This window comes from Phalacrocorax aristotelis, chromosome 6, assembly GCF_949628215.1.
Source record: "Phalacrocorax aristotelis chromosome 6, bGulAri2.1, whole genome shotgun sequence".
Classification (NCBI taxonomy): domain Eukaryota; kingdom Metazoa; phylum Chordata; class Aves; order Suliformes; family Phalacrocoracidae; genus Phalacrocorax; species Phalacrocorax aristotelis.
The window spans coordinates 2,722,458-3,875,890 of NC_134281.1; the positions used below are offsets into that span (position 1 = coordinate 2,722,458).

At 43.2% G+C, this 1,153,433-nt stretch overlaps 6 protein-coding genes and 6 long non-coding RNA genes across 29 annotated transcripts; 7 read left to right on the forward strand and 5 right to left on the reverse strand.

Moving 5' to 3' along the window:
- Positions 1-66,305: 66,305 nt before the first annotated feature.
- On the reverse strand, positions 66,306-93,587 carry LRRN1 (leucine rich repeat neuronal 1). Of its 2 annotated transcripts, XR_012660995.1 has the most exons (3): positions 93,347-93,587; positions 70,375-77,414; positions 66,306-69,997 (listed from the first exon to the last, which is right to left on the reverse strand). XR_012660995.1 is itself a non-coding variant. In XM_075095607.1 (2 exons), the coding sequence occupies exon 2, from the start codon at positions 77,180-77,182 to the stop codon at positions 75,032-75,034; it is 2,151 nt and encodes a 716-aa protein (XP_074951708.1). In that variant the 5' UTR covers positions 77,183-77,414; positions 93,347-93,587; the 3' UTR covers positions 66,306-75,031. The 2 variants fall into 2 exon arrangements, 1 of the variants encoding a protein (XP_074951708.1); XM_075095607.1 differs by having other exon boundaries at positions 66,306-77,414.
- Positions 93,588-201,536: 107,949 nt separating this feature from the next.
- On the forward strand, positions 201,537-206,044 carry LOC142058312 (uncharacterized). Its single transcript, XR_012660903.1, has 4 exons — positions 201,537-201,733; positions 202,143-202,369; positions 203,721-204,031; positions 204,305-206,044. It is a non-coding gene; the product is annotated as an uncharacterized LOC142058312 (long non-coding RNA).
- A 20,757-nt stretch (positions 206,045-226,801) lies between these two features.
- LOC142058313 (uncharacterized) lies at positions 226,802-240,398 on the forward strand. The gene is made up of 3 exons (XR_012660904.1): positions 226,802-226,885; positions 235,754-235,874; positions 240,167-240,398. It is a non-coding gene; the product is annotated as an uncharacterized LOC142058313 (long non-coding RNA).
- A 9,370-nt stretch (positions 240,399-249,768) lies between these two features.
- LOC142058314 (uncharacterized) lies at positions 249,769-255,564 on the forward strand. Its single transcript, XR_012660905.1, has 5 exons — positions 249,769-249,852; positions 249,930-250,170; positions 252,597-252,741; positions 253,268-254,014; positions 255,331-255,564. It is a non-coding gene; the product is annotated as an uncharacterized LOC142058314 (long non-coding RNA).
- A 1,387-nt stretch (positions 255,565-256,951) lies between these two features.
- LOC142058315 (uncharacterized) lies at positions 256,952-262,387 on the forward strand. The gene is made up of 3 exons (XR_012660906.1): positions 256,952-257,245; positions 260,545-260,622; positions 262,041-262,387. It is a non-coding gene; the product is annotated as an uncharacterized LOC142058315 (long non-coding RNA).
- Positions 262,388-274,120: 11,733 nt separating this feature from the next.
- Positions 274,121-286,877, forward strand: LOC142058456 (uncharacterized). Of its 6 annotated transcripts, XR_012661002.1 has the most exons (7): positions 274,235-274,353; positions 275,630-275,805; positions 275,955-276,157; positions 277,989-278,107; positions 278,890-278,972; positions 284,664-284,805; positions 286,342-286,669. It is a non-coding gene; the product is annotated as an uncharacterized LOC142058456 (long non-coding RNA). The 6 variants fall into 6 exon arrangements; XR_012660998.1 differs by lacking the exon at positions 275,955-276,157 and having other exon boundaries at positions 274,121-274,353; positions 286,342-286,877; XR_012661000.1 differs by lacking the exon at positions 275,955-276,157 and having other exon boundaries at positions 274,268-274,353; positions 275,577-275,805.
- Positions 286,878-287,829: 952 nt separating this feature from the next.
- CRBN (cereblon) lies at positions 287,830-314,511 on the forward strand. Of its 2 annotated transcripts, none has more exons than XM_075095612.1 (11): positions 287,830-287,984; positions 291,514-291,626; positions 291,792-291,994; positions 293,122-293,271; positions 297,019-297,181; positions 302,128-302,190; positions 302,879-302,963; positions 304,571-304,686; positions 307,713-307,777; positions 309,315-309,446; positions 311,016-314,511. In XM_075095612.1, exons 1-11 carry the CDS (start codon positions 287,918-287,920, stop codon positions 311,197-311,199), a joined length of 1,341 nt encoding a protein of 446 aa, XP_074951713.1. In that variant the 5' UTR covers positions 287,830-287,917; the 3' UTR covers positions 311,200-314,511. The 2 variants fall into 2 exon arrangements, with proteins under 2 accessions (XP_074951713.1, XP_074951714.1); XM_075095613.1 differs by having other exon boundaries at positions 287,876-287,984; positions 291,517-291,626.
- Positions 314,512-320,191: 5,680 nt separating this feature from the next.
- Positions 320,192-326,156, reverse strand: TRNT1 (tRNA nucleotidyl transferase 1). 4 transcript variants are annotated; one of them, XM_075095617.1, is made up of 8 exons: positions 326,002-326,156; positions 325,681-325,828; positions 324,290-324,483; positions 323,556-323,694; positions 323,172-323,298; positions 322,747-322,940; positions 322,314-322,564; positions 320,192-321,039 (listed from the first exon to the last, which is right to left on the reverse strand). In XM_075095617.1, exons 2-8 carry the CDS (start codon positions 325,826-325,828, stop codon positions 320,791-320,793), a joined length of 1,302 nt encoding a protein of 433 aa, XP_074951718.1. In that variant the 5' UTR covers positions 326,002-326,156; the 3' UTR covers positions 320,192-320,790. The 4 variants fall into 4 exon arrangements, with proteins under 4 accessions (XP_074951718.1, XP_074951716.1, XP_074951717.1 ...); XM_075095615.1 differs by having other exon boundaries at positions 325,998-326,130; XM_075095616.1 differs by having other exon boundaries at positions 325,681-325,796; positions 326,002-326,123.
- Positions 326,157-328,774: 2,618 nt separating this feature from the next.
- IL5RA (interleukin 5 receptor subunit alpha) lies at positions 328,775-347,767 on the forward strand. Of its 3 annotated transcripts, XM_075095624.1 has the most exons (11): positions 328,790-328,845; positions 331,910-332,065; positions 333,398-333,543; positions 334,223-334,361; positions 334,853-334,985; positions 335,057-335,247; positions 336,213-336,358; positions 337,008-337,143; positions 340,513-340,609; positions 345,602-345,683; positions 347,620-347,767. In XM_075095624.1, exons 2-11 carry the CDS (start codon positions 331,954-331,956, stop codon positions 347,710-347,712), a joined length of 1,275 nt encoding a protein of 424 aa, XP_074951725.1. In that variant the 5' UTR covers positions 328,790-328,845; positions 331,910-331,953; the 3' UTR covers positions 347,713-347,767. The 3 variants fall into 3 exon arrangements, with proteins under 3 accessions (XP_074951724.1, XP_074951725.1, XP_074951723.1); XM_075095623.1 differs by lacking the exons at positions 345,602-345,683; positions 347,620-347,767 and adding an exon at positions 342,866-343,713 and having other exon boundaries at positions 328,775-328,845; XM_075095622.1 differs by lacking the exons at positions 345,602-345,683; positions 347,620-347,767 and adding an exon at positions 343,491-343,713.
- On the reverse strand, positions 339,855-350,342 carry LOC142058459 (uncharacterized). Its single transcript, XR_012661003.1, has 6 exons — positions 349,751-350,342; positions 349,462-349,567; positions 347,631-347,859; positions 341,831-341,918; positions 340,203-340,403; positions 339,855-340,172 (listed from the first exon to the last, which is right to left on the reverse strand). It is a non-coding gene; the product is annotated as an uncharacterized LOC142058459 (long non-coding RNA).
- A 1,798-nt stretch (positions 350,343-352,140) lies between these two features.
- Positions 352,141-705,941, reverse strand: LOC142058457 (contactin-4). 3 transcript variants are annotated; one of them, XM_075095621.1, is made up of 25 exons: positions 705,856-705,941; positions 665,078-665,122; positions 638,806-638,851; positions 522,266-522,404; positions 485,319-485,445; positions 484,067-484,242; positions 460,196-460,291; positions 437,486-437,689; positions 430,274-430,376; positions 429,440-429,624; positions 419,707-419,843; positions 418,051-418,180; positions 413,340-413,490; positions 393,174-393,301; positions 368,162-368,337; positions 365,562-365,679; positions 362,860-363,018; positions 361,967-362,116; positions 360,761-360,831; positions 358,721-358,955; positions 358,072-358,187; positions 357,448-357,634; positions 356,829-356,941; positions 355,128-355,296; positions 352,141-354,028 (listed from the first exon to the last, which is right to left on the reverse strand). In XM_075095621.1, the coding sequence occupies exons 4-25, from the start codon at positions 522,318-522,320 to the stop codon at positions 353,928-353,930; spliced, it is 3,087 nt and encodes a 1,028-aa protein (XP_074951722.1). In that variant the 5' UTR covers positions 522,321-522,404; positions 638,806-638,851; positions 665,078-665,122; positions 705,856-705,941; the 3' UTR covers positions 352,141-353,927. The 3 variants fall into 3 exon arrangements, with proteins under 3 accessions (XP_074951722.1, XP_074951720.1, XP_074951721.1); XM_075095619.1 differs by having other exon boundaries at positions 365,562-365,682; XM_075095620.1 differs by lacking the exon at positions 638,806-638,851 and having other exon boundaries at positions 365,562-365,682.
- A 234,709-nt stretch (positions 705,942-940,650) lies between these two features.
- LOC142058460 (contactin-6-like) lies at positions 940,651-1,024,699 on the reverse strand. Of its 4 annotated transcripts, XM_075095625.1 has the most exons (20): positions 1,024,524-1,024,699; positions 1,007,652-1,007,747; positions 999,266-999,469; positions 997,532-997,634; positions 988,604-988,788; positions 985,920-986,056; positions 982,385-982,514; positions 980,441-980,591; positions 965,706-965,833; positions 958,164-958,339; positions 957,706-957,823; positions 956,677-956,835; positions 956,432-956,581; positions 952,660-952,730; positions 949,101-949,335; positions 948,435-948,550; positions 946,874-947,060; positions 944,263-944,375; positions 941,892-942,060; positions 940,651-941,210 (listed from the first exon to the last, which is right to left on the reverse strand). In XM_075095625.1, the coding sequence occupies exons 1-20, from the start codon at positions 1,024,663-1,024,665 to the stop codon at positions 941,107-941,109; spliced, it is 2,874 nt and encodes a 957-aa protein (XP_074951726.1). In that variant the 5' UTR covers positions 1,024,666-1,024,699; the 3' UTR covers positions 940,651-941,106. The 4 variants fall into 4 exon arrangements, with proteins under 4 accessions (XP_074951726.1, XP_074951727.1, XP_074951728.1 ...); XM_075095626.1 differs by lacking the exon at positions 997,532-997,634 and having other exon boundaries at positions 999,262-999,469; XM_075095627.1 differs by lacking the exons at positions 997,532-997,634; positions 999,266-999,469 and adding an exon at positions 1,004,249-1,004,255 and having other exon boundaries at positions 988,604-988,776.
- Between the last annotated feature and the right edge of the window lie 128,734 nt (positions 1,024,700-1,153,433).

Consider the following 1,153,433-nt stretch of genomic DNA (forward strand, 5'->3'; position numbering starts at 1 on the left):
TCCTACTTTGTTGGAATCCTTCGCCTTAGCTGGTACTTCCCAGGTACTGACGTGCTTTATTTTCAGTATGGGTTTATAGTGCGTTTTAAAATGGCAGGTGAACTGTTTAAATAGAACATCGTGATGACGTAAAATTTAGTCCTTACTGTTATGTATGTTACTGCTGACGTGGGTTCTTCATGACTGCTTTTGTCCCTAAGTCCTGAGACCAACTTAGTGACCCTGCGCCCTCTCTTGTGTCTTTGGGCCTCCAGCAGCCTCCCTCCGCAGGCGCATTATCTGCCGCTCTCAGCTGCCATCGTTTCCCATTGCACAGGTTAACAACTCTCATGCACACACTGGGGTCGCTATTCTGAACCTGCTGTCTGGGGGGTCTCCTTTTTATGCATGCGGGAGTAGATATTTCTGAATAACCTTATGAAAAAGTCTTGGAGAGTTAAATGTGGCTGAAAAATCTATAGCAGCCTGTTGTAAGGACATAATAGAATACGGCACAACAGTAAGGCCTTCCTCCAGGGCTTTCTGACCTAATTATGTAGCAAATATGTAACTGTATCAGGGACCGTTGCTGGGCTTTTAAAAACTCTATGGGAAAGTTAATATTTTCTGTTCCATTAATAGGAGATCAGGGTTTACATGTGGTTGCCAGTTTTACTGGCAGGTTTATGAACTTCCTTGCTGCCATAGATATGGCTTAGAAATAGACCTTATTTTTTTTCCTCTTTAGTTGATTTTTGTTGTTGGGTTGTTTGGGGTTTTTTTCTTGTTTGGGTTTGTTTGTTGTTTTTCTTTTTAAACCAGCTTTATTTATTTACTTACAATCCTAATGTCTCAGATTCCTGATTGAGGGGGGCCAGCATGCTGTTGCCCGAAGTGATATGTAATGTAGTAAATAAACTTGCTTGAGGCATTGATGAAACTGAAACTTTTTCTTTCAGGGTTCAGTCTATTGCATATGTATCCTGCAGTCAGTCTAGTGAGGAAATATGAGGTCTGATTTGTTAAGGTAGTTAAAGACAAGCTTAACTCAAAGTAGGTGGAAAAACCCCACTGATTTCCTTGGGCTACTCATTTGTTAGAGATAGACAAGTGCTAATGTGCAATGATAAATTGAGTTCATAATGTACAAACCATGCGTATGCTGGTTTTACAGGTGAATTTAAAGACTATGATAAATAGTCTTTAAACTTCAAGCACTTGTGATAAATAATATGGAAGAATTCTTACTTAATCACAAGTTATCCGTGCCTCTCCAGACACATTACCAGCAAAATCCCCACTTACCCAGTGATGCCAGCAGTGTGCTTTGGGATTTTCAGTGTACCATCAAAGAGGTTGCAAGAATGGGTGTGCTGGCAGGGTGAAAGCTGACCAGCGACAGGCAAAATAATTACTTAATTGTTAAGGGGGGTGGGGGGCAATCTTACCTGAAATTAAAGGCTGTTGTAGTAGCTAGTACAGAAATGTTCACAGCATGATTTGATACATCTAAAAGGTTAATAATGAAGATGTTCCCAGTAGAGCCATTGTGTTCCAAGGAGCTGGTTGTGGTGTCACTTAACAAAAGTTTTACCCATTATTAGGAGATAAAAACAGGTTCAGTGCCCTTGAATAAGAGAAGAAGAAGAAAGCAGGAGCTGTGTGCCAGGTTTTCTGGCTTTCAGAAAGTTTGTAGATAGTTTACAAGCAAGTGCAAAGTGCATTTTGTGGAATGGGAACAGAGGCCTTGCAGCGGGCAGGAGATAAAAGATAAATGCTAAGAAGCAGTTTTCTGCTGCATCCTCCTCTGCAAGGATCTCGGTGATAATCAGCGCTGTAAGAAGCGTGTCATCTGCCCGCACTGGAAACGGGAGTAGAGTATGTTCAAGGGAGTGATAACAAAAAAACCTAGTTCCCGTTGCCAAGGGATGATGATAAAACCCTCTGAGATCATTTCTCTCCTGGTAGTTAGTCCAAAAGTCATAGATTCCAGGTTTGTTATGCAGGCCGACAAGTTGTGACGAATTTCAGACTGTTTCACCAGTTCTGCGTGTTGGAGAAATACTCCCTTCGTCTTGTTCCTGTATATGCATGGGAGCGCATACACACGCGTGTGCTCACGTGTACGTTTATGCACACACAGAAAATAGAAATCAGTGGAATTCCACTGCTGCATCCAAAGTTAATTGACATGAAATTAATGAATTTCCCAGCCTTCAAGAATGAGCTCGCAGAGCATTACAGAGGAAGGGCAGCCCTTTCTCTCTGTTTTGTGTCTCTCTCTAGACCCTTAGCCCGCCATAGTGGGCAGAGCGAAGCTGTGTTTGGCTAGAGCCAAACGCCCTTGTTCTGTACTCGTCCATGGACTGGAAGGGTAGCCAGAGCTGCCTGAAATATTTGGAGGGCTCTTTATGGCACGTACTTATAGACTTCGTTGTCATCTGCTGTGAAGACCTGAGATCAGCTCTCGGTAACTGCTCCATGACCTGAAAGGTATATAGGAGTTTGGGCAGGCTTTCTTTGTCTGACTTGGTTTTACAGTGTATTTTTGGATGAAAATCACAGAAGCGGGTTTTGTCAAGATACTGAAAAGATAAAGGAAAAGTTAAGAAGAGAACCCAGTAGCAGCTGGATTTAATGTCTCTGGTCTGAAAATAAAATATGCTTGGATTGAAAAACATTGTGCCAGGGTGTTTACAAAATTAAAAATCACTAGTTTAGGCATCCATTTCCATAACGCTGACATAGCAAGAGCACAGCGCGTTGGGCATATGTTCACTTTCGTACCAGCCTGTATCATGTTAATCCTCTTGTCAGTGCAAATACTGGTTGTGGCCAGCATGTATGATGGTGGTGCAGCACTTTTCTTCCAGCTGTCCTGAAGAGGTGATTAACTCGCACACTTGCCGTGCTTAAAGGAAATAGGGTATGCAGAAATGATGGGAAGATGCCGTACTAATTGCTGTGACCATTGCATAAATACTTAATTGAGAAATAATTATCCTGATATTTAGAATAGGGCATGCAAAATGTCTAGGTAACCCAAAATGTTGGGTTTAGCTCTGCATTCACATCAGTAAAACTTGTGATGACCGTTTGCTAGTCATAGCTGTATTGATCGCTGTAACTAACAGTCAAATAAGATGAAAACTGATGCTCCCAAATGTAAATGCTCAGAGCAGCCACAAGAAAAACCCATCAACAAGCTCTAGGGTAGCTTGAAGTTCAACAAGGCCAAGTGCTGGGTCCTGCCCTTGGGTCACACCAGCCCCAGGCAACGCTCCAGGCCTGGGGCAGAGGGGCTGGGAAGTGCCCGGTGGAGAAGGCCCTGGGGGTGCTGGCTGACAGCCGGCTGGGCATGAGCCAGCAGTGCCCAGGTGGCCAAGGAGGCCACCAGCCCCCGGGCTTGTGTCAGCACTCGTGTGGCCAGCAGGAGCCGGGCAGGGATGGGGCCCCTGTGCTCGGCCCTGGGGAGGCCCCACCTCGAATGCTGGGCTCAGGTTTGGGCCCCTCGGGACAAGAAGGGCCTGGAGGGGCTGGAGCGTGTCCAGAGAAGGGCAGCGGGGCTGGGGCAGGGTCTGGAGCACAAGTGTGCTGGGGGGCGGCTGAGGGGGCTGGGGGGGTTTAGCCTGGAGAAGAGGGGGCTGAGGGGAGCCCTTCTCGCTCTCTGCAGCTGCCTGAGAGGGGCCGGAGTGAGGGGGGGGTCGGTCTCTGCTCCCAAGTCACCAGTGACAGGACGAGAGGGAACGGCCTCAAGCCGCGTCAGGGGAGGGTTGGGTTGGATGTGAGGGAAAATGCCTTCCCTGCCAGAGGGGTCAGGCCCTGGCACAGGCTGCCCAGAGAGGTGGGGGAGTCACCAGCCCTGGACGTATTTAAAAGACATAGAAGTGGTGCTGAGGCACGTGGTTTAGTGGTGGACTTGGCAGTGCTGGGTTAACGGTTGGACTTGATGATCTTAGAGGTCTTTTCCAACCTAAATAATTCTACAATTCTGTGTTACCAATGGAATCTCAGAAATGCTTGGTAACTCAAGTCTTAATGAATAGTAGTGACTGACAGCTTTTAATTTTCAACACACATCACTTCATACCTTGTTGCCCTTCAGGACCGTGTGTTATGATATGACAGTAATTTAAATCTGGTTCTGCAAACTATGGTTGGTTCCCTATGCTACATTGTAGCACACAAACAAGTTACCCAGTATGGTAAAGGATCTGCTGTTGTGCAGACTGCATATAAATCTCATTTTCTTCAGCATTCAGTTCTAAAATGAATAATTATGTTGGATAGTGTGTTTGTATTTTTCTGCGTTACAGTTTACTAATATAAAAATTTGGCAAAGGTACGGATATTAAAAATAGTTATCACCCGGGCCAAGCCGTATCTCTAAAGCTGCTGCTTATCTTAAATCTGCAGTGTCTGCTTTGCCAGGCAAGTGCTGTGTTGTGCTGTGGCTTACTGTGCCCATGCGATGCAGAACAGAGGCAGGGGAATGGAGACCTGGCTCTGTGACCTTCACTCGTGAGAAGCTCGCTGTGCTTTTTGTCATTTGGTATCTGCACAAGAGCTGCACCAAATATACAGTAAACGAAATTTTTAGTTACCGGTGTTCTGCCTTCCACAGGAGTGAGGGTGGTTTTTCTTTTCCACCTTCTTTCCTTTTAGCTCCTCTAAGAACCTTTGTTCTTCTCTATAGAAAGAGGAGAAAGGGAGCAGAATAGAGACAAGAGGCTGCTGCCTGAAGACGAGCAGGATGATGGGCAATCACAGCGATTCAGCCAGCCAGAGTGTGCTTGCTTTCTGCATCCCAACATTTTGAAGCTGGGCTGCAGCGGTGTTAGCAGAGGGACTATTTGTGTATGCAAGTGCTGCTCAAGTTAGTCATGATTTCTGGGATCAGTTACCACTGGAGTCAGTAGTAACTAATTCTTTCCTTCTGAGAAGGATGTATCATCTTTTGTTACCAGTATTATGTGAATAGAGCATGGAAATTCATCTTTTGACAAGCGTGGCAGCGCTAGTAAATATCGCTTGCATAAGTGTTCGTACGTGTATTTGTTTTGCATTATTAACACATAGGCTTTTTTTCACAGCTTTTAGTGAATTACCGAGTTCTGGCAGCAATAATCATATTTGCTTGGCATATCTGTCTTTTTAAAAAAAAAATCCTGCTGTGTCCTTTGGAGTTTTTTGAGTTGTCATCCTTCTGTCAGTGCTGTTATATTTGTAGCTGCTTTTTAAAAATGTTGTTGACGTATGAACTTCATTCTCTAAATGGAGAACAATAGCAAAAGGGTCGGTTGTGGGTTTTTTTTTCCTGAACTCAGGATAGAGTAATAGTAGTGAAATGATTTACGTGCCCTTCTCCTAAACTGTTTACAGGTGCTAATCTGTGCCATATTGCTTGTTATTCTGGCTGCTGGCAATGGGAGTCTGTCTGGCAGGGATGGAGTCAGTTGCTTGTGCTTCCTCCCTTGTATTCCCCTGTTCCTGCTAACTCTTCTGTTTCCCTCTCTAAACAAAAGGAGACAATTTCAAAGTGATGATGATATCTTTTTTTTTTTTCCTTTCATTAACTACTAACTACCCTAGAAAGCAGGCTTGCTGCTCTAAGACCTGACCACAGATGGTCAGATGAAATAAAATAGGTAAGTGGAGCTGGAGTCCATCAAACCAATTTAGACAGTCGACTGTAAAGAATAACAAATTGGATGCTTCAAGAAGTAATACCAGGCAATCAGAGAGCAGTGGGTTTGGTTATTTAGTAATTTACAGGGCAATGCCCTTAACTCTTGTTTGAGGATACTGAATTGTTATCAAGGATGTATCTGAAGCTCCTGGACGCAGTCATCGGGATTTCCCTAAAATATATTCACTAATCTGTAAAACCTAATGTGTGCTTATATTGATTGCCTGCTTTCCAATGTCCAATCAAGAAGTTCTCACCAATTCATCCCTTACGTGTGCAGCATTGCTTATGTATCATCTTCCTGAGAAGGATTTGCGTTACACTGGTGGGTGTCTATACCTGCTGTTGGCACGTAAGGTGAGCCTTTGAAACAGTGGGCTGCTTCAGCCTGTGGAATACTCTCATCTCCAAACAGTAATCGCTTTTGTATCATCGACAAAGAACCGCTCCTGCATAGAGAACAGGTCAGTAGCAACGTGGGTGCCTCCAGCTGTGGTCTAAAAGCGGCTGGCTCTCCCCACGCAGCGTGGAGGGAACACAGAGCAACCAGCCTCATCACTTGAGCACCTAAAAGTGCCTCCCCTAAAGCTTGTCATTAGTGAAGTGATCTTTCGTTAGATCTGCATACATGTGTTGTCAAACTCTTCTGGAAACCCAGAAGACAACTTGTGTTTCACAAGGATGTATCAGGAGCAGGCTGAGCTCCTCGACCGTTTCTCTTTGCCTAAATACGGTTTGAGCTCTTAAAACTCCAGAATTCTTTGAAAGAAAATTTCCAGGTTAGAATCTGATTTCAGATCATCTAGAAAGAAAAAAAATTAGAGATGTCCAACCGAATCTTATTTACTGTAGTAGCAAAGTAGTAGGGGAGAGTTTAGTGCTGGCAAACTTGAGTGTCTGCTTTCTTTCAGCTGGGTAATTAATCTTTCTGCTCCTTCAACTACATGGCTGAAACCTTCCTGCCTAGTATGGAAATATCTTTCTCGGGAGCCAAATTACAAGACCTAGCGGACCACTTTTGATGCATTTAAGTAACATCTCCCCTCAGGCTTTCCATGGAGAGCGCTCTAGGGCCCTGCGTGTGCCATCCTGCCATCTGAACCTTGTTAACGACTCCGCTGGTCTTTCTGATCAATGAGCACATTCTTTATGCGCCTCGTTATCTCCCTCCGGGATGTAATGGGGATTGGGAAGAGGGCGGGGTGTTAGAGTAAACCTTCCCAGAGTGTTACTAGAAACATGAGGATAAATGGACCCATAAAATGAGTACTTTTCTCACAATAACTAAAAATTCCTACTAAATAAATGGTCAGTGCCTTTAAAATTATTTTAATGATAACGCATGGCCTAATCAAGACCTTCAATAATTAGGACTTTTGCATAAAGGCAAGGTATTTTGAACTGGAAGACTGCTATGAGCAGTCCTGGCAGCAGTCCCGCCGTGCCTGCCTAGGCTGTGGAAGAGCTTCCTGAGCTATTCACGGCTGCCCCGTGCCCAGGGATCCCCGCTTTGGGATCAGAAGCCCCGTCTGCCTCTTTCAGGGCACTGCCTAAACTGCAAAGAGCATAAAAGCTTCCCTTCACATTTCTTTTTTTCCCCTTTGGTGATGCTGAGCGGTTGAAAGCTGAGTGAATGTCTGAATGTGTCAGAGGGTGCATCCCCGAGCCCGGCGAGGCAGCTGGGCACAGAGGGCTGATTCACGGCAGCGCCAGCTCCGGCTCTGCTTTGTTGAAGTCCCTGGTGCTGATATGGAGGGAGGACAGAGTGTTTTCTGTGAGGCAGGAGGGGCTGGCTCAGGCTCCTTCCATTCTCCAGCTGCACCACATCAAACTTCTTAATGCATTAATAGAGATAGCCTAGCTACATGGCAGAAAAATGGGGGGAAATCCACATTTAAATCACTTACGGGCACATCTTGCAGCTTTTTGCAACTTCCCTGAGTCTGTTTCTCCCCAAACTCTCCTGTCTCTGTCCAAGATGATGTGTCAGCTTTCCAGGCAGGCTTCCACCTGTCCCACCCCTGCTGTGGGGGGAAGATGTGCAACAGCGGGGTAGACATGTGGAGTGTCAGTCCAAAACTGGAGAGCTGGAAGGAGCTCATGTAAATCTTTAGGGATGTGATGGTAAGAGAAGACTTGAACTAAAATGCCATGTTACTGAAAAGAAAATATTTTCAGGTGAAAATAACTGAAGTGATACCCTCTTTCTTTCGGCTTAATTTGCATGTTGTCTGGAGTAGGGCTGTCTCACTGTCATCTTTTGCTGTCTCCAGTTGTTTTTTCTTTGCCCATTAATTCCTGATCTTGCCAAAACTTAAGCACATCTCCAGTGTCAGGTACTGGGAGTACTTTCTGCCTGCAGTCAGGCACATGTGCCGGGGTTAGGGCTGTAGGCTTCCCCTGCTTCCCTGGGCAGGGCTCTTTTGTCTTGCACCTTTGTTAGTCATGCAGCTGGCTCATGTTTCTCGGTGCAATTTTAGGGTCTATGATGAGAAAATTGTATTTGCAGTACGTTTTCTTACACTATCTGGCCATTTATCCGGATTATTTAGAAAGGGTTGCACTTGATCATCTAAATTACATGTTTCTGCACTGATTGGGGGTTCTTGTATGTGTGACAAATTATGGCCCTTTCTCAGTCAATTAGCTGTGTTTTTTTTTTAAATGCAGTTGGGTAGTTGTGCACATCAGTTGGGTACACGGTGGTGTACCTAGCTCTTAGGTTTAGAACGTTATTGAAGTGTTAAATGAGAATCTATTTCCAAGGGCACTCTTTGTCATTAGAAATTGAGCCAGGCTTTGGTGCAGGAAAAGACTAGGGCTAGCAGGAGGTTCTTTAACATCATCTTCAGGTTGACTCTGGTGAACTTAATCCTTCTCCTATTTGAATCTTCCTTACGGTTACCAGCTGGGCTTCTGCCGGTGAACTGAAAGCATCTGTGATCGAAGGTCACGAATATCCATTTGAATGTTCTGCTTAGGGAGATGCTGTGCAGCTTCAGCACAGGTGATTTTTCATTTCCTATAGTTGCTTCGCTACAGGGAATAGAGACACGTTCTGGTGAGTGTTTCCTGATGGGAACCTCTTGGCTTGCAATCAAATTCTGAAGGGGAGGTGGTGGGAGCACCACAGCGAGCTCCAGGCGCTGGGGGCCTAGTAGTGATCTCTGAAAATGAGTGAGGTCTGTGGGGCTGACTGCTCACCCAGCATGGGCCTGGTACGGGGTCCATCTCTGCTCTAACCTGTTTCCCAGTCCAACCACTGACACATGGAGAACGTTACGGATCATTTCTTACTCCCCAGCGTTTGTCATATTGCAGGAGTGTGTGGAAAAATTCATCAAGGGCTGTTTGTATTCCTCAGCTGCCTTGTCCTTGGCTAAAACCTGTGTCTTACTGCTGCAGGTGTCTCTTGCTGCAAGTCAGTTGGCAGATGACTTGCTTTTCTTATCACTACTGAGTGATGGGGAACCGCAGAAGGTGTTAAGACACAGATCCATTATGACCTGTTGAAGGTCACTGGTGGTTAGGTGAAGTGCTTTCGTATTCTTTTCTGATGCATTTCACATTTTTTTCTTTTAAATCTGGAGAAATCGTTAACTTCAGATATCTTGCAGTTTGGAGACTTTGTTTTGGCTGGTTTTGGAAAGTTGTGGTAAGTTGGTTCTTACTGATGCGACGGGATTCTCTCGGCTTCCCGCGTCTAATAGGTGCTAAGGTACCTGATAGATTTCTCTCTTCCCACTTAGGAGAATTGAAATCCCATAAAAAAATCAATCTCGTTCAGGCCCTCTCTTCAGGGAATTGTTTACTCATTCAAGCACACCAAACCAGGCAAAATCCTGAAGTAAAACAAAGCAGAGCTCTTGCCTTGCCCAGTGAAAGCCACTGCGCCTTTCTCTTTGCCTCTGTCCCAGGCGCAGGACCCGCTGCTCCCCTCTTGGTCTTCCCCAGCTTGGCTCAGCTCCCGTTTCAGAAAATGTCCAATTTTTTCTCTAAGACCCGGTAACTTAACAGGGCTGTGGACGTACGCTTTGGGCGTGCACACCAAACCCAAAGCTTGTTGCACTCACACCTGCCGTGCTGGCTTTGCCAGTGGAAACCTCGATCCCTTCTTTTAGACTGTATCTTGTGGTAGCTGTAGTGATTTCCTTTACTTTCAAGTCTCAGACTCTCATCTTTGCCATTTAGGTAAGTTGTTCACTGTGTTTATAGAGAAGTTGTGAGATCGTGTAAGGCAAAATATCCACTGACAGGGAATTACTTGGAAAGCTTTCACGTCTGGGAGGGGGAAAGAACACCTGCTAATCTGCTGTCTTGAAAGAACTAGTAGGTAGATGATCAAATAATTACTATTTTGAAAGTTAAGTCCTTTATTTTTGTTAATTTGTCCTTCAAAGCCTTGTGTTCCATTTTATAACTGAGCGCAAACCATTTGCACTCACTCTCCATAGTGGAAGTGAAAAAAAATATCCACTCTAAATTGTGCTGGTATTGGAAGTACTGTATAAATTCATACTTTTCTGTGCAGACACATACATGGTCATAATATCATTGTGGATTACTTTTTTTGAACTCTGATGGCCATAATTGTCAGGGCTTTTTGACAAACGTAATTTTAAAAGTATTTCCAGAAGTTTGGTTCTTGCATTTTTGTTTCTGTTTTGTTTTGATGATTGGTAAACATCGCAGAGGAGATGCAGTAAAGAGGCAGATGCTGACTTAGTGGGTACACAGTTTGAATGACAAACCAAGATCAACAGATCATTATTTTTCGCAGCAAGCATAGAAGAGCGGAGAGAGGTGGCTGGTTTTAGTGCCAGCCTGTGCTGACAGTAGCTCTTGCGTTCCAGAATGCTGCGCAACAGGAGCAGCTCTCTCTTGCGTTATTTTGAGGTTTTGCTCTGTTGGACTGCAATTACGTTTTTTACTCTCAGGCCACTACCAGTTTGCTCAAAGTACTGCTGTTACAAAAAGGAGGCTGATAACCTCATCTGCCCTAATTTAAATCAGAAATAATAAGTTGTCGCATGCTGTCAAATATTTATTTTAATCTTCTGTGTTTCTACCAACTTTTCGGCTTTATTCCCAGCTGCACTGAGCTGATGCTTAGAGCAGGTCAATTAAGCGTAGGCAACATGGTCTTTTCACTCTCTTCTGACATCCTTTGTTGTTGAACTAGCTTAATTCTAGACTAAATCTTGATGGAAGTGGAAGTACTCTGCTCCAGTTGCACATCATCTGATTTCTTCAGAAATCCCACTGCGTCCTCAGCTTCTTAAGGGAAAAAGTAGGTGATTTAGGACAAATTCATTCCGTGCTTGTGGAGAGCAGCTTTGGGGACTTTTCCCAACTTGCCAGTGGTTCAAGGGTGTATCAGATGTTTTCTGTAGTGGTAGTGTAGTTCAAAATTCTTTGTGATTGTTAAATAGATTAAATTAGTAGCATGTGGAAATGCCAGATAATATTTATTTTATATTTCTGTGTTCGACTTCTGAGGTTTGAGGGGTAACTGGCTAAAGGGAAATACTGATTTCTATTTGACATGGATCATATGTTCATCGTCATCAAATATCTTCATATGAATGTTTTTCACATCTCTTAGTCTGATTTCTCTCTTCAGCTTCACAGAGCTTTACTGCTGATGAAATGGGCACACTGTCTCAATTTTAAAACCAGTTTTTGACTTAATTCATCCAGATAGGAACTGAAGAGTTTGCTCCAACCGCTGCCGCTGAGCAGCTGGTAAGGTGAAAGCTCTTTGAAAGCATAGTTACAACCTGCCAGTAACTCACAGCCCAAAGAACTTGGTTCTGCCTGTAAATATTTGTACTTCAGGAACTGCTTTATTGCTCTCCTGGATAGCAAACGACTTGCTTGGAAGCTTTTTTTACCCAGTAAGGGCTATTTTACCTGACTGCACTTGTGTTCTGCTCATAAATACTCCAGCCGCTCAGGATTGCTTAACTTTGGGACGTTCTAATAAAACAAGACTGTACCATGGGACTTCATAAACTCAGCACGTTTTTCTGGACCCGCTGCGCTGCTACACAGCCGCTGTGGATCTGCCCAGCACCTTTCCTGGCCTTGCCCTTAGAATTTTTCTCTGTAAATGGCACGAGCATGTAACCAAAACATTAGTAACATCCATGTCGCTGGAACCAACCCGGACTGTACGGACCGCTGGGAATGCACGACCATGCATTCTCAAACACTACGGACAGAGCAGCTGTACTGCCCAGACAGTGATCGCTGAAGCCATTTGCTTATGGTAAGCAAAAGGATAGAGACTGATGTGTTATTTAAGAGAAAATGCGCAGAGGCCTGGTTTTCAGATGCAGGCAATACCTGCACTGGCAGGTGAGGGATTTGGGCCTGCGGATTGGCGTGTTGGTCCATCGGATGATAATTCGATGAGGTAAATGGCAAGATAAACCTGAGTGTTGGAGCGTGAAGACTGCCTCTGGCAAACAGTGCTCCCGACACCTGTGGAATAAGGCATCTCCCACATAAGTGGCCATGGGCTGGTGGAGGCTGCATCCATGCGAATCCAATTGATGCTACAAAAGGTCACAGTTTTTCCTCAATCTCTTCTTGCTTTTATTCTTTGTATGTAAATGACATTTAATTAAAAAATCATTAATATTTGGAATTAACCAGTAATTGTGTGAGCTAGTTAGGCGTGAATGTTTAGCACTGATCCCTCCCAAAGTGAATGAGCAGTTCTGGATGATAATATTTTCTAATAAATGGCTTTGAGGAGGAAAATGTGTTTACTGTGATCTTGATACTGTAAGTGGCCAGGAGCGTGCAAGAAGATGGCCAGCCAAGATCATCTCTGATCATTGCTGCTGAATCACTGCAGTCGTTTTTGGAAAGGTCAGCTAAAACCCGGGAAAATTAATGAAAAAGTTAATTTCTTCTTGTAGTTTAGATGAAAGATTGCTGAAGATGTTTTGAAGGAGCCATAGATCTGGTACTGATACTTAAACCTTTGAACTGGATGGCTGGGTCACATCAATATAAATCAATGGCCAGCTGGATAAATCGTAAACATCAGAAGCCTCAGGACTGGGAGGTGAAACTTCCGCGCAGCACATGAACTGGATGTGCTCACATCAAATCATCACCAAAGTTAGAGCCGTGAGGTTGCAGGGCAGCATGCTGTGCCGTGACTCTAGCAGATGCCTCGTTCTCTTCCAGTATAAAAAAAAAAGTGACTCCCAACTGCTGCCTGCCCTTTTTCGCTGAGATCAGCCGTCCCCAGGCTCAGCACTGACCCTCCTCACTTCGCTTGTAAATCTGCTCTCTCTCTGCGGTAGCATCTCCGAGCAGAACTGCGTTTGCTGGAAGTAAGGAATAAACCAGCGCGTTCTCAGTGTCTTAGATATCGTGATTTCAGGCAACGACAGGAGAAGGGTGTAAGGAAGGCTGTTTTCCTGGTAGATGTGAGAGGAGAGTAACTCTTGTCTGGCTGGACCTGTTTGTGAACCTCCACAGGGAATTTTCATGATAGATTGACAACCTGTGAAGCTGTGACGTTAGTATCAAATTATCCTTGTGATCTTCATACATCTTTCCCACTACCTGCTGCTCAGATTTCAGCACGGATATAGCACGCAGTGTTTCTGCAGGTTGCTAGGGTTGGAAATGACTTTCTACAAGTAATCACAGTTCAAAAATTGCATTATGTTTTGAGAGAGCACAATTTTTTTTCAGTAGTGAATATTTTTAAGACAATATAGTATTTCAAGAGAGAAGTTGTTTTGTCACACCTGAAATACTATGAAGTATGAAAAAACTTGCTTTTGGAAGCATTTTGTTTTTAATTAAATATTGTAGGTTTCAAGATCAGAGAGGAGTCCTAATGCAAAATGAAGAGGTGACTTCAAAATGGTGTAGTAGGAAGGAGATGTTTTCTAGTCTTCTGATTATGGTGCTCGTCTGAATAGAAACACCCAAATCTATTTTGACGTGAGGATTGGAAACAAAGCTAACACGGTTTCCAGAAATGTCAGTCACATTCGATGAAAATTCATTTCCCTCTGTCATAAAATTGTACCACCCCCTGAAATTAAAACCTTTTTTTTTTTCCCCTCTAGTTTGCTGGTTTGTCAGATAGAAGCACACATTTAGCTGAATTTCAAGCAATCTTTGTCTCTCTCAGTATTCAGTTTGAATTTCTATAGTATTAAGATGCACCGACGGATTTGCAGTAAATCCTCATTGTAAATATGCATGCTAAAGAGTCTCAGCATGCACAGCTAGAGTCGTTACTCGCGTAGCATATTTGTTTCCTATTTTTTTTAACCTACTCTGATTCAAATGTTACTCTGTTCTTCTTGCTGTTTAACTTGATTTCAAACAGTTTGAACAATATAGCCGAAGGCGCCTGATGTAACACAGAGTTGAAGCCACGTCTGGAATTTGTTAGAGGAAAACTCAGCTCGGTGCCTGCCATTTAAAGGCAGAAAGTAGAGTACGTCCTAAGAGTTTGCAGAAGTTTGCTGTAATCTCAGGTTAAATAAAAGATGAGTAGTGTTGAAGCAAGCTAGCCGCCCTGGTGAAGGGTTCACCTTTGGCAGGATGATGTACGTGTCTGTGTTCCTCAGCCTTCAAGCTCCTGTGGCGCTTCTGGGCCACTGTAAGTGACACCGATGCTGGAAACGTGGATAGTGGCATGTTTACGCACAGCCAGATTCTGGTATAAAACCATGGATCAAAAATAATGGGGTCTTGGGATGGGTTTTTGTTGAGGAGACACAACTGTCGTGAAAAGATACAAAATGAAGAGGGTTGGATCTGGTACCGTGCACCAAAGAGAGGGTCATGCTGAGAGGTGAGGTTTGTGGGAAAACCAGCGCGGGAGAAGGGCAGGCTTGAATTCTGTCTGCCGTAGTACTGCTGAGGAGGTGAGGATGGTCTTTAAAGGGTTTCCCGATATTAGCAGCTAAGAAAAGAGGGTTTTTTTAAGAAATGGCACCTCCTGCAGTTCCTTAGGAACGATGGAAAAAGTTCTTCATGTGTGAACAGCACCACGTACAAATCCATGATAGGAAATGCTCTATTTTTACTCCCACCGAGCTGTACATCTTCTACGTCAATATTTTGCTTTACTAGATTTGTGCTGGTGATGGACACCCCAAAATGCGTTTTCGTCATTCCCCAGCAAGAGATTTCTTTCCTTCAATGGCTTGTGTTTTTCTTTTGCTTTTATTGAAGCTTTTCTTCAAGTGTTTTGAATTTATTTGTTCCTTAGCATGTTCTCCTCCGAGGACAAGACATATGACTGGTAGGGACCGGCCAGATTACTCAATCCATTTTCCTATAAGCAGTGAGGGAAGAAAGAAAGAAAGAAATCATTCTCCAAGTTTTCCCTGTCTTGTGCTGTGAGGGGAGATCTTTTTTTCTGTGTAACAGGGTGGTCATCAATATTTTCAGTTCTCAAGACTGGAGTAACAATAACAGCACTGTTTTTCTAATGATTAATTTTCTCATGTAGCGCTTATTTTAAAATAAAAAAAAGTTCTTTTTCCAGGCAGAATCAAACTATAAAGAGAGTAGCTGTGCTTTTGCACAGGCCAGGTGGATGTCAAATAAGGTGGCAATAAAATAACAAAGTGCTTTAAAAGAAATGAGTGCAGCTCCCCGCGAGACAGAGCCCAGCGAGGAGGAGAAATTGGTTGGGAGCATCTAGAAAAATCTGACCGTACGAACAATTGAATGCAGTAATGTTCCTAAAGAATTGCTTATCAGCTTGGTGGGTTGTGGTGGTTTGTTCCGACAAGTTGTAAGTTGGAGAAGGAAATTGGGACATTAGCGAGAAGGAAATTGGCAATTCCTGTGACTGTCAGAATAATAATGGGGCAGGTGCCCAAATCCGTCTCTGAAGTACTTGAATTGACCTTCTCCGGGTCCTGTCTTAGCTCATAAAAAGGCGCGGAGGGATTCTCTGCTCAGTGTTGAGCAAGGGAAATGCGGTGGGATTTTTTAAAGGCATGCATAGAACACCCCCACTTTGTAATTTCTGACGGCCATCTGTGGCTTTTGTCCCAAATCAGTAATTGCAAGGTGATAAGTCTGATGCCGTGAGCCAGGCCCTGACTACTCCAAGCCAGCGCGGCTCCACTGAACTCAAGGACTACAGCAGCAGAGGAACAGTGATGGGTTGCTTTAGTCCTCCACAGTATTGCAAGAGTTAATTCTTTTGAAAGTACTACTGTTTAATGTTAGCTGACATTTAATTGAAACAAAGCCTGTGAAATGGAAGAACAAGAGAGCAGGAGATTTCCTGAATCAGAATATGTCTAGGTTGGGGAGAGCTTAATTTCTATGTCGGGAATTGCAACTTTGACCCTAGAGCTTAGTTAAGCTTTGCTTCTTATTTATATTACAGTGAACCAGTTTCTAATTCTGTGGATTTTAACTCTGATACTTTTCAGGTGAAGGGGTTGTTTGAGTTGGGTTTTTTTCCGGGGGGTGGGGGGGTGGTGTTGGTTTTGTTTTGTTGGGGTTTTTTAAATAAAGAATATGGAGTTGTGGGGGAATATTTCACTATAATTTTTTTCATGACTTGTTCTGCTTCCCTAATGTTACTCTAAATATAGTTCCTACGCATTTGTAAATAAACACATTTTCCTGCAAGATGTCCCTATTACTGCTCAAATGTCTCAGTATCAATTTTGATACGTGCTGCACTCAAGTCAAAAAGCATCATAAATATTTTTTTTCTCCCAACAATTACCAAAGGTTGCTCAAAGAGCAAAGGCATTACTTAATGTTTCAGAACCGTTCAAGAGAAAGTGCAGTTGTTGCGTTTGAAATTGTCTGATGCTGCCTTTGCCTCCAGCCAAACAAAAACGGATTTTGTTTTCCTGGCAGAAGGGTGCTCTCATCGGCCGTTACCACTTCGTTGTTGACATTGTACCTTCGTATTACTCTTAGTTCAAGGATCATAAACTTCGTCAGGTTGATTACTCCCCAATTAGTCTCAAATGGATTTCACTGTCTAATCTAGTTACCGGTATTTCTGTCGTACGCTGCTGTACACCTCTTGTAAGCCTTCCAGCCACCCTGGTACTGGCGGCGTAAGCCCTTGATTCGGGGGGAGCTCTGCGTGGCATTTTTAAATGTCAAAAATGACACAGGCTTCTTCCAGCCTGGACTGTCTTTGTCTTGGTGGCTGTCCCAGTTACAGACTAGTCTTAGTCTAGGTGATGGCTCGTCTGGGTCATTACATGTTGCTCATACACATGTTATGGGGCAATAACTTTCTGTGCTGTCAGTCACTAACTTCCGTTGTTCCCAAAAAAAGGAAGAGGGGAAAAAAAAAGCAAGCAGCCTGTTACCCTAATTAATAGGCTCATGAAATTCTGAGGCATGCCAGGTTGTCTCAGTGGAAGATCCAGGTAACAGCAGTAGAACAGCAAATATTTATTATTGCAAAGGATGAGAATATTTTAGTTCTGAAGTTGTATTTAACAGGTGACTGACTAGCAGCAGAGTGCAGCAGAAATTAGGCTCATTTACAGGGTTCTCTGGTTACTGGTACTTCATGCAAACTGCTCTGAGAAGCTCACTACAATGGGAAATCAAGGAGAATTATCCTTTTTTGCTCTTTTAAATGAAAAATACCTTAACTTGTGTTTTCATCTTCACTTAATTTCTGCTTCTGTTTGCTAGAGCAAGTCTAGCTAAGCCGTTGGTCAATTTTTCTTCAATTAATATCTTTAATTACGTTGTAATTTCATCCTTGTCAGTCAGAAGCCTGTCATCAGAGTTGAGTTCTCTTTAACAACTAGTATGTCAGGATATTTTTTTTTTTTCTTCCCATGCCACAAGACATTTATGAGGAGAAAACAAAACCCCTTTAAAAATTTTACCTACTTCGCTGTATAGGTGTTGAAGCATTGCTATGTGGCAGCACAGGCTGCCGTGCCGCGCAGCGCTGCAGTTTGCGAGTTGGTAGGAATGAGTCGCTCTTGTTCGATGCTTTCGAAGCCCAGCTGCCCGTTGCAGTTGTCTGAGGGTAGATGGGAATGCTGTACAATCATTACTTTCCCTAGAACAAAACTCCTTTGTGTTAAACCACAGCTTTCGCTAGTTGGTTGCCTGCCAGTCTCGTGCGCCAGCAAATATTTCAGATCGAGTTATTTCCTCGTTGAGTTTGGGTTCGGCGCCCTGCCGCCTTCTGGCCGCGCGCTCCTCCCTGTCCCCTCGGACCCTGGCTGCGCCTCCGCGTGCTGATGCCCCTCAAATTCCCAGCGTCAACTGGCCCTGTCTGCCAGGTTGTCCGATGGATGACTGGGGCCAAGTTAAACTTGGGATGACTGTCAGAAACAGGCTGTTGTTCCGTCTTCGGATTTGAGACGGGTCGTTTGCGCGCCATGCGGGTCTGTGTTCCCAGCTGCCCCGGTGAGCCGGCGAAGGGGCTGAGGGCTGCCCAGGCCAGCCCTGCGGGGAGGCTTAAGCTTGCACCAATCTGCTTCCCGCTTGCGACTTGGGGTCTGACCCTGAGCCTGGCTGGCTGCACCGGCTAAACATGCTCTGGGAAGGTTCCTTGAATAATTTAAAAGGCAGCTCATTTATTTGTTTAGAGACCCCTCATACTAGGTTCAAACTTGCTTGTCTCCTTGGTACAGTAACAGTTGGATGGCTTAATGAATTATTCATGTCGCTTTGTGCAGGGTCTTGATTTTCTTTTGAAGGTTATCAATATGATTAGCGCCGCCAATTGGTACTGCTTAGCTTAGGAGCTGTGACGAGGCAAGAGCCTCGTCATATACATCCAGAAATTACAAAAGTACCTTTCACACACTCTTGTCATCAAAAATATATTCAGAATTAGGTTAAAAAAGAGAAAACTGAGATAGTGATACACTATGTGGTTTCAGAAAGAATTCCTGGCATTATATTAGGCAAGTGTGTCACCGCGGTGAGCAGCTGTTTCAGCAGTACATTTATTCTTGCTGCTGACGACATCAGGCCCTTAGTAAAAAACAAATAAAGCGAAAAATGCTATATGAGCTGTGCCCCCAAATACCTCATGCTGTGTGAGCCCCCTTCCGAACCATTTGGAATTCTGTTTGATACTCAGCGAAAGCTAAAGGGTTTTGGCTTAGCTCAGTTTAGCTGGCAGGAGGTGTTTAAGCTCGATGGCCGGGTGTTAAGCCCTGACAGTGGAGGCAACGTGTTGACCACCAGTCGCTCAGTTGCCTGCGCAGGAGGACTTCCACTGGAGAGAGTAAACGTGCTTTCAGGGGCAGGAGCCTTGTGAGAAATCAGCCTGCTTAGTGTGGCTGTTCCCACATGTCAGACTAATAGAATAAGAAAAGGTGGCAGAAAAATAATTGCATTCTCTTTGCTAATGAAAGAGCACTTCAAATCACCAATAGTTTTACTGGCTTAATTACTTTGCAATGGCAATATTCAGTGCCTTTGATTCGAGTTTTGTAATAGCAGTTACATGGGCTTATTAGTTCCTGGGTGAACCAGGCGATTTTTTTATACAATTACATTTGAAATGTATTTGAGTGCGTAAGGAAAATTACAGAGGGAAAAGAAAAAGAGGGAGGTGAAGTGATTAGCGAGCAGGATGGGTGTGCTGGGCGGGGAGCCCCCAGGGAGGCCGCAGCTGAGTTTTTGGTTCTTGCTTGTTCCTCTCGTGGTTTTAGTCCCACGGTGGCCTCAGCACCTTGAGGTCTTCTGAAAATATATCCATTTATTTAGCATTAAATTTTATATAGAAATAAAATTCCACGTGGCTGAATGAAAGACAAAAATACAATTTAGCAATATTTTTAAACTTTGTTGTTTCAGACCCCTTCTGTATAGTTTGTCAAAGGTGTTCGTGAAACTCCTGTTCTTGTTTCTTGGCTGAATTCTCTGAATTTAAAGCTAAACCCCAAGGTGTATGTTCAGCTTAACAAATAGTTTTGCCTTTGCTAGTTTTACAGCTGTATGTAGAAAAAATGAATTTAAATGAAGAACAACTGAAAAAGGCTGTGGCCAGAAGTTTCTTCCAGTGGGCTCAGGGGCGCTGTCTGTGCTTGGCTTTCAGGCGCTGTCTCTGCTGCTGGAGAAGAGTGTCAGGAGGAAGATGTCGCCTCTCCCTGTGGTGCCGCAGACGGTCGCAGGGGAGAAGCCTGCTCCTGGGACGGGGAGGGCTCGTTGCCCTGCGGCGCTGGGGCGGCCCGTGTTCGGCCACGCGCGAGTCCCATCGCAGCGCGGTTGGGCAGCCATATGGCGTGGCCCGTCACACCCACCGCGCCACTCAGGAGAGACACGGCTCTCATCTGGAGAAATTTCACTTCGCTGGCAGCTTACCACTGTGGAAGGAGCATCTGTCAGGCGTCACATTAATGTGGTTTAATAACGTTCTTTCTGAGCTTGGCTCAATACCACTTGAAATACGAAAGGCGTTTCACACATTTGAAGCCATATAAATCTGTGTGTGTGTACATAACGCATCTGAAGCTATCAGGTAGGTGATAACGTATGCTCTGCGTTCAGGGCTGCAGAGCATTAGCTGACATCTTTTTAACTTGGTAGTAAAGTGAATTTGGATTAACCACTAATTCTGAAGTGACTGAAATATTCTTTCTGGTGACAGCACTTTTAGTCTTCTTGGAGTAAAATATTTACTCCAAGCAGTAAGATGCCATGCCAGACAGCACAAGAAGGAAGGTGCACAGATCTGAGCAATAGCACTGCAGCAAAGCTGTCTTCATGGCTGCTTTTTATTGTAGCTATTGCGGCACATCACTAGCCCGGTACATTATCTAATTTGCATTAATGATAAATGTATATATGGCTGTCTATAGGTCACTACAGTATGTGTTCTGTGCAAATGTGTTTGTGTTCTGCTGTTTGCGAACATGAAACATTTTTAGATCTAGCAGGCAATAAAATGTATAACTCAGAAGTACACGCAGTGCAATGCAAATATTGGGGCCAGCAAATTTATAATAAGGATCTATAGGGTAGACAGAGATTGATGAATGAATTAACCTCTCACGCTTTTGCATGCAAAATGAAGACAGTGTCCTAAGAGACTCTTTCAAAGGCGAAAAAAGCAGTCGTGTTTTGTGGAGGAAAGGTAATGTTTTCATGTTGCTGGGTTTATCCTCGAGTGGTTTGCATTCTGTAGAGTGATAACAGCCATGCTGCATCGTACATAAACATGTCACATCAGAATTAATTATCATGTTACGCTTAAAAGTTTGTGAAACAAGGCAAATTCAAAATTTCCTTAGATCAGGACTTGTTTGTTGAGTCAGGCCCTACATTTTTCCCTGATCATTTTAAAGGCTTCCATCAAATAGAAAAGTAATCAACGTTTTGGAGTAACGTATTGGTAAGGGCCAAGTAGTCCTAAATAGTTGTCAGAAGAGGAATTATATTGACACTAGGCTTTTGAATACTTTTAAAATTCAAATGCATTTTTTGTGGCAATATAAAAAAAAAGCATTGCTTTTTAGATGAGTTACTTGTTGACCCAAAATCTTGCTGTCCTCATTGACCTGAAATCTCAATGGGGTGTAGAATTCTGATTTTTAAATCTAAATTGTTAGGGTTTTTCCCTTGTAGAGCTGCAAGACATTGTGGTGCAGAGCAGCTAGACATGTTCAGTTACCTTCCACTGGGCAAGTCTGTCTGTCTGCAAAGAATTGAAATGGTTTGCCTTGTCTTGACGCACCGGGACCCTGCGTGTTGTGTAAGGCATTGTTGAGAGCGTGCAGCGGCGCTGAGGGTGCCGAGGCGGTGTTTCTTGGTGCTGGGGGTATGCCTGTGTCTGTCCTGCGCACCAGCAACACCAGCTGAGATGATCTGTGCCAGGGTAAAGCCTGATACTTTATTATTATAAGATCATGAGCTGGGCAGTGTGTCTTACCAGGCTATACCTTTCTGTCTCGTCTGCCTTGTAATTACATATTCTCTCTCAAACTGATTCTTCATAAAGCGGGAAGGCTTTTATTCAGCTGCGTTTTGTTAAACCGTGTATAGAACCCAGGTACGACCACGGACTGTGCGTTTTCAGTTGTTCCTTATTTCTTTCTGAGTCTCAAGGCCTGTTTGAGATCTGTGGCGTGGGATGGTATCATGCCAATAAAGAAATGCTGGGGTCAAACTGAAAGGCAGTCGTTCCAAAACATTTTTATTTTTAGATCCTCCTTTTCTTAGTCTTGGATGCTGTTTTCCTCTGCCCTCCTTCAGCACGATTGCTTGCCAAGCCGCGTGAGGCAACTTAAAACTGACATCCAACCACAGCTTGAAATGTGCCTTGAAATCTGTTTTAATTAGATACGACCCATAATAATTTAATTACAGATCCACCCACTAAATTGTCTGTTTTGAATTGTAGCAGCCACATTGTGTACAGAAACAAAAATGTTTGGAGGCGATACCTCACTGATTTCCGTCAAGGGCATTCAAGCTTGGAAAAAAGTACCAGAGTGCTGTGATTGTTTAACCTCTAGCTTGCTAATTACCCATGTTACTTGTAAAATCTGCCAGATTTATCTAGCTGTAAGTCAGCTCTGGCTTAACTGCTTGCTCCGGGGCGGATGAGGTGCCTGGTGCATCTTGCACCGAGGATGCTCCTGAGCGCGGGATCGTGCCTGTACTTATAAGGAGCGTACGGCCAGCAGCAGATGACTGGAGCTTGAGAAATGTTCTCGTTGCTTTGTGGACAGACTTTTCAAATAAGTATTTCCCCGACAATTTGAATTCACTATGTATCATGCATTTCAGATGGAATTCTGTCCTTCAGCGTAGATACCTCACGGCTGTTGTCCGGGAGGAGTCACGGCAGGGGAATGGTGTCTAGGTTGGTATTCAGGCATCTGGTAGCGAGTAAGAGTGATTGTGTTTAAATTTGCAATTGACAAAAAGACTGATAGAGTAATTATTACATCTTCATCCATATTTAACATGTGGAGTAGGCTAAGTAGTTTGGTAACCTGGGATCGTTCGGCGATGTGTGTTGTAATAGAGCAGGAGGGAGATCGAGGAGGAGCTGAGGAGCAGAGACTATCTGAAGAACCAACAACTGCAGAGGTGGGATCAGAGGAGTCGGTTAATGGGAACTCTTGTGTGATTCTGTGGCAGAACACCACTTGGAACCCTCTGACTGAGCCAATCAGTCGATCTGTCTGTCTGCCGTGGATACAAGCAGCGGTTGTTAGTGTGAGAGCTGTGGAATTGCCTTGGGGGAAAACACCTGCAAATACGCCAAAGCTACTGCACGAATACACCTGAAATATGCAGTACTGGGCAAACAGGAAACCTTCATTTAATTCATTCTGAATTATTTAAAGCATGTCTTTAAGTACATTCTTGAAGGCCTTTGTATGTTTTAATTAGGATTTCTGAAGAAGTGCTGCTGTAGAAAATACTGTGGCTGACAGCACAAATTTTCTGTAGTTAATGTGGCTCCTACCCACCTTCTCTTCCGCACTACGGTGTAATGTTTCCTTTCACTCTGCTAACATGCAGATTAAAGGGTAATCCTTTGATTCGGAATGGTTTGTATCTTTATATTCACAGACGAATAATTTTCAGTTTGGTGATTTCTACTTATGTCTAAATCCTTGAGGTGTTTGATGGATATTTTTTCCGAAATCGTTGGGTGGTTGTTCTGATGCAATCCTCTTAACAGAATTTCTCAGTGGGTAGCAGTTAAAGATGGAAAGCTTTAAAATCTAAATTAATTCTGCTCTTATCAATGGTATAAATTCACATTTAAACCAGCGAAGTGACATTATGAAACCCGAGGGATGGGAGTATACATGTGGGCAGGGACTGGAAGGCAGCTGGCGTGCCGTGACATAAGCCAGGGTTCAAACAAAGACTTAGTTGTGTGGTCAGAGAACTTAAAAGCAAAACATTGTTGAAACCTCTCCGTAGAAGGGGGGCTGTGGGACTCGGGGAGAGAGCCCATCGGTGGGGAACCAGGGAGGCGCATGTTGCCGCAGCTGGGACAGCCCTTTGTGATGACAGCTGATACCAGTTCTAGATCGCAACCCTCTTCTGGAAGGTTTCTCGCGTGCTTGGGGATAAAAGGCTGTTTTCTTCTGGTTTTGGCTCTGCCAGAGGCAGCTCCTGGAAAATGTTTTCCAGTGTTTCAAATGGTAGTTATCGAGAAATAATCTGACATTTTAATCATTACTTTATGAACAATTGTTCTTATTAAAAGCTCATTGCAAGTCAGCAGGCACTGTTGTGATTGAAGGCCTAATGTTTTAAAAATTCATTTGGCCGTCACCTGTTGCAGGATTGGACTGAACTGCTCGTATCGGCTGCCTCTGAAGAAGGATGAGGGATAATACTTGTCAGGTGTTTCTATGTTTCCTTGGCTACAAGATAATTTAAATGCCATCTATTTTATTGGCATTAATGAAAATCCTCCGTGATACACATCTTTGCATGATACGCAGTGATTTCATTTGAATCATGGGCTGTGTTAAAACATTAGCTGTAGGATGTAGTATTTTGGGTACCAATCCAATCACCTCTCCCAAAGGGTGAAAATGGCTTAGGAAGACAGAAATATTAATAATGTGTGTTTCTCTCTGTTAAATATCCTCAAATGGCATATTTTATTGTTGGAATCTTTCCTTCCATGACAGTTATATGGCACCAAGAAATTTTTTCCCCTGAAAACTCAAGTATATGTTTCTTAGCAAACATCTGTAATTAGGTCAGGATTTTATAAAAGCCTTTCTATTTGCATAGAATAGCATGAATTTTGCATTCTTCTATCAAATGAAACACAGCGAAGGAGCAAATAATTTATTCATGCAAAACCAACCCGCATGAATCATTTATTTACATCTTCTGGTAATTTCACAAGCTCACTTTTTATGCATCAAGCTGCAAATTAATCAAATTTTTCTAGGAGTTGATTTTGTCCAGAAAAAAGTAATAATCACATAAATAGCTTCCCCTGTATGGAAAATCATCATGTGAACTTGGGCAAAAAGTCCATACAGGGGTGTTTTGTTGTTTTTGTTGGTGTGTCATTTGGGATTTTTTTAAATTAAGTAGCTATCTGAAGGAGCAGCTGTGAGAGATACAGTTTTTGCTGTCTTTAACCTTCAGAAAATATTATTAACAAAGACAAATTTTGTGTTCAACCCTATCAAGTTAATCCATGAACTCAGAGCAACTCCCTTGAGTTTGTTAGAGTTTTCATCAGTGTAAACAAAACTAAACACGATGCAAGGGCTTGAATCTGCAAGTGCGTGTAGAAGTAAATGAGAGATGTACTGACTTGCTTGAGCTGTGCTCCGTTTCCAGCATCAAAATTTAATGGAACAAATTCTGCTCCTGCTGAGCCCGGTGACAAATGACCCATTGAGCTCTACAAGTGCAGTATTTAGCACCATTTAAAATACACTCTTCTGGGTCAGTATGGTTCTGAATTAGATGCTGTTTACTGAAGCACCTTTGGAGATCAGGAATGCTTTTTGTATTTTGTTACTGTTATTGATCTTTTAGCTAGAGCTGAAAGAGACTGTGGCAGAGTAGGGAACAAGTGCTGCTTGACACTAGGCTGAATGATAACCTACATCCCATGCTACACTGGTTCTAATGTTCAGGGAAGTACTAAATTTTGACCAACATTTTACAGAATTTTACTTAATGTGTGATGTCAGGTGGAGCTGTGCAATGTTTGAAAATGCAGCATTAAACAAAAAAAGTGGCATACAGCTGACATACTGTGTTAAGGAAACATATGGTCATTGAATCCAACATTTGCTTGAAGAGAAAAGTATTCTTTGGAAATATCTCTGGTATAGTGGCAATTCTTTGAAATTAGCTAAACCCAACTTTGTTACCATTGCAATTTCCAAAATCATTAAGAGTGTCAGAAAAGCAAGTGACGATTAGGGTTTTGGGCTGTAAAGGGTTACAAAAGACTGCTATAGTGGCCATCTTCTCGTTTACCTGTTCTTCCCGACGTGGCTAGGTGTGCAGCTCGATTCAGTAGTCATTCAGAAACATTACTTTTCCTAGTTGAATTAAGACTGTTTTGCATGTCAGTAATTAGTTTGCTTCGTAATTATGCGTTAACTGAAGTTTCATCACAACGTTGCCCTTACGTGAGACGAGGAAATCTGCTGCAGAGGTTCCAGGGTGCCAGCCTGGCCTCTTCTCTGAACCCATCCATGCCTGAAAGTCTGCGCTTGAAATACACGCCGTGACGAGAAGTTAATCGTGACTAGAGCCCCGTGGCATTCGGGAGGTTTGGTCTTATACCTGCTAGTTGTTTTGTAAAGTATTTGCTATGAATTGAAGGATGTAAGTGATTAATGAGCTGGCCTTAACACTCAGCCAATCTGGGTTCGGTTCGCAGCTTTGCCAGACTTCCTGCACGAGTGGGGCAGCTCGTGTGGCCTGAGTATCAGATCGCCATTTGTGAAAGCCGGTTTGGTACTTCTCAGTCTCCTCTTCTCTCTTTAAAGCTTAAAAAGAGCTGCTTTTCTTGTGAGAAAGAGTCCATCTTGGTGAGAGATCTCCATGTCTGCCAGTAACACATTCAGAACCTGACTGGATGGGGTACTGAGCACCCTTCTGCAGCTGACCCTGCTTTAGCAGGAGGGCTGGACTAGGTGGTCTCCAGAGGTCATCCTCCCTCCCTGCCTCGGTGATGCAATGTTGCTGTCAAATAACAAAGTGGAAGCGCCCAGTGAAACGACAGAAAGATGCTAGGCTATGTTGTAACTGAGAATTACTCGAGGCTATTCTTTTATCCTGTGCTAAAAGCTTCACAATTGCAGGAAGATTATCTTAATGAAGATGAAAACTAATTATTGTGCTGCTGCTTTTGCCACTATAGTCAAGGGCCTGTCAGGATCTCCGTTACAACAAACGTGGTTATAAAGGCTAATCTAACCTTACATGACAGGTATTTGCTTGGAATTAAAATCTGGTAGAGCAGTACAAAGCGGTTTTTGTTTTGTGTTCTGGTTGACTTTTTTATTTTATTCTAGTGAGTGGATAAGCTCTTAAGCCATTCACTGGTATTTTTATATGAACTTAGTTCAGGCCACTTAAGCAAACGCAACCCAGAATGATAGAAATTACAGAAGTTAGTGTTTGTCTGATGCTTCATAACTTGTTTAGAAATAGGTTCTCTTAAAACGGTGTGTATTTATGTCACGAGAGTCACTGCCGTATTTGCAGTTACCATACCCTGTTGTCAGGGGTCTAGCAAACAAGCTGTATGCTAAATAAGCCTGGTGATTAAATACTTCCTTGCTCACAGAGGACATTCCCGCTACTGTGTCACTACAGTGTGGCGCAGAGTTTCCTTCTCCAGTCTGTCAGTTTAAGTGTCTCAATATCTAGGAAGTGTTAAAAAAACCCCAACCGTTCAAAATTTATCTTCAAGAAGATAGCTTTTGATCAAGGAAGTGTTCTACCCATAGTGTCCCACCTGATTTTGTGTGTTATTAAGGATTCAGTGCAGCAGACCAACCCATCGTTGGTTTAATCGCTTGATCCTTCGTGAAGGTACTGCTCCAGATGTACAGGAGAACCTAGGCTGGACATGCGTGCGGGAGGGGAAAGGCTGGGGAGCAGGAGGCACCCAACACACCCAAACCAGGAGAGCCCAACCTACCTTTCACAACTGTTACATATTTTTAAAAATATCATGTTTGTTGGCCAGACGTGCTCTTTCATCTCCTTTGTGAAGTGTTATTTTTCAAGAACAATTTAGATTTCAGCCCCTATTGAATCTGTTTCTTTACCAAATGTGCACAAAATAAAAAAAAAAATCTTCTGATCGTCTGACACTTGCTAGTCCTAAGGTTTAAACATTTTGCACTAATACAAAGATCATGGTGTTTATTAAAGATAGTACTCTACAATCCTTTTTTTTTTAAGTACAGACTTATTTTCCTCACCACTTCAGCTGGCACCAGAGGTTTGTGCTGTGAACTGGAATTCTCGTTCTGGGTATTGATGAAGGTTCGTGGATCTGGCAGCGTTGCTCCTGCTGTGTTGCTCCCCTGTGTTTTAGGGTTCAGTACAAAGTATTTTTGTTCAGCACTTTGGCACACGGAGCAGTAGAGAATAACTATTTTATATATTTTAGAGTTTATCAAGCTTTTCTCATCTCTTTTTAGAGTTAGGACTGAGAACAGCTTCAATAACACCACTTTCAACGCTTCCCACTGCTGTTAGTCTCGAGGTGCTAAGCAAAGATCCTTGGAGTGTGAGAGCATCTCCTGGCCAGCGGGGAGCTGCAAAATGAGCGGAAGAGAGATGGAAGGAAAGTTACTTGGATCGCATCTCCGTCAGCCTGGAGGAGGGGTGCTCGGGGCATTTTGGGACAGAGCAGTGCTGGTTCTTCTGGAGTGGTGGAACAGCTCCCTGGGCAGGGGCAGCACCACAGGGTCGCAGACCGAAGGTTAGGGATCCCGGTCTTGGCTCAATATCTTACCTTGCCGTGAGGCCTGTGACAAATTACTTCACTGTGTCCTGGTGTGGTTCCACAAGTGAAAAATGGCAGTTGTATCCTTTGGGGGTCTGGAGAAACTTGCAGTGTTGTCAGGGCTTTTTGCGTTCTGGAATGAGGCGAGTGGGTTGGCATACAGCTCCCTCCCAACGTGACACTTCAGAGTTCTAGAAAACGTAGATATTTTCTCCAGAAAACAAGAAGTTGGTGCTGCCAGGCCCACGGGGACCATGTCCCCTCTAAAAGGCTTTGCTTCTGGCGGGTAGGGGATGGTGGGAGACAAACAGAACATTCTTTAACATTCTCTGCTAGGTTAATGGCAAAATCTTTTCCTTTCTCTGGTGTCCTGACTGTTAGACCCTTGTACGTAGGTAACGCACCCAGTCTGATATTGTTTATGGTGGTTAATTTGATTGGTAACAAAAGCACTTTAAAGTTTATTAGACCTTCACAAGGCCTGGTTTCAAGGGTAATTAAGCATCTCATTATATCTGGTAATGCTGATTGCATTTTTAATTTTATTTGTACACTGACATTTGCTCTGGCTAAAAATAGTCTTTATAAATGGGACTGAAAGGGGGAACTAGAGATAGATATGTACAAGCTTGCGAATTGTAAGTAAGGGAAGAGTGTGGAGATGTCTGTCTCAGAAACAAAGCTACCTGTAGTGATGGGCCTTTCTCTTAAGTTCAAAGTGTTGGTGGTTCAAAGTAAAAAAAAGGGTAATTTAATTAAAATGTAATTCAGCTGGTCCAAGCTATATTTAAACCCTTATGTATGCCTTAAACTGACATCAGCGGGCTCTTCCTCCTCTGGAAAGGTAGTGGTTGTGTTGTTGAAGGCTTTAAAGTTTTAGGTTTTACAAATATGACTAAGGTCTTGCAGGTCTTCCACGGGAGACAATGATTTCTGCTCCCATCTCTATTCTTCTGTAGAAGAAAGAAAAGCTGAATTACCGATGCTTGGTAGACTTGCATTGAAACGGAAAAATTTTTGAAATATATTTAAAAGCCACAAGGACAACATGAAATAGAAAAAAAAATGCAAGCTTGAAAATAATTTATTTGCTTTCAGAATAATTAAGAAGTCAGCGTGAAGTACATGATAATACATGTCAGTCCTCAGCTTGTTGGCTATGGTAATTTATTCGGTGTATTAGAGTTGGCAATTAATGTTCTTCTAACAATATGCTAATTAAATATTCTTGCATTTTATTAGTCGATTCTCTTAGTCAGTTTTCCTTGAAGAGAAACGTTACAGTGCAGTCTTCACAAGTACACAGGTAATCCACGTGAGGCTCGTGTATGAATACTAGCAGCTTGCTCCCTGGGGCGGCTGGTGGAAACAGCTTTTGAAAGGTCAATACTGACAATTCACGGGGGAAATGGCGTTCGGCCGCTACATCGCCCAGCGCCTTCATTTGCAAGCACTTAACTTAGGTGCCTGCGCGGACACTCGTGCTTGTCCTTTCCGTGCATGCTTATACAGGTGCTGGATGCCTTCGACTGACGGTCTTGTGTCTGTGTTTGCCAGTGAGCCTTGGTGAGACTGTTCTTGCTTTTGGAGAAGTTATCCCCTCTTTTAACATATGCAGACGTGAGACATTTTCAGGTGACACAGATATGTCTTCTAACGTATGTTTTGTAGATCAGCGTTAAGCTCTGCTGGTATCTAGGGGCAAATTAAAGCCTCTGATAAGGGGAAAATTTTTTCTCCAAAGTCACCAACAATGAACTGGAAGATGGGAGCTGAAGCGGGTTTCTTGATAAGGCAGCCTGGTGCAGTAACAGTAAGGTGGTTTTAATGATAGCGTTTGTGCCTTGACTTGCAAAAGGACTCATGAAGTGCCAGAAATATTCCTGAAGACGTTCCCATTAGATTAACAATGCGGTTTGAAGTTGCATCGGCGTACATGGCCTCAACCTCTCTCGAAAGAAAATAGCACGATTTCTGGCTCCTGTCATCCCCAGTGACCTTTGGTTGTTGCAGCGGCAGTGCAAGAGGTGCACGTGGTTCCGCTTTGGCGTAGATCAACCTTTTGCATACCTCAGGCGCTCAGTTTAATAGCTTTATCTCAGCAACATCTTGAAAGTATAATGAAAAATGACTTTTCTCTTGTTGCTCTTTGATAGCTTTGAAGCTTGCATTTTGAAGCTGTGTTGAATGGAATAGACTTTTCACTGGATAAACCTTAAGACAGGTCGCGCTTTCTCTGGGAAACAGAATTGTATTGGTTCGCGTTAGTGCTGAGAGGTCCTGGCGGTCAGCGTCCCCCTCCCTCTTCTGAAGTGATGGAGTGAAAGGTGGTTTCACGGGAGCAGGGGAATAATCTCAATTGGCATAAATCATTTGAGGTCCTGTCAACAGACTATTAGTCCTAATCTGCTTTTTCTTTTTCATTTAAGGATTTCTATTTCTTTTTAAGGATTAATGCAAATCACACATTATTACAGGTTTTGTAGGTGGAGGCTGGTCCATTTGATACATTAAGCGGTGTCAGATTTGCTCTTCCGCATAATCCTTGGGCTCCCATCTGTGGAACTATGTGAAACAGATTTAGGCAACACGTTCAAATAAGTTTCAAAGTTCTTGCTCAACCAATTTCTAAAACGCAGCGTATTTCAATTGTAACTGCAAGCACGGTTCTCGATGGTAAGTCTCGCTAATCTTCTTAAATAACTTAATACTTAATATGATTGTGTTAAAGAAAACCAGGAAAGTCATCAGCAATTAAATAAGCTGAAACACATTAAATAAGCTTTGTCCATAGAAGTCAATTAAAACGTCACTAGGAGAAAGAAAAATGCCATGCTGGAAGTTTTATTATCTCGGCAAACCTAGTATTAGAAACATAAGCAATTGATCAGCCCTCGAACATGTCCAGAATGACAGTTAAAATGATTGAAACACAGATGAGTTGAATAAGTTTTAGCCTAGTAATTAACTGTAACTTCTTAACACAAAATCTAAATAACGGAGCTCGTGAAGGATGTGAGAGTCACCAGCGGAACCAGGTGGCTCTCGCAGGTTTTGTGGGGTCGTGACGGATTTCTGGGGAGCCTGTACTAAAAATGGGGCATCTTAGGTGTTCGGTATCGTACGCTCTTGTGTACGGGATAAACTACACCCTTGAATAGCTCCTGGGTATGCGCATCTCTAACGCTCGTTTCTGTAGCTGTAACTTTGCAGCTGACGTGGACTTTAAAAAAAGTTAAAAAAAAAAAAAGGAAAAAAAACCCTAAACCAGCTTTTCCTCCAATTCTGAAAACTGCGTTAATATTAAATAGCAATTAAAAAATCTTTATATGTATGCAGAGGAACATCATGAAGGTATTTGAAGAACAAAAAGCATCATCAAAAAGAGGATAGCGTACTCTGTATCAACAAGCTTGTTCGGTTAAGGAATGCGCTCCCTTGGCTTTGTGCCAAGGCGTACAGCGTGATTTCTTGTGGTAACTCAACCCAACACCCAAAAAGCGAATTGTGCATCTTGGGCCTTGTGATTCACCGCAACGCCGCTGCTTTTTAACGTGTTCTTTTTCTGATGGGAAACACACTGTCTGGTATCAAGGCCCTTTCCCAGCCTGTTCCATAAGCCAGCTAATGAAGGGGGAAGTACATCATACGTGTTCCTTAAGAAATATTCCCTATTCCTTTTATGGAAGTGTAGAATACCTGTAAGTAAATAAAGACGTAGGTATGTCTGCTAGGCTAGCAGACATTGGGGAAATTTGTGGGGAAACAGTGGAACGACGTGTAACTAAAGGCCTGATTGTTCTAATTGCTCTGCAGCGGTGACACCTCGAGCTGGGGCCGGATAAATTCTGTCTCCCTCCAGTGCATGAGAACTGTGGCAGTCACAGCGCGCTGCTGGCTTGCTGTCAGCGCAGCCATTCTGCTTTTACTTCAAGGTTGCAGACGCACACTTGAGCACGTTACTTACTAGGGGGCTTAAGTTGTATCCAAATGCATGAACCGTGCCTTACACCTGCATGCATTACCGAACCGTTCAGGCTTTGCTCATCGAATCTATTGCATGGGGTACCTAAAAAAACCAATGTATAACTGCTTTGTGTCGTTAACTAGAGGAAAAGTATAGACATGTTCAGGGAGGATTTTTGGGGGAAATGGAGACGTTATGCTGCTTTGGGACTGATTTGTTGAGCCATGATTTGTGGCATGTTAGTCTGAGGGTAGAATTTAGGAAAGAAAGACTAAGTGCTCTGTAGAATAAGTTAAGACTAATTTCTTACTCTGAATTGGAATAACATACTTAATACTACATAAATATTTCTAACTAAATGAAGGATTTTATGGAGCATTAAAAATTTATAGCACATCAACTGCCTTAAAAATGCATTTCCTTTCTTTCTACTCCTGTGCATTTTAGTCAGCTTGTCATTGACTGTGACTGCTTTATTACGGCCCTCTTATTTGTGAGCAGTCATTACAAATGCCCTTAAGTTTAAGTGAATGCATTTGTGGTGGTTGCTGTGTGATGACTGTTTTACTCCGTAAATAGACTATAAATTATGTATGGAGAATTTATGAATTAATCTATAGTATATATCTCATACTCATAAATATTGCACAGTACCTTGCAGCCTCTTTATAACTTGCTGGTGGAGATCTTTAAGTGCAAGGTTTTTCATGCTGTTCTCTTGTATCAGAAATAAGTAGTTTTGATTTTCTGCAGTCCTATTTTCGTTCATCTTTCAGTGTTGCACTTTGCAATGTGCAGAGCAAAATTGTCAAATGTGCTTAATGGAGCAAGGGACGTGCCTTGCTTCACCTTTCTGTTTTGGAAGGGAGATAAACCATGAGTTTCGTACCTGTGGAGCTATTTTTCCCTTTCACCTGGGTCCTCTGAATAACGTGCATTTTCCCCAGGCAGCTAATTATGGGACAAGATTAATATAGCAGCAGATTGTAACCACCATTGAAGATCTCAGTAACTGGCTATTAAAACACTCGACGTGTCTGTGAGTGCAGTGGTAAAACCTTCTGTTCACGGAAAATAAGCCTTGGATGCAGTGGTATATGTGAAGGAGCATTGCAGGTAGGTTGGTCATACTTAAAAAAAACCCCACTAGCCAGCGTTTAGTTAGCCTCTGTGTTGATGAATTCTTCTCTTCAGTTAATTGAGCTAAGATAGTTGTAGATTATAACCTTTTAGGAAGCGATTTAGGAGAAATGAGTGATCTCCAGAATAGATTTCCATGCAGGGTTCAATGCAATCTCTGCTGTGACAACGCCCTGTGTAAGTTACAGGTCTGCTGTGGTTTATAGTCATTGCTGAGGTGCACGTCGGTAGCTGGGCTGGAAACTGTTGTTGTTCAAATGCCCTGAAAGAAAAGAGCTAGGAAATACTTTCCCTGGGATGTTTTCAGGTTCGTGTGGTGTGATGCTGGTCCCGCCGTCTGTTCCGTTGCAGAGCCGAGGCTCGGCTCGGGAGGTGGTACTGGCAGTGATTTGGCGATGGGTACCTCGCGCTCAGCACCTTCTGCTGCAGCAAGTTGCGGCTCAGAGCGCTGGGGAAGTAGGTGCGACGCCTTCCCTTCTCACAGGCGAGAAACTGAAGCAGAAGAATTGAAAGAGCTTTGTGAAAATTTGTGGAAGAGCCAAGAATAGAATTTTAGTTTCTTGACACCTAGCCCCATGCTTTGGCTAAAAGGTGAAGCTTCGCTCAGAATATTGCCGTTCGCAAGCTCCACCACTGAGTTCTTTTAGTAAGACTTTCCTCTCATACGCCTTTAGTAAGACTATTTTAATTAGAGGAAAATATTGAATAAATATGCTCATAGAAATACATTCTAGTCAAAACTGCAGGAGAACATTGGAATAATCCACGTTCTTGTCACGTGTGGTGTTCATTCCCTTTATGAATCATTTTGGTGTCATAACTTGGAAATGCCTCATTAGTCCCTTTCTGTGCTCGTCCTTCTCCACCTGACAGACATCGATACTCCCCGCTGCCCCCATCTGTTCCGGATCACAGCTCACCGCAGCACTGCCTTCTGTACTCGTGTAGGAGTGCAACCACTGGCGGTGGCGACAGCGACCTCGGGTACTGGAGTGGGGAGTACCATGAAATTGCCCATTAATAAGCCCCGTTCTCCAAATGAGACTGGTAGTTGTTCTGTGCTCTTCCTCCTGCTCCAAAGGTTGACTCGATGAAGGCAGCAGTGAAAAGTACCTGGTTTATTACAGAATTGTGTGTTAGTGGTGGTGCTTTGTGGTGATTTTATTTTCTGATGAATTATTGCTGGAAAAATAGTGGGTAGACCTCAGTTCGCTTTCTTTGCTGCGAATACAGTAACTCTCTGGGTCGCTTCTGGGACTTCATAGAATCATTAAGGTTGGAGAAGACCTCTAAGATGATCAAGTCCAACTGTCGTTCACCTGTCAGTGACAGCATGAATGACGTCAATTCATGCTCATGTCCGAGAGTAAAATCCAAACTATATTTGCAAATATGCAAAGGAAATTATTTATCCCACGTGAAAGCATTGCATGGTGAGGTATGCCAGAAAAAATAACTAATGTGGGGAATGTGGAAACAGCAAATATTTGAAATGAAGCTAGAAGGGACACGAGAGACTCTCTGGCTTTTCCTGGGTGGGCACACTTTGTTAACACTTCTTCAGCTAATCTGCTGAGATGGAAGCTGGGACCAGAGGTACGTGGCTCCGCAAGAATGTTTTACTGTGGTATTTTCCCTTATTCATCTCGGCACCGGTACAAAAAATGAGTGATTTGGTGATATTCCCGTGATGGACAGTTAGAGCTCATCGGAGGTGTTTCTTGCGCTCCATCTCTTCCTGACAACCTCTGTTTTCCTTTCTGTTCCTTTTGTTGGCTACGTAACCTCCAGCTTCGTGGGGCTTTCCCACTTCTTTGTGCTGCAGAGTTTGTCATCAGTCTGACAGTACTTAGAAGATATTTCCTTCGCCCTGCGTAGCAAAAATGCTGCGCGCCCTGCAGGGCCGCTGCTGTGCCCGTTAGTCCGCGGCGTGGGAGCAGGGGTCGTGCAGAGCTCTGCCGGGAGGCTGCTGGGGAGTTGTGCCTGCAGGAGACAGCACGGGTAGCCCCAGCAGCTGGCAAGTGCAGGAGCTCTCCTGCGTGGCCGTACGAGAAACGGGGGGGCATGAGGTGTGCTTTTTGGGGGAGCTGTATACACGAGAACCATAACATGGTTGTCACTGTACCCTTCCCATCATCACAGTGATGTACAAAATCCCTCCAGGGATGCAGGTTGGGCTAAGAGTATTGGTGTGTGCTAGGTTACATATTCATGAGTATCACTGTAAAGATTTATCATACCCTTGACCTACTCAGAGAGTGAGTTGTTGAAAATAGAGGAATTAGTAATACTGTTGTTTTGGTTTTTTTTTTTTTTTTGTTTGGGTGTTTTTTTCCAGCACTGGTACCTAAGCCTCTTAGAGGGATATCGTTTGCTGACGGTGTTAACAATGACTCTGTATTCAAGCCGATATACTTCCAGTATAGAATTTCCTGAACCTAGAGAATGGTAGGGTTTTCTTCTGGTAGACAGTATAATCTTTTGATTTTGAGACTTCTTTAAATCAAGCTCCTCATTCTGCAGTAACGCCTTGAATAGAGTGATTGTTCTTCATACTCTTTTCAATTCCAACTGTAAAATTGATCTTTAAGTAGTGCTTTTCTCAGTGTGGTGAATTAACCATTAGTGCATAATGGAGGAAAATGCTGCTTCAGATACAGGGATTTTATTTTTTTATGGCCATTAAGCAAGAAAAGAAAGTGCAAAAGGCAATTTTTGTGCCTTGGGGATGGATCTTCAGTTCTGTTCAAGATGATGGCTTTTGGTAGGACCTAAGCCTATTGTCAGGAGACCCTGTTATTCCAGCTATGCAAATAAACCGTGAGGTGCCTTTGTGGGATTTGCACTGGGACTCGAGTAAACTTTCATATAAACATAACTGAGGCAAATTTGTCTATTTTGCTTTCAGCTTACTAAACAAATCCGTTGGTTGTTTGCAGAAAGCAGTAATTTTGCTTCCAACATGTCTGTTTACTACAAAATAATAAATGCTTCTGGGTAGGTTTATCTTGCCATACAATTCTCCAGGTGCCAATTTTTTCATAAATTGGGATCTTCTGGTATTTTTACTTAATTTCTAAAATCTTTCTATTTATGTATCCTGAAAAATAAATGCCGATCTACAAGTTCTGCAATGGACAGATTTAATCACCAGTGAAAAGTGGTAAGAACGGCAAATCGGTGCTTGCTTTAACCAGCCTGAGGAGGAAGGGCTGGGTGCATCCGAGACAGAGTTTCCCTGGAAGTCATTAAGTCTGGCGGTGCCCCAAAATGAACGTACCCATATGAGACCCGAAGGAGAGCTGTTAGAAGGCAATACAGGGCAGTCGGTCTTCGTGCTGCAGAACAAATGGAGCAGCAGCGAATGACAGAGAGGAGTGAGGGTCCGTTTTCAGCTCTGTGCCTACAAGGCTTTTCAGGGGAAGGATAGCTGGATAAATGCATAACCTTGAGCTAAAACACGGTTTTCCATTAATTCCTTCTATTGAGCTTTAAACCAGACTTCCAACCTACAACACAAAATCAATTTCACCTTTTTCTAAAACTTTAAATAAATACTCTAAAAATGGAATGTCTCCTTGGAGGCACACGGAGAATAAAAATCAGCAGTTCATTTTCAAATAATGTGTTAGCTTCTAGTTTTAAAATTCTTTCTGATTCTAATTGAACTATAGCTATTTTCCAGAGTACAAGTCAAAACAGAGCCATCAGCTCGATGTATTGATATTAGAGAGAGGTTAAAATGGTAGAGTAAAAGGTAAAGGTTAGATAGAGAGCATGAACCTAGATTTCTGTCTTGAGGCTAAGAATTTTCAGGAATTTTTCCACTATTAGAAAAAGCCAGGGCATTAAAAAGGTCCGTACGTACCGCGTGAGAATTGATCTACTGGGATTAGTGCAGGTAACTTGAGACGTCAGCCAATACTGTGTATTTGGGAATCAGTCTGCTGTTGGTCTGTGAGAAGAATGACTGCTCAACCTCAAAACGATGTTTGATGAATCTTGAAGCATGTTGAGTAAAGAAAGCAAAAAAAAAAAATTAAATTTTTAGTCTAGTATTGATGAAATACTGCATTTTTATTCTGTTTTTTTTCCCTAAAACTGACAATAATGGTCCAAAGCCATGCTGTATACAAAATAGCATATCTGGCAAACAGGTGTGTTGGGCTGTGCTCAGAGATGACCGTAGCACGTTACCAGAGCTACCCCGGTCGTGCAGAACGCCTTTGCATGATAAGCATTGTAGCTCTGCCGTGATTTTGTTGGCATCCTCAGAACACAATCTTAGAGGCAAAAAATTTCAACAAGCTGCAGTCCAGAAAGAGAATAAATAGTTTGCTCCTGTTACATGCTTGCTCCTTCTGTCTCCCTGTTGCCCCGCAGCTGGAGAAACCTTGAAGGTTAGAATTAAAAATCAGGTGCATGTTGAGGGAATCTGACTTGGGAAAATAGCAAATAGGCTGTTCTCAGGGTCTTTCCTGACCCCGGACTGAAGCAAAAGAAGCAATAAAGCACAATTAAATCACGTATTGATTTGTGTATCAGAGAGGAGTGTTGTCTTGAGCTACAAGCATGATTTCAGACTCATTTCTCTTGTGATTCAACATAGACTAAGAGAGTCAGATGTTTTTATAAAGCTGTGGCATTCTGGTTTTAATGCAATCTTACTTTAAAAATGTTATTTCATTAAGTGGCACTTTGACTTTTAACAACAATAGTAATGTAATGAATAATTTTAAAAAAGAGTATTTCTCCTTTTCAGGGAATATGAAGGGGCGGTTATTCATATCCTAGGCTTCTGTTAAAACAGGGTGATTTATTGCGTGGATGACAAATTCCAGACAGCCTGGAAGGCTGAAGGCCTCTCTGTATTTGTAGAACAAATGCATCAAGGCAGAGGGGTTCGAGCATCCCCACAAGGTGCCGTCAGTGTCCCCAGGGGTGTTGTGGAGGAAAGCGAGTCAGTCTCTAGTGTGTGTGCGCAGAGACTGCGGGAGCCCCCCGCGGTGCCGCTGAGATGGGGGTGCTCACCAAATGGGCTGAGCCCATCCTCTAATTTCACAGATGACAAGAGGTACAAAACTGCACATTTTCAGTTAGTCCTAATACAAAGCAATATGGTGCTTAAACTATTTCCCCGTCCAATTAACCGGCTCATAGATCATCCATCACTAAGTGCTTGCTTTTAATAGCGGTGGTAGTAGATCAGCTGCCAAACAACTTGGGAAGAAAATGAACTGACTGAGCTGCAAGAACTCGTTCTGGAGGTGAAACCTAATACCAGCTCGGTGCCAATTCCAGTGATGAAATCAAAAGACGTCTGCTGGCCTCTGTGCATTTTGTGTCAGGCTACGGCATCCGGAGATGTTACGGGAAGGAATAGCACTGGTGGGTGATTGCTGGCCGTGCTCCTGTGCGTGATCGGTACTGGTGGCGGCTGCAGAACTGGAAACCCAGCCTCCGGTGGAGCAGCGTTTGACTCTGCTGTGACTGGCAGTTAATGGCCAGTCGTACCACGCTCTGTCCTGGCGTAATATCACGTAGCGTTGAGTCCAGAGGGTCCTGACTCCTGCATGAGCGCTGCCGCTGCACTGAAGCTGGATGTGGTGCTGGAAATGCACCCACCTAATCTGTGCTTCCCAGAGGCTGATAACATTGTAAGAGCGCTGGACATAAGGGAACTCCTTTTTCTTCTGATAAAGCTTTTGAAAAAAGTTATCTTATTGTGGAGAGATTTATACTGTACTGCTGAGAAAGAAGCAGTGCTAAGTTTAATCATGTTTCCCCAATTACACAGAAATTCAAGCTGCATGATCTTTCCTTGCTGCAAGACCGTTGTGAAGCCGGTGTTGGTCTGATGACCATCTCTGAGTCACGATCACCTTTTTTGAAGGCAGCAATGCATCACTGATGCTATTCGAGTCGCTGCAACAGAGATGAGAGAATTACGCCGTTCAATATCAGAGCGCAAATAGCAATTTGGAGAAATGTAGGGTGCTTGAATTGAGGGCCTGGGACTGGGAGGTAAAGGTCTCTTCATAATCAGAGGATCTAAAGGGATACAATTTTCCTAACTTTGAAGTTCTCCCAAATTACTCGTGACAGAATGAGGGGAAATGGCCTCAAGCTGCGTCAGGGGAGGTTTAGGTTGGAGATTAGGGGAAATGTCTTCGCTGCAAGAGTGGTGAGAGATTGGCACAGGCTGCCCAGAGAGGTGGGGGAGTCACTGTCCCTGGGGGGGTTCAAACAGTGTGTAGCCGTGGGACTTGGGGCCATGGTTTCGGAGGCCTGGGGGTGTTGGGTTGGGGGTTGGGCTTGATGATCCGAGAGGTCTTTTCCTCTTTTCCAACCTTAATGATTCTGTAGTGTCTTGCCATGCAAAAGGGAGGAATACAAGGTGGGGCGTGGAGGTTGACAGGCTTTCCGGTGCTGCAGATGGAAGCCTTCAAAGTCAATGTACTGTTTGGTAACATTAATGCTTTCCTCTTGGTGTGTTTTCTTAATCCATAGCCCATCCATTTAATGAAGCCTACACATTGCCATCTCTTTTTGAACTTGAGAGTTTGGACAAATTCAGCCCAATCCACCTTTGGTGTTAGACGATGAATTCCCAGATGATAAAAGTTTTTCAGAATGAGACGATGGTTCCCTTGGCCTAAATCCAACCAGTAACGTGGCCGGGTGGTGGATGGCTGTCTGTGAATGGAAGGCCCCGATGAAGAGCAGGCCGATGGATCAGGCTTCCCCGCAGCGTGACGTGTCCCAGGCAACTGCCGAGCTGCAGCTTGCAGAGGGAAGGAGCGCATCCCTGCGGTGCCCCGCCGCAGCGCGGACCCAGCCACCCGGACCCCGCGTCGGGCCCTGCCGTTGTGCAGCACGCGCAGCTCCCGCTCGGCAGCTCGAAAAACAGACTATCAGTAATGAGTGCTTATTTTTTAGCCTGCATTTAGACCTCTTTTGCTTTGAAGGACATCAGTGTAGCGAGGCTTAATGTGTTTACCCTGTGATGGGAGGGGTTTTTTTATAGTCTTTAAAATGAAGGCTCTTTGAGGTATACTTTTAATCCAACATCTCTCTACTCTGGGGAGAGAAGTCTAACGTGATTTTACCACCAGACTTCCTGCTATTTAGCATACTGTTTTCTGCAGCTCAGAAACTAAAAGCTGAAGGTGGCAGACAGAGAGATTGAAGCATATGGTATACCAAATAAAATACTATTTAAGGTTAGTCTGAAACGGATAGGACAGACAGTTGTCCTGGGATTCTAGCAGTTCTCTGCATCGGAAGTTCTATAAAAACCTTCCCTTTTAAAGGAATATGAAATACAAGTTGATGACACAGATATTTCTGTGTGCATAATTTTATATATAATTTACACATGCAAATGGCTTTTATTGAATATAAAAAATATGGATTGGTAGGGTATTTGCACATCTCACCCAGCGCTGGCCAAGAAGCGCGGGGGGTCTGCACTGGTCCAGAAAAGGTATATTGATGGAATGGAAACACTTGAATGTTAAATATTTTTACTCCGTGAAAACTTTAGTCAGTTTATAGTACCACATTGTTCTGTCCATCCTTGTGTTTCTAATCATTCTTAATGAAACTTGATAATAGAAAAGCTCTCCACTCCAGTGTTATTGAAATGTTATATAAAAAAAGACATTGTTCCCTCTTATGATTTAAAAGCTGCTCCTGTGTAATCGGCAAGTTTTGTCTTTGCTAAGTTATGTCAGGATATTTTTCTGTAGGTACTACTGGTTTAGGCTTCTGCGACTACTGCTTCAGTCTCTCACATTTCTTAAATAATAAGTAAATATTAGTTAAATTGAGTAGTGTCACGGGGAGAAGTAACATGCAAATCGCATCATCTCGCTCTGAACTGAGCTGCAGTCTGTGTAGCGATGCTGTTGCTACAAATGCCACATCCCCAAGCATTTAGCTTATCATACGTGATGGTAAATTATTCCACTCGCACAATTGCAGGTGCCTCCAGGGAGTGGCAATGATAGGATGAGCGGCTGCTCATACAGATAATACTGAAATCATGAAAAATATTAAATGCGGAGGATAAAATCTTGGTGCCTACTGGTTGAGATAAAAGCAGCCAGCTTAATGATGAGGCTATTCTTTTTCCTCACAACCCGTTTTTATTGTCAAAAAAGGAAACGCAGTAGTAAAACTTGGATTCTGCTTGTATTTATTTAGAAATGTTACATTGTTGTACTCTTTTCCTCTAACATTTTCTCTCTGCTTATTCAAGAGCTCTTTTTCTCTGTGATCTATAGAGTAACCTACTTATGTTTCTCAGCTTCATTAACTATGTTACACTTAGGATCTTATCTAGAAAAATTATTCTCTTGTTTTGCATTCCAGCTTCTTCCATGCTTTCTTTATATTAACTGTAACTTATTGTAGTCTAAAATATTTGCAGATTGCTTTGTGTGAAAGGCGCCGTTCAAAATAACTGCATCGTTTGTGCTTCTGTGAGGGTGATGCTGAACGTAAATTCAGGGCCAGGTTGGATGGGGCTTTGAGCAACCTGCTCTAGTGGAAGGTGTCCCTGCCCGTGGCAGGGGCTGGACTAGATAATCTTTAAAGGTCCCTTCCAACCCCAGCGTTTCTATGATTTGGTGGTTTAATGGCTGCATTGGGGTGTGTTTCCTTTCCGGCAGCATTAGGAGCCTAGCTCCAGTAATGCAGGCCGTTCGCTCCTGCCTGCACCCACGTATTCCTGCAGCACAGCTTGGCTCTTTCTAGAACAACGGATTTTGCTTCCTCTCATCGGCTGAACCCGCTGCAGAAAAGTCTGATCTCTGAGTAGTCGTGATTAACTGGAAACCTCATAATCTTTGATCAAGATCTATTTTAACTTGCAAGCATATTGTTGATGCAAAAGTTCTTTTTTGCCCCCCCCCGATTAAATATACCTCTTCTCACTTCTTTTTGCTGGTCTGCAATATGTTGGAGGAAAATTAAGCCTCCAGCCTCCAGCCTGACACTTAACCTTTTCTTATCTCATGCTAATTCCATCAGCTTTAACAAAATTACCTTATTTTCCCCCATGCTGATAGACAGCGGAGGCGCTTCAAATTATTAAAACAAAAAAAGAAAAAGGAAGGAAGAAGAAGAAAAAAAAGAAAAACCTGATGACCTTCAATTAACTTTATTCTGCTAAATTTTACCTCGAAATGTTTCAGGTGTGCCACAGGATTTCACTGGCTGTGGATGTGGAAACTGGCTGCTCTTAAATGTATTTCCACATCACCAAACAAAGCCACTTGAACAGATAAAATAGAACTGAGATTCTAGGTGAGTCCCAAGGATATTATAATGAAAGGATGTCTTATATTTCCTGGTTCATTTTCTACATGTGTAAATACATTGAGTTTTGTTACAAATATACAAGGTTATTCAAAGCTGGAAATGTTGCTGTTCAACCCAGCGGAGGGATGGTAAATGAATGTTCTGTATCAGATAAGAGAGAGATGGAACAGCAGCAAAGAGAAGAAAACCAGAATTGATGCCTTTTGCCAGGGGAATGGTTGCTCTGCGGAGGTGGGAAGAGAGCACTGGGGAATTCAGTGCAGGGCTGGTCCGGGGGGCTGGCGTGCAGAATCCACTAGTAATATTGTGCACCATTAACTTGAACGTAGAAACAACTTCTGTACAAACATCGCTTTTTGTTCATTAAGCTGCTTTGCACCCTAGGAATGGTGAATCGTTAGCTGCTCATATTCCCCCGGGAAGACGGAGCTGTGTGTGATCTCTGGGGATGCTGGAGATAAAGGGCTGTTTATTTTCTGGGGTTAGATTCATCCGATTGCTTCAAGTAAAAGTAAAAAGATTAAAAAATCGTGAACAGGCTTTGAAGTCAAATAGAAAAGCGAAGCAGTGGTGTTGTCTGGAGTATCCTTCCCTCGTAATGAGTAGGATTTAATTTACACAGACCCTTCTCTAGGCTTTCATTTTAATGACGGCCAGATGCTCCCAGTGTTACAAGCTTTGTTATGACCAGCAGAGTCTGAAAACTTGCCATACGTATCGCTGGCTATTATGTACCTAGTTTTGATGATTGACTTTCAGCCATTTCGGTAGCTCATGTGCTTGTAGCTCAAGTCAGCCTTCAGCGTGTTGTAGACAATGCAGAAAACTTAAGAGCAAAAACCATTGCAGTTGTAAATATTTAAATGCTTAGTTTCACAATTCACTGATCTCAAGCAACCAGCTGCTCGTTTTCATCTGCCTTTTTCTTTTGTTCTGTGTTTGCTCTGTATCGGGAGTGACTTTTGTATTGATTGCGTCAGATTGGGTGGAATTTTTACTTTAAATTCTAACTACAAGTTTAAGATGACTTCACTATTATTTTTTTTAATGGGACTCTTGTCAATTATACTGCATTCTTTATAGAACAGTTCAGACTAAAAAGAATTCCCTGGGGAAACTTCTAGTGTTTTCAGCAGATTTCCAATCTGCTGTTTCGTTAAGCCGCAGATCCCGTGGACAAACAAAAGGTGGTTGCTCCTTCCTTAGGAAGCCACGTGTTTAATGAAGCTTTGCATTCATTTACTGCAGCCTGTTTTACCGCGGCCCAAACACGATGAGTCAGTGACTGAATTCCAAGCTCTGTATCTTTTTCTTTCTATAGGCCTTTAATCGCTAAAAGCCAATTGATCTGAGTACAATTCTCACTTGATCTCACTTGATCTGAAAACAGATGTCTCGAAGTCCAGGCCTCTTTCCCAAATAGCCTGATCCTGTAAGGTTGTGAGCTAAAGAGTGGGTAATGAAATGTGTAATAAAAAATACTTAAACTGTGCCACGTCATCTGTGCCTGCGCATCTCGGAGGCTGAACGTGGCAGACCCTCGCCGTCCCCAGTGCTGTGAACCGGCTCAGCGCTCCCTGGTGTCATACCCGGTCCCAGCTCTTACTGGGAAGGAAGTTTTTTTTCAGCCTGGAGCTGTTGTTACCACTCCTGGGAGGGCAGGCATGGAAAAGTGTGAAGAATACGGCTCTGGAGGAAGGATCCTGCTTTTAGGCTTCAGATTTCGTCCTGCCCTTCCGTACCTGTAAGGTGTCATGGGCTTCCTGTTGCGTTCTGCGTAGCGATGATGTGGTAATACACAGACAGAAAGGCCGTTCTTCACAGTGAAGTTGCAGGGGAGGCTCTGCACCTGGACCTGGATGTCTATTAAACATGCAGCAAGATTATTTTTTTTTTAAATCATTATTTCATGAAGATGACATACTTTTATTAGATGCGCCCAGCTTTAAGCAAAGCTCTTTCTCCTCCCTCCCTCCCACCCTCCAAGATATCTCTCTTTGTTTTCAAATGGTTTTAATAACCATTGGGATGTAGCGATGTCTCTTAATTGCAGTGGTTTTGCAGTTTTGAAGATCTGTGGAGCTCATGGGTCAACATCATGCTCCTTCGAAATGTCAGTGCAGCAGGTCTATAAAATCGGCCCAGTAATGCAATCCGTACGCCCCATCTATCACGTATTATTACCGGTAGGTGCAAAAGGATGAGGCCTGAAGGACCTGTCAGCATGTGCATCCCTTTAATTAGAAAGTTACCCCAGCATCTGTTCCTGTGATGTGCCAAGCCTGACTCCCTCACGTTGAACAAACAGTGACGTGAGCGTAAGGTGCCTTTTCCCCGCGGATTTCTTGCATGGAAACAAGTAACGTGTTGTGCTGATTCACAACCACAGCCGGGAAACCTGCCTGTTGTTCTATAAACAGACGACGAATGCCAGTATAAGTGAGATAGTGGTAGTGACACAAAAATAAATGTTTCTTCTGTTGGATAGTTTCTGATCTTTATGATGCACAAGCTTCCCATCGCCGTTGGAGGAGCCAAAATGAGAGGGCACCAAAAATGGGATGCAGCTGGGAGACCTTGAAAAGTGCCACGTCAACATCTCTGAGTGTTTTGACAACAGAGTGTTGATTTTACTTTGCGGGTAACAGATCCCGTCTGGTTTTGACCCATCACGTTTTGGCTTCGTTTTTGGATTGCTGTTAATGCCAGAGGTGGGTTACTGGTCCCCTTAGCTGGCTGGGAAGACACTGGATGGGCACTGGTGTTAAGTCCAATGGGCAGCTCTTGTTGATGCTGGTGCGAGTGAAAGCGCCCCGATCTGTGATGGGGCAGATTGTTGTAGTGTGTTTGCAGGACACAAATTACGTACGTTATAAATACTTTCTTCTGCCTGGCCGGCTGGCATATGGTATCTGTACGCCACCACCTCCACGTCATGCAAAAGTTCGTGGGCAGCACCCAGGGAGCTCGGTGCGATCGCTTCCGAATCCAGTAAGCTTTGAAGCATCTGCCTTCTGCTAACTGCTGATCTTCAAACCCTTGTCCTGTAACTAGTGGTGGTTTGGTCTGAGGGTTACCTGAGCCTTTGACGCCAAGGGCAGGTGATGGGCAGCAGTTGTTTTCATGCATCGTATGGATTGCGTATGGGGCGTCCATGCATCCACCTGCCACTGCCTTCCATGTACGTGGTGTGTTTGTGTACTGAGCCCGTTACACGTTTTCTTTCATCAAAAAGCACTCGATTCTTCAGGGATAGGACATATAAATCCTTAATATACGAGAAGGTTTGTTTATTTAGGTCGCTACAATAGTGTGTGCTTTTTTGTCAGTTCACTAGCAGTGCTGTGAAGGGCATGTTTACGGTAAAAGAAAGAAAATGGGGTTTCTCTACTCAACCATCAGTTAGGGGTTTTTTGGGGCTACGTAATGTTGGGGCTGTGCAAGGCCATATTCCTTTTATACACCTCTTCTTTCAGACTCTCTTGAGCTCCGTACCGCTTAAATATAACGGAGAGCGGCCAACATCTCACACAGCAGCGAGTGAGAACGCGGAATTCAGGAGCACGTGCGAGGTTTTGTTGGGAGCTTGGCGGTTCTCCAGAACAGCAAGTGTGAGTCTTTTCTCCCTTTACGTTTGTTGGTAACTAAAAGAGCTTTGGCAGGAAAAGTCGAGCAACAGCAGTTCCAAATCCCCAACTGGGTAGCTGTTATTTTATTGATCAGATAAAAAGTTCCAACAAGTATTGAAAAAAAAGAAAACTTATAGAAAACAGGATGAAGACAAAAATCCAACTTATTTGCTGCTGCATCTGTGTAAAGCAATGGAGTTCTAAGTGGGATTTCTCACGCTCTCACCAAATATCTGCAGCATCCTTTTTGTTTTTTTTTATGAAAAGAAGATAAATACCAACCTGTTTCAGATGGAAAGAGGAAAGTTCAAGAGATGCCGCACATCTCTGCATATTGGGAACAGCAGTGTTTTGGGCAAGTGAAGTGAGTAACCTTGGCTTCAGGACAGCGGAGCGGGGACGCCGCGGGCTGGTGCTGCGGCAGCAGGCAGGGGAGGAGGCGGGAGCCTGGCAGCGAGTAAGGAGAGAGGCAGCAGTGGGTTTGGCAGCCTGCCTGGGTGAGCGAGAGATGGGGAGATAGTCCCGGCAGCTGCTCAGAAAGCTCCTGCTCTCACTAAAACTGCTGCAATTAAACAACACTCTGCAGCGTTGCTACAAAAGCGCTCTGAGCGCTGAAGTTTTGCTGTTCAGGACTCCCATTCTCAATAGACTATTTTTGGTAATTAAAACCAGCTCTGACATGGATGTGTTTGTGAGTTGATACATCTGCGTTAGCGTTGCAGTTTGGAGCAGGAATGTGCTTCGGAATGAATCTCAGTCCTCGCTGCCGCTGCGGTGGGTGTGCAGGAGGCGTGGGGAGTGCATGGACCGAGCTCCTGTCAGGTGGAGCCGAACGGGCCCTGTGCTGCAGGAGCGTAAGCATGGCCACTCAGTCTGCAGGTCAAAGGCAGCACTAGTCTGAAGGAAAATCCCTTTGAAATGTGCGTGTTGTGGACGGCAGGACCTCAGCACCGACTGTACCACTCTGCAAATCTCCTGGTCTGCGCTGGTGGCTGCTACAGACAAAAGCCAGTGATGTGCATGGGTGAAGTGACCATTTTTCTCTCCAGAGTGTCAAGGTTTTACAAGGGCAAAGCCTGAAGGCATATGCAGTTGGAATGATCAGGAGCACTTGAATTCAAATCCAGCTCGGCCAGCATCGTTTGGGGCTAGGGCAGGAGGGTTGTGCTGAGGCTGTGGCCCTGCCTCTCATCTGCTCTCCCCCAGAAGGCTGCCTTGCAGGAGAGCAGCGTTGCAGGGATCTCGTTGCATGCTATTAATGACTTTTATATTCAGCAGTACAGACAGAGCTTGCTATTGAGTACCAAGGAGATGATCTTCAAAGAACTTCCTTGACTAATGTTCTATTTGTGTGTCAATAGCCCTCTGCAACCTCCTCCTTTTTCCTGAGATTCCCAATTACTCGGGCGGCGCCTTGAAATCTTCTCATAAATTAGTCACACACAAAAACAAGTTAAAAAAAAATCTCAGTGTTCATTTGTCCCTGTAAACTAAGAATAGAGCAATGCAACAATCGGATCACATAAAAAAAGTTTGTCCTGGTTTTGGATTCGAGTTAATCAAACCAATACTAAGACTATAAATCTTCATAACACTAGTGATGTTCCTCAGGAGGTGGCTGTCAATTTGATAGTAAACCACGGCCAAATAATGTTACTGTGTGGCACAAAACTTGTATAAGAATAGCTGATTGCTGGAGCTTGTTTTCACCAATCCTTTCATATTTACTATCATCACAATAAAAAATAAACTTGAATGTTTTGTGACTGATATCATCATTCTTCACCTAAACAAGGTGTTATGTATTCTGGAAAAAGGACATAAGGCAGTAGCTGTTTTCTGGAATCCTCCTCTTGATACAGGAGTGCTACTTCAGTATTTTTAGATGAAACCTGTTTAGGTATGAATATAGACTGCACATTGTGCAGGCCTCCTTGGTTGTTATATTTACATCTTTTGAAAATGAATTTAATTTGGAAGTGGAGAGTCTGTTTAATCAGTACTCTTTAGGTAGCTGAAGCTGTGTGTAAAATGTATATAATTTTAAGTTCTTCACTCAAAGAATAGTGATGAAAGCGAACAGATGAAGTAAATGATAGCATCACAGTGCAAGGTCATGTCCCCAGGGTGTAAGATAATGTGGAAAGATCTGAAATACAAAAGAATTTGGAGGCTGAAGGAGAGAGGAGGCATCAGCCCTCGCTGATGTACGCACTTAGAGCATGGGAGCAAAAACCTTGTGTGGGTATATTCGTAATCTGAAGGTGAAAGGAGGTGGGACACCTGCTTGCCCGGGAGACAGAAGGTGGGCAGAAAATACCCTAGAGAGAAGGTGGTGGTGAATGTGGTCCAGAGCCGACAGGACCCCAGCTGGCTCTCCTGCGGTCCCGGTGGGCTGTGTACCCCGGATGAGTCTTCACAAGTGATTTAAGGACAATGATACAGGTCTGCGGGTGGTGGTGGAAAGAGGCACGAGAGAGGAGATGGAAAGGTGCCTCTCGTAAAGGAAATCAGTGTTCCTTTTCTGCAGGAGATATTGGGATTTGATTTTCCCCCTTACTCTGAATTCCAGCAGACTTGTTGGCATCTCTCCAAAACCAAGGCACAAGACTTATACAGAGCATTAAGTATTTGAGATAAGGGTGGCTTTTGACATCTGGCAGGGTTCCTGCTTAGCCTATCTGAATGATAATTCTTGGGTATATCATTATAGCTACCTTTTAATGATTTTCATAAAGGTGTAGGCTTAATTTATCTCATACTGGGCATTTCTGAACTATTACTCTTCATGCAACTTCTATAAATTACTAATGAAATTTTCTTTAGCACAGGAATGTCAATGAACTAATTATTCAAAACAGTGTGGCTAGGAGTAGTTTTGGGGGCAAAATATGTATTCTGCAGGGCTCTGAGAAACACCATGCCTCAGTTTGATTGGCTCTGTGGAACTGATGAACAGGGAGAATTAATTCAGATATTAAATGTTGCAGGAGTCTGACAGAGAAGTGAAGCTGTACATCATCGTAATCAAAATGTGGGCGTATGCATTGGGTCTTCTAGAGGTTTTGCTAAAAACGTGGCTAGGCTGTATCTTCAAAATAAACAAGTGAAATCTTAGATGTCCGAGAATTCTGATTTTATTTTTCCCTTTCCCATACTGTAGGCTGTAAGGAGCATGGTGTTGTAGCTGTTGCCATAGATTATGAAATATAAAACCTTTTGATTTCCCTCCTGTTGCAGGTTAATTAAAGCACCGAGCTTCGTGCTGCGACACAGATACGCACGTGTGTTCCATGTTCGTGAGCTCTCCGGGCTGCGGCCCATCCAGGTGAGAAGGGCGGCGGGCATCGGCGCGGGCTGGCTCCGGAAAACCCGCGTCCGTGTGCTTGGCTCCGTTTGTCGCGGCGTGCTGGGGGTCTGAAGCACAGACTCCGTCCTGGGGGCTTCGGGTTGCGGTGAGTCGTGCAGTGGCTCATTGCAGAGGGCTCAGGGAGTAAAATTAAGCAAAAGCCTGAAACTTGCTAAGTATAAAGAAACTCGGGTGGGCTCTGCCTGCTCCCTGCGTCACCGAGGGCAGGGGCTGCGCGGCCCCATGTGCGTGCTGGGACGGAGCCCACCACGCCAGGAGCTGCTCCCCACCTCGGCTGCGATTCATGCCAGGCACAGCTTCTGCAATTAACAGCTGCTGTGGTTTCCCCGCTTTCCCCTCGTGTTCCTCTGATTTCCATTGTTTCTCTCCTTGGCTGTGATTTGGGGAAGACTTCCTGGCAGGTCGGATCAGAGCCAGAGCCCCGTCGTGGCTCCTGTGAGGGCACAGCTCAGGCTGCCCCCGGGAGCAGCTCAGTGCCAGGCGTTAGGGTCCCACCTCAGGGCGGCCACGGCTTGGCAGGAGGGGCTCCGTAATACTCGCATCTGAAGAGCTGTTTAGTTGTGTCAAGGTCTTTTCTTGTTTTTTTTCCAGCTCTTGCTATAATCCCATAGGGGATTAAGCCTTTTCAGGCGTGGTATGTAGTAGTCAGTATTCATGAATATTTGTAAGAGCCCCCAGTTGCAAAGGGTTGTTTTTCTTATGCAGATGATCTTCTGCTGGGATAGGTCTGGATGATTTCTGCAATGTTATTCCTGGCTTTAAAACGTCTGGAAAAATTGAGGCCAACATATGCTGGGATTTGCACTTTTTTCCTGCTTGGATTATTGCTTCACTAGGCTAAGAAAATAATATCTATAAATCCTTTTCTTTCATGAAGAGCAATGTACAGAATAGCTCTGGTACAGATGGGGAATGAAAGAGGAGGTGAAATATTGAAGTCCTGATTGATTTTGGATGTGTATTTATCTTTCTTTAAAAAAAACCCAATTTAACAAAAATCCCATTTTTCCAGGATTAATCACCACTCATTTTCAAATGGGCCTTGAAAAGGGAGATAATCCTGTTCTAGTCCCAAGACAATAATACTATGGATCCTAAAATGCAAAATGTAATGGGTCTTTCAAAAATACACTCTGACTGATTGACTTGCATGAACAAGATGTGCTTGCTTCGACCGAAAAAGAATTTGTCTTGTCACTGGAAGTTTGTTTTCTTTGTGGTAGGTCATGCTCCTGGTAAGTTTCTATTGGAGGGATTACATTACTGTAGGCAAGAGCATCCGAGTGACTTGCCAGCACCCTTCCAGGGATGTTTGAAACTTGGGATCTTGAACAGGCTTTGAAAAAGGAATCTGAACAATTACTTAGATACTGAAAATCTTCTTTTAGAAAATGCTGGCAAATAACTGTTCTTATGATCTCCCTTGTTCCTGTAGCTTTTTATGAAGGCGAATGCTGAAACAGAAGTTACACCTCTCCTCTTAACTAAGGCTTCACTGCCTCCGCTGTGGCGTTTCTCTGCTCACTAACTCTAGCTGAGCTTGCAGAGTTTTTCCAACGTGTTTGTGCAGAAGGGCCTGGTCAGTAAGGGCGGCCCTTGCCTTCCCCTCTGTTCCGTGTCGTTTACTCCATTGCTCAGATGACACCTACTGTCTGGGGTCTCTCTCTTGAGCTGGCTGAGTCTAAATTAACTCATTCTACCTGCCTTTCCTGTTCTTTTTCTGGTTTTCTCCTATATCTGCTCACTGTTCACTTTAACTTCTTCTTCCGTCTTATATTTCCTCTTCCTTCGCTGTATGTCACTGCGGGGAAGAAAAACGAGGGACGAGCACCCTCCAGGAGGTCTGTGATCGTCCCAGTGTCATCTGGCGCTGAGTTTTGCAGCCTGTTCCAGAAGAAACAGATTTGTGGTCTTAGAAGCTTCGGCCTTGAAGTTCATAGCTACGTATTTGTTGAGGAGAGGTGTTCTGTAAGCACACTGGGCCATGTAAGGCTGCTGTCTTTAAGAAACAGGAAAAAAAGTACGGGAGAGGCTACTGTGCACGCACAGATCAGTGTGGGTTTGCTAGGTAGGTCTGATGTGTCTGGGACCCACCCAGTAAAATTATCCAGGCTGGTTTCTGGATGATTTTCAACCCTGATATCATGCTGTTGGAGGTTCTTTGGCAGGCCCGGGGTCTGTCCTTTCGCAGAACAAACTTCCAACCCTTGAGTTTCTTGCAGAATGCTGCAAGAAACTCGTTCAGTGATTAGAGCAGCAGGTGACACGTGGTCTGTGAACACTGCTGCTGGGCACGTTAATGTAAATTGTTTTATTTGATTGGACTATATGTCACTTCTCAGTGACCGGCGGCTTCTTCCCAGAAATTAGATACTGTGTGATACTAAATACATTGGTTGCATCGTCTGCTGTATCAAAGTTCCCGTGTTATAAAAAAAGAGGTTGTGTTTAAATTAAAACTTCATTTATTTGGGCTTTAAAACAACTATTGCATACTTTGGTTATCATAATTTAAATGAATTTTGTACATTAAAAAAATTTCTTACATAAAGATATTTCTTAAAAAGAATTGGTGCATGTGCCAAGCTTAACTCGGGTGAACGGGAATGTGGATGGTAACCCCAGTTCAGGAGGTGTAAAGTTGTTCTTGGTCTTTATTGGCATGCCAGAGGGAAGAATCTGCCTTGCGTTCGGAAATGCGGCGTTGCTAAAGTCAGCAATGTCTCCTTAGGCACTCATGTAATGCTCTTTGTCTTATAGCTGATTATTATAACCCCTTATATTTTTTCATACCTTGAAGAGCCCTCCTGACGGCTGCAGTTCCGTGCGATACCCCAGGGAGCTGCACGAACAGCTCGTCCCGGTCATACTCTTCAACATTTGGGTCATTTCCATAGCGGTCATACAGGCTCCGGAACACTGAACCAGTAAACCAGCATATCTCGTCCGAAGTCTTGCTACTCTGTTATGAAGCTTCTTAATATATTTTTTCCTTACCTTAAGCCTACAAAGACTCATTAAATGCAAAATAACCTTTAGAGGCAGCAAAGGAGTATATCAAGCATCCAAAACCTGTACAGTTATTCAGTTGGAGGCCAAATTTTCCAAATGATTACAGTCCATGCTAGTCAGTTTTATTCCCAATTACTGCCAAAAAAAAAAATCTATTTATAGGATGGTTGCTCTCAATCAAGGAAGAAATGAAACGTCAGAGAATGTAAAGAGTGGAGGAGAACAGTCGAGATACGCTGATAATTAAAGCCTGAAGGGAAAGCCGTTCACTTTGCATGGTATTCTCATTCAGTCAACTGCATTTCAACAAATTTAACAAATATGAGTACGACATACTGATTGCAACCACAAAGCAGCAGCAAACGTCTCTTTGTGATTCCCTTTTTTTTTAAAGCAAGATTGTACAAAGATTGTCCCGCGTGAGTTCAGGCTGTTCCTATGATTTATGGTTTGTGAAAATACCAGAAAAGGGTTGCCCTCACAGAGGCCGCTGAACTAGTTAGCGTAAGCTTTAAGGTATTGTTAAGTGTGAAAAAGAGAATACAACACTAGGTTTCTGCAGATAAAAGGGCACAAAATAACGAAATGCGATTGCTGGTACACCAAAAGCGATATTGACTTGGCGGTGCTGAACACAGGGTGTATTTTGTATTAGGCACAACTTATGATGTAAGCTACGGTATACTGAGGCATATTTAATTGGAGAAAAATGGAAAAATAGTACTGGTGATGGTGCCTCTGTGTTTATGCTTTCTGCCCTTCTGTGGGCTTGTCTTGGCATCAGTAATTTCCTGACTATATCTGCTTATTTGTAAGAAATGGGGAAGGTCTGTGCCATTTGCTCGCACTTCTCTTATCCCAGTTAGATTCCGCCTCTTTTATTTGAATCTAATTAGTAATTTGAATTCCTTAAAGTCTGGAGATGGCTGTGCAGAACCTCAGTTTGCAGGGTACCACCTTATCCGTCCGTATTGTCCTGAAAACATTTTTCCCAAACCAACCCCCGCATCCAAGATCAAACAAAAATACATATTTGAGCTGAGCCAAGTACTATTTCCCATTTATATTCAATACAAAGTTTCATTTAGATGTTCAAAGATGATGCAGGGGAGACTGAAAATGTGTCAGCTTAACTGCAGAGAGCAGCAGGATTTTATTGTGTTGTCCCACGAGTGGCTCAGTTGAAAGAGCACTAAATTGCACCCTGCTTCGCTGGCTGTTCTTCTTTCTCTGCATTCAACACCCCCACCCGCCAAGCCCCCCCCCCAACCATGGTCGTACTTGTCTCCAGCAGCAAATTGCTTCCGTGGCTGCTGCGGTAGATGCATTACATTCAGCCCTTACGCTTTCTCCTGGCAGCTGCCTTTAGGGAGGGCTGCGGAGGGTCCCGCAGGAGCACCTGCCCTGCTCCGCGGGGAGGAGAGGGGCCGTAGTCCTCCCCTCTGTCCTGCTGGCTGAATGCAGGGTGGCACTTTTACAAGCCATGGAAGACGGGAGAATTTATTTTTCAGCACTTATTGCAGCAGACCTGTGATACCCTGGGCTCCCGAAACCAGGGCCGGGCGCTGGCGGGGCACCCGTGGGGGACGCTGCAGCTGCCTCCCCGCAGCGCAGAGGCGGCCGGAGCATTTACTGGTGCGTCTGTGCATCCAGGGGGACATTACAGGAGCTTTATGTCAACACCAGTATACAAATGTGTCACATAAACCATGGGGAGAAAGTAAATATTGCTCTTGTATTCGACCTTAACGGGTATCTTTAGTGACTTGGTAACGTAAGTTTCTCTGTGGTTTGGTCTTTTATATTCTTATGTTTGTGTTGACCCCGGTGCCATCATTTCCTCCCTCCTTTTTACTTCTCTCAGTCTGGGCTATGAAGTGTGTTTTCAGAGATTCATAAATACTGTCTTACTTTTATAAATCTGGAATATTTGAAAACTCTGAAAAAGCACCAGACAGACCTACGACTTCACCAGGGCTTGTACTGTGCTGGAGTCTTTTTTTTTCCCTGGATGAGTTGGGTAACACAGTCACCCAAGTTTTATTTATGACTTTTAACTTGTATTTCTTATATTGCTGCCTAATGGGCAGAACACTTAGATGTTCTACCTTACAGAAACTTCTTCCATTCAAGGCAGAGTCAGAAAAGTGGGGTTTATTCAATACCAGCCAGCATTTTCTCCTATGGGTGCGGCACAGCAAGCACACACGCCCCCCACGCTCCCAGGAAAGCGGTATCTGGTGAAATTCGGTTTGGTTTAAGTACCCAGAAAAGCAGTCCTGAAAGCCCTGCTGTTTTTCAGAGCAGGCTCGCTCAGCCCCTGCCTGCCCAGAGCCAGCGAGTGGCTAGCAGCCTGCAGGCTGGCGCTTCGGCAGCTCTGGTCTTCGGAGGCTGCAGACCCCAGCCAGCAGCGCAGCCGGCGAGGATGCACAGTCCTGCGAGGTTCGGAGGAATTAGCAAGACACTGTTCAGATGCATCTGGAATGTTCTTTTCCCCTTATTTTCTGTGTGAAAACTCATAAACCTTCAAAGAGACTAAATAGGTGTTTTTCATAGAGGGAATAGTGGACTAAGTGGCCTGGCCTGTTATTCCTGTGTGTTATCACTCGAACCAGTGAACGCTGGTGTGGAATGGTCTCTGAACGGATGCAGTTCACATGCTGTTTGCATCACTGAGTATGACTTAAATCAGGTCTATACGTTTGCAGCATTGAGGCCATGATGCTGAGGCTCTCCAAAGTACCTCGGCTCGGTGGGAGCGAAGAGGCCGCTGTACCCCGTCGACCAGGCAGGCAGGGAGCTGCTCGCAAGCAGCAGCGTTTGGGGGCTGGTTCCCCCCTCCCTCCCAGCAGCCCTCTCCCCATCCCCGGGGTGACCCACCGCTCACAGCGCCCGGGCACGGCGTCGTGCGGCGCTCTGGATTTGTGTCTTCTGCACTAAGTAAACTTTACGTTTGCACATTAAGTGGCAGTTTCACCTAGGGAGAGCTGAAACTGTAACGCTTCACGTTGGTTGCTTATGTCCTGTATTGTACCTTTGTTCTTTATGGAAGAGGTGAAAGCTTTTATCTCCACCTGCGTGGAGGGGTAATGCTAACCTGCGGTAAGCCTGGCTGACCCGAGTGCCACCGCTGGCTCGGGGGGACGAGATGAAGGTATAAATCCGCCCCCTCTGAGGTTTTACAGCCAGTGTTTCAGTTTCCTCCTAACTTTCCTTGTCCTGCGTGTTGGCATGCAGCGACTGCATTTTTCTAATTAATGCCTGACATCTTTTATGTTTTTTATCTAACTGATATAGTTCTGTTAAGTCTGGAGGCTTCTGGAAATTCTTGTTTAGTTTAAAGCCACGTCCTTTCAGAGCAGGGCAATGTGATCTCTGGTGCTAGTACGTTGCCTTCAAATTCTGCATCTTTATAATCGCAGAATTGTGAAGTGCCTAGGTGATCGTAGGAAATGCAAGTGGTTTTGTCCGTGCTGTAACCAGTTTCCAAAAACAGTTCTGCTGGTTTGTGTGGTACCGTGTCAGAAAAACAGCAATTCAAATAGTTTTTTACAATGTTGTGATGCAATCGCCTGTAATATAAAAACAAACAACAAAATAGTCAAGAGCATTCAGGAGTATTTTGTAATACCTAGACTAAAACTGTGATCCAGCAGAAGGAGAACGACTTCTTATTTCAGCATGAAGCCTTCATTATCCTTTTTTTGGAAGGAATTCCTGTAGCGCATGCTCAGGAGCTGTGGGTTTATGGGTCAGCACAGCTTGTCCCTCAGCTACAGAAGGGTATTTAATTGCCATCTGAAACGCAAAGTCTGTTCTGTCAGTGCCGCGAAGTACAATCACTGTGTAAATCCCCTGCAGACGCTGAGTAGCGCTGGTGGCACTCAGGGCTCCTCGGCCTCCGATCGGTGCTCCTCGCCCTTCCCGTTTCGTGACTCGTTTGCGTCCCGTCTGCTTACGGTGCCTATCGCACGGGCTCCCTCGCTTCGTTGGACTTTACGTCTGGGGTCACGGAACGCAACGGATCGCTCTGCTGTCCTTTCACCGGTATTCGCTGGGGTTTGTGCTTTCTCACTCACAAGCGAGTGTAAATTTTGTTGTCCACCGAATTTATCTATGATAATTTGATGGGCTTGAGGTGCCGGTGACCAGCTTCGGGCTGCGGCGTCCGCCTTACCCGGAGCTCAGCTGTGCAATGGAGGGTCTTTATGTGGCATTACCTGCACAGCCTTCGCCAGCGCAGTGGGACCAAGCATGTGGAAAATCAGGGTGGTTGATCATTAAAAAGCAAGAAGTGTTTTGCTGAATTGTTCCTGACAGGGTGACTGGTCTGGTCTGGTGATGGTTCTAATGACAGCAGATATTTTTTTCACTGAGACTCCCCCCCCGGAGGGGAGGCCAGGGGATAGGTAATTGGACATACTGGAGCCACTTAGAAACTCTTATATCGTTGTATATTTATTGAAAAGATAATGACTGTTTCTGTCTTGAAGTGACCTAAAATCTGTAGCAAAGCAATATGCAGAAGGACGTTAAAGTTGGGCCCTGTCCGCCTCCTGCCTGAGCTGATAGACATTTGTCAGAGGTTTCCATATAAATTTGGTATAAATTTAAGCGTACTCCTAGCGGCATACTAATTTTGTGTATTAATGTCTGTGACAGCCCAGATTGCATGCAGAATGAAAGCTGCTTCTTTATATTCTCAGCAGGAGCATCGCATTTCATCAAAAATGGAATTTTTATAAAATAAAAAAAACCAACAACCTGTTGAGATCTGGAGTGGCTCAAGAGCGAGCCGGAGCCTCGGTCACTGGCAAGACCTGCTCTCCCTGGGCACATGGACCTGTGCAACAGGACAGTATTGAATATCCTGACTTTGTCACTGGACTGCATCAAGACAGTCACCCCCTTTCTCCCAGCTGTGTTAATTTTAGACTTGTTTCCTCATTTCTGGCTGCAGTTATTGAATTAGCAGTTATTTGCAATCTGGCACATTTTTAATTCACTTTCTCGCGGTGTTAATCTTTTTATCGGCCAGAAGTACAATGATTTTTCTTTTGTCAATGAGACGTGAAAGGTAAGAAGCAGCGCGTGCTGCAGAAGACAGGGGTGCTGTGGAAGTGAGATCTGAGGAGGTCCGAGTCGATCTGCTCCAACATATTTGATACAATTATTTGCCTTGCTTTGTATGCAGATCGGTGGACAAATGTCATTTCAGGCAGCGACTGCTTTGCTGGCATTAACCTAGCCTCCAGTGAATATTTTTTCTGTGTCTCTAAAATGACATTTTCTTGGAAATGGCAAGGGCTGATCTGTGCAGGACTGTGGCAGAGATAGCGGACAGCTCTGCAAATCAAAATTCAGCCTCATTAGGCATAGGGTGCCCTTGAATTACGCCTGTTATTTTGGTAGCCAGGCACCGTAGCGTTTGTGCCTGACGGCTGGTTGAGTTATTGTCCCGGCTTCTATAAATGCAAGAAATCCACCAGATTGCAAATCTGTCTGTGAAATTTTCCTTGAAGATCCATCACGGTCAAAATGTACTGGCTTTGTACCTCAGCCAACTGAAAAACCTTACCGTCGGTGTGTGTATATAAATGCCAATTCAGGCTGTGTTTCCAGAACTGTGCAGCTCCACTAATTCCTTTGTGTAAGCGTGGGATCCCTAATATTGGCGTTCAGCAGGAACTTTTGCCCATTTTTATTTATCTCTAGGGTTTTTTCATTCTTACACATTTATGGGGATGAAAATGGTTTTCATTTACGGTGTAGTTAAATCTCTTGTAATGAAACTTTATGACTCCCTTCAGCTGGGAGGTTTATCGGTCATTTGTCTCCAGGAGATGTTAATTGCTGATGTGATGTTCAGTTAAGCAAGATCCTGTCCGTTAGGTGTCTCGGTTCCAGCGTAGGCTCTTTTTCGTTCCCTATTTTCCTGTGTAGTTATAATGGATTTTTTTCATAAAAAGCCATTTTGTACCTGGGGCACTGAAGCTTAATGATATTTGTATGTTCTAGCTCTTTCTTTAAAATGCCAACTCGGTATATATTGTTTAGTTCTTTTTGTGATTTTGTAGATGTTACTTGATAGAAACGCTGATAAAAATATTGCAGAGAAAGTTTGAATAGAAACAGCAGTATGTTCTTGATTTTTTTTGTTTTAAGCGTGTTACTGAGCATATATACACACAGATAAAAATACGTATATAGAGAGTTGTTTGTCTTCTCAGATTGTGAATTTTTTTACCCGCTGATCATTAAACATTTGAAGATACCATTACATCTCTTGTCTCCAAGTATGTGCCTCTCCTTTGGGGACTGCTTTGTCTTTGCCCAAGCTAGCGATTAAATTAGACTTTAGTAATACCCTGCTTATATATTCTGTAGCACTATGTACTGTGTGTAGTGTAGACACATAGTGCTATATAGTGTGTGCGTATATAATACTAAGCTATATATATAATATATAGAAAATACACGTGATATATCATCTATATTACTACGTTCTGCAGCATGTATACCATAACCTTTAGTGATGTTCCGCTCCCTCGTCACTCCGCACGCGTGTACAAATAAAGTGCGCTGCGTGGGGAAGCTGCCTGAGCCTCCTCGCAACCCTGAGGCGCTGAGGCTGCGGATGACACGATCACATGGAACAGAGCGAGGTGACGGACTGAAGACGACGACCAGGAGCGTATCACGGCGTGTGGAGAGACTTCCCTTCTGCATAGATTTAGCTGAAAGCAGAGACCTCTGGAGCTGATAAAAAAAGGCTATGGCAAAGGTAATTTTTTTTCTTCTTTTGGAGAGAGATTTAAAAGGAAGGAAATTATGTGGAAGATGTGTGGATAATGTCAGTAAATGTCTTCGCAAAATTGTTATGGAGCCCCTGTAAATAGCCCTGTCAGGACTTCACATCAAAAGTTCGCTCTCAAAATTTTAAAACACTTTCATAGGTTACAGGAACAAATGACTTTGCTATGGGAGTTTTGGCTTGTGATCCATCCGGCATCCTGTCTTTTGTGGCGGTCAATCCTGATACAGCAACTGCGTCAGTAACGCCCGGGTTTGGGCAGCCACGCGGGGGTCAGGGAGCTCCCCGAGCGGTTGGGAGCGAGTGGTGACACCAGGTCAGGTTCCCCCTGCTTCCCTGATGCCGTTTTTCTTTCTTCTTCCTCCTCCATCTTTGTATTCTGTAACGTACGGGAAGGATATTGTTAGAAATTTATTCAACTATTTTTTGTAATTATTTTGTTAATAATTTTTTTGTAACTCTGAAGTCACCTTTGTTTTGGGATGTTGGTTTTCAGTTTTGTTTCTGCTTTGACTGTGCCGTTCTTTCCCTCTCCAGCTCTTCGGGGCATAGACCACATCTTTCTGTCTGTGCCTGGCTTAGCATATGGCAGATACGGGGCTGTGTCTCTTCGCTTAGGCTTCAGACATTATGTGAGTAGAAGGGTAGGGTGTGTAAGTCTACAGATGTGAAGGAATGAAAGCTTATTAATGTCTGTATATCAGCTGGTGGCTAATGCTGTCATTCTCATTTCTGCAAGTGCTGTTTAATAAGCAAACGTGCTCCATTCTTTTCTTCTGTATTAGTGTAAGTGGCACATACAAGAGAGGAGAGGAAGAAAAATATCCAAAGTTAAACCAGTATTATTGTACTGAGAGCACTTTTCCTCCTACCTCACGTGACAGGAATCCGTATATGTGATTTATTGCTATTTTGCATGGAAGAACACCATCTTCCTGTGTAGAATTGGAATTAAAGTAGAAAGAACCTCATCAGTCAGCCAGCCATGTTTCCGTGACGTGTACAACTTGCAAGTCAAACGCTGAAATCTTTATTTAAGCAAAATTGCCCTTTGTCACAGCGCAAACTGTCTATGAGTAAGGAGTTAATTGCACAGTTGCTAATTCTAATGAGGTGCCATAGTAGGGTAGAAGCTGTCACGGTAGGACTGGCATCAGCACAATTTTACATTTTGGTGGGTGTTTGTTTAAGTCGGAGCAAGCGTGCTGGTATTCTGCACATACAGGCGTGCAGCCCATTCCACTGTGGCCTTGTCACAGTGAATTTGTATTAATAAAAGTCTGAACATGGGAAAAACTTAGGAAAATTCAAATTAAAAATGAGATTTATTACTCACGGACATTAAAAAAAAATACGTGACTGGAGGTGTTTCGCCAAGGACACCGGCATTCGTGTCTCACGCGTGCTTTCTATTTCAGGTTTTATGTCTTGCTAAAGTTTCTTCAAGCCTTGCTTAATTGCGCTTATTTGAACTTAATACAGTGGCTGAAATTCATGCCTGCTGCTGCGTGGGAAGACAGACAAGAATGTCCTAGCCCTTCTGGCCCTAACTTCCATCAATATATACTAATCTGTTCTTCAGTTTGCCGTTGATGTCCAGAATAAATGATACCTATTCCTCCCATACATTGTTATTCTTAGTACTGAGCTACAGCGAACACAACCCCACTTGAACGTCTTTGGCCTGAATACGTTTGCTTTCCTTAGCCTTTCTTTCTAATCCTGTTCTCTGCTCCTTTGCTTGTTTTGATTCCTCCTCTTTACAAAAAAGGGGTTCAAATTGGCTTATGTATTTTTTGCTTGAGGGATCAAAACTGCCGAGGCCTCCAGGTTCGTATGCACGGATAGGTGTGCGTTGCTGAAATTTAACATCCTCCTGGGAGCTCGTGCTGGCTTTTTGATTCACCATCACCTACAGTTCTTTTTCCATGACTGCTTTTGTCTCTCAAGTTCCTTATATCAAATACACGGCATTTTGTAGCAGTCTTTCCCAAATGCTCTGGTATTTGCAAGGTATATCAGTGTGTCTGGGGATTATACCGTATAGAACATTACGTTCTGTTTTACCTTAACCTAATACTAATATATGAGTAGGATTTGACAGCCTTTCAGATGCCGAACTTCTGTTGGCTGTGGATGCAGGGGGACAGGAGTTAGGCCAGTGGTTTATTTGAGTCCACTCTTGAGAGACACCCCATAATCCTCACGTGTGATAAATTCCAGGACCACAGGATCAGCAAACACAGTTTTGATAACTCCTGTGCTTTTTGTTGTTCCATTTCTCTTTGTAGCCTTTTCTACGACATGCCAAGCCACCGGTGCAAGTGCTCTTTATTACATACCTTTGTCACAGAAATGTGTCTTCCTCCCCTTGGGCTCTGTATGGACCCGTGTCTGCAGGCAAGTGTCGAGACTTGAGCCAGTATCTGCCTTGAATTTTCTTTGTGATCCCATCTCTAATAGATGGGATTCTAATAGAATTACACTGTTTAGTGATGTAGATTCTGCTCACTCAGAATTTAGCTACAGGAAACGTCTCATCAGTAGCCACATTATCCTTGAGGGGTAAATGGTTCAGGCAGAAATACCCTCCTGGTTATGTATTCATGGGTAGATAAACAGGGAGGTCGTTTCCCTTGTGTATTGACCAGTGTGGGTAGCATTACCAAACCCCGGGCCAGTATTAACTGGTTTTGCTCTAGAGCATGTCATGTTGTATAAACCTTGCCCTGAAAAGACAATGTTTTCTCCCAAAACTCGGTTGGCGTAGATGTGGCAAGTCCTCAGTAGCAAACAACTGAAACCAGCTTTGCTTTTTGTTTGTGTGCCAACTGCTTATCTGGAGAGATTAAAGAAAAGGAGGAGGCGAGCACTGGGGGAGCAAAACTGTTGAGAACACAATCCATCTAATTTAACAAAAAGATCGAGATGTGATTGGATTGCAGTATAGGACTGGCTGCGCAGGAGAGAGTATTGGATACTAAAGGGCTCTTTAATCTAGAGGAGAAAAGTATAAATCGGTACGCAGAGTGGCTGCAGTTAAAGCCGCTGTAATTTAACCAAGACACAAGTTTTAATGGTGGAATGATTAATAACCGAAACAAATTACCAAGGAACGTGGGAAATTCTCCATTTCTTGATATCTTCTGGTCAAGCCTGGATACTTTCAACACTGCGGTTCAAACAAAAATGAGTTAGAGCTGTTGGCACAGGGGAGATGAGTAGAAGGTTAAGCATGGTGCTGAAGGTCTCCTTTTCCTTTCTGCCTGTGGATTGGGGAATCTTGCCATAAATATTTCTCCAGGACGTAGCCCACAGGCTGTGGGGCATTGCTGAAGGCACCTGCCGAGAAGGAGGGAGGAAGACCCTGAAAGAGCTTGTCACACATCCTGGTGTTTTATGCTCGAGGTGTAAGATGGAAAAGGGCACAGCAGAGCCTGCTTTGGCATTTCAGGCACAGGGGAGCAGTGATGCAATTGCTTTACATCCACAGGGACAGAGATAAAGGCCGTTGTCCAAGATGCTTAAACAAAAGCACTATTGTTTTTCCACACCACGGTGGTTATTGACCCTTTCCTGTATTTAATCCATCTGGAAATTGTTACTAATTTTTCATAAGAAGATGGAATTTTGCTCCCTAAGGGCAGCTTGACTCCTCTCTCTTCATCCACACTGAGCGTATTTGTGTTGTGTGCTTGGAAGACTCAGTTCCTACTAAATGGAAAGGTAGTCGTTAGGAGACAGCAGTGGTTCTTCACCAGCAGAACTTTAGATCGTTAATAACGTAAGCTCATGCCCCCTATCTATCAATCAGTTAGCTTTTCAAATAAAATGATAAGAAATCTGTTTAGCTCAATGTAGTTGGAGTAAATCAGGGACATGTATGCACTTGCTGAAGATTGAGAGGCTGGAAGTTTTCCAGACTTCATCTTCTGGATGAATTGTTGAGGGTTTATTTGGTCTTTTATTTCTTGACAGCGATTGCTTTCATTCATGGCAGAGGTTAGAACAATCGCACAGAACGATTTGAAAAATATTAAGATTAATGGGTTTATGTGTAAGCTATTTTTCCCACACAGAACATTAAGGGATAAGAAAATGAAGAAGCTCTTCCCTTTGAGGAAATGAGACCTCAGAGGTCTTGCCTGTCTGTTTTCAAAAGAAGAATGGAGATGGTTTCCAGAAGAACTGAGGGTCTGCATCAGCTTGTGCTCTGAGACTTGCAAATCGTCGCGGTTTAGAGGCTTCCGAAGGACGAGAAGCTGGAATGCATGCCTCTGGGGTCACGGAAAAGTACGTGCAGGAGAACAAAGTGAAGAAACGCTTTGGCTTAAAGGCGTTGGAGAATATTAGGGATCTTTAGATGAGGAGACTTGAAATAATAGTAACCATTTAATACTACTTATTCAGTGGCTTCTGCCACCGAATGCTGATAGTTTCTATGCAGGCTTCAATATATAGACAAGAAAACTTGATGTTAAATACTAGAGTAGTTTTGTTTTGCATATGATTTGAATTACTAACTAGCTTTTTGATGATTTGCTGTAGGGAAAATAGTTGGAAGTATGTATATTATCTGTGGTGATTGTTCGACCTGTGCTGCTGGGCTTCTGTTTGCTTACTGGATAAATGGGAGTGTAGAATCAAGTGAAGGGTTGCCGAAGCTGCTCTGTTTTCAGTGTGTCAGAAGAGAAGGCGGTGCCTTGCCTTTATTGGAGTGAGGTCATGTTCTTTATGCCAGCATCACTAGAGTGTTCGTCTTGCTGTGGGTCTTCAAGAGAGACAAGGTACCGGCCCTTTTACCACCTCAGAGCGAGGCAGGACAGAGCTGTGCCTTTGGCCTGACGCTCACCGATACTGAGTTTACTTTGAAGCAGAATTATGTGCTGTCTTTTACAGGGAATCGGAGTCAATGTGCAGTAGCTGTCCAGTAGTCAAAATATTTTTGATCAAACACAGGAAATGGAGCAATGAACAGAATTAGGGAATGATATAAAAATTTGTTCACACAACCTTTGTCTGAGGCTTATATTCAGAATGCTTTATAGAATTTCTTTGCTCAGATTATGAATTTCTATTGTAATTACGTTAACAAAAAAAGCTATTGGCATGAGTCAAGTATGGATAATTGTCCTGGTTCCGGGTAGGATGGAGTTAACTTTCCTCCCAGCAGCTGGTACAGTGCTGGGGTTTGGGTTTGGCGTGAGAATAATGTTGATGACACAGTGATGGTTTAGTTGTTGCTGAGCAGTGCCTACGCTAAGTCAAGGACTTTCCAGCTCCCCGTGCTCTGCCGGGGGCACAAGAAGGCGGGAGGGGAGGGGGCACAGCCGGGACAGCTGACCCCAACTGGCCAGAGGGATATTCCATACCATGTGACGTCATGCCCAGTGTATAAACTGGGGGAAGCAGGAGAAAGGTGGGGGGGTGTTGTTTGGAGTGATGGCATCTTCCCAAGTCACCACTGCACGTGACGGAGCCCTGCCTTCCTGGCGGTGGCTGAGCACCCGCCTGCCCGTGGGAAGGAGGGAACAAATTCCTTGTTTCGCTTTGCTTGTGCGCGGCTTTCGCTTTTCCTGTTAAACTGGCTTTATCTCAACCCATGACTTTTCTCACTTTTACTCTTCCCATTGTCTCCCCCATCCCACCGGGGGGAGCGAGCGAGTGGCTGGGTGGGGCTGAGCTGCCACAACAACGTTTTCATTTAGCTTTTTGCTTCTACTCGCTAGCCAAAGGCGAGCTCAGGCCTTGGCAGGACAAAAATAGGCAGCGGTTCATCCCAGGAAAAATAGAACAAAGGTGTTGTTGGTTTTGGGTGTTTTTTTTTAGTATTTTGAAAAGGGAAGAAAGAAACAGGAGAACAAGAAAGGATTAAAAAGAAAGAATGTGCACTTGTACGTGGTTTGTAGTGTCTTTTTTTGTTACATTTTCTGCTGCATCTTTCCTAGTCTCTGTCTGTCAAGGCAGTCTCCTATATAAATTCTCGAAGGCAGTTCGAGAAGGCTGTGGAAATGAACTATTACCCATAGAAGTAGTAGAGTTCTTATTGCCTGTAAGAAGATAAGGATCTGAGACTTTGTGTAAGTTCAGTTCATACCATTACGTGAAGGAGAATGAATCACTGGGGAAAGCAAACTAACTGAAAACTCTTTCAAGATGGGATTTTCAAATTGTTCTAAAGGAAATGAGGTGTCCAGACTGCATTAAAATGTAACTGAAGCTGGAGTGTAACTCTCCCAGGCTTTTCTAATAAACTTAGTTCAGAAAAAGTTCGTTGTGGTTGATAACCTTGAACGTTCATACTTCCACGCTCAGCTTCAGCCTTGACATGAAAGAATTTGGAAGCCACGGAAACCGCTTCTCTAACATTAGTCCCATGTGACGTGTGACAGCAAAACTTCCCACTAGGGGAGGGTAGGGAGCGGTACAATAACTGCTAACGACATCATTTTCCACAAAACCAATTTTAATCTGCTGGTTAGGGACTTGCAAATGGCCTTAAATAGCTCTTGCCATTGAAGAAGCTCATTGGAAGTGCTGTTCAGCAACGCACTTAAACATCTGCACCTTTGTTTAATTGTTCTCCAAGATATGTTTAGGTCAATCTTGAAAAGTTGCTGTGTCTAATGTTTCTTCTCCCCCCTTCAGAAGCAGAGTTGGAACAGGGGGAGGAACAGCTGTGTACTCTCCCGGGCTTTGCTCTCAGGCTAAGCATTGTTCAATAATTGTACCAATGTGAGGCTGTGCAGATGCTCATACTGTGATTTTCCTCATTTCTAGTGTATTTTGATCAGCAGAATATTAGGCTATGGTTTAGTCTGCAGTTTATATAAATCATGACACAATCTCCTGGAACGTAGTACTGTAGTTTCCTACAAAACCTGGCAGAAGCTTGCTAAACTGATAATAGGAGTCAAACTAGTGAGATGATTTCTCAGTAATAAATTTATTAATGCCTTTTTCTACAAAGCCATGTCAAAACAACCACGTTTCTGTTTCAGCAAGAGAGAAGCAATGAAGTCAGTGCTGATCATCGGTGTGTACGTAGTCCATTCTGGGGAGATAGAAACAGGTAAGGCAGAGGGGAGGTGGAGGTGTGCCCCCACTTGCTTTGTGTTTTTCCTGCCAGTGACTACATGGAGGAGGATATCTGTGTTGCCACTTCTGTACATTTTTTTAGTTTCTGCTTGTTTCCACCAGAACGGATCCTTGCCTACACACGCAGAGATATCCTCATAAATCCTAAAGGGCTTCATGAAGTAGTTACAACCCAACATGTTACATGTGTGTTATCAATCGTTACTATTGTGGTTGTCAACGATGCATGTGAATGAATGTGGTTATCAAAATCAATTACATCTGTGTGTCACAAATGCCGATGATGTACCAAGGTGTTGCTGTAGATGCTGTTTTGGTTTAGGACCAGCTTCTTGAACAGAAGTGCTCCCCTTAGCAAACCTACTGGGAATAGCTAGAGTATCCTTCTAGCAATTGAGGCAGATTTCTTCTCGAGACGTTTTCTTCCTAGAGATCAGGAGCATCTTGTTAGTCCATTTATGGCCTGTTAAATGTTGTGTCCACATTTTGTGACCTTAGTCTTCAGCTTGCTCCCAGACTTGCAGGCTTATTGCTTGTGGTGCAGGAGCTGCATCCTTCTGGCTAGCTCATCACCAGGGTGAGGTGGGCAGTATTCCCCTCCCACCCTCATTTAAGCAAGAGAAATACTTCTGTTGCTATGGATCATCCTAGAAAGCGTCTAGCTTACAGGAGGGAGGACGGAGAAGGGGAAAATGAGAATGGTGGTCTGGGAAGACTTGGACGGAAAGCGACAGGCTGGGTCAGGAGACTGGACCTGGCTGCTGGGTGTGGTGGGCTGTGACTTGGAGTGTTAGGAGAGAAGGAGAGGCTCAGAAAGGGCAGGAGTGGACTGTGGCCAGGGTGGGAGAGTACATAAAAGTGGTCCCTAAAGCATACTTGTGAAGTCTAGAAACCCCCATTGCTGTGTGTTGCTGGTTTTCTGCCATTTTCGTCTGTGAAACCTGCTGACCCCATCTCTCTTCAGTGCTTGGCTGGTGTTAGCGGGTACTGCATCAGCTTTCATCCACGCGTGGATGTCTCAGTTCTGCTGTGATTCCTGTCAGGACTGAGACAGACGGGAAGTCCGCTTTGCAACTCTTTATAAGCCGTTGTGTGTGTATTATATAGAAACCACGAAGTACACAGAAATCAAAGAAAAAAGGCAAAGTATTAAATTATCAAAGTTGCACTGGAAGAAAGCGCTAGTGGCAGGCTGTGCGAGCGTCACTCCTCCCGTTTGCTCAGGCACGCGTCCTGTGTGCGGTCATCCCGTTACAGCATTGCATCACAACTTTTTCACACGGGTCAACTTGGCCTTTGTTTATGAGCAATATGAATTATATCCACCTCATCAGTTACATAGAGGTGTCACGGCAGCTGTGTTTGAACGTAAAATACTATGGGAAACTCAGGGCCCAGAGAAATGAAATTAGGCACCCAAACGTCTTGGCCTTAATCTACTTACATAGTTGTCCTTTTCCTGCAATTGAAGCTGAATTCAGTTGCGTGTTTGTAGAGTGTACACTGAAGAGCACCAGCCCCCTGAGGGAGGTTTTGCTGCAAATGAGGCACTGGAGAGCTCTGCGGAGCGGCAAGGAGAGAACAAAATATCCAGCAGTTGACTCCTGAAGTGAACTGGAGCTCCCCAGCGTGGGGATGGAGCGCCTGTCCTCTGGAAAATATCAGCTAAGGACTGTGCCGGCATGTGGATGCAGCAGGTACATCCAGGTTTGTTGAAGGCCAAGGGGATGCCACACCAAGGACACAGGTGACCAGAGCCACCCCGCCACTCGCTGTCGTGTCGTATGCGGAGCGAGATGCCGTGCGGCCGTTGCTGTTAGCAGCGTGGCTGCATCCAGCCCCGTTCACTGGGGACTGTCTGGCTCTATTAGTCCGCTCCTGATCTAATTCAGAGGAAATTGGGTAATTCTTCTGTTTTGGTGATACGACAACAAAGGCGAAGGCTGAGGATGTTGATGTTGCTCTGCTAGGAGCAAGGGCTGTTTCCTCCCCTGGGAATGCTCAGAGTTAAGGCACCGCTTGGCACAACTGCTTCATTTTAAGCCACTGTGATTTTTAGCGGTTACCAGAGTATTTGGCATCTGGGCACGGCACGGGTCTCTAAGAGCCAACCCAACAAAAGCTCCTGTATCTTTTGACAGAAATAGGTGACAATCTGTTTATTTTTTAGCAAAAGGGTGCTGCTGGTTATGGACTGTGACTTCTAGAGGTGCATGACAGGCAGCCTCAATATGTAACCGTGTGAATGATGTGTCGACATTTAAACCTCAAACGCATGGAGCGGGGTTTTTTCTTCCTAGTCTCGCTGAGAGCATTCATTCCAGGCTGCAGCAGCTGGCTGTATCCTCTGTATTCTCTGGGTGTGCTTTCATTTGCAGTGAAAGACAAACATGTAACTGAGTATAGCATGTAGAATCCTTTTTTAAAAATTATTATTTAATATAGAGAACTCTTCAAATGGAATATGAAGGATAAAAGGGTAATTTCATACCTGAAACTAAAAAAATTAGTTATGAACACCTTCTCTTGTTCATGTTTTAGAGCAATGGGTTTGCAAATGACCTACATTATTAGGTTGCACGTAGTCCTTAGACACTGCAGTCTGGGGTTGTTCACATGAAATCTTGTTCTAAGCTCCAAGTAGCCACTACTCCAGTGATCTTTCTCCTGCATTCCCTACCCTGAGCTTTTCTGGTACATTAATTCTTGATTGGAATCAAGTCCAGCAGAATAGGCTGCAGTAGGAAAAGCTACTCTTTACAGATTCTGCCAAGAACTTTCACTCCAGTTGTGAGCAGAAACCTGGAACTGCAGTTTTTAAAGAGGCAGACCTTATTTAGATCACTGCAAATCAGTTACTCCACTGAGGATGACAGGATTTAAATCCCATGCCCCCCACCCCCATAACTGAGATCAAAATTATGGTTTCAAGTGATTTTTGAAAAAAATCCCTATGATGAAATTCCACAGATGTTTCATAGCTGCCCAGAATTTAAGGAAAGTTAATACTTCCAGATGCACTCAAGAAAAATCTAATTTACCTTATTTTCCATCTAACATACCACTGCAGATAATGAGATGTAAGCTCTTAAGTCATTTAGTTGTTTTCGAAAATTGTACTTAATGATCAGTTCCAGCTTTTCCAAAGTATTTATTTTCAGGTATTTCAAAATCTGTTACGAGTCTTTTATTACGATTCAGCATTCCTTTGGTCTACTTGACATAAATATACAATAGTACAAATTTTATGGTAAATCTCCTGTAGCTTACTAGAAAGAAAAATTAAGTCTTTTGTTGCTTTCATACCGGTAGAAAACATAACAGAGGGTCAGAATGTGCTCACGGATGAGGGCGGATAGAGAACTGGAGCAGGGAGACGTGGGAAGACATTTAGGGCTTGGCTAAGTGGAAGCGTACGATCTGTGCATTACCGGCAGGCTAGCACCGAGCCGCTGCCTGCCGGATTCGCATCCTTGATCTGACTCTTACTGACAGTCAACAGCAATTGAGGTCTCAAAATGGAAACGGCTGAAAGAAAAACAGGGTGAGAATTAGGTGAAGGGAGAGGGGTTGGCGGAGAAAACAGGTAACTGCAAAGTTAAATACAAATCAAAACTCCTTTAGTGTAATCTCTTGAGATCTCGTGATGACCAAGGCTGTAAAGGAGTTGCCCTTGAACGGCAGAAGGCTGTGGGGCAGGATGAGACCCCAGAAAGACTGACTACACAGAGCAAACGTACGAGAGAGTGGGTGGATACGAGTTCTCAAATGTAAAAAATTGCAATAGCTGAAAGAGCAGAAAAGGAAGAGATTAACAGGTTGACGATTCAGGGGAAACACAAAACATTCACTTCTGTCTGACGCTGCAAAGAAACGTTATCTAGGGGGCTCGGTAGTGGTAGTACCTTTTTTTGCAGGGATACAGTGCCGGTATTTTAACAAGGGCTATGTGTAACAGCATTTGATGTGTCCAGCTCAGGCACTCTGGGTTTTCCTGAAGAAAGAAGTTCGATGGTAGCACGTTCACCTTGCCCTTCAGCCTTGGGGTTCCCGTAGCTGTGGGTGCTGGGGCTGCAGCACTCGTGCTGTAATCACGGTGAGTGTGAGAAGGCAAATTCCAGTTGCAGCAGAAATTTATGGCGTTGATTTCGGTGGTGGGTCGTGGAACAGGATCACAGTGTAACAAACAGCTACGCCCAGCGTGCTGGGGAGATGGTGAAACAGCTCCGTCCGGCACCAGTCCCATAGGCCTGTGTGCTTTTCCACCACGACTCGCCTGCTGTCCACATGTCCATCACGATGCTTTGCAGGGTGGTGAGATGATGCCCCAAGTGAATCGTCCTGTTCCCATACAGGGTGCATCAGCTGTGGTGGAGATATTGCAGAAGCAGCCCCCAGCTGTTTATGCGACTTAATTTCAGGAATTCCATTGCAGTGGCTTGTCCTCAGTCCTGTTTTCAAGGTTGCCAGCACAGAGCAGAAGAGTTGCCTAATTCGAACTCAGAAAGATGCTCCTTTCATCATTTACGTCCCAGCGTGTCGGTGGCACTAGGGCAAGTTTATGCGCTTCTCGCTGGATCTCAGATTTGCTGACCTATTTCCAGTTTTAACCCATTTATGAAAGCAGTGGTCCAAACTGTTGGCCTTTCCTCTTCATAACCTTTTAGTAACTAACTGAGTACGTATTCATGAGGCGGGGCTGGAGGGCAGATCGTAGCCCTGTGAAAGCATCGGTCTATTTGTGCACTTCATTCCAAGACCACGTCCGGGATGAGTCTTGGCTCGTAGGTTGGGTGAAAATATCCCCTCTCAATCCAATAGGATATTACGATGTAGGTGAGGAAATGAAAAGTGGATTTAGCTGGAATACTGCATACCACACTTGAGTGAGCTATTTACTCTTCAGGGGACTGAATTATTTTATTATTGGGCAACCAAGTGGAAGTAACACTGCAGAAGTTTAGTTGGGTATGAAATATGTACTCTTACACAGCATTTCTAAACTGTTAGCCAAATGAAAGATAACAATGGTTTTTTCCCCATACTGTTTTTAAAGTGGCCAGGCTTAATCTCTGATTCTGAGCAAACTGGGGATGTTTTTCTGTTTGCAGCGAACAGTAGATGCAAATACATTTTGAAGGCAATTAGGCAGAGTATTTTTATTTTTGCTCACAATAACTGCGAGCACAAAATTGTTAGCACGAGGTTGAAGGTTATTTACTAAGATTATATGCCACATGTGATTAATCTCTTCCCCACTTTTTTTATTAGCAAAATTTTAAATTTCCGGGGGATCTGTACAGAATTCTAAGGGGTCAAATTACAAGGCTGAAAATGCTTATCAGTATTTGTGTGTGGAGAATATACTGCATTAACTAGGTGCTTCTTGCTGCTCAGCTGCTCTCAGGTAACCTGTATCTCTCTCCTGGAGTCCCAGGAACATCAGCTACCCTGAAATACTGCAGGTCAGCACATCCGGAGAAGTGTATGGCTGTCTTGAGGCCATTTTCTCCTGCTGTTCTTCAACAGCATTGCTCTAAAAAGATAACAAATGACATAAAACTGCCAAATAGGTCTGCAGGGAACAAAAGGCCCGTTATTTCCCCAGTGGAAAGGAACATGTTAAACATCGCTTTACTTCCCGTGCCCCCCCCAGCTGCTGTTGGCAACTGCTGATCAAACTGGTGAGCGCAGCTCCATGGCCACGTGTCCCTGCCGCCTTCCTTTCTGCCCTTCGTTGGTTTCTGAAACTGCCCGAACTGCAGAAGATAGCCAGGTGAGAACAAATCCGGCCACACACACACACACAGAGCGAAGTTCTCGGTGTGATCTGCCTCCACCAGCAGGGACCAGCAGGTCGATAGGTGTGTGTTCAGAAGGCAAGCAGATCTCAAAGTTGCATGTAATCGAGGATGGGAGGTGGGGACGGGGAGGAGGAAGAGCAGGATCGCCGTTTTCGGGGGCAGCCCCATGCTTAGGTTAGCTTACAGTGACTGAGGAACCAACACCTTGGACCCCAAGTGCCGTGTTCTTCCACAGGTTCCCTAGGAGGCTCGGGTGGAGCACCGCGGGCTTTGGGTGACCTTGGTTACTATTTACGGTATAGCTGTTGAGGTGCTGGAAGCTAAGACGACGATGGAGGAAGGGGCTTGCTCTGCACCGTCTGATGTGTGTTCAGTTAATTATTTTCTAAAGAGAATTTTATGATGTCATGCAAGTTGGAAGCCATAATTTCGCTGTCAAGGTTGTCCTTACTGTGTCCTTTTCTCTGGAGAAAGTAGAGTGAATCTTCACTGTGAAAAAGATCTGTTTTAATTCATCATGCCTGCTATAATAATAGAGGCAGTTTTAAGCTTAGAATAGTGTATAGACAAGATGATAATTATTGCTCTGAAGCTCTTCTGGAGAAGAAGGCAAGAGGAAATTTTCCATTAACATTAGAAACAAATACAGGAGCAGGTGACGAATAGATGTTTCCACCATGCCACTTCTCCATGATCAAAAGCCACTCACATAATCCCAACATCTGTCACATGATTAAATATGTATGAGATCTCATGAACATACAAAAGATTGTGTATAGCAGCATAAGTACTTGATTTAAATGCATAATTAATAGCTTCACTCAGCTTTACGTTGAAATGCAAGATCAACAAGGCATGTATCCAAGAGACGTCCTGAAGTTTTTGCACCAAAGCAGCTTATTAGTGAAACTACGCTGATAACTTTTTCATTTTAGACAGCTGGCTGAAGTTTGAAAAGAAGTTTGAAGCTATTTGTAACTTTTGGGAGGGGTCTTTGATGTATTTGAGAAGCTAGTGAGTTAAAAAACTTCAAGCAACCTCAAAACCCAGGCACATCCATTATTTTAACAATGATCTTTTACTTACCAAGAACGTATTTGGTATGTAAAAACACGTAAAAAGTTGCACATTGGTAGTGGTCATAAAGTGTAGAAAATTCTGTGCTTGCTGATTAGGTATCGATTATCACTGTAACCACGTACTTCACCAGAAACCCACCCTGCTTGTGACTCGTGTGCAGTCCCTGCGGAGAACATCCATGGATTCAGAAAAGACAACGTACAAAGCTTCTGTAGGTTCAACTGCAAATTATGCGTTTATATTATACCCAGTGCACACAGAGAAACATCATTGCTTTCTGAATTTTTGCACTTCTAACATAGTAATTCAGTAAAATACTTAAGAGTACTGGTTAATTTTAAGCCTGTAAAAAATACAGTTCAGTACTGGACCCAAACGTATTACTGTCTTGTTAGTTTTAGCTATCTAAATTTCTGCTTTTGAAGGAACATTCATCCAATTCACCTTCTTTTTTTTTTTAAGTATATGCCAGGATTCAACTGTTTCATTTCAGTTTGGTAGCACTGAGTTGCCTTTTTTTTTGTCCTAACTGATCACAATGACAGCTAAATGTCAGCTTCATTTGTATCTTAGCTCAACATACAAACAGAAAAGTATAGAAAAAGGAAGATGTTTTGTTACACACTTGGTGAATTGTTTTTGCTGTGTACCTTATGCCAAACAGTTTTGATTCTGCATGTGACTCACAGTCCAAAAGCCGTACCCATACATTTTTCTGATTAAATTATTTTCAATATTTTGCATCTAGTGCAGAGGAAACACTATTAAAATAAATGCACTGAAAAAAATTGGAACTTTGTTGAAACATAATTCCATCGAGGAAAAAAAACACAGCATTTTTATATAACATTTTGGATATATTTTATGTCAAAACATGATCACCAGTCAAACTAGTGACATCTAAACCCAATACATTATTGTGACTTCTAAAATAAAAAATCAGAACAAAACTAAATCACCACGTGTTGGTGATTTAAACACAACAGAACTCTAGTATTCTTCAAAAGTGTCTACTAAATATAAGAATATAAGAATAAGAGAACAATTAACATTTAGTCTGTTACATTAAAAAATTGGATGTACATATTTCTATTGCCTGTTAGCTTTACCTAAGCCTTCTCAACTACTACAAAAATAAAAAGAAAAAAGAAAACTCATTGTTCCAAGTCAAAAACATTCAAATCAGTTGATACAACATTACAGTACAGTCAACTACCGTCATTCAAGGTCTCCTTTTCTCAGTGTACGAGTCCTTAGACCAGCGTTACAAACCTAGTTCAATGCAGTTTCAAAACTGTATGTTAGCTTTGCAAGATACTGTACTCTACGGATGGCTTCAGAAGAACGGGGTCGTGCTACTGTTGAATCACAGGCTAACCCCAGCCTCTCATTAATTGTTTTCAGCACTGTAGTTAGAACAGCATTAAGTTTAGCACAATAACTAAAAAAAAAAGAAGGAAATAAAAAAAGAAAGTATTGGAAGCTAGGTGAAGCTGCCATTTGTGTCAAACAATTGCGATACGCTATACTAAAAAATTCTGAAATATCCACCTGTCCTCACCGCTCTGCCACAAACTAGCAAAGTCAAAAATACAAAAGTCTTCAACTTCTCATTTTTGCAGAATAAAGCAAAAAAGTCTTTGTGCTCCTTACTACCAGAAGCAAAATATCCTCTGAGTTACCACATGTAATAGCTTCTGGATGTGTCGACTTGGGTTGGCTTGGTCTCCGCAGAACCATCCTTGTCTTTTTCACTGTCACCTTCCCAGAGATTAATAAGTGGAGGGTAGAGCTCATTCAGTGGGATTGACGAGGTCTTTTGCATATATTTTTTCAATGAGTGGTGGTAGTTTTTTCTCTTAAATCTTTTTGCAATATAAACAGAAATGGAGGCAAGGCTAATGACAGCAAACATGGACCCCATTACTGCTGCGAGGGCAGTGCTGGTTTCTTGGTCTGAAATATCTAGCGCAAAAGCGGCATTTTTTGTTGTAACATTAACACAGGACTTCTGTGTTTGCTGATGGATATTTGACACCGTTAGACACACTTCATAATCTGTAGACGGTTGTAAATGCGTGAGGTTATATTCATGTACGTCAACCGGGACCCGAGCAGTGTACGTAATGTGGGGGTTGTCAATCTTCATAGTGGCCGATGACCATTTTAAATTGGAAGTCATGACGTTGGAATTAACTTTCCAAGAAACTAAGATTGAATGCGATTCGGCTTGCTTAACGTAGATTTTCAGAACCTGGGTACCATCCAAAAGCGTTCCGTTCACCCGGATGGTAGCAACCCTCGTGTCAGCCCCTTCTATGTTCTGAGCAACGCAGGTGTACCTCCCGGAGTCTTCAACCTGGATGTTAGAGATTTCCAAGGTGCCTTCGCTACTCAGCTTGTACTTGTCAGAGAGACTTTCTACAGTTACTTTATTGCCCAGCGGAGTGACCCAGTAAATTTCTGGCTCAGGTTCTGCCATGGCCCGACAATCTAAAAACACTGTCATGCCGATGTCCAAGTTCAAGTGATTTGGAAAGGTCTCATGAGAGATCATTGGAAGACATTGTTCGTTTGAATCCTGTATCAACACCTCCTTCACCTGCTGCCCTCTGTATTCTGGAGGCATAGCGCAGAACATGGACAGAGGTTCCATGAAACGGATGTTGGTTTTGTTTGAGTTGATCCAGTGAATGACACAGTCGCACCTGAGCGGGTTACTGTGGATACTGATCTCCCGCAGGTTTGGAAGGGATTCCACCGTCTTTTGGTAGACTGCATTCAAGGCATTGTTGTTCAGCATCAAGCTCTCCAGGGCAGGAACGTTGCGAAATGCCAAACGGTGTATGTAAGACAGCTTTGGATTGTTGGTGGCTTCAAGCTTTGTAAGTTCAGGCAGGTTGTCCAGCGCATACCTATCAACAGAGACGAGTTCTCCCATATTATTGATCCCAAGCTCTTTCAATCTGAGCATGTTTTTAAAATCACCTTCTTGAATTTTATGAATCGGATTTTTGTTGAGATCCAGGAATTTTAGATTTGGAACTTTCTCAAGTGCAAGCTGAGGAACTTTTACCAATTTGTTGTCATAGAAGGAAAGACTTTCAAGGCTATCCAAGCCTACCAGGGCATTGCCAGGAATGTCCGTGAGATACATACCTGCCAAAACTAGACTCCTTAAATTTGAGAGTGGCTTGAAATTCATATCTAGTATTCCAATCACTGGATTTTCTCCAATCATGAGAATCTCTAAGTTAGGAGTGGAATCAAACCAACGGCTGTCAATAACCTTTAATTTGTTGGAGTTCAGATGTAATCTCAAAAGATTCTTCAGGCCAGAGAATGCATTTGCAGAAATGCTGCTGATCTGGTTGTGATTTATATATAGCTCCTGAAGATTGCAAAGGTCTTGCAAGCAGTAGTCAGTCATCTCCGTTATCTGGTTTTCCTCCAGGTGCAAAGTAGTAAGTTGAGTGAGATTTGAGAGGCCCACGTCTTTGATACTTGTGAAGTTGTTTTGTGAAAAATCCAATTCTGTTAAATTAAACAGCTGTTGGAGTTCATCTGTGGTCTTTGCAATGTTGTTGCTTTGTAACAGAAGGACTTGAGTGTCACTGGAAAGATTGCTGGGGATTTTTGTTAATCGAAGGTCATTGCAGTCAACTGTTGTGGCTTCCCTGTATGTTGACTGTGGCGTAAACCATGGCCTGATTTCGCATACACAAAGCTGTGGACATTCGTTACTCTGTATGGAAGACTCCGTTAATGAATTCATTAACAATTCTAGCACCAAATGGCAAACAGTTAAAACAACTCTAACCTTCGCCATGTCGGCCAGCTAGTGAGTTCAGCTCCCCGGCCCCTTAAAATAACAACAGATTGAGAGGGTAATTTGTTATCAGGCAGAAAACGTAAAGCTTAAAGTTTAAGGTGAAAGGCTTGGACATCCAGAAGGTGAAAGATGATTTTCTGAGTTTAGAGAGGACAAGAAATGATCTGAAGACTCTCAGCTGACCCTCTGTGTTCCAGAATCTTCTGCAAATCAGTGCCTGGAGATGTTCCTGAAAACAGATTAGGGTATATGTTATGCTCATCTCATATACAGTTCATATATTACTTTATTTCTTCATCCTTTCAAGAAAAATATCTGAAAACAATCATTATTTTAACCTTCATATCTCTTACGAAAATCCTGATGGGGTATAATTAAGTTACATAGGGTTTGGAACATGAGAAAACCTTGTGAGAGTTCCCACGTGAGTGACTAACAATGTATGCAATCATCGGAAAGTAGAACTTTTGGATAACTTTCAGTTTTACTCTGCAATATATTGTTCGAATGGCTTGAGAAACGCTAAAGGTCGAGGATATGCTTGCGAGTGCAGCTAGGACTCAAAGTAGTGTTCAGAGCATAATCCCGACGGGAGCCAGCGTGCCAGAGGCTGTCCCCGAGGTTCGTATTTCAGGTGCGTGGAATTAAGGCTCAGGAAGATGTTGGTTTATAAGTTTCAAGCTAAATGCATATGAACTTTACCAAAATTCATCCGAGTTAATCACATCGGTTCCAGATAACAGCTTAGATTTAATCCCACTAAGCACCAAACAATAACAGTAAATTTGATTAAATGAATGTACTGTCCTTATTTTTGGCTGTTTGTAATGCACTGTGCATCCTACGAGAATTGTTTACCACAATACCAAATTACTGTGTAAATTTCTATTTTTTTAGCCTGAAGTTATTCACGCAAGCGTACGTTTAAATTAACCCAACGGTGTCCAGTGCACCTCAGAAAATCTGTTGCATTGTGGGCCTTTGGATACATATTCAAGGAAGATCTAAGCTCTCAGTAAAATCTTTCTCATTCTCACTTCATTGAAAAAGTCAGCTCTGGGAAACAGTTTGCTGTCTGCAAACCTGTTACTGCTGCTGTAAAAAGCAGGGCTTTGAATTCAATACAAAGCATACGCGGGCAGGGCACGTGGCAAATCCGAGTAAGGATTTAAAGAGCAGACCTCATGAAATTCAGGGTGACGTCGTAAATCTCATGCTTTAATGGTTGCAGTTGAGGCTTCTCAAACAAAAGTTTTGTCTTTTTATGTAACTAAAACAATCAGGCTGTGCTGTGTCTGAGACATAGGAGTACAGGACAACGCTAAAATGTCACAGCAGAAAGGAAGTAGCATCTTTTTCAGTAAGAACGTAGTGGAGCCTCAACCTAGTCAAAGCCTACAAAAGATATTGATATATAAAATAATAAAACTAAATACAGCTTTTAAAAATAGTTTTAAAATCGTAACCTAGATAACGGTGACAGGAATGCCATTTATACAGGGCTTTTACTTCAAAATCTGCTCAGCATATTAGACAATGAATTGACAATATTTTATTTCAGATGATGAGATCATGCTCTATGTAGAGCACACCAAATAGCATTTTTATTTTGGCATGCTGTTATTTGTTCTGTTGTTGTATTTTGGAGGAAGGGAAACGGGAATGTTCGCTAGAAAGCATTTAACCCTGTTGAGTTAGATTTTTCTCTCTGGTAGCCGAGACTTGACTCAGAGCTGAGCAGATCATGCTGGAGGGGGAAAAGCCAGATGTGGAACAAACATTCTTTCTCAGCTTTAAACTGGTGGAAGAAATGAGTAAGGCATTAACTGCGTTAACAAAAGTATATCCTAAGGGCACCATAATAGTAATAATAAGGAATATATTAACATAGGGTGGTGAGGAGACTGGCGTAAACTGAGTTATACTGACTTTCATGGATGCTTCTCTCAGTAACAATCCATTTGTAGCTGACCCAGACTAGACAGTTCTAGGAATACTGATGACGTCCGAAGTTTAAGTGGTTTGATTCCAGGTTTTTTAAAATTATAGCATTTGCCAGTTTACAATGCAGGGGGTGATTTTATTTGGTAACAGTTTTAGACAGGCACTGGAGGTGCTTTTTGCTGCCATTACCCGTGGGCTGCTCCCTTGCGTGGGGAGATGCCTCTGGTCCAGCGTAGCGGCCTCGGCTGGGCGAGGCACGGAGGGGAGCGGCACGAGCGGGGGCAACAGCCTGCACCAAACCAGGCGCCGCTGCACGAGGCAACATTGCTGCAAACATTCATGCCTTCAGAGTCTCTCCCGTAACTGTTCCCTAAGTAAGTGAAGAGAGGGAAGTCCATGCATTATAAAGCTGTGGGCCCTAATGGTATTTTAGTAGTGATTTAGCTCTGATGTAGTTATACAAATCATGTAATACTTTAAAAATGAAACTGCCTGAGAAAGACTTCAGAGCTTCTTTTAAAGTATGTCGGATCACATCTAGATTTTGAAAAAAAATTCTAATTTGATCCTTCTTTTGTTGAATATTTATATCCTCTGACTTGCACATTACATTTATTGTTCATCCTTGGTAAGAAGGCATTTCAAGTTTTATTGAACAGAGTTCTGGGTTTATGATCGCTGTAGACATACGATTTTACAAGTTACTAGTGACACTTCCTCTTCTCCAGCTATTTTCTACTGCAAATGGATTTAATTTTCTTTAACTGGAAAGCATTCTTTAGAAATGACCTGCACATTACCGTCTCCAGTCCCCCCCAGCCCAGGGCAGCTTGGATGAAGCTATAAATGAAAATCCAGTGTAATCAAAAAGTAAATTCCGATCGGCTCCACAAGCCCCAGTCCATTTTAGTGCTGTGCTTATGTGAATGGCAGCCCAGAGGCCACAGCATGAGGGAAAAGCCAAGTCATGGACTTCTGCTTTAAAAGCTGCTGCTTATGCTATAAAATGCCATCCGTTGCTCTGATAAAAAGTAAAGAGGCAGCCGTTACCAGGGGAAAAGTGCACTGCAGTTTTTATATAACTAAATAGCAATGGCTGCTTTTGTTCTGCCATTTATATCCATACAGGATCTGCTGGACCATCTCAGCTGTCATGTTTGTAAGAAGAAGGTGCCAGCTCTCTGAGCGGTCACCGACAGCTGTCCCTTTGCCCCTGGATGTCTCAGCTTTCCAGTCTTTGCAGTGTGGGCAGGACTGGTCCCAGACACCGCTGTGAACATTTAGTCTCCAAAGGAATAAAATAACACAATGTGTTTTGCTGGAAGACTCTGTTTCTCAAATGTTAGACTCTCTGGTTCTGAAGTCCTAGCTAGAATTATAATCACGTCTCTCCAAATAAAAGTAAGACAAGATAGGTATTTAAGAAATCTTTCTTACAGTGGAGGACAACCAGGTTTTGAAAACAAGCTCTGTGACAGCATGCGGTTCCAAACAGCCACCAATGAATAATCACCAAGCCCATGCAGATAAACCGGGTCTGGCTCCTGGGAAAGTTCCCAACTCTCACTGGAGTCACTGGGACTGAATTGAGAAGAATTTGAGCATTAGCGTGTGCCCCTTTCCTACTAGACTTCTCGGCATTTTGCCAGCAAGATCCTTTTAGTATTAATTTGTTCTTTATTTTTTCATATAAAACACACACAGTGTGTCCCTAGTAGTCAAAGACAAGCCAGGGGATAGGTTCAGAAGATTTTGGCTTTTGATGGCCGGGGAATGTTTCTTACAGAAACACCAGATCCAGAGCAGGGGTAGAGCAGTGGCTCCAGGCTTTTTGGATTAAGGGAGAATCTTAGTCCTCAAAAACTCCCTTAGGACAGAGTCATATCACAAAATCTTGGGTTTTTTCTGAAAATGGTATTTAATATGGGTCATATGATTGATGGCACTTCTTTTAGTTCTGTGCTAAAAACTTCTTTAAAAAATATTGGGTGCGGAAAGTTCCCCTAAACAGTAAAGGGGTGTTATGCCTTTCTTTCGGGAGATACTGAGCTTGTAAAGGATAGCTTTTAGCATTCTCTGCCTTCCCCCTCATTTATTAAATTAATATTTTCTAGTGTACTAAACCACTGCAATGGTCATAACAGCTGTTAACTGGATAGCCACAGAAATAATGGTTAACTTTATGGGGGAGATATGGAGGGAAATATTTTACTAGGGGCTAAATAAATGCATTTTGCAGAGCACCTCTCAGTACCCAGTGCATGAAGAAACCCCATTTCTGTCCGCAAGCACAGCCACGGCGGCTGCCTGGGATGTTAGCTTGTCATCTTTCTTGTGGGCAGAAAACGTGAGCATCACCCCTGTGTCTCCCATCGTGGAAATGCAGCGGAGAGGGTTTGTGTAGGGCTTCCCTTTCCGGCTAGGTTGAAAAAACTGCTCAATGGTCAGAATTTGTTTGGCCCAAGAAATCGTACAGGGGGAGTATTTGGTTACGGAGCAGAAGATCCTTCATTTCAGCATTCCTGCGGGGTCAGAGAGGTGGGTGCTGGCAGCTGTAGCCTTGCTGATGGCTGTTGGAGTTTGTCTGGTTGTTCAGGGGATCTGGAGAAAAAGTAGATTTAAGTCCACAATGCAGTTAAGAGGAGACTATGAAGGGATAATCGTGAAATAAACGGTTCATAAAAAGTGTTCATAGTTGCTAATTAGAAAAAACAGATGTTAAACATATTTTCTTGGTAATAGGAAGAGGAAGTGTTGTCACTTCCATTAACTGTACTAATGGTCACTATCAAAAATTGCTGAAGAAAGAAACAATATAGTTTTGCACATGGATATTTGAGTGTCTGTTATGAAACAGCAATACTACCACAGAAAATCTTCTCTCTCTCCACAGTTAAGTGGTTCATTCTTGCAAAATATCTTTTATATTTCAAGTAGCATCAGCGCAGATTTTGGTTGGCAGCCATATATGTGCCTAGGTAAAAGGCTGAGGGATCAGATACGTGAAGAAAATTACCTCGGGCGACAACAAGCAATTTATTTTGCACTTGCTGTGAGCCAGAAGCACATACTGATCCACAGTTCCTACCCATCTCTCCACAGAAACATTTTCATGTATTGAGCCTAAGTAATGTAGCTAGTCTTTCGGAAAATTGTCTGTTGCGCTAATGTTCTGCTAATGACTTGTTTCCCCATCATCATCGTTTGTGAAACTACTGCCATTTAAACACCCTCCGTCATCAGTCGGTTTGGGAAAACTTGTCCTGGGCTGCTGCACCCTGGAGTCAGGTGGGTCATTGGGAGAATATCCATGAGACAGCCCAGCGCCGACGCCGAGGGATCCGGAGCGCTCTGCAGTGACCCAGTATGAGCGCCAAGGTGTAAGAACTGATGAGGCTTCGGCTAGAGCATGGTGATCAAGAAAACCAAATTCAGACTTGGATCGATACAAAGTGTTACTCCATAGTTGGGGAAAGGAAGAGCCTGTTTAGACAGGGAACACTGAGCGGTTGGCTTGGTTGGTCTGGCAAAGACTTAGCTAGAAGCAACACTGGAGATGAACCGGCCCATAATGAGCTCAGCTTGAGTTCATTACAGCCAGGTTAAGACAGCTTGACAAGTTTAAGGAAAGGGTTTCGTGTGTATGTTGGAGGTAAAAAGTGACTTGCCTTGCTTTGAGCTTCAGGAGGGCCTTTGCGGTTCTAGATCCGCCTGTTTTCTATAGAGAAAAACAGCTGTTGGTGACATACCGCAGGTGACCAATAACCTTTGGTAGGGCTCTCGGGGAGAGAGAGGCATTTAAGTACTGGCACGTGAATATGTATATGCACCCACTAAATCACACAAGTAAGCACAACCCAAGACCTGATCTAAAATGTTGTGTTACTAAAATCAGGGCTTACTCCAGTCAAGAACATCAGTGACCTTGTACATCCTAGAGAAAGAGGCTGGACTTGGACTTTGAGTTTAATAACCAGGATAACCTACAGAATGGGCTGCTTTCCCAGGAATCAAATTTACAAGTGCGATTCTGTCTGTTTAGAAAAATACTGAGGAATCATGCCTGGTAGTAAGCCTTTTATATTGAGGTTTTTAACGTCTCCGATGTCATCAGGAAATAAGCTATTTACAAGCCTGAATTGTGTAAAATATGGAAAAGTCAAGCTGAAAATTATGTGAGTCAGTTGAAAGAGCATACCAAAATCTGAAACTGGGAGCTTGTTATTAAAAGCAAAGACAAAAACAAGGGCCTATGGGACATGTAATAATGGTATAAAGCTACAAAACACACCCTTGGGAATTTATCATATTTAAGGTTTGGAGGTTTTTTCCCCTGCATATAATGCCTCCTCTTTCTTCTTGTATGTACACACCTTCCATCAAAATACAGACAGTGTTTAATTTTAGGGAAAGCTCTGGTGAAAGGGTAATTTTCTGTATTTCAAGACAACCTGAGCATGCTTTCTCTGTGTTCATTTGAAAAATACTAGTCTTATCTCCACAGAAGAAATGCAAAGAACATCCTATTCATAATGCCTGCACTGCAGAAACAGCATATTAGATCTTTAAAATTTGTAATTTAGTGGGGTTTATTCTTAAGACTTGCATCTGATACGACGTTTTTCATGAAAAGGGGCTAGATACCACGCAGAGCACAGCTCCTGTATATTGATGGGCCACGAAATCAACCATGGAATTGCAAGCCAGCTTCTGTCATCTGTTTGAAAATCTCTTACAAATTACCATTAACAAGTCACGTTAGAAACATCAGGAATAATAAGTGATTTCCAAACAGTGGGTTGTCAAATTGTATAGTCTGTTTTTTTCTTTCCTAAAGAAAAAAAAACAAACCATAAAGCCATTTAAAAGCCTTGAAAACCTGAAAGGCAAGATACGTTTTCACAGTAGTAGTATTTTTACATTAGAAACCCAACTAATTGTTCTTACTGTATTTATTTTCATAAAATAGATTAATCTTGGGACAATGTGGGCTATTCTTGTATTGCCCATGGCTATAGTTTTCATGTCGAGCTACACAGGGTCTGCTCCTGTTCAATATGAAGGCAGTAGAAAAGCTTTTATTTCATTCAATGGAGAAGAATCATGTCCGTGACTATTATTATCCTAATTCCACATAATTACCAGATAGAACTATTTGACTAGATCGGCTTCCCTGACAGCCAACGAAATAGCTTCCACTTTCGTGAGACCTTCCTCGCAGCTCTTTCCTCCTGCACTGGAATGCAGGACACCTACCTGCAGTTGAGGAGGACAAGGAGGACAAGCCGCTGGGAAAATTCTTTCACTTCCGCCTGTACATGCTGTAACGCATTCATAGCCGTCTGTATACTTTAAATGCAAGGGAGAATTTAAGCCTAATTGGGTTTGGCTTGTACAGTGTCTAAAACTTACGGAGCATAACTGATTTTGGAAGACCTGTTCCAACTATTTTTCCATTTAGTGTATCTGCTGGCTGAAAAATGAAAGAGGACCAAGATTAGACAATATCTGCTTTGTCTTCTAATCACATTTAAAGAAGAGGAACATAAATCAGTCTTAGCGTACTTGTATCTCAGAACCACACGGAAGGATCTGAACATCCTGTTACCCATCGGGGCACCTATCCCACCCCACGAGGATTTCATACTGGAGCAACTCAGATAATCTCTGCTTCTTACTATCTATCAAAATGAGTACAGTTCAAATAAAAAATATTTTTTAAAAAAGAGAAATAGCTCTAAAGGAAGAACAAGGGCATTAAGAGATCAGGTTGGATTTTGGAGTAGAATTTCCTTTTTGGTTTCTGACTACTCTGAGAGCCAAGGCAGCTTGGCTAGTGGAAGTGAAATGTTAATAATAATGAAATAAGGAGCGCGTAGGAAATATTTTTAACCATGAGAAATATGGATGCCAGGACTCCACAGGATCTTCACAAAGCAACAGAAAATCCTCTTCCTCTCTTTTTGCTGACTGGCTTTCTGGCAGTGTGATTATTTTGCTTCCTACGCAGTTCTAGATCAAACTCCAGTTTTATGAGTCATTCAGGATCCCCCACAGTTGGGAAAGACCCCGGCGTGTAAGTAGTTGTTACTACCATAAAGGATGCCAAAAAATCCTGGGCTAGAAATGGTAGCCAATAAATACAAACTGAAATGAGTCAGTATCTCAGTGGGTATTTATAAAGTTAAGATAATAGTGCTGGCTGTAGGAAATGCATAAGACGTGTTATTAAAAAATTATACATACACATGTGTGCGTATGTATAGGTAACACGCCAGCCATCTATAGCTTCTATTGTTTATCTTCAAGCAAGACAAGAGAGTTCTTTTTCTGGTCCTTGTTACACTCTACTTTGATCATTCCATTTCCTGTGGCTGTACTAGGTTTTTAGCTTTCAATTATTAGCAATTAAGTATTCAACTGTATTTTACTGTTGGCCTGCATCTATATCTACGCAGTTTATACAGGTAGTGTGCTTGCACAGGCTTCAGAATAAAATAGACTTTTTTTTTTTCTAGGAGGTGTAAGCTTGCAAGATCAAATTCTCTATTTCTGGGCTATATTTACATATAAATGTTAATAAAACCATATATTGAATTGACTGATATGGAGACACCTTACTGCTCTCTCAAGACTGTGAACGTGCCAATAACAAAGGAAATAGATTTACCGTGGGAGGTGCTGAAATCTAATCTAAAGACTGTTAGCACCAGGACAAAGATCTGGAACTCAACCAAGTCGAGATGGGATAGCAGTAATTCCATTAAGTGGCCACAGATTTGGTTTTGGTACTGCTCTGAACGAAGGCTTTACTCTGATCCAAGAAAAAAGTTACTTTCTCTCCAGGTAGGCGGCTGCCTTACATGACCCTCCCCTACCCCTTTTCACAAGCCTTTCCACACTTTTGAATGAGCTTCTGCGTGAAGTTTTTTCATTTTTCTGAAGAACTCCTCCTTCCAGTCCCAACTGATAACCCAACATACCGTTACGCTGCACTGAGAAAACACACGGTTTATGGAGTATATGTTTTCCTTCATTATTTCATTCCAAAATGGTTTAAGTAGTGTCGCTCGGAACATAGTGCAGGTTATCTGCCATGCCTTCAGGAAGGGAAAGCTCATTCAACTGAGAACGGCGAACATGTTAACAGCCTATATTTAGCTATTTATCTCCAGTATCACCTAAATTTTGAGACTAACTTTGTCTCATGCCCAGAACAGATCACAGTCTTGCTTTGAGATTCATTGGTTGAGTTCATGAGATGAAGGGGGGGCAGAGGGGAGCAGAGAGAGAGAGAACATCATATTTAACTTATTTGTATGTTTAAGAATAGAACTGTAAGTTGTTCCTTTAGCTTTAGTCCTCAGTCTTGTCATGGCAAGGTCAGCAGTTTTTCCACAGATGGGTTTATTTCGTAAGTGACTGCAAACTGTAGAGGTACTAAAATTGCTGCCTATTGCAGAAAACATGGGAGAAGTTATTTCTCTCAAAACTTTTAAGTTATTGATGCTTTATAGATGAAGTCTTTACCTAATTAAGGTGACTCATTCAGGCATGGTAATGTTTAATTTGTATATACTAGACTTTTTTCACGTAAAGGGGGTAGAAAGGTAAAGGAAAACATATTTGCCAATGAATTTGTGAAGACCACTTATCTGGTTTTACTCGGTGCCTTATACTATGATTAAACCATTTTAAAGACATGTTTTCTTTAAAAACTCTTTGCAACCGGTTCACTTAACTGGTTGTTCATCTACGTGTAAAGTTATTTTTGCAATGCGTTTACAAGTCATTGCAATGCCTGTTAGGGGTGGTGGACCTCCGTAATTATCAATATTGACTCTGTTTCTGTTAGAGGGATGGATCATTTGTAACTTAAAAATTTAGCCAGGCCAACCAGTAGCTGATCTGTGTCCTAGTCGTTACATGTAGCATGTTAGCAAGGTATGCATTTACTAGGTATTTTTGGACTTGCTTAATTAAATAAACCATATAATGCATGAAATAACAGAAAAAGTAGGATTTATTGTATCAATGATAAACACTTTCAAATTACAAAAAGACAACCCAAATTTTATATTTTGGAAAAAAAAAAGCTATTCTACCAAGTTTTGGACAAGCTCAATAATTCTCTCCAAATAACTTTAATGTTTTTCTTAGAGGTTACTTAGCCTGATTCTTCACCGCCTTGCTGACCCAACCCTGAAAGCTACAGAAAACCTGGGCTTTTGGTCCAAGAGGACCGAGCCTTTTGGGCCATACGCAAACACGGGAGATTTGAGCGCCCGGGGCGCTGAGCTGGCACCGGGGTGCACGTCCTGGGAGCGCAGGCGCCCTCCGCAGCGCTCGTCCTGCTGCTGCCGTCGGGGCGTAGCGAGGAGTTTCGCGTGAACCCCACTTCCGCGTAAAGACAAACTCCAAAGATTTCAGGTCAGCGAGGCAAATGCAGTTACAGTGGCGGTACAAAAGTAGTTACAAATCAAATAAAATTAGGCACCGGGAGTATATGATATATCATACTCCAGTATGGAGGAGAAACCCAGGGAACATTTCCCATGAACTGAAACAGCCCCATGTCTTCTGCAAACCATTAATGTTATAGTTAAAACCTGCCTCTGATGAAATAAGGACTAGTGACCTCTGGTGAGATACTGCCGTGAAAGGGACAAAGATGGCAGTCAGAGCTCCGTGGGTTCACTGCATCGTCAGTGGAGGAGTTCCTCCCGTTTTGGAAGGTATGTATTGCACACAGGGGAATCCAGTTTTGGTCTCAGCCTTAACCTTGTAACATCTTCGGTATTCAATGTGCATATATGAAACCAGAACTTGGTATTTTTGGGAGATAATATTCAATACACGCACAAGGAGCGTCAAGCGGACATACCAGACACATTCTTGCAGAATGTCCCCTCTGTCCCAGTGCCAGCTATGCCACTTTTCCGTCCTGCCCTTGACTTTCAGACCTTGCCTACAAAAGCAACTCATTTGAGGTAAAGCAAATGACTCCCAGCTGACCACGCTGGTCTCAGAAGTGGGACATGCCCGGCCAGACCAGGGGCCCTTTAGGGACCTCCCCACTGGTGGTCCCCAGGGAAATGGGGCTGCACGGTCCAGCTGGGATGGGGCAGCGAAGGCTCCCACCCCCAGCGGCGGTGAAACAAGCTGGTGGGTAGATCCTGCACCGGTCCTGCTCCTGGAGCATCACGGCATGAAGAGCACCACCCGCCCTAAGACCTGCCTGGGGTGTTGCTCCAGCCCAACGCAAGAAGTCCACACAAGCCACCTGCTCCATATCCACCCCTGCCCCCTCCCCAGCCTCACTGGTGGGTGCCGGCGAGGGGCTGCACCTCACTGAGGCTCGCCGAGCCCTGGGTGGGAGCAGCCGCACGGGTGAGTGTGGCCACCCCAGTCTTTGCTAACGCTGGAGCAACCAGCGAGAGGAAAACCCTGCCAAGTACATTGAGGGGGGCTTGGCTTCAAAAAGCAGTTGGGACTCCTGCTCTAATCCAAGCTGACAGGTACATAAATTGCTGGAATCACCAGAGTTTGTTAAATTAAATACCTGGAAGTGAGGTGCTGACAAATCTCTAAAGTTCTAAATAAAACCCCAAAGTAATCTCTGCCTCCAGAGTTAAACGGACTGCTGCGGTTTGTGAAGTGGCCGGGGAAAATACTGTCCTGTGTTACCCGAGAGGACTAAAGGGCGGCACCTTAGGAGAGACTTATGGAGCGAGATCACCGGATCCAATAAAATAAGGGAAAGAGCTGTTTCTCTCTGGCACTTTCATAACTTCTATGCATTCTCAGTACAGCACCCTGTTAAATATTTCAAGACCGTTACTTAGAACTGCTTTGCCCTGTCGTTCTTCAAGTTAAAGGGAAAAGAAGAAAGCAATAGGTGTCTACTCCATCTCAAATACTTGATCTTTAGAAACTGCTCCAGGTAAAAACCAGGCCCCATTCTTTTGATAATTCAGTCAGCTGGAAAATCAAGAAAATGCTGGCTTATATCACCAAATTAAGATCTTACGAACTAGAAGCTGAAGTTATAAAAACATTTTGCAATAGAATTTAAGAGCAAAGACTAATTCTCTTCCCACTGATGCCAAAGACTTACGCTGTCTTCAACAGGAGGAGAATTAGGCCAATACAAAATAGGCCAATCCAGTATTTTCCTTCAGTGCCATGTGTAGAAAAGTGAAATGTAACATCTATAAATAGCAAAACAAAATTCAAATAAAGTTGCAGGGCTTTAAGCAGCAATGAATATGAGAACGTGGTTTAGAAGAACTTTAATCTGGGTACCTTTTAAACCTGTATGGAGGCATGTTCTGTCCCTGACCTTAGGAAGTCCATTAGTGGAGGACTTAATTACTCAGCTACAGGGAAAGAATGAAACTGGAAAAAAATCACTGACTACCTCAAGCACATCCTCAGTGGACTGTTTCTTATCAAAGTAGTCCTTTGATTTCTCTCTGCAGAATTTAAGCACTCCGAGTCTTAGAGAAACACCATCATTTACTTGTTTTATGACATACCAACAAAATCAGTTTCTAAGCCAACTCCATGACTTTCGTTGCCCTTGCCCATCTCTCTTCCCGTAGCGGGTGCATCTTAGTTGTAGAGACAAAACTGACTATGGGAATATTTTTCAGTGCGTTTTCTTGGATTTCTGCAGCTGCTCCTGGGGGAGCAGCCGGCTCCTTCCCACCGCCCTGCTCCCCCAGGAGCCCAGCAGGCATCGCCAACCTGCCTAACGCAACCGGGAGAAAAACTACTTCAACTCAGAAGTCCTGTTTTGTGGACACCTCGCCATGCTGCAAGTTATTTTTAAGAAAGGTGTTTTTGTATTTGCCGTATCGTTTAAGGTCTGACCCTGCCAATTACTTCGCTGCTCTCGACTGGAGCCTGGGATTTACGATTCCTGGGGGCATCGTGCATCTCCCATGATGGCATTTCCAACTGGGAGAAGATGCAAAAATCAGCTGTCGTGAGGCTGAAACGCAGGTTCCCTGTCAATTAGAATTATATAAACAGGAGGAGGAACGGATTTATGTGCTTCCAAAAACTTTACATAGATTTTCTTCACTTCTGTGTCTACAAAATGTCTGCCAGGAAAAAAATCTGGAGCTTGGCAGGATGAAGCCTCACACGTGTATTGTTCGTGTAACTATGGTAACCTACAAATGCCACCAGTGTTTCCATTTCATACACAAATGAGGGGACAGCTGTGGAGACCACATGTCTGCCAGTGGAATAATATATGTGAACTGGGATGGCTTGGTCACAAAATTACAACTCATTTATATTAATCAGGGCTTCAAAGAACAGTCACCTCCCTGGTTACAAAGTGCGCAGTAAAAGAAAGTGATTTTTCTTTCTGAAAATGTTTGGCTCTTCAATAAACATTTTTAGCGTCTTGCTACTTTGCTGGCTGAAAAAAAAATAATAAAATAAATGCTGTTAACAACCAGCTCTCTTCTATAAACATCACTTAACTTTTTTCTTCGGTTTTGTCTTTTTCCGATGCTTGATCCTAGTCTGAGGCTGACACAAAGCCCGACCTGGGACCAGGCGTGCTCCAAGGCATTCGCCTGGGAAAGCAGCAGTTCCAAAAGAGGCAGAAATGATGTGGCACAGAGCTCTAACCCATCTAGCAAAGCGAAAAAGCTTTTTTTTACTCATTGATACCATGAACAGAAATGAAAGCTTCAAAAATATTCATACAAGAAAATAAAAAAATCAAAAATTATTGTTTACATTAACTTGGAGTTTATGTCAGCCCTAACAACAATACGAACAAAAAATACACAGACTCAATAATGCAAATAAATTATCTTTTCAGTAAATAGTAAACTGTGCAGGCTGCAGTACCAGTAATACTTGACTGGGGTTATGATTCATCCAAGGTACTTTAAGTGTCCCTACCAAAAAAAAAAAAACCACAAGCAAGAGCTGGTGGCTGCCGCCTGCCTTGGCAGCGGCAGCCTGCTGACAGACGGATGCAGCAGGAATACAGCACGGCGATTAGCAAAAGTTTTCCCCGGCTTCTGCAGTGCCACACTACTGTATCGAAGTAAAACAAAAGGCTGCAGCATCACCTCCGCGTGGGCTGCCTCGCCGCCGCACCGCGTCCCAGCGGCCGTTAGCATTTCTTCAAACACCGAGGGGTGCTCGGCGTTTATTTATGGTCTAACAATGAAAGCTTTAACTAATGCTTATTTCAACGATGACTTTTCCTCCGCGGGTTGGAATCAGATGCACACCTGACTGGTTTTAAACCAGGGCTTCCTAGCCTCCTTCCTAGCCTACGCGGCTGCCTGAGCCCTGCTAAGTCAGGCTCAACATAAGTTTCTTTTCGCAGCCTGAGTTTGGATGCGCTCGGCATCATTCACATCAATAAAGAAAGGTCTTTCACAGCTAACATTGAAGAGTTTTTAATCTTTTATAATCAGTACAACCTGATACAAAACCCTATTGCCTTTAACGATCAGTAGTGTTATTTATGCCTGGTCTAGGTAGACGGAAAATACTTTATAGTCATCATAGTAACTGGTCTATTAAAGTCCAGAATGCCTACTAGGATGTATCATTTTACGGGGACTACATAAAATTTTAACAACTTTTTAACTGTCAAGGTGAAAGTTAAACCTTAGCTCTTGCAAAGCCCGGGTTTCCCTCTTTTTGGGGCCACGGTATGGCACAGAGCCGCGGCGCTGGGGCACAGGGATGACGCCCGGGGCTGCGCGCGTTTGCCCTGGCTGGGGGGGTAAGCCAGGTGGAAGAGCTGTAGGAAATCCTGGACTCTTAGCTACTTCATCACCTGGGGGGCTCCGGGCAGCGGTTTTTCCCTCTCTCAGCGTGCCTGTCTTTTAAGTTAATTTAAATTCCGACTCGCAAGACTCTGGTAGGACCCTCCGGACAGGAGCAGGGACCAACGCGGTACGTGGCTTTGGTCATTTGAAGCATCTGTGAGATCACCGCGTGCACCTCCGAGTTACTCTCCATAAAAACGTTTATATTCTTGCTCAGAAATACCAAGCTCGTTTTATAGGGATCCTTTGAGGCTGTAAGGAAGAGGCTTTGAGGTTCACCAACTAGTTTTTATTGAAGGGATTCATTACTTGGGAACTACCACGCAGCTCCAGGACAAAGGGACGAGCATCCCGTGCGTGACCTCTCCCCTTTGGACAGCGTTATTTTCTACTCCGGCTTTGATTCCGTTACTTTTCCTTCCTTCGCCCAGCGGGAAAAAACGCACCGAACCAGCACTAAGTAACTTTCGGGGAAGGATGGAAAACCACCGGCCACCATCTGCTGCGTCCCTCCCTCCCGGCGGCGCACAGCCCCCGGCCCAGCGGGCGCTCGGAGGGGCTTTGCGGGCCGGGGGCGAGCCCCGCCGCTCGGTGACCCCCGGCACTGGGGGGAGAGGGGGCAAAGCGAAGCGGGGCCGGCCCCGCTGCCCCAAAAGCGCCCCAGCAAGGCCAGCTCCCGGGGCGGGGGGACCCCCCTCCCTCCCCGCCGGGCCCCCCCCCCCCCCCCCGCCGGCCGCGGTCCCACAGGTGGGCACGGCCGCTCCGCCCCGCCGGGAGCGGCCCCGGGCCCGAGGAGGGCGGCGGAGCCCCCGGGCAGCCCCGCTCACACTGCGCCTTTATGCCGTTTTCTGAAGGGCTATTGTTACACTGGAGACTCCTTGTCTTTTCCCATTCCTCCGTGTGAATGGATGAGGCGAGACATCTGCCGGGGCGCGCTCCCATTCGCATGCAAATCGGAGGTGGGGGAGGCCGGCAGCCCTGCCGCACCGCCGGCCCCGCGCCCCGCCGGGCTCCCCCCGCCGCAGGTACGGCGAGCCGGGCCCCGCCGCCGGCACAAAGCCGCGCTCGGCGCCGAGACTAAACCCGGGGCAAAGCGGAGCTCCCGGAGGTTGCGGTGGAAACACGGAGGGCGGTGATGCTGCCCCCCCCCACCCCCCCGCAGGTGCGAGGCCGCCCCCGACCCCGGGGCGCTCCCGGTGCCGCAGCGAACCGCCGCCCGCACCGGAGACCCGCCGGAGCTCTCCCGGCAGCGGCTTACGGGAGTGTGTGTGTGGGGGGGCGCCGGTTCCCCCGGGGACCGCTACCGCAAACTTTCCTCCCGGTGCGGGCCGGACCCCCGGAGATCCCCGCCCCCCCCCGCTCCCCGCAGCCCCCCCAGCCGCCCCCCCGGGTCGGCACTTACCGGCGGTCGGGGGTCTCAGCCGGCGCACCCCCGGTGCTGCCCGCGGCGGCGGCGGCTGCGCGGGGGGCGGCACATCCGCTGCTGCTGCCGGGTTTCCACCGCGCCGAGCCGCGGGAGGGAGGGAGGGACGGATGGACGGACGGACCGAGGGATGGATCCCGTCCTCCTCTGGGAAAGGGGGGAGCGGCTCCGGTCCCCGCCGCCCGCTCTGTGCCACCGCCGGCGCGCACCTGGGTAGGCGCCGCCGGTCAGCTGATGGGCTGCGTTCCCATTGGCCGCACCATCGGCGCGGGGCGGGGCGTGGGAGGGGCTTGGGAGGGCGGGGCGGGGGCGGGACACCGCCCCCGCCCCGCCCTCCCAAGCCCCTCCCACGCCCCGCCCCACGGAAGGGCGGAGCAGGTGGGGTGGTGGCCTTGCGGCCCCCTGTGTTGCTAATGACGTCATCGTTAGGTTTCAGAGTGAACAGCTAAGGCATAGCGTGGGCCCACGGGGGGGGGCGCTGCCAGGTAACTTTCCACCCACTACTCGAATCCCATTGTTCATCCTTTTTTTAACGGACTTCCTTAAAAGCAGCGCAAAGGACCGAGGCGGAACGCCAAAGCGCTGCGCGTCGGAGCGGCCTCCCAGGTTTCAAACATTCGCTTTCCAGCCCTCTGCAGAGAGGCAAACCTCCAGCCGCGGCGACGCCGCAGCGGTCACTCGCTCTGCCCCGAGGCTGAGCGCGGGGCGTTGCCAACCGAGGCGTTTAAAGGTTGGGGAAGTTTTTCTGTAGGTACGTAAAGCATTGTTACCCTCTGAAATTACGTTTGCATATCCTCCATGGCCCCCTGAATACGAGAGTGGTGAATTAACTAGGAGAAAAAACAGGCTACGACTTCAACCTTAGGAGACATCTGAGCCTGAAATTCAAGGGTTTAAAGCCGCCCACGTAAGCCCTTGGATATGTGCAGCCTCCTGTTCGCTCCTGGTGTTCTGTCATGGCTCTTTTTTCAGTTGTCTTAGACTGGAATTATTACCTTGAACATTTCCCTACGTTTTCTTGTCCTGACTTTGGTCTTCACTCACTTTGCTTGGCCGAGTTCCCCGCGTGCGCTGCGGGGGGTTTCTGAGCTGGGCACCAGAGCACCATCCCTCCAGCCTGAAGCCTTCGGTGGTGATACGAGAAGTGATTCACCGTATTCAGTTGGTCAAAAACCTGCGCCTCCCCACCATCCTGCTGCAGAGGTCATACACAGCCCGGGCTGAGCGTGCAGGTCTCAGAGAGGTAGGCTGAACTCGGGTCTTAGAGTTGAATTTGCGATTCCTTATGAACAGGATGTGAAGCGGTTGTTTCTGTCTCTGGGAGGAGGGCTGAAGTCTCATTCTCTAACTCAAGGACCTGACTAGGTCGACATTTCATTTTATGCAGTCTCAGGCGTGTTTGAGATCAAGTTCTCCTTTACCAGGATAATAAAATGATTACAGAAGGACTTGCATAGGAAAACCGCTTGTGGTTCTCTGCAGAAAGACCAAAATGAAGGGCTGCCTTAGGTCACTGCTACGGAGGGAGCAGCGGTGCCCAAGCTCAGGGGACTGGACAGAGGGACACTGTGAGTCCCAGACTAGTAGGTGAGGCGTTAAGGACCGGTGATATTACCCGCGCTGAAAATACTCCCGGGGCTAATGTTATTGTTTGGCTCCGGTTACTGCGACGTTCCACACGAGAACACACGTGTGCTCGTTCCAGCTCCTGTTAACGCCGCTGACTTGGGTTTGCTGGGGCCGTCGGCAGCACCACCGTGGCACAGATAACTTCGGGGTTGATTTCAGATCCGTTTGCAATCCCAAATGACATAATTAAGCATTCCTTCCCACCTCGTTCAGCTGCTGCTTTCGGTACACCCAGCTTAAAAAACATCTTCTTTCCCCCTTTTCTCCCCCCTCGTTCTCTACTGAGAATATTTTGGCCATGTCAAAGAATTCAGTATTTCTTTTTAAGTGTGGTTTTTTTTCTATGGCTTTTTTTGTTGAAAACCTTCTTAGTGTGAAATTAACTTTGAAACTCATGGACTTGGTAAGGTATTGAACTGACATCTGTAGATCTAAAGACCTGCTCCAATAGAGAGAAATCCCCAACGGGATGTGGCTTGGCCAAAAGTAAGATCTTTTTGCTCAATATTTCTGTGTATTAACAACTGAATATAGCATCTCAGTTACTGGAGGGGTGCGGAGAGAGAACGTTCTGATTCTGTGTGAAATAAATGAAAATATTCCACAGTAGGGGAACCCTTTAACTTTCCAGTGGGTAGCGATATGAAATCTTGACTGTGTGTTTGCTGCATAGTGGTGTGTTTAAAAAAACCTGAAAAACGCCCTGTATTGCTTTCCGTCTAGCTCTGAGACAAAGGCTCCTATTCAGCCAAAAGGAGTTACTTGGGGCTGGTGCCCACGCCGATGCCCTGGGCGGAGGGTTGAGCTGGCTTAGCCGGCGCCGGCGGGATGGGGCCGCACGGGGCAGCTGCGTCTGCGCGAGTTGGCGTGGGGAAGACTGAGCCCGGTGCCGCCTTCGCATCCCGCAGGGAGAAGTTGCACGTGCCTGTCTGGCAGTTTTTAGTGAGACCGAGCACTAAGTCTGCTTGGAAAGCGTGAAGGTAAAGCAGGTCGCTTTATCCTTCCCACGTGTGGGGAAGGATCTGAAGCTGCTGTAAATTACAGGCTGCATTTTGCTCGATGAATCGGTGATCCAGAACAAAAATCTTGTACTCGTGGTCAGGTGATACAGTGGGAATTTGGGGACCTATACACGGTATTAATGAATTATGCTCTTGCGCGTGTGTGTTTGGGGGTGGGCAGCATTCTTCTATAGCAGGCGCAGTGACATTTCTACTTTTAATAGAAATAATTTTAAATTCAGATATCATCTGGTTTTAATGTTAGAAGACCCCATTACAAGTATGGTGTGAGACTGAATGTTCTTTTGATGAAAGGAGAGGAGAAAGATCGGTAGAAATAAAGACGCTGCGTTGGTTTTGGTTAACCGTGCTTTGACTAAGCTAACGAAGCCCTGGAGACTCAGCTTCCCCCAAAGCCAGACTGTGATTCTTGGGTGCTGCAGAGAAGATCACTTATGTTTCAACCTTGCATGTCAAATTGAAAAGAGTGCTCTTGAGATGGTGCTGGCAAAGGCGCTGTGGTTGCATCAGTGCTCTGGAAAAGGTGCACAGGAAAGACATATAAGTATGAAGTACAAAGCACACAAGGTATGAAAAAGGCCAGTAACAGCATGTCATAGAACATGCACTGTCCCTGTGCATGTGATAGGTTTCCATCGCTGCTGCTGTGCTGCTTCCATCCCCACGCAGGGAGTTTCTCCCTCGTGAATACAAACGGGCGACAGTTTCTGGTGCTCCCGGGAGCGCAGGGATGGATGCTGCGCCAAGGGTCCCACGCGGCCGCCTCGTGCTCAGCCAAAGCAATAGCGGGTGCCTCAGGCTCCTGGGCTTGGTAACTGTGCGAAGGATGAACACAGAGGAAGATGACAGAGGAGTGCCCAGTTTTTTGGGCCCCCCAGTTCAGGAAGGCCAGGGATCTACTGGAAAGAGTCCAGCAGAGAGCTGCCAAGGGGATCAGGGGCTGGAGCATCTCCCTTGTGAGGAAAGGCTGAGAAACCTGGATCTGTTCAGCCTGGAGAAGAGAAGGCTGAGGGGGGATCTCATCAATGGTTATAAATATCTGAAGGGTGGGTGTCAGGAGGATGGGACCGGGCTCTTTTCAGCGGTGCCCAACGCCAGGCCAAGGGGCCACGGGCACAAGCTGGAACACGGGAAGTTCCCCCTGAACATGAGGACAAACCCCTTCCCTGTGCGGGTGCCAGAGCAGGGGCACAGGCTGCCCAGAGAGGCTGTGGGGTCCCTTCCCTGGAGACATTCACCCCCCACCTGGACGCGGTCCTGTGCCCCTGCTTTGGGGGTGCCTGCTCAAGCAGGGGGTGGGACGGGATGAGCTCCAGGGGGCCCTTCCAGCCCCCGCCAGTCTGGGATTCTGTGATTGTGTGAGAGACCTTGCAGTCTAGGGTTATGGTGCAGGAGGAGTCAGTTCCATTGCTGGGTCTATTATGGACACGGGCATGGTCCCGGCTGAGCTGTTAAACTTCCTCTTCTGTGACATGAGGCTTTGCAGACTTCAAATTTCCCTCTCGTCTGCTGCAGTTGTGGTCCCCGCAGACCGGGAGAAGACACAGAGAGTAGCCCGAGAACTGTATTTCGCATGGCTTAGCCTGAACCGTAGCTCTATTAATACTAAGATAAATATAATTTAAATTCAGTTTGACCTTAAGTGGCAGCTGTGACAAAGCACGGCGTGTTTGAGGTCTGGATACAATTATGTGGAATTGCTAAACACCATACTTCAGTCATGACCTTTAGATTGCACCGAAGCCAGAGGAGGTCCCTGATTTTAACTCCTGAACTGCAAATCACCCCGTTGGAAAGAGACTTCAGAAGCTATCCTAATCACAGAGAATATTTTAAAGTGTGTAGAAGCTATAAGCAAAATATTTATTTTACACACTTGTCTGCATTTAATCCATAAATCTGTCTACTACGATAGTGTTTTACTGGTGTAGATGAGGCAAGTAAGCTGAGATCATAGCAGACGTGTCCTATAAGGCTTTACAGAAAATCATTGCTTTTTAATCCCTTTATCCCTGTTATTTCCTACCGCTGTGAAAATCCAGTGGCAGGGAAAGCTGGCACAGTGTAGGACAGATGCATAATACGTAACGCTAAGCAGGCAAAAATCCTTCTGTTTGCATAATACTCCAAACACATTATGAGTGTTGATGTTAGTGCGGTGTGTCCTACATAAATAAAAATAACTTATCAATACTCAACAGAGTATTAGACACCCTTGGGCTAACCCCGTTATACGTGCTGTCTTGGTATCAGTGGTTAATCTTCCAGAGTTAGGCGGAAGCGCTGAACCGGACTAGTTTATGAAAAGCAGGTACCACCCAAGCGGATACTTGGCTATAAACATGAGTTGTGTACTGCGTGTTACATAGCACCTGATCTCAGGCCTTCAATGTTTGTTTTATTATTATTATCTTTTCCTTGCATAAACAATGAAAACATGCTTAGACAGTAGAGTTGAGCTCAAATGTCCGGAGGGCATCTAGAAATTTCCAGGTGCCTGATTGCTTCCTTGATCTTCACATTAAAGCATCCTCCTGTCTGTCGTACGGCTTTAATCAGCTGCGCTACGTCCTCTTAGGCCAAACGGTCCGGGAGCCCTGGAAGTGGAAGGGGTGAGAATGGGTTTAGTTAAAGCACACGAGAAAGGCTTACGGTGCTGCAGTGTGCCTAGTGTTTGGGGAAGGGGGAATACTTCATGCGAATTTTGAAAGGGAACCTGTCAAGATGGACTTGGCAGTGGGTGCGGTGCTGTCTGAAAGATTTGTGCCAGTAGTAACAGCAGCCGTTTTCTCCCAAAGGCGCTCAGGCGGATTTCAGGACATCCCGCCTGGCTGATACCGAGCAAGGACAGAACCTCTGCAAAACGCCCAGCCACCTTCTCCTTACTTTAGGCTGTACATAGAGCCCACGGATTAGAACGCCCCCAATCCTTTGAATTAGAAGTGTTGAATTATAAAGATCAAAAATCACATGTTTCTCTCCCACTCTCTCATAAGGGAGGGAATGGGACTGATGGGATTTTCCGACATGCTGAGGGTAATTCAATTCCTGTTGGTTATCCCCTGCTCAATACAATACCGCGAGACCTGAGCTTTGCTTGACCTGGTACCCCACGGCCCATCACATCTGCAGCGGGGCAGCCTGGTCCTTGCACTCTGGCCCCAGCATCCCCCTGGGTCCATCCCCCTCTCTGCCGCAGGACACCAGCACGCCGCCGCCCTGCCCTCCTGCTCCCCGCCGCTCCTCTTCCTCATGATAAGGTCATTGATATTTATTTATGCAGTTGAGGGCTGCAAATTTTAGCTAATTAATGCATGCACAACCTCTTTCCCATGTTATTAACCACGGAGGAAGGAAATCTGAACCTCATTCTTCCTTTCTCGCCCTTTGTTTTAACACACGTATCATTTTCATGGCAGCTTTGCCAGAGCAGCTCACAGGCTGGTCGCACACTGGAGCACGGCTCTTCCAAGCTGCCAGCTGTAGGAACGTAACCCCAAACGGTTAGATTAGAATATAGGTGATCTTTTAATCAAGGGCAAGAGAACATGTGGAGCATCAAAGCAGAGTCAATTTAAGATTTTGAAGACAAAAATATGGGTTCTTCCAGCCATCATAATTTAAAACAATGGTTCATTTTTCTGCTATTCCTGACATTCAGTAGAAATTGTGGGAGAGTGACAGGTTCTCGGGCTGTTCTCGACCGACTACAAAAACATCTGCCTTAGGAAATGACTTTGTACCTAACCTATAAGCAGTTTTCCAATTATTTTACTAAATAAATACGAGTATTCTGTAAAAACAGCTGCTACTCTTAGAAGATATTTTTCCATAAGGTAAAGTCAATCAAAGAGAATGTGCTGCTTTTAGATAAATGTTCCGGGAATAAATGCAAGGAGCGGAGCTGAAGAGCTGCGATGCTGAAACCCGGAGCCGGAGGAGCCCTCCGAGCCGCAGCTTGCTGCGACGGGCCCCGGCTCTCCCCCTGCCCCCTGGCCAGCCGCGGCTCCGGCAGCGTCCTGCAGCCCCTCCAGCTGCTGCAGGTCTTGAAGTTTTATTTAAGTTTTTATATTTTATTTAAAGGGAAAGATTTAAAGAGACAGTTTATGCTCCATCGGTGACTTTCTCGTTTGCATTTCAGCGTCCCACCACGCGCCTCAGAGGCAGAGGCTGTGATATTGCCTCTGTTTTGTTTATGGAGAGCGAACACCTCCAGAGCAGAACATGTGTTTGGCCAGCTTTGGATAGTGCCACCAGGTTTGGCAGGGCTGAGAGCTGCACCCAAACGTTTTGAGTGCCAGTCCAAGATTGGTTAATACCCAACCCTGCTAGTCTTCAAAATACGTTGAAAGGGGGTTTTTTAGGTCTGAGATGGTGCCGTGGAAGCGTCCCGTTAATGCTCGTGGTGAAAGGTGAACAGAGCTTGCTCTCTCTGTGCTGTCTGTCTGTCCACGGCTTCCACAGAGAGACCTTCGGAGCCCAGAAGGGAGGGCCGCTGGCCGAGGCACACCGCCGTGTCTGCGTGCTGCGCCGCAGGGGTGCGAGCACCTGCCATCCCGGGTGGCGGTCGGGTACCCGCACATCGGCGGCTTGCACGCTTCTCCAAACCCAGCCGAGCTGCTCCAACACCCCCTATCTTTGTGCTGAAAACCCACGCGAGGACCCCGATGGCCTCCTGGAGACCTGCTTGCCCGTGAGGAACGCCAGAGCACAGGCCAAGGTGAAAGGCTACAGAATAGTAAAAGATAAGTGAAAAGTCCGACTTCCCTGTGCATTTTTTAAGCATTTAATAGAACTTAATAGAGCATTATCTCTCTCGCTAAGGAGCGATAAGATGGCTGTAAGAGCGCCTTCTATAGAACCTGCTCCTATAAAATCTAATTGGTTTCATATCTATCAAATTCTAAAGGCCTTTCTTTAAAGTTGTGGGGTTTTTTAAAAGTCAAATAATAGATTTATTCTCGATGTCTTGGGCACATTATTGCGGTAACCGCATCCTTGGACCACAGCTTTGGCAGAACACACACATCCGTAATGAGAGACTACGTGTTCTGTGGAGTTTTTATTACAAAAGAAAATGAACAAGTATATTAGGAAGAAAGGGGGAAAATAGAGAAGACTGCTTTTTTGGCAAAGCTTTGTATTACGGATCTCATTTCTCTGGTTGCAGCTGCCTTGAGGCACCCATTTCAGTGAGCTGCTATATTATGCTTAACTGTAGATGCTTCCCAAATTTGCTCTTTGGTGAAACAGGCATTTGTGCAGGTTCCCCATAAAAATGACTGATGTGAGCTTTACCAAGAACTCTGGCACTTCTCCATGATAAGAAAGGATTACATTTTTAGAGAGATTTATCAAGATGGGAGTAGCGAAACAAACATTTTATATGTCCAGTTTAATCCTCTCTCTTCCCCCAACCAAGCCTACACGGGCAGGATTTTAAGCCGCTCTAAAATGAAAGCTCCCTGAAAGAAATATATTTCCCCGTGGGACTACCCAGCTTTCAGTCCTGCTTCTGCGGGAAGGTAAGAGAGCTCTGTTTTCATTTACTATTTATGAGATGTGCGTTCATATTGCCAAGTGACCATAGGATTCTGTGCTTTTAAGAATCTGCAAATGAGATGAAGCTCATTATTTTTTAATGCAAAAAGGATTATTGTGATCTTAGTGCAGGGATATGTAACCTCAGATACGTGTCTTGCTGTGGGATATATATCAAGGCTTTTGCTTTAGGAAGTCAATAAAGTACACGTGGTATTTTCCAGTCATTCTGTTCAGCATATAAAAGCAGTATTTATTAGAAATAACACTAAAGGGGATGGGTTTTTTTTAATTGCAGACCATGACTTGCAGGAAATTGCCCTCCTCTTTGTGTGCATTGTAATTTACAGCGTTGAGATAAATGCAGGGGCACGTTTTCAGAATAAAGCTTCTCCTTAATAAAAGAAGGTTCATTATTATCCACCCCTGTCTCCACGCACAAGAGTTGGTCTCACAGTCCTAAAGGAAAGCAAAGTCTGATAATCAAGTAATCCCTTGTTATTTTTCCCCCAGTAAATTAGGATTTACTTTATAGGATCATGTTATTGGGTGTCAAACCATGGCCCTGCCCCAACGGCGACAGGCACTTTGGTGTTTCTGCAGGTGAAAGCGTTCGGTGTGTGTCTGGCTGCCTGGAGCGGGAGTCTCTGATCTCGGGATGGGGTGTAGTATCTTAGGAGGAAAACCAAGCAGTGAGAGAGCTGCGAAAAGGACATTAAATCTGCTTAGTGCACCCGCGGTTACAACATGCGACGCCAAAAGGAAACCCGTTCGCTATGCCTTCGGTGTTTGCCTGGCACTGAAGCTGCCAGCTGCGGCGCCCTGCGTTGCTCCCTGTGTCGACGGCGGGTCCGGTGCTCGTCCCGTGCTGCCGGACGCCGTGCACGCGCGCTCCTCCTCCCTCCACCCTCCCTGGGGTGTTTATGATGCCAGCGCCGCTGTCGTTAGGTCCTGCAGATGGGACGCGCTCTAATTCCTGCGGTCACTGTGTAGGTTACTTGGAAGCAGGTTCATTGCGTGGAGTTGTACAAAGAATTGGTGGTGGAGGGTGGCTCGGATACACCCTTAAGCGCCTGCGCTCTTCCGTGTCACGTGTGTGCGGTCCCTGCAGTATTCCCGTCTGCTCTATTAAAATAGATCTGCAAACCAGGTACAGAAACGGGCAGGAGTGAGGAGGTGTAGGAGGAAGGACAGTTTGGGCGTGTTTATTAAGCAGAAAAGCTGGGTTTTCACTGCTGCCTATTACTCTACAGAAACTATACCTTGGTTTTGCACGCCTATATGGGCCCTATTCAAAATACCTTGTTAATAATTAATGTATTCTCGCAGCACTTCACAGAAGAACTGGAGAAATGGCACATGAGCTTTCTGGTTTTATTTCTGTCTTCCAGGTGTGCTCAAGCCCCCCACGCTCACTCCTGGGTTTGGGCCGGGCAGGGAGCTGGGGTGTGCTCCAGGATCGCACGCCTGCACATTCCCCACCTTCCCAGAGCAGGGGGACCCTCACAAACCCCGTCATTCTCCGCTCGTCCCCTATAGCCTCGCCTTTAGAGTACTGGTCCCACCGCTGCCTGGCTGTGCCTCAGACACAAATTCGTCCCTCTCCTCTGATTTCTGGCCGCTTTGCTGATGCCAGCTGTGCTCCGAGCCTGGCCTCTGCCACACAGCCCTGCAGGTCCCGCGCAGGGTTTAGGCACAGCTTGAACATTTGTAAGCCTATCGATCTGAAACAGAAGTGCCAACAGGTAGGAAAGGCGTTACGCTTTCAGCTGAAGGTACCTGATTTAACAACATGCCAAAGACAAGTTCAAGCTATTACAGAAAATAGTAAAGTAAAAGGAAACTATCACAGCTTTGCTGTATGGGAGAAGCATCAAAGGGCATTCGGCAGGTACCCAGCTGCCGAGCGCTTCGCGGAGCCCTGGGGACTGACATCCCTGCTCCCAACAGCAGGCTGGGATCTGCAGGGAGGAGGGGCGGGAGAGCGAGACACCCCCTGTACATCACAGTCCCTGCTTTCTCTCCGAGGTAGAGCAGGATAAAGGCAGCATTTCTCAAAATGCCCTTAGGGAATTAGGTGACCGGCTCCGGGGGAATAGCCGCATTATGGCCCTTAGGCGCCCTTTAAGACCCCAGACTAATTTCCTTTGCTGTGTTCTTGCTCTCTTGAGCTCATGCTCCACAAATACAGTAATTGCAAGCATTTGTTTTGAACCGTAGAAGCCTGAGCTCCAGAGCAAGTTTTATTTACTGCAATTATAGCTGGCAGGAACTTTCTAATAAATTCAGGAAAATGGTAAACCTCTCACTAAATTCATGAACAGGAAAAATAGGGCAAATTGATCAAATAAGCTGTTTCCTACATAATAAAAAAATTATTATGTGCATGACATCCTGGAACAGAAATAGCTCTGGTGAAACCGCAAAGACAAGCAGGAACTTGCGAGAGGCACCTGTGCAGAGCTTTTCAGTTTGGGTTCGCTCCTAGCAAAGAGCCTAAGAGTCTGCTGGAGTCCAGGCCCTCGGTCACGACCCCGTGGCGGCGGCGCAGCTGCTCGCGCCCGCACCCGGGCCCCCAGCCTGCCCTGCCGGAGCGTGCCGGCTTATTTTGGGATGCGGCCTTGGGAAGCTGAAGGCCCCTTTGTGCCCTTCTCGCGGCTGACGGAGGAGCGCTCCTCTTACCGGAGTGGAGAGTGCCTCGCTTCCTTTCCATATTTATTGGCAATGAAAGCGGACAAAGTGTACAAAATGTAATGCGGGAGATTTGTTCCACATCTCGTTCAACCGAACGTATGTCTGACGTCACTGAATCTAAATTTCAAATAGCTGAATTCAGGTATTGGATTTTTCTGAAATGAGCTTTTAATAATTATTGAGCTTTTCCATCTCTGCTGTGTAGCTTAATTTACATCAAAAATTTGAATTTCATCTTAAATTCTCAATCTAGCTGCGTTAACACCTCTCTGAGATAAGCAAACGATTGCTACAAATGAGGTCTGGGCTTGGATGCCGCAGCTGATTAACATCACATAAGGACAATTAACAGCATTTTTAGGAGAGGATGGGAAGAAATTACCATATGCAGTTGAAACTATAAGGAGAATTTTAGGGAGGTATGTAATTAAGCAAATCAGGCTGGGGTAGCGGCTGTAACGTACCTACCCCGATGAAAAGCATTTATGGATTCCTTAAGGACCACACAGGTTCTTTAAAGACTATAGTTTTACATCTCTTCCAAAAAACATATTTACAAAACAGTTTGAATGTCAAATTTGTGCCGTATGAACATCATACCAGTTCTCAATGGTCTGGCAGCGCCAAGAAAATTGATGAGAGCTTCCCTGCCTGAACTCTGAATTTCTTTCTCATTTGGGTTTGAATAAGGGGAAAAGATAGCTTAGGAAATGAGAGCATGCGTTTAGACAGGTTAAAGAAACCTTACGGCAGAACTGGATCTTTTCCATTTCCCCAGTAATATCTGTCTGCATTCCCTTCTGATGCCATTTTTTAGAACCATTCACGGGGCAGTGGTTGAAGGAGCAGGCACAGGGCGAGGAAGGCCATGTAAAATAATACGAACGTAGCTTTCCCATTTTCCAACTTAAAGCATCATTATCTATGACCTCGTGTCACTTTATGCTTCATTATCAATCATCATCCGAGGGCTGAGGAAAGCTTCATCTGCAGCCTGGGTTGTGAAGAATGGCAGCAAATGGAAAATTAGAGAGGTTTGGTTATTGTTCATGGGAAATGCTCTCCTTTGAAACCTCCGCTGCGCTCCCCAGACTCGGCGCCTCAGCCTAGACAGAGACTAATGCTTCTCGGAGGCTCGTATTTTCTTCGTCATTTGTGATAATGGTAACCAGGAGTGACAAGCTGCGGGCTGGAAATTATCCATCATGTGGCATCTCCATCCTCCTCCTGGTGCACCGCTGGGTAGTCTGGGATTCCAGTTGCTGCGGTCCCGGTTTCTGGTTGCATGGAAGCGGGGAAAACCAGGAGGCGTGTGGTTTTGGAAGGGCTCACCCATCCTCCAGCATGGTTGGGTTTGCTCTGCCCACCCGGCGTCGGGGTGCGGAGCGGCTCTTTGTGCCCGTGCGGTGTTGCTGGGTACGTGGTGGGTGCGTGGTGGGTGTATGTGCCACTTTGCCAGGCTGGCGATGTGCAGGTTTGAGGGTTTCATTCTCCTTTTTGTCATCTCCTCGGCACGGTTTCCTCTCTGAGCTTGACTGATACTTGATCCCTGTGAGTTTCCCAAACAAAGAAGAGCAATTATGGTCTCTCATTAAAAAGCCTGGGCAGCGCGGTGTGTGCAAATCAAGATAACCATTTATCTGCAACTCTTCCCTCTCTGCCCACCGGGGCTTAGCCTCAGCCTGCGTTTGGGTTGCAGAAGCATTTGCTTTTGCTGCGATTGCAGCGCGGGACGGTGAGAGGGGGCGGCAAGGGCAGGGGGTGGCGGTGGGTCTGCGGAGGGCGATAAGGGCTGAGGCACTGGAAGGGGGAGCCGCGGCGCTGGCCCGTCACCTGCACGTAATGTGCCTTTGCAGAGCGTGGGTTCACAGGGACAGCCAAAGCGACCGTTTCTCTCTGCTGCGTTGTTCGGCCTCAGGCTGAGGGCAGCCCGTGTGCTGGCCTGCCCTTCCCCGTGACCCTTCCCGCAGGACACCTGCCACCGCTCCTGGCCACACCGGAGAGATAAAACAGATGTGTTTTATTTCAAGGGGAGCACTCCTAACACAGTACTGCTAGGGCTATCAATGTTGCTATCAGGAGGTGAAGTACTCCTTCCTCGGGCACTAAAATAAATTAGCAAGCGCACTTGGCTGGAAGAAAAATAGCTTCAGTGTCACCCTTAAAAAGTGCTGCTCTCCTCTGGCCCTGCAAGGAGGTTTGGAAGGTAGTGTGTATTTGTTTAACTCACATATATACTTCATAGCATTTACGTGCCTCAGGAAAGTCGTCCTTGATTAACATAAAGTGAAGGCTGAATGGATCAGAACACGAAGCCCATCTGTCCTCAAGCAAGACTGAGCTCTTGGAGGCGAACGTGGGGGCTCACAGCGGGAACCCAGTGTGCCGCCGGTACCCCACCCTGAGGACAGGCGGTGCTGCTCTGCGTGGCAGAGGGCAGCTTTGTGCTTGCTGCTTTCATCTTCCTCGCGCCCGGGGAAGCGCTGCTGCTGCTGAGCCTCAGGGGAGGTCAAAATCAATGTCCGACAAACTCCTCCACTTCTTCTCACCTAGTGGGATCTTGCAGAGGACTGTGCTGCCTGTGTTGCAGCAGCCAAAGGCCACAGGGTTGGCCAGGTCCCTGCTGGTTGGACAGAAACCAGTTAGCCCCAGGTAGGGGCTCTCATGGTTTTGTCCATCACTTTGAGACTGTAGCACCCGAGGTGTAGGGGCTGTGTGTCAGCACGGGTCCAGAGGCAGTCGCGGTTCTCCTGGTACTCAAATCAAAGCAGCTGTCTCCCATCAAAACAGTAGCGCTCTGGGTTTTTAACTCACCTTGGCAGAATATTGTGGCTTTGGGGGATTAATACCATACTGGAGGAAGCTTCCAGAAGCACCACCTTAAATCTGTCTTTTGTGACTTTTAGGAACTTTACATATTTTCCAGTATTTCTGCAGCATACTCAACAGTGATATGCAGCCCTAAATGTATCTCTTACCAGGTTCCTACAAGCTCTGTCCTTTTAAATGCTTGACCAAATTAATTTTGAAATAAATTCCATGTATACTGCTGAAGTTTATTCTGCTGTTGAAACATTGTACAGAAATCCTTTATCTGTCTGAAACTTCAAATAAATCTTTGCTTCTTTTAAAATAACCTTTGAAATGTTTTTGATCAAAATGAGTGAAAAAGCAAGAATAATAGATGTTGGAGGATTTGTATCCAGTATAGTGTCCTGCCTCTCCAAATGCTTTTGGAAATGCTGATTGATTTCTAACAAAGCTTGAAATGTCACCAGGAGGAATGAATGAAAAATACACTACTCTAATGTATGTTGAAGTTGAAATTGGCTCAAAGTTTTAACCTTTAGAGACGCTTTTTATTACTTTTTTTTTTCTTCTTGAACTTTTCACAGCACTTACGTAGTTGGAAAGATAACGGGGAACAAGATGCATGTAGGGGAAATTCATAAATTACGCTCTTATTTTTGGCACATTTACAAGAGGGATGTGTTACAACTCCAACAACAAACGAGAGGATTGCTCTATTTAAAACAAAACCTGCTCATTTTGTTAAAGGGGGGATGCTGCACTGGTGCAGTCTGATGGATACAGACCGGCTGCATTTTGCAGGTCGTTTTCTTGAGAGGGGGAGCAACCCCCGACTGCGCCCACGAGCAGGCTGCCCCGCACCCAGGGAGCGTGCGGCAAGCGCCTCTGCTCCTTGCCGGAGTCTTTACATTGAATATAGGCAGGGTGATGGGATGGTGCGGGGACTTTTTAGCAGGATGGGATCATTCGTGTCTTGGTCTGTGGTTGAAACCCAGCTGGGAGAGCAAAATCAAAGTCCTGGCAGTGATTCCTACCCAGCTGGTTTTGTTGGTTCAACTGTAAGTGCAGTATGTCGGTGCACTGGGTAGGTGTTTGTGGATAAATAATAACAAAGGCTTGGCCTGCTCTAGAACTTGCAGTAATCAGAACTGCAAAATTAGGTAAACATTGTTTGAAATCTGAAATCTCTGATACAGCAAGAAGACCCTTCAGTGACATTAAGGCTGCTCCCAGGCCGTTCATCTGCATCTTGTCCTTGCACCCTCTGCTTGCTGGCTGTGTTCCAGGCTGGAGAGCACTGTGTTTTTCACTCCTCAGGTTAGAAATGTGTGGTGTCTTCTAGGGTTTGCCTCCTTTATTTATTTTTATTTTCTCCTGATGAATTTACTCACCAGAGTATAAAAAAAATAATAAAAAAAGCCTCGGGACCTATCTCACTGAAATTAGTCTGTGATTGCTTTTGGCTGCCGGAAGATTTACAGCATCTGGAGCTGCAGCACTGGGGAGACCATTTGTGACTCTTTGGGCCTCGCTGTCCCCTGTCTCCTTCCTTTCAGTAACCGCCGGTGTTTGGGCAGCGCAAACGCAAAACGGGAACCGAGCACTAAGCTGCGACTCAGTGCATTTTGCAGTCGTTTAGAAATAACTTTGCGCAAGCGTACATGGGCGCATCATCCCCCCCGCATCGAGGGCAGCCACGAGGCTGCATCGCTTGGCGCGTTCTCAGTGCTGAGGGCAGGACGCTGTAAAGATGCTCTCAAATGTGGTGTTACATCTTTTGCACGGGATTTAGTGGGAAGAAACCAGGGCCCTTTTCTTCATCCGACTCCTGCTCTTGCTGTACCGGGGGCTGCTCCCTGGGCCATGATGGTGGCGTGATGGCGAGGAGAGGAGGGGAAGCAAGAGGTACTGGGCAAAACCACATCCTCCTGTTCATGTGAAGGCTTACAGGTAACACCAGGGGAAAAAAAATACCCAACAGATTCTCAAGTTCCAGTTCATGCCTTTGTTGAAATTTGCTGCCCCATCAGAGCTGGAGAAACCAAAGCCCTTCCTGCAGTGCATCTCTGAGCGCTGATTCTGCATTTTTTTTTTAGCAGAAAAAGGCTCAGAATGAATCCACCTATCTCATTTCAGCCTGATGATATGTTTGTTCAACATTAAAAAATCAATGTTGAACTAGAATTTTGTGGGGAAGAAGATGATCTGTGGAGATTACATTTCTATTTCAGTGCAATATCATGTTTTACTGCTGCATAGACTAGCTAGTTAATAAGGTATCCTTGAATATGAGGTCCATATTATATTTATTGCTGTGCTGGTATGTAAAAATCAATCCCTGTAATTTCTATTGGTGACCACATGCTCTCTTTGGTATCATTATAATTGTGTCTGTCATTGATTGACAGCAGTCAATAATTGAAAGCACTTTCGTAATTCTGATCCTTCGTCGGAACACAGAGGGCAGGGAGCGTCCGTGTGCCTAACGCTCCTCTCTGGTGCTCGGGTGATTCCTCCGAGCCGCTGTCTGCCGGCTTGCCTTGGTGAAGAAGCTGCCTTGGCACGGAGCCGGGCTGCAGCCGGGGTGGCACTGGAGGAGCCGTGCGGTGGCAGAGCATCACCTTTCTCCGAGACTCCTTCCCCACCCATAAAACCATCCCTTTGGTTTTAATGAAATCCTTTCTCCCTGGAACCTAACAGGAGCCCATTGAAGCACCTGCCAGTAGTTCCTCCCCTGACTTTGTACTGGGATAATGGGCAGTTAACGATAGTTTTGTGCTTGGCTGGAAAAAGGTGATAAGGAGAGGAAAAAAATGCATCCTTTGGAGAAGCAGCACATCCGTATCCTGGATCTCTGTCTAGGCCTTTTATCTGACCTGGAGAATGAAAAGGAGGTGACTTAAATGAAATTGGAGTGTGATAATCTTGAAAATCTGAGTGGGGTGGAAGCAGGCTGCTGGAAGGAGATCAGTCCTGGGCTTCCCGGACACATTGGCCGGGAGGTTTCAGGAAAAGGCAGGGGAGTTTCTCCATAAGCCACCAGGCTGCGAGGGCTCAAGCCTTCATTTTTTGAAGTGTCTATGAGTTAAGTTAGCTATAACACTTGATTACCTATTTAGCTTTCAGCATCTGATTAAAAAGGTTTGATTACTGAATTTGAACTCAGATTAATTTAGTTAGGGCACCAAAACTAATGACATTAACGCGAATTAGCTTTAGATATCAAAATCTAAGTCTGACGTGTCATCTCCACCATGCCTGTAATAAGAAATACCTACTATATATTAGACCTATAGAAACTCAGTTTAGTATGTAGCGCTCATGAAAAAAAATTGCTTTTACCTGCATACATTAAATTTCCCTTCCCTTGGCTGATAATCCTCTGCACGTTAGTCTAATGGCTGCTTTAAAGATTTTTGATTTAATGTTGAAATTATTCATTTGGGTAGTGGAAGCATCTGTTTCGGTATTATATCCGTGCCTGGTATTTCTTCATTATATACGGGATGATGCACTAGCAAGGCACTTGAGATGCAGGTTATAAAAATACCACAAAGGCACAGAAAACATTTGTTGGAAGAGTGCTCTGTGAATTCGTATGCATTTCTTTCAGAAAACATCATGCATATAGATGGGCAATATTTATTATTGCTTCTTTCCATGGCCACGGGGATTAACTGGGAATGGCTGCGGAGGGAGCTGGTTCTGCCACGGCTGTGGGTCAGAGGATTACAGCTTTGGTCAGTGCGAGTCTGGGTTCAGAAGATGGGGAGCAGGAAAGCTTGATTCCTCCGGTACCACAGAGCTGGGCTAAGTAAGCTTGGGTTGTCCAAAGGAGGAAGGTCTTAAATCAGTTGTCAGACAAGCAGGGCTCACTGGACAGCGGTGGATGGAGTCAGGGTGAGGTACCAAGAGGAGAGGGTGGATGCCTCCAGCTCCCAGCGAGCCCTGGCAGGGCTGCGGGGCACGGAGAGGACTGCACCCCACCAGCCGCTGACAGATAAACCTCTGCTGTAAGGGACCCCTGCAGTTCAGCGGGACTGGGCTTCTGGTTATGAAATCGGATGGCTGGAGATGGAGGATGCCGGGTGCAGGTTCAGCAGTGGAGGACGAGGGCTGATAGCCACATGGGCGAGCAGGTTATGCTCAGTTCTGTGGGGTGGCTGCGTTAGGGACAATACGATCATCACGGCTCTAGGCTTAGAAACCAGTTTCTTGGCTGACCATGGAAAGCCTTCAGTTAAGATTAAATCTTGTGTCCCTAAAGACAAAAGGCTTATACTGAATTTTATGTGAGCTGTAAATCATTGGGCTATCGTTAGGTCTAAGGTCAGGCTTCAGGTTAGGGCTCAGACTAGCATCCTCAGGAACCCATTTTACTCTTGATCCTCTAAATCCCTGCCGGGGATAAAAGGCTTATAGTTAGTTATCAAATGATAGTAATGGCTCCCTTGGCTGTTTTTAAGCCCAGGTTTGGTGCAGATGTTAGATGAATTTTCAGAGGAACAAAATGCTCAACAACTTGATTCATGGGTGGATCTTGGCCCATGTTTTATAGGTCTTCAAGGAACCACCAGAAAATCATTTTTTCCTGCTCTTTGTTTTGAAGCCTAACCCTACGGTACGTGAGCTGTTGGCATAAACTCAGTGCAGAAGGAAATATGAACCATTTGTCAAGGAGAGTAGCTGCACATATTTTAGCCCTAGAGCCCTGCAGGCTTTCAGATATTACCCAATAAAACAAGCTAGTCCGCTCTTGCCTTTTGAAACCCCAAACCCAACTTGAAGTCTGTTTTCTTCTTAGAGTTCACCCTATACCCTTTTGTCCTTCTGGAAGGCATCCTAGCCCCAGGAGCCTTGTCTGGCTGGGCAATAATCCTGTCCGTATCACCCCTTTCTGAAATGGAGCCCTAAGCCAAGCCTGTGGTCCCTGTGGTTCAAACCTGCCAAGCTCCCCACAGGAACGTCCTTCTGCCCAAGCCCCCATGGCTCCTCCTGTGCTGCAGCTCCGCTCCTGCTCACCCTCAGTGCCTCAAAGTAATTACAGTCCTTGCCTTTGTGCGAGGAGAGGCAGTTGGGTCCAGGGAGTGGGGAAGAGATGAAGAAAGAGGGAGGAAACAGGAGAAGTGCGAGAACAAAGGCTGGAAGGTATTCCTGGGGGGTGGTTAATGTTACCCAGCCTCCTGTGGTTGCTCCACCTCTCCTCGGGGATGCACTCTTCACAGCAGGGAGCTACTGGTCTCCACAGCCTGAGGTTTTCTTGGCTTGAAATTCTGTTCCGGGCCAAAATCCAAGCATTTACTCATTTATATTAGTAAATCTAAGAGAAATTAATGATGAAGATGTATTATCAGAGTCTTTAGCTTCTGTGTAATATTGGTGCATGACTATGATTTTGTCATTACATCAGTTCCTGAGAAGTAGAAATTGCTTTCAGTAATTTAATCCTTACTCTATTTTATTGCGTTCTTGTGTTGCTTCCTTGACCCCACGTCTCTTTGCTGAGTTATAATAGGTTTTTACAAATTTCCCTTGAATATCCACGTCTTTGGGAATATGAAATAGCTGAATGGCATATCCATTCTCTTTTACTTGTAACCGAACGTGAAAACTAGGTTTACATATACAGCTCATAGAGCTTAAGGCCAGACAGGACCATCTGATCGTCTGTTCCAACCTTGCCTGTGTGACAGGCTATACATTTCTGCCTCCTGCCCTTGCATTAGCTGCAGTAGCTTATATTTGACTAAAACAAATCTTAAGTGAAGGCATCCAGCTTTCATTCGGAGTCTGCAAAAGATAGACAACACTCTGCTTTGCAGTGATTTGTTAATGACTAGCATTGACAAGTATTTACGCTTTAGTTTTGGTTTAAGTTTATCCATCTTATAGTATCTTCAGATATTGTTTCCTTTTACTCCTTCATTTGGCGTTTTCTCCAGGAAAACACTATCTTCAGTAACGGAGACCTCTCGTTCTCTCCATGCAGAGCCAAGCTTTTCCGTCCTCACCTGGGAGATGCTCTCTCCAGCCACATTGGCAACTCCACGCCAGGTTTCTGCACTTCCTCTAGTTTTCTCGTTTGTTTTGAAACACGTGGATAGGAGAACCGTGCCAGTGCTGCAGCCGGAGGTGATGCCGCTGCCCGCGGGTCAGCGCTGCGGGGGTATGTCCTGGGACAGTGCCTGGGGCAAAGCGCAGCATTAAAAAGATGCTTTTAAAGCATCTTTTAAAGTATTTGGGATTTTTTAACCCAGCAAGCACGAACTTTTATTCATTTGGTTTATCCCAAGCCAGTTTAGTTTTGTTCAAAGCAAAGTCCTCTCACCAAATTTTTGTTTTTGGGGGGAGGTGTGATGTTTTAATGATCTTGGAAGTTGGTTTCGGTGTCAAGCATGGATGGCAGAACAGGGCCTGGCTCACATGCTGTCCTTAACTAGCTGCCTCTGTTGCCACCATCAAAGGCAGAATAGTGTGCCGTGTGGGCCACTGGTCTCGTCCAGGAGAACTTATCTTATATTCTTATTTTAGGCTCTAAAACTTGCCTTCTAATAACTTTCGGGTGACTCTTCACAAAGTACTATGGCTTCCTGCTCAACAGCTTGTTGCAGCTTGCCCAAGGACTACGGCGTTCATTTTGGCTGGGGTGCTCAAGGCCTGCTACGCACACTGCATTTCACTGAGCGTAACGTAGCACCGCGCTTAATTAAAAATGTACGCTCCACTGCCAACGTTCGAGCAGAGCTGAGTTCATATCCCGAGTTCCACTTCAAAGGAAATCATTGTGGGAAATGATGTATTTTGTATCACTGTCCTTTACGTAACGGTTCGTACCAGAGAATGTTATAGAGCAGCAAAACTTCTCATGTTCTTTCATTTAAACAAAAGGATTTAAAGATTACCAGCCCATTAGAAATCATCCTCCCTTTTAGAAAATAAACAAAGGCTCGCACCTCTTGCTGTGCTGAATGGGATATTTGATGCTTCAAATTTTTTCAAGAGATGATACTGTAATGTGTCATTAAGCACTTCTCCATCACAAGAGTATCATCAACGTGAACATTACCCAGTATTATTACCCTGTGATCCCCAGGGACAGGCTGTTGTACCTGCAGAAATCCTATGTTGGGTCTTAAAGGCATTGATTCAGTGCAGGCAATTGTGACTGCGTTCATTACCATGTGCTGGGGTGTCCTTTTTAGCGTGGAGTTAAATCCCAGCTGGTTGTTGTACGTCTGACCCAGCTCATGCTCTTCTTCAACCCAGGCAGCGTCTGTGTTCCTGCAGACCCAGACCCACCTCCCGTCCCCAGGGATTTCCCTCGGTGCTGGATGGGTGAGACGCCCGTCTCTGGCGGGGAGGCTGATGGTCAGTAACACTTGCGTATTTTCCATTTTTGTACCTGAAGACGACACAGGCAACGTCATACCGGGCAGCTGGCGTCACAGCCCGTCACGTAGCATTACGCATTTACATTTGTTTCTGAAACGTATCTGATAGTCTACGACACAGCTTTGTGGGGTGAACGTCCGTCAGCGGAACAGCTGGCACCCTCTTCTGCCGCTGCCGCTGCCTCTTCTTTGGCTGCACACGGAAACATCTCACGTGGGGCAAGGACGCGGGGGTGACTTTAGCTGGGAACGCAATAGCATCCCTGAGCAAGGCAGGCATGCAGGATTCTCACGGGGTTTCAATGGCCATGTTCCTTGTGAAAAGTAACTTTTTTCTGACTGTTCCCCAACTGTGTTTAGATGACAGGAAGCCTCGGTGTGCTTAAATACAACTTCTAAAAATGCTCCTGCCGGCATCTACATTTATGGTGTCTTTGAGGTTTCCTCCCAACTGCTCAGACTGCAGTCCTGATGGTGTAGTTTTCAGACTGAAACCCCAAGCAATCGCTGGGCTGGGCTGGGCTGGGCTGGATTCTTTACTTCTCGCATCTGGTCCACATTAAGCAAACCCTTAATGGTGCCCAGGCTGAGTCCCAGGGGCTGCGCCTGCCGGCACCCTCACGGCTGTAGCTGCAGGGCAGCTCTGGCCCAGCAAAGCAGGCCCACAGCTGGGGTCAATTAAAGCCCCAGCAGGTTTTTCTTCATCCTCAGCTTCAGCTGGGTGTGGGAGGGTGTTTGAGCTTATTGTCTGTTGGTGTTGGGCTAAGCGATGGTATAGCTGAGAGACACCGTGGAGCCCCTTTGTCCTTCCCGTCGTGTGCTGAGGTGCTGGCTCTTCAAAAGCAGCTAGCTGATAACGCACTTTAGGTAAGACTTGAAGCAGCTGAAGGTTACTGTAATTTCACTGTGTGATCTTGCTGATAATAAGCAAAACAAGTTTGGGTTGGTTTTTTTTTTTCCTTGGCAGTGAAAGGAATGCCTAGAAAAAACAAAAGCATGGCATTAAAAATAGCTACAGGGAATTTGCTGTGCTCCTTGCAGCCTCTGTATTGTTATGCTATTAATAATGTGTTTCAGACATCCATAGAGCTCCCACTTCTCTTCCAGCAATAGATAACCTGGCGTCATTATACTTGTGCTGCTGTGCAAAACTTTAATAGGGATGCATGTATTTATATGCCAACAGATAAGTGTGTTACTACCAAGTATTTCGTGCAAATGAAGGGTTGTTCTGCTGTGGCGTTGTCAGACCAGTACAATTTTATGTTTTTAATAACTCCTTAAAGGGGCTTTAAAATCCTAAGTTGGATTTTAGGTGAAAGCCCTACCTCGCAGGTGCCTGTTCTTCTTCAGTCTGTATTTGCACCCCCAGCTGACAAACTGCTGTTGGGAAAGGTGGGGTTGTGCCCTGCCAGGCTGCGCCTCTGAAGTCTGCAGCCGTTGCTTTGGAGGTGTCTTGGGGAGCTGTCCCCAAGTGTAAAATTGCGGCGTGCGCTGTTCTTGGTCTGTGTGTATCTAATCATTTTGGTTAAGTAGAAAAAGTAATATTCTATTCATTTAAATATTGTAACATCTGACATAGCTGCAACGCTCCCATATTAATGGCTCACTTGAGGCCAATTCTTCTACTCGAAGGGCTTTTTCCATTGCACATTCATCATGCAGGCATCAGGCAAAGAGTTATCATTCACTGCTTTTTTCCTGAGGGGCAGATATTGATATTCTCCCAAGATGTGAAAATAGATCCCCTTATCAGTGCTGCTTAGCATACAGGCAGCATGCAGAGGCTCGTTTTGGTGGCAATACTGTACGATTGAGGGGCCCTGCGTAGCATCAGAGAGCTCTGCTTTCCCATAGAGCAGCCATGGGAATGCTCGGATGGTACATCTTCAGACTAAGAAGCTGGATTTTTGTTGAGTTTTGTGTTCTTCGTTCCCTGTGTCTAGCAGGATTCATATTTTGGTCTGGGTATTGTGAGCTCCCGTGCTTTGAAATCACTTGAATGTTAATTGGAGACAAGGACAGATGTATTTGAATAGCCCAAGGCATTGCTTGTGGGGTGAGGAGGACCAGAACAAGGGCTGCTGCTGGGCTGTAGAGCTGGGCTTAACTTACAGCTCTTCTCCAGCCTCCCAGTGAGGCTTTGAGCAAAGTTGCTGAGGCTCGTTGTGCTTCCATTTTTCATTGCTAAAATGCACAAAATAGTATCTTTCACGTGCAATCCTCTCGTGTGCTAACAGTGACCGTTGTGGGACAGAAATCCTTTTTCAGCTCATATTTAACCTGCGTAGCACAACAGGCGCTTCCCCTTGGGCGAGGTCTTGCTGCAGCACAGCAGTCCCACCACTGCCCTCTGAGGACTGGCTGAACAGCACAGATGCAAATGAAGATGCAGACTGAAATGCTGTTGTTCCTGCTCAGCTGTGTGCTGAAACTGCCTGTGGAACATCAAAACCACCTAGGCTGACAGCTTCTCGCAGGCTGCGAGCAGGGCTTCCAGCCCCTAGCTTTGGGGGCCGGGTGTGGCAGAGGCGATGCTCTCCTGAAGCCTGCGTGCCAGCCTTATAGAAAATGCAAGGCAAGGTATTATTAAAAACCCAAGCCTGTATGGTTTGTGAGAAGCCCAAGAATGTTCTTCCATGGGAGCGTCCCAGCTTTGCTTATGAAAGTATCCAGTAAATGCCAGTAAAATGAGTGAACTGCTGCTGGTGGGTCTCCAGCGATGGGTGATTTGGAGTAGCAGTGAACACAGCCTTGGTGCTGCTGGCTGAGGTCTGAGCATTATTATGTAGGTCAGAATTGATTGATTTCCTTGCCTAAATTATTTGCAAGCTTAGTCCTTACTTTGGTAGATGATAATTTCACTGGAGCTTGGAACCTGCCATCTTATGGCTTATAAAAGTTTAACCATCGGTTAACTCTTAGGCAATAAATCACTGTGGCGCTGTATTGTTCTTAAAACTTCATTGAAGCACCTGGCTGAAACACCAGGAGGAGGATGGGGGATTGCAGGGTACGGCGTTTAAAGCTGAGACAATCACTGGAAGTTTCAGGATTCATGTCCTGATCCAGTACAACCCTTATGCAGGAGTCTGATTTTTAAACTTGCCCTCCTAAAGTCACATCCTGTTTAGTTTTTATTTTTGGTTTTGGTATCTTAGCTAGGCTTTAACTAGCGGTGGGTAAGGCTACGCGTTCATTTAAGCGTAAGACGTGCTTAAGTCTAGAATTACCGGAAATAGCTTTCATCTGGTGTGACTGTAAGCTGATTAGATCACATTGGATTTCTGCAGTTTTAAGAAGCTCACTTTAAATGTAATTAAACTACTTGGCACAAAAATGGAAATCTAAAAATTCAGTGAACGATGTAACTGGGCTCACTACTGTAGTAGGGCACTGGAGGTGCGTTAATATGTACGGTCCCTTGTGGTGACCTACCTTCTCGTTAATGGAAGTGGTCGAGATACTGCACATTTTGTCCCGGGATAATGCAGGTTTTGCCCTCGCAGAGTGGTCCAGGGCCCCTCGTCACACAGCCCTGCAAACCTCCCCCGAGCCTCTTACCTGTCTGTGGTCAACAGATGTGTTTTATTAGCTTTACTTGTTGAGAGGAAGGAGCAGAAATCAAATGCAGCTGAAGCATATTCTGTAGCCTGGTAAATAGTTTTTGTGCTTAGGTTGGTAGATTTTGGTTACGGTTTCACAAACCGATGTTTCAGAGGTGCTTACCTACCTAGATAGCACGGGAAAGCATCATTATTTTTAAGAAATCAGGTTTCCTTCTGACGGCTGACCTGGAATCAGCGCCTCGCAGGCTGATGGGAGCAAAGTTGGGATGCCATTCATTTCTTCAGAAGTTATTGCAGTGTGTCAAAAAAAAGCTTTTTTTATAGCATATGGAGTGGTTCGTGCCCTCCTATTTAACATGACCTATATAAAGACAGTGTCAAAGCTGTCACTGTTCCACGCTGGAGATTCTGCATTTCTGGGCTTGTTCAGAAAAAAAAAGTCCAGTTTTTTAATAGCAGACTTGCACGAACAGGTTGTGCAGAATCCGGCCCCATCAGCCTCCCTTGCTCCGTGAGGACATGGATCAGCCCCTCAGTAATGCCCCGCAAATGAGATTTCATGCCACGATAATTGAGAGCTGAGCTAATTTTTCTCAAAGCAAAAATAATACTAATAATTTTGAAAAAGGCTAAGAAAAAGAAAAATCGGAGCTGTTAAAATTCTGCCGTTACTGTTCATTTATCGTCTCCGCGCTGTCTCCCCTACCCATCTCTCCTATTTCTCCATCCTGGTCAGAGCTGTAAGACCCAATTTATTAAACCACAAGTCCATGGTAAACATCTTGATAATCATGTCCTGCCAACGCCAGCTGAAAGCTGCTAATGGTTCAGCACCTCCTGACTTTGCAGAGCATTTTTCCATATGCAGTACATTCTGCCTGCTCCTTAAGGAGAGAGCAGATTTATACCGGCATACGGTCACCTGGAAAGCAGCTTTTTTATCATAAGAGTCCGAAACGGGAGCCTGGTGGTGGCGTTTCTGCAGGACTTTGACACAGGCTCTTAATTGCCAAGGGCCTTGAGTCTGCGGAGTGCTGGAGGTGGATGTCGCTTCAGCAAACGCTTCGCCTCCAGCTCTTGGGCGCATAAACTGGGTCTGCTCTGAGGGCCAGGATGGGCTGGAGAGACAGGAATGGCACTTCGGGGTGGCAAAGTGGCTGTTAATTGTGTATGTGCTCGTGCACACCCCTGCCCTAGCGCGCGTGGGCTGCGGGTGGCTAAAAATGGCTTTGTTATCGCCCAATTCATCCAGTAATTGAAATCGCTGTGTGGTAGCGCTTGTGAACGCGACACGGCACGGAGCGGCCGGAGGGACGGCGATGGTGGGCTCGAGGGTCAGCCTGAGCACGAGAGCGAGATAGGAGGAGGAGGAATCACAACAGCAGTGCGTGAAGGCAGCAGTAAATTAGGCTGCAGGTTGCACAACCCCTTCTGGGGTTGGGGTGTCTGTCCTGCTTGCAAAGCCGTCTGTCCTTGGCACTGCCAGGCTAAGGGTATCTGCCCGTGCTTTGGTCTCATAAGACACGATGCTCTGCCCCCCCGCCACCGCTGCAGGCATGTCGCTTTGGATATTAGGCACCGCTTAACTTGCAGCTTAAGCTGCATCTTTCCAACTGCAATATATTTATTAGCATAGGGGATTTCTCGTGACAGTTCAGTGATGCCGATTCAGCGCCGTAGTCTAGGGGAATCCTGGCTGTCCTCTGTCCAGAGCAGATCTACTCATTGGGATTCGGGGAAAAGTTTCAATGGACAAAACTATTTCTGGTGAGGAACCGATCTCCAGAGAGCTTTGCTGGGCCTGCCAAAGCACTGGGAAGCGCGCTAGAAATGTAAAGGGTATTTTCTCACATCTATTTCTGTGTTCAAAGGGAGGGAAAAATCATTAGAAACTTGAAATTTAGCATGTTTTCTTGCTACCCATGGAATTACTCTTTAATATAAAGTTTATTGTATAAATTACCAGCACAAGGGATGACTGGGGAACCTGCAGCTAAACTCCCTCACGAGGCTTTACAGCCATCTGTAAATCTTTTGAACTGTACTCTCCAAGCTTATGATGTGTTTAGAACCCCCAGAGCTAATTACAGATTTGCATTAATTCCCTATAGTTTCCTATAAAAGCACACAGTTGTTATTCTTTCTGTTTTACTATAAAAGCTCTTCAATATATATACATATATATATATATATAGAGAGAGAGAGAATTAAATGGTGCTAATTAACCTCAATTGTGGTAGTGGTTCTGGGTGGGTCTAATGTCACTTATGTTGAGAAATCCTACCGTTCCTTTCCCATTCTTGGTTCTCGTGTAATACTACTGTTTAACCACACGCATAGGGTTCGCAACAAATTCATCACCATTCGTCTGCCTTAACTCTATCAGTTCTGTCTTGGTTCCCATGACAATTTGTGCATCTTCATGTTACTTGGAGTTATTGGAGGTGCTCACCATTCTCCTGGCACGAGGGATTCATACAAAGCCTCGAAATACTTTTAACTCCGCTCTTTCTGTTGTATCTCTGTAATTAAAGAAGTTGAAATCTACCGAGATGGACACCGAATCAAGCCAGAGAGATAAAGACGTCTACTCATATTTATTTCTCCTGCAAGATACATTCTTTATAAATCCTTCATGGCACATTAAATATTGACTCTTCCTTGTCTCAGTGAACAAAATAATCGTGCATCACCGAATTTCTCCTTCAAAAGCACAGAATGGATTGCTGTGGCGCTGTACTCAATATTTAATTAAATTCAGTTTAAAAAAAAAAATTGAGGAAAACTCATTCTGATATATGAAGAACCCAGGAACCTCAAGCCTGCAGTCGGTTTAACAGCAGCAAGCAGTTTCCTCAAGGATGCTCTGTGAAGTGTGGCTAACACAGGCTATTAGGAGAGATAGTTTGGAAATGCATCAATACTTGGACACCACAGCTGAAGAATCTAATTTTTTAAAAATCCTACCTATAGACAATAAAAGTGTATTGTTGAATTAACAAGTCTGGATCTTCAGGAAAGCATTAACTTGATTTGATTTGATTGCAAGTGCTCGTTAGCCGTGGCACAGCCCTTGTTCGATGGGCCAGCACTTAGCATGCGACGAATGCTTCACGCTTGCCTGCAATAATTCCCTCGGAGGGCCGGGAAGCGCCAGCCTCTCTCAGCAGGAGGTTTGCTGAACATGGAGCCTTTTGGAAGGAAGGGAAAGGTAACTTCCTAGTGCTTGAAGGAAACTATGACAGCATACCTCATGCTGTAGCCCTAAGTCACCTTAAATTTTCCTTTAATTTTTTTTTGAGTGCAGGTTGAGAAATGACTGGTCTAGAGGAAATGTAGGATTCCAGTGAAGCATCAGCAAATGTATATTTAGGGAAAAGTTAAGTACCAGGACCTGCACTTGTAATAGAAGGTTTGCCACTCTTGCCACCCTCCCCTTCGGACTGAGTGTGCGGTGGGGTGCTTTGCTACCCTTCATGAGGACACTGTCTGTAGACGTGCCTTCTTCCCAGCGCCTTCCTTGGAGAAGGTAAGCGAAGGAGAGCCCCGTCTATGGAGCAGATGTTAATACTTGCAGTAGTATCTAGCTCTGGAGATGACCGTCCCCAGCAGAGGCAGCTTTACCCTTGTAAGCAAAGCTTATATTCTGCAGAGGGACAGAGTTGGGAGGCTTGGGCAGTCATTCGGTTGTCTCAATGAAGAGCCAGGCAGCTGAAAGGGTGGGGAAGGCCCTTCCCATCGCCTGAAGCAGCGCAGAACAAGTTCCCTCCCATCGCTCGCTCGCTGCAGTTTGAGGAAAGCAGGTTGCAGGTAGTGTGCTCGTAATGGAGCTCTTCAGTGGGGGTTCGTTATGCACATCTGTTCGGTGCGAAGGTAAACAAGTCAACCAGTCAAGTGTCTTCCAATGGATAATTCAACCGATACTTCAGGAACGCGGTGTCGGTGTGAAGGTGTGCATGGGACTGTGGAGGGGGAGCTTCGAAACGGCTGTGATAAACGTCTGCCACCGTGGGCTGAGCCTTCATCTTGTATAAATAAGGTCAGTCTTTTTGTGGTAGATTTAACACAAGATTGAAAAAGACATGAAATGTGTCAGTTTTATCATATCACAACATGTTCCTGGGAGTGTTTAAGCAGAGTGAAATATATAATAAGGTACGATATTGAATGAAAATGGGGTTTTTCTTTCTTATCCTTTTCTTCAAGTGAAAGTCTTGAATTAAAATAAAATTAATAAAAAAAGGAAGTCATATTACCAGTGTTGAGTCTTCTGAAAATCATGTCTCGGCACTTAACAAAACACAGGATTAACTTAAGTCTCAGTATTTTAGAATTTAATTAATTTCAGGAAAAGGCGGGAATCAGCCTCTGGAGTATGCCAAGGTAGTGCTTTGAGACTTCTTTCTTTTGCTGCAAAAGCTTTAAAAAAGTGCATTTATGTGAAAAGAGTGCTAAGATTACGCAGAAATAAAATCACCTCGGGGCCAGGACGCGAAGGATGTCACTGCCAGCCAAAACTGGGAGGTGCTGGTGCTGGGAGTGCGTTGGGTCCTGTTAAAACTGAAATCTGACGTGGCTAAATGAGGTTAACCATTCGCTACGGTTGTTCCTACGTTTGGCTGGGATATTTGGGCGCACCGGTCACAACGCGCAGCCTCTGTGCTCGGCAGCGTGCAGGCGTAGATCAAAGAGGCGGCCGAAGGTCCCGAGGAGGATCAGCGCAGCCCTCACCTTACTTTTTGAAGTCTTCACCTCATGTGCTGACCAGCAGAGGTTTCCACGGAGAGGACGTAGGTGGCCGGCCGGTCTCTGGTGGCTTCCCCGCAGCCTGCACGTGGGCAGGGGCCGGCGGTGCTCCTACCCGCCTCTCCGGTAATGCAGTCTGACGAGAAACCCAAAGGTTTAGACAGGGATATGGTGGAAAAAATATGATGTGTCGTGTCCACGTTGCCGTGGCTGATGTGATGTGGTGTGCGGCCTCTGTGAACGCTGGTGATGAAGGCACCAGTGACGCAAAATACTGAAAGAATTAAGGTAAAAAAGATAGTTTTAAAAAAAGAAACTGGGGTTTGTTTTGGGAATACTCTTTTGAAATGAGGAAGAAGACTTAGGCGAGAGATGCCATCAACAGTGATACACTTTGGCCCCTAAAAAGCTTTGTCAAAGCAGCGCTTTTTAGATGGAAAAAAAAAAAAACCCCAAGCCTCTCAACAAAGACTTCAGCCAGCTCGAGCTTACGTCCTTGCCCTTTGCCTAGGGCCCATCGTACCCTTTTTTGCAGGTAGATCGGTGGGGCAGAGGCTCTCTGTCAGGCGGCTGTGCGTGTAACGTGGAACTGCGGGAGCGTTGCGGTCCTGCTCCCAGCTACAGCCGATGACGTGTTCGAGCCCTTGGAGCCCGCGTGGGGCTCTCGGAGCCCCCGCTCAGCCGTAGGGCAGCTCTGCGCTTCAATACAAACCCGTTCCTTGCCCGCGGCAGCGTTGCTTTGTGGCACCCCCAGCGTTCGGTCGCGGTGTTTACAGAGAACGGGGAGTGCCATTTTTAATAAATAATCATACTTCCCTTGTGTATTAAATTGTTAAAATGAATTAACCTAACTTTCTGCAAAATGTGCTTTAAAAGAAATGTTATGCCTGCGATACTGGCGTGTACTGAAATCTATGGGGAGGAACTCCATAAAACGCTGGCAGCCTGGGGATTTATTATTTATGTAATTTTTGAAGGTTTTCATCTTTCTGGAGCCTGTAGGCAGATGGGCTTAAAACATTTGATTTCCCCGGATCCTAATTAAAGCTGGGAACATTGAAGTTAAGGAATTAAGTGACCATTACTTAATTTTTCTCCCATTAAGATTTTTCTATTTTTCTTTTTTCTCTCTCTCTGAGACTGCGTTGACTTTTCATTTATTTTGACGGCATTTCACGGTTGTAATGCGATTCGGAGGGAGGCTGAAGCGGCGTTTGAATTGACACGCCTTTTCTGAAAATCATACATGTCAAATTGCCTTGTGCAATGTATTTGCAGTGGCCACGGCCACGGCGGCCTCGCAGGGTCGGTGGGCGCTGGGGCTGCCAGGTGACGGCTCACACGCGTGAGTTATTCTGTCCTCGTCGCCCCTGCCGAGGCAGGAGCCGGCCATCGCACCTCTGTGGGTGGAAGAGATGGAAGGGGAGGATGGGTGTTTCTGATGAGGTTCACAGAGATGGAAGTCCCTTCGTGTCTCAGGCCTTACGCTCACGCTTTACATTCAATACTGTTGCTCACCAGATACGTTAGGTGTCTGAAACGATATCCACAGCCTGGCCAATGAGGAAAAAAATCCACCCAAACCCCAACAGATACATCCCTTTGCTTCTACATGTAGCATAACCTTGGATGTGACGCTGGGTTCAGATCCCGCCAGTCTTGCTGATGCAGAGTAACCTGCTCATCGCACCGTCCCGTAGCAGATGACAACCGACAGCCTTGCGTGATGATGATATTAAGTTAAATTGGGAGTTACAAATGTAGCTCGGGGTTTAATGCTTTCTGAGGGCTATAGCTTTACATTTACATTTAGATGACATTGATTTTTTTTGCTGGCTCATCATTGCCAAAGTTTGAAACGTTAATAATTACAGCGTGGCTGTTTCAACGCCGTGGGGGCTGCTTCTGCTGCTCTTCTGGAGAACAGCTTCCAGGTGTGGGTCTGGACCCAGCTGCAGCACTGGCTGATGCCACATTTTTAAAGTCCCAAATCCACATCTGCTAATAGGCTCGAGCTAATAGAACAACAGAGGCTTGTATAATATAAATAGATGTGATGCTATAAAACAAAACAGGCAAACCAGATCTCCCCAGCAGCAAGGGCAGGGCAGATTATGGCTGAAAAATGGCTTATGTTGGGGGTGTTCGCTGTGTTTCGCTCTCCAGCAGCACGGCACTCAGATTGCCATGTGTTATTGTGTAGCCTGACAAACAAGTATTCCTATGAGCCTGTAGAGAACTCCCAGAGAAGTATTTTTAAAATTAAATGGCAAAAAAATAATTGTATGTGTTTCCAGCTGTTTTTCCTAGCGAGGGGTTTTGAAATGGCACAAAGCATTTCCATGAGCGTTCGGAATGGCCTTGGTTTTCTAATGAGGTTGTTAGGTACGTCTGATCCCGCTCGGGTACACGGCTATTTCACGTAGACATTTCTTCCCTTCTGTTAAATTGCTGTGGGCTGCTGACGGCTGCAGACGCCGTCACGGTTATGGAACTGCGCCATTGAAACTGGAGCAACGCAAGATCAAGGTGTGAGGTAAAGACCGCATTGGAAACTGGGAAAACTAACATTAAGAAAGGGAATTAAATCAGCCACAGTGATGAAACTCATGATTCAGGCCCCAGGCTGATAGCTTAAGAAGGTCAACAAGTGCCTTACCCAGATACTTCGTTGCTGAACTGGAGGTCTGGCCCTGCACTAAGGTGCTTGGATGTACTGGGGCCATTAGGGTATGGGGATTAGACCAGAACCGTTGCGCCTGGAGTTAAGTGAGTGGGAGACACAATATATTCTTTGCTGGGTCTCTGCCATCTCTCTTGCTTTTCCTTTCATCATGGTTTAAAAGCTCTGTGTCCCGGTGTGCTGGTTACCCACTGGCCGAGGAACAGCGGCGGCCTCGCATCACGCAGGACTGAGGCTCCTGGGCTGGACGCCGCCACACTGCCAAAACCTAATCAAGGCACGCTGGGACAGCCGTAATTATTGCCGGTAGTTTGGCAGGTTCTGTCCAGATACACGGCAACAGGCGTAAAAATAAAGCCACTTTTGTCATTGGTGTGGTAAGATGACCGAAATGAGGCAGTTGGTTATAAAGGCATAAAGCAAGCCTAGAAATGTACTGTCACCTTCTCGGAGATTTAGAGTTTATCCAAGTATTTCCCATATGCTCTTTTTTAAAAAATTTTAATATGTTAGGAATAGAAGACTTTGGGGACTTCTATTTTTTGTAAAGGAAGAATGAACTTCTAAGCATTTAGACATTAAGAGAGAAAGCGTGAATCTTTTAAGGAGCTGCAGTAAGTTGCATATAGCAAGTGAGTAGTCCCACGCAGCTTTAGCTATGTTTTAGTGCTTCAAAATGGCTAATTTCCTAAAGATGAGGAAAATTGCAAGCAAAATTGACTGAGACAAAAAACATCGAAGTAAACATGTGAATGAGGTTTGGAAGTCTTACAAAGAGTCTTAGTAGATGATTAAAAAGATTGTGATTCTACAGCCCAGAAACATGACAGCTTCTGTTAAGTCTTCTCTAGCTCAGAGCATGAAAAAGGCAATTATCAGATATAAAAATAATAAGGGCAAAAAAGAGGAAAGAGAAATTGATACAAATGCTTCTCTTCTTTTCCATACTTGGAAATTTTGCAAAATCAACCAGTTTTGGCTCCTCTGTTAAGGAACTCCCCAGGAGCTGTTGAGTGTTTTGGCTGGTTATGACAATTTTGAACAAGTTCACTAGAGCGAACAAACTTTCTGAAGGCTCTAACCCGTGTAAATACTGCTGCCTGTTCCAAAGGGCAGGTGAGTGGCTCAGCCTGTGGCTGTCACTTACCCTCCTGTGAATCATTCAGTGTTCACATGAATCTGATTAATGAAGACGACAGGAATTGAATAAATTTCACTGTCAGAGATGATTTCTATTGTGTTCAGCTGTGTGCTGTTTATAGAGATTTTTCTTTTTTTTTTTTTTTTGAGGCCTTTAACTCACGTTATGTTTTGGTAATATGGGTGTTATATTCAAGTAGTTCCGCCGTGTGATCTGCCCTTCAGCTGTTTGAATTCCCAATATCTTGATCGTGTTTTCTACATCTTTTTCCTACTTTCTGGCTGCCTCGTAACTGCTCAAATACAGCGAGCTGCTCCCAGCGCTTCCAGAGCAGATCTGATGCCCTTTGATACCAGCTCTCTAAACAAGAGCTAATGTCAATACTCATGGAGATCTACATCTCAGGCGCTGGGAATTCAGCTGAAATATTTAGAATTGAGCAAAGTGAAGGAAAAAACCCACTTCCCTCTACTTATCCTGGCTGTTCATCTTTGGATGCCCAGTGCACCTCTGTGCACCGTTTTTATGGTGGAATATTGGAGGCAGAAATTCTGCCGTGGGGCAGAGAGAGGTCTGTCTTTAGACATCTTTGTATTTAACTTAGCATGGAGGAGCAGTTGGTTATCAGCTCTCCGAAACATTGCCCAGAGAGGAGCGAGCACTTCAGCACGCGTCTCTGTGCAGGCTCTACCTGCGGAGGGGGGTGGCAAAGGCAGGCAGACCTGTGGGCTTTGTGTGAGCCGACGCACGGGCAGCCATCGTCCGGGGAGGGCTCATGGAGCCACCCCTAGTTGTAGTCTTACCGTAGCTGCTCTTCAGTGCATCCTCTGTTTCAACCCCGAAGCAAACTCGACCACCCTGTTGGGAGAGCAGCGATCTTGTGCTGCACAGCTGGGGTTTCCAGGGGTGCTCAGGCGTCCCAAGGAGGGAACCCACCGGTACCAGGAGTCTTCTCTGCAGCAGCTTCCCCGTTTCTTTTTCTCCTCAGCAAGGAAAAAAGGCAAGATACGTAACATCTGTGTTAGGCTGCCAGGAAACAGAGCAGATCTGTCATATCCCAATTCGTCTGCGTTTCTCAGCGTGGCACGTGCAGACCTCTGCAAGTCAAATAATGAATTACTTTAGGATGAAGGTGTTTGATGGGAGTGATGGCACCATGCAAACCTTGCCTACCAAGAAGAATTATTTCTAATATATCCCCCTCTCTGTGAAAGAAGGCCTCTCAAATATTTTTTTTTAATTTAAAATTCTTAAAATGTGTAAGTCTTTGCAGCAGAGAAAGTTCAGTTATTGATTCTGATAACCTCGCTCCCTGCTGACAGCACGGGGTAGAGGCACTGGAAGATGCCTCTGCTGAGGCAGTGGTTAAGGACAGACTACAAATACGGATTCTCTCCCAAGAAAAAGTAATGGGAGCCTGTGCAGCTTTGGAAAACGGCGCAGGCTTTCTGCTGTCGGAGAGGAGTATGGCAAGGGCTGGTCTGCGCTCTCAGGAGCGAGGGGGGTCTGCTTGCTTGTGGCTGAGGATTAATATTTTGAAGTTTCTGAACATGCACACAGTTTTCAACTGTGTGTGGGGAAAAAAATGGGAATCCTCTGGACTGTGCAAGCAGACGGGTCTGCGACCAGCACGTCTCGGTGGCGTGCATCCCTTTGAGATGCGGGTGCTGATGTTCCCAGTCCCTCGGCGTTTCTAGTTCAGCAGAAACACCAAGTCTTGGTGCAAATATACAGCACGGCTCAGCTCGGCTGCCCCTCGGTACTGACCGTAATTCATCGTGTTGTGATCGACATGCGCTGGGCAGGGACAGGAGCCGGTAAAGCAGAGCCTGTTTGAAAACAGTTCTTTGGGGCGCAGGGGCAGCCGGGGCAGCCCAGCCAGCGGCTAATGGCGGGCAGGTCATTTACCAGCCTGGAGCTTAATTAGAGCAGTGGTGTGACGGGTGCTGGTACGCTGTGTCATTGCTTTACTGTTTGGCTTTTCTCTCTCTTATGTCTTACCCCAGTCTTTAGGAAATACGTGCTCCCTTAAGGCTTTTGGCAGCCTGTGTTCGAGGGACAGAGCATCAGCTCATTGCAGCTGATGATAAGAATCAGATTACGATTATTATTATTATAACAACATTTCTGTACGTGACCTTCCAGTATTAATTTCAGCACTGTTCCAGAGTAATAAGACACAACCAGTGTTATTCCTGCCCCAGGACGGTCTGTTCTGCTCCAGAACAAAACACACGTGCCCTGACACGATGCGGGGGCATCTCAGACGTCACCTGTAGCAGGGAAAGCTTTGTCACTTCCACCACTGGCTGCCTGGCTGGTAGGACCAGTGAATTGGTGAGCAGATGTGCTCAAAGTCTTGGTAATTTCTTGGGGAACTGGCAAGAGTGGTAGGGAGGGCCTCAAAATTTATTTCTGCATACCCCTAAAATGGCTTGGGGGGTGCTGCGTGAGGCTGGCCAGGACGCGGTGGGCGCCTGGACGGTGCGCGTCAGCCTCTGGGACCCACGTGTGCTTCCCACCAGGAGCAGAAGCTGTTCCCCTCCACCTTGCTCTGGTTGAAGTCTCTGCTGGTTTTCTTTGGGGTTTGGTGTCTAAATAATGCTGCCTCTGCATGTTTAAAAACAAGCAAAGCAAAAGCCCCAGGCAAATCCCCTCAAGAGCGAGGCAGGCTGCAATGGCAACTAGATCTGAAAGACGGCTCACCCCGGCCACCGCCGCCCCTGCAGGGTGGGGAGGATGGTCTGGAATGGAAACCATTAAATGAAGTTTAATCTGCTAAAAATGTGCCCAGTCTTGGTTAACTTGCAAACAGCCAGAGAAACATAAAAGTAAATAACAGTACCCGAGCAGGCCTATTGCTGCTTAATTTTTTGAGTTTTTTTTTTTTCCCCTAGAAGCCAGATTATTTTCCCAAGTAGCACAGTGCTTGGGGGCTTTCCATGCCCCGTTTCAGGTGCTGGGTGGGCCCACGAGCACTGGCTGCTTCCAAGTGAGCCTCCCATCAGGATCCCATTTTAAAGAGATGCCGCCAGTACTTCAGCACTCGAGACGCTGCCTGTCTTGTAACATCCGAGCCATCTGCAGCAGATTAACTTCATTGGGCTTCTCTAAATCTCTCTTTCCTGTGATCTCCCAGCATCATTTACACAACCCTGATTTATGGCCTCCAGGTTGACCTTTAAGCCTGTCTTACCTTAGCTGAACTTGCAGCATATGAGTCCATTTACAAGGCTTTGCTTTCAACATAGCGGGGTTTTATAGACTGACTTTTTACCATATGGCACTTCCTTCACAGCTACATCTTCAAGAAATTGCTTACAGGTGCAGGGATCTCAGTCTGAGGCTTTTTCCAACATCATTGTGACCCCAGTGAATACTTTTATTGACTATTTTTTCTTCTCCCTGCAGTTATCAGCTGTTCTGCTGACTTCCACTTTTTGGGGTTTTGGGTTGGGTATTTTTTTTCTGTACTTTCAGAGACTCGTCTTATTATTACAGAAAAATCAAATAGGTACAATAATGGCTTAGGTCAGAACTATTCCATTTTATGACCTTTGCAAATCCTCTTCACTCATGGGTTTTATGTGATAAATTAATGCTTTAGTGAGAAATGGTCTCAAAGTAGACGTATTAAATAGCACTTGTTTCTGACCTGTGGCATCCTCAAGTCAAGAGTTTTCCAAATTCTCTTGCACACGTTTCTGGTTATTCATCAGGTTTGTAGCTGATCCATTTCCATTCATTTGGGTCTATTAGGGAAGCCGCTCAAGTAGTCTCAAACATGAGACTGAGCCTTCGCTTTCCTCTTCTGAATACAGATGATCTGTGGTCGACAGGAGCGGGGCTCCAGCCCGTGAGATGCGTGGCGGCCTCGGACGGAGCCGTCTCTGCTTTGCTCAGCTAGCCATGGCCTCTGCTGTCATTGAGGTTGTGGGGTGGGTTTTTCCCCCCAATTACTTGATATCTAGACATTCATACTCCGCTTCTCCTCCAGAGATGTGCTTCCACTTGAATGTGAAAGCCAAGTTAGGCTGTTTTGCGACGCCAATAGCTGTACTTTACCCTGTACGTAGCCTTACTCCCGAGCCAGGGAGTGGGTCTGAAAAGGGGACGACGATGCATGGGAGGTTGGACTTGATGATCTTAGAGCTCTTTTCCAGCCTTAATGATTCTATGACGAGGGCAATGATAGGCTGCTCAATGGAAATGAGCACAGGGCAATGGAAAGTACAATACCCAAGGCAGGGGAAGGACCTCAAGTGCTTAATATGACATTATCAGGCAGCCCAGGCAATCCCAGTCATGGATTATTGAGAGTTCTCCCATGAATTTTAAGTGTAATTCCAGGGATTTTTTAATGAATCCATTTCTGTCAGGGGTGCTACCCTGTAACCAGAGAGTTATCATCCCTTTTAAAAAGGGAGAAGTGGCAGCTTCAGGTCAGCGCTCTGCAAAGTGTTTGAGAGGCAGGAGGAGAGCGTTGTGGTCACAGAGGCAAAAGGAGAGTGACATGAAGTACATTATTATTGCTATTGTGTTGCAATCTAATTTAATATCTTTTTTCCTTAAAAGGTATCTTTTTTTTTTTTTTTTTTAGGCAATGATAACGGTTGGATGTGATCTGTCTGGATTTAATCAGAGCAACCGACACACAGGAAATTATTGTTTGAAGCCGATACAATGGAGATTAATATTAAATTTGTAAAGGAGGGGAGGGGCTGGCTAAAGGGGAGGCTCTGTGTTAGATATGCCAGGGAGTTACTGGGGTGGATGGAAGCAGTGGGGTCGGGGTACGTGCTCGCTACGCTTGCAAAAGTAAAACTGGCCATACTAAGGAGGTCTGGATGTGATATGGGGAGAATTAGATGACAATATTGATTAGGGTAGTAGAAGTGAGAGAGGAAACTGGAGAGCAGAGAATGCAAAATAATGCTTTTATAGCAACACATTGCTGTCACCTGGGGACTTGTCATCCAGAAGTGATGGGGAGGGAAAAAGATCTCACTTACAATGACATTTTGTAGGATGAGTGAGGTATCGGAAAGGCTATGTGATTTATTTGTTCTTTAGGATGCATTAGGTAAGGCATCCTTTAGTAAAGACTCAGCAAGGTCACAGCTGCTGTGCAAGGCCTTGGCGTGACCTCATTTGGAATATTTTGTGCAGTTCCAGGAACTGTGTTCCAAAAAATGAAATTATTTGGATCAGGTGCAGAAAAGGGCTTCTGGGATGATAAGAAGAGTGTAGGATCTCTCTTAAAAAGTGTATTATGGGAGTTTGTCTCGTTCAGCCTGATACCATGGAGGTCAGGAGGGGACAGGCTGGCTCTCTGTAAGTGCGTTTGGGCATAAGAGTCAAGGATATTTTCTTGAATTAAAAGAAAATATGGGTTTGCTGTTAAATGAGTTATAAGACAATAATTAATTAAGTTTGGATGGAAAACTAGCAGGTGCTGAGGGTGATTGCTGGCCATCCAAGGAGCGAAGCTTTTTCAAACTAGCGGTAGGGAGGAGGGAGCGTAGCGCACATCCTGAACAGTTGGGAGCGTGAGCTTTGGTAGCATCTCATCTCCGTACCTGGGGGATCTGCGTCTGGTTGTCGCTCTGCCAGTTCCTGATCACTCCTCATCTTCCAGTCCCACTGGATTTATTCTTGCGCTCCTTTCCTCTCCGCAAAGCGCGATGCGAATGCCCTCATACTCTCCAGTCAAAGCTTTGGAAACTAAGTGTTTTGGTAAATGTGGAATTAAAGCTGAATTAATTTATTTTGCCCTAAATGTTATATTAACATGTCATTTATTTACTTATTATAGCAAAAGAACTCAAACTAGAGATTTCTGTGTCTCCCAGAAGACCGTTTTGATAGATTTTATTGAAATAAACTGGAAATATTAGAGAGATGCCTCTTAACTTGTGGCCTGAAATTAAAATGAAATTATCAGCGTACTGGCTAATTAAGAGAAGACATTTGTAATTTAAGTGTTAGTATTCAGCGTAGCCGTAAGTCACACGGTAACGATGATAGTTAAAACAATATTATGAGAGGCTGACATTTTCATTCCGGTGATGAACCTGTGAAATGGATCAACCAATTTAAAGTTTAACGATGTCGTTAGTGTGGCTGAGCGTGCACGCTCTCCGCTGGCAGCGTACCGCGGTCCGAATGCAAAGCGGCTTTAAACAGGAGTTGATTTGAACTTTTATTCAGCAATTCAGTTGAAAAGGGCTATTATTTGATATCACTTCAACCTGAAATGACTGCCAGTTCAACTAGCAGGGAGTGAATTAAATTTGATTGCAATAATGTGCATAAAAAGCCTGTGTAAAACCAAAAGTTAAATGCCCTTTTATTGGGGTGAGAACTGTTAGTTTTGCAGAAGGAGTTGTAAAATCCTGCAGAAAAGTGGGGCGGGGAGGGGGGAGGTTTTCTTTACAGGGTGTGTTACATGGCACCGTGCCGCGGCAGCCTGGCCCTGCGCAGGCAGGCGCCCATCGGGCTGGGAGCTGCAGTTTTGCTCCAGCCGGTCCCTGTGGGTGCCCCTCGGGGCGACGGGCCCCGGCAGCATCGGGCCAAGCTCAGCACGACCCCGGCGGGACCGTGGGCTGCCCCGGAGCACGGACAGCTCTGCCCAGAAAGGGCCGTGCAAGGTGCCCCGCACGTAAGGACAAGCCGGTTTGCACGAGACGCTGTGGTGCTCCCGCAGGAGATACACAGAGAGGATCGATCCGTGGGGAAAAGAGGTGTTTTTTCCTTTGGCTGCGTTTTTGGCAGAGTTAGGGGCATCATCGTGGGGCCAAATCTTACCGCTTGAAGAGAGCATGAGCTGGTCACGTGTGTGACACGGGTTTGCTGTCTGACTTAGTGCCACGTCCGCTTGGGCACTTCAGCAGGTCACGCTGCCGGAGGACGCGTGGAAAAGCAGGAGCAGTGCTCCTTCGTGTCGGGGGGGAGGTTACAGCACAGCTTTGAACGGCTGACGCGACCGTCCTCAGAGCAGCGTACCGTGAAGCACATTTCCATGGGCTGCGCTGTCACCGAAGATGCATCTCCAAGCTGCAGGAGATTTTCTTGCTAGAAGTGGCCCGTATGTCCTTGCTCCACGGCCAGTGGAGATGTGACTTCAACGCTTGTAGAGCAGGCAGCGAGTAGCCAGGGGCGATGGCGGAGATGCTCCCGTCGCCCGCGGCTCCGGCAGCGGTGTGAGCGGCAGCTGAAGCCCTCCTCGGTGCTCTGGCTGGAGACCCTCGCTGTGTGCTCAGCCGTGCGCAGAGAGCTGGCTCCACGTTGTCCTCTGCCGTCTTCCCTGGTTAAAAGCTTTTAACCCAAGTACAGCCATTTCCAAGCCTCTTACTTATAGAGCACGGCCATCACCTTGCTTAAAGCAAAATCAGGGGCTAATGGCAAGATGCTTCAGAGCCCTAAAGAGCTTTGTACTCCCCAAGGTCCGACTCGACATGGATAAAAGGCAGAGAGAGGCCAGAAGTATCCCTGTGTCAGTGTAATCCCATGGCACGAGAGCCCATGTCCACACTGAATCCCTTCTCCTTCGGTCTGTCTCATCGGGAGAGGTGTTATTTGAGCAGTAACGCTGTTTTTTTTTCTGGGCAAATTAAACCACGAAACATGGTTTCGCTGGAGAACACTCACAGTCCATCGCTGGAGCTGTTTTTTTTTTTTTTAAAGAATGAAATTATTGAATTAAGTCAAATAACTAAAAGGAAAACAAGGAAATCAGAGTTTGTTTATAAACTGCTTGTGAGCATAAAAAGAGGCTACATTTGTTGACTGAATTATTCATGATGAATTATTTGCTCAGCCCTAGTTAGTAAAAGATTTACAGTAATTCCTGCTCTCTTTTTCTGTGTTACTCCGTTCAGCCAGATAGCTGTTTCCTCTGTGGATGTTATATTAGAATCTTTATGTACAGTGAACACCATTTGTTATTGCAGGCATCTGTCTTGAAAGCAAAATTAAAAAAAAAAAAAAATTAAAAAAGGAAAGGAAAATGCACCGTGAAGATTGATTTCTTTTCTATTTATTGAGTTAAAACTTGCAGACTTGAATTGAAACGGGGTCTCATTTATCATCAGACTTGGTTGCATCTTTAAATAACCGCCTTTTTATCGAAATATGTTCACAACATAATTTATGAAAGTAGCAATTTGGCAGATTGAACTATATTTTTCTGAATTGAAGCTCTGTTCTCTCTGATTTAATATTTAATAACTAAAGCATATCTGCTAGTGAACTAGATAGAAATGACAACTCTTCTATGTGGGCTGATTAGGGGAAGAAAATCCTACAGGCAAGTAATATCTTAGTTTTCAAAGGATGCTTTTAAGCTATTCAATTCTTATTCCTCTTTGAAATTTTTCTAATAGTTTGAACAACCTTGAATTAACAAATGTAAATGAGTGTTTCAAATCGTACTGCTTAAATACTTACCTAGATAACTTCAGAGAAGCGAGTTCTAACTTCTTACAAATAGATATTTCTAGAGAAGACCTGCAACTTAATGATCTTTTTAGCATCGCAATAAATGTATCAAAAATTTTGTTTGAAATGAAAATATTTGTGCTGCAGAAGTAAGGCCCAGGTTTGGCTTGTTACTTAAAGACGTGTCTAACTGAATATATTTGTACCACCATTGGGTTGATCAGCCTGAAGTCGAGAATTATCAGATTTTGAAAAAAGGGGGAAAGTCTCTCTAAGGAATCCCACAAATTACTTTTTTTGTGAGAAAATACGTTCCTTATCTCTTACAGGTTTGATGGGTTAAGGGACTTTGATGCGGTCGCTGAGCTGGATAGCTACATACCCAACAGTTCAAACGAGACGTGATTGCTGCCCAAAACGAACCAAAATGAGCCTCGTGAGAGGTTTCACCGAGTTTGAACGAGCTGATATTCAGCCCTTGTGGTTTTGCTGCGTGTCCGTCCTGCCGGGCTGCAGCGGGGCTGCCGCTGCACGAGGAGCCCTTGGGCGCCGGGGTGACGCCGTACAAACACCGAAGGGACCAAACTGGGAGAGGGATTTTCTTGTGCTATTTCTGGCTGGTTGAACATTCATAGCCCTGGCTATAAAAGCACAGCTTGATATTTATGGCTGCCATTACAGCCTTGTGCCTTTGCAAAGAATACTCTGGGTTTGCAGTAGTGCAGGGCCGAAGGGGTGAACCTTCGGCTGAGACGTTACACCGTCTCCTCGGCGCTCATCGCGCTTCAGCGGGGAGGGATGTGGCTGTGGCCGGGGCCTGCCGTCCTTTGCAGGCACATCGATCCGCTTTTCACCATCCGTGCCATACGAGTAAATAGAAAAGTCTAACGTGGCTTTAGTCTTCCCCCCGCTCGGGTTTTGCGGGGTCCCTGCGGGCGCCCGGTGCGCTGTGTGCCGGCGCGCTGGCGGTTCCTCTTGGCCTCCTGGTTTCTGCTGCAGGAGATCTGGCCTGGGAGAAGGGAATCGCAGCCGTGCTTAGACCTGCTGGGATGGTTTGGACACGTGTTACCTGCCTGCTTTCCGCCAGCTTGGGCTCAATTCAAACGGCAAGAATAAATGGGCTTACTTGTATAATTATATAACATTTTCAAATACAGGAAGGGTCAGAGCATGGGAAGAGGCATAGTGGCATTGAAACATAAAAAGTGCTTTGGCTTTTCCATTAAGCTGACCAAAAAAACCCCAACAACAACAAAAAAAAAAACAACACACAAAAACCCCACAAATTTTGGTTTGCTTAATGTGCAGTTACCACCTGCCCAACGCTCACGCCTTCCCGGCTGGGCATATTCTGGTAACAGTAAAACAGCTTTCATGTTTCCTTTTATTGTTAGCAGATTGGCAGCTTGCAGGTTTGGCATAAATATTTTGGATGCAATTAGAATAAAGCGATATTGAATTGTTGTAGTGGGAAACCAAAATCCTTCACTTAAGGAGAAACCTCTCCCTTCAAAAGCAGCTCCTCTTGCCCTCCTCCGCCAGCCTTGATGTGAGGTATTGATTGCAGTCTGGTGGGGAAAGAGGAATAGCTTTTAAATTTTGTTGGGGATTCCCCCCCCCGCCCCTTAATTGTGCTTATTCCTCTCTTCCTCCAGCACTTAATTGATTTCTGTATCCTTGCAGCATCTTCTTCCAGGCCTGAAGGGCATCACGGTGGCATCTTCCCCCCTCTCCCGTGGCTTAAATCGAGTCCTAATAGGCGAGAGTGATTTGGCTTAAACAGTGGCAGAGCTGTGTCTTGAAAGATGTGAAGAATAATTAACTGGCAATTTATAATGTGTTAATTAAATGTAGTGATCATTTCACACTGTTGCAGCCTGTAATAATGCATGTGTGCCTTGGTAGGCAGAGGTTTACGGTCACTTTGGAAAGGGCCACAGACCCTTCCCTGAATGCAGACCACTGGGATTTGACTCGCTTTTGAGAGCGATTGCAAGGTTTTTCTGGTGGGAAATTGGAGGATTGATGGGTGCGTGCATGGGGGGAAACCTGGCCAGCTCCTGCCGCTTTTAATTTTTAGTCTTTTAAATGGATTTAGCCCATTTAGCCCAACCAAGGGGCCAGTGCGGAGCTCGCAGCCCTTGGGATGGGTCCGTGTGGTGCAGCTGCGGCCCCGCTCGCTCCCCGGCATCCCGCCCGGCGCTGCCGAGGGGGGGGGGTAGGCCAGCCTGGGTCCCCAGGGGGTTTTCCAGGCGGTGTGGAGGTATTTCATCGCTGGCTGTCCAGCCCAGCCATGTGGTGTGTTGCTCGGCGGCCGTGAGTCCTCCTTGCTCAGCACAGTGCGTCCCCCTGCAGATAGAAACGAAGAGTTCCTGCTGCTGGCATCCAAGGAGCTGTGCCGGTCTGAACTGAGTATAAATAAAGCAAGGACAAGAAAGGAGCAGACACATATATGGAAGATGGGACGGCATAAACAGGGTGGTCTCATGTGTCTGCAGACCACCAGTGCGGCTCTGGCAGCTGGCACCGTTATACAGCCTATTTTTGCATCCTCAGGCATGTGCTCTGTCTCTCAAAAAAAAAAAAAAAAAGCTTGTCCCAAGAATCCTGGGACAGGTGAAAAATATAATCCAGACCAAATGGTCACCAAAAAGTTGCTTGTTTGAAGGAAAGCTTAAAATAAACCTGTTGCTGGGGAGAAATGGAAGCTTAGGGGTGGGAAGTGTAACAAGACTTGTAATACATAATTAAAATCAAATTTATCAAGGCTCGCGCTCATTGCATGGGGTTCAGGATTTTTTTCAAACTCCTGGAGCTGTGAAGTTCTTTGAGAACTTCAGTTATCAATAACCCTTTACAACAGTGACACAAATCCTGAACACAATTACCAGCAACAGCGCAGCAGAGCTTACCTAATGTGTTATGAGAGTTACTGGAATGGGCAAAAGTGTGTGGGGTTAATATCCTCTTTTTTATATCTTTTTCTCTCTATACCATAATCTCATGAGCGCATCAGAATTCAGGCTAAAAAGGAGGATAATTAGACTTGTCTTTTTTCAAAGCTCAGACTGCAAGCACAGCATCTATTTTTCACTGCTTGGGTAAAATTCTGATTTTCTAGAATACAAGAAGCCCCCTTGCTTCACTAGCACGGCTCCTAAACCTCGCTGCATTTCATGCTTAATGAAGCATACAGATATACAGTATTTGTTTTTTCATCCTAAAAAGCTTATGTGTATTGGTACTTTTTTTTTTCTCTTGCATTAAAGTGGATCTGTTTGGACTGCTGGAAACCGAAAATTCCAGAATTAAAACTTGTGTACGTCCCTTTCTGCAGGAATCATGAAACCCGTTGCCTGTTGTGGGCTTTGGAGCAGGTTTCGCATCCATCCACGTCAAGTGTCAGAAGCGGCCCCGTCCTCTGGATCCTTCGGGTGAGTGATCTGCCCTCCTGTGAGGTCTCTGACAGATGCGTATGTTTGTAGGACAGGAGGATGTTCTAACATTAAAGCACCTGGTAGTTCACACTCTGGTAACGTTGTTTCATGAATATTAGCTGGTTTTATTTCTTTTTAGAAATATTTTGCTTAAGGATGTGTTGTTTGTCTTAGCGTTCTTCGGTGGATTTGTTTGGGGAGAACAGCAAACACAAGTTTGGGCTTACTGTGACTTAGTGCTCGAAAACCAGGTACGATAAATACCTGGCTCTTGGCAGCTTGTAACTGGCCAGCTGGTGCGTACTGGAGTCTTCTGCTCTAATTGAGGTTTTCTGGGCCCTCGTCAACCCAGTAGCCAGTTGGTTATCTGTGGGCTAAGGATGGAAAATCAGTGTTCAGGCTGAAACAATTTTATTCTTTTTACTAACCACTTTCTCTGGGGCTGAACGGCCCGCTGGAAGAGAAGGGAGCACGAGCTCTCCCAGAAGGGCATCTCCTGCGGTGGCTGCCAGAGGCAGAACAGGCGCTCGGCAGGACCGCTAGGCTGCGTCCTGTTCTTGTCAGCAAATGCAAGAGACATCGACGCGGTCTTTCCTCAAATACCTGTGTATTAAATACCTGCACATATAAATACATTTCTTCCTAAGAGGCTTCTAGTCTTGATTCCAAACTGTGGTGTGATGGTGGACTCTCTGCTTCTCAGCTTGGTGTTACCCGCGCTGATTGAGTTCATTTGGAGACATCCTCATTCAAATTTTTCGGCATTCTCACCTTTCAGTGTGAGATTGGAGAACCCTCCAGTGCTGTTTTTTCCTGAAAATAATCAAGGGGATATACTGTAATCAGGCCATCTCGCAGTCGTCATCTTGCTAAACTAGGTCGAACTACTTTCAGTTTCTCTCTGCCAGCCCTTGAACCCTTTTGCGGTGTTTTCAGTTGTTCAGGTTTTTTTTAAACGACGCGGAAGAGGAATGAACGCGACGCTGTGGTGGTGTTGGTGTCCCCACCTCCGCTCCCCGCGGCGCCTGTCCCCGAGGGACCCGCCGGAGACGCGCTGCCCTGGGGGATGGCTTGGCTTGGAGACAGGGAGGCCTCAGCATGGGAATACATTTATATATACGTCTATACATAATGATATTTAGCGATGCGTCTGTGCGTCATCTAGATATTTACTGTACGTGAGGGAGTCCATCAAAATGAACACGTAGCTAACTTCCCTAAAATGCTAAACCAGGAAAACTTCTTGAATTCAGCGCTTTATAGCAGGAAGTTGAGAGCTTTTGTGTTTGTTTAAAAAAAAAAAAAAAGGCCAAAAAATTCCACCCAATTTTAGCTATCAAAGCTGAATTTGCCTTCTAAGGTTCATTTAATCACTACGATGGCTTAGTGAGAGAGAACACTGCAGAAGGGTAATTTATCTTTATTTGTCAGCTCCCCAGGGCTGAGTTCTTTTGAAGGGCAAAAGTGAATAGGAGGTAAGAATAAATTGTAAGCTGTCTAATTTTTGACCTGTGATTTCTTTCAGACATTATGTTTAGGGAGTTTTCGGGGAGTGATGTCAGGAGACCATCGGTCAAACCTGTAAGGTGTGCCAGCCTGTGCACTTGGGTGAGCCGGTGAAATGCCGTAGCAGTTTACACTTTTTAACCAGGGAAAATATGCGTAAGACTTAAAGGGGACAGGAATGAGTGGAGTTCTCTGCAGATCTTAATAGTTATGGTGGGGAAAATTAATTTAAGCAATATAAATTGGTTTGATGAACCGATATTTTCACTCTGTCTCAGTGTGGCATCTGCGGCACGAGGCTCATCCAGCAGCCACCAAAGTCAATAGAAAGATTCCTATTGATTTCAAAGGGGCTTGAATCTTATTTAATGAAAATTTCACTAAAGACAACTTGCACGTGTCCTGACTAACGTTGTTGTAAGGGAAACTGCTTCCTGCTGTGCGTTTAAAAATGGGTCGCTTTGGTGATCAGTGGTGGTTCCTAGGAAAGCTGCCCTTGCGCTAGGTCATCTGTCCACGTGGACAGAGCGCTTCACCTCAAAGGGTCGCAAAATCAACCGTCAATTACAGGAGCTAACTGACGTGTAAGCCCCCACTCATAAAATTACATGATTGCAAAAATAAAATCACATTTGGGAACGGACTTGTTAAAGTTTCTAACAATAACTTTGCTCGCTTGCTTTGTGCTCCAGGTTTGGTTTTGTGGTTGCGCTGTCCTGCTCTGGTGCCTCTTTCCAGGTTCTGGTCCAAGCGCTTAACTCGGAACCTTTCTGCAGTTGGGCTCTTAAATTGAAACTATTGGAATCCAGAGTTTAAAAAGCAGATTTTCCTGTCCCACTGTAGACAGAGCTAAAACCTTGACAGGCCAATAGTAGAAAACTTCCAAGAATGGTCCTTCTCCGTAGGGCTAGGTCTTGGCTGCCAGAGAAACTAATGAACGTCAGCAGTTTGTCGAGAAACTGGCATTCTGGAGGTAGAAATCAGGTAGGTGTTACCATTCTGTTGGCTGATGAAATCATGCTTGTTCCCAGGTGATAGTGTTGGTGTGATTTAGCCACCACCAGAGCTGCTGGACTTAATGTCACGGTCGGATGTAGCAGTGAGGTGGTTAATGTACTTCAGCTATCTCACCCTAAAGCTTTCTACCTTTATTCATAGCAAAGCTGGACAAGCCCAAATTTCCCATACGAAGTCAAATGCCACCTATATCCCGCCTCCTGCAGGAAATCAGAAGTCATCTTAGAGAATTAACTAGACTTGCATAAAAAGTGATGTCAGAGCTCTCAGTGTTTTAGGTACCTTATATCTGATGCTGTTTCATTATAAAAGGAGTCTAACAGCGAAACCTGCTTCCCCATGAGGTGTATCTAGATATATGTGTGGGGAAGCTTTGTCTTAAAATTTACCTTTGTTGTGACTTGTCAAAATGCAGTGAATTAATGCTTACTAGTGAAATTATTTTAACTGCAGACTCCTAAGCTGAGGCTTATTTTCAGTAAATCTCATTGATCATGTATGGCATATCTTTGATTGTCCTTAGCAGAAATTGTTAAAGATGCGTAAGCAAAAATTGTTTCTTCCAAAACAGCAGGAGAAACTTGGCTCTAAATAATAATACTTTGAATTAGAATATTAGGCTTTGATTAGAGGCAGTGTCTTGCAGTTAGGCTTCACATGTCTTGCTCTATCACATTATGGCATTTATTTTACATTCTCTCAATGCTCTTCAAACAGTTTGGTTTGGTTAATAGGACTTAAGAGGTAAAAGTCATCTTGGATCTGCTTCCTCGAAGAATATTCAGAAGGTAAACCTGACTTTTTAGCTATCATAATTGCTGTGGATTCTTTAGTTCCCTCTTTAATTTTTCTCTTTGTATTTCATGCTCTCCTGCCCATGTTAAAATTTTACCAAGGTACCTTGATTTACAAGGCATATAGCTAAGCAAGTTGACTTCGCGTATACGGTGACAAGAGGATACAAGCAGAAAGGGGCAAGTCATGTGCAGCAGCGTTTGTTTCTAGCACGTGATCAACGACAAATTTACGGTGGATGCTTGGTTTTATATTGCCCATTAAAGCGGTATTCATCCGTGGTGGTGAGCAGACAGCACACACAAATTTCCAGTTTAACGAGGTTCGACTTCATTCACTTTTATGTGAATTCTCTGTACTGTCTGCTCCAGCCTGGAGGTGTCGGGGAGCTTCTGCAGCCGCCACCGTGCGCGGCAGAGGCGCAATGAACTATAGGGATGAGATGTGAAAACTGAGTTAGGTTGAAAGCCCTTGGGGAAGCTGGGACAGTAATTAAAGCTGGCAGTAATTAAGCACGTCCTAGCTCAGGCAAGAGGAAGATCCGCTGCAATCAGTAGAGCCTCTTGGCTCTCCCACCTCTAGTGGGTAACGCAGGACAGGACCCAGAGGGAGCCGGTGTTCGTGCCTAGATGCAAGATGTGTGGCTGTCTTCTCCCTCCTTCTGGTGGAGAAAGAGGCTGGAGCAGAGCTGGGCGCAGCTTGAGGTGCAGGGCAATCGTGCCTTTTGGCTGGTTTTTGTCTTGGGTATTTTCTTTTTTTCATCCGTAAGTTTGGATTACGGATGAGGAAGCCTGATGGAACAGGAGGTACTAGCAAAAACCCGTGCCAGGGCTGCCCGTGGCAGCCTTCACGCCGCGCTTCAGGCTCCTCCACCTGCAAATGCTCAGCAGGATTTTCTGCTCTGTCCTTGGGCACTGCCGTAAAAGCAGAGGCCTGAAGAGATTTGAGGACATTCTGTAAAAGGAAGACTAGCCGATAAGATCTATATGTGTAGGCATAAAGTGAGCCGTTCTCTGCTTTTACCATCTCCTAGCTTTAAGCAGACTTTAAGTTAGCTGAAACACAGTCACAAAATAATGCCAATCGGCTGTCTTTTTATTACAGTTTTCTTTCTGTCCTTCATGCTCTTTGCCATAAAGTTGAGGAGTTTTAAGTGAGGGTAAAGAGCTGCAGAGACACCGAGGCAGCCTTCCATACAGCCCCAGAGAGGATCAGCAGCGAGAGGGGTTCGGGCTCGCCCCGTCGCCGAACACCCCGGCCCTCGTCAGCCACCGCTATTCAGTGGTTCCAGAAATAAAGATCTTTGTTCCAAAACCCATTTTAGGTTGCTAAGTGACAGCAGCGAGCTTGCCTTTTGCATTACTTACTAAAGTCAGCTCCTAAAAGCGAGGCAACGACTAGTTAAGGGCATGATAAAATTCAGAGCGCCGGGTATTAAATACATGATTCTTACTCAGGGAGAAGAAATGCACGTTTCGGCTCACATAAAGGCCAGACCCCCACGTCGGCGCGGGGAGCGCGGCGGGCGGAGGAAGGGGTAGTTAAGCCCTTCAGAGCTGCCTGTGTTGACCATGTCCCTTCCAGCCAGGGGATGCTCCGGAGGGGAGAGCTGGGGGATCGTGCTTTTATCAGGCCGTGCTCTTCTCTTTTCCTTCTGAAAATGCACAGCCTGTGGTGGAAGTCGCTCAAAAACATTTTTCAATGTCCTGCTGCCGTTCTTTCCGCTTTTGCATCACTCCCAGAAATCCAGGTATCGCTATAAACAGTGGTATTTCTAAATGATGCACCTATTTCTCCCTCTAAAGTGTCTCTTGAACATCATAATCTGGGTATGTTTCATTTTCTCTCTCTAGTGTGGTTTTCTTTAGAGGTACAAAGATAACAATGCACATTTTAAAAATATAATTCTAATTAAGAAAAAAAACAAATCCAGAAGCAGCTTTCAAATTAGGCCTGTGTTAAAAAAATGTGGCATCAAACCTGTGGTCCTTAGTGAGGAGAGGAGGAATTCAGGGCTGAATTATTTTGCCCTTGGGAACACCCTGGTCATAGCATGGTCCTTAGGTCTGTAGAGAGAAAATTAAGTGGGTGATGCCTCAGTTCTCGCCTTGAATTTAGTACAATGATTTAATTATCTTAGTGTGTAGGGGAAAAAAAACCTGTGCCAGATAAGCATCTAGAGCTGCACCCTGCCTCCCTGGAGGAAGGGACTAGAGTTGAGAGGGACTAAAATAGGGTTGCTTAATAAAAGCTCATTAACAGTGCCTGCATCGCTGGTCCCAGCATTAACTATGACAAATATGTATATTTCATGATCACAGGAAAGTGCTATTCAAATATAAATAATTCCTTCTGTACAGCATACTTGAAAAAAAAATAATTGTCAGATATTTTCAGTCAACAGCAGTTGGCTTTGCAAAACTCCTCATCAGCTGTGATAAGCTATTAGGGGAGTGTTTATGGATACATCAAAAATAAACTCCAGAAAGCATCCATCATCTTTACTGACCCTTTCCAAAGTGAAAGGATTTATTTTGCTGCTGGAAGAGTTTGCAAAGGACTGATTGAAACTGGGGAAGATGGAGAGAATTGACAGGGTTTGGTGTTTTTCCAGACATGCCATCAGGGTTTGATACAAGAAATGAGATACAGTTCATGTTCCTGTAGCACTGAAAATGCTCTGCAAAGTCTCCAAACCATAGAATTCTCTGAACTGCAGGAAAAATCTGCTCCTTTGTGTTACTTTGGTTTAATATAGGTCTTAACACCCCACTCTTCCCCCAAAAAATTAATTTTAGCACCCCTAAGGTCAACGTGCCTCAAAACCATTTGCAAAGGGTCGGGGCTCTGCCCTTTGGGATGTTCTGGGTTGGTTTCTAGAAGTTTGTTTGTGTCTGAGGGCAGAGATGCTCAGTGGTGTGGGAGGGCTGTGAGGGACCTCTGCTCAACACCTCTCTCTTGACACTGCCTGAAACGCTCGTAGCTGCTGCCAACGTCAAGGTGTGCCCAGATGGGGTTTCATTTGATCACTCTGTTTATTATCATAACTAGTTCTCTTAAAAAAAAAAAACAACCAACAAACCTGCATTTTGTAAAAATACTGCTGGTCTATTCTCTGTAGTTCATTAAGTGCTCTGGAGCAGGAACAGAAAAGGTAACGAAAATACGAATATATTGTGTGAAGGCGCTTGGGCTGTTATGCCTTGCACCGCTTTGAAAAGTCACGCGCCGGAGGCGGTAGGAAGTTACTTAAAACCTCCAAAAGCTACAAAAATTGAAAAAAAACTTTTAAATAACAGGCGTATCGTAGGTATGCGCTGCAATCCATTGTGCCTCACCTGATGTGGTAATTACTACCGTTACAGAACATTTTAATTACAACAGTGAGTCAAACTTCTGCTTCTCATGAAAGCTCCTGACTACAAAAACTGTATTATATATGCGCAGATACAGTTTTTCTACTAATATTTTCCTTCCTTTGTATTTAGCTCTTAACAGAGACCAGTCGCTGCCGTTACATCTCTGACTTGTCCTAAAGTTTCAAGATTTTTCCAGCATTGTGTGGAAAACAGAAACATTTTCTTTAAAGACTCCTTATATTGTCAGTGGACCCTCAGTTTACCAACTTGCTTTTGAAATCTAGCTGGGCAGAGAAACTATTGGATATAGTGATTCTGCAGGCTGGTGGTGAGAAGACTGCAAACCCAAGTTTGAGTCATTTAGCAGATTCACAGACGTTTTCTGAGGGTGAGATTAGAAGGAATGCTGGTCTTTAAAGGCAAACTCGGAGAATATGGATGTAAACAGCTTTTCAAAGCTGGTGAGTGCTAGCCTGAAACAGTGGATTTCTAAATGAAATTATACACCCTCCTCTGTTCTTCAGTTACTTCTAAAAACAACAATGTAGAAGACAAATCAAAATTAATTTTGCACACTGTGGGAAACTCTTAATGGGAAGCTTATGTAAAGCTTTGCATTCAAGATTCACTCTTTCAGGTTTTTTTCTTTTCTGCACATTTTGCTGAGAAATTAAGTGCTAATAACCATTTTCAATAACTGTCCTTTTGGTTTCCTCCTGGCCTACTGATAGTTTTTGCTGCAAGCGTCTTGCTGCTGCTCACAGCCTCAGTCTCCCTCAAACACCCAGCACTACCTTCAAAAACCCATCACCACCCTAAAATCACATATACACGTGATTTCACAGCCCAGGCTTAAGCCAGCAGCAAAATTGCAGGTACGCACGGAGAGGAGCTGCTAGATGAGACACAACCCGGAGCAGTTCATTGAGCATTGGCTTCAGCCTGGGGTGTCCTGAAGCCCAAGGTTTGATGGCAGTGGGGGTCTGCGGGGCTGCAAGGTGAAAAGAGGAGGGATAAGGTGAACTATTAGCATAGCCTGCATGGAGATGGTGCAATATTTATAGTGAATATTTATAAACTGGTATTCATGAGCCCGTGCTTGTTCTAAGAGCACTAGCGTATACCCACAGGTATTTGCCTTTGATGTTTCTTTAGTCTTCAAGATCAAAACCAACCTTGTGGCTAAAAACATTCCTTGCAAAAAGTACTTGGCCATCTGTGAAAAATAGTTGGAGTTCTCTAATCTGCATTGCAGGTGCTCAGCCACCCCCAAACCAGGCGTCCTGCGTGACCACCTTTCCCTATTAAAAGCATCTCCCAAGAAGGATGTGATGGGTATCTGGTTTGCATTTGAAAAAGCCATTTTTTCTGCACGAAAACCAGGGAGCTGTTGCTCCATTTGCCTCGTTGGCGTGCGAGCATTTGGGTGGCTCCGTAGCGAAGATGAGGGAGCCCATACAAGAGTGTGCTGTGTGTGTTTTAGAAGCCCTCAGCCAAAAATGAGGCCACGAATGACGATGCCTGCCGTGAGCCTGCCTGGGCGGGGGGGTGTTGCATAGAAGAAATTAGAGGACACCGCTTTCAGCAAGCAGGTGATGATAGGAGAGGGAGATGACAGCATGTATGTGGGAAGGAATAAAGCCTACACGTTGTGCCCTTACATACAGCCAGGACAATAATTCCAGCAGATTGCAGAAAAGCAGGGACACTTCTGGCCATTGCGCATCATTATTTATTTATGACTTGCTACTTTATTGACATGGAAAACAGTTTTGGAGAGCAGCTGATACAGGTTTTGCAATTTAATTTGTAGCTGCATGGGGCTGGTGTATGATGAGAATCTCACCTGATGGGCTGTAAAAGATGCCTTTGTTATTCTTTTCTTTGTTATCTCTCTGGAAGGTTCAAATTGTGCTTTGGAAAATGAAGAACAAAAATATGCACAATGACTAGATTAACTACCTGGTAATTACACTATAGCTCTCTTCAGGATCGCTAAGGCAAAATTAGGTCCTTAAAATATGCCTCAAACCCAGAAATGTCTTTACTAAGAAATTAATGAAATTGTTGACAAAAAGGAATTGTTAAATCCGTCCTCTTATTTAAGTCCATCCCACCACCATGAAATAAAGACTTATAGTCGTGCAGTTTACGTCACGTGAACCAGATTCCACGCCTTGGTGGCTTTACCAGAGAGCGCGTTGTGTTCCAAGTCCACAGCAGAAGGGTGTGTACAGCCGACCTATCCTCTGGGAAAATGAGGAGCACCACGTGAGTGTTCGAAAGCAGACCCTTTCCGTTAAATGTTACTGTCTGCTTTGGTGGAAAAGCAGCAAATAATTGTTTTGGTTTGGGTGTTACACTTCTGTTCTTTGTACCAGTACAAAGTGAAGGTTTCTGGGTTTGAGGTATTTTAAATGAAAACTGTTTATCGCGGTCTTTCTCGCTTGGTCTTTGTATTCTTGCAGTTGTCCTTGGAAGTAGGAAAGATTTGGGGAATAAGGGACAGGCACCGGATGAGTTCGTGGTGTGTGCAGACCACTGACTTTCGCTTTCTGCCTCCTGATGTGGAGCAGCGGCGCCTGATCCTTTCCCTTCTGAAAGCAAACCCGGCTGCGGTCCTGCCTGCACCAGCACAAACCAGCAGGGAGCTGGGCCTTCCCCTGCCCTTCTGTACAGCGCTTGGCTCCTGTGGCGTCCGTCCCTCCAGCCCACCCCAGAGTTCCCGCTGAGGTCGCGTACTCGGTACTGTGCTGGGTTTGGCTGGGACAGAGTTAATTTTCTTTACGGTAGCTAGTTGGGGGCTGTGCTCTGGATTTGTGCTGAAAGCAGTGTTGATAATGCAGGGATGGTTTTGTTAGTGCTGGGCACCGAATTTGTATTTTTGGCTGGAAGTTTCCAAGCTGCATAAGGAGTTTGTCCAATTCTGAGTATCCACGTAGTCTAGCTGCCTTCGGTGATCATGTCAGTAAAAGCTAAGGAGGATGTCTCTGCAGCACGGGAGAAAACTGCGGGTAAATGGCCCTGTATTTGAGAGGCCGTATTATTGTAATCTTTTCCCAGAGTGAAAACCTCACTTAAAGGTTCATGGGAACATCTTTTTCTCAAACACAAGTTCTTACTTTAGGTTTTACTGATGGTATTAAAAACGTGTAGGAGCGATAACACTTTGCAGTTGTATAATAGCTATTAAACATTCAAACCGAGAGTTTTTCTGGTTATCGTTTGCGGATACAGAAATTGTACCACCTGCCACTGAAAAAAATTAAGCATGAATGACTATTGTGGGCATTGCTCTGTGACAGCTTCTGGCAGGGGAAGGCTTTTCAGCACTCGCTTACCGAGCAGTCAGAGTACTGAGAATAACATCAAGTCATTTAAGATCCCCAGGAGGCAGGGCCTCCGTTTTGCACCTTGATAGAAATATGTCCAAAACCATGTTAAAAAATGCAGAAGACAAATCTTACTGCCAACCTTCTACGAACAGGACGCTTGCCAAGCTCACGTACCTGCTGCTGCTGTTGTGGTGTTTGAGGGTTGGTTTTTTTTTTTTGCAAGCAGTTACTTTTATCTCACTCGTCTTCAACTGTCCCGTTTAAATAACTTTTGCGCAGGTTTCTGCAGCTTTGCAGTGTCCACGCAGCATGTGCCCGTGGTGCCATCCTGGCAACTCCCTGAGCGCTCCCTTCGCGTCACCGGTTGCTCTTAGAGCTTCTGATTTTCTTCCGCATCAGCGCTGGCCTGCAGCATCCTGAAGAATGCTTAGGGGTTGTCGAGTGAACCGGTCCTTGGAGCACATTAAGGCATTTTCAAAGCAGTACATTGCTAATTAATGCGTAAACTCCTTGCTACCATTAATAAGATAAATTCGTGTTTTCTTCTTGATTCTTATGCACAGTTTATGGTAATTTTAAGCCCTACAGAAAGTGGCTGTTTCCATGAACAAATGTGGATAATTAGTCGTAGATAGTTATTATGCAAATTTAGTAACCCACACCTTTGAATGGAAGCGGATGAGCAGGTCGAGCACAATGCCCAAGTTTTGGATGCAATCAGAAAAGCCGCGTCAGTGTAACCTGCCCATGCTTAAGATCAGCCACAGAAATTAATTTGGGAAATCCAAGCCAGAAATCAGCCCAACCTTTTCTCCCTCTCCGGGTGTGACTGAGAGGCTTGTGAGTGAGCCCAGCCATTTCCAACAGGCACTTCCCCGCTTGCCCTTAGAAATGAGCAATCCACGCTTCCAGAGGGGAGATGATAACTGCGTGGCACTGACAGTATTAGGGTTAATGTTCTGTGTAATTATGGAGCCGAGCTCTCTAACGAGCTGTACGGCACCGCTCTCGCAGCTGCAGGCTCTGCCGCAGAGCTCGACTCCTACCTTTTAATTTAAGAGCATGGATGGGGCAATAAATGGATCAAACCTCCCATGGGGCTGCGATAGCAACTTGTAGGGCGTGCTCGTTCCAGGTGGCTTGGCTAATTACCAGCTTCGGCCGAGGGGCTTAGAGATCATGGGGGCTCTCAAGCTGTGCCGCCCTGCTTTTGGAGGCCTGTCTCAGGTTTCTCGGGGTCTCTTTGTGCTCAAAGACCAATTCTTTAAGCAGAGCACAGAGAGTGGCGCGGCCGGGCTGGAAGAAGAGTTTGCGGCTGGCGCAGAGGCCGGGTCTGAAATAACCGCGTTGCATTTCAAAGCATGTGCTTCGGCATCGCCGCTTGCTCTTACTGCTGAGGAAGGGCTGGCGGGAAAGCCCTGTTGTGGCATTTATTTTTTGTTGACCCAAACCTCACTTGAGTGAAACTGAAAAGTTTGGGCAAGTATTGGTATTTTGAGGTTTGTTTTAGAGAAATCCTGACTATTTGGGTGATGTTAAATGAAAAGATGCGGCAGCAAAAGCATTAAAATTTAGGTTTGTTTTAAAATATTTTTTAAAAACAGACACATAAATACTTTCAACAGGCTGAAATGCAAAGGAATGTTTTGGCTTACGAGGCTGGAACACTCAAATGAACCCCAAACTACTTTGCAGAGCTCAGCACAGGACATCTCACGTACAGGGCATCTCACATCTGCTCCGTTTTGAAACTAAACTTCCCAGCAAATGTAAAATCCAGTTCCTGAACGTCATTCTGGTGCTATCAGAAATCGCAGCTGCCCCTGTGAAGTGGTCGAGGGGCTGGAGACCCTGCGCTGCTCCCGGGGACCCAGCTGCTGCCGGGAGCCGGCGGTGTCGGGGGCCAGGCTGGTGAGTCCCTCCAGGAGGAGAGCTCTGTGCCAGCGCCCTGCAGCGTAAGCGTGTTCTTATGGACTAGATCTTTTTATAGCAGTTGGAATTTTGTTCATCTGGGCTATCTCAGTGTCATCAGTGCTCTAAATAAGCAAGAGCTGGCTATCAATTAACCAGAGTAACAGCAACATGCTTTAGGTATATTTTTCCCACAAGAGACTTCACCTCTGCTCCTGTTGCCACACAGTTTGTGATATTCAGTGATTCGGATTTTCTATTCCCATGTCTCAGCTTCTGCTGCTCGGAAGTCAGCTCAAAGTGCACTGACAATTGCTGGTTGGTACCAAACCTGTGTTGCTTGTGCAGTTGTGGCCCCGTTACGGGGGTGTAATTGCACGCTCGCTCTGCTGCCGGGCCTGCTCGAAGGAGGGCTCGAGCCTGCGGGCTTTCAGAGGGCTGTCTTGTTATGTGAATATTTTGTAAACGTCACTTTGAAGCGGACATCCCTTGTTCTTCCTTGGTCTTTAGGGAAACCCTTGATATCCCCCCAAACCAGAGGCCTGGCTACCGCATCCCAAGGAGGGATGAATTGCAGGGCCCGGCTCGGTCACTGGTTGACTGAAGTCACCCCGTGCCCCCCTCGCTCCCCGCCGTGCCAGGCAGGGGCTCTGGCAGCCCCCGCGCCAGCCCTGCTGCTTGGCCGGAGACCCGGTGCCGGGCTCTGAGGCCAGCGGTGGGTATAAACCACCAGTGCTCTTCGCTCAGGGAAACTCGTACGTGGGGAAGGTTTGTTGCGTTGGCCACAAGAATAAATACAACAAACAGAAGTGTTTGATGTAAAGGGAAGAACAGGCTTTCTTCTTAACAGGCTGGTTCAGGCTTGGCTTCCCACAGTGCAGTACTGAGGAGGACATGCAAGACATTCAAACACAGCCCGGGATCTGCTCGGCTTTCCTGGCAAACCTCAGGAGCGTCCCGGGGTGCGGGTGAGCTCCTGGATCACTCCCGTCTCCGGCCAGGGCTTGGGGCAGAGCGGCTCCTCCGCTCGTGCCCCGCTCCCGCCCATGCAAATCCGGGTCCACGCCGCACCGACTTCATGAATACTGAATAAAAATGCCTTGTGATGTTTTCTATCGAAACGAAAGGGGAATCAGATGGATGTAGGATACAAATGAGGGCAGCACATCATAGGTTCTTGGCTCTCTGAAGGAGGACAGAGCAACTTATAGTTACATTATGCGACACGTGCCCTGACTATCAATGTTTTGAAGCTTCTACACAGACACGCTGAAATTTCCACCTGAACTTTGTAAAACTGTATTATCACTCAATCTGTCGATTATTTTTGGGGAAAAAAACCCCCAGATTTCCATAACAATAGCACTTAATGACCAGAGATGGTGAACATTCAAGGTCTAATTTTATACATGGAAATAAAGATACAACTTCTCTGGCGAAATATTTGAAACTTGTTTTAAGAAAAGATGTTGGTGGAGAACAGATGGCCGCCGCCTGCCATACATATTCATGAGTGCATTTATTTCATTATGTCTTCCCCTAGGAAACTCGGCGCTTCAGCTTTTATAAGTTTGCCTGGCCATCAAATTGAGCAGTCAGAAGCCCTCTGTCAAAGCTCAGTTGCTGTAGAAATTGGAGCAAGTATGTGAAAGGCTTTAGCACTTTTGTCTTGACTTTTATCACCAAAACACCTGTTGTTTCGGGATCAAAAGCACAGATTTTTATCGGGTGTTATGTATGTGGTCTTTGGGTGGATCAAGTGACATGTTCATTTTAACTACATTACTTTAACCTTAATTTTGTGACATCCTTGGGTAGTGCTGGTTAATAACTTCCAGAGGGCTGAGACCTCCGGGCTCAGTGTGCGGCAGGAGCTCCCACTGCAACCCCGAGCTGTCAGAACCTCTTTTGGGGAAATAAGTCGTGTGATTCTCTGCCTGACATATTAATTGCCCAGGATAAATTTTACAAAGCAGCGATCACTTGGATCACAAAGGGAAATAAAAGATACAGACAGAACTACAAATACAATTTGAAGTGTCTTTTCATGTAGGAAAACATGTTGTTAAGCACTAGTGAAATCTAAAAGTGTTTTGAGCATTGTTTTTAATCTGCTTTTAAGGCTTCCATGTGAAATTTTGGATTTTTAAAAGTTTTACCCAAGGAGAAAATTTTTCCTCCCCCTTTTGTCCCTTTCCCAGTAATGCCTAACTTCATAGGAGAGGGTACGCGCTGCTTTCTCTAAACACTGACTGCATTTGGCTTTTTTGCCCCAATGCAACGTGTGCAGCCCTGACCGTGTCCCTGATGGACAGCAGGAGCGCTCTGGGGTATCTCGGCGGGGTTACAAGCCGCCGCGAGTTTCGGCCACCCTGACGGGCAGAGGGTCCTCTGGGGGGGCTGAGCCACCTTCCTGAGGGTGAAGACCGCAGGTCCGGCCGGCAGCAAGGCCTCCTGCGGAGATTTGGGCTCCGTGTCACTGCCCTGGCGATGGGAGACCGTCTGCGGGTGTCAGAGCTCCGGGTTGGTCCAGGGACGGGGAGACTCTTGGTCTGAGCGAGGGGACATGAGGGACTGATTGATAGCGGGGCCAGCGTCCCTTGGACTTTCTTAGCCTTGCATTCAAGGCCTATCTCTTTTTTTTTAAGGCAAGTTTAGCAGCTGGTCCTTTGATTTGCAAAACAAGGTTTAGTTCTAAAGAATAGGCCAAGACTGAGGGGATTCTGTAGGTTTGGGACTTGAAATTGCTTTTATCTTCCTCTTTTTGTAACTTCATTCCTTTCTTTTGGGCCAGAAGTATTTTTGTGCGCTCTTCAAAAGCGGGGCTGCTGCTGTTACTCGGGCTCCAAAGAGACAGAAAAATGAGTGCCTTAAATGTGCCATTTAAATTCAGATCTTTTGCAAAGCTTAAAGGGAGAAAAGTTTTTAAAAAGTTTCCTGCTTGGGCATAATCCATCATTAGCAGGGTAAACCACTGAAATGTTCTTTTGGGGACCTTTGAAGCCACATGAAATTACAGCTGGCGTAACGTGATGGTTTAAGCTGTCAACTGTTTGAATGCAGACCAGATTCGACCATGACAACGGAGAGTGTTCTATTTTACTAGTTTTCTAGAAGAAAAAATATTGTTAATATTCTCCCATTTGGTTTATGTGATAAAGTGTACAGTTTAATTAAATAAAATGAGCACAATGACAATTTTTTTTGCATTATGGAAATGTCAGTTTAGTGTACAGTTCCCGAAGGGTACTTGAAGGATCATTTAATTTTAAAATGATTGTAGCCTTGAAATAACTTAAAAGGCACTAATATATTTAATCAAAGGAGGTAACGGGTAATAGAGAAATAAATCATTCATGCATATAAATAGCAGGGCTCCAGTCAGTGTGTGAAACTAAAAGGGAAAATATTTAGGACTAAATTGCTTCCTCTGGCCCCTTTCTGCCCATGTCAGTGGAGCTAAAAGACCTTGATCTGTTTTGTCAAAGGCCAAATTTGGCCTTTATGTGTATACAGTATGTCAAGATGTACTGTCAAATACCTATACGCCTAACCCCATGCATAATTTGTGCTGATATTATCCACAGAGATTGTGTATTAAGTGTTTCCTGATGTGAGAAGTTCACCGCCTCTCAAAATGTCAGAATTCAGGTTGCCTGAATACCCTTAATTTTAGCCTTTCATCTTATTCACTGAATATGAGATAATGAAGAAGAGTCGTATGCATTCATGCAATTAAAATGTCTTTGCTGAGACTGAGTGGAAAAATGATTTTATTTTTGGTATTTCTTAATTTACGAGGTTACCTGACTTTGCTGCATCAATAACGTACTTTCAGCAGTGACTTTTGTGTGTCCCATTTTCTTTTTCCCCCTAAGGCTTGGAAAAGCACAGTTTAGCACATGCAATAGCAGGGATGCGCTGGTTGATGTCCTGCGGGCAGGGGCCGGTGCCGCTGTCGTGGTGCTGCAGCTGCGTCCAAGCGAGCCCTAGCGGTGGCACCGCTCTCTATTCCCGCAAGGGCTGGGGTGCGACTCGGCAAAACCAGTCTCCTTTGAACCAACGCCTGGTTGTCTCAGAAGTGCATATTTCTGTTGGTTCTTTTTAATTGTTTTAATTTTTAATAGAAATATACAACAGGATTTATCCCAGCAGTCTGGGACAACTGGGGCTCGTGTTGTGCTCCCAGCTCTTCCGAAGCAATTGAAGTTCGCATCAAGTGCACTTTACGTGCACTTAAACACCTGAAATAATCAAAACTTATAAATCTTTTGACAAAGCACCCACCACAAACTTGAATTCTGTGCTCTGAAGTATTGTATTTTCGTCTGTAATTTGCAAAACGTCTTGGGGTGCCGCAGTGCTGGTGCACCACAGCTGGGAAAAAACCCTCTCCTGGGGTCGGGAGTTTCCCCAGGCTCCGTGGCCACAAGCAGGGCTCGCTTCCTCCGGCCAAGGGAAGGAAGAACCCGTTTCCTGGCCATGTGCCACAGGGGGGGTCACAGGCCCAGGGATATTCCCCTTTTTGCTGACATACCTTCCCTGTGACAGCCAGTATCTGTTTTTTCTTAATACTCGTGGTTATAAGCGATCTGTAGTAATTCATCACGTAAAATGAGGCAGCGGAGTGATGCTCCCCACAGAAGGAAGCGGAGACAAGGAAAACTAATTTGATTAAAAAGCAGTAATGCCACATCTGCCTTGGATATTTTTTCACTCTTTGCCTGTCATGTGTTGTTTATTATCCGGAGGGTCAATTTGCTAATTGGTTAAGTACAGACAGTTAACCCTGCTGTAGTTTTCTTAGAAATTGCCCGGTTTAGGCTATCTTTCCTCCTTGAATGAAGTTATTAAGTTAATTCAAAGACTTTCAAAGTGATTTAATGAAAAATTAATTTCTAGGGGAAAAAAAAAGATGGCAGGTCATAAATATAAGATACTTCCCATCTGTTCGTGGTGCGTGACTCAGTGCTACTCACATACACCTGGATAAAAGATGAATAACCTGAAAATCGTGCCAGAAGGGCTTTTTAGCTGGTTGGGATCAGGCACGTGGGATTCCATATAATATCAGCCTGTTAGAAATTACATTTTAGTACTAGAAGTATATCCCTGGGAGCGTTCATATGGAGTAAGCTAAGGAAAAAGCGCCAGTGGCCTGAAAAACCTACTCGTCAAAAGCACTGGAAATTAAGGATTTTGAAGTTCTGTTGGTGCTGCCTCGGGGAATCTGGATTTAATGTGCTCGGGGTGCGTGTTGGGGCTTTCCCCTGGCCTGTATCCACCAGGACCCTCGCTGGAACCAGGCGCCCGCCCAGCCCCGATGTGCTGGATCTCAGCATTTATCTGCTAGAAAAAGCACTTTTATCATTCATTGTGGGTTTTTGTTTGGTTGGCTGGCTTTTTTGCCCAACAGATAATTCAATTTTGTTCCACACAGGGATGTTCCTGGGGTTCTGGGGTTTATTCTGAGCGCAGGTTTGATTAGGACGGCAGGGTGGTATGAGAGACCCGGCATCCTCCAGGTGCTGCTGAAATAGATGCACAAGTGCCATAGAAAAGCAGAGAACTGGCGCGGAGAGAAGCAGCGCTTTCTGCTGGTACCCGGCGAGGTGTAGTTCTGCATTTCCCTTCTTTGGAAAGCAGAAGGCAAACCTATGATGATATTATTAGATAGAAGAAGATTTTGGGAAAGTGCCACTAAGGCGTTTTAGGAGAAAAGCGAAGAATCGAGTAACTACTGATGCTATAGAGTGCAGCTTTATTTTACTGCCTTGTGTGACATACAAGCAATATCCAGCAAGAGGCTATAAAAACCTTGCCTTTGGCTGAAAAGAGATTTTTAAGTAATAATTTTGGAAGGAGTTTACCACCTTCACCAGTGTGTCAAAAAAAAAAGGCCATCAGCTTTAAAATTTATTACTTCATATATTTTAGTTTTCCTTTATTTCCTCAGATGGTTAGGGAATCAGTGCTGGCTTGTATCTTGCACTCCATTTTGCAATCTCTGCGTAGCACTTTGGGTTACAATTACAGCCATCATCACGTCGACTCTCAGCCACCTTTAGCTTCGCATCCTCTGACTTAGCCGTGCCTGGGAAGATTGCCAAGCCAGCATCGTCTGCCTCTGCCCGGCTTTCAGAGCGAGAGGCTGCGAACCTGGGGAATGCCCTTAAAAATCCCAACCCCGTACGAAGTGGGGCTGGGAAGTGCTTCTGAGAGGCAGCAAGTTCCATATTAGAGTCGCGTTGGAAAGCTTTCCTGGCACTTTCTTCTGGAGAGGAAAAATCTTCTTGTCTGTCCCTCAGCTGGGACGGGAAACTACCTTGAGAAACGTGGATTTTAGTGGTTGTAAGTAACAGCAGTAGTAGTAATAATAATAATAGTAGTGATGGAATAATAATAACAATGATAGCAATGGGAATTGTGGGACAAGTAATTCTAAAGGCGTGCGACACATTGGCGCGCGCTGGGGTACACAGTACAGGCTGTGGGTGTCATGGAAGGAGCTGGCTTTCAGCTTCCTCTTCTCTGCTAAGGCTCTGCAATATCTCTCTGGTTGTTTAGTCTGCGGTGGCACTCCTTTGGAGAGAAGGTACAATTCTACAGTCCCTTGTTTTTAAACACGCAGCAGTTGGTTTAATGAGAAAGCGATTTCATAGGTAGAAATCAAGTAATTCTGTAAAAGAGCTGAATAAAGCTGTTTCCTGCGTATCCATCCCATTTCTTAAAGTAGCGTTGCCAAATTTGGGGATGATGTTATAAAATCACACGGCTGTGGATGCCAACTCAACCTGGGCCCTGTGATCAGCCCATTTTCTGGGCTCTCCAGTGCATGAATCATGTTTACGCGCTGCGCGGCAAACAAAACCAACGCAAACCTGTCTCACAAACCTTTTGCTAGACTTTATCTCTGTGTTTGGAGATGAGTGTGTAGCAGGTCCTGTGCTGTGTCCCTCCGAAGTGTGGGAAGATGTTATTCTTGCTGCCATACTGTGTGTGGGAGAGTGGGGAAAAAAAACCCAGCAGAAAAGCTGAAATGATATTTCAAGCTAACGAATCTTTCAAAAGGCATCTATGATTAAACAGATGTGGCTTAAATAATTTAAATTCACTGCGTCCCTTGACATAGAAATGGTGGAAATCCGGAGGTACCAGAAGTTTTCCAAAAGTCTGGAAGAAAGATGCTTTGAGGTGACTCTGGTTTGGTTGTAACAACAGAAACGGTGCTGGCTGCTTCTGTCAAGGGTTGCTCCGAAAAGCAAGTATTGGCGTGCGTTGGCAGTCACGGGAAAAAGTTATGTTGTGGAAATTTTAAGAGTTTTTAATTTCCTTCATTGGTTTTCTACTCCTGTTCCTCTCTCTAGAGACAAAAAGGAAGAACACGTGGAGGGTAGTGACCTTTTCAGTGGGGGGGGGATTTAATTGAAAGAGGTTTTGTACATCTCTCTTAATTTTCTGGATGCCATAGTGTTACTTAACCATTCTTGTAAGGGAAAAGAGAGGCAAAATCCTGCCAGCCCTAGAGTGCCACCCCCCAGGCTCAGGGGGAGATTGGGATGCCGCATGGATGTTTTGTCTCTGTTCCTCACGACCGCAAGAGAAAAAGGTTGATGTGCGCTATCACGGCTGAAAACTAAGTGAAGGTACGTTTAACGTCATGTTCTGAGGAGCTCGACTAGCAGAAGTGTTCTTTGCTACATGTTGTTTCTGCTTTCTCTGCAAGAAATGCAGCCGTTTATCAGGGGCACCCGGTTTAACCCGTAAGTGTTAACAGTGTAATAAGTAATTGCTTAAACTCTCCCTTCTTACGGCGTCAGCCTTTGAAGTCAGCGTCAAGTGCAGTGAGTTTAAACACCTGACGTAAGCTGTAGGACCAAGGTTGGGAAATAACTAATGATCTCTTGATTTTCCTGTTTGGTACCTCCGAAGACACCATTCCCAGCACTCTTCAGGCAGCAGGCACGGTTAACTGGGCCCCACCAGTTTCTTGGCTCTGGGACTGGTTGGGCTCTGCCGTTTGAGGGAAGGGCCGCTACAAACTTTCCATGTCTCATCGCAGGAAAGTAGTAAATAAAATCATCTGATCAGTAAAGTTATGGTAAGGAAAGCTTTTAAAGAGACACTATGAGGTCCTTCTCTATGGAAAATGAGAAAGGGCGAGTACCTCGCTGTTGGCTTTATTACCGCTGCCGTTTCAGCTCTGTCACAGTGAAAATAAAAGCAGGCTTTCGGCATTGGGTCCTCATTTACAGAGCAATAAAATTTCAGGGAAAAGTAGCAATGCTTCATAAGTACAAACAAAGCAAATACCTTTCTTGGGATAAGTCCAGCAATCGGAGATTATTTGGAAGGTGCAGGATGGTTACTTTTCAACTGGTAAACCAAAAAATCAATAGACATGAAATGAGTTAATATAGGTGGGAATTTTTCACTCACCGCACTGCAGAAGGTTTTCAGTGCAGATATCAAACACTGATTATGGTGGGTTTTTTTCCCCCTTCTTAGTAATTTAGCTGTTGGTAATGTCGGTGTTTAACGGTACCCACATTTTTTCATCAGACAGCTAATGGGGACTTTTTACGGAGTGCTATCAAACACTTTTTATATCAGTTCAGGTTGTGCTCTTCAGCAGAGTGGGGCTGCGGCTGAGCTGGGGTGGAGACGCAGCTCTGTCCAAGAAGTCCTGCAGCCCAGCCTGGGTGAAAAATGGAGGAATGGCTGCTGGCAGATATAATTTCGCTAATGTTAATGCGGCAACATCAGTGCTGCTGTAGCTTCACGGGATGGAAACGCAGAGGGTGTGCGCTTTGGGAATAGGGCCACCCGGGAAGGACCGCGCAGGCAGGAGCGGCTGCTCGGGCAAGGCGTTGTTCATGCAGGGATAAAACACACCAGCTCTGCTTAGAGGGATGTGAACTGCGTGTTTCCCACGTGCTGGGGCTTGCAAACCGCAATTCCTCTTCGATAACCTGGACGCGGTAGGGCCGGATTTTGCAGCTGAAGAATTCAGGCCTTAGAAAGGGTGTCTTACCCCGCAGAGCGACGCACAGTTGAGCTGAGGGGGCCCTTCGGAGCCGATGGCATGTGGGGACCATGGTATAGACTTTCCTCACTGGGTATGGGTTAGTATTTCTGACCAGGGATCTTACAGGCTGCAGCAGGTCGGATTTTGCAAGTTCTTTTGGATCTCGGATAATTTCCATTTTTTTTAAGCAATACAAAAATGAGTGAAAAAGAAATCTATAATGTTAAATAACAGTGTAGTATGGATTTACTTTGCAGGAGCACAGATGAAGTAAAAAATTCAGCATAAAATCATGGAAATATAAACAAATACAGATTTTAGTATGTCAATGATGTGGTATCCATGAAAGAAATGATCCTAAAATGTAAGCACTCACAGAACCCCTGTCAGCTTCCCACAAAGCCTCGGCATTTCATCATCCATTTTCATGATGTTGCTCCCATCAGGCGGGAGGCTTTCGGGTAAAGCCGCGTTAGCTGTTTCATTCTGCGCGAGTCAGGCAAGGCTTTTCCACAGGTTTAATGCAAAGTTTCTGTTGGTAATAAAATCAAACAAGTAATGTTTACGTAGGATAGGCTGTATTCTCTCTGGTATTGCTTTGCTCCTCAGACTAAAACCTCATCTCAAAAATCACGACAACGAAGCTGTCGAAAGGAGAAACAGAAAGAAGGTCTCATGCCCTAATTCTCTGGGGCTTAAGCCTCTCCCTGCTTCTCCCGCGGGTTATTTCTGTAACGCTTCGAGATGTGGGAGCGAGTCGGGGTGCTTAGGGAAGAGACTGAGCAGAAATTTGCCTGGGCAATCACGGGTTGATGACACATTTTTGCATACCCAGCTTTGAAATTAGTTTTCTGTTCATTAAAGCTGCACAAGAGGATAAATGTTGTACGAGGTCACCAGACGCATGTGGCATCTCTGATGTCCTGTAGCCATGCGGAGCCGTGCGTGTCCCGTGGTGTCATCAGGTGGTGGCTGATGACAGCCTAAGCCAGTTTTGGCTGTAATCTGGGTGTTGGGGTAGGGTGTACCTCCAAGCCCAGTTGGACCATGCCCAGTGACACGGATGGCACCCGGGCACCTCTGATGCCGCAGGTACCAGCGGACCAGGCTGGAGCTGCCGGAGCCCGGGAGGGGAACCCCCACGGGCTGGCTTTGGGGATGCGCTGGCTTAGCTGGATAAACCCCCAGATGCATTCATCCACATAATTCATTTTGTGTTCCCAGCCAGATTAGACCGCAGTGGAGTGTTTTGTATTAGAGCTGTTCTTCCAACACATACTCGTATTCATCTGGGGAGCGTTTGCCAATGATTGAAAATTTTAATCCTTTTCTTGCATTCTGTCACGAGTGTTCCAGTAACGTGCATACGGTAACAGCAAGTGGACTATGACCCAAACGGGATTTATGGGTTATGGAACAATGCACCCCTGCTGCAATTTCTTTCTTGTCTTCATCTTTTCCTGCTGTATCCTCATCTAACTTCATACTGGGGTATTCTGAAACATCATTTATAGCAGCAGTGCTCCTACAGGCTTCCTCCCCTGGCCTGAGCCCAACCGTGTGCTTCGGCAGGAGCTTCGCAAGAGACGCTGCTATTAATACAAACGGAAATCCTTCTCCGTGGGTAGTCTGTCCATGTGCGCCGTTTGGGCATACTGTGTGTAATGCTGTTTGCTGTGTGTGTGTATAAATGCAGAGGAGATGGTGCCTGAGCACAGAAGGACCAATATAACATTCTCTTCCCACCCACGCTTTAAATTGTGTTTTCCCAATGGGGTGGCTTTATGCTGAGTGATGATGCAGTTGTGGTATTGCTGCTCAGGAGGAATCCCTGCCAGTAATGGGTGACTCTCTGGGAGGTTAGTAGAACATTTGAATTTAATTTGAGTTCCTCTTACAGCGTCCACAGAGCTGCAGAGTGGCCAAGCGGCCCCGGCCGTTGCAGTAAAGCTCCCCTAACCTGCTCTGTGCAGTCTCGCCCCAGCACTCCTCCGTGGTGCCAGGGCACGGGGTGCAGTGCCACCAGAAACGCTAACCCGGAGGAGCGCTGCTTCAGGCAAAAGGCTCCTTCTTCTAAAGGCTGAGTTTATACGTTGCGATATTGAATCTTTCCTAAATCGTTCCTATGTGGGCGCCCTCTCGTTGCGCGGGGAGTTGTCAGCCATGCGGACCTCGGCGTAGCGGCAACGGCTCTGCTCAGGGTTCGTTCCGGTACCACGAGGCCGGGTTTTGTTTGCTCCAGTGGCAGGGTTGGACCGCGTTGGCCATTGCATGAGAGGCGGTCACCTGCCCCGGCTTGCAAGTCATTTGCTTTCCGCTCTAAATCAATTTTCTCAACAGTTTTTCATTCCCAGTAGTAATAATTTTACCTCTGTATCATTTTCTACTGCAGGCACTGGTCCTAAGCCACCTCCGTGCAAGCGTATGTCTCTGGCAAATGCATTTAACCATTGCAGCGTGGTTATGTTTCCCTCCGGCCAGTGTCAGCACCTACCTTTGGATTCCTCTGCTGAACGCAGCACAGCCTCAGGACCAGAGCCTGCCCAGATCTAATATCATATGGTTCCTAGTCACTTGTTCTCCTTCTAGTCTCGTTCCCCAAAGGCAAATTGGCTGTTCACAAAGGCTGCGACTGCAGCCTCTCAAGGGGTTTTGTTTTATTTTGGTTTTGTTTTGGGTTTTTTTTTGAGGCAGTCAGCAAGAACAGCTGGCTCCCCCCTTAATTCGGCGGATACAATGATCTACTTCACAAACCTGTGAATATTACCCCCTTGCTTAGTCCTCACAGCATCGGCGAGCGCGCTGTAAGCTGCGAATGCGGTCAGTCCGTGTGGTTCATCCTTGGGGCCTTTCCTTGAAGATCTGGCTGATGACCTGGCTAACACTTGCTGTGGGAATATGGTTGGGTTTGTGCTTGTTTTTCACTTCTTTTGTGGAGACGATGATAATTAACTTGTGTCTCCCTTCCTACAAAATGACACATTGCAAAAAGGATAGACAGTAACTTGTTTTAAAATTCAAAACAGCAATCTTTCTCCAGTCCAACAAAATGATTAACTACCTCAGCTTACACTGAATAATTGCAGGCTTTCCTTCACACTCCGATCTTTGTATTGTTCTACTGAATATCAGCTGATACATCTTTACTATCATGACACTTATTCTTGATGCACAATTAGAATTCTAACACCTTTTGCGTTACCCTCTGAAAAGAATTCAGTATAATTAAAAAGCCAGACTTCCTTTGAAATAACAAAATTATGGCTCGTCATCACGGCAAGTAACAGCGTTATGGAATGAATCGGTTTTAAGGCAAACCGTGCTGGCAGGTTGGGCTGCGCATCAGGCTGTAGAAGTAGGACACGTTCCTTATTTGTTGTCAGCTTTCCTTTTGTGCCTCATGCAGATTTGTCTTGCATTTCCAGCACTGGAGAGGGAAACCTTGGTTTAGGAAACTGTGATTCAATAAAACGAAAACACCTCACGATCTGTTAGTGTAAGGCTGTCACCTTTCTCCTTGAGTTGCTCCCTTGCCTTTGGTATGATCTCAGGCAGAGAAATGGATTAATTATTGGTAAGGGTGACAAATGCAGCCCATGTCATCCTGCACTGCCCCCGTGGAGGCAGCTGGCTTCAGCTGGGATGCAGGGCTGGGCTGGCAATAAGTGAAATCAGCCGGGTCCCAAAGCTCAGCATTACTCCTAATCTGTCAGAGTTGAAAGATTTTGCCATAGTCCTGTGAAATGTGATGTTATACGGGTGTTTCGGCTCCCGCTTAAAGGTAAAATCAAGTTTCTGGTCCTTGCAGTTGTTGAGGGGGGTGGCTTAAAAAGGTGGTTCAGAATCCCAAAGACAGATCGAGGCAATATAACTAATTTAAAAAGAGTAAAACTGTCTTGTGGTGATTAAAGCAATCTTGGAATTTGCGAGGGCTGGGAGGGGAGCAGCCTCGTGCCTGGTTTTTGGCTGCCCAGGGCTGGCAGTTGGCATTGGGGCATTTCACAGCATCTGTCTGTATGTCAAAGTCTTAGCAAAATGAGTTTTAGGCCCACTTTTAAGTCCCAAAAGTCATTATTGTTAATAAGGCAGCATTTATTAGGTGGTTCCACACTAATTGGGATTTTCATGCATTATCACCGTTAATGTAAAATACCAATGCAAATATGTAGTGTCCTTCTCCTGGTGACCCGTATAACATTTATTACAAGCTACAGACTCAGACACCTTGATAATCTCGGTACAAGGAAACACAAGAAACTTTCCTGGAGGCTGCGGTGAAGAGCACGCTGCTGGTGCGGAGCTGCCGCGTGCCCTGAACGCGGCCGAGGCAAGCAGCCTTCCAGCGCTCGCCGCCGGCTTTAGATGCAGGCAAATAGCTCCTGCAACGAGCTTAAAGCTCTTGACCTTCAGGGCACAGTGGAAGGCTGGTTAGGCACTTTTCCGTTGTCGTATGAGAGCGCATTGGAAGCGTTGGAAGAAGAGGGAGGATAGATGTTAATATATTTTGTTCTTCCCTGGAGCGCTGCTGTTCGGGTTTTGAAGGTCGGCACGTGCCGTGCTGGAGGTGGGTATCGCCATGTTTAGAGTTTGTCCCTGGAATCCACTCAGGATGATCAGGCGTCGTTAGATCCATCTTATCTGGGAATCAAAACAAATGAAAAGAGAATTGAGGCACGATTCAGCTGCTGGACTTTTTTATTTTTTTCTTTTCATTCAAGGAACTAAATCCTATCTTACTGTTCCGGCATAATGGATATCAACGAACTGCGGTGTATTTGTGCTCAGAAATCTGGCCTGGTATCTTTTGTCTGAATCGGATGCTTACATTTTCTCTTTATTTTCAATTACGTGACAAAGGAGAAGCCGACCTTTGTGCGTCTGCCTTCCAACCTGCTTTTGCTTCATGCTATTTGTTAGAGCTGCGAGGGGAAACTTTTGGGTGGAGTTGACGAAGTATATTTTGCTGCAGTATTAGCTGGCTGATAATTTAACTTTTCATATTACATTACGCTGCTAAGCAACATTTTAAGGGATTGTAAGTCTCCTCTTTTGTATGGGTGCCTGGAGAGCGTGTACAGTCTTTATAATATGCTCTAAATCTAAATAAAAAGTTAAGTATATAGCACTCTAAGTCTTCATAGCACTTTAATAGATTTATTTAATCATCCTTTATGAGCTAGGCCAGCAGTTATTGCCTCCCTGGTACCGAAGGGGGAAAGGATATATCAGGAGACTGAGTGACTTGCTGTGGTCAGGAGGAATGTCACTGAAGCAGGAGAGCTCCCACTCACGCTGCTCTCGGGTGGAGGAATCCCTGGAGCTTTAATCGCTCCGGTTTTGCATTAGCCCTCGCCGCTGGCTCGGCGCAAACGCCCATCACCCTCTGCCTGCCCGGGGTCGGGCCGTAAGCGCGCAGCGGAGCATCACGCCACGGCCGGGTTTGCGGCGGGTGAAAACCGCAGTCAAGGGTCTGCACCGATTTTCTTCATCGCAGGGTTTGACTCACGGTTTGCAAGTCCTGCCAGAATAAATTAACTGCTAATTTATCATCTCGTCAGGTGAGTGCTGAATAGGTTTGACAAACCAGTTCACGTCACGCACATTTCCTATCCGATTCATACAAAACACTTCGCGGTTCTGCATGCCAATGACCGCAGTTACCTGGGCAGGATTATTTAATGACCTCATAAAAAAAAATGGAAACAGATACTTAATGAATCAAAGTGCACTCAGATTAAATGATCAGAAATTCCTAGTTAATCACCAGAAAGGAAACTAATTAAATTACCATTCAGCTTTTATGGGGGCCTTGGGATAGTAAGCTAAAATAAGTCCCTTCAATCACTTTTTTCATTAGATGGGACAGGCATATTCAAGGTTAGTGAAGATAAATGCAACGTTCTTTGCTTGCTCTTGAAATTATAGTATTTAAATAGTGTTTTATGCTTCATCACCTAATACTAAGTCCGATGTATACGGGCAAGAAGGAGCCACGGCAGAGAAAGCTTAACAGACAGGTACGGGAAAGAAAGGCAAAAATTGTGGGATGCATGAATCAAGATTTAAAAGGTTTTAATTTAATTATTATACAAATTTCTCATTGGATTTTGCCTTAAGGAATCAGGTAGAAGGTGATACTGGAAAGCGAGACGCTGATTCCCGTGCTGCCTGCCGTCCTCCGGAGGCGCAGTGAGCGGCCGTGCTCCCGGCACTGCGTGTGATGACACGTGGCGTGCGGGCGTCCCGCCGCCCCTGAAGGCCATCGAGCACTTTCGATAGCCAAAGGGGAAAAAATTGTTACTGCGTGTTTTGTCGGAAGTTTAGGACATTAGTAGCAACGGAACAACTTCTCTTTCTGGCAGCTCTGCGTCCTTTGGAGGCACCGGCGTGGCTTTGTGGTGACAGAGCTTCAGCAGGTAGGTCAGGTCCTCGCGCGCGGGAACTGCCTCCGCTCCCCGCCGAGGCTGTCAGCGTTCAGCTTGTCATCCAGCAGGTACTGCCGCTCTTGGACCTTTTTGCCTTTTTTTCTTTTCTTCTTTTTTTATCCCTGTCAGTTATTTTAATGTTGAAGGCAACATTTTGTCAGGGGTTCTAAATTTAATTTATTGGGTGGCGGCGGTGGCAGCTCCTGCTGAGCCATGGGAAGGCAGAGGAGATGCTCCTTCTTCCCTGCCTCCCCTGTGCCATCTCCCATGCCTGAAGCGTGGGGTGATGCCGGCCGTGTGCTCAGCACCCCTTGGGCCCCGTGGGCCTCTCGGCTGCTTTGGTGGTGTGGTTCTGTTGCCAGTGCAGAGGCATTTTCCCTTACTTAGAGCAGTAGCTACTCATCACCGTGACATTTTTGAGAGGTAGCGCTGCTATTTCATGGACGGGAAACAAAGATACTGTAACCCCAGGAGGTGCTCGCAAAATGGAAGGGAAATCCCACAGTGCTTCAAAGCCAGAAGTAAATATAATTCTGGAATACATAAAACCCCCTATCGAGAAGAAAGAGTAATAAATCTTAGTCTAAGCATGGGTCTAAATATTTTGGTGTTCCTTTTTCATATTTAAAAAAAGAAAAAAAAGAGAAAGCAAACCTTTACAGGCTCACAAAAGAAACAAAAGATCCCCATGATATCCCTTCAGTTCACTGAAAGGAGGATTTTCAGAGGAAAGTGAAATCAGTGAAATCCCTCCAGTTTCTTTCTTAGCTTTTTAACATCCGTACCCAAGGTTTCTGAAACCCAGAACTTGTTTGAAAAAAAACTAAGAGAAAACACAGCTGCAGGATTTCAAAGCAGGTCACAATCAAGTCAAAATAACCTAACTATAAAATCTGGGGTCTTTTCATCCACCCTGAGGTTTTCCCACTAAGGGAGATATTGGAGAGACATGCGGTCATCTAGATTGCTTGTTAAATTGGTGCAGCTTTACTTCCAAGAATAAGAAGTAGCCTTTTGCGATGAATGATCAAGTGTAAAAATATTTGCTAACTAAAGCCCACAGAGCCTTGAAGTGCTGCTGATTTTGTTTTCCAGTAATATTGGTAATTATGTTTACTTTGCCAATTGGGATCGTATCATCATGTGAAAATCTTCACTTGCATTGAAATAATTAGTACGTTTCCAGATACTTTGATATATCTAAAAATTTTCTCTCAAGGACTGAGAATACAAACACAGAAGACAAGAAAGGAGCATAATCTATTATTATTATTCAATTTAAATATTTTTAGATCAGTATCAACAGTGGGGGTGGGTGGCATATGGATTTGAAGCGGAGCAGAATACGCCTCGCTGAGTGAGAGGAAAATACCGTCCCGTTTTCTTCAAGTAGTGAGAAAAGACCTGGAGGGAAGCTCTGGAGCGGGACTGGCAGCTGGAGCCTTCCTCGCCTCCAAGACCTCCTTTCCACCTTGCACCTTCTCATGAGCACAGGAACGCACGGGGACGGCCCCAGATGTTCAGCCAGCTGCTGGCTCTGCCTTCCTGCACACCCGCTGTTCCCAGGGTGGTTCCTGTCCTGTAGGGAGGATGCCCAGGAGCTACATCTTGGCTCACCGTTTCCTTTGGAGGTGGTTTCTCTTTTTGTCTGCCTGGGAGAGATTTTGGAGGTTTTTTCCCATGTGTTTCTTTGCTTTGTTACCTGAGCAAAGTAATTACCAGACTCTGCCCGCGGCGTTCGTGTGAGCCCGTCGGTTTTATTTTGGTGACCGAGAACTGAAGGTAGTCTTGGGGGATGAGGGATTATCCGTGATAAGCCATTAAGCAAACTTCCCACCCACTTCTTCTTGCAGTGGGGAGAAACTCTCTTTGGACGAGCTTTCAAATATCTGATTACAAAATAGGATTTGTGGAGCCTGGCTTCCACAATCGCTTGCTCTAATGATGTGGTTTATGTTTCCATAGTTTTCAGCCACCTTCAGTGGTAACGAGCCGGGAGCAATTAGCAATTAGTTAGCTCAGCAGTTTCTGGGAGAAGGACTTTCTGCCCCTCCCCGAGGGGATGCTGTATGCTTTCTTCACAGAAACGGGCAGATTCTGCTTTGAAACTTCCCAGGGACCCTGTGGTTCTCGGGATTTACGGAGAGGGAGCTGCAGCCATATGCTCCCGCAGCCGCTCCAGATGCTCACCCCCGGGCCCCTCCGGGGACGTTTATGGCCAACAACTGTCCCCACCGCAGCTGCACGTGGGGAGCACTGATGGAGACGGTCAAAACCTCACCTGGGGTACGTGGCATGGCAGTGGAGCTGTGCTAACCCCTCCACAGGCTGCTTGGGGCACGGGGCTCTGCAGCGGCTCTGCTGATCGCTGGGCGCCTGTCTGGTCGACAGCTCTGGAAATATTCCTTGCTGAAGGGCACTGGCGTGTGGGATTTCCTTCACATGCTAAATAAGTGGATTCCTGCACCCCTTTGGATACTGAGGTTACACCAAGGGGCCAATGTGCACAAGCAGAATAAAACCTCATCAGAACGTAGGAAACAAGGAGAGGTATTCCAGGTGCTGATCCCTCCGCGTTGTGCCGGCACTGGGCTTGTCCGAGGACATGGAATCTCATTAATTGCTCGTGGCTCATTGGAGCAAAATTTTGCTTCATGATCTAATTTCTCGCATGGTTGGTGTTTGCCCTGTATTGCTCTTGCCTAGCTTTGCTTAATTGTAGTGGGTAATGGTAGCAGTAGACATTAAAGCATCCATGGTGAGTAGAATGGCTTCTTCCTAGTTCGATGTGTTCTTCATCTCGTAGTAGTATCTTGCTACGGCAGTTCAGAGAGGCCTAAAAGTGATGGTTTCTGTATTACTGGTATTGTGGTGGTGCCACATACACCACGAAAACATAATCGCAGTCCAGGAATATGCTGTTAAAATCGTGAAACAAACTTGTGTTCATACAGGTTTAAAAAAAAGTAACTTGGATCTTTGTCTGATGGAGTTTCTGTACTGGAAAAGAAGAGACAACAACTAATACCCAGGAACAAATCCATAGGGGTGAAAGTAACAGATCTTCATCCCAGCAGGCCCTAAAACAGGCTTCTTCAAATTAACCTTCTAATCTGCACTGCAGCTTTCATGTTTAACGTTAGCCGGGGCCAAGGGGGCACAGCAGCCTCAGCTTCTAATCCAAAATAATCTCTCCCATGTTCAGTGTGATCGTACTCTCAGTTACTGACTTCAGAGCCAGGTCTGCGGGGAATTAATTGCAGGATGGCTAAATGTCTGGTGATTTTTGTAGTTGCCTTCCACTGTACCTCGAGGCTATGGCTTGCGTTTTAGGCTTTTGATCACGTACTGATTATTTTGTCATTATTTTGTGAATCTTCCAGTATCCTACTGGAAGGCCCGATTAGACTAACTAAGATATGCAGAATGAAAAGCAAGCAGGTACCAGAAGTGTCCAAAGAAATTGTACTGTAAAGTAGCAATGATGACAGTGCTGCTATTAAGAGTCGTAGTTCATTATTTTCATTTCAAGGCACCAAGTCAGGTTTTGGGAAAAAATAATACTGCAAAACTGGAGTATTGGGAAACAGCCTGCAGATGCATTTTGCAAAGTGGAGTGCCCTATTAGCTTACGTTATTGTTAATTATACAGATGTAGGTGAGAACGTTTGTACATTTATTGCAAATATTTTCAAAGGCAACTTATCCTCATTGTGTTTTTGTAACATAAATATTACTGTGTATGCTGCTCTACAGGAAGAATGAAACCTCAGTCCAGTGAAGCTCTCAGGCTGGTAGAAAGGTTAATCTCAAGCTTGGCGTTGTGTGTTCAAGAGGAGAAGTGGTATGGTGAGGAGCCAAGATGAGACGTGGCTGCCCCTGGAATGGGAGCAAATGATTGTCTGGAACAGCCCCTGGGTGAGATGGAAATGTTCGTGCTGGGAGGGGAGAGGGCTGTTGGTGTCTCACCGACGTGCATGTAACTCGTGTTGCATCGGCACTGTGAAAATAAACCTGGAGGTGGTCAGTGCCCAAAGAGCTGCAGCCTAAATAGGCAAGGAAAACTGTGTAGAGAGAAAAAAGAGAGATGAAGATTTTGAACCTCCAACGGTTTTCAGAGGTGCTTTATGCTGTGCTGAATTCATTAGGTCTGTTCACAGACTCCCAGGGGAAGTATAAGGAAAAGGCTTTGCTGAGTCGGGCTAACCCGTGAGGGGTACCAGGATCACAGAGACCCTAAAAATGAATGTAAACGTTCTGAGATCTTGTGCAGTGTCTTAATGAAGCCTTCAAACCTGGCTGGCACTTGACATGGCAGTCAGCGTGCAGGTAACTGATAGGGGTGGTTGTGTGAGAGCTTTGTCTCCAAAGGACGTGACAGGAGAGATAAACTTGGGTACATACGGTCAGGTGGATTTCAATGTATGTGAATGATTTTATATTAAAGCGATACAGGTATTAGGAAATTATATGTGGAATTGTAGGAGCAGTCCTCACCAGAACCCTCACGTTTTTATGTGTTTTATTCAGTGACTTCGAAGTGACTCCCAGACAGGTGTTACACAGAGAGCGAGGTCTTCTGAAGTCTTTGGCAAGCGAACAATTACAAAAATAAAGAAAATGTAGGTTTTGGGAGCTGTCAAAAGAATGATGATTTTCCCTGTGCCTGAATCCCTCATCGCTCTTGTCAGTTGATTTCGCGTTATTGCAGGGCGGCGATACTGATGCAAGCTGTCACGGGTCACTTCTTACGACGAGCAAGGACTTTGCCCTTTCTTTGTCCTTTGTGACTGTGAAAGCAAGGGTTGAGCTCTGAATGTAAGGGTCTTGTTGCTTCTTCCTCCTGCTCAGCAAGTGAAGTTTGAGTGAGAGCGAAACAGCAAATAAGAGAGTGGGAGAGGGCTTATAAAGCACATAAAAATGGTTCCTGGGGAACTCGGCTACAAAACAGATGCTGCCTTTGGAAACATCAATGAGATCACGGATAAAGGGGAATAAAATACGGCTTTTGTGTTAGCTGACTCTGAAGGAAATTCTGGGTGGGCAATGGGAAGAGAAGCCTAACAGGAGGCATCAAATTAGGGTATTCTGAGAAATGTTTTCTGTGCCTGGTCAGTACCGTGTGAGCAAGGGGGGCTGGAGAGAGGGACTGACCATGGGCAAGCGCTGGAGGCTGGCAGAGCCCTGCCAAGGGCTTTTGAAGAAAGGCTGAGGATAGCATTAGGTGATGTGCCAGAAAGCTGCAGCGGAGTAAATGAGTTTGTTGTGTTGCTACCTGTGCTCCTGCGCCCGGTCAGCTCTTCTGCCTCGCATCTGATTGTGCCACGTGCTGCGTCTGCGGTAGAGAAAATAATTCAGCACAGCAGCCCTGTAATTTCTCTAACGAAACCCCAGTTTTGATAACAGGAACCCCCAATGGTATTTGTGCTCTAACAACCACTGAGGTTTCATCCCCCGTGCCTCACGGGCCTTCAGGGAAACCCACTGATACCAGCAGTGGATGTGGCTTGGGCTGATCATATTTAAAATAGAACAGAATAGTTCAGCTGGAAGGGACCTACAAAGGTCATCTAGTCCAACTGCAGCTATATAGATCTTGCCACTTCTTGGTTATGAAAAAATTCTTTGAAGGACTTTTCTGTCTAAAATTCTCTCCCCACCGTGAAATTCATTTCCAGTTCATTTACTTCCTTCCATCCTTGCAAGGGTACAAAATGAAGAATTTAAAAAAGAAAACAACAACAACAACAAAAACCCCAACAACTAAAAAAAAAACCAACAAAAAAAAAATTCAAACATTCCCTAAATAAATTGCAATAGCAAGACATTTTTAAGAAGTAAAAATGCTCCTCTTTAAAACCTGGAGACTGGAAATTATGTAGAAGCACATATTTTGAACAGAAATGCCTTAGGTCCTGCCCCGCCCCGACCTGCTCTCAGAGGAGCTGGGGAGAGGGGATGCTCCGAGCAGTTAAGGGTTGCAGGATGCTGTTGGAAACACGGGGTTTTCCCTTGGGTTGCTGCTTCCAGTGCCTTCAGTGATGGGAGCAGTGAGGGAAGTAGATGATCTTAAATGGTTGCATGCTGGAAGTGCCTCATTTAGTTTTCTTTCCCATTCAGAAAAGATATATGCAGGGGAGTAAAACTGTTTAGGAGCCAAATTCTCCTTGACAGAAGCCAGCCACAATCTTTCTGTTTGTTTAACTCGGAGGACTGGAAGCACCAAGAAGGCTCCCTTACATCCTGTGCTACTGCTACGGTCACTTCTACCATGGGGAAAAAATAATCAACACGCTGAAGATTCAATTGGATTGCCAAAATACTCTCTCAGGAGATCGCTTCTATGCGAAGGATACCTGGAAATTATTCTGCTGGCAACTGATTTGCAGTCAGACCGTGGTTGAGATGAAGAGGGAGATGCCCAGGAAGGAGTTTGAGTGGTTGTTATGTATTTCGGAAACACCCAAGAATGAAGTGTGCTATGCGACCCTTTCTGAAGGTATTTTATAAGGACATCCTGGTTTGAGTGAGCTGTTGAGTTATTCACTTACAGGCACAGTCCTGATGTGGCTTAAATCAGAGTTGCCGCGGTGATGTCGACACGCATCACCGGAGAGTTCGGTCCCTGACGCGAGGCAGCATGGTCTGCGCTGGAACTGGTGTGCGACGGGGTCTGCAAGTCGTGAGAGAGACCAAGGGCACGAGTAAACCCTGTTAGATTTAAGTTCAGGATAATTCTGATTTCCATTCAAAAGGCTAGCCAGGAAGAAAGCTTTATATTTCAACCAATTGCGCATTTGAATCCAGGTCCTAAAAGACACGCTTCTTTTGTTATTATGTGGGACACAGTTTAAAGCTAAATTTCACCTTTTCTAACAAGTTTGAAAAAAGCCTTTGCTTTGCATATACAATGTTAAGTTATCCACAGACCTGGTGCAATATGACTGCTTTTTTTTAGGGGGAGGAAAAAAAGACACTTTATGAAGGTTTGGTTTCTGACTGATGTAACTCTTAGCAGATTCTTTTTTTTTTTAATTTCACTGAAAATTATCCTATAACACCGAGCCATTTTTTATAAGAACTATTTTGAATATGCCATCCATGTCTCAAATACACTTAAAATATGACTTGCTTGTCTGACTCATGACGCTCCAGAAGCATCACCTCCCTGGTAGGTGGCTCTCAGCTGTGCCGTGGTTGTGTCCGCACGGCTTTCCTCGCTCCGGCTCTGCTCGTTTGCCAAAACCTTTGTGAACCCCCCCAGACTACGTCCCTGTGCCGTGGATGACAGCACGTGGCTTTAGGAAAAAAGGGCGGAACTCCCTGTCATCACCGAGGCTATGACAGCTTTGCCGTGGTACACCCGTATCTGCGAGGGGGGGAACTAATTCCTTCATGGTTTAAGGATATTTAAATGACTCAAATGGTTTCAGTAAGTGAATACATTACAGAGGTCATGTTTGAGGAATTGCAGTAAAGCATAATGGAGTTAAGAGTTTATTAGTTTCATAAATGTCACCTTGTTATTAACAACACAGGTGAAGGTAGTTTTACGAGGGGTTGCGTTATCAACTGGTCTGTGCAATATTGCACGTGCTGAGCACTCTGTTTAGAAACACTGCTTTTAATCCAGCGTACCCTGGCGTGACTGCGCAGTCCTGCATGTGGGCCCGAATTCCCAGCCGCGGTCCGTAGGGAGCTCGCTGGTGTGCCGGGCGAGACGGGCTCCTGCCCCGGCTCCTGCGGTGCGTCGAGGGGCAGCTAACGCGTACTGCATGTCCTGTGTCCCGGGTGCGTGTAGCGTAAAGCATTGCCATAATCAACACGGGGAAGCGATGTGATCGCTCTCTGGAGAGGAGGCCGGGCGCCTACTAAGCAGCCACCGCTCGGGGAAGGAGGGCTGTAGCTTCTCGTGCCATTAACTGTTCTGGCTGCGGAACTTCAACGTGAACGTGTTGGTACGTAGGAGTCTCAAGCACAGCTATCATAAGGACAAGGAAATCTCAGACTGTTTAATCTCTTATTGAGACCCGTGTGGGCGATGCAGCGTTGGCTTACAAGGGAGCCGTGTCAGGAGCTGGCTGGGTACCGGCAGTTCGAACTGGCCTCCGCTGGCCCTGAGCTGAGCCTTTAGGGAGGTGTAGCCCTCAGCAGAGAGCAGCTCTCGGATGGCTTTGCTGGGCTTTTTAATCTTGGAGCTCTGCCAAAGCATATTCCCAAAGCGGGAGATCTTGCGGTAGCCATGGCTCGGGGAGGTGAAGGTTGCCAGCGGTTGCGCTGTGCTCCGAGCGAAGCATTTACTTCACCCTGCTGCACTGGAAGGACGTTCAAGGGCCAAAAAGGCACAGCCCTGGTTTCCCTCTTGCTCTTCTGAAGAGGCTAACAGGGCTAGAGCTATTGACCCGCCTTTGAGAGACCACAGCTGTGCAAAAAACATCTGTAAATGCACTTTCCCTTGCTCTGAGCAAAGCCCTTTCTTCAGCTTTGCCTACAAGAGGCACACTTGAAATATCACAAGTCATTAAATTAATTAGCTAGTGTCTAAAAAGTGCTTTGAAGAGGAAAAGCATTAAATAAATAGGAAGTAGCGTTAATATTATTTTTAATAAATATGAGAGCACAATCCATAATGAAAGCCTGTATGATGAAGTACCTTTCCCTGTGTATTATTTTCCCACACCCTTAACAACAGAAGAATTAAGAGTCTTGCTCATGATTTCAAGATCAGTCTTTGGGTGCTGTAGAGAGCTCAGACTTCCATTTCCCTCAAAAATAGGTTAAAAAAAAAAAAGTATTCAAGCGTTTTTATATTTTGTACTTAAGGAAGATGAAGGAGGGCAACATGACAATAATCTCCACCTCATACCCTCCCCTCAGGTACATAATGGGGCTGGAAAAGCATTTCTAAAGAATAACGCCGGTTCTGTATTGATATTCTGTCGAACTCCCTTGGAATAAGATACTAAGGTGGATAAGGAAACGTGGATCACAGTGATAAGCTCCTGAAGTGAAGACCAGGCACGATAGAGTGAAAAGCAGTAATGTTATGTAAGTACATTATTTTAATTGAAAGCAAAATGTCCTTACGTTTCTTGGGAACAGCTTGTGTCACGGAATGTAAGGGAATACAAGAAGTGAGGGCTTGCCATCCTCTCCATATATAGACTGTCTTGCCTCATTGAAGTCAGTAGGATTTTTCACTTACTTAAATTAGACTTTGGATTACACTCCTCGATTTTCAGCATTCTGATCTAACAGAGGCTGGTGTTTGTTCATTGGCCATCTTTGACTCGAAAGATGGATGCGAGATGCACTTGTTAACTTCTGCTCAGCACATTTTTGGAAGAGAAGCTGCAGACAGGAGATAGCTCAGTCTTTGGAGAGAGCTGCTTGAATTGGAGATCTTCCAAAAAGCTGTTTTGCTGGTGCTAAGTGGCCTCTGTCAGCCCTGGCTTGGGCGCAGACGTTCCTCCGCCACCGCCGCCTCCCCCCCGTTGCAAGGTGGTCGCAGCAGCGCCTGCGCCGGTGCAGGGCTGGAGCAGAGCATCTTCCGTGTAGCGCTCCCAACGTCACCGTGTCCTGAGTGTTGCAGCACAGAGAAAAGTCCCTTGCTGGGTTAAAGAAGTTTTTTCATGGCAGCATCTTTCCTGCAGCCAGACAGGCCCAGGAAGGCTGCTTGGGCTTTCTCGTAGCGCTCGCATCCCTCGTGCCGCTGCTGGAAGGAGGCACCGCTCTTCTTTCCCAAAGCACAGAAGAAATCACAGCCTGGTCTGAGTCATTATAAATATCTCTCTTAACTATTTAGCATTTTTTGGCAACAAACCACGTAGCACTTTATGTAGCGCGTCCATGTGAGTATTTTGTTCAGTGAAACATGTTACGAGAAGATCCACTGTGTACGTGTATGCAAATAAGGCAACAAGCGAGACGGGGGTTTCTGTTTGATTTTGAATCACTGGAATAATTTGCCCAGGGCAGCTGTAAAGAAAACCTGTGCTTTCCTGCTTAGTATTTTCTGAATAACATTAGGTTTATTTTTTCTGCCTTTTTTTGGTCTCTCCTCTCTTTTTTTCCTCTTTATTCCGTTTACTATAAAACGTCAAAAAAATTATCTGCTCTTCAAATAACAATTTGGAATTTTGAAGAAATACTTCTCCCTCCAAAATGTTATCTTTCAGAAGAGATATGTAGATGTGTCTGTAGGGGAATGAGGAGGGCAGGAGCTCTCACGACCTCTTCCGTAAGCGTGGCCACGGTTTGGTGTCAGTCTCTTTGTGGACCTGCCTGGCACACCACGTATTTGATCGTGCCAATGGTGGTTCTTATACCCATCTTTGTTCTTGTCCTCTAGGATTGTTTCTGAATTTATCACTTTATAGAAAGAAAAAAATCGCATACAGAGTGCTGTGAGAGTAAAGACTGCTTGGGGAGGTGGAGGCAACGGCGCTAGTGGAGGAGGGCTGGGGTCCTCCATCCTCCCTGCCCCAACAAGGCAGACCCTGCTGGTCCACTCCATTATTGCTCAGTAGACTTCTGAGACGAGGCTACCCGCAGCTTTGTGACGTATTTGCCGTCCTTTGTGAGCACTCACTCAAATAGTCTTGCATGATGCCTTCCAGGGAGCCAAAGCCCAGTCAGAGGTCATCCTTCCAAAAGTCAGGCACCTCATGAACGAATCAGTGTGTGTGTACGTACCCACGGCCTGAACAATCAAACCAGTGCTTCAGACTAATGCGTGTTGCACCAAAGATTAGAGTTTTTTCAAATAATGCTATATTATGCCCCATAAATTCAGTAAGGTGACCCAAGAGTGTTCATCAGAATTTATTTTAGCTGCATTTATTGTCACTTAACAGACTAAACAAGAACTGATAGCTCTTCAAGCAGTAATAGTAAATTATAGTTATGGCAAACACAAATGCCTCATTACATCTAGTCAAGGTCTATTTCCCCTTTACGGCGATAACTGTAGGAAAGCATTGGTTTTAATTTATGAATAAGGATGCACAGGAATCTTCACTTTCCTATTTACATAAACACGATAGACAATTAATCTTCTGTAAAGTAACCAGAGTGGTGCTTAAAACATACAGACTCCTTCCGAAACACATTCCGAAATGCCTACGGGGTGTCTCTGTTGTAGGGTGTTTTAATGATAATCTGTTACGTAGAGGAGTACAAACAGCAGGAAAATAGACAATTTCCTTCTTTTTCTTCGTGAGTCTAATTTTATGCTATATGATCCTTTCAGCAAAAACTGATGTGTGGATGTTTATCAGCTGAAGTATCGGGGTGAAAGTTATGTCAGAGCACTAGGAATAGCTAAGGTAGCAAAATATGATGAATTTTTATTGCGGTGTTACTTGTCCCATCTCCTCTACGTGAAATGTTCTTATGATTTTCAAAAAAAAAAATTTTATACTGATGTTGCAGTACAAATAACGGGGTGATGGAGAAAAATTGAACTTGTGCGAGTGTCAAGATTAGCCCTGCTTGATAAGCATCTTTTGGTTTTAATAGTTTACTATGTTCTTGATATATTACCTACCTATATTCTGCTTAACAGCCATACGACCTACGCAGATTTTTTTAATGCATTATAGACAAACCAGAGGGAAGCGCAGCCTGAATGCGGCGAGAGGACAAATGCAGACAACCCGGCTGATACACAGGGCCCCTTTTTTGTTGTTGTTTCAATCTTCTCAAAAAGGCTAATTGTGTTCTACAGATTTTTAATTAATTTTAACAAGTAGACAAGCATGCAGGTCAGCAGGGAAAAGGAACAAATTAAAGAATATTTAGATGCTGTAAATATTCTGAGATCAGTAACTGTTCTATAATTTTTTTTTGCAGAAATGGGCAACTTTGGCCAAAAATCTTATTTCTCAAGCTGTTGCATGAGCCAGAAAGAAAATGAATGTGGTTTTCAGGGCTCATAGCAAAGCTGCTGTGTTCCTGAGGAGGCAGGGAGAAGATATTTGCCTGTATGTTGAATGCATTTCACCTTTACATCCTTGAGCAATAACAGAAACAAACTCCAAGACCTAAAACAAAAAACATTTTTGCACGTACTGACTGTGTTTCAAGAAGAAACTATTTTTTGCAGTCATTTTTTTTTTTCTGCTTTCCCCTAAAGGTTTGTATTTTTCAGATCAAACCTTTAGCTTGATCCCGTCCGCATTTCAACCTATTTTATTGTTGCTGCAAGAGATAAATTTTGGATGCTGCCGCATGAAATATCTGATACTATTTTTTGATTCCTTGGACATGGGACGGTTGTTCCTTGCCCTCTCTAGGACTTTTAAGATCAGTAACTCAATGTATCTTTCAGGGCATAGCTATTTTTTGAGATGAATTAACTTCCAGACATTACACTGAACCGATATTTTCACATGGAGACTCTTGCCTGTATCTCATCCAACAGAAAGTAATAAAATGTAGAGATTGTAGTAAGTAAAATGCAAAAAGTATAGGTAAAATGTACAAGTAAATTATATATATGCTACATTCAGCCGGGCTTGGTGACTTGCTGCGAATTGCTGGATTTGGTCCTTTCCTCATAAAAGATTTAGGGACTAAAAAGTTAGGAGTTCTTGTCACCTCTTTGGGTAATTAGAGAAAAATGGACTTCTGGAATTTTGTGGTTCCAATTTTAACATGGTGTTTCACAAGCTTGATGTTGTCTTTGCCTAAAGTAATGAGGTCAATGAAAAGTAGCCTGTGGATTCCGTTTGGAAATCAAAGTGGAAGGAGTCTTCGTATTTTTTTTTTTTTAATGTCAAGAGTTATCCAAATTGTTGTTATTTTAGAACCCAATTGTTTTTCAGATTTTTACAGATTTGCTGTCTTTATTCTGGACGATGACCTCATCATTTAGACTGGTGCCATTGACATGACAATTTCTTTTTATTTGGTAACCGCAAAGTTTTAAAAAGTTCCTGTTTCCAGAGGAATAGTGTTGTACAAAGGCATTTACAACTTGTCCCAGCCCTTTCTGATGGTGTTCCCGACCATCGCTGGCGTACTTGGGAAGGCCCTTCGCTGCCCCGGCCCCGTTCTAGCTCGGTCGGTGGCAGCTCCTCTGTGCACACCACAGCTGAGCATTTTTTCAAAAATTTACATGATTTATGAAAAAAAAACCCATTGAAACTGAGTTAACAAAATGTGCTATCAAGTAAAGAAAGCAATGGGGGGGGAATACATGGAAATGCTTTAGTTTACTTGTTCTGCTTGCCAGTTACATTAGTATTATGTGCAATCACACAAGGTACAAAATTACCATGCAAATGTCACTTTGCCCTGAAAATAATGCCCTGGAAATGAAATGTTTCCTGACAAGAAAATACTCAGTGCATTAGTGTGTAAGTTTTTGAGGGAAGAGTCACAAAATACATTTTTTGACTACCAAAAACCCCCCAGCTTTTGGTACTTTTTTTAAAGTCAGACTGAGTTGCTATCTGTGTATCCTGGAATTAAATTAATGCAAATTATTATTTTGCTTTTTTAATAAGTGCAAATAATTCCAATTAATTCAGACTATCATAATTCACCCTGCTTCACGCAGAAGCCTTCTGCCGCTGCAGGATGCATTACGCGCTAGAGCTTTCAGCCTGGTATTGATTGATTCTTTGCAGTGGACCTTAAAAAATCCATTAAGGAAGAAGTTAGAAGATGTGAATTAATTCTAAATCCTTTGTTGGTATGTGCAGCTGAAGAAAGCCTTTTCAAAGCCATTAATCATAACTCAAAATAGACTGCTAACTTTAAAATAAACTTTACAGTAAATTGGAGGACAAATCCAAGGAAGGTATTTAAATTCATTGTCCCAATGTGCACTAAGAGTTTTCTCAAGTGTTTTACTGAAAGTATTTGCAATATTTTTCAATTTCCATTGTTCTGATAAGAATATGTTGACATGCAGCCATCTGTGCCAAAAACGAAGATGATTGCTATTTAATAGGTAAGATATGTCACCAGTTCGGAGGCATCTGAAAAGCAAAAACAATAAAGCTTGCCATCTCCTCCCAGGTAACACCATTAATCAGGCAAAACTTAATTTACAACAGGATAAAACCCCTCCTTCTGCAATCCTCACCCATTATTATTAAAATTAATTTGTGTTGAATAATTTGTACACCCCCTGCTCCCAACAACATCTCAATCTTAGAAATGACGTTACAAAAACTTTAAATTTAGACTGAAACGCAACAGGAACGATGCCTGAAGAGCTAGGTGGAATTAAATAGAAACAGAGAAACCTCGACTGAAAGAAGAGCTGCAGATTTATTCCAATTGAGCTCTACTTACATACTTTGTATTTACTAAACAACTTGCTACCGGTTTCTGTGCGTGCGCCGGAGGAACCCGCAGCCCGACCTGCCTTTTCTTTTCGGAGAAGTCTCTCCGAAGGGTTGGTGGCTTTGTGGGCTCTGCCGAGTCCCCGCCAAGGGTCGCTGGCCCTGGTCGCCCCAGGTTTTCACGCACGGTGTTGGGCTCCTCCTGGCCTGCTGCCTCAGTCACCTGGCACCTCCCGTCTGCTGCCGGTTTGTCCTTAAATCACGCGTGTCATTAGTCTCGTGCCGTCAAGGCGTAAGGGAGCTGCGCCGAAATATCACAGCTCCCATGTGGCGGCACTTGCTTGTGTCTGCGCTTCATTGCGTCCCCGCCGTTCGTTTCCCCGTCGTCTAACGGCTGATGGCTTGATGCTGCTTAAAACATAGAGTTTTGGTTAAAAAAAAAAAATACTTTGGCAATTTGTCTCCTAGTTGTGTGTCCTGCTTAGGCTGGGCTTGGCTTGTCGTTGCAGTTGTCGCTCAGGGTGTATGCCAGGGACATTTTGGTGAAAGGGAGCTCCAGCGCTTGGTGCATCGTTTCTGAAACGGAGAGGTTAAATTTGATTAGTTGGTTGAATTTTTCTTTCCCTTACTTCAATAGTCTGATCAGCCCCGGGGGATAGGGCCGTTGTCGTAACAACTAGGAAGAGCTGTGGATCGCCATGGTACACAGGAACATTTTTCCTAAAACTGTAAATTCTTTCCCAGTGAGGAAAATCGGAAACTGCGTTTTCTAAAACTTGAAGGTGAACTTGAAAAAAAAACAGCACTGAAAACATTTTCATTGTTCCCCAAAGGTCCCATATACAGTAGTAAATTACTAAAGTAATTGAAATGAAACTGGTGAGCTGTGTAATAAAGATTAATCCTTCCCCACTCCGAGAACACACAGTTCCTGAGACAACCGCTCTCATTTGAGATGTGTAACATTGAAGCACCTCGAGATAATTTCCAGGTGGTCACTAAATTCATTAGTTTGAGAATAAGTTTGCATGTTATTATATATTTATATTTACAAGATATATATTTTATGTATTTTTTTTTTAACGTGAAGAAATTTGAAGCACAGTGGGACAGCGTGGGGTGCTGCTGAGCCCATCGCTAATAAGCAATGCGTTCTTATGTAAGGGTATAGAAAGCTTGAATAATATCTTAATGCACGTTTGGAAGCCGTTCTTAAGCCATGCAATTTGTGAGGTAAGAAAAGTTACTCTGAAGAATTTTACAGCAAATGTGGTGTTGGAAAGAGGAGAATCGATTTCCCATCTCGTTATACCAATACTCGTTCCCACCTCATTATCCTGGTGCAGCGCCCCGCGTCTGATGGGTTGTCCTGGCCTCGCTGGTGGGCAAGGCAGCGGGGAATGGGGCCAAAGGCGCTGCCGCGCTGGTGCAGTCGGTCCCCTACACCGATGCAAACAGGCAGCTCAGAAATGCGAGGGGCAAAAATTACGCCTTCATCGAGTACTGAGACACCTCGGCAGCTTCTGACCCTGCGGGCATCCCCGAATATCAGGCTTTAATCACATGAACACGCACGCGCACCCGTTCTCCAACGCGTATCTTGTATGTCCGCCCAAAGCTTGTGTGTCGTTGGCCAGAAGTACTTGTCCCGATCACGCTGAATTGTTTCAAACCTTTGGGTCAAGCTTGCTTAGACGCTAATAGGTGTTGTGGACCTTATCCAAGAGCTGCTATTGATTTCAGTAGTTGTTAGATCAGGGCGTACGCTGAATGCAGATTATCATGACCAGCAGAGCCCCTAAAGTTTTACGCACTGTGATTGATAGGAGTCCATGGTTTTAATCCCCTAACTGAGCATTTCACATTGATCATTAATTAGACTTTTTTTCTATATATATATATATAGAAAAAAGAATACATCTAGTCTTTTCTATAAAAAAAATTTGAAGTGTCATTCTTTGAAATGTCTCAAAAACTAAATTTTCTATTAGTGATTCCTTTTGCTGTGGTTTTTTGTTCGGTTGGTTTTTGGGGTTTTGTGGTTTGTTCTGTTTTGTTTTGTTTAAAGGTCTTGCTTTGGAAAACATATGCCACAAGCTTTAAAAGACACCATATAGCACTAATTATAGCACAGCATCCGTACTACATATGTAGTAAAAATGATAGGACTGTTAAGCCAGACTTTATTATTTCTTTAGGGATTTGTTTTCCTTAATTTGCATAGAACTGTCTTTGGTTTAAAATTACCAGTCACAAAAGTATCTCGGTGACTTTTTTCATAGCAGTCATTGTTTCTTCTAATGAGAATATATTTTATGCAAAGGTATCTTTTCATTTATTCTAAGTGTACTCTTTGTTTTTTTGATTGGTTGCATCTTAGTGTATTCAATTAGAAAACTGTATATCCTGCTGTGTTATAAGTGTTGGTAATTTCGCTGCTATACTACATTTCTGTTGGTGCAGGTCTAGTTAGGGAGCAAAGATGTGTGGATACTTCTGTGTGGAACAATTTTGTGCACCTGGAATCATTTCTGCTCTAGAGAAGCTTAAGCTTCAAATCTTGGAGGTCTCGTAATCAAAGGACGGCATTGCTATGCGATGGGCAGAGCTGGGTATAGACATTTTTTACAGTGTTTGGGTGTGCTCTGACCTCTTCCTAGCACTTGTTGTCAATAGCATTAATTTATAATAACAATTAAATGACCAAAAATGAATAAACATAAGGGATACTCTCTGAGAAGTCAGCCAGAACTAAGCAGAACACCTTGAAATTCAGGAGGTCTTACTCTGCTCGTCTCACAGATGACTGTTCTTCTCTAACTTTTCTCTTAGTAAATAGATGAGAAATTAGATAGTAATACCAAAGTTCACCTTTTATTCACAAAGTTATCTTTTAGCCTCCAGACTAACTGCCTGAAGCCAAAAGTCGTCCGCACTGCTGCTGTTGCATGCGACACTGTGCACCTCAGATAGTGAGAAATCACACTGGCTTTTTTTAGCCATATTAGAAAAAAAAACCAACTTAGGCATTTTCCCCGTGATTGATGTTGCTTTATCACTGATGTATGCCAAGGTAAAGCCCAAAATATTGCTGAGTGGCAGGAACAGACCCAAAAAAAGTCTCCATCCGTCCTTCCTGTAGGTCTGTTGAGCGCGGTGGAAGCTGCAGCCACTTCTCTTGAGGCCGTGAGGTCAGGAAGCAACGGCTGCAACGCCACTGCAATTCCCGAGGGAAGGGAGCCAGGGGATGATTTGTAGAGCATAATTAATTTGACAAATGCCACCTTTCTTTCTTTTTTTTGTATATTGTCTTTGAATAAATGGCCGGTTTCTCCTATACGTTTGACATTTGCAACTTCTACGTCCCAGGCGGTTCTCTGGGAGCGGGAGCTGTAGATGCACGCGCTGTACCAGCCACGTGGGCCAGCCGCAGGGACCAGCCCTCAGCCGGTGTCGCTCTTCAGAGTATTTATCTTACTGGTAGTATTAGAGGCTTTTATTTAGTGTTTGACCCGCCAAGGGCCAAATGGCAGTAGCTGTTTCGGTCGGGTCAGGTCACCGTGTCTTACTGCGCGGTGCCATTTGGCCCCGTTCATCTCAAAGAAGGGTGGAATATCCATTTCACAGGATCGCTCGTTGTGCCGAGGCAGGGGAGCGTGTGCTGCGGGCGTTCCCTTCCCACCCACGCGCCTGCCTCCCTGCGCGCTGTAGCGCGTGTGCCAGCGGGGAGAGCCGCTGCACGAATCCAGCGTAGAGGGTGGTTACACAAGAGCTGCATTGCAGCACGCTGCACCGGCTCAGCCGGGAGCATCTGCCAGCAGCACCTCGTGTAGCAGCACGCTGGGCTTTCAACAGTTCATTTCCATCACCCAGAACAGGAGCTCTCAGAAAAGGTGTTGCCCGATATAACCGTTTGCAACAGGTTGTTAACACCAGTGGGGTGTTTTGGTTATTTTTTTTTCTTGTCTTTTAACTTGGCTATAAATACTCTGATGAATTTTTAATGCAAATGCAGAATTCTGATTTAAAGCAACAGCGACTGGATTTGTTCTCAAAGTTATGTGAATTCTCTGATGGGTTTCTCAGCACATCCGCCACTAACGATTTTTAAAATTCTTTTTCCAGTGCCTGTGGTCTCTTTTTCTGGTTGGTAATGGCTATCGACTACGGGTATCGCTTTTTTTATTTATTAGCTTCCAGTCATAAAATTTGTACAGGCAGTTGCTTATGGCGTGACCTTTCCAAGTGCATCCCAGTAGTCTGCCCATTGTCCTAGAAAACTGTCTCCTGTGAAGCTCTATAGTTGTTATTTAAATGGAGCTTTTTATAGACTTGCAATGTAATCTGCATTTCCCAATACTGAATGCATTTAGAAAATGCTCTGTGCTGAGAGCAAATTGCCTTTGGTTTTGAAGCTCAGGGATCTGCTTTCTCACGCCTTGCAAAGCCAAGCAAGTTGCCGTGGTCCATAGCCTCGTCAGAGCTCAGCAGATCAGGCTCTAGCTTGGATTCCTGGTTGGGAGCTGGATGTAACCAGCTGGTGAGGCTGTTTACAAGTTTGAATATATTTCTTCCCTAAGCTTTAGTGCCTTCTAACTCCGATCGATCCTCACTAAAGGAACTGGCAAATGGCGTGAGCAGCAGATGCCCGGGCACTGCGGTGCTCCAGCGTGCAGGTAAGCCCCAGCACGCAGCTGGGGGGCTTGCAGCTGGCCAGATGTTCACAGCGGGAGGAGAGGTGTCACCGGCTGGTGCTGAAAACACACACGGGGTGAGCCCTACCGACCCGCTCAGTGTCAGCAACAACCTCCGCAGTAACTGGCTTACGAGCTTCTCTCCTGACTCATAAAACCAGTGAGCACCTTGTCCAGGGAACCCAGAGCTCTGGCATTTGATAGTTTTCCCTTAAAAGGAAAACTCATCTCTTTATTTAAAGGCTAAACCTGAGGTTTATGGGGTTATCACGCTTGACGATTAAAAAATATACTGTACTTTTTTAGTGTAATTGTTCCCACTAACATCTAAAATTTGTTATGAAAGGGAAAAAAAATATATGTGGAATTGAGCAAAGCGGCTTGATTATTGATATTCTGAGACATGCCAGTTTAAAGCCTTTTAACACACTGATTTTCTTGGTAATTCTCCAAGTGCAGTCATACCAGTGTTTCTTAAAGGTCCAAAAGCACCAAACAGGGGCGCAAAGTGCACAATAAACCTGTGGTAGGTTTAATCTCTCAATTCCACCTTTCTTTTGAGAAATATGGGAACCCCAAATGAAAACGTTTAGAATGATAATGGCAGAGTATAAATAATCACAAGATACACAGAGATCCAAGCGCAATAATTTGCATGATTTCCTGTCAAGTTTTGAAGGTTATTGTGACAAATTGGAAGTGTTCTTTGGACACTTGCATTGATTGGTAGGAGATTTTGTACTGTAATGCAGATGGCACTATGAATATACGATGTTATTTCACATTGCCGTTCTGACAGCTGAAGTAAAATTGTGAAGTCAGAAAAAAATGTGATGAATACTTTCAGGGCCAAATTTCCACTTAGTTCAGCTTGGATCATTGCTTCGATGGTTTCATTATCCTGCGCACTGGCCAAGAGGTTCATCGTTTCTCTGCTTTTCCACCAATCGTTAAACAATTAAGAGATGAAAATAGCAGTCGGTGTTAAATGGTGGTAAACCAGGAACTCCAGCGAAGGAAAATCGCTGGATTTTAAGCCATAGCATGGATTGTTGATACTGCATTTGTTGGGCTGTGCTCTTACTGGCTGGGATGGCTCTCTCCGAGTTAGACATGCGAACCAGAATACCACCCCCTATTTGAATAGGGGGTTAGTGGCGAACGTGCCCCCTGCCCATACACTAGAGAAACTTCTACAGGTTGGTCTACTAAAGATTTCTGAACCTAAATTACACCTTTTCCCCATGTCACCCATGGCCCCTCAGCAGGAGTGTCTTTTGTTTTTCCTTAATGGTCTTTCTGTGCCTTACGTGAAAGAGAAGATAATGGGTTCCTCTGCCCATGGTGAAGATGTTCTGCTGGAGGCATATTACAGACCTTCTGAGCAGAGCCTTCTTTTCCATTACTGCTTCCCCAGTTACAAAGCTTTGCTCTGAATTAGTTAAACCTCTGAGTGGGAGGAATAATGAGTGGTTCTCAATAGCATTAAAAACCAGAGAGTGCCATGGGCGACTTGCGTGAAGCGATACGCTTTACATTAAAGCACTGGATTTGTCTTTTCCAAGATGGTCTATCACTTCACACGCTGTTGTCTTCAAAATGGAAGGGATTTCGCTCAGAAGTGCTCACACCTCATAAGTCTGTAATTGCCTCCTGCATTAAAGCGATGCTTCAGCAGTCCGACTGTTTTAGTCCAACCACTTTTCACACATGGTTGTCTTGAAAATGCAATAGAGCTTCAGCTATTTGACTCCATCTGACTTGCAATCCTCGGCTTATCATCTAAGGGGACACCAGCTGAGATTATTGTGTTCGCTTTCTCTGGCTAACACTGGACTCGTTTCAAAATCCCTCTGCGATATTTTATAGCTCGCGGGCAAAAGGCAGTGCTTGCTGGAAGGGTGGCATCTTTTCATTTGCTCTTAGAAGGAGGTCAAGTGGGTAATTTGCACAAAATCCCCCAAATGACTGTGGGTATTTGTGCCACTCTTTGTCAACTGGAAACTAAGAACGGCTTAACTTGTACATTTAATATATAATGAGGTATTGATCTTGTGGCAGGAGTTGTTCCCTGGGCTCTGTCCCCCAAACTTCTTTTCTTTATAAGCATCAATCAGGTACAAAATATTTCACGTATGCTGCAAAAGCAAAACTGTCTCTGGGAAGATAATGGGCCTCTCTCTTCCTTGAGATTAAGGACATCGAGTTTTAACAAAAAACACTGCACTAAAATGGAATTGGATTTTTTTGTGTGGCTTCTGGAAAAGTAAGCACAGTTGATATTTAAATGATCTGAAAAATAGGATTATTTCTATTAAAAAAAATTAAAAAGTAGGAAAAAAATGAGCTGCCTTCCCTGTGAAGGCTCTGTCGGCAAAGGTCCCTAAAGCTCTGCTAGCCAACGACTGCTGAAGACTTACAGTTCAGTTCAATTATTTATAATTGATAAATAGTGACCGGACCCTTGCTGAATAAACCCTGAGCTTTAGGACTGGGACGTTTTGTGGGCTGGCGGAAGGGTTTTTTATCTGGGGTGTGCGAAGCCCATCGCAGCAGCTCCCCTGAGCGCAGGGTGAGCCGGGGGTCGGGCGCGGAGGGGATCGCACCACGGCCCTCCTCTGCTTCTGCCGAGTGGCTCTGACGCGACGCTGGAGTTGGCTGTGCACCACCAAAGTAACGCAGTAGCTCCAGAAGCTGTTCTTCCTCCTCTGAGGCCAAATTTCATGTTTCCCTTGAATGCAGCGCATGCTTGCGTTGTCCGCCGCCATGGGCTATGCCTTAATAATCCCGAAAAATTTGGAAACAGGGGAGTGGTACTTCATTTCTTTGCTTTTAATAAAAAGTCTGCAGCGCTGCTTTGGAAGGTCAAGTCTGTTTGACACTGCCAGGATGCTGGTATTCTTGGAACAACCATCTGTTCAGAGAACAGTGAAAAATTGGTTTGTGGCTGCCCAAAGTCACTTCAGCTCATGAATAAAATTTAAAAATAAAAAAGAAAAGAAAAAAAGTAAGAAAAAAAGTTTTTTTTTAAAAAAAAAGTGCACCAGTATCTTACCATTTACAACGAAGAAATTACTATTTGGAAAATTCAGTTTATATCTGTGACTTGATGAGTGATGGTTTGTTATTGATCTGATTTAGGTATTATTGGCCCAAAGGAGGAAATTGAGCCCCTGGGACCATCATTGTGTGACCAGAAAGATCTTGGTCAACGCCTTGGCTGTAATGAGTTGCACAAGGACGCAGGGGAGGGAGGTCAGGGACTCGCCGTGGTGAGCCACGCTGACTGGCAGAGCTTGAAATAAGAAAATAAATAACCTGTATGCTCCGCTCCTATCCGAGGCAGAAAGCAGATTATAGATTATTCTCCCTTTCTCTCTGCTACGTTAATACATTATATGAAATTGTGAAAACTTTGGCAGACTGAGAGTCTTTTTTCCGTTTCTTTGTTCCTTTTTTTCTCCCAGCAACTTCAGTATTTCCTCTTCTCTCTGCTTTTCTAACATTCTTCTTTAGGGTTTTTCATGTTCTTACCAGCTGCTGCATTTTCGTCTCTGTTTCTCCTCTTCTCCCCGTAAGGCATGATCCAAAAATATGATCCAGGGCCTTCTGTGGATTTTATATTTTGCTGGTTGGCCCCCAAAAGTGCCAAGTTTTGATCATTGAGCTTTACAAGCCAAATACTCGCAGACCAGCTTCTCTTCTTTCCTAAGTTGAGACTGCATTGCTGCTTAAATTAGTGAAAATACTTTTCCCTTGAGTACGATGAGTGTTGATTAATGTGTGTGTTTTCCAGATACGCTGTGGCTTACCCGGTGCTGCAGCGCTGGTCATTGAGATACTCGGCGCCGCTCTTTGGGACCGTACGTCGCGGCACAGTGAGTAGAAAATCCCAGATGAAAGGTAGGAGCCTTTCTATAACGGTGTAGCTCGGAAGGGCTGGATATTGCTCCTGCTGCTGTACGTAGAGTGGCTGGGCTGGACTCGGGCAATCGCGGTGCTCGGTGCCGAGGGGCTCAAGGGCTGCCTGCGACAGCCTCCTGCCCGTCGTGCCCGTGGGATGTCTGAGCACGGTGATGCGCGGCAGCAGATCACCGATATTCCCATGCAGAGGGCTGGAACGCGGCCGGGCGAAGAGCTTGCAGATGGGGAAATTCTTACTGGTTGACGTGAAATGGGAGTCCGTTGCAATAATGTGAAAATAAGAAACTTTGGGAAGATGTTATATGTGGCAGGCTGCTGAAAATGATTAAAATTACAAAAATGCTTTCTGGCGTGGAAACTTTCAGTAAAAGTTACATCTCTGAGTTCAGTCTCAATTTAATAAGAGATAACCTCTCCAGCTTCTTAAAATTTAATTTGATAGTTTATGAAGAAAAATAATTAAAACCTATTGTGGCATCAGTCAATTTTTATTTTGTAGAAAGTCTGTATAAAAAGGTACCATTCATACTGCAGCAAGAGTTCATATTGGCCTGCGAACTTCATTTGTCCTTATTGACACAACATCCACTAATCCAAAGTAAATGGGAAGGAAATGATTGAATTTTTTTTCTTTTTTTTAATAAAAGGTAAGCTTGACCTTGAGGGTACAAAGAGTGAAAGTTGGTGGAATGTTTGGAAAAGTTGCAGCTTTGGGGGGGAAGTGGGTGTTTCTAGTACCTGGTGCAACCCGTCTCTGGATGATAAAGAGATAAACCAGGAGTTTCTGGGTCCTTTACTGATACCAAAGAGTGTATTAGCACACTGACAGTTTCACTGTGCCGTGTGGAGAATAATACCGAATAATACCACTCTGCCCATGGTTTCCGTGCCACTGTCACTTATTAATGTCCTTGCTTTGTCACCGCTCACTTGAGGGCAGGCGAGCAAAATATAGCCTGCAAGCTGTTCTTCAGTGATCTGAGCCCTGAATCCTGGATGATGAAAAGCTTAACACTGGGGACCTTATCCTCTCTTGACAGACTCCCATTACCTCTCTTCGCTGACTTTCCTAGCACAGTTTTTCTTTAGGGATAAGCAGGAGAGGAAACGCATCATCTCATGGCTTACTTTCTTGGGAATCCAAAGCCGGAGCACCTTTTATTTGAAATAAAACTTATCATGGCCCTTCCCAGGTCTGCGTCTCCTATTGTGATCAGAAAATGTTTAAGAGCACTTCATCTGCAGGCCGTAACAATAGGTTTAAGAGAGTGTTTTGAAGATTGGATTTCCCTCTGGAACGGTTTTAATCAAACTATTTTTTTCTATCACTTTTTGGACACTTTACAGTTTTCAGTAGCTGCCTCGAATCAACTCCATAAGTATGTCTAACATGCCAAAAATAGATTAATCTCAAGCCTCTATTACAATTACCTCTTTGGGTTTCTGTATCACTTACCACTTAAGTGGTTTACAAGCAATTACAGACTAAATCTTCAGAGCCTCTTGGAAGGAGCATTTCCTACCCTGCTTCACAGAAAGAAAGGGAGTGTTGGAGAGAATCAGAACCTGGTCTGTAACGTGCTGGACCCCAGCACCCACCTCCATGAAGTGCAGAAGGTAATCTGGCTTCAGCAGGCTTGCCCAAAGTAATGCAGCAGCAGAGGCAGAAAAGGAGAATCCAGTTTCCCTGCGTTCAGTCCTCTCCTCCGGTGAAAGTTAGATTTAATCAGGTTGATGCACTGCTGCTGACAAGCTTGCCTCTGTTCTTGAATGATGCTGGTAAGGTTTAGAAGCCCTTAAGCCAGGTAGATGGAAAGACAGATAGATGCTCAAGTCATTGCTCATGTAAAAACAGCATCTAATGAGAAAGATTAACTACGTGTTTGGCAAGCTGCTTGCATAAGTCACAGTTAATCCCTTCCTCATGGCTTCTTAGTACCGAGCAGATTTGTTGTGAGTAACGGAACCTGGTGCCATTGTATCTGTGGTCTTTCCTTTGTTATCACCTTGAGGAACTGCTAATACGAACATGAAATTGAGGATTACCTGAATGTGTTCAATAAAGTAGCTGGGAGTCTCCCTGCAATCAAAAATAGATACGAGGGTCTTTATGCACAAGTTTTCGTAACCTTTTTTTTTTTTGACTTAAGTGTATTTGGTTTAGATACATGGAATTTAATTTCATGAACAGTCTCCCATTATGTTAGGATTCCTTTAGACCATGGACGTCGGAGGTTTGTTGCGAGCGTCGGGCCCACGCCGGTTATTTCGGCTGGTCGCAGGGAGGGCAGCGGTGTGCCGTGCCCCGTCCCTTGGCGCGGTGCATGCCGCCGCACCGGGAGCCGAGCAGGGCAGCCGGCGGTTTGTGTTCCCTGAGCCGTGCCACAAAGCGAGCGCCGGCTGCGGTCCGGCGGAGCTAAATGGCTGAACAACTTCCCACCTGCTCAGCTCCGCGTGGGGAGGACTGTGCCTCTGGCTTGTGCTGGAAAGGCCACAAACTAATTCACTGTGCCACTTCTGCTGGTGATGTTACTGGTTTAATTAAATTAGAGCTTGGGATAAGGAGAGCCCTGACCACCTTACTTGGATAAGTTAGTGATCTCGGTATAGTTGGAGAAGTGAAAACAGGCAGAGGATACTTTAGAGGTACACGGAGTGGGAATGGGGGTGCATGCAATGGCGTATATCGCACGAGGTTAATTCTCTTTACAGGTGGAGAGCTGGAAACAGGCTCCGCAGTGCACGCGTGTGGCTGCTGTACAAAACTTGGACAACGTTAATTTTAAACGCTGTTGAACAACAGAGATTTTTAAAAAACAGGATTTGGATCATCTGATACGATTGAATTGAAACATGGCGTTACCATCTCCGCTCTCAGCCCTTAAGGCAGGAGGAATGTCGGGAGGACCTGAAAAACCTCGGTTCCTCCCGCAGGGGAGCTGCCGCGAAGAAGGAATTTCAGTGGCCGTTTGCCTTGCTGGCCGTACGGGGTCCTGCTGCAAGGACCCAGGGACAAGAGCTTACTTTACCAACAGCGATGTTCAAAATGTGATGTTTCACAGTTGTGCGGAGGTGCGGCACTATGCTGCCTTTTCTGCTCAGAAAATTACAATATGCAGCACCGTAAGACTGAATAATCCAAGTACTGTTGAAAAGCCGTCTTATTTTCCTCCTAGGTTGCTTAATTAATTTCTTTCAGCTTTTTTATACTGTTTGATGAATGTTGTTTCAAACTACTGTCAAAGGGAACGTAGGGAGGGAAAAATGAGCCACCTACATCCTGCTTCTAATACAATTGTATCTCCCTTGAAAAACAGAGAATTCTTAAAAAAAGGTGTTAGCCTATATGCTTGACAGAGAGCGTTTAGAATAGTCAGGCATGTTTTTAGTCTAATTATCCTTGTCGAGTCATTCTGTAAACAAAAAAAATTTTGTAAATTGAATAAAATTCAGAGGCAGGCCAGGATATTTGAAGCTCCACTTTCAAACCAGCGAAACAGTACTTGCTGGTGGCATTACCTCCTACCCGTAGACCTTTCATGCCATATTCCCGTGAAAAGAGAAATGAACGCATCTGGTAATATTATGAATTTGGTTTGTTTGAAGGTTATTAGATACCTGCTTGAGGAAATCTGACCAAACTGGAGAATTGTGCAGTGTTTTGTGTGTAGAAGAAAGCCTCCAGGTGGAATTACATGGGCAAGTTTTCACGCCCCTTTATTATCATGATTAGACTGAAAGGCTAAATATTTGTTGTTGCTAATGCTTTAGAGACTGTTAGGGTTTGGAGGCGTCTTACCATAAGTGCTGACAGAACAGCAATATCCTCTGAAGCGGTCACAGTGCAAGCAGCGATGAAATCAAAAGGGATGATTCTGTCTATTTTAAAGACGAAACACGTAGCTAGCTCTTAGTTTAAGGTAGGGGATGGAGGCAGCTGGAGTTGGTGGCCATGGGGTTTTGTGCACAGAAACCCACCACCCTGACACGTCACTGTGCATCAAGATGCAAGATTAGGTTATTAGAAATGACTCTAATTAGGAAGATTCTTGGGCTGGGCGCCCCAGTTTAGAGCTTTCAGGGAGGTGGGTATACACCAGCCATCCCGCTGCTGGTCGCACACAGTTAATATGCTTGACTTAGGCGTAGCCGGTGCTTCTAGCTTGGCTTGCTGCGGCGTTTCCTCCCCTCACAATGCCGAGTGAATAATTTACGGATGAAGTTTGTCTTTTTCTCACATTTATATTTGCCATTTCAAAAATCTGTGCTGAATAATTTATCAAAATGAGCCTTTTGCTGTAGTACTTTTCCGAGGAGGCCGTAGGAAAAGTTTCTGCTGCCTAATTGGAGGTTCCTAGAATCAACTCTCTCCTGCGAATACACACCAATTTAAAGTATCTGTTTTATGAATATTTACTGTAACTTGAGTGAGTTATTTCTTAAAAAACTTTATGTTCTGATGAACGTTTCTCCCAGGAAAATTCGCTTTTCAATATTTGTGGAAAACACACAAAGGACAAGGACACAGTTGAAGTCTCTTCATTTGCAAATGTACTTGAATATTCATGATGCATATTTTAATATTCACCCATTTTCTGCTGATGTGAATGCAGCGTGTCTGTTTTAAGGTAGAACACATCCGTGGCGATTTGTTTTGTTATCAGAAACGTTAATGTTGGGAAAAACTAGTGCAAGATTTGGCTAGCAGAAATCCTACCGCCTGACTGAGGCCTTAAATAAACTCATAAATGGTGGAGGTTGTATTCCTCCCTGGACTGAGTGTCACAAATAACGACTATTGTGGTCAAATACACACGGCGTGTGAATGTCGGAAGGGCCACCGTGACCCCACAGCGTTTGGAAATATCCCCCCTTTGCTGTATCGCTTCTCATCACACACTGCGCTCAGCAGACTCGTATCCCGAGGTGTTTAAGGGAAGGTGAGGATGCAAAGCACTTTGGACCCAGTCAGAAAGAAATTAATTTTCCATTTTAAACCAGTGTGTCTGAAAACCATGCCCTCTCTTCTCCGCTCAGCACGCGGCATCCAGTGCTTCTCTCCGTTTATCTGGTGCCTGTCAACAACTCTTCAAATTGTCTTACGGGGAAATTTCCTCCTACGTGTTATTTGAACGTTTTTTTTTTTCCCCTGTCCTGATAAATTATATTGCCAGCAAAGATTACTTCTTTTCAGGGCTGGCAAACACTATTTCTTACCTGACAGCTTATTGGGAATACAGTTGGAAAAAACACAATAACATTTTAAAAAAAGCTTGATGGAACAAAGGGAGAAGAGAGATTTGTATCTCCCACCTAGCAGCTGCAGACAGAGGAGGTTCCTACTCTGGTGATCTCCGGAGCGTGTGATTTTTCTTAGTGAACCTAGTGATTAAGTACTTAGCTGAAAAGCATGAGTGTCACAGACTGCTGGCTTCCCAAGGTCGCTGTGCTGGCGCATGGAGGAAGGTCCCCACCGTCACCTCGTGATGGGTGCGGGCGGTCCCCTCCGGTGGAGCGGTGGAGGGGGTGACTTCCACGCTCCTGATGGTGGTGGCATGGTGGGGAGCCTGACACCTCAAACTTGGTTATTTTTACACGCCGCGTGCTTGGTTCCTGTACAAGGCAAGTCTTCCTGTTTTTCTCCTCTTTGAAGGCACAGACGTTCTTGCGTCCAAACTGTCCTCACCACTCCTTGGTGTGCCTTCAGACTGCGTGAACCACCGCGATGCTAAATAATGTCCTGCTGCCTCTGCTGATCGTTTCGGTGCAGTAGCTGTAGGAGCTGCTAAATAAGAGCTACTTTGTTAGGTACAGGAGTGGATTTTCGCGTAACTGAGATCCTTCCAGGTCCTCTCTAGATCTAAGCTTCCTTGTAGTTTAATTTGTTTGAAAACAATGTCTTGCACTGGCCAAACTCTCTGCGTGTTCGTAACCTGTTAAATACCTTGTTTCTTGTAGGTACTGTTGGTCTTCAAGATGTTGAGCAAAGTCAGTGGAAGTAACGTACCTCACTGCACAGAAGTTCACGCCCAAGTGGGAATACCCTCAGCAAAGGTGATTTTGCTCAAACCAATGGAAACTCTTAAAATCAGCTCAGTTTATTCCAGCTCTTCTGTGTTTGGGGCTGGGGGAGGGGCGTGTGCTGTGGTACAGTGCACTTGCTTTAACTGGTGCAAAATTTGAAAGTTAAGCAATTTTTCTACATGCTTTGTCTTCTAAGCAGAATTTCTTAATTATTTATATAGCGCTGATTTGCTATCAATGGAGGGAGTATTCAGAGATACCTCCTGTGATCTTTTGCTGGAGATGTCATGTAAACTCTCCAAAAATGATCTGTTTTCAGCAGCAGATAATTATTCCACTGTCTTGAAGTACGTCAAAATCTCAATACCTCATTTTAGTCCTTACTCCATTATGTCAATAATCCCTTAATCTACCGCTATACTTGTTTATTCATGTATTCATTGAAGTGTCCTGGGAAATACCTTGTCGAAAAGAGAAGTTATCACCAGTTATCTTATTACTGGGTGTAATTGCAGGCTAGTACCTCTATACTGGGGGAGGGAGACGGAAAAGTTACTTGTCAGTGTTGGTGAAACTCATCAGGAAGTCAGCATAAAACACCCTGAGAGGTTTGATTTCCAAAACCAGCCGAGTGCCTCTCCCCCAGCATCTGCCCGGTTGAAGAAGTAACCGGCCATACGGATGACTGGAATCTTGGCCAGAGGATCCCTACGAGGTGGCAGGATATCCTGGCTGCAAACACGGACGAGAGAATATACTTACTGCGGGAATATCTTGCTGTGCCACAGCATGGGCGAGGAGCTGCGCACTGCTGTAGCTCTTAGCTTAGTCCTCTGTGCGTAATAGAAATATATAAATGTTTTCTGTTTTTCGTGTTGGCTCCTTAGTGGGGGAGCCGGGAGGAGGAGGAGGAGGAGAGCTGTGCATCGGAACTGACTTGTGACGAATCAGCACATTTGTCTTGGACGCCATCCTGACCTTCAAAATTCAGGGGAGAGCGATCAGTCCTGCAAGAGGTCTCTTTAGGACTTTTAGATTGTGTTTTTTCTTCCTTTCTCTTATTTCAATTACCTAAATGTTTATATGATTCAAAAATTTATTTCAGTGCAGCAAAGGCAGCTAGAGACCAGGTCCAGTATTTCCTTTGCTATGTAGCCCGTGAGTAACAAAGCAACAATTTCTTTATCATAGGATGAAAGCACATCTAAGATATGCTGCCAGTGGTGTCAAGAGGAACGTGGCACACCGCACCATTTCTGGGCATTGACACTTTCATTTATTTTCAAATAGTTTGCAGAGCAGCCGGCACCTGGCACGTAGACTTTGCGCCCTTAAATCAAACTGAATAAATGTCTGAAAGAGTTTTTGGAATTACTGTGCTGTTCAAACCCTGTACTGTCACTGTAAGGCAAAAGAAGAAACATACGCTATTAAAATTTTTCTTATAAGACGCAGTTTACTCGCCCATGCACTGTTTGCACGGAACTTACTCCAGTAAATTCAAGGTACGTGCTATTCTGCATAGCAGTGAAGCATATCCTTTAGTCTGACTGAAATATAGAAGACGACAGGGATTACAAGTCCTTCCTGAGGAACCGGAACAGAACCCATTAAGGCATTGCAAGTCATGCAGTTCAATGGCCCTGAAAGTATAATTTGATTGTAATTCAGGAGGTTACTAAAAGGAAATCCATACTAGGCTGTAAGATAAGCAAAAGCGAGAAGTGTATTTACTATGAGTGGTTAAATGTGAGGTGTGTGAGTCCCTTATCTCTTTTGTCTGCAGTTTATCACTACTGAGGGCAAGTAAAAGAGGAATAATATCTAGTTCACAAGAGAAGATTGGATTAAGCTTTCCCAAAGGTCTTATGGGAGTTATTTCCATTTCACTCTCTTCTGGATTAGCCTAACTGCTTTAGGCTATTTCCAAATCTCTAAAGGAGAAGGTCTCGACGCGTGGGAGGAAGGGGAGGATGGCCAGCGCGTTGTTTCTTTGTGGAGGAATTTCCCTTTGACTTCTATGAAGGAATTAGGAAGTCGGGACAAAGTCCTACCTGAGTGCAGGACTTCTCCTACTGGGGCGCTGTCTTCTTCAGATTCCTTTGTGCTACGCAAGCTTATTGCTTTGTAATGGGTGTCTCTTATAGGGGTTTATTATAATTGTTATTTATTAGAAGAAACCTGGCTGCTCTCATACCTTGCTGTGATTATATTCAGTGCCCTTGTCTACAGCTCTAGGTACTTCAGTTCAGTTTATGCATGTGAAATAATTAATGAAATACTGGAGCGGACTTGAGGTAGTTGAGTTTATGTACCATGATACTGACTTATTTTTTTTTTTAGGTTATCTCTTCGTTATTGTGTACAACCTTGGAATAAGCCCTTTCTAAAATAGACCTAAATGAAAGGTAGTAGAAGTGAAAGGCAAGAAGTGTAACAAAGAGCAATGCTCCCTTGACTGCAGACAAGCACATGAGGATGCCTAACGTGCTGAAAGGGCAGCCTGTCGCAGGGGAAAGTACAGGCCACGACATGGAGAGAGACCACGCAGAGACCTGCCACGTGCATGAAGGGCCCAGCACCGCTAAAGAGAAATTACAGGGATAATACAGAGCACCACGTGTTGCTGCTTCCGATTAAATTAACTTTCATTGTACGAATCCATAGCTTTTCCCTTAGCTTTCATTGTAGGAATCAAGAGGGAAAAGGCAGCCAGTCTCTCTCTGCGGAATCCTGCCTGGCTCACTGTGTGGTTTGGAAATAGCCCCAGGTTGTCTGTGTTTAATTTCTGTGTGAGAAGGGCTTCTGCAGCAGCAGAGCAGAGAGTGTGTTTGGTCCTGTGCTGGCGCAGGGAAAGGATGCCGCTGCTTCTGAGATGGTGAAATTCCGCCTCTTGTCCATGCCTCCCTCCCGCCTGCTTTAAGTTAATTTTAGTAGAAATGATGCAGTCTGGGTGAAAGGTGGTTGTCAATCCTGAGTATTAGTTTAGACAGGGTGGGTTATCCAAGTGAAGGCTGATTATGCAGAGGAGATGATTTTGTGGTTCATAAGTATTCCCTGTACAGATATTCCCATTTTTTCTTAGCCTTTTCCAAATATATCATAATTTGCTTTACGTGCACATTTGTCCAAAAGAGAATGCACCTATGGAATATTATGTTTCATTATTGCAGTGGTAGCTTAACTTAGAAGAAGTGGTCACAAATAGACACTCATCACTTGCTAGAAAATACCACGCTGCTTGCAAATGGAACGGGAGAAAACCTCTGCATCTCGGAGGCTCTGACAGGTAACTTCGAGGAAGTTTATAACAACCCTCGGAGCTGAAATGAAGGGCAGCTTTCCCTGCTTTTTTAATTTGAGGAGGCAGGCAGTGACTCTTTCTTGCCCACTAATGGACAGTGCTGATCAGCACAGCATCTTCTCGTTTGTGTCAGATCTTTGATTTTCAAGGACCACAAGGTTCTTTTTCTAACACTTTCCTTATCTCTCTCTGGTTACTGTTGGAACTGCTGCATCTTCTTTGAGCTGCTGGGCACTATGAGACATCTCCTAGATGTTGAATCTTGTCATTTTTTATAAATCTCTGTGAACCACAGAGATCAGCTGAAACTGCAGCTCAGCATCCTGAAGTGCCAGTTTAATCTATTTCTAGCATGGGGAAAAAGGGGGGGAAAGCAAAAAACCTCACAGCTTTATACCAGTAATAACGATGGGAATGAATTGGCTTCCAGAGAAGAATTTAATCGGTAGAGTATTGGAGTTGGCTTTTGAGTGTCATGTTTAACAGAGCCTAAGGTAGGGGAAGTGTCCTGCTGTTGCACCTTGTATTTAAAAAAAAAAACAAAACTAAACCTTTTTCCTTTAAAAGTTCATTAAAGTGTGATTTTATTTCACTATTTTCCAGGCTGAAGCTGCAAGTGGAACAGCCTTCTCTTGGAAATCCTGGGGATTGTTTTTGCCTTAGCATCGTTGGATCATTTCTTGTGTATGTGCCCTTCATAATGTTTTATCTGAGCTTGTGATCTGAAGGGATTTGAGTATTAATCATGACGGTGGTGAGGCCAATGGCAGCTCTTTTTAAGAGATGATTGATTCCTCACCAGGAGGGCTAGAGGAAGCTTTTAAAGACAAAAATGGGTGCTGGCTACCCATTTGCCATTGGAAAGCCAGCAAAAATAGGCTTCTGTGTCTTAGTCTTTGAAATTTCCCTCTGGATTCACCAGGGTAAGTGAATAAATTTCGCCACTGTTTTCATAATTCCATCTGGGCTAAGACGGTCCTTAACGCAGCAGTTGCCATCAAATTAAATGTCAGACGAATGCCACAGAAGATAAGAATTAAAATTCGGATGCCGTGTCTGCCTGGTTCTCAGGCAGAGAACTCAGACAGAGTTTATTTCCTTGTAGATGCTAATCAGCGGCTTTGCTGGCTCTGGACAGGCTCCAGCTCTCCAAGGGGCCGTGGACGGAGTTTCTGGATGTTGCCGGGGGCAGATGGTGGACAGGTCTGCAGTTGTGTGCCTGCAGTAAAATGGTAAAACCCGTCCTTCTGCTTCAGCCTGCTCTCTTTCTCAGGCCAGCAAATTTCATACTTATTATAGGCTGCTTAAGGCACTCTAGGACGAGCCCTTTCTTTTCAGGTATTTTTACGTGTGGATTCCCTCTGTGCCTGGACGGCTCTTTTTTGTGTGTTTGGCAATCACTGGTTCAAATTAAAACTATTCGCTATGATGCCTTATTAAGATTCCTGCCCTTTCAAAACAGCATCCCTGTTTGAATGTTTGGGTTGCTTTAGATTCCTCTCTAAATACCATTCATTATCTAGAAGATCTGCAGGCGTATATACAAGTATATGGAGTATGCAGAGGTACATGGAAATATATGTGCATTTACGCCAGGTACTAGGAATAAACAGGATGGCCACCTGTTTAGCATTCAAGTTCATCTATCTAAACTACCATTTTCATTTGTACTGTGGTTGTGACATATAAATCAATGCCCACAAAATAAAATTGCTTTGTCTAATAATCCTTTGTGCCGGTGTTATCAATAGTTCATTAGTCTTGCTTTGCATCTGTCAATAAAAGGTGCAATTGAGAAAGAGAGAGCTCAAGGAAAGAAATTAGTATATCCTATATGGGAAGATGTTTCCACTTTGGCCACCCTTTCTTCCCTTTCGACTGTAGGCTGTGAGGTGTGGTTGCTACCTATGCACAGCTGTTTTTTTCTCTTAAAACACCTTAGAGGATGGTATAATGTTTCATTTATTGCTGAAGAGCCCCAAAGGGCTCTCAAGTCTCTGAGCTATATTCACACCATGAAAACGCATGTGTGAGAAACTTCCACAACAGGATCAGTAATTATTTTAGCTGTCCTTTGGGTTTTGCCACTCATCCAAAAGGCACTCCTGCAAAGGCAAGTTGTCCCCTCCTGGCTAGAAATCAGTGTGCCTTTGACCAAGATGACAGCATGCTACATGCTGACTAATGAGTGCCCCTTCCTGGGCCATCTAGGTGCTCCTCACTCATTAGCTTGGTTTATGTAGCTTGACATCAGAGATTGGATGTTATCCCAGCAAGGTGGCAAGGCTTCAGGCAATGATATTTTACTCACATAATCTTGCCGAGTTCATCTTAGCAGCATTTTGTGATCCGATTCGTCTCGATCTGTGTCACTAAACTCTACACAACGTGCCAGAGATGTGCGTACCGCTTCTCTGTCAAAGGTGACCAAGCAAAACTTCAGCACACCCTTTGTAGTTTCAGCTTTTCATCAATTAATTAGAAGTCCACATAGTTTGACAAGGAGGTCAACAAATAAATTGTCATTAATTAGATACCAAATAATTAGCTGATGGCTCCTGGGATGCTGCTTGATTTCGTTCACCACAGTCATTAGATAGTTACAGCAAGTTTCACTAATGATCAGTGTGCAATAGTTTCAAAATTCATCAAACCGGTAGGTGTTGGGTGGTGGAGCAAAACCGCTTCACAAAGGTGGTTGCCTGCAGCGGTGGAGTGCGGGACAGGAGCCTTGGCTGGGTGCACAGGTTGGGTACAAGTGGCATTTCTGTCATGGAGGGACTTCTCGTGGTTACCTGGAGGTTGAGCTAGAAGGCGCAGCAGCACGGTTGTGCCCACCGTCGTGCAGCCAAGAAGGCTTGTTTGGGCTAGATAGCTGCTGGCGGAGCTCCACCACGGCCCTACAGTTAGGGTACGCAAATGGATTCAACACATCAAAGAGAAGCAGGGAGTTTATGTAGCCCCATAAAGCGATTGCAAAGGCCTTAAGAGACATGTAAAGTTTATTCTGGGAAAAAAGCAACTAACTGAGACAAAACCCTCTGGCCTTCTTGTACGCTGGAAACGAGTTTCTGAACATATACGTACCGTGTGCGGGTGGTTGAGTAGACCCAGTGAAGTTTTGACTGAAAAAGTATTCTGTCAGCATATTGTTTCCGTGTTTCATGAAAGCCTTTTGAATTTTCAGATTTTCCTGTTAGAAAAACATCGATCGTGGGTTTGGGTCATTCTGGTGCAACAAAACTCTTCCTGCAATTTATTTTATTTCCTTCTCCTTTTGCCACAGGACAAGAACGGAAGATTGAAAAGTTATGTCTTCAGAATAAAAATAATTTTCTTATACCCTTTGTTTCACCAGGTGCTGCTGAAAATGACAAATGGAAAAAAGAAATTAAAAATTGCAAACTGAAAAAAAGATTTATTTTCAAATTTCTCACAAGATATGTTTGTCTTCTTTGAAAAGTCAATTTTATTCATATGTAAGTTAGAAAAGTGGTCTGGTACCACTAGGCTACAGTTGAACAAAAAGGATTTGTGTATAAAGGGCTGAGTGATTTTAAATTTTGTGTGTTACAGTATCTTCTACCAATATTTCATCATAAGGAGTCGGTGCGGAGACTCTGAGTCTCACTTTGCTGGCGCAGGTAAGCTGTCTCTCTGTTAAAGCGTCATTCTTCAGTGGTTTTCTCTGCTGATAAAAGTTAGCAAGGGGGATGAAAAGGGGCAAATGCTCGTAGCTCTCCAGAAAAACAAGGAGAGAATGAAAGAATTTGGGTTCCTTTTGAAATGACATCTCTTCCCGTCTGGCTGCAGGGGTCCCTGCATCGTGTGTATCCCACGACTCACGCGCCCGCCGACTCCAAGATGGCGAGATGCATCGCCGTGGGCAAATATTGCCCGCGACCGCCTTCTCCTGCAATTGCCTACTTTGAATGTGGCGGAGTGAAAAGTAGTTTCGTTAGCAAGCGATGCTCTGGGCTTGTGGGGGACGCTTGAAGATCTGCATTCGTGAGACTTAATGATCGGAAATTTCTAATCTTTCTTCTGCTCCAGGCCAAATGCAGATGTTATTCACAAAGATTATCCAGTGGAGCCAGCTTAAACTGAGCTTTCCTCAACTCGCCTAGATATTTTTTCTTTAATAAAAACTTTCCAGTGCCCTCACCCCACCAAAATAACAAGAGTTGTCTCCAAGCTGCTGCGTCGTGCCACGTGGTTGGCTGACCGCCACTGCTGCAACAGGCGAGACCTAAGCAATGGGAAAACAGGAGAGTTAGGAGGTAAGAGGATATTTGGCACATTTGTGCGCTGTCTGCTCCTTGCAAAGCTCTTCTAAATCCTGACTGTAGCTCTGACTGTCACACTATGCTTGAAGACCAGATCCAAGAAATGACTCAGGGCCCGTCTGCGTTGCCAAATAACTTCACTCCGTTGTTTGTTCTTGGTCTTCGCCGTCTGACTGTCCGTGCTAGATGCTGTTTTGGAGTGAGCCAGCTAGTTTTCCTCCAAGAGAAAACTCTCCAGGGCTGCTGTCACAGAGGCACTGCGTATTCCCATCATCGTGCTGTCCCACAGCTCTGATGAGCTGTGAAACACCTCTGGTATCGTCTCGGCTATCTTGCACCGACATCGCCATGGGTCCCGGTGGGTGTGCGGTGCGGACGAGGCCACCTCATTCAAGAGAGAACTCGTCCTGGGCAATGCCCTCAAATCCCGTAGGCCAAAGGGGGAAGAAATCATTCAAGGTTGGATGAATGAGCGTACGACGGGCAGTTGGCTCTGACCGTGCGGCATTGCTGTGCCCATTGCAGGGAGTTGCCTTGTTGTAATGCACAGTTTTAGTAACAATTTAAAATTTACAGCACGCTGTGAAGGTAACTTTGTAGGGGAATCCACAGCTCTGTTACTTTTTATTGTTTTATCAACAAATATAGCCTTTCTTAATAGCCTTTCTACCCTTCTGCCGCGTGATTTATTTTTTAATGTGTTATAAATAGCCAGTGCTCTAGATCGGGTCAGTTCCCTAAGGAAATAAGTGCATGCTACTTATATACGAGAGGTTAAATTCTTTCCTGCCTCATACTCACCGAGTACAGCATTAGGGGAGGTGCAAGGCAGCAAAGAACTCAATACTGTGTACAGACAGTAATTTTAAAGAATTAAACTAATTGCATTTTTAGAAACTTTATCATAAGGTCAATTTATGTTGTCAAATGACCAGTAATTAATTTTACAGAAGATGTTAAAGAGAGTAAACTCTAAACTCTCTGCTCTAACTTGGACCGTGACATTAGAAGTACAAGACTTGCGCATACTGGGCTTTCAAAGATACGCTCAGTGTTGGCTGAGCGATGTGCCGTGGTGAAAGAGGTGGCGGGGCAGGGCAGAGAGGTCAGAGCTCCCTTTAAACCAGCCAACGAAGGAGCCAGCAGCGCCCAGCCACGCCGCTGCCCAGCACCGCGCAACCCGATTGCTCTCATGGGACGCCGGCGGTGCGCCTTGCCGGTGCGGCACCTTTCTTTTTGTGCCTCTAGTCCTCCAAAGGTTGCAAAGATGGATTCTCCATGCAGGGCAAAAGAGAAAGCATGAGAGATGCGTGTAATTATATGGCAATTCTGTTGTTTTTTCCAGAAAAGCTGACAGCTAGTCATCCAGCACAAGCCACTGTGTGTTTCTTCTCTGCCATCTGCCGTGGTTGCCCTCTTCCCTGCCTACTCGTGATAGAAGAATTGTCTTTTTCTCCATCCCGCTAAGCTTCCTGGACAAGTGATGCTCCTTGTGCCACTGCTGGACCAGCGTCGCAAGGCTGCTGCGAAGACGTGACCTGGAGGAGATGGGTATAAACGCTGACCTCCCTGCCCGACACACATCACCTACTGACGCTTCGGTTTAGCTCCTCACTCAGAAATCTCGCCTGATTCTAATAAAGGAACCAAAACAAAGTGAGGCTTGGGGAAACTGTAATCTGTCTTATGCACTAGCGAGACTAAATCCCTCACCCCGCTGGCTGTGGGAATTGTACTCCAAAATTCACAGCAGTACTCGCTCATATTGGTGATGTATGTAATGTAATTTACTCCTTTCCCATAATGAAAACGTTTAGATACAGGTGAAAAAAACCTTCAACCTATTTTGACCCTATGAAAGGTTGAAAGAAAAGCCTAACTGATTAAACACTGCCTTTTTCTGTTTTGTTTTTTTTTTTTTTTTTGAAGGAAGCTATTCATACTTTAGTTTAACAATCCCGCATAGAAGAAACCAGCATGGCTCGAGCCAAGCAGAAGAGAAGAGAGAGTGAATAATGACAGCACAAATCAGCAGTAAAGAAGCAGTCTGCTGCAGCACCTGTACAGAAAGCCCGAGGCCAGTGAGGAAAGTGGCAGAAAGATTGCAGTGGGAGATGGCGTGGGGAGCACCATATGCACCGAGCACCGAAAGGCTGAGAACAGCATTTTAAGCTATCCTGAAGAAGGGGTAAATGTCTCTGTCCTTGAGTAAGGGCAAAGAAATAGGAATTTTTGAAGGTGGACAGTTCAAGACCATAATTTCCATGTTAGGCAAGCGCAGGTTTGCTTTTATTTCAAACACGGTGTGTTGATGCTAATGAGGCACTGTAGATGGTCACAGGGACGCAGTGGGCAGATAGGAATCTAGCACGGCTGCTGGGTGTTTCTGTAGATGAGAAATTAGTATCGATATGGTTGCATGAAGTTTACAATAAAAAGCAATCCATTAGTCAGTCCAGCAAATTAACCACTTTGAATGCAAATTAGGGAGAGCTTCTCTTTTGCTTTGTTCGCTGTGTTCTTGCTTTAGATAGGATTTGATGCAGGAAGTGTTTAAAGCAGGAATATAGTCGAATAACAGTCTCAAAATAGACTCTGCTATTACTATTAGGACATTTACGATCTATGTAATGCTGGATTTTTCTACTAAATGTATTTTCTTCCTAATTTTGAATTTCCCTAATCTGCTGAGTCTCTTTCACTTGGGATAAAATAGAAGAAAATGCATTATGTGAAATCAAAGCAGGCCATTAAAGCCATCCCACGGGACGCAGGGTTAAGGTTCCTTCACCAAATCAGGCAGACAGTACGTTACTGTCTTTTCTGTGGGTTTTTCCTCGACTTTTTGTTTGAAATGAATACTACTGGAAGATGAAGGACAGGCCACTCGCCTGACTTGGTTTGGTACCGAAGTCAGGGAGAGGTTTTGTGGCGAAGGGTCCTGGTTGTTGGATGGTCCAGATGCTGGACAGATAGCTTCCTGGTCAGAGGGGGCAGCTTCCCAGGATGTTGGTCTGGGTGAACTTACTTCCTCCTCCAGGTCTCTTCCTTTAATAAGAGCATAAAATGAGATCGTTTGAATGACCTAAGTGTTTGGTTTCTGTGTTTGCTTGGTCAATATATCACGTTGTGAGCTTAGAGTTGAAAGTCAGCACGAGTTTGCTGTTGACGTCAGTGGGGGTGGGAAGCAGCTGGGTGCTCTGATGTTAAGGGCATCGGCATCCCGGCGCCAGGCGGGACACAAGGGCTCGGCTCCGCCAGCGTCCCACAGCTTTACAATCCATTTACTGGTGACCACAAGATGTTTTGCACAGATCTCCTTTTGTTCCTACCTAAACGTGAACACGAACAGATCAATCAACAGCATTTAAAATCTTCCTGGTTCTTTTATGAACTTTCTGCTTCGCTAGTCCTTTCATGTGTTTTGCACGGAACAAATCAACACCAAGGAAGTAACTCACTATAGATGATCAGAAACACCTTTTTTCCCTGGTTTTTCAAAAGGCAGTACGCATGAACTGAATGTCATGTGCACAGAGTTGCCATTTTCAATATATTACTAAGGTGTCATGCCGCTCATTATTTCATGATGTTTAGGAAAAAAGATCAGCGTAAACAACCAAGGCTTGTGACTGTCACTGGTTTTATTAAAAGCAAAAGCATTTGATCTTTTGGAGAAAGAAAAAAGTATGAGCTCCTGTATTTTTACAAAAATTTTGCATTTGGTCTTATCTAAACGCATCAGAAAGCGAAAAAAAATCTAATGTGACATTATATGTTCTAGTGGCCCCTAATAGCCAATCACTCCACCAATTTTTCTAAGTTTATCTTTAATCTACTGCTCCCAAACTAATTAAGGACCGAATGCCTTTGGACCGATTTTCATTTTGTCTTGAGTTATTGTGACATCTTTACTACAAATTCTTTTTCAGTCTAATTAAATTCCTGCAGCATAAATGTCATTATTAATCCCATCACCTTTGGTAGACTAACTTTGCCTTGGTCTCCTGATAACTGTGCATTGTAGACAAACTCCCTTTCTTCCTGGTTAATATTTGAAAAGTTTGGCTTGAAGTAAGAACATCCCAAGGCTCAGCATAGACAGAGAATCCATTAATATAAATATATTAATTCAAACTGATGGGTTTTTATTAAAAAATCCAATAGTTATGCTATTATATTAGTCTTCAGAAGAATATTTCAAAACTCATTTAAAACTTTTCTTTTTAGCTTCAAAAATCATTCCTGGATGCTAAGTATTCTAATAATTTGAGGATTAGAAGTAATTCCCACTTACATGGCAAAAATTTCCAATCAAATCATTAATGCAGGTGGAAGGGAGACTCACTGAAAGGCTGCCAAAAATGAGTAGTCCTTTCTTCAGCCCAAGAGAAGCTTTTCTGTGGGCTCTCTGCAGAGGACAGGACACCATTCCAGGAATGGTGGGGGCTCAGCACAGGACTAGTAGGTGAGTCCTTTTTTCCTTAGGAGGTAAATATAAAGAACTACCTTGAAAAAAAGAATTTATATGAAAATTTCATAATCTGTCCATTAGCTTGGCTAATGTTACCTTGATAACGTTCTGTTAATCGGGAATTTAATAATGAGATTTTTACCTCTCAAGCCGTCAATCAGTAATACAGACTTTTTCTAGAAGGGCACAGGTAACAGTGAATTACCTTTAGTGGGAGGTGTGTTAAGAGTCAATCAACAAATTGATTCCTAGTCTAAAAAATGGATTAATTTCTTAAGGTGAAGTTTTGATCTTTGATTTCTCAAAGTTTTGATGAGCATTAGTGGTATTGGAATTGCAGGTCCAGACATCCAGAACAATCTATTAAGTTAATAGGCGGTGAGAGTTTGAGATTGATGGCTGTAATCACTGCATGAAAACTGAAATTTGTTTTGCAGATGTAGATAGCTGGGCCAGACCCTGGCACAACTGCAGAGTTGTATGTTGCTACAAAAATTGCCCGCTTAAATTCTGATGAATGAAAAGGGCAATAAAATGCTATTCAGAATGGGTGAGACTCTCATAATTTGATCCTAATAAAATAGTCCTAAATTCTTCTTCACAAGCCCACACAAGTTTAGGCAAGTCTAAATAAGTGTAGGGAGGCTATTAACTTTGTATTGGCTCTACAGCCCAACCTACACCAGCCCCTTGGGAAGCCATGATGCGCAGTAGCATCATGGTCCGTATTGGGATGATATAATTAATGGAGTCTCTGGAATCTTCAAATCGAAGCAGAGAGAAGTAGAAGGCTTGTTACTGCTGTGAAATCCTCCTTCCCACCCTGTATCCACTGTAGCAAATCTCTGCTAACCCGAGGGATGCTCTGCAGGGTTCACCTGGTGTGGCACCAACCCTGCAGGCAGAGGCTGTGCCTGCTGAAGCAGCGCTGTAATGGATGGCCAAAAGCTCTCCAAAGACTGATTAAATTGCCAAGTTAATGTATTGAAGAAACTGCACTTCAATAATTAAATTGCTACGAAGCAATTGCTACATTCTACAATTTTTTTTTTCCTTGTGCTCTTGCTTGTATTTTGGCTATCCTTGAGGAAGTCCACACTCCAGAGCTTCCTTGGTGCTCCCTGAACTTCACAGGTAAGCCCTCGATGCCGTTCCTTTCTCTTCATCATGGGACTGAAAGGGAGAGGGGTGTCTGGTGTGCATTTGAAAGCCTGGTCCTGAGCTGTCCGGTGAGGCAGACGGACTCAACACACCCACTCAGCTCAGAAATCCTCTGGTCTGATTTTAAACGTGGTGCAGCGGCTTATCTGCTAAATAAAATCTAAATGAGAAATGTTGATACTTAATGAAGTATAAGTTTGGGGATTTCACATAAGAAAGCCGCTGTCACTGCTTTAATTTATTAGGGGAGAGTTATGTGCAGATGGTATATACAGAGTTATTTCCTGACTGTGCTCCAAAGTAAGTTGATTTGTGGTTTAATGACTTTTATCAAAATGAAATAAGCATTTGATCTTTGGATTTGGTCTGGCTATATCTGCAGCTGCTACACCACTACAGCAATTACTTCCAAACTGGGCTTTTTGCCCAGGCAAATGGAGTTCGTCCTTGTTTCATGTCTCATTGACTGTCCTGATAATACACACAGTGGTACTGTAGGTTTTTCCTTCCTCTAAATTTGATAGGTGTGAAAGTAAGAGAGTAATTCCCTTTTTTTAGTGTCAGTGTTGTTTTATTATAATACATTTGCTACCACTGGTTAATTTTATCTTGAAGCTGCTCCTAACTAAAATTTAGTATAAGAATGTGTAATTTTCTCCACATAATCCTGCTATGCCCTTTTGATACAGAAACAAGAAATTCATTTATGAATTCTAAATCTGGGAACCCTCGTGGTAATCTTCACATCTGTCTGTGTGGTTTAGGGATGAAGTTGTAGCGATATGTTGCACACCCACGCTGGCCTAAATCCACTCCTAATGTATTTCCATGGAAGGCAGTAGAGTTATACTAGGAATAAATTTACCCCCTTGTATCCGTCTCTGAAAGAGCGCTCCTTTTCCCTACGGGCTAATTAATTACTTACAGAACTAAATTATAGTGCGTTAAGATTGGCAATTCTTTTTCCAGGACAATACTTGTTTCTTTATTTACTGTTCAGGACAAGATTTCCCGAAGTTCAGCCCCAAAAGCTCCTAGTGAGAGATCGTCATTACGATTAACAGTTCTTGGGGCTTGGTGCTGCCAGCTGTGACTTTCATGAATAGCCCCAGCTCACGCCAGCTGTATTTTTGACCAGAGTGGAGGAGACAGCAGCTAATTTGATGGCTCGCAGCCAGCTCACCTGGGTGAGGACTATCAGAATGAAGCTGCTGGTTTGCGGTAGGCAGCGCGTTCTCTGAATAAGGTGATGCTGGATGGGGATGCTCTGGAAACAACCTAGGTTTGCAGCTAGCAGGTCTGAAAGGCTGCAGATGCACAATGGCAAGGAGATGCTGTCGCAAAGAATTACAAAGCAAATTAAAGATTGTTGTTCTGCCCTTGTTTACAGTCACACTGGGAGAAAGCGCACCACGCTTTGTGTGCTTGGAAGCTGGATTTCAAACTGTCTTTTCTTGGTAGGGTATTTCTTAGAGATAGGCAATAAAAATGGCAATAACTGGAAAGTGACTGGCGAATGAGTTGCCGGTAGGTTTGCAGTCCTACCAGAAACCATGTGAGAAGGCGGATCGTCATAAGAGCTCTGGAAGGTTTTCCCGTGCCAGGGTTGCTGCTGTGTCTTTAGCAAATCAAACTACTTGCATAGTACTTGCTTCTTAATCCAGGAAAATTAAAACCACCAGTGATAGCTACATTGTTTAGCCATCTGCTCTCCCAGGTGCTCCCACGCCTGATCAGAGATGAAGTGATGTGACCTAGAATCCCACTGCATATCTGGGATCATTCCCAGCGCAGTCCCAAGCTTCAGTCTTCTGCATGACATCAGATAAAGTAAACATCAAGATCTGATGCGAGAGCATATGTCCATTGCATAATTCATTAGAGTTCTTCTCTGGAACTATTTTTAGATATTTTTCAATCAGAATTAGAGGGTGAGGATTATTCAGGGGAAAAAAAAAGATAAGAAAATTATGGGGGTTCTCAGAAACATGTCTGGGTGCTTCTCATGGGACTGAAGGCAAATTTGGCCATTCAGCTATGTATGTTTGGTTTTTTAAATAATTATATCTGTCTTGGACGGTTCCACGGCCCTTCACAGCAGCTCGGCTGTGAGATGGTGTAAATCTGACAGTGGTATGGGAAACCTGCTCCTTTTTTACTGCTGCTAAAAACCCTGTCAGGTCAGACAACGTAACTCTCCCCTCACACCGATTTCAGAGCTGTACCACTCCGTTGCCTGGAGTGCGGTTGTTCCCCATTTCCACACACGAGACGCATTCGCAACTATTTACCTTCTGTTTTGCAATGTACCCACTAAGCGTTGGTACGACGCAGCAAGCAGAGTAGATAAGCCTGCCCAGGCTTGCAAAATGCCTCGTAACTGCAAATCATTGCAGCACTTACAGTTCGTTCTCTGGTGTCAGCAAGAAAACGTGAAGTGCATTCAGCTTGAGTGGGACACCTGGGATGCTCACGGGTTCTTAAATGAAGGCAGTTTTTGCGCCCTTTTCCTTGCCTCGTTTCACCTGACACACACACAGTTTGAGTGGTTTTGCTGTAAGAAAGTAAAAAAAAAAAAAGTAATTAAAAAAAAAAAAAAAGACAAAAAACCCAACCCCAAAAACCCATATTGTACAGTATGAGTCACCGAAAAGAAGTTGAAGGAGGAGCTATTTTGAGTGCTTTTACATCTTCCTTATTGCTAGGAGACTGCTTCCCGTGCGCGCGGTGCTCTTCAGGCTCTCGGCAGCTGCCTCATTTGTACAGCAGCGTTGAGGGCGATTTACGGAGCAGTTTTGTATGAGAGAAGGAGAAGCAAACTTGGATGGGAGCTTATTGTCTTTTTTCAAGCTTTCCGAGACAAATGAGAGAGTATATGGGAGACAACTGCAAGGGTCAAGGAGAGCGTTGTGCCTGAAACGTCGGGGAGCTCAGGCTGACTGAGTACATTACGCGGGTTCCGGGACAGCCATGGCTGGCTCTCTGCAAAGAGCGGTGTGATGCCCCATTTGGGTTACATTTGTTGTGCAAGGGAAGCCACTAGTGCAAAAATGTGGTGTTACCCGTCACAGAGGCAAGTTTTGGCTTGTCCCTGACGGTCAGTCCATGAGCTGTGTGGAGAACTTACACCATCCACTTCTTTGAGTCACACCAAGGGCAGGTGCTCAGGGCAGCCTTCAGGAGAAAGCGTGAACAGCGGCCAGGCTCACCAGCAGAGTCCAATTTATAAAATTCTCAATTTTAAGTAAAAAAATTACTCTTTGGGAATCACAGTTTTAATAAGGTACCTGAAATAAGCTGATTGAGGTTGGGATTGTAAACGGACAAATCTCCTAGGGCTGTAGTCATGGGTGAGTAAAGCCCAGGAAAAAAACAAATCCAAGGTCACGAGAATGTGTGAATTTATCGTCTAGAAGGGAGTTACTGAGACAACTGTATATCTCTTACCATATTTTTCACACTAATGCCAGATGGCCAGGACTGGGATCCCCCACGCTCTCCCTCTAGTCTGAGAAGACAAGAAAATAAACAAGGAAAATGTCTGCGATGGTATTGGTTGGCTGCCTGATAAGGTGAGTCATTGCTTTTGGTGGCTGAAATAATAAGGACTGCTTTCTAATTTGATTACCGTGTTAACCCCTCCTGCTCCCTCAGTCCTGCCCCACACATCTCAATCATCGTTTTCGTTCCTCCGCCTCCCTTGTGCTCCCAGCTTGTGACTACTGCCAAGTCTGGGGACAGTAGCCAAATGTCAGGTGCCTTCAGCACCGTGCTGTATCGGTGGACTAACAGACTCCAGCAGGTGTAAACAGTACGTCAGAAAAGCTTTATTCAACAAAAGTTAATACTTAGAGGAGGCATCTCCAGCAGGTCCCAAAGGTAGGCCAGATGGTCACCGTTGGCGCGGGCTGCCAGCTTGTGGCCGGCCGGCAGCCTCGCCCCAGGGACTCCCACTTGGTGTCTTCACACCAGTGTGGCGGTGTGGTCTGTAGTTCTGAAGGTTTCCCTTTTTAACTGTAATTGTGAGAAGCCAGGAGCTGTTTGCAAGCGCCGACCCCGATGGGGACGTGCTGGGGAGCACGTGGCTGTGCCTTCTCCTCCACCACCGCATCCAGGAGCGAGTGGTCGCTTGTCAGGCTTTCGTCTCTTGTCATGACAACAAAGCTGTTGCACGATGAAGCTCTGATGAGAGGTTACCGGCAAGCTGCACACGTTTGCCCACATGCTTTTGATCAGGGACTGGTCCCTGTCACTGCCTTTTGGCTGGCTGGACTTTGAAAGCGCCTTTGATCCATCTGTGCCAATGAAATGGAGCTGTTTTAAGTCTTTGATCCTTTCTGTGGGCAAACTGTGCCGAGGCAACTTGATGAGCTTGGGACATTTCTGAAGATTTCTTCCATTTTAAGAGTTGTGAAAAGCAAGATGAAGCAGCTCTTCCCATTGGCTCTCTTGCGTTGTCTGTGTAGACCCAGGCAAGGGCACTCTACATCAGTTGGTGTGTTGGTGTTGAAACCTATTCCTCTGTTGCTCCCATCATCTACAGGACAAGACTGCAAGGAATTACAGGAAAAGAAACGCAGGGCAGAAATTTTCAGGTGTGTTCTTGAGAAAAATGGAAATTTTGGCAGAACAAGATGGTCATGTTAAAAAAATATTGCTGTGGGTTCGTTGACAGGCACAGACTCCTCGGACGAGACAAGAGCCCATGCGGGTGTGGGGTGCCTTGTGCTCAGGTTTTATTTCAGAGGTGCTTGGCACACTGTACGATCCCATGCTCCCCGAAATCCCTGGGTTCATGGGTGTGCATGTTCTGTGTACATACATCTATTTTTAAACTATAACGTGCTGCGTTTCCTACATAGGTAGTGTACCAAAGCAATCCTGTTCCTTAGCAAACAAAGGAGAAAGCTGGGTACGTATAAATGTGTTTCTTAACAGCCTTGTTTGTGGCAAAATTGCGAACTAAATCTTCACACGACACAGGGCTGCAAGTATTCAAGTCACATTCGGACAGCAAAGCCCACTGCACGCAGCTTTAATTACAATATTTCTCTCAAACACAGTCTTTCTCTCATGTCTTTCTGAACATTGTTTAAAGAACTGATGAAAGGGCTGAAAACTTCTCAAACTTTCCTTTTCTTAGGGTCTCTTCAGCTCAGTCTTTCATCGCACAGTCAATAAACAGTTGAAAAGGCCTCTTCTGAACTGCAGCAGGAGGGAGGAGGAAGAGGGGAAATTAATGATATCATCACCAAATTGAAACTCTTTCAAGTTCCCTTTAATTGCAGAGGGCACAGGGAGCTCATTCAGTTTTTAATTCTCTGATCTCTTTCTCTCTCCAAAGGGACTGGTCTTCCTCTCCTCCCACATTGCGTGCGATTTTCCTGGAGCGTTGAGCCCAGCAGAGCAAGAGGTGGATGCCCGGCTCCCCTCTCAGGGCTCCTCCACTGCACAGAGCCTTCCCGATGGGATTTCGGCAGCGGAGCAGCAGCCTGGGCTGCCCACAGTGCAGGGAAGGGCAGGACCAGGTCAGCAGAGCAGCTCTTCTGCAAGCCCCAAGGTCTTTCTCTGGGTGAGGAAAGGAGAGGGGGGCTTTGTAGAGGGCAGAATAATTAAACCTTGGCCACAAACTACAATCAGCCCTTGCGCCCACCTCTGAGTACGCCCTACCTTTCTAACCCACGGCCCTGACACCATCTCCTCCACTACTCTTCTCACTCTCCAACCGCACTGCTGCTCATAACTGGGGCCTCAGTGATGTGTCCCCCAGGACCCCCACCTTCCCGTGCTGCACCCTGATGTTAGGTAGGGCTCTTCTTCTTCACCCTCCCCTGGTCCCACACCAAGGCTGGTCCAGCTTCATCCCCTGACCTTCGCCTTTGTCCTCTTCTTCACAGTAACACAGGAATGAAGTCAGACTTCCTCTAAACAAAGCTCTTATCGCCTGATTTGAAGCAGTGAAACCTTTCATGCAGCCCTGGGGTGCCGGCCTGTGACCAGACCCCGCTCAGCTGCTGGGGTGCCCCGGCCTCATGCTGGTGGTCATGCTGCCGTTGGTGTGCTGCACCCACCTTGCAGGGATGCTTCCTACTCATTTAGGCACCTGGTAAGCTGTTCTTGCTATTTTTTTATCTTTCAGACAAAAAGGTAAAGGTTTTAGAGCAGAATGGAGAGGATGTGGGAGGGTACACCACACTTAGGTTTATTGTATTTGAGCTAGATAATGAAGGCCAGCGTGCATGCAGAAGCATTTTGGCATTATTTCAGGAGTCTCTTCTAAATAGTTGGCTTCCTTAGGAAGAAATTATGGCACTTCTTGAAACCTTGTGAAATATTGTATTTGTTAGAAACGTCCTTACGTGATACCTTTCCATCTTGTCAGTCCTGGTTAAACCCAGCCCATCCAGTGCCTTGCCTGCCCGTCGTGGCAGGCGACAGTTACCTAGCCAAGTAGTCCAAAGCTAAAAGAGAAAACAATAAAAACCCCAGGACTCTCCAAATATTGCCACTCCCCACCAAGGAGCTGCTCAACTAAACATACCAAGCATGCCCTGGCCATCTCTGTCTTGTGGGAAGTATCAGTGCAACCGGCTGAAAACTGCTCAGAGGGCCATTCCTGCCATGAAAGGAGTAAGGATTACAACTGCAACAGGTCCATGGCCACAAACACGAAGTATAAAGCTTTAAATTCAAGTCACACTGGTAAGTATAAAAAATTCCCTTAAAAAATGGGATTACAGAGGCTGTGGGCAAGAAATATTTTGCAGGAAGTTAAAGAGAAGTTAATCTGCTTTTATGTAATTTGTTTCCCTATTCTTCCTGAACTGGCTTGCTTTGGAGACAGCTGCTTTCAAGGTTTACAGCCGTGCATATGGTTAGGAGGGCTGGAATTGGCAGCCGATCGCCTGACAGAATAATGGCTAACTGGAAAAATAGCTGGGTATATAATTTACAGACGATACGACCACATCAAAATCAGTGAAACACAAACTATTCATTTTTACAGTCTCCAGATTGCTGTCTGTTGTGATCTGTTCCTCCTGACTGCTCCCCCGTCGCGCTGCTCATCACCTCTCCTCCCGCCGGCGCCCGCGGCGGGGAGGACAACGATGAGCTGCAGTGCCGCGGGGCAGGGTAAGCTGGAGATCTCGGTTGCGGAGGTTTGTATGCTGTAGATGTGGACGGGAGCCAAAGCATCGGTACCATCAGCTCTGTGTCGATGCAGAAAGTGGGTCTGCACATCAGCGGCGTGGTGGGTGCCCCAAGGTCTGTAACCCGTGGCTCGTTCCTCTCCCAGCTGCCGCCTGGGCTTCCAGCCCTGTGGGATCTCCTGGGGCTCAGACAGCCCAGCAGGTCTCAGACCTCCAGCTCTCAAAGCTGTCCTTGGTCTTAATAGAGGCCAAACGGCCCTCGGTCGGTGCCTTTCCAAATTTTGAAATTGTCTGGATTTGAACCCTAAGGTGAAACAACCACAAACCCAGCAATAAAACTGGTGAAGACCCAAGAGTCACAGAGTATTTGACCTTCTGCAAATATCCCTGTCTTTCCTGTTGGAATGTTGTCTGAAAAAAAGTTGCCCTTCGAAAAATGGGTGCTTTTCTGAGTGTAATGTTATTTTAAATCTGGGCAGAACAACTTCTTCATGCTGTTTTTCTTCCTCAGTTTTCTCAGTGAGGGAAATGACAGTAAAAAGGGTGAGAGAGTGGGAACCATGAAATGCAGATGGAATCTGGAAAAAAGGGGTTTTTTTCTAAAAACTGGAAGTTTTTCATCTCCAAATAACTGGCTTTCTATACAAAAATCCATTTATTGTGAACATACCAGTTCTTTTTTTCTCATTGGAAAAAAAAAAACCCAAAAGGGTTTTGTTAAGCCTTCTTTTCCTCTCCAAAATAAAAGAGGTGTGGCAAAACGCAAGGACACTGGGAGGTGATTTGTGTTGTGGCACACAGGGACTGTATCTTTTCCTTCCTGGGATTATAAATGGATGAGGCTTCTTTCCTTGCAAATGCCCATCTTACCCTTGAGGTGGTCTGTATAATCTGTCCTACCCCGCCTGTTGAAAAGTGTCCATGTTTGAGAAACAAATGCCGGTCTTACTGAGGCATTAGTCTCAGTTTTGTTCTGCCCCAGGGCTGAAGATTTTATTAGGCTCCATTCTTCTCAGCTCCTCCTGACGTTATTGCTCTGTTTGTTATCCCTCACTTGGGGAATTCAGCTGGGCAGCATGAGCTGCCTTGATGTTTTCTTGTCGCAAACTCACGGCTTCACCAGGTGAGCAGTATGTTACATCTGAAATATATTCTGCATAGGTTGGAGAGGGTCACAGGGCTGTTGAACCTCTCAGAAGAGCCCGAGCAGCACACGGGCTGGCGTGGAGCACTGATAATATTGATTTCTCCAACTGCATTGTGTTACAGAGTGTGGCCTTGCAAAGAAGGAAATTACTCCAGCAGTTGCAGTAAGTGTAAAAACTGCCATGTCATTTAACAGACGCGGTGCCAGGGTTTTTATAGAGTGTAATCCAAGTCTTTCGAAATTCTGCTGAAGGATGCTTGAGCTAACAAGGCTCTGCGCTCTCTGATGAAGCAAGCCATGTACATTAGCTTTATTGTCAAGACATGGCGCAGAGCATTTATTGCTTTTGGCTCGTGTACAGCGCGGGATTATTCTGTGAGTTTACACAAGACTGTCTATTTGTAGTTGTAAGTGAATTATTTGCTCATTAGTCGTTCAGAAAGGCCTGCTCGCTCCCACAGTGTGTGACAGCTTGGGCTTCTCTGTGTGATGGAACGTGCTTGCTTAAGCTCATGCTCGACAGACTCAGAGCACCTTCAAGGTGGTCCAGAGGACATGGAATTAGGAAAATCTGCAACTATTGTAAGAAAAATATTCATCTCTCTTTCTTTTTTGTTGCTTTTGCTTGCAGCGCCGCCATCCCGCTCTGAGGTCTGTGCGTGCCAGGGAGGAGGAGGCAGAGGACAGCAATGCTCTGGCCAGCCTCAGCCTCTCCTGTCACTTGGTCCTCCTCAGCGTATCGGTTCTGGTGAGCTCAGCCCAGCTTCCAGTAGCCTGCCATGGTCTCGGATTTTGTACTTGCTTAGCACCTCTTAGAAAGTGTTCTCTGAATCAGAACATATGGCAGATGGCAGCTTGTGAGAAGAAAACAGCTCTCCAGTGCCAGATTTAAGCAAGTATGTAAGTTTTCATTATTTGTATATATATAAAAAAGACAGCAGTGCGGTTTGAAAGGGAAATAGGAATGTGCTTAACGCTCCCCTGAGCTGGCCCCAGATGTCTGAACCCCAGTTGATTAAAACTCCTTAGGTGTGCTCGGGGCAGCGCGCCGCGCCATGGCCCACCCAGCCGCTCACATCCTTTGGCTGCAGCGTAAGCGGCTGCGCCCAGGCGCGGGGTTCGCAGCACTGCCGGGGGCTCGGACAGCCCCCGAGCCAGGCCAAGAGCTGCTGAGGTTGAGGGGCCCCATCGGCTGAAAACTGCACCAAGCTTTTTCTGCTGGTCCCCTGGGACACCACGCAAGCTCTGTCTCACTGCAAAGCTGGTTTTCTGAGTGTTTGGCAGGAACATAGGCAAGCTTATGGAAAAGGGCATGAATTTTCCACTGACCCATGTTTATTTGTTTCATGAAACCACAGCACTGCAACATTATAGTCTTTTGTCCTACTTTTTTCCTGAAAAAAACCAAAAACAAAAACATATTAGGCTTTGAAGAGGAGTATCACAGAAGCTGGTGCTGTACAATGGGCTTAGCATACTTCGCCCTTCCCGGCTGGAGCATTTGCCGCTCACCTTTTTCCTAAAAAATCATTTCTTATCGCTGCCAACCTCCATGTGTTCGTATAGAAACAGGGCCAGACTGCTCTGCCTCAACATGGGCAAATTTCTGATTTTCAGTTATTTTTTTTCTGGTATGATTTCTGTCATACAAGGGTAGAATATGTAGAAGTATGAAAACAGTGTGGTTATAATGAGCTGCGGCAATCCTTTACTGCCAGCCCCATCTGCTGAGTGACGAACGCAAGAAGTCATTGCCCAGATGTGTGCAGCTGTGTGGATGTGGAAATCGATGGATGTTTGCGGCGTGGACTACTGCAAGGGCTGCTTATTTGTGCGTAGGGAGGTGCAGTGCTGAGTTAAGTTTGGCACCGCTCTGACTTCAGTGGAGGGAAACTATTTTATAGCAGCGACTGAAAACTCTGGTGGGAAAAGCTGTAGACGATGAGCCTAGAGCCTGGTGTCCGTTCACTGTGCCACTGATGTGTAGGACCGTGGGTTTGACTTCCGCTTCCTCTCTATTTTATCTGTTTAAACCACTGGGAACAAGGATTAGTCTTTACTCTGTTTTTAATATTCAAGGTTAGAGTAAGACAACAGCGTCGTGATGTTAGATGACTATTAAATACTAAATTCTATCAAATCCTCCAGCAGCATTAGTCCAATCAAATCAAACCCTAAGTCCTAAAAGCTTTATACTTTCTCCAAAATAATTATACCACAGTATCACCTTCAAAGCCGTGTTGTTCTTTGTTAATCAATAAGTGAGCAATTCCTGGCTATGTCAGCTGGAGAAGTTCTAGCTGGAGAAGTTCTCGGCCCTCCCATGGCCAAGCCATAAGCGAAAAGCAGATTCTTGAGGCTGAGTTACAAAACCTCTAAACAAAACGGAAATGCTGATGTTCATCATTGATTTTACTCTTCACTGACATGGAATGGTGCTAGTGGGAGCTGTTGTAATCAGACTACTTTAAAACTTATTTACAGAAGGAAGTGCTTAATTTATCCTCCCTTTTTCCTTTTGCAAAGTGATATGATATCAAGGTATCAGCTGTGTTTCCTCTAGAACGGCCCTTCTCTTTCTGGTTTTCTCACTGTGTTTGTATAATTCATTTGTTAACACTTCCTATGATCTTTTTTAAAAAAAAAATTTGCATGTGTTTTATCTCCTAAACTGATCACCCGTACTCATTACGGAATAGAATTGACAATGACTGTTGAGTATATAACCCCAAAATGTTTCAGATTTCCGGAAATGTCTATCAAAACCTACGTTTACTGAACATTCATCTAACCCCCCCCCCGCGCTGTCAGGTCACAGGTACGTGCCTGTTCAGCCTGCATGGCTTTGGGATGCAGGTCAGAGAGGCTGATACCAGTTTTACTGAGAATCTGGGAAATTCTGCATTTTGAGTGATACATCCTGTCATAATCTGTGAGGTTAAATGCTTTTTCTGATTCGATTCGTAACTGCCTTCCCCGTTTTGCATCAGATCAAATCGGGTGTGAAATGATAGGAAATCCAAATGGCAGGTGTGTCTGCCCACCCTCCGCTCGCTCGCAGCGGCGTGAGCGATGGCAGCGAGCACAACAGCGAAAGAGTAATTAGGCCTTAGTTGCCCCTGATTAGTCTTACGTAATGTACCAATATCAGTGGCAATTTCAATGGGCAGAGTGTCTGGGGAAGCCATCCCCCATCGTTAACCAAGGGTGTTTGTGGGGTTGGAAGCGACCCTGATGCAGGTCACCAGGCTGCCAATTCTCTTCCAGTGCGAGAGCAAACCCAGCTCCGCAGCGGCTGGTCAGAGCCTCCTGAGTGGGAGCGGCGCTGTGTTCCGTGGGCAGCGCTGGGAGCACGTTCCTGCATTGCTCCTGCCTTCTCGCTGCGTTCTGCTCAAAAACCCGTGTTCAAATTCACGTCGAATCTGGCTCTCCATCCTCTGGAGCCCACGGTGGATACCTGAGCCCGAGGGAAGCAAAGCGTTCGGTCCAGGACGAGCTACGGCCGTGCTCAGCCCTGCCACCATCGCTTCCCTGCCGAAACCACGTCAGCTCCTTGCAAAAACATGTCCTGCCGTGGTCCGCTCCGAGCGGCCACTCGACGTGGGAGCACCTGCCTTTCAAATGATCAAGATGTTTAATCTCTTGAGCCAAATTTAACCCTCTCCTTGCTGTGTCCCGGCTGCATTCCCTGCCGTTGCTTGGCAGCAGGCGGCTCTGAGCCCGGCTGTATTCCCATCCGCCTCCCCCTGACCACCCCTAACTGCCTTTGAAAGGAGTAGTGGCTTTTTGCTGACTTAGCTGGATGGCAGCAAATCTTGATACCTGCCTCTCATAGCCTGGCTCCTGGGTTTATAATGACGTATTTACTCTAGCACCTGGAGTAAATGAATTATATTAAGCCTCTGCAAATGGTCATAAATATGATAGTCTGTGTGAACTGGGGTAATTGCTTGCTTTGTATATGTGTTTATCTTCACTGCATTGCATACACCATGTGCATTATGTCAAAACGATGATGAAGAGAGGCCATAACGCTCCCGAACTCCGTAAGTCATTTTAGTTTATGACTGAGGCTCGGAGTTATCTTATGCAAAGTTAGCTGCAGTAGGTTTAATATAAATTATCATACTTATAAAATGTCAAGGAGCATTAATTGACAATTTCTGAGGCCTACCTCGCTAAATACCAATCCAGTTCTGAAACCTGCCTCTGCAAGCTTAATATATGGAAAATAATGCTTATTCATGAATGGCTTATGTAACTTGGAATTAATTACGTGGCAGCTAGAGCTAGCTGTTACAGATGGTCCTTCTATAAAATGAGATGCCAAAAATAAAGTTTCAAGCCCCACAAGGGAACTTCTAGGCTGGGTATTCAGCACTTTGGAAAACCAGGGCACATCATCTTGTGTGTAAATATCGACTTACTAACCTAATTCCGGACCCACTTTTGAAAGAGAACTGGCCTATATAAAAGCATTTAAAGTCAGCAACTTCTGCGTTTCGAGTGAGTGTGGTCGACGGGGTCTGCGGCAGAAACCCAGAGTAACCCCCAGCCCACCCGCTCCCCCGCCGTCGTCCTCATCTGGAAAAGGGAGATGACACTGAGTATCTCCAGTTGAAAAAGATAAAACAAGCTAAGGTTTATTTATCTGAACAATTAGCAAAGTGTTGGTGGGTTCCTTTCCCAGCCCTACAGCCTGAGCAGCATTACAGCTGGTAGTAGTCAGTGTAATGGGCCAGTTTGGAGGTGCTCAGATGAATGCTAATTGTTAATTAATATAGGCCTGGGTTATAAAAAACCCCCAGCTTCTTTCTTTAGTGCTTTTTGCCATGCACTAGGGAAGTGCTGATGATTCTGCAAGAAGACTACCAGCTCCAGCTTGTGCCTCTTCCAGCAGAAAGTGTGGTCAGCACCACGGGGTGCCTGCTTTCAGAGCTCGCGGGAACCTTATTGCCTGCCTAAACAAAGTTAAGTAAGGCTGAAGGATGAGATTTTAAAGCATTTATTCATTTTCCTTTAATATTTTGTTATTTCTTTTCCATCAATACAATATTTACTCTATCTAGTGCACTGCAGTATAAGTATATTCCCAGAAAATGATGCTCGTAATGTTATTTTCATATATGGCCATACAGATATAAAATGAAAGATTGCCGGTAACTCACTTAAAATAAGTAACACAAACACCATCTAGGAAACCCTGCTACGTAAGCTCAGCACTCTCCACTATCCACACCCTGGTCACCCACGCAGAGTGGGGAAGGGCAGACCTTCCCAGAGCATGGCGTGGAGGGATGGGTTTCCTTGGCATCCGTGGTGGTTTGCAGCATCTGGGGCCCCAGAGCTGTGCAGTAACGGGTTTCTATGGCAACTGGCTGGTAAAGCTGGAGATGGAGGGGGGGAGACGGACCCTGCCCCCCACTGTACCTGCAGCTTTTACCTTTTTTTTTACCAAATAGACCCTTCTTTTATGTTTTTCATCTTCTCTTATTTTGCATTGCTCCTGTTGAAGCACAGTGGTTTTTCTGCTCCTCTGCTGCTCACAAATGTCCCGCGAAACTCGGCGAAGAGCCACAGGGCACCGGAGCGCTTGCCCACGGGCACTCAGCGACCCCGCTCCCGTGGCCACCCGCGTGGGTCTCCCACCACGCAAGGGGCAGCAGCGAGCACCGCATGTTATCGGTGTGGATCACCTCCACCGTGTTCGGGATTTGATTGCGTTTCTCCTTTGTGCCCCCCTGGGACGCCAAACCCTTCCCTTCCCATTTCAGACCTTCCCTGCTTCTTCAGAGTACAGAACTTAAATTTCCTTATGTCCATCGCCTTTATACTGCCTTTGCCAGAGGTGAGACGCAGAGGGCAAAGACGCAGATTATCAGATCCGCTGGAAGAAGCAGCTGTTGGCTTAGTCTGAGTTACCAGCAAGCGGTGACAGGCTGCCTTTGGGGATGAATTACGGGCTGGACCGGTGGGCTGCAAGATGAGGAGAGGTTGAGGGGGCTGGGGGGGTTTAGCCTGGAGAAGAGGGGGCTGAGGGGAGCCCTTCTCGCTCCCTGCAGCTGCCTGAGAGGGGCTGGAGTGAGGGGGGGGTTGGTCTCTTCTCCCAAGTCACCAGTGACAGGACGAGAGGGAACGGCCTCAAGCTGCGTCAGGGGAGGGTTAGGTTGGGTGTGAGGGAAAATGCCTTCCCTGCCAGAGCGGTCAGGCCCTGGCACAGGCTGCCCAGAGAGGTGGGGGAGTCACTGTCCCTGGGGGGGTTCAAACACCGTGAAGCCGTGGCACTTAGGGCCATGGTTTAGGAGACCTGGGGGTGTTGGGTTGGGGTTGGGCTTGATGATCCTAGAGGTCTTCTCCAACCTTAATAATTCTATGATTCTATGTCCCTGGGGAAGCTGCCGTAGCTGCCCCTGCTTGAGCAGGGGAGGGGTGGGAGGGTCTCCAGAGGTCCCGGGTGGCCTTGGCTGTCCTGTGACTCTGTAATCAGTGATATAACTTTGGAGCAGAATCTACCCCACCGTGCTAGTGGTAGTACAAATGCACAGCACCAGGTGGCCCATGTCCTGAAGATCTCCCCAGAACAGGGAGGACAGATGGTGAGGAAGGATGGGGTGAGAGCGGAGCAGTTTCTGTTTCCCCTAAATTAAGCCCTCCCCTGAGATCAGTGGCAAAAATGAGATTAGAAATAATCTCCCCAGCTGACAGCAAGCGCTTAGTCCCCTTAACCACCCTGCCCTCGTCTTTCTCCTCGCTTTTTCATCCCTGCCTCTCCCATCCAGCCATCCCAGTGACCCGTGGGGAGACAACCCTCTCTCTCCAAATCTCCTTGTGTACTTTGTAACTGTGACTTGGTGTTTGCGTGGGATTTTTTGGGATTTTGTTGGGGTTTTGGTGTTTGGTTTTGGGATTTTTTGTGGGTTTTTTTTTTTTTTTTAATTTGCAACAGCGCCCCTGTGAGATTTCAGGAGGTGTTTCCCCCCGCCCCATCTGGTGCCACAGCTGCCGGCTGTCCTCGCCTCGCAGTGGCTGGTGGCGGTGGCAAAGCGAGCACACCAGCGTGGGGCTGGGGGGGGGGGGGGGGGGGCGTCGCACCAGCTGGAGCCCCTCAAGGCTTTTTGGGAGCGAGGCAGGCAGGTGCGTGGCCCTAGCCGGGCAGAAATACCGGTAGGCTGCAGCATAGGCAGATATGCAAACTGCTCTTTCCCATGTACCCGCAATGTTCCCACCGCGATCGTCTCCCATACTACACCGTAACGGGGTCTGGTTTTATACACGGTACCAGTGATCATTTTGTCTTCTCTTGCTTGAAATATAAAAAAAAGATATATATATATATAAAAAAAAAAAGCTTCAACCCATCTGCGAAGCAACTGCTTCAAATTAAATTTTGTGATAAAAACAAATGAAGCGTAATTGAGAAGAGACAAGAGAAACTTGCCCTGGGAACAGAACGATAAGAAATTCACTGTGCCAATGGTGCGATGCTGCGCCCTCGTCGGGGCAGTTCTGCTGCTGCTGTTGTGAATCTTAGAAGGAGTCTTTCCCCTTCCTCGTGAGACAACTCCTCCAAGTTCTTACACATGCTAATGAAAGAATTAGGCTCAGCTATTGGGAATTAAGCAAAAACTGCACTGACGCGTGTTCCTAGAGATACCGCTGAAAGGAAGTGTCTTTCACAGAGACGCTCCGATGCTTGCTGCAGGTATGAATATTGCGGGGCGTGCAGCCTGTCTCTAGGGGGTTGCTTGGCCATGAAATTGCCCATGAAATGGGAATCTATTGTTTATCATGCTAATTAGTAACCCGAAAAGTTTATTTAAAGGTCACTAGAAAGCAGTGAGAAATATCATAGCGTGTTGGTGGAAGAATATTCAAGAAGCCATAGGGGGGGTTGGATTATTTTGTAGAATATTCCTAATATCGAAGATACTTTGAGACATGTATTAAATTAAAAAGGGGGATGAAGGAATATTTTGATAAAACTGAGGGTGAAAATAGCTTTCAGAATATTTTTTCATAGATTTTTTTTTTTGCGTCAAAGGTCCTATAACGATTAATTTTCAAACTTACAGGTTTTAATAGCAAAATAAGAAATAATAGCTCCAGAGTTCCTTTGAAATAATAAAATACTGTTCTTTAAAGCACCAGATGGCTTTCAAATGTCACTAGTACTTCAAAGAACAGTATTCTTTACAATATTTCTATCCAGGATTTCTATTCAGTTTTCTACAGTGTGCAAAGCTGACTCACTTTATGTAGCATAGAAGCATTTTCAGAGGGGCAAAATCAAGGTATTGTTATATTCCAACAAAACGCTGGACTGAAAAACTGTACCGAGTACTTGATATGGTGGAAGTTTAAATGCAAGTTAATTTGATGTTACAGAAGGTTCCTTGGCCTTCCAGTTTCCAGGACAAACTTAAAAAGAAGCAAATCAGTAGCTAACGGAGGTAATTATTCTATAGCTGTTCATTGCTGGGTACACCAGGCCTCTGGAGGAGGAGCAGCACAGCAGGTCGCTGGGTATGGGTAGGCACGAGCAAGTGAGAAAGATCCGGCACCAGTGAGGTCCAGCAGGGCGCAAGTTAAAACTGGTTTTGTCTGTTGAGCAGAAAAATTGGCAATTAAGGTAGGAAAACTTAAGCAGCCACCACCCCGGGGTGGAGGAGGAAAGGCTTTTGCTGCAAGCGCCGTCCAAAGGGCTGAAGGGCACGTGCCTGGGGGATCCCTCTGTGCCCGTTGCAGGTGATGGGGGGGCTGATGCGGACGCACGGGAGGACTCGGAGATCCTCAATCCAAATCCTTTTCGTAAGAAAATGTACGACTTTGCCCCGCAGACCAGAGGCATTTTCATATCGAACTAAAGGTGTGTAAAAAACAGGGTTTCCAACCTGGTGTGTGCCAAAGTGCCCCCTTAATGGATAATTGAGAGAGAAAAGTTCCTCCTTGGATGCTATAAAATAAAAGAGCAGGATTTGGCCCCTTCCAGTGGCCCAGGGAGGCAGCGGGCAGCGCTGCACGGCAGCTGGGATCGCGTGCTCGAATCCCATTACAGGAGGGCTCCTAATGGTAAGTTCAAGCATGCAAAGGATTAATTGCCAGCAGGTGCCAAAGACAAGAAATTCTCTCTCAGATCTGGGCAGGGGGGAACTTTGTGTATTTTCCTGTATTGTTCTTTTCTTCCCATCGTTCATTAGAACATAAAATGAACCTCTACACGAGGAAACGGGATAAAACCCTTTCCTGCCACCAGAATAGGACAAAAAACAATTTGCCAGTGCAAGTCTTCAAAGGGGAGAAATTGTTAATTAGGAAATTACTACATGAAAAAATGTAACTGTAGAGGCCAGACAGTTCTTAAAACCTAGCCTGCAGTTTCACAACCCGCCCGCAGCAAAGGGTTATACATGATCTCCCCCAGCAATTTACTTAGGCTCCTCACCTACTCGCATTGTAGAAAAATGAGTGAATTTAGGCAATTAGTAGAGCTGGCAATTGCCGGGGTCCTCCTGGTCATCACCGGCTCCTCATCCACTTGTGGCTGCCCTTTTCTCTCCACCTCTGGGTGCAGGTCTCAGCCTGGGAGGTCCATGTGCATTAGCCGGAGCAGGAGGTCCTGCCACCGTCACTGCTCCTCGCCGCGCCGTGGGAGGAAGCGGAGGCAACGCAAATCCTAACTAAATGCTTTAATTAGGGGGCTAGTCTCCGTGGAGAGCAAATGGAGAAGGATACTCTTTAGAAGGTGATTCCCCCCCACTGCCCCTAAGACCTAGACTGCTTTTTTTCTTTGCAGAGGCTGCTGGGAGAGCGATTTCTGTACGGGATTGATATGGGCAGGGTGTTTGCTCTGCCTGAAAGCAAGCTCGTTCCCTTTGCGATGTGGTGCACTAGGAGCATCCATGAAGGGGATTACTGCTGAGAAATAGCACTCTGTAAATTCAATCATCACTTCATCATTTCAGCATGTGAAGGAAAAGTCATGGCACCACTGTAATAATGGCAAAGCAAACGGAGCAGTCAGAGATAATTAACGACATGGTGAGCGCCAAAGTTGGTTGATTGGGCTGTTCCAGTAGATGTGGCTTCTTTACATGAGTCTCTAATGCAACAGATGATGCCACTAGATGTGGTTTCTTGATGTGCGGGGGGGGAAATGTTGGTACTTGGAGTCATAAAACAATGTGGCTTTAGGGGTTTTGCCATCAGCCTCAAGAGGAGCTGAGGCACAATCATTGATTGGGAACCACTGTACAGCGTTTACATTCATGAAAATGGACAGTGGACCTTTTGGGTTTATTTAAAAATAAATTTTCAAACCCCGTTGCCTGTAGCCTTACATGCCTTTGCAAACATAAGGCTGCCAGCCCACACACCCCATAAAAAAGCCAACGCTTTGTTTTAAATTAGCACCCAACTTCTTGCCAAAGGAAACAGAAGCAGCAAGCCAGTCATCTGAGTTTCTCTGTCTCTGATCTCCCAACAGACCACTTCGGCTGAGTATCAAAAGCAAATGCCTGTAAGGGAGGACATTGATTCAGTGCAGAAGAAACACGCTTCTTAGGCACATCTGCTGAACAGTAAGTCTTGACTAACCACCCAAGAAATGAGAGATCCCTGTGCTTTTTGCATGCCTTCTGTTAAAAAAAGGCTGTACATCTTTGACTGAAAGGTTTAGAAAACAGAAACAATGCTCAACTGCTCTTTGGCATTCTCCAGTTTTCCCTTTTTCTGTAAATATCATTGTTACTGCAATGAGTCCATTGCATCCCAAGACATTAAGGACAGGTTTTAATTATTTTCCCTGTACTAAAATGATTTCTTAATGGTATTATGGAAATCTTTACGTTTTGACTTCAATCCTGAAGGAAGTAAGGACAAATTACAGATCAATGCAATGATGTTTTTCTTTACTTGGTTGTTCATTCTTTAAAAGAACGGTGCTTAGAGGAGCCACTCCCTTGAACAAGTGTGCTGAACAAGACCTTGATCTCCTGAAATAGCAGAAACTCGCCGTTGGTCCTTGCTCAGTCTCTGCATCTGTTTTGGACCATGTCAGCGCATATCAATAAAGTGAGGTAAAAGCAAATGTGATTGACTGAAGTGTAGAGGAAGCGATAACGGGCATTTCTCATTTTGACAGCTGTCCTTGACATCATGCTCGTCAGTCTTCTCCAAGCCTAACCAAGTGATTCCTCTAGTGGAAAGCTTGTAGAGACCATTTTCCCGAGCACTGGAAGGGGTAGCTTTCCATCTGTACAGGTTTATTTTCCTTTACTGCAGTAAAAGGAACACGCACTCAAGCGGAATTTGAAGTCACCGGCAGAAAATGAGGCAGGAAGATAACATGAAGGGAACTCGGGGAACTGTAAAGGTGTAAGCAGCGGATGGAATAGTAATGAGAGAGTTAGATAAAAGACAGGGAGTATGTAGCGCTTTGAAGAGTAAAAGATAAGCAAAGCAAAACGTCCAGCGAATGTCCCGGTGACAGTATCCCAGCAACAATAAATCCTGCTTGTGATAGGGCAGGCTGAGAAAAAGCTGGGGACTGATGGCTTTCTAATCTCCTGCCAAAAAAACCGTGGTCACTGGTACCTCTGCAGAATGTTGAGGGTAATGTGTAAAACTTCTATAGGTATGTATGACTTTTATGCAGCAGCTACTGCCAAGAAAATTATTCAGAGAGATAGAAGTTGACAGGCAGTACTGATGATCTGCGTTAGAGCTCTTTGAAGAGGTATCTGTCGGGTGTGAGAATTAATCTGGCTTCCAGTTCAGGTGGAAGATGCTGACAAAGAAGTCATACTGCTGGATGGGCAATTTTGGGGTTATGTTTTCTGCACAGAAGTGATGTTGGCCCCTTAGCTTATCTGCTACCAAGAAAAAGGAATAGGATGGCTGGTTGCCACATGGATCAGTTTATCAATGTAACAGAGTCTCGTGGACTAAAATTTCCTGCGGGTGAGCATCTGTGTGGCAGTAAAGGTTATCAAATCGAAGATGACTAGTACATTTTTTGAGGAAGAGGAGAAATGAGGCTCACGCAGGTATATTTGGGTATTCTGCCAGTGTAGGGAAAGAAAGTGATAAATAGTCATGTGTCTCAGAAAAGCCTGAATGGAGGAATAATAGACATCGGTAGTGAAAGACATAGAATTAGATGGATTCCCACTTCTAGAAACTTTCTATGTTTATTATTGATGGCACGGAAAGTTTTATTTTTTTTCCTTTTTGTACTTCTGCAGTGATCTGGTTAGTATTTCAACATGCAAAGGCAGGCGGGTGATGGAAGGATTCTGGAAGGAAAGTGAAAAATTACATAAATGAGCCAGAACAACAGCTATGCCCTGGCAAGGAGTACAAAGAAAAGTAAGAAGAACCGGAGATAATCCTAAGCGACAGACTTTGCTTTCCTAGTTATCACTAAAACATGTTGGAAAGAGTCTCAGGAAATGACAAGTCACTATTTCCACAGGCCTTTTGAATCCCTGAGCATTTTTTCTAATGTCCTAGACCGGATTGTAAAGGTAGCTGAACACCAAGAAGTTCTGATCAGCATATAGAAAATTCGCTGCTCCCCTATTCAAACTCTTGCACATCTGTCAAATTGGAAAATTCCGCTCCGTATCCTCTGGCGAGGGATGCTGAAACGGGTGCAGTGGCTCTCCCAGGGAGAGGGAGGCAACATGCCGGTGAGTAAGTATTTCAGAGAGTGCTCCATAGTGAAATTGTCTCAGGCAGTGAGTCACTTTTGGACTTTCTAAAGGTCTTTTTAAGTACCCCTGAACTTTTCGAGTTGACTATTTAATAAAATAAAAGGAAAGAAATATTAGTATAGATAAATGCCAGTCAGGTGAGGTACCCTGAGAAAGGATCTGGCAGGTCATGCCGCTTCGGCGGCAGCTTTTGGGGAAGAGCGAGCAGTTGGCAGTGCTGCCTTCCCTGACGATAGTCTGAAATTGAAATACTGTCTCTCCCTCTTGCAGCATATTTAAGTGGAAGTTCGTTGCCCTCCTGGGCACCTGGATTTTATGACTGACCTCTGAGGTATTAATAAGCGAATCTTCTGCCTCTGCTTCTCTAAATTGAAGCCCAAGGACTGGCTGAAAGCAGCTACTTTTTGAATAGAAGAGGCCAGGCTGAGACCTTGCACTTTTTTTCCTGGGATATTCTTGGGGACAATTCTGGATGCTTTTTGAGTGATTGGTGAGGTGCTGATCATCGCTATTCTTGGATGTTTGGTACTCTGCAGGTACCAGGTCTTAAGCCCCAGCGGAATTGAAGGAGGAGTGGAGGGAGGCTGCGCTTGGTGGGTCAAGAAATGGAGACTCCTGTGATGGAGAAGGCTGGAGGCTCGTGGCTCCGGGCGCCAGGAGGAAGGCTCCTGCTCCACCCGCAGATTTGCAGCTCGGGAATAGAGCCAGTGCCCTGGCAGCGACGAGCACCTCAGCTGGCACAACCCAAGCCCCGCAGCAGCACCGGCAGGGTCGGGGTCAGCGGGCAGACCGACACGGGCGCTGCTGGAGGGAGCAAGGCGAAAAGCAGTACACGGAAAGGTGCCTACAAACACAGTACGGCAGGTATCAAACCCCTGAAATTTAAAGCAGCAGAATGATGTTTTCCTTTGTTGTTAGAGTAATTTAAATTCAGGTATGTAGATTTTTTTTCTTCTTCTCCAAATCTGCAATCAGTGTTTGCCAGAAATGAGAAATGGATTAGTTTTTCAACTGTGCTGTGCTCCAGGTCAGCTTGATAACATGGGAAATGGCAGGCTAATGACAGTTTAACACCAATTAACAGACCACTTTATAACAGATTAGCATTCTGAGTCTGTTCAATTGATAATTACAATAATTAACTCTCTGAGCTTGCATGCACTTTTGAACAGAAATTTGGTACCTTTGTTTACGCTGAAGAAGGAAATGCACAGAGCAGGCATGGATCATTTGAAGTGTTATAGTCAGCCAGGATCGCAAGTGTGCTAAAACTGGGTTTGCTCTTGAAATGTGCTTGCAGGTGACGTCGTCCCAGGTGGAAGCGACTCTATAAATGACTATTTCAGTCTTAGCTGAGCACAGCTGCAAGCAGAGATTGAGATTTAACATGTTGCTGTGGTTCAGATAAGCTGCGAAAGGCATTTGTGCTGCAGAATGGCTTTGTTCATCCTTGCTTCAGGGTCCCTGGCCTCAAGCTGATGGATTTCCCGCCTACTTAGGCCAGTTTAGCACTCGTAGGTGAAGTCAGACTCAAATATGCCCTTTCCTGTTGGGTGAGAAGTGTTTGGTGGGAGGCAGCTCCATCCTGATGCTTACAGTGAGACCCTCAAAAGAGCGCAACATCCAGCATGACGGTGTCCTGAATTCTTTGGGAAAACTCCACTTGGTCTTGAATCCTTGAGGAAATGCAAGTGCTGCTGCCAAAGTAATTCCTGTAAATGGTTTATGGAGGCTGTGGGCACCCATGCGTGATGGTCGTTATCTTTGGGGACCGGAGGCAGAGCACGCAGAAGGCAGGAGGACAGACCTGCCGGCTCTGGGGGCATCCAGCCAAGTCTCTGGTCAGTTTGGCTTGGTGGCTTAATGGTCACAAGATCATCTTTGTAATTCTTGGCTTTGTGTTGACTTTGTGCGTCTCATTTAATTTCATTGACCTCCTCTCTTAAATACTGTGAAACCTCCTTAGGAGAAATGCACAAGGTGAGCTCTATTTACGGTTATTTTTTAAATGTTTAGACAGCAGTCAGGGCTAACACAGCAGGGAGCTTTGCAAATGCAGCTTGTTTGGGTATTTCTTCAATCCTGCACAGATTAATAAAATAAACCATTTGATGCACCCACCACCAACCCTGGAAAGCAGCGATCCAAGTCCCACCTCCTTCAGAGGAACCAGGATCTGTCCTGGCAATGGGGAAAAAGGGGTTTAAAAGCAAAACTGGATTTTAAAACTAAAAGGGAATTGTTTGGATTGTATGGCTGGATTGTTTTTGTCATGCCATGCTGTACCAGCATAATTGGATGCATGTGCGGTGCAGCGACAAGCCTGGGTGACAGCGGGTTTGTCAAGGAGCTAAACAGTATGTCTGAAAGCAGAGACTGCAGTTAAAAATTGTCATCATCTTCCTTTACCCCAGCAGACCTCATGTCCCCCGTTCTTGACATTTCATAAAATTGTACACACAGTGAATATCACTGTTCTTGCCGTGTTTGAAAACAATCTAACAGAACAATAAGGAGATGAAATCATAGATAAGTGGCATTAATGATGCTACAATTGTAAATAAAAAAGCCTTGACTTTTCCCAGTAATGGCTTACTGGGGTTTAAGTATTAGGAGGGACAATGCTGTGATCTGAACTGTCCCAGTGGGTCGTCCTTGCCTGCAGAAATCCCAGCAGCAGAGAAGATCAGGGGGGTCACACAGAGGAACATCCCTGTGGACTCAAGTCCTCTGGTCTGTCCTAAGGTGTGTCTGGGTACCACATTGCCCGAGCACTGCGAGCCCTTCGGGAGGAGGCTGGGCGAGGCAGAGATTCTAAACCAGCTTTAGCTGCTGCCTCTTGCTTGAGCCTGGGGAGCTTGGGGGTGCAACTGGGCCCCCATAATATATGTAACAGCTCCCTGGAGGGCGGCAGGGCTGCCTATGGAGGGGGGAAAGCTGCCTTATCACAGGGGACTTTGAATAGATGGCTTATATTTCTAGTACTAAAAGGTGCTCCGAATTTCTAAAAGCTGTAGATGAGATTCTTAAATGCATGAATCCTTCTGGAAAAATTGCATGTTTGATAATCTTGACAAAAAAAGATGGAGTTAGTATACAACACAGCTTGGTCACTAAGGGATTAAAGTAAAAAATCGATGATGTGTGTATAGGATGCCTTAAAAAAAGCCCATTTCATAAGGCTGAATTTTGATTCTCATGAGCCCAAAGCAATTTGGGGCTAAATCAGCTGGTAAAAATTTGGCAGAAAAATGAGAGTAATTAGGAAAGTTGACTAGGAGTTCAAAATTCCCCAATCAAGGAGGATAGCCGCTGCTTTGAGAAACCTCTGCCTTGTTCAGAAAACTAGAAATTTGTTTCCCTTCAACATTACCAAAGAAGAACCTTTTTTTCCTTCTCCTGCCTGTTACAGGGCATTCCTTGTCATCGCTGGCTGCTCAACAGAAGGTAAACCCTCTGCTGATCCACTAAAATGTAAGTCGTGCAATGCACTCTGTGGGTGTGGAACAGATGTTTGAGAGCACAGCTGCTAGATGTCCTTACTGTTAGTCACAGCTTTTTAGAGTCTAATATCTCTCTATGGTTATATTAAAGAACATTTTTGATCCCCAATGTGCCTTGGATGAGCTCTTCAGCTTGGGGTGTCTCCCCATTCCCTGGCCAGGGACGTCCTGCCCTTGGCATCGCAGCCTGTCCTGGGGAGAAATCTCCTCCCTTTCACTTTGACGTGTCTGGCTGATGGAGGGGTTGGTTTGATGGGCTGTAAAAGGCACAGCTTTTAGTTGTTGTCAGCAAGAGACTGATTGCTGACGCAGAGGTGATAAAACAGTTAATGAAACAATGGGATCTTTAGAGATGCATCAACTCTTCCCTCCCCAAAGGAGGTGGTGGGCCAGGTCCTGGATGGGTGAGCAAAGGCAGCAGAGCTGCCACGGATCAGACACTAACTTTGCAAATAATGTCTTATTTGCTGCTTTCCATGCCGTATTTCAAATATTACAAGTGTTTGGGGCTTGTGTCCCGGTGGGTGTAAGAGGAGGCCGGATTTCAGACCTCTAGGAGAGTCCTTGCCTGTGATTGAAAGCCTGCAGACAAGCCTGTGTTTCTAACAAACGTCTTCATGAGACTTAACATTCAATAGAGTAAAAGGAGAATAATGAGCACTGCAGCTATCCCAGGTTAGTAATTACCACCGTCATTATTAATTTTCCAGAGCAATCCCATCAAATGAGTCATTATTATCTCAATTCCTTAGCCAGGACTGATTGATTCTTTCTCCCTGTTGTGCCTAATTTCATATAATGTCCAAGTACAATATAGGACTATAGAGCCAGTGTAATTCTAATGCAGAATGATTCTAAATTACCAAATCCCTTGCCTGCAGCTCTGTTTAGATCTGATGCTTTGTACAACTAAATTGAAATAAATACCCCCATTCAAAAAAAAGTCACATTATTTTAAAGATGGTTATAATTACGTCAGAGGAAGAAAAATTATATCAGAAGTGATTAATTTTAATGTACATTCCCTAAACATATCTATCACTGTCCTTCATTCAGACCTTCCAAATAATTGTGCTGCCTCTCCACAATGCAATGTAAGCTGCAATGGATTAGCCCCAACAACTGTGCTGTTTCTGCAGCTGAGTCATTCTATGCAAAAATAAGTGTTTCTGCCCATTTTGGATGTGAAATAATACCTCACCCCGGGCTCTCGGATGCGCTCATCCCAGCTGTAGCCAGTAGGCAGGGAAAGCAGTAGGAAGGAGCAGTGAAACCCTCGGCTGGCGAAGCGATGCTCCATCGCCCTGCGAGCAGGCGGGCAGCTTCAGCGCAGGGTGGAAGAAATAAGGGGATGGTTGTGAAAGGTACGGGCGCTTCTAATGCAGCGCAAGTGTTCTGATCCTGGCACTCCCCACTCTCCACCACAGTCACCGGAATCCCACTGGAGGCGGGGATTTACGCCAGCCCGGGGTCTGGCCCGTGTGTTTCAATGTCTTATCTGTGTGGCACCGACCAGGAGGTCGCAGCACCTTGCCGACGCCGCGTGGCATAGTCTGAAACAAGCGTCCATAATCTTCAGCATGTCATAATGTTCATTTCAACCATTTTCAAGGAAGGAATATGTCGGTTAGTCTGGTTGTGTGGTGCCTTTGTTTGGAGGAGAGGCTTAAACGCGATGGTTTTCTAGCTCTGTTTTGTTAGTTCTCTGTTTGCAGTCTTCTGCCAGCGGGCCTAAGTATGAAGTGGTTCACTGCAAGACGAGAAGGATCTCCGTGGGGATGGTAATCTGTTTCTTGCCTTTACAGAAATGATGAAGTAGATGAGGTAAAACGATCACCTTTCCTTTAAAAAAATCGGAAACCCATTTCTTGCATTTTTCTTGAGCTGGAGGGAAGGAAGGGAGAAGGAGACAGCAGTTATTTTATAACTTTGACCTTTCTGTCTCCCAGATTTCAAACATGATCAGACTGGAGAGGAAAAGAGTAGGCTGTAAGCTAGGGCCAGCAAGCAGTGGGGTTGTAGACGGTACCCGTAACGCCAGAGCTTTTTTTTTTTTTTTTTTTTTAGAGTAGGAAGATTAGTTTAATCCTGAACCGGCAGCCTAGAAATCTTGGTCTGCATTGGTAGGGGAGCCTCATGTGCTGCTTTGCCAGTGCAAAGAGCATAAGCAATGTGCATCAATTCCAGCTGTAGAGGCGTTAGGGCCCCTTAGTGCTGCTGCACCCACCCGGGGCAAGGGTGCGAGGAGGCTGCCTTGCCGTGCTGCGTCTCACCCTGCCAGGGCAGCCGGGCTCTGCAGGCACGGCTCAGGCTCTGCGAGCAGCTCCTGAGCTAAATTTTACGCACGTTTGGCAAGCGGGAACGGGGCCAGCAGGCTGGGGTTTCACGCCCAAGCTCCGCTATGTGCAAAGCAGCAGAGAGGCCGTTCGCTTCTTCCCGTGCGCCAGGTGACCTTTATTCCTGGCCCTGCTCGGAGAGGAGGGATGAGAAGCTCCGTGTCACTGCTCTTGGCACGTCTTGGCTTTGCTTTCCTAAAGCCAGCCCCTTCCCAGCGGCAGGCGCGTGTCCCGGTGCCAGGCTGGCTTGTGTCTGCGCTGACATTTAAGGATATCAGTGTAGGTTGCTCTGGATTGGATTGGGGGAATTAAAAAGATTGCAATGGACAGTAAATAAATGAGGAGAGGTCTTGTGACATTTCCATCTCTTGGCCATCCAGCACTCGTTTACTTCTACTTGTTATTTATTGAGGCAGTTCCACTTCAGTCCATTACTGCTGAATTAAAAAATATACTTTCACAGCCCGTGAAAGCAGAACTTGGTCGTGCAACCTGAACTCCTCCTCCCTGATGTCTTTGAGTATTTAAATCTGTTGGGAGCACGTCTTGCACCAAGGACTGATTTGGTCCACAGGATTCTACCGGGGAACTGTCATATCTCGGTGTTCATCAGTAGCCATTTGCTGCTTGGGGAAACTGGGCAGTGAAACTTGTAGCGGGTGCTTTGCCGGCACCTTCCCGTCGAGCTGGGCTGGGTCAGGCCGTGCCATCCCAGGGGCTCATGTGGTCCCTGGAGACCTTGTGTTTTGCTCCTGACCCCAGCCCCAGCCTCGTTGTAGCCCCAGGTACAGCCAGCCTGTCTTCTGCTTCCCTAACAGGTGTATCCTGCCCTATTCCTCAAGGTGCATTGCATAAAAGCTGTAAAATGCATACTAAAATTTTATTATTTCCAGTTTTTAATAGGCATACTTCATAATATTAGTGCCGCCTTCTTGGAAACACGTCTGTACTGTAAATTTCTGCTTCTTCTGATGTCCCTCCCAGCCATACGGATTCAGCTGGCAAGAAACTAAGGTGAGAGTTTTACATATTATTTTTTTCTTATTTACAATAAATAATAATACCCTGTTTCTAGTAATTATCACCCAAGATGTTTACTAGGCTTGAGATGCGGAAACTAAAGCAAAGCAAACCCTGAACGGATTAGAGAGCCCTTTCGGGCACGTGGAGTCCGCCGCTGAAGCCAGCGGTGCTGCCTCCTCTGCTTGCAACCGTCGAGGCAGAGCTGGTGAGGCAGTCGTTGCCCAGAGCTTAGGTCTAAACCTTTCCTGCAGCCAAGCATATGAACAGTTCAGCTGAAAGCAGCAAAAAGAAAGTCTGCTTAAAGGATATATTTATAGGAACAATGGGCTGAGGACTGTAGTAACCTGGCTCGGTTGAAAAAAAACCAAAAAAAACCCCAGTTGTGGTATTACAGCAATTTGAATATAAGTTAAAGTAGATGCAACTTCTTGCGTATAACCAAGCTTGGAGATAAATCTTCTCATTTTTATAATAAATGCTACTTTATGGCAATCGCCATATGCTACCTCTAGTCCTGTTTTCAGTATAAATCATAACAAGTGTGTATCCTAAAATGCTTTATTGTCTTTTTATGGCCACATACGGCTGCTGTGCCTTCCATTTGTCATTAATTTTTTTAATAGTTCCCCCTAGAACCCAAAAAATAATTAAAACTTATGAACACTCGGCGGTGACAGTAAAGGAATGAGCATATTGCATCTATTCTCACTTCCCAGATCTGATCAAAATCAAGTGTCGAGCTGTGAAGTTGTGACACTGACATTTTGTACTGAGCTTCCGACCACCTCCTGAGACCAAACGATGACTTTGGGGAAGATCATGAATTAGAGTTTTCATTGTTTCACAGGAACAGCGCTGAGAGGGTAGAATTAAAATTAGTTGAAGTCACAATGTTTATTTCTTAGCAGAGTCGTGCCAAGAAATTAACCTCGCATGTAAAGAACTTTAAGGCGAACAGCTTTTTTTTCCCTTTGCCCTTGACCCTGGCTTCAAGATGTGATAGCCTCTAGGTACTAGGACTGGCAGGACTATGTGTTTCAACCAAATCTTGTTAAGAGTGCAGCCTCTTTTTATTTAAAAACCTGCAAGCCACACACATGAGCATGGCTGGCCGTGTATCCGGGCTGGTGTAACGCGCTCAGGGAGCTGCGGCTCCTGAAAGTCGGTGGGAGGCAGCTGCTAAGCCCCACACCTCTGCCAGCCCTGCCCTGTCAGAGCATCTCTGGTGCCGCGATTAATGTGACCTTGTACTCAAAATCCGGAGCTGTGACTCAAAGCAAGGGTGCTGCCTCATAAACGTGGTTTTTATCTGCCCTCCAGAAACACGTGGGTTTAATTTTACTTTTTTTTTTTGTCCAGTGCACTTGGTTTTGAGCTTACGCCTGTGTTTTGCATGGGAGCGCAGCCAGCTTTAGCATTTCTTTAAAAACCTCTAACATTCACTTCTCAAAACTAATATTTATCTGTAAAGGTTGTAATTAAAGTGTGTCTGTGTGTGTGGGGGGGTGTTGCTGTGCATATATCTGCCACTCTCTGGACTTCCTGCAGCTCACAGTGGCTTTGAACTGAAACTTAGGGGGAATAATTGACAACAAAGTGCTAGACAGGGGTTAAAGTGTCATTACCGCAGGAGGAATCCTTCAAAGATCCTGTTCAGTGGGGGCTGGCCAGGGCTGCAGCCCGCGGGGACTGATGAAAAGCAAGCTCTCCAGGCAGCATTTTGCATGCTGTCACCTACCTTCTTTCATTCATATGTATGCATGCGCATGAGCACGCGGTGGTTTGAATTTATTGTGAATTTTGTACGTCTGTTTTGCCGGCCGTGAGTGACGTTGGCTTCCCCAAGCTATCTCCTCCTCCTCCTCCTCCGTGCCAGCGCAGACCCCGCGCAGTGGAGCAGGGTCTGGGCTCTGCAGCACCAACCTTTCTGGCCGCTGGACTTCTTGGCCAGTTACCGGTTACATCAATAAATACTGTTCTTCTCTAGAACAGGTTTAGTTACAAAAATAAGCAAATCATGGATAATAAGGAAGTATCATCATCTACATAACTGGTGGGGGAGAAAGTTACCCTACATTTAAGAAGTCAGTTGTGGAGCCATGAAAGTGAATCCCAGCCTTCTGAATTCCAGTTTGGCATCTTAAGCTTGATACCGTTGCTCACTCTTCTATGCCTTATGTTGATTCATTTCTGGTTATAAGACTTTTAACTATTAAAGTCAACTTGCTTTACAAGCGAGATAAAGCCAGAGCTTTAGGAAAGCACTTTTTAATTTCCAAAGGTATTTGTTAATTGATTCCAAAGGGAAAACCAGTTATAGTTTAAAAACAGAAATGTGTAAGAAAAAAGGGTCATTGAAGCCAATGTCAAGGTACTGCCAGGTGGTCAAATTTTATTCTCCTGACTCCTTTTTAAAAAAAACTTTAATGAAAGTTGCCATTTTCCGTACTAGGTTCTCTGTGAGCTTTCCCCCATGCAGTTATACAGTATCATGAGTTAAAGTGAACCAAATCTAAACTGTTGTGGCATATAAAAACAGCAAACAAAGGAAGGCAGCTTTTTTCCCTAACCCCCTGAGATTTATTCTGACAGTTTGCAACTAGATGAAATGGATAATGGAAGTCCCTTGTCACAATAACTCAGTTTAAATGTATTGTCAGATTAATAGACTCAGTTATCCACTCTTCCAAGGAGAAAAATGACTTGTGGTTTCAAACCATGCCCTCACTCATGGCATCCGATCAAATTAACCAAACAGGCCAAATTTAGACTCCCAGCAGAAACCGGGCATTTTATGCATTGTGTCATAAAAATGAGTTTGTTTCTTTATTTTTAATGCCGGCCAAATGATTTCCAATTGCCACAGCAACATCTGTCGGTGACCGCGCAGCCGATGGCGGGCGTGAAACCCCCGTACGGCGCCGTCCCACGCGGCGCCGCTGGCTTGGCCTTGGCTTCCCGCGGGTGGCGGGAGGTGGCGGGGCGACGCCCGTCCCTCTGTCAGTGCGCGGGGAGGTCGGTCCTGCGTGTTCTCGCCCATCCCTCTGCCGCGGCGACGGCGGCGCGTGGCCCTCAGCTGAGCCCGGGCGAAGGCGTGCAAAGTGAGCTAATTGAAGTACTGCTTAAACAGGGTGATAAAAACCACTCTTAAAGGGACTGCAGGGCTGTGTTTTCTGCTGCCTTACATTGATACAGAGGAGTGGGAGTTTACAGCTGGTGGAAACTCGGCTTGCTGACTCTCTGTAGAGTTTGTAAAGCATTCTGTAGGATTTACCCTAGCTGGGTCACAAAAATACCTGCGGGAAGGCTCTCCCTGTCCTTCCAGTTCCAGGGAGAGATCATGTTAGCCCGTCCCTATCTGTACCCCTCTTGTCCTTTCACTAAACAATCTCACGAGATAATTTCACTCTCTTTTCAGGGTCGTGAGTTGGTGCAGAGTTAGACACAGCAGAAAAAAAGCCCTCACTGGGATGTGTCCGGGCAGGGCATTCACGGGCTGTGAGAGCTACAGTAAATCATTCAGGGAAAGGACAATTTCAGTATAAATGAAGCAGCCCCTTTTCCTGCCCTCGGCTGCGGTTCTTCAGCAGCGGGAATCACTGAGACACAGGCGGGCGTCCCAGCTGCGGCGTGCCGAAAGCGGGGCGCGTGCGGGGGCCCTTTGCGGCGGCGGGACTGGAAGCAGCGTGACGCTGGTGGCTGGGGCTGTCCCCAACGCCAGCAGTCCGCCGTTGCACAGCGTATGGGCTACACGCTGCTTTTTGTGGGGTCGGTTAGGGGTTTCAGGGGAGTTTTGATATTTTTGTTTATCGCTTTGCACGTCGTCAACAAATACGAATTTTCAGTCCATCCGTCTGTCGCACGCGGTGCTGCGTTTAAGAAGCAGGGTCATTCATTAACGCACGTGGAGCGAATTATCCCGGTTTACATCCGGAGAGTGGCAAATTCTTGGATTTAATAGCTGTAAGCTCCTCTGATCTGCAATCACTGTCTGCTGGATTTTTTGATCTGACAAAGCATTGTGTGCAGTACTGCAAGGATCCTTCCCCAGCCTCTCCGGGGGAATCCTGCTGTCAGGCTGCAAATGTACGGTGTATGAAACGTGTACTTTTGAAGTCTAAACCTCTGAGAGCTCACGACACTCTGAGGCAGCACTTTACCTTCAAAGTCGCCCCTCTGCCTGTACTTACCACCTCTTGTGATTTAGCACTACCGCTCACATTTCCTCCCCAGAAAGTCATAAGGTTTACTTCCTAAAAATCTCATCGTCTTCTCTTAATTAGGCATTTCCACACAATGAACCATATGGGAGTCAATGAAAAAGGTGTCGATGTGCGGTGCAGCTTGGCCCCGTGGATGCTGATTGATAAAGCTGGCAGATGGGTAGATCATCGGCTTTGAAGACTGGATTTTTAGTGAGATTTCCTCTGAAACCATTGAATAAATAAGACAGGCAGAAGAGCTAAGCGGCGGGGAGGATGTGCAGCACAGCTCCTTCCAGCATTGCCAGAGGTTGCTCAGGTCAGTGGGGTTTCCACCTCAATGCTTCCTTCTCCGTGATTTTATTTAAGCCTTTTTTTACTAATGCCAGCTGCTGCTTACCCCTAACTCTGGCTGCATTTAAGAGGTTACCCCTGAGGGGATGAAATGCCGCCCAGCTTGGTGCCCGAGCGTGAAGTCGAAGTAAGTCAGCTTATCTCCATTGCACTCGGTGTCTCTGAACCGCTTCATACGGAAGGGTGGTGAGAGACAAGTCCGTAACGCATGGGAATTTGTAACTAGCTTAGCCTTTGCTTTCCTTGCCTGTCTCCGGGCTGATGTGCTGGGCCTCCTGTATGCATCTCAGCTCACCATTTTCTATTTCCATTTGCTTGTTTTTAATTTCCCCCCATCTCCTCTTTCTTCTACATCTCACGAAGCCTCCATCTTCCATTTCACCTTGTCTTTGCACATCTCCATCTTCCATTTTCTTCACAAACGTAGATACTGTGCTGCTATTTTGGACTTTTCCCTGCAAAACAAGCCAGAATTGGTATAGAGATTTGGTCTGTGATCTGAATTCCTATATAAAATTCTACACACATTGTTTTAAGGAGACACTTGAAGAGCCCACGGGCAGAAGCAGGTTTGTGTTGAGTGCTGTCCCACACCAGGCTGTTGGAAAAAATGTCATCTTCTCTGAAACGTGTAGGTGGTTGTGTCACTTCTGTAAAAGTTCCCCTAAAACTGTTAATTCCCAGGAACACCTGGAAGCGTCCTCCGTGTGGCTGTGTGGAAATTGAAACCCATGGCATAAAGAGTGATGGAAACATTTGTGTGACCCTCCCTTGAGTAGCAAAATTGCTGAGTGTAGCAGTGTGCATATCCCTGAAGCACACGGGAACTCTTATTTTAAATTGTAACCATGAAATAGGGGGGAAAAAAGCCCAGTGAAGCAAAAGCTCCTGCCTTTTTATTTTTGCTCTTAACATGTAAAAATAGAAGCACCTGCTGGGCTCGTTAAATATGTCTTTTTATTTTCATAAATCACCATGGTAGAATTTGAGTTATTTACCTGGTAACTTCGAGGCTACATTAATTTCCATTCTCCAGTTTTTTGTAACCAATTTTTTGTGCCTTAGCTTTGGAGCTGTTTCCCACCCACCTTTTGTTCAGTGGCCACCTTGGCTTCCCAAGCAGGGTCCCTCCCCTTGGTGACTGCAGGGGGTTTCATGGACTTCAAAAGCAGCCTGAAATGTCAGCCACACGCAGTCTTTCTGGAGCCGCTAAATTATGGATCAGAATACAGCAGATCAAACAGTTCAGAATTAGTCACTTGTGGGTCTTTGCTCGGTAAAGCAATAAAAATCTCTGCATTTCTTCTTTGGTAATATGTGGGGCGGTTGTTTTACATGCTCGGGAGTAATGTTATCAGGGGTATGGGGGTGTGTTTGTAATATATTTTTTTTTTTTAAGCGCGGCACTTCAATCAAAGCTTCATTCTACTGTAAACCCAATTAGCTTCAGTCTGCCAAGTCAGCTCGACTGTCTGCAAGAATGTATGTAAGGCGATGAATAATTGCTAAACTCAGTTTTCTTTCTATCTAAGAAATGCCATGAGGCTTTTGTTACCACTAGATAAACCCGCTGCGTTTGTCTCTGAGGTTCCAACTGAAGACACCCGTTCAAGAATCATAAATGTGTTTGAATAGTATTTGGTGTGTGAGGAGGCTCAGTAAAGAGTGAGTGCTGTCTTTGCTTTGGGGCAGAAGGTTGGCGAGCCCAGATCGCGGGCTCCTCCAAACGCTCAGGGATTTTGCCATTAGCTTTAGTGGGAGCAGGACCGAGAATTTACGTGTCTTTATCGCATGTGGCTGCAGAATAAGCCCATTACTGTAGGAAAACAGTAGCAGGGCTGTCCCCTGTGTCATACAAGAGGAAAGGTTAGAAAATTAAATGCTCCAACAATATGTGTGGAAAATGGGTCACCTACTTAGTGCGAGGCAGCGCACAGGATGCTCTCGCTGTATTTTAATATGCCACGTGCTGGTTTCTAGCAGTTCGGACATGGTTTCACAGCCGGCACAATGTCATATGAGAATATCAGGCTGTGCCGGCGTATGGGGTGCTGGTTAATCAACACCCCTGGTTGGGGGGGGACCGCCAGCGGGCTGGGCTGTTAGGGGTGGTATCGGAGGTGTCCGTGGGAGTCAGCGGCACAACCCACCCGAACCCACACGGAGAGGTGGGACACGGAGCGAGCCGTTGGCATCACCTGCTGTGAATTGCTTCCAGGGCTCCTTCCCATCACTGAGGTATGTGCTGTAGTTCTTCTTGCTTTTGGCCATTTGGCGAATATAGGATGTATTTCCTAAGATAAGAAAGGTTGGCCGTGTTGATATATTTGCTTGGTTTAAATAGAACATGGCTTCCCCATCTGCAGTGAGTTCCCTTTTAAATATTTACTTGCCTTTCCACCATGCATGCATAATATCCCTATTTTTCCCTCTCCATCTATAGGCCACCTAAGAAGTTGTCAGAGGGTGGCGAGTCATCCATCTAACTTGAGTTGAGATTCCCCTTCTCATTTCTGAAATTGGCCCATGATTTCTGTTAGCGTCCCTCAAGGAAGGTCATGCTCCAGTGACATCTTGAAGGCTCTCCAACTGTTTTCTTTCAAAAAAATATATTTTAAAATTTATTTTCCTTCAAGTCTACGGCTCAGACAGTGATATAATTCTCTGTGTGATGGCCATTGGTGGTGAGCTGTGTGACAAGATTTTGATGCTTCAGTGAAAAGGTTGGATGTTTTGCAAGATTTGAAAGTGTTCAGGTTTTTATTACTTAAGTGTTAAACGATGTGTATGTACACTGACACACATATATAGGCAGCATTTTTTTTTCCAGGCGCGACATTCTATAAAGCATCCCAGTATTATTCTGTTTGTCTTTTGCAATGCCTGCCAAAGGTAATATGTTTGCACTAAGACTGAAAAATTTAGATATGAAAATATTTCCAATGCTACAGGGGAAGATACGATTTTGACTAATTTTATTATAGTAGGTGCATAAGTGAATGCCTTTTTTGACAGCTATGAACTAAGTTGCACAAAGTAGGAGTGACAGTGTGATCCCCAGCAGCAGAAGTCAGTGCCACACTGGTTTGTCACAGCTCCAGCATCCCTTTTCCTACACGAATGACAGCGGTGTCTGTTATCCCCCGTACACAGTGATCTGTCAACAACTACTTTCTCAATTACTTCTAGTGTGTATGTGGGGGTGGCACGGAGGAGCAGGTGATACCTGATAATAGTACATTATCAACAGGGGAAGGTTTCATTTTCTTTAAATAGAAGCCATGTCTGAATAGCTGCAAGACTCCCAGATGCTGTGAAATCGAGAGGGAAATTTCGGTCTTAGCTTTTTCTGTGGGATTATCTGAAAAACACGCGTATGTCCCATTTCTTTCGGAAAATGTACTGATGGACTGATGACTACTGCTTCTATATCTGGGTGTGAACAACAATATAGAGCCCAGGATGACTGGGTCTCCTCTAGTGACTCTTCCAAACATAGAATCATAGAATCGTTAAGGTTGGAAAAGACCCTTAAGATCATCGAGTCCAACCGCTAACCTGTCACTGCCAAGCCCACCACTAAACCATATCCTCAAGCACCACGTCTACCCTTCTTTTAAATATCTCCAGGGATGGAGACTCCCCCACCTCCCTGGGCAGCCTGTGCCAGGGCCTGACAGCCCTTTTGGTGAAGAAGTTTTTCCTAATATCCAGCCTAAACCTCCCCTGGCGCAGCTTGAGGCCGTTCCCTCTCGTCCTATCGCTTGTTACTAGGAAGAAGAGTCAAGCACAGTGTAAAGCACCATAGAGTGTACAGGAATGGGGGGCAGCCCTCAAAAATAGCCGTGAGAGGAGTTTCAGTTGATGGAGGACTTGTCCCCAGTGGCTCTTGCTTGGTAGTTGTTTGTTGCTGTTAGGGAACACAGGTTAACGTGATGAGCAGTAATTCAGCATCACGATTCAGTTGGAGCCTGCCAGTGCTTGAGGACACGACCACAGCAATGTTTGTGCCGTCAGTCCTTGGATCCTCACTTCTTGCCGGGCAGAGCTCGTCAGTTTTTTGCCAGGAGGCTCTTCTGAGCACCTGCTGTTCATGTTGGTCCTTGGTCATGGTGGCAACCAAGTAGGTGTGATCTATCTGGAAGGAAATAATAGTTGTATTAAACTTGGTAGTTACCATGTATTGAGAAAAGCCACTGTTACACGAGAGGGGGGTTTGTTTGGTGTGGATGCAAATTATTCTAACTAAAGAGGAGGAACGTCAGCATCGCCAAGCCAGCTCTCAAGAGCAGCAGAAATTGTCAAAGGACTATGTCAGGCGTACAGAAGGATGGCCATGCTGCTTCTTCCCTATTTCATTAGTAACCATTTTGGTATGTTCATTACCCACGGACGTTATCACAAACTGTGTTTTGTCCCAGGTGATTATGCCGTTGACTCAAATGTCAATGACAGTGTGTAAAACACAACTGAGAAGTTAGGGGTAATTTCAGTAGCTACTAATGAACTACAGCCTTGCTTAGCTGATAGAGTCTTCAGAGAAAGGAAAGATAAGGAGATTTTGTCTTTTTCAGTCTTTATATTCCCAGGAATATTACTGTTATCGATTAAGTGCAAGAGAAGTTTTACTCCCATTTGTTTTAATTTCTGGCTGCCTGGCCGATGAAAGCCTCTGTGTCCGAACTCCGTGCATCTCAGCTGAGGTGCTCAGGGTCCAGGGAAGCCGACGGGAGCGCGGCCGGGGCCGGCTGGTCAGAGCTGCAGCCCGTGGCAGGGCACAGCCATGGCTTGTACTGCTCTGCAGCACCCAGCAGCAGGGCTCCATCTCCTTCAGCATTTTTCTTGAGGTCTTTTACTTCTTTTCTGTTTCCGTGTCACTGCTTAGGATGAGTTTTTGTAACCTTTTTTTTGCTATTACAAAGATCCTAGGAGCCTAACTGCAGTTGGGCTTTGTGGTGGGAATTGGTGGGATGCGTGTCTCAGCGGAATTGAGCATGCTTATCTCAGCGTTTTGCATCTGAAGAGAGCTCTGGAATGGAAGAACATGTGGAAGCTATTTTAGAAGATTTATATATACATACATATATATATGGTGCTTTAAATGCAATTAGGGAGATTCAGCTAAAGGTTTTACATTAGCTCATTAAAGCATGGCAGCTGTAACTGATCCTGCCGGCAATGAACTGCAGTTTGCTAAATGAGGAGAGGCTGCATAGCTGCCCTGCTCCTGGCCGTGTGTCGGGGCTGCAGCATTCCAGGACGGGGTGGAAGGCAGGCTCCTGCAAGGAATCCCAGAAATTTCCTCAGATGGATTTAGCAGCGTGGTATTTTATATGGTCAATATCTGGAATATTGTTGTTGTTTCTAGTCCAACGAACGGCTCAAGCGGAGGGAGGGCAGCACATGCAGCCATAGATTTGTGCAGAGGAATTCTGGCAGCTGGACTGACAACTGTAGCCGAAGTGTGGATTTTTCACTTCATTTGCATGTTCAGGCACGTGCTGTCATTTTTTTTAACTCATCAGAAGTGATATGGAGGTACTCTGCAGTACGCAAAACCACCGCGTGCTGCTCCAGGCTTTGTCTGCAGCATCCGTGGTCCTCTTGTGAGGCAGAACTTATGTGCACCCCATAAATGGAAATACTGAGACAGCTTGGAGCTCTTGGAGAGTCTTTGGGACTGTGGCGGTGGTGCTGGGGTGGTTAGACAGGGCGACTGGCTCTACAGGAACCCCGAGGGGTCTCACGGGAGAGCCACATCCAACAGAGCTGCTGCAAAAGCCCATAGGAGTGCTTCAGCTTGGGCGCCGGCCTGGCCCTGCCAGCCCTCCGGACTACCCAAGTGGAACAGACGCACTTCGGCCACTCGTCGCTTTGGATGGCTCAGCTTCGCTCAGCTGCAGCTTAGAGCCAATTAATTTTATGAATCCTATTTGTAGCTCATGTTCCTCCTTATATAATCCTCATTTGTTTCAAATGAGCAGAGAGTGTGCCCCTGAGATTCTAAACATACCTTTTTATTGAAGTTTAAACAGAGATTGTTACCTACAGAAGCTAAACTTAGCATTAATATGTGAAATGAGATGAAGAGAATCCTTTTAAATCTCCTACCAGGTGTTAGATAACACAGCACTGTAAAGAGAGGGGGAGAAGGTGACTGCAGAGCATTATGAACATCAGCATTAATGATCTATTGTATTTATTCCTCCAGTAAGCAGAAGTAGATTAAAAACAAAAATGCAGAAGTTAATTAGGTGATTGCACAGCAATCGCTCTGCGCTTTTGTTCTCCGCTCCCCGTGAAGTCGTGCGCTGCCGGAGTGACAGTTGTGAATAACAGCATGCAGCTGGGGCAGCGTCTTTCTTACCAGCTGCATCAAACAGAGGGAATGAAAACAATTTTAATGAAGCCTTGTCCCGTTAAAATCTCAGGGAGCGAGCAGCCCGCGGTGGCTGGGCTGGAGCCATCCTGCCGGCTCCCTCCGCCGCCCCGCCGGGGATGCGAGCCCAGCAGAACGGGCCTCTCATCTCCTCGCTGGCCTCCCTCTGCTCTCAGGAGGAGCTTGGAGAGTGCTTTGGGAGTGGTCTTGTAGCTGATAAAGGCGATGAGAAATCATGCGTTATCGCGGCTTTGCCGTGCTGCACAACGTGTCTCGCACCGCGGAGGTGCCTGAGTTGGGGTATCGGTCTCACCTGCCAGCTCCGAGAGTCCTTTCGCAGGCTCATGGTTCGTCTTCCAAGGATGTTCCCGTGCAACCCAAAGCAGGAGAGAAACCAGATTGTTCAAAGTATTGAAGATTTTAATGAGCCAAACTGAAAAATGTTCAGCTTTTCTAATAAGCACATGGTTAAAGGGCACATGGAGGAGAGAAAGGCAGCAGCCACTTCACAGTTCAGGCAACACCGGCTCTCATTGCCATCGTGACCATGGCACACCTCTCTGAAATCAATGAAAGTCAATTCTGCCTCCGAGTGATAGATTGCTTTGAGATCTCAGTAGAATTTTTCTCCAAATTGCGAATTGGATAAGGGTCTTTCAAATTATGAAAGCCCTAGACTCAATGCACATTAATTTTCTAGCGTATTTTCTAGGCCATTGCGGGAGCAATAAACAGCAGCGATGAAGATCAGAGGTTATCTGTGGGCTCCCCAGTGGGGCTTCTCCACTGGAGGAAGCAGGGCTGGGAAGAACTGGTGGTGTGGGGGAGCTGGGACTCCCCCCGGGCACAGGTCTGGGGGGAAGAGACTTTCTTTTAGGAGTTTTTGGAGATCTGCTTTAACAAGGTGATTTCTGCCTTTTCCCTAGTCCAGTTTAAAGCTGGCTGTATGTGTGTAGAAGGCAATTTCCCTACTACCACGAGCTGCTCTCCCTGCAAAATTTGTTAAGGCGAATTAAGTTGCAGGAGCATATGAGAAAAGACTTGCTTTTCCCCTAAGGAATACTAGGATATTTGTCAATTCCTCTCCGTTAGAAACCTAACACGTTCAGAGGCAAAGAGGAAGAGTGAAAAACCCATGAAGATCAGATGAAAGGATGGAAATTATCATTCAGGTAACCCAGCTACCTCAACACTGTCACCATGGAGATCCCCGATTATCTTCTGCTCTTTGCATGAAAGTGCTGAGAAACACTGGTTTCATAATTGGCATCATATTTCTCTGGGTATATTAAGCTCGCCCGTGGAATGGTGCTCATCAGGTCCTGAGTGTTTTCAGATAACTGGCGGTAATATATTGAATCGGATGATTCGATGTTACGGTTTCCAATCCAAGGATCATTCGGCGCGTTTCCTGGCACGGTGTGCAAGCACGGGGATGACTGTAACTGTGCTGGGGGTGAAGCTGAGGCATTCTGGGGTTTGTGGCTACTGAGAAGAAAGCTGTGGTGTTGACTGATGAATGAAGTAGCGTAGCATTCTGCTGTGGCTTGCTCTGTGTTCCTTGTGTTTTCAGATTTCTGTACTCCAACTCTGTTTTTCCTGAATTTTTCTGATTTGGAAGAAACCTTTGCACTGCAGTACCTGCTCAGGAGGCTGTGTGGACCCAGGCTTAACAACCTGGGTTTTATGTAGGCCAATACATGTGGGCTCAAACAAATTTTTTACCCAAGAAATATGATTAGACTTAGCTTTTTAGATTGTCTTTATAATCTGCCTTCAATGCATTAAGTAGCTGTTTTCGATGAGCTCAGCTGGTGCGTTTCCTCCATCTCCCGTCCAGCATGTTTCAGGGTTGACAGCAGAGAGGTGTCACGTTCGTGGCTGTAGCTTTAAATGAAATGAAAATTTGCCGTTTATCCTCTTGTGTCCCTAAAACAATTTAGTCCTACTGTAATTATTAGCATTCTCATTAAGAACAATTTAGCTAAAAATCAAGACACAAAGACGCAGTGACTTCATCAAAGCAACTCAAATCCAGATAAAGCTAGGTTTCTAATTCGAACTCTATGCTTTGAAATAAATCCTCAGAGCATCAATTACGGTATCTGTTGTAAAGCAATTACTATCAGCCTCCATTGCTCCTTTTTACACGTTTTAATTTAATTATTATTTTTGCTTTAAAATATAGGATAAGGAATTTTACAGTTCCTCAAGAAGAACTAAAGCAGACAACGACAAAAAAAATCTGTAAAAGCAGAAATTGCTTTCTTTTGTAATCAAGTTGATTAGACTCATGTATAATCATACACAGCAGGTGGGAAGATTAACATTTCACTAATTCCTAGTGGTCATTACTGCAAGGAAATTTAATCTGCAGAGTTCACAAGGACTGGAGTTGCATGCTGGTAAAGCTCATTTAAAAGACAGAGCGAAAACAACACAACTTTATATTCTGGAATCCAGTTTTACTCAAAACTATTTTGGCCTGCAGGCAATATGCATACACCCAGTGTCTTCTACTTAATTGAAAAATAGATTTGTATTGATCACGACCACTTAACAAGCACATTCAGAACCCGCGCCTGTTCTCACTTACCCCGGTGGGGAATGCAGGCAGACCCTCAGTGGGTTAAACTGGTTGGTAAAATAGATATTTTTACAGCAAGTGTATTTTTTTCTGTGCGGGGGCTGTATTAGTACACAGCACTAATAGATTCAGTTCTTATATTTGGATCAATTCGGAATAATTCTGCTGAAGTTGAGCAAGTTTTTCATTTTTTATGTGCATAATTATTATGATCAGATTCCGCTTCACTAACCAGGACATGGGGTTTTTTAATTCAAAGCTCCAAAATAAAATGCCCAGCAACTTCCAAAGCAAGAGTTATGGTCATCTGCTGCTTCTGTGCCTACACCTCTAATCTCTGGACTTCTTACTTCTAGTTTCTACCATCAGGAGGAGACTTTCCATCAACATTCAGTGGTACAGTGCGGGGTGGTCTATGACTAAGCTGGAAATGCTGGAATTGGACGGGTAAGTAGGGATGACTGCTCCACTTCTTTACTTGTGTGGGGTCTAGCTGAGATTTAGCTGTGTTTTCCGTCTCCCAGGAGCAAGATCAAAGGGAGATGAAAGAGCAAAAAGGAAAAGAGTGGTCACTAGTTGAAGTTGCTTTGAAGACATCTCCTAAAAAAAGCATCTCATCCCATTCACACCCACTGAAAAGGCTTCTGCGCCTATCTCAGAACATTGGCCACATGAGAAGCTGGGAGGTGGGACCTGCATCAAATCCCTGAAGCCGTGTCGCCATTCCTGTGCCGCTGTGGACCAAGGAGGTCTTAGGGACAAGAGGTAAGGTGCCACTGCGGGGCAGAGCTGGCTTGGCTCGACAGCTGCCCCTCCAGCAGGAGCCTGTGCTGCTGGTCGGCGTGGAGGGTTTCCTCTGATCCCTCTCTAAATACCAGGGCTGCAGCGACTCTCCCGATGACTAGTTGGGCTCATTAGGCTCATTTTCCTACCTAATGATTTAAGGGCAAAAATACACTCCTTTCATCTATGCAGTTAAAAGTATAGTTGAGCTATATTCTATATTGTTAAAAAAAACTCTACAAAATGACCAGGTGGCAGAGTAGCTGGATTTGGCTGGGTTAGAACAGGGTATTATTCCAACACAGACTGCAATGTCTCCCTCCGAATAAAGCAAGTGACCACTGAGCATGTGTTTTATTAGAGTTTTATTGAACATCCGAGATTTTTACTGTGATAATTATGATGATGTTACAGTGGTATAATGCTGGAGTCCTTTATCCACAGAAAGCTTCAGTGAGTCTGAGCCGTGGTGGGATTGGTCTTGTCCCTTGCAGGCCCATGGACTCGCATGAAAATGTGGCTGAGGCTCAAACCTCTGGCCCAGTCCTGCTGCTCCACCCAAGTTATGCTAAGCTCAGGATTACTGGAGTTGTCACGGGAGTAAACAAAATCTAAATAACCTCCTGCTATTGCAAGACCTAGTCCCACTGGTTTTTAAACCACTGGGTGCAGAATAAGAGCCGCAAAACATGTAACATGAATCAAAGCAAGCCATGTGCAGCTACACTAGGTTTATAGTGGTGTAGATAATGGTTTAAAAACCAGGAACAGCTAAAACTATGACTGCACTGATGTTAATGCTGTATTAGCCTGATAAAGGGACTGATTTTGGTAAGCCAGTCTTCAGTCAGTGCCTATCTCAATCCTCGAATGCAGCCTACACTTCCTTGAAAAGATACCATCTGAGCTTAGCATCCTGGTTTAATCGTGGCCAAAATACAAAGTAATGCATTCCAATAATTGGGTGTATGCACAGTACCTACTCCTCACAGCCATTTCATGGTTTGAAAGTGTTACTGGGGTTTAAGTGGTGGAGTCGCTGAGCAGAGCTGGAGGGTTTCCCCCTGTGAGGCGCCAGGTAAGCCCCCGCGGGAGACTTTACATCCCACGTAAAATAAGGTAGCTTGAGCCCATTGACGATGGCTCAGGGGTGAAATGGTGGGGTGAGCTGCCTGGACTAACGGGGTGCCCTGACCCTCCTCGGGGATGGTTCCCTCGCTCCTGCCCTCCACAGTGCGGCATCAGGACTCGGTGCCCAAAGTTAGGAATGTCCCATCTTTGGGTTAAAAACAGAGGGACGGGAGCCTTGTGGGGCTCCAGGAGAACGCACGGGATGAGCGAACAGGAAGATGTCAAGGGACTGTCACTAGCAAGGATAACAAACTTAATGAGTAAACAAAAAGGCAAGTTATAACATCAATATGCACAGTAATAAGTGACAATGAATCACCAGAGATCTGTTGCTTTAATGATGCTGTTGTAAAAATGATAGCCCTGAGCTATTTCAGACCATGTATACTGAGTTTCAGCTGATGCTTATCAGTTTATATGCAAGAAAATTTATAGCATGCAACCTAAATGAAACAGTCCTTTGGACAAGAAGAAATGGATTGCAGGTGCAAACAAGCATGAAATGAAAATCTACTAATGACTTTCCATTAGTAGCTAAATACATAATCGAATATTTTTTAGCCAACATAGAGCAATGAGAAAATCAATTTATTCCTCCTAAGTACTACTCTATGGATTGATGCTCTAGTACATCTGAAGCCGGTTTTCTTAAGAGAAAGCTGAGCTTCAGATTCAGTTAAAACTCAGCTAACAGCAGCAGAACATGAGCTTGCTTTTACGGAATATGAATGGAATATATTTTCTTTGGAATCCCTAAATAACATAAGGTAAAATGAGGTATTAGTTAATACGGAGTATTTCCATCTGAATGCTAGAGACTAAAGTATTTCAGAAAGCTGGACTAGCCCTGGCACATCTGAATTTACTTAGAAATGTCAATTAATGAAGTAAGCATTGTTCCCCATCTGCTCTTGAAGCAATGGCATCCTCTGTTTCCTTTCTTTTTGCCTTAAACAGCCTCTAACCCGAGTTTTCTTCGCATGGTGTTTTCACACCTTATTCAACGATGGTAAATATTTCTCCTTCACCTACAGAGACCCTGATTTCAAGGCTCTCACAGCCATATACGTAAACAAAACAGCTTTGAATAGCTGGTTTGAAAGTGCTGGTGAGGGTCGTGCAGCAGAAGACGCACGTTGGTGTTGGAGAGGCACCACTTCAGCACCATGCGTGAGAATGGCAAAGCCACGTGGTTTTGCAGTTACTGCACGTGAACGAAACCTGTACAGAGAAACTGGCTAATATGTACGGGAGAAATAATCTAATGTTTCTTCCAGGCCAGATTCTCCACCTTCACTTCCAGCGAGGTATGTCTCCCTTGGACCTCACGGGGCTACTCATGGAGGAAACACCGTTCCACAAAGTGCAGCTCAGATGGGCATGATTTGGCCTCCACCATCTGGTGGTTTTAATTATGGAGAGGTAGGTGGGTTTCTACTTCGTCCCCTTAGAAGCACAACCCTGTGAGCTAAAAGCACTCAGTACTTTTCAGGGCGAGGTACTGGAATCAAGAGGAATTTTAAATGGGATAGGGTTGGAGGCTGACATTAAGCGCAACGTTTTAAGGCTCAATAGTTTCTGAGTCAATGTACGCACAATATTTACCAAACCAGAAGTCGAAGGAAATCATAATAGAGAAGGAGAAAACCAAACACTTTTCAGCACCCTTTTTTCAAGGAGGAATTCATTGTGACAGCTCAGCCTTATTAAGTTTTTAAAACACAGATTGATATGATGGGGATCCTAGATCAGAAGTAGTTACTTGATTGGGACAGATTTCAGTGGGCATTATTTCTCAGGAGATCTTATACGTGGAAGTTGAAGCTTATAACAAGCTGAAAAACAAATGGACTTGTTTGGATACATAATACTTCTAGACAAGCTTTCAGTAAATGCGTGGCTGCATATAAATCTATTTTAGCATAACAAATATATCCCTTCGTAACAGAAACTTCAGCAAACTCTGAATGGAGGTGTTCTGGCTGGCGGCAGTCCGAATGAGGAAGAGGCTGGAGCACAATCAAGCTAATCGTCGCATTAAATGTCTGCTGTTGGGTGACCAGCTCTTGCACGCTGAGGGCACCTTGCTCCGCAGACGGCCGCGTCGAATTCGAGGGAGCGACGGCTTGTATTCGCACAGCGCTTTGCATTTGATGGGATCCCCAAAGGAGGTGCGAATTTGTCAGGCTGAAATATAGTCCGTTCGCTACTGAAGTCAGCTTCGCCTGGCGTGGAAAGCACATAACTCTGCAAGACAACTGTGTCGAGCAGGGAGTGATGAACAACACGCTGCGGAAACTCAGAAGGGGAATTGGGGCAGGAGCAGTGCAATGATCGAACCTGACGTTTGGGAGGAATGTGGGAGTTTTTACAAGCCAATTTCTGAAAAATACAACGTGGCATCTCTCATGTAATCAGAATTTCCGGTGTGGGTTTCTTCTGAAAGCAGAGCCTCTAGCTTTAGGCACCTGCCAGATCCGCTGGCTGTAAGACAGGGGGGAAACATTTTCTTTTGACCCTAAAAAAAGATGTATGAGAAGTGAGTAGACGCTATACTTCCAATATTAGAAGAGGTTACTGCCTTCAGTCTTGATCACACCACTGCCACAGAGTATGGCTTCATCAGAAAGTGGTGAAGAAAATGGTGAAACGGCTTCCTTTGCCCACGTACAGATGCACAAAGGTGGATATAGAGGTAATTCGCAAATCCATGGAGGCTGCCATTCTCGGGCTCGCGCTCGGGATATTTCCAACTGAATTCCTGTAACTTCCTGCGGAACAAATGCCTGATAGAAAAGCGTCAAAAAATACATCTTTTTTTTTATGGTACCAGTTCTTATGGTAGCAAAGATGGCTTTCAGGGAAGTGGAGGTGGCTCTGACAGAGGTGGTAATGGCACTTCTGAGCTGTTGATTGCCTCCACGTTGTGCCATTTCACCACATTTGATAAAGACACCTCCGTTCTCTGAAAGCCATCGGTGATTCAGTGAGAATACAAAAACCAGATTGGATTCCGGGTCCTTCCTCTGGCATCCTGTGTTTAAAATGGGATGTCCCCACGCCGTACAGAGTGAGATGATTCCTTGCTAAAGACGCAATATAAAACACACTGGAAATTACCTTGTTTTCGTAAGAAGCTCTTTGTATCTGTGATTTTTAAACCAAAGTGAGACATAAATTATTGAACGCTATCTGGATATGGCTGAAATTTCTGAGGCTCATATGACTCAAATTGATAAAATGCCTGCATTTTGACCCAGTCTAATGGCAGTTTCTCCTTGACTCCTGTTGGCATTGTATCAAACCCTGGCGCGCTCTACAGCAGGCAAACGAGAAAACAAAGTGTTTCTATGACTTTCTCCAGAATTGTGAATGCTGGGGTAATTTGGAGACACTCGAGGGTCTCCCTGAATGCACCTGTGTGGATGGTATGTGCAGAGAAGTGATGACAGGAGAGGAACCAGCAACACAAGAGAGCAAAAATATTAGTTATTTCCCAAGTAAGTTTTGTCAAAGCGTTAGAAATGTCTACACGGCCTATCTAGCTCCACCCTGGAGAGCCAGCTAAAGCGTATCTCCCTTCCCATCTTCCTCTAAAACTCTAAATGAGAAACAAATAAAATTTTTGTAACCTTATATCGCCACTGCCATAACCCTGTATATCAGCCAGCATCCTTTATCTCTCACCAGCTGGAAATCTCGCATTTTCATTGCCCTGAATCACCAGATGCATTCATCAAACATGACAAATGCCTCCAAAACACTAAATCACACCACTCGATCTCAATGGGCTACATAATCATTGTCATACCGACAATAAATTTGAAAATATCTGTGTTCCAGACTCAAATACCTACAGCTCCTACCAGGGCTGAGAAACTGCAGGGGGAAAACTGAATCCTAAATGAAGTTTAAGAGTTTTTCGGGCCCTCAAAAATTTGATAAACTCATGAATTTTTGTGAAGGCTTTCTGATTTATTTTTAGAAAAAAGTATTTTTTTGCCTTTACAGCTCCCAAGGGGAGAGAAACGCACCACAGCATCCTCCTCCTTGCTCTGTTTGATGGGACTCTGCACCCGAAAGGCAACGGGCGGGAAAACGCTGGAGCCGTCGCAGGTCAAACTTTTGGTATTGCTCAAAAAAAGGAGAAGTTGGACTACGGACGCATGAGCAAATTGCCCTGAGGATCCCATGTATCAATTGACCTGTGAGAACCATGTCTCTTCTGCAGTGAAAGCCAGGCAATGCAAGGTAACTTGATAACCTTAATTAAAGAGATTCTCATTTTCTTTGCACTTGGTCGAGGCTAGCAAAGCGCTGCTACCTCAGATAACCTTATTTTATCCAGGAGCATGCACAGGCAGATTATAGCTCGCTATACAGTAAATTGTTTTCACTTCCACAGAGCCAATACTTCACGGTCAGAGTGTTTAAACAGATGTTTTAAAATTAGTTCAGTGGAAGATGCATGAATGTAAATTTTCCTCTTCTGTGTTTATAACCCAAATTCAAAAGCCTTGTGTTTGTGTGTCGGATTGCAACAAGGACGTGTAGGAAGACTTTGTTTTCAGTCCATACCTGGATCTTTAATTTTTTAAAAGTATATTTATATACACGCATGTGCATGTACAAAGACATCGTCACAAAAGCAAGCGTAACAATTGCTGCTCTGCAGTCGTACGGCATTTTCTTAGATCTCTGCTGAGTGGTATTTATGGCATTTTTAATTTTAAGTCGGGTCAAAAAGGAGACTTGCCTGAGATTTTTCACTCTGTTTTTGCCACCCAGTTCCCACTAAAGCCGAGTGCGGGATTTTGCTGTTAAAAAGATGCTGACTTTGCAAGAATGCAAAACCTGTGCTGACATCAGTGGGAGTTGTGTATCTGGAATGATTAAAGACCAAAGCCAGTGACTGCATGGTATTAGCCTGGGACCTGGGAAATGAGTACTCTTTGCTGTGCAAATGTATCTTCTTAATAAGGGGCAATTAAGGTGACCGAAAACCCAATCCTGCTGATAATCTGCACTGTGAACTCTGAAATTCATCTCCCGGCAGCTGCCCAGTTTGACCTTGAAAGCTGTGACGAACATCTAGGTAAGAGGGAAGGTCTCCAGCCTGTCCTCACCTCCAAGCCGCTTCTCCTCGATGTACCTGGCAGGATGGGCCAGAGCGTCCACCAGCACCAGCAGCCTCGTCCTCTCCTCCCAGGGAGGATGCCTGGTCCCAGGTCCTCGCTGTGTTGCTTCTCCTTCCGCAGCTGAGCTCCCAGGGAGACCCGCTGCAAGAAAGGCTGTCTCAGGTACTATTATGGTAAGAAGGATCTATTCAATCGCGATGGCTGTAGATAACTTCCACTACTATTTTTTTTCCCAAACATCATCTGATTTACCCCAGTGATAAGTCCAATGTTCTGTATAAACATTTATTTCCTTGACAACCTAGTTTTCCGTTAGAAAAATGCTCAAACCTGGGACTTATTATGGCAATCGACAGGTAAAAATTCAGCTTGTGCGGAGTCGCGCTGTTTAGCATATGTACCCAAACAGGGAGACGTGTCGCAAGCCCGCAGCCCCCACCTTGTACTGCGAGAGCCACGGGAGATGCACGCGGTGACAGGGAAGCCGGGTTCTTTTCAGCCCTTTGTCATTTTCAGTGTTAACAGGGCTGAGATTAAAAAATCTGAGCTATTTTTCAGTGGTAAGGACTCTCTAAGTAATGATTCTTGCAGACTAATTGCCCCCAAAACGATTTTTTAACCCACTGTTTGATACAGTTTTACCTGTCAAGCTAAAGAGAGGTGTCAGAAAGTTAAACCTGTTTGCGGGAAGCTTACTTGCAGTGAAAAGCAACCAGGAGCCTGGCAGGAGAGGATTTTCTCAGCTGAGAATTACAGAAGAACATCATCTTCCAGAGACGAGTTCAGAGGTAAGCATGTGAAACAGCCAGGTGTGGTACCACGGTCAGCACAAAGCCTCGGCGCAGGCTTAGCAAGGATGTCTGCCGGCATCCTGAACATCACGGAGGAGGTTGCTTCAGGTTTCTGTTTTTAGAGCTGAGCTTCGCCTCATTTCGTTACGATCAGACATTGGGTCTGCGGTCTCTGGAGTGCCCACAGAGCCAAAGAACCTCCCCATCAGCCACAACCTGCAGCTGGAGCTTCAGGCGCTCTGGTAGCACAGGCAGGTTAAAATTCACAAACGTCCTCAGAGGCTCCTGTGCCATCAGAAAACAAGGAAGACGGGTCCAGCAGGCTCTCCCCTCTTTCTTGTTTGCTGGAAATGGCTCAGGAGTAGAAGACATGGACTGTCTGTGTGCGACGGCTGCTCCAGACCCACTGGGATGCAGTTACCTCCGTGGTGCTTCATTAGCAGTTTCCACATAAAAAGTATTTTGGAAGGAGCAGAAAAATGCTTTGTGCAATTAAAAATATAAAAAAAGACTTGGGATGGTAGAATGTAAATAACTAAAGGACCAAATCAGCTTGCTGTTCTTGGAAGAGGTCCATAACACAGACGCTGTTGGGTATATTGTCTTTGTCCTGTTCCTTCCTCAGCTACCGGTAGCTCCTGCTCTGCCGTGACACTGCTGGGCTCCCTGCATTGCCACACTCGATTTGTCCAAATAATGGTCTTTCGAAGAATAATGCCCCTTTACTGAAGGTTGAGAAGCGTCTGAATCAGTGAAAGCAGCGCTTGGAAGTTTTCCTGGGGGGTTACTGTCTCAAGTACTGGTCAGGACCTCATCCAGCTCAGCCCGTTAGAAATGCTGACGCTGCAAACCCCGCTGGTGAGCCTTCAGGCGGCAGCCTTTCCCGTTAAAAAACCCACAAATAACCTCCTTTGCTGCAGAATGAAATACGAACCTGTATTTTTTCTGATTTCCACAAGTAAACCCGTTAACCTCTGGATGCAAAGCTGCTTTCCGCATGGGCAGCCGTCCAGCCCAGATGCAATTTTCAAGTGAAATTGTCATTAACGTGACAGTGCGTGTGAATGACAGGTTCGTGTAGCTGCGGTTAACAAGGCTGCTTTCACTTAGCTGGGCCCAGAGCATTAAATCTGTACTCTGCCTATGTTTGGTCCGGAGCAGACGTGCTGTAGTCCATGTCAGGTGCTGTAAATGCAAACCTATACTAGTATTTTCCATAAAATAAAATCTACATTTTAACGAAGCAGGTATATTTTTGGCACCTAACTTGTTCTGCTAAAAAAAAATACAATTTTAAAAATTAATAATGCTAATAGTCATTTAATCAGGTGAAATGCTGACACTTATTGCTTTGATTTTTCCCATGGGAAGGTGTCACTAAAAGGGAAGGATGTTACTTTAATACTGGCCAAAGCATAATTCAAACCCAGCCCCTGCTGACGCGATACAGCTTTTCACCTGAGCAAAACAGTCCGCCTTGCAGGAGCTCCAAGTTTTGTTCCTTTAAATTAAATGACTTTTGAATCAAAACCATTGATCAGCTACTGTCATTTCACTGTTCTTCCTATTGGTGCCAAAAGGAATCTGCTCTTTCTACCTCTGCAAAGACGTGCAATCAGAGCATTCACCGAACATCCAGTTTTGCTTAAAGTTTTGTGCTTTGCAATATCTCAGAGGTTGAAAAATGCTGAGAAATAGGGCATTATGTATAGGACACTGTGTCCATCCAGTTAGGGACACAGGGTGCTTGGTCTTTAACCTAGTTGAATCCTCCAGGCTGGTGATTTGGTACCCAGCGTGTGGTACCGATGGACAAACCCTGCCTTTTCAGGCATCGCTGCAGGCGCCTGGCATTTTGCAAAGCAGAATTGCCTTCACACGGTATTTGAGGGGCTTTTCATCTCTTTGGGTATTGCGAGGCGTGGAACTGTGTGAGGACAAAATCTAACACAAATAATAACGACACGAGAGGTATCGAGGTGGTATGGGTTAAGGAGGCAGGGTTTGGAGTGGGGGGGAAAAAGAAAGTTCTGTTTTTCCAGTCCAGCTCACCAGTCCCCTGTGTGCGGACTAATTTTAGAGATAATTGTTACATGATTTCCTGAATGTAATCTATCGTTATCTGGGCCTGCAAAATAAAGCCATGCCTAATTCTGGATAACCACAGGGGTGATTTCATAGTTACACTGAAATGAGAATAAGGACTTGTTAATGATCTGAAAGATCGCATCATTTAATTCTGTGCTGTTGATAGTTCAACTACTCGCAAAGGGGCACGTGCTCCTTCCAGCGCGGGCAGCGGCCCCCGTAATTCCGGCGGCGGGGAGGAAGGAAGATGCCCCTGGTCGCACATCTCCCCTTGGTGTGCCAGCATCAGGCGAGTGTTGGAGGCAGAGCACGGGGTAATTTGCTATTTTGCTTGCGTAACTACTCTGCAACCCGGAGCAAAGGGTTTCAAGGCCAGGTCCTGCTGCTGCTGAGAGCGCTTCTGAAGTGCTAAGAGCCTCTGCCTCCCCAAACGGCGAACGTGTGACATGTTCTGAAGCAGGCAGAAAATACCAGCTAGAAAATCCTCACTCTCCAATAGGGCAATTAGGAACAACAGGAGCTGCTGGGCCCTTGATGGGCTGGAGGTAAAAAGTCCCACTGTGGAAAAGTACCAACAACTCAGGGGGTGATGCTGCTATTTTTCTTGCTTTCCAGTGTTCTCCTGGCTTCAGGTGTGATTCTCTGCTTTAATGAAGCCTTTAGGTTAGGTTATGGAGGGAGAGACAATTCACCTTAAGGAGTGAATGATAGAAACACGCTTATCTGTGGTTTCCAATAGAAAAGAAGACAGGGGCAATCAGTTCTCTCCAAAAACTGGTCCCGGGAGCAAATTAGATCGAAATAACAGGATGAAGAGCTAAAGTTCCCCTAACAAAATAAGGCAAATAATTTTCAGCTTACTGGACATGATTAATGGATTTAGATAAAATCTGTCAATTAGTTGTGAATAAAAAGGGAAGAAAATAATCCGTAGAAACAACTACTTTGAGAGATGTTTCTGACTTTTGTGTTCAAAATGGTACTTTCATTTCACAGCTTAAAAAATGCAGTCTTGGAGGCTTTAAAGGACTGTAAAACCTAACCAGGCTGGACAAAAGCTACTAATTCACCTGGAAATAAGTTTTTCAAATGTTTATTCAATGCAAAATGTTTTGGGGGGTGGGTCAACCCAGAAATATATTTTAATATCTTTTTCCTTTATTTGCTTTGGCTACAAAGTTTAAAAAAAAATTCTCATGCTTTTGCAGAGCGGTCCCACCTGCACCAGCACTTCAGAATTTACTACCAACTTAACTGGCTCTATGGTGATTAGATTCAGTAAAAAGGTAAAACTCTCTTATGAGCTTTTTTTTAAATCCTGCTCCCTTTTTTTTTTGGCGCCTAGGAGGCACATAACATGCAATTCTCAGCAGAAGGATGGTAATTGGGAGAAAACATAATAGATGGTCCCCATTTCTCTTTGAAGTTCCCATTGATCAGTGTTGCTGAGGCTATTTTTCTAATCCATAACTCAGAAACACGAAGGAATTGTCACTTTCTTCTTTGGGTATATGTGGTTCACCTCCTAAGAAAATAGACTCTCGGCTCCTGAGTAGCCTTTTTCCAGGTTTTTCTTGCAAGATGGTGTAAAATGGGAAAGAATCAGGACCCCAGTTTTAGTATTTTCTTGAATACAAATTTTCCTGACATTAACCAAAGCAGTAGTGATTTTATGATTTATTTTTTTTATATCTAAATTTTGTGTAAGAAAACTGCATCTCATCTCCTCCACTTAAAAAAAAAAATGTTCTTTTCAGCCAGTCGAGCATTAATTAGAAGACAATTACCCCACCTCCTCTCCACTGGAGAGGCGGCTTGTGTTGAAAACCCAAACCTTTCACAAAGAGGGAAAAACCATCTGTCCAAATGATGCTTAAGAGAGATTATTTTTTTTTTAATGCTCACATTAGTTGAATCTCCCTGTAATAACTTGTTTCCATAATGAAGCCAGTTAGTAGGATGGATTTTCATGCCCCTAATTGACACAGCAATGATGGCAAACCTGCCAAAGTAGCTCTGGCCACAGCTGTTAGAAAGATCAGGGCGTTACAGCCGGCTGCTTAACCAGCACCAGGACCCACGGACACAGAAACCTCGCTGGAATCCTGTGTGTGCAGAGAAAATGTCGCAGAATCCCAGACTGGCGGGGGTTGGCAGGGCCCTCTGGAGCTCACCCCATCCCACCCCCTGCGTGAGCAGGCACCCCCAGAGCAGGGGCACAGGGCCGCGTCCAGGCGGGGGGTGAATGTCTCCAGGGAAGGGACCCCACAGCCTCTCTGGGCAGCCTGTGCCCCTGCTCTGGCACCCGCACAGGGAAGGGGTTTGTCCTCACGTTCAGGTGGAACTTCCCGTGTCCCAGCTTGTGCCCGTGGCCCCTTGGCCTGGCGTTGGGCATCGCTGAAAAGAGCCCGGCCCCATCCCCCTGACACCCACCCTTCAGGTATTTATAGGCACTGATGAGATCCTCCCTCAGGCTTCTCTTCTCCAGGCTGAACAGACCCAGGTCTCTCAGCCTTTCCTCACAAGGGAGATGCTCCAGCCCCTGATCGTCTTTGTAGCTCACCGCTGGACTTGCTCCAGCAGTTGTCCTGGTGCTTAAGGTGCCATGTACTGAGAAAACAGTTTCTCTTCATGGTCAAGCACTGCCAGGTCTTGATGTCTTTGCATTTTGATATCTCACCTGAAGAACAACCTTCCTTGGCAGGGGTTTCCAAGGAGAAAATATTTAAAACTTTGAGGATCTTGCATACGCTGCTGCTGGGGCCACGTAAGTACCTGATATGGGGAAAACCTGGTTGCAGAGAGAGCTGCTGGCTTGGAAGAAACCTGCTGGTGGCTAGAAACAAAGCTGGAACTATGACACAGGAGTTTTCATTTTCTGCTGCCCTTCACTTGTCTAAAACATAAAGCAAAACCCACGCTTACTGCCCAAAGGTGAAAACAGGCAGATGGAGGAGGCTTGTACTCAGGTTCCTGACTACGTTTTAATAAGAGAGGGAAAACTTGTACTCATGAGTGAGGAAATGGTGGTGATCCAGAATTCATAATAAGAGTAATTAATAAATAATGAGTAGACTTCTGAAGAAAACTAATTTTTCAAGGACTCTGAAAAACATTTAGAGCTGCAGTCTGCAGCCTGCGTGCGGAGTAACTGCAAACATCATGTATCTGCTCACGTTAGATTTGTCAAAAGTTTGTTAATTAGCTACTTCTGAAACACCTTTTGCAGCTGATCTGACATTAGTGAGTGGGTTCGTACCTCCCACCCCTAGAAGCTCCCCTGGGTCGCGTACAACAGCCCTCCCCGCGCAGGGGAGAGCGGTGGTGGGCGCGGGCGGGCCCGCCTGCGCAGAGCTGCTGGGATGCCGCTCTCCGGAAGGAGCGATGCTTTCCAAAGTTTCATCCTGCTTTGAAGAAAAAGAAGGAAGATGGTGATTTCTTATGTGGTGAGTTCTACCAAACCGTCTTTGAGTAGCAGGGTTTTTTTAAGACTTGTGTATTTATAATGCGTTGCCCTGTTGCTGCCCTGCTACATACCCCTGCTTTTACATTCCCTTTGTGCCGAGCGTGCTGGTTCCCACTCAGGGAGTGGCTAATAAATCTTCGTAACAGCCTTTTGGGTGTTTTTTGTATCTATTTTTGCCCAGAAATCTCCTCTTCTGCATTTAGAAATACTATAAAATCCTTCTCCGTGGTCAGACACTTCAGGACAAGCTGTGGTGGTGGCGTAGAGTGCAGAGCACAATCCAAATGGACGTGGAAATGAAAACAATTAAATATACACGACAAGCAGGTATTTAGATGAGCCTATATTTGTTAATGGTTCGTTTCAACCTTTGAACCAAATTAAAGTGCTTTCCTCTATTTTTAAAGAAATGTCTATTTTCAGTTTGTAGATGCCCTGCTCCATCTGTTCTCTAGGTGTTTTTTACACTTAATCTTAAATATAGCACCCACTGGCTGTGTTTGTACAAAGCACGTATGCTTTTTACGCCGCCATAGATGAGGATTCCCACAAACCTATGAGCAAATGCATGGCCTAAAAGGTAGATTTGCAAAAGAGACGGCCAGGTTTCTTTTGAAAGTCGAGTCCTCTGTGTGTAGTGACGATTGCTATTAATTACATGGTGCTGGCACATTTCGCACCATTGCACTTACAGGATGGATTTGCAGACCTGTTTCTTCCAGGGCACCTCTGCAGCTGCACGCACGGCGGCTGGAAGGGAGGGAGGCTGTAAGTACTGCTCGTACCGAAACCAGCAGAGCTTCTCAGAGCAATCAGAGGGCCCAGCCTCTGCCATACTGAAAACACAAGCTCCACTCGTGTTGGCATATATCTGGTTGAGCAGCCACAATGGGAGCCGGTCATGGGGCTCTTGACAGTCGCTCCACTTGGAGCAGCTCTTGGGAGCCTCATTCTCACTCAGATGGGCTGGAAATCAGGGACTGGGAAACAAAAAACTGCCTTTGCCTCAATTTCTGGCCCTGTGCTACTGACAGGCGATCTAAATACTCAGATGCAGCACAGAAAACTTGGGAAAGCTGATCAAGTTTGAATGTAGAGAAAAGCACGTTTGGGTCTTGCAGTCAGGAAAGCCAGGGAGTGGGATATTACATTTCTCTGAGCTTTCGGATTGCCTTGCAGGCTCCAAGCAAGAAGACAGTGGATTTCTTGTAAATATTTAAAGACAGCGTCTGACCCACCATGTGCAGTGCTACGCTGCGTAAAGGTAAAGACTGGCAGCAATCTTCCAATATTTAAATATGTCGATTCTGAAAACGTAGCTGAACCTGTCACAGAGGCAGGGAGGTTTTTTAATCAATACGTGACAGTCTAATGCAATGCAACGCCTGTGTGTCGAGATGCTGGTTAACTTCATTAATGGAAACTGTTCAGACAGAAACGTGGCAGGGTTTTCTCAGGGATGACAAGCTGCCGTCAGCAGAGGCCAGTGTATCGCTAACATATATTTGTTTGTCTTTAGTTTTTCCCATTCTTTTGAAGCTTGCTGCATAGTGGCGAAGGCATAACTGCTGTCCGTGATGGATAGTGACATTAAGTATTACTTTCTGCCTGGAATAGTCCCTCTGAACTGAATAATCTGTAAGGTGTTTTTTGCATGTTACTTTGCAGAAATCGGAAGTCACCTTCCCATACGTTCCCACAACGGGATGGCATCACTTCTGCCATGGTGGGCAGCCAGGCTCAAGACACTGGCAGAAAAACACTACAGGCATTCCTTTCTCATCATCTTCGGGCTGTGCTGCACTACCGATGTGCGCTGCTGACTGTGAGGTTGCCTTTTCTTTTGCTCTCATCAGTGGGAAATCAGTGCTTTCTGGTGCAATCCCAGTACATCGCTCTGTGTTTCCTGTGCAGAGGTGGTGCAGGAACACAAATATATCTTTGAACTTGCATTCACCCCTTTTTCCATCGTCTCTCCTCATGCCAGACACGGACTCAGACCTGCGGGAGAAAGAAGCCCTTTGCTCCCCTTGCAGGGGTGGGATTTCCACAGCTGCAAAGTTGTGTTTGCAAGGCTGCTCCGTATGTATTTTATTTTACAGTCTGATTCTTTGTATGGATTTTATTGGATTCTGACGGTTCTTTAGCCAAACCAGTCACCAGTAGGGCTTTAAATGACAGGAAACAAGCTGAGCAGCCCACCAGAGGAATGGGATCTCCTGGCCAGCCTTCCTTTACATGACACTGTGTAAGAGGAACAAACTGCAGCACTACTTCTGTTTCTGTTGCAGGGGAATCATGGAGGCAGGTTTCCCCAACACTCACCGCTGGCAGAAAGACCACAGGCTTGTTGTACGCTTGCAAGGACACGGGCTGAGTGACAAGGGCTGGGTTTGGTCCTTCTTGGCATTCACAGCCCTCCTCTGCGAGCCTCGGGCTGGGGAAGGGCAGAGGAGGGAGGTGGGATGCAGGAAGGTGGCAAGAGCCTGCTGCTGGTGGGCTAGCGAGGGAGGTGGAATGGGGAGTGTGGGAAAGTAGGAAGGGAAAGAAAACAGAAAATGGAAGAAAAAATGAGAGAAAAAAAGACACTAAAATACAGCATGTGAAGAAGAGAAAGGTTTTTGCATATTCTTCACTCGTTCAGGTAGCTGGAGTGGAGGTATATCACGGGTTTGTCTCCATTTTATAGAACAGGTATTGGCATTTGGGTTCTGATGGAGGTTTCATGGTTTCAACCCCTTGCAGGTGGGAGGAGGGTGCGGAGGTGCGGCCGGCGGGGCGGCCAGCCGCGGTCAGGCATTCCTCTCTGCAGCCGCCTCCTGGCACTCAGCAACCGCCCCGGCTGCCACGGCACAGGGCGGCCCGGAGGGGAAAAACTCTGTTGCAAAACTCAGCCTGGGAGCTGTACGTAGGCTTGCAGTTTACCATGAGTGCGCATTGATTAGGGCGACGATGCCGTTTCGTTTTGTGCTGAACGATCCATGGTTTGGAATTGAGACCTGTCAGGAACCAAATGACTTAGCGGAGCAAATGGAAAAGAACAGGGCTGTAAATTGCAAGGGAATTCGCTTCGTGGCTGAGACTCGGGCGTGCTGTGAGAAACAGGACCGTACACAAACTGCCCTTCCTTGCAAATCCCAATCAATGTGCTGACAAAGTATCCTGCTGAACCCCGGTGTCTCACTCAATATTTCTTAAAATAGGCATAATTTAGGAGGCATGGGAAGGCATACATTTTCACTGTAAGTGATGCACAGATGGGAGGTACTGTGGAATTAATAAGGAGGGTATAGATGAGCTTTGTAGCAGCCTTATTGCATTTATTTCATATATATACTGCTAAACCGTATTAAAATGGCTGTAACTGAAAAAAACTTAGTTGATTGTGGCCAGCAGGAGCAGGGCAGGGATGGGGCCCCTGTGCTCGGCACTGGGGAGGCCCCACCTCGAATGCTGGGCTCAGGGTTGGGCCCCTCGGGACAAGAAGGGCCTTGAGGGGCTGGAGCGTGTCCAGAGAAGGGCAGCGGGGCTGGGGCAGGGTCTGGAGCACAAGTGTGCTGGGGGGCGGCTGAGGGGGCTGGGGGGGTTTAGCCTGGAGAAGGGGAGGCTGAGGGGAGCCCTTCTCGCTCTCTGCAGCTGCCTGAGAGGGGCTGGAGTGAGGGGGGGGCTGGTCTCTGCTCCCAAGTCACCAGTGACAGGGCGAGAGGGAACGGCCTCAAGCTGCATCAGGGGAGGTTTGGGTTGGGTGTGAGGGAAAATGCCTTCCCTGCCAGAGCGGTCAGGCCCTGGCACAGGCTGCCCAGAGAGGTGGGGGAGTCACCGTCCCTGGGGGGGGGAGTCAAAAAAATGTGTACTTGTGGCACTTCAGGGCACGGTTTAGGAGACATGGTAATGCTGGGTTGGCGGTTGGACTTAATGATCCAGAGGTCTTTTCCAACCTTAAAGATTCTATGATTCTATGATTGATTTATATAACCCCATTTCCCTTCTCCAGTATGTATTCTGAAAAGTCAGTACAATATTTTTTTGTAAGTATAAATCCAGGAATTGCCAGAAAACTAGGTCAATACATTCACGCAGAAAACTAGTAAACCCCTCACAGCAAGTTCACCTCGCTGTGCCGGTCGCAAACCCCGTGCCGCAGTCGGTCATCGTGCAGCTTCTCCGCCCTGCCACAGCCTTCCGTGGCCTTTCAGGAGCCCCAGATCTTTTCCCACATGTCAGTACCAACCACCAAATGTTGCCTGAAGCTCTTACCCAGTTCCTCAGGCATCTCGGGCTGGATTATCGTCCCCTCCAACTCACTGGCGTTTGCTGCAGTTGCCACCCAGCTCAGCTTCCAATTGCCACCTGCTCCTTTATGCTTAAAGGATGGTGGTTGGAGAGCTACTGAGGTTTCAAAAATCAATGGCCAAAGCAATTTACTGTCTTATGTCTTTGCTGTTTAGTCTTGGTCAATTAGAAAAATCAGGAAAAATGAGCAAACACTCACAGAGGTATTTGAAGGGACGTATAAAGTATTTGGAAAGATACCAATATCAGTTGGGCTGATGGTTGTTGAAAGCAGTTCTGGGAACAGAGGAGGGTATGTTGCAAAGATAAAGCAAGGTGGCTTTGGATGCTCTTTGTTAGTTCAGCCATTCAGCATTGCAGCCAGCTTTTCCAAAATTCCTGCTCGACAGCAAGCCAAGCATCGATGAGGCAGTCTCACAGGATCATTAAATTTACAATACCGGTGGGAGTGAGAACAAAGCAAGTTACAGAGTTTCATGGAGGCGACTTTCCAATGCAGTAGATATAATTTCAAGAATTATTTGGATACCTTTAAAACCCTGTTATCCCAGATTACGCTTCCTTAAGTTACAGATTATCTTTCCAGCCAGTGTGACCGTGTCACATTTCAATCCAAAGGCCTTTTGTCCTTTACGCAGAGGGGACCCGTGAGCACTCTGAAGCTGTAATTCCACCTTTCGGTCAGTCCCGGGAGCGAGCCGGCTCTGCTGGAGGGGGATTCGTGCTCACCGCGCTCATCGGCACGCACCAGCCCGCTGCCATGGGTACTGGGAATTTGGGGGAGGCCTGGAGGTGGGAGTAAAGAACATGAAATGTAAGGAGAAATTTGGACTGACACTTAACACCTTTTCTGTTTTGTAAATTCTAGAGGAATTTGCATTGCATGATATGTTTTCACTTGCAAATGTTTCAGATTTGTTATTTTTCCCTTTTCCACATATTTTAAGCTTTGCATAATCCCTTTTTTTTTTTCCCCTCTCTGTCCTTGTGGAGAAACAAGCAGATAGCAATATCTCAGGAATAATTCCCTTGCAACAGCAGTCTATTTCTGACTGAAGACAAAATCATTTCCAGTTGTGTAAGCGCTGATGCCTCTGGAAAGGTGTGATCTTTAAACCTGTAGTAAACTCAGATGTCTCTCAGCAGAGCTCTGTGGGAGCTCCGTGTTTGTTAGAGGAGCAAAATATTGGAGCTGCAAGGTTGTTTTGAAATACGGTACTTTGTGGAAGAGCAACTGGAGGAAAATAAGCAGATGTTAAACTGAAAGGACTGCAGTGCGATTCAGTTCTGGGCGGGTTTATGCTAAGAAAGGGCAGGAGAAGCCAAATGTTTAAGGAGGGCTGGAAGGGAACATTAGACAACAGTAGGTGTTTAGATAAACAATAAACAACCTGCTGAGCGCAAGGATTAAGAGATCAGTGGGGGAGAGATGTAAAAAGAAATGAAGGGGGGAAAAAAAAAAGATTGTAATAAAATGCCGAGAGGATCTGGTCCTCACCTTGTGCAAACTGGATTCACTTCCTTGCAGTCAGGGGTCACCGGCTCCCAGGACCGTCCCCAGCTCCCGGGGCAGGTAACGCGCTCGCGGCCAGCAAGGAGTTTCTCCAAACTAGTGGTAGAAAACACAAGTAAAACTGAAACTCGTAAATGTGATGGTGGGGAGGAAGAGAGAAGGAAACAGGCATTTTTTGTCTTAATGCCAGATGGCTCCTGTCTTTCGTGGAAGAGGAGGAGGAGGAGGAGGAAGTGGAAGAGGAGGAGGATGGTGGCTCTTCCATGGGAGAGGAGGAGGAGGGAAAGTTGCTCAGGAAACAAGACTATGTTTCCTGGCATGATGCGATGGGGGAATTTGATCATCTCTTGATAAGAACAAAAATGTCTGCAAAAATTCTGTGCTATCCTGGTAAGGGAAAAAAAAAAAAAGTTAGGAGAGTTGAGCTCTGTGATGATGATGTGAGCTCTGGGATGTGATATCCCAGCTCTGAAATGAACTGGGATACAATGAGTGAGGCCTTTGAAAGTCCTTTGAGGCCAAGCATGGCTAGCGCAGCACCCCCGCCTTGCATCCAGCCCACCGCGCCTTCCGTCGCAAGCAGTGACAGAGCAGTTATACAGGGACACTTCTCTGTTATTTTCTTTCCTTCCGTTTTTTTTTTTTCCCCATTATACTCCACGGCTGGAAATACTCCTAGGATACTGAAAAGAAACAACATCTCTTTCCCTACCATTTACCAAACCCTGCTTCTAATTTACAGAAGCCTCTGCCCACCTCGGGAGCGAGGAGACCCGGAGATGCCACCTGCACCATCTGGTGGCTGCCTCGCTTTTTTTTTTTTGCATGTCGGGCTCTTTGCAATCATGTTAAAAAGCATTTCAGTGGGAAAAGCAACATTTCCACCTTCTTCCACTGATTTAAGCTTTCCTGTTAATGGCACGCATTTTCCTTTCCGCTGTGTGCAGTATAAATCCAGTTTTAGCTTTGTGTGATGTTCATTGGGCTCTGTGGGCTATTGTGGAGTTATTCCACTGTTGCTGAGAGAATTTGGCTCCCTTCCTATTATTTGTCTTTATTCTAGGGAAAAAACACGCTGGCATTTTCTGCAGATGTGCCTCCTCTACCGAAAAAATCCCCCACAGCACCAGAAATCAGTGCAGGCACAAAAGGCGGAGGTGGAAACATATTCTGAAAATGCCACACTGGCTTTTTCTGAAATGACCGTGTCGACATTTTGCGTTTACATTATGAAAAACCACTGTGTGCGCTTCGGGGAGCAAAGCCGTGGGGCGGGAGGGGGTTTGCTGGGGGTGCCCGGCAGGGCTCCCCGGCCGCCCCTGCTCCTCAGCTACCAGGCAATTGCTGTTCTTGATCTTTTTTGTTCAAGAGATTCCTCCCAGTTGCCACTCTCACTCCCCTCTTGTGTTTTATTTAGAAGAATTAAATTGCTGTTCCAGTGTGCTATGATGGATGTGATCCGGTCACCGCATTTAACGTACCCTCGGATAACCTTAAAATATGTAACAGCAAACCAAGCTGTGATAAACCTCTCGCTATGAGTGGAGAGCAAGCTTATTTACAAAAGTACTTCAGTTGGAATTAAAATAAAATTTCCATTTTCCACAGTTACATTCTGATTCTAGTTGTCATTAAGTTACCCAAAAAACCATTTGGTGTTTCAAACTTTAGTAAATCATCGGATCTTCCAATTAACTTCCGTACTCCAGACAACAGAATGTGACTAATTTTAATCAACTCTGTTGTTTATTAAACATCTAAACAATTATTTATTTCTGCGTCACAAAGAAATGTGCAGTTATGTTATATGGTGCACGTGGTAATGGGCAAAAGGAAAATTACTGAAGAGAAATTCATCTTGGCTCTTTGGTTTATCGGCTTCGGAGCAGCGATGCTCTGTGAGCGATGGGCACAGCCAGGGAATCAGCCAGCCCTCCCTAGCACACGCGGCATTATTTGCAAGGAGAAAGTATTGCACTCTTTTACCAAGCCTCGGGATTTTTGGCTGCCTAAGCAAAGGCACCGCAGGGGTCAGCTGGATGCTTAGCAGCCTGGAGGGCGCAGGGGATGTAGCGGTGACTATAAGCTATGATTATTTCCATCAAAGAGATGAGTTACAGGAGCTGGGCCAAAGGAACAGCAGCCGGAGACGGGCTGGCAGGCTCACGCTGTTCGGGGATCAGCCGTGCGCATACGCAGCGGTCCGAGCTAAATTTAAGTAATAAGACCTTTTTAAAGTGACGTGAGCAAAACAATACTGTTTTCAATAAGAGAATTGAGATGTTAAATTATTCAGTATTTAAAAATTTAGAGAACAGGACTGTAGGGGCACAGTCTGAGCCCAGTGTCCTAGCAGATGCTGCTGCAGCGCAGCCGTAGGCAGGCACGGAGAAGGGCAGCATCTCTGAACAGAGCTTCTTCTCACCGATGTTTTTCTCATTACAACTGGCAGTATTTTAAAACTGGCAGTTTTTAGGAGGTGGTCAGCACGTGTGATATTTTCTGCTGGTGTAATTGCAGAGGGCTCTGTGTCCCGCACGGCCGCCGTGCCTCTCCGGGAGAGTGCTGAGTGCTGGCGGATGACATGTAAAAATTTCATTAGCATTGAAGAAATGTAATTCTTCCTGATTTTTCATTTTGAATATTCTTTCCAGAAGAGTTTGAGCAGGCACCTCATCAGGTAGGAGAAAGACTGCTGTGTAATTTATCAAACTAATCACACTTGAGGCTGATATTTGAGCATCTGTGGCCTTCCAGCGAGCAGAGCCTTTGACATGAAATGTGCTAAATCCATTCCAATAACTAGTGTCTTTGACGAACATGATCTCCTCAAAGGATTCCTGGAGTAGAGAAGAAAATAGATTTGATCCCTTGAACACTTTGCTAATTACTGACCCGGAGCCGAGCTGTGGCGTGCGGACCCCGACCTTTGAGATGGAGGGTATCTGTGGTTGGCATCACCCACGGTCTGCAGCATCGTCAGACCACACTGTGAAAAACTTTCTGGTCCATTTTATGTCCAACAGTATAAATGGGTATGTGTTCATAAACTAAGCAGCTACGATACTGCCTGAGTTGTGGGAAGCCATCTGCAGAGGCAGTGCTGTAGCTGAATGCGAGCAGGCCATAGTGGGGGGGAAAAAAAAGGAGTTTATTTAGTGGTAAATAATGAGTTTATGCTCTGGTGTTTTTCTCAAATGTAAGTGTTTGCAGAGCCATTAAAAGCTATGTTTAAGCTCTGCTCCATTTGCAATCTGATATGCATTATGCTTCTTCCGTGAGGAGCAAGTGCAGTTAATGGCCTTGGCTGGCTCTGCCTCCGCTCTCAGGGAGGCTGCACAAGGTCTCCTTGTCCGGGGCTGCTCTGCCAGGGGACTCTGGAGACGCCTCTGAAACCTAAGCACAGGGCTAAATCCTGCTACATGCGTGTGTACCAAACTGGCATGCCAGCATTTGTGACTGAATGCAAACTTCCCCTTAATTAGTAATGACATTTTTATTTTTAAGGGACTCGAGCTCAGGCAGCATTTTAAAAAATGAATCATGATTTTAGGTGATTTCTTTCTGCACGGATGCTCAGAACAGGCTGAAAATTGTTAAAGCTGCTCCAACTTCTGCCTCTAATGGAGGTGCTCACACTCGCTAAACTGTTTGGCAAACACTGGCTGCAGTGTCCCATCCTCCTGATTACGTTCTGTATTTGCATTTCCTTGGATATACAAAGAAAGAGCAAATCGGCAACGAACAGCACGGTTACAGCAGGAATAACCAAACAGGGATAGAGAAGTAACTGCTGGTGTGGAGGTGACACACTGCAGCACCAGACACGCGCCCGGGCCCTTGGCAGCTGAGCACCCCGCGGTTCCCCAGGCTTCCCGGTGCCCCTCGGGAGCTGCCGGAGGAGGGGGGTGGCTCGGGCCAGTCCTCGGTTTGCTCTCTGCGAGGTCTCTCCTGGGGGTGCGCTGACAGGAGCAAGAGGTCCAGCTCAGCATGGCTCGGGCACACGGTGCCATGGGAGTTTTCATTTTTGTCCTTTTCATTTTTTTCCTCAGAAGGATGCAAGCTGAAGTTCGATATTTTAACACGTGGCCTAATATTAACGAGGGAAATATCGCAGACGTACTTCATCGTATTAAAGGTATAAGCAATCTCTTACCGTCTGTTATTAATGTGGGTAGCTTGACTGAAAACGTTTTGCTTCATTGGCTCTTAAGAAATTCACAGTTCACCTCCAGTCATTAAAATAACTAGGTGTTGTGCTCTGCCTCCTCTGCTAAGGGCGCAGCTGTAGGGCCAACCGACCTCAGCGTGAGCGAGGGTGTGAGCTCGCAGCCCGGCCCCTCCTCGCCGGGACGGCACACGCCTGGGCTCCCACCCCGCGACGGAGGCGAGCGCGAGCCGTGCCTCCGCTGCACCGCCGGCGGCAGCCCCAGCGGTGCCGAGCCCCGCCGGAGGACTGACGGAAGCCAGGGGAACGCGGGGCTCGAGTGGGATGTAGGTGCCTAAAGGCTTTGAGGAGCTGGGCCCTTGCCCTGCAAAAAAGCACGTCAATAACCTGCCCATGCCAGCCCGTTTGTTTTAATGAGACTGCTCCTCTAATAAAGATAGCTCCACAAATAAGTGACTTTAGGATCGAGCCAAAAACAATCACTAAAGATTAGATGTAACCCATGGGATCAAGAGATGTCCTTAGTTTTACTGGAGGCAAGGGAAAAAATGTCTGTTCTGCTTTGCTGGATCCCATCATGTATCATCTTCTCTATATAAAGAGGTCTTGGGAAATATGAGTTAACCCAGTAGGGCCCCGATATGCTGGTCAAGTGATGTGAGGATGTGAGTTAGAAGGAGCTTTATAACTCTGCTTCTCTTCTTTTACTAGTCTTTCAACTAGTTCTTAATCAAAGTCTTTTATCTTTTTTGAAAAAGCAAAGAGATGTTAATGTAATTCTGGTGTTATGTAGCAATATCTTGAAGGTAATTCTGTAAATACGCTTGAAATGTATTGAAGTGAGCTCAGGGGATTACTGAGGGCAAGCAAAACTTTCCTCCGCGTCAGTGGTTTGGACCTGGGCGAGATTTATAGTGGTAGAAGGGCTGAACAGGTTTTTTTGGGGTTAGGAATGTGGTATTAAAGTCGGGTCAGTGCAAACACAGCCCAAAGGTGCCTCAGGCACAGCTGCTTCCGCTGCAGCATCCATGGGGGGGCTGCAAACCCACCGGCGTTAACGGGGTGCATTGAGCTTCAGTCGAAGCCGCTGCTCTCTGATGAGCTCGGCACAGCGGATGAACTCGCGTCGGGATCTGCTGCTGAAAGGATCGCCAAAAATTAAGCACGCACCGGAGTGCCTCTTCGCCACTTTGCGTTGTTCTCTCCGCCGTGGGGCGGAGGCGCAGGGGGAAGCGTAGCCTTGCTGGTGGCTCGACTGTCACGCCGCGGCTGCTTATCGTGTTCACCCGGCCCCGCGGAATCGAAACCAAACGTGAACTAGGCTGAAAAATCTCTCTGTTTGCTACGGGACACGGCAGGATCTGGTACGATGGCGTCCGTGCCTTCGGCTGGAGCCTGTAAGACTCTGATACTAAACATAGTGAAAGTAAAGATGTAAATGGGCCTTGCAGATAAGCTTCGCTTCAGTAAACTAGGAATGCAAACCAACCAACCGAAACCCCAAACCAACCAAAAAAACAAACAAACAAACAATCATCCACTCACTTTAATGGGATCTGGGGAGTTCAAATGTTTGGGTAAGTCTTTTTTCACTCTTTCTTTATTTAACTTTGATAAATATTGGAGTTTTAGAAAACTAGATTGTGAGCGCATTAGTGATAGGAAAACAAGAAGCAGTAAAAATGGCTGTCGAGATACTTGTCCTGTGAGGAGGGAATTTTCAGAACAGCCATAGTTGAGTAATTATGAACAGGACCAACGGTTCCACTGAATAAATTTATATTATGCCCTAACTATAAAGATTACTTAAAAGACAAAAGTTATAGAATAATATACACTAGAAGATGCATCTATTTCCAAAGCCCCTGAAACCATACTTAAATCTTTGGAGTTATTGCTCACCTTTAACGTAGTTCTCATCAACTGCAGTGTAAGCCTTAGAGCTGACACTTCAGATAAGGACATGATATAGTTCAGCCCTAAAACCCTTAACAGAAAATACATCAGGACTTACTGTAAAATTTCATGGAGGATTAGAGAAAATATTAAGCCAATAGTTCTGTAGTTATTAGGGGCTTTTAAGGTAATCAATACTTTCCAGCCATATTAGTGCCTACAGTGATGAAAGATGACATTAATATCCAAGTCTTCGTTTTTTTGGTGTATTTATGTATATCCTTTCTTTAGTCAGTCCTGCTAGAATCAATAGCGATACAAAGAATATGGTTATTTAAAACATGTCATCAATATTGATTTGCTTATTACTGCCAGTTTCAAGTGGAACTTGATTTCAGGAAAAAATTTATTTTTCCATACAAAAGAATTACCAGTCAGCCTAAAACTTCGGAGTGCCACCCGACTTTGCCCATGGAGATATGCACGGTTAGCAGCCTGCTAATGCAGCAAAAAACTGGTTTAGGATTAATAAATCCCAAAAATAGGATTAATAGGATTAATTCGAAGAGTTCTTTAGACTTACATGACATTTTATGCCCTCAAAGCATTGCACAGATGTTAATTAAATTTAATTGATATCATTCAGTCCTGAACTTATATGCGTGCAGTTATTAATAATTTAATTATTTTGTCAATGGAATAGATTCTTTGCCTTTGATTCTGTTGCAGAAAACTGAGACGGTCACCCTGCGTACAGTCTTTAGGCTCAGTCCTTTTTATTCAGGCGACTCAGGAATACGGCTGGTCAAAATTTCTGCTCCTCTGCAACAGCAGTGTTCTTGAATGTGCTTTCTTTTGTCTCCCACTAATCATCTGCTGGCTTTCTTCTGCATTTCTCCGGTAGGAATCTGCTTGAAAATTTCGGTGATATCTCAGTGTTTGTCTCTGCACCTCCAGGGCCCCGTCCGTGAGCTGCTCCTTTCCCTCTTTGTGCAGTTCCCCAAACCACTTACTGGACTGATCGCAGCTTACAGGTTCAATGAGTCCAACGACAACAACAGAAATATTACAAATGCGCCTGTATCTCACCGTCTGCGATTGCCTTTGGTCCAGAAACTAGTGCAAGTACTGAAGTAAGTACTGAAACTTCCCATAAGGAAAAAAAAACGAAATGCCCCAGGAATATCCGACTGTACCTGCTGGTTCTGTCTCTGGCAAACGATACCTTCATGCATTAATGGAAACTAACGCTTTCTCTACCTCTGCCGTTGCCCTGACGCAGGGGTGAGAAGCATGCTGCATCGCCACGACTGTGGCAGCATCAAGCAGCCGCGCACGGCCGCTCCTCGCGTGCTCCACACCCTGGCCGGCTTGGTGGGCCTCTGCCGAACGTGCACCCGTTTATCCGCGCCTTGCCTGGGCGGGGGAGTCCCACGGTGGGTGCAGTATTGTAGGCCGGGTCTAAGGAGTGCTGGATAAAGGCGGGTAAGCGCTTCCATCGAGCGGTTCTCCTGCTAATACAGCTTAGGATGCTGCTGGCTGCAGCTGCCAGGGCTTGCTGCCGGCTCAGGCTCAGCTTGCTGTGTGCCAGGACCCCAGGTCACCCTCGGCAGGGCTGTTCCCCACCTGGCCAGCCTTCAGCCGAGTTACTGCAAGGTGTTATTCCTTCCCAGGCACCCAACTTCGCACGCATTCTTGTTGAGTTTGTAAGTTTATGGTCAGCCTGTTCCTCCAGTGTTTATATCTCTCTGAATTAAAAGCACATTGACTAGTCCTCCTGATTTGATGCCATCTGTGAACTTGACAGGAATGCCTCCTCCAGATTATTGCTAAAGGTGTTACACAGGGCTGTAACTGTTTCCAAGCTGCAGTTGGAAAGGAAGGCTTGCCTAACAGCCTTGGAGAGCGAAACTCCCGTCAAAGCACTGTAATAATTTAAATTAATGTCTCCGTTGAATGGCAGCCTTTAGTTGTTTTGTAATTAACGAAATCATAAACATTGCAATCTAATTTAGTCAAGAATGGCTGTGAGATCTGCAGTGTTTGCTATATATATATGCTACAGACAATACGTGTCAGGGATAACTAACAGCAGGTCTGTTTAATGTAGCAGTTTTCTCGTTTGAATGCGACTTTTGCAGACTATTGTTTCTGGTGAAGTGCAGGGTTTATTTGCATGCAGTGACTGCTCAGCCTTGAAGTGAGTGCCAACGAATGGAGAGAGGTTACATTTAGCTGGTTATGGAATGCAGAACTGCATTGTTTTGGCTAGATTTAAACAACATCAGGCTACAATTTTAATCTTGTTTCCAACCCACTTGTACTTTCTGATGGTCTTAGGGACCCAGACTCTTGCAGCAGTTGCCAGCTGGAATTTCCCTTGGAAATCAGCCCCCAGATGCCTTGAGATCAGCAAAGCTGTTTCACATACAATTTGTCCCCTTCTGAACAATTCTAAGACAGCTGGAAGGAGGTCTCTTAACTAACTATGGTTGGGTTCGAAAATGAAGGGAGCTTCTCATTAAAAATATCCCGGAATCCACTGCTTTTAGAAGCTGCATTGGGAAATGTTGCAGAGTTGCTCCCAAAAATAAAACGGTTGGAAAGAGCAAGAGAGTGGACGCAGTGTGAAACCGCTGAACCATCTATGCTAAAACCAGTTACTCCAGCGGGTCCTAGCACGGGGCGTAACGCGCTCGATATGAAGTCAGTCAGCTCCGGTGCACTTGCAGCGTTTCCGACAAGGAAACCTATAAATTGTCATTAACTTTCTAAACCTGTGTTCCTGGCTCCCAGCGATAAAATCCTGTTGTGTTTCTAGACTACTTATGCAGAAAGTACCTTTTTCTTACAAACGGTAAACATCTCTGAAATGTAATGGGGAAGGCGTCTCCGTTGCAATATTGATTCTCCTTCCTCTCGCTGTCGTGGCCGGTCTGGGCTGAATACAATTAGATGTGATCCATGCACTCAGGGGAAACAAGGCTTCTTTTCTCTAACTAAGCCTTCTTCAGCTCCTAATAAATAGGACATTAAAAGGGAATTATTCCATTTTGCATTTTATAAAATGGCTAGTCTTCTTCCATTTGAGTGTCAGACCCTAATGATTAAGTCAGTCAGTGAAAACATTTCTGGTCAGGCCTCTTTTTATTTCAATCCCTTCTTATCTGGGGGAAGAACAAACCATAAAGAAACCACAGAAAACCCTGCATTTAGCTGACCCCACAATACGTCATTTGTATAGCTTTCACTCCGTCTTTCCAAAAGGCCACTTAGCCTAACACTCTCTCCCATTTTTCATTTCCTTATGTTGCAGGTGCTGTGGGGACGGTTTTCAAAGAACACTGCAATGACGTTTTACCTGACTTCAGCAGTGGTTTAGCAGTCTCACGCCTTTTGTGCCTTAGATTTGCCTTCCACAATATGGAATGCGTGGTAAGGGACTTTAAGAAAACAATAGAAAATCTAAAATGAGAGAATACAATTTTCTATCCTATGATCTTCCAAAGCCATTAGTAAATTGCTTATATGTCTGTATTTGTAATAACAGATTAATCGACTGACTGAATTTTCAGAAATTTAGGCGAAGACAAAATGAATTGGCCTCCATTCTAGTTTGTTTAACTAAAGGCTGAAAAAATTATGTGTACAAAATATATTATTGAAAAAACACTGAAGAAAGCCATGCCTAGCTGTATGATACGTATTTAGACAATATATATTTAAGCCCAGTAAGAACCTACAATATTCAATTTACATTAAATAGAATGAATGAAAAGGGGGCAAAAAATGGGTATTTACCTGGAAATTTGGACTAGAGCTTATTAATCTGTATCTCTGTGTTGGTTGTTACTATTCCCATTTGCCATTGATAATGAGAGGTCATTAAATGGAGGTCAGTTCATTGTGGAAGCATTTGTTGACTTCTTGGGGGTCTTAAAACTAGTGGAGCGTGAAATCAATTACATATTTTGAGGAGGTATTAGCGTTTTAAAATGTAGAACTTACAGTGATTTGGAACATTGTAGAAAATCAACTGTTTTGTGAATGGCCAACAAAATACGATATATTGCTGAAAATCTCCTTAAACACTCAGCCATTGAAGGAAATTAATCCTTAGAGGGACTTCAGTAGCAGAACTGCTACTTTGATCAATTTTTCATGCTTGATAGATAGTGATATTCAACTAATAACGTTAATAACCTTACTATTTACAGGTAATTATCCTTACAAATGAGCTGTGATGGTTTGAAAGCTTCTGTTGCCGTTTGGAATCGGTGTACATCTGCCCTTAAACAAGGTGAAAATTTGGTGTGATAACTCTGAGGGCTGAATTGCTATTTTTTCCTGCAATGCTGTATCCTCTGCAATTAGATAACAGCTTAAAATATGATTACTGCTTTTTTATGTATCACTGTGTATATTATTAGCATGTCTGTTTCCTTAATCTCTCTGCTATATCTGGTATTTTAGGCATTAAACAAATCCTAGGGTTGATGTGTAGAAGATTTTTTAAATAATTATTTTATTTATTTGCTTATGAAATCCTTCGATGGAGACATCTTTTCTATGAGCTTTGCCATAACTACTTCCTACGTGGAATCTCGGACCTGTGTTGTGTATATTCACCCATACGTTCATCCAGACCTCTTGAGCTTTGACTAGCACACACAGAGCCTGCACTCTGAATGCACAAACACAATAAAACTCTCAATTGAGAGCTAATTTGATGTCAGCTGAATATTCAGCTAGTACCCTGGACCTACTGGTAATTGAATACCTGAAACATCTTGTGCGGAGTGAGAATTTCCATTTCTCAGAAGGTACGTTTTTCTCCCATTCCCAGCGGAGGTTTTCACTGTCACTTTATCTGAACTCCCTTAAAGCTGATAGTCTGTTTGGAGCTTCGCTAGGACATTCTCTCAGGTAGAGGAGTTGTCTTAATGTGACGGTTATGCTAGTAAAGGGAAAATACTACTCTATAAGTAGTTTTGTACATGAGAGAGGTTATCTGGCAGAAGTTTCCTTACCCATACAGTCGGCAGCAGGATTCTTTCCTTCCTTCCAACAGAGACGAAACCGGCAGCTGGATGGGTTTTAACGGTGGGGCAGCAGGGGAATCTGAGCACCTCTCTAGGCTGTACCTGCCCTCCCGAGGGGGCTCTGCTGTACCAGGACATAGTCACAGGTTCCCATGCTGTGTAATGCCGTGAGAGCAAGACTGGCATTGTCATCAATCTGCATGGCTGAAACTGGTGTGCGACATGAAGGTTGCAGCTGATATACTGATATACTATACACTGGCATGAGCGCGGTATAGCTGGCGTGGCCAATCCGAGTCGTAAGGCCAGATTCTCTGTGATTTTCCAGCTCTCTCATGTCTCCCATGTTCTTCAAAGAGGCTGAAAAGCAGTTAAAGGGTTTTCTGAGATTTCTTTCAGAGTGTGAATGTTCTGGCGCATCACATCAGGAGATGGTAAAAAACACATCAAGGCAGACAGAACGTACAGCTAGTCTCGCTATGCCTAATATGCCATTACCTACGGAACCTAGCCTGCCCTACCCTATGGGAGAGTCAAGGACGATGGACGTCCTGCAAGAGCAAAATGAGAACTTCAAAATCATAAGAGCATGTCTAGAGTGCCCATTCCTCTGCTAGTCCAGGCAGAAATCCAGCAGAGTTTGACATTTATGTCCATTACATGTAGTTTATGTCCATTATGTATAGCATATGTTTTTTTCCACCACCTTTGCAGTGCAACCACTTTGGGATTGGAGTGATGCAATACTCAGTACCACTGCTAAAAAAAACTTAGGGAATGATGTTAACAATATAACTTCCAGCTCTAGAAAGGGAGGAAACCTAAGTAAGCAGACTACAAAGAAAGCGTACCCAGTCTCTGCTAAATTTCAGTACTTTGTGATGAAAAAAACCTCAGAAAGGTCTTGGTTTCCAAGCCTTTGCTGTGTCTCTCTCACTCTTTGTCAATGGCAGCTCTGGCTCGGTAATCCGTTTTCACTGCCATCATCTGCTGAGGTTATGTGCCTTCTTCCCCAAGACAAACTGCAGCCATGTGAAGCCAGCAAAAGCCTCTGACAGTATCAAGAATATTTTCCCCAAGATTAGGACAATATTGATGTAAATGTTGCCATATTGACTTCCCTGAACCTTCTGGAGTGCTGAGTGATTTTCCTGCGTGGGTAATGGAAGTAGCATGCTCTATATACACAGTGCAAGAAGGATAGTGCTTTTAACTTATACTTAGGACTCTGTATTTTAAACTTAAGTAAAATTTATTAACTAGTTACCTCTGTCTAAATATATAGAAAGCCATTCACATTATTTTACGTAACATATGGAAACAATTTAATTGTCTCTGTTGGTTAATATGCACATGTATAAAACTGACACTGCTCGCGCTGGGATTGTTGCAGTGAGCTCTACATAAACTCCTGTTCAGACAGGGCCACTTGGATCTTCTTTGGCAATGCTGTCTAGAACTATATATAGATTGATCTTTGTGCTAAGACAGGTGCTGACAGATTCAATAAGAACAATGGAGAAAGAAAAAGAAATGTTATAGCCAGTAAGACTCAATGGAGCTACCCTTGTTTATGCTGGCTAAAGATCTTGCCACCTAATTAACACAAAGACAACCAAAAATTTTGTTATGGAAAAAATTAAAAGAAAGATCAGGCCCTTAGCTCTGATAAATCCTTGCTGCTTACACCAGCTGCGGACACGCCAGGCCTGTGCTAACCTACATCTGAAAGCTATGGACACATCTCGTGGTGGCCCAGGAGCAGCGCAAACCTCAGTGGTTTCCAGAGCAGGTTAAAAAGCCCTAACAGAATTTGTTGCTTTCAAGCTCTCACTCACATCAGCATGGTGTAACCGGAGCTCTGCTCAACACTACTGCTCTTTTCCCACTGGTGCTTCTGAAGGTGTCTTCAAAGCGCAGTTCCCCGCAGCCACAGAGGGACTGTTTGGAGCAGCCCACCATCTGGCTTTAGGGCCCATCTTTTATTCACATCGGCAACTGTAAAGCTGCCCATCGACAACACTGAGTTACGGCTCTTTTTGTAAGAGCAGCAGTCACACAGGAGCAGGTCTTGGCCCCTTTTCTCAGAAGGGTATGCTCATCTCTAAGCTGTCTGGAAGCTCTGGATTTATGTAGAGGCATTACGCCTAAAGGACGTGGGGTCTCTGATTTGGTATACCCTTCCAGCTAGCGTTACCTAAAGTGGAGTTTCTCCTCACTTTCTATTCTCTTTATTGAACCAAATTTCTGTTTATAGTCACATTTGCTTTCTATGCCATGCTGTCTGTCACTTGTGTTGAATATGGGCTTTGCACACGTGCCAAATAGTTTGCTACTTGGCAAGAGTTCACTGGCAAGAGAATTTGCTTCTACGCATAGTAATAGGCATGTTTGGCTAATAGGCTCTTTGTCTGAAAGCCTTTTGCATATTCAGAGCTGCTCATTTGTCATGCTAGCCTGACCTAGGCAGCAAATATTAAAAAAGAGTCATAAATATGCCCTGTTCTTACTAGAATGCCAACTGAAGCGTTAGCTGTTTCATGATAGTCATCTGCTGCTCTTTAACTTCCCAAGCGTTGTCCAACCACACTTATTTCTAGAACAGTTCTCCTGTCCATCACTGATTTTTTTTTTTTTGCATTTGGAATTGCCTTACTCCACTGTCTGTGTTTTTTCAGAGCACATTTAATATTGAAATGGACAACTCTGATGATGTAGTAGTTTTGGGATGGCAAATTTGATAACCTGGTATATGCGAAGCTGACAGCTTACGGTCTGTTCTGGTTTTACAATTAAAAGAAGGATTTTCTCCCCGTTTCCTGGGTGTGTGTACCAGGGCCTTTGTCACGATCCACTGTTGGGCTGAACAGTTTGGCAGAGGTTAAACCCCCTTGCTTTCCAACCGACCTCAGATAATTCTAGGAGGTTGGGGGCGGCTGGGCTTAACTTCTGATTAACTCCAATGTTTTACCGTGACTAGGTTCCTTTTACATTCTCAGAAACAGAATTAAGACTCAAAACGGAGTCAAGTGCCAAGTTGCTTTATTTGGCCAGAAATAGATACAGGAGAGAAAAGCAAAGAAAGAGAAAAAAAAAAAAGGTGAAAAAGGGAATGAGAGGGACGGAGGGAGGGAGAGAGCGGGACTGTTGCAATAGCTATCACCGTGGGTCCGCGGCAGACTGTCCGGTCCAGGCGGTGAGTCCGGGCATCCGATGCATCTTTGAAGCTGGTGGAGGGGAAGATGTTCCAGAACACGCCCCCGTCGTCTCTGCTGGTTTCCCCTTTTCTAAGGTTGCTCTCGTGCATAGTCAGTAACTGCTCTGCACACCCCTGCCTCCCACTCGGCGGTGGGGCGCATGCCCAGTACTGTTGCTAGAAGGTGCTTGAAAGTTCTAGAGGGTCCAAGCCCCCTCCATATGTTGCCAGTCGGCCTTGGGCCCCCCGGGCGTATGTGCGGAGGGGGGCACTCTGAGATAACAGGGTGCACATTCCTGCCGGGTTGATCGGTGATTAAACTGTTCCGCTCAGCTGCCGGAGCGATCAGGCTTTAGTAGTGAAACTTGCCCGCCAACAATGTTGAGACAAGTTTCTAGTCCCTGACGGCCTTGGACTGGAAGTACCGCACCCAACTCGGGTGCCCACTTCAATGCCATGCTCCGTGCTTCGGGCGGCAGGCAATACCCGCATCGCCTGGCACGGCTTCCGAATTTGTGCAACAAAGCTGTGACAGAGGGAGTAGTGAAGCTCCACTGGTAACTTGTGCTGATTGAGTTGAAAGGCCAGGAATTTCCTTGGGCATGTGGAGATGGCGAGTGTCCTTAGTGTCGGGACTGCCTGGCTGGTGGTATGAAGATGGCTTCAGGTATTTGTTGTAACCGGTTTTTTTTTCATCTCTAAAGTATAGATTTTGTCTCATAACTTCTTTCTTACTGTCAGTATTTAATAAATTGTCTAAAGGTTGAAAGTCACTTTTTATTTTTAAATACTGAGACGTATTACTTTGTTCTGCCTAGAACTAGCAGGTTTGTGGCTGTAACAAGCCAATTTATTGGCAGACTAGAAATCAATGACATACATATACAGAACTTTTGCTATTTTAATTAGACTGTCCAGACTACTTTTTAAACAGAAGTAGGCAAAACGGTACGTTGCAGAAACACACAAAAACCTAATTTAAAGGGATTGGGTCAGAGATCAAACTCTTCCATTGTTTGCTGTGAACCCCCTTGAAACAGAAATCCCAAAGCTAACAGTGCAGCACAGATGACTGGTTAATTCACACAAAGAAACAAAATCTGCAAAAGTGTAGGTTACAGCACCATCTAGTGCCTCTTATCCCAGCAATGCAGTAGATTAATTTAATTTTCCACTTAATTCAAGTATGTAGGTGGAGAAGACAGTGTGCATTGGCTCTTTCTACATTCAGACAACCTATTTTCTCTCAACTAGTGCCAAGATAGAAGGGAGCTGAGGGATGTAAATGAGCTTTGGCATTTTACATGGTGAAGATTTTATTAGTATAGTTGCCGTTGGTTCCTCTTCTTTTATCCTCTTACCAGTCACATACTTTTTCTTCCCGAGGATAGTAGGGAAGTGGACACAGGAGCACATATGCTGAGAAAATGGGAGGAAAATACCACGATTAAATAGCAAACTGACCAAATGGTGTATTTTGGGGGGGTAGGGACAACTTTTTGGTAGCACATATATTCTGTTTTGTGTGTATGAACGACTGTCGAGAGGGAGCTTGGTGTTTGTTTGCAACCACCGTTTGCTGAGAACTGCACCTATAATTAATGTACTTGTCTCAGGTAACCAGCACCCAAACCTTGTTTTTTTTCACCCGAGGATGACCCTCAGCAGCGCCAAGTGAAATTCTAACCATTGCTGTGTTTTAATATCCTTTACATGACCATCCTTTTCTGTGTTATTTTTTTCTTCTGGAAAGGTGATGAATGTCCTCTGACTCCAAACCAAGAGGTTAACCAACAGCAACTTTGCAATTAGCCTCTATTCCCAACCAGAAACTGCAAGACACAAAAGAGACAATGTGAATTTGGGCATTAAACCCCGCAGGGTCTGGTGGCAAGGTATTTAAACTTTGTTTCTAAATCAGTAGCACTCTTAAAATAAATTGAAAATTCATCACAGCTGGCTGTGTGTATCTTTGATAAACAGCTGCTAAAAAGAAAAAAGCCCTTCATCATATTGAAGTGCTGCGACTTCATCTGAATTACAGTAATTTGGGCCACTCACAGGCAGATTGGCACTGACCAGATTAACTAACGTACTCTGGGATATACATACACTTGCCCTCACCAAATTTAATAAAATAACTAGGGATTGACACAATAGCTCTTCAGTCTACAATCTGCCGCTTTCTGTCTTTAACCCGCCCCGGGTTAATTCTGCTGGCAGAATAGGAAATGGCTTCCAGTGATCCCAGTCTGAGTTTGGGAACACCGCACATGCTGGGATGGATTAAAGTGTGAGATTACCTACTCACACTCCTAAAGTTAAAGACTGCCTTTTGCGATAATAAATGTAAATAATTGCATGTTAAATGTATTTTCTAGCAGGTTTGTGTTAAAAACCTAAAAATTAATCATACTTCGGCATATAATAAACATCCTGACAGTAACACGTAGCCTAACTGAGATCACGTAGCTCGAGAAAAATCTTCACTGTCTTCACTCTGCCCCTGTAGGAAAGGCTGGTGGATAGTAACGTTTGTCATTCATAGTCAGAGACTAAGTTAGAGCTAATGCCCAGTTTAGGGTTTTGGATTTAGATTTAAGGCACTAGTTAGAATTATACACACAGCACATGAATATAGCCCTTAGCAGTGCTAAGGTCAAAAAGAGATGCAATATCATCCAAAGTAAGAACTAGGACTCTTGCATTTGGGGGGTTTTTTTGAGTTTCCAGTACTCATCATTTTATTATGATTATTATTGTATTTGATGTTTCCTAAAAAAAACCCCAAACACCCAGCTCCTTCGGTCATGTGAATTTTATGAGAATCTCATTAGCCATTAAAAAATAAGTTCTATCCCTCAAGACTGCAGAAACAAGCTTAAAAGTGTGAATCAAGTGTACCCTCACCAATTAAGTAAAAAACCAACAGAAATCAAAACATATTAGCGCATCAAAAGAAGCCAAAAATATTTTGCATAATGGCTTTTAATCAAAGCACAGGGTTTGGAGAAGAAACGGCTCATATTTTTTTAATACTTCAATTTGCCAGACTGCAACCTAGCCTGACATCAGAAACGTTAGGGTTTTTATGCTGGTATATGTAACAGATACAAAACCCTGTAATTATGCAGAAAAAGTTATGGAATCATCACTTAATCATTTAAATGATTATTTTATTCTTATAAATGCTTAATGTATCGTCACAGGCATGTTTGTGATATACCCCTCGTTTGGCAAATATGATATTGATCGTTGCTCTAAAGACATATTCAGTTCAGTATAGATAGTATTTTGAAATTTGCCGCCCAGGATGGCAAGGAAATTAGGCTGCTATTTAAAATGTGTTTCTCTACAACACTTTAATTCTGAAAAAAAAATCAGTATTTTGCTTGCTGTCTAATCATTGGTTTGCTCTGTCACTGGTCCAGGGAGAATATTATTGCTGAACTGAAATTGGACATGTCAAAGAGAACAGCAGAACGTACAGAATTTTGCCCTGTGAAAAAGGCCTTATTTGGGAGATAACAGGGCTGAGATACTGAGGAACTGTGAAACGCTTGGGAGCACTGGGTGGGATTAGTGATTTGTGACAGTCTGCAATGAATGCCAACAGCAATGAACGGTAAGCATTTTAACAGGAAGGGAGAAATCCCAGAGCCGTGGCCTGCCAGGTTTGTTTGTTTGGGTTTTTTTTATAAAGGGGAAGGCGACAATAATAAATGATGAGGTAGAGCATTTGTGTAAGTTGGGCAGTGCAGAGGCAGCCTCCCCGAACTGACTTTTTTGGGGGTGTATCAACTGGGTTTGCATCCCGTGAACCGCTTCTGGTGATCACAGCAGCCTCACGTCAGGGCAACGCTTTACCATGTTTGCTGACAAGTCTCAACCACTTTCTTTTAGCAGCACTACGAAATGCACTCTTAATATTTTTTTTTCTTTGGTGAGTAAAGATATGATTTTTACTAAAATCTCAGTTCTCAAAGAGAGAAAACCATTACTTGTGCACCTGGAAGTGCCGCACACAGCACACCTGAGGTCTGGCGCTACAGAAGACATTAAGCCATGGGTGCACCTCCAATACTCTGCCAAGCACCCAGATGTTCTCCCGAGGCACACATCTGGCTGCAGTGCTGCTTTTGAGGAGGTTATCCTCGAAGCCTGCGCTAAGCATTCGCACCGCCGTGTGCCAGAGGAGCGGAGCTGTGCTTTCATGGGACGGGCTGGATCTTCAGCTGCAGGAAGCCGATGAGCGAGGCCCAGCGGTGCGAGCTGAGCACGGGTACAGAGCTCTGCCGCGTGAATAACACGGGTCTTTCCAACCTTCCTGCGCCAAGCGCAGCTCCCCTGGCTCCTCACTGGTTGTTCCACATCAGCTAGATCTGGTCTCCCTCAGGAATTTCTGCTGGGATTGCATGTAACTAATCGTTCTGTTTACAGTTTCTGCTTCAAGCTATCTAGCCAAAAGGTGACCCGCCATGGTTTTCATTCACATCCACCCCCTCTCCGACAGCCCAGAGACGGGGCTCAGGCCTCTGAAGCGGTTTAGAGATAGCGGCCGCCACCCGGGCGGGTCTGCGGGGGTCAGCCATGGCCGGCTTCTCTGAGGAGAGGCGGCGCCGGGGGGCCCGAGGGCCAGGCGCGGCCTCCCCCGCTGTCCCCTGCCACCCTCGAGCCCCGGCGGTGCCGGGGGGCCCGTCCCTTCGCGGGGGAGGCGGTGCCACCGCCCGCGCCTCGGCGCGGCGCTGAGGGCCAGCCCGGTCCATCCCGCACACCCCGCCGTACAAAATCAGCCGCCGGGAGCCGGGACGGGACGGCACGAAGCTCCCCCCGAGCCGACGGGCAGGCCCCGGCCCGCCCGCAGCCCCTGACCCCACGAGAGGCGCCGCTAGAGGCCGCCGCGCCTCCGGGGCTGGCTCTGGTGGCGGCGGCGGCTCGGGCTCCTCCTCCCCGGCCTCCTCCGCCCTGCGCCGGCGGCTTCCCAGGCTCCTCTCCGGGTAAACAGCGATGGCCGCCGAGGAAGGAGGCGGCGAGCCCCGTAACAACATGGGGAACCACCTACAGCTGGTGCCCGGTAATGGCTGGGGCGGGGAGGAGGCGCCGGGCCGGGCCGGGGGTGAGGCGCCGGACCCCGGCCGCGGTGCGTGGGCGGGACCGCGGGTGAGGGGCGATCCGTGGGGGCGGTGTGGGGCTCCGTGGGGCGGTGTGGGGAGCGGGGGGCCGCCCTCCCCGGGCGGGGGGAGGCGGAGCGGGGCCGTGCGGGAGGAAGGGGCGCTGTGGGGAGCCGGGCGGCCCTCCTGGGGCGGCCTTGGGGTGGGCGGTGCGGCGCAAACGGCGGGTGATGGAGCCGTGGCCTTCCTGCGGCGGCTGGCTGCGGTGCTGGGCGCTTGCAGCCCGGCGGGCCGAGCCCGTGGCGCCGCGGTGGGGGCGGCGGTGTTCGGTCAGCGCGGGTCCAGGCGTGGGGCTGCCCGTGGGGTGCAGCGTGCTGTGGGGCTTCCCCCAAAGCGGGGGAACGCAGGCGCTTCTCTGTAAATTCAGACCTCTGTAAAACCAAAGAAAGAGTGAGGAAAACCTGTCGTTTTCGAAAGGCGCTGCTAATTTTAAATGTTTTCTTAACGCCGTTAATAAGCAGGGAAGCAAGAGGTGCGCAGGACTTGAGGGCGGCGTGGGATTCCCCCCGCTGTCCCGAATCCTGCGGGATTTATGCCGGAGTTTGCAGGACAGCCTGGCCTGCCCATCCCCGCGCCCCAGCGCGGCTCCTCATGGAGGTGCCTGTTGCGTAACAACGTGCGTGTTCCCGGTTTAGCGCACGGTGCCCCCAAAGCGACAGGTCGTGTGGTTTTGGAAGCGGCTCGTGTTAAACTGGAAAAAACATTATTTCAGGATAATCATGCGAAGGAGAGCGTGGCAGTAAGTCTACCCAGTAACCGATGTAATTTCCTATAGCAGGAAATTCTGTGGGCATTTTATGCCTGTGCGTTTAAAATAATATGAAAATATTCCCTATATAATATAGGAAATAAAACCTTAATAGTTCCTACCCCGTTCCTGTGTTTTTAAAATGAGGTTCGTATTTCCTCATTTCTACACAAAGGTGTTGAGAGTAGGTTTGTTAGTGTTGGTGGGCCAGGATGAGCATGCAGGAATCCCTAAGCTTCCAGGAAGAAAATGCACGCCTTGTCATGCAGGGTGCCTTTGGCACTTGCCTTTCCCTTGTTTCTGCGTATTGGAGATTTCTCTAATCCTCAATAAAAAAAAAAATAAGGAATTTGTCTAGTGAAGCACGTAAAAGATGCAGTTCCTTTTGCCTTCCGTCTCCTGTTCCTATAGTGCGATCGAGGAGGAGAGTGAAGACGGTGGTGTGTTTTCGACATTCACATGGTGCTGCTGCAGTAAAATGAGTCATCGTTCCTTTGCCACCACACAGCAGCTAGCGTGCGTTTTTGGCAAGAACCAGCAAAAGTTTGCAGGGCACAGTTCTTTCTAATCCACTGCTGTTAATTCCTCCTGTGTTCAGAAACACAAGTGAAACGGCCTCCCTCTAAAAGGGTCTTAAAAAACTGCTAATGATTGATGCAACTTGATGAGAGTGCATGCAAACCAGCATATGGTTTTTGACTAAGTCAGCTTCCCTCCCCTACTGCTGTCCCAGAACCAAGGAAAAGCTTCCTATTCTTTCCCTCCGTAAAGCTAGGCAAAATACTGCTCGTTTTGTACATCTTAAACATTTTGCAATCATTCGTGGCTAGGGTTCCTAACTGAATATAATGGAAGAGAAATTTCATAAAGAAATAGAATATCTTTTAAGTAATTAGGAAGATGGTGTCTTATTGCTTTAAGTTCTGTAATTAGATAATTAAAAAAACAACCAACCAAAAAAAAAATCCCAAACAACCAAACAAAAAAGAACAACAACAACAAAAAAAAACAGCCCACAAAAAACCACAAACCACCAAAGAGAATCTGTGGCCTCTTTTCTTGTTGTGCTGGGTCACTTATTGAGATAAATACAATACAGGATGGAGCTGTAACATCAGCGCGTCGTGCTGTGCCTCCTACAGAGGGGGTCTGTAAACTATCCAATATTAAAAAAAGAAAAGTGATGTGAAGCAGAAGGAAGACCATTGACTAAGCATTTTGTAAACAATACATTTAACAAATGCCTCTGAAGGCCAAAGAGGCAAAGAAAAGATTCTCCAAAACCAGCTTATAATGTCGTCTTCATTGTTCTGTTGTCCTCCCACCCTCAGAAATAGTAGGATGTGAGTGAAAGAGGGCGGTGTGCTCCCATTTCTGAAGGAAGACTCCTTCCTTCTGGAGTGTCTGTCTTTTGTAAGATTTGCGTACAGTACCTTTCAGATAAGATAATTCTTCCACGTTTTAAATTTTGGGCTCTGGAGTATTTCTTTAAGAAGATACTAGTTTCAAAAGCAGGCAACTAGATAGACTACTGTAAAGATATTTTTCTGCCTATCTTGCAGTGTAATAGCTTTGAAGATCTAAATTATGTTTTTCAGCACCGTTGGGATTATCCATTACCCAGCAGCTATTGGTGTAAGAATCCTGCAGACGGGTCTGCAAAGTTTATGACGACATCTATTTTAGATATAGCATGGCATTTAAATACTGTTTGTGTTAAAAGAAATAGGATCAAGTAATACAGTTACAAATGTGTGATAATTACATTGTGTTTGTTTCGGGTGAGTATTTGCAGGCGTGGTAATGGTATGGTGTTTGGTATTGGTATGGTATACAATGGTGTTTGTATGGTCATGCGCAGAACAGTCAGTGAAACCAGCATTTTAGAGATGGGTGTGTTTATTTAATTTATTTCTAAATATTTATGCGGATAGACATGCTTTTTATATGCTTTCAAACTAAAATACACTGATAATTTAATTGTCCTTTTGCCTGAAAATAATTTTAGAATTGACACCTGGAACTGAGATTGGGAAGAAAGTAGTAATTTCTAAATACTATTTTTGAACCTGAAATCTTTTGCAGGGTCATGCTATTTGCTTCCTTAATAGTGGCCTTTGCTGGGTTTGTGCCTGTGCTGGGGTGCACGTGTGTGTGTTTGGTATACACACACGAGAGGCTGGCAGCAGTGAAGTTGTCTAAAATACCGGCAAGAGTCTTTGGATGAATATAGAGCTTCAGATTACTTTTAACTCGCTTGCTTTATGTGTGCGGTTGTATTGTCCAGGTCTGTGCTACTTCAGATGCTGTATTCGGCATCCTACAAGAAATTAAATCATCTGGCATACTGGTGTATAAGCAGAAGATATTTAGAATTGGGATAGGGAAATAATACTGTAGTGAAAATCTGAGCTGACAAAATGTATTTGTTATTTTCTTCCAAGAAGAGTTGTTCTTTAGCCTTTCAGAAATAAATTACCAGATTTTGACCCTTTCTAGAGAACGGTGATTTTGCTGTAACAGCAAGAAAATTGTTTTTCACAAGTTTAAAAATGCAGAAGTTGCTTCCCGTGAAGGGCTGTAGCCTGGCAATATCGAATGCATTTCTGTGATTCTCCCATTTTTCTCAGTATCTCAGTCTTTGCTGATTGATTCCTACACAATATTCTATATGTGCTTATTAGCAGAGAGCGAGGAAGAGGATGACAATGAAATGGAAGTTGAAGATGAAGGTAGTAAAGAAGCTGAAAAGCCAAACATCATTAATTTTGATACCAGTTTGCCAACATCACATGTGGTACGTTCTTTGTATGTTGTCCTTTAACTACATCTTGAAGAGGTTTTGATTGTTTTTGTGTGATTCTATTATAATATCCTTAAGCCAGAGACCTAATTTTATTTTATCCTTGTAAATCACCAAAACCTCTTATACTACTGTCACTTCCTTACTTATTGTTTTCAGTATTTAGGTTCTGATATGGAAGAGTTTCATGGAAGGACGGTGCACGATGATGACAGCTGTCAGGTGATTCCCGTGTTGCCCCACGTGATGGTGATGTTGATTCCTGGACAGACGTTACCTCTCCAGCTTTTTAGCCCTCAAGAGGTTAGCATGGTGCGGAATTTAATTCAGAAAGACAGAACGTTTGCTGTTCTTGCATACAGGTAAAATACACGAGTGGGTTTACTGATGGTATAGAGCATGTATTTTTAGCACAGTTTCTTGGGATACTAAATCAAAAGCAGATGGTTGCATCAGTTCTGTGGTGAATAACATAAGTTGTGCTTTGAAACTGACAAAAATTGTCTTCCAATACCTAATGAAAACGTTTTCATGTCATATTGGGTAGCTGCGTGACAGCATCACGTGTTTGTATAGAGAAACAGTAAGCGTTAATCTGCTTCCCTTGTTTGAGCATCCTCTTGATTTCAGTAACCGTTTGAATGCACTGCTCCACCTTGCTTAAAGGCACAGCCTTGATCTGCAATGTAAAATCAGATTCTTGTTCTGAGAACTATATTGTTGTAAAGGTGTATTTGCTTGTTTTTTGTATAAATTAACTCTCTTGTCCCCAGTAACAAGTGACAGGAAAAGAGGAAGTGGCCTCAGGTTGCACCAGGGGAGGTTTAGATTGGATACTGGGAAACTTCTTCACCAAAAGGGTTGTCGAGCCCTGGGACAGGTTGCCCAGGGCAGTGGTTGAGTTGCCAGCCCTGGAGATATTTAAAAGGCATGTAGATGGGGTGCTGAGAGACATGGTTTAACAGTGCTGGTTAATGATTGGAGTTGATGATCTTGAAGGTCTTTCTGACCTAAATGATTCTGTGAACAAACACAGACAAATGTTTCACAATGGAGTTGAAAGACAGGAGGTAACAGAAAAGCAGAAAAGATAAAAAGCTAATCTGTGCCAAAAGAAGTGGGGAATGCTCCTCCCTCTTCCTCCAATTTATTAAGGGTTAAGTATGTAGGAGGTGGGAACAGTAACTTTTAGAAAGTCAGCCTAAAGAATTTTGGTGCTTTCAGTGATCCCCGTATTCCCAGAATTTAACCTCTAGACCCTAAAATAAAACAAGGCCAACTGGCAAAAACCACTAACCAAACAAAAACTTGAGAAGTTGCTTTTAAAGTGGGAAAATAATGATTACAGTTGGTTGAAGGTATTTTACCAAATTTACTTTGTTGATAAGACTAATCACGTACAGTCAATACCAGTAGACTAACTTGTGAAATCTGAATGAACGATGCCTTTTAGAAGGTGGCTAACCTTTTTTAATTCTGTTACTTTCAGTAACGTTCGTGAAAGGGAAGCTCATTTTGGAACAACAGCAGAAATATACGCCTACAGAGAAGAGCAGGAATATGGAATTGAAACGGTCAAAGTGAAAGCAATAGGAAGACAGAGGTTCAAGGTGCTTGAAATAAGAACCCAGTCAGATGGGTAAGATAATTATGTATTTAATTTCACATACTGCGAATCTTGTTTCACCGAGACATGTACATTTTACTGCAGGTGAATCTACCCTTTCAGTCACACAATTGGCTGATTAGTATAGATCTTAATTGAACGCTTAATCAGTAGCTTCTGTGGTTATTAAGGACTTCTGACATTTCCTGTTCTAAGACTCTTGCTTTAGTTGTTAATAACTCTGCTATAAAATTATCTCAAGAATATCTACCTGTAGTTTGATTTTTGATGTGTGTGAGAAAACATCTGTCAGAATGACTTTGCTTCTGAAAATTAAGTCAGGAAAAGGTGCTGATTTGCCTGCGTTGTAAGTTCTAAGGCTGTATTTCAAAATCTCTCACATCCCTGTTTCAAACCAGATGTGAAAATAGAGGATACAGTATCAAGTCTGTGCCATCTGTTGTCTTGTGGAAAGCCTCCCTGGTAGGGACTAGGTTCCATTCCTTCGAAAAACTGTAACTTTCCTTTTCTGAAAGGAGACCTAGAGATGGTCTGCACTGGACGCGTTCCACTTCATCACTTTATGTGCAATTGCAGCTCTGAACTGCTGCAGGCGAGGGTCTGACACTACAGCTAATAAAAATATGCTTGTCCTTTTTTGTACTTTGAGTGATCTTATAACTACGGAGCCTCAACAGCGTGCAGAAGGACTCAGCTGCATGATTCAGATATGGAGAGGACAGTAACTGTGCCCAGAGGGGTGGTGGTTTTCATGAGAAGCTGCCCACAAGAGGGGAGGACTGGGAGTCTGGTAATAACGGAGAAACAAGTTGCTTCTCTTGTTCATTTTTCCCATTGTAAAACATAAAAGCATACTGAGATTTCCGGATAAATATTTGAATCTGAAAGTAGGTTCTTGATTTTTGCTAGCTGCGAGCAGCCCATCATTTTCAGTTTCTCAAATACTACATATTATTTTAGCCGTTGTCAGTTTAGTGCATCCTTACCTTCTGCAAGACTTACCTCTTCTTTCTGACTGTTCACTGATAATTCACTGATCGAGAAGTGCAACTTCTGCTGTTACTGATTGACACTTCTTTTCATGTGTTTGTCAAACACACTTAGATCAGCTTGGATAGGAGGATTCTCTTCTCTTCTACATTCTAGTGCTGTTCTCTTCCAATGTGCTACCTGTGATACCTGTGGTATTTAGAGGCTCCTGAGAGTTCTATCGTGTTATGTAATTAATACCTTTGTCCATTTATAAAAGCGACTTGAGACACTCAACATTTATTTAAGAGTATGCTGTCTTCTGTCATTTTCAAGTTCTTCTTGACATCATGCATTGCATCATAAGCCTCTGTCAGCGTCATTGTCCAGGGATACAGGCTCCAGACATAAATTCTGTGAGCATGTGACAATTTTTAGCACTATTTCTAGAGGTTTTTGTAATCTTCTGCAAGGCACGTAGCATCTTACTCCAAATCTGTAGGTCTAAAGCTAATCAGTATTCTGCTGTTGTTCAGTAGAGTGGCATTGCTTTAGAAGGAGGCCTACGAATAGTCTGAGTTCAGCATCTTCTTACGCTTTTACAGCCTGCAGCTGAAGAAATTAATACGCGTGCTACTTGCCATTTATCACTCTGTAACTTTTGGTTACAGATAACATATTCGGAATTTTAGAGCTTAGAAAAACCATTGTGTGAACACAAGGTGGCAGCACTTGGACAGCTGCAGTAGCAATGGCATTGTTACTGAGAAGTCGATCTCCAAAGACAGCTAAGATGTATAGTGATTTTGTTGCACTGTTAGAACATTTTATTATGATGGGTTTATATCTACTGACTAGCAAAGATCACTTTTACACAGCACGTTCACAGGTTTCCCAAGTGTGAGGTTTTTAAGTGTGTGAAATAAGGGAGGCGAGACTCATCTCATCATGGCAAGCTCTAAATTTGTTGGAATGACTTGAACTGTATAGAGTTACTCTGCTTTCAGATAGTCACGTGCTTGGGAATTCTGTAGGGATGCATATGGGATTCAGAATGCTTGAACTAGGTGGGACTCATTGCTCAGTCTCAGTATTCTGGCACTTTTCTGAACATAGAAACACTTCCCAGCATTTCTTCAGAGTAAACCCACACAAGTAACAACGGGCAAAATGGCCAGAGCCCTACATAAACAAACAGGGGTCTGTATGTTACACACATGGAAGCAAGATCGGAATCAGTGCTTGCCGTGATATCATCGGATTGACTGATGATTGACCTGAATATGTCAGTTGTCTCAGCAGAAACTTTTGCAGGATCATGGATGAATGCTTCGAGTCTCAGTAATGTGGTCAGTATTTGAGTGTACATTTGCGAACCTCTTCCAAACCATCAGCAGTAAGAAATACTGAAAATTTTGCTTTGGAGAAAACAAAAAACAGGTGTCTCTTGATTTGGTGGTTGGGCTGATTAATTCTTACTGATTTTGCTACTTGCAAGAGTAATCTGTTAGGTCTTCTAAATCTTACATGTATGCTTACATTTGCAGTTTTGTACAGTGAAGCTCCTCAGGCTTTCTAACTTGATACTGGTGCTATTAGGGAACCCTCATGACCCAGCTGTGATGGCTGCTGGCATGAGGTTCATAGGCAGGGTTGCTGTCTGAGGGACAAGGATAGCTGGGTTAGTATATTCTAGCTTAGCATCTGTTGCTGGTGAGAATTATAAGTGTCTTGACACGAGGGTGTCTGCAGTGAACGTTAAGAAAGACAGCACACTTCAGAGGTCTCCAATTATTGGCAAAATGAATGTTTTCATCTCCAATGTTGTCCCTGTAAGTACAATGGGAAATTTGTAATGACACGCATCTTAACATTTCAGGATTTCTGATGCATAATACTGCTAAAATGTAGTCCTTCCTGCTAGACAGCATCTTTAGTAGCCACATAACTGTGGCTGAGCTCTTTGTGGAATAGGTGACTTGGCTGATGCTACAATATTAAAAGACGATCAGAATCTATATCCTACTTCTGCTGGTTTTGAACTCTGGCTAAGCACATAAGCTTTTGTGGTTTGAAGATAGCGATCTGCATTTCAGCTGAACATCCTTTCTGAAGGTTTGACATATAATAGCTGACTATTAGTTTATACCAAAAGTAACCTGAGGAGACAGAAGTCTAAAAATACAATGCTGAGATGGTAGAATATTCTGCTGTGTTGCCACTGCCAATCTGGCTTTAATTCTGTTCACCGCAATCCCAACAGATCTCTAGTGCTCTAACATACAAAGACAGCCCGTTGTATCCCATGGAAAGGAAACTAATTGTGTGTGTGTGTGCGGGGGGAACCAGCAAAGAAACTTTTGCTGAAAAGTTGAAGCAGTGATCTTTGTAGAGTTCTGTATACCAGTGCAAAAAAAACATTTGCAAAACCACTGATTCTCGTTTTTAAAGGAAAAGGAAGAATAGAGATCGCTTGTGTCTTCAAGTTAGGTACATCAAAGTCCAGTCAGCACAGTGGCTTTAATAACTTAGCCAGGGGCATGAGATAATCTACGTTCCAGAATAGTATCTGTTTGGTTTGCTACAGCTATGCCGTATGCTCCCTGAGGGAATTTGATTTACATAAATACAACTTTAAAAATGTGATGAAATGGCTTGGTGCTTAAATTCTATTGTACTTTGTAGTGATTAGATCTATTACACAAGCCTATGTTTTTACAAGCAGTAAAATCCATTTTTTAAACTCTTGTACATGTGTATGTATCTCATCTCTCTTTTTTATTTTCTCAGAATCCAGCAAGCTAAAGTACAAATCCTTCCTGAGCGAGTGCTGCCTTCAACAATGTCAGCAGTACAGCTGCAGTCTCTCAGCCGATGTCATATATTTCCTTCTTCAAGACCTAGAGCGTGGCAGGACCGAGCTATACATCAATGGTGGCAGAAATATCAAAAGGTTGGGAGCTAGTTGTGCTGGTGGTTTTCTTTAAATTTTTGATGGTGTTTTGAAAATCAATATAAAATTCCCTCTGTTCGTCTTCAGAGGAGGATGTGCAACTGGGATGCTAGATGCCAACCTCCTGCTTTTGTCACATATTGTGTGATAGTTTATCAGCCACCAGCAATGGGGAAATACATGTTTTGTATTATGAGTTCTCTTTTGGTTTTAATTACAGTATTAGATTAATATTGTTACATAATAATTCACATATTACAATTATTTTTTTTACATAATCAAAACACCTCAAAGGGTACGGGTTGGTAAAGCTTGTAGATGACGAAGTGTTGGCGGAAAAACCGATAAGTTTATAGGATTTGATTTGTAGGAAGGTCAAAGCATCATCTTGACTTGTACTGACATTGCTTTGACAACAAAAATATTGGCCATCAGTGTTGATGGTGCCAGTGCTCTTGCTTGCACTTGTCGTAATGGTTTGGTTTTGGAAATACAGACGCTTTTGTGACTGTTTCTCTGGGATGGTTTGATTCAGGTATAAGAGGTCTTTAGAGAGCAGAGGTGGTTTAGAGGTGACTCCCAAATTTCAGTGATGAAACTGAAGACCTGTAATGTTTTCAGACGGATGAAGACATTACAATTCAATGGAATTGAATTTCAATAGAATTGAATTCAGTTACAGTCAATTCAATGGAATTGGTTGGATGGTCGCATCCAGAGGGCAGTGGTCAATGGCTCGATGTCCAGATGGAGACCAGTGACAAGGGGTGTCCCTCAGGGGTCTGTACTGGGACCAGTGCTATTTAGTGTCTTCATCAATGACAGACAGTGGGATCGAGTGCCCCCTCAGCCAGTTTGCAGATGACACCAAGCTGAGCGGGGCAGCTGACGTGCCAGAAGGATGGGATGTCACCCAGAGAGACCTGGACAAGCTGGAGAGGTGGGCCTGGGAGAACCTTATGAGGCTCAAGAAGGCCAAGTGCAAGGTCCTGCCCCTGGGTCAGGGCAGCCCCCGGTACCAGCACGGGCTGGGGGATGGAGGGACTGAGAGCAGCCCTGCAGAGGAGGACTCGGGGGTGCTGGGGGGTGAAAAGCTGGGCATGAGCCAACAATGTGCGCTCGCAGCCCAGAAGCCAGCCATGCCCTGGGCCGCATCCCCAGCAGCTCGGGCAGCAGGGCGAGGGAGGGGGTGCTGCCCCTCTGCTCTGGGGAGGCCCCCCTGCAGCGCTGCCTCCAGCTCTGGGCTCCTCAGCATGGGAAGGGCATGGGGCTGTTGGAGCGGGGCCAGAGGAAGCCACAAAAATGGTCAGAGGGCTCGAGCCCCTCTGCTGCGAGGCCAGGCTGGGGGAGCTGGGGTTGTTCAGCCTGGGGAAGGGAAGGCTGCGGGGAGACCTTATTGTGGCCTTCCAGTGCTTAAAGGGGACTATAGGAAGGATGGGGACAACCTCCTTAGCAAGGCCTGTTGTGAAAGGACAAGGGGTGATGGTTTTAAACTACAGGAGGGTAGATTTACGCTGGATATAAGGAAGAAATTTTTTACAGTGAGGGTGGTGAAACCCTGGCCCAGGTTGCCCGGAGAGGCTGTAGATGCCCCATCCCTACAGACGTTCCAGGTCAGGCTGGACGGGGCTCTGAGCAACCTGATCTAGTTGGGGATGTCCCTGCTCACAGAAGGGGGGTTGGACTAGATGACCTCTAAAGGTCCCTTCTAACCTAAACCATTCTATGTTTCTTAGTTTGGAATCACAACTCCATTTGTTAATTTTGCTTTAAAACCTACGTCTGTTAAAGGATTAACTTCTGTACTTGCAGTGTCTTGTTTACAGAAGGTGTGAATCTGCATTAGAATGGCAGACTCAGTATTTTTAACTCAGTCAGATATTCTCACACAGGTGATTGTTGGCTAACAACTAGGCTGTGATTTATGGCTTTGAGCTCTAAAGTTCCTGTTGACTTTGGTACTTAGTCATTATCTTTCCCGTATCACAGTATTTCTGTACAATCCATTGATTGTGGCCAGTTGCACATGTGTTTCTAAATCTGTTTTTTGGCTTATTGGTATTCATTCAACAGATTTACCTTCTGGGATAGTTTATATGTAATCCCCCCCCTTTTTTTTTTTTCTAACTGAATTTGGAAACTTTCTTAAATTTTATTATGGTCCTAAAAGTGACAAGATAAGAAAGGCTCATAGAAATCTCTAATTCCATGTGCTCTGCACATGTTGACATAGTAGTTATTAGCAGAATACGGTGCTTTTACATACAAAGTGGGTGAATTAGCAGTTCCATCATCTTACCAATTTTATTTCCTAGAGATTTTTCAATAAGTATGCAGACCTTACACCTCTTTAGAAGTAGAGAGGAAATAATCATTATGAAGATGTTGGCATTGTCATTAGTGAATTAAATTCTACTTTCCTAGAACCTAATTTTGCTTCACCGCACAAATTCTGTCTTTGCTTGTTTACAGTATTTTTGCAGCACTGCAGCTGTGACAGTACTTGGAATCAGGAGGGAATTCACACTGAGATTGCAGGGCAGAATTTTCAAGAGTCCTAAATGGCTGATGCCAGGCCTGAGCTACAAACTTTTGCATTGCTCAGGAGAATAATAAGGTGTGATTTGTGCCAGAGACAGCTGGGCTGTTTAAAAGGTGTTAAAAGATGCATTTATACAAGTGAATGTGCACTTTTACCAGTATACAGCGTTTTCCTTTAGGAGTCTGAAATAAAATGTGCTGTCAAAAGGATAATTTTGCTGGAATAAATTATGTTTCCCATAAAAAGCACCACGCTAGCGTATCGTACTAGCATAGTTATACCAGCAAAAACCTTTCAAGTGTAAACCTAGCTCATTCTCAGGCACAGTGCAAGCTTTTCAGAGGCTAACGCTCATTAACAGTGAACAAATATACATGGTAAGGTTAATGGAACAAGAGTTAGCATTGAGGTCAGTAGGAGAGGACATGGTGAAACAGGGCAACCTGACGCTCCTGGAAAAAAAATAAACTTGTGAAATGAAAATAAAATTACTTATTTACCCACCATTTCAGTCAATGGCATACAAGAGGGAAGATACCTTGAAGTCTTCTGTGTCTGTAGAGATCTTTGGAACTACCTTCAAAAATTAATATAGAATGCTAGTAACTCTCATCACTGTCAGATGCAGTTAAGGTTTGGATTTATTTTTTCTCCAATGATTTTGAACTCTGTAGCCAAAAAAAAAAAAAATGATTAATAGCAAAAAGCTATTGATTCTCAGAGTTCTTGAACAAGTTCCTCTATGAGTTAGCAAGCCCAGAGCCGTAAGCTAGGCAGGGGTTGGGGCAGAAATCCCTTTCCAAGACTGAGTCTATCTGATGATAGCTAAAATGCAGTGCACGTGTTTTGGGGACTGAGATACAGATCCACAGCAGAGTCGTCCTGCTGACCATCGCCCTAGCGATGTCAGTAGAATAGTGACTGTTTCCAGTGTGACAGCCTGTACCTCTTAGTCTTTGTTGCCTGTTTCCGCCCTTATTCGTAATGTAAGGATAGTCGCCCTCAAAGAGAACATGAAAATTAAATTTGTAAGTGTTTATAGAACAATTTGAGATCCTCTTTCGGAAAGTAATGTCATTACGTAGTGTACTGCTTTTTAGATTTTTATTATCTAAATCTATAAATATAAGTGTCCTGAAGTTACTATAGAGAATTGGTTAAGCAAATAACCTTGCACTGCTGGAAATTTGGTTAAGGAATTCAGTTACAAGCTAGGTTTTCTTGTCTGCAGGATACGCACAGGCTATTCACAGGTGGAAAATTTTTTAGAGGTGATATTGGTGGTCATTTGTATTTTGTTGCTCCATATCTGCTCTGTATTGTTATATGGATATTTTCGTACACAATTTAAATAAGCGCATTAGTCATGTCCACAGCAAAGTATGATACATTAGCATGGGCCACTCCTATTAGTAACATTTTTATTTTGAAAGAATACCCTTCAATAAAAAACAGTTATGAGAACTTCAGGGTTTTGTTTTTTGGTGTGTTGTTTTCCCCTCCTATTTTTGTTTTCCTCCTCCTTGCTTGTTCCTTACTCAGCGCTCTGTTTGGGTCTGAGTTTTTCTTCATAGGATGTTGTTAGATGGGTGTAGTACAATATTTTGTTCACTGTGTTTGGGAAGTTATAATAAAGTTGTATAATAGATGTTCAGTAGGCTGGCACAAGCACTGATGTTCAGAAAGCATTTCTGAAAATATGGTTTCCATTAAAAATAGATACCAGAATGAGAGTGGCTAGCAATATATGATTACACATCAAGGCTACCCAAGTTTTCTTAATCAGTAATCATTCTGCTGTGAGAAAGCATCCTCTGGAGCTCCTAACTTGTGTGTTGGTATTTCTGGTTATGTTTTTAACAGATTAGTTTTCCATTTTAAAAATATCATCGAATACCCTTTGAATGTATATATGTTAGCTTAAAATACCTGATATGGCCCATTAATCTTCTTTCATTTTATTTATGCATTTGACCAAATTGATAGGAATAGTTTAATTGCCTTATGTAGTGGTTTGCTGTGGTTGCTGAAATAGCAACAATTGTTGGAGACTAAGGAACAGATGCACTATCTAATAGTACTTAAATTTTTTTAACTGTCTAGATTTCAGATAAATGCTCTTTTGAAAGGCATAATTTCTTATTACTAAACATTAGAAATACTTTTAATGCTGAGACAGGTTTTTTTTTAGAAAATCCATATATTGTCTGTCTTGTACTGAAGTCTTAGCTCTTAATGCATTTGAAAAGTGGTTTGGAAGCTTCACATAGAAGTACTGGTCCTGATGGTGATAAATTCTTGTATCTTTAAATAATCGGGTATCTCTTCTGTTCTATTTGTTTGAACGAGAACTGTCCCTAAAATCTGCTAACATTAAAGAATAAATATTTGGTTTTGGTTTTAGAGGAAGTTCCACTGTGCGAGTCTGACATCTTGGCCTCCCTGGCTCTACTCTCTATACGACGCTGTAAGTTCACCCTGTGTATTTCCAAGTAATCGAATTATTAGATAATGTAAAGGCTTAAATTTATTTTGCTCATGAGTTATGTTTTAAAGAAGCTTACTGTGAAAAGAGCAGGAAGGGCTTCCCCTGCTGTACAGCTGTTCCCTCGTGGTAGGGCACGTGTCCGGGGTGGATAACAGAGGCTCAGGTTTCTGCTGTGTTGTCTCAGAGCAAAAACTCCATCCTGCGTCCCACGTGCTCCAGGTGCATGTCCTAACCACCAGGATAGTGTTAGGATAGTCTTGGGTCTGTCTTTCCTGTTGGAGTTGGTTTACTCTTTAAAATGTACGTGTTTCTTTTTATACAGATGTATACCTATATTAGTACATAAAGTAGTTCGTGTAAGAGAGCGGAAGTAGGGAGGAGGCTGGCCCTCATCTCACTTGCACACTTCTAGAATTTTAACAGTTGTCTCCTTATCTTAAATGAGAGTTATAACCACCACGGGCCACTGGTTCGTTTTGGCCCATTTCCCAACCTGTTTTGCTCGTAGTTTAAAGTATGTAGACACAGAATGAGTCTGTAATTATTGTAAGGCTTAAAAGCTAATGTCCACTTAGGGAAAATAGCTTACTCTACATTTTGCTTCCTTTTTTTCCTAAGAAAACAGAAATACCTATGTATTTAAATTAGACTTTTCTTCTAACAAAAGGAAACCTTGATGGAAAGAGTCAAGAGGCAGCTACATGAATGGGATGAAAATCTTAAAGATGAATCTCTTCCAACAAACCCAATAGGTATGATGTTTAGCCTGTGAACTCAGGCTTTTTTTTTAACTTTCCTAAGAAAACAGAACTTAGATAATTACCTTTTATTGGCAGTCCATCCCTCACTTCCAGTTTCCAATAAATTTGGGTGATTGACTTCCAAAGCTTTACCATCCTTCTGTCAAAGACGTAAACATCCTCCAACCATGCGGAAACATGTGAAGTAAAGAAATGGAACTCCATTGTGCTCCATGGCGGGAGGAATGGGATCTAAGTGTTCCATAAGAAAACAAGAGCCAAAAGCATACCAGATTTTTAAAACTAGCTTTATGTAAGTCTAAGTGTTATAATCTGTTTTTTCTTTCTTCTTGTAACCTCTTACCAGACATGAGGGGAAAATAGCGCCAGTAACCTAATTGCAAAACTGTTGGTATGAGATTTCATGCCTTAGCCGGCATTGGGGGTTATGCCCCAGTGAAGAATTCTCTTCTCCTGCAGGCCTCTAGGCTCTAATAAGATGGAAATTTCAGTTGAAGCCTTTCTAAAGGGAAAAACATCCTTTCCTGTGTAGACTCTCAAATGCCTAATAAGGGGGAAATTCAAACTGCAGCCTTCAATTAAAGTCAGTTCAGCACCAGTGGGCTCAGTACTTTTGATGTACATGGAGCGGTCGTTTCTGATTTGCCTGAAGTAGTGGTTGCAGGTACTTCTCGTCTGCTCTGCCCAGAGTGCTGCTTAGGGCACCGTATATGGAAAGCATATGACATAATCTGAAAACAAACAAAATCTAGTAATTTTTTGGCACTTCTTTTCTCACGATTCACAGCACACTGATACTTCATACTTTGCTGACTTAAATTTTCAGCTTTTCAGTTCTTGCACAGGCTGTGAGGAATGGGGTGATGTCCAGCTTACTGAGGTTTTTGTTAGCTAAATTAAAGAATGATTGTAGTAAAGTCATTCTGCCTTTTGTGTTTGCCTCTTAACACCTGATTGAAGTTGCTGCCCAAGAATTTACTAACATATTGAAACTTTTTTTATAAAAGTCTGTCGTCTTGACTGAATATTTTTAGATCTAATTTTGGTCTGCATTCAAATGTGGGGAAAAAAACCCTCCAAAACCTTCAGAAGGGAGTGTATGCAGAATATGTTTTTTTTTCCTTCTCACGATATAACAGTAAAGAATACTTTCTTAGTACTAACGTGAGTAATATAACTTGGTTGTAATTTATGAGGAGGTGTATGTTTGGGCTTTTTTTCTTAAATTTTTCCTTCTCTCATAACAGCATGTCTGTCTTTTGGAGGGGGGGCGCGGGGGGGAAGTACAAACATAAAGATAACCACCAGTGGTTGGAAAGCTCAGTAATTCACTGTTGAAGTGGAAATCTCTATCAGACAATGTTCTCCAGGGATCTGTTCTCGTTTTAGAATACATTACCTTACTAGCATTGGTGATCTTTAGGTCTGGATTAGACAAATGCATGTACATGATCCAGCCTCAGGGCAGAAGGATATACCAAGATGACCTCTAAAAGTCTGTTATAAGCCTAAGTTTTAGCACTCTGTAACTGAGTAGAATTAGCAGGTTCTATGTCCTCTCCAAGATTCTAACAGGCCTGGTACTTTCTCATTTCTAGATTTTTCTTACAGAGTCGCTGCTTGCCTGCCCATTGATGATGCATTACGTATACAATTGCTTGAAATAGGTAGTGCTGTTCAGCGACTCCGCTGTGAGTTAGATATTATGAACAAAGTGAGTATTTTTTCTTTACTTGTCATTAAATTGTTCTTACAAAAAATAGGAGTGACTGTTACAATCTATAAATTTCCAAATAAAACTTCTAGAGGGTGAATTTGGGTGTGCTTTTATTTCTTCCTTCCTGTTTAAAAGTTTGCTCAGGAAAGAAAATGCACTCTCTCAGTAATAGACTTTGTTTGGCAGGAAGCAAGAAACGTACAACATTTGCTTTTGTTAGAAATCTATTTCAATGCCTCACAGCACTTTTTTGGCCAAGAGATGGTGCTAGAAGTCCAGTGTTGCTCGTAACCATCTTTAGGAACATCATAACCCCATATTAACGGTATAATACACTGCAATCAAGCAGCTTTGTGCCATGAAAACTTGTGGATTTTGTAACAAAAGATAAATCTTTGTCGTATTGACTATAAATCTAAGTGTTGGACTGAAAGGGTTTTTGCAAGACATGTATTGACTTGTTAGGCAGTACACTTTTAGGATGTTCAGAAACTTGTCTTCCCTTCCCTCTTTTCCATTGCCATGGCCATGTAATGCTCTAAATGTAGGACATTATTTTATTTTAATGTACTACTTTTCTTTATAATAATATATACTTTCTTAATAATAATATCTACTATGAGTAATATTATCTAACTGATAGCGCAACCCCAGTTGCATCAGTCAACCTCAGGTTGTATCCAGCTGTTTTAGGAACAGCACTTGCAACATCTCCAGCGGGAGTTCAGATTGCTGTTCGCTTTCCAAACAGAAAATGCTGAAAAGAGCCATTGGTATAAACACAAGTTTTAATAGTAGACTTGTTAATGTGTTTGATAGTGGTAGCTGGCATAGTTACTATTCAATTTTTGAATGGAGAGACAAATTAATATGCTGTTAATACATTCATATCACAAAGAACAGCTATATACAGCCAGATTGACCCTCCCCTTGCTGGTTGTAAGCTTGCCGGGGATACAAAAGTGCTGTCTCGAGCATTAGCGTAACATCATGCCAGTCACTGTGTTTGTCTACTGGATATAGAGCAGTGGAAATTTTGTGTGTTTGCCTAAAAAGTACTGCCTGTTTCTGGGCAAAGGAGAAACAGAGCATCATTTGAATACTGTTCCTCTTCCCAAAGTTCATGCACCAAAAACCTAAAAGGGAATGTACAGAGAAAAGGAGGCAGCAAACATCCCTTCCAAATTCTGAGACAAAAATGGACAGGTTTCTGTGTGAGGCTGTGTGATCAGATTACACTTCTTTTGTCTTTCCTGAGTCAGAAACGCTGAAAATATTTTGATATTCAGGTACTACTAAGAACTGTTCACGTTCAGTACATTGTATATTTTCTATAAATCCCAAAGAGATAAGAGGACTCAAGTTACCCTCATAAAATATAAGGTTAAGTTGATCTTTCGCCTACACCAAAAAGGTGTTTTCTTCATCAACATGTGGCGTTTTATTCTGTAAATATGTTTAACTGTTCTGTGTTAGTGTAGGAATGGTAAGGGCTTTATGGGTTTTTACAATTTTTTAGCAACCTTTATTTTGGGCAAATCTACACTCTTTAAGCCAGGGCTCTTGAATGAGAAGGGGTGCTCTGCCAGCATGGCGTACATGTTGGTTTACTTGAGAAGTAACATGTTTCATTGTCCAGAATGGAATTTCTGGTAATATAACTGACTGTAGGACCTGATCCATTTTCTTTTGTCTTTGATATCAGTGAATTGTATTGTACTTCCCATAGCTCTTCCTGTTATTAAAGCCAGTTAACTGTTTCTGTGCTTGCTTTTAAAGGCACGTACATCACTTACAGTTATAACACTTCTGGGAATTCCACTTGAGTGCTAATTGTAGTAATTAGATAGGTTTGGAAATGGAGGGATGGAGTTAAGTAGCTGTCTAAATTGGATTCTGAGAGGTATATATGAGCATTAGATTAAGGGTGGTTTGATAGGGTGAGTGACAGTAGGCGTTAAAGGTCCCTGGTAGGAGTAAGCTTTAAGAAGGGAAGTGAAGAGGAGTGGTGTTACAGCTAGCGTCTGTATAGTAGAACAATTTTCCTCCCTCGGTCTCCAAGATCAGTAGACATTGTGTTGAAAGCATGGGGCAGAACCAGTGTTACCTGCAAGAAAGGCGCTGGAGGAAGTGGAAACGCAGCAACAACCCCAGAGCATCTGAATAGAGGAAAGGATTGAGTAAAGAGTGACATAAGCCTGTGTGGTATCACGTGCGTGGAGTGCAGGACTTGGAGCTCAGGGAGCCTCAGAAGCACAAGCTATGATTTACTCAAAGTTTTGAAAAGAAATACACTCACGCGGGGACTTGCCCAAGTGAAGATCCTAGGCACAGCATCCTGTGCCAAAACGGAGTGGATCATTTTTGGGGTAATTTCACATGCATTACCCTGAAAAAGAGGCAGAAGCAATGCACCTCCTGAAAATTAATAGTAGTGTTCTACTAAGCTGATTTAAATGCTTAGCTTCTGGGCAATGTCAGTGATGGATTGTTTCATTCTACTTTCTAGAAATTGTAGAAGATAGATTAATCTGTTATAGTCTTTGAGAGAAAGATCAATACGTCTTAGTATTTTTCGTGAGGAAATTGAAACCACTGATCTACAGTATTCTCAGATTTTGGAAAAACTTACTGATTGCATTTGTGCTCATCCACCTCTTCTGTGTTATATCGTAGAAGACAAAGGGGATTTTTTCTGAATTAGCTTTTAAAGACCTCAGAAGGCTGACTCATTTATTCCCTTTGTGTAGTCAGATTCTCTTCTGTGTGTGGATTTTTTGTGGGAGGAAAAAAGTACATAGAAATGTTTCGTCTTTTAGATAATGTTTAGCATAAATACAAGACATGTTTTTTTTTTATCCTATGCTAGAAAGAGAAAACACAAGTGACCGCTGCCCAAATAGATAAAAGAATCGGTACAAAGCCTATTCTGAGGGAAGGGGAGAGACACTTTTATTGCTTGTCGCTGTGCTGACAAGCGTCTGGACGTGAATGAAATTACCCTCTCTGTTTTTCTTTTCAAGTGTACATCTCTCTGTTGTAAGCAATGCCAAGATACAGAAATAACTACCAAGAATGAAATATTCAGGTGAGTTTATTGCTCTTAATCTTTGGGAGGTTCTTGATCGGAAACATTGGCACAGCAAAACAGGTTAAGCTGGGTTGTGCCTTATAACTGCTGTGTTTTCCACAACTCTAATAAAATTTAAGTAAATATTTATAGGGAATTTTCTTTATAAAGCAAAAGCAGGTTATCTGAGCTTTTTTAATAAAAAGTTAGTAAATCTGAACATCGCCGTGTATATTGTAACAGAAGTTAGCGTGAAAGGCCGCGTTCTGTCACCTAGTCCAGCACCTTGCCACCAGAGAGCTACGCACTCTGCGGTGAGTTTTGAAATACAAACTTGTTACATATAAAATTCGGGTTCTCGTGAACTTTATTCAGAAATAAAAGGACAAAAAAAATTCTCTCTCAGCACTTCATCCCACCTTCTGTATGTTAACAGGCTTCAATGGCAGATTAGAACGCACTAAGGGAGTTGTATAGATAGGCTCCCCAGGTGTTGTCATGTAAGGAAGTTGCCTGTTTATGTCATTAAGTGTTGTGATACCTTTTTTATTTTAAGAATATAGGGTTTAATCCTAATAACTTCAGTAGACGGCATATTCCCATTAGATATTTGACCTATACAATATCTTCCATGTTCAACAGTGACAAGACTATACATTTTCCAGATAGTCGCTGCTCCTGGCAGTCTCGTCACTATTTTAATCTTGATTAGCTAATACCTGTCCATCACGTAAGGCGAAGGTTAGAAGACGTCTTGGTTTAACAAAGCCAGACTGCCCCCCGGTCTTCCTTTATCAGTGTGATGAGAAGCTGACGTGGTAATTAAAAGCCATTCCTTATCTCCTAATCAAATGATGGTTTCCAGAAACCACAATTCCTGCTGTGTCAATACGATGTAAGAGAAGAATGATGAGAAGCTAGTGTAATGAATGAACATTTTTGCTTTCTTTTAAACTTAGACTTAAGAGTAGCAATACGGGTGTTACCTGGCTTTATTGGAAGTTGCTATTCAAAAGCAGCAAGTAAAATAAATTATGGGTCTATTGTACAAAAACTTTTTATACTGAGCTGTAGGTTTTTGAGGGAAGGATTAACGGCTGCCTTCAATGAGGTAGATCCCGTAACATCCTGTTAACTATCCTCTAAGTAACTTGTCCCCCTCAACAAACAGCTGGGCGAGCTTCCTCTGAACACAAGAATGTTTTAATCCTTACTCTGACAGTATCTTTTAAAATAACTTCTGAAGTAGGGGCTTAATAAATAGGTAACAGGAATAATTTGTGTCAGTGGTGAATGCATCTGATTCATAACACTGGACGCTTACATTTCTGTAATTCTAAGAAAATTTGACCAATGATATTTTACATTAGTATCTATTTTCTTTCATTTTTAATAATATAATTGAAGGTACCTTTTTTTTCTACAGCCTGAAGTAGTTCTTTTGCCACGGAAAATAGTTGTAAGCATGGTTGGCAGTTTTTCCTCTGTTTACATTCGACCGCCTTCGTTTTTTGTTTCTTCCTTGGACCCTGACAAAATTAATTGTCTGTTGTAGTTTATCCTTATGTGGACCCATGGCAGCGTATGTGAACCCTCACGGTTACATCCATGAAACCCTTACTGTATATAAAGCTTGCAACTTGAATCTCAGTGGACGGCCATCGACAGAGCACAGCTGGTTTCCTGGGTAAGAACAGTTAGAAGACATTTTATCGGTAAATGAGAGAAATGTGGTTGTAAATGTATTCCTGGGATGGTGGAATGGTAAATTTGTAATTCTTGAAACACATGCTGTCGTTTCGCTATTACAAAAAATAGGGAAGTAAATTTAGACTTCTTCAAAATACAGAATAACATGGAAAATTCAGAATTTCTCTGGAATTTAAGTATATGGATATCTTAAGATTTTAAAACGTAGTCTAGCATCTGAGCTATAACAGGACACTGATTGGCTGGGAGCTTCTTTGTGTAGAGCTTTGTATAAGCCACAACTAAAATAATAATTACTGTTTCCATAATTCAGCTGTCTTTGATCATAAAGTAAATAAATTGCAAATGGAAAACAGAATATATTAATGCACTTATTCTACTGAGATAATATTTTAGATATAAAACCTGAATAAATGTTACATTAATTTAAGAATCACTAACTATATTAATCCGATTACCTTTGGAGATTTTACTTTTGTAATTATTATTAGATAATAATAATTATCTCTAGGAGTGGTGTAATTAACTGTCAAGATCTAAAAGTCTACCTAATAACGAAGGGTCTTGCATCAAAATGTGACCCTGCTCTGGTAGCTTAAATTTAATGGCTTTCAGCTAGACAAGCATGCCTCAGGTGCTCATTCAAAGCTTTGGATATTTAACTCTTGAAAATAGCTCAAATGTCACACTATATTTGAATTTTAGTTTCATAAAAATATTCTTTATAGCTTCACAAAAATATTCTTTAAATACCGTTTTACCAGATCACTTTTCCGTGTGGTACTTTCTGTGCCAGTGTTAGCCAGAGGGACAGAAGGACGGTCCCTATCGCATCCTCTTCCAAAGCAGCATAACATCACGCGTTGCTGTATCCGTAGCCAGTCCAGGGTTCTCGCCTAATGCATGTACACATTCACTCTTCTGTTTCCTCGTGCTGATCGTGGGTTTTCTGGATTATCACGTAGCACCGCGTAACGACTCGGAGGGCGTGTGGCCTGTCTGTCATAAGAAGTGAACTCTTCAAAAAAGACTCCTGGAAAAAAACTTGTGGCTTGTAATACCTAGAGTTATTTTTTCTCATCCTTATGTGTTTTCTCAGCTCTTCTTTTCTATGAGGATTCTGAAATATTCATCCTCTGCGTTTTAAATCCGTTCAAGTAAAGCTCTGTTGCTCTGGGACGTACAACTCCTGTCAGTCTAGGAGCAGTGCAAAAATCACTTTTATTTCCATGAAGTAACTTACTCTCTGAGAACCATTTTCTGACCCTTCTTTAAGGCATACAGTCCTGTCGAAATGTGCTAGTAAAATGCTTTAGTTGCTTTCTCTACTTGAATGATGATCGTTTTACTTTTTGTTAAGTTCTGCGGGGTTTCTGGGTGGGAGCTGAGCACCTTAATTCCCGAAGGTTCTCTGAATATCTAGCTTGAGACTAGAGCTCCTCCCTTACCCGAGAGTGAGTTGTGTTCCAGTATCTTTAAGATGTCTTTTCCTCAGATGTTAGCATCAACCTTTCTTTTTTTCCTTTCTTTTTTTCATTTTCGGTAGGTACGCCTGGACTATAGCCCAGTGCAGAATCTGTGCGAACCATATGGGATGGAAATTCACAGCAACCAAAAAGGATATGTCACCTCAGAAATTCTGGGGATTGACACGCTCTGCTCTCCTGCCTCGGATTCCAGAAACAGAGGAAGACTCAGGCCACGATAGATCACCGTTACTCTGCCTGTAGCCTGGTAACCTGCTCTGGAGATGAACAGGCGGTAGTCTGTCTCTTAAATGCATCTGCTCAGTTCTGCTTCTGACGCTTACTTAAACTTAAAAACCACCCAAGAACCCACACCCACGCCAAAACCCAACCAACCAAGCAAGCAGGCTCACTACGTTTGGGTTTGGTGTGTTTCCACATTACTGTTGTTTCAGACACGCTGAGAACTGAAGGTTGTATCCTCAAAATGACAGCTGGGGAGAGGAGGTGGCGTAAGACGCGAAGAAATTGGTCTGATTTGTCTGGACAGGCTTGAGACTGAACTTTCTCCTTCCTTGTAAAATTTCAGATGATGTTCACTGCTATCAACTTGCAGTGAAAGAAGGTGAGGGGAAACTGAAATTACAGATCAGCAGAGTATAATTTATGCAATATATGTATGATGGTAGGTACCAGTTGCTGTGGAGTATTTTCCATAATATCCTTAAAAGTGTTTTTGCTGAGAATCCCTGTTTCTTACGATGTGGAATACTCAAATTTTATGCTCGTGCTGTTTCTCAGATATTTGCTGAATAACCATCAAAGAGTACAAGCCCGAAGTATCTCTTCGGACTGGTTCTGGGTTGGTCACGTCAGTGGCAGTGCTGTAACTGGCACAGGCAGGAGCTGCCCGCTGCCTGCAGCGAGAAGAGCTGCGCTGCAAGATGCCCTTTGAAAGCCACCCATGCGAAGTATTCGGTCCTGATAAGTTGTCTGATATATTTAGGATCTTTGACTTTAGAAGTCTTTCAATTTTAAACTATTTATACAAAAATATATGTGAAATACACTGTCCTTTACTGTCAGATGTGCTTATATTTACTTTTCAAAATCAATTCTGTGAAGATTAGTTTACCAGCATACGTGTCCAGGGTTCTGTGAAGTACTGTCTAAGATCCCTAACTATGGAGGTTTTTCAGTAGTAGTTATTTTGACACGGGGGAGGCAACATATCTTTAATTTTTTTTCTTTTACACTTTCATATCATAAAGTAAAATTTCACTACAGAGAGCAAAAGTTTCTAAACACAACAGAAGTGCTGTCTGTGCTACAGAAATCAGGTGCCAAAATGGGGCAGCCTTTGCCACTGATTTACTGGGGTTTTTTTCCCCCCTCAGAATGCACTTTGCGGGTGGAAACCGAAGGTTTGGATGTGTACATACACACTTTTTTCTTCTGAAGCTTTATCATTCACTCTTTATTTCTTCATAGCAGATCTTTGAGAACTCGCGTTGTTAAATATGACGACACAAAACTACTTAAGATTTAAGACGTCAGCCACTACTTGCCCGCTCTCAGTCACGCCCTACATCAAACCTCTGTAGCGTGGACAGGTTGCTTCGGTGAAGGGCTGCGTCGCCTCTCTGCAAGACAAGCAGCTGATTTCAGTGGGAGGGCGGTACCTCCTGCAGTGCAGGCACCCCGATGGGAGAGGATGCTAGATGCTGAGAGGCTGTCAGGATAGGTGATCATGCTAGGTATGTAGAAACTAATGATTGTGTAACTCAGGTTTAGTTCCTTGAAGCCTTCTACCTCTGTGCTTCTGTGATAACGTTTGTTCTCTCCATAGGCATCTTTAATACCATATTTAATTTTGTGTGCAGTGCTCTGACTTGCCAGCGGACTGTGAAAAGCAATACTTCTTTGAATATAACTCTGAACAAATAGAGGGTGAATGATGGCTCATCTTCTTCAGGAAAGCATTCTGTATTTTGATTACGTTTCTGTAAAAAGCTTTCAGAAGGCTGAAATGATAAGCACTAGCGTGAGGGCGAGACTGTGAAACCTCTGTACTCGGATAACCACTGAAATCACGCTCGGCTTCCCCTCACGCCACGCACATGCGCACACACAGGCGTACACACAGCATGCACGCGCGTGCACGCAGGCACGCGGCTTAGTTGTAGGCTTGGTTTATTTTTTCCCTCCAAGATGCCTAGTATCTGTTGTTCCCATCACCCTCAGTAGGGCTTGTTGGCGGCAAGAAGTTGAGGGTGCTTTAAAGCACCTTCTGCTGCCATTCAGTTTAAGTATTCGCTGAGGGTATGGTGAGGGAGGTTTTCAAAATGATTTTCTTGGCTATCGCTGAACTGAAGTTCTTTGGGTTTTTGGCCGAGTCTTTTGGATTGCCGCGACTGAAAACGGCATTTCGTTGGCAATGTTTGAATACAAAACAGGCATATTTTTGGTATTGTGTATATATAGTCAAATGTAAACTAATATAATCAAGTGCGAAAAGTCAGGAATAAATTTAGCGCTAATTTAATTTTATTGTCGATGATGCTGTTCCATCTGCCTAACCCCCTGTGTAACGTTTGCCATGTCAAAGTCTGTGACGCTTTCTGGGTTGAAAAAAGTGTGGTTCAGGTTGGCCCGAAGACGACGAATCCTGCCGCGGTGGAGCTGGCCCTTACGGCGCTACGCGTGGGAGAACGCTCGAAACGTACAGCACGTGACTTACGAGGTGGACGTAGGGTCGGGGATGGTCCTGTACCTTGGTTAATGTTTTCTAAGCTTCTTCCCTCCTTTTTGGAGAGAAAACTACTAGGTGGGGACGGTGGAAAATTATTACGGACAAATAAGGGCATCGTCCTTTTGAGAGCTAAGTGTAAAGGAAATCACGTTCTATGATCATTTCCCGTATTTACTACATCTGTTGGTTGGCACGTGGCTTCACACGTGAATTAACACTATTGACTTGCTGGCTGCTGCCAGAAGGGATCGTTCTTCTCTTCTCTCCCACGGTAACCTCTGTCCTTAGTGACATCTAGGACCCGGGCAGCGGCAGGGTCGGTGCCCTGGCTGCGCAGCCGCGTCAGTCCGGCGGAGGGAGGAGGGACGAACAGGCGGCTCGTGGGGCAGAGGAGGGCCCGCCCTGCGCGGCAGCGGGGCTCGGCTGGGCTGGGGTACGTGTAGCGTAGAACCGCTCGTTCTGAAGCTCTCGTTGCAATAGTGTAAAGACGTCGTACAATCGGAGCCTGTAATATTGCTACTTTTCGTATATTTTAGTTTAGTTTTGATGAATGGGTAGAATCACATAGGACACTGCACACTTGGCCTAAAATACGTAGAAATACTCTACCGTTTGTTTTTTAATAATGCTATTTTTGTATGTGCTGCAATTCATTTTCTTCTCACTGTTTTTTCACCTTTGTTAAATTGCCTTGTAAAAGCCGCGGAAAGGGTAGCACGGTCTCCGCTTTAACTCTTCCTCTGTCTGTCTTTTGAGACAACTTTTCAGAAAAACCTCGTTGCTTGCAAACATTTGCAAAGAATAAAATCCAGTTTGTTTCAAAACTGATTATTATTTTTTTTCCCCCTCTTCTGATTGTTGGGATGGAAAGAAAGAAATTGTTCGGGGTCTACATTGCGTTTTAAACCAGTTCGCTTCAAAAAGTTACATGTTTAGGAAAGAGAGTTTCAGCTTCAAAGGCTGCGGGCTCGGCAGGCGAAGGACAGAGAAGGTAAGAAATAACATGGAGAGAGAGCATAGGTTGCCATTCCAATGGCAATAATCAAACTGAAACATCAAATCCTTCATCTCAAACTCTTTCCGCTCTCTCTCATCTGTGCCCTTACTTGTGTGTATCCACCTGAGTAATTCGTAGCTTCAGCCCCAAACTGTTTCCCTCCCAAGGTCCAAGAGTTCCAGTGTTTTTTCCAGCATCCCCTTTATCTCCGGTTTCTCCCACAAAGAAATGGACAGGTGAATCCGAGGAGGCTGGGTGGTGAAATTGCGGCGAAGATGCGACTGGAGACACTTGGAGGTAAAACTAGTCGGAGGCTTTGCAGGCAGGCTCGGCAAAAGCAGCCCGAGGGAGGGAGAGGTGGGGTGAGCAGTGGAGCGGGGGGGCACCTGGCAGCAAGGGCAACCCACAGGCACTGGTGGAAAGATTTTTAAACTGCATAAACATCTGGTGAAACCGAGGCTTCCCCCAAGCCCATTCCTTACACGGCGTCCGAAGCTCTGTACCGGGAAGTTCAGCTTTTCAGGTTATGTCCCCAGAGCTGCCAGCTGCGGCGGGAGTGCCCTGTTGGGGTTCAACCAGCAGCACCAGAAGTGTGTCCCAGTAGTCTGGTTTAGTCACCAGTTTTAGGAGAGTGTTCTCTGCACTGGGTTATCAAGGAAGCAGCAAGATACTGTTTGAGCTTAACTCGCAGTGCCAAAATCTACTTTGCTTGAATTTGGTGTATGACGTGGGCTTAATCCTGCTTTGGGGCTCAAACCAACTTCGCTTGCCCTACGTGACGGTTTCGGCATGTCCTGCTTGCTGCCTCTTGGCTGAGACCATCTCGGCTGCTCCGGCCGGCGGCGGGCGCCGCGTGCTCAGCAGCAGCGTTTCGCGCTGCTCTCCCGGAGGCAGCATGGGACGGGATGATGGCACCGCATGGCTGTCCCAAGCATGGCAGTTACATAGACCCAGCACGGGAGTCCGGACTTGCTAAACAAGTCTAATTTTTAAGTAAACTCCCTGTTTTTCTTGGTTTTCCAATATTTTCAAAGCAGATGCATGTGAGATTGTTTAGCCAGTGCTTCAGCCTCTTTGTGCCGGAGGAAACCTTGCTGGGCTTTCCCAGGTACCTGCCCTGTTTGCAGATGCCGGTTTCCACACCGACCGCACTGCTGATGCAGGCTCTCCTAGCGCAGCATTTTTTGCTCCCCCTGAAGCTCTGCAGCGTGCCACGGGCTTTCCCGCTCCTCTGTATTTTAAGACCTTTGTGCCTTCGAGAGCTGGGAATCACTGATGTTACAAATACTTGGCTAGTATGGATTTGGGATGGCTGCTGCTCCATTGGAAAAGAAGTCCTGCACTTTTTTCCTAAGCATTATACAAACTTAGGAGGACTTTGTGACAGCGGCACGGCGTTCCCCATGGGCGCCGCCGTGTTGCTGTGCCACAAAGCCATAGGCAGGTGGCTGTGGGAAAGCCGTGGAGAAGGGCAGCTTCCCAGCCTGTCTCTCCCCGTGTAGCTTTGCCTAGAGGGCCAATGCCCACACGTGGCTCTAGGCTGTGTCGTTCGGGGGATATGCAGGTAGTGGAGCATGTTGAATTGAATTTCAGGCTCTTAAAGAGCTATTGTATTACCACTTTATAAAGAAATTATCTAAAATGTCAAAGCTTTAAATCCTTGTCCTCTTGCTCAGCCTGATAATGAAGGACACTTAGTGTCACCACCACTAGCGCTCTGCGAAGGTAACCTAATCTTTACTGTCCCACTGGAACTGGAAGCAGCTTTTTAAGGGAGGAAAAGGCATTATTACACTACAGCCAGTCACGCTCGACAGTGTTGTGTAGGCTTTGTTGATTTATTGACGCTTACATGAAAAGCCACCCACCTGAATGAAACCCCTGGTAGAGCACTGGGTAGCTGAAGACGTTATCCCTGCCTCTGTTGAAGCCACAGAGAAATTAAGGCTCTGAGGCAGAAACATGCTCCACAACTGCCCTGAGCTGTGTGCTCTCCCACCCCAGCCTGCGTCCCGGCCCCTGCACCCAGCGGGTGACTTGGGCTGAGGGTGCGGCGGCTGGGCCGATGGCCGGGTGGCGAGGCGGCGTGCGCTTGGCCAACGTCTCCCACAGCTGGTCTGTATGAGCGCGGGCACGTTTCGCAGCAGGGCTCTGCCAGCTCGGGTGCAGCAGGGCTAGGGCAGGATGTCAAACCTAATTTGTCTTTATTTTTTCAAACCAATCCTCCCTCTGTGAATAGGCACAAGCCTCGTCTTACCTCCGCAAGCGGCCGTGGGGTCCTTGAGCCCTCTCCCCACGGTTGGCTCCAGCCCAGCCCTGCAGCACCATGTGGGGCCCTGGGGCTGCCATGTTGCAGGGGCAGCTCTGCCCGTGGGTGCTGGGGGGGCTCTACCCATGGGTGCTGGGGCCCGGCAAGCCCCTGCCACCGCTCCCCGTGCACGGGTGACGGAGGGGAGAGGGAGCGCAGGTACAGCTAGAGAGAGCTCTCTCTGCACATGCGTATATGCTCTATCTACCTGTGGCTCCTAAACTTTATCTATTTTTTTAACCAAAATATAATATACAGAATATATATTAATTACATATAATGTAGATTTTTTTTGTGTATATATACACACACACAGATGTGTATGTATATATAAGTATGCATCTACACACAGGGTACAGTGGGTATGTGTCCATAGTTGTATAATTCTTTTATATAAATAAAAATATAAATAAGATAGTAAAATATATTAAATATATATAATAAATAATCTGTAATAAAAATACATCATAATTAAAACCATAAACCATATTTATATATATATAAAGCTATGGTTCCTAAACATTTTATATATGTGTGTATGTATATGTAAAAATATATGTAACACAAACTACTGTAACTTATCTGTTTTATTATTAGGTATTATTTGATTATATATTTTTAATATAGACTACACACACACATATATATTATGGTTTGTTTATCTGTTCATTCCCTCAGCCGCTCGTTCCTACGCTGGTGAGGCGCCATGGCTGCAGCTGGCTCAGCGCGCTACTGTGGGTGCGGAGCCCAGGCAGTGCCCCCCGCCCCGGCCGGGCGGCGGGGGCTGCTCAGGCGCTGCTGCGGCGCGGGGCAGCCGCCTCGGGGCACTTGTGGTGAGGTCCCTCTTCTTCCCTTTGCTGCCGGCCCGGGGTTTATGGGCTCTGCAGGGGGGAATTGGCCGTGCCCTTCCCCCTTAAAATGCAGCCAAGCCAAGCTGGCCTTTTAATCATTTTTACAGATCATTACATCTTGAGAGAATGGTAAAACCCCCCCCCTTCATTAATCCTCAGCAGCCATCTGCGAGGGAGAGCAGGCTGCATTATTTACCGTTTTGCCCTTCAGATGCGGGTCCCTCCCGGGCCAGCCAGGAGCAGGGCAGCAGGCGAGGGGTGTGGGGGGACCCCCAAACCACAGGGGCCCTGGGCTCCTGGGGACGCATTGCTCCGCAGAGAGGGGCTGCATTCCCATTCCGCTGCCCTGGGCTCCAACTGGAATGAAAGTCAGCTTCACCCACAGGAAAAAAAAAGTTTGTTTCATTTTTCTTTGCAAGCTTTTGGGATTTGTCCCCCCGAGGCCAAGCAGGTGTATGGGAAGCCTTAGTATGTTACTCTTTTCCCAACAAACCTGAAGATCGATGGCCTGAACTGCAGTCCTGGCTGTTTGGGAAGGGCTGGCACCCTGGGGAACAGCAAAGCCTTGTCTGAAGTGTAACTTTAATTAAAACACATTGCGGATACCGTTTAATTAGCCAGGTAAGCCATAGGCGAAGAGTACTTCAGTTGACCATACACGTGTCAAACTGCTTCCCCTCTCATCCCCCAGGCTGATATTTAAGGAGCCGGTACACCAGTGTTCATTCAAACACACCATTTTTCCAGACCTCGAGCTGGTGCTGCTTCCTTACAGTGCGCCAGTGTTTGGGTTTAATGCAGTGCCATTTTTAATAGGGGTCGATGCCTTTGCAATACCATAAAACACAGCAACCAGAACCCTCAAGCAGAACATGTTTTTCAAATGAGCTATTTGAGCAAATGTGTGAATGACACTGAATTCGGGGCAGGCCTATTAAATTTAGATGCTTTCAGGAGAATCTGTTTGTGCTGTTTTTCGCTACAGCTGGAGATTGTAAAGGTTTCACACTTGTGTCCTTAACAATCTTCCTTCCAAGTGGAGTTTGAGCCTGACAACAATTTTGGATAACAAAGCGTAGTTGTTGCTAATATTTTACCACCTTCACAGAAGTCACCTTAAAAGATACGTTCTGTGAAATATTCTTTACAAGTCTCCTATAGTATGAAATTCTATACTCGTCTGCCTCCCAAGATTTCAGCAGTTCAATAAATTGCAGAAGGAGGCTTCAATTTAATTACATAATTAAATCAACCACCATCATGTTCTTATGAGATTTGCCTTATTAACAGAAAAGAACAGCACTTTTTTTGTTCCCTTGCTGTCTTCCCCAAGTGCCTAAGTACCTTCAAGATGATTTACTTTTAACGTAACTGCCTTCCTAGAAAAAAACCCACCCAGCTGGAACTATGGGAAAGCATGAAATGCTGATTTTTTTGGGGGCCCTGCTCTGGTCTTACTGCCATCTAGTGTTGCAAAATGATATCGAGGAAAATGAAATCCAAACAATTTTATTAGTTACCATGGTTTTGTAGGAAAACTTAAACCTGCAATAAAGTTAATACACCCAAGAAATGTGCTCAGCTACAGCTGTTTTTCTGTGCTCTTAAAAGCGCCCCAGAACAGCCAGGGATGGCAACGCACATGCGTTCAGACCAGCAGGAAGGGCCCTGCTTCAAAACCCCACCTTCCACAGCCTTGCTCGAGCGCTTCGGTTCAGCCCAACCATGAACTCTTCACCCAACCCGCTATGAGTTATTCGGTACTACGTGCAGCAACGCCCTCCTTGTCTAGCCCTCCTTCCCCCTCAGGTTTAACTAACAGTCCAACCCCTTTGCTTCTCATTTTTTCCAAAACATTCCTAATAGATTTATTAATTTTAAAGGGTCATATTATTTAAAATTTCCTTTTGAGCTGAATTAAGAGCACCTTTTTAACAGGATCTGTAAGGATAATTAACGCAGAAGCAACACAGGGAAGATCCTGGTGGGGTAGGAGTAGGGATGTTAAGACTTTTTCCCAAAATAATCCCACCAAGTTAAACAGAACACCCGCAGATCAGAGGGGAGGCGAAGGCCCCTGGCTCTCACTACTGCGAGTTACAGGAAGGGATGCGGGGAGACCTACTGAAGGCAGACTGGCACTTTCTCGAGTGTGTTAGTACTACTGGACTTCGCTCGGGGTCCCTCTGTTCAGGCACACTCACGCCCTCACCTGAATTCTACCTGTCCCTCACTGGGGAAGAAAAAGGACAGTTGAAAACACGCCGTAGAACCCTTTGCCAGTTTTCTGTGGATTTAGTTACTCAGTGATAAAGGGATTACTGAAAAACTACTGAAGAGTCAAGGTGGTCATGATACTGACTCAGCTGAGTCATCCTTTTAATCCAAAACTGATTCTGGAATTATGGAAAATAAAAATCTTTTAAGAAAACAGACTTGTTTTACATGGTAAGACTGTTGGGAACTGCTGGCATGAGCGTTTCAATCTGATATCTAGCTTTAACTACAATAAGATTTTGCGCTCGATATTTCTAGACACTTGGTCGCTCTTCTAGACACAAAAAAACCCCATGATTTTAGCTAGAGGAGAGAAACGCCTTTTTTTTGGATTTGTTTTTTAAAAAAAATTATTTTTTACATAGCAAACTCAGAATGAGAAAATTCTTGCTGTCACCTCTAATGCCCCAGAGTCAGGATAAATATTCAACTGCTTTATCATTAAAACACAACAAAAAGAGGTAGAGACTGTGGAATTTGGCAAATAACATCTTACGTCCCTACAAAATTGAACTTCTCCTCGCGGCAATTACGAGTTAGTAACAGAACTGCGCCGTCTGAAGACCATGAGTACGACAAACGCTATACGGGCTGCGACAACACTGGCAGAGCGTTTACTGGCGTCTCAGTTACACTTACGGCACAAACAGTTCTCTACTGCTATTCAATGTTACAGCTTCTTCAGGCAACTTAACAGCTCTTCTTTATCCATGTGGTACCCGCTCTTCTTCCATTCGTCCCTCAACTGCTGTAACGCGGTTCCAATTTCTTTTCCAGAAGACACACCCATTTTTCTTAAGTCATGGCCGCTGACAGGAAAAGAAGGAACAGTCCATTGCTGCATTTCTCTCAAAAGATGCTCCTCTCCTTGGTATATTAGAAGCTCGCAAATCTTGGAATTTGTATTGGCTTCCCTAGACTAAAAGAAAAAGAGAGGATCCATTATGACTCAGTAGAAATCAGCGCTTAACATTGTGTTATTCCCATGACACCTTATTAGGCAACATCTGGACAAGTTGAAACAATGAAAGTAAGGATCTCTCTCTTCTGCCTCACAAGTTTTAAAACTCAGTCCTAACTTGGAGGCTCTGGGAGATCCTCGGAGACTTCTTGGATTCCAGGTAATAGCTGTAACCATTATCTTCAACCTCCAGTTGAGAGGAACTATTACCTTTCCTGTGGGAGACAGGCCCTGACTACTGCCATCTCTCGCCTTCAGTCTCAGATTCTGCAGGAGAAGTGCCGAACTTCACCTGAAAGTTCCTTGAACTTTGCTGTGAAAGAGCATCGCAGGTTGCCTGCTTAACAGCGCTCCTCACGAAGAACACACGCCAATGCTCCAGGAATTGCGTCGACTTTCAGCACACAATTCAAGGAGGTGAATTTCACATCAAAAAAATCTGGAGTCTCTTGAGGGCCAGATCCTGACTCACGTTTTAATGCAGGAGGGGAGATCAGCTGGGGCAGCACAGCAAACTGTCAGTCCCTAGGTACGTTCACAGGAACCTTCTGTTTCGGATGCCTGAATATGACATTTTTCAGCCTGACTGAAAGGTAGGCTTTTAAACCCAGTCAAAAAGTTGCTACGGGACACAAGGTGCTCAGAACTGCTAAAAATACGGTAGGGTTTTTTGTTTGTTTGTTTGAAATAATTTCTAAAAAATTAATGTAAAGCCTCAGTATTTTGGATGGGAAAGAATAAAGCTTTTTGAACCCAAGTAGAACTGTCTGCTATTTATCCTCTTGCCAAAACTAAACTCTAAGGAAAGGAAAAGAATCTTTTTATACCAAAAGTTTGTGCTTTATGTTGGAGAGACATGCCAGCACATTTGCAACAGCTCATGCTCACCTCTGGTCCCCTCTCCTGAGGGGAAAAAACAACCAACCCCCACCTCAGTTAACTGGAACTGGTATCAATAATACATAAGGATATTCTTCCAGTTACTGTGACGCTACTACCCAGAGCCAGCCAAATCCGGCTACTGGTTTTTGTGCTTCCCATGTATATCATAGTCTTTCAAAACCTGGCAAAAACACTGCCTAAGACCAAGAAACAAGCCTGCTGCTGAAGCGGCTCTTAGCTGACTCTTTGAGGCCCCTTCTTCCCACTAGGCATCGTCATCTCTGCTACTCTGTGAAACTGGAAATTCAGTTTACTGTGAAGAACAAAATAGAGCAGTATGAAACACTTACATCCATTATGAAGTCCTGGTATGGTCTAAGTGGTTCTGGACCCGTAGCTTTGATTAACTCATGCCGGTGCTTCACTAAAAAAAGGCCAAGGTTTTTTTCTTCTTTTGAGATTTTCAGCCTCAGATCAAGGTTTGTGACATCATCCTTCACCTTGAACAATGACACCAGAACAGTCATCGGTTTTGGACACAGATTTTGAATATTTTTAGTGACTCTGTCCAATTCCTCTACGTTTCCTTCAGGTGGCAGTCCTAAAGGGATACACACAAAAGAAGTGCAAAAAAGAGTGTTAGTAAGAAATGTGGATGTAACACGGGGGGGGGGGGGGGGAAGTAATTTCTTTCTGGGTAAAAAGTTTTCTCTCACTTTGCCACGCTGCACTTCTGCCTGTATATGATACAGGAGAAGGAAATCAATCTTCGTTTCACTTTACCTATGTATTGGGCAATATCCAGCTCATACATAAGTCGAACCAAATGATTTACATGGTTTCCAAGAAGAATTTTTTTCAGTTCCACCCAAATCCTTTCTCCTGATATTCCAGCCAAACCTTTGGCATTTTCTTTAATTGCTTGCAGCGTACTTGGTTCATGATCCCCAGGTTTTTCTGCGATTCTTCCATAAAACCTGCCCAAATAAAACCTCTATGTTAGATTGAGAACAATTATTCCATTTATTACTGCTATGCAGAGAATCAATGCCATGACAGTGTCAAATATTCTAATTTATAATACTAGAGGAAACTTAACAATATGACAATATAACCGTTTTTACACCACTGATCTCTTTTTGTACGTTTCTGAAACCTTTGGCAATGCTTAGTTCATTTCTTTATCTAGGAAAGGCAAAACACAGTACCTGAAATATCTTAGGATTCGTAAATAATCTTCCTGTATTCTCTCACTCGCCTTTCCTACAAATCTAATTTTCTTGTTTTTCAAGTCTTCATATCCATTAAAAAAATCATACAGCATCCCATCCAAACCTAGAGAAAGGAAAAAAAAAAACCAATAGAGAAATATGAATTTACAAACACGGCTGGCACAATTAAACACTCTCATTTGAAAACACAGAAGACATGTTGTGTGATTTGGCCTGGTTTGTCAGATCATCTTACATATTTGCACAGACCTCTCAGCTGAGAGTGTGCAAACAAACAAAATTGAAACAGACTGAGAGAATTTATTGCCTTAATTTGAAAAGCAGTGTTTCATCTAAATATTTGCTTTTGAAAGAATTTACCTAAAAACATGGAATTGACAGTCAGATCCCTCCTTTCTGCATCCTTTTCCCAGTCAGTGGTGAATTCCACCTCTGCATGTCGTCCGTCCGTCACAACGTCTATTCTAAGAGTAGTAATTTCAAAATTCTGTTCGTGGAGCTGAAAATCCCACAGACATTGTTACTTCAAAACAATCATGAATATAAATGTAAAAGCTGTGTATTTTTTCAGCCTCGTGTTTGGATGCAGTCAGTGCTCAAGCTGGACACATGCAAACCAGCAGGTACCATGCTTTCATACAGAGCAGACAATCAAGAAACACAAACACCTGAAAATAATCCTTGCACTATTTGTTTTCTATACCGCCTGCAGAAACCTTCCTGCAGAAGATGGAATAAGAGGGAGAGGGATGAGCAAGGTAGACGAAGCAAGACTTGGGAAATCAGGAGCAGGAAACACTAGGATCAACTTCCCCACATTATCTGAACATGTGGGTGGACTACGTTATCTTTTCTAGTGATGACACAGCAGCATGGGCGCATTATGCAGAGGTAATATTAATTAATATCATTAATTGAACTCTACAAACCAAGAGTAATAAAAAAAACCAAACTCCATCCTTTAAAGCAGGGTCTCATTTAAACTCTTACAGGGACATTTTAACAAAGAAGGACCATGCTACCAGTTTTCCATTGGATATGCTGCACATCCACAGATACAGTTAGAAAAGATCCAAGCCAAACCATAAACCAACCCTGGCAGTAATGGTGCCATGTTTTTCTCCTTTGTTATTGATCAGACGAACACCAGCAGATGTGAACAGTTCCTTCATCTCCGCTGGTGTAGCTGTAGTGGCAAAATCTATATCTTGTGGCGTCATTCCACTCAGTAAATCCCTCACAGCACCTCCTGCTATTCTCAGCTCATAGTTCTTCTTCTCAAACAATTCTGGGAAGGAAAGGAAAGTCATAAAGTACTCCCTCCAATAAACACCATAGCACACTGTCAGCCACAAGGTACCTTTCCACAACTCAAGATCACAGATATGGGAATACATACTCAAATATTCAGTAAGCAGCAAGTACCTCACAACTTCATGCAAAATGCACAAATTAGGAACACATCTGAGCGCTCACACTGTTTTCCCAGTCATTTCTGATATATGTTTCCAGGGCATTTCTGATAATCTAAATATTAACAGGTTGCTAACTGATGCTGGGGGACACTGAGCTGTAGAACATTTTCAGCAGTTAGTAGCCAACAAGGGAAAAGTGCTTAGTTTACTTATCATAGAATGGTTTGGGTTGGAAGAGGCCTTTGGAGGCCATTTGGTCCAACCCCCCTGCCATGAGCAGGGACATCTTCAACTAGGTCAGGTTGCTCAGAGCCCCATCCAGCCTGACCTGGAATGTTTCTAGGGATTGGGCTTCCACAGCCACTCCAGGCAACCCCTTCCAGTGCTTCACCACCCTCATTATGTAATTTTTTTTCCTTATATCCAGCGTAAATCTACCCTCCTGTAGTTTAAAACCATCACCCCTTGTCCTGTCACAACAGGCCTTGCTAAGGAGGTTGTGCCCAGCCTTCCTATAGTCCCCTTTAAACACTGCAAGGCCGCAACAAGGCCTCCCCGCAGCCTTCCCTTCCCCAGGCTGAACAACCCCAACTCTCCCAGCCCGGCCTCGCAGCAGAGGGGCTCCAGCCCCCGGAGCATTTCTGTGCCCCCTCTGGCCCCGCTCCAACACCTCCATGTCCGTCCTGTGCTGAGGAGCCCAGAGCTGGAGGCAGCGCTGCAGGGGGGTCTCACAGAGCAGAGGGGCAGAATCCCCTCCCTTGACCTTACTTATGGCAGAGCGCAGTGAACCATGAATCCAAATTTCCTCAGGAACACGACAGCTGATGAAAACCGAGCTCGGCCAGGCCCTCTGAGCCACTTTAAGCCCACCGTGGCTAGCGCTGAAGGGCAGCACAGTCCTCCCACAGCATGGCGGCTGCCCCGGCTGCCGTTCGGGGAGCAGGGGCTGCACCTACAGCAGTGGCGGGAGGCGAGGGGTAAAGCTTTGCTTTGCAGGCCGGTATGTTAGTCCTCCTCAAGCCTCAGCAAGCGGGGCGGGCCCAGACGCCCCGGTGCCGGGCCGGACTCACCTGCCACGCTGCGGAGCCCCGGTGTGAAGAGCGCCTGGAACTGGGGGGACTGCAGCTTCATGGCGCCCGGCCCTGGGTGCCGCAGCCGGAGCGGCGGGAGCAGCCGCAGCCCGGCCCTGCGGGGCAGAAGCAACACCTCAGCCCACATCTGGGAAGAAACGGCGATACAACCCGTCAGGCGGGCCGGCCCGCGGGGACCCCCGGCAACCCCGGCCCGCGGGGACCCGCCCCCCCACCCGCGCCGCAAGGGCCGCTGCCTCCCTCTCCCCCCCCCGAGGGTCCCCCCGCGGGTCCCCCGGCCGCCCCACCGCACGCACCCACCGCGGAGCTCCCGGCGCGCTGAGGCGGCAGCGCTAGGCCCGAGCAGCCAGCCGCCTGCTGCTGCCGCCCGGTCCCGGCGCCGAGCCGTGAGCTCAGCGGCGCGACGCGGCCCGGCCCGCCCCTTCCCCCGGCGGGAGGAGCGCCCTCGGCCCGCGACCGGGTGCAGCCGGAAAGGAGCGAGCCCGTCGGTCCGTCCGACAGGCCGTCGGTCCGTCGGGCAAGCCTCGGCCTCGGCGGGGCGGGGTGCCCGGGGGCTGTCTGTCCCCCGAGAGAAGGGGCTCGGAGGAGCCGCCGGGGAAGCCCTCAGAAGTCCGCCCGCCGGGGCCTTCTGCGGCGGGAAAGGGGACAGGCCTTCGTCCTGAGGAGAAACACAGCCCTGAGGGAGAGAGTTGCAAAATAAACAGCACGAAACGTGAGAGGTGTACCGTGGCTTCATTACAGTTTAGAGAAAAAAAGAGGATTACAAAGGGAAAAAAATAAATGCGTTTTGATAATGGCACAGACGTGACGTATCCCAATGCACTGCTTGTGAGACTGCTTCAACAGTCGCCAAAACAGCCCAACCCCGGTGTTAAGCGGCTGCTGAACTCCATCCACCACCTCACACTGGCTGAGCTATGAGAAGCAACTCACTGTAGTTTAAATATTAGGTGTACGTCAGCCTGGATTGATAAAAGTTTTCTTCGTGGCGTGGAGATAGATGGGAAGACAAAATAACGTGGGAGTCCTCGGGATTTGGAACAGCTTGGGGGTTTGGTACAATTTTACAGTTCCCTCCTCACAAGTGTCATTTCACTGCTGTGAAATTCCTGAAATGTCGCTGCATTTGGCCAGCTGTGCATCCCCAGGACCCAGGAGAGCCATGGCTCTCCTCGCTCTTCCTGGTGCTGCTCCTGCGAGGAGGCATCTCAGAAGGGTTGGAAGGAGGGGAGCCTGAGGGAGGAGCTCGCCCAAATGCGAGTCAGTTGGGAGCGTGGTTCCCTTTGAAGCCTGAATAAATCTCTGTCTCAGCAAAAAGAGTGTTACAGGTTTCTTGGGGAAGAAACATTACACAGATCTATCCAGCCTTTTAAGCACCTAACGAATCAGCACCTCACTGCTGAGGGGAGAATGGGTACGAGCACAAAAGGGTCTTTTTGGAATGACCTATTAAAAAAAAAAATCTCAGCTCTACAATAATGTAGTCAGGCCTGTGTAGGAACATAAGCTCTTCTTACCCTTTTTTTTTTTTTTGTGGTGACTGTTTCTTATTAAATTCCTGCTTCACCTTCAGAAATTATCTCTTTTCTATAGAAACATTTTGCTGTACATGCCAGAGCTCTCTGCCCAGTAATTAGCTGTTTATTCAGAGACATAGGGGCTGTCCAGAGCTTAGGCGGTCACCTAATTTATCTCTGTGCCTGATGGCAGGATTTGATTACAACTGCCATCCTGGCTGATGTTTGTCTATAGATGCCCAGTGACAGTTTCTTTCACTCCTCAGGCACCTGCTCCACCGCCTCCCTAACACTGAAAGATTTCCCTGCTATCTAACCTGAATTTTACTTGTCGTTATCTTCAAGTCCCAGCCCAAAGGACTTAGAGAACATGTGAAAGGCTTAACATGTTACATTTCTGCGTGTCTTCCCTTAACTTGTTTCCTCACTGGTACTTTTTAGGCTCTGGTAGTATCCTTTGCTGTGGACTGGCTTCTCTTCATCTGCTCCGTGGTTTTCTTAAGTGCAGTATCTGAGCTGGACATAGCGCATGCGAGTGGAGGCTTTATCAGCGCTGTGCAGAACGGAAGGATTACTTCACGTGTCTTGCAGAGGACGCTCGCTTTTAGCTGTCCTGGAGTGCCTTTTTCACAAGGGTGTGACCTTGTTTATTCCTCTTCAGTTCAAGACCCTCCAAAACCCCAGAGCCTTTGCTGTGGAACAGATACTAATCAGTTGCTAATTGATTATTTATAGCTAACAATTTACAGTTGATAATGCCTAAATGCAGATGAGAGCTTGTCCACATTGAGATGCACCCAATTTCCACGAATTTGTCAAGAACTTTCTTAATTCTAGTTTTAGCCTACACAGCACTCGCCTCTCCCAGCTTGTGTCACCTGCACATTTGATAGGGTTCTCTGTACTTGCGGTCCAGGTTGTTAATGAATGTAAGTCATTAGCTGCCTTCTCGTACTATAACTTCATTACATATAGCCCCACTTTCTGCAGGGTCTTCTCTAGGCCCTTGGGTTGGTTTCTGCTGCTTGTCCTGGGTGAGCCTGTGTTATCCAACCCTATGGACCACAGCTCGAAACTCTCAGCACGAGGTTAGGAAGCTGGTCTTGCTCTGGTATGGGTATCGTCTCAAAATACCACTGATGTCCACACAGCTGTGTGGCAGGAGCATTGGACAAGATGGTATAAAGCCATTGGATAAAACCTGCACAGTTTTCCAGCAGTGTTTGGATTTAATTTTCTAGGGGAAGAACAACTTGGGATATCAGCAGCGGTCCGTAGGTAGCTGGTTGTAGGTTCTTTCTTTGCAGGCAGTCATTAAACATTCTTGCTCTTGCAAAGTTATTAGGGAATTATCAGACTAAGGTATATAATTAACCCTCAATAAATAAAGTAAAACCTCTTCTGGGTAAACTGTGTGCTTGTATGGAGCCTTCCATCCTGTGGTTAAATCTGTAGTTCCTCTTTTCAGTGCATGCTTGTCTAACTTATCATCTGCCATCATTTCTGAAGTACCTATCACATTTGTACTTGAAAGACAGCAGTTATAAAAGAAACCCACAGGGAGATGACCCAGAGGACGTTTGAACAAACGGAGCAGACTCTTCACAGAACTTTTGAGACTCCGCAGGTAACCTCCTGGGATATCTGTTGCGATTTGTTTTTGTCTTGTTTTGCTTTGTTTGAAAACTGCAAAGGGCCAGCTTTTCAAATTCGGCTTTGCCTCACATTGGGAAATGCATCTGGAAGCTTCTTCTGACCAGCTGCCTGTGAGAGAGTGGGACACGTCAGCTATAAGTAAGAAAATCATTACCTTTTAGAGGCTGTTTTCTATGGTTTGGATTTCTACTTTCATTTAAGAAGGACTATACTCTTTGCAAAGGGAATATATAATTTACCTTCTGCTTATTACTTTTTTACCATATATAACCAAACCATAATATAATGAAGGCTTTTACTTGTCCTGAGAACTTACTGTATTTATTTTTGTGAGGAGCGTAATCCTCTTGTAGATTTCTGGTTAGCATCTTGACTCCAATACACTTATTTTGATCCTCTTTTCAGTAATTTCTCACGTGAAACATCCAGGGTATCACAGACTGCAAGGTGTTCTTACAGGTTGTGGTCTTACACAGCCATGGAAATCCCGCTTCAGAAAGCTGTATTTTCAACCTTATTCTGATAGCAAGAAAAAGAAAAACAGCATTTTTGAAAACAAGGCAGGAAAAGATAAACTGATAAGGAAAACAGGGATAAAAATTGAAAACTAATCTACATTACAGCAACATTTTATATCCAGTCACAAATCAGTGAACTGCTGCTCAGAAATGTTAGATCTCTGTCTAACAGGTGCATGCTTTTAGACAGCAAAAGGACCTTTGAAAAATTGATCTTTAGGATCTTTCCTAAAGTATAGGGTAAAGAATGTGCCCAGGAAGAATCAGAATCCTTATTTTTTGAGGACAAAGTAAAAAAAAAAATATATCTAGGTAGCCAAAGCCACTTTAAGTAAACCCAAGGGAGAGCCAGCTTTTCCAGTTGTGCTAAATGCCAGAGCAGTCCTGAAACCGACGTACTGACATTACTCAAGTTAGTAGATGTGAATCCAAAGCAGTTGTAAAACATGAGGCTTTTTAAAGATTTTTTTTTTAATCATGTACTGAAGTAATTTCTTTTTTTTTAAAAAAAAAGGTGAATTCTCTTAGCAGTGGAACTAATGAACCTTCTTTTCCAAAGTCTCATAGTTGTACCTGACAAAGCTTTGACTGCAGCTGGGGAAGCACAACCCGTCCCACCGTCTTTCTTCTATGCCCATGGAATGCCTTTTGGTGGGTTCTCATGTCTCGCTCACCGAGGTACCTGGGTTCACGTTACAGGAGCTTAATCTACCTGAAACTGCTTCTTAGCTGCTGGGTTTGGTTGTAGGTGGTCGGTGGGAGAGCCGCAAGGAATGCGGTGGGTGATGTTAATAGACAGGTAGGAACGCAGACGTGCACGCATGCATAAAAGCACGCGTACGCACGTCTGCGCAGTTCAGAGTTGCTGTCTTGGCAGAGTTGGACTGGAGTTATTGGTGGCATGAAAATGAGAAGCTGGGTTTTATTTTCAGGACTTGACAAGTTTTTACTTTTAAATGGAGAAAACTTATTAGTGTATTTAATAGTCTCGTCAGGTAAATGAGCTATATGATGGTTTTGAAGCAGGAAAGAAAGCCTGATGCCAGTAATTTGTACAAAAGCATACTGGAAACGTGTGTCATTGTCTGGCAGGTTTTTAATTAGTTTCCATCAGATAAAGCAGTGTCAGTGGCAGAGGTGGTCAGAGAGCAGGTACCATTGTAAACTTGTGTTCAGTTCACATAATGTCCCCCAGAATAACATCATCTCGTGAGGCAGAGGTCTGTATGGTATTCAAGTGAGAAAATCCAAAAGAACAGACTTTTCATGAATGGTAATGCAATAGGAAATAGGCTTGGAGGCATTGTGTAGCCATCAATGTATGGTGTGAATAATAATTACCTGATTGTGATTCACATACATTTTGGAAGAACCAAAACATCTGACCGAAATGTCTTTCAATAACCTGACGTATGTAAAAGCAAACTCTGACTCCCCAGGAATAACCCGTTAGCAAACTCCAGAGGTTCAATTAGCCTTGCGCGCATTTTGGCTAGCAGAATAGTAGAGATGTACAAAATATGAATATAGCTGATGAGTGGGCTTGCACATTAAGAAACACGCTGCATTGTAGATTATGTGTCATTTTAATGAACTCTGCATTCATACACCATTTTGAAAAATAGTTACTCTATAGCAGAAGTACTCCAACTGTGATCAACTGGAGTGCTTCCCGTCCCTGGGTTATTTATTGGAGGTTCAGGGAGAACTGATGGATTAAAGATGCTTTCTCTGCTCATTACCATCTGAAAATATTATGTTTTCCATACAAGCAATTGCTGTAGTGCCCCAGGGAAGTAGTGTGATTGGGCTGGGAGGGCGTATTTCTCTTTGGTAAGAACATTTTGGAAAGCTGCTGTTCTGTATTTCCATGTTGTTTATATTAGGTTACACATGAATGATTACACACACATTTTTTTCTTTCGGTACTTCATGAAACAATCTGTAGGAAGCATAAGAACATGCTGGTTTTAAGCATTAAAAATAGTCATTCATTTAAATTAGAAACAAACAAAATAGTTTCTTTTACACCCAATAATTAACACTGGAGAATTAGCCTTGAGGTGAGCACTATGACTGCTTCTTTAGCGAGCTTTATTGAAGGAGAAACTGGAAAGTAAATTCCAGTAAGTAGCCATTTTATACACAGTGGCAGCTAAAAATATGGTTATTTCTGTTCTTGGAGTAAATGGGACTCTACTGATAGCTTATATACCTCAGCCTGAGTTGCTCCTCTCCATGGAGAGATGCTCTGAGCCTGTGACTGCTGCTTTGAACATCCACACATGACAGTGTTTGAAGTCAGTAGCTTTTTCAATGGGGGCTGGCAAAAGCAAAGGGAGCAAACTTTAATGTGGTTGGTGGTACTTAAATTTAGCTATGACAAGATGCATTTTTCCTGCAAGGAAAGGAGAAGAGTCTGTCCCCTAAAGGCGGCAGTTTCATTCCTTTGATCATGTGGATATACCGTGCTCCATGGTTTGTGTGCCTAAAACTTGGGATTGTGTTCATTTTCAGTGACAGGCTTCTGTCAAATGGTGGCAAGGCACATGCGCTGATACATGGCCGTTCTCATTTACCATCTAAAGATTATGGCCAGCAAGATGAGAGTTTTTCTGATCCTCCTTTGGACAACGAACATGGGTCAGCGAAACGTACCTCAAGCTGCAGGAGGTAACGTGTTTTCCTTTTACCGGTGTGGTGTTTTACGACCAGTGGGTGACCAGAGCCCCTCTACGTGTTGGTCAAACGCACTATTCTACACGTGACTACCACAGTCCATGGCATGCCGTGAGAGCAGGACCACAGATGACCATGCTGTGTTAACATCCTTCCTGGGACAGTTGTACCCAGTTAGATTGCTCCCAGCCACTGCCTGAGGACTGTTTTGCTTTGAGAGGGAAGAACCGTGAGGCATGTAGACGCAACTTGTGCTGTGCCACTTTTGCTCTGGGCTGGACAGTAGCTCCTGGCCGGGCTTATTCAACAATTTAATCCAGCCAGAGCAAAGACATTATTCCAGATAGCAATTTTACTTCCAGGAGCAAAACTGCGGTTAGCTGTAGAAACATGGCGACACAAAGCATTGCTGGCACAATCCTGGTGTATCAACAGCCTTAATAGTGACAGTGTTCGTGGGCATCTCAACAAGGAACATTTTAAGGCAGGCAGGTTGGGATGGGGTTGTCTGAGCCTTTACGAGGCAGTTTTCCTAACAAGAGGTGCATGCTTGAAAATTGAACTAGTGGGCATCAAAGGTTGAAATCATGGGAGAAGTGGGGACTGATGTCCCTCAACTGCCTTGGAGATGGCAATTAAGGGAGGGCAGGCTCTGAAGAACTCTAGAAATGGAGGGAAGTAGATTGATTATTTCATTGCCTTGCTATTTATATGCTAACATATTCCCCCAGCATGAGATCTTCCTCATTTCCATGTGAGCTCCAGGAATCCCTCTTACCCTGTCATTTTAGATTATCATTCCCATCCTTCTATGTTTCCTTCCATTTGTGCTTAATTCCTCTGGTCATCATTTTGTTTCTTGTCTCACATATAACTTTCTGTGGCTGTCAGCCTTCTCCTAGAAAGCCCCACGTTATGCTCTTCTGCAAGCTTATGTGGGTGAGAATGGTTTTGTACAATTCACAGGCTGATCACCTGATCAGCCCCGCTTCAGTACAGATACCCAGTGTCTATGTGACTATGAGGATCGAGCTGAAAAACCTAAACCTGTTTAACAAGCCAAATGTAATATATCATTGTGATTCTCAAGTTGAACTTGTTGTAAAAATTCATTTTTTAAGCTGAGTTTTAAGTAAACTCTTATTTGATGAAGTTTTGGTGGTTATTTAAAGATATCTTTCAAATATTAGAAACATTTTATAAGAAGCTGTTGAGAGAATATAATAGTGAAATGAAATTAGTTGCTTGTATTGCTCATTGCTTTTAAACAGCTGCACAATTCACTGGATGATTATGTTATGAATATTTTTATTTCCTCCCTTACAGTTCATGTTTTCCCACCCGTTAACTTCACCCTTACTGTCTCTGCATTAGCACAAGTACTTTTGCACTGGAAACCAAACCCTAATCAAGAACAAAAAGCCTACACTACTAGATATGATGTGAAAATCCTAGGCCCTGTGCCTGAAGAGGTAAGACAAACGATAAGTCCAGTATGGTAAGAATGTTAAATTCCCATTGAATTAAACATAGGATCGCAGAATCATTAAGGTTGGAAAAGACCTCTAGGATCATCAAGTCCAGCCATCAACCCAACACTACCATGCCTTGCACCAAACCAGGGTGCAGTAGGTGTGGTATGTCTCTTGAACGATTGGCGTATTGAATCACTTATTCTCTTATAGCGTAAACATATACTTTGAGCACTGGAGAGATTCCCTTCCAGCTGTGCTTATGGCTCCAGCTCTGCTGGGACAAGGGTTAGCCTGCCAATTGGCAGGCTCTGCAGCGGTCGCCTTGGGGGGAAGCTGGATACTGGTTTTAAGCGATATTGCTCCTTGTTCAAGTCAGCTCACTTAATTCACATTAAAGCCAGGGTATCATTAAAATGTCAGATCATGTTTCATCACAGCTGTATGCTGTAGACAGATTTTTGGTAAGATAAGGGTCCTGCTGTCTTAAATGACAAACTTCACGCACTTCTTGTGTGGATTATTTGTAGTCTCTAGCTTTATACGCTTAATATAATCAGCAAAGCTAGCTGGCTGGTTCGCCTCTTTGCAAAGCCTGGATCAGTCTTTGCAGGTCCCTTAATTTGGCTTCTATCACATGTGATGCTTATTTGATTTTTTTGTTTTGTTTTGTTTCAAGTATGATACAAAGAAGACTCACAGTATCCGAACAGCTGCCCTTCACAATGGTTTCTCCGCGCACATTCGGACGTTACTTCTCCATAATGACCTTCAGATGAGAAGTGACTGGGTGAAGGCAAAACTCCCGCCTTTGCCAGGTAAGAAGAAATGCAAGGGAGGTCTGAATTTTGTGTTCTGCCCCGGTGTGTGGACTAGACGTCAAAAGGTGACGGGTTTAATATTTGAAAAATACTTCTACACTGATATTACAAAATTATTTAGTCCAGGCCTTTCTCTGCTGCTGTGGAGCCTGGAGATGCACAACAGGGATAAGCCACATACAGTTTTCTAAATATTCCTCGCTAAGGCTAAGAACGTACTTTCTAGAATATTAAAAGATCACGTTGCCTTGAATTGCAAGGTGTACATGGAATATATGGTGGTGTGTGGTACAGCTTTGCTTACACTGTTTGGGAATCTTCATCCATCCGTAACTGCTAGACCTGGGTGATGAAGAAGAGAACTGGATACAACAGACAGTAATGGACCAAAGACTGTAATCAAAATGTTTTAGCACCATGAATTTCTTACCATTTTTGTAATAATTGTGTAATTTTTCTTTCTGCTTTATAATTCCCTGACTCTCTAGGTGCTCCAGAGACATCTGTCACTAATTTGTCCTGTGTTACTCACATCACCATTTCTAGTGCTGTTTCTCTCCATTGCACTTGGCTTCGTGGCCAAGGGGCACCAGAAGATACGGACTACTTTCTATTCTACAGGTTGGTGTTTTCTCCCATTTTAGTCAGCGATTTCTTTAAAAACATCATTTCTCACAAGTATTTTAATTTAGGTATGAGAAGTACACTGAAGAATGTCAAGATTATATCAAAGACAAGTGGAACAGGAATACTGAGTGCAGATTTCCAGTGACTCATATTGATCCTGAAGAGGTTGACGCGCTCATTGTAATACACATTAATGGGTCTAGCAAGTATGCTGCAATCAAACCTTTTCAGCAGTTATTTAACCAAAATGCCATTGGTAAGTAGAAATAAATTTAAAAAAAAAATATTTAAAATGCCTAGCAGGATTGTCAAAAGATTTGTGAGAGAATATTACTGGATTGAATGGCTCTTGATGCAGGTGAAAATATGTGCTGGTTTTGCATGGACATTTTAAGGAAATTGGGAGAGATTATAAGACAGAAATGGGTGGTTTTAACTGACTTTGATTTTAATATTATAGCATGACAAAAATAAAAAGCTAGAAAATGCAATTAGTTATTCTGTTGGTCAAAGCATTATTTCCAATATTAATTTTCAGTAGTTTTAGTCAATATACCTTTGAGTACAGTTTTTACTACCTTTTATTTTACAGCCTTTCTTTAAAAGGAAGAAGGTGGATGATGTTCAAGATAACCGTGTCCTTTTAAAGAAAGGCATGAGGCTGTCAAATAAAAGGTAGCATCAGCCATGACTATCATTTTTCATCCACCCAAATAATTTCTTTTCCTTCATTAATTCCAGGCCTTTCACTTTTTTGTAAACAGGTAACGTTTCCCTTTTTCATGGCTTCACTAAGATAAAACAGTTGACGTACTTTTTTCTTAGAAGTCATCCCATAATAGCTGCCGATCCATTCCTTTGAGTTTGTTCCAGTTTTCAGAAACTTTCCTGGTTACATCTGGAGTTTTTTCTTGAAAAGAAATTTTTCTAACTGTTCTATCATTGATTTCATGCTTTTGTGAAAATTATTTATTAAAATCCCCCCAATCTAGTTTTTCAAAACTTTTAAGGGGATTTTAAAAACAGTTTTCCTTTAACTGTTTTCTCCAATATAGTTATTCCTCCTAAATCCTTATCTTTTCTGTCCAAAATGTGAAATAAATTCAAGGATTATAGGTCCTACTTGGAAACACAATGAGGTTATAAAGTGCTCCAACTGTTAGTATTTAACTTAATTGCTAGCATTTAACTAAACTTACCAGTACAGTTTTCTTTTTGTAGAGAAAGTGAATGTTCCCAGAAACGTCACTGTATTCTTAGAGCAAAATGATCTCCTGGCCACATGGGAGAAGCCAATTTCTCCTTTCCCTAAGGAATGTTTTGAATACGAATTTTACCTCTTCAACTTGAAGTCAGGTAACAAGCAGGTAATCGCTTCTCTGATGCCCCGGTACTACAGAGCATTCCTGTCTCTGAGCTGACTGTCCTCTATAGCTAGAATTTGCCTTTCTGCAACCTGGTGAAAAAGTCTTCATATTCATGGATATGTTACAAATTTTAAAACATTTAAAATAAACCCTGCTATTAGTACATCTTTTTGAAACTATGGCCTTTGGGTGAAACTTGCGTCCCATTTGTGACAAGGGTTCAGCAAAGCCAACGTCTCATCAGTTTTCATGTTTTTCCTCTTTTCCTGGACGTCGTTTATGTCTGCGACAACCTATCCCCAAGAGACCTAGGAAAGCAGAGGGACGAAATTTGGAGTGATTCAGTTTTATGCATCTGGGTTCAGAACAGTAGGAGGATGACAATTCTGAAAATCCAGCATTAAGTGTCATAAGGAATAATGCAAAAATGAGGCATCTTTCAAGAATTTGCGCTGAAATACCGGTGTGTTATGAGAGAAAATACACCTATAAAAAATAGAGATCTTACTTCAAAAGCAAGGCCAGATGCTCACTGTTAATCTAGTAAAGGAGTTTTAAAAGAGTAAAAAGAGAAACATGATTAAAGTTTGTTTTCTGAATTGTTTAGTCTTAAGTAATCTGTAAAAGCTCAATATTCTTTTCCTAACAGATACTGAAAATATCCTCAAATGACTTCAGATTACGGATTGATGTCACCAGCAGGTATTCCATACAAATAAGAGCTAATCATCATATATGTTGTACAAGAGGATTTTGGAGTGACTGGAGTGAAATTATTTATGTCGGTAAGCATGACATGCTTCTGTCTTGTAATGAAAATTATTACATTGCTGGAAAGCAAATGCTGCCTAATCACGAGCAGGCACAACACCAAGTGATTTTAACAGAAGCCAGGAAAATAAGTGTTTGAAGAAAGAATCTGACTTGTTAATGTCCAGGATAGTTAAATCTGTGTTCCATTAAAAATGAAAAAAAGAAATCTCCCAAGTAAACTTTTGGATATACAGAGTGGTTTTTAGACAGTGTTTTGTTTTTACATGCTTATGTTTTCAGCACCTGCTTTTAAACTAGCTTAAGGCCTAAGTTCAAGGTAAGGCCTTTCAGTTGTGTTACTGCTTTAGTTTTCACGTGTGTTTCCCCGGCATGCATCATGATGTTCATGATGGAAGTTAGTATGAGTGATCATGTCAATTATTACTTCACTGGAGCTACCTGAACTATGAAATGTTGATGGGGCGGGGGGGGGGGCAGGGGGAAGAGCATGTTTTTAACATCTTTGGAACATGGTCATTTGCCCCACTTTGTTCTGTATTTCCTGCGTGCTGAACATGTTTTTCTGGAAATAACAGTTTCTTTATCATGGCACGTTATCAACTGTTTCTTCTTAGACATCCTCCTTTGCTCTTATCTTCTGAGTTTCTTAACTTCCTGGTTTTCACTCAAAAAAAAAGTCCCTTACGCTCTCCTGTTTACTATACTTTTCCCTCTTACATCTATTTGGTAGTGAATGCAAACCTGCTGATGTTTTGCCTCCTTACTCTAACACATCCCCTTGACCTTCTCACCTGGGTCTGCGGCACTGGCGAGCCCAGAGGCTCAGCAACCTGACCACTCACCTGGGTCAGGATGCGGCTGACCAAACTTCTTATTAATTAAGAAAACTGGGCCTGGTTATTACCCACGTGCATCTATTTGGGAAGTATTTGGATGAGGCCAACTTTAAGACCAGTAGACCTCTTCTGAGCCCATATCCTGAGAAAAACACTGGCCTAGGCTGCCTGTCCTGTAGCAGCAATACTCCGATGTCGTTAGGAACCAAAACACCATTCTGGATCCTTTCCTTGGGCTGTGGTGATCAAACCCTGTGCCAAAGCGGGCGGTCTAAAACTGTGCCTTGATACCAGCTGTCTCTAAAGGTTTTTTAGAAGCATTGCAGTCAGACAAAGCTAGGTTAAAAATCATTAGTGCAGCCGAGTGGGCTGGACACCCTTGTTAACTATGCACGGCAGCCCGATACGAATCAAATCTGGGAAGCTGTACATGTGAACAGCCACTGCCAGGGTTCGCAGTTTAAAATCATAGAGTCATAGCATGTCCTGAGCTGGAAGGGACCCACAAGGATCACTGAGTCCAACTCCCGTCCCTGCACAGGACAACCCCAAATTCACCCCACAGCTAAAAGATCCACAGGTCAAGTTTGGGGCTGAGAAGTACCTCACAGGATGTTTTTGCCATCCTGATTTTGCTTTCCCAGCAAGGCTGAAAGATTTGAGGGCCCCGCTATGTCAGCCGGAGCGCTTTTGGAGCTGTCTCTGCTGCGTGGTGTGGCAACGACTGAGGAACCTGGAGACGTCGCCGTTACGGACACCTCTACTCATGCACTGCACATATCAAATATGGAAAATTGATTCTGATGTTAAAAAAAATAAGAAAGTGAGTCTTCCATAAAAATTTACTCAAATCTCAAAAATATCCAAGGATAGGTCCAGTTACTTCAGTTCTTATGAAAAGGGGCTTTCAGAGACTCGTTGCAGTTCGTTGACACAACACAGGCTGCTGCATAAGTCACTGGGGTTCGGTACATACTTCAGCCAGCGATTCGCGTTGCTGTTAACTTGCTCTCTGGCTCTGAGGACGTTTCATCTGTTCCCTCTGTTTCATATATTCATGTATTTCATGTGCCTCTCACTAGGCAGGTGCGCGGGCTCGTGCTGGTTCACAGTGGTGTGCGGGGCTGGGCCGGTACCTCCGGGCACGTCTCAGAGAGAAGCCGGAGGAGGAGCACCCCGGGCAGGTCCCCGGAGCCACGGCACAGCCTCTGCAATTGCTGCTTCTCCCACACCTTACTCCAAGCTACTGTGAGACTTAGCGTTGGCCATTGCCAACCAACATAAGATGCAAGAAACATATGACCCTTCCACTTTTAGTTTGGAAAACAGAGACACTTCCCACGCGTCATGCTGGGAGGCTTCAAATTGGTTTATGGGACTTAACTGTTTTCTACAGTTTGCTGCCCCAGTCGTCCTCAAGACTTAAATGAAGCATAACTCATTGACATCCTAAATCTTATTTTCTTGAAAGAAAAGTGGTAACCCTGAAGACACAAATAAACCATCCTAACCTGTTTGTAATTGCAAGGTTGACTGTGTACCCCCGTCGGGGTGGTTTGGAGGCGCAGGACGGATCACACAGGCCTGCCCATGGCATCGGCCACATGGTGCTCTCAGGGACTGCGTGCAACCACAGCCGTCGGCAGAGACAGCAGGCTCGGCTCCTCATTTCTCAGAAACAAATCTGGCCACAACTGAATTTTGTTTTGTCTACGGCACCGATAAACCCAACGCTCCTGCTGCTGGCCGATTTATGTCCTTTCAATTACCTGGTAATGGCAGTGCTGGCACCTTGATGCATAGGACAGGTAGTTATCGTAAGCACACACGGACTCGGCAGCCTTTTGAAAATGAACTTCATTGTAAATGTTTTTGTTATATGGCATAACGTGGCACAGAATAATGGTCGTGGTCACTGAGCAATGCCTTTTCAAAGCAGAAGTGTTGACCTTGATAGAAATACCTGTGTCTGCTCACAGGCAGAGGTGGTAGAGAAATTCTTCCTGAGGAAATGTATCAGCAACCAGCTCACCAGAAAAATGGGGGTTTTCGATGTCTTTTTTACAGGCAACTTTATGAAGCCAGTGAAATCCGGTTCCTGGCTAGAAAGGATTAAGAGAAACGAAGAATGGTTTCATGGAAAACAGACAGTTGGTGCCTGAGATTGACAGCAAACAGTGTCTTTGCTGAGTACCAGTCGTGTGCTCGCTGCATGGCATTGCGTGTCTCGGGACGGCAGCTAACGGGCCGTATCGTCCTTCTGGTGGGCCTGGCTCCTGGTGCTTCTCAGCTTGTTCTCTCTCTTTCATGCCAGAATGAAAGAAATTTATTGTTGAAATTAGAAAGTCAGTTTCATGGAAATCGTTCTTGAAACTCCACGTTTTGCTTTGAATTCTAGACACCAATTCTTCTTTGTTCACATGTTAATTTGTGATCTGAATACAATCACATAAAACAGCTGATGAAATCTTCTGTGAAAGGGTGTTTAAAAATAATCTGCGCTAACGTTATCTATTTAATTTCTTTTTTTTTCTTGAAATTCAGGGCAAAACAAACTGGAGAATCCCATAGCCTGGATTCTCACTGTGCTTTGTGCGTCCGCGTGCTGCGTGTTCCTGCTTGTTGCTATAATATGCAAAATGTAAGTATCATTGTCTTCTTTTTAATTACAGTATAACTAAGGACTAGGTGTTCAACAGGTGTGTGGGGATGTTACAAGCTTTGCTTAATTTTAAGAAAGGGCATGGAGTTTGGTATTGAAGCGTAATTATACAAAGCAAAAGTACTGAAAAGTAATAATCAGCCTTACCAATTATGAGCAATAACATTCAGCAAAGTTGGTGGGGTAAGAGGGTTATTCAATTTTATCTTTAACAACAAAACCATATACTCAGGTGACACTGTTAAAAATCTCTTTGTCCTTATCTCATTTCTTCACTTAAATGGATCTGGTTGGGTCAGTGATTTCCCCAGGAGGACTCTGTATTTAACCCTGGTGAAGGCTGCTGAGAGCATCTTTCATGGCTCAAACGTACAGACCGATACTCTCTCGGTCTTGCCTAGGTCAGCCCGCAGGCATACGCCCTATATGGGGCCCTGCGCACGTAGTCTGAGTTGCAGTTGACATCAAAGGAGTGGGCTAGATGCTCTGAAGAGGTAAAGGTTCAGTGCTTTTGTGCTCGCTGCTCCTCTTGACCTCTTAACAAGAGCAAGTGCATCAAACTATTGTTGGCTTTGAGGTTCTGACCTATTTGTTTAGTTTATTTTTAATTACTCCAGAGGCTGTGGATGCCATGTAGTAAAAACAGATGCCATATAGCTGAACTTCCCAAAACGTGCTGTGAAGAAACCCAGCTACACTTTGGGTTTCTGTAGCTGTGTCTAGCCAAATCTTAAGTCATGACTTAAAGAATCAAAGTAATTACAAGGTTCTCCCCTGAAACATGCATCAAGCAGCAATTATCAGTCCACAATAAACACAGCTCCCAGGAATGTAAGTGATGTCCTCGACTCTGCTAATTTCTTATTAATTTCTTCAATGCCTTTTAATTTATTGCTCATCCTGATGCGTCCTTGGCTATTTTCCTTTCTGTACTACATTTCCTTTATCAAATAAAGGTCTTGTCTACAGGAATGTTACATTAGAATAACTGTTAATAACTCTCCCTAAAGTGTCTGGTGTCTATGATAACCTGTTCTTAAGTCAATTTAATTAGCATAACGGGTCTCAATAAGCAATCCTTTCTGGAACAAGACAGATTAACTCCCCAGAGACTTTATTCATGTTGTGCTTCGTATGCACTTGTTGCCAAATATGCAGCCTTGATGTATTGGCGTGAATCCGCAAACCACTCTTACTCACGTCACCGATTCTTTTATGGATTGACCTGTCTGTATAGCTGTAAGTCCTCCACTGCTCCAGCATCATCTTCATCAGCCCTCTCCTCTCCCTTTGGGTCAGCAAAACACCAACACCAGTTAGTTCCAACACCAGTTAGTAGCAGTCATACTGCTCTGTGTTTTCCTGTGGAGTTCTGCAAGTAGTTGGATATTATGCAGTTACCCCCCTGGAGAGCCTGAAACAGATACAGGGGGAGAAATAGGTGTAAGGGAAGACTTCTACTCAAGGACCAGCTTGAAGATGCTGTGGTAATGCATTTTATGAACCGCAGTACATTAGGCAAATTTAAGCTAGCCTTTCCAGGTTCAGCTGCTTGATGCTACCTTGGTTACGTCTAGGAGTTTCTCTCTGCCTGGCTAGTATATAATCCCCTAGCATCCAAAGGCTCATTACATTCCATCTTTGCCAAAATGATTAAATTTTTTTCTGCCTGCTGCACAGAATTTCATGAGGCTGCTAGCTTTACTCCACCCTTCCCAAGCGGCTTCTTGCTCAGTGTCCTTGCCGCTTCTCTCATCCTCCAGCCTGGCCTGGGAGGAGGTAGGAAGTGCAAGAAGATGAAACGCAGTGCTTAGCCTGCTCATTTGTTGTGTCTGCAGATAATCAAAAAGGAAAAATAGAACCGGTTCCCTTGATCACAGTTTCATTTAGTACTCTCAGTTGTTACTGCTGTTGAAAATTCATGAAGTATAGCAATTCGAGCCACGGAATAATTTCACATTTCATGCGATTTGAAGCCGTTATAAGGAAATTCATTATAGCAAAGTTCTAAATTTTTTTGTGCGCTTCCTGGTGGTTGCAGGCATCAGAGATACAGCCCGCCGTTTGGGAGAGATGCTACAAGGCAAAGTAGCCCTTTGGGATCGTTTAGATAATCTTTTCCCTTCGCTTACTTGCAGTAGCTGTTGGGCTTTCTGTCTTGATGAAAAGCACAATCGAGTGTTTTCCTACTTTGCCCTTTGTCTTTATGACTGAGCATCCTCCATACTTCCTTAGGCTGTATCCTGGAATAACATTTTCTCCTGGAGGCGAGCCCACAGGAGGATGTAGGTAACAACTTGCTCCCAGCTGCTCTCAGCTTAATTGACACGAGGACAGTGAGTAGCCCTCTGTAGCCTGAAATCGATGTGGCCATCCCGACCTCCAGCAGGCACCCCTCCCGCTTCTGCGCGCCGCTCCAGCCCACCGCCAGCAGCCACCAGCCACCCGCTACGGGGAAGTCGCTCGGAAAGTGTCCCAGGGCATCTCGGTGGAGGCAAGACACTAGAAAAGGCACTCTAACATACTGAGAAAACAAACATTTTATCAATCTCATCGTAGCGGCTAGAAGGGGGAAAAGAAGAACTTGTTGTCCTACTTATTTCTCGTTAGTTATCTTTGGCCTTTTCGTGTCACAGCCTGGGGAAAAGTGGCAAATTTCAGAACGACAGACATGGCACAGTAACTGGAGGCCCAGAAATGCTGAGTTAAGGCACAAGGGTTCCGTGGGGTGTTTGCAAAGCCTGAAGGTCCAAGTAGCACTAATGGAAAGGGCCATGCTCTAACCCGTGTAGAGACAAGCAGAGGTACCTGGAACATTTTTTGTGACAAGATACTTAATCACGTAACTCCAACTTTTCAGCGTCCTGCAAAAAAGAACAGGACGGTTCTGAGGGCACCACCCCCACCAACGCCTCCCTGCAAAGACTCTTGCACCTGAGGGGCAAGCACCCCCCACGAACACAAGTGTGCTTCTGCCTCATTCCTGTTGGGCGTTTGTTCATCCCTCCTTGAGGGTTTCTATTCCAGAAGCAACGCGTTACTTATGCTTTTGCTGACTCAATAAATAATTTTGATATGGCTCCATCAAAATCTTTTATTGACAACCAGCACAACTGGAAATGCGCCAATTCCAAACAAAACCAAATCGTCTTGTTTACGTTGCACGGCAATAGCACAAATCAAAACCACACTCAGAGCTGGAATAAGAGGCAGGTGAAATCATGTGGCCTCCCGGGCCTTCCTCCTGAAAAGTTTGGGAGACCTGTTGGAGTGCGGGAGCCGTACAGACAACAAAGCTTGCAAGGCTAACCTGGGTATCGTCAGAAGGATCTAACCCTTAGCAGGAAGGCTGGGAAGAGTGGCGATGAGGCCAGGTGCTGGAGTGTTAATATTGGCACTCATCCCAGTCCCACTCCTGAGTCACACCAGCAGCCACTTTACTGACCCACTGTGCTGGTGGTGACGGCGCAGCCTGACTTGTCCTCTGCAGCCAGCGATGCTCGGGCTGCGCCCAGCATTTCAACAAAGGGGTTGCAAATGTCGCCTAAAAATAACTCACACCCTGCTTTTTCTCCCATAATCCCCCGTCTGGCTGTACGCCTCCGTCACAAACCCTCGTCCATGTGCAGCAATGGGGAGACACCCCATAGCTTGCTTGGTCAGGTCTATCACGCGGGCAGTGGGATGGCCCTTCCCTTCGCCTAATAATTAGTTATACGTTGGCATCTCCTTCAAGGTGGCAGCAGCTCAGCCAGGAAGGTTTAGCTCCAAAGTGATAGTCAGAAAACATTATTCCTCCTCGCCTCCCTGGTGAGGAGGAATAATAGGATAACAGAAAACTTGACAGAACTCAGAAAGCTTTTCCAAGACGAACGGTCGTAAGACCAGAAGCATTGAACTAACAATCAGGAGTTTTTAACATCAGCCAGGAGAATTGTCACAAAGTCAATGGGGCAGAGGAGCCGCTCTGCCCTTGGTCCCAGCAGCTGGGGCTCCACCCCTTGGCCACGTCTGTGCTTTGTGGATGTCAGGCTTGCTCTGCAGAACAGGTGCCGCATATTAATTCTGGGCCAAATCCTACAATTGTCACTCAGGCCAAGTTCCCATTAAAATCTGGCCCTATTCGGACATCGTCGAGTTAATGAATGCGTTTTGGTGATTGAAATGTGAAGTCTGTACTCTGGGGTATAGCAAAGACAAGAAGAAGTTCACGCTGTGGCACTCGCTATCACAAAAATACATACGCCTGTATGCTTGAGCCAGGCTAAAGAGTGTCAGGCAGGGAGGGAGGATCCCAAGGGGTGTTAGCAGGATGAGTTATTACACCGCTAAGCAGAACCGTTTGCTGTCAACCATCTCTGGTCCCGTTCCTTGCCTCCTCCTTGTTCCCTTGGCACACAATTATTTGTGGTTGCTCTCCTACCACGAGACATGGGCAGATTATGTCCAGAAACCAAAGTCTGAGCAAGAGGCAGCCTGTCTTGACTGTCCAAACAAGGCACATGACAACGCAGCCCTTGGGAAGAACATGAGCACGAACAGACAGATCAGAGCAATTAATTTCTCTCCAAGACAGGGCTATTGGTGGCCCTTGAAAGCCGCAGCAGTGCCCCGTTGGGTCGGACCGCCTAGCCCAGCTCTCTGCTGCGGCTGCCGTGGGAGACTGATGGGGGAGAGCGGCAGCCCACCTCCCCTCTGCCATCCCCATGTCCCCAGGGCCCAGAAGTGTCCTGTGAGGAGCGGCACACCTGCCAGGTCCTCGGGCTGGACCATTAGCCATTCCTTTCACCCCTTTTTGAACCTGCTGCTCCTGTCAGATGCCGGTGGCTGCGTGGGAGGGGGGAGGAGGGCTGGCGGTGCGAGGAGACGTGCCTTCTCGCGGGGCTAAACACGCGCTGCTTGTTGGGTACGTCATCCGTCAGAAAAAGAAATTCTTTCACATCCCTCCACTACTGATTTTTTTTTTTGCAGAAACCATATTTGGAATAAACTGTTTCCACGAATCCCAACACCCAGCAACAAATTCAGAGATCCCTTCCCAAATGACTACGAGGTAAAATAACATCTTAGTCACTCTTTTTTTTAAAATTTATTTTCTTCTTTTTTTGACTAGTAGGAATGCTCGTACTTACGTGCTGCTTTTTCCCTGCAAGGCTGTGAGCATATAGCTTGCTGCTGCTCAGTTAAAGCCCTTTGACCTCTTAGAATTTCTAATGTCCCTATTAAATGCGGGCTACGTTGTCAAATGTGCTGTGCAAAACATGCCAAATGGAGAATCCGTGGTTGCAGTTAACGTAAGAGTAGGCGCAGCCCGGACTATGAGTATAACATTGAGTTAGCCATCGCATTTAGCAATTTGTGAGGCTGGTTTTGCAACCATAACAACTGCTGTGGTCGGGTCTCACCTGGCTGTGTGGCCACCGCCTCTCCCAGCCTGCCGTAGCTCTGGACCTGGCCTTGTTTGTAGAGGAAAGCATTGTGGGGAGGGTTAAAACAAACAAACAAAAAGGATTAAGCACTACTGTTGAGTGCTTTTCTAATACGCAATGAATTCCAGGCGCACGGTGCCATACCCACAGCTCTGCCTTTTGCTCCTTCCAGCGAGCCCAGCCCGGCCGGTGGGGCTGCCTTGGCAGGGACTGGAGGTTGACTCCCAGAGAGCTGATTTATTCTGCGAAACCTAACAATGGGAAATACTTTGGTCCTACTGTTAAGCTGGTCTTAAGACTTATTATGTTTTCTGTTACTTCCCGATAAATACATTTGCCTTACAGACAAGATAAAACTCCTCATTGTCTGCTCAAGGGCAGTGCTGCTCAGTAACTTGATTTTAACTTGTCCCCTTAGAAGAAGGGTTTGATTTTTTGGGGATATTGTTCTTATTCCATGGTCTGGTCAAGGAAACAGGCTTAAAATATTATCATATCATGTTTGTTTTTAATTAAAGCCACTGATGTAAAAATAACGTGACTTAGGGTATCACAAATAAGAATATGAGAAATAGCAAGTATTAACACTGCAGCTAGAAAATGTGAGCTTGCAGAGCCTGGTTCACATGATCAGGAGCAGCTTGTATTTAGTTGTCTGTCTACTTAAAGTGAGCTCAGTGCGGGTAGGGGATGCCGGCTGGAGGCTTTCTGCTGGCACCGCGGCCCCAAGGGTGGTGGCACGGGCAGGGAGCCGTGAGGACGTGGCCCTGGTGTCTCTGCTGAGATCACGCGCGAGAGCGAAACCCCCAGCAGCTGTTTGTTGTGGACATTCAGTTCCTAAATTTGTAGCGTAAACAGCGGGGTGAGGTGACGAAAGCCCCGTGCAGCCCGTGGGAACCGCGCTCGGCCCCGAGGAGCAGCTCTGCCTCCCGCTGCCCCCGCGGGCTTCCCGGCAGCTGAACTACTGCTTTCTGCTTCCTGCTGCGAGTCTCCCCGTCCCTGCACGCTTCCTTGCACAGCTCTGCTCAGTCCCGAGGGGTCGGGATCTGGCCCCACAAGTGGGCTTCGCTGCTGTTTATTTGGAAACAGTCCCCTGCCTCATAACGCGCCCGCCAGCTCCTCGCGGGGCTCTGTGTCCTTGGCTCCAGAGGGCTGTCTCGTGGCCCGCTGTGGCCAAGTGTGCTGTTGCAGAGCAGCCAAATGGGGAATTTCTGGGCGCAGGGGGCTGCTGGCGCGAAGGACGGAGCGATGAGCAGCCTGCGAGACCTTCAGCGGGGATGTGAACTTTCCGGAGAAATTCTTGCGTTGAACCCAATGCTCTTTCTCAGCTCTTACCTCAGGAAACATTTTGGGTGAATCCCTCTTTAAGCGCACCAACTCGAAACACGGTGTTTTGCTAAATATGTTAAGTGAGGGCTTTGCAGCATTTGTTTCATAACGACTATTCAATGCAGGCTTAAAACAGCATGTCGTGACTCCTCTCTCCTAATCAGTGCAGATTAGCTGCTAACCTCAGTTTACCTCCCAGCTCACCAGCTAAAAGCGGTGTTTGCTTTCCAGAGAGCACGTACCTGCACCAGCGAGACAGAGACCGAGTTCGGCAGCTTCGCTGAAGACCTCTACAGCAGCACCCTCGACGACCCTGTCTTCTGAGAGGCTGCGGGGCTGGCGCGGCTGCGCGGCCCCGGCATGCCACCCGGCATCGCCGCGGAGCGCCTCGTGCCACCTCTGCTGCGGCGGCGTTTCCAGCCAGGGGAGGAGGACTTGCTTCCGCGAGGTGCCTTGTGTAATGATAAGCTACTAAACAAAAAGTCTGAGTTTAAGCAGGATATAAGTATACGGTACAAGGGCTGTGCAGGAAAAAAAAAAGCTGGAAAAGAGCGAATGGCTTTTTTTTTCCGGTTGAAAGCTTAATTGTTTGGATTTCTGTTTTGAGTAAGGCTGACAACTCAAGATGCAAAATGCAAACTAGGACTTGGTGCAGCCCTGCGTACGGCAGCAAGGTACCCGCCCGTGGTCCCTGGCAGTGACCGAGGTGTGCCAAATCCTAGCAAAGGAGTAAAACAAGCTGTAGAGCACCCCAGCGCTGCCCTCCCCGGGGCTGCACAGCTACAGCGAAGCCATCGTGAGAGCGGGGACCCGCACTTGGACGTCACCGATACACTCTGTAGTGAAACAGCGTGAGCTCAGCAAATAACCTGCGTGGAAACGCAATTCGTGGGCAAGGGGAGCGTCTGCCTGTGCTGAGCGCGAGCTGTGAGCCCTGCAGCCAGGCAGCCTCTGCGCAGGGACCGCCCCAACGGCCAGGCCGTGTGCCTCCTACTGCGCGAAGGTGCTTACATCTGGCTTTTTGAGTAAACACAGCGCCAATTTTGGCTGTGGGGAAAAGGCTGTCTCCGTTGCAGGACTTTATAAACCCCAAAAGCTGCCAGATTTTGTAGGCTATTTAAGGCAAGGTTAGTTTGCCGACACACAATTAGAGTCGTACTCCTCTGATGCACAAAGCCGGCACCTTGCCTTGCTGCCTTTGTACGCGCAGGTAGCAGCTGCCGCGGTATTTGTGTGCGCACCGCAGGCACCTCGCTGCCACCCACTCCCGAAATCTCAAGGCTGCGTGTGCGTGGCAGGTTTTGCGGATGGCCTGGGGGTGCTGCGCGGGTTGCGTGCGTTGCGGGCCTGCGAGGGGCCCCGTTTAAACTTACAGTAAATTCACACCTTGGGATTTGAAAACTATTCAGGTAGACAGCAATGGAACACTGCAGAAAACTGACAGGAGACTCCCGCTCATGAGCCACTGGAAACTGAAGACCCCTCAGCAGCCCCCTGCAGAGCACTGACCCCAGCGCTGAGTGTAAAACCCCTCTGAGCCCGGCCAGCTCCAGGGTGCTGCCAGGCGCACCGTGAGGCATGGAGAGGGCAATGCTCCTACTCAGATTTTTCCTGTGAAGTTCTGAGATATTGGTAAAAACGTCCACACTCATGTGCTGCCACGTGGACACAGACGCTCGACTAACAATCCCCCGATGCCTGCTGCACGCCTCTCCTCGGGCATCCTCGCTGCCCAGGGGAGTCCTTGCTGTTTATTCTTCTGGTTTGTGGCAGTTTATTTTTTTTCCTTCAGGTTATTTTCTTCCTTCTTGTAAGCTTTGTGCAGTTCTCAGAAGGAGGTAGGCATTTCTAATATCTTGGCTTCCCTGGGCGTAAATGGCCCCCGCTGGTGGGGCTGCGCTGGCCGATGCCTGCGCAGGGATCACGGCAGCCGGCCGAGCCTGCAGCCTGCGTGCTGTGGGACCCTGATTTCAGCATGAAACAACAGCTTCACCTGTGTTTCTTACACTCCCTTCTCCTGAATGAGGGGATGCCACGGGGGTGGGTGGGCTCTGAAAGCGTACGTCTGCCTACCTGGGTGCTCACCGGAGGCAGGGGAGGCATGGCAGACTCCCAGCTGGCTCATTTTCAGCCCAAGGCTCCTTTGCAGGCTCTTGCCTTTGACATCAGCTGGCAGCGTCTGCAAGAGGACAAGAAGGGCTTGCTTGTGCTCCCTGGCGCGAGGGATTAAAGCTTAAGGGGGGAAAAAAAAAGACAAATGGCACAAACTGATAAACTTCCTCAGTTGCACCTACAAAACAAAGCACAGCCTGGGAGTGCAGAGTTTCCAAGTGCACTGTAAGTAATGAAATGTGCCAAGGACCTCTCGGTGCTCTTAAGAAGCTTTCTGAGCTGCAGGGAACCGGGATCCTCCTTCACGTGCAACTTCAGCTGCCTTCAGGGGATTTTGAAAAATCCAAGCCCGATACTGCAACCCGTTTTTCTTCGCTATCTGTTGTTCCATCTTACACGAACTGCATTTGAGAAACCTCGGTTTCTCTTTGTGATTTGTTTACTTACATTGTGAAATCCACACAGCGAGTTACCAAATAAACCTCCTGCCTGAAACCACGCGAACAACTCGGCCCTTGGCCTCTCTGGCTGCGGAGCACGAAGCTCTCCTGTTCTTGCAGAGTCCTTTCTACTTCTGAGAAACCTCCTCTCCGTCAAGCTGGCCAGCGGTGGGGTTAAGCGCGTTAACAAAGAATGAAGAGAATGATTTGACCCAGCAAGTAAATTGTTTGGAAGGTGCCTAACGTAATGGAGTTCCCAGATGCTGCAGACTAAAAATAATTATAATAAATGAGCCAGTTCTCATCTGGGTGAAATAGCACGGCTCCATCAAAATTAATGTAGCTCATTAATATAACAATGTTTGTGCCTCAGATGTCTCTCCTGCATGTGATTTTAATGGATTTGAGGTGCCCGGCTTTAACAGTCTAAAAATCAGAATTTCATCAGTAAAGTCCTAAAAACGAGGCTGAAGAGAATTAATTTACTGTAATGTATTTTATGTCGTGCCTTCGAGCGGGCCTAATAAATAAAATTTCTAAAAATAATTTCATTCCCATTAATGGCAAGATATTGCAGAGATTAATGCGATATATTTTGCATGCGAGCTGTGCGTTCGGCCCTGCGAAAGCACACGTGCGAGGCTGCAGCGGCGGCCTCGGGGGGCCGAGGCGTTCCCGGGGCACCTGGGCACGTAGCGGGGGGGAGGGGGCGCAAAGATACGCTTGCGATTGTCGGTGTCACTGATAAGGACGCGCATCACGGGCAAACAGCTGCAAGGAGCCGGCGATGGTGAGAAAACCCGTGTGGATGCTCATCTGAGCAGCAAGGGCACGTCGGGGCCGCGGGATTTCCAGGGAGGACGAGTTCCCTCAGGGACGGGCAGGGCTTGATGGCTTTGAAAGCGGGCAGACGCGTGGTACGCGCGCTCTAATAAATACAGCTGAGCTGGTGTAACGCAGCGGGAGTATCTTCGATCTCCCGGCCAGGCCGTTGGTCCAGCCCTTCCTGGTGGCCCCGTGCAGGGACGCGGTGGGGGAACCTCACCTCTGCCAAACACGACCCACCCGCGCGGGACGAGGATTCCTGGCGATTCCTGGCAGCGCTGCCTCCGCGCAGGCACCGTACCCGGAGCAAGCAGCCATCGTTTCAGGCAGCAAGAGAGAAAAGGGAGCACGTTCAGTCCAGCCCAGGCTATTTGCTGTTGTTGCCACGTGCTGCGGAGCGGCCGGGCCACGCTCAGGGCTGCGTGTCCCATTTTACCACTATTACGCCAGCCCACAGCGCCAGTGAAGCCGTCCCCAGACTTCTAGGTCAGAGTTACCAGCGTCCAGAGCACACAGAAATATTTATTCTGAAGTTTTCTTTTCTTTAAACCCAGCTACAAACCCAGCGCGTTCCTCCCGCTGCAGGTTTTCCCCGCGAGAGCAGCTGCAGGCGCGCGCCCCTCGCCCACCTCCAGAGATGGCAATTTAAAGTCGGATTTTACAAACTGAATTGGGTTACGGGGCTGTTTTTCTTTTTAAGCTTCATCGATGGCAAAGCGCAACATCGCTCCTTTGAAAGCCAGAGCGCAACCGTACGACTCCGGCGCTGCCACCCCTAAAAATCAGAATTAGAAAGGAGGGTTTGGCGGATGGAGCGATTTCAAGCAGTGCTCCCCCAAAATCCTCGGAAACCCACGAGGAAAACGAGCGCAAGGTGCGGTACCTGGAGCGGGGTTCGCTCCGGGCGCAGGGTCAGCGATGCTCCGCTCTCCTGCGCCGTGGAGCTGCCGCCGCCTGCCCCGCTGCGGTCAGACGGACGGACACGGGAGGGCGAATGCCAGTTTTGGTTTGGCTTTTCCTTTTCTTTTTCACTCCGAGCTCCCCACGCTGCGAAGGCTCCACTCCGACCGCACCAGCCCGCACCAGCTTGCAAAGGTCATGACTCTACATAAATAGACATTATCGCCCCAAACTCACGCACGCAGATCCTTTTTTTTTTTTTTTTTTTGCCAGTTTTGGAAGCAAAATTAGACCAAAGATGTATAAATAGATATTTTTTTCCTGCCTCCACAAAGCTTTGACTTCAACTGGCTCTTCTTTTGTATCCTTACGTCAGTGACAATCTCAGCAGGCGCTGCCTATTGCCGCGGTGAAATTTGTCACTGGGTGGAACGAAACGTGGAGGAAAAATGCTCCTGGAAGACAGGTATCTTTACAAATGACGGAATATTTATTACCAATACCTTTAAAAAAAGATTACATCTGCTAGATCACTGATAAATATCATTTACACTGGGGAGAAAACTACAGAAGCTTTTTTTTTTGTTCCATTTTTCTTGGTTTTGTGGGTTTTTTTGTTGTTTTTTTTTTTTTTTTTTTTTTTTAACATAGAAGTAACCATATCAAACTAAGAAAGGAACACAGCTTGAAATACTGACAATATTTCTCTGGTCAACACCCCTGACTTTTACACAAGTGGAATCCTGATTATGAGTTACTGAATAAATATATTTAGAAGGTCTAAAAGTTAACTGTATTATTTTGTAAGCAAAAAAAGACAAGTTACAGGCAAATTCAAGCTATCAGGAAAAAAAAAAAAACCAAAACCACTGCAGCGCATTTAAACTTGAAAACTTTATAGAAAATTCCGTTGCCTTTTACTAGCGTTATCCCGTCTGAGTGAACTTACAAAATTACCCCGTAGTAACAAACAGTCCTTCTCTTAAGAAGAATTATTTTGCTGTGGATATTGTCGCTTTCCGGCGTGACTCCGTTTTGCCTTCAGGCGTCTAATGAAGAGTTTCTAAAGAAACGCAGAGCTCCTGGCGGAGGCCTCCCGGGAGCCCCCAACCTCCCTGCGGACAACCTGCGCCCCGGCGGGGGCCCGGCCGCCGCGCGGCGCTCCCCGAGGCACGGCACAGCTCCTCGGGCGCCCTCGGTTCGGACCGGACCACCTTCCCCAAGCGCTTTCTAGACAGCGGCGTTCCGGAGGACGAGGAGTTGTGCTCCGACGCACGCGGAAAGCAAGCGCGTGTTCAGACAACGAACGCGGGGCAGCTTTCCCTCTTGGAGTCGCTGTGTTCTGATTTCCTTGGAATACAATCCCCCCGAAGCGAGGTGGGTTTAGCCGGGTTTACACCCAAAGGTGAGAACCGCATCGCTCGCTCCTTCGGGTGCCTGTCCCTTTTTGTCACTAGAGGCAGAGATCGCGTCTTTGCAGTATCTTCATTCCTACCCAATTTAATGCTAATTATGATAAAGACAAAGCTATTTCAAGGCAGTAAAAATGGACCCTTACTGCGCGATGCCAGAATATCAGCTACATGTCCTGTAGTCCACAAGCAACCAAAATTCGTGTATTTTTTTCAAGGTTATAGTGTTCTTACGGAGTATTTCGAGCTTGTCTCGCTTAGACCTTTGAGTAAAACGCCAACATCTTGTGTGTTATAAGCACTTGATTTAACACAAGGATCCTCGTAACTGCCATTGAAAGGCCGCCGCGTCACGAACCGAAGCTGGAACGGTTCTGCCTTGCGCAGCCTCGTAGAACCGTACAGTGAAGTTGCGGCCAATTTACTAGGAACAACTTTGAACTCTCCGTCATAAAGGAAAAAATTCCAAACAATATTTCCATGATAATGTCGTCCATAGCATTTTATAGCAGAAGAAAAATTAATATCTACATCATATGTTAACTTTAAAAAATTCTATAAAACACTAAATATATAATAAAAAATATGCATATAAGGACATATGTAAACTGCTTTGGTAACATCATATTACAGATGTTTTCAGTGCATTGCAGAGTTTCCAAGGAAACTTCAGACAAAGCTATATTTGCTTTGAGGAAGTACTGTATAATGCCATTCCTAAAGAAGCATAAACATTTTTCCAGTAGTAAGATGTACTCAAACCACAATATTACTTAGTACTGGGTGTCTTCAAAACAACTAGCTAAATGTTGCTTATATTATAAACAAGAAGTCCTTTATGTCATTTTTGTCATAAACTGGACCGAGCTGTGAGCGATATCATTATTGTGCTGATGGCTGACAGCGTACAGGCGTTGGAGGTCGAAGAGCCGGATCCTCTGGCGTACGCGTCTGAGCGAAGGAGAGAGGGGGAGAGGGCAAGTGAGGGGAGCACCGTTCCTTAACCCAAACCTCATCCCCCCCCCGTTTCAGTTCTGCCTCCTCCGGTGGCGGCCGGAGGCGAGGTGGCTCCCGGGAAGGTCGCACCCACGCGCGGTCCCCAACTCCTGCTCCAGCAACCGCCCGCTTACCGGCTTTCACCTCTCTCACTGAGTTTTTGGTTTCGCTTAAATTCCTGCCGCTGTTGCGTTGAGGCCACTTTCACAACCATATTCCTTCACGGCCTGTTTGCTTACGGTTTTATTTTGTTTCACGTTCGTACTATATTCAAGCTGTTACTTATGGCGCCAGCCTGGCACGATCCACGCCCTGGAGGAGCCGCGTACCTGCTCTGCGCCCGCCGCGCTGAGCCGAAAGGGACCTGGCATGCGTTCCCGCTCTCCCTCGCTCTCCTGTGTCTGCTGACTGAATTCTTCTGTATGGTTTATATAGCCACAGTGTACAGCTGTGGTGGAGGTAATTCTGATCTCACCCAGGGTTTTCGTACATTGCTGTAATTTTAATGCCATATTCCTGCATTGCAGGGGCTCCTGATTTAATGCAGCGTATAAACTGTGGCATTATTAATGGAAGATGGGACATGGAGATTTTGCAAAAGCAACGTCGTGTAATAAAATACTCTCTTTTCTGTTTGTTCTTCTACACAACCTCATTTCCCTAAATAAATATTTATGCATCCAACACACAACAAAATATGGCTATACAGTAGCCTTATAAATTTAAAAGCCTCTGAACGCCGCATTTTGTGTTTTGTTATAGTGAATTGCAGTGAAACAATATATTCAACGTGTATGAGAGTATGGAAGTAAGAGAGTGGAAAGCGTCTAGAAATCTTAAATACAAATATAACCACTTATGATGGCGTTTCTTATGGTTCAGCCTTGACTCAGGATGACATCAGAAACGTGGGCTGGAATGAGTGCTGGTCCCGGGTAAGCCTGGGTTTCAGCTCCTGCCTGGGAAACGGCCAGACCCCCCAGCCTGCCCGGCCCCGCAAGGCTCCGGTTCGACCCCGTCTGCAGGCGCAGACCCCGGCTCCTCCCGCCCTTACTTGATATCTTTGGAATTCGGATTTGTTCGCTGCTGCTGCCGTCGCCCCCGTCGCTGAACGGCTTTATCTCTATGATGTAGTCCTCGTTGAACGGCAGGGAGAGCTCCACGGAGGTTTTGTTCGTTTCTATTACGGACGTGCTGCTCTGCCTGTTCCACCTGTACAAAACCTGCAGCGGAGAGGAGAGAGAAGAGGAGGCAGAAACGGCAGAGATGGCCGTTGCCCTGAGGGTGCCCGGATCTGCTGCTGCTCTTTTCCTGCCTCTGATGCTCAGACACACCGTTGGGCTACGGAGCGGCCAGTCGGAGCCCCACAGGGGCTTTTGCTGGGGACCCACCCCGGCACGGTGGTGGCGGTACCTGGATGACACTGGGAGGAGGGCGATGCCGATGTGCGGCATGAAACGCAGCCCCGGTACCTGGCAGAGCCCCTCAGTGACATCTTTAGCTGGATCGAGCTAAAATAAAGCCCAAGGCTTATGTAGAGGCCAAAACTTCTTATTACGTTTCTTCAGGACACTGAGCTGCGGTATCTGATGCAGTACCACAAACAGCTTCCCAGAATAATTGGCTTTTTTGAATTACTTCTCAGATCTGGGAATTCTCCTAATTTTCATCATAAATCGTGACATCAAACATAAGATTTCCAGGAAAAAAGAAGAAAAATGGGAAACGTTTTGCTATGATTCAGGAAAGAAATCAATCTGTCTGTGTTATCCTAACAGTAAGTTAAAGGAGGAGGTTTTAGAAACCCAATAGATGGAGTTTGCTTTTTCAGGGTGACGAGTCTCTCTCACCGTCTTTCAACTGACTTCTTAATTCGATTTTCAAACGTAAAATATGTAGTGAAAATTGTCCAGGCTGCTGAGGTTCATCTGACGTTTTCACTAAAAGCCCCGAGGAATTACGTATTTTTGACAATCCAATAGAGTGCACCAAAGATACTTAAAAGTTAGTGCAGAAATTCAGGAGAGCTGGCACAGGCTGGCAAGGCTGCCACCGCCGGCGTTCCAGATTGTGAGCAAAATATGAGGCATGTCCAGGTTCTTCATCATTTTCAAGCTCTGGTGGAAAACGTTAGCACAACTCAACCCTCAAGGCAACGGCTGGCAATTGCACACCGATGCCTTCTCTGGGCCAAATTAAACCCTTGTGTAAGGTGATAGAGCCGAATTCTTCCCAAGATTTCTCTCCAGTTAAATTAACACCTATTAAAACTGCTACTAATGAGGATTCTCTTTCTTCTCCTTTTGGCTTTGCTTTCTGAAGAAAATGGGAGCTATTAAAAAAGCATTTTATTTATCTGCATTAAGGAGTCAGCTACAGCCTTTGGAAGGTTTCCACCGACGGCAGGAGAGCAGTCCTGCAGGTGGGGGCTTCAGAGGGAAGGAGAAGGTGAAGGTCCGTGGGCTGAGACCCACACGGGTGCTCGCAGGGGTGAGCATCGCTGGGGTGAGGGCGAGGAGCCAGCAGGACGTGCTCGTTCTGCACAGGTACGGCCTCTGTTTCTGGGGGAATTCTCCAGTTTTAACCTGGAAAACTGTGGAAGTGCCATGAAAAACACCTCGTCTGGTCTTACTATAAACCCCAACCGGACACTGGTTTCATGGAGATGTTTCCTACAGCCCAGTACCAGAATCCAGCTGGCAGAATCCAGGATCCAACAGTGCTGTCGAGCTGCCTGTGCTCACAAAATACTCACTTTGTAGCCTCTCACTTCTGACTCGTTGTCCAGCGCCTTCACTTGGTCCCAGTTCAGTATGATCTTGGAGTCAGATGAATTCCACATGATGTTCCCGGGGGGCTGACTCGGTGCTATACCAAAATATACACAGCACTGTGTTACTAAGGAGCACCCTTTCCCAGGAGGATCCCTCCCAGTACCAGTGAGGTTTCTACCAGCACAGCCGAGCGTGCCCAGAGTCCTATCGCTCTGGAAAACCAATGAGCTGTTTCACTGATCTGTGTCCTCAAGGTCACAGAAGATGTGACACAACATAGTGCTCTAAATGAAAAAAAGATTCAGTCAGTTGCTCAACATGCCTGAGACCAGAAGAAAAAAGCCCTCTTGAACGATGAGATAAATATTTAATTTTCCTGCACAGCTGTGATTTCGGTTTTGCATGCTCTGCTTACTTAACACAGGGAAGAGCCTTACCAAAAAAAACCAAAAAAAAAAAGGCTGGTAAGTCTTCTGCATAAAAACCCGGCATAGAAAAGTCTGACAGCTCCGTCAGACTCAAGAAAGCTTGAAAACGAGAGAGGGCAGCGCTGGCAGAAACCCTACCAGGCGAGAGGCCCCCATCCTCACGAACACTCACGTGGCTTTTTGGTTGTGACGTTGACCGCGGCACTGGCGGGGCCGGTCCCGGCCGTGTTGTACGCCCTGACTGCCAAGTGATAGAGCGCGTTGCCTCTCAGGTTGCTGACTTTTGCAGATGTTTGATTGCCAACCGTTCGAATCCTTTTTGCGTTCTCTTCCTTTTCGTCGTGTCTCCAACACCGGACCTGAGAAACAGAGCAGGTACGTGTTTACCTCCAGCTACGGGCTGGCAGCACACGGTCGTTTCCAGCCCAAAGTGCAAGTGCCGCAGGGGCAGACCCTGCACCCTGTTACAATCCCTTCTTGCTAGAAAGCAGCCTGGCTGCAGCGCTGCCTGCCCAGGACCTCAGAGGCTGCCTGGCCACGGAGGCACACGCAGCGCAGGTTTCCCCCAGCGAGCTCTGCTCTCCATTTTCAGCCAGACCGCACACAGAAAGCTGTAGAATTTTTTACCGTGTGAGGGAAATCTCCGCGTACTGAAGAGGCAAAAGGAAGCAAATACAGCACGGGGACCCACCCACCTCACGGCAGGCAGGGGCAGCACGGCAGTGACTGCCCACGATGTACCTCTGTGTCCCCTCAGCGCTCGGTACCGAAAGGATGCTGTGTTGCGTTTCCATACCTCGTATCCCTGTATTCTTCCTTTGTGCTGGTTCTCCCGAGGGGGAGCCCAAGAAACTTCAACGTCTGAGGCAGAAAGGCTTCTGGCCAAAACAGTGGTTGGGGCTCTCGTCGGCTCTGGGTAGAGGAGTTAAAAATGAAATTAAGAGTTTTCAATTTTATGTTCAATTAGTCCCAGACTTCAAGGGATTTATTTTCTTCACCGCACAAGAAAAGAGGCATGCCACCAAACAAACTTCCACGTTTCAAAATGATGGCATGTCAGCCTGTGCCAGACGGCACCACTCCTCTGCCTAAGAAATAATAAGATGTCATTACTAAACTCAACCCAGGATACCATGTACTGTAATTAGGACAAGAGGGAACATTTTCTAATCAGTGGACATTAATTCATACTAAATCTCAGTGGAATTCTTTCCAGATTACATATTACTTTTCCATTAATATAAAAAGATTTCATTACGATTAATGTTATTTTAATGACTATCAAAAGAATTAATCACGGCTTGCCATTTATTATAAATCAGAGCAAGGATTAGGTATCAAAGGATATGTCAAGGTGGATACCAAACCCTTTCAGACCCAGTCAACCTCCCCACGTCCACTGGCAGGGAGGAGGGAGAGGCGGTGGGGTGGGCTCCTGGCTCTACCTTCCTCTGCCGAGTAGACGACCGTCACGGGGCTGAACGACCCTTCCCCCTTGTTGTTGTACACCCCCACTTTCACTTCGTAGGGGGAGAAGGGCGGCAAGGTCTCGTTGCGGAAGACGTATCTGGCGGCATCCGGGGAGGCCACAACAGTCTGCATCCAGCTGACGGTGCCGAAGGGGCGGAAGGCCACCACGTACCCGAAGCCGCCTCCATTCTGCAGCTCCTCGGGCACTGTCTGTGGGCGGGCAGATCGCAGGAGAAACGGCACTGTCAGCAAAGGCACGCATTTATCTCTCTCTCTGCACACTGGCTATTGCTCTTGGTCCTTCTAAAGCTACTGTCCTAACTAGAGCATCAGAGACGGGAGGCGGCTGGAGTCCCACTGCACATCTGCCCCGAATTCATCCCATCCTGACTGCGCGAGAGCCTCGCTGCGCCGCGAGCGGGGAAAGCAGCATCTCCCGAAGACACTTCGCCAAAGACTTAATTCATCTTCGTAGGCACCCACCTTCCTTCACTGACTAGATGGAGCCTCCAGTAACATGCGAGTGATTTTAGGCACTGCAATGACTAAGAGGCTGAGGTTTGGTGGGGTGAACCGAGGACATGGTTCCTGCTTTCCCAATACACGCGCAGCTGCTCTCACGTCTTTGGAATTGCACGTGAAGCCCTGAAGAACATGTCCTGGCAACGTCCCAGCCAGCACGAGGCTGGTGGCCCCTCACTGGCCCGTTGCTACACAGCGACCCGGACCAGGTCAGCCGACTGTCCACGTCCCGTATGACGTGACCCTGGCAGGGAGCGACTGGTCACAAACGCGACGTAGAAGGGCAGGTAGGCGCGAGGGAACAGCTAGAAGAAACAACCCGTCACCTCCAGGTCACTTTGGACACACTGACACTTCCTACTCTCAGGCCTGCAGCCCCCTAAAAGCTGCCTCAAACCCCAAAGCTTCAATGTATTAAAATAATCTCTAATTATGGGCCTCTCTCCCACAGATGTCCATGGTGCTTAAGCACGTGCAGGGGTTACTTCTGGTGACTGCATCTTACTCTGTGTTGCAAGGCTCAAAAAGTACACAGGACCATAAAGAAAAGGCCTCCGGACATCTAAAAGGGTAAACTGACTATTCTATCAAAATACAAATTATATTTTGTGCAAATTATGACTCAAAGTCATGGCTGATGTTCTTGCCATGTGTGTTTTTGGGACATATTGCAGTATCTTTAGGAGACACAGCGTAGCTAATTAGTCCAACGGAGGAGGAAATTTAGCACATTGCGCTGTGTGGTAAGGACAAAAACCCATTTATAGTTTTTTAATAACCTTAAAAATATCTCTGGCGATTCATTCTGCCAGCTTGGTCAGAAATAGTGCTAAGTGGAAGTGTTAGCATGTCTAGTGAAGTTCATTATTAGGAAAAATATGCCAGCTGCATCGCATCATAACATGAAAATATGAGCAGACAAATGACTACGGTTCTAACCCCGACTGCCTTAAGGAATATTAAGCATTTTTCATCTCTGTATCTCCTCTTGCTGGCTTTCATTAGCAGCAACGAAAGCCAACATGCAACGCGTTGTGTTAACTCTTAACTCTTTGCTGCCATATAGCGCGGCACAAGGATGAGGGCTGAAGGCTTGGAGCCAGCCGCAATCCTCAGCCAGGTCGGGACGTGCCAGGCCAGGCCTCACACACTCGGTTTTATCCCTCAGGTGGTTTCTGCCCACCCACGTGGTGCCGTACGCGTGCGGGTGTGCTGAGAGTCAGGGGCAGCCGAGCTCGTGTCGGAGCAGCGATGCGCAGCCCGCTCCCGGCCGTCCCCTGCACAGCACTTCTCTGCCGCCTCCCTTGCATGGGGGCCTGGGGTGGGCGACGGTGAGTAGCTCAATTTTAATAGCTGGGCTATTTTATCACACAATCTGGGCTTTTATACCGCAAACCGTTTGAAATCTACAGAACTACACTGTGGTCTGGAGCGAAAGGGCACATCTAGATCAGGACCGTATTAATTTTCCTCTCGGTTTGGACTCCGCTTACCTCCCAAGTAATGACCAGCTCCGACTTGCTCCCTCCGCCTCCACTGACATTAGCCGGGGTCACTTCAGGAACTGCAAAAAAAGATGCAGACGATGCACACGGCGGCTTTGAAACCAGAAAAGCGCATTGAAATGGAACAGACCTACGCAGCAACAGGATTCTGCTGGCCTTTCCCTGCTGGGTACCAGAAATGCTATTAGGAAATGACTAATTTGCCATGGCAAACAGCATATTAAAAGTATGTCAATAATAGTATATTAAAAGTACGTCAATTAACTTGTGTATTCAGTCACTAATTGTTTAGTTTAAACATTTATCTTCCATAAAAAAGGGATTTTATTTATTTTCATATTTCATATTCTGTTCCATTACAGGCTAAAACAGAACAGAGGAGCCACATACCGGGGTTTCCCATAACCGAGGCACATACCCCTGCAGCCACCACGCTGAGCCTACTTCTTGCCTTGACCCCTTTCTGCCAGCGAAAAAGACAGGGCCAACATCAAGGGCCATTAAAGCTCTCAAGGCTTGTAGTTTGTGCTGAAATCCCTGAACACAGGCGCTACTGAAGATCACCGCTAAGCTCTGCCTGCAGCAGCCTGAAGCTGCAGTGTGGTTGCACGAGGCAGCGGCGTGTCCGGGAGAGGGTCACAGAACACAGACCTTCAGTAAGCCTATGAAATCATCCAACCAGGGTGGTTGCTCTATCGCCGACGGCCCACGGGGTGAGGTCCAAGTTACTCTGAGAACCACAGAAGCCACCAGCATCAAGGGCCTGCTGACACTCCAGCTGTGAAGCTCAAACTCCTGCTCTCAGGGTGCTGTAACCTGTGCTCCAGAGTTTCCATCACATTGATCGTGGGAAACCAGAGGGACTGCTCTCAGAGTTCATGTCTCAGCAGTGGACACTGGGCAGTATTTTCCAAAAAATCCTGCCCAAATACCCTTTTTTTGAGAATTATTGCTCTCGGCAGGAAACGGGGATGAAGTCGTCCTATACATCCAGGAGCCACGGAGCGAGCAAAAGAGCCCATCAGGAGCTCCACATTTTCCACTGCTTCTTCTGTGCACACAAATAACACGCCGCAAGCGAGGAGAGCAACGGGCACAGAAAGCACTCCTCAGCTTCCTCCAGCGCAACACATCCCCTAGCACTGACGAGCACTTATTCAACAAGACTTAACTGAGTTGCCCACCACTACTTACGAGCTTCTTCAGTTCTTCTCTTCTCTGAAGGTCTGCTGGGTTCCCCAATCCCGATCAGGTTGGCAGCCACTACTCGGAATTCATACTCGACCCAAGGGTTCAAACCCACCACTGTTGCCGTGAATGTCCTGCCATCGATGATCTCTGGGACTAGGAGACACCCACGGGTCAGGAGTGCAGTGAAAACCACCAAAAGTATTAAAGACTGCTGAGAAAAGGTCATTATCTGTTACCCTTAAAAGTGAGGGATGAACGTAAATACAAAGCGAATAAGGATTGACAACGGGATTTTCTAACATTTTGTTAACTGCCAAAGAAGCAAAAGAGGTGGCATTAAAACATCGTGCTTTTAGCACAGAAATTCCTGCTGTTAAAGAGTTTCTCCTAAATTGCCACTTTTTGACAGCAAAGTGTCAAGAAAAAGTTTAAAGGGTTTTTATTTTTCTCTTTTTAAAACACAGTGTTCCCCCTCTTTAATGGTTACTGGAACAAAATTAACCTTTGACGGAATGAGCAATTACATCATGGGATTTTTCCCTCTATCAGGAAAATAATTCTACTTAAAGATAGGCCAGATGACACGGTCCGTCCCTGAGGGACGTCTTTATAGACCACAATTACTGTTGTATATCTCCAGTGCGGCAACTAAAGATAGGAATTCATTCTGTTTTCTCTTAAAGCTTCATGAGAAAAATGGATGAGTAATAGCATTGACTGGACCCTAAATCTTTGGGTTGCCAAACTGGAAACTAGTTAACAAGAGCAGTGCTCTGCAGCCAGTGAAATTACTTTCCACTTCAGGGTGCAAAGCTGCTCCACGCGGCCTGCGTGTGGGTCCTGATGGGTGCGGTCTCCATCGGCGGAGCTCTTCGGGGGCCAGGCGATGGACCTACCTGTGCTCACCGCTTGCCATCCCACCGAGAAGGGGGTCCTTGCTTGTACGACATACATTGTAATAGGGCTGTGGTTGTCTGCTCCCGGCCTCCAGGACAGCTGAGCGGTGGTGTCGGTGATTTCATCTATTGTCACAGCTTCTGGCGGCCCTGGGGGACCTGTTGGAAGAATTACAGGAGGGGAGTGCTTGGAGCTTCGCAGTGACTCGAGGAAGGAGCGCTCTGGTTTTGCCCTTACTCAGGACAGAGGTAGCTGAGTCCCTGCGGAGCAGTTAACCACAGCCCCAGCGGTGGTCTAGCACCTCTCATTGCCTAGACGCGACTTGGAGCCACGGGGGGATAGACAAACACACAGATCACCAGCTTCACCCGCAGCCCCCGGGTGCCTCCACGCGAGCAGCGGCGCCGAGCCCCGCAGCGTGCCTGGGCTACCCAACAGAGCGAGGCGCTGGCTGCAGCGCTCGGGATCAGCTCTGCCATCTCACGTCTGCTGCTTTCACGCTGGCCTACGCACAAGCACGAGTTTTGGCTGCAGCCTGGATGCGCCCAGAGGCTGGTGAAGAATGAAGGACCTCCCTGTAATTAGCATCTGAGTGTGGACCAGTATTTTCTGTTTCAATGCCGGTTCCTTTCCACCAGTAAAGCACTGTAGGACACACCGACCACAGAGAGGACACCCATCCTGTATCACACGGCTGTTGCTGCTGGTAGTGGTACCTGAGGTGAAGCCTTTCCTCAAAAGCACCATCTCAAGCAAACTATCCTCTTGCAATTCACTCTTTGGACTAAAATTATTCTCATGTGATATTCATCGAGCTGGACGTGTTTAAATATATAAGATACCCTAAAACCTTCCAATATCTTGTCTTTAAAATGAAAGTTTCAGCAGGTCTAGACAGATTTAATTTCTCAGAAATTAAAACTTTAAATTATTTTGCTGGGGGGAGTAGCCACGCAGCGCAGCCTCATGCAGCAGTCAGCTCCTTCGATCCCCCAGCACAAGTTACACCGGAGAAATGAAATTTCATTGGATCTGTCACAAATTACTCCTACTGCTCGGCAGAAGCTGAAATAGGCTGTCTTCACTTCATGTCTTGGAATAACCATGGTTATTCCCAACATTTCAGAATATACTTCTTCGCAGGGTGCAGGCTACAGAAGGGCAGGAGAGGGAAAAACTGTCCATTACTGATTTACCAATTATTTTTTGGCTGCCGACAGACACTTCTGTTCTGATGGCGGGAAAAAATCCCACCCTGAACAAGTGGGCTGATCTGTGTGCACCGGTGCCAGGGGTTACTTCTGTACGCTCTTGTTTGATATTCCCTGATGTGAAGAATTGATTTTTATTCTATTATCTAATCTCTTATTATTTTCACAGAACTCCAATATTTAAAAAACTTCTAAAAATTATTCTGAAGGCTCTATTTATGCACCAGCCATTCACCTCCCTCTCCGGTCCCACAGCTCAGGGATGTTTCCTGACTTTTATGCAGTCGGTGAGGTGGTACGGCACAACTCTCAGCGCCGCCGTGGAACCACTGGCCTGGACAGGGACATCCCTGTTGACGTTTTCAGGGAGTGACAAGATCAGTGTTTTTACCATCACCACAAGTCATTTTCTTCAAGAATTTAATGTTCCTTCTGCTTGTTTACAGAGCCAGCACTAAGGAAATTACCTAACTGAGGTGCCCAGCAGCGGGCTGTTTTGAAACGTTTGTGCAAAACAACAACAAATTAATCTGAAATCATGCTGCAGCAAAAACCCGAGAGTCACTGTGACGGGAGCAACGTCCCGGGGAGGAGGGCAGCGGCTTCGCTGCCTCCAGGGGCCCGGCCCCTTGTACGGCACGTGGCTAAGAACGTCTGCGTTCATCCTGCATGGGGCAAACGTGGTAAAAAGCGTAACAATATTATGAGGATAACGGAAATGGCCAGCTGCAGACAAGGGCACATTTCTCAATGGAAGTTCAGGGCTTAATCTCGCGCATTTTTGGTCTGGCAGAGCTTTGATGAAGAGGGGATTTCTTACTTCTTTTGCACGCTCTCCTTTCCCTGAGTTGCCTGTGGACTTACGTTACACGGAGAGCGTGTGAACTGTGATTTTCCTGGGGTCTGCAAGGACTGGGGGTAGCAGGTACAGAGCAGCACGTAAGTTTGCTTTCCTCGAAGCTAATGAGTAGGAAAACATATACTTGTTGTAAGGATCCATAGTCAGGTTAACTAATTGCATCTCTGTTAAAGTCATACTTACAGATCACCTGCGTATGGTAATGAACAGATCTTGAAATATCAGTGAAGTTACTAAAACATGTTTGTTCTAGAAATGGAACAATATCCCTGGGCAGAAATGCAGTGAATAAGCTGGATATTGCTTCTGCTGCACAGTTCATCAAATAAATGAGCTCAGTTGGTGCAAGGTTTGCATTCAGGACACGAACACGTGCTAGTGTGTTTATCTGTGCTGTGTGTCTGTTGAATGAGCATGTATGTATGAGACAATCTGGATAGGCACTGTTTGAAAATGTCCTGTGAACCCCAGCGTGTACTTAGGACTTATTTCTTAGATCAGTTACAAGATGCTGACGTCCCAATGAATGTCTCCGAGCCCAGGAATTGTCTTACCAGCAGCAGAAGATAGGAAAGAAAAAGCAAAAAAAAAAAGAAATTTTACAACAACAACAGTAACAAAATTCAAATACCTCTTACAATCAGGTCTGCAGCAGCCGATAGCTTGTCCACACTTGTTTGCACCATGCAGACGTATTTCCCAGCATGCTTCAGCTGGATGCTTCTGATCATCAAATCACCAGCTGAATCCTGCTGATAAAGTAGGGAAAAGTGGTTACAATTACTTTTTAATGAACGCTAAACATCATTATCACACGAAGGACACTGTGACTAATGGATTTACTTTACACTGGCTGATGAAAACATTAGTAATGCAAGCCGTGGCCTATTAAAATTATGTGAGTCTGCCTCGAAGATAAGAGTGGGAGTGTTTCTAAAATCATGGCTCCTACAAGGGGCAGGGGGAGCCTGGTTTGGGCCCGTTAAGCAGTTTCTCCATTAAAACCGTGTGACGAAGCTTATGTGGGACAGGTTCGCTCCGATTCCTCCTCTCTCCCTCTGGATAGCCGGTATAGAGCCTCGCGGGTATTCAGATGCCCAAGTTGTGTCTACAGCTATTTCGTAAGTAGAAAACCAGCCCAAATGATGAGACATCTGCAATAGTGTCACAGCTTTGTACTGCGGCCCAGCATTTTGACTGCTGGGCAGTTTTGTGCTAAAGATCACGAGAACAGCACTCTCCGAGGAAATCTTGCATCACCTAACAGCAGTAATTTGTTTTCCAAACGCCAAGTGCGTGTCTGATTAACTGCTGAATAGAACTAATTAGGCTTCTGTATGTATAGGAAGCGGAAAACTCTCTCTAAATTTTTCTCCAGACGCAAAGCATTCGATACATTAGAAATCTCAGGGTAACCTTGTGATTGTGGCTTTCAGACTGAAGAATATTAATAAAGTTTGTAATTTGAGCTTTGCAGGCCGGTCAGGCGGCGTTGCTGGGAAGAGCCATCACCGCTGATGTGCGCCGTAGGTGTCAATCTTTAAGTGCATCTTTTAATGATTTTTTTTTTTTTTTAAAGGGATAACAGCAAAGCTTGTAAATTGTGTTTCCTTTTCCTTTCAGCATTAAATTTCGCTCCTGACAAATGTAAACACGGACTGCCCATCTGCCCGAAACCCAGCGGAGCACCTGTCTCTGTAAAACCTCCCTCAGAGCAACACGCAAAACCCTTTCCAGTTTTCGACCTCTGCTGAAAATTTCTTGCACTTCTTTCCTTCTTTTTCTTGATGCCTCCACCAATAAAAGTGATAAAAAATTCATCAGGAACAATGAGGAATCATTTTAAAATTGTAAATAAGTGAGAAATTAAACTCTCCAAGTCCTGCCTAATAGACAACAGGCTAAATTGGATGAAATCTGAACTGCGAAGGAAAATGTTATGGTTACAAAGGAAAGCAAACTTTTTACCCGTCTTTCAGACGTAGCCTGTGAAACCACTACTCCTCTTTTAGTAAAAATTATTTTGAAATTATTTTTAGTCAGAAGAATGGCATAAGAAGCTGGGGCAGGCCTGAAACACGTGCTACCTCCTCGTGTGAACCCCCTTTCTAATAGGCGGCGTCCTGAGGTACCTCCTATAGCACTGACCCTCTCCGATTCCCAAAATTCACACCACAACATCTTCAGGAGATCTAAAACTACTAGAAAAGCTGAAGCAACCTGCCTGTAACAACTGAGGTAAAAGCAGAGAAAATCAAGCAGGGAAGGACCATCACGGGCACCTTTACCTTGCTGTGGGCTCTCCAGTCCTAAACCTTCCTGGGGAGGCGGAAAATGGCAAACGGCCCAAGCAGATTTTCTCCTCTCCTAACAAAGGAAAGTAATTCCTACCTTCACTACCCCTTCTTCCCCGTACCTGCCACTTGATCATTGTCCTGAGCAACAACGGCAGCCAGGGCTGCACTTAATGGGCAGTCTAATCATCATTTCACACCTGACTCTTCTCCTAGCCATCGGATTTCGACGAACATGGTCTTTTCAACCTTCAGATAAACAATTCTCTGGACATTGCAAAAGTTTGCATTGTCAGTAGGTGCTGGCTGCGTTTCCCATCAACAACCAACCAACCCGAAGATACCACCGTGACATTGCCAGGAAATGGGCACAGATAACACTGAAAAGAAATGTCATCTCCGACGGTCGGTGTTGTTTGTAATACTATGCAGGTTCTTTTGTGTAGAGGAAAAAAACTTATTCTAAGCATGTGGTCACAAGAGGAGGACACAGATGGAGACAGATGAACATGCCAGCAAACGCTGCTTGAACAAATTTGAAGGTATCGTTTGATTCCCTGCTATTTTCTGTATAAATACAAAGTTCTACTTTTGTTATATTTTACATTTCTTTTACTGTTAGAGTCAGAGAAAAACTACTATGGACTTCTTCCTTGAGTGAGAAGGCAGCTTTTTGCAATAAGAAACCGTATTATAGGCCTTCTGACATACCTCCCATTGCAATGCAAACGTGTCATTTACGCGAGCAGATTTAAGTCATGTCATTAAGCAATTATAACGAAGTAGAGTACTGGCAGTGTTCATTTTCTCAGTCTACAAGACACAAGATAATGTCTCCTACTATGAACTCAATCAAATCCATTCCTTCTATTAGCAGCCCTTTCTACGCTACCTACTTAAATTGCTATGAGGAGATTGCTTTAGTATTAATACTTACCCCTCCGACTCTTTCGAAGTGGTCTCCATCTTTTTCAAAGTCTATCAGGTGTCCATTGAAAGACCAGGTAAACATGATATCTAGCGAGTGATCGTGAGATACCTGACAAGGCAAGACGATGCTTTCTCCAACAGTGACATCCATGCTGAAAGGTGACACCATAACCCGGGTTGGATCTACAAACAACAAAGAAAACAAAGGGGGGGAAAAAAAGCATTAAACCTGTCCTGAGAAATGGAGAGAGCTGCAGAGCTGAGAGAGATCCTAAGCGGTCTGCCACAACCGCAGCATTGCCACCAGTGCTTGAAAAATTTTCAGTGATCGCTTAGGAAGATCCTTAATGCAACAAGTAAACAACCACACCTTCGATTTTATCCTCCGATACCTTTCTCTTTTTGTTGGACTGAAACACCATTAATAAATCCTCCAGAATCCTCTTCTAGCCACCATCCTGATGTACACGGAGAAAAGAAAAGGCTGGAAAAGAGTCCAGCAGATCTGAAAGACTTGGTTAAAATTTCTGAAAACGCTTGGTGATCAGAGATTATTTTATTTGAATCTTCTTACTTCAAAGACTTGTTTCACAGTCTTACATTGCTCACCATGGCTATCAAAAAACCTATTCTGTTGTTCCTAAATTAAATGCTGCCTTAGGCAAACACTCGCAGTGTAAAATCTCCAAAACTGGAATGAAGAAGGTTATTTTAAAACCACGAGTGACATCCGCTCGGACTTGGAGAGGGAGAGCTTAGACTAACGTTACTGTTGTATGTGATGTTTATCGAAAACTCAGTGTTTGCTTAGAATAGCAGCCATGTTCTCTGTCTGATGGGTGGTTTTACGTTTTAAATCCACGTAATTTTCTTTGCGTGAATAGTGACCACGCAAAGAATAATTATATACGATGAGCGATACCAATCAAACCTTTCACACCATGGAAACTAAAACTCTGCCCCAATAAGCCAAGCCCTGTAGTAACGTCAGACAGAGGGGGTTTGGGGTAAGACATGGCTCTGGGCGTAGTGACGGCCTGACGTGCAGCTGATTTGGGTCAGTCAGTAGGCCAGACTGACTCACTTTTTAGGACCTCTGTGGTCTTACACGAGATGCCACTGACCTTTGGTGGATGATCAAGAGGGGTCCTCCCTAACAGACCTGTTCTGGCAAGGAAGAACTGAGCAAATATTTTAGGGAGGTGAAGCAGAAGAAAGGTGAGAAAGAGCAGTGCCCTAAACATGATATTTGCAAAGGAAGGCCCCCAAAACTGTGGATATCTGTGATGCAGCAAGTTCTGGCTGTTAAATCTGGGCAGCCGCATGTACCAGCTCCACCTTGAGCTTCGGGACTAATCCCTTACTCACAGCTGGAGTTCACCTGGATCCTTTACCACTGGTTTAATTGTCTATTTTTCACTTTAGTCGCGTAATATGAACACAATGGTGGCACAGAAAGATGAGCCATGACACATTATGCAGACTTCAGCTCCTCATCTGTGCCCGTGAATTCCCTCTGCCTCTAAAGTTAACATTTGTCTTTCATTTCTGTTGACAAAAATGCCATATTTTTTTTTCTACAGGGCCTCAGAGGAAATGAAAAGGGGAAAAAATATTGTTTAACAACAAGACCAAAAGTCTGAAAATCACATACAGATAGATATTTTTGCTTATTCCAAAAGTCTATTCTGCACAGCTGTCATGCTAAAATACTACAGGCATTATTCATTCTTTGGTATATGAAACTAAAATCTTAACTACTTCTTCTGGGGACTGTGGCTGCCTGCTTAATTCTCTGCTAAAATAATAAGGAAACAGCAACAAATATCTGTACTGGGCAGGACTACTCACCGAAATTCAAGGGATGTGAAGCTGTTCGTGGGTTTTCAAAGACCTTACCAGAAGTGTACAGGAGGTCGTGGAAAAGATTTCATCGCTGACTTGAATAGGCTTCAGATCAAGTCCTCAGGGACTTGGCTGTATTACCTTGAACAAATTTAATTCATCTGTATTTTGGTTTCGCTTCTAAGAAAAGAGAGTACCTCTAACCACAGTAGGTGTTACAAGGCTTAACTAATTAATAAAAGGAAAACATTCTAAGTTTCTCAGGAGAAAAGCACTATAAGTGCAAGTTACTAAAATGTTTAATTCTCACCTACACTTATGACATTGTTTTTGGTTGTAGCTGATGAATCAGGGTTTCACAGTCACTTGGGACTGTTACTACTGCAACTCAAGAAGACCTGAAGCATCCCAAGCTCAGGATGCTACAGAAATGCCCGCACCCGCTGTGGGGCTCAGGCACAGAATCACTTACTGAAATGCCTTTCAGCATCAGAAATTCCTCCTCTGCCCTACTCAAAGCTCATACGAAAAATTTACAAAGGACTTGACTCTGAGATGAAATGGGTGCCTCCCACAAAGCCCTGAGCTCTCCAACACGAGTTCCATAACGATCTGTGTAAGCTGGGGTCCTTAACAAGCGTCAGCACCGAGGTTTTCTGTAGCTAACCCTCGCCTCCACGGCACCTTCTGCAAGAGGCGAGAAGTCCACACCATAAATCTACTTCTTCCTGCTGCAATGCATGCAGTTTATAAACGTAAAAAGACTGAAACATGGGTGTTTGCTAAAGACCTGCTTCCCAGAGCAGCTTAGCACAGCTTCTGTGGACATCATAGGCACTGCAAGTGCCCGGCGCCTCTGAAAATCAGGCCCCCAAGGTTTCAATCCAATCGTGTCAAGAAGCATTGTAATCTAATAGCTGGCCATACGAGGTTATGGGAACGGCTGACGCAGCTCGGTGACAAATGATGCGCAGGGAGGGCTCTGACCCAAGCCATGCTCAGCGGGAGCGCCAGCCCCAGCAACGCACTTTACAAATCACCCCAAGGAGAATGCTTACCCATCTCTTCTCAAGGACTGGGAAAGCTGAAAAACAAAAACATTCCCTCCCCCGCCTTTAATAGCCCTGGCAGAGCCGCAAATGGAAAATGTTATTCAGAAGCCAACTGAGGGCAGCCGAGCGTAGGCGCACCTTGGCGATACGCAGCCAAGTGGTAATCGGAATTATTAGATTTGCATTTTTCAAAATCTGTAACGTCAGGCACTTTTAAAATTATGGTGAGTGCTTTAATGATACCAAAATCGTATTGGGTAGCATCCAAGTCAAAAATAAAAAAAAAAACACCACCAATGATTGTTTTGTTCTGAGTTAGCTACTCATTTATTTACTGTCCACTTGCAAGGCAAGAGAGGCCGTCTAGGGAGACAGATACTATGGGAGAACTGATCTTAATGCTCTGTTACTGTCCTGTCCCCCCTAAGTGCAGGTTATTTTCCTTAGATGTCTTTGCTTAGGAAGGGCACTGTTGCCAAGGTCAGTTAATTAAAAAAACACCCTGTGATTTTGGTGATATTCTGGGATGATATTCCCCTTCGGAGCACTCTGGTGCACTTTGAGATAGTTTAAAAAAATAAGGCTAAAAGATTCAGTTGCAGTTAAAGGGCAAGAATTTCTATTAGTAGCATCACCCCTTAGAGCTGCCTGGAGGTTTCTGAGCCCTCCGCAGAGGGAAGCAGTGCCTGGCACTTCCCAGCTCTCCTGCAGAAGGAATAGACAAAAAGCAAGCAAAATTGTTCCAGGTCACTTCTGAGAAAGTTTGTCTGGCATTACTGGGAAGTTTTTAGCGGAGAAATAAGTGAATAGTGCATGCCAGCGGGAGCACTCTCAGGGGATGAAAAGCCCTGTCATCAGCAGGTAAAATAATCTGGTTTTTAGTCTGAAATAGGAAACAGGTTAAAAAAATAACTACACTGTAGATGTGAATGTATTCAGTAGGTGTCCTGTAGGTATAGCAAACGCAGTAACAGCAGACGTGAGCAAGTTTGCATTGGCCTGGGCTTGGCTTTGCTGTAGAGGCAGAGGACACCTTCCCCGCACAGCCCTGAGAAGGGCAGGAGCAAGGCAGGGCTTACGTACCCTCTGCAGACTGATTAGGGTTGTCTGTAGGTGTCACTGAAGGTTCAGGGAAGCAGGGAAGCTCCCTCTCAGCCTTCCTTTCATGCCGGCATTTTCAGAAGCACACTTTTTGTGTGACAGAAACGTCTCCTCTTTGTTTTACGTGCAGTTTTCCTTGCATGCCAGCCAGGCTGGCAGCTCACGGCGTGGCTCAGCTTGCAGCTTGTCCTCAGAGCCAAGATGGTTTGAGCAGCATGAAAGCTCACGGGGATGGTCCTCAGCTGGAGCAAGCCTGCACGGCCACACCGGGACAGCTCTGGATGCCACCGCCATCGGCCCCGGCCTCCCTAGCGGGGAGCACTGAGGCTAGCTGAGCTTTTCTTACCTGTTTTTGCCCTCCGTTCTATCCCTTAGTTTTATTGCTGCAGCACGTTGCAGAGAATTTGGTGCATTTCTGACTGAGTTAACGTATTCGGTTTATATTACAAGAGATTTCAACAAAGTTCTCGTGCTAGTTCAGTTTGTTAGAAGAAACGGAGCCGAGCAGCACCTCCCATCCTTAGGAAGGCTGTAATTGCGTCGCTTTGTCCCTCGTCCCCTGCTAAAGGGAACCTGGATGAACTGTTAGTGCCGCCCATGTTTCATTTCGGGAAGCTGTGATGCATTTCCGAGCTGCAAACCAGCAGGCTGCAGGCATCACGGGTACGGTCTGAGGGTAACAATTATCCAATCTGAAAAGAAACCATCCCACCCCGATTTCCTATCGATTGGGTGTCCATTAGGAGGGATTACTTGTTTAGGGTAAACAGCTTTGCATCGCTGCCTTTGCTTGTTGTAGCTCACGCAGTGCTATGGTGTGGCATATTGATCTGGCGGACATGACACAGCGGGACACGATCTACAGTGGCACGACATAAGAGACATAAAATGAATCAGAAAGTGACACTTGGAGAGAATGCTTTTTTTTTTTTTAAAGACAAAAATAAAAAGGTCAGTCCAGAGCATGCAAACATCTTTTGAATGATACAAGACGACCAGGGCAAAGCAAGAAGCGATGTCACATATATCATGCCCATTGGCAAGGTTTCAGCGGACCAGAGGGTTTTTCCTGCCTAAAGACAGGCAGGCCTGCCCGCGTTAGGTGCCTACTTGGTGTCCTGTTTCCAGATGTGCTCCCTTCCAGCTTGGCTCTGCTCTGGCGCTGCGGCGTCTGTGGGGGCTGCGTGCTCCACTCCACAGGGAAGGACTTCAGCGATGCTAATAACCGCGCGCCTTTCATTTAAGGATATCAAAGTGCTTAGTAAACAATGAGATATGCTTTGCCAGCCCTGGCTGCTGAAGCAATATAGAGTATTTTACTATAACAAAAGATTGAACTGTAACATGGTCAGAAGATACAGCTCCTGGTTTTGGCCTCAAATCAGTGGAATTGAGCATCCCAGAGGCAGATTAGAGAAAAGGAGATAATGTCAACGTTTCCAGCACTGCTTTCTGAAACCTGTGCACCTAATACCTAAATGCTTATCTAGGCATCTGTCCTGGCACGGGGGAGGAGGTCAAAGGGGAATGAAGAGAAGGGAATACTCACGTTTTGACGTATTTATCCAGGGTAAAAAACCTGAAGAAATCGTAACTCCCCCCAGACTTAACGGTGCCTTCAGACTGTTCTACTTATAAGGGAAATTTTCCAAGATTTTACAAAGCCTTATTCCTTCCTTTCTTCTTCCAGCCTTGCGCATTTCGCTTTATCCAAGATTTGTTTGCACTTTAGTGCTGCTGGGTTTGGTTAATGGAAGCTAATGGAAATTTTGTAAAAGGCCCTCTACTGAAGGTCCGCAGTATATGTCCCTCTCCCCTTTGCTCTTTTGCCTAAATAGGAAAAGTCTGTTGTAAATATTCATGGCTTTGGAGAGGAAAGTACTGCAAATGGACACAAATCAGCTAGTGAAAACTGCAACAGCTGCTCATGGACAGAAAAAACATGGTCTGGCTCTTTAAATGGAAAAAAAAACCCCAGTGTTTGTTTTTGCTGAGGGATATGTACATTTTCTTCAAGTACGTAAGAAATATTCGTATCCCACCTATTATACTCAGAGGGCACGTCTGAGTTAAGCAGCAGCGAGAGGCTCAGGCGTGTAATGGCCAGAGCGGCTGCTGCAGAATGCAGAGAGGAGGACGTTTATTCCAGGCTGGACAAGAGGAGACCATATAGACCAAAGCCATTTCAGCATACGAGGCTCTGACTCTCTGCATCATGGATCATCATAGGAACATGCCAGGGCATCTGTTAGCTGTTTAATGAAAGCCAGCGTGGATGACAAGGTAATTTCAGGTTCAAGCATGAATGCTCAACTGCAAGAGTTTATGTTCAATTACCAGATGCTTCAAACAAGCAGCTAAGACAAAGGCGAGCAATGCCAAGCACACACGGTTGCACCCAACGCGAGAGAAAACAGACAGAGCACTGCTTTTCCTCGGGCTGAATTTCCATTCACGCTGCTGATATTCCTTATGTGGACCTAGGCAGATAAGCAGTAGCTTCAAGTTTGATTACCCATCTAATTACCTAATTCTCTTAAACAGCCATTAATGTTACAATCTTAAAGCTCCAGCTACATTTTTTTCTTTATCTGCATAAACCATTTCATGCACAAGATTTTAAAATAGGTTTTTCTTGTAGATAAACTGTAACTTGAATATTTGGGACTCACTTTTTCTCCTTCTGGAATACCAGCACGTTCACTGCTTTCACTTTGGTTTTCATCAGAGGGAGTAAATAAATGCATTGCAGATCAATGTCCTCTATTTGCAATGACATTTTACATTATTGTATTGATTTCAAGGCAAATCATGTCTGGAGATAATAAAAATCAATCTTGGAAGTAGAATCATCTGTTTCCTATGAGCAACTGAAGAATCAAAGTCCAATACATAAATACTCAAATGTGCTCTAACGTTTCTCTCTCTTCTATTTGTGAATGAAACATTTATCCAAGACCATAAAGTCAAAAGCATCTGAGACTTGATGACTGGCCAAACTTCTGGGAGCTCTTAGTGCTCTGGGCACCATCAGGCACTATGAGAAACGCTGAAGAGAGGAAAACATGACCCTGAACTGGAGAGATTAATAACCGGTGAACAACTAAACACATAGTATGAATTAGCATAGCAAGCTAAGCTACAGTTACCTTAATAGACTGCTTGAGTACTTCATGGGGCAAAATGAAGGTTAAAAAGAAACAGGTTTTTTGCAATTATTTGCAATGTTTGGCCTTTACAATATCACAGACTTGAGCTGTGATGAGTCACCCATGTGCTTTCAGGAGCAGGCACGTGGCTCTCTCTTATGCCAATATAACTCTTCTGTTCCATATAATCAGCCATTATACATGTGCTCTTGCAAGGCAAGTAACTGATTTATAAGGCACATTTCTTAACAGAAAATTCTGCAGCACTTACAGTATCCTCTGGTGTGTACTATGGTAGTTCAGCCTAATAAAATGTAATCTTATTAAAAGCAAAAGGGACACTATCAGTTTAGGGAAGGGAATTTAGGCTTGGGACTAAAGTCACTTTTCTGATTTTAGAAATATATGCGGTTAGTGGTCTAGATCTTTCCGTGTAATCAGGCAGCACCAATCTTTGGCAACGAAGGCAGTGATACATGGCCAGGTATTTAACGGGGATTAAGGAAAGGAGGGGTGGAACGTTTGACCTTTCCTGGAAGAGCGGAGGCTCTGATTCAGCAGTACACTCACTTGAGCTGGGCATTTAGGACATGCTAAAATTGCTTCCTGAAAGAGGATCCTTATCTTGCAGTTTACTTGGCTTAAATCTTGCCATTTCAGAACCACAGCAGTGGGGGGGACGTGCAATTATTTTTAAATAGGTGCTTCGGCACGTTGTGTGAGCCCCTTTCTCTTAGGCAGCCTCACTTTTCTGTTGGTTTGGGCAAGGGGTTTTTTTTTGAGAGTTTAGATGTTGCTCCCTGTGATTGCTCTCCTAAGTAACCTGTCTATCTAGCTGCTGAGGATCCGCTTCCAAGAATGGCAGCTTCCTTCTCAGCTTCATTCAGAGCTCAACTGCAGTCAAGGTACAAGTTATTAACATATTTCTTAAACTGATATTGAAAAAGTGCTTCCTACAGATTGAAAACTGTCTAAACCTGATGTAAGAGTCTCCCTCCCAGGAATTAATGCCTCCCACCTCCCCGACAGGGACCAGGCAGTCAATCAAGGGGTTGCATTTCTGCATACTCAAATAAGCATTCTTTGTGTGGCTGAATAATAAATGAAGGTTACTTTAAATCTGCAAACACATTAAGAATGGAATTGCTTCAAAGGATACTGGGGAGGGATGCGCCATTATAGCAAAATCAAAGACAAAATATATTAAAATATATCCACTCCACTGAGAATACAGAGAGTGTTACTTAAATAACAAGAGGGCACAATACTTCATTTTAAGCTCCATTTTACCTAGTGCAATGCAATCTTACCAAATCAAGCTCTCTCCATGCAATTGTGAAAAAGAAAATCATATGTAATGGGGTCTGGAAATGACAATCAAATCTGTCACTCACAGAAATTTGTACCTGCTCTTTATAGCAGCATGCAACAGTGCCTGATTACACTACAAAACCCAAACATCCCTTCTCTATCTCTTTGCATTTCAGACTAAAATAAAAGCCACTTCACTTCAGAGGCGCCTTAAATGAAATAGGTATATTTGACAAACGACTGAACCGTTTGTGACACGCTTTATAGATAACCCAGTGAATTCAAGGTGTCACCTTTTGTGGGCTATTGATTGCAACTAGCTGATATCCGTCTTTTCAAGTATAGAATGATCCACTGTCATTGCAAAAATGATGGCCATCTTACAGAGAAGGTTAATCAGATACAGGAGAAATCATATCTAATCTCTGATAAATTGCAAGTCACTCAAGGATCAATCGCCGCCCTCCTTGTAACACAAGCCACAGGCAATTGTGCAAACGTAACACCGCGCGGTGTGCCCTGCAGCCCGCGTACACAGTGGCCAACAGCGTTTTGCCCCTTTGAACAGTTTAGGCTGCTGGGATGGTTGATTTATGGGGCTTTTAACTATGTTTTGAATAGTAATGACCATAAATTAAAAATTCTCAAGCAGAAGAAGAGCAGCTACAATATGATACACAGGCATTAAAACTGCAAGATTATGAAGTTACTGGCACAGTCTTTGCATTTTGATGGTACACTATGTGTTTTAGGTCTTTCCTATCCGAATTCTATGTCTATTATCTACACCCTCCTCATCAGGACCAAGATGTTAGGAATTAGCTGACACACAAGAATAAATCCCCAATTAAGAGTCATTAGGAACAGATGCCTCCTGAGCTGTCAAACTTACAGAATGGCATGAACATCACTAGCTGGACTTCACAGTTTCCCTTTCCCATCCTTAATGTCACCCAGATCAAGGCTTGCATGTGTCATGAACGTCCTGGGATAAGCAAGTCTCGGCATACAGCTCACTTATCGAGCAGCCCAAGTCACATTCAGCTTCCCAAGTACTGGTGTGAACGCAGTGTGTCGCCATTCGTATCGGTGAGGGGAACTGGATGGGAGCACCTACTGATACCCCTGAAAACAGAAGTTTGTACTGTTATATTAATATTAAAATATTGGGTGAATTTAAGTTCATTCTACTTCATATCCAATATGTTTTAACTTGGTTAAAATAAACCTTCGCACTAAACTGCTATATCAATATATTTACCCGGAGTTAGTAAAACCCACATACACGCTGCAATACAGGTATCTGTTTAAGTACCATTTTATACAATAATGCTGTCTGCAGGAAGACACAATACCTCTTGGTTCTCAACATTAATACAATTATTTCTCAGTAATGCACCATACCTTATTATTATTATTATAACCAAACTATACTTGCAATAGAGCCATAGGCACACACAAGCATAGAGGATGTCACAGGATCATTCTGGTATTTATCTACATATCACCTAAAGTAAATTTATTTTCATTACTACATGCATGCGTGACTCTATGTTCAGGGATGTCCCTAACTTAATCCGGCACTATCTTCTTTACGTTGGGATTTTGGCCATCACACGCTGTAGCACGAAATACAGACCCACAACGCCCCTTAAGCTGCCCTACAAAACCAGCCGAAGGGAAGCATCTCCTTTCACTTTCATTTGGTCAAGGGTCAAGGCCTACTGCAGTCACTTTTGTATTTGGTTTTAGGGACTTTTGGCCTTGCTTTAAATTTAAATTTGCTGCAGAATAAGAAGAGCACTGGATCTAAGATTTTACTTCTGTGATATGAGGCTAAAGATCTCACTGCAATTAAAAGAGGAATTTAGAACATGTAGCAATATTTTGCATGCTTTCCCAGCGTCATTGTCCTGCCCTCGGAGGACCTGTCTTAGGGACAGTGACCGGAGAGACTTCATAACAGCCAGCACTTAGAAACGTAACTTAGGTGTCAGAACTAATGGTTTTATTTGAAACTACGACCCCTATGCTGCACATCAGCAGAATATACGGTGTATTTCCATTGCTAACTTGGATTGGCCAGTGTATCCTGAGGGGTTACCCTGCGTGGGTGGGAAAAACTCTTACGTCACAAACGAACCAGCAAGTTTTGCCCTGGCTAAATAATTTTCATCAGTTTCCTCCAGCTGTGACGTCATGGTTACGGAGACAAAGAACTAGGACCTACTGAATATATGTTCATTATAGCACTGAGGACGATTCCAAAGCCAAACTTCTGCCATTTGGCAGTTCCACCTCTTCTCAACCCTACTTTTAAAATACAAACCCACTCCAGTTCAGCAGGTTCTCTGGCTGCTTCCAGACACCTTAACCCTCAGGTTCGGTGGAGCTCTAAGGAGCAATCAGGACTTACTCTCTTACTCTGACTTTCCTTGTTTCTAACGTACAATTCCTTTTTGCCCTTCCTCCCTCCACCTCTTGACAGACTGAAAAAAGAAAAATTTATTGACAGAAAGTGGGATATCAAGACTCACTAATTTTAGTAAGTACCAAATGTATTTGTTTATTAAAGAGTTGGAATCTCCACTGGAACACAAAACTCAATATAAAGACCCAAGAACACTGCAGAGAGTTTCCCACTGGAACTCATGGCTATCTGTCACTAGGAAAAACGACCACCTCCATTTTCACCATGGAGTGTTTATCTCCTGCTGTTACTACAATGGCTTATCTGCTGGGTAGGATGCTGCATCCATCCTGTGAAAGCCTTCCACCAAAGTATCTCTCTAAAGCAGCATCTGCTCCTTCTATTTTATAATTAGAATATAATTAGTAGAAGCTCTCGCAAATAGCTCCCATAGAGAAATGACTCTACCACACAAAAGAAAAGTCCTAAAATTCCCAAGCTATTTACAACCTACACTAAAAAGAAATCTGGGCATTCCCCTGGCGCCTCGGGAAATGACATCCAGATGACATAATTAAGAAGCTGTTATGCAGTGGGCAGGACGAGGCGTGACAATCTGCGGGCAGGTAGGGCAATCAATTACGCAAATAACTTTTAAAAATGTATTTTCAGTTTCAAATCTTGTCAGGTCAGCTCAGAAGGTCAGCCTCAAATAAAATGTCAAACTTTTTAATAAACTAAACACTCAGAAAAAACCTATTGCTGTCACATGTAGCATCCAATTTTTTTCCAGTTAAAATTATTTTACAACAAAATTGAAGCAACTATTTAAATATAATGTTTCTAATAGAAAGAGAATGCCTCTAGTTAATAATTATAATGCTGAATTCTTATCTAATTTGTACACATTGATAACAAAAGTTTAAGTCTATTCAGGCCAACTCGTGGAAAATATACATCATCAAAAAGTACCTGTGAGTTTAAGCCAAATGAGGAAAGCGCAATAGCTTTCTCAGCTACAAACCTCAGGAATTTACAAGTATCCGAAGAACTGAGTCAGGCAACAGGGAGAGGAAAAGCAAGAGAGACGGGGCGATTTTAGCTGTCTCCAGCAGCATTCAGCGAGGGAGCATATCCAGACCCGCCGGCTTGCACATGGCTCCCGACAGGGGCAAGCTCAGCAGGGGAGCCCGCCTGTAAACTGAATATTTCGACTTTGAATCTCAACCAAGTGTGAACAATTAAGCTTAACAGAATTCCATCGAAAAGAGAATTAGGTAAGCAAAGGAAGGGGAAGAGGATAGAGCGAAGAGCAAGGCTGCTCTGTGGGGCGAAGGCCAGCACGAGCCCGGACCTCAGAGCAAGAGGGAATAAAACAAGCTCTCCTCTTTACTTTCTGTCTGACCTTGAGCAAGTCATTAAAAGTCTCTCCTGCCTTATTTGCCCAGCCTATAAAATGGAACTAAGACCTTCATTATAAACTGTTTTGTCATCTTATACCACTGTGCACTGCAGATCTTTTTATTTAAGATTAACTTTTCTTGAAACCCCGTCGAAACTTCCACGCTACCACAGGCAAGGCTGAAGCCCAAACACCTATTTCCGAGCAGATCAAGCGACAGTAAGAACAGAACCGATAAAACAAACCTTGAAAAAAGAAATTCTGGGCCACAAACATCTAATTTGTTTCCTGGGGAAGGCAAGATGTCTCAATGTCCTGTGCTCTCTTGCAAGGAAGTTACTCGTTTCTCCGTGTTCCAATTAGTTAGTGACACAGTGAGAAGGCAAACCCTTCTTCTGAGGGTCATGCTACTGTTTTGCTCTCTCGTTGGTTGAGCCCCAGCCCTGATGTTACGGGAAGGAGCAAGATGGAGGCAGGATCACAAGTGAAATAAAAATAACAACCTGCAAGACCATCCCGTCATTATAACTTGCACAAAATCCCCAGCTCCTACTTCTACTGAATAAATATTCAACACAGAGCATCATTAAAAAGTGTCCCTGACATTTCTCCTGTTACATGGCATTTTATTTCAAATTAGCCACAAGTTTTTCTTATGTAAATAATTTCAAAACAGGAATCAAGATCCAACTTGCAAAGACACACATAGAGGAGGAACAAATAGCACATCAGCGCTACCGTCTCTCCTCTCAGCCTGGTTTCAGCGACGGATGAGTTTGGCCCCGAGCACACAGCTTTGCAAGGACTTCAGCCACGGTCTACAATATTTCTCCCCAAAACTCCCACTCGTGGCTCTCTGCTACGGGAAATGATGGTTATCTTCAACTGCACCAAACAGTTTAGTTACCAGGACTAAGGGATTCAGGCTTGGATTTTTACAGAGACTTTCTACTGTGCGCTTAGACATGGAAGGAACTTAAATTTTCACTGGTGGAATACTTCTGACTTTCTAAATAAACTCTAATTATTATTGAGATATATTCACAACGTAGCTAAAAGAAAACACAGTGCTAAAAGCTACAACTTTGGTCTCTAGTTCTTCATGATACGTTAAAAACTTCAAACATAATGAAAGCAAAATTCATATTCCAAATGTGCGCGGGGCAGAGAGAGACAGAGGAAACCAACCCAAGCCACAGTGAGTCAATTCAGTGACCAAACATCTTTGTATTTCAGAGTCAACCTGCTTTGGAGTCATCAACATTCATATTCATGTCGCATTCCCAAATGGCTGGTTTGAGCATGGTGATACAGTACCCCCATCACCATTTTTGGATTAAGACAAGGGACTCTAGTCTTCCTATTAACTTTGGTGGGATTGCGCATAATCTTACTTAAGGTGCATTAGAAGAGGTGAAAATCGGGTCCCAGGAGTCCCTAATATTGCAACCACCACCTCACCATAGTTCAGCAGCGCTTCAGTTACTCTCTGATGTGTCAGAACCCATCACTCCCAGTCTTTATCCATGTGCCGCTTGACTATTATTATCTGATAAGCAACTTTGAGTAACCTGTTTGCAATCCAGCTAGGCTCAGGGAGAAAAAAATCACAACAGCTCAAAACCTCAGAAGTTTGGTTCTGCTAAGCTGCTTCCAAAAATGCTTCTGAGGAAATAACACAAAAGGACTGATATTTCCCCAAGTACTGTCCCAGATTCTTTTCTTCAACACTCTTACACTTTTTCCTCCTACGACAGAAAATGTGCTTTCTAAACATTTCCTCTGTATCTTTGATGTTAAAAACATAGCCTTCAGGCCAGTCTGTTCTTAGTCACTATTTTCAAGGATATAAAGTTCTTAGGATAAGAGAGTCATTATCACTTCCCCCCTTTATTCTCCCACACTGCTTCCTTCATCCTTACCTAAAATGGAGATCGGCAGTCACTGTCCCGAGGCATGCCGTGTTTAGATCCCAAACTGCACAGTCAGACTGAATTGCTTTCGTGTGGAGGGAACCAGGGAGACCTGCTCCCATCTTCCACAACAGGACCGTATGCCACAACGATCTCGGTTTTCTCTGTTGTTGTGTTTTCTCCTAAAGTGCGGCCCTAATTTACCCAAGATTTGTGGGTTTCCCATGAAACTCATGTCTGGAAGTTTATCCCACTGCATGCGTTGGAAAAGGACAAACTGTATGTATCCTCCTTTGGGATGACGATCAAAGTCGTAACGTTAGTAGACTTACAATGCAAGACCTGGAGCAAAGAGACATGGGATCACATCGCACAGCAGCCCAGAAACTGTCAAGTTTCATTTCCTAGAAACCAAAATAATTTCATGAAACTAAAAGCTTGAGGGGACAGATCTTCCACTGCCAGAGCTTCCTGGTAACTCCACTAAGACACACAACGCTGCAGGAACTGAGATACGGCCCCTTATATCCAAGCCCAGTTGGACTACTTTCTTCTCGAGTAGCCCGCACGTGTGCAGAGCCAGCGGCACGGACTCCCTGTTAGCTGCCAGAGCCGCCGGCACGGGAGAGGTCAATCAGCCCAGCTCCCCCCGACCGGCCTCCTCTCTGGGGCACACTTCTGGCTTGCCCCGCGTGGCGGTACTGCCTCGTTAACGGGTTGTACCGTGCCGGCTCGTCCGACAGACCTCAGCTCGTCCTGCTTCTCGTAGTGGCTCTTCTCCAAGGGCTAAAGTAGCCTCGGCAAGAGCGAGGGAAATGGGTGGGAAACGTTGAGTCGAACACATTTCCTTTCTTACGAATTTGTGGCTGTCCCTGGTCTGATAGCAATTTCCAGCTAACAAGCTCTGGCTAGTCTTCTTCACTTACAAAATTAACTTGGATGAAATAGTTTGTTGCTTATATTTTATACATAACCACATACATAAGCACACAGACATAAAATTAAATGCACTACATTTATTTTGATTAAAATATCTATCAGAAGTCTGTGGTCTATGGTTTCATTTTACCTATGGTGGTTTTTCATTTACATTCAAAACCTGAAAAATATTTTAACCTTCCTGAAATGGATCACATTAAAATAAATCAAAGCAAGTTGATAAAAAGTGTAAATTAACCTGCCTTCATCCCAGTAAGAGCCTGTGTTTAACCTATAGGTCGTCTCCTCTTTCAGGTGATGTCTGGATTTGATCTTCAGTGATGGCTGAACAACTCAATCTTCTGTTGATGATTGACAACTCCTGAACCTCTTGCTTTTTTGGGAGAGGACAAGAAAATTCCTAAAATGAAAGCACTGAGTTTTTTAAGGAATTATTCTAAACCTTTTTTTTTTTTTTATGGCAAGAGAGTTTGCAACAATGCTGACCCTGCAACACAGTGTGGGTTTAAGGTAAAAATACAGAACAAAAATATTAAATCTTCCCCTCCTTAAGGTATACAGACATAATGGTTGAATTTTTCTAAAGAAAGTATTTTTCTTCCACATCATGTTCTGAATCACGTATATTTATGAGCACCAGCCACTTGTTCTTGTCTTGACTTCCTTATTTACCTGTGCAGTTATCAGTTTTAAGACCCCTGATGTGCCTGAACGCTGGCTGGGGGTCGGAGGGACACAGAGGAGAAAGGAGAAGGCAGTGGGAAGGGAAGTGGGGGGAAGAATCTGCTGCATTTACCGTGATTCAGAGCAAATATTTCACACCAACTGGCACTCTCTACATCAGGATCAGATAGGCAAAGTACCTGGAGAAGCTGCTCTGTGAGAGCCAATATATTTGTATTTTTTTTGCTTTTAAAAATATAACTGTAATAATGCTAGAGATAAGTCCAAAACTGGCAAGAGAGATAGGCTGGAGATCTATGCTTTTTAATATCAAGCTCTTCACCAAGACGACTTTTATCATGTTAATGGCTAAATCACACTGATTGTAAAACAGCCAAAACACGGCAATTAGTACGGCCTGTGACAGCCGCAGAAAACGAAACGCACGAGGTTTTCCGTGCAAGCCAGATGGATATCTTCAATATATTTCTTATTGTCTGCTTGTGGTAATATGTTCAATTAAACTGAACCAGTACTACAGAAGACCCTTTGAATTCCCTGAAAAAAATTAATTGTCTGCTGCAAATTTAATGAAGCTTAACAGTTGTATTATGTTTACAAGTTTTATTTGTTATGATCAGTAAGTGTTTACAAGGGAAGAAACCCTAACTTACTTCACTCAGCTACCCCTAAGAGCAAACCATTGGTATTTTACAGCTGATTTCCTTAACATGTTTCTTTGCCATTTACTGTTTTTGTCCTTAGCAGCTGACCTAATTTTTTTCTCTCCCAGATGAGAAGCCGGCAGCTTTTCCGGTGCTGTTCATTCACAAGCTGTCGCGAGTTCAGTCTCACTCCGCAGCTTGACCACGAACTTGTGTTGCGACACGTCCCCAAAGGGGCCGATGGAGTTACCCATGGGCTGGGCCCTCCGACGCTTGCTACGATCCTCGCCAAAGCTCGAGCAAGGTCACCGGCCTTCCCCAGCACAATGCAGCTAATAGTTCACAGCTGTTGTGTTTGACAAGCTCACGTTAAGGAAATCAAAAGCAAAAGGCGCCTCTGAGCGGACCCGAGGAGGGGTGGCTTTGGGGAAGGCTCGATGGTAGACAAGGCATCTGCTTCTCCTTTTGCCACTTCTGTAATCTCAGGATAATTACGACCCTTTTGCTTCAATTAACTGTCAGAAAAATGGAAATGCTGACAGGATACACAGCTATTGCATCTTCCCTGGGTGCTTTGGGGCTGACCTGATTTTTCTGATGACCTTGGGTTCTCACCTGAACGGAGGTGGGAGAAAAACCCAAGTGCTTACCAGACTCAGGTGTAACACACACAGAGGAGATGCACCTGCCAGCTCTGGAACACAAAGGTGAGCTCCTTACAGCTGCAGAAGGAAATTCGGATAGGCATCATACAACCTCTGACTGTGGTTTGCAGTTGGAAATAAACATATAAGTTGCCTGAAACTATAAAATACTTGATTAAGCCTTGTGTTTGAAGTGCCATATGGAGAAGAGCTCCTTAAAAGCTGCAAGACCCTGAGGTATCTACTGGATACCAGCTCCGCCACCAGCTTCTGCTTGAATTTCTTCCACCCAGGGTTCATTAAGGAGACCCAGCAAAGTGCAGCCTGAAGCACTGGGGCTACCGCGGTTGAGGGGAGGGAGGAGAAGAGGCAGCGGATGCACAGCTCTCTCATTTATAATTGTGCTTTTCATGCACTGCTTTGGGTCATAATTTTATTTAAACCTAGCAAAAGACCCTTAATTGTGTCCTAGAAATAATTGGTGTCGGTGGAAATAGTCCAATTAGAGCTGAATAGATTCCTTCGCAATTTTACAGCCAAAGATTATTGCTATCATTGTCAATTGTTAAAATCAAGCATTTGCTACTGGTTGTGAGTTAGAAGTCAAGAAAAGATTTTCAAACTTAAAAAATGCTTTATTTCCTAAACGTGAACATACAGCAACATGTACTCACAAATAAATCAGAGCTTACATATCTCTATGGCTCTTTTTTGCCTATAAAACCCTGATTTAGAGATTCTGGAGAACAACAGTTTGTACTCTAAATTGGCTTTTTCTCCCTGAAATTTTTTAAAACAGTGTGTTAAGCCTGATAAGGGGTGGTCATTCATGTCTGGATTACGTACAAAAACTGTGTCCAGCAACTACTAAAAAACCCTTTAACAATAATAAAACTTCTTTTGCCTTTTTCAGAGTTCTGTGCCTTTGGTAAGTGCAGAACATCTTGGCTTTGATACCAGCCAGACACACACCTCGTGTGCTATCCAGCGTAATTATAAAAAGCCCGTAAAATATGAACAGCCCTAAAGTGCTGCTCTGGGATTATTACTTTAAACTCTACCTCTCTTTTTAAAATTATATTTTGTGCTTTCAACACCAGGTGTCATTAACCAGGTCCCTTCTTAAAGGCTGAGGCATAACCAACACGAATTTAAATTAGATTGAGTTGAAGCGTGAGGAAAGAAGAATAAAGACCTTGCATGACCTTAAACACTGCTAGATCAAGACAGACCTCAGAAAGAGTGATGATGGGGTATTCACGTTTCAAAATGACTAACCACTAAACCCACGACATATGGACGGATGGTATGGGAAAAGCCTGCAATAGCTTTCTGGGACAGCTTTCCATATGAGCAAAGAAGCAGCAATGTATCTGAGGGGGGAAAAATCAGGGAGGTATAGAGAGGGTTTCTGGTAATGTGGAGAGTGCTTAAATGGGTCAACGGGTAAGTATCTGCTGTATTTTTCCCCTGGTTAGAGTAAAAAAACATAACATCTTAATGTATGGCTTCCTCTCCCTCTTGGGAAAAAAGTTAAACCTCCACCCCAAGCAATTGATATCCCAGTGGCTCAGAAGCAGCCAGGAGATAGTTGAGAACAGCTTGTAAAATTCCTGGCCCTGCAGTTATTTGTATTCGCTGATGGAAAAAAAAAAACCAAAAAGGACACTCACGAAAACACACACACTCCTTGCTGAAAGATTGGCGTTTTGCACAACTGCAAAGCAAAACCGCTACAGAATTCCTCTGTAGCCAGATCCGAGTACAGCCTAACAAGGAGAGACGCTTTGTTAATGCACCCAACGCCTCCGCAGAGGTCAGTAGATTTATTTCAACAAAGCCATATGTATTTTTGACTAAGAAAAAGATCAGGTTTATTAAACACCACCTTTTTTTATTGATGGAGTCAGTAATGGCACTATTTGAGAACGAGCTCGGTTGTAGGCAAGCCCAGCATTTGCTGATCTTGGTGGTGCAAATGGCCATAGCTTTAGATTTAAGGCTGGCACTGAAGCTAAAGCAGATGGTAAAGAACAGAGTCAGCAATACTAGCTCTGTTATGCAGAATCAGTGCCTGTGATAACGGAAATAAATTATTTTTAAGTATAAACCAAGATATAAATAGACACACACACCTTCCTAAGGATGGAAATAATTTTGTAAGGAAGCCACAACTGTCATCTAAAACTCATACGATAACGCTCTGGATGTTCACTCTGGGTTGAGTTTATGAGTATCCAACAAAAAAAAAATCAGAATCGTGGTCATGTGTAAACATTTCCAAAAGAATAAAATAATTCTCTGAAAACCCATGAGGGATATTCTGACGATATGGGTCTCCATCTGATTTTGATCTATTTTCTGAGTTTTATTCGTTAGACTACTATAACATAAACATGGGATTAACTTAAAAGTCTGTCTAGACCCTTAAGTTTATAAACAAGTACTAGATTAAAAAAAAATCAAACTGAAGGCATTATACTAAGTTGCCTTTAACACAATTACGGGGGGGTATGATGATGTCTTCAAAGATAAAATGAACTACAAATGACTGAAACTGTGCTCCTGTGAAATGCAATAGCCGGGGTTTCATGATGAGCACTGCAGGCGCACACGCCCCTGCGACCAGCCTCTGCGCCGTTCAGCTTCAGAAGGCTGATGGGTACGAAGGTATCAAAGTCACCTCAGCCCAACCGAAGAACATTACGAACAAATAGAAAAGGAAGCATAAGCAATTCTGTTTGATTGCACATGTGCTCGTTAGCACATACCAGCTTACTGTATTATGTGGAAATTAAGCCACAAATGACTTAAAGAAACCCTGCACCATGCATTATCGGCCACGTTCAACCCAAAACTTCTGAAACATGTGCTAGCGGACAGATGGTCGGTCATTAGGGCGTGATGTCTCTCCATGGGCACATACCTGTGGAGCTGGAGAACTAAACTCTCTTCAGTTCTTTATGGGCAGCGTAATATTCGTGATCTCTGAAGGTGAAAGAATGGTTACTCCTGATCTACTAAGACAATCCAGAGCAGTATAAGTCCACTCTAGCCCCATGGATACGAGGCAAGCACAACACATTTTCCAAAGAACACAGTTCAATACTGATCAAGCGACGTCGAAACGGTGACAACCACGGATGGCCAGAAGGGCCAGGAAGGCCATCGCATCCCACGACGCTGTTTGCACAGAGCGCGAATGCTGGGTGCAGGCTGGGCAGCGCAGCGCTGCCCCTGAACGACGAGCCCAGCTACTTTTGAAAGACTAGAATAACACAGTAAGAATTGCAGGTTTAAGGGCAGTAACATCTGAAGCCTCTGAAAAGTTGCTCAGTAATGGGCCAGAATTTACAGTATTTAATTAATCATTGCAATTTTAAGTGCAATACACCCATTCGACGTTCAGACAAAGGAATAGGCTTAGAGTGGGAAATATGCAGTTTTACAGAAAATAATTTGGATCACTGTGCTGGACAAAATTAGGACTATCAGTCTATACAGGCATGAGAAAAAAATAACCTCCTGACATTATCTTTGTATTCTTTTTCTGCTAGAGTGACACGGATACCAGCTAACAAAAGTTCTCTTGCTTTTACTGCCTTGAGCCCTCCCCTGACAGTCCAAACGAGACGAGCTAATGGCAGTAGGAAAATGTTAAAGGTGCATCATAATGAAACAAGCAAATAAAGCCATCGGAACTTGCCCTTTCAGAGATGAAACAACGTGACCGGAGTTGCTGTACCTCCCGACGAGAACAGAAACGTACAGACTCTACCAAGCGTTCACACGCTGTTTCTGCCTGTTAAACCACTGCAATAAGGGGACTGGAAAGGCCTGGATCATCCTGGTCTGCAATCAAAGACAACTGGCTAATAAATGGTATGAAAAGCTAGTTTCTGGCAGGCTGGAGTGCTTTGAAAGCCGAGAGCATCTCCGCTGCAGGACAATGCCTGCCACCGCTCCTCCGTGGCCAGTTCCACACCCACAGCTCCCAGTACGGACGCAGCAGCAGCCCCGCTCCCCTGCGCATCCGCTCGTCCGTCGGAGCGCGGCACATCGCTCCTGCCTACTTGGAAATTACTAAGGACCACACCGTGAAGCTACAGGCTGCGGAGTCAAGCTGAATGAGTAGATTTATAGATAGATTTTTATATAAATTTACATAAAATTTTTATAAATATATATATTTATATAGAGGAAGATTTATAGCTCAGAACACGACCAAAAGGAAAGCAGACGTGTGAGAAGCAGCCACACATGGCTACGGTGGGCGCCACGACCCACTCTTCTCCAACGTCACAAAAGCAAAGCTGGCCACAGGCTCGTCGAGATATTCGGTGTATCTCCTGGGAAACAAGCTGCCTGACAAAGATTTTTTCTCATCCTGTGAGAGAAACGGTGGCGATACGCTATTGTCATCTGCCTTCCCGCCATTAGCTTGTTCGTGCTGCTTCTTCCGTGCCTAATGCTGCCAGAGAAACTTCACGGGGGTTTAGCCATTGCACAAGCTGGGACGTTGGCGCCAGGAGCCTCTCCTCGTGCTTCCTGAACTCAGAACTATTATGGCAATGTCCTGAAATTGGTTTCCTATTTCAGAGCTGCTGCTGTATTAGCCAATTTATATCACTGCGTTAAATACAAAAATCCCCACAGCGTACAGTCTGCGCCTGCTTACACTATTTGCCGTTTAATCCCCCAGTACTGAGAAAGTCTCTAGATCTTCTGTGTGTTGGAAGAACTGAACATTTAGCCTCAAGTATAGGAAAAAATGGAAAAAGAAAGATGGAAATTAATATTTATGTACTACATGTAAACACATGCCATGTTTTACATAGCTCTGAACACTGTCTGCAGGAGTCGCCTGTACCCTTACAAACTCGGTCCTGCTTTTTAATTCAAAGGTCAAACCGTAATGCAAGTTTGCAAGATTTCAGGTCTCGCGGGCCATAGTCGTTCTCGTTTAGCGCCAACCAACAGAACAAACCCAAACCACAATCCCACTGGTTTGGAAAACCACCGAGGTTCCCCAGCTCTGACAACGGCATGTTAATACGCAGCCCTGTGGGCACCCGTCAGAATTTCATATTTTTTAAGCTGTCTACTCATGCATAATATGAATATTTATTCATCCCTCTCTGGTTGTTTGCCAGAGATTTATTTTAAGCTCCTTGGTTCTGGCGTAACAGATATTGTCCTCCTCTTCCCATCCTTGCCTACACTGTCTTTGACACTGTCGGCATCTCTGAGAGAGAAAGAAAATTAAAAATAAAAAAAGAACCTGCAATATTAATGGAAGAACACAGGAAGGTTAGAAAAAATGTCTATTGACCTTCACAGTTTTTTCCTCAGTGACATAAGTTGAGTTAGAAAAGAATATAAGCATATCTTAAGGTCAAAAAACTCATCAGCTGATAAATTAGTCTTTTTGTACACCGCAAAACTGAGTTAAAATAAGGTATTCAGTCATATTTCTGTCAAAACTTGCCAGTGTTTTACTTAGGGCAGAGAAATTCAAGCATTTCAGTGTAAAAGACGGTATTTTACACAGTTCATTTGGAGTTCAGAATAGTTTCTGCTCTTTTTTACTTTTTTATGGGATGGACTTTGAAATTGCATTTCTCAGTTTGTTGTTAATATCCCCATCCTGGGCTTAAGAGTGTATTCTCTGCTTCATGCACATGTGTCGCTCCCATTAATGCTAATGGAATCGAGTTAAAACGGAGCACTGAGGGAGAAAAAAGTACTTGCTAATCCTTTATAACCTTACCGCAAAGAAAAGTGATTTGTAAACCACATGAACCCAAAGATCAGGTACAATAACTGCTGACTACTGCGCTCGGAGTTAGGGGCTATTCCTTGGGTACCGCGAGGAAGAAAGCATAAGCCATGAATTACAGAAGCATGACTCTCCGATAACAGAAATGAAACACAGTCCAATTTTCAACTACTGGCTTTTTTACGGTGGTACAAGTGGTCCCTGAACTGCAGATCCCGATTCAACCCCCTTCGTGCCTCGCAGCGCTCGGAAAACCAGGGTGACCTCAGCCATGCCATGCCCAGCCTGCAGCTGAAAAGCCGGTGTCTCCTGCCGTGAGCCCGCACCACCCTCCTGCGGTCCCCGCGGAGCCCAGGGAAGGATGTTTGGGCTGTGTTTACCATTTCGCTCTCCAGTTTTGCGCTGTGGCAGGCAGTAGCTGATCGACCCTTTTAATAATAGACAAGGTCTTTTTTACATTCATTTTCCCTGAGCCTCACTTTCTTAGCTCTTTGCTGTGGGTGCCTCCTTAGGACATCACAGATTACAAAAAGGCAGAGTCAGCTCATACAGAGATCTAATGCTGATCCTCACTCGTCTCTGTTTTTGTTTGCAGGGAGCGACGTAGGCATGGGCAAATGCCATACAAGCTGTTCAGATCAACTCCAGACCTGAAGAACAAAGAACTCTTGGTGTCAGTATGTCACAGCGTCCCTTTTACAATAAATACCTGTAGGAGACGTGAAGGGATAAGGCAGCCCTCCACGCTGGGGCTGCACCGTCAGCCCCTTGGCGTAAGGGAAGCAGAAGGCCCAGGTGCCGTTGAGCACAACCCCAGGAACATCCCATGGAACTATAAGTTCCTCACTGGACAGCTAAGGCAGAGGCGAACACTCTGCTCTGAGAAAAACCGGCTGCTGTACCACTGTCGCCCGCAGCTCGTAACTACGGCGGGCGCTCGCCAGCTTTCTCAGCGCTTGCCTGATCCTGACGCTACTTGCTGAAATGTGCTCCGACTGTAAAAACCACAAATTAAAACTTGCATTGAAACATTTTAAAGTATTCCCTATATACCATAAAAATAATAGATTGGGAGAGCCTCTAACTGAACGCTATTCATCAATGCCAATATATGGGAGAATTAAAACTGACAGCATTAGAGTTTTGTGATTGATTTATTGCTTTGTAATCAATCTTTCCTCATTCGTTACCCAATATAGGTTTTTCCCTAAATAAGAAGGAGATGGAGAGTGATTATAAGTGTAATAATCTATATATTTATCACCTATAATAATTTATCAGACATTGGACTGCTCATAAGCAGGCAAAATTGAATTTAAGACATTTGTCAGTGTCCCTCATTGTTCATCAAAATATTACTTTAAACATTTTTGTCAAATGTTATAGCTTTGGCCTTTGAAAAAAATATTTGACAGAAAAATTCTGAATACACATGAGTAAACGCTTTGAATTCCTGAAATGCAGAAATTCAGCCCTGGATAAAACATAATGAAATTACATCAGAGTTTGTGCATCTTTTCAAAAATTATGACACTGAATCGCAAAGGTGAACCCCTTGCAGCATTCTGCAACAAGACAAGATCTATTAAAGAGTTCAGAAGCTTTTCAAAAAGATAATAGAACTTTAGGAGTAATAAGAATAAATGAAGTTGAACTAGATAAGACGTGTTTTTAAAGGACACCACCTAATCTCAGCATGCCGAGGGCAACATTTCTCCATGGGTGCGCCATGGCTTTATGCATGTCCTTTGCAAAATTGAATCTTAGGACACAGCTGGCTGCGGCAACAGCAAATATTTCTCACACACGATTACTGGCCATTGCTAAAAAGGAGTCATTCAACGCTATGGACCAGGGACCTGGCTGTGTATTACAATTCCCATATCGTTTGCAGTATAATTTTAAACTACGTGTGAAAACAAACGCATTAGGTTGCTGTAAGCACCATCCGTCAGCTTCTTGCTCTTAACTTTGTCTCTGACCCGCGCGGCTCGGCAGGTCTCCGAGATGCAAAAGACACTTTAATCCCCCCGGGCTCTGCTTGCATCAGCATCGAAGGGGAAGGTGCAGCATGCATGGGGCTGCTTGGGATGCTCTTAGACACTAAAACGGAGTATCAGTCCTATGCAATAAAAATTGCAATTACCTTTCACAACCAAGCTGCCCGTGCTGCTCGCTGTCCCGAAGTGGTTTGTGGCCACGCAGGTGTAACTTCCCGCGTCGGATTTGGTGACGTTGACAATCCGGAGGCTCCCGTTGTCCAAAACAGTGATTCTGGAAAGGCAGCAGACACAGAAGTTGTGTATTTCTTAAGTTACCATAAAACTCTTTCGAGTCTGCATTAATTATTGATGGTTTGAACAACAGTCAGTTGCCTGTTACAGAGGGAGTTTAGCTGACAGGAATCTCTCAGGACACAGTTCATAAATACTGAATGCATCATGTACATGAGTTTTCTGTGTTTTTACTTGAGGGCAACTTTAATTTACACACCAGCAGCTTGTGTAGGTTTTACACGTGTCTGTACTTTGATATTCAGCACTCACCATGACAACCCTTGCAACATGTGGTACACAGGCTCCATCTAAAAATGCCCACGCTTGCTGCTTAACAATGTAAAAGCTTCTGCCGAACAGATGCAATGAAGCAGGTGTTTTATTGGTGCTTTTTTTTGAAGCCGGCTGATGGCTTTTCAGCAAGGGTACCACGCTGCCAAGCTTCCCCTCTGCACTCTCCACCTGCAGTATAACTCAGCCCGCGGGGCTTATCCGCAGTTGTATTTGCAGGTTAAAAAAAAAAAATAATCCTATTTCATTCCCATCCCCTCCTCATATACGTACTCCCTCTCAAAACAGTGTTGTTATCTGCGGCAGTGCACGTCTCTTGGATGGCGAGAGGAGGGCGGGGATGGCACGTCAATTCCTGGGGTGATCCCCAGCCCCTCCTCTTGCACGAGGGCTGCACTTCAGGCTTGCCTTATTCTCACAATTACCTTTGCCTCCTGTTCCATTCTGTTCTGTTTCTTCATTTTTTTTTCTGCTCTATGTCAGTGAAAACAGAAAACCTGGCCCTGCCCAGTAAATCTCATCAAAACATGAATGACTCGTGCCCTGTGGAGGCATAATCTAAGGAGACTCCAGAAAAACCTTTCTCCCAGTCTAATATCACCTCTTTTAGCAAAATACTTGGCTGTCTGCTCAGTATCATGTCTGGCAGCACAATCTGCTTTCTCCCCTTCAGCCACTTTCAGACCTGCATTGAGAATCTTGTATTAATTCCTGCCTTCTCCTACTCAATTATTTCCCAATTTAACTAATTTGAAAGAAAACGAAGAAGCCTTCCTGCATCCTTAATGCCAATCAAGATCTGCGCAACTGGATTAAGAAATTAGGAGGAAAGAAACTCAGCAAACAACACTTGCACCATTACAGAAGTGCTGCGATGGCACTTCCCACCTGAGAAGACTTTAAGAAACAGACGGCACGAATCTGCAGGAGCCTTTTCTTGCAGCCATGGGATAGCACTGAGGCAGCTGAATCAAGCACCGGCGTGAGACAAGGCATGAACACAGGCGTGAAGGAGATCTGCCCACGCCAGCCGTGGGGCTCCCCAGGCTCTGGCCAGCTGCAGCCGCTGGGCTGACATGGTCTCCAGCGGGACTCGGGAGATAATCGTCTCGCCCAAGGGAGGCAGTGCGGCTGCTTTTTGTCGTGCCACGCTCTCTTGATGGGCACACACAGGCTGCTCGGTCCACATGCATAGGCCTGCTTCGAAAAACGGGAAGGTTTGAGTGTCTTTACAACAACGGTACCGAGCGAGGAGGAGGAAGACGGTACAAGATGCTCCGACAGCAGCCACCGGATCTCCGTCCTGGCTAGCCTCTCCCTGACCTGCTCTTGCAGCAGCACAACAACATGCAGGCCAGCTGGCAGCAACCAGGGACAGAGGTTATATTTCACACATCACTAGCGGTGATATTAATAGAAGTTTCTCAACTGGCTTATAGGTCTCCAAATTGTTGCCGTCAGTAACATTCACCACTGTAATTTATTTTTGCAGGAGTCCAGTGCCATATATTTGCTTCTGTAGCAGTTGCTCCAGCTCAATAATTGGAAGAGAGTAGTATATAGCTACTTGTCTCTTATCTTCACTACTATGCTGGCACAAATCAATGCACGTATTACATTAAATGTGCGCTGGAGCACAGGACTTGCCGCACTGGGCTCCAGTGCAGGAGCCTGGGCAGCGGCAGCACCAGGAGCTCCCAAGGAATTATTTACTGCTGTTACCAATTTCAGGTCTTCGGAAACAAGAGTGCCTTTCTGAAAGCTGAAGGTGCCCTTGGCATGCATTAAAATTCAAATCAATATAAACGACAGAACAAGCTCAGCAATATGCTCCAGCAAAAGAAGGACCACCCGGCTCCGGCGCTGCCCCTGCCAGACTCTGCACTCACTCCCTCAGCATTTTTGCAACCCAAGAAATAAAGTGATGTTTTGGACTATTTCTGTACAGTTGAGATTCTATTTTAATTTATTTTTATTTTTAGCCATATGGTTGAATCCTATTCACTGGATAACCACTTCCATAGATCATTTTGATTGTGTCAGTTGACGAAGCCAGCTTTAATTTCAAATTATAATGCTTTTTCTGTCTCTGTCTTTCTCACGCTATTGGTTTCCTTCGAAGTTGTCTTTATTCCCAATGTAAAATTAGTTTATGGTTAATGTGGAGTGGATTGCTCTAAATACAACCTTTGGATGAGGAGTGTCCATCCACCATTGGCTCTGGCACATCTCAGGGAGCTAGTGCTGGCTTTATTTCCTTCCGTGGGAAATTTTTCACAGTGAGGACAGTCACCATTGGAATAATCTCCCCAGGGAAGGGGTTGGCTCGGCCACGTTGGACACCTTTAAGGGTCGTCTGGACAGGGAGCTGGGCTGTCTTGTCTAGGCTGTGCTCTTCCCAGAAAGGTTGGACTAGATGATCCCTGAGGTCCCTTCCAACCTGGCATTCTGTGATTCTGTGATCTCTTGCTGAAAGCCACGGATGGCTGGCTTTACAGTTTGAGCACACGGGTATCTTTTAACTCTGGTAACATGCTGCAAAGAGTTCAGGTAGGACTTGCACCAAGTTCTGCAAACCCAATCCTTGGAGAGTCTCCAGGCATGTTTAATTCTCATCTGGTAACTAAGTAATTCACCGCGCAATCCTGTAAATGACCAGCATTAAAACTAACAGATAATTGTGCAAGTTAACTGTTGTTTTATTTTGGTTTTTTTAATAAATCAGACCATTAAAACCTTACTGTGACTCACTCACTAAGAGGCCTTATGGTTATGTGGCTCTTTTTGATGATGGTGCTTTTCTACACTGAATGTTTTGTCCTCTAATTTGAATCCAGCGTGTTGGAAGTTAACAAGTAATTATTTTAACACTTTGAAATTTGTTACAGTTTGTTGGGAAAGTACGAAGGACTTTCACCGATTTTGCTCATTCACAAATTTTCTTTGCAGCCATGTCTATATTAAACGAGAGGAGAGGCTCATTTCAGGCACTGAGGGTTCTCAAACTGCTAATTGGCTTGAAAGCAAACATCCCTGCATCAACCACTTTTAGCAGTTTGGTTGAAAAAGTTCTTTCAAGACGCAAAGTTCAAATTAAATGAAGCACTGTTCAGTACGCTCTCTTCCTCTTCTGAAATACACCCCCAGAATGTTTTCTAATGAGATGTTTGGGAAGACATAAAAATAACCCACATTTCCAAGAAACATGCGTATTACTTCAGAACAGAGAGCTGGTTGCTGAGTATACACCTCTTTAAACCACTACAAACTCAAAAAATGAGCTGTTGACTTGCTATTGAACGTTTTGGGTTCCCTGCTACTATTAACCACAACGGTGGTAACAATGAAAAACGTAAATCTCTTCTTGTACAGGTTAATGCAACTGCTCTACTGATAACCCGGCTCATGGTCACTGCTAATATCAGAGAAAAAGCAAAGAAGATAAAAGTATCCATTTGAAAAAAAAGATCATATAAGATAGCTTGCCATCCTTATATAAAGAAAGGTCATCTATTTTAAACATAGCATTTGTAAGAGAGAATCTGTTGGTCCGTGTTGTCAGCTGGAGATTTCAGGTCCACAGAGAGCGGAGACACATCTGAAATTAGGAGATAAAAGGATTGTTTGTTTCCGAATCCGAAGCTTTGGGTTCTACCCCAGGAAGAGCTGACCTTGTCAGTATTTTGATCAAAACTCTTCTGGGGACAAAGGACCTTTAAAAATGCTGAAAACATTCCTCTCTAGCCTTCCTTGCCCAGTGTTTTTTTTTTTGCCACTGCAGCAGCAAATATAAAAAGTTGCAAGCTGAACACTTTGCATTACCCTAAAGAAGCCTTTCCCAAAACTGATAGGCACACAGTTTCCACAGCCGCTTCTTGTCGATGCTGCATGCCCGACAACTGTGTGTCCTTTGCCAGCTCTGCAGGAATGGAAGCGTCTGAAGGCATCTGTCTATTTGCTTGCTGTGAACCTTGGAAAGCACGCGAAGGAGGAAGATGCACCTTTACGGATGAAAAATATCTAAGCGCGTGCTACAGCTGCGCAGAGCTCTGCTGCTATTCAGACACCCAAGCTACCTAGAAAGGACCCACCTTGGCATCATGGCCACATCAGCACGGCCAGCTGCCTGGACCAGCACAGCAATGCTAACTTGCCTAGTGTCTCCAAGCAGCTGCTGGAAATGGAAGAGGCCAGGCAGACCTGGAGCAGTATGAGGAAAAATAGCAGTGCATAATCATTTTGGTCTGATCTATTAGCGCTTATTTTTCAGCTCATGATACATCTGCCACCTCTGTTCAGTCTCCTATCCAGCAGGTTACCTTCCCTCCCACCCCGAATCGAGCACAATAGATCTGATTCATGTAGCTCACCCAGGAGCAGATAAATATTTCTCAGGCAGTAACATATGCATTTAGAGATAGAACACGTCCTGTTGAGATCAGTAAGAGTTTTATCGCTGACTTTCTGAAAATGAGATCAAGCCCTTATTTGGAATATAAACGATGACTGAAAACCGCAAAACTCCCAGAGCACATAATAAAGCTGAGTATCAGTAATTGCCTCCAGCCCAGCTCCCAGGAAATCTGACCTTTGGGTGTCTGACTGCATCACTTGCATCTACCAAAACACGCCTACGACCTGCTGCTCAGGTTTGACCTCATGCTTTGGCAGAACGTTTGCTTAAAAATCCCAGACTTTTAATATCTACTGTAACATCTTGCTCTGTTGTTTAATTAAAAGAAAATCTATGCAGGTCCAGGAACCAAATACATCAGCACTGCAGAGCCAGGGGCTGTTCAACCTCACCCTCACCTTGCAGTCACTGGGTGAAAGCCTTTGCAGGGATAAGTTGCAGGTCCATGCACTAACCTTTTCATTGCAAATGATTTCGTAACTCACAAAGTACACACATCACCGAGAGAAGATCTGATCTGCACCAGACAGATGATACTGTAGGTATCCCTCAATACATTCTTCTCAGCTTGCCCTCTATTTTTCTGTTCAGCAGATGGAAACACGTGGAACATGAATGGACTACAAACGCGGTGCATATGGCAGGTCTCATGTGTGGCGGCAACGGTTGCCTTCCCGAGGGACGCAGCACACAGGCGGGCGGCGGGACTACCGGACTGCAAATCAGAGCTCCGCTGTTTCTTCGGAGCAAAGTGCTTATAATTATAAAGTGACTTTTTTTCTTTTTTCCTCTCAAATGGTTATATTAGCACTACTGCAATGAAATAAGGTACGTTGTTTCTTATCTGATAATTTTAGCATTTTAATTTATGAAATACAAGCGTAACTACACTTGCTTTCACTGTTGATTAAACACATGCATCCGAAATATTTCATGCTTAGCCAAGTGAATATTTTAATTTTTTTTTTTCCCCAGGAAACAATGCTTAGGATGTCTGATCCTTTTTCTATTACAGGGAGAAAAGATGTCTTAGTGCAAGCATTTAAATGAATGTCAGTTGGAAGAAACACACACCGAGTGCAATTTGAGATAAAACTACCATTGATCCCTTCATGTACAGCCTTTGTGGCAGTGGTAGACGTGGCTATTGAAAAGAGACTGTTGTGCCAGAGTTCTTCTAAGAGATAATCCGTCTTCTGAGAGAGGATTTAGGTTAAATGTACCTGTGAAAAACAGCGTATTTCAGCCAACATGATGAATGACCTACTGTCCATCCTCCAGAGCCTTGCTGGGGCTGGGGGGGGGTCGGAAGCAGAGGAAGAAAGCAGAAGCACGAGACAGACCAGAGTGCAGTCTCAGTGGTGTATTTGCTCAGCCTTTTCCCGTGGTTCATAGGAAGGAATAGCTAGAGCAATATTTAGCCTAACAGCAACTTTGCTTCATGCCACAAGTCTACTGCAAATGCAAATGATTCCGGGCAATTGCATTATTTATCAAATTATTTCTATTTCGATCACATGTCTTTGTAGCAGCTTATTACCTTTTTAATAACGCTTCCCATGCAATGAGGCAGAGACTGGGATTATTAAAATGATCTCATAAAAGCAGTATTGGCCATTAGGCTATTTCAGGAAAACACAGTGAAATTTAGAAATGCTCACAGGTTTGGCTGAGAGGGAGGATTTACTGCTCAGAGCACAGCCCTCCCCAAAATCAGGGACACCGCTCACGAGGACCTGCTTGTCACTTGAAGAATGGGCTGGTTCGGAATATGGTCCACAGCTAATAATTTCTGTGGCCCTGGGATGCTGTCTTCGTGTGTGACTACAACCTTTACATTACGTAAATAAATAACAGTAAGGTCAGAGCTTTCTGCTTCATAACATTAATCCCTATTAAAGTATATGCTGAGGTCAAAGGCAACTTCTCGGGGCTTCACTCAGCACTCTCAGTTGTCCCCGGTGCGCAGAGAGGAGAGGGCAAGGGGAGAGCCCTGATCCTAACCCCCCGCCAGCGCCTCGTCATGCCACCTGAGCCTTCCTTCCCTACGCCAATACCAGCCAAAAATACGCAGCATCACCTCGTAAGCAGACAGGCCTTTCCAAGCTTGAGCTTCGCCCACGTCCTGTTACCCCAGACATTTCTGAAAATGGCTGTGAAACGGGCGGTGTCTGCACAGCCACGGGACATCGACGCAGCCCATCAACGCATCCTGAGGGCTATGGTCAGGACAGCAATGCGAGCAAGGACAGGACAAGTTGGGTCCATGTCTAGCAGCCGTTAGGATAAGTCCGAGTGAAACGCAACTGTCTGTTGGATCAGTATGACAGCGGTTTCCATTTGATGACCCATCTGAACTCAGAGCTGATGGGGACAGACATACTGCACAGGCAGCCTGCTATGCATATGCAACTTCTTGTCCAGGACCTGTTAGTTTTGATTTAGATAACCACCTACAGCTGCTTCAGTACTTATTTGTCTGTAACTACTTCTCTTTTCATGGTTCACAGAAAAGCCTGAGCTAATTTAGAGCCTCAGTCAAAGCCCATTTAATTTAGTGCATGTCTTTCTCTTGGTGAAAGCAGGCATTAGATAAGGCCTTTCTTATCCATGACAACTGGCAGGTCTCTTAACAGCAAACTCCCTATAATTAATTTTCAGGTAAGAACTATATTTGCTCAAAATAAACCGAGGTAAAATCCTGCTCTATTGAGTTCAGTGGAATGTTTTCCCACAAGCTTTGCCTGAGATGCTTTTAAAAGGAGCTAAAGAGCCTGAGGATGATGTGGTTGAACTCCTGAGGTTGTGCGTGGCACAACCACGTGGGGCTGCTGGGGTCTCTGTCATCAGAATGTTTCTTGACTTCTAAAATATATATATTTTCTTCAAGTAAAAGAACTCTGGCTGGAGAAGGCACTGAGGAGCATCACCTAGACATCTATGGTGCACTGAATTTGGGTTCGTTTGGCATTTTCTGTGCTCTGGGATGAAAATAGGAAAGCACACAGAATTAAAATGAAACTTTTGAAAGTTCTTCCTAGGTAATAGCTCTCTTAACTTGCTGCATCGAAAAATACTTGTTTTTCTTAGGGAATTCTCGGTATTGATCTCCAAGAAAATACTAAGAACACTTCCTCCAGGGAGGTGAACTGTTGTGCGTGAACGCGTTTTCGTTTTAGGCTTTTCATTTACAGGCTTGCTAAGTATAAAGAATTAAAGGCGGGGAGAGTATAAATTGCAATTCTTTAAGATTATAACAAAAAACCCTGTAAATATTTTTCGAGAGAGAAAATAAGGACACATTTTGCTCAGATAAACATTTTTAAGAAAATAGTAGGGGCCCCTTTGGCAACATCAAACAACATAACGCCACTGAATTCAATATCAGCTTAAACCAGTCATGGATCTGGCATCCTACGTTCTCCCACTATTTTCTTTTACAACAAATTGGTTATCTGCACTGACGGAGCAGTCCAAATAAGTAATACTGCATCCAGCCTACATTAATACCTATAAACACAAAAGCTGTGTTTTGTCATCATCCTCCCTTTTGCCCATAAATTTTTAAGACAAGTCTGGAAGTGAGAAAACCTCATCCCAAAGGAGCGGGGCGGTGGGAGGGAAAGGAGGGAGCGTTTACAGCTATTAGAGACTTCATGTAAATTGTTTAAAGATGCCTAGAGGCATAATTCAAATATAGAAATATCCCTAGGTTATCTAAGAAGAACATTTCTCTACAAAATATCTTTCTTAAGGGATGCTGATAATGGGGAGAAACAAATGAAAACCAAATACAAACAGTGCAAGGGACCCTGAAGGAAATGAGTAGGATGTGGTGAATTTCAAATAATAGAAACCTTTCGCCTTCTCTCCCTTACTGCTCTTTTTTCACTACGCACAAAATTAAAATAAATACAGTAAGAAAGACCATGTCATGAAAATAAATATTTGAGGAAGCAGATTTGAATAAAGCAAAGGAAAGCTCGTTTTTACAGCTTTCATTCCTGAGACATGAGGCAATGATAATTTGAGCTGTATGGGAAGACTTTGTGAGTCTGGAAGGGTCCAATGGTGTGGAGAGCCAATTTTTCATTGATTTTGTTGGGAACTGAAGACCGGCGCCCATGGGAAACTGCCCTTTTGGCACAGCCCTTCAACCTCACAGTTTATTTTTATGGACTAAGGTCGCCGTTTGCCGTAAGCCACTAAAGCCACGATGACACTGTGAAGGACGGGGATGCTCCCCACGGGCACCAGCAGCCCCGGGGCTTTACCCCTGGAGCAGCTCTTGCTGGTGGTGGTGGAGGGGCAAAGCACACTTGCAAACTGCCTCATAAAAGGCTAAAAGAGCCCCTTCTGCACAACTACCGACCCAGAGGCACGCCGCTCCCCACAAAGCGTTCTCTCGCACTCGGAAGCGCGAATCTTGCATAGAGAGCAGCGGGTGCTGCGAAGCCACTACTGCACTCCATCTACCTAACGTTTGGTGAAATATTTGCTATGCTCATTCTTCCAGGGCAGCAACTGTAGCCAGAGGCGCAGAGATCAAGTTCTTCCAGTCTATGAAGAGGGACAGTGGAAACAGGCGGAATTAAATTTGGAAGCGCAGCCTCCGGCCACCCTCGCCAACAACTCCTTCCCCAACGAGGACAAGCCATCGCCCTCTACCTACAGCAAACGCTTTGGAGGTTTGGAGAACATGAGCATGAAAGGGGACTCCACTGAAGCTCATAAAAATTATTCTCTTCTGAGAAAAAAAATCTGTGCAAGATTTTCAGTGCATCACCTGCTGACACAAACCATTTCTGGAAGCATTCGTGAGATTAGAGCAGAAGCAATAAATGCATTCTCAGCTTATTTGTTACAGCTGATACCACCCGAATAGAAGCCCGAAGGCATAGTCTTTCAAAGATAACACATCTTTTCCTCTAGTTTCAACAAAAAATGCCCACAGTACAAAGATAAATTACCCACTCCACTTGTAATTTACTTTAACATAGATGTGCAAGATCCAAAGACACATTTACATCACTTAAAAATGATGTTTAAATAATCATCAAAAATATCACCAATTCTGGTAGGTTGTCTAAAAAGTTCATTAGGAATCCTTTTTTCCCCCGTAGACTATAATTATTTCCTTGGATTTTAAACATGCATTTCTTGAAGTGTGGCCCTAACTACCTTCTTGCTCTTAATCATGAAAATATCCAAGGGAAGAAATATTTGATAATAATTTTTTTCTTCAAAACCCTACAGACTTACTAAAATCATTACTACTATTTTCTTCAACTGGAGGACAAGTATGAAGCACACATCCATTTCAAATTGCATTTAGGAGACTAATTACAGGCGTTTATTTTTGCAAGCGTTGGCTGCAACGTGTGCTCACAACGGAGAGAAACCTGCCTCGCTGCCGGGAGCCAGCTCCCGCCACCTCCGACGCTACAGCGCCAAGGAGAGGAACTCGCGCTTTCCTGAAGCGTCTTTACAGAGAGGGAGAAATAATCTGTAGCTGTGTGCATGGTACCTAGAGATGAATTTAATAATCATAGAGACGGGACACCTCAAGCAGGAAAAGCAGCAGCCGTTTAACGGCACGCAGTGAGCGGCCGTGTGAAGGACGTGTAAACACAGGACGCGTCTCACGGTGCTCTGGAGGGCTGGTGCCTCTGAGATGGGGCTCTCTGGATGCTTCATCCTCTCCTTTTGCCTGCCTCTGGAAGCAGGGCTCTACTTCTAAAATCAACACAAGCCCCAAGGTAAAAGCCTGTTGACTTCTCTAGCTACCTTGTGTCACGGCAGCACCGCGAGTTTGGTCAGGCTGCAGTCGCAAGCACGGCCCAGCAGCCGCGGTGGTAGCAGCGATGTCCTACACGTGTATCTCTGAATACTACAACAACACCATGCTGAAAATAATCTGCTGGGGAAACAGGAACAGATTGCTGATGTTACAGGAGACCGTGTCAAGGTGCGTGAGAGAGAGAGGCTCATTTCTGGAACACCGGCTAAAACTTGGCATAGGTTGGGAGTACGTTCATCGGCATCACAAGTACGCTTGACAACAGTTTGTGGCTGGTTATGGGAAATACTTTCCTAGCTCTACAGGAGCAGATAAATGAACTTGCAAATTGTAGGGATCAGCCTAATTACTTTACACATACAAAATAAACCAGCAGTGAATCTGGATTCTAGATAGCTCTCTAACCGTCCTCAGATAACCTTTTGCTAGAAACAGTTGTTCAGAAGCAGGAGGAAAAGACAATGCAAGAATGAACTGGAGTCGCCGACTTACTGTCAATGCTGAAGAGAGGTTCAATCACCAGAAAGCTGCTACAGTGAAACAGATAGAGAGCTAGGCTCTGTGGAGACACCATTGATAGGGTATGCAACAGATATCTCGAACTACAAAAGCAACAGGATTTATTATAGTTGCCAGATACACACAAAGAAAAGAAAACAGGTCCATGTAACTATCCTTAAAACAAGGAAAAGTTAGTGACCTACTCCTAAAGAGAACTATGGCAAAACTGAGCGGTTTTCACCAGCGGATTTCAGATCACACAAATCAGTGGTTTTTAGTGCACTAAAGCAGTGCTCAGTGTTGAGCTGACTGACCCACAGCCACGACGAGCTTGTGTTAAAACACACTGTGATCCTCCAGAAGAACCCAGAGCTAAAACCAGCTTCTGCTGGGAAACAAACAGTCCATGAACACGAGGCCATCAAGCCTAGAACGACTGCTTTCCAAGACCTCGGACCACTGAATCAAGTGGTTTCCTGGTTCATTTTCATTCTATTTTGCAGGAAATTGGTTAAAGTAAGTTGACACGCCAGTTATTTCAGATGTTCCAATGAAGTAGAGCCATCTGCTGCCATTGTCTTTGAAAACTAAGATGAATGCCGCATTGTCGATTCAAACTTCAAAAAGCTATTTGCAGGGTGTCATTTTTCATTTTGCCTAGGCAGGATGTAATGAAAACCCGACAAGTTATTGATGGTTTGGTTACCTGTCTGCCTTAAAGAAATTGCACAGGTGCTTTATTTAAAAAAAAAACCAAAACAGTCAACACAATTAATGCAAAACAATGATAGGAAGCATCCTCTGAGGTTTTATTTTCTGCTGAAGTGTCACTAGATTGTGTGTCCAAAAGCTACTGCTGGCAACTCACCTCTCAAGTAATCAATATAAAAATATTATCAGGGTTTGTATCCTGGCACCAGACTGGGAAAGATGTGCTGTCTGTCCTATTGCCATTTTCTTTCTGGCTGTTTAAAGTAATTAACTACTAATTAGGAAGGCTGAGGCAACAAATAAAAATTGGAATTTATACAACTTTTTAAGCTGAAGACACGCTGAAAGAATAACAGAAAAGCCTTTCTTTTCTTGTCTGATTTCACAATTTTTTCCTTCTCAAAATGACATGGCATCAAAGCGAATATGTTAAAATTCCTGTTACAAAAATAATCCCTAACTGAGGGGTCTGTAAATCAGCAACCTGTGTGAAGAGGTCCTTGGGATGGGAACTCTTGAAAAAAACATGGCTAACCTCTTCCAGAGAGAAAAGCCTTTCTGAACAGTTTTGAAGTGCAGAAGACAACAAAAAAAATAGGTGAGAACTTGCTGCTTTTCCTTGGCCATGATCACTCCAGCTCCTGGGAGGAGGGACTGCTGCTTTGGGCTTTACCTTGTGACTCCCATCGACATCGTGCCGGCCCGGGCACCAAGGGCAGGACGGAGAGGTTCGGCTTCACCTGGGGCAGGACTCAGCTTCCTCTTCGAAGCAGCTGGCAGCGGCTGCGTCGGGCGGTGCTCCTCTTTACGAACAAATTAACATTCACTGCCCATATTAATAAGCCTGCAGGCACAGCTGTGTATTAACATATCCAAGAGGCTTTTCAGCTACAGCTGCCTGGTGTCCTACAGCCCCAAGCACGGGGCTCCTGATCTGCCCGGCAGGCTCTGAGCAGCAGAGCACATCTCCTCCTGACTAGGCTGGGGTTTCAGGGTGTCTCTGTTTGGGTGTTTGTTTGCGGATGGGTACAAAGCCCGGAGTCCTCATCAGACTCCCGCTGCTCCTTCCCGGTCTTGCAAATCCTCATCTCCTTTTCAGAAGTTACCAGGGCACCAGGACTTTCAAAACTGAAGTTGCCCTTCTAGATCATCTCTGACTCTAGGCTACGGTGGAGAGCACCAATGAAATACCTGGAAACATCTGGATCTAAATTACTTAAATCCTGAAGCATGTAAGCCAGTTTTGACAACGAATCGTGAGCACTTTCTGGAAGTGAAGTTTTCTCTCCTGAACGTTATTTGACAAGGTCCGAGTTAGCCTTTACGCTCCCAAATGCCGCCGTGACTGAACGAAGTGGGTAAATGCCACTATATGCTGCTTTTCTGTGCTTTTATTGGTTTTCAGCTTAAAAAAAAAATAAATAATCTTCCTGCTTTACGCGGTATGGCTTTGTGTGTGCCAGAGTGTGCTCATATATCACGAAACTTGTCAAGACTGCAAGATAATGGGACCAACTGGGAAAATTTCCATGAAGATAGTGAGCGTGCCTGGATTATCTAGGTCAGATCCTGCTCTAACAAAGTGTGCTATGAGGGTCCCTTTATACAGAAACTTGTTTAATTAAGATAACAGATGTTGCTATTATATATGTCATACTGAGTGCCTGTTTAATTGGACACTTTCATATTCTTTGCTACCAGCACAGAACATCATTTGTTTTTTATGAATTTCTTTCCTTACAATTAAACTGTATAAACAATGTATGCACTGTTTATTCATAGAAAAGAAACCATTCTGAAGATGTAAGGGCTTTACGTGAACAAGAACGGGAGAAGAGCAATTCATTTTAGGGCTTAAAAGTACTATTCTTTTTCTGTCCTGGACCGAGTACACGTCTGGTGGCAGGGTAAATGTGACTTCCAATAGCTTTAGGAGAACATTAGGAATGAAGACTGTTGTGTACATATTTTAAAGGGAATACACATTAGATTTTGACGTGTGCAAGCTCTTTCCGAGTGCATGAGGTAGGCAACGATGCTGCCAGCCCCACTCCCCTCCGCGCAGCGATGCCCCGAAGCGCCCCAGAGCTGGGCTCTCCAACGGGGCAGCTGCTAGAACCAGCACTAGCCCAGACCTAAATGCTTCACCCCGCTGCTGTACCACAGCCTGTCCCCATGCCTTGGCTAATCAACACATTGGTGGGTGGCCGGTAACACACCAAAAGACTGGCAGAAATATAGTATTTCTCTAAATAAAAGCTATCTTGGTTTTCCTGCACACAGTCTACAGCTGGGGAGCAAAGGAGAATGAGCACAGCAGGAAGCTGTGGTAGACCAAGAGTCAGAAACATGACATCTCCCTCATCTGTTCTTGAGCCACACAACGCCACAACTTCACCTCTGGAAAATGACAGCAAGTCTCTCTAACAGACTGATACCTACAACGAAACACTGGGAGAAATAAATAAATGTAATAACTACCATTATGGCATGTAAATTAAAAGTCCAAAATGAGCTCGGGAGAAAAGAGGAAAGATTTGCAGGGCAAGTGATGCAAATCTTGCCTTACAAAGCCACGCCTAACAACCCCTTCCAATGCTACTCCAGCAAAATCATTCAGCGCCAACAGCAAAATAGATCCCTTGACCAATTCTATGAGACATTTTCTTAAGATACTGTAATAAAATGGCCTCTGGTGGTAAGTTATTAAAAGACAGTTCAATCTGTCTTTTGAACAGCAGAGTGACAAAACACCCCAGTTTGTCGACGCAGATCGCAGGACCAGTCTCAGCTCTAATGTTAAACCCCAGCCCTCCCACAGCCGAGCCCCTGCACGCCATGCACCCCCGTGACAGCACCTGCAGATCTGTTGGGCTGCAACGTCGTTTTTTCGCCGGCTACAGAAAACTGTTAGAAAATTAAGGGAGATTTAATTTTTAAAATGAACCATTTTAAATTAACTGGCTTGAATTATTTTTAAAATGCTTCCTGATCTACAGTTCAAAGAGAATTACAGTTCCATTGCAGGACGTTCCTCCAACAGTTTGGAGCGTGGGAGCAGCTGTAACAGAGGCTTATTTTATATTCAGCTGGCAGCGCTCCGCGTAGCTCCAGGATTTGTCTCTAATCGCGCACAGCCTGATTCCCCCTCCTGCACCCAGGAAACCTGAACGAATGAGCCAGCGACTACAGTGACTTCTGATTTCCACCACTGCGAGGATGAACCACTCACACCTGCCACCGAGCGCAGGTCTCCATGGGAGCCACGTGAATATTATGAAGAAATTGAAAGGTTTCTGTGATAAGATCACCTGAAAGTAAAGGTTTTAAAGCACTAGTCCCAGTAACAAATTTATCTAATGTTGTGGCATTAGATTTAATTGAATTATTATGAGAGGATTAACAAAATCCCACAATAACAACCCGACTACCATGACTTCCCCTCCTACTCCTGCCGATGAATTATATATACAACGTAATGCCAGGAAATAATTGTCACAAATGGGAAATGCTGCAGACTGGAGGATGCTTGTCTTTAGGAATTCAAGAGTTTAAAGGAAGGGCTCTCCATTACAGACTTGCTTTCATTCTCCTCAGTGTTATACCATCAATTAATGGAAGTTTTTCCAGACTTATGGGTAACTATGGATTTCTCTTTTATATTGGTAAATCTCACGTAAAATTACCCTCTACCTCCGTAACTCCCACTGACATCTAGAAATGATTGATTTGGTTTCTGAGGTAGCTTTGGAGCAAAGTATAGGCACAGTTTGAATCATCCATCTTTCGCATAGTGTAATAATTGCAGAAGACCATGTCTCTATGTAATGCCTACAGCCTATGTACATGGTGCCATAGATTTATTTATATCCAAAACCTCACTTGTCATTAACTACGTGATTTCATAAAATCAGGGGGATGAAGATGTAAGATTGTAAGACCAAAGTACCACTGAGATTTAAATAAAAACCATAGGTTCTGGCTTCTACAGTCCATGCGCTCCCCACTCGAGGCGTTTTTGCCTGCTCTCCGTCTCTATCTCACAGGCTTAAGTCCGGCATCACTTCTGAGCCATGGTGGTATAGTTGGGACACGAGAAAAGAGAACCTATGTAACAGGATCACAGCTCTCCAGAATCTCTTTTCTCCTATTGTTGAGTCAGAATAAAGAGATCGGACGCTAAACGTATCTGGAAATATGAATATAAGAGAACAAAACGGTAAGTGAAAAACATTCTGAACTCAAATCTTTCTGTCTGATCAATGATCTGATGTGTCCCAGAGACACATGGCAGTTTTGCAATGACCAGAAGACACCACTTCCACCCTGAGCAACCAGGGCTTGTTGGCTTCTGGAACGACTCCTGCCAGCTGCAGAACTGGCTCACACTTCCAGATTATATGCGTAGCAGTGTATATTGAAAGGGTAAAACGACTTCTGCCTGAGGAGCGTGCTGGGGCAAGGGAGTCCTAAACACTCCTGTCTCTCTGATGACGCAGCCTGCCCAGCTCTGTGGTGACCATTCCAATCTAAAAGGTATCCCCTGCTCCTGAGCAAGGGTTTCCCAGAGGGTGGGCGTTTTTCAGTCACGTCTCCTGCCCCGATGGTGTGGAAGGTGGGCGATACTGTGGCAGGCAGCAGACTCGCCTGCTCTTTCCCCACCAGTGGCCCTATGCAGCTGATCTCTACAGAGCATCATTAACAGGACTGAAGACCTTTCCCAGAGAGTAACAGCCGTTTTGCACTGAAATGTGAAGGCAAGATCAAGGATAGAAAATGACCTCTGTATCTTTACCCATATAGAAATAGTCTTTATTTCCAAGCAGCATTTGCAATATATCTATATCTGTGCTATAGCTGTTTCTATATGAAATTTACCTTCTGGAGTCAGGCTACTAACATTATTTTGACTCAGTTAGGCCTCCAAGGCAGGATTTCCATTATTATGGAGATGAACTGCCTTTAATGACTGCAAAAATATAATTGTACCCCAGGGCAGAATTTCTAATAACAGAATTGCACAGTTCTCAACCACCAGTAAGAGATGTCTTCAGGGCGTGGTATTCATTAGGGGTGCAGTACACGCTACCTCAGCCTCCAGAGAAGAATATGAAACCTAAAACAATAAAGCTCTTTTTTTTTTCCATGGTAGTCTCTGCCCTCTGGGCAAACACTGAACAACACACTTAGTTTTGCCTCCTGGACAGCAGTAGCCTCCAGAGCAAGAGTCCCAGCAGCAAAATCAGATGCACGCTATTTCTGTCTCCAGCAAGGAGTCCCTAACATTACAATCCATCTGAAAAGTCACACAAGCCCCAGGAGAAGTGCTCAAGCGATTGCCATGGTAGCCGTCAGGCTGTACATCAGAATTCAAAGCAAGGACTGACACATTAACGCTGCTTTTAACTCCACCTGGAATTGGAAGGACCATTTATATTGATTAACCTTCACATGACCAAGTTCAGTTTGGAGAAGCCTCCAGATGTTCAGGTGCCTCTCTCAAACTCAAAAGACTCTTTAACATCAGTTTAACCAAAGACTTTAAGTTTCTTCTCCCACGCCTGTCTAAAAGTTCTGTTTCTGCCCTAGATGAAGAGATTTCAGCAACAGCTTTTCTTGGCATCTTTCTTCCTATATTTCAACAGATTTTTTCAACAGCTGAGAAAGTTCCTATTTGAAGCTCACACTTAAGCGTGGGTGTAGGGAGGCACTAGCACTGGACTCCAGTCAATGCTGCTGTCCCCCGGGATGGCAGGAAGGAGGTAACATTTCAGCAACTGAAGAAACCAGAAACACAGCAACGTTAAGCAGAAGACCATGCACTTGGCCTCTCCTGCTTGTGAAGTTGGACACTGCTGATAAACAATGCCGTGATTGTACAGGACAATATAATTTCCTAATTGCTCATTTCACACAGTCTCCAGGTACAGACTGCAAGGATGGTGTGGTTAATAAGGGCCATGGCAAGGATCCAACACCCTCATCCCCATGGGAGACACAACCGACTGCGTATAAGACCTAAACAGGCCCAACTGCCAAGTCAACGGAGCGGTGTTCATTAAGACATTTTGCCAGAAAGGCCCCACTGGATGATCTGGGCTGGCGGAAAAACCCATGGGCTGAAGTAGCAGAAAATTTCACACCATCTTGGGCACATTTCATGTCTGGTTTCCCATCCAGGGCTTGATGCCCGGGCGGGAGGGTCCCAGTTGTGGCGCAGCACGCTCGGCAGGAGCAGGAGGAGCGTGGCAGCGAGCCTGCTGCTGCCATGAGCATCAACACCTCAGCCTTGCTGCCGTTTGCATTTGAGCTCAATGCTGAGCTGCTCAGAGGTCTGTGTTGCCCTCACAACCTGTCCTCCCAGCCACTGCCTGAAGGCTGCCTGGGCATGGGGACCGTGACCAGCGGACAGCAAGGTATACACTATTTAGCGAGGTTTTATGACTATACCTGCATCTTTCTTGCCTATCCACCTCAGGAGAAGGTCAGTCAGGTACAGCCTTACACTGCTTACACAGATGTCTACCATGGTGTGACTTTAGGTGAGGGAAAATAATACGTGTCTCCTTTTCCCAGTTGTGTATTTTCAGAAAGCTTTGACAAAACCTGCTATTTTTGAGGTGTATCTCTTCCTCTCTTAACCTTGGTGGAAACAAGCTGAAACATCTAGAGCCAGTTTAAATAACCAGTTCCAAAGTTAGCTGGAAGCAAACACACAGGCAACTGGAGCTGCCACCTAGCCTTATGCTACCAGTGCATGAGCCACATTCCCTTAGGAAATCAGGATCCAGGGGTTTCTGCTGTATTACAGCATCCAACTTTTGGGTAAGTTTGCAGATGAGAGAATAGTGCTAACAAAAAAACCCCAACAAACCAAACCAAAAATCATCACTTTGTTGTCAGCATCGCACAGCAGCGACCAAGCAAGAAACACAGTCACTCACATTCCTTTCCTAAGCCGTTGCTCACATAAACTACTGCTTTCTCTCTCACTCCTCAATTAAAATGAGGGCTGTGCCATGCCTAGGAGAACGGCGTCAGAGAAAACAGCACATTTCAGCTACAGACTGTGCCAGCGAGGACGGGGAGACGGATGGAAGCTCATGGGGCTGACACTCCAGTGTCATAAAATAGATAAATAAAAACAAAATAAAAACCATGTCATAAAAATGTCAGTAAATACTTTCAGTATTTAATACTTCCCATTCTCAGCGCAATCTTCAACAAGTTATTTCAGTTTTAAAAACCAATATACCTTGATCTATTATACCTTTGACCTTGCACAGCTTTGCACCCTGGCTGCTAGAGGGAGCTCGGTGTAATCGATCACCCAGCTCTTTATCCCAAGAGGTGAAGTCAAACGGTCTATAGACAATAGCTTTGTAAAGACCAGGTAACAGGAGCTACATAAGTCAGAAATAGGTTGTTCATTACTTTACTCATCTGACTCTAAATGAACTATAGCTTTTCGCGTACTCATATACATCACCAGAGTATATATTTCAACATCCATTATAGGCAGGCAGGTTGGATGGAGCAAGACTAGACTTTCCAAGGTAAAAGAACCGCTCTAACAGGTTTACGCTTCTAAAAATAACAATTTCCCGTAATTTCTGGCTTTTTGGTCTTTACTGACAGGACAGGGTTTTTCCCATCAATCCAAGCGGCACATCATATTTTGAAGGCCCGTCAAGTACAGCTCTCCGGGTCCCGCTCGCAGACGCTGCCGAAACAGGACAGGTAACACAACCGCACCTCTACACAGTCAACAGAAAACACTGCAAAACCATGCATGTGAATCTGAAAGGTAGGCTCCTGCTTCCTACTAATGCTCTCCTTCAGCATTTCTTTCTTAAAAAAAAAAAAAAGAAAAAAAAAGACTGGGCCAGTCTGAAAAAGCTGTCTCCAAGTCAGGCATTAGGACTGCCAAATTAATTACTGACCCCAAATAATTCCTGTTTGCAGGACATTGAGTAATGTCCCAGAGCAGTGTAATTTGCAGTGGAAGGTTTTATCTCCTGGGAAATTTTTTTGAAAAACAATGGCTATTTAGAGCATCACAGAGGGAAAATATTTGCTTTTTAGAATGTATCTTTATCAGCTTCTTGGCAGGGATGCTTTAATAGTACACAGAGCCTGGGATGAACACAATGGGAATAGAAATCTCACCCCCAGCTCCGTGAGATTGAACAGTAGCTGTTTTCACATTTATTTGCAAGTCAATTTTAGGAAGCTATTAATGACAAATTTAGCTTTCATTGCTGAAAACCCCTGGGTTGGAGCAAGCTAATGAAAGAAATGGTTACTTTAAGACGTTACCTCTCATTTTCTCTTAGGATGTCTTTTCCTTTCTTCCAAGAATAAGTAGGTCTGGGGGAAGCTTTCGGCTTACACTCAATGATTACTTCACCGCCCACTTTAACAAGAGTTAACTTTTTCAAGAGTGTTTTGGAAAAGTCTGGACCGATGGCTGAAAGAAAAAGAAAACAACAAACGCGATCAGAATTCCCTCTGGAAACACCAAAATCAGGCTCTTTTGAACCTTAGAATATTCCAGGGCTGCAGTTGCTAAATGATCTGACTTTATGAACTATACGCACATCCAGATGGGGCAAACAGAAGCTTCAGCTCTTGTTTAGAACCGCATATTCAGCGACAAACCTCAGAGACCAGTACCGTCGGCAGGCAGCAGAAACCCGGTGTGGCACACATCTGATTCGGGGCAGCGCCCCCAAGAGCTGCGCCTGCCTGAACTGTGTGATCTACTGCCTTTTTTGCGTCATAACAGCTTGATCATAATTTTGTCGACCATTGCTATGTGCAGAGCAGCAGCATACAGGAAAATTGTCGCAAACACAGAACCCATGCAATTAATCAGAAATGTTAGTGTTTCCAGAGAAGTTGACATTTTTATGCTTTATATTCACAACTGTTGCATAAACAGGGTCTTTTTATTTTCATGCTGTAAGGGTGGGAGACCTTGACACAGCAGGTCCTGAACCAAGTGAAACAAAGCAAGGCTTAAGTAGGCGCCAGGGTACAAGGTACTCTCAAATCCTCTTTCTTAGTCCCTCCAGGGCACGCTCTTCTCTCTTGTGAAAAACAGTCAGATATTAATTGGAGCAAACACTGAAGCCCTGCAGACAGTCTGCAGCCTGGCTGTAAGGCAGGCCTGGGAGGGGGGAGATGGTTTGGCTTCTGATTCCCGCCTCAAAGGATTTTTAACGATTTATTTGATGGGACCCAATGACAGGCAGAGCTTTGAGACGGCTGCCTCTAGACTGACTCTGGTAGTGAACTCCCCACAGAGAATCAGGCTTTATTTATATCAAAGTAGGACAATTAATTTTTTCAATATTGAAAGCTCTGAGCAAATAGGTGAGGCAGCTTAAGGGTTTTATGAACAACCCCTGCCCGGCTCGAGCATGTCTCTGCTGACAGGAGCTTGCTTTCCGACAGATCAGCGGCAGCAAACTGTGCCCCGTCCCCTCTAATTCCCTCCATCCCCTTTGCTAGGCGCCGGCAGCCTGCGCCTCCTGCCCCAGCCCCGTATCCCCCGAGCTTGCAGCTTCTTCCTCGACTTACTTTCTTGCTGCACCTTGGGAGGTGAGAGTTTAGATCACTGTGCATCGCATCTGCTTGATGCTCCATAAAATGATTGAAAGCTCACCTGAAGCAGCTGGGAGACAAAACCTACACTGTGATACAGAAAGCAAGTTTGTTTTCCCTTGGGCATCTCGTGTGCCTCAGTTCTCTTGGATATCACTGTCACAAAAAAGTTGAATAAAACATAATACCACATTGACAATGGGATGGGCTTTATGATCGAATAGATCTTGTCTTCCACTTTCATGCATCAGAGCTCACTAATCTCTGAGCTGTTTTGTCTTCTGTGTCTAATTATAGACGGCTGACTTCATTTTAGCATGAAGGAAACAGGCACATTATTAAAGGCTATAAAGGAGACATCTGAAAACCAATGCCGGTTATGTAAAACATCTCAAAATTAAAGGAGGCATCCTGAGGACGACTTCCCGCCAATGCGCTCACAACCAGATGGATTATTATTTATATCATATTTTCATAATTAATACATTATCACTTCTGGAAATAATTTCTCAGATGATTGTCCAAAAATTTATGAGCAAAATAGATTTTTGGATAATCCTGTTATTTCCATCTCTGTAGCGAACAGTTTAGGCTGGGTTTTTTTACAAGACATTTGCTATTTGCTTCTTGGTCCTGCATGAGGTAGAGGAGTTGCACGATACGGGTTTTATTCCATAACATTCAAAATGTTCTCATCTGACATTTAAAAACTCTGGGCTTGGTTTTCAGCACTACCACAGCTTCCCTGCGCCATTTCAGGGGCACTGCATTTAATTTCTTCACGCCTTGTTTGTAAAATGAGGATGTTAATTACTTTTTTTCACTCTATGCCCACCCTTCCCTGTTCTGTTTTAAACATATAGCCTGAAAACTCTTTAAGGCAATGACTGCATCTTACTATATGCTTTTACAACGCCCAGCACAACAGGATCCTGGTTTTAGCTGAAGACTCCAGGCAATTTAATTGGCAACAATAATAGAGAAGAATCGCTCTGAGAAAAGCTCTCTCTGTAATTTTCCATTTCTCTTTTTCACTTAATTTTGTGATAAGTCTCACTTGCTATTAGTGGTGTTTAATCATTTCAAGTGCTTAAATTCAGGACCTTTTAAAATAACCATTTTTATAGTCAGAAAGATCTGTTTAAAAGCTAACATTTCACAGTGAGAGCTCAGAATATTGACCTCCTTTGAAAACTCTAGTGGAAAGAAAAACACACCTGTTTTCTCTTTAAAAATATGCCAAATTAAATCACAGATCCATAAAAATTAACCTGCAGCACACCATTCTGGTACTTTTCACGTGACATAGAGAAGCAAGATTGCATAACCCGAATGAGAAGTCAGACAAATACAAGTTATCTGGCAGGATCTTATGAGCAGGATCTTCAAAGTCGTTACTTTTTGTGCAGACACGAGGTTGGCCCCGGGGTGCTGTGGGGCTGCTGGGGACGGGGAGGCACTGGAGGTACCCACCAGCAAGGGCTAAGCTTCTGTCTTCCGAGAAGATCTGCCTTCCTCCCAAAGGCTCATTTTTACCAGGGTTTTGACTAGACAGTAAAAGCATCAGTGGGTTTATTTCGATTTCTTTCACGCAGTAACACATCCAATAAATCTTAGGGCTGTGAAGTCTAATTTATTGAGCATTATTGTACTTTTCTTGAACAGCAACACCGACAATCTTTCAAATGAATTTTTTTTCTATGCAGGCATCTATCTCTGCTGATAAAAAATGACCGATGGTTGAAAGTGCCATAATCAGAAAAGACCTCGTGCTTTGTTCTTCAGGATAAAGCAGGGAACGATGCTATTGAACATTCGCTTCGAAAACAACTAAACCACTATTCTATAACCATGAATTCTATTTCACCCTTTAAAACTAGATATTTATGCTGACATATCGGTTTCCAGGCCTGCCACTCCTACAAGAGCAACACTCTTGAATGAGGTACAGACTTGCAGGACAGCTGAGGCTGGCAGGGACCTCTGGGGATGGTCCCATCCCACCCCTGCTCATGCAGAGGCAGCTACAGCAGGTTGCCGGGGCCATGTCTGGTTGGATGTTGAGTATCTCCAAGGACTGAGATGCCACAGTCTCTCTGGGCAACCTGTTCTAGCGCTCAAGCAACCTCAGAGTAAAGAAGTTTTTCTTATGTTTAAATGGCATCTCCTGTGTTTCAGTTTGTGCCCATTGCCTCTTGTCCTGGCAGTGGGCACCCCTGAGAAGAGCCTAGCTCTGTAATCTCTACTCCCTCCCATCAGGTGTTTAACCACTTGGATCCAGAGGAGCTTCTGTTGAGAAGGCTCTGTTGAGAAGGACCTAGGAGTGCTGGTGGACAGCAACCTGACTATGAGCCAGTACTGAGCCCTTGTGGCCAAGAAGGCCAACAGCATCCTGGGCTGCATTAAAAGGAGTGTGGCCAGCAGAGGTTATCTTCCCCCTCTACTCTGCCCTGGTGAGACCACATTTGGAGTTCTGTGTCCAGTTTTGGGCACCCCAGTTTAAGAAGGGTGAGCAAGTCCAGCGGTGAGCTACAAAGATGATCAGGGACTGGAGCATCTCCCTTGTGAGGAAAGGCTGAGAGACCTGGGTCTGTTCAGCCTGGAGAAGAGAAGGCTGAGGGGGATCTCATCAATGCTTATAAATATCTGAAGGGCGGGTGTCAGGGGGATGGGGCCGGGCTCTTTTCAGCGGTGCCCAACGCCAGGCCAAGGGGCCACGGGCACAAGCTGGAACACGGGAAGTTCCCCCTGAACATGAGGACAAACCCCTTCCCTGTGCGGGTGCCAGAGCAGGGGCACAGGCTGCCCAGAGAGGCTGTGGGGTCCCTTCCCTGAAGACATTCACCCCCCGCCTGGACGCGGCCCTGTGCCCCTGCTCTGGGTGTGCCTGCTCAAGCAGGCGGTTGGACAGGATGGTCTCCAAAGGTCCCTTCCAACCCCCTACCAGGTGCACACAACAAGTGGGGCAGAAGTTGTTTTTCTTGGCAAGGGTTTGGGACGGGAGCATTATGATTGCCATTAGAATCGTGAAAAGTCTATTCAGACAGGTAGTTTTTCAACATTTCCGCAAGAGAGTCGGTCTCTGCAGCCCAAGAGCAGGCAGTTACTGTCCAGTATGCTCTGAACTGCGATACTCGGTTTCTCCATAAATGTTTCTAACCAGCGAGAGGCCGAGTGAGCTTGCCAGCTCTTCGTGCTCAGGCACCTGGATGAATATGTGAAGATGGGATGGTGTAAAAAAAGTCTGTTCTCCATCTATCTGCTTTCTCAAGTTTTCATTTCATGCCTTACTTAAAAACAACAACTTGTCAAAGACCCTCAGTAGCACTTCTGCTTCAGAGGCTGAAGCTTGGCAAAACCAGCTGGGGTGAAGGCTTTGCTGGTTTTGGAAGGTGTGCAGCGTTCAGAAAAGTAAACTTACCTATGACGCTCAGTTCTGCACTGGCAAAAATGATGCCGTGTCTGTTTTCTGCTACACACTGATACATGCCGGCATCTGACAGGCTGACGTTCGTTATCGTGAGCGAGCCCTGCTCCAGCTGAACTCGGCCCTGTAGGAAACAGTAAAATGAATAAAAAAGTAAATAAGGAGATTCTGCCTTGGGACATAAACCCAGTGGTTGTTGGGCTATATTTTATATCAAGGTAGACCTAAAAAAAGTAAAAGTAATGGGAAGAATTTGCATGCTCCAATCTATTTGCCAGCTAAATTTATGTCAGGTCAGATACTAAATGGTAAAACCAATACAGTAGAGCGCAAATGCAATTTAAATTGGAGGACTTTCCCTTGACTTCTCATTGATTTAATACCCAAACCATTTAGATTAATATCCCTTTGAAGTAGATAAACTTGAATCCAAAAAATGCACTTTTTGTTCCATAGTGGCATATCGCAGCCAACCCTATTCCTTAAAATGTTTAAAACAATGGTATTACGAGTATATATGGCAATGAAGGCTAGTAAGACTGGTTGCCATCTTAGCTAGCACAGAGAGAAATACTTAAAATCCTCTGCATTTCACTGAAAACAATATAGATGTTAATAATTTAATGATCCTTCACTTCATATCAGCCACTACCGTGATTTAAGTACGAGACCATCTGCTAGTGACCAGTGTGAAGCAAGTAAAATTAGTGTGTGGAACAAAAGACCAGGGTATCATTTGTCAGCCTAAGGATATGGAGCTCATGTTAGCAATTTTAATAAGTACAGCAAAGTGTTCCCTCCCTCCCCAGGAGTTTCACCATTAAAAAAAAAAAAAAGTAGTATAAAGAGCTATTGGCTTCCTACTTGGCCATAGGGCAGAAATTTAATGTTTGTGCAATCTTTGCCAGGCTTAGATCCAATCTGGGCTACCATATTTTTTTCACAATAAGCGAAGGGAAGTGTGGAGACTGTGAAACCAATGCTTTGGTGACTTGTTTTAGTGGGTGGTTATAATGGGGCGGGGGGGGATCATGGGACTGAGCGATGACCCTCTGGCGAGAGGCTGGGCAGGCAGGGCAGTGGGAGGGGGTGCTCCTTCCCAGCTCCTGCACATCACCCTTCTTTATGCAGCTCTTCGTGTCCCTGGCAATGGCAGGCCAAGCTCCTGGTCACCTGCACAGGGACACAGCTCACCAGGAGGAGAGGGAACGCCATTAAAGACCAGCAAAAACGCTAAGGTTTCATTAGCAGCTGAAGTTCAACAAAACATCATAAACTTAAAAAACCAAAATTAATCCAGGGTGATCATTTTCTGGCTGCAGGCTCCGGAGTCCCATTCAGTCATTCCCTCTTCTTTGCAAGGGTCTCTCCACCCTTAGGTTTCTATCACGGACCCTTCATTTCAGCGAGGACCTCTGAACGCAGAGCTGTTGTGTGTCCTTCTTGTTGCTAACAGCAGCCCTCCTCAAGCTGTACAGAGATGCCCGCAAGGCATTGCCTACACAGCGCGGGGATTTCAGAGCACCGCCATCCTTTTATTTCCATTCCAAAAGTAATAAAACATTCAGAGATGAGAAAGCTGGCGGAGCATGAAAGCACCTGCGGAGCCCACGACCCCCCTCCCCGGCGAAGGGCTCCCACAGTGCCTACCTGGGGCAGCAGCGGCTCCCCGTCCTTCAGCCAGCGGTACGAGGGCTTCGGTCTCCCGCTCGCTCGGCATTCCCAGACAACACTTTCCTCTATGGCTGCATGCACATCGCTGATTTTCTGAATCCAGTTGGGCTGAGCTGCAATGCAGAAGTAATGACTAAAGCCTCGCGTCTGTAACCAACAGCATGCTCTCGGCTCAAGCAAATAGCCGTTTCTTTCTTCATTAGCACATTTAAGACTTGGATTTAATAACATGCTTAATAATTGCTAAAGATTATTTTTTCCCCCGAGTCCAGTTCTGCCTTCGGAAGGTGGCCTGTGCAAGATCAGAACCTGTATTCATTTTATTTTTAACAAAAACACTTAATGAAAAAGCGTAGCTTCTGAAATCCTGGTCATCATAGAAAACCAAAGCAACAGTTCATCTGCTGCCCCAGTGGAATAAATGGCGCTGTTAGACCTGGGGTGCTTCAAATAGAGACATTTTCTTTGACATCTATATGACTTAGGCTTCAAAGCTCAAAAATTTAGCATCCAGCTTCAAAACTTGTAATTCAGAACTACCTCTGCACTGAAATTAAGGTTATTCCAGTAATTTAGGCCTGCACGGTTATAGGCGCTACTTCAGGTCCAAATTCTCAGTCTTTTCTTAGACCAGGGCCATATCTACAAGTACTGCCTCAGGAAGATCTTCTACGTGTATGAAAAATCTTTGGACTCAATAATTTTATCAATGACACTGAACAAACCTAGAAAGTCCAAAAGCAGATATCAGAGATACATTTTGGTAGAATTTGGTAAAAACCGGCATGGCAGTTTTCAGGCACTTATGAGATTGTATTTGTAGTTGTGTTTGACATAATTTTATCAGAGTTTGTTCGATTTTTTAAAAATACATTTTACGTTTAGCCAGACTCCACACGCAAATCAAAGTCCGCTAAAATTGCCACGTGTTTTTGGAGGCCGTATAAAACCTCTGACCTTCTTATGTTGCCTTCATAAACCCCATCTGTAGGTAGATATACCTACAATACTTTTCAGAAAGCCCCACCAAAAAAGACAGTTCAGATTTTTTTTTAAATGGTCATTTCCCTATTTTGACATAAGAAAATCTGAGAGAATGAGTAGGAAGATATTACCAGCAGAGGTCTCCAAGAACCTGGTTAACACTTTTTCCCATATAATCAGATAAAAAAATAAAAATTAAGATTACTCAAAGACAGGTAACAACTTCATATACCTCCTTTGGGTAGAGACAGGGGCCAGAGAAAGGATAAATTTAAAGATATTATACCAAAATGGTAAGTTCAACACATGGTTGTTGTGATTATACCTAAAATATTGGTATGTCTACCATGACGCGATGCTGGATACACCCATTCAGAGAGCTGAGAGCCTTTTAAAACTGCATTCAGGCTGTGACAGATGTGCGCTTAATCCCACACCTACCACATCGCACACTTCCCTTCTCACGGTGCCTACAAGGCGCAGAAGCAAGCTGAAGGATTTTGCACAGCATCTTAACTCCAAGGGATTTGCAAAAAAAAAAAAAGCAGAAAGGTGAACCGAATGTAATGACAACGCAGAAGCAAAAGATGTAGCTGCAAAGGAGAGGCAAGCAGTGTTTACTTCTCTGGCTGCCCCTCCTGACCCCGTAGTGTTTTAAGCTTGTTTATTATCTGTATCTGAAGAGATACAAAAGGGAAGGCTTTTAAATGTAGGAAGATGAAAGTCAATTCTGTCATCAGGAGTAAGAACTTGAACAATTCCATCAAACTGAGACACCCTGCGTAACCGCAATGGGTTCCGTGGCTCAAGGACAATTGCAAATTACTCATGAATTTACATATTTACTATTCTAACAGCATCCAACTCATAATTTTGAAGACAGTCTTATGATACCATAAAAACGAACTCTATAAAACCACACATATCCATTTGCCTTCTTTGCAGCACTGGGTGTTTACTGATTTCCTACATGAAAACAAACAAAAAAAATTGGACAAAACAACTGAAAGTAACTAGTAAAACATGAAAACCCATGAAGGGGAAGGTGGGGTCTATAACATATAAATGTATGCTGTGTATGAAGAAAGATAAGTCTCATGTGAGGAGGAATGAAAAGTCAGTATTTATCCTTATTTCAGGCAGACTCCCCAAAAAAGGACAATTCTCACCCAACGCAGCAGAAGCCTTTACCTGTCCAGCCCTTCTGCTGTACTCTGCGCGTTGCACATCTGAACCCCTGCTCTAAGCGACGGTGCTGAGATTGAAACGCGTGGTGCTGGGAGCTGCCACCCCTGCTAGTCGTTTCCCCCTGTTGTGCAGCGCCCGCGAGCCGCAGCCCAGCGCCGCGCACCACTCCTCACCCCCTCCGGTTATTTTAACTGGTTAAGCTTTCTATCCTAAAGCTATTTATGATGCAGACAACTATGGAATGAGTGTAATAGGTCAAAAAATATATCTCAGTGAAAACCGGAGGAGTCCTTTGTTTCACAGGAGCTTCGTTCTCTGCTGTTCTTTGGGACTTTTCTAATTAGGTCAACCTCTCCTTTCAACAGTTCATTTCAGAGAATAGCAGGCACGCTCTTGACTTAATCTTGGGTAATACACAAGGGTTGGTTCATGCAGCAAATATGTTTGAGCCACCAAATGAGACTCGCCATAATATAATGAAATCTGACAGCCTTCCATTGGGGATCATGCCAAGCCATGGTAACGTGACACATGATTTCAAGCACAATAATTAAAGTAATTCAAATACAATATGAAACCAGCTCCACGCTGCAACATTTTCTGGTACAGCAGCATTATTTGAGATAATGACAAGGTTTAATTTGTGACTGGTAGTAGAGTTTTAGGAAGAGCCCTTTGGATCATTTCAGTGGTGCTGACCAAAGACAAATTCTTTCATATGATGGGTCTGGAAATAATTTGGCCCTATTTGGAGTACTTAGATATTATTTGCATAGAATTTGTACTCAGGGAGGTGGCAGAAAAATTACAGCAGCAGTTAGAGAAAAACCTGTTTACCTTTGATCACCTTCCAGTCTTCACCAACGCAAAGTGGGGCATTTTTAACCAGGTGATTAGGAAAGCATGCCCAAATCTACTCTTACTTCTCTAAGACAAAATATCCAGAACAAGTCTCACCTTCATTGTAATAAATTGAAAGCCAAAGAAGGCACTGGAAAGCTGGACCAGCAATCGCGTCCTAAAAGGCATTTGAAAATGAAATGACACATCTGGTGATGATCCATCGCATCAGAAATTAGTTAACAAAACAAAGAATTATGGGAGCAACGTGAGAAATAAACCAGAAATAACTCTGTAGGACCTTGTGATCATCGGTGAGTTCAAAACAACCACAAAGACTAAAGCAAATGAGGTACTAATACATACACAGAATCCAATTCTTGGTCGGTGTATATTGATTTTAGTGTTCCTAAGCCAATTTATAGCAGCTGATGACCTAGTGCAGGCTGTGTAATTCATCATTAATGGCAGATGAAAGGCTGAATGACTTGTCCATTACTATATCTATTCTAAAGAGATTGAGACTGAGCCCAGGATCAGAAAAGCCTAAAGACCAGAAAGCCAAGCATAAGAAGTAAGGAAAACAGATGGGAAAAACACATGAGTAATTAAAGAATGCAGCGAGTGTATAAGGTTTGTGCAGACAAGCGCACGCGTCATCCTGGTCCAAATGGGGATATAGCTTCTGTAAACAAAACCCATATGTCCCTAATTTGTTATCCTTCCCCACGATCACAGGAACGTGAAACCAGACTTTAAGCTACCACTTTCCCTCTTGTCTTCCTTTTCCCCTCTTAATCCCTTCCTCCTGACCTCTACTGCCAATTAAGGACCGTTTGAAATCTATACAACTCTCAAAGCTCTGCAAAGCCTCCACCAAAGTCATGTGCATGAGTGTTGCACCTGAATGATCTCCATTTGTCTGCATCTTTGGGAAGTTCACCAGATACTGCCGCTCGGGCAGGATGTCTCCTTTCTGCCTCTCTAGAAGACTGACCGTAATGAACCAGCCTGGGAGTTCTGCTTGGGACTGAAATATTAAATATCAGAGGAAAAGAAACAGAGGAAAATTCGAAGGAGTTAACCTAGCTGATGAAAATGCTCAAATGGTCCCTTCTTATTATTTAAGTCCTATTCCATAAGCTATTCTGCTCCATTACGTGACCGTCTCCCAGTTACACTGGGCACCAAAGGACTGTAGGCATTACAGGCACCTCCATAAAGACCAGTCCTCAGGGATTAATTTATTTTTTTATCCCTGACACTCTGGACTGCAGCTACCAGGGGAGTAAGGGACGTGTGGGGTGCTCTGCGACTTCACACTTCATTTCTCATACCTATTTGTATTTTTGCTTCTCCTGCTGGAGAGCTATTTTTCCAAGCCAAAATGGTAATAATTTCAGCACTTTTTCTGAATCTCCTAAAAAATTGATTTCAGTATAAGCAGGTTTCCAGCAATCCCTTAGAAAAGGAAAAGTGGGGGAGAAACATGCTTGTGCTCTGTGCAGAAACTTGTTCTGGATGCAAGACTTCCCTTGGGCAGCAAATTATTCAAAACTCAGAGATCCTGCACTAAAGCCTGAGAAAATACATATTCCACTGGCAGGAGTCAAGACATCCTCCCTCCGAGCAGTGATTTTCCCCAGGGCGAGTGTAACCGACTGAGCCTGGGCACTGCAAGGATTGCTCCCAAGGCCAACCACCCCTTTCTGGAAGGACGTCTTTGGCGGCTGCCAAGAGTTTAAGTGGTGGTTAACCAAGAGTTCAATTGGCACAATATTCTGAAATGACACAGGGTTTAAGAACTTTAAATAAAATGAACGTGGAGATGCTTGAAGGTGAGAAATCAATTGGCAATGTATCTGCGCAACAGGTAGCAAACTGGGTTTTCTAGTGAGGCATGCAAATTAGAATTAATAATATATACTTGTCCTATTTATTTCCATTTTCTTGTATTTTTATCAGTCCAGAACTCACTTCGTTTCAAGTGGCTTTGAATTTTCAATGACTTGTTTGTGATCTGGGACCTAAACTGAGTAGAGACATACAATTGCCTGGTTTTCACTTATGCAAATTTCCTTTTAGACCTCTAGCCATATTGAAGAGCATAACATGATTTACGTTTGAGGCTGTTTTACACAGTAGCATAAAGTAGCTTTCGCACAAATAAAACACTGGCCCATTGATGAAAGGGGGACACTTTTCACTGCAAAATTAAGGAACTGCATAAATTCCCGGTGGGACTTTGATTTGAGACGTATTTAATCTGAAAAGCAGTCCAGCCAATTAAATGGCTTCTGCTGAGTATCTTACAAAATGCTGCAAAGAACTGTAATTAGTTACAAATAGTCTGTCTCTCTGCTAATGCGGATGCTGCTGCTCTGACACTTTTAGGAACCATTTTAACTGCAATTTTTAACTCCTTGCCTTGGCTTGCCAGCAAGGTGCTGGGCAGGGAGAGGGTGAGCTCAAGCGAGAGAGATGCTGGAGGACCCCGGAGCAACACAGGTGATGCCAAGTCAGCGCTGGCGTCTGTGCCAGCCAAAACCGAGCTGCTTTGGTACTTGGATATTTTCCCTCTCTTCCAAGCCGTGTACGACAGTGTTGATCTGACTGAAAAGCCCAATGCCAAGTCGCATGGATTTTGGTCTAAATTCTGGCAGACAAATGTTCCCGGTGGTGGTGCAGGCCCTTGCCCCAAGCACCCCTGCCTCTACTGGGGTGCCTGTTCCCAGCCCAGCACGGTGGAGCAACCTCCCCCAGTGCTGCTTTCTTAGTGCTGTCACAGCCAGCCCCATTGAACATGCTTTTATTTGGATCACCTTGACTGACAGCTATTTCTCCTGTCTTCTGTTACTCAGACTATCCATGTTGTTGGAGTGGGGCATATCAAGATGTTGCATTGGCTCATCAGACCGAGTCAATATAGGAAAGTCTAAATGTGCACTGAAGCAGAGCTCAAGAATAAGCATTGGCGCAACCATCTCATTTCACATGTTGCCTTAAAAAAATACACTCATATTCTTAAAAAGTCTAGGAGAACAATACACCGGTGTGGTGGTACGGAGACCTTGGACAATGGTTAGCAGGGTGCACCTGGCCAAGGCACGTCAGCGGAGCTGTAGTGGGGCGCGAGGCTCTCGTCCATCATGGGAAAGGCTTTGAGGCCACAGGGATGAGCAGCCACAACAACACTTTATGAGATCGTTGTACTTGTGCATCTGCCTGTTGCCTCTTGTCCTACCCTCAGGACAACCTTTGGGTTGCGACTGTCTGTCTGACAAAGGAAGGTCTGACTGAAATGGCATCTAAACTTCACATGAATGAAAGAACGTCTGTGATGATAATAAATAAGCATCTCCTTAATGCTGGTTTTATGAACGAAAAGGCAATTTCTTCTTAAATTAGCTGGCTAAGGTAATCAGTTTACTGTACTTCTGCCAAAAAAAAAAAAATTGTTGGCGTTGCTTTTTGCTCAGGATATAAATCTTAGCCTTGTGGAGGGTTATCCAATTTAAAATTTATAAGCAGCCAGATTAAAAATAGAACCAGGTCAATGGGAGCATTTCCGAAACACTGCGGATCAAAACACGTAGCTGACGGCGTGGCGGACCCTCGCTGCCGAGTTCGATGGAAGAGCAGGCGCCTGAAGCAGAGGCGCAGTGCAGCCAGCGCCGTGGCAGTGATGTGCTCCTGCCGTGCTGCCGCCAGCTCCTGCTGGGGACCTCATCTGCCTCGGCCACGGGGATTGACCTGGCCTGGCTCACAAAGGCGCGGGGTCCGCGGGGAACGAGCTGCAAAGTCAGAAACGGAGCGCCACGCACGATTACGGCTGCTAAATGAGGGTGGAAGAGGTTTTGCAGTTTAATTTGCTAGTTCTCAGGAGCTAATTTGAGGTACGTGGTATCTGGTTAGGAATGGCAGACAGAACAAGAGACTTACAGCAAGAAAACAAGTGATATGTGGTTCAGAGTTATAATAGTCAAGGAAACAGGTATAAGTCACTGTAATTGCATTAACATTAACATGTTTTCTATCGTGTAGGTCTATCTATCAAGTAGGACACACAGCACTCAGAACAAATGCTTTTGGAGAGCAATAAAACAGCCTGTTGCAGGAGCTCAACGCACAGAAAACGGGGGAAGAACAGATCTTGCACGTTTAATTAACCTTTCCTGCTGCAACAAGAATGTCAAACAACTTCGGTGTCACTGATATGCTAACAGAGGAAAAAATAAACATTGATACAAGAATGAAATACAGCAAAAGTCAACCTTCCCTGACAACTTCCAGGAGCACTGAAAGAACCTGACAACGGAGGCAACGCTGGGTTATCTACAGCGAGCAGGCAAATTTGAATTTCATTTCCTTTTTCTTTTTTTTTTTTTGTTTTATACTATGCAGAGAGACAGATAACTGGGTTTAAAGAAGTCACACCATTAGAGCCAGACTGAGATCTGCAGGGCACGCGTCATGACACAGCATGTCTCCGTGTGCAGGTGGCACATCCGTACCGCATCCTCCGGAGCGTTCCCTTCTCTGGCTGCCAGCCCCGACCCGCCTAAAGCAACCTGAAAAGCTCTGCCAACATTACAGTTGTATTTCAATAACTGCTTAATACTTCTCAGCTTTAAAAAGAAAAATGATTATGGAAAATTACTTTCAGTTTCAACTACTTGTAGAAAATGTTTATAGCAAGTTACTTCTAAAAAATTTCGCTGCCATGTGAAACTCCGAAGCCTAGCTTACAAAAACCAAGATCTGCTTTCAGTACTAACTGGCTGCCAAACACAAGCTATCTTTGAAAACTGGATACTTATAAACTAGTAACTCAACATCCTCAAGACACCAAGGATGATTAACCAGCAGAGGTGGCAGGCTAACGCCTCTCCCTAAGGAACTCCTCTGCTCACAGGAAGAAAAGCGGATGTAAAGATAGCTCCCAGCATCACAGAGAGAGGAGGACGCTCCTCTTCCCCTAAAATCTTGAGCTTCTTTGCTGAAATGCCATCCTGAGTGTGAAAACCAACACTAGCCGCGGTGGCAGCTTTTGGGTAGGATCTGCAGTCCTCCAGGAACGGGATCCAGACTGGTAAATTCATTACTGTAATTAGATTGTAACTTAATATACACTATGGTGGGAAAAATGCCAAAGGCTCGATTTACTGCTTTGCACGGAAGGCAGGTCTGGCTGTGGGTTGAGCAAAACTATGCAACTGGTGAGTCTTCTCACTACTGTCCACAAAGGAAAAATCAGGAGAAACATGCATTTTTTGATGAACAGAAAAAGAAATTTTGAAATTGTTTCATTGAAACAAGAAACCTGATTTTAATCAACCCCAGAGTCTTTCCTTAACATGAAAGATTTCACTTTGTTCTTGCTATTTCTCTCCTTTTTTAATGTTTTCTCACTTTATATTTTACTCAATTTCAAAAGGGAAAGTGTTCATTTGAAAAGGAAGCCCCAGAAGTTCTGATTTCTAAATGAAATGTCTTTTAGAAATATTTCAAATTTTAAAGCATCCCTTTTTTTTTTTTTAAATTACATTACTCACCAAATGCAATCCAGTTTTGCCAGGAGGGTTAGTTCCCAGACTCTTTTTCTGCAGCAAATATACTATAAATCAAAACCATTCTTCTCATCTCTGGAGTTCAACCCAATCTTCCCTGCTGACAGAAGCTGGGCCCTCAGGAGCACTTGGAGGAGAAAACACTGAATTTCTCTCCATGTGTTCGATAAAGAACGATGCTCTATTATGCTCCTGAAGGTGATAACAGGGCAGCAACAAAACAAAGACTTTTTATGACGGTGGGGAGGTCTCTGCACACCTGCCTCCTGGGTACGTAACCCGTAGCCTTCTGCCCTCCAAAAAATATCAAACAGAAACTAAATATGAAACCAACAGCCCTTCGTACCTCTAAAACCCCTCGCCGTGGCTCTCGTTCAGCTCTGCGGGTAAATCCACAGTAACTCAGAACAGGTAAAACTTTCCCCCGCAAGCTTGGTCCATCTCCTAGAAGCATTTAACTTGCTTTGCAAGATGGGGCTGTTTCCAGCAGCAGTTTGGGGATGGGCACACACTTGTATCAGGATTAGACGTGCTAACGCATCTTCTACTTAACACAGAAATCCTGTGAAGCTGAAGTTTCACGTTTTTATTGTGCCCGGATCAATGGCTCTGGTTTCAGCGTAAGAAGAGCAGGTGTAGAAAGTCTTTGGGTGAAGAGCACTCTGCCGGCTCTGACAGGGTTAAATCCCAACTTTCCAGGCTGTGCAACCAGTGACCCCTCTTGAAAGCAGTCCTTAATTGGTTATAAGCAATTAACTTTTATTAACACAAGCTGGGGCCACACATCTGTAGTAAATCCCAAGCTGTAAGCACGACGATGCTCCACAGAATACCTGCTTCACCCCCACAGCCACAAGAAGGCAAACGAGCCGTTAGCAAGCGTTTTCCACATGTTACCATGCCAGTGTCCTTCCAGGGAAGCGTTTTGGTTCCAACTCCTCTGATTCTCAGTTAATATGCACCATTCAGACAGGGTTTTTTTCTTCAAATTACACCCTTTTTGAGATATGCTAATTGTAGAAGAAAGTAATTTTAAAAATACCCCCAAAATGACTTTCTCACAAAATATTTACTGCATATTGCACTTGATACAATAAAAGCCCCCGGAAAGCAGGCGCTCTGCTTACCATAAAACGTCAGTTGTCCTCGTGCCACGTTTTTCCCTCTCACGTTTTCAGCTACGCACTCATAAAGTCCAGCATCTTCTTGCTGAAAATTTGGGATTTCAAGAAGTCCACTTGATCTGTGTCTCCTGGCTTTTCTGGGTATCTGCTTCCCATCCGCTCTCCTCCAGCTAATTGTAGGAACCGGGCTAAATAAGGAAAATAAAGCAAAATAAGACTCGCAGAAAAAGCTGTGGGTCTTGTCCTGATAAGCTCTTGTCTAATCAACTTAACACTGTTTCGTGTCTGAGGATGATGAAGACGTGGTCAGTCTGAAGGCTCTGGCAGAGGATCTGGAACAATTTTATCATGGGTGGCTTACATATAATACTAATATACGTATGAATACCAATGGTGTACTTCTCACACAGTCTTAAAAGCAGGAGACTCTGTATTATTAAAATGCTGTTTTGACATGTTGTTGACAAGTTGAATATGGGGTTCCATTGTGACGATACATCCATTTTCCTACCACATTTTGATTTTGGAAGTGTTTACTTCCAAAAGACAGCGTTTACTCTAGAAACAAGAGGCGTGTTTTAAGTGTTGCATGAGACCTCAACACCGGAGAAGCACAAACACATCTTTACTAAATAAGTTACATCATCTCTCTTCCTTGGAAGTTTATATTTTTGGTGAGCAAAGCCCTCGTTCCTCAAGTCCTCTGTCTGTTATGAACACCTGCAAGAAGGAACTCCTGCTGAGGAAAGTGAATGATAAGGAAATCCTGCAAACTCGGCAATACAGCACTAGGAAAGTGAGGAGCCAGAGGAATAATAATAACGGATCAAAACTTACTTCCCCAAGGCAAAGCACTCCAGTTTCACCGTTGTTCCTTTTGCAGATGGAACCATTTCTGGGAACTGCACTTCTATTTTCGGCTCATACTCTCCCATCACCCCTGTGAACATAAAATAGATGCTAAGGCTCGGTTGAATTTTTGCAATAAATTCGCAAGCGTTCCCGTGCTAGCACAGAGCTGTTCTATACATCATTACTTGCCCAATTAATCCATTCATTTTAAACATGGCCTGTTTCTAACAGCCGTGTAGCGTGGGCTCTTTTCCCATTTACTGCCAGAGAAAAATCGGAACCAGCGCTCCACACCATCTGCCAAAGATTAAAATTTCTTCATGGCTCTGCTGCTTTTTGCTTTTGAATATTCAGGATTTTTGCAGGTAACTTGTGAAATAAGGAAAGCAATAATAAGGGAGGTTCACCACCTTCTAGAAAATGAAATGCAGAACAAATAGCCATTAGAAAAAGTTTTAACAGCACTGGAGCTAATCGAGGCTTCTATTAACTTCAAGGATTTGGATGCGCAGAGATCCTATACTCTTTGGGCAGTTTCTTTATTTTTACTGCCCCAGTAAATCACATATTGTGGCAGCCTCTTTATGAAATTGTGTTTAAAAATTTGTGCACATAAAAAGGCCGTTATGTTCATGATAAATGGCTACATTTCTAGTCACTGTACTGTCTTAAAACTGGCGCATATAATTTCGCCAATAGTGATTATCAGCTAATTGATGATTGCCATTTAAACCTGAGCTGCACGGCGCTCCCTGGACGTTGGCCAAGCGAGGAGCGCGCGGCTGCCAGGCGGGAGCGGGGCTGGATCAGAGCAGACGAATGCCACCTGCGTGCGCAGATGCAGAAATGAGACAGCACGAGCAGTACAGAGATGCGACAGCGCCATTTCACAGAGACATTCAGGTAGGTCAGGGCTGCTCATGGTGGCCCAAGTTTGCAGTGCTGCTTTCTGTTCCCCTGCTTTGCAGAAAGGACGCAAGAAAACCCCTTTTTTTCCTTTTTCAGAGAGTTTTATAGCTGAAAATGCTCAATATGAGGCCTACATCAAGCCTACATTTACTTGCTGACCTGTATATTACCTGTCCTCGTGCAACAGCAGGTTACATCACCTTTTTCCAACCCACTCATTGCAAATAAGCATTGCTGCTATGTTATATAAAGGGTAGCTGCCGCACAACATGAAAATTAAAACGCATTTATTAACAGCACAAATACTCTCTCCACAGGCACATCCTGGCCAGCACATATAGCAGGAAACCCACGAGTCTGCGTCAACGCTCCAGCATTCACTACTACACAAACAAGAATTACGGGGCATGCTACTCGTCAGCCCTCTGCACGCTAACACGGCAGCCCTGAAGGGCTGGAAGTGTCTGCTATGGTTAACATTGTGGAAAACCCTCTCTATTGTCCCGATGGTGACTTGCCAAATCTTTGCAATCTTGCCTAAATTTCTCCAGACTCCATGCTAAACGTTTGCTGGACGAGCTTCCGCCGAGACAGGAACAGCTACAGCCCAGCGGTGTCCAAGAGCAAGGCTGGGTGTGAATGCTCGGGAGCAGCAGCGCCGTTTTGCTGATATTAGAACTTATTGAGATCTTTTCCCAGAAGATTATTTCCACGTTCTGCACTGAAGGCCACAAATTTGGCAGAGGAAGAGCCTTTGAGGATACGCATCCCACGAAAGCCTGACTGGATTCAGGCAGCTGCCTCGCTTTGCAAGACGCTGGATTTCGGATTGGAGACTTACCTGGAGGAATTATGGTCTCCATCACCCTCCCGAGGTGGCTGAAGAGCTCCTCGGTGCCTGTGCCACCAGCCACCCCCTGCCCCACCACAGCCCGGGTGCGCGAGCAGGGGGGATGCATGTCTCCCCCAAAACCACTCCGCAGGCTCTGCCGGAGGGCGGGAGATGATGCGGCAGCCAAATAACACGGGAGAAAGGGAGCCGGCCCAAGAAGCCACCTGCAAACCAGCCCTCAACAAGCAAAAATCCACGAGAACGGTTCCTTCTTCTGCGCCACCTCCACTCCTGAAGCAGGAACTCGGCCCCCTTAGGCAAAGCAGGCTGTAGAGTATCGTGCGATGCTAAGGGGCTATTTAGGAAATTAAGGCAGAATGTGTTATTACTACGTTATTCACCTGACAGAGCAGGAGGGAGGAATGGGAGGGAGGAAAAACAGTACTTTTTTGCCTCATCTTCACTCATTCCTTTTCTTGTTCCCTTTCTTTGCCTCGGGCTGGGACCAGAGAGCTGTAATCCCAGGGGTGACAAAAGCCCCGACCGGGATGGGAAGGACGTTGGCTCCAGCCGCTGTTACCCACGGCCCTGCAGCTCTGGCAACTGCTGCTGCCTCTTACAACTGTGAGGGCAGCCGTTTAACCAGCATTACTGCAAACTGTAACCACTTAAAAATAAGGACCCATATCTGGAAAAATCACCAGGCTCCCACTGCAATTATAACCTACCTACACAGATATATATAGGCTATGCTGTGAGTCCTGTGTCTCCGCTGTATAGGAGAAACATCAGTGCAGTTGAGATATCTCCGTCCCAAATCCAAGACCATTTCCATGCAGACAGGCCTTATTTCTCCTACTCTTCCTGGGTGATTTAACATCTGACTTAGCCACGCAGGTGGAAGGGACGGGGGAGAAGATAAAAGACTAAAATAGACACCAGGTTTGTAGCTTGGAGGACGCTTCCAGTGTCATGGCACATCAGATGCTCCCTGTGTTTGCATTTCAGAGGCTTTCTTATTTTTCTTCCAATTTCAAGGCTTAAAAATGTGGTTTTGGATGAAAGTCCCAGGAATTCAGAAGCAAGCTAATTTGTCTGAGGAGATGATATGCATTTCCTGACAACACCTGTGAAATGTTAAAGTTTAATTGGCCCATACAGCTGCTGCTGATGGTAATTTTATTCCAGGACTATTTCAGTTCTTTCCTACTATTACTGTTTTAATTCTGATGTAAAAAAATCTGACGTGCATTTTAAAGAGAAGTAGTAAAGTACTGCAAGAGCAGTGGCTCTCAGCACCTGGGTGCTCCTAACAGGCTTTGGCTGGTGTTTGCCGCAGGGCTGGGATTGCCCGGAGGGTCCCAAAGGTGCTGTGGTGGCGCTCCCGGGTACCCACGGCCCTTCTGGGGGGCACGGTGCAGAGACTGGGGTCTCGACAGGGACAGGGCAGCCAGGGGAGGACAGGCGGGCACTGGTTTATTAAATGGAGGGGATAGTCTGCAGGTTTGTTCCCTTTCCTCCCTCTCTTCCAGTCCGTATCCCATAGCGAACTGCCAGACAGCTCGCTGGGGAAAGCCATTCAAATTTAAATTCTTTTCCTGTCTGAGCTGCACTAAGTGTTACAATCCTAGCGGACACCTTCCTTCAGGCTTTAGGATCATTCTCAGCCTTCCGTGCCATAGACATTTAGCTATTTATTTTATTTCCCAGGTGCAAATAGCTCAGAGAACCCTTTCTCTGCAACGGAGGTACCAGCTGGTAGTGTCAGGACTAACTCCTGTCCCTGCAGAACGCAGGCTGAAGCCCAGCCTCAATACCCTGGGAAATCTAGAAAACCATAATATCTTTTCTCTTTTTTTATACACTAGCACTTACGTGATGTGAAAGCGGGAGCTGCTTGTCGTTGCCAAAGCCCTGTGCTGGAATATGGGTGCTCATTTCAGGAGGACAGGTCCCAGACTGTAAATGTGCAGTTTTGGGGACTCCTGCACTTCTGTAACGTCTTTAAATCTTTTATCCACCTGCATTACAGGCATCCTCGACGCCACAAATCCGTCCAGCTACATGAAAATATTTAAATAGGGGGTGATTGCATGCATTTGTGGGAGGGAAACAAGGGGGACAGAGGAAAACAGTACTTTTCCCAGCACACACTGTATTTATTATCATCAGATAACCTCTGTCCACAGAAGCAGAGAGTTTGAGCTCACTCTGACCATGACGGCTGCCTCGGCACGGTCTGTGCCTACAACCATCCCGTAACCCTCTATGATATTTATCTCTCTAAGGAGGTAAAGCTGTCTGAGGATAACTAATGGTGTAAGAGGCACCTTCTGCTTCCACAGCAGCGACAGGGAAGGAACCTGAGCTCTGTCAACAAGAGCAGGTACTGCTGGTTACAAAAAGCAACTGCAAACAACATCAGGAGATCTATAACTCCGGAGCCGCGTAGCTGAAAACAAGGAAAAAAGAAGCACAAAAGGCACAGACGGGGGAAGCAATCGGCCTACAGGGTCTGATCTCATCCCCTGCACCCACACCTTTTCCTTTTACAGGTTACAGCTCAACAGCCTGGCATTGTAAAGCAAGCACCGCTCAAAAAAACCCCATGATAAACCCTCTTTTTCCAGGATGAATATATTCAAGTTAAAACAACCACAACGAAGGCAGCAGGTATTCGACACAAAAAGCCTGAATGATTCACCACCGAGTGTATAAAAATTACTGCCATCAACTGAAGAAGAAACTCGAACAGAAACCTCGGGGATCTCGCAGGCCGTCCTGCATGCCCAGACCCGCAGCACTGAGCGGCTCCGGGGGAACGAGGGCTGTTGGATGAGCAGCTCAGACCCACCACGTAACTCGTACGCGTATCTGTCAAAACAAGTGAAATTCTTGCCACCCAAAAGCATAGGGACAGCCAAACTGTGAGCATCCAGACTCTGTTTTCTTCCTCCAGCCCCGGAATTGGGAATTTTAAAAGTTTTTTGAGTGAGAGATTTTCATCAGCACAAAAGGAAGAAGTCTTCTTTTCCTCTTTTCAACTCAGCGTGAAATAATTAAAACAACAAATATAGGCGCTATTCTTAGTTCTGTGCAACCCATATTCCTTTTAGATAGTATCTTATTCCACTGTTTGTTTCCTTCAAAGTAACGGGGCTACGTATAAACTACAGGGACTCATAATTAATTCTGCGTGACAGCAAAAATCTTTTGCAGTTTAAAAATAACTTTGGTTTTTGAGCAAACCCAGAATTTTCACAAGGAGATTGTTGTAAAGTCCCTGGATTTTTTGGGGGATTCACAAAAAGTATCTCAATATGAAGCCAACCAGGCAGTAACTTAGAAAATTTAGCAACGATTTTATGAAGGATGCACTGGAGGAGGTGGGACTATCCCGCTGGGATGCCAGCCCTCCAGCCCAGAGCTGATACAGCCCAGAGCTGCATCAACCCCTCCGTAACTCGGCAGCTGCTGGGGGGACGGGGGACCCCCCCACCCCTTCTGAGCTGCACAAGGGCTCCCACAGTGGTGGTACCTTGCTGCCCACCCGGGCGGCAGCCAGAGGAGCAGCTCGGTACGTGCAAATCAACCGGGAGAGGGACATGATGACTTTTTTCCCCACTTAACTCACCAACTGAAATGAAATGGAACAGAAACATTAATTGTTTAAGACCTAGCCTCCGAGCCTACCAATTTAACGATGAAGCGTTGTAAGGAAAAATAACATGTCATATATATTAAGATATACTGGACATGTCAGATTTGAATACAAAAGATAAACACGACAACTTTGCCAGTGGAAATACGACGTGCCTCGCATTTTTCTCTCTTCTCTTGTTCACGCTTCTGAAGCAACATACATAATTTCTCTTTTCAAGAGTGATAGAGTGTTATCTTTGGATTTTATAGGGTTACTTTATGCGGAAGGAAAAATTGAGACCTGCTGATTTTTAAAATGAAGCTTGCCTGTAATAGTACTGCAGTCCTATTTGAAAATATACATTTAGTGCAATCCAATTTGGAAATACACATTTAGCCTGTATTTAGCTTTCGAGTACAGCCATCTTTGGCTCTATGGATACCCCAGCACCTTTCCTGTTTAACTCAGGAACGCATTCCTCAGCCCCTCAGAGGTTCAATTAAAGTTTAATATCTTTAACAAACAGCAGAGTGCACTTCAAAGGGATCGGAGAGCATTCCTGCGAATTACCTCAGGAAGGCAATCGGTCCCTGTAAATAAGGCAGGGTGTGCGGAGGAGCGACGCGCTGGGCTGAAGCCCTCGGCGAGGCACTTTACAATCAGGCCGCCTAGCAATCATCCCAGCATCAGCCCCGTCTCAGAACAGCAGCAGACATCGAGCTTGATTGTGATAAATGGAAGCGCTTCCAGCTAGGTTTGCATAAAAGCCCTGCTAATGTAATACTTCAAAATATTTCTTCTTCAACGGTGAAAATGTTAATATGAGACAAATTTAAATATCCCTCTTAATCCTTCATACATTAGGTGACTTTTTCTGGACTCCGAGGGACAGATTTAGTGCCCTTGTGTTTACAGAAATGCAGCCTCCCCTGTAACAGAGAGCAGATCTGGCACAGAGCTGGGAAAGCAGTCGTCGTCACCCCTCCCAGCCCAGTCGCGGCGCCTTCTCATCACCACAATGTTTCCAAACTCCCCGTCTGCAGGGACCGTGTTAACGTGAAGGGGGCGGCTACGGGCAGGAGGCTGGCGGCAACGAGCCCGTATTTTAAAAGCAAGGCATTTTTGTCAAATACCACTAGGCCTCGATGGATCTTCTACAAGAAGTTTCTAATAATGCATTTCTATTTCTGGAACAAACGTCCTAACTGTTTTCCTTTAAACAGAAAAACTTTAATTAATCTTAATTGCAAATTAGCACGCAAATTTATTTTTCTTATCTACTTAAAAATGACGACGATACAAATCAGCTGTCTGTATAAATTTAGAAATCCTCTTTTGGTTTCTTATCGCTTTTTTGTATTATTCCACAAACTACTAAAAATAGCACTAATTCTGCTCGGAAATACAGCCTGAGCTAACAGTTACCGAAACAACAAAGTGCTTTTGTTCACTTTTGGGCTGCGTAAAATGAGCAAAACTGCAGTATATCCAAACTCTAAAATCTATTTTATTTCCTGTCTTTGGCCAGGCGTTGCCAGGCTTTGCTTTTATACTTATAGCCCGACACTGAGAGTTGTTCCAGTCGTGGGAAGGGCAACCTCGGGCACAGCATCATAAACCCCACCGCTGCCTGTGACCTTGAACCGCGGCCGAAGTAGAGATCCCCAGCCTCACTGAATCTCTGTGAAGGTGAAAACCTCTCCCTTAGCTCTGATATAGATATGTATTTCGGGTCATTTCTGAATTGCTGGGCGACAGACAGTCAAAGAACCTCTCCAACCCCAGCCCCCAATACCCCTCCTCCAAGTCCTACCGTCGTTCCTGAGGATGAGTGGGGTGGGGGGACCCAGGACCCTGCTGTTGGTCACCATGTTCGTCACCACGCACGTGTAGTTGCCCACGTCTGAAGCTTCCACCTTCGCGATGTACAAATTCCCAGTCTCTTGCGAAACGAAGCGGCGATTGTCCTGGTGTACGAAGGTCGGGTACTCGTTGAAGATCCACGCGTAGGTGAGCTCTGGAAGCACAAGGTACCACCAGCGTTAGTGACAGGGCGCACATCCCCACGGGGCGCCGCCTGACGCGGGGCTCACCTTGAGTCGGAGCTAAAGCCCTGAAAATAGTTTTCTCCCTGCCCGCTTAGGTTTGGGAAATCGGATGCATCACAGCCCGTGAAATGATGAAAAAGGTTAACATTTTGCAAGTTCTCATCTTTATGGCTACAAATATAAATTTCCAGCTGTGACACTTCTGAGCCTGCACACGGATCTAATATTCTCGGTGCGCCTTCAAGTTCGTCCAGTCCAGAATATAATGCATTTCACAAGAATCTCACCTTTTTGTCATGAACGTTTCAACCTGACTCATGACTTTTCTTTTATTCTTCCTTCTTTTTTTTTTTTTTCCCTTTAAAGACAGTTTGGAGAAGGATCTGCTGAGCCGTGTTCTCACAGACTGTACGTCACGTTCCTTTGGAATTTCTGAATCAGCAAACAACTGAACGCTAAATTGAGCAGCCGTAATCTTCTATATGACTAATTAGATGGTACTCTGTCTTTTGTACGGTATCTTTGGAAGTTATTTGTGCAATAAAAAAACCCAAGTGAGAGAAATGCCGCTAGTGGTCGCAGAGGTTGTAAGCGAGGTTGATGCAATATAACCTTATTATATTTGCCTAAGATTAATACCCAAACACCCTGAAAAGGCTTGAAGAACTAAAGCGAATACAAGATTGCTGTAGTTTTCTAAGGGAACACTAATTATATGAAAAAGTGTATTCTGAGTTCTGAGTTTAATACCCTAATGAGTCATAACTGTAATTGACCTCAACACCATTAGGTACTTTGGAAAATATATTCTGCCCTCATGTTCCACTGTTTACACGTATAAGAGGTTGAATGCAGATTGTTGGCTTTTATGTATTTATTTTTAACAACAGGATTATAGAATGCCTGCTTAGACTTTTAGGAAGAGATGATAATTATGTTTATGTGGGAATATCTAATAATCATATTTACACATGTGCATCTAATTATAAGTAACCTCATGCTGATGTCAAGAGGATACTCAGAGCAAACAAGGTACCACTTCTCAGCTGGCTTATTATTTTCTGTAAGTAGTTAATTTTTTTTTTCCCATTTACTCTTGGCGAACAATTATCTTGTTCCTCCAGAAGCATCCAGCAATAGGCAGATAAACATCACTGCCCTGGAATGCACAGAGGCATTTAAATTTGAGTGAATCTTCACACCGCAGGTTTCCACCAAAGCTCCCCAACCTCCGCAATACAACAACACTTTGCATTGACTGTGGGATGGTGAATTGACCCTGCATTCCTCAGAAAAACACAGAACTGGGAGGGCCCTTCTGGGTCGACCATCCCCTTCCCACCCTATCCTTCCCCAGGAGGTTACGTAGTTTTATTCATAAATATACCCTAGAAGCAGCAAGGTTTTTGGCTCCTACTTTTCTCTTGTAAGTTGGTATTACTTTAATTCATAAGAACCCTCTAATTTCCAGGTTAAATATTTTCATTATTCGTCTATAGCTATGTGCTCCTGGGCTAATGATGCCTTTAGCTTAAAGAGTTCTTGCCTCTTCACTGGTGAGAGCCATCAAGAGCCCTTCTGCCTTCATTTTCAAAACAGTCTTTCCAATCTTATGATCGCTGTAGCAGCTTTTCCTAGCCTCTGCCTTAGTTAAGAGTCTTGAATATTTGTGTCATTGGAGCTAGGTTGGAAATCCTGGGTAAGCAGGTCACAGGAGGGCAGAAGGCAAATGTCAAGTTGCACAGTAGCATAGAGGTCTGATCAAAGAGAGCACCAAATGGTGATCAGCTGGGATTCCTCCACAGAGAGGGGCCCAACGCAGTGGGTGCTAACGGAGACCTACTTCCAGAGCGCAAAACGTCAAAATCTCCCCAGAAGCCACCTTCAAACTCTGTTAATTTGGCTACTTAAAACGGAGGAACATGATGGAGACCTGATGTTACAGCTCTGCCTTCCCTTCATTACAACAAATCATCGTCCAGAAAAATACAACTGCCTGAATTACACAGCCTTAGACATCAGCAGTCCATTATTGCTATATTATATTTAAATCAACAGGATAATTCTCTCTCTCAAATAACATGGGACTGATGGAATATAGAGCACGGGGAATAACGCAGACTGGAGCATCTGTAAGTGCATTTGCTTGTGTAGCAACGTGTAAATAAATACTATATCAAACTCACTTTGATTTCCTTAGAGATCCTGGTGCAATATTTATGGCTTTTCAAACTTGACGGATTTCTTTTGATAAGGTTTCCCATACTAATTGCTCTGGAAGTGATAGACAGTTCACATCCCATAGGCAATCTGTAACAACTGTGTAAACAGACACTTAAAATACAGCCTGAGATGGCTCCTGGCGACTGCACGATTGAAACTTTCACCAAAGCTACAGACATGGAGTCTTCCTGTACAAAGAAGGAGCAGTAGCAGGCGATTCATGGTTCTCTAATTACACATTAGACTCTACATCCTTGAGGAATTTATTAAAAACTTCTCCTTTCTAATCTGGGGCCGTTTTCATGCAATTTTGCCTAATTCACAACACTTCTAATTTCTCCTTCAAAGCACATTCAGGAAGGTCTCTTGAACACAGAACATTATCAGAAGATTTCTGGCCCATATTTGCTGTTTTTAAAGACAAGCAGAAACTCCGCCAGCTGCAATCCCACCGCCAGGAGCAGAGCACCAGGTTATCCACGGCAAAGACCTATCTTGTACTTTGACACTGCACTTTGCTGTCCTGACGGCCTGGATTTCCACCACAGATCAGAACGAGATGAAGATTTTTGGGTGGCAAATCTTCACTTCTGTAATGATAATCAGCAGGGACAGGAGGATGGAAAAGTTACTTGTACGTTTTTGGCACAGATGGTCCATGCACGGCTCTAACCGTCGCCAGGTGGAAGACATTCAACCCCAAATCTTTTCTTGCTCTACTGACCACCTAAAGAGCACTTTTTTTATCTACACAAATCCACGCTGACGGGTTACATGCACTTGGGTACCTGGAAGACCCACACTACCGCTGCAGGCACACGGCAGAAGGAGGAAATTTGATTTCTTTTTTGCCAAAAGAACTTTCTGTGCCCAAGGTCCCGGGCTGCCAGGTATTTGCTCTGCTGGTTCAGAGCAAAGACAACAGAGACGGGGAAGAGCGCCCTAAATTATTTAACATCGCTCACCTATTGCAAGGGAGCCTATGGAAAATTCGGGCTCGTGAAGAGCAGAGGAGGTAGAGGTGGGGAGAGCACAGGCGCGTTCGCAGAAGCTTGATTTGACTTTGGCTGAAAAGGATGGTGGAAGCGATGGGCACAAACGCGCAGAGCTGCAAATCACTCCCAGATCAGCCACGTGGCAGGAAAGCCCACTGCACACCAGCAGACCATTAACCTCTTCTCCACGCTCCCTCCCCTGCCACGGCAGCGCAGGCTTTCAGGAGACGCTCAATCACATAGAGATAACACGGTACACTTACCATTAATATTTATGTCTCTGGGCTAGTGATCGGCAGGAGAACACGATAAGCGGTACGTGGCAGGCAGGCTATATGCCTCATACATCCATCTATGCAACATCAGACAGGAACAGTCTTGATTCAAAGCTCCACCGACAGCCTTTTATTCAAGTCGCTATTTGCAAAGTTGTTTTACTTAGACGTGCGTGGCAGCAATGCCGAAAAAGAAGCCAGGAGCCTTTTTCTTCACTCCTTTTATCCCTTTCAGAGACTATCTCACACCAATTGCTCCCTCCGCGCACTACAGTGAACCCTGATGCTCAGGCTACCTCTGTGTTTCAGGACCAAGTGTACCAACCACAAACGCATGCCCTGCATCACACACAAATATCAATGAATATTTAAAAATAGAACCCGAGGCCTCTGCCACTATTGCATGGCTAAATATCACGGTTTAACAAAATTTAGAGCAGCCAGCAGTTGCCATCGACTTTAGCAATTAAAAAGGAAATAAATTATTCACGCCACCTGAATATAGATTTTTAGATGTTTAATATATATTCTTTTCCAATTTTATTACCGGAGTGCAGACAAACTCTTGGGTTTTTTTCCCCCAAGAAGAAATGTTCTGAGCTGCTTCCAAGGCACCAGCAGAGAAACCTGGCAGCCCGGTGCCGCACCGCAGGGGTGGAGAAGCTGAGCCCGCCGGGGTGCTGCTGCACAGCCCAGCACCTTCGCTCACCCCAGGCCAAATGAGAGACGCAAAGCAGAAGAAGTCGCATCACTTTGCCTTGCTGCACAGTTTTTGTCTGGGTTTTTTTTTGGGGGGGGGGGGGGTTTTGCTCGGCAAAGCATGCAGCCCTCCTGGGTCTGCTTTGCCTGATCACATCCAGATCTCGTCATTTTTCTAAAGCATTCAGTGATAAACCCTATTAAAGCGTGAGTCTCTCCTGTGCGGCCCCAGAACGCTCTCCGCTCAAGAGAAGAAACAAAGCTAAAGACACTGCAGATTTTAAACTTTCTCTAAATGATAGCAAGCGGGGAAAAAAGGTTACTGAAAGAAATTCTGTTACGAGTAATTATTATAATTAGACCATATGGTTTGCCAAAATAATGTTCTCTGGTCTTCTGTCTTGTCACACACGTACGGTTTTGTCTTTGCTTTGCCTTTGCCTTTTAGTAGAAGAAACTCTTTTTGTGATTTTTTTCTTTCTTAAAGTCTCTTCCATAAAGTCAGGGCTGCTACTTAAAAAGGTCTCTCTAGCTATTATGGGAAAAGCTATTAAAACATCAAGATTATGGTCACCATAAAGCTGAATAGAAGAATGAAATTTTGAAATTAGTATTAGCCAAAAAATGGGGATCATTTATCATTTTTAATAAGAACAGTGTGGTACAATACACTATTATTTTTTTATAGGCTTTACTAAAAGTTACCGAGATTAATCCAATCTTTAATGATTCCTATAATTTCTATATTATCACCTACTATGTCACTCTCAAGTTGGACAGGAGGGGACTGTTTTTCAATGTGAAACAAAAGATTTGCAGCATTTCCTATAAATCCTGATGGACAAAGTTAGTCTTCATTATGCATGGCAAGAAACAGATATGAAATTAAGGAAATGAAGAAAATCCTCCCTTCGTAACAGTCCCAAGCAACCCAAACTATAATTGCCATAGTACAGCATTTTGGAAGAGCAATACTTAATTTTGAGACATTTTGAAATGAAAGATGAGGCTCATCCCGGTATGTTATAAACAACGACAATTTAAGTCCAGAGATGGTGAATACAGCTCCATGAGTTAGGTTTGGACTACCCTTGATCATCCAGTTCCATACAATTATGACTGCTTTCTCATTTTTTTCAAATGCAGTTTATTCTTCAGTCTGGGAAGCGTTGAAGTTTTGCTGCCTGTCTCCTCCACACCTTTGCTTTCCACATCATAGATGGGGCCCTGCCAGATACAGCCGACAGCAATAGAGAAGTCGCGGGAAGATTTTTCTGGAAAGAAGCTACTCCCTTCATCCCTCAGCTACTGCAGAGCAACTGGTGCCACTGAGGAACCGCATGCACCGTTATGTTTTCATCTGATTTAGTACAGACACATGTTCCTTGGCTCTTACTGTGCGTGTTACTGTCCGTGCCTGCCGCTACCCAGCTTTCCATTAGAGAAGCGGGATGGACGCGTGAGCCCGGCCCTTCGCCTTCCAGCATTTGCTGCACTCCAGGCTAGGAAGTGCCAAACGTTCATGCCTGCTACTTATTTTATGTATTCAGATACTGTAATAACATTTTGCTGTACAAAACCCCAACCATACCCTATATTCCCCCCATCCAGTCCATAAAAGCCGCTGACATCGCAACGCCACCTTTAGGTCTGGCCTAAACATAATTTTAGCTTGTGCAGAAATAGGATAATGTTGCCCTGAATGGAGCGAGGGGAGAACCTGGCCGTCTGCAGCTTCAGTCGCCCGCGATGAAGCCTGGTGCAAGACTTCAGCCTGGCAGAACGTGACTGCGGTATGAACCCCAGCACACGGAGCTCGCGGCCCGTCAATACCACCTTCGTACACCTCTGTGACTGCACCCTGCGACGGGCTTGAGTGGGTAATGTCTCTGTGAAGAGCAATGCTGTATAAACTTCACGACAGACCAATTTTTGGTGAATAATTTGTAGACTTCTCTTTTCTTTTGCTTTGATTGCTTGCATTCCTTGGCGTTCAAATTTCTCTTAAGTGGTACTAACAGGGCGTTTTGATGGTTACGGTAAATTTGGGCAATGATAAAGCATAACTGATTATCTGATGAGTGTCCTGTGAATTCATTCTGTATTCTCATCTCGCTCACTAAATTTTGCTGACTGCTTGTAGGGGATATACACAATTACAAATTTCACTCCGATTTGATTAAGCAATCAACATCCACACTCCCATGAATAACATAACACAAGCCGGAGAGGAGGCTCAACACACCATAACGCTCTGTCTGAGAGTGCACTGGGGAAGAGGAAAGGTTATCAGGGAAAGACAAATCCCTGGCACAAGGTACCATGTATGTGGCCCTACCCAAAGCCCTGAAGCTCCTCTCTACCCGTACCGGTTGTCTGCTGGCAGCTGCACTGCGGTTTCTGGAGTATTTGACCATTTTTCTCTTTCCCAGTTTTATTTTAATAGTAAAGCCACATGAATTATGCACTGCACACTTTTTTTTTTTGTGGGCCTACAGACTGTTTCATTGCCCTGCTAGCACTTTGGATCAATTTTTTATCTTCTCTTCTTAAATAATTGCAGAATAATTTAAAGGAATCAACCTGGATGCAAACACCACTCAGTAATTCTCCCTTTGACTCTGTGCTCTGCCCTCTCCCTCACGCAGGGCTGCCCAACTACATAACACCACCACAGCTTCTGTGCCTCGAATGTGAGTTTCAATAGGAAGAATAATGAAGAATGAAGAAGATTAATCTAAAGTTAATAATTCATTTTTGAATGAACCCTTGTTATGCTAAACCTGATGATGCAGTTACTCAGCAGCCAGCCAACTGTTTGCACACAAAGAAATATGCTGTCCTTGCCAGATGGGATGGGAAAAAACCACGTGCCCTTCGTCTTTGCTAATATTAGTGAATCAGTTTGCAGAATTTAACTTAGAACAGTATGAAAGTGCCACTAGTCACAGTTGTCAGAGGTAACATGATGGGTGATGATGTGAATCATTATAAAGATGTGAAATCATGGAAGGCAATGAACAGACTTTGAGAGGTCATCTCTCCAACCTGAGGCATGATAACTATGACATCGATGAGGTTTTTCAAACTTTTTCTTACAAGCCTCCAATAATGACAGTGTATGACTGTCATGGTTTAACCCCAGCTGGCAACCAAGCCCCACAGAGCCGCTCGCTCACCCCCACCCCCCCGGTCGGGTGGGGGAGAGAATCAGAAGGGCAAAAGTGAGAGAACTCGTGTGCTAAAAGAACAGTATAATAATTACAATTAAATATAATAATAAAAAATAATGATGATGATGAAAAGGAAAACAACAAAAAGAGAGAGAAACAAAACCCAGGAAAAACAAGAGGTGCTACCACTCACCGCCTACTGGTGGACACCCAGCCCATCCCTGAGGAGCAATCGTCACCCCCTGGCCACCTCCCCCCAGTTTATATACTGGGCATGACATCACATGGTATGGAATATCCCTCTGGCCAGTTGGGGTCAGCTGTCCCGGCTGTGCCCCCTCCCCTCCCGCCTTCTTGTGCCCCCGGCAGAGCACGGGGAGCTGGAAAGTCCTTGACTTAGCGTAGGCACTGCTCAGCAACAACTAAACCATCACTGTGTCATCAACATTATTCTCAGGCCAAACCCAAACCCCAGCACTGTACCAGCTGCTGGGAGGAAAGTTAACTCCATCCCAGCCAAAACCAGGACAACTTCCGATAAGGTCTAACAGGGCGCAACACACACCGCTGGAGGAATGGGACTGTACCACAGGCTGCACTGCTGGCATCGCCTAACCATGCACTAACGCTAATGGCAAGTGGCCCCTTTCTGCTTGGGGGGGTTAAACATTCTTGTAAATGTGTTTGTAGGTGCTGGCTTATGGCATGTACATTAACAAGCCAGAAGTGTGTAAGAATGAGGAAAATGTACAAATCAGCCAGTTTCTGTGTCAGACTCATCCTAGCAGCAATTTGCGATGTGTGTAGGGCTGTAGTTGCTTCCCAGCCCCTCGACTCCACGCTCACACAGTATGTAGAGCTTCATGTATAGGTAATTAAAAAGGTGAAAGGTCTTCATTACCTGAAGCCTAATCAATAATCGCCTCTATCTGCTGCATCTCCATTTTTCTGTATCTCTAAAACAGTTAAATATTTGATGGCTGTACACAATTGACCTGGCTTATCTCTTGCAAACAGCTTCCAGCCCCAGTCAATGGCTGGCTACGCCAGCTGCCGTGGCACTGGGAACATTAATGACTACTGCACCGTGCCATCGGGGATTTTGACGAAATTTCAACTTGAAGTTCCCTCAGGGAGAAAAATCAACAGCAGCCTTTATCTACGACTCAATGGAAAACGTTATGAGATGGAGAGCTCTGTGCTCTTGTATTTACTACAGTTAAATACACAAACCTGTTTCAAAAATGTCTGGTGGGCAGCAGATACCCTCCCGCACCCGCACCGATCTAGCAGGCAGGCTGGCAGGTTTTGGAAGAAACTATATGGTTTTTTTGTCTGATAAACTTTGTAAACTCTCTTACAGAAATTTACAGCTCAGCCTGACTTGCCTGAAAAGAAAACCAACAACCCAACCCAATCTGGTATTGTCAGAAGGGCTTACGATACCTTTGGGGAACCAGGTTCAGTGTTTACTGAAACTGGTGAACCTTGCCCAGGATTAGATTTGATGCCATTCAGTTTCATGCACCTCTGGTTTAAATTTAAATTTTTGGAGTCAGGCTCAACCCAGTAGTGACTCAGCTGCTCTTGGACTCTGTGGAAAGGGCCAGTTCCCCCAGCCATGCCCCTTTCCAACGGAGATGCAACCTTGAACTGCATCAACCAAAGATGACGCTCCAGACACTCAAAAAGTTGGGTTGCTGGGCCCACCAAGAGAGATACTGGTCCGCTGAAGAAGAGATTTATGAACGGAAAGCCTGTTTCTGCTAAGGAATGGGAAATTATCAGATGGGCAATCCTGGAATGAAAGACCAGCACGCCCGGGATAAAGGAGGTCCCACGTGCAGTCATGGCAGCTGATTCACGGTGAAATACAGGTTATGGAAAAACGTTACCAAGTGTGCAATGTATTGTGCCATGTAACTACATCAATCCAACCTTAAAAAAGAGCAACAATGCAGAAAGCACTCACAAGTGGGTAAATAGCTATATATTTTTGCTACAACCTTTACCCCTACTAATCATGCAACACTGTACTTCTGGGAGCCAGGAGACTCATGCTTGGTCTCCTGTGACACTGATTCAAGTCTAGATGATCTCACAGCTTTTCCCACTGAGCAATGTATAGACTTGTATGATGCTCTCTCTCTGTTTCTAAGTTGATTTCAATGAGGAAATTCTAGTTATAAAAAAAAAAAAAAAAAGAATAGTAGATTGATATGGTCCACAGAGTGGCATCAACATCCTTCCAAAGAAACACTCATCTTCACCTGACAGCCAGAGATTAAGTACCTCTGTGGCAGATGCTGTCAGTAGCAAATGGAAAGGAAAGAGAGGAGAGATTGGCCAGAAAAAAAAGATAAAGGGGGCTGGACTGAAGGTGCTAATTACTTATGGGCAAATATAAAATGAGAATAAATATGCTGTAAGCTGGGTACGTGCATAAACGATGCTTACACTGATTTTTAATTCTGCACTGTGTTTTTGCCCTGTGAGATTCAGTTGTGCTTCCATTTTCCAGGCCTGTTCTACATAAAGTGCTACACATATCACCTTAAGGAATGACTCACAGATTTAATCCGTCAGTTTGTTTTCTGTTTAAAGTCAGAGAGAGTTAGCCTAAAAATCTTTTTTTTATTGTTGTTGTGTGCTTGCTTCAGTAAAGCTAAAAGTCCCTGGGCTTGTTTTAAAACATATTTCAATGTGACCTAGCTAATCCTTTAATACCAGCTCTCACTACCTTTGATCAGCCTCTTACTGTAGCTATAAGAGATTAGATCAAACCTTTAAAAGAAAGTTAGTTGGTTGTGGAGAATTTTCTTACTGCAGTGAATTAATATTATGATCAACTCCAAGGTTGCAATATCTGGCCAAGCAGCATGGTGGTACGTCCTTTAGGGGAGGTCTCTGCATGGACAGGCACTACTACGCGATGCCGTGGCGCTTGCCTGTAGTGCATTGGAAAAAACCCGTTCTGTTCACATACTTGAGAGATAAACGGTGTTGTGATAAATACCAGCTGAAAACAACATCACGGTTGCACATTTAGACATCTGTATCAGGCAACAGAAAATGCCAAACCCAATACCTCGGTTTATTTTCCAACAATAAAATACCACCCCTATAGGAATCAGTGCTCACGCAGCCAGGACTATTGCCTTACACGAAGCAATATATGCATTCAGGGATCTGGAAACCCAAATTTGATTGCAAAAATGGAGATACATCAATTCTGTGTTTGGGTCAACAGGGCACTTTCTGCTGTGACCATCTCAAGGGAGCTGAAAGCAGATCAGCCTCCCTGGCCACCTCCAAGAGCTTTGTCTGAAGGGGCCAGCTAAGGCTGGGTTTGGAGGGTAAGGCGGGTTGCAAAGCAGTTAGCAGAGCCTGGGGGGTAGACTTAGCTCTCTATTTTATAAAGAGATCACAAGATGTTACAAGTTTTGATAAATGCCTATTGACTGAATTCTGTCAAATGACAGATTTCACTCGTCTTTAGTCAGCCCCTGCCGGCTCTACCCCCTTTCAATACCATTTCAATCTTCATTTAGTGGCGACTGCAACTGAACAGGGGAATAAACCACATGACTAACTCGCAGATGATTTCTTTTAAAAGATGTCATGAGCTGTCACTGATAAATTAAAAATCCATTAATGTCATGTTCCTTATTATTTTGGTATTTCCAAGGTCTTTACTGGGGAGTCGAGCCTCTTCCCTTCGAGTTCTCCAGGAGGGCAGTGCGCGTCGCAAACCCCAGACATCCTACCTCACCGCCTGTCCGTGACAGCCCAGCTGGGGCACGAACGTATAATGGTAGGTGGTTGGTAGAAAGCTTGCAGCGGTGCCAACACCGAAGGAGATAAATGACATATGCCAGTTGAAAATTTGGGACTGAACGCCGGTGCCAAAGCCTGTTCTCGACCACAACCTTATTTTGCAACTCCTGCTCACAAAACTCATCCGTGCTGAAAGGAGGCAGATCACATACATCAACTCCGGTGCTTAAACTAGTGTCCATCTAAAATGAGCTTAGCATTTGTGTTACTGGAAATATTCGTAATTTCATAAATTTCTCAATTAAAACAGTGCTGCATGTTCTCTGTGCTGTCAGAAACATCAAGCCGAAGCATTCCCAAATTAGCGAAGAATTTGTCCTCATCCCTTATCCTCAGATATGTTGATCAACTTGTGCACAAACTGAATCAGCAGTTTTAGAGAAAGGAATATGTCAGATTAATTTTAATCTAATCCATTTCTATCTCCTGAGAAGCTTTTTACTTCTTGCTTTTAATAATTTAAACAGTGACTGCGGCATAGTATAAAAAATAAATGATGGGAGATGCACTGTAAGTGGAAGTTACAACTCTCATTCACTTCTTATTTAAATGAGAGTTTCACATACCTGATTTTAAGTTTAATGAAACCCAATTTTGCTGAACCGCAATAACCTTCAACATGTGGAACCAGACGCAGAAGAATTACGCTCTCCTGCAGCTCCCAGAGCCGGCGAGAAAGCCCCATGTCTGACTCACCCGCTCTCCCTAACGCTGCGAGGGAAAGAGATGGCTCCAGTGAATTTTGGGCTGTCAAAAAGAGATGCTGCCAGGCTGCTTTGATCTGGCTGCAGGTTTCGGGAGGGTCACTCCACTTCTCGCGAGCGGAGGACCTTGCCTTGGAGTGACGCTGCAAGGCACTAGGAATTGGCAGGTTTGGGGAAGTTATTTTCTGGTTCGTGGCCTGAGATAAGTCGCTTGGAGGCTTTTCGAGCTCAACAGCTTATGCTCTGGAAACCACTTTTACAACGCTGACACTTCTTTGGACGTGGGAATTTGACTGCTGTATGGGGACAGGTGAGTGGCAGTCACTAAGAAGAGGAGAAATTGCTAACAGATTCAGATATTTTTGATGCCACACTGTTTGCCCTCCCTGCGGTCTTCTCCATCCCGCACACATCTCCAACATGCACACTGCATCCTCCTCCAGTGAGCGATACTTAGACAAACCCTGTTTGAATTTCATTTTTTCCTGTTGCAGGAAAGGCACCCGTGAGCTGCTGAGCCCCAGCTCGTGAGGAACACCACCCTGAGGCAGCGTTTTCCAGTTTGTTCAGAAACTGAGCCATCCCTCCGCCATTGCCCTCACCCTGCAAGCAGAACTGACCACGCACGACACAGTTTAACTCCTGCCCTGTGACCCAGAGAGGTCATACCACATTTGCCAATGCTGACCCCACTGCCACTGCCACACCACTGACTACTGCTAATGCAAAATACTTCTCTGACTCTTCTTTTTCTTTCCCAGCTCCAAGGGACAGCTTACCTGCTCATATTTTTGCTCCAACCTTTGAGCCAATCCATGAAAGGCTGCTCAGTGACCTTGCAGCATTTTGATAAATAGTTGAACCAACTTGCAACCAGCTTAGCAGATTTTTTGCTTGGTTTCCCCGAGAAATGGAACTTTTACAACCACGTTGCCCACCCATCTGTGAGATACTCCTCTCTAAATTAGCTTCTCACTAATTGGAACCAAATCTGACCAAGCAGCACAGGCTTACAAAGACATTAAGATAGGAGAGAAAGAGGGGAAACTATTAATGCCTCAATAAGGAGAAGGCAGGGGTAGTTCAGCACTTTGGCATTCTGCTTGGCAAGAGGCAACCGCCCAGTCCTGGGCATATGGGTTGTACAAGACGACCATTTTTAAAGAGCTCTGGGCATAGCACACCGGAAGAAACTGTGGGAAAATAAAGCGTGAATATTAAGGTTACTGTAGTGAGGAGGGTTGAGGACATAACACATTCCAGGTTGCCGGCTGTGTAAGAAATATGGCAGGAGAAGCACTGTCATCCTAACAAATACAGAAAAATAGAAGAACTGCTAGGTTTCAACTTTCCAATCTTCTAAAGATTTCATATTAATGGGAACGCACCATAAGAATAAGATCTGGTACCGAGAAGCTGATTTAACGCTATGGGGAACATGTGCTTCAAGGCTCTTGCCCAAAGCCATTCTGAACTGGCCACGCAGCAGAAACACTAGATGCATTCACACAGCAGCAGAAACACTGCAGAGGAGGCAGAACAGGCTGATGCTGCCTGGACGAGAATGAAATAATCCCCTGCTTTTAGGTAGACATCAGGTGGAAATGTCCTCGGCCTCTTTGGCTATGTGCTGTTTCTACAGTAATTCCTTCCCTTTCCATTACTTCTTTCAAGGTTGACTGTTTTCTTAAGTTTTAATATAAGCTCTGCTTAACGTTGACTGTAAGGGCACCAAAGGAGAGTATTACAAATGTTTGTCCCCGTTGTTACAACACCGGCTCTAAACGCTTCTTAATAATGTATTAATGCTTCATAAGTGACAAATGAAAAGGCAGCGTGACAGTTTTTGAAGAAGAGAGAGAAAGATCTGTAAGGTCGGCACTGCAGGATGGGGAGTAAAAGGGCACAAATACTTGACAGCAACTGAAAAACCCCTGTTCCAAAGCAGCCCCTGCCGAGCAGCACTGCTCGGGGGGTGAAAGCCCCATACGTTGATCCTCTGATGGTATGAAAATGCCCGATAATCGCCTTTTTCCTTCTGTGCTCTTCTGATTAGTTTTCCCAGCTTTTCTCCCCTTCCTCCTTGTACTATGCAGCGGGGGCTGTAGAAGCACGAGAGAATACGGGATGTCATTTGTGTGATAGATTATTTACGAGACCGACCCCTCAAACGATTCATCACGTAATAGAGGCTGTCAGCTGTACTGACAGCCAAAACATTTTCACTGTTTCCAGCCCATGAAGTCCCCATCATCACTTTAAAAAAAAAAAAAAAAAAAATAAAGGAGGGAAAAACTGACCAGATGAGCAAGCACGCACTAACCATTCTGCTGCAGAGCACAGAAGTGGTCTTAGCACCACTGTAATCAGTAAAGTGCTTTCTGAAAACACATCTGGTGTCTACACTTCACTACCTACCGTACAGCACGAAAGGCTGAGATTGAGATGAAATCAGAATTGCCATCTCTTCTGTCAAATGCTAAAATTTAGTTAGTTCTACTTGATTAAGCTGTGCAACAGAACTAAAAGTTCTCCTAGCTACTGGGGGGAAAAAAATAAGGCAGGAGAGAACGAGAAAACCTGAACACATCCATTATGTGAAAAGATGTGAGAATAATTCTCTGTCAACATTTCAGCTCACAGACACAGACTACACGGCTGTGTTTCCAACAGGAGTGATGGCATCAGATGGGAAAGAGTTATTTGAACAACCGAGCTTTAACAAATGCCCTCCTGCTTGGGAAGATGGACTTCTGCAAGCGCACTGAGAACACGGGCACTGCAGGGAGACAGAAAACTTATTTTCCTTTCGCTCTTGCCTTTGTTCAGCCAGAGACGTGGTTCCCAGACGCTCGGGAAGGTCGCCTGACTCTGCAGCAAGGAGCAGAAGGACAAGGTGTCCAGGGAACTGAAGTTCAGGACTGGGAATCACATTGGGAAGGTTCAGTTCCTGGGTCACCAGGAACGTCGTTAGCGGCCCCAAGCAAGCGGGCAGGAGGAGACATGTCCTGTAGAAACATCATCACGTTTCCACCTGCATATCTAAGCACTTTGCTATCTAAAAAAGCTGTCAGTGGCTTATTTCTTCCACAGATTACTGAGATAAATTAGGAGTGAGATTAAACGCTACAGATGTGGTGGGAGGTGATAGGGGCTACAGACAGAGAGGTCTCAGAATGAGACGCACCTCTAGGGAATGCAAAGGAAACATGAAATTTAAATAACCAAGTAACTAAGAGATCATTTTCACTGGTTCTCTGTGTACATCCACCATTTCTCACAGCACTTGGAAATCTCAGTCTCTAACTCTATAGGGTTTTCCCACGAGGACAGGAAGGCAAATGTCATGAGAACATCGTGTATATAGATCTTTCTAAAGCGGAACCAAGAGAAAATCGTGTGTGTGTGTGTGTGTGTGTGTGCAGGGGGAGTGAAGGAAACCCTAAGGCCAGTTCATTTATCTTCTCAAAGAAGGGAGGGGGAAGGACTTAAGGATTTACAGACTTGTTTGCTCTGCATGCTTATGGGTGTGCTACCAACCCATCAGGTGAAACGTGCATACCTTTCCAGGACTGTATTTTTTAAATCTCTAGACTCACAGTGAAATGCCAGGGATGTTAGAAGGTATTTGAAAACCATAGTTGTTAAAATATTAACTAACCCTGCCCTGACTAGCAAATAAATCTAGTAAAAGTGGCAGCAAAATGACTCGGTTCCCACAAACTTAAACGAAAAGAACTATTTGGCACAAAGGGATATTTTGGTCTTAAAGTTTGGAGATAAAGTTAAAAGGACAGTGACCTCCAAATACTTCCCAGGCATATCCCCTATGGAACGCATCTCATATTCAGAGCTCTGAGAAACACAAGCTTAATTTTTTTTGGAGTTTGTTTTGGTTTTTTGGACTAACTTTATCTTGCCAAATAAATACATCTTGCCAGATTTGATTAGTAATACTGAAAAAACGCAGACGAGAAAAGCTAACCTGCTTTTCCCTGCAAAGCTCCTCTCAAAAGGAAAACGTTTTCACCAACGCCTTCAACTGAACACTCTATTTTATGTTTTGAAATGCTTCATGGTTTCTAAATATATCTGAACGTAATGAGAAGGCTCGAAAATACGACGGTATGAAACACTTTGGACAAACCAAAGGTTGTCTTCATTTATTTATTTTTTTTTTTCGTTTCAGCCAGCAACCCCCCCAGTTGATTACTCCCGCGGCTCCTCTGAAGCACGGCAGCAGATGGTATTGATCTAGCAGGGCTTCGAAAATGTAAAGCAAGATAGCATTGTTTTTACGGCATCCGAATTATAGAGCTCACACTAAGGCATGCCGACATACCTTAACTAGGGTCATCAAAAAATGTCATGAAAGCTTTTTGATGTTCCTCCCATTTGCAAACCCGTTACTGTGATCCAGTCACTGGGGACTGCCCAGTTAGCGCTGCGGTAGCGGCCGGCGGCCGCGATAGTGACCCTCGTGTGTTTGTTACAGCAAAACCCAAGCCAAATTTGAGCTGAAAACGCATACTTTTAGGGTTTTTCACTGTTCTCACTTGCCCATTTGAATACCTACAGCTGCTCATCATGCTGTTACACGGGCCCTGAATGCCATGTTCTCTCTTACATTATTTTTTCTGTAGACCTTCACAGGTAGAATGGTTGACACATGTCCATCATTAGGCTTTTGATTAAAAAAAACCAGTGGAAATAATAAGGGAAAACCCTTCCCGTGCAGGGTAATTATCTTAGAAAAACTCTAACAGCCCAGGTTGGTTCCTACTAGTTCTTACACTGATTTAGTGCATGTAAGTGCACAAATGGAAAGGGGGGAAAAATTAAAAAAAAAGAACTGAAAACTTCTAACAGACAAGGCACCATAAATAAGGCAGGACTGGCTTCGGGGGCTCAGGCATCCGCTGCTCCAAGAGCAGAAAATACGACAGAAGCAAAGGTTTGATTTGCATTTATTCTGGTTTTCAGTCCAGCGACTTCCTGAGCTCCAGATGAACATTTATTTTCCAAATTTCCAGCACTCAGCAAGCACTTCATCACAGGAGGCAATCGCATCATTATGCTGCTTAACAAAATGTAACACCAGGATGCACTGACCTGACAAAATAGTGACTCCCTGCTGAACCCATGCTGCAAGAAATACACATTTCATTTTCATCTTGGGGGACTGGGGTGGGGGGAAGCCTAGATTCATATGCTGAATGTCCTACTCATATAAACTAAAAATCGGGACAATACATGGCGATGCCCAAATCGTTCTGTGCAAGCTGCACGCAGCCCATTTTATGATGCAGAAAATACTTGTTAATCATTTGGACTCATTTTCAGAATGAATTTCTTGCAACATTTGAACAGTAGGAAGCTCTTTATTTGGCATCATTAAGGAGGGAAAAAAAAAGAAACCCTCAACAACTAATGTATGTAGGCCAACATAATTTCACTTTTAGCTGCCAGCTCTTTAAATATGGACGTTTCCAAGTAGCAAAGTATTAGAGTGAGCTACAGTTGAAAGAATAAAGGTCTGGATGCAGACTGGTTGTTTTTTTTTTTTAGTAAAATCCACAATTTTTAAGACCAAGAGGACCGATGACACAACAGTGGACAGGAAATAATTCCCTTCTAATTTACTATTTTTCTTTTATCAAATCTCTTAAGTTAAGGGGGAGCTCTAAGCCTTGCCACTTGAGCCACCTCAAAATGGAGGAGACACTGGCTCTGAGCCCTCCTCAGACACTTGGGAAGCCTTCCCCATCAGGCAAAAATTCTTGAGCCTGTCTCTCTGACCCCCAGAAGGATATCCAGAGCTCGGTGCTCAGGAACTGGCCAGGATGTTTTTTTTCCAGGCTTCTACTATTCTAGTCAACACCCTCATCATCAAAGCAACAGCTATTCTCAGATTGAATATTTTGGCTTTTTATTTTTATTTTTAGATTTCATTTGAAATGCAGATCAGAAATGAAAGTAAAAAAAAAAAAATAATATAAAAGTACTTTTTTCCCCCAGACAGCCCTATGCTTCAGCGTTGGTCATTAACGTCCCCAGGCAGTTTTTGCTGGGATGATGAAGTTAGGTTTCCTGTCCTAATCAAATCCCAAAATAAGTAATTGTATTTTCTCTCTCTTAACACCACTTGCACTTTCAATGAGATGTATTATTTTTCACTTCTAACCTGAACAGTTTTTACTGTTACACTACAACGTTAAACACTTGCAATGTTATATCCCAGCGGTGGCTATCAGGGTATTGGAAGGAACTGATCTCTACAGCTTTGCTTTGCAAACACGGCCTTGGACCCTGGGGATGGAAGCTGCCCATGAAACACGGCGGTTTTCTGACATGCAGCTACTTCCCAGTGATATCTGATATCCTCTTATGAACCTCCATCTGCCCAGAGCTGGAACAGGAGATAGCTGTGGTAATTGTGCAGTGACTGCTAGAGACCAAATAGCTTCGATTACACTGGGCGACATGCAGTTGGCGAACGGAAATGCGATGCACATGGCTGAAAAGCATTAACTCTGCAGTTGCGACTCTTAAAACTCATCCTTTGGTCTAACCTTAGCCAGAAGGGAAAGTAAAAGAAAATATTGCCACAGAGAAGATGAATTCCTGCAAAACAAGGGTCTCAGCCTGAGTTAACTGGACCTATTTTGACTTTCCATTAAATACTTTCTATGCAAACCAGAAAACAACAACCGGCAGAACTCCAGCCCAGCTTAGTTACAAAATTTTAATAGTATCAATTTAGACTAATTGTGGATCTGGCTACAATTAAGATCGTTTTCTAGCTGGAATAGAGCAGGTCATAGATGGTGGTCATGTAGGAAGTCATCTCTCATCCAAATGACTGAAGGAAATAATTACCCTTCAGTTTTCTGCCTTTCTGGGCACCTGAAACGCGCTTACCTCCCAGGCACCGTAAGATGCTCTTTCCCACCTACCAAACCCAAACTGGAAATAACGCCAACACATTTCTGGAATGTTTCTGTACCATCAGTACACAGACCCAGACCAAAACTTTCCCCTGAATCACCTGAACAAATGTACCGCAGTTTCCTTCTCACTGCTAAAACGAACCACCACCAGCAGCCCCACCTCCGTGCAAGGTGTTCATGCTGCAAAGATTTCCCATGGCAAAACAGACAACTCTCAGCGACCGCAGAGTGAAGCTTTGCTGAGGAGACAGACACAGACGTGCATGATTCCTGCCTCATCCCTGTGTTGTCTGTGTGCTCCCTGTGTCCCTCTAGGAGACAGAAGCCTACTCGCCTGGGGGGAGTCGGGAGGCAGCACCGCACGGCCACCAGCGCCAGCAGGAGGGGGCTGTGTGGGTGGGGTTGGCTCTTCTAACTGGCAAAGGGCATAAAACCTCAAGTCTCAGCTCTTCCTAGCAGTGCAGCTCAGTACCCAGCCTCCCTAGGCCTTCCTGAACTTGGCCCTATCCACCTTTGTGCAGCACAATTTCTTTGGGATAAGATGAGGGCAAGCACTGCTCTTCAGCTTCACATTCAGGGCACTGGAATGATGGAGGTTTAAGGATCATGAAGCATTTCTGTCCCAAATCTCCTCTTTTTTTTTTTTTCTCCTACGGAAATGAAGATAAAAATAATGCTTCACCCCTAGCACTGCAGATTGCAAATGAGTTCGTGGCTGATTGACAACCCATCTTCACTGGTTTTTAATACATAGCTTTGGCAGCTTCCCTTTCAGATGTGGGGATGACACCCACCTGAAGGGGCTGAGGGCCAAGCTCCATCCACGCAGAGCAGAGGGCATGAAATTTTGGGGTAGAGTTAACACTATAAGAGCCACCCTCATGAAAGTTAGATGCTGTGATAACGAGTCATTTTGTGGCCTTGCTGTCACAGGTGCAAGAATCACCTTCCAGTAACGAACATCAGAAATCTGAGATACTGAAACTCTCATGATAATCTCTGGACTAAAAAGAAAAATGGCTTCTGAAGCCAAAAGGTGAGAGGCCCTAGCTGAATAAATTAAGCGGGTAGGTACATTTACCACAAAGCTCCTTCCTCACAGTATGTAAAAGCAAGGTCTCCTCTTGGTCTGCCCTCCAGCTGGGCAGACGCAAGCAGGAGAAGCTCCATAAGCTCTTGTCTCCTCCTATCTGAGCAATAAAAGCGGCCTAACGGAAAACGGCTCGCCAGGCAATTTTCATCCTGCTGACAAGGACAGACAGATTTCAAAGCAGGATTGCAAATTTCTTTAAAAGGGACACAGGTCCATAAAAGATGACTGCTCGTTCGCGACGTACCGAACGACCCCCCGATGAAAGAGCCAGCCGCAATGGCTGGTTGTTGACCGTGGTGGTTAGCGGCACGACACACGGCGCTTGTCGGGCACGCACGGGCCATGACCGAAATGGTGTCTGGCAGGAAAAGGCAACCAACTGACTCCCTTTCTAACATTTTTTTTTAATATATAAATGTAACAGTGCAACACACGTGTTCAGGGAGTCAGCCAACAAAAGCAGGACTGGCATATTTAACACAAATTTTTGCTAAATTGAAAGAATTGTGTTGTATTTTCTAAATATTTACACCATCCTCTTTGACACAAACTGCACCAAATTACTTGTTATATTGTTTATTGTAATTGGCTATTTGTAAACTCTGCTTTGAATCTGTTTGGGTTTTTTTTCCCCCCTTACCAAATTTTGCCTTTGCCAATGAGAAAACACGGGCTTTCTTAGGGCCATTAATAAAAATTGCTCATAAACCTCCTCACACGAACACTGGAGTCAATGATGCCAGCCTTTGGCAAGTACCACGTGCTGCCTGAAGAGACCATTGCAGGGCAGACACAGACAGCCGCTGTTGTGGTCTTCCCTTTCATCTCCTTGGTAACTACTTCATAACACGAAGAAACCGTGTTCTGGAGAACACCAAACGCTTTGGTGTTAAAATTCAGAAGCTATGCGAACACAATAGTCCTTTTGCTGTACTTAAAATCTTAAGAGTGAAAGGTTGCAAATATCCTCCACGTCAACGAAAGCTGACCTCCTTTCCCTCCCAACCCTCCCTCCCCTGGGTGGGTGTGCTGTGCCTTGACTCCACGCTCCCCAGGATAACGTCGCTTAGCAATGTGGCTACAGAAAACACCTAGGGAATACAGAAGAGCGTGACACAAATGCCTGAAGGATTCAGGGCTGATCCAGCCCAGCTTGGCTAGATCCGAAGCCTATACCCTTCGTTGAACCCCAGGCGATGCTTGATGAGCCGGTCAGCTGTCTGCAGCATATTCCCCAGATCCTCTCTGCTCAGCAGAGTCTGAGACCTGAGGCGCCGCCTGTGTCAGCGACCAAGGAACAGGGGCAACGCAAAGATATCTGCACAGCCCTGCCATGGCCCAGCATGGGGTGGGATGGATCCAGTAATTGCCATGGGTGCCGATTTCCATAACCATATGGGGACATACATGCCATTGCCCCTGCTCTAAAGAATGAGTATAACGTGACAGGTGCAAAAACATCAAATTCCTAGATTTTAAGAGGGGATCCATCATTTTATAACACAACTATAGTGAACCCGACAGACTACATGTCGATAAGACCACTATAACACCACAGGTTTGGGGGTTTTTTTTGCCTGTCTGCTACTACAGCTTTTCCATTTCTCCATGAAGGTCAGAAATCTGCCTCTTTATGAGGTGTCAGGGATATCAGTGACTGCCAAGACAGGTTATGTCCTTTCTATGCAGCCTGTATTTCTGGACACTCAACGAGCCCCTAGTTACAGTTAATACCTGTCTCTGTGATTATAATGGATCTAAATGTATCACCAGACAAAACAATAGCACACACATGGCAAACCTTCAGGGACTTTTGGTGGCAAAGTTTCTCCATCATTCTCTCTGGACTTTCAGATTATGGTTTCCAGAAAACTAGATGTGGGTGTGAACACCAGCAGAGAACACCACGGTGTCTTCAGTATCCCTACGTAACTCGCTGGCATGTTATTTCCTCCTCTCCTACAGCACTCTCCCTTGCCTCTCCCTCCCATAAAAACAGTAGGAAGAATATGTATTGCCATTCCAGAAATAAATCACCATATGTGACCCGGACAATTGCTAATGGATTCCAAGTACCCAATGAGACAACAATAGTGACAATGAGTGCTTGAAAAAAAAAAATATGAAAAGATGATGCACAAAAGTGGCTCTGTCAGCAATCTTCAACCTTTTTGGAGAAGACACACCCAGACTGCATACAGAAAGGCTTCTAAAAGTTGCACAAGATCTTGGCCACGTCTTCTCTCTATGCTCTTCATTGTTTTAGTTTCCATCAGTTCATCTCCTGAGTGCACACTTGCATGCAGTAAAATTAGGCTCTTCCTCTGCATTTATACCCAACTGGAGACCTCCCAGTGCGTTCAGTCAATAGGGCCACCCAGCATGACCCACTCAGCCAGGGTCAGGCACTGCCACAGCCGCCTTCTTTAAGGTGTGACATTTTAAACTCCCTGAAATGTACCCTGAGAATGAAAACCTTGCGAATTGCCACTGAGTGCTGAAAGCAAGAGGAGGAAACTGCTTTACCTCCAGAATGCGGTGGTGGTCCACACAGCAGCACCATGCCCTGGCCCTGGCGGACAGACACTGTGCTTCTCGTTCTGGTTTTGAAGTTCTCAAGATCTGCCAAGAGAGGAAGAACTCAGTTAAAGGGAGCCGAATGGTTGCACCTCATGAGAAGGAGAGAAGGTTCATTAGGACTTTGCTGCATGATATCGAAACAAAGTGAACATCAGCTTGCAAGGAGGGTTGGTGGGACCTGGGTGGAGTGCGGGGCAGCAGGAGGCAGGTTGCAGCAGCAGAAGGATCCGTAAATGTCTCTGCAGGCTGCAAAGCTGCCAAGGGAGAAAAGGTGCTGGTTTACCCAGGGCAGAACACATGCCTAGAGAAAACTCCAGCAACCTGTAATGCTGAGAGAGTTCTGTTTTATGAATTTACAATTACTGCCTTAACCAATCAGTTATGTTGCAACCCAGTCTGTTTCCCTTTCAGAGACTTGTTACCGATGCCCTTACAACCCCTGTGTAGGAACCCTTCCTTTCCCATAAGGAAGTCTCTTGTAATAGCGGTATGTTGGCCACACAGTGCTTCAGTTAAATTCCTCCTTCCACCGCTCTCCTTTTCCTCTCCTTCAGGAGCCACGCACTGCAAAAATGCAACTCCCTGCCTTCTCTCCTTGCACACCGAATTCGAGAAACTGGTTATTAAGTGACAAGGCGACTCTCTGTGAGCCGAGCAGCGGCACCAGGCATTGATCAGCCCCGGCGGCTCCTGCGCGGGAGCACTAATACACCGACCGAATCAGTTTGGTAGCTTTTCATCTTTTTCTCTCTTTTTTTTTTTTTCTTTCAGGTTAGCTGAGCCATGGTTTGGTGATTACAAACCTGTTGTCAGTGCAGTTGTGAGCCAGAGAAAACACACAGGTGATAAATATTTAACAGCAGGAACTAGTAGGAACATCATTATAAGGTTACAAGGATGAAAAATTAAGCCTTGATTTTTATCCTCTCTTGAAAAGATTTTCTGGAAGCACTGGCAAGCCTGCTTAAATTAAATAAATAAAAACAGAAGTCGTCACTGCTTCACTTTAGAAACCTCCTTCATGGACCCTTCCTGTTAACGCCAAATTCAGGATGGAATCCAGACAAAAGGGGAACTACAGTGGAAGTGGCGAGTAACAATTTGTTACAGCGCCAGCAGCTGCTGAGAGACTTCCAGCACAGTTCTGTCACACCCTTACGCTGTACGTTACATCATTCCTGGGATCTTATTCTTACTTTATTTCAGTTTTTTGCATTTACAGTTTGGTGAATAAAAACTGTGGGGACTTAAAAAGCCTGCTGCTCTGCAGCGCAGTGGAATTATTTGTGAAAACAAAACTAGTCCGAGCCTGCCACCCTCCCATCTTTCTTCTGGCCAAGTCCACAGGCAGAAGCAACGCCTCCCGAACCCTGGGAGTGCTGCCGTCTGCATTGGGTGCCGAGGCCCTTGCATTATCACACCCTTTGGGCAAAACGGGTTCATGCAGGAGGTTCAAAACTACACCTGAGTTTAAAACCGGCCCAAATTTAACCTGGGTATCCATTTAACAGCAGGTTCACCCGCGTGAGCTGTTTGTTCAGACTCTGTGTAGGTACAGGGAGACAATAAAGCACGGAGTTTCCCAGCCTCAGGTCACAGTCTGAGTTTAGAGCTTTGAGCAAGGCGATTTTCTTTGTCCCTCTGTCTTTTTTTTTGGCCTAGGAAAAAAGGCAGAAGGAAACCAAAAGAAAACCCATTACCGATGAAAATAGAGAGGGATCATTTTTCTGGCCTAAGTTCTACAAAAGAGGTGGAACAGCTCTTTTCAGGAACCACTATTACACTCTGGTCACCTGCCAGTTGCATAGACTTAAATATATTTTGACTGCATACACGCACAAGATTGGATCATATCCTCACCAAGGACAGTTGCATAGGGAATAATAGCCTAAAATCAAAATGATGCCTGGAGGAATACATGCGGTATTAGGAAACATTTTTACATTAATATTCTTTCCAATAAATGAAAAGGTAAAGTAAAAGCAAAACAAGACCCAGTCACCAAAGCAGATGCTTTATATACATGGATATACATGTATACACATATAGATGCACTAGAAAAAAATTGCAAAGTATTTCTAAGAGTCTCAAATTATATATAACGGAAGTTTATTCGTATCTCTATTTAGCTATTTATGTCTTCCTCCACGTTGACAGCACACATTGTGCCATATGCATATACATACATATGCACAGAAAACTTTTCAGAGATTATATAGAATTCACTTTTCAGGCCTGAATCCTAAAAAAAGCCATAAGCAGGTCTGCTTTGGAACGTTTGAAGGAAAAACTGCATCAACTCTGAGCCTGTCTGTTTAAGCCTAGTGCTCTAGGGAATTCTTCTGTTAATCACAGGGGAGGGAATGGAAAAGGTCTTTCATTACAAATAATAAGAAACAGCCACCTTCTTGGTGACCCAGCAGCTCTTCATTATGACAGTATGGAGATAAAGTGCACAACTCAATAGCTTAAATGCAAATCCAGTCCTCTAACTTTTTTTTTGCGAGGAAATAACAACCCTATTTGTTGACAAAACAGATAGCTATATATATGACAAGAAAAGTATGGCTATCCAGAAAAGAATCATAGAATCATTAAGGTTGGACAAGACCTCTGGGATCATCAAGTCCAACCGTCAGCCCAACACTACCATGTCGCCTAAACCATGCCCTGAAGTGCCGCGTCTACACGTCTTTTAAATACCTCCAGGGATGGTGACTCCCCCACCTCTCTGGGCAGCCTGTGCCGGGTCCTGACCACTCTTGCAGTGAAGAACGTTCCCCTAATCTCCAACCTAACCCTCCCCTGGCGCAGCCTGAGGCCGTTCCCTCTCGTCCTGTCACTGGTGACTTGGGAGCAGAGACCAGCCCCCCCCTCACTCCAGCCCCTCTCAGGCAGCTGCAGAGAGCGAGAAGGGCTCCCCTCAGCCCCCTCTTCTCCAGGCTAAACCCCCCCAGCTCCCTCAGTCGCCCCCCAGCACACTTGTGCTCCAGACCCTGCCCCAGCCCCGCTGCCCTTCTCTGGACACGCTCCAGCCCCTCCAGGGCCTTCTTGTCCCAAGGGGCCCAAACCTGAACACAATATTCGAGGTGAAGAAGTTTCTGCTGGGATGAGCAACTAGGGAAGAATGGTCAAAATCAATTGGAGGCAGCAAACAAAGCAAAGCATTCATCACTATCATTCGTAGTACAAACTATCAAGCTTTGAAAGTCAACTGTCAGTTCTGAAAAGCTTCATGCATGTGCTTGAAATCTGTCTCCGAGTAAACTAACAAGATTAAGATAATTATAAGACAGGCTAATGGCTCATCAAACTGATTAGGCTGATGATGTTCGTGCATTCTGAAATCCACATTTTAAATTTATTTCTGCAGTACCTAAATAGTAACTTGAATTAACAATAATATCATTAAAATTTTATTAATAAAAGAAACTTAATTTAAACACCCCTTTGCAATCTTTCCCAAGAAATTAGGAACAACGCTAGTGTTGCTGAAGAGTTACAAAGCACACAGATTAGTGATGTGCGGGTTCGAGAGGTCTTCCTCTGCTTTCACATGCTGTACAAAGTGGACAAAAACCTTTCCTACAAAATTCTGCTCAAATGGGTGCAGAATATTGCCCTGAAATTTTGTACCACTGAATTCCCCACGCACAGAGGTAAAACCACTTGCTAAACAAAAGTTAAACACACTTGCTGAAAACCACCCCCCACAGGAAGCGTTAACGCAGAAGTAGCACTCAAATGCTTCTTTCTCCATGTTTGTTATCTTCCTCCAAGGGAGACACAGCCGTCTAGTGCCCCTCTACCCCTGCCCAGCGAGTAGGTAAGAATTTTTTTCTATACTTTTGACATTAAAAATCAATGGGACAGCAAAAGAAGAAGAAAAAAATAACCCTCGCAGCTGCAGAATGACTCTAAATTACAGCATAAATGGTTCAGCTCTATGTGTCTCCCCTGACGAGAGCATTAAGTTCCACTTTGCCTTGCCCCCAAGCCCAAAGACCCTGGCGAACATACAAGGATTTTTGTTCTTATTTGCCAATAAAAAAAAAAAAACAAACCCACAAAAACGCCAGAAGAGTTATTAAGCCAGCAAGCTCAATTATTTCTCGGCACGCTCACTGTTTTGGAAGAAGGTTTGAGGCAGGACTATCATACCTCCATGTTTCCCTTGATACCAGCTGTCTTTCCACTGGAAATTGGACCTGAGCAGACATAGTTGACCTTGGAAATCTGAGGTTTGCCGGCATCCAGCTGCTGGACATGCCACTGCACCTAAGCAGATGACCCCCACGACACGGCACGGCTATCCAGCATGCGCTGCTGCGGGGCTGGCCTCTAGTCACGTTATTCTCACTGCGTCATATTTTGCCTTTTTGTTTGTTTGTTTCCTGCTGCTTCTTGTTATAGTCTTCCACGCTTTACTGTTCACCCGTTTCTCCTGCGTACATTGTCAATGAGATCACCGACTCCTGACACGAATACTTTTGCCCATATATTGGAAAAATAAACCAAACCACAACAAAACCCCCACAAGTTCTTGAAAAACAGCTGAGGATGTAGATTAAAGGAAGACAATTTCAGATTTAGGAGGGAGGCAGTGAAAGCCTTGAACGGGTCACCACGTTCTCGAACAGAAGCGAGACATTTCTGGTTTACGTGTAGAAGCACCGTCACCAGGAGACAATGCCAACTCTTGAAGCGTTTGCCAACCCAGGGGAGGGCGTAACAAAAACCCGTGGTATGAAGCTGAAGTCATGGAAACAGAGATGAGAGATTACACTTACTACGAGTGATGAGATCAGCTGCTAGAATAAACTACAACTTAGAGCAGTGGGTTCAACATCCTTGATGCCTGGAGATCAAGGCCACCTTTCTAGAACGTGTACAAACTCTAAGTATGCTTTAATCACGCTTAAGCAGCCGGTTTCAAATAAGCATAAGTTGATGGAAAATACGGACCATGATAAACGGGAAGCGATTTACAGGGCCCTGCACCCATCTAGCCTTCAGATGCACGAAATGCTGGGGAGGAGGAGGAAGAGGAGGTCTGGAAGCCGGTGCGATAGTCTGGTGGCCTGATGCCTGCTCCCAGACCTGAGAGTCCCAGAGGTTTGCTTCCTGGGAAGTGGCAACATAGTATGCAAGAAATCTGAAAATAATCACATTGTGATTAATTAAGTGCCCACGGGGTACTAAATACCTCATAATAGAAATAAAAGACACAGTCATTTAAGGAGTTTATAGTTAAATGTTAGACATAATATGAGGAACATTAGTAAACAGAAGAGAGAGAACAAGATGAAGGAAAACAATGCCTGGAAGTGATAAGTTCATTAAGATTTAGCATGCAGGCATCTTCGTGACTTAATTAAAGTTTTTAGGGTATAAATTGTTTCAATTACAGTGATCTATCATTGCATAGATCAAAAAAGAAAGGGGCTTTAATTTCAATAAAAATATTTATACATGAAACAAACAAAACACGACCAGAATTGAGGACTGCTTACACCAATAGAAACTGCTTCTTGTGGGAGCCAGGATCCCCACACGTGCTTTTGGTGAAAATGCATCACCAGCTCAGGGGTTTGTGGCACTAGGCAGTACCTGACCATGAAAAAAATGCTGATCCTTTTCATAGGATCAAAAAAGATAGCAGGTGCAGGAAGGATGTAGAACTTCCCTAGACAACCACAGCAGCACACATCTGCATGAGAAATCCTAGGCCACTTGCACCAATGAATAACTCGCAGATCAGGCTTTTATTTTAAATATGTGATTTTAAATAATCAGGATCAGAGATTTGTATGACTGTTAAGAAAAGAACACACCTGCATATTAGGTTTTGGCCTATTTAACTTGGACAATCCCTGTTTAATAAAGAATTGTCAAAATTGATTAAGAGAAACCACTGAGGAAGAAAATACTAATGCTTTCCAATTCTGGAGGCCAATGTCCTGCCAAAGCTTACTGGGAGCACACAATACCAAACCTATGACTCCTCTGAAAATAGAAAACGCTTGTATAAGCTCCAGTGACTGCTGCATCAGGTGAGGATGCGATTAGGAATGTTCTCAGCGGAGAGGAGCATACAACAGGGAGGTTTAACAGGAATGCAGACAGGTTATCATGATTAACACCGTTACTCCGTCCTTAGTAATGAACGAGAGTGGGGATGCCATTTAAAATTCAGCATCTCCGCAGCAGCGATTCCAAATCAGACGTAACAGACCCATGTGAGCATAAAGCTATATGTATATAACCTGTGAAAATACATTTATTTGTACCACCAACACTAGCAATCGCATGACTTTGGGAAAGACATTTAAGTTCTCTGTGTCAAAGTTTGCACACCTCTAAGGATGAGTACTTAAACCGTGTATCTCAAAAGAGACTTAATTAGCTAATATTTGCACAAAAAACTTGACAACTGGTGCTGAGATGCACTAGAGCGCAAGACGCTATTAGGGTGCGCACGCTAACACCCACCCTTTAATATGAACTTGAATGTCTTTTCTCGCATTACTAGGTTTTTCTGTAGCCTCCATTAAAACTCTGCCGTGACGTTTAGTGACACGACTTTCGCAGGTACTGGTAAGCGATGCCAGTCTGATACAGATGCTTATTCCTCAAAACCGCTGAAAAGTCCAGAAGGTGCCAACAGCAGCTGTCGATCTCAGCAGCTTTTCAGTTTGGGTAGGATATTGCATTGAATGATCTCCTTCCAAAACCTCAAATGAGGTTTAATAAAAGCTTAAACAATCTGAAATGATCCAAAGCCCCTTAAGACTGGGCAGTTTGTCTCAGTAAATGGCATATGGAAATTTTAATCAGAAACATATGGCTTTTCACAGTTACAATTATGCAACTTTGGCTAGAATGATGAAAAATTTCCCCAAGTTTTATGTAAAAAAAAATAAAAAATCAGTCCTTGTAGCAAAGAAGATTCAATTACAAGCAAAACAAAAGAGCTGTAGCTTTTATCCATTATTAGGACCTACTTGGGTTTGTACTTTATGATATTTGGTAATTCTTTTTCTCATTGACCACTAGGTAAGCCCCGGAAGTCAAATTTTGCTCTTTAAAAGAAACATTTCACAGACGACATCCAAGTACGAGCAAGCAAGACCAGATCAGCTCACTTTCCCGCAAGTTCCCACCGGCAGGGGTAGCGCAATATTTGACCTCCGCTTTTTGTATTTTTATCCATTCTCATTCACAGCCCCGCCGACTGCTCTGTTGTTAAGACCCCTGCCCAAGCAGAGTGGTTACGGCGCTTGTACGCGAGGCCCGCTCGGTTCTCGTTATTGGCCGCAACGTGGAAATAACTCAGCCGCTGAGCGCGGCGTGCTCTGGAAACCAGACCGAAACAAGGCGGCTTCCCTCAGGAGGCCGCAAGTCTCAGGTCATTGGTGATTTGACAGAGAGATCCTGATTTTTTATGAGAGCTAAGCTCTGTTTTGCCTTTCCTGGTTTGCTAGAGGAGGGTTTCCATGGTTTGCCTTTTCATTTATTTATTTACTTTTTAAAAAACGCATAGTGTATTTTTAGAATCCAAAATCCATAATTATGCTGGTTCTAAAATTAAGTCAGAACTCTCTCTGGAAGAGGGCTATTTTAGAACTATTAAACAAACGCAAAAATATTATAGAAAATTACATGAATAGTAAATGATTCAAATTGATGATGACAGGTGTCTGCGTGTCTTTTAGAAAGCCAATTTACGTGACTATATCATGCAGGAGGAAGCACTGCTGTACACCGCCATGCATAGCATACTGTCAAAATCACATACACTACTAGTGAAGCCTTTGCCATTACATTTAAGCGTTTTTTCCCCCAATTATTAGAAAAGCAGTGTCAATGCGATTTTTATCTATTATTCTTGTTTAACTGATACGAAACTATTTCTCCTTTTACTATATTCTAATGAACACATACATACATCAATCACTCCTTTATACATCACTGAGTTTTAATTTCCAAGAGAAAACATGACTAATATTCAGGCTTAGAGGAAAAAAAAAAGATAGTGACTTTTATGTTGCTATATTTTACTTAGTCTATTTCTAGAGACTTTTGTAAAATGAACTTGATAAGACACCAGTGATATTCCTCTGCTGAGTCGATGTTAATAGCGAGTAGCTACCAAAGCATAATACCTGTATCTATACATCTATCTGTAGCTTCAGAAGGATCATTATCCCCACAGAGTGAGCTACTCAATGAACCCCGACAGAGGATGCATGTGCTTGAAGGAAAACCAAGGGATTGTTAACACGGGAGGGCGAGAACACACGATGACTGCAAAGGCCTTACGTATAGTAAAAGTCAGACATAACAGAGGCAGGAATCAATGAAGAAAGCGCAGTTAACGCAGCAGATGCATAACAATACTGACGGTCAGGCCCAGCCAGGGGGATAGAACACCCCCTCTCCATCAGGCTCCCCAGACAAGCCACTGCAGAGGCAGGCAAGGGGCTGGCACTGCCACCTCCGGGAAGGCTGTCACCGCCCTGCGCGTACCCAGGCGAGCAGCAGAAGGGAAGCCAGACCGCCCCACCAGCGCACCTGTGCAATAACCGGGAACTGGCAGTAACCGGACTCCATGTGCTCCAGCATTAGTATCACTGTAACTGTGCTACAAATACATCTTCCATTAGGTTACTAATACTTCCGTTAGATAATCAATAAATTCTTTGGATCAGGATTTTTACAAAAGGGGGGTTGTAGCCCATATAAATTCCATGGGGTCTTTGGTTTGGTATTTCACGCTCGAGGCTTGGCCGTAATTTGGATACAAGAAACTTGAACGGTTAAAAATGAATTTGGTAAGAATTGACCTTTACTACTAATATTAAAACAACTTCGAAGCACCCATATGGTAGAAGTAAAGTAATGATATAGGTAAGGGGTGGTTACCTCTTCATATATCTGAAACCCACAATCCACTTACATACACAGATACAGCCAAGAAATTAAAGTCCATTTTCAAGCACGACTTAAAGAGATTTACAGAGCATAACAGGGCTTGCCTTCTCATCCCCTCTCATGGTTTAACCCCAGCCAACAACCAAGTACCACACAGCCAATTCATTTGTTTCCCCTCTGGAGGGATGGGGGAGAGAATCAGAAGAATAAAAGTGAGAAAACTTACGAGTTAAGAACAGTTTAATGATTGAAATAAGGTAAAATAAAATAGTAATGATAATATACAAAGGAAGTGATACACGATTCAACTGCTCACCACCCATTGAGCAACATCCTGCCCATCCCCAAGCAGCGATTGCCGCCTCCCGGCCAACTCCCCCCAGTTATATACTGGGCATGACGTCACATGGTATGGAATATCCCTCTGGCCAGTTGGGGTCAGCTGTCCCGGCTGTGCCCCCTCCCCTCCCGCCTTCTTGTGCCCCCGGCAGAGCACGGGGAGCTGGAAAGTCCTTGACTTAGCGTAGGCACTGCTCAGCAACAACTAAACCATCACTGTGTCATCAACATTATTCTCAGGCCAAACCCAAACCCCAGCACTGTACCAGCTGCTGGGAGGAAAGTTAACTCCATCCCAGCCAAAACCAGGACATACCTTTTCTATAATTTTATGATGTTCCCAGCAATTTAAGCTTTAGAATGATATTTAAGGTCATACGTCGTCCTTGAAACAAAGTCAATGGGATATTTCTGCTATTAAAGGCCATATGACTTATCTCAAGGGGATTCTGAATAGGTTGGCAATGACACCTTGTTGAACAAAATCAAAAAAGGTGAGCAGAGGGTTTGGCCAAGTCTTCCTGGTTCAGACTGAATAAAGAACCGTCTACTAAGAGATAGCTTGTATGCCCTCTTCCAAATTGTTTTCATCACATTTGCATAACTCTCCATACACAACAGAGCATAGTTTCATATCCTGGACAAAATACACAACCAGATGGAGACAGAAGTCATTTGCATTGCTGCCCATGGAATAATATGACTTCATTGGCTGTAGACTACAAACTATGCTAATTTGGCCCATAAAATAGTCTTGAAGATGAGATTCTAGTGCATCTCAATCAATTTCAGATTTTAGAGGACATTGGTTTGAAGAAATCATAGCCCGTCTATATGAAGGCAGGCTGAAAGCACTTTAACTGATGAGTAGCACCCACAAAAGCATTAAAGCTTTTTGCTCTCGAAACACTTGACAAGATTTGCCTCCTGATATTTATGGCTCTAATATCTCTAAACACTGTCTCCATAAAACCTGTGCCTGACTTTTAAAAAGCAGGGTTTTATGTCATCCCTTTCATAAATACACAAAGATTAAGTTCTTCTGCCCATGCCCTTGCTGTGGTGTCAAGACTACAGAGTGGGCTATGCAGCTCGGAATAACACCCCCTTTGATAGGGAGCTTAATAGAATTTTAGTTTCAGAGCTGGTGTTCTAATGAACAATTTTTAGAGTCACTGATTTCAGAAATAGTTTACAAGTCTGGGAATGAAAGCTTTCTAATTTGACCTTTAGAACAGAAATTTCACTGGGATTTCTACTTCACTGAAAAAAAAAGTTTTAGAGGTAAACATCTTGCCATTTCCCTACCCTGCCTCTCCTTTGGAAACCGCTATTGTTCTCACAGGACTCAAAAACTCTCAGGTGAGCCTTTGCCATGGGGGCACCTGCAGCTGGAGGATTTTCACAGTGGGGTTTGCTTTGAAGGCTCAACTTCGCTATGCGATGAGAAGAGATGCGTAGCTGGAGGAGTCGCAGGTTTGAACTCAAACCAGATGCTCTCAGAGGAGGCACGCTGCCTCCTGCCAGGGAGAAGGGCTCGCAGCTCCTCCCGTCTGAGCCAGGAGCGAGCTGCCAACAGCCATGCTTGGGTTAGGAAAGGAGAAAGCCGGTGTGTTGGTATGCAAGCCAAGATCATCTTGTTTTTCTTGCAAGCCCTCCCCACTCCCCCCATCACTCACTTCTCCGACCTATGTATCATGTTGGACTTTGACATCTCTATCTGGTTCTCATACTGAGACTACGTTTAAATCTTGCCGAGTCTTTCTGACCACCATCTATCAAACACAGACTGATTTGTCTACCGTCATGGCTAAAATTCCTCCTCAGGCTTTTACCTCGCATCCCAAAGACTGAGACAGCTTTTCCCTGAGCATTACCAATGCCGCTAGCTAACACGCAGGTGGGAGTCACGGGTCCTCACGCCGTGCTCGGGCCGCTTTCTCTGTCCTTTGTCACACCAAGCTCAAGCTGCTTGTCCTCACCAGGACGGCTCCTCCTGGCACACTATATCCTCAGCACCTCGCTGTGATCTGATCCTCGCTTCCAAATAGGCAACAAGGCAGCCCCAGAGCTTTTTTTCCCCCTTCCTTCATGCCACTCATCTTACCGGGGAGTGGGGGCTCTTAGCAGAATCTGCAAGGCACCCACTGTTCTCCTCCCAAATAAAATCACTCTTTCTAGGATGTAACCAAAAAAAGACAAAAAAAATCCTCCTCAAATTTATGTTCCATTTCATAAAAGCTGCCTGTTTACTATCCTTCCATAAGAAATATTTCAAACGTTCATTTTGAAGCAACCTCCTGCTTGAGACAAAATGCTGAGGCCTCAGAAAATGTTATTTTATTACTTTAATCTGGAAAATTTGGGCAGACATCTCCCCTCGGGTTGACCTGAATGGAGTTACTTCACTCTCAGAATTTTTTTATGTTTTCCTAGCAAAACAATGCATTATTCGCACGCTTTCTTCCAGCACAGACGATTTTGCAATAGGCAGAAAGCTGTACCTCTATTGGTGGCAGGAGATACTGCACAGCCCTCTCTCACTTCATAGCTGAGCATTAACATAGCAGACACCCTGTGCGTTCCCCACCGGAGGATGCTCTGCTGCGCCTTCTTACTTTGCGCAGTTAAATGAATGCAAATTTAGACCCCAAATAAAGCAAAATAATGTGACACAAGCTCACTGACCTAGAAGTTTCAGAGAACAATTTCCCTTCACTTGATAGGAACAGAAATGAAAGAGACCCTACAGAGATTCTGGTCCTCAGAGGGTATCCGGTGGTTCAGCTTGCCTATGGAAACGTACATTATTATGCTAGGCAGCACCACTTAAAGAGGAGATATTTTTTCATTCTGCTCATCCCTCACATCTAATGAGTTATGAAATGGCAGTCGCGTTTGTTGCAGACAGGGAAACTAACATGGGACAATTTTTGACAAAACATATTTAAAGCTCTGCTGTTCTTTGCATGCCAGCACTGACTCCCTGATTTTGCTTTCCAGAAGTAAAATAGGGAAGAAAAAAAGATAAAACAATGAAAAAGCAGCCACTAGCACAAAATTGTTCCGCATTGGCCTTGTATCCCATCAACAGGAACGGAAATTTTCTTACGGAGTCCACCTCTAATCTTTGGGTATAGTCTGCGCTTGACCAGGGGGGCCCAGAACTGCTCTTTTCCATACATTTAAAGAAAATACTCATTTGCACTGATATAGAATCAGTAAGGATCGACCTAAGGATTATAAATATTTCTTCAAAATAGGTAAATAGCTTTATTTCATTTGAAAGACGAGGGCATTTAAAGCCAAAGGGGAGATGTTACAACAAGCATCCTAGTAACTGAGAAAATAACAAATATCTTGATTCCTTCTCCTATTCTCTAATCACTGGACACAGAAGACCAGAAAAATAGTGATTACAATATGCCACAAAAACATATGCTTGTGGCTCTTCAGACATCTGTGCCACCCTAGGATCAGTTTTTGCAAGATGTTTGGAAAGATTTCTAACGGGAAAGAACCCAGACCAAAAGAAGCCTTAGTTGCAACCGCAGATGTTTACGTGGTTTGAGGCTCATCACATATTGCCCGGACAGCAATGGTTCACAGACCTGACATACCTCTAATGTCTGTAATGGCAGACTACTTGTACGGAAACAATGCCCAGAATTCCCTCCTTCATGATAAATTCATTCCTTCGTGATAAGTGAGCGGCGACCACAGATGCAGACGTGAAATCACGAGCAAGCACTGCTGCAGGGACATGGTGTAGCTCTACCTTCGCTGCTTATGGCTATATTGCAGACAAAGTCTCTATGGGATGGCTAATCAAAATGTTAAGATATTACAGTTGAAAGAAATGTCCTTATGAACTTATCTGTAAGTCAAGAGAGAAAGATTTCTTCTAAATTTATGAGTTTTCAGTTGGTCATATCCCATTTTGTCTTTTCAAGAAAGTATGGTTCAATCTCGCTGAATAACCGAGCTCCCCGAAGGGTCACTGCACTCTCGAGGATACTGCTTCATATTGGCATCTTTGCTTCCACGGTATCCCATTTCTTGTCAGAATAATAATTTAAATTGGTAACTTACTCTCTTATTTATGCACCCTTCTAGCTCTCATCAGAATAAGCCAAGTGGACATCAGTGATTTGCAGAGATAAGACTGCACTCAGTGAAAGTAGCTGGGCTATATTCTGAAGGTATGCCAAAATGAAACTCTAATATCATCTCCACAGCTATTGAATTGTTCCTATCCTCGGCTTGGATTTAAGAAAAAATGCTCAGAAAATTCCGTAAATACAGTCACAGTCAGAGGATTAATACTACTGCTAGGGACGCATTAATATTCAGAGCGTACTACTATCTTCATTCTTGCTTTTAGCCTTCAAAGAGTGGAATGGATGTCAAATGATGTGCACTGATTCTCTAATAACCTAGTGGTAAGCAGCTGAACGGGCCACCAACGGGAACTACCCTGCTGGTTCTACAGGCAAGTTGCAAAGGCTTCAGGAGGAGAACAGGGAATTTTGCTGATAAATAGCACGGTATCAGACCCTGCACAAAGCCGCGGGGAAAGCAGGGAAAGAAAGACAAAGCCTTGCTCTCTTCTTTAGCTTGCTGTGGGAGCTTTACACCACTTTTAAGACCTATGCATTGAGCGTATCAAAAGAAGGGTGGTGTTAAGTTAACAGGTGAGATATCAAAGTGACTGATTAAGCCTAAGGTCAGATGATCTTCAAAGGCTGAAAGATCCACTCCATTTCAAAGTGAAACTGGCCCAAATACCTGGGCTCAGAACCTGAATACTTACTGCTTCATTCAGAACATCAGAGAAATCATGAAACCTCTGTTTTTATTTCCTTCCAGGTCAAGCTGGAGTTTTCCATAGCATCATGACATGAGGTAGCACAAAGATAATTTACTTAACTCTAGAAAGAGCTTCACAAAACAGCAGAGCTTTCCACAAGGAAAGCTTACGTCACTGGACCTAGGCATGCTGGGATCAAACTGGTCCATTTAAGCGTTCATTTTAAACAGCTACATCTGCATTTAATTCTTAAAGACCCAGCCCCTAGATATAAAAAAATTATATATGTATTTTGAATATATGTTATTTTATATGTTAAAGACAAAAGTAATAAATGCAGAGAAAGACAGGAGAAACCTGTCCAGCCTGGGCCTTGCTGTTCCCTAAATGTCTAAACCACAAGAGAAACTGCGGCACTGTGACCGTCTCATGATCTTAAGGTCGTTGCGATGGTGAGAGGTGCTGGCAGCAGCTCTCCCGCCTGGCGCAGCCCTCTGACACCGCGCCTGGACCGGGCTGCCGCACCTCCCCGTGCAGCACTCCCTGCTCACAGCAGCACTATTTCTGCATGATATAAACCGAAACACACTTCCTAAATAACACTGCAGGTGTACAAGATTACTACCTTTGAGAGGTGGTGTGCTGACTATTTACAAATGCCCTGCCACTGCTTTAAGTAATAATGTATTCATCTTATTTATAACCCTTGGGCGGAAACAAAGCTGGTATAAATCCTATGTTTCTGTTCTAAGTTAAGGGTCCTTCTATCACAGATGAAAGTAAAGTAGGTTATATATCTACCCTCTGTTACATACTCCCTGTTGGTCCTATTTATCAAAAAGAAAAAAAAAACAGAAAAAAGAAGAGCTTATGTGAGGCTTAGCCTAGTTTCCCACCCATCGGAGACTGCGTGGCAAAGGTGCGGAGGCTGGGAGCTGGTTCTCTCACACTGACGACCGCACTTTGCACAGCTGCGTAAAGACTTCAGCAATGGAACACTGGGAACTAGGTGCATGTAGAAAAAGTCACATAAATTAGCTTGTTCCCTTGCTAAGAACATACCCAGCATCACACCAAACCCAGTCCTGGGGGCCTAAGCAGTAGGAGTGTCTGATTTTGGATAAGACCATCAGGCCTTGTAATGATATAAATAGTACTTTTCTTTTAAAGGACACTGGGGGAGGAATCAGGGACTCTACATTCATACAGAAAACGACATTTTTGAGCCAAACTTGTCGTAATTAGCCCCGAATCTTCTCTGGTGGCCTAGACAATTTTAACATCATAACTTTGCAGAAACGGGGACACCACAAATAGCTTGTGCCCTACCCTTACGAGCCATGACCTGACAGCTTCACGTGTCTCACAGTGCACTGAGGAAAATGGGGACGGCTAGCGCATCCCAGCCACTTCGGTGGCGCTGGGGGAGCCTGGGAAGACAGGGCCTCTGGCTCCAAAATAACACTTTATTTGCAAAGTTTCAGGAGCTACGAAACAACTGCTCCTTTACGAAGAATAAAAAATTCAGGAAATCTCTCTTACCAGAGAATCTGTACCAAAACAGATTTATTTATTGGACCCAGAAGTGAAAATGTGTCCTGTATATCTGGGAAAAGTAGTTTTTTTAGTCTCCCTGGAAACTGAAATGGGAAGGGCAGCTGGAGGAAGCAGAAGCAGACCCTCCGCAGCACCGTGTCATTTGTTCCTGCCGCAGAGCTGCTCCTGTGCACCACAAGGAAACCCTCTGTCTGGCCTAGACGTGCAGAGGCTCTGAAAGGCTTCAATGGGAAAAAATGAGACAGCAAAAGAGATTTTGGGGTGTGTGCAGGAAAGTAGGCCACATTAAGAAAACCACTTCCAGAATATGTGAGAAAAAGTAGGAAAATTAACTTACTTAAGGCAGATTCATGGGCCCTGGATGAAAGCAAACTCCATTTGCTGGCTGGGGGTGTTATCTCCGAATCGTGACGGTACGCGTAGGAGGCAGCGCTCCAACAAAAATGCCAGGAAAAAGTGAATTAACCTATGGGAAAAGCTACGGGGAAAAGTCCAGGCTCCTAAAAAGCAGAAAGAGTTCCTGAGCAAGAAATAACCATGTGGTATTTCAATATCTGGGTGAAAAGCAGCCTTGGAGCAGAGGCACGCACGTCCTGCGGCAGGGGCTGCCGTGCGCAGGCAGGCGCGGGTGCTCCCCTCGTCCTAGTGTGGGTGGGCAGCTCCCACCCAGGATGCCAAAGACTCCCACCCCACGAACCTGGTGGGGGCTTTCCACAAGTGCTCTCACAGAGAACCAGAAGAACCCAAGCTGGAAGGCAGCGACGAGGAGCAGAATAAACACCCCATAATCCAGGAGGAAGCAGTTTACAACCTGCTGCTCTGCCTGGACACTCACACGTCTCCGGGGCCGGATGGGATCCACCTGAGAGGGCTGAGGGAGCTGGCGGAGGAGCTCACCAAGCCACTCGCCATCATTTACCAGCAGTCCTGGTTAACAGGGGAGGCCCCAGATGGCTGGAGGCTTGTCGATGTGATGCCCTTCTACAAGAAGGGCCAGAAGGAGGATCTGGGGAACTACAGGCCTGTCAGCCTGACCTCGGTACCAGGGAAGGTTATGGAGTGGTTCATCTTGAGTGAGCTTACCAGGCAAGGGCAGGACAGCCAGGGGATCGGGCCCAGCCAGCATGGCTTCATGGGTGAGGCCCCACCTCGGATGCCGGGCTCAGGTTTGGGCCCCTCGGGACAAGAAGGCCCTGGAGGGGCTGGAGCGTGTCCAGAGAAGGGCAGCGGGGCTGGGGCAGGGTCTGGAGCACAAGTGTGCTGGGGGGCGGCTGAGGGGGCTGGGGGGGTTTAGCCTGGAGAAGAGGGGGCTGAGGGGAGCCCTTCTCGCTCTCTGCAGCTGCCTGAGAGGGGCTGGAGTGAGGGGGGGTCGGTCTCTGCTCCCAAGTCACCGGTGACAGGACGAGAGGGAACGGCCTCAGGCTGCGTCAGGGGAGGGTTAGGTTGGAGAGGAGGGGAAGTTCTTCACTGCAAGAGCGGTCAGGCCCTGGCACAGGCTGCCCAGAGAGGTGGGGGAGTCACCGTCCCTGGGGGTATTTAAAAGACGTGTAGACGCAGCACTTCAGGGCTTAGGAGACATTGGGGTGTTGCGTTAACGGTTGGACTTGATGATCCAAGAGGTCTTTTCCAACCTTAATGATTTTATGATCCTATGAAAAAGAAAGCAGCCAGGAAATGGCACCAAACTGGGTTTCTGCCCTTCATAAGCAGAAAAACCTTGAAAAAATAAACTTCACAAAGGGGATGAGCAGAGGTGACCGATGGGCTGCCGAGGGACGAGCAGAGCTGCGTGCACCCACCGTCCCAGCTGCAGTCTGACTCCTGGAAAAAAACCAACCCAAACCCTCTGCCTCCTTAATTTCCAGGAGGTTTAAAACACATCATCTTTTCTCAACACTCAGACGTTAGTAATCACTGCGGAAATGATTTAATTTGCGTGCCGAATGCCTCATTCAGCCGAGCGGCAGCGCGTCGCTTCATTGATCAATCAATGCGATTGTTGTTGCGCTTGTTTGTTTAGGCAAGGCAAGGCAGATACTTTGGCGGTTTTCTGAAAATGTTTTCATTATTAATTGTTCTTGAAAGAATTACTTCATTGATCATTTAATCTCCAAAAAGAAAATGAATGCACTTCAGGGCAATAAGAGGGTACAACAGTAAAGAATTTGAGCAGCAATTATAATTTGTTTCTTAGCAACTAATAGCAAAAATTATGGGATTTGCTCGGGTGCAAGATATAACAGGAATCATTCCAGCAATGGGAATACTGAAAAAAATCCTTTTCAATATAATGTTGGGAGTAATTTTCTTTTTCTACCATCGCAGTGAAATTATTTTGGGATGGTAGGTCAAAGCCCCAACGTATTCTCATTACAACCGCATTATTACTGTATTTTCTGCTACCACTTGCACTGCACAGTGCTGAGTCCTAGCTGCTAATTCATGCGTAACAATTATTTTCGCAGAAACACTTCTCTAAAACAAATTCCTTTAATAAAGCGCAGGGGGAAAACAGTTCTCAGAAACAACAGTGTGATTCCCTGCAGTTAGGAGTATGTTCACAGTAACAAAGAAGAAGGTTAAGAGTTTCTATAAATGAACAATCCAATGGAAAATGTACAAAAGGGAAGTCTGAGGCTGCTGCCCCGGTCAGCAGTGGAGGGGAGCCAACCTGCAATCCCTGCCCTCCAGGCACAGTTTTATCTTCAAACACAGTAAACCAGCTACATTCCACACAAAAAATATGCCATTTCACTTCACCTGGGCTGTCTGCAGGAGGAGGAGACCTTTCCCCTTTCATCCCATCTGCCCGCAGCTCAGGGCTCCCAGGGGCAGCACAGCGATGGTTTGCTGCTGCTGCTCCAGCATCCTCGGAGGATGCCTCACTTCAGCCCCATTGTCCCCTCTCCTGGGGCCTCATTTCTTTCTAAAACCTGGTGCCTCAGGCCCCTAGACATCTCAATATCATTTTTGCCAACTGCAGAAAATACCCATAGCATTAGCGCGGACCTGTAAAATTACAGATTCAAAGGAAACTTCTTCACAGAAAATTGCTCTGGGTTGGAAAGGCACCGATTTCAGAGAAGCATCACTGCGCAGAGCGGGAAGAAGGAACCAACCCTCCTCCCAACGTCGTGGTGCGACACGGTGCAAAATGCTAAAAACCCCTGAAAAAGCAGATCCCATTTCTCTCACAGCTCATGTTTCACAGACACAGCTTTTAGGCAGTTGTTACAACAACAGGGGGCAAAACAATGGTACGACTGAAAAACTGCACTGATTTGAACTTGATTTTCCTCTTTGGATACTCACTTCACAATCAGCAGCATATGAGATGAGACAGGCAACAGCTACTGCATGGCTACTCACCCACTCTCCAGAGGGTTTATTTTTAAACCAGCATTACCACAGGAAGCGCTCTCTTTGTATATTTTCAGGTTAAACTGCAAATCCTGCTGAGGAGTTTAGGGCCAAATTGAGCCCAGTTATCGCAGCAGGGAAAGGCTATTTCATCTACCAGCACTGGGGATGGCTCCACGGGAGAAGATGGAGGTCGCCTGCCCGGAGAGCAAAGCAGAGCCTTAGCCCTGTCCTGGTGATGCATTAGCTGCTGCAGATGGAGCAGACACAGTCTGGAGTCCCCTGGGGTGGGGGGCACAGGGGTGTTGGGACTGACCCTCTGCACTGCTCCCGGAGACGTGCAAAAATGTCTGGCTTCAAAGCTTTGGCAGTAAAAACTAAACTGCACCCTCAGCAAGGTAAAACAAATATAAAAATTAATCTTTCATTAGAGATGTTATTCTATAGGTGCTCCTAAATCAGCTGAAAGGTAAGATAATAATAGCCATTCTCTTTGCTGGGGAGAGTCCCGTCTCGCTCATCTCACCTACCAACAGGACTGTAAAAGAACAGATCAGGACACTTAGATCAGGACACAGATCACTTAGCAAAAAATCACAAACAGAAGGGGAAACCTTACTTAGCCTTTTCACTCCGGAGCTCATTTCCACCAGCATTTCTCATTCTGAACAGGTTTGACGAGCTGGCCCTTTTCTTCATTACCAGCCTTCGGTTAAGCAAGAGCAAACCCAAAGACAGCAGCTGAGCCCCAGGTTACGTGGAAGCTGGCACTCTGCAAGATCACCCATGCATGGCGATAGACTGAGGGCTTCTGCAAAGACATTTCTGGTGGGAAGCCACTGGGACTCCGCTGCCCCAAAGCACAATCCTTTGGACACCTACCGCACTCGATAGTCAATGGAAGGGGAGGAGGAATAGACTGGAAAGCCCTTGGGTCATTACGTGCACAGGGCTTGGAGTACAAGCATAGTCCAGATGATCAGCAGTAGCTACTAGCAAGTAAGATCAGTACTAGCAGAGACCACCGAAATAAGTCAAACTACATCTTAAGACATAGTCCTCCAAATACGCACTCCTGAGAAGGGTCTGCAAATGTTGTGCAGAAGAGGCTGGCGAGCTTCTCCTAGGAAGGGCATCGATGCTGCCTCACACTGGGGACAGACAAGCTCCTGAAGCCTTTCCCAGGACTCAACTTGGTGATTTTATGCCTACGGAGATGTGAGTATAAACGCAGCTTTCACCCGTGTGCACTAACGTTCCATTTGGTAAATTATCTCTCAATCAGTAGAAGTAATTTGGCAAGGCCGCTCATTAAAAGCGCTCCCCGCGCAGGGCGTACCGCTCTGCGCTGAGCCGTACCGCTCTCCTGCCCGTAGCCAGGAGCTGCTCAGCACCTTCGAGTCATGCCAAAGAGAGCGGGAGCTGAGCAGGCGAAACAACTTGCAAATTCATCACTTTCTGAGGGGTATGGGCCAACGCTGGTGCCACTAAAAATCAATACAAGTTTTATCTTCGACTTAAACGGAAGCAGGATCCGGGCCACAGTAAACAGCTTTAAGCACACATCTGAATGGGCGGGTGCATCTCTGAACTGCAGCATCAGAGCTGCACTTCTTTCCAGGCATAACTTCTTCTTGATTTCAGCGTTATCTCCCAACAGAAACGATGGTACAGTGAATAAAATTGTCAAGCTAATCCCCACCCTCTAAAATAAAAAGCACATAATCTAATATAGTTCAGCTCTGTTTTTGTATATCGTTTTGCATGAGCCATTATTGAAATCCATACTCAGAGTTTAAAGCTTTTTTTTTTTTTTATTTCTGGGAGCCTGTATTGCTATAAGCACAAGGTTTAGGGTATCAAAAATCCATATTCTGTTACTGTGGCAAAGCAGATTCCTCACTTTCCAAAAATATGTTCAATTTCAGAGACAACTAGCATTGGCTGGGGGGAAGAACAAATTTGAAATGTAAATCATATCACAAAGCAAGTATTGGGGGAAAAATATTAGCGCTTTTATCGTAATGAGTTTGTAACCTGAATACATATTTCAAGGATTAAATTGCTTACCCTCTCTGACCTCCACAGGAGGTTGAATAGCTAGATCGCAGTTTAATCTTTGGTGAAAATGCTAGAGAAGAATAATACAGCCCTTGAAGAATGAACGAACGTATATTAATGATGCCACAGGATTCAGAATTTAACCTTTAAGAGGAGGGCGAAAAAAAAAAAGCTCAAAACCCCAGACATGAGTCTCAAAAGACTCAGCAACAACTTTCCTCAGAAATAAAAATGAGATAACACAAAAATCACACAACACACCAATCAGGCTCGAAAACAAGCGATTGCTCGGACGCAGGGGGAAGCTACGGACGGTTAAGGATGGTCTGGGTCTCTAACCAAATGGCTTTCCACACTTAAACCATAACATGTGACACAGCGGGGCATAAGAGCCCAAGCTGAAGTGCCCGAGCTGGGTCAGAGGCTGCACGTGCTCTCTAGGGGCCAGACAAGGGTGTAAATTCAAGGAAAATAACTTGATAAAAGGGAAAAGTCCTGAGAGCGCGACTGGGAGCAAACAGGCTTATGAGAGCTCTCCAGTGGCCAGAAAGGGCTGCTCCCCATCCAGTGCTTTAGGTTATTCCACGCAGGACCTACAGAAGGCTGTTCAGAAAAGATCACATTTGGAATAAAATCACATATAGGCAAGAGGTTATATTAAGACATGCTACTGCAGCCACACGCCTCGGACGTCAAGGCTGACAAACACACCTTGCTGATACAGATGCCCGTTTCTATTGGTTCCTAGAGGCAGAGCTTTTGAAATAAACTGCTCTCTGTATTTCATAATTCAGATAATTTGGGTTGAAAACCTTTTGATTATGCAAGAGAAAATGACTTACTGCTTTGTGAAAGCAGAGAGCCTACCTTGATAAATGCTGATTTATTTTTTTTAATTTAATCTAAATGTTTCTAATCTGGTTATGCTGTTTTAGCAATCCAAAATAAATTTTAGAATAAAAAATAATACATTTATTCAAGTTCCTCATTATTTTAACAAGCTTTCTTTTTGAATTCAACCTTCTTGACTAAGCAGCAGTCAAACTAAGTTTGTATTTGGTCAACCAGAAAACTTGAAAGGTTTTTGCCAGATATACCAGTCATTGAGATAGATAAATTAACCAGATTTTAATAAATGCTCTGTATGTGAAGCAAAGATAAAAAGTTAAAGGTTTCTTAATTTTTGTGCAGAGTTCTCTGTGTTTGCAAGCTCTTGGTTAATAAGCACCTTGCAATTTAAACTAGCAAGGAAGCTGATGTATTTCCACTCAAGCAGTCCGTGGCTACTGCACCTGCCAGCATCAGGATCCTCCTTCCTAGTCCCACAATCTGAACTTTGAAGCCTGAGAGCAGCGTTCTAAGGAGCTGCACGCCGTTACTCGGCACGTCCTTAAACGATTGACTTCAGCAAACAGCACGACCCCAGCCAAGGGGGTGTTGTGCTTTGCTCTGAATAAGAATAACGGTGCTTCCCAGGCTCACCCTGATAGCTAGCAGAGGGCCACGATTTGTGGGACGGAGCCTGCTGTGAAACACGCGGTCTCCAGAGAAGCAGAGCAACGTAATATTTATGAAGCAATCACCTTGACATACTGAAATCTGGCGTGATGAGATTGGTCTTGAGGAAGCTGTTCATTACCCATCTAGAGCGAAAATGCACCTTCAGTCATGGAAAAACACAAGCAGGTCATAAGCAAACGGATAATATACTGTAAACTCCATGGGGAGACAGAGGACTTGCCTTTACTCGCAGTAATATTTCTCATTACAAATCACCTCTCTACACTGGGTGAACCTGGCGTTTATTGGCATTTTTAACTTTTTATTCTTGTAGCTGGAGCACATCTGAAGTAGTCCACTCTATTCTATCAGCTTCTCTTACCAGTCGGTCAAAGCATCTTTCATTAAGCTCTACTAAAAGCCCAGCTCACCCTTACTGATAGCTTCATGTCTGGGAACGGATTGCCTTGAACTCCTGCACGCGCGTGCAAGGATATTTCATAGCAGGTCCTGCTGTGATTCCTAAGCTGCTATGCACACCCCTCCCCGGACAACGGCACAGAGACAGAGAGGTGATGGATGAATAAGCCAGTCTATCTATTCTCTGCCTTCGCCTTCATAACTACATGAGAAAAAAGATGACTCTTGGTCCTGAGTTATCATTGCCCCGCTCTTACAGGCTTTATCCCGTACTACAAAATGGCTTTTTGTAATTTCACACAATGTTAATTCACACCGAGACCTGTGTCTTCTGTTATCCTTAGCTTTCGACAAGAAACTGCAACTCTGAATTTAGCCCCAAATAAATATGAAACAACCTGTTTTCCCTTTCACATGGATTTATAAAATATCACCCGTACCTGAAATATTTGTGCCTTAGTACTGAAACGTGGGACTTGTGAAAACTGTCACTGTGAAGTTATTCCTTATAAAGTGTATCATCCTTCAAATATTTTGAAGCTTTAATTCTCCAAGGAAAGGAAAAATCAATAGTGAGATCCCACTTGCCAGACACTTTCCTAGGTAGCCCCTTTCTCAAGAAAGAAGACATTTCACCCTGCACGCTACATATAATTTTACATAACCCGAGGCACCTATTCCTCATTCAATTTTCCCCTCTAAATCCAGGCGTTGTCTCTACAGCAAGAACAGCTCAGAGAATACGACATGACGCATTGGAAAAGGTTACTCAAGCAGGCGTCGCGCTCTCCGTTTTTCTAGCAGGCTGCAGCAATGGAGGCTGCGCTGTTACTTACAGGCAAACTGAAGCTTTGCTTCTCTGCTGACAATTGTCCCAAACGGGTTTGTTGCTACGCACTGGTATGTTCCAGTATCTTGGGTTTTATTGGGATTATTGATCAACAGGTTGCCTTCCACCACGCTGTAGCGGTAATCCATACCGATGTCAATACTGGTCCCATTTAACTTCCACCTATAGCACAAAATGCCAGAGTTAAAGTCTGCTAATATTAATGAATACTCTTGGGTACTGGAAAATACAACATGTAGTAAATAAAGATTTAAAACATCTTTGAATACTTAATAATTAAAAAAAAAAGGCATGAAAATGCGAATTTCCTGCACAGTATTGGAATATTCCAGTATTTAACTGAAATAGCAATATCCTTGACATATATTTCAGTCTCTGATATGATTAATGCTTCTGTAGTTGCTGCTGCTGCTGCTGTTTGGAATTAATAACTCTGCAAGGGGAACTCCCAGAAACAGGATCTTTAAGCTGTTCAAGTCCACCAAGGTTTCTTTTCCTCTCCTGACTTACTGGCTGCTTGTTTTTAAATGTAAGACAATTCACTCGTGGTAGATGTTGTCACAAAATGGGGGCACTGAGAAATTCCAGCCCCAGGTTGCCCCGGTTACAGCAACCCTCACCTCTGCCAGCCCTGGATGGAGCACGCGAGGGAGCCACAGCCGCACAGCAGCTCCCTCCGCCTGTACACAACGTACAGAGGAACAACCTGAGTATGGTTGCACCAGGGAATCAACATGGTTTATTGCATTGAATAGTTGATCGTGTCAGAAGGCAGCGCGGTGGCTGAGGCCTGATGACTCTAATTGGTTTCAGAGCAGCATTTACTTTGGCGAACAAAATGAGAAAGGCACTAAAGGAAAAAAGCCAGCAGCCTAAACGATTTCCAGCAGCGTCATCGCCACGGTGGCACAGCGTCTTTTTGCCTATGGATCTCAAAACTGTTGATAAAGCTGAAAACAATTAAGAGCTTTGTCCACGTTTGTGGAAAAGGACAGGTAACCTGGGAGCCAAGGCTACTTACAACCCCTCCGGGAACCTTTTTGAACTCTCGTCCTAATTTTGCAATTGTGATGCGATACGGAGTGATTTCCCGATGCCTGATTTTTGTTATCAGCGTCGTGGTGGGCTCCATGGGAGTCACTGAGTTACACCGCGTGATGCACGCAGGAGAGGGGCTCTGGGGGGACACTGCTGTAACGCAGAGATCGTGCTAAAGAAGAGTTAAACATTCAACAAACCCGACAGTTGGTCTGGGATTTCCTTTTACTTCGCAGCTCAGCTTCACTTTCTTTTCCTCTGAATCCAAGGGGAAGATCACGCTGTTGGGCTCCTGAAGGAAAACTGGCCCGTGCAGTGTGTTGTCATCTGCGTTAAACAGAGGGAAAACGTGACAGATACTTGATGGAATCTGCGTGTACCCAGTGTTAAAATATAAAATAGTATCTTAGCAGCACGAGGCCGTGTATCACTCACTCTAGAAAAGATGTGACAAGGACACTTTTTTTTGAACAGCCAGATTTTTTTCCAAAAGCCATTGAACATCACGTGGAGACAATGTTCAGGAAAACATCTGTGCACTAAATAGAGCGCAGGCTGAAACTATACCCAGAGTTCAAACGAAGGGGAACAGGCATATCCTACTGCGATAGCACAGCTCACTTCAAACCGGAACACTTAGCATCACTTTTAAACAATGAAATATTTTCTTTGTAAATAAAGCCCCTTGTTATTATACAGCTACAGAAAGTAAGGACTTTCTGTCTTTTAGCTGAATGGAAGGAGCCTTGCTTGAACGTTTTCTGATCATGTTCTGCGGGGGCCATCAGGGTCATCACGGGCCATCAGGGTGCTGCTGGCGGGAGCTATGGCTCCCGCGCTGCCCGGGGCAGGGACCCGCAGGGACGCAGGCACGGACGTCGCTTTGGCCAGGCAGCCACGCTGCCGTCTGGTCTGCTGCCAGAAGTCCATCCTGATGGACGTGCAGGAAATTTGTGGGTATGGGAGGTCAGAGAAGAATGAATAAATACATTATAAAGATGATGGGATGTACAAAAAAGAAAGAAAAAGGAATGAGCAGAAGATGATGCATCTTCCTGCCGGGAGGAGGGCGGGAATGAATGTGAATAGCCCTCTTATCCCCCGACACCGGGAAATCAGCTGGATTTATTAGGGATGGAACAATAGCTTTTTACTACAGGGAGAAAATTCTGTCGTCTCTGCAGAAGGATTTCAGAGAGACTTTGCCAGGAGGATTATAATGGAGCAACCTCTCCCCCGCGTCTCCTCTCCCAGGCACCACCACAAAAGAGAATGCACTAAGTATACAGCCATATCGGTTGTATTTATCTTTATTTTTAATTATATGTTAACGATATCTGACTGAGACTCATATATTATTCAAAACACATTTCACATAATCTCTAGCTTTAAATTATACCTGTGTGCAACTTACTCTTGCTGGCAGAGAAAGATAATAATAGCCATAAAGCATACGGGGCTAGATTATGATATCCTGACTTGTTTCTGAGACCCAGGGCTGCGACACTCCTTAAACAGCCTCATTCAGCGTAAGAAAGAATATTACGATCTGGCCCATAAAGATTATAGCTCCGAGAACTGTATTAATGGGTTCAAAAACAAAGGAATTGAAGTATGTTTTAATTTATCCAGTTTTCTAAGTGTGAAATACAGAAGCTGTCCTGGCGTTCAGGTCCCGTTGTCAGAGCCGCTTCGACTCCCACAGGCGAGGAGCTCTGATTGTGCCGGGACCGGCACAAGCCAGACCCCCCCCAGGTAACGCAGTTAGCGAACCGTGCCGACTCAGGTGTGTGCTGCACCGGCTGCGTCACCCGCCTCACACCCCACCGAAGGGCTCCAGTCATGCTACGCTGTCATTTTGCTCTTATTTCAATTACGGTGTATCAATTTATATCGTATCACATCACGCGAAAGGTCAGATTCTCGGTCCTCCTCCCATCGCAAGAAAATACGCCGTGCATTAAAAAGTAGATAGCTCGCCTACGCGAGTTGGGAAAGAGACACACAAACAGATCTAAGGGTCCAAACGTGTCCCCATATGCCCAGGACATCAGTTGGCTGCGGGTTCAGGGCCCGGGCAGTTACGGTGTAGCGTCCTGGCGTGAGACGCCGGTCCTTGAGGTGCGAGGAAGGTGGCCTACATGATGCAACGGGGTGTTTGGTAAGGAGTAATGTTTGTAAGAAACATTATTATCTGCCTATAGAATTAGTAAGCAAAGTAAAAAACTTTAGAAAACACATCAGACGAAAGGTAGAGAACTATGAAGGTAGAAATAGTCACAAATAGGTGAAAAGACTAAAGAACTTAATTTGCTTACACTAAAATAGTAGCTCACGAAAGATTAAATGAAACCACTTTCCGAATATCACACCACTTGCTGCTACCACTGTTTAGCATTCAGCTTTTATACAGCAAAAAGCGCTTGCCCCTCCTGTTAGCCAGCAAGAAGAAAAGCCCTGGGGCGACGACTACTTGGGTTTCAAGCGTTGGGCCAGGCAGGGAGAAGCTCTGAAGCAGGTACCAGTGTATCAGGGGAACAAAAGAGGATGAAAAACCTTGCAACACTGGGTAGATAAAATTATTTTGAGTCCCTTTCTTCTCTTATTGCTGCCTGTATATAATCAAGATAAGTAAGTCCAAACTGTTTAATCTTTGGCCTGTAGAGTACTTTTGCTACAGTCTAACGCGTGACTGAAATCACTGCAGCCCAGATCCCAGCGCAGTGTGTGACAGGAGCTGAGCCACAGTACCTCATTATGGAGGAGGATTTGCTTCAAAGAACACTAAATATTCAGTAATAAATAAAACAAACTGCTGTCTAGATTCTTACAGGCAGAAAACTAGAAGTACCTGTGCCATATATGGTCTGTTTTTGACTAACTTACAATGTTACTGAGTAGAAACGGATCTTGGATGTTCAGCGTTGGCACAGGCAAATGCATTTGCTCTGTTACAGCATCTGGTTTTGTGAGAGCAAAGTTTTGCTATTAAAAATGCGATTTATACTTTTTTTTTTTTTTAAATAAAAGCACTTACTCCACCTCTATTGCGATAACGTTCAGGGACTTGCAATCACGAAGCGACACTAACACATTTTCAGTTTATCGCTGACGAACACTAGCCGCCTGATCCACAGAAGCCCACTGACGTCAGGAGGCCCTTTCCTGGGCTCGGCAGGCTTTTCCCTCGCTCTTCTTAGGGGACTGCATTCATTGGACTCTCTTTTGGCCCTTTCATCTAACAGAACAACGAAGCAGTACATATATGCACATATACACATGAAAGCTGCTCAGTTATTTTAGCTCACTTTGCTCTTTATGATTTTCAGCAGCTACCACAGAACCTATGCTACCACGTTTGTTACCGTCCTGGGAAAATAGTCAGTAACCTTCCTGGAAAAGCTAACTGTTAAGACACTCTCCCAGTGACAGATTTTATTTTTCTGAGTTACGTTTCTTTTGCTGGAGCTTGAAATGAGTTAACCCGGAATGAACACTGCGCTGCCCTCAGCTTAAGACAAGTTGCAAACAAGATTGGTTTCCAAAAAGCATTTTCCCCCCCCCGTCAGATGAAACAAATGTACTGCTGCTCTGGGTCTGCCTCCTTTGAGAAAAGTGTATTTCTTTCAGTAAGACGCAGGATATAGGAAATTTCAAGTAGATTTGGTGATAAAAGAAACATTTTTAAACACAGTGTGAGATGTATGCCCATATGCTGTTGGACAGAATGTGACAGATAATTTAGAAGAACATTCCGCTACCCTAGCGTCTGCCGAGACATCTATATATGGCCTAGTGAATCACAAAATCTATTAAAAAATGTCAGATTAACTTCAATACATTCCAAATGAAGACTATATGTCCCTCCAACAGCCCAAACTTGAGAGCCAGCACATCCAGCAGGACGCTAAATGCTTGTGAGGAACTGAAACATGAAGAATGTCAGCTGGGGGTTAATTCACACGAACAGGTGAAACCATTCCTATTCTTTCTGAACATTAAGCCCGGTAACGGATATCATTACCTAAATAGAACTGCTTTAATTTTCATTGAAAGTTATGGCCAATTTGAGAGAAGGTTTAATTGAATATTCCACACTGTAGGGAAAGATAACAACTACACTGAAGAGAGAATTCTTGGAGTATATCCAGTCTAAACGATAAAAATCCTTTCCTTGTTTGCTGCCGAGGGAACGGGTTTCTGCTATGTATGCTGGTGTATTTTCACACAGCGCTACAAGTCGGTATTTCTTGAAGACAAAACTGCACCTTGGGAAGAGCAACTCTTCAGTAAAGTGGAAAGTGAAATGGGTAGGACAGCTCAAGGGCATCGCTGATTAACACAACAGCCTGCTCTTCAAGGTGACTCAGCTACATTACGTCCTCCTGAGCAGGAAAAGACTCAATTGGACGGCTCGCTCTTTATTTTTTGCCTATCCCTTCTATTAACATCAAATGCACACACAAATGGTGCCAATGGCTTTGAAATTACAAGAAAGAAATTTTTACATCAGTCCTCCTACAAATAATTCTGTAGGCTTCTCAATGAACAAGACCTGCTACTGGTGCTCCCCATTCCAAAGAAACAAAAAATCTATTTAAAAAAGGAGATTTTAAAAAGTCCTGCATGAAGTGTCATTTTTAAGGGAAGTTCTGCATCTCTGGAGACAACCACCAGCCTTCCTCCACCGCTGGGCCGTTAATCGTTCCTGTCTACCACTGCACCACGGCTGACCCATCCGCTTAAGGGAGAATTACAAAAAACTAACAAAACAACAACAAAAATCAGATGCTTCCATCAGGAGCAAAGTTGAAACAAATGATGAGGCTCTTTCCCTCCTTCTCATCATCACCGTCCCAGCACTGCATAAGATGTGCTTTCTGCAGACCCACTGTAATACTCTGAGCCGCGGCAGCAAAACACCCTCCCAGAGGTCTTGTCCAAGCCACCCCCTGCGGGCTTGCTTCTGGGCCGAGAGAGCCACCACCGCGCCAGGCTGCAGGACTGGGCTTGTTCAGCAGCACCCTACGGGTCTCCAACAAGGACCACGAGCCGGGATGGCTCCTCCCACTGTCACTTCTCTTTTCTGACATACTTTTATCTCCCAGATCACTGCTGCAACAAGTGCAAGTGCAGTTAAAGTGGAAAGCCATGCTTGACAGGTGACATCTGATAGGCAAGCATCTGATACCCAGGTTCAAAAGCAGTGTCAGATATTCCTCAGAGACGGTAACACAGCCATAAAAATCCAGAGGCTCAAAAGACAGGAAGAAATAAATCTTCACTCGTAAATGCCAGTGTGGAAGAGCTCCAGAATTTGAAATGGAGGCAGTAATGGTCTGACGACTATTTACAAGTGATCCAAGTATCCGGAGCAGTTTGAATTAAAGGCGGGGTTAAACATATCCACCCCGATGTGAGTGTGCCCTGACCTCCGAGGGAAGCCCAGGGTCCATCAGTCAGGGGAGGTCAGGAGCCAGCCCACCAGCTGCCTCTGCCCGGCTCCCGCGACGCCGCAGTGCAGGAGCCAACGTGCAAATGCCCACCGCGGGTCAGGCTCCAGCTCGGGGAATTCAGCTGTGAAGCCTCTTGTTCAGTGTCACTGTCTGTACCACAGCGGTATCGTAATTTCACCTATTTAAATGCCACATGATTAATTATAGCAAATGTCATCAAGTTAGCACTTTTCAAACAGAAAGTTGCTACCTGATCCGTGCATGCAAAAGCAAGCAAGTTCTCCCTGCGCCTTGTCTACTGGGTCTAGACGGCCGGGAGGCAGCGGTTCCCCATGCGGCGTAATGAGCGACTTGTCCTATGACAAAACCCTTATTTAATAGAGCTTAATTTGTGTTCTCTTAGTAAGTCAACAGCACGATTATGATCGCAGATGTTCTCTTCAGGACAGGATAAAAGCAGGTTTCTCCGTTGTTGCAGAAAATCACAAGTTTCTTCACCAAGCAGCCTTCTCCCTGAGTCATCACAGCTGACACCAGGAAAATAGAGAGAGAAACTCGCACTGCTCTGTTAAGGATGATATCAGCCCACGATAAAGCTATGAATAATTATAAGGCAACAACAGTAATAATAATAATAATAGTAAAATAGAAGAGCGTTGGGGCATCTGCAGGTCCTCTGCGGAAGGATCAGTTACAACAGCTAACACGGAGCCAGCCGGCTGTTCATTAACAATCAGGTTATTTACTGATCTCCAGTGCTGAAGTAGTAGAAAACATCCAAAGGGATGTTTTTGAAAGACACTTTAAAATACATAAATAAGTCAGGCTTGTTCTGATGTCTTAGAAGTTAAGCCCTAGCCCTGAGGAAATCACTCAGCAGAATTAGATATCCAGCTCTAGAAACACAGGATTATGACAGGAAATTAAAATACTGTCCCTACCTAGCATCTATTGTTACCATTGGGTGGTAATAAAATAAAAAATAAAAGGGCAAGCATATTTTTCTTCTTGAAGCAATAAAGACATACATTCTGTTTTCAGGAGATTAATAACATCCCAGTTTCACCAGGGTTCTCAAAAGCTGCTGCATAACATCTAGTCTGAATGTGTCCAAACATATTCTGTCACTAGGAATAAGGACACTAAACCTGCGTTACCTAAAAAACCCACTGCGAACTGTTTGTTCCTCTAGACTTAACCATGATCTACAAACTAAATGACCTTTGTTGTTGTTGGGCGCATGCAACTCTCATGGATCTGAGCTGTGGCCAGAAATCCACCCTCCGGGATGCCACCAGCACGTTGCTGAACCAAGCCCAGGTCAAAAGGCAGTACTTCAGTTGCTGGATACGTTTTCCTCGGTTGCTTTCTTCATTCTCCCCTAGGACCATCGCTGTAACAACTCCTGGTACCGGGCCATTACCTAACTGGTCAACTCTGCTGGTTACAACAATAAAACCAGTCACGCTCTCGCATGAGCTCACGTTCCTTTTGTTTCACCAGAGCACGCAGAGACAAAACAACACCGGGGCTACTAAAGCTCCTCCGTGAATGGAAGTGAAACGACAGGGATGTTTGACACCACCCCCAAGGGCTGCGCTCATTCACATAAAGCTCCTTGCTACGCACTCCACCAACTGCAGCTGAACGCCTTGGAAATGACACTGACTTGCCAATGCAAACATTGTCATTTCACCACTCAGCTTTTGAACACCGTGTATGTAAGAACTGAGATCGGAACATCTCAGATGACTGGATTATATAGAGCCTTAGATGAAATTCTAGCACTTAATGTGTTTCATGACTTATGTATTTTTTAATTCTTTCAACTCAGGACATGACATACTTTCCACCGAGGAGGTCACTCAATGACAGACAAATTGATCCTTAAGGGAGACACAACTGACGCTCGCGGTCTACTCCATCCATGGCACTAATCGTAACCACTGAAAGAGCAGCTCTGAGAGCTGCTGCCTCAATCGGTCATCCCCATCCATCTGCAGGCATGCAGGTGGCCTGTCACAGCCGCGGCAGGGGTAGCAGCCACATCCCACTCCTTGATGAATTGTGGCCTCAGGTTCTCGTAGTCCTGTGCTGTTGGCAACGGCGGCTTCCAGAGAGCCTTGTAACCTCCCAGGAAAACACAGGCAAAGTCAGACCACGAGGACTGTTCCCAGGGTCTATGAATCCTGACTGCACCTGTGTCTCGAAGCTAGGAATTGATACTGGGCTGATTTTTTTCCATCCCTGTTGAAAACCAGTCCTGGACACAACAGACAAAGACGGGCAAAGACTGTGGTTCAGGCTGAAAATGGCTTTTGCCTAGTAAGAGACCTAAATCTGTGATATTCTTTCAGAAAGTTGTTGCTGACATCCTAGACTATTAGAAACCTTTATATTTACACCCGGTTGCTGTGACATTACCTCCACCTCTGACCCAGCCCGGTACAACACACCATTGTTCACACAGAGTTACCTTCAACTGTTCTCCAACCTCCTCCCAAAGTCTGCAGATCCTGCAGCGCTGGGTGTTCTCGTATGGAGCTATTTGTGGATATGGTATTGTGAATGTTTCAAAGGTCTCCGCTAAGTACCTATTTATTTATTAGTAAAATTTAAGGTGTTGATATAATTGCTGTCTTCTAAGAACACGTATCATTATTGTTTTTCAGTTGTCCTGAGTATGACAGGGACTATAAAATGGATATTTAAAAAAACCCAGAAGCAGTAGGTCTGTGTACAGATTTTAAAGCCACGTATTCCCTTTCTGCAACACATCCCTGAACTTCAACTGATTTTAATCTTTTATGTAATAAGGAAAGCACGTAAAAGCCAGGCTAACAAATGCTATCCTCCCACCCACCAGCGGACAGTAGAAAGTTATGAAATACTCATACTGAAAAAGCCTCTTCCCTTTAAAATCCTGGAGCCTTAGAATAGAGAAGTCCCTGGGGCAATAACCTATAATCTCTGTATCATCTATTGCTCAAAAACCAAAGACAACTCTGGCAGCGTGTACAGGCTCTCAGCTGATTGAGGAGCCCAACTGCAGAAATCTTCAAGGTGAAAGGAACTCTCTCTGGCGCATCGCTCCAAGGTGAAGCCCGTCTTTTTTTGTTTTCACGTTCAAGTATATTAGCCCCTGACAGAAGTAAAGCTGATTCCTGCCAACTTTTTATCTGGCTATGTACAGAGCACTCTAGGCAATACATACCCTTCTCAAATATTTGTGAATAAGCAGGTCAAATTACCAGCGCCTCGCGAGCGATGCAGTACTGCTCCGGGGTAGCGGCGAGCAAGGGATCGTCAGTCTGGCACACTCTGAGCGAAAGAGCGGTCACTTTATTTGCACTATGGGCAGAAAATGCACGTACGGTGGTTCCGTTTATCAACGGAGCGCTGTAAGTCTGCTTGTTCCGGGTCACGGGCACACGGTTTGCAATTACAGCAAGAAAACACAACGCTGTACACAAGAGAATACATCAGGGATGACTTTGATATTTAGCTGCGCGGCATTAAGAGAAGCAGTGCTGAGGGCTGTCACAACAAGCCCTTGCTTTGCCCGGAGTAGGCAGCGCTGCTGAGTGTTTATGGGAATACCAGGAATGCTCTGCCAGGAGACCAGCGTTCAGCTAGTATGCGTGACTTACTGCCAACAAACAGGCACAACGCCTTCAAGTCATGAACAAGGCAGAGCGCAAAACACCTATTTGTTAACTCCATACATGATACGCCCATTTCCCCTCGTCTGCTTGGTTTTGGCAATATTTGAACACTTCCATATCCCTGGGACAACACTGTAATGGGACACAGGTGATGAAGCTTCATCGCCCTCCACCTGTTGGGGCTGTGTCTTCTCCCAGCATCGGTCATCTGAAGGTGCCAGTCAGACGCAGGCAAGGTGTGCCGCTGTCATTTGATTGACAACTGTTAAACACAGACGAGCGTACGAAAGCAGAGACTGTGCTAACACAGCCGGGGGTCTGCCCATCGCTGGTGTTTGGGAGAACAAGGTACCTTTCTCTCTTGGATGACTTCAAATCTCTCTCCCGTGACACGCTCTGCCTCTGGTTCCTCTACATTTGCCTGTGATTCTGCAGAACTACTACTTTGTTTTCAGCTAGAATAGTCTAGATTGTATTAGAAGCACTCAGTTTAAATGCCTTCAAAAAATAATTCTGATCTGGCAAGTCTGTTTTTAAAAAAACATGGAGAATAAAGGTAGTGTCCATCTAAATCAAGGCAGCCGAGTTGTTTATTCAATTCCTCTCAACCTTTTAAAAAGCACACAAATTTTGGAAAAGAGCAGCTGCTTTTCAGAAAGATTTTTGATATGTGAAGGCTATTTTGGAAAGAAAAAAAAGGCAGAATTAAAGTGTAAATATATTTCTGCCAAAAAAAAAAAAAGCTTGAGGTTTGCAATTTTTCTATCTGAATTTCAAGATAAAAGAAGATTAAGAAAAGAGCACACGGGAGACGAGTACAGGTTCCCCCAAGATACACACACATCCACGGCTACGAAGGACGACACCTGTGCGTTTCCGAGCCCTGGGCAGGCTGCAGGGACCACCACACCTACACTTCGGCGGCGGAGCCTTTCACAGCCCTGTCCAAATTTTCCCACTTGGGATACGTGTAGCTCCCTACAGCACATATGCCTCACAAATTCAACAGGATGTTTCATATGTGTCCCCATGAGCAAATACTTCATGTTCAGTAATGTGGGAATAAGGTGAGCATGGGTTTGGTGCCCTTTCTATCAGAGACTACTGGCACAGGCACCTTTTAGCATCTGCCTCATTACAAATATTACACTCTGCATTTTTGTTACTGTTTCTGGCAAGTTCAGCCCTTGCCTGAAGAAAAACAGACAATATTTCAACGTAACAAATCACAGTGCCACTGAAAGAATGGCGAGAGAGGGAAACTCATGTTTATAATGTTATATGTTTACATTTTTGATGTCAAATTCTCAGCATCAGCTTGTGATGGTCTCTGACCGACCTGAACGCAAGCCTGATGGCATCCCGGGTATCTGGGGTTTAAACAGAACCAACTTATTTCAGAAAAGAGGATAAGCTTTCTTTTAAAGTTATACAAAGAGGTAAACCAAAGCCATCCTTGCAGCCATCGCTGTACTGCGTGCCCTCTGGAGACATGCCAGGCATCACACTGCACAGTACCACGATGCTGAGCAGGCTCCTGGCCGCGGATGGGAAAACCTCACTGGCCCTTCCCACTGCTACTAAAGCAAGAAAGTGTTTAATCCTATAAACAGGATCCAGTGCTATAATCTCCAGGTGGTTACATTATATAAACGGATTTAAGGTATTTGAAGTCTGCTGTTGGGCCACCAGACTGCAACCCTGGCTGGTGTAAATCTCTGTAACTTCACTGAAGTCAGTGGAATTGCACCAATTCAGGGCGCATTTGAGGAGCTGTCCTTCAATTAATTTTTTTTTTTTTCATGTTTCTGTAACCCTCAGCAGGGCAGGAACAAAAAGCGTTCCTGCCCTCCAGTGGGGGATTCCCTGCACCGTGGGGTGCAGGGGAGCTGCTGCGGCTCCGGCTGCCGGGGCACACCAGCCACCGGCACCGTGTCCCGCCCTGCGCGGCCACCCTGGCGCAGGGACCTGCAGCGCTCACGGAGACCCCTCAACGCTTCTTCTGAAAGTCACCATTTCCCTCCATTTATTCTGCTCGGTTGTACCCGAGGGCCCAGGCTCTCCACGCACGCACAGACATGCAAACGCAAAATCCCACATGAATCTGGCATTAAAATTAACCGCCTCTGAATGCCAAATTGTTGAGCGGCTTAAATAAAGTTCCCAGAGTTCCATCAGTAAAACATTAATAGAGCAACCGGGAGTACAATTTGTACAATCTACCCATGTATTCCTTTAATTTTTTAAAAATGTTATGAACTTTAAGTAATGCAGCAGGGAAAAGATATCACTAATAGCTGTCAAAAACCTAACTTTTATGACTTCTCACGCTGCAATTTAGCACCCTCACAAACTGCTCAGACTGATGGCATTTGTGAATAAAACCATTTTTTCTATCTGGTATAACTCTATAACTTAAGCTTTCAACCATTCCCCGCTCACGTTTCAGCAGCAGCGCGATGTGGCTGCCCCAGAGACCGAGTTCAGCTCAAATGGTCCGTGTAAACCTCCACCACCCAGTGCAGCTTCGGGAACAGAAGCTCCTTTTCAAGGTGTTTCTTACAAGAGGAGAAAACTGCTCCTGGAAACAGAGTCCTTAATGCAATCTAAGGACATCAAAGAGCAGCAGCTACCAAAGAACCCAGCCTGTCCCAAGGATAAAATTTCAGTTTTCTTTGCTTATGGAGACTTCTGGATCCTCACCCAGAGGCCGCCGATACTTCAAACACAAACATAATGCAAAATGTAGTGACTTGTGAACAAGCGCTTCAGATTAGACTTTGGCCTGATGCAAGCAGCATTTTCTATAAACTATTTGCAAATCAGCATCACTGTGACAGTAAAATGGTCTGTCACATCTTCCAAGGCCTCCCCACTACCGCGGCGAGCAGGGAGAAGCCGTGCGAGCAGCAGGCAGCGGCACGGCAGCTTACAGGAGTCTGTCCTCCCTGCGTGCCCGCGTGGAGAACCACCTGCATCCTGTCACCCAGAGGCACTGAGGATAAACACAAAATAATTGCATCTCCAGAGATGAAATAGAGCTAGCTGCCCCCACCCCCCAAGGAGGCTCTTGTTTTGCTGTTAGACAAAGGACATTAGGAAAAGCTCCAAAGAAGTGAGCTGCAATAAAATGATTACAGACGTAAAAACCAAAGCCAGTATCAATGAGGCGAGCAAGTCGAATGGAAGGGAGATGGCATGTATTTTTTCAGGAGAAAGTCATCTGACTGAGGCCTATTACTTTAGAATTTTACTGTGTTGCTGTGATTCAGCGAAATAAATCAGCCACCACCTAATGTCCACTTATGCCAAACCAGCAAGTTGATGAAGCCTTCGTAAAAGTCATAGATTGGAACTCCAATGCAAAACGTTATTCTTTGCTATATTTTACTATATTTTGTTATATTTTACTATCAATAGCCTAAAACACCAGGAAGATGCCAAAAGAGGAGCTGACTTTGGCTTTGGCTTTTTTTATTTGTTTTTGTGTGGTTTTGGGTTGTCCCTCCCTCTTTGGTAAATTACAAGTCAGAAGTTAAAAGCAAGAAAATTGATTAAAATAATCTAATTCTGTTCTAGTGAAGAGAAGGCTTAATGGGTAACCGAAATAGTGTGCATTGCTTCAACAACTTTTTCATTACAATTAAAAAAATAATGGCTTTCTCTGTTTTGAAAATTAAGGATTACACTGGATTGAGAACTGCCTTATGAAGAACCTCCTGACTGGTTTTTCAGACGCCTCAAAGACAAATAAGAATTTCTATAAGCACTCTTTTGTCTGGAATGGAGAGCTTTGGTTTCAGCTTCTTCAAGAAGTACACTACCACACTCCGTAACGAAGAATATGCAAAGTAATTAAAGCGAGACTAACTCTTCACCTATCGCTTTGGTAGCACGCTGCTGTCTCGTTAGAGCAGTGCTCTGCGCGCAGCAAGAAATCAAAGCCACAGAAGAAGTTCTTCTCGACCCATTTGCTTCTCAGCCCATCGTACCCGAGAGTGCTTCAGATGAGAAGTGCCGCTGCTCTCAGCATTGCGTCTGCCAGGGAAGTTTGTAAGAACGCTGAGGAGGCGGCCAGAAATAGTTCAGACAGGAGAATGAACGCCTTTTTTAAAACTGCTGCCTTTTTAAATATGCAAGAGGTGGAAATGATAATACATAATTAATACATGTGAGGATGTAAAACAAAAATAGTGCTCTGCTACCTGCTGATGCACGTAGCGGCAGCGTTACGGTGCAGTAGGATGGTACAGAAGGAAGTGCCCAGCCCGGTGGATAAACAGGACGGTTTCTTTCCCATGGGTTTGACACAGCAGTGGTTTCACAGCACAAGCACATTTGTTACCCTCAAACCTTAAATATACACATCCTTCATTCTTAAGTCATAATCTGTCTCCTATAGTAAAAAGACCTTTGTCAGTGTTGGAAACGCAAAGCATCGCTCAAACCCGGTCTTGTTTATTCTGCACCAACATAAAACACATCCCTTTGTACTAAGCTGTTACACAGCGTAGCTCTTTACAGGACTGGATACTCCACCACCCAGAGGAGTTAGCTCATGACTTATGAACCGAGCCTACAGCGTACTCGCCGCCCGCTGCCTGCGCGGGCAAGGGCTGCGGTTCCCTGAAGAGCAGCACCCAGCAGGGCTTCAACCACTGTCCTTGTCCAGGTCCCCTGGGGCTGGCGAAGCCTTTGCCCAAGAACTGGTCTCAAGTTCTCCTCCGCATTTTTTCTTTATCATCCGTTAGAAAAAATAGAGTGGATTTCAATTGCAACCCACTTGTTGACTGAAGGTCGCGCCACTCAAATTAAACTTTGCAATTCAAAGAATGTCCCCTAATCTATGCAATGAAAAAAATCTTTAAAAATGTATTTTATACACAATTGCAGCCATTTGAAGCCCAGCGACTACACCTTTTGCCTGGTACCATATGAATGAAAATATACCCCTATAATTAGAACAGGAATCAACTGCAACAGTCAAGCTGTTAAAGTCGTGTTAAATGCTGACTTTGCTGACACTTCAACAGGTTTCTTGTCCTTGCATTTAACATCCTCTAATTAAGGAGATTTTTCCCTATGTTAAGTCAACTACCAATTAATTACTATACCCTCCAATGAACAGACTTACAAGCTTGTTTTTTGTTAGTATTGCTATAATTTTAACTTTTTTTGTCCTTTGAAATTCTATGTAAACTTCTCCTTAACTCTTTACTCAGTACAAACGTACCCTTACCTTCTCCCAAGTAGGCAAGAACACGCTGGGTTTTTGCTGCAGCAGTATTACTTTGCCTACCCCTAGAAAAGAATTAGAAGTATTGAGGTCCCTTCCAACCTGTTATTCTGTGTATTTTGATACTAAAGAACAAATGTGTACAGCAAAAAGTACACCGTGACCGTGTTTGTACGCGTGGTAATGCAGTAAACATTTCCCTTAAATATTTCTCCAGTCCCACAGATGATTTTTCATCTTGCTGGGTTTATTCAGCGGAAAACCAGCAAGCTCCTTCTTAAACAAACCACTGTTTTCCTCCCGGAGGAGAGGAGGCCCACCTCCTCTCAACAAAAGGCGAGCAGTTAAGCACAGGAGCCGTGCCCCACGATGCGCACGCACACCCCACGCCCCGCGCGGGTACCAGCGGTTTGCTCGGAAAGCTCATTTACTCCCCGCGCTCCCTGCAGCTCCCACCTCCTCTCCTACAGCTGTTCTGCCGACTTCCAATTCACAAAAGCAAAACCTCTTTAGACCCAAAATAAATACTAATCTTAAATTCAATGTACCCTGACAGCAAATAAGTTTGCTGTGCTTACTTCAGCATGAATAAAAAGCCCGCAAGGAGACTCCTACATAAGAGTATATTTACAAGTTCCATTACCCACTGGAGAGATTGATGTAATAAACCTATAATAAAAAGCCTTGTGTTATGGATTTCTCTAATGTTTCTTATCAAACAGCCTGTATTATCTTGGCTTGTGTATTCAATTTAAAATAGGCTTTCAATAAGTGCCTTAGAGCTAGAGGTCATTTTCACTTAGTTTTCCGACACGCAGGGACGTGTACTGTCTTTTCCTGCTCTTGGAAACTAAGAGCTGTTTGTAGCTTGGTCAAGTTTACAAAGTAGGCAGACGGATAGATTAGAGAGAACAAGGGAGGGAATATATTATCTGTATTCATATCTTCCAGCTACAGCCAAAGCTACCAGGGGCACAGGCCCTCCTACACTATTTATTTTTCTTGCTAAGTAGAAAGGCGTAGCTGTTCCTCATCACATAAAACCGGTACACAGAAATTGTTTTGCCACCAGTCGTCACCTTATTTGTACATCGGACTGCCCGGCTGCAACCTGGCCGAGGTGGGGCTGTGACCTGCAGGCAGACTGCCTGGGATCCGCAGCAGTTACTTCACCTTTTAGGTAGGAATAGTACAAATTGCTACGCCAAACGCAGCCTTGGGAAGTGCAGGCAACAGCTAAGCTCTTGTACCTATTTATTTTTCTCGCCGGTACCGGATTTCACTAATAACCAATAGCTGCTAATTAGGATCTAAGGCAATTTACCTTAGGACATATTTCAAATCACTGCAACGTAATTATGGTAATGTTTCCCTCATTTATTAAAACACTTAAATACTTGTTGTTTTTATTTTCAGTTCTTAACCCCTTACTGCACGACGTCCCCTGCGCACTTTGAAGCAGCTTCATGGACCCACGCATGCCAATTGTTAGCTCATCTCCCTTTCACCGACACAATTTCTGCTAAAGCCTCTTGAATGAACCGTTCAGTCCCAGTATGATCCATCCATTGTAATCATGGGGCGTTTCTTCTCTGATTTCAACACACACTGGACATGCAGCCCAGTTGTCGACTGATACCAAACAGAGAAGGAAACCATATGGATTTTTAGGCTTTGCATGTCAACATTTCATAATGACTTTTTTTCCCCTTGTAATCAAGTCTTCCTTTCATTAACCATCCAATAGTAGTAATAAAAGTCCACAACTCCAAGCCCCGTTTCTAACACAAAAAGGAATAAAACTGTGGGTTTTTGGTAACGTGTATATTCAATGGCAGTGATTTCCTGCAGCCAGGTAACATTTTGCAGAACGAGCTGTTCAAAATGTTGGAATCAAATACAAGCAGAGATATATTTAGGCAAACACGCAATAAAGTGGTTGGGTATTAAACTGAAATCAAGACCCTTAACTTTTATGTGAACAGCAGATCCCTCTGCCATCAGTCTCCTCGTGACAAGGGTGAAGGGCACCCAGAGGTGAGCAGCAAGCTCGCCATTAGACAAGGTTAAAAATAGGTAGCTTATTGGACATCAGTTGATGCACTAGACAGATGGACAGACGTCTTCCCAAGGGACAGAAGATTCTTTCCAGTAACTACAGAAACACATTCAAAAATCTCTTAAAAACACGGGGGACACTTTGAAATATTTAGAAAAATTTTAAAAATGCACACCTGTGTATAGACGTAAAAGTTCAGGCAAAATTTTCTCATCCCGTATAGAAGACGGACGACGTGCACCCACCTGCAGCATGACAACTTTAGCCTACTAAAGCTCCTACGTTCTTCACCGTGGCAGTTTAACAGCAGCAGCGTAACTGCACGCTTGCTTCTCTCGAGTTTGTGGGTGACCATCATCACGCCACGCCTGATCTCTACACTGAAATCACCTCTGAATTAAAAGATTCGAGGTCAAATTGCACTGTGAAGCTTATGCGCGTGTTATATACCACATTTACTGCATGCTTCAAGTGACGTTAAATAAAGACACCATTAAATGTTTAACGGTGCCTTTCTCACCGTGGCAGACGCTTCACCTTCTTTTTTATCCACCAGACAGTAATGACACGGTTCCGACTGATGTTCCTGCTCTGAGTCAACAGAGAGGTCCCAGGCTCCTTTACATGCCTGCACTCTCGCTATACTGAAATATCACTTTAATTTCAGGTTATGCTGTATCTGTTCTATCCTTTTATAATGGCTCATCAATCCCTTTGATTTTTCCTCCATGGCTAACAGATCCCTGCTCCCAAAGTCAAAATAAGCTGTAAGGGTAACTGGAAAGCAGGACTACAACCTGTATGTCTCGCACATGCTGGGAACACACTGGCTTCAGCGCATTTAAATAAATACCTAGCTTGCTGACTTTTCAGCCCTGGTATTATCTCCCAAGCACTCTCGCAGCCCAAGAGCTCTCCATTCAGCTTCAGCAGCTCTGAAACTGGAACCTGAAGTTTGAAGCCATGAAGGAGCAGCAGAGCCATGGATGAAAAACCCTTCAGCCACACGCCTGGCAAGAATGACCAAGGCTTTACACAGAGATTTTATAAGTAGGGATTGTGCCAAACTATTTCCTGATTCAGAGCAAAACCAGAACTTTTCTTGGACTACGTCTGCAAAAAAAAAACCTCCCTCCATCTAGCTAAAAAGAGTTGTGGAGGTCTATGGGAAGCTGCTAAAATTACATGCTTCTGTACCTAACAAAGCGGCGCTGTTTTCGCCAGCGCTAAATACCTCCCTGGAGGGTTGAAACGCGTGGAATTTAGGGCATCTTAACACTTTGTAAATCAAGTCCCTCTCCTGGTTTTTTCGCTTGCCTTCTGCATTTCGGAATTCAGATGTGAGAAGTCAGGACAGTCAGGATGATAAACAGATGTCTAGAAAAAGAGCTCCTACTTCAAGTGAGGATCCCACGACTTTGACAACCGAAGTCAGTGAACAGTCACTCCTCCCAGTGCTCCCACAGCCCACTAATACTCTGAAAGGAAAATTCTCTGCAGCCTTTGGACACCTACAGACCTTAAGCAAGATGCTTAAAAAGCCTAAATTCACAGGGCAGTTGCTTTGGTCAGCTTAAATAGACCCTTACTGTTTTTATTACGCAGCTTAGTCTTCTTTTGATTGCCTTTTTCCACCTTATTTAATAGCCTCTAAAAGGAGGAGGATGCTCAGGACCAAGTTTTAATGCAACCTCTTGAACAAATTATAGTAAAAGAAAATTTGAATCCTCAATAATTTAAGTGTTATTTTTTTACTACTAATGTGAATCCAACCCGAACAAATTAAAACAGGAAGAATTAATTGGATATGCAAATAAGATTATTCAGTATATAAATCTAATTACATACCAATTTGCTTTAACAGCATGAAAAAGGAAAAAAAACGTTCTTTGTAAATTGATTGTTTTAAAAGCCACCTGTAGCACAACAAAGTGGAAAGGCTGTCTCTTAAAGGTACTCATTATCGGCATTAATAAAACAAGGTATTCCGAAGATCTCGTCAAAAGCACCTTTCTAACGGGCACCCCGCTTAGTCCTCTGATTTACCGTATTCCATTATCAGTTTTCAAACACTGTTTCAAAACACTGCCTCGACTTCTGTCCTCCCCCAGCAACAGACTCGCTCAAACAAAACAGGCTGAGCTTGGAAACGTTAGGTGATTCTGGTCACAAACCCGGACTTCTCCATGCTGGTGCAGACTTATATTCATGCCTGAGCGCAGAACACTAGCGACGCCGACCCTGGGGGCTGGGGTGGCATCAGAGCCAAAGCAGACCTTGCCAGCGGTGGTCATTCGGCAGCTGCTGGCTGCACCATGCACACACTGATCCCTTTCAGGTTTCTCTGTCACCTTTAGAAAACAAAAAGGGACAAAGGAATAATTAGCAGAACACCACAGTGCGGTGAGGAAGATTTCTCCAGGGGGAAAAAAAGCCTGTTAATTTTGAGCCTTTTGTGTCCAAGAAGCAAATTACACAGATAGTCAATTTACTTCTTTGAATAACTACTTGTCAGTAAGAGTAAAAATTATAAATGAGATCACTGGAATTGATTAAGATACAGAATAGCTGACACTGTAATTAGTGCCCAGTGTGCCATCTCTGATAAAGAACCCCAGTCACCCGCTTTCATTGACTGTACATCGAATTTTGTCATCTAACTCTGGTTTCCTGAGCCACAAATTGGGCTTCTAAAATCATCTGGAGTAAAGAGTATTAAAAATGCGCTCCAAAGGATAAGAAAGGGAATACAACCTTTAGACCGGTACAGGAAGCATGTACAGAGACCACCTTATCAAAAGCAAGGTGGTGTTGTTATGGACAACTAAATTTGATGCCTGTGAAATCTGAACTGGATGTATACTACAAAATATTGAGACACATTAAAAAAATTAACTTAAGGTCAAGGGATCAGGAATTTTCATGGGAAAAAACTCCTTGGGAATGAATGGGAACTCACAAATACACTAATTTAAAATAATAAAACTAGCTGTGACCTGGGGGGGGGGGATAGGGAAGGCGCTGCCTGGTTCACTACTGCTATTGATAAGGGAAGTTGTTGCTTCTGAGACTGAAAATTCCAACAACACTGGCGACTAAACACCTCCGGTCGCCTCCCAGAGCAAAATCCCTCTTGGTGATGCCCCGCAGAGCTCTATCCGCTCCCCCAGGAGTGCCGCAGCCCGCGAGCAAGGAGCCAACTAGAAGAGCAGGCGCGCACACAAGGACTGATTTGCAGCAGAGCATCTTCCAACTTCCACCGTTTTCTGGAGCGTCCTTATTTCATTGTGTCTAATTTAACTCAGACGAGGTTCCCCGGTATGTGGTTAGCAGTGGGGATGGCAGTTAGCGTCATCTTGGACCTGCAGGTTTATGAAGGCGGCAGCTGTATCCAAATACGCTGCAATCACTTTACAGGCATCGCCTGCTCCGTCTCCGAAGGCAGCGTGTCGGGGCTCAGTGTCGGAAATTGAGTAGTCGCTGTACGCACACGCCGCAGCCTTACTTCGGGTGAAAACTAATGCGGTCTTTAATACGGCTGATCCTCCAGTGAAGGCTACGTACCACAGAGGACTCCGTTTTTATCACTAGATCATTGCTTCTTTAGGGAAATCAGACAGCTTTCTAATTAACCAGCCCCCACATGCCCACCCCTACACTCCTGCTTTGAATGCATGTACTGAACCATAAACACCTCATTCTGAATCATATTATCAAGCAGGTTGTGGTTACGCTTATCCTCACATGTATTCTTCTTGCTTTCCAACCCAATCCAAAAAACATAATGCTTTACTGACATCTACTTTTTTATTGCTTGCATTACTGAAAGAAAGTGAGTCTCGAAAATCCTGTAGTTTTTCTTTTATCCCTCTGCATTTTAAGGGGTTTTACGGTACTTACAAAAATTACTGTTGAATAAAATTGACTTTTAAAGAAATTGCAAGACCTTGTTTCTTCCTACAGTTTCTCTGCTGCAGGGGAAATCTGATCTCATTTTTAATAGAAACGCTGAGATTTACAAATTAGCACAGTCTGCCATCTCACACCCTTTGGTACACTCCCTCGGGCAATTTGGTCACCTGCCCCTGTTACTTATCTTCTGTTTGGGTTTTGCTCTTTGTCTGCTTTTTCTTGGAAGAGCAACGAATCCAGAATTAATGACTCTCTGGTATAAATCCAAACAAGCAAACATTTGTAGGGAAACGGTTGCATGACCATAAGACAGTTGCAAAACAAGCACAAATAAATTCTTCTTCTCAGAGGGGAACTAAATCCCAGCAAACTAAACTGTGCTCCTACCCCCGAGAATGCTCTCCCGGTGCTTGGTTACAACGTGCTTCGCTTTCAGGGGGTTGTCCTTGCACTGCTGTAGATGAGCACTGAAAATAAATGCACAAGTATGGTGAACACAGTGGGGGGTTTTGCCACTTAAAGTCTCTATATGTTTGTTTGTAGCATTTATTGCACACTTCAGATTGTGTTCATAATGAAGGATAGCTCAAGGTGAGCATTATCCAGCCACAGAGATGCTGGTAATACATTCATATAGTTTAGCTAATACATTTTTCATTTAAGTACAGGCTGGATACTAATACATTTGTATAGTGAAACTAATACATTTTTTATTACTTTAAACGCTACGTGGGCAGCTGCAGAGTAACTAATGAATTTACATGAGATCTTCTGAAGTCTCCAGGAACAACTTAAAGAGTTTTTAAACTACTATATTCTCCCGTTCACAACAAACAATGATTGCGAGGGACAAGACGTAACAAGAGTACGTCAGCAGGGCTTCCTCTGAGTCCTCGAGTACGACTAAGCAAAGCGGGAGAAAATGTTTTGTTGTTTTCTTTCAATTTTTCCCCTTTTCCACTGCCTCCACCAGCTCCGCCAGGGGCACCCAAGGCAGCTCTCGGGTGTGCATGTCAGCAGTTCCGTGCACTGGAAGGGGGTTTTTATGGCAGTAAATTTGTCTTGTGCCTACACTTGGAGCCTTGCCACAGGCACCTGAGCTCCTCAAGGTCCTCCTGCCGTCTGCGCACCCACGGGACACACGAGAACCGCTAACGGCACAACCTGTGCTACCGGCAACGATGCCACGTGCGCATGCGGTGCTGCGACCCCGGGAAATGGTGCCAAACAACCCCCGCACCCACTGCGTGCCGCAGCCATCAGTCACGAAGGCAGGAGGGACCGGAGCCCAAAACACGGAGCAGCTTGCCCAGCCCCCGGACCAGATCCCCAGAGCCCCTCTGCTCTCTGTGCTGCTTCCAGATGCCGAAATTCAACTTCCTTCATGCAAAAAAAGGCTTCTGAAGAACACAGAGAGAATTAAACCAGGCAAAACCACAATAAACATTAAGGCAAAAGTTCAGGCTTTCAGGCTCAGCTTTCCTCCAGAAAACTGTTTTTGCTGGAATCTGTGTCCTGCTAATTATTAAGCACGTGAAAATCTTGGCTTTTTTAAATTTCACTGGTTTGGACTGGCACATTTTATCGGTTTGACACACATTAAAAATGCTCCTTTTTTTAAGTTATGTTATGACGCCTCTCAAATTACATAAAATCCTTGCTAACTGTTGTAACATTAACTGCTACATTTTCATGCGTCTTCTCCTACTTTTAGAAGAAGTACTGCTGTACAATGCCAGAGAACGTCTACGCTTAAAAATAAGATGGGCTGGTTAAGTTTTACCAGTAATTGGATGTCACATTAAGGAAAGTTAAATTTAAAAAAGTGTTAAAAGCCTCTGCCATCATTTTAAACGCAACACCTTGCAAGAACCGTGAACGCTACTGCTGACTCCAACGTGTGAGACCTAACAGGCTAACAACCTCTCACAGATCAATCCTGCAAAACACTGACAGGCACATTTAGCCTGTATCGCTGAGAAAAACCAACACTATAAGCACATTTTACACACAGCAAGCACGTTTCACAAACAGCACCGCCACACCTGCACAGAAACCTCGAGTCCGGTAAGTGTCGGAACGAACTGAGATAGTGACTTCCAATAAAATTTTAAAAGTTTAGTTCAACGTCACTCATTAAAAAACGAGAAAACGTAGCAATCAGACCGTTACTGCCTGCAATGACACCATCAGAACATCCTTATTCCAGGAATAAATACCAGTACCCGAAGGCTAAGGTGAAGATTTCTCTTCCCCAAATCCCAGGTCAGATTCCCGCCTCCCTTGCTTGTATTTGGCATGGTTAGGCAGCCCCTGACCTTCCCAAACTGTCCAAGCAGTGCCGCAACATCAGGACTCCACCCCGCAGACCTGCCGTAGCCCCCTGGCATGCATTACAGATGTGTGCAGCTGCAGGCTCACGTGAAGCCGGTCCTAAACTCTCGCAGCCCTGCCCACGGCTTCTTCATCTCCCGCCTCTGGGCTGCACTGATGTCTGAACCCGCTAAACACTAAATGCAACAGTGCGCTGAAGACGAGGCTGACCTGCTTTCCCTCACTCTGGGTTTGATTTAATTCCTGAGGGTGTTCGTAGACAAACTGTATTTCGTTTGTTTTTAAAGCACGATCTCATTGATTTTCAATGTCATTTCTACTCCAGCACGGAATTCACTACTTTTGGGTGAGAAGAAATACAACATCGTGACCCAGCAATTCAGCAGCGAGACTACCCAATCCAGAGAATTCCCTGTGTCAACTCCTGCCAACAGAGCATTTGGATTGTACAAGTGAGCTCTAAATCCTTCATCAGTACAACATCCGAGCGTCCCCTTTCCTGCACCCTGTAGTGTTTTAATTAACGTAACACCTGTCAAATGTTGCTATTTCATGATGAGTGACAGATTTGTATGCTTTGCCTCGCACACGTTTGCTGTCCTTTATATTCATTTGCATGCAGGTATATTTTAAAAAGAAAGAGACATTAGCCCCGTGCTTTAAATGTCGTCTGGATTATGAAGTAGCAGCTAAAACTGAGCACAGAATGCCTCTTTTAGTGCTTTTCAGATATGGATATAATTTTATATAGTTCTATGCTTGCTTATCTAGTTTATACCACACACGTGTAGTAGTATGAGCTGTATCTTTTAACTCCACTTTCCTTTTAAGAAACTTTGATTGGGTTTGCAGCGTTCCTACATGCCTGCCTCCTCAGCGCGGAGACACAGCCCGGTGCCTGTCGCTCCCTGTCCCCAGGCCCCATGATGTAACCCAGGCTCACTCTTACTGCTTCTCTCTTGCTGCCATTTCACAAGGGTAAAGCTCCAGTAATTCATCACTCAAAACGCCGTCCCTGCAGCCATCGTTGCAGAATAAAACATGTCATAAGAAAAAAAAAAATCCATCACAGTTGTTTGCACATTTCTGTATTTTCTTGCCCTTTGACCTTTTTATTGCTCACTGCTCTTTTGATGAATATAACCGCGTTCAAGTAACCACCACCTAGTGCTGCGCTGCAATTAACACAAAAAAGGGCTGCTAACCAATTACGGGATTATTTAGCAATTCATAAACTGCAGAAAATATTTAGCTAGCAGTGAAATACAGAGAGCACGTGAAAAAACAGTAAGACGGAGGAAACCAGCATCAGGATGGCAGAACATGGAAATCCTGTGTCATTAAAAAGCAATGAGCCAGCTCCTCAGCTGATTTAAACTGGCATTCATTGACAGAAGTCAATATAATGACTTGCACTGTTGGAGAGCTGGGGTTATCTGTCAGGTCTGACAAACCTTTTCTTTCTCAAGCGGTACGGGGGATGCGGGACCCTGCAGGGAGCGATGGGGAGGGCTCTGCGGGGCCGCAGGGAATGCTGCTGGACCCTCCACGAGGCTGCTTTCCAGATGAAGCGTCTTTCCATAGCAAACCCACGCAAACTCAAGCTGTTCAGCTTAACCCACTCACATCGGCCCTGATCCCAAGTGCTTGCTGATACACAACTTTGCATAAAGATACCGCGTTGACCCGACCCAGGTGAAACATCTGTTGCACACATCGGTGCTGATCTTACAGAGCAAACTTAACATTTACCGGTACGGCTGGAGCTCCGGCAAATTATATACTCACGTTACAAAGCCTCTTCCTAGTTCTGGGAGCTCGTGAGACAGGCATATTAAATGAGCAATAAAATGCAACTTAATGGGGTCGATGTTAAATTAGTTTCAATTATCAAACCCCATTTTAACAAAATGAATGCCTGGCTTACATCCAGGATCCACATAATTTAGATGAGAAAGTGCTAGGTTCTCTCTCCTCCCGCTAACGGATGGCACGTCACTCCCTTGCCTTTCGTTAGGGAAAAACTTCCATATTCTATCTGAAGTACATGAACATACCAACAAAAGCCAGAAAGAAAGATAACATGCAAATTCAAGCTGAAGTGGAGTAGAAATCAAGACTGCTAAACTTGATGAAGCAAAGTCAGTATGAATAAATGTTAGAAAACTGTACACAGATTATTTTCCAATTAGTTGCCTGAAGAGCGCTATCATGAGGATATTACAACAATTAAAAAAAGACACAGAAATCGTCAGCTTTTTCCTAAGAAGAGGTGGACACAGGCTCTGACATGGGCCAACCTACTCAGATCTTGAAAATCGGAAAAGGAGATGCCTTGATCTGTACGTCACATATGCTGGAAATTAGCTATCGTATTTTGAAATGAGTCACTAATGTTAGTGAGCACAGATTAACGAAGACCCAGCGTCTGCCCTCCCTCCCTGGAAACGGCGAGGGGACACCGGTGCATCCCAGGGAGCCCACTCTACCCAGCACTGCTACTCTCTCTCATGTATGAAAAAACTGAGAATTTGCACAGTTTTTCCATTTTATAAGATGAGAGACGTAGCCGTTACTGATAACTGTTCTTGCCCACTTGACTTGAGAGTTGCAGCTGGGCTTCCTGACTCAGAAGAGGCATCATCTTTATATTGCTACAGAGAGCATTTTTATTCCAGATGAGGAATACATATTTCAATAACAGTTTGATAATGTGCTGCGCCAAAGACTTGTTTTCTCTCCTTAAGTGCTTCAATGTTCCTAACTCGGAGGGACTGAGGGGAGCCGACACGTGCAAAAATACACACAGTGGCAAAAGCACCTTCCGGCTCGATCTCATCCAGGTGCCTTGGTTACAGCCAGACCATGTGGGCTGTCCTTCAAGACCCCATTGACCCCTCCCCACCCCCAGCTCTCCCTGTTTTCATATCTGTAAGAGATTTTTTTGGGTCTCTTTCAATTATTCTTTCAGAGCTGTCATGTTAGCCATCATTTCTGTACTGGCAGATGCAGCACTCCTCAGTCGGCGCTCTGGTCTCGCATCTCTACCTCTTTCAAAGCTACTTCTTCCTTCATGAAGAAAACTGCAAGAAAAAAGCCTGTCTCTCCTTAAGCCTTTCTTCCTACATTTTTACTTTAATTGGCAGCAAATATCATCCCTTTCAGTCATGTCTGCAGTTTCAGAGGTGCCTGTATTCACTTTGTCTGGGTACGGTCACTATGTACTTGTGCATCAACCCAAAGGAAGGTTGGATGCCACGGGCATGCTACGGGCATCGGAACAGCATTACGCATCCAAGGGGATCATAAAATCATGAAAAACGTGCGAGGTGAAAGAACAGGATACTTCAAGTTATTGCCAAATCACCACAACCAGGGTTTCAGCAGTAAAGTGCAGAAATTCAACAACGCGATTACTTGTTTCATATATAATTCCCCTTTTAAGGGACATTATAAAAGACAATCTGACGTAGATTACTTGACACTAAGAATTTGGAAGCAATTTTTCTGTAGCTAAGGAAGTGCATATTTCTCATCTTCATTCCACCCCTGCATCCAGCCGCCTCCAGCCCCTTTTTATCTTGCTGTGCCTTCTGCATTACTCCCTGCTTTCATATCCCAGAAAGCCCAACCATCAACCTGCCTTCTTTCAAGTCCCTCTTCAGATGTTTTCTAGTAAAGCCCACACAGCACGAACCTAGAGAAAATGCCATTTCACGTGGACCATCTGAAAAGTGGAAGGAGAGAGAATGCTACAGGAATAAAGCTTGATCAGGCTCTCAGCAAGTGTTTCATGTTGTCCCGTTACACAGACAGCAAGCTTGCAGGGACAGGAATAATTTAGTCTTCCAAGTCTCACTGAATACCCATTACGTTATTTGCTTTTCACAAGTGAAAACAACGATAATATTCTGACCTTTGGCAGGGGTCTGTTTTGCAGCCATGAAGGCTTAGAAGGTACAAACTAAAAGATGGTAAGGCAGGTATTTCAGACATAAAGAGGAAGCCATTCACGTTCATGGTGCACTCAACATGCACTGGACAAAGTTCAAACAAAGCTTTCTCAGACATACTACTTTTCTTCTTTTTAGCTATACAATATGGACACAAGATGTTTTATGACAATTTTCCTTAAAACAAATGCAATCTTCATACGTTCAAACTCCGGAAAGTGGAATTAAGATACATCAATATATTAAGACAGACCTATTTTTCATACTTTCACTGACACCTGGAAAGTTTAATTAATTTGAAAGTCACCAACTTCAGCTGAAGAGGCTGACTGCTGGCTGGTTAATTAGTCGCCTGTCTCATTGATTAGCAACTTCTGCAGTACTCGATTATATATGGTCATAATGCTTGCCTTGCTTCACAGCCTAATTAATATGATGTAGACTATTTAACAGTTGTGTCTTAGTTTGATTTATGAAGCTAAAAACATACTTTATTGCAAAATAAAAAGTTCAAATACATAAGGAAAAACAAATCGAAGCACTGAAGTGATAACGCGCAAGCTTTGCTTTTTTCATCGTAACATACAGGAAAACTTTTCTAAAACTTGTAATAACGAGGCAGTGCAGCCTGTCATGAGTGTATTCCTAATTTCAGAGAGCAGCCTGTCACAGCATTTGACAAATGCTTCCATAAACCAGCATTAAACAATGTTCAGATGAATGAGCTGCACTATAGCATTCTGTGCTCTATTCATTAAAAGCAATATTTATTGCGAGCAGCCCACTTACTTGCCATCGACTGACTTTGAGCACAAACTTGCAAGAATACACAAGCATCTGTTCTATGTAATGGCCCAAATCCTGTAAGACCCGGAGCACTTGCGACAACCAGTGCCTAGCTGCAGAAGGCAACACCCGTTTCGAGGAGAGACCCTACAAAATCATGCAGATGTAGTGAAGACTTTCTGCTATGGATAACATTAGCCAGCAATGCTCTGCCAGCCTCTTTACACACTCAGCTGTCAGTAAAGGGTAATTCCGTTACTGCCCACATTTACAGAACTACAATTATCAAAGTTGAACTGACCCTTTCCCCTTTTATTCCGTTTGGATGATCACCCTTGATTGCTGCTTAGCTGAAAGACCTTTATCCAAATAATAACGATTGCTGCCAACATCATTTTCGGTCAGTTAATGCGCCGCTGCACGGGATAAGGGCAGAAGGCAAAACCAAGGGATTTAACCCCACAAGTCTAAGTGGAAACTAATGGTTCCCCCAGTGATTCCTGTTACTATTCTAAATTATTAAAATACTCACAGAAGTGTGGAGAAAAGGGCAGTGTCAGGGGATGAAATGTTTATGCAAAAGCAGGTTTCTGACTAATTATGCCAGACTTTCCCCAGCAATTCAAGATGAACAGCAGTAAACACAAGCTCCAAACTGAAATCTCAGAGTGGGAGGTCAATGTCTTGCATACAGTGACTACATATATCGTTATTTCTAGATATAAATTGTAGCCCTATATGGCAGTTCTCAGACCATATAAAGATGCAGTTGTCTAAATCAACGCCCAGAGACAGCCAGCGCAAGCGCTATTGCCCAGCCCGGCAGGTTATGCATTGCACCGTGTCTCTTACCTTCTCGTTCTCCTCAATGACCATACAAGCGTTACAAAATGAGGCCCCTTTCCAATAATATTTAGTTTTTCCTAAGAATTATACAGTATTTTACCTATAAAGCAATAGACTAATCACCTCAAATTTTGCCACAGAACTTCATTTTTATTGGCAATAAAGAAGTATTTTGGGTCCATATTCTCCCTATTTTGATAGATGCTTGGGAAAGTAGGTATTTTTGTAACTCCCTAAATGAGATTTAATTTCAATACCTACATACTAATTCAAATGCAAAGAAGCTAAATTGAAGAGAGGCATCACATAAAACGCACAGGGGATCAATACACAGCCGGATATTTGGAACATCTGCTTATAAAAATGTCTGTATAGTCTCTGTTTTATTTAAAGTGCATCATCTTACCTCAATAACTTTTGAGAAAGATGTAATTAAACTTACCCAGATGGACTTACAAGTTAAACAGAGAAAAAACATAATATACCTAATCATCTGCACGTAAAAGAGAAATGAGAAAATTGCGTTGATATGGTCTCTAACTTTATAATTTGGGAAATTATGGCCTAAATCAGTCAGGTCACATCTAGCGAGGCCTTCACTGCTGACAGATCAGCAATGTAAAAAGGGTACAGACCTCTCGTAAGGCTGAGTCAAATCCTCTGCAATCACAGGAAAACTTGCCATATAATCCCTAAATAAGCATAAATTACACATAATCACATACATTTTCTTAGCTCCTCTTTACAGTTATGTACAGCTGAGTGATACTGTAGAATCCCACTTTGGCAGCTAGAGTCCTCTGGTTTCAGTTTAAAGGAATTATTGCCCACTTCAGATTTAATTGTCCTTATCCCAGTGTCCTCTTAGCTCAAACAATTCTTCCCTTCTGAAGTTTCTTCCCCTCTCACTCTTTATTTCCCTAATTTAAACCGTTCTCTTTTTACCTCCAGCTTCACTTGCTTCACAATAGAATTACATTTCCTCTGGCTTCAAACCACTATGCTAAATACGTAGCACCACGTTAATATTAGTTATTATCACCCATCACCACCACCTCAACAGCACCTTTAATTCTGTTTACACATTTATATGTATTAAGGAAGCTTCTGTTCATCCTTAGACAGAGTCTCGGCTTGCCCAGGAAACACAGCAGACTGGCATTACAGAAGGAGAAGAAACAGTCAAATGAAGTTTCTAGCAGGGTTTTCATTGCAGCAGCAAACTTTGACAGGCTTGGAGGAGAAGACAAAGGCAGATGCACTTGGCGGTGCTGCTGACCCCACTTCTTTGGCTTTTTGTCCCAAATTGAAAAGAGAATTTTAGTTGTATGAAGTTTGTAGAACTTTTCCCTGACACTAGAAGAATGCTTTCTGGCTTGAGTTCAGCTTGAGCTCTGATCAGCAACAAAAAGTACCCGGAAAGGACCTTCCCTGGGAGGACTCCAGCACAAGTGCTGAGGAGGGGAACAGACCTCTGCCAACTCCTGCATCACTTCCATGGCACATCTCAGCATCCCACACTGCCAAGCATTATCCACAGCAAACTGTAACGCGCACTGTCTGCACTTTGTTACTTACAGCTGTTCTTACAACAAAAGCCTTTATTTTTACAGCGGCAATATCCCATTAACAACACAACAACTATCAGCTGTAGCAAAATTGTCCCTAGACATGGCGAAAGCACATTTAACACAGATCAGCTTCACTGTATTCAACAGGGGGTAATGTTGCTTGGGACACAGGTGGAGTTGACACTAGAGTCAAATAAATGGTTGACAGTCTTTGGGAGTTTAACTTCACACTGGAGTCCACACACTGCCAGGAAATTCCGTGACCATTAAAAAATTAATGGCATTTGCCACAGCAAGTGCTGTCCCCCTGCACAAGTGACCCGTATCTTTGCCGAAGCAGCCCATCTCCCCACCCCTGCACCGTATGGGGCTGCTGACCCTGCTCCCCTCTGCTCGCCTCCACCACAAGTGCCCACGGAAGCACAAGCTAGCTGGCATACAGCTGTTTGCTCCAGCAGAAACACTCTAAAAATTAGGAAAATACAGAGAATGAACCGTTCTCGTCTCCCACAGGGGCCCCACCATTTACTGTCCTCTCCCGCTGACAGCAGCCTGCCCCAGCTGGGAAGGAGAGCAGCCTTTTATTCCAGAAAATGCCTTTTATTCCAGAAAAATGCCTGTGCAAAGCCCTCTGCTGGAGTAACTAGTCAGCACCACCTTTTACTGACAATTTAAAGAATATTTTTAGGCAACTTTTAAAAACTTTTCTGGTGGAAAACCAGTGCAATCATGGCAATAACCTCCGGTAGTGTGTTTGCTCAGACGGTAAGGTTATAGGATGTTAGTGTTCCATTTTCAGTGGAAAAACCTATATTCACAGGCAGCACACTGTGACGTTGGTGTTACGTCACCGCTCTCCTGTGACCTCATCATACTGCTATGGAAAGAGGCAGATGCTTTACGGTTCCTCTGTAGAACCGCGACATGACAAAGTTGTTACAATCAAAACTTTATTTTAACCCGGACCCTCTGCAGCACAGGACTTTCCACAGAACTTGTCCCTGAGGCCCTCTGCGCATCAGGCTGTTTTAACTAATGCCTGAAACCCTCTGCAGATCCAGTCATTTTAACACATTCTCCGTAACTTGAGCTCAAAAGACACGGACAAAACTTATTCTTCCCTCAGCAGAGGCAGCGAGGGCAGAGCCTTCCCTCCCCCCAGGGCCTGCAGCCTCCCCCCTTTAAAGGAGGCGCGGGTACGTGACCCGCTCCCTCACGGCTAATGGCCGCCTGCCCACAAGGTGGCGCCCCGGGGTGAAGAGAAGGGCCCCGGTCACGACTCTTTCTACAGCATTTGGAAATACAGGAGCTAAAAGTGGACAAAAACCCCTCGAATAATTCAGAAAAAAAAACCCCAAAGAGTTAAGGGCAAGTCAGATTTCAACTGCAAAGCCTTCTCCAGTGACAGCTTACCCGCGAAGCCAAGGGCTGGGTCGTGTTTGAGAAGTGATTATATTAATAAGAGTCATCCAACTGCTTTATCTGTTCCAAGTGCTATGCAAACATTAATTAGGCAGTTGGGTACAGAAATGCAAAGTGCTGCAGAACTGACCAAAATATAAATTAATTAATTATGGAACTGCAACAGATTAATCATTTTCTAGCTACCCACTAACATCAAAGCACCAGTCATGGGAACTACACAGCAGCAGAAAAAAACGCTGAACAAATTGAATTGCTGGATCGTTTATAGAAGATCATCATTTAATATGTAGTACAGTACTTCTTGGTTTAATTATTTATATTCAGACATGAAATTAGGAGAATTTATTTTGTACGTAACCTACATTTTCTTGGATAGAAGCATGAATTCAAATAGGCCTGTGAATATTCATCTTTATGAATTTTAAGTTTTAGTTTTTCACCGAGATGGATGCCTGATTTCAGGGGAATGTATTGACATAAAATGTGGTGATTTTCATCTAACAATGGAAAACACTTGACTGTATTTTTTTGTTCCCCCCATGAATGACATAGCCATGCTCTAAATATTCTGGTCTGAACCACTGCTGAAGTATTGTTTATGTTGTATCAGCATGTGACAAAAGGAGAAAGAATGCCTGGACAGGCATTTATAATAACATTTTCCTGTAAAAAAACATTTGGAAAAAAAAACCACCCAAACAAAAACCAAACCAACACCACATTGAAAATAAGCTCTACAGAAATATTTCTCTCTTTTTTTCCTGACTTCTGCTATTGTGTGCATATTTCTAGATTAGAAAAAGGCATTTTTCAGCAGAGGAAAGGTGAAACAATGCTTTTGTTCCACCTTAATAAAAATATGATGGAATTTGATATTGAAAAATATGATGCTGTCCCTGGATTTGAAGAATTAGGCGTGGGTGTAGCTGGGATATCATGATACCAGTAACAGGCTTCCCTGTACTGACAACCAGCAAAAAGCCCATTGACAAATACCACGCTAACCCATGTTCCAATGCCTGAAACTGTGTATAAACATTGGACATGTGGTCTTCTCCATATTAATTCATCTTACCTTTTCAGATGTGAGAAGCAATATGGCTAATATCTAATTCTGGATACCTGGACGACTGTGAAAGTCCAGCTTTTCACGTAACGGAGTGTAGATGCGTACAGAAATTGCAGGGTGACCTATACAAACCACTCTGGGAGGGCAACGCACGTATTTCTGACTTTCAGGATCACCTTCCACATTCCACTAAAAACCTGCCAGAAATCTGTGTGCGCCCCATTTGATCTGTTGCAAAACAAAGGCTTACACAGCGTGTGTGTGTGTGTCACAAAAAAGCCAACTTAGCACAGAGAAAGAACAGTGTTTCCTTATTCACATCAGTGTAAAACAAATACTAGAGTCAGTTGTTTTGGCTTGTGCCTTCTGGAGCTATTTCAGTCACCCCTCCAGGAGTGTTGAACAGATAGAGCTGCAATAGCACTTTCCCTTTGACAAAACAAACTTGTTGAAACAGAAGCATTATTATAGAGCTACAAGGCAAATTCGCTTATTGAAGCTATTGTGTTTACGTGGTGCTTACTAAGAAAAAAGGAGGGGCAGTCTTGCTGGCTGGTGCATTTGCTGTGAGCACAGATCTTTCTTGTTAAATGGCAAGAACAAGAAGAAGGGCAGAAGGCCAGAAACTAAAGCCTCCAAGAAACAGCCAAGACGGAGATCAGGGGGAGGAGAACAAGCCAGTCTCCAACCACACACATGATACAGCAGAGCATAAACACTTTGCAAAAGCTTCTACAGTCTTTTTTTGTTTTATGTCAAAACTTGAGTGGACATTCAAGGGTTAAATTACATCATAAAATATGCATATGCACATTCACAAGGCTAATGCGTCTGTGCGACTGCAGCTCATTAACATGCAAATATGACTTCAACAGTGAAATGCACTGGTACAGGAAGTTAATGAGGCAAAGAATTGCATAAGAATCACAAAAATACAGACTATTTCCTTTCATACTTGTCCAGCGCATTACAGGCATACGGCCTACGTCCCATCTTCATTACCACAAGTCCGTTTGGCTCATCGTGTGCAATGACTTTTGTTTCCCCATCACTGTTCCCAGGCTGAACACAAATGCGTTTCAGGGTATACGATAGCTGTATGGGGCTGCCCAAGAGAGAGCACTTGTTAAGGAGTCACGACTTAAAGAGTTGCGTGTTATTTTTCACAGCCTATTCTGCCTCTCATCTTACTCTCCACAAAACTTAAAACTATCACCACCACAACTACTATTTAAGGAATCTGACAGCCCTAACCAATCAGTTATTTGGCACCAAAGGAATAATTTGCAGTTACTGCTTCCCAGAGCTGACACCTGAAGAAAAGCCTCCTGAAAATACAATCAGAAACCCTGAATAGATATACATCAACTATTGAATCCAAGGAAAGCGTCATTAGTTTTTATCAGTATGACCTCAGAAAAACCAGTAAGAGAAGTAGGCTGAAAAATATGGTCCCAGGCTGGGTGATGGATTGAAAGGGGGTGGTAAGCTCAGACAGACCTTTAGCAGTGCTGCTGCCTTTTCGAGGGAGGCTGGATGGCTCCCAAAATTATTAGTAGATTTGCACCTCTGAGTAGCTGGTTTAAGTACATCCTGGGATTGATCTAGCCTTCTATCTGTGTGTTTTATCCTGCTGTGAAGAACTGTAATATCTGAACACCCAGTACATAAAATCAATAGCAATATCCCATGTGGACTGTGAACAGCTTGGCACATCTTTCTTCTCCTGGCACGTTGGCAGTGGCAGATAACTGGTACCCTTAACGACACGTTTGGATACTCTAAGTGCTTCGGGTATGACAGCTGTTTAATGGCTTGAGTGATATGAGTTTGGAAGTTTTCATGCAATTTCTAGTGAACAGATGTTCATTTAGGAAGCACAGACAAAAAAAAAAATACCAAAAAAGCCCAAGTAGCTGCTGGGACTGGCAGTAGCTGGAGCCCACTGGCTGTCCCCACAGGTGCCCAGGGGCCACTGCTGCATGGGGGCTGTGGGACCACACACCTCATGGGAGGTTTGGCAGGGCAACACACAAAAAGCTCATCTTCCACCAGCTGTGCTGCTCTCTGCGGCAGAGACAAAGACGAGAGTGATACCTGGGCTGCGTGTCCAACACTGATTAGAAGAACTAAATACAGGTATTCACTTTTCAGGTTTAAGCTTATTTTCATAGGTAACTCAATGCTTAACAGTTTCCCAGTCATTTGAGGGTTCACAATGATGTACGGAGAGCCATTAGATCACTTTTCTGCATCTTGTTTGTACCTTTTTTCCTTTGCATAATTCAATTATCAATCTTTTTTTCTCAAGGATGGGTCAATGCTTTGATCAACATGAAATATTACCTCCTAACTTTTTTTTAAACAAACTTAGAATTTAAGAAGAATTTTAGAGAAGAGCAATGACCATTGTAGAAGAATTATAGAGAAGAGCAATGACTACTGTAGACAGAAGGAAAATTTCCATGCCTCCTGGGTAGCCTGAAGCAGAGCCACTGTGCGGGGCAGCGGGAGGAGGGGTGCCCCAGGAGAAGTGGGCAGCCTCAGGCTCCCCGACACCTCCCTGCTGCCAGGTGGGACACAGCCTGGGAAGTTCCCAGTTTCCTTTGAGCTTTTGCCTTGGCATCAACAGCTGAAGTTCTCCAAGAGCAACATAATTATCAGCAGGGGCAAACAGGCCTCCTGAAACTATTAAAAAAAAAACAAAAAAAGAGAGAGAGAACATAAAAATAAAAAAATTAAGAAGGGCTGAAGGTTTGTCTGTGAACTTTGGTTTTTCAGCTCTGTGCCTTTCGCGTGGAGCTGCTAAATAGCAACTACTATAATTATCCGCTTTGTTGTCACCTCCTCCCGCCTCACAGACCACATCGATGCAAAGCAAGACAATGCAAGGCGTCCCGTACAGTTTCCTCCTCAACTTTGGAATATTTAACAGCCAGATCTGAATGTGTTCACATAATCCATAACACCACATCTCTATGGAAAACACTCGCACAGGTCTGGGAAGCATCACAAGCGCGTTAGCTAACAGAATTGCGCCCAAACGGGTTAGCCCTGCTTCGTGGTGACACCATAGCTCCCGTCCCTTGCGCGCCTACAGCCAGTTCGTACAACATTGCAGGCAGACACAGACACTTCCAAACTTAAATCCTGTTGAATGCAGTCGGCCCAAACCGCTACATGATTATGTCCTTCAGCAAAATGAAACCATTTCCTCACTCATCACCTAATATAAAAGTCGCACAAAACTTTTGGCACTCCTCTCCCTGTAACATCTAACTTAATAACCGTATTAAACCTCCCTCAGCAGGACAGAGAAACCGATGCCGTGCCCCGAAGATTTTCAGTGCACTGCAAAGATAAGAAAAAAATGCTGTTGCAGAATAGCGTGGGGAAAGCCAGTGCTTATGAGATGCATTTCTATAAAGAACAGATGTAAAAGATAAGGACAACCCCCCGAACACATTCTCCTGAAACTTTATTTTGCTGACCCTAGACATTTTCCAATAGATGCTTGAAGTATAGAAATTACAATTAGAAAATCTTTTCCAGGCTTTTGTTTTTCCACTCTTTTGTTTATTGGCTTAAAATAAAGGATCATGTATTCCCGCAGCCTAACTTCTCTAGGGTTGCAATTCCTGAAACACGTGTGGCACTGCATTGCAGAATCTCTCTGCATCCAATTTACTGCCAGCTCAGAAACTGTCATAGCACATTTAGAAAGACTCGGAACCAAATTTCAAAAATAGGTACCTGTAAGTACCGGAATAAAAGTGGCTTTGTGTTCAGTAGAGCTAAGCAGAAGAAAGTAAATGCTATTATAAGTAGTTTGCTATTACCTAAAATGCTGAAAAATTACCCTGACAATGTGCACATATAAAAGAGAAGAAAGCACGAGTTACTAAACAAAGCAGTAAAACATTCTGAGCCCCGGCAGCAGATAAATTAGAGCAATCCTAATGAGCAACAAGGTGACATAAACATTAATTAAAACAGAACACCCCCACTCCCTCCCGACCAAAATACATGTTAAAGAATAATAATGCCCATTCAAGGAGGAAATAATCAACGGCAGCTGAACAGCGGGGAAAGAGAGACTCAAAACAGACTTTGGCAGCCCCGGTGCGATCGCAGCACCCGCTCTGCCCGTGGAGCTGTCGGTCCGGCGCGGAGCCACGGGTGGAGCGAAGCGAGCCCGGTTTCCCCAGCAGCAGCTGACAAACAACTCTGTGCGCATGAGAAGGGCAGCAAAGCTTTGGTGCAAGCTTTGCTGACCCTCTGCAAATCCAAAATGTCTTCCAAGAACTGTCTGAGCTCTAGGAAAAAGACACTTTCCTCGGAAATTTCATTTTGCTGGGAATGCTCAAAACATTGCAACTCTCAGGGAAGAAGCAGTTAAACAAGAGCAGTTACAGAAGATGGTTATATCGCTGAAATATGTTATTCTAATTATTTGTTAAATGGAGCGAGGTCTTAGCTGTAACATAACACCGTTTTAATGGGATTTAAAGCTATCCTCCACGTAGGTCTAATTGAGCATTGAAACGCTTAGCACAGAACATGGGAAACCAACTTTCATCAACAGCAACTTTGAACTGGAAATGGGTAGAGCAGACCGAAACATCGCGCTTTTGCTGCGAAGATACCGATCAACAGCAGAAGGAGCTTGTTACGAGCGTCAGCTTGAGCTGTTCAGCAACCTTTCGTAATGTTGGTCGTGGAGCGGGGACTTACTTTGCCATTTTATCATGAGCATATGCAATGCGGTGTGCTTTTTTGCATCAGTGTGAAATACAGCGGCATTCTTAAATCAGAAGTTTAAAATGACACTTTACCTGCAAGGCACGCCATGAACGATTGCAGCACGAGCAGTTCCCATAGCAACCTCATCTTCAGCTTCCCGGGTCAGAGGAGACGAGTCCGGTAACTACAGGATAGAACGGGGCTCCTTGGAAATTTTAGGCAGCGTTTAATCTGTAAAAGAGAAAAAAACAGATTACAAGGAGACTTCGGATTGCTGCTCCTTCCGGTTTTGACAGTTTGTTTTTCTCTCCAGGGAAGTCGCGTCTGAAGACCAACAAAGAAACTTTTTTAAACATTTCGTTTAAAATCATTCGGAGGAACGATTTGCAAGTTTAGTTTACTCTGCAGGTTCTACTAACAGTCTTCTTCAGATCAATGCTCTAGATCTGAAGAAGAAAAAAAGACCGTCAGGAGAAATGCAGAGAAATGCGCAGAGGAAGCCAAATTTGCAAACGTAAGGGCCTGTGTACGCCGGGCACCGGGTGAGGATTATGAATTGTAAACCCTGTATCTGCATCTTCCACTTGGGTGCTGTGAGATTTCTTCTGTCTCTCAATTCTGTCATCAGCAGATTCACTCGCTGTCTCTCTGGGGTGATCTGAAGTGTAATTAGTTAACTCTGTAGAGCACAGTTAAGAGGAATTACTCTCACTTTACTCCGCAAACGGCATCCGGTGCGTGAAGAACGCTGCCTCTGCCGGGCAACACTTTCTAGGAAACGTTCCCACCCTGCTCAGGAACTGGGGATACTTTTCCCATTTCACCCTCGTTCTCATTGCCTTAAAATTCTTCAGGAAAAAAACAAACCCCCTAAAACATCTCCAGGTAAAACTTGATCTTCTCCTCGCACTCTATTACAATCAGTAAATAGTTAAAATTGGGAAGCAGGCAATCTGAAGACTTTCTCAGCTTATCGCTGCAAAGTAACCCCCGCCCCCGCGGGGAAAAAAATGTCTCCTTTTGTGAAAGCAACCTTTTCTAGAACAGGCATTTAAATATTAAAAATAAATAAATCAAGTCAGACACACATTCTTATAATTTATTCCTGTCACTAAAGGCTGGAAGTTAAGGGACCTTCGTGCTTACAAGACAAACTGCATGACTAATAGCATGTGAAGGGGTATCATGAGAGGTCTCTGCTTGCTTTTGTGAGTTAAAATTGATAAGATTCTTGTAATAAAGTCAGGCTCGATGCACTGAGAAGACTAAATCTTTATCTTCTGATCTGAAGATGCAACTTTGAAGAGGGTAGAGATTAATTGAAGATATTCAGCTGTTCTCACACAGACTGATTAGGCTAGCTGGGGGTTAGCAGGAAGGACTAATCAATGAAAACTAATAACATCTTAAGTGAATGATTAGAGCATTAATTATTAATTTTTGAAGGAAAATGCCATCATAGACCTTTATATTGATTGACACAGTTAAGCAGTTATTCTCTATGTTTATAGTGAACTCAAGAAACGTATATTTTTACCCTATAGTATTTGTCCATGTATGAAGACTATTTTTCCTCTAAGCACCAAATTCTGTTGGTCATAACTGCACCTATACAGGAGAGTTCTGCCAAAGGCAAGTCGCTCTTGGTTTTACACTAGTTTAAGTGAGATTTGAGATAAGTCTTGTATTCACCAGCAGCTGCTCAAATTCTTTTGTGTTCTCGTTTTCCCACGTATTATTCCCATCAATAAGCCCATGGTGTCACTTAAAAGGCTTCTCTTCATTACACTGCGATGCAATGCTTTACGATTGTTCTCCTCGCTCTCTGCAATAAGCTACGTGGGACTGAAACAGAACAATCACTTACAGCCTTTGATACCTAATTAAAAACACAAAAGGTATAGCACTTTTCAACTTAATGTACTGCCAGGAACCCGTCTAAAGCACCCGCAGACCCATCTGCGAGCTGCCAGCGTGCGGAAGGGCTGACCAAAATCACTCCTTCTCCGTGGATTAATAACAGCAGCACTCAGCTTCCCAGCTGTCTGCAAGCAGTGCCGGTGGCCAGAAAGCATAATATCTGCCTTTTGGTTAAAAAAAAAAAAAGAATATAATACTGCAGATCTGACCAAAGTCAATGCCTCTATTCTACAGGCTTTGAGGATGGTGCTTCTGGAGACTTGACGGAGACGAGGGACAATTCCTCACTGAGGACCACGGAGATGGCTCCCATTTGCAGGTCCCAAGGCCGCTTTGCATCACATCCCCGACGCTCCCTTCAAACCGGGATTGTTGTTTTGGTGTTTTATTCCCTACTATTCCATAGGTGCAAGAAATTTCTTGGATAGTCTTCAATACCCCTCCCCACTGCAACTTCTTTTGCCAGAGCTTCTCCTGACTCACCGTCCCTTTGGGAAAAATTCTACTTTGTGGTTTTTGCAAACTGATTTTTTTTTAACTCAGGAAATCATGCTTCTCTAAGCATTTTAAAAACTAATACAAAACATTTCAAAATTATTAATGTAAATTAGTTTTTAGCTTGTAAAAGCATTAAAAATAGCAGGCTCTTTCTTTTCCCCCAAGATGTTTAGGCACAACCACTGGGTCTTATTTTCAGCCAAAAAATAAAAGCTATGCTAAAAACATACATTTTTAGTACTCAGCACATTTAATTATTAAGTCCAGTGAAAAAGCTGAAAGTCTTTCCCTATTACTTCATTATTCAAAACATACTCCAGAGAAGCAGCAGACATCAGAGGGTCATGCATGTGCTCCAGACAAAAATTTTCGGCTATCTGAACAGAAAGAGTCGCTGCTGGTGTTAACAAATTGCCTGTACACGGGACAGACCCCCGTCGGTATTTCCATTGGTGTCAATGGAAACTCCAAGCACTTACAGCCAAAGCATATAGCCTGGAATAATTACCTGAGAATATATTCCTAGACGAGGCTCTAGCATATATCTAAATACATGGAATAGTTCCACCTTCTGTCACCATGCCCAGAATTGCTGCCTCTGGATTAATATCAGAGCTTCAGCAGCACCATCTCCCTGGTGCTCCGTACCAGCCCTCCCAGGAGCAGCCCTGAAAACAGGGACCTGGAGGCTCGGCCGGCAGCTGAGCCCTGGCCCTGCATCCCCACACACCAGCCCGTGCCCAGCCTTTTACTGATACATCTCTTACCATGAGCTAGTACGTTACAGAAAGTTTCCCAGAGAGAAACGATGCCCGTCTTCGCAAAAAAGTAGTGAAAAGTAAATGAGATGATTACCATTAAAAATATTTTCCTAAGGTTAAAATATGGTGGTATTCAAGTTATGGCTGCATTTTCATTTCTCATGATAGTTCCCTATTTCACATGTGAATGAGTCCAATCTTCAAAATGTTTTCCTGCAAACATAGCTGCTATTCATATCAGCAGGTCCGTTGTTCAGAGCCGTGTAAAAACTGTCGCAACACGTTGGCTTTTTATGGCAACAACTTTAGGAAAGGCAACATTTGTGCATGGGTAAAAGATAGATAATTCAAAAGATCCTTCCCATTTCTAAATGTTTTCTGAATGTAAAATCCCAGGCGGGGTTGCACTGCTTCTGAAGGAGAGTATAAGAGGCCTGAACACTTGCAAAGTTTAAGACTTTATTTCCAGAAGGAAGTGTGTGTAGTTTCAGCCCTACACAAGTTATTTTTTCAAGATGAAAACGAGATAGCTGTGCTTCAGTTTGGAATTGCATCCCATTAGAAAACCTAGTGCCAACACACGTGCAGGTCTCTTTTTAACTTTACTTTCGGCAATGCATCCATTGCAGATTCTTTTGAAAGGCACCTTCGTTTGTAATTGGATTCTGACAAAGAAAGTTGACTCTAAGGGCCCTGACTGCAATCGGGTATGGGGGCGGGGGGGAGGGAAAGATGCATGCAGTAGAAATGTTTTGGGTGAATTTTTCCGAGTTAGTAGGCACGGCTCTGTCAGTAATTCAGTTGGAGGTTTAATGGTTAGCACTTCTGAAAAAAAAAACCAAACCAAAATAGAAATGAGAAACCTACGGCTAAGGTCTACAGATGCATTAAGAATGCAAAAAAAAATACCTTTGTAGATATAATTTGCACTATATGAACTCCCGATTTTGTGATTATTCTGAAGGAAATTTTGCAAAACATGCCTAAGAATCCCGGAGTGGTGCAGCAGTAGCAGCAGCAAGAAGCAAGCCTTAGCAATTATCTCACGTTTTTCTACTGCACATCGGTGTGCTGCACAGTGCCGATTCTGCTAATCTCCAAAAATAAATCACTGTTAATGAAGCATGCTGCACATACAGACGGCAACAGGCATCTTTTAATCACCTCAACAAAGGAAGAGCTAAGGGTAGGCACAAAACACTCTGAGCGCTAACATGGGAGCCGTTAGATTTAAGGTGGTGCCTACCCTCTGACTGTTAGAGGTGTGACCTGAGGGCAAGAGCCGCATCTAACGTGAATTCACTGCTTTCCTGAATAGCGACGTTAATTCATGGTGCCAAAACCTCCAAAGGCTTACCAAGCTTTTTAAACAGAAGTATAGTATCATAGAAATAATCTCCAGGCTTGGTTGCAGAAAAGAGACCTGAGCTATGCATTACCCAACTGCTGCCTGGTGATGTAGAACTTGGGGCCGTACAGCTTCGAGGGCACAAAATGTTTGCATGTCTAAGTAAAAGGGCTTACGGCAAATGTATGCAAGAACACCGACATTGGATGCGTATTGCGGGTGACGTCTAGAAGGGCCAGTCCCAGCAAAACCTGAGCACAAAGGTTTAGCATAAACTCAAATTCATCTTGTCTACACAAAAGGGTAGAAAATAAGCCACAGAGAGCTTCCTAAGATTCAAAAGAAACCCTTTTCCCTAGCATGAAAATACCTTCTTCTAATATACGAAAAGACCTACATCCATCAAAGATGTTGCTAGGTGCTTCCCAAGTCTTAGGAACATAACTAAAAAGTCTACAAAGCTAGACCAAAACCCCATTATCCATTTCCATCTCTCCAACATACTTTCCAAAAGGATACGGACTTCATGGACCCAGCAGAGCAGGAGCAAGTCCTGTTTTTTGACAAGTCACTGTAACACTTGTCCATTTAAGCTTTTAACACTTAAGGATCCGTGTTGACAGAGAAACATTGAAAAGGAAATGGTTTGATGGAAGTGAAATGATTTAACTTCAGAAGATTTTAAACCCTTTGCCTGAACTTCTGGATTTCTGACCCCTTCATACCACATTCAACGGACAATGCAGCCGTTTTTGTCAAAACAACCGCAAGGAAATGGACTGGCCATCAGTTCCTTTAGAGTTCCCAAATATTCTAAAGAATGAGGCATTCTCTCTGGAAAGAAACATTCACAAAACCCAGCGATCACTGGTATCACGGCTTACCTTGTCCTCTTTTGGGTACGTCTGCCGCACTTCCTTCAAATGCTTTTAAGCAGAAAGGAATATGAAAATTTCGACTTTGGGAAAGGAATTAACATTGAAATTCATTTCTCCTTCTCTCTACCTTGCAATCAAAATAATCTGCTTATTTTTAAAAACAAAAACAACAGGTGGGATGCCTGCACGCCATCCATTTTTGATGTGAAGTCACCCTTGCAGGCCTCTCTGCAGGACAGGTGCTTCTTCTATTTTTATCAGTTTAAAATTTTCAATTTGGACTTTGCCCGAGGCAAGTTCTAGAACTTTACCTGAAGCATAGATATAACTGACTGAAAAGCTATAGTTGGAGAGTAATTATTGAAAGTTCACTGCCAAAATGAATCTGCCTTTGGTCTCATGTTTTCCAGTATTTTGATTTATAGCAATGGTGGAAGAGAAGGTGTGCTTATTCAGCCTGCTGGTGACACTAAGAGGCTGCAGGTACCTCTGAGGATGTGAATGTAAGTCAAAATCATCTTGACAAGTTGGACATAAAAGCAGAACTAAAACAGAACGATGGAATTGTGTAAGGGCCAAGTGCCACGAACTGCAGCAGATAGGATGCTGCCTTAAATAGCACAAACATATGCCAGGGAGCAAGCGGCTGGGTGATAGCTCTGCACTGATCCACACGTGGCTGAACGTGTCAGCAATGCCCTGTGACTGCACAAGCAGCAAAAACCCTGCCTAGGATGTACGAACCAGGTGTGCAGGTCCTTTTAATCTGAAAATTCCTGCTAGGTAAGCAACCTGTCGCTCTCCCCAGCATTGGGGGCCTCAGATGCGGTACTACATGTGTGTATGTATGTAGTGCTGCATGCCACGGAAGATTTGCCCGAAAGAGAAGCATCCAGAGGAGAACACCAGAAAGGGTTAGAGGTCTTTAAAACACGTCCTATAAATAAAAACCAAATGGAGTTGCTTAGCCTTAACAATAATGATGGAAAAATGCTAACGGTATTCAAACATGTAAAAGACTGTTGGAAATAGAAAGAAATCATCTGTTCCCACATCCAAAGTGGATGCGACAAGAATGAATATGCAAAAAAGAGATTAAAGTTTAGACTTTAGGCAAAACTTCTTCAGGCCAGCTCAAGCACAGGCATGGGCTGTCCGAACAGGCTGCAGAATATGCATTGCCATTGTTCCTTAGCTATTTGTAAGATAAATTTAAGTCCAGAATGACCTAGATTTTGAGGACAGACACCAATATTTGGAAGGGGATGGAGACAGTTCCAAACACTGGGATTCTCCAGCCCCATTGCTGCTGGTTGCAAGGCGAGGTTGTTCCCCATCTGATTCAGAAATTGGAAGAACAATAACCTTGAGCTTCTGATAATTAATTGAAAGTCGCTCAGACCGATGCACTGAATGGTAGCACAGAGACGTCCTCTATAAATGAAGGTTAAAGAAACTGTTCTGCTTTAGTGAGGGGTCATGGGGCAAAAGCAATGAGGTTTCTTTCATGTAAGAGACAAACAAGGTTTTTCCTAAATTAAAGAAAATTGCTTTACCTGAGAAAGGGGGTTAAACAGTGTTGTTCCACAGGAGCAGCATGAGGAATTAATTCATAACAAGGTTGTGGCAGATACAAAATGCTGACAGCAGTTAGGGAGAACAGCGCAATTAGACCTTGTTCAATGGGACTGCATCAGTACAGCAATCCATAAGGATGCAAGAATATCTTTGTCACAATTTAGTGTCCAAAAGCAAGGTGGAAGCTGGACACCTTTGTGAGCATGTTAGCGCGAGGGGCATCATCCAGGGTAAACTAGTGAAAAATCAGCGATCCTGGTCGAGGCTATTCTGAAGGGCTCTGAAGTATCCAAGATGCTTAAATCACGGACAGCTTTTGGACGTGTCGCTCAGAAATAGATCGTAGCCCATGTTGCTAGAGAGCATCGCGGTGATACCTTCTTCCAAGAAGTGTCCCGGGCACGGGCAGCGCCAGCCTCCTGCCAGCCCCCACTCCTGAACGCCGGCTGTGGCCTGGATTCAGCAAAGCATCAGATTTCTAACCCCGATCCAGCCTCTTAATACTCTGCTGAATCCGGGCCTGTGTGTCAGGAGGGGTGCAGGCTCTCTTTAGCAGATGCAATCAGTGACCCGCAAAATTGAATGTCCAAAAATAGAAGGTGCCTAAAAGATGTGTCCCCAACAGTGCAAATCTTCACAGTAATACTTTTTGTGACGTGCACATCACTGAATTTTTTCAGCGCTAGAAAGACAGGGAGTTTTCTGCTGCGGTAGCTGTTGTTATGAGTCCTGAGATAAATACTGGCCTTCCCTTTTGCATAAGGGAAAAGAAAAGAGAATTTGAAGAGATGGCCCAGGGAGATGAAGGGTAGAGGCAATGTGCCGGTGGCATCTCTCACCGTGCTCTCCTCGTTCTCACAGCACGTCTGTCAGATCCTGATCTATCTCAAGCTCCTTTGCTAAATTATCCCTTCTGGAGTTGCACTTACACACAATTCACACGTTATGAGATATATATGGGCATATTGTGCCTGATAAAACAAATGACACATACGCAGCATGTTTCTGAGATGTGCATATGATAAATGGGAAGAAAATGCTTCAAAAAATTAATTATCTGCAAAAAAAAAAAAAGACCAAGAAAAACAACTCAGTTTTTACGCTGTGTTTCCTCCTTTGGGCATTCATTCACATTCACTGAACAGAGATTTCATTCACTATCTCAAGGAAGTTACAGCACCTCAAGAGATGCAAGTTCCCAACTCACTCTGGTCATTTGTATTTGTCAGGCCGTTGGGTCTTCAGTGCGTGCTGTGCCCGCACCTCCTCCTCACCGCTACACGCCTGCACGGCTCGGTCCTCACCCGAGGAGGATGCCAGATGCAAGGATTACATCCTCCAGATTAAGACAATAAATATAATTCTAACACTATTAGCAAAGACTGCTGAAGGAGTAACTGGGCACGCCCTGCAGTGAATTACCGTCCCTAGAGTTTGAATACAGTTTTTTCTACATAAGTTTTTTTGACATAAGTGCTCTAACTTATGCTCATACTAAATATCCCGTAAGAAACTGGCTGGTGGGGCCAGGCCTGTTAGTAGCAGGGCAGGTAGGGAGACCCTCGCTGCTGATGTAATAAAATGTGTATGGAAATAACCATCACTGACAGCATCCCTTTCTGACCCGTCAGATTAGAAACTCTTAGAAGCAATATACCCACTTTATGCAGAACCTAACGCCACAGTTTAAAACCACATTAGAGGCTCCGGATTATACGAAAATAGTCAGCCAGTAACAGGCACGTGCTCTTTCAACATTCTACCCTGTTGCAGTATTCCCTGCGCACCTTTATCCACCAGCAAAAACAACTTCATGGAAGCAGCAATCCATCTCGAACGCTGCATATTCCCAGCTGCGCAACACGTCCCTTCACCTTCTGAACCCGCGAATCAGAGCACAATTTTCCACCAAAGAAAAAATGACAGTAATAAAAGCCTTTTAATTACTAGCCACTAACTGCCACGTATCACCCTATTACAACCCTTACTCTTTGCCTCTTGCCCCCAGGAACCCGTCATTGCCCTGTAAAACCTGAATAATTCTTAAGCATAAATCACCTCTAGGTAAAGAGATCTGGGTGACTACAGGCAAGTCTAAATTAAGGCTACGGGTGTTAATTAAGGGTCACTAGGTATTGGTCTACCTTTTCCATGGAATGGATATATGGAGAAATGCTCACCTGAGGCAGCACCTATCAGATAACGTCCAGCTTTTCTCAACACAGAAAAAGTCCATCACGCCACGAACTCGGGAGGCACTTTGCTCAAACCAGGAGTAACATCATCATAATAAAAAGCTGCAAGCAGTGAAACTTCATAGTCTGGCATTTTCTACAAATTAGAATTTACTGTCTTTTAGAGAGTCTTTTACTGACGGTTGTCTAGAGAAGTTACCCTAAAACTCACCAATTTAAAAACAATTCCCAACTTCGCGCAGAGTAAAATTTTCAGTGCAGTATTTTGCAAGACTAAAATGAACGTCTATCCCATATATCCAACCGAAAAATTATAAACTCTGCATTAAATCCCAGCTTTGGGGATAGCAAAACTAACTCGAAGAGCAAAAGATATTTCAGTCGGTATTCAGTAGGTCCAGCTCTTCTCTCCTAGCTGTATCACTCACCCACCATCAGTGGAAATGGTCTATGAAGCCCATTACATGTTCCATTTTTTTCTTCTTTTTTCTGATAGCGAAGACTATCAATGAGAGACCCGAATGCAGAGCAGAGCACACGACCAAACCTGGCTGCCAGGCAGGAGCCTGCAGCCACCTCCAAAGCAAACCCAGCCCATCCTGGTCTCCGAGCAGCCTCTTTACACCACAGAATACAGACGCACTGGCAAACTCCAGGATGAAAAAACAAACCGTCACCCACAGTGGGGTATCAGCCTCCATCTGACTTTTGATCATAAGTTCCCTAAAGAAGTAAGGGTTAATTTATTGCCACGTCAGTTTGACAGAACATTGCACCAAAGAAAGGAGGCTCGAGGGACTCTGCATGACTTTGACGTTCCTTTCATCCCTAGGTTGCTGCTTCAAGATAATGAATCGAGACAGTTTCACTCCCTGAACAAAAACAGATAAGTAACATTCAAAGTTATCGTTCACTTTTGAATGGGTCTGTTCCCAAAACACACATTATCAGAGATCATTTTCTTGTCCAGGAGACAAAAAATTATGTGAAAATATTGAAGATATTTCTGTGGTATCTCTAAAATCAGGGTCTTAATGACTTTTCACTTCTGGAGCACACAAAAATATCCATTTCATTTCAAAGATGAAAGGAGAGCTTTCTCCGTAGGAGTTCCACGGGGGATCCAAGCGTACTGGACACATACGTGCGTTACGAAGAGCACTTTGCCTGGTGTGTCGCCTTCCTTCAGCGCTATAGGTTGGATGCTTCTTAAAAGCGTAAAAAGGAACTTTGAAAGGAATAACAACAAGCAAATTTATTAATTTTGAAAAGTTGGTAAGAAGCCAGCCTCGCACTCAGCGTATTCCTGGGAACGCAGGCTGTCAGAACAACAGTTCCCTCATCACCTACTACTGGCAGGTTTCAAACCCAGATAACGGAGATGCTGGGACCCAGAAATGTTTTTAACTGCTTTTTAAAATTCAGAAATCCTCTAGGGAAGAAAAAAAATCCCACCCACCAGCCACTGTCGGTCACGTATCCTTGCTATGTGATTATTTAGTGTTTTGGTTTCCCTTCAAAGTTTATTTTAAAAAGGTTGCCTGGAATTTGAGTGTTTGAAGGGAACTGCTTTCACCCTCTGACTTTTCCCAACCCAAGGTTAGGAGCTTTAGCACTTTATTTCTTCTGGGATGCCATTAAAGTTTTACTCCTCTCAGACAAAAAGATAACCTCCATGATTTTTCAAACTAATGGCATCCAGTGAGCCATGTATATTCTTTTCTTACTGACAAATATAGGCTTCCTCCAGCAGCTAGGAGCAGAAGTAAAGAGGGTGGATTTACCTCTCAGCATTTGCTGGCACATCAAGGCCTATATTCTAGCTCTTAGGGGATCTTTCAAAAAAAGTAACGTGGTCTGAATTAAGGGCTGGGTAAATAATAGCCAAAAATCGAATGTGTCTGAATTTATTAAAAAGTGAAACCTATACTTCAGTGATCGTATCCTGTAACAATTTTAGTGGACTGGGAGGTGGCACTGCAAAATATCTTCTGAAGTATTATTTCCAGCTGATAACCCTTTGGTGTGTTTATTCAGCTTGAATCTGAAAGATTCACGCAGTCTGGGAAGAGCCACGTCCCAGAAGACTTTTGCAAATAATCAAGTTATAGAGCAAATATTCAAAACAATAACAAAGCCGATCTAAATGATCGGCTACGCGCGGTGGGCCCCAGAACCGCGAGTGCCTGAGTCCCGCTGCCCGGCCCCCGTGACCCACCGCTCGTAAGCGACACCGAATCCTTAATAGAACCCCTCAGTTCTTGAACTCTGAAGAATTAGCTGCAGCAAACATTTCTCCCAGCTTCTCGTTACTCCTGCTGTTATATAGAATGTTACAAAATAGATTTTAACCTCAGGCAGGGAAAACTTAAAGTTCTAAAAAAAATCCACTACCCTTATTTTGTCATCACTGTACCTCATTTTTCACTCTTTTTATAAAAAATAATTTAAAAGATATATTTCTTTTCAATGGGCCGGTCTAGTATACGGCTATATTTAGCATTAGCTGTATAATTATTTTAGTCAAGTAGCAACACAATACAGATCAACCATGTACACAATCTATTATTTTTTTAATTGCTGGCGGTAAGTAGAATCAAATAATGAACTTAAACACCTGGACCTGGGTCACAGAGGACGCAACACCCTGGGAATAGCTGGTTCCTCTTGAACTCAGGGAAGACTTTTGGCCGCTCAAATGTGTTCAGTATTTTCTTCTAGCAGAATATAAGGTAAGAAAGACTGGAACCGTGCACAGAAGACACAAAAAAAATGTACAGACGCTTTGCACATTTTACATGAAAATAAGAAAACTTTGCATACCGAGCTCACAGGCTGCCTTGTAGCTTGAATCTGTTTCACAGAGGTACAAAGCTGGAGCCAAGGCTGCTCTGCACCGCTTTTCAAGTTGGTTAGAGGATGGTGACAACCTTAACTCTGCATTACATTAGCCGAGAAACCTTCGGTGCATCTTAGCAGCGCTCTTAATTACAGCGTATTTAAAGTGAATTTCTGTACGCCTATTTAAAACACAGTGTGGCTGCTCTACCCTTGCCTCCGGCCGTCAATTGATTTATAAGAGACAAAAAACATCTTGGGGCGGTTTAAACAGCGTACTACAAATGAGCGCTGACAGAAGTTTGATGTGAGGCGTCAGAAAGCATTCCCTGCTCTGCAGGTTGTCTTCTGAGCAAACCGGTTCCCTGAGAGGAAGAAGCCCAGACCACATGAACTCCTCGACACGGGTGCCTTCACAGTGGCTCCTTCAACTTGCCTGGCATCCTGCTTACAGTATTAAATCCCATTTTATTTCTTTGAAGGTGGCATCAGGGCCCCTGCCTCCAGCCTTGCGTTCTGGCCGCTCTCCGCACTTCTCCTGCCTGCAGCTTGGTTTAGGTGCTCCATTTCTCGCCACGCTTACGTACGGAGTCGGCGGCGGCACAATTTATGGTGCAAAGCCAAATGGTTCAGCTGTGTGTGCGAAACTAAAGAACCCACGCAATGAGACAACACAGCGAAATATGAGAATTTAGAGACGCCCAACCTGCTTTTCCGCCTGCTATCAGTGGACTATTTCCAGCAGCAAGGCCGGGATCACACACAGGGTATCAAGTGAAGCACAGCATGCCTCTTGTGCATCCTTTGCCATTTTTCTAACTGCAGAAATAGTGATGCCACTGTTTCCTTTGCAAATCTAAGCTAAAGATGCAGCCCAGTCAAAATCTTGTTTGTGATATTTTGCTACCAAATAGTCTGCTTTTATATCTAAAAAGTGTTAGTTTCATTAAAAAAAAAAAAAAAAAAAAGAGCTTCTTCCCAAGGAAACTAATAGGGAAGCAGAGATATGGAGTCTAGCCTCGATCATGGCCGTACAGAACGGGCTAATTTAGCCCTGAAATACAGTTGACTGGAATGGCTCAGATCTTCAGTCTGGACTGGACTGAAGGCAAAGTTTTCCCTCGCACTGGGAGGGTAAATCCTCCAAAATCAAACTACCAAGAAGCCAAAGGAAGACACACCCCCCCGAAGGCTGGAGGGATCTGTTTGCTGTGGTGGTACTGGCACCTGAAAGCAGCTCTGATGGAGAAGCAAACTCTTTAAGGCTCGGTGCATAAAGAGAAGCGAGCGCTGCTGCTCAGGCAGTGATGTCATTTAGGGCTATCCTGAGTTGGAATTCAGGGAATAAATAGGCTGTAACAGAAAATATATCGGTCTCTTTGTACATAGGAGCTTTGGTAGCGATTTCGAAACCTTCTCAAAACCACAGATGACTGCAGTTGAAAACAAGTGCCATGGGCACAGCAGCGGGCACCTGCCTGGTCTGGCCAGAGGTTACGGCCACCGAGAGCCCCACCTGCCCAGCCCCTGCCCACAGCTGTGAATCAGAGGGCTGGGGACACCCCGAGATGGAAGAGCCGTGGTCATACACAGCTTCGCACCGAGGAGCTCCTGGGAGATACCTCCTGCCACGACAATAAATCTCTACAGAAGATGATTTAAAAACTGTGATTGAAACCTAAGTGACTTGCTGGGAAATAAGGGGAGGGCAGGAGTTCCCGGCTATTTCAGGTGAGGTGACCTGTCTCAGCGACGTGCAGCGTGGCTGGCAGACCAACGAGAGCAGCGTGCACAGCAAAACACAGTGACTCCTGTGACACCTCTGTGTAATCACTGCTGTTATGTGGTACGCTCCGTATTGCAATCCTTTTGCTCTGATTTAATTACTAAACATAAAAGGAAATAAACTTCAGAATGAAAACAAAGAAATTGCACTGCATGTAATTTATGGGAGCTATTCTTCAGCTGAATGCCATAAAACCCTGCATGTTTACGATACCCTATTAGAGGGCTGAAAACACGCTTGCATTTACTTATATTGACTATGCAGATTATGTGATATTACTGCTTTTTTCTGCCTCTGCCATTTTTCATGGAAGCAGTGCGTTTGTTTAAAGACATCCTTGCACTAAGCATTGGCTCCTGCTAGGAGGAAAAAAAAATAAAATAAGACTGGCTGTGTACTCCCTTACCGCCAGAGGCTGTCAAGCTGGAAAGCGCCGAGCAGCTGGCAGAGGTATGCAAAAGAAGGGGGCAATGCACACAGTTTTGTTTTCGATCTGGAATATCAATTATTGGAGGAAGCAACCCCACGGCCAGACAAAACAAGAACCATCTCGGCAGTGGATAACTATGTCAAATAATCTGAGCCGCGTGGCATTTCAGGAGGGGCTGGATGGTAGTATGAGGATTTATTGAGATATCACATTAAGCCTCCAGTTTTCTTGTCATAGGAAACAGATGAAAGGAAATAAGGTTTGCAAACTTGACTGCAGCATTGATTTATGTATAACAGCTTCAAAACTTGCGAACAGAAATGCATGTTCCTGTTATCCCAGCTTAGGGCTCAGCATAGCCTCCACTGCTGCGAGCAGAAGGCCTGGGGGATGGCAGCTTTAAGGAGCAGAGCATGCTCCCACTGCCTCTTGGAAGCTGCTCCCCCTTCCCAAGCCATAGCAGCCGCCCCAGAAAAGCTGCCTGGAGCTCCTCTGCTCATTACCCAGGGTGAGAGCACAGCAGCACGGGTAGGGCACAGGAGGAAAGGAGGCCACAAGGGACGTTGAGACCAGGTCTTGATGCACACGCAATACCCTGACACTGAAGCCATCCCCAGTGTATAGGTTTTCAAGCCTTGTCCCTTCTTTTAAGCCCTTCCCTGAACAGCAGATTCTTCTCCCACCTTGCATGGATGGAGTGAGCATGAAGAAATAGGCGCTCACGCCAAGTTCAGCCTGCTCTCCAAAGAGGTGGCAGGAGTTCATCTCTTGCCAGCTTGCAGACAAGCCCAACTACCTGCTGAACCAGATATAAGCCATGAGTCCTAGTACTGCGTCAAAACACTCCGTACTGCCTATTAAAACCCATTTTAGTATCTCCTAGAGTGCTAATTGTCAACTTCTCAACCTTCATCTCCATCTTATCTTTATGTGCCAACTCATTTCCAGCTGTAGTCAATATTTTTCCACTTTCTGTTTTGCATAGATGGAGCCGTCAACTCAAATTTAATACAGTCAATATTTGAAAAAACTTCATAGTGGTTTCTGGGCATTTCTAGGGCAACTTCTTTTAAAAAATAAAATTTGTAACATCTTGAATTGAAAATAGAGTACAAAACACAGGAAACAAGGAGTATTGGAATTAGAAAATTAAGATGGAGAAAGGGATGAAAAGCATGCCTGAGAAAAAATATCGTCCACTTTAGCTTCGTAGGTTTGAAGTTAGGATCTGATCACGGTGAAATTGTCATCTTCATCCTTTCCCATAATCACTCCAGAGGAAGACACAGATCCTGAACAGCTCCGCTGCTGTTGGAGGCTTTTCCCTGTTTAGCCTTTTCTGAATCACTACCATAAAGCTGGGACTTCTTTGGTTTTCAGCATGTGATGGAGAGCAGTCCTAAGGCATGGCTTTAGCTGTGTCCTCGACAGCCTGGCGTTACACCTCCGCATATCCCCCGGCAAGGCTCAGAGGCGAGCGCTACCTCCGTGACCAGGAGGAGAGAAGCCTCCCACCATGGTGGGGTGTTACAGTGGGGGTGACAGGGGACTTGGGAAGGAAACTGGGAGCAAGGACAATACTGCTGGGAGGCAGAAAGAAGGACACAAAGCAGAAGTGCAGCCTGGTAGGAAAGAAACCTGGGAGCAGAAGAAAACCAGGCACCAAGATCAAAATACACAGCTGGGGAGGGAAGGAGGTGCATGAGCAGGCACTGAAGCCACGGATGCGAAGGCAAAGCCACCCCTACAACTAGTAGGAGACCCTCAAGAAGCAACAGAGCCAGACCTGAGGGGTGGTCTGAGACTCCAGCTGTGAACAGGGAGGACAGACCCAGATTATATTAGGGTTCTCCCTTGCCATATAATTAAAGTGATCTTTCGAATAGCTAGATAAGTATTTACTACTTGTAGTAAAACTTAAATTCTACAATTTATGTTACAACAGTAGTATGTTGATTTATCTCCTGTTAAGACAGTTAAAACAATGACAAGTAGCTATAACCAGTGAGCAGAAATAGCCCATTTTATGGCCTGACTTAGATCATTGATGCTAATAGAAGCCTATTAGCTCCAACGGGCTTTGGACAAGACCATTGTGGAAATAATAGAAACGACACCGGATGGAAGAAATACTGTTATGTGATAAATTCGCATCATCGAATTTATCTGTGAAATCAGTACTACATATAGGACACCCACCGCAAAAGAACTATACATATGATAAACCTTTGCCAACATTTAAACAAGGAGCTCTTATGTCATTCTAATTTAAGCAGCAGCTAAAGGCACAAACAACCATTACACCCCCCAGCATTTTACAACTACCGCATTATCAGGGGGAACTCCATGAAATACCCAAAGTGAGCTAGAAGTTATAGATAAAACAGAAGAAAGAGAAATATTTCAGCCGAAGTGATGCTTCTAAGAGAACTCGCTCAGCGGCATGACAAGAGTCAGACGCTGGGCTGCGGGAGGTCGGCCCAGATACAGCGCGGGCTCTTCTCGGGGCGAGACGCTGTAAGCAATGCACATATGCCGACTTCAGCCTCCGCAGTGGAAGGAGGAGCGCAAGGAGCTTCCCTGGAAACATGAGACAGAACGCAAAGCAGCAGAGCTGATAGTTACAAACACAGCAGGAAAAATCCTATTTCTGCCTTTCTTTTTTTTTTTTTTTAGATCACTATGCATGAGAAAGAAAATCTCAGCAAAGGCACAGCAGGCACCGCTGTTGAGTGCTAATCACAAGACTGGATTGTTTTGAGTTGGGACCTATAAAAATATTTAATTCCAGTCTACAGAATTACTAGCTTTAAATGTCCCTTAGTTTATCTGTCTGTCCCTTCTGCCTGCTCACTTCCGCAGAGGTTCTCAAGCCCAGCAGCCCTCAGACTTTTAGGTTTCTAAAAATATTCAAGTCTATCCAGAGATCAATTAATTCTACTGAGCTCTGTCTGCTTTTAAACTCAGATGTGAAATTATTGCTTTTTGTAACGATGAAGACATGATTGTTGATTGTTTCCACATTTCCTTCAGAGAAACTATTAAAAAAAAACACCATGCAGAGAATAATTTAAACATACTTCAAAATTCAAGCAACTTCCATGAATCCTGACCCACATTTTAAATTTATTGCAAAAACTACCACCAGGAAAATTGTCTTTTGCCTGGAAGCGATGCTGCAGATGTTTCGCACTCTGTGATAACCCGCGCTTTGGCTTAGGCGCGCACGGTGTGCTGACCTCCGCACGCTGCTGGGTTCGGCTCCACGAGGACACAGGACTGGCTGATCTGTCATGGCTCTAACCAAGGGACAAGCATGTCTCCGACACAAACCCTGACTTCTGATGCATGGGACTACAGTTGGCCATTCTTAATAACTTGCAGTGTTCCTCCAGGACTGTCCAGTGAGCTGATTTTGCAGTGAGAGTCTGGAGGTATTAGACGGGAGCTCACAAACAGCATCTTCATATTGCGACCATGGTCTAGATCAACGGTCCCTGAGCCAACCCAGCAGGACTGTGGTGCTCGTGGGACCTGTGGCTGTTCCTTACGGCCCCAAAGCCATCAGCCCCCAAGCCCCCGCGAGGACCGAAGCACGGTGCTGCCTGCGGTGCATGCTCACCCCCAGCGCTCGCTGCAGAACTGGCCTGGTGACACGTTTCAAACGGCCAAAGGAACTGAAATCACGGTGGTAGCAAATACCCACGTATACTTGCACAGAGGGAGAGACAGCTGGCAATGCCGACCATCCGATCAGTGCAGGGGTGCCTCAATGGACTGGACGACAACAAAACCAGTAGCTGTTGTGCTCTTATAAAATAAATAATAAAAAAGACAGACCCATCCTTTAAGCTTGTCTTCAAGCACCACTTACATGTGCTTATTAATAACCCCAGCAAGCCAAACTCCCTGACAAGGTACGCTTTCCTTGCAGGGACAAATCACGCCCTAGCTGGGACAAGCGGACACGAGCCATGCAAGCTACCGCAACACTTCTCTCTCCGGAGTTTTCCTTTGGCCTACGCTTCTGTGGAATGAACTTAAATATGATAAATGGTAAGAATTTCACCCTTGACTGGGAATTCAAATTATCATATTGATTAGCTTTGCCACATACAAAGTAGAAAATATTCACAAAATTGATGGGCTTTAAAGAATAAAAGTTGTCACATTATACAGGCAGAAGAGCAACACAGGGTAGAGCTAATCGAGTGGCAAACAACTTTCTTCCAAACCAAGAAATAGACCCCCCTGCCCTTTGCCCCTCCCCCCCCCCCCCCCAAATCACATCCTCAAATTATTTCACTGTAATATTTTGAGTATTGACCCGTTTCCTGCCTGAAACGTGCCCTCAAGCCTCATGGACAGAAAGTCAATTCTGCCGATTTCATTTTCTGAAACAGAAGCGCATTTGTTAATGACAAACTTGATTAGAAAGGTGTCTCCTGGCAACCCGGGGAGCGGGAGGTACGCGCGCAGGCACAGAAAATGAGCGATGATTCAAAATGGCTAAATATTTTCTAGATTTAAAAAAAAAAACAACAAACAAACAAATTAACTTTGCACAACACAACAGAAAACTGGAGTCTAAACGGCTCGGTAAGGGTTTGTTTCTCTTTGCAAACAGTTATACTCAGCACACAACCTACACAGAGTCATTTAGAGCAGTGGTTGGGAAAGATTAAGCTCAACCAGCGGAGCCTCCCCAAGCTCTATATGCGCCACCAGCTTTTTTTACACACCCTGTTTTATCAGGCTCTCAGGTACTTTGGGAAAAGTCTTGCAGAACAAGCACATCCCTGGAACAGAGGAGCAGAGCCTTCGAGTCCAAAGAATGAAGCAGGCTCTGCTGCCAGGGAGTTGTCTCTGAGATGTCGTACTGCCTATGCTTTCACCAGAAAACCAGGAAACGCTAGCACAAAGCCTCAGCTGGCATATGCCAAACGATAATTCAAGCCATCTCAAAATAAGGAGACTTTTATCCGCACAAACTTGAGGCTGTCCTGCCTCCGGGTCTGACGCCATCTCATCTGCCACTCCTTCCCTCAGCTCCAGGTTCTCCACTCCACACCAAAGCGTTTTGGATGGCCAAACCAAGGACGCCATCAGCCGTTTTTAAAAATCGCCCTTAAGTTCTAACACAGAAAATACCTTCCTTTGGAGAACTCTGGAAAACCACTCAATCCCTTCCTTTTCTGGTAGGTGCTGTCATCGTAAGAGACACTGGGGAAAAAATCATGTCTTTCCTAGAGCCGTCCCTTGCAGCAATGAAACGCAACGCTGCAAAAGAACCACAAGCCTTTTATTGGGGGCTATCAGATGCATCCTCCTAGCAGAGGCCAGCTCAGAAAAAACCACGGCGCCAAGGAGAATAAAGTTTCTGCTCCAGAATGAAAGCAGCGTAAACCCAGAATTTTGCATTTCCACTTCTAAGCTTTTTCCTAACCGCTTCAGTAAGTCTATACATGTACTGCAGCGAGTCCGAGGACAGAGCAGTGATACTGAATGACTAGATGGTTTTTAGAACTATCAGAATTAGGAATGTGAAACCCATAAAATGTGGTTTTATGGGCTCTTCAGACACATTTATTTCTTCGTCTAGTTGGAAATAAACCTTCCCGCAGCACGAACTTGTGCAGACCGCCCCTAGGGTACGGGGCGACGGTGGCCCGGCGCGGAGCTGCCCGACGTGCGAGGTACGCTTCCACGCCGATTCCCACCGCTCCTGAACAGCCGCGCAGCAGCGCCTCGCAAGCGGAATCTTTAGCTGAACAGGTTAAATACAGATGGGAAATCTACTTGTTGCACCTCTCAAATTTGACCTCCAACTATTGTGGTTGCTAAACTAAACCGTACAAAACTTCGGAGGAAAAGAAGAGCTAATATATAATGTTTCCATGATATCGAACTGCTGTAAGGCACCAGCACATTAAATCTGACATCCTGGGAAACTGAAAACCTGAACTCAGGTATGCATAACTCAAACTGATGAAAAAACTTAATTCATGAGATTTATATCTTTAGCCATAATGGGATATAAGAAATTATACCTCAAAGCAGACAGGATTTTAAGGCCAAATACCTTTTCTGTGCCTCCAACTAAGACAGTTGGCTTATTTACTTTTCATCCTGTTGACTCATTTTTAAGAAATACGGTAGGTGTGTTTGGAGGAGAAGGATTTTTTTGTTTCTAGTAAATAAAAAAAGAAGGTGTTTCCAGCTGTTCACAAGCTTGGGACATGGGAGGCAGCAGTATAAGTGATGGATTAGTGAGCAGAGTGCAGGTGAAGTGGTCAAACTTATGTCTTAAAGACAATTTATCAGAAAGCTTCCACAGCTTTGCAACACATCCCTCACAGCTGTATTTACTTTTTCAGTATGTTTCACTGCAGCCTATCACCTCTTAAGAAACAAAAAGCTCCTTAAATTACTTTTTCTTCCCTGGCTTCTCTTGGTTCTTGCTCAGCCAAGCCTGTCTGTAGCAGGAGACCTTCTTGCAAGCCATTCAGATTTGAAATTCAGCATAAAGCTTTCACCCATCCCTAGGCAGGATGGATTTTTCATGCATCTTTGAGATTGGTCATAGCTAAAGAAACCCAGTAGTAAAGCCATAGTCATTTGGAGAGTTTATCTTGATATACTTTTCAAGAGGTTGATTTTCAGAAGGTGGATAAGTAGCAGCCCATTGAAAGTCTATCACGATGCTCATCCATAATCACTAATCTCAGCCTGGGGACAGACCATTATAATTTCGTATGCACGGGTATGAAAGACAGTTTTTTGCTTGTAGTGCCAGAGGAAAAGCAGAGGGAAAAGGCTTCATAGTCAGATGTTTTCTGAAGTCCTAGCTGCTGCTCAGATAGCAACGTCACACGTGTCATTATTATAAATAAGACTGCGCGATTATGCTTACACATATCTTGGCACATGTAACGTCTAGGCAATATGTGGAAAGAAACAGCATTTAAGGGAATAATAGGCTGAAAGTAAGCTGTACTCTAATATCAAGCACAGAGATCAGTCTGGAGATTTCTTGTGGGAGAACAACACTAAACCCTAATATTGATGTAAGGCTAAAAGATATTCCAAATAAATTGACATTTAAGGCTGCATCACTGTTAGTGTCTGGAAAATTCAAAACCTTGTTAACCCTCATGTATGGATCTTTAACTGCTAAATGCTGCCTCCATTTGCTACTAGGAAAAAGATATTTCGTATAATCAGGAGTTTTTCAGCTACTAAGAAACAGCCAGTTAATGTATTTTCATTTTAAATAGCACAGGCTAGAACCCCAACTTTCATAAACCAACCGTTGACCTCTCCCCTGGGGAACAGCAGCCTGCCTGCGTTTCTTGCTCATCCAGAAGGAGCTCAAGGACTCAGAGGAGGAATTCCTTTTACAGTGTCACCCCGGTTTTCCTCATTTCTGTGGGCCCCTAGCTATTTTCCTTCCCCGGCTTGTGTTTGAGAGCTGCAGCACACCCCTACATTACCTGCTGCTTCACATGCTACACTTTCCAGCCTCTGAAGAGAGTTTAAATTATTTCCTGTTTCTTCAATGTGGGATGTGGTCACCCGGCTGTCTCCGATGCTTCCACTCCAGTAAATACCATTATGGTTTAATGACCCTCTAACATCCCTCTCCTGAAAGCAGATGGTAAGTACACGCACACGGAGACAGCTAAAGATACACAACTTCATCAAATCTCCTCAAATCCATAATTTATACGCAGGGAAGTTCACCAGCCACCTAACCCGATTAGGTTCTCATGCCTCACTTGAAAAAGTTAGAGATACTTCCAGAATCATTTATAAAATCAGTGAGAGGTGAACCTGGTAGGTTATAAAAGAAGTTGTATTTGAAACTGGTCCCCATTAACCAAACCTTCAGCTGCATAAAACCTCAGAGCTGTGCCTAATCCCTTTCCATGGCAGGGCTTACACGGCGTGGTGCTTTTTTGCTTTTTAACACAAATTTATAATTTTTTTTTTAAGTTTGGTGTTGAAAAAAATTCAAATTTCCTTAGAAACCAATCCTTCGTTTTCAGGAAGGCTGAACCAGATGTTGCACTGTGAAGTTTAAGGGCAATAACAAACAAACTCAGCATCATGAAAAGTATCATGACAATTCGTTAAGCCATATCCCCTGTCATTTTAGCTAAGAATAGAAGCTTTGTGCGTAAATCAGTGCACTAGTCAAGATAAATGAAGCTGCATGTTTAAATATACACTCTACACTTAAAACATGTTTTTTGAAACCAATACTGCCTGAACTCCACAGTTCACAGCAATTTCAATTCAACTCCTCTTTTAACAAATAAAAAAATATTAGTATAGCCTAATATAGAACGCTTTATGGTTTGACTTTCATTTTGTGCCGTGCTCTTCCTAAAGACAACACCTTGCACAAATGAGAAAGCCCTGCAATATTTCCAGCATTAGGGCAGGGAAATATTGCTGATTTTGCACAACTCAGCAACTATCCTGTTGTCTTCCCTCCAATGTCATTTCTCTCCGCTGGTGAAAGAACGCTCCCAGACAGTTGTGGGACAACCGATAGCTTTTTATTAACTGCAGCTGCTTGGTTTTACTCGGGCAAAGAATTCAGGAAACGGTACGTTTTATCTAGTAGGACACCAATTCTATCCTCTGGACAACCTTCAAGATGGCAATATTGGGTAGTGTCGAGTCCACGTTCCTGATGGAAATCTAGGCTGCTACTTTAGTTTCATCACATGTTTCATACAATAATCCGTAAAGATGAAAACTGCAGGGAACCAAGGTTATCACAAATGCAACATGACACATGCACTCAAATGTATTTGTTGAGTAGTATCTCACACAGTTTTGTTACTTCTAATATCATTTTGCCTTTCCCCTTGCTAGCACGATTTTAGCTATAATATATGGTGTTTGTTTTGAGGTATTTTGGTGCTCTATAAGCTTGGCAGACCAGGAGTTTCCTTTTGAAAAAGCTTAAAACAACAACGGCGTAGGTTTCCCTACAGGGAATAGGGCAAAGCAGATGCCTGTCCAGCATCTCTTGGGCATTGCAGCTTCCCTTTGCAATAAACACATCAAGAGCCAAGACAAACAACTGAACAACCTGAATTTCCAGAAGAGCTGGAAGGGAATAGTTTTATCGTTACTACAGCTAATCAGTAACCTTGCTTAGGATGAATCTTGCATTCAGCAGCCAAACCCATTTTACTAACTGCCTGCAACTCTTAGACACGTTACTCAGGCTCTGGTTCTTCAGCTGGGAGACTAAAGCACAAGGTCTCTTCACTAAAGACATTACCCCATGCTCTGACTGTGTACTTTCTGTACATAATCTCTTCTCACTTACTGACATCTACCAAGCAAACACCTGCACAGAAAAGAGCGACCTTCCTGCGTTGCCACAGCCGAATCCCAGTGCACCTCCCAGGGTGAGTGTTACCGCCTGCTACAGAACTTTGGGGTCCGCTTTTTATTACCTTTTCAGCACTTGCAGAATTTCTTTTTAGCATGTTTAGGCATAACAAAAGTAGCCAAAGGCAACTACCTCTTCAACATCTCTTCTCAATGTAAACTATTTAAGTTTCATAATAGTTTATACAGTAACTTACCAGTGCATGTGACAGCTGTTCCCAAATTCCTCCCAGTGGTCTTACACTTGATATTTTTCCATGTACAACACATCCTCTCTCCTCAGCACGAAGCTGTTCCTCTGCGTTCCATTTGGCCACAGTCCTCTTAGACGTCTATTGCCTTATTTACATTTTCTTTGCAGAGCACTTGAATTTCTATCCCCCTGATATAGGGTTTCCTTCTGGCAAGTCTTAAATTTGTCTGCTTTAGTCCATTTGCCAACTGCCTGGGATAGTCAGCTTCTGTAAATTCTGCCATCTCCTTTAAAATCTACACCACTGCATTTTATATCTTGCCATAAGACATACTTTATTTCTTTGGTATCCTTCTGATGCTTTCCTCTGACATTAAATCACTGGTTTTCCTTACTCAAAACCAGGCTGATACCAGCGCAGCCCTTTGCTGTATAAGCACAACTACTTTATAGGTTCCTTGAGAATATGTACCTTTTAATTGTAGTAAAACAGATCTCTAACAAAGACTTTGCGTGCAATAAATACAGGCAGGTCTCACCTGTGATTTATACCTTGCCTCCTACCGCACCATAAAACTGCCTGCTGCACCATTGGAACTATTAACTAAGCAGTATTGAGCTGAACATTCAAAAATCTTTTGATTCATTGGTTCAAAGCCAAACGTATGATGTTGCCGAAGTCAATACATAAAATTGCAGCTAAGGAATTAACAGCTTAAAGAAATCAAAGATCCCTGTCATCGCTACGCTCTGCATAACAGAGCCCGCGTAGCTGGAATTATGCTTTGCTTTAAAACGAATATGCATTTCTAAGACAGAAAGAATGCAGTAAAAAAGGGCAGATCTTGCATCAGCGCCTTCTTTTAGTTAGGTCTGATGTGTTCAGATAGGCTATTGATACTTTAAAACCCTAAAGCAATAGGATTTTCATTGAGGCCATCAAAAATTTAACTATTTCATGGTTCAATATACTATACCATAAGTTTAATCAGAAATAACATTACCAAAACTAAAGCAGAGAAAATCTGAAATGGTATCTATGGCTCTCAGCAATGAAAGGATTCATATTATGTGCAATAAAGTTTTCAAAGCGTACAGAAAATACTGCTTTCTGTTATGTTCCTCAGTAGCTTAAGAATATCAGGGATTACTTTATGCCATCTTTAAAGAAACCTTTCATTAAATAATTTTTACAGCCTACTTTTGAAGGAAAAGCAGATAATTTCACATTTTATTCCACCTGCTGGGTACTCCTGCCCAAATCTCTCTCCTTTGCAATTGCTAGGCCTGCAGAAGAGGAGCACAGCACCGGGAACCGCGCCACAGGTGCCCCGCGAGACGCGTGATCGGCCGCCCAAGGACCGCCTGAGAGCTTCACGTAATAAATGCTGGAGCGGTCACCACGCTTCAAGCCTGGAAGCGCTCTGCCAGCTCCGGGCAGGAGCCGCGTGCTTACAGGACACCCGCACGTTTCCCTGCTTTTCCCGACTTGATATATTGCTCTCTGTCAAACCACTCCTTGGCTCAATCGTGCCGTGCCGGGAGCAGCCGCGCTGCCGTTGCGCAGCAGTACAGCTCTCGCTGCGTTCCTCTCCAGATTCCCCGTTTCCCCTTTTGCACGCTTTTAAGCGGTCGCGGATCTCACGCGAGCCCTTCGCTTTCAAACGCGCCGGTACGCGGTGGCTCGCTGGGAACCGCGCCGTCAGCGGCCACGCGCACGGCGCAGGCAACGTTTGCTCGTAACGCAACTTTTGCTTTCAATACAGCTAGACTGTGCTTTGCAAGGGGATTGCAACGGCTTTACATATCAAGGTTTTCAATCATGCTTCAAAGTTTTCCTCCATAAATAACAGCACAAGGCTACTAGTATTCTGTATTTTTACTCTTTAAGGCAAACCAGAAACGGAGGAGATTGCCCAATAACTCATTCTAGCAGCAAAATCAACTTGGTTTCTCTGTTTAAAGTAAAAGCAAGACAAGTGACAGGCAGAAAAATATTATTTAGAGAATTCACTCTATAGTGGTAAAGTTTTGCTTAAGGAAAGTTTGACAACAGGATCAAGTTTCAGCAACAGGATAAAAAAACCTCTTGATGTAGAAGCTTTGGTCTTGTAAAAACAAGACCTTAGTGTGGGTTTGTTTGTTTATTTATGCTTTTGAAGGAAAACGTATATATTTGCAAAAGCCTGACACTTGCTAAGTACGCTGGTTTTTGCTAATGTGATGCATGCTGAAGCAGTACCCCGTTCTTCCCTGCATCTGCTTATAATCATTATAGAAATGCTGAAATTACAACATTCCTAAGGAAATAAATTATCATCATAATAGTCACATCAGCCCTTTCACTGGTGCTCACTGGGGGATGCCTTTTATTCTGAAATGAGGGCAAGTTCTTCTTTCAATTAGGAATAAAAATGCTGAAAACAAGAAACCTTAAACATACTCATTGCACATGCTTAATTCAGGCTTACTGTTTTCTGTGAAAGCAGAAAGCTTCATAATAAAACCCCAGTGCACCTTTGCAGGGTAGGATGCCAGTTCCCTCAGGTATGTACCTAATACCACATTGGTATTTCACCATCTCTGCCTGCATTTTCCTTATTCTACCCCCTCGGACTCCCCGGCTCCAGGAATATCTGTAGCGCACAGGTAACCAGATACTGCTGCTCTGCTCTTCAGCTAAATCTAATGAGAATATAACCTGTCCTTACTAGCGAGGCACTTCCATACTTCACAGCCTGTAGTCTTCTCTGCTGCGAGACTTGCTGCCTATTCAGGAGAAAAAATTATCTGCTCTTTTGTACGTGCCTCCTGCACCGCAGAATTTCATGCAACTCACGCAACTACTCTGGCCCTCATGACCAATTCAGCATGGCTTCAAGGCACTCTGAGGCTTTGAGCTTTAGCCGGAAGAAAACAAAGTCCAGAGACAGATTATTTGAACCAGCGCGTTGAAAAGCACATAAAACTGCAAAGTGACATTTACTAACATGGCGCAATGTCCCCCCAAAATCTACACACCTGTTATCAATCTCAGATGTCACTACCACCACCTAGAAATTGCACGGCCTTGCAAAGACCACGGCAGTACCCGAACGTAAGGTTAGTATTAGAAGTATCGACTCATGTTCTTGGCCAGGGAGTTGAGCAGGCTGCAGCAAGCATCAGTGCACGTATCAAGTACGTGGAGGAGGACGGTCCAGCTCTCAGCCATCGATGGGTACTGCAAAAGTGCAACGACAACTCTTCCTGTAAGCGCAGCATTAGCTTAATGCAGCTTTGTATAAAGTTTCATGCTTACTTTATTAAGTATAGGGTTACGGAGGCACCTAGAAGTATTTGTAAGAATAAAAGCAAATACTTAAAGTTTCAGCCATTTATCATGCCACTCTAATTTCTGCTTTCATAACACTCCAAGAAACCAAAGTGAAAAGTCTTCCTGGGCAAAGCATATGCGTCTCTTAACTCACTTCTTGACATTTAAATGAAACAAATCAATATCGCTAATATACAATTAACAAAGCCACAAACAACCCCAAAAGTTTCAAAGCATAGCGAAAGGCATCAGCCACTGCACCTTCCCTCCCCTCCGTCGTGATGGCTCCGGTAAACAGCTGCTCTGTCAACAAGTAATTTCTATATTCTAATGGCGAATGCAACAACCAGAAAAATTCTGTTTATGCTAAATAATTTGCCCTACTTTTGCCCCTGATATACCTGGCTGAACTGTTCATCCTTGCTCTTAAAAGAGTTTTACTGATGCTTGGCTCCGAGATGACGCAGTGCTCTCCTACACGACAAGGTCTTTGACTTTTGCAGCAAGCATTTGGTCTAAAAGATGGCTAATTTGCTTAAATGAATCCATTACATGCCTGTAAAAGAAAAGCCAAAGGACCCGTCGAGCTCTGAGCGGACGATTCTGTCTCACCAGCTTGGTTCAGCGAAGAGCAGCAGGATAGAAAACCGAGAGCAGCTGGCGGGGCCCCGTCCGCAGGCAGCGGTGGAGGAAAACCAGTACTTAGAGCGTCGTACGGGGAACCGGCCCGGCTTCGCTGTACACGGTAGAGTGCATCAGACCCAGGACCCGCTCCCTGCCAACCCCCGGCACGTCGTGATTCTGCGATCCCTGGGACGGGCACGGAGGCTGCCTCGCCGCTGTGCCCCCCGGGACCGCCGCCACCCGGCGGCACCCTGGCAGGGAGCAGCGCCCAGCCCTCTCCGGGCACCCCGGCGCCCCCCGCTGAGGACAGCCATCCTCTGCTCGCTCATCTACCGCTCCGAACTGATTAAAATTCAGGGGAGGAGAAAAAAAAACCAAGCAAAACAAAACATATACTTGCTCGCAGGTTTCCGTGCGGGCTCTAATCCTGCTCTCACCACTGAAAGATGATTAGAGAAATCCCTGTAATTAAACTGGATGCTGTGTGTCTGCAGCAGGCTGTGCTGCGCCGGCTGGCGAGCCTGTGCCACCCCTCCGCAGCCCCGTTTAACCGTGCAGGGGACTGCACCCGCTGAAGCATCACCTCGCTTCCCTCTGCGTAAAGCTTCACATCCTTCGCAAGTTTAACCTTTGGGGAGCAGACTCTTCCTGAAGTCGCCCCTTCAAAGACACTGGTAGAAAATACCTTCATACATCATTACAATTTTTCAGGATGTTATTACAGTGAGGGCAGCTATATAGATGTATCTTTCTCCTATATATACTGGAGGTTTATTGTTTTATGTAATCATCAAACCCACTGGTTCATAAGGTCAAAGTCACAAATATTTAATTGCTGCATTTAAGTAAACAGATTCTTTCCCCGCAGTCCTTTTGAATCTGTGAAGGCTGTGCTTAAACCTTCCCAGCACAGCCCTGGGAACAAAATGCTGTATTGCAATTGTAGTAGCTAAATTTAAACGCTTGTGGACGTACATACACGTGTACGTTGAGCAGATGGTGAGAAATAGTAAAGGAAAAATGAGGATGTAGGTTTGCTGAAGGAACTACCCGGCGGACACCTGCGGTTGTCTCATGCCCAACCCTCGGGCATCCAAGGACGCGGATCCCAGACTCAGCACAACCACACGATGCCAGAGGAAAAGGGGCCATCGGTGTTTTAAGGAAACAACTTCCAGGGCCTCCACAAAAGCAATATTTACTTTATGCGATATATATGGAGTAAATCAAAGCCGTTCTTCACTTGAGATACAGGAACGCACTGGGACCAAGCTCGTCTAAAAGTGACCGGCACCTCTCCAAAAGACGGACCAACCTCTAGCTTCCGTACAACCCATACACACCATTCACAACACGTTGCCCGGGATTACTCCGTACCAACTTCTTCGTAACTGAGAGTAGAAAACATGTTTCAATTTTGTTTGCCTGTCAACTAGATATTTCTGCGTTCGCTTATAATAAAATAAAAATTATATTATTCCCTTTTTAATATAATATTTGGAAACTGCGGCTTTTGAGGAGATAACCATGCTTTTATTATAACTTTATGCAAATTGCCATAGATCCAGTGAATTCAATTAACTGAACTGAATTCCAATTTGCAGAGAAGCCTGGTCCAATAATTCAAAAATTGCATTTCTTGAACATTTTTTAATTGACCAGTGCTTACAAAGCTGTCATTTCTATTTTTACTATTGCTCATAGCTGCCAGCATACATATTTCATAGAAACTGAGATGCCTGCAAAAACAGGTTAATTAAGGCGTTCTCGTACATCCCAGCCATATTAACAAGCAGACCCTATGAGCAAACAAAAAGTGAAGCAAATGAAAATATTCTGAAGTATTTATTCAGTAATAAAATGGAAATAAAGCCTTTAATTGCCTTTAAGTTCTCTTCAGCCTTCATTTCCTTCGCAATTATATAGATTCATTTTTTATTGTTCTTCGGGTTGGATTCACTGTGGTACCCTGTGACTCATATTTGTTTTTAAATGGCGGTGGTAATTAGTAAGCACAATTCCTTCCAGTTCTGTTTATCCCTGTTGGGGTGTATTCCCTTGGAAACAGACTATCAAAGACAGGAAGGCTTGGAACTTTAAATTGCATGGTGTCCCAATGAGTTCTTTAAAGTCGACTACATCGCAATAAAGTAAACGCAACGTTACTGACAGGAAAGCATGTATTCATTATTAAATCATTCCATATGTATAAGAAAGACCAACAAAACAGGAACCGATGGTTCCTGTGTAAGACAACGCCATCAGAGGAGAAATAAAGAAAAAACTGCATTAAGTGATTCAAAAGGAAGCGTGGAAGTCTGATAAAGAAACCAAGCAATCTTGCCTAACTACATTTTAACGTCCTTATTTTGTAAGGGTGTATAAAGCGATGGGTGTTTCCGCTATTAGAGCGCCGTGGCAGGGCTTCGGGAGGTCGAACAGAAGAAAGGAGCTTCTTATTTTAGCACGGGCACAACAAAAACGCGGACAACTCCCCCAGGGGCTGCAAGCCCCTCGCCGGAGATGCTTCTTTCTCCCAGCAGCATCAGGCTGTCACCTTGCTCAGCCCCACACCCCCCGATAAAGGAAAGGGAATTCCTTTCCTAAAGGTGGAGCCTTCCCCTAAAAGAAACTTTAGGCCGAGCGAGCGGATGCCTATTTGCTAAAACTCTCTCCTCCTGTTTCTGAAGTTAGTGTCATGTTTTCCAGAATTTTTGTGTCTCTGATGAAGGAGAGAGTCTCCTGTTGGGAGTAAATTGGCTTTTCAGGGTCAGATTTGTCCTCTGTGTGGAGGAGCCTATCCTCTTGGAGACTTACCTGGTTTTATCTTGATAAAATTAAAACAAAAATAATTGAATCCAGGTGAGGGGGGGAAAAAAAGACCCTGTGATTAATAAACTATACCAAGCGTCAGGATCTGTGTTTCTGTTTCTCAGTCTTTCTGAAGTGGCTCTAACATCCCATACCTACCAATCTGGGCTCGGAGAAAGCTGTTTTGCTGAAAGATCTAGGCCACTGTTTGGAGAGAAAATAAAGCGGTTTTGCGACAACAAGCTCCTTTACCCCTTGGACACAAGCTAAGCGCTCCCAACCGAAACGAGGGGGGAAGGTTGGAAGGACAGACGCCCTCCCAGCACGCCCCCCGCGCTGCTGGGGCCACCAGGAACACATTGCCCTGCCAGACAGGTCCCCCCTAGACACCCCCTGAAAAGAACCAACCCTCCTGCCCGCCATCCACTTCTTACCGCTTTCTAACCAGAACAAGTGCTACGGCACGAGGGGATATCCCTGTTCTGCCACACAGAGACCCCCGAGACAGCTCGGACCTGCAAGCGCTGCTTACCCGGGCAGCACAGCACGCTGCTGCGCGTCAGACCCGAGACCGCTCATTTGGACCTCACCTCTGCACGCCTAAAGCACTTCTGTAGAACAGCAAGCTTTGTGCAGAAGATCCTTCAAAAAATTTAAAGTAAAAGGGGCTTTTTTAATTTATTCACCCATATTTTTTTCCTACGTCCCACCCCCGGGAGTTACTGTACTCTCTGCTGGAGGTGACGGCTCATTGCATCCTGGCCCCTCCTGTAAAAGATGGGAAGGTGAAGTTGTAGAGCGTGCAAAAAGGAGGATGAGGTGGTTACGGGAGACAGAACAACGCTATCTTTTTATGGCAATATTAGATTTAAAATAAGATTTAGAAAGCAAAAGGAGACAGAGGGGATTGGACAATACTGTGATAAACCAGCACTTGCTCCCTTGGTGATATACACCTACCACATACCGCTCCAGCTTGGGGGAGGTAAGGACGCTGAATAAAGAACACAATTCAGGTGCCAGATTCCTTTCCAGAATGTCTCTTTTTTGTTCTATATGCCATTAAGGAATTACTTGCTAGCAGGAAAGCAATCAAAGTACAATCCTTATTCTTTTATGATTCAGCGAAGTTGTTTCCAGTAAATAAGAGAAGTCAAGAATAACTTTAATTACTCAGCTTCAGCAAGTTCTCCCATAAAAGCCGAGAGCTATCAACTAAAAGTATATACTGTACAAGAAAAAAAAAAATATCATACTGGAAGATTCACAAAAAAGCACTTACATTTAGAAAAAGAAGGAAAATTACCCTATGTGTTATTTCAGACTATATAAAGACGACGGTCATGAAAGGGTAGATTTATTCTCTCTTACATCTTTGATGACTTACCGAATGGATCACAGCCATCAAAGACAGAATAGCGATGCTCGGTAAAGCTCATTCTTTTAATGCTACCCATATTTTTCTTCCATTAAGACTCGAACAAATAACATTTCTAAGATTATCAGAAAATATTGAACTGTTAAGATAACTGGTTCATCATTCCACCAAACCAAAAAGTGTATTTTTTCAATCTGCAAATGTTTCATTTCATAACAGAAAAATAATTTGTAAAAAGACAAAGCTGCACGCCAAACAAAAGCTAACGCGAGTCAGCAAGTCTCTATATGGCAACGCTAAGATGAATGATTTGTCCCTTTTGTATTATTTAGTGTGCCTTTACATCTATGAATTCCAAACTATCTATTACCAGAGACGGTGCCCACACTCAGTTTATATAATATTGTGACAGTCAGTTGTTTCCATCATTCCTAAAAGCCACTTCAGCTGATGTTAATGCACTAATATCAAAGTTAGGATTTATGCTCCCTCCCACATATGCCGTAATTGTGTACGAGAAGGAAGCCCCTATGCTATGGAATTACTTTTGCTCACTTTTTCAAGCAAACAAGACCTTGAATTGCTAATTGTTAAGACTATGCATTCTAGATAATTGCTGATTACGGTGTTTGAAGTGTAAGTGATTGTTAAATGTGCTGTTTGGCTAATGCCCAGAAAGCCAACGTGATATCATGGATAATTATAGACAGTTTAATTGCTTTGGGTCTTTTAATTGGCAAAGTACACGGATGAGGAGAGACATGATGAAACGGAAAGGTCCGCTGAGCCAAGGAGGCCTCCAAAATCGCATGCCATGAGCTGACCGTCTGTATTTTAGGCTCATTCTTTAAGAACCAAAGTAGGATGAAAGGAGACTACACTGCTTTCACAAGACCCAACCCATCCTACCTCTCCAGCTAGGCTTTGTTTGAGAGAAATTCCTCTGCTTGTCTGCTAAAAGCTGCCTCCTATATCCTCGTCAGCCCTAAGTTATGCAGACACGAATTCCTGCGGAGATGTTGTCACTGCATCCGGCATTACCCCGCCTCTCTTCTGGTGAGCTTGCTCGTTTCATCTGGTAGGAAAGGCTCCCAAGAAGTGTGGCTTTGAGTCACGGCAACAGTTAGATGCGGGAAAGCAAGAACCTGCAGGGTACCCATGCCTGCCAATTTTCCTAGATGGCAGAGAGGTTTGAGTAAGACTTACAGAACGTAGCTCGTGAAGTAGGTCGAGCCAGAAGGTGAAGCAAAGTAGCCTTTGTGGTTTGGGCAACTCTCTTCTAGTAGCCATGGCAATTCATGGATCTCCCATCCCCGGAAGTTATTAAAAAAATGTAAAGCTATGAAATAAGTCAGATTGGCAGATGTGCAAAATATAAGTTGTCCTTTTACCCACAGAGAGGCAACGGTGGGTAAAAGGAGTACGAGGCAAAAATCCCTCCTATTGGTTTGCAAATCTCTCTCATTTCTGAGTTTTTCCCTCCAATAGCTAAAGGGTGGCCCGTTTAAAATATCATTCTGCTAATAAAATATACTGCTGGGCTTCCTGCAGAAACTTGGCACCAAAGGAATCAGAAGCGCATCAGTTTCCCAAGCCCGAGAGCCTGATGCGTGTGTCTCCACTCAACTCTGCGGCAATGGATCACTTAAGAAATAAAATTTTTAATGAAGTTTAAAAACAATACCAGCTCACGATTTCAATTTATAAATATTTTTTTCCAGGATCCATTTCGGTTTGCCATCGATGCCAACAGAGACACACATACAAAACTAACCATGGCGCTGATTTGCATTGTCGTACCTCGAGACTTACAGCGAAGGAATGTGTTCAGGGCAGATGAAAACGTTACCAACTGCGTGGGGGTATTTTATATAAGCTTTGCACTGAGATAAATGGCTATACAACAGCAATACAGAGGATCAGCAAGTCAACGGTCTCTTGTAGGTAGGTTCACCTACTACTCTTAATCCTAAAGTGTCTGAGGGCACTGGAGACCTCCACGCAGCTATGATGGACAGGAGCCGTGCGAGCGGAGGGCAAGGCTATAAAAAAGAAGCTTGTAAAAGATATACAAACCAAATACAAAATATTTCAAAGGGATGCCCTCAAACCCAAGCAATGAGCTGCAGCAGCAATGGCAAGACAGCGACATACGGGATTGCAGATGCGGGAGGGGACATCCAGGAGGGACAGAACTGCCCGAAGCAGCAAAGGTGACAGGCCCAAGGGTCTGGCCTGACACCTGGACTGGAGGAAAGGCAGCTGAAAATCCCAAAAAGGAAAACCTGGCTTTTCCTTCTGCTTCAGTTTTTGAAAAAATGTGGGTGGACGGTCGCTAGGGTGGGCAGCCTATTGGCACAAGCTCTCAAATGCCTTTTCCATTGAAATTTCAGCCATGCAAATGCTGGCAGACATCAGAAATATTCAGTTTTTAAAACTTCAAAGTGATGTTTTTGCTTGAGGAATAACTGGCTGAACGGCACGATCCCTGAGAGCGTTACAAAGACGGCTGGGTTGCTCAGAGCGAGCCCATCGGTAAGACCTTGCACTTACTACTGTCATTTCATGTTTTGCAGTATTTTTGCTCTGACATCCCTGTAATCACTTCACTGTAGGAGTTGCTTCTCAAGAAGACAGTGAAAGATATTGCAGGTTTGGGTCCTAAAGTAATCTGTGGTTTTGAGAGGTTAGATCTCCCCGTGACTTTGTTTCCACATTTGAAAAATTGATTTATCTGCCTTCTCAGAATACTACTGAGATTTCATTCTAGCACCGGCTGATCTGTGGAGGTCCCTTCCAACCTGGGCTGTTCTCTGGTTTTATGTACATTTCTCTGAAGTATTTTGAGTCCCTTTAGAGAATTACAACTTTAACTTTGCGCTAGCTGAACCATCTACCAAAAACCCCCATCACCAGGGTATCAGAGTAATGATTGTAGACCTGTGTTTCACTTAACTGGTTTAAAGGCTGCCAAAATACTGCTAGAATTTTCCATAACCGCCTCCGAACTCCTTTTCGTCCTTGGCAGGTGGCCTGTAAATGGTCACCAATACCTATTTTTTCATTTGTTTCTTATTTACCTGGGATTCAGCATTGCCCCTCCTACGGGTGCACTTTGGGAAGCGTTTCCCATGCTGGGGCAGCGGGAGCAGAGGGGTGGGAGGGAAGCGGGGGGCTCCGGGGGCCACTTCCTCTGTACTCGAGAGGGCGTCAACACAGTGAAGGAAACACCACTGTAATAAAACCACACACACACCCCCCGCAGGAAGCGTGCCCAGCAGTACGCGTGCCAAAAGGAGACCGAAATAAACCCTAATCTGAGGTTTGGTGTCATTTATAAGTCTGTGTTTTTCTCTCATGAAATAGCACCCATCACATCTGGTCTCTGACTGAACAGTTCAGGTTTTAAAACGTTATTGTTTTGAAAACTTAACACTGGAGTTTACGCTCGGTTTTGCACAAGTTAATGGCTTGCAGAGATTGCAAACCTGACTGCCTTCTAGAGATGGCAAACATGAGAAATAAAAGGAAAAAAAAGGACCAACATAGGCAAAACAAGCTACTACCATAAACTTAGATTAATTTAAAAAAAAATATATTGATGTATATGCAGAGGTACCCACATGCATATTTATTGAACTAATTCAAATCCCAGAAGACTTTCTGAAACCGACTATAGTAGCTATTACAAATGCTTGAACTGCAGAATATTGCTTTGTAGAGAAAAACAAATACATTGAATCACAGGACCGTGATGCAGCTGGACAGGGTGCTACGCCATCTCACCTAGGCTCCCTTTCCCACAGCAGGTGGGACAGGATGATCTGTGGAGGTCCCTTCCAACCCAGGCTGTTCTATGGTTCTATGATTCCTTCACTATTATCAGTGTCCAGATGCCTTTGGGGTTGCCCAACCCTCCCTGCTCTTGGCGTCCCCATCCTTCCTCTCCAACAAGGCCTATCCCCCATCCTTTGACCGCCCTTCCCACCCCGAATCTCACATCCCACCAGTGACCGCATCAGTAGGGACGCGAGAGCAGAGCCCTGCCCTGTGCTGACCTGAAGGCTTTCATTTCATCTGTGCCACCACGGCCAGCATGGGCTGAGCCTGAATTTGAATGGCACCCTGGCAGTCCTTTAGTTCTCCTGATGAAGTCCTAAAGGCATCTACTTCACGCAAAACTGCAGAAATTAGAGCTGGCAAAGACACGTTAGGTAAATTATGTTGAATGACTGGAGTTGATAGGCATTGGTAGATGGAAATAACTGGCTTAGCATTCCTTATCATACCACACTACTGATGAGTCACAGGAATGTTGGAATATCGTGTTCTGGGCAGAAGACATCAGACAAAGTCATCCCACTTTAAAAAAAAAAATAAAAAAATTATAGGCTGCCCTAGATTTGGCTGGGATGGAGTTAACTTTCCTCCCAGCAGCTGGTACAGTGCTGGGGTTTGGGTTTGGCCTGAGAATAATGTTGATGACACAGTGATGGTTTAGTTGTTGCTCAGCAGTGCCTACGCTAAGTCAAGGACTTTCCAGCTCCCCGTGCTCTGCCAGGGGCACAAGAAGGCAGGAGGGGAGGGGGCACAGCCGGAACAGCTGACCCCAACTGGCCAGAGGGGTATTCCATACCAAATATACCAGTATATAACTGGGGGCAGTTGGCCGGGTGGTGGCGATCGCTGCTCGGGGATGGGCTGGGTGTTGGTCAGCAGGTGGTGAGCAATTGCATCACGCATCACTTGTTTTGTATATTCTTTTATCATTGTTACTATCATTATTTTCTCTTCCTTTGCTGTCCTATTAAACTGTCTTTATCTCAGGTCACGGGTTTTACTTCCCCCTGAATTCTCTCCCCCGCCCCACCAGGGGCAGGACGGAGGACGAGCGAGCGGCTGCACGGTGCTTAGGTGCTGACTGGGGTTAAACCGTGACAAGGACACTTTAAAGTACAGTAAATCTGTGACTATATTTCAAATCATTGTTCCCCCAAATGCCTGAATTATCTCTCCAGCTATCATGAATTACATCTTTCCACCCTTCCACTGAACATATCCAAGCAACGGACCTGTCACCACCTCCTTGAGGTAACATCTTACAGTTCTGTAAATCTTACTCTGAAAACTTTCTCCATTGTCATGTTTTCTTAATTATATTTTCACCTTTCACTCAGTTATACCCCTTTTTGTACAAGTCTAAATGGATGCTTTTCCAGCTTGCAGCTTTCCTCTGATGGCTCTTGTCCTTTTGATTTTCAAAGGGGCTGCTCAGTTTTGCCTGTGAAATCCTGGAAGATCATGGGGTTTCGCAGGTGTAACTAAGAGAAGAATTTGTCCTGTGGATTCTTTATTACTGATGGAAATGTAGAAGCCAGAAAGATCACAGCGTGAGTTTCAGAGCTCACATAGCGTTGGCAAAGCTAGCAGCTAGGAGAACGAAAAATACCTTTTCCCTGTAAACTGAACAGATTGAGGAACAATAAAGCATGAAATCACACACTGTACCACTTACAAACATTTCTTAAAAGTGCATTTTGATATAAAATACAATATAGCTATTTTTCAATTTTTCTAGCCTGGACATTTTGTTTACAGCCAACAATACATAAAAGATTTTGAGCATCGTTCACTTTGCCTACGACCATCTGTGGCAAAGCTGAAATTCTCTTCTTCACCTTAAAGCTGATTTCCTATGGAAGCACCGGTGCTTTAAGCCTGATGACAGAAAGCCAGGCTACCTACAGATCTACGAGACACATTATTTAGAGATGAAAAGAAGGTACGTTCGCATTGTAGGCTTAGGTCGACCTTAGCCTGCTTGTATTTGAATTGCTCCGTTCTCAGACCCAGACCTAAGCCTCTTGACTCTGGATTTGAAAACCTTTTGCTATCCCAGGATCAGCAGCTTGTCGATACAAGAAGAAAGCTTAAACGTGGCGTATTTCGGGTATCTCGAGGCTGCTTTTGCTGTGAGTTTTCACAGCTTTTTTCCAAATACACTTACCCTTAGACACCACCTACTTCCCAGTCTCACCAGAGCCCATCTTCTACTTCGCAGGTTGTCAAGTGACGGCTCAGAGGCTTGAAAAAACACAGTCTCTGCAGAGTTTTAGTATAAATGTTAGTGGGTAGCTAAGAATTAGCAGTGATCTATGGCCGTGCAAAAGACAATGAGAATTAACCCCTTACGGAGCCTGTGAAAGCTTCATAAAACATTGCTTCTCGAGATCCTTGCCTCTCCACTGCTACTTATCTAACCACGGTTCCCGTAATTACTAAGTCCGTTAACGCAGTGATTAGTTACAAAAGCGAGCAGAGCTGATGCTACATTAACCACACTTAGCACGTACCAATACTACATTGCAAATCATTTATAATAGCTTTATTACATATCTGAATTTCTTTCTGAATTCAGACAACACTGAGAAACCAGGTTATTTGCGAAGCCGGAAGGAAAACGGTGTCACCTCTGTCACCTGCCTGACTTGGTGGTGGCAGCCCTGGACCAGGGGCTCACATGGGCCCAGCGAGCACAAACGCAGGGAGCTGCAGCGCTGCCAGCCCTCGTGCTGCTAAGAGGAGGTCGAATCTCAACCTCCAGCCTTCCCTGCCTGGGCACCACGGTTAACCCTAGCATAAACCAAGGGACCAACACATCTCCCAGCGAAACACAACCCTGTGGTTGCACAGAACTAGTCAAAGGACTGAGCACAGTACGTCTCCTGGTCTCTTTTTGCTGTGGTATATAAAGATCTTATAAATTGGCATTGTGCAACTAAAAGAATTCAAAGATGCAGCAAGGATTTAAACATTGTTAATGAAGACATTTCAGGGTCAGACAACATTGGGATGGTACTTCTAGTTCCACCATCAACTACTAGTAGTTTATCTAAAAAGTAAAATAAAAGAATAACCAAGTTAGAACACTGAATAGATTACATCATATAAATAGATTATGGCCGATTTCCTGTTTATGATCCATTACAGTAGGAAAATATAGCCGTTAATTTATGCCTGTGATGGAGAAAATTTGCAATGATTCAATATACCTTGATAGAATTGATAGTGTCATCTCTAAGGAAGGAAAGTGTGATATTACCAGAGTATCAAATGTAAAGTACTCTGAAATATATAAATTATGGTTTGATGTAACAGATTCCACCCAGAAAATACTGGCTATCAGATTAAAAAGTCATCTTGGAGATGAAACGGAGGGTTGATACACCCTGGGGAGTCGTGGCCAGCAAAGGGCTCCTGCTGGAGGCTGCGGTGCCGGACATCCGCAGGCAGTGCTGGGGCAGCTCCCCCGGAAGATTTCAGCGAGCACCTGAAAAACTTGCTGCTTCTCACTGAAGTGAAACTCCTGAATTCTGTTAGCTGGAAGTTAATTCTCTTAAAGTCCAACATCTTATAACGCAACAGCTCTTTCTACCTGAAACAGCCCAGCTCTCCCCATGGTAGGTCAGACAGCGGGGTGAGGCAGAGGAGAAGGGGTCTTTAACGTTAAATAAGGAGTGGACAAGGGTGGCAAGAACACAACCTCGGTGCCTGTTCTTACTGTACTGGGTTCGCATGGCCAGGTTTTGGTAGCGGGGGGCTAAAGGGGTGGCTTCTGTCAGGAGCTGCCAGAACCTTCCCCAACGTCCAACAGAGCCAACGCCGGCTGGCTCCAAGATGAACCCACCGCTGGCCAAGGCCGAGCACATCAGCCATGGTGGCAGCGCCTCTGGGAGAACACATTTAAGAAGGAGGGGGAACCTGGCACAACTGCAGTGGAAGAGGGGAGTGACAATATGTGAGAGGAACAGGCCTGCAGGCACCAAGGTCAGTGAAGGAGGAGGAGGAGGAGGAGGTGGTGCTCTGGGCGCCAGAGCAGAGATTCCCCTGCAGCCTGTGGTGAAGACCATGGTGAGGCAGGCTGTGCCCCTGCAGCCCAGGGAGGCCCACGGTGGAGCAGAGATCCACCGGCAGCCCACGGGGACCCCACGCCAGAGCAGATGGATGCCTGACAGAGGCTGTGACCCCACAGGGGACCCAGGCTGGAGCATTTTCCTGAAGGGCTGCACCCCATGGAAGGGAGCCATGGTGGAGCAGTTCGTGAAGAACTGTGGCCCATGGGAACGACCCGTGTTGGACAAGTTCACGGAGGACTGTCTGCTGTTGGAGGGACCCCATGCTGGAGCAGAGGAAGAGTATGAGGAGTCCTCCCCCTGAGGAGGAAGGAGCGGCAGACACAACAGGTGATGAGCTGACCCCAAGCCCCATTCCCCATCCCCCTGCGCCGCTGGCGGGGAGGAGGTGGAGAAATGGGGAGCGGAGTTGAGCCTGGGAAGAAGGGAGGGGTGGGGGAAGGTGTTTTAAGATTTGGTTTTATTTCTCATTACCCTACTCTGATTTGACTGGTAAGAAATTAAACTAATTTCCCCAAGTTGAGCCTGTTTTGCCCAGGATAGTAATTAGGGAATGATCTCTCCCTTTCCTTATCTCAACCCACGAGCCTTTCGTTATATTTGCTCCCTGCCCCATCTGCTGAGGAGGGGAGTGATGGAGCGGTTTGGTGGGCACCAGCATCCAGCCAGGGTCAACCCACCACATTTACCCATTAAAGCCACACCACAAAAGCACCAAAACCCAAGGACCTTACCCATGTCTGTTTAAGAACATAACACTCCAGACGTCCTCAGAAAACTGCATGGGTGAGACCAGGTGGCATGGACAGGAGCGAGCATACCCGGAGCCAATAAGGGACACCCACTTATTGGTGGAAGAATATTCTTTGCAAAACAGCTTCTACGCCTCTTAATTCTTGCTCTTGATTCTAACAGGAAGACTAAAAATGCCTTAAAAAAACTGTCCTGTGAACGACAACTCCTGAATTTGAAGGACTTCAACTCTGCCTTCAGCAGACTGAATTCTTACACCCAACCTGCACTTCTCTTGAACGCTGCAGTTTTCAAACCTGAAGAAGAATAAGGGACCAAAGTCTTTTTTTTAAACGTCTTTCTCATAGCTTCAGTAGTTCTAATGAAAGCTGTAATTTCTGCCAACAAACTGTATCTAAAATCTATAGAGACCTTCGCTGCCTGCTAGAGAGGCAGCTTGTCCAATACTGCTGAAGAACAGGACGTACCTTAATGTCTCAACTGCTGCAAATTCTTTAATAAATGGGTTTGGATGGGGTCTTTTGTTGTTTTTCAATATGCTGAAGTACTTCAGGAATTTTAGGACTAGTCTGAAGATCGAGTTAATTTGATTGACTTAGAAATACAGCTATAATATCTGAAGCTACAGTATAAAAACCAAACAATGGCAACAGGAGGAGGGAAAAAAACTGGAAACAGAGATACAAGAAGATCACAGAAAATGCGAGGTGTAGATGTCAAAGATCTTTGCAGACCACCATGGATGAGTTTGGAGAGAGCTACAAATAAGACCAATTTAAGCAGCTTTCTGTAAATGAAAATAGACAACACTTCAAAAAAAAAAAAAGAATCTGTTGAGCTGTGACTGTAACATTGTAAGTGCTAAGGCTGACACAAAGAAAATATAAAGACGAAGCTTTAGATGTGGGAAAAAGATGACGACTGTTTCAAGTGAGGTGGCAAGACTGCAATTAACAAAGCTGGGCTCAACGTTCCTGGATATAAACAGGCTGATGAGAGGAAATAAGGAAAAAAGCTACCACAGAAAAAGTAAATTTGCAGTACAAAACCAGAGAAGCAACATGAAAAGCTTGCATTAATTTTTGAAAAAGGAAGTAACATAAACACTGTTTGGGCAAGTCAAATGCAACATAATTAGCATCGAAGTTAACGTAAGTTCTGTGATCTATTGGACGCTTCAATTTACTTAATCTACTTTTAGGTAAATAAGTTATTTTTAAGACATGTATCCTATTCTTCTCACTGAGCTGAGTAGCAACAAAAACAGTCAGCAACAACAAATGGGTGTAGCAGAAAGGTGACCATCAGTGGTAACAGAAAGATGGGAAGACAAATAATACAGAAGTAAAGGGAAAGCAGAAAAACGCAAGGGGTTTTGTTTGTGGGCTTTTTGCGGTTGGTTTTTTTGTTTGTTTTGTTTTTTTTTTTTTTTTTTTTAAAGTCAAGCAAACCAAAAACCCAAACCCTAAACAATCCACTAGGTAAAAAAAAAAGTTGCTTGGTAATGGGAATAAACACACAGAGTAAAGGAATGCAGACAGACATCCAAGATGAAAGACTCCAAAAGCAAAAACCAGGCTGCGCTTCGGCGCGCAGCTAAAGCTGAAGAGCTGCGCGGGGCAGAGCGATGCTCTAGGCTGGCCCTGGGCAGCCGCACAGCCCTGAATCAGTGCTGGGCATGACGTCCCTAACTAGGTTAGGAAGAGGAAAGGCATACGGCCAGGGTATGATAGTTGTGAGAAAGTACTGCTAAATAACACTGGAGACAAAGCACCGAGAAATAATCACAGGGACCTTTCGCCCGGGCCGATCGGTTCTGCCTGTCGGAGCCATCTGAATCTCTCCTACTAAAAAATTTGCTCCAGACAAAATTTCAAAGCAGCACTGGAATTTTTTCATATTTGTTAATTAGGGTTGTCTGGTTTGCTGTGATTAACATTGGGTGATGCTTTGATAGTTCATCACCTCCTTGATGAGAAACAGAGGCACGAAGGAGGTTTATTTCAGCTCCAGATCGGTATGGCCGGGGAGATGGATGAGCCAGTCCCGACACCTCTCCCAGGACAACAGAGCTATAGTGAAGCCACTGAGTCTTTCACAGGCTTCTTCCCACTGTCATTAAGGCCAGTGCAAACTTTGCAATTCACAGGCAGAATCCAGCTTTAATAGTAGCTGATTAAGACTGAAGGAGAGTATTAAAAGGCAGGTAAAGGTTCAACTATCGAACATGCCCTAGCTTATAAAGGCGTCTGCAACTCCATTTGGATAATGTGATAACCAACAGCAAGTAGTCCAGTTTTTACCTAAGAGGTGTTAAGTGCATCAGAGCTAGGGGTAAAAGAACACCACTGAAGGAACACTTAAGGAATAAGTAGTTTGGTTTGTCTTTGAGCTGAAACAACACGGACGTTAGACCAGCAGCAGCAAAGCAGGACACTCCATACCTGATGTGCAAAGTCCACAGCGTCACCCACCCACCTTTGTCTTAGCTGAGCAACCGATGGTGGGAAACGAAGCTTTAACGTTTTCATGCTCATTTGAAATACCTCAATTATTGTTTCTATTTGCACAGTATTTACGGACTCCGGTCATTAACTAGGTGTGTGAGGCAAAGCGCGAACACAAAAGGGAAAGAGAGCCCCTCTCCTCATCAGCTCTAATTCTTACAGAGGGGACAAAACAGAATAAAGGCCAAAGAAAAGACAAACACAAAGTAGTGACCCAAGGAAGAGGGAAACAGGGTTTTGCCAGTATAACAAACAAATCCTCTTTATGAACGTAGATACAAGATTTACCATTGCTAAACTGCGTAACATGAAACAGATATGGTGCCTCACGTTATTATTTCAGTAATAGCTATTAAAAAACAATCACGTGACCAACGCTTCAAAAGAATAGATTTTAAACTACTCGTCTGAAGTCACACAATACTAACAGGAATGAGACTAGAAACAAGAACTGAATATTTTGTGATATACCAAACACTAGCATTAGTGTTAGGTATATCAGTTTAGCATTGTCTTGGTAATCGAACACTTAAGAAAGGTTATGGCTGGATGAAAGGGCACGAAAACGGCCGCGGTCACTTTAGTTCTCGTTACTGTCAACGGCTGGTAGCGGTTAGGGGTTAGAGGCAGGGAAAGGGTGTGCTGTACATGCAGGTATGATATCCAGAGAGCGTACAGGCAAAAAGACCTAAGACCCCCAACTCATACTGAAGGCCCAGAGCAGAAGAAAACAGCAAGTGTGCTATTTTTCAAACAAGTAAAAATCAATAGTTACCGACTCCTTTAGATCATAACATTGTGCCTTGGCCCTCCTCATTTCCTTACCCTCCAAAATCCAAATTCTCTTGCATTTAAGTTTCTGTGAAGTAATCATTTTCTATTAACATAGTGAAATGGAGTTCTTGTTTCGAACAACATGATTTTCAACCATCTTCAAGCTCCAGGCTTCCAGATGTCCACATCTTTATTTCCCTGCTTCCACAGACACAGGAAGAATATAATTCATCTGAACAAGCGAGTGACAGATTTCAGGCTAGTTTTGCTTGCTAGAATTAACCCCAGCTCGCAAGAACATCACTGATTATCAGAATAACTTTTTTTTTTTGAGATTTTCCTTAAATATACTTTCCCTAATGTCACATAAAGCCTCTGAATGTCAAAATGTGCTTTATTAATAGGAAAAAAAACCCATCGAGAACATTTAAGTTTCTCAAGTGACGAATGCCCCCTTTGATACGAGCATGGCACACCTGCAGTAATTACTGGAGAGAGATTAGAAAGCCTTTTCTATGCTCTGATGGATTCATGGAGTGTTGGTTTAGTGCATCGAAGTGCACGTAATAGATTGAATTCCCTGCTGTTTTCTGCAGACAGCCAATTACAAACTACCTGCACACTTGATGCTCTTGACCTTGCCCATAACAATATCTGAACTGATGGACTGAGTCCCTTCCAAATGATAAAACTTTGCAGCAAAAAGCCAGACACTCCAACCTCCAAAGAGCATTAGGAAATTTACAGTAGGATTCTTTTAATTAGTCTCTTAAACCTATGCAGTTTACTTTAAATCCCAGTATCCCACTTAGACTGGCTCTACTGGAAATGAGGAGTGGGAAGGTATCACAAATAATTCCTTTAGATGCAAAGCAAATTGCAAAGCGAAATTTACTTTTTCATAAGCCAAAATTTTTAGCACTTCCAAAGGACAAAATTCACGGTCAGTGCCAAATCGTACCGATAGCTACAGCCTAAACTGGACCAAAACACACTCACTTATCAGCCGCAGTTAAACATCTTTCATTGTTATTAATATCTGATGCAGACTGTGCTTCTGTTCAAAAGCAGATGGGAGCTATGTGGGCTGCTAGAATTTCTCTCAGCATATTGTCTTCAAAAATCCACCATTAGCCTTAAGACGGAGTATTTAAAGCCAGGCGTTCCGACACGGCAGTCAAAGAAAATATGCTATTTTTTGCTTCATACAAGTTGGTGTGTTTGAGTGCCATACCCATACACAACTTCCATACTGCTCCTGTTTATAAAAATGAGTTGGAAAAGTTTCTTCGGAAACATTCTCCTCTCATTTTTCATTTTCCTCCTGTCAAAAGTCTTCTAAATGAAAGTTATTGTTGGCTTTATAATTTGTTACTTCTAAAATCCCTCGAGGTGAATAAGGAAAATTTATTTTGTTTAACATCACTGTGCCTTCGCTGACATTGCCTTTTGAGAACAGTATTTCCTAAGGATGATGGCGTAAAATAAAGAAAACTAATAATAATTTAAAAAGGTCCTTCAGCAGGCAATCCATGAAATTCCTACGGTAGGGTTTTATGCAAAAATAGGTTTACGATCCCTTATTGGGTTTCTCATATCCCTTAGAGTCACACAGAGCAAGGAGGCGGCATAGTTACGTATCCGCAAGTACTGGTCGTCACAATTCTATACGTACCTGCCATCACATTTCTTGTTACGAAAAGGCACGGGGCAGGCTGTCCTGGTGCCGGCCGTGCCTGGGGCTCAGCAGGTGGCACTGTTTCTCCCACTCAGCCTCAAAAAAACCTCTTTGTAAACTCACTTTAACTTTTCATCCTCTGGAGCAGCCCCGCAGCCCTCGGGGACAGGCTTCCCTGCGGCTCGGGGTCCGGGCTGGGCGCCCTCGGTGGGTGGCACCCCCGCAGCGAGGTCACCGGAGGCACGGTGACGCCTATTGCTGTTGGGACATCCTAAACATATTCACACCATAACGATGGATGGATCCCCATACCAGCCCATCAAAAGCCAACGCACATCCCATTTGTGGTCCGTGACTGCTCTCTATAAAAAGGAAACAGTGTCTTTAAAAAGAGGTGCCATCACTGAACACAATTATTGATATCTTCCGTTGTTATCAGAATCTTTGATAATCTTTTTTATGCTTAGGGAAGGAAAAAAGCCTATGAAAGGCACTTTTTTTCCCCCCTCCCCAGTTTAGTTCCTACAGCAGGTAACGTTGGGGTTTACGTGCAGCCCAGCTTTACACCTCCATCACTCCACGTGCTGACACAAACGGCAAGCAGGGCGTATTTATGAGACCGAATGCATGCTACCAGACCTAAACCACTAGGAACTTCTGGAAAAGAGGGAAACGAGCACTGACCTGGGCTGCTCTTCCAAATGTTTCATCAATTCCTCCAATTCCCTAGACCCAGCACGGGAGGTCTACGACGCACGGGGCAACTGCGGGCACCACCCAAACCAGGCGCTTTGGAAGGTCGGGTAAATGCAGTGGTGAAAATGTCACAAATTATTTCTTATTTTGTACTTGAGAAAGATGGCATGGCCTTGATGATGTGGCAAATGCCGTATTAGGGTGCCTTGGAGAAGGAGTTGTGTACAAATGGAAATCGCACTTGAAATTAATATCTGAGACTGTGGAAATGGAAGTACCTTCACTAGCCAAATTTTCTGTTAAAGCTGCATGAACTAATAAAGTCTGTTTAAATAAATTAATGTAGGTCAAACACATTCCTAAAAGCTACACCATAAGGTATCTAGCATGGGTTTTTAAACCTCCATAAATGTAGGAAGATGCTGAAGACGATTCCCTCCCATTACAGTTACAAGGAAAGCGTTAACACCCCTTTTTCCTTGAACGATAATCCTGCTCCTTGTAGATTCTTTTGCTGAGATTGCATCTCACTTGCCTTAGGTATTAAGCCCATGTAATTTTCTTAACCATGGGGTATCCATTTATCAGATTTGATGCAGATACCTTTCAGTTGCTTCAGCTAGAAATAAAGGCTTCTTTCAGAAAAAGGTTATTTAAATGTGACTATGAATAACCAGGAAAAAAGCCACCTAAAGCTATCAATAGATCTAATGCAATAAAATTCAGTGACATCTGGAAATACATTAGGGTAAGTCAATAGCCTAAAACAAGGCATCATTAGCTGTATCTAGCAATTCATGCTAGTCCCCATTACTGTACTCGCAATCATCTAGCAGAGCCTCTAATGAAAAAAGGCCAAAAGAGAAGTACTTTTAATTCTACAAAATAAAGTCAAGAAAGTTATTATGCTTCCTTTTATTCCTAGTCCACATAAAATAATTGCTCGTGTTTACGGACACTGGTTTAGTGGAGGAAATTAATTTGTGGAAAATTCATTAACAAACGGCATTGGTGCGCTAGCAAATGACCACCCCAGACTGCTCGTAAGAGGGGGAGAAAGATAACAGCCAAATAAAATCCTTAGTTTTAACAAAACCATCACATTAAAGCCATCCATTTGACTATTAAGGGTTTTTTATATTTTTTTTAAATTGTAAAATAAATAGCATAGAGAAATTAAAGGGGGGAAAAAAAATCTCCCTATAATGAGATGCATGCACCATTAGACTGCTGGCCAGCTCAGCCCTGGTGTAATTCCCCTGTCCTCCTCCTGAACTTTATTTTAATAAGCATACGCACTTAGCAATATTTTATGTAAATCAAATTCTTGATATTAAGGACACTGCCCACGTCAGTGCATCTGCTAGCATAGGTTAATTATCTTTATACAATCTGAATGGTTAGATCATCACTTGGATAAAAACGCACTATCAATTCCCAGGACAACATGATTTCATCACTTATTTTTCTTAAAAGAACGCCGGGTCCTCCTCGGTGGAGGTACCACGTTTCCAAGGCAGTAAGGAAAGGTGTTCAGGGATGCTACCCTGAAGTTTACAGCTCTCAACAAGGTAGCTCAGCCTACGTTTTAAACTCATTTGCCTCTGACCTTGCACAGAGGCAACACAACAACCCTCCCTCCTCCGGTGGTGAATCCCTTCGAGCCTTGCTAGCGCCTGTGCGGTCCCTCACCCCCACCGCATGCAGGAGGGAGGTTAAATACCCCCAGAGAAATTTATGTTCTCGGTAACCCAATTCCTCCCAGCTTTCCAGTCCAGTTAGAGAGCCGACAGAAGGCTGAGCAAGACATTTAAGTGTATGAGCGGGCCTTGAATTGGGCTCAGCTTCCAGAATAAGTGCAAGTCGAACACGACACATTTTCCCAGAAAACCCATAGAGGACTCGTGGGTCAGACACAAGCTTAATGAATCCTACAGGCTCGTTGTGCCTGAAAGTATCTTCAGGGCTTGAATGGTGGCCGTGCTCTCCCTATACCTGGCAGTGGAGACATCAGGGAGAATGACAGAGGTGGGCTTGGAATGAAAACTCAGGAGAAAAGTAAAAAAAAAAAAAAAAAAAAAAAAAGGTAAAAGTTGATTGAAGGAATTGATTTATCCCAATGAATTGACATAAGAACAACAATAGAACCAGTCACACCGTGCTATAAACCATGCCATTTAGTTCTAGAAGAGTTAGGATTTGAAGGTTCCTAGCACAGAGTCTTCTATGAAGTTGAACGTCTGTGGACCCTAACAGAGGAAAAAATGAAACCTTTTGGGGGAGCAAATAACTGGACATCCCTCCTGAGCCATCCTGATGCCTCCTGCATCTGCTGAAGGCAGATTTCGCTTCAAACTCGAGCAGGGGTCAGCAGTCGTGCCTCCGGACTCACAAACAGGCAAGGGACTCTGAAACCCGGCATGAGCCACCTCCGCGGGGCTGTTGGGGAGGTGATGTGAAGCACGCAAGCCAGGACCTGCTCACGCTCTGGGGAGGCTTTTGGCTTCGTGAGAACAGGTAGCGACCCCAGCTCCCTCCCCGTACAGCCCAGTGGCTGCACGCTCAGGACAGCCAGTGTCAGCCGGACCACCGCTATTTCTAGAGCTTGTTCAGGAGAAAATCAGCATTCTTCATTTTCTTCCATGCCCAGAGATCTTTGGGACAGGTATAAACACCACCTTTGCTGTTGATTCGGTTATATACCTCTTAAGGGAAGTGATATTTAGCATTTGCTACAAATATTCTTCAGAGTATTAAAATCAATTCACATCCAGTATCTTCCCCTGCGAGTTTATTTTCTAGGCATCGTGTGCAGTCTGTGTCTATGCATTTTCAGTGACCTGAAAATGCATTTTAAAACTGCACTTTGCAGAAAGGCATTTTAAATGCATTTTCAGCATGCTTTCCTGATACGGGGTTGTTGGGGTTTTTTTAACTGGATTTGTGATTACTCAATTAGCAAAGAGGAATAATGAATGATAACCAATAGAAACAGTGCACTGCTATGAAAAATTGAATCAAGAATAAGTGATCTAGAAAGAGAGGTCACCGAGTCATTTTGAATAAGTACATTTGAGATAATTGTTATGTGCTTTGAAGACATTCCGAGAAAAAGAGGCAAAATTAATCAGATACATTAAATTATGAATTATTAACTCAGCTCTATTAAATATCAAATAGAAAAGCTTTTTAGGATTAATCATGTTTTTAGAAATTCTTCTAACTACAGAGTAGATTCCTTTGATTTAAAAATTATTTTTATTTATATTTGAAATGCAGGAGGGTCCCTCTGGGGTGAGCAAAGCTTTCCAGAAGTGGCAGGTCACTTCTATGGACGGGGCTTACTCTGAAGCAACATAAAGACCTTACTCCATTCCCACTGAACCTTTTCAAACTGAAATGGAGATGGTGCACACACGCACAAAAATAATGCTCCTAAGTTCCTAAAGATGGAGGTACCGGGCAGACTCACAATTTCACAAACACTGGAGACCTGATTTTATTATAACTTTTGAAGACTCTGTCGATCCCTAAGCGAGGAGTGGCAGCTCCCGTACCGCTGCATTCATCTCAAAATAAACGCAAGAGTTCTGTTTCACATCTCCCACAACGCTTTGGATATTTCAGCTTGTTGATGCAAGTTGTTTGTTGTTTGTTTTTTTTTAATAACGAGTTCCTTGGCAAAGTCCGCCTTCACATGGAACGATGCCAGAACTACTCATGAAACAAGTTGCCATGGCCTTAAGTTAAATCAATAATGCCTAATGAATAACGGTTGTCGCTGGATGCTGATTTTTCCTGGCTAATAAATAGTTCTCATGTCATTTCCTGAACCACCAGTCCAGCTCCAGCCACTCAGCAAGATGAAATGCAAGCCGTGTTCCTTAGCAGAGAGGATGTGAACCCACCTGCTGAACGGTCTGCTGCAGATCCTTAATCGTATCATGGTCTCCCATTTCCATGCCATTTATCAATGAGTTTTGCTTCTGTCTCTGCAACTGTCAACGGAAGTAATGCAGCTCATATTTAGCCATGCACCCGCTGCTCATTGATATCTGTAAAATGCAGTTGAAGCTATTGGTCTTTCTATTTCTAAATGGTTTACAGGTTCAGTAACAGTTTTTGACCAAAGTTAAGCACTACAGGTGTCATTAGTTCTTTAGAAGCAGTATATCTATTAGAAGAAAGTTTCCAATGGTTATATGCCTGATTTTTCTCATTTATTTTCATTTTTCAGAGTCTGTGACTCTGCAGACTAGCAGCAGCCCACCAGTGCCTCAGCTGCCCCAGGCGTTCTCAGGTCTCTGGCTCCTCTCGAGCACCAGCCCCGCTCCACCAGCACCTTCCCGTATGGAAGCCCTTCAGCAAACGTGCCCGTAATCCTCCTCCTTCAAAGCTTTGAAATCATTTCTTACACACTAGACACACTTTCCTCGCCCATTTGCTAGTTAGTGCTGATATTAAGTAACCGAAGTGTTGCCCTCTGAATTTGCACCTTAGTTTTCACACTGGATTCCCGCGTAGAGTTGAGCGGCGGGATGAGAGCGGTTGCACAGCGCTCCAAGCACGACTGCAAAACTTACAGCCGTTTGTGATATTGTTTGATGACTGTGACATGATCGATTTTGTTTTTTGGTGAGCTAATAATATAATTACAAATAAGTGAATTATTTTAGACTAGAGGATTGTTTCATAAATTAGGTCCCTGTCATTTATCACTATAATTTCTTTAACACATCTGATGCTTTGATCCATTAACTTTCCTACTCTGTGATATTAATACACACTCTCAGCCATCACCGTGACACGAAGAACAAAGCTCAAAGTTTACCAAGGCAGAAAAATGCACTTTCCTCACTAGCAGGTGCAGGTGAACAGGTAACAGCAACAAGCCTTCCCAAATCTCCTCCTAACACAGAGCATGCACTGAGAAACCATGGTGTTTACCTTACGACTGAAGCTCATCCTGGATAAGGTACTGCTTTTCCTACTCGTCAGCTAATCAGATATTTTATCTTCCCCACTCCTCCCCTAAACGTGCTTTCAAATTATTCTGCGTTTTCCTTGCCTCACATCCTTCAAACGTGTCTAGGAAGACACTTCATTCTGAAAGCTGTGCTCATCTAATCAGAGAAGATTTATAAGAAAGTAACCCTGGGTTGAGGCACACACCCAGTGAAAACTAACCATCCGCCTCTTAGTTTCTGACCTAAACAAGGATAATCTACAGGCCAAAAGTTATTCCATATTTATTTAGGGAAGACTTCAGAAGTTCATTCACAGATAATTCAAAACCTGATTGAATTAACAAGTCAGCGAAGGTTACCTGCTCAGTTCTGGATGACAGCAAACACATGAATTTAAGCCAAATTACTGATAACAGGGGAAGCTGCACACACGCGGACGACGACCAAACTTAGAACAAAATTCCTCATACACGCAGAATTATTTCCTATAGCTTTTCCATGCATAAAATTATCATACTCTTATCTCAGAGCAGGGAACACAGTCAGGTGAAGGAAGAACCGCTCTCAATTCCAGCGAGCGCAGCCAAGGACATAAATCAATTCTAGGCTGAACAACGCCAAAGCACACACTTCTTCGCTGGCCCTTTGCCCAGTGCAAACTATACATGCCAGTCAATAACTTGTCTTTTTTTTTTTTTAAAAAAAAAAGAGCATATTTTACACAGATATCCTGGAAAAATACTGCCAGTGTACCACATTTCAGTTCACAGCTTATTCCAGTCAACCTCTTGTACAACACCAGATACAGAGCACAGATCGCTGGCACCAGCTTTGCATCTCTGTTGTTTTACCCTGCTTCGCCTGAACTAAATTAATCTGAGACATTATCAATACATTTTTCAACTGAGATTTGTTTCATTGCCTCTAACTGGATCAACTCTCATACCTTTTTTCCCCAGTACCACCACAGCTGCTGCTTCCGAAAGTTCTCCTGGAATTAATTAAAAAAATACAGACTCTGATGCATTTCTGTTTATTTATATTTTTGATAGACAGGACAATAAAAAAGCACCTCACTACTTCCTTCTTTTAGAATGAAAATAAACCACTATCATCTGCACGGCTGCAGTGACACGCACCTACCCCAGCCACACACCATCAGGCTGGTGAGGAGCTGGTGGGGACAGACCTATTCCTGCCTTGTATTGACCTTAGAAATGGCTTCTTTCAAGTGATTATCACCGACTCCGAGCCTTTGATCCATAGCCTGTCTAACAAAAGGACAACCAGAAATCCTAATCCTAAAAAGTTTGTAAAAATATCTCCCAAAAAGCATTTTTCTTGCTGTGCTTTAGCGCGTTACCTACAAACTGCGATGCGAGGGTAAAAGGCAGTTGTGATTGCATTTATTTATTTTATGAGAAAGGCTCGGGAATTCAGAATACTGTCGTAGGCAAAATACCTCGCTTCAGTTTCTTGTCAGAGTCTAATGAAATGGATGAAGTTTTCTGGCATTGCCACTGAATTATATAATCCTAGAGAAGACATTAACGGCTGCTCTAAAAATCTAATTAAATTTTAGAGCACTAGTAATGCAGCCATAAGGCCCATGTAAGCCATTATCTACATTAATAAAAATTAAAGTCAAACAGTATCTATACAGTAATAACGTACCTGGATTCAAGGTCACTTTAATTCCCTTACTCCCATATTTTTCTTATTGTTGCTATAAATATTATTATTTAATCAAAATTTCAAATATATGTATGTTTGTTACCCTGACTTTTCTCTTAATAGACAATATTGAGACAGGAATTAATTTAATTTTCTTAATTGTATATTTCCTCACCTTCTACATAATATAACTCCTATTATTAGCATATAAAAGGGTGAGAAACTGGGACAAGCTACAGGTACTTAATTATATATCTTAACGAAAATCTAGAATCAATGCAACACAACATGGGCATGACCCATCTCAAATCCAACTCCTCTCTTGCATGGAAGGCAAGAAAAAGAAGAAAGTGGACGCTATAGAAAGGAACGATGAATAAAAGCAGACCACTTCAAAAAGCTAACAGGAGAGCTGGCACAGAGCTGCCCCTGCCCTGGAGCCAGGGCTCTGCGCCCGGGAGGAGAGGCACGAGCCGCCCCGAGTCTGCTCCTGGGGCAAGCGCATCGCAGCCAGGGAGCGGAACAGTAGCCATTGCTTGAAAATCAGTATCGACTAGATATTGGCAGCTGGCGCTGTGAAATAATAATTCCTTACAAAAATAAGGCATTTCTAGAGCTATGAATGGCTTGTAGCTGACGGGCAAATATTCACTAAAATGTATTTTTTACTTAGAGGTACACGATCATACTTGGTGTTTATGAAAAAATGGAGTTGGTTTTGCAGTATTGGTCTTCCCTTTTGCAAAGAGCACCACTTCTGTAACTGCATTATATGCTCTTTCTGGGCTGCATCTAACCCTGTGCCGGTCCCAGATGGTTCCTCTGCCTGAGGAAAGGCAAGGTTATGATGCTTTTGAGTTCTTAGGACAATCTGAGTTGGGAGGACTTATCACTGTTGATACTGGGCTGAGAACATTGTCTACTTTGCCTCAGCCATGAGTTGTGCCTTCTTCCTAAAGATCAACAAGAGCAGCGGTGCGCGGCAATTCCTGACACAAAACATGAGGCCAGGGAGGCTGCTGGCCTGTCCCGGCGTACGGCGCTGACCCCGTGGCTGGAAAACAAAGCCCACGTTACGAAGGGGCAGCGAAAGCCAGAGACATTCTGTTGGACAGCTGAGGACTTTTCTACTTGTTGGGTGAAGAAATCCTCTGTCTAGCATGCTAATGGCTTGGATTTTGCCTGGAATGCTACGCCTGTGCAATTATATTTGGATTTTATTTCTAATAGATGTTCTCCGCAGATTCAGACAAAGGGATTTTATTTTCCTGCTTTGAATGGCAGAGGTTCCTGTGCATTTAAATCACGTCTCTACCTACTGCGGTGTATTGTAAATGACAGAACAAATTGCAAATACAGTTTTGGAGTAGTATTCTGAAGACGGGCGATTTACTTCACTGAAACTTCACTTTGATTTCTTTGGAAAGACTGAGCTCTGTTGGAAAACCAGAGAGCAGACGAGCTTAAGCAGGATGATCTACATTGCTTCTAAACCCTTCTGCAAACCCTTTTTTTTTCTCATTACCAATCAGGGGCAAGACTGTACGAGCCACAGCAGTCTAGAGTTAAACTGCATTTAATGATCTCCCTGGCTCTTATCACACAGAACTGGATTTTAAGAATCCAAATATCATCAAAATGCCACTAAGACCACGCCATGAGCAGATCTACAGCATGCCAACAGTGTCGTAAATAAAACTGAATATAATGGGGCGTAATCTGGCATGGAAATGCATTTTAAGACTCAAAGTATAATCAAAATACCACCAAAGTTATGGCAGTCTGAAAAGGAGAGTGGGGGGAAGGAAATGTTTGCACAAGGGGAAGTACCCAACCGCCAGCTCCCTGCGCAGGGCAGGGGACCGGGCAGGGGTCCCCGCTTTGCTCTCCCAGCGGCTGTAACGCCGCCAGCTCTGCAGGTGCCTAAAGAGTGGAAATAGCTCCCAAACGTGAACAAAACATTCAGAAATACACGGATTTTCATTAAACTTCTAATCCCTGATAGGCACAAATTGTTTACCGAGTGCATAATTAAAACCTCAAGTGTTTTCCATATAAATATTTGTAAATTAGGGGAATAAATTATTCAGTGGTCATTATTGAAATTAAATCCTCTCCGAGCGGATTTCTTGCTACCTCGCAAGCAGAATTCAGGGTAACATGGCTAATTTCTCTCAGGTGTAGCAGTACAATATACTGATGGCACTTCAGTGCTGGTCACAGCACACAAACCTCACAAACCCTGTACCGTGTGCGAGCGCGGTACGTGTATCGGTTTGGTACACGCAGCTCCGCTCTTCACCTCCTAAATACTTCTTGTTCTACCAGCACTGGAAAGACACGATGCAGGTGTTCAGTCCCTAGCAAAGCCACTAGATCTTCAATTTATTTTCCCGACGTGTCCAAGACCAGCATCTCAAGAAAAAGATGAAGGCGCTGCTGTGGCTGTGCCACCTCTCTTAATGACCTCGAAATGCTTGGATCTTATGCCTAAAGTGATAAAAGTAAGAGACTTCAAAAGCACGATAAGAAATCGGAGGGATGGGAGCGCTCTGCTTTTCATCACCAAATCCAGCTCAGGGGGCATGACGTGCAGTGACGGCACCTCTGCAGGCACTGCATCCAAGAACCACTCATCCCCATTCAGTTTTTAAGCAGGTTCGCATTCCTGGACACAAGTTCAACGTCAGACACTCTCCATTCAAAAAGACTAAGGATGAAGGGAGCGACTACGGGGGTAACAATCCGGGACAGCTATTTACTGAGTTCTGGCAAGAGGACGGAGAATGGTTTTACCTGGGATAAACACTGTGAGGGTTTTCCTCATATTGTTCACTCATTTTCAATTCTAATCCTGGCCAGCACCTGGGGAAATCAAAAAAACCTCCCTCACATTTATTCACCATGAGAACCTCGCATCGTGCAGCTGCAGAACCGAGGGTAAATACTCCAGGGATGGAGTGAAGAGCGAGGAAGAGAAAGAGCTAAAGGATGGCATGTTTTTTTCTGGAATAGTTCATTCAGTTCCAGTAAACATGCCACCTTCTACATTGGTTTCTAACTATTTTTAGGTTATGTATAAAATTCAGTTTACACATCCGGATGATCTATGTTCTCCTGCATACATTCCTCCTGTTTTGCTTTCCAAAAGTGACAATGCAGGAGCTCATAAACAACCAGAAATATCAGCTCACCAGGGAAAAGACATTCTCTGCTTTGCTTTTTCTCTCCAGTTTAAAGAAAATTAGTTAACCACACAACAGCTTTTACAGCCCAAAGACCTTCTCCAATTAAAGTGAACAATTCTGCCAGTGTTATTTCCTTCAAGCAGTCATTTCACCGCTAGGCATGTTATGGAAGCAATTTTTTTTGCCATCAGTAAAAAAATGATTTGTTTCCAAACACCAATTCCTAGAAAAGATACTATGAACTTCACTTAGAAAATGTTACAATTGGTTTGTTCATTCAAAGTTTTTTGACAAATGGGCATGAGAAAATTTAATTTTTTAAATTTATTTTGATTTATTATTTCACTTGAAGCAAACTCCTTGATGCACCATTTCATTTTTAAGTACAAGAAGCACCACTTAAACACTCTGCGTTGCACAGGGAACTTGCAAAACAGTAATTCAGCTTTGAATTTTATCTTTTCAAATTCCTAGTCCTTGGTCCTCACTGCTTCAGAAACCTCAGCGGAGGGGAGAGGACGGCGGCTGGTTGGGAGGCGCAGGGGAACACCGAGGCTGACAGAAACCTCAGGCTCCCATTACAAATTATACCATTTCTGTCATCATTTCCTCCTGTCTTCAGGATGGGCCACCGGTAGCTAGAAAGGAGCCCATAAATCAACTCCAGCGAGCGGAGAGGTCCCCAAAATAATATTTCCTTTGTACTGTACACCAGCAGGGATTGACCATTTGTTATTTACATTTCCACTGCAAACTATTTTATAGCTTAGGCCAATAAATTGCTTCAATAACTCATTGGAAGAAAATGTTGAAATAAAACCCGTATTTCAGCTGGTGCCTGCCTTGACTTTCTGCTTAGCTGAGGTTTAGCTTAGAACTCCTTTCGGATTTAAATACAAAAAAAAACCAAACCAAAAAGGACCAGCAAATCAAACAGAAAACCAACTCTGCATGTTTGGTTGTGAACTTCAGAGACGCAGCCTTAAACATCTGGGTACCCGGGAGGGCATCTAACAACCCATGCGTGTGTTAAACCGTGCTGCTACGGCCTCCCCTGACTTGCTAAACTGCGCACAGAGCCTGGCTGGGAACAGCACGTATTTTCAGACAAATACGTTGTTACCGGCCTTCAGCTGACTGGCCAATTTCAAGGTAATGGTAGAAAGTTGCCTTAAAATCACAACAGGGAATGCCTTTAACCCATAGAATCATTAAGGTTGGAAAAGACCTCTAGGATCACCAAGTCCAAATGTCAACCCAACACCCCCAGGCCTCCTAAACCATGTCCTGAAGTGCCATGTCTACAGGTTTTTTTGAGCACCCCCAGAGATGGAGACTCCCCCACCTCCCTGGGCAGCCTGTGCCAATGTTTGACAACCCTTACAGTGAAGAACTTTCCCCTAATCTCCAGCCTAACCCTCCCCTGACGCAGCCTGAGGCCGTTCCCTCTCGTCCCGTCACTGGTGACTTGGGAGCAGAGACCAGCCCCCCCCTCACTCCAGCCCCTCTCAGGCAGCTGCAGAGAGCGAGAAGGGCTCCCCTCAGCCCCCTCTTCTCCAGGCTAAACCCCCCCAGCTCCCTCAGTCGCTCCCCAGCACACTTGTGCTCCAGACCCTGCCCCAGCCCCGCTGCCCTTCTCTGGACACGCTCCAGCCCCTCCAGGGCCTTCTTGTCCCGAGGGGCCCAAACCTGAGCCCAGCATTCGAGGTGGGGCCTCCCCAGGGCCGAGCACAGGGGCCCCATCCCTGCCCGGCTCCTGCTGGCCACACCAGTGCTGACACAAGACCCAGAACGACCTTGAACTGCTTTGCAGCTATTTCAAACTGATATATGTACTGTTTCATGCTCAAACCTATATATTGGCTGTTACAATGTGAATCTACATTACAAGCGACCGGTGTTGAACCTTGGCTGGAGAAGACCTTGGAAGGAAGCAAAATTGCAGAAATAAATCCATAGATTGATCTTGCCGGAGGCCACACTGCTCATGTCAGCTCATCCCTACGGGGCAGGGGGGCCTCGCAGGTGGGCCAGGGCAGAGACGGTGGGACATCCCGCAGCACCAAGACCCCTGTGCTTCACCAGGGCCGGGAAGGAGCAGGGCAGCACATCCACGACCTCCCTCTTCTCTCTCCGGCCACCCAAAAAGTCATACCTCAAGCCATACAAGAGCACATCAGGGTTCTGATATTCCCTGTTTGTTTGTAGCAGATAAAACTGGAACGTGAAAGATCATGCACTGCCTCAAACTTGTCTTTCTAGTACTATACATAGAATAAAATTACCCTATTTTAACCTGAAAAGCACATTCTGAATTACCTCTAGATGTGCCGTTAAAGGCAAACTGATTGAAAGATCTACTTTATAAAGATGCCGTGTATCTTCTGACTGGATCACGTCTTGGAATCCACCATCAACTCCACGGTGCCCGTGTGGGCACTAAAGCGAATGCTCTGTGACCGTAACTATGACCTGGCCATTTTATTTACTCTTATTAAATAATTCTCCAACTATGTATCTGGTGGAATGTCTGCAATATTTTCTACTTGAAAAAGTAATGTACAAGTGGTATTTTGAGTGCTCCACATATAGGTTATTTTCCCTTTATGAAATGCAAAGCTTTTTTTAAAAAAGAAAAAAAAAGTAGGAGAAAAACCTTCAGCTGTTTCAAGCTCTGTGCCTCTCTACCCGAGCTCTCAATTAGTGAACAGTTGCATTATTCCCCAGGTAGTATAAAAACAGAGCAAGCTCTGTTTCCAAGCAATCACCCTTCTTCCCTCCACTGGCACGCTTACGTGAGTTGAGCCCGACATTGGGTCTCAAATCGGTGCCTGGACCGCAGGGCGTTTTGCAGCACCCAGAGCAAACCCAGATCTGCTCCCCAAAGGACAGGGATGACAGATTTAGGGTAAAATCACGCATTTTGCAGGAAGGAGCAGAGACCCAGGAGCTGGGCTCTCACACGGTGACTTCTGACCGCGCATTGCTGCTCCTTTTTCCTTCTAACCCTTCCACGGGCCCCACTGACTTGCGCTCAGCGAGGGCTGGGAATTAAGAGACAGACACTACAGTTTGCTAGAAAAAGGTTCAGTCTGACTCACTCTGTAAAACCCATGTTTCTGGGAAGACATGCTATGCTTCATCTGCCACATCGTCAGCGTTATTTGCATTTCAGGACTCTCTCAGCCCTCTATTAGCCAGATAAGAAACGAAACATGTAATACATTACACCCCCTACAAACACACACGCATCGTTTTGGCAATTTGCTCCCTGGCTTTCCCTGAGCCTCCCGAAATTCACACAAAGAAAACGCAGGAGCTTCTCTTTTTTTAAAGCACTTGCTGTATGTGCTGTTCAGTGCCAAGCGAGCAGGTTCTGCAAATCCCACATCACAACAGCTGACCAAAATTTTAGAACTGAAAGACGAATACAATCCTCATGAATCAAACATCATTAAATATTTGACTTAGTTTTATTGCATACTTAATTGATAATTTCATTTACTTGCTGCTAGAGGCTCTCTCTATAAGCCTTTCCCCCTCTGGTGCCTGGCACAGAACGGAGACGTCCCCCCCCCCCATACACCTGTTTTCTGCAAACAAATACGCGGCATTAAAAAGTGCACGCAAGGTCTGAGACCTTTCCAGGCTGCAGGTAAACTGGGAGCCTCAGGCTGCAGGAGTCAAAGATTATAAGTTGAAGCCTCTAAGAATCAAAATATTTTAATATTTTTGTGTGCTTTATTGCCCTCTCACTTGACTTGACAGTCTCATCTACCCACTGCCATAGGCTATCTTTATCAATGATTGATCTTTGTCTCCCTTCCAACCTTATGGGGAGATGTGGAAAGCTGGACAGAACATATACTTTTATTTTATGTAATAACAAGGCTCACTGTAAAAGAGACCACCATGTGTTGAACGCTCCATATGTGACCCGACTCATTTATTGATGCTTAATATTCTCCTCTCTCTCGCACTATAACCACTGGAGGAACATGAAGCGCAGAGGAGCAGAATACAAAACAACCGAGCCACTGTCAATCTGAGCCCCGGGGGTCTTTAGCGATAACAAAAACGCTAATCAGCTCCACCAGCGCAGAAGACAAAACCCCATCCATCTTGCCCTGGCTGTCCAATTGGCGAGATTCTACTTTAAGAAGTGCCTTGGAAATTCCCTGTTAAATAACAGTTCTAAAAGATTATTTGAATTTGCAAATACCGCAACGAGAGACACTAAAGTGACTGCTGAAGGAGTAGCTATCGTTTGTAAAGAAATGCAGCGACAAGAGCGTGGGGAAGTCGTGGGCACGGTTTCACCTGGGGCGATGCGCTGCACTTATTCCAAAAGACACAGAAATACATCAAGACATTAAACAGAACTTCACGCTGAGCAGTGGGAAAGGATAAAGAGAATAAGAAATATAAGAAAATAGGAAAACAACAGTCAGAAATGTCACATCCCTGAGCGAGTACCATCCTCGGTCTGCGGGGTGGGACCCTGCTCTGAACACACCACTGGTCTCACCAGGCATGGATTTTGCTCCACGCACGGCACACCTGTGGAGCGCAGCACCGGTGCTATCGGTCCCCACCCTCCACCCGACAACTCCCGAGATGCTGCTGCCGTCGGACCAACTCATGGACTGACAACCTGTCTATAGCTCCCTGCCTCACTGGCTATCCATTCCCTTCTCAGAGGTAATTTAAGACTCTGTCCCTCCTTGCTGGCTTAGTTCACTCACATTTCAATTAAAAGGACCGAAATAAAAGGCACTGTTTAAGGCAGGACCTGTGCTGGACCTAGTGCTGAACGCAAACCAGTCAAAGTTGATTTCTTAGTACTAAACATCCCAGGGATAAAATTCTCCTTTACAAAATGGGTTCTATGTGGATCAGAAAAAACATATTTTAATCGCTCTCCCCCCCTCAGGAAGAGCAGCAGCTCATTCTCAAGCCAGCAAATCAGCCTGCAGCGAGAGCGCTCGCTCAGACAGCGCGGCTACAGCTCCTGGTCTGCCCTACTCAAGCGTGAGACTTGAACCGAATCCCTCGCATCCCCGCTGGGAGCTCGCACCTTTGCCCCGCAGCATCAGTCATCCCCTCTCGAGCGAGCCGCCGGCGAAGCGGAGCCGCTCCGAGGGGAGGCAGCGAGGGGAACGCGGGCCCCGAGAGCTGGGAGTTTGCCGGGGAGGTCGCGGCGGCGAGCGGCTCTGCCTGATGTGACCCTGGACCACTCCAGGGCAAGCGGGTCCACTGGCTCCCTGTGCCTCTTGCTTCCAGCCCTGCAAAATATATTAATAGCACCCAAAAAAGTTCTTATTTCATAGTTAAAAAAGCTAAAAATTTGGTTGATTATCATCATGGATCAGATGTGTGGGAAATCACCTGTAGGCTACTAGCAGAGACGTTATAGGCTTCTCTCAGGCAACACTGAAGGCATTCAATAATCACATCTTACCACGAACCAAAGCAATACAAGGAAAGGAAATGGGTATCACAAGTCCCCAGGTGGAAATCAAATGCAAATGCTTTGAAGCAGGACACGATTTCTACACGTTTCTGCAGCAGGAACTGGATTTCCACAACGTTACACGAGGAAGTGGCTCCAGCCCCACTGGGAAGGTCCACACTCCAGTGAATTCTGGCACGACCAGCCCCTGGGCAGCTTTCTTCTGCTTCTTCCATCAGCAATGGAAGCCCATGGCCAAAATACAATATATTGCAAAATATTTCAAAACTAAGGAAGAAGTGAACTTAAATTTTGAAGAGCTCCCTGGAAAAAACTCACTCAGCTGGCTATCAGATTGCAAACTGCCACTGCTATGCCACATATAAAGGAAAAGGATATCTGTGGGCATATTGTCAAGTTTTATAACCAGAAGGATCTTAGAAATATTTATTCTCACTTAAAAATTGTCAGAAATTTTCACTGAATAAATTATTTGCTAGCTTACCCTCAAGAGAGCAGGTTAACTCACAAAAAAAGCCTAAAATAATGTCTTCAAAGGAAAGTGACAAAGTTTATCAAATTACCGATAATGATACCTCTGATCCTATCAGACTAAAAATACACTAGATGCTGCCAGTACAAGGTTAGGTAATTAGGATTATCATCTGATTGCTCTACTTTGATATTCCCTGCCTTCCACAAATTCCAAGCCAACTCAAATTCAAAAGGTTATTGTTAAAATAATTTGAAAGCAAAAATGAGGAAAAAAACCCCCGATCTTAAAGTCTATTGCATTGCACTTAGTCCCTGAAGAAGTGAAACCACCTGTATTAGAAGTTTTCTACCTTTAAATACACAATTGCATTGTGAAAGCTCAGCACCTTACAAGATCATTATGGAAACAACATTTAAGAGTGACTCCTGAGCTAATATTATTAGCTTTATTCTCGCAGTAATGACCTATGGATTTCTTTCTTTTTACTGCAGCCACCACAAATGCAGAGCCTGCAGATCAATTTATTTGCTTATGCAGACTTCACTTGAGTCCTTCGTTTAAACTAAACATTGCAAAGTTTTTATTGAAATCAATATATTAAATATTTCTCCTCCTTCTGCAGATACGCAGTTTCTTTTAATTAGGAAACTCGCACTAGATTTGTTTAGAAAGATTTTATTTGTGGGTTTTTCTTTTCTACAGCTACAGTACAATAAGGAATGTAAGCTACCGCTATATATTACACAGCATCTATATCTATTTTAGGTACTTTCCCTGAAACAGTCCATAAGGAAATGGATATTTAATGAAACAGGACTTAAAATGAGTGTGGCATTTTTAGACCACATAAGATTTCTTTGCTGTGGGATTCCTGAAAATTATTTGTTGATTATGGCTTTCCCAAAAAAATCTTATGCATCTCCACCATCACACCATGGTTTCACTTCGCATGTCTTATAGGATACATGCAGCAAACTATGTCCTACGTAGGGGGAACGGCTCTTAACGGGGGATGCAGTTACCTAGTTTATTATTAACTGGGTCCCCATCTGTCTGCTCCGAGCGCTCACTGCTTCAGGGCACGAACTCTGCAGATCCATGAGTCTTAGCACGAATTTGGCAACGCAGCACTTCCACGTCTCACATTTTATGCCACCGAGAACAGTCCTAAGCAGCAGAATAAATCCGGTAGGCCAGGCCGTTCACTCACACAAGCAAAGAGATAAAGGTTATTTCCCCAAATTGCATAACCAAGTTCTGCAAGAAGAACCAGAAATAGGTTTGTTTTTCCAAGGGGCTATTTAAAGACACCTACAGAGGAGAGGGTTTTTGGAACTAATTAAAAAAAAAAATATCTAAAAATATACAGTATACTGACAAATTATACTCTAAAGTTTAAATGAACCTTTACAAGATGACCAAAATGAACGCGCAGATCCTTTTCTCATTGAGTAACAATTCTTCAGAGATAAGAATTATTGGATAATGGTCTTTGCAGGTTCATCCTAAAGACTATAAAACACTAGGGAAAAAAAGGAAAAGTTCACATTGTATTTTTAAAAATTACTTCACATTCACTTTATTCAAATAAACGTCTGGGTGAACATGATCAATGTTCATTAAAAGCTCTGAAGTGACAGGTACACAACTGGCACTTGGCGTTTGCACAGCTAAGCTTTCACAGCTGTAATGAATAAATGGAGCATGTGCTTCCACACGCAGCTGACACCATCCATAACTCTGCATTTGACACTTGACTGCCCTTAGGAAAGTTCTGTTTTTCAAGAATAGTTTATTTGCAGCAAAAAAAAAATAAAATAAAATTGCCAGAATAACCTCAGTAAGGCGGCTTTGAAATGCAGTTAGAAAAGCCAGAAAGAAAACTCTTCCAAGCGGTAATGTGCATGTGAGCTGAAACTAAATCTTAGTGCGTACACTGGAGTTTATTACCATACAAGTTCATTTAAAATATTAAATAAAATTGCATTTGGGGCATTAGCATATCTCCTCAGAGTAAGTATATGAAAGGCAGGCGCTGCTTTGGTGGGAGAGCATCCCACCTGCGCCAGCCGGTCCAAGGTCTCACCCAGCCACCAGGACAGGAGGTAAAACACGAGTCCTGCTCATCCCCTGCTAAAATCCCATCGATACCCAGAATGTCACAGCGTTCAGGACAGGATATACTTTCTAGGACATAATTTCTCTAATTATTACAGACGTAGCTACGTGGTAGCCCTCCTCCGCCATAGAAGGAGGAACGCAAGAGTTGGGATTGATGTTCAGAGCCAGCCAGCTGCACGTTCTGGCCTCAGAGAGACACATCCTTTTGGGGGGCTCCTCCAAAGGCATTTCAGACTATTCATTAGCCTCTTTCCCTGAATGATCCCTGGCACTCCACTGCTCCAACAAAACTCTTAAAACTTATGTATTTTTTTACATCTTCCATTGAGCCAGATTTTTTGGATGACAAGTTCTCTTAGGTGTCATTCTTCTCTTTTACAATACCAAAAGTATGAACAAGGCCAGGTAGGAAAACCCTAGCAGTTTGCACAATGGACTAGAAGAACTAGAATGAATTTCTTTTACATCAGCGCCAAATATCACGTCGTCAAGTTTCATCTCAGGAAAACCAAATGAGGGAAAGCAAATCAAAACACGTACCAACAAATTTCTTCTCGCTACTCCTACATGATAAACCAACCCAAACTGCCACGAAAGCCGGCTACAGCTTCTAAGTGCAGAAAACCAAACAAACATACAGAAAACCACCAATGTTTTGGGTTTGTGAAGAAACCTCCAGAGGGAAACAACTGTAATTTAACAGTTCTTTTTTTGCCTTGGGTATATTATGGAAAACAGTGGAGTGAAGCGTGCCTCTCCCCCTTTCTGTAATGAAAGCAATGAAAAGGTTTGATTTGCCATTTTCAGCCCTTTTGAAGTCTATCTGCCCATTTTATGCACAGAATTTCTTTTGAGGCATGCCTCTGTAAGAAGTGGCATTCCCCGGGAGCTGCGCCCCGGCAGCGGGACCCCCTTTGCTGCATCCCACCTCATTACACCGATGAGCAAGCAGAGGTGGTCATTACTTGTGACGGACAAACCCTGTGGGTGCAGCTGGAGCTCGTATAAAGCCAGACAAACCCCTCCGGGTTTCAGTCTTGGGAAATAAGGCTCCCTGGAGATTTCACCGTTTTACTGAGGGTTGGCAGCCCTAGGAACGCAGGGGGACAGACGGAAGTCAGTCCGTCCATCCACAGCACCAGTGCGCTCAAGCACTCTCCCACCAAGAGAGATATCTGGTTTGGAAGGAAAAGATGACATCTGCCATGGACAGATGCTGAATAGCATTATGTTCAGTCCTGAGCTTTGAAAGAAATAAATTTTATTTCCTTGTTTTTCATTTTATTTCTGCATTTTCTTGATGTATTACAAATACTGGCAAAAAAAAAAAAAAGTAGTAAGAAAAAATATTTAATCATCTGTGAACTATGGTATTTCTTTTTTGCTCCTTTGAAAATCTTTGAAGATGGATATCCAATGTTTTTGATAAACTCAGAAATCTTTTAAGTGGTTGATACCGGTGCAGAAACTGATTAAACTGCATAATTACCGCATGCTCAACTGTAAACTGTAATCACACGCAACCACCAAGAGGCACAAACTCTTGCTGACTCTCAGTGGTTTGTATTTTGTTTTGAGCAGAACATTAAGGCGCCTTCACAAACCAAGCTTAGCAGTACCGCTATGGTGGGGGAGCACATCGCCGCTCACGCCAAGGGTCACAGCAGTAGGTACCCACACTCTGTAGGTATATACTCATTCTTAAGGGCCGTAGTATATACATATATACAAGGTGTATGACTTGTGCAGCTTTTCTGTTAGATTTACAAGACCACCTTAACTACTATGTAAAGATGTCGGTTTAATTAAAGGGCTAAAACCTAATCACTGCTTCACTCAACGCTGGAAAGCCGTGCAACAGCTGGGTTTAAGGGAACCAAAGTTTTTAAGAGTTTAAGGCATCTTGCAGCAAGCGTCAGTTATTAAATTCTGACCAAGACTAGGATAATTTGTTTAAGTATTGATTGACTCAAAGGCTAATCTTAACATAATCTCATTTTCTCTGCAATTGATACACAAAAGACATTGGTTTTCTCAGATTTCAGTTATTTTCTAATGAATCTGTGAGCCTATAAGTGGTATAAATCACACACGGATCTCAATTTGTGCTATTTATTTTTGAGGAGATGAAGAGGTAATATGCAATTTTTTCTGTCCTTTAAATAGCTGTGAACAGTTCCTTTAATTACCTCTGGAAATTTGACTGTTCCTAACTCAGGCTTTATGTCTGGAAAATGTTTCTTAATACTGTCTTAAAAGTCACGCCATTTTCCACTGTGTTCTTGCCATGAACCCCACTGATGAAAAAGGAAAAAATAATTGCTGAGAGCAAAAGTAGATGGGTCCAGAGGCAGGATGTGGAGCCAGAGGACAGGGAGGCAGGAGCTGAGCAACCGTGTCCCTCACACGGGCACATGGCCCAAGTGCTGGGTGAAACCAGACTTAAATCTCAGGCTATTTCATCTTGGTTTGTCTGGAGTTTATTGCTGCCACACTACAACAGGGAGCGTCCAATGAAACCTTCACCCACCTCCTCAACCTCCTTATGCATTTCTCAGCGCAGAAGGACAACGTGGATCCACGTAAAATACTATTTGCCACACACGCAGAGAACAGATTTTCCATATCCAAACCCACACCGTAACAACACAACCGGTGTTTGCGACAATTGTCACACAACAATTGGTTGGGGAGCCGAGATATTCTGCTCAGCTCGTCAATGCCTTCGTTTTTATACACACACAGACACGATCCAAACTAAGACAACACCTGAGCTACTATCGATTCCCCAAGGTGAGTAAAGCCAGTCTTCCCTACGTCGCCGAGGATGAAAGGTGAACTGCCTCCTGCTGCAGATGACTGTTATAAATACCAATAGACAGTTTCATTATTCTAAATCTTAATGCAAAACCACGCTGAATTATTTCATATCACATAGTAAATGGCTTGAAGATTACAGACAAAGTAGTCAGGCTATGAATAACTGACAAGAAAGTCTCCAGATAAGCATACAAAATTAATTATGCCGTACCAGGAAATAAATAAAAATCACCATCTCCAACACTAACAAAACAGTTGGTAATAAATAATAATGTGTAAACATTTTAATGCACTTATTTTAGTAAAATTAAAATCAATGTTCATGCAGCAATAGCTATTAAATAATACTTACCAGGGAAAAGTCTGAGAAGCTTAAAATCCAGTACACCTTGGGCATCAGAAATGACACCACACAATGAGGAACAGCTGGAGCTCATCATTTATATCGTTTTGAGGTCTTAAAGAAAAAGGCAGCCAAAAAAATACCATGTACAGGTCTTTGGGGCAAACTGATCTCATAAAAAAAGGATTAGTGCGTATGAGGGTAATCAAATGCTTCGTGTTGGATTACAATTTCACTTAATAAATCAAGCTACTTCTACTCATGAAAAGGTTCGTTTGATTCACCAATGCTATTCTAGTTCTATACTCATTTGATTAGTTACACTAAAAATAAATCCCACGCAACAGAACCAAAAAAAATAAACGATTGGCCTTCTCAAATAAACGCCACCGTAAGTCCTTGTAACAGCCCAACTTCGCACGCCACCACGCCAGCCCCACGTCTCCAGAAAGCTTGGGAAAATTCCAGCTCGACCAAGTAACTTCTCATTACACACGCTAAAGTTAAAATTTTTTACAATGGCATCCACTTCACTGGTCCAATCCTTGCTTTAACCTCCACCAAGCACCAGCTCAGAGAGCACCTGCACGTGCAGCAGGGTAGACGATGAGAGGACGTACAATGGAAGATCTAAATCTGGCTCAAAAGAATAACTATGGAGGATTTTTAATATAAAACCATCAAGAAAGGATTAATTTTATGCCATTTTCTATTTTCACTGCGTGACGTGGTGAGGTTGGGTGCATGCGATACCACACTCTGCTCCTGCAGCGCCATTTGAAGACTGCTGTAAGAGGCACGGGTTTACATTCTGGTGAGGCTGTTGCCATCCTTGTCTGGAGAATGGATGGCTACTCTTGAGCATGTTCCCCTCGCAGCGTCAAGTCTGCTATTACTCCAATATAATTAGGGACCTCTATATTCTCACTGTAATTTTTTCTTACCAGAGATGTCAGCTACTCTTCTTATTTGTCTCAGGACAACATCTGTGGGTGACAACATGACTTTACAGTGGAAAGGAGAGGAGAAAATGGTAACCTAGGTTTTTCTTGAAAAATAAAAGTGAGTTTGTGTTCTGACAATGGGCTGCGCTCCTCTGAAAGCTGAACCCAGTCTTCGCTGTGAATCACGGTAGTTCACTATTTTATTTTGACCTTTTCATCGTTATGCAGCTTGATTAGCTATCTGAGCCGATTGCTTTCATATGAGAACAAAATCAGCTACTTAAAAAGATAAAAGATGAAAATGATCAAAGTATTATTTCATATTCTCAGAACAGTCGTGTTTTAGAAAAGAAGTGCCACCAGCCTGACATCACCGGGAAGTAAACACCTTTCGGTACAGCAAAGGACAACCACTCCTCTCCTCCATCATCTTCCCTCTGGAAAGGATTTTCACAGAGGGATAACGTGTCTGGGAGACAGCAAACTCAGCTGAATTACTTGTGAGCAGCCGCGGGGTGCGACAGGGCTCAGCCACGTGACAGCTTCAGCCAGTTTCAACAGAAACACCAAGGATGGATTAGGAGCAAGGAGCTGAATTTGCAAGCATACCAAAGCGGTTGTAATCACAGATGCAAATTTCAAGAAATGAAGCAAAGATCTGCCGGAGACAGATTCACAAGCACGCTGAGTAAGGCCTTTCTGCACCCCTGTCCCTAGAAGTACCCACAACAGCAGCTTCCAGACCCAGAGGAATCAAAACATATGATTAAAATTATTCTCTTTGAAAAAAACCAGCCTCCCTATGCTCAGCTCCCAACGCTGCATCAAGTCACCAGAGAAAATGCTAGGAGAGGACCAGGACCCCTCCAGGCTTTCCACCACAACAGGGGCACACAAAGACAGATTTGCCAGAGACCTCCCCAAACCACAAACCTGCCAGAAACGCATCATTTACTAAAACAAATTTTGGATACGTACATATATCCACACACAGGTGTATAGGTGAGCTTTATCAACATACTCATCTATTTCCCCCCACAAAGGCTACCACGGATGTGGAACGAGATGTGCCGTCCAAGCCTGCCAGCAGGACAGCGAAACGAATCACAGAATCATAGAATCGTTAAGGTTGGAAAAGACCCTTAAGATCATCGAGTCCAACTGCTAACCTGTCACTGCCAAGCCCACCACTAAACCATATCCTCAAGCACCACGTCTGCCCTTCTTTTAAATATCTCCAGGGATGGAGACTCCCCCACCTCCCTGGGCAGCCTGTGCCAGGGCCTGACAGCCCTTTTGGTGAAGAAGTTTTTCCTAATATCCAGCCTAAACCTCCCCTGGCGCAGCTTGAGGCCGTTCCCTCTCGTCCTGTCACTGGTGACTTGGGAGCAGAGACCAACCCCCCCCTCACTCCAGCCCCTCTCAGGCAGCTGCAGAGAGCGAGAAGGGCTCCCCTCAGCCCCCTCTTCTCCAGGCTAAACCCCCCCAACCCCCCCAGCCGCCCCCCAGCACACTTGTGCTCCAGACCCTGCCCCAGCCCCGCTGCCCTTCTCTGGACACGCTCCAGCCCCTCCAGGGCCTTCTTGTCCCGAGGGGCCCAAACCTGAGCCCAGCATTCGAGGTGGGGCCTCCCCAGGGCCGAGCACAGGGGCCCCATCCCTGCCCGGCTCCTGCTGGCCACACCAGGGCTGACACAAGCCCGGGGGCTGGTGGCCTCCTTGGCCACCCGGGCACTGCTGGCTCATGCCCAGCCGGCTGTCAACCAAATATCATCCGAGAGGGCTCACAGCAACCTACTGTAGAAGAGGGACAAAGCCAGCCATGGGGCAGCCAATGCAAAGAGTTTTTTCAAAAAGCCAGCCAGATTTGCATTTGCTCACCATTAACCTCACTGCAAACCTGGCACCAAAGCATGAGAGAGCAACCAGGTTCTCCAAACCCAGGTGAAAACAGCCTTGCCTACCAGCAAGTTCAGTCATAATCCAAAACCAAGTAGCATTTGCCCATCTATTAACCGAGCAGCCAGTAAACAAATAAGATTCAGTAACGAGATACAACATCTTTAAACAATTACGGTATTTGTACTTGACTTTGGTATTTCTAAGGCAGCAAGAGCAATATTGCAGCAGGCAGCATCCCAACACGGGAGCGTTTAGCGTGATGGAGTGACTCCATACAGGGCACTCATGCTTCTACTCCAAAATAATTGCGTTATTAGGCTTGATTAGCTGGTGCTGGTGATTAGAGAATATTTTGCAAGTATCACTTGAATCTGGAAGATCCAGCGACTGAAGAGGCAAAGCAGGAGGAGGAATGCGCCAGGGCAGGAGCTGGCGCTGGCAGGCACGATGCCGATGGGACGCTGCGAGTCCCGGGATTTGGCAGCGCTGGTGCAGAGCAGGAGGGAACACGCACTTGCACAGGAGAGCAGCCGCGTTCAAACTTCCCTGGGCAGCACAGCACAATTGGCTGCTTTTTTTATATATTTTCTTTTTTCTTTTTGCATTCAGATTTTATTACACCAAGCCACAGGCCCAGATACATGCACTGAAAACTCCATGCATCTATTATCTCTATTTATTACATAAAACCACAATGATGCTTTAACAGTTCTTTCCACTGCGCTTCCATTAGCAAAATATTGGCATGGCTTCCTCTCCCACTCCCCCAATGACAATTATAAAATATACCCCCTAACTACTTCTGTTTCTTAAAAGTACATTTTCCTAATATTTAATTTATAAATCATTTCCCACATGTATTAGTAATAAATGTTTAAAGGCGGCAGACAGGAATACAACAGGAAAGCATAATGCTTGCTGTTTACTAGGAGGCCTCATTAAAAAGGCATCAAGAGCAAGGAAAATAAAAACAACCTTGTGAACCTTTGTAATTGGTCTCAGGAGAAACGTAACACTGAGGACGTCAGTGCAGAAATGTCCCAGCCCATTCGAGTGCCAGAGATTGCAAAAAAATTCCAGTTCACCATACCTTTTGCACACCTCAGTTCTTTACTTTTTCTTTTAAATTAAAACACACAAACTTTTTATATTTTAATACCTGTAATGCCTCTATCGACCAGGTATTTGATGCTACGATATTCAAAATAAGATTTAAATAATCATGATCCACGCCCACCCCCCATAATTATATAGGCAGAATAACTAGGGACCATTTTCTTTCAGTTCCACTGTGGTTCTCTCCCGAACGCCACCCGGTACAGGCTGTTGTTCACTTTTTATCAGCTCTCCTATCCATCCCTGGTTTCTTTATTTTAATAATTATAATGGATAAGTTTATTATTTTAACTTGCTATTTGTAGAATGCATCGGGCAAAGAATTTTTATGTCAGGCACATTTTTAGCAAAAGAAAGGGTTAATCCACCTCCAAAATGAGCTATTAATTTGACAGGCCTCCCCCCTTGCCAGCTAGCGTCCAGTTAGGCTCAGATGTCACTCGCAAAGCTTAATTTTTAAACCAAACGCAGCGTACCATCTATTACTGAGCAGACTTCAAAATTCATATTTAAACCCAACAGGTCCCAGAGGCTCCTTGCAGATACTTCTGGGCTTCCCAGAAGACTCATGAAAGTTGATTAAACTAAAAATTGCATTTCATCTTCCTGTTTTGTTTGCATTTAAATGGAGAAACTTGCAGCTGGATAATAGCCATATATTTTCTGATGTACTTCCATTCCCAGCAATAAGCATTTTGTCATGTTTTCCGCCACCTAAAGTATGTACTTCTCACTGTTTCTCCAACACAGAATAAGACTTTGTCTGTGCAAAACTGCACCACAGAAACCCAAGTAAGACTTTCCCCAATAGGTTTAATTTGTGGGATTCAAAAGCCATCCAGGCACAATTATCTGTAACATCTTCACTCGGAGATGCATTTCGATGCGCGATAATTTGCCTTGCAAAAAATTAATTCTGTTTCAGCCATCTAAGCTTATGGGGCCGCGTTTGCAGGCTGGCTGGTTTTCGCTTCTCCAAATGCAGGCGGACGTGGGTGCCAGATGCAATCACCCATGGGGTGTGGATAAACCGAGGAGCCCCGCGCGGCCGCTCAGACCTCAGCAACCAGCAAGGGAAAGCACAGAGCTGAGATCCCAGCATCGGGATCTCCTAGGGATGCTTATTAGGAGCTCCCACTGAACGCAAAGCCGTACCCCAGTCCCGTCTGTGAAAAAACGAGACAGTTTCAAAACGCCTCTTAAGGCACACATGTACTTGTGTGACATTTTGCACTGAAGCAAACCTCGCCTCGCTGCTTTTTTGGGGGAGCGATGCCTGCACACCTCTCCCATGCAGCTTTATCAAACCGCTCCCCACATCGTCCCTGCGTGCCAGCAGCAACCCCAGTGAGGAGAACTCGTCCTGGGGTGAGCAGTGCCCGCTCCCCCCACCCCAGGCTCCTAGACGCAGGACAAAACGTTTCAGATGCCAGATTTTATACGAAATTTGCAAAAACTTGGCTCAGCCGAACAACAGATTTGATAAAGCGAAAATGCAAGGTGAGAAATCGCCACCCTTTAACTCAGTTGCAACGTGCACTGATTCAACGAATCTTTGCACCGTTACTACTGGGCTCCTCCGTCCCACGCGAAGTGGTGGGTGCTTCTGTGGACCCCTGTGTTCCGGCAGCACCCGAGATCTGGTCTGGCGTCATTTTTTCCAGCAAAAGCCATGGCCAGAAGCTCCGAGGGGCAGCCAAGGCCAAGTTTCAAGGATCTCTAAGAAAGCTTTCAGGGCACATCCATTAAAGGCATAATCACCATCACTGCCATCACAGCCTAGCTAGGCTAAGTAAAAATAGCAGGCACGGCAGCACAGAGTCCTGCGCAAGGCGTGCCCGTACCCAGGGCCCTGGCAGGTCTCAGCCCGCGACAAAGACAACGCTGCGGTAACTTTGCTTTGGTTGACATTGAGCCAGCTCTGCCAACGCAACCTTGGGTTTGGCCGCCTGCCACACGACGGCATCTCCAAACGCGGCACAGACAACCTCAGAGCCGGACCACCGACGTACGTGTGGAAGGCTGCAAGTCACGTTAGCGTTTTCCACCCCCTTACAGTTCTCAGAATTATTAAGGTTGTAAAAGACCTCTAGGGTCAAGTCCAACCGTCAACCCAACAATACATCCTCCTTCCTTTGTGTTCTCGAGGGGATTAATTTTGGGAACGATAAGGCAACCGAGATGGCAGATGGCCGCCAGGCACCCATGCATGCCCAGCCCTAGAAAAGCCATGGGATGGCACCAGCTCCAAGCCATGCATGGCACAGAACTCACGGGCCCTCCTCTTCTCCGTGGTATTACAGCCCAGCAGCTGCCACGGGATGCGAGAGATGTCCAAACATATCTTAAATTGACAGCTTTTTGAGGGGCAAAAAATATTGCACCCCTAAAAGCACCGATGAGAAAAAAGCCACCCAAATTTGTTTTCATCCATTTAAAAGCCTATAAAAGTTAGTGTTATTTATTGCCAGATTGGTCTGCTGCAAGCTAACGCCATGCGAAAGGCTGGCTGATGCACCCGGCGGTGCGCTTTCACAGGGTGCTCCCCCAGAGCCGCACGCAGCCCTGAGCACGCTCCAGTTGCATTTTAACAACATTTCGGCACATTTCTGGTCGGTTTTGCCCCGCTATTTTTCGTGCACGCTATACCTTCCAAGATTAAGAATTATATCTTTAATCTCCTCCCTATCTTTCTCCTTCCCCACCAAAGGACTCCTCCAATTTCTTGCATGAGAGACTCCCGTTCTGCTGCTTGCAAAGCACTGCCGACCCGAACCACTGTGACGCCAGCCGCCCCTGCTGCAGGCGCCGGCTCCTCCGCGCCGGCTCCCTGCGCTCTCCCGTCCCGTTTTGCACAGATCTGTGCTAGCGGAGCCGAAATGGGTGTAATGAAAGTAGTTTAAATTCATCAGAAAAAATAATTGTTAATCGTCTTTGTCACATTAACTCGGGTAATGTGCTGCATACAGACGCAGCTCACCTGGAAGGGCTGGGTAGTTAATGCACTCCCTCTCTCCACTGGCCAGAGATGATGAAAGTGCCGTGATTACTTTCACGTGTTAAGCGTCATCAGAGCATGATTGTGCAGTTAATAGTAAAGAAAAACCTGATCCCCCATACCGAACGAAACAAACTTCGCTGCCTCTCCTCCTCCTCCGCTCCTCAAGCGACACTTTTACCCACGGCAGAGACACACCTTCGACAGACGGCCACAGCACTTACCCTCGGCTCCCCGCAAGCGGCACGATTCCCACCGCAGCCCCCGGTCCGCGCCTTCCCGCAGGTTTTAAGAAATGGCTGTAAAAATACCCTAATGATCCCAAATAGGAAATCGGAAAGCTATAACAGATCAGCTCCCCACGCGAGCCCTGTCCTCACAAACGCTTCCTTAGACCAAGTTATTTAATCTGCTGATATATGAGCGCATTTAGCTTAATAGAAACATGCAAGAGATGTGGTTATTAATAACTTCCCATACATATGCCAAACACAAATCCTCTATTGTACCCAAAATGCAGGTAAAACCTACAACAAAAAGGAGTAAGAAAATGAAAGGAAGATTTCCAACTCTGTTTTGCACTATCACCTACCAAATTCTTCACCTCTGCTGTTAAAGAAAAAAGAAGTGGGCAGGGTAGGAACTTACATACTTCATCTAAATTTTTGTAGACTAATTACTTTTCTGCAGCCAGCATCGCACGCGCTCTTTGGCATTGATGAGCTGCTCTTTACCAGCCCTGCCTGGACTGTCTGCATCAACAGATGGGAGCAAAACGGCTTCTGTAAATCAGAAACAAGTGACAGCAACTAGATTATTTCACTGTGAAACAATCTCAGGTAGAATTCACATTAGAATGCCATTAGGATTTCTCCCTGAAATATTGCTTTACATAAATTTTGTAGAAGAATGGTTATTAAAAACCTCAATGCAAGAAAATACCTAATCAGTTCCTTAACACCCTTTCCCAGTTTGTTTATAAGTTAAACAATATTTTAAAAAATAGATTAGGATATACTGCGAGAGGCTCCTTATTTTAATGGCGTGTCCTTAGATCTGGAGAAGAGTGTTGCTAAAATACTAAAAATGTTAAAGTGAAATTTCAAAATTAGAAAAGTGCTGAAGTATTTCATTTTTCCATTACACACACTTAAATTTTGCAAGATGGGATTCAATTAATCAGCTGCTGCGCTCAACTTTGAAACTGCCAGAGGCAGATGATATCTGAAAAGAACCTTTAGGACTGCACCAAACACTAAGTCATTTAAGACAAGCAACAAAAACCCCCGTTTTTTTTGGCCAGACGAGTTAAGTCAGAGGACATGAGGGTCCCCTTGTACCACTATCGCTACGGCTTCAAGAAAATTAACACCAGACTTAGGTAGTACAGCAGCATTAAACTAGAGAACTACGTTATTTAGGATGGAAATCTTTACTTACAATACCAGATGCCTTCGTATTTGGTAAATGCTACCTTTCACCCATTTTTGCTAAATTTCAAGCCTCCACAGATGATTTCTTTTCTTCTAACCAATACAAGCAGCTAAAGCCTTTCCTTTTCAAGCGTGCTCTTTGAGCTGCTGGTCTCCCTCGCAGAGACGCTTCACAAATGGAACAGCTTCAACATTTCCACCAGTCCAAACCCCTGAGAAATCCATGTGTATTCATGTCTTTGAAATTATTTCAGAGGCAAAAAAAAAAAAAGCACGCTTCCTTACTTTGTGTTATATTTCAGAAAGTTTAAATGGTCTAATATCCTATTCCTTTTCAACGTACCACAAAGTGCTAAATGGTAAGAATTACATTACTGCCACTGCTTAGATCTTGGCTGATAAGGTGAGCCTTTTACATTTATACTGGCTTCTGAAAAAGCTGTTGCTAGACTGGTCTAATAATTAATAATTCATGGAGCCAAATTACAGCTCTAGAAGGATAGAGCCATTTTTACTCGTTCTTTCATATTCCTCTGATTTATGTATGACTAAGTAGGAGGCTGAGCAAAGGAAAAAAAATTAAAACTTAACACTTCAGGTTTAAAATTAAATTGCTATTCCATACTCTGAAAGGATGGATGGAGCAGGATATAACGATGCTTCTTTTGAGACGAGCACATGTACAAAATTTCTGAACACACATTGATTTTATTATATAAAAATAGCTTTGCAGCTACTAAAATTGTAGATATTTAAAACTGGAAATATTTATCACTAATGGGACTTCTAGTGTCATGGGAGTGCAACACAACACGTTAATATTTGCAACATCTTCACAATAGTCCTGCTCCACGTCCATTCCTTGATGAACGGGCTGTTTTTTCCTGCCCCTGCATCTATCCTCTTGTTGTTAAAGACATTTTTATTGATGCACATACAGAACAAGATCCACCTAAAGACAAGGATCAGTAAAGGAATCAATTTTGTTATTTTATTTCTTCCAGAAAAAAAGAAAGGTGGTTCATAAAATGATCTCCTCCTCAATCTACCAAGTAAACCCAAGCTGACATTTTCAAAAGTACCTAAAAGTGTCCTAAAGGATAAGAACAGAGACCGTGATAAGAACAAACCAACCCAGGAGTAGTCATCTAAAGATACAGGCATATACAGGGGCTTTCAGAAGTTTTTAGTCCAAAGCAGCTTTTTATTGACTTTTTGTTTTCCATCATTTCATCCTGAGACACCAGCACTGAGGAAACGCTGCCTTGGACCTTGGGAGAACAAGGAGACCTTTCTTAGTAGACGTGCCAGGCTCATGTTGAAAGCACCCAAAGCAGCATCTGCTTAGAACAACTGCTGATCTTGAGCAAATCGATATTTCAAGCATTGCAAAATAGGAAATTCTGAAGCTTTTTTTTTTAAAGCTTCTATTCTTATTACCAATTAAACCATGACTTATTGTCATTTAATGATTTGAGAAACTCCTACCTCTACACAGCTACTACAGACTCTAGGAACACATGTGACTCTCTTAAAGAGATGGCCCTAAAGGTCGGTATGCCCTCTCCTTTGCTGCTTTATCCTCCTCAGCACACATGGCCTCTGGTAATTTGCTGGTTTATCTCAGTAGGTGCGGATTCACAACCACCGCTACTCTGATGCTGCGATGCTCGCGGTTGTTAAGACACACGCGCTAATATTAAACTCTTAAAAAGCTAAAGCTGCCTCCTTCGTTCTGGCCAAGCTGCTGAAAGCCTGCAAGAAGCACCTGTTTTTACTAAAGAGTTTAAGGCCAGATAACAGCCATTCAAGTTTCTGATTAGCACATGTTTTAGAGCTGCAAAATATGCTCGAACAATCATACATCCTCAATGGAAACATTTCTTGGAAGTCCCCTTGTGTAAGAGATTCAGTCGAAGCACAACATTTGGCAGCGCAATGAGAAAACTTCTGATTTCTAAAAGATGGCTCATTGTTCATATTCGCATGGGCTGCTGAATTCCTGGCTATTCGCTCAGCCTTCAGTTTGCGTATCGCAAATAAACATCTCGGGAAACCTAATTAATGCAGCTAGGCTGTTTAATCTTTTTAAGGACAAAATAATAATAATAAAAATAAAGTGGTGCCAAGAAGAAAGAAACTTTGTGCTTTGGCTTTTGGGAAAATGTGTTAAGGACAAGATTTTCATAACTGTTGAAATAATTAGGTCTTAAATTGAGGTTTAGCTTCCTAAGAGCCTAAGTTACTTTGAATATTGTTAATTCTGTATCATATGTGATAATCCACCAGTTTTACATTACCACTATCTATTTATCTCGTACTTATTTTGAGCTCCAATATCTATGACATGAAGTTATTTAAGCAGAGAATACAGAATTTTGGAGCTGCCCATGTTTGGCCATGTTGCACAGAAGTATTTACATCCCCAAGTACGCTTCAGTGCAAACAGCAGCAAAAAAGAAGATAAAAGGTATTGGCAAGAGATTATTCTCCTGGAAAACAAAATGATCCAAAGGCCCCCAAAATGAATCTTTTACCAACTTGTTGGAAAACAACTCTAAGTACCTACCAAAGACAACTGCTAGATGTGCTAACTCTAACATAATTTACCCGATTTTACACTAAAAGATGAGAGCGCGAGAAAGTTTTTGTATCTGTGCCTCCTCTCCAAGACTGGTAAATCACTGCTGCTAAACTGATTGATGTATTTACATTTGTCCTGGGCAATACTTCCCCAAAGCCCCACCCAGGGGAGGGTAAAATACTGCAATGGGTTGTCCGTAGCGACTGGGGAAGATGCTCAACACTCAAATGGAAAATTCCCCGAGCATCCCGCCCTAACTGGACCTGCTTGGAACACGAGGCTGGAGTAGAGGGCCTCCACATTACCCTCCCCGCATTATTAACCCACCCACATTATTCTATGATTTTTAACAGCAAAATAGACATCAAAAAAAATCCCCAAGTGTGAGAGGCTGGAGCCAGGAACGAGCAGAAGGAAAAGTGGATGTACACAGGCACGCTTCTGTATTTAAAAATGCACAAAATACTGAGACTTAGTGTGAACAGTTCAAAGAACTCGATTTATTTAGTAAATCTACTATTTTGATATAAAATAATTTGATTTGTTACTAAGACTAGAAGATATATTTCAAACAAAAATTGTTTGTTGACACTAACAGGAGCCAAGGATGTTCAGCGCATGGAAATATTCAGCACCCTGGGGCACTTTCCAGAACTTGAACCAAGCTTTTAAATTAAAGCCTGTTATCGTATGTGGCCAATAAGTGACTGATCCGGTCATGCTGGAGAGCGACTACAGAGAGGCGATGGGTTAGTGTTAATTTACCACAATTCAGTTTTAAAATCAGTTCCATTTACATTAATTCCTGAGGAAGCTGAAACCTTGTTTTTGTCTCCTGGAAAGGCTCAGAGTGCAACATAATTGGAGAACCATCGCGGCTAATAGAGAAAAATGGCAGGAGATACCTCAGAGAGGTATTACATCGTTTTGTAAAGCAGAAACATCACAGAAAAAACCTCTTATGAGAAATAGTGACCTTATCCTCAAAGAATCTAATTCAAGGTGAATTTAGATGCAGAATTTTATCAAAGACTCTTTCTTTTCACTAACAATTTTGTTTACGCCTTGCTTTTTGCTACACATTTAACATCCTCTCCTCAACATGGGCTGTATCTAGCACGTGCAGAGGGCAGCCTCACTTCTCAGTTCACACGTAGCAATAATTAGAAGCTTTGCAACTGTACTTAGCTCCACTTACTGTGATGAAAGATGCAGATGTCTGTTTTAAGAGCCCCTGATAAGCATTCAATTTGATCAGCCTGTACAAATACCCTGCAGCTTGTACCGTGCAAAATTTCTTAACCCACTAGTCACGTAAAAATACACACCCCGAGCATTTCGACTTCTAAAGATGAGATTTCTAGGCCAGACAAAAGATTTTGGTGTACACCATAAACATTTTAATAGTTAAGACCACATTTTTACAAAGCCATTTAGGGCCCCACCGAGGTTCCAAGAAGCACTCGAGCAGCCCGGCGATCGCTGACAGCACCCTACGTTGTGCTGAAGCACCTCTGAATATTGCCGCTATTCTTTATTTATTTAAATTTATCCCAAAGTCCTAAAAGCCAGCAACAGAAATGAGTTAGGCTCGCAGTATGAGAAAGTGCATACTAAATATACATATATGATGTATGTAAGCTAGTTAGCTTAAAGGTATTGCCACCAACTACACTACTATTACAACTGCAGCTTAAAATGCTATTAGAAACATCTGGAAATAGAGCTTTGTCATTTCTGGAAGGGTTATGACAAATTTCTGATTATTTGAATAAGAATGATTACGTAAGCTTCCTTACCTTATTGAAAATCCTCCGCTAACAATGGAATTGTCGTTTAAATTGACTAAATAAATCAGCACGCTAAACAACGACGATAATATTCATTTTCAGTTAGAAGGTGAAAGCAAAGTCAAAATGGAGAACACCAAATAATCGCAGACTTCACATTTTAAAGCACAGCTGGCATTCCCAAAACAAACCAAGCACTGTTTTTTGTCTTTTCCCTCAGTTTTAAACTGCTGCCGTAGCTTTCTAGCCACGAAAGCATCATCGTGCAGAAAACACTGGGAGAAGACAGAAGGAAACCCATACGGCCCATTAACCTCTACACACACCAAGTTTATACAAGCACACAACCAGAGCGTATTACCAGCATCTCTGGTATCCTTTTACGCACGTGTACTGCCCCACCTTGGATGCCGGGCTCAGGTTTGGGCCCCTCGGGACAAGAAGGGCCTGGAGGGGCTGGAGCGTGTCCAGAGAAGGGCAGCGGGGCTGGGGCAGGGTCTGGAGCACAAGTGTGCTGGGGGGCAGCTGAGGGGGCTGGGGGGGTTTAGCCTGGAGAAGAGGAGGCTGAGGGGAGCCCTCATCGCTCTCTGCAGCTGCCTGAGAGGGGCTGGAGTGAGGGGGGGGTCGGTCTCTGCTCCCAAGTCACCAGTGACAGGACGAGAGGAAACGGCCTCAAGCTGCGTCAGGGGAGGGTTAGGTTGGAGATTAGGGGAAAATTCTTCACTGCAAGGGTTGTCAAACACTGGCACAGGCTGCCCAGAGAGGTGGGGGAGTCACCGTCCCTGGGGGTATTTGAAAGACGTGTAGACGCGGCACTTCAGGGCATGGTTTAGGAGACATGGTAGAGTTGGGCTGACGGTTGGACTTGATGATCCCAGAGGTCTTTTCCAACCTTAACGATTCTATGATTCTATGACTGAGTCCATACAGGACCAGGCGAGCACACGCAGGGGAGCAGGAAATCGAGCGTGCTGTCGTGTAACTAAATAGAGTTTAAATTAGTCTAACACATTCATCGTGTCGGAGATGCCGAAGGATGCTCGGAGTATGTAAGTGTCATTCCTAACTTTGCCCTGATGTGCAAGTGAAATGTGACAGTAAAAGAATAAATGAAGAAAGCCTCAAGCTGATATCAAATTTATGTATTTTAGACTACGTACGTGCAAGGGGCACCTCTGCTGAAGCTACAGGGTGTCACAGAATCACAGGTTGGAAGGGACCTCAGAGGTAGGTCAGAGGTACAGCTGTACTGTTTCACCTTTTCTTTCTAAACTCAGATTTTTGCATGGGTAAAAAAAAGAAAAACTAAAATTCCTGCTAATTTCCAATCTTTTCTTTGGTACAAGTCTAAAAAGTAGAGTACAGTAACGTCTCCAGTATTAACTCCAAAAATCTAGGTGGAGCTGTCCGTCAGCTGGCCCCAATATTGCCAAGAGAGCATTAGGCAGACTGGCAAAAAGCCACATCCAGTTTGAAGCGTGTACTGAAAATTTCCTCCATCAAATGAATCTTTAATCTATTTATAATCTACATTGTTTCCTCTAAACAGCACTCCATGTCTTACCTTGTATCATTTTCCACATAAATGCCATGCCACAGAACTAAAACATATGTCCAAAGAGAAAAGTGGAGGTTTGGGTTTTTTTTAAGCAAAACATTTAAGAGATTGACCTTGTTCTAATTCAATCTACAGTCATTATTACCAGAACAACTCAAAAGCAATTCCTGTCATCTTCCCCGCTGCAGTGTTTTGGAAACCAGGGCCCCTGCTACAAGAAAACAATTCTTTCCTTATCGCCCCTCTTTTAATGCAAAAACCAAAATCCTGACAAAAGTTATTGCATATCTTCTGACATTTCTTTGCAGGAGTAAGGGTCTTCAACCCACGTTGTTGTTTTATTTATTTAGATAATTAACATAGTCTTTTGTTAATTCTTCATAAACGAAGGATTTATCTGAACCCAGACAAGGCAGCCTCCTCGTCCTTCCCCGAGCCGTTACGGGGAGCGCTCTGTTCTGCTCCCCAGCCTTCCCCCTTCGCTGCAAGAGACAGAACAACTGGAGTATCAGGTAGAGAGATTTCAGATTATATGGCAAGAATCCACCTGAAGTGAGATAAAGCTTTTCAGCAGCAGGTAGAAGGAAAAAAAAATGCCCTTGTGGATGCAAATGCAAGCACTGGGCCTATTCCCTCAGGTATCTTACTAACAATTCACTAGGAGAGCAAACACACAGAAATTAGGTTTCCTTGCACAAACCTTCATCATGTCTGTCTGTAGAAGAGAAGTAAACGAGCAGCAAACAAGTTAGCAACTACAAAAAGCCTTTCAATAGCTATTTTACTCTTGTACTACAATCTACCCAGTACTTATTTTCTTCCAGAAGCTACAGAAACTAACAAAGAAAATACGTGCTGAGGTTTCATTATGATTATTTATGACCTATTTTATGTATCTGATTATGAACCATTCACAGGAGCCAGATTTAAGTCAAGCTTCTTAGGCTGCATGCTCATTCAGCAAAGAGGCATGGTTTTAGCTCTCACCTCTCTGAGCTAACGCATGATGGTAGCTGGCTTCTGGAGCCGAATTTTTGAGTTGTTGGTAGCACTGCTAAGCCTCATCCGAGACCAGAGACCACCCACCCACAGCACTGCATAAACCACAGCCCACTGCCCTTGACCAAGAGCTTAGGACATAAATGAAGAGAAATTAGAAGAAAGTCCGGCTGTGACAGAGTCCCCACAAGATGTGCGTTGTATGTTAAAAAGAGGGATGTTGTTAACAGCCACTGATGCACTATTCAATCATTAAAGTTTTAATCAAAAAAACCCAACTCACCACCCCAAAAATCTATTTTTCCACATGAAAAGATGGGGGTTTTTTTATGCAATTCACATGCAGGCTAAACCAACGCAACCCTAATCCTGCTTTCTCTTACAAAACCACCAGACGAGGAGTCAGCGTGAGCAGCGAGGACACCAGCCTGGCCTTTCCCAGCCTCCCACCACCCATCCGACGGGGAAAGCTGCGTGGGGAAGGCCACCGAAACGCACGGGCACAACGAAGAGGGCAGCTGAGACGAGCAGGCACTGCTCAGCATGCCATTAACGTCCTCTGCATTACAGCACAAGCCGGTATTTACGTCCCCAGTGCTCAGATAGCGAGGCACCCAATCTATTTGGTGCTTATCAGATAGCAGGGCTATCAGGGGGAAATCTTTATCTGCTTTGTGTATCTGCTGGATATAGTATATCCGGAATTCGAGCATTACGGCGGTACTTTTGCTATTTTGGTGACTTCAGTGACGCACCGGCCCTCTATCAGCATCTCACACGGATGAAACGGGAAGGAAGGCAGCGGCTATGTAGGACAACGGCAGAGCGAGACATTCTCACCGCGCTGAAAGCAGCAAGCCTGGAGAAGCAGCAGTCCTGGCAACAACTCTGTACGCAGCCTCGCTGCACCAGGGAAAAGGCTTAGGAGGGTTGAGTTTTTTTAATTGTAAATACTTGAAATACTTATGTCTGAGACAACATGACGCTGTGTATTTCCATTCACACCTGTGATAATTATGCCTGATTTTGATATAGTAATTATTTTTTCTGATGCTGCTAAAACATCACATTCTACCGCACATACTTAAGCAAGAACATCTTCACTTTTCTTGTGATTGACAAAATTACACTCTCCTAGGGAAAAAAAACAGCTCTCTATACTGCTCTGGTTCAGACAGGTTCCAAAGCAATCCTTTGAGTCCTTCCAATCTTCTGGAGTCAGATGCCAATAAGGAACAGAGGAAAGGATACAGCCCTTAGTTTCTGTTTTATTCCAGACTTCAAGACTACCTTTTTCTCAATGTTCATCATTTGTTTTCATCTCTGCTACTAATATGTGGATGTTTCTTTAATATCTTCCTTTTTGTAGGTCATATCCTCATTACATTTAGAGATGTTCTCTCAACGATACTCAATGAGAGCTTATTACCGTACAGTTATTGAGATGTTTTGGGATCAATGTTGCACGGCCCGCGAATAGGCTGCGCAGGAGACTGACAATGTGCTGCGAGAGGAAAATTCTGGCTACGTAGGACAAACTGCCCCTCTTCAACAGAACTACAAGCTAGATGAATATCTGCAGCAAGCCAAGTCCAAGGAACTCATTACCTGAAAGGGTTGGTTCTTCTGTTTTACAAGGCGTCGTCTCATTTTTTGACTTTACAGAACATAATGTAAAATTTCTATAGCTTCACGTTAGGAAAACACTGTTAAAGACTACTAGAAAGGAAAAATCAAGCCAAGAGAAAGCCCTGCTGCCAGCAGCGTGAGTTTTGATTCAGAGAGAAGTCCCTCTGCTTCTTGGAACGGCCAGATGCTGTTCCTGGAGCTTCTGGGTCACCCCTCAACAGGAGGGCTTTGGACTTGGCTCCAGGCTTGCGGACAACCAGGTAGCCCTTAAAAAGCATGCAGTCAGCAGAACGATACTCATCACACCCTCTCTGTCCCCTCCCCTCAATTCAGTATCTTTCTAAAGATGATAAAGTTTAGGACAATAAGGACTGTAAAGCCTAAACTTCTCTCAATTGTGTGAAGTTTGGGGCAGCAGGCTTCTCTGAAGGAGACACAAGGGCAGCAGGCAGAACTATTCAAATATGAAAAGAAACTAAAAGAAAAACTGATTTACTTCTCACTTTCCTATTCTTATGGAGACGCACAAATAGATCTCAATTTTTATAGCCTTTGAGGGCAACACATCATGAAATTTAGTCTTTCAAACTGAATTTAAATGCATCCTTAAATTATAGAAAAAAGGCTTTTGTTCCCATAAGATGGCAATCAAAACCAGACGCACTAAATAATGTGGATGTTATGAGTCTAGGCAATTTTATTTCCAATACAAAAGAATCCTTCTTATGCAAAAACTTTGATTAATTATTTTGCATCAAGAAGAATGAATCTTTTTTAATTGTAGCAAAAAAAATTCATTATTGATTGAAATGTCATTTTAAGTAAGACATTATGGAACCAAAAGATCTTTTCTGCTCTTTCCAAATTAAGCGTACAAAACTAAAATTTAAACTGTAAGTAAAATGCCATATATCGCATTGGAATGAATTTCCAATAATAGTAACTACTTTATATTGGTACAAACAAACTTTGTCTTAATTAGATTGACCTTTAAAAAGCTTCTCAGGCATTTGAGAAATGTAAATACTTAAAGTATGATTCATTCACATTCCTGTTTTCTCAGACAACTCTGAAAGCTTTGAAACGCAGAGCTGGGGCCAATTCCATCCATCCTGCACCTCCGCTGCGCTGGGTCCCGCCGGGCCTGGGGTGGGTTTGAGCCCTCCTGACCGCACGGCGGCCTGGGGGCGATTTGGACCTCACGTACGCATCGGCACGGCTGGGAAAACCACGGCAAGTAGTTACTTGCGCGATAAGCAAATCGCTGATGGGGTTGAAGATGAAGTGGCATCGCTGTACCAGAAGAGATACAGTTTGTGGTGTTGAAATTAAGAAGAAATCTTAAATTACATAGAGGTGTCAAAGATTTCAGGTAGTTAGTGTGAGCTTACAGACTGCAGCACCTCTCTTCCCATACAGAGAGTCCATATAGGTCATTCCTCACAGCCTGCGTGTGTTGACTCGTGATGCCCATACGGAGGACTCGCACATCCACACAAGTGACTTGCAGATTCTCTCAGAGCAATTTTCTTTTATTGATGCTGACCTTATCCTTGCTAGAATGAGGAAGCGAATTCGACATAAGGGAATTTATTTTGCCGGTTTATGATGCTATTTCACAGTGTGGACCTCACACATCAGAGAATAACAGAGCTCATGTTTCAGAGCTCAGACTTGTCATCTCTCTCTCTGCCTCCCTCCCCACCTCTTCTGCCACGTGACCACTGCACAAACCTTGCGACCAGCATAATAATAAATAATAGATGATCTTACTCAGCAAGTGACCGTGTACAGAAGTGCTGTAGAATTTGGAATAGAACTAATAAATATAATAACAGAAACAGACTTTGCCTGGATCAGAGAACAGAGATGGATGTGTACTTTACCAAGGTCTAGGAAAACTAGAGTCAGATCCTTAAAATTATTACTTGTATACATAACTGCACCATGATAAAACCACCACAGTCCTGCCCAGGCTGCTTACCACGTGTAGGTATGTGCAGCCTTCCCTTCAAAGGTCATCTGCATCCTCGGGATCCGGCAGCGCGAGCTCACGAGCATCGCTGCATCAGCCGTTACCGCTCGCTTTCGCCACCGGCCACGGAAAGCCTATTCCGCCTCATCACCGCGTGCGCTCCTGATTGTTCGTTTGAAAGTGTCAATTTAAAGCATTTCGCTTATGAACTTCGGCTCTAACTAGAGTACAGAGACTGTGAGTGTTCCCGGCGATAAAGGAAGATTAAGGCTGGGAAGGACAAGTGAGTATCATCAAAATAACAGTGCGTAATTGGGTAGCCTACCATAGCTGGTGAGGAGAAGTGAGCAGGTCATGCAATTGAGAACCAGGAGAAATGACCTTAAAAAGTTCTGTCTGGGGACAGGCTGCCGATGGTCTCATCAGCATTCAGCTCCACCGCCACAGTCTGGAGGAGGAAACATAATGCAGAAAATGGAAAGGAAGGAGATAGAAGAGCAGTGAGGAGAAAAACATCTTTCTTAATTCAGCCAGGGAGGAGATGGAAACCAGCCATCTGCAGCCTTTTTGTTTTATTTTTTTTATTTTTTTTGGCGAGCCCTCTGGTCTGTGACCCACCCACTAATATGTTTTCAGTATCCCATATCACCTTTAAGAAGAAAGATTAGTGACTTACAAAGAAAACAGTTGGTAGAAAGGTGCTGTCAGATCCTTTACTGCATCTTCCTATTGTTTCATGCGAACCAAGAGGGGCTTTGGGTGGGATTTTCAACAATGCTCAGCAGATTGAGGTGCTCCGTGATCTTCGGCAAGAGCCAGACACCAATCTGCCTTTTATGACTCTGAAAATCTCCTTTTACTTGTAAGCTTTTCAAGACAGATTGTGGTTTCCTAGGTGTTTCTATAGCTCCTTTGGCATTTGGGTGTTACAGTAACATAAAGCGATATTGAGAATTGGTTATTTTCTGTCATCTAGCTTTTCCATCAGGTTTTTACAGCTTTTATAATGAAAAAAGATTTTGGGGAGAAACAACAATTTTGTAAATACGTACATACACACGATTTTCATACGTGCTAACAGGTTATCAGTAAGAAACTGAAAACCTCCAGAATTTGTTGGTTTTGTTTTCTTCAGGATTCCATTTTTCAACCGTGATATTTGTGCCTGAATACTTAAAAAAAAAAAAAGTGATCTTTCTAAATGTTACTTCTAAGCTTTTCCAACAGAGGAGAACAATTGCAGGTTGCACAAACCCAAGAAAATCCCACTCAGCTACCAGCACACGGGGAGGGCGGATGCTCTGCGTTCGTGGGCTACACGGGAGCAACTTTTTGGCCATGAGCCGAAATCCTTGTGACCCCCGCTCCAGCTCTCCCCAGCACCCCTGAGGCAGGAGCATCCCAGCCCAAACGCTGCGGGAACAGCCTGAAAAAGTTTCCTACCAAAACTTCTGGGACTACTTAGCAAACTGAACGCGCATCTACGAGACACGGCCGTCGGAAAAGGGGGCACTTACGCCGTGACGCTGATACCGCACGTACAGGGCACCATACGCTACACCATACCATACGGCGGAGGCTTGGGTGCAATTACATCTTCTAAGGTAGCACCTGCCCAACAGCTGCAGAGATTCCGTTTCTAATTCCCATTATTTCATTGCAATGAGTTCATAATTAGAGAATAACAACAATATGACTAAAGATACAAGATGAGAACTTTCCCGTAGCTTCCATCTCTTATTTTACGGGGTGAATAGCAATAGGAACACTGGCAATGCCGCGTGCCTTCAAACCCAGTCAACCTTTTCATGCTCTGGCATGAGTTCTGATTCAAACCTTCAGATAAGGAATGGTGCAGAGCCCCTGCACACACGCAGAGTTATTCATACATTAAGGTTTACTCCCCACACTCTTACTTCAATGACATAAAAGACTTGAGCTTTCAGCAGGGATAAGCACTCTGTTAAGAAAATGCCATGCCCAGATGAAATAAGTATGCAAAAAGCCAGACAGGTTTTTCACCGGGCAGGTTCCCTTCTACTCTGCTCAGGTCAAACATGAAGACAAGCTGTAGGAGGTAAACCCATATCTGCTTTGCCATATGTCACCCTATCATACTTATCCTCAGACCAGTTAGCTCCTTCAAATATCATTAAAACTGACTATATTAAAAAATACCTTAAGATCACAGCACCCGTGGTGCTCCTGACCCATGATATTCAGGTCTAGAAAAGATTTTCATCAGTACGCTATGGAAGAGCGGGCACACGCTCCATTCGTAGATACGCAAGACTTGGTCCTGCAAGGTGGTGACAGCCCTCAGCTCTCATCAGCCTGAAAGCGGCGGAGATACTCAGCAACTCACAAGATCTGCCCTGCACTAAATAAAAACTTACACATTTAACTCCAGGTGCTGCACAGGCCTCTCCCAGACAACAACTTCTCACTGCAGCTAACAGAAAAGCAAGGCTTGTTATTATTACCGCTGTACAATTTTCATATTAATAAACAACAATTAAGTGAAGCATTCGCTCACAGCACACTGCCTATTATCACGTTTATTATTTCCATGAGGCTTTTAAACAAGTCTATGGGCAGAAACCTGTGCAAAATCTGAAGAAAAACAACTGGGCTATTTCTCCATGGGAAGTTACATGAAATCGATGCTGGACTCGCCGTGTCCTAAATCAGCTGGATTTCACCTACCCCTGCTCCGTGTGACACACCTGCCACGGCGGGCGCTTCAGCTCACAGGTGCCACACGTTCCAGGCCAGCAGCCTGGCATCTTCACTGCGAGGTCACCAAACCTCCTTCCGACCTCATTTTCCCCCCCCTCCCCTTCCACCCACAGCACACCATTTTTCTGGAAATTTGGCTGAGCTTTAAGACATATGAGATCTCAGGGGCTTTAGAAAACGCTAGGAAATCCATGTGATCATTCTTATATTGATTCACTAATTCTTCGGTTCTCATTTTCACATAGGGATTATTTCCGAAAGGACTAACAATCACATTAACAGATTAACTCTGGCACTTCTAAAAATACGCACTAGCACCTCGAGTTTTCAACAAGTCTTATTTTGCAAATGAGAATGAATAAATATCAAGAAATGCTGGGTTTGGTGAAGGAATCACTATATATGTTACATACCTGATTCATTTTAGATACTCTCCGTTCCAATTAATATGCGCGATGCTGAAGGAAAGGCAACCAACTTGACTGCATTAGGCTCATCCCACAACTCCATGGTGCTCTAAGAGCTGAGTTTAAAACCAAGACCTACATTCAGCTCAGGCAAGTGAGGAAGACACTGAACACTGGCACAAAACCCGCCGGCAACAGAGCAGCAAAATGAAAAGCAGAGTCGTTGGAAAGCTTACAGTTCATTTTAAGCACGCTGCCCCCTGCTCCACATTACCAACGATGCCTCTTGGGGAAGAAACACCATTCAGAGCGAGACGCAGATGTTATCTTTATAGCAGAGATTTGTTCTCAGGATTTTCAGGGATACCCACGGGCTCAGCTGGATGGCACAAGCTGGAGCCCGTCTCCTTCGGCTACCGCTCTCCCCTACTGCAATGCCATCCATACGCGGCGAGAGCTGCTCTCTTGGTGTCCTACCGACAGATTTAGGGAATTAGTGGCTAACAAAACAAGCAACAGGATGGAGAGTTAAATTCCCAGGGGATCTGGCCATCTGCATCGGCATTTAGGTGAAATGAATCCATTCAAAATCCAGCATAATACTGGAAATAGCTACAAGACAATCCAGGGATTGTTTCCTGTAAACTATAAAAAGCACCACAGCGCAGGTGCAGAATTTGAGTCTAGTTCCCTCTTTTAAAGTGGCTACGGTTTCAGTTCATCTATTATCAAAATGAATTTAATACTTCTTTATAAAGCATTTGCACCTGTCGTCTCCATCCAAGGACTGGGTTTTTGCTTATGTTACAGACTGCTGGATATGCTCGCACCAAATTATATGATTTTACCTCTGTTTAGTAACGTGCAAGAGGCCCACTGCTGACAAAAATGTCCTTGGGCTAACAAGGAATGAAAAAAGATTTCTCCTAGGCCCACGTTTATGCAGCCTAATTTAACATCAGCCTAGGCACGTTTCTCCAACAGACCTAGCACTATTTACAAAGCACAAAGTTCATTAATTCTCACATACTAGAAAAAAAAAAAATTACAATCTTTGTGCAGCTTGTTTCGCGTTTCTACTTAAAACCTTAACAACAAAAAAAGATTAATTCTGTAATGTTAGATTTAAGAGCAAAATTACAAAGAAGGCACGTTATGCAGATCTCCTCAGTTCCCCAGCAGGCTTAGTTGTCACCTACCCCGCGGAAATTTGGCTAGAGGAGCTGTGATTTTTATCTCTTAGAAAACAGACTTGCGCTAAAAATCTTTCTGCTTCTTTTGCAACTTACACAACACGATGCCACACACATCTGCCTTGCCTTATACATTAGAGATGCGTACATCTCAATTATTCGTTTGCTCAAGAGATTTTTCCAAATAGAGAGTAAAGGCTGGCTGAACACTACCTCTCTAAGGGCTGTGTAACTCATTCGAATAACACACGTGGGCTTTGCAACATGAGATGAATCCACAAGCCATCAGCTACGCAAGCAGCATGGAGCGATGTACTTCATTAACCACATATCCTGCTGGATTAGTACTGCTCCAATAAATAATAATTCCTGCACCTATTACTCACTTTAAAAATCCCAGATACAGGGAATTGTCTGAAGAGAATAGAGAGAGACCTTTGTTCTCCTCTGCAGTGTTTTACCTTGCTGGCCCTGAGGACAGTCCAGTGATCAGCTTCTCGTACTCCAGCTCTTGACCTCTTTGCTCTTCCACCCTCCCGTTGTCAGAAATAATTACGCTGTTCTTTTTCCTCAGAACAGGCTCTCCCCAAGGTTTCTATCAGCACAACCATGGGGACCTGCTGCTGAAATAATCCCACTTCTTCATTCACACCCTTCTCCTGGTCCCTCCCAGCCCAGCAAACACACGTGTGATTTGCTTAAAGCACGTAGAGAGCACCATCAAGTCACATGGGACTACTCAGATACTTACCTGTGTTTTACAGTAAGAATAAAATAATGTTGCCTTCCTACATCTAAGTTATTTGCAACGTGGCAGTTGCTTTTGGTTGAGGAACACGACTGCAACGCTATGGAATTGGAGCTGTTTTATTTTCTCTGCCATACCCACTAGACCATTTTTACGAGCCATGAATACAAGAAAAATACCTTGCTTTTAGTGTTCTGGGAAATGTTTTAACCTGTAGAGGTGATGGGTTAAGTAGGTATTTCTAAGGCTTCTCCATTTGCTTCTGAAGACCTCAAAACACCCCATCTCTTTATGGAAGAGCCCTAAGCTCAAACGGTCAGGGAAGCAACACACTGTTTAAATTTAAAAAATGATCAGATTGCTAAGTATGAAAATAATCAATGGCTGAAGTTCAAACACAAAAACATTATGAAAGGAGGTTTCTTATTACTAAGCTCTGCTTCAGCTGCACCAAAATATTAATTCAGGTTGGATTTTCACTTAGTGCAAACAAGTGGGGGGGGGGGGGTGGGGGGTGGTGGAGTGGGGGGGAAGGCACCCACAAAACCCAAGCCACGAACAAGGCCACATTCAGTTCTTCGTTGCCATGAAGTGACATCCACAGCTAAGATTCATACAAGGCAATTGCATGACAAGATTATTCAAAACATTTCACATCTATGTAGTCGTTTTTGTCCATAAGCTTCCTAGAGAGGTTAACAAGCATTATCTGAAATATAGAACCTGCATTAATTTTTAGTTCAGACTAGACTAATAAAAAGTCCATACTAAGTTTATTAGCATCCTCTTATCCCCTCCAACAACACATAGTAGACAACTCCACAGCAGAAGCAGTAAGACTATCACCAGTGACCTTCCTAAATTCAGACTACATTCCAGAGTAGTCCTATTAAGACAATAAAGCCTCACTGTAAATTACTAGGTATTACCAAATTAGACGGTACAGAACAGATTGAAGCCGCACACAGAAGCAGACTCTACTCGGCTGCTCAACCTCACTCTCCTACTTGTCAAGACAGGCTGCAACGGACTGATCATTTCCAGCAGCGCTGGAAATAATTGATACGTTGTGGTGTTACCAAGCTTGAAACCTCAAACACAGAAGTAAGCTGATCCTCAGGATCTTCTCACCATCAGCTGTGCTACCTCACCCTGGCATGTCGAGCAAGCAGCGCACGGCTGCTGTCATTTATTGCTGCTAATCATTCTGGTCATCTTCCTATCAGAGGAGCTTGAACAGCTCTGGATGAACAAAGCTACGAGGCCAGGGGCGTTGCAGCTCGCGGCTCAGAATGCTGTAGCTCATCTAGGACATGTGAAATTACAAACCAGAAGAGGGATGGGCAGACCAGGAAGCCGTGATGACCCTTAGTCATAAAGCCAGGAAAATTAGAAGCAAGCCCTTTTTTTTTTTTTTTCCCGTTTTTGACTTAAAAAGGAATGAAAAAGACCCCACCATGGATTGCAAAGGCAACCAGCAAACTGCCAAGGTGGCTTGGTGAAAGTTGAGAGTTGTGAGAAAGCACCAAGCCAGGGGTACGCCATTGTTAGGCTCCTTATCTTACTCAATACTTTGAGCTCTGGACCTTCCACTTTCACTCTTGGAAATCACCCCAGAGTAACTTCATTATTTAATACAATTTACCTACACGACACTCCCAAATCGCACTGCACAGCTTTTCAGGTTCATTAACTCTACTCGTGGGTTGTGGCCACCTAACAAGGACAAAGGGGAAAAAACATCTCACCTTGTTAAGGATTCCCTGGATTTCCCATTCATCAAGTTAAAAAAAAAGAAATCCTGGTAAGTAAAACCTTCCTTCCCACACAACACGTTTCAGAAGGGACCATGAATGTTTAAGCATTTTTATATGATAGCATTATTTCCCTGGTTGACTTTTCCTTCCAGATAACACCTTTTCTTTTATCTCATCTTGGTCCTTTATCATACAGTAAAGATTAATTTTGAATTTCTGCTGATTGTATGATCTTGGACTTCATGAACAAAAGCCTTTTTTATGGGAGCCATTAATATTCACACTCACAGCCCTGAACTTCCACTTTCAGAAAGGTTTAATAATTTTCTAAAACCTCTTGATTTTGTCACAATGAGTTGTATTCAGGCTAACTTTCCTACTTGTCTTGGGCTGTATCATTTACCTTGAGCCTTGTCTGGATAATAAGCGCCAGTCAAGTTCCTTGTTCATTATGTCACTAATTGCAATTTCTTTTCCTGTTATTTGTAACAGATAACTTCTGTGCAGAGCAGAAACTTGCGAGAGGATTGGTATGAAAGTACCTTTCCTCTTCTCTCCAGGCACTGCCCATGCAATCCCATGCCTTTCATCCAATAAATGCACTTTAAAAGTAGAAAAGGTGAATTAGGAGCCCATCATTCCAGGCTTTTCCCAGCTTGGGATTACATCCACTCCAGAGATGGCTAGGTACCCTTCTGGGGCATCAGCAAGAGGGAAGAAAACTCAAATCTGAACTTAAATCAAGTGGTTGCCTTTGAAGTATGGCTCCTTTTGCCAGACCAGGCAGCTCTTTAAACAGAAGCCTCCTTCCCCAGAGACCCGGGGGCAGATAACCCCACTTCCTGACAGGGCTCCTCACGGCAGGAACCCAAGGTTTAAAAAAAAAAAAATATATATATATCAGTAAGGAGTTTCTTAGATTAAAATGTCCCATTTAAGGAGATTATAAACTTTTGAAAGGAGATAAAAAGCAGATGCCTCCTCCAACGAAGTCAGAAAAAGGTATTTATCTTCCTTAAGCTGAAATACTTTGTTAGTAAAGATTAGAAAAAAATAATTTGGGCTTGGAGGAAACAGACTAGCACATTCCAGTAGTGTCCTATATTTAATAAAGTTAGCTTAAAAATATGTAGCTACTTGGCTAGCCTGGACCTGCAGTGCATGATATAGAATTGGGATGAGGCTCTCCCGCCTTCAGAGGAAGCCAGTGGCGCATCCAGCCAGGACAAGCAGCGTGAGCTGCAGCGGGATGCGAGCCCAGGTCACCGGGATGCTGTGCATCACCCGGCTGCTCTTCCCCACCCGCCCCAAGGGGTCGTTCCGATGGTGACAGAATGCTTCACAAGAGACTAAATCCAGTTCCTTTCCAAGCCACCTTTTTTCTGGGTGTCTATTGCAGGCATCGAGTAGCGACAGAATTCAGCCCAGCCACTCGCTAGATGACACACACGGCACTCTGAACGTCAACCCTCTGATGATTTCGTACTGATAAAAATGCTTTGAACCGCAGTCTAAATATTTTGTTCCTTAAAATATTTAATAATCCACTCATTTATTATTCTGTACTGATCAAGAGATTTCAGAGAATCACACAGCAAATGTCTGTAACGAAGTTGTTAGCACTGGGCACAGCTAACTTTCAGCAGCGCTGCTCTGGTGGCTTTGATCTCCTTTTTGTTTCATTGCCATTAGCAATACAGGCTTTTTTTTTTCCCCCACCCTCATTTTTGCCCTGGTTGAGTATTGATGAGGTTAAGAGGATTATTCACTAGCTGCATCCTACCACCTGCTCTTCTGATCCTTGGCTTTCAGGGCTTTGAATACATTACACACATAACTTGGGCTCTGTTATTACAAACACTGATAATCTTCTACTTCCTCAAGGCTTGTTTCCATCTTATTTGAAGATAGCTGTAATTATTAATCTCCTTTTAAGGTCTAATTTCTTTTTAGTTAAAGTTAACTTTCATCTCATTACTAATCTTCCTTTTATTTCAAAGGAGACTAAAGTTAGAGAGTGAGCAATGACATCTGTAGAAAATAATGACATCTGTGAAAATTATTTAATTGCATTTTTTTTAATACAGAAAGTGTTCGTTTGACTTCCAGATAACTATAGATCTATTCCGATATTAGTGTTCAGCAGACCATTCATTCCTCCGCCACCATTTCTCTGTGCTTGCTGACACAAAAGCCTCTATACCCTAGTGTTGGAAGATTATTTTTTTTCATACCTTTTTGCCATTTTATTTCATTTTGGAGTTTTCTCTACTACTTCCCCATATATTGTTCCAGATCAACAACAACTGTTTCATTCAGTCTGCAATATCTGTGGTATTGGAACCGCAACTTTTTGGCTCTGGCTTTGGTTTGACCTACATATGGAAGACAGCATTAGGTGGCAATTGATCTTCTATATATGCAATAAAACCCCCAATTCCTCACAGCATATGGGGAACAGCATTCCTCAAGTTCATGTCTAAATGAGATGCATGAAAGTGCATTTTAGTACTTTTAATTGCATTCTTTTTGAACAAAGTTCTACTTTCACAAGGCAAATTGCCAACTCAATTTATGGCCAAAGGGCATCCCTTCTGACAATGGATAAGCTTTTCTTTACCTACTTTTCCATCTGGTTCAATTCTCTAGAGGTGGAGTTGACATTTGCTAGCTGCTTTTTGTCCTCACGTTCTCTTTAACATCTCAAGATTATCTTGGTCCGCGCCTTGGTGAAACAGGGAGATACCACATTTTCTCTCTTTTCCATATAAACAAAGAATAATCTGTAGACTATGTGCAGATTAACTACATCACATAAATCACATATTTGTAGGTTATATAGATTATTTAATACTTCTAAGTGGAGGAGTAGATTGACTTCAAGAGAGATACTTATTGTCACAATGCAGGACAGGCGCACTGTCTAAAGACTATTTCCCATCCCAAAAATAAACCTTTAGAAGCAAAGGTATGAAATCATAGCACACTAAAAGCAGTAAGAAAACCATCTGACACATACACAGAGCAAGACAATTTGATAAACTAAAATACAATATTCTGTATCTATTTAATATAAAGTCCTGGACAGAAATTCAAATCCCCCTCTCCCCTGTTCCACTATCTTAGTGAAGTTTTATGATATTTCACCATGAAGAGTCTCCGCAACCCTCCCCCCAAAAATTATGCATGTAATTTCTTACATTTCAATCTCCTGTAAGATTAAATGTGTCACATCAAAAATTGTCATTGACCTGAAGCTGACTGGTTATCTGCTACGAAGGTGGTATTTTAATTACCAAAGTTAATTACCATCTCCATGGAACGCAATTTCCTAACTTCATGCCATTGTAAAATAGGAAATGGAAAGTACAAGCAGTGCAGAATCCACAGAAGGTCTACACAAAGGCTTCTGTATGACTAATTGGTCTGAAATTTAATCAGTTAAATTTCTGTTTCATGTTCCTTTGATAAGATTATCTTAATTACTTTTTACAGTATCTAAGTAGGAGAAAAAGAAAAAACAATCTGCTGAAGGGGAAAACTAATTCATAAGTCTAAAGGGAGAAAGGAAAATAAGGGGAGGGGGAATACACATCTGTTGATTAAGCTACATAAAGCTCAAGTCTTATGCTTCCAACACTTCATGTTTCCAAATATTCATGAATATACTGAACTCTCCAGAAATTTGAACTTATACTTGATCAAACTGCACTTTTTTTGGTCTTCATCTTCTTTAAAAGGCTTCATATGTGAACTGATTGTACACAGATATACCAAAATAAGGGTAAGGATCATACGTCCCATCAGCTCCAACACTGCCCCCGTGATGTACTAATACAGTTCTGACATTTTATGCGTTTTGTGCGGTGGCTGTACAGTCTCTACCATCAAAAGAAAGAATCTGAAATTTGAGACACAAAGATTTAAGATAAGAAACAGATTTCATCTGCAACATCAAAGGTCCCATGGGGACTTAACCTCACCGGTGGAGAACCAGGGGCACTTCCATTTGTACCTCGCCTCAGACTAAAAACATGAGTCACGCTGAGGACGCCTATGCTGCCAAAGGCCAAAGTCAAACCCAGAGGAATCTCAGGACACTTATCTTTGGATTTGTCTCAAGAATTGTTTATATATTCAAAACGCCACATCAATTCGCACGCTCTCGTAACATCTAGCAAAGGAGCGGCAGGGAGAAGGCAGCGCCACAAACCAGGAGCGCCGAAAGCTCCCGCGGAGGCTGCAGTCAGGGCATTCGGATGCCGCGTGCGAGGCGAGAGCAAGGCCAAGACCATCCCTCCGCAGTGCGGCGCCAGGAATAACGCGGTCACGCTGCCCCACGGGGAACTGCAAGGACACGGATTTATTTTCACCTATCGCCGCCGATCTCTTTTCTCTCCATCATTTTCCTGCTGGATACTAAGGATACAGATTTGGGCTCTGTCTTCATAACACTCCTCAAAGGGGGCGAAGCTTTCCGAGCACCCCTCACCCAATTCTCGTGACATTCAGCCCAAAAGCAAGCCGACATGGTGCAGCGAATGGAGCTTTCCTCACTCCCAGCCCTGGAGAGCCTCTGAGCAGGGAAACACTGCAGGAATTCCCAGAAAAATCAGCTCTGTGGGGACTTGGAAAACAAAACTCCAACCCCACATGAGAGAAGTTTTTAGCTCTTGCTTACAAATGGTATCGTAGGCGCGTGCGTGGTGACCCCACTGGATCAGGGCCTCAGCACTCCCCTGGCAGACCACCAGCGTCCTCCCAAAGTAAGAGTGTAGGACAATGGTGGGGGGGGGGGACACCAACACACGTGATCCCACTGCATCCTTTTGGTATTATTTAGAAGATATTTGGGATTGTTTCTCCAAACTCAGCTCAGGAAACTGCAGATTTGATATTCAGGCATGGGCTAAGCCACCAGGCACCAGTTCACCCATGGCTGCAGGGTGCTTTAGAAGACCTCTGCCAATTCATTCCCCTCTTCTTAAAAACCCAACTGCTCTACAAGCTTCTGATTTAAAAAATGTTTTCTTCTCTGTTCAGATACGTACTCTTGTGCTAGAGCCAAATCAAGTTACTTAGTGGTATATGAAAGCTGTTCATTTTTAATTTGATAGAAGATGTTTTCCAGTGCTTCCAAATATATGTTTTTGATAAATGTGATTTCTATGAAATTAAAACAGAGTAGAATTAATGTCTGTACTTATTTTGTTTCAATTATGTCAACATTTCATTTGCATAAAATATTGTTTTCATTCCTCTTTAGCGCAACACATAATAAAGCTTTGTATTTTTAATTTGTCTAGATGAAACAGCATGAAGGTTTTGCAGCATGGGGAGAAACTTGTTTAACAGTAATTTCAGGTTTGGTTTCATTTAGCTGAAAAACAAGGTTTTGGACTGCCAGAACTTCTTTTACTACAAAAGTCTGATCTTCTTCAGATAAAATAATGTAAATTACAAGCTAAGTCTGTTCCTTCTTAGGCAAATAGGCACTTGAAGTCTGTCTGTTCAGTATTACTGCAGGTAATCCTGTTATTGTTTGTCTTCCATTGTAAAAATAATACACTGAATTGTTAGTAGTGACCTATATTTCTATTAAAACAAATTAGACAAAATTAAAAACAAAAAAGGCCTTATCCAAATCCTCTGAACTCAAAGGGCTGTTTTCACCCATACTCATGGATGCTGAGCAAAGTTCTCTCTCTCTGAAATTAAACACAGACTCTGAACCACCTGAATTTTAATTCCATTGCATACATGTCCACAAGTGCAAACTGGAAATGTCAAGAGATATATTGCGATCCCAAACTTTTGCTCCTTCAGTCCTACAAATCAAGGAGAAAGGCGGCCTTTGTGGTGTTATATTACAGTATTTATTCAAGAAAATAAATTGAATCCTGGAGACATTTGAGCCTTCTCATCCTCATGGGATTTCCGGTCCCTGTGATAATTAACAGAGAGATGGACTGAAATGGAAGACACTTTTTTTTGTTGCTGCCCACAAGCAATTCATAAATTGGATAAAATTGCAATAGCTAAATGCTTCAAATAAGCTGGCAATCCCCCTGTTTTCTAGCACCGCTCTCAGCTATTTTGATTCTCTAGACACGTAAAAGACAGGAGTTATGCATTAATTATCATCCAATATTCTTAATCAACATCAACTATAAAATTCTTAGTCGGGCTCTTGATCACAAACTTAATCATGCCTAGCCCAAACTGATTCACCCTGTTAAGTGGGATTCATTAAAAAGCTTCTGCTATCACATCATCAGGCACTTTCCAAATATGGCGCTTTTTTAGTGACAAACAACATCCAGTCGAAGCAATCACTACAGGGGCAAAGACAGCATTTAATTAATAGGATAGACACTTGGCTTCACACGAGCTCAACAGCTGTACACGAAAGAGGAGTCTAATGCTCCAGCTCCACCGTTTATATATTATGAGATATTTCTGAAGACCCTCATGGTACCTACTGGACGAGAAAAGAGAGTAGAAACCTGACGAAGAAAAGCAATAATGAAAAAGTAAAAAAAAAAATTTTTTTTTTTTTTCAGTTTTAAAAAGTAACAAGTCATTCTCAGGGTAACCAATAATTGGAAGAGTAATTATAGCTCCCTTAGGATGTTTATACACACCTCGCTCCAGCTAGTTTAAATACTGAGCTTCGTTCGTAACCCGCTCTCTTCTCGTTCACCGGTACAACTGCTCTCAGTAACAGCGAGGGTGGCTGGGAGCCCCCAGGGCAGCCCTTCACAGCCTACACAATTGTAATCGTGGTTTCCACTGCTGGAATAGTCCCTGGTCCCTCTACACATTGCAGCTGAACACCCTGGGTCTAAATACCAGGCTACCCATCACACAGGATCAGTGGGATGTGGCTATTCTGGAAGAATTTACTATGAATTACGTTTTTGTTTGCCCCCAGAGTTTATGCAGCCACAGGGAAAAGGACAGGGGGGAAGCATTACTTTTGATTACTTGGTATCTGAAAGGATGAATTCAGTATTACTAATACAAGGTCAATCAAAATGCACGGGCAAACAGTTAAGTACACATTAGGGTAGGAAGTAAAGCAGGCGGTTTTTTTTTCTCCTATCAAATGCAAGTAGATAACCCTTCCTGATGGACAGTTTGGAAATCCAGGCTGACCGTTCTGTACATCACTACAGTCCATAAAACAACACTAGGATAAGGTATCCATTATGGCAAATAAGTACTTAATAAAACTTTGAAGTGTTTTTCTACATCTCAGGGAAAGACAAAAAGGAATCAGGAAAAAAAATCACAGTATGTTGACAACTGACAAATTTTCATTCATCCAACACATGATATGTTCTAAATACAAGTGAATTCCTTAGACAATTATGAATGACTGGTTACTATCTGAGAAACAATCTTTTTAACATTCATTAAAAGATTTATGTCACTCAGAAGCCGTAGAACAAACAGCATTTGCAGTCTTTGAAAATTAAATGCAAGCTTGTACCTGATTTATTACAGAGATGTTGTAATCAATAATAGAATTGAAGCTTAAAAGCACAAGGTCCCATCTGACAGTATAGCATCTTCTTCATCTGCCCTCCCCGCAGCCGCTAACATCTGATCCATGGCATCTTTGGCAATAAAAACCACTTTCTGCCAAAGAGGAGACGTTTCTTGCCATCGATTTTATTTTTTTAAATTCCAAGTACCTAGGGTAGATTTGATAGTGCTCTTTCACCCTGTTTTGTGTGTGCGTAGAATCTGATCTCACTTTAAGTTGTATCTTTTACCAAAAGAAAAATGGCTTTGAACTGGCACTCAGGAGCAGAAGTGTTATCTCCAAAGATCATCCATCGGTTACTCTGGTTAATTAACTAATGCATAATCTTTCTTTTTAATGACAAAGCCTGGTGACTTTGACCTTTCAGGTCCCAAACAAATGGATATTCACTTCCTTTGTCATTAAGGCTTCCTAGTTGGTTGGGTCTCTCAGGATCTTCAAGCTAAATTTCACTTTTCCTTGTATTGGGCCACTTGATTTGCCTGGTTGTGCTTTAATTCCACCCTAGTACAGGAGCTTCCTTTCACACTGCATGGGTATGTGTGCCACTACATCCTGTAAGCCTGTTTTCCACCTCTCTCTCTCCACCATAGCTCCATGAAGTACAATATTATTGATCTGGGACACGGGGTCTCCCAAGCAGCAAATCCCCATCCCTGCAGGAAGGTCCCCGGAGGAAGCGGATGGCATTTTCCTACCCGATAACTAGGCAGGTTACGTGTACATTTCCCTCTTGTGGGCTGACCTTCAGCGAAGACTCGAAGGCCAGTCGCGTATCACAGATCTATGGCTCAGCAGGTAATACGCTGCATTAACGAAAAGGTCTGATTAACCAAAAAAATATCATGTAGAAGAGTTAACCTCTGTTTCCCAGATAACGTGACAAAAGCTGTGGTTACCTTTATGTCTGGAGATCTGGGCATCAAACCTTATTTTAAAGGGAAAAGGTGACATTTAAAAGATGGTCCTTAGGGGGAAGTTTTGAAACCGTGCACAGAATGCTTCTTATGGAATGAATAAGAAAATTATTTTTAGAGTAATGAGTAAAACGAAACTACTGCCGCACTTTTCTCCTTCAAAGGGAGTTCTCTAACTGATAAGTACCGTGACTGAAGTTTCACCGTTTCGCAAGTTTGTATTGTTCAAATGTGTCTCATACATACCATAGGTTAAACTTTGCATTGCCTCTACATCCTATATACAGATGCAGCGCACAGGACAGATACGTGCATGTCACATATCTAAACCTGCTCTGCCCGTAAGCTTGTCCTGGGGGAGCGCAGGTTTACATTCCAACGTGGTACGGTGCTCACTTTCCTTCCAAAACCCTGTTAGTTCCTTATATGTTTAACATTATTTTTTTCTCTATCAAGACAGCTCGCTAACAGACGACCCCCTCAAAAATGAACCTCTATATTAGCATGCCGTGCATTAGCCTGCAGCACTAGCGTTTTTATTTTTATTGAAAAGTATTCATAATTTATTCATCAACACATCCGTGCTACTTTATATACATTCCTCTATACATACATTGCACCTTATTCTTAAGCAGGAAGCTGCTGCGAATTACTGCAGAAATTTCAGAATGTTTTTCATATGTTTTTCTCCAAAAATAGCTTTGACCTTCCTCAGTATCTTCAAACTATCCCCAAATTTTTACCCTAACCACTCCATTCTTGTGTTTTTCCAAGCACCATGCTGCCGTGCAGCAGCAGGGTTGGGGGCTGGCCCCCGTGACAAACCCACTTAGCCAGCGGGCCCCGGGCTCCTGCACGACCCACCGGGAGCACGTTGGCTCCTCAGCTCCGGCCCAAGACCCACCACAACCCTTCAGGGACTCTGAGGTTGGCCCAAAAATGGGGCAAGGTTTTATTTCCCTACAGCGCTCTCAGGTGACCGGCAGCCTGTGCTGATCAACACGACCACGTTACTGCTGTTTATGTCCTGCACAGCTCTTTTTCTTCTAAAAGATGTGCCTAAGTCATGGTTGCAGCTCCGACTGTCCCTCTGCCAATACGCAGTAAGTAGCTTCAGCATTTCCTGGTGTTTAGGGTACCGGCTCTTCCTGGCTTCAACCAAGCTCTCCCCGAGTTACGTAAGGTACGAAATATTTAATCAAGTTTAGCCCCATACAAGAAAAATCAAGTAATGGGGTAACAAAGCATACAATTAAAAACGGGGGTAGGAAGCTGGGTTAAATTCTCATTCCCTGTAAATTTCATACAAAAGCAGAATTTGACCTCCCAGAATTGAGAGCACCAGCAAATACAGCACCTAGAAACTTATTTCTGAACAAGTTACAAGTTTGCTTTCAAGGACGTTCACACTTAACTCATTAATCTTAAAAAATATTTAATAGGTATTGCTCCTCATAGATTAAGTACTGTCACCAGTTGCAACCTTCTTGGTGATACCTAAATCTTCTCAAAGGTCTCTAGAAATGCAATTAATTACTCAAGTACCCAGTGGTACTTAGCAGATCCTCAGCGATACCAGACCTGCCAAATATGGCGTTACAACAGCAGGATAAGATGTGTATTCAAGATCTTTCTCTCTAATATTTTATAGAATCTGAACACATGAACCATTTTCTTCTACAGTTCTCAGAAACCCCTGACTGGTATGATGCCCACGCAGCAGGTCAGACACCTAGGACACTGGAAAGAGCTGCTTTGGGAGTACAGCAGTAGCAGAGACTAGAATAAATTTCTCTCTGCTTAACCCCAGGCCAGGAGATCACCTATTCCCACTACATTTCACTTACAGACATGCCAGACTTCAAAACAGCTCTTATTTTTTTTTGAAACCCAGCCTGTTAGCCTGGGTACTTCTAACATTGATAAAACACTGTATTGCCACCTCAAGTTCAGGCAGATTCAGGAAGTCCAGTGTTGTTAAACAGGTGTTAAAGAGCCACCTAAGTTTTCTATAGGCAGGAAAGGTCGTTTGGATACAAAGAGCCTGTATTTGTTTCTAGAATTCCTACTAACATTGCCTGGTTAAGACCATCTGCACACTGGAAGCTATTGAAACGCCAGAGAAAGGAGAAGACATTTAAATACATTCACTTTTCTTCAATACCGAGTTTAATATGTTTTGGGCTTTAATCTGGCTGCCTGATACAAGCAAACGGTCACTGTATTCTTATTATTATCACCATGAATAAAAATCAACCTCAGAGACTACAAATGCTTTCTCCACTGTAAGTAAACAACAAAGCTTAACAGGCTAGAGAGATATCAGGAGATAATCGCATCCTTGAGATATTTAACAGGCATGATAAGTACCACTGCCAGAATATGATTATCTTCTGATAACAAAAAAACCCTAGAGTTTTCACACTGCTGCAGAAAACTCATTACTGGGATGGAAACCTGTATTTATTATTCCTGAATACGGAGCTGGCAGCTGGGAGCTATGCACAGAAGTTGCAGTGGAGTGGTTCGTTTCATGGCACGGGCTCTTATGGTGACTATTCAGATGCTGAGTTAACCCCCTTGGTTATCCCGAGCTAAAACTGCACAGGACACAGAAATGAGCTTGCACAGCATTTAACGTCCTCCTACGAGCTCTGCTGATTGAGATGCAACCACTTCCAGGGAGAATGAAGTTGTATCTGACCATCAAAAAAATTGACAAAAAAATTATAGGAATATAGGATGGCCTATGGGTAAGAAAAAAAAAGTCCTCTTACATTTTATCACCATATTTGCCCCAGAGGCCTTTGGAAGTGGGCAATTTCTCAGCCCTCTTACAATAAGGATATAAATAATAAGCCTGTATGTAGAATGGGTTTCCTCTCCTGCCAACGCAGCCTCAGATCCGAAAGGAAACCCAACTCCTGCCAACGCACCCTCTGCTCCAAAAATAAACAGTCTGTTCTGGGACAACCTCCTCCTCTAGGAAACTTTCTGCGAGTGAATGAAGGTCATCTGTTCCAGAATAGCCATTCCCTCAGATGCTTTTAACTACATTAATGCGGTTTTTACTATTGATTAACCCTAACAAAAACTTGGCATGGAGGGTGTTCCTGTGACACCTCATTCCTCATGGCCAGCTCTGGGCTCCCCAGTACCAGAGAGACAGGGACATACTGGAGCGAGTCCAGCAAAGTGCCAGGAAGACGACAGGGGAGCTCGGAGCATCTCCCACACGAGGAGAGGTTGAGAGCACTGGGGCTTGCTTCCCTTGGAGCTGGAAAAGGGAAGGCTATGGGGAGATCTTATCTAGTGGGGGGTTGCAAAGACAGAGCCAAACTCTTCTCGGTGGTACAGTTGAACATAAGGAAACGCTTTTTTCCTGAAAGGGTGAACACTAGAACAGGTTGCCCAGAGACATTGTGGCTCAAAACCCCACTGGACACAGCCCTGGGCAACCTGCTCTGACCCAGGTTGGACTGGATGGTCTCTGGAAATCTCTGCCAACCTCAGCCATTCTTCAGTACACTTCAAAGATGTTTTTTCCCAATGAAAACCAAAATGTATGTTCGTGGGGGGAAAAATGAGAGGGTTGTGTTTTGATGAATTTATTATTTTTAAATTAAAACCATTGCCAAAGAATTGCCAGTCAGAGACACAAGCATAGTTTGAGGTGCTCGGACAGGACTTCTCTTTCCCCACCTCCTACCAGGCTCACCACCTATAGACACAAGCAAAAAGATGATCTAACTCAGTGCCTTCAGTTTCTTGCCAGAAACAAAATCAAATCTGAAGAACTGGATAACTTCCACGCAGTCAGTACTGTTCTGTCCTACCAACTCTATTTCGCTGAGCAAAATGTCAAGTGTATGTATCTGGACAAGAGGTTTCTGCATCATAATCTTCTCTTCTAAGTACTTGAAAGCACTTGGACTCCTATCTCTCTGTGCACCAAAGGCATGAATTTACCTGCAGAGAGACACCTCTTCTCTTTGAGGATGTTATTTCCTTCCTAGAGCCCCAGTCTACTGAATTGATATGACTAAAGTGGTTTTATTTTTAGTTTTAAGTGCTTTATTTTATTTGTATTCGGTGTTTGCAATAGTTAACCCATCAACCAAAAAGACATCCCCTCCGCAGCTGCAGGGAAGCAGCTTTTCTCCTAAACCAAGGGAAGAACGAGTAGCAAACCAGGCGGCGTTTACCAGCAGTGCAGAATGCCTCTAATAAGAATCTGTCAGTCCACATCCTATTTTCTCCCACACCTTTGTGTCACACCACTGCTGATTAAGGCGTCACTTCACACGATATGGAGAGATTGTAAATTGGGAACGTGATAATTCCACAGGTATCCACCTGCCCTCCCGCATAACAAAGGACTGGCTTGATTTTTTTCTGCAGGTAGCAAGTAAGTTCTGGAAAAACCCAAACTGCTCGTGAGGACCACCAGCCAGATTATCATTCTGAACAAAATCATTTAATATTATGATTATTATAATATTATGGTATTATCTATAAAATATATAATCCATTATTATAGATTACTTTTCTTACTGAAATTCAGGCTTGCACAGATTAAGTTCTAAAAACAAAACCCAAGGGATTTGGTAAACAAGCCTACTGAAACTTTCAGACTTCCTTTTTCTATTCTAATGCAAGAGCAATCGTCTTCTAATCCCAGAGCTTTACCCCCAGCACTCCCCCCTCACCCCCCCAAGGAAATGTAAACAGCATTTTATTTTAGAATTGGGACATCATTTATACTTTAGGCATGATTAGCCAAAGACATTTCTATAAACTCATGTATGGCATACAAAATGGGCCTGGTGCTGTTTATACAGAAGGTGCATTCTCTACCACAGCCTCCTTCCTGATAGAAGAATGAATAAACAACCATTTTTTATCCTGTATATTATATTCAAGACATTTATGTATTACAGTCCAGTCCGTGTTAAAAACATGCCCACCATGTGCAAACCTTGGCAGTCCAACAAGAACGTAAAATACTCTTCAGAAAAAGCAAATCGTGCAAAGCTCTGGTTTTGCGTCAAATCTCTGAGATACGCCCATGCGGGACAGCGATTTCTGAAGTGGAAGTGGAAGAAGTTGGCTTCTTCCCTGTTCCTGTAAAGCGTTCTTCTGATTCCAAGTGAATTACTGCTAATTACTACTATGAAGAACACAAATAGGCAGATCTCTCTGCCTGTGTTTACGGAAAGCTCACTGCACTAACCCAAATGACAAATGAAAGTTTTCCACAATATTTTAGAAAGATAATCGTGCCATCTGGGAAGCTATGTCACAGCTGTATAAGAGTGAGCAGGCCCCAAGATGTGTAATAACTCCTTCTGTGCTGAATTAATTTCAGCTAATATATAAATTTTGTTTGTTGGTTGTTTTTTGGTTTTGGTGTTTTTTTTTTTTAAATTTTAGAACATTCTGGCACTTGTAGTATTTTAACACGGCCGTCTGAATATGCATCAAAAGAGTTCTCTCAAACAGGAGAATACCACCATCATTTATATAAGCCCAGAAGTCCGTACGTGCATTTGCACTTGCTTTTTGGTGAACCAAGGAAAAGAATCTAGTGGGCAACGTAGCTGCCAAAAGAAATACAGCAGAGAAAGGTCTCCTCAACAAGGTAGTCAAGTTCCCTGCAACTCCATAGTTTGTTTTTGGGTTTTTTGAGATATTATACAGATGTCCTCCTGGTGTAATATGTATCTCTTCACAAGATCATTACCAGGGAACTACAAATAAAAACTCCTTTAGTCAGTACCAGTTTCTTTATTCCTGCAGCCTGTGCTCTTGCTTCTGTCCTTTATAAAAAGGGGATAAGAAAAGAACTTAAGAATATACAATATTTCCCAAAGTATGTGGACCATTATGCAGGGACAACGATATTATAAAGTTAAATACACAATTCCTCATTGATACTGCATTTGGATAGACCTTAATAAAAACACAGCCAGAACATCCACACGTTTCCAAGTTTATCCAAGCGTACAGTAGTTACCGGGGCCCCAAGTGGATTCAGCACTGAGCTTACTTTTACTTTTTTCTTCCTCCTTTGGCAAATTCCCCTACTTTAATATCTTTATCATTGACTACAACTATCACCTCACCTCAAAATCCACCTTTTAACGCCCGTACGCCTGCTCATTCTGCCCTATCACCAGAGGACAACCAGCCTCCTCTCAGAGCCATTGTTAGGGTCCAAACACCTGAACATCTCTAAGTGGACATTAATAGCTCCAACTACAACCAATGGTACTTTCTTCCCATTTCCAAATAGGAGTAGATATCCTCCAAAGTTAAAACTACTAAAAAAAAGAAATATGAAGAGATATTGGAAGATATAGACCTTGTATGGACTTCACTCCCTGCATCTAAAAGTCAGCTCCAAAAATAGTAAATGTGGTCAGAGAAAGAAAGTTTATCCAATTTTACTGCTTGATCAACCAAAAACCTGGCACCGTATTGAAAGTGAACCTCATGGAGCCAATGTTTTTCATCTGAAAAAAAAAAAAACCAGACCATTTTGATTCATCTAATTCTCCAGAGAGATACCTTCAAAATCAGGAAGGGCTCCAAGGCAGAGCCAAGAGTACAGTATGCATACAGCTATCTTTAGATACCTCTGAGCAAATTCAGACGCTCACAACACTATCATAAACGTTAGAGCGACCAGAACCACCACTCTCTGAAAGCTGTACGACAGACTGTAGCAGCAGATTTGTTTTTACGAAAAGAAAGATACAAAGATTATTGAAGTTAATTACTTTTCCACTTACACAGACAGTTTCAGCTTATGTTCTAGAAATGAACGTTCTTCGCAAGCCATATTAATCTAAAATTCTCGTAACAGATTATAAGCCGCAATTTACTTCTGAAAGATTCCAAGCATTAGGACAAGATTAAGTAGTGAACATTATCCCCAGACAAAGGCAAGGTATAGAGAGCAACACCAACTTCAAAAAGGCTTTTGCAAAAATCACTGTGGAGCCATAAATACTGCTTTTGGCACAACCTGCACCTGGGTTTTCTCCCACAGAAAATATGTAGAGAAGATCTCTCTGTCTGTGGCACTGGAGAAGCTTAAATCTAAATAGGCCAACCTTAAAATAAATGAATAAATATATATTAAAAACATCTTTCTACCGGAGTGCAAAATCAAGGAATCACATCTAAGCAGGCACACTCAGCTATTCAGAACTTGGAAGAAAGGGTGAAAATGCCAAAAGGGACCTTCTCCCAAGGGCTGGGCTCACCTTCATTATTTCCTACTGAAATAGAGGGAAAGCCCAATATGTTAAATACTTTGTCCAGAAAGAAATAGTGTTATGCTCTGTTAGAAGCTACAATGCACTAAAAAGTCCAATGGTCCACGGATACGATCAGCAGCATTCTGTGTAGGAGCCCGTAAGAAACTGGGGACACCATGGGATGAACAGTATAAAATACTATAAAGAACTTAATAAAAACTCAGTGTAAATGCTAAGACAAACCCACAGCAGCTGGGATGAATCAGCACATGACAACAGTTTAATACATACGAGAGTAGGAGGATTACATGTCACACTGGGACTGTGAAATTTCCATACTGGGACCTTTAAACTTCCCTTTCAACAGCTGCAGCTCATATCGCAACGCTCATTTTAATCCATTATTCTCCACGCTGTGCAATGTAGAGACACAACAAAGTACCAGAGCTACACTTCCAAGAGAGAACTTTATAAATCTCAAACCATTTGGTCCCAGTGGGCCAAGTCATAGGAGCACGGCGATACCTGGAGCCAGCCTTGCACCACCCTCCCACGACCACCCATGGAAAAAAACTCTGGATTTTGAGGGAAATGCTGAAAGGGAACACTGGACAGAGGCAGTGGAGCAGCAGCCCTTCACATCTCTTTAGTTACGCTGAGTAACTCGTCAGCGTAATGAGACATCACGAGCATTCAGACAGACTGTATTTGCTTCTCTGCTCGTTCTTCCTCTTCATATCCAGATCTGGGGCCAAGCTACTGCTCATGGGTTTAGTTTCACAGCAGGCTTTTTCAACACCGGGCTCTAAACAGGAATAATCAGAATTTGATGTGCACTCATGAAATCAAAATGGGAAGACCCGTTCTCCCTGGTGCACGCCTGCTTTTTTTGACAAGCACTCAGACTTCTGGCAAGAGCCGCCTTGACCAGCAATAATATCTCTGCTCATCAACCCTGGGCTCCCACGCTGGGTGCAGCCATGTCACAGCTCCTGACCCATGCAGCGGCGATGGGAGGTCAATCACAGCAAGATCGGTGACCTGACACGCTGCCCAGACTTCAGCCTTACCGTTTTTTATTTTAGGGCACTTTTTTTCTCCACTCCTTAAAACAGGTGCATTAAAATGTGTGTTGAGCTGTCACAGCAGCAGAATAAAGAAATGCAAGGGTTGAGAGATATCAAACGCAGCTGGGAGAGAAGGGCTTGGGTGAACCTTGCAGGAACCTGCTGAAAACAGCCAGAGCCTGCACAGGAGAAATACCCCAAAATGACTGGTCTATAGAAAATATGTAATTGAAGTCTAGCGTTTTGCATAAATACACTGTAACTGAAATACAGCTGCAGAGGCAAGATTTCCAACTTTTTTGGGCTTTGCAAATCCTTCAAAGTTATTTCAACATTTATTTGTGTATGTATAATACTTTAACAGAGGAAAAAAACCCTCTAATTCATGCAGAACAAGTAGGTAGATAATGTTTCTTATCTAGTCAGTAGGAATGTTTAGTGCCTTTTTTATAAAAACATGCTCAGAACATCCTACAGAAAGGACCAATTAACCGCAGATTTGTGCATTTGTTCTGAGCAGTAGCATTAATAATTTGAAAACGCGGTGGTATGCACAGAGCTGAATTCATACTGATAATTGCTTCGGTGCAATTTACGTCAGAAGGAATACGGTATACCGGCAGATAATAATACAGTAAATTAAAAATAGAATTTGCATAAAATTAACGTACCATTAAACTTGGCAATATCGATAAAAGTACATCGTGAAGGTCAGCAGCCAAGAGCTAAAATCCCTAGATACGCACCGCCATACTGACACATGAAGAGTAATCTAAAGACCCCAGTACAGAAGTTTCAGAGCAAAGACAAGCAAGAGGTCAGAGAGAGACCAGAAGTCAGACTCGGGCCTGGTGTAATTCCATTAACTTCAGGGAAATTGCATCAGGCTCCACCAGAGATGCTGAATCTGGCACTCGTTCTGTGAAACGTACTCTGAATAAATACGCAGCATTTACAGCTTCTTGCTGGTTCGCTCAGGTTGCCTTGGTTTTACCGAGTTGTTACAAAAGTCACCGTTATTTGGATGTGGAAACATTAGAAAATTATAATACCGATTTAAGATAAAGCATGTTTATTCATTAATCAAAAATGCAGCCAAGTATTTCCTACAATCTAAAACATACGCTTATTCCTCTATTTTGCCATCATTGAGGTTTTTAAAAATATGCAAGTGTGCTGAAACACCACCCAAAAAGGAAAATAAGACCACCTAATATTTCTCCCTACAGGGCTTTTAAATCACAATGGCTCCAGGAGAAACGGTGAGCTTCCAACCAAGGCTGGAGCCCACGTCCACAAAGTGGGGGTGCTCAGGATTTTATACTAAAAAGATAGTGAATATTCTGACTTTCATTTATAACACTTCCATCAATGTATTTCATTCTATACCTGAACACCCCTGTAGAAAGCCTGATGTGATGACTAGGATAAGACTAAAAACAACCTTTAGAATATATCTGGAATTCAGACTATCACAAAAAGGAAAGTCCCAAAAATAATTGGGAAGGTTTCTTTTATATAGCTTTGCAAAGATCTGGGTGAAGTTTTATACTATCCTTCCCCTAAAGGAGGATACTTCAACTTAGAAGAATAAAGTTCAAATTCACAATTCCTTATGACAGAAGCTACCGTTAGAAATACCGAATGCTTTCCAAGTGATTCTCAGCGTACACAGTTTCCTCATAAATTATGAGGTGACAAATGGGAATTTTTTTTACCCTATTCTTTCAAAACACTGCAGAAGCAAGTGAGACTAGTAGAAGACAACTAAACAAACTGAATTATTACACATTACGGTTTTCAAGCACGTGTTCAAATAGCACTGAAAGTACCACGCACCTCAGTTTCCCACGTCTCCCGGTTCCAGCTGCCTGGATATTAGGTCCAGGAGCTGGAAGAGAGGCTGCACTCTACCAATTAGAGAAGTAATAAAATGTGTTTTGCTCAAAGAAGCGTAGGTATAACGCTAAAGCCCCCACACGAGTCCGTTTTGGGACCAGTTTCTGGGAAAACGGTGCAACATTTTCTAGCTGACAGATGTTGCACCTGGGAATACCCTGGCATCTTATGGAGTTTTCCATCCCACTGCGGTTGATTCAGCATGCTGCTAAATTCTAACAGGAACTTCTTCCATTTTCTATATTTCTGACATGCAAAATGTGAACAAAGGCAACCACATCCAATACATTATATTTAATAATTACAGAGACTGAGAGGGCTTTTTTTTTTTTCTTTTACAGTAACAGAGGAGTGTACAATGATTCACAGGCAGCTTCACATGCAACCCCTTCACCTCCAGGGATGGTGACGGCCTACGCCCGCTGCCATTTGGCCACCAATATTACCACCGTAAATCAGAAATCCTCGCTGCTAATCCGTGCTATGAAATCCCTTCAGGATCGTGGAACAAGGCAGCTTCTTGCCACAGAAAGAGCATTTGCTATTCTTCATAAATATTGTAAGGGCTAGATCTGAACATCAAGAATATTTCAAAGATCAATTAACACAGCTGCAGCTGAAGCTATGCATTCTGCCTTCCCACGGAGGAGTCTGACTCGCGTTGTCGCGGACAAATCAGACCCGATAGAGAACAGAGTCATTAGAAACAAGAAACTGGGTGAAAGCTTCCGAGCACTGCAGAGTATATTTAACAGGCACCACCAAAACATCGAAATAAATGAAAATGAAGCATTTAAACAATGCAGTCCTCTTCCATGAGGCACGATGACAGCTCCCTAGGATAGAGAATCACAGTGCTGGAACATCAGCGATTTTAAAGAAATTACTGGCATGCTGTGTTTGGTTTACTGTCTCCCACCTTACATTTTACAAACTGTATCAAAGCACATAGTATAACGGCTCCAATTTCTTTCACAGCAGCTACACCATGTGAGAAAAATTGACAGATTAAATAGAATGTAACTGCCAAAGCAACTGTGAACTACGGCTGCCCAAGAGAAGAAAATGATGTTCCTGAATATCATGTCAAGAAGCGCTTTTGTGATCAAATGCAACAAGAGTCCATTTCATTATAATACCCTTAAAAAAAAAAGGCAAACGACTCTTCCTTCACCTCCTTCCATAGGCACAAAACATAACGACAGCTCGTGTAACCCTCCCATCTTCTCATCTGAAGAGGCTGAGTAGAAATGCCATATACAGAACCACACGTATTGAATATTTTTTGGCTATGTGCGCTTTTATTTTGATGAATTCAAGCCTGACCTGTTTCAAGGGGGGGGGGGGGGTGGAGAAAAAAATCTGGTCCTAACAGAAACTGATGATGCTGCGTTAAATGAACCCCCCGTTGCTTCACTGAAGAGACGAGCACTAATCTAGCCAAAACACTGGAAGTTCACTACTTTATCAACGCTGATATGCACATGCCTAAGTGCCAGTGACATATGCATACATGCGTTATTTATCTTGCTCTGCATTCATTAAATGGACAAATTGATATCTCAAACATTTTAAACTCATGCTATCTTCTCCGAGTATTACAGGCTCAGCGGAACGGGCCAGCACTGCTTCAGAGGCCAGATGTGTTGTTATCCTTGTTGGATAGACAAGAAATTAAGAGATAAAGGCATTTTATGATATTGTTTATGAAACAAATACCAGATGATACCCCACACCAGGGCACCCCCCAACAGGGTCACTGTCCTGCGTTATACTGAAGATAAAAAAGCCAGCCCTTTTTTATGTTAAGAGTTCATAATTTAGCTATTGGGATAAAACTTGCCATACTCCATTTCTAGGCTACATTCCTGTTAAATCTACCAGTGAATGTGCTTTCTTTAACCCTTACTTTATAAAAGAAAAACAGTAAATAAATCAGTCGACTTTGGCAGCTCTGAGAGAGGCGGGCAAGAAAAAGCTGTAAAGTTCTCCAGAGATGGGTGCGATGAGCCCAGCTCCAGAGCCATTCGACAAGCCTGGCTGGGCAACACAGCTATTCTCTGGCATGCCACTCTAAACAATGAAATACCCCATTTTTCCTATGAACCATCTGCATTTCTACAACTACAAACTGAGCCCAAGCATAGTCTTAGTGACTTATATATTTCCAGGTGGATTACAGTCCTTCATTAGAATCATAGAATCATTAAGGTTGGAAAAGACCCTTAAGATCAAAGTAACCTTAAGAGCAAAGTAAAATGCCAAAGAGCCAAACCACAGCATCTTTACGGGGAAGCAGATGCTCCAAATCCCTCTATGATTTGGCATTTAGTTGACTTTTACTAGACTGGATGGTTTCACTCCTGTCTGCAAACTTCAGCCAGCCAAGGTAGCAGCCAACCTCATCTTCAGATCAGATGTTCCCCTCCCCACACTGCCTCCTGTATTGCTCGATGTGCTCTATACCCACGTGAGAGGATCTGAATGTCAAACTGAAATGTAAACATTAATCCAACAACTGACTCTCAAGGTTCTCTGTTTTGCCAGGATTTCTCAGATTACTTCTAACTAATGAGATTTATTCCATGTAAATAAGAGACAATTGGCCAGGTTAAGCAAAACAGCATTAAGAGGTTAACCAGCATGTTAAAAATGCACAACAACTAGCAGAATGTTGAAATACTTGAATAATATATTAAATGGGGAACACTAGTCAGTACAAACCAAATACTGAAAATAACATTAAGCAGTTGCGTTTAGATGAGAAGAGCAAGAGTATGTCAAATCAAAACAGACAATTCATTATCAACAAAACCCTCTGTATCTCCACCTTCAAGCAGCTCATAACTCCTTCAAGCTACAACAGGGTGTGTTGGGAAGAGTGTGAAAGCTAGGAGAAATTCTTTGCTTTCACCAATTCCAGTCAGACTAAGGTTGTTATAAGGGAGGCCGCTTCTTGTTTTCACTCTTAAAATTCAGTGTCTTCTCCTGTCTTCAGTTCTCACCGTTCTGCATCCCTTCACTTCAAACCCTTATGTCGGAAGGTGGCCACCCTGCCATCATGGCAGTACCACCGAGTCCCCAGTCCCAAGGGCAGGGAGACAATTCAGCAACTCCAGTTGCCTGGATGGTGTTTTAAGAAGCCCTTTAAGACCATCTTTAAGAAGACAGTAGCAATTACACAACATCGCTGTGGGTATTACCAGTTCAACCTGAAACTGCCTCATTTCTAGTTTGTTATCCACAACCAAAGTGATTTACAAAAAGGATTATTAAGTGTACCTGCATATATGTTAAATCAAGTAAAGTCAACTGTAAAGCATTCAAATTGTCTGTGCACTAGTTAATGATTTCTGAAAGCCCTATTAAATGAGTGCTGGAATCTATTTGCCATCGTTTCTGCTGCTTTCAGCTACTCTGCTAACCAACCAGCAAATGAAATGGAAGACCAACCAGTATGCACTGGGCCCAGCACTCCCTCCAACAGCACTGCTACTCAGGCTGCAGCTCGACAGGTGTTCTATGAATTTAAGGACTAAAGTAACAGCTGTACACTTGTACTTGCCTTGGTACAAATTTTCTGTTTCAAAACACAAATAATTATAGACTGGGGGAGGAAGAAAGAAGGTAGAATAAGAGCATGATGAATATTACAAAAAAAAATACCAGGAAAGCAATTATTTCTAACCAAAGTATTTTGGATTAGTCCAAAACATTTTTAAGTGTTAGAAGTATCTGATGGAAGCTAAAGTTCAAGTATTCTATTTACTCAGCCGGTCTGCACAGTAGGATAATGTACCGTGGACTTCTGTGCATAGGTACGCTGTGATCCCTGCCCTCACTAGAGGCATGGGTACCCTCCTGAATTCCTCCCCATAATCGATCTTCCAGCAGCAGGTAGTCCAGGCAAGCGGCCCATTTTATACGAGGGAAATGATTTAGGGTAACAGTGATCAATGATCGAAAACTGCGACCCAGGGATACAAAGCTACAGTTCATAAAATACCATCATAGATTATCAGACTCAAAGTACTTCCGTTGCAGTTGTTGACCTTCGAGTTTTGTTTTTTTTTTCCTTAAGCCCTTTACATTTGTACTGAAAATACCATGGTGTTGAATGCCGGCCTGCAGCTGCATTTAGAGAGCTTTACTCCTGCATGGCTTTGGTGCGAGTTAGGTGGTGAGATTTCTCCTATTACACACAGATACTTGGTTTAGAGTCAATAAGACTGTTTTTAAAATCTCCAGAGCAAGCTCATTTCAAGACTAGCATATGCATACGTAAAGCATACTTCATTCACACTGGCTGTGTTTTATTTTCCCTTTGAATAAGTACTGGAATATGTAAACGCTCTGAAGATATGCTGCTGTTCAGCAAAGCGAGGCCAGTGACTGTTACCGATACCGGTGTCAGGAGAAAGACAAGAGGAAAGGAAAGTGTTAGGTAGGTCTTGCTAGCCATTACTCTGAAAAATAAGACAATAAAAACAAGAGTACGACAAGAAAATTCAGCTAGTGTTTGGTTTCTGGGGCAATGCAGTAAGCAAGTGGTCAACGCTGGCTCTTCCTTTGAGATAAATGTCCACATAAAAGCATTTAAATCATAGAGGGCATTACTCACAGTAATACTGTATGATGGACGTTTTGCGTTAGGCCAGAAATGAAGGTTATTTCTTTGCTGAACTAGCCTACTGAGAAGCATAAGAGCTTAAAAAAAAATAAGCTTATCACATCTACAACACTTCTAAGAAGATACATAAAATAAGACAAGATAAAACATATTTTAGGCTAAAAAGTTCATGTGTGCTCACCAGAAACCAAGATGACAGATGTGTCTCCAGCCAACCTCCTCTTCACCTAGAAATGTTTCAGAAATAAAACATACTTAAACACACCAGCGATTTTTCTTCCTGTCATTCCTTATTATTACAAAAAATAATCTAGGTTTTAGACCAAATGAACCAGCCCTAAGACTGACTTGTAGCTGACATGCCTATAAGAGCTTTGACAATCATTTTTCCACCTGGGCTCTGACGTCTCGCCAGGCAGGTCACAGCCCTGAGGTGGAGGGGGGCAGTTCCTGCGGCTCAGTTCTGGAATTTCTGCGGCTCAGGAAGGACGTACAATCACAGTCTCATCGCTATCTATACGCAGCGTAACTAAGCAGAAATATAATTCGATCACACATCCCAGGTTATCCCAAAGGCACACCTTCAGTTTTCACCCTTTCGTATCCATGCATGAGCAACACGAGCCTCTTCTGCCGCTATTAAGGTTCCTGAAATTTCATCAGATGCCGGTATAACAGATAGGTTGTAAAAACAAGCATTAAGTTGTTTCACGGTATAGCTATCAGTACAAGATACTGAATGTTTTGTGCCCTCCTGCCACAGAACGCCATCGGGGCGATGGCAGAGTACCGCCTGCATCCGACCCCGCAGCATCCCCGTGCTCCTTCGGGTCCTTGCTGGACCACGGGCCAGCCCTGGTTCTGCTCGGCCTCTGTTACTGGCCCCTTTGCTGTCATAACCCTAAAATAGCCTTTACATTTGCTGTTTTACCAGGCAAATGCCCTAAATAAGTGGGGAACATTCCTTAGAGAAAGGAGAGCTCTGGGCATGTCTAAATATGGTCTTTACTCAAAACCGAACTCCAAACACAAACCCTCTCAAGCAGTACTCCGTTACAGATTTCTATGCAGTATACTTCGAGATGTCATACGACATCATTTTATGGGTCAGATCATGCAACGTGCCTGGCTTCGCCATCTCGTTTTTCCTAATTGCTAGGGCCACCCGTGCAAGATTTAAATTATGCTGTAATATGAAGCAATAAGCAGCTATTTCCACCCCTTGTCCCATCTTCCTTTTCAATTAAATAACAGAGTTAAACTATTTCATGCAAGTTAAGCTATATCCACTATTCCCAAACAACAACAAAGTAGCCCGGTGGAACCTCGGACAGCTTCCTCTTCCAGGACAGAGGATGCTCGGTGCCACCGACGTTGCTGTGAAGCGCTTTGTTTCTTTCTGATCCATGGCTACACACGCAATAGGTAAGGAAGCATTTATAAGTGAACGCGGTGGTCAGCGGCTCCTCAAATGAGGCCTCCAAGCCAATATAAACAAATGCTATGACCTTTCCCTGATTATACACTCCAGAGACAAAATAAAAAGATAAAGATGGGGATATTGTTGTTCCTTGGCTCATCCTTCTGCCTAACTGCCTGCAGTTTACAGTCTTATGAATGCTTCTAAAATCAATAGAGTTGTCCTGGCTTGTACCAACAGAGATACTGCTCCTTGTACTGCTCCACTCACTATGGAAACACCTGTTCTGCCCTGGGGTCTGGTTCATTTCTTACAGCCCTCCAGCAGGAACGGATTTTACACTAACAATCCCTTAAGGTGATTTCATTCTCAAGGTTTTGTGTCCCACGTCATGAATTCACTTAAACACTCAGTTGCAGCGTTCTGAGCAGATGCTTGCAGCTAATCCGGCCCTTCAGTGGTACCCTGAGCCTGATGCATCCTGCAGCCTTCACTTCTAGCTAGCAGGAGCGACAGAAGTTTGCTAAATAAACCTGAAACGCTGCCACAGGAGAGCACGTTTATAACATGCAGCTAAGTTTCTGCTCTCAGCTACGCAGAGCGCCTCAAACTTTATCAGGCTAACATAGAGGAAGAAGGTGTTTTGCCTATGCAGCCAGTCCTAAGGAATGATTATGGAACTAAGCTATTCATCCAGAATTAGTTAAATCAGTGTCTTTACCCAGAAAGATGCTCCACCAATTTTAACTTCAACTTAGGCACTGAATTAGGGACCAGAAAAACTAAGTGGCTTTCTGAAATAATGAGAAATAATGAGGTCATTGTTCTTCATTAACAGAAAAAAAACCTAACTGGGTTCACAAGAAAAACCTCACTGTGTCAAATCCAGCTCCTCCTTTCTCATATACACTTTTAAAAAAAAAAAAAACCACACTCACATAAGGAAGCGAACATTATAACTAACAGCCAAAAGCACACAGGACACAAATAGTACAAGCTCAGTGATGCACAGGAGGCATAAGAAAAAGTCATAAATAGGAGAGGATGAACTTCTATATAAGCATCTTCAGAACCCAAAGAGCAAACCAGAAAAATTTAACCTAGAAAAGTTTTGATGCATCAAGTTGCAAATTGCCAGAGTTACGTGCTTTGTTCTGCAAATGAAGGGGGAAGTTCTCATCTGGACAAAACTCACTTTTCGGAACCAGATTTCTTCCGCATATTGGGGGAACCAAGCACCTCTTTTGGGGTTGTGACTGCAAGAACCGGAAGAACAGAAGAAAAAGTTTATGTATGCATTTCGCAAGGCATTTGTGGAATCAGGGTGGTTACGACTTTGTCCAGCGTCCTCCAGGCTCTCCATCTTGCTGTACTGGAAGGTACTTAGTCCCAGCAAGAGAAGGGAAGCCATTTAGGGGATGGTACAATGAGTACTGCTCAAGGCAGATAATCAAATTCCTACAGGATCAGAAAGAATAAGACATAGGTGAAGCTGTTAAAACACAGCCATCAACAAAAAGGTCAGGGCCTCTGGCAACAAAGGAAAAAAATTACTCCCGTAGTCTTCAAACAGATTTATTCACGATATAAAGCAGGGCCATTTACAGCTCAGCAAAATTTTAAAACTGGTAGTAAAGCACATTACAAGCTTTCTTAATTCAATTTTCTCTGGCATTTATTGTGGTTAATAAAATACCTAAATGTCATCGAGATTTATAAAAATGAGTGTATAGGTTAATAAATGCATAAACTGGATTATTCACGAAAACAGCTTACAGAGAGCCTAGCATCCTAAATTGATACAGATTTTGGTTTTGCTCCCTGTCAGAGGGGTAATTAGTGCTTATTTACAAAGCTTTTACTTTACAGCACTAAAAATGTACCTGCTTACTTCCACTACTTTCAGAGTCCACGTTACCTTAACTATGAACTTTTATTCACCTAGATAAAGGAACGAAGGCTCCTCAAAATATCCTTCGCAGCCGATTCTTTTGGGAGTACCACCTCCTGCTCACCAAAATAGAGGGACCATAAATACAGGACAAAGATGTGCCAAGCCTCGAGAGGTAATAAATAGATGCTTATTAGGGGAAAAGGTCTTTGTTTTGAATTTAAGAAAAAAATTTAAGAAAGCGAAACACGTTTAAGGGTGGTGGAACAGAAAGGGAAGCACTGATGGGAGCGACAGACATCTTCGCTTCCACGTTACTACCAAGCATTTATAGCACGCTACTAAGGATTTCTTGTGAAACAGGCACAAAAATTAAACTGCTTGTTGGCTTGTTCCAGCCATGTCAAGGCCAATAAACTACGTTGGATAGTTCAGTGTTTAGCCTGTGTGTGTGTACACCCACCCAAAAACCTGGCTTATTTCTTGTTTTGTCACCTCTTAAATGGAAATAAGGCAAACACACTACATTACAAACGTCCTGCGCTATTCAGGCAAAACTGCACTGGAAAATTCTGTGTATTCCAAGGATATAGAGAAAAAGCTACAAACCTACATGTACTATGCACATCCCAGAAAGGATTTTTATCCTAACTGCCCCATTTTCTAACTCAAAGACAAACCCTCCTGAGAAATTTCTGCCAGACATTTAGGCTTTGGGTTTTTTCCTTCTTTTCATCCTGAGGATTTTAAGTCCAGCCTTTTCATTTCTGTTTTCAGATCTCCATCTTACCCCAATTAAGAACTTTCTCAAAATAAACTTTAATGTTCTTTAATAATATCTACGCTAATGATGATGTTTGGGAATGGTCTTTTTTTTTTTAACAAGTACTCGAACATTTAGCATAACCAAAGCTTTTATATGTAATTAGTGCTCTGAGCTGAATTCTGGTACAATACCATTTATATCCAAATTATTTTTAATAAACATTTGGATGCACCAGACTACAGGACTGCAGGTTTAGAAGAAAATATATTAATATTTTATTTTAAAACCATGTAAAATGCATTTCTGTAACTAAAAAACAAAAATATAAAGCAATTACCAAGATAATTGACTAAAGAGTATTTTCTAACTTATGAAGCACTACACAAAGGTTCTCGTTGGTTAGTGCAAAACTGTAGGAGTGATTACGAACACAAATAGACCTATTTTCAGGAAAAGAACAAAGACCAGGGATGTCTATATACAAACAACATAAAACACGCTGCTAAGTTACGGGACCATGCTGAGCCTTTTAAGCACTGAAAGGACAAACATTTTCGAATGCACTCGTCCTTTGTAAAAGGTATTTAATATAATATAAAAGCATCACATTTCCCAGAAAGCTTTTCTATATATAAAAAGAGGACCTCTTTTTAGACAAATGCTTCCTGAGCCTTCACAAATACAGTAAGTTATGAAAATTCTTCACAACACTGTTCTTGTTCCAGAAGCTGCCACTTTTAAATTGACAATTCTGCATTACAGAAATAAAAAGCAGAAGTACTGTCCTCCCCCCTCCCCTTTTTTTCTAAATACCTTGCATTTTCCCTGAAACCTATCGGGGAATTACAGACGTTTCCAGGCATTAGTGTTAAAAGACATTAGCAAAGACATTTCAGTCCCTTAATGCCACAAGTTTTAGCAGACATCAAGCTCTCCAAAGCCAACATAAAACTCAAAAAGGCTACAAGGGTCCTATTTTAACATCAAAACCAAAGCAAACAGTAAAAATACTCCTGTTGAAAGTTGATTGTTTTGGGAAAGACCCTAGTCCATTAACACAGCCCAAAATTATCATTTTGAGGACATACAGTCCTGTGGAGCCCAGCACCATTTCCCAGTAGATAAGAAACACCTCAGACAAGAATTTTTTTAATGATGCAAAAAGTTGCAGTAAGGATTTTTCCAGTATTTAAGAAATCTTGACAACTATTCCAGGATATTTAAGTGTTTAATCAATGTGAAATTACATTTATTTAATTCATAAGATCGCTAGAGAATAAATACTGAAAAACATTTAGACCTTGGCTTTCCGTAAAACAAAGGATTAAAGTGACTTTTTAATACTTTTCAAAAATTACAAGTGTGTAATGACTGAAAGTAGTGATAAAAAAATCATATCAAGAACTTTAAAAACAGTTCAAATCAAGACTTACAATTGTTTTATAAAACCAACGGTAAAAATATGCAAATATATACTTGTCTTTTGTAATTTACACCTTTAGTGGTGCTACATTGTAAACACTTCATAATTTGCCATCCTATTAAGTACCTAAACAAAGGCATATGATACAAATCCCATTGCCATTTCCTTGACCTTGCTGGGGTTTGGAACAACCCCAAAATGACTTGTTTTCGCTAACTCTAAGTAACTTTAAGGAATACATCATTACTGGAAGAGGATTTAACCAAAGAGTGAAACGTCGAGCTATCAAAAAGGGAAAAAGATACCAAGTACCCAAACCTGGATTCTTTGCAGTTAGGTATCACTCTCCGAATGCTTCTATATCCTTGCAAAGCCAATAAACACCTACAGTTCATTAACTTTGTATCTTCTACATGAACTTTTTTATGCGTTACGGTTAGCCAATAGTCTGCCAAAGCAAGTGCCTGTAACTCAACTTGCACAATCCTTTGGAGAAAACTCATTAGAAACTGGTTATTAGCACCACCCTTTGCTATCTGGGCTCACTATTTCAGATCGCCATCTTTCGTACTGTGGCACAGTTCTTCAATGAGTTTGTGTCAAGCTAATTAAGGTCTGCCACCACCAGTCACAAACCAGTTACAATAAATGCAAAGCCTATTGCAAATTCCACCACTTAAATCCAGCAGATCTCAGTCCTGCAGGATTGTTGGCCCATTCGCTGGGATAAGCAGCACCTGACAACTTAAAAACCAGAAGTTTCCCATCTTACTAGAGTTTCATCAGGTTAAGAACAGGTCCTTCGTCATTTTCTATGCCATTTAATCTTGAAGTCATGCAGCTCCATGATACAGCATTGCTTTTCCTACTCAATCTGATGGTAAAAGCGTTCTGCAAAATCTATTTTATTATTACATTAACATCTGTTCAGGAGCGCACAAAGCTCCACTTCATTTAGAAACCTTGCAAGATACAGTACGTCTCTGCAGTGTCAAGTTTTCCCTTTCCAAGCTAAGGCAGAGATTGCTGTTACGGACAATTACCACACTTCCTACCACCACCAGCAGGATTTTTAAATTAGTATTATTATTTTTAGTAGCAGCCTCCGCCACTGTGCCACAGAGGCACGTGGGCGAGAGCCCCAGAGGTCACTCCTGGCCTTTACCGGCCCTTAAAATTTGTTGGGGTTGTGAGCTATACAAAAATCCCAATTTTTAGCTTTCCTGGTTTCCCTCCATCTCTATTCCCAATCTCCAATTAGTTTTAATTATAAAAAGTTTCTATCGTTAGCATTTTGTATCTTGTCTCTGGGTGTTCACCCTTCCCTTGAGGAACACATTGCTTTAGCAACGACTAGCAAGACAGTAACGTCGGGAGCTCTTCTGGAGTGAGTCTACCCAGAAAGTTTACAGATTTGTCAAAAAGAGCTAAGGTTTATTCAACGGCTTTTTCATAAAAAGAGAGACTGGAAACTCCACAAATTTTCTTGACAGTTTGAGCCTTTTAAGTGACAGCCTTTCTAAAAACAGTCAAGCAATAAAGTATGCACTGCAGCCTCCCTTTCTCCGCGTAGCATTTTGTCTCCAGACTGAATGACAAGAAACTAAACATTCCGCAAACGGAACTTTTTTTGCATGGCTTTCAAGAATAGGGGTGAGTCTTTAAGTAATCTGATTAACTCAGCCATAACACGGCTATCCCAATTAACTCCCTGTATTTCAAAGACAGGTTGTACATCTGATGTGTAGTACAGCTGCATACATAGAAGAAGATATATTTATCCTAAAAAAGCTTAGAAGACAGTTTCATGTCTTGACCCAAAGTCCATTTGACCCAGTGGAAAAATACCACCATTTTTGAATGAGGGTCTGAGAGATTATCTTAGAGCAAAGATTTTGAAACACTCTTAAGAAGCCTGAAGAGCCACTCCAGATCCAGTCACAAAAGCTTTATGCAGACAAAGTTCTCATTACAGTCAGCAGGGGTTTGCTTTCATAATGAATATTTGAGGCAACTGATTGGAGTGCTCAACTTCTGAGGTGGTTGATGCACAGGATACCACTGACTGTATGATTTCTCTGTAATGCGCCATAATACACAGCACTGATTTAGAAACAAGTAATTTTGACAGGGCTGAAAGGGTGCGGGTGGGTAAACCTACATCCAAAGTAGCTTGCTTAACTGTTCAGTGTTACTTGCCAAAGTTCAAATTGTTCATACTGAAATGATACCGCTCAAAGTTCCCCTCAAACAAGTGATCCAGCTGTTGTAACTCTTGGAAACCGTACGGTTGGGTCTGAATTCTTACCTTCTCATGCAAATAAACTTGGAATAAAAAATTTAAGGAGTTCTTGTCCTCTCAAAAACTAACTTAATTTGCAGGATGATAAAGACGCGAACTCTGCCACATACAGAGCATCAATAAAAGAAAGTTGAGTTACAATTTGTAACAACCAAATCCCATACTGAAAGTTCTTAACAGTTCATGTCATTCTCAGTGAATAACAACATCCATCTACTGATTTTAACGAGCTAAGAGCAAATTGCAACTGTCCGATAAAAGCGTTTCTAAAAACATGGCTGCGTACGTTCATATTTGGCCACATCAAGTTCTCAGCATATAAACCAGTTGCATAGAATGTCACTGCAATTAATTTTATTGGTTGCAATAAACCACTGAACTGTTTTAGGATGATTTGAGAAGCTGATTATGTTTGCACACAAACGCCCACCAAAGCTTTTAGGCACATGCACTTTACCAGTATGACTCCACGTAAATCCATTTACTCCTGTGGAGTTAGAGCAGCATAAAGAATCAGGATCAGACTCCAGAAGGTCTTAACATGTTTTAACACAACAGATCCCAGTCTGGACCTGTGGGGGATGCTCTGTGCATACCATCGCTCTCCCCTGAAACGCCGCGTGTTTCCAGCCCTGACACGCCCCGGAATTGGCCACCTCTCAATGCAAGCTTGACAAAGAGCTGGAGGAACTCCTCCATGGGGTACTGCAAGTGTTACAGGTTAGTTTCAGCTGTGCATGGAGGGGGAATTGGCACATGGAGGAGAGGACCCTGCCTTTTAAACCAAGCCTCTCCTGTGGGCACCGCAGCTGTGGTACCGTGCAGTCACAACTTTGCCCAGGTGGAGTGTACCTGCAGGTGAAATCTACTTATGGTAGGTAATAAAGCCAGAGATGAGATTTATTTTAAAAAAAAAATCATTCACAGTCTGCTCAACTAGCATAGAAAACAACTCACCTGCGTTAGGAACGACATTTGTACTACAGAGGATCGTGCTACAGCTCAGGAAGCCTAATGCTGAGGATCTCAAAACAGGCAGTAACCAATCTTTCAACAAGAAAGCAGGGAGCCTCTCCAAGAGCGCAAATTCCACCAGATCAGCGCTTAAAAGCAAGAAAATATGAATACAAGCCTTAAACAGCATCACTGCTACTAATGAAGATGCTGTTATTACACTGTACTGTTCTGTCTGCCTTGGTCTTTTATCATGCAAATATGTTAGAACTGGAATAAGTAGAATTTTTTCTACCTGCATTCTTTTTCTAATAAAAAAATTACTATTTGCATGGTACCAGAACAATCCGTTCAGCTTCCACAAGAAAAAACTGATCCATACAAGAGCAGCAAGACACAGAGCCAAATACCTCCCTACCTTCCGTTGCTCCATTGTGGAGTTTTCCAACTCTAGCTGTCAATCTCTGCTTTTGTGCATGGCTTGTTTGTGCGGGGAAGCCCTCTCTCCTTCCCCGACAGCTTCCTTCTCTCTCAAAAAAAGAGAGTCCTTCCAAGTCCATCCTTCTTTACCCAAGAGTTTCATAATAAACCAATTTTGCCACCAAAGCCAATGTGAAGTATTTCTGTCTCCTCTCCCCATTTCCTCCTCCTTCCCCATGCTCCAGTTGATAACCTGTTCTCCTACAGCTGCTTGTTGGGTCGTCTTGTCAACCAGATCACTGAAAACAGCATTTCTGTAATTACTTCTAGTTTAGTTTTACTTATTTAAATAGGTTGCTTCACTAGAAAGCTTGCATACCCTTGTTTCTCCCCCTTTTTTTCCCCGGAAACAGAAAATATTCCTAGTATATTCTTATATTTAAACAAGCACAGTAGATTAATTAATCTATTTAGTCTCTGGAGAGCTTGTAAGTTCTGTCTAGCAGGAAGTGGCAGTGAAATTTTCTACTTTTTCCATAATTAGGCATAATAATTAGCACAATAATGCCCTTGTTAACATTCCTAATTATATGCAACCAGTACATCAATACCTCCTAGAACGAAGCCGGTTACCTTTCCTGTCTCATCTGGGACGGTCTGCATCCCCACAGGCACAACAAGCCAGCATCCTGCTTGCTGAGCAAGGACAGACTGCGGGAGCCAGCCTGACATGCAAATCAAAAAGATCTTTACTCTAAAATAGCCCTATCATAATAGCTACTTACATAAAAAGTCATAAAATAGCTCCCAGCCAGGCAAAAAAAAAATAAAATGTTCAATAAACCCAATGCATCAAACACACCAGCAGGTTCCCCCAGTACTGAAGTTTTACCACTTGTTCTTTCGGACTAGTCCTACTCATTAATCAGCTCCAGCACTGGCTGGGGGTTTTGCCTTGGGTCTGACGACATGAACTCAGGGACCACTTACATTTTTACTGCATATTGCCATGTCACCAAGCTGTTCACATTGGCTCTGCTGGGAGGCTGCCTCATTCCAGGAATAGAAATTAATTAATCAGTATATTTTCCACCCCCGTGCCAGGAAAAACATCTCTGATTAAAATGGTGTACTGAAGGCTTTTTTGCAATCACTGACAACACAACCACTGATTAAGTGAAAACCTTGTGAGCACTTTTTTTATAGGTGTATTTATTTCATTCCTCTCAAGCTCCTTTGTTTCAATTAAAGGGTATATTCTAGACATACTATGACTATTACGTATTGAAAACACCTTTGTAAATCTAAGGCATCTCCTTTTTGAAAGGAGAGTGCTCCATATCTGATGGCAGTACTTCAACTCCCCAGTTTAGATTCTTAAAACTTCAGTCTAGTGAAAAGCTTGCCTTGGAGGCAAATACCACAACTTAGTGTCGTAGCTCCAAATACATCTACAACGTTGCTTCTGGGCAGGGAAGTGCTTCACAGGTCGCTATGCTGAGGAGTTGGTGCAGCCATAACTGAACCCCACCGAGACTGCAAACTCGGCAGTCTTTGCGTCTTGCTTGGACGGAGCTCCCAACTCTCAGAATATTTCTCCCCGATAAAGACACGTTTAAGTGAACAATGGTTGCTACTGTCTGCCTTCAAAAATACTGGCAGGAGAACCGCACGGAGACTTCACAAAGTTGAGATGGCAACTCATCCGACGAGTGGGTGACCCCGCGCCCTTCTGCTCCAAGGGCATTACTGTTACCACATTACAGAGGAATGTCCAATATCGAGTTGTTTGATTCCTTCCTACTGCCATGACCCAGAGGGGCCTCAAGAAATTAGAAGTTTACTGGCCTGGATCACATCCTACTGCCAGCCTGCAGCACTTGCTGCCACTGCAACGTGGTCACAGCACTCGCCTGAGAGCTGGAAAGCTTGCGTTTCCAGTTTGGTAACCCTTATATAAAATATTGGGATATTTTACCTGATATCTTAATGCATACGAAACAGTACATAGAGCTGAGAAGAGCGAGCTCCCAGGAAGAGGCCATAGCCTGCTTTAAAGGTGCCAGACCCCTCTCAAGAGGGGAAATAAAACAAAAATCTAAAAGGCAACTTTTTATACCACTTAAATGAAATAAAGGAAGGGACTATCCTTTGGCCCCAGTCTCCATTAACAGTCCTCCCCATACACATAGTACACTTAAATTCCATGCTATATTTTCTGTACTCCAAAGCATTTTCTGATTGAAACCCAGCCAAGTTGTAAGTGCATCTCAGCTGATTTCTCCGTACAACCTGCTGCCAGAGGTGCTGTCCCTTCAGGTCATGGTCTGGCTCCCAGGAAGCATTGCAGGGGCTGTAAGAAGGCAGGATCTTAGGGGACCTTAAATCTTTGTTACAAATGCCTGTAATGAAGGTATTCCTGACAGCGACTATCCACCCTGTGCTCTATCCAATGATGAAGCCCCCCATTTCAATCCCAGTTCCAATATTTTTCCTCTTGCTAAGGTTTTTTCCCCCCCAACATCTAATGTGACTCTATCCTGATGCAACTAAAGCCCCATCTTGCATACATTTGCTCCCACAAGCTAAACTCTAAGGCCTTCTCTATTTCTGCTAGACGTCTGATCCATGAGACCACCAGCTTTCTCTGCTAGATACGCCAGTCCATATACTTTGTTAAAATAATGTACTAAGCTTATCAATATCAGAGGTTAACTTTTGCTGTTCAGATCATATTTGAGGCATCTCTGGTGCATTTCAATGCGCAGGGAAATCGGGAAGGCTCCTGTGTGTACAGTCCCAGGAACCTGGGAGCTGCTTGGGCACATGCTCCATAGTCACACTGCAGGATGCAGAGCATATTTCTTTGTTACTTTCCCGTGCTTTTTAGGGAAAGCCATTCACTTTGCCACACCTCTGCTTCCTACTCATGCAAACTACCCACTGAGGTCCCTTAACCCGGCTCGTCGCAGAAATGAGTCGTTGACCTTCCACCTCTTCTCATGTTGCAGGATTCCAGGAGCATTGGACACTCAGCTAATTTCAGTGAAGACAAAAGGCTGCTGTGTAATTCTGGGACTGTTTCTCCAATTATTAGCATGGGAAAATTATGACATCACACTTACCCATATCTTTTCATGTCTCAGGATTTTCCATCTTTATGGAGACAAACATTGACTGATTCGTTTTGAAAATATAAAATATTAATCATCACACATTCTGTTAAGGAAATAATGCTAAATTAGCCCAATAATTAGAAGTTGTGAATTATCTGGTCAGATCTGATAAATGAAGAACAGCAAGGAGCTTTAAACACCCTTTACTTACATACCTCATATGTTACCTCGTATTTTATCATTGCAGTTACATGCATACGCTCTGGGAAGAAGATTCGTGTACATGTACATCTTTAGCTATTTTGCCATTTTTTAATCTTACCAAAACACCTCTTCTAAAGATGCCTAGAATATTTCCAAACCTTGAGGTGCATAAATTAGTGCTGCTGCATAAGGCAACCCTAATTTATGCACTCACTACAGACCCAATTAGTTCTTCTGTAAGAGAATGCCAAACAGATTTTCTTAATAAAGCAGAACACATCACATCTAATATTTATACCAAATACAGAGTTTTAACTCTGTCACTTTGTGTTACTAACCCCAGACTTTGAGAAAGGAATTCTGAAATTGGCTGTTCCCCCCCACCCCCCCCGATGAGCACCACTGGCAGAACACGGGACAGATGATCAGTTTGGACAGATCAATGCCAATCGAGTGACACAGATTTACATCGGCTGTACGTCTGGATGGCTCAGGGCAGTCCTACAACACCCGTGGGACGGGAGCACACGGTGGCGACTCTGCAAGCTTACCCTCCTCCTGCATGCAGTAGCACCCTTCACCCCCGCAGGCACACCTTGGTGAGCAGACTGCTGTCAGGGACTCTGTCTTGATTATACTCTTGTTAATATTTTAATCTTTTCCAGCCCAGATGGCCCAATTCCTTAGTTAAGGCTGAGACACACCTGAGCGCTTGCAAGCTAAGGCTCTATCAGGAGCAGTGAGAAGCAACACGCTGAACTGGGAGAAGCAGCCCACAAGACAAGCGGTGATCATGTTTGTGCCTCTGGTATTTCTCACTCAAGTTGGGAACCAGAAATCCTGCCAGATCTCCGTGTGCTGCGGTGATTCCGTATCAACACCCTCCCTGCGTTTGTAACCTACTTTGGGTATCTCCCACCTATTTTGTCGCTTCAAGTTTTGGCTGCCCCCAACGCAGAGGGCATCAGAGCGCGTGAGGTACCACATCAAACTGGCCAAATCCTGGGCCAAAGTTTTAGAACTTGACATTGGTTTGCACAGTAAAAACTAAACAAAAATATTTATGGGGTAAAAACCAATGCTATGTAGATAACCTAGAAGATAAGCATCAGAGAGTTTTCTGCCTATGAAGTGGGCAACAAGCTGATCCCAGAAAAAAAAAGAGCAAGTGAAATGGGGGGCTGCTTGTCTACATCCTCTCTGAAAACAGTGATTCAAGATATTGCCGTCCCACATACAATAATGCTTGCAGTGGCTACAGGCACAAACACCACGATTCTGCCGCTGCACGTCAGACAAGCACACTAAGTCACTTCAGATGACAAGCAAGTGTTTTCTCATCTTTTTCGTATTTATTTCAAGCAGATTGGTCAAAATGAGCCATTTTGATTTTCACGGATACGTACGTTAGCTTCGTTCCTTTGCCTAACAACCTCTAGTTGAGGCTTTTCTGATACATTAAAACGATTACATCAACATTTTAGAGCAGATCAAGATAAACATTCACCCTATTATTACAGCCATAAGGAGAATCCCACACCACCAGATGGGTAATGGGATCCACCTGCGATACAGACGATCCAGTCAGCGCTCCCATTTTACATCCCGCAGTCACCAGGGATCTCAGCCTTCCAGACCTGCACAGGATCCAAAATCCTGGGTAAGGACACACATGCTTTTTGGTCACGTATGTTTTGTTTTAAGTGTACAACTATGCAATGAAGTTTGACATTCCTTAAGCAGAGGGCAGTATTACATCAGTAAATGGTTATTAAAGTTACCTGATCTACAGTATATGAAATTGCATTCCTGCAGCCTAAAGATACATATTCCAGGTAACTGACTATATATAAAGTTTCAGCAACTACAACTATATTCAATTACTGCAGAAAATGATATCTAGGAAAGCGTTCCAGTCTCCTCCTCCCCACACACACTTTGCTAAAAAAAAAAATAAGTCTTCTTCTGAACATATTGCTTTACTTTGATCGAGTCCTTTTCCTAACTCCTTTCTCAGACTTAATCCCAGAAGGTTCACTCCTCTCTCCTCATTGTATATCACAATTACCAGCTCATTAAATATAAATGTAAGAGCTACTCTGTCCACTATTATCCTCTAAACCCGCACATTCCCCTGCTCCTCGTGGACCTGGCGCTGCAATCCACTAACAAGAATAACTACTCCGAGTTTCCCTTTGATTCCATGATGCTTGGTCCTTCTGGCTCCTGTAATCCCTAAACACTCTGCTGACGCTGCCCCTCTTAATGGAAAAGCTGGAGCTGAAAATCCTGCCAGGAGATAATGTTCACCAGCAAAGTCTCAGCCCTAAAACTTTTGCTAGCGCTTTGACATTTGTGTAACATTCAGAAGCCGCTTGCTCACACAGAGATGCTATTCTCTACCAGTGAAGCACTTCAGATGGAAAGTATTATCTATTCCTAACTGACATCTTCCACTAAATGGAACATTTAATTAATTTGGTCCTAGGCCAGTCTGATCTCTTTTGCTTGCATGACGACGAACACGACTTGTAACTCTTTGGCACAGCTTCTTCTCCTCCTCCTCCCCTTTAGAAGGAACTTCAGTTGTTTACAGAATAGATACAAGAAAATCCAAGCTGGTACGGTGACACATCATTAGTTAAAAATACACCACAGCATAAAGAGCTTTAGTACAGAGCGAGCATTGGAATGCAGAATTACACGAAAATGGCTTAGGAAGGAAAATGAAAGTCATCTGGAAACTGATGATTTTTTTTCTGCTACCGGCTGTAGCAGAAGAACAAAAAAACCGCAACTGCTTTGTGTATTACTACATAAAATAAATTTGGTACAATTAACTGAGTCGAAAATACAGTATAAGGGGTTATAAAAATATTTGAAGTGTATCTCTAAAATGCAGATGGTAAACGCAGGGTATAAGGCGGGGGAGAGATCTCAGAAGATAAAACACACAAACAAAGGCCTACAAGAGTGTAAAAACTGCAGGTCACTGACCAGAGCCAGGCTTGCACAACAAGCTGAGACAACGCAATTTGTGACACAGTAAGTTACAGAAAGCACTAGAGACAAAAGAAATGGAAATCCAGCAAAGATGACAGCATCTCCTTGGGACATTCACTGTGCAGAAACCCACGAAGCTACTTAGCACGCGCGTCACACGTACGGTCTGGCAGATGTACGCGATGCGTTCTGACAGTAACAAAGAGCATAAAACGGGGATGCCCGGACTCAGCCCGCATCTACAGCTCTGTCTGAAAACCAAAGCAACTTCCAGATGCGAGCGACACCACTGGAGAGAGAAGTAGCACGTCTCCTGTCTGAAGTTATCTGTAACGCTGCATAAGGACTTTGAGCTGCCGCAGATTCTCTTGGCAGCTGAAAGAGCAAGCCGAGGTCCACATTTCTCTAGGACAGCATGGGCAGAGGTCCTCATAAAAAGACCACTTAATCCTCACTTAGCAACACAAAGGTCACACTAACGTAATTAACTGAAAAACAGCAGATGAATTTTAATACGGTAACACCCACCCGTACTACGTGGGCCGCAGCCACAAGCCCTTCTGCTTTCGGGCACAACGTCACACACCTAGTGCGGGATCCTCGTCACCCACGAGCAGCCGAGGCTTCAGGGGGCACATACAACCACATCCAGCCCTGCGGTGCTGCAGCCCCCCGGGCCGCTCTGGGACCCCAGGGTAAGCCCTGTTGTGCTGTTGTCTTGGTCATAATGACTTGGGCGCCAGCAATCTATGTCCACCCCGGGCCATCTGCTCCCAGACTGGCATCCCAGACTTGTGCCCAGAATGGAAGACATTGGCCAAAGCCAACCATCTTGACCCAAGAGGGGACCCTTTGAGCCCTCCGCAGCGCAGCGGCCCGGGTGACCCTGTGTCTGCCCGGGGCTGGGACGCCTCGCGGGGGAGATTTCGCAAGGATCGAAAGGGCGTCTGCTGGCGATTGCGCGCGGACTCAAAGGCCTGGTTTCGCTAGGTTCACCGGCCATGCGCTGATGAATGCCAGCACAGAGTAGTGAGTAATTTATAGAAGTAAGTAATACTGCCCTTTTTGTGACAGGTTAACCTCAGGGGAGTGTGCGTTCAAATTGACTATATCACACACATAAAACATTGACCAAGTCTGAGACCAAGATTGGACCTAACTGCACCTAGACTTCTCTCTGAAAACAGCTTAGAAAGCAAGGGGGTCTATTCTGAACCTCATGACTCAACAGGAGGGTCCTCCTATCCCCTGCATCCACGGTCCCTCTGAATCGTTCTAACTCGAGTATACCTCAATTTTCCTTTGTGCACCTCTAAGTAATAGAGTGACCCTTGCCAGTTTCAGCTCTAATTTGCTATGTTGATTCTAAAAAATTCCAAATTGCTGTTTTAAGTTGACCAACATTGTTGAGATTATACAACCTAATACTGTTATCTATTTCAAAAATATTAGTAAATCTTAAATAGCTAATCAGAGCCGCATGACAAATCATATTCCCAACAATTTGGTGTAGTCGGCCATATCCACAAATCTGTATTTGCGACAAGTTGGTGTAGTTGGCAGGATCCACGGGGTTTCATTTGTGACAACCCTCAACTTGTGTTTAGCTTAATTAAATAGCAACTGTAATTAGTACACAACATGGAAGGCCTAAAGAGATGCTAAAGAAAGAGTGTTGCCGAGTGCCAGAAAGGGGGTCATACGTCCTCGGCGAGTCAGTCCATTCCCTTCCGATATCCTTCTAGTCCAAAAGAAAAGCCTAGCCAAGCTAATCAACGCAACCCCCATTACAGATTGATAAGAAAGACTGCAGCTGGCTATAAAACGGTACACACTGAAGTACAACAGAAGCCAACAATAAGGCAAGAACAGTAATAAAGAAACTAGGGTGGGTTTTCGTATGCGTTGGTGGGAACAAGGAACACGTGAACTCATCTCAGAACAAGGTGGTGCTGAGCCAGAACAGATGTGAGCTGGTCCCAAGAGCCTGCAAGCTGTTTAGGATACTTGAATTCTAAAGATGGGCAAGTTTAAGATCTTGGTGTATAAAAAGAAGTTATGAGCAATATATTCTCATAGCACTATCAAACATAATTATAACAATGAGATTGTCAATGGTGAAGGCTAGAGTTGCTGTTCAAGTAGCAGAACTTAATGCACAGCCTACTGCAGCCACAGGACGGCACACCTTTTGAAAAAAGGTCATCAAGAAAAAGTGAAAGCAATGCTATAATGACATTTTACAGGGGGGAAGAGAGGTACCTCTAATCATGAGCCTCTGAAGAGGTGTTTTAATTCTAGGATAACAGACTGTGGCAAAACCTAAACAAAACAAAAGAAAATCAGGACACATCTGTTCAGCATGAAAACAGTTTTTCCGTCTGCTTCCTGTGGAAGGAAAAAAAAAAGACTTCAAGGACTGTTCTGAAGATAACATCTCACATATCAAAGCAGGCGATACAGTAGAATTGTGATAATTCTTGTGGAATGAGACGAATGAAGATTAAGAGAAAAATGAGGAAATAAGAGATCTTTGAACTACTTTGAAGTAGGGCACCACAAAGGTGATCCAAATTCCCATTAACTTCAGTAGCACATGGCACAGTTTACTAGCTGATGGCTCCACATTCAGGAAAAACTAGTATTGGGTAGTTCAAGCTATTGAAATAAGTAAATTAACAGCAAGCAACAACTGATAGGCATTGCTGCACGCTCATAACTGGTAACGAGTGAGAAGTACAAAGGAAAACACAGACCTAATAGTAAGAGTGTTACAGGAAAGAGTGGATGGAGAGAAGTTGTTTTACGTGAAGAGGAATGAAAATAGTGGCTGTGAGACTGAATTGGTAAGTTCTGAAAGATTTAAGTGGCAAGGAAGATGAAGCGATGAAAAAAGACCAGGAGGATTTACACACTGGGGACCAAAAAAAGTCATATTCTGGTTTCTTCTTTATGGCACATGGTATATTGAGGACAGCTGCCACTCAATAACTAGTGAATTAACATTTTACTAGAAAACTGAGCAGGGCAGTTGCACTACATCTCCACAGATCCCTTCCCAACTCAACTCTATGAAAACAAAATTTACAACGTTTTATACAAAGTTTTATTATTTAAAAAGTAAGATTATGAGAAATCAAAGCCAAAACATGCTTCCAAGTAACGAGGCAAAGATGTTCTTCCTAAGATGGTATAAATAGATACAGCGATCAGGTTGAATGAATTAAGCAAAAGAAAGATCTTAGTTTCCTTCTCAATAAAGACACTAACTTCAACTGTGCTCCTGAGTAAAAGAAAGTAATAATTAAAATTCAAAATAGACTTCAAACTTTGCCCTAAAGAGTATTTATTATTCCTTCAGTTGGGAGATTTATCCTTAGAAGCAATGCTTGCCAAAGTACTTTTGTGGGGGCAAGAGATGCAAACCTGTGCCTAAGGTCGGCGCAGCAAGAGACAGACAGACCAGGCAAACGCTTCAAAGAGCAAGTCATGCTGTAACACCTGCTTTGCACAATCATATTTATAATACTTTGTATTGATAGCAAGAGGGCAATAGAGTTAGGGTAATAGAATTATTTTAATCTGCAAAGCAAAGATTAATTTTACCCAATTATGGATTTCCTGAAGCACCTTAATTTCTGTTTAAGTTGTTTATTTCTTGGGAGTCAAGTCTTTAAAAACAAATTGAGGAGGAATAGCATTAAATGTGCCACAAGGAACCACGAGGGGTAAACAGGCTCTGGTGCTTCATGCAAAGATGGCTTAGTTTTCAATTTGCTGATTTCTAGCCAGAGGTGTCACTTTTTTCAGTTTCAAAGGGCTCCAGCACCATGAATCTAAGCAAAGAACTTGAATACGCCGGTGCAGTATCAAAAGCTGGCAGCAGTCATTTCATATTTCTGAATTTCAGCACAAAACACACCTTCATGTTTGCGGACTTGGGCATTTTTTTTGCTTTATGAATATTTGGGTTAAAGGGCATCCGAGATGCAGAGTTGGTACCCCTCATTTACATTTCTAAAGTAAATGTTTAATATTCTAGTAGTCTGAAATTAATTTCCTAAATGTTAATTGATGCTATTGAAAATAGCTAAGGGCATATTCAAGGCATTTCAAATGATTAACACAAGACTTGATAGCAAAGAAGCCATTTTAGCAATGGTCAAAACCATTGCCATAATTCTTGTCCCACCTGCAGCAAAACACACTTTTTTTTGCTTACTGAAAAACAAGTAAAACGAGTGCAATTTAATCTAAAACTGATACTCATTTCAAACCTGAGTCGTCCTCCCTCCTTCACTCGAGGAGTGGAAGCTGTTCAAACTCCCTTGCCACTCAGCCCCTCAAACACCACAAACACATCTTTAAATAATTAAAAGAAAAAAAACTTAATAACGTTTTATTTACAGCTCCAAACCCGACAGGTCAACAGCCCGAGCACTGGAAAGCAGGTAGGTACAACCTCGCCACCTAGGCTTTGGGTCTCGGGCTCCCATGCTGAGCGTCCCAGAGGTCCCACTGTCCTCCCTTTGTACAGTTGGACTCTGGAAGACAAGCACCACCAAGAGCCTGCCAACATCCTCTACCTCCTGTCAGCTTGTTTTCAACGGGTATTAGCTTTTAATGAAAGCTTGTGGAAATAAGAACACTTATTTCTTTCAAGCATTTGCTTTGAAGGAGGTCTCTTTAGCCAGCTCACCAGCCAGTCGCACCGAAAGCTGAGAGTCGACTACAAAAATAAGAGCTTTTAAACAATTGATGCATCTCGCTGACTCATCGTAATACCTGAGCGCACCGGGACCAAGCAGAGCTACCCAGAATTACGAACGCCGCACGAGGAAGCTGCTCTGCCCAGACACATCTGTACAGCAGAGCACACCTGCTCTCACCCCCCATCCTCCCCGCCACGAGCGGCCAGCGGCTTGCGCTTCCCTGTCATTCCAAGCTTTCTCTCCAGCCTGATCCCACAGCCTGGGAAAGCTGGGTTAAAAAGAAAGCGATCACATTTCCTTTCTACAAACCTATTTAACACTTATTGCACGCGTTGTCATTGCGCTACGGTTTGGGAAGGAAGGCTCACTGCAGCCGTCTTGCTAAAGCTGAGGTTTACCTTCTCAGCCTTCTGTTCCTGCGTGCTGCGTACCTGCACGTAGGCTGCCTCCCTCCTATCAAAGCCCAAGAGAATAACTGTCAATATTTATAATTACAACAGCCATTGCTTCAACCCAAGAAAGATTCTGCTTTTAACTTTGCCACGTCACACGAGGCATTTGCATGGTTGTATTCAGACTTTTACATCTTCCACACCTGATAAAGCTCTTTCATGTTCATTTTGATGCTGGGTTCTGATCAAGATGCTTGAGCTGAAGAAATTCTCCCTCTGAAAAGGGCTTTGTAGCTTACCAACGCTTTTTGCCCTGGTGAACTACAAAACACTGAAGAGAGACGTGGAGGGTTTGAAATTTACCTCTCAAGATTAGCAAATGAATTTATAGTTCTTCAATCCTAAGGAGGCTGATATGCTTTTTCAAAAAACTGGAACTGGCACAGGTGCTGCAGGGAGCCTTTTCAACCCACGTCTTCTAGCAAAGTGAGCAACTGTTCTAGCTTAAATTGCTTCCTAAAAAGAAATTTTAAAAGGGGTAAAAAGTTGCTTTTGATTTCAGAAGTCCAGCCTATATCCACAACACTTGTAAGATACTAGATACAACAGATCTAACTGAATTTAGTTATCCTCAATGTTGTCTTTTAATAATTGATTATTTATCTGCAAGAAAGCATACGGTGTTCACCTTCCAGTTTGCAGGATGGACTATGACTCGATTCAGATTAACAATCTATTAAGTCTCAAATGCACCAAGACCACGCAGCAGTCCAGCCTCAGTGGGTATGCCGGGGAAAACGCATCTGTCTAAGAGTAAACAGAAAATCATGTCATTCCAGAACTGTCACTCCTGCATTTTTTCGGGAGCTCTACACTCACGTAAGTATCCCTTGAGGCACCAGCCACCAGGAGATACAGGATGACGGATGTACTGTCTCTAACAGCCAATCCTACTGTGATTTTAATTGAGTTACAGCAGCCATTTTATTTTTTGCAGCACCTCTAGACTCTGTATAGCTTGCTTGCTTCCAGTGATTCAGCAGTTTATTTCTCAGTACACTAATCCCTCCGTAAGACAGTTTCTCATTCCTTTTAAGTAGTGCTTCTGACAGCAGCTACCTATATCTTTGTTGTTTAAGGCTCTCCCTTTTTTTATTAAATAGAAAGTAGTTTATCTCAGACATACTTCTTTTGCTTTCAGACTCTACCACTTTTACAACCATGAGAAGGGTCTGTCTTTCAGCGGTTCACGAGTTTGTCCTCACAATATCCTGTTCCTCTATACCTTTAAGCTCACCTGATGACAGCGTTGCAGAAATTAAAGAGAGAAGAAAGGGGACCTGAAGCCCAGAGGATAAGCAGCAGACAGTGACACCCGCCTATAAACGTAAGCCAGCTGTGAAATATTCTTCACAGCATCTGGAAAACGCGTGTTTATTTTGCTATTTACAGGGGACCGCAATGAAACTGCCAACTGGCTATTGTAGTTGCTGACCTAACGGGTGCAGGAAAATCACGCAATAGGAAAAGGCAGAACAGGCAAAAGCGACTGCCAGGACCTGCCTCTGCTAGAGCAGGCTGTGGGACGTGTCAGCAGCTCTATCATTCAATAACGCCTTTGAATCAAGGCTGATGCATCTTGACCTAGCTATTTAAGCAATGGCTTAAAACTTACTCAGTTTAGTGACTCTTTATTGTAGTAATGAACACTTTAAAAATACCATAATAATTGCTTTTGACTATAATCATCCAACAGCCATTAGCTGTTTATCTCAGAAAATTAATCCTCAAAGGGTGACCCTCATGTCCAAAATACGCTCTCAGTCATGAAGAATGACTGATAAATTATTCCAAGCTAGTCCACAGAACCCCTTTTAGTGGCATTTTATCAAAGTTACTTTCCCCTTAATCAAAGGCTAATGCAACATGAAATCCTTAAATATGGGCTGCACCGTAAGATAAAGTTAGCAACCTTGAAAAGGCTGGAAAATAGCAATTTGCACACACAAACACAAGATTTAGAACTACCATCATAACCTGCATCATCCATCATGAGCAACAGTGGCTTTAACAGGACTATTTTCAGAGTATATTAAACATCATGATATCTTAACCTCCTTGTAAGGCCATGATAATCTCTTTACAATATCAAACAAGTGCAGAAGGGCAGATTTGCTTCATGCAGAGATATTCTTTGCATCAGACTTCATAAGTAATGGCACTGCTGCCGTCCCAGACATTTGTTGGCATTATTTTCAGCCCCATATACCCACTCAGGGGACACAGACAACACACCTTCACACACGTTCTGAAAGACAATATACTCTGGAAGTTTTGCACAACTGCAAGAGCTCTCGGTGACGTGAGGGGCATCTCTTTGGAAATAGCTCACCTTCCAAATCCTGCTTGCAAGGGAGAGGTCTGCGCAGGAGCCCATGACTTTTAGCATAAATTTATTATAGGTTTTGCTCAAGTATCTGATCAGCGCTTTTGTAGTCATCATGTTCTTAAGAAGTTATGAACACTCTATCCTAAATGTTTCTGTTACATAAGGAAGGAGAAAATCTCAAGCAACTGCCCCTGCAATATTATAATTCAAGTTATAGGTATCAAAAAGTTGTCATTTCATTCTGCTGTAAAATTAGCAAACTATGAGGTGCAACTTCAAGGAGAGCAGAGGCTGGTCATCTTTTAAGAGGCACCACTAAATCCACCGTAAAATGGCAATTTTGCTAATTCAGTTTTTCAAATTACTTTAGAACAATTGATTCAGTTTTAGTTGTTTGGGTTTTCCATGAAGACGGGAGCACCGGCGGCTTGAGAAACTCAACTAACACCAGCAGTGCCTTCTTTCTTCTATAGAAAGAGCTGGCAGAAAGGCACAGAAGGTGCAGAGGGAGAGAATGGGACTGGGATGGAAAGAAACCAGGAGATAAGGAGGAAATAACATAGATGATCTTCAGAGATGCAGGGAAAGAGTAAGAGCACATGGTGGCAGACACACCTGGCAATAAGGAGCCTAGGAAGGAGGACAGTTATTTTCTATGGACCTTGAGAAGCAGAGGGATGCCTGGACATCAAACAACTCATTTTTGGAGGAACGATCTAAAAATTAGACGCAGCAAGCCTATATCCGAGTAACCCTCTTGCACGCCGACCCACAGCACCTCCAGTTGAGGAAGTTTCCACCTGAAACGAGCGGCAGTTCTCCAGACTCAAGTAGCCAACAGCTACAAGACAAACATTCACACACCCCAAGCAAATGGGAAGCTACCCCTTTGGTGCTGGGTGGCAGTGGAAGACAAGAGACCCTACACTTTCAAACCATTCTGCGACTGTTACACAGACTATAAGGCAGAAAACATATTCTCTATAATTTCCTTTCCTAGAGCTATTACCCAGCACATTCAGCATTCCTATGCAGGAAAGGACATTTTTCCAGCGCAAGTGTACACTGTGTCTGCTGGTAATATTTCTAATTAAAATTACACGGTAAGCCTGTTGTTGAATACAATGCACAGATGCTACAAGCTTTCCAAGACGACTGTTAGCCTGTAGCTCTTTTAATTAGCTTGGCGGGTAATAAAGTAGCATTTTATAATTATGCTATTAAAACACACAAATGTTTCCTTCAAATCTGTACTTACCCAGTCACTTAGGTAAAAAACAGCCAGTTTTGGCTCAAACAGACCAGAAGCAAAACCCCAAACTTGGCTTCCTCCGTGCCTTGCTTGTGGCTTAGCAAGGACCACATGCAGCTTGAGAATGGGGGTTTGATCATCCTTCCCCCAGAACTGAAACATGGGGTCTGCAAATTCAGGTTTTACACACAAGTGTGATTTTGTCAAGCGTAACAAGGTGCGTGACCCCTCCCTTTCCTAAAAGGCATGCTGTGTTTGGTTCTTTGAAGGCACAACGCTGGATCTCAGGGTATCCTGCCAGCAAAGAGCCCCATCACCAAGGGGCAGATTTTAGATACACAAAGTTAGCACAAGTTCTCTGCTCAGGGCATCAGAGGCTTTGGTTTGGGGTTGTTTTTCAGTTGCTATTCTGACCCCCACCCCTTCCCATACACCACAAGAACACAATTCCAGCTGATGGTCCTGTGTAATGGTTAGGTCTGATAACATCACTGAACTTTTAAGTGCTCGTATTCACTAAAGTACTTATCCACAGTTAACTTTTTTAAATACCGCACCATTTATACCACAGAATTGAGGCATTTAACACAAATTCTGATCACATTCTTGCTAATGAGAAGTGTTTACCAAATAGCGAGGTTGTTCAGTAAACAGAAAGCAATTTCCATTCTTCCATCTATAGTGGTGTCAGCATTTGCAAGCCATTACTAGTATGCATATAGCTGTCTACTCTGGTCGTTCACACTTGCTATCAAACTGGCATTTAAGGATTTGGAATGCAGAACACAAGTCTGCAGCCTAAAAATAATATCCTGAGATTTGATCCTGCACTTCTTATTCAGGCTCAATTAATCAAGGTTGCCTAACTCTTCAGAAGTACTTTTCATCAACAGATTGAAAACACTTTCCAAATGAAATAGGTATCGGCATCTCCTTTTTACTACGGAGAACCTGAAAACAAGATTTCACCTGAGAAAGGGCTTTGAGGCTAATTTGGGAGTACTGTCCAAAGGGATGAAGAGTCCATTATTCAAAGTTATCTTTTATATTAAGAAATAAGCTTTTCCTTTCAGACTGCTAGAAAGTGATATATCAGAAAATTTATCATACTGTCTTTGAAAACCTCACACAAAGATAGCTTTGCAAATTTCAGAAGGCCCAAGCTGAATAGGAATGGTTTACTTGATCTACAGCAGTAACTCAGTTTGCATCATAAACACCACCCAGGACTGAGGGGAAGCTTCTGAATTACTCCAAGGAAAAGAATTAAGAAATTAAATATTTTGATCAGAAAGCATCTGCAACCCCTCTGAGCAGGTAGGGCAATAACGCCTAAAAACTAAGGGAAACCATATTTAAATATTTCATTGTAAGCTCTGAAAAGGTTTTGTTCTCCTTTGGAGAGAATATAATTCATGCTTAAAAGCAATTTTATCCATGGAGACTGGCTACATGGAAGCCAAGCTTGGCAGGGCAGTTTTGGGACAGGGCAAAAGCAACAGAGTAGGGATGCAGAGGAAAGCACAGCCGGAAAGGCACAGCCTTCGCCCTCCTGACTGGACCAGCGCTGGACACTCCAAAGAGCAAGATATTTCACGCTTAAAATTAAGTTTCATAACTGACACTGTTCCAGAAAAAACCCACAGGACAGTTTGAGGATATATAGGACAAAATCCACCTGCCAACTAACAACATTGATTCCTTTGGACATTCAAGCTGAGATGCCATTAAGAAAATTTGAGTTTCAGAAATGCCACAGGGTGGTTTGGCTAATTCAATGATTAAACACCAATTCTGAAAAATCTCATGACAAGAAAAATAAGGGCCAAACCAGAAAACACACTATTGATAACAAGGTATTAGTATCCATTTACAAAAAAAAATTCACTCCAAGTTATATAGATTCTTTTAAGCAATGGTACATTTACAAAAATAGTTTTCTGAAGGCAAGCTGTTCCATGTTTTCTATAAACCTTCCATGCAGAATTGCCTAAATGCAATATATAAACGCTAAGAACTTAAATTCAGATTTCTGATATATTTTAACAACGGTAAACAAAATCCACTGTCAATATACCCAGAAACTAAGGGGCAGATTCTTTAGTCTAAGGCACAAATAATGCAAAGATCTTGACATTCAATGCAGTGACGCTGGGGAAGAGAAATCAGTATCACCAACAAACCAAAATCAGTGTTAAAGAATTGTTACCTTGTCCTGTGCATGATATGTAGACGTCAGTCAAATTTCCAATACCTGAAAGTAGAAATTCATATGGAAAGTCAGCTATACTGATATCTTAAGTCGTTAAATTCATTCTTACCCACATTAACTTATTTTGCATAGAAATTTGATTAACTTTAGGGTGCTATTTTCAAAGTACCACAAGATAAAAGCAGTGAAAGGGTCTGATATTCTATAGAATCTTTCCACCGCTTGGTTCAGTTTCCCCCCGACCTCTCGGCGAGCCCCAGCGTGATGCACCGCTCACCAGCCCGTTGCTCGCTGTGGACTCCGCACTGGAGTTCAGCCAGTCTACCTGGGACTACCTGAACATCATTTTCTCATCTCTGACTTCACCACATGCTGAAACTCTTCCAGCTGCTAAAGCCTCTCACAGTGAATCCCCCTCTCCCCCACCCCCGCTCAAATGCCCCCAGCCAGCCAGGTTTGGCATAAACCCACAGCTTCCCCTCCCATCACCGCTAACTCAGTGCGACTCTCAGTTGACAAACCAACCTGAATCCCAAAGACGGGGCTGAAGCACAGCCATTTCCCAAGAAGTTCTAGTACAACCATTAGATCACCCAAACTACTCGCTAATCAACGTCTGAAAATTAGAAAGACAGTGAGAAACTGTTTCAAAACACATTTAAGTCATATAGCCAGCTACTGAACATGTGAAGCTACGGGACACACAAAAGGTGTGGTGGATGCAGAAGATAGCCATGAAGTTAGAATTGGGAGCAAACATACTAAAATATAAGCTTTTTTGCACTATCAACACATCCCAGATAGGAGAGGCCCAAAAAAAGTCTCACATTTTGGCCTAAAGATAAGCATTGGTCATCTGTTTTCTAACTGAAGGCTTGTAGGTTGTATTACAAGTCAAGATGAAGAAGTCACATCCAGAGGACCCACCCCACCCTCGCTTCTGCTCCGGTCTAACGCAGTTGCCACTGAAGTCCTCAAGAATACCAACAGCTTCTACACCATGTGCTCTTGCCAGTTTTACTGTGGGAGATTTTGTGCTTACGTTACTGTAGTCTACAGGGATATTTGGCTTCATTTCACAAAGGAACCACTCTCAAGCAATCAGCAGCTTTTCAGCAAGGACTTGGTGCGACGTTTGTCAGCCTGAGCTTCAGAGTTATGCTCACAAAGCAAAAGGAGTTGCAGACTGGCTCATCTGCAGCTTTGCACGGCAGTACTTTGCCACCCACATTTGCTGGAGGGAAGAGCTCCCTTCCAGTCCAAGTGACCTGATGGGCAACAGGTGGGATCCAGCACCAGCACCGAGCACGGGCAAGCACGTTCGCAGAGGAACAGGCTTCGAGGAAGGCAGAGCCAGATGGAGCCCCACTGAAGTGAGCACAGTGCTAGGTAGAGCGGATAAATATTTGACATTCAGAGCTACGCTAATTAGACATCAAGAAGAAATGAAGGATTTCACACCGATCAAAATATTACTCTATTTACTGTAACTGTTCAACTTACCACTTCAGTCATAGAAAGTTTAGGAGAACAACTTGCACAAGTTAAGAAATGCTTCAACACCAACATTGCTACATATTTTTAGACACCTACGAATCCATCCCTTGCTGCTGAAAACAGAGAAGGAGAAAACCTCCAGCTTTCTTTACTTTGAAAATTCTGATCTTCTCTAGAGATCGATAGGCAAGCATGAAGCTTCCCTGAACTTCTGTGGGCATACAGGGCAGAGAGCCAAAGCAGAAAAGAGGTTTCTTACTAAACACCTGTCACACAACCTTCAGAAACTCATTTGGTTGGGTTTGGGTTTTTAAAATCCCCATCAGGCTTGTGTGCATAACTGAGCTAGGGCGGGGATTTTTTTGGTACTCATGTGGGAGACTCTGGATCAAATCTTCATTTTTCTCTTCCCCCACAATCCCAGCAAACGCATTTACTACTAAGCCCATTTCATTACTGCTTTCTTCTGTAGGAGCTGCTCACGTTGGTTAGATATTCACTCCAGCAGGACGTCTGATCTCCCATATGCCCACTGAGTGCTTTGGACACCGAGTGCTTCGGGGGCAGAAGGAACGGGTGAGTGGTTAATACACCTCTACATTATGACTCCTGTCTACTTCAGAGATCAAGCCAGCAGCACGTACCTACTCAAATCCTTCAGAAATTTCAGCTTCCAACACCAGAAACACTTTTGTGGACAATTTCTTGAGATGCTTTGCATTGGCAGAGAGGTATTGACTTGAAAACCAAGGAACAGGCAAATTCAGCCAAATTCGTCATGTTTTACTTTCACTACAGTATTTCAGCCCATAATAATTGCAAGAGGCTGAACATTGCTCTTCATAGTCATGTGTTTGAGATGGTGATTAAAGTAATTGTACATTATCCTCACAGCAGCACTGAACCTGGACTTCCAGGCTTGAAAACTTAAAGCATTTAAGTTATATGACCCCTAAACATTCAGCAGTGCCCAAGCAATTTCGCTAAATAATAAAAAAACCTCCCATAGCCTCGAGGGTTTGGCCATAACTTGCAATCAATTCAAATGCACACCTTCATTCCAAGTAAAGAACAGGCTGGAACTGAGGGAAAGACAGTTGCTCTCTCCCCTAGGTGACATGATAGAAGGCAGCACGCTAAAAACTGAATTTAGCAGCTTCAGTGTTTTCTGCATCCCTTGTCAACAGAAGGCTTTGAAGAAACTTCAGAACACAGATCAAGTCATCTCCAAAGGGAAAGGCAACAACACTCTTAATGTGGCTCCCCAGTCACCACTCCAGTTGTTCTCGAAGCTACAACTTCCAAGAAACCTAAAATGAAATTCAGTTTTGCACAACCCTCATTTTGTGTAAAGGAACAGCACATACTTCAGGAAAAAAAAAAAATCACTTCAGGATAGAAAATAAAAATAGAGAGGCACCACTCCGTCTCACAGAAATACTGTATAATTACACACACAAAAAAAATAAACTAGTTTTCAGGTGGAGGCAGTTCTTTGGAAGCTGGCAACTGGGAGTACTGATGAGAGCCTGAAGAAGTGCTGATCTCTCATCTGCTCCCAGCAGAAATCTGAACGTTACACCAAGTTTATATTGACACACTAATGCAGTCTGAGCTGAAAGCAGCTATCCCGCAGAAAGGGGAGGTGCATTTCCCACCTGGAAGTTCATTAGCATAATATGCAAATACTGACATTCCTAATGCATCTTTCCTCAGAGTACTTATGCGAGATAAGACTGCAGAGTAAGGGTGATGGCTTGATTTCCTCCTGTAGAGGAACACCTAGTCAGTGGCAGGAATGTTACTGATCCATCAGTCTCAGAAACCCCAAACACAAAAATTCTTCTTGGTCACTTCAAGCATGCAACAACTCATTTGCTGATTTTTTTTTTAATCATCTTTTTACTGTCCCTAGCACTATTCTGGGCTTAGGTTTATCTAACTAGCTTACTCTGGCACTGTTTTGTATTGCCTGCCAAACCAATAGACTAGTCTTGTTCTATCTTCCAAATTCACTGTTTTAAAGAAAGCTTAAATCAGGGAACTATGAGACTTTGCATCTCTCTGCTTCACTGCAGTCTCGAATTAGACACTCGAGAAACCCTCAGACTGCAGATTTGTCTTTATCTGAAATCCCCGATATACTGTTTAAGAGCTTTCCCTGCTTCTGTTTTCTAACACAAACTTGATATCTGTCAAACCTTTCACTTTCTATAAACACAATTATCTTCTTGTTAAGGGAAGAATAAGCCACAGGAGAACCACAAGCCTGCTAGCCTATTGGGTTATTAACAGAGGTTATTAAGAACAGCTTCAGAAGCACTGGATTATTTGATTATTTTCATTTCCAGCAGCCCCACCAGCCTTCCTGAAGGCAGACGTTCCCTGCAGCTGCTCCCACTGCTGTCCCTATTCCCGCTCTCGGAGGGCATTTCTTAGAGCAAAGCCCATGTCCGCACCCACCTACCTCTGCCCAAGACCTGGCTCCGCTGCCCTCTCGAAAACAAAGCAAGAGGACGTTAACTCTGAAGCATCACCTGGTTTTACTACCTATATCAACAGAAGACCAGCAAGCGGTCCAAAGTCAGCCACATCCTTTCCTTGCCAAGGCGCATGCCTTGCACAACAGGAACCCCCACTCAGCATCGTCTACCAGCTGCAGCTGAGACATGGTGCAGCCCTTCCTCACTAACATTCGAATCCTTGGCTTGCCTCCTGTGCGTGAATTCAGTCATTGTTATTAACACAATAGATTGATTATGGGAGCTAAATGGAAAAGACACAGTTTTCTGAAGCTGAAATATAAATCCAGGGCGCATTTGTTACAGCAGCATTTCCTGCGCATTTAAACATTGTTTAGTGAGTCAGCCAAAAGCATTTTGCAAGTGTAATCTATCTTGTGGAGGAAAAACTCAAAAAGCCTAATCACAGTCATAGCTTTCCCAGGGTTTGATAGGTTTAACTTCAAAGTAAAATACTGTCAAAATAGAAATCCCATGTGGTTTATTATTAAAAAAGTGAAAATTAAATATTTCAGAGTGTTATTTGGAGGTAGCAAAGTACCTTGGTCTCATCAAGTGGGGATGAGCATTACACATTTATATTGGATTTTTAGACTTCACAGTGCCATTTGTTTGATGTCATTTGCTTCACAAATGAAGAGAACATTGACCTGCATGACTGCATATTGATAATAAAATAATCTTTAGACACCAGAATTCTTTGGAGAGATTGCCAAAGAAGTCTCAAAATGATTCAGCAGCTGGTTCATAAATTGAACCTGTAAGCTGCATAACCCTTAAAATTATCTTCTGTTACTTAAAATGGGCTTCCCTGCCCCATCAGAATAGACTCTGAAGACACGGCTTGCTGACTGTAGGCAGAGGAGAGGCACCTGTTTGAAAGAGATGTTCTCTCAAAGCTCTTTTCCCACGTAGAGATACAGGTGAAGAGTCCACGTGTGACTAAGAAGCCCAGAATAACTGCTACAGAATCACTGCATTCAGAGAGGATGATGTGTTCATCACCTTTCTACTTTAAATGCAAAGTAATGAAATGCATTAAATTGTTTTGCATTGTCTGGGAGTGATACTCTAGTCTCTCCGAACTGCTGATTAAGAGATCCTTTGCACATTTGCATATAGCGCATCAACCCAGCCACTTCCCAAAGGTTATTTTAACTGGATGTGTCAGGCTTTGATGAACACAAGGGGAAAATTCACTTCAGATATAGTCAGGTTTTTTGCACATGTTTTTTTTTTCCATTACCAAGATATAACATCTCTGCAGTCAAAACAGCTTGTTTTCCAAGCAACAGAAGGGGTTGGGTTGTACCAGCTCCTAAGAAAACAACCACATTTTATTCACCATCCCTGTAAGCTGCAGGTTTATAGTCATCTTAATTTTTAATGAGATGCCAAGAGCCCGCATAGTAGCTCTAATGCAGTACAAGACCCAAGTTTAACTCCTCCTCCCCAGGGAACAGAGGTTGCACGAGCTCTCCAAACCATCACCAGCCCATGAGCCACTCTGCCTGCTGGTGACTCAGGAAAGAGCCCACCACAGCTTTAAAAAACCCAACAGGTGGGATTTTCTAATACTTCTGGTTTTCTGCACTTTCTTCCCAAGTTTCTACTTGGCCAGAAGCCTGCCTCAGCTGAAGGGCACGGCGCGAAGGATATTGTTCAATGTCACATCTGAGCGATTCTGTGCATGAAAGAGCGAGCAGAAGTTAACAGGCTATACCTACCAGGTAAGGGAGGGGACCATTAGTTCCCCTTCATTTCTTGTTCCTATCACTCTGTTATATTAAATCTTTTCTTACTGGGATTGAAGTGCCAGAAGCTAAAATTATAAGGGATCAGAAATATCTCTAATCACTTGTAACCAATTACAAAATACCAAACAAGAAAGGTCAGTGATAAAAAAAATAAATCGGGTCCTGCGTAACTGATGTCCACACAACTTGTAATAATTAATAACCTTGACAGTTAGTTTAGCATGTTTTACCATTCAGTTTTTATCTGAGGTGACAATTTAGTGTTTATTGGCAAGCTAAGGTATAGTCAGTCACCTGGTCCCCTGACTGCTGTAAATGAAGGCCTTAAATATTTACTGCTAGTAAAACATTTTAAACTTTTACCAAGATTATTTTCTAATACACAGCAGTGAGATTTTTATGACCTTCTGTGTTGAGGAATAATCTTCTGCAACAAGCTAAAAATGGATGTACGCCCACAGTCTATCCTTGCTAGAGCTACAGCTCCATCACCATTAAATTGTTTGTTTTTCTTCTTTTTAATTTGTTCCTTGTCCTTGCAAGCCAGAAGACATTTCAGATCGCCCACATACTCCCTCAACCCCATGTTCTCCAAAAAACAAGGTCTTTTGCTTTCTAAGTTGGTTTCTTTTAAAAATTGCTAAGTTACATAAGTAGGTCACACAGTGCAGAGATACGCGACGTCTGCAGAGGGTTCCGAAGTTAAACATGTCCACACCAACCACAAAATAGACACCTCCCAGTGCTTAACCCCAGTCTTTTCATATATATCAAAAAAAGCAACAGCACAAATAAGATATTTCACAGAATCACAGGCTGGAAGGGACCTCAGGTCCATCATCTAGTCCAACCTTTCTAGGAAGAGCAATATTTAACTTGTATTGCTCTACTCAGCCAACGTGGATCAAGGTTAGATGAACAGCAGATATGGCAGTGACACCACAAAACCCCAAAAAAATAATCAAGCCTGCAACGTTGGACTAGAAAGTCCCCGCGGGCTTTGCAGGTTGCCACCACAAGCACAAGCTGCGGGGTGCTTGGTGTGGGAAGCACCCAGCCGGGGTGCGCCCACTCACCTCAAGGGTGCCTCAATATAACAAGTAGCTTTTTTTAATTATTTTTTTAACCCCTTGCTCTGAAGGCCTGGGGAACAAAAGGGTGGGCTTGAAGTTTCAGTAGCCCATGCGCTGTTGTAGTTCCATGTATTAATGCTCTGACGGTCAGCAGAGGCATATTAACATGCTGCTCCTGCTCTTGGAGGCTCACTGACAGCCCAGGATGAAGGTACAAGAGCAAGAGTCTTACTTGACGAGCAGCATGCCGTGGATACCCAAGGAAATGCCTCAACTCCTACTTTTAAAAACCTCATTTTTAAAAATGCTGAATTGTAAATAAACAGAACTGTTGCATAATCAGTCTTTAAGACAATCAATTTAGCAAGTCCTGGATGCCACTAGGGAAAGCTAGAAGCAATACCCACAAAGCCACCTTGACCTTAACAGCCAGCTAAAAGAGCTGTTTATATACAATATTTTAAGAATAGGAAACCAATATGTGAACTGCCAATAGTTTGCAGTCTTAATATTCAGCAGAGAACTATCAAAAAACATTTTTTACCTTATGCAGCGTGCTCTAAGCAGTGCACAGCAAGGAAAGCAAGTAAGTGTAATAAAATTGATAGTATACACGGCAACAGCAAAAGCCTCACAAAAACTCCAAGCACAGAAGAACGTCATTAGTGACTGGGGTATGGTAAATCTGACTCCCCTGGAAACAGCATTCAGGATTTCTTCTTCAGGGCAATTCCATCACGAATCGGAAACCCATGTTATAAAATTGTATCTCCGTCAGAGGTTTCTTCCAAAGGATTCATAAATACCCGAGAATAATGAAGAACTGATAACAAAATGCAATCTTTGGTTTTCTAAAGTCCATTCCTTCTAAATCATCATTTTATAGATGAAGCTAATTGATACATCCAAAGATCTCAGTATTTAGTAGCAGCAGACAGCAAATAAAGGTTAAAAACCTAAGAGCCAAAACAAACCCAGAAAAGCTGGTGGAAGTAACAGAGCAAAAGCTCCATAGCTGAAATAAACCAGAGGAGCATGTGCCATGCAAGTGGCAGAGATCAGACTGTCCCCCATTGGGGACAACTGAAAGCAGTACACAAAGACAGAAGTCCAGAAAATCTATTTATTTAGTGCAATCTATTTAATGCACAAGTTACCTTTTTAAAAAAAAAAAAAATATATAAATAGGCAAGTCCTGAACAACAAGACTAAAATACTTTGAAGCAAGATACATGAGTAAAGGCCACATAACGTTCATCGCCTACAAGCAGCACACACTAAATATGAACTGTAAAATCAGAGGAGCTTAATGTACAGTAACAAATGGCTTCATTTAAATTTCAACTAATTTTGTAGCTGGTTTTCCTAAATCTAAACAAAGAGTAAAAGACCGCAGGTATTCTTCCTTCCAGCCCGCAGGCTGCCTCTTTCTCTTCCCCTTTAACTTCCCACTCCTGCAGCAACACCCTGCAAAAGAGCTGTGGAATATTTTATCAATTTATTCTCTCGGAGTTACTAGGTAGTGACTAAGAAAAAAAAAATCTGTTGCAATGTAATCTAGCCACATTCAGAAGCACAGAAAGCTATTAGTCTGCGTCCTAGTGATACCAAGCCCTTTTCATACAAACAGTAGAACAAGCTAAGCTACCCAGCCTTGACATCTGTCAAAACAGAACAGGTCTCAAGTAGTAATTTATATGGGTAGCGTTTTTCCTCCTCTCCTTCCAGTGGTTCAATTATTGCAGCAGCATCATGAATAAGTGGTATTATTTTCAGGGAAAATTAGAGAAAGAGAAAAGGAAATATAATAAGCATAGGATTTGCCAAAATCCCTTCCTTTTTTTTTTAATATATGTATAAATTACTCTCCTTCCCTTCATTGTATTCTACTGGTACGAACACATCAGTTCAACAATTTCCCCCTATTTCAGATTCATCAATTTTGCCATTATGTCCTCTCCATTATTAAGACCTATTCATCTTAATCACGCAATTAGTTTGAGTACATTAATAGATGTACAGGATGCAGGAAGAAAAAAACATGCAGCTCTTGGTCCTTACACCCATACACTGGGTAATCTGAAAGCATTAATGAGTTTAGCTATAAAAATTCAAATGTCAGCACTAGGTTGTGTCATTGCTGACCTAACGGAGCACCATCATGCCTTCAGGCTATGTTTTTACATGCAGATAATTTGTGTTATCATAAGCAGCAGGCCAGGTTTGTTTACAGAGTCAGCGGTCCACGTAGCATCAGCCAAGCACCACCTCTCCTTCCACGGGTACTAAAGCTGGTACAGATGGAGAGAGGCTGAAAAGTTCTCTGATAATTTTGGCGAGAGCGTAATTTTAAAAGACAGTGAATATAAACCCCAGTATTTTTCAATTCTTAGCTGCTCAGTTCCTTTCCGCTCTCAGTAACAGGTACTCCTGCCTTGATCCTTTGGCGCCCGACACTAAAACTCAAGCAAGAGCTAAGGCCAAACTTCAGTAAAAAGAGCACATTAACAGAGCCATGCTTTTCAAAGGCTAATACTCCCAGCAGCTTCATTTTGATGGGGTGACGCTCTCTTAAGCTGATGGAGCCCACAGGGTAGAGAAAGGAGATCAAAGGAAAGGAGTAGGGCTGGAAGCCACAGACAGACCTGCTCAAGGATCACAAACCACCCCACGAGAGCAGGCAAAATCCTGTTGGTGAAGGTCAAAACTGGAACTTGGCGACCGCGAATCCCACAAACCGGGATAAAAGACTCCGCCAACCACTCTGGCCTTTCAACTGCGTAGGCAGAACACCTAGAGGAGCACACCTGATCCTGAGCGCAGGAGAGCGTCGCTAGATCGCGTTTTGATCCCACCGATATTCAGGGGATCTGAGCTGGCTGCAGGAGAGTTACGTTACAGTGCTGTCCATAAGGGCAAAGCATCCAGGACCTCAAAAAAGGAAACCGTTAAAGAGAAGGATGTTTGGTTCTAAACGCAAACAGCTGAACTTCCGTTTCGGGTGGCTGAGGGGGCGTGGAGACCGCAAACTTGCAACTTCTTTCTCACTAAGAAATAGGACCAAGGTTTGACCCCCTATAGATGAGTGGAAACAACATTGCAGCGTGCCTGGTGTTAACAGCAAGTGCCAACATTCACACTCGGCCGAGACACCGAGATGAAGGAGCTCAAGAGAAACAAAACCCAGTAGTTTTTGGTGGTTATTTTCTAAACCTGCATATTTACTTTCCATTTCATCAACATGTAGCTGAAACCTTTTAAAGGACAGCACCTTTCTGCAGCTTGCACCCGGCACCCCGGCATGGCAGCGGAGCAGGTGGCAGCACGGGAGGTCTGCAGCCACGCCGGCAGCGACAGCATCCCGGGCTCCTGGGTGCCACCCAGCAAGCCCAGCTCCTGGCAGCGTATGCTTGGGAAGCCCGAACAGTTTGGAGCAGGGTTTGATCTTCTCCCAGCACCTCCGCGGCAAAAGAGCCAGTTGGTTAATTACATTGTTCCACCAAACATTTATTAGTAGTAGAACAGATTTGTTGTGGCTGCCAGGCCGCGATTGGCGATGTGAAAACGTGTTCTGAAAGCCAAAAGGAGAGTACCAACTTCCCCATAATGTGGAAAAGTCTGAAAATAAGATGTTCATAGCATATAATAGGAAATGTTAACATCCGAGGTATACACAGAAAGTATAAAGTTACCTACATATGCATTTAAGTAAATACGCTTCTTCACAGCCATAATGAGGGCTCTAAGTTGGTATCAATATATTTTGTACACCTCACAAGAAGGTATAAATATATTGTATGTATCTCTTGTTATATATATATCCCACATGAAACATGCTGTGAAGTCTAGCTCTATCAAGACAAGCACTCACACACTTCAAAACTTCCAGAAATTAAAGTTTTAACAAAACTGAAGTTTTGTTCCTTTGTGCAGGCATTACAGTTACCTTTATATAAAGTATTTAACTAAACCCTTGGGTCAAGTGCAGCTTAGAGGTAAAGAAACAAGTAACAAAACAGTTTTGCTACTCCTACATAAATCAGACTGTCCTTCCCTCCAAAGCCTCTATTACTACTGCAATAAAGTTGGCTAGCAAGTGCTTAAGAGAAATTAAAGCAAGGCAGCTTAAATTTTTTCTATATATGTTTTAAGAAGTATGGACCTCTTACAGAAGTTCTGATTTCATCGAGTATATTTGTTTTTCCTGAAAACATAAGCCTGTTATGCTTTTTCCTTTTCTAAAGTAGGAAAAGCTTTAGTATTCAGCAGGTAAGCCCATTTTTCTGGGTTTCTGGTTTTCTAGCCAGTTCTACTAAACCTGCACTTAATTTAAAATTCACACCTGTGTCAAAATCAATCCTATCTCTTACTTTTAATTCTACTTTCATCTACTGCTCAGAAGTGGCACATAACATCAGGGATCTTGCTATGATCCAGCTGGAATCAAGTGCAGCCAATTCATTTCCCCTCCCTGCTCCTCTTGAAAGAGTTAAGTCCAATATCTCCATCTTCAAAGTCATTATTCTATCAATACACTGAATAATTTAGTAGGCCGCTGTTTGACTTGACATTTTTATACAGGTCATAAACCCACTAATACACTGAAACCTATGCCTTAACCAGTATTTCCGTGGGGTAAAGCTGCTCAGGGACTAAGCCACATATATGTTGCTTGCAATTATATATGACAGGACCACCTGAGTTTCACCTGGCTTTCTATATATTTCATGCATATTTTGATGACCAAAACTAGTTCCACCCCTACAGAAGCCCTACATTGTTATTTTCACATTTGTCTATGAACGCTGATAACATGAACTTTGTCATATCTCTACAACGTTAAGGATATCACTTAATCCTCAAAGACTGCTCAGATGACGATTAGCACTCTGTCTCAGAAGTAGGAGCGAGGGCTGTCAGAGGTTTCTTTTTGGCAAGAACTCCTGGTGGTTCCTGCCCAGAGCTTTGAGCAACTCAAGTCACAAGGGAATTGGCCAAGTACCTAAAAGAAGTTGCTATTCAAGAGAGATGGAGGGGCAGGGAGAATTATCTAGCAACTTATTAGGTAGCTAGATAAGTATTTAGATAAGCTAATTCTATCTAATTTAAATAAATCTATTTAAATAGATAAACTTTATCTAAAGTTATCTATGTAACAGCTCTTATTTCTTTCCAGTATTCTTTCCATACACTTACCAAAATGCATGGAAATATAAGTATGTGCAAAAGCATAGAAGAGAAGGAAGGAATGAGCAAGTGCCATGGAAGGGAGAGTGAGGAACAGCACAATGCAGAAATCACCAGCGCAAAAGCTCCGGTAGAGAACTCTTAAAGCTACGTTACATAGAGCAAATCCTCTTTATATACTGTTGCTACAGCTCAGCAATGGAAAATACTGATCTCATAGTGCTTTTCTGTAGTTTGAGCAAGAACTAAAATATCCGCTGAGGTTTCAGCCAGCTTTAGACCTTAATTGACCACTATATGCCGTATACAGCTTGCAACCCAATCATGCAAATAAATATCAAGTACACTGTTAAAGTAGACCCAAATGAGGCAATGAGAGCCAACTCCGAGATGTTTCTGAATACAAATTAATCCTATTAATCCTTACTTACATCCACGAGAAAAACCAGCAGATATTAGAGACCACCTTCCAGCAGTCAAGAGCATGCAAAATGTTCCACAGGAGGCTCATTAGCTACGAGGCTTCTCTAACATAATAGTAACTACTACTACGAACACACCTGGAGACCTCTCAGCACCTTACATTGGTTAATTCTTGTCTTCACATCAGCCCTCTAGCACACGTATCAGGACTTACGTTTCTTATATAGAAATGAAGGTAGGTTGGCTGCAGGACACTAAGCAGCAAGTCAGTAATTAAATTCAAGCGTGTGCTCACATCTTCTGGGAGCCAGAGTATTATCTACATAGTAACATTAGTTTTACCCAGGGAGCTGTGTAGGAGATACCAGGGTAAAAGAATTAAATAGAAGTTCTGAGAAACAGAACTCAGCAGAGGCATAAACAAACATAGAGCCATAAATAAACATAGGACAGGGAACTCCTTGAGCAAGTCCAGCTGAAAGCTACAAAGATGATCAGGGGCTGGAGCATCTCCCTTGTGAGGAAAGGCTGAGAGACCTGGGCTTGTTCAGCCTGGAGAAGAGAAGGCTGAGGGGGGATCTCATCAATGCCTATAAATACCTGAAGGGCGGGTGTCAGGAGGATGGGGCTGGGCTCTTTTCAGTGGCGCCCAACGCCAGGCCAAGGGGCCACGGGCACAAGCTGGAACACGGGAAGCTCCACCTGAACATGAAGACAAACCCCTTCCCTGTGCGGGTGCCAGAGCAGGGGCACAGGCTGCCCAGAGAGGCTGTGGGGTCCCTTCCCTGGAGACATTCACCCCCCGCCTGGACAGAGTCCAGTGTGCCTGCTCCAGCAGGGGGTGGGACGGGATGGTCTCCAGAGGTCTCTTCAAACCCCCACCTTTCTGAGATAGAGTCCAACCTTGCTTTTTAACCAGAGCAAACTACCTACCCCTGTGCTTAATCCTCAGAAAGACAGACACTACCCTCAAGCAAAAGTCTTATTCCACCATCTTCTACAATTCCAAAAAGCCTTTCAACAGCACAAAGTCTCCCCTGAGCAGGGCACCAGGACCCACAGCGCTCCCCCAAAACCCCTCTACCAACTCACCGCAGACAGGTCCTGGGGAGCCCCTTCTGCTGAGCTCCTCGCTGCAGAGCCAGCAGGCAGCCTGCTTTCCCCAAAAGCAGGGCCACCTTCTCTAATAAGCTCCTGCAGAGCTCCATCATCTCCCACCCACCTTCAGGTGTGCTTTTACCCTCCCAACTGCACCCAGCTGGGCATGGGAAGGTCCATGGGCAAACCAGCTGTGCAGGTGAGGGCTGGCAGCCAGCCCTGCTGAGCAGGTACACAGTGTGTTAGCATTAACAAGAATTATTCCTACCACTGGATCCGTGTGAAAATGCTGGGATGGGGAATGCTAAACGAGGAAGAAGACTGAGTTGAAACGTGGCTTTGATGCCATTTACCATTCACTTAGGCAGAAGAGGAGAGGCACCTCTCGGAGCCTCTTCATCTGTCCCAGCAATGAGATGATTGCTATGGCATAATACTTCTGGACAATACGAATCTGACGGCGGCGTGCCTGGGAGCTATTTTGTTAAATGCAGAAGCCGCAATGAGAAGTGAAAAGATACTCTCCCTTGAGCAGACATAAAATCCTTTACTAAACTCAGGGGTCTAACCAGCAAAGCAGAGAAAAAAACCTTCATTACGAAGGCCCCCAGCAGCTCCAGCCCAAGAGGAGACACGGACTATCCCATGAGATAATACCGTCCTTCGTGCCACTCAAAGCTGTTTTGTGAATCCCGAATATTCTCCCAGGTCTTCAGATTAGAGAAACACAAATGCTAATGAGCTGGCCTTGAGCAAGCAGCAGCATGGGGCATCTCCCTCCTCCATCAAAACCCTTCCCAGCAGACAGCTCGCAGCACGTGTAGTGAAGCAAAGGCTTTTCCCAGAGCTGTTATAAACCCGAGGTATCCTTTCTGTTACATGTCAGAGGGGACGAAAGCCCCTAGCTGGATCCCAGAGATCCTCTGTTATGGTAATGCTCAGAAAACACTAGATTTCTTTTAAAAGGGCGAGTGCTGGAGGGTGGGATGGCAAGAAATGGGCTGTGACCCTAATGTCTGGCATCAGAGTGACTCTCAGGGCGGTGATGGAGGACCGAGGGAGCGAGAGTAGCAGCAAGGGGAATAAAATTACCATTACTAGTACTGGACATGAAAGCCACCATTGCCCTTGATGGTATCCATAAAGTATACCCTTAGTAGGTATTACTGTAATAGGGTAATATTTTTTGTTAGGGCTGCTACATGGAAAGCATCCATCCATGCCAAGAACGGAGGTCACCGTCTCACCGCTTCCCCACCGGCTGCGCTGGGATTTCAACTCCAGAGACCCAGCACTCTCCCCTGTTACAAAATCCCTTTATAAGGAGGAAGGGCAGATTAGTATTAGGAAATAGAGAAAATATTTTAAAATGGAAGATGAATACAGGCCAAAAGCAAAAGGCAGTTCCGCGTGCCTCAGCTTGTGGAAAGATAACCTAACCCCTCTCCAAAGGAGAGCCAGCTCTGTCTAGACAACAGCAATTTTGGCCACAGAAACTGGTAGACACATTTGAAAAGAAGAAAACTCAAAAGATTTGCTCTCAACTGCAATTATTTTAACTACATATAAATACATGACTTTCTTTACAAGGTATAAATAACGACATGCAATTACATGCTAATTACTTACAATTAAATTGCAGTGTAAATACAGCACTGCACGAAGATAATCAGATGGTTACTTGTACAATGTAAATTAATTGATAACAGGAGATTTACAATTGCAAATTAAAGCGATTACATTCTGAATACTGTGTTAGATGTTAGGTATTACCCACGGTTAATCACTGAGGTTTTTTCCCCCAATAGGGTAATATTACACATTACACGTGGCAGTGGGTACCCCCCTCTGGAGCGACAAAGGGAGGAAGGAGGTGATAATTTTCTGAGTCAGAACATATACCCTTTGCTGTTATTTCTGACATAATTACCCTACATAATTTCCATCACTATCTGTTATCTGAAACATTCTCCATGCTGCCGGCAATAGGATACTTAGTTCTGATTAGCTTTGGAGACAGAAATTTCTACAGCCTTATCTTTGACTTGCATTTCTGATCCCCCCCCCCTCTTAGCTCCATCCGGCACTCAATTTAGTTTCACGTGTGTGGCCATCTACACCTATAAAAATAAATTGCCTGCAATTTTATGCCTTCAAAATCCCGGGATTTTTTCATTATTTCACCAACATGCAGCAGCCAAATCTACCATCTATTCATAAAATAACAGCAGTGGGTGGTTTTGCTGCTTACTGGAATGTGTTTGTCCTTTTCTTAAAGGTTGCACGTGCCTCTGTGTGCGTATCTGTGTTATTCCAGAGCGTCTGCCTGTTGTCCCCGGCTCCTGCTAGAGAAAGGATGTCTGCGGTAGCCATTTGTTGATTTTCTATTGACTTCTGTTTGAGGCTGAAGCTGTTTCTCATTACTTTCTTATAATACAGTGAGGACACCAGTTTAGCTACATTGACCTTGTAATGATGTTTATTTCTTCTTGTATGAGTGCCCGTGTTGAGCATAGGTTTTAGTACTCATTCTGTGTCTGTTTTGCTGATTTGGGATTACGTGAAGCAGGTAGCAGGCTCGGCGCAGTCAGAAATCTTGAGTCAAGCCTTGACTTTAACCCTGCTATAACGACTCCCAGGACTTCGAGACCTAGTTCAGCTGAGGGACAGTTTTGCTTAAAAACACCTGACCTGAAAGTCAGAACTCTGGCTGTTAATTTAACCACACTTAATCAGCATCGGATTAGGCAGTTATGTGGCAATACAGTGTGGGAAGAGAACGGTAACCTGTTCTTTGGTATAAGAACATCATGGCCAACCTCAACCGTTTAAAGTAACTTTCAACATAAATCTGCAAGAGCTGAGATTTTTTTTGCCTTCTGGTTTATGACCCTTTCTCTTTCACTGTGTAATTAAACTTTTCAAACTTCATCTTGGAAATAGCGAGAAACATTATTTCAAGTGGAAGGGGAAAATACACCATGCTGTGCCAACAGAAGTAATGAATTCCTCCTAGGGTTGTTAAGGCATGTACTGATTAAAGCTACAACTGCACATTGCAAAAAGAGGACAGTTTGGTAGTCTAAATGGCTGCATTTTTATGATTTCCTCAATAAAGATAAAAATGGGGCCAGAAGGATTATTAGAAACTGAGGTTTCAATTCTCTCTGAATGAGGGTTTTGCACCCCACAATGACGTACATAAGCTTCACAGATTTGAAACATGAAGAGATCCAATGCAAAGGGCGTAAACACTGGACAATCTGGAAGAATCTCTTTCTTAAGCAGCACTGAATGCATCCATAAATGAGATCTTCAGGATTTTTAGGGTGTTCAGCGGAGAGGATTTCAAGTAGAATGGCAATTTTCTGACTATTTTTTCCCTGCCGGTAGTCACGAAGATGCAGAATCATTGCAGGCTCACGTAACATGTTATTTTGTTATGAGAAAAGTTGTTATTTTCAAATGATAGCCATGTAACTCTTTTCTTACCCTAAAAGTAATTTTAAAAAATCTAAACTAAACGCTCCAACAGCTTGGAAAATACTTTCTACCATGCAAGCTTTTTTCCCTTGTGTCACAGCTTTTGCACCACGCCCTTCCAACCCAAAGCCTGGTGTATCTTGGTGCGACAGATAGGAACCGAACTAAGATCAAACACAGAAGTCGGCAAAACAGCGGAGGGATGGAGAAGGGGGCTCGTGTGCCTTGCTTAGGTGTCTGCGGCGAGTGAGACACCCGTCAGCAAGCAGTGAGGTCTTTCAAAGTTCCCATGGCCATGGGAAAGGAGAAAGAAACCCTTTGGGAGCAGCACATCAGGTCACCTGGAGCTTGGTGTTTTGCGTAGTATGGAAAGGAAAGGCTCACGAGCAATGTGGTTTCGTTGCCTTGAGAGGTGAGGCAGAAGACCAAGGCATGGGGCTCCAGATTACAGGTGCTTTACTTCTGTGGTTTGGTTAGTAGCTGGGTAGGAACCTGAACACATAAGTCAGGACAATTCAACTGGAAATTTCGAATACAACTACAAAATAAGAAATTATCAGCTCTATGATCTGTAGGTCACAGAGCTAGCTAGGCTGTATAACCTGCAGGTTAAACATGCACGATTATATATAGCTTGTTAGAAGTATGACTGAACTAATTGATGGAAAAACCACGCTGCACCCAACTGACCTTATTATTGTTCAGATTAAGCGAAGGTCCCTGCAGAGCAACGACAGCCAGCGCTTCAAGAGTGTTTTCAAATCTAATGCGGTATTTTACCGACATGCAGAGATATTTCACACTGCAGTCACCCCTAACAGCATCCTGTATCAGATGACAGAAAAGAACTTGCCACCCATCATGGGGAGACCGCGCGGTAATCCTCTGAGAGATGCTGCACTGGCACGATCATTAAAATGCATGACTATATAGTCTGGCTGCTATCAGATCAGCAGTGCATGGGGATATGATGGCGATAATAGGGAACATACTGGCTCCAACCTTCGTATTCATTTGGGATACCTTTACTACATCAGAGTTGGACTGGCTTATTTCACAAAGGGGAATGGGCCATATGTACAGGTCTCCAGTTGGCAAGCGCCGCGAGGAAAGGGAACACAGAAAGCATACGGGTAGCTTTTTACAGCAAGTCCAGCTGAGAATGAGGTTATGATTTTCGGTTTGCAAATTATTAGTGTATGCATGGGTAAGAATATAAAGGTTCCCTTACAAAAGAGAGAAACAGAGCAAGTTTTACTTATCCTTCAGCTCTATTATACCTTCTCTGTAGGAGGTGAAAACTGGCAATTATTCTTGAAGATGCACAGATAGGAAGATAGAACGTAAATCAAAATAAAAAGAATATGAATGCATTCTCCAGTTATTCAATGGATATTTATTCAACCAAGGTGCTTGGGAGAGACTGTTATAGAGAGCCACACACTACATTACAAGAAGTCCCTGCGATCTGCTTGATGTTACCTGGCAATCAGAAGAAAAGGAGATGAACAGAAGCGACTGTATTGTATGCAGCACACAATCCAAATAAAGCCATTTGGAAAGAAAAGGTCGGTACTGGTCGGGCCGACATGAATAGTGTGTCTATAAGATGCAAGTAATTCATAATAAATACACAGGTGAATTTTAGCAACGCTTATAACAGTTCTATTCTTGCACTCTAAGGGGATTTTAAGGGAAGAGAAGATGACATTCACGTGGACAGTACATAATTCTAAAGACCGTATTCTTGCCCTTAAAAAAAAGCATTTGTGTGTTTGAAGGTCAGAATTCAGATGAACTTGCTGGAATTCATATTCATCAGGAAGAAACAAAGTAAGTCCTGGGAAGCCCATTAAAAAAATATAACGTGCTTTTTCCTCAGGAATTACTCTGAAATTGGGTGTCATGTGTCTGACTTAATGCTCTAATGGCATGACTCGAACACTAGGGGAGGATTTACAGGAAATATCTGTACCTTATCTGATTATAGAAGGAAACCAGTCTCACAGTCTGACACTCCAAGGTGGCTTGCTGTCAACCTAAACCCTCCAAAATTAACTATTTATCATTGGATTAAAAAAGCTCAGATCAGCCACATTGTTCAAGCTCAAAGACTATCAGACCCCAAGGGAATAGGCAAAAAAAAAAAACCACACACAAAGCCAAGCAGGAAAACACAGAGGCACAGAAAAAATGAGGTGACCTGCCCACTATTTCAGAGCAAGGAATACAATACCAGCCCCTCAAGCCAGTCCTACAGACACCACCGCTTTCCAAGGTTTAGGCTGGAAATCATGACAGACCAAGCTTGGCGGCAGTTGTTACCAGAACAAAACACCTTAAAGAACAATTTCTGTATAAGAAATGATTCAGGAGATTGCCAGCTATCAAGAAATCATTCAGAAAATCTTTTTGGAAAGTCTCTCCTAATGGAAAATGCAGAAGCTCATCACGAGAGCCTCACTTTTCGAAAAGAGCAGTACGGAGGTTTTGTCGAGGCTGGAGCTTTGCAGATGCGATTTTATCTTAAAAGCAGGTCCTTGAAAACAACTGGGAGCACACCAAGGAGGCACACAGGCACTTCAGGGATCTTGAAAAGATATCACGGTATATAGCAGGAGACGAATTATGAGAGCCAAGCTCGGCGCAGGGGGTGCAGGACCCGGTGCAGCACCTAACAACGCCCCCATTATGGGAGCAAACGCCTGGCAGGGGCTGTGCTGGGTCTGATCCTCGCCCAGCCTCCATCCTCACGCCAGACCTGCCGGAGAGCCCGCGAGCTGCTGCTGAGAGCCACCGGAAGGCTTTACACCCCGGTTGCTACGCTTGCTTGGATTATATTCAATGAAATGAATTAGATTATCATGTATTATTACATAATATTATGGTATATGATCCTATATTATGAATTACGATTTTAGTCAATGAATGGAAACAGCAATGTCAACAAACTACGTGCCCTTAATTTACAAAATCTGCCAGTAGGAATTAAAAAGAATTATGTTAAAAGACCATGGGAAAAATCAGGGAAAAATCACAAGACAGCGGCACTTTTTCCTTAAAAACTTCAGCAGTGCACTTAGGGTAGTAGTACAGCCAAAAAGGAGGAAGGTTAAAGTCTTTAAAGCTGGTTTTAGTTAATTTAATATATATACACATATATATATGTATGTAGCTTCTCTGACAGCATATTTCTAATGCAAATATCTGGTAGACTGGGGACAGAAGCTGTTTCTTTTAGCAACAGGATAACTAAAATCAGATTCTTTATGCATGAATGCAATATTGCAGTGCCAAAAAAGCTAACAGTGAATTAATTCCCCTGCCTACTGATTTAAAGGACCGGGTCACAGCCTTGTCAGATGCTTTTGCATGTCAGAGTGTGGTCTGTAGGAGCTTAGTGCTGCTGCTCGTTGGGTTTTGTGTCATGCCGCCGCCGCCGTAACAGACAGCTCACAGACAGGTAAAGACCAAGTCTCAGCCCTGATTTCCTCTCGGACCCACTGACCCAGTCTGAAGGATGCAGATGCTCGTGCCCTATGGACCAAGCCTCCCCAACCTAAGCTTAACACCTGCAGGGCAGCTGCAACCGCTGAAATCATCTGATCCTGCCTCAGCTGTACTGGGGAACTCACAGAATTCAGTGCTCGAAGCTCATCGCTACTTTCATCAGCGCCAGACCCCAGAATGCCTTGTTATGTACCCCACAACCGTTAAATAATACGTGGTGCACCTCATGCACGACACTTGCACAAGGAGGGAAGCAAGGATCACGATGCATTCGGTACCTTCTGTGTCACTTTAAAAGGGGTCCAAGATGCGGCCCCCCCTCCCCCCCCCCAAAGTTTTTTAAAATAATCTTAACCGTTGGGCTTTTTCACCTTTATTTAAAGAATACGAGGCACCCCATCCTGAATATAGAAGTAACGTGTCTTTGCCCAAAACAATATGCAGCGTGAAGGAAATTCAAACTGACACTATTTCAAGACAGCAAAGACAAACTGATTTAGTAACTCTGACAGGCATTTATAAGCAAAATAAAATGCGAATCTAATTTCAGCCTCCCGTACTGAAATAATATGCAACATGTTTTGATGTCATAATATGAATATTTCATATATGAACAGCATCTTGTTTGGTAGCGAGATATTTCCAGACACCCGTGACAGGAGGTCCTGGGAGACAGAGAAGGCTTAATTGCTATTTCTCAGTGAGCAACCAAACAATACAGTAACTTTTAGATCCTTATTGACTTCTTAACTGGTTTGCCAGATGTCAATATGTAAAAGTTTAAAAGTAAAAATCATGACTGAACCTTTCCTTCTAATTAATGGCTGTATTGATCAGCCAGGTTTTCCTCTTGCCTCATATCACAAAAACCACTGGATTTCAGAAGGGTCCCTGCCAAGGAGGTGTTTATACTTATGGCTTGCTAGTAAAAAGCGAAGGCTGAAACCCCCAGCGTGCTAACAGCATCGCTTCTTAAAAGTGCATTGATAACGAACAGCCCAATGAACTAGGGCAAAGTTGGGTATTTATGGTCCCCAGAGCATTTTCGTTTGATTTGCACTGCGTTTCAAGGTTCAGCAGTTTAACAGCCAGCATGGCCACATTTTCATTTCCTTCATTTCAAACTTAGGAAAAAAAAAACCAACAAAACCATCACAAGGTTACATCTCAAACAAGAAATCAATCCCAAATTCCACCTGGCAGTTAACCAATGTACGTGGAGAATACAGTCCAGCTACCGCTGAAGTTTTGCTGAATTTTGTTACAAAACATTTGCACAGCCCTCGAAGTTGCTCGGTATCTCCTCCACTAAAAGTATAAGCAATGAAAAAAAGAATGCATATAATTTAAATTACAGTGAATATTCAATAATGGTAATGAGCTAAATATTAGAAGCTCTTTGATGCGTATTTCTGGGGAAATTGCATTTGTCCTTGACCTTTGCTTACTCATTATTTTGTCTACACATAATTAACACATTCATAATATCATATAAATGCCACTTATTGATAGTGTCCCGAGGGCAACTAGTTATCTAGGAAGAACATGGACACATTAACATTTACTAACTCATTTAGCTTCTCTTCCGCATTAAACTGAAGAAATCCATTTGTCAAATCACACAGAAATGTATATTAAACAGGCAATATTTAACAAGGTGATGTTTTATATTGCCAGACAACAGTGACAGTCATGCGAAGGGACGGCCCCTAACGAGAGCGGCAGCGATCCCGCGCTGCCGTGGCACGACGGCCGCTTGAGCGCAGACGGCACCACCTTGAGATTATACGCATAGGCTGCAAATAGATATAACTTACTTTCTCATTTTTTACATTTTTTATCTTATTTAGCAAGAGAAAGTTGCTATGTATAGTGGGTAAAAGCTCCAAATTCATCTTCAGTGAACTGCGCCTACTCAAGAGGGCAACATCGTCCCCAAGGCACCAGCTCAACAGCGCTTGAGGTCGTTCAGAAGTTCAGGTATTTAATCACATTATACACTATCTCCTTACCTACACACTGCACCGCGTGGTGAGGTGTTGAGTATCTCCTGCCGTAAGATCAAAACCAAGAGCCTGGCAATGGGTTTTAAGGAAAATGAGTTATAATCTTGCATGCTCTTTTTTTCTCCAGAACACACTCTCCATTATTCATCAACACACCCAAATATTCAGGGCCACTGGAGATTATTTTCAGCATTTTGTTCGCTGTACCTGACTTTTATCTGGGAATTATTCTGAAAGCCTTTCGTAACAAAGAGCTGGTAAAACACATCAGCGCTTTGACAGGGCTGGCAAATTTTTAGTGAGCTCGAGTTAAATTTAAAATGGAAATTGGGCTAATTAATTACTTGAGATGGAACAAGAGCAGGATTTGAGCATACGACTAAAATGAAACAATGCAAAAAGCAACGACTGGCGTGATTCCAGCGAGAATGAAGCGCAGGCGGCGCTTCCCAGCGAGCGAGAGCGGGCAGGAGCGAGTGGGGCAGGCGGGAGCACGCTCCCAGGCTGCAGCCTCCCACGGCCGATGCAGAAATGACCGGGAGAAAGGCACGGAGCGGTAACGGGCTCTCAGGGTGACCCCGTGACATTTTTCTCTCCTAAGGGAATGAAAATAATGACGGGTGAGATGCCAAACGGAGAAGTGATGGGTACTGGCAGGCCCACGGCCAGTGCTTCAGGTACGGAGCAGTCCTGGGGATCGGGGCTGGGGTACCAGGGCTAAGGGCTCCCCGGCCGTGGCCAAGCACGGGCGTCCCCGTGTCACGCTCCTGGGACACGTGCAGGACCAGGGCACAGCCAGGGCTGCTTCGTAAGGGAAAGGTGCAGAAGGTGATGCTGGAAATCCGCCCGCGTCCTGGACACATTGGTTAGGCTACAGGTATGGCTCTGAATAGTCTGTACTAAAAGTTTCCTGCTTCCAAGGCAGGTTCTTTCTGCTCAAGAAAAAAAAATAGAGAAAAAGTGCTTGGTAAACAGACAAGAAATGTACTACATGAGGCTCCAGCAGGGAAGAAGAAATGAATAAAGCAAGTAACTGCTACTAGGTTTTCATTTTGTACTTTTACAATAGAAGAAGGAACAGAAATGAAATGTAACCTAAGTGAGTGAGAAGCAGGTGATGCAAGGAATCAATACACGAAGTTATCAAATAAGCAAAGCCGTATGCTAGAAGAGACTTTTCTGACAGATCCCACCAGAGGATATCCTGAGCATTGCAACATTAAGAAATAGAAAATCATAAGCAGCCCTGGGCAAATAATGGATTTTTCCCTGCTAATGTTGATTTAAAATATGTAAATGATTTCACAAGCTAGAAGGTGTGGATAACGGCTGCTAAACGCGCAGAAAAGTGACCATTAAAAACAATAGCAGCAAATACACAAAAGAGTTTTCAAATTTGATTTTTCTGTGTTCACCATGGAAACCTCTCTCTAAGCATTATCATCAAGTTCAGCTGAAGAAACACAACGGGCAGAGTTTTACCCTCCTTTTCGTTCATGTAGCGAAGGGCAGAATCTTCTCTTATGTGCTTTGTCAAAGCAGTTTGGAATAGGAGTGTTTGTATATCCGTAGCAATAAACACACAAACTCCTCACAAATCGAAATTTACCCATTACAAATTCTCAGGTTCTGTTTTGGGGGCAAGCGGTAAAAAAGACTAATCTGAAGATGAAGTAGGGCAAAAAATGGACCAAGTCTGTGATTCGCCCAGCCCTCTCAGCACAATATTCCTCTCTTCTGGCAGGCCCTGCGCAGAAAATACATCTGGAAGTGTCCAGGGTCTCTGACAAGTTACTGACAGCTGATGGATGGATCAAATCCGATATCTGGAATACAAAATGATAAGGTTCAGAAATGAAGGGGATGAGTGACAGTGGCCGCGGAGATGAACGGACGGGGGAACCTTCACAGCAGAAGGCTGAATCTCCTTTTTCTTCACGGAGAGGATAATGAATGGGTTGACAACCGCAGAAATTCGTTTTCAGCTCTAAATATTGGTCTTAAAAAAAAAAAACAACTTTCCAGTGCTTTTATGTTTGTTAGCAGTGTTGGTAACATGTGGAAGGTATTTAAGACACTATGAAACTGAACCGTGACCAATGATAACGGGTGTCTGTGCCAACATACCATCACATCCGAGGGCTGGAAATGCTCTCCCGGAGTCCAGCCCACTCATGCTACCAACACACCATCACTTTACTCCCTTCCTAACGCCACCAAAGTCACCCAAAGGCAGTTTTACAATTTCTAAACGTGTTCAGATTCAGGAAATGATAAGAAGTGTTTAGACATGTAATGTCATCCAAAGAGTAAAAGGATTATTAAAAAGAGAAGAAAAAAATAAAAGGCGTTTTGGATCAAAGCATATTTTCTGCCGTGGACCGCTTTGTCCAACGTAGCTGTTAGAATTTGTAATGAGTTGGTATGTTGTATCATTAGTAAAAATAAACAGTCTTATAAATTAATTCTCAGGAGTGTCCTATTCCATTGACATCTTCCAGAGCAGAAAAAAGTTGCTCGAAGGGAAGTTTCCAAAAAGCAACGCTTCTCTGGACTACTCCACAGCCTTTATTCTAACGCAGCTTCCTCCCCCTGAAGCCCAGCGTAACTCTGCTATTTCTGCCACACTTCTATTTTCAGCTAATATATTTAGCCATTTGCAAGAGTGGAATATGAGGAGCCATCCAAAATGGACAGACATTTCCTGCTTATTTTTCAACAAACCAATTCTACTTTCTTCCATATCCTGCCTGCACAAATGACATCCTTCCGACAAACTAGTCTACAAGACCACAGCACCATTTAGCAATCAAAACATGGATGCTCATTATTGGCTTCTCCTTCTGCTATTTACTTTTTTTGGCCTTCGTTCACCTTTTCTTCTCAACCTACATAATATTTGCATCAGTAACTTTGAATTCTTTCACTCTTGCGTTTTCTCTCGCACACTGGCAGGTGTTACGGGAAATGCATCTATTCTAGTTGTATTATTAAGTTATAAACATTTACAAAAATGACACAGATGTATACCCTACAAAACCAAAATGCCCTTGGGAGAGCTGGGCAAATTAGTTCACAAATACTAATGAGAACTTTCCTCCCCTCCCTTTTTCAGATTATATGTTTAATTTTAAAGGATTCTTTTTTTCCTACAAACGAATCCAAAAAGCCTGAACAGGAAAAAAACAAAAAAAACCAAAAAGGTGTTTGGCTGCAGAGAGGGGAAGAAGGATGAAGCTGAAGAAGTTATTTTTTCTGGTCCCAAGTTATTCCTACGGGAAATCAGTGCAATTCAAAGGGCCTTTTTTTCCCAGCTAAACATCTAAGTCAGCTCATGTTCATCTGAAACTCAGTTTACTTTAGAAAGGCTAAAGAAATAAAGCAGTCCATCAATTATTTAAAGTGTTTGGCCCTGATCCTGTACAGGCTTGGGTACACGCTTAATTTCATCACAGTCTTAAAGCTGGAGCCTTCCCCAGCCAGAGGCTCAGTCAGTGAAGCGGCTGGAAAAGAAAATGCATGAATTGGTTTTTTTCAGCGAAAAGAGTCATTGTGGTCGTGGACAAAGGATGCTCTGAGCAGGCGAGTCCAGACCCGGCTGCTCAGGGCATGGTCCTCGCCACCCCGCCGGCCCCTGAGCTCAGCCACCTCCATCAGCAACCACCCCGCAGCGGGGGCAGAGCCAGACAGCGGCGTCTAGGTGTGGACTAACGAGTGCCAAGGGAGGGGTGACGGACCCCCCCAACCTCACGGCCACGGGCCAGACCCGAGGGCGGCTGAGCCTCAGCACCGGCTTGTGTTCAGCCTGCAGCCCCCGGGTCCTTTTCAGTGGAGGTGCTGAAATACAGATGTAGAAATTCTGAAAACACAGGTATAGAGTTAATAGATATAAAAATATACCGCATTATATAAAAATAGAAGTGTAGGTAATACACATGATCTTTGTCCTTACAAGAAGTGGATGGCAATGGAGAAATTCATTCTTCTGTTCCATGGAATTAATTAGTTACTAAATTTAGACACTGTCAGTACAGTTCTAGAGGATTCACTGCAGCTGGATTTAAATATTGCATGATATTTTATACTTTACACAATACTAATGAATGACATTACGTTAGTATAGATATTGTCAAGTATTTCTGTGCGAATGCTTAGGTCTACCCATAATGTTTTAGACAGCTAGATCATTTTTGATTACATTTTCAAAGATATACTTTCAGTCCCAGGTACTGGTAGTTTTAAAGCAAGTATTCAGAGGCACCCTGAATCCCATGCAGTTGGGAAGGACTGATCCAAAGCAAAAACACAGGTGCAAAAATAATTAAACCCATTTTAAGCATAAGACAGAGTTATGATGTAGTGCATGGGGGTTAAGAAGTCAGTGTTGAAATTTCTCCTCTGCCATAAGCTTATTATTTTTAATAGTTCAGTACCCTCAGATTGAAAGAATTTGGGTAGAGCTCACTAGAAACCAAAGTGCCTAAATATCTCTGTATCTTTGACCATCTCGGCATGAGCATCTCAGTTTCTCATTGCTAATAAAAAAGCACACGACCAGCTCAGGAGACTTCCACAAGGATAATTAAAGACTTGGAATTTTAAGTCCATTCAGAGATGACAGTAATAAGGGTCAAGTAAGTTCTCAAGTTTGACACAAACTGCTTCTATGTCAAACTGCAGAACTTCACAAGGTATTTTCTCCTGGAGACATCGGGCTTAGCAATAGTCTGGCCTAAATTTTCAGAGTCTTACTCAAAAGTCACCGAGACAGACAGTATCTGCCATTTCGGACTGGCACAATTTGTGAAGGAGTTCATAAATCCTTGAAGAGCATGCCCCCACCTTTTTTTTTTTTTTTAATTGAGCAGAACTGACACAGACCAAACTACTCTGCAAGATCTGTGCCACGGTAATACGCGGGGCTGACATCCCAGGTCTGCCAGAGATAGAAGCTAGATGATCCAGAACTACAAGTACCATTTTAAAACGTGACCCTGAAGTTTATTTTTGACAGATGGGATTTTCCAGGTATAGAACTGTGTTATCTCCGTAATATCTGAACTCAATTTAAGTTTGATCTATAAGATTATTTTCATTTCAACCCCTTTGGACACTTGCAACAACACTATTTCCCTTCTCCCTAAACGAATCTAATTTGGTCTTGCACTGCAACTCTGCTTAGAAAGCTGTTTAGTGGCAATGTTTCAGAAATATGAATCAAATTTTCTTGAGTGAAATAAAATTAGCTATCCAGGAAAGGATAATCCACTTTTCTAGGGGCAGTGATTCCATATTTTAGGTAATGGTTCTAAAATACAATAATAATCATAATAATAAAATGGGTTTGAGATACAGCATGTGCTGTGAGCAAGCAGGCTATCTTGCTGTCTCTGAATACAACAGGAATGACTGGAAGCATTAGCTGATCCACAAAACTATATACTTAAACCACAAATCTCAGAACTTCCTGGCATGTTAAAATAAAGGAAAAAGTCAGCAGCCTAACAGCTGAGGGTTTGGTCCCGGGGCTGGTTTGGGTTCAGAGACCACTCCGCTGCCAGGTTAAATGCTTTTAAAAGAGGATTTGAAGGATCTTCCTCCCAGACCAAAACAGAAACACCTGCACTAGTTGTCTTCTTCGGGCAGAAAGGGCGACCTTTTCACCCTGCTCCCCCTCGGCAGCCAGGAGGGAGCTCCCGGAAGGAGGAGGAACGCAACGGTCCAGCTAACCGTTGTCAGTCCCTCTTCGGAAGGAAGGAAGAGAGCTTCTTTGGCAGCAGATCCACCAGAAACAGGTTTTTTGGCAAGTCTTCCTTGGATTGTGCTGACAGAGGACGAGCATCCACATCTCAGTCTTCTATGGGACGTCGGTCTTACTGCTAATTGCATGAGTGACATTGCATGAGCCACCATGTGAATGGAGCCACCAAAGCAGAAAAGGACAGAAGAGTATGAGTAGAGGAGAAAAGAATTGAAAGCAGGAATTTTTTTCCTGGCCCTTTGAATTTTTCTTGCCATGCCCCACGCTCTTCACCCTTTTTCCGTCTCTTCTTTAACTCCCATGCCTTTCCTCTCCCAAAGCAAAGAGGCGACAAAGCCTGCAGGTGTCCTGGTTTCTTTCAACACCTGCCATCTCCTTCGCTCCTGCTCAGCACAGACTGCTCAGGAGGAGGAGGCAGAGCCTCGGAGGCACGGCTGTGCATGCAAGCGACGCAGAGAAGCAAACCTAAAGTAATTAAATAAACAACAATACAAACATTGCACTTCTGTCCATTCATGCTAGCTATTGCAGAGTGGGCTCCTCCGTACAGTGTTTGCACAGGAGCTGTGATGTATCACTTAATCTACTGTAAGGACTCTTCATACCACCCGAGGTTGGCCAACGGTGTGCTGTTCAGCTCCATTGCAAGCTCCCACTTACACGGGGTTGAACAAACCAGAAGAAGGTATTACTGAGAGATTATTGGCATCTTTTGCCACATGCTGTCAAGTTCCTAACTTCAGTGGTCCAGAAGATTGAAGTTGAAAAGCAGATGAGAGAGTACAATCATGCGGTACAGCCGGACTTTCTACTTACACTGGAAAAAAACACTGACTGACCTTGAAACTTGTTCTTTAAAGGAATTAATCAAGATTGAAACCAAACCAAAAAAAACCCCAAACCCTACACCCCTCACCAACAAACCAACCCACCCCAAACTGAAGGTAACAGAGGAGCAGCAACCAAACCCCCTTGATCCGTGTCATCAGCACAGCTCTGTGCAATGACATGATCCCAACATACTCAGAACATGTCGGGACACAAACATTTCAGTGCCTTAAATCAGACAGTTTCAAACGTGCATCTTCCAGAGTGCACTTTGCTTTTTAAAAGACCATATTAGTCATGGTTTTTTTACTGGAGAAGGGCATCGCCAGCTCATACATAATCCTGTGGTAAGAGCAGGTGACCTGGTTTCTGGTGGGTTTTTTCCCCCCCAAGGAGCAAATGTGGGTCTAGAGAATTGCTCAGTATGCTGCAAGGGTGCTCTGGACAGCCAACTGATCTGCCAACCAACGCAGACTCTCGCTGAACTTCAGAAGTGCAAGTTCAGAGCTCACAAAACTGCCTGACGTGGCCAAAACCGTCCAGTGCCAGTATTTAGCAGCTACCCAATTCTGCACATTTTCTGAAGCCCTCTTGGTGCAACTCAGCTGCAGTTTCAAACCACTCCGCACCACCGTCCATCCCCTCCACCTATTTGCTTTCTCAGGCATCGCTGCACGTTTAACGTCTAAGCCCTTGAGGGTGATTGAGCCAATTACGCAGCGCACAGTCAGCTCTCCGCCATGAAGTGCTCACCAACTCCAGATCACATCCAAGTTTCAGGAACTGCTGATCATTGCAAACAGGCTGACCCCACCCTGCCTAAAAGTACTCCACCAACTAAACGGACAGTTTAGAGCATCATCTCTCCTCATCCCGTATTTCTCGGCTATCCCCTGCCTTTCAGCACGCCCAGGGATTTAGCAACTCAAAGAGGAGAGGAACCTTTCCAGGAACTGGGTTCATCTACTGATAAGGGCGGCAGAATCAGAAAAAATGTTAGGAGCAAAATCAGGGCCAGGAAGATGTGGGGCTGCAGCCCTCCTATGGCCAATAGTCTAAAACATGACTTTTGCTAAGGATCCTCAAGAGATATCTGGTTTAAAACAGCCTGCATGGGAATCCAAACAGTCTATGGACAAAGCTCTCCATCAGCCTAGACCGGACTAGGAGAAGTCTCTTCCAACCTTAATGATTCTATGATTCTAAACCCTTCACCTGAAGGTGATCAAATATTTCCTTGCAATGCACATACCTCTCCAGTGGCAAAAATTATCAATGGTGGTATGCGGCCTGTGAGCGTTACTGGACATACTGTGCTCATAGCTTTAAAGGTTTCTGTCACAGTGTGACATGATAAAATTTAGAGCGTATGAAACCTTTGCAGTCAAATCCTCTTTTCCGATGGACACCCACTAAGACCAAATTTCTGTCGAAACAATTGCACCATGCTCCCATAACAGCTAATAAGTTGTTTTTTGGGGGCGGTTCCCCCTCTCAAGTTATTCATAGTACCTTCAAGAGTGCAAAACGCCAGTCGCAGCCAGTTGGCAGGAGGGCTACGCTTGTAATATCCGCTCCAGGGATGAAGGACATGCAAACTCCCAACCTGCACACTTGTTGCAGAAAGCCCTCGGCTGCTGAGACCACACCATTCCCAGCTTCCATTTAGCTGAGCAAGCAAAGCTGGGAACCCATTAATTTGCTGTGTGAGTTATGGTTCCCTGCAGCACCTTTTGTTCACTGTCAAGGTTCTGCAACGATGACGAATGCAGCTACACTCAGCCCAAAACTCTAGAATTTGATATACTAAATCATTCTAGATATTAAATGTCTCGGTGATAAGCCTAGCAAATTAATTCCTCTGGAGCCTACACTTTTTGCTGTACACGAGGCAGGAGGGACTCCCAACATAGTCCCCTATTGTTTAATGGAAAAATATGCAGCTTGGTACCATTGCTGCTCCTGGGAAAGAAACCAGGATCCCAGGAAAATTCACACAACTTTCAGAGGCTACTCATAGAAGCTGCAAATCCGCAGAAGGCAGTTCGGGGCATTGGGAGCTCACCAGTTATTCCTATTTTAATAGCAGTAGCTGTACATGCATATAAATTTTCCACTTACCCTAGTAAATAAACAGAAAAGACTGCAGCAAAATAAACAAACAGGGTACACGGTCAGAATCCTTAAGCAGCAAGACACAGGCAGGTTTTCAGTCTTCTTCTTATCAACCTCACTATTAATCCTTTTTGTTTATAAAATACCTCCTTCCTTCAGCCACAGCCTACTGAAGTCCAGAGGACTGAATACATTTCATCTCAACTAATTTGTACAGAGTACGTAACTTTTCAAAGGAATCCTAAACCAAAACAGGGTAAGGCGTGAAGCGGGCGGAACAATTGCTACTTCGTTTTTAATTTCTCAAAATCACCATCAGACACATCATAGTGGTTAACACCAGAGAGACTCTGCAAGCTCCATAAACAATAGATGTATTACCCATTATCACACAAGTACAAATTAGTTTGACCTTTCCAGCTTTCTCACACTAGGCTTCCTTTTTTTCCACTTGACTACAGAAAATATTGAGTCAATCCATGTTGTGCGCTCTTCATTCTCAGATGTATTTGACCAGTGCTTTTTCCGTACATACGCCATTAGGAGACCCATCAAACACCGAATTCACCCGAGTAATTTTTTCACTCAAACCAGCGCATTACTAGTGCTCCCTAGGAGAGACCCAGCCTTACCCTAAGCATCGCGCCACATCCGCTTCTCCCACCTCTGCCTCCCTGATAAACCAACGTGCGACACACCCGAAGGCTGTGCTGGCATTCGGCGAGAGCTGGGCAGGCTGGAGAGCTGGGCCCAGGGGAGCCTCAGGGAATTCAGCAAGAGCCAGTGCAGGGTCCTGCCCCTGGGGAGGAACAGCCCCCCGCACCAGCACAGGCTGGGGGGGACCCGCTGGAGAGCGGCTCTGCTGAGAGGCCCTGGGGGTGCTGGGGGGCAGCGAGGTGACCCTGAGCCAGCACCGGGCCCTTGGGGCCAAGGGGGCCAGCGGTGCCCTGGGGGGCATGGAAAGGAGTGTGGGCAGCAGGGCGAGGGAGGTTCTCCTCCCCTCTGCTCTGCCCCTGTGCGGCCACATCTGGGGGGCTGCGGCCAGTTCTGGGCCCCCCAGTTCAAGAAAGACAGGGATCTACTGGAGAGAGTCCAGCAGTGAGCTACTGAGATGATCAGGGGCTGGAGCATCTCCCTTGTGAGGAAAGGCTGAGAGACCTGGGTTTGTTCAGCCTGGAGAAGAGAAGGCTGAGGGGGGATCTCATCAATGCCTATAAATACCTGAAGGGTGGGTGTCAGGGGGATGGGGCCGGGCTCTTTTCAGTGGTGCCCAACGCCAGGCCAAGGGGCCACGGGCACAAGCTGGAACACGGGAAGCTCCCCCTGAACATGAGGAGAAACCCCTTCCCTGTGCGGGTGCCAGAGCAGGGGCACAGGCTGCCCAGAGAGGCTGTGGGGTCCCTTCCCTGGAGACATTCACCCCCCGCCTGGACGCGGCCCTGTGCACCTGCTCTGGGGGTGCCTGCTCACGCAGGGGGTGGGACGGGGTGAGCTCCAGAGGGTCCTTCCAACCCCTACCAGTCTGTGATATATTCATTTAATATTCATTGTAGGACGTGTTGGCAAACAGTATGAAAATATTGCAGCAGAGATCAGAGAGGGAGGCTGCTCAGTTCCTCCCATCTGCCCTGACCATCTTTCCTGCTCTCAGACCCTATTCCTGCCCACCAAGAGATGCCTGCTCGATGCCCACAGAAAATGGAGCTGGCAAAGCAGCCAGCAGACCTCTTCCACCATGTGGATTTCTGAGCCAGACTAACACTGATCTAGCCTTAACAGACACGCGTACATCCCCAGAAAACCTTCCTGCTAGTCATCCAGTCGGAGAAGCGTACAAGGACAAAACACCCCTTATACCATGCACCTTTCAGGACAGCTTCCCTGCACAAACTGCGCTCACTGGGCACTGATTTCCACAGAGCTTAAAATCATTCTTCATGAATAATTGGCACTTTCTATCAGGAAGTCTGACTGCGCTGGATCCATCCTCCTGTTCTCTTGATCATCTTGTGTTGAAACCAAAGGAGCTAGGGAGGAGCAGAGAGAGGGTGATGCTGAGCAAGCCACACAAAAACCTTACCTGTCAGCCAAAATGTAAGAGGACCTGCTGCATCAGGCTGTGTAAGTGAAGATGGATAACAGGAAGGATAAAAACAGTGGGGAAAAATGAGGGGTAAACTGAGAAGCAGAATGGCTTCGTGGGTCAAAAGAGAATCATGACACCAATGAAAGAAATGTGTCAGGGAGAAAAATGATGCATTATTTTTCTACAGATTCCCCAGAATTAGGAATCCTGAGAAAATCATACGGTAGAAATTCTGATTAGGGTCATAGGCATAAACTTCAACATGCACCTAAAAGCCTGCAAACTGGCACTGGCTCTTTCCCAGCCCAGCGCAGAGGGTCGCGCTCCCAGGGCCCCGGGGCCGGCTCGGGGTGCTCCCTGGCTGCGTGCCCTTGCAGACGGGGAGGGATGCGCGCCGGGGTGCGCAGCCACCAGCCCGAGGCTGAAGTTGCTGGAGCGGCTGGGTGCCGTGCGGGTGACGCGGGTTTGAGTGCTGCCACCCTGTGGGATCGGTGTCACTCGTGTCTGTGCCTGCCACGGCGCTGCGTGCTCTGCCCAGCTCCCCGGCGCCCAGCGGCTCACCTGTATTTGGGAAACCACGGCGGGGCTTTGAAGCCCAAACAAGCTGTTTGCAGAAAAGCATAACACTGAAATACGTTTGAGCATTTATTCAGGAGTTGGCAATGTTTGTAAATACGATTTGGAACAAAAAGGTTACTGAATTCGGGCCAGAATAAGAACAAATATTATAATTCAAAATAACTTGCATGTCGAAGTTAACAATCTGATGTATTTACACAATTCCTATTTACTCACGCATATCAAGGCCTGGACTGAAATCCTGTTTTGTACATCGCTAAGAGCTGATTCTGTTTGAAATTACTCTTCTGCTGTACTTCATATTTCATTCATTTCTACTTCCAGCTATACATGCACAACAGAGGGCATTATACATCTCCCTAATTGAACAATACAGATCAATTAAATATGAAAAGTCATTCTTGGACTAAAACCCTCTTAGGCAAATGTTCTGCCCTTACGCTAAGTAACTCTTTTTAAAAAGATAGGAGTTGAGTGCTGTTCAGAAGTTTGGTTTGTTGTTTTTTTTTTTTAAAAAAGACTGGGAGACAAAGGCCAAGAAGATTCATCCATTCGTTCATGACAAGAGGACACAGAGCTTTTGCCTCCATTTCACAAGAGCAGGGTAGTAGCAATTAAAAAAAAAAAAAAAAAGAGTCTTATTTGATGAAAGCTATTCAGTGCCCTACGCAGGAGGCGGCTCAGCGCTGAACACGCCTTTCAAACACCCCTCGTGGGTCACGGCATTAACACGAGGTACGGTGTTATCAAATAGTACCATGGGAAAAGAAAAAATCACATTAAATCTATCTTTACACCGAAGGTAGCCCACCAGAAACCACAGGTTTCTCACACATAAAATGTGGGGTTCCCACTAAAGGTCCAAGGGGAGAAGATCAAGCGTTATCAGCCCAGCAAACAGTTCACACCTTGATGGTGTCAGAAACCAAGGTTTCCATGGGTGGGCTGAGATCCCCCCGACAGCAGCTCAGCACCACGGCAGTTAGCCGGCGTGTTTATTTTGCCATTGACTCACCAATACGTGCTCTTTGCTAATACACAACACCATCCTATAAAAATTTATTGACTCAAACCTAGTACAAACCTACAGCTAAGTTAACAGAAGAATCTGGCTCAGATAGGAGCCTAAAACTATCAGTCCAAGGAAGGGGAACCTGGCTGACAGCAACCTGGAGAGCTTATGGCATTTCTCCAACCTTTAAGGTCAGCCAGTAGCTCATAGGCAGTGAGTGGGATGTGACCACCTGAAGGGACAGAAGGACAGACCACGGCTCAGTCAAAAGACAGACATGGAAGAAGGAGGGGCTAAACCCAGAGGAGATGTGAAAAAGAAAGAGGTAAAAATGGGATATTAGAACCATTAAGTTACAGCCAGGGAGCAGGGCAAGCAGCTCAGCAATCCTGTGGACTTCCACAGATGGATAGTTGGGTTTTCACACTCCTATTACTGGAAGCGTAGAGATGGAAATGTGTTTAATTGTCTGAGTATGATGTTGGTTGTAGGTCTTCCCAAATAATACCCCATTATCTGCATAAGAAGAGTTTAATAAACCATGCACTTACAGTTCGGTTAAAAAAACACTGGTAGGTTATTGCTATTCAGTACTATTCAGATTAAATTACCATTTGTAACACAGGATTTTGCATTACAAACACCAAGCATGCCATTTGTTCCCTTTCTTAGTCTTCTAATTGACTAAAATGACCTGCTAAACCTTATCTAGATTGGGTTTAAGTACCACACCTCTTCATTGGCTAAGTATTTATATAAATAAATTATAAACACAGATTTTGTCTGAGGCCAATAGAGATCTTATACTGATACAACTTGCAGAAGAGTAAAACAGCCTGGTCTTAGAAGCAGCTCAGGACTAACTTGTCTCATGAACGGCTACCAAGTGCCAACAGCTGTTGGAAACTCTTCCAATAAAAACATCTTTGGTCCAAGACCTCATCTGTCTCCTACATAACCCTCTATGGCATCGAGTCTCAGCAGCTCTGGCCAGGTCCCCTTGGCTGGGTGCAGTCCCCCACGCTCTCCCCAGCACTCCAGTCACCCCAGAAGTATGTTAATTCAGGAGATCCCAGGAGATGCAAGTGGTGGCCAGCCTGGAAATTAAACTACTCCCGAGAAGGACGGTGGGAGGTGCAGGGAAACTGAGGGAGGGCTGAAGGGCACTAAACTTTGGACTGTGCTACTTGTGAGCAAGGATTGCAAAGGAAGGCGAACGGCCACGGCAGGGGGTGCTGTCATATTGCCCTCCTGGGTTAAAAAATTCTGGAGAATGCCTAGCTTAACACATGGTCTTTCAACTGCATTTTGCTCTGCAAACAAGAGTGGGGGAAGCCCATGTGAGATGGTTAATAATGACTGTGTCCACTGGGTCTCACTGAAGCCTGGCTCAAAGCCTCTGGCAAAACAGAGAGGAGGAAAGGTGGTGAAGCACCATCATGGTACTTTCCTTTTAAACTTTTGTATAATGCATAGGAGAGCCTGGTACTGCATATATCAAAAATTTTATTAATTAATAAAGATGTTTGGCCATATCTGAGACATCTCCAGCAAATCTTCAAGTAGCAGAACATCAGCTGCTGATCAACTGGCATCTTATGGAAGGTTTAATAGAAGAAGCAACTGTTGTAGAGCCCTGTTTTGAAACCTTGAGCTGCTTAAAACGTTTGTTTTTTTTTTTAAATAATCCCTGTAAAGGTGATTTTAAACATGTAATGGTTGTACATTACTCTTTTGGGTCCCCAAGACATGGAATAATTCAGTAAGTGTATCACTTACCTTACTGAAGTCCACATGCTGATACACCTATGCTGTAACGGGGTACCTCACCAGAAATCCAATCTACATGGAAGAGTCAAAACTTGCTCCTTGTGCTCTGGCTTCCTACATTTGAATCACGCCCACAACAAAGTCACTAGCTTAGCTGTTTGCAAAATACTTGGACCCTGTTAGTCCTGAGGGTTTGGCTTGACTTTCAGTGATTTAACCCGGCAATTAAAAAAAAGAAAAAAAAAAAAAAAACCCTCAACAATTCTTTTTTTCTTGGTGTCATGCTGAAACAGATTTTTATCCTGCAGATTAAGATAGAAAGTGACTGCTTGTATCTAGGGAAAAAGCACAGAATGAAGTTATTTCCCAGGTACAACACACACAGCACTGGAAAGCACTGTATAGTGTAGAAAACACTGTTGTCTTGATTCATAACGAAATGTGAACCTCATTTATGCGAAGATTGCAAGCAGATTTGACACAAGAGTTTTTGTTTTAATATCGCCTTCTTCGGTGGATGATGGTAGGGGACAGGGAATAGTTGTGTACTAGCATGAAACAGCAAATCAGTTGGATGTCATCATTATATATTTGCTTTGCTAATAATAAAAGGAATGAATCACTACTGTCATGATATTCATATTTATATTTGAGTAACCACTGTAGCAGATAACAGTAAAGATGTGTGCAAGTTTAAATCCTGGCAGCACGCCTAGATTAGAGCTTCGGAGCTGACATTTGTGGATTTCGTGTGATTCATGTTACTTTTCTCTGTTTGTGATTACCTTCCCGTCAGGGGCTGCACATCACTCACCCACCAAGCAGCAGACTTGCAGTTTCTGCATGTGAAGGAAAAATTCCCAACTGTTGCAGCAAACCCTCTTCAAATTGAGCCCCAGCCTCTGTATAACAATGGGGCTGAACAACAGGCCACCAGCAAAACCAAAAGGAGCGTGTAAACAGCTTTCACAGGGACATTATCGGGTCATTTTAGGCCAGAGAGGGGAGGCGCGGGAAGAAAACCCCAGACTTGCTCTAATCTAACAAGGCTAAAAATAGACCTGTGATGATTTATGAACTTTCAAAGGCAGCAGAGTATTTTTTAAGCAATAGCATCTTCTCCCACACCGCCTGCATCCCGGGAGCTGCCTGTGCGGCGCCGGGGCTGTGCCCACCCGTGCCCCCGACGGAGACCAGCCGCGGGCAGCCGATACCTCCATCGTGCTTCACCCAAATAAAATTCAGAAAGACCATGAGAGACAATAAAAAGGCAATGATCCAGCTCTCTTGTGGTTAACGTCTTTCCTGCAGCTCTGCCTTGTCTTCTTCACCTCTGATTTCTATTTTTCCCTTAATCAAGCTAACTACACAGAACTGCCAGACAAAGCCAACTCCCCAAACCGAGGGGAAAAAAAGTTACTTTGCACCAGAATATCTACGAAATTATTCAGAAGTTTTGCATCTGTGGTAGAAATTGCACAGGACCTTAACTACTACACCTCTTTTCTTAGTCGTCCCTGATGGGGTAACACAGGAGTGTATTTTAAATCAAATAAATGTTAATCCCAATAACCATAAAGACCTGGATATCAACACTTTCATGCATGAGGAGGTGCTACTTTGGGAACCAAGGTGGGCTCTCTCACCAGTTGCTTGCTGCCTTGCAGTGCTGTTATTTTTCCCTCTAGAATAAACACTTCTCAGCTGACAGTTAAAAATCAGCACTGGGGAAACAAGCAACGGGGGGATTAACACTGGAAATAGAACCGAGGCCACCCCGGGGAAGGATGGCTGTGGTCTCAGAGCCCACCCATCCGTGAGGGCTTGTGCCACACCACTGCCGAAGGTGTCCCCACGGCCCAGAGAAGAGGACAGACCCTTGCCCCTCATCAGAAGTCCACGGTGACCTGGGGCAAGGGGCTAAGGAGCTCCGCACACCACCGTTAAGGCATATAAAATGAGGCACTATCGTTGCATGGTGTTTACTGTTTACACGCTAAGGGAGAAGTGAGGCTTCTTGCAAAGGAAAGCTTTTCTTCTGCTGCCACTCACATTCAAAACATCTATTTTATCATCATGTAGAGCAGCACAAGCTTAAAATTCGGGGAACGCTAGATGGGCTAGAAGAGAGCTCAACTCCACTGCAGAAGATAGGGACGGGAAAATTGCCAAGTCGACAGAGTTTTGCCAGGATCATTCAACTCCAACTACCTGCAGGCATACCCTGCCTTACTCCAGCCCTCACCACCGGCTCTGGCTAACCCACAGCACATGGGGCAGGAGACTCAGAATAGTCGGTATTTACAAAAAAAAAAAAAAAACAAAACAAACCCAAAAACACACAAAAGGAGGGTGTTGGCGTGGCTTCCTGCAAAGGGTTACTTCACTTGATGGGATCTGCTGAAACACCTCCTGCAACCGAGCAAAACCTTGTCAGCTGTATTTAGCTCTGCCCAGAGTTCAGCACAGGAGGGAGAGGTTGCTGCACGCCAGTGGAAGCCATTGTCTAAAGCAGGCGGCTTTGGGAAAATTAGCAGTGTGCACACCCCTAAATGAGGCTGTGCAGCAAGTAAAAGAAGGATTAGCCATGTAAAGTAAGTCCTCTTGGTATTAGATTAAAGAGGGGAGGTGACTTTGAAGGATTATTCAAGAGCCATTTAAGCAGTTTTCAGGGACTTACAAACACAGGGTAAAAATGCAAGCTCCTCAGGTCCAGAAAAGAAGAAAATTAAGTGTCCTGGCCAGGAAAGCGGCAGGAAAGGCTTCTGGAAGACCCACCAGGCTGGCCCCCAGCACAGGGCCCCATCACCCTGCTTCCCACGCCCGGCAGCAGCCATCGTGCCCCGCGACAGCAGCGTGGGGAGCCCCGGCGTGCGGGAGCCTGGGCTGGAGCGTCCTGCCTGCGCGCCTGGGATGGGGCTGCTGGCAGGGAGCAAGAGACACGAGGGAAGGGGCTCCGAGAGCCGCGATGCCGCTGGGACACACCACAGGCCGCGGCATCCCTGGCCCCACGGCGGCTGGTGGGTGGCCGTCGACGCCACGCTGGGAGGGGGCGCGATGGACGCTGTGTCAGGAAGGATCCTCCAGAGCAGTCTGGCCATTTGAATAAGAGGCTTCCACCAGTCTCTGCTCTCATCTAAATGATTCAGCTGCTAGGATGCAGGTCCTGAACCGAAGCGTGTAAGCGGGAGGATGTGCATGCACAAACACAAAAACTGACTTCCCTCCGTAGCCAAAGGTTCCCCTCCTTCCCTGCACCTCGGGGTGCCTAATCAACATGCTGGCTCGTAATCCTTTGCCCACATTAATCCAGCAAGGGAAAATGAATACGTTGCTGCAAGACATCAGACTGCTTTACTGAACCCTCCTTGCAAAAAAAAAAAAAAAGAAAAGAAAAAAAAAGAAAAAAAACAAACCCGCTTTTCCTTAGTCTAAAAGGTGATGGATAATTAGTATGTAAGATACAAACTATTTCCACTTGTTATGCAAGCAGCATCGTTTAATTTGTAGTTTAGAGAGCAAGTCATTCCTGTCTGGGATAAATAAAACAACATGCTGCATTATGTTGCTCACGGCTCGGAGGCAACACCAGCCTGGGGAAAGCAAAAGAAGCTAAAACTCGAGCAAGGGACGTTGGCTGGATCAAGCAAAAAGTTATGCATGCATTTCTGCCGGCTCGGGAGGGAGCATCCCTCCGCCAGCGCAGGCACAGGCGCGGAGCCCCATCCCCGCACTCCCCACCGCCGCCCAGACCCCGGCCGGGGAGGGGGGCAGCCCGGCCCCGCACCCCGCCGAGCGGCCGCGGAGCCCCGCCGGCATCGCGGGGACCCCCCGGCGGCAGCGGGAACCGCACCCCGAGCTCCGCACCCCCTTCCTTCGGCCCCCGCGCCCCCCGTTCCCGGGGAGCCGCCGGGCGGGCACCCCGCGCTCCGCACCGCTCCGCGCCCCGCTCCATCCCCCCTCACCGCCGCTGCTTTCCTCGTTTATTCCCATTTTAATTTTGTGGTTTTTCTTTTTTCCTCGCTTTTCAAATCTGCCTCCCTCCTCTCGGTGCAAAGCCGCGCTTACCTGGGCGGCGCGGGGGGGCATGCTCGGCTCCGCGGGCGCGGAGGCCGCCTCCGCCCGCCCTGCGCGGCAGCCCCGAGATGCGCGGCTCCCGCAGCAGCCCGCGGCCGCAGCATTGAGCGGCAGCGGCCGGGGAGAGCCGGGCGGGCGCCGCGCAAACCCCACCTCCCAAACCTGCGCCGTGCGCGGGGGGCGGGCGGAGGAGCCGCGGCAGCGCGGCCGCCCTTAACCCTTCTCCTGCCCCGCTGCGCGGGCGCGGTGCCTGCGCGCAGCGGGAGCGCAAGGCGTCCAGCACCACCACCCCCCTCCGCCACCCCGCGGGGGTGACTGCGGCGGCTCAGCCCCGAAATATCCCCCACCACACGCCTTTTTTGTTCGCCTTTCAGCCCCGGTTTGGCTCTTGCCGGCAGACGCGTGACCCATCCGCACCCGCGGAGCCGGAGCCACGTTAGCTCCCGCTCCCCGCTTTTCTCCCATCCTCAGGCAGTCCCGGTCCCACTAACGACAGACCTGAGAGTCCCAAATTATCAGCTCGAGGCATTTTATTTTTCCTCTTCCGCGCTGGCCTCCGGGATTAATCTCAGATTTGCCATAATTGTTTTCACTCTTCCAAAGCCGCCTCCATCCTCCATCCGCCTGCTCTGGCAGCCTCTCACTCAGCCCTTCGCACGACTAGTCCACCCCCTCCTTTCATCCCCTTTCGGACCCTCCTCGTCCAAGAAACGAGTTGTCTTGTGCAGGGAGGCGAGACAAGCCGGAGCGGAGAGCGTGCCGAGGTGCCATCCCCGCTCCTTCCCAGCCCTCCTCGCCACCGCTCTGCCCAGCGGCCGGCCTGCGCTGGGACCTTCCTCGGGGTCCCCTCGTGAGGGTCTCTACTTGCTACCGCGATGCAAATTATGAGCCACGATCTGCTTTGAGAGTCAGAGTTTAGGCTTAATAAGCAGAGTGATCTAAAGGCACAAAGAAAAGGAGAAAAAAAAGATGTGTTCAGACGTGAAGACGGGACTTACCTTTCCCCCTGTCCTGGAATCTTGTACCGGGAAGTGCTCTTAAACGGCTGCGCAAAACATGCTTTTCAGTGCAAAGAGGGTATTCAGTCTTAACTGTTCCTCCCCTGGGTTTTGAGGGATTAAGTGAAACCCTTATTATGTTTAATTATCTCTAGAGTTGCTCTCTGTGCTTGCTGCCTTGCTTTATGGTTTAATAAACTGCACATCGATATAAACTGAATGACAATTAACATTAGTGCAGGTTGGATTCGCGTTTATTGCTGCTTACAGGTTCGCACTCGACGTGCCTTCGCTCGGATGTTTCCCTGCCATCTATCAGCACCTCTATTAGCTCAGCTCCCGGCTCCAAAAGGCGGTTGGGAATCGCCCCGAGCAGCTCGGGAGGGCGGCTGTCCCGGAGGCACGCCGGGACCCTGAGCTCAGCCCCACACAGGGCGGATCCAAGGGGTTTGGGCAGCCCTACGGGGAGCAGCGAAGCAACGCGCCGGGGCTTCGCCGGCGGCTGGAGGCAACGGAGCACCTTTAGTTGGCCCAATCTTGAGCAGGCACTAAGAACCACTGTCCACAGCGCCTTAGGAATGCTCGGCTTCCATATGATGGAGGATGGCCCAAAACGTAGCCCGCTGCTGGTGGAGAGGGCAGGAGGGGCTGGTGGTGCCTTTCCTGAACCCTAGCGAAGGTTTAACGTTGATGCCAACTGCGAAACAGTCTAGAGGAGGCAGGAGTGTTGTACTCGAGCTGCGTATGACCGAATCCCCTCATGTTATGAAATGTTATATAAATGTTATGTATTATTTGTGTAATCTCATTCTGATTTATACAATAGCAGGGACCGCTCGGTAATCCAAAATAAATATATTTCAAGTTTAGCTCCAAGTGTTTTCAATTTGGGAATGCCTGTGTCTCCAAGGTCACCTCATAAATCCTGGCACCATGGCACGGCGCTGCCAATCTGTGTGGGGTGTAATAACTCTTGAGGGAAATCAACGCTGAAAATGCTTCCGAATTTTTCAAAAGGAACATGCGTAGAATACATCATCATAACCCATCTGAGCGTGCAGCATCCTTACAAGCGCCAGAGAAAAACATCATCCACCCTCGACTGGGTGGCAACCAAAAGCAAATAAGATCTGAAAGGTAAACCCATGGAAGCGGTGTGTGCAGACAGATGGCTTCCCTGAAAAGCCTTTCGGTTGTGCCACCTTCTCTGCATACATTATAACTCACCGCTGAATGAACAAGCAAAGGAGGTCACCTGCTTTTTTTTTCCCCCCAGATGAATCCACGAATAAGGCCAAAGGTAGAAGAGTCAGAAATCCAAGACTGGAGTTTAATAGTCAGGCATATTCTTTTTAGCAAATAGTCTAAAACACTTCATAAATCTGGCAAGAAAAACTGGCTTGCAGGTTTTTAAGATCACTTGTAATAGTAAAGCTGACACTTCGAATAAAGCCTTACAGCGCGACCTTCAGAAGCACGCTGCTGCACAACTGTGGCCGTGATTGACAGTTGGGATATTCACGCCAGAGCATCGCTGCGATATTTAGCACGGTAATATTAATTACGTAAAAACAAACTATTTTTAATTGCTGTGAAGGTTGTCACACAAGCATGCGAACAAAGTCAAGCAGAAGACGAACCTGGCACCATCCCTAACGCGTTGGCAGTGTCCCGCCCTGGGGGGTCCGAGGCCCCGGGCCAACACACGCCCCACGTGCTGCCCAAATAAGTAAAGCCGTGCAGCGCTTCCACAGCAATTTATGGGGATAAACCGGACATAGGGCCAAGCTGTGATTTACAGGTGCTGAACTTGCAGCCTGAACTTGGCCGAGGCTTCCGTGTTTAGGCTCTGGTTTGTGTAAATCATAGAAAGGGTTTGCGCGTCGTTGTGCTAATACAGTGAGACTTTGTTAAGCAACTCTAAATGACTGCTACAAACCATCTCCAAGGTTTACACTGTAGTTTTGTCTGACCTTTAATTAAAATACCAAGGTGATCTTTACAAGGTGATGGCTATTCACAAAGTCCTTTGAGGGGCTGTGTAAGTCTAGGGCTACTTGTATCTCAGTGATACAGGGAGTGATACAGCTTGCAAGGAGTTTTGTAGAGATTTGCCTTTCTTTTCAACTGTCACCCGCCTTTCATTGTATGAGTTTCATTTTAGGGCAATGCATGAAATATGTAATTTTTAAGGAGGTAAAATGGGAGAAGAATAATCAACAACTGGTTGAGAATTATTTGTGATGTGATCTGTAAATATTCCCAAATCACAGATAAGTGACAACATAGATGTTCATATAGAATCATAGAATCACAGAATCATTAAGGTTGGAAAAGACCTTTAAGGTCATCAAGTCCAACTGTCAACCCAACACTACCATGTCTCCTAAACCATGGCCTGAAGTGCCGCATCTACACGTCTTTTGAACACCTCCAGGGATGGTGACTCTCCCATCTCTCTGGGCAGCCTGTGCCAATCCCTCACCACTCTTTCAGTAAAGAAATGTTTCCTAATCTCCAATCTAAACCTCCCCTGATACAGCTTGAAGCCATTTCCTCTTGTTCTATCGCTAGTAACTTGGGAGAAGAGAATATGTAGGACAATAAATCTTTCAGATGAAGTTGAAGTGATTTTAGTTCTGTGGAAAGGTGGTGGATGGACAGCCTTGGAAGCTGATGTCCCATTAGGGAGCAAGGAAGAAACTGAAGCACGACCGTGGCGTTTCGCCAGCATGACCCAATGCTTGTTTCACAAACGATTGCTTGGAGCTGCGAGGCTATGTTTGCTCCAAACTGAGCCAGTCTTTGGTGGCTCTGGGGAGGTCCCTGCCAAAGACACCAGCTAGCACCAATTTCAATGAAACATTTTGAAAATGTGGGTATTTATCACTAACAGAATGGTTGAGAACCAAAGATCTGAACCTACAGACTTGGTGTCACCAGGTAGTCTTCAGATGTTACCTTCAACAACTTCACTGTCCAAGGATAAAATGCAGCTTTCAAGGTGCAGATTTCAAAAGGATTCTTAATTGCTTCAGTTTAATTCCAAATTCTTTAGGTCTGTAAAGCCCATGGAAGACAACAGCAGTTCTGCCTCAATGGAACTAAAAATTAGAGCTGGAAAAGAAAGTCTTCTGCAGTTTAAAAAGCTCAGCTTAAGTAGTGGCAGAGTCCAGAATCTCTGTGTTTTTTTCATTGGACTTTCCATACCCAAATTCCTCCCTGAACCTTTATAAAAGTCCCTTAAGCCTCACACGTCCTAATCACATTTGATATTAAAGCACATTTCTATGACCAAATAATGAAATTCAGGATTTTTGAATGAAAATGATGCAATACTCAAACGTAAAACTATAGTGTATAACCTTAAATTAAGGCCTTAGGTTACAAAGCAAAGAAGTTTAACATTAAAAAAAACAAAATGGGAAAGCCCTGAAGCTTCTCAGTCTAATAATTATCAATTATTTTTGTCATGATTAAGATTCCAAGGTGACACCCACTGCTACGTTCTAGTGGTTAACGAAACACGTTCATATAAACTTCATTATCTGCAGTGAATTTTTCTAGACTAGATTTAAAGTGCAATAATTTAATCAGCTCAGAAATTAAAAGAAAAACTCACCGTATTTCTAAATCATTGCAAAAGTGAAGTTTCAAATGATGCAACCTTAATAATACACATGTTAAAAATAAATACCTTTAAAACCACACAAAATTCAGAGTGTGTTGCCACGATAAGGTGCTGACATTTATAAATGTCATGTGATTAGCATGTGAAGAAGAGATACACATTCATCGTATGCGAAGACCTATTAATCATCCATCACCCAATAAACATACAGCATGATGCCCTCCCCGTTCCCTTTCAAAGTCCTAACAAGGATGGCTGCTGGCGATGATAACTCAAACACTTCTTCAGATCCATTAGGTAGGACTTTTGATGGCAAAAACTTTGTGTAACAGCTGTGCACAGCTGGGGTCTTGTCAAAGAATACAATGCACATGGACTGTCGTGGGCCAAGATTAAAGATCAGGTTAAAGAAGGAGCATCAACCAATTGCCTCATCAACCATGGTGCTGGGATTCTTCTAAAAGTAGCGGTAACTTACAGGCACTCTTGTGCATTTTCCACTGAAAGCTTCTGTGTTTGGCTTTCAGGGAACGGATCTGCGCTTTAAGCTTCACCAGTGAAGTTCTCCAGCCATGTGAATCCCCGCTGATTCCAATGCACCTCTGCATGAGCCTCCATGAGCGATCTAGGAACCATGTGAGCTAGGGAAAAGTGACAGCTTTTCGTCTCAGGGAAGCCTGTGGGGACAGGAGATAAAATTCCAATATCAAGGGAAGAGTCAACTCAAGGGATTTAGGAGTTAATGTCATAGGACAAGAATTATCAAATCAAACGTGGTTTGTCTTAGCTAACATCTTGCCTCAAATCATGGTTGTCATGAGTTATTCCAGGGAAAGGAGTGAGAAATGCCTCCTTCCACTAGGACTTGGAGCAGCTGGACGTCCTAAAGCGCGATGTTCAGTACTTCTGTGTCATCGAACATCCCACTCATGAATCTGATCGCCATCAGCATCATAATTACACCAAGGAATGTACCAACTCATGTGAATAGCTACCAAGAGGAAACTTTTTGCAATGTACAACTTGCGTTAATACTACCACATGGAGGAATTATAATGACTACTTTCGTACTGACACTTCAGCTTTTGCCATGAATCTTCCACAACCACATGCAGATCTGCCTCCTTTCACCACCAGAGCCTCTGATTTCAGAGCAGCATGATGGGCCTGATGTGGTCCTCACACAAGCCACCCATGGAGTTTTCACTGATTTAGAGATACAGGATTGAAGTCATAGGTAGCTAACTAAAACCCCTTCAAAATACGAACCACTCTTCTCAGTAATGAGAACAGGAAGGCCTTTAAGACTTTCTTTAGAATGGGAACCACGGAGACAATTGTGAGCAAGATGCTATTGTTAATGTACAGATAAGGAAGGACAAAAATAGAACTGTATTAATTTCAGTACAGAAATACAGGGGGAAATATATTTGTGCCAAGGGAAAAGAAAGTAACACAATTTTTTATTTGAAAGATTTCTATAGAGGCCATTAAAAACAGCAGAGAGGGGGGAAAAGAGTAAGGGAAAGCATCTCTCTGCAGCTTATGAATAACAGATAAACTTTATTCCAGCAATCATAGGGAACAGTTTTATTTGAAGAGTAGTAGCCTGCCAATAATGAAGACAAATACTTTTAGAGCTATTAGAAGAATAAAGTCAAAGCTGACTCTTTTTTTCAATTGAAACAAGTATTTTTTCCTGAGGACAGTTGGGTACGTTCGACAGATAAGTTATTAACTGTCACTTTTGAATTTTAGCTTTATACAGCAGTTACTGACACAGTGTTTCTGCATACATAATTTCCTAAAAGGCATCATATTATTATGGAAGTCATGTTAGCGGTATGTGAACACGCATATTCTCATTTAAGTCATTATCTGAAAATAATATCCTGAATTGGATACATCCTGTGGGAGAAAACAAAACCAAACAGCTTCGCCCCAAATGGAGTTATGGTATGTAAGTAAACACAGGAGATATTTTACATATGTGATGAAGCCAGAAAAAAGTCAAATCAGTGTGAAAATGTTGCAGAGGGTTCAAAATGCCGAACCAGCAAGTTCATGAGGTGTCCAATGGGTGCTAAGCGGTGCATTGCTTCATTTTGCTAATCCACATATCTCTATCTCCCAAACCTGCAAATACCACTGCAAATACTTTACTTGTGAGAAATTAGAATCACTTTTGGGACTACATTAAAAGGAACAGTTGTGAAGCTGCTGTATAAACCCAAATTGGAACATAGTATTAGCATCTTCTGCTGCAGTTGCCTGATGGTGGGTGGAAATGCTGAAATTTATTTCGTGGGTAGTTGCAAAAGTAAATATTTCTGTAATCACAGATCTCATCAAAATCAACTCCTGTGCTCCCCCCCAAGAGATTTACTGTCTAAGTAGAAGTAACATGTAAAAGTTGGTGTAAAAAACCAGAGATACAAAGACATGAAATGCTTTGTTTTATACAGAGGAACAACCAGCAGCTGAATCTGCCTGTTCCCACTTCAGGGTCTCGGGAACAAGATCCTGTTTGGAGTCACAGGTGCTGCTGCCACCTTTCATGGTCTCCAACCGACTTCCCTGCTGTTTCAAAGTCCCGCACTCAGAGATGCTGTTTCTTCCCCAGAAGATGCTGATCCCACTTGGTCTTGCTCTTCGCTGGAAGTAACAAAGAAGAACAATCCAGACATTTTAAACACCCTGCTTAGATCTTCACTTCAAAAACCAGACCTGTGCGGGGAGATCACGAAACCTATGCCCAGCCTCACTCATGCCCTGCGAGCTCAGGCTCATCACGTTCCTGTGGGCTATGGGGGTTTTCAGCCACAAAGGTGCCCATGCCACCATTTCTGTAGGAGGCAGTGAAGGCATTCCCAAGAATTCTCATTTCTGGAGATGAATGCAAGTTTTCGGTGTGGTTGATTTCACCTGAGCAGAGTATTTATAAGGTGATGTTTTTCTACTGAAATGAAGGCTTCCAGGATGCCTCTGTCTTCAGGAGAAATAAGCCCATAGAAGCAAAACCTCAGCAGCAGGATCAGGGAGTGCATTAGTGTTAACTGATGAACGTAAATGGTCCTGAACTCAGCTTTTGTGTATTCTGCAAGCTTTATGGACCTTCCTGTAGAGACAGAGCAGCTGATCATTCATTACAAGGGAACAGAAGAAAAGGGTGGTTGCAATCTTTCAAAAGCTAAGTGTTTTTTGTTTGGTTGGGTTTTTTTTTTTTTTTTCTAAAGAATGGATTTAGCTCTGTCAAAGGAAAGGCGAGTGAACCGTTTGAAACCCTAAGGAAATGCTTACTCCTTCCTTTGCAATGCTGGGATGTTCCACTAAGGCTTACATTATTAAGAGTCTTCCAATGGATTTATGAACAGAAGATTACATTCTTAATGCTGCTTCTCAGAAATTGAGTGAATAATTCAAGGCACACCAATATACTACGGAAAACAGAAAAGTACCTTGCAGCTTGGTACCTTACAAAGAAAGTGAGCCTCAAGCTCACTCAAGCTATATAAATGTGATATATGTAGCATAAAGACCACTGTATACGAGGCAGCAGTATGAAGTGAGGTGGTTTAAAGCACTGAGTGGGAGCTACAGCGTATGTAAACAAATGCTAGCGATAATGCACATGTATAAGGTAAGATTGATAGCACTACCCATGAAAAACATAGTAGTTGGACCATTAATAAGAACCTTTTGTGCTTCATATTGACGGATTTAGAGCATCTGCTCATCAGAAGTCAAAGAAATTAGAGCGATAGCCCAGGGCGATGAGTCAGCTACCAGAGGAAGTTCATCTTCATGTCAAGAGGAGAAAGGAGCAGCAGTCAGAAGCTGCCTCTTTAAATACCCGCACTGTACACTTTTAACAATTTTTTCCCCTTTTAAGAATGCTCATGGCAAATAAGAATAGGCTTTCATCAGATCTACCAGGGTAGAAAGAAGCCATATTATGTACCTGAGATCTTAAAGCAGGGAACGGCAGCATTCTGCAAGGTTTGACAACAGGGAGCTGTGACCATGGGGGTGGTATGAAGAAATTCAAAATGGGAATGGTTTGGCTGATGATTATTGTGTGCAGCCCAAGTTCTTCTTGAAGTAAACAGTAAATCAGTCATCCCTACACGTGAATTCCTGCTGAGGTGTGAGAAAAGGCCTATATCCAATGACCGGTGGAGGTAGATGCCATTGTGGACCCACACTAAGACATTAAAAGAGATGAAAGCTTATGATCGTCAAAGCCAATGTTTTGAGGTATTCAAGGGAATACCTCTTCCTTTCTCCTTCCCTATCAGGAGTTGGTATCACTGATCCTTTCTGTCCCACCTCAGAGGCTGAAAACACACCTTCATCTCCACGTGGAGAAAGACAGCCCGACCAAACAACCCAGAAGCCGTGCTGATCCCTGGCAGCGCACCGGCAGGCAAACCCGTGCCAAAGGCTGGTGTGGAAAGTGCCTTTCCCGGAGGTACGAGCGCTGTCGCCTGAGAGCTGGGTCGGAGAGGAGCTGATGCAAGGATGCAATGAACCAGCAAAAGGCTCTCTGGGGAAACATCTTGTCAAAGGTTGGCTGTTGAATTGTAAAAGGGGGATTGGCGTTGATTTGCCCATCCGTCCCCTGTGAACACTTCTTCTTCCCACAGGAGTCAGCATCCCTGAGTGCTAACGCGATGGCTTTTCCATCAGAGCCATTATCTGCCAAAACTGTCCTCAAAATGCTTACGTGCCTGCTCAGCTGATCGTTCGAGAAATGCACAGGGGACACCAGACCCGGGATGTCATGAGCTTTCTGCGAAGCATTCCCCATGAGGGCCGAAGTTGCTGGGGGTGTGCCAGGGCTTGGGCTGCGCTTTGCAGGGCCAGCCCAGCCCAGCTAGGAGAAAGGATGTTATCAAGGTACTGGTCATAAACTTCTGGATTCAGAGACTCGGTGCTTGTGGGACTCAGTACTTAAACAGTCCCACTAGAAAGGTCCCTCGCTAGGTTTTACACCAGTTAAAACCTGCCTGAGCAAAGCAGGGCACTGATACCTGTTTTCTCCACCTCTGCCGAAAGACAAAAGGTGGCATAAAAGAGCTGATCCAAGCCACCCTTATCAGAAAGGAGCTTTCACCCTTCTCAAGCATGCACGTCTGGACATCTGACTCAATATGACAGTTAAAATTGATCCTTGTGTGACATCCTGAAGGCAATAAGGGTGAAGAATATGGGTCCTTTACTGCTTTTGGGCTATCAGCTTCCTTGTCTTTATTTTAAATTACAGATGAGAAATAAAGAGAAAGAAAGAGCAAAGGAAGCCTGTAAGAATAAAGGATCACAGCCTTTTCTGTCCTGTGGAGTGATCCAGCAGATTTAACTATGTAGAAATGTTTGATGCCTGCTGCAAGTTGCTTTGCTGTGCGCTCTGTTTAGCTGTATGTGGTTTGTCTCTCTACTGTCTTGATTTCTAGGTTATTTTTAGATCTGAAAAATGTTCAGCAATTAGCTGCTTTCTTACTGTGGTTGTTCTTTACCAGGCGTTTGCAGGTTGCCTTTCTTGCTGGAAGCGTAACCGTAGCTGCAGAATGGCTTGGCTTGCCTTGTGCCGTGCAGTCAACAGCGTGAGCCTAAGGGATTCGGTTACTGACCCGTTTGCCAACACTAGTTTCCTGCGCGGGTTTGAGTAACCTGAACACGTGTACTTTTGTGTTACGCATAGGCACTGCGCTGCCAAGGTAGCCCACAACGGCTCCAACGGTTCTCTTTAAAAATCATCATTTGCACTCCATGGTATTAGTGTGGATAAATTCAGTAATAATGAATTTTCTAACATCAAGTAAAAGAATTAAGTAGAGGTAAAAATTATATGTGACTTTTAATTCAGTGCTATTTGACACAGGGATAATTTTTCTTTTGTTGCACAATCCCATCCTTCTGAGCTTTCTAAAAGTCTCAGAAGATCTACCCCATGCAACATTCATCTGTGTTACACGCGTTACACGTAGCACGTGTACATCTAAGCACATTCACGGAGGTTGCAGACAAGGCAAGTAGTGGATATTTGTTTAATGCTTTGGCAATATTCATGACATTCTTATTTAAAGCCAACTCCCTTTTGATTCTACAGGCAATTACGGCTCGGTAGAGGCTATCATATCAGCCTGACTTTCCTTCCTCCCCTTCTTTATGCCTGCATGTTAATCTGTTGGAAATCTGTGTCAAAACCTGTTTACACCCATTCCCAGCTACCACTTGCGGGGGCACTTTGATAATGCGCCTTTGCTGTAAGCACATCACAGAGGCTGTGTTTCATGCGGAGAGAGACAGAGACCACAAATGAGTAAAAACCACATATTACATTCTATGGAATTAATTTATTTCCATTCAAAAAGCCAATGAAGTACCATGTACTATTTTTGCCCTACTTTGAGCTTTAGGTTGTGAAGCTGATACAGCGAAACGTCTCCAAGCTGACACTTGGCAGAGAAATTTTTCATATTTTTGTTAATTTTGTTTTCCTTAGAATCAGTTAAATCATAAATCCTGTTGTTTCCCCTCAGAAAGGAGGGGCCATGAGGATAGATGATAGCATCCCTTTGGATTGTATCCACTAAGACCTCTATAAAACTATTTCACATCCCTAAACACCCCAGCCCACATTGCCTCATCAGCAGAAATTTTAAAGCAATGTATCATTACACGGCAATACTTAGGCCCAGTACTTGAGAAGGGCAGTTTATTAGAATAATTATTTTTGTTTTAAAACACTGATACCTCATTTGAGCATGAGGGCCCTACCCCGTCACTGACAGGCGTTCCGCGCGCTACTTTTCTAGTGTGTTTTATGTAGCAACTAAACAGTACCGGCTCCTCAGAGAACAAATACTCTACTCCTACTCAGTTATGAAACACTAGGTACGCTGCGGAACACATGTGGAGGGTAGATAGTAGAAGGAATAAAATAAAACAGGCATTTTTTACATGGAAGCCACTTCCTTTCTAGAAGAGAAGTGAATTGGTACAGTCCCAGTCAACCGTCGTCTCTGCTCCAGTTAAGACAGGGCAGCGGCGTGCGTGCGTGCAGACATATGCGCTCACCCTAGCCTTCTGAAGCAGCATGGATTTATAAAACAGAGCGGGGCAGGAGGGGCTGGAAAAAAAGTTACACCGCTTGCTAACAAGATATCGTACGTTTTCACTTCCCCCCCCCCCCCATTTTGAGCCGGTGGAGATTTTACACTCTCGGAAGTACATCTTTTTACGTGCTTGCACTTGCTGGAGGTAGTCCTGCTCAAGTGGGGCTAGGAGGGCTATCCCAGGCTGACTGGTGTGCTGTGCTGGGATTCCACCTCCAGGTGCCCACAGCAGATTACAATCCATTGCACTGCAGGCAAGCCGGGTAGAGAGTGAGCATTTCTCAGCTGGCACAGTACTGTAGTGCAAAATTGAATCTGCAGAGGGGGAGATGCAGCCCAAACGTGATGGCAACCACAGAACCCACTCCCTGGAGGAATCGGCTTCTCCCAGCGAAGCTGGACAGGGGCTGTGAGAGAGGAGGGTGCCCCGCTGGCTGCTGCTGCCTCCAGCTCCCTGCCAAGACCACAAAAAGTGGAAAGTGGTGGCGGCAGCAAGGCTGGGATTTAGTCCTTGCATCTATGTGTCTGCAGAGCTCATGTGCCAAACGCCGCTCACTGTCTCTCTGCTAATAGAGGGGAGGTCAGCAAGGCTGATCTGGGTCATCTCCATTCATACTTCCCCTGTGTATTCCCTAGGAGTGCGTAATCCTCTGAAAAGTCTTATTTCACCCAGTCTTGAATCTCTGCTGTTATGCCTCAACAATAACGTCCCACAAGTGAAAGTGAAGCCATCTCTTCTAAAGCAAAATAAAATAAGAAAACTATGTCACACTCTCGTACGTACCGACTTTTATAGGCTGATATTCACAATCAAATCATAACAGCCTGGATCTTTTCTGTCATCTTGCCCACCACACACTCTAAATAGCAGTGGAATTTAAACTACTATCTGTAATATTTTTACTGAAAACTGTGTGTGAAGAAGGATATTTTGCTGAAATAAGCACCTTAGCCATCTCTGAATTTCGGGGGTTTTCCTTTATGATGACACACACTGTATGTGAACCCTCATGGCATGCTGGCTAGGTAGTGGGGAGCAAGCAAAGCCCCATGCAGCCAAAGGTGAATTCCAATGTTGCTGATATTTGTAATTGGAGTGAAGAAAACAGATGAAGAAGACTTTTCATCTCTAACCTTCCTGACACATCATCTGAGCCTTGGACGACCTTCACCATGAGTGTTTTGCACAAGCTTGTCTGAATCTATGGGCTGGCTTACAGTATCATCAACTAGATGCATGAACATCTGTCACTTTATTTTGTTAATCTAAGACTTCAAGTTTAAAGTAGATTTTCTGGAAACCTGTGCTAATGCCTTCTCTGACGGAAGGATGCTTATCTCTGTCGACGGGACTCTCATTTTCCAGTTTAAATACCAACACTAAAAGCCGCGACTAGTTCTCCTTCCAAGATGTGTCCAGAACAATGGTCGTGCAGAGATATTTTAAATATGTGGAAAAATTGAAGCCTTGGTTGTACTTTTAAAAACCCAGCACTGTCATATATTCACTACTTTCTGAGTTAAGACAACTTGATTAGTGTGCAAAACATGTTCTTCATTTATCTTTTGTTTTCAGCTTGTTGTTAGTGTTTACTTTATAAATAGGCAGCATCTCTCAACATATGTTAGCTCTGCTTTATGTTTCCAACAGAGCATAGAGGAGGAAAAAAGATATAATCTAAACAGGATAGCTGTATTCCCTTGGGAATTATTTTCTGTTTATTTTACATTTCCTAAGACACCTTTTAGGGTCCTGAACTAATACCTTTCCAACTTCTGTGCTTCAGCTCAATGAACCCTCTTTCCACTGTCACACCATCAGCAAGAAATGAGAAATTCTGAGGGTCAGTGAACACAGCAAATTTTCCCATTACTGCAAGCGAGACTATTGAGTTTGGGATTATTTGTATCTGCGATGTAGTGTTCCAGTACACTAAGGCGCTCTAGGAACAACACTTCCAAACTGCAGTTTACCTGGATTGCCATTGGCATATGGATTCCTACTGTAAAAAAGTCATAGCTCGAAACCTGGGAGAGGATATTTTTCCTTTCAGCTGCTGCTGTTTTGCTTGTTGAAAGCTATTGGTCTTTCTGACTTCATTAAAAAACAACAATCCATAGACACCACAAAAACAAAACTCAAAGATAAGGCAAGAGTAGCTTTCCAAGCTGACCTCTCCATCAGTCTGTAGCTGTGCAGATACATCCAAGCCTTACAAAGTCAGAGTAGGCAAAACGAGACCTATTCTACTGTTCAGCTAGCAATGCTTCTGTTTTTGGCAAACCTTTCAAGACCTGGTTTTGCTCTGCACTGGAACAAAAGTCCCCCTGCCTACTAAAATCAAAGAAACCAATATATCTTTGTCAAAAGTCAAATGCGTGGAGACTACCTGTCTGGGTTGAGAACAGTTTATTATACTTACAGCATTTACAAGTTCCTCAATCTATCTTCAGATTGTTTCCTAAAAGTATGTGCAAAGTTTTGGCTGTACAAATAAAACCGCTAAAAATCCGAACAGTCATAGGCACTCTGCAGAGCGCAAGGAGTCTAGAGAGCTGGTGTATAAATCACCTGGTCAACAGAGGACACGGGGCGTTGTTCCAAGTCAGGTACTTGTCCTTGAACCATCTCTTGGTGCTACTGTTATTTAGTTTGTGATTTGGGCAACCATAAAATTGAATCCTGTAGACCTTCCGACTTGTTTGGTGTGTCAAGAACCTATTAACATGTACATTTTTGAGCATAAAACATCGGTTCGGTCTTAAGGTCCAGTGATGGAAATACAGAGACTAAAATACCAAAATTAAGTATCTCCATAGTAATCGTTTACACAACCAGATAATACAACTGCTTGGAAACAGCAGTCAACAGATCTCTTCCTAGCCATCACCTGTCTTGGAAACCCTAACCGAATCCCTACATTTATACTAAATACTAGTGCAGCACTCATATTTCTTCCAGAAGTAAACATGCAGCATAAGTATACGATAACAGGACCTGCGTAATTATTTCTGATGCTATATTTGTGTTTGGGGGTTCTCCTTTTCTGTTTAAAACTACGGCAGAATCACCTGAGCTGACGTGGGCATTGCCCCCAGCCGAGAGTGGCCCTGCTATGCCCCTTCCAGCCTCAGCACGCGGGGAGGACTTCAGCGCCACTGTCGCCACTTTGCTGGGTCTTCATCTTAGTGGGAGGGATCCCGTTATTACTGCTTGTCTTTCCTTGGCTTATTACGTGGCTTCATTTCTTTTGCTCTTTGAATTTTTGCTCACCAGAAAAAATGCACTTGAAGCATAATACTGGTCTCCTATTAAAAAAGACAGTAATAAAGGGAAACCCCGGAGTGTAACGGAGAAAGGTTACCTTGAGCTATGGGAACTGTCAACGTATCAAAGACATGTAGCTAAGCTTTTGTTTTGATTCTCCCTTACGTTTTATGCTGACTTTTTTTGTGCTCCTGTCGTCATGGTCTCCTTAAGAATTTCCATCAAATTAGTGAATTCTATCTGGTTTCTTTAGAAAATCAGGAGATCCACACAATGGCAATTTAATTCAGTCTAAGTAGAAACTTGATTGACATTAATAGCGTAACAGTAATGAAATTTGCCCAATTCAGTTTTTAACAGAAAAACATATGCTATGAGTAACAAATAATTCTCATCATCCTCAGAAGCCTTGCCCCCCAAACACAAGTAAAGAAAACAAATGGCTCCAGTAATTAAATTCTACACAAGTATGGTTTATGGGTGGTGATTAATAAAATAATGGCAATATGTAGCTCTTGAGGGCTGACACAACAGTTGGCTACTGGCATTGTTCTGCTGAAGTCGGTTGAGTTACAGCCTGAGACTACAGTCCAAACAATGCCACTAAATTAGCTGCCATTAAAAAGTAACTGCTAGCACTTTTACTATTTCAGACTTCATTATCCTTTTTTAATTTGGATGTTCTCATGTAGCCTTGAGGGCTTAAAACATTGCATGCATTGTCACAGGCACACGGTTTTGCAGTACAGGTAGTTCAATAAGGAATGAAACTTTCGGCTGGTCTTTTGAGAGCGAGAGAGACCTTATTTTAAGAACATCCTGCCAAGTTATATATATTTTTAATGCATGTATGAACGACTAGTAACAAAATTAGTGAGAACTTTCTGAAAAACGGAGAGACCAGTTCAGCCCCGCATGGCTCGCTCTCCCTGAGCTTGCTCTCGGGCTCTTGGGAGAGAAGGTGCACGGCCGAGCCTTTGGAGCTGCACCTCCCGCAGCTCGGTTGGCTCCGACTGCTGCAGTAACCACGTCATGCCGTGGTTTTCCTCAGTGCATCCAACCCCATCTGGAAATGAGTTGGATCTCATCGTGCCACCTCTTCTGATTGAATGATTGTACCAGAACCTTACTCCTGCAACACTCAGGTGCCTTCTAATTTCCAGCCCGATTTCACTGCTGACAAGTCCAGAGGCACACGTTTTTATGCACCCGTGAAATACTCTGGCTTAACAACATCTATCCTCTGGGTACCATACACCCTCCCACCTGTGTGCAGCCAACCTTTGCTTCATTATCCAACCACGCTTTTCTCTCTTCGTTTCCTCTTACAGGGCCTGTCGTGCAGTGCCCACATCCCCCAAGCAGCCCTCCTCCACCCCCGCTTCGGTGGGAATTCATCCTTCTTGAAGGTGGGACCAGAACTGCAAAACTCAGGCAGGGAAAGCGCAGAACTTCAAGATAAATGGGGTGCATTTATTTGTCTGTTAATTTGCTTGACCAGCACTTACTCAGCAAATAACCAAAGGTCTGCGTGACCTTGGCTGAACAGGAGGGTTTGTAACACCACAAGGACAGACACTCTGCAATAGTTTCATCACAGTACGAGCTACGGTGCCCAGCAGCAGCCTGTCACTATTCCACCTGTATAACTTCTTCCCCCACCCTCGAGACAATAAAGGAAGTGTTACAATACTGTCTTTTAACACTAGATATATGCTTTTAGAGGGTTATTCTCCCAGTGCAACTCTGCTTTCTCTCAGCCTCCTACTGAAGTGTTGGTTTGGCCATACACGCACTTTTGGGGAGGAAGATTGTCCTCATTTGAAAGCTTGGGTGATGGGGGAGTTCAAACAACAATCTCTTCTATTGACCTTCCATATTTCTAAAATGAATTAAGGTGATCTTTTCACTGCCTGCCCTAATTAGACTAATAAAATATTTCTGGGGAAAGTACTGCATAAAAAGAGAAGTGGTTATTAAAAGCCTGTTCCTCAAAAGTATCCTGGCTATAAGCAGGACCTGTCATTATACTAATGTATGTTTTATAATTACTCAAATACTTTTCATATTATAAAAGTGACAGCGCTGATAGCCAACCCTGTACAGAATGAAGCACCTAATATTTGCTTTGCATGGATTTAGCCTTACAACACCGGCTTCGTCATATGTTAATAACAGCAAATTATGGAAACACAAAGACTGGAAATAGCTGAAAATAATTCAGAAACTACTAAACAAAGGATGTATCACTTTGTTACAGCAATCTGGAGCAGATTTCCGTGAAGTGAGAACAGCATGTGCTGCACGCAGCCGGCAGCCCGTGTTGGCGCTGGCCCTGCGAACCGCCGGCGGGCAGAAGGTGAGTTACTGGGCGCCCGCACACGGGTAGCACTGCCTCTGTTTGCACATCCAGGAGTCCACTAAGCAATCTGGGAGGAGACACATTTCCAACCTATTCATTTCTACTGGCATGAAAGTGTCCAAATACACCCCAGTCATGAATAGACTATTTTTTTCCTATACATACAGGCAAGGAGTAATTATGCCCAGCCTACAGATGGGGAATTGAACGCATGTAGCTTAAATAATTTGCTAAGATTAGGCTGGCAGATGGTGGGGGAGGCAAGAACCGATCCCCGGTTCCCGAAACCTCCGCTGATGCTGCCATGTAAGGAGGCCCACGAGGGCTCCCCCCACCCCAGCTCCAGGGCAAGGGGCTCCATCAGCAATGATGGAAAGGGGGAGTGCTTGGGGGCCCAGCCCAGGGCGGCACGCTGGCCGGCTCTATGGGGGTGGGCACAGAGAGAGAGAATGAAGTCATCCGTTGTTCCCTCAACTGCAGCAGTCACTTGGGCTTGAGCACATCCAAAGCACATCTTGATTTTCACACGTTGAGCCTGGCCCTCAGGGATGTTCCTACAGCTGCCTTGGCCCGGCGTGTTTGTGTGCGTTAACACCGTGCAGTAGCAGCTCCCCAGACAACTACCTTACTTTTCATTCAATATTCCCCAGTAGCTGCTTTTCTCTGAGCTGTCCGTTGCCAGTGACATGCAGCATGACATCACACAGGTGCAGTCGTAGCCAGAGGATTATTTATCCCTCTTCACTCTGCTTCTCGTAGGAGACGCATTCTGGCAATAGCAACGATTGCATCTGCGTGATTTACTCCTTGTGCATATGCTGCGTTTACAAGAACAGACTTCATTCTTCCATATGTGATTTATATTTAACTGTAAAAGAATTCCACGGGAGATCTATCAAAAGTAATAGGAGACATAATATTTTCTAAGAAGATAACATTTTCTATTTGTGCCGGCGAATGGATCTTTAACAGGTTAGCGCAAAGCGCTGCTGTAAACGCAGCTGTACTCGGCAGAGCACGAAGAATTGCTGAGACGATGAGGAAGGTTCTGTGCCCGAGTGTGCACACCAACTCCAGGTGCCCATGCTTTCCCTGCTGCCCGAATCCTCTAACTCTACCAATTTATTCGTTGAACTTCATGTCTCAGGAATGCGTTCGGAGGCAAATCACGTGGCGAGAAATTTTGCTGGATTTCAGGGAGAAGGATGGAAAGCCCTTCCCCTCTGTTTGAACTGTTCAGGCAGAAATAGAGATGTAGGGCTTGAACCCCAATTACATTTGAATATTTGCATATCTTTGGACTCAATCTCCTTCAGCTTTCCTCGTGGAGCAATTTACATGTTAATGAACCCTAGAAATAATTCCTGAATCAAAACACGTTTCCTATTAAAAAAAAAATATGGACCTTGAACAGAGTTGTGTGGCAGCTTCTGATTCAAACACTTTAAAGTTGAAAGGGATCAACATCGTTTGTCACTTTTAGCTTTTGCTCATTTTCTTGGGGTCTATTTTGAACAAACTCATTCTGTGAAGTCATGGGTTTAAAAAAGAAAAAGAAAAGCATTTCAGATAATGACAGTGAATATTTGGCGTAGTTTGAAATTAAAGGGGTTTTGGGAGCTGTGACTTATTGGATGGAGACCCTTATGCAGCGCAGCACAGGTGCTGTGTTCACCTGTACCACATCTCTTGTCCTACACAGTGGTCAGACACCCTCGTGAAACACTGTTTTCTTTCACTGAGATTTGATATTTTATGGAAAACATAAAGCAACAAGGACCACCAACATATGCAGGAAGCGGATTTTGAAAAATAAAGTCCATGACTCATTATGTCAAGGCTTTTTGTGGTTGGTGCTAAATTATATTTACCATGAAAAAAAAAATGCACATGGAAATTGAAACAAATGGAACTTAAAAATCCAGCTGCCTTAGCTACTGAAATCGTTGGGACAGGCAGGAGGGACGATGGACTCTCTGAGCAGTGCTGCAATGGGGTTTCCCCCTGTCCAGCCAGGAGCTGGTAATTTGTTGATGGGAGAGCAGGGAGACGTGACCTTCCTCACCATCAGCCCCCTCAGCTCTGCCCCCTCTAGGTCCACCCATCAGGTTTAAATTCAATAGATGCAAACAAACATCCCAACATCAGAGAGTCTCATTTGGAACACAAGCAGGGAAGCGCAAGGGAGGCCATTTCCCGGCGTGGTGAGCCACTGGGAGCCATTAGACGTGGTCCTGTTGACACAAATTAGTCACAGAATATGTAAAGGTAAGACCTTTCTTACCGGGGTAGTGAGCGTCTTGCTGCATGCAATGTTATGCTCCATTATTTTGTTCTGCAGAAGGGATAGAAATGTGTGACAGTAAATGAAAAGTAGCAGCGAGGGCAGAGAGGAGCCTGTGCGTGCTGCTGTAGCGTGGGGATGCTCGCTTGGCAGGCCTGGCCTTCGCCGTGTTCCCAGGAAAGGCCTCTCCAGGCAGATCTGGGCCTGCGTTTTGCCACCAGTTCTGATTGCCACTGAATATTCAGCTAAATCTCCGGGTGAGCATCCCCATGATTTTTGACTTAAACTTTCACAGTGAAGAATGGCTGTTTATGATGACAATTTGTCTCCTCCGTGACAAGCATTGGAGGTTTGGAGGGTTTTTTACATACCAGTGTTTCAGTTGTGTTAGACTTAGCTCGCGAGCAGCATCACAGAGCAGATGTAGCCAAACGTGTCTGTATGAGCACAACTTCCACACAGCCCCAGGACTATATTACAGCTCTTCTTTTGTCGCACACATTAAAAACTGCACACTTTGCGTGAGCCAGCTTTGGTTTCAGCTTCCCTCGTGGCCCCAGCGAGGCCCTTCCTAGCAGCTCAGCCAGTTCCTGGTGTGTCTCTATGCAAAAGTTTGACAAATCAGGACTTGACGATGCAAAAACATACTCCGAAATGCGGGGTCAGCTGGTGCCAGCAGACACCTTCATTATGCCTCCTGAGATGCCAGTGTCGCTGACTGAGGCTCAGCCTCTCTCCTGATGTCTTCCTGCTGTTTCTTTTCTTCAACTCTCCTCATCAGGCAAACCTTGAGGAAGGGACTCGATATTAAAATAGATTTTCTTCTGGGCACATTGTGGCTAGCAAACCAACTGCTCCTCACTTTTACCCACCTGAGTCCAGACATGTCCTCCTGCATGGAGGACTGAGGCACTGAATTTTCAGTCTGACCTTCATCTCTCTCCATCCATCGCTACGATGGCACCAGGCCTCCATGGAAACACCTATCTCAGACAACCCAATTTTTTCTCCACTGCCAAAACTCCTTTCTGTAACCATTTCAGCAGAGTTTCTGTAGGATGGAACATACCCTTTGTACACAAGAGAAGCGCAGTGACTAGCCCGGTACCAGCACAATGACTTTCAGTCTGACTCATCCCCCACAACAGTCAAGACCTCTGTGGTTTTCTTGATGTTATGGCTGTTGAGTCATGAGCAGCCAGATTAAAGTCAGACTCCAGTGGGTAAAACTTCAGTTCATTGCTCAGCTCCCTCCTGCCTCTCCTCATGGCCCTCATGGAGTGGAGAGCTGATCCTGGGGCAACTTCCATGCTTAGTGTGATGGGAACCACGTCTTGTCGCCCAGGTTCAGACAATGGCATTGACAAGCCTAAACTCAATGGCGTGGGCTCTGCTGACACTGGAGCCCACAAAAATAAAAATATTCAATTTCTTTGCTCAAATTCCTGCGGATGAGCAGCTCTAGCAAAGATGGTGCTGTTTTGAGATATGCACATAATGATATCACAAATAGTTGCTTCTGTATTCTCTTTCTTGACATTGGCAAAAAATTATTGGAAGAAACTTGAAATAAGATAACCTAAAATAACTGAAAAGACTTAAAAAAAAAAATCCATAGCCGCCTTCTCTTGGTCTTGCTTGCTTTTTTAACATCCTGCTTTTTGGTCTAAAAATCTGGATTACATTCACTGGAAAATCATGATTTTTCCTCTGTTTTTTCTTATTTAATTCTTTTAAACTAATCCACGAGTGAAAGAAGATTGGCAAGAAAAGAATAATTCCTAAAGGACAAATGTGAGGTCACCTCTGATGTAGGATATCCAGTGCTAAGCAGAGGTGAAGGGCACTCCTGCCTAAGGCAATAAAAGATGTATCATGGGGTGTGAGGAGGAAAGGAAAAGATGTTTACTCAGGCTTTCCTTACATGGACGTGAACACAGAAAGGGCAAGCACGTGCAGGAAAATACAAGCTTATCCAGGGCATAATCTATCTTAGTCTTGTATCCATGGAACTGGCCTTTATTTGAAAAGCAGCCTAATTACTGAAATCACTGCTGCTGAAGTCCTGCACACAGCAAAGGAATCTATATATTCTCTGCCGTTAGAGAGTTTCACACATTTTCATATAAGTTTCAAATAGCAATATTGATCAGGCAATTACCAGATTAAAACCAGCAGCAAAGCCCATGAAAGAAAGCAGAGTTTCTCTCTGCCCAAAAGCACCTAAAACACATTTGTGTGCGTGGGTGTGTTTTCATGTAGTTGAAAATTAAGCCAAATCGCATCTTGTGTTCCAGCAGGTTTATTTTTCAAATGGGGGAAGAAAAATCCTTGAAAAGAGAAAAGCTGCCCTGATGCTGTTCAAAAGGCTTGAGGCAGTTTCTACCCCATTTATTCGTTTGGATTTTTCTCAGCCCCATCTGTTTATTTTCTATCGAGCAATCATAGCAGAGCAGATAGCCAGGCTATAAAGATCTGAGAGCAGGTGGGATAGGGAGATAATTTGTGAGGCACAATGCTATGTTCTCTGAATATAGCACTGCTGATTTGATGACTTGACTGGTAACCTAATTTGTCGGGTTTTATTTATTTATTTAAAGATAGATATACTTTGTGTGTCAGGGAAACATGCATTTGTGGTTAAATACCAAAGGGAGATCAGAGATACTATGCTGAGGAAAACAGTTTTCTGCCAACTTGCCTATTTTTCAAAGGACTGTACCTCACACTTCTGCACAGAAGCCAAAAGCAACCTTAAGACCCTTTTCCCACACCTCAATCCCATATTAAGTGTCATTTGTGCACGGCATGTTAATCAGATGGCAGGGCAGGGGAGAGATGCCACTTGCCCACCTTGTAGGACCTGTCAAGGGGCAGCTCAGAACACCCATCTCTAAGGATAGAAGGAGGTGCAGCTATACAGGTCTGCATAGAAATACACACACATATATATATATATTTAAAATGGCTTTAGGTAAAATAATTTGCTGCTTAATGGTTTTTCGGCAGCACAATATCTGAAGTGTGGGACTTCTGCTCTGAAGGCTGAGCAGGTCTCCTTGCTTCCCTGACCTGGAGCCAAAGCTTCTCCCCTCCACAGCTGGGGGTATGACCACACCAAGCTGTGGACGTGCCCTCCGGACTAACGGAGAATTAAAAAGCACGCACAGTTCGGCCAGTACGGCCAGTACGAAGCAGCCTGGGTGTTAGGTGTTTCCAGGCTTTACACGGCAGGGACTGCACCGTGCACCACTGTGTTGTTGCTTCTACCAGGGCCAACAGGCTGGATGTATAAAGCAGCAGTGCAGCACTGATATTTCTTTTTGAGCTCAGATAAATCAACAGAATATCCTGCTGACTGGTGACTGCACCTGTGGTTGGTTATTTACTGCACCGGACACCTTACACGTACCCGGATCCTATCAGGATCGGTCAGAGGTGCTTTGCTTCTTCTCTGCTGCTTTACCCCTGCGTGGAGAACAGCGTATTTCTGCAGGACATGCTCTTGTTTGGGAAGCTGTGGGCTGGAGACTGCCATGCCACGAGTCCCAGAGGGATCCAAGTCCTCCGTGGTGAAAGGATGAGCATGGAGTGGCTGTTGGGAACGTGTGCCCGGTTCGGAGGGGGATGTCCCCTTGCTGTAACTAGCTTTGCTCTAACTTCCCACCATCCGTTGGGGAAGAAAATGCAATGACAGGGTCATGACAAGCGCAGGACACTGCGATGTCCCCACGGTACCTACCTCAGCCAGATTCTGGGTCATATCTCCCCCTTTGCTGACTAGTGGGGTTTTCAGTCCTATTAAGTTCTAAGTTTTTAAACAGTTTCTTTACTACATTTTAAAATTTAAAAACACTAAGCACCCCTCATATTATCTCCAGATTCTAATAAAATTGGCATCTTAATTACATTAACCTGATCAATGTACTAACAGAGCAACTATGGTGCTTTTGCCTTTACTAGAGCTATCGGGCTAACGGTGTGGTATGAAAATCTAATGCTCCTGTTTCTTCTATCTTAATTATGCCTAATGAGCTACTTGCTTTAATAAACGAGCAAATTCCAATATCCTGTCTATATTTTTCTGAGCAAGACGATATAATGTTAGATGAAATTGTCTCGCTCAGTAATTGAACGAGTTTGAGAATAATAAGTAATACAATCTATAAGGGTGTCTATGTGATATAAGTGGGTTCCCTCCATGGGTACTGATGGAGAGGTTTAGTTTATTCATTTATTTATTAACAAATATTTCTCCTTTAGGCAAAGCTGGTCCCAATTAAGAGCCATATTTTCAAATCATAAAAGTAAGTATTCTAATAAAGACACTAATTGGCAAGTATGTTCTTTGAAGATAGTCATAAATTAGAATATCTCATGGCAAGTGACACCACTTCTATTAGCATCTCTACAATGCAAGACACAATTTCCCTATTAACCAGGTTTGCACTTTACAACGCTGAGAATGCCAAATGCAAATACCCTCCAGGACATCAGTAAAGCAGCCATATTTATGAACTTACCCATGGGTAGTTAGAGGCAATACCTAATTATTATTCTTTCTGAATCCACAGTTAAGCCAACAGACAAGCAAAGTAAACTCTCGCTGGCCAAAAAGTTATTGAGGGATCAAGCACAACCCAAAAAATGCCAGAGCGGGGACTGGCAGAAAGGCTTTATACAAAATGAATTTTAAAGATGAGTAAAGTGAAGAAGAGTACTGGTGAGATAAAAGTGAGAAACTGGGGGGGGAAGTTTTTAGAGCAAGAAAGATATAACAGAATAGCTAAAATAAGTCCCAGTCGCACTCCTTCAGGAAGACAGACCCAGTGGGCTTTTTATATGAGGATCTTGAAATCTCCTTATAATGTTACAGAACGAGAAACTGACAAAACTGAAAACCATGAAAAGTAAAAGCTGATCAAAGGAGTTATTTCAACAGCATCATAAGGCGTAGTCTGCAGGGTGCGCTGCCCTCGGGGTCTGAGCCAGCAGCAGGGCTGGTCACGGCGGCCGATTCCCTCAGCCCCCCCAGCACCTCCACTCGCGCACTGATCCCGTACTAAGTGTCTGGGATCTGAGCGGAGCAAGTCATTGTGGGTGTTTTTGCAACGGGAGTCAAATTAGTTGCATTAGTTGTGAACGACTGGATTCATAATAATCAGTTATATCATCACACCCTATGGGCATTTCTAGGCAGAGAGGCACAGAGATCACCGAGGAGTAGGAGCTAAGCACGAGTTCTGCAGGACTGAGGCAGCGGCACAAAGTGTGTAATAATACACAGAAAAGTGTGATTTTCCTTCATTCATGTGTAAACTGTTGCTCTCGCACCAGCTCTATTACAACTTAATTTTAGTTAAGCATTCAACAGTCTAATAATGATCTACATCCGTTCCTCTTTATCCTTCACAGCTGCCTGACCAAGATGGAAATCCTAGGAGACTGGCTTCACACAATAATTTTTGCAAAGAAAAAACATTTATTGCAATAACTCTTCCTCAGTCTGGCAACTTTCTGGTTTTCTGTTCACTTAAGGTACAAGAGGTACACGAAGATATAAATAATATTGAATTTAACTAACAAAGATGGGGAAAATCTAGTGAATGATGACCGCCAGGGACCGGGACAACAGGTGTATTAGTAACAGCTGCCTTCCATAGAGCAAAATTTACCTAAAGCAGCAAACCTTTATACAGATTATTACTCCATGGTCCTTCCTTACCCCTCTCTCTTGGAGAAAACCGCTGTCAGAGACCCTGGCAGGTGCCTCTGGCTGCCAATACAGCTCTTTGCTGAGACCCCTCTTCCAGCCTGCCCAGTAACGCGCTTTCCCCCATCCTTCCCGTGCTCTTTCTCCGAGGGAACGGCTCCCTCTATCACAACTGCCTTCTAGGTTCGGTTGCTCTTTTATTTTTTTGCATGTATGGACAGCCAAAGATATTATTTTCATAGTTATTCTTTAAGTGACAGAAAATTTTTCCTGTGTTCTCCCCCAGCCCCTCAGCACAAAAGAGCCACGGCGTTACCTGGAAAGAATAAGGAGCTCAGGAACGGTGGGGTAACACGCTGCCCTCGGGAGCGGGAGCTGAGCCTCCAGGGAGGGAACAAAGGGAAAAGAGGATCCTCCACTGACAAATAGCTGCAATGCTTCTGTCACAGGGAGGGAAGACATTTCCTCTTTATGTAAAGCAGAAATGTATCCTCTAAGTGCCTTGCACATTGTCCGTGCGCGTAAGCAGGGTGTGCCTGAGCAGGGTGAGGGTGAGGAGGGAAGATCGTAGCTTGATCCAGGGGAAAGGGAGGAAATCATGTACACCTCTGCTCTATGCAGTCCCTAAAGGTATCGCCTCAGGGTCTTTCTTGCCCGGCAGTGACTGATTTAAGAAAATCTGCAGGTAAAGAAGGAGCAAATAGCAGTGAAATACAGAAAGCTGGGAACTCGTTGATGTACTTCAGTAGTGTGCATACTTCAGTCTTTACCGGTTGTCTGCACGTCTACTTCAGACGAGATTTCATGGAGGTAAGTAAAATCAGAATCGTTTCGAGCCCTGATTATTGCTGGTGATGTTGGGAAAGGAAACAGATTTGTTTCCCTGTAATTAAAAAACATGGCTTGTCAAGTGAGGCGTGCTAGTGAGTGCGCTGGTACCCAGTACTTAACGGGAATAACCTGACTGATGCAATGTGGCATCTCAAGTGAAACGGATAGCTGTGGGATGCGGAGCCGTCTTTATAAATGGCTGAGACAGTATATCAAGAAGTGGTCTACCAATAGACACTTGTTTAATATATCAAATTGGTGAAGACTCTCTCTGGAATTCAGAAATTTATAATGCAGTAAATAATTAACATTTCTATACTGAAGGTCTTTGTAAATGAAAACATAAGTCCATGTTTATCTACTCAGCTGTAACATTTTCTAGTCTCCCATCTCATTTCCATATTGCCTAAGTAAATCTCAATATTAAGACATGTATTACTTAGCTTTATTTAATAGTTTCCATTCACAAATCTCAAAGCTCTTCACAAGGCATGGTGAGCATCAAATTGCCTTGTATGTGTGGCCATGATTTAAAAAATAACCCCAGAAAGTGAAGTGGCTGCATTTCCCAGGTGTTTCCCCGCTGATGCTGCCCTGGGCTCAGCAGCCTACCTGTTGGCCAGCCCAGGGCTTCCTTGGCAGTCTGTCCTCATGGGGTCCTGACACTGCTAGCTATTTGGGGTGTTGTGCCACAGACCTGCATGTCGCCCCCAAGCCGCTGCTGCTCAGTGGTGACCAACAGTTGCACAGCTCTGGCTGCTGGGAGATGATACGGGAGCTCTTGGGGAGAAAATGAACCAGTCCAGTGAATTGCAGATGGCAAATAAAAAGTAAATCCCTGTGGTTTTTTTTTTTTTTATCTATCATTTTTCTGGGGGATAAACATCATTTTATCTTATACCTGAGCCGATATGGTACCACCTTCTCCCCTTTGCATACAAAAAAGTGAGAGAGAGATAGGCATGGAGAATTTTATAAGCTACAGTGAGCTGTGGAATGAGGAAGAAATCTGGGGTTTTCATTCACCCCTTTATACAGTTTACACATCTCCATTTACACTTCCCAGAATAAATTGTTATCCAGAAAGGAATAAATTCAAAGTACCAGACGAGTATTAAAAGGTCACATAATTAAAGGGAATCGGGTAACTGCAGAGAGCATTTCTGAAACGAGCCATGAGTGGGCAGATCTTTGCTACGACGGCTTGATGCTCATCTGCATTTCCTTCTCACCGGTGGCAATCCCCACATATCAGTGGAGTAACTCTTCATCGTGATGAGACTGAGATCAGACTCGAACACTCTGTACACAGAAGTGCATCAGTACTTTTGGAAGCTGCTGGAATGACGCAAGGCAACAAAATGAATTTGTTTTGGCTGTTCTCAATTTCTAGGTGACTTATGGTTGTGAACAAGATCAGGGCTTAATAGGAAGTGGAGAAGTTGCAGGGTACTGTCTGCTCTGTGTTAAAGTTTACAGTAGTTTTTTACTGGAAAACAAGAAAAAGAGCCAAAATGAATACACCAGGTAATATTGGTATTATGGGTACCAAATACAGAGCTTGTAAAAGAAGGATATGCAGGATTGCATCAGGTAAATCCGATTAATAAAAGCCGCACATATAAGAGAAATGATGTATACTTGGAACGAAATTCTATCACTCCACCTTACACCCGCGTATTTGTGTAGTCTTCATAACCAAAATAACAGAGCCTTGCTTACAGGGAGGAGTGACAAATTAGCATCTCAGTGCATTTGGTTTTGTTATCGCGCACGGAAACATTTTCTCTTTGTTTCACTTCTGGCCATCCTATTCTGATATCCAGATGCTACCTGAGAGATGTTGATTATCTCCCACTGTTGACAATCTCTCCACCCTGGGAGATCTACTATGATACTGCTGTCGCCCCTTATTTTGAATAATTTATCAATTTAAGTAAAAAAAAAAAAAGATGCTAAATTAACTAAACATCAAATACATGACCTTGAAGTATGTGCGTAGATAGTAGCGTTGTGTACTTTCATTTTTTGATGCGATAATGACATACAATATTTAATTGGTGTCATTTCCATAGAAAATATCAAAAATGTGGTAACTTGGACTTCTGACACTTTCCCCCCTTTTTTTAAATATCGGAAAGACTTTATATATATATTCATAAAGCATAATATGAAAAGAGCTATATAAATCTTATGTTTAACAGCAGATTTCATGGCTGTTGGATCATGAAAGCCAGAGCCAAGTTACAAGGCAGACCAGTGATCTTTACTGAGTAGTGGAGCAGTTAGTTTTATGTTATCACTGTCAATGAGATTTCGCAGAATTGTGTTACATTTTGGTACAGACGAATGACCCACAGTGTTACAGAATTTGTGATGCTCTGGCTTTAATTAACCTCCTTTATGAGTGAAGCCGAACAAGAAGGAATACTGTCCTTTCTATAAGGGAACACTTTGGCAGTCATTAAATACACATTAATACTCTTCATAATATATAATTTTGTGGGTGACATGGGCACTATTTCTACAGCTGTTCTTTAGAGAAAGAATAAGTTTCTCTTCATTAAAGACTAATAAGTGACATTACTTTTAAGTGCTTGCATTAGATATGCTTCTTTGAATTTAATGATGGGGCAATGAGGCCTTTAATTAAATAGTCAAAAATTTCTACTGGGAGAAACAAAAACAAATTTATCTACAGGTTTTCTTCTTGATATAGAAATACACCAGAACCGATCTGGTAGATAATCAATGTTTTTATCCCTAAAACTAAGCCTTGTGCAATTTTGTCTTTAGAAATTTGTTTCTAGTTTCTGAAATCCATGTAATGAGATGAAAAAAACTCATCTCTCTGGTAGATGTAGAGCTATATTCATCAATGCCTGTTTCGTCTCTCTACAGAAGGATCTTGGGGGAAGAGGAGGCAGAAGCACGTATCTATTTGGGTATCTTTTATACACACACAAAGTTCTCTATCAAAGATCAGTGGCTTGTAATAAACAGTATTTTGACGTATTTTCTGTCATTCTATAGATATATTTCGTTTGGATTTCATTTTTCCAATCATTACTGCCCCAGTAGATACTACAGACTACAGGGATTATGAGACTTGCAAAAGAGGCTAAAAATTGGCCAAGCTACCACATCATGGTAACCACAATCACCTGTGGTGGGCTTGTTATTTGAAATAAAAATCAACTTAGGTGAGTTTCATTAATTTTTCTTGGTAAAATTTTTCAGGTTTAAAATGAAATCAGCAAAACTTTCTACGCTATTGAGAAAAAAAAACAAGAAAAGAAAAAAATAGCACCAAAGAGAAAATCTAATTGTTAGGCAAATTTAGGTTTCAAAACCTTTGCTCGTGTAAGCTGTTATTTCTTAGAAATAGCATTGCAAGAAATTGCGTTGAAGAGCAATCCAGGAGCTTCCCAGAACTGCCAACCAGCGGCAGTTAATGAAATCTGCAGGGGAAGTTTGTCTCCTGGACACAAATGGTGATCTGAATTGCCCCGTTCCTTCGCTCTACTGTATTTTTCTGTTAACAGAAATAGGATCCTGCTCTCTGCTTATTTTTATCGCATTAAAATGTATTTGATGAAAACACAGCAGATGTTACTTAATTTTCTACCACGGCTCTCTTTTGCATGGTGGCAAGTCAGTTGCAATACTAATCCCTTTATTAATTCCTATATTGATTAGCAGAATAACACCAAGTTTTGAGTGGCAGCCAGCACGTTTGTTAGGTGACTTTCCCTGCAAGGTATCCTCTCATCCACAAACATGGGACTTCACGTAAATACGTCCAGTTATGAAAGCTCAAACAAGAGTGCATGGATATTTCTCATTAGCAAGAAAAGAGACAGGACATCCCTTAAGCTGGGTCCCCTGCCTTAATTCCTTCCTGTGGTTAGAGGGATAATGTATTTTATGCACTTTCATACCAGTTCAAGACTTGATTTTCCTGACTATTGAGCAGGCAAGGATATTCACTGACGTAGCCTGGCATCTGAAAATCCAGTATTTCTCTTTACTTGACCATGAATTACGCTTAGCCTGCCTCTGAGCTTGAAATTCTTGAAAAATACCAAAGTTCTTATTTTTCCAGCCTGCCTTTTGTTTAATGAGAAAATGAAGAAACAAAACAACACCACCAGAACCAAAGTATATTATCATGTAGAAGAGCGTTCACAGCTACCAGCTCCACCTGTTCTACCAGTGAACATGAAATATATTTTTAAAATTCTAAGCAATTAGAAAAAAAACTATGAACTTAGATGGTGGCTAAGGCATTGTTTCATTTTAAACGTCATACTTCAAAAGGATTCCTATTACTGTAACACGTAGAAAGCTAATAATAGTATATGAATAGTAAAGAGATGCTGAAAATCAGATCTGATCCAGGAAAGAATTACACATGCACAAACATATTTGCAGAGAAGCAGTTGCAAGCTGATAGATTCCACCCCGAAAATGCATATAACCATACTGAATTTTAACTTCGTGGATGGTGACAATTTCAATGTATCACCTTACAGCAATAATCTCCAGCATACATATATTTATTAAGCACACGGCTGAGGCCCTTCCTGAATTAGATTCCAAGTGATTACCTGTACCCCAAAGCTCCAGGACACAATTGCTCCATCTGAAAACTGATTTTCTGTAATAACTAGAAATTCACCTGTATTCTGACAACTGCCACCCAAAACCGCGACACAAATGCATTATTACCAACAGCTACCGTCACACTATCAAAATATTGTGTAGATGTGCAGCTATCGTATATTGGTGTAGCACCGTGTATTGTGCAGCTATCAGTCCTAGAGGCATTCAGCCGTGCAACTTGACAGTTCTGGAAAGAGAATTAGCCGCACTTAAAACAAAAATTTAAAATGTCACCTATTAGGAGTAAATAGAATAAAAACACGCGGAGATTGCGGAAGTTTGGTATTGGTCCTAAACACATGAAAAAAGGTACGGAGTGCAACAGAATAAGGAAACATAAACTGAAGGGCTTTTTAATTGTAACACAGAGCATTGTAAGATCTCTACTTTCCCACTTCACACCCTGGTTATATATAGGTGGGATTAATCTATGCCTGGGAACCTAATGGCTGCGGCTGCATTTTGGGATTTCTATGATTTTTAAAGGCCATGCTTTGAAATGCTAAAAAATCAGCAACCTAAAGCAAGTGGAATGGGTGCATTATGTAGGAAGCCTGAGAAAGAGCTCCAAGAAGTCTTAATGTGGACCACACCGCACAAAGTATCGGAACACTAGAAATTTCATTTCTACACATAAACTTAACATATTTTCCCAATATAATAAGATAATACATATTTCCACGCTGAACATAGCTCCCCATGAAAGCTGAGCATGTCTTATGCTAAACATTTATTTGCAACACTACAGGCATAGACCAGACACAGAACTGCTTTTATTGTTTTAGGAATTTGTCTAATTTACAACACTCAGCTTATAGGTTGGGCCGATGCTTAATTGCTAGAGAGAACATTTCTTGTTCTAACACTTCATGGTGCTGAAAGCTACTATTGGACCTGCAATAAGAGTTGAAAATAAACTGAACTGAGAACTACTGAATGAACTGTCAAGAGCTGGAAAGCATAGTTGGGTTTGGGGGCATGCGGAACTCTTCTCAGCGAAGGAGAAAACCAGGATGTTCATGTAAGATGTTGTTGTATCTGATGGCATTACAAACCCACTGATACTCTCCCGTGGAGTTTCCTTGCTAAGGAAGAATTTGATGTTTGTCCAATCCAAAGCCAACGGCCTCTGCTCTGGCTGCTCTCTTTAAACGTTTCGGGTCTTCTCCTGCTTACTGCTCTTGCCAACCCATTTATAATTAGAAGATACCGTTACATTTACACTCTGTCGTTATCTTTTACTAGCAAACGTTGTCCAAGGGGACACTCCCTGCTTAGGTAATGCTGTGCTCATGGTTCATCTTGGCTATAGAAACATCCCGGACCTCTGTTTAAATCAACGCTAACAGAAAATCTATCGGGCTTTTCACTGTAAGTTTGATCCGGTTCTTAGCTTTAGAGTTGTTAGCAACGTTAGTGAGAATAAATAAGACCTGAGCGTGCATGCAAAGAAAACGACGTCTGAGCCACATAATCCATAAAACACATTGTGTATGAAGAGAGATTAAAGACGTGGTACAGCAAAACATTTGAGATCCAATAGTAATAATAGAATTGACCTCTCCATAACTCTCCCCACCTTCCCAATCAGGGTTTCTGTATTGGCATCTAATTATCTAGCTCTTCATTCACCTCTCCAACTTTCCATCATGGAGGAGACAATTGAGAGACGACCATTAAATGCAAAGTATGGATCTCATTAACTTCACTGGTGCAGGCACGCATCTATCTCTTGTGCACTTCAATCAACACGTTGATTGTTTATATACTGTATCTCTTTCTGGTCTTGTTTTCCTGGTTTATTTAAAATGTAAAATGTAAAGAGCAGCTACTCTGTCATCCTGTGTCTTTGTATGGTTCTAAATCAATGGTGCCCTGCTGGGTTACTGCCTCTCTCACTGCAATACAAATAATAATAATACTGATCGTATCTTCTCAGCTCTGCCTCGTATAGAAGAGGACACTTAGAAGCCAGTTGCATAATAGCAATAACCATGAGGTATCATGTAGTAGATCTTCAAAGATACATCAATAATATATTTCAAATCACTGATGCTTGTGCGGTGTTACTGCGAGGGAAACTGTTGGAGAAGAGGAATGCTCTGAAAATATCCATCATCCTTTACTGTCTGTGTAAATGTTTTGAAGATAGGCTGTAAAACTGCATTAAGTTTACAATAAATTTCGAGGCTTCTAACCTATTACAAAGTGCCAAACGCCAGTGTTCATCCACTGAAGCACCAGGCTGCTTTTTTTGTAAAGCTTTACGATTGCTTCCCCAAAAACAGCACTGCATTTCACTTTATTTACTTTATTTTGTGATTTCTGGTTGCTGCCCAGTGGCAGGCTGGTTTGGGAGGAGAAGCAGGAAAGTCAAAAGAACAAAACTGCAGGATAAGCTTCAGTGACCCAGTGGGGTGAGTGAAGTAATAAATATTTTTGAATCCAAGTTGCATTAAAGAAAATGACTAGAAAAATATATTTTAAAATATTTTTGTGCACAATCTGTGTGAATATCTCCCCGTGGAGATTTGGAGATGTTATATATGGCAGAGCTGATAATTTGGTTTGCCTGAGTTATTTAGAAGTGGGGGAAATGCAGATATGTACCTCATCGAGATGTTAAGACCTTTCTTACTACTGATCTCTCAGCAATCTTAGTCAGGCCCTCAAGGCTTTACCATGCTGTGCTGTAGGAAGCCAAGAAATACCAAGATGACCATCTAGATAATTCTATAACAGGCTTTTTGCCTCTGGAGGTCAAGGTTTGTAAGATAAGCTACAGACTAGCTTTATGCTCACCAACCCCTGTAGTCCCCAGTTGTTTTGTAAGGAAGAGAGTGTTGCACGCTCAATGTTCTGGTTCCTTTAGTGTTCGTTGTTATTCTCCATCACCCTCTTTGAAGCCATTTTTCTGCCTCCGGGAAGGATGAACACAAGGTGTAGAACTTGTTACTTGTGCTAATAAGCACGTGTCCCCTTGAAGGCCGCATATCGGGAAAGCACGCTGAGCGGAGCCCTTGCCCACGCCAAGGGGAGGGCGGGCAGCGTCTGGGCAAGCATGGGGAGCTCATGCGCAGCCGCTGTGCCCTGGAAAGCTGGCTGGGGTAGAGATCCATCTTTAGGGTGAATAGTCGTCTTTTATTCTTTATTTCCATGCCATTTTTCTAAACATTAGCAGACACTGTACTCTGTGCCTTTGCAAATATGGGTAAGCATACAGAGATGGCTAATTAAAAGCAAACAGCTCTATATTTAAGGAAGTTTAATCGGCATTTAAGTCAGTTTTCATAATATTGTCATTTGAAGGTTGTGCCATTTAGAATGGAGCAGGTAAATACTAAACCCTGACTTACAATGACGATAGGGCATAAAAACATAACTACCAGCTTTATGGAGAATTATCCTTAAAGTAAGTCCAGGAAAGTATGATTCAAGTACATGTACATACACCAGCACTGTGATTCACAGTTGGGTAATTGACCATTCTGTACTTTTTGGCATTCAGTGGCCTCCTGTTTTCCTTTGTGGCTCAAACCCGTAGAGAGCAGGCACACCAAGGTTAAAAGGTGACTTTAGAAAATGCAAATTAGGCATTTGCCCATGAAAGGATTTTGCTGCCCCCTGAACTTTCATTGAAATCTCAGTTCATTTGGAAGGTCCAAGTTCTCATTATCTTGGCTGTGCAAGGAGAAACAAGTTGATGCAAAGCATCGGACTCTGTTGGACTGTGAACTGGTTAGCTTATCTGGGAGTGGGTGATAAATCACTGAAAGCACCTAATAATTCTTTCTGTTGCTGTTCTCGGCTAACAGAGAGGACTAAACCCAGCCCCCCATACCCTATCCACTTTGGTACTAACCAAGTGGCAGAGATTTTCCGCCAGCTTTCTCTAATCTGGTGCTGATAGATGAGCACCTTTCCCAGTGAAGAATAATGGAAGAACTCATCTCTTCTGCAAGTCACATTTTTCCAGCTTTCTCAAAGCTTTCCTATAAATCTCTGATTTCTTAGGGACTAGACCTTTGTGGAATGACGTCTGCACATTTGCCACTGAAAAGTGCAAATGATTGAGCCCAACAAGCAGCTTTCCAGTTCTTTTCCTTAAATTAGCCCAGAATACATGTGACCAGACAGCTGTATGAGCATCTTGTATCCTCCGGCACATTCTCAGACAGGTGACCCCAGATCTGTGTGCTTTGGTGCAGCTACGGCCACCTCCCCGGCCTTGGCAACCTGTGACCTCCAGGGCAACTTTGCCACCAACCCTTCTCTGCTCCCGATTGAAAAATTTAAGACCACTCACCAAAAGAGCTCAACAGTTTGGTCTAAGCACAGCTGTATCTTGCTGCGTGTATCAACCGGCACTGTCAAATCCGAAATTATTTATACCATCCCTGGTGGCTGCTTCCAGACAGTGGAAGAAGATAAAAAGAGAACCATGTACCAGGCCAGTAAGACCTGTGCAATAGCTGCTGAAATAGTGTGGAACACTGACAATGCTGTTTTTGGAGTGCAGGCATCTGGTGATACTGAGAGCAAACCTGCTATAACCTCCCTTCTCTAAGGGGAGGGGAAACTGAAGGCAAAACCACCCCACAAAACCTCAATAACTTCTTCAGCTGGGCTGTATTTAATTTCATTCTTCAATTACATCTCAGTTACATATATTTAAATCGTCCGCGTAACATGTACTCTGAAAATAAGCAGAGATGCAGCCTCAAAGATATGTTTAATTTACACTTCAGCTCCTCGTTTCGATGGCATTACTGACTCTGAGTGTTGCTCAAATCTTGGAAGGGTAGGTTGGTACAGAAGACTGGGACAGCCTTCATTACTCAAACCATCTTGGCCCTTATTTCACCCGACATCCACTTCGTGGTCATGAATGACCCTGTCCCAAGACTTGCAATGAATCAGGAGATGTGTGTAACAAATCATCAGTTCTTTTCAGTGCTTTTAAAGAAAATAAGGGACCATTAACACTTTCTGGTTTCATAAGACAGTAAATATTCAAGGTGTTTACAATGCTCAAGGATTTTTTTTTTAAAACAAAGCAAGGCGAAAGAAGGGGATGAAGGAATATTAGGATGAAGGAATATTACAAGCAGTGCTAAAAATGAATGAGTTTCTCTTTTATTGATCAAATGCACTCTAAGATTTTGTTTACTATGCTTCCTTTTTTTTTTTTTTTCCTAACCCTGTGAATTATCGATATTTCAGATACACACCAAAACCTATTTTTTGCTCAAGGTTTCTGTTTTTACCTTAATTGTCACACAAACATTGTTGCTCCGTAGCTCAAATGTTAAGTAATTGGTTTTCACTTGGGTGATTGAGGGGATAATATTTTTGTAAAGAAAGGTGTTTAGGAGGAGTTTTCAGAATAATTGTCAGTTTAAACCTGAATCAGAGCTCTATAATCTAAAACTGATGGTAGGCTTGTTTTTACCTGTTTCTACATAGTATCAAGTTTGGTGATGATTAAATTGTATTTCTTTAATTTTGTCTTAATTCTGTTCCTAGGACATGGTTAGAATGAGCTTCGGATGGATATTGGCAATGAGTATCAATCTGTGTCCAACAATGCGGTTTGGATTTAAAGTCTTTCTGGAAAAACCATGAAAGAAGGAAAACAATCATTCTCAGAGAGTTAGAGTCGTAATGGTAAAAGAGTCACTAAAATATCAACACCAGATAAAAGTCCCCATTTGAGAGGAGGTGTTGGGAAACATTTAAGAAAAGTAGAATTTTAAAAACTTAATTTTTGTTCGAGTGCTTGGGTATGCTTCCACATTATCTTCATATTATTCATTCATTAAAACCCCTCCCAGCAAAGAAGAGTTTTGGTGGAAATGGATGCTATCACAGAAATTTCAAATTAATCGTAGAGCTGGTTTTGTGCTAAAACTTTTTTTTAAATTACAGTTCAAAAATGAAAATAAAAATTTAATTAAACAAAACAAAGGAGTTATTGATCCCTTATTTGCATTCAGATAATTTAGCTTTTACAGTCAAATTCGATATTAAAACCTATTTGGTTTGTTACTTAATAGACTGCTTTGCCAATGGACGAGGTGGAAAGCTTGCTGCTGCTTTATCTTCCCCTGATGCTTCTGAAGGTAACGAGAGGGGATTTCTTCCTTGACAAGAGACATGTAGACCTTTCAAACTCATTTTATTCTCTCAAACTACAGCTTCGTTTAGTTCCATATTTTAACCTAAATATACCCTAAACCCAAACAACTAAAGCGAGTGCGTGACAAGCCCGCCCTGATTTTTGGAGGGACCTTTTCCGTCTGTGGCTGCAGCTGAGCTGGGGTGTGAAGCAGGATTTGGCTTAACGGCTGTATTGAAACAGGAGGCAGGAGCTAACAAATGGACGGAGAAACCGAAGAAGGCAGTATCGTTAGGTTATAAAACAGAGGAGCAAAGGGAAATTAGGGGAGGAACTGTGAAAAATGACGGCGTAGTCATACCGCAACCACTTAGACGCTCCATGCCTCAACAAAAATAATCCCTGCGTATCAATGGTAAAGATGGCCAGTGCTAGGTTTGGGGATCTAGAGGTTATTTGTAGGTTATCTCAGTTCTTCCTACATTAAATCAGCCTGTCTGGAGAGTTAGAAAGACCCCTTTTCGGGACATAACATGTTTTGCATTTTCCTGGAAGGTGAATGCATGAAGAGCCCAGCACTGGTCAGAAAACACCCTGGGTTTTGCAGGCTGGATACAACATACTTGATCCCAAGCCCATACAATCAGCAGCAAGATTCCTGGAAGATTTACTGGATTTTAGACTATCCTCATTGAGAAGTGCTTGATCCTGCAAGGTGTGAATCTCCCTTTTGCGATACAAAAACTTTTTGTTTGATTCACTGAGCAGTTTTGTACTTAGAGCTCAATCCAAAGCCTGCTGAAATTAATAAGAAGCTTTCTGTTGACCTTAACAGGCTTTGGATTATGCTTTATGTGAAACCCAGTTCACTGACTTAACCAAGGAATATTTATAAAGTAAAAGCCAAAGGAAACTTATAAAAGAAAAATCTTTCATTTCATGTAGTACCAGTTTTAGTGCCAAAAATATAATAAAAAATCCAGCAACATTTTTCTCTTTATCATCTCCTCCTTTACAGACTTCATGAACCTCATCTAAAAGGTGCTCTAGGTAAAATGTATTATCATTTTGATGAATGCCAGCCCTTTGACACGAGGAAGAAGCCTTTCATTCTCTGACAATGTCCCTGCCACGCTAAGTAGGAGATGCAGACAGAAGGCTTTGGGGAAACCCTGATGCTGATGAATCAGAGCTCCCTGCTGAGAAGCAGCCTGATGATACCCACCATCTTAACAGTTTAGTACCTTTTCAGCAGGTATAAGAATCAGGTTTGCCTTTTTGTAAAATTTTTAAAGGCTAAAGGCTGAACCCGGCTCTTCACAGAAGGAATGAAATCTGTTACCCGTGTATGACTCTCTCTTTCTGTATTTTCACTCTTAAACCTTTGAGCACACGTTCTTTTGTTGCCTTGTGTAAAGGATAATGCACCAAACTGTCATCACCCATTGCCAGTTTTGGTGGGTGGGGCAGCAAAGATGTAGACATTGCACTCTCAGGAGCTGGGGACTTACAAAGCCCATCAGGCCTACATGGACCTCCAAAAGTAAGGCAGAAAACTCACTTTTGATTAAGCACTTATGGTGTTTTATATTTCTGATTAACTGGAGCTACTGTAAGGATCACCCCTTCCTTAATTTTGGATTAACTTCTTGCATTCCGAGGACATCAATGACATTCAGAACAGCAGAGAAGAAATTACAATAATGGAAAATATTAGTCAATATGTTCAAACAACAAAACCCCCAAACACCATTTAGTTTGATTTTTCACTTTGATTTTTGGTTAGTTACTTTTTTTTCCCTGTGTTCAGCTCTATCCCTATCTAAAATTAAGTGCAGCAGCTGTTTATGACAGATTATTTGTATGAAAGTAGAGCCTGAAAGCCTTTACATCAAGCTGAGGATTCACTATGCCAGGCACTGAATAAACTTACTTTCCTATTAGGAAAGCCTTATATGTAAAGTCGGGCCAGAGAGAAAATCAGTTTCCATCCTACATGTGCATTGTCTTTATCTACTGTTCCCAGATAACATAAATAACAATGTATTCTTCATTTTCCCCCGTGATAAGTGAGAGGCTGACCCAGCCTGAAAGGTTTACACTCTAAATGGATGTCAAACTGTGATATGGGAAGTAGACATACAAGAATTTGAAGTGAAATTTCCAAAATATCAAAACATCCCTGCAAAGTAGGACAGGTTTCCTATCAAAAATATGCAGAAAAATTACTTTTCTGTTCATGGGTGATTGGAAATAACTAAACTTCTGGACAGCCAGAGATAACTATTTTAAAATGTTAGAAAAAGAGAGCTGTCTGTGTGCCTGGCTCCACATCCAATACCCCTTTGACTGGCCTGAGCGCCTGGGGTCCGGATTCCCTCTTGGCAGAGCTTGGTGTCATTTCAAGAAACGTGATATTTCCCTTGGCCCGTCAAGCAGAGTGCAGAGTAGAGTTTGCTATTAAATATTTTGGCTGCTCTATCTGTGCTTCTTGTTTTATCCCCAGTTCGGTAACGTGTCGCGTATGCTGTATTATTACTGACTTTAAAGCACACAACAAGATCAAGTCTTGAAAGAACAGTTTCTTTTTGGAAAGTGGAAAATTGGCAAGAGGAATCACTTCTGCTTTCAGAGGCAATGGCAGAAGCAGATGCTGAGTGCATATTGTGCAAGGATAGCGAAGCAGAAGCAATTGGAAGAGAAACTAATATAGAGATCACACATAATCTGCAGAATTTAAGCAGCAAGTTATATACACTGCCCAGCTACTGCTCAGAGCACAAACTGAAGCAGACAAGGTGACGGAAGAAAGAGAGCAAGCTGAATACTTTAATCACTTCATGGGAAGAAAGCTTGCTACATAGGTGCCAAAACTGTGGATATTTAGAAAGTAGAAAATTGATTACGAAGAGATAAGAGTGTGCTGGCTTAAAGAAGGCAACTTGGATACAAATGAAATGGAGGAATCATTGGTATGAAATTGTTTGTCATGGTGCGGAGGAGAATTTGCACAAGGTAATGAATCAAAACTTCAAAGTCAAGGACAAAGACAAGCAAAGGAGACCAATTACGGCCATCAAGAAAGGCTGATCAGAAGAGCTTGACTGTTGCACTGGTTTTGCCTGGGACAGAGTTATTCTTCTTCACAGTAGCTCATATGGGGCTGTGTTTTGGATTCGTGCCGAAAACAGCGTTGATACCGCAAGGGTGTTTCTGCTATTGCCGAGCGGTGCTCACACAGAGCCAAGGCCTTTCCTGCCCCTCACCCCACCCCACCAGCGAGGGGCTGGGGGGGGCACCAGGGGCTGGGAGGGGACACAGCTGGGATGGTGACCCCAACTGACCCCAGGGATGTCCCACACCATATGGCGTCAGGCTCAGTATATAAAACTGGGGGGAAAAGGGGGAAAAGGGGGGTTGTTTGGCTTGATGGTGTTTGTCTTCCCAAGTCACCGTTGCACGTGATGGAGCCCTGCTGTCCTGGCGGGGGCTGAGCACCCGCCTGCCCGTGGGAAGGAGGGAATGAATTCCTTGCTGTGCTTTTCTTGTGGTGGCTTTTGCTTCTCCTGTTAAACTGGCTTTATCTCAACCCATGAGTTTTCTCACTTTTACCCTTCCGATTCTCTCCCCCAACCCACCAGTGAATGGCTGCGTGGGGCTGAGTTACTGGCTGGGGCTAAACCACAACAACTACATACATCAGAATTTTTAAGTCTGAGGATTTTGGCTTAGTGAGTACTTGGGTGGCTGAACTTCAAGGAAAGGTTTGGGCACAGCCACTATGTCTAGGCATCTGCTTTTCCTCTCATTATCAACACTATGAAGCACAAACAATTCCATCCACGATAAAGAGAAATATCTGACCCAATATTTGGTGTATCACTGGGATGGCCGGGAAGGAAAGCTATGTTCTTCTGGTTTATTTTAACTGGTAGGATTCCTGCAAAGGAGGGATGCTAACCTCAGCTCCTGGAGCAGACTGCAGCTCATACCAGCAATTACACCACCTCTGCAGCTTCAGCTGTACATTTACTACAAGGTGGTGGCCGTGATGGTATTAACTGGGTTTCTATTTCCTGGAATGATGCGCACAACCTTATCCATAGCAAAATAACAGCAAATGCCCTGTTCTGAATATGCCCATTCCACCTTTTGCAGCTTGCCAGCGGGAAGCACAGAAGACTGACCATGGGATGGTCCCTCTAACCAAACCTCTTGTCCTAAACAGCTGCTCAGCATCCGCCTCCAGTGGGAATCCCCAAAGTTGCCAGATGTAGAACAGATTGAAGACCCTTGGGTCAACTTCAGGCAAACCATTCAGATATGGGTGAATTTGGGTTATTCCTCATGGGAACATGCAGATGGCTAGGGAGGATCAGTGCCTTCATTAAGTTTGCGAGTCCAGACCTAAGGCTGGTCACATTCCAGTGCACTAAAACAAGAAGAAAATGTGTGGGCAAAATGTTTGTCTACACCACATCAGTGTTTGCCCACATTGCCCACACAGTGTTTGCTTTTAAACATCCTTTAAACAGCCTATTTCTACACACCCCAAATCCTTAACCTCTAATTAAAGGCATCGGTGTTGAATACGTAACAAATACAAAATGGCTCGCTATGATTAAGTTACAGGTGTAACAAAGCCTAATAACCTTGGAAATGTAGGAGTGAGAAAAAGTCAGCCAAGTATTGTAAAATATTTTCCTTGTAGTTTGTAATAGTCCTTCTAGGAGCTTGAAATCTGTTTGCTTACCAAATATTCATTAGCTAATATTTGTACAGTGCTTTGAAAATGTAAAGCGCTAAATATGTGCTAATTATAATTATAATGACTTACTATTACCAAACTCTTTCTTCGTTTTGTTCTATGTTTCTGTGTCTATGAAAAGGCACAGAGGCTGCTGCCCTGGAAGCATCTTTGCCTCTTATAGGACTGAATTAAAAGCATTTGTTTCCTGGGGAAAAAGAAAAGAAGAATAACCAGGACAGGCTTGCAGAGGGAAGGGAGAGGTAGCAAAGGCATGGAGCGTACCAGTGTCACCAGGGCTTTCTGCCATATTTGTGTTTACAAGCCTTATCCAATGCCGTATATTTATCATGCTCCGTCTGGAAGATAGGAGTTAGGATTACTGCCTTGTTTTCCAAGGGAAAAATTATAGCCTTTTGAAAGGCTGTTAAGGTGTCTCTTTTCACCCCGGTCCCACCGGGGAGTGCTGTGAAGACGCCGTGCGAGGTGCGGGAGCTGAGCCCCTGCCCTGCCGCCGGCCCCCCGGCCCCGCGTGGCGCTCGCTGCTTCCACCAGCAATGATTCCCAAGCGCCCACTGTCCTGCTCGTCGCTAACACCTTTCCTATGCAAACAGCAGATTGCATTGCAGCTGTCTCTTTGATATAGTATGGAGAGGGAGAAAATAATCCCATTGGCCAATACTGGAGTCCTTTTCAGATTGCTTGGCAATGACACACGCGGGCCTGTGTGCCCGTCCTCCTCCTCTCATTGCTAGCCCTGCTTGATGCAGCTGTTTCCGCAGGCCTTATTTCTTCAGCCGTCCCTATTTCCCCAAGTGATTCAGTGTTTTGCTCCAACTATCTAAAATTAAACTTTCCCATCGCCATTGCCTGGCAGCCCCCATCCAGGCTGCTGCCAGCGCCACGCGCCGCGCCTCTCCTTCCTTCCCTTCCCAGGGGCTTAACTCAGCCGCTTTTTGCCCTCTGTGTGCTTTTCCTGGCACGAGTTTAGTGAACAAAATGACATTTTTTTCATCTGAACGTGCATAGACACACTTAAAGAGCTCAGACTGACGGCCCTGGAAAATGAAGCCTTCTGCAGGTTTGCAGAATGGGGACAGGACGGAGAGCTTTCCCCATGCGCCAGGCAAAGCCTCTGCAAGCCTTGGGAGGAGATTTACCTTCCCGCATTAAGTTGCAGCCAGCATCGCTCGCTTTGCTGCTAGAACAGCACGGCAGTTTTGGGAGAAGGAGGGGGCTTTCTGGGTTTTCCTTGTCTGCAAAGGATATCTTGTGCTTCTTAGCAGAATGCTAAACGTATTTGCTCTGTGCATGCATCTGTGGAGCGCTTGCTTTCTGTCTTGTCTAGCATGAAGTGACACAAGAGCAATACTTTCTATAAATAACTTCCAAAAGGAGCTACTAATTATTAATGCAGAGAATTCCAAAAGAGAAAGAAAACAGCATTTCACAGAAAGAACTTTTAATGGGAGTGCCATTAAGGCAATCAGTCCGCAAACCACAAAGTGAAATTGTAAGGCAACCTCTCCATTTCTCTCCTCCCTGCTGAAATCACAACTGCCTTTTTGGGTCTATCCCCCCAGTTGATGGTCCATCACAGCCCAGGTGAACCAGAAGGATGGTGCCAGCTTCTGGCCATGGCAGCGTGCAAGAGGGGTTTTTTGGATGGCGTGTTTGCCGCGTGCTCTGGGACCCAGCGCACCGGGCAAGCGTAGGGTTAAAATTTTGACCCACGTAGAGACTTGCAGCTGAGGCCAGTGGAGAACCCTCAGACCTTCACCAGGTGCTGTGAACATGCCGGCCAGCTTGCACCTGGCACCAGGATCATGCTGGTGGCTTTGGAGGCAAGGACACTCTGCGGCAAGAGCAATGCGGAGCCTGGGTAAGTGCCGAGTATCCAGGGCGAGACCAGGAAGCAAGAGTAGCTCGCCTGAGCGCAGGGAGTAACTCCGCTGCGCAGAGGGCCTCGGCATCCCTGCGCGCAATTCTGAACTGCCTTCTTGTAAAGCGTAAGACTGTTCAGAAAAAATCGTATTACCGGCAAATGTATTTTGTAGAAACCCAGTGCAAACACATTTGTACTAAAAAAAGAAAAGATTTAGAAATTCGCTGTCTAATCAACGTCGATTTCCAGTATTTTACAGTGTGAAATATTTGTATTAAGAGTAGTTTTCCTTAAATATTTGTATCTTTTCAATGAAAAGAGGGATTTATCAGGATTAGTTTTAAGCACAATCACACCTTTAAAGTCAAGTGTTAAGTTATGGTCCCATCACCTTCAGGGATTTAACATCCATAAGATGTGCAGAGGTAAAAAATCTATTTATGACATTAACTCAAGATTGAGGAGAAAATAAAAAAGAGATTGTGGGAAAAATAAACTATATACACACAGACTGGCATTACATGGAATTAAGTAATATGGGTGCATGGTATGTTGATAATCAGTCTGGGGTGTTTTACTGCGCCTTTCCAACCAAGATAAAATTTGCAAATGAGGAAAAAGGAAGCAGCTTTATGTCCTATATACTTTAGAATTTTAAACACTTTATGTGCAAGACACTTGTTATTGCTCTATTTTCTTGTAGGTGGATGAATACTGAATGGCCTGTAGCACAAAAGGTCCCTGCTAGTTGCTGATTTTTGTCAGCTTGGGAGCGTCCAAATTTCTTTATAATTTCTGATGTTCTTGAGAGACCTTGTTGGGTTAAAAAAAAAAAAAGCTTTCACCTCTTACAAAGTGATTTCTATTATTAATATTTCACAACTGAGGTCTGAGGATTATGAACCTTCTCTCACTGTAGTATTAAACAAATATTTTAAGAAGCCTGGTGGTTTTGCCAAACGGAATGTAAGCTGATGAATGACTTAATCTGACCCCAGATGGGGCAAGTTATTAAAATAGAAGTCACATTTGTTTAGAAAGGAATGATGTAACAGGGAGTAAATGAATGAAGATCTGGAAAATCCAGAGGGAAGCCTTTCCTTTCAGATAAATATAGTGTAATGGAAAGGAGAAAACCCTTGAATATTAGCCCTAAAACCTGAAAGTCTTCCTCGACAGCGACTGAGAAGTCCTATCCAGAATAAAGGAGGCATTAAAATACGTAGTGACATATCAACTCTCCTACTGTTTCTTTTCTTAAGAACTCACATGTTTCTTTTTGATCATCTCTAGCAGCTGGATGATGTTTTGCCAAGTGGGCGGGTGGGTCCAGAGAAGCAAAACTGTCGCCGGTGTGTACAGCCCCTGTGTGGTTTCTGTCATTCCCAAGGCAGCTTTCCCTTGTCATTCCCTTGGCCGTGGAGATGCCAGCCTTCTGTCAGAGGCTTCACCGAGTACTTTTTGACTACTGGACCAATAAGTGGCAATAATTAAAGGAAAAAGGTCTTGGGAGAAAAAGTCTCGAAGGGAAATTCAGAGCAGGTAAGAGATATGTGAGAAAGGAAAGTGAAATTAAAAGATCCGGCAGGGGTTTTTTTTTTGCCTTGCAATGCATAATAGAGAAGCGGCAAAGAAATAGAGCAGGTTGTTTGGGTATATTGCCAGAGGAATTGAATATAAATAAAAAAAATATTAAAAAAAAAAAAGCTTTGTTACTGGTGTAGCTTTACCTAGGCTAAGTTTTGAATTGGTTGTAACAGAATATCTTGCGGATAATATAATGTCTTTTGAAAAAGAGCAGTTTTTGCAGAGAAACAGTATGTCAGAGATCCTGGTTATGAAGGAAAGGCTAAGAAAATTAATCGCATCCTCACTGCCAATAAGAAAAAAAGACTTCATAATAACTTAATTAAGTGATTATAAATAAATGATGAGGAAAGTATATATGATCAGTCCGCACATTCTCATCACATTGGCACCAAAACTCCAGTGGGAAAAATGCCTTCCATATATGCACCTGAAGCAGTGCAAGGAGAATATGAAAAATTCAGAGCAACCGAATTGAAAGCATCTATCTTTCTGCATGGACCTCTTTACGGTTATTACAGACTTAGCCTTTGTATTTCCTTACAAAACCGAAAACCCATTGTAAAAGAGCTTTTTATGTAATCCTCATGGTGAGGGCCAAATCCATCTTGTACCCAAACCAGAATTATCCAGTCAAAGGGAAAGTAAGAACCTTCACATATCTTTGAAGTAAGAGCAGGCTGAAATAAGACTGATTTTTTTTTTTCCCCCTGAACCTCTGTGGTATTCTGATGCAATGTCATGCCAAGAAATAGACATGCCAAGAAGAATACTACCAGACCAGAAACAGCTTAAGTTTAGGGAAAAAATGTAATTAAGTGCTTGGAAAAAAACCCAAACCCAAACAAAAAACCACCACCACCAAAACCCCCTCAGTTTTGCAGATGGAAACGACAGTCACAGCCATACTCGGGCGTGAGCACGGTGTAACGCTCTCCCCGTCGATCAGACACCCACGTCCCAAGACTGGCGTTACATCGCGTGGCTCCAGAAGCTCATCCGGGGCAAAAACATTTGGTCCTACTCCAGTTTCATCTCTGAGCTTTGCAAACTCTTCCCTTGCGACAAGTGCTTTTCTACACAGAGATCACACCCTTGCCTCGTCAAGGCTCCAGAGTTGGTGGCCACGGGCTGAGGAGGAGATCAGGAAGGCCACGGGGACGGCTGTCCCTCACAGTGGGGTGGAGAAGGCTGCTGGCCGGGGAGTCACAGACAAAGGAGGCTCTGGGAAGGAACCAGAAAAGTCATCACGGGCCATCCCACACGTGAAGGATGAGAGAGAAGAAATCAGACGCATCCCCCATCCCCGTGGCAGTAGCTCGGTGGCGTGCAGGCTCCTCCATCCCAAGGAGCCATCCTCCCCGTGCAGGCAGCGCTTTCTGTCCTTCTCATAATAGAGTTCAAAGAAACAGTTGTAACACCAGGAGACGGCGCCGGAATGCATCGTTCCGTTACAGAATGGATATGAGGTGTGCCTATGGTTGCAGGAATAGTTTCATCTGCACTTTAATGAAAAGTTATTCAGCTACCGGCTTCGGTTACTGATTGCAGCGAAAAGCAATTATTGTGACTACACAGCCTTCTTCTCTGGCTGCTCTCAGAACTGACCAGTCCAAGAGTATTGAGAGCCTTAGGATAAGAATTTACACGCTTCCTTTGGAAGAGACGAAATACCTCACATGCAGTCATTTTTGCGCTTCTAAAAGCGTTAGTTAACAATTAAAAGAAGCCCATACCTACTTATTTTCTCTGTTTCTAAGGGTTAAAAAAAGAGCTTGGGGACTCCACAGAAAATTCCACTCAGTTGCTCCTTGACCAAAAAACATAAAAAGAAAGAAAAAGAATCTCTATTAATTGATTAAATTTAATCTAAAATACATGCAGAAGAAAGTTGATTGTTCACTAGATGAGATCCCATTTCTGAAGCCGACAAGCCTCTAGCAAAAACGAGTAGCTGCAGCTCAGCTCATCTTTATTTCATTGAGCTCTGGCTGGACCGTTTTATTGCACTACTTTCAGTTGTATGGACTAGTCCTTATCATTGTACCTTAGTTCTCAGCAAAATTTTGATTTTTGTAATGTAGATTGTACTTTCCTGATCTCCCATGAGCTTTCATCCACACCTCTAAACACTGTTTAGTTATGGTTTCACCCTTAGGTAAAGGATCGGGAGCAATGAGAAAGTCACTTTCCCTTTTTACTTGAAAGTATCATGCTTGTCACTGGCTCTCAGCTGAGTTTTTTTGATGAGGGTGTATGTGAGGTCACAGCAAACATGGTGTTATACAGTGATTATTTGGACTTCTTGTATGGCTGCCATACATAAAGCCCACCAGTGTTACAGCTGAGTCTAGCTGATGGTCTTTTAAAATAACTAAAAAAGTGTTATTCTTGTTACCATCAACTATACCCTGCTTGTATAAACCTGAATCACATTGCACGTGCGGACAGGAACACGTCCAGTTCTTCCTGGCTCACACCAACCTTTGCTCCAAAGTAACCGGCCGGGCCGGACCTTAGGGCAAGTGGTTTGCCACCACTACCCAGATTCAGACTGACCACTCAGTAATGGAGGAAAAAGCTAATGGGATGGTCTCCATCCTGCCCTGTGCTGATAACGAAGCTGGTGTGGCCATGGTCACATATCGCTGTGGGCATTTATCCTGGCTTGTTAGTTTGTAAGCTTCCACGCCCTGTGGGTGCGTGTTGGTGGGAACGCAGCAGTCGCACGACACTGCCACCTCTGATTCATGACTTCAGTGCGCAAGGTGAGAGATTAAAACATTGAGACGGTGTAAGACCCTAGAAAGAGTTAACTGGTTTCTTCAGCACAAGGAGAAACAAAACATACACAAGTGCAGATGGACTTAGAGGTAGGAGAATGAAAGAAAAGCAGATGTGGAAGCTCTAGGCATTTTTTCCTAATTACAATTAATCAGTATTTGCTCTTGTAAGCTTGATCAGCTCAATGACACATTTGTCTTTAGTGAACCTTGCTGCTTGCCCTTCATGCAGTTGTATAAATCAGGGTATATTTTCCTCTTTTGCTTCCCAGTTGGTCATATATAAATGTGAAGCAGTAAAATTTGAAAGGTTTTTTTACAAAACAAGTACGCCTGCTGCTCTTCAGCTACCACGGCTCTTGCCTGAAGTGACCTGCCGAGGGGCCTGTGTGGTGGGTTGAGATGTGGTTCACATGAGAGGCAACTCAAAAAAGTAAATTTGTTTCCAGTAGGTTAAACTCATTGCGAAAGTGATTTATACCTCACTTGGAAAATTCTTGAGAGTCTACACATGTTAAGTTTAAAAACACTGATTTTAATAATGACTTTACAAACTGGCCAACAGTGGCAGGACCCAAACATCTCTGCAGAAAACGTACTAGAGAAGTGCCTAGTTGGGGTAAGCACATCGTTCAAGGACTTGGCCATCAGCAGTGTAATTTCTTGGAAAAAACTTATGAAAAGACAACCTATTACATGCTGACTTCCAGAAATGCAAGTTTAGTGGCTACAAAAGCAATAGGACAGTGGAAAGGGAAGGAAAATCAGCCTTTCTGCAGTACTACATTATTTATACAGATGCTAAGAGTTGTGAAAGTGTACAATATACTGAGTTTAAAAAAATTGTATCCTCATACTCAGATGAAAAACATAACTATGATAATTAAAGAAGATAGGGGCTTGTGAACATTGCAGTATATCACGTGAGTCATGGCGACTTCAGTTAAAGCCAGTGAGTGACATGGACAATAGACCTATGAAAATTATTTGGAATGTAGTTCATCCATTCAGAAACATAAGCTGGGTTGTTTTTTTGTGGGTTTTGGCTTTTTTGTTTGTTTGTTTTTGGTTTATTTGGCTTCTTTTAGTTTAACACATGACACCATTCACAGAATCCCAGGTTGGAAGGGACCTCAGGGTGCAGAAAGGTCCAACCTTTCTGGGAAGAGCACAGCCTAGACAAGATGGCCCAGCACCCTGTCCAGACGACTCCTGAAGGTGTCCAAGGTGGCCAAGTCAACCCCTTCCCTGGGGAGATTATTCCAGTGGTGACTGTCCTCACTGTGAAAAATTTCCTTCTTGTGACTACAAGTCTGAGTATTACTGCAATGCTCTAAACAGAGCTGACAAAACAAGACGACAGCATCATTCTTAAATGGAAAAAAAAAAAAAAGAAGAGAGTGCTTGCCAGCCTCCGCTGTTGCTATCGAGTTGTGTTGCTGTAAACCACCTACACCTCACCCAACTCTTATTCTCCAGCGTTTGGGTCTTTTTTTTTTTCCATGATTACCCAGCGTAAGTTGAGAGCAAGTCCATTGACTTCAAAGTCTTGGGCTACACTGGAGTGAGGATCTCCCGCAGCTAAGACCGGATTCCCATTTTCCACAGACTACACAACTTATTTCTTCCCAAATACCTGATCTGCCCTCATTTCACCGGTAGCTGCCCAGCTGCTCGCGCTCAGCGCAGCTCCAAGGTTTCTGCCAGACAGTAGAAACAATGGTGGAGAGGGCTGAGTTTGGATTAGAGTATTTTGTCTTGAGCAGAACAAAATATGTTGAGATGCTCTTTTCCTTTTGGCTGCCCAGCTGATTCCATTTATTTTGCTTTTAGAGAGATGCTCTGTAAAGACCGCAAAAGTAATTTAAGGTTACCGATACTTTTCTTTGTTGTGCTGCTGGAAAAGGAATGTATCGACATGTGCAAACAAAGGAGGAATAAGCTACTTGATGCTCCCATCACAACCCTGTGCCTGTTTCCTGCTGGATATTATCCTATTATCTTTATCTTCGTCTTCTCAATTGTATACATTTGAGCATTCTCACGTTTAATCTCTAAATTGAAAAATAAATGGAGAAAATGTCAATACTGGCAAATAGTGTAAATTTCAGGGGAATTAATAGCGCTTACATGAGGTTTCCTCTCGCTGCTTTCCAAGTGTTATGAGCTGACTTAAATACAACTCTTATTGTGTACCTAAATAACTACAGAGCAAGAACACATTTTGAGTTTAAAAAATAAAAAGGCAAAAAAGCACCTCAGATATGACACAATTTCCTTAAGTTGGTTTGCACCAGCTGGCAAACAGACCTGTTATTATTTCTTCAGCGTAAGTCCAAAATACTAGTGTAAACAGTAACATTTTTATGGTGTCTCAGTCAGAAACAAACAGTACATAAATTAGAAATGGGCAGCTATCAAAATATAAAACCGGCAGACCAGCCCAGGAACCGTACGCATAGGCAGTAAGGTAATCTGCTTTCGCTAAAGCTCACAGAGCTTGTTCAACAGCACGGATATAAAAATTCTGCAGGTATCACTTAAATCATATTCAAAAATATATCTATTTTTGAAAGTGAAACTAGTTTACTGAATTTCATATAAGTATTAGAGGGCAGATCACGTCTACATTTTGGAGCTATTTCACTTGGCCGTCGCTGTAATTTCTGATGTGCTAATAAGAATAAAAATATAAAATATGCAAACATCTTGCAAAAACGCTAAATTACTAAGACCGGGGATAATACGTTATCTAGGCCATCCTATCAAGTATTTGTGACAATGACGATGGGAAGTCAAAGTATATATGTGCCCAGCAGGTGGTGACACAAACAAGAAGTTCTATGTACGTGCTGCACGTGCAATTACCCAAAGCCTTTTGCGTACACGCCTTCCGTGGGTCTGACAGTTTACCTGTTGTGGTTTTTTTTTTTCCCCTTGAGGTCTAATATAGGAGAAGGAACGGTTTGCTTTGGATGACTTGCACTTATCTGAAAGGTCGTGTTAGGTAGGACTCTAGGCGTAAAATGACTTCCCACCACATTTCCACCCCTTTGGTGGCTGCGCTTCAGGGAGAGCTGAGATTTCTATAAAATAATAAGTAATACGTTACAGTTCCATGGCACCCCTCAATGGAAAAGCTAAACACTTTACAAATAACATGGAAGCATTATTATACCCATTTTACCCATGGGAAAATGCAGACCAAAAATCTCAACTCTATTTATGAGCTAATTAGCCTGAATGAATCATTATGTACAGAAATTTATGTACACACACATATATAAATATTATAAATATTTTGGCTAAAATGTTTCGTATTGGTTTTGTACAGAACCCAATCCAGTTTGCAGTGGTATCCCTGGGAAAGCCTGATGACAGTATGAGCTTTGATTTGGATTCTTATGCTCCAAACCCAACATTGTCTAGAAATAATCCCTAATACTGCACATGGACAAAAGATATCCAACCCTCAACGCCAAGGCCCTACAACAGCGGTATCAAATACTATTTGCAAGATGCTTTTCCCTTTACACTTCCTACTGCAGGTGAGCTGGATTATCACAGTGGTGCCCTGAATGCTTAATTTCAGGATGCAGGCTTTTTTCCAGGAGCTCACTTATTAAGGTTGCCATTCTGAAGATGAAAGTGAGACATGAAACATTTTTTTTTGGTTGCAAAGTCATTTCTCAAGAGATCATCCCATTTGGGAGATATCTGATTCACTATAAATGATAGCCCCTTGCTTGAAAAGGAAGCACTTGGGTAAGGGGAAAAAAGGATTAAGAATAAAGGCGGCTTATAAAGTGTAGTTCCTTTTATTTTAATTAATCGGTATAAAAATTTATGTAGAATTTAAAGATTGAAGCAATCTAATGTGCCAGAATTAATAGATACAATCAGATAATTACTGCATTTTCATGAATATTAGAATAGCAAATATTCAGACCTTGAAGTTCACTTTATTTCTATCATTCTCTTCTAACATTTTAATTTTTGTTGTGTGTAAACTCAGTGAAATGCATTCAGGCGCAGAAAGCCGGCAGCTAGATTTGCAATATCGCCCTGGTCGTATCTGAAATCTCAGAGAGAGCTTAGGTGAGAATTTAAGTTACATGAATTTGTACTCATATCTGCAGAGATGCCAGTTCCACTTTTTATGAGGGAGTAAATGTTTGCCTTGGATCCCTAACCGCCAAGATATTGCAAGTCCTGGCCTCTATACCCAAGTCACAGGGACACCTGGAGAAACAACATAATGAAAGCTACCGCTACTCTTCCTCTCACAGACATCCCCCTGCTCGACTGTCCCCATGCACGTTTGTCCAGGTCAGTTCTTATTGCTGGCACATCACAGCAAGAGCTCGTAGCTCCTCTCTTTGCCCTGCCACGAAGCTGTACCAACACCGTCTTGAGGGAGCTCCGCATCCACCTTGCGTCTGCTTTAGCCTGTGCCCCAAGGCTCAGTTCAATTTTTCTGGTGATTCTTCAAAAACATCACCCTGTGACTTATTAAGGCTGTAATTAGTCTTCCTTGGCAGTCCAAAAACTCTTTGCATGATTATTTTTCATCTCTCAGTCCTATATACAAAAGGCCTTATAATGATTTTACACACCTGAATATTTCTTAGTAGATTTCTGGAAATAAAAGTTATCTGCAGGAAAAAACGTATTCTTTCTGTATAACTGTACCATCATTTTCTCCTTTATGAATCTGCATTAGTAATTAACAGTGTTATGTATTTAAGCTGCTTAAACAGTGTATATCTATGGTTACTGACTTTTGGGTAAGCAGCTTCAAGGTGTTATTAACCTATAATTATCAAATTAGTTGTACCTATTTTTTCAGCGAATTTACCATTGAATAATTTATGAATAATAGAATAGCTAGGAATAATCTCAGGTACTCTTTGAGCTTTGCTCTGCAGCTGGGTGTCAACCATCATGACTGCAGAGCGCAGTGGTGGTGGTAGGAATGAGAATCAGAGTATTTTGAGTTGGAAGGGACCCGTGAGGGTCTTCGGCTCCAACTCCCCGCTCCTTGTGGGACCAGACCTAAACCATGTGAACTGCCATGTGGGTACTGCGACAGTTCAAAGGAAGGAGGAGAAAGACCTACCATATCCATTCTAACTCTAAGTAGAAGCTACTCCTTTGATGACTCATAAATGGAAGAAGCAATGGGAAAAACATCAGGACACGACGTCTCAAATGTAAGATACAGCGTTTCCTACTGCATGACTGATTCGCACTAGCATATGGTGCTGTTGACTTCGCTTCTGTTGTGACCTGGTTAAGGTCTGAAATACAGACATCTTGTATCTGTACCACTCCGATAAGATTCTAGATATTCTGGAGATAATGCTCCTTTACCTGCCTTCCATCTGCCTTTTTCCCCCCTCCTCTTAGACAGGAGAAAGAAAAGGAGGAGGGAGAAAAGGAATAAAAAGATAGCAGAGGCTGGGAAGAGAGGAAGAAAGCCAAAGTTTACCGCTGTCCTGGTTAAAAATGAGGCACAACAACAACAAAAATATTGATGTACACATTTCTTGGCCTTTCACTCAACCATATTACACTTATAAAAGTCAGACTTGCGCTAAAATATCAAGGGAATCGCATTCAGAAAATTCCTCTCTGCTCTGAAGTCTGTCACACAATCTGCCATTTTAGCCATCACTCATCGCTGCTGGATATACTGCTCATCTCTGAAGCTATAAATGGCAGCAGCAGCAATGTTGTCCACATCACCTGGATTAAAAGTCTTTATTTTTCACTTGAAAATGTCAAACATGTTACATCTATCCTTTTCAGATAATGAGTTGTGTGCAAGGAGACAGCTGGATTCCAGTAAAGATCACACATCTATAAGAGTAATGAGAACAACCACTCCTTTGCTATTTAGAATAAAAAATAATTATATAAAGAATCACAGCATTTGTATTTCAACTGCTCACTGAAAGTGATGGGAAGTCGCATCTTTGTGCGGTGTCCGGGTAACGCCTGCAGGTTTCCCCCCTTTTTTCTGTCACCTGGTTGACCCCTACGGGCCAAGTAAACGCAATCAATGCATCTGATCCTGCAGAATTTGCAAGACGTCTACCATCATATCCAGAGAATGACGATTTCTAAACCACGGGATATTTACTATCCGGACTGCAGATGTTCCTGTGCGAGGTATTTGCCTGTGACACTTAATACACAAGAGCAGTCATAGCCTTGAAGAATATCACCACAAACCATCGTTCCTTCAGCCCTTGTTAACATTTGAGTATTTCTTTCAACATTCTCTGACATCGTATCAGTCACACCATCCCATAAAGTGGTATCAGGGATAAGACGAGTTAATTCGCATGAGGGAAATACTGAAAAACTGCTCATTCAGTTACTAACAGGAACTTATTTATAAAACCCCGTAATCCCTTATACTACCTTTGATATTATGACATCCACATTTTATTAAATTACTTAAAAAAAATAAGAATGGTGAATGTTAGTGTTTGGTGAATGCTTAATTGCACGTGGGTGAGATTTGGCAAGACTAGCAGTGAAATTTCTAGGACACATCATCTTCCCTCCCCCCTTTTTCTCTCTGGGTAAAGTATTAAGTATCCAGAATTATGTTAAATATTTTTCTGAAAATTATTACAATGACTGCCTCCCATGACAGCAAGGTGTGATGGAACTTGAATAACAACTATGCAGAGGAAAAAAGTGTGTGTGTGTGTGTGTGTGAAGGGTTGAAATCACTGATGCTGTCTTCTCCGGACGCTAAACATTTATCTCACATGGAGTGAAACCAATGTGACATTACAACTGTAGAGCAATTTAGGTTGAAAGGGACCTCTGGAGGTCATCTGGTCCAACCCCAGCCCTTGGAGAAAGACCAATACTGAAAGTGGCTCTAGTCTGGCCATGAGCAAGCTGTCTGAATTCTGATCGTCTTCAATTACAGAGTTTCCACAGCCTCTCTGAGCAACCTGCTCCAGTGTCTGACTGCTGTTTGTTCCCCAGTATTTAACGAGAATTTCCCTTGCTGTGATTTCTGTTGGCTCCCCTTCGGCTGCTTGCCTCTGAGAAACAAGTCTGACCTTACTTTCTCTAATGTCACTCATTAGGTAGCAGCTTCTAGGCCAAACATGGGTTGCCTTCTGCAGCTGAGCTCATCAGATTCCCACTCTGCTGTTAAATTAGGGCAGTTAGCAGGTGCCATCGAGGGCAGGTGCCCATTCCCAATGGGCAGCAGTGAAAAAGTGACCACTGGCAATTCTCTGCAGAGTCATTGCAATGCAACTGGCAGGTTTTCTGTTAAAAGGGATGGGAAAGAAGAACAGTCCACAATGAAGAGATTTCCCCAAATTTTAAGTATTTGGGAAATCTGAATACTATGAGAAAAAGAAAAGAAAAAACCTTTTATGCTTTCAGAAACTTAAATAATTCTCACTGACATTTCTGATTACTATCTCAACTTTTCTTATCTGAACTTTGTACCCTTGAAAAATTCAATAAACCGAGTTTGGCAATTTTATTTCAACAAGAGAGAGCTTGTGTCATAACACAGTGTTATATAACGATTAAAACCTGGGAAAATACATGGAATCTGGAAAGAGCCCAGATTTCTGCTGCATCCTTGGAGCTTATCTGTAACAAACACATAGCTGTAATAAAAATGGACTGGATGGGAATGCATGAGTAAGCTCTTCAGATGTAGCAAACTGACTTGTGAAAAGAGGAAAATACAGTGGTGCTCACGAAACAGTACTTTCTTCTGATCGTAACTTTAATGCTCGGTAGAAGAGATGGAAAGCTACTGACACAAATGTATTCCCAGCATTGTAATTTAAATAACGCATCTGCACTGCAAGGCTGTATCTACATAGACATAACCAGCATCGTTGCTTTTCTGATATCAGTCATAGGGAATGAAAAGGACTGGGCTGAAAGCATCATTTATTTTCTTTAAAACTGAAGAATGAGGGGCTATTTATGCTGTAAGAACTATGTAAGAGATGTCTTGGGAAAGTAAGTTGCCTGTGAGCAAAATTCTCATTGAAGTTGATAGTGGATTGTTTTGATTTGAAGAACATTTGTGTTTTGGTGCTCCCTGGCTCTCTCCTGCCCGGTCCACTCAGCTGGAAGAGCCGGGCGATCCTGCCCCAAGGGAAGCGTGTCTCCAGAGCAGAGCACATGCCTTTTTCCTGCACTGGCAGCTGATCTCATGTGCCAACAAATGGTTTTGGTGACTTCTTCAGTTATTGTAAGCAGGCGCTGTGGTTTGCTTATTTACTGGGAAGCTTTTCAGCCTTGCTTTGTTTGCCTTAATTGTATTGCATACTGCGTTTTCAATTAATAGCTAGGAAGGCCCAGAGCGTATGACAGGTGATTCCTACACTTTTCTAAAATCAAACAAACAAATACGTAATTAAATGCAGAAACAGTGACCTGTAGTAAATCTTTTTCATTTTCTTATGCATGTGACTGTGGAGGGAGAAGAATCAGACAGCTGTTCGCACATCTCTCATCTTCATTTTAAAATGCTGTCAGATTCCTTTGACTATTTTAGAGAGTGGATGCTAAAGGATCTGAGAGAGAAATGGAAAGAAGGTGGCAGAGACAAGAGCAGGGGGGAAAAAACCACCAAAACCTCTGAAATGATTCAATGTGTTATTACAGAGCTAAGCTACTTCTAATGATCCTTAATAGCATAGCATCTCCTTAGTCTTGAATGTATTTATTCTGTAGTGCCCTGAGGGCAGGGAAGTGATGCTTCCTTCCAGAGTACTAAATTTTCCCTAACTCCTATTTTAGGAGGTTAATCCAAAATAGCAGTCCCCGAGCTCTCACTAAACTGTTGCTCATTCTGGAGCTGACCAAACTCTGAATGCCTTAGCAGCCTTAGGAAAGGTTTGCTCTTCCACATCTCCAGCAACGCTTCAGTCTTAAGCGTCAAGTACCTCAGTTGACACTCATGTAGGAGTTCTGTTAAAGTACAGCCGAGCAAGGGCATCCGACAGGTCTTCATGACCTCCATGCACCAGAGCTTGGATCGCCCCTTGAGTGGAGCCCACACAAGGTTCAGCTGCCTGTTGTAGCTGCAGGTAATACCTACTCGCTGCGACCAGACCCTCGCAGATAGCTCTGTGGACCTGCTGCTGAGTACCTGAGTCAGAAGGGACCTCTGGAACTCAATACCCAGCTCAAAGCCTTCCTCCAGAGCTTGAGTGCGTTAACAGCCTCTAAGCCCATCCCATAAACCCCACAGTAGCAGCAGGAGGAGGAAGGACTAAATATTTCATCACATCCACAAGGCACTTGAAAATTGTCCCCAACCCTTCAGAAGATTGGGCCCAAGCTCATGGGAAGGGTCTGCAGCAGGTCTAGGACTCTCTTACGCCTCCCAAGTCCACGTGTTAAACACGATCTTCCCAGAAAGTCCAATGCTTTTGTGTGGCAACACATACTTGTAATCAGAAGTTCTGCTTTCAGATTTAACCATTTTTGTGGACTTCAATACCAGATGACTTGCAAGAATGTTTTTGTCAGCTCATTTGGATTATGACAGCTCCAGTTAGAGCAGGAGCGTGGTGTTACATTTTCCCTAATTGTTTTCATCCAGCTTTCTCACTGCTGCGATGAGCAGGTACAAGAAACAAAGGCACTTACTGTCCCTACTGACTACAGCCATAAAATTATCCCCATGGAGCAAGAACATGGAGGGACAGTCTGTAATTAAGAATGGATAGCACAACCAGAATGTGAATTCCTGTAGAAATTTTTAGGAAAAAAACAAACCACTTCCTAATCTCCCCTTCTTGTGCATATTAGTCTCATAGATTCCTGAAGAAAGCAGAAGGAAACAAGTGTGATATGTGGTAATTTTATCTGTCACTTCCTGTGTTAGCACCGTGCAGATAATGAACAATCCAGTAGAGACTCCTTGTACGAATCAGGGGCATGAGCTAGTGGCATGAGGTGCTGCTTGCCGGCAGGAGAACAAGCAGAAGGCATCCCACCTTCCTGCTTAGATCGTACCAGGGCTACAGCGAGGCTCTTCAGTAGTTTTTGTTAAAACTTGTGTGGGCTCAGACTGCGACCCTTTGATTTCAGTCTTTTAAATAAGCCTGTGGATTACTCAGATGTGCGTTCCAGTTTTCTCTACCCCAACGGATGTTTTCATGAGCAAGAATCGTGCTCTTTAAGACTTTCCCCTTTCTTCCGTGAGTAAAAATAAGCAAACACATGCTTGTGAGCAGCAGCCTGATGAACACAGTGTTTCTATGAACCCGTCTGCCGCTGAATGGAAGCCTTTGCTGACTTCTGACACGTTCACTTTCATTATGGAGAAAGGGCCATTGTGTGGCTGCAAACAGATCCTGTCATGCCCTACATTTACAGAATAATCTGGTCCTAAAGTCCCCTGTACTTGCTTTTCAAATTATTTTCTTTCTTTGGAGATATCTCCCAACCACTTCCTTTCCCTCACTATTTCTTAGGGGAAAAACACACTAGGAAAAATGGAGAAGGAAAGGGGTTACATTCTTCCAAGCCCTACCCTATAACATTGCCAGGGAGGGGAGAGAAAGCAGGATGGCTCAATGGCATCTGAAGTGGCAGCAGGAGACCAGCCTGACCCTGATGCCAGAGGGCCAGTCCTGGACCTGTGTGAGCTGGTCCATCAGCGCTGGGGGAAGACGTGAGAAGAGAAAGATGAAGGAAAAATAACAAAGAATGTACATGATGAGTGAAGGTTAAGTGGAAGATCAAAGAAACACGTTCAGCAGGTGAAGGAAGGGAACATGGGGTTGACAATGGTGTTTCAGCTTGACACAGGCAGCTGAGCATAGGAGATTTGGTTGAAACTGTGCAGGAGCATGAAGTGGGGAATCAAAACTGCAGTGAAAGGAAGTCATTAACCAGACAACTACCTCCAGCATTTGTTTATCTATCTCTATTACTGTTTGCCTTGTTTATTAGGATTATAAACTCAAGAAGCCATACCAACTCTGGAGTGACTATACTGTATTTCTCCCAACACAGCCTCAGCTCCCGATTACAATGCTCCTCTAGGGTGCTACTCTAGGCAAATAATATAATAAATAATGGAAATGGACCCAGGAGGAAACTTAGATGTTAACTGTGTAGAAACAGGAAACCTGAGGCTTCATCGCCGTATAAATTTAATGTTGGGTTTAAAGCTCATGCTGTTTGACGGGTAGGATTTTAGAAACCTGAGCAGGAATACGATGCCACTTTGAAAATGAAAAGCACTGAAATTTCCATCCTTTGTGCTGCCGCATTAGCGCCAGCTCTGTCTCTTCAAATGTTTCCTGCTGGTTCTCCTAGAGCACAGGAAGCAATGTTCTGGTGATTAAGCAGCAGTATCATTATAAAAGCCAAATGAATAATCATTGTGTTAATGAACTTTATCTTAGAAAAGATTAGGTTTTTTTAATGTTAAGCCTCTTTCCGTATGAAAGAGGAAATGCACTCTCATTCCATTTAATCAACCCTGAGATGATCATGATCTATACAATTTAATTTTCTGTCTGCATGTATTCCTCCATAGCTGCATATCCAGTTGCTTAAATGATGGTGTCAAATCATTTTAATACAGAGACAATGCACTTTCTGGTTTGTATGGAGGGTGAGCGGGCTTGGCTCTGTTTGCCTGATTACTATTGCAGAATAATCTCTCTGGAAGGGATTCAAGAGGTCAGAGAGTCCCAGACCACTGGCTGACTGCTTAGTGGTAGGCGGTATATCGTCTAGCTAATAAGTAATTATGGTGAAACCCATATAAGAAAGGGATATTACACAATGTAAGGTGAAAAACACTTTAAAAGTAAAAAGATTAGGAAATCTAAGGGTTGGAACCACAAAATTACAGGGGGAAACGATGACTTAGTGAGATCCTGCCTTCCAGAACCATGATCACATCTTTCTTCTGCCTGGGAAGAGCTAAACCTCATTCTTCAGAACGTCTCCCGAGACAAACTGCTTTAAAAAATGTTTTAAGGTGAGCTAGTCAGCTGTTGCCTTTGACTATTTGTGCATGTCTGGCATCTTCTTTAAGGAGGAAAAGTAAGATACGAGCGACAGAGGTATCATGGTGTGCTGCTGTTGCAATAACTAGTGATGAGCTGTTTTCAGAACCATAGCTGTTTTCAGCTAGTCTCCATGAAAACCCCTATTCAAATCATGTCCTCAGCTCTTAGAAAAATTCCGATGCATGAGAGAGAAGCAGAATACCATGAGAGACCAAAAGAAGAAAGCCCTTCCCAGGAGCTCGGTGTGGCTAGATAGGTCTGGTCGCCTCTTACTGCCTGGGAAGCCAAGCCTGTCCACACAGTCTTACTAAGAAGCACAGGGTGTGTAAAGGGAGAAGAGGGGGGGGGGGGAAAAAAGGCATTTTATAGATATACACTTCCCGGACTAATTTTCTAAAAGTGAAAAGCACAAGGTCATTGTAGTGGTCTAAGGAACAGAATAATCTTGTTATTGTGATAAAACGACTGTCTGAACTTCATTTGTTGTCAGGAAAAAAAAAAAACCCAAACTGCTTTTACCAGAACATAAACATCTCAGATTCCAAAGTGGCTTTAATAGGAGAAAGTAGCTGCAGTTGGAAATTCAATATTAATTTAAGTCAATGGATATCAATCAAACCAACACCCATAGCCACCAGATCTGGCCTTCAGAAAACACATTGGGTCAACTGGTGTGTAAATATAAATTCTTTACTGGTCACAATGGTACCTTTATTAGAAACATAAAGGTATAGAAGATTTGTTAGGTCAACTTGTGATTAATTTCAGGTTCTCAGAAAAAGCCATTTCATAATCAACTTGCCTAACACCAGTAGAAAACAAGCAGCACAGAACATATTTTCTTCCACACATTTCCTCCGGTGACAAACCTGTACCACCGTTGCACCCGCCGCCTTTTTCCTTTCTGCTCATAACACAGCAAGAGATGAAATTGTTGAGCTGTCTTTAATTAGTATGTGCTCTCTGGTAATCAGTACATCACTTCATTATCCGTAGCATTGTGTTGCCATGGCATTTTTACCTATGTAACTTAATGAATGACATGATAAAAAAAAGACAACGCTGCACGTGAAAGAGTAGTCGCGCAGTCTGACGCCGCCTAAGTTATCTGTTATTGGTTTGTAATAGATTTGGGAAATGGATAGCATATGCTATAAAGATAGAGCCAGACACCAACACATGCTAAGTCTAGGGGGAAACACTCAGATAATCGCAAGCTTTTTGTGGATTAATCAGCCTACAAAACGTTGGAGTGGTGTTAAGCACCCAAACATCCATCCGACTCCCACTAAGATAAAAGGCAAGTCGTCGTACTCCCCAGATCACCCGCAGTGAAGCTGCTGGTTGCTTTTTCCCTTCTACCAACAGAAATGCGATCCCATATGCCTTCACAGGAGCCCAGACCCATTGGTACAGCTCCGAGGCACTAACCTCCCCCGAGGGAGAGCCGTAGAGGCACCGCAGTGTTATTTTTGCCATACCTTCCATGCAAGGCACTAATAAAAGAGGCAGCACATGGAACTGCCGCATTGGCACCATGGCAAATATTGACCTCTGCTGTGACAAAACTTTTGCGGGTGACTGGACGGCCTAGCACAAACCTTTTTTTATGTTACAGGGACAGGGAAGTATCACAATTGCAACCGAATATAGGGTTTTCTTTAATTAATGACCTGTTCATGGTACATCCATCAAATGGACCGTTATCAGGGAAATGGAAAATATTCAAAACAGTCTGGCTTAAAGAACGCCTTTAGAGAAAGAAAAATACCCAGGTTCATTTGAAAGCCTTAAATGATTGCTTTTGGAGTACTTCCAAAGTGAAGTATGATGTTTGGAAGAAGACAGAAGAGTTTCATTTCTGTTTTCAAAATGCTGTATTTTAACTTTCATGTTGTGAACAATATTTTCTTCTTGATTTTGTTTTTAAGAAAATACTGTGGTTAAATAATTTTTTTAGGGAAAAAAGTTCTATTACAGATCAGTCTGACACCCCTGCCACCCCCCTGCATAATTTAATTACAAGAACTTTCTGTGGATTTCATTTAACTGACTTTTTTTCCTGCCAATTCTTAGTTCATGCATGAATCTCCAAATTCAATATCTTCAATTGTAATAGAGAAAAATGGACCCAGTGTCATGACTAAAGGCAGAAAGCAAAACTAAAATGCATACTTTCTCCTTCCCCACCCTCCTGTTTTTTCTTCCCCTTAACTCCTCAGTTGTCTTCTGTTTGCAAATCACAGTTATAAAATTATAAAGAACAAAATCTGCTGAGAAAAAATGAGTTAGGTTGAAAGGCATGAAAGTTATTCTTTAACAGCTGCTTTCTCTGAGTTCTAGGAAAAGTTATCTAGGCAATCTGACAAACAAACAAAAAAAGCTTTTTATGTAGGCAGATGAGGTGAGCCAAAGGTAACAAAGTCAAAACATAAATGTGAAGAAAGAGAGAGGAAAGGCAAAGAGAAATCTGCCATTTTATTTTTAAACACTCTACATTGAAATAGAAGAGCAGAGTGGGAGAAGGTATTAACCCAGCAAAGAGAACAGATTGGGAGGAAGCAAGACAAGGGTAAATGCCATCTGTATTTATGGTATTACCTACCTAAATAATAAAACTGGATGGAAGTTTTCAAGGGAAAAAAAGAAAATTATTCAAGTCTTTCAAATGATTTGTAGGACTAGAGCAAATTATCCGAGGAAGAAAAAGTTTTAACACCGCCATACACCTCCAAAAAAACCAAACCCAAACCCAACTTGCACTTCGCCAATTTCTTGTTATTTATTTCATGTTTCTTAAATAACCACCAACTTCAAGTTACTTCCTCACCACATTACCAGACTTTCCCTCTCTTTTGTCTTTGTCCTTAGAGACCTACCCGACAGTTTCCAGCTGAGCATCTGATGCTAACATAATTTATGGGCTGTTTATTTCTCCCCTTCCCTATCATCAATAAAGGAGGATCACTACTTTTATAGTTACAGTTAAAATAAATCAACATGTTAATTGGGACTCGGGTAGGGACCTGCAACAAGCAGGATCAAAAGGAAAAGATCTTTAATTTTAACTGTAGCCTTTTACATCTGGAGTAGGATTTTACAGCTGGGAGAGCGAGGTCAGGGGAAGACCATTATTCTTCAGACCAGTCACATTAAAACACACCCGTCTGCCTCACCCAGCCGCAATTCCGCTGCATGTATGCACCAAGGCTCTGCAAGTCCTCTTTTTTCCCTTGTACATCTCTGCCTCGTCCCATGGCACAGCGAGCACTAAGCCCAGCCGCATCCCTATGCCTAACAACCACTTCATATCTCATTAACCACAGGTACCTTTATCAAGACCAGTTAGTAACGCTGTCACCACCGAGAAACATCTCCACAGCTGTTGTAGTTCCACTTCCCTCACCACTCCCAACAATTAACTCGGAAGAGTTTTTGACTAGGACTTCATAAACAGTATTCTTCACTCCTGTCCTTCTTATGGGTGTTTGGTTATTTTTTATAGGCTGTTCTCAGAAGTCCCCGGTTGTATAGACACACTGGAGTGCCCACTGGGCTCCCTGAAGGATTTGGGAAGCTCACAGGTTCCCAATTTATTCAGTTGCTTTCAGTAGCTTTACATGGCAATGTGAATGCGTGGTTTTCGCCGTCAAGGTGCTTGTAGGGCCGCTGCAGGAAGAGGGTTTTAGATGCAGATGCTGTGTTGGGTTTAGGTTTTGCTTTTAGTGGTGAGATCAAAGAGAAATGGTTGCAAAAGAAAAATAATTGTCAGATGTAGATTCTGCAGAACTCAAAGGGTTTGCTGTCAGTAAATGCCTACCAGCCACTTCTGTCCTTCAGGCACAAAATAAAACTATGAGGTTACCAGTTGCGACCAGAAGACAAGAGCATAGACTGTAGAAATGAAGTTTTAATTAGCCAATGTAGGGAGCCTGGGAGATATATATAAATATCAACAAAATGTGTCTCTACGTGCTTTTTAAAGTTCTAGAAAGTTCAATTTTGCTGTGCAGAGCTGATCTGCTTAGGCTTTCTAAGCTACATCTAGATATCAAATTTTCAGAGGGGATCAGAGCTTGCACTAGTGTCCAAACTTACATCATGATCACACCATATTGATCCAGGAACACACCATGCAGTTACTGGCTTTATTAGCGCTGTCTAGTTGGGTTGCATGGGCAGAGGGTGGTGTGTGTGCATGAGGGGTTGCTGCCCCTCACAAAACAGCTCACCTCGCCCCAGTGACTTGGCTGTGTGACTCATTCCCACCCTATTATTCAGTGCTTCCCTCCTTGCCCCCCATTTGAATACTCCATTCCCAAGTATAGAACAACATTTCAAGTATGTTTATACAGAAAACGTGGAATTAGTTGGAAAGAAGTAATTGTTACGTTAAACTAATTTCAACAAGAAGCAGTTTATTGTACGGAATCTGTAGCCTCTGTTGGGTTATTCTTTTCCAGAAATTGTTGAACTGTTGTCCCAGAACAGAGATAAGAGAACAGATAAGCAAAAAAACCAAGATCTAGCTCTGGAAAAAATATACCAAAATTTACACCACTCAGTTCCAGTGAAACCCGTGTTTCAGTAGCGATGGAGCCAAAGCAACGTTTAACCCAACAGTTCCAAAACATTTGAAACTGGTCTCTCTCCTCCAAGTTTTCCTCAAGCTGATCTAAAAAGCTCCTAAACAAACTAACAGACATGTTCATTTATTATACTGGTATCATTCCTCTTCATCAGCTTTAGCATTAGAGTGGAACAAGTCAACAGAAAGCAAAGAGGCCGACTACCAAAAGAGCCACGCGCATTGTCCCCTTCATGCGGTGTGTGAAGGAAATTGTGAGAGCCAATTAAAGGTTAAAAATCGCAACACCGCCTCCCCCCCATTACCCTTTTATATTAAAATACCAGCTGACGTGAAGGTTGGACACACAAACACCCAACTGGGTAGCTAGACATAAGCTAACAGCCAGGCAGGTGCACCAAAGCTTTCTGCACATGCGGAGATTAAATCCACACACCAACGGCAAGTTGCGTGAGAGCAGCTGCCCGTAAGGTGGAAGATAAAACAGCAGATTTTATGCGACTACAGAGAAACACTAATTAACAACAAATTGCCATCAGTCTCTCCAAAGCCTACCCAGTGAAAAGCAAGATAACCACAACCTCAGCTTAAAGACACTTGTCTCTAGGGTAAAAAGTGTCTCAGCTAAAAGCTGGCACGAGACCCGCATTTGGTTCGTCCCCACCCCCAGAGCCCCGGCACCTGCGCTTTCGGAGCCTACCTGGCCACCCGATGGGCTTCCCTCTGCGCTGGGCAGGCGGCAGGGCTGGGGTCCCGACAAGCAGAGCTCGTGGCTGGGAGGCATTTACAGCACAGCCTCCACCTGCTAAACAGAAGGTTTATGAGAATCACTTGGTTGCTGAAGTGATTTGGATGATGATCCCCACCCCCTGCCTCCAAATAAATATTGCCCATGGAAATCAGGTGCCCATCAAAATATTATTGTTAATAGCAAGGCCCAACTGAAAAATTAATATCCCTTTGATGGGAAAAGGGTACATCATTTTCACTGGACCCTTGCCATAGATAAGCATATCTCCGCTTTGTTTCCCTGTATTGCTGAGCAACAATATAAGAGAAATTAAACGCTTTCATGCAGCCTACAAGGTTATTTGCTTAAGAACTGAAAAAATAGAGTCAGGAGAGATGCAGGTTGTTTTTTGTTTTTTAGGAGATTGTCTGATTTTATTCTTGCTAGCAGACTTGCTCTACTATTTTCAGGGCAGCTTAATGTCAGATAAAGCACACCAAAAACATATTATTTAAAACCTGTCAAAGAGAACTTGGTTATGTCTGTAGCAAGACTTTGACACAGTGCTGAATCCTAAAGTTTGCTTCTGCTTCTTGACGGGAACACAATAGACTGTGCTTCAATGACACCAGACATTTTTCCCTTTTGTATGCGGGGACAGACTAGGCAGCAGATTAATAATTCAATGCTCATTAGAAAGTACAAGACGCAGTAAACAATCAGACACAACCAGGCAAAGATACATACATGATTACAGAGTGAACAAAACCTATGAATCTGTTTCAGGTGAAAAATCATCATTTCAGTGGAAGGGTCAAGAATAAAGAGGAATCCTATAAGATACTCAGCTTAAACACATTTTTTTCTTTCTCCTTACCATCATCTGTCTGTTAGAATAATTTTTCACCAGGAGCATACTGCAAATACATCCAACATGTTCAGACTCACTCCAAGTTTCTTTCCATACATTAAAATCACTCAGAGAGCCTGTTTCTCCTCAAGATCCTTATATCAAATCAGTATACCTCGAGGCAAGTATATGACCACGTAATTGAAGCAGTAAATTGATGACAATTAGCACATTAGCAGTGAATAGCAGCAAGTGATAGTCCTAATTGACAATGCAGTGGTTAGTAATTGATGTTAATGACTGACAAGAAGAGGAGAATAGTGACTAACAACTGCAATTTTTAGCTGTTTTGCCTGCTGGTAAACCTTGTACGAGGTTGGGGCAGGTGGGGATGCAGGCTGGTCAGAGAGGGCACAGAATTGCTACCTAACAAACAAGAGGCTGGGCATTCAAGCAGGCACTTTGTGCATTGCTGAGAAGCAAATACGGCTTTCTGTGGCTTAATAAAATAAATTACAAATTGCTCTGGTGTTCAACTACTTAAAGCCAGTAGTTTTTCCGTCACTTCCACAATTCATAATTCTCGGATGTTTTTGGAGGAGTTGTGCCAGTCCCTCGCAAGGCTGCGAATGCAGTCCCTGAGCGGCGCACGCAGCGACCAGGGGATGTTCTCCCCTCTTCAGAAAGTGCTAATGCATGAGGAAAAAGGCAGGCATAAAAAACAATGCCTATTTAAAACTTTAAAAAGCACTGGGCTATGTTTTCTGGACAGATGGTAGATTTTGAGCTCCCTGCCTTATCTGGGGGACCTCCTGTCACTGTAAACAGCTCATGGAAACTAAGATGTCGATGCCATTTACCGGGCTGAGTTTTACCCAGGGGAATGGCAGGTTTAGGAGCTTTATTTTCCTGTTACACAGGAATTTTCCTGTTCGTAGAGATGTATTCCCTGCATAAAATACTTATTGTATTGAAGAAGAGGGGAATTAATCATACTTCACAGTTAAAACATATGGATAACCATGTGGGTAGCAACAATTATCCAAAGATGCCTAACATGATGGCACTGAGAGATGCCTAATTATAGCCTTGGACTTCCCTTCAGTAGGTGATGTACGACCACATATATGGCATAATCCTTTCCTTAAAGATCGGTGCCAAGGCCTAACACTGTAGATTTTACAGCACACAACATGTCTTCCTTACATCAAAAGCAAAAATGCTTCAGAATGAACTTGTTATGAAGCTTTTCATTTTTAATATTGTAGCTCCTTTACTATATTTTTAAATCAATTTTGAGAACGATTAAAAGCCAGTTCATGGCTGGCTTCTGTGTGATTGTTGTAATCTTCAAGGCAATCATTTCCATTGGAGTTTGAATGATAAAGGACTCCCATAAATTTTAAAATGAACTCAGTTCTCTTTATATTCCTCTTCGAGTGCTCATTACTTTGATCCAGATTGTGGAGAGTATATCTCGACAGCCTTGACGTACCTTCCCATGGCCAGTCTTTAACACACAGAACCAGATTCTCAGCCACAGTAAATCAAAGCAGTGAATCAAAGTTGATGCCTTTAGGCTGATTTACACCGGCCAAGACTCTAGCCTAGTCCTTGGGCTGCTGATGACTCCTTAAGGGGGGAACTAACCCCAGGTGTCACCCCTGGAAATGCACAGTGGGTTTCCCCAGCACTGCCAGTGCACAGTGCTTCACCTGGGGATGAAATCGTGAGGCACAGGACTTCCACCAGCACTACAGCGATTGTATTTTCTTCCCGCTTTCATGAGAAGGGAATTTTTAACCCCTTTTTGATGCAGTTACAGCCATAGAAAGAGAGATGGAAATTCTCCCCACTGCAGGGATAAATATTCATGTTTTGTGGTGTTTTGTTGTTTGTTTTATTTCCTTTCCCCAGAGGGGATCATCCCTTGGGGGGAGGGGTGTCGTGTGTCTGTGGTTGAAGAAGAGTCTGGTGGCAACAGGTTTTACTGCAGCATATCTTTCTGCTTAGATATGGAAGAAGACAGATGAACAATCAATTGCAAAAAAAAGAGAAGAATAGCTAAGGGACCACGCCCAGCTGCTGAGGCATAGAGAAAAACAAATCTGTGAAAATTATTCAGGTGCATCGAAAGTGGAAACTTCTTTTCCTGGTCCGAGGCAGTTTTTGTGGGTAACTTGTGACCGTGCAGACCCACGGGGCGTTGCATTAATGAAAGTGTTTAATTCCCAAAAGGTGAAAAATAACCTGATATTTTGGAAAGTATCTTAACAACTAAAATCTCAAGGGTTTTTACATACAGCTATTACTTCCTACAATAAAAATATTTTAAAGAATATTTTTAACAATGTTGTGTTCATATCCTGCTACGTAGTTTTTTCGACTTCAGTGTCTAAAGATCATAATAGCATTTGTCATCAGTAAATACATTCATTAATTATTAATTTTGCAAGAAGAGTCTTTCATTAAGTGTAATCAAACAAACACATTTGTGACCTCTAGTTGTGGCGTGTGTTTCCAAGTGCTGGTACAATATTTTCTTACACCTCCAAAGCATGTAAATGTGATATCCATCTCTTCTCTGAAAATTACAAACCACCAGATGAGAAGGGCTGAAAACACAGGTTAATAAGACCATTCCAGCAATTTCCAGAAAGTGGAAGGCACTGTAGCAGATGCAGGACTTCAGCCTACTGAAGCTGAAGTGAATTCTGGGGATACTCAGGCACAGATGTAGCTTTTCTCCCACTCACCCAATGCTCACGTGTAGTAAGAGTCGCACAAGAATATCTTCAGCAGAAATCGCAGGAATGGTGTTCCCAAAAAGACAGGCATCTGTCACCTAGAGTGAGGAAGAGGTTGTGTATCACCCAGCCATAAAACTGCTGCGTGGTGAAGGAATCTCTCTTTTGTCTGGCTACTGGTACAGACATCTCAAGTTTCTCAAGCCTACCATGTAACATGAGTGACTGAAGCACCTTAAAGAAATGTCACGTCAGGCTTTAATAGAAACGATCAGAGAAACAAGAAATCTTCCCGTGCTTCTCTGATTTTACTTTGAAATTTTAATTTCAGCCGTGGAATTCCACTGCGGAACTGAGGACAGAGTGCCTCATTACTGCTTTTTGCAGCCAGCAGTAATTTTCTCAGCCCGTCTAAGGCAGAACTGTGAGAAAAGACAGAAACTTCTTTAGTGAGCAACAAGAAAATGCAGTCTCAATTTTTTTCTTTCCAAGCATATTTTGCAGAGCAATGAACACTGCTTTAACACCCACCCAGCAGGGCGGTGGTGGGGCGACTCCGGGTTCACGCATGGGCTGGCTCAGGTGCCTTCACCAGCTTGAGCTGGGCAGGTGGATGCCTGCTCCCCGGTGCGTCAGAGGGGCAGCGTGCCGTAACAGCACTGGCCTGGCTGGGGAGATCATCCCTTGGTTTAACACCATTCCTGAAACGCAGAGCCCCTGTGCAAGGAACTCCATCTGGGAAAAGAGTTTGCACCAGGCGGGCCACCGCTTGCAAATCTTATGCTGAGGACTGCCACGAGTGAGGATGCCAGATTTTTAGTTGGTGTAATTTGCTGTTGGTCCATTAGCCTCGAAAAGGCTGTGCGGGTTCAGGTCTCCTGAACAAGTCTCCTGTAAATCTGAAGACCATGTCAGACAGCTCCACCTGAACCGACAGACCCTTCCTGGTGCATTTTGCAGCTATGAATTGCTCTCCTCAATGCCCATGACAAAGCTTTATTGACGTTAATGTGAGCCAAGGACCTGAAGCAAGTTTCACTTTTGCTACTGATTAAAAGAAAAAAAATGAAGGGAGGAAGGAGAGAGAAAACCTAAGAGTTCAGGAAAAAATTTAAGTATTAGTATTGCCATGATTTTATTAGCTGTATATCGAAATAAACACAGCATAACTGAAATATATCTCAGTGACATCTCAGTGTCCAACTCTGCCTGCTGCATTGTCTTAGAATTAATAATTTACTTTAATCACAAAAGCTTTTCGAGTAGCTTGTAGAAAGTTAAATAAATACAAGAAATCTGAATTTGCATATTACTTGAATTTATGAGCTTTTATAAATCTATTTCTTGCAAAACTATTGTAATGATCGCTGGGTAAGAAGCAACACGATACAAGACCTAATTCAAACGACATTTTTGTTATCTGCTCTTGTTTTAATTTTCTAGCTTCACTGAATAACTAGAAATCTTTGCAGCTGTAGCAAAGTGCCTCATATATAATGTATAGATCACATCCTCTTGCCGTTTTTCACAGGTGCCTGGCTATTATACAGTTCAGAATTCATTCATAGTGCCTATTAGAGGTCTTTATATGTAACTGACTTCCTTTCTTGAATATTTATAGCTTTTATGAGACATTTATGGGTAGACCCAACAAGAGTTTCTAAGGAAATACTGGGAAATAGTTCTGTATAACATCATTAATATACTGTTCTTTGGTGGTAATGGCCACAAATGTCATCTAATTGCTATATCCTTACTTTGTCTAAGCTTTGTATTGATGGGGAGACTGCTATAGAGAGCCTCTCCAGTCTAAAAAGTCTTCTGGGAAACAATTTGGCTCCCACAGAAAGTAACACATTTCAGTCTAGAAATTAACCATTCAAGGCAGGATGTCTGTGCCAGTGATCACCGTGGGTTGCGTCGAAGGCTGCAAATATTTGAACGAAAGGCAAAATATAGATTGTGTGTGTAAAGATATTTGTAAACCAGATAAGACTGACTTGGCTCATGTGGTGACAAAGGCAGTCCTAAGAGCATAAGCAACAGGGCAAAGACTGACGACTCATTGTCTGAAAGAGAGAAATGCTGTTTTGTGGAGTTGTGTGTAACAGTGAGATTGAAGTATTAGATAATATTTGCTGGCATATGCAGAAAGGCAATACTCCTTATCAGAGACACCTCAAGGGTTTAAGACAACATCTGCTCCTTCTAATAAAGTTATATTCATCAGTGTGGTCAACGAGGTTGTAACAAAATGACACATTTTCCTACTCTACCCTTATTAGCCACTTGCATTAGAAAGGAGGATTGAAAATGTGTGCACACACCCCCGCCCACCCCCACTCACCCCCACCCACCCACATATATCTATAATTTCAGGCTTTGTTCCTTCTGGGTTTATGGATTTACCTCTTGAGGCGGCTTTGGTTTAGACAACAGTGTATCAAAAAGAAAAAAGTATAATGAAAGTAATATTTGTATGAAAGCATGGAGTCATATTTTTCCATCCAGAAATACTACAGTGCGAGTGTTTCATACAGGAGGAGCTCTAGTCAGCATGGGGTAAAGCAGAAACCCTGGCATCCACACTGAATCCCAGAGTTGGCCAAACAATAAGTGGATTATGAGATAAATTTGGGTTTGTGCTAAGACCTTTAATAAATTCAGCAAACAGTACTTAAAGAATTTCTATGGGTGCAAAGTAAAGCAGGCATGCCATAACATATGTACATGCACTCTTGCTTTTGCTCGCTCTCTTAAAATGACAAATATCTTTCTATACTTTCTAGACAGGATATTAATAAATACAATATGAAATTTTGCCTAACTGCCAATATTGAGGGTAAATATATTTGCCTCTTTTAAGATCGTTATATAATTTGCAAGCAACGAAGAATTCAAAATAGTGTTTTTGGAGGCAAACATTAAAGGCTTTTTGCATATTCTTCCCTTTGTCCCTTAAGCTGCTCAGTGTACTTTCACGCCGCTCCCCGTTGCTGGGGTGAGGCTCCTCTCTGGAGTAGCTCCTGGCATCTGGAACAGCTTTTCTGCAACTTCCATGCTTCACCAGTTCCATCTATTTTTATATTTCATCTCTTCTCCCTTGACTATCTCTTTTAATTTCTCTCCATCTGCTTTTTATATTAACTTATAACTCCATGTAACATTTGTGATGCAGTTTGCATGAAAAACACCAGCTACCCAAAATAAGGTTGAAGCTTACTGTTAACCCTCTTGAATGGATTTGCTCCCCTGGAAGGCTGGTTCCTTCTCCGGTGCACGCAGGAGCAGCTCATTGACAGCAGTCAGAGGAAAGAATCTCAACATTTTAATATTTCAATATGAATCCTCAAGATGAAGAGTTGATTGCACTAGCTATTGGGCAAACATATAAAACAAGAAAGTAGAGCTTGCAGCCGAAAAGTGTAAAATATTTATGAGCGCACTGATGGCAATGATAGAAGAAAAGGCATAGAGAAAGCCTTTTTTAAATTTATCTAGTACAAGACTGTATCTAGAACACGGCTAACTAATTGCACTGGATCTGTTTTGTATTTCCTGCACAGCACAGAAAGCCCAGTTAATGGAAACTGCCTAAACCTGGTGCTTCAATATCCAGCTTTCTACCTTCTCTAATTTGGTTCAGCACGTGCTATAGATTTTAATAATACATAAGCAAACCTCCCTCTATACAGGAAAAACCCACATCTTTCCATTTACTGAGGGATGTCTACAGGCAATATTTACAAGAGGTTCCAGGTAGGTCATTCACCATCTCCAATACTGTGAGTGATTTAGGGCTATTAAAATAAACAAAGCGTGGCCTCAGCCACGTGGTTGTAACTGCCCAGTCAGTTATAATAATAACATAACATAGAAAATAATATATTTAGTGTTAATCTAGATTAAATTCAAGATATAGAATTAATCTAGTCAGTGTAGCCTGATTTCTGCATGTTTTGGAAGCCCTTTAGTGTTTCAGTTGCAGCAAGCTGCACGTATACCTACGCTTTCTGGTCTCTAGTCCAGTAACAATTATTCACTACAGCTAACAAATCTTCAAGGCCGTGTAACCTGTGTTTCACCTATACTGACCTCTCACACAGCTTACCCGAGCAGTGTAAAATGCCATATTTCCTTGTGTACTGTGCAATGCCAATTTTTCTTTTTGATGTTGCTGAAGCTCGTTTTATCTGGTGCCAGTATATTAAAAATCTATTAAAGATTCACACATAAAATGAACACAAATTAAGCTGCTCTAAGATTTATATTGTGACATACAAAGACTCAGAGGTAACTCTAGCATTCTTATGCCCCTGCCTGTGCCAAACTGAACTCCTCACGCTATTGACAAATGTTTCAAAACTCACATGCATTCCTCTCTGACCAGTCAGAGAAAAGAAAATTCCTGAAGGAAATGCAGGTGTATTCAAAATTACTTCACTAAAATGGATCTACGAAATCCCTTGAAAATCAGGCAATATCAGTCTTCCCATTATTATTCACTGCCTGCCTTTGGAAATACCAACATGGAGTCTAAATACCTGTTCTTTGCTGAGTCAGTCAGGTCTCTTCCCATGATTTCTTCTTCTATGTGCTCATGGCTTTAAAACTTATTTATGCCTCTTCTTTTCAAAATACCATGGATTACAGTTATTTTATTTACTTACCTTTTTTAGCGGTGCTTCAAGAAGTCCAGCTTAGCCTGTTATGACATAGTTTATAAACTTAAGCGAGCGGTACAAGCAAACTACTGAAGCTGAAATTACTTAGACTAAAGAATTAAGGAGTTTTCAACATTTGTGGTCTGAATACAGTAGAAAATTGGGCTTGGAGAGGTTCAGAAAGACCATACAATCCTTTCCCAGTCCCACAGAGGACCAGCTCTCCCTGAACCAGCCTTGACAGATGCTTCTCTGACCTCTTCTTGTCCCCGTTATGGAAAGTCTGCAGCTTCCCTTAGTACTTTTTTTGCAGCGATCACCTTTCCAAACTATGATGAAGATTTTTTTCATAGAAACTTAAGCATCTCTTACTGGAATCTGGATTTTTTACTTCTTTGTCTAATTCACAGCAGGTGTAGAAAACAGCCTAATCTCTTCCCTCAAGTGACCTTTTAGCCATTTGAAACTTGTATGTCCCTTCAGGCTATTTTGTCCTGACAAATTAGCTCACATTCCTTCCATCTTTTCTTATTGGTCACGTTTTTCGTAAGAGGAAGAGAAGGAAGGAATAGTATTTGGTTGACATATAGGCGTGCTGGTCATGGTGCTCTGGTGTTGCTCAACTTGGAGAGCGGGTGTTGGCTGGGTGGCAAGGGTGAGTGTTAGCCTCACCACCGCTCTCCTTCCTGCAGGGAAGGACCCATGACTTGCTTAGCGAGGGCCACAGGCTAGACCAGGGCTCTTTTCTTTTTAAAATCTACTGATGTTCCCTGTCCCTAATGAGTATGGGTTATTCTTATATCCTATAATGTTTGGGTAGCGGAGAGCAGATAGAAAAACACATTCCTCCTATAAAGGAAATAAATACTTTGTTATGTGCTTCCTTCCCACCCTTTGCTGCTGTTCTTTATATTGATTAAATCTTCATTTAGCTTCATCGTTTTTCTTCGTTTTCGTCTCACATGCTCACTACACCTGGTTTCATAATCTGTTGTCATGGAAATCAGACAGATGTCAAAAACACGGCTTTATCACTTAATTGTGTGATCCACACAAGAGAGAGAATAATGTAGAGAACCTGGTGTGAAGTTTTGCAGGTTAAAGCAAAACAAGATGACAATGGTGAGTTACAAACCACAAAATTACCTTTTACTTGCAACAGTGTTCTCATTATTGCCACTGGAAAATGAAAATTTGCAGGTATTGTTTTCCGTGCTCATTTTTGTTTTTTATTTTGCACGTTGAACCTTAAAGGCTCCTGACCTCTGCCCTTTGTATGAATTAGTGGCACAAAACGAGCTGTGATTGTGCGGGGAGTATCCCTGTGTAAGCTGCTTATACAGTTAATGCTTTGCAGGTGTTCATTGAGCTCTAGCCTAGCAAGTAGCGTTAAGAGGTCTCTTGCACATGTTAATCCATCATTAACAGCAAAACAAGAATAAAACCAAAGGTCATTCTCCTAAATGTCCAGCAGGGTGGGCAGAGGAGTCTTATTTCTATCACGAGAGGAAATGGCATTTCAGTTCTTGCTTAGGGCTGCACAGCGCCATTGAACACAGTGAGGTTCAGCATCACCAAACCGAGGGTGACGTCCCACAGGGCATAGGCAGAAGTTGCACTTGCCCCCAGATGTTGTGTCCCATCAATACGTTTCTAAACTTAGCTGAGGGATAGGGTGAAAATCCAACCTCAAGGTAAAATGGCATCAAACGAGGCCAGCGCTAGGACTGGGAACAGAGGCAGCCGTAAAAAGCTGTGCTTCTTCTTCGAGAGACAGTCCTCTTAAAACCACGGTATTTCTCATGTCAATGTCCCTGCAAGCAAGTTAAAGAATGTTGTGCTTTTAATGCCAATACCTCGCCACCTCCGTTGAGGGTGTCACCCTCCATGTGTGTGTTGACGCCGAGAAATTCATGGCATCAGTGTTCATACGGTTTTCCAGTAGGCTCCTAATGTTATTCCCTTACACTTTTTTATCAAGTTTCTACTAAGTACAGCATATCTTATTTTATGCTTGATACAAAAGCAGTCCCATGATATCCGCTTATACATCTGTTTTGAAGTGTCAGCCAGACAATGAATCTACCTAAAATAATGTTGGATCTACAGAAATTTCCTACATGCAGGAAATTTGCAGTGCTTCCTGGTTATGTTGCTTTTCAGGGACGACACGTATATTCTGAGGAGATTGGGTGCAATTTGATTCTGCTTTATAAATTAAGCACATTGACTCTAGACTGAGCGCAGTTGGAAACGTATGGTTTTCTTTAGGGTACAAAAATACACCCGTATCTTTGTTAGTCTAGATCATACGGTGAAATGAAAGACCGAAATCAGGATGGAAGGAAGGAAGGATGGAAGGAAAGAAGAAAGGAATGACTGAACCCGGCTTGAATCTCAGCTCTTAGGATGAATTTGCCGAGTCCGGCTGTTGAAGAAAAAAGCTTGAATTATAAGCTCAACACATCTGTACAGGAATCACCGAGAGATAGTGCACATAAAACTCTGTGCCCACACTTTCACACAATTGCTTTCCAGATGAGAACAGCATTTTCCATAGCACAGGATCTGCAAAATATGCACTAAGAGCCTTCCTTCAGGCTATCTGCACTGGTGCGCTGAGACCTGCTGTATGCCATCTATATCTGCCGCAGAAATCGCTTAGCTTCACACTGGCATAAGCATGATGACAACTATATAGCGTCTACCAGTCCTTTAATATTTTATACAACAGAATGAATTGCAGCTTTTTGGTATTGAATCATATTGCAGCAACAACATTATAGTTGGAGAAGGGTAAAATTAACATGTTATTTATGCTGAAATTACATTGAATCACAAACAGTGTTCCTGGAAGGCTGAAAAACTGAATAATTTTGAATAAATTATTGATGATTTTAAAAGCCTTTCTTATTGATTACAGGTTATACTCTTAGATTAAAAGAGTGCAGCTGAGTCCTGTCATAGTCTTTCAAAGTCAGAGTTCATCAGAGCAAACAAGTATCACCCTGCTGTAATCCAGATCAGCCAAAGAGGAGTAAAACACTAAGAAGTACATTGCTTTATAGTTTAAAATAGGCCTGATTATTATTATTTTGCTTTCTAAAAATTACTTTAGAACTATACAGAACAAAATTAAATAAAAGTATCTAAGGTGCAGCAAGTCCTCTTCAGTCCCCCCTTGACTGGATGAGTGTTGGTGTTGGGTGACACCCCGGCCAACCAAAGGAGCTGCTCCAGCTGTGAGGCACTGAGCAACGTGAACAGCAGAGTGGCAGGCACCCTCTAATAATACTTAGCTCACATGTTTTTCGCCAACCTCTTGCAGCCTGCTTACCAACTGGTTCTCTAACAATGCTGCATTAGCTTTGCATTGTTATAAACGTACCAGCGATATTACCACAGGCTGTTCCCAATTTACTTCTGGATAATTGAAGTATCCTATTGCTAACTATGTTTTGTTTCTCATTCTGTTCCTTCATACAGTGTGCTGTGGTCATGTGCATTTCACCCTAGAGGTCTTTAGCAAATTCCTGTAATTACTTCTCCACATCTCTTGTTCATTCATTCCAACTGAAATTATCTCTGAACATTAGTTCCATTTGCTAAATCTCTTCTTGCTTTATTAACTTTAATCAAACTAATATATATTGGTAAATGAAAGGTGGTCTGAGATGCCCATACCTGGCTCGGCCCTCTTCCCAGGGTTAAACACCCTCTTGAAACAGCGACACAAGTTAATTTGGCAATTATCAGAATATAATTTGGCTGCTGTAATTTCAGTTATTGAATAGTTGCCATTGATGCCATTTAAAAGCTGCATTGCTACTGCAAAATAGATCTGGAAAAAATTCTATGTATAGTCACTTGAATTTCAAACTAAGTTCACTCTGCAATGGAGATTGCATCTCCATTAATATTTGCTTTTCATGAAGTTTTGAGTGAAAGAAAATTCAATTGGGCAAAGTGCACTCCCTACTCATGGAGAGGTGTGATTAAAGAAAGGAAAGAGAAAAGGTTTGGCTTTCATTTGTATTTATTTTTAGAATTTGTGAGGTGCACAGATTCTGTGGTACTGAGAAAATACAAAAGACTGGTTGAACACTTCAAAACTCACGTCGCTGTTAAGGAAAAAATTCCCAGAGGAAAAAAAAAAAAAAGAGAAGTATGACAGCTTTAAAAATCCTCATTAAAATCAACCTAACGAGACCTCTAAAACCATTTTGACTTCAATTAGTATGCTTTTCTATGTCAAGTACACATTAAATGGCCCAATCCTGTTCCCACGGTAGTCAGTCAAAACACTGCCCCTTGTCTGAATAGAAGTGAAAGAGTTCAAGAGTCAAGCCAGAGATCTCTGAAGAACAGATAAAAGTTGAGCCTCAAGCTCAGGTTTTCAGAGTGTGTTCAAACTAAGATGATAACTAGAAAAGTTGTTTTTTTATATAGCAATATATAAAACACAGAGATAAATTTATCAGGGGCATCGTTGCTCTTCATTGCAGAGTTGACTTACTACATAGAAAGGCGAAGGGAGGGGAATGTCCTCCTTTGTGCCATCGTAAGTAGCACGAGCTTACAAGCGGTTAGGTGTATTTTTATCAATTATAAAAGCATCGCTAAAGCACGTTGATTGTACATATATAAAGTATGGATTAGATTCTGCCCCAGCCAGTTAAAATGGAAACCTTGTACAGCGAGACATATGGAAAACAACAGAGGACAGGTCTCCTGACAGCTAAAAATCTTACTACTCACAGTCCTTTCACTTGAATTACGCGCTACGGAATTTCTTCAGAGCGCATTGCAGAGGCAGGTGGAGGTGGCTTTCCTCTAACAGGTACCCATGGTGTGCACTTGTGCTTCGAGCTGAAAGAAGGCAAGACAGTAAGTTTGAGGAGGTACTTTAATACTGTGTGAAAATATCACCTTGGAATTGCTGAAAAATAATGGCTATAACAGATATATAAATGAATCCTGTATAGGACAACTCTTCTGGCCAAGTAGCCTTTGACCTTGAAGGGTTATGTCAGACTTCAGGATATTCCCCAGTAATGAACAAAATTACTTTCTTTGTTGCAATAAACTGAATTCCTTCTGGAACATATCTGTTTTGTGTGTCAGGTGTTGGGACGGAATTAATTATTTGCTACCTGAAATTTGTTTGGGACAAACACAATGAGTCACGTGAAAAAGGAAAGGTTGTCACCGTCGTGATGAAAAGCATGGTGTGGCACACAATTCATAAATCTTCTGTGTCAACGAAAACCAGCAGAAAGTTCAAAATAGGATATTAGGATGTCCTGAGTTGGAAGGGACCCGTAAGGATCATCGACTCCAACTCAAAACAATAGTCCAACAATAGATTCTTAAAGTGTGATTTCTAAATCATGCTCTGCCTAGACAGCTACTGGTCAGCTTTTATGTTTTAAGGCTATCCTTGAAATGTGGATGAAGCTAGCTCTACTTTTTAATTGGAGAACAAAAATTGTCAAGCTCATGTAATAGCACCGAAAAGCCAGCTATGTCAAATACGACTTTGAAAATGGATGAACTTCCCGTTCCTACGGAGTGACCTATTTCAAGAGCAGAATATACATTGTTAGCGAATTTTACTGAAGCATTATTGGAAATAGACTGAACTCAGAAAATTCCATGACTTCTGGGATAACAGCAGGCGATATTTATCGATATGTATTGAAGTTATTGCAGCTTTTTGGCTTAGCCTAAGTGGAATTTGTAATCCTACAAACAAATGGGGCAAGCGCCCGCTATATAACGCCAGCGCAGGGAAGGATCCCAACTGCCAGATCTGATTCTTCCTCTCTTCACAGGTATATTGCATGTGGTACATAGCTTTTTAATGGCACAACTAACTTCCTTCCCAGCGGCAACGCTGTCACAGGAGCGCGTTCTGGCAACATGCAGTTGAAGACCCATCCCACTCGCTGGGCTCCACTTGCCGTGGACTGGGATGGTCCCTATAGGAGTTGCCTTCTCTCCCCTCCTTTCTGGACAAGAAAGTTTTAGAAGAACTGGGAAGAAACCTAGATTCTTTCGCACAAGAATCTGGGCTTGCCAATTAAAAATTAATAAGGAAAAGCAACAGGGAAAAAATAATAGCAAGAGTAAAATAAATAATAAAAAACCAAACAAAACCAAACCTTATGTTTCCAAAACTTCTGAGACTTCAGCTCCTTTTTTTCAGACACATCTATAATCTTCCCATTGCTTCCCAAAGAGAGCTTTCCTGACCTGTAAAAGTTAGATAGCTGGCCTCTTTTGTCCTGAATTTATCTTTATAGGAGTCCCCTTGCAGGTTTTAAAATTAATAACAGCAAAATTCTTGTACCTTATGTGAGTGAATTTGGTGTATTTTCATGCTGTTCATCTTTGAATATCTGAGCTGGTAGTTTGCACTCTCCCTTGAGAGAAGATTTAAATCTCTCAGTCACATACTGGGAACCGAGTTATCATCTTTAAGGCTTTGTTGTAAGACCTAGACTCTTGCTGGTCTAATTACATATTAGGTAAAACCACAGAAGTTGTATACCTTTTACATCAGTTGTCTTGTAAAATCATATATCTAAAATAACCCTGTGAGAGCCGATAAACCAAAAGGGGGAAAAAAAGCCCAGATAACATATATGAATAGGACAGACCTACATTAACACGCGCCTTTCGGAAAGCGCTAGCAACCATTGAGAATAAGGAGACAGTTTTTGACGGCTCTGAACTTGTTTCCTTACAACCAATACAGTCACATTTCCTATAAAGTTTGTAATGGATGGATCATTCCTGAAGTTTTTAAATGTGACAAAAATAGAAATCGCCTTGAATCTACATTTCAGGCATTATATTATATAACATTTATTATCTGATCCTTTTACCATCTTTATGCCATCGAAATGTAAGGCTGAAAATATCAAGATCTGCTAATTAACATCTTAATGTGATTGATGTGTTATTTTGATTACTTCAATTTTACAGCATTTAATTTTTGAACATGCAAAAGTCTCTCTTGTCAGCAGCTGTATCGTTTATACAAAGAGTGAAGCCCCCTTAAGCAGCAATTTTTAGTAAAGGAAATTACTCTTACCCAGTAAAGAACATGCAGGTTGCTGCAACTGGTTGTTTAAAGCATTTTGTTTTCAAGATTATTTTAAAATAGGAAATCCTAATGGATGTGGTAGCCAGAGAAGATATGATTCATCTTCCTAAGTAACAGTCTCCTTTACAACCACAGTATGATTGCCATGGGGAACAGCTAAGAAAAACTGAATCTGCTAAAAGTCAAAATATGAAGTGGTTCTAATGAAGATAATTATAAAGCTATACATAAATATTTTTTTAAAAAATCTGTTCTTATATTGGTAAAGAATGCGTGTTTTCATGCACACAATGGTGGAACTGGCATATGTTAAATCATGCAATTTTACTATCTAGGAGGTGGACAGAGCACACTCCGCATGGCCATTCAAGCAGTACAGCAGGACAGAGGTGGTGGACTTTTGGCTAGGACACCGGGGATATTGTAAAGGTCTACTGAAAACATGGCCTCGAACTTGAGTAGTTTGGTTATGCCATGGACGGGTGCCTTTCATGGGCTGGGGGTCTGGAAAGAGGCTTAAAATCAGCAGGCACGTTTCCTTGGACCACGCCTGAGAGCTCATCCTAGCCTTTAGAACACGGGAAACGAGCATGAACGCCAGCTGGATGTCCCAGGGGATTTGTGTTCTACTGATCGTGAGATCAAATAAATTCTGGCCAGGGACAGAGGTCAGATATCTTATCAGCAGGGCTTTGGCTGAAAACTTTTCCAGATAGTTGGCAGTGTTAAGACAGTATCTATTTTCAGGGTTGTAGTTGTGTCAGGATCAGAAGAAGGAAAGTGATAAAGCATGGATAAATCTTTCCTCTGTGGCCCAAACTTCTCAGAAATACAGCTGAATGCTGCAGCAGGAACACATCTCATACCCGTAAAAGAGGCAACCCTCTTTCCTAACTCTGTACCTGTTTGTCCTGAAAATAAAACTCACGCATCCCAAACTGGCAGCTCACTGAATCTACTAAGACCGCTCCCTTGTTCTTCCATTCACTCCTAGCCTGGCTTAAAAATAATAGTAAAAAAGGAGTCATCTTGAGAAGTAGCATGGAATAAATCAAAGTTGATGGAGCTGCTGTTATTCGAATACCGCGGGTTACCTGGGAGATGCCCTGCAAAGGCCTGAGTGCCATCCAGAGTTATGAAAGACCTACTTAAGACCTGATTCAATGTGGAAGTAAATGGAAAGGCAGCCATTTAACTTGCATGGGTATTGATTGAGTTCCCATGAAAGGAAAGTCTCAGCAAGCATATTTTAATGTCTTGCAAAAGACTTGTATTCAAAGACATAAAGAGAGCAAGGTTTGAGTCATCTGTATTACAAAAATATCCAAATAAAGATATGCAATGCAGTTTTCCTGGCAGACTAAACACGGCTAAAAAAAAATAACGCTTCAGTACGTCGGCAAACGTTGTGCTCCAAACAACAGTGCTGTGCTTGGAATATGGTTTTCTTTATGAATCCCTACCTAAACTCTTTAAATGGGCATAAACTTCCCGTTGACTTTCCTACAGCCCTGTTCTTACCTGCAGCCCACGATAAGCAGCTGGCACTGGGCTTCACTCAACAGATGGCTGGCACAGGGGCTCACGCGCATTTGCTTGTCTCTGGCACTAGTCAGGGATGAATGATATAAAAAAACTCCTCACAGTTGCTGGATAAAAAAAAAATACAGACTGGTCCATCCGATCGGAATTGTTATTTTCACTGAGCGTGGTCTTGAACTTGGTACGTTTTCAAAGGTCAGCTGAATCTCTTGGGGATCTGTGAGAGGAGATCAAGAAATTATCTGACATCATTGTTATTAGGATTAATAACAGTAATAACAGTGATGCTGGTCGTTTTTTTAACCAACGAGGATTCCTCTGCCTCTTGCTTCAGTCAGCAGTTAAGAGAGTTGAACGCACGCTTCGGGAAGATTTTCCATAGCACTTTTTTTTTTAGGAATGCTCCATCTCCATTAATACAGAAAGATCAGTTTTTAATCATCCTAACCAATTCTTAGGAGAAATAAGAAATGGTAGAGAAACAGCAGACCTGATTTCAGCAAGTGTCTGTCTAATTGGTGCCTTATTAGACTCTAGTATTTGGATGCTAGGCTGTTTCAAAAGGCAACATTTAGCCTGTGGTCTATGCACATTTTATATGTGCCCTAAATAATATAAGAAAGAGAGGAATTTGCAGGAAGGAGCTCCTGGGAGAATGAACGAAACACAAGACTGTTTATTAAGCCTTAGAAAAATGAAGAGGGAGGAAAAACCTGTGGAATTTAACCGGATCTGATCCTGCGCTCTGGGATTTTCAGTTTTTCAGCGCACGGCTCCTTGTGTACATCCCTGCAGGAGGGCTGAAAAAGTGGGGGTGCTGTGGGAATCAGGTGTCCCTGACAGGGAAAGTAAATAATAGTCTCCTGAAAACGGAACTCAGCCCGGAGTCAGTGCTGGCTGCAAACTATTTCCCTAATTAAGGGGTCAGGAGAATTTCAAAAAGTTGAGCTTAGCCATGATGTGCTGTCCTGCAGATGTGTATGTGAAGCACACAAAAAGTGTTGCCTGGCAGGATGAAAGAAGTCTCTTCCTCATATCTTTTCATCAAATGCTGTAAATCTAATGATTTTTCTTTTGCCTACTCAGGATACATATCTGTTGATATCTACCCCCAGAGTCCCAAGCTTTGATAAATCTTCCATCACTAGATAGAACTGGTCCTTTCGCAAAGCAATCTTCCTTGTTTATGCACTTCTATTTCTTCTAACAGCCTGCTGTTTCATCTTTAGCTAAAAATAGTGAGAAAAGATTTGAGAGTTTTAGCAAAAAAATATAAACCTCAGTTAATTTCCATATCTATTAGTAAAGAGTTTTTCCTTAAGGCACGGTCCACAAATATCTGTAAACCTCAAATTGTATCTTGGCTTAAAATAGATTTTGTAAGTAAAACGCTACAAATGAGCAAATAAAATGTGTTACCATCTTTATGAATTTAATTCTTTTTACCGTTAAACATTTTTAAAACATTGGGCTCAACTCAGCATTTCCATACAACGTACAATAAAGGCAGGGAGGAGGCTTTTACCTGCAAGAAGCACCTGATGAGCATAAAGTTGTCGAACTAAGCCCACATAGCCTATGGCATAGACCTGGAGTAGGTGCATCATTATGGGAAAGGTTTTGAAAGTACCTCAAAGCTGGTTTTTTTTTTAGGTTCTGCCTGATTTATGCAGACCACTGGAAGCTGTCGCTGAAGTCAGACGTTTTCCATCTATACCTCCTTGCTGGTCCTCATGGTGGCCTTCTCCACCCCTGCCCTCGAGGGGCCACTTGCTCCTTGTGAGAAGACATGTCTTTCCAAGAGACAGAGAAGACAGGAGTCATTGGTCTTCCTCTGCTGGGAGATCCCTTGGGGCTTTAGCTTGTCACTGGCTTCATCAGTATTGCTCTGAAACCACCCAGGGCTATCCGGGGATGTTTAGGGACGGTGTTGTCAATGCCCCGGCGCTGCTCGGGTTGCATCTCATGCCTGGCCCCCGGTGGGTGGCTGTCCCAGGGCCTGGCAGATGCCACCACTGGAGGACATTCAGTGCTTTTCCCTGTGCTTGGTGTACCTCTTCTCCCGGCAGCACAACGATGCAAAACCTTGGGAATACAGCAAAGCCTCCATTACTCTTAGAAACCTTGACAGCAAAACACCCTCATCCAAGCCGGGCTGGTTTTCTTTCTGGTGAAGGAGTCACCAAAACAGTTCACACCTTTGACCTAGAGCTTCTGCAGCTTGCCTAGGCTGTGTTCAGTTTCCAGAGCTGTTAGGGAGATCTGGGCTTTACCCCGGTCTGCCTTTGGGCTGGCTGCGGAGACCGGCTACCCTGGCAGCAGGTCTCAGCCGGGTGGCGTGGCCAAGCTGGTTATGACCTGTATAGCTGCTAAAAGCAGAAATTTCAGCTTCCTATAATGGGAATATATGAACTGGAAACCCTGAAAAATTACAAAATATGTAGTCTCCATATCTAGCTTTTTTCCCAGACACAACACACATCTAGAAACACTACAAAAGTAATTGAATTAAATAGGAATAATAAATGTAGCAATATAATTGGGGCATAAATAACTACAGATCAATAGAGCAACACAAATGCAATGGAGAGAGGTCAGGGGAGCATCTGCTTTCTCGATCTTGCATATATGGAGAGGCAGGTATGGCAGTTTGTTACCCTGGAGCCGTTCAAGCATACAGTATGCGGATTTCCAATAAACGGAGACCTTCTGCTTGAGCTTATGTTGCTTTCTTCCTGCTGCTGTTCTGGGATTTATCTGGAGTTCACAGGCTGGGTAAAGTGTCCACTAATCTTATGGCAGCACACTGAGAATATTTTCAGCAGTGCAGCTGGCGCAGGGGAAGCCATTCATAACCAGGCACGGGCTGTGCAGAGGAGCCAGCCGTGTGGATTTGGGAGGATTTTTCTGTACGCACAGGTGAAAGCAGAAGATTTATTTCCACTTGAAAATTTTGGGGAACAAATTTTCAGCTCACTTCAAATGCGGCTCCTAACAGGTATCAAACATAAACACGAACTCGAGTTTCCAACTTGCTCATGCTGCTAATACTCCTATGCTGTTAGGAAAAGGTTTTTGTGTGTGAATCAAATTACTACACCCTCGATAGCTATGAGAAACCACACGCACTGAAAAAACTCCTCTGCATATAGAATAAAAATATAAAAGAAAGGCACCAAACAGAGGAAGATAAAATACCTTCTCAGAAAAACCTGGGGAAGGCAGGTTGAAATGAGAGTTGTGCTGAGCGTTACCGTGCTTCATTTAGTGCTACCGAGGATGTACAGTGTGTTTTGTTGGTTGCACTTAAGTAAAACAGAGAGAAGCGGACTCTTGATTAGTCATCCAGTGTGCTGTGCTGCCGATCAATTTACTTCTACACTTTCCTTTGCTTCCAGTCTGTATCTACCTATTGTCTTGGGTGCTTGTATCTAGATGCAAGCTTTTGAGGTCAAAGATGCGGTTTCCTGTAGGTGTTTTGTGCTTGCACAGCTGCTGGCGTGGCTAGCCCTTCATCTGCCCCTGCCCCTGGGAAGTGATACTGAAATAACAACAGTAAGTAGTAAAGGAGCCTGCAGGAGTGATCCCAGTGGGAGGGCATTGATTCCCAACAGTGAAGCAAAACAGGTGGTTTTACCCCAGACGTGGTCGCTCCTCGGGAGTGCAGGAGAGGGGCGAAAGCCTCTGACAGCAGGTTTCAGCACGGGACCTGCCGAGATGCTCCTCAAGTATCCCCAAATAGTATCTCAGCTAAGCGATCAGTATGTTTGAAACATCGGTATGAATCACGACGTAAAAATATTGAGAACAAAAGCTGAAAATCTTGGCCACTGGAGGCTTACATACATCTGTAGGGAGGATGCGCTTGCCTGCAGGGGCTCGGGGGTCCCTCCGAGAGCCATGAAACCCCAAAAGGCCAAACCCCGCGGCCACAGCCTGTGTGTGCACGGAGGGAGAAATCCAGGGCAGGCTTAAGGGGAACGGGCAGAAGAGAGTTTGTTTTGTCAGCAAAATAAATGCAACTTCTGACTATAAACATAAGGACAACGTGTGTGCAGTCACCCAGGGTTCCTGTCTTGGTTAAATATGTTGCCAAGAACAGCAGAAATCAGATGTGCTGGAATAATTCCTCCTTCTGGATCTCCACTTCCTACAGTTCAGCATTCATTGTAGACCAGTCCATATTTAGCAACAGTAAATTAGACATAATGTAATTAACCCAGAATGTTCTTTATTTTTCTATTGTAAATGGTAATAACAATAAATTATCATAAATAATTGTGGACGGCTTACAGAACTTCCACAGACAAGACAATGCACTGTGATAAGATTTTATAACTGTAGAGACTTTATAGCTGTAGAGGCAAATTGCTGTTCCTGTGGTTTCAACATAATGGTCTGTGCAGGTAAAGTATTTCTGCACGAATATGAATGCTTCCAGATGTTTCACATATTTTTCTCATTGATTTAAACTTAATCCTCACATGACGGTGCATAGGGAGTTCATGCAGGGTATGCATAAAAGGCACAAATGCACAGAGGTAGGATTTTGGAACTAGAAAATGTAGAATTTTATACCAGTTTTAAATGCAAATGATGATTTGATTGACTAAATCTAGCCAGAAATGCTGTTAGGTGTGAAACTTTGTGTTATTTCTGATAACATGCCAAAAGAATTCAAATCTATAACACTAATAAGCTAATTGGAATCGTGCCAGTTTTGAAACGCGCACTCTAAATTAAGCCTGAGGGTACTTGACGTTGGATTTTAAGATTTGCCTTCAACCTGAAATTTACTAAATAATTATTAAGATATTTTTTGGGAAACAATCCCAAATTTAATCCAAACCCAAGTATCAAATAGTAGAGACAGAGAGATTCCCCCAAAACACAAATATATATATATGGGGGGTGTGTGTGTGTATTTGTGTTAATAGACAACTAACCTTCTAAGACACAAAGGTTCTTTAGTCCATGGATATTTGAGTTTAGGAGTAGAAGAAAACAATTAATAGGATGGTATTTCCTCCTTGTTTTAATCTTAGAAATGTGAGCAATAAATCATAACGCCAGAGCATAATGCTTTGGAGGAAGGTATTTTACTAGGCTGATGCCTGAATCCAGCCTGCAGGAGCACGGCGTGGCGATACCTTTCAGACCAGGCAGCTGCATCTTGGCAGCTGCAAGGGGTGAACCGCCACAAAAGTTATTTTCTGACATAATTGCGGTCTGCTTACAACAAGGATATTCACACTTTATAAGAATGATACTGTACACAGTGTTTTATTGTAGGTACTTTATTGTCGATTCATGGAGAATATTGTTTTTTCTTAATTTACTTGGATCAGGGGAAAACATATTATTCTTTTGAGATCTCCTTGCTCACGCAGGTGGGTTGGTAGCTTGGTACAAGGAACCATTTAGTCACAGGCTTACCTTCAAGCACACGCTTAAATCCCATTGAAGTCAGAGAGCTTTAGAAGTGCGATTAAAGCTGAGTATATGTGCAATGCTTTGCTGCAAAAGGGCCGTGTGCTTGGGAAGGTGTTTAATGTTACACACAACTCAAATCAGACAAGCAAAGTTTAGATTGGTATTTGAAGACTATTTTGTTAAATGCACGTTTCATATCCATGTTAAATGGATTATCTGCAAAGCTCTCATAAAAAGACGTAGCGAGAATAAAACATACTGTTTTCAAAGAAAATTGTTAGCCGATCACTTACGATTTTAGACAGAAAAACAATGCTGCAAGTAGGATCCTAAATTTCATAAAAAAATCAAAGGAATGCCATTCTGGTAAATTGGTGATTTACCAGCTGAAAGAAAACACTGTGATGTGATTTGAAAGTTTATAATAAACTTTGCAAAAAATTTGAAATGAGATGTAAATTAGCCTGTGATAGAAAAGAGTCATTACCGACTTCTACTTGAAATATTCTAGTCTTAACTAAAGTTAACAGAAGCATTGAAGGGATGCTGTGGAGAGCGGGGGGAGCTGGGGCTCTGTGCTGGGTGCGCGTTACGCTCCCGCAACCCAGCTCTTGTAACGGCCCAACGTTTCCTCCCTCAACGTGCTCGGTTCGGCTCTGATCCCACTTCCACCAGCATCCTTGCAACGAGACTGTTAATTTCAGCAGTTTTCAGACATGGTAACAGAACCTGGCCGACTAATTTAAGAGAACCTGGAAGAACCCCAGCCCTAGAAACACTCGAGGCCAGGCTGGACGGGGCTCTGGGAAACCTGATCTAGTTGGGGATGTCCCTGCTCACTGCAGGGGGGTTGGACTAGACCTCCAAAGGTCCCTTCCAACCCAAACCACTCTGTGATTCTATGATTCTGAGGGTTTTTACTTCTAAATCAGTTTTTAGAAAGGTTTGAGATGATTCTTGTAATTATTTTCCTGAGAACACTCTAATAACTCCACATGAATGTTTTTGATGAGCAGAGGACAACGGCGTGATAATTCTGCCCTAAAATAGCGTGAGCTACTGTTGATTCTCTGTGTTCTGAGGGTTCATTGAGAACGAACAGCGCAAGAGGAACACGTAGATGTGCAGAGGTTTGACTTGCTGATCTTCTAGTCATCTTTCAGCCACGAGCCAAGAGGATGTTGGCAAGCATTGTTAAGTACAAAATAAAGTAATAATCTTTATAAGACTGTCCATACGCTTCTAAACCTGTAGGGCCTTAAAAACCACAAAGTGATTGCGAATATAGGGCTCCTGGGTTAATAGCTGGAAATCAAGTGCATTAGGAAGTCCAGCCGGAAGACGCTGATAAGAAATATTCTTTGTTCCTTTGGAAATAGCAATACTTAAGATAAAAGTAGAGTACGTTTTAGAGTGCAGATGAATCTAACTTCCAAATAAAACATGAAGTGAATATTGAAAAGAACAGCAGGGAAAGCACTTTTGATTTTCTTCCCGAGTTCAATATCTGAACTTCAAAAATAATTTATTTTTTGTTTGTGTTGATAGCTCAACAGTAAAATAAAATCTCAGGTTTTCCAGGCTTTTTATAGTCTGCATCGTTCTTCTGTATCTTATTTGCTGTGGCATTTTTTTTTTCCCTTAAAGCAATGCTCTCTGTTTCTACATTATTGACATAAGCCAAAGAATATCTGACATAAAAACTGCACGATAGTTTGAGGAAAAAGAAAGGTGTACGCTGATGCCTAATTGCTGAAAAGTTCAATGTCTGCTATACGTTAGTGCGAAGGGGCTGATGTCAGTAGCGGATGTGGGATTCACACCTCACCCAGCTGCAGTTCTGGGTGTTTGGTATTGCCGCCTGTTGATGCTCAGTGTGTCTTAGCAATGAGGCGGGTTTTTGCAAGGGAAGGAACGACATGCTGTAGCCACCCATGATATCAGGAGACAACGTTCGGAGGTGCGGGGTGGCGGCTGCTGTCCTGACCTCCTACGTACGCGCTGCTGTGGAGCTGGGGCGAACCTGGGACCCCTCGTTACTTAAGCTTATAGAGAGCTTTACCAGCAGGTTGTACAGCAGACACTGTGCCATGTTACCCAGCAAGCAGCTGAGTCGTCCCTCCAGCGTAACGCTGCTGTAACACGTGTGTTAGGACGGTCTTGTAGGAAGTGGAGGGGAGCTGCCACGGGCTGCCCGCCGGGGTGCTGGTGCCCGGGCGGGAGGAACGCGGCAGGAGAGCAGCGACGGCCCAGGTGCTCCAAGGAGGGACACCGGCGCAGAGACAAACCGAGACCTGTACCCTGCTCTTTCCCACACGGGTTTAACACCACTGTGCTGCGGTCCGTGCTCCTCTTGCAAGAGGAGGCCATGATGACCCTATTCTGGCTTTAGCAGCTCTCTCTTTGCAGGAATAAATCCCATAGCAACAATGACAGGGGAATCTCTTCTTCTATATTCCTGCTTTCCAAGCAAAATATGATTTGTGGGAAGTGCAGCAAAATGTATATCTAGCATGCCCAAAACATTGTGGAGGAATTCGAAGCGAATTCCAGAGTTCTTGATCTTTGTCAGAATACCAGGTACTTGCGGTCCCGGTCGCTGGATGATTTCTTTCATTCATTAGCCTAATTCTCAATGATTTCTTTTCCTAGCTATATGCAATCAATCACCTAACCGCTTCCTTTACATGCGCAGCCACTTTGTTTCACTTCACAAGAACTGTAGGCATTGCAATATGCTTAGAATATTAAATGTGGGAATTATCCTATCTGTCTCTTATGTGTTCATCACACGGGGATATTGGTAACATTCCCGAGGTATTTAAAAGAGGCTTTGAAACCTCATTTACTCACAACCTACATCAGGTTTTCAGCGCTCACCCTGCTGAACGCCGCACATCCCATTTTTCAGTGAAGGATAAGTAAACGGGTCTTTGCAATGGAAAGGTAAGTGAAGAACACAACATATCTCTAAGCTGGGTAAAATGCAACTTCATGGGTGTTTGATATAACTCTTACAAAAATATACTGTACAGCTGTATAGCTGTAGCTAGCACAAATATAGGGGTAAATAACCAACTCCACCTTCATGTTAAAAGCCCCACACATTCAAGATCTTGTTAAAACAAGGATAGAAAAAAGGTGGAAAGAAAAGCACGATGTGGGAGTCAGTTTCCTTTGTCATTTCCAAAACACTCTCCCTCTCAGATTGTAAAAATGATTCTCTAGAATTCAGCAGGGAATCTCAGCATGTGAATCCATAATAGTGAGTGTTTCAGCTCCTCAGGATATTCCATAGGCCTTTCTCATAATAGAAAAGCTCTTTTAAGACTTGAATTTATTATTTTATAAACAACATTGTGTCAATATTAATATTGGTAATCATGCCAAAAGGATTTCTGGAACCTGATGGCGGGATGAAACAGAATTTCATCTTCTACCTTTGGGCTTCGCAGTGAGTATTTCTCTTGCAAATGGAAAGTGCTAATGTTTCTGTAAGCCTCATGACCAGACCTGAGTGTTACAGGGTAGGGGATAACTTCACCGAAAAGAAAAATTGCTTTTTAGTGTCATTTTTAGGTATCATGGATAACCTTATGTGATAGACATGAAATGTGAGTCATCCAAGCCCTATGAAAGCCAAGAAAATATTTAAAAACAGAGTCTTCAGTATTTTTTCTCTTATAAATCATTGGTCTTTAACAGGAAAAGCTGTCAATATCTTCAATTAAAATAAAATGTTATAGTCTTAGTAAAATAATTTAGAAGATGTGACTCTGACTTCTTGTCAGTGATCTATTGCTTTTCTTACTGTGGCAGCAGCGCGCTGCTATCTGCTGCACAGAAATAGGACTGAAGTGGACAGTTACTGTTTCCTCATCATGCAGATATTTTCCCTTTTTTTTTTTTTTTTTTAGCTGTTTAATAATTGTTATTTCCCAAAGATGAACGAAATGATCTCTGATGGGTGGTGTAAAACTAAGGATAGGACACAGAAAGTGAGTGTTGCTTGCTCAAGTCAGGGGATTTTATAGCTCTTTCTTAACTTCATGGAAAGAAGAAAACCTACCTCTTTCAAGCTTGACTGGATCTGAAATTATCTATTGTCATGCTTCCTCTAGCTCAGCATCCTCATGGGTTGTTCTTAGTAACATCTTCATTTTAGGATTATATAGTCTATTTAATGCATATGCAGCAGACTTCTAATTGCCTTTGTTGCGGCAATCCTCGGTCATCAAACTGTTCTCTCAAAGGCTGGCACACGCTCATGGAAAAATGCTTTTTCCACAGTAGGTTCACAACTGGGGCAAGCGTGAGGAGCTGGCAGAGGGTGTGGAAGGAGGGAGAGAATGCTGGAGCATCTCTGGTGAAGCTGGTGGGTGGGAGAGCACAACCTAATCCCTACGCTACGCATGAAAATTATCAGAAGGAAGGAAATAGGAGGTGTCTGCCAAAGCTGAAGCAGCGGTGCGTTCACAGGCAGAAGTAGGTCAGATGTGAGGGGGCCTGTTATTTAAAGGATTTATGAGTTACAAATGGTTTTGAAGTAAAGTCACCAAGCTGAGGAAGTTTCTTGGCTAAGATGATGTTCCTGTCTTCCCTGATGCATCATTTCTGGTGGCATCAAAGTGGAAGTGTAGATGCCCTTTGAAAGCCCAGACATATGTAACAGAGGCAATTCCACCTTTTCATTTTAAACTGTTGACTATCACATTAAAGTGGGATTAGATAGGTTCCAACTAGTATGAACTGGTTTTCCATTCAATCTCTGATCATGTTTCCTTCATTCAAAGCTTGGCTGAACCGGACATGTATCTATCTATTTATATTTCTCTCACTATATCTCAATCATATGGCTTTTAGAGCTTACTTTATCTATCTTTCATATTCATTTCTCAGTAATTCTTATTAGTCCATTAGGGTATCTATTTCTTCTTAGCTAGCAAAAGCAAGCCTGACTCCCATTTACATCATACACACCCCAACAGCATCATTCAGTTCACACCAGTACTACAGCTTGACCTAGCAAGCGCTGTACAAGGGCAGTATTATCAGTCCTTACAGTTTAATCTAACTATAATTAAAACAGTAGTGAAAAACAAGACTAGCATTCAAACACAGGAGGAGCATCGCGACCTTGTTTCCTTCCTTTAACTGTCAAAGAGTCACTACAATCTGTCTCTAATAAGGCAATATGATAACGTCTCATTAAAAGATACGTGGCCACCACCCTCCCCGTAACGTAATTTACTCCTGTCTGGTGACTATCTAAGATCCATTTATTCCTTAGGTAAATTTTTTGCAAAGGAAAATATCAAGATCAAGATGTCCTGTGAGATCGGGCTATTGAGCTAAAGCATAAAATCTGCACGTTGGAAATATCTGGACTATGCTACTACGTGAAAGTAGCATCTAGAAGTAGTGACTTCTAGTACATGACCACTGTTCACTGGCCAGAAAGCAAGAGTTAACCGGTAAGAGAACAACGGCCACAGGGGCGGTCACCTGCTGCCTCTCCAGAGGCTCCGGCTTTCATAGCACAAGTTTTATGTGAATCGTGGGACCTAAAGAATGGTTACTTATCTCCTGTGCTCCTCCCCGAAGAAGAATAATATCAACCGTACACCTCGAGTGGCGGAAGGTCACAGCCGGAATGCTGAGCAGCCGTTTTTCAACGACAGCCTGAAATGTGTCTCTCCCGTTACCCTTTCTCCCCAGAGGTGCTGCTTCTAGCTTTTGCCAAACCATATAAATCAACGACTACCACATTACTGTATCAGGGCTTTTCAGCTTTCTTACACGAGGAAGAGGCACCATCTCTAAGAATAACCTTCAGTGAGAAAGAATTCCTTTTCCTCATCAATACCAACTCCACCAAAGCCTAACTTTTTGCCACTATCTGTTAAGACAAGGCTTTAGAAGACATTTAGAAAACTGAGTTTTAGAAAACCCTCCAGAATCAGATTTATGATCAGTTGAGGTTGCTGCAGTGAGGGAGATATATTCGATTGTTATCGTGTATATTTTGCTAATATTGTGCGTATTTTTAGCTCGTGACCTATATTTAACAAATATATGCAATGTGACACATGCCATCGGAAATTAGCCATGTCATTATGAAAATATAAAGAACGTGACACACACCATTAACACGTGTCAAAAATCATTAGAATCCTTCTCCGTTAGAGCTACCCAAGCACTTCTAAAACGAGGAAGCCCAGCCTCTCTACAAACACATAGTTTAGCTGGCACACCTTGATTTTGTCTTATAAAAGCTCCTGGCTACATTCTCTGTCGTTATTCTATATCCTTTGTTTGTTCACGTTACATCCAGTCTTTCCTGTAATATATGGCCAGAAAAGTGGCAGCACAGAAGCATGTTTCTGGTAGCACTTGGCACATGCTGATGGGATTTATGTAGATTAAAATGCAAAGCGAGTTGATAATCTAATGCAAAGTATCTTTCAGCCCTAAATCGGAGGCAGAAAATGCAACAGTCATGTTTTTCCTCTCACTAAGTCTTTCAAGAAGTCTTGAACTTTGCTCTTCTTCCCCATAAAAGCAGGTGATCCATTTCTCGCTTTCTCCGTTCTCAGTACAAAGTAATTAATTAAAATTAAATTCTTAGAAGTGTTAAAGGGGTTGCATCAACAACATGTGTTAATATCTCCAGTGCTATCAGAGTCATCTCAGGTTTAAAGAGGTTATTTGTTGCTAGGAAAAAGTGGGTGAAAACTATTTTCAAGCCAAAATAGCTTGTTTGGAAGGGCTGTGTTAACAACTGAGTTTTAAAGAAACCCACCTTTATGATCATGCAAACAAGAGTTTATCAAGCAATGACAGTATTTTTATATATATATAGTTATTAAGGGAATAATATGGCTTCGAGCATCATATCGAACATGTGCAGAGGGGACGTCTGAGCTTCTGCACAGCCAAGCAGGGCAGATGGGATGAGACACACACACATGCAGGTAGAGCTACTGCTGAATTTGGCACTTGTGCCTGCTGAGGATGTGTTTTGGTACCCGGGATAATCCTTGTCCTGTCCTGTCCCATTTTTCACCTTTGAAATCCTCTGGATTTGGGAGATGAAGAAAGTTATTTTTGCTCTTTCCAGATTCTGGGGAGGGAAACAGAGGTTGCAAAGCTCCTTGAAGTCACTGCATTTGGGGACGCTGCAAAAATCACTCCCACCCTCAGTCAGCACCGTTGGAGGAGGGGAGTCCCCGGGTCTCCCTTGGGATGCTTTGGCAGCGGGGTGCAGAGGAAGAGGAAGAAGTTGGGCTGCGGATGTAGCCCTTTTTGCAGAAGCTGGGAGAACGAGCGAGCATCTGTCCGGCTGAACTACCAGTGAGTGGTAGATAAATTTTAAAAGCTTTGTCAACGTCAATTTGCTTCCAGCCTTCCCTGATGTACAGTCCCGGATGTCTTAGGAGCCATCCTCAAGAACTTCCGATCCTGAGATCTCATGCTCTATTTGTCCCTGGTGACTGCTGGCCTTTGATTCATTAGTGCAGACAAACTGATTTCTTTCCGCCCCTTTCCTCTGCATCCTGAGCTGCGGATTCGGCTTTGCTGTGCACAGGAAAACATGTCCTAGGAAGTCCTAAAATGAAGAATGTCTACACTGCAGCTTGCTTGCTAGAAAAGTCTTATTCTCTCCTGACACATTGATCTTTTTTCACACTGCTTTTGTTCTCTTGTTAGCATACACAGCTGCCTACATTATGCCATGCCGAATGTAACACATGCAGGATGTGCTTGTCAGTGTGTCAGGCTTGAAAACCTATGATTAAAAATTATGTTGCTCATTAGTCATTGCAAATCAAACTGAGAACAATGCTCTCTGGCCAATTTGTAAACAAACATCCTGCTCAACCTGTTCCGCGATTTCTCTTTAAGGAAGAGAATAGGAGACCAGCTCATAAATAAATAACTCCCTAATTCTGCTGGAGACATATACTCGGGGCAGCTTACTATATGGATAAATATTCCATAATTTCATTTTCTACAAAATTGCCTCCTATGAATTTTGGCTTCAGATATCCCTAATGCCAATAATGATTCATAAACATTTTATGAAGGCGAGCGCAGTGTATATGTGTGTGATGTATGCCTGTTCTCATGTGGACAAAGAATTATCATTACAAGTAACAAATTAGTATCCTGAGAGCACTGTTAAGAACTAGTGAAAAAACCCCCCTCAATCTGAAGACTGACGCATGTTCCTCTTCTCTTTGTGAGCACCCAAAGCCTATGTGAAAAAGTGTCAATATTTCAAAAATAGGAATTTCCAGTATAATTCCTGCATATTTTCCCCTCTGCAAACACTTCTTCAGTTCCATTCGGCACCTGGAGGTCTAGGAAGAGCTTTGAAATCAGTCGCATAATTCCCCCATGTGTGTAAATTAACATTCATGGCCACAGACAGGCTGAATTCAGACACCAGTCCGTGCCTAAGAAAAGCACATTTTCTTAAACTCCCAGCAGAGTTGAAGAGAGCAGATGATGGCCCAGGACCATGACCCTTCCTGCCCTGTGCTGTCAGGAAAGTAGCTGCTTATAGGCGGAAAGAGAACACAGAGTATATATATGTGGTGGTGCAGCCCCCAGGCCACTCTGGGATCCCAGCACGAGCCCTGTTGTGTTGTTATCCTGGCCATAACGACTTGGGCGCCGGGCAATCTCTGTCCACCCCTGGGCCATCTGCTCCCAGACTGGCGTCCCAGACTTGTGCCCAGAATCACAGAACAAACAAAATCACAGAATCCCAGGCTGGAAGGGACCTCAGGGATCATCTGGTCCAACCTTTCTGGGAAAAGCAGAGTCTAAACAAGACAGCCCAGCGCCCTGTCCAGCCAAATCTTGAAGGTGTCCAATGTGGCTGAGTCAACCCCTTCCCTGGAGAGATTATTCCAGAGGTGACTGTCCTCACTGTGAAAAATGTCCCTCTGGTGGAAAGACTCTGGTGGAATGGAAGATATTGGCCAAATCCCGGACTGGTGTCCCAGACTTGTGCCCAGAATGGAAGACATTGGCCAAAGCCAACCATCTTGACCCAAGAGGGGAACCTTTGAGCCCTCCGCAGCGCAGCGGCCCCGGTGACCCTGTGTCTGCCCGGGGCTGGGACACCTCACAGGAGAGATTTTGTGAGGATTGAAGGGGCGTCTGCTGGTGACTGCACGAGGACTCAAAGGCCTGGTGTCATGAGGTTCACCGGCCGTGCGCTGGTGAATGCCAGCACAAAGTAGTGAGTAATTTGTGAAACTCATGAAAAAGGAAATTTTATTCACAGGGTAACCTCTGTGTGCTGTGCACAAGTTGGCTATATGTGTACATCCCTAGTCTTATAAACCGTTGACCGAGTCTAAGATCAGACCTAGCCGCACCTGGACTTCTCTCTGCAAGAAGCTTAGAAAGCAAGGGGGTCTCGCGACTCAACGGGAGGGTCCTCCTATCCCCTTCATCCACGGTCCCTCTGAATCGTTCTAACTCGAGTATACCTCAATTTTCCTTTGTGCACTTCTTCTGTGCCATTCTCAAATCTTTAACTAAGTCGCTATGTTGACTGTAAAAAATTCCATCAAATTGCTGTTTTAAATTGGCTGATGCTGTTAAGAATTATACAGCATAATATTGTGATCTATCTCCAAAATATTAATAAATCTTAAATTGCTACCTAACACCGTGTAACAAATCATATTGCAGACAATTTGGTATGGGGGCCAGGATACACAAGGTTGTATTTGTCACAATTTGGTGTAGTTGGCCACATCCACAAACCTGCATTTGCGACAATATGGTACTGACGATATGTTGATAACATATTGGTATTGTGTATATGAAACTATTAAATTAAATAAAATAAATAAATAGATTAAAATAAATTGAAATGACTTTTCATTAATTAAAATAAATTAAAATTAATTTTTTTTAAAAAAGCAGGGGCCGTCGAGGCAGGGCTGCAGTCCCCATCCTGCCTATTCCCAGCATCTGTTGCAGGTGAATCACTACAAACAGTTCGGAATCTTGCCAAGGGCTCACTTAACTTGCAATGCAGCCGTTTCCTTCCAGCTGGAGAAATGGCTCCGGCTTTGGTTCAGAGCACAGGAATTAGTAAGCGGCCGATTACCCCGATGCCCTGTTCTCTCTGCGAAGGAAGCCAGAACAAACTCTGGAAAAATGCGCTGCCAGGGCCTCCAGCACACAGTTGCAAGAAAGCATGCTCACATAGAAAAATCCTTCCTTACTCTTGTTGTTAATTAGAGGTTGTTTAGTACCTAGAGGCATGAATGGTTTATATTCTTGAAATGATCCTGCTTGGTTTAGTTGGTACCGGACCCACTGAGACCACCGCTAAAATCTTAATGTTCTTGATTGATTTAGTGACATTTGGGTATGTACAGAAGGATTGTACCGTGGGAGTGAGCGCAAGCTGACACGTAGCTGCAGCCCAAGGACTAAGGAAATATTTATTTCATTTTTTGGTTGCTGATTTTTTTTAGGAGCAATAATTCCTATGCAATCTATAGCTTGATTATATTTTAGTTCATCAGGTGAGCACCTATTTCAGTTTGCCTGTTATTTTTCCAAAATGGTGTTCTTCACCCAGTAGACCACAACAAACCAACCACATCTCCTATACTCTGTTATCTTCCCCTCTTTCAGCTCCCAGGTCACTGAGAACAATAGAAAAGGACAATGCTTCAGAGACGGGCTGGTCTGCAACGGCAGAGTGGTGGCTGTGCTCCCGCGCTGGGGGCACTGGGGGGTCCGGGCTGCTCCCTGCTCCGCACTGCGCGCTTTTTCTCCACAGAGTGTCCGCGCTTCTGCAAAAGTCCATTTCCAACAGGACGTGACGCTGCACACCGCGTTGCCCAAGGCCAGGTAAGTCCCACTGCCTGCGTGGCCTGATTCCTTAAAACTGAGCAGGGAAGAAAACATTTCTGTCAAATCTTGTTACACGGTGCATTGTGGTGTGGTATGGAAAAACATCTCCTCCTGGTTTCAACTCAAATGTGTATGAGTTCAGCATGCTAGCAGAAAATTATTTACCTTTAGAGTATTAGATCAGTTCTTTTAGAGTATTAGATCACTTAGGACTCCCTTTGTATTCCCACCTGGAGGTCCCAGTCGAGCGGAGCAGCTCTGCTCCAGCGCTCCATGTTCTCCGAGCAACATCAAGGAACTGAGACACGTGACGACCTGTACAGGCATCGGGTCTGTTAAGCAGAGAGAGACCTTCCAGCTGAAATTCTTCCAGATAAGCCAAATGAGCCACTCGCGTTTTACGCTCAGGTGGTTTCCACCTCCCAATAAAAGCTCAGGTAGCACGTCAGACTGCATCGAAGAGGGTTCATCGGAATTTCTGTGCATTCTCTTCTTAAAATACTGAAAAAACCAACGTCAGTCAAGCTAGTTTTCCGATTCAGGACTTCTCACGCTGTTTCTAAACTTACTTGTCAGACAGACAAATATTCATCCTTCTGTCAAATTCAGTTCTTTAAATCCTCTGCAAATCTGAAGTAAGTAAAATAACAAACCCAACAATTTAGCCAGCTGCTTGGGAAAGTTTCTTGGACTGATTTGTAATGTTTTCCATTTTGACTATTTGCATAAAATGGTTCATATAAGCTGCAAAACATTATGAAAATACATTAAATACATACAGGTCATAACAGAATTATAGAAAACTAAGGCTGCACAACTAAGTATGAGATGAGCTATACCAAAGCCATTTCTGAGAGGCATGTCTTGCTCTTGAAGTCCTCCCACAGGGGAGAGCCCATCGCTCTACTACCCATTTCTTGAAATAAACTTTTTCCCGGTATCTAAACAGAATTTCAGGATGCAACATGACTTCATTTTGTTACACTCTTCAAGGACATGAAGGACACCGTATTTACCTTTTCTGCAGGCCAGCATGTGCTGGAGGACTCTTACCCTCCTTTAAGTCTGTCGGATTGTTTCTTTTTTTGTGTGTGTTTAACATTCCCTGTTTATTGAGATTTGCTGGTTGTCTTTTCCAGTTGCCAGGTCCTTCCTGTTGCCCTCTTTACCTGGGTCTCTAAAACTACACCTTCAAATTTTGTTGGGGCCAAATCAACGCTCGATGTCGTGGGAGAATTATTTTAACGTGTCTGGTATTTCTCCCCTATACATCCTCCTACTCTATTTTCTATGTCACCCTTGTCCCTGTTTGATTTCAGTCTGGGTTCTTTCAGGACATTTCATCAAGGCCATCTGAAATTCAAGTTTAGTCCCCCAAAATACTCCCCGTTCTTCCAAATTCACAAAACTGATAAGAAAGTTTTCTATTCAATCATCCAGATCATTAATAAAAATATTGGATACTACTACAGAATCCCATTTGATGGATCTTTCCCTTTTGATAAGGAATCATGAATTCTTTAAGTATGTTTTTCTAATGAATTTTGCAGCCACTTCTTGTTTCCTTAGATTATGCTTTCTAAAAACTTAAAAAATTATCAAGTTGCTAAATTATAGGAAAGGTCAAGAAATGGGAAAATTATAGCAAATGAAAGTTTGCAATGTTTTCCATAGCCCTGATTCCTCAAAGACCTATTCCTTTGCTGAATTGCACTCTCAGAGTGACTGCTTGTGTGCTTTAAGTCAAGTCCATACTGAAATAATTTTAGGAATTAACCCATCATTAAGACTGGGGCATTTTGGATATTAGAAATATTTTTCTTGGTTTAATAAAAGGAATCACAATGCTCTGTGGGGCATATTGGACATTAGGAAAAAATTCTTCACTGCCAGAGCGGTCGGGCCCTGGCACAGGCTGCCCAGAGAGGTGGGCACCAGGATGGTGACTCCATCCCTGGGGGTATATAAAAGACATGTAGACGCACCACTTCAGGTTTAGGAGGCCTGGGGGTGTTGGGTTGGCGGTTGGGCTCAATGATCCGAGAGGTCTTTCCCAACCTTAATGATTCTATGATTTCGAGAATGCTGCATAAACGCCAGCGCAACACACACTGTTACAATAGTATATATAGTGATGACTGTAAACTTGTGATTTCAGTAGCATTAACAGTGATGCTAATTACGCCAGCAAATCTTTCTCCATCAGCCATATTCTTCTTCTGGTCTTGAAGTGAGGACGATTATATTTTGAGGTACATGGATAAAACCCTATTGCTTCGATAAATAGCAATGGGTCAGATATGGGCTCTGTATGCTGATAAGCTCCTGATTAAAACAAATGTATTGATGGTAGCATTGTCTATTATGACAACAAAATATATAGACAGCTGGATCATATATAATTTAAACTGTTCTCACTTTACAAACCTGACAACTGAACAAATATAATTGATTCATGTACTGCAATATTCATTCCATTAGTTAGAATATATATCCAAAATTGAAGATGTCAATCAAATAAAATGAATGCATGTTTTCATAGAGCACTGTGATTCCTTTTATTAAACCAAGAAAAAAAAAAATCAATCACTATTTTTGGATTCAGATTCAACGAGAGTGTGACTCCGGCAAGTTCTGTGGCAATAAGTATACATGTTTATTTTAGTCGCGCTGGAAAATTACTCCGGATACCTTTGATCTATTTAATGTGTAAGAAAATAAGCTATTTATGATAGCAGTGTCTATAAACACTTTAAACAAATAGTTTCACTGGCGTATAGGTACAGGAGATAGTACTGGTTCTCACACCAATTTTACACTCCATTGGTTTCAGTGAAAGTTACTCTTGATTTACACCAGCGCAAAAGAGATGGGAGCAGCCCCATATTTTAACTGCTGTCTTTCACGGGCTGATCTGCAGCTCCCAAATTGCTGGATGAATAATGCTGAGGCAAATATTACAGGTTCTGTCTGCATTTTTGTAGTAATTTACTTCTGAACCTTGGGAATAAAACCAGAAATCTGTCATAAACAAAGCACTCATTTCCCTCGTCTGCGCTCGCTGAGTGGGTCTGCTCCGCTCGGTGTAAGACCTGCTGTAAGGCGTTTTCTTTTTCAAAAAGGATGCACAAGCGCTGTTTTAATAAGTTTAAAGCTCCCCCCGCCCGCTCTCGGCTGCAGGCGCGGTACGACGGCCACGCGCACCGCCGAGCGCGACGTGCAGCCGTACCCCACGGCGGGCATCGGCTCCAGCCGTGGCGGCACTCACAGCGAACCCCTTCTCGGACAGGGATGCGGGGAAGGAAAACGGGAAAGAGGGAACTTTGCCGAGAAACCAAGAGCCGCAGTTTGTAAAGGTCCTGTGGGGATTTGTCTCATCTCAGGCGTTTTCCCTTTTCCCACTAAGCTTCTCCTACAACAGCCGTGGCCTGAGCAGTACCCAAGGAAAGGACGAGCCATGCAGCTGTCCCCAACCCCACAGTTTATGTTATTGTGGTGGTTTGAATGTGCACATGGTGCATTTTAGGTTGGACCTGTCTCTGATGCCTGTTGCTGCCTGAGACACATGATGTATTACTACGGTCCCACCTCACACATGGAGAGATAAAGGTATGAAAATCCATATGTGTGTGGGCTATAACTTTATGACTAAATATTACTATATTGAAATTAGATTATTATACATTAGATACATTAGTATACAGAAATACTGTATTACATTTATATATAAATTTATAATATTATATAGAACAGATATTATGATATTCCAATGTACACCCCCCATTTATTGAAATAAATGGAATCAAAATTCTTATTACACATCATCAAAGCTCTTCCAGCTGGAGTTAAACCACAGGTGCTCAGTGCAGTCCTCCTGAGAAGGAGAAGATTATCCCACTCCCAGAGAGTTTACCGTGGTCACCTCTGCTCCCCGTCCAAACGGGATCTCGGTGTCGTGGCGTTGCTGCATCCCAGGACAGTTTGGGAAGGGACACACAAAGCAATGCTCTGCCTTCGAAGAAGGCAGCAAATAAACCCACTCAGCTGAGCGCGATAAAATACACGCACAAAAGGCTGCATAATATATACCTAACCATACCCCCATTTTTAAACATTAATACTGCTTACAATTTATTTCCTAAGCATTAACCTGACAAAATCTGCAGTAAAAGTGCTCAGTATCACGGAGAATTTTTGCATGTGAAATTTTCTAATACTATTTACCTGGGTGTCCGAACAATCACACTAGGGATTTCTGCCAGTTTATCTTACCTTAGCTGTGATGCAGCAGACCCGCATATCTCCTTGCAATATGGCTAAATACAAAATTACGCAGTGATCGATGGACAAAGAATTATCTAAATTCTTTCATGTAACTTCCTCACGCTGTTATCTGTGGTACAGTGACATGGTGCACGCACCTCTGCATGCAATAAGATCTCTATCTCCTTCATCATGGCCTTGTGGTCTAACGCAACAAGCTCCACACAACGTCTTGCAAAGTATTTTGCTGCGGCTGAAGCAGCGAGACCTGAGAGGAGCTCTGCCTCCAGGGCCACAGCTGCCACTTGGGTTAAGGAGGATTTTCCTTCTCGCAGAAGGACTCACTGCAGAGAGCTGAGCAGGAGGGCAAGACCCACCGCCTACCCACAGTTACCCCTCCGTGGTGGGTTCAGCCCACGGGCTCGGCTTTGCTCCAAATGCATCCCTCTGTTTTCTGCTCTCCTTTTCCAGCTCTGGGCACACTCAGTGCAGCGCAGAGCTGGGAGCACTCTGTGGGGTCAGGGGAGGTTTTGGGTGCCAGGACTCCAGGCTGCGAGCGCCGGCTGCAGAGTCCCGGCTTCACCGACCTTTAGGGCGCAGTAATTTGGACAGCTTTAAAACTGGCAGCATCTTTTTCACATTAAAAAGGAAATACAGTGTCAGGTGAGATAAGCAGTCTACATAATGATCTTTTCTGCCTGGGAAAACCTAAGTCCTACAGAGAGACGCAGTATTTAGCTACCTCTGTAGACCGAAATCTTACCAACGATAAGATTTCAGAATCTGTATATTTATGTGACGACTAGCAGCTGTGTTAGGAGAGAAAGATAAAAAACATCTTTATTACACCAAATTAACAGGGGCGTTGATATGTTTCAATAGGGAAACCCTTTATGTACCCAGAGCTCAGCTGTTTCGGCAATGGGCTGTGCTATGGCCAAGTCCTGGGCAGGGAAGCTGAGAGGGAAAGGAGATGCTATACAGTCCTGCACTCTAAATGCTGCCAGAGAACATTTCTTGCTGGTCCATTTTTCAAAGCCGAAAGATTGTCCCTTTTATGTTCTTTCAGGTATTAGCCATCTTAAAAAGAGAGAGGGGTGAGGAAGAAACAGCTCACACAACACAGCAGGCAGTATTTTTCCTCCCAGCTGCAGAAGGCTCTGACAAACGCCCATTAATCACCCCTCAGTGATTTGGTAGATGCTAGATTAGGGTCTTCTTTGCATGGGATCACACAAACTCTTTATACAAGAGCTGGTCAGCACCAGGGTGACCAGGGTGCGGGCTCTGGGCTCGGTCACGTCACGGTGATTTGTGGAGGAGACAGAAGGGGGACTCAGGGCAGCGGAAGCAATAGGGAGTGATGGCATTTATCAGATGTTTGAGAGGGGACACAGCTCCTGAGCGACTCCTGATAAATGCACAGGAGAGTTGTCGGGCCAGACACAGAAAACCATTTCTTTTCCAAAGAGCAGCGAGGAATTCTTTAACCAGAGAAAATCCAGGCCACCGGACGGGATGGATCCTCGCCCTGCCAGCCCACCCCAAGCCAAACGGGTGATTTCCTGCAAGCCCTGCTTTGCCATCCAGCAGGTTTCATGGCTTCTGGGTTGAACCAGCCCCACAGGGTTCATCCCAGGCCCTGGAAAAGCTGTCTTCAATCCATCACATCTGCAGAAGCCTGCTCCCTCCTGCAAACCACCCAGAGCTTTTCCCAGGGGTCTTCCCCTCTGTCTCCCTTCCCTGGGGTCCCAGCAGAAATAGCCCCCACCCCGCACCTGCCACAGAGCAGCATCCCGGAGGGCACCAGCAAGCAGCTCTCCCCTGCCTCCGCCTAGACTTATCTTTTTATGTAAAACATAAAATCTGCAGTACATATATGGTAAACTGTGAACAACGCAAACAGCTCAGCCATCCATCACGGCACCATATGGTTAGAAGTAAAAAATAGGTCCTAAAGATTATATTATAATGAACAGAAATGCGTGACTTCACTATTATAAATAATTAAACTTTTGTATATGCATATGTGTATGTACAGCTCTATATATATCTGTATGTGTGTCCCCTTCATTTTTTAATGTATATATGCAAGTATACAAACTAAATCTAAATGAAGCAATTGTTTTAATACATAATTACAAAGAGAAGCATAGAGAGCACGCACAGGAATATATCTCAGAGGGTCCCAAATCAATCAGAAAATAACCCTGATTTCTTGATTAGTTTAAATAAGCCTAAAAGGAAAAGCACTATGTCGAGTCACAAACGTCAGAGTCACCTGAATCCACCTGGCAAATACAGAATTTCTTAGAAAGAGGGAAGAGGGCCGCCGTTCAATGCGCCATGCCCTGTGTTGGCAGCTGCGCAGGGCAGCACCTCAAACACTTTGCTGTTGCTATAGCTGGGAAAACACCCCCCCAAAATAGGCATTACCTCAGCACCCGCTGCCTTACCCCCAGGGAGGCTCTTCACAGTGAAGTGATTTGATTTCTTTTATTTAAACTACCTCTTTCTTAAGATTTCAGAAATTTAAGTGGTGTATAAAGTACTGATGGTGAACCCACTCGTCCTGCACTTATCCGTACCCGCTCTGCTGGTTCCCAAACGGTTTCCAGATCTACCCCCCTGCAACTCTGCAACACCATGAGAACTTTCCTGCAGGATTTCCATCCAATGTTAAGCAGGAAAGAAACCAAGTCCCCAGTGAAGAATTTTACCTGTTTTGTCAATCTTAAATGACATTTCTAATGATAAACCTGATATTGCTGTGGTATAAATCAGGAAGAACAGGACTTGTTAAGGCACAACTGGCAGACTTTACCAAAGGCAACCAATTCCCCAGTCTGCCAAAGAAATATTTGGGGGAAAGATATTTCTGGCTGAACACCAGGAAAAAAACAAAATATATTTTAACAGGAAAGTCCATTAAACATTACGATTATTTCCATTCTAATGCTGTGGGATCCCCGTCATTGTAAATTTCTAAGGACAGGAATGACGTGATTAATCCTATCTCTGGGTTGAATGAAGTAGATGGCTTCTTGAGGTCCCTGCATTTGCTACAGTTCTGGTGATCTCAATTAAGTATCTCAACCATAAGGCTATGATTCTTTGGAGGAACTCTTTTTCCCCTCTTATTTCAGAGCACCACTTCATCCCCAATAGGAATGATAAGGTTGTTGACATCTCAAGACATAAAGAATTGCTGTGGGATAGGAAATAGCCTTTTCCTTATCCATCTGTATCTAAATTGCTGGGTTTTCATCTCTAAAAAGTCAGTTTTGACCAAAATGGCTTAAGTGATAAAAATATCTAATATGTTCTTTTCTTTATGTCTCCATTTTTTCTGTATTTCTGAAAAAAAAAAACCAAACAGGAAAGCTTTTAGAGGAATTGCCTGAATAAGATCAGGAAAAGTTCTGGCCACACATAGCTTCCACTGCACTCACGAATGTTACTTTGCTCATTAGGAAGAGAAGCAGCTTGAGTCTTGTACCGAGTTCAAAGAGTCAACCTACATTTTTGGAAAAAAGAAACCCCAAAACCAAAACAGGAAAGCATGAGCTCATCACAGCCAGACATGGCTTTTTTTTTTTCCCATCTGTAAAGAGGTAACAGTTTTCCTCTTGGCACAGTTTCTGTGATATCTATAGCGTGTAAACCCGTTTCAAGGAGCTGCCGGCAATGAGCTAATACAGTGTAATAAAGTTGTTATCCTTTATTCTGCAGCAGGTTTACAAGTGAGTAAAAATGATTTATGAATGATGCTGAAAACTAGATGTCTTTCTGCCTTTTACACAACGTGAAAACGGAGGCCCAACCCAGGACCACAGCAAGGGTTGCATGCGCAATTATTGCGTTTTCAGGCTAATTTGTCTGTGGAACATACAGACAGAGGGAAGCAATGAATCCAGGAGCATGTTAGGACTCAGAAGTTCTGAAATGTGGTGTGAACAAAATAAACAGGAATATTAAGTGAAAATATTTTTAGATCAATATCTTTTAAGACAGGTATGAAGAAATCACCCTTTTTTCTTGCTGAAGAGTAAGAAATGAGCAGTCAGGTTTATCCAATAGCATCAGTGTTTAGTGCAGGATTTTTTCAGCTTACCTCTGGACCGAACAGCTGACTAGCACCGAAATATCTGTGCTCCCTTTCTGAGCTGAACACTCCATGTAGCTTTTTATTTTAGTCTTTATCACAGGGATGCATTTCTTCCCATCAAAGTCACGCTGAAACATCAGTGGGAGTCCTTATTGCCACCAGTGCTATATAGATTAATGCTATATTTCATAACTACTCTTAAGAAGGAATGTATTTTCCCTGGAAAAAAAAAGTAGAAGATTTGGAAATATCTGGGAAACTTCTAAAACTCAGCTACCGCGAGGGCAGAACTGGTGACAGGCAAGTAACTTGTGCATTTAAAATTTACACGCAAGTAAAGTGGGCATGGTAATTTGGAAAGCAGATTTTAAATGGATGGTTTTAAGAAAATTGCTAAGATTTTACAGGATGGGAAAGACTAACTTGCTTCAATTCCTGTAACCCAACATCATGAAACTTCTGCAACAGGCAAGAGCCCTGTTTCTTCATCTCATCAGGACCTGGCATAAAGCCGTCTGACGTGACGGCGGTTTATGCTCTGATGTTAATGGCTGGTGAATCAGACCAGACCCGAGTCTGCTTTGTTAGTGCTACTTTAGCCCGTTACCGACGCCGTGTGTTCAGGCCCCCTTTTGCCAGGGGAAGCTTTAGGAGGGCTCTCCGAGGCAGGGCTCTCGGTACAAATGCAATGTGGGCTTTTACTGTTTCGCAGCATTTCTGTGGTTAGAAAGCATTCACACTGAAAAATGCAAAAGCCGCCGCAATTACACCCTCATTATGCCAGTGCTCCTGTGTATGGGGTGTCACTGGCTTCCTCTGGAAGCCGCCTGCCATCATCCTCGCTCTCAGAGTCTGCTGCAGCTTCTTCAGCAGTTCTCCACCGCTGGCACCTTCCCGTGCTGTCTGCAGGTTTCCTTTGCTTTAATTTCCACCTCCAACATCTCCTTTGGCCAGAAAGTTGGTCTTTCTAATCTGCTGCTTTTCAGGCTGAAGCCTGAAGTTCTTTGTTTTAGAAGAAAATATGACCATTGTAAGAAAACCCAGCGACAACAGCTGGCTGATCAAATATACATAAGGAAGAATCTGCTGCCTAGTCTTTTATGGCTCTCTTATTCCTGTAGTCATCATCCAGCTCTTTTTCCCTGGTACAACATTATAGCATATTACATGACTTGTCTGTCAAAGGCCTCGCCTGAAACACACTCTCAGCATTAAACTGCTCCTGACTTCCAGACTGCCTTTGCTCAGGATCAGGCATTAGCTTAGATGTTTGTTAATCAATAGGTTTCAGATCTGTGACACAAAATAAAAACATTAACAAGACAAATAACAGCAAGGTTGATCTAAAACAGAGTTTTGCTGCAAGCCGAGGAGCAGCACTCGGCTGTCTTGTCCTCAGAGCGAAGCAAGAACTGCATTTTTAGAGGCTCTGCTGTTTTTCACAAACTTAATTCTGATTATTTCTTCTAAGAAAAAGCTCTACTTGGTAGGTGGGGGATAAAGCAAAATTTGGTTTACTACTAGGCCCTTTATCATGCGTATGGTTGAGCTGTTATTTGTGAGTAGGGCAAAAGTGGATACTCCACATCTTTATCCAGAAGACAATCAAGACAACGTCGAAACCCTGCAAACATTCCCTAAGTCCACGTACAACACTGCAATATTGCATAAAAGTGACCATAATGTACTATGATGTAATAAAAATAATCTTGCAGAATATTTCTGTGCTAACAAAGATAAAAGAGAGACTCAAAGACATCACTCATTTCAGGTTGACTGAGTTTTGCACCACTTGAACCAATTTACATTATCCCAAGTTTAATGTACTGCATTGCATTAATTTAGAAAACTGAACGCATCAGTATGATCGGCGATATAGTAACTGACTCTTTATATGGTAACCAAGTTACCTGAAAACCCGAATTATTTCATATTTCCAAGTAAAATAATCTGCACATTTATGGCTCTTAATGACTAGATCAAGTGGAAAAACTGAATGCATATCCATCAGGGATTGTATGCATAGTTAATTAAGTATGAAATAATAAATGCCTGATTTCTACAGGATAGGGTAAACATCCAATTAAAATAAGATGCAGTGTACACTTTTCCTTCTCATTAGTCAAAGCATAAAGCATTTTAACATTTCCTAAATAATTTACTTGTATTAAAATAAAGTGAAATCCTTAAAACATTAATAGGGTACTTTACAATGCTGTAGTCAATAAGTTGCTATATGAAGGTAATGTAAATAATTTATGGTTCTATTCAGCAGAAAGTCTGCAGTTCTCAGCACAGCAGGGTCCCGCCAAGGCAAGGGAACAGACACCCGGCCAAGTGACACTAAAATCACAATTAAACCTTACAGAGTGGCAAAACCCACTGGCGACAGAAAACCCAGTGACCTGAGCCTGCGGGTGCCGAAAGTAGCTGGTGGAGACGCCGGTGCCACGGGCTCCCTCGGAGGGAGACGGTGCCCAGGAGCAGCTTGGTGGGTGTGGGTTACGCCGCACCGTGCCCTCAGCTGTTGGTCAGCTCGGGGTAACGTAAAAAGTAGGAGCAGCGCTGTATAGAACATGAAGAAAATGGTCTTTCAACCCAAGGATAGTCTGAAATGGCAGGGTGGCGTGGACTGGAGGTGTGGGCTGCTGAGCCATCTTCATTACGCCAACCGACGGCTCTCCGTAGCACACCTGGCAGCCAGGAAGCCCGGGCACCGCAGGCACCCACCGACACGAGCAGCAGCGATGCCGGCCCTGTACCACGCAGTCCAACTGACCGCATAAATATTTTGCTTCCAAACCCGTGGATTTATAATGCATTTGGTCAACTTCTGTAAGCACGCGTGGTGTTGACATAGCCCACGTGCGCTGGGCCGTGACCCTTCCCTGGACTGGGGGGAAAGGCAGAATTCCCAATTTTCAAAAGCCAGATGGGCACAAGTGGTTTTACAGCCGTGAATCTGAACAATCCGGGTTACTGATATGCAAAACACAGCAGGTATTTCAGCTTCAATTATCTGCTAAGAGTCAAGCTATGGATGTTAAAGCTGGGCTCTCTGATGAGAAAACACATGTACTGACCATCCAAGCAGCTTGCTGGACCCGGTGAATTAGGACCGCAGTACATTACCAGGGAGTACATAACAGGTTTGTGCAGCAAAACCGAATTAACGTATTTTTCCCGTGGATCATTTTGCATAGTAGAGGAAGTTTCCCTAGAATGTTTCATTATACAGATATGGCTATAATAAATAAGGATTAATTTCATAAGAAATTATTAAATACTGTCTTTTATCAAGCGATGTAGATAATATCCCAGTAAAACTTAGATTTACAGCTCAGATAATATATAGAAACATGGCATTTGGCGGGGACAGCTTTTAAGATTTTTCAAATGCTAGAATCACTTTTCATTAAAACTGTGACAGAAACTGAGAAACTGGCACAGTGCCTTTTCTTATATGTACGTTAAATCATGCATTTCGTGGCAAGATTTTTACTCTTCTTTTTTTTTCCTGTTTATAGAAGTCATGTACAATATCTTCCTTGAGTCACACCAAGATCCATCTGTATAAAGAAAGATATATTTGCCTTGTAGAGAAGAGAGCATTAAAGACGCGCTGCGCCCAGCCTCCGTGGCGGCGCGCTCCTGCAGGTACGGCTCCCCAGCGCTGGCTGCTTTGCGTAGCTGATAAATGAAATTATTGAAAAGCGACTGGGGACGAGGCTATGCCGACCTCAGCTCTGCTGGCGAGCACGAGTGAAAACGGCTCTCTGGGCATACGGGCGTGAGAAAGCCCTCCCTACTGAGGAGGAGCCCTTTTTATTGTATTTTTGTGCTATTCAACGTTCAACGCTGTACGAAATGGCAGTGGGTCTCTCCTCTCTTCTCGGGACCTGCTGTGCTGCAGCACCTTTTCTTTACTAGTTACGTTTTTATGTGAAGCTGTTCTTATAAAATGCAATTTAAGGACCTTTTGTGGTATCCTTTTGTAAGCTGGGTATCATAAGCCTGGGAAAGAAATTAAAACCAGCTTTAGTCCTGAAAAGACCTTTGCCTCAGGGAACGACTCATTATTGGGAAACAGAAAAGATGATTAGCACAAAACAAAGCGATTCAAGCTGACAAAATCCGCCTACAAATCTCCAGGGTCTCCGTTAGGCGAGGGACCTTTCCCAGGGCTGCCCCTGCAAGGCTTGCTCTCCTTGGGCCACGCTGCAGGCAGGGTGACTTTGTCCCCCCACCTTTGGTTTATGAGCATCACTGAAACCTCCTGGAAGTGAGCACACTTTTTCTTTTCCCCTCGTGATCCTCATAGAAAAGAAATGCAGGCACCATCTTCTTCAACTTCCCAAACTATTCTGTAGCTATGCAAAAGGAAAGGACCCGCTCTCACTGTCTGCGACTCGCTTCTTTCTACGGGAGTCTCATTTCTATGACAAGGTTGGTGGAAGCCGAAATTAAATTTGGGACCTAATTTTAAACAGAATCTCAACCTCCTGAGTAAACAATAGATGGAGCCTGCCTATTAAATCATCATGTTTTAATTAAATTCTTTGCAGCTTGTGAGTTCTTTGAACTGAGCTAGGTGATAAATGCATTGTAATTTTAATAGGGTTATATTTTGTGCTAAACTCACATAGAGCGGTGACACAAGATATATACCGTGCTACCACAAAATACTGCATGGTATTTTGCTGATAATTGCCCGCTTGGTGTATGACAGGGTAGCTTCATGGAAGAAACAAAGGCAACGTAAAGTGGGTTGTTTTCAATTGCAGACTTAAAATTTCAGAAGCACACGGGTATTTGTGGCACTGGCAAAAAAAAAAAAGAAAAAGGGCAAAAAAAGAGCATATATTCTTCATATTAATTATTTAGGCGCCACTGAAACCAGAGGGAAATCCACCTATTGTTCTGAACGGCTTTTGGGTCAGGTCCTTAGCGTGCTATTGAAATAATAAAGTAGAATAAACAAGAAACCCACAAAAATGAAAGAACCAAGTGTGGCTTCTTTCAGTAGTACATAAAATAGTATTAACTCTGAATGAAAGAGGCCCCCAAAAAAAGCACCGCCAATTCTTTTTTTTATTTAAGCACCACAGCGAGGCTTAGGAAGTCGATTAAAAACCAGAAAAAAAAAGTTGTAACTTTAAAATGACCTCCAGCACCACCACTGACTATCTCGGCTCCTTTATCACAGCCTTCGTGAAGCTATCTTCCCATAATGCTACTGGCACCATAAAGTTTCCCAGTAGGAAATATGACACACTCTTAAAACATATGTCAGAGATTTCCAGAATTGCAAACATGGTATTTTAGGTGGCGAGATTCCTTTCCTCATAAAAGCATCTTTAAATTGTCTGACAGAGAAAATTCATATCAGGAATAAAATCCTGGCCCCAGCGGAGTCAACGAGAGTTTTATGCTCGATGCAAGCGGAACCAAGATTTCATCTCCCCTTTTTACAGTCGTTCCTGTGTGTAAGTACATGCTGATCGTGTCAGCATCTGCCTCGTCACCGAGGGGGGATGAATCGACGGGGCCACGCTCTGGAGCTGGAGCCCACCGCGCTTCCCCTGCGGCACACCTCTGCCCGCGCCTAGGCTGCGCCCGGCTCCGGGCTTGCTCATGGGTGCGGCTTTAGAAACCTGAAAATAAATAAATAAGGCACGAACCCCGCACACTGACATGTGTGACTGATGCTTAGAAACCATAATATATAATGCCACACTTGATAGGTTTCTGCTTGTAGAGACCTGATTATTCCACCTGGATAGCGGCTTAAACAAAAGAACAACCAGACAAAAGAAATATATGTGCAAAGTCCAAGAAGCAGGCTATTATTTTCAATAGAGGTGTTGCGGTCCCCCCCCCCCGGCATTAGCTGCAGTAAAATGAATCATGCAGAGCAACATTTTTCACAAATCCCAAACATCCTACATTCACATAAAACTGATGTACACCAGGAACGTTCACTGGGCTGTAGAATGGGAACAAAGAGCGCTGCAGACATACAATTTGTCATCCTGATTTTATATAATAACAGGATATAAGCATATAAATAGATAGGTTTGGCAGGTGAAAAGGAAAATTATAGGGAGAGAGGAATATTGTAGCTAACTCAACAGTAGCCATATTGCCAATAGATCCTTTTGCCATTTGACAGCTGTCTTACGAAAGGGCTGAAAAATCATGTTTGCTCAGATCAGCTTGATCTCTCTTTCGGTTATTTTCATATTCCCTGAAAAAAACCCCAACATTTTCAGCTTCTAACTTCAGTTGAATTACCATGAAATGCACATCTTTGAGTACGTGCTTTCTGAACCTTGGGCAATAGGTCTGAGCGATAAGGCGCTCGGGTTAGCCCGTTACCTCGCACATATGAGTTTTCAGCACCGTGTAAGAAAAGTACCTTTTTCCACACAGAAACAGAGTCTCATTTTTCCAGCCTGATACCTGCATTTCCTTTAGACATCAGCGGGTGGTCAGTATGCAAAGAAAGCCAGCGAGCTTGAGAAAAATCTATCTGTAGGACAAATAAGCCCTCAAGGGCTGCCCTGTTCACCGGTGTTTAACAGCGCCCAAGCCCGTGCCTCTGCGGACAGGTGCCGGGGACAGCAATGTGGGAGTGAGTTAAGGCAAGGCTCAGTAAATATCTGACAGATTGCTGCTGCCGCTTCTTTTCTGGAGGGCTTGTTTTGTACGGCACTGAGAAACTTGTAATACTGGACTGAGCTGAAGTGGTGACATTAAACTAGGTCCGTGTGCTTCAGGCTAGGTCTAGCGTTTCATCCAAAATCAGATCATGAATAGTGGTAACTTTGTTGTTGACAGACCTTTCATTCATTGCGAGCAGGTGCTTGGGGCAGTTTTCTTATGTTGACCTGATCATTGGCATTTGGGGTAAGAAACTTGGAGAAGAGAGCATTATTTACTTTCACTCCAGCGGATGGCATTTCTGTGAGCTATCTTCTCCCGGTGAGATAGGATTTGGGGGAATGAAGGATATTCTGTAGTGTGATAATATCTCATTCTTTGATTTTTTTTTTTTTCTATATTTTCCAGAGTTTTGTTGAGCAGCCCTATGTCAGGGGAATTTTTTTTAAAGAGCGTTGACCAAACTACTGCTTTTACAGTCTTGGGCGTTCGTACATACATGCTATGGATTTTCGACATTCACCTATCTGACAAGCAGATGCAGTCAGGTAGATTTGATGTTTATTTGAATTGAACTGGCTTTAAATGGAAGAACAAAACTAGCGGCTTAAAAACCTTTCTTCTGTATATGATTTATCCATTAGGCCAGCTGAAAGCAGAGATAGCAAGCCAGCCAAATACATACATATATACATATAGACATAAGGTCAGAGGAAAAAAAATATGTGAGGTAGCTATTACAGAGGGAACAAGTCATGTTTATAAAGCAGCGAGGATAAGAATAATGGATGAACTCAACAAAAGCCATTAAAGCATCAGCAGTAACCTCAGCAATAGTTTAGCTGGCTTATATTAACGAGCTTGGAGTGGTTCACCTTGTAATAAATGGATAATGAGTACATAAAAAATTGCATACATTAATATCATTGCAGGTCAAAAAAGCCTGGTAAATTGTTCCTACATGTCTCTGTACTCAGAAGTGGTGGGACAGAGTAGGTAGGTCAGAATGCACACACAGCACCCTTATTGATCCATGTGGAAGTACAAAAGGAGCCGCCTTCAATTTTTGTAGTGGGTAATTTAAGAGAGTGAATGACTAAATATATGTCCTTGATCCAGGTCCTCTGCGAGCCTGGGTGGGGATGCTAATCTATCTCGAGGCAGATTTAAGTGTATTTTTATAAGTTTGTGTGCAGCTTATTCCAGGTCTCCCTCTATCCTCCTGGACACACTTCTCATAACTGCTGCCAGCAGGAGGTCAATGCACCTTCACCTCAGCTCACATCCAGCAAATCCCACATCTAAGGCGAGAGTAAGGAACAGGAAGGTCTGCTGGGGGAATACGTGTAGCTGAAGGAACGTTTCTCACACGTGAAATTCAGTGTGTGGATCGGCCATAAGTGAAGTGAATTACAGAGAGGTGGAATGGGAGCTTCCACAAACAGGGACCGCAAGGGCTGGTCTCCTCCCTCTTCCAGACAACTGTTAACTCCTACAAACCTTATTAAAAGGGGACATTTTCCACGCTGCCATCCTTTGCAATTCTGGAAGTATATAATGCTCCTGAAATGCTCATTGTAGCCAGTAAGAACTTTCATGCAATGCACTCATTTAAGGAATATTGGAAACTGGAGCTCTCTTATCTCTCACAATCTCATGACAATGAATGACATGAAATTAATATTTCCCAGTCTACAAGTTCACAAGGAAAAATAAGGTTCAATACATTTGTAAAATGTATGAAATATTTAAGACTACAAAGAAACTCAACCTCTTTGCAAATCCCAGTGCAAGGTGAAATTACCTCTTAATTCTTACAAACAGACTATTTTGCCCATTTAGTCGTATCAGTGTCAGACACGGAAGGAAAATAAACCGGTTCTGCGAAAGAGGTGTGACTGGTGGGAAGTTGTATGAAGGTTTTTGCGAGGTTTTTCTTGAACAGGTATTGGGTGAGCCATGGAGGCAGTGGTATCCATCTCCAAAGGTGGAACGTGAGAAGCCTCAGCTTCAGCCTGCAGAAAGCAGACTCCCCTATAATTTAATGCAGCTGCCAGGGAGGGCTGGTGCTCGCATACAAAGCTGAGGAGTACCCATGAGCTTTCGGTAGATTGCTGCAATATCTGTGCTTTCAGTCAGACTTTTTATTTTCTGCGCAAAACTGCCAAAATATGGGCGAGATTCTAAAACACAGAATAAGAAATCTCCCAGGGAGTTATCTGAAATAAATATTATGGAAGAGTTCATTTTAACAGAGTTAATCCAGCCAGAAATGGATAGCAGCGAGATATTTAATCATGGCATATCCAGTTTAATCACATTTAGAATCCTCTGGAAATTAAGCTTATACAACTTCCTTAATTTAGAGGACAGTATAATGCTTAAGTATTTAATCTCCTTAGGATTGATATTGGACTCGAGCCTTTTGCAGAGTTTTATGAATAGATGTAACACTCCTCATGCTAGAAAACTTCAGAAGGAGCTCAAATTAATAAATCATCCTTTTCTGGACCAAACAAGATAACTTTTTAAAAAGTTTTACCCTCAAATTTATAACAATTTCATTTTGGCCTTGAATATTGACAATTCTCCATTAAGACCACTGCAATTTTGGGTCTTTTTAGGTAATACATGCTCCAACACATTGGTTTTCTTCATTAAGGTCCAGCTAAAAAAATGGATTTAGACCCTTCCAATGCACTCTGGAGAATCTTTACATTTTATAATTTTTAGGCTTTGCCTAGTATTTAGCTGCATTTTAAGCTACAGGTTTACTTTAGTGAGATATAGGATGGATACGAGAGGCCACAAGTTATAAATCATCCATTGCTTCGGTTTTGTTTAGCCTGCCCTGGATTCCCATCCTGCAGTTCATTTTACCATATAGAGTTTACAAAATTTTATGTAAAATGCCTCGATTCTGAGAATTTATTTCAGAGCGGCTTCACAACAATATTTAGCCCTGTTCTGTCCTTGTTTCCAGGGAAGGCTCTTAAGTCAGCATGATTGTTGTTGATGCTGCAAGTGATGGGGGAGTGTGGCAGTCATAAATACAGTATGATTTTTCACCCTTTCCATTTTCCTAACGAGAAATCTCACCAGCCCGCGGTGGACTAAGTATGCTTTGCATAATGTGGAGCCTGTGGACAGCACACACCCTCAGCCTTCCCCTCCTTGCCAGGAAGGGTAATTCCTGTAACAGCACTGGTCAGTGCTTATTTGCAGAAATCGCTTCCTGAAAACAGCGAGGCTGCACAAGGCAGTTACTACTCATCAGCATGAGTAATACATTCAAATTTGGATTCTAATTAAAAATAGCCAGTGCAAAGAGAACAAAAAAAAAAATGGAAGCACTGAAAAGAACACAAACAGAAGCAATTTAACAGTAGTAAAAATGTTCACTAGTAATTACTTCCCATACCAATCTTTAAACCAAAAAAAAAATATTCACTCCAAGTGTCTTGTATACAAGGCTCCAACACCGCTGCGGTGATGGAACTACATTTCATAAAATAAGATGATGCCTTGTCTCAAGATGTACTTTAATAATATAGTATTTGGGGGTTTATGCCTAACAATTTTATTTTTCTGAATTTATTGATGAAGAAAGGGCTGTAAATTCAGTAGGAGTTCTTTTGCTGAAGAACACAAAGTATTTCCTACAAAAAGTATAGGGAATTAAATTGAAATAATAAATTCCAAACTCACCCAGGCAGGCAAGTTCAATGCTACAGTAAATTCATTGGCAGAGTTACAATTAAGTTCCATAAGGAACGGAAATAATAATTATAAACTCCTAGAAGCACCGTAGCAGCTTGTATCTTGGATTCAGGAGGGAGAAGTAACTCATATTTAGTTTCAATACAGGCATAATTCCTGATACCTTCATATACCTTCTAGGAGTGGCTTAATTTAGCCTATTCCTTGAGAAACAAGGATCTGTGTAAAAACCAAATACTCCTGGAGACAAAAAGGGAGTATAAACCATTTCATTTCACAGAAGGGAGATGTGCAAACCTCACCTGCAAGAGGGCAGCCGTCCTGCGGCATGATGGTGGACCACAGCCCATCCCAGTGGGACCATAGCCCATCCTGCTCATGGAGAATTATTTGCAGCCTAAAGCAGGCAAGACTGCCCAGGAGGGCAGGGCTGATGGTGGTGGCTACGTGAATGAACCTGTTATTGCCCTCCGGGCAAGGGCATGGGTTGGCAAAGAGCCGCCGCAGCCGTTGCTCTTTCAGAAGGGGAGAGTCTCTTCTCTATTTTACTGCATTTTGATTGCTCAGAACATGTTTTGAAATGTAAATAATCTGCAAGGGTTATATCTGTTTCCTGATTCTTAGCATACAAAGCCATTTCATATCATAAACCTCACCTGGATGTTCCCTAACCTGCAAGGTTTGCCGCTAGCTGAAGCGGCTTATCAGTGCACCGACATGAACCACCGATGGAAATTATCGAATTACGGTGTTGGCCTTGGCTCTAATCACGTGGTTCAGATTTAGTTTCCTCCTCTGCCACAGCATTTTATCAGGGTGGTTACAATGAGTCACTGACTGAGCTGTGTAGATCTGTGCCCGTATGCTTGGGGTAACAGGAGGCACTGAAATGAAAAACCACCCATTCTTTGCACAGGGAGTTGGGGGCATTTGTGACCTCTTCTACAGCCTAGTAAAAACCAGTGCAGCTGAATTCGCAGTTTTACATGGTTGGGCTGAAAGCTTCACCACTCTGTCTGTTTTTCGTAAGAACCCAATACTTCAGCTTGCACCCATCAATGACCCATCCAGAGACCCAGCACTCACAGCAGACAAAGTTTCTAAATTCTGCTATAAAAAACCCAACCTCCTACAACCATTCTTCAGAGGTTATTGCTGTGATTTGTTTACAGCTAAGATATTCTTAGCAAGTTGGCTTGATGTGGCCTTAAAGGAATGGCGGTTTTTTTCCTATTTTAAACTGTATTTTTACTTGCCCTGGAGAACTTGAACAGAGACTGAAAACCTGCTTTGAAAACTACAAGTTCTACTATGAAAACTCTGTTGTATGCAGGTATATGCTTTTTTATAAATGAAAGGCAACTTGGTCATAAAGATATTGAATACAGTTTAAACTCAGATTCAGGAGAACGCTAAGAGGGAAAGCATTTGCCCTTTTTGTATCAATGAATTTTTTGCTACAGAGCAAGGAGGATACAAATATCACCTTGCATCTCTCTGAATGTCAGGTTACCCTGAAAGGATTTCTTTTTACATATGCATTTTAATGAAGATCTTAATCTTATAGATTGATCATAAAGTATATTGCTTTTTTTTAGCTTTCATGAAACTACAGGGTTGGATGAAAAAGTTTCACCCAAAATTCTGAAAAATTATGTAGAACCATTAATTCCAACAATTGCTTTACTTGGGGAAAAAAATCTCTTAAAGCTAAGGTTTCCTGGTTTCATCTGAGTGGAAAACATGAACTGGGAACCAGGTCATTTTGACTCAAATGGGAAGTTTAATTCAGTGTCACCTTTCAAAAACTTTAAAGATACTATCTTTTCTTTCAAAAGTGTAATAAAAGTACTGCTTCTACAAAGAAGTGGTCTTCCTCTAGCCAACTATTTTGATTAAACTGAACTATTCTTTTCCAAGTTAAAATTAAGCCTGTAATTAAACTTAATGTAGAATCACTTTGAATAGCTGATAGGTTAGCCTAAAAAAGTATCAAAGCCATGAAGAAACTGACTTTGCAGATTTTAAGGATTTCAGTAAATATATATTTTAATCTCTTCCCAGTAACATGCTGGAGCTCAAAGATTGCAACAGATCTGCACCGGGACTTCATTAACAGCTACCCATCTCTCCTCCGTTGGCGAACTCAGCTCCACTGAGTTGACATCGTAGAGAGCGTATGAATTCCCTTGTTGCCTATTGAAGAAACCTGGGTTCTCTGTTCCCAGTTATGAGTTCGTGGAGGTACTCTTCATTTGCAGGAGTACTACTGGTAGTCTATTCATTCTCCTCTTTAGCATAGGAGTTGTGTTACATGCACAATTTAAAGTAACTTCCCCCCCCCCCAAGTTAACCAGAGTGTTATTTCCTGACTATCTCTTTTCTTTTGAAAAATTCATTGAGTGCTGCTCTGTTCCTAACCACCTGAAGCCAATGGGGACCTTTGATTTCAAAGGGCCAAAACTTCACTTGATGTCTGTAAAGATACACGAATGAAGCTATTGCAGGGTTCTAGATCTGCAGTGGAAAGACTTGGTTGGGTAGGTCACATTCTAGCACCCACCTGTAAATCTGATGAAGTAAACAACTGAAAAGCCCTTTGAGTTCAGCGGGGAGCCCCACACCCAAATTGTAAATAGTATTTGGCACAACAAATTAAACTGTTGAACAAAAATTTGGTCTAATAACATGGGAGAGAACTGAAATTATTTTTTATGTTTAACAACCAGTTAAATGCACACAAAAAATAATTTGAACAAACTAATAACAATATTTTGTATCAATGATAATGTAAAGCTTTCTAAGCTAGTTGCAGAGCCATGCCAATTTTTCTTGTTACAACCCTTAATATAGCATGCATACTGTTTTAAAACCTGTTTGTTATTCAGGTGTGATAATGAGCTTTACTTTAAAGGTTTCACAACAAAATGAAGACTAATGCTGAAGAGACAATTGCAATGTGCGTCAGTAATCAGTAATGACAGGGAATTTTAAGAACATGGTTTAACTGTATTTGAAATCCTATACCATGAGTTGGACAGCAAAGACTTAAACACAAAAAAAAAAACTGCTACAGAGAACAAAATAAGGTAACTAATTTGCAGAATAAAGAACATCTAATTTTGATCTCACTAGCCCATTTTTTCCCCCCTGTTCTACACAACATCTAAGGAAATTAACTGACTCTAGATGAGTCTTTTAGCACCTCAGCAGGAGCAAACCTGCTTTCGTTTACCTTGGTCCAAATTAATAGACATTTCTGAATGGTAGTTCCTTACTTGTGTTGAGAAAGGATAAGAGTGGTCTACAAACGCAGAACTGCTCTGAAGGCTGAATAGTCTTTGTGAAGCCGAATCTTCTCTACGCGAGCTAGAGTGCATAGCTATGGAGATCTTGGCAGGGGCTTTCCCTTCTCATCCGTCAGGGGCTGTAGAGGAAGCTGGGCACATCAGTGGCATTCCACAGACTGCTATTCGTGGGTTTTCTTTAGCCAATTTTAATTTGTTTACTTGAAGTGGGCTGTTCTGCTGTGCTGTATCCACAGAATGGTCGTCCCCAAAGCTTTCCAGGGCTCTGCGTGTCTGATCTGTGTGCAGGTACAGCTGGTATCACAGTCCCTAGGAAGTTAGTGGTAAAATTGTTCCAGGTATTATTTTCTTCAACATGGTGGAATTGCTGACACTTTTGTCTAGAACACACTTAAATACTGGTGGCTTTTGTGCTACTAAATCCTGTGCAGAGATTCAAACCCAATCTTTCTATAAGGAAGTTGTGTTCACTGAAGCTGGTCCCCAAGTTTGGCAGGTCTTCCTTTTCCTTACTTGCAATTAAGTACTCTCTGAACGCCATCATTAGACTATAGAAGAATAAATTTTCTTTCTATTAACATTGCAGCAGCTTATTAACATTTCCTGTCTTACCATCAGTGTCGTAACTGCTGAAAGTGCTTCTCTTGCATGGGAGCACAACCAGAAAAACCAGCCTACCATGATGCTTCTGGCTAACGGCTGCCTTATAGCAGAAGCTGCTGATGTCTGCACAGATGAGGTGTTGGCAGCAGTTGGTTAAAGGTATGGGCAGAACATAAACCACAAGATGTCCAACTTTGTTAATTATTGCATTAGTTTGGAACACGGCTGTCTGTGGGCCTGCCACCCAGAAGAGCCTTATATTTGGCCAAATCAGCCATCTGACATTCTTTTGGAGAAAAGCAAAATCCCTAACAGGAAAAAAAGATTTTTAAATTGCCTTTTAGACTCTCCCGTTTTCTCTGGGAGATATATTAGTAGTGGAAAGAAGTTAAGCTATCATGAAATTTGGGGATATGAAAATTTAGATGTCATTTTGAACTGCCCCATGACTGCATAAATCTTATTGCAATTGCATAGATCCAGGACTACATAGCCTGCGGACTATGGGTGGAGCAATCTTTTTTAGGGAAAAGCCTGACACTTGTTTTTTCCCCCCAATTCTAATAAGAACTAGAGTATTTCCACCAGGGGAAGTTTAAATCAAAGTGAAATACAGAAAAACAAAAGCTACAAGTAACTTGGTTGCCCTGACAGTCTATCAAAATTGCTCCGCTTTGTCTGCCAAAATATGATCATTTTTCATTGCACATCCTGTATAATCCTTTATCAGTATTATCACTTCTCTTATTTTGCCCAGACTTCTGGCAAATTCTACATCCTAGTATTTTAAATCCTCAGTTCTTTTTTCTGGGTCAGCCATATATCTGTTATTCTAATAATATTGTACTTGTCCTTGAAAATGTATAACTCCAATTCAGCACTCACTGTGCTCCTAGCGTTTGTTTAAAGAAGATGGAGAGCGCACGTGAGATCACACACATGCCAAGGACAGATTTTTCTCTCCCAGTCATCTTTTGCTATATATCTTAAGGAACTTTTCATTGTTAAGCTATTGATACGTTACCTTGGGAAGTGGCAAGTTACCTTGGGCACTCAGCGCTCTTGCTAACAACACAACACAAAGACAGAAGGGAGATTGGCCTGATAATTTTCCCTATTAGTAGTATGTATCTTTTTCTACACATGAAACGTGGAAAGTTCAAGGACAAGACAAATGACTGCAGAAATTCTATGAGTCATTCAAAGTACGAACTTGTAAAACAGACAAAATGGGTCATCTCTTTGAGGCCAAATCTGATGCTTCTATTGATGTTTAATAAAGTCCTATCATCTGTCAGCTTCAGTGGATATGAGTTCTTATCTTCTGTGTAAGAAATAACCATAATCCTCTACAATTAGGACTTTAAAAGGAAAAAGGCCCTTCAGGAGAGATTTCACTTTACTATAAAGCCCTGGTGCTGCTCTTCGCTCTACTCAGTGGCAATGTTACAGCTAGACCTTGACTGACATACTGGGCACTGATGGGGGTTTCTGCTAAAGACAGAAGGAATTATTTTCACTTACCGCTTGAATAAGGCTGTTGTACATGCTTTGGATGATGGATGAAATTGAACTGTTTCAGGTTAAGCACTTAAATGTTGGATCACATCTTATACACACTACTTAAATATCATTAGTATAGCAAAGCTTCACTCAGAAAATGGTACTATTTTCTTTTTCCAACAATTTCAGGTCATAGCCTGAAACAAGATTTTTTTTAAAAAAGTATTTTCAGGGTTTTTTTGCCTAACAAAAAGATTGAAATATATTTTAAAGATGTAGAGGAAAAAACAGTGAATTCATGTGTACAAGCCACTGCAAGAGAAGAAAAACAGCTCTTGGAAATCCATATGTTATGCTACAGTGTTATTGGAGGGGACAAAGGTCTTGAGGAAAATTATAATAGTACAAGTCCACATTGAAGGAGAAATATTCATTTCTCAAGGATACGAAAAAGCCGCAATAAAAGTTAGGACATAATTAGTATTCATATTGTAAAAGCAAACAAAACCATTTCTGCTAATGGCTTCAGGCATCCCCTCTGGGCTGAATGCCCAAAAAAGTAAGACTTACACCCATTTCTACCTCAGGAGTAGCAGGAGAGAACACTACTCTTTAGGGTAGATAGAAAACAAGATGAGCTAAATATTAACATTTAAAGAAAACAAAAACCACAGGAGACCACTGATGGTCTCTTTAGCCTACTGAGTATTTTAATGGAGAGGTTTACATACTCTGAATGAATCACTGTTATTTATGGCCTCAGAGCATGAGAGCATAATGTGATAGAGAAGGGCTGAAGACTTAGTATTGCCATTCTAGCATCTCTCTTCCTTAACAGCTGTAAAAATTGGTACCCAGTGAATCTTGGCATTAAAGACTCATCAGCAAGCTGGAGCATCTAGAAATGGGAAAGAAAAATATCATGTGCATTTAAAGGTGAAGAATAGTCCATTCATGCCACTTATAAACGTAAGTGTCAATGTCAAAAAAGTCAATGGCAGTTGCTTGTAAAGAATCAGCTTTTCTTAAGAGCTCATTCTTTCACCAGCACTACAAAGCATTAGCCAGACATTCAAAAGCATTAATCTAGCCATTACTTATGAAAATCTGTCCATTTGCACTGAGGCGTAGAGGGGGAATTGCTGAATAAGAGGGTGATTTTTTTTGTTTAATCACCCTCTTTTTGACCTCAATTACACCTCCATTTCCTTCAAAATACTTATTACATATGCTAGTACCACATGTTTTTGTGTAAAACCTATTTTGATCTTTGAATACAAGTATTTTGAAGGTTTTTCCTAAACTGCAGACATTGATAGCTATAAACAACACAAAACCTGTTCTCTTTAGAAGAGTTTGGTAGCAAGGAGTCCCTCCTCTCCAGAAGCGAAGAGTGGCAGTAGCGGGTGTTGCAAGCTCCTGTGGGGAGCAACAATACCTTTGGGCAACGCATTTACTGGTAGCTCAGGCTTTAGCATCCTATTTCTCTTACTGCTTCCACAGCCACCCAAGGAAAAGTTTGCCTGGATTTGTTGGTGTAGGCAGAGCAGTGCTGCCTGACCCCACTGCGTTTACACCTGTGAGACCATTTCAAGGCGTGTTTGGGGTACCAGAACTGGAGCAAGAGGATGTGGGAGGAGGAATAATAGATTCATAGAATTGTTAGGTTGGAAAAGTCCTCTAGGATCATCAAGTCCAACCAACCCAACACTACCATGCCTCCTAAAATAGGAGGCCTTGCTAGAACTTCTGCAGGTGTTTGGAGTAGGGCCACCCTTGGAGTTACCCCCAGTCAGCACTGGGCAATATAAGCCCCCAGTGAGAGTACTGGCCGGTTAGGCCAGCACAGACTTTCTCCAGGGCAGTTCCTTGGGACACTCAACTCAGCAGCACCCATCAGTGCACCCTCAGTCCTGATTAGCAGCACAGCTCATTACAGAGCACAGCACTAAGATGATGCTTGTCCCTTTAAATATTTTGATTGCCTATAGCTGCACTGTTAAGATATCAGTTGAGTACACTTTAATTAGCCCAGAGGAAATCACAGTAGGGATGAAATGAGTTGGGTTGTTATTCTTCTGTTTTTACTAACAGCAAATAAAAGCATGTAATTAGCTTTTTTAAGGCATTTTCAGGATCTTAAGGTTATCATAACTGTAAACAATAGTATATTTATCTAATCTGAGAGTGGCACTTGAAGTATAGTTTAGTTCTGAATAGGAGACATTAAAATTACAACTGGTCTACAGGATTTTGAAGAATTGTGTTTCGGTTAAAATGTGCAGCTTTGCAGAAGTTGCAGAGTAGAGTTTTAAAGAAGGTTTTCAAGCAAGAAATGCATTATTTCCTGAGTCAGTTTACCAATGTCAAGATACATTTTTTAGCATAAAAAACCTTTCATTCTGATTTATTCCAATTTATTTATATCAAAATATTGGTTTGACTAATGTATTAGTATGTATAATACTACAGAATTAACTGAAATACTAAGATTTATGAGAATACTGAAAATAAAATTTTAATCACTTCAAAATTATGCAGTTCTGGTATAACTGAAAATGATTAGTTGAATTCAGTTTTTGACAATTTTTTCCCACATCTTTTGCACATCATAATCTTCTACACAGGTTTCCAACCAGGTTATTCCACTCTGCTCCCGCTATCAGCATTTCAGATAAACCCTTCCAGCTTGGTTTCTGCGGCGAGCGAGGAAAGCAAGCAGACAACTCAACGTGAGTGATAGAGCAAGCTTCAGCTTTATTTTTAAGTCACAGCGCTTTTATATGCTCTTGTAAACAAGCTTCAATAATTGCTCAATTAATGGCACGGGTTGCAACACTTCCTTAACCAACAGTCTAGTTCTGCACTTCGTGCCAAAATTCCTTGTTCTTGTTTATCGTTTGCTCTCAAGGTCGAAATGTCCCCCACCTTTCTTCCTCATCCTGGTGATGACAATGATAGGCAGATGGAATCTTGGCCTGTTAGATTTGCCAGGGTAACCCATACATTCTGTTTTGGCTGGGGCGATATGTATATGCCCTCGGTGATTCTTACCACGATACTTACGATGACTAACAGGAGTACTCTCGTGTACATTTTTTTTGTCTTTTCCCAGTGCTTCGGTGTTACTTCCCATATTTCAGGTACCTGGTTCTTTACAGCACACTCTTGGCACGGCACTAGCAAAGGAGCACTATTGATTTGTCTGATCCAGTCAAGGGTGTGCAATTCATATCGTCTAGAACCCTCTACTTCGTGGCCTGTGATGATTAAAACCTTATGTGCCTGTAATTGGTGATAGTAGCAACTGTCACACCACCTCCTAGCTCGATGGGTTTTTACCCACCCGCGCTGTTGACAGCTATGACACTCTCTTAGTACCCAGGGTCGGCACTTATTGCATTGGGGACATTCTATCCGTATCCTGTCTACCTCTACCGGTAGAGTCATACGTCTTTACCGTCTCCTGTCACTTCGCAGATTTTGTTCTTCTGTTCACTAGGCATAGCCTTTACCCATCTACTGGGTATCCACCTTGGACCTGTGGGGGTAAGCACACACATGTAACCTTGACCAAAATATTTGACTTCTACAGGCCCTTGCCATAGACCAGTGGAAGGGTCTCGATACTTCGCCATTACTGCCTGTCCTGACTCTTTCCTGTCATCATTTCCATGCACCCACGCAGGAGGGTTATCGTGTTCTGCAAATATGCATAAGTGATTTAATACAAACAAAACCTTTGCAAGCCGTTCTTGTACATCTTTTACGTCTCAAAGTTTGTTTAGATATTGTTTTAGAGTCTGGTGTGCCCTCTCAATTATTGCTTGCCCTGTGGGTGAACGTGGAATGCCTGTGAGATGGCGTACCCCCCATGCCTGTAAAAATTTCCTAACCTTCTGACTACAGTATGCTGACCCATTGTCTGTCTTAATCTGTGTTGGAGTTCCCATTACAGCAAAACAGACTGTTAAATGACGTATAACATGGACGGCCTTTTCCCCTGACTGTGCTGTTGCCCATAAAAACTTGCTATAAGTATCGATATTAACGTGAACATATTTTAGTTTCCCAAATTCTGACACATGCGTAACGTCCATTTGCCATATTTCCCTGGCCTGAAGGCCTCTGGGATTAACTCCTAGCCCTATGCCTGGTCCGTGATGGCTGCAAGTAGGGCAGGCTCATACGATTCCCCTGGCTTCTTCCATGGTGACTTGAAATTGTTTCTTTAAACCTCTTATCTCCGCCAAATCTTCCGTCTTTTCTTGAATCGTTGTCTTCGGCTGTAGGCTTGTAAATATCCATTCCAACACCCTTATCTTCTCCCCCTTTTTCTTTTTGCACTGAGTAAGTGCACCCAAAATGTGAGTAGAACCATGGAGTATGGTGAGATCGATGGGGAGATCGGGGTCCAGTCGGTCTACTGCTCTTTGGACTATCTCAGAGCTAAGACGTTGTATCATAGAGGTGTGCTCGGCAGTCGGTCGGACCGGCGCGGCAGGGTCAGTGCCCTTTAACATTGGCGAAGAACTTCCAAGTCATCATTAGTGATTCCGGCTACTGGCCGTAGCCATTGTAGATCTCCTAACAGCCGTTGAGCATCATTAAGGGTTTTGATTGCTGTGTGTAACGTAAGCTTCTGTGGACTTACTTGAGAGTCACTGATGTGCCACCCGAGGTATTTCCATACTGGTGAACGTTGAACCTTCTCTGCTGCTATTACTAGGCCGTGTAGCTGGAGCTGTTGCTGTAAATATAATTCTTGCTGTGCTGAGAAAGGTTGTTCTTGCGCAAACAAGATGTCATCCACGTAATGGTAAATTACAGTGTCCGGCCAGTGCTGCCTCACGCCTTTTAATGCAGCATCTACGAAGAGTTGACACAGAGTAGGGCTATTCTTCACGCCTTGTGGCAATACTGTCCATTCGAAGCGTAAGTCAGGACCTTCTCTGTTGATTGCTGGTAATGTAAATGCAAATCGCTGGGTATCCTGAGGATGCAGCTTTATAGTAAAAAAGCAATCCTTTAAGTCGATAATCAGTAAATGCCAACCAGTTGGTAACATGGCTGGATTTGGAAGGCCAGGTTGTAAAGCTCCCATCACTTGCATTTGCTGATTTACTGCCCGTAGATCATGTAACAGCCTGTATTTCCCTGACTTTTTTTGATAACAAAAATAGGGGTGTTCCAGGGGCTTGTCGAAGGTCGGAGATGTCCTTGATCTAATCGTTCTTTTATTAATATGTGGGCTTGTTGTAGACTTTCCCTTTTGAGCGGCTACTGCCTGACCCATACTGGCTCTTCTGTGAGCCATGTCAGTGGGATTGGGAAAGTCCATGCGGCAGTGACCGCACCTGAAAAGGGGCGCCAGCTGATGCAGGGGAGTCAGTGGTAAGTATCACGCCCAATTGATTCAGCACATCTCGCCCGATCAAAGCATGGACTCCTGCTGGCAATGGCATGACTGTGATGTATAAAGAGGCGACTCGGCTGTCGATAGTTATTTTAACTCGTTGTTGGCTGCGTTGAACTGGTGCTGTGCCTCCTACCCCTTCTACTCCGTCGACCGCATTCCTCAGTGGCCATTGAGGAGGCCACTGGTTTTGTGCAACAATGGTGATGTCAGCTCCTGTGTCTAGCAAGGCAGGAAGCCTTTGGCTCTCATTACCATGGGTAATCACTACACTGGCGAGGGGTCTTTCATTCAGAGACAGAGTCAGGAAAGCAAGCCCCCCAGTGGATCCAAAGCCTTCTGTTCCTCTAGCACTGGTATCATTTGATACTAACGGCCGTGCCAGCTGTTGTATCGGTACAAGTTGTGCAAGTCTGCTGCCTTTTGGTATACATATAGGGGGAAAGGCAGTCTGTGCCACGATACAAATTTCTCCTTCATAATCACAGTCTATAACTCCAGGCAGAACAGACAATCCTTGCAAGCCACTTGATGACCGTCCAAATAATAATGCTCCACATGCTTGCCCATTGATTATCAATGGGCCCTTTATTCCTGTCCTGATCTTCTGTGGACAAGTGTCCATCAAAGTGACATCTACTGCTGTTGCCAAGTCCAAGCCGAGGCTTCCTCTGGTGGCGGGTTGCAAATTGGAAGCTGGCCGGAGCTGCTCGGCACGACTGGTGGCGTGGTGACGGAGTGCTGAGAAGTCACTGGAGCCGCGATTGGTGTCTGCGCGCTGCGACCCCGGGCGCTCAGCTTCCCGTTTCCCGAACGCCGGCAGGCAGCTGTATTGTGGCTTTGAGCTTGGCAGTTTTTGCACCATAAGTTAGCTTCGCTGCACTGTCTCTTCATGTGTCCTGCTTTTCCGCAGCGGAAGCATCTAAAATTAGCTGGCCCTCTTTGGTTACTGTTAGGGTTTTTGGCTAGACCCAAAGGGGCGAGAGCGGCACAAACTTGTTGCTGAACCTGTACCATTCCCTGCCCAACTTCCCTCAATGCCTCAACTAACATAGCTTGAGGGCCGGTAGGTACTCGACTCATGCGTTCAAGCATCACCTCAATGCCTGCGTCTAGGGGAAGTGTAATTAAAATACTTTTAGTAGCATGGTTGGAGTTTTCCATAACACATTGACGCAGCAATGGGCCCTTCATAAAATCAGGTAAGTCGGCACGATTTAACGCTTCTGTAACTCGATCTACAAATGTGGCAAAAGGCTCTTCCCTCCCTTGTTTAATCGACATGTAAGAAGGGGTGATTGGTGCTGTTTTGACACGCTGTAAGGCGTCCCTTGCTAGCTTCATTGATTCTCTTAATACATGAGGGCCTGCCTGCATTTGCATGTCTATGGACGAGAAGGGTCCTATTCCCATAAGTTGTTCTACTATTACTCCTGCCAGCGGATCGTTTTGCTGGCGCTGGGTGTTTGCCGATCTATCACATAGGGCGTGCCAGTGAGCCTGCCATAAAAGCTGCTGCGACTGTGTCAGTATGAACTTCATAATGTTTTTAATATCCTCAGGACAAAGCAGCCCGCTTCCCCAAATGTAATTTAGCATCTGTCTGGTCGGTTCACTGTGTACACCCGATTCGCTGACCGTACTTCTCAGCTGGTTCAAGATTTTCCAATCAAGGGGATTATGGTGTGCGAATAAATTTTGGTTGTTAGCAGGGTCCGGTTGATAGATGACAGGGAAAGCCTGAGCTAGCAAGTCGGCGGTCTCTAGGTCCCCATTTTGTAATGCCTCTAACCCGATTTTCCGCCAGTCAACTCGGCTGCGCACACTAGGCACAGAACGGTGACTAGACGGGGTGCTCGGCTTATGTTCCTCCACCGGAGAGACTACATCACATGAATTTTCAATATCTTCACCTCCCTTTCCCAAGCTTATTCCTTCTCCGCTAGTTTCTACAGATGTAGATCTACCAGGAGGGGGAGGAGGAGGAGGAACAAGGGGTCTTCGAGGTACAGTAACTGGGATCCCCGAGAAGGGAGGCGAAGGATTGCCTAAGCCAATTCCAATCTTTCCAGCATTGGGGTCACAATTGTCTAGGCGATCAGAGGCGGCTGTTGCTAATCTTTTTTCAGTTTTATATTTTTTCATACAGTTAATCACTTCCCGCCAAGGTTTCATTAGCTTTTTCGCTGTCTTATCGTCATCTATCACCAAGTCCCACAAACAATCACCATAGGCTCTCCACTCCTCTACTTCAAAAATCGACTCCGGTTCTTTAAAAAACCCTTTCGCTTTGCCCACTGCAACTAGCCCTGACAAGTCTTTTAACTGACTTACTCCCCGCTTTTCTAAAAAGCGCTTTAATAATTCAAAAGCTACCTCGACCTCCATCGCCCGATGTGACGATAATCAGCGTCGTTTGTACGGCTCTCGCTCCCGGGTTAGCTTCAACTGCGGAAGGCGGATCCCCTCTTAAATTCCGAGGTTGGGTCCAGGCCGGAGGGTCGGAACGTATCAGGAATGATGCATAAAACGACTCCTCTTTTGCCCCCTGGCTGCCGTCTGCCAGTGCGTCTCCGTCTCTCGCTGCCGTATCAGAGATAGTCCTTTTCAGGTCCCTGTTCAGGCGCCATTTGCGGCAAGCGAGGAAAGCAAGCAGACAACTCAACGTGAGTGATAGAGCAAGCTTCAGCTTTATTTTTAAGTCACAGCACTTTTATATGCTCTTGTAAACAAGCTTCAATAATTGCTCAATTAATGGCACGGGTTGCAACACTTCCTTAACCAACAGTCTAGTTCTGCACTTCGTGCCAAAATTCCTTGTTCTTGTTTATCGTTTGCTCTCAAGGTCGAAATGTCCCCCACCTTTCTTCCTCATCCTGGTGACTTGCAGATTCTCTGTAATTTTCCATCAGCGGGTCTGACGCCGGGTCTGTAGTCAAGCTAATTCCATCGCATACCCATAATCCTCCAGCCCGCTTTCTATCTCAAACAACTTATCATGGGACCCACATGTTGATTCAATCCTATAGTTTCCCACAGGTTTCCATTTCAGTGATACTGATGTAAGTCAGGATTGTTCAATGAAATTACATCAGCATGGTCAAAAGAAGAATTGGATCAAACATACTTTACTGAAATATCATTTTAGTTGCAATAACTTCCTCTTATGAGCTTTACCTAAAAGGAAAATCCTAAAGATGTCATCTTCTGAAGAAAGTCTTGTGGGTAGACTTGAAATCAAGTGGGGAACTGGTTTGAAATGGGAATTAAAGAATTAAAGTGAACAGCTATAGGAAGCCACTGCAAATTGGCTTTATAAAAAAATGCTGTATGGGAGGTATTTGTACCATTATCACCTCACCAACCGCTGACCCCAGTCTGAGGCCAGCCAAGGCTGCGGCCAAGGCAGAGGTGCTGGAGAAGGGTGCGTCTTTAGGAGGATTAAATAAAACTTCACAAGAAAGTTGGTTTGCTATTTTCTAGAAAAAGCACGCTACAAATTAAGTGTCTGAAGGAAAATTATTGCCAACAGGTTCCTTAAAAAGGAATATTGTTCCTTTAATGGAAGAAACCCTCAGTGTTTTAAGTATTCATATTACAAACCTAATGGAACATGGAGAATGAAGCTCTGGCCTCCCGCTGGGTTCACTATTGGTCTTTGTCTTTGCATTTCATCTAAATCCTCCACAGAATTACACCCGATGCCAGCCTTCTATCTGGGGCACGGCAGGAACCCGCAGCTGTACGTACTGGCACCTTTGCTTTTGAAAGACCCCCCCATTTTTAACATTTAAAGTCTTGCTATTAATCATGAGCTGTAAAATGAAAAGTATCCAAACCCCATTCCTTTCGCAGTAAACGATTATATGTAACTGTTACCAACTCTCTATCAACACTTACATTAAGAATCACTTTCCTGCTTACATCTGGATACCCAGACATAGAGGTTTCACGTCTCACCTCAGATAGACAATTCCTTTTCGTTTAGTCATTTATTTTGCAAGGTAGATAGAATTAACTGCCAGGCAAACACATTCACTATCAATACTACAGATACCAGCCCAGGGGGAATTGAGTTAGTGATCGTTCCTAATCAGAGGGATTAGAATCCCACCACCCCTACCATTCTGTGGTGAACACCAACTACTCTGGACAGGAATAAGGCAGTTCATACACAGCACACGTCTGGCTTGAAGGCATCAGCATCATACGCGCATTTTTCCTTAGTGACAGTGCAGTGATTTTTTTTTAAGGATTTCACCCCACAGAACCAACACACCCACAGTTGAATGAAATGTTCTTATTTTGCTGATGATAGGTGAAAAATCTTAATGCAGTTTCAGTTACCCAAGATTTTAGGTGGTGGTTTTTCTACTGAGACACCATTGAAATTGGTGGGAGTCAGATATCTAAAAATTATTCTGGGGATCTAGAATCATTACTGCAGCCTAGCCAAAGATTAGTGGGTGCAGAAAGAATTACCAGCGCTCCAACCTGCACTGTAGAAACCCTCCAGCATGAATGATTTTGGTCACCGTTACAATGCAGAAGGATTTAACCAATAGGGGAACCAAACACTTCAATAACTAAAAGCTGACTTTGCAAACTGAAAGTGTGACAAGGCAACCACCTCCAACAGGACTTGCTGGCTGGGTGACCATCCGGACTGAACCCCACAAAGCCTCCCCTCCCGAGACAGGTTTCCCAGTGAGGGACACCACCTTCCACCGGTGTTGCTCAGGCAAAAGCCCCTTCACTTCCTACATACGTCCCCAACAGCAGATCATATGCGCTGACTACTGAACATCAAATTCTGGATAGAATAACCTAATGAACCTTTGCACATATCACTCTGACCTTTTCTAAACAGATGCAGTAAAAAACTATTTTTTCCTTCGGATGAAAAACACTTATTCATCTTGCAGTAATTCCATGATAGCTCAAAATCTTGAGTTCTTATGCTGTCATCTGTAATCATTTTCTTGCAAAACATCACTAAATTCCTGTCCCATCAGCATATATTGGTAACACCACGGCTGATAACATCTGCAGCCCTGCAGAGCATATGCTGCTGTACAACCCTGATACTGCTCTCAAATTTCCTTTCTTTGCCATGTAAAAAGCTGCAAATATCAGGCTTTTTTTTTTTTTGGTTAGTGTAGAAAGAAGGGAAAGAGCAGTACTCTGTTATCCAAAATCATGAATGCTCCTCAGAGCTTCTGGGAACTCTCACCCCCTGCAGAGAGGATGAGATAAAGGCATCAGCCCTGAAGGGTATTTCCAAGTTCAGCAGCTGAGGGGCCAAAGCCAAATTAGATGTTAGCTCCGATGAGCTTCTGCATATGACAGATACTGTACAAAGCAAACTGATACCAACAGGAAATCTATAGGTTTTGATTTTTATCCCTGATGCAGTTTCCCAATGAAACATTCTGGTTTGTGGCATTTGCTTTATACGCCTGTTCGCAGCAGCTCCAGACAAAATGCTAAATGGACACCAAATATCAATCTCATTGCCAGCAACGTGCTGCCAGCCTGAAAGTCTATTTTAAGTCAGGATAACGAGAACATTTAGCCCTTTTAAGTTCTGGTTTTACTTCAACTAAAATAACTACACATCAACTTAATGTCTGTCTTTATTCAGTGACACAGAGGTCACTGCTGTGAGATTTATTTGATTTCACAGTTTGGCTAATTAATTTGCTCATTCTGAGCATACACCATTAGCATTGCTTTTGGAGTAGCACTACCAAAGCAACAGATTAATTTACATGGTACAGTGCATCTGGAATAATTATTACCCCACAGAATTGTTATTGCTCAAAAATCTGAGGGGAGAGGGAAGTTTCCTGCTGCGATAAAAGGGCTCTGTTGTGGTTTTATCAGCTGAAAACAACTACGTGGACTAAATTACAAGAGAAGCTTCTTGCAAGTGTTAAGCAGCACATATTCTGAGCGTGCATGAGGCTGTTACAATACCAAATTTCTTCCTCTGATTTAATTCTTATCAAATTATGTTGACAGGCTAAAAATTCTCAAACCACTCCCTTTCCTCCAGCAATACCAACAGCCACTTCACCAATCAACACCAGTTAGTGCAGCAGCATCTTTCTCACTGCTGAAGAGTGTTGCTGACCCCCTGGTTTGGAAAACAAGCCTTTTTGTAAAAAAAAAAAAAGTATATGAATACTGGTGGGAACACAGGTACAGAAAGCAGATGATTTTAGGGAGAGTGTAAAGCGTGACTTAAAGCATCTTGTGTCAAGATAATTAAATAATTTGAGTTCTGGACAATTGATTGACCAAGAAGGGAGCAGGGTTGGGTTGGTTTTTTTTCCCATCAGGGGCTGATCTAAATTCTCTGGTTCCAGTTCTTGGGTCTTTGATCTGCTGGAAGCCCTTTGCTTTGACTGACTCATTAGTTCCTTTCACTACACTGTGTGAAGAATTTATTCTTGACTTCTGCTTGGACATTTAATTCCTATGCATGTTTCCTGTTTCTGTAACTTGCTGCTTGTTCAGTGAATAATCAGAAAGTCTGGATGGATCATATGGAATATTTATTTTCCAGTATTCCTGGAAATTTATAGTCTGTCTTGCATTGCAGTGGTATTAGCTGTGGGTGTTTACTCTTCCTACCAAGTGAGAATAACTGGTGAGATTTTAAAGTTAAAGATCAGACGATCTATTCACCAGCATTTTCAGGATTACAGTAACAATATCTACAGCACACATGGAAACTAAGCAAAGTCCAGAGACTATGGAGGTAGATCCAAAAGGAGAAGAGTTTGCAGGTGGGAGATGAAGTGTTAAGCAGATCTCACTAACACAAGAAAGAAGTGAGCAAGTTTTAAAAGTCTCTGCAGTCCCCTGAAGAAGGTGTGAGCAGCTGACAATTGAGATGAAGCAAGAGGTAAGAAGTCAGTGATCACACTTCCCTAATTAGCCTTGGGAAGAATTTGAATAGCTGTCATCTAATCAAGTAAACTAAGAACAGGTTAAGACCATTAAGTTTTAACAGGTAATTGGCAGACCAGATAACATGTAATTTGCAACCAATTTGAAACTGCTCATATTAGCACAATGCTCCACACTACTTCTGATTTCCCTGGGCAACACAGTTAACAACATATTGACCCAAGCATACCCTATGTTTACCCCTTCCATTCCTAACTTCACAGAAGCAACAATATGTATATTTATAGAAGAAAATACTAAGTTGATGGACATTTGCAGGCCTGGAAATGCAGGGAATTTACTAAAAGTACTGTTTCAAGTGTAAGATGCTCAAACTACTAACATTAGGGGACTTTTGTGATGTTCTTCCAGGATGTTCTTATGACAAAAGGCTCCTACTGTACTATGGGAGCCCATGTTTGCTCCATCTCACAGAAGGGAGAGGTCCTGGGCACAAAAGCCTGCAACAAGCAAGATAAAGTAACCAGATAAGCATTTCTGAGTCACTGCTCCTTATCTGCAAGGATATCAATAACAGTACTGGGGGGCTTTTAGGGATTACAGTCAATATTGATATTTTCCTGCAACTTCCATAAAAGAGCCACTGCTATGTTGACCATATGTAGTTTGGAGGGGTGACATGGGTGACAAGAGCCTTTGATAAAGCAAGCTGAGAAAGATTTCATCTCCCTCTCTTCCTCATTTTGACAAAGTCACTGAATAGCAGTGTAAAATGAACACAGAACATCCTGGAAAAAGTGTATTTGATATCAGGCTCTGTATTAAATATGCTGACTTTCTATAGTAGCAGTAGAAACAATCACTTCCTGATCTTTGGAGTTTATGCCTCTGTACCTCAGGCTTGAGGAAGAGGACATTTGTAAGTGTAATTTGTCCTACTTTGACCCCTTTCTTAGGGTCAAAAATAACACTATACATTTACTTCAAGGGATTTTTGGACTCCATTTTACTATGGCAATTTAATACTGACACAGGGAAATGAACCAATCACTGCACATTAGAAAAGAATGCAGAGTTAACAACATTCAAAATGAACTGGTCAATTGAATAAGTATTTGAAAGAATACAGAGATTTGTTAACACTGCTTAGATGCCATAAAGCTGTCTGCATAGAATGCAGACCCTGCAAAACGAGAGAAAGCATTTCCTCTGCACGCAATACACACTGGTCCTTTCAATCAGATCTCCTCTATGGCTTCCAGGTGTCTTAAAAGCTTAAACAAAACTGGAGCATCTCTGTTCTTGGTTGTAAATGCCCAAGAACTTCCCTGGTGTCAATAGCTTAAAACCGTGGCCCACAGTGAAAGGTAAAACACACAGATTAGTCACAATTTGCATCTTGGTGGGTTTGCTTTTAGAAAGAAAAAAAGGAAGAAGGCAGAGCTCTCTAGTGCAGCCTCTTTAGCTAAGATGTTCCATCAGGTTTTCATAAACACAGCAGAAAATAAGCAAAACACAACATCCCCTCCAGTGCTCCCTCTCTCTTCCATGTTATATCTAGATCTTAAACACCTTCCTCAAGTCTCCACTCTCCAGCAAGCCTATATCTGGCACAGACTCCAGTAATTGTGGCACATGAAACAATCAAAAAGCTCTCTACCTACCTCGTGTTCCAAGTGCTTCCCAGATCAGCCACAGGCTGCTCCTGCTGCTGTTACCTAGGAGGCCAAGGGAGCAAATGCACTTGCCTTAAATAGATACCAACGGCTTCGGCCCACAGGTTCAGCGAGACTTCACAAAATTGAGGGGAATCAAAATCACCTGTGTAACTCTGGATTTCTACCAGTGAGATAATGGGGTAATTGAGAGTATAGATAATTGTAGCCATATGAAGGTCAATGGCAGGCTATTGTCTGAAGGACTGAAAATGTCTGAGATACATACCTGTATATACACAGGTATATTTACCTACATATCTATACACATGTATATGTATACTGTATTACATGTGTATGCATAGAAACATATATATCTAACAATTATATGTATACGAATTTACATAACATGATCTTTTTCCGGCAGCCTAGCTTTACAGTGGAAGTCAAATGAGCAGTTATTGTTCCTTCTGATCATTTGATTAACTCGTTGCTTACAAACACCTCCCATGCACTTTGCCAAGGGCCATCCGTTAGACTTAACGCTGGTTCTAAGGCTTGTCATGTTCTTCATGGTTCTTTGCCTTCAAGTAATGTGTTAACAATAGACATTTAAAATTCCCAAATGTTAGATATAAATACCATATTGTAGCTGCATAAACCTGATTGAAAATGCATTATCTGGTAACGGTACACGGAGCTTATTTCGCATCTCTTGCATTCTCAGTCTTTCATTCAAGACCAGATCAGACTAAAAGCTGTGACCATTGAATGTAGAACTAACAAACTGTGTAGAATGAGCTGTGATATCGATCCACTGCCTAGAGGATAGGTCCCACTACCAAAAATGACATACAGTATGCTGTTGCATACAATACCTTGAGAATGTAAGCTAGGAGCCAGGCTGCAATTACGGTTGGGTTGAATTACTGGGGCAGAATTGCTTGAGGCATGACAGACTGTTCTGCAAAATTAAGTTTTGTACTCAAAGCTGTTGCTTCTGTTTACCCCCTGTGTAATTGCCTCCAAGAATTCTTCTTTTGGCCCCCCAAAACGCTGCCTTTGGCTGCAGGCGAGGCAATGAAGATTATAATGCCATCACCTAAGCGCCTCCGTGGGTGTGAGACACGGTGCTGGTGGCACAGAAGCACTGGTCAGTTCGAAGTAGCAGGCGTCTGGAAGAACACCACAAGTTCACTTTTAAAAAGAGTCTGCGTGTGATGCTGGCCTTTGAACTACAAAGGTGGGGAAAGGCTGCCACTGTTCATCTGGCCCTTAGCTTCGTGGGCTGCAGATCGCGACAACAGCAAACAAGAGTGTCTGCTAACAATTCATGATGTGCAGAGTGTAGATGCTGTTATGGAAGATCTCTCCCTTCCTCTCTCTTGTACAAGTTCCCTGGTTTAGTGACCTACTTCATTCCAACAGCTATTTCTATTGAGAAAAAAAATTTAAATTTGCCCTTCCAAGTGACAATCACCAATACAAATATACCACGGTTATCAGACTGCTTGTATACTTATCATAAAAATACATGGGAACTGGGCTGTATGCTGAGCACTGCATGATCTGTATACGAAGCGCTCCGCCATGCTTTTATTTGCTTGGTCTATTCAAAGTGTGGAAGAATATGAACTGAGTGCCTAATTAAAATGAAGTGTAACTCATAACAGTTTATTTGCACTGCAGTGCATTTGCCATATTATTCATTACATCGCATTCAGTACCTTACCATTTAGTTATAGTACACTGGAACTGCCACTTAAAAAGAAGTGTAACATGTTCTTTCTTTTATTTGTGTCCAGAGTCTTAACCATCTGCTTTATGGGGCTTCATCAGTTTGCACATCATGCCACTAACTGCAATGGAGCTCTAATTGCACATGTGATTTAACTAATAAAAAGGATCCATGTTTTTTAGCAGTGGGCGAAACTTAGGCGATTTACTTCCAGTAACCTTTCTGTATGCAAAGTTGTGCTGGTCTTGCTTTTTAATGAGCCCAAAGCCAGGAAATAAAATGGTAATGTAAACTTTGTTCAGCCTGAAATTGGTCTTGCAGAGCTTTAGGCTAGGGTGGTTTCAACTGGAGACGGAATTGCAGACTCACAGGATATTTAAGCGGATACGGATCCCATCTGCAGTATTCAGACCATCTCCTCACTGCAGAGTAGAACATTCCCATTCATCATGTCGTACATCAATCTAATAGCACAGCAATGGTATCACAGAAGTGATATCTAGAGTGCAGGCGAATGATTCTGCTCTCTAGGAGGACACATTTCCTCTGCTTCCTTTTTAGAGGTGCAGAGTTTCTACCCACGAGATGACCCAAGGAAACAAAGCTAATATACAGTAATTACACAGCACTTAAATTTTGTTGTTATTTGAAGGCAGAAGCTAACGCCTCAAATCTGCGCCCAAATGCTCAGAGAAGTCAGGGAGCAAATGTGCATCAATAAAAGCATAGTTACCGTAAAAAGTAACGTTACCCTTGCAAAAACTCACATGTAGTTATACTTAGATGTGAATTACTGACTTGATGAAAATCAGTGAGCGACACAGCATGATCTAAACAGGTGAAATTTTGCTATGTACATTCTTAACATTGCAGGAGGATATACGACTGGGATAAACTCCATTTTCAGTTATATTTCAAGGATATGCGCTTGCATAATATAAATAAGCAGACTATTCAGTGAAATATGGGTGATGGGCTGTTATGTAAATGAAAACTTCTACCCAAGGAAAACTACAGAACATTTTAATTGGCCACGCAGCGTGTACCTACGTTTCACGGGGAATGAGCAAACAGCTAGAGTACCGGATAACATATGCCTGCTGTTCATAACACCAGCACAAGTCCGGGTTACACTGAAGTTTAGGCGTTAGCTTAGTCCACACACCGGCACCGGCACCCATAAAGGGGCAAAGTTTTCACATTATCTACTCCACACTGCAGTAGAGGACACTTCTGTTTAAAAGTGACCTAATTACACGTTGCATGTGTGTGGCAGGTACCGCCTTTGTGCCCAGGACAGCTATTTACCGTGGCTTTGTGACTGTAGGTGATGATACCGCTTTCCAGTGCTGCACAGCATCGGCAGCTGACGTGAAAGGACCAGAAATGCGCGGAGTCCCACAGTTTGCAGGAGTATCCAGCGACCGCACACGGAGAAGGGCTAGAAAGGAGTAGTGATAGCGCAAACGCATAGCAGGACTTCCCACGGTGACGGCACGCAGCTCAGGATGTGTCTCTTGCAATTTCCTCATCCCTTTGTACTGAGGGAGCACTTCAAGCTATTCCTGGATCTGACAGAGGAACTTCCAGAGTTTGGGTGAGAAGGCGACCTTTAAATTGACCCATAGGTTTAAAAACAAAAGAAGACCCTCCGTTCCAACAGCTTCTCATGAAACATGAAACTGGCTAAAATAAAACGGCAACTTTCTGGACTTTAATATGCTGCTGCTGCCCCTGTGGCATATTTTAGCCATATAAGTAATGCTCTGTCATCCCTTATGGAAGGAGCAGACCACTTAGTTCTTTTAATAGAATCCTGAAATCCCTGCTATGACAAATCATTTTGTAAATCAACAGATGTTTTGCAAGAATAAAACTGGGTAAGAACTCGAAGATTTGGGTTACTAATTACAGAAAAATGCCAACCATTATATTTCTTTGCAGGCAGATTTGTGGGAGAGAAGACTATCCACTCCACGTTCAGTTCATACCACGGTTGTGTCTCTGTGTGCATATGCAAAACCTTTGGTCTTGGTTCACAGCTTCTCTTAGGAATCAGCGTGACATTTCAGACACAGGCAGGCCCTCCCTAGCTGACAAAGCCCCTTCTATCTACCTTTTTAATGATATTTCTAGTCATTCTTCAATTTGTAGTACAAACCAAAGGCAAATGACAGCCGTCCTCTGTAACCAGCTACTTAAAGCCATCACCGTCACCGCCGGATAGGCACGCAGACAGTTAGCCTTTGTCTGAAGGATTTATTTTGCTTCTAATTGCATCCCGTTACGATAAATTACTGAATCAAAAATTTAAACCAGAAACCAGCACACTCCTAAACTGATGTGAAAAGACAGCAGATCTGCATAGCCTTTGAAGAAAAACTGTCTCAGAGAGCAAAAAATGTAACAAGTGCAAGTGCGGAGCGTGCACAGTGCCCGCACTGCCGTGGTGAAGGTGTCCAGCAAGGTTGGGGTTTACAGAGGCTGTAACCAGATGCTAATTTTTAAAAATACATTGATTACTAAGGCGAATACAAGGTGTTTGTCCCAATGTCTCTAGCAAGCAACTGTATATAGAATTTTTACAGCAGCATAGAAAAGAAAAGAATTTTCCTCAAGTTAAATACAACTTGTAAAGGAAGCAATATGTTACCTCATTCACTAAACATCAAACGCAAGTATTTTAGTTCAACATCAGAGGTTGCATAAGCAGTAAGCAAAAACTGGGTCAAAATATTTGCTTAAAGATGTTGCATATCTAAACAGGAAGGGGAATTGTTAATCCATGAATGGGGTAGATCACTCTCTTGCAGCCGATTACTTTTTCCTAGTTGTTTTCTTATTGTTTCCATTGGTACTAAACATAAGCTTTGGGCTTAGAAAATTCTACCTTAACAGATCAGGTTAGTAAATTCAGGATATCAATTTATTTTTTGGAAAGACTTTTCAAAACATTGGGAAATTACGATATTCAAAGAAGTGCAGTCAGATTTTGGATATATGGGGTTGGGTACACATGCTTCTCTCTTTCTTCGACCAAGCCCAGCCCATGCACTTTGTACCTTCTAGGGAAACCTGCTAGGGAAGTCTATGCTTCTCTGGGTTTTGTATCCCAATCCAGCTTTTCACAAAAAAAACCAGAGGAAAATTTCCTAAAACTCTTAAGTCTACAGAGAGAAAATGCTGTTGTAAACATGACCCAGATATCCACTTCAAGTGTGGTAGTGAACAAAATTATCATACGGTGTTTGCAATCCGGTTTCCTAAGTCCTGCTTGTAATAGCTTCCTTTGTATTTGGTTCCCTTAAATATATCTTTTTAGAATATTTATGGATACTGTTGCCCTTCTGCAGAGTCCTTGCCCTTGTAAAGTAAGCAGCCAGTGTAGCTCAGGGTATACCTCAGTATAAATTATTTATTGAAAGCATAAAGTATTGAAAAATATTGTCTTAAACTTCATTCTCTGACAATATAAAAAGAAAAAGAAAACATAATCTAATTAAAATGTAGGCTTTATATGAAATGGAAAGAATTTGGTACACTTACGGTATTGCAACATTTGACAGGATTTTTTTTTCAATAGAAGAGAAGTAGTAAGTTTTCTAGGAAAAAGCCAACAAGGATGACTTATCCCTGAAGTAAATATCCAGCCTGTGAAACATAAATAACAAGACTAATGGAAGAGGAATATAGATAAACCAGATTAACGGAAAAGATGAAAGCATAAAAAGCATGAGTGTGCTGTGAATACTCTCCTGGGCTAACTAGAAAAACTTGCCAGAGTGTGCACAGGGAGAAAAGAAATAAAACATTAAAGATCAAACAAAAAGATTCTGAAAATTGGGTGATAATTTCAGGTATTTATGTGTACGAAGTAGGTAGCTACATATGTAAGAAGGACTAGCAGTAAAGGAAAATGCTAACGAGAGTGAAGCAGAATGATCAAACCTAGAAATATAATGCCATTTTGCATTAAGATTTCGGTACCAGGTGCTCCTACAAAATTCAAATAGCCTTATCCCAGTTTTACATCATGTCTTGCTCCACTAATATTTCTATAACCTTGGGCATTGCTTGGATTTGTAGTGCATTGGGTGCCAGGGGACTTAACCGGGGCAGGACTGCGGGGTGGCCCGTGGAGAGGCATGGCAGGAAAAGATGGTTTCAGTTCTCATTTGTGGGGCCAGTGGGATCCTTGTGTTTGTTTGCAGGGCAACATTACAGCAGCAGCCTCTCAGTGTTCAAAGGTGCTGGGTAGAGCAGCTGTATTCTTTACCTGGTTGGCTGCAAATCCTGTGTGTGAACGCTTAGATTTGCTCTGGATCGGTTTATGGAAGGAGATGGGCAGGGTGAGAACTGCATGTGGAGAGGCAGGTATTTGGACCTGATGGCCACTGGCTGGTGTTTTTACTCAATGTGGAGGAAGAGGACTAAGAGGGAAGGCAATAACTCATCCAAAATGGTTAACTTTGGGAAGCCAAAATGAAGGAAAAAAAAACTGAATTGTGACTATTTTAGGTCTTTAAAAATCCTCTAAAGCTGCGGCACCAGGGCCATTCCCTGCAGAGGAGGACATACTGTATGTACACTCATGGGCAAAGCTAAACTTTGTCTGGTTTCAAACTCATCCAGTATTCATTGAATAAGTACAAAAACCCAACAAAGGTTTCTTCTACTCTGGTCACAGACCACAGCACCCTGTCCTATCGGCACACAACTGAAGCAATACCAAAGGACACCTTCATCAGGCTCTTTGGCAGGAGCCCTGCCTGCAGCCAGCACGGCCTGAATCTCCGACACCCCTGAGAGAGCCACCACCCTGCATCCCCGGCCGCCCCGACCAGCGGCGGAGGAGGGAAACCTCACCCGCTGCTCAGGCCTGGGAGGTCTCAGCCCCTCGCTCTGGCCCTGCAGGGATGGTGGTGTCCTCCTCGCAGCAGGCTGAGATCCTTCTCAGCAGCTCCAAAGCAGCTGCCCAGGCTTGACTTTTAAGTTAATTTGATTATAGCGTGTTTAATTATTTTGTATATTAATAGTAGTAATTTCCTTAGACAAAATATACGTAAATGAAAAGGCAGAGGTAAGTGGGGCAGCTCCATAGCAGATAATTTCCCGTACCAGATTCCACCTAATGCAATTGTAAATCTTTTCAGCTTCTGATGGAGCAAAACAAAGCAGAACCGCTTCATATGCAAATATATTTGAAATTATCTGAATGTGTGATTTCTCAGTTTCGGTGCCCAGGACGTGGCTCTGCCTTCTGTGCTGGGCTCTGCAGATAGGACTTGAACTCAGGTGGACTCCAGGCTCACAGAAGCACATTTCTCTTTTGCTGATAAAAAAAAAAACTTAGTAAATGTCAATTCAGAATTAAACTGCACTCCAAATCTTTTTGTTAAGCTACATTTAAAATGACTTTATTGTAAGATTAATATCTGAGATATACCAGACTTTTCTTCAATTATTGGAGTTCAGTAAGTCTGAAAAACCTCAGAATGAGCTATTTCTGCCTTCTTGGCCAGGCGGCTGAGATCCTTCGATTCCATTATATTCTGACTTTTTTTCTGTAGTTATGTTTTACCTTCTGTAAACCACTCTTTTTATTACAGCCCCAGTCATCCTTCTACAGACAACAGAGCTTAAGTGCCTGATCCTCTTAAATAAATGAAAGTATATCCACTGTGTTTTGATCCAGCCCTCAAAAGAAAAAATAGCAAAGGATGACTGGGTCATATTGATTTTGTTTCAGCCTCACCCAGCAAGTCCAAACTCATTAGAACAACTCAAATTGCAAAAAGGCAAATAGCTTTGGGTATGGAAATGCGAGGCCGTTCACCTGCGGCGTGACTTCGAACACCACACATAGCAGGGTGTCCGCGTGTAATGAAGAGTCTCAAAAGCGATGCTTGACACTGTTCATTCTGGTAACCCTGAGACGGGTTGGATGAGCTGTCTTTGAGACAGGTCGGATTTGAGGGAGCGGCACGGCTGTCACCATCAGCGCGCTGAAACGGGGTATGTGGAGTACACCCAGCTTTGGTACGAGGCAGCTCTCTCCCATACGCAGCTTTTAAAAACTTGCAAATCAAAGGTGAGTCCTTTGCTCCATAATAGTCTATAGTTTTAAGACAATCCAGCGACTGCGACTTGATCTGAAGCTATTAGGAAATGTCGGGATTTTGTTGAGGTTTCCTTTTTTGCTGTTGTTTGCTTAATTAGCTTATCGGTTACACTTGCATCTGCTGCCTCTGAGGGAGCGAGGTGGGCTGTGGGCTTTTACTATTATTAATTACTTTAAGTTCTGCCAAATAGTGTTATAAAGAAAAGAAAAGAAAGCAAGCAATTTCAGCTCTTTGAAGGATATTAGTCATTACACAGGTTTTTTTCATGGACTGTTTCTACTGTAGTTTTTGGCGAGTACGTACAGCACTGAGCCGTAGCCGGAGAGACCTGCCCTCCGTTTGCAGCTTCGCCCTGAGCCAGCGGGTGGCCTGGAGCAGCTGCGTTTCCCACTGGGGATCTGCATCTGCAGTTCTCTTTGAGATCCACTAGTGTGGATCCACTGTTAATAACAGGTAACAGCAATATTAATCATTTATTTGTCACCATCAACACGAACAGAGCCAAACTTGCCAGCTTACTCGTGCTGAAGATGCTTGGTTTGGGCTGGTGACCAACGCAGGTTCTGCTCAGTGCGGGTAAAGATGGGCAGAACTGCTGCTTGTTCCCGCATTGTTGCTGCTTTGACAATTATATTGATCTTTTTATATAATCTCCCTTGTCAAAATGATGTTCAAGCTTCTGTGCTTCACCTATGGATGTTTTGGTACGCTGCTCCTTAAGCTGGCAAAACTTACTCCATCAGCCTGCTCCTCTGAGTAAGGACTTTCTGCAATGACCTTTAACCAACAGCTTTTCCACACAAGCCATTAAGATTTATTTAAATGTCTCTCACTTATTTGGGGGGGGGGGGGGGGGGGGAAGAAAAGTAAAAAAAAAACCAAAAAGCCTTGACGCAGTGTCAGGCTTCACATCTGGAATCATTCCTACTGCCACAGCAATTTTAGACAGCGTTTTGCTCAGCTCACGGATTTCATTTGCTAAAACACCGTTGAAAGCACCGCCTCTAAAGAGCAAAGCTTTCAGAGCTGGCATTTCTGCTCCCTCCATCCCTGTTTCCAGCACAGATTTGTCATTCCCTGCTGGCACTGAGTGTTGCCTAGTAGAGCGGGGTCCTTTTGTGCTGCCACCTTTCCCAGAAAGAGCCTGCAGAGTGGTCTGCCAGCAGACGTGGACCCTTTCCAAGGGGCTCCTGGCTGGCTCTGCCCGTCCTCCGTGCTGACCAGGAGCCATATGGCCATGCGGAGCGGTACCCGAGCGAACAGCCGGCGGCTCTCCGCGGGGCTCGCTGCTGCGCTAACCGCAGCCGCACGGCTTCTGGCTGGCTCCGAGCGCTGGGGCAGCAGCCTTGCATCTGTCTGCAAACCGCCACCGAGACACGCCTTTGGTCTCGTGGGTGCCCTGCAGGTTAAGCAGCTGCCCCTAAAACTGGCACTAAATTCTCATGGACTCTCTAGAGCTATGCTGCTAGAAAGGACCGAGAGAAGCCTGCACTATATATAGTGTTTAAAGTACTCCTACTATTGATAGAAAAAAGGTAAGTACTAATCCAGACCCTAAGGTTAAAGAAAATATTTTGGCATTTAATAGTTCCGACAAAATGTTATCACAATAATCATAATGAATAATACAATAAGTAATATACTGAATAGTTTTTGCTTTTTAATTATCCATCCATATACATATAAATATGTAAAGTGGGAGGTGATCACATCCTCTCCTCTCGTGAGCGAGAAACATGTAAAAATGCAAAACAAATGAATACGAACAGCCAGGCCTGGCTGCAGGAATGAAAAGAAATCCAGATTTTATGCACTGGGATGTTCAACAGAGTTATTTAAAATTCATGCCTAGTTAATAATAGATACATTTCACAATTAATGTTGGAGGCCGGTTGAAATACTAAATCTGAGGACAAAATCACTCTGTATGAACTGGAATCATCACAAAGGCGTGTATCAGAAGATGAGGGGAGAACCTGGCAGAAGCCGGAGCCATTGCGTTGCCATGTCATGCTTTGAACAGTATATGAACATAGTGAGAGATATCTTTCCTTTAAAGGCTACTAAAGTCCTGATTGCCCTTGAGGCCAATGGAAAAACTATATGCCTCTGGTTTGCTCAGATTTCACCAGATAAGAATAAAAAGGGTCTGCTTCTGCTGTCCTTTTGGTCTTCTGTGGGTTCATTCCTGGTGACATCAGGAGGGCTTTCTCAGACTTATAACAATATGAAATCAAACTCCATCCTGCTCTAATCAGGGCATGCAATTAGACATTTCAATATCTTGACTTTTAAATTGTTCAGATGGAAGCGGTGTAAAAGTATCCACCACAATCTAAGAGCACTAAATATCTCATCAGTATCCATAATCCCCACACCAGAGTTAACCACTATTGCTTGAAAATGTCAGCATAATTTATAAAGCACATTAATATTACCCAATTATAGCAGACAACTCTTTTTCTAATATCTGATATTTAACAAAATATCATTATTATTTTCTCAACACCTTAAAAGATCTGGATATTAACATGTGAATATAATCATTAAAACAGCTTGTCCAAAACTTTAAATAGATCCCCGGTTATTATTATTGCCTCTATTGACCCTGAGAAGGGGGATTTAAACATACTGTAGAATATAATCCTTTCTTTTAGAAGGCTTTTAGAAAAACAGAAAAAAAAAAAAGACAAAAAAGAAGGGAAAAAAAGCAAATATTCCCTACAACTTTCAGCTTGGAATCAAAAGATGGAGTTTAAGGTCTGGTTCACAAGATATTTAAAAGTACATGTAATTAAATGTGCAGTAATCCCATCTAGTTTATTTAACCAGGTTTAGTCATTTGCCAAGGCACAGCCAGCCAGAGCCGGAGCTGCATCCAGGTACACTCCGCTTCGTGATCCCAGGACCACCCATCCTCCCAGAAGCATTTCGGAGCATCTCCAAGCTTGGTCTGTGTCAGGAACTGCTACGTATCGTAATCATCATCGGTACAGCAATACACATGAGCATGAAGACTAAAGAAATGTAGCTTCTCCTCTCAGACACCCCACCTTTGTCCTTTCTCTCTGAGATTATGTGGAAACAGAAGTCTTTATGGCTTTGATCATGTACTATTGCCTTAGTAATTGGAAACCAAGGCCATCAGGAAATGATACAGCTAATATAGAATACGGTTAATGAACCAATCAGTCCTCTGTACTGAGTTTTTGGTTCACAGAGCAGGAGGACTATGAATGTTTATAGTGCATTACTCTCATCTGGTTATCAGTGACAGGTACCAGTCATTGCCAGCTACCGGCCTTCCTTCCCCTCTGTCGGAGAAAATTACCCTCACTCCAGCATTCAAAGGAGGACACTGCAGTGCCATGTAAACGGCAATGTATGTTTTTATTCGTTTTCAGCTTGGCCTCCCAAGAGTAATAAGATAAAAATGAGTCGTGCAAGGGTCAAATATATATGTCAGAATGCAATTCACCTGATTTCCCACTTTGGCTGCGTTGAGTTTGGAAATCTAATGCCTTTTATTTTGTGACCTTTGGTACCAGCATCTGAAAGTGCTTGGGTATACTCTAGGTTGTGCTGGGAAAGAAGCTGGCTTTTTGCTGTGTGATTGAAAAAGATGCTGTTACGTCTCAGACTGAAATGTTTTTCAATTGCCACAAATGCCCAGGCTCTTTATTGGAAATTATATATGGTTCTTTGTACGGAGGGCAGGGAGAGGAAAACTTCACGATGACAGCGATAGCAAGACCCTGCTACCACCCCATCCCACCCTTTGGGGACCTGCAGCTTTAGCTTCAGATCTTTGGGGTTGGCTGCACAGTGGTAGGAAAGGACCACATGCATCTCAAAGCTTTCCGGGGGTGGCTTTGAATTATTTTTTCCCGTTTGGCTATGCTGCATGGAAGTAGCTGTTTTTTTCTTCGCGTCGGTGAAGTAGGATGCAACAGCTCTTACCAACACACCATGGAGCAAGCTGGGGCCCTCCTCTTCGTTCCTTGGCTGGCCATCACCAGTGTTTACACAGGGGTGTACGTCCATGGCCTTTCCTGGTAATGTGGCATATATATTCATGTACTACTCCTATGTAACACAGCCTATTTTGATGGGTAATCGCTTTGTCTTCAGTGAGTGCGTACGGAGGTATATTGCAAACTGTTCTTGCAAAAAAAGGAAAGGAAAAGGCACCTTGAAGTGTTGTGAAAAGAGACAATTTAAGACCTGAAGTTGTGTGAAATGAATTAGTAAGGACCTGGGTGAGAAAGCTCATGACAAACTGTTCCACCAGTTTCAGCTGTACTTCCTCACCATGCAGCGTGAACCTAGGCAGGAGTGCCAACAATTAGTGCTCACTCCCCTTTTACCTGCTGAAAATCGCTGTACCTAACACTCAGTTTCTGTGTCAAACTGCCTTGGAAGAAAAAAAAATATTATCTCAGATAGAAAGCCACCACAAGGAAATGCTTTTATGTCCTGTATTTCTGAAATTGTTTTTAATCTTCCTTGATCTGCTCCTGGGTAGAGAGGAGACGTGGAGTTCTCCTCTGTTGTTTAGATGCAGAGGAGAACTTTCTGAAGTGCATTGCCCATTTTCACTTTCCATTCTCTGGAGGAAACCCTCTATGGGTTAGAGACACGAGAAGAAGCTGACGTGACACCAGCAGCCCCGGCGAGGTCGATCCCATCCTGTCCCCCAGCTCTCCCGCGCAGCAGGAAGGACGAGCTGCTGCTCCTCAGGTCTCCAGCAGCACTGGCTGAGCGTTTCCTTATAGTCTCATCAAGTATTTTCTTTATGGAAATCATCAGGATTTTTTTCTTTCCTGCTAGAAGCGGAGAAGGAGCAGGGGAGGTTTTGGTGTGATGCTGCCCGTGAGCCCCACGGACCCCCCGGAGCATCCTACCTGCCCACTGCATCCCCTCTCTTGGGCGACATTAGTCCTAGTGGCATTGGTTGCTTTCAGCCAATTACAGCTGAAACAACTAGCTCAAAATTTTTAATTTTTAGGCATAAGTAGATGAGCTAAATTCTACTCCAAGAAATCCTGTTTACAATTCTGCACTTCTTATTTTAAGCACTGTAGCAACTGCACTGTTGTCCAGACATGAGGTAAATTTTAATGCCAGAATTAACACCAAATCACTCAATACATCTTTAAAAGTAACTCATTATCATAACACTAGAAAATAGAACATTGATCCACTCACACAGCAATCCGAAGGGTCCAATTTTATGGTCTTCTTTAGACAATTTACTGAAAGTTGTCACTATAAATTTATAAACCAAGCACCCCAGAATGCTTGAATGTTCAGAACAGAGGGGATAAAATGAATTACAATAAAACCACATGCAGTTTAGGCATGCAAGATATTATGAAAGTCTTTTTTTCCTTCATATTCCTTCATATAGTGTTTGTACATTCATGCATTCTATAGAGAGAAATGGTTTTGACTGTAAATATGCACCCATTAAAAATCCATATTTAATCTTCTCCCTAGTTCTGGGGAAGCAGGCTGTGCATTGCAATATACATATGCACAGTACAGATCGTGAAGCAAGTATTATTTTCTCCACCTTTTTGTTCATCTTGAAGCGAGTATTATTTTCTCCATCTATTTCATCTCAAGGAGGCTGCACTATTTACACTTGCAGTTTACTAAACATATCCATCCAGCAACACAATATCAGGTATTCATAAATCATCATATTTCAGATAACTAATTGACAGAAATCAGCCCCCAGAGGAGTCTTCTTGTAGATTCAACAGCTCTTTACAATGAAGGACTCTCTAACTAGAAGCTAAAATCCACTTGAGCTTTGAACCAAGACCTGAAGGTCAACAAATGTAAGCTTAATCAGACCAACATGGAAACTGATCCCATTGTAAAAGCTTCTTTAGTGAATAACGTGCTTCTCAGCTCAGGCGGGGAAGGCATTTCACATGACGAACGAGGGACCTGAATTACCCGAACCCAAGCGAGACCCACTGCATCATTCAAATACAGCCAAATTCTGGATGGAGAAGAGGGTTTGTGTGGTCAAATGAGAGCCATAAGTCAGCAAGAGCTGAAAGGTGGCCCCTCCACTGTCACCGGGCAGCTGTGGGCAGCGCTGGCCGCCGCTCCCCGCGCTCTCAGCAGAGGTAAAGCCCCGGGGAAGCCCTGGCGAGCACTCCGCTGGAAATGCCAGAAACAGCTGTTTGAGCTAGATGTCTGCTGGAAGAGACACCTGTAGTGCAGATGGTAGGAAAACTGTAAAATATGTTCACTGTTACATGAATTGGTTTTTCGCATCCCGAGGTGGGCATAAAAAAATTACATTGTTCTGTAATTACATTGAACAAATTCCAATCTGCTAATTTGCATTGATATTTTTGACACACTGAATTTTAAAATTTATTTTCTTTGTTTCCTTCTAGACACAACGTTTTTCAAAATAAAGTAAGACTTTTATAATGAAAAATTATTTATCAAAGGTATAATTGAGATCTGAGACATCTAAATTTCTAGGGATGGAGAACCTACCAGAGTCCCTTGAAAATTGTCATAAAGTTTAATTGTAAATCTTGAAATGTTTAACTTGAACTTCCAGCTATTTTACTGAGTTACACATTGGTTTCCATTATTTAGAAGTTCCCTTCTCCAGATAGATTCTCGCAGACTCTAAGTTTAGCGCTTGATCTTTGCTTTACTAAGAAAAAAACAACAGCTCAATTAGCTCTCTGTCTCTGCACTTGAGGGCATGTTTCCAATCCTTTCATCGTTCAGTGGTACATATCTGATCCCATTCCAATTTATCAGCATCCTTCCTGGACTGTAGCCAAGAGAAAGGGACATAACACTGAAAGAGTAGAATAATCTGCTAGTAATTAAAATGCCTTTTTTGCTTTATCTGAAGAACCCGGTATCTGTTTTGGCTGTAGTATCTTCAAGAGACCATACGTTCAGCTGTTATCTGTTGTGGTCTCGCAACAGATTTTTTGGTGACTGGTCCCAAGACAGACTCTCCAGGTGACTTATACTGGGTTAAGTAAACTCCAACATTAATTTATGTCCTAGTTAATGAGTTAAACACTAACTGGAGGGAGAGGGATGATGAGCCAGTGAGGAAGGAGCCCAGCACAGCCGTGAAGGTGTAAGCCTCAAAACCCAAAAGACATGGATTCAGCTCCCTACTCCCCACACATTCATCTTGTGACCTTGAACAAGTCAGATTAGCTTCTTGTTTCTTACTTCTCTACCCATGTAATGCAGATGATAATATTCCTCGTAGCACTGGCGGAGCTGGGAGGATAAATAGATTAGAAAGATGAGCCAGATCATAGCTTTATTTCCATTTACAATGTATAAATGTATATGAACACACTTTCACTCTTCCGGCCAAGCATAAAATGAAACATTTAGAAGGTAAGATCCAAAGAATTTCATTAAGAATCCATCGCAAATTGCAAATGACACCTCATGTATTGGAATGTGAATTGTGAGCTGGGTGTTGCAGAAGTGTAAAATTATTCCATAAATTATCTATGACAAAGTCAAAAAATGTATCAGTCAAAAAATGTATCACTAAAGCCATAGTTTATTTTTAGTTCCTCAAACTGTGCACAGCAACATGTATATTACAGAAATAATTATTCCACTGCAACGTGGTGAAATAAAACCAGAAAGACAACATTAAAAGTAAAGGATAATATGAATTTCATTTGTGAAATTGTGAAATTTCTTCCTGATGACGTCTTGGAAAGGATATTACTTAATGTTATATTAATCAGCCTTCTCTATCATGCAGAGAGATTATGTGATTCTATCTCATATATTTTCACATTTTAATATTCATCTGAAGATTTCCTTCATATTTCAAGGGATAGGATAGATGCATCTATGGTACCTCATCTATCCTTCATAAAATTTGGGACAGAGTCGACTCTGCTGAATTTTGTGCTCAGCTAACGTTCAGTTTAAGAGTCCAGGCAGTAGGTTAGAGAGAAAGGCAGACGATGAGAAAATGGACTTGTTCTTTCCCTTCTCTCCAGTCCTTTGCCAGCTGTAGGATGAACCTCCCACAGAGGCAGCTTGGGCTTCCAGCCCCGATTTGTGTTTGTCCAGAGGGTTGCTCTGCTGCACCCCTGAGCACATTCCCTTGCTGGTCCAGGTACACCACCACTGGCTGTCCAAAGGCATCCTGGGGTGTCACGATGCATCTGCCTTATATGTGGTTGGAAATGGGGCTTGCAACAGGCAAAGGCAACAGCAGAACAGGCAGGAGGAAACCCAGTCCTGAGGAGATGGTACTGGGTGCTGCTATCGCTGTAGGCACATTTCCATCGTCTTTAAATTGTCATGATCTTCTTGTTAAGTAATTAGCCAACTGAGCATGAAATGCGTGGTTTGAAGTCCTTTGAAGGTGCATTTAAACAGGAGTATAGTGCTATGCCATTATTAGACCAATTAAATGAGACAATTAATGCACTTAAAAGACTAAGCGATTCAATGTATTAATTAATATGGACCCATCTGCATAGACTCCCTTGGGATATGAATAAGGAGTGTGATCTTCCAAAAACTATTGTAGTTGAATGGGTCATTCGTATTTGTTCAAAATAAGCCCAGATGCCATGACTTCGTAGCAGGTCACAAAGGGTTTGGTGAAATTAATATCAAATAGCGCCTAAATACTTATATACTTGGAAATCTCCACCAATACTTGGGAGCATTAACTGAATTAACAGCACAAGGAATAGGCTGAATGTCATCGTACATTTAAAACTTAGTGTTCTACTAGTTCTGAATCACTACACTAACGTTACTTAAAAGTATTTGTGTGTTGTAGTTATTCATCTCCAATTTTCTTCAATCCTAAGGCATAAGAGTATGACATTTTTCCACATTAAGATGAACTGAGTATGTTAGTCAAGTGCTACAATTTTTGCACTTCACTGTTTATAATATTAATAGCTGTGCTTTAAGAAGTGTACTATTGAACTGTCAAGAATGATTTGTTACCAGGTGTTAGCATAATTTGCCAGCTGTCATATTTTAATCATTTTTATTTGCCTAAAATCTGACACTTAACTTTAGTGGTAAATCAAGACATATAGCAGAACTTATTTGATGCTACAGTAGCAAAGGGAAAAAAAGTCTGTGCATCCTACCACTGATGTTTGTATTTTCAGACAGAGAACAGATTCTGAAGTCCACTTTCATTCATAATTCACACTGAATTGCTGCTGTTCTCCACAAAAGCTTTTTTTCATTTAAGTAGTTCAAGCAGATGCTGCAGGCTCTCATCCGAGTGTATGTTTACTCATGTGAGTAGCTCCAGCAAAATTCTTCAGCTGGCGTCGGTGAATGAAAGGTACTCATTATATGAACAAGAGCACAGAGAAGACGTATAAACTAGGATCTTCTGCACATTTAACATCGTTCTTAAATGCACCGAATTCAAGGCTACTCTATTGTTTTAAGATCATATCAGAGGGACTAGTATGCTTAAGAGCCTGCAAGTTTATAGGATGAAATGATAACTAACTTATTAGCCATAGCGGAAGAATGAGAAGTAGACAGATGAGAATACAGAAGCTTGTTAGATGAGTTTGATTTTTTTCTTTATTAGTATTTAGATTTACGTGCCCTTCAGGTAAAAGATTAGTGTATGAAAGAGTGCAATAGACATGTTTTCATATTAGCAAAACACTTAATTTTTTCCATGAAAAATCATATTTTGAGCATTCACTCTAGTTGTTTTGGATAGAAATATTATCTTCTGTAGTGTGGATTAAAAGGTGATACATTACATGCAATGATAAAAACCTGTTTATTAAGTTGCAAAGAGTTTTCTGAGCTTCACCAGCAACTCATTGAATCTGATTTTATTACTTAAAATTTTCAACCTAAAAAACCCGAGAATCAATAATATGGAAATGCAGATGTGTTTTTGCAGCGAAAAGTGACTGTAAAATTTAGGCCTGCAAATGGAGAAGCATCACAAAAGTGGAAAGAAGAATTTATTTCTGGTATGTTTTCATTTAGAAGGTAGTAAAGAAAAAAATCTAGGCTCATTAAGATATATTGATTCATGAAAACAAGGTGGAATTACATGCAGATAAAGATAGAAAAGCATGTGGATAGCTACAGAATAGGGAACAGAAAGGAGACATCATCATTTGGGAGTCATAAGTTCAATGAAAAAGGGAAAATCAGAAAGGCAAATGAGAATACAGGAAAACTTCCCCGGAGTGAGATAGCGGTTGGTAGGACTGCATCTTTTGGGACTTTTAAACCCAATCCCGTTGTGTTTGCATCATGGTGTCAGTTTTTCTTATTTGTTTGCACATGGGTCAACGCAACGAATGTTTGAATCGACTGGAATCTTTGGCTGCAACTTTTAAAGTGATACTACAACTGGAGTAATTAATGTTGACTCATAAAGATTTCATTCAGAAGGATTTGGCATCTTTTCTAACATTATTATTGCACCCAATTTTCTCCTAAAATAATCCTTGTAGTTTGTATTGCTGGTCAAAGAGTAATTTCAAAAAGGCATCTGGAAGCATCAGCAGATGGTGAAGGACAATCCTAGCTTGTCCCAGAAAAGAAAGAACTTCCATTCTTATTATTTTTGTCTTATTTCTTACCAGAATATACCTGGCTTCAGCTTCCACTTCTTGGTTATTCCGATGTCTCTTCCATTAAGCAACATTTTGGTACCCAGTACAATTGTCCCCTGCGAGGTCTGCCTGGCAGAGGAGGGCTGCACAGGCATCATCTCTGGGAGCAGGGTTGTCCTCTGTGACACGGAACAGGTCCTAGTGGGCTCTGCCTGAGCTCCCCATGAAGATGCTTCAATGAGAACCCACTTTAATGGAGTGCCCTTTTAAGAGGAAACAAAACAAATCAAACCCTTGATTTCCCATGGGGAGACATTCTCCTCCCCCGAGGAATATGTGGGGGTTTTCCAAATTCTTTTCACCAGCACTGGTATATGTCATGAGAGCCCGGCATGAATTTACACCCCCTGTGTAGTCCTGTCTGTGTCTGTCAGGAACATGCAACCTTTTTGCTGGTGCATCCTCTCAGAGCTGTTGTTCCTTTGCTGTGTGGAAAGCTAAATCATTTTCATTGGGATAACTTCCAAGGTACCAACCTAAATTTAGCATCTGTGGTCTCATTCTTGATTTCTAAACGTATCTTTGAATCTGACTGTATTAAATACTCTTGTTTTGAAGGAAGAAGGTTGGTGAGGGATCCAGAATGCTCTTTATTATTTCCCAGCTCTCATAATTATTTACCTTCACATCAATCTTCATGTCATCTGGAACTTTTACAAGCCAATCATTACTGAAAATGATTAATAGCAGTAAGCAGATACCAGCAGAATACCAGCACTGCACTTAATTATGATTTCCCTCTGATGACTATGTTTCAGATCCATTAGCTTGCCCGCTTTTAATAGATTTAACCTGTGTTTTATTGCTATTGAATAATTCTCATTTTTAATCAAAATATTCCCAGGGCTGAGTCAAATACCATACAAAAGTCAGAGTACGTAAGAGCTGCACATCAGCCACGCTTGTAATGTTATCAGTGAAACAAAATCAGGTTTGTTTGTTTGACATGACCTGTTTCATAAAATCATGTGGAATGACAATCATACCCCATCTTCAATTCTTCATCACTCGAATCTTTTATCAGCTTTCATTCCATTATTTGCCTCGGTCTGAGGTCAGGCTGAGTGACTTAGCGGGACCAAGGTCGTGCGGGCTGCGTAACTGGTGTACTGACACAACATTAATACTCTTCTAATCTGTTAGAATTTCTTTAGTGTTCCATGATGTATTGAAAATAAATGTTCTGCTAAGATAACCTCAACTGGCTACAGGGGTGACCCTCTGTAGAAGATATCAGGGCTGTCAGTTTTAGAATATTTGTATTTATATGTGTTGTTTAACACCCTCATTAGTTACTAGATGACTCCTAAATACTTCCTCCTCATATTTCTTTTGAAAGTAGGAGATGTGAATGTTTATGGAGCCTTTCTCCTTTCCTTGCATCATTATTAACAACCCTATCACCACTACTGTGAAGTAATAAACCCAGAACGCTGTCAGGATTTCATTTGTACAAAAAAAAAATCATAATTGCATCGTGTTTTCCTCAACTGTTGCAAGTGGACTTATCCTGAGAAGTTTAGCTTTTCTTTTCAGCTTCCTACACATCTAAAGTCCTTCCACTTTCTGATTCCCACGTACTGTTTCTTCAGCTTATTGACTTCTTGAAAAATGCTACTTAGCACTTGAATTTTTCATCTAGACATTCTAAAATTATTCTCTTCCCACATCCCCATGTTAATTTTCCCGGCTCTCTGGGACCTATGACCATCATCTGTTGACTCACTCAAAAAACAGGTTTGGGCAATCTGATATGATCATTGTGCACTGTGCAACACCAGGATTGTTTTACAACTATGACATTAAACCTATATGGCAGAAAAATAAAATATCAGAGAATGTGTCCAAGAGGAGAAATATTATATTTGTTATAAGAAAATACATTTTCAAGAATGAACATTTTTTGGATTTGCACTTATCAGTTAAATATTCTTTCAAATCAGAAAGCCCTGACTGCAGCTGTGGTCTCTCATCATCTTCTCAGGGCTGTATGGGCTCTTCATGGGCAGCGGTGGTATGCACATCCTCAGCAAACTCACCTGCAGGATCTGTCTTTCTTTGACTTAGATTTACAATTATCCTACTGGAAACCTGAATAATGAAGACTTGGGAAAAATGCCTGTGAGTGAGTTAGAAGCCAGGAATTATTAACTACAAGTTTTCAGTAGATAATGTTAAGTAGAAAACACAGCTGAGAAAACTGTCAGGTTTTTGGGCAGTTCATGCGAAGAATGAGAGAGAAGATTTCAAAGGACAAATTATCTGTTGTGACTGTTTTTCCAGTTCTACTTGTAACTGGCAACAAAAAGAAACTGGTTCCTTTAACATTTTGTCAGGTTGAGACAGTGGTTCATTAGGTATGTTGAAATAATTTCATGGCTTACTATTTCTACTGGAGTAATGATCTCCCATCCTAATGACTTTTCCGTTTGAAAATTATTGCATTTTGAAGAAGCTGCGAAATCCAACATACTTCACCTTAAGCGGAAGAGCTGAAAACCAAAGCAGTCTGTGGAAGCTGAAGAAGACTAAAGCAAGACATGGAAACAGGCTTCGTACTGGGGGGAAGGGTTGATGTCTTCTCCACATGTACCACCAATAGCACGTGGAATAATGAGCTTAAACTGAAAGGAAGACTTAGGTAAGACACAAGGAAAATTTTTCTCTGTGTAAGACCAGTTAACCATGGGAGGAGCATATGGAGCTTTTGAAACCTTGATAACTGAAGGGTCTTAGAACTGATTCTGCAACAAAAGCTACCAGGAGTGGTGAGGCGGGGAAAAGTGGATACAGTAGGTGACCTCTGAAGACGAACCCAAAGTGCCTTTCAGACCAACTTTCTGTGATTTCATGTTGCACCTTGAAAAGAGTGTTTTCCTAGACCAAAAGCTCTGGGAAACCAAGCAGGGAAAATTATTTGAAGGCTCAGGGACATTTATTGCCAGCTACAAAAAATGACATGTCATAAAAAGTTAGTCAATATATTAAATACGTCATTATATTTATTATAACAATTAAAATAGCAAAAGCTTAATAACTAATGAACGTGGAGAGAACTTTGCTTTCAAATAAATTTGGTAGTAAAGAATTATTTTCGACAACAGCATTTATCATAGGCTACCTAGTACTGTTGTAGCTATTTGTTGTTCTTAATAAACAATGATAAATATATCTTCTTGCAGGAGAGTAGCTCAAACGTGCGTTGTGCAATCTTCTTGAGAAATTGTAGCCAAGACTAATTAAATGATTCTAATTAAAATTGTGTAGATAGGAAGGAAATTAATGGCTTCATTTGTACTATTTGTTTATTTCATTGTCAAGTGTACTGGATATAATTGCAATGCAAAGAAGAAATCATCAAAATTATTTTTTACTCTGTTGATTCCCTGTTCCATCAATTTATTGCAGAGGCTTCATTTTCTCTATCTTTAGAGAGGAACAATGCTGGCAAAATGTAAAACCTCAACAAAGTTATTTCCTTGTTTGGAGCTGTTAGATGTAGAATACATTTATTGAACAAAATAAAGGTTAAGCTTCAATTAAGCATTCTAAATATATTTAGTGAGCTATTGAAAAGCCATAATGTCTCAGCCCACATGGTTCACCGAAAGCTATGAACAGAAAAAATGATAATAGAAGCAGAAGGAGAACTCAGATGGTACGCCTCTAACATGTGACTTATAAAGGAATGCAGTATTACTCCTACCGTCTATTATGTTGTTATCAGATAAAGTTAAAAAAGGTATCTTTATTAATAACCTTTTTTTTTTTTTACACTGCAAACAGACTCTCATATACAAAAATAGAAGAACACCTGATTTTTCTTCCAGGGTAAGGTTTACATTTCACTTTTTCAGCTGGGACTCCTCAGATCCAGGGGACGATGAATCAGATGATGACAGCTTCCAGCTCACACTAACTGCTTCACATGTTTTGCGTGGCTGGAAAAAATTCAGCTGTCGTTCTCCAAGAAGCTTGGAGCAGTCTCACTTCTCCTTATTCCTTCACAGGTAACATGGTGAGAGCTGTGGCCAACCGGGAGCCCGCTGGTGGCTCACCATCAGCATCCTGGGCTCCTCTGCGTCAGGGAGTGGTGGTCTCCCCAGGTTTCCTCTCAGGAGACCCAGCACGCCTCAGAAAATTGCTAATTAATTTTCATGAATTTAAAGAGAGTCAGAATTGTTTGAGAATTTCATTTCAACTAAAAGATGTGGAAAGGAAAGATTCTGAAATTCATGAGCTTAAAATATGTTTATGTTTGGCTGGAATGTGCTCATGAAATTTGTTTCTTTGACATGTCAACATTTTCTACAGAAAGCAGATGTTCTTTGTGGAAATTTCTGATTAATCAAAAATACAGTTTCCTTTTTTAAATTAGTTTCAGTTGAACAATTTTGACAACTGAACCATAGCTAAATCCTTTATGCTGAAAATAAAATCTGTCTTTATGTTTTTGTCTAAATATGCTTCCGCAATGCCATACACAAACTAACTTTTATAGCCTTGATAAGTGGAAATATGTGGGAAATGAGAGCATATTTGAGAATTCTTCCATTAGAGACATTTGTTAGAGCTAGCTAGACTAATGGCTTATTTTCTGCTTAAATCAGAGAGATTAATCCATAGCTTTAAAATCAGAACAAAAAGAGCTCTAGTGAAATGTAAGGTCTTGAGTAAAACAATTTTCTTCAAGGGTGGGAGACTAATCATCCTTCTCAGTGAGTGCTTTTTCTTTCCCTCCACTTTTCTGCAACTCATAAATGCCAGCATGCTCAATGAAAACCCTGTCGTTCCGTCAGTCCTGACGGTGTAGCAATGTGGTTATCTTCAGGAGGCTTCAATCTGTTCCTGGGGGCTGCGATAGCCACCGCAGGCTCAAGAGAGAGACAACAAAATGGAAGAGTGAAATACTTACTAAGGTGATGGCTGTAATCCACACTCAGGTGTTGAGGGCTTGCTACGATGAGATACGAGGCCATTTAATAAATGTAACTCTGGCCCTTGACCATGCCCTGCGTGTACTAATCATCTGGCAGTGCTGTTACAGTGGTTTATATTGGACATCCCAGAGCTTCTCCCTGCTACGCGCGGTAGGTTGGGTCCTACGTCTGGCCCACAATGCTGCAACTGTAGAGCAAAACATCTGGAGGTAAGAACCTGATGTCTGCCCTGCACGTGCTTTAGAGGTTTGTCTTTGTGCCTGCTCTGGTTTGGCCCCGTGGCCTGAATGTGCATTTGTGGCTGGAGTGGGCAGTCATGAGCTGTGCCCCTGGCGTGCATCGTCCCACCTGGCGCTGCCCAGAGGGATCCTTCCTGCGCGCACAGCGATGCCCGGTGTAGAGCTGGGTGATGAGCGGGAATGATCAGGGGCTCTGCCCTGGACACGCATTCTTGACCCCAACTGAAATGTTATTGTAGACACATATGAAGCCCTGCATAGTCTCCACTTGCCTCCAGCTGCAGCGTTGGCAAGCTGACTATTTAATCATTAGTGTCATGTTGTATTGGTGCAATCTCTGTGTTATCAGTAGCTGTAATGCTCTAAGGATATAAGTAGAGCAAGTTCAGCAAAGACAATATTTTTTTATTAGATCAGCTGATATAGCTGAAAGAAAAACAGGCAAGATCTTTATTCCTCATAGGAGACTCTTCTGGGAAGTGAAAAGAGGTCTTCTGTTTCCCACTAGGATATTCAATATGCTTCCATAAGTTAGAGGTCCTGGATCTGGGTGGGTTGGCAAAAATACCTAAAAATTAGATAAAAGGGGTAGCAGCTGACTGTGGGGGTGTGGAATAGCTCCTTCATAAAGTCAGAATTACCTTCTCTTTCCCTATGATGTGATGCTCACGTGCTAGTACCTCCCACGTGCTGTGCAGGAAACCACCAGGTGCACAGTGAGCCACACGCTTCGTTTTGAATAATTTGTCAAGGTGCCAATAAAAAAAAACCCCAAAACGACCCTCTGAAAGTCTCAAGAGAAAGGCTGTGGTTTTGCGTTACTAACTCCTGATCGCATAGAAAGGTGAATCTGAGTTATCAAACATGGTGATGTTCTCCTATTAATTAAAATTATTGTGTTAAATAGTTTTCTACAGGGAAAAGAGTGTAAGTCTATACTGTGCGCAGCCAAGAGCTGTTTTCTACAAGCTGTGAGGACTCATTGCTCAATAACCATGAGAAGACCTTACTCCTTGCTTGCTGGGAGTAGCTGTGATGAGCTGCAGTACTACGCGCATACAAGTGTCGTGAAGGGTCTTGAAAAGCAGTATAAGAACATTACTATAGGCACTTCCTAGTTTGGCTGAAAAATCTGCAACAACCAATTTGCTTGTTAAAATTTTGCCCTCTTAATTGTTTGAAAACTGTCCAAAAAGAAAATGGAAATTTCTTTTCTAAATTTTTAGAGCTTGTTTTATTAATCCACTTGCTACTCCCAGTTCTTCAATGAATATTTCATACAAGCCAGCTTCAGACTGCGCATCGTTTGTAACTATCCGCTGTGCGTCTTCCTTTAAGCATTCATTAGTCATCATTCAATATTGAAAGTGGTTGATTTGACACCTGGGTCAAATGGAGGCCTTAAAGAAGCCACAGACCACTCTTTTCTTGATGCCAGTCATGAAAAACATCCTCAGTTCTGAGTTGTGGCTATAGGGGTCCAGCAGACGCTGTTAGGCTAGTACAGCTAAGAATACTCTGTGCTTACTATGAACCCAAAGACAGCTATTTTGGAGCAAAGAAAGGACCCCATTTTCTATAGATAGACCTGCATGAGGGCATCCTATAAGAGAAAAAAATCCCTGGTGTTTAGGAAACAACTTCTGATGACACAGAATTGAAGGGCCAATGCACCTCGCTGTGGGATCACCTTCCTTTGACCTGACTGGGAGCTTCTGCGCTATTCATTGGTGAGCCGGCTTATTTTGAGAAGGGAACAAAGATGATTCAAAAGAAAAACTGTATTTCCTTAAGAGCCGATGTTACTTTTCCTGGCTTCTTTAAAAGCATCAGAGGTAACATTACTGGCTGCTTGGCTGTAAAAAGAACAGCAGGGATCAGATAAAAGGAGGACACTTGCTTTGAATTGTCTCTTCCCCCCCCGCACTTATTTCATAGCCACATTGCCCAGCAGAGTGTTTTTTTTTTTTCTTTTATGTCTTTATTTTCTCTGACACTGGATGACAGAAAACAGTATATTCCAAATACAGTAATATTTCCATTTTCCTAATGAGCAGGAAAAAATGGAAGGAAGGCGAAATTTGCAGAATTCGAGAGCTTGCTCTTATGACTCAAGTGCAGGTTTGTGTGCTGTTTACCGCATCTCTGGTTACGTGCCTCTGTGGGGAAGGGGCAGTGGAATAACTAGGGAATACAGCTGTGTAGATAAGTAGGAAGCTGCCTGAGTATTAAATAAGAGCAAAATCAATGCAGTCCAAAGGTTGCCTCCAAGGAAACAAAGCAACATTTATAAATACATCTGTCTTGCTTCTTTTTGCCTGCAAACACTGCTAGTTTTGCTAAACCGCCTACTATAAGACATGGATTTAGCCCATGCAGGATGCTGTCCCCAGAACCCCTCGCTGCTCATCGCCACCCTGGCCAGGGGTCATCGCCTCTTCATGTCCCAGCTGAAATACTTGTATGAGCTCTCCAAAAACTGTTTTGATCAAGCTGAGCTGACTTGGCTGAAACAGGGGGTAGGAAATAGGTTAGTGGACCCCAGCACTGGTGGATCAGAGGGAGAAGGTGGGGTGCTGGGTCAGGGAAGGGGCCGGGTGTCAACGCAGGGCTGAGTGGCCGTGGAGGAGAACCCACAGCCCCCCCCCCAGCAGGTCTTCAGCCATCCCACCCAACACAGGACTTAACGGCAGGGTGAATGGGCTCCAGTTTATAGGGATAAAGGTGTCCCCACATGCCACTCGGTGACTGTACCTATCACCCCTTTTCCCTTTAGATACCTTATCTCCAGCGCTGGGGCTAACTGGATGTTGTGAATTTATTTCAGGCTTCCAGGTTGCGAGGTCTGGGCCACAGGGATGGCTGCAAGGACCATCCCCCTGCTAAAGTATGCAGTCACGGGTCTGCGTGAGTGCTTTCCCAAAGATTCGCCGGGCGGGAATGAAATGTGATGGAAAGAAAGAACCCAGAATCAATTTCTTTCTATCATTTTATTGTATTTGACTAGCGAACTGTCTAAATACAGATTCAAGGACTCGGAAATCTTTCTTCACGGCTTGGCCTCAGAGCGAATTTACATTTTATTACACAGATCATATTTTTTTCCTCCGTGTTGAAGACCATGGACGGTGAACGTGAGAAAGTAAAGAGATACTGACAAACCAAATACATAGATCATTAAAGCAGCCTTCATCCCACAGTTCAAAACGGGCCTCTGTTCATATGCAGCTCACAGGTTACACATATTTTCATAATCATTTTTAATACAGATGACATATCACCTAATTACATAATTACATGATGCTTTGTAATGGCTCAGTGATTTGGGGGGAGATAAAAAATTCTTTGGCAAGCTCCGTGCGGTCATAAGCTCTAAAACTCTGGAGGGGACTGCCAGGTTCCATATATGTTTTTGTCAGTTTTTTAATTTGATGTTTCCCTGAAATCATTACAGTATAATGGGCTATAAAGTTGGAAATACACTGCTTTTTCTTTTCTTTTTTTTTTTTTTCCTACAAATACAGCCATCTAAAATAGGCTGCCAAAATAAAGGTTAGTTAAATTTCATTTTAAAGGCCAAATTAATCTTTTTCTTTGGATAAATAGTTCTGGATAGTAAAAGTGTTAGACCAGAATAGAGAAAACATACTAAATGGAACAAAGTCCATCAGAAGCAGAAATTACAGGGTAATGTTACAATAAAATTTGGCATTTAAACATTTCAGCTAATGATAAAGGCATCTTAGAATGAATTAGTTTTGTAAAGATCATGTCATACCTTGTGGCCTTCTTGCTAAACTATCAACCTATGTGAATAACTGCTACAGGGACAGGGACATCGGTTGTGTAAACCCACAAGTGCTAACAAAAGCAAAATCTGTATAATTCAAGTGTGGCCAAGTCTCTTCTGAAACAGTTAATGGCATAATAACGTTGCTTTTTCTATGCCACGCTGTCATGTAGAACACCTCTGTAAACAGCTGCTGTTTTACAGCCCTAAAGATGCCTGAAGATGAGCAGCTTATACCCGATGAGTCTCCTGAGTAATTAACTCTTAAATGGCAAAATGCCTTGAAACCAATACATTTGAACAAATACACGTTTGTGTTGCACGAGCCTACAAACAGGAATCAGCGCTTTTATTAATACGAGAGCGCACAGAGACGGGGTGATGAGCACCCCAGAAAGTTAAGCCCCTTGTTCCTGCTAAGGAGGCAGGTCCGTGCAGCCCCCCGTTACCCCGGGGTGGGCTGCAGCCAGCGCTGCCCCCGGTGTGCGCGCCGCCTTTCTTGCGGTCCTCCGCAAGCGCGGAGATAAACAGGTAAGTAGCTGTTGCACTGTCTATGTGGAAGATAGTTGTTGTCTGCTTTAACTGATAGGTTAATTAGCACTGAAATTAGTGGGTTAGTTTGGGGTGGGAGAAGAGGAAGGTTCTGATTAATGGATTAATAGTATTGAGTTATATACTTCATTAGATGCTTGCCTCCACAAAACCCTGGAATGAGCCATTAAATCATGCCTGACCCTAAATGATTGAAGGACCTCCCTCCTTTTGAGAGAAGCCAAAAGCAACCTGGCTGCCAGCCTGGCAGGCACCGTGCAAAGTCCTCGGCTCCTTCTGCCGCCTGTGTTGGAGCATGAAGCCATTTACCGTGCGGGACCTCATGCAGTGTCAGGAGTCAGCTTCCTCGCTGCTGTCGCGTGTTTACCACTTAAACAGAGGTCTGGTAGAGTTTGTAGGAGATGTTTAAATGAAAATAGGAAAAACAGTTGACCTGCTACTGGGAAATATATTTTCAAATATATCAGTTATTCAGCCATTTCCTCCCTTAGAGTTATTCCCTCACCTTGTCCTGGAATATGCCACCAGGAGGGTGAAAGGACTGGCTTCTCAGAGATATTAAAACTCCTGTTTTCATGACAAATCAGGGAAAACCTGTTCAGCGAAGCAGACACAGACTCATTAGTCTATGGGAGCTTAATTTGCTGATGGAGGTGCTGCAGAGCCTTCGGTAAACTGCGCCCGTGCTTTACCCAGCTCGGCAGGACAGACCTTGGAGCAAGCGGCTGGATCGTGCCATACCATGAGCGTGTGAACTGCTAACGTCAGAGGGGCCATAACATCCAGGACACGCTTAACCTTGCCTCTGAGCCTTGCCAGCGCTAGGCCTCTTAGAGAATAGAAGTGAGATATTGGGAGGAAATAGATAATACCTTGTAACCCAGACGCATTTCTGTATGGGTCTACTAAACACAAGGCAGCAAGTAGGCAGCAGCAAAGATTATTTTTCCAGTCCCTGATATTAAAGTATTTCTGGGTTGATTAAACAGGCAGGTCTGTAAAGGTGTCTGTTAAATTGAGTTGCCTTTTGTACAGCTGCACCGTCTTGATGTCTTCTCAAGTAAGCTGAATTTTACTGACAAGTGCATGTCACACTTCCATATCTCACATTGATTCTCCATTAATCTGCATTTCCTTTAGCACTTTAAAGGGAAGCTACGCAGAGCTACATGGTGTCCTGATTAACACCTGAGTGCAGAAGCATTTTTGGCGTGCTTGATTATTAATAGAACAAGTGTAGTTAATTGCATTGGTCGAATCGGCCCTGTCACTGATTAATGACTAAGTGCACTCCTTGTATTTTCAAGTTATTCTCCTTAGACTGAAAAAGAAAAGCACAGAGGTTCATGTACTATCTGAAAGGATTTTTTTTAATGATAAAGACAACCAGTTGCAGAGAGAACATTTGATATCTTATTATAGAGTGTAAACATACACCATCTAAAATTAAACGATTTTAGTCTTGGAGTCTTGGCTTTTGTTGCAGTCATAGCAATGTGTGACTGATGCAACCCGGTGTCATACAAAGTGCTTTCTGAAAGATTTAATACAGTGCTCCTGCTATTACTGAATTTAATCAAACTACATTTAAAACAATGCCGCGTCAGTCATGAAAATGACTGTAAAATGCAGGAATGAAAGTATTCTGTATGATGAATTTATGCTACAGCAGCCTCCTTATGCAGCCTCCCTCCTCAACAGTTCAGTATATTTTAATGCCATCATCTACCTTTGAATTTTAAATCTAGGGAAAAAAAGAGGGGCAAGTTCTACACAGTGCTGCTGTTATTTTAAATCGTCTTCGTTCACATTTGCAACAGTTGCCCTCACTATTCAATGGTCTTTGTACAGAGTTAAGTACCTGTGTTTTTGAGGTGCAAAGAAATCAAAATAGCAATAGCAAAAACCTGAGTAAAGAGCATATAAGCCTGTGATACAGGGCACCAAGTCTATGGAAAAAACATCGTCTGCCTAATAACTTGATATGTAATGGGAAATAGGCTGAATGAAGGAAAGTGCGGGCCAGAGCTAACAGAATCGCATCGAAACAACAAAAAGGAAAGGTGCCGTTGACACAGCATACAAGATCCACATAATTCAAGAGTCACTGTGTACTGAGAAAAGAAAATACAACCTCAGTGGTATTCTTGCTAAATTTGATGGAAACATTTCACCAGACGGACAATGAACCACTGCCATTCAGCAGCAAGATCTACTTTTCAAGTGATTACTTGTAAGTCTGCTGAGGAGCCATCGTCTGAAATGCTTTAGCATTTACCTTGCTTCATCCATTTCAAATGATAGCCTTGCACAGCAATTATCACTGCAGCACTATATATCTTGGATGCTGGATAATGGCTGGGGTAATCATTTCATCGATCAGGTGGCTACTGTCCATGATCTCCATGTATGCAAGCCTCTTCCAAGAACGTGCCACTGCCTCTCAGAAGCAAGCTCTCCTGGGAGTGTACCTAATTTTCCACTGTTGAAGAGCTGCTCACCCGGTGATGGATCCTCATAGCTGCAATTCCTTTGGGAATCCGGCATGACTTTTGGCACAGCTCTCAGCAAGAGGGTAGCGAAGAAGGTCCCATGCTTAGGGCACGTAGCGTGGCTCGCCTCCCTGATGTGAGACGCAGGCTAGCAGAGGTTTTGTCCTGTTTTACACTAGCAGCAAATCATATTATTTTTCTCCCTTCTATGCATTACATTGCCTGGTGAGTGGGGAGGATAAATCTGTTTTTCTGGCCGGCTCCTGGCTACCTCTATGTACATACTTTAATAGAGAAACTCAGATCCAGACCCTGTTAAAGTTCCTATACCAAAGCAGCCATCAGGCCTTTTGGGTGGTCCCAAATGTGAATGTACAGGGGCATCAGCGCACAGAGATTGTTATTTTTCAGGCTAAATCTAAGCCTCCCCTTTCTCCTCACAGGGATGCCCTTTGTGCATTCCTGCGATACGTTGATGATTTTGGTGCCTCGGCAGCATGTGGTATTATGGGAGCCATGTGACAGCAAAGAAACTCAAAATAAATGTCAAAAGCCCAGCAGAGAATGACTCAGAGCAGGAGAGTTGGAGGAAGTGGGTGGAGAATTACCAAGTTTCCACACATTTACCAGGCTTAGTCATAATCTAGCTGCTGAGAAGCTAAGCCATGACAAAAGCTGGGAAAAAAAAAATGCAGGCATGTGAAGCACCACTTCAGGTGCCTCAGCAAATTGAAAAAAATCAGGCCCGGTGGCACCTCTGAAGTGCAGGTGCAGACAGCAGCTGAACAGGGGGTTCTGAATGTCTCTGCTAGATTAAGAAGGCTGATCTCTTCACAGGTCTGCCCCGGGCTAAATGAAGGGAGGAAAGCTTCACCCACTTCAGACCTCACCTGAGGGCAGGGAGTGGCCGATGGTTTGGCTTGGCGTGACACAAGGCAATGTTTCATTTTGGTTTCAGCGGCAGCAATCTGATGAGTGCTGGCATCCACAAACCTATCAGTGGAAAATTTAATTCTTAGGGCAATTGCATTTCACATTGAAGAAAATTTCTGTTCAGCCAGAAAAAGGAAATCTTTGTGACAAATTTCTCAGCATATGGGTTGGTCTTCATTACTTTTTTTATACCCCTTGATAATATTTTCACTGGAAAAGAAATCCATCAGTTTCTGAATGCTTCTGGTCATTGGTTGTAGAAGGACCTTGCAGTGGACATCCAAGGCAGATTTGTTTACATTTTCATTTATACAACCCTATAGCATAGCTCAGGCCTTCCTGCATAATTTCAATAATTTATCCCATTTTCGTATAACCGATGACAGAATATACTGCGCAATGCAAAGGTGTTCTTCTTTCTTTTAAATCTAAGAGCCATCAAGATGCCACGAAAAGACAGCAAGCTACATTTTGTCTTTTATTGGCCATCTGCCACCCCTGGGATAGTAGTCAATAACGATCTGTCAAACAATTAACACAGCTAATAAATAGTCACAAAGTAACCTAATTTGCCAACCCACTAGTAGCCACCAGTTGGAAATTAATGTACTGTAGCTGTTTGGTACCACACCTGACGCCCAAGCAGATGGAAGGGAAGCGTGGTATAAGAGAGGATGATTAATGAGGAAAACGACACGCAGCGTTAACAAGTATTTAGACATGGAAACCCCCTTTCTGCCAGGTACGGGGATGTGACTAGTACAGGTACACATTGCCTTACGAAGGAAAGAACTGCTGAGATGCCACATAAACCCGCTGCTCTCCATATACCTCTCTTGTCCATGGTGAAGCCTGGAAATGTTCTGGGATTTCTGCTGACACTGAAATTTCCAATTGCATCCTCTCGGCAAGGAGAAGAAGGGTGCGGAATACTAATGAAGCCTGTGGTGTCCATGACCAGGGCTTCTTAAATCCTGCAGGATTCTCCTCTGATTGATTCTGAGGCTGGAAGGGGCCGTTTTGGTAACTTAGTGTGGCTTTGTGAGAAGCACTAGTTGTAGAACCGCACCCAGTAGTTCTTTCATCAATGCAATAACTCCTATTTGAGCTACAGCATGACGTGGCAATTTGGGAGATCAGGTCATGTATCACTTACAAACTCCAGATCGATTTTTGAAATCTGTGATACAACGACCTGAACCTTTACATGTTCAACCTCATGCTGCCTATTGGAGTCCAGCTGGGGAAAGGCACACGCATGCCTATCTGTGAATAAGACAGTTTTTAAAGACATTGTGTGGAATAGACTTAATTTGGGGAGAACAACAGAATAACGGAATTGTTGATATTACCACTTTTCTCTAAGCTCTCTGCGGGGTTCTGTGAGCTGAGAGGGTGTAATTTCACCATATCCATGCAAAGAGATCAGGGATTAGTGTCATGCCTTAAATTCATGAAACCTGCAAAATTCAGAAGATGCTCAGAAAGAAAGGGAAGCTTAAGCAGAAAAGAAAAACAGAGGGTTCTGGTTTTGTAAAGAAGTAGTCTTTTAACATTGGGATCAGGCAAAACAGAGAAATTTTATGTAACGCTACACTGGGAAAAGGAGTGTTTGTCTCTCTTCTGTTTATGAACCACTTATGCTTCTCTTCAATTATCCAATACATTAGTGAACAGACAAAAAAATCAGTGGCATTCAGTCTCCATGAAATGCTTTTTAATTCCTGACTCCCTCTTCCTGCATCCAAACACAGACAGCTGTGGCTCAGGGCTGAAAAGATTCAACGCTTTTGAAATTCATGGAAATTGCTGAGAAATTCATGGGGACTGCTCCCTCCTGTGGAGCAGCTGCTGAGCAGAAGCAGTTCACCCACTGCCTGGGATCGAAGCCTCGGCAGCAGCCACCCCCCAGGGGCCAGGGACCACTTTTCTTGGCCATCATCTCTGGGCGATGGCCAAGGGACCGGACTGCCATAGGTGTGTATGGAGCTCCATTGCTCTTCTGGGAAGGGCCATCACATCAGGTGAGAGATCACCACAGCAGCACCCAACAGCAAGCAGGTGGTGGAGGAAAGAGAAAAGAAAATGCCAGTCACTACGTTGCAACAAAATGGTTAATTCCCGTGCAAGAATTATGCAAAATCTTTGCTTTTGCTAAGCCCAGATGGGAACAGATGAGGCAGTTTGTGCCTCTCAGACTGCCAGAGCCAGGGCTGATGTGGTCAGAGTGGCGTGTGTGCCTTGCACTGAGTTTTAAGGTTCGTTTTCCCTTGTGAAAGGCTGGACATAGGTTGCTGTAACATGAAAACATCAGATTCCACAACGCAGTTTTGTGGCATTACTCTAGTCCTGTGGCAGTCAGATGGCTGAAACTCCAGGGACAGGCGAATTGGAGTGAGTGCAAGGGCACGGTCACACATCCCCGGTGGCAGCGCTCTCTTGCCCTCCCGTATCGTCCAGTGAGGCCCTGCGCCGTCTCTGGTTGCATTCATGAGACTATATGGAGATTCAGGGAGCTAATTAAAGATACCCTCATTAAGAAAAAAATTATTAAAATCACAAATCCAGAGCATTTCCGGAGCTCACGCAGACTCCCTTAATGAAGGGGTTGCCCAGCACCAGAACAGGCAAAGTGAAGCGGGACTGATTTTACCATGGGAGATGCTGTAGCACAGCATCCTCCACTTGTTCAATTCCAGTTTATTCCTGAACACCCAGTGCCCCCACACTGCTGAGCAGCGCCGGGGCTGCCGCATCGGCTTGCAGTAGCCCGGCTCGGGTGCTGGCCATTGCGGCACAGGGCTCACTCGCTCATCTCCTCCCCGTCTGCAGCTCCTGTGGCTGCGCCGCTGTCGGCCTCCCTACAAATACAGTCTCCTGCAGACATTTCGCTTCATCTCTCACATCAGTGAACATCCTCAGAGGAAACTGTCCTGTACTTATGCTTTTATTATTTTGTTTCTGTGCCTAGGGGAACTGGGCACCTGCTACAGTGGCAGGGAAAGCCGCAGTGAGTAGTTCAGCTCAAGAGGAGCCAGACAATACAGACATGCAAAAGGTCACCTTCTACCTCAACAGCCCACCCTATCTTATCACATTTCAGACTGTACATGATACCAGAAAAGACTCATTTGTGCATGCAAATATTTTTCAGGCAGGTTGGTAAATGCATCTGAACTGGCGTTTATTGAAGTTGTCTAATCACATTAAATACGTCATTATTAGAGTTAACCGAGATTCCATAGGTGCTGCCGAGCCTCATCTAAAGAGCTTTTCCCCACCCGAAATGTTCTCAGTTCTGCACGATACCTGAGCAGGAGATCCTGCTTTGGCAGGCTCAAGTATAAACCAGACAAGTCAGAAGGAAGGACAAAGGAAAAACAAAGGTATTGTGAGTTGAAGCAAAGTACTGTGGTTTTTAATTCATTTTTCAATTATCCCTTTCACTTTCCCTTTCCTCCCTGAGCTGCAGTTAATCAGCACCTTTGAGCATTCATTTCCCCCATCCCAGAAACTCTATGGAAAAGTAGAAGTATACAGGGAGAAAAATAATAAAAAGTAAAATATAATATATTGGCATACCTGTGCCCAGCAGCATAATTTATAATGTATTCCCGCTCTTGTCAATCAAAAAATGCAAATTTAGAAAGATGTGCAAGAGGCAGAATAGACGAGAACTTAATAAAAATATGTTCTCAAAAGCAATGAAGGGACCATCCTGTCTACGTCCCACAATCCAGCAAAATAGTCTAGACAGAGTTAAAAGAAAGCGAAGCAATTTTATCTGCGGGCTATCACGGCGTGGGTGGCTTGGTGAAAGAAGAAATGGTGCCAAATGCATATGCATGTAGAGACACACACACAAGTGATTTTGTAGTGGGAACTTTGACAGACCTCTGGGACGGGCTGTGAAAGCGGATGCAGGATTGAAAAAACTCTTGAATGCTGACTGGGGAGGATTTCAATTATTTTGACACTTATGAAATGAAATGGAATTATTTCAGAGAAGATGTTTGTTCCCGGCAAAAGTCAAGAGCTGTCTCAATACTCAAAGTGTCAGACAAATGCCAGAAACAGGCCTTTTTTCAATGCTGAAGGGAACCAGGGATCGGTTTCTAGACCATCTGAATGATGAGGTGGGCTACTTCTTGTATCAGCCATGAAGTCTGGGGGTGAGATGGACCAAAAATCAGGTGAAGGAGGAGATCTCCGTTATTTGAAATGTAGTATCTCTTAAAGCATCCTTTCTCCCCATGCCTGGAAGATATACGTTATTGCTGCTCATTTGCCAGAGCTGTAACTAAAGAAACGGTTTCTCCTTGAGGTTTTTAAAAGGAAATGATACAAACCCACGAGCAGAGTGCAGCAGTGTATTGCATCTGCTCTCCTGAATGAAGAACATGGACATTCACCAATGTTTCTGCAAAGCAGAGGGCTGTCAATGCAATAAGATACTTCTCATAAGGGTGGGTGAAGCCATAGGTTCTGGCTAGAAGCTTCTGTAAAGGTGAATAGCCTAAAAGGTTATTAAAAACTCAGACATTAAGTAGGAACAAAATGTAGGTGGTCAAATACATAAATTCACTAAACAAATAACTCCCTGAGGACTGGGAAGTAGCTAACTGACCCCATTATTTAAGGAAAGTCCTAGGTGCCTGCTAAAATAAACCAGAGACCAGAAAACTCAGCATCATTTTATAGAGAAAGTCACCAAAAGTTTTTCTGAAGATCAAATAGAAAAAAAAAAAAGCAGAGGAAAGTCTACAGAATTAAACACAGTCAACAAGATCTCAAAAAAGAAAGGTCAGGCTTCAGTAAGTTTTGCAAATTCTTCAAAAGCATGGATTGCCCCGGGGGTTGCAAGGACCAAATGTTCAGGTTTTCATAAAGACATTACCAAAGGCTTATCCTGGGAGGATGTGTCTAAAGTGTGAAACCATAGAGTCAGAAAAATTTTAAGCAGATGCCATTTTACAGTGCTTTCCTCTAAACTGGGGGAAGAAGCAGTTACTGCCTTCAGCAGAGTGACAAATGGCAAGAGACATGGAAGTAGGAAGCTGAACTCTCCAAAATAGAAACAAACATAGTAGCAAACAAATTTCTTAGTTGTACATGGTGTGTTCTTCTGGACTTTAAAAAAAACCCAAAACTCAGTGAATTCTGTTTTTAATTGCCTTTGACAGGCTACAGCATAAATTGCAAATACCTGTAAGCCCAGATCAAATGAGCACAGTGATCAATATTTATCATATATGAACTCAGAGCTGGTTGGAAAGAATTGTGATTTAATCTTTTTTCCCCTTTTTCTGTACTGGATTGTGGCAAAACCAAATTCTAATTAAATAATGGCCTGAAACAAAATTGGATCATGTCAAGCACATGGTCATCTTTAAGGTTCCTTTGCTCACCTGGTCACTTCAAATTTCAAAAGGAAAGTGGATTTCAAATTAAAAGTTGAAACACTTAAAGTGTGGAGTGGGATGTTTCAACAACTTCAGAACCATTTTTTCCTGAACAGTGAGATTTTTCCATGTCTTTTTGTCCCCTATAGAGATTTTTGATGAACTGGGGCTTCTATTGAAAAAAAAAGAAGAAAAAGTGTTGACAAATTCTCAGTCTGTTCTATACAAAAACTCGCGAAAGCCTCACGACATGGCTGGCATTATTGGCATCCGTTATTAGATCCCAGCCTTTGGCTGAGATTTCTAGATGTATGTATAAATACTTAGTTGAGAGGAGAACGTCTCACCAAGCAAGACACAGAAATTCAGGGAATGATGATGTCCGTAGTTTCGCCTGGCGCATGGGTGAGCCGCCGAGGGGTTTATCTGCCTGCTCCGTGGAGACCCATGGGATAGGGGCCCTTGAACCAGCACAGAGGTGGCTCAGCTGCTCCTTAAACCTCTAGTTGCTACATGCTCTCACTTGCAGGGTCACTATGCCTTTGTTAAAGATTTTGCAGAAGTCGTGGCGTGATATTTCTCATGCCACAGGGAGCTACAATCAGCCGTGAGCACAATGGGCAGTGGGAGGCAGGCGAGAAAAGTAGGGATTCCCAGAGGAAGACGGTCTTTCACCTGCTAAATCACCACCCAGTGGAGGTCAACAGAATGTAAGGAATGAAACATGCCTTCTGCTTTTTAAATAGTGTTTTTAAATGTTGAAATTCATAGATGGTGACACCAAGAGAGAAAATTTCAGATAATGATGTACTTCTTGAACAAGAACCAAAGAATATTTATCATAATACTGTTGTATTACCATTATACACCATAGAATATGATATAATTGAATATAATACCATTGAAAACAGCAAAAACTTGTCTGTATCTAAAAGAAACTCTCATTTATGTTTCAAATATTTCCAGTACTAGTATTTTTCTTGGTATAAAGAGCAGCTGAAAATATTTTCAGAATAATTTTCAAGGCACTGGCCGTTTGGGAAGCATCAGTTCAAAAGATCCCAGTGGGTGACCTCTTGCCCTGGCTTTTTCTTAAGAGAAATAAAATAATGCAAAGCTTGCAAAATAAAACTTGCCAGAGAAGCCCCTGGGAAGCAGAAACTGGTAAGAAATGCATGTAGATAAATGCAGTGGAGCAGCCAGAGAACATTGCTGCCTACTTATTGACCTGAGCTCCTTTGTGCCTGCTCTGGCTGGCGCAGGCTCCGCGCCTTCGCGTCTTTGATGGATACACAAACATGAGCAAGGAAAAGGGAACCTATTTTCAGAACTCAAATTCAAGCCCTTGAATGTAAACGGGCATATCATGTCCCATCTGTTTCAAGGAGAACCGGAAATCACTGGGCAGACGCTGCAGATGAAAAGGATGCAGCTTTTACTGACAGATGTTGAGCTCCTTTGTCTCATCCATGGCATGGGTACATGACCAACAGAGGAGGAAATCTAAGTAATACGAAGCTAGGAAGAATGTGGATGGCCACGGTCCTTGGTTTATGAGTGCCCATAAGCTACTCAACAACCTGCACAGCAAAAGCAGCCCTGGCAGATTTATCCCAGGCTGTCAAACTCATATCAGAGCAGAGGCATGGCAGGATTTCATGGTGACATTGGCCACAGAGCAGCTATTTACATACAGGCCTTTAGGGCTACATCAAGGTCCTTTTTGGTTTTCTGCAGTTCTGGCCCTGGTTCTTGGAGCTCTTTCATTTATGTCTAAACGCTTCCTTTCTGTAAAAGCTGCAGGAAATGAAGCCAAACCCCCATCTCCGGGTGGTCTGCGGGAACTCAGCGCATGGCATAGCCCCGACCCCTGTGGATCTTTCCTTCCCTGTGACCATTCAGATCCCACAGCTCATCCCTCAGGGCTTTTCATCCCTGTAGGGACAGGCAGCTGTCAGCTTTCTCTCGATGGCACACACATTTCTAGGGGATGAGCAGCAGGGCAGCCACCCTTACTGAGGTCTGCTGTCAGCGCTGGCTCTGCATGGGGCCATCACCCTGCGGCTGCGCTCTCCCGGTGCTCCGTAAGCCAGTGGCAGCAGTAATCCATATATCACATTTCTACCTTCAAAACTTCCTGCAGGCACGTAGTTTTGTTCTCTACAGAAGAACCACAGGCGTTTTTTAACCAATATATGCCTCTCAGATTCAGCCCGCAGCAGGCGGTTTTGCCATGTTGTCCTAGAGATGACTAGAAGCAGATGGAGGGGGGCATGGACTCGCCCTCATTTTCCATCTGGCTTCATCTACTTTTAGCTCCACAGCTCCTTGGGAGGGTTTTAAGTCTCCTGGCTAGCACTGCCTGCTCCGGCAGAGCCGTACCCCCAGGCGCTGCCCCCGATGCCGCAGTGCATCGTGTACCGCATGCTGCACAACTCAGAAACTTTCCAGACCTTCTATGGATATTTTTATGTTAAAATAAAAGTAGATGATGTATTGAAGACTGTATTTATGGAGTACATTAAAAATTATAGGAATTTTTTGGTAGCTTTAATAAAATAGATTTGAATACACGTGATTGTGGTGCAATATAAGACAATAAACCCCAAAATCTTAAAGGCAGATTCTTGCAGGAAAGCACTTCTTTGGCTGCCATAAATGTAGACCTACTGTGTTAGAGCACCCCATAAGCAAAAAGCTCAGCCAATATAGACATATGGTTTTCGGGTTAAATATTTACAAATGTCCCTATCAAGTAAAAAAGTTTATAATAACAGGGTAGGACATACAGCCTGCATTTACTAAACTATGCGGATCTTGCAATGCCTAGTTTTATTTTACTGTTGCAACCCAGCAATGTATTTATTTACGCCAGTGGGAGTGCATTCATTTGAGCAGACTCGCAATGAGCACATAGGCAAACCAATTGGTTTTTTACTCTTTTATAACTTATTTATCCATTTATAAACTTGTTTGGAAAAACTTTAATATATTTCTACTCGTTTCTGCTAGCTGAGTACTCATCCTTATTAAAGGCAAATAGTGATAAACGTGTACAAGCTTATATATTTTTTCATGGGTGAATGGAAACATAGACTGAGAATAGAGAACAGATCAGAAACACACCAGTGGAAGCATCATTCCTTCAGGACCAATCCCAGTGACAGTTAATTATAAAGTCATTTGCAATTCAGGACCTTGGAAGTGGGGAAGAAAAGCAGCCTGGTAGCCATTACATATGTAAAGACCTTTTGGAATGACCTCAGCAACAACAAAAAGCCCTAGCTGTAACTAACTGTTGAGGTGTTTATGAACATGACTGTGTGATGTGATTGACTGTTCCAGCAGGCAAAGGGCTGCAAAGGGCTTCGCAGCCTTGTGACCTGTGTTCCCATCTTCATTCATTATTTGTGGCTAGTAATAGGTTTAAAACCCCACCTTTTAAAATTTTGATTAACACGGTGTTTGACACATGTGGCACTTGTACAGTATTTCTACACAACTAATTAACAGGCACAATTCTTCAAAGAAATGTATAAACAAGACTGAAACCTTATTCTGCTTGCATGAGAGCTGAGGAGGTTGCACACTACTCTGCCTCCTCTCCCATTGAAATCATAGTTCCAAAAGTAGACAATACAATTTGTGCCACGTAAAAAGCAGAATATTTATGAAGCCTGGATCCAAAGTTTGATTCGAATGTAAGCATCCTCCTCAAGACCCAATTTTCTTATGAAATTTGGGTTCAGGATCTGTTTTCAGATGGAGTTCTTATTACTTTGTATTAATTTATATGTGATATTTCGATCTCCGAATATGAAAATGCTTTCAGGCTGGTATCATTGTATTAATTTAATAGACTTTAAGGCTAAGTTTAACTTGATTCTTTTAAGCACCAATGTTCTCATTAAAAAAAGATAGAAAAAAACCCACCCTCAGTTTAGCTTGATCTCTCTTAACGTGAAAGCACGTAGCGTTACACGCACAGATTCCAGTGTCCATTTGCAGGCTTTCGTTGTAGCACATTTCCCACCATTTAATAAAGGCCACGGTTCCTGTGTTGTCCCTGACCCAGCCATTTGTCACTCAACCCTTCCTGCTACAAAACTACAGCGGGGGGAGCTGCAGCCTTGAGCCGGGGAGCGGCAGCGAGGCCACCATGGAGTGCAGGTATCCACAAACTGTGGCCAAGCGAGCACTCCCCCTCCTTTGCCCAGGGCCACCCCTGGCAGGTTTGTCTCTTCCATAAGATCAGAGGTTTCACAGGAGCCCTGCGTGGTTTTGCAGAAAAACGTTGGCGTCTCTCTACACGTTCTCCAACTCACAGTCACCTTTTGTTAGTGTTTGATAAACCTCCTCTTTTCCCAAGCTCGTGTTTAATTTAGAAACAATGTGTTAGGCTTGCCTGAAAGAAGAAAAAGGGAAGACAGGTTTTGACTTTGGGAACTTCAATGTGTGAAAAGTTGCTCTTGGCTAAAATAGGACATAAAGTTTAAAATTTTCAAAAAGGTAACATGGTATTTTAGTCGCGTTAGTCGAAACAGAGCCACCAGAGGCTCGGACAGAAAATACTGCTCTTTGCTGGATAAAGCAGAAAGGATAACCTCTTTTTTATCTGAAGGGCTCTTTTTCCCCATTAAGAACATTAGTCCACTTGTAACATCCTAAGTTACAAAAATGTCATTTTTTGGTCCTAATGTATACACTACTGCTAAGATTGAAGAAGATTTCAGTTAAACTTCAAAAGCAATTCACATTTTTAATCTATAAAACTGTATGTAGTAATCTTTGATTCTTAGGCTGAATTCAAGAAGAGCAATGGAAATTTGAAAAAAAATAACAAACCGAATATCTAAAACTGATGAGGTGAGATCTCATTAGCAACACATCCATTTATGGCACCTCTCCAAAATGATTTTGTTAAAAGGAAATTTGAAGGATTAAGTGTTTTGAAAACAACCTTCATCCTTCTTTTGAGTTTTAAATCTGAGAATTTGCAATTTCTTACAATTCGGTTTCTTATCCTTAAAAGCCCTTTGTGCAGATTAAACATTCTGGGTTTCTCATGATGTGTGGGAACAGAGCCCAAAATGTCATGCTCATAATTATGGGCCACCTGGTTTAAAGACCCATTTGCCTATTTTCTTTTATCAACCTGAGACACCCTGGAGCTAATAATGAAACTCAGCATGAAATATTTGAGAAGAATATGCACATACTCTGTGAGCTCTTGGACAGCTCTGGGAGAAGCAGCCAGAGACAGACTCATAACACCAGTTAGATAGTTTCCCTACATTTCTGTGAGTTTTTGACCAAGGTCTGGCGCTTGGCTCTGTGGTAGCAGAGCTAAGCTGTGATTTGCAGCCATTGATGATGGAGTTTGGGCAGATCTGTTTTGCTATTGGGGAGATTTACAGCCATTTTCCTACTCCCTATGCTCATTTTATGTGAGAAATCAAACACAGAGCCGAGGTCTCCTCAACGTGTCTTATATTTTATTGCAACCCGCCGAGTTGTTTCATGCAGACATTTGTGAATGACGGTTAACATTTGAAGTCAGTTCGTTTTGTAGGAGCCTGATTCCGTATTCCACATGTAGTTTCTTTACAAGGATAACACACATTTCAAAGAGTCTGTCTAACAGAATATCAGGTCTATAGGTTTCACAGCAGAAAATTCAGGGGAGGTGGAAACCCAAGGTGGCATATCCAGAGCAGGAATGTCCCCGGCACGGCGGGGCAGCCTGAGGCAGGGCTGTACGTGCTTGCCCGCTGAATGGCCTGGGATAAAGACGAATAATCCTGGAGTACTCCCGAAGACTGAAGCAAATGGTGCCAGATGATGACTGCTAGAGGTGCTGGGAAGTGAAAAGAAATTGAACTCTGTTACATGATCATTTCTAATGTACATAAGCGATGCTACGAGACGGCTGGTTGGGTGGTAGGCAAATGAAGAAGGATGGCTCCAGGCAACTATTGCTGACTGCGAGTGAGGAGATCCAGGCTGAGCAATGTCAGACAAGTACTGCTTAGTGGATATTTGGGGAATGAAGATGAACAACGTCAGAGGAGAACTACTAAGGAAATGTAAGTCAAACAAAGATAAATAATATAAAAGGCTTATTACAGAGACTATATAGGGGGATGAAGATAAATAAAGTCAGTCAGCTGCTGAGCAGATATTAGACAAACAAAGCTGAATATAACAAGATAAGAAAGATATACAGCACAAATGATGCCTGTGAAAGATTTCTTTAAATTGGGTAAAGAACAGAAAAACTAGTCTTCTCTCCGTATAAACAGATCTTTCTTTTCTTTCCCTCCTGTTTTCTGCACAGATTTCCACTTCACTCCTAAATCTGCTAGTTCTTATAATATTCATTCTCACTTGCTCCATTGCCCTCAGATATTTACCTATTGTTTGGCCAGGAAAAGACCAGTAGTTTTGGATGAGCTCCTTTTCCCTCTGTGGTAGCATCACTCTGTTAAAATCATGATGGAACAAAACCACTGTGATGTGACTGAGGATGGAATTTGACACAATTCACTTTGGACAGAAGTAACGAACCACAGAAGATATGTGAAGAACAAGAAATGCCAAATAATGATACCTGCTGAGAGGAAAAAGAGGGAAGCTAATTACTATAATTAAGGAAGACTCCAAAACAACATACTGGAATTACAGGGTCCATCACTGAGACTGGATTCACCAGCCCCTTCTGATTACTGATCTACTTGTGGATTTTCAGGGGAAAAAGGAAATCTGATATTCTCGAGAAAAAAGGAATCAGGCATTAGTTGATCCGGATTACACGATAAATAACGAGGTGGGTAATGATGACTAGATTGCACCTCTGTTCTAAAATGGCATAAACAGTAAATAAAAGCCTCACTTGTCGTGTTTTCTCAATACAGAACCGTCCTTTCTAATGAACTGTATTCTCACTGACTCCCTCTTTCCACAATATACAATTGCCAGGGTAGTTTCATTGATGAACTTGGGATTGTTTACAACTTAATTCGCTGCTTAGCATGAGGATTCGTGTGTGCTGTGTCTGTGTCATTAGAACATGGTTCAGACTATATTTCTGCACTGTAACCAGTGAACATTAATGTGTTACCATCAGATCTTTATGGGTTACAGAATGTGAGATGATTGAGATAACAAAGCCATTGTATGCAAAAAAAAAAAATAATAATTGTAGTGATTTATGGACTGCTTTTCTAAAGTTAGGCAACTTACTGGGACATTTATGGAAGAAATATAATCTTTCTTGCTGCGTACTTGTTAACATCACCGAGGTAAAATGTCCACTTTCGATATGTGTCCAAAACCTGTTACTTCAAGTGTGCAGTTGTTAGCTGTGGGCACAAGCTAACAGGGCAGGATAGTTTGCTTGACCAACCTCCTATGGTTAAGAGTATGTCAAAAATATTACTTTCTTTGTAATTTAATGATGCATATATATTCACTATATTCTACCAACATCGAAGATGTGACACACAAAGATTCATCTGGCCCAAACACAGAACGTTTTCTATCACGTTTACAGTCAATAAGAAATATTAGGTCCCAGATTTTAGGCTTTAGAACTTAGTCTGAATGAATCTAGGCTAAACAGCCCAGGTAAATGAGACAGAACAGACAGTTCTACTGTGCAGACAGGATTAAAATGAAACCAGAAATAGCTGTATTACTCATGTATGGGCAAGCAGAAATATCGGCTGTGCCAATGTCAGAATTTGTCAACAATACAAGGTCAGCACAGGAAATGGTTCAATTATATATAATCATCTGCCATATATTGCAGTCTGCTTAAGTGCAACAACCAAAAAGAAGACTACAAATGACATATAAAATAAGTGAGGGTTCTCATTGGCTGCCTAAATGACTGACTTTTGGTTCTCCATGGTAATTTATTTCATCTGTTATTTAAGGAAGAGCTCTCAGTTACAAGGTCTGGCAGAACATCGTGCTATTCCAACAGTAAGTACATGGCTTAATGTAGAGGTTTCTGGGACAGGAAAGCTTATTATCATCAGCTAATCCAACCTTTCATTGAACAAGGGCAAACACTTCCTCCCAAAAAAGAACATGCTTTTTGCTGGTTTAGATCAACATCATTGTGTTTCATTCCGGTTTTAAGTGATCAGTGTTTGTGGCAGGAAAAGAGTTCAAAGAACGGAAGTTGGAAAGTAATGAAGAGTGGCCACGAGGCTTGTGTCATGGTAGGGAATGCTGTGAATGAAGGATAAATGAATAGAGGACCCAGGTGAGGTCAAAACTAGATGGCACCTACTTTTACCTTAACAACACACACTTGTTGAGATAATCAATAGGAGGCCCAGAGCTTCATTTGCAATTAGAGCTCCAGGTTCTTTGGAAAAGATCAAGTGCTGCCCGTCATAACAGAAACCCAGATTCAAAGATGACTCCAAACAGAAGGTCAATTAGTATGAAAGAATAAAGATTTCAGAGTGTAGGTGAACTGAATGTAAATTTTTTCTTCTATATCCGTTCCAAATACCACTTTCTTAGAAATTATTTTAAGTCTCTATCGGCAATGTGGAATGCAATTTTACATCACAAATTCTGTGACCATTTGGGCTGAAATAAACTTCCCAAATTCTCTTCCCAACAAAACATACAGACTTTAGATCTGTCTGCTCCATTATCAGTTTTTAAAGATTACTCAAAAGGCTTGCATATCCACACTTCCAAAGACAGAGAGAAGAAAAGCTTTAATCTTGGCCTAAATAAAAGGAGTCATCCTTTAGACAAGGCTGTCTTTGAGTTCCTCGTCGTTACACTATTTATCTCTTGAGGACGTGCCCCTTTCTTCCTCACCATGGCTGAAGTCTATGTAAGATGAACATTTGACCTTCTGTTTCATAAAAAATAAAGAAGCTTAAGATATTCTCAGCTTCACTACAGGGAAGACGATACTTGTCTAGTGCAACATGACCTACCCAGAGTGAGACTTAGCAATGTTTCTGCCCTGAACAAAACACAGAAAGTAAAAGAAAGCAAGACAGGTTCAGGACTCGGTGTGGTTGAAATAAGATGGATGAAAACCCATTAACATGAAAATGCCTTTTAGAGTTGCTCTCAGTTAATACCGATGAAATAGAGTTTGCAGTTGGGCCTACAAAGGTTATTCTGTCCACTTTCTTATCTTCCTGTTCTGCAGACTCTTAAAAAAACACCCAAAAATCAACTCCCCAGAACCCAATGGCAGCAAAATTTGACCTTCTGTGAACTTGGAGGTATGTATGTTCAGTTTTTTTTAGAAATATGATTCACTGTGCACGTGTAAGAAATGTTTCATTTTACATAAGTGAACACCAGAGGTATCTACTGCAACCAAACCTGCAATCAGCAGCACCAAGAGAAAAACCAATGCTATTAGAAAATTCTTACAGCAAATTCTTCAGCTGCAAGAAGGAGTCTGTTACACTCAGTCCAGCTGTTATCATCTATGTATAAGTTTATCATGAGACTAAAATCCACATAATTGTAGTTGTTATTATGGAAAGGAAGAAGACATTTGTTACACAAAGATGGGAAGAGAATTGATGCATTCGAACAAAGCTGAGTGTCAGTTATAAGCAGGCAAGCCTCTATTTTTTGGTCTATAAGAAAACTGTCTAGTTAAGTGGTAAATTGTAATAGTCACCATATTGAGCAACTACGAGGAAACATAACTACATATACTCAGGCAACTATATTGTGCTCACATTACTTTTTCTCCACTGTTGATTCTGAAAAGACACCTCAGTGAGATGGTGTGAGGACCCAATGGTTGCTGAACAGCACTTAAAGACATTTTAATAACATACATAAAACCAGATGGGAGCAGACAACAGCTTTGCAGATTTTAGGTCCAAAGCTTCTTGTTGAAATATTGTGCCTGAATGTTCTTCAAGGGTGATTTTTATGTGAGATCAGGTAAAAAAATATTCTCTACAAATAAAGCTTTTGATGTGCACAGTACTGAAGCACGTGCAAATAATGTTTGGGTTTCCATTCTTTAAAAAAATATTGTCCCTACATAAAGAGAGATTGCAAGACCACTTAAAGTGCAGTGCTTTGTTCACAGTATTATGTGTGTCATGATTACCACATTCAGAATGAGTTTCAATGCACACTCAGCAAAGGCATGAATGATTTGTTAATATTAATTAAAGATGGCTGAGGGTAGAAAAAAGTATCCAGGTTGCTTGTCTCTCTGCCTGGTGAGGTAGTCTGCAGGCATAGACTGTTTCTACCAGTTTGAAGAGAACGGCCTCAGTAGATTCTTTTAAAATGACCTTTTAAGACTGAATTTTAGCTAGAAACCTTCGTCTTTGTATCATCTATACCTCAAAGATCAATGTTAAAAGATTATGGAACTGCTGTGCATAGTTCTTTGATATTTGCTCACCGTCCTTCCAAATCTCTCTTTACTCGAGGTTTACTTTCAGCCAGGAGTCGGATTAGCCTCAGTGAGTGAACCCACAGAGCAGCTTCTCAGATCCATAATATATTTGTCTCAGCAGGATTCTATATTGGTTCTCTGCTGCAGAGGCTAAAAACCTAACAACCTTGTTTTCTAGCTTGGGGGTCTATAGCTGTGAACCTGGACCTCTACTTCCATGAATAAATGCCTGGATTAGACTCTTCAGGACTGTTCCTGCATCACAAATATGAAAGACATCTACGTTCGAATTTCAGTGGGTGCCAAGCCAAACTGATACTTCCCATAAAGTATCAAAATATGGAGTTAATATCTTGATTACATCAATTAAATCAGATAAAAAGGAAATACTACTCTGCGGAAGTGCAGCTCTAGAGTTTCATACAAGTTTCTTTTGCAAACAATGTTAATATTCCTTCAAGGCACTGCTGGTGAAGTGTTCCTGGTGATGTGTATTGAGAAAGGATCAAGATAACTGATTACTCCTAACTGAGTTTATATTTTCCCAAGTATAAGTTTACAGACAGGCTTCCAATCAATGTCTCTGGTACCAAATGCTTCTCTCAAGGGCATGCTGGCTCTGCAGATATCTATGGAGAGCCATTTCATTTTCAGTTAGGAATATCCAGGTCCATGTATTAGCAATTGTGAGGAACTGCCTGCTCTGTTACCACGGCCTTTCCCACACTCATGGCAGAGGGAGCACAATTTATTCCTTTGTATCCTATCCATCCTAAAGGGACTATATTAATATGTCCCAAGGGAAATAAGAGAGAAAGACTATCTGTAGCCGTTCTTCCTCACCATTTGTTAACTGTGGAACGTGATTCATAGATTATGAGATGGTGTCGTTTGAGTGTTTTCATTTAAACTACTTGAATTTGGAATTTATTTATTTGCTTTTACTTTATACAAGGGTTTCTCCCCAACAAACACGTCAGTGAAGGATATTTGATAAAAATCACATATGGTCTTGTCAGTGTTCTAATCTCTCTGTTTGCAGGCACTTTCCTCCTTACCCCATTGCTGTTTGCCTTGGGTTTCATTGTTCACTTCATGTTTACTTCTGCTTTATATTTCTTACTAAGAACTTTAGAGATTCTCATGAGTTGAGGATAAAACCTTGAGATTTTGCTTTTTTCTGTTTAGACATAATTTTGAATTATTGTTTAACTTCTCTATAGGTTTTATACTTTTATATTACAGGTATAACAAACATAGCTGTCCTTGTCTTCCTCTCTTTGAGATTTAACAGTGAGCAAATCAACTGACATTAAAATGACTCTGTGGAATGTGCAGAGGTTTAAATGAACCAATGAAGGCATAACGCACCTGATAATCTGAAAACAAGTAATGAAGTTTGAAATGAGTTTATTTGGAAAGACATCTAGAGGTCGAGCATATTCTGAGTTCTGAAGGGCTGAGTGTGGGTTTTGGTGGTGTTTCTTTTTTTTCTTTCCTGGTGAAATGCAATTAAAAAAAAAAAGATGTCTTTGTCGTTTTAACTGTCATGATTCAACACATTGACTCTTAGTGCGATATGGAAATGAGAGATGCCTGTTCACGTTACATCGTATAGCCCCAGTGGTACGAACGAGCTCCTTTCAGCACAACACAAATCTCTTTGAAGAGTGTGCAATCCTTGTGACAGCACTGCTCTTCCCTGCCGAGACGGAAATAAAAAGCTGGTGGCCAATAAACCCGGGGAGTGGTTCTTGCACTGTTCCTTACGGTCTCAGGGCAATATTGTGAAGGAAGCATCCTTGGCATGTCTTTGGTTGGAGTGCAGAAGGCCAGAGGCTGAGAGGAGCTGTTGTCAGTTTTCTGTGCACAGTGTGTGCGATGCAGGCCATGCCATGCTGTGTTGGCTGCACTCTCTGGTAAGGAGGTCACTCGTGTCCTCTCTTCAGCACTTCTGAACACTGTGGAAAAGACAGACGCCTTTAGATACTGTGGTTTACTCAGTGATTTACTCAAGTTTTCTAATATGAAGGATTACCAAACATTTTTTTAAAAAATTATCAGGTTGTTTTAAATCTGAGTTATCCTGTGCAAGAGCAACAAGGGAATCACAAGCTGGTAGCAATGCTTGTGGTGTTGGGAAGCCCTGAACAAACCAGACTCTGAAACACAACTTTAGATCCCACAGTTTGGGTCTTTGTGGTAATGAGGGAGTAGAACTGGAAGAAACCCCTTTTAAGCACAGTCAGTTTTGATCTGGAGGTTGCTACTGATGATGGCCCACGTGAGACTGGAGGAGCAAAGCACTGTGTTTGTGCTGTAGGTCACTGGGACCAAAACTGTGTATGCAGCAATCTGTCCCCTACAGGAGAGGTTTGCTGTGGTTGAAGTGCTATTTTCAACAGTCTCCACCAAAACAAAATTAAACTAGAATGCAGACCTTGTTGGGAGGTGTTTTCAAGGAGACTTATCGTTCTTTACGAGGTGAACTTAGATTTGAAAGTATTGGGCTTCTAATGGGTTTGATTTCACAACTGAACAAATAGTAATGAAAATCAAATGCCACAACCCTTTTAATTAGGAAATAAAAATTCATCATGTTAAAACATTCTCCTTCAAGAGAGTCAAACAATTTATGAAATTAAGACAGTATAATCAGTAAGTTCAAATGGTGAAGCATGAATATTAGGCAAAGAAATATTTGCAGTGCATAGTCTGCAATGCATAGTACTTCCTGCACACATAGTCTACTACAATGTAAGTGTTGGCTTTTTTAAGACCTAATCATTAAACAATTGCAATTAATGAAAGAATTAAAAAACCCACTTCTCTGATGCACATTTTGCAAAGAAAAATGTACTAAATAAGACCCAATTCACTGTAAATTGTTCATTTGGGTTATCTCTTATTCTTCATGGCTTCCTGGGAGCCAGCTCCATCTTTAAGCATTTCTTGTTTGCTGCCTGCTCTGAAACAGGCATCACCTATAGTTTAAACCAAAGCTCAGTGTCCATTGATACTCCATTTGAAGGAAGTAGCTTTATGCTGCATTAGATTTTTTAATAGAAATGTAAAAATATATTAATTAAACTTACTCATAATTCACTTCTCTTCACCCTGCTTAGTTATCTGCATGTGGACTCAAAGAGGAGCATTTTGCAGCTTGGAGCTGAAAGGATTTTGGATCTGAATTTGGAAGCCTTTAGCCACAGCTGAATGTCACTAACCAAAAAATTTACCATTTAATCAATGCCTAATGCAATGAAAGCCTTTTCTTTTCCCCAGAAAATATATTCCTTCCCCCTCCCCCCCCCCATTTATTCCATGGACTCCTAGAACATATTTTGATGTAGATTAATATTCCTCCCATATTTATTTCATGTCACACCAATGTTTGTTTTCTTTGCTTTGCTGAAATGCCTTCAGTCCAAGCTGATTAGAATCAATCCAACTTTTGTCTTGGAGTTATACAGACATTTATTAAATGGCAAAAATTAGATGATCAATGAAGAAATGGTAGTGGGAGTCAAAGCAAACCCTCATAACCTTTGCAGCCCTTTACAGCAGGATTTTGAAATGAGTTTTTTAAAAAGACCTTTATAAAATCTTTCATGAACAAACAATTCAGATAATATTTGTTGGCAGAAGAATTTGAGAGAAGCAGAAAACTAAATGAGCTATCTGATTCCTGTTCCAGCTTTCATAAAATGGTCAGCTGGCCTAAACAGCTAGCAGAAAAATTAACTCTATTCTCTGAGACAACTTCCAGAGAGCAAATCCAACTGAATTCAAGTTAGGGGCATGAAAACTTGTAACAACTTTTTCTTCTCAGCTCATCCAACAGCAAGAGCTATATATCTTCTAAACAACAAACTGCTACCTTTTCTCTTTCCCTGGTTTTATTACGAGCATGCAGCCCTCCAGATTTTGACTTCTTGTAGCCAACAGAATGTGAGCCAAAACCTTTTATGCAGACCAGCTTAATGGCTCAAAAATGGGAATGGAAATCTCACCAAGGGAAAAAAAATATATGCAGAAGAAAAAAATGAAAGGACCAAAGCGCAACAAGAAACCATTGCCTCAGTGTCAGAGTGCTCACACCGCAACGCTCAGTTTTACTGGGGCTGAGTAACTGCAGCTCCACCAGACAAATGATTTTTCAATGTCTGTAGGTCAAGTTCATGAAGCTTTAATCAGTAGTCACTTTTGAGTCAAAGCAACAGCTCAGTGAAAGGAGGCAGTCCAAACTAGGGCAGTTTAAGCATGTATTCAGCCATTTCTTTAACTGCAGCATAACTAGATTTTGGGGTTGGTCTGGGAAGAGGTTGGCCCGTAATGAGTCAAGAATCTTGACCGTATCAGATAAACACCATCTATAGGAGGACAAAGAGGTACAAAGTGTTGGAGTGACACCTAAAGACAGGCTATTTCATAACCTCTGGATTGATATGATGCATTGCAGTGTCTCCCTATCTCCAGGAGACCATGACTTCAGAATACTTGCTAGCACCATTAAGCAGCTGTGTAGCACTCAAACCGAAACACAAAAACTGAGGCTGAAAGAGTGGAATTAACTGAAGAGAATACAAATTAGCTAACAGATTTATTTCTCACACTGACATAATAAACAAATATTGATGGTTTCCTGTGGTGTAATACATCCTTATTCACTGCTTCACAACTCACTTGGAGCTTCATCATTTTCCCTTCACTGCTTCTAAATGGGTGATTTATCCCATACTTCTCGAAATATTAGTCTGTTTACAGTCTTCAGATAGCTAACAGATTGTGCATCATTAAAGTAACAATGTGGAGACTTGCAATGGTAGATTGTTGTGCTCTTCACCTTTATTTCCTATTTTACGCATCAGAGTTTTGAAGAAGAGAACGAAGCAAACTGCATCAGCTTTGTAGTTCATGGAAACATTTTGATTGTAGATCTTTGTAATGCCTTTTGAATAACTTGAGCATCCCAGAATGCCTCCTACCTTTTGAAAATTATGATTTGTTAGGTGCATAAATCAGTGCAAGAGCCCAGGTTTTTGCAAGCCACATGAAGAATGATGGGCCCCAAGTTGTTACCTGAGGTGTAGATTCACACAACGTGGCACGGCGTAAAACTGAGCTGCAAGTTTCAAATGAATGGAGCCCAATTCAAAGGCAGTGAATCCCAAACACTCGTCATGCTTGATGTGTTCCCAATTCAGATGAGAATAGCAACACTTTCACCTACCTTGAGCGGATACCCAATCCCTACCTCCACACTTGTCAAAGGCAAATACAAAGAGCAATCACTGCAGGAACACTGACTGAAACAGTTATGTACGAAAAACATTCTTTCTAGCCCTTTTCTTTACTCTCAGAATGAGAAATACTTTCATGCATTAAGTATGTAATACTTATTTTTCATAATGAAAAACCCCAAATATTGAAAAATGTAATAAGTATCTTGGCAGGATTTGGAGGTGGAATCTTTGTATATATAAATTGACAGAGTTTCTCTATGACCTTTCATAAAGCTAGGATCTTATTCATGGGAATTAAGTACCAGAGTGGTCATAGGCCAGCTCTAGACTTGCAAAATCCCACAGGCATTTAAACATTCCTAATTAAGATTTTTAACCACTACAAAATGAATTTGAAGATTTTGTACTAATTCTGAAATTTAAAAAAACCCAAACAACCACCTCCCATGTGATATAGTATTATTAAAATTTAAATAAATAAGTGCTAGAATGCTAGAAGTTTTCTGTGCAGACAGAATAGTGCTCAGGTAGCGCAAATCTCATGGATTTTGATCAAAATTATTTGACAGACATTATTCCATTGTTTCCACCCTATTATGTAAGATTGCTTCCAGATTTATGATTTAATTTCTTGACATTAACACAGAATATAAATTAGAAGTTACTTTATGAAGTAAACTCTACTGAGATTTGAGGGTTTGGAATCAAACTCTACATAGATCAAAATACTCACAATTTGTTCTGTAGCACTTGAGTTTTACTAAATGAGTTAAATGCTTATAAAGTTTCTTCCACCCTTTCAAATCTTAAGACATGAAACTGTCCCTAATTATGCTATTTTGTTCTGCATTCTAATATGTCTGTTAAGTTATTTTATGTAATATGTAAAATGAATCAACGGCTGCCAAAAGGTGCAATTTGTTTTGGGGGCTTTTTGGAAGCAATATGCTAGAAAGTGTAATTCACAGTTTGCTTTAAATGAGGGGAAAAAACCAGATATATCAATGGAAAGTAAAACTATTTTGCCTAGATTATTGATCTTAGAAAAAGCAACATTTCAATTAAATCTTCCATTTGCAACTTAATACTCCAATTTTGCATGAATAATCATGGGTATGAAATGAAACATGTCCGTAAGAGGCATGCAAATCACTCTGCCTGCAAGTGTGGGGCACGTATTTGCCTTGTTTACTGTTAATGAGGAAAAGGCTCACTTGTGGCGAGGGGTGGAAGAAACTGGTTCCCTAATGCCTGCTTGGAGTTTCATTGGGATTTTCTTCCTTGCTTCAAGGGCTGAATGGTTTGGTCCACTGAGAAAACTGGAATTAGAGGTAGGCTCTTTCTACCCATTATCATCCTTCTCCAGGACAGCAAGGACACCCGCACCAGTACCTCTGCCCCGGCCCAAAGAGCCCAAAGCACAATTATTTTTCTTCTTCTCTACTCCAGGTTGCAATAGCTGGTATTTCTGAATGGGTTTCTTGACAGTCCCAGGACGTATGTCTTCTGATCTAACCTGAGGAGAACAGGTCTCCCGGACTGAGCAATGGGAAGGAAATGAAGCTGCAGTGTTCAGTGTTTTCTGGGTCTAACGTGGAGACTTGTTGCCAAACCAATAACATAGTCAAAAGAAAACTGGAGAGCTGTTTTTCTTATTGATATTAATAGCCTTATGGGGGGAAAAGAATACTTCCCTCACTCATCACAGAAGTAGCCACTGGGGATTGAAGAGCCTTCCTGCCTTCCCTTGCCACAGTGCAATTTTGCTCATCGAACCCCATTCACCCTGTTGGGTGCCAGACACCCAGCTCCAGCTCCAGCACAAGTTCCTGCTCCAGCAGGTCTGCTTCTCCAGCAGACATCTCCACAATCACACTGGCAGCTTTCACATCCCCTCTGGGCCTGCCGATGGCTTGCTTGGCCAGACAGCATTGCTCTCCTGGATGCCTTTTTTTGAAATCTTTTATCAAGAAGAATATTCCAGTTTTAATCTGTCTGTGACTCTGCGCAAAGCCTTGCTGGTACCTCTGATCTCTGCAGAGGTTGTGTTGTAGCAATCCCACATTTCCATGTTCGGTCCAGGCAGAAACCTGCTATGACGACTTTGATTCATATACAATATTGTGGGCTTCTCCTACAAATCAGTTCAGCAGCTTTTTGGCTCCTCCTTGACTTGTCCTTCACAGTGCAGTTTTTCCATTCATTTTTCCAGTGCATTCTTTCCAATTGCCCAGACTCTCACCTCTAGGAAACCAAACATGTTTATATAGCGTTGATCTGTTCTGTTTCTTGGAGGACTGGGCTCTGGCGTGTCTACTCAAGGTAGACAATTTTTTCTTCATCAATGTTGTAGGCAGGTAAATCTGCTTACAGTAGGTGAATCTGTCACATGCAAAAGCAATCATTTAGGGCACTGAAACTGTATCGAAAAGAAATGGAAGAGCCCAAGGAGCTCACGTTAAGTCATGAACCGGGTCATTAGTATTGACAGTCATACTCCGAATTTAACACAGTGTAGTCTGGAAAGGCAGTGCTCAGGAGATATTGTTTCAGATTTCCCAAAGCCTGGAGAAGCTACATGAGCATCTACTCAGCTGCATTTTTCATTTTCTTTTCAGAACATGCAGCTAGAGCAGAATTGAATAGAAACTTGCATTTACAGTAGCACGAGTGTTTTGATGCTCACGTCATGCCAAGACTGCATTAATACATTTAATGGGATTGCCCAGAGCCCAAATAACATCTGTCAGCGCATCTTTATGCCTACTGTTTGTAGGAGAACCTATCCCTCCCCAAATATTTTTGTTGAAGGGTTTCTTTACAGCCTTGTTAGCTGACACTCCTGCTGCGCGCTCTGTTGCGGCAGATTGACTTCAAGTACCATGTGCCGCCTGAGGAGCACGGTCCGTTTCCATCGTCCGTCCCGGGAATCAACGGGCACTTCGGTGCCTGCTTTCACCCTCACCCCACGAACCACACGGCACATGAGATGTGGGGGGACATCTGTAAATCCTAATAAACAGAACGCGAACAGACGATTCGAGCCTCTCCCCGGTCTTTTTCGTATTCTGCAGGAAAACCAATCCATTCCCAGAACTGATAACATGAAACCCCCGTGTGATCAAGTTCTTTCCTCTTTCACTGAATTATTTCAAGTGGCTATTCCTCCGTGTGCTTTTCCATTTCTGCATAGCTGTAGATTTCAAGCTTTCCTGTACAGCACTGCAAAACATAATAATCCTACTTCTCTCCATCCAGCATAATAACATCTTGAGATTGGCTAATAAATCTCATTTTTAAAAAATAATACATTCTTGATTCTTTCGATTTGCTTTCTGGTTTTCTAGATTAGATTTCTTCTGCTTTATGTTGCAATTTTTCTTTTCTATATGTGGGGGATAGGAAAATAGCTTGTCTTTTTTTTTTAATCCAAAACTGAGATTTAGGTGAAAAATCAGCAGCTCAATCTTTCAAGAAAAAAATCACTGGAAATCATTAAAGCTATGGTAACATTACAGTGGTGGATACTGTTTTCAGATTCAGAGACATCTTTTGACAAAATGGTACTTGAACCCACTTGCAGGGTCTGTTCAAAGCCTAAATACTTTTTTTTCTTCTCTTATCTAAATCATAAACACTTGTGATTAGAAGTCATGGATTGAATCTTTGCAAATAAATTATTCAGGTAACTGAGCTCCTCTTTTGCTCCTGAATCGCTGTGATCTGGTCAGGATTGCTACAGATGTATTTATTATTAACAGCTTTCGATGAAGGGCTGGGGCCAGACCTCTCTCTGCATACAGCTGTTTGCAGCCCATTCGTGTCATTTATTGAATATTCACTATTTATAGCGTGGGTTATATGGGTTGCTCTTGCTGTCTGATGACAGACACTATAGAAAAATAACTAAACAGTAGGAAATACACTTGTTTACATGGGAATAGAGGCATACGAAGGAAGAACACCCACGCCTCAGAGGTGTAGAAAAAATTATTCACAAAAATGTTTATGAATATTGAATGGTTAAAGGGCTTGAATAGAGTCAAAATCAAATTGGTTTCTGGAATTCAAAGGAACAGACACAGTTTGTTTGCAGCAATCGAAGAGCTACATTAAGAAACTATTTGAGGCTTCTTCAGTGTGTAACGTCCCTTGTAAAATTAGTTACTGCATACACGTGCTCGTGTGCACCCAACGGAAAGACTGAGTCTTAAGTGAATACCTCTAATTCTCTGACTTACTCTTCCGTGACTTTTGTTAAAGTAACGTCACTTTATCAGCAAGCAACAGAGCAGTATGAACAGAGCAACTCCCACCAGCACCCCGCGGCTTCCCCGCTCACCAGCGAGCTCAGTGCTGAGCTCTTCTTCCCCCCTCTGCTAAGCTGGTGTGAACCGGCGTCGCCGCTGTGCAACGTGGCAGCAGGCCTCTGGATTTCAACATTCCATCGTATCCCTGTATTTATTTTAAGATGCACGCAGGAATTGCTCGTCTATTTTTATCTAATACTGCAGCACTGAGGTGGAAGTGAATAGCCTGGAAGGGAGCAAATCTGACCTCAGCTCTGCCGGTATTTTCTCCTATGATTGTTCTGGGACTTCGATACATTTACACTGCATTAATACTTGAAAAAACAGATTTGGCTGGGATTTGTTTTCCTCTTTTGGGGGGTGGTAAGGAAGCAAGTGAGTGATCATTAAAGTAATATTTGAATGTTGCTAGAAATTAAAAATCAAATAACTTCCCTTGAAATCGAGGGTTTGGATTTTTCTGAGGTTTGCTGGAAGTTGTCTTTGACAACAATAGGTCAGAGGCTGGGTCTGAAAAATGTGTTTTATACCTCCAATGAATAACCGTGGTATCTGGCTCACACTGGGATAAAACCCTAGCAACTGAGGTTGTCAGATATATCTAATCGAAAAGCAGGAAAAACAGTAAACAGCATTCAGGACCTCTGGGAACAATTCCTTCCCATGAACAGCAGACAGGGGAAAAATCTTTACCTGAGCTACTTTTCAAAGCAAGTTTTCTATGGAAACCAATAGGTAGAGGCGAATACCATGACCACATCTCTCTGAATCACTGAGCCCAGATCCATACGGCGCCTGGAGCCGCGTGGGATCATAGTGACGGACCTGAAAGAGTCTGTCACCGTGGATGTGATACACACCTCACCTCAGTAAGTCTGAGCACATGCCTCAACAGCGGTTTTCTATTGACATCTCTTATCAAGAGGTTCTATTACTATGCAATGCTCCCTTTATTACATTTTCTACAAAATGTGTCCTGGGTAGAACGGGAGGAAAAGGAAGGGAGACAATATTGGGTGAAATTGTGCTCCTTGCAGCGAAGCTGCGTGCCCACCGCGGTGCTGCCCCTACCCTTCTGCTTAACGCGTAATTGGGTTTAGACTAGTCTGACATCAAAGCAACGCTTAATTTGCAAACTGCTGTTTATCTAAACTACCACCTCTGCACAACCCCTAATTGGACTTCAAACTGAGCTGATTAGACGCCTATTTTTTTTTTTTTTAATATTTCTGGGTGATACACTTGTGCCCATCAACGACACTAAATGTGACCTCTATTCTTGAATGTATTTGAATGTGCTAAAATCAATATATCTCAAATCAATACTCTCATTCAAATCAGAGCTTAAGAAATGCAGCTCAAGGTTGTATTAGACCAAAAATTTGCCTGGCTCCTTTTTTTTTAAGTCAGCCCCACTCTGCTGTTTCGTTTCGGCTCTGCACGAAGCGCAGATGAATGTCCCAGGGCCCAGATCTCAGCAGCAATCCTCCACAGCCACGTGCTCCTGTAAAGGATAACAAAATCAGGGGATTTCTGTTTGTAAGAGGTGATATGGAAAAAGTTAAAGGAAACAAATGAATAAAGTTCCCTCCTCGCCCCCCCCCCCCCCATTCTGAATTACATACTGCAGAAAATGAAGTGATCCGTTTATTATTTTGTGGATAAAATAGAGCTGCCAGCATTATCGAGGCAATACTTAGATAACCCCCATGAGAGATAAGCAATAAAAAGTGCCCTGCAAGCAATATTACCTACTAAAGCACCATGGCCAGATGGATATACAGCTGAATTTCATACAGCATCGTTGATAAATTACTTCCAATTTCATATGTGATTTATAAATATTCTTTGGAGACTAAAGAAGTGTCTTCTTATTTTAATTAACCAACATTTCTGTATCCTCAAAATAAGGCGCAAATCTCAAGTGCATCTGATCCAAACCCCTTCACAAAAATTTTAGCTATTAACTCAGAGAAAGTCACAGTTATGCCTCCTTATCTTTCTCAAACTGGATTTGTTCTGGGCAAATTTTTAACAGATGGTTCCCAGTATCTAATGAATACAGCAGACCATTGCAAATGGGACATGAGATACACTTCGATAAAGAAAAAGGAGTTTGAAAGAGTGCTTAAAAATACTTCAGAAGTTTGGGGAAATGTAGCTAAATTAAATTCAGGTACTTCATAGTAAGCTAATGATTTGAATTAAACCAAGAAGACATAAAACATTTTCAGTTTGGAATGAAACTCATTTAACATACCTAATAAGCCTTCCTCTTGTTTGAGAGGTTTGCTAGAGCTCCTGGAGTAACTGAAAGGGAGCTCACCCCCTCCAGTATTAAATACTTTGTAAAAAAACAGAAAAGGATTTTTTTTCTACTAGACTATAAATAGAGGAAAAAAAAAAGGAGAATTGAGTAATAACATACTATTTTTTAAGAAATAAAAATGGGGGGGGGGGGGGGGGGGTAAGGTGACAGAGCTGAGGAGCGCTTCACAGCTGCAGAATAAAGAGCTTTCTGAGCAGAGGTTTACAAAATGCCTGTGCAGGGCTCCAGGTGCCGACGGTCAGATGTAACGGACGCAAGGAGCAAAGGGTGTTCTGGGAAAGCGGGTGCTGCTGACGCGTGCGCATCGTGGAGGGTGGCTGTGCGGCGGCTCTCGGAGCCTGATGCTATCATCATACAGGTAGGGGTTTGCTCTAACTTAACCCAAACTCTTCCCGTCTTAGTTTAAATATTACTTGTGAGTACAGCATAAAATGTAAAAAAGCAATTTCAGCTTAAAATTGCGCGTGAAGCGGCTTCTTTTTAGGTATCTTCAGAATACGTAGGACTTGCTGTTGCAAGGTGACAACAGGGTTGCTTGAAAACTATCTCTTTTTTTTCAGCTGGTGTTAAAAAGGCCATCAGAGACGCCATGCTCTTACTGCCCTGTGTAAATCAGAACATGTGAAGGAAACTGGGTTTCGTACCTGCCATAACTAGCATCCAGCTGTGTCCCCTGCAGCTTCAGGGGAGAAACCATTTCTAAGATAATGAAACGCAAACTCCCAAAAGACTTGCCAGCGCTCGGAAAGACGTCATCAAACCACTGAAACTTCCAAATAGGACCAGTGGATACAGCTCGGTCTCTGCTTGGAGAGCACTATAGCAACCTCTGATACACAGAATAAAGCCTCAGTGGGGCTGGCTGGTGGTTCTGGGGGGATTTGTAAAGCTCTCCTGAGACTGGTTCTAAATGCTGTGGCCCATCAAAGGCCAGGCAGCCCTGGCTTGGCCAGGCTTGATTGCTTGCCGGGACCGCCAGGCTGAAACTACAGCAGTGCTGCAAACACCGCGATACCAGCACTCGCCTCAGCACGGCCAAAACCCAAGCAGGCAGGAACCCTGCTGCTAGGAACCGAACGGGGCTTCTGGCATTAATGTCGCCCTGTTTAATCATCCCGGCAATTAATGTTGCAAACCTTGATTGACACATCAGCTCTTGGGGAACCACCTCATTTAGCGGAGTGAGAAGTTGTTGGCAGCTGTTGAGGGATGCTAAAATTAAGAAGGAAGTTGGAGGGGGAGCCATAAACCATGTTTTCCTCCCAGCTGCCCATCGTTAGGGCGGTTGTGTGGCATGGAGCTCGCTGGGACCGCTTGCTCCTCCGCCGTTGGGTGGCCTTAGGCAAATCATCACGCTTCTGTGTGTCTTTTCCCCCTCCTTTCTCCCTCTGTTATGACCTTTTTGGTGTAAGACTGTTGAGTAAGCTGAAACTGGAAGGCCTGAGCCCCTGCGCGGAGTGTTACCTCATCAGAGAGGTGCATCTGAGGGCTCCTTGGCAGCTGGTGGAAAAACCTAAATACAGGGCTTGAAGTAGAGCTTAAACCATCTGTGTCTGCCACTAAGTGTTTGTGTAATCTGCGAGCGATACTGTAAAACTGATAATACCTGCTTAGAAAAATTAATACTATGACAGCAGTTATTGTAGGGAGATGTATTGCATTTTTAATGACAACAGCTGTAATTTTCTAAAGAGATGGCTGCAAAATCCGAGAAAGGAAAAAAGCCAATAGTGCCCTATTTGTCATTACGCAGTCTAAAATGTCTTTGGATAAAAATAAAAATAAAAATCCCAGTGTGGTGTGCGGGATTAGAACCTCATATGAAAGTGTATTGACAATGAAACAGTTTTAATCAGTCAAATTATCATTTTGTACAAAAAAGACAGATTTGCTTAATAACCTTGCTACTCCAGGGAAGTAAGAAGAAATTGTCAATAAAAGCAATTACAAGTTAAATGAGAGAGGCAAACACAGTCCAGGATGGGTCTTGCCATTTTTTTTTTTAATTTTTTATTTGTAATTGCAAATAATTGTCCTCATACAAAGTAACTTACCCTATGTGTCATATAACGGATCAATACTGGTAGATCAGCATTAAGATAGATTTTCTTTCCTACCTAGCTATACTTAAGTGATGTTTCCTGACTAGGACTCTTCCTGTATGCTAATAGGAAAGCTTTTATTCGGCCGTGATTGCCTGAATTGGGATAAAAAGTGATCCTCAAAATCACAGATTTAAATTGAGGTTTGCTCATCTCCCCCTCAGTATGCATATTCAAAAAAGGCTTTAAAAAAAAACAAATTACAGGGTAGGCAGAAGTCTTGCAAGATTTCAGGAGCTGCTATTCACAGAAACACTAAAAAAGCCCAGTCTCGTGTGGTTCATAACCACGCTTTACCCTGAGCTGCTTCTTCAGCAGGCTCCATCTCTCCACTGCCACGTGGGGCTTGGCAGGATGGGCCAGAGACTCACTGCAGTGACAAATTTGGGCTGATTTTAAGGAAAAGTGTCAAGGCCATCTGTAACCTGAGATACCATGATAGAGGGCAGGGCTACAAGGAATAGTTTAATAAACTATCATTATCATGAGATAATATTCAGTGGGAAAGTACGACTTCTCCAGTTGAAATCCATGAGTATGGATGAAAACTGGGCTTCAGGATCATGGGCATCTTTCACTTTTTCCTCAAGTCTTAAGCTGGAGCTTATTTTAATGATGAAAATACATGGGCTGCTAAGGAATATTGTTTTTCATTGATGCATATATACACTTTTTAAAAATCAAGCTCCCCATGGGGAAAGGGGCACCTGGACCGAGCAACTTTGAGGTAGCTTGCAACTAACAGGTAACCTGCAGGAACAGTCAAGACCACAGTAGTAACTGATTTCCTCAGGAGGAGATTAAATCTTCCCCTTATTAATAAGTCACCGGGTTCAGTGTGAGAGACCACTTTAGTTTCAAAAATCTCAAATTTACAAGCGAGCAGATCACAGAAGTGTCTCGAGTGCCGACGAGTTTATATGCATAATGCACTGAAGTGCAAATAATTAAGAATTACCCTGATCACAGGGTTTTAATGTAGCTTCAAAATTCAGGTTGAAGTTGCACAAACACTTCTCTCCGTTAGCAAAGCTGCTTTAAGCCTTTCCCGTTGGCTCCTTCCCTGCCTACCCTTCTGTTGCAGCTTGCAGTCTGCACAGCGCACATTGCACTTGTTTGGGGGGGGTGGGGGGGGGACGGACCTGTGCTGTAGGCAGGGCAGATGTAATTATCCAGATTAAGAAACTCCAAACACAACAAACCTTCAGGTTATATATATTTTTTTTTACCTTGGATCGCTCGCTGATCCAATTTACAGCACAGCCCTTGCGTTATGATGAGAGTGAGGAACCAAGCAAACGGGGGGGAGGAAGGGCCAGGACCTCTGATGCCTCAGCCTGAGAAAATGCAATGTTCCCCTGCCTTCACTGGTCATGTATTGCCTTGCTAGATGCCACCTGAAACCTCTCTTCATTAAGACATAGATATTAGGGGTAACGATTTTGTTTTTCTGGGCTTAGATAATATTGAAAAGAGTAAAATTCTTCAAATATCCAGGTGCCTTTAGACTGTCTTCCAAATGTGATGCGTTTGGGTTTTTTTTGTTTCTAGCTAAGCCTTTCAGCACACCTGTGTGCAATTATTTAGAGTCAAACTTCTACCCCTGTGGAAGTAGCAGCCTCTGGCAAGGCGGAGCAGAGAGAGATGAGCGGGGTGGGGGGACCTTTCCCCCCGCAGCAGCACCAGCAGCAGCTGAAGGAGTTGCAAGGCGGGGCAGCAGCCACCCTCACCTAGCCCCATAGCCTGTATTAAACCAGAACCAGTCTCTGAAAATGCCCTTCTTTTTTAGGGTAATCCTGTCATGAGGCTCACAGGAGATGAAAAGCAGCTTTGGATATCTCAGATTCTTCTGTTTCCAGTTTATTCGAAACCACTGGAGGATTGTTTCAAATAGGTCAGAATGAATACATTACTATTCCAGGTGTCTCTTGTTTTTTTTTTTTGATTACAAATGAGTTTTGCAGTCCACCTGAAACAGATCAAACATTACTACTGGGAATTGCCAGTGGGGCTCAGGCACTTCTGGAATCCCTACTGCTGTGTATATTATAAGAGCACGGTAGCAGAACTGACCTGTGCACTGCAAAACCTGATTGGCATTGTTGAATAACAAAGGGAAAAATTAAATCGTTTTTTTCATAACATTTGAAATGAAAGCTGAAAGAATGCTCTGTGTACCTAGTGAGGGGAAAAAAAGCATGAGAGAATACCCATTATCACAGAAAGTATTGAACGTCCAGAATACTTGTCCTCAAAAATAGAAATTATTAGCTGGCTCAAAGACCTGCCAGATCTGGGCTCCCTGTTGATGGATTTGTCTGTTTTGTTGCTTTGTTTCCCTTTTAACATTTATTATCCCTTTAAATATTTGCTGGGGGAGATTTTTTTTTTTAAATTGAAGCCTCAAAAAAAGATGAATGTTTGTAGAGTTTGAAATCTAGAACTGCAGAAGACCAAATATGCTATTTCTCTCCTATGAAACAACATGAAAATGGAGAAGTTGGGGAAAGAGAAGAGAATCCTCAGTTCTTAACCAAAGCAGTGTTCTCTTCCTGGCTCCCAGGGGTGCTGGGAGCCTCCCCAGCACTGGGACTGGGACTGGGTGGTGTCACACAAGCTTAAGCAGTGAAAAGCTTGCCCTCGCTCCCCTCCCTCCTTGGTGTCCATCACTGCTGCTTCGGTAGAAGTTTCTGCCCCTCCAGATCTTCCATGCTGCAGCTGTAGTTGTTCCTCAACCCAATTCTGTCAGAAAGATCCAGTTAATTTGAGCACTTTTCATAGTAACAGGCTTTGGTTCCCTTTTTCAACCTGGATGATTTTGACAGACTGTGGAACCGAGTGGGCAGGGGAATGAATTACACTTGGACAGATGGTCCTTTAATTCACGGCGCTATTACTACTTCTGTGGTGGTGCTGTGATACTGTAATAAACCCGGCGGCAATCATAGCCCTATTGCGGTAGGTGCTGTACAAACAGAAATGGAAATAAATCCTGTCCTGGAAAACTTACCTTGCTGTAAAAAAAAAAAATATCCAAGAGGGGGGAGAAGCTGAGGTTACAGAGGTGAAATGATGCATCTCCCTCAGCACCACAAACAAGAATGTAGCCTGGATCCTGTAGGGAAACCTCAATAAGGGCAGGACTCACAGATTCTCAGGCAGATTCAAGGGATTTATGACCATATTGGCTGTTTTGAAAAGATAATTACAAATTAGGGCTCCAGCCGTGCTCCCCTTGAGGAGCAATCAATGGAAACTCACCTGTAGGTGGTAAAACCAGGCCAGTCCCTGCCATTGGTCCTCACTCCTTGTCACGCCTTGCCAAAGCCACGTCCACCCCTGCTGGCTTGGGCTGAGCCTCACAGCTCTGGCACCAGGGGCAGGACTGTGAACATGGGTGTCACTCACAAACTGACAGGGGTCTGGGGGGATGCGGTGGTGTTATGCTGCTGATACAGGGTGCAGAGCATCCTCTGGGTGTGCTGGAGGTGACCCCTCACCATCGCTCGCTGCAGAGTGTGCAGGGTCCAGCAGAGACCTGGGGCTTTGCTCTGTGTGCTGTACAGGCACACAGCAGGATGAATTACATGGCATGAGCTCATGCAACCCAAACAAACAACCAAGGGTTAGAAGGAAGTGGTTTTGTGACTTTTACAAGAGGACAGAAGCACATGGCAATAACAAGTTAGTCTGAGGTGAGTGCAAGAGGTTGCCAGTTTTAGTTATCTAATAATTAAACCACTTCTGATCCATGGCAGGATATTTGACAGAGTTTTAAACTGACAGAATAAATGCTTTGCAATAGAGGATGTACGAGATTTCCCTGAAAGCTCTTGAGGTCCGGTTAGTTTTCCTATCATTCTGGAGCATGACAAGGTGCTTCCCCAGGTAATTCCAGGAGACAAGAGCTTTGTAGGCTTTATACATGATCAACTCAAAAATTGCTCCCTGAAGCTTAGCGGAGGTGTGTCTGTTAGCATGGGGGTATATTAGAGGAGGAAAAGTGCTGGGCACTAAAAGTAGTATGCTGCAGTATCTGGGTTTTGGAGCCTGCCTCACCCACGGGGCTGGATTGCCTTGTGATTTATCAGAATACAGATATTACATACCCTTAGGATAGCTTTGGATTTAAGGATAAAATAATAAGTTTAGTTGCAAATAATCATTAGTAGTAATAGAACATTTGCAGATAGATAGAAGGCCAGACACAGGATCCAGATAACTTTAAGGAAGAGCAGCGCTAAGCGATAGCCCCTCTGCTCGCCTGCTTTTTGTAGTAGGAAGCTGGGGCGCAAGGGCAAGAAGGCTCTCTTGGATGATTCCCTGTGCTCTGGATGGCAGCGGGGAGGCAGACACTGCTGATGGGGTCTAGACTGCAGAGGTTAGTCCAGGCTTACAAGGTGAACCTCTAACAAGACCAAGAACTGAACTTATCTCCACATCTGTTGACTTAATGACAAATCCATCACTTCATGCAGCCAGCAGGGCTCTTCCAAACCTGGCTAAATGAATTTGATTGTATTAAAGGGATGCAAAATATTAATATAATGGGTAATAATCTATCTTCTTTGTACAACAAAGTTTGTTTGGTTTTTTTTTTTCCATTTTCCCCTAGTCTATGTAGAATTACCAGAGTGTCTAGTCCTGTCCTAATTGTTGATTGATCATTTCTTCTTTGTTCACAAATTGTCTGACCCTAGAAAATGGCTCTGTGTTGTCAGGGAAGAGGTTAAAACTTTGTTAGATAAGGTCAGGAATTTCTCTGACAAGTATTTGTACCTGGAATACCAATCCAGACACATCAATGACTAAAAGGGGAATGGGAATAATCACAACAAATATCATATCCCAACAGCTTACTCTCTGTGGCTTCGGCTATGTTTTTCTCCCTGCATTTATGTTTAATTAAACTAATACTATATGATGCTGTTAGCAGGGTTTCTTATTCTTCCTTTGATAGTCTCAAAGCCAGTAAAATAGGCTGTGGTGGTTGAACAATTATGCAATTAATGGCTCAATGCGGTTGGCAAGTGTGTTGCTAGGGAGCTAGTCAAAATGATTTTTTTTTATTACTGCTGTAACTCAAGGTGGGTCCCAAAGAGTATTGTAGTTTCTGCCTTGTTTGCTGTCATCTCTGCTCTAGATGTCAAAGCGAGAGAACCTTGTTCGTGTTGCTTTGAGAGCATAAAGGAAGTGGAACAGAGGATATTTTAGTGTATTGATTTTTCACTTGTTTTTTCCATCTTCCTAAAGCATTTTCTGGCCTTCTAAATTTTCTCTATCAATCATGTTCTTTTTCTTATTGTTGGAATAGTAATAAGATGTTCTATATAAATGTCTTTCCCTTATTATATAATGCCCTTAGTCAGGCTGAAGTCTATAATTATTTTCTGCTCCTACTTTTGTCTGCAAACACCAGCGTGAGATTTTTCCCTTAACTCCTTCACAGTAACATGACTGTGATTTTCATACGAGGGGTACTGGTTGGGCAGTTTTAAACACGCTTGCCTAGTGTGAGATACCTTGTGTCTGACCATGACTGTTGGAAAGCTCATCCTTAGGAGCTGCTGGCTATAACTATGCCCAGCCTAGGAGAGGTTTAGGCACTTGTGGTGGTTCCTTATACCAGTGACTGGTAAAACCAGCAATACCCAGGACAGCTTTGCTCATCGTTACAGCTTTGCTACGTCTCTGTGCCAGAAAGGCAGACGGACAAGCTGACAGATCTCTGCACCAGAGCCATGGCCAAACATCTCTGCTTCAGGCGAAAGCTCCACTGACCTCATACAGCAGATTTTGAACCGAACAAGTTCAGGTGTGAATGATGTGAGGTAGGCAAAGAGGCCTGTAGCCATGTATAGAGGAATTTAGGTGATGCCATGCTTAAAGGTAACTTAAAACACGTTCCTGCAGCATTGTCCAGTCACTTCTTGGTCGAGATGTGTATTGAGGAAGCCATGTCATGGTGCATCTTAAAGCTTAACCTTGCAATTTGCGTGCCTTTGTCTTCTGACTGCTGGCATAATAAAAATAGTTAATCCATATATATGTAAGAAAAGGTAACAGATATCCTACAACCAGTGAGTAATGCCTCTTACACACCACCCCAACCCAATTAGCACACCGTGCTTCACGGCGTGCAGCCTCATAAAAATAAACCCTCCACATCATTATTGGCAAGCCATTTTCATCTGCAGCGAGATGAGGAAAACAAACCTGTGGTCCCACAAAGATACGGTTATCTGCTTGGATTTCCAGGAAAGGTCTGAAAACTTTGGAGGAATTGGCTTCCAAACAAACTCCCTTTCCATTGACCTGTCCTACATTTGCAATTCCACTCTCTCAATTAGCAGTGAGCCTCCGGGTGAATGGCATTTAGCTAACAGGCTTTGAGGGACTTGTTTGCTAGTCGCTGAGGCTCCTGTGCAAGGCATGTTGTGATTCTGTGCTTTAATGACATGTCAGAGTGATAGCCTGGGGCAGCAGAAATCCATGGATGTGGGGATTCTGTGCGTTTAAGGTTTTCTGCAGGATTTAGGGTATTCACAAAGATTTCCTGAAAAATGTGTCATATTTTCCAGCATATAAAGTTCTCACTTTTGGGAAATGAAATTTCTGCTCTCCCTCTAGTCCTGGGAGACAGACTAGAAAGTGAAAATGGATGTGTTTAGACTCTATAACTTGGCAGAATTGAAAAAACAGGTTAATTCCTCAGGAATAATAAAAAAAAATCACACCAACACACCTGCGGTTTCCCCTCGCTATGCCACATAAAATCTCCAAGAAGATGTGGAGGACAACTGGGACAGTTTTGCCAAGGTGCTTTGTGAAATCCGTGGCTGTCCTGCCATCCATCTCGGCAAATGAATTTGTTCTTATTTCAGAGTTTGTGCACCCACCAGACCAGACTCCTCATCCCGCTCTTGCTCTTTCCCTGCTTCATTAGCGTAAGTTTAAACCTCATCCTTTGGCAAAAAATCAGTGTGGATGTTGCTGGCTGAAGCACCTCGAGTCCCTGATTTAGAGCACTGCCTGGGGGTCACAGGTTTGATGCTGAGCAGATCTTGTGTGATTAAATAAATATTCAGATGATGAGCAAAACCCTTGCGTGGATAAGCATCTCCGTAGGATTGTGTTAATGATGAGTGAGTCATATCATTTAGACTAACTGATCATGCCTGTGTGTCTGTTTATGAAGCTAAACAGCTTGCTTCTGCTCCTGTTCTGTGTTTATACAGAAATGAAGTAACAGGAGATAAAGGGACTAGCCCAGTCTACGGAAGAGTACGGTGGGATAACTCCAAAAGGCTCATCTGGAGGTGAATCAGATGGCTGCACTGTGGTTACAGGAGCAACAAGCTCATCTTTTTTTTTTTAAAAGAACAGGAAAGGTGCAGAAGGAATTTTGGCCCATTTCTGCACCTTTGAAAATGGTCACGTCGATTTCAGTTCACGAAGCTATCCCGGGAAGAAACATACCTGGCACGGCAAGGCTGGAACAGTCTGGATCTCGGGTTTGTTACTTTAAGATAGACAAAGAGCTTGCCTGAGCAGCTGAAAAAAAAGCAGGGCATTATGGCACCTGCTTTTTGTGCAGGTATTAGGAAGACAATCCAAAGAGACATTTTGCTGATCGACATGGATTAATTAGACCAAACTGTATTGGAGCATAACGTTGAGGATACAGTTTAGTTAGACACCTGAATATCCATTGTTGTTCACTCTCCACTTCAGGGTTTTTATTTTCATTGCTTTTCTTCTTCTAAAGGTACCAGCGAGATCAGAAAGAGGACAATCACTGAAGGACAATTTGGTATTTCACTCACAGGGATCTGGACAATGTGAGGATGACTAATGCAGCTATTTCAGATGTAAGAAAATACATCCAGGAGACAGCGAGCAACCTTACCCTTGATTCTTTCTAACAGGGCTTAGTGGATGTATAGATCGTTGAGTTGTCTGATTTTAAACGTATCTTTTCAAGAGCTGTGAGCGGAACAAGGCCAAATCCTCAGATGATGAACAGAATCCTTGTGTGGATGAGTTTCTCTGCAGCGCTGGCTGTGTAAATGACAAATGAGTCACATCATTTTGACTAATTGATCTTGTCTTGTGTATTTGTTTATTAACATGAAACCACTTACTGCTGTTCCCATTTTGCATTTATATAGAGATTAAGGTTGCAAGCAGTTAACAGTTAGGCTTCCTTTGAACTCTAATGGTAGGGGGTAACTGGGTGTTTTTAGGTGCTTTTGTGTTCGTACAATAAAGCCAGTAAAACTTTTTTCTTTTTATTTTTTAAATGGCAAGGTGAATTGTGACTTGGTCCTACCAGTCACTGCCTGGGGTTACCAGATAAAGTCAAGCTGTGGACACGTTAGTGTTTCCCAGATTTTGGACTAGGCTTAATGATACTTACCTTTAGGCATCTAACTATAGTACCACACCTAACCTACGAGCTGGTTGTCATGAACTCCTTTTTCAATCTGTATCCGTATTCTCCTAACTTCTGACACCTAGGAACACTTTTTCCCCTGAATTAAAATTGGTGGATCTCCACTGTCCACATGGACATCTAAACGCATCTTCCCCGTCGGCTCCCGGGCCACGCGTGCCTGCCAGGGTTTCAGGCTGCTCAGGGATGGCAGATGAGGTACAGGCTGTTGTTGTGGCACACTATGTACTGTACCCACTGTGGGAACTACGGATGAGAGGGACAGTCGGGTAGTCCTGGGGTTACTCAGCCCACCTAGGGGCTGAATTGCCTCTAGGGGTGCCCAGCGCTCTTCTACATGACTTGACGTGAAAGTCAGTGAGGGAGATTCTGGTTTTTGTCTCTATCTGTAGACTGATCTGGACCTGAATAGTGCACAGATATATATTATCAAGAAGAGACATGTGAGAGGATGGTATGATAAGCTGGAAAAAAATTGGCATGCTCTTTCCTCACATGCTGCTTGGCAGGACAGTGTTGTTTGACAAGCACCACGAGGTCTTGCAACAGGTTGTTAGAAGAGTAACGAGGATCAAATCACAGTTTTCCAGTTTTTAACCTTCCCCACCCCCCCATCTTAAAGTGGAAAAATGAATCAAAATAGCATAAAGAATTTGTTACCCAGTGCTAAAATCAAGACGCAAACAAAAGCCCATGGAATAAAAAGGAACCATGGCAATGGCTCTCTGTATCTTCTTCCTTTTTCAGTTCTTACTTTCAAATGACTGATGTACTTCAAAGCTTCCAAAACCGTGGGGTTTGTTTTGTTTTGTTTTCTGGGTAGTTCCAGACTATGAACTAAGGGAACTAAATCCTTCAGAAAATATAATTGCTTTTCATGATGGGACATCTGTGACCATATTGGTTTTGAACCTTTACAACATTCAGTATCTTTTCCAATGTGTGAAATGGTTAAAAAATGTCAGCAAGAGGAAAGTAAAATTAAAACTGAGGTGTTCAGAGATAACTGTGATCCTACGTGGAGCTCAGGAAGGAGAATTAAGCAGTTGTAGTTAGCTGCAGAAGCAGAATTAATCTCACTACATTTAAACACACATTGATGACTGAATTGGCTATCTCAGGCTACTGGAAAAGAAGTTGAGATCGGTTTTCTTTCATGAATTTCTGGACTTTTCTCATAAATTAATAAGTCAAGAGACTTAAAACAATTACCATAGATTTTGAAACTAACTGAATTAAAGGGACGTGAACAGTTTGCAAAGACCAGGCTGTACATACTCATTTTCAAATTCATATTTCTTCCATAGAAGTGAAATGGACTCTAATGCTGGGTCTATAATAAGTCCAGAGAAGAATGCAATGGCAGGACAGCATAAAGAACTGTGTCTTGTGCTGGTGTGAAATACTGCAGCCTCTGCTTAGTTGGGCTGGTTTGTACCTAGTAAAGCCCAAGTTCTTGAAAGCCCTCACAGTACGTACCTGTTGGCTGCCAAGGTATTGTTGTGGCCTTGGAATGGGATCATGCAGCATACAACAATATTCAAAAGGAAAAGAAATTGCAGAAAAATCTGAAAGAGAAATCAGGAAATCTCAGTTTGAGCCATTCAAAAATTTAAAGACGGTATAACATTGAACAGAATTAGCAGGATCAGAATGTGTTGTCTTGCTGCTGTAGGATGCAAGAAACGTTTTCTCATTGCTGGTTTCTACCTGAATGCGGTTGTGCTCATTGCCCAGCCCCAAATCAGTTTAAACACAGGTTCTTTGACACTAACCTTGATTCCTCTATCATGAAAATGGCTGAGGATATTATTTAACTGGAAAAGTCCAGAGGAATTATTTTCCTCTCAGTACTTGATGTCACAGGGAACTTTCAACACTAAATACATTTAAACAGCCTGAGAGGGAGGGGGAGTACAACAGGAGGTGACTGTAGTCCTTAGCTGACTGTGCTCTCACGTGAACACTCACTGATAACTGGAAGATGGACAGAGCCTTTGGTGGAAAACTTTAGTGGCACATAGCATCTTTGCAGGGGTACATTATCCATGCTACCCTTGATGGCCTACAGTATAGCTGGATAGACAGCTTACATGACTTGTTTTTTTCCCCACCAGTTTTCAACTTTTTCTGTGATGGAGAACCCTGGCAAGTAGTTTCCATCTTGCTTCAATATTAGTTTTAGCACCAGGAAGAATTTTACTGTCTGAAATATTAAAAGTGTCTTCAAATATTAAACAGTTAACATTCTTCTTTTGGTTGTTAACTTTGTATTGGAATCACCTGGAAGCTGTGGTGCAGGCTGTACGTGTGGAATGGGCGCTGCCGGAGCTGGCTCTGCTCTGCAGTCCACGCTCAGAAGCCTCCCTACCCCTCGCCTCTTACAGCCTCGTGCTCCGCACAAAGGGTAGAGCTTTCTTTTTAGGATACGTGACTTTGCTATTGATCTTGTAGGAAACAAATCCATGCCAATGCGCCTAAAGTGCCCGGCTGATCAAAAGAATAATAGACAGGTTGATGCTGAGGGTTTCTTTTTTCCCTTTCTGTTGCAGTTTTAACTAATGTGATTGATTAAAATTAGAAGGTAGATAAATGACAAAATCTAGTTTCAGTGATAACTTCTGGGAGCCAAATGCTGTCCCTGTCCATTCCCTGTGCTGAAAACAAAGGAGCAAATAAAAGAGCATTGTGAAGAGAGAACGAAAAAGAGCTAAAGGTGTTTAGAGGTGAGGTGTCCTTACCCTCCCCCGTCCCCTCGCCATTGCCCACGCGGGTGTGCAACTGCAATCATTACCACCAGTGAACTGCATGAGCAGCTCGTCACCCTCCTTCCAGGACGGGGAAAAGAAGTGTGATGAGTGTTTGCAAACCCAGCTGTAGAAATCCTGTTGTTTGTCCGACCCCAGCTGCGGACCCCAGTTTCCGTTGCTGCAGTGCGATGGCGGTGCGGTACAGAAATGCCCCAAAGCTTTGTTTTCCGACTGCCACAGGGCTGCTGAGCTGCAGCAGTTCTGCCGTACTCTGTGTCAAACTCATCGTCTGGAATGGGATAAGAAAGTAAACATTCAGCTCCAAGTGTCTATATTTCTAAGGGGGAAATGACATTTCATAAATACTCAACTACGCTATTGTCAACATCGAATTTTCTATAGCAGATTCATTTCTCAAATCTACTTACTTAGTTCAGAAGTCTGAAATGTTAATCTAACGAGTCCTGCAGTTTTATAAGCAGCATGTAGCTTTTCATTTAATCTGGCAGTTGCATTTAAATGACCCTACAGCTTTAGGGCATTGAGGCAACCATTATTTCATTATAACATTTCTATACAATAATAAATAATTCTATGCATGATAACTTTTGAAAGGAAATAACATGCATATGGTATGGCTAATATCAACTATTGAAAGAATGTGTGCTGTTAGGAAAATTTGCCTATAAGCACCACAGGAAACCTCTATTCCCCGAGGCCAGACATCAACTGTGCAATAAAACTGAGCTGTTCCTCATGGTAGTTTACTCTCTCCCTCATCTGCAGAGAAGAGGGCTTTTTGACCTCTGCATTGGGACTGCCAGCAAAAAATTCAAGTTAATGACAGTTCTGGTAGATTTTAGCATTTGCAGTTTTGGAGCCAGCTAAGACTCTGTTCGGCGCACCACCCAGCAGTTGTCAGTTGTTAATCAGCTGAAGTCGATTAGTGCTCTCGCTATGGATTTGTTCAGCGTATGACAGCACTGGATGGCTCTATGGGACTAGAAAGTAGCCGAAAAAAGGCAAAGAAACATTTCTAGAAGTTCTTTAGTTCTGTGCTTCAAATTCAGGACATTTTTGCAAATTTTTGCTATGGTTTGTAAACTGAAAGTTTTAACCAGCTCCAGTCAGCCATTCTATTTAGCCTGCCAAAACTATGGGCCAAAAGCAGTTGGTTTATCCTCAGAATGGTCACCTTTACTTTTTCGCTCAGGAGTAACCTGCTGGGTAGAGTGTGGGACCTTCCCAGTGCTTGCAAAACACCTTTGCCTCAACGTGCTTTTGGTCCGGTTATCTATTGTCACCGGGCAGGGACTAGTCCTGGTTGCTGCTGGGGAATGTGAAGGGTCTCTACGTATGGATAATGGGCAATACGGCCAAAAAAATGCCTTATTTTTGTGAGAACAAAATGCTTTGCTGGGAAATGTGGGGTAACCTCATCTGAGTTCCTAACTGACCTTCTCTGAGCCCAAGGTTGGACCAGAAACCTCCTGAGGTCCCATCCAGCCTCAGTTATCCTATGCTCCTAAGAAGGTGGGAGGTGAAGGACAACTCATGACTTCTTGAAACTCTGAGAAGAGACGTCGTGTTGAGTCTTAAACAAAATGCAAGTTGTTGTGTTTCTTCATCTCAACTCTCCCTTTCCAGAGCAGCACACAGCTAAAATTAATTAACTTCATTCCCTCATATTTTTTAAGAAATGAGCTTTCACGTTTTGAAAAGATGAAACTTTAGCTTAAAAATTTTAATTTAGTTTTAAAGTTCATCCATTTCTCTCAGGAGATGTATTCCACAGGGCACTGAATATATGCATGTACACGGACAATGGCAATTCATTAACTGGATGAAGTGAGGGGACTTTCGTCTGTTTTGTTGACACTTCCTTTCATATGGAAAACCCAGTGCCAAGTTTTCATCTATTCATGTTGTGTCACCTCTTGTAAAAGTCAATATGTCACTATTTTCTGTATGTCAGCTGAGACTGATGGGAGTGCTGACTTTAAAGACAGGTCAGAAAGGCATTGGGAAAAAAAGCAACAACCTTTGCTAAAGCAGAATGATGCTAAATGTCACAGAACAAAGATTTAGATGCAATTTAGAGAGGTGACATGCAAAATGTGTACACTGTGGAATTCAGAGACTTGGTTAAAATGTAACAAAGTCTGCGATATTATACCCAGATACCTTATTATTTCCTTCTTCTCCTCCAAAGCTCCAATATATCTTTTAAGGCACCGAGATCTCTCTTAGCAGTATAGCAGGTCTGCATTATCAAGTGCAATAGTCAGTGGCGTTTTGCACACCGTAGTTCAGCCTTCCCCATCAGTTGGAAGTGATTCGACTCGTATCCATTTCAGGATATTCTCTCCTTTTACATTAGCCCATTATCCCTGAATGGATGCAGGCTAAAAGTTTGGCTTAAAGCTGCTTTTGGCTACCCAGACGGTCATTAGAGCAGCCTAAGGAGAGAGCAGAGGCACCAACTGGAAGTGCTTCAGAGCTGGGAATTCCGCGCCGGCGTCAGTCCTATTTCCATTCTCTGTCCCTTGTTATTTTATAAAATCTACGCATTACCATAATCGTACAAAGTACTGCAGAAATCTATACTGCGGCTTGCCTTTAACATGCAAGAGGTTTAGTCTGAGAGCTGAGCTCAGAGACTTATTCATACAAGTAATTGTCATCACAAAGACCTATCCTCCCTGCAGTGAATGGGATGGAGGAATTAGGATGCAGATATCTCTGCCTGTCACTCTCTAGAGGTCACTATTTTGGATTGATGAATTGTGAACCAGAGTATCTGCCTGTGTACAGTTTAAGACCTGATTTTTGTCTGTTCTTTCCTGTGACCTCTATTGTTATGCCCATATTGTTACTTCAGTGCTGGAAATCAAAGGCAACCACAGACTAAAAATACTGTGAGCAAAAAAAAGAACTTTAATAACTTGGTCTTACCTTTGCATTTCAAAGGATCCGTCACATCATCCAGAGCGCCACACTTTTTTAAAGATGTCACCTGTACTGGAGACAGTATTTTATTTATACCAAAAATTATTGATTCTTTAATTGAATTTAAGTGAAAATATAAGTGAACTAGATACTCTCCATCCCAGTAATGTGCTGTAGAATCCTTCAGTTCTAGGTCACTTGATTCCATATATATATGTAGTAGATATAGATATATGCAAGTACACACATAAAAGTATACAGCCAAGCCTGGAAATGACAGAGAGGCTTTGCCACCCGGGTGTTCAGTGCCCAGTGTGAAATGAGTTGGCTGCTTTCCCCTGTGCTTGATAGAGACCTGTTCCCATCACAGATCTGTCATCACAAGTGTCATGAACTGACAGCATCTCTGCAGAGAGGCTCGTGGGTCGAGGAGAAGACACGCCAGAGCCTCTTGCTTCTCTCAGACGTTCCTCTGGTTTGAACGACTCGGACGGAGGATGCAAAGCTGGGTTCCCTCCTGGAAACACACAAGTGGAGATGATCATCGCAGGCCCTGAGGCAGCAGGAGCAGCTTTCTGGTCAGGTATGTCCAGTTTTCTTGTGCCGAGGTATCCGAGAGATTTCCTTTGCTAACCACTTTCCAGGGCATCTGTTTCTCCGAGTACTCAGGGCTTTTCTCAGATTTACTCACAGGTCCTTGTGCTCATAGAGAAAGCATCATTATTTCACAAAGGTTTCCTAGATATTAATGTACAATTTTATGAGATCTTATTTATAGGAGGTTGAAATGAAACGAAAGCAATATTCTGTCATTTCTAGTTCCATGCTGCACCTTTTTTGGAAAGTACGAAAATAAAGTAAACCTGTCAAAACCATTTAAAACTAAAAGATTCTACTTTTAGCTCCTTCCGGTACTCCAAGCTGCTCCTGGGGAACTTTGAGAATCTTATATCCAAGATTTTAAGAACTTTGATCAGCACAACAGTTGGAATAATTGTGAGTGACAGCCATAATTATTTAAACTATCGCACTGTGTAGCCCCACCTCCCCTTTAATGGTTCAGGGAAGAATATATGTATCATATTAGCATAAATTTCATTTACCATCTCATATAAAATGCAAATCAACTAGGCTAAACTTTAAGTAGCATTCATTTAGTTTTTAATGCAGGGCAAGGATTCTTACCAAGGGGGAGGGATAAACAAATCAACATAAATCTACGAGTAATCTGAATTCATCTATGAAGATAGAGCACAGTCCGTGGAAGGGTCCCCTTTAGGGGTCTGGCTGATGCTGTTTTAGGAATTCTAAACTGCTTGTTCTGTACCCGCTAGTTTTCTCAGATGTGATGTGGTGCAGACCCTCGCAAATTCTTTGCTAAAAGCCCTTATTTTGAGGTCAGCTCTTTAGCAATGGCAGTGAACACTAACCGAGGGTGTGAATTCCCAAAATATTTTTGATCCAAGACCAAAATCTAGCTTCTGCTTTGAGGCTGACTGGTATCTTAACTCACCAGTGGATGATCCATTTCCTTCCCTGGGACAATTACCCAACAGTGGTTATCACGGCTGTGGGTGTCAGCAGCCGGCACCATATCAACATCTCAGAAGTTTGTAGCCTTCAATGCTCAAATCACCCCTATAAAACGCTACTCCCCTGTACACGAAAGCTCCTCTCAGAACCTTGTTTTCTGGCAAGTCTGGGAAAATAAATAGGCTTTGAAGTACGCCCTGAAAGTCTTTCCAAACTGTAAGTCAAGTGCGGCTTTCTACAAGATGACGAGAGTTTAACATGATTCCCATGTTTGTATATGTATTTTAAGTCAGAGTTCTATATTTATCATAGGATTTGAGAAACAAAAGTCTCCTGCCTTTGATTGCCTGGGAGAAAACATTTTACAGATGCCTCTGTAGAGTTCTAAGGTTTGTTTAAAGTCATCTGCTTTTTTAAAGATGGAAGTTCAAGGGAAATAATTTCAAAGAACCTCAGAGGAGAGAAACCGAAGTTGGCATATCTTCTCATTTATATATTTTTTAGCTTTTATTTGAAAAAAAGAAAAAGTCTTGTTGTTTTGTATAAGCAGAAGAACCGAGATGGAAATTGCCAAAAATTTAAATCAGCTCCAAAGGAATGAAGACTTGTTCTATCACCTGCTGAAATCAACGGGGTATTGCCTTTGCTTCATTCCAGAACTGGACCTGGATGTAGCTAATGCAAATGGAATTGTAAGCAGAGGTTAAAGGCAGAAAATAGTGGCTAAACCTCTTAAACCTCATCAACTCTCTATTAAAGATGCTATTCAAGGCAAGGCAATGGAATAACATCTCTTTAGGGAACTTCAGCAAGACTAAAATATTTATGACAAACGGTGGAAAAGTGTTGTTCTGTTCATTTTCTTACCAGTTTTAACCACACATTACCATCTGTGTTCAAAGTACCATTCTGTGATTATTAGCCTTTTGGTTTTTTTGAAGGTGATAGAAATGCCTGATAACATCTAGGAGATTTTCTGGAACTGAAGGATAGTTTCTAGTTGCAACTTGCTTTCGTAATGTACAAATAACATTTCTGGAAGAGAAGAAGTCAGAAAGAGCATTCTGCAATCCCCTTTGCCAGGAATCACTTGGCCTTTGAAACAGACACTTTGTCTGGGAGTCTGCTGCTTCTCTTCAGGGCTCCATTTAGAAACAAATACTGCAAAAAGGCTACACCTTCACTGAAAATTGTTTATTTTATTCATCCACTGAAAAACATAACCTGCAACAACAGCAAGAGACTTTATCAACAGTCTGCAAGAGGTCTCTCTGGTCATTTCTGCTTAGAACATAATCTTAAATTATTATATCATACTGGACTCATAAAAATAAGAAAAAGCTTTAATTAATTAAAATAAATAGATTGATAGCCTTTCATTTACCATTGGCCTGCTTACACTTCCCTGATCTGTAGCACCTCCTGAACTGTTCCCAGCAATATGACACAATAATTTCAAACAGGATGAAGTGATTATACTATCTAATTTAGAATACAGTTGCATCATGGGAAGGCAGAGTATCAGACAAAATGGTGTGTCAGCTTTATTCAGGAGAAAAGAGAATTGTATAGATTATTTTTCCTTCAGATCTAATATCTGCTGTTCACAGTAAGTGACTGTATTTTCTGCTTGGTCATAGTTAATTTTCTTTCTTTTTTTGACATATTTTCCTGGTTTTCATAAAACTAACCTGTGTTACTATAATATCTATAAACTCAAATTCTGTTTTAAGATAGTCTCTCAATTTCATTTATTTGTGTCTTCACCTAGCTCCATTTTTTCACCGACGTATTTAGGGCTCAATGACTTAAGAATCCTCTCCAGAATGCTTAAATGAAAGCATTTGACAGCTCATTTTGTCCTCTCTAATCTAATCTTCTCCAGACCGCACAAAAGATCTGTGCTGCTCGGTACCTCTTGTCTAAAAGCCTGGATCAAGCCAGCCCCTCTCTGGAGTTAAGTCGTTGGAAGGCAATGGTGGTATGATGGACCTTTGAAAACATGCAGTAATTCATTATTACGATCATAATAGCAATTTAAGAATGGTAAGTTTCCAAAGGTTTACTGAATTGTATCAGCAGACCAATATCCAAAAAGCATGTTTTTGCCTACTGTCCTTACTACTTACTGCCTTTCTGACTCTCATACCTGCCATCTTGCCCTCTTGCATTTGATGTTTGGTCAATATTATCAGAAACGTGATCTGGTTGGCATTGAAACGACTGTAAAACTTTCTTTGTTTTGACTGGAAACATGACCAGGCTCAGATTTTTGTCTTTTAATTAGCAATAGGTTTTAAAGATGAGTCTCATGATATCTGTCTTCATTTGATCTGTGTGGTGACCTTTTCTGGTGCACTCACAGCCGGGTTTTGGAGCCCCACCGGTGCAGAGGGGAGCCCTTTCTGTGGGGGCAAAAGGAGCAAAGCAGCAGAAGAATGAAACAGCCGGCTCTGAGGTTGTCCCAAGAAGAACAAAGAATATGATTAATTAGATTACTTTATGGCAGTGTTTAATCTTTTGAAATGAATTGAGATCTGTTTTCCATCTCCCTTCCCTGGTGGGTTCTCTGAGCTATACAACATCAGTGTATTCTTTGTCGATGTTGTTCCCAGGACTGAATAAAACCCTTGTGAAAATGTCTAACCATCAGACTTTGCTAATCCACTTTTGCAGATTAATGTCTACACTGAACTGTAGTATCTGTCCAGCAAGAGTACCTAGCATTCTCTCTGCTTTTTTCAATACACCTTCATATAATCACTGGTCCCAAAGAAAGGCTTAGTCTGTAATTTCTTAAGATTAACTCATCTTCCTTAAATCCCTCTTCAATAAATCTTTGAAATTAAGACAAGTGTTATAAATAAGGGATTTAATCAACAATGAGGTTTTAGTGTTCATTTCCTTTTAGGTTTGGTTCGGTCTCTATGCTTCCTAAAGTCTGTGGAGATTATTCAGTTTTTCTTGCAATCTTTTCATCTCATCTATATGAAATATTTAAACTTTCAACATTTAATAATGATGAATAAGATCAAGATTGGAGCTTACAGCAACTTAACGAAAAATTCTTTTGTTTCAGCCAGTGACGGCCTCAGAGCATTAAAGTTACAAAATCAACTTTCCCCTGTTTCCTTTAAGGTGATATTCCTGCTGCCCCTTTTTATTGAAATATATCTCTTTTTTAAAATGTTCTTATCATATTTCAGACTTGCTGACTAAAAGATCCAAATTTTGCCTGGTCAATTTGCCTATAAAGCATTGTTCTTTAGGTGGTTTTTTTTCTGACATCTGGGTTTAGGAGTGACCTCAGGTCTTTCGGCTCCTTAGTTGAGCAGAGGGTAGCAGCTGGGTCTTGTCTGTGAGCCCCACGCAGGCTTCCCCAACAAAATTATTAAAAAAGACTATTTACTGAATGTGAGGAAGGGTTGAACGGCAGTGATCAGAGGAAGAGCTGAAGTATCTACCACAAGTGCCTCTTAAATCCTGATCTTTTAAACATATTTGAACGTGCCAAAATCTAAAAGCCTTCTAGTGTCACCATTATTCCTTTTTAGTTTCACCTCTTTCTCTCCGAGACAATTTTGGGCTTCCGTAAGACAGATGTACACATAACTCCAAGAAGTGGTAATTGTCTCCTTGTGATTCTTGCATGCAGATGTGTTGTAGTGGATGATAATAATACGCATTTCGGTTATGGGATGTTCATTCAAGGTGCATACTTCTCCAAATGATATACGCAATTTGAGGATTTCATCACTGCCAGATATTTCTGCCTCTTAGGAAAAATATTGCCATTAACAGTTTTAATTTTTGCTGTTTCTTTGTCTAAGTACATATTCTTTTTTTGTATGGACTTATAAGTTAAAGCATGATTTCTCTTTCTTTATTCAAAAATTTGTCCAAGTTATCAATCAAATTCCATTTCTGTCTTGTTTCCATCCACGCTTTGAGTTAGTTTCTCAACTTAATTACCCTTTACACATGAGTTTATTATTTTCTTTTTTCTCATTAATGAAAATATCATCATTAAAACACCTATACAAGCAAAGAGTGGAGTGATTTGAGGAAGACAGTCTCCTCTTTCCTCATCTCCCACGTGCTCCCATTCCTAATTCCTATGTTGCCCTATTCCTCCCTTGTCCTTAGGGGGATGAAACGTTTCAGAGATGGAATCCCAACCCTTTCGTACTGCTCATGCAGTGAATAGTCAGCCGTTGCTCCTGCTGCCCACGGGGGAGCAAAACCGGTGCAGGGTCTGGGAGAATGTGACATCTCTGATGGTCCTGACAGCACCCTCACCCCATGGTGCTGGTAGTGCCTGGGCCAACGTAAACGGCAGAATAAAACCTGCATTTCTGAAAAGCCAGTTCTAAGTAGACTGTGAATGAGCACAGCGAATTCTGTTGCAGATCTGAAAATATAACCGAGGTCCTCAAAATCCCAGTGCATCCCTCTCTGAAGCCAATCTGTGAACGTGGTAGTGTTCGGTTAGCGGTTGGACTCAACGATCTTCAGGGTCTTTTCCAATCAAAATGATTCTGTGATTCTACATCCTTAATCTGAAATGGACTAATGCTTGTGCCTAACATGAATGGGTTTAATCTCTTCTCTTTTCTCTCTTCTCTTTCCCCTCTTCCTTTCACCTCTTCTCTTATTGCCCTTGTTCCAGTTCTTCATGAAATGCCTGAAAATAGATCATTATGCCAAGATAAGGCTCCTCTGTTTCACCTTTTTATCACCCTAGTACTTTTTAACGGTAAAGCGTGTGTAGGTACTGAAGGTTGCTCCTTTAGAAGAAGCCTTCATTATTACAGCTCTGAGGCAGAAACACATTGTAGAGTTTACATGTGGTTTTAGTTTCTTGTTTGTTTTCCTTTTCCTTCATTTCAAATTGGGAATATAAAAATAGCAAACATCTTCATTTTGTTTATGCTAATTTCATCACTATGTAGGGCAAACTCCTTCCTGGTTTCATGGCTTTGTTTTGTATCTTATTCAACATTTTACTGTTTGATCTTTTTTGCTCAATAGCAAAAGTAGCTTTGGTAACAATCTATCTGTTCCTTACTGTATGCTATTTAATAATCAGCATTATCTGGATTAACTGCGGTTGTGTCAGAAAATGTGCGATGGCCAACATAGCTGTCAGAACACCACCACCAAAATGCGGTATTGGGAACATCCTGGAAGGCTTCCCCTCTCCTGGGGTGGTCCTTGTCCTCCCTCCACTCAGAGGAACGTAGGAAAAAAAAAAAAAGAAAGAAAAAAAATGTCTAAAAGTTTCCTTTTTTTCTTTTTTTTTTGGGGGTAAACTTTGTTTCTCCCTGCCTGGCAGGAGGGAGAAGCGGCTAATGTCTCCCTGCTGAAAGCATTAACTGATTGCATTGTTGCTTGAGCACAGCAGCTGTCCTTATACATTTAGACTCCCAGTGACAACAAAATTAAGGCAGCCTCCCCTTCTGTCAGGCAATAAAATGATTTTCTCAACTTCTTTATTTCTTCTGAGAACTTCTTAGTGCCTGCCTTTCTATGGCTGCGGTGAGATGCTACATTTGAACCGATCACAATGAAGAGGACCTGTGTTTTCTGGAAAGGCGAAAGGAAAAACAAAAAATAACCCAGATTCCAGTGTGCCCTGAGGACTGATTTCACCCACTTTTCCATTAGCTTTAAGTTTGTTGATGTGAGTGGGTGTTTAATCTCATTTACACCACCAATACTATGCTTGGTAATTGCCCATTGCTTTCTGGTGTCTGATTAAACAGATCTTGCTATGACACCCATGGCAAAGCACAATTCCATGGCGAGAAGGAGGGTCTTATCTATTTAATTTTTGAGCCTGGAAGGGTCCTAAAGCTTTCTGCTAGAAATTAAATCGGTATCCACACATTTCTGGCAAGCTGTGTGCCAGTGTCTTCCACGTACCTTGGCAGGCTAAGGGCGCCCAGTTGAGCATTGGAGCCAAATGCCATCTGCTCTTGCAGTCCTACAGGGCTGCGTAACACAAATGGGGTAACCAGACCTTCAGATGTCCTGCAACGACTGTGCTGGTCTACTACTACTGCTCCAGGCTCTGTCAAAATCTATCTAATCAGGCAATCCAGGATTTTCTGTTCGGGTCTACAGGAGGCACCTCCCCGCTGGCTGCAGTGCCAGTGGTGCGAGGGAGGCAGACCAGGACGCAGCATGTAGGGAGCAGCACCGGCTGGGCTTGGGGTCGTAAGGCAGCTCAACCAGCCCCATGGTGCTTTTCAAGAATTTTATACCTATGTTTTTCAAGGCCAAGGGCTCACCCTTCCAACTTTCCCAAAGATGTGGGCGATTATTTTTTTGTTTTGCCCTTCGTACCAGACAATAATTTGACAATGAGGCCATATTTAAATGACATGTAAAAGTCCCACTTAGTTTATCCTGCCAGGATCTCAGGATGATGTGGAAGCATAACTTACTAAGAAAAGAATTTAAAACTCAGTCCTTTCCTCTTTCAGTGACCTGTTTTGGATCCCTCTCTTTAATCAGCCTGTCTGCAATGAAGGAGCAATAGGACTTGAAGATGTGTCACTGCTGCTGAATAGTTGAAGTGTATTTCTATTGTGAATATATATATGTATTCTCAGCTTCTGATTTTATATATATTTAAATTTAAGTATGTGTTGTTTTTAATGGGGAAATAACCCTTCAATCTTTTAATCACTTGTTCTGTCCAGTTCTGATTGTGTCTCTTTATGTGCAGTTGCTCGTTCCAGCTCGATAGTCCAAGAGAACCGACTCTACTATAACTTATAGATTACAGGGAAAAAAACCCCACAGCACTAGGCTAAATCATCCAAATTTGCCACAGCAGGATCCTTCACCTATTTTCTGAAACATTTAGTTTCATTTTTTCCTCTCGATCTGACCCTTGCAGCTCAGTGTTGGTAATTAGCCCCCTGCTTCTTCTGTAGCTACTAAAAACTGGGGAAAAATAAATGTTTCCATTTTAAACCATTATTGCAAAGGCACAGCCATGGAACACTGGAGACTCACTCATGATGTAAGGGCAATATTCATAAAATGACACTCAGGCATTTGGGTTCCAGCCTTCAGAATTAAGAAGAGTATATTTTCTTTTCTTATATATATTTTTTTAAATGAAGACTTGAGGCAGTGCTATTTCTGTGGTTTCGGAGTATGAATTTGGCTGTTGAAATCTCAGCTTGAGATACTATCGTCCTAATAACCCTTACAGAAAACCATCCAGTTTGAGATAATCAAAATTAGTATTAATGTAAGCAAAGTAAAAGTCTTTGGGAAAGGAATTTCTTCTCCAGTGGTACCCAAAGGAAATTATGTTTATATGGAAGCATGGTCAAGCGAGGAACATTTTTTAAAAAATTGTAATTGCAGGAGGTCTGCGAAATGATTTACCATCAGGCACAGTCCTAACAGTACTTGAGAGCTTTTCGTAGCAGCTCCCTCGACAAAATATCCTTCCAATTACTGCACCTACGCCACTCAAATCAAAAATAAAGATTAAAGAATCCAGCCACAGGTTAGATCAGCGGCTACGTGGTTATTCAGAACCAAACTTTCTGCAGACACAATTAGGCAGATATTTCATTAAATCAGTAAATACCAAAACCAGGCAAGAATTTACCAAAACCTCTAAGGCAGTATTGCACCTTGCTAGCTATGAATCTGCTACTCTGCTTCTTGTTCAGTCCATGGATTTGAATTTAAATCTTATTTTCCTCTTTCTACAAAGGACACACTCGAACAGAGGTTACCAACTGAGAACCTAATCCTGCAATGACACCGTGTCCAACTCACCCAATTTTCTTATGAAATGTGACGGTTTTCTGTAAGCTTTAGCTGCTTGCATCAACCGGTTGTATAAGGAGCTCAGTCTTCCATTCATTTCAAGAAGTGTATTTCTGGCAGGCAGGATTGAGGGCTTGGGTACCCACTGAAGGCTGAAAAAGCCCCACATATATGTGTGTTAGAATTATTGCCCCTTTTGGGTAGCAATTGTGATTTTTTCTTTTAACGCATTCACCCAGAAATAACCGGGTCCCTTCAGTGAAGGCACTGACGCTCCTTGCATGGAGCTGCGGAGGAGGGTGGTATTGATGAGGAAGGGCAGCACAGCCCACCCCGCTGACAGCCAGAGGCCTGGAGTGATGTTCAGAGGTGACTGAAACAACTACCAGAGAATCACAAAGGATATTGCGGTGTCTACCGGCTTAGTTTGAAGACTTCAGCTTCCTGATTCCCTCCGTCCCTCTCTTCCGCACTTCTTATGAGTCTCAGAGATTAATTCTTATGGTTTTCAGAGATTAATCCAGAAAGAAGGTTGCCTTTTTCTGTGTTTTTATTGAGTTCTCCTTTTCCTATAAAGGTTTTATCTACTCCACAGCTGACTTGATGCCACCCTGCTTGAAATATTCTACTCAACTTCGACTTTTCTTGTAGCACAAAGGCGACCTGAGAGCCCTTAAAGACATCATTAAATTTTTTATTTCCATGCCTTTCAAAGCCGCTGGAAATACATATTGTATTACATGCCGTTATTGAAAATATCGTTTCTCTTAATGCAATAATCTCGGTCTAATCTTCCAGTGGTGTGAGTAGGCTAAAAGGAAGGCTTAAAGACATAGATGCTAAATAAATTAAAATGAGCTAAGGGAGGATGCTTTATAACCCTAGAAATATTGCAAGCATTATTTAAAGTAGTTAATATTTTTACAGCCTCGTGAATGCTAATCTCTGGGAAATCTCAGGTAGCAAATATAGTTTTAATTCTCAATTTTAGTTATCACAATCTGGAACTGTAAATTAATTTCAACACTATAAAAAGTAATAGAGACGTTTATTTTCTTAAGCAATCTGGCTTATTCAGCTGCAGACTAAATCTGAATTAATGGTCCTGGTATGCTGAATACAAAATTAGTAATAATGGGAAATGCAAGTAACGATAATATCTGTTGGAAGAGTTATAATGCTGGGGTCCAACTTTTTCTCATTAATATACTCTATTACTATTAAAAAAAATGATACTGAGCTTTCTATCTGGCACTTGACTGCTTTTCTGGTGACTTCCTTATAAAAAATGACACCTTTTGCAGCATCAATATAGCCTACCTGTACTTCATTCTTTTGGGGATGCATTAAACGTAGAATTATGCTGCCTGTTGTATTTCTATGATCAAGAACCATAGTAAGGTAAAACCTTAGAAAAGACACTGGATGTGACACCCAAAATTCAGTCTGGATAGGTAAAAGGAGTTGCTAAGCCCTCCTTTTATTCATAAAATATGGAAACAACAGGGGTCAACAATGAAATCCCAGTGCTGTTCAATGCAAACACCCTGCGGTTCGAGAGCCGTTGGCACTGCCCTGCCCCAGAAGAGGAGTTTCTCTGGTTATAGATTGAGGGCTTGTATGGATCGGCCTGTATGTCTGCAGAAGCGCCCAGACAAGAGACAAGAAGCAGTCCAGAGGAGCGCATGAGGGGGCTGAAAATACGATCAAGAAAGTGAAGATAATTAGAGGCTATTGGAGGTTCATAGGGAGCTGTGAGAAAAAGTGGCTTCCAGTGTTTGATCCTGTTGCACGCCAGAAACCAGCCAGAAACCTTTTCATTTTTATTTTATTTTTCCCATAAGTGATAAGGTATTGCCAAAGCGATACATTGCTTGGTTTCTCTCCCTAACAGAAGCATCCCACAGGACTTTCACTGTCCCTTGACTCACTCAGACCAAGTTTATTAAGAAGTTTTCCCACAATAACCAGATAATAATGGTGTTCATCTAAACGTAGCTCTGACAACTGCACCCAACAGAAGTGTCCGCGCGCGGTGGGGTGGCGTTGGCCCTGTGCAAACCTGCTGGAGGAATCGGGGTTCATAGCCCTGTTCCCCACACCAAGCCCTGATGGGGAGCTCAGCCCACGCCTGCCTCCGCTGGGCCCTTTGCGCTCAAAGGTTATTTGAAGGCCCTTACAAACCAGAGGTGAATCACACTGTACTTGTGGCAATAAACAAAAGTCAAAGCAAATAGCAAAGCAAGAACAAACTTATTCTTCAGCATTAAAGATGAACATCTTTAACGTGAGAGCTTGCAGAGAAGCCTGTCCCATCCCTGTGGATGCTCAAGGGCTGTCCTCCTCCCCGCGCCAGGCCCGTAACGGAGGGCGATGTCGGAGGGCTGTTGGCTCCTGGTTTGCATTTTCTAAGTATGGTGAGAGGGGATGGGAGTGGTGCTGGGCACCTGCCGATGCATTTGCTCTGGGGGCAGCCAATGCCCCAAACCAGAGCCAGGGAGGGCACGGTGGGAGGCTGGGCTGGGCTGGAGGGGAGGGCAGCAGCCTGGGATGGTGGTGGGGGCTTCTTCTGCTGAGAACATATCCGCCTCCAGGTGTTTTTATACCTCAAGATGTTTTCGTAGTGAAAGTAAAAGGTTTTGTGTTCCCCAGCATTTATTTTGCTTTCTTTACTTTGGGCTAACGAGCCTGAGTCAGGAAAGCACGCAGGGAAAATCAGTATGCTTCCCGAATAGCGCAAGATCAATTTAAATCTACAAAGTTGCAGTGGGCTATATAAAGATTTATTAATCAAAACATTTGCAAAATATTGACTGTGCGTGTACGCTGTTAGGCCTGAGAGATCATCTGTGAAGTAAAGCTTGAATTAATCACTTCTTCTCATACATTAATCTTCGCCGAATAAAAAATATGTAGGAGATATTTGTGGATATTTTTCTATCTGTGTTTTGATAATTTCATTCTCTAATTTAAAATTATTTCCACTCAACAGTTGTCACGTAGAGGGTAGAAACAAAAACTCAGGGTAAGCCGCCAAAGTGCGGCTCACAGAACAACTGCTGCTTTGGAGTGGGGCTGGCTGCCGCCTCCTGCCGACCCCCCCGGGGGCACGAGCCCAAGACGTGAAGCTCCCGCAGGGGCCAAGCACAACTGCAGAGCAACACCGAGAGCGTTTTGCTGCCTCTTTTCGCTGAAACTGTTCTAGTGAACACAGACCTAGGAAAATCTGGGTAGGAGGGTTTGGCAGTGCCTGTTGTCTGCAAAAATGGAGTTGTAGCACAAGAATTAAGCAGAAGAAAATGTGTTACCGAGTGAAAAAAAAACCCCATATTTTAGTGTCCGACTATAGAAATGATCCCATTTTTCTTTTTAAAATTGTGTGTTGTTCAAAAAGTCTGTCTTGCATTATCTAAATGCAAAATATTTTGCTAAAGCGTTAAGTAAATGTTAAAACATGAAAACACTCTTTGCTAAAAAGTTAGAATTGTTTAGGTTTTGTTCCCAAACAGAAACGAAGTAAAAAAACCTAAACCAAACCAAAACTGGAAAGCACTAAAAACCCATTTCTACACAGCCCCAGTGGGGACCTACATTTTTGACAGCTTTTCAAAAACGTGAAGGCATCCGCATTTCTGCCTGAGAGTCTCTGTAAACTACTTGCAGTTCTTTGGTTACCAGCAAATTGCTTTAATAAAGATTTTGCTTGGGAAAATAAGCTGGTGTTTTAGTGCATTTAGACCTCAAAAGAAATGTCATAAAAATCAAGTAGCTCTGATAAAGCAGTGTATGATGTGTTTCCTAGACTAAACATTTCCCATCCTCGGAAGGCAGGTGTCTCTCCCAGTGCCTGCTTGGCGGGGAGAGGCTCACGGATAAGCAGACGCCATCCTGGCCACCATGAATGATGATGAAAGCCTTATCCTTATTAAACACTGGATATCGTACTGATTAAAAACTGATGGCCTAATTTGGCCTGCGCTATTTAATTTTATTAAATGCCAAGATATGTACCAGCACAGCCCGGAGTGCTTATGAATCAATAAGTGCTGGCAGGCTATTTTACTTAAAGTTGTGAACTCCCACAAAGTGACCGTACCATAGCTGACGTCTTCAATTTTAAAAAAAGGATCAATTTGTAGGGCTGGCATGATGGTGAGCAATGGCCATGATTTTATTTCACGTGTACCTTTTAGTGGTTTTATGAAGACATTTTATAAACAAAGTTTCGAAGTGCAAAGCGTGTTATTATTTTATTTCCTCAGAGCAACAAATAAGCAAGAGAGCCAGCGGCGTATTTATCGCGGGATATATTTATAGGAGAAATCTTCCAGCATCTAGGGGGGTAATGGGAGCAGCGCACACATCCCCTAATGCAGAGAAATGATCGGGAGCTCATACTTATGAATGTAGTGCCATAGCTAAATTAGACAAATTATTGTAGGCCCTGGACACCAATGTCTGCTACTATACACTGCCTACTACTGCAGAATCACTCTTGATTTTCCTTCTCAGGGAGAGAGCGAAAATAAAAAATGTATTGCTCTTTTCATTACACAGCGCTCCATTTTTCTGCCCCATGTATATATTTATATACGTGTGTGTATATGTATATATTAAAAAGCTCACTTAGTAACTTCTATTTTTAATTTTATTTTTGCTAAGTGCATTCCACGCCTCTGTGCCTGCTAAGGGTGGGGGAGCGCGGCTGCAGGAGGTGCTTGTGCCTCACGTGCTGCGCCTACCGCCGGGAACGGCTGGGGCAGCCCAGCCTGCAGCGATTCTGGGAGCTATTTATACTTTGGAGATAGAAATTCATTCTCAGGAAAAGAGTGAAACCTAACGTAAATCCATAAAAACAAGGTATTCTCTGCATTAAATCCATTACTTAATGGAATAAACTTCATCTTTTGCCAACCAATCCAATAGGCACCGAATACCGTATCTCTCTTCTAACAGGCAGATGTGGGGAGAGAGGTGGGTGTGTATTAAACAGGAGCAAAAGGATTCTTTTATGGTTTAGACTTTAGGAGACATTTTCACAATCTTTGTGTGACTCAGTAGCCTGGGAGAATCTCTCTGTTGGAGAGTATCTCTGAACTGGAACAGCGTAGGTGTTTAGAGACATTCTCTATAGAAATTATTTCTCAATCTGTAATAATTTTACTTGACATATTTCACTAGATAAGGCATATAGACAAATATATTAAAAACACACATATATAAAAAATAAATGTAGCAATACTGATTTGTAAACCTCATGCAGAACAGCTTGCATAAAACAAGAGTAAAAATGTTCCATCCTCTAGACAATCCTGGAATTTCTTATCACCGTAAATGAGAATGAAAACTGGAATGGTTCAAAAATCTGTTCTGCATGACTCTTTCTGAAAACATCAGAAAGTCCTCTTTGCTTGCAGTAATGCTGGAGAAATGTTATTATTTTCTAATGTAACGTAAAAGAGCGTGTGCCTGTGCTTGTGCACATCTGTACAAGCTGGAGTGGGAGAGGGCGTGGTCAACCAGCTACATCACTCATTATAAGCCTAACAAAACTGCTCAGTAAAATGTTTATATGAAGCAAAACAGTGAATGCATCATAAGAAGAAAGTCAGAGAATGAGAGTCATTGAAAAAAAAACCCTCAGTTTAATTCTGAGTCACTGGAAAATGTATCTCCTGAAAACATCAAAAATCAGCATGTTCCCGTTAACGCTTTGCTCTGTAGAAACAGCGTTTTTAGATGGGAAACTCTTTCACGAAAGGTTTTCCAACCAGCTTTAGCCCAAATACTGCCAACTGTCATCGCGTGGGAAAGCGAAGAATGTGTTTTATTTTAGCTTCGATTCCAGCGGTGCGCAGGGAAGTGCTCTCTTTAATACAAGCCTTTGAGTCAGAGAAGTGGCGGTGAGGAAGGTCGCCGTTAACGGGACGAGAGCCCTGACGTTCCTCTGCCCCCCTCCTGACCCTGGGTAAGCAACAGTGTTCTTATGAAACCCCACTCAGTAAATTGGTGTTTCTTCAGGCCAGCTCATAAAAGCGAATAATGATTGAACTGCCAAATTTCTGGATGCTCAGAGCTGATCATTTCTTTCCCATTTTATGTTTTTTTTTTTTTAATTATTATTATTTTTTAAATAAGCAGGAAAAACTGCCAGCGAGAGCAGAACTTTTCTGAAGCTGCCCACCTTATTTTTATTCTCTTTTTTTAGGGCTGTTACGATTGACCTGTCCCACTGACGTTTCTGTTTGCTCGCTGTAATTTAGCTCTATTGGCATTCTGTTACCTGAAGTAGTTTTTGGCTTTGAGGGCTCATTTAAAAGCAAAGAGGAACGAGGTTCAGTGCTCCTTGGCTGGTGTGGGGGGCGAGGGGCTGACAAAATTCATGCTGTGTCTTTCACTGGGGAGTTTGAGACAAAAAGTTCTCTATTTTTCTTTTCGTATTTCTTTCAATATTTCTTCACCTGGCCTTTCGTGGGACTTTTTTCCCCCTCCTCTGTTATGGCTCCTGTGAGCTGTGCAAGATTCTTCAGGAGCATTAATTCCATTTGAAATTTGTCATCGTAAAAGAAGCATTGAACCCTCAGTGGGGGGAAAAAATTGTTTCTTGTTTTAGAAACAAAACTTTTTTTTGATTTTGTTTCTAAAAAAACCACCAACAACCTTGTTGCTGATGTTTGTAAATGGGGTGTTCGATGTCTGGGTTTGCTTGCTTTTACATTTTTTAGAAATTCTGCAGGATTGATTTGAAGCCTGCGTTGACAGAGAGCCTCAATATAGAGAGAATTTACCCATGAGAATATCTGTCTTTGAAGTTAATTCATTTTTCCAAGCTCCGAATTTAATAGAGAAGTTGAAGGAAGCCACGGCACTCTGGTGGGTGGCGGGGTGGATCTGGTGTTGCGACCCAGGTACACGATGGAAGGTGCACTTTCCTTAGCCAGGGCGGCCTGAGAGAACAGCTCTGGCAGGAGACCCGCTAGCAGCCCATGCAGTGTAACCAGGCAGCTCTTCCAGGGGGACAGGACCCTTCTTACCTCGGTTTGGGAAAGCTTCAGAACAGTCACGATAAGCAGCAGTTTTATCCGCTTTATGGCTCTGTAAAGCAACGTCTATATGCCAGAGCCAGCTGGCAGAGGAGCTAGCAATAGCTCTAACCTTCTTTGCTACAGATAGTGTGTTTTCTGATACAGCAGGGAAAAGTTCAACATTTCATCCTTTCGGGGGTCCTTGGCATGCCTCAACCTCTCTGCCTTAGGAGCCTGTCTGAAGCTCCCAGTCTCTTGCTGGGTGAAGGAGACAGAGATGCTAGCATTAAAAGCAGCAACAAGCTCTGAAAAATCACAGAGTCATAGAATCATGGAATCATTAAGGTTGGAAAAGACCTCTGGGGTCATCAAGTCCAACCACAAACCCAACACTACCACGTCTCCTAAACCGTGTCCCCAAGTGCCACATGTACACGTCTTTTGAACCCCCCCAGGGACGGTGACTCCCCCACCTCTCTGGGCAGCCTGTGCCAATCCCTCACCACTCTTGCAGGGAAGACATTTCTCCTAACATCCAACCTGAACCTCCCCTCACGCAGCTTGAGGCCTTCACCATTTGAAGTTACAAGAAAGAACAGCAGTTTAACCCTCTTCAGAATTCGAATACCTGCCTGTCTTTTTGCCATCCAGGCCTTCCAGCTTGTTACCTCACTAAGACTGCGGGCTGGGTTTAACCCAGCCCGGGTAATATCGCAGGGGTTAAGCCTTGTAACTTCTCTCCTCTGCTCTGCATCAGCGTTTGTCTCCTACTTTTCTCTGCTAGAAGCAGCAATACAAAAAAGTACTTCCAGCTCAGCCAGTGGATGATTTTTATCAGCTCATTTTAGTCAATAAAGAAAGAAGTCAATCACTCCTGGAAAATAGCACTTTCCAGTACTGTATATACCCGGCCAGGACAATCGCAGAATAAATCAATAACCACATTAATCAATACGATGTAAACTGCTGATCTCTGTGGATAAATTGTACCGGTATAAGAAGGCTTTCAAATAAATTCTAAACCACTCAAACTGCATAGGCTTTAAATCTACTAAGGGCAGTGGGACATGTGAAAGATTTGTGCTGTTTCTCTTTACAATCTCGGGATAGAGGGTTGCAGAATAATGTAATTAAATCATGCTAGCAGTGCTCACACACTCTCACACACAAAGTCTACTTCCCTGAGGGCCCCAGAAAATATCCCTTAGCTCAAATCTGCCAGCAACAGGGGATTCCTGGCATCGTGTGGTGCCTCAGGAGAAAAGGACAGGCTGAATAGGAAGGGGTGCACAGAGAAGGCTGAGCTGCACTCTGCTTATTTTACAGCCCAGACAGCTGTAGGAGGTTTTGCTCCTCTAGGCACCTCCGTTTTTTATAAAACCCTGAACCTAAGCATCTTTTTTTTGATTTTACATATTGCCAGAATAGCAGCCCCGTGCAAGACCGCTGGCAGAGACTGCAGGCCCATTGCTTGTAAGGGAAAAACTGGGTTATGCCTAAGGAAACTGGACTTGGAGCAGCAAGGTGGCTTGCAGCAGGTTGTCCCTCTGCTCCAGCTGCATTGCCCTGTGTGTGTGGCTGGCAAACAAGCAGGAGACCAACAGGAATATAACTTGTGAAAAATCTGTGTTGGGCTTTTCACCATGGGTCTGAATGTGTTGTGGAAAAGGAAATTGTTAGGAGATGATGGTAGCCATGGAGTTGTAGATAGCATTGGGAGGAATGCAGACGGGATGCGCACGGGTGGTGGGTATGGGCTGAAGGGAGATTTCGTGCTTTGTGTAATGCTTAATAGAGCTACGCTGAGCAGGTTGGGGTCATACTGGCTGTTTCTGGCAGAGCAGAAACCAGAGCCAGTGCCTCAGTTAACCTGGCCCATCTCCTACACTGTCTCTACAAAGCTTATTTACTCAAGTGCAAAAACACTAGAGACTTGAAAGTGTCTTGTGAAAAACTTGCGTATTATAAGGCGCCTTCCAGTGTCCTTTTGTGTTTCAGAATTATTCCAATTAGTTTTCTAAGGATGGGAAGTATTTGTAGCTATTTTTCAGCACTGAAATATATTGACACGTATAGAACAGGTTAAGTAAAGAAATGATACGTAGGAGTAATATTAAGAAGACGTTTTAACTGCTACATCAGACCTATTTTGAAGCACTAAGTGCTAGGCACTGATTAAAAAGTTCATATTAAAAAAAAGCCTGAATGATTAAAGCCATTTAGAGGCCTTTACTGTACCATGTTGTCAAAGTGTCCAACTGACTGTTTCTATATGGTAAACTTCTCCAAGAAAGACTTTATACAAACTGCTTTAATAGCACGGATTTCCACACACACACACACACACACACACACACACACATAGTTTTTGGATTAGATAATGGTCAGGGCAAGAGAAATGCCAAATCCTTACATATACTCTGAAGAGGACCAGGGGCATTATCTATATACTAAATCTCTGCAACCTTGTTTAAGTTTTCAGACAGACTGATATTTCTGAATGCAGCGCTTGTCATTCGCTTACCCTTTCAGTCCGTAACAGCCCTGTAAGTGCAGCCCTCTGTTAATTCACTCTCGGTAGCAGGAGGCAGCGTACAGGCATTATCTCAGCTCAATGGCTGAGGTAGGCTGGACCACTCCTGGCATAAATAATGCACCGACTGCGAGGCGATGCCCCTTCCCACACTACCCGTGCTTTGAAGAGCTCATCATCCTTGTAGCAATAGTGCCGTAGTCCGCTGCTAGTGTTAGCATACCTCAGTCCCCATTCACCCAAAGGCCGTACTGTGGCTGCAACGTCACAGGCACTTGAAACCAAATATTCAGGAGCGCTGAGATGCAGCCGGTCTCTGGCACTTGGGGGAAATTGTGGGGGTGCCTTGGAAAAATCAGCGCCAGAGGGGATCAAAGGCATTGGTTTATTCAGAGCAGACAAGTTCTGCCCTAGCTTTTGCCCAGGGGAAGACAAAGAGCAGCTGGACACGTGTTCCCTGAAAAGACAAATATCTGTGGCGGGGCGTGGGGAAGGAGGCAGGATCCCCAGACCCCGGCCCACAGCAGCCCAGTGCATCCCCAAACCTCCCTGAGCAGATTAATTCTCTCTTCCACACAGGCTCTGCAAATCATCGGGGGAAAATTCTCTGCAACTGCAGTACAGTCAGATATTAATAAAATCTTTTTCTGCTTTTACAACATATTTGTACGTAAGTGTGATTTAGAGCTCTGTGTCAAGTCGTCGCTAAGGCTGCATTCCAACGACCTGTAGAAAACACAGGGTGTTTCTGCACTTCAGGGTAATGTTGATTTAGGGGTTGGTACAATAGCACACATGGGCTATTTTATTTCGTTTCTTGGCATTCATATTCAAAAATTGCCCTATAAAGAAGGGAGAAGGTATTAGAAAAAGTTTAAAAGCTCTTAAATCACAAAGAAACATTGTGTTTAGCGTGAACTGAATCATTTGGATAGACTCAGAATTGCTTTTTTCATGGAGAAATATTTTGTTGATGTGTTAAATTTAAAATGAAAATCTCTGACTGTGACTCTTTTCAATTTTTGGTACTTTGCTTAGGTTATAAAAATAAAAGAGGTATTATTCTTCCAGCTATTTGAAAACTTTGGCTGGTCTGTGATTTGATCTGGTGCCTCTAAAATCTGGTAAGAGTGGGCCCAAGGCTCCCTGCACTGGGTACCTTTAAGTGGCGTTTTCAATTCAGCTTCCTAGTTGTTAAAAGTCAGGAGCCTTGCAGAGTTTTTTGGTTTACTTTTCCCATTGTTTTCATTTTGACTTCTGGTTTTAGGGGATTTATACTGTTCCTATTTTCAAACTTTTTCCTGCAACTGTGAGTGACAAAACTATTTTTTGACCCTTTTTTTTTTTTTCTTTTAATGAAAGCTGCCAGTCGTCTGAACTCTTTCTATTTCAGCATCAGGTGCTTTAATAACGTTTTCACGTAAAGAAGGAGAGCTGGAATTCCACTGCTTTGGGCAGCTCAGACATCAGTTCGCCCTAGTGAAACACCAAAACAGAATTGGGGAGCCAAAGAGAAGAAAATGAACCTGCACAAGTTAGAAGATTAGGATGTGGGGGGGTATCATTACATCTAAATTTAAAGGCATTCTCCTTAAGACTGCTTAGAAGTTCTGCTCCCCAGGCAATCCGCTTGTGCTCCAGCTCTGTGGGATTTCAGCAAGGGAATAGCTTTACTCATCTTAGTGGTCTTCCAAGGTCACCCCTTACTTTAAAAAGAGTTACTCCCATGGGAATGACGAAACAGGACTAACGTAGAAATTTTGCGGTTAAACACTGGAGACGTAAAGAGCCTGATTTTGAAAAGTATCTTCCACAGTGAGAAAAGTGCCTTGCAAGAACCATCAGTAATGCATACAGAACTGAAAACAAATCTGAAGAAATAATTAATTGTTTAGTTTCACTGCAAAGAAAATGGGTTTTACTTCATTAGGATGTTATCAAGAATTTTAATACCATATCCACTTCTTTCTAAACTGTTCTTTTCTTTTGAAAGCTATGTTAAACCTTTTCCTAATAACTCCTGCGATTAGCATCTTTGCAGAAATCCCAGAGGACAGGCTTCTAAAAGTGGCATTATATTTCTAGAGCCTCCCTGTAATTAAGCATCTATCAGGCCTTCTATACAGTTCTATATAACTCCTCTGCAGAAAATCTCTCTTTGCTTGAACAAAAAGAGATGCTTTGTTTAAACTGAGCAGAAGGATTGCATTTTTGTTTTGAAATATAAGCATTTTAGGTTCAGTTTAACTGAAAAAAAAGAAAGTAGCCGTTACTTAGTGGAGAGAGGAAGGTCTGCAAGTGAGCTGCCGTGGCAGAGGGCAGCTCCTGGAGACCTGCTGGGAAGGGACGACGCAGAAAGCTCTGTCAGAGCTCCACCAAAGAGCCGTCAACTCTGTGAAGCATTTTCTTGAATTCAATATGGGGATTATTAAACATCACCAGGTGTAAGTGTGCTTAGCCACAATAAAGAAAAGCCCCCAAGTTTCTCAAGTCAGTTCTTTAGTGAGCCTGCAGCTGCGCAGCCATGAGAACACGAAACCCACGCTTTTTTGGCTTTGATAGTGTCGGCACAAGATGCAAATGTTTAATGGTGAGCACAGCTCCAAGTGAAACATCTTGTCCTAGGGGTTTAATATCCTTTTCATCCTCTGGAGTCCTTAATCAAAATTGGACATCATTCTGTAACATGCGCTTTTGCGATGTTTTTATCATTTATGATGTTATTTTATTTCAGCGTGTGCGGAATTCTCCCTGGAAGTCCAGGGCATGGGCTCTGCGAGTCATCTCAGGCACCACAGTTTCGGTAGCTTCCTATATGAATTCACATTTTAGAATCTCTTGCTGCCAATTCAAATATCCATACCCATGGATAAGAAACACATTTAATGTGCTGCTCGAAGGATTATCATGCACAGGTGAACCTCTACCCTTTTGCTCCTCCGTGTGCCTACACACCACCATCCCCATGTGAGCCTTTTTATTTTAAAAAGCGTTGGGTGTATCTGATTCATTTGTAGATATAAGTTACAAGTGGTGAAAAGAAAGTATACTTCGGAATAAAGTGGGAAGGAAGAAAAGGTCCCCCAATAACAATATGAAACAAAAAAAATACCTTTTATCAGATGTTGTTAAAAGTTGACACGAGTGCACTTCACGTTTTGAGCTGTATCTCCTGGCTTGAAAACCACGCTCTGGTGTTTAATTTGTCATTCTGATAACTTGATAGGCTGAAGGACTTAACTAGATGCTTTTATGTGTATTTCAAGATGATGAAAATCAGTGTTCTTCTCATTTACCTTCATACCCAGCCCAAAGATGAATCTACAATTTCAAGCTACAGCAAGGAATAACAATATCAGGTGAAAGAGCAACTGAACCTGCTTGAAGACTGATATATTTCAATTTCCCTTCAAAAAGGGTATTCAGGGTCTCTGCTAGTTTTGTTGATCAGAATAGTCTTTGCATGAAAAAGTTCTTTAAAATGTATTTGAGAATGAGTAAGGTATTTCATATTATAAAAGGTACAGTCTCATTCAGATGTGGTTCAAGGCTTGCTGATGCCATTGAAAGTCTTTCTGTTGAATTCAATAAGCTTTGGGTTGGTACGTATGATTCCTTTTATTTCAGTTTCCCTTTTCTGAGGAAAATAGTACGGTGCACTTCATCTAATGCATTGTACGATACTCCCTGTAACACAAACAAGTGCAAAAAGTAAACAAATAGCTTTTATTTATTTGAAAGTGGGGGGATTTTACAGATTACATTGAAGAACGTGAGAGAAATAATATCCACATCACAGGCAATTGCAAATCTCTTCTCTCGGTTATAACAGCTTGGCACAGGGCTTTCATGTTTGACACACCATCACACTGGAGTTTCAATAAGAACATACTGCTTGTAAAAAATTTGAGACCGCTCTGCTCACAGTCGCAAGTTATGTTTGGCACCACTCCATTTAATTAATGCATACACATTTATCCATTAATTTAAAAGCTTATTTTTAAAAATTAATGTAATATTGATACTTAATGTTTTCTTAATAATATACCACTTCTACCTCCCTCCCCCATCCCCACAATTTTTCTTTATCAGGAATGTTGGTTGTGGTGAAGTATTAAGGTAAAACACACACATGGTTTATTTTTAAAAGTCCATGGCTGAGCATTGCTTTAATCATCAAGAAGGGTATATAAGACAGGACTCAATAACAGGATCCCAGACGTCAATATATGGTTTGCCCTTTGGGACAATTTTATTCCTCCAGAGCTTAAACCTGTAAAAATATAAGCATACAAAATTTTCTGACGAAAGTAACGTGACAAAAGCATTTTTTTCTATGCTTTCTAGCATAGCAGTAATCCTTGTTCTATTTTCAAAACGAAACATTATCTGCAAGTCTTACTTCTATTTATTATTTTTTTTTTAAGTTATAGCAGCAGTTCCACGGACTATGGTTTTGAATCAGCTTCTCACCCTCCCTGTGAATATCTACTTTCAGGAGGGTTTTGGCTAGTTTGTGGCAAAACTGTGCCCCATTTTGCATGTGTAATAAGATATTCATGAGGGCAGAGACTGGACCCTGGGCAACCCCACCCCAGCCATGGAGCAGGGCTGAGGTTCTCTGTCTCAGCAGCAGCTCCAGAGCAGATTAAGAGCCGTGTTACGTGAGAGAGCTGCAGCGTTGACTTTATTAAGAAAGCTTATTTTTCTGTCCTTCCCTGAGCATTACAGGCCAGGGCAGATGGTCACATCTAGGTGTTGTGCAAAATACTTTCTCCGCTAATGAATGCGAAAGTACGGGAGACTAATCTACATGTACCCAGCTTTACAAAGCAATGGGAGCAAGGCCACCTATGGTAATGGAAAGTCTGTTAACCTATTGTACTTCTTAGAGGCGCACAGATTTCTTATTATGCAATAACATTCAGAGGAAAAAAAAAAAAATCTCACATACTTGATATTTTTGGAATTCTAATTTCCTCGCTGCTGCTGCCATCCCCACCGTCACTGACTGTTCTTATTTCTATGAGATAATCTTCTTCAAATGGTACCAGAAGTTCAGCTGAAGTGTTGTTTGTCTCCAGTATATGCGTTTTGCTATGTCTGTTTTGTCTATACAAGATCTAAGTAAAAAGGGATTAGAAAACAAGATTTATTTAATTTTTTTTTAAAGTTCCAATGGATTATTTTTTTTGGCTGAGAATATCTTCTATCATGTCCCAAACTTTTCAGAGCACTATCAGCATCCTGTAGAGTATTAAACTTAATTCAGAACATAGAAACATATTCTGCAGAATGTTGTGGTTGAGACCACAGCGGGCATTTACCCCACTTGTGATTTGCAGGAGACCCTTTGACTACTTGAACGGAGGCTCACCTTGAAAGTAGCATTATGAAATTCTTATCCAATACACTTCTGTGCTTCTGTAAATATCGATGTTAGACACTCCTTTAAACAAGATTTCATCCTGTAACACCTTTTATATCCAGAACTGATGTGACACTTCAGGAACTGAATTTTTAGTTGTTGGTTTTTTTAAAAAAATTTCACATTTTTGGCGAGAATTTACAGTCAAATATAAATATTGATGTTGACTTTCATGTAAAACCGTCACTTGCTAAAGCAAACATGGGACACTGCATAGCACCATGTTTTTAAAGACTTCAAGAAAGGACAGAAATTTGGATAGTAGCGTCAGGGTTTCCACTTAGGAAGCACATTTCTACAACTAAACATGACGGATCCATCACCTGCTTGCACTCAGATGTTTTTGTTAATGAATCATAGAATCATTAAGGTGGGAAAAGACCTCTGGGATCATCAAGCCCAACAGCCAAACCAACACCCCCAGGCCTCCTAAACCATGTCCCCAAATGCCATGTCTGCACATTGTTTGGACAACCCCAGGGATGGTGACTCCCCACCTCTCTGGGCAGCCTGTGCCAGTGCTTGGCAACCTTTTCAGTGAAGAACTTTCCCCCAATCTCCAACCCAACCCTCCCCTGACGCAGCCTGAGGCCGTTCCCTCTCGTCCTGTCACTGGTGACTTGGGAGCAGAGACCAGCCCCCCCTCACTCCAGCCCCTCTCAGGCAGCTGCAGAGAGCGAGAAGGGCTCCCCTCAGCCCCCTCTTCTCCAGGCTAAACCCCCCCAGCCCCCTCAGCCGCCCCCCAGCACACTTGTGCTCCAGACCCTGCCCCAGCCCCGCTGCCCTTCTCTGGACACGCTCCAGCCCCTCAACCCTTGGGCCAAGGCGCAGAGCAGCTTGGGGAGTCTAGGCAGGGATCCTACAGACTATGATCAGCTTTTTTCCTCCAAGAAGCCTTTCTTCCCTGCTAGCACAGCAATGATGACAGTGTTTGACTCCTTTCTCTTGACAATCTTTTGACATATTTATGCTAAAAAGAGCAACTGAAGAGCAAAGCAGAAGGAGAAGCAGGAATCATACAATAAATACTGCAGCAAGTACTTAAAACACTCTTTCCACATCAAAATGTAATAAACAAGCGCAGCCTCGAAGCAGGTAGGCTAGACACAAAGGAAAAAAGCTTAATAGTCTAGTTTTAACTTTTTCCCCAGTGTGTGGAGCTACTCAAACACACTCACTGGAGTGGAAAAGAATATGATCTCAAGGAAGACCGCAAGGTGTGCGTGGGGGTTGTGTCCTTTCCCTCCCTAGGCATAAATAACTCCGTGTAGACACCAAGATGCCTAGCAACATGAGGATCTGGATCCTGAGAACCCTTCCTTATGTAAGCACTCTCCACCTCCATTTTTACAATCCTTCAGGAGTAAAAAAGTCTTTCCATAAGTCTTTTGGGGTCAGAACCACTGCAAAGCAATTTTAAACTAATTTTTCCTTTCTTTAAAAAGTAGATTTATGGAAGTGCTTTTTACTTCACTCACATTGATTTTTACATATCTTCCTTTCTATTTTCAAAGGTACATTTATGAATTACCAGAGAGTGAGAACTTTTAAATGCATTTTATACCTGTCTTTAATGCTTAAGAGACAGTTCGCTACTTCTTACATATGTGTGAAACTCCTTTCCAAAGAAGATGTGAATGTAAGAATCTTATATGATTACCAAGGAAATGGGAGGTATCCAGCATTGGGGACAGAAAATCCCCGTATCAGGATAAAGAGGTCCTACGCTGAACTAACACAGTCATTCTTCCATTTGTATAAATGTCAGCCAACCATCCCAATAACCCCAGAAAAGTCACTGTTTTCCAGGTAATCAGCAGTAGCATTTCAGCAAGTCACTGTTTGTACCTCTATTATAAACAACACGTTTGATTAATGAGCTAAAGAAATGACTTACTTTGTAGCCTAGCACCTCTGATTCATTCTCCATTGTTTTTACGTGTTCCCAGTTCAAGCAGATTTTTGAATTTGTCACCTTCCAGGCAATGTTTGCTGGGGGTTGACTTGGTGCTTTAAAAAAAAAGATGGTGATAATCAGAAGATACAACTGAATATTAATTTGCACAGCGTAACTGAAGGAGCTGCTGACATGGAAGCAGCAAACGCATGGGTGATTCAAATCTTTTTGATTTGAAAAAATATTTTCCAGTCCATCATTGTTCTCATTTAAGTCAGAATAAAGATCTGTTCGTAGCACAAAACCACTTACTGTGAGAGTTCATTTCTGAAATTAGGAAAAACCTGACAGTGTCTGACAGTTCAAGTTATATTTGATAGATTTTGTTTAAGCACTATGTTGTTCCTATCTGTATTTTAATGTATTAGGGAATGTTTTTCTGCAGGGATTTCAGAAAAAGCTAAAACTAAGAGCAAAATACAAAAGACAAGATCTTCATCAGCCATGAAGACAGGTTATAAAGAGCTACACATTAAAGTCTCCATGTGATCCATCATGAAACATTGTAGGATTTTATGAATCCTCAGCACAATAGGCTGAGAGTAGCTTTTCAAAGGCTTTATATGCCTAAGTGCCAGGACTTTGAAAATGTGCCTACAAGTGACTGAAATCGAATCCTGTGTGAACATGTGAAGTTGAAGCTGTGCCTTTGAACTGTATCTCAGATTTAGAGCAACACATTATCTCCTTCTCCATGGTGCGTCCTCCCGAACCCTGCCTGGGAGGACAGCACTAGGGGTGTTAAAGGAAATAAGGACTTGAACAGAATTAAGAAAAAGGAGGAGAGATGTGGAGGAGCATGTTGTGTCCTGACTTTAAAATGCTTAACTTGTGGGATCCTTCTTTTCTCCCTACAGTTCCTATATATTGGCGATTAATGTATGTAACTTGGAAGGTACTGTTGATTTGGTAATACTCCACAATTTCTTTCATTTCCCATGGAGATGGAATAAATTGATGGCGCTTAGCGTCTGCAATAATGGCATGCACAGAACGTTGTAGGAACCCTGGGCAATGAGTAGGAAGACAGAGCTATTACCTTGAAGCTAAAGCTCCTGCTGTAGATGTACATTGTTTATATTCTCTTGACATATTCTCTCTACTTATATTGAAAGTGCTTGCATCTTTCAGAGAATAGAGCTTAAAAGTTTAATATATGTTTTTAAATATTAAAAGGGTTCTTTTTACTTTAATTTTTAAATGAATCATTAGCACAATCCTGAATTTGACCGAAGATGAAGTCAATGTAAAACAAAAGCAAATTCGTTCCTTATATGTCTTCTCACTTGACTGCCAGGTCTTTAACTTGTCTTTCATACAAATGCACCTACAAATATAGAGAATAGTTTCCAGACACGAGTTTATTTTCCATTAAGAAATTGCCTGTGAGAAGAATTCTGTCTGAGGACTTAAAAGATACCTTTGCTGTATTTTAGTTTATGTTATTTACATTAAATGGTAATGTTTATTATGAACTCATTTTACAAGTGGGTTCCTGTCTTGCACTTAAGTAATAGCATGGAACAGCACATAAACAAGAGGAGAATTGGTGAAAGACAGGAGGAATATTTCCCTTTTTGTGCAAAAGGGCTCATCAGTTGTTTACTGGGAAACCATGGCCCAAGGAAAGTACAAAAAACCTGGAACACTTAAACAGTAATGACTTTGGGGCACTTGGGTTCAGAGCAGATTACTAAGATTTCCTACTTTATGACTATCTTGCTCTTAGTGAACATTTATTTCACGGGTTCAATCCGGCAGGATGGTGCTCAGTGCTTCCTTATTACCTTGGAGGATGGGCCTATGAAAGCATTGGTTTCATGAGCTGCTTCTCACAATACCGATAGCATATGGTTTTGCTTCTGCAATTGCAGAAAATGTAAAAAAAATAATGAATGAATGGTATTTATATGAATGTATCTCATATGCTACCCTCAGTAGTGCACAGTTTAAAAGTCTCAGAAAAGCACTCTCTTTGGAGCATTTAACATTTTTCTTTAAAAAAACAAACCCGTATTCCCACACCCAAATCTGTTGTTGGACCTGTGGAACATCTTTCCTTTATTGGCTCTGCATGTCTCTGAAATCTCCTAAAAGCAAGTGGCGTGCTGCTGCAATGCAAAAGGAAATTCCCCCTAACAGTTGCTACTCTATAGGAACACAACCACGGGTGTTATCTGATTTTGTAGGTGTACAGAATTACTTTAGCATATAAAAAGAACAGGGTAAATGAAATAACCTTCCCAGTCCAATTTAAGTTGATGAGGATTTTGGTTTCCATTGAGACAGAGCTGAAGCTCAGGCTAAATAATATATTAATGTCTTTAATACCAGAGTCTGAAGAAAGGTGGTGGGGACCACAAAAATATTTTCAGGGAAGAGATACAGATGTTTCTTAGTCACAGATTTTGTTGCTTAGTTTTATGAAGAAATTTAGGATCCAGTTTTCTTTGATATTGCAACATTTGTCAGGCATGGGTCACGGTGAGCTGAAATGTCACTATCACGCTCGGGAGCTGGCAATATTTGTTGTATGAAATTGAATACTCACGTGATTTTTTAGTGGTGACATTTACTGGGGTGCTGGAGGGCCCCATCCCTGCAGTGTTGTAAGCTCGAACTGTTGCAAAATACACTGTGTTAGCTTTTAGTCCCGTGATATTTTTGGCTGTTACATTCCCATTGACTCTGGCTTTACCAGCTGTGTTTTCCTTGGGATCATCAGTCCAATATAGAACCTGAAAAGCGAGAACAAAGAACAGGCAGTTCATTGTGTTCCATCAATTACAGATTTGGCTGGGTAGCAGACGTGCTGACAATGAAGATTTCAAGGAATACAGCATTTTTTGTATTCAAAACTAGCAGGAAATAAAACCAAGCATGAATATTTATAGAGAAGAAATAAAATTTCAGCGACTGAATACCAATTAAGGAAATAAAGGAAATTCTTAACTTTATAGATATCCAAAAGTAAACCTTTGATAAAACGAGAAATTTTAAAAGCTTCTTTGGCTCTATGGTTTGAACACATTTGAAGGAAACTTTAAAAGATACAACAAAACATTTATGTCAGTCATCTAAGAGGTTTTCTAATTATTTTTTATCCTGCCTCTAGTCTTTGTTCAGTGGCAGCTATTTAGACCTGGGTGTTTTTTTTCAGTAAGTAATTGATTTAGGAAGGTTTGTGTACTGTACATGACTCCCATTACCTTCGTTTATACATTTGTAATGATAGGACAGAATTTACAGGATTTCTGGCTTCCTTTACTCTTGGTTTATCTCATCTTAAAAAAAAAAAAAAAAAGGTTGTTTTGCTGCACAAGTAAAATGCCCAGGAATCATATCCGAGGCCACTTTGAAGTACTCCGGTTATCAATACAAAAACCTGCTCCCCACCCCGCTGGAGGGACCTCTGGTCCGTCCTGTGGATGTCAGACGCAGCTGACCCAGGGTTTTTGCTCCCACTGGGTGCTGGAGACCAGAGCAAAGCCAGAAGCAGCACAGCTGGCTGAGTGCCGCTGGGGTCTGGCAGCATCCACGCGTCGTCGGAGCAACCCCTGGTCAGACCCTGAAACGTTTGTCCCTGGTTCTGGCCCTGGACCTGATGGCATGACACCAGCAACACACCCCAGCGCACAGGGCAAGAAAACCTTTCAGTTATTAATAAATGAGCAGGTGCTCACTACAAATAGGAGTGAGAAGCCAAAAGCCCTTCAAACATGCTGCAGCACAAGCTTTGGATAGCAATGAAGTGCATTTATCCTGGTTTCTTCGGCAAGCAATGCTATGCATCGTGCTCAGCCAGCGTTACAGCTGTACAAGAAGAGGAGGATCAGCTTTGTTCCATGGACTCAAGCACAAGTCCTTTTATAGAGGCCACCACAAATGATTAATCCTGAGGTTTTAATTTACATTACAAAAAGTCTGGGAGAGAGCTGCAGTCCTGGTCTGTAAATGGTTGCGATTATCTCAGGTGAAATGTTGCTAATGAGAGTTGGGGGAAGAGCTCCACTTTCTGTTAACTTGGAAGCAAAGGAAGAGGAACCAGAATACAAATGTGGCTGGAAAAGGGGCATCTGTACGGTGTCAGATGCCAGCGCCAGCCGCCTCACCTCGTAGCCCAGCACCCTGCCCGTGTGCCTGTTCCACGCGATGGGCTGCCACGAGACCTCCACCTCCGACGCCGAAACGCTCAGCGCTGAAGCCCCCGCTGGTGCTATCTGCGGCTCTGGGCGATGGGAGAAAACACAGCTGGTGGAACGTTTGTATTACCAAAAGAGTGTTATATCAAAACTGAGGGGGATTCAAGAAAAGAGGAAGAGGTTTTGGGGGGAAGCAGCAGGTAGAGGCTCAGGAAACTGGGTATGACTCCCAAGCTTTGGTGCTTGTTTATTCTGGAACATCAGCAAAACTGTAATTTTTCAAAAGTGGTCATTACCCAGAAGCCGGGAGAGGTTTTCAGAGCTGCACTGAGTGGTCTGAAAAGCCAGGCCCTCTGCGAGCTACACCTCTGAATGTCTCCTGATTTTCCCAGCCCACTCAGTGGGAGCTCCTTGGGGACAAAGAAGGTGAAACACGCCCTCTCCTTAAAGCGATTGTGAAAGTCTGCACCTTGCTTTTGTTTACTTCAATTTCCCCCCTTCTGCCTGGTGTCTCTTGTCAATCTTCAATGAGCAGCTTTGAGCAGGCTCCTTAATATCCCTGTGGAGATCTGGCTGATCATATCTGGGACCTATTGTTGCTGCACAACCGTTACTAACAAGAGTAGCACGTTTTACCGTCTTCTCCTGAGTAGACAACGGATACGGAGCTCAGGGTCCCTTCCCCTTCGTTGTTGTAGACACCAACTTTCACTTCAAAAGGAGAGAGGGGTGTAATGCTTTCATTCCTATAAACATATTTGTTTGCTTCTACTGAAGCCACCACTGCTTTTGTCCAGGTTGTTGAGCCAAGAGGACGAAACATAATGATGTAGCCAAAACCTTCCCCATTTTGTAGTTCTTCCGGAACTGGCTGTAGTGACAAGGCAGTCGGTCAATAAGCATTTGCAAGTACACACTGTTTTAATTGAATCTTCATTCTCTGAGTGTATTTTAGCGGTATTGATTTAGTTGACTGTGCCTTAGAGAAGATAATAATGTTTGCTCCATCCGTCAATGTAATATTGAAATAAAAATCAAAATAATAAATCTATTGAGGCAATCAATTTAGAAACAAAAGATCTGATCAGCTCCATTAAAGCTATTGTCTTTCGGGCATGAAGTTTTCCAAATTAAAAGCATTTCACTCAGTACAGGTTGTAGCTGATTTTTTTTTTCCCCCAATGGGTATAGGAATGTTAATTTTAAAGAAATGATTTTTAAAGAAAGAAAAAGCCAGGAAAAGAGCAAATGTATATGCAGAAGTGTGCGTCAGCTGCATAATTGCCTGCATACAAGTACAGTACTTACTTATTTTTTTAGCAAAACTGAAAGCCTCAAGTGCATGAATATATTCTTATTTAAGTTTGTTTAGAACAGAGATGTTGCTGCAAGTCAACACGGCAAATTAATGTTTCTATTAATAAAATCTCATGTCAAGAAATGTATTAATGACTATCACTGAACAGGCAATTACACCAACCCTGCATCCCGCGTGAACTTTTTTGTTTTCTTGGGACCAAAGCAAGAGAACATATATGAAACAAGAAAAGATGAGCAGTACATGGAGGAAGGAAGGGTTTCTCAGCAAAAGTTCATTTATTTTAGATGATTGCATCAAAGTAAGGTGCATGGAAAAGCAGCCGTGAAAATGGCGCAAAAAGAGAGAAAATCATAGGGGCAGAACCCCTGAGATCGTCCCAGGCTCCAAGCTCCAATCCTGCAGAGAAATTACTGGGAGCACTAACGGTGTGAGAAGATGGGAGAAAAAAAATCAGAAGTACACCCAAATATTTCAGGGCACTTACTTTTTTCTTCATAAATTCCTTGGAATTCTAATAATTTCCCTGGCCTGGCATATATAACACACGCCTTTCCTTAAGTGTTTTACAAACATTAATTCCCCATTATGCCCCCTCCTAGCTCTTTTCCAGTCCTGAGAGAGTTAAGTGTGAGTGATGATGGTGCACTGAGGATTTATATGAGTTCAAGCTACTTTCTAGAGCATTTAATTTGTTTTTGAGGCTTCTGTGACCTCAGATTTAATCAAGATGTTTAGTGAGTTCATCACAGAAAGCTGGACACTCATGTTCAGTGTTGTTAGCTTGGCATAATTAGTATTTCTTCTGACTATTTTTCAGGACACACTATGGAGTCCAACGGGATAATTTGATTGAGAACTCTCAGGTTGTTTTCAATTTCCATGTTCTTCTGCTCCCAAAGAGTAGATCAGTAGAGGAGAAAATGAAACAAAACAGTGAAAGATGCATATGGAGGCAAACTTAGTTCAGTAAAAGTGAAGTTTCACTCTGTTTGGAGCATGGAGAGGGGGAAGCATTGACAATATTATTTATCTAGTGGGGATTTTTTAAAATTTTGACCTCATTTTCTTCTTATCTCTTCCCTTCCTTCCCCAAAAGGCAGGCACGGTTTTTAAGCATGCAGGAGAACACAGATAAATCACCCAGCTGATGAATAACATCACTTTTAGTTTAATTTAATTCCTTTTCCTGTCCTTCAAACTTTATACATGAGCTTGGTTATTTCTTTTGAAAAAGAATGAAGTCAAGGGAGGGAGCAGACTTTCTTTGCTTAAGCTTTCCTTGCTTAAGCTGAACTAGAAGTCTTGATTTTTTAAAGAAGAAATGTTTTCTATGACTGTCATGGGTTGAGCTGGATAATTTTCTTCACTGTAGCTGGTACAGTCCTGTGTTTTGGACTTAGTATGAGGATAATATTGATGGCATGCTGATGTTTTAGTTGTTGCTGGGTAGTGCTTACACTAGTCAAGGACTTTCCAGCTCCCCGTGCTCTGCCGGGGGCACAAGAAGGCGGGAGGGGAGGGGACACAGCCGGGACAGCTGGGCCCAACTGGCCAGAGGGATATTCCATACCATATGGCATCATGCCCAGTATATAAACTGGGGGGAGTTGGCTGGGGGAAGTAGTGATCGCAGCTTGGGGACTGGTGGCATCAGTCAGCGGGTGGTGAGTGGTTGCGTCTCTTGTTGTTTGGGGTCTTTTCCTCCTCCTGAGGTTTCACCTCTCTCTCTTGTTATTTTCTTTTATTATTACTATTATTATTACTATTATTATTATTACTGTTTTATTTTAATTATTAAACTGTTCTTATCTCAACCCATGAATTTTCTTACTCTGGCCATTCTGATTCTCTCCCCCACCCCAGTGGGGTGGGGGGAGTGCGCGAGCGGCTGTGGGGTGCTGAGTTGCTGACTGGGGGCTAAACCACGACAATGACTTACAAAGGGAGCACCGTGGTTTTGGAGGCCCAGTCCCGTATGAGGAACTAAACAGAGATTATATTGTGCAGCCTCTGGGACAGTCACAGCCGACAGTAGGATACGTGGGAAGGCTGATGGTCCCTGTCCTCCAGGCTGGGTGCTGCTGATGGCATTGGGTAGCTCCCACTTCAGTCAGATGTCCTCAAAACCAGGGGAGAGATTTAATTAGGTGAGTCACATTAAATTCATATCTGTTTTTCAGTGGCAAAGAAAAACCCAGAGGGTGGGAGCTGTGTTTTGGGGAGATTTTTCCCCAGGGGCTGGAGCCCCGGCCAAGCGCCTGCCCCATCACCGCACGGGCTGCGCAAGATGATGCCTGCCTTCATCGCAGTGCCCGCGGGGAAGGTTGCTGGGTGGCTGGAGAAGGAGGGCTCCTTCCCACAGTGTTTACTCTCCGCTCGCTGAAATGACCTGCGCTCGCCCATTGCAACTTGTAGTATGGTATTAGCTGTTCTGAAAATGTATATTCTCTCCTCTCACTGGAGTGCTGGAGAATTAAAGGGTTCATCTCCTTTAACGCATAATAGGATATGTCTTGTCAGCACAGTGTTCCAGAATGAAAAACATATAAACAAAAGTATGAAAAATGTTAATGCAGAAAGTGGCCAAGCGGATTAGTGTGTTAAGCACCTCCTGTACAATGGAGATAAGAGGGTTATACAGACTTCTAAACATCTTTATAACATGCCTCTTAAAGTGTTTATTTTTATAAATTGTTCGCTATAACACAGAAAACTTGCTGTATATCTTACAGGCTGTTTTCTCTCCAGATGCGGGATGAAATCCAGGCTCAGTCAAAGCCAATGACCAAAAGCCTTTGGATTTCAGCAGGGCTGTGATTTCACCCATGGACTCTCCCCCATTAGACAGCGTAGGTTAATTGAGCTAACAATTACCTCCCATGTGACGACCAGCTCAGAACGGCTCCCTCCTCCTCCGCTGACGTTCGTTGGTGCCACGACAGGAACTGGAGAAGAAAAGATGTTGGTGTTTGCATCTACCCACCGCTACTGCCAGGGGTCTTGCCAACTGGATGACGAGAGCTTTCCCTAGCTCAGGTGCAGCTATTCTGCCTTTCAACATGTAGAACAGGGACTACATCATACAACAGCACATTTTAAATGAACTGAAATTATGTTTACACATTTTCAAGTTTATAAGGCTGAAGCCACAGATGTATTTGATACATGAGTACCCTGGTTCAAAAAATTAATTAAAGAAGCTAGTAGCATCAAGTATCTGACATTATTATGCCTCATCAACTAATTGGCAAAATGATGTTCCATTCAGACTGTAGCTGCAACACTACTGATTTACTAATTATGCATTTGTTCAGTAAACATGTTGTTGGAGCAATATATTAATTTTTTTTAATTGGCTGTATGTTTTTCTTAGGAAATTCAAAACTCTTAATTTGCTTTTCTCCTTCTCCCAACACTGTAAGTGTCCAAGACTTCATTGATTAGAGCTTGATTTCCCCAGCGCTGCTCCGCGTGTATGGCACCATAGGTACAGGGTTGAGGTCAAGAAATGTGCTGGTGTTCCAGGCTGAAGGGGCTTCTCATCACTTAAATGGCTCTTGGTGGAGAGGCAAGGAAAATATCAGCATTTCTTGCCTCTCGCTCTGTACTTCCATCAACATGCCCACCCCATTGGCCTATAATTATTGACAGTTTGGGGGAACTGTTTTATGATGCGATGGATGGAATTTAGACAGACCAGCCTAGTTCTTGTTGTATAGTTCCCTGTAGATCTATTTGCAAGGATGGTATCACGTGCCTTTTCAGCTGCTGGAGCAGAACAAAGAGCGATGACTCTGGAACTGACTGCGACAGAAACCCCCTGTAAGAGGTCGTCTGTGCTGTTTACCAGCTCCAAACCCTTGGTACTGTCTTTAGAAATTTGAAGTTTTGTTTTGTTTGAAGTTTAGTTTTGTTGTTCCCTTCATTCACCTCACTGTCTGGAAATTGGATGTGTTGAGACAGGGCTGAGGACAGGGTCAGAAATAGACGGGACAGTTATATCTCAGAAGATTTTTCAAAGATTTTGGTAAGCTTTGCCATGTCTGCCTGCCCTTCCCCATGTCTTCCACCAAGCATTCGTCAAGCTCTAGTAGAGGGAATAAAGGCAATAGTCCTTTCAGTTCACAGAAGTTTATGTGACCCCACTATCACTTCTAGATTCCAGTCCACATGTAAATCTTTATCTGATTTCACCCTCTCTAGAAATATAGAAATTTCATGGTAATTTTGTTTTACAGTCATAAAAGTGAGTGCAAGTGCAAATGGACAGGCTCTTCTGGAGAGTTTAGCATAGATATTCAATTTTGTCCCTCACAATCAATGTCTTTGTGCACATCAGAGGCAAATAATCTAAGACCGACATTGACTGCGTTAAAGGAAAAAATGACAGAACAGACTTTCAGGCCTAGTGTTTCACTGTTTCATGAACCAGTTGATGCTCAATTAGTTCATGTGTTAAATGTGTTCAGTACTTACTACATTTGCATGGGGAAAAAATTTGTACTACTGCTCAACAGAGCCTCAACTGGGTCATAGTTGAGAAACAGATGAAAATTCACAGCTGAGTGCACCAACAGAGGCTCAATTAATTCTCGGCTCCATTTTAATGAAATGAACAGTGGCTCATTTGCATCCACAAATCTACTAATGCTCAGATTTCAGCTGGCAAAATAGCTATTATAATAGTGAAATTCATATCCACCCTTTCATGGCCAGCCTTTTGCTGTCCACACTGTCAGTATGAAACAGTATGTTTCAGTTTCCTATTAATAAAAATATTTAAAAAAATATTTTGAGATAATCTGTTACTTCTCCCACTGCACAGCAACGTCTTGAGACAGAATGATTTACAGCCGTGAAGAAGTTAAGCAACTAAACCTGAGCTGAGTCTTCCTATTCCTTTTGTTAAGCTTCAGATAGGGCTACACTCTAAGGGAATAATACTCCTTGTGCGATTGCCATGATAAATAATATTAATTTTATTGTTTCTCTCTCTTTCCAACCATAGCCTTGTCAATCCCTGTAATAAAAAAAAAGCTTTAGAAGATGAAAGCTTTTACAGGCTGTATAGGTGGTTTTGAATATCACACTTTACAAAGCCCCACGGTGGCAAGAGCAAGAAAGGCCTTCTCAAGACTAGCTTTGACTTCATGATCAGTCATGCAGCGGAGGATGTATATTTGTGGTACTCTGCTGGGAAATTTAGAAAATCTGGCCTTTTCCTGTCTCCAGGTTTTCATTAGCCTTCCCTTTTCACCTTGCTCCTTACTCCCTGCATGTGAAAGCGTCCCATGGTTCTCCTGCTGGAGGAAGGGGTCAGGCACCACTCGGGCACCCATCCCCCAGGCACCTAAGCCCAGGCAGGATCAGTGCATCTTTCCAGGCTAGAGGCTCTCAGGCTCTTCCCTTTCCTTGCGCGCAGCCTTCAGTCTGCTTTACTACCCCACTGGCCAGGCAGACCTGACTGCTGATAAGACTCATGTGATGTCTCCGTGCACCTGGAAAGCTGACAAAATCTATTGGAATTGGTGTTCTAATGATCAAATAGTTGTTTCTGGCATCAGTACTGAGTATGAGTTTTTGCTTCAACAATAGGAAAAAGAACTTATTACATTTAAATCAACTGATTTAATACATTTTGAAGTAATTCTGCCTTGGGACAAATATTATAGGCATTGTGAGAAACAAAAGGATCCCCCTTTCTAAGGATATATGTATTTTCTGCTGGATAATGTACAGTACTGTATTTTGAGTTCTGTCTTGAAATGCATCTTGCCAAGCTTCTGAGCTTGGCAAATGAGATAGACAGAGAAGGGAAAGTGGATTGTAAAAGCTGCTTCCATTTTACTGCTCTCTGTCCTTTAAATACTGATTTTATAGGTGGGAGAGAGTTAATCAGCAGGGGGCTGGAGAAACATAAAACAAACCAAAGGTTTGGGCTTCAAATAAATTGTACCAAACTGAGTAGGTCAAAGGAGTGACAGTGTCGGTCAGCCAAGAATGAGTCTTCTTCCTATGAGGTTCCAAGTCTCAGAAGATAAATGTGTAAGGGTTAGACAGACAGAGAGTAAGGATCCCGCCCTGGAGTCAGTGATAGCTATTAGTTTCGCTGGGCTTTGGATGCTGTAATTTATTTCCTCCAGTTAAAGCCAATATCCTGTCCCTATTGATGCTCAGATATCTGCAGCAAAGGCATTACACGCTTGTGCTAGGATATGCCCGACAGCTGGCTTTATCATTTTCTATGCAAGTCCCTGAGCAGGGTATAAACATGGTTATAATTGGAAGAAAACAAATGTTGCTCCCCAATTGCTTGAATGAAAGCTGGTGTTCAGGCATTGGGATTAGATCTATTTCGGGACATATCAAAGGGAGGAGGCATGGGCCATCTCCAGCCTTTATTGCTGGCCCAAGTGATCTCCAAATCAGAGAGCAAAGCATGCGGTACCCCAACCATGTCCAAGCATCCCCTGCGTTGGTAGCGCAGGTCTGCTGTCACGAAGCCATAGCAGCCACAGACTGAAATGCCATACAGGTATGTAAGTAACCCCGTAGGAGCGAGTGGCTCTGCTGCAGTGAAATTCTCACACCCGAGGAGCTGGCAATGTGCCTGCATGGAAAAAACTCAGGGAAACTAGGGACTTACCTGCTGCTTTAGTCCTCAGTAGAGCTGATGGTCTGCTTGGCTCCCCAATTCCAACACTATTGCTGGCAACCACACGAAACTCATACTCAACCCAAGGGCTTAAGTCAACTACTGTTGCCTTGTAAGTCCTACCGTTAACGACTTCAGGAACTAAAGGTAAAATAAACATGTCATGACAATTTATTTTTGGAGCAATTAACGGTATATGCAAAAAAAAAATACACGGCAACTCTCAAATTGCTTACCTGTTGCAGCTGCCTGCCATCCAACTGAGAAAGGAGTCCTTGTCTGAATACTGTAGATCTGTACTGGACTATTATTATCTATTCCAGACTTCCAGGACAACACAGCAGTAGTGCTAGAAATATGTTCAACTTTAACATCTTCTGGTGGACCTGGGGGGCCTAATATGATCAGCATTTTAAGATGAAGGTATTAGGAAGAGAAGATTCATTGCTGGGTTGGGTTGGGCAATTCTTACTTTCTCAAGTTAGTGGAATTATTCATGAAGCTGCAGTTTCATAAAAGCAGCACAATCTCTAAATGATGGCTTTATGCCTGTATTACATTTTTCTAATTAATGAAGGGTTTTGAGTCAGGAAAATGAATGTCTTTATGTTTCTAATATGCAAACTGCAAACAAGGGAATGATTTTCCTTTGTCTGACCAAGGAAGTTACCCAGTGTGTCTTTTGCTGAGCCATCCAACATTTTCAGAATTGGTATTGGATTTAATCAAAACTGAGGTTTAGAAAGAATGTAAGATGGTGCGCTATACAGATTTCTGATTTCTGCTAGGGTTTAGAGGGTCTGCTCCCATAACAGCATTTCGCTTGCTTCTGGCAGCAAAAAGATCAGTTAGTTGACCATACAAATAATTTTCCATATTATCTCCAAATAGTGGAAAGCAACAAGGTCTCTTGGTTTTTTCCAGCCTGCAAGTGACCCAGAGATACCCAGCAAGGAGCAGGTGGCAGCAGTCTGCTGAAAGTAGGGGACTTCCCTATGCCCTGCCGTATTGACCTGTGCGGCCAGAAATATTTACCTTCCAAAGAGGCCATGGCAGAATTGCGCAGGTCTCCCCGGGTTAGCTGCACACTAGGATCATGCGGGCCAGAATCTCGATCCAGTTTTGGGTCCAAGGGTAAAATATATATATAATATTTCACTATTGGATTGTTGATTTGATATCTTAGGAACGACTTAAACAACAGCGGATGTTAAGAATTTCTAATTCCTCCAGAAGATATGTGCGTCTACATTTAACAGACATACCTCTTACAATTATATCTACTGTTGCAGATTGACTGTCTAAAGTTGTTTGTACCATGCACACATATTTCCCAGAATGATGTAGCTGAATATTTCTTATCATCAAATCCCCAACAGATTCCTGGAGATACAAAGAAAGTAAACTAATCATTCACAACATGCTTTCCATTCTGGACATTTTTATAAATTGCTCAATATTAATAAAAAATTCAGCTTTTAAATTAAAATATTCATAGCTATCATCAGTTTCTTTCATGTGGACGTTTTTATTATGGCTTCACAAATAACTCAAGCACCTTTATGAAATTTAAGAAAGAAAAATAAATGGCTGCAGCCCTTGTAAAGAAACTGTGATTTGCCATGCATATAAATAGCGATGGAAGAATGATGATAAATATTTGTGTTGTCTAAAGACTGTGGCAAATAGTTTCATTAAGCACTAAGGAGTTTAAAAATCTTACTCTTCCAATTCTTTCAAAATGATGTATTCCTCTATTAAAATCAATTGTATTGCCATTGAATGACCACGCGAACGCCACATGAACGGAGGGGTCGTGAGACACCTGGCATGGAAGGACTATGCTTTCTCCAACTGTTACATCCATATTAGAAGGTGGAGTAGTAATTACAGTCCTTTCTGTGGAGACAAAAAAGAAATCCTTTTTATTCACATGCTTATAAAAATAGTAGATCTTGAATGAGATTTGTACCATTTGTGAAATGATTTAAAATTGGCCCAAATGTTCCATAATAAAGAAAATGATCTCTAATATGGTGATGATTTCAGAACACTCTTACCCGTGTGTAGCCTATTACTTTTGCAGTACCAATACGAGCGCACTGCGTACCTCTGAGAGTGAGCAGATGTCAGAGGCAACATGCTAAATTAGTCATGTGTTACTGTGTAAAGCCCCTAGTCAATAGATATGATTTCAGCTCAAAAAGTGCAGAATTCATTATTGAGACTTTACAAAATATGCCCATGGTTCTCCAAACTTGAAAATCTCTCCTTATAGGAAACTGCAGCAAAAGCAAAACTGCTGTTCGTCTCCGCTTACTTTATACATTGAGATCCTTAATCTATATTAATGTTAGTGGTAGTTTACTGCAGAGTGTTGCCTACATTACAGCTTCAAAGAAGATCTCTTCACAAACAGAAAAAACTATTTATGCAATCTTTTTTAACCCCTTGCACTGAGAAACAAACTTGCAGCTCTTACTGAGGGAAGTAGTAGCTTGCTGAAGGGGAAAGGAATAGGTTTATATGGCTTCACCTTTGTTGATACGACTGGCAGATAGATTAGAGATAACAACCACTTTGTTGTAAGCAATTCCCTTGAATAAAGCTTTTGTGCGTGAAAGTATTATAAAACGGTGAGAATTTAGAGGCGCATGAATAAAACGAGAGCAGAACCTATTCAACAATATTAATATGTTCTGAAAATAATGTGAGAGGAGAAGAAAATTTGCACGAGCTGTATTAGTTCAGCGTTCATTCTGGCTTAACCCTATGTGTTAGAAATGTACCTGAAAATTCAGGATTTTGCTTTTACCAAGGCCTTGATTCCAAAGGGCTAATGCATGCTAGGGTATCCAACCCCTTTCCTTCACACACATTTTCGTTCAGACCTTCACCATCATTGCAGTAAGTGATTAACATGTGGGTACAGACAGGCAGTACGGGCTGAAACTTGAAGGGCTTCTTCCCAGCACCGGAGCCGCACTGGGTGAGTGACTGTTATGGTCAAGTAGAAACAAGGCAGAACGTTGCATTTTCCTTTTAAAATGAAACTGGATCTCACTAGCTTCAGTGGTATACCTGCCGCAGGCATCAGGTAATGTTTTCCAAGGAAAATAAGGGAAGAACTTGTCTGATTTTTGTTAGTATAGACAAATTAGGTGGGTTTTTTTTCTGGTATCTTTAAGAGAGTGTCGGAGGTTCTCATCGTGAGTTAGAGCTCAGACTTGGAACCCACTTTCTCAGATTTCTCTATGTAATCTGATTGCTCTTCACAACCATGTAAAACTGTCATTGTGGCAGCTCCATCAGTTTGCCAGAAGTCAAGGTCTGCAGAAATGTGAAGGCTTCAGATGACTGTCTTGAAGATACTTGATCATTAGGTTAGAGAAATCTCTTCCTTTTCCTGGAAGCAGCGTGTCAGATGCAATAAATTCCAGATGATTCAAGGGCCATATCCTTTGTTGGCACAACTCCACTGATTTCAGCACACGCTGGCAAAGAACTTGGCTCCATAAATCTCGGATGAAGTAATTCCATTGTGAAGTACAGGTAACTTTTATAGAATAACATTCAAAATTATCCGGGAACTACAGAGAACCTCCGCAAAGTTTTCTTTCCTTGCTTTTTCTCCTGTACTTCTTATTCTCACAGCTGAAATAGAACTGCATGAATAACACTTTGAGGAGAGAAATTCTATTACTTGCAATAGTGCGGTATATGTTAAAAGAAGAAAAAAAGGAATAATACCCTGGTATAATAATATATTAAAAATTGGAAAGTTACTTTCATGAGAGCCAGAACTTCTCTTTGCCACTAGCAGGTGGAGAGGCATGATCTGCTGCCTGATATGGCCCTCCAAACTCGTCATCTCTTCCTTCAAAGCCATCCTGTAAGACTCTCTCCTTCCTTAAACGTATAAATCGTGTGCATCTTTATATGGAGCTTTTAAAGCCAATGAAACATGGCATCGAGGAAGCAAAGTCTTCCCCTGAACACCATGATCGACCTCAAAGTAGAAATTCCACGTCGCTCTGAACGTTTATGCTATGTTTTCTTCCAGACTCCACTTGGGTTTTGTCTCCTCTGCCTTTAGCTGTGCAGGAGAGATGTCTCCACACATATTCTCTCATAAATTATGCGAAAGGTTATGCCATGTTTACAAGAGGGTATTGAAGGGTCTGGCAAGTCATCCCGGGCTGTCCCTCACCTCACGTAGCCCCTGGGTCTGACCTGTGCAGCGGGAGAGCCAGGAGGTGGGAACTGGCTCCCCTGAAATCACTGCAGCAGTCCCCTCCACAGCTCCTGTCTCCTGTACGGTGCAACTGCTCCTGGGAACGGAGAGGGCTGGCCCTAACCAGCCTCGCTTACAATGTCAGACAGATGGGCAACAGCAAGTTTCCTGAGCCTTCTGTTGGTAAGCTCCACGTCCAGACGTGAGTAAATGGCGGTTACAGGGCCCAGCTTCCCAGGCCTCTCGGATGGTCCCCAAAGCCTAACATGAGCTCCATGCTGCCTGATATAAACTGCTGCCGGTGGTTTATCTGTCTTGCTTAAAGCTGGCTTGGATGTACCTGTTTTGCAGTGCTTTGACGACAGCCTGAAGATACCCTTTTCATTGCGAGAATTAGCAGAATACTGCTAAAACTCCAAATCAAGGCACTTATGCCAGGGATAAAATTCACCCTTTCTGCTTTATTTCATTCAGCATTAACAAAACTTTACGCCACCTCCAAATTTTCTTTGTGTCAAGTACTCCCTGTCCTTCAAACTTCTCTTTAAAATATCTACATTTCACAAAACCCAGGTGACCTCTACTGCCACAAGACTGAATGCCACCTCATTTTGTAACTCCTGCTTCTCTGTAATGGATTGTTGTTTACCAGGACTGGTGCATTTTGACTCTTCTACAATGCGCTGTGTACAATTACAGCATTCTATAAATAAGTAAAATACTATAAATAAAATCAATTTACTTCTATGGAAAGGTCAAAGTAAGACTAAGCAAGAATGATACAAACAGGGTTGCATAGAATTTATAATCAGATTCAAGAGTTACGTTCCAAAACCCATAGAATACAAATAGAAAATTATGTCCTATTTTCTGTAAAATCTTTAAACCTCCATCAAAGCCAGCTGTCAGTTGTACAGGAAGGGGCCATTGGCTCCAGCTGTTTTGAAACTTTTCTTCATCAGAAGGTTCTAATAATATTATGGTTGCCTCATTAGGTCTGTCGTGTAATTTCTTGTGTCATTATTTGACCACACATTCAAAGAGATCAGAAATAAGACATCTGCAATCCTGTTATAGAATGTTATTAGAAGGAATAAAAATTCCAGAGATCATTTATCTGTTAAAACTTATGGAATGCCTCCGTAGGGAAAAGAAAAATATTTGGAACAAAAAAAAAGCAGTCTATGGAACCCTCTAGGGAACCAGTATTTTGGAATATCAGAACATAAAGGTTTCTTCCTATAACACAACAAATCCCAGTAGCTATGCTGTTAGTATTATAAGTCTACTTTGTTATTGGCATGGACCTATTTGCCTCCACCAAATAAACAGTGAAAACTGTCCTTTTGTGAATTATGCTGGGTTTGTGTGTGAGGTGTGTTTTTAGTAGTGTTAGCAAAAAAAAAATCCATTTTATTATGGTTTTATCATCCTCTTGTATCCCTTGTTCTGGCCTGCCCACATCCAGGGATACCACTGATGTAGAGTGGTTCACTTGTGCCATATTTTCTGCTTCTTTTATGGGGTTGTCTTTAAGACTTCCACCTCAAATACTTTTAAAAGCTTCTTAAAAGCTCTTGGTTCTACATTATCTATCTATCTTGCTTAGCAACTGCAGACATGCATTATATGGCAAATCCCATTCCAGAAGAGAAAATAGATAAGATGTTGCGAGTGCTGGAGGTATAATAAAGACTTCTCACACAAAGAATAAACAACTCAATGAGCAGCAATAAACTTAATTTGCACATTAGATATGCTTTTCCAAGTTCTGACATTTCAGTTGAAAATAATGCTGAAGCAATGAGGCCTATAATTGAACAGCCAAAACTTCTCCAGAGGGGAAACAAAAACAAATGTTCCCTGCAAACAAGATCATTTTTATACCACATTGTTACTCAGTGTTTTAATAAACTTCATAAATGCCAAACAAAATATTTTTTCCATGTTTTAATGTGATTTTCCCATATTGCTCCATTAGGATGTACGTATGTGATACGTGAAATGGTATATAACCTTAATGAAGTCAGAGCTGCCTAAACCCTAAACTTCTTGGTTTATTCATTGCTAGCTGTGCTGTAACATCGTCTCAGATTACACGTTGCACTGCATCACCGCTAATTGCTCTTTCATAATACCAGTATGAAAAAGATTTTTGCCAGCTGCAGTAGCTTAGGGAGGAGGTCATGCCCGCAGGCTGCAGCAACTATTCTGAAGTCATTGAAAAGAAGAATGTTGAGAAAAAAAAAGAGTTGCAAATTACAGTTAATAATGTGCTCTTCTTGTAACTACAGGCATTATTATTGTTAGCTGTTTTGCAAAACTGATAAATACGCTTCCTATCATCTCAGAAGTTCCACCTTTAAACATGTTGTCCTCATTTAAAATCAACAAATATGAATGCTTGTATAAGAAAATGCCTGTATTGAAAAGATCATGTGGGAGCAAAAAGAAAAAAAAAACATACTGAGTTTGCCTCGGTTTTCCTTCTTTTTTATTTTTTTTCTTTTCTGTCAGTGATCAAAGATCAGAGGATATAGAGCACAGTCATTTCGTATGCTGCTCATAGGAATATCTATCCAAACAATATCTCTTTTCATGTCCTCCAGCTCTGGACTAGTCCACCTGAGTGGTAAGTTCATACAAAATCTTTTTACTAATGGAGACAGACCATCCATCAGCACAGCAAAAACGTGAAGAAAAGGACTGCTTTGGACATAATATACTCCAGCGTGCTCCACAATGTATTTAACTGTGTTTCAAGGAAGAGTGAAGAATACTGCAGGGAAGACACCGCCACTGCAGAGCATCAACCGGGCTGGGGTCAGAGCCAGCGCGTGAGGTTACACCAGCAGCTCAGCCCCAGCAAAGGCAAAGCTGCAGCTTTAGAGGGAGGGAGAATTACAGCAGATGTGACCGTTTGCTATCACGTGTATCCTAGCCCATAACACAATTTCTGAATGTTTAAACTGATAACCACGGGATGGCTGTTAGGGAAATTATTTATACACCTCTGACTAAAGCATCGCAACATCTGTAAGTAAAACTGCTGGCCTCACCAGGGTGGTCTGAAAAGCTGAATTAGGTGTTGAAGTTGCCACTGTTTCCAGTGGGAGGACTTAGACCTCCATCCAAAAGCAACACAGACTGCTCAATAAATTGCCTAGACCAGCAGGAGGAACTAAGAAGAGGCAGGCGCCTGAGCACTGGCGGTGCCCGCCGCAGCTTTGGCTGACAGCAAGGACGGTCGCCCAAGCGGGGTCTTGCACAAAAGGTCCCTTTCTGCGAGCAGATGCCTTCCTGGGCAAGCGTCACGCTGCTCGAATCGACAGCCGCCCGGGGGCTGTCTGCCCCTTGCGCCGCTGGTTGGAGGCTCGTGGTTAGAGCAGCCATCGGGGGTCAGGTCCTTCCCAGTCACGGGCGGTGAACCCTGTGCCTCCCACTTGTCTCAGCCACGACTTTGTACAAGTCCGCTCCAGGTGGAGAAGAGCTGGGAGCAAAGAAAGCAGCAGCCCGGGGGAAACTGGGTCCCCCCGCAGCGAGGGCACGCAGTGAAGATGGAGTGGGGGAAAGGACAGACGGAAACCTGGCTTTCCAGTCCAAAAGGTTATTTATGTTTTATATGCGAGTGCCACAAAGTGAGACCGGTAGAGAGTTACCTGCGCTTAGTGCCTTAAGCAAAAACGGGGGGGGAGAAGAATGGAAAAACAGAAGAAGAAAGCATGCCTTGCATTGGAGCGGGAAGTGCTCTGCAGCCAGGCCAGGCCTTGCTAGAGCCATATAAAGTTTGGGAAACATCATGCCTAACTAAGTAATTGCACTATGGCACATCTCGTCAGATCCCGTCAGTTGTCTTGTCTTAGAGGATGCAGGATTTGGCTTCTTATAACAATCCTGATGGGACAATTTCATAGTGTTGACTCTCAAGTTGGCGAGTCGCTTTCTTTTTAAGGAGAGAATTAAAATTTTATCTCATATAAATAATGGAGAAGAAAATAACGCTAAAGTGAGGGGAAGATGTTCCTCATTCTCCCTTCAGAAAAAGGTCTGTTTAGCTACATTAACCTGTAGGTAATCATTGAAATTATTTAATTAAACTAAAATCTAATGTAGGAAAACTCCATCAAAAAAATCACATGCTTTCAGACAAGGGAGCGTCCTGTGAAATGAGGTGTCTTAGTATTAATATCCAGGAAAACAAACTGGTCTGAAAGTATAGAAGATACCCTAACAGATCCCTTGTTTTGTCATGAATGCTATTTATCATTAATTTATAATAATTATTGATCATAATTATTTATCATAAATTTATCATACTTGCTATTAGACTGGGGGAGGGCTGTGGATGATGGCCGTTTTAATATTCAGAATCAAAAGCCCTGTGAAGGGCCAAAGAAGAGTTTTTGCTTGGCTCTGATTTGTTTTAGAGTTATTTACCAAAGTATCACACAGCAGCTGGGATGCAGAGGAGTGGGTGGCTTCAGCATCTGCAGGAATGCAACGTATGCAACATATACCCGCCCCACGCTGAAGGAGATAACCCCACCTGGTTTTCAGATTACTTCATAACATCTTATTTCTTTACGGCACTCCAGCTTTAAAGTCTCTTCTGCAGTCTCAGATGTGATATAAATTGTAAACAAGCCGAACAAAGTCATTCAAGCACACGGCACAGGGTACGCGGAACCGCGGCGCTGCCTCGGTGTCGCTTCACACCGTGGCTGCCCAGTGCCTGCAACAGCGCAGCCCATACCTGCGGCGCCTAAATGGTCCCGCAGTGCAAATATCATTATTAATGTTACCACCTGGTTCTGTGGATACCTTGGGAGTCCTCCCTGATAAACAAATCGATTATCGGAGTGGTGCGGTCATGAGGTTTTCTTTGCTGCAGGCAGTGGAGAGCTCAGTTCCAGCTTTAAACCTGTCAATACTAGCACTGATTGGCACAGGCTTGGGCATCCCAGTGAAATAAAAAACCAAAAGCATAATCTTTCTAATATTCATAAAGCACAAAAGAAAATACTGAAGTACCTTTCACAACCAGGTGCCCTGAATTTCTGGCAACTCCGAACTGATTTGTCGCTACACAAGTGTACACCCCGGCATCTGATTTTGTGATGTTATAGAGCCTGAGACTGCCATCTTCTAGTAAGAAAACCCTGGGGAAAAAAATAAACAAACAAAAAAGAAGAAAAGACGACTTCTGTTACAGGAACTGTATTGGAAACGCAATGCTACTTTTAATATTTAAATGCTTCTGTTATACTTTTTCTCTTCTACAGCAAGCTGAATATGTATCAACCAGTTTTCACCTCTGCTTATTACTAATTCCATATTAAGAATGTTACATTGACATCCTGGCGTTGACCATTAGCTTATCTAGCTGACTTCCTTGCAGCAAAATTTGGAGCCTGGAGGAAGACGGAAGACCCAACTTGTTACCTAATGGTGTTATATTTTACCACGGGGGTTATTTTTTTGTCAGATCCCAATGCTGCAGTTGTGTCTGAGCCCAGCTGCCTGTGCAATTTTGTCAGGATTATTAAAAGATATTAGCAGACTAGCTGAGATGCTGAAATGCCATCTCACAAGCCGAGGAGCCAAATCAAATACATCACTGTCTCATAGGGCCCTCAAATCACCTTATTAGTCACTATGTTGTTTACCCCAGTTTGCAGAGTATTGGGTAAATTGCATTTAATAGTAATTTCAGTACCGCTGCTGGGTTTTATGGGCAAAATTAATTTCTAAGCTTGTTCATATGCTCCTTCATGTCAATGAGACACTTTAGGATGTAAGTCAATACAGAGTTTGGCATAAGTTTTCCTTAGGTAAGATTTCACTGATTCCCTGGAATCTTTTTGCTTTTGCATACAAGGACAGCGCTTCAGGGTTTGGGGATTTTTTTCCCACATATATACAGAAAACATATCTACCAAAAGCAGAGAATTTAAAAAAGAAAACTGAATTAGGTAAGTGATGGGCTTTTGGACAGAAAATAATATGATCCTGTAATGAGTTGTTAATTTTGAGTCAGTTCTTCCATCTGTGTCTTGCACCTGGTAGATTTTGAAGTTCTTGACCATTTTTTTTCTGAGTTTAGAAGGGCAGTGGGCTGAAAGACATAAAGTTCCTGGAAGTTTCATGAAAATGGGGTCTCTATGTACAGCCCCTCTCGCCAGTAAAGCCACTTCTCTTAGGAGGAATCAGAGAACCTGCACCCAAGCAGGGAAGAGCTGCACTCAAATGCCACACTTTCTTACACCTGAAAAAATCCAGCTGTAAGTCACAAATCCAGAGGAAACCAGGCTTCATTCATTCCAATGCTCACAGAAGCGCTGCATTATTTTTTTTATATTCCTCTTCTAACTGACATTTACATCTAATACAATAATCCTTTTATAAAAAGAAAATATCTAATTCATGCATCACAGCTTGGGTATTTAATATTTATTACTAACAACATAAGATTGGATGATGTAATGAATTATTAAAGGAAATGAACAATAACAAGAGCAGAAGTTGGTGCTGGCAGTAATATAGCAATTAAACACAAAAAACCATCGTAGTGTCTTGCTGCATTTCACTCTGGTATTTATACTCTTGTAGCTATATGTGTAACACACATTAGACCTTGTTCTGCTTCCCGTTATGCGCTGCCAGCCTCTCAGCTGATGACGAGAAGCGCCAGATTTGGATTTGTGATGGTCTTGCTTACATCCCTCCAGTTTCATGCCTCCCTCTCTTGTCTGACCTTACCCTGCCGAAAGATCTGCTCCTGAGCAGGGGTGGATTTAGGAATGAGAAAAGCTGAGATGTCCCCGCGGTGCCAGGCACTCTCTCACTGGGGTGTGGAGCTGGGAGGGGAAGGGATTTAGGCTTGAATGAAAAATCTTTGTTACCTTAGCAATAATCACCAGGCACTGCAGCAGTTGTTTGTATGCAATCTGTAGTACGGTGAGAAAAGAAGCTTGAGTGTAATACTCCATCATATATCCATATTAAATTGGAAAGGAGCAAAATATGAGGCAACAAAGTACGTTCTTCAATATAATGATGTATTGACTAAATGACATTTTTCAGATAGGGAAGGATGAATAAGCGAGAAAGAACCGAGCCTTCCTGCTGGCATCATGACATGGTGCATTAGGAAGAGAGACTACGGGTGCCTCTCCCTGTCAGTGCGGGGACACACCTGATGACAGTATTTCAAAGCCAGGTTTAAATATGGAGAAACATTTGCAAGTATTTCACTTCTGCCTCTGCAATTTTCTTTGCATTAATGATGCATTTCTTCACATCGTTTTGCACCAGCCACAAGAAAACACCCTCATTAGAAACTGCTGGTGATAAAACAGTTGATTCAATTGACTGGCTACCTAACATGTGGTGGCTTCATCAAACAGTATCAGAAGATATTCAAGTGTGAATCAGTAAATGTTCATAAATGGGATACCTGAATAATAAGTTATAACAAGTCACCATAAAGTCTTTCTCACCATCAAATATTGAAGCCCTGTTATTTTTACTACCGTTGCACCTAAAAGTTCTGGGTACAAACTGGAACCTAGAAGTGGGTGTGAGGCAAAAATAAAAAAGACAATCTGAGCCCCCAAAAGCTTCCAATATAAGTATTTACACAGGAAAAACAGGCTGTAAAAATACAGAATAATAAAGAGGGGACTCTTTGAATGCACAGGCTCTGTGCTTAGCCCCCCGTGGACTTCTGGGTAGGGCTTTTTCACCGAAGTTTAGCGGTGTCTAGCTCAGATTTTTTTCCCTGCATTCTTCATTAGGAATTGAGACCTGAATAACTCCCAGCTTCCTGGTTTATCCACTAAGAGGAGTTTGTACCCTCTCAAGATCTGACTGGGTAACATTTCATCTGAAGAAATACAGTCCTGAAACAACATTTCAGCAGCTTGGCAGGATGAGGATGGAAGGGCTCTTTGAATGGATCAAACTGGAGCTTAGCAAAGAGAAACTATGAGCTAATAAAAGCTTTAGAGTTGTTTGAAACAGAGGTCACGCTACCTAAAGAAAATTAGGGAGCCAGCAGTAAATAAGATACTCGGGCAGAATTTATGTAAAAGCACAAAGGGCTCCAGAGTAATTAGTTAGCAGGGAAAGGAATTAAAGAAGGAAAAAAAAAAAGAGTGATTTCTGGCTGTACTGAGGTCTGTGTCAGGAGAGGGATGAGAAAGCAGAGCACAGCAGAAAATCAAGATGATGCATTTCAAATGCAAGAAAGAAAAGAAAAGCAACGTGAAATACCGACCCAGTTGCCACGAACAGCAAAGTTGCCATAAACTTCCTCAGAGCCACGGCTTTACGCCGTGGGTGGGTTCAGAGGGGCTGCACTTTATCCTCTTCCATTTGTCTTTCAAATAATGGAACTATGACTCTGAAGGCAATGGGAATATTTCCTTTAATGAGCTTTGGATCGAGCTCTAACAAACAATTTATAAAGAAGCTGTGAAACGCATGCCTCACCTGCTGAAAGTCTTGCTGAAAACCATTACTTTTCACAACATTTTAGACTGTGTGAAGGCTATAGATAATAATTCTTAGCATTTGCATCAGAAGACAAGGTAATTTCAAGTACCACGACAAGACAGAAAAGTTTAACTTGCCCAATGTAATGCGAGCAGAATATTTTGTCTGCCAGGAAAGCTGGACTTCTCTTAATAAGCAAACGAGTGCCTGTCGAGGGACAAAAAGCAAACGATCTGAAGCAGGTCTGATAAATGCATCCCTGCGAAAGGAGGAGGAGAAGGAAGAATGAAATTAACTACTTAGGACAGCTGTTCATAAAGCCCTGTTGCAGCAAGGGATTGCTTAAGCATAAGCCTAACTCTAAACTCACGTGTCTGACTTACAAAATGCTTAAATACCCGTCAGACTAGTGCTGATGCCTGCGTTCCTGCCTGAATTACACAGGTGCTACCTCTGGGTAAATAGCTCAATTAAGCAAAGTTGCTGGGAGGAAAATAGATGAAAATCGGTTATATAAATCCATACGAAGTTCCTGCACACAAGGGCTAATGAGAAAGACCCAGAAATATCATTCCATTTGTAACAAGCCTGGGAACTTACCCTACAAAAAGATGGATATGTTGGATGCAGCTGACTTCATGTGGATCATAGGAACATAAGACAGCTCTTAAAGCCCAGTCCAGAGTCACGTCTAGCCAATTTTCCATCTGCAGGATGCCCGTGGCAGAGGGCGAGGGCGGGGTGAGGATGCAGCAGCAGGTACCACAGCCCCTTCCCAGCACCGAGTGACCTGTAACCCAGGGCCAGATGATTTTGTCTTCAGGAATGAATCCAAAGCCCTTTGAGCATCTGCAAACCTTTAGTCGCACAAGACTTTGTGAGAAGTTTTTCCCTGGTTTATTTAAGCATACTGTAAGCGTCGTCCGTTTCTTTGTTTTTAATCTACCGGATTGATCCATGTCCTTGTCCTCTCTGAGTGACTCCATTAGTCCACAAGATAAGCATTATACACAGAAAGGGACAACAAAGAGCCTGCCCAAGATGGGCTGGAGTCAAAACCGCATAATGTTCGAAAAGAAGAGTTTGCAGTGTTTCTGCAGAAGACATGAGACCGGGAAGAAGCGAGAGCTCATTAAAATTGTCACACATACTTTTTAAGTAAAGAACTTGAGAAATCAAGCAGGGATGATAGGTACAGCTTTTAATTAACCAGGCCAAACAAACCATCTCCGAAAGTGTTGTCTCATGTGAACAAAAGATTGTTGATGGCTATTTGCTTTGATCTTAAGAGCATGAAAGAATAATATGTATTTAACAAGGCTGATGGAAAAATAAAATATGAGAAAAGAAAGAGGTGTCAACTCATTAGATTTTAAAGTGCAGCAGAGGTAATTTTTATGTGCTGCTGCATTGTTCAGCCAATCTGTTTTAGAGAGAGGTGCGATTTTAATTCATGGATGTGAATTGCGTTAATTCAGTACAGCAAAAGTCTTTGAAATCCCCATCGAAATTGGTTGAGCTGCAACGGTGTAAAACCGGGGGTGAATCAAGCCGACTTCTGCAGATTTCAGCACTGCCAGTAGGGTAGCTCTCTCTTCAATGCATAAAAGAATTCCTTTCAAAATAAAGTAACCCTGATACTTACTGTAAAGATTCACTCTTCTTTTCTCCTGTCTGCCTCTAACATCAAGTGTCTGACACCTCATAATGTTATTGAAGTCATCATTGCAGCACTGTGCAGATAAAAAGGGAGTATGCTGGATCTGATGAAATCAGAGGCAAAGTAATTTTTATTATCTGAGAAATCCTATTTGAAACCATGTCTTCTCAGTCTCACTTTACTGCTCAAGAGCAAAACCACTCTTGCTTTCATAGGCGATGAAAAGATATATTGTTTATAAATTCCTGCAGATATGCTGGCGGACGGTGAGACAATAACTGACTTTTCTAATTTCACAAAGATTGAGAAGCATGAGAGAGGTGGAATTAGAAAGTACAAGGGGAAGTAAGTGAGGGGCAGAAACACGAGCATATCTCTCAGGTGACTCAGAATTACCAGTGATTTATGCAGATATAAATGTGAGTAAAGTTTGACTGAGTGAATGAATTGTACCAGCTGATGACAGCTCTGGTATTTTTGAAAAGGTCCCACTGAGTCCCATCTGAGATCCGACTGTCTGTATTATATGTTAATGAACTTTGTACCGGTTTATCCTATTCGGAGCGTAATTTGTATGCTAATAGTATTGCCATTTAATAAACTATGCTTAAAAGAAGATTTTCCTTATCTGCATGCTGATATAAATGAGCTTCAGAGTTGACTGACAATTAACTGGAAATCAAGTAAGTGCCATTAAACTCAGTGTTAACTATTTGGATCAAAACAAAATTACCCAATCTAGCTGAATAGTCTTATAAAACTATTTTAGAAAAGAATCCTAATAGCAATGATAGAAAGTGATATTATAACACTGCTCCTTGCTATTTCCTAAAATTCCCCTCCGTTCCTAGAAAGAAACGTTATTTTTGCATAGAATCTCTGCAATTTGGGACCACAAATATTTATTATATATAAATATATACAGGCATCTGAACTGAGTTGTACACCATCATAAAGCTTCCAGGCAAAACACAGTGGTTTCAGGAGATTCGACTCCCTTTAACAGAAGATAGCTAAAGCTGGTTTGCCGTGTCTTTAACATACTCAAGTATTAAATGTGAGGCAGATGTTCTTATGAGGTGACCAAAGAAAAGTGACAAAAATACCATGTCTATAGACGTGTGTCTAAATCGATTATTGTTATATGTCTCAAAACTTGCAGCCAGGGAATACTGGGCAACAGCACCTCTGCGTGTACAGGAAAGACAGACGCGCCAGCCAAACGACGAGCTTAGCGATGAAACAAAACAAACAAGCAACCCCCAAAAATGTTCCTTGCTATGTTTTAATTCTTTCGGCTTTCTAAGTCCTTGTGATAGTTTTAAGGTGCTTGTGAGCCTGTTCGTCCCCGGTCCGCTGCGCCCAACGAACAGGCACATTTCTGGTCGTCTTCCACACAGAGAACTTGGTTTCGTGTCGTATTTACAAGATATGGCCCATTTATGGCTCTTCTCTTCCCTGTGTCTTTGTCCTATTTCAAATATGCATCTAAAGAGTGGATGCCATGGGAGCAGAGATGTGGTATAATCCTGGACTGAGACAAGAGCCATACCTTAGCATGTCCAGGGAAAAAGGGATTTATTGGTTATTAGTCTACTTTGTGTGTAGAACATAATGAAACATCGTATTTTTGTAGCCATACGTTGATGAGTCTGAACATTCACAGCAGAAAAAAATTTAATGTTAAAGTAGTACACTGAGAAGGAAAGGATGAGGAACTAGACTTTATGAAATTCTGTGGTGAGAATCCAGGTAGAAAAATGAATTGAATTGCCAAAGAAAATGGTTACCATTTTTTTTTTTCTATTTGACAACAAGTTCCGTTGTTTTTATGAAATCTTTACAACTCTGGTACATCCAAGAAAAGTTCTTTCAGCACAGGATGGTATGCCCACACCACTGCTATTCCATCTAATCCTACCATTACTCGTTATTTTTATGATTTGGACATCATTAGGAGTTCAGGCACAACCATTCATACAACCGAATTCAGTCCAGATGTAAACCAAGGCCCTCAATATAGGACTTATGTAGAATTTACACAGTACATAGGGCCCTGAATTACCCTCTGTGTGGGATTTTAAGTCACTTACAGGGATCTTCTTCCCTGTCAGCTTGCCAGAACATATGTCGATAATAAAAGTATAATAAAAACTGCTGTTAACTTTAAAGTATTCTGTATATACAAGTAACTGAGACCAGGTACTCAGCATGGTGCTGGCTTGCTTTCAGAAACTGTGGCCAGGGTGTTCACGGGCGCGCACACACACACACACTAGGTCTGGAGTATTGGAGGTGCTCTTGCAGTAGGTATGTTCTAAGGTTGGACCGATTAATGTTTTAGCAATCAAATCAGGAGAGGGATTTTGGAATGAATAGTTCAAAATTCCTAACTCGGGTAAATATAAAGGACAGAAAAACAACCAGAATATGTCCATGAAGCAGGGAAAGGACATGAACGCGGCCCTGTGCCCCTGCTCTGGGGGTGCCTGCTCAAGCAGGGGGTGGGACGGGGTGAGCTCCAGAGGTGCCTTCCAACCCCCACCAGTCTGGGATCCTGTGAAAGGGAGAGAGGGCACAGCACTGGCATTCACTGGGGTTTAGTTTACTGCAACTCCATACGACGTGGAAGAGTGACAGATTGCTTAGGACATCTCAGCATGTAGGACAGCCCCTCAGAACGGCTCACCTTAACAAGGCTCCCAGGAGTCGAGTAAGAACAATTTAAAATTGTATTAGAGCGGTGTCATACAGAAGGGAAATTGTAATAAATCCAGCATCACACAGGTTGTCATTCTTTCTTATACATGAGAACATATGGTTCATTTGCTTACTTGATGCTCACGCTATCTGATGTGCTAAACACTATTGCATTAAGTAGTCAGTAATACATGATGAAATTAGGTTTATTGGCTTGTTCCATTATGAAAATCTCTAAGGAGAGAGAAAAGAAAGGAAAAGCCCTTTTCTTATGTTCTTCCACTACACTAATATTCTCTGTCTACTGCCTGCCAGCATTTCATTGGGTCAAGTAGCAATGGGGGTCCCCTTCTGCCTTCTCATTACTCTGCAGTGGATTGACTTCTAATGGAAAGATAACAGAGAAAGAAGAAAGGGGAAAAACAAAGCAAAATAAGATTAAGAAGCAAAATAAAATATTGTCTTTTTCTTCCCCTCATCTGTGCTCATTCTTCCTTCTCCTTATATATCCCTCCCCATCTTTCATTCATATGCTTTCCACTCCCCTGCCTTCGCTCCCACCTTGAGGGACAAGACAGAAATAACTGGAAGTGCAGAGCCCACAAAGAAGGAAAGGCTGAAGGTACTTTGGGTCAGTCTGAGGCACTTTCTGGCATCCCTTTGGTTGTAAAACTTTATTTCTGCCAATACCATTAGCTCTGGTGGATCACCAAATGTTTCTGCTCATGGGTACTGCCTTGTTTTATGTTCCTCCTAGATTCAGTGACATTACTCAGAAGGAAGCACGGGCAAATTCTTGCACACTTATGCCTACAAACAACACTGAAAACAGAAAAATACTGCTCCGGTTCGCAAATAAATAATCAAGAATTATATTATAGCTGCCTCCATTACTCTTTTGCAACAGCCTCTTCTCTGCGACCTTTCATACAGAAACCAAGACCATTGTAGTCTAAGCAGAAGATATTTTTAGCTAGAACATAGATTACTCCCTGCAGCTCTCAGCATTCCCTTGGGAAAGGCGCGATGATGGGTTTTGTCTGGTTAGCACCGAATATGTAGCAGTAGTGTGGCCTGAGAGATGAAGCAGCAAAGCAATTCTATACAGCAATTTCAGGTTTTGTAGGAGTTTTCATGTCTTAATATGTAAGTTCAGGCCAAGCACTGAAAGCAGGCGGATAAATCCATGCCTTTGATTTCTGTCAATCTATTTGTTAGCAAGGAATGGAGCTGAAGTGATTAATCAAATTTAGCAGATGTGGAATCAATTCCATTGGTTCCCTAAGCAAAATTAGAATTTCATCAAGAGATAAGCTTAATTTGTATTCATGTTGACTTAGGGCGATGGTGTCTAAGATATCTGGAATTGCTCTGATTGCTGATGCCCACACTTCAAGTGCTCTATTTAAAAACTAAAATAGGAATTGAACTTCTTTACAAGCACACAGACACTGATAAGGTAGAAGGGTTAAGGCATATCATCAAAGCTATGCAAACCTTCTTGTGGTAGAAAAGCAAGGATAAACATGGAGATACACTTAATCCGAGCTTCAAAAACCAGACTTAAAAAATTAAAATAATAGTAATATTAATATCCCATTGCTATTCACCTAGCTGCATCGCTGTAGAAAACTGGAAATAGAATGGTAAGCGCTGGAATAACATGAGAAAATATGTTCTATATGAAAATTGTTACCAGTATACAAACGCCTATACAACGGGTGCATGAAGCAGGGTGGTCTGTGGCACTAGGCAGCATGACAAGCAAAGCCTCTCTTTGCCTGTGCTACTCATCAGCTCTGACTTCAGCACGGGTAGGGTTTTTTCCAGACACTGTGGGTAGGGTTAATTCCCCCAGTTTTGCTCATCTAAAAGTTAGGCATCTCATTTGAGATGGAGGTGCCTGCCAAGGAAAAGTAAATAACTGCCTTAGACTGCATATTGACTTCAGCTAAATAAAAGTTAAGTGACATCAATCTCCTCCTTTGTTAGTAGAGTAGTGCAAATTTTGGAATTTTCATTCCATTTTGTCTTGATTCCTCCCCAAGCAGATTTTTTTTTTTTTTAAGATAATGGATATTCTGGAAGGTTTCAGTACAAGCTAAACAAACAGTGTTGACATTCTGGTAATTGAAATGTTTCACCAAAGTTTGTTAAACTGCCCTGACACATTTCTTCTCAAATTGATTCAAGGCGAAATACTATTTCACAGTACAATATGTTTTGTATGTTGTATTTGATCAGCAGATTGAGGACTTTTACCGATTAATTACCTTTATTTTTTTAACTCCCTATTTCTCAGCAGTCACAAGAAGAGAGCATTCTTTTCCCAAATAACAAAAAAAGTCTAAAATGTGTTAGATGTGTTAAAACGTTCCTGGGTCTGGAATCTGACTTTGAACAGTGGAGCAGCAGAAGAGAGGCAGAAGCAGATGGTGGTGGCGAGTGCTCAGGAGGCTGTAGGAGAACGGTCCTGCTCAAGAGACTGACAACTGTGAGCAGATCCAAGCCTTTAGTTAATGAAACCTGCTGGGTCCTTGTGTTTCACATGGGAGCAGGAGAATCCCCTTGTGTTGGAGGTTCTGAAGAGCAGCTGTAAGACCTCAGCAATTACCGGATAATTCCACCCCCCAACCCCTCGTGTCAGAAGTCTCCAGTCACATCATCTGCTCAGTTTTCTTTGCATAAGGCTGTTGAAAGACAGCTTTTCATTTCGGTGTTCAAACATTCCCCCGTGTTTCCTTCGAGAACTGGCAATAACTTGAGTGCAAAACACCCAAAACAAGTGTGGCTTGGGAGAGAGAATTTACCATGTAGAGCAGCTTTATTTATGGCAGAAAATCAATTACCATCTTTCTCAGAGATGGGGCTGAACTGTGTCTTACAAGCAAGTCTGGCAGCCAACATGTATTGAGCATCCTTTACTGACCCCTAAACGTACTTCTTGTCCCCAGAAAAGGATTTAAATGATGACTATTTGCTTATTATTGATTATTAATGCAGGGAAAATGCCGTATATGACTAAAGCATTCTTTCAGCCTACATCATTTCTCGGTTTTCCCTCAGCTATCCTCATTTAAATTCTAAATGGAGTGAATCACATATGTTTATACACATTCACTACAGTGTTTGGTGATCCTCAACTCATGGTGAGGGAATAGCACCTCTCTCTGGTAAAGCAAAAAGGGCTCCAATCCCCATTTATTAAAATGCTTTAATCAAAAAGAATTTTTAGAAAATAAGTTTTCCATGAGGGTCCTGATCCTGAATCCACTGAAAGCGATAACAAGACATACATTTACGATGAGATCAGTGTCTAGACTTGCAAATTTGCTTTATTTAATATATGAATAGTTCCTTTCTACTCTTTCTTTCCCACTTTTTCTCAGTGGACACATGAAATCATAGAAGTGAGGAGCAAGAAGAAGAAAACTCCCATTGCACGTAGTGAGAATATACGACATACGTGAAAACAGCTCATATCTGCGTCAAACTCCACAGGGTGGGACTTCAGAGCATGAAGCTTGTTATTTTCCTTTGTTGCATTTCATTTCTACCTTGAGCTAAAATCCACAGCACATGCCAGGAAAAAGGTGTGCATTTAGCAAAGGGCAAACAAAATCCTTTCAAACAGTTGCCCATTGGACAAGCGGTATTGCTCCCAAAAGCCCGTTTCTCAAGACTTTGATCCAACGAAGGAGGTTAATTGCCCAAAAGGCAACCTGAAGCTGTGCTGTTAGATGATCCAGAGAAGCTGATCAGGGGATCACGTGGAGAGCGAGCAGGGGAAAGCAGCTAGGATGAGCCAACTGTGGAATTTCTTTTCGATTCCTGCAGCTGATAACGTTGAAGTCCCTCTCTGAGGTGGGCAGCAGCATGAACCAAAGAAAAATCCCACTACTCAGGGGGTGTGCCATAAGAATGAGGGTTGAATTTAGCTATTTCTGAAAATTTTGAAGTAGAATACTCAGTGCAGAGGGGACATTAAGACTGGGAACTGTAAGCAGACCTGGTACAGGTACATTCAGGCTTTGTTTTACCATCTAGTGTAAAAATGTATTGATTTGGGAATTTTTTTGTAGGATTTAAGTGTATGCTTCAGATGCAATAAAGTATTCTACATAAATCAGAGCATACAAGCTGTTGAAGATCTGGGCAATGTCATGTTTAAGCTGCAGAGAGGATGGGAGAGACAAGTGGGGCTGGAGGAAATTGTCTGTGCTCTGAAAAGGAGTCTGAGGGCTGAGGACCTTCACTGCAGGACTTTGACAAGAGATCCAGAAGATTACATTTCAGACTCAGGAAATGTGAAGACGTTTTTGAAATAGCAGGGACCGAAATACTGCAGCTTGGTAAACTTTAAAAGGCTTGATAAAAAAAAAAAACTCAGAAGAAATCAAATTTTAAAAAAATCATGGTGCTTTTATTAACATGGATGCCTTATTAATTACCTCTTCCTAGTTAGCACACTCCTCCTTACAAGACTTACAAACTAACATTTATATAAAGCAGTGTTGTCTTGTCATATTAAGAGCACAGATGATCAGGGGGAGCAGTGACCATGTGTACATGACTATCAGGAATAAACTATTATCACAAGTTAAAAAAAAAGGTGAAGAAGAACGAACCATCCTTTCCCCTTAGGGTGGAATAGGTCTAGTTGCACTATTTCTGTAACAAAAGATTGAATTTGTGTAAATAATTCTGAAGAACCTATGTGGTTTGACTTATTTAGTAATGTGTCCATCACAGTTTTGCTGTCAGAACCATAAGGGATTGGTATTTCCTTTTTTCAGCATTTATAACTCAACCAAATATTAAAAAAAAAAAGGAAAAAAAAAAAAAAGGGTGGTAAAAGAGTCCAGAGAGATTATAAAAGCTGCACAATAAAATGGGAGCAGAAATAAGGAAAGCTTTAGTTAAAACAGTTAATCTGTATGTGACATGTCAGGGTTTAATCATATATATAGAGAAAGGCAGAGCAGATTCCTCCTCTTTTTTATGAACAAAGATACATATGATTTTAGTGCCTTAATTAGCTGTGTACTGTAATTACAGCCATACAAATCCTTATCTCATGTTCTGTTTTCTGTCACAAAGATCTTTGGAAAAATACTGCATAGATGAGTGATTTTCTCCTCTTTAAAACCACGGCATTAGCTATTTTGTCATTTAATAATCAAAAAGCCTCATAAATTCTCCTTCGCACCAGTGGACGCACTGGTAATAATGTTTTGCACATGGAGTTTAAACGCTCTCCCTTTGCCTCAGTGTAAATCCTGCTCCTTTTGTTTACTCCTGCTCAGCAGCTGAAGGCCTTCTGGGATGCTCAGAAATTACAGCGTGCCTATAATTATTGTTAGAAATTAATACAGAAACGCAAGTAAATACTGTATGCAGTATGCAAATATTTTTTTATAAGCAAATCAGATGGGGAATATCAGGGTGCTAGAACCTCAAGATCTAAGCTTAATTCAGCTATTCAAATTGTAAGTTTTAAACAGCGCTCTCCTTGCTCTTGTTCTCATCAGTGTCAGAAAATCCAGAGATTACCTGTGGCAAACTGTATGCTGAGCTTGTTTTCTACATACTGTAGGGATAGGCTGTGCCTAATCGGAATGAACAGGCATTTTTGTTGAATAGATCATACAATCAAAATGCAAATAAAGATTTGACAGCACACTAGCTAGAAAAAATATCCTTCATCATTAGCTGAGCAGTTAAACAGAAAAAAACCCTGCCATTAGTGAAAGGGAGGGGAAAAATAAATGGAAAGTTTTCTGTGCCCTGTGGCATGGATTGCTTACCCAAATTTCTCTGTTTCATTGTGAGTACCGATATGAAATAATTCTGAGATTTGCACTTTCTTTCTCATATACCTCTCCGATTTACTTTGCTGTGTATTGTACATTACTGCACTATGAGATGGGGAAATATTTCTGCGTGTCACTGTTTTGGATAACGTTGTTTTAACAAATTATCATTATTTTGTGTCTTACGTGACCCAAACTAACCTCCCTGAGCAACTGGTACTGTGTGCAAAATCTGGTCTTCAATTTCCAGAGCTTTATGAATTACTGATTCTGTTTCCAGTCTTTGAAAATGATCATGTGATAAACAGTGCTGCTGTTACTTTTGCAAACTAAAAGAGATACTGAGAAGGATTACAGTTCTTTGACACTGTTGCCCATTTCATCCATCAGTCTACATTTGTCTATGGAAATACTATTATGGTTGTATATTGCACGTGAAATTCACAACTTACTCAAGTCAGTAAGTCGCTTTTGATTTTAACGCTTATCATTTACTTGATGTTAGCGTGTAATAATGTAGATGTTTTGTGGCAACTCACAAATAAGCTCTTAGCCATTACAGACAAAACATCAGTAAAGCCCTGCCGAAGACCGGGCAACCCAACAGCGGTTGGTGAGGGAGCGTACCAGTATGCTGGTCCAGTGGCTAAATCCTGCCTAAACAGAAGAGATGGAGAATATGGAGGCTGATTCTGCTACGGGTTATTGTACAACCTGTACAACTGTGAAGCAATTATGCCACAGCCTGGGGGTATATTCTGCTTCCCTGAAGCCTCCCCTGATGTCTCCTACATGAAGCTGATTCACTCAGGCTTTGCGTGCGGTAGAGTCAGCTCTGATAGTGCTGCAGTGAATTAACTGCTGATGAGCACAAACGTATGTATCATACAATTACCCGTGTGCATTCAGTTTGGCTTTGTTCTCAGTCAGCTTTACATCTACAGAACTGTACGGCCACTGCTAAAGACAAATAGGCCTCTGGCATCAAAGTTTTCTGTCAATGAGCTGTCAAAAGCAATGCTAAGTCGGCTGAGTTTCGCTGATATTTAAGTGAGATTAAAACAGACAACAATCCAGCAACTGGTTTATGACAGTACCTTTTGTTCTGGCGCAGAACCTCTGAGCCCCTTCTCCAGTTAATAACTGCTCTGGGAGATGCACTCGGTTTACAGCCAATTGTAACTTCGCCTCCAACTTGAACAACAGACTTTTTTTTCACAGGATTTTTGGAAAAATCCGGTGCTGCAGCTAAAAATAGAGAAGTAAGAAGAAAGAAGAGCAGAACAGTATGCAGTCGACAAGTTACTAAATGAACTTGCTAAATTCTTCTCTTTGAGTTTCATAGTAGGTGAATCCAATAATTGCTTTGGGTTTGAGGTTTCTGCAAAAGTAGATACATCAAACGTGAAAAACATTTAAGTACCAAAGAATGGAATTTATTGAATCTTATTTAAGTTGTTTCTAAACAGTCTACCTAGAGGCTGTGTGCTCTGACAATCTTCCCTTAGGGTTATCTGCAGCCTGGGAGGATGGGTCTATCTGTGATGAAAAATGAGGTTCCTGAACAGATCAATGTCAGAAAGATAAACACCTCACTCCTCATCACAGAATGGTTTAGGTTGGAAGGGACCTTACAGACCATCTAGTTCCAACCCCCTGCCATGGGCAGGGACAGCTTCCACTAGACCAGGTTGCTCAAAGCCCTGTCCAACCTGGCCTTGAGCACTTCCAGGGATGGGGCATCCACGGCTTCTCTGGGCAACCTGTGCCAGTGCCTCACCACCCTCAGAGTGAAGGATTTCTTCCTTATATCTACCCCCTTTCCATTTAAAGCCATTAACCCTTGTCCTATCACTACATGCCCCTGTAACAAGTCCCTCTCCAGCTCTCACATAGGCCTCCCCCCAGGTACTGCAAGGCCGCAACAAGGCCTCCCCGCAGCCTTCCCTTCCCCAGGCTGAACAACCCCAGCTCTCCCAGCCCGGCCTTGCAGCAGAGGGGCTCCAGCCCCTGGAGCATTTCTGTGCCCCCTCTGGCCCCACTCCAACAGCCCCGTGTCTGTCCCGTGCTGAGGAGCCCAGAGCTGGACGCAGCGCTGCAGGGGGGTCTCACAGAGCAGGGGGCAGGACCCCTTCCCTCGCCCTGCTGCCCGCGCTGCTGGGGATGCCGCCCAGGGCACAGCTGGCTTCTGGGCTGCGAGTGCACATTGTTGGCTCATGTTGAGCTTCTCATCGACCAGCGCCCCCAGGTCTTTCTGCTCAGGGCTGCTCTCAAATTCATTCCCCACCCAGCCTGTATTTGTGCTTGGGATTGCCCCGACCCATGTGCCCAGCCACATGTACTTGTCTGCAGAATTTAGAATATTTAATTAAAAATACCGTCCTCTGTTCATAAACCAACAACGTCTTCTGAAAATGTGTTTATTTGCCCAGTAATTTATGTGAAAATTCACTCTTGGAGGAGAAAACACAAGACCTGTACAACAGTTAGGTGCTCTTAATGACTGTGTTTTACTGGTTTCACTAGTATTTGGCTGTGGAACAAACTTTATATTTGGATATCTGTAGCAGAGTACTTTTTAAAATATATGAAAAAATTCAATTTTATGTGCATCTCTGGTAATCATGAAAAACCTTATTTGGTATATGTTATTTGTTTTTATATACATATTTGCCATATGCTCTCTGTTTATAGTTAAAAATGTTTTTCCCACTTTCTGAAATTGACTTTTAGAAACTGCAGAATAACTATTAATAACTCATAATACTAAGTGAGAAACAGCATTCATTAAAATTGTGTGTATGTGATAAAAAAAGACCACACGTGGGATTAGAATTTTCCTCCACACCAGTCATAAAATAAAAAATAAAAAGTAAAAAATAAAACATTACACACGGGTGATGAAGGGCAAGCAGCAGAGAAATACCAACAGACTTGAACTGCCAAGGTGGAATTTAATCTACTCATTCCTTGATTTCAAATTTTTCAAATGAAGGCCCTGTTATACTCAGTACCTGCTCATGCTAGTGGCATTTACTCACCTATCACCCGCAACTCAGCATTGGCATAAATAGTATCGTACTTGTTTTCTGCCACACACTGATAGAGGCCGGAGTCTGACATATTCAGCATAGGTATGATAAGAGTTCCATTTTCTATTTGAATTCTTTCCTGATAAAAGAAAAACAAGCAAAACAAACGTTGACAGAGCCGATGAGTGTACAATCCCAAAGATTTTTGGTATCGCACCAATGCACCTGATCACAATTCAGAAGCAGAAATGTTATTTTCTTGGAAGCAATGTGAATGAATACATCATAAATTAGATGTATACCTCGGCCATACGACAGTGGTTATGTTTCCAGACCTCTTAGCTCTTCAAACTTCTGAAGAACTCCAGGCTCGTGGTGCAGAGTCACTGCCTTGGGCAGGTTTGCCCGGATGCACCAGCTGTGGCATGTGTTTCTCTGCATTGCTGAGCTGTGAATCTGTGGGTATGCTTCACCACGAGGCAGACACAGAAGCAGCTACCGCAGGGCAGGCATGGCTGCTCCACACTGGGAGCCTGGAGCATCTTCCATACGGCTCCCGAGAAGCAGCACCTGCAGCCCTGTCTGGGGGCACGGTGAAGCATGGCCCCTCATCTGATTAGATGAATCTGATGATGATAATCTAAGATGATCAGAAAAGCTCCGCAGGAGACAGAGGTGCTCAAATAATGGAAAAATTTCACATGTCATCAGACCACAAGTCACAGAAAAACGAGCCACTGAAAAAGCTCCACTGAAAGCCAACACTTTTAAATTCCTATTGGAAGCCCACAGGCAGCTGTTCAGATCAGAGGGAGAGCATGCTCCTCATGGCTTGAATTTCTGGACACACTGAGTTCCTTCAGTGCAATTCTGCTGAAATAGAGGAAACTGCACAGTAGTTAAATTTGGAGCAGAGCTTGGGTTTTGGTGTATTAAAAGGAGTTTTATTTCCTCTCTTTTGGCAAATAGAAAAAAGCCTGTTTTGTGCTACCAGCATAACTTAAAGCTAAATACTCTGTGAATTTACAATTACTAGCCTCCAGAGAGAATAATAGCTCCACCGCAAAGGGTAACACTGAGAAGGAGAAGAGAATATGTTACTCAAAACAGATCAGTGTGGAAGAAACCCACAACAGGGAATATAAATTCCATCACCAAATGGAAATCTGAAACAACAGATATTACTATTGTTATTATTATGCTGCTCCTTTAGTCTGGCTCTGCTGCCTCTGAAGCGGTAATGGGAGCATACATTGCTAGAGTATACATTACAGTCTCTGCCGAACAGCTACAAGCATCTAAAATGTATTTGTCAGCTGCTGAACATATATAACTTAACTTGCTCAGTTGCCACAGATAAGCCGGTTTCGTGGCCTGTTGGAGGGGGATTTCTGTTGCGGTGCTCACAAAGGGGAGAGTGCCACCTATTGAGCCACGCAGCTCTATTTTCCAATACTCTGGCTCTTCCTTGGAGGTCTCCCAACCAAGATCTGACCCAGACCAACCTTGTTTAGCTTGGAAATTTGATGAGAGCACAGCCTGCGGTTCTATGGCTGGTGTATTGCTGGCTAATTAACAACACTACATCACTTATCCACTGTTAATTTTTTTGAGGCTCTCACTGCAGATATCTTTTGCATACTTAGTTTTACCTTCAGGCTGTTTGCTATCCTCCTAATGCATTCTATTTTTACAAACAGCCTTTGAATATAAAACCCCCTTCTGAAGCAACACTCGTGTTTCATACACATGCCGAATTCCCCGCCATTCTCTGCTGGCTCTTTTGAGCTACGCGGACAAAGAGAAGAATAAAGCACACCATGTACACAAGCAGGAATAATGCAGAGATGACCAGCTAGGTGGTCAGGAGAAAGGTTTGACAAAGAGTAGACAATATCCTCAGAATCAGCCCCCAGGTGGAAAGTGCCTGGAAGGTATTCTTTCTGTGATATTTCCAACAAGCAGGGTGCTGTGACAGACTGAATATTTTATTACACCTTCCTTGTACTTTCACCTCCAAACTATCCATTTTGTCCATTGAGCAATAACATTCAGCATTTTGTTGCCTAAAGTATCCCATTTACAATACACTAAGTACTGTGAAAATCTGGGTTGAAAATGCCTATAGAGTGGTTTATTCTTTTTTATTCAGACTATGGAATTGAAGAGTGACAGATTCTAAATATCACTGTCTTCAAAGGGAGAGAAACTAGATAATCTTGCTTAGGAAGAGGTGACAATGAGAAGAATGATCAGGTTCAGAAAAACTGCAATCCAAGTCAATTCTGGCTAACCTCTGTTTAGGACTAATCCAGCAGAAAATCATATGGAAGACTGGACCCCCCCCTCCAATTGCTTCAAATAAGTGCTACTAAGTCAAACAAGTGCTGGTTCTGCAACCCAGCAGGTGCTAATTTGCCCCATATGTTTTGGAAATGATTCCGTATCTGTTCTTGCTAGACAGAAATTAATCACAGTATTATATTTTTCCAACCAAGTAAGACTGCGTTACAGATGAGCCATGCCGTTTTATGCCCGCCAGATGCTGAATAGATGCTTAATAAAAAGGAAAACTTGTCCTCAGCAGAATGCAAATGCAGCAGAGACTGTCTTGCCACAGAAGTCATTCTCCATGAGGTCGCCAACAACTGAAGATTGGAAGATGGATGTGCCAAAGCTTGGCCACCACGGAAGTATAATTATACTGCCTGGAAAGAGACAAAGCTGCGTTGTCAAAGAACTGTCTGCATAAGTATCTGGTCAGGTTTCTTAAATGTTTGAGCTCCAGTTGATCCCCCCTCTCCTCCTGCACTCCTACCACTTCAGTTCTTTCCTTTCCACCTGGTCCTTCTTTTTCCTTTGAGTGAGTTTTTTCACTTATTCACCTTTTTCTCATAACTTCATATGGTTTTCTTTAGTCTATTACTCCTCCATGTAATGCCAGGAAAGCATTAACCTCAATATTAGCTGATTTTCAGAGCTGATTAATTCAGTTAAAGGATTAACAGCACAAGAATGGCTGTACTGCACGAGACCAAAGGTCCACCCAGCCTACAGATTAAGAACAGACACAGAAGAAAAGTGCAAGTTAACAGGCTGATCAGTTTGCAATGCCAGCTCTGAAACACTCTTCCACAGTCAACTGGCATCCAGTTTCCCAAATTACAGATTATGTCTACAAATGTGTTCAATGTTTCTGGACAAAGCTTTCTTTCCCTAACTACAATTGTTATTTTTAAATCCATCCATACCTACTGCCATATCTTGTAGCTATTAGACACTCTGTAAGATAAATCATATGGAGAAATTGGTGTATTTCTTTATATATAAACTGGCCATACTATATATTTTAAGTAAAGATGAGCCCCAAGAACCAAGGCTTTGTGTTACAAAAAGTTTGTGCTGTTACATTTATTTTGATATGTTAACCTTTAATAAAATTTCTGGAAAAAAGGTAACGCATTGTAAAATGAATGCCATGACTGAATCATATAAGAAACAAAGATGATGAGCAAGCAAGCAAACCAGATGACAGGAGCCTTACCTCTGACATGAGTGGCTGGCCATTTTTTAGCCAAGTGTAGGAAGGGCTTGGTTTTCCTTTTGCCTTACATTCCCAAAATAAACTGTCATAGAGAGACAGAAAGGCATTCTGGATTTTTTTATCCCATTCCGGGAGTGCTGAAAAGAATACGCAAACCATCTTAAGCAGGAGAAAAATGATTTCGCTGGAGGTACGTTGCCATTAATTAATGAACTGAGCAGGGCTAATTAGTATTTGTCCAACACATTATTATCTTGCAAGCGAATTCTGCACAATTCCCTAGCACTAAACTTCGGGACTGACTTGGGAAAATGTTAGAGATCAAGTGGCTAGTGGAGGGGAATTTCAGTTTAGGCATTATTCATTTTTATGACCAAAACTTGCAGAAGCAGTGATTTTAGATACCTGGAATTCTGGGCATCGTCTCTGAAAGCACCGAGACCCCTACTTTCTAAAAACCAGTCCTCCTCTCAAGTATCTGTGTACCAAAAATGAGTCAGCAGGTAACAAAAATAATGGACTGTAAATACTACCTTTCTGTTTTACCCACATACCTGAGACCTTGGGTTCAGACCGTGGGCTCTTTGGTTGTAATTTACAACACAAACACTACACGCAAAGGGATTAGGGCTACTCAGATTAGAACATCACCTTCTGAATACTTGTGGCACATTAACATAAATTCATTACTGCCTAAAAGCAGAATTTCCAAGAATCCCACACAAGCTCTAAACATCCAGCTGAGTACTCGGGGACTGAGCTGAGCAGGGGTTAGATTGAGGCAGGCTGACATTTAAAATAGTTGTCAGTATACAGGTGAATATGAGACCTAGGGAGAACGACTAACACCTGCCTAACTTTGGGATAGACCAAAGCCACGTGCAAATGAGATACTAGGTTGCATCCATCTGCCTCTAGAATAAGTGGCTGGTGTCTTAACATCCCGTGAAAGATTTTTGGCTGGGTTATTGAACCATATTGCTGTAGTCTCCATATGTATATAAATATATAAACACACACACGTAATCCTTACACAAAGCAATTTAATTTTAGGAAGAGAATCATTATCCTGTGAGACTAGCAAAACAAGCTACTAAAAAGCCTCCCTCTACAGCATGACCCTGTGGGTACCCCATGACTCTGCCCCTACAAAGCACCTCGAGATTGTCCACCACTAGATTAATACAATGCCAATGAGTCGCTTCCCAGAATGGGAAAGTGTTTGGGATAGAGCTCACCGTGCTTGAAAGTGATTCTAACTGCATGTCAGTTTTGTTGCCCTCAGACCGTAAGGCGTGGGATCGAGGTATCACGCACAAAGCACCAGACAGTGTTCAGGAAAGAAAACCTATTTCCTAGAGACAGGCTGCCTACAGAGCAAAACCACCGCAGCACAGAAATTAAGCAAAAGAAAGTCAATTATGTAGATAATATACCAGTCCACTCCTAAGATGATAAAAAGAAAGCCTTGTGCAAAAGCTTCATGAGTGCTCTTTATATATTTCACTATGAACGGCTATTAATTAATTTACAAAGCACATTTAATAAGCACATTGTTTTAGATTGTATTAACTGATCATAATTTTGTAATTGCCTATGCTGTTATCAATCATGTCCAGGTAATCTACTGAACTTAATTTTAATGGAACTGCTTGATTGATGTTCTGCAAAAATTAGTGAGCAATGAGAACAAAAATAACCCCCTAAAAGCAAAGAAATAATTAAATATTCAAAACAGCAGCAGACTGCTCTATTCCTGGCATATATCTTGATATTAGCCATGGCTGCAGGAGACGGGTAGCTTGTCAGCAAAGCCTGCATTTCTTCATTAGAAGAGGTTTACTTAAAAAAAAATAAAAATACTTGCCAAGGTCTTCTCAAGAGATGTTAATTGTAGGCTCAGTCTAGCTTTCTGCAATTTTTTTTCCTCACTCTTACATTTCATTTTTCTTTTCCTTCTCTTTGAAAGATTTATGAGGTAAAGAAAAAGATCTCTCTCTTTATTCATGTCAAAATACGTTGCTTTCCCTGGGTATCAACGGTGGAACTCAAGAGCCTGTAATTCACCTTGGCTACGAGGGACCATCATGTGTGACTTGGATCACAGGAAATTAATGCATGCGGGAAGGGAAAAGGAACGGGAGAGCAGTTTCACAGAAATACTGTCCTCCACTTTCAGACAAGGAGGAAGGAGAGGGAGGCAGTGGAATGAGTTTCCCCTGCTTTGCCCTCGCCTGTTTATGGAGCAATACAGCTCGGCTAGAATAAGAGGTGAAATAATCCCTCGCATGAAGCAAACCCTCATGAATCCTTCCCTGATCTGCATCTGGGGCAGCACAGCTTTATGCTGCTGTGAGCTATTGAGAGTAAATCTTTTTGCCTGCCCTTAATGTTTCATGTAAATGTACCAGGGATTTCTTTCTGCCTCGTATTAACCTTTACAACTTCATCAAGGCACAGCCCACATTTTCAATCTGAGTTTTAATGCAAAATATCTTTATTTGCTGAGGATGTAATTCAGTGAAGGTCACTGCAGACCTCCAATCATTTTTTAATCCGCTTAACCTGAACTACATTTCGTATCTCCAGTAAGGGGCTAATAGACTTCATCTACAAAATACATCTGAACACCATCATGCTCTGTAAAAAAAAAAATAAATGAAGAAATTAATCCATCTGCTTACCATAGACAAATAATTGACCTCTTGCAATGTTTCTTCCCCGAGTGTTTCCCGCAATGCACTCATAAGAGCCTTCATCTTCTTGCTGAACATCTGGGATTTCAAGAACTCCTTTGGTTTTGTTGTGTTCGATTTTCTTTGCCAATGGGTTTCCATCAGACCTCTTCCAGCTAATACTAGGGACAGGACTAAATAATTGTATTTCATTAGAGGAAAAGAGAGAGCGTCTGTTATAGCAGTGAAAAGATAATGTGAAATCTTTTCATAAGAGTAATAACATTTTTAAAAAGAAATTATTTCTGTTTCTAAGCGTGACATACAGAGGTTCATATGACTGAGATTTTATAACCTGTCCAATTTATTTAGGGGCACAATCCAACAGTGAGATGAAGTCCTCAGTCAATTCTATGATTGCTTCTTTGGCCAATTTGGATTTTCCCCACAGTAACTCTTACTAAGGGCTCAGACCTGCAACGCTGTGACACTGCAGGAATGACTTTGGAAGTCCAAATAAACACCATAGAAGCACTGAATTATTGACTGGTTTTCAGAGCAAACAAATTCCCTGTAGCATTAGAGGAACCTAATTTCCTCAGAACAGGAAATATTGGACAAGAATTCAAAGGACCTAAAAATACCAATAAATCTAGGTATGAAAAATGGGAGCCAGGGTAGAGGAGGGCAGGCAGACAGTTGAGCAAGGAAGTGGAAAGCATGAGACATTGAGGCTGAAAGGAGGTAGAGACAAAAAAGAATATTTCTTGTTTCATGTTTTCATAGCTTCTATCATTTTCATTTTTATTTGGATCAATGTATTCAATACAATAAAAAAAATAGTCAAATGTGAAGGCAGCTATAAATACTTCTTGGATTTCTAGTAATATCAGAAACCATACAAGCCTGACTTTCATGATCTATTAGGTCACCAAAACACTTTGAAATATTAATAGTCTTGGATTTCACAGTTGCTTTCTGTTTTTGCAAACTAAAGTCGGCTGCTTTTTCTAAGCAGACGAGCAGTTACATTTTGAACAGCTTTTTACAGAGGCTTTGGCTAAATGCTGACTTCTTTTCCACTGGAAGTAACATCAACAGCAAACACTCCGTACTGAACTTGAAAACCTAACTTCCATGGGAGTTGGAAGCGCACACTGCCCTTGTCTGCCAGTCCCCAAGGTCCCTGGCCTGCACTGCTGACTTACAACCTATTTATTCCTTTTTAACAGGGGCTGTAACTGCTTACACCTTAAATTATTTAGATCCCTGCTTCAAACCTTTGTTTATTGACCAAAGAAATCAAGTCACAAATACAGAATGGAAGAATTACTTAGGACAGGTAAGTTTAGGCCTAATTTCTACATTTTGAGTCCATGTGGCTACAATGTTCACAATTTCACCCAAAGCCGGGAGAACCAGGACCCAGGAGAAGTGTGAGTACTCAGCAAATTACACAGATTAAACCGTTGGGCAGGTGTTAATAGAGTAACTACAAACATAAAATCCACAGAAACAGACTATGTACAGGACAATTTACAGCTGGGCCACTCTAGCATGCAAAAAAATAACAAGCCCATAAATTTGCTTAGTTCTGCATTTAAGCTTGAAAGATAGGATGGGTGCACTGGAAGTCTGCAAATATCTTCCTCGTGCTGGTGGGAGTTCGGCTGGGCAAGGGAGCCTCCGGGCTGCCCTTTCCCCTCCTCTGTAAAACAGAAAATCACAGTCCCGAGAGCATAAATTTAACTGGGGGATCTCTAAGAGCTGTTTAAGCAGCGTAGTAATTTCTCTAGCTCCGTTACATTTTCCATCATAACTGAGCTGCCTGTGAAAATGGTGTGGAATATTCCAGATTTTGGAATAAACTCTGCACTCGTATGTGTTGGTACGGGTAACTCGTATATACGTACACACACAATTTATACACACAGAAGTTCTGACTCTTGCACGACTGCTCAAATACAGCTGAACAATTTACTATGAGAGAGACCGGGACATGTCAGACACCATTAACCAGTGAAAGAGCTGGAAAGAACAACTGAGATTTTGTTCTTCTATTTCCCGTTTTGGTTCAAGACCAAATTCCAAACCTTTTCAGACAACAGAAGTTGCTATTGCCACCTTTATTAATTGCTCTTCACTATAAGACTGAAATCTATCTCAGATTCAAACTTACTAGGAACTTTGGAAGGGCTTGTCTGCTTTTCTCCAATACACTGGTTGGTCTGTTAAAAGGCGCTGTCTCTTCCACAAACTTTGCATGACATTATTCATGCAGAACTCCTGGAAACCAGGTTACTTTTTAATTATTTTAAAAGAAATGCAGCTCTCATGCAGAATAAGTCTGTCCCACAATTCCCTTGCTCTAACTAGGGAAACAACGGGAGGTATTTTGCAGTCTTGGGGTAGATTGATACAGACTGCTGACGACACGAAGGAGAGCATGGCTGGCTTCTAAAATTCTATTGCATATTAAACAGTGGGTGAATAGCTACTGCATAACAGAAGCATGCAGTGTGCTGAATGCCAGAAGCATTTAACTACCTACTTTAAAGGCATCTCTTCTGCATTTTCTTTTTTTAAACAGATTAAAAGAAACTAACCGCCATATGGGAGAAGAAAAACAAAAATTAGATGCATTCATTCATGCTCCACTACCTGAAAATGCTTCATCTAAATATTTCCTATTGTATTAGCCATTTGTTTTCTCTTAGTACTGACTATTCATGAATAAGGAAAGTCTGCGCTGACACCAAGGCCAGAGGCAGGGCTCTGTGGAAAAAGGCCCCTTCTGTCAACTTGTCAAGTCAAGTTTACCAAGGTTTGAGCTGAAGATGCTGTCCTGTTTTCCTTACCCACACCACATACTTATAATGACATCCTTGGGGATGTTTCAGGGCAAACTCGCCTCATTTTTGGCCACACACAAGGGTTTTTGAAATGCGCTCCCTCCGATGTTAACCGTAGCAGGATGGCATGAAAACCTCAGAGTTTGGTTCATCAACTTTGCTGTGTTTAAATGCAGAATTGCAATAAATACTTAACAGCACTTTGTTCTCCTGCCAGGGAGCCTTGCACCGAGTGGCCTAGTTTTATCAGCAGAGGGAATTCATTCATCAGGACAGCAGCTCCTCGTCAGCCTGAGCCACAGGTTAAACGAGCAGACTGCGGGAGGATGCATCGCTCAGCCATGGGCCATCAGCCACAGGAAGGACCTTCGTTACCGCAGCAGCTTGAGAAGTTGTGCATTTCTTCGGTGCCTTTGCTGACACCTCATTATCACAGGCTTTCCAGCATTTCAGTTACCGTATTTTGCAGAAAATGGTGGTTTTTTCCTGGTTTCACCTTCTTCTCATGTTAGTTTACATTTTTATAACCAAATTGCTTAACAGCAACGATTACTACAGGCCATATGAAACCTTTCAAGGTAAAAAAGACCCTGAATTTGAATTTAAAATTTACTTCAGTTAAATTGCTTTTTGTAACAAGTTATCTATTTTACAAGTTGATGCTTTAAATGAAACTGTCCTTTAGGTATAACATAAGTGTATACAAAGCCTAGTTTAACAAATATAGCCTTATGAATTTGTAGGATTATGTGGCATAATCGTATTCTATTGCAGGCCAGTATCTGATATTGCTACACAGGCCAGTACCTTCCCATGCAGATTTGGGGTGGTCCTGCAATGGGCGAGTCGTCGTCTTCATTTAGTTGCTACCGATAACCAGATTAAAACAGATACTGCTTGCAGCTAAAAAGTTTTGGAATATGTAAAAAACCAATAAGTACACTTTTCAAATTTATTACGCTTCATAGACAAAGTCTTCCTTTCACCTGAGTAAGAAAACAGTGCATAAATATGACAGTGTCTTTGTGCATAAATCTGTAGTTTATTTGAAACCTTCAGAGTACTAGGAGTACTAATTTAATTTATATACTCCCATACAGGCAGCAGAATCACAAAGCCATAAGTTACTAACTCAGAAAGAAAAGGCGATGGAAAATATTTTTGGTTTGTGACAACTCTTGTCACACTGAACACGAAATTAATTTGTCTGCAGCATTACTGCCCGCACCAAGATGAAGGTTCCACCTTTTTGCAGCAAAGACTCGGCAGCCACATGATGCATTGCATCAACGCCTCATCTTTTGTCCTACGCGTCTGAGGACACTTCACAATAAAATTAAATCTCCAGCTTCGATAACGAAGACCGTGCCCAGTTAAACAGATGAGACAAAGGTGAGGTTTGAAAGCTGCTATCATGTCTGCATCAACTGCTGACACAAGGAAGAACTAGGATCCAAGGGGCACGATAATTAAAGCACTCAGGCTTCTAATCATCCTGATATATTACTCAGGAAACAGCAAAGAGGCAGAGTCTTCTGAAACCTGATATTTCATCTCATTCTCCTGTGGTCACAAGCCACTCACCCTAACTGTGCAAGAAAGGATCTTCCACAGCTGCTTGCTCATCCCTCAAAGTACAAACCTGAAGGTATTAGCTCTATCAGGAATGTGGGCTGGAAAAAGCAAACTTCACTTGTGGTGGCAGGACTCAGTCATATATATATATATATGTATATGATTTTAGAATCCTGTAATTGATCCTTTCACAGCCTCCTACTTAAACTCCTTGAGAATATACTAGAATAGCCATCTAATGAAGAAGTGAAGCCTGGTATTTTTATGTAAGTTTAGTAAAGATTGTTATTTGGAACTCACTTGTAGACGTGTGATTATCTACTCATACTAACAGCCTCTAGAAGAACCCTTCCCTGAATACATTTATAGGAGTATGTGGGGGTCTTCCCATGAAAAAAAAAAATCAATATTCTGGGTTGAAAGAAATCCTGTTTTATATTATTCACATATGCTTTTTACAACCTCAGCTGGCAATGGCCCATCTGCAGGGATTCTGAACAGATTATTTCCCTATCTTTGAGAAGAGAATGGAGTAAAATGGAAAACACAGATAGACTTTAATAAATGTATGCACCAGGCTTGGAAACGACTTTGCTTATTTTCATTCCAGAAACTATTCTTATTTGTGCAACAGAAAAGAGTTATTTTGGAAGAAATCTAGAGAAAGAAGCACAGTAACCCAACTGAATGTAACTCTTTCCATGGTGCTCAATCCCCCCAAAGACATAGTGAACAATACTTTAGATCTATGGCATGATTAATATAGCTTGATCCAAAACGTGACTTTTAATACTAGCAAAGTATTAAACACTGTCAAAATAATGAATATTAGTACAGAACACAAAGTTTCATATCTTCTATTAAATTGCCACAGGCTTCAGTATTTGAAATAGTCAAGCTACTATTTCATATTTCGGTTTTCCCTCTTTTAAAGAATGAAGTATAATGTACATTTTTTGCCTGTTTAGATACCCCATGCCAATCATCAGATAGTTGCATGCTACTGACATTCCTTTTTGCCCACCTGTATTTCCATCACATTGAGGGCTAATTTACTACTCAAAAACTTCTCAACTATTCATGGCCTTTGTTCTGCAAAACAGGATTCACAGGCAAGAGCTGGCCCAAAAGCTGTTGTCCATTTGGGACCCATCCCTCCAGACCCTCTTCCCAGGAATAAATACTGACTCTTTGACCCCCTGTACTGGTTTTGGCTGGGAGAGAGTTTATTTCCCTCTCAGCAGCTAGTGTGGGGCTGTTTTGGATTGTGCTGAAACAGTGTCGATACCCCAGGGGTGTTTCAGTTCCTGCTGAGCAGGGCTTACACGGAGTCACAGCCTTTCCTGCCCCTCACCCCACCCCACCCGCGAGGGGCTGGGGGGGCACCAGGGGCTGGGAGGGGACATGGCTGCGACAGTGACCCCAACTGACCCCAGGGCTGTCCCACACCGTATGGTGACACGCTCAGCACATAGAGCTGGGGGAAGGAGGAAGGGGGGACATCGAGAGCGATGGTGTTTGTTCTCCCCAGTCACCGTTAGGCGTGATGGAGCCCTGCTGTCCTGGGGCTGGCTGAGCACCCCCTGCCCGTGGGAGGGAGGGAGTGAATCCCTTGCTCTGCTTTGCTTGTGCGCGGCTTTTGCTTCTCCTATTGAACGGTCTTTATCTCAGCCCATGACTCTTCTCACTTTTACTCTTCTCATTCTCTCCCCCATCCCACCGGGGGGAGTGAGCGAGCAGCTCTGTGGGGCTGAGTTGCCTCCTGGGGTTAAACCACAACACCCCCCCCCATATTTATTTTCCTCAAAACAAGCATGACTGGGCTAGAAGACCATTTGTGAGAGTCAGTCACAATATTTTCATATAAAATGCAAAAAGAGAGCTTTGCAACAGAGGTATGTGGAATACACCTACCTCTGGGTGTCCCACAGCCTGGCTGAAGGAGTATCTAGTTAGGTGGCTTTGAGTTCCCCCAGGTAAAAAGGCATCTTAAAACTCAACCATAAGTCTGGCCTCTGGTACTTGCATTTACCCCCAGGTAAAAAGGCATCTTAAAACTCAACCATAAGTCTGGCCTCTGGTATTTGCATTTTAAATGTGGAAGTGTTTTTTGAGCAAGGTCCAATAGGTACGATTTGCTGTTTCCTATAGAAAAGAGACGCTATTTGTCTAAATACCATGAAAGTACTTTCATTTAAGACTTCTGGAGACCAAAACCACAGCAGGTTGCCTATAAACTACCTTAGATGTGAAAGATTTCTGTTATTCATAGCACAGAGGTAGTAGCAGTTGACAGCATTGTCTGAACCAGTGGACTAACAGTATGAATATAGAAAATTATGGATAATGGGAAAGCAGTTCTGAAATCCAAGAGAGATAATAACCATTAGCGCTTGTGGCAGATCAGAGAAATAGCTCAACAAATGTTGAGCTGAATTGATTTTAACATAAACAGACAATAGTAGGGGCTAGTGTTTTAGTGGAATTTAGGCATCTAAAGGTGCAGATGGCCACACTGCTGCATTTATATGTGCCTCACTACAATTGTAAACAGCTGGAGGTAGAAAACTTCAAGCTTTTAACAATACCACTAATCACTTACATACCTTTAGAAATCTGGCCTTATCTAATAAGTTAAGAGTATTTCACCCGCGATCTGTTTCTCTTTCTTTATTCACATACAAATGCCAGCTCTGAAATAAAACTTTTTCACTGATTGACATGTTAGCGAGAACGTGGTTCAAAGCTCTGTTCAGAGAGGAAAAAAAGTGGACTGAAAAGAGTGCGGTTCTGTCTGAGACATTGAACCTATTGAAAAAAAACCTAGAGAAGAGAAATTCTCTAGCCACGCTACTAAAGAGGCTTTACTCACAAACGGCACCTCTCAAATACATACACTGAACTAGATGTCCATTACTGGTGCGATAAAAAACAGTTGTGAAGAAAGGATTTCTGCCCATGGATCATTGGTATTTACTCAGTATAACTCCAGGGAAGTATAGCAGCACTGATTTTCTTCTTCATATATAGGGCTGCGGCTGAAATGTACATTAAAGCTTCATTAACCCTCTCAGCCATTCCATTTCCTAAGCACAGCATAGAAGGTACTGTGCTCGCTGAAGGATTTCATTATCCATGTGCCCTTTCAGTCCACTCTTTTTTTCCTCTCCTTAAGGTGTTTTTAAAATGGCAAAGCCCGTGTGCCACATTAACATGACCCATCCTTACCCCTTCGGTAAGAAGGCACTGTTTTGTACATCGCTTACTCTGTTTTTGAAACGCTTTCATGCAGTCAGTGTATCATTGTTAAATGCTTTCCATGCAACAGATGGAAATATGAAATGACAACTTGATATGTAAAGCCTGCACTGACTCATACACAATTAAGGAGGTATTTAAAGAGAAGTAGCTTGACAGTATTTGGAAAGGAAAGTCAGCTTTAGCAGGAGTGTTCCAGTCTGGTACTTGTTTTGGGCCAAAAAAAAAAATGTATATGCCTCTGAATACGGCTCTGTAGAAATATTCTTCACCCTTAAACAAAAATAAGCCCCAAGATTAGCTTATATAAAAATCTCATCTGAAAGGGAAGGTCATTTCCCATCTTATTAACTTTTTATTTGCTTTATTTTTCTACTTCTCAGCGTAGGTTCCAGAGGAACATTTGATTAATTTGTGTTGTCTGCAAGTCAGGCTTTTAACCTCTGGGAAAGCTCTAAACACTTTAAAAGCTTACAGCCTTAAAACGGGTTGCCAAAGTGAACTTAAACTAAATAGAGGTCAACAATCTAAGGTTATTTTAGCTTTTCCAGGGAAAACGGGTGCTCATTGGAAGGACTAGTTTTCGTAGGCTGGTTACACTTGTTCAGTTAACCATCTGCTCTTTGAATACAGAGCACCCCTTGCTGTTTGAACGCACTACTACTTCTGCAAATGAATACAACAGTGTAAGCAGCCCAGGAAAAATGCAGCTGACTGCAAGCCTAATAAATCTGTAGATTTTAGCAGGAAGGGTGACTGCTAGGGCTTCCCAGGGCTCCTCAGCACCACTTTCGAGAAGCAGGTGCTGAGAGCCGTGGGAATCTGTTAGATCCATCCTAGGCAGTCTTCAAACACAGCGTGTTTCCCCAGGTTTCATTCTTAATAACGATGCCATGCAGAAAAATACTCCTGTTCTGATGCAGATTGGATGTGAATTTGCAGTTACAGCACTGAGTGCTGTAACCTGAAGTAAGGTCTCACCCCAGAGTAAAACTCTCAGGGAATACAGGCTTTGTTCTGGTTCCCTGCCTCCCAGCTACAACCAAGTGAGCCTCAGTCATGGTATTGTTTTCTTATTTCCTTGTGAACACATTGCACAGGGACAATCAAATCAAGATAAGGTTAAAAAAGTAAGGTTTATAAATTTACTTTCTGACCAAAAAAATTCTACGACGCAAATTAGAAAGAACCATTGTTTCTCACTGTAGAACAGTGTTAGAACCCACATTTTAATAAAACCCAAAATTCTTACTTTCCAAGGGCAAAGCATTCCAGTTTAACAGATGAGCCCTTCGCAGCATATGTTGTTTCTGGAAAACGTACTTCAATCTTTGGTTCATACTCCCCCATCACACCTGTTGAACATCAAAACAGCTAGCACTCCAGTTGAGCCTCAGACCTGTCTAGTACAACAGAATTTCAGTGTAAAAGAAAGGACGGCGTTAATAATCTTAGAGCCTTATGTTCCACCCGTGGCAATCAACACGCGATGTCTATGGAGTGGGCTTAGCCTGCTGGGTGAAACTCAGTCCTACGCTGAAAGCTTCTGTGAAATTTGTAAGGTCTGTGCATCTGAGAGTGGAGGAGCGTGACTTCACACAAGCTCTACACGTACAAGTATGTTCTGCTTGTGCATTATGGTTACAGAGATAACTTAGAGCTCACACCTCTTGTGAAGGGGTGTCAACAAGCAATGCCTTTAACACTGGTCACTTCCCAGGACACCGGATAAACTCTGGGTGCAAGAGAGAGTGATGGAATTCTGTGTCCAAAATACTCGTAAAACACTTAAAACTTCTTTAAAACACCCAAATGGGAGCTCCAGACTTGAGAAAGGCTGGTGTAATTATCACATTTGAAAATCTGGCTGAACATCTGACAAACCACAGACAAACCAGTATCAGTTTAGGGCATTTGATTTTGCAGCAGGTTTGGGATTGCTTTAGCAAACTAAATTTTTAGCTGAACAACTTAAACAAGCATCTTTCAGTGTAACTCATTGCGATGGTAACGACGAATATGAATCCGATATTTTCCAGCACATAGTGTCTTTGCCCAGATCCCACACTGAAAACGAGCCGATTCTTATTTTATATTTAACAGGGATCTGGCCAGTATTACACATACAATTTGCCCCGCTGCCTGTTTAGGACCCAAACCAAGGTGAACGGGAGAAAATAAAGAGACTGATCAAATGCTTCTGAGAAAAGCAATTGAGTGATGAAAAGGCAGAAAAATAGCGAGAAAAGACCTTAAGTGTTTACAATCATAGTTTGTACCAAATTATTAACTTCTGAGCTGCGGAACTATAACTTTTTTTCGGGTGACCTGTTTATGTCACAAAGCGGCACAGTCTCACAGTGGAAGTATTATCCTATAATGCACAGTTGAGTTTTGATACATCCTCGAAGCCTAACTCCGTACAGACGTGTCACTGAGTGCCGCCGCTGCTTTGCAAACAGCGCAAGTATATTGCAATCTAGGTGAGCAAACTTACAAAACAAACTTTGTGTAGAGATTTCCCAGGTATATATTTCTCGCTGTGAACATTTCATTAGAAGCGTTGCCATAAAGGTATTTGTGTATGTGCAGGACAGTTTCTCACCTCAATGACGTATTTTAAGACAGCTTTTCAGATTTAATATTTGAGTTATACCTAGATTATAAATTTACAAAGCTTTTCCAGATCTAAACCTCAACACAGGCATCCATGAGATGAAAAATATGAACACATCATTCGACATTGTCTTGCTATTCTTCAACAATACTGAGCGCTGCTTTTTTTGCATATGTTTATCTCCTCATCCCTGCCCTGACAGTTCAAATCTCATATCAATCCCGCAGAAACTGTGGGATCACATCCCACTGCACAACTTTGTACTGGGAGCCTTTTACATCCACGAGGACGTATAGCCCTATCGATGTGCAGTAACCAGAGACGGACCAGTCAGCCCAGTGCTGCACGTCTGCAGCCCAGATAACTTACCATCGCTGCGGAGAGTGAGAGGAGTGGGTGGCCCCTGCACGCTTTGCTCTGCTTTAGGGTTAGTTACAACGCAGGTGTAATTGCCCACATCCGATGGCTCTACTTTGGCAATGTACAGATTCCCCGTTTCTTGTGAAACAAAGCGGCGACGATCTTCCTGAACATATAAGGTATTATCGTTGAAGATCCATGTATAGGACAAACCTAGAAGACATCAGATATAGGTCATGCATCCTTTCCAGTATAACCTGCTTCCCGTTAGTGCTTTAGCGCAATATTGCCAGTTGAAAGAATGAGTCCCTTACAGGGCAAACCCCTGGGGATGCACAAATTAGCAAAGGCAAGGTGAGCATTGCTTTAGTTTTAAACTCATTTCAAGCCACTTCTGAAGGTCACAAAAGTTTTCGTCCCCTGCTACTTTTCATTCTCTTGCTTAGCCTATTTTTAAGTAGGAATGGCACTGCTGCAATGCCACGAGAAAGCTGTTTTAGCAAATAATTTCTATTTATAACACTTTCCCTCTGAACATCCAGAGAGCAAATTGCTGGTCAGTGTTACAGCTCCTTTCTTTACTCTGAATATGGAAAAACTAAACTGGTGACATGGAGCTTTACCATGAGCTCTCATGAAGAGGGAGAGCTCAGCTGCACACAAATATTTTGGAGATTATTTAATGTTTGATCCTATTGCACCCTTGACCCTTCCCCTTATCTTCCATATTCACATCTGCTCCATGCCTCCTGTCCTATTCTGACTTCCTAACCCTTTTCTGCCATCTTTTTCCGTACAGTGTTTCTCCATGCATACCTTAATAATGCATGTCTATAGTCTAGGCGACTCAAAACTAATTTATTTGACTAGCCTACCCTGGAAGGGCAGACGTCCACGTGAGCTCACCACCCAAGGACCCTGCGTTTTGGAAAGGCTTTGTGGCCAGGCTTTGCTGCGCTGCCATCAGTACTGCAGCGAGCAGGTTCGGCGCCTACAACGCGGCACGATGCGGCGCGGGTACACCCGAGGTGTCCTGCCAGCCCCGCGCTGCGGCTGCTCTGCGTCGCTGCCGGCGCCCAACAGCAGGAGCAGGACTGAAATTCTGTCTTTAATAGGACACAGTAAATCAGAAGTTTCAAAATCTACCAGTTTAGCTTTCCTTAATTAAATGTATAATTCATAAGCTAAGTGTTCTGCCAACAGCTTCATTTTTACACATTTCTCCCATCAACAATCCCATTTGAAAAAGATTATTTACGTTTCTTTCCCCCCCTCAGTTACAACACGGGTACAGTATGGTAATAAGTCTGCAAACTCCAGTAGTTTTGCGGAGTTTTATGTTATCATCTTCTAACATTTTAGGACTCTCATTAGAAATGATGCATCTCCAGGGAGCAATCGATGACACTTTCTATACTTGGCTTAATCCTGCAATAGGCTCTGTTTTACTACAGCTTAATGCTAAACTTTTTTCCTGAAGTAGAGTAAACCTAGAAGATGCAACAACCCCTAAAACCGTGTAATACAACACATGCGTGTACATATGCATGTGCATACACACAAGATAAAAGCCCCATGTTTTCACATTTGCATGTCCACATACATTTAGGTACCTGGTTAAAGCATTTCTTTACAGAAGAATATCTGGAGATGGGTGGGTCCTTCCACAAGGAGGATCAGCCTATAGCTAGATATAAGTGATGTAGCATGACCTGATACACCTTCCAGAGACAGAGTGTGTTCCTGTTCCAGGCGTAAAGTTTGATGAGCGTGGTCTGGCGGGACAAACAGACCGAAGTGACTATTGTGGGCAAAACTCTGGTTTCAACTGATTTTTTCCTCTCTAAAAAGTTAAGAGATCCTCTTAAGATCTAACCTGCAAGTTAGGGGACTGCAAAGAAGAGTATTTTCCCTGCAAATCTTCAGTATTTATGTTCGATTAAACAGTACGTTGTAAACTTTGGGGTTTTGTGGGAGAAATAGCCTGGACCTGCAACCTCAGATCCCACGAGAACACCTGAGGGCTGGTGCCCTGATGTCCCTTTTGTGAGAGCTGGGACCCTCGCCTTCCTCCTCGCACAGACCTACACAAAGGCATATACAGGCTGACGTGCAGAACTGCTCTGAAACGTTGAACCACCGATAGCTGGGCACACACACTTTCATGAAAGGTTAGCATATCTAACGATAAACTGGGGGTCGTTTAAAAAGCGAGAGAAGTAGGAAAAAGCAGTTCGAAAGTTCCCTTCCCAAAGTCCAATTCTGGGGCTGGCTATTACAGGGTTGAAGAAAGCACTGGCCCACTCTAACAAGGCACCACCATACCTGCTAAGACACCAAAGGGATGCCTGTGAAGGACCTTCAAACCATCTTATGGCACGCAATCAAAAAACAAATTCCAGCTGTAGGACCTGCTGATGCAGCTAAATTTTCTGTGTAGGAGAGAGTATGGAATCCTAACCAAAATCCATTAAAAAAAACTTTATGCTGTACAGACACGCTTCATGAGGTCAGCCTGTGAATTAATTAATCGATAAAAGAGAGCCAGATCTTGTCTGTCCCGATTTCAGTTCTCAGGGGTTTCCAGCTGACTTCATTTTCCAAAGTTTCTGTTACTCTCTCCTTGTCTGTACTCCACCGCCTTAGGGCCTATTGATGAATTTTCCCATTAACCAGGAACAAGTGCAGGCTCCTCCTTTTCATATTTAATTCCCTCCCCCCCAGTACGAGGGATATAAACACCGCTCTTCTAACTGAAGTTTCGTCGTCACCAATCCGCAGGCCACACTTGCCTAGAGCCTAATTCAACTCCTCTAAACTCCGTAGAAACCCTAATTTTAATTGACTTCAATGGGAGTTGGCTGAAATCTCAAGAGAAAGGAGTCAAACTATGGAGATCAAATCTTTTTTCTCTTCTAAGGCATAATACCAGCACCTCCCTTACACAATATCTTTTCTTAGAAAGTTAAGCAACAACATCAACAGATGTAACAGGCTAGAAAATCTAACACTGAGTTACAAAAGGAGCCACCATTACTTAAACATTTCCATTTTGGGTCACTTTGAATAAATCTGATGTGAAGCAGACCCACTGAATGAGCAAAAGAAAGTGATGAAAGGCCCATGCCATCATTTTTAGGGTTCCATTTATTTGCATGAGTAAATCAGCAGCTGGGAAGAGTCTGCTGAAGGTAATTCTGAACAGAAGGTATTAGAGGCATAGAAGGGAAATTATAAAGAGATAGTAACCTGCTAATGAAGTCTAGCTAAAATGAACTTGAAAATTACTGCTGCGAGCTATTTTATGGAAGAATAAAGTTGCAATTTTTTTTTTAGTTTTTTTGTTGTTTTCCATTTAACCACAGGGTTTCTGAAACAGCAGCTGGGATCACACTTCAACACACCCGTGACAGTCTCAGAATTACTGTATTTCAGAGACCGCTATGAAAGGGCTTCAGCACAAAAGGTCTTATGCACGTCCTAGCCATTATCAACACCAAAGATTTTCGTGGCCTTTTTTCTCTCGGTTTCATTTTTTCCTTTGTGCATAGACCTGTTTGGCTGTAACTTTCTCTCTGGAGTAGCCACTTTTCACATGGTGTTGAAGATGAATCAACCATGCTTGAAGTAAGGGAATAGAGGCTTTTCTATACCCGATGAATTAGTCCAATTTTCTTATTGCTCTTTTCACTATGGCTAATATGTGATGTTTTAGAAAAACAAACACATGAGGTAAAACGATGTAGTGGGGTAGCAAGGAGAGGGGACCCCTTCCAGGGAAATGTTCACAGATCACAGGGTGCCACCGTGTGTGTAATTTCAGGTGAGTTCTTACTCAGTGGTGCTTTAGATACGGACCAAATAAGCAGACTTTGGTCCCAGATGGTTGTGGAGGGTTTTTTCCCCCCATAAACTTTTAAAGGAAATTGCTTACACCAAAAGTTGAGCTTGTTCCAAAGACAGATAGAGAGATACTATGATTTACCCCTAGGTTACAAAAACATTCTGCTAACGTTATGGAGTTTTATGCCCAGAGAGAATCCCTCTGATCTTGACCTACAAATAATGGCAATATAAAATTCAGAGCACTATGAAAGTTTCAGGATTTAGCTCACAAAAACTAATAATAAAATATTATTCATATAATTTTTACCCACAATTTTTTAATTTAAGACCTGTGTGCCAAGCTGTTTTCTAAGACAGGCTTCGAAAACATTAATCACCTTCAGGTAACTAGTTTTTTTTTCAATTCTGCCTAGCTATGGCACAATAAATATCACACTACAACCCCTTTTCACATGTACAGCTGATTGGTCTCAGCCCAAATTAACATATTTGAGCACTGAACACTGGAAAATTATGTTTGCTCTCAGAAGACAGTGATCCCAATGCTGTTATTGACTCTAAGAAGATGCCTTGGAGAGCACAGAACTGCCTGTACTTCAAAGGAGCTACATGTCAGTAGAGGGATAATTACAGCAATGTAGACTATCATTATGCATATGTCAGAGCATGAGCTATTTTATCAGTGCTGCGGTCCTAGGGTGTGTTTGGGGATTTTTTTTTTCCAATCCAAGGCAGGTGACGATGTGGTGTCAGTCTCCCTCCTCATCCCAGAGGCCCCCAGAAGCAGGTTAACCCCACCTCACCTTCCAGCCAAGCACTGCCTGGCAGGCACATCCTGAGCTCGGCCAGGCAGGAGAGCATTGCCTGTGCCTGTCAGCTGTGAGCACTTTCTTTCAGAGCACAGCTGGGAAAGAAGAGCAGCTGATAATCACTCCTGATATACTAGTCTAGGGAATATAACATTTCAGTGCTTTCCTCAGCCCAGGCAAATTCAAATCAATACTGCTCATTCTGCAGGAGAACAGCTACAGGCTGGTCTCAGGAAAGAGACTCTCCCTCTCCTGCCAGAGCTGACAGGAAAGGATTAAAGATTCATGGGAGCATTGAGAAATAGGAGCAGAGAGAAAAGGACTCTAAATTCATGACTAAGGCACTCAGCTTTAGAAAGGGAGATACACGTCAAACCTTCCTTTTAAGATTTCACATTTTATCAAGTAGATTGTTTAATATAAAAATGCAGAAACAACCTGAGGCAGAAGTCAAAGACCCTTTTACATAAGGCGGCACTGCTCATCCCACCTCCTCCACATACCAAGTTTCCCATCTCCTGCTTTCATATGCAGCTCCTTCCCACCCTTTGGCATATTCACCCACTAAGCAGGTCCACAGGGCTCTTATTTTCTTAAGAGTGCTTTGTTTTACCTTTTTTTAAATGTAGCCTTGGTATAGTAATCTCAGCATAGAGAAAAGCCTACAGACTCAGCATCCCAGCTTCAAACCCTGGCAGCTCTTCCACACAAGTAAATGCAAATGCACGAGTGGTCCTGCTGTTCCTAACAAGATTAGGAACTTCCTTAAAGCTCTGCAGGGAGCCAGCTTGAAGGAAACAGACCTTACGTCAGACTTTGCTTTTAAGAAAATAAATTAATAACAGTCCACCCCATAGCCTTGTGTCAAATATTACCATTTAGGCAGCAGCTTCTTAATCAGAGGCAGGTCAAGCCCATCTATAGCTACAGAAATGAAGCCTTCTTCAAATTCCCTTCCTCTACCTCCTACTGCTATATAAAGCACTATTTTTTGGTAATAAAATACTACTATATGTTGATTACATAAGGAAAAAAAGCTCACCTAATGAACTCAAGCTAGAGAAGAGACACTTCTCAGAGAAAGAAATACAGCTTACTTTCTCACCTCTGCACTCCAGAGCCTCACTAACAAGCAGAAGAAAGTCACATGCTGAACTTTATAAGGTGTGTTAATGAGCCTCATAAATAACAACAGCTGAGGCTGGAGAGCAGCTGGTGCATAAATAGGCAAGGAGAGGCTGGGGGAGGAAGTGGAGGGTTTGGTCTGGGTCAGGTAGTATGGGGTAGGTTTTCCCCTTTTTTTTCTTAAAAGCTACCTGTTATTTCTTATTCATTAACTGTACTAAAGTCTTAATGCCTTGGTCTAATATATTTGTGTTTAAAAGGTGGACCTTTTTTTCTTTCTGTTTTGATTTTTGTTCAAAGTACTGATGTTTGCTTGTGGCAACACAGAGTAGGTTCTCCTTTAATGTTAAAGGTTTCAGGATAGCAACTCTATAAGGATTTTGTTCTCTGAGAGTTAGTTTAAGGTCTAAAGCTGATGTGGAAGTTGTTGGAGCAACCCTTCTGAATTTTTCTTGTTTCTTATAGTTTAGCTGCCTAATATGTTCTCTATACCCTATTAGAATAAAATAACTTATTTTTCTTGTATAAACAAAAATAGGTCATCAACACACTCTTAGTTAATAAGCACATACCTAAAACAAGCAGTAGCATAGCTGTTCTTGTCACAAAACTAAGTTTGCCTTGACTTAAGCTTTAGATGTTTTAAGTACTTTGAATGTAGAAAGATATTAGCAGCATATGACAACAGCTGGGTGATCAAATGATGACTGCAGAGCTTGCTTTCCTGTGAACCTGGCAGAAAATCTCACTCCAGACTCTTTGGGGTATAGGGTTAGATAAGCTTGGTAATATGTTGGTCTCTAGTGTGAGGTACAAACAGAAGTGAACCAATTCTCTAGATAATGTAGGTGGAAAAAATATTTCTTGAACTCTCATTTTAGCTACCCCTTTGTAGTTCTCAATGTTAAATGTGAAGAAACTATAAATAATAAAAACTCACTGCTTTCTTAAGCTCTTGTCTTTGTCTTTTCTATTGCTAGAAGAGGAAGATACAGACCTGCTAGGGTGGCAGGAGGCTTTAGCTACTCATCCTATTCCAAAATAACTATATTGATGATAGCTGCTTGGAAAACTGTTGTACAGAGTTTTTCAGTTTTCCTTCAAGTCAAAGGAAAACAAACCAGTTACCACCAGGACTGTGCTCCTCTTCCCTCCCTGTAACATATGGGTAGGGCCAGGTCTGTTAAGTGACTCATCCTGAGGAAAGAAGCAGCTGGTCTATAGGAAGGAGTGCCTGAAGGGCTGTATCCATCTGCTCTGCCTCCCTTGGGTCTTTTCAAAGACACAGATAAATTATTTCAGAGTGTAGTCAGTGTTTTCTACCTGAACAATTAATTTCAGTTTCACTGCAAATGCTCATACTAGCAGAAGGTCTGCGTTGGTTATAGGCTGTATCTACTAAGTTGCATTCTAAGAGCAGTTTTGATTCTTAGTGTATAGGATGAGTTATACAGCTTGTATTGTCTTACTTATGCTAATAGTATAGGAAAGGCCACTCTTTGCTGGTATGGCATGTTTTCCAAATGCCTTCATATCTAACTAATTCCAGTCACACAGTACTGTACAGAACACTTGCAAGGCTAGTAATCCTTTCTCCTGTAGGTATTGTCAGTCAGAGGCAAGGGTTTCAATTAAAGAAGAAATAAATATACAATCCTTTTCAATAAAAGCAACTTCCTAAGCACCCTGAGATAATATACAGCTTATCATAGTTCCCACCATGTACTTCATCCCCATGGCATGTAATTTTAGATCACAAATACAATGTTTATGGATGACAAAAGAACTCGCTTCCTGTTCTCTAGAGACTTGTTATTTCAGAGAATATATTTTTCAGGCCTATTGGTCAACCGCTCACATTTCCAGGTTAAGAAACACTGTGGCGAAGGCTTTGTTTGTGGATACTACTTTTTCTGTTCAATTAATCTGGGGTGAGCTCACTTGTTAACTATTTATTTGTTCTGAATGTTTTCTTCTCCTCATTCCTATTTGTCAAATCATAATTTTATCCTACAGTGAGAAGGAAACAATAGCTTACTGACTCAAGGATGGATGTTTTGTCTCTCTGTCTGTCCCACTGATACATCTCAGGAACTCTTTTAAGCCTTTTCTGCCCTAAAGGACCAGGTTTCACTTCATTTCCTTGATTATATACTTCTTTCATATGGCTGTAAACACTAAGTGAACTGACATTTCGTCTCTGTTCAAGACTTGCAGGCTTTAAACTGATTGATGGGTTTCTCTACATCTCTGATATACTGCATCCTCTTTATAGATCGCTCTTTACCTTCTCGTGGGAATTTATCTTATAACTCTGTTTCTTTAAGAAGAATTGCAGCAACGTTGCTGAGAGCAGGATGTTGGTGCTAGCGCCCAGAAAACTGCAGGGCCTGTGGATGTGGTGTCATACTTTCAGCAGGAGTGACCAGAGTCATCTAAAAAGCACAAACCCCAGTGTCCTTTAAAGAAATGAAATCTGAATTTTCTATAAACCCATATACTTTATGCACAAATAAATTCCAGTGCTAATCAGGCAGGGAGATGCAGAGACGATGACTTCTGAGCTGTAGCAGCTGATGTTTAGGATGCACGTGATGTAGAGCTGTTCATCATACCTCCGTAATGCGGTGGAGGACCACAGAGCAGAACCACTCCTTGACCTTCTCTGACTGACACTGTGCTTCTCGTTTTTGTTTCAAAGTTTTCAAGATCTTGAGAGAGAAGGAGAAAACAAGACCCAGTTATTATCTGTCAGATTTATACCTAACTGTACCCCAAGCCATGCAATGCTTATGTCACTCAGGAACATATTCAGATATTCAATAGCGTAATATAACCTCAGTATGTGAATTGCCACTGTACAGAAAATGAGTTTGTCCAACCTAGTCCTTTGGCAATCATAAAATACCTATTCATAAAACAAACTCTAAGCCTGTGAGTTTGTATTTATGGTTCCTAATTGCAAAGCTAGCATATTATTCTATGACTTTTTCTAGCATCTTTTTTTTGGAACTTATTAGCCTCTTAATCTGCATGAGTAGGAAAAAAGCATTTTGTGTTTTTTCTTTATAGAAATAAAAAGCAGCTGTGCTTTTCTATATATACAAGTGATAATTAATCATCACCAGGACTCTCACAGAGTGTGTGTTTAAATGTTAATAAAAGTATGTTGTATTCTTACTTTGTTCTGTCCTAAAGCTGGCTGCAGTAAGTCGATGTTTTAATTGACTTCAACAAACTTTGCCACTGCTTTTAAAAGAGGGGAGAAAGAGGATACTACCAGTAGGAAATCATGTGGTGGTTTGGGGAAAACTCCTGCATAAACATATGACCATGTCTATCTCCCACAGGTGACTTTTATGGCTATTAATTAATTTTTTTACTGAGTCTGACATCATACTCAATCTCTTTTACTTTCTTGCATTTCACCAAGATGTGGAAGTATTTTTATCAATCTCATCCCCTTCAAATAATAATTCAGTTACAAAACCTGACACAATAGATGTACTTTAAAAAGTGATTATTGTTGATTCAGTTCTCACCCTAATGAGAAGACTTACTACTTCTGTCAGAGTTCTTTGGGGAACAATTGCTTAAAATAGATTCAGAATATGATTTTATATAATAAATAATATCAGCTTCCCCTTAAAAGCGGATATCTGCAGCTTACCTTGCTGCAGATTCTTATTTCAAACAACTGTTCCATTTTTCATCAGCTGAACAACTACCTGATCCAGAGCTCAATAGAGAGAAACAGTTCTTGTTGATCAAAGCAATAACGATTACTACTTGTACAGGCTCAGCTATTTATGTCAATATATCAATTTTCTCCCCCTTAGCTGAACTTTACATGGTTAATTTTTCTTTTCCTCCTCTTCATCTCCTGTATATTGGTCTCCTATGAAGACATTGTCTACTCAGAGGTGACTGAATTGAATTAGGCAGCTGTAGCACCTCCTTGTGCTGTCAAAACCTCAATAGATAGTACCTGTCAATACACTGGGAAAGGGTTTTAAACGCTGATGTTCTTTTAATTGCCTGCTGGCTAGATATCTGTCTTGCAGTCTGGGTAGTCTGGAGGGACAAAATAAAAAAAACCACACAAGAAAGGCAAACAAAAAAAGAGAAATATTTTTTTACTTGGGTTTCTTCCATCCTGTAATACTAATTGGAAAAGAAAACAGTGGATGGATGTCATATGACCAACTGGAGTTTGGATTTGTAATTAGAAGGCACTTAGTGGTCCAGTGGTCCGAATATGTGGATTTATTTATTTACCTGTTCTGAAAAGTCAGTCTGAGAAAATTTATCAGCTTTCTCCTTTTTTTTTCTTTCCTGTGGGTTAAGCATTTTCCGAGAAGGAAAAGGCCAGCAGAAAATATTTGTGTGGAAAAGTGGCCCCTGGGTCAACTGTCAAGAGTTTAGATGGTGATTTGCTTGGGTTGGCTGCCCCGAGGCTTGTCTGCTCTGGGAGAAGGGGCAGTTTTGTATGGAGGGAAAAAAAGACCCTTGAATTTTCCTATTTATTTTGTTAAGTAGAAAAAAAAACAAAAAAGATTAGAAAGGTGCAAAACATCCAGATCTTTTAGGATTCAGGCGCCAGCAACAAAAATGGTCACATATCCCATTCCTATCACTTTCCTTGAGCTGCTAACACAATGCAGATTGTACAGTTTCTACTTAAAAATGGAGTTTAAAAAAACAAACAAACAAAAAATAAAACACAAAAAAAACGAACCCCAAAGAAACAAAACCCCCAGAACTCTTGGGCTGTACAGCAAAGGTATGTAGTATAACTAGAGGTTTCCAATGCTTTCCTCTACGGTATAGCCAGGTCTACTTTTCTGCCGAGAACAAAATGTCACTCTTGTGAAAGGAGGGGGAAAAAAAGTAGCACCGTGCAGCAGTAGGGAAAGGTTTTCATGACAATTCAGAATTAACTATGTAATACTTTACTCTGAAATTGGAATAGATTTTGGAAAGTAATAAGTTGCTAGTAGCAATTTTTAGTTTAATGACATGATATGTCATGGTATCACTTTTACTCTAATTTTAGAAACTGTATCACCTGTCTGTGTTTCTCCATTAAAATCAGGACAAGTATCCCTGATTTAAATATTGAAAAACCAGTAGTACTAGATCTCTTCTGGGATCCACTTTTTTAATAATTAGCAAGACTCCTTTAGATTATATGAGGGGGGAAAAAAATGACTTTGCCTTTTCACTCTGCACTTTTCAACCTTAAAATGAGTATCCAAATCTGTATGCAAGAGTCCCAGCTCTTTCATAGCAGGTTTATAGTTCAGTTATACAAAGCAGCTCAGCTCTTCCTAGTGCTGGGGAGATGATTTTCATCCCATTGCACTTACTAGTGAACCACAGGTATAAAAAAGTAGATATGGAGGCACAAAAATTGTCATTTAATATATTCCTCTGGCCCATAACAGGTACAACGCCATGTCCTTTGTAACAGACGCTCATTTAACCCATTTTTAAAGGCCTCTAGGGATAGAGATTTCCTTTATACAACCCATTCCAGTGCTTGACTCTCGGGTCATTACGCTGTGCCTTTTAGAAACCCCCACCCCCATAAAATTTAGTGGCCCTAAACAGAAATGATCTTTTTCCTCTCTGTCTGAAGTTGATTTTGATAGATAATTGTATGAAATAAACTTATTCAGTGTCTTGCTCTGCAATAAAGAATCATTGCATGTTAAAAAAAAATCCTGAAAGAGCCAAACAGTAAAATGAGTAAAAATAACTCAATAGGGGAGTCAGTCTTACTTCTGTCGTCATCTCTATTGGACCCTTTCTCCAGGCAGGCAGCATCTCCTGTGAAATATTATGACACCTCATTCAGACGGTATTCAATAATGAGTTATAAAATTGTTTGTCTTTGTTATGTAGCCCAGGGTGATAAAGGAATGAGGTGGGCCATCAGAAATAATGTTCCTTTTTGCCGGAAGCAGTCTTTTTGCCCAAAAAGTTTTTGCATCCATTTCCCCCCTCCCCCGTGGGATTGTGTATATTTTCAATTATTAATTTCAATCTAAAATGTGTTAAATATATATTTTAAAAATAAAACCCTGAAGGTTAATTTAAATGTAGCTATTCTACTTTGCTCTTGTTATTCTGAAAATCTGGCCACTTCTTTGCCCTGAGCGGGCATTTACACCAACAGAGCACAACCACCCTGTTCTCCCAGTTACCGTTACCTAGCACGGCTTTATAATGTAACATGACGTAATCTAATAAAGCATAATGTTGCTTGTCAAAAAAAGAGTATCAAATAAGATCACTAAGATCAGGTGTTTGGCATACATTTAGATTGCTAATATACACTTAGGAATAGTATGACTATTTAACAGATGGTATATTTGCTAACTTCAGTGTTTCTGCAGAGATCTATAAATAAATTATCACCTAGTTCCTACATAATTCCTTCCTTTCTTTGTCTGTATTTGTCTCCCTTTACAAATGAGCTCTCTCCCTCTCAGCATTGCTCTCAGCTGTGAGTTTTAACAAAAACCCAACTTTTTGCCAGCCCTGTGCTTGTTGGCGGATTACTATTTGTATAGCACAATTAATCAGCTGGATGTGATAATGAGGTCATTTAGGCTAAGCAACATGCTCAGGTGAACAAGTGATTCCTCACAGTGAAGAGTGGAAATATATGGACTCAGCTGTGTGTGGCAAGAAGTTGTCATCTTGGGCTGGGAACATTTGCAGACCTAAGTGAGAAAGGTGTGTGCTCAGAGCAAGCAAAACATGACATTTTGCGGAAACGAAATTAGAGAATGGCATGGGTTTCTCTGATGTAAGTGGGGATACGTGAGGTCAAGGAGGGTTTCAACTCTGAGGAGGAATGGGGAAGAAGAATGGGCCAGAGCTTTTTTCAGCTGGTGAAAGTCAATAGCACCTCTTTGGGGTCAAGGAAATTATGCTGATTTATGGCAGCAAAGGATATGCCCTGCAAGTCTTTGTGGTAGATATTAAATTACAATAAAAATAGAAGGTGGGAAGAACAGCGTTTTTGGATGAGGATGACCATTGGTGTAGCTTTCTTTAGTACAGAGCTGCCATCAAGAGAAGGCAAGGAAACCCACGATGGTGGGTGAGGTGTTTACTTGCAGCGATGATTTATGGAGATAGGAACAAATGTAACTGATACACACAAATATTTCCTACCTAAGTACTTGTATTAATTAATAGCCTAGTTAATAGTTTCAGCTAAAGAGTGTTTTTTTCTTCAGTGTTTTAAAGCTCAGCACTGACCTAATTCTTGATCGTATCATGAAAATATATCTCCTAATTTCCTCACCACCTCTGTTACCCACACATCTGTGCGCGTTTTTTAATATAAAACTGCCTTAGAAGTGTTAGAGTGGTAGGTTTAACTTGCACAACAAAATGTGTGAAGACATGGTCAGTTCTCCTGCGATTAGGGAACTACTTCATAAGTATGTCTGATGGGAACAAAAACCTAATCGCAAGTAACAACTCATTCGTTTCAACCTCCTAATTGTGTGTTTGATATTCCTTAAACTGCTCAGGGGTAGGTGTAGCACTTCCAAACCAGTCCATTTTAAGAACAAGCATAGGACACCTCTGCATTACTGACAAGCAAAAAGGAAAACTGGGGCATTTTAATATATGAAATTGTTACAGACAATCAGAGAAAGTCCAATTTATCACCTTGCATAATTACCTACAGTTCATCTGAATTAATGTAATTTCACGCTTTCTTGAGCTTTTGATTTTTTATAAATGTTTTGTCATTACATAATCCCAAATATTATAGTTGTAATTACTTGTTATTGAAATGTACAATGAATGTTAAGGCATTAGTAGTAAGAGCACTTTACAAGTTAGCTGTGCTCCTGAGGACAAATCAATAACATTTTTCACATTTTCATGTGGCTGTGTCAAATTGTGATATATCACATCTGTTTCACTCTCTTCTGTTTCTCTTATTGGCGATGATATATTGCATTAAGATCGGTGATACTGGATGTGATGTATCACAATAGAAATTCTTTCACAGGGAAATGGGATAAAAATTACAACCTCAGCAGTTTAAAAGAAGTTATGATTTGCTATAAGCATTTTTAACACTTGTGTTAAGAGCTGACAATTAGTCACCTTCAGCTGTGACTGATGAATTAAGGGGCCCATTGGTCAGCGTGGGTCTGAGTTCAATGTCTGATCCAGAGGAATCAGGTTTGATATAGCTGCAGATAGGAAAACTGGAACTTATTGGATCTTTTAAATTATCTTGGATCCAGGGAGGACCCATACTTGGCCAGATTTTGGTTTTTTGTTCCTTGTTCTTGCACATATGAGAAGTCCCAAACTTTTGTTTGCGTGAAACACTTTTAGACACAGACCGTGCCCGTTGCCAAAAGGCTGTGGTCCTCTGTTCGGACTGCTCCACAAGACCTCCTGCACATCTAGCCATGCCTCTTGCTTCTCAGTATTGTTGTACAGCATTGTCTTGTAGGAGGCTAGTACCAACCTCTTGCAGCTTGGCTACCAATAGGGTGTGTTATGGAAATATCTATCTTTCTCCAGATACCTCCCAAAGGAATGGCTAATCTCATTTCCTACAACTTTCACTGGAAAGTAAACTTTCTTCAGCTTTCAGAACTGCGGTAAACTTGCTAAACAAGCCTTCTGACAGTTCCTTTGTCTTGATAATAGTGTCAATACATTAATCTTTTCCTTTTACCATCTAATCTCAATTTTTTTAAATGTTCTAATTGATTTTCTATGAATTCAATTCTGAGATTAAGAGCTGTGTTATCTCTAATTAAGGTGTCTGAAAGCTGCTTAGCATTTCCCATTTCCTGATTTTTAAACACACGTGTTTTCCACTAAACACCTACTAAGTTCTTCTTCTCCTTCCCTATTTAAAGTACATGTGAGCCTCTGCTTTGTCAGTGTTGTAACATCCCAGGGTCTGTAGGACTTGGAGCTGCTCCAGCCAGGACAAGCCTGGGCAACACTCGAGTGTCTCCTTTCACCAGGACAGGTTAAAAATCAACTCTAATTCCCGCTTTTCTTCTAGTTTTTCCACCTGAGGTGAACACTGCATCCAACCCTGGTTAAAAGAGAAAGTTGCCCTCTCCTTCCCCCCAAAACAAGGCCAACAGGAACGCCCTGCTGCCACTCTCGCCCCAAAGCCCTTGCTCCTCTGCCTGGTGGAGCAGCCTGCCAAACTGAGAGGGAAAAGCACAATCACTGGGTCTTGCCCTTCTCCAAAGCTGCATAATCACCCAAGGACCTTCATCAGTGCTCCTTTATTTAGTTAAATTGCTTTGGAGCTTCTAAGGGGAGAGGACCTGTAATTTACACATTAGGATGCACATGGGCCCCAGGACTTCAATTCAGCTTAAATGGTATGAATAGCCAAGCCAGGCACTAATTTTCAAGGTGGGGAACAATAATTTCTGCCACAGCCTGATTGTCTTTTTCAATTAAAGAGTGAAAATGCCCTTTACAAAGTAATATCAGGCTTCTCTAGAGGAAAAAATGGAAGGTCACAATTAAATTAAACTGGGAGAGTGAGGGGGGGGGAAAAAATCCTTAGCTGACTCGATTTTTGTTCATGCACCAAGAAACCCAGAGCAAAGAAACATATGCTGTGAAGCTGTAGTGCTGGTCTACATCTGCTTTTTGTTATTTTTTCCCCCTTTTACGGAGTTAGCAGCATAAAACATTAAAGCTTTCTTCTGAGCCGAACACAGGACTTGCACTGAGCAGTGAGTGTTGATGCAGCCTTAGGGCTCTTACTCTAAACCCTATCTGCAGGCCAGAAGCATATCTGAGGATCTGACCCCCTCAAAGGGAGGGGGACATAAGAAATATATTTTTAATATTTTATATTCCTGAACAGTTTTCTCACTTGTCACAGCAGAGTTCATTTGTCACCTGTCATCGCAGAGTCACTTTGCCGTCTGCATGAGTTTTCTCCAGATTGGAGTGCTCTTAAAAACAGATTTCTCTCCCCAGCCTAGATCTCATGGGCCAGATTTATCCCTGCCAGAACTACACTGATTTGACTGACTTATATCGAAGATGGCCCTGGCCCCCTGTGTCAAACTACATCTTGGCAGGGGTGTTAACACTTATCCAAACCTGGCTGCTTTCATTTATATTTTCCCCTGCTCCTGGAGAGACCTGGTTTCCCAGGGTGCGTGGAGATGGTTCATGAGCTTGCCTTTTCCCCTGGACCTTGACCTTGTTGGCAGCGAGCAGCCATACGCCAGGTCCTGCAGAGAGCCCCTTTTGCCTCCATCATCCAGGGTCCCGCTGGGCCCCTCTCGTTAAACACCCCACAGTCCCACTTCAGGCGATTAACTACTTTTTATAATGGCTCTACCAACAATATGATAATCTGCACTCGTAATATGTACAATAAAAAAATGGCAAGGAAGAGAGGGCTCTTATGGACTGCTGGAAGTGTGCAACAAGCATGTCCAGGCATATGTCAGCCCTTCCCAAATTCTTGCCCAGCCCTTTGGAGATCTCGATCCAGTATAGAACTACTTCCTGCAGAAGTACCTTGGGTTATCCCCAGACACCACTGCTTTACCTCGTCACTGCAGCTGCAAAGCCATCAAAGTCTTCCTTCCCTCAGGAATGTCAAGATCTACCCATGTGACTGATGTAAAGGATTTTTGAATGTGAATCTTGTAAGTGGGATTTCAGGTGTACTATATGTTATTAGTTGTTCTTTCAGTAGCAATAGGAAATAAATATTTACAACATGGTGCATTCTTCTGTACCAGATGTGGCCTGGTGATTGAGAAAGGCTGTCCCTGTGGCCTTATGCCTTCATGCTGTGGAAAGTACCAACGACACACAGCGTTCTTCTTTTTTTCAACATAAGCTATGGAACAGGGGAGTTTATCTTGTACCCTGAAACCTTTGTGTTAGACAACCTTCACTGCAAAAATAACTAATCAATTTCATTATTTCTATTCAAAAAGCCGGTCATTTATTCTGAAGGATTTAATTTGGTAATTTTTTTCCTTGCAAGCCTCCACCTGAAACTTTTTTATGTCACACCAAAGAATGAAGAAGCTCATGTGGACATTATAGATATTTCATTCAATAATTTATTGGAATCTAAGTCATATTGTCTGCAATGAAAGCAGAGCAGATAAAAAGAAAATCACCCAGACTACAAATATAGACTGGGTTTATCCCTCAAAAATATTAAATTTTATCAATCAGAATCTAGCAGCTCTGGGACCTGCAGATGCTTTGTTACCTACCATATCTCAATCACATATATTGCTTTTCCAATACAGCTTGCAATGGGCTGATTTAGGATAAACACTTTTATAGGAACTGCCGAATAGTAAGTAATATATAACTAAAAGATAATCTTCAAATACTTATACATTCCCTATTATACTTTATCTGACTAGCTCACTGTCTGTAACGCTCCTTACAACATCTCTGTAATGTATGTCTCCATTTCACAGATAAATAATTCCCCACACAAGAGGAGTGAGAGCCTCCTCTTATAATAAAAATTTAAGCAACTAACCTAATGGAATAAACCAGATTTAACAAAGTGTCCTGATACAGCATGGCCTTGAACATGGTGGTGAAGTACTCTGAGATGTTTGAAACCATTTGAGAGAGAGAAAAGTCCACCTTGGGGTTCTGATGCTGCTCCGCCTGCTACGATGTTACGTAAAAAAGGGATGTTGCTACCATTGGCTCTGGTTTGTGCGTTTAATGACGGGGAGGTCATGGCTGCATTTGGTGTTGGTGGACATTAGCAGACAGAGCAGACTCAAACCTTTAGGGAAGGATGGAGAAAGTAAAACCCCTTCATTATGTAGACATACTCATGCCTTCTGGTTTTAAGATTCCAGACTGACTTTCCTGTCACCAGGAATGCAGGTTTTACGAGGGGGGGCTGGGGGGGTTTAGCCTGGAGAAGAGGGGGCTGAGGGGAGCCCTTCTCGCTCTCTGCAGCTGCCTGAGAGGGGCTGGAGTGAGGGGGGGGCTGGTCTCTGCTCCCAAGTCACCAGTGACAGGACGAGAGGGAACGGCCTCAGGCTGCGTCAGGGGAGGGTTAGGTTGGGTGTGAGGGAAAATGCCTTCCCTGCCAGAGGGGTCAGGCCCTGGCACAGGCTGCCCAGAGAGGTGGGGGAGTCACCGTCCCTGGGGGTATTTAAAAGATGTGTAGATGCAGCACTTGAGGTTTAGGAGGCCTGGGGGTGTTGGTTTGGCTGTTGGACTTGATGATCCCAGAGGTCTTTTCCAACCTTAATGATTCTACGAATGTCTGGTTATTTGCATAATCCTATTCTTGTAGGATTCTGGGAAGCCTGCCGTATGAGGAAAGGCTGAGAGAACTGGGTTTGTTCAGCCTTCAGAAAAGAAGGCTTAGGGGAGACCTTATTACCATGTTCCAGTATGTCAAGGGTGGCTACAAAGATGAAGACTCCCCTTTTACAAGGAGTCACATGGAAAAGATGAGGGCTAATGGGTCCCAGTTACTCCTGGGGAGATTCCCACTGGGCACAAGAGGAAGATTTTTCACAATGAGAACAATCAGCCACTGGAATTATCTCCCCAGGGAAGTGGTGGATTCCCCAACATTGGACACTTTTTAAGATTCAGCTGGGCAGGGTGCTGGGCCATCTTGCCTAAACGGTGCTTTTGCCAAGAAAGGTTGGACCAGATGATCTCTGAGGTCCCTTCCAACCTGGTATACTATGATTTTATGATTGTAGTATCTCAGCTTTAAAATAGAAATGCTATTATCACCTTGCCTTGTCCTGTCAGCAGGCAGGTGAAACCCTTCCAGGCTTCCTGCTTCACCACTGTTAAATGGTGGTTGATGGATCCTGCTTTTCCTTCTTCCAGGTGAGAGCCTGTGTTTGCGCAGACTTCTGCAGAGAAATAAATACTGGAAAGCTCAACAGAGACACAGAAAGATGAGCTGAACATAGTGAGGTCTTGCAGCATTTTTGAGTGAATAAGCTGCATCACCTATAGCCACTTCTGCAAATGTTCTGCTCAAAGTAGCCTTGAATGAAACACAGTGCCCTGTTTCAGAGTGGCTAGAGCAGCGTACAGACCCCTTACAGCAATGCGCTTCAGGTTCTTGCCATGTTTTTCCTAACTTTGTGAAGAAACTATGTGAAGAAGAGGAAAAAAAAAGAAAATATGCCTGAGGCTGCTGGGTCTGCTCCATGGAGAGCATCCATTAAAGACAGACCTTGATGTAGACTCCCACTATGGGGAACTGCTGCGGAGAGTGCTGGAGCATTGGGACAAAGTGTCCATAGCAATCAGAACTGATAAATGAAAGTTCCGTTTCCTTTTACTACAGGCAGAGTTTTGACAGAATATGGGCTTTATTTCCAAGTAATAAACTGAATTCTTGGTATATTTACTGTAACTCGTTCTGTTCAGAAGCTTACACTCCACCCACCCGTACAGAGGTAGAGGCAGGTACTGCTGCTGTAGTTATGCTGGATTCCTTAACTGTGGTTAAAAGTCCAAAAGGCAATTCTGAGCTGTGAGCCTATTTAGTGACATAAGGAGACATGACAGTTGTATCTCCATCCTCCGGAAAGGATTGACCTGCAGGGAGTGTTGCTACTCCAGGTTGCATTTTTGTTCTCGCCTGCTCACGGGAAGATGCAGACTGTGAGGTGTTGCCGGGATCAGCAGGAGGGCTGTGCAGAGCCTAGGAAGGACACTGTTTGCTGTCTGATTCTCCACATATCTGCAGGTTGAGATATGTTTCTGCATTATATAAAATATATATAGTTATGTATACCATATCAAACAGAGAGGTAGGCTTAACGCATTACTTAGCATTTGTAGGTTATAGAATGATGTGAACAGAGGCAAGTCTAGGACTTAACCTGAAGTGTCCCTAGAGAGGATAAGGGAGCGCAATAAATGAAGTAAAACTTTGGGGGCTGTATCTTTGATGGTGACCTGCTTCTGCCACTGGAAAGCCGAGCTCTTCCTCCTGTTTGCCCTTCAGCTATCAGATGGCCATCCCCGAGTGCCTGCTGAACACTCACTTGAGAAGCGTATACCTCCTTTTGAAACCGAAAGAAGTTCTTGCAGTATAAGCTGCTAGGCAGCCCCATCAGTATGCCAGCCCTCGCGTGCGGTGATGAATTAACAATCAGTTTAAAGACCCAGCGAGCTTTACTCAAGGTGGTAGTTACAACACCTAGCGTACCTTTTAATCAAATGCAGTTGTTACAGAGGGGTTTCTGGACACACACAGCACCACAATACAACCAATCCTGATGTATATGTGCCATTTAGACTAAAATTCATGCATGCCCAGACTTTGCAAATTCAGACTATCTGATCTAAGTGTATTGATTTTTCTATTTTCTGTTTCAAAGCGTATACTACAAGTAAAAAGGGTTATGACATTTTGAGGCATGCTATATTGCTTTGTGATGTTTCTGTAATTTGTGTGCAGTGAAAGGTAAATAACATGATGAAGTAATCAGAGGAGAAGTGGGCTTTCATGCTAGCTGAGCACCTCAGACAGTCGCTCTAACAGGGCTTTGCTAATGCTCAAACTGTCGTGATCTAGCGAAGACTAAATGGGCTTGATTGCTTTTAATATATTTCCCCCGAAACAGTTAAATGCTAATGATGGACTCCTATTTTACGTTTCAGAATGGAAAAAATTCTGTCCAGGAGGAATTATTGCCTCTTTAATTTGTTATTTCAGCAAAACTGTGTCATCTTCTGTCTAGCTGACAAAAAGCACGTGAGAGCACTTGGGAGCTGCAGATTTTATTCCAAGTGCTCCAGCACTATCCCTCTCATCCACGCTGCCACCAGCATGTCATCACTGGCCAAGAGGAGGGAGGACATGTGTGTAGAGAAAAATGCTATTGAAAATAAACACCAAGCAGAACCCCTGATCTCCGCTTTGAAAAACATGAGAATGTGGTTGCAGCCAAAAAAATGCCAAAGAAAAATCCTTCCTTGGTCTGTAGCAGTGGGGGAAACTTTTAAATATGTGGTCTAATGTCTTCCACTGCGTGCCCTCCTGTGTGGTTCAGGACAAACTGACTAATCCTATTCATGAATTTAAATTGTTGTCATTGTTTCCCTGAATTAATGATTAATAATGGGGGCCTGAGGCCTGAGAAAGCCGCAATCATCGCAACTGTCTATTAGCGATGGTAGAACAATTTGCCTGAGAGTCTAAGATCCCTAGGCAACTAGATGTTTTCAGTTAATACTGAATTTTCTGGATTTATGCCCTGAATAGTTATGAATTAGGTTCACACATGATTCTTTTTCATGGTGGAGTACTTTTTTCCCTAGTTTATTTAATTGCATTTCTTGTTTCTCTCCCTTATCTCAATGTCTCTGTTACAGACACGTATGAGAACTAAAAGAATTAGCAAGAGGCCTGGACAGACTGTTTTACTGCAGCTAGTTATGGGGATTTCCCTCAAGACCAGTTGTTTACACACAGTTACTTTTACTTAAAACTGACAAAATAATTAAAACAAATCCCCTGTGTGCCTTGGGATAGATTTCTTGTTGAAGCCATATTTAAGCAGCTCTCTACAACAGGTTTTCATTTGCCTTTTTAAGGCATGAAATGCAATTTAGATGCTCTTTATTAATAAAAATAACTTTTTCCAAAACACCTCATTAATATGCATATAAATGCATCTTGGCACCACAGAATAGGAGAAACCCCCAGTTTTACTGATCAAAACGCTTCTTTAAACCTGGATGCTTTTTTCTTTTGTGAGTTTTGTATGTGACCGAGATCCCGGGCCTCGGTGAAGCCGTGGTGGCTTCAGGAGGTGGCTCTGCTGGCGGCGGGGCTCAGGGCAGCTGCTTCACCAGAGGTGTGTGCTCTGATGCGCGTGCAGGAGAAGCAAAACCTGTGACATCTGGGAAGCTCTTGCACAAGCATCTTCACTTTGGTTTGGAAACCAAGTTGCGTAAAACCTGAAGGAAAACCTTCCATGTCCCCATGTCTTTCTTCAAGCTGTCTCTCCTGCATAGTTCACCAAGATGAATTCCCCATGGAATTGCCTTTGACCTTCCCTGTAGCTAGAGGTGAAGTGTTATTGGTGACCTTGCGTTGGATGTCAATACTGAACTTGAAGAGGGGAAAGTACCCTCTGGGTGGGAGGTTGTGACTCGGGAGCAAAGCTCAAAACTCAAACCCGCGTGGGTCTGTGCCAGGCTCTGGCTACGCAAGCTGGGATCTGACACCAATGCTTTTTAACCAGGCTGAAGATCCAGATCAGGAACTCCAGCTCTTGCAAAACACACGTTTGCTTTTCAAAATGTACTGCTTGCTGGATAGCAAGAGACGCACAGGATTTATAGGGAGCTTTCAACTTTATTTATGACAAAACAAACCTTCGCCAGGAAGTACGAATAACATATGACTGCTAATGCATTTATGTGCTCTTGCTCTGCTCTCTCTCACTGATGCTGTCTCTCATTTTCAGCTTGTAGCTTTAATAATCTATGCCACTTCCTTCTGTACAATATTCCTCCCGCAGCTTTCATTTGACAGCTCTGTTTTTAATAGAGGATAAGCATGAAACTCCAGCTGAATCTGAAGACATATTTCTAATCTCATACCGCATTTATTTTGCTACTCGGACGCCTCGCTATCTTGAACAAAGGAGAAAGTATTTTTCACCTATTAAGTTGAGATGTACAATAGGTTTCCAGAGGTATCGTTAATTCAAACTCAGAGGTAGTTACCTTGTAGTAAAAAGACAAATAAGCGTAAGCCTCGTTACTTGGATAATAGGGTTGATTCATGTTTTTATCATGGTGATGGCAATAATATTCCAGACGGCCCCACTTGGGGAAAAGTCCCATTATGTTAGGTATCGAATGAAAGTGTCATAACATCAACGTGCCTGCCTGGATTTTAAGATATAGCCTGAAGTATTGGTTGAAACAAAGAAGTCAATTGGATGGCAACATAAAAATAAGAAATAAGAAAATGTTAACTGTGAAATAACTGATTCAAGGTAATTTGTTCCACTAGTCTCGTCATTATAATGTTTTCCATGTACTATGTTTTTTTTCTCTTGTAAGACAAGTTAAAACTCCTAGTTTCACAGCGATGCTACTAAATTGAAGCATTTTCCTGTATGTTTGTGTTTGCCAATGTAAATGACAACCTTCAATTTGACTGTCCTCTCTCTTCTGTGTGGGAAAGGATGTAAAAGTCTGTCACCGTTAATGAAAAAGTAGTGTGCTTCTTGAATATGGGATGTATTTACCGTTATAATGGTTGCTGTTTAGGACTAAAGGAGGATGCTGGCGTGGGTTTGTCTGCTGCTGCGGACAAACAAGAGCCAACTTTGTCGTGACCTGCTCCCCACGGTAACTTTGGGAAGTGTCTTGGTAGGGGTATGAAGCCTGGGCAGAGGAACTGCTTGATATTTAGCCCATTTTGATTGTTGCATATTGACATGAGACTTCAAGCTCTTCATGTGTTAAGTGCTTCAGAGGGAATGCTTTGCCCGCATGCAGTATTAAAGAACTGGTGTTTAACAGCTGAAAATACTTAATGCCATCAAAGTCCATTTTCTGGCAAACAGGTCCTCTAGCTGCTAAGCGGCATCAGCTGCATCGCACGGAGACGTGCTTTGTCTCCCACGGGCCAGAAACCACAGGTGATTTCTTCCAGGTTTGCATGTCTGAGGGCAGAGCCCTGGCCCGCAGCCCCACCAGGAGTCTCCAAACCCTTCTCCTTGCAAAGAGTTAAACAAGACAATTTTCCAGAGCTAGCTTTGGTCCCACACATGGCTGTGAAATGGTGATAGGTAAAAGTAAACATAGAAAACCATGGGAAGGAAGGACAATTAAATACTATGCAAAGGAGCACTGGCCAGATGAGCTATTTATACACCCCAGGAGCTGGTGCAACCACACCAGCGCGATCCCTATGGGCTGGGAGAACAGGGAATGGGAAACCCAAGTGCTTCCAGGAGTTTGAATCAGGGATAGAATTTTCCAGAAAAAAAGATGAAATTGTTAAGTAATACGGTATGCTGAACGCTATGCCCACCAGAGCCTTCTTTCTTTCACAGATATCCCTGTTTTTCCTTACCCTCCCCCCTTTTTTAATTTTTTGTACCTCTTTTGTGCCTTCATTCGAAGCTATTCCTTTTCTTTAGGTCTTTTCCCAGCTCCATTCCTGGCTGATCCTGGTTCCTTGGGGATTACAGATTCCATAGACAATTTTTAAGTGGCCATCTAATCTTGCTTCTTTCTAAAATAGGATTTGTTCTGTCACTCACTAATTTTCACCTCCACATCTTGAAATAATTTCCCGTACAGGAAGGCTGGCTTGCAAAGATGTTTCAGGGAAAGTGGGAAAATAATGAATCAAAATTTTTGTTTCGATTTGACCACCTCTTGGGAATCAAAAGCTCTTTGAGAAATTCAGGGTAAAACATTATTAAATGAGATACTAGCGATATACCGTTTGATCAGCTCTACTAAAAGAGAGTCTGTGAACCATCCTGACCTCTAATGTCTCCTTTGTATAACCCCTGCGACATGAGATTTGCTATGAGAAATGGAACAAGATTAATAATTAATACGTTTGCTGGTGTCTGAAATAGCGACACACGGCTGGCTTTAGACACATCTTTTATTAATGAGGCTTGAAAACAATTGCTTTCTCCCAGCAACAGACAGCTCAGACCTTTATATTGAAGAAAAAGGAATGAAGGTAATATCTGGGGGTTTTTTGTTGTTGCTGTTGTTGCTGTTGTTGCGTCCATCCCCCCCCCACTCCCCGCCCCAGGCATTGAGAGAACTCAGTCACCACATAGAAACGCTGTGAAAAAGTTTGTGAAGTTGTGAAGAAGCGAAATGGGGAGCAAGCTTAAAATAAATTTTAAATCATCTCAAGGCAGCGTACGTTCTCTACCCAATCAAGCTGAAATATGAACCGTTTCAGAGCATAGCTCACCATTTCGCTCACTTGTGTAAGGGAAAAGAGTGTTTCTTACTCTGTTAACATAACAAAATATCAGTGTGGCCATTAGGGGTACGATGTTTTTGTGCCTCAGTTAGACCTCATTACTCTATAGAAAATATAAAGCCTAACTTTTTGCAGCATTTCCCTCCCCCGGTTGTAACTACCTGCAAGGTAGCGAAGAAAGCACTGTCTTAAAAGGTGGAAACACCTTTATTAAGTGAAAATAATTGCACGCTTCTTCCTTGACCTTTCAGTTTTCTGAAAGCTGATTTTGTTCCTGAGGGCTAGCGGCCATCAGATGTCTGGTTTTGTTATTAATATTTACTAGGAACAATTTTTCTTTTTTAAGAATAAGCACTGCTGAAGTAAGCTAAACCTTTTGAACAGAATCACCAATGATACTTTAATTATCCAACAAATTACAGTTCATGTGCAGAATTAATCAGAAAGTAATGCTCTTATAAATATGATCTTCCCAACTTACATGCAAATTGAAGCTTTGCCTTCCTGCTTAGAATTGTTCCAAATGAATTTGTGGCCAAACACTGGTATGTTCCAATATCCTGTTTTTTATGTGGGTTATTGATTGCCAAGCTGCCTCCAACCAACCTGTAGTGATAACTCATGGTAAGATCAATATCTGTGCCATTTTGCTTCCACCTTTGAGGGGAAAAAAATCAAATTATGCTTATAATTTACAGAGCCTATTCATATTTTTCTCAAATAGTGTGCTGTAGCATACCTGTAATGATAAAAATGTAGTTAAATATCACAAAATTATATCATTTTTCACGCAAGACTGCTTCTTATATCAATCTTAACGATATCAGTAATTCTGTTCCTTGAAAAATCTTTACTGCTTTTGTGCTAGTCACCAATGTTCATCCAAATGTCTACAAAAAGTAATTATAACTTATTCATACAAACTATGTTATCCATACAATTGAGAGTATGGTATACGCCTCGACTACAGCTACCTTATTTTTTATAATATAAATGCTACCCGAATGTGCTTTACAGTCCTTGCAAATGGTGTCATAAATCTGCTTACAAAAATGATTTGGAGATATAGATCAGGAGGGATTACACTTCAGAGGACAGATGAAAGCAGAGAGAGCAGTTTTTATGCAGCAAGTTTGAGACTGATAATTTAATGATGAGAATGCTGCTATTTAAAACATGGTTTGTCCCTGGTAGTCCACTAAGTAGAAAATGGGTTGTGTGACACTGTCTGCAACGTTACATAACTATTTACAAATGTCAGAATAAGATTTGTATTTCAAAGAAGATGAATATTATATGTTTTAAGAAGGGAACTTTTGTAGCTTTACTGTTAGTCACATAGGGGTTAAATTTTTGTTGTCCACGTGATCTCCGGAGGAAGAATAAAGGACCTCGGTCACTGACATCGGCGGGCTTTGGGCTTCTTAATGCTCCTCTTTAGGTTGTCAGCGATCCTAAAACTCCATAACCAGGTATTTTCTTCTCCTAATTTTATGCCACAATCATCTCTTCAGCCCGTATCCTTTCTGTCAACCCACGTGGGCATGATGCCAACCCCTCGATAGGATGCAAAGACCACACGAAGGTTGCGAATGGCTCACTTTGGGTTCGCAGAAGGCTTTGTAGCAGTCCTCGAAACAAGGGCGGTTGCCTCCTTGTTAATTACCTGCAGGTTCACAGCATAAAAAAATACCTATTTCTTTTTATCTGGGGAGATGAACTTACTGGCAGCGATGGTATTTTCCACAGTTAACAAATCGAAGCAAGCTTGCACCGTAACTCTATTCCTGGAAGGTCTGACTTGGACACACAGCTGGACACACCTGGACAAACCTTTCCCTACACGATCAGACTGCACAGGTAGTTGTTCTTTTGGAGGGAGATGTTCAAACTGTGCTGTGAAGTGCAGTTCTGTGCTCCGAGGGAAGTCTTGACAAATACAGAGGAAGCAAGGATCCTGACCTTTCAAGTGGGCACTTCTTGTTTATAAAGATGAGTAATGACTGATTAAAATATGAAATAGTTGAACTCTGTGAACAAATTCTAGTAACATTAAATAATTTATCTGGGTCTGCCAATCACTGCCTCCTCTTTCATGACTGCATCAATGTTAAGACATTTAGATGCAACAGTGGGCCATCCGTAGTTCTTCCTACCAATTGCAGCTAATTTGTAACCACGCCGTACCTCTGCTTTGTTCCATTTTTCGTGTTTTGCTTTAGTTGGTCTAGGTTTTTGCTGTTGTTTTGGGGTATTTGGGCTCTTTTTTTTTTTTTTTTCTCTCAAAGATAAGCAAAATCTTAGCTGCTGCTCGTCCACGAGCCCATTCTGTGAAGAAGTAGTCTGCATCAGCATTAGGATTTTGCCGTATTTCAGGATTTACATATGGTGCGTGCTGTTTCAACCTTTCAGTTTTCTGATATAGGAGATTCTGGTATTTAGTTTGCCAGTTGTCTTTAGTTTCAGAATCAATCACTGAAATAACTGCTGTCATCATTACATAGCTCCCAATTAAGCTCTATAATTGTTTTTCAAAACAAATGCAAAGTTGTTGGCTTAGTTGCCGCAAATGAATTCTTCACACTATCCCCATAATCATTCTAATCACCGCGGTACAATGATTATTAAACTTTGCATATAGATCAGGGGTTCATCTCCTAGTGTGGGCTTTTTTCCTAATTAATATGTTTACATCACTGAAGGAAGTGAATTGATGGATTCGTGTGATAGACAATGATTTAATGACTTTGTGTGTTCTGCAGTGTAGTGTCCAATACACAGAAATCTTTGAAGGATTAATTTAAGAAAAATTTGACATAAGTCTGTTAAGGCAGGGATCACCTACATATTTGTATGAACTTCTTCATGTAACCACTGGAAAATACTTTTTATCAGTTATAGGAAATGTATCCCAACCAATTGTTTCAGCACCTAAACTTTAAAAAATGTTATAATCCGATGCTGAATTCATTAGTTCCGTAGGAACGTAAGACTTCTCAAATCATATTGATATGTCCAAACTTAAAAAAAAAAAAACCCACGTGTGTTTTATGAATTCATAGGACAAACGATCGTATTCTATTTGCTTTAAAATCTAACTTTTTATAGAACACCAGTTATAAAATGTTCCCAATAAATTCTTCATTAAGCTAAAGACTTTCAGAATTTATGTATTTGGGACCTTCCCCCCTTCTCATCTTGATTTAAAGATCTCAAGCAAGAGGTAGTCTCTTCTCTTCTGTTCTCTTCTCTTAAATTGGTACAAGCTTATCCTAACATTTGAATATACCAATGTACCACTATTCTTCCAAGCCACTGGGTTGCGTTAAATCTTTGATGCTGGACTTACTGGGTGCTTCCTTCTAAAGTACACTGCAGCCAAATCACTGATACAAGGATAAACTTGTAATGTATGGTTATTTCCTCTTATTTATACTACTTAATCAATACTTGTGATTTGCTATTCAAATAGTCTCCATCTCCAAGCAAATAAAAATGAGGAGTAGAATTTATTAATGAACATGAATATGTGAGTAATGTGTATTTACAATGCAACTGCAAGTTATGCAATCTGTCTTTAGGGTAATATCTTATAAAGGAAGTGTGGAAGAATAATATAATTAATTTCTATCATGGTTTCACACTGAAAAAATATTGATTTATCTTAAAATGTTCAAAGAACACAGAAGTACATAAAACTTATAAAAATGGTGAAATATTATAGATCTTTGCAGAATACAAATATTCTTCGGACTCATTTGAGAAAAGTCAATACGTTTCATTATGCACGAGCTGACTGTTAAGCTGCATACCCACAGGTTTCGCTGGTGTTTAGACTTCCCTTATCCTCCCTGAGTAGGATTTCTTCTGGGCAATGTGGTGTATTGACACCATGACCCCGACACCTCTCCCTGCACCTCGACCCATGTTCAAGGAAATCCCGCAGAGCAGAGGAGACAGAGTCCTCAACCTGGAGCCACCACTTTATAGAAAAAATGCAGGCACGAGGTATCCGCCTTGCAATCCAACACTTACACAGGCTGATAATGAGCTGCAGAGTAAGAATTTTATTTCAGGGAGATTAAACTGCTGTTTGGTCACCTACGGTTTGATATTTGGGCAGGGAAAATCTTAACTTTTGACCTAAGATTATGATTTCTGATAAGTGGATAATTAACCAGGAAACTTCTGATGACATCTGTAAGGACGCTATACGGTGCTACGCAATGGCTAAATAGCTAGAATTAATGAGTCCTATTTCTATGACTGATGAATCTGGAAAATAGTATTGTTCTGTAGAAACTGTGTAGGGAAAGGAAACATTTTCTTTCAGAAGATGTGACTTCTTTTTGGAAATGAAATGTGAAGGTGCATCAGTTTCAGTGGAACTCTCAATGTACGAATGTTGAAGCCATTCAGGAATTAGTGAAAGATTCCACTTAGGCAATGTACAAATATTTTGGATAAATTCAAATGAAATATTTCATTAATCTGTTTTATTTGCCTTTAAAAAAAAAAAGATACATTTAGGATTATTAGAGTTTCCTGCTGAAAGAGCTTTCTCCAGCTTTGCAAGTAAAATCCTGGAAGATTGACGAAGCACACATGGCTGCGTTGTGATTTTGTACCAAAGTTATCACAGCTGGAAGCTCTTACTTGTATACATCTTTCCCTAATTTGAACTACCTTCTGTGCATATATGCATCCATGATTTAATGCATTATCTTTCCAGTGTACTGCTGTAATAAAAATATGTATTTTTATAAGTCTTCCTTGTGTTCTATGTTTCTTAGGTCATTTGCATTTAATTGGAATGCCCTCCCAAGTCACCGGAGACTTTCCTGTAATTGGGGAAAAAATCTTGCAAAACCCCCTAGTATACAGTATTTCCATAAAGGAATAAAATTGGAAAGTTTAAGAACTATTGACTGTTTACAAGACAACAGGTGTCGAAGGCATTTTAATTCTACGCCACTTTTGAAGCAGAATCTGCAGTGAGTCAAGGGACAGCATTTTAGTGAGCAAGTACACTGTAGCAGGGTTGTCATTTGTCTTTCGAGGGCATGAATAAGAAATATATTTTTGGGGTTACTGGGAATCATTCTACAATCTTATGCAATGATTCTAAACATATTTTATGTCATTTGCAATCACTGTAGACTTTGTTCTTCTGCTCCCCTCACATTTATTTGTCTGTTACTGTTATCTTCTGTGGAACTTTGATTTGGATTGAATTTGAATCTCTTTATCTTATTGTACTGCATCGTTCTAAGTTATGCTGAAATATTATAATACTGTTATAATGAATAATACTTATGCTGTCCTTGGGTCTCTTATTTATTTGTTCAAATGATTGCTCTCTGTGAAGATTATTGAGGGAAAAAAAACCCCTCAGTTTCGAATTTGCATGAAAATGCTAGATTATGTGATTGCTCTGGATATTGGATGAAAGTTCAGAAAAAGAGTTAGAACCAAGCACCTGACACCCAACAGGAAATGTCAAAATACTCAGAAAACACTTGGGTGGCAGGCTCGAGGTGACTTCTTTCTGGTTTTTGTTCGGATTTTTTTCATTTGTTTGCTTGTTTTGTTTTTTCTCAGTGTGGGGAAAGGCTAGCTGTACTGAACTGAGTGACTTAATGGAAGAAAACTGTGGAGCTGCGATATGTTCATGGATAGGCTGTAAGCAGAAAAAGAAGTAAAATTCATTACTTAAGTTAGCTGATGTTAATCCCTCAATCAAGTAGAAAAGAAAAGCTTAAGTGCAAAAAATTATAAATCTAATTTGAAATATTATGTTTATTTACTGCCAACATCACACAGGGAAAGAGTTGAAATAATGTACCTCATATTATAAACAATTTTGACTTTATAGAAAAAAGCATAACAGGAAAAATTATATTTATCAGAACATTTATATAGGTTTCCTAACACATGTCCTGATTTTGGAGATACTTCTGTCCATATTTTTTGTTTCCATTTTAATCAGATCTCTGCTCTCTGTTGCTTCCAATGGTGTCCAACAGGAAATCAGCGCCCCTCACTTATCATTACTTTGCCCTTATGCCTGCTTCAGTTCGATACAATTCTTGCATTGTGGTTGTTAGAGACGCGGGATTTTGAAATGAAGTTGCAAAAAGTGAGTACTCTATTTGATGACTGTGTAAGACTAATAGACTAGATAATAAAATAAAACTTTCAGGAAATGCTAAGCATTTTATCTTTAAAGAAAAGGTATTAATCAGCGTATTCGTTTATGTAATAGGTGCTAGATAGCAAACTAGCTTGTACATAACTTTATTCCTGTCGTAGTGGTTCTCAATTTCTGAATCACAGGAAAACCTTGCAGTAGTCCTTGCTTTTCCTTTTCCATCATTCAACAAAGGATATGATTAAACGTTCATACTGTGCTTAATTTATCTAAATTTGTTGGAACTTTAAATATATGGGTTCAACCCTTATCTGACAAAACTGGCGGTAGCTTTAGCGAAATCAAAGAAAAGTGCTGAAGAGTCCCCATCCCTTTCAAGTCATGGTGAAAAGCTCCCAGGCTGCAATAGCAGCACTGATAGTCTGATAACTTTTAATTGACCCAGATGGTTCAGGATCCACCCCCACGTGTTGATCTCATCTTACTAGAGTAACCGAGGCTTTGCAAAATGTCCTTATAGAGCGAAGAAAATACTGAATCTAAATAATGGATGGGTAGAAAAAAGTGAAAGAGAAAATATGAATATCAGGTATGTGATGGGAGGAGACGGGGTAGCTCTCCTGCCTAATGAAACCTGCTGTCTCTACTCTCTGTGCATGTGAGGAGTCCATGGTTGGAATACAAGTCAATAATTTTTATAGGTCTCTGAGCAAGGTGCCTGTACACATGGATATGAAGTGGATGGAGGGATGAACTGGAAAGACTTGAAATTCCTGGCATGAACCAGTAGATGTCCATGTTGAAAACAGGAAGAACAAGTGGGATGGGAAATGGGTCAGGATTTCTGCTTATAGGAAGAGAAGTTGCACTGTGAAAAGGAGATAAAGTATTCCTTTACTACCACAATATTTGGAAACCAATTAATACATGAAATACAAAAGCCAAGGTGACAACTAGTAGCGGTCCTTTACAGAGGAAACTGTTGTGTGAGCAATTAAAAGCTATTGAATAAATACTGCCTAAGTATTTGCTAGAACACAATCTTCTTTCATGCCTTGCATGAATGATTTCTTTGTTTTTTTAGTTTTCCTTTTCCGAGACAATTATTTTCCCCATTCTTTTATGAAGAAAGCACACTGTCATTTTTTTCCAGATATCCAGCTTTTCCTCATATTAGACTCAGGTTTCAAAACCCGTGGTGCAACAAACTATGTTTTAAATGATAAGTCCATAGTTAGTGAATAAACAAACAATCCTAGGTACCAGGGTTTTATTAAGTGAGTCTACAGAGCACTGTAAGCTAGATATCAGAGCTGTGCCTTGCTGTTTCTCTAAATAAACAGTATAAATATGTACAGGAAATGTTAGAATTAGAAATGGGCAAGGATGTTGCTTTTTTGCTTTCCAAGCATTTATTGATGTATGGAAAGTTTTATCAAATACAGATGTGCAGCATTGCCATTTTGCCATTTTTCACAGCTGTTCTGTGGATTCAGAAGTAATTTTGTATGTTTTAAAATACTTTGGGGACGATTTTCAATGACGTGATTTCTTTCCCTGTGTTAATTTTCTTAATAATAGACTAGCAAAAATATTTTTCCTTCATTCCTGGAATTTACTCTACTTATGTACACTCTGGCTGTGAGTGCTCAACACATTTTGAGGTATGTACAACAGTGTACTGCTGATTAGAACACAGTTAAAAGATTTAGTGAGAGAATACTTTTCCAAAGTTGCCTTCACCTGTAGTATGGGAGAGGGTATCCTTTAGCTGTACAGTTCAGTAGGATTTCGGGATTTGCTGAGCCCATGGAATAAGTGGCGTCATATGGCTCTTGGATAAAAATAGGACCATGAAGGGTTTCTTCCCCTGTGAAAGAAAACAGTATTTTAAGATCAGACATCTTTAGTGTGTCCTTACACATAAAAGTGTCCTTTGGTGTCCTTTGCTTTTGGTCAAATTTAAGGTCTGCTATTACATTCAGCAGAGGATCCACCTCCAGACATTCGGCTATTAAGGGGGAAATATTTCAAGCCTGATTGACAATGAAATCACATAACCCAGGTGTTGGTGATTTATTTTGCAAGTGACAGTGAAGACTAGCTTCTTTGCGTATTTCCTATGGAAGCTATATGGCCACCTATTACACCTCCCCCACTGACCTCATACTTGCGTTTTAGGTTGCGACTGGACGCAAGAAAAGGTGGAGTTGTGGCTTGCTGTGCTTGGAGCTTCTACCTCCCTGCCCGCCCGGTGAAGTGGATGTGTCAGCCTCGCACCGCTTTTTGAGAGACAGGCAGCTCGCTGACCGCAGCCAAACTCTGGCAACACAGACGTCTCGCCTGGCTCCGCGAGAGGGCATGCCGTGGGAGAGGGAGGCGGAGGGGGAGGGCCTCTGGCAGACCGGCACGTTGTGGTGGGGCGGTGGGCCTGGGCTTTCCTTCCCTCTGCCATTTGGCCTCTCTTTCTGCTGGTGGGGTCCAGAAAGTCACATCCCAGTCTAAGGGAGTCAGTGATTTCCTTCTCCTCTAACCCTTCGTATCCTTTGATATATTACTTTTGTATACTTTAGCCAGCCTGGTTTCAGTGTTTGGTTTGGGGCTTTTGTTTAGGGGTGGTTTTTTTTTTTCCCCACCTCATTTGGGCCCTTTTAAAACAGAAGTAGCATTAAATGTTCATTATTCATCATTTTCACTAGAACCTGTATCCTCCCAGTGACCCGCAAAGTCTAATTACAGCATGTAAACACCAGGGACAACAGACACGTGGGCTGGGGCGAGACCCTTTGGCTTCCTCAAAATCTCAGAGGTTCCTGTAAGGAAAGCTTTCCTGGAGATTAAGTGATTTTTTTCACAGCTATAACCGAATACTAGTGACAGAACAAATAAATGATCCCAGAGCCCTGAATAACGCTTGGCGACTGGACCATCTCGCAGTTCTCAGATGTCTTATGAGAGTCCAAGAATCACAGAAAGTTTGCAGTACGGTTACACAGCCGGGAAGAAGAGGTATTAACCCAGAAAACTAGTTGCTCTACAGTTGTATTTTGGAAGCAACATAAAAGCTGGCAGTAATCACGTCTGATTTTATTCACCTATTTTGCCTGCTTGTTGGTAACGAGAGAGGGAAGGTACAACCTACTTCCCAAAGGCCACTGCTTCACCACACCTCGCGTCATCACCGCAGTCCCCCCGTTGCTCTGTAGCTCTGTAACAGCCGGAGGATTTTCTCAGCTGCCACAAATGGGTCTTGCTCTACTGACACCAGCAGAGTCTCCTCCTGCGTCCCCAAAGATGATCAGCTGTCCCGACGCATTAACTCAGCGCGCACCCCCAGGCGGCTCCCCCGGCCTCGCCCCAGCCGGGCCAGCGCCGCCGCCGCCGCCCTGTCAACCCAAGTGCCTTCTGCAGGGCCAGAAGCGACTGCGCAGCCAGCACGTCGAAGATCACATCATCTGTGTCTGCCACCAGCTGTACACGTATACATCTCCCTTTGTATTTTTTCAGCCACTTCAATCAATTTCTTCTAAATTTTAAAAAAGCCAGATCAGCACTGTTGTAGCTCTCAACTTTTTGTGACACTCGCTGGTTTTTCTGAGTCCTAACGCTGGAATTGTAGGAATAGTTTTTATCTGAAGTAATGAGAATATAATATTTAATTTTTAAAAATATCGTTGATTTTTAATCTTTGTTTCATATCTGAAATATTTTTAACTAAACCAGCAAAGCTAACAACCCCATCTTTCTACGAGTGAAATTGTTTTTTACTGATGAATATAGTCAGGCTTTTCTACTTCAGTGGATCTAAAGCAAAGAACAGCTGGCAAAACTCTAGAGAGTGATGAACAAATGAAAATGTATTATACTTAAGCTTTTTTGACCAGAAGCCTTTTTAAGGATGACATCTGGTAATCACAGCGTTTTCCACATATCTTCATTGGGATGCCCATTCCTATGTGCCTGTTAGCCCAATTTACACTGTGTATCCTTTGGAAAATCAGAAAGTCAGCCCAGCTATGAGTGTGGTTTCACGTACCCATGAGAAATAGGCTTCAAGGAATTGGAGTAAAATTCAAAGTAGCAGTCAGAAAAGATTGATTTGTTTTATACCACAATAGCTGTTTGGGTAGACACATCTCATTTTAAGAATATCTCATGTTATAAAGAAGATAGCGTGGGCATACTAGAAGGAAAAAATACATCCTCTCAGTTTAGGCTATAAAGTAAGTCAGGCTAGGAAAACAGCTGAGATGAGCTAGTGGTTTGAAGACAAAATATTAAACTCGGCTGAACATTATATGTGATGTTATAAGTGACATAACAGACCATAAAATGCAGTAAATCACATTAAAAAGTATCAATTTCCATAACTTTTTCATTCTGTTAAACTTTGCAGACTATATGTGAACTCAGAGTAGACTCCAAATGTTTCATGACTTATCCATAACTAGCGGACGCAGGTGGAAAGCTCAGAAAATATGAAGCAAACCCAAAGAAAGAAGCTGTTGCTCAGCTACATTCCAGACCCGACAGGGCCTTGCTGTTTGCTCTTGGTGGGGTTACTCAAATACCTAAAGATAAGTGTGCATGTCTGCCCTTGCCTCTGTCTGGAGGTTAAATTCATAGGTTTTTAATTCTTTATATTGTGGTTCTTCCAGGGGTCTTTAGTCATAGAGCAAGATGCTGTAGGAGGAATAAATAACCCATATCATACAGTTCCAACTTTCTGATCAGAAGATTACGCATCTCCCAATATTGATGCAAGACCCCAAATTATTTTTCCTTTGTTCCATACTTTCAGAGTCAAATGATTGTAAACTGAACCAGAACCATTTCTATTCCTCGTGGTAGTCTTTCTTGTTGTGGGGAGTAGGGGGGAAGACACGTGGGGCAAGGCAGAGTGGCTCTCAGGGATGGTGGCTGGACATAGTTAAATAATCTTTGCTTCTTTTCCTGCTACTCTTCCATTTTCAATCCCTTGACAAATTGTAAGACTACTTTTTTTACTGTTTCTACAATTGATCCTTTGACTTGTCTTTTCTTTGTTAGGAGGTCTCTCCCCTTCCGGGTTAATTTACTTAGCCTGTTAGTCATTCTTGTTACCTTCCCAGCATTGCCAGTGAAAAGCTTTTCTAAAGCACCAAAATGAGCTAGGGATCCTTGTTCCATTTTTGAAATCAATGTAGCTGGGTAGGCCTGAAATTAACAGCAGCGAGCTACCTGATAGACATAAAAATCCCTGGTTTAGCTGATAGAAATGTAAATATTTTGGTAAATGTAGAGTAAAATTCCCATGATGAGTTCTAAATGGAATTTAGACTCATTCATCATTTGCAGACTTTTGAACTTCTTAGTTCTTTTATCCCTTTCTAATATCCTTAATACAGCAGACCCTTATTGTGTTGGAGTTTACAGGTACCCTTATGCTCCTTTACAGTAAGCGCGTCGCAGTCCCTATCACAAAAATATTGTCCATGAATTTTAGTAAAGGTGGCTTCATGCTATCGTTTTGTTTTCTCTTTAATATCCTTTTCTTGCTGCCTGATCTGCAACAGAGAATAACACCAAATTTGTGAGAAATGATGTGCACTTTCAGAGCCAATGGTGTGCTCTGAGTCCGTCTCTTATTTATAGAAAAGGTCAGACTGGTCATTTCTAATTTCCTGATGCATCCTTTTGTGTTTCGTATAGAGAATGGCCGTATATTTCTCCCCCATTCTCCAGATTCAATACCAGTCACCATGATTTCTCCAGAGATACATATGACAAATGAATCTTTGTAGGACTGTGTACTTTTGTTAAGATTTAAATAATTCAGATTTTTTTAATCTATTGGAATATGAATATTTGATTAAATGTATCACTCTTATACATAAAACTTGCGTGCGAATCCTCAGCATGGTCCTTGAAAGCAAATATAAACTCTTGTTATGAAATGTTTTATAAGAAGTTAAAATGTATTTCTTTGTGAGACCCAATCAGTTTGATCTCCATAAAGACCATAATTATGCTAGTCTGAATTCAAATCTAAAGTATGAAAATGAATAAACATTCCATTATTCATTACATGATATTGTCTTCAGCCAATATGGAGATTAACATAGTGCCAGTGGAAGAGGAGGAAGCCTATTTTTTTCATAATTATGTATCAGCAGAGGATATCACAGGGCTTTCCTCTTATTGCTTTATGGGCAGCCGTTAGTTATATTGGGCTATGATATTCACATCAAAGATTTTTTGTTTGGTCACAATAAATATTTAAATTCTTATGCACTGTCCATCCAGTCAGGGAGAATGAAGCACAAATCTCAAGCCCATACCTAATCAACTTAATGTCAGCAAAATCCTGCTCCCTCTTCTTTCCTGTTGTCTGACTCTGGCTGGCTTCTTATTTAGCTCCTTATGAGGTATCTGCTCAACTGGAAATGCTAGGCAATACAGCCTGAGAGCAATTCAGGCTGCCCAAGCCATACAGCCTGAGAGCAATTCAGGCTGCCCAAGACCCAGTGTGTAGCATATGTATAGGTAACTTAGTAGACCAATACCTCAAACCAGCTGATGCTTTTTTATCCCTTTCCTGCCACAGATTTTCCCTTCTATTATGATTGTTTTGCAGAGTGGAGTTGTAATTGATATTACTCAAAACTGATCAGTAATATCAGATAAAATCTGTTGGGTGAAACTGCAAGTGTCCTAGAAACATCATGATCTGTTTGCAGAGAAAGACCACATAAGGCTTTAGCTTTGCCTGTGTGAATCAGCTCCAAGCAGACAAACGCAAGAGGATTCATAGCTCTAGGACCAGAAATGCACAGCTCTGTTCAGCTGAGAGCTCTGAAGCCTGCAATGTTTGCAGCTTCTGTGATTATTCCTGTTGCCACGATGGTTTGCGGAGCTGCTCAGAGATTAGGAGCCCTTTGTGCTGTAGAACAAGTAGCTAGAGGTCTTGCATTGAAAAATGCCAAATAAGTGATGGACTAGGGCTGTTCTTTCCTCACCTGGACTCATGCAGTAGGCGTGGAGGGGTCGTGCTGCTGCCTAGGCAGGTATTTATGTAGCATATTGGTGTATCCTGACTGAAGACCGTAAGAATAGAGAGGCCAGAATAATGGTAAAACGTGAACTCTAAAAAGCTTCTAAATGCAAAAGTGCTATAATTCACACAAGCAAACCAGATAAGGAGGAATTTATCCAGGCTATTAAGTTCCAGGAAGGCTGTAAATTCCAGGGGTAGTGAGTTTCTAATGAATCTTTCTTAATGTGCCTTAGATAGAGCCTCATATCTGATCCAAAAAATTAATATGACTTTATGGGCCAAAGCTGACACCTGATTAAGAGGCCTCTTTTAAATCAGCTTGATAGTAAAACACCTGTCAGTTCTAGCAAAAGGATGGGGCAGGTGAGTTAGAGACTTCCTCCTTGTAATGACAGCACGGGTAAAAAAAATATGAAAAATCCAAATTACTTCAAAATCTGTTTAATTTTCTTCACAGCTTAAGATATTGGTATGTTTTAATTGGAAGAGGGGGAATTTGTAGGGCCCACAGGTTTTAAACATGATGGAGTCTTTCCCTGCAAATAACATTGGGGCTTTTGATTGAATCTTGTGAGAAGCAGAATGGAATGATTATTTTCCTCATCAAAAGCCCGGACCAGATAGCTCAAGGACTTTAAAAGGAGCATGACAGATGCAAAACGAGAGATAATGGATGAGACACTGTTTGCTAACAGGAAAGCGTAAAGTAACGCACATCAGTTCAAGGAATCAGATATTAACACTGAAAGAGAAGACGGGAAAAGAAGAAGCAGAAAAGGGCCATGAAAGCATTCTGTTAAAGGAAAAACAACTTGTCAGTACTGCAGGCAACAGGAGGCAGGCTTCCCTCCTCTCCCTCTCAATGACATTCGCTTCTCAATCAGAAAGTGAACAGGAGGCATACACAGAGAAGGGGAGATTAGAAGAGATGTTAGAGGTTTGAGCAGGCAGAAGCAACCTAAAACCGGTAGGATTTTCCCAAAGGGCCTTCAACCTTCATGTGTTTTCTCCCTTCAGACATTGATGTGCAGAGCTCCAGAGACACGGGGCTCCTTTCAAGTTTCAACTTCTGTTGAAAAAGCCAGATTGGGAGTAGTGATGAAATTTCACATTGTCTCTGTTATCAGACACCACAACCAGAAAGACACTTAGCTAACTCTGATGTAGGGAGAAGGGTAGGCGTTGAGGATGTGCGCAGGGTGAAGTTCTGGCCCTGCTGAAGTCAGAGAAACTCTCGGTAATGAACCAAAGCTTGGCTTTCAAGCCCAGGTTTTATATACAAAGCTGTCTATAACATGCCCATCAACAGAGCAAGGAACCCCTTTCATCTGGGACACAGTAGGCTCGCGATACCGCTTCCTCGTAGATTTGAAAAACAGTGAGGGTAAGCAGATGAGAGGAGGAGTAGCTGTGAACCCGTGAATTCCCAGTGGCAGGGCCGGAGCTGTCACCCCGAGCACCCACCTCACTTCCCCCCCCATCCCGTGCGTGGGGGCTGCCTGCGGCTCACCCCGGGAACCACGGTCTGGATTTGAATTTGGAGACGTGTCTTTCAGGACCGGCACTGTTAGGGCTTCTCCCAGCCCTGGCAGATGGCACAGAAATGTTAAATACCTTCAGTGAGAACAATTCTGTATCCCCCAAATTTTATTCCTTGAAAAATTATTCAAATATTCCAATATTTTTTGCTAATATTTAAACATAACCTGCACGGTGGGGTAGGTAGGGCGATCAGAGGCTAACGTGGTGAGCAGCGCGCTCAGGTTACGCACTAACCGCACATTCTCCTGAAGTACTTGGGTGTGAAAACAAAGAGTAGAAGTATATTACTGTAATTACTAATATTACCAGCTGTCAGGACTGCCAGAATGAAGCATATAAAATTAGCGAGTAATATATCACAGGTAATAATTAAAGAAATGTTATGCAAAACTGACCGTATTTTTGAATTATGAGCTTTTTTTTCAATTGTATATAGTTATCAACAAAAGATTCTGTCAAAATCTGATGCTTCAAATATTTTTTAACAGTTCTATTATGATAACCAGTATTGCTTCAGCACTTTAAGCTAACTTTCTGTGAATATAATGGGGTATCAGTGAATTTATTACCCATCTGCATTTTGGTCTAACAGATACACACATTCTAATTCCGAAATAATTAATGATAGATCTCTAAATGCCAAAATGCGATGTTTCTCGTAATGTCATACTGAGTATAGCAATCAAACCCTTACTTCAGATTTACATGATACTAGCTGCCTCCAGCGCAAAACCAAAATGTTCCCTATAGGTTCCAGTCCAGAAGTTCAAGCCGCAGTAAAGGAAAATTGCCCGTAATTGATGGATTCCGGATAACGTTCAATGGAGCTTCACTGATTTGCACTTTTGGCTACAGATGAACACAGATTGACAAACAACTGGTTGTGGAGATACGTGTAAAGGTACGAGAGCCTGAACAGGTACAGTGTGAACTGTATTAAAAATGTAATGTTTTATTAAACGTTAAAACAATGTGTGAGTAACAACGCTAGGATTGCTAACTGCGCGTGACTTCATTGGCTTTATGGGAAGGTTTTTCTGAAGACTTTTGTGCTATTGTGCAAGATGTAGACAAGATAAAGGAAGCCTTTTCATTTGTGCAGGTGATTTGTTTTATGTCATGAACTTGGTCGTGTCCTTCAGACACAGAACTATTGTGGAACAGACATCTGATTACGGAGACAAATATCCACAATGAAGTTAGAGGGATGTGTCTTTATGATGTATAGCAATCCTGACGTGCACTCTTCTCAATGAAATTTCATTAGTTTTTGTGTTACTAGGCAAGATGAATAAATAATAACGAACCTTTTCCAATCTACTGCACAAGCATTTTGTTCGCTGTAATTTCAGTTATAAGTGAGACCTAGATTTGATGACAGATACTGTTTGCTGCATTGTACTGTTGTAATATTCATTTGGCTCTGTTGCCAAACTGACTGAAGGCTTAATTCAATAATTTACAGTACAGGAAAAGATAACAGCTATATCATTTAATATCCTGCCAGTTAAATAAATCCAGCACTTTGCTTCTCTGTAACTTTTTTTGTGCAAAGTATAACTGTGCTTTACTGTCTTAGGAGGATGGTGATTAATTAAGTTCAGATAATCTTTGCCACTGCTAGTTTTGATCAGCTCTGGGTTTTTGCGTGATGGCTCTGAAACTCCCTTGCAACTATTGACAGATGCTCTGCAGAGAGCTGGGAGAGAGTGAAACACTAACTTGATTAAGCATGTAACAATATGGCAAGCCACAGCTCTGCTTTTACCCAAAAATGAGAAAAAAAAGGAGAGAGATTTGTGAAAATTTCTCCCAGCCTTTAAGGTCCCTTTCAGACACATTTCAGTCTTTTCATTAAGCATCTCCCTTTGCAGCCCTACGCTCCCATCCAGTGACTCTGGAGACAGAGGGAGGCAAAAGGGAATTGCTCCATCGTCTCCTTCCTCTAGATCCTGAGCAAGCCTAGGGGAGGAATAGCTCACGCTCTCTCTTCTCCATTTTTCTATGTTAGGATAAACCATCTGACTGGTTTCAAGGAGTTAGACTGAACTGCCTTATTCCTCCGCCCCCACGCTCTTGGCTAGCCTGAGGTATCTGGGACAACCAAGCCTTTTAATCTCCGAGTTCATTTACACAAGTCTTTACCACCTTTCGTAGCACCCCTCTTCCTGCCCCATGGCAGAAAGACTTGGGGAATCTGTTGGAAATATACCGATCAAATACAACTGAATTTACCAGGACACTTTTTATTTTTTTTTTATTTTCCCAGTGTGACTGTAATTTCAGTATAGACAATATGCAGCCGCCTGATGAATGCTAAGTTTGGCTAACATTTTTATAGCTGGTAGTAGGCACGCCTTCACTCTTCGTCAATTGTTTTCTTTTTCTGTGTAGAGACTCTGAGCCAAAGAGAGTGAAAGCCTTTCACAAACTTCCATGGGCAATGAATCAACCCCTACCCAACTAAGTATAAGCAACTGATACTCCATTTTTCCTTAGTCTTCTCTGTGTGTGAAACACTCTGCTATGTAACACATAGTTAGCCTATACTTATGTGTGTATATAAATGTATAGCGCATATACGTCCTTACAAGCGATTACACACACATGCACGCACACGCTGTAGGGAAAGAGGGAAGAGCTCTGCTAAGAATGTCTCTCTGCTCTTCTATTTATATTGACCACATGCTACGTGATAAATGATAACTGGTGTACTAAATGCTTGGGTGTTTGAAAGCTGTCCCAATTCAGCGTGCAATAGCTACTGCATATTGGCAACTGCTGCCTTATTTTTAGGCAGACACTTACTAGCAAAGACCCAGCCACACTGGAACAAAAAAGAAACGCTGAAAAAGGCTAGTTTGCAAATAGTTTGAACATACTAAAGCAAACACTGATTGCTCTTTTGCTTCCAGAGGGCACATTTCCTAATTCCCATTTATGTTCAATAAGAAACACATCGTAACGTGAAGTAGTATTTTGGTTTTCGCAGTATTATGAGTCCCAAACCTTGTGGAAAGCTAGACACAATCACCATTATAAGCGACTTAAATTGCAGGTGGATGTTTAAGATCTGTGTACATGTTATTTGAATTTTCCTTGTTTACTTTGAATAACTGGAATGAAATGGCTGCTTCCGAGCTGCTTGTTTTTCTGATTAGGGCTTAAATAACAGGCATGAATAAAGCTAGTCAGGAACTAGTTGTAAGGACTTGACATCAGAAATGATTTTGCATGTAGATAGAAAGGTTTATATTCTGGAGTAACGCTTAGAAATAATAGAGATCATGAAGATAATAGAAAAACACGTGGAGGGAATTTTTTCTTGTAGTCCAAATTACTCCCATGGCAACAATCCTTAGAGCGCAGGAAGATCTGATATAGAAATTTCAGGCTGCCACCTACTTCTTGCTTTCAGATGATTGATAACTTGGGCATAAAATCTTGGAAAATAAATCATCTTAAGCAATTAAGGTAATGTCAAACCAGGCAAGATTAAAAAGGTCTTTATTTTCTTACATATAATTGAAGAGGAACACAAGAGATATCTATAACATCTTAAACCTAAGGCAGATCCTGATTTAAATTAGATTAATCAGGCAGGATATTATCGAAATATTTATCGTATTGACTGACTGGTTTACATATGCTTGTCATCACAGTATTGACATCCATTTAGTAGATTGAAACTAAATTTAGAACTTAAACAAAAAAAATGGTCTTTCTTGACCAAAAATCAGGTACAGTCTATTGCAGTATTGACTACCGGCCTGTGAAGAAACTCAGGGGTCAAGCAGAAATGTCTCTTCACTTTCCCTCTTAGCCCTTTGTACTGCCATACAAATAGAGAACTGCTGCCTGGTGTGCGGTGTCCGGCACACTTCTCTGCTCCCAGGGGATTTTGCTTGATTGTGTCCACTATTCTGCCGGGAAAAATCATCCCAGTTCAGCTTGGGCATTGCATGTAGTGTAAAGGTAGAGGAATATGCAATAGAGTATTCCAGCTATAAGCCATCTCTGCTCTTACCGTCCTCTTCAGGTGTTTACTTTTGGCTGACGGTCATGAAATCAGCTGGATGCACCTTTACCGTGAGCCAGTATGGCTGTTTCGATGAGATGTACTTTCTTGTGCAGCGTCACCTGCAGGTCTGCCTCACCCTTAGAATATTTATGTCTAATTATTATTTTGGTGTCCTGGCAAAAAAAAATCATAACTGTCATGAGCAGCAGAAGGGAAATAGGGATTTAATAGTGATCTAAACAGTCTGCATCTCAGAAAAATCTGGTTGCGATTTCATGGAACATAGCTTTACCATTAGACACCTACTGCATTTCAGCAACCTGCTGAAAAGAGTGAGGTGCAATAGCTCCCGTGAAAGGGCATCATAATCTTCTATTGTGGAAAATATTAGGCAACCAGAATATAATTAACATTGTATATTTTGTTATTGTGTCAAGCACTGAAAGCTCCCAGGCACTTTCAAAACAAATAGAATAAATGGAGATAAATGCAACTGAACTCTGCTAAATATCATCAGCTAAGACCCGCTTTATTACTGGCAATTAAACAGTGAAAGTCAAAACACAAGCTATCATTATCACTCATTGATTAAAAACCAGTTAGAACATTGCATTTCGAACTAACCTACCGCTTCGCTCGTTATGCATTTCAGCACGAGCAACAGCACAATATTTCAGAAATAATTAGGAACACAGCATAAGCGATCAGCGCTAATGTTCTTGAATAAAATTGCCAAAGCAAATGATTATAGATCAGCCAAAAGACACTATTTGAAGCCATCATCTTTTGTGACTATTTAATATCTTCCTGATGATCTTTTTCTGAGCAAACACAAATGAAGTTAAAGTCTTTTCAGTAATGGCAGCCTAAAATTTAGCAGAAGCCGCAAACGTAACTTTGTAAATGCTCATTTTTTGGAAAATAACTGCTAGCAATTTTGTTGCTCGGGCAATTTTTGTCTCGAGTCTCTGTTTTAAAGGAACTAATATCAATGTTTCTGATGTACAGCAATCTGGGAATGTCTCACTGTCAAATTACTGTTCTTTTCCATTCAAGTAAAAAATGACCTTTATCCGATCTATTCTCAAAAAAAATGACAGCATAAATAACAAAACGAAACCCAACTGAAAGGAGAAACAAAAATGCAGGCTGATAGGGCTGCACTGAAGTTCTGCCTTGGAGCAGAGACAGAAGGGGAAGGGTTCAGCGGGCAGGGCCGACCTGACCACGGCAGGGCTTGGAGCCGGGCGTACGCCAAGAGGAAATGCTGCCGGCCATGTCAGCAGGCTGGAAAACCCAGGGAGAATTGGAAAAGTGGAGAGACCTACCCTTATACCCTTAAGGCAGCCCCTTTGCCCTCCGATGCCGAAGTTTGAGGTCATTTCAATGTTATACTTTTATAAACAACAGTAGTCCAAACTACCGTTTTCTTCGGGTGTCCCTGTTAATCCTTCCTGAGGCACCCACTCCAGAGGAGGGCCTGTAGAGAGCGGGACGAGATGCCACTGGGGGAGATGTGATTCGTCCTCTTGTGTCTCTTGTGCGTACGTTTCCAGAGGCAAACCAGAAATGCTTTTCGTAAGCAGATAAGAAAAAACCCATCTCTCTGGCCCCTGCTCAATCGCCAGTGCCAGTTTAGCCGGCTGATATCTCATTACCCTCTTAGCTGCTTCCTTTTATCTCTGTTTTCATTATTTGTCATAATCTGGCAATTCTAAGAAACAGGAACGATTTATTAATAGAAAATATTTTTATTTCTCATCCAGATCTTAAAAGCCGTAACTTCAAATCGAGTCTTTGCCTATGCTATCATCAAAATTATTTTGCAAAGCCATTTTTCCAGCTGGGATTTACACCGATCCCTCTATGCTACTGTATTTAATGCTTAGGGCACACTTTGGTTTTTACCCTTGCCTATTATTTCATTTAAACTCCCTCGTTTTTAAGAAGCTCACAAAAACTAATCCAAGCCTTATGCCTTCTCCCCACCTGGAAACCTTACGGGAAGGGCAGTACCAGACCGTGCAAAAGAACTGAGTCCAGGCTTAGGACCTCCTTACGCTTATCTCAGTCCATTGAGTTCTCGGCAGTTTTGTGCAATTCCACTGCTTGGGCTGGAAACAGAAACAGAGATCGGGCAATCTACGTTCTGAATGGCCTGATGGGAGTTTTAGTGCAAGGACAATAATGAAGCGCAGGGAAAACACTTCATATGTATCACTTTTCTGTAATCCTTCTCTAATCCAAAAATCACAAAAATGCTATAATTCTGCAGAAACCTTGCATACTTGGATTGCCTATTTTTCCTAGCTACAGTAGAAGCTGATAACAGGCTGCTAAATTACTGCTTAATAAACCACTAAACGAGTGCCATCTAAGATAACGGGGCATTAAATGATGACTATTCAGGGAAAAAGTAGAAGTACAGAAAGAACTGCAAAAGGACTCTCTGCGTAGAAGGAAATTGGATTAGTCATCTCATCTATGCCAGTGGTGAAATTCAAACCGAAGCAGATTTGAAAAAAAGGAAGTGGTTTGACGTCGTAATGTGCCGAAGGATGAAGTTCACTTGATGCGGGAGCTACTTCTTCAGCTGGGGCAGAGATCATTTCGGTGACAGGAATAATGTGAGCAGTAAAACATAATAAATGCAAAGACAAAATAAAATAAAGCATTAAGTAACATAAAGATGATATAAAAAATACAGAAAAAAACAGACGGAGGCGGTGGAGAATTTCAGGCTGTAAAGACGAGGCCAGGTGTTACTTGACTTTCAGGCTCTTGACCCCCTGATCTCAGTGGGGTTTAGGGATTTAAGTGCCTGTCCTTCCCGTAAGGGTTAGGGCCCTGATTGAAACCAGGGGAAAGGCACGGTAAAGGTCTATGAGGAACTGCTTTGTTTCAGTCCATACATCAAAGTCTGGTGTCATCCATCTACAGGAAAGGTTGTCCCAGAAGGCTGAGAACATATTTGCTTGACTTGTAGTAGTTGGAAAATTGTATCATCTTGACTGATACTTAATGTGCCTGCTGTGTAGTATCACCGGTAGAGTTATGACAAACCGTCTGAAGGCCATATTTCTGGGGAATGACATAATCAATGATAGATACTGCTCTAATTTAGGTAGGTTTAGAGGGCAGAGTTTTAAAGGAAAGAAAATAGGGTATTACATGTTTCCTTTCCTCAATAATTGTATCCAACTGAGTTTACGACACGTCTTGTTTTAACGCATTTATTTTCTGCGTGCTAGTATTTTCACGTCTCCTTTACCTGGAAAATTACATGGACATTTTAATAAAATGTCGGTGCAATATAATTCATAATAATTGATTCATTCTTTTGACTTGCAGTGAACGTCCGACTTTGGGCTGACAAAAGTGTTCTTTACTCAACTTCTCCCTATAAATTAGTTACATTTAAGCACAGCGCCGTATTTTACACGTATCAGATTGTGACAGAAAACCTTGAATCGGGTTATGTTTACTTAAAATATCTATGAATTTTGGTTGATTTTTCAAATCATATGGTTTAGATTTTTAGCCAGAACTGTAAACCCAAGCTATTTTAAGGCATAAAATGCAAATCAGGCTGGATTCTCTTCATGGGATTTCATTCTTTTCCATACAAATGTTAGATGCTTACCTTTCAGGTCAGTCTTGATCTGTAAATCACAGCAATATTTTAAAAAATGTAAGGACCTTGGCATTTAACTTGTGAAGGAATTAAATTCAAATCTTCAAAACTTTTGATCTGCAGCTATTTGTCCCTGGAGGTGTTCGGAAATTGTAGACATCCAGTTATTTGTAAGAAAGCTTACCCAGCTCCTGAAGTTGTACTTTTGTATATCTCCAGAAATTATCAATTTAAACATTATGTCATAGAGAGTCTTAAAAACAGATATGAGAACAAAAATGAACCTGGAATCCAGATAAAGTTCATGTGGCTTCAGATTTTATAAGGGGTGCTTATTTATGATTTGTTATAAAGGGAAACTTCCAGAAGCAATAATAAAACTGGGTTTTTTGTTTGCTTTCTGTACTTTGAAATGTGTTTTAATAATACGGAGGTATTCCTGGTCCCTAGGTCTCACTGCGCTCTTAGTGTTATGTGATCACTCTTAGACTCTCTAAAGAGAAGATGATGCTACTGGTCAGCAAGCCTTGCAAACCAGTGGCATCACTGGGAATAAAAACTCTTTCAGTTTGTAATCAGGTTGATACGGTAGTAAGGAGATGTACCTTTAAGGCAAATTGGCGGAGTACATATGCACCACCATTTTAATCGCAACCCCCCCCACAATTTGGTATACTGTCAGCTTCTCTTCAGGAGATGCTGGGGGTTAATTCAGTGAGATAAATAAATGTAGACTAATTAAAAGATGACAAGTTATAGCCAGTAAAGTCTCTTGTCAGGCAAATATGAATTCAAAATCTATTGCATAAATGACTACATTTTCTCTGGCCTAGAGCAAATTATTTGCGTTTTGCAAAACCACAAACGCTTACAAGAAAGATGTAGAGAAAACTCTTTTATTTCTACCACATTCAGTGTAAAGCAGAATAAATCTAATTAGAAACAGTAGTTGGAGGTATAGTGTTATATTCTGATCTAAACTGCATTATATCGTCAGTGATTTCAATAGCTTTAGACTAATATGACTGAAATATGAATCTGATTAATGCACAACAAGATATTACTGGAGATTAACCCTGCAGGCTTTTTTACGCTGCCTGTACCAGTATACATATTTTTTATAAGCTGGAGGAAAAGCCATCAATCATCAAAAACTATTTGGCATAAATGTGTGAAGTGAGACGATGATAGAGGATGACGAAATTGCATTCCACAAATCACTTTTGCATTGGTGGGAAGGCCGTCTGAGCACGTGAGTCAAAGTTTGGATAGATTTTACTCTAAACTACAGGGGTGAGTTCAGGGCACAGTCAGAGCTGGAGACTACGCTGCAGTCTGGGCGGAACGGCAGCCTGGATGTCTGTTGGGGGAATGAAACAGTACAAACAACAGCCTGTGCAAGTGCACGCAGCAGTTCAGCAGAGGGGAAGCCGGTTCCAAAGGACAGTGCTGCTTCTCTGATTTTATAACACGCTTCCATTTTCTGAGACAATTATCCCAAATTATAATGAGCTTTGCATCTGGTTTTGAGGGAACCCAGTGGCCAACAATATTCCCATCCACGAGATCAATGCCTACAGCCAACCTTCCGTGCAACAAGGCTTTGTAACAATGAAGCGCCTGAGCCCCTGCGTGTCTCAGAGAGCCCTCCTTCGGAAGGTACACGGCTGCTGATGGAGCTGGGAGGAGGGAGGAAGGAGAATATCTCCCACATGGGTTGGATAAAAGAAAGGTGAGGCTGCTGAGAGAGCCGCCCTTTGCTTCTGAACCCTCCTCTCCCTCTTCTGCTGCTAGCCTGCCCCTGAGCAGCCCTCTCGGTGGGCAGGCACCGGCAGCAAAGCAACGGGGCTCAGGGTGACATTCCCAGCAGATGAGAAGTGACTTCGGTCCTGTCTGTTTGTAACACTACTGATAACTGCAGCGGTCTTGGTTTTGCCTCCTTAAATCAGAAATGCAAGTGAACTAGTGAAGGTACAGAGATGACATTTTATGCAACTGTGGCACTGCACAGGCAAAGTTCCGCGTGTGCGGAACAGCTCCAGCAGAACAATTCCAATCCAAATATCTGCTACCTTTTTACACCATTTTATACTCCAGTAACATGACTGCAGAATGAATTGCACAGAAACAGTGTGTTTCTGATTTTCCCAGACCTTTCTAAAATGTTTGGAATATACAGAATATGTCAGGCGTCCTACCGCTAAAAGGGACTCACGCTTACTCCAGACACACATAAAGAAGCCCATAGCCATTAACGTGAGTTTTCACTAATGACTCGAGAACAGCCTTTTTATATCTTCTGTTCATTTGGGCACAAAAGTGAATAATGTTCCCAGGCAAATAATGAAGTGATGTTGCTTATTCAGAGAAAATATTATCCCAAGAAATAGTATGATAGATTTGATCTTGTAGATGAGTGTTTTGTGAGGAAAAGACATTTTAAAGCTATGGTGACTTTCTTTGATGGTATCTTGAATAGTTGGGTTACTTCACTAATCTTTCACTTTTCCCTCAAACCCCTCCTTCTTCTTTTGTGCCCGCTTTGGAACCATCAAGTACAATTATTCTATTTCTAAGGACTTCCAGGGCTGCAGTGAAAGGTGCATTTGTCATTACAAAAATATCTTTGTCCACGAGAACTTTTCATTCCTACCAACAGCAGCTCACGCCACAGCAAAGCTCACAGGAGTCTTGATTAAAAGAACTGACTTCCATAAGTAGAAATGAATGACTTACAGATAATTATAGCAGGCTGAAAAGCAGGAGCGTGGTGTTTGGCGCTAAACAATGTCACAGATAGTGCCTTAATTAGCAGCAAAAGTGATTTAGCAGAGTAATATTCTAATACCAATTCAATTGCTACAAATTATTAATAACAATAAGCACAGAATAACCAAGATCCGCTAACAACGAGATACAATATCTGTCAGAGGAAAACATATTGCCCCTTTAATAATGAGACTGCAATTAGAGTAGAACAATAAAGCATATATGAATATTGAACAAAGGGCAAAATACCATCACGTTATGCTGTAGAGGAGGAAAAAACCTCCTATTGCCAAAATTCTAAAATGGTCTAAAAACGAAACTTATAAAAGGCGTAGAGACTAGGATTAAAGTCTACAGATTTACATCTTGCTGCAAAGCTGGTAGGACTTTAGGCCGCTTCCTCCTTAGGCTGCCCTCACCTCAGAGGGGCCTTGCTCAGCCAGAGGGGAGCAGAGGGACCCAGAGCAGTGGGGCTGCCGCTCTGCTGTGTGTCCGACGTCTACCCCCACATTCAGTAGTTGTCCTCTCGCTTGCTCCCCTCTTAACTCCTGCGGAAGAAGCCGCAGAGAGCCTTATCTCTTTTTGGATGCTAACTGTGATAATTATGCCACCAACCAGAGCAATCACTAACATAAATCCTGAAATGTTAGGTGGGAATTTTTTCTCCAGTTCCTGAAACTGCGTAATTCCATAAGAATTAAACATTGCTTTTAATTTTGATATTTTTCTTTTTAAGCCTAACCCTAATGTGTAATGACAGAACGTAGCAAAGAGAGTTCTGCAGGATGAGAAACGAATACAAGGTAAATAAAAAGAATCTATCTGCATTATTATTTGATGGTTCAGGACTATAATCTAGTCCTATGGAAAATGTATAGTTGGCCTGTCATTGCGATTGTGTTTGGATCTGACAGAGCCAAAACTGGAAAAACTATAGCCTCTGAATGTAATAAGAGCAATAAGAGGACTGTTTTACAGATGGTACGGATGTAGTAGCTTCAGTCGAACAATGGTTCCTCTCTGTCTCTGATATTTCCATTCATCCAGCGCCTGCACAGGGCCCCACTAGACTAATCCATCCATATTTTTTGCAAATTACAGATCAGCATGTGTGTCAGAGCTGGCTTCCCATACACACACCAGCAAACAATTTTAGTGGTAATCACGAGAGTTTCTCTTCCAGATAGTCATGAAAAAATGCCTCACATCCCTAAGAGGTTTATTTTTGTAATGTAGGCACGATAACCACAGCCTAAATATACTGTGTGGTTTGAAATTACTCTGTGAGCTCAAACGCTGTGACAACCACATCTTCTGACCAGGCAAGTGCCAACAATAATAATAATAAAAAGGTTTTGTATATAAATCTCTTTTTTTTGCTGCCAAGTGATTGGAGGAGAACATGAGAGAGATTTTTGCAAACCCCGGTTGCGGCGGCTGTGGTAGCCAGCTTCCCCAGGAACGCCAATGTACGAATGCAGTGAATTCCGAGACGTTTTCAATGTTAATTTCTCCTCAACAAGAAACACACACACATAAACAGCGATCAATAGTGGCTAAATGAAAAAGAAGTAGCAAATCAATAACTAGAGACATTTTATTTTCAGGCTTCTGCAAACAATGGAAGGGATGATCAGTCTGTGATTACGTGGAAGTAGCAGATATTGTTTCAGCTCCTAAAAGTTAGTTGGCAAGGACTTCACCCGTGTCAGTGTGTGCAGATCTGCTGGGTGGGAATATTAAACAGCAAGAAAATTTGATCTCCAGTTTTGGTTTCCATTTCTAAGTAAAGCAGATTTAATAAATTTTTATATTTTTTTTTTGCATTTCCAAGGTCTGTTTTTCTGAAAACAAATTAAATCCTTCTCATTCTTACTATCCACTTACGTCACTTTTCCACTAGTGGAAAGTTACAGGCTACAGCTGGGTTTCTCTCCATTTCATGTACGATGTGTCCATCATTCTCACCTCAGTAAAATCTAAGGCTTCACATGTCAGTACTTTAATTGAGGCATTGGTTGTGAAGATAAAAAGAGAATGGATTTGACTATTAAACTCCAAGGGAATCCGTGTTGGTAACTCTTTGATTACCGTAACAGTACGTCAGCTCAAGATGCAGGCTCAACTCTGAAACAGGGGATCTCAAAATCCAGCCCAGTGGTTTTAGTTCAGCGTTCATAAGCAAAGTGTCCGGCTCTAATAGCAGCCTCTGCAAAACGATGTCTTAAGAGTTAACTTAAAAGGTAGCTTGTTAGAGGAGCGAGAGACCGAGCACAGGCTGTGGGCTTCTTTCTGAAGGTCTCTAGGTGTGAAAAAGATCGGTGAATGACACTAGGCTCAGGGGAAAGTCCCGTGCAACGTGGGAGGCCACAGCAGACGTACAGTTTCAGCTTGTTTTGTGCTCATATGCAACTGATCTGGAGTATTGAAAGCAGGCTCCCCACCAAAGATTTATATTAAATGGAAGAGTTATATTCAATTACGTTTTACTTAAAAAGAGTGTACATCAGTAAACGATTTCAGTGATGTACGATTGTGCCATCTTAAGTGTAATTTTTTTAAATTTGAATTTTCTATTGCTGCCAATAGAAAATGCTCAAAATATTTTAAGTGCTTAATCACTTGCTAATTTCAACTTCTTGGCAGTGACAATAAAGTGCAATTGAGTTTTTCTTTGAAGCTGTTGCAAAAAAAAAAATAAAAAAAAATAAAATTGAATGACTTCTAAAGTACCAGGATGCTATTTTACAAAGTTAATAAGCCTTTCATACAGAGAGATGAAATTACTTGATACGAAACAGAAAGAAACCATGTAAAATTCACAGTATAGGGAAAAAAAACCTTTTTTTTTTTTAATATAAAGTAACTAATTGAAGAGATTAGGAAGTAGTAATTATTTAAACCACTGTGAAAAATGGGTTAGGCCTTTCAGACTACAGAAGTGACGTACACACTAGAGACATATAGAAAACATAAAACTCGAGTAATGACTTCCATGAATTCTAGCATGCTCCACTTAACTTCAGGAACTGTAAATAACATCTTTCTGACAGCTAAATCAATGCAACCTAAAATTTGAAAGAGCACCCTCAAAGAAGCATCTGAGCTCTAACCTCTTTTTCACCATATGTCTGTGCACTCAAGGGAGTTCAAAAAAAGACATTTTTCTTGGAAATGAAGTAAAATAAGGAAGACTTGTCTATAATGTGAGTCTAGCCCATGTTACAAAATACTAAATGATTATCATTCCCTGATTCCAGCAGGTCGGTTTGATGTGGCGTGGTGTACTTGGGAAATATCACAGCGATAGACGCACTTGCCCACTCAGAGTACAGACGGCTTGGGAGGTGGTTTTATGTCTGTTTAGTGAAAAGCTGCAAACCCCCCTACATTCACTAAATATAAGAAGTGAGGCTTTCAGAAATGCTGTGCTTTGCCCTAATTCTTCCTTTTTCAAAGCAAGTGATAAGACTGCCATTGCAATCTGTGGAGGCATAAAAATACCAGTGCTGAGTCCTCACCGTCACACCAGCTAATTGCTACTAATGTTGGTTGTCACTTCTTTATTGAAGTTATCATCATTGCTGTATTGTCATTTCTTTCTTCATGTGCTTTATTATCATAGCAGCTTAAACCAGAAACTGGTGTGAATATATCCCTCTTTGAATTGAGCAGTGAAGGAAATAGTTATCTTAAGCTTCACGGTGCTTTGTAACATCCTCCTGTTCAAGCGGCCAGCAAGGAGTAGAGCTAGAAGTTGCTCACCGGCTTCCTGAGCACCGGTCCTCTTTGCCACGAGAGGATTCGTCCTTCACGTGGCTTTGCACTGAGGACAGAGGTTCCCATTTCTCACATACTGGCTTATTTCGTCTGGTTTTTGCCCTTGAGTTAGAAACAGTTTGTGGTTCTGATAAGAGGCAGGAAATGGAAGGAGGGAAATTGCTCATTCTCATTCTTAAAATTAAATACAGAGGGACCAGTTCTGTGTGAGCCCTTCCAGAAATGAACAGGGGTAAGCGGCTCACTCTCTGCAACTCACCCGCTCTGCAGTTTAAGGCAACATATGGGATAATATTTTCCAAATGCGACGTCTGCAAAACTGGGTGATGGATTAAACAAACACCTTATTTTCCCTTCCTAACTATGATGTCTTTTTCCTCCATCTTGAGCATGTTCTCATGTCTTTTTTGATAATAGTATTTTTCCTGCTAATACAAAATTTCTTAGGTCCTGGTTTTGTATTTGAGAGTATGTGTGGCAGTTCCTGGAGTACTAGGTTTTAGCTGGGATGTCGCTGGCCTGTGTCAGACCCAGACAATTGATCTGTTGCACGAAAGGGGAAAGCAAATGAGGTACCAGAGGAAGATGAGATCGAAGGTCACACCCGAGAGACCTCCTCTCCCATCTCTCCCTGCCCACATTAGCCTGTGCCAGGTCCTCCAGGTGCTGGAGAACCACCTTGCTCCATAGGCAAGTACCTCCCAGAGACAGCATCTTCCTTCAGCATCAGCAGTCAAAGCAGTACGCCCTAGCTCATCCCAACGGAGTATGGAGGAGAGTGAAGCTGTAGTGCAATTAGCAAAACCTTTACAAAGTCTTTCTAAGAATAGAAATCAGGTAATCCTGTTAACACTAAATCAAAGTAACTAGATCATCTCATAGCCCTTCCTCTCTAGATCCAGCCGCAGTCCCTCTTTCTGCATCTTGCCAAGAGCCAAAAAATGTTTGTCTTCGAAATGGGAGGGGAAGGGCTGCCCGCCTTTCAGTGGCTTGCCACCACCCTTTTTCCCACCCCAACACTGCATCTTAAGGGGCTTTGTGCTCCCTTTTGCTGGCTTTGTTGTACCAGAGTATGTTTGATCTTCACTGATGTTGGGAAACGAGCTGAACCACATGGCACCCCATAAAATGGAAACAAAGGCTTCTCATTTAATGTCACTCCTCACTCTCCTGAGCAGGTCACTGCGTCACCAGCCAGCCTCTCCCACTAGATGCTTGGCAGTCATTTACAGAAATACAGCTTTCAGGGTCGCTGTTTCCCAAAGTCATGAAAACTTCCATGTTGTCCAAGGAAGACCTAATTATTATCATTCTGTAACTCATCAGGGGGTCTCTGAATGTCTCTGGTTGTTCAGAGATGCCTTAACATTTCCAGGCTGGACTAGTTCATCTCCACAGTTCGCTGTTAGAAATAGCAAAGATGTCACTTGTCTTAAAATATATGGTCTGCTGTTCCATTCCTAAAGGTGCTGTTATGCTAACAATAAATCTGCAGGAGACTGCAGGCAGAGTGTGGGATGTGATGTATTCAATATTCATCATGCTGTGACCCAAAGGAGTATCAGGACACTTTACATCATGAAATTTCTCTCTCTAATTTAACAGTTTCAAAATGACGGGCCAAAATACAGCCCGGGAGGTTGCAGTTGCATCTTCAATTGAATTTAAGCCAATAAGCCAAAGGACTGTGTAAAAATACAGTTACTGCCTAATTTCCAAAATGAAGGTTCAGACTGGCTGTTTTAGCTTTTAATATTTATATTGTCTGTAGCTCATTTTAAATGCCCGATAGCTTTTACTGACATTTTCCTTTTTCCTCATCTTTAACCCTGGAAAACCCATTTGCTTCCTTGACGGGGTCAAGACCATCAGCAGAGCAAAGGACAGCTGCAAAGGCCATCTCTATATGGAAGACTGCAGGTATTTACCTGAGGGCAGAAGCCACCAGGAATCAGATAAAAGACAGGTCGTGGCAGCCTTTAGGAATGGAAGGGAGACAGAACATTTGGATAAGCTGTCCTGGAGGAAGACACAAACTGCAGAGAAGGTAACTCTCCTCCTCTTCCTGAGCAATAAAGAGCCTTGGAGAATTGAGAGGAGGAAGCAGGGAAGCTCAGATATTTGCAGTGAAACTGGTGACAAAGCGGGGCTGTACGTAAGCTGCTGTGTAGGGAGCTACCAACAGACTAGTTTGTTCTCCCAGTATCATATACTTAAGTCAGCTATTGGAAAAGTCAAGCTGTGCCTGTTTCTTTCTCACTTAAAATCTGCAACCTGTATTTATCCCTTATTCCTAAACCAGGTAACGGGAGAATGGCTTTTGCAATGTATTTATGATCAAATTATTATTTGCATTAGAGCATTGGACAAATTCCCTAAATCCTTATTGACAGGGGAGAGAATGGAGGGACCAGAGCGACAGACAGATGAGGTGCCTGCTGTTGCATCGGCAACATGCTGCAGAACCGGGCCCGGCACCCATTTCCAAACAGCAATCTAATGTGCATCTGATGGATGCTTCCTCTCTCGACACGATATTGCTGGCAGCCAGCCTTGCGCAATAGCTCCGGAGGAAGGAGCATGAGCTAGAAGCAGCCATAGGAGGAAAACCCGAGGGAGTTTTGGTGTGAAGGAAGGATTCGTTTATTTCTTGAGAACTCTGAACAATTTATTGTTCATATCACCTCCTCAAAATTCTGTCTAGATCTTTAATCCGTAAAGTGAGTGCTCTTTCTTAATGAATTAATATCAAGCAATGTCTAAATCTCAACAATAGTGTAAGGAGATGATTGCCATGCATCCTTATAACAAGTACACAGAATTAAAGTAATGATCTCTGAGTTTATCTTCATCACCCTTCTTGCCTCTGGTGCTCTGCTTACATCAGATTATCTCATTTAAATAGCAATGGGTTATGAAAAAAAGGTCTAATCTGTTCCCTCACTTTGTCACTGTGCATGCATACATTATTTTATTTTATTCCCTAAGGCACTTGCAAGAAAACCCCAAAGACCCTTGGTGAGTCACACAAAAAAGCTCTGCTGGAAAATAACTGTTGGAGGGAATATTACTCTTTCAACAATCTTTCCATATAGAGAGAATATAGAGGGTAGTTTGGTTTTTTTGGGGGTAATAATATCTAGCTCTGCTGTACGGCACATTTAATCCTTAGATTTAAAATTCATTTATAGGTCAATATAATTTCCATTCTTCAAGTCTGTTACAACTGAGGTAGAAGCAAGGAAGAAATGACTGACCAATGTCATGTAACAACCTGAATTACCTTTCAAGCCCCAGCCCACAAGACTGCTCTGCACAGCGTCGTGACTAGATCCTAATTTTCCCACTCAGTTCTATTACTCCTAAATTGATGCGAACCATCTATATAATAAATCAAAGAAGTTTTGCCCATAACTGCAAGCTTGACTATTACCATCAAGCATATTCCAGAATGCCATGTAGTGAAAATCAACGTAGCTCCACTAAAATCAATGGAGTTAATTTATACTCGGGTATAAATTAACTTATCTCAGTGAAGTCAATAGGAGCTTTTGCTGTTCCTTTAATTGAAGGCAGGATCAGGACAAAGGTGCCGTTGTGATCTACTCTTGGTGCCTGGGAATACGGAACATTTAAATTTTTATCTATTCTTAAACCTTCAAAAAACTGAACATGTTAATGTAAAAGCGAGCTCCTAGTATCTTTTAACTCAGTTGGCCCAGGATACTGGTCTCATTAAAAGATGATCCTCCGGCAAGAAAGATGAAGACAACAAAAGGTTGGAGAAATGAAAGCTTTATGGAAAGAAGTGAAGGACAAGGTTATAGCTGGAAATACAAAACATGGGTGTAGAAATATCTCGTCCATCACTTAGCTGTACTGTTCCTCCAGTGATTTATATTCCAGGATCATCATCTATTTCACAACTGCTAAAAGCAATCAAGAAATTATAGGGGAATCCCGTATTCTAAAAGATTGGTACAAGTCCTTTACTTAGACTAGAAGAGGAAATGATCTGTGAGAAGTGCCCAAGAGGGCTGATAGATGCTGCGGCAGTGCAGTGGGCAGTGAAAGAGAAGGCTGGGCTCCTGAACAGGCTGCTGTTGTGTTTAGTTCGGCATCTCTGGGCCTAAACGAGTGACTGATTGTTTGAAATCTCTCCAAATATTTTAATATGAAGTCCTTAACACGTTGGGTGTTTGTAACTGAAACAGGCAATTAGTATTGATTTAACAGAAAGTCTGATCCTGAGATTTATATTTTTACCTTGAATCTGTTAGAGAAAATATTATCTCGTTTAATTTACATCGTATTTTAAAATACTACTGAAGTCTGCACTCTGCTTCTGTTTCTTCATTTCAAACAGCTGCTGACTCATGCACTACATAATTAATTTAAGTATCATTTGGGGTTACTTTAATACAATTTCCTCATAAGTACATGAGTAACATACCAGCTATTTAGAGTTCAATACATTAATTGTAGACAAAAGGCAGCTGTCATGGCTTCTCTCACAGACAAGTGTGAAGGGTCAGTTCATCCCCAAATTCATTATAACCTCAAAGAGTTCAGTTACCATTTTGTGCCTGTTTTCAGATGAGTCTGTAATGAGTCACATGAGTTAATCCCATTTGTATGGTTTGATGAAGCAGGATTGTCAAGTTACATGCTTTGAATTAGAAGAAAGGTTCAAAAAAAGAGAACGAACTCAGAATACCAAGCCCTCACTGTGAACAGTGCCCAGCCAGGCAGAAAAGAACATTTTACCTTACAATGTGTTAGCAACCTGTTGATATTTTAATTAAGCACAGGGATATTCAAGAAGGAGAATGGGGAAAGCGGTCCGGCTTCCTCCAGGCACGCTTTCTCCTCTGAATACAGCCTGAGGAGTGACAGGATGCCCAGCACGTGGCTCGTTGACAGGATGGGTTGTGTGAGGATCCATCACCATGCCAACGGGAGGCTAGGAAGGAAGGTTTGCATTTGCTTTGGGCATTAAGCAAGATTTTATTTCATTTTTGGCGTTTATGTTTTAGTCTTTATGGTTCTTCCCAATTTGGGACTTCATAAATGAACGCTTCTATTTGTCAAATATGATCTAGTGTGGAGGCATTCGAAGGGTATGATATTAAGTGTGGAAATGAAACTGTCCGTGCAACGCTCCCATACAACTCACCAAACTGTTCTGGTTTTCAGTCAGCACCATTTGCTGGCTCGGGCGTTAGTTACGCTGTGGCTAACAAACGTTTTTCGTGTGCATTTTCTTAGCCAAGCAACAATTGTACTTTTTTCTCAATGTTACAGTTTAGAATCTTTTTAAAAGCCAATACTTGGAGTACAGCTTTCTTGTGATCTTGAAGCGGATCTTCCTGGGTCAAAGGCAGCACCTTGTGTTGCTTAAATTTAAAGCATGTCCTAATGAAAACCTCCTTAGTCACTTGTTCATGCGAGTAAGTACTGTTAGTTTTGGTAATTGCTTCTCCTTTCTAGAAGAATTATGGTACTGATATAGATTTATTAATCACAAACACTAATAGTGGAACATTTTACCTGTGCTGCAGCTCATGAATGGCAGCAGAATTATTAGTTTCCATAGCAACACCATCTCCACTTTCCAAGGTCAAAAATTCCTCCCATCCAATCAGTGGAAAGTAAAGTGTGTCTTCCAGTGACTACCTTGATACTCTGTAAAAACAGGAGGAGATAATGGGCAATTAAGGTGCAGATTCAAAATAAATACCCCAATTTTCAATGTGTAAAATCATGTTCTGCTGCAGCATGGAAGGCTTAGACACGAAAAATGCAATAAACAGTCTAGACAGGATCATCCCAGCGTAAAAATAATCCTCAAATGACACAAATCTGGAAGGAAGATCAATGAAAAGCATATGCAACGTCCATCCACTCCACATGGCACAGAGATCACTTGCACGGGTGAGAGTTTCTCCAGGTAAGAAAGTAAGACCTGTCTGCGGTCCATTCGCCAAACGTTGCTGGGTTAGGAGGAAAGGTGTCTGCAAAAACGCGCTCCTCTGGACTCCTAAATATTCGTCACACTTTGTGATGTTTCGTGCCCTATAATGACCTGGCTTCTGATCCCAGAAAGGACCCTTTGGTGAATGTAGTGTAATGAAAGCAGTTACTGACGCAAACTGGGCTCGCGGGAGGAGAGGACAATGCAACGTCACACGTGCGCTATGTAAAAAAGAGAAAACCGTTTTTTTGGTGTTAACCCTTGTTCTGCAGAAATGAAACATTCAGCCGTAAAGATTTACATAACAATTTGCTTTTATTTCCTTTGACATTTCAGCCAACATATGATGAATTAAACCAGGAAAGAAGTATCTGTTTGGCCTTTACTCCCAAAGGGCAAACCACTAATTTACTGTTGGGAATCAGTTCATAAAACAGCTGAAACCAGAAATCACTTAATAAAATGGGTTTACAAAATCATAAAATCATTCTAAACCTTTTAAGCACTGAAAATTTTCCACTGAGAAATTACATTCATGATCCACATTTATGGGTCCGTATTGTCTTCTCACTTGTCTCATTTTTCATACCAGTGTGAAAAGATATCAGAGAGGGTTGCCCTGAGTCTTACTGCTGCTATGAGTGAGATGGTTTTCAGAAAATTAAGAAATTAAGCTCTTTTGGAAGTCATCCCACTTCTCTAAGGGACCTAATTCTGTTCATAGGTTTTTGTAAACTTCACCTAAAAATTGCAGGTGGTCTCAGGGGAGACACATTTTAAGAGACCAGAATATCTCTGGTGCAGCATTGCTCATTGCCATTTCAGGCGGGAATGTTCAAACCTTGACAAGCGTCTAAGTTTTGGGAAAAAAAAAAGGATGGAAAAAGCAGAGTTTCTTTTAATCTGGGGTCTACTGAAGCACTTCTGTATAATTTGAAAATGTAAATGGCCTGAGCTGTGTAAAAAAAAAGGGAAATTGAAGTTTGGATAATTCTGTCAAAGTAGAAACGGAGGAGAAGGAGCTGGTGGTACCTTCATACATCAATCCTGCCCCAAGCAACAGTAACTGCATCTGAAATATCCTCAACAAATATTTTCCTATCACGCTTCAAAGACCTACAGTGATGTAAGTATTTCCATAACTTCCTCAGGAAACCTTGACAACGTTGTTGGCTTAAAAGTTATTCTAACATCGGCAATAAATGCCTTTATTTACCTGCTGTCAATGGACATGGACATTTCTCTCTCTACCTTTTGCATGTTTGAAGAATGTTACTAAGTTTTATATTAGGGGATTCCTATTTTGTTTATCCTAAGCCGTTGTTTTATCATCTCTTCTCATTTTTCTCTCTCCCGGATTATTTCAGCATAGCTGGCATTTTTCTCCAAGCGCACCACCCAGAGCCGGGCGCAGGCCTCCAGCTGAGGCAAAGCGCTGACGAACAACCATTTGCTATTTACACATTCCCAAATGAGGGCGCCTATTATTTTTTATACTTGCATTCAGTTCAGATTCCACACTAACCCCTTCTTTAAACCGCCTGCCTATACTGAAGGTATACATTGATTATTTCTACTTAAGTGTGAAACCTTTTACTTCCCCTTATTGAATTGCATCACATTTATTTCACACCTTTTCTCTTGTTTATCAATATTTGTCCTGAAGCTGGTGTACGTATCTCTGATATTTAAGGAAAGAAAAAATCTTATTATTTTTTCCTTGTCCTTCCTAAACAGAATGTATCTTTTCAGATCAAAGTTAAAATTTTAATTATTTACTAAGATTTCCTGTTAAAACCTCCTATATTAATTTTGTGATTTTGACTCCCTGACTTCCCCCGTGTCCCAGTTTTACTCTTTTTTCTAACTCTAGGTTAGCAGGAGGGGTCACTGCCTGCAGGAAGGTTCCCCACACCACCACGACCTGTGCATCCAGCAACACCACTGGGTGAGGAGACTCGAATTGCCCATTTACTCATAAAGCAGCTTGCTGGGCGCCAGCGTTCTCTCCTAGTATCAGTAGATAACAACCAGTATTTGTCTAACAGTTTATCCCTTTTTGGTGAAGTTATTGCAATGAATTTTCAGATTCCCACATGTTTCCTTGGCATTTCTATTTGCACTCACCTCCTGTACTGGGCATTTTTCTGTGTTGTTTTTCTTGACATGGACTGAGAGCATTTTCCAGTGGTGCCTCCTCTGCTCCCAACTCCCTTTCCTCAAGGTCTCTCAAATGTCCTATTTCTGGTCACTACACATTCGGAGTGTGAGCTATTTTGCCCAGATCACCTGAAACCCCTTTTAAAGGTGCAAGAGTTGTCAAAGGCAATTAGGGCTCAGAAGAAAAAGGACTTAAACCCTCCAATGTTACTTACGTGCTTCTCAGGGGGAATATCCTGAACAACAAAAAATCACCAGTAAAAGCCAATTAACTGATCAGATGCATCCTTTTCCGAGATACTTGCCCTTTCTTACAAGGGCAGATCCTTCTGAAAAACTCTCTGCTTTCTATTCTCCTCTTGTTGGGTTATACATGAGTCTTGTGAAACCAAGAAGCCAGTACGTGCTGCTGCCAATATCCAGAATATATACCCCAAACTCTTTGTATTCATATAAGGTATTGATCAATACTCAGAACTGTAATTCTCCTGCTTCTAAGACTGCAAATTATGGGGCATTATTGTAAATATACACACACACACACACACACACATTTTCTTTAAGTAACCCAACTGTTTTACTTATTTCACTCTGACAAACACAAGGACCTAACTGGCAAGCAGGCACTTAATAATTTTTACAACGTCTTTCCAACAGCAGTTTCCATGGGATTATTTACTGTCAAACTAAATCAAGAATAAATGAAAAAACTGAAATATTTATAGCATAAGAAAAATCTGGTTCAGACTAGAAATCCCAGACTGGCATTAAATCAAGAAATGTAACAAGATAAATTGTGCCATCATACTCTTTGTTTTCTGGATGTAACGCTATCACTTATTCTAATTGTTATGCCACGGTTTGAACAGTCGGTCTAGATAGATAGATGGAAAACAAAATACGTTAAATATGATCATGGGGGAAACATTACATTTTCCCCTAAAAACACTGATTGCATGTCCATTTGTCAACAGTATGTAATTTATACAAATATGGTTGTTACAGAAGTAGTCAGAATCATTTTTTGTTGTTTCCCCATTGAGAAAACAAGTCCATAAGAAAGGACTCAAAAACCCTCCGATGTTTTTTAGCTGTCACTTTCTCTTCTTATCTGTGGGGGAAGGAAAGATATCTATTCCTGAGACACCCAAAAGTGACGTGTGGGGTATACAGGGGATATGGGAGATGAATAGATAGAAATACTGTGGTGGAAAAAAGGTGCTGCAATGAGTCTTGGGGAAATGCGCTGGCCAGCTCTGCACGCGGCGCGGCGCCAGCCTGCTGCCCGCTGGGTTGTGCAGCAGCCGCCTCTCATTGCTAATACCCTGGGTAATATTATTGGAAAGAAATTGCCCAGAAGTATTGCTTTCATCAAACGTTTCTTCCTGGGTATCTGAAATATTGACAATTTCAGTCTAAACATGGGCTATGAGTAGATGCATTGACTTAGTGACATCGCACTTAGCACATAGAGGGAATCATTTTGTTGTGTGTCTGGAGCTTGCAGTTGTGTTGCTGTCTTCCCTTGGCAGTGGGATTTAGGAGGAGACATGTCATAGATTAATTTATTAAGTAAAATGGTCTGACATATATTTAGTGCATTAACATAAGTGCCAATATTTTGTCCATTATTTCATAGGTTAAGCTGGGGCTCAGCCTGAAGCCTAGGTTTTAGGTTTCAAGACCTTTCTTCAAATGCTTGTTTTCTGAGTAACAAAACAGAAGATCAAGTCTGTGACAAAGGAGAAAATGCACTTTTGTTGCATCTGAGTTTTCATGAAAATAGGCAACGTTTCACATTTCTGCCATAATTGTCTGTTAGTTTTGTAAAAGAAAAAAAGAGCCGGTTCAGGTGGCGAACTGACATCTTTCTGAGGTAAAGGTTGGCAGGCAGTGGGAATGACGAGATTTTGCTCTTAGCTAAATTCAAGCAAATTGACATTTTTACCCATGGCAAAATGTAGCTATGTTTGCAGAAATAGCAACTTCTTGACCTGGTAAAAGAAACGGTGTTCAACAACAAGGATTTGGGGCTAAATTCCACAGTGGTGCTGGCAGAGGAGCATCACTCCAGGGCTGGTATATTGGTGTAACTACCTATAGAAAGAGATCTGTTGAATGCATGTGGGAGGAAAGGAATAAAAATGTGAAGAGGCTATAATCCAGGGAATGCATGCATAGCCTTTTTATTCTGCAGCCTCAGCTTTCCCTCCCACCAGGTTCCACACATCTATATTATCTTTTGCATTTGGCCTTATGTACTTTCGTATTCTTCATCTGCCAGGAAATAAGCTGAGTCTGTCCCAGCTAGACTTGCTTTCTTGGCACACCATTGCTCCTGATCTCTATATTGTCTCCTGAGCACCTGATCTGAAGGCATCTAATGTGAATTTTCTCATGAATGCCAATGATATACAGCTACATTTTTCTTTTCAAACTTTTTATCCCTGAGGCACTTTCTGCACTCAAACTATTTTCCAGATATCCATAACAGACTGAATAGCAAATACTTGTAACTACCAGAGCAGAAGCAGAAGTGACCAGTTTTACAGTCTCCAGCAAGATTTACCTATGCTGCTGTAGTACTTACTGCTTATTTAAAATTATTGAACCATATTTCGAAGGAGGAAGGTACCCCATGTTATTTAACTAAGGTTTCCGATACTGATCACTCTTATTTTTCCTTTTTCACAGAAGGACTTGGATTTTCATTTGTTTTTTACTCCTGACTGCTACTGCTTACTTTTCCTAGGGAAACAGAAAATATTGTAGCTTATTTGCAATTCAAATTCGGTACATAAAGCCTTCGGGGAGGGTTTAAATCTTGTGTTTTCAAAACATTTTCCTAAATCCTAACAGCTCATTGCATTTCAGGTGATGTTGGGACTCAGATGGTGTGACACTATAGATGCTTTTGTTTCTTTAACTCCCCACTTTAAGGCCCCTTACTGGCATGTGAGGAGTAATGGGCTGGGTTCTACCTCGGCATCTATGAGGCCTCACTCAGCTCCCCAGATGGATTCACCAGTATTGAAATAAGCAGGTGGGAAGGCCATAGCTGGCTTACTAAATAATAATGGCGCTTTGGTGGCCCTGTGACCTCTAGGGACAAGGCAAAAGGCTTGGGTTGCATTTGGAGTGCTGTGTCCAGTTTTGGGCCCCCCAGTTTAAAGACAGGGAACTGCTCAAGCAAGTCCAGGGGAGAGCTACCAGGATGATCAGGGGACTGGAGCATCTCCCTTAGGAGGAAAGGCTGAGAGACCTGGGTCTGTTCATCCTGGAGAAGAGAAGGCTGAGGGGGGATCTCATCAATGCTTATAAATATCTGAAGGGCGGGTGTCAGAACGATGGGGCCGGGCTCTTTTCAGTGGTGCCCAACGCCAGGCCAAGGGGCCACGGGCACAAGCTGGAACATGGGAAGTTCCACCTGAACATGAGGAAAAACTCCTTTGCTCAAGCAGGGGTTGAACGGGATGGTCTCCAGAGGTCCCTTCCAACCCCCACCTTTCCAGGATTCTGTGAAGCTGCTGAACAAAAGGGATCCACCATCTCTACATGAGATGAACTTACTCATCTTCCCATGATGAAGGATCCTTCTGAGGAGTCACACCTTCTCCTAACAGTCAAGAACAAGACACAACAGGATTTCCATTCCCTTAAAACTAATTTTGATTTTTCACATGGTTTTATTTTCATAGTCGGCAACAGTTGGAGAGCTTAAACTAGAAAGCTGCAACAGAAACGCTCCTCTTCCACCCATGCACTGCGGAACGTACCCGCGTGCTTTGCGCGCGGTTGGCACCCCGCTAGCGTTGCTGTTGCAGTGCCCTGGGAAGGTGTTAGCGAGTGACACGCTTTCACCAGAACATGAAGGATCTAGGCACTGGTTTAATGCAGTAGCACAAACATCGGTGTGGGCATTCGCAACTGTAAGTAACCGGGTCTCGATAGGAAAGAGGCAATGAGAGAATTTGCTGTGTTTAAGCCAAACATAAAGACTGAAAGATATAAACCCCAGCGCATTGTGTTGTTGACAAATCAGCATAAAAATGTCTTTCAACAGTAAACTGCTTCAGTAATAATGAATATAACTTGTAGTACAATCACAGCCCTTGTGCTTAACCAAGCCTTAGGAAAGCACAGTAAAGGTGCAGTTATCTCATATGAACCATGTTGTTTGGAGCTTATTTACTAGTACTTTGAAATGCCTTTTTTTCAGCTTATACACAGTATGCAATGCCAGTAATCATTCTGAAAGGGCTGCCTCATGGGCAATATAAAATTTTGCTTCACACGCTCACATTGCTCACACACCAACGTTGCTGGTAGTTTCCGTGTTATTTGGGAGATGTAGACATATCAGCTTTTTATATATGTGTGTGTCTATATGCGTATACATGTGCGAGTCTGTGTACATATACATAGTACAAACAAAGGTATAATTTGATTCAATCATCTCAATCGTCTTTTTTTTCTCTTTGCATATAAAATTATGGTGCTGTTTCTCCTCTTTGCAGTGATATGTATGATAAATAAAGACAGAAATATCTTATTGTGTAATGGGATAGAACTGGCACAGAAGTTGCTTTAGTTTGAAGAATGGTGAAGTCTCTTCTATTCATTATAAACTCCGGCTGGTCTGTTGGCCTCTTACTCTGGGACACGTGGAGCAAGGATATTAGTCTGTGTGGGAAACGTGAGGGGGCCCTTGCACAGCTGATATACTGTGCCTCAGGGTATGTCTTCACACCTGCAGCTTTTCAAGAAGAGTGCTGGGCTGTGCCAAGGATTGGCTTCAGTCCAGACCCATCGACAAGTCCCTTTCAGGGAAATGATAAAACTAAAATATGTTACCAATTCAGGCTGACACTGCCCAGAATGGTAAATGGCATCCAAGCAAACTGCTCATCCCATTACCAGAACCACAGGCCCTGAACTCATTATAAATAAAATCCCAATAATTGCATTCCTTTTTATAACACTTTTTCCGTGGTTTCTGTGGCCACTTATAATGCCTGGCTTCGTGTGTCATGACTCAAGTCAGTTGAAGACAACATATAGTTACGAAGTCAATATATTAGTTGTTAGTAATTTCTATTCTGTAGTCCTATAGGCTCTGTCACGTAAAGGATTATCTTTTGGAATATCATTTATATGTAAGACTGTCTAAATTCAAGCTAGTATAAAATATTTGCCCCTTAATTAAGTGAGGCACATCATTGCATGTGTCTCTTAAAGAAAGTATTCAGTGAATTATTGGTTTTTGTTAGTTAGTCACCCCATTTTACCCTATGTAATGTAAAAAGAAATTGTATCAGTTTAAGTAGTTTAGAAATATGTCATGAACATTAATATTCATTAGTCATATTCCTGGAGGCAGCAGCAAAGATCAGCATCCATTTACAGTGAGTAAGATCCTCATCTTTAAGATCCTGAAATGTGGTATTGAAAACACAAGCCCTTATACCCTACTACAACTGTGCTGCAGTTGCAGCTCTACGTGTCTCAGCGCTGTGTTGGCTGTTTGTAGCAGAATTATTGCTTCTGATTTTAGGAAAATGTGTTGTCTACATTAAATTTGGAGCTGGGATAAGCATAGGTGTCTCTGACAGTGGATTTCTAGCCTGCAACTCTTTTCATAAACTAAACAGAAGCTAGGCAGAAGTGGAGTGAGGCAAAGTAGAGTAATTATTTATCTTATGTTGTTTGATAGAAAGAAAAATGTCAGCCACAAAAGCTTCCTGGGGCAAAACGGATAACCTTAAAGAAAGATTTGCAGCGGTGATAGTAGCATTTAGCAATGACTGCCATGTTTCCAGCAGCTGAGGGAAGGCAAAACTAATTCAAGCTTGGAAGTTTCTGTAGGCGATGCGTATAGTGGTTCGCCAAAAGATTATGTGCTATTGACCTGCCATCTCTTTGCATTTGCAGATACACAGCTCCTGGAGGCATGCTGGAAGAATTAGCCTCGTATACAATTTTCCATTTCACTTCCCTTTTTGTCTGCTGCTTAAGTCTTTCATTGTACAATATGCGGTACATAGGAAGACAGAAAAAGCAAAATTTACTATGTATGTTACTAGGCTTGAGAATATGTTGAGTCCGTGGCCCAGCTGCATAAGCCAGTCACATCCTAACTCCAGATGGAGTCAAGATCCAGGTATTCCCCAACCTTTCACAGATGGTTTTCGCTGAAAGGAAGGCTGGGAGCTTGGACTGACTCCAGCCGTGAACAAGATCTAATGCTGCCTTGGTTCCAATACAATGCTTAGGTCATCTAAGCCTTTTTCCCTCTTATCAGGACAGAGGTGACAGACCTCTCACTCTTTTAATTTCGTCCCTCTCCATGCCTCTGTACCAGCACTAGTAGTATCGCCTACCACCAAAACATTCACAGTGGAAAACTTAGAAACAATCATAGTTATTAAACATTTAAATAATGTTGTATATGTCAAAGCAGTATTCTTTATCAGAACTGTCTAAAGTAGAAATTGTCATCTAGACTCTACTAATCAGAACGCTTATTTAAAGGCAAGCAGAAGGATGTTAACCTCTGCTACAACGTGGCAGCAACGTCACCCGTGCGCTAGTTTCGTATAAGATCTTGGGTTATGACAGCAGTACTCCTCAGTTATTCCGGTTAGTCATCCTGGTGTAGGTGTAGGACTTTCCAGCTCTTTGTCAAGTAACTGACAGGACTGCCAGGACCAAAGGCAAGAGCTCTGCGCATTCTTCAGCTAAAATAGTGCTGGTCTCATTTAATCTCTACATATGTGGGAATGGGCAGGCAAACATCTGTATTAAATCTGTCCTCTAAGTTTTGATGAGATGGAAACTTCAGCCTGGTCTCCAGAGGTCTCTGCGAACTGCAGAAGAGAACACTTTCCACGTGAATTAGAGTTTAGAAGTTTTCATCATTAGATAATTTCCAACAAATAGAAGATTTTTTACTAATCACTCAATACACTCTACAACATTTAGTGTGCAAACATGGAGATAGAAAGGTATGATAAAAAGGCTTGAAAGGTTTGGCTGAAGTGTAAGTGTGGATCAATTTTCAATTCAATACATTATGAAATACATTTTCTGAAGAGATGTGAAAGTGTTAAATTGACCGAACCTGACAATATCACCTGTAAACCATCACATTTCTTTTAATGTGTTCACAAACACTAAAGCTAAACATCTAGATGGTACCCAAATACTAAGACTGAAGAGCATATATTATTCTTCACAGATGAAAAGTTTAATATCTATTTCATATCTGTGAGTAAAAGCTTAAGAACTCTAGAAAACAGCCTTCCAAATATTATCAGTGTAATAACGGTAAAAAAACCTGATTCTATTCCAACTGAAGTTAGTAGCAAAATTCCCATTTCTTCAGTAAAATGGGATGAAAATTAGAATGTCATCAAAAGACACCATGCAGGTTTCTTCAAGGACAGGGATGTTAATAAAGGAACTGCTGATAAACCTTTACAATAGTATCTTGAAGATTTCACCTCTTTCAAGATCTCATGCAGCAGTTGTTTCAATACACGACTTATATCACAGGAACGCTTTAATTTGTGCCACCATAAAGTCTGCTATTCAGTGATTTCATTTTAATCTTTTGCTTGCTTCATATTTAATATCCCAGATATTTTTATTAAAATCCATATTAAAGGTATTGTGATATCTTTATGGTGCTCTCCTTTCAAACTAAATAATATCCTTAGTAACAAAGCTCTTACTTCTGCATTTCTCATACATCTTTACCTCCAGCTGGTGGCCATAGAAGGAATCATGGTGCATGGAGGGACCGCTGCAGTCTCAGGTCACCTCACTTGGTACCTTCCACTCCACCCAGGGTCAAACTGCTGTGTTTCTCAGAGCCTAATAGCAAGCCTCTGTCCTTCTCAGCAAGAGACATCCAACCTATGCCTTTACTTGGCACCCATTCATCGAGCTAATGGCCGAGGGGATTTCCCTGCAATGGCTCACAAATCTCATTTGATCAGTATGCAGCAGGAATTTACCATTTACTGAGAGAGCCCCTCTTTTTACTGTTCTTGGCTCATTGATGTATTATATATTTACCGGCATAGAATCTCATTTGCGGCTTATTGCTCTAACATCTGAAATGATCTCTCTCTTTCTCATTTCACCATTGCTCATTGTTTGTTATTCCTCCCAATTACAGCCAGCCAGCTTCAAATGATGGGCTCCCAAACCCAGCACCGGCGCCGGTCGCTCGTCATCACACCACCTGACTAGCAGCTTCTCCTACTTAAAAGACCCACTGTTAGTGCCAGTTTATTAAGAAACTATTCATTTTCATACCCTCTCTGCTGGAGGAGAAAGGGGAGGAATGATGTGCTTTGCATGCAAAGCGTGTCAGGCACAAGGTATGAGAGAAAGTAGACCATAACGTGTGCTGTGAGGGGCATTGAGTGGGTATTGAACACGGCACGTGAGACGCGTGGTGCATCAGAAATCCCCTGCCTGCTTCTTGGACTCCCTTACAGGGCAACAAGTCAGCCTGGGACTTGCTTTCAGGAAAAAACAACACGGGAGGTTTTTCTCAGCTGACCAGCAAGGTACTGCAGTGAAGTTGTAGGGAAAGGAAAGACTTCTTATACTTTGGGGAAATGTGTCCAAGTCCTTTTTTCTCTTTTGTTGAAAATGTGCTAATGAATTGCTTCTAACCTTCTCTTGACTTGGGCGAGTGGTACGCTCTCCTTCTCCCAGGAAGGGCAAGCTTAAAGAAACTCCAGGAGCATGAGGGCAGGGAGCTTATAAAAGCTTTCAACAGGCTTTCCTGAAGAACTGCAGTGAGATGAGACATCCACACTGACTCCTTTCAGTTTGCAAATGACGTGTAACTCACCTGAAATAGTTTCAGCCAGTTGCAGAGGCAACAAGACACTAGCACCAGTTTTGGTCCTACCTCTTCAAGGTTTTTTATATGCCTGAAAAAACCTATTCTAGAAAAAAGAAATGTTTGATTTACTGGCATTGCACTTCCTAGTTACCCTTAAGAACGATCACGTTGTGTCCAGTAGGATCTTACAGCAGGATACGACATCGTGACTATCCTGTGAAAATCAAGCCTCAAGCCAAAGAGGACCTCCCTCCTCCCATCGGACTGCAGCTTTACCTTGGAAGCATATAACCCACCCAGGAGCTGCGGCAGCTGTGTGGCACGAGAAAAGTAGATGTGAATCAAAGACCTAATGCAGACGGGGTTTTGTGGATCCCAGTCTTGGGAGAAGCATCCATGGGGGTTCCCAGTGCCCAACGCACACTGGCCCCTGAGACACCCACCAATCCACCAAACTTTCTTCCCAAAGCAGATGTGCAGTTGAGCAAAACATCAGCAGAGTTCAGGTTTGAAGAGCTGGATTAACGCTTTTTTGAACCAAGGGCTTGGAGAAATGCCTTCAGAAGGGGACCGGGGAGTCTGCCTGCCACTCCTCCCTCAGGAATTCATGGGTCAGAGTTAATATTTGTAAACAAAACGAACAGTGAAACCGAAGCTAATTTTAGACAAGAACCTGGAAATCCACCAAGTTATAAACAACTGCTCTTCAGCCTGGCAGAAAGTATTAACAATACAACGAATGTAAATTATTAACTTTAGATTTCCCCAGCGAGCTGTCAGGAAATATTTGGGTTTTGTAATAGCCATACATTGCTGTGCAGCAATAAATAAGAGCCTAGGACTAGTTCTGTGCTGACCTAGGTGGACGCAAATGCTGATAGGTTGGATGAATTTAAACCAGCTGGCAATGAATACTAAATAATATAAATAGGAACAAGGCAGGACTGTAATGCCAGGGTGACTTTAAGATTAGCTGAACCATACAAGGCCGTTATTTTTGCCTAAGATGAAGTCTCTAATCATTTTATTTGCATGCATATGTGCGTGCATGTGTGTCAGGGGGGAAAGTTAATTTCAAGGCTTATTGTTTAACAAGTAAATGATTCAGCGTGAAATGATGATCCTTACTATTCCCTTCCTCCTTGGTGATGTTATTTCTGTTTATTACTATCATTTAGAATCTCTGATAATGAGGAAAAGAAGAAAATAATCAGTTGGTTTCTAGATGAAATTGGACTTAATTCAGCATAATCTATGTATTTTAAGACAGGGGATACATCCAAGTAGAATAATCAGTGCAACAAACGGATTGGTTTAATGTCTAGACAGGGTTCAAGATGGTCTGGAGAAGGGAACAGGCATACAGATTATTTACCTCTCTGCTTCAATAATATATCTGGGTTCTGGTGAAATGCAGAAGGAGAAAAAAAGATAAAGAAGTCATTTAAACAAAAGCCAAGGAGAAAAGAGCTGGGGTTTCTAATGGCTTCACCATATCAAGTACTTTTTCTACAGAAGGTTTTTGGGTGCTACAACAAGAGAGAGGAGCAGAGGGCTCTCGGCGTGATTCACCGATAATGAAGTGAGCAACCGAGGCAAAGCCAGCTCAGATGAAGGGGTGTTGTTAAAGCACCGTTTTGTCCCCCACCAGCCCACCGATATTAGCCATCTCCCTGTGCTATTCCCTTGTATTTATATATCCCTAATATTTTGATCTCTCTTTGTGCGTTCAGGAGCATAGCAAATAACTTTCTGCCCTGGCAGCTTCTTGGCTCTGACACTTTGGCGTGGCTGTTGTGGATGGAGAAGCTAAAGAGTCGGCTGCAGGCTCTGGTGTCAACAGGAGTGACGCTGAATATCAGGCGGCACGACCAGGGTGTCGCACAAGCTGGCTCACCGCATGCCAGGAGACCTAAACCCTGAGCGATCTGGAAAGAGGAGCTCAGAGCCCTGAACCTTTGCTCAAAGAAATGATGGCACAGGTCTTGTATTTCAGCTATGCTCATGGTTTGGGTATGAAAAATCAGACTGATTTTTCCTTGTCTGTACGTTCAGCCCTGAAAAAATGACCTATGCCAGCCCTTCACATGCAAACCTAACAGAGCCTTTGCACTGGCTGATCAGGAAAGCTGTCGGGAACCAACCACTGAATATTTTCTCCTTCCAGAACAAGGCAGAGAGGAAAGGAGCCCGCAGCCCTGTCCTCGCCCTCAGCGCCTACCCGTGGCCCGGTCAAGCAGCACTGCCAGAAAGAGCTGCTTGAACCTACATTGTCTTCACACCTGCGAGACAAAGGTGAGGATGTCACGGGTGATGCCCACCCGAGGCAACCCTGGTCTATGCACCAGCTGAGCCAGAGAGGAGGAAGGGCAGGGGAGCAGAAACTGGGTGACACTTCCCTGCCCAAGAGAGTCCGAACCGGGTGGACAGAAGGTCCGCTATTCTCAGTTAAGGCTCTGAAGATAAATGATTTATTAGTGTTTAATAAGTGTAAATAGCCGTGTCTTCCTTTAACAATTTGCCACACATCAGACACCACCGTTTTGTTTTTTAGAAGGTGATCGTGTTTCAAAGCATAGTACAACTTACAGGCTTCTTTTCTCTATTTCAATTGGTAATTTGAAAAGAAAACTTGATTATGAGCTGTGCATTTGCATATATGCGGAGAAGCACACGTTAATGTGATCTAAATATAAGCACAAGGTTAAAGGTTCCTTTTATGTCAGAGAACCATTTGGTACGTTTAAAACAAGTCTAATCTCTTTTCCTTTTTCCTACAAATAAATGTGTCTTTCTTTTTGCCAAGAATTCCATAGAGACATCTAAGTTCCTCCAAAGTAATTTCAAAGTCAGTTCACACAACCTATACCAACTGTATCATGTTGCTTGAAAATTATGATGTAATTCTAGGCCTAAGATTAATTGATTTTTGTTTGTTTATTAATGAATTTCATCTGCAGTCCATCTTGTTTCCTAGGACTCCCGTATGAACTGTTTGCTCATTCAGAAGGCAGAGCTTATCAAGTGTCATCAAGCGGGTAAAATAAAGAGATAGAGAGCAACATTAATACATTTTATTACATTAATTACTACTGGACTCCTGCTTTGCACATGGCAGATGATTTGTTAGAAATTGATTCTACTTCTTGATAATTATACTGCACTCCAAGCAAGTCGTGCATGCAAGTATCAATACAATTGCATCTGCTGGGTACAGAGCAGACAATTTATATAGATTCAGAATAAGTTAGAAAAGCAAAATGTTAGCTTGAATAGTAATCAGCATTTATTTCTCTTCCTGGCTACACTAAAGAGATTTGAACTTGAACTTACTGTTCTGGATGTGTTCTTGGTTTTTGACAGGTAAACAGGGTTGGATGCTCCAGCAGTGTAAATAGGAATAGCTTTGAGCTTTATGGAGAAATGACAATTTACACCAGCTCGGAATCAGAACCAAAGGTATTTGGAAGAAAAGTCCTTTAAATTTATCTGCTGTAAGATAAGAATAATGATTTTACTTAGGTTTCCTAATACAGAGACAGATAATATTTAAGATGCATTTAGTTGTGTGCACACTAATTTAAAATGTATCAGTCCTAATATTCTAAAATGTGAAGGTCCATGAAAACTATTTTCATCAAACTTGGCCATGATTAGATACAAATATTTAACACAAGATTTTTACTGGTATTGCATTTTTTTCCCAGAGGCAGAACTTCCTTTTCATTTCTGCTTTGTTTTCTCGTCTATTAGACTGTACATTGAAAGCTAATAGGACTTTAACCTGTTTTCTTGTAGCATCAATGCTCCGAGAAGCCTCTTTTATACGCTTCTATTCAGCACTTTCATTTAGACTCTCTTTATGCACCAAAATATGTTGTTGGAATCACAGAGAATAATCGAGAGGAAATTGCACAATGCCAAATGATCTGTTATAATACAAAAAAGAAATAGTAGTGAATTAAACACACTGCTATCTTACTCAAGGCCATTTTGAAGAGCATGTATTTCACAAAGCACTTATGCAAATGATTCTGCTGATTAAATACCCCAAAATACAACTAGGCGGTGCGGAAATATACACATCCCTCTACATTACATAGTCACGAGCACCCAGGTAAGCTGCACTGCACTCACAAATTAACAAGAGAAATTACCTCAGTGCAAAATCCTGAAGTTTTAAATATTACTGTTGTGTCAATTAAAGGAAGATGGTGAAAATTCACCTGCATGATTAGCTGTTATTCATGCCCTTTTCATTCTTCTCTTCTGTATTTTCTATTCTAAGCATTCCCATGTAATTCTTGAAGAGCTGCTGCATATACATGGCTGTCTTTTTTGTAGTTGTCGAATAAGTGAAATGTTGAAGGCCAAATTTTCTTCCAAGATTTACATGGCTGACCTCAGCTGTACACCTTTGTTTTTAGAGAGGAGTAGGTATTGCTGCTGATGTGACTCATGAAATTCAGTTGATAATGCTGGGATTGTGTGTGTTTGTTTCTCAGAAGGATTATACTCATGCAAGGAGAATGGAGTACTGCAGTCAAAACCCTCCATGTGGATCTAAGACCAGACTTCTTTTTCTAACTGCTAAAGAACAGAGTAAAAATGTAGTCTATTACAAATTAATTCATAAGAATCTAAGAAAACAGTTTCCTATGTTTATCTTGTTTGCGGTACAGCTTTTAGGTGACTGCATGATCCCTCCCTCTTTGTCTCGGTCCAATTTCACCATCGCAGATTGCAGGGCCACTGCTCAGCTCCTCTTACAGCTCCTCCTCACCAGCTGCTCTCAGACTGTATTCCCAAAAGTAGCTGAATATACCTATATCTGTGCAACAGAAACTTGTAGCATCTCTGAATAACATTCACAACCTGGTCAAGAACACATCACTTGCCAAGCAAAACCCTAAGTACTGATGTCTGCACACATGCCAATCACATTTCAGTCCTCAACTGTATGGAGAAGCATTTTCTGTAGTGTAACCTATAGTAGTAGAGTAGTAGGAACAACAGAAAATGCTCCCAGATCCTCTCCTTCATGTCTGAATAACCCAACCTGTATAGAATAACCCTCACACAGTTCTTCAAGCCACCACAACCCTGTACAGTTCCATAGCACCTTATATCAAGAAGCACTCTTTGCCTTTTGAAAATTGTATAAAAGGACCCTACTTCAGTTTCATACCTTCACCAAACTGCTTGTTTTAAACTGTTCCAAGTGTTGTTTTAGCAGACTTTAAGAATATCAAAATCAGTCTTTCAATAATAAAGGGGACATTTCCTTGTCCCCTTATCATTTCCTTATTCCTTATCAAAAGCCAGTTTTGCTTTTTCAAGTTATAGAATCATAGAATCACAGAATGGTTTGGGCTGGAAGAGACCTTTAGAGGTCATCTAGCCCAGCCCCCCTGCAGTGAGCAGGGACATCCCCAACTAGGTCAGGTGGCTCAGAGCCCCGTCCAGCCTGACCTGGAATGTCTGTAGGGATGGGGCATCTACAGCCTCTCTCGGCAACCTGGGCCAGCACTTCACTACCCTCATTATAAAAAAATTCTTCTTTATATCCAGTCTAAATCTAGCCTTCTTTAGTTTAAAACCATTACCCCTGTCCTGTCACAACAGGCCTTCCCAAAGAAGTTGTCCCCATCCTTCCTATAGTCCCCTTTAAGCACTGGGAGGCCGCAATAAGGTCTCCCCGCAGCCTTCCCTTCCCCAGGCTGAACAACCCCAGCTCCCCCAGCCCGGCCTCGCAGCAGAGGGGCTCCAGCCCCCAGAGCATTTCTGTGCCCCCTCTGGCCCCGCTCCAACAGCCCCGTGTCCTTCCCTTGCTGAGGGAGTTAATATTAAAGCATGTGATTTCCCCAAAACTCAGAAAGTTTGTCCTTTATTTTCAGCCGCAACAACAGCAAACACATTTAAAATGTGAAAAAACATTCTGTCACAATAAATCCTTCAGTGTATTTCTTAATAAGGAATCACATTTACATTTTCCACATCAATAAAAATAATACATGTCAACAACCAAAATTTTCCCTACGTTTTGTAAAGGTGCCTAAGGCAAATTATCTTCAAAAGTGGAGGCTGGCTATTTAACACTGCAAATATTTCTAGTCAGAGGACATCAAGAAGAACATAAGGATTTGTTCTGAATTTAAAGGGTCTTTAGACTGTAAGCTCTCTGCTTCGGGCTCTGTCTAATGTCAAGTTTGTGGAACGCTTGGTCCTTAGCAGTAGAGGTTACTAATTATCATATTTTCAGGTGCTCCTTGCATTCTTTGCTGTGGTTGTAGGATCACTCTCCTATTAAATGCAAAATATTTACTTAGGTGTTTTGCTGAATGAGGACAATATATTAATTTCTTTCTTATGAAAGAGTGATTTGATTGGCAAACGTGCACAGTCAAAAGCCCATGTTTATACCGTTCTTTGTCATTTGGTGTTTCCATGGGATGGGGATCCAAAATGTACGAATAAGTCTCCATCTGAAGTGTTTCTGTATCCTTTTCCTAAGGCTCGAGAGACTGTACTGTTTATGCAACATTTAAGAAAGCTTCTGACCAGTTTGGCTTGCATGCTAACATTGCTACCAGGCACAGCCTACCTGTGGAGTGAGTTGTATCTTTGCCATTCAAAGCCATAGAAGGTATGGAACTGCATACGATAAATGAGCAAGAAGAGCCCCCATCTGATGCTTTTCCAGGACCCTCAAATCCATCCCAACGACTGCAGAAAAATTATTGTATGGGTTTCCAGTTTCACATACCTGCAAAGCTGCTCTATCAGTAAGTTTCTACACATTTCCTTGGAACTGCATTTGTAAAACCTCAAAATAGAGTTCAGTCTAATGGGCTTAAATGCTCTTCCTGTTTTGAAGAAGGCACATTGAGGAGGATCTTGAAGTGAAGTGTCTGCAGTTTTGTATGCTAATCTTGCTTTCACCAGAGTTATGTTCTTACTAATGCAGATTGTTTCCTGGCATACTGCAGCTCTTCCACAACTCCTTGTCATCCACATGTTTGATTACACTCATAAATTGCATGTGGGCACTAATGACTTCTGCTGATTTTACACTGCACGTCACTTGATCGTTGACTCAACCTCTCTCGCAGTCCAGGATTTTCTCTAGCGTCTTATGCTATCTGTTCAGCAAGGGTTTAGGAGATTGACTAGAGATGATAAGAAGATGATGGACCAGAATTTCATTCTTGAAAACATCCATCTACTAGTGAAGATCTAAATAATGGGCTATTTATTTTTTTCTTGGCTTATAAAACCATGTTGTTAATACATAGTCACACAAATCAAATTTTTCACCAGTTCTAGGTGAAGAGCAACAAATTGATTATATTCTTCTCTTGGTCTGCTCCTCTTAGAAAAATCTATCATCTGTGAGGGGAAATAACAAGCACTAGGTCTGAAAGGATCCACTGTCTTTAGCTTTTATTTCCTTAGTAAGCAAATCAGTTCTCATCAGTGTGCAAGATCATCAACATGTACTTCAATTTCTGTACACATCAGAATATATCAACCACAATTACATTATGTGGAGGGTAAATCACACAGTAATTAATGTAGCTAATAAGCAGCACACAATGTCTGATTCAGTCGTGTGAAAGTCAGGGAAACATATCCCACTGACTTCAGTAAGATTCTAGAGATTTGGGTCTTCACTTAGCTTATGATAGAATCTCATGTTGCAGTAAATAGGCTGGTACTCTCTGCGAGTATCTGTAGGTCAGTGCATTCATAATTCAAGCAGGACCTACTGTGTAAAAGCTTCTTTTATGCATGTGTGTCTGGCTCAAAAACAAAAAAAAAAAGAAAAAGAAAAAAAAAAGTTGCATTTACACCAAAGTATTGTTCCTTTTCTTTGAAACTACACTGGCAAAAATAACGTTGTGTACAGGCCAAAGTATATTGCAAAGAGAAATGTTATATTAGAAAAAGAACATCTTAGTAGTAAGCACAATACATTACAGTGTATTTCACAACTATGGTCGGTATCATTCTTTCTGAAAGGTTTTCCAACCCTCTTGAACCAAATCACAAAAGCCGTGATGATCTGTGTTTGAGTACCCCTCAGGCTGCTGTTCAGAAGCGCTGGAGAAATGACGGCTTTCTTCCCTTCCTTGTATTAGTCACATCTAGCAGAAGGTTACTACCAGAAAATAAAGTATGCAACCATCCTATAACGTCTCTTCTACACTCACATCCTGTGATGTGTGATGCAAGGGTGAAAAAGTCCCTTTCACAAGCTTTATAGGCTCATAAGTTATCTTCAGTTATTGCTCAGAGCATCTGATGTTATCCACTGTAAAATCCACGCGGCCAACCTGTGAAGCTACAAGAAAAAGGCTGTGCTAATATAAATAGAAGTTGTCCCTGAAAGAAAATTTCAGGCAGTTTGTTTCTGTTTATTTTGGTCTCATCAGGCTGCCACTACATGACAAATGATTTAGGTTAGGGGTAATTTAGTTTATGGCACAACAGGTATGAAAGGTTATTCCTTCTTATGCCCTTCTCACATAAAACCTGCCTTAAAAAAACTAAAGTCTTTATGTCTCAATAAACAAAAGCCACATAGATATTGTGTAACAAATTACATATTGGATAACAATCTATAAAATTTTATTGGCTTATGAGGTTTGCATTGATTTGAATTTTACCCAAAAGCAAAGCATCACGGTTTCTCCAAAACACTGAAATAAAAGGAAAACAGAAATCTCCATTAGAGTGTTTTTAAAAGTGTAGCCACCAGAAACATCTCTGAGCAGTGCAATCAAGTTCCTGGAAATAGCCTGGAGATCACCTTGTCTCTTCCCTTTGCGTGACTGAGAAAACCTTGCAAACCAGCTCCAGCGAGGAGCTTAGCACTGAGGTTCGGAGAAACAGCCGAGAAAGAGCTTCCGACGCCGGGCTGTAGTTGCAAGGTGCTCTGTACAGCTCCTCTGTTGCCACATTCCCACGGCGAGGCGTTCGTTGCACTGTTTCTATGAGTGATAGCGCCGCCTGGAACTGTGGGTGAAAAATCAAGTTTGTGCTGTTCATTTCGCACAGTCATCTGCTTTCTGAAATGTAGGGGTTTGTGGGAGAGTCGATGCGAATCGTGGTTGGGCTGCAAAGCCATCTTCACTTGACATTTACACTCCAGAGTCCACGCAGGGGGGATCAAAGAGACAGCACTTTAAACCAAATAACTTTCAGTGCTCGATGGGAACCAAGAATGAACAAGGGGACTATGATTTTTACCTCATGGACTTGTGAGAACACAGATATTTTTCTTACGCATGCAGGCTGTGTTTCACCGAGGCCAATATACTATTTCCAGTGGCGGCCAAGCACTGGTACCGGAGGCTTGGACAGCAGGTAGACATACATGCAAGGTATGTAGACAAAAATGCAAGCTATATCACTGCAACATCAGAAGTAAAACTGGCAGGGACGTTGAGATGTTACCTGGTGACTTTCCCTGCCCCTGTATGAAACCTCATATTATAAGAATTATATCAGTCTCTCGGAAGTTACAGTAGTTCCATGACATATCTTCCAAAACAACCTGTTCAAGGACTGGCCTTTTTCTGTGCCTCCCCCTGATCTATAGAGGTATTTACAAGCCTAGGTACTGGTATCGTGGGTTTTTTGGATTTGTTTGGGGTTTTTTATAATCAGGAGAGTATGGGTGAAATGGCAGGATGGCTTCATCCAGAGAAAGGCCATTGGTTGAATCCATGGTAATGTTTTGTATTTGGCTGAATTTTGAGATGTGTATATATATGTCTTGAAAGTAGAAGAACTTTCTGTATATATAAGGTAGATAGAGGGACTGCAGCTGTGCATATTCTTTACAGAGACACGCAATAAAAACTACTGATCCTTAAAGCAGGGAGGTGAGACACAAACAAGTCTGCTATTACTGGTAGTAATTGGCATTATTTTATCCAGAAGAGGGCCATAATGGCTGTGCATTTGGACCAGCGGTATTTTACACACCCATTGGAGATGAGACTAAGGCACCAATATTTTACAAGCCAGATTCCAGTGACGTGTGCTGCGTGGCAGAATGCAACCTGGCAAGAGCAAACACCTTCAGTGCAATCACTTCCTTTGTATTTGATCCTGTCTGTTGGACCATGCCTTGCCCAGAGTTGATCGCCAGGCCGGAGCCTGTGCGATTACCCACTTCAATAATCAGAGTCCGATCCTGAGGAATTACAGCATGGGCTGCTGAATTGTTCGGAATAAATGAGATGGTAGAAACGGTATGACAAGTAACAATGCATTTGTAACAGTGTACACAGACATTAAGCTTAGTGCAAAAAAAGGGGCCACTAAAATATGTATTAAAATAATCGGTTTAAATAAAGTTAAAAATATATTTAAGGCCATGGATGTTGACCAGGCATGAAAGACCGAAAGATACCCTCATTCTGCATAAATATGTGAGGATTTCAGGCAAGATACACTACATGGCCTTGCTCAGGTCAGCTCTCAGGTTGCTTGTAGTCCAGCACATTCGAGTTTCTGGGCCATCTGGAGCGAGTGACGTGGCTGTTTTTCCCCTGATGGTGTAAATTTTGGCTACTCCCCCAAGTGCCATGCCCAACGCCGCTGACGTTGCCTATGCTGGTGGTGGACAGTCAACAGAAAGTTGCAAGAGATGGCCCCAGGATGGTCTCACCCAATGCAACTGCCCTAATCCTCCCGCAGGGACTGGGGTTAAACTCCTGCTGTCCTCTGAACGCCTTCTGTAACTCCGTCCTTAGCACCCCATCCCACATTCAGTTGAAATACCGGCTTTAACCACTTGGTTAAGAAAGAAATCCCGTATGTTGTGGGTGAGGGGGTCAGTTCTAGGAAGGAAATGGGCCACTTCTTCCTGGGAAAACGAGCTGTACATTTACCGTCCGTGCAGAGGAGCTTTCGCCCCCCCCGGGAGAGGAGAGGTGCGTGGGAAGGACACAGCCTCGAGGAGCCCCTTCCTCTCCCCCTGCCTTGGGATGCAGGTCGTTTTGTAGGACACCCACACGACAGGAAACAAATCCAGAACTGAGATTATTCACAGTGTTTTATCAAAACTGTGGATTTCCTGATGTATTTTCTTAATAAATTTTCTATTTTCAACCTCCTATTCTGTCCAGTCTGGTTTTGAAATGGGAGCTCCCATAAGGAGAGTCAGCGCCAAGGATCTCACCCGGTTTTATTTCAGTGGCATTTGTAGTTACGTTTCCTTACTACTTTTAACTCATTCAGAGGTCACAAGCGTCACCCAGGCATTCATGGTGTATATCACGTGTTTGATTTTGCCCTGTTTACAAAGAAAAAATTTTGCAATATTTTATGATATAAAATATATGATATAACCTTCTGCAGGACAGTGTAGAAAATCACTGGTGACTGGTACCTTTGTGATTCAGCTCTAGACTATCTCACAATCAATTTCTAACTTGGTTTTTTTCTCTCAAAATACTTTTTATTTGCACCTCTGGGTATGAGTGAGACGTTTGTATGATTTACTCATGCTTCACCATACTTAACAGCGGCCCCTGGTTAGTCAGGGCTTGGGCTTTATTTTTGGGTATTGCTGCTGGTTGCTCTGGCTGCTCGAACGACCCCCTCAGCGTTGTCAAACAAAGTGGTTTCCTGCTAATTCCTTTCAGGGCTTAGATGGATTTTGAATCAATCTTGCTGAGAAAGTCAGCCAGGCAAAGAGGTAGCATCGTGATATGGCCAGTCGTTTATATTTTACCTGACTCAGTGAGTAAGGTACTTTTTGTCAGTTCTTACACTTTGTACATAACTTTTATTCTACTGTATTTTGACAGAAGTTTGATTTTGGGTATCTCTTGCCTATGTCTTCCAAATCAATCCTCTGAATCCCTAACCCAAAGTTTAACATCATCCATTATTCAACACCTTCAATCAGGCTAACTTCGAAACTAGTAATCTCCCAGTAAAGCTGTGCAATTAATGCTGAAATACCTCAAGTACAGAATAATACCAGCTAGCACTCCCCACAGCCTTCCTCAGAGCATCCCACAATACCAATAGCCTTCTCTGAAGTCTCTAGTTATCAAATATTCTTTAATATTTAGTGGTAGATCCTGGCTCACCTAAGTGGGCATTCTGCATTAAAATGCAAAATATTTTCCCTGCAAATTTAACAGTGGACTTTACATCAGCTCGCAGTGCGCCCATTTTATGCCAGATTCGAATGATCAAAACATACCCCCAGTGCTGCTTATTGCACTAACGAGCTTTGCCAGCTTTACTTTGTTCTATCATTTTTATCACTCTTTAATTCATCATATAAATTATTCAGTGGTTTCTGTAGATGCTGCTGCCCCGTAGCACCCAGCCTGGCCTGGCAGGAGGGGTGGTGGGGAGCACCCACCGCGATGGCCGCAGCACCAGCCACCGCCCCCACCCCCACCCTGCTCACCCCGCTATGGAAGGGGGCTTTGACACGCTGGAGTTTTCCTTTTCCATGAGGTATTAGGCCATGGCCTGCCTTTGGCCAAAGCTTTTGGTTTGGATGCCTTTACGGTCTTCCTAGCTGCGGTAGTTTATGTTTTATTTCAAAACGTTGCACTTACTACAATATAAAGAGGCCATTACTGTTTGGCTGTGTTCACCGCTGTTCTTTCTTCCCTCCCCCTGCTTTCCAGCTGTGCTCCCAATGTCTTCCTAGAGTTATCCAGTATAGACTACGCTCACTTATTCCTGCTCGCACTAGATACAGCACAGTTATGTTTCTTCCCCCAAGCTCAGTGTCCTCAGAGGAGTATTTAGGTTAAGAGCAGTTTATTCCTGGCAGCAACTGCAGCAATTGTGCACAGGTTCATAAGCCAGGATTCTCTTTTGCTTCAGGCAGCTACTAAAAGCCAAGGTGATGTCTCAGATGGAGACGAAAACAGAGAGGTGCAGCAGCGGGGCACGAAACATCCCTGCCGCTGCGGCAAGGACGATCCCACAGCACAGACCGGTGTCCGGGGCATGGCGGCAGCACAGGGGGGGTGAATGATCCTATTAACAGACAGAAACGTGTATGGAAAAGTGGCCGAACTGTGCATTAAACTCACAGCCCTCTGCTCAGCTGCCCCCCACAAACACGGAAAGGAAAGGCTTATGTGTCAGCTGAGGCTGCCGGAGCCAGGAGCCTTCACTGAGAGGTGGAAAGCGAGGGTCCGCTCAGGATATGCTATGAACTCGGTCACAGCTCTGTGTCTGCTTTTCAGGCAGGTGCATTTCTCTCCATACCTCCATTTCTCACCATACCATGCCCCCCTGCCCGGGACAGGCGTGTTCTGCGGGGAATGTTTGCACAGGTACCAGCCTGGCCTTACCCTGGTCCGAGCTGCTCGGTACTTAAAGAGCAATGACAACAAATATTTGTGGCACATTTAGTCCTACAAGTATTCTCTCCTTGAAGAACGAGTCTTTTCTTTTTGTTTTATTTACTTTTTATGTAAGCTTTTTGCAAAGTAATGCATGGATAACTGTTCCTATTTCATCTGCGTAGGAAATGAAGATTTTCCTTGTAAGTAGAAGAGGATCCTTCTGGCCAGTCTTTCCTCTGTGGCTATGCCCTCACCAAACAGATGGCTATGCAGCTGGCTGGGCATTACACAGTTATATAGTTAGTAAATATTGTTATTTAGGATGGATCTTTGGGTGGGAAAAGTGAGCCAGGACTGAAAATACAGACCTAACTCATGGGTATGGTGGAATAAAAGGACCAGAGGGGGTTTAAGGCAATGAAATTGGACCCGGACCTCTGGTGGCTTCCGAGTGAGTAATACTGGAAGGGAGAGGGTTAAAAAAATATATATATATGGCTTTTTGCTTTGTGTGATAGCTCCAGAAAGGACTGGGTCACCTCTGTAGAGAGGCTTCAGCAATATGTCATAGCTAATGATGTCAGTGCTGAGAAAAAGGTGGCAGTTTAAGTGAGTATAATAGGGGTAAAACCTCTAACCTGCTGTGCAGCCTAAGTGCTCTTGTTAAACCAGCAGACAAAACAATTTCTGGGAGAGAAATTTCCCCAGCTCCCAGATCTGCCAGTGATTGCAGAGCTTCCGTGCTATTATCAACCTAAGAAAAATGAAACCATTTTGGGCTAAGTGCCTGAATTAAGGAAATTAAGAGAACGTTATCAGTTTGAGAAGAGCTTAAATGCTGCAGTGCCAGGGATCAGCTACAACACAATACGCAAAACAACACGGTACACAGCAGTCACCACCCAGGGCTTATCCAGCTCTAAAGCAAGCATCAGACATAGGTGTTGTTAATAGTGGCTGCCACCAGACATGCCAGGAAAGTGCAATTGAGGCACGAAGGGTGATGAGCAACTGCCCTGGAGGTGAGCCTGGGTGCACAGCCTGCCTCTCCAAAGCCCACAGGTGCGTTCTCTGTGGAGGGCAGTCCCGCAGGGCAAATAAGATGCTTGGTTTTCTTCACTTGGCTCAAGGACAGACTCCTTGGAAGCTGTAAGACATTGGGAAAGGAAGGGAACGGGGCTTAGGTCACTGCAGACAAGCCCAAATTCTGTCTACCAGGACAAGTGAGAGTTTTCAGCTGAGGGGTGGGAAACTGAGTCCGTGCAGGATGCTGGATAGTCCATGTGGCACAGCTGTCTAATTTAGGTGATAAAAATCTACATTTTATCTGAAACCTTTAAAAATGGAGGGACCGCAATTTACAGTGAGGTTTGCTCTGGTCCCGCTGTTTTTGTAATTTCATGGTAGGATTATCAAACTGCTTGAAGAGACGAAGCTGCAGAAACTTCAGTGCTTTTAATCCCCATTTCTCTCACCAAAGGTACCGCATATATGCTGTACATGCCAAACTCAGCGTGTGCACTGCCTGAGAGGGAATGTCTGGGAGAAATGGATTTAAACTGGTAAAGTTTATGGTGCACCAGAGTTTCAGAAACAATGACAAATATTTTGTGGTTCATCCAGACCTATTTTTGGTGGACTGACCTCAAAACGCATGTGGCAGTGGGACAGGATAAAGCCTAAAATGCACAAAAGCAAAAGATGTGTCTGAAGGGGAAATAATCACTAAGCATCTGAAAATTCATTAATTTGACTGTAGGAAGCTCGGTGCAGAGCTTCAGGCCAAACACCTTCTCTATTCCCAATGTTAATGGGACGTGAAAAAAAAAAAGGTGCTGGTGAAAGGTAGTTGTCTTCTCACACTCGCTGACAACCCAGCCTAGCGTGTCCTTTGCCTGGAATAGAGAGCATTTTTCTCATTAATCTTCTAAAATCCTCTAAAGTCTCCCTCTCCCCAGGTCTATTAGCAGCGGAGTTTGAGCACTGTGAGAAGACGAATGCACGTGGCCATAGTGCAATGTGACAGCAACAGTTCTCACGCTCTCACTCTCAGTGCTCAGCAAGGTGCCATTTCATCAAAGCCCAACCTCTTCAGAAGTACACCAGCCCCAACAAAATTTTCTATGGGAAGATTTCTCAAATATATGGAAAAACTGCTGGAGCGAGCTTCCAGAATAGCCAGGAGTTTAGGCACAAAGTTAAGAGCAGCGATGAAATTTCTGCTCTGCCTAAATAGGGATCTCCTGTACCCCTGGAAAGCATCCTAATCCCAGACTGCTGGCTGCTGTGGGCAGACCTACCCCAGGCTTTGATCATTTTGACCCTGGGAAAACCCTCAGGAGAAAGGTTCAGCCAGAACAGCAGTGGGTATTCTACCTGATCCAGAGCAACAAATTAACCACTGACCTTTTTTTCTGGCATATCAAAAGAGTGCAGACGTGAGATGATAGCCCTGAGTCCCAGATCATCAGCTTCTCCGAGACAGGCTGCTTCAGCCCCTTCCATACCCAAATGGAAATGAAGAAACACCAATTTTGATAGCAGAAGATCCTTGTTTTCCAGCCAGCCTTCCCCCATAGTACAAGTTTAATAAGAGACTCCTTGCAGGCATCGCCACAGGCAGGGACTCAGGATCCTTGTGCTTTAGTTATGGCCTTAGGAGATCTTAATTCTTTACCAAATATGAAACAGTTCTCTTATTTTTTTCTGAGAAATCTTATAAATAAAATGGATCCTATTGGCATTCACATCAGGGTGTTCTGAAGAAGAGCGAGTACTTAGTTTAGAAAAATTAAGCAGCATCTTTTTTATCTGTTTGAGAGGCCTCTGGTGGGAGCTGTGATCAGAGCCCAGAGAGGGTTTTTGCGTACCAGGACGCCTGGGTCACTTGTGTTTGTATATGGCTAATAAAAACAGTTATCTGGAAGCCAATTATAATAGTTCCTGTATTATTATGTTGTGTGAAGAGCAAGGACATAACACTGTTTCTCTCATTTTTCTGCTGTTTTCCATCTCTCTTAACAAGAGCATTACAGCAGATGTTGTCAAGAATTTTAATAAAACAAACTGCCTTTCTGCCCGTCTTTATCTGTTTCTTCTTGTCTTTATAGGCAAGAAACATATTAGAGGGTCTAAGTCAGGGAAATCACTCTTCTCTCCCACTCCCTCCTCCCCACCCATCTCTCAGTTGCTCTCCTAAGCACTGTATGCTGTGGAGTTTTTCCTCTTGTAGGAAACCCAAAACACAAAGACCCCCAGATAAAGCCCCACGTGGCTATTCTATGATTATTCCATGATTCTGTGGCTACCTGGATACTTACTGACTGTCAGTCAATCCCCATCACTCCCTCCTGTGCTGAGCTCCAGAAGTGCCCAAGACCTTGGCAGAGCCGTCCCCAGGCCGCCTTGGGTGCCGACAAGAGGGTGAACACGAGCAGCAGCAGCCGCACCGCAGGGCTCCTGCCCGCAGCCCGCGGCGCCCAGCTGCAGAAAGCGAGGTGGTACGGCTACAGAGCATCCTTAGTGTGGATAGAGCCAAGCTCCACCGCTGCCCTGAAAACAGGCTGACCAAATCACAGCGTCATCCCAAGGGACAGTAATATAGGAGATTTGTAATACTGAGTCAGTGAGGATGAAAATATATATATATATATTTTAAAAAAAGGAAAAAATAAATAGGAAAAACAGGAAATATGCCAATAATGTGTAACCTGATTAAATGTTGCACAGCTGCTTCTAGCAATACAGAAGAGAGAGCATTTGTCTCCTGTCCTTAGACAGAGCATGAAGATTGCTGTACTCATGAAAATCCAAACATAGAATCATGGAACGTCCTGAGCTGGGAGGGACCCACAAGGACCATCGAGCCCCACTCCTGTCCCTGCACAGGACACCCCAAATTCACACCGTGTCTCCGAGGGCCTTGTCCAAGTGCTTCTTGACTATCGCCAGGCTGGTGCCGTGATGCCTCTCCCTGGGGAGCCTGTTCCAGGGCTCCACTACCCTCTGGGGGAAGGGCCTTTTCCTAATATCCAGCCTAACCCTCCCCTGGCCCATCTCCCTGCCATCCCCTCGGGTTCTACGTACAAGTAGGAGAGTGATTCCTTTCTGTGTGTGCCAGTGATTCATTGTTTTGTCCTTTTCTCTCTTCAGGTGACTCAAGGCAGGTCCTATCCCGTTACCCTTTAGACCCTGCACACATGCAAACCTCTGTCTGGCTTTAGAGGTGCTGCGAGCAAAGGCCTCTGCATCTTGGTGAGCAAGGAGGAAAGTTTGGAACGAGTCAGGCTGGAAGCTGCCCGCTCCGCAGGGAAAGCTCAGACAAGATCATTTCAAGATGCTGTGCCCTTCCCACACTTTGTGAAGCTGATCAAATTGCCTGGGAAGAAATCCTAGAAGATTTCAGTATCCAGCTATGCCAAAAAACTCAGGTGGGTGAGTGTTAATACGCAGAGACGATGGTAACTACAGGCAAGAGTCTGGTACAGGGACACCCTCACTTTAGGCTTGGGCAGAGGTGAGTTACCCGACTTAACTCAGCAGTGAAGTCAAGAGCCAGTAAGGCCTTAGTAAATATTTCCTACTGAAAAAAACTATCAGAAAAAAGAGTTTTGTAAGGCAAATCACTAAAAATGGAGTAAGATGTTGAGAGCCTTTAATTATCCCTTTCCCTAAGGTGGAACAATTAACTTTACAGTCCCTGAACAAATGGGTGGAAACACATTTTGCCCTCAAGAGTAAAAGCAGAAGGAAGTGCTGATCAGCTGCACCTGGCCCACCAGGCAGAGGCATGGCTGGAGCTGCTGCAGCTGGGCAGGGAGCCTGCCGGGAGCTTCTCGGGGGAGAGGAGATGGAGCTGAGAGAAGAAAGGTATGGCCAAATTCACGCTTTTCCTCTCTACTTCAGTCTGGAGATCCTAAAACCTTTGAAACTGATGTGTGAAAGTCCTCATGTTTGTTTTTGTGCAAAAACATCTTGCTAGCACTTTACTCTGTGCTGACCTGGTCTGTTTAGCAGCTTCCTAGCACTAAGGTTGGGTCTTCCCTATCTCTGGTGCTTTGTCTCACCCTAGTTGTGTGTGGGTCCTTCTCAGGAAGATGGAGAACTGTAAGTACTGCGACTTGATCTATTTTGCTAGGGGTTATTTTTATTTTCCATGACTAAGCTACTCAAAGATAGTTGGTTCTCTTACGGTTTGTTGTTTTGTTAATGGTGTGGTGTTTTCTCTCGCACATTCTGCGCTTGTAGAAAGACTGTGCAAATAAGAGAGATTTGCAGAAGTCTACGAGTTCATGAATGGAAATAAGGTCACCTAATTATCTAAATGCTGGCGTGTACCTTCAAAGAAGGTTTGTTGGTGTCCCAGAGATGATAACTGCCCGCACAGGTAGTTGCAGCTGCAAAACTGTGCCTGAAGTTCTTTGTATCCTCACATCTCAAGAAGAGGTTGCCTTTTACCTAGAAGACTAGACTATAACTTTCCCATGTACCTAGTTACAGTCAACTTTGAGCGCAGCCTTTGCTGAGAAGGAATCAAGGACTTTTTGCGGCAGACTTTCTGGCGTTGATCCCCTGTCAGAGCGTTCCCTCTAAGCCTGCTCCTCTGCAGTAGGTCAGAAGGGCTTGGCTGCACCCAGGGCAGGGCGGGAGGCTGCGGGGAAGCAGGGCAGAATTAGGGTGGGTTTTGTGTCTCGGCCTTCCTGAGCAAGCCCCAGGCCAGGAAGGTGAGCAGCGTCTGGCTGACCTCTGGGCAGGGGTTAGTAGAAGGAAATCTGTGGCAATTCTCTGGAATAAACTCGGTCACAATTTTAAACAAAAGGAGTATTGTCTTGTAGTAACACGCAGCTAATACAGTTTCTGGGGGAAAAGAAAGATTTGAATGTTGAAGAGTTGGTATATTTTCACATACTCACAAGACAGAGACAAACATCCCGCTAATGAAAATTTTCTGTTCAAATACAAATAGTGCTTCATGCCCACATAGTGCAAACACGCAACTTTGTGTTTCAAGTCCCCTTGGGGATGCTGGCACCTTGTTCTGTGATGGAAATATTTGCTTCAGCTGCAAGAAACTAATTTTAGGGTAGTTTATTATGCACCACAAACCTTTTTAATACTGATCGTAAAGCTGGAAGAAAAGGAAAAAAAGACATGTCTCCTACTTGATTTAAAGTGCTGAAGTTGTTATATATTACTTATAATTTTATCCTCAGCATGGAAGGTAACACTTCTAATACATGGCAATCAGTACCTCACCGGCATTTGAAAACTATAACCGCATACATCGGCGTGTTTTATTTTTCTTTTTTACACAATAAAATGTGATATATGGTAGTTGCTAACTTCATATAGGTACTGATTGGGGACTTTTTAGTGTCATAAAAACCTCTGAAGCAGAGACTCATGGAACGTGAAACACTGACATAGTGCCTCTGGAGCGCCAAAGCAAAAGCTGGCTGATGAAGATGGGTTATTTGTGGCGATGTGGTGCCTGGAATTAGAAACGCTGCAGGGTTTAGTTGTGCACACACAAAAAGCTCCCCGAACTTGCAGAACTTTCCAAATGTTGGACGTGGAGAGAGTAGTGTGACCATTCCCCTCTTTGCGCGGTGAAAATAAAAGGAGGGGAGGAGGAAATGTTACTCCAGAGAAGTAAAAAGTCTGATTTTTTTTAACTTGTAATATTTATCTGAAACGGGTTGCAGTGTTGACAAAAGGACAACTAAATGTTAAGTTGGTTGTAGAGTGTTTGCATCTTGTTTAATCATTCAGATACATAAGTGCTGCAGGAAATTGTGATTATTGAGCCTTTCTGTGCAAAAGCTGTTAGAGGAGACCCTTTCCACATGCAACAACTGTCCGAATCACAGTATTCACCCAAAAAGCACTACGGGAAGATACGATTTAACATAAAGTGCTAGTCAAGCAGGTGCTCGCTTCTGGAACCACAGACTTCCAAAACTTTTTATAAAGTATTACATTTCCTTTAAAGCTGTGTCATACAGTGCAAATGAATGGCAACACCAAAACCAAACCTTGCAAATCTTTGGATGCAAAAAACCAAAGTTCAATATATGTAGTGATCTTGAGGTGTTTTTTTTTTTAAAAAAAAATCATTAAAATGAGCAACAGGGAAAACTCTCTTTTTAGGGCTTACTTAAATTTTCCTTAAGATTTATGTTTATTGCTTTTATAACTTCAGCTGGTAGAAATTAGATTAGGCTCTCATTACCCACTTCATCTCTTAATATGCTGTAGAAAGTCATACGAAAGTGCCAGAATTAGCACTGTCATCCTCTGTGTTGTCCGTTTTACTGCAGCACAAAGCTGCGATATACTGAAATAATATACCTGCGGTGTCTGTTACTCGTCTCCTGTTCCGTTTGTCTCAGACCTCACATGCATACAAATTCATTATATACATTTTCCTCCTCCAAGAATGTATACATTTGGAGCATCAGCCATTTACAGAGACATAGCATAAATGAAGCAGTGAATTTTCTTCATTCTCTACCCCTTATCCTAATGAAAATTACTGAGGAAGGAAAAAAAAACCACAGAAAACGCAGTTCCCCCAGCATTATTCACATTGCAGTAGACAGCACAATTCTGTACTTACAGATCTTAACAGTGAAATGTCTCAGGATCTTTACAATTTTCTGCAGAACTGTTTCAAGCTCTCAGCAAGCCACAGCGTTCATCGAGGCAGAACGGAGCCGTATGGAAGGTCTATGCAGCTGGGAGATAATGGAACTATTTTCCCAGCTGGGACTACAAGCCTTTTATCCACTAAGCATTGCGTGTCTCTTCACTGGTATTAACCGTGAAATACACTGCTTTCCCGTTGTACTCGTGCTAGGACCCACACAATTAGTGCTTGAATCAGATAACCAGCTACCACCGTTTATGCATATTCCTATCTGGAAATCTGGAACGTATAAAAATCAGCTCTGTGTCGATCATCCTTCAAGCAAGCTGAGAGAGCGAAAGTGCAGCTGGCGTACTAGTAGCATAAAAGATTAAATGTGCTCTCTCTATTCTTTTTGCACAAATATGAGCTCCTGTCGGGTAATCGGAAACCTCCCTTCTTGAAAACTGGGTCAGGACTCGGTATTAGGTTTGGAAAAGGAACGGAAATAATTTTGTTTAGTCCTGGGTCCCGCAATCGCTTCCTGAGCTCCGTAAGATTAAGCTCATAGGATGCCAGTCGACGCTCGGATTGCATCCCAGCACTGACTGTCCTCCTGAAACATTGAACTACCCCTCCATATTCTCCATATTTAAAAAAAGAAAAAAAAAAAAAAACAAAACCAAACTTGCTTGTCTAAAGTAGCACAGACATAAATCCTGATTGCACATAAACTTCAAACCTTTTCATATTTGCATTTTTCCTCCTGGGACTCCTTCGGCAGACACCAAATGCAAAGCTCAGGCAGGGGAATGCGTTTGCATTAGTAAGCAAAAGTTATTTGTATTCACGGGGGATAGAAGTGGAAACAGCAGTTTTCAGAATGTGAAAGTGCCAAGAAAAGTGCAGTTGTGTCATAGGCATTGCTTCACAATGTTTTAATGTAATCTCGGTGTAAATCCATTAGTTTGTAATGGGATTAATTGCATGCCTGTCTGAGCAATGGCAAGTGGAGAGGATGTGGAAGTCAGGTGGCAAAAACACACAGCAACAAGCAGATGCCTTGGGTAGACGAGAACGATAATTCAATCAACAAAGTCTTTTTTAGTTTGAATTTTCCCCACCTATAAACTGGGAGCGCATTCCTGCGTCCCCTCGGTTTTCAGCACGACCGCTGGCTGCGGAGAGCTTGCACCAGGGGTTTGGTGGCATCTCCTCAGCAGCTCTGCCACGGGACCAGTCGTTTGGGGCTGCTTCCTCCCCTCCCGCCAACGTGGTCAGGACATGTTGACGTGCAGCGGCTTCGTTGCTGCGTGACTGAGCTGCTGCGCTTGTCGTCGGCCCGCAGGCATTGCCGAGCGCCGGCTTGCTCTTACTTGAGGTGGCTGTTGAGTTAAGACACCTTTGAAGAAAGATGAATTAACTGTAGCAGTAGATAAGGGGAAGATGATGTCCCTCCTAAAAGTAGAGGAGAGCGGGAGGTTTCTATCGCTCATCTGCAGAAGAGGATGGTTCATTGGACCTGATTTAAGTGGTATGGGTTCAACCCAACCTCCTTGGAGGACCTCTCTTGTGACCTTGGAAGCACCTCAGCTGTCCTGGTCTGCTTTTCCTTTGTAACATAGAGACAGCAGGACTATGGGAGCTCATGGGATGTGCAGAGGAGGGCCATGCATCGTATGGAAGCCCCATGGGGCTGGTACGGTGAGTGCTCCCCTCCCATCTCGGAGCTCTCATAGCCATCCTCCTGATTAACATAAACAATTTTACACTTCCATTGTGTGAGCATCTCAAATGAGCTTTACCGACAATTAATTAAGCCTTGCAGCACCTTCTAAAGTAGACAAGTATTATCATTAGCAGTTCTGTTTTTAATTAGGAATACAATTTGAAATGGAATTTTAGGTGTTTCCTCACTGAAATTTTCTTTTAAATAATATCAGAGCTTTTTCTAAGTTGCATCAAGAGTAAATAAACATAGAGTTGCTTACAGCAGATTAACCCAAGCTTCTCATTGCCAATTTTAGAAGTTTATTAAAAGTCTAATCTTTTCTATGTTGAAATAAACTGTTTTACTTATGCACTGGTTCTCTAACAAGACTGCCTGGGAACAGAATTCTTTTGCCTCTGAGGAAATTAATGCTGCTAAAACTTTCCTATTTCCAACTGGGAATGGAAACAAACATTTTAGAAATGTCCCTTCTAAAGGTAGTTTATTATCTTTAATATCTAATACTTTCATTCAGGAAAGACTGTAACACTTAGATGGATGAATTTTGAGCTTCTGAACCTCTGAATTGTGCTTTTATTAAAACTTGTGAAGTTCTGATCTAGATTTTCAGAACTATAATCTATTAAAGATTATGCCTAAGTCTTTTATAAATGACGTAGGAAGTGATGATAAAATTGAACATCAAAACAGTCTGTTCCTAAAGGTCAAGACAGACCATTTAAATGTTACCAAAACGTTGTGGTTTTGCTCAATTTTCTTTCAGAACAAAATTTCATTGACATTGATGTTTTTGTCAAACGTTTCGCTTTTGAAGAATTGCCATATTCTGGCAGAAAAGGCTGCCTAACAGTTGTTTGTTTTTATTAAAAAAAAAAAAAATCCCCCCAGATCAAAAAGTGTTACACTTAATGTGTAACCTTATTGTGTTTCCAGCGGTCAGAAGCCCTTTAAACAAACCCTTCCAACCATTAAGCCTTCTTGCTACTCCTGTTTGGGTTCTAGGGTGTCAGAGCACGGGCTATTGCCTCGGTGTTGTAAAGCCATCTGGGGTGAGACTCGTGCAACCTCAGCAGTCTGGGACGGGACTCCGGTCACCCCAAAAGTTGACCCTGGCTGACAAAGTGGAAAAAATTTCCATAGCTCAGAATGAGCAGCACAAAGTCCTTGCGTACCTTTCAGGACACAACTGTAGGCTAAAAATAACTCGGAGATAGGATCTGGTCTATAAAGTAGACGGCAGATAGAACCTGGAGCGTAAGCTGGAAGGCAGACGTGAATTAACAGGAGTAGGGCCAAGGTGTTTCTTGCAAAAGCTCTGCTGAGGAAAGGTCTGGAAGACACTTTCTTCTCTGTTCCCTCTGTAAAAATTGGAGGTGCCTTCAAATGATACATGTGGTTTTTTGTAAGAGCTGTCACTGTGCCTTCAAAAGGAGATCAAGCTTTCCAGATTACTGCTGACTTCTTGTGTCTGCGTCAGTTTTTCTCTCTCTCCTGTAGACAGAGTAGATAAATCCAAGATGTCTTTAGCAACATATTAAAGTGAATTAGATCAAGGACTAATGTGATCTAGACTCTTTCCACTGTGCTCAAACGGCAACTTGTCCTTGAGCTAGTCCCTAAGATCACAAAGGCAGAATTTAAGGCCTAAGATGAAACTCCTTTGAACAAAGGAATGTGATCGCATGCCGCAAGGTGCTTTATTCAGGCAGTGCTGTCTACTGCTTTGAAATTCATCTATCAAGCAACCTAAATTGCTATTTGGCATTTACGCTGTGCATAGGATTTTGGTTACTCTAAAATCTTTGATCATCTTTATGAATCCACAGGCACTGCTCAGGTAAGATTGAGAGTGAATTTTGCAGGACTTATCAAGTAATCATTCAGCGGCAAAACTCCTGGACCTGAGTTATTAACCCAATAGGTTTGGATACAGGTGGTTCTACTACAGGTATCCTGTGTGGTGCTGGAGAAAGTCCCTACCTAAAGCTAGTGCTCGCTGCTTTTGTAAAACTTCTCAGCATTTCTGTGTCCTGCCGGCAGGTAATTACTTTTCAAATTATTGGCTTAGTTTCCCCTCATTCCTGTCAGACATATTCTAAAATAAATTGCAACACACGGTAATTGCAAACTAAATGCTAGATGAATGCAGCTTTGCATTTTTTTAATACAGAAGTAAGCTATGTAATTTCAAATTCATGCAGTTACACCACTTCTGTCTTGCGGTATTCCTGAAAGCCTTGCCAGAGGCGGACATTGGAAAACATGGACAATGGAAACCCGAGAGCAAAATTTCATAATACTTGGTTTGTGTTATAGTAAAAATCAAAATGTACTGTGAAGTTAATTGAGCTACTGGACAAGCTGGACAGTTGAACAGTGCACAGTGCAGGCATTGGTGAGTGATCTGATCTTGCATAAAAGAGGCCTTGAAATCACACAGGAAAATGGATTATTGTCCCCTGAGTTCCCCAAAAAGGCTGCTGCTGGAGCTGTGCTGTTTTCCTCCAGCAGAGTAACAGCTAAAAAAACCCGAATAAAACAAAACCACCCAAATTTTTGAGTTATGGGCAAGAGACTACCATTAGGAAGGGAGGTGATACAATCACTCCAGCGATGAAGTGCACAGGTTCCTGGAGAGCAATAATTAAAGTCAATGCCTTACTACTGCTTCCATACATCATGACTTGATTTAGCCACTCAATGAGATTAGTCATTTTTACACTGTGTTGCTATTTATTCAATGGGAAACATCTTTAGATGGCTGATTGGCTTATAGATCTGGACTGAAGAGAAGCCCCACACCTCAAACAAATACTAATATACGTGTGGCCTTATGGAGTTATTTCTGCTGTCTTCCAGGAAAGGGAAGGGAAGTCTTAAAAACATGTCTCCTCTGTACGTTTTAGCACTGTGAGTTATGTTGGAGAATGCAGAAAAACTAATGTAATCCATAGGGAATACACCTTAAGATAGAATAGCTGTTTCTTCTGTAGTCTTCGTAGATTTTGTTTTACTTGGGGGGCGGTGGAGAAATGAAAAGAAAAGGGATCCGCAGTTTCAACATAATCTGTTTGAAGAGGGTGTACGTTTAGCTGTCTTTATGCCGAGTGTAAAGACACAGTTACAAATATTGAGCTTATTGGTCGTCTTCACACTAGATGCACTGAAGACTCAAAAGTAACTACTTCAGGCTTTCTTTGTACTCCACAACATTCTCTCCTCTGTCGGAACTTCAGCCTTTGTCTCCCACGTGTAGTTCGTTTAGGTCTCCGTTTTATAGTGACTGAACAGAGTTATGGGCAACCCCGTTCAGAGACTCGGTAATGCTTTGATAACACAGGGAATAAATAGTTTCCAGCTACACGTACACACAAGCACTCACGCGCACAAACACACACACACACACACAAAAACTAGGAAACAAGCCCTCTGAACTCCTGAATCTCTACCTCCCACACAGAGGATGAGAGAGGGAAAGAAACCGTTCAGCGACGCCGTTAGTCCTTGTGTTAAAGTACCACATTGATCTCCGTCTCTAGAATAAATGCAAAGGTTTAGTGGGTGTTAATCCTTGCAAAATGCGCTGCTTATTAATGATCGCTCCAGCAAAGGTGACCTCTGGAGCCGTGATTAATGCTCTGAGTAGGGCCTAAATGGTTCCTAGGCTTTCACTTGATCTGCCTTATTTTCTGATGCCATTTCACTTTTGCTACTTGGCGATGGATTTGAAAACTTTCTCTCCTCTACAGACACCTGGTTCTGACTAGGGGTGGGAAATGCTCAGATCAATACCTGTAAGCTTATCTATAATGGAACTGGAAGCTCTTTAACCCCAGGACTGAAATGTCAGGCCCGATTGGAGATAATTGGACAAGGAAATTTTAAAAGTATAAGCAAAAATAAAAGCGAAGGCTTGTATTAAAGTTACTTTTGATACGGCTTGTAGTGTTCTGTTTTGAAAGCATAGTCAAGTGCAACCACTGTTGAACAGCTTCAGCTCTCGAGACAATTACTGTATTTTTAGGGATTCTTTTAAATGTCCTCAGGATGGCTTTGTGGCTCTCCCTACTATGATTTTCTATCCATAGAAATTTGGGGGGCTTATTTATCTTTGTTTTCATCAGGGTTTTGTGTGGAGTTGGGTATTTTGGTTTTGTGCTTTGGGGGTTTTGTGTGTTTTGTTTTGGGGTTTGGGGTTTTTTTTGTGTGGGTTTTTTTGTTGTTGTTGTTTTTTCTTTTTTTTTTAAAAAAAAAGGAAACAGCCTTTCAAGAAAACACCAGTGTGTTTCCAGATTTTTAGGGTTGTATTTGTGGTTGTAGCTTCCTGGATGTGAACTATCAGATAAATGGGTGACTTTTCACATTGATTTTCCTTAAGGGAGAGAAAACTAGAAGAATGGAGTCTGGGAATTACAATGAACTTTCATTACTGCACCTCACAATTCTGCTAAATGGTCAGTGGATCAATGTCCACTGCCTGTGCTATGTGGAGGAGCAGACTACGAAGACATCACTGCTATAAGTGTAGGGTAGTGGATGTCACATAATGCGTATCAGCTGGAAGTAGTCATTCCGCTGTGAGAGTGTGAGCTTAGAAAACTAGACTAAAATAGAATAATTCACAAAACCTCTCAATTTACAGAACTTAGTGTAGTTGCTGCTTTCAAGCATAGCTCTCTTTTATCTAATACTTGGCGTGCTGTTCAGAGGTGACATTCTGCAGAAGGGCTTGTAGATGTTACCTATTGCCTCTGCAGGCACATCTCTTTGGACAGACTTTCTGGTGCAAGCAGAGGGCCAGCTCCTGGTGGCACTGCCGCGCTTTGTGACCCGTGTTTCCCACCATTTTCATGAAGGTGTTGCAGCTTCTATAACATCAGCAATCATCAATTGTTTTCAATGCATTTATTTTTCCCTTGTGTGTTCATATTTCTACAAGCCCCCAGTGACTCTGGAATCATTATTCTTGTAGCGAATGCATAGTTTTTCCCAGATCCCTGGGAAAAAAAAAATGCCAGTAGGTAACGCTCCATGCTATTCAATGGAGTCTTACAAAAATAAGTTTTGGTAGTTCTAGTAGACCTTCTTAGCTTTTCTTCATCGCACATTTTGCATTTCCTATATTACAAACATTGTAATATTGACACGTGAGAAATTTCTGCTCTGATATTGAGCGCTACTCCTCGAGTTAATGAAGCAGGGGGAAGGATGTACAATCCCTGCTGGCCTGCCTTAGGACACCCTGCTCCATTTCTCCCTTGGCAGTTGCTCCGCAATCCTACTCCACTTCTGCCCTGATCGCGTGGGCATTTGTTACATCAGGCTACAACATCTATTACATGCTTTTGCCAGCTATTCTTCCTCGCTCTTCTGTTTTGTACCAATTTTACACTTAAAGACCAACATCCCTTTTGGGGGCGGGGGGGCAAGGGCAGCTGGGAGAAGGAAGCTGTTTCTGACGCCATTCAGCCTTCAATTTTTCTGGCTTTTGGTAAAATTGCTGTTGTAGGGCACAGTGCTACTATAATTTAGTTCATGTACGATGCTGTCAGCCCTGTACACCTAACCTGAGACACCTGGCTGTGCATTCTGCATCACAACACTAATGGCCCCCGCTCTACATCAAAATTAACAAATGCAAAAAAAAGTGTGAAAAAATGTGTCTGCAGAAGCTGAGAAGTCTTGGCAGTGGAGTTTTTTTCTGCTGACTTCCTATGGGTTCAGATCAAGTCAATAATTCTTAAACTTTCCACATCCCCTGAGAAAAATATAATGTTGCTGTCTGAGATGAGAATTACCTTTGAACAACTTGAAAATCCATTATTTTGTCTTGGTTTTCAATTATATGTATATGTTGGGCATGACTAATGCTTAACGTGAAAGAAAATGAAAGTCAAAAGCGCAAATATTAAAGCTAGTGGAAATAGTAAATTATTTTAACCCTTGGCACCGATATTTATATTTGAATATCTAAATAATAATGGCTTAATATCCATACAGAACAACACACAGCTGTGCTGGAGAAGGTCCACCTCTGAGCCACAATCTCAGCTCCTCTTTAGGGCCCTGTCAATCTCCTTCTCTCAAACCATAGGGGTCTGACCAGCCCATTTAGTGCAAATAAGCATGAAAAAGAGAAAAAGGCACTGGGATATCCTCTGCAGGGCGGTGGCACTCCCTGAATCCTCTTCTGTTCCGGGGACATCGGTGGGCTTTAGACAGAGGATGATGGGACAACTGTGAAGCCTGTGCACATGTTGGTGGGCACAAAATTAGAAGGGGATTTTTTTCAGTAACTCGAGCGGGTTTCTTATTCAAGTTCTGCAGTAAAGCTGTACACCTATAATACCTATTTCTAGATGTCACTGCATCTCCTCCTATTTTTAGATCATGGAGTTATTACTTTTGTAATTCTCTAACTTGCTCGAGTATCTTGAGTGTAGCAAGGTGGGAAGTAGGTGAAAGCATGTTGGCTTGGGTGCAGGTCCGTGTGTCTGCAGCAGCCCTGCCCAGAGCTGGTTTCAGAGGAAGCTTTCAACTATTGCCAGTCCTGAAACCTGAGTGGATCTGTCTTTTTGTGACTTGAGAAATGCAACCCAGACTTTGCCCTGTTCCTCACAAGTTCTGGCAATGGAGCCCTTATCCCAGAGACTGAAAACAGAATTACACAGGAGTCTTCTGTGTTATTTCTGGTGCTGGCACGTCCTACCTGTTGATGAACCCAGACGCATCCAGTGTGTGGCTTCCCATGTGCTTCTGTATTTGCTTTACTATGGGTTAAAAACTAAGCTACATCCCCCCCCCAAAAAAAACCCAACCAAACAAAAAAACCTCACCGATTGTATTATTAATTTGCATTAGGAATCTGAAGGATGGTGATGGTGCTTTGATTTCCAGGATTTAGAGGCTAAAATTTGCTGAAGAAGTGAAAATGATCTGTAACGATATGCATGAAATGCAGCAAGGAAGGACCCATCACCAGGAAGATATTCATCCAAGCATCTGCTTACCTGCTCTCCATCTGGAGCACAAGTGCAAGGAAGCAGATAATTGTTGATTGTGGAGACACAGGTTGGAAAATGTGAAAAATGAAATAAACAGGGACAATAATGTAGATTCATTTGACCAGGTAAATGACTTAGTAAATATTAAGGTATTAGGAATTAAAATCTACACATTCTGCATTATAATCACAGCTCCCACAGAGACAGAGGTAGATAAAAAGTGGATTAAAACCAGAAAATGTATTCACTTTTTCTACATCATTTATGGATCCTTTAAAGACTTTAGTCTCCCTTCTCAGCACATTTCAGCACTGGAAGAAAATGAAGGGTATACGCTTTAAAATGTATCCATCTTCATCTAAAAGAAACTCCTTTTTAAGAAGATGTATATTGTGGCAGTTCATATAAACTACAGCCAGATTAGGCTGCGCTGTGTTTGCTGTTAGAAAAATACACCAAAAAGCTGTCAAGTAGCATTGTTCTTTGCGCTCCCTCCTTATTACCCTGGCTCCTTCATTTTAAGCTTGGCATTGATGTCAGTGGTATTAGATCGGTGTAAAGGAATAATTTATCCAGCTCTGTATGTTTATCCAGCTCTGTGTGTTTATCCAGCCAGCCAGTTTCCCCAGGGCTTGCCAGGCTGATGTTTGAGCATCTCTAGCCTTAACACCATTTGATCTAATTGGAAATATATACAGTAGAGAGTCCATGGAGTAACACTTGCTGTTATATTAGGTCTTCCTTTAGGTAACTAGTATATAAAATCCACTTATTAAAAACATATACATGAGAACATTGGATGGAGTTTTATGGATCTGGTTTTACTGCAGAAAATGTAGTTATTTGGGGATCTCAAAAGCTATAAACTTGTACCTAGGTTTTTACAGTACTGAGTAAGCTTAGATGAATTAACGCATAACACTTTTCTTCATCCTTGCCTGGATTATGTTTGAAGACATTTTTCATTTGCATTATTATTTTTTTTAATTTCAAATGGCAAACAGAAAATATTCCCCTTTCTAGTTGTAGATAAAATTAATGAGAGGAATATAATATTCAGACAGGGATCGTCTATATAAAGTCACTTGCTGGATGCTTTGTATAGAAATATCCTTGTGTTTTGACATACTGATTTCTTGTTTTCTGACAGTGGTATAATTTGCTTTAAGAATTGTTTCAGTCATTTTCCAAATATTTCTTATGCAGCATTGGATAGAAATAATTGAATTTTGTGAAGTTATACCAAGCTTCATTATGAGGAAAAGGAGATCTTTTTATGTAATCCCATCAACTTCCCCCTCAAAGATCAGCTTAATTAAAACTACACTCTCTTAAAACAGACCATCACTTATGATTATAACGAAGTTGTGCAGGTTAGTTTTTGTATCACACATGATAATTTCTTATTGCTGTTGCCTTGTAGAATTGTAGTAAGAGGTACTGTAATCAAGGATCAGTCTGGCTTTCCGTTTTAAACCCCTAATATATTTCAGGGGTGCATATAAGCCTACAAGGATAAACCTTGCAAAGGCAACAGCTTAGTGAAAGACAAATCTCAGCTCAGGAAGGGTTTTATTCCTTCATGGCCTTCCCAGAACAGTAGGGGAAACCTAGAGGAAGTTTGTTATGGATTGCAACCGGCACCATGTTTGCTCTCCTGTTTAGAGATGTTTACAGACTCAGCAGGGCTGATATAAATAGATAACAAACGTTGCAAAGAGCGGTATGCCGTGATACAGGTTTTGCTTTACTGGAGTCAGATACTTTCATCTTTTTAGAAAGATATTGAACCATCTGATTTTCACGGACTCCTTAAAACGACAGTATTTAGCCCATTCTCAAAATATGCTCTTATTCAAATGGTTCCCAGCAGTTTAACACCCCATCGCTCTTCCCATAACCTAGCCATTTGTGTAAATCTTTGTATGGATAGACCTTTCCACTATCCAAACCTTTAGGCATCTTTCAACTCTGCAATGGATTTTATCAGACTATTAAAAATAAATTATGCAGGCTTTGTGCCACACAATCAAATCTCTGCTTGTTAAGCATTTAGCGCCAGTGATCAAACCCCCTAAATGTCAGAAAGGTTATAGCCTAGCTGTGTTACCTGCACGAAATTAAAGCCCGTCTTGCAGGCGACGGTGCGTTTTCAAGTACAGAACTGTTTTGAATAAAACAGTTAGGTGAAACATTCACTCGGCAATTGTGGTGCTTCTTGCATAAAACAGCAGTTGCAGCTACCAGGCAAAACGTTCGAGGAAATGAGGGGGATTTGGTGCTTTTATAGGACATTTTCTATTGCCGTGCTTGATTCTAGACCCCTCCTTTGGTTTCTACCTTGAGCGCTGAAATCCAAAGAGATTCATGTCCTTTAATGGTTTGCTTTCAGTCTATGTCACTGCTGTTCTAAAAAGTTGTTCCCCAGATTTCTATGAGATTTCATTAAATTCTACATTTCAAGAGTCAACCCTGTACCTGGTCTACTAAAAAATGTTTCGGCTTCAGCATGAAATGACACGAAGAGGTATCACCCACTCTTAAACCCATCAATGTTGATTTAACGTACCGATGCAACTAATACTTGACAAAATCTCCCAGCTCCTCAGTCTATGTCTATCAGAAAAGACAAAAATGATTTACCAAGATTGCTTTCCACATAGAGATCTATATATTACGTTTAGTTGTACCCACCCCCTTAATGCCGTAAGCAAGTTGAAAAAATTGGTAATTGTTGCACCATTTTTTATCTTGGTGCATAATCTGTATTGAAAAAGCAAACATCTCAAATTAACTTCCTAGTAGCTCATTTTAATTTTGTCTTGTGCTGTGAGAGGGCTGATAACCTAAATCAGCCTGATTACTATTTCAGCTAATAAACAGCATACATTATCCTCTACATATTGCTGTTAATAGTTTGTGCATAACCTTTAAGTCTATGTGTATTTTTCTAATAATTAATTTATTAATGCTACCCTTGTTGAAGCAACAGGAGATGTCTAAAGGTACCAGAAAGAGGTAGAATGAGAGCAGGCACTATACAGTCCATGTACCAAAATCCCTCATTATGAACACATCGGACTCCTATATTTGAGCTCGGGGGAAAATGATCGCTCAGGTTATCATTGGGTAAGTTTCCTTACTTAAACTCCTGATCTTTATTTGTATTTTCTGATGTCTTGTGAAGAATGAAATTAAGAGTAAGAATAAAATTATCTCAGGAAAGAGAGAGTGGTTATTGTCACCTTTCACCAGCAAATCAGTGTTTAAACAAAGAGACAAGTACCATGGTTTCACGCAGGGTATGGGAAGGGCAAAGAAATGTTGTTAGTAGTAGCAGCAGTTGCAAGCGCAGGTGGAGAAAGCAAGCTTTCCAGAGAGGCAGATAAGCAAAGCACTTGGAGGTCACAACTCGCAAACACTGCCCTGGCTGCCGTAGCAAACCAAGCTGTGCAATCCCCGCCAGCAAATCCCACACCCACCTTCTCTTGTTCGGCCTTGCTCCAGCAATGCTTCTGTAAGTCACGGGCAAAGGGTACGCCAGACCCCCTTACAGAGAGACTTCTTGTGTGCATAAAAGATAAACTATCTTTTATTACCACCGGTAATGGATTTACTCTGTTATCTCTAGTAATAAATGTCTGTAATTTGGATCTGTGGCTGAAAACTTGCTCTGGAAAAGGTCAGTATGATGGAGGTCATCACTGTCACAACAAAGGGAGTCCTGGTGTGGAGTCTTTAGCTAATAAGGCAACAGAGGACATCCTCATCCATGAAGAATACAAGGGAATTGCCACTTAATTGCACCAAAGCAGCACACCCTTTCGCTCACTGGAAGCGGGATGTCTCTCGGCTACTCAAACTTCCTCTGACACTAGTAGAAAATTAGAACAAAATATCTGAAAGTGGAATTAAATCTATTATTCTCAACACTGCTGAGGACAGAAATGGCATTGCTGCTGTTTAGTGTTGGGGGAATAAAGACCCAGTTTGACTGACAGCCATGATGGGCTGGAGAACAATGAGCTGTTTGCAAGAACCACTAGTACTGGTGTAGAAGAACATAGAATCGTTTAGGTTGGAAAAGATCTTTAAGGTCATCAGGTCCAACCATTAACCTAGCACTGCCAAGTCTACCACTAAACCATGTCCCCAGTTAGGCTATAGCAGTAGCGAATAGTTAGGCTGTTCACTACAACCTGGAACGTGAATTGACGGGAGGGAGGAAATGTGTGTCTGCATTACTGTGGTGTTCATGGAATTAGATCCATCGTCCTCCACCGGTTTCTGAAGAACAAGTGTGTTTAAACATTGGACCTGTGTCCAGGTCAGCGATTAGCACCAGGCAGGACTAGAGACTGTAAAGCATCCAACTAAGGATGCACGATAGAGTCTTTTGTGAGTACAGCGTGCGACAAATCCGCAGCTGCAGCTGAACAAAGAGGACGTTTACATACGGAGTCACATTGTTCATGATTTCTTATCATGAATAGGTTTCATCGTTCTCAATCCCACAGGAGAAAAAAGGCCTCAAATGTGTCTATTGACTCTGGTGTGAAAAGCTTGTTGTTTGAAATCAAATTCATCTGGCTTGATTTCCAACCAGCTGAGTTAAGTCTGCCACTGGACTCCACAGAAAGGCTTTTCCCCTTTCACGAGCTCCAGATCTCAGGTAGTCAGGAGCTGGCCTAGTCCCCAGAATAAAATAGACCACTGTTGAGGTTGTTTGCTTTAGGTCCAGCTGTCTTCAGGTTTTGTGGAGTAACCCAGCTGTAGGACACCAAATAAATTGGGAGCCTAGCAGTGCTTACTGTCTTCTGCCATGAGCACCAGAGTGATGCTGGGTCAACAGCAATGGTTGTCAGCCGCGATGGAAAACCCCTCAGTGACCAGGTCTACTGGCCCTGGGGACCATCCTGCTGGTGAAGGGCTGCCAGCTGGGCCATTTGCATGCCGGTGACTCCTTGTGAATATGAAACAAGAGTGCCAGAGGGACCCCAGATGCCCAGGACCTGACCTTACTTATGTCTCTGACAAGTCTGATGAATCAAGAGGTTTCAAGGTCAAAATACTGAATAAAAATCTGAACTGTATGTGTCTCATATACTGCCTAGGTTTTTCAAATCTCAGATCAGTGCCTTTTGGGATCATTGATAATGCTGTGGTCTTAGAGAGGTCAAGACTACTTGTGAAATGTTGATTAATAAGTTGATTAGTTGGCTGATTAGATGTGAGGTTTAGATGTGGATAATATTTAAGTATCAGCAGTAGTTAAAAGAAATTTATAGCACATACTTAGTATCTCAGTCATAGTATCTAATGATATTTCAGTAATAAAACCTTCCTTTCAGGTGATAGTCCTCACCGTTATAAGAAAAGTTTAATCAAAGGATTAAAGACTCTTTCTTTTTGGTTTACAGTCTTCAATTCTTTTTCCCTCTGGAAACCTTAAAACGAACTTCAAGAAATATAAATCTTAGGAAAGGAAATTAAGCTCCAGTTTTAATTCCAATAAAATTACTGAAAGCGTTCCACAGACTTTATACATGAGCATATCAAAACAACTTGTGAGTGTATTTATCTTCATAACATGCCTATGAAATAAGAATCTGTTTCAGTCTCAGTTTTACAGCAGAAACCTGGCCCACAGAGTAGCCGGGGATGGTTTCACAGTAAGAGGCTGACACGCCTCTTCTCCTCTGCCCAGAACTGTTACACATCCCACCACCAGATCCTGAAATCACCTAAACTCCATGGGCAGCTCAGAGTTTAGTGTTAAATTTCTCCTATGACCGCAGGTCTGTTTATAACCCTCCGAAACGGAGACTTAATCAGGGTGCAGGTTTTAGGTGTCCTGCCTGCACAGTCAAGCAAACTGGACAAAACGAGAGGAAGTAATCTGGATCAATTAAAGCTGCTCTTTAATAACGTTCAGAGAAACTAAGCCATGTTCCTTTCTGTGACAGCTACTTGAAACTGGTGCACCATAGCGCTAGGTGGGCGTCTGGAAATCCTGGGTAAAAGCAGAATAGTACAAGTTCTGTCCAGAAAAACAGGTTGTTTCTTGAGAGCTGGACACCCAATAGCTGTACCGTGACGTTGGCCAAGCTTGTAAAAGAGATTTGTGGGAGACGGAGAACATAAATTTGAATCTTCTGCAAAATGGCTTGTTCTTGTCTCCCTGAGCTGTTTTCCCTTTCCAACCAAACCTGAAGGGTACTTTAAACTCAAGCGTCCCTAACCAGAACCACTGCCCTGGAGAAGACCACGTACAAGGTCAGGGGCTGTAGTGCCTGGGGAGGGACCCAGGGTTCAGGTCTTTAGGAGGCTGCTTTTTCAAAGTGACACGGGCAAAGTGTTACCAGGCACGAACCACGACCATTCAACCACCTGTTGAACGTTTTTCCCGTGGCGGTTTGGGAGAGCTACAGTCACAGTATGCAACCCATATATCTGCTGTGAGCCCGGTGATTATTTCCTCCTCCATAAAGACTAAGAGCTGCTTAAAATACTTGATGAATATTGAACAAAATACAGAGTGAAAGTTATAAGAGGTTACCAGTAAACAAATTCCTATAGACATTCAAGAGTTGATTTAGGTACAATCTTGTCTTTACTCTAGGTAAGCATCATTTCCCTCTCAATAATGTTAAATAATGTATATGCACATCAAAATGTCTACTGCAATGTGGAATAACCATCTTGTTAGTGTAAATGGTGCACAGTACTGATTTTTTTGAGGACCCTGGTAGACGAAAATCCATTTCAATTCTTTTACTGCAGATCTAAATTTCCCTTTTTATTGTTGCAGTATCATATAACTTTGTCACTTAAAACTGAGTACTACGGCACACAACAGGAGATGCTTTCTTCTGTACCTGAAATTATAATGCCACCTATAGTTGGGTAGGCTTTTTTTATTTCTGCTACAGGTCTTTTTCTACATACATAATTCATGGCTTCGAATACAGTTACTGAAAATTTTTGCAATAGCATTTAATCCCCTCTATATCTTAAAGGAGACGTTTGATCTTTAGAAGGATTTGTTTCTTGAGACAACTACGGCAGTATTTAATTATTTCTGTTTAAAATCAAGCAAACTTCATAGACAATATTTTTTGTTAACCTCAGTGGATTTACTTTTAATAGCATAAAAGAACTGTGGCTTATGATCAGACTCTCAAATTCTTCTATTTTAATCCTTTTCTGACCTGCTTGTCTTCTGTAATCTTTGATAAACTGTTAAAAAAAAATGTTTCCTCTCCTGTAATATAATAAAAATATTTTCTATCCAGACCACAGTGATTTTGATCCATATCCTCCCAGGTATCTATGTTGCTGATTGCCATTCATGTCAGTAGTAACAGGGAATACTTAAAAGTTGGAAGATCCAACCTGTTTTGGTTAGATTACAGGCAATATATTAGGCAGACCACAGTTTATCCATCACTTATTATGTGCAGTTATAATTTTAAAGTAACCAAATTCATCAAACAATTTATGCATGAATTAGGCATGAGAATATGCTGGTCTCTCCTGTCATAACTGAATGCCCACCTTGAAAATGAGGAGTTCATTGACCCCTTTCAGTGAAACCCCAGCTCTGTTGACACCGTAGGCAAAGTTTTTCCCTGTGTGTATTTAGGTTGAAATCGTCTCTTTGTGGTGGCAAAAAACCCTCCTCACTTGTTGATGGTTGCGGAATCACAATGACACCAATCATCTGAAAAACTCTTGCCTCCTGCCTTTTAAAATAAGTAGTAAATACCAATGTAGTAATCACAGATGCCATTACTGCTTTAAGCACATGTGGGAACAAAGCCAGAATGATGTGACTTGGTATTGATTCATTATAATATTTTCTTTGTAAAAGTGTTTGATTCATTTTTATATTATTCATAGTAATTAGAATATAAACAGGTATAATACATTCAAAAAATCTGATTTTTGAGGACCTCAAAAGCAACTTCTTTCTCCCTGCTTGCTCGCTTCTTTTCAGTAAACCTTCCAAATAAAAATGTATTCAGGGAGACCAAAAAATCAGTAACATTTTATTTCAGACAAAGGAAGGAAACAAACCCAGGCTGAAAGCTTGTTTCTGTTTCCATTCTTCCTTTGTTTTGCTTTAGCTCTTTAAATGCACCCTTTCCTGGGGGAAAAAAAATCTATATTGTCCAATTGTCTTTCCATTAAAATCTGCAACAAACCCCTACAGCTTTATAGAGGAGCAAGATCAAGGTAAGAATATTTGCTCACGTATTGATCACTCCTACAGGATATCATGCCTTTTCTCTGGGTTGATAATCAGGCATCGCTTTCTGATCTGGCGATTTCTACTCCCTGAATGTTGTATGGCAGGAGGAGATTGCTGCTTTTTGTCTATGTAATTGCTTTGAAGATTTAGGTCTAGATTTTAATCTCAGAAGGGCGATATATCTCAGAGAATCTCAGAAGAAGGAGAAAAAGATGTTGCTAATGGGTATGCAGGCAGCATTGCAGCGGTATTTTCCATGTAACAAACAATGCGCGACACGTACCTGAGATTAGTATCTGGCACTGATGAAATTTAGAGGGGAAACCTTGCAGAGAGCTCTTACTAATTTCACTGCGATTGGTCATAATCTCCTATATAATAATCTCAAGAATACTTTAGATGTATCTACTCAGGGATCTGTAACCCCTTTCACATCTAAGCCAGGTTTTACACTTGAGAATATCCATACCTTTCTTCCCCCAAAAAAAGACCTGCAAAATTATTATCCTTTCCTTAAAGAGCAATGCATGAATCACAAATACTATATCTGGTGTTTTAACCCCAGCATTAATTTTTCCCCATTTACTTAGATTTAGCTCAGATTAGAGTAGATGAATGGTTAGAAGTCAACGTTGCTTAAAACAACAACCAAGACTCCTCAGAAACAGGCTCACACACACAGAGTTTGGGTACTGTAATAACTTTGAAGTCACCACAAGGATTGCAAGCCTACATTTGAATTTAGCTTCAGCTCAGATTTATTTTTGCTCTTACAGTCATTACACAGAAAACCACTTTTCTTGGAGTGCCTATCACCATGATCTGTCAACTAAGTACACTACCTTGTCTTTTCTATTGATTACTGATTCAATCCATTTTGCGTGTTGTGGGTAATCCCCTTCTAGTGCCCGGCCTGGGCTGAGGTGAAACCCCTCGGGGACGATGGGAGTTGTGGTTCCTGACTGCAATGTGGCGTAATTTGATTTACGCACACACAAAACATTTATATTGACTATAGATAGGTGTCATTTCAACTAGCTCCTGGCATGTGGAAGAGACGTGGCTACTGCACAGGTAACAGATAATGCTGCTTTGCTGTCACGTTTTGCCTTCTTCTGTATGGCATTCTTTGCTTTGAGGCATCTCTCTCTGTACCCACGTATAATTATCACCCACATGGTTAGAGCAGGTAGCACGGCTAGAGCCCAGGCCCTTTTTGCCAGCTTTCACATATTTCAGGAGACCTCCCCAGCTGCCACGCTCCCCATAAGACCACCACATTTCCACCTCTGGGGCCGTGCTCCACCTGGAAGGGCGCACCAACAGCATCACCAGTGTCTTCAGGATGAGCACACCACTTAGTTGTGTTTGGGCCAGTGACCAAATCTTCCCGTCATATCATATTGCATATAAAATTGGGAACCTAATGAAAAACTAGCTTTTGTGCAGCCCATAATGTTAACAAGCCTGAAGAAATTTGATAAAAACTCCTGTGTGCTTTGTACGAATACTAAAGCGGGTTTCTTTTTTCCCCCAATTGTTGCTACTGAAGGCAGAGCGTGTTTGAAGATCTGAAACTTTTCATTTGAGGAAAAAGTTGCCTTCTTGTTCTTTTCCTCATGCTGTGTTGACATGTTTTCATCAGCTACATCGTGTTACCTCTTCTACATTAGAGGCTAATCACAGACTTGGACTCTGCAGTTACCAGCTACAAATAGAAAGATTTCTCCCTGTGAGACCACAGCATTCCTCAAGCAATTTTCCACCTTTATGCAGGGTTTTTTGTTTTGTTTCATCAGGGTTTGGTGTTTTTTTTTTTGTTTCTTACCATCTGTCTTGCAATTAAGTTATTTAAAAGCACCCACATCAAAGGAGCTTTCTGGTTCTCTACAAATAGACCTCACTACTGCACTGCAGAAGAGACAAAAAATAATCCACCCAGTTCCAAGGCTTATAATGATGAAATAAATATTTTCCTGGGTATTTCTTATTGACCGTTACAAAACCAAATCACAAAAAAGGCGTATTTTTTTCAATGTCTAAATAAAACAATTCTTCATTGAATAAAACCTAGTTAGACAATGAAAATCTAACAAGCAGCATTTCTATTCTTTGTAAGTCTTTGTATGCATATGTAAATTATATTATAAAATTCATGGTGATTTTCTTTTTTTGTGTGTTTTTCAACTTTTTTGTTGAATTAATCCCCGCTATTAAAATCATGATGATATTATCCCATACCTATATTACATTTATATTTATTTTTTAATGTAAAAAAGTATGTGTGGCTTCAATGTTAGCCTTCAGGTTTTATCGACTATGGAGAGCAGGTGGATTTAAAGAAAGGGACGGAAAATTCAGGTTGAAAAGCAAGCTTAAGAACCGCTGAGACAGCTAGTACTTCACAATAATTGTTATTGTAAGTGTGTTGTAGGGATGAGCTTTTCAAAGAATACAATATTTAAACAACAAGGTTATACTGAATGCAAAGACAAAGGGAAGAGATGCACGGCTTAGAGGAGTTGTTTAAAATAAATGGCAGCTCTGGCATTTTTCCCACTTCTTCTTTTCACTATCCAATCATAACTGCAAAGAAAGGGAGAAAGAAGGCAAAACACTTAAAAGACGACCATTGCTATCAGAGGGAATACAATTATAATGGAATGAAAAGCCATGGAGGAAAAAGAAATGTATGAACCCCAGTGTCTCAAGAGAAATATTTGCAAAGGTGAAGATGTGCAGATGGTTTCCATGACGTGACAATGAACAACCTGTATAAAAAGCGACCAGAACTTGCAAGTAATTGGAGGTAACGTTTCATTGCCCAGATGGGTGATTACCTTCGTGTTGCTCAGAGCGACCTCCCTAAACAATCTGAAACCAAGCTGAGAAAATGTGATTTTCTGTTGTCTTCCTCACTGACCTCTGCTGCCAAATTAGGAAGAAAGTAAATTAGTCAGGGTGTGCTTGCTTTATTCAGAAAGCAATGTTTTCCTTTGGCATATTATGTTTTATTTTAACAGCTAATGGTCCAAATTATTAAGAAAAAACTTTGCAATCTCCAGTTCTTTCATTAAAGTAGACTGAACTGGGCTTTTCCAGCTCCCCTGTCACAGAGGCACAGAGTGGAGTGGGGAAATTTTTTTTAACCTGTTAATCAGTTTTTACATGTTCCCTAAGGGTTTCAGATCAGGTCTGTCTCTAGGCCATTCTATAACTGGGTTTGAGCTGAGACTAGAGAGGTAAACCCAAAAAATGTTTGCTAGCCTGTCCCCATATGCTGTAGTACGCCTCAAGAGTGAACGGCAACACAATTTCCTTTTCCTTTCAGATTTGTTTTGGAGCTTTAGTCTTCCTTTTGTTTTCTAATTTGAAAAGTTCCTGGCTGCATTCACAGAAAACTCTTTAGAACTTGCCCTGATTTATCTAAAGGAGTAAAGGAATTCTTTTCCCACAATCTCTTTTTCCTACCCAGCAATTAAAATTTCTGCCATCCTTCTGCAAGGCAAGTTCAGGGGCCTTTTGAACCTGACAGCAAAGCTCAGCCTTAGAAGTCACTTGAAAATCCTTAACTTCCTAGATATTTAGCTGCTCTTTCTTTCTTCTATACATTTCAAAAACTTCAACTGTCTTCTGTACTCCCGGGTGTGAAGTCAGTGATCCACAAGGCATAGTCAGTGCATGGCAATACCCCATCCCTCTCCCTGCTCCTGGCGTTAAAACCTGGGATGGCAAAACACATCCAGCAGCTCCCGCCGTGATGCTCCCCTGTGGAAATCGCATTTGCGGGTGCTGGGCAGAGATCAGTCAGCGTATGGAAATTCAGCATGGGGTGTCGGGGGTGATGTGCGGCCTTATCCAGCTGGTCTGGATGGTCTCTGATGATCCAAATCAGTTGGAGTCATCATTCCTCGGGATCTGACTCAATTCTGGTATTTGTATTCCCGGGGACGTTTGACACGTAGGTACCACAGACAGGTTCATCGACTCTGAAGCAATCAGAACAGAGGTTTTGTGGTTTAGTACCAGATTTGCCTCGTTATACTTTTCCCCATTTTCCTTTAATTCCAGTGATTGAAAGTAACCAAATTTCAATTAATTGTCAAGTTTTGAGAGAATTAGGCTAATTATTTTCAAAGCGATGTCAGAGGGAAACGTCTCGGCGGTGGCAATCGCTTTGTTGCTGTGTGGTAGTTGTCTTAGAAACTTCCCTAAAACGAAACTTTCATGCAAATGAAGGAACGCAGTTTTTGAAGAGCTCCGTAAAAGGAAAGATCAGAGGTGACATCTCTGTACTCTTCTCATCTAACATCGCTTCACAATGCATTTGTTTTCACACAGTATTTTCCTTTGGATTTGTACTTTGTGCTCCAGGCCTGATCCAAAGCTTATTTCAGTCAGTAGAAAGATTTCTACTGATTTTGTAGTACTGATTTTGTACTGATTTTCACTGATTTTTGTCTCTATATGAACAAAAACGTGTCAAAGAGTCCCTCCTGTTGGTGCTGGTGGCCATCAGGCTGCTGGGGCTCGCGTCCTGCCCCACCAGGCCCTGCCTGCCCCTGGGCTGCCTGGCAGCAGCCTGCCAGGTTGGCTCTTGCTGCATTATGCATGCTTCCTCCTCTTCTCTGAGCTTTCCTCTTCTTCAGAAGGGGTCTCTATTTTGCAGTCTCTGTCCTCAAAATGCTCCTTTTTGTCTTTCAGCCTTGCAATGTTTCATAACTCTCAAATTGCATCAGGTAAAAAGAAAACCCTATCCGCTCATTGTTGAGCACCTCTTACTTAAAAGCAAAAAAGAAAGATACTGTAGCCTCTGTACTAATAAAATTGTACTGTAATATTTTCATTTAAAGCCAATGGGGTTGAAATCTTTGGAGCTGGAAGAGTGGAAGCAGGTGTAGGAGTTGCTCCACTGGTGTCTACATAATCTTACATGTCTTGCGTGAATGTCTATAGCTTCTTTAGGAAAGTTTTACCAAATGATAAGTAAAGGTAGTCAGGATTGTGACCATAAAGTTTAGCAGTTCTGAATAAAGTAAATGGATATGTATATACACAAAAAATTATGTCTAGAAAGTCATGAAGCATCACCACGGCTCGATGCTGGGCTCATCATATTCTTTTCAAAGGTTAAGGAATGAAGTTATTCAGAGTCCTCCAGGGCTGCATTTATTACAGAGACCAGCAGCATGGGCTTCAAAGCACAAAACTGTAAGCAACACTTATAATTCACAAAAAAAAAAAAAGCCTTCTTAAAGAAAAAGCAAATATTCAGTGATCTCTGCGGTGCCTCTACGTTATTGTCTGCTATATAATGTATACTTTAATAGGCAGGTGTTAATGAGCAAAGTCTTAAAGACTGTTTTAATCTCTCAAGATAACAGCTGCTTCAGAAAAAAAGCCTTTTAACCTAAACCTTGTCTGTATGTGGAAGTGCAGCCTGTCTGGGGAAGAATAAACCCAGAGAGTAGCCCGCTGCTGAAGGCTTAACAGATTTATATAATGCAGAAACCAGGAGGTATCTGGGATGCTGAACATCACAATTCTGCCGAAGCTGTTAATGAATCAAGCTGTTTGCTTTCTACCAGGCAAACGTGGACAATCAGAACAGTTATAAAAGACGTGATATATGTAGATTGTGTTGTTTTGCTTTTCCTTTCGAGGGTACTTTTGAATCCAAACATGTAAAGATCATTTTCACGTAACTCCTTTAAAAATGAACCGCTGCAAATCCCAAATGCGCGTCGTTACAGCAGAGCTTGTGCAGGTCGGGCAACAGCCACAATTCATCATGAAAAGCAGGTGTGAAAGACAGAGAAAAAATATAATCAGAATGAAAAATGGACTGGGATTGTTAGCAAATCCATTATCACTAACTTAATCAAAACATTACATATTTATTCCCATTTTTAAGTGGGTTTCTTCTTATGTCCCCCTTTAATAATCTCAATTATCTGAAGAAGTACTGAATATCCTAGCCTTTAGTAGGAACAGGCATAGTATGTCTTCCATCTATGTAGTCTCTCTAATTCTAAAGGCTTCTCAAGAGATTCATCAACTTTACAAGCCATATATAAACAAATAATATACAAATGATGTTCCCCTGGGCTATCACTACTGTCCCTGGTCACATCCGGGGGGGAAGGGAAATCCCTGCCTTTACATTAAAAAAGTCCTAAAGCAGAAATTCCTGAACATACAAAACCTGCATCACCACAGGTTAATAAAATATGCTGCACCTCAGAGGAATAAAGCAAGACTGCAGACAGTGCTGTGAGTGCATAGCTGTCCTCCTTCAGTGATAATAAAACAAACAAGGTGATTTCAGCACAGCTAATTGTCAGAGATAAGAAATAAATGTCAAGAAGGGAGGTGAATCTGGAGCTGTGCCGCGAGTCTGACACGCAGAACGCGTTAAACACCTTACCTGTGTTAGCAGCTGAGGTGCTCCTTAGCACAAATGAGATCAGAACAGAGAGATTAAGCCTCATTTGCTTAGTAAAGAACTGTGGATGTGGTTTGTATCTAAAACACTCAAAGTCAAAAATGCGCTTCAGTAATGGACCAAAAAAAGAAAGGTTCAATATATTTTCCTCACGGGGTTTGCCTGTTTTGGAAGAAGCCTTTTACCCAACTCCAGAAACAAAGAGAAACATAAATCAGGGCGCTGTGTAAATAGAGCATTCACAAATGTATGTTTTCTATCATTAGCCAAACCGCTCATTGTTGCAAGTATTCCTAGGAGTACCATTTTATCACAGCCTAAGCAACATATTTGTACTACACGAGCCTTCAATAAGTACTTATTAAAGTCAACTATACAATGCGTTAAGTGGAAACCATTTATAAATATAATCTGAGAGTTAAATGCTATTAGTCATTTTTAAAGTATTGATAGAACCTCTTATTAGAACGACTAGAGATATTACTTACCCAGCCACTCGCTCAGGACTGGAAGAGTGTGACGGAACAGCATTAGCGCTTCTATGCTCGGTGAAACCTTCACTATTACGCAAGGCTTGTCCGCTCGTTGGATGGCAGGTTTTGAGTCAGCGACTGTGTTCCCGGTATGTTTAGTGCACGCAGACTAACCCCAGGCGTAGCTCTGGTTTAGCTAATCGGTTTGGGACATTCAGGAGAAGCATTGCCTTTGCCTACACCCTGTTTATGTGTCCCAGGGCCTATACGGTAAGCTTTAATTATTATAAGTGAGCAAAGTGTGAACTGAAAATAATTCTAATTTTTAATGATGTTTCTGCCTCTTCCAAAGCCAGCTGCTGTCAGGTAGGGAGGAAGACAGCATTCTCCTGGACAGAAGTTTTCTTCAAATGCAAGGAAAAGAAACAGAAGGTTAAAATAAAAGTTACAAGACAGCACAGCAGGGCCGTGAGGGACAGGGCAGGAAAGAGCGATTCCCTATGGACTATGAAATGAAAAAGGCTTACTAATTCATAAACTAAAGGTGTCTGTGCTTTAAAAGAGAAAACTTATGGGACTTGGGCTTCAATTTTTCCATTTTATGAATCGTATGGTGTGCTGTAGGCATGTAATTTCTGAAGCCTGGAATTCACTCACTTTCTCAGCTCTGTCTTACAATACCTGCCAACACCTTGAAATAAGAGTATTAAGCAGTGACAATATCCACTGGCGAAGGCTTACGTCTGCGGTGGGAAAATCCATTTCATGTTCTGCAGGTCTGGCAGGGAGGGAAGAAGTGAGAGAGAGCAAGAAAAGGGAAATGGAGTAGTGATGAAAGGGAAGAAAAATAGTTTCTCTCAATACTCCGCTGATTATTTTCTCATTTAATGAGTAGTTTTTATCATTATTACTATTATTATACTGTGTGGTAATAAGACCAGTATCTTGCTACGGCCCTAGAGCAACTGAGTGAGGTGCTCTCCATTCACATGCACCTTCTGTGTCTTGAGAATAGGGTTTGGAAACAGCAAAAACATGTGGAATAGAGGAAGTGTCGTTATCACCTTCCTACAGGCAGAGACACAGAATTAAGTGCAGAGAGAATAGAGGAAAGAGCAGTAGCAGCATGAATCAACTTCGAGTCTCCTGGGTCATAGTCTTGATGCGTTCCCTGTGACAGTTCAAAATGTACAAAATTTGCTAGTGATGATTTCCAAGAGGAGGAAGGATTATTCCTTACCTGCCACGTTATTAAATTCTTCCATAATCATCACTGCCACAGAGCAGAAGCTTGCTAAATATATCCTCAGCCTGACCAGCTGCAGCAGTTCTTATGTTCTTAATATTGCTTAAGACTGACAATGTCTGAAACAAGATAGTTCTCTTTTGTTCAAACCCTTACTCGTTTTTAACCCTGGCTTTCAAACAGACCGTATGATGAGATTATAAACTGTTTTAATTATTTGAGTTCTGCTTTCTAATTTGTATTTGAGAGATAATTGTGGAGTGCTGTACTACCGCTAAAGAGGAACTGTTGCACAGGGTATGAATGGGAACAGCTACAGGTGATACCTTGGTTCTTCAGAAGGTGATTTATGAAGCCTTCTGGACAAAGTAGTGTTAGCAGTAAAAAAAAAGATCTCCAGGGAAGAGTAAAGCCAGAGCAGAGAGTGGAGAATTGAAAGACGCAGTAAAGAAAGATTATTTCTCTTAATTACCCTTCCCAGTTCAAGGACTGGTTCCCTCCACTGATGGCAAGACACCTACATTGTAGTGTGGGGAGAGAGGGGCGCACATGGCATCTGCTGATTCCTGTGGCTATGTCTTTAAAAAAATATACAGATATGGTTCATCAGAGTACCTGTGAGACTTCCTGGCTTCCTAATTTACCCCTGTATCCAGATGGTACACAGCTACCTAAACGCATAGAAAATTCCTGACAGTGGACAGTGCTTTGGGTCAGCAGAGAAAGCTGCAGCAAGACTTGGTGTTTGCAAGCTGGGGCTGGGTGCATGCTGCACTGCTCCAAAGTGTAGCTGCTTAGCTAAAGCAAGACCCGTGTGCATTGAAACTCTGTCCCAAAACATGCAACGCTCTCGAGGAAGCATTTTCAGCCCTTCATACTTCATTACCTGCACCATATTAGTGGGTCTAGTTATGGCATAAGAGGTTGCTCAGCGGTAAAAGGTCGTTGCCTCTGGGATATTGCCTTGTCTATTTACTGTTTGCATTTTGGAAAGTCTGAATTTAAAGCCTTGGACAAAGTATATGGCAACAAACTTTAGACAATAAGTTAAATAATCATGTTGCCAATTAGAAATATTTTTAGGTATTTTCATGCATTGTCTTGCATCATTAAACATTGCTGTGACATTTAAAACTGTTAATGTGTGCTGCTTGTAAAAGTTTGCTAGTTAAATGCAAATTGAGACCTTCAGGCTGAATTGTAACTAATTATACAAAACGCTACTATTAGTAGGTGAGATCAAATGATATGAAAACTAAAATGTGGATTGGATGTCTAAATTTTATCCTGTATAAGTATAGCTCTCAGATCTCTACAAACATACATTTATAGTACTCAATATTGCTGGATACACTAATTGCATTGTGATGATTTTGCAGAGATAACGTTCCTATGGCTAATAGCAGGGGAGCAATAAATCCCATGTATTTCAGGTGGTCAGATTTGACATATAACATCTACCCGGCAAATAAGGGGAGAATTTTATGAGCTGTGCTGTAGTAGGGAGGAGGGAAACCGTCTTCATCCTGATTTTATGGGACTGGATCCGTCTCTATGTATTGTCAAAGATCATTGCAAGGGTGACCCTAAAATCTTCAGACCAGGGTATGGAAAAACTTTCTTACTGCAAGGAGCAGCTGTGACTTTAATATAACTTTAAGACCGCTATATAGAGATGGATTTATACTATTTTGAACTTGACCTTGAGTGTGTACATAATCTTCAGTGCTTATTTTCACTCCGTGAACCACAGACACCTTTCCAGTGGCCCACAAACTCATGGCCCGGTGGCTTTGAATGGCTGAGGAAAAGCAGCAGAAATTGGGCTGAAGCCACCAAACGTCAAAACCTGGTAAGATTTAACTGAGTTTAGTCAAAAAAAAAAAAAAGCAACACTCCCAAAGACCTTCACATTTCCAATTCCACTAGCTGAAAAGACAATCCTTGAAATCATTTTAAGATGCCCCTGACAAATATTCAAGGAACTGTGAACCCCTCAGTTACAGAGTTTAAAAATTCTTCACTTTTCACTTTCCTTAGTTTACATAAGTTTTCTTCTGTGTATATCTAAAAGGAGGCAGGGGTCTCCGTAAGAAGGCACCAGCCAGTGTTTACATGTCAATAGCAAAGGTGGGCTAAGTCTAATTACAAGAGAAATCTGAGTGATTTCCGTATGTTAATGACAAATCCTTGCTTTATGCACTATTGCAAAGCTGATGGAGAAAATGAACTGACATAATCCAATTTCATGTTAGGAGCTGTCTTATAATTTCAGAAAAACAACATTTACTAATCTGTTAAGTCACTGATACGATAAAAATTATACCTAATATGATAAGACTTTGTTTTGCATTAAAGTCTCCCCTATCGCATCAGGGTATTCTACTCTCACTAACACTCTCCAGAAGCCTTACAATTCAAATGACTTTAGGTTAAGTAAAACAAGATATGCTTAATGATTTTACAGCCATTTCAGTACAGCAACATTAGCGTTATCAGTCAGTCCCCCAGCAAACAGGTAATGTGCTGAGCTAACGAGCAAGACGCGAGCTAAGCCAGCTCGCAGATGATGAGGGTGGGAAGGTGGCACTCAGGGCTGGAGGCCACCTCTCTGCGACAGCCCTGACCTTCAGCTCAACTGTCCCGGCAAGCTTAGGTGAAGTCACTTAAAACAGATAAATTATCCCCTACGGTTTTTACGTAAAGACAGGCAAAACATAATGAATCTGAGTTTTTCTCAGAACGTGGAGAATTTTTACAACCAGAAACCGGTGTGTTAACCTCAAGATATTGTCAGGCAGTTTGTGCTGGTATTTTCCACACCTGGCAAATGGGATGCATTATGGGGCATGAGTTTGCCACGGGGATATCGCCAACTTTTGTCTTGCTTAGATAGAGGAATTCACTTGCTTCAGATCTAGTGCCTTTTATTTCCACATTTGCTCTTTGACAAGGAGCTGGCACTGTGTGCTTTGGAAAGGAGTAAGTGTCTGCAGCCCGCTGATTTGGGACGCTAGCCACTCCATTTCTTTCCTAATTGTTAAATAGGTGGCTCTAAACCCAGACACGGGAGGCTTCCTGTCTCTTGTAACATTTTCTAGCTAAATATGTTCTAAATGTATGCATGCCTTTTTATTAACTTATAGAAAGATAAAATAGCATCATTATATGCTGAACACCTGTTAACCCTATCGATGACCAGCTTTTAGAACCCAGCTACATTTTTTGCACGCATAGCATTCCTGACAATTCATTTCGCTACCTAATCACGCCCTGTGTGAAAACAACTCCTCTTTGTCCACCTAGGTTATGCTGCCGTTCAATGATCCCTCATTTGTACAGTCTGAGACAGTGAGAACGTCGTCTCTGCCACCCATTATTTGACTTAATGCTCCCATTTTTTCTGTGTCCAAAGTGACCAGCCTTGCTTTTTCAAATGCCTTGCTAATTCCTAATTCCTGCCAGCATGCAGAAGCTGTATCCATAACTAAAGGGGAAATATTAGCAAGTGGTCAGCAAACCTTTATTCCTTGCACCTGCTAGATTAGTGGTGCTAGAAGCACCTCCTTCCACAAATTTGTGTCTATAATGAAAATTTATGCCGTGCCTTATCCTATATATCCTACTTATATGTGATGCCCATCGGTGGTGCCAGCGAATATCCTGTTGGAGAGATGAGGAGGGATACTCACCTAGGAAAACAATAATAATAAAAAACTCAGACAGGCTAAAGGAGAGCTCTATTTTGAACTCCGATATGGGGGACCAGAAACCCTACCCCCACCCCAGCCATGCGCAGCTGGGAGCACTCCAACCCTTCGGCGTTTCTGCCAGAGCTGGTGCCAGAGCCGGGCTTTCACTCTACGAACCTGGAGGACCAAAGCAAAGGGGAAGGTTTGTGCAAACTCCCAGCCAGGAAAGGCGGACACCACACAGCTGTGCCCATGACATATTTCTTTTTGTAGGTATCTGTCAAACAAAGCTGCTGAGAATTGTGAAGGTTATGTTAGATTCCGAAAATGAGATGGGAGATGGTAGTCACTCTCAGATAAATAAGTCATAATTCCTCCAAGAGAAAGGAGCCTAAGAATAACTCAACCTAGAGCTCAGAAAGGGAAATGCTAATGAGTTTAAATCAAAGCTTATTTGCATGCAAAAATGCAAACTCTTTAAGTATTAGCTTTGTAAGCTGTACAATAACCTCTTGGAGACACTAGTAATGTGTTTGGTTTCGGTAAAAGATGCTGGGCTGCCAGCCCTGAAGCCCGAAGGGCTGTTTACTCAGAGAGGAGACATGGCAGCATCGGCAACGGTGCAAAATGCTTCCTCCGGCTGCACAGGCACCACTGCACCCCTCGGGCTGGGCACCTCCGAGTCGTGTTGTGCCTCCTTCCATATTTATTGCAAACAAATCTGGTCCCTGCCATTTGTTTACCCTTGTATTCTGTCTTCCTGCCTCGGTATGCATTTTTAATTAGGTGCACTCCGGTTCTTTCCCTGCTTGCTCACACTTCAATTTGGGAAGCGCAGTTTTCATTAGATCTGCAAATATCCACTGTTCTTTGCAAAGTCAAATCTATTACTTGCAAAATAACCTTGCTTAGTCCTGGTTATCAGTTATACCAATAATACTGTGCTCTCTAATTAGTCCAGCTGTTAACTGTTCAAATTCACCCGACTTAGCTGTATTATGCAGCTCTGCATCAGCACGATCAATGCTCACACTTGGCAGATATTTTCTTGCAGAGAAAAGCTGCTTTTCCAAGCTCCTGGAAGAGGTAGAAGTTTGGGTTTTTTTTCCCTTTAAATTTCAGAATGATTTCATCTTGCAGTTTGCACTTTTCTTCGTAATCCCACTGTAATGTACTGCCTATTTCTAACGCCTCTAAACCTGCCACCTGGAACAAACAGAGGATTTCTGTGTCTTTAATATCTCTTCAGAACTACTCGCTTCCAATGAAAAACACAAGTGCTGTAATCTCCCCTTCCAGTCCTGGGCCACGTTCAGCCCCTGGCTGAGGGATTCAGGTGGCTTCATTTTCTGCCAGAGGTTTACTCACTCCTGACACCCCACAACGACCCCGTGGCGCGTGGGTGTATTGAGGACATCAGGGGGGTTTATGCTTTCTGGCTCCAAGAGCCTGGCAAGAAGTTGAAGGAGAAAATGGACCCCTCTTTCTGCCAGAAACTCTGGGTACAACTGTTGAAGCACCCAGCACAAGTCTTTCATGATTGTAAGGTTTTATCTAACATTTTCAATCCAGAAAAAAGCTTAATTATTAAGTCTGTCAAAAGCTTAGACAAATTTTCATGTCATGTTGACTGAAACTTTTTTTAAAATATTGAAAATAGACTACAAAATCTTTTCCAAAGCTGTACCTACAATTATTCTTTTCAGTTGGAAATAAGATGCAGTGTAAAACTGCATAGGTAGATGGCTACGGCAGAGGGACGTTCATTCTCATCCCTTTTCCGTCATCGTATGGTACCACAGATTGAGAACAGACCCACCGGTCTGAGCAGAACCTGTTCGCAAAATAAAGCGTTGCTCGCTGTGAACATATGCTCAGCATTTGTTCCTAAATAAGTAAACCCTCGGAAATGAAGGCATAGGCAGCTTTTGCTGTTGCTTGTGGAGGAAATGGGCCGATTGGAAACCCAATTGCAGAGCCAGGGAAAGGCGGGTGAAGTGCCTGTGACTGCTCTGCACGCGCGCAGGAAGAAGTCAACGTTCAAGAGCTCCTCATGTGAAATTACCCGGTGGAAAAGTTAACCCAGAATTGAAAGCAAATGCACTTACAGTAGCAAGAGGAAATCTGGTTGCTATTGCAATGCATTATCACCCTCTTTAAACTTGTTTGAAACAATCTGAGAGCATAAAATGATGTCTTTGCACGTTTCCCTATTGAAGTTTTTTCAGACAATGTTCAGCAGCACCAAAGATAAAGGTTTGCCTTGCCTTTGATGTAGCCAGGGAGTCTGACAGACTTCTCAGATGATTTGCAGAACTGATCTGATTTTAATTTAATTTTTAAAGACGAGTCCAGTGGTGTCCCCCAAGGAAGGGAGGTTTCAGCCAGACCCGTGGTGCGGATTGACAGGTCACCGTTCGCTAGTCGAGTCCTCTCCAAAGCCTAAGGGTCCATCGGCAGTATTTAGGGCACTTTATTAAGCATTATTTATATATTTGTTAAGATTATAATTTTCTCCATAGCAGCATATATCTTTTTAAACTTTGATTTACTGTGACAAGTAGGAAAGGACAAGTTACTGCTCTAAATTAAATAAATACCCAAAAGCTTGAATACTCATCAGAGACCATGCAGGCCATGGGGAATTCCTCCAGTCTGATGGAAGACAGGCAAAATCTGTTTTCCAGGCCCTTCAAGTAAAAGCAGGGGACTTGCTGTGGCAGGGCAGAGCCCCCTCCTCACCACCCTCGACTTGCCCCCCAGTGCAGAGCACCCCATGCGCCAGGCGCAAGAAGGTTGAGGCAGCATCACACTGGTGGGTGCCTTTATTTGGGTAGAACCAGACCTCCCGAGCTCCTCTTTCCCAAGGTCACCGTGGGACAAGATTTAGACAAATCCATGTCAGAATTTGGGCTGGCTCAAGGCTCCAGCAGGTGTAGAAATATTTTAAATTTTCAGGAAACATATGCAGAAGTACTCTAAAGAGAGTTGCATACAAAAGTGTCGGTGAAGAACCCAAATCATCGTAACTCAACTGAGCTACAGCCAGGTTAAAAAAAAAAAAAAAAAGAGGTTTTCAGACAAAGAATTTGAGAAAAACTTGTAGGTGAAAGTATGTTGAGCTTAGGCAAGAGAAATCCATTCACGGGGATCACAGTATATGTATAAATGATTGCTGAAAAGGAAAGAATGTTCCTAGTATTTCAGATAATTTATTTATACCGAATAGTTTAGGCAGGACCAAAGATGTACTATTATCTCCTCTAGCTAGAAAAATGTCTTGAAAAAGCTTTATTATACAATATTAAAAACTTTTGAATAACAGGTTGTCCAGGAGTTTCACATCTTTCCCAGTCCACAAAGAGATCTTGGTAGTTCATAGAGACCCCTAAGCTCTGTTCTGGGTAACAAATGTCTTCAGCCCAAACTGTGCTGATGAGTTGTGTCTACAGGCCCTAATTGTCCTTCAGGCATCACCGGTGCCACCTCCTTCCTCTTGGGATCTAATCCAGCTCCAGCAAATCTTCCTGAGAGTTTGCTCTGGAAGGTAGAGAAATCAGGGACCGCCAGTGACAAGTTTACAGAAGTACAAAATTAAGTGCTTGGGTAATTTTAGAACCTCAGCGATGTGAAGCTCAGCTTCAGATATCAAATTAGCAAAAGTAAATATTTTTTCTCCTTCTTTGTTAGACCGGGTTAGACTATCCTTTCTACAATAAATAATGCATTGTGTTTACATTCAGGTTGGGTAGTTATCCAACCAAGGATATCCAACCAAGTTTAGGTTGGGCATTAGGGAAAGGCCCTTCCCCCAGAGGGTGGTGGAGCCCTGGAACAGGCTCCCCAGGGAGAGGCATCACGGCACCAGCCTGGCGATGTTCCAGAAGCACTTGGACAAGGCCCACGGAGACACGGTGTGAATTTGGGGTGTCCTGTGCAGGGACAGGAGCTGGGCTCGATGGTCCTTGTGGGTCCCTCCCAGCTCAGGGCAGTCTGTGATTCTAAGTATTTTTGCATTAGCCTAGGTAGGGGGTTAAAACAATATTTGCTGCAACATCTTGCTAGAGCTGCTAGAAAGTTACCCTTGCAAAAAATAAATAAGTGAATGAATAAATGTACATTAATTGGGGAGCCCAATCTTCATCAGGGACACACTGACTTCCTAAACAGACATTGCATTCAAGCTTGATCAAAATTTAAATCCAGGTTTGTAACTCACTCTCACTTCACTTCCTGGAAAAAAATGCATGAAACCACAATTTTCCAGTGTAATAAGATGTAAGTTCCATTACCTTGCAAGAACTATAATCCAGCTAGATTTCAGATTTTTAATTCCTCACCTGCAGCTACGTACGTACTTAAGAAATCTGCTAACCATTCCACCTTAAATAGGGTTCTTAAGGAAAAATCTCAGTAGATAACATCTGTACATGTTTTCTTGCAGAGGCTCCTCAGGTTATGGCTGCATGATCATTAGGTGCCAAGAAAGCATTTGACGTGAGAGAATTGCTGTTCTCCAACAGTTTCAATTTAATTCCCACGTTTTACGTGGGTCAGAGTGCTTTATGCCTATCTATTTGAGGCTGTAAAGACCTCTGGGGTCATCTCCTCCTATTTCCCACTGGACCAAGGCAAGAGATAAGCAAGTGTGCTTTCTCCTTTGTTGACCTTCAGGATCAAAGGTTTTCATGGCTGTGATTTGGATTGCTGAGCAGAAAAGTGATCTATGCATCTAGAAAGGTGAAAATAGGATTTCAATTATTTTTAGGTGGTATATAGATTTTTTATGACTGATCCTAATAAGCCCTTTTTAGCATTTGACAGGCAGAATTGTGTGCATTTTTACCAGGGAAATCAAATGGAAAGTAATTTGATTACACTTGGTGGGAGGTAGTTGACTAATGGACACGTAAAAGATTATATTGTAAATTGGACCAGATCAGGTACAAGACGTAGGAAGCCAAATGGCAGCTCTTGTTGCTCCCACTTTCTCTGCCTCGGAGAAGGGTGCAGAAGCCACCATGGAGGATCTTCCTACTACACAGGAAGAAAATTAGGCACCTGGAGGTCAGGTGTACCCTGGGTCTTGGGGCAGAAATAAGGTATGTGTACCTGTTTGCACCACGGAGGGTCTTGCATCGGACTGCTGAGCAGGAAAATTCATAAAACAGGCTCAGCAGGTCTGTAGAGAAATCTAAGAGCATAAGCAAAGTTTAAACTCCAGGCCCTTCGACAGTCGTTCAGGGGTGCAGCAAAGTACCTCTTTTGAAACAGGGTCTTTCTTTAAGCGCCGATGGGTGGTAGGACCTTCATCAGGCTCCTGCCACTGGGCATGGACGTGCACTGGTGTTGTCTTTGACAGCCCTTTGTGGCTATCAGGTCATCACCCGGCCACTGGAAATAAGAAATTAATTTAAAAAAAAGGTTTATCTGTGATGTTTTTTTCCTGCTGCCAGGTGCAGAGCCATGCCCAGGGCTCCTAGGGCAGTCCTGCAGCCCCTAGAGCTCAGGTGTGTTTGGGCAGAGTCTGTAACTCAGGCCCAAAGCTGTACCCACTGCTGCTAAATGTTGATGGTCTCCTGGCTGGGGAAACATTTCCTTACTGAAATCGGGCTCCAGGGTGGCAAAAAGCTGGGCGCTTCCCAAACCGGTGTCTAGGGCTGGAGTGAGGAAGGCACCGTAACCTGTAGGATTTGGGACATCGGCTCTTCGCCATGGTGACGGGTACACCCTGCCGTGAGGGAGGGCGATAAGGTACGCGCAAGCAGCAAACAGCTCAAAGGAGTGAGAGCGGAGATACTTTTTTTTTTTTTTAAAGATATATCTTTGCTCTTCATACACACCCACACAGAAGCAAAATGCCAACAGGGACAAGTTGTATTTCTCTGTTATATAAGATAGATGCTTCTGTGGTCCCTGTTACCTAAGCGTCTCAGCACCTCCTAAATCTGTCATTTATTTCACAGTACCATATTAAATTGATATTACGGGGTGTGGATGTACCAAGGGGCTGAATAACACAAACAAGTCTGCATGGGGGGGTCCGGAGTCCATGGAGCGGGAAATTGGTCCCTCATTTTCTTCTTTTCCTGACTATCAGAAAATACTTTCCTCTGTCTTTTCATCCTTCTCCCAAGATCAGATCAGCTTCTGCAAAAGCACAAATGCTTCAATTTCTTCCTACTGTTTTCTCTGAAAACTTCGCACTTTATCCATTAGCTTTACAATTCTCAAGTTTATTTGCTCTGGAGGGACAAGATTATGTGCTTCTTTTGTTGTGTACCCTATGAAATGAAAACAAATTTGTTTGCTTTGCCATTAATTTATCACGTTGTTACCCAGAAATACTTTAGTGTTTCATTAAAAACAAAACCTGGGAAAATATCAATTCATAAATGCCTCCGTAGCCCTTAGAGTGACAATATACCTCTTGGAATAAAATTATAATGCCTTTACACCACACATTAGTGTCAACAATTTGGTACTTTATGGAAGGTAGTATGGAAATGGACCTTTTTCCTCAGACGAGGTCATCTTTATGATGCTTTTTGTGTAAGGGAATAGTGGAGGCACCGGTTAGCAAAGGCAGCTTTTCTGTGATGTCCTAGTGAAGACTGTCAGCCTCAGCAGCGTAAGCACAAGGCTTTTGAAGTACATCTCCAGCCAGCCTCGGCAGTGCCCCTGCGTTCATTAGTAAAACAAAGGAATCATTTCCAAAAGTGTTATAAATATCCAGTATTACACAAAGCCCTGTATTCTAGCCTTCATAGCAAGGCACTTTGTCAGTCAGTTGCAGAATAAACCTGTGAGTATCATTGTGCGCGAGCTCAGTAAAAGCTGTTCGTGCTTCCTCCAGACAACTTAGGAGGTAAGGCTTGTGACTACTAAATCACGTTAACCTAATACATTTATTCTTCACTTATGAGAACACATATCCTTGTATATAGCCTCAGACGTATAGAGTAGCTGTGGCAATAAACAGATGTGTTATACTGTCCAAGTAAAGGTGCTGAGGAGATGGGTAAATAAAAAGAAAGATACCGGAGATGGATGCAGCAGCAAAAGCTAAGGGGTTCTGAGCATCCGTGCTATGGCCGTATTTGACTTTATTGCTGGTGGCATTGTTGATAGACTCTATTTGCCTGTAAAAGATGGTGTACAGTGCTGACCTGACAACTCTTTATGTAAATACTTAAGCAAATATTTGAGGGCAAAAACCACTTCAATCTCTGGAGTCCATAAGCCTGAAAGGAACTTGCCACGAGGCTTGTTCTTCTCTAGGTAATTTTCTTTTCACTCCCCTAAAGGAAGAACTATTAAAAAGACATGAAATCTTTACTGGATTTTTTTTGTCAGTGCTGGAGGAGAGGATCCTACACAATATGCTTATTAAGAGGTAGACTCTTCTCCTTCTGCTATGTGGGAGTTTAGGTTTTTGTTTAGGTTTTTTTCTGTTGTTCGTTGAGTTGTTTGGATTTTTTTTAACACAGACTTTGCGGAGCATGTTTGTGCAGTAACAGGTCTGCTTTTCCCTTGTGTAATTGAATTATTAGCTTGCTACGGGGTCAGCAGAATCACTTATTTCTATAACAGGACAAGCCAAATCCTGGTACTGTTATTCACATTGAGAAGTGCCGTACTCAGTGTGAGGCCTCACGGAAGGATCTACCTGCAAAGAGTGCTGCTGTTGGACATGAAATTGGTACAGGCTGCAGAAAATCAGAAGTGGTAATACAAGTCTGGATGGATGTAAAAATAGCCAGATGCAGTGGGGTGCAAAGGTCCTCAACCTTTGCTTATCCAGAAAGAGTGAAACCCAAAAATCACCAATGGGCTTTTGGAAAACCTCGAACCGTCCTTGCATGGACTGCAGGACTGCATTCCTGTGCACTTAATAGAATCCCTTTTCTGTTTCGAATACATGCTGCAAATCTTTTGCAACCCAGAATTAAATTGTTCAGTTCCTAAAACTGAATCTTTCAGTTCCCAGCACTGAAATCTGTTGAAACTTTGTGTATGCCTTAATAGAAGAAGATTCTCTGTAACATATCCTCCTCTGCACAATTTTTCATTGGGCACAATGTTATATCCTGATTCTTTATACATTCTGGGTCGTCTTTATGCTCCGTTCTCCACTGTGCACCTTAGCAAAGAAAGAAAATTTACGGTCTAGTGTCTGCAGCATTTTCTCCACAAATAAAAAAGAAATAATGCTGAAGTAAATAACAGATGTCAGATCGTGTCACAGTGTTACTTTGGGATGAGAAAAGTAGTGTTAGCCAGAGAGTTTATAAGTCATACAAGCCAGAGGGTAATAAAGCATGAGTATTGCTAATCAGGCGTATTTAGTAATGAAGCCAATGTATAAACTAAAGAAAATATGGATATCAGAAGCATATTCTGCCATTCACCCGAAGCTCCCTGAGAACAGAAATCTGTCATTGACATGATTTTGTCCTGTGTAAAGTATTTCTAATATGCTGGTGTGCAGGGCTGACCTTGGCAGGCCACAAAGCACCCACCAAGCTGTTCTCTCATTCCCCCTCCTCAGCAGGACAGGGGGAGAAAATAAGATGAAAAAATCATAGGTTGAGATAAAGGCAGTTTAATAAAAAAACCCAAAGGCCGTGCGTGTAAGCAAAAGAAAACAAAAAGATTTATCCTCTACTTCCCATCAGCAGGTGATGCCCAGCCACTTCCTGGGAAGTGGGACCTCAGTACATAGAGTGATTGCTTTGGAAGACAAATAATTACGGATTCCCCCTCCTCCTCCTTTCTCTTAGCTGTTACTGTTCAGCACGATGTCATATAGTATGGAATATCCCTTTGGCCAGCTCGCAATCTTTGACATCCTTATCCAGTCCAGGACCTGCTGGCCATGTGGCCAAACTCCTCCAAATTTCTATTCAAGAAAACTTCATTAATTAGATGCAGATGATAAATTACTCACTGAGATTAATACATTAATCAAGAAAAAAATGATGATCTGTTCATGGCCAATTTGTTAACCAAAAAAGCGACAACATTTTTAAAATAAATAGAGTATTATAAATTTATCTCCCAACTTTCTCCACTCTCTTAATGCGCTACTTTTCCCTCACCCACATTGAGTTGTCACTGAACTCAAACCCTACGTGTAGCAACACAGAGAGCTTTTGTAAGGTCGCTAGAGTGAACCTGATCTGTTCTCTAATTCTGCCCAATTTAGAAGCTGTGGTAGATACAGAAACACCCCCAGTATTCCTCTGTGTAATATGATGTAATGAAACCCTCCATCTTGCACTGCAAGTAGAGCAATAATAGAGCCGATAGAAGGAAATGCCAATTATACCACGTCTAAGATCATACAAGAGCGGCTTACCATCAAGAAAAGGATTTTGCCATTTTGTACAACATTAATGAGTCGTCCCCAAGTTCTACAGTCTCTGAGTTAGTAACTTCAATTATGGACATGGAAAAAGGCTAGCGTGTAACACTGCTGCCTGCGGGTGAGTTAGAATTAAAAAATTAGCAGGAAGCTTGTCTGCTACCTTAAAACAGAAGGTGCTTAAAGACCAAGTAAAGACCTAGGAGCTTAATACGAGGCTATTGAAGATAATGGAGAGATTCTGTACTGAATCCTTTGAACTTTGGATCAAACTGAAATAAGAAAAAGCTCAACAGGAGTTTTTATGGGGGAAAAATATATAATATTGAGTGAGCCATAAAGAAAGAAAGGAAATGCCTCATCAAATCAAATGACAGCGCTGAGAATGCGGAAGAACGTGTTCAATTCATGTGTTGTTCCTAGGAATGTTTGGTCTCCTTTTTAGTTCAAAAGTGGTTCATATTTCCATGATGGATAGTTATTGTATTCTCAAATAACCACAAGCATGACAGTAACTCAGGCATCCCTCCATCCTGCTGTGAGTTAACATCACTCCCAGAAGGTACGGTCCTGATGTACAGTGCGCGGTTCCAACAAATCAGCATTTCCTCTGCAAGAGAGTAATGTTCCTTTCAAAGCGCTCTCCTCCGGAGGTGGCCTCCGCACAAATTATGTCAAAAACACATTAGTATGCCCATCGGAAAGGTAGGGATAAGGATAAGACAGTATCTTCCTCAAGCACAAAACAGCTGAATCTTAGTGGGGGGTATTTGTTCCATCTCCGGCATTTGTTGTTTAGTTCAGCTTTACCTTGCTCATGTTTTTTTGCCCCTCTAAACAAGCACAGAAAATCACTTTTAAAAGCCCCAAAGACAAAGTAATACAAAGTAACGGCGGGTAACATGAATAATAAAACTGTATTTTACCTTCATTTCTCTTTTCGCGTGACTTAAGTATTATAATTATTAATTTGTATCACAGAGGAATGCACGGTGCGCCACAGATGAGAAACTTGCATTCTAAATAGTTTGGACAGCTCAGGTATGAAAATTGCATACTAACGAGAAACATGCAAACACTTCACAAAACTAAAAAGGTTAACCAGTACTCTAGCTGTGTCCTCTTCTTCACAAGAATGTCCTTTTCCTGGATTGATGGTCAACATGACCATCAGTTTCCCATGTAGAAGAATCAAGGTCCCCATCCCTGTACCCTGGCGTGGAGCGGTTTGGGCCCAGAATTTATCAAAGATAACCTGAAGCTTTGAGACAAAGACTGCTTGAAAAATCTGGTCATCGGGCACAAGTCCCAATCAAGCAAGCGAGAGACAAAATCTTTTTCAAGAATGAGGCCAGTGCTGTGAGCTGGGTCCCCACAAGGGCTGCAAGTCACCGCTACACTCGCTACCTTCACGCCAGAATCAGAACATTTCATCTCGCAAAAACATACATATATTGCTAGAATTAAAAAGTAACACTGCATGTATCGGGTAGGACTTACTATATAGGCATTTCAGAAAAATAGTGGAATTTGTCCCCCTGACTTGATTGCTTCCGTTTCCCATGTAGTCCTTGGAAGCAAACAGATGTCCTCCAAGGCTATAGTAAAAGATCCCAGTCCACCTAAGTGTCTGTATTTCAGGAAAGAAATTTTTTTGAGTCTTTCGAGGGGATTTATCTCTCCTCTGACTCTAACTTTGGCATAAATAACGTTCAGCGATAGGTAGGCTGTACCTTACTCCCAGCTCCCTTGCTGGAACAGGAACAGGAGGCTGTATGTTATCCAGGCTGCCTAATGCACCACTGAGAGACACTCAACCGCTCTCATGATATTGGTGACAGGCATCCCTTTGATTGGATTTTTCTGACAAAATATCTTACGTGGGGAAATTTTATGTCACAGATACTGTCGTCATCATCATCATCATCATTATTATTTTTACTATTATAATTATTATTATTGGTTGGGTTTGCTGTTATTGTTATTGTTCTCTATTTCATCCCAAAGAGAAAGAGGGAATGTTTTTTCATCTAAAACTGTTTTTCGGACTGTAACAATTACTCCCTGTTGCAGTCGGTCTCTATGGCTTGGAGCAGAAGGCAGCGGGGGGGTTGCCTGCTTAAGGAGGAAGGTTCTGGGGTGGGTGCCCCAGCAGTGTGGCCCCTCTGCAAGGGGTCCCGGCACCTGCTGTATGGTGGAGGATGTGGCAGTGAAATTTTTATGTGCTACATAATTGCTTCAAGAATGCAGCATTTAAGTCTCTTTAAATTCTTTTTTATATCATTGGGAGGAATTTTGATATATGAAAGGAATTCTCAGACAAGAAGCACGCCCGATGACATTCACGGATTTTCATTATTTTGGAAGTCTTGCTCTACCTTAAAAATAATTACAGGATTTCATGTAGCCTGACGTATTTCTTCACCGTTTAGATTAGGTACAGACACGGAACGAGCAATTAAACCAAGCTGAGAGGAAGAGCAATGTGGGCTCTGTGTGTGGGATGGTTTCCAGGTGGGATAGCTTTCATAAGTGCCTTAAAAAAACATTCTGCCACATGGCTCTTTAGAGGCCTCCCCACAGAAGTAGCTCAATTATTCATTCAGAGCAGAAACTGTTTTATTACATGTCTTGTAGTTCGAATGGTTAGACTGAAATGTGGGACACTCTGCTCTCAACAAGGTTCTGGTACTTGCATTTGTACTTGCACTCGTCCTGCGGAGCAGTAAAAGAGTTGCCAACACCAGCTGGGAGATAGGAATATCATTAGCACATATTTTGTTTTGTATCTTCAAGGTTAGTACAAATCACAAAACCTCTGCAGCTGAAAGAGAGAAAAAGAGCACAGTTCTGGAATTAAACTTATTTTTCAAATCAGCCCGGACAAGTTTTAAAATACGATTGAATATTTGCCTTTGGCCCAGGGGAAGATCACTGCTGTGTTGCACCATCCTGCTCGCACAGCCTGCTCTCATCCTTGCTTGAAAAATGTTCTCTCTGCCCTAAAACGTGTTTTCTACTCTCAGACTGTATCTGCAGTGGGCAGACAGGAAGGGAGGTGCAAACCTGAGACACCGCCTGGTCCACTCCTGGTGTCCCTGTGCCACCTCTCCCCACCTGGGGTGACGCTGAGGACCTGAACCTACGGTGGCTGCTCCTGGCCAGCATGGGTTCCCCTCCGCGTGCTACCAGGGTTGTATCCAGCTTTTATTTAGATATGCACCTGAGGGCTGGGGGATTTATAACCGTTTTGGGTTAAGAAAAGACACAAAAACATGTGGCATTTTTCTGGGTGAAAAAAAGGATGTTTTCCCCATTCCTATTGAGCGTGAAGTTGTGCGAGTTCAAATTAATATAGTGCCATGAATGTCCAAGGCTGAATTGGGGGCTATGTGGTACCACAATCTGGCGCTGCATTAGCAGTGAATGATTTTCAAAGATTTTCCTTGAACTAACATTGACTTAATTGTGTAACACATTATATATTACCATATGTACACATTACCAAGGCTCTTGATTATTTTCTAATTTGAATTTCTCCAGCGGTTCTCTAAAGGGCACTAATTCAGTACCACAGTAAAAATGGAAGTTACTTACCACCACGTGCTTGCCTGGAACCGTCGAACCGAGCAGAATATCTCCCCATCTATCCATAACTTTGTATTTCCCCAAAGTGAAGAATGCCTGGTTAATTGTGGTCAGTGTTTACACAGTAAATGAGCATGATTTCAAATTGTTCTGTTCTATTTTAAAATTGGATTAGTTTATGTTTCTTCATAAAGCGCCTGCATTTGGTCAAGCTCATTTGTCGGCACTCCAGAGACAACCGGGCTGGCGAATGAATCATCTCATCAAACACATAAGCTAACTTTGTCAGTCCATGAGCTGTGGTATCTCCTGCAGACAGGCTGACCCCTTCACCTCAGAGGGCAAGACCGAGCCTGGAGGCCCTGCCAGCATGGTAGGGTGGCACCCAGATGGGAAAACATCTCGGAGAGCCATGTCCTTGTTGGCACGGCGCTCCTGGAGTCAGCAGCGAAATGCTGGTGCACAGCAGGTGTAGGTTTGCTGCTGCACAACGCTCTCTTTTATATCCCCGGGAAAAAAGTTATTCTGGCTCTGAGAGTGCGTAACATCCATCTTCTCGCATATTTAAGAGTTGGAGAGATGGAGGAAAGGTATAATCCTACTTGCCAACACGCTCAGAGCTGCCACTAGCATGACTCCGTGCCCTTCATGCTAACCCAAAGCTAAGGGGTTAATGAGATTTAGGAAGGTTCACCTATTCTGCTCCTAACGTTTGCTGCCAGGTTCAAAAACCTCAGAAACCCTTTGTGCTACCAAAGAACTAACAAATAGAATGCAAGTATCCATGAAGGGTGTTGTGCTCTGATCTTAGAAGGCGGAATCATGAAGCACGGCACAAAGCTTGGCAGCTGTGGTTCTCCATGATGTGTGAATACTGTTTTCCTACCTGATCCACCAGAAATTACCTTCTACTCGCTGATCTGCTATTGAGGAGATCAGCGGGATATCAATGTATATAATTCAGGCTGCAATTTTATTAGAAAAAGAGACGTCCCTCGTTCTGCACATAAACTGTCGAACAATGGTACCTTCTGCACACCTGCAACACAGAATAATAGTAAATTAACACAGGTTCACCCCAGAGATATTTGAACCTCCATGAATTTTTCACAGTGGCCTGAGGTTTTAATTTGTAATCTAATCCAAACTGAGAAAAACTGCAGCTTCATGATTTCATGCCCAGCGTGAGAGCACTGCAGTCAGCATGCCCACCACAACGCATTTAATGAGTATGCTAATAGGTAAGTTAAGGATAGGAGAGGAAGATGGGAAACTTATGGCTGAAACCTGGCTCAGCACGGAGGTGTCCTCTCCTCTGCCTGTGCACTGACAACTGCACACGGCTTTCCCACCCTCCATTCAAAGCTCGGATCAATCTTCTCAGGAGAGAAATCTTCATAATGAAATCAAATAAGTGTGAATACAGGAGGAGAGCTGAACAACTTTGAGAAACTCCAGGTCACAATTCAGATTAAAGACGTGGGCAGTCCCTTACCTGGGGGAGGTTACAGCTACGTCCTCCTGAACATCCATGAACGTTGCCTCTGGATGGGCTCTTGTCTGGTCTGGAGATGCTGGTAACTGCAAAACAAGGGAAGGGTCAGATAATACATTTTAAATGAAGATACAAAGGTACGTAGAAATGGTTACATGACCATTTAGCTATGTCAGGCGTGTGACCACAGCTGCTCTCGTAAAACGCATACAGGAAAGATGGCACGTGCATTAAATTCCGGGTTTCTCTTTTGGGGAGAAAACGAGATTAACAGAGAGCAACATCTGGATTGCTGTACGACCTAGAGGTTTGTTGGAACCCTCCATGTGGATGCAAACACACTTGTATATATACGCGCATTGGCATTTTTCATGCTTTCTGTCTTCCTGCCCTACTTTTACAAGGTCTCTGATGTATTGTGTAGCGAAATGTCCTCCTGTAACTAACACCTACCTAGACAGGACTCTCTTTCTCAGAAACTCGTGAAATCAGGAGTCTCAAAACGGTTTGCCTGCTTTTATACAAGTGTTTTTGAACCCTACTGAATATGAGTTTAAACACTATGAGCAAAACATGAGGTTTTGGTCTGCAATACGTTTATAGCCCTCAGTGTCTGAAATGAATTTATCCAAAGGATTCTGTTCATGTGAGAGAAATTGCTATGACCGATCACCGCATAGTCAGGGATCAAAGAAAAAGCTGACTCAAGGCCTGGATTTCATTTCACACCTTCAGCAAAAGAGAGGGGACACTGCAAGGGAGCGTTAGATATTCTGCAAGGAATCTATGATAGAATTTAGATGTTCCCTCTCCCCATACACCCTGAGTCCCTCAAAATGGTATGAAAACGTATGGTTTTGACTTATTCTTTCCTTCACTTTACATTTTTACCTTTCAGGTAAAGGCTTTGGCTGCGCAGGCTGTCGGCTTCAGGTTCCTCTCCCTCCTTGTCCCCGTGGAAGTTAGATACAGCACGAGGCGTGTTTTTTTTTTTTCCCCTGGTTTGCTCAGATTTCTTCCCTTTCATAGGAAATAATTTAGAGGAAGCTGGAGAAAAATCCAAACATACAAGAATTTTAGTTCTTTGATTCTTCACTTGACCAACCAACACTGGTCTCTCCTTCCCACACACGTATCAGGTAATAGCTGTTTCTTAAAAGGTTATAAAGTGTATTTGAGCCCAGCTTCAAGTGTCAGCTAAGAGGGAGAAGCTAAAGCTCTGCTCTCTGTTAATAATGGAGATACCTACAGATACCTCGAAGGGTTTTGCACTGCAGGATGCCCTTGTGGCAGAAGCTGCGCCTCCAAGACACAGAGTTGGACCACTGCTGCTCTCAGGGCAAAGAAATACACATTGGGTCCATGGAAATCAGAGCTTCTGGCTCATATAACCCACAGAAAGAAACAATCCCAGGAGATTTATGTATCAAAAATATGATTTCTAGATCTGATGTTGTCCAAACCTTGCTATTAGCCTGGTCTGCATGAAATTTAAGCTGCTGACATATCTAGCTGGATCAATCGCTCTTTCTCAACTGTTGCACATGATGTACACTTTGCATTGCCATCCCTCCCCAAGAGCTGTTGTACTTTGGTGTCGGATGAAACAAAAATGGAGCTACATCCATAAAGAATTCAAATAGAGAACCAGGACAGAAAAACAGACAATTTCTGTCACTTTTGTGGGTAAGACAACTGCATGATAGAGAAAAAGTGGGTATTAAACCTCTGTTACCCACCACAAAGGTGATGCCTGTGAGATGAAGTGATCAGCATATCTCAGCTGCAGTTTGCAAAGCTTTGGGAGATAAGAGGTGCTGTATCTCGGATGTCAATCTTGCAGGACACGTGCAGCCTGCCCGGTGTATTATCCAGCCCTCAAATCAATTTAAGGCTACACTTCAATTTGGGCCAGAGCCAGCTGCTGTCAGCAGCAGAGCATCGCACTTGCGCTTGATGAGAGGGCAGTAACTGGAACAAGAATTAACCTCTCCCCACCCCCTGAGAAGAGGTTGCTTCATATCTGCTCACTGCAGCTGCCCCGACACACGTTAAGCTTTTTGCCATCTTACAGGGACTGGAGGAGGAAAAGCATACGACATCCACACCGGCACGGGGCACTGGGCAAAACTCTCGAGGAGAAGATGCTCCAGTGCTCTGGTCCTGTAGCACCAGCTTTAAAGGCTTGAAGTGCTTTGCCTTTGCAAAGAAATACAAGTCCTACGGGTCAGGTTTTGCCTTACAGATCTAGAAAGTACCGTCCTCTTCCGTCCCAGGCCTGGATGTTGTTTCTCGGCAGGCTGGGTATCCCACAGCCCTGTGCATCCCGCGTGGGCAATGTCATCTAACATTGACAGTGCAAATCTGTTGATATAAATTATTGGTGATATTAGGTATTTTTGCCACTCATTAAGATGTATTTTTCTGTAGTATTTTTATTAAAAATCACAATGCAGGCACAACGGTATTCAAACCAGTGAGTCTTTCCTCCCCTACACTCCTGAGGAAGACCAGCCAGGCAGGTATGTATAGGTACCCCACCATACAGCCCTGTTGTGTGGACAGCACAGGCATCTGGACAGACAGCGCTTTAGAGAAGGCAGACATAAGCCCCAACTCCGGTTTGCACCCACTGGGACAATTTACTGAACTAAATTAATGCTGAGATGTCTGTGACAGTGAGGCAGGAGATGCTCAGGCTGGTACCAGCGTGCGGGCACTGAACTAACCCCGCTGTTAGCTTTAGTAAAAGGAACAGCTACTTAATAAAAATGAGAGATTTGACAATTACGTTGCCAAAATGACCTGATGGATAACTAACGGCATGGAAAAATTTCTGTTCCACAGGTGTGCTTGCACTGACAGAGGCGAGGACTCGGTGGTGTCTGTTTGCAGGTAAGAAATGGGAAGGCAGTGCCTGCCAGCAGGGTCGAGTACCACGTACAGCATCTCCTGCCTCTCCAGAGGTAAAGTGGGGGATTTTAACATTTCTTTAATAACTTCCTTTTATTCATTCTCCACCATTTGCATTCACAGCTGATTAGGAAAACTGAACTTGATTTTTTTTTTTTTTCCAGTCACTGAAGTAGGCTTAGTCCAGGATTTAAACTAAAACACGGTTTGGAAACCAAATGTAATATTTGACTTTATTTTTCCTCCACTTTTGCTGAATGACACCCTTTCTGAATGTATAAAATTGCAGAAACACTCAGGCAAGAAGGGTCTGTTAATAGAAGAGATAACCTACTCAATCTTGGACTCTTTTTTACACCCATTTTTCCTCATTTTTATAAAATGACAGAAGCCTTGCTGGTTTATTAGGTAATAGCAGTCTTCCAAGCTGAAATCTTTCTATCCCCCTATAAAATAGCACAACTGACTTTGACAGTGTCCCACACAGCACCATTTAAAAATAAAAATATTTTAAATTTGCAACTCTAGAGGCAAAAAGGAGATTGTAAACACACCCAAAGTTCTTATTTTACCTGGTCCTTATTGTACTGCATCTAGCACCCAGTCTGTCACAGAGCGATGCTCTTACCATTACTCTAAGCTCAAACCCCAGTTTTCACAACTAGTTAATCCAGGGAAACATATTCCAAAGAATGGCTACAAAGACATAAAGTGCTTTTTTAATAAAATAATTCATTTTTTCCATATAACAGGCAGCAATTCTTGTTACGGCTGTAAAGTGGACAAGAAAAAAAACAAGAGAAGGGAATTCTTTATCACGCTATTATTTATAGCTTCCTCCCATAGAGGATCTTCCTGGCGAGGTGGAGGATCCCTGTAGTTATATCACTCCGTGTGGCAATGCAGATATGTAAATTCAGACATCTCCCCGCAGGCAAATATAACACTAATAAGGATGCTGCTGGAGTTGCCTTGGGAGGTACAGGACCGTAGGATTAACTGCTTAGGTATTAGGGTTTTCTCTCTTCAAATGGATGATGAAATTGTGACCGTAAGAGTGAATGTTTAGTGCGGATTAATGTGGTGGCCCGAGCTGAATAAGAGTGGTTGAAACCAAAAATATGTATTAACTGTTATCTTCAAAAAAGTCTATCATTGCCCTCTCCCCAGGGTAGTTAATGAGCCTTGATGGAGGTCCTCTTACGGTGAGCAGAGGATTTCCAAACAGAAGTACAGATGAGACAGGGACAACCTCTGCTGCGCTGCAAAAATCACTGGCAGGTTTCTTCTTACAGAAATCACAGCTCCATGTGCACAAATCTACCCAAGTTTATCTACAGAATCTAGAATCCCCATTTTTTTTCAGGATTTTTTAACCTATTCCTTGAATTCCAAACTCAGTGGTGTTTTCAACTTCTGATCCACCAAGGCATCCTCTGGTTGCGAACCAGGGCTCCCCGGTCTGCTTGACCCTTTATGGAGAAGCAGCTTCAGACACAGCAAGGCACATCAAGGTGGATTAACTGCTTCTGTCCTCTTATCCAGCCTCCACTCCAGTGACAGCAAAACTGAAAAATTTAATCACAGACTGAAACATATTCTGAAAGACTCCATTTTTTTTTAATGAGATGCAGAAAAATATGCTGTAGATATGCTCTGTAAGAGACTAACATAACATACCACAAAGTCAACATGAATTTACACACCTCCAGCAACAACCACCTCTCGTAAACCTTCCAAAAACGTTTGCTTAAAATCCATCGAGTCAGAGCGTCAATGCTAAACTGGAAACAGGAGCTCTGTGCAAAAGTGAGCTTGAAAGCTAGCAAAGGGCTCCGGGAGCATCGCGCTCCCGAGACAACAGCGTGCTGCGGGGCGGGCGGGGAACGTCTCAGCTCCAGCCTGGGTGCGTTAACCTCGGCTCCCTTCAGCTCTGTGCCCTCAGCCCCAGCCAGCAGACACTGCGCGGCGATCCTAGCCACGGGGCCGCGCGCTGAGAGATATAAATAGCTGCAATTAACAGATCTCATTTGCCCACCTCCTCCCGCAACTGTAAATGGAGCAGTCGCAAGCCCAGGACACAGCGGGGAGCTGAGGAGATCCGGCTAAAAATACTACTGTAAATTTTTAAAAAGAGGAAAAGGAGGGAAGAAATCATGACAGCAACCATTTCTCAGCTCCATCCGCTGTGCCTAGCGCTGCCGGGGCAGGTGAGCATCCCCCGTCTGCGGGGCTGCCCGGGGCCACCGGCCTCCTCCAGCCCCACCAGGAGACCCCAGGCGGTCCCCAGGGGGAGAAACATGCACATTGGAAATATTGTTAAGGGTCTGGGTGTCTTTACACAGTCCATTTTATGTGAAAACAAAATTCTTTTTTGTTTCTGGAGCAGAAGGAAAAGCGCAGGTTTGGATCACGGGGGTGCCTGAAAGTCTCCCCTGCATTCCAGCAACACTCTAGGAAGCCTTAATGAACCTGAAATATAAAGCAAATATACCCCATTTCAGGTTATTTCATGTCCGCATGCCCCCGTCCCTGCTTTGCATTCTCCAGTGAAGCATTTAAAGGATACTCAGAGGCTCAAGCAGAGGCTGTAGCTGTGAGCTGTGCCAACAGCCGGCGACCCTCGCTGGGCCCCTCCCCAGCCCTCCGCTGGCTCCCAAATTTGCAGCAGACTAAGAGAGATTTAAATATTGCCTGACTATTCTGTGACCGTGCTCATAAGTGATTCATGTCGTCCAGCTAGTCAAGTGAGATTTTACGTGAAAGAAAAAAAAAAAACCGACCCCAAACTAACCCCAAAACTAGCTTTGTAATGTTGATGTTTGTGTTTTGCCAGCCCCCGTCCTCTGGTGCTGCGGCACGGGGAGTTGCTATGTGCAAAGCACACGCAGAGCTGGGCTTTTCAACCTCTAATCTAAAACAAAATTAGGGATTTTTATGACCAGAGCAGAAGGAGCCGTTTCCCAGCTCTGGGCCCATATGTGCCTCCTGCACGTTTCTAGTGTAACTCCGGTGCTCGGGAGCAGTTGGATAATCTGAATTTCTGGCTACGGGAGCAAGCGGCCTGGCCAAGGACGCAGTTACCCTGCTCCCGCGACGGGCAGTGGGCTGCCCAGTCCCGCCCAGTCCCATCAGACTGCAACCAGCACCTGGAAGCTGCCGTTCTCACCGGCCTCTGAACTGCTCACGAAAAGTCGCAGCGCCCCGAGGTTTGTCGTGTATCGCCTGTGGGTTTTGGCCACACCAAGGTCTGGATCGTTCAGTCAAGAGGGTCGGGAGCAGTTGCTGGGTGCTTGCTGTCACCGAGGTCCTGGCGGGACACCAGGAGCGCTGTCGGCTGGGAGGCTAGAAAGAAAAGGTCAGTGAAATTTGAGTTTCACGAGGGACTTAATCGACCTCTCTTACAACTCAGGCTCTTAAAAGGAGAAAAACTGACCAAAAGCCTTAATTAACATGCCATGAGATGACTGCAAAATTAAGCACTTTAGGATATTGTCTGAACTTAATCACATAATGTAGCAGCCATTTAAAGAGCAGAATCTCTTGAAAGGGAAACCTGGACTCTTCAAAGGCTTGTGCAGGTGTCGGTGGCAGCGAGGCCAGGGTTATTGAGCAATTTGCCGGCTGCCGGTAAGACCATGCGTCGCTCAACCTGACTTTGTGTAAAACGTAATTCATGGGAATGAGTCCTGATGTCTTTGGTGCCACCGCAAAGGAAGGCCTTTCATCTCTCTTTGTCTTTGCTGTTAAAATTCCTGATTTGTATTTATATAAAGGATTTCTATGCCCCACAATTACACTTTTCTTTGACACCAGATATTTGTTACACATTTGGCTTAAGACCCGAAAGTCACCATTGGTTATATGTATTCTCCCTCTTTCCACCCATGTCCTACGCCTGGAATATCGCTGGTGCGTTTCAAGGTCCTGGCCAGGAATGGGTCCCTGTCGTGCTGAATGCTGCACAAACAGAGATAAAGAGAAGCATCTGCTCTGGAGAGATAAAATCCGCGCTCAGGCAGGATTTGTGCCCCCCAGGTGAGATGTGTTCCTGCTGGTCTGCTGGCTGGCCACCGAGAGGCAACGCCAGCATCAGCGGAGCCGCGTGGATTTACTAGGTGGCAGTTTTGACCCCTGGAGACTTAGGTGGGGACAAAGAGACAAAGTTCTGCGTGATTTATGATCGTTTTGTTCCAGGCTAAGGTCACGCTCTGTTTGCAGACGGAAGGATGCCCTGACTTCTGTTTGCCACGAGCCGGGGACGCTGCACAAGCGTCTGCGGGAGAGGATGGCAGCGATCCCATCGGCATCACCCGAGGGCACGGCCAGCGCCGGAAGCTGCTGGCTCGCTTCGCTGTACTCGACGCACAAAGTAGGTCGAGGGTTTGGGTATTTTTTTTTTAATTACAACAGGAGCTGTGTCCGCCAGCCTGACCCTCGCGGCCTCTCCAGCGGGTTCTTGCTGGCCCCTGCCACGGGCTCAGGCAGGAGGCAGTATCACGTACCAAGGGAGCGGCGGCAGCGTAGGAGCAGGGCGTGCACTGCAGCTTTAGGCCTTCGCTTATTGCTAGGTAAAGTGAAAAAAGGAAAAACCCAAACTAAACCAATTTTAACCAACAAATACTTGTATAATAATAATACAAAGTAAATAGTAAATGAAGTAAAAAAGTAAAAAAGTAATCGCAAATGAAGTAAAGAAGTAAATGAAGTAAATGAAGCAAAAAAGTAAATGAAAAGTAAAAAAGTAAATGAAAATTAAAAAAGTAAATGAAAAGTGAAAAAGTAAAAAAGTAAACAAAAAGTAAAAAAGTAAATTAAGTAACATAAGTAAAGGAAGAAAAAAGTGAAGAAAAAGGAAATAAAGGAAAAATAAAGTAAAAATAAAAGTTAAAGTTAAAGAAAGTTAAAAAGTTAAAGAAAGTTAAAGAAAATTTAAAAAGTAAAGAGTTAAAAAAGGTAAAAAGTTTAAAAAAGTTAAAAAGTTAAAAAAAGTAAAACAAAAAGTAAATAAAATAAAAAAGTAAATAACATTTAAAAAGTAAATAAAGTGTGAGTTTGGGAAGAGGTCAGGACTGAAGCTCCGTGACCAAACAGTTTCTGTGGGGCGCAGAGGAATTAAGCAGCACCCAGTGACAACCGGCAATATCTATTTTTCTCAGGTGTTCAAAGAAAACGCACGCCCCCCCCCCCCCACCAGCCCGTGTTTTATTGTGGGCAGCAAGTCGTGCAGAGGCTGTGAATAAAACTGTACCCTGCTACAAGCTCATGAGGCCTGTCTGCGTGTCATAAGCGTGCCCGCAGGGACTAGAGCCTCAGCTGAGGTCTCCGAGGCGTGCAGATCGCTCGCGACCCCTCTCCGGAGGTCAGGCTCTTCGGAGGTGTTTCATAAACAGCTGCTGCAAATGCTCGGTAACAAATTTGATGAGGAACCAACCAACCATCCAATCCTTGGCTTCTCCGCTCAGGGTGGCTCAGGCGGGGGCACCGGCTCCCGCCCCAGGTCCTCGCGGGGTGGAAGGAGGTGCCACGCCGTCAGGCTGAAGGCAACCTTGTTGGCGATCACAAAGAGAACTTTAATTCTACTTAATTTCTTGCGTCCTCGTGGGGAAAAGACACATTACCCATGTAAGACCCGGTCGGAGGCGCAAGGGACGTACGTCCCTTTGCGGGCCCTGCCAGCTGCTAACCGCCCATCTGTTCTTTAATCCAGCCCATCCTTGATGGTCAGCAGTGATAGAAACCTGGCAAATGAGACCTTTCCCTTCCTTATCCCTTTTGTTTCAGCTACGGATGAAAATATTGCAAACGTTAATTAACACAGTTATGTAGAGTAAAAGCTGCCTGGTTGACGCTCCCCCAGTTAACTGAGAGGGCTGGCCCCGGGCTGCGCCTGCAACGCAGCACCCTTTCGTGCACTTTGTTTGTTTGTTTAAAAATATACATAAAAAGAGATATTAAAATATATTAAAACACATACTATAACTTAATATTTAATATATTTTATGTATTTAAATATATTAATATACGTACCATAACTTAACATTTCTTTAATATATTGAATACGCTAAAATGTGTATATATTTTTTTTAATTCCACAATTCTCACCTATTCTCATGATTCTAGCTCCTCTCCTGCAAAACCCCAGCCGTTTTCAGCAGTAAAGTGGGAAGCCCCGGGAGCGGCCCCGCCGGGGATGCTCCCTGCCCCTGCCCCTGCCCCTCCCCCTCCCCCTCCCCCTCCCCTCCCCTCCCCTCCCCCCCCCCGGGGACCCCCACCCCTGCCCAGCCCTGACGCCACGGTGATGGCAGGGCCGGGGCTGCCCCCCCTCTCCCCACGCTGGGCAATGTCTTTGCTTAAGTGTTCCCTTTTCTTTCTCTCCCCCCCATCCCCATCCTCTCCCCTCCCTTTTTGCAAAAGTTGGGACTTTTGGTGGGTGCTGGAGAACTTTGCTTAAAGAAAAAACTACCCAGGCAAGAGCATCATTGGGGTTTGGGAGCAATCGGGCGTCAAAAAAGGTAACGCGGGGGGCGGGGAGGGAAATGCTCCCATCTCTTTGGGGTCTGGACTTTTAATTTAGTTGAAGGGACGGTTTTCAGCCGGCTGCTGCCTCGCTTCCCCCCCCTGCCCCGGGACCTGCCCCCACTTCTCCTCCCTGCTTGCGTTTCCTAAGCTAACGAGGCTGGAGGTTGTATCTTAAGCGAAACATCTCTAAGGAACATTTGGTATTCTGAAGGCTATAATTTCTTTGCCAGGTTCAATGGATATGACCTTTATTTGGCTGAAGACTGTGCAAAATGTGTTTTTATACCGAGATGGCTAACTCCAAGTAGCTATTGCCATATAATATCCTAATGGAGTGAGATAGGCGCAACTTTCATTTTCATGTATGTGATTAAATCCATAATGCAGCTGCCCCCCCATCTCGTCTGTTTAGCTACACAGAGGTTAAAAACAATCTGTGTTTTGTTTCACGAAAAAAAAATTTATATTAAAATGTACTTAAAGACACCATGAGGCTTCCAAATCATCTTGAGAAACTTGGGTTACACTCCTGCAGATCCCATTTGTTTTATTTACGTATAAATCTATTCTAGAACTGGGCTGTAAATTGTTGTGTTGCTTTATGCTTGTTGAGCACAGATTTCATTTCATCTGAGATGCGGGGATATTTAAGTAGCTGATTAAGTGCGAGTCTTTTCAGGATGGAAAGTGCTTTACGGCCAAAGCCACCTATACTCTGCATTGCAACAAAGTTAAATGCTGTGTGAAAGGCATCGTAAGTCTGGGTCTCGCCAAGTGCATTCTGCAAAAGCAAGTTCAATAGTTTTGACAATTAAGGTGTTTAATTAGAAAACATGAGGCTAGGTAGCACCATGAGTCATGTATGTCTTTCTATTATTTTTTTATTATTATTATTATTATTACTTACAATGTATTCTTTTGATTTGTTAAGTTTTGCATCATTGGTGATTTGCATGGTATGTGGTGGGCGCAGAGCTGCTTTGCGGGGAGATGCTTTAAAAGTTTTTAGTAGAGAAAATTCGTTGGTGTTGGTACTGACAGCACTGCTGGAAAGATGCTGAATGAGGGGCAAAATCTGCCTTTATGTTCCTTGTCATTCCTTACATAAGCAACCGCTGCTCGTACCCAAGTACCAGCCTGTCTTCAGCGCATGCTAATTACCGGGGAGACACCAAATTAAGTCCTTTTTAATAGATCAGCTAGGAAAGAATTAAGGCAATGCAGTAGCTAAATGGTTATCATTAGGTTTCAGGGTGAACGGCTGTGCAAGTGTCAGCTGTGGTAGGTCTCTCACTTGTGTGGAAGGGCCGAGCTTTCCTGTCCCCACCGAAAGGCAAAACCCTGCTGCGTGGCTCCTTCGGTGGCCCGTGTCCACTAACTCCCCAAACACGGGGCGGTGCGAAACCCCGTCCGTGGAGTCCGTCTGCTAGCGGTGCTCACTCGCTCGACTGATTTTTAGACGTATCTTTAGGTGCATGGTGAATAAATCCCGCTTCACAATACTTCAGCAAATTAAAACATCATCCTTTCGTAAGCCTGTTAATGCGCGAACGGGGGAGGCTGGGAAGGTTTGCTTGCCACTCCCTGGCTGCCCGAGGTGACCTCCGCTCCGCACGGTGAGTCAAACCTGAATAGCTAAGAAGGACAATGACTCATGCTATTAATCTAAAGTAAATAACCCACCTTTTTAATCTAGGTAAAAGGAAATCTGCCCCTTCTTCCTAGCTCTAATGTCATCGTTGCGGTTCTAAATCAAAGGTACTTTTGCCAAAAGTCAGTAAGAAACTGAAAGTTTGGGAACAATCAATCACACCCATTTTTAACGTGTAGCTTTTGCATTTGCAACTAATTAAGTGTTTTGACTGGAATTAGCTGAGATGGTACCGATTTTAATATACCCAGAACTACAGACATCTGCCTAATTCTCTCATAATATGAGAGAATGTCGCAGTATTTTAATCAGTATTTTATCCCTTTGTTTAGAGAGGTAACCAAGGAAGAATTAATTCCAGCAGCCCAAACCCCTGTGCTGGAGGGGATGGTTAAATGATCTCAACCCCTGGGACATCCCTTGCAGTTAGTGCCAGCCAGTTCGGTCGATTGCAGGGGGGGATGTATGCAAGTTAGGAAAGAAAGGCACGTATATTTGAAATACATAGCTTTGCTGCAAGCATACGGCAAAATCGTGGCCTTCATCACTTTAATTAAAAAAAAAAAAAAAGCATCAGATGATATGCTATTTTAAGGGTTTCTCATCTGAAGCACAGATGCTACAGTGCTAGAAAGAGACCAATCTTTGTCTTCAAAGACATTAAATAACGGATGTTATGTAGTTTCATTTGTGCTCTCGTTTTATAATTACCGGGAATAATTAAAATTACATCATACTTGCATTTTCTTCTAACTCAGCTGCAATGAAATACAGTTGCAGATATGAGAAGGGGAGTCAAATGTAACCTTTTAATCTCTAGGCAAATCAAGGTCAGCTCTCCAGCACCCTCAGCTTAGCTGGCGATTTTGTTTGCAAACCATAAGAAGAGGCGTGAAGGATGCACACAAAGGCCCATCCACACAAAACTGGAAAGAGGTGGTCCCACTGGGCGTTTTTATTTACCACATGCTCCTTAGCCCGGCTAGAAACGCCTGTGGCATATTGCAAACGAGCGCAGGCTTTCCTTGTGCCTTATTATGTCTTTGTTCGCTGGCGTAGCGGGAGGAAGGCTTACAGCCAGCATATATTCACTTTCATTAGCAGAAAGTGTCATCCTCAGGTTGTGAACTCTGCTACTGCAGAAAGGCAGCTCCCTATTTATCTGTGCGGGGCAGAGAGGATCTCTTCTGGAAACTGGATTCATTTATGATTAGACTCTCCAGGGCCTTGTTGCTCAGGATGTGTTTTATATTAAAATAATGCAGACAGGCTGTAGACATGATCACGCCACATAAAAAATGATTACCTGGTATCTCCACTAATAAAATCACGGAGCTCAGTTCACCGCTTTAGGCACAGCTGATAAAATCCATCACTGACTTCTTGCTGGAATGTACTTTATTTTTCTGTTTTCCATGGAAAACAGTAATTTATTAAAGGAGGAAGAAACCTCGTAGTGCAGTAGCGGAAGCTTTCCTTCAGAAACATTTTCGAGATCCTGAAATGATGTTCAGAAACAGACCTTTGCTGGAGCCGAGTGAACAAGCGACCTAATGACTGCAGCGGCCAGTTTAGACCTAGGTAGCCACGTTCCCGTAGTTACCCTATCTTTCTTTGCCATGCACCCTAAGATACTGGAAAAGCTCTGATGGGCTGCTTTACTTATTAAAATGAAGCAGCTTGGCATTTTGGAAGGTCTGTCTAAAAGTAAGATACGCAGGCTGTGTCGGTGTTAGGGGATCAGGGAAAGCTGAGCAGCGGAGAAGAGGCGATAAGCTAATGCAAAGGCGTTGGGAACAGTTGCTTCTCTAATTACTGCATCCAGCCCTTACATCAAATTGCCATGTCAAACTGTGTCGTTGTGATACAGCCGAGAAATGCAAACTTGGAAAGAGAAATATTTCCAGAAAGTAGGAACTTCCCCTTAGTGGCTGGTTTGTTTTTTTCTTTTAAACAAAACTGCTCCCACTAGTGCTCAGGAAAAAAAGTGTTTTCAAACAATTTTTCTATCAAGTAGAAAACATTATTGTGAATAGCTCAGGTGAGCTCTTCCTGCTGCTGCTTTGGTGGTTGAGGCAAAATCTGCTTTAAAAATATTGCATTTGAAAAAAAAGAAAGTTTGCATGTTTTGTAAATAATGCCATTATTTTTATTCTGGAGAAAATCCATAGCAAGAATGGAGCAACACGGGCAGCAGGAGGTTCAGCCAGGAGGAGATAATGGAAGTTTTAAATGAATGAAAACTTTCAGCCTGCGATTCAAGAAATAAAAATTAATAGGATGACTTATTTATCTCATGCAGTTTTGAAGAACTGAATGTTTTGATGTTGGGTTTTATTTTTTTTTAATCTATCCTTACTCTAATCCCTGCATGAGAGTGAACAGAATCATTCCCTTACTCTAGCACGGCTGCTTGGGAATGTTCTTCAGGATAGCAAGAGGTCTTTAACAGACCAGAGAAAGAAATAATTCCTCTACAGTCCTAGCCTTAACTAAACTAGCTGTGACAATGAGGCTTGCTTTTCTTTCTCAGGCCAGAACAGTAGAAGCACTGGAAGCCTTGAAACCTGACAGAATTACAGCAGAAGGGGCGCTGGGAGTCCTTGGCTGGATTCTGGCACCAGCCACTAGGTCAGGCTTTACTGGTGTCGGCTCACTGTTGTAACCGTTCAGAATTCAACAGATATTAACTTGATTGTGCTGCTTTTGGCTGGGATAGAGTTAATTTTCTTCACTGTAGGTGGCAGAGTGCTGTGGTTTGGATTTGGTAGAATTGTGTTGATGGCACGTTGATGGTTTAGTTGCTGTTAAGTAGCGGCTAAGTGTCCCTAAGCGGCGCTTACACTAGTCAAGGACTTTCCAGCTCCCCGTGCTCTGCCGGGGGCACAAGGCGGGAGGGGAGGGGGCACAGCTGGGACAGCTGACCCCAACTGACCCCAGGGCTGTCCCACACCGTATGGCGACACGCTCAGCACATAGAGCTGGGGGAAGGAGGAAGGGGGGACATCGAGAGCGATGGTGTTTGTTCTCCCCAGTCACCGTTAGGCGCGATGGAGCCCTGCTGCCCTGGGGATGGCTGAGCACCCCCTGCCCGTGGGAGGGAGGGAGTGAATCCCTTGCTCTGCTTTGCTTTCGCACACGGCTTTTGCTTTTGCTTTTCCTTTTCATTATATTATTATTGTTGTTATTACTATTAGTGTTTTGTTTTTCCTGTTAGACTGGCTTTATCTCAGCCCACGAGCTTCCGATTCTCTCCCCCACCCCACCAGGGGGGAGTGATGGGCGGGTGCGTGGGGCTGAGTTGCCGCCTGGGGCTAAACCACGACAGATAATAATTACCCAGAATTTCTAATTACTAGAAATTCAAAAGTTCAGAGTGAGGAGAAGGAATGAGAACAACTGAGAAATAGCTTTTCCTATTTTTTTTTTTTTAAATTAATCCTCAGAAGTGCCTTTGGTGAATGTAACTGAGCCTGTGAAATGCTGACCTCTGACATGACCTAGAAAAATGACATCAGCGTGGATCACTGGGCAGGGGTTTTACATGTCCTTTGTTTCTCCAAACTTGCAATGACGCATTAGGACAGTTCTGCTGGAGAAGGTGCCACTTTTCCTACCTATGCAAGATTTATTGTTGTGGAATGGGCAGAGAAGTTTCCAGAGGAAAAGATTTCATTGGCATGGATGATTATTTTGCTACTCTCGTAATCTCTTTTCATGATACTCGATAATACCCTTATTTACGATAACTTCAAAAGCTGAAGAAGAGTTAGGGTGGAATCTTGGTCCAAGTATAACCAATTGCAAGATTCCTAGTGGCTCCAGTGGTACTAATATTTCATCCCTGAAGTATTAGACTTGTTATTTATCTCCAGGTTTTTGCAAGCCTTCCGAAGAGCTATATCCAATTGCATGTCCAAGTGTTATATACAACTGTGAACTCCAGCCCGACACCCTGGTGAAACAACTTCCATGTTTAAAAGTTAAGCACTAAACCAAAGTGCTTTGCTACAAGGTGTTTCATTTATAATCCTGTACATCATGGGATCGCACTATATCACCAAAACCCGAAATGCAATTACCATTGGAGCTGAAAGCGGCAGCGAATATAATGCCTAACGCTATACAGTATTTTAGACATGGAGACTCCAGTGGACAGCTAGAAGGGGGAAACATTCACCTTGACTTTACTATGGCAATTTGTTTTATTTTTGATGTCCTTAGCTCCTGCTGGCTTTTGCTTAGTTGTTACTCAGCCAAATATCTGTTCGGATGTTGCAGTTGATGGGAGCAGACAGGCTGAAAATAAAATTCAAGTTAGGACTTCAGTTTTGTCCACAAGATATTTGTATCAAAATAAGATTTGCTTAGATTATCCAAGTGTTCATTGTCCACGTACAACAATATGTTCTAGTAGCCGACCGTATCGACTTGTAACAGAATTAAGCATTAATTCTATTTATATAAAAATTGTGTGCTGGAAGAGACAAACTTTGAGTGTCGTTTAGCAGACGTGGCCCTCTGTGTGGTTCGCCTGCAGAGTGAGGTTTTGCTGACTTTTTACCAAATCTAAGGAACATCTCGCTCTCACCAGCATCGTCTAAACTCCCTTTTCCTGTATTCCTCCCTCCCGCATACGTGAGTGCCCTCGCAGCATCTCACCACCTGCGTGATCTTCAGCCTGCGTCCTTCGCCCCCGGGGGAGCGTGGGGGGCACAACACCGACATGTCGATCCCTTCTCCAGCTGCTCTATGAAGATTCAATAACGAAAATGTTTCAGTGCATAGAAACCTCCTTTTCTAAAAAGCTTTTTCTCATGCTTTTGTTTCTGTATGAGCTTTGAAGACCGTGTGAAGCCTTTGGTATCTGTTTTGAAGCTGTCGCCTAAGCAAGGCATTTAAAGTTGGAGTCAATGATCCTAAGGGTCTTTTCCAACCTAAACGATTCTATGATTCTATCAGGCATGGAAAATTTGCTTAAACGGTGCTGCCTACGTGCTCTGCTGCGATGAGAGGAGCTGGGGGGGTTGGGAGGATTTCTGCATGCGGAGGTGCTTTGGTGGTGGAGGGCTGAGGCAGAGCAACTCCTGTGGCAGCCAGTGCTCTTCTGGTAAGGGAAGAGGAATGTACAGGAAGGAAGGAGGGCAAGGACATTTGCTCATTGGTGGGCGATTTTTATCGGTTACCGCTTTCTGAACCCTTCCAAGAGCTTTAGGCAATGCAGGGGTGCAGCAGTTTTATGTAGTCTCTGGTTGGATCAGTCCAAAAGTCTCTTTAGCAGGATCCTGAGCTGTATGGATTTCTTCTCAACTGTCTTTATCCTTAGATATACCGTCAGATAAATTTTTGTTACATACTAATTCTCTTATTCAATGTAAAGACTCATCTGAGAATACTAGTTAGCCTTTTAGTCTATGAGGGACAACCCCAGTATCAAGTGTTATCTAGAGGTCTGCAAAGTGTCGTGCTCACCTTGGTAAAAGTGTTTCTCATCTAACTGGAATCTGAATAATACAGAATTTGGTTTCAAAAATGGGTTTTGTTGTTTCAGCAAATGGAAAATAATAGAAGACACTAACTAGAAATTCATCGTAAAGCTTTGCTACAAGAAATGACATTGAATCTGAAAGCTTCATAATATTTAAATACATTTCATGACAGTACACTGGCAGCATTTAAAAGGTCTTAGGTGCTTTGAATTCCTGATTGGTTTGACAGCTTGACAGTGATTTGTAAACCAAAGGTGTTGGCACAGCGTGGTCGTCTGTCGGAACAGGTATCAAAGTTCAGACTCCAGCCTAGTCACCACTTGAACACAGAGATGAAAAATTGCTCTCTGATAAATGTTTTCACTGTGGAAGAAACAAGCTTCTGCTCCTGAAAATAGTAAGGCCTGATCCGAAAATGATCCAAACCAATGGAAATATGGATTTTGAAGGCCTTTGAATCAATCACTTTTTTCCACATATATCCCATTTTATGGCATACTGGGTGTGTTTGGGGTTTATCAGAGGATAGGCTAGACCTAAACCCCCTAGCAAGTCTACTTCAAAATGAGAGATTTCACCAACATTAAAGAGGGAAACAAGGCTTAAAAAGATGAAGCAGGTAGATACAGTGATTTAGAATATGGAATCATATAAATGGGGCTGACCATCAAATCTGAGTAACTTTTTCCCTCTCTCTCAGCCTTCCTTCCGAACATGAATTCATATTTTCTGTTCACACCAAAATCTGAAAGCAATTTATTTTTATTCTACTGGGATTTCTCCCAGTACACCTGAAATACAGTTCTAGCTGTAACAGGATGACTTAAGAGGACATATTGGTGACTTAAAGTAAAATAATTAATTTTCAAAGTTGGTCTGTTTCCTGATCTTCTATCGGGATCTCAAAAAACAGAGAGACAATTAAATGCGGCGACTGAGCATGAAACACCACACCTGCAAAGTTTGTTAGCCATGAAAATTTACAGTTGTTTCCATCACAGTGCTGTATTTTACACATTAAAATGAACCCATATTACATTATTAAACCATAAATTTTCATGGCTTACAAACTTTGCAGGTGTGGTGTTAAATGCTCAATTGCACTGGTTAATTATTCGCATGATTTTTAGCATCCTTGTAGGAGACTGGGAAACTGCACATGTGGGCAGTAAAAGCCCTGCCCAGGAAAAAGGCTCCAAGGTGCAAACATTTTAAACTAAAATCATGGGTATTTTTTATAGTGCTCTATTTTTAGCTAAACTCTGGAAATATTGGAAAGACGATAGATACTCTGCAGGACGTCAAGAAACCCTTTCTAAGGGGAAGAATGGTGACGCGCTGCAATTAATAGATGTTAAGAGCCACTCCGTAGCCTAAGCTATCTGCTTCTCTCCTGCCTTGTTGAGAGGTGGTAGAACCGCTCTCAGCAGCTACAGACACCCTCTTCCTCTCCACGTTTTCCTTCTGAAGTGTTTTCACGGATCCTCCCTCTTCGGGTGCTGTCTTTACCCCGAGAGCTCCCCAGCAGTGAATGCTGACCTGGGAAGCGCTCATGGAAGATGCTCCCCAGATCTAAGTACCTCTGTGCTAGCAGTACTCGAGAGATGAGTACAGTCCTAAGATGGTTTCATGAAACACAAAATATCCTGGGGAAAAAGATGGAAAAATGGATCAAAATCACCCGTTGAGGGCCTTTCCAGCCTCACTCGTCTCTGACTCTGTGTCAGAGAGTCACAGGCATAGGATATACCTTTTTAGTGTGAGGACAATCTGACACAGTCAAATGCTGACTCGCGTATTTGCTACGAGTGCCCAAGTCTCAGTAACTTTGTGTAGAACCCAATAAATGTTTTTCCTCTTTGTTTTTTAAGATAATAAAGTATAAGTATAATTTGCTCCATTTTGGCAGTCTGGGAGCATACAAAAATAAGATCCATAGCTGTTCCCTTAACATTAGCGGCAGCATTTCAAATTATGTCAGTCATGTACAATTTGACGTGATTTCCCTATGAAATAAGTGGCTGGCGCAAGTAAAAATAGAACCAGTGTCCTAAATCTCAGCCCCAGTCCATATCCCTGATGCCTCCAGACTCTAGTAGCAGTCATTTTTTCTGAACATTTTAGAACAAAGCAAAGTCTCAGCTGCAGCCCTAAAAATCACTGATTTTATGGTAAGTGAAATGGAGAAGGTCATTTGAAATCTACCATATGTAAAACGCTTTATGTTTGCATGCTTGTTTCTGCTGCCTGACACATTACTTGGTTTTACATTAGGCTAATGTAGAACAATATTAATGAGGAAACCAAGGTGTAATGTTCTTGCAAGAATGCTGACAGAAGTGAGTCCAAGTTTTAACCAGGGATTGCTTGCTTTAGCATTATCTCTACCGCCGTTAAACATGCTCTACATTTTCTGGGCAAATATCATTTGGAATTAATTGAATGGAAAGGAGGATGTTCAGAAAATACATCTTTAAAGTTGTTGAAGTATGACTTTTTAATCAAACTGAGTGATTGTAAACATAAATTAGTTCTTGTTCTTCCCGCTGTCTTGAAAATGGAGAAATGTGTACTTTTAGGTTAAAATCTTTTTCTCATGAGTTTGCAGTTTCAAACCTTGTAG

Coding starts and splice junctions, on each gene's coding strand:
- LRRN1 (XM_075095607.1), bottom strand. CDS start 77,182: ATGGCGAAGGTTAGAGTTGTTTTAACTGTTTGCCATTTGGTGCTAGAA.
- CRBN (XM_075095612.1), top strand. CDS start 287,918: ATGGCCGCCGAGGAAGGAGGCGGCGAGCCCCGTAACAACATGGGGAAC. Junction 287,985..291,513: donor CCACCTACAGCTGGTGCCCG/GTAATGGCTGGG, acceptor TGTGCTTATTAG/CAGAGAGCGAGGAAGAGGAT. Junction 297,182..302,127: donor GGTGGCAGAAATATCAAAAG/GTTGGGAGCTAG, acceptor TTTTGGTTTTAG/AGGAAGTTCCACTGTGCGAG.
- TRNT1 (XM_075095617.1), bottom strand. CDS start 325,828: ATGTGGGCTGAGGTGTTGCTTCTGCCCCGCAGGGCCGGGCTGCGGCTG. Junction 324,484..325,680: donor GGGGCTCCGCAGCGTGGCAG/GTGAGTCCGGCC, acceptor TTTCCTTCCCAG/AATTGTTTGAGAAGAAGAAC. Junction 323,299..323,555: donor TGTCAATTCCATGTTTTTAG/GTAAATTCTTTC, acceptor TCCTTTCTCTAG/GTTTGGATGGGATGCTGTAT.
- IL5RA (XM_075095624.1), top strand. CDS start 331,954: ATGGCCGTTCTCATTTACCATCTAAAGATTATGGCCAGCAAGATGAGA. Junction 333,544..334,222: donor TAGGCCCTGTGCCTGAAGAG/GTAAGACAAACG, acceptor TTTTGTTTCAAG/TATGATACAAAGAAGACTCA. Junction 340,610..345,601: donor GTTGCTATAATATGCAAAAT/GTAAGTATCATT, acceptor TTTTTTTTGCAG/AAACCATATTTGGAATAAAC.
- LOC142058457 (XM_075095620.1), bottom strand. CDS start 522,320: ATGAGGTTGCTATGGGAACTGCTCGTGCTGCAATCGTTCATGGCGTGC. Junction 365,683..368,161: donor ACTTCGAAAGAGTCGGAGGG/GTAAGTATTAAT, acceptor CTACTTTATCAG/CAGGATTCAGCTGGTGATTT. Junction 356,942..357,447: donor CGTCACAACCAAAAAGCCAC/GTGAGTGTTCGT, acceptor ATTTTGGTATAG/CACCGAGTCAGCCCCCCGGG.
- LOC142058460 (XM_075095625.1), bottom strand. CDS start 1,024,665: ATGAGTTATCACTACAGGTTGGTTGGAGGCAGCTTGGCAATCAATAAC. Junction 948,551..949,100: donor TGTCTACTCAGGAGAAGACG/GTAAAACGTGCT, acceptor CCCATCGCCCAG/AGCCGCAGATAGCACCAGCG. Junction 947,061..948,434: donor GCAGGGTGCTGGGCTACGAG/GTGAGGCGGCTG, acceptor CTCGCTTTTCAG/GTTCTATATTGGACTGATGA.